Here is a 942,734-nt window from a genome sequence, read left to right on the forward strand (position 1 = left end):
TAGATACACATACAAAGCTAGCTGATGTCTCATCAATGTCGATATTGCATGTAAAAATTTTGCAGTGTTGCTAGTGCATGTAGAAAGCCTTGCAAACTAATCTCCTCTTTGGCAGAATATGGGGCAGCATCTTCAGCTGGAGCACACTATCCACTTTGCATCAGTGTAAGATCAAGCCCTACATATTTTATTTAGGAAAAAAATTATGAAGTGAATTATGTTAATAAATGTTGAAGAGACTAGAGAAAGATGTACCACGGGTTGAAAAAGCAGAGCTAATGAGGTTTGACAGGTTAACTTTCCTGGAATTTGCCTAGGGTATCCCCTCAAGAAGTAGATGATTTCAAAATCAACATCCTCGAGTGAGCTTTTGCATAAGCTTTACCTTTCTCCTCCTAAGCGTTACAGGGGGAAAAAAGCTAAGTGTCTGTAAAAGCAAATAAAGAGAAATTTTAAGGGCAGATTAAGAGATCCAACAGCATGTTCCCAGAGGAAATGTGAAAGGAGAGCACAAATGAGTCTTTCTGTAGGCAAATGGAAAAGAAATTTTGTCTGGTTTAACTAGCAGTGGGTATAGCTGGTACTCATAAGAGTAGCATGGTGCCAGCTTGTCCATAGCTATCAGTACATATATATTGCAGTTAGCATGAATGTGACAGCCAGGGAGTACCCTGTGGTAGAAAGAAACCTAAGCCAGCTTCAGGCTAGTTAGCTTAGAAACAGCAGCCACCTATCATGGCAGAACAGACATGGATGGAGTCTGCAAAGCCAACGTTGCAAGAAAGGAAAATTATCCCGAAATCAGAAATAACCACAGAAATTAAAGTTTAATAGAAGTTTAAATATAAATAGTGTCTGCTCTTTGGGAGAACTGAGCGATTCAAGATAGCTGTTGGTCTCAAGCTTCTGCGAACCCTAATAGCCTATAAATGTTTTGGTCCTGGCCACCAGCCATCAGCAGATCAATTTTGCTCAGAATCCCTACATGCAAAATATATGAAGGTATTTGCAGAGATACAGGTCTGGCAAAAGTTGTACAGTTTTCACATCTACTTGTTCTGCTTTGCAGCACTGCAGTATCAAGGTAACCAAGTTAACCAGGCGTTTCCCATCTCTCAGTCATTTGCATCCATTGTAAGAAGTGAGTTAATATGCAGAATACTGTTAAAATTATTCATCAACCTGAAACCAAAGGTTCAATCACAGCCTCAGAAATAATAAGATATACTTCAGTTTAATATAAATTTCACTTAGCTGCATTGAAAACTTCATAATCGTCTAATTTAAAACACAGCACCACAGGGGGAAAATCTTTCTAGACAGCTATTTAGACTGGTTTTCTCTGACATTAGCAGAGATGGAAACTGATGGAATGGATCTAAATGCCTCCTTCCAAGCCACTGACTCTAATGAACATCCCAAATCCACTTCCATCTAAGCACCTTCCAGTTATAATATCGAATTACATTTCAGTCATTTTTTATAAAAGATGAGAAATTTAATTGAGGCATTTTATCACTGCAATACAGTATCTTATCAAAAGAAGTTATTAAAGCCATAGTGCAGTCTGCTCCAGCAGAAGATTTTGAAAAATTAGAAATTTTGGAGCATCTGAAAGCTGAAGGCCTGCTGAGAGCAAGCCCTCTCTCCAGCACAGTGTCTGCTGCTCCTAAGACCAGCCTGCAAGTGCTGCCTGGGAATTCTGCTGCAGCATTAGGTTTGCAAACAGAGGTTTTCTTTGCAAAAGAGAAGTTTAGATGCTTTCCAAGGTGCTTTGATGTTTGAAATACAATTTCAAATCTTTGTCACAAGTTCAGTTATAGAGCGGCAACAGCATTGTGATATACACAGACTTTTAGAAAGGATTCAGCAGTCATTTTCAAGTTCTACATTTGCCATCCAGATTTCTGGTAGTGTCTGATAATTTTTTTAAATCCTGCCACACCACTTATAAAAAGGCTTTTTCCTCCTTTGCTTCAGGAGACAGTCGCAAAAGTAGCAATTAAAGAGCACTGACTGATAGAAACTGTTTTGTGGCAAGTCAATTAGAGACCCAAACCAGTAAATCTATTCCAGCCGGGTTCAGAGCAGCATTCAGGCTAAATCACTGTGGTAGTCACTTCCAGGGGTAAACACGGTGTGCAAAGTGTTATCTGACTGGCAAAGACTGCAGTGCTGTGAACCCTGCAGCCCCTTTAGAGATGAGCCCTTAAAAAAACCCCACAACTGTAGTTACGAGTGCAGTAAGACTAAAGCACAAATTAAATGCTCCTTCAAATATAATGGCTTTTCAGCAGCCTATATCAGTAGATCCTTTAGGGTCTGAGAAGACACAATGCTGATGCCCCATCCATCGCTCTTGATGAGAAATAACTGAGGCAGGCATTATTTGACAACACGCAGTCCCTCTGTCCTGAAGAAAAACAGAATGGCAAAGGAAGAAATGGAGAGGGAAAGCTTTCCTGGCTATCCAGCTTCCATATAGCTGCTCCAAACCAAATTACACTGAAATGCTTCATATTGTTTGAAGTTCCCTTGCAAGTAGGAAGGCTGGATTTGAGGATGTGTGGGCTTTCTATTTTGTTTTGAGTTTCTGCTCTGTGGAGCAATTTACAATCGAATTGTCAAGCACATTATGCAAGAGAAAGCCCAGGGTATACTAGTTAATCTGCCACATAATTAGTGCCTTACTATTACATGGTATTTGTATATCCCAAGCATAACTTACATGATGTAAAGGGCGTTCTGGCTCCAAATTTGTAAGACTGTCAGTAGCTGGGGGGGAACGAGCCAGTACCTGGGCTGTGACACTGGCAGTGTAACACTGGCTCATGCTTTTGTGTATGTATTGCAATGAAAGGGAAAAAAAGACTGATCTGGGATATTTTCCTACTCTAGGTAGATGTAACTGGATATATATAAACCTGAGTACACACAAGTATTTCCCAAAAATATATATTAGCAACATTGTGTTTAAGAATTGAAAAAAAATATCTTTAGCAGTCACATAAAACTTTATTGCCTATGTTTTGAAAAGCTGCCTGCATGGGATAAATTATTTTTTAACTCTTTTAGCCCCTTCATTGTGTCACATTTCAAACGAAAAAACCCACATGTATTTCTTAGGAACACATCCCTGAAAAGTGTCCAAATAAAGTTTTGTACAAAAGCAATTCTAGGAAATCTAAAAAATCTGGTTTGAATCATAGAAGAGTCTTGAAAGCTATTATTTTTACACTTCCTTTTCTGACATACTTTTTTAAAGTTCCAGTGAGTAATCTGAAGTGCTGTGTTGAAAATAGTTCAAAAACTGGATGCCTTAGAAAATCCACAGCCTACTTTTTGTTTACCTCCTTGGGATTAATATTAAAACATAAAACTATTTCTTTATCCTTACCAAATTATAACACTAATTGCTACACACAAACAGAATTTTTAAATTAAAAAAAAAAATCAGATGAGCTACATTTAACTCTTAATTTATGCCAATTTCAGAAAATGGAGATTGTTGAATCAGGAGCATCCTTTAGCCACCTTCTTTGATGTAACTCCCTGAAAAAAAAAAATAGTCTTTTCAGCTATTATGCATTTCTATTCTCCATTGGCATTCGTCTAACAGACAGAACTGGTCCTTCAGCAGTCCTACAGTTTCACACAGATATGTGCCTTGCCAGCTCCTCTTTCTGTATCGCTTCGGGAGCAGTGAAATGATCACTCCCATTTCTCAAAGCAAGAGCTCCACCATTTGTTGGCCAGAAGCAGTGCATCCTTCCGCATCCTTCCAAGGGAGAGACAGGGAAACGGAAGCCAAAGAGTTTTCTTAACAGGGTGACATTTGAGAGGCGATGTGTATACGGGATTACTAAAGTTGCCTTTGCAAGAAACAGGAATAGAAATAGAATTTCTGCTCCCAAAATGCTTTCACTGCAGGATAAAGTCTCATTTTACACAGTGTTTAGGGATGGGGGAAAAGGCTGAAGAAGGGGAGTAGGGTACTGGGATTTGTCCATTGCTAAGTGGCACATGCTTCAAGAAAGATTCAGCAGCATCCTTGCTGGCCACCAAGTGACTGGAGCTCTGTTGGCAGACAGGGAGAGGGATGCTGGCACTGTAGAGATCAGTGTTAATATGCTGTTGTATGAAACACTGCTTCAAGGGAAGAGTGAACTCAGGACAGAATCACTGAATGGCCTGGGTTGGAAGGGACATTAAAGATCATTTAGTCCCAACCCTTCTGTCACTGGCAGGAACACCTTCCACTAGACAAGGTTGCTTAGAGCCCCATTCAACTTGGCCTTGAACACTTCCAGGGATGCAGCATCCACAACTTCTCTAGGCAAACTGTTCCAGTACCTCACCACCCTCACAGTAAATAGCATTATATATTGTACAATGAATATGCCTGGGATAGAAAATGCAACTGAAAAATAACATGCAAACACTGGGCTAGGCTTTGAGTCATTTTCCATAGTCCTGACAACATTATAATTGCCAAATTAAGGACTGGAAATGCAACAGTCGGGTTTGGTAATTAAAGAAGAATTCTGTTTTCCTCAAGAATAAATGACCCAAAGTGCATCTTCAAATTTTCCACAATGTTTCCAGGCTATGTGCATCTGTATTTCAGGACCTTAATTTTATAACCTCACATTTTCATCAAAGAGCAGGAGTTGCTCCTCAGGCAGCTCCAACACCAGGCACCTTAACCTCAGTCGCTCAGGACTCAAGATATTTAAAGGACTAAAGAAACCATGATGTTTACCAAGCCTGACCCACACAACAAGAGTCAAAGGATCTCTTTCCCTCGGTATCTTTTCCTGCCTTACACAAAACATATTTCTTTCTATCTTATACACTGTGTGCTTGTATAGTGGTACAGACTGAACTTTACTTGTTATGGCATAAACTTTCGTGGACTGTGGGGCAAGGGGGAAAGAGACACAGATGGAGAGACATAAAGGCAGAGGGAGTATATCCCCACTCTGATCTCTTATGGGTTTTCTGGTTTTGCAGGGGTGACCCAGATTCCAACAGCTTCTGGTGTGAATGAGGCCATATTGCCAAAGGACTCCCCACTCTGGCCAAGATCATGTCCTGTTCTGGGTGAAAGTCTCCCATGAGACATGACTAACCATATAATGTATTCATTCTTCCTAAGGCATAATTAGAAGCATATCTGAAGCCCCATGCATCAGATTTAAAAAGGATATTTTCAAATTCAACGTGATAGAGAATAAAGATATAAAAGTTGCCCTTCTTTTGGAAATCTTTTACTCCTCCAGTGAGAAGCTGAAGAAACTCCAAAGAATTGCAAAAGCTTTTACAAGAAAATTAATGAGAAAATTCTACTGAACTACCTGCTCCGTAATTAAAGAAATGAGAAATGCTTTCTTTGGGCATTTAGTTATGAAACAAAATTAAAATATCCATAAAATCACAAAAGATTGTAATACAAATACATTAATAATGCAGAAACCTTAATAACACTCTACAAAGTAGACAAGAATGATCAGCTTAAGAGTGCTTACGGGTTTCTAAATGTTTAAAACTATAGTAATGCCTATAATAGGAATGAAAAAAAATCATTCTTTTTATGGACACACCATGATGTTCTGGTATCCTGGAAAGGCTTTTAAATGCCAACAACTTCTCGCAGATGGTGAATCTATGTGAGGACACACAAATCGCTTTGCTACTCTAGTGCAGGAAATTTATAGCAAAATCATCTTATACTTCTCATTTGCATCTTCAAGCACAGTACTCTGTGGTTTTGATCCATGTCAAGGATTCAGAATTGTTCTCACAAGGCTGGCAAGTCACTTAAACTTGCATAATATAGTATGAGAACAATGCATTTATTACCATAACTTACTAATAAATAAATCAGAATATTTCTAGAGTCAAATTCTGTTTTGCTTTTTTTTCCTCTTGGGAGAAGGAGAAGGGTGGAATGTCACACTGTGTGACAAATGGAGATGACCTGAGCCCCTGTGCTTTTATGATCTGTCAATATCTTCCTGGTAATAAGATGCCCATAACTGAAGACAGCGTTGCAAGAGCATGTTGTGCATCCTAAAACCACATAAAGAAAGATTATTAGCTTCCTCCTCCAATATAGGATGATAGGGTGCCTGGTGAATGCAATCCAAAACCACATTGACCTTTTTTTCATAGGCACAAAATATTGGAAACTCATGTCTCATTTGTTACTAAATTTCCCTTGGGTTTTTTTAAATTGGATTGGAAAAAATACAAGGAAAACTATGAGACTCACTTCAGCAAATGGATAGAATTTTTATATTAAGAGAAAATTTCCATTCTGGTTTCTCTTATCTTTTATTTTGTTTCAAAACAACAACTTTACAAATATAAATCCACACTGAATGACTGTATTTTTTATTTCCAGTGGATTACTTTATATGACCCAAATTCTGATTGCTTTGTTCAAATGAAGTGAGCCTTAAAATCAAAGTTATTAATTCAATGCATTAAGTAAGCAGTGAGCTGGCTGAAGGACTGAAATAAATACAGAGGTAAGATATAAGCAGTGAGCAAATAATTTTTCAGAAGTTACAACTTCTACTAAATATATAAATTGTTTTTTAAATCACAAAATAATTAAAGGGACAAGATAATTAAAGACACTGTATTTTTTCTAAATTTAGCTAGCTGAAACCTTTTTCCAAATGAGCGTTCATTTCTATTAATTGATATTGCTGAACTCTGAGTGTTCAACACAAAACAGTCCCCTTGTATAATGTTAGGAGATCCTGGTGCCCTAACTTTGTATCCCTAAAGACTGTGTGTAATGCAGCTGGAATGCTAATGGGTGACATGTTGCAGGAAAGAGGAAGCAGGTTATCATATTCAGGACATTGACAACTCAAAGTGTTGGGTGATATTAAACAACAATACTCACTTGACTAGCACGATAGCACTAGAAAAGCCAAGTCCTGACCTGTAACTAAGATATGTCATGCTCAGAAAGTGGATTAAGTTCAAAATGAAATGTCCTGAATACAAAAAGAAAACCTCCCAAATGACAAGTTTCAGGTTAGGTATTATAAACACAGAATGATAAACCTGTGGATACATCTTATCTCTGCAATGGCCAGTCCATCTACTTTCTTACTGGTGTCTTTGTTGATACCTTCCTCTCAGGAAACAGAAAATAAAAGACACAGTTCTATAAAGTACATAAAACGGTGAGATCTTCGTTTTAAGCACTCATGTATAGACATAGTGGGAGAGCAAAAGCGTCTCTAAGCCTCTGTGAGCAGCACCCAGCATGGTAGGAGTGTGATGGGACAGACAGGGCTGGGAGATCACAATGCCCTTCATCTCAGAGCTGGAGCTGTAACTACTCTCAGAGGAGCTATTCCCAATTGGAGGAGCTGCAGAAAGCTTCCTGCCTACTGGAAGAAAATAGCTGTTCTGACCAATTTGCACCTTGTTACACCTGATGATTTAGACCTTTGCGACCACCTTCTTATGTCCTCAATGTACAACTGTCTTCTAGACACCAGGTTATAACTGGTTTTTTATTGCTGTTCCTCCATTTAAAAAAAGTTTAAGAATTAGAACATAATAGAATATTTATTTTAACAGAAAAAAATACTGGTTTGGGGTTTTTTCTAGGATGATCTACATTTTTCATGAGATGATTCCTTCTCCTGCAGAGTCAGATTGGTGTCAGTGTGTGTGTGCCCCATTTTTCTTGGGAACAGGAAAGGAAAGGAACAGGATACAGATAATGTGAGCAAAGCTCTATCAGGAACCTATGATTTCAAGGTCTGTGTACAGTAGCTTTCAGCTAGTCTCATATTGCCTTAAGCTTTCATGCTTGAAAAGGTAGGAGTAAAATTATTTGATCACCCACTTCAGAAGGACATTTTGAGGCTTAATCCATTGCATTGCTTCATATTTTGTGAAATCTAAAAACACACATAATTGTTATAATTGTTCCAGGCTAATGTACTTCATATGTATAATAGGGATACAACAGTTCCTTTTTCATGAGATAGTAGTCCAGATTTTCAGTTGCTCTATAACAAAAGCATTTTACTTCATCATGGAACACACACACTCCTTTTATGCTACCCATGCTTGCATCAATCCAAACTTCAGTCACACTAGCACCTTATCATGGAGCTCATGTTCATCTAATGGAGCTAAAATGCACAGCAGCAGTGACTAATTTGGACGATGACTAATTATAATTGTCATACCCCAGTAGTCATTAATTTGAAAATATTAAAACTTTTTTTTTTCCCCAGTAAAGTAAAAGAAGAATCAGTGCTAAGTCTGATACTAATTAACATTTCATATGCTTAAAAATGAAAATCAGCAATAACAAAGGTGTGGTGACCTCAGGCAACTTGGAGGTCTCATAGAGGGTGCCAAGGACCAGCCAGTTGCACAGTAATCTAGACTGCTTGGCAAAATCATAAAACTCAGCACTGGAAAGTTTTTCAAATTGCCATCTAGTTTGTCCCCCACTCCCAAACCAAGGTTAGGCAACATGAGGTGATACAATACAATCACTGCTGTTTACCATTTTCTCACCAAGCTGCTTGGATGTCAATGAGAAAGACTCCTGGTACTGGCAGTACCATCACCAAGGCTTTTTACTCAGCTACTGCCAAGGAGGAGTCCTGGATGAGTTCCAGGACAACCTCTCCTCCTTCACTCCAGCTGCTACTCTAAAACCTGCCCTTGACCAGAACAGAGCCTGGGCTTATCACTGCTAACAGGAGCATCAAGGATGGAGGCAGGTTAGGCCATGACAAAACCAAGCACACCTGAAGCTGGGCTGTCCATCAGGGACCCTCCCACTCAGGGGAGACAGCATCAGAAAAACCTAGTTTGATACTCTCATAAAATTGACTTCTGTTAACTCTCCATGATTAAGGGAAAAAATGGGTTACCTTGTACTGGCCTTGCAAAGAGCAAATTAAGATTCAGCTTATAACTACTGTTTTTATTTATTCATGTCTTTTGCATTACTTTACAAGTGTCTTAAGATGACCCACTGTCCTATTCCCTATTTCTTCCAGTATTGTGTTAAAATAAATATGCCTTCAGAGTTTTATACATTTGCCTGGTTCACTTACAGTCTTCCTTGCTAATAAGCTTATTACACCTATTCCTTAAAGCTCTTCGCAGTAGATCTGCAATCTGATATGTACAACTGCCCACTTCTGTGTGTGTGTTTTTGTTTGGGGTGGATTTGCCCTTATCTTTGCTCCTCAGGTTTTGGAACAACATTCCAGAAGCTTGGAGCCAACACCAGATACAGAACCACAGGATGTGCCCTCATCAGCACTGTCTGAGCCTTGGTAACTGCTCAGGAACATCTCTGTTACCTCCTGCGATCTCACAGCAGTCTGCATCTGGTCCTTACACCCATTCCTCTGGGAACCCATCTATCACTAGTGAGTGATTTCTGCTGAAATGATGAATGAAGTATTTTGATAGGATAGCCAATAGCCACAGCTTCCTAAGAAACTTCTCCTTTTTTAAAGAAGTTCTGGGTTTTTTAGGTAGTAGCTGTAAGTAATCCAAGACAAGTCCCACATTGCTCCATGTAATTTTTAAGCTTCACCTTTCAAAAAGAAAAAAGAATTGTAAATGTAAAACTTAACTCATCCAGATTTTGGAAAGTAAAATAGCTATAAGAAGCAGAGTAGGCTTATATGTCTCATTTGTCTTTCTACAGAGAAAGGATAAAAGTCCATGAAATAAAAAAACAGACAAAACCCAAAAAACCAAATAAACCTACCTGAAATGGGAAAAAAGAAACAGTAAATTTTGGACTTTATTTTTTGTATTTTTATATGTACTGGAAAATACAATACAAATTTATTGGACTGTTAGTTTCTTAGACGTGTCTTATATTTTAAGCAATTTTGTAATTCAGCAAGTCACTCCAGAGCAACTAAGAATGGTAATGAATAATTGTTTCTTTGGTGACTGCAGTAAACAGCCATATGCCTAATAAATCTAAGATAATGGAGAAACTCATAGTGCTCAGTTAGAGCAAGAGATTAGCCCTGTGCTCCAGGGGTACCACATCCTGCCCAGCCACCCAGGTCCAACCCTGCTTCCCAGCTCACAGTCACACTGGCCTCTGTCATTCGGTCATGATTTATTTACCCAGAGTGTTAGGTTGTCCTGGCATTTCCACAAGAACTTGTAATGGATCTGTAGCTGGCAGAGGACATGTGTACACAGCACAGTGCAGTGCAGCGTCAGAGATACCCATCTGGCTGGGAGGGAGCCAGCACACCTACGTGGAACAGTGGAGCACAGTGCAAAAATAAAAACCTGAAATCCCCAGCCACATTCAAGCACAGAAGTGAATTAGCTCAGCTCAGCACTGCACATGTATGGCTTGTATCCTCCAGCCAAGCAGGATCAGGGCCAGCAGAGAGATCTTTGTTCAATCTCTGCTGTGTGAGGCTGGCATTCCCTGCAGAGATGGCTGTGTTGCCTTCTTCTCCTGGTGGAAAAAGCAGCTCTTCTCTCTTTCATGTAGCAAATGCAGAAATGCCATCTGCTCTTTCCTCCTCCTTCTTACTGAGCACTGGCTGCAACTGAGATGACCTTTGTCAGAATATACTTACAATACTATTTATGTCTTGAATTGTTGACATACCTTGTCAAACAATGGATTTAAATCCTACCTAGCTGATGTATGAAGTCCAAACCTGATTTATAAGTCACTCCACTTTGCTGTTGTATTCGAGAGTCATTGAACTGATTTACGGCTCAAGCTTTTGAATGATAAATTGCAATTGCATTCTACATTTCCTGTAATTTATTTGTAATCCAGCACTTTTTACTTTCATTATTATCTTTGCTTTACTAACTTGCCCATACAAATAGAAAAAAAAAAATTCCATGCTTAATGCGCTAAAGCTCTAGGATCTACTTCACAATGCTCAGGGCACCTTTAGCACCACTCACTTCATCAGCCCAGGCAAAACAATTCTAGTCCTTGTATAACCAGACCACACACAATTCCATGGAGCATTCTGCAGCCCTGCAAAGAGCACTGACTAACTCAAACCAACACTTTTGAGGCTGTTGTGGTCTGAACCACTGTTTCTGTAGATCTGTGTGTGTGCCTGACAACCCACCTGGGGCAAATAGCCAGCATCCATTCATAAGGCTCAGTACACCTGAATATGAGTCCTGGGTAGCTTTTTCCAGGATGAGCTCAATCTCTTTCTTCACTAGTTAGGTTTCATTGGCTCTTTTCAGGCTTATTTTTAATCTCATAATTTTTTACTTTGGACTCTGGGTCCAAAGTATCATTGATACTTTGACTGTATCAGAAATATCATGCTTGCTATGCTGAGCTAACCTTGAGTGCCACAATAATGTCCTGATCATCCTCGCATAAAATCTGAGTTTTCTCATCCCCAAGCACCATATATCTATTCATTTTTTTCCCACGAAACCATACAGTATGGCCTCTGACATTATTGATGCAGGCCATGCTCTGTAGCCTTAAACACATGGCAGTGGACAAGACAGCAGAAGAATATCCTCACAGAAGATTAGTCCCCCCTTTAGGACAAGCAGCACCTCAGCACCTTTTTCTTGGCCTTTCACTCTGTTGCCACTTGTACCCACTCACTGCTGGCTCTAAACTTTCATTCACCGTGGAAGCAGGCAGCTGAGGCAGGGCACCTTGGGATGAGTACTGAGAGACAGTCTAGCAAAGCAGGTCTCACAGAGAAAGGCTACCAAGCGCAGCTGGGCACAGAGAAAGAGTGCTAAGGGAATCCCAGAAAGATGGCAAGCTGCTAAAAGCAGAAGTTTTTCACAAGGGGGTGTCAGACAGCTCGTACTGCCTATACAGCATACTTCAAACATTAAAAGTGCGAGTTACCATCTGAGCACTTTGGTTGTTCCTTCTGCTTATTCATAGCCCATGCTCTTAAGACAGAGAAAATAGGTAATAATCCTAAAGAGAAAATAAAAAAGGAGTGCTCACAGCCAACTCAGGTACAGTTATCTTCTCTAAATACTCTGTTTAAAACACATGTAAAGTTCATCAGGTTACTGGTTTGTTACGGTTTTTATGTCTGATAGTATAGTATTTCTTGGGATCTAGGATGGGAAACCCAAGCATGCAATTGCATAATATGTATTAACTAGGTATATATAAACAGAGATTTCTTCTGCTGTTGTACCATGAGTCTCTGCAGAGTCAGGTATTTCCTTTCAAGAAAAATAGTTTGTGTTATTAATTTGTGGCTTTGTCAATTATAATTCGGAAAAACTTGGGAGATTTCAACACCTGCAGATTACAAAATCAGGTTCAACTACAACAACTTGTGTTCATAGAGAAGGAAACATCTCTAGTCAGTTTCAGTAACAACTGGGTATTTCTTCATACAAAGGAACAAAAATGCACATATGGAGGAGAACTGCCAAAGTGCCAAGGTAGGCACCTGCTCCCTGTTCTCATTGCTCCCTCTCTATTCAGTACAGCACACCACCCTCAGCTGTCCCCTTACAGCGGCTAAGTTTTGTGACCATGCACTGGGAACTGACCCAGTACAGCAGGCCAAGTCACAGAAAATCTTGAAAAGAATATATATTCATATCTTTGTTTGGATCCCATGACTAAGGCAGATGTGGGTGCATTCACCAGAAAGTAAGAAAAGCCAAAGCTTCTGTTCCAAAGAACAAAATGGTTGCTGAGAGATAATTATTGTCAATATTTTGTCTGAAATGAAAAGATGAGAGGAAAGGGCCTTAAGTTGCACCAGGGAAGGTTCAGATTAGATAAGAGAAAAAGAATTTTCACTGAAAGAGTGGTTAGGCATTGAAACAAGTTGCACAGAGAGGTGGTCTCTGGAAGCGTCCAAGAGGCATCTGTATGTGGCACTTGAGGGTATGATGATGATTTAGGGGTGATTATGATGGTGCTGGATTGGTAGTTGGTCTAGATGGTCTTGAAGATCTCTTTCAACCCTGATGACTCTGTGATTCTGTAATTGCCAAGGAGGAGATTTCCAAGATAGACGAAGCAGATAAAGCAGAAGCAGCACAGACCTGGGCAATTCCAGATTGCAGCAAACACAATATTTTATAGTTTATAGTTGCTTGTTGGAATCTTCTGGATAATAAATAAGGCTGAATATTTTGAATGAGAAAAGGATTTAAAAGAAATCTTCCTCTCATTCCTTTCTCAGCTACCATTACAGACTCCTTTATTTAGGTGCAGATGACAGTACTTTTAGATGAGGAATAGTACAGACATAAGAACAATGTTGTGAGAGGCTTGTGACTTCCTGAAGCACGTGTTTAAGGTCTTTCAAGAGAAATTATTCTGCCAGAAGAAATGTACACTTTAATAATTACATGAAATAATTTTTATTATCCACTCTCCATTTATACAAACGTTGTAGAAATCACAGTTTGAGGATTTCCAAGTAAAAATGTGAATTGTTACATACTCATGTCTAGCAATGTTTCTCTTTTGGGCAGGTGTCCCATTTTCCCTTGAATGCTAGTGAGTTTGGCCTGGTGTTTGCTAAGATTAAGGGAGTATGGCTTTGACTGTATGAAACCTTTAGGGAACTAGAAAGAACTACTTTGGTGTGTTAAGGAGGAGTTGTTCCCTGGGAGCCATACATGTGTATGGATCTAAGATTTCTGAAATAAACCATTATTCAACATGCTATTTACTTACCAACAGTGCTGAGGTAGTGTTTGTGGATGAATAAATCAAGCTGCAAAACAGATTTGAACAACCTTTTTTCTTTTTTGGGCAAATGCCTTCAAAGACTCTCTTTGGGTGTCACCCCAGCACAAAGGCAAAAACCAGAATTTTTACATAAATTTCCCTGTGTCTAAAAATTCATTAGAGGAAAAATAGGGAACAGATGTTTAAAAATCAATAAATTGCAGTCAGGAGTATTTTGAAAATCATCATTTTAAAATTACTCATTGGATCCACTCAGGGCTACTTGTAGCTGCCATGACCTACAGTCAGAAGGTCAGCTCTTCTCTCAGACCTGTGACAAGCAGCAGAGGGGAAACGCGTCATGTCTATGCTTTGACACAATATTTTTCTGCTATGTAGACATGCCCCTGAAAAAAACCTGCTGGAGGTATTTTGATGAAGGTATTTAACTCTCAGTATCCAGAGACGATGACTGTTTACATCACCAAACGTCACTGCATGGAGTAAGAGTTGGTCCCTAAAAAAGAGAAATGGGCACACACTCTAATAACACCCACAGCTCACTTCCTTAGCAAACCAGGTTAGTGTCCTTGTTTGGTGCAAGCTCTGGGCAGAATTCAGAAAGGAAAATCAGGCCCCATCTGCTGACTAATAACAATAAAAATATATTTTAAAAGCAGCTTTATTCAGCTAGAGCTATCACTTTTGTGCAGTAGATGAGGCATTGGTCCTGTGGAAAGAACAAAGTATAATTGTTAACTGTATCATAAATCATTGCATCTGGCACCCAATTACAGCCTACACTCCAACACAAGCAAATAAAACTTCAAACCTTAAACAGGGTACTTCTTAATATACGTAAGAGGGGTGCTTTTCTGATTTTTTTCACAAGAAATCATTTGTTTCAGCTGTGGCTGACTTTTAATATTCAAGTGAAAGCCTTTAGGCCAATGAAATGCCCTTCCATTACTTTAAAACATTTCCTTTACCTCTATTAAGATACAAACTGTTAAGCATCACAACATATTAACCACATGTCATAATTTTGAAATTATCAGGCAGTGGTTACTGAACACCAAACATTTCCAAGGGAGAATCTCTGTCACTGTATGCATCATGGAGTGATCTTTAATTAGTTACAGTTGAAACACACAAAAAGGATTGGGAAGTTTGGATTTTTCTCCACAAGTAACTGATTTTCAGAAACTATCAGTTTTCAGCATTGTTGAGATGATGCTTTTTTGAAATTCAAAAAATATTTAATACATCATATATCATAAAAAAAGATCTGCATTCTTATATGTACTCATCACCAAAATACAAGATAACAGCACAAAATTAAAGATTTGCCAAGCTATGTCTTGCTGGTCCAAGAAAAGCTGAAAATTATTCAGGGTTTGCAAGCACAGGTTTGCTTGGCTGTCACAATTATTTCCATCAGAAGCACTATTCCAATAAGCAAAAAATTGCTTATTGATATAAAAACTTGATTTAAGAATTGATATTTAATTCTCAAAGCTGCACATGAAACCCATGTGTGACACATTCGTGCTTCAATCTCTTGGGTGAATCCAGGAGGATGCAAACTGTTGGCAGTCATGTTCACACCAAATTCCAGGCTTGCTTTTGAGTTGCTTTGCCTGCCAAAGCTGGAATATCTCATTTGAAACATTCTTCATCATTGCTGGCTGACAAGATCACAACAGCTGTCCCTGTCTACTGGCTGTAGTGTGAGGTGATAAGTAAAGAAATTGAAGCACTAATATTTGCCATAGAAGTTGCATCGCCAGCCATAGTGATATTTGTACTTCCTGAGAAGGCATCTGAGCATCTGAAAGCCAGAAAACCACCCTGCAGACAGTGTTGTCAGTCTGGGATTTTTTTATTTTCAGTGTAAAAGACGGGCAAGCACTTAATGCTTTTTTTTCCATGTGCAAATCCTTAATTCTGCAGATCCCACATTGTTTTCATTGTTTTCATCCATTCTATGCAGTCTTGCTTTTCAGTTCCACCTGGTGTAGTCTGTGACTGTTTGCTGGGATCAGTGATGATGGTGGGACTGAATCAACCAGAACCTTGAGGTGGAATTGATGCACATAACTCTGAAGTCATCAAACCAGAAGACACCATCAGCCTCCAGCTTTTAAAGGAGGATTTATTAGAAACTGCCATACAGTATTGGTGCAGAGCAACTTGTCGGGTAGAGAAATCAACAAGTTAAGTGAATGGTGTAAACTCACAAATATTTAAACAAGTCTCTTGTTGACTGAAGCCTTGTAGGGAAGATCCCTCGCTCACGGCTGCTGCCTGCCTCACCCTGTCCCTCTCTCGACCTACTCCAGCTCTCTGCCCTAGGGACAGCAGCTATCTCCACTCCCTGTTTAACAAAATGTGTATGGGAAGCACAGGCTGCCCCAAACTGCCCCATACTGCAACCACATAAGCAAAACAACAAATGCTATGAGAAGCAAAGTGTTCCTTACCTCTCAGTGACAGCTTACTGTTAGCTGGCATTTTATAAATAAGACCTGTCTTCTCTGAAATGTAAATGTTCCCAAGGCTGAATTCATGGAGAACTGAAAGCAACATTTCTAACCTTGAACCTCCTCCTCCAGCAGTCCTTTGAGTTCACCAGGGTCTTGCTTCAGCAAAAAATAATCTGCCCCAGTGAAAGTCCAAGGTGCCAAGAGGAAGATGAGAAAACTTTGTGGCAGACCTGACCAGCCTGCACAGGCTGTGCCAAACTCCTGAGGAAGCACATCTCCATGGGACTACTCAGTGCCATATGAATTTTTTTCAAATCAGATCAAAATGCTGCTTGGTTTTGCACCAAGCATAGCATCAGGATGCTTTCCTGACTTCTCAGGAGACCATTAAAGGACATGTTCAGCACACTGAATTCTTTCATATATCAGATGCTTATCTGCAGGTATCTCCTGTTCAGCTTCCAATTTCTTGCTCAGTGCAAGACTTAGATAAGCCTTTCCACTCATCATTATTGCTGTTAAAAGGTTAAGTCTTTAGCTCGTATCAGCCCTGCTGACTGCTTGCCATCTGACTTAACGTGGCCACTGACATGGAGGCTTTAAATCTACAACGTGTCTGCAGCCTGTAACCCAGTGTTTAAGCTGACATATTGGTCTTCCAACAACCAAGAATTCATTGGGAGGAAATTCCACTGTTATTTAGCATGTGTGCACTCTTGTAATGACAGGTTTTTCTACTTTAACAAGTAACAAATAATCTAATGTCTCTTACGTACAAAGCAGAAGGGTTGTGGCAGTGACTCTCTGTACCAAAAAATAAGGCGATATCTCACCTAATTGGTGAAATATCTCAAAGAGAAATAAAACAGATTTACTGTATGTGAGCATGTGCCACTTCTCCGGGATGACTCCCGTGTCATATACCGTACAGGTCAGAAGTGCAAGAGAGCTGGGAAGAAATCTAAACAGTAACTGTAAATTGGGCATTTCCCAACCTGTGCATAGTAATCCAGAACTACACTTTTAATCCTTTTGGCACGTGAATGTATTGATTTACCCTGACAACCTGCATTTCCCTGGGGAATGCAAGGGAGGGAAAATTCTTTTTGAACCACTTCATACCTCTGCAGAGTCTGAGTTGAACTCAGTAAGACAATAAGAAATCACTAAATTTCATGACGAGCACTGCAGAAGTTCTCAGCATATATCTGTGCTCTGTCTACATGAGTTTGAGGTCTCACAGCTGTAAGAATTAAAGTAGTACTTGGGCATTTGATCTATGTTGGGAGACTGAGGTGAATGTGTGTGTGTGTGAGTGTGTGTGTGTGTGTACGTATGGTGGCACCTGGGAAGGAAGTGCCTTTTTAATAAGCTTTTTGAATAGCAAAAATCTGAGTGATGATGTAGCTAGTTGCTATGTGGAACTGTCCTTCCAACAATTTGGGATTTTTAAGGTACAGGAGGCTACATCAAAGCCTTCTTCATGCCTGGGTGGGGATGAGTGGGAATCAGTGGGGAGACCTGGTCTTCTGTAAGAGTGTACAAAGTGTTTACGAGGCATTGCCTCACTCCATGTGTCCCTCCAGTCCCTCCAGACAAGATGGAAAGAAAAGCAGGTTGATAAGGCATCCCCAGAAGATAATTTTCCTCTCCTTTCTTGGCCCCTTCTACAGGTGCCAAGAGGATCAAAATACAGGTCAGGCTCCTCCAAAGCTTAGTACAGAGCACTGGCCCCAAACCTGTAAGACTGTGAAGCATGAAGTACTCCTTCCTGTACTTGACCTGGCCATTTAAGCAGATGACTGTAAGAGTTTTAATTTCTTTAGCTGACCCCAGGTACTATTTCATGGGTTTAACATGAAAGCAGAAACTGAAAATGAACCAGGTACCTGAAATTGTAATAAGACCACGGATCACTCGCAAAAGTGTTATTTCTGGCTCTGGTGAAATAACCTTGCCCAAGTAAAAGAAATCTCATAAGACAGAATGAAAAGAAGGAGAGAAAAACATAACTTAAAGTGGTGGTGTAAAAGGAGAGGGGGAATATGTGTATCTGAAAGGGACTTTGAAGTGACTCAAAAGAAAAATTCTTTTCCTAGAAAATGTAGACACCATACAGAGTTTATCTGGGCAAATGATGTGTCTTTTTTAAAAAGACTTATTTCTAAAAATAATGCACCAGAGACGTTATCACATTTCTATCAATATGTTAGTTATTCATCTGTCTTTGCTTATTACTTTATATGCTGTTAAGTAGGGGAGAATGAACTGGCAGCTAATAATGTATTCAGTGTCTAAATCTCCATCGAGCAACAGAGAAATCCCAAGTTAAAATTTTATAATAACTTCTTTTTTCCCAAACACCTGAATAACAGTACCTGATCAGACTCTATACAAGTGTATGTGGGAGTATATTTTCAAACAATTGTTTCTGGAAAGTTGGTTGGAGATCTGGGAAGCTTGGTTGCCATGTTCTTAATGCAGAGAATATAGCAGATTCATAAGGAAACCCTGGAGCAAAACAGTTAATAATATCGTGTAAACATTTTCCATACAGAGGTCACATATAACTGACACACAGCACTGCCAATTTGATAAAACACTTTTGTAGACTAAAACAACATAAGCCAGGCTGTCACTCATTTGAGCCTTAGCCTCAAGGCTTATTTAAGATATAGAAATGAAAACGAAGTGTGCTTTTCTGATAGTCTCTCCTGTTTCTCTTCCACTGGTGCTGGAAGGACCAGTAGGAGTTCAGTACATGTTGGAGGAAATTGTGGTACCTATTGGTGAGTGACACTGCTATTTGTACTCTGTGCCCTACATGACCCAATCAATTCTCTGTTGCAATAAACACCACTGCCTGACTAAAAAACTTAACCTCAGAAATACTGAACCCAAAACAAATGCCATTTGACCTAAATTGGATTTTTTTGTTTGTTTGTTCATTAAAATAGTTCGTAAGATTCCATTTCCTGAGGCAAACCAAGGGCAATAGAAGTAGAGATACTGCTAAACATAGTCCTTGATAACTGTATGTTGAAACATCGGTGCTCAGCTACAGCCATACACCTTAATTGTGCTGCTCTACTCAGACATTCAAATTAACAATTCCAACCAGGAATTTGTAACTATCAAACTTTACTAAAAGAGCCTACTTCTTTGTTTATCTTTATTCTACCCCAGCTCAGAATTTAGAAATAGGGGTTTGCATCTCAACTTGGAGTTTTGACTGACTTGACAGCAGACTACTCACATCTCTTTGTGTGTCTTTTGTAAAAAAGACCTGTTCCCAGAGGGAAACACATGGTGCTCTTGCAGTTGGCTATCTGACTGAAGAGTTTCCTTGTGGTGTGTGTTACAATCAGCTTCTCAGGATGCTTTTTCTCATTCAGCATTATGACAAAGGTAAGAACAGTATTAAACATTACTAAACTTGAACTAGGCAGAGACCAAAACAAGAGTCTTTTTCTCAGTTTTTGCTGTTTTAGGCATTTAGAAAGGTTTGAGAACCCTCACCTTGATATCAGCTTGCCAACTAGTTATCTAAGCTATCTCAGTGAGGGAAGCCAAAGAGCTGGCTGACTGATTTGTGAGCAAAATAAATATTTTGTCAACCTATTCCAGCAGTCTGAGAGACCAGAAGCCCAAAAGTGAAAGTCATATATGTTTTAGAAGGCTAGAAATGTGCCAAAACCTTCCCAGAGAGAATAAGGCATATAATGCAAACTATCAGGAAATTATAGCTGTAGCTGGGTAGTGCACGGAATCCATACTTTCCTGGGACTAATTCTGGAATCGCAGCAGTACATTCAGGCATGCAAGAGGGATGCACAAAGGCTTTCTACACTGACACTGCTAAGAAGGGAGCAATGCTTTCACCAGAAAAAGACTAAATTTTATAAAGTTCCTGTAATTCAGTCAGCTCCTTCTCCAGATGAATACTTAGCAATATCTGTGTCAGTGGAGGAAATCCCATCATTGGACCGAAAGGAATATGTTGAACCTATAACAATTAGTGAAAACATTAGATTACATTGATGCAGATGAGTTAGCCCTTTCACAGAGAAGGCGTGTGCCATAACCAACGTGCACAAAGATTTTGTTGGTTTGCTGAAAACTTCTGGAGGAGGTGTCTTTGTATTATACACCAGGAGACTGTTTATTCAAAATACAGTGTTTTATTGTATGTTTCAGTCTGTGCTAATTGCCTCATCATCTGTTGCATTAAATCCTGAAAACTTTCATAATTTATTTAATGAAAATTAAGAGCAAAGAGCATGAGGGCTCCATTGTAGGGGCTCAGTGGTTCTCAGAGAGAAATATCATTAAAAGGCTTGAGAATTGAGAAAACTGGTACTAAAGTGGTTTGAAAAAAGTATATTTGTTGATGATGCCAGTTACTGAAAGGCGATGGCTAACAATGAAACTTTCTTTATAGACAATGTTTTTTGTGAACACACACATTATATTGATGTTATGGTAGCCCTGATGGTCTAAGGACATTAGAATGGTAAGTTCTGTAATCATCATTCTTTATTAGACCAACTCATATTTGAAAAAAATATGTTAGTTTTTGGGCATATAGGATCATATGTATATAAGACCTTGTCTTTATTTTCCATCACTTGATAATGTTGGGGATGTACATTAAGAACAATACAACAATTCAATTGCTTCAACTTTAGGCTCTTTGAAATCTGTATGTGAAGAGTCTCAGACAAAAAGAACAAGAAGAAGGATGCCTTTTTTGCCATCCTCATCACTGTTATAAACATTGTGATTGGCTCCGGGTTTTTAGTTCATTTTGATCTTGGGGGTAAATTCAAATGAGTGGCCTGAGTTCACTTTGGATCAGGACTTGACATCATTGTGAAGATTTGTCATAACAATGGATTACCCTTCACTTTAATCTTTGGCACACATGATGAAATCATATTTGTGTTGTGCACACAGCAGCGCAGTTTTGAGTGGGGACTTACTTACAAAAAGATAGAATCCTACAGGCACAAATTTTGTATCTTCGTGACCCCCTGTAGAGACAACAAATCTGATTTCAGGGACTGATGACTTAATGGCAAAAAGGACAGAGAAATTAGACCTAGACTGCCACTGGAATACATTGATTGTCTCCATTTTCAATCTGCATTGCATTTCACTGTCTTTTTATTAGTACTAGTGTTAAGCATAGCTGTAAAAACAAGCTTTGTCCCTGAAGATTTCTGTCTAGTAATGCACACCATTTAAAAAAAAAAATCACTACAAAAATCATTATTCACATAGACTGTTTGTAAAGTGGTTGAAATATCAAATTGCCCAAATATAATTACTAATGAGAATTCATTGATAATAAGTGTTTTCCTAATAAACTCTCTCAGGGATCAGTTGTCAGGATAATGTTCTTCAATACTTCCATGTCAGTTAGGCAGGAAAATACAAGCACACTATGACCAGGCAGGGAGTTCAAAGATTAATCAGCAGCAGAAAGGAGTGGTCATTTACACAGCAGGGACCATTACTCAATCAGATCGTGGAACATGGGCAAGGAGAAAAGGGTTATGCATAAACTGTGAATATGTTTTCTGTCTCTGGGTTCCTATGTATCTTTTAGCAGTGATCTTTTAGCAAGTCTGGGTGGTTTGAACTATTCCAAGCAGAAGGCCAGGAGAGGCTTCTTGTAGGCAACAGTGGAAAAGGTGGTAGTTTTGAGAGTGGCCCCAGGGATGCAAAGAAGGGGCAGGCTCAAGGGAAAAGGCTGCTGCTGAGGACATGAAACGCTGATGCCTTTTTTTTCTTTATTATCACTCCCATCTCAACCTCAAGGACCAATATTTCTGAAAGGTCTAAAATTAGTAACACTTTTCCTTATCAGAGGACTCAAATCTCAAAGAAGGATGGATGAAGAGGACAGAGACCGAGGGCAGCAAAGGGACAGACAGATCTATTCACTCTCATGACCAGTGACAGGACCCAAGGAAATGGCATGAAGCTGAGTCAGGGGAGACTTAGGTTGGATATCAGAAAGAGGTTTTTCACTCAGAGGGTGGTTGAGCACTGGAACAGGCTCCCAAGGGAAGTGGTCACAGCACCAAACCTGACAGAGTTCAAGAAGCATTTGGACAATGCTCTCAGGTAAATGGTGTGACTCTTGGGGTGCCCTACACAGGGACTCTATGATCCTGATGGGTCCCTGCCAACTCAGCATGTTCTATGATTCTATGATTGCAGTGAGAAATCACGGCAGAGCTATCAGTAATAAAATGATGGCAAAACAGCAACACCCAAGTGCACTATGGAAGAATAATAAGCCTTTCAAATCCTTAGCTGGTAATATTATGTGGTTATACTAATTTATACTAGTTTTACTAATTAATATATATTCTTTCTAAAAGTAAAAAAACCCAAACAAACAAACAAAAAAAACCACACAAGAAACCCCACACAAACAAAACCAAAAAAACAAAACCACAAACAAAAGTGAACACAACGAAATCTTGCCCTATTTTAAGGTTGATTTATAGGAGGTTTTTGTAATAGAATTTTGTATGATGTTTTGGAGAAAAAAATTAAGTAAATTGAAGTTGATTTTCACTCATGCAAAGAATGAAATTCTGCAATAGTTTTCCAGAAAACAAAATCAGCAAACAAATACAAGTTCAAATTTAAAACAAACAGCTAGTATTCTAAGGCAGTAATGAAACTAGATACAGTATAATTTTCTGTTTGCTATTTTAATGGGAAAAGATCTCCACAAAAAGTCATTTGGAATCAGGGAATGGGGCTCTGAGGAGCAATTGGAGTCAAGTATGCTTCACTAACAGCAATTAACAGCATGCAAGTTGTAGTAGCTGCTGCAGCGAAACAGGATTAAGTAGGATGAAGGAACTCATTACATTACTTTGAGAGAGATTCCACTTTCTTTCAACGCTGGTGTAAATCTGCAGTAACTTCAATTGCCTTCACATAGTAACTGATCACTAAAGGCCAATGTTCTTTATCAGAATTCACATCTCATGGCTATTAACCAAATGCTCATTTTTCAAAACTACTAATATCAAAATAAGCAGTAACTGCCTGCATACAAGAAGTTTTTAGGTATATGACTGTTCCATTTATTTTTTTCCTCCAATATATAAATGAAATCTAAAATCTACAGAAAGAAGACTTTTTCCAATCACTCCTTTCTATTAGTTATTAAACGTCTCCCAGTGCTAGACAACTATTATTTCTGAGAAACACCAGGTCTGCATCCAATGGAAATAAGTTTGCTAACAGATCACATGGAACATGATAAACATTCAATTATGTAATTTTGAAACTCCAAGAGAATCAGCTAAGCTGCAATTTGTCATGTTATCCTGGTTTTGAATACTTCATGCTACACTCTCTGATTATATAAATGCGTGTTGACTCTCATGTTAAAGGCATTTTTGCTTTTGAGCAAAAAAGAACAGATTTTCTCTCTAGAAATCAGAGGGTGGAAATTCTTCTATGGAACCAATACTGCTTTGCAAAACCCAGCATTTTACAAAACACTGCAGGAAATTCCACTGTAAACTAGTTTTGTTTGCCAAAAGACTAAAGTATTTTCATCTGCTTTCAGCCATTCAGAAGTTATCCTAGCAAATTTTTTATAGGAGATTGGAATCGAAATGATAGAACTGTTTGCTAAGGAACATATAACCTATAATCAATTTTACTCTCCTTAGTCTGAATAATACTTTCCTTTATATAAAATGCATGAGCACATTTACATCTGTGGTTCATTTTCGAACAAAACTACATTAAAACTTCTCTCTGAAAATGAGCTGAAGTCTGCCCACATTGTTTACTGTCTTATCATCCTTCTTCAAATATTAAATCAGTATCACAATCAATTTCAAATTATTAAGTTACAGACTTTAGTATTCTTGATGGATTGTTAGGGCATCCTGCTCATAAGTGACAAGCAAAACTAAAAAACAAATAGGCATGATAAGTAAATGTGTTGTGATGTATTTATACCAATATGCTGGTGGAAGATGTCTTCAGTTATCAACTTTGATTAGGCTTTTTGAAGTCTGTAATCATGACTGAAATATATGAAGTCAAAGAAAACTTTATTGAAGACTATAACCCAGATTATATATATTAGTTTTCTGTAATTTTTTTAACATTTTGGAATAATTACAGATCAAATATGTTTTACAGTTTCACATTCAGCACATAAAAGACCTGACTTCACTACAATGAAGAGCTGATATTTTTAAAAGAGTCCCAATACTTGTGTGTACTCCCCTTGAACCTCCAGCCTGCACCCTACCCAGAAAAGAATATGCATGAAGGTCATTTGTGGAAAGGTAAATTATGTTTCTGTGTTTCCTGTACTCTTACTCTGTCTTCCTGTCCTTGCAGATTCTGTTTCCTACATACTATATTCATACACACACAGAAGATAATTTGAGTTACACTTACAAAGCAATGAAAAATTACTACATGTCAATAGAATAAAAAAAAAAAAACACACAAAAAAATAAACCCACTAAAAACCAAGCACATGAGTTTGGTTCTAAAGTTCTTAATAAAACATCACATGTCTTGACTGTAGGGTCCTGTTCAGAACTCTGGATGCACGGACACTGTTGTAGAGTAGGAGGTCCAGTTTAGCTGAGAAATGCATGTGCAGCAAGCATAAAAGTCCTGGACCTGCAGAAAAGGCAAGTTGTTTGTGCTGATGCTGAGAAAGACCAGGGAGATCTATTATCTGGGAGCAACAGACCTCAAACTGAAGTGAGAGCAGAAAACATTTCAGAAGATATTCATACAATAAGTAGTAAAAAATCACAAAGACCACATTTCCTTCTAAATACAAAAATGTAATGAAAGTGTTGCACCATCCTTTTTAGTGCATGTGTAGATGGTTCAAAGGTTTAAAAATAATTACAAACTGTAAAAAATGCCTCTAAGAGTGAGAGACTTTAAGACCTCAATCTCTTTAACTTACCAAACAGCAGACTGAGAAGAGAAATTATTACAAAGTATATGTGGGAAAAGTATAATTATCCTTATGAGGGAAAAATACTAAAGCAAGTATTAAGGAGTTTTTCAAACCAGCACCCAGAAGTGCAACAAAAACAAAGGCTGAAAGCTAAAGCTTGACATTCCCATTATTAAACAGGCAGAATATTTTAAAGGGGAGGGTAGCTTACCTCTGAAACACCGTAATAGAGGAAGTAGCCAATTATCCATCTCTCACAGTCTTCAAATTAACTATTCAAATTAACCACAACCTGGGCTGTATTAAAAGTAGTGTGGCCAGCAGGTCAAGGGAGTGATTCTGCCCCTCCATTTCACTCTCCTGGGATCCCATCTGAAGTACTATGTCCAGCTCCAGGAAAGACAAGAACCTATTGCAGCAAGTCCAAAGGAGGGTCATGAAGATGATTAGAGAGCTGGAAAACCTCTCCTATGAAGACAGGCTAAGAGAGTTGGGGTTGTTCAGCCTGGAGAAGAGCAGACTCTGGGGAGACCTTATAGAACCTTCCAGTACCTAACAGAGGTCTTCAAAACTGCTGGAGAGGGACTTTTTACAAGGGCATGGAGTGATAGGACAAGGGGGATAGCTTTAAACTAAAAGATTAGATATTATTAAAAAATTATTTACTGTGAGGGTGGTGAGACACTGGAACAGGTCACCCACAGAAGCTGTGGATGCCCTAACCCTGGAAGTGTTCAGTGTCAGGCTGGATAGGGCTCTGAGGAACCTGGTCTAGTTGTCCCTGGGAAGGTGTCTATGGTAGGAACCAGATGATCTTCAAGGACCCTTCCAATCCAAACCAGTCTATGATTCTGTCCTGCTATGAAACACAAAGGAACTACAGCTTTGTAATGAAGCAATTATAAAGAAAATGTGAACAGGCAGAAAACACGCTTCTTCTTGTAATATCATTCTGAGAAATGACCAGACTATTTCAGGTGAAAATCAAACATGCATAGACACAGAACTCAGCTTGAGGCAGGCTTCTTAAAGGGGAAATTTTGCAGGGGTGTAGACAAATCAAATTTAGTCTTAATTATAAGTAGTAGTACCACCTCATTCTTTTCAAACAACTCTTGGGTCTGACTGGACTTCTGCATAGAAGGTCAGACAAAAACAGCCTTCACCTCCCAGTACTAAGCAAAATTATTGACAGCATCTAGTCATTGCTGAAGTGATTGCTTTCAAACAGACACAAAATTAGTGTACCTTCATAGCTGTATTCATACATATTTCTAATAGCCTAGATCAAATTTTCAAAAAAAGAAAAGATTTTAGATTCAGAAAAAAATATATTATTCTTCATGAGGACACTTTTCGAAATGCAACATTGCATTAAAACATATATCTAGTGTATTGCTTAGACAAAAAGCAATCTGAAATATATTGCAATTATAGGATTTGAGTAGATATTTTTAAGTAGTGAAAATACATCAGGTTTTGAGAAGTTCAAGTTTTTTGAAAACTTTTTTTTTTTTTTAATTATTCATCAGTGTAGCACAGGGGTAAAGTACACTGTAGCTTTCAACTACAAAGAACAGAGATAGTTCTGTACCAAAGCAAAATATACACACATACATATAGTAATGTGCACTTATACACAGGGATTGTATGCAAGTAACAGAGTTCGGTTTCATGTTTGCAAATTGCATTTTTTCTTTCCCTCCCTCCCCTAAAATTTAACCGTTGTAATGAAAGCCTTATTAGATTTTCTACTTATTATTAACCTGGAGGCCCTCCAGCCTCCTCCCTACTCTCTTTCTTATTCGTTTTTAAACTTCTGACCCGATGCAATCTGCCTGCAGGGGCAAATACAGTTATCTCCTTCTAAATTAAAATTGTAACTCATTTGGTACAGTTTACACAAGGCCTCAGCTTTGACACATGCAATTACTATGAACATAGGAGGAACATGATTGCTGAGAGCCACTAGAAATAGAGTTTAATCAGAAAACATGGAGTTGTTCCAACAGATTTATAATTTCACCACTTGCTATTCTTTTATGTTTCTGAGTGTTCAGATAATTAGATACACTGTTTTTTTCCTTCCCAAGAGACCAGCAAAAGCAAAATTCCTACTTTTACATTAACAAGATGAAATTATAATACACAAAATCTATAACTTTTCTGTTGAAATGACAAACTCATACAACATTAATTTTAGTACTTACAAAATGTTACAAATAATTTGTTCTGTAATATCAGTGTGTATCACATAATGTAGACTTAGGTGAATTAATTACCCATTCAGATGGATTGCCCAGTCTATCAGCTTTTACTCACATAAGAATCCCTAGGTAGCTCACTTTGCCTATCTTAAGAGGCAGATTTTTTTTAACAGGTCTTTAAAATGTAAGGTTCACATTTTATGCCACTGGTAGGGAATGATTCTCCGGCGTGATAGATCAGACTGCAGATCTGTAAAAAAAAAATGGAGATGTTACAAAGCAGATTCATAGCCCTACCTGATCTCTGTGTCTCCAGTCCATTTCTGATAAAGGAATTTTAAGTGTATTTGATCAAGTGAAACATAGAGTTGAATCAACAGAGAGATCACTCACTGTAATTAGAAAGGAAGATGCAGACCTCAACTACATGTTGCCTTGCACCATGGCATCACATTCTTCTGATGAAGGGGCATCACATTCTTCATGACTCAATTGCTTTTACAAATAAATATAAATGAATAGACAAGTGCAACACTGGAGCCTTTTTACTGGGGTCTGAATACATTCATTTTAATTATACTTTAATATCAAGTTCCCTGGGCTGATGGTTGGGCCTCTGGGAGGACTGTAGGTCAAGTAAGAGGTGAGGTTATAGAAAAGGGCTACAGAAAATACTTTGGGTAAAGAAAATGCATGGCTGATGATGTGCTCTGTAGTACATATGTGGTCCTGAAGATCTGGCTGTTTTTTCAAGGGGCCACCTGCTTTCTATTTCTCCTTTTGTGTTAGCCATTAATTTTGCTGCCACAGGCAGAATTCATACTTACAAGGTTGGAGGCTCAGACAAGAGCAGCTGCTGTTTCAAATAGCACTGCTCCATTCCCAAGAGAGCCAACTCAACTGCACCGACATCAGTGACCTGGTTACACCAAATTCACCAAAAGATGGGCTTTCCTATCCTTACCATACTCTATTCTGCTGCGTGTGTAGCAGCAAAGCAAATCTATAAGGCTGGAAGGGAACAAATTGCAGGTAAGACAAGGTAATGTAAAGAAAGAGTCTGGAAGAGCAACAAAGAGAAGAAAAGGAAAAGGGGAAAAAAAGAATAATAAGAAAAGGATTATATGAATATTGGTGATGAGACTGACAATCTGTCTCAAGCAAACTGCTTGGTCTAAAAGCTTCTCCTGGTTAGTAAAAACCTAATTTAGGCAACAGTAGTAGTTTATAAAGAGATGTCAAAATAGGGACATGTAGTATTATCATGTTTGTTTAAGTCTGGGATGTCTGAGTCCAGCTCCAAAGGTAGATTTATTTTATTTGGCCCCAGGAACATGCCCTGAGCCATTGGGACACACTGCCCTTCTGGCAGACTGCTCACACTCAGCTCTCTTCCCTTGGACCCCACACTTGGCAGGCTCTAGTAGGAAGGCAAAGCATCTGCAAAGTCATCTCAGGTCTTAAAGAGTTTATGGGCTGAGACACAGTCCTGTGCAACCTATGCTTTTTGGTTTCAAGCCCATCTGGTTTGATTTCAGCCCATTAGGAGAAAATTCAGCCTCGGGATCCCTTCACCACATTTCCAGAATTGGAACTGCAGGTAATGCAGCTCAAAGCATCCCAATAGTATCAACAGGCACAGTTCTTGAATTGCACTGATGCTCGTACAAGGTGGTAGGAGCCTTCAGCCAGCATCAGGATCATGGAAGAAGAGGAGAGAAAAGGACCACAGTAGCCCTGAGCAGTCTGCTTTATGCTGCAGTGAAAATACCCCCTGAATCAGCTGGAATTTCATCATGTCCCCATGCACCAAGGAGAGCTGGAGTTTGGGAGCAGTCGTCCAGTACCATGTGGGGTCAGCAAGGGCTCACACTGGGCAATTTTGCAATATCCTGAATGGAAAGGAGACTGACTGTTATTGGTCTTGTCCAGTACAAGCAGTAAAAACAATGAAATTAATTTAGTAGCAGCTACGTTCAAAACAAATACAAGGAAGTGGCTCACCACACAGCAGACAAGAGAGCTGGGAAACTCTTCACTCAAGAGGCTGCAGCTTCAAGAAGTCTGATGGGGCTCAAAAAAAGTCTGCAGGAGCACTTAAAAGGTCCTGAGTGTTGCAAAAGAGACCACAGTAGACTCAAGGAATACCCACAGTTGAGGAAGTTTTTAAAGGGATGTATTTTATTTGATCCCAAACCATATGTTTTTTGACACTGTTGGAGGCAGGATAATGGATTAGTTAGCCAGTGATCTGTACTAGTCTATCCACTCCTCTGCTCTTAAGACTGATAAATCCTACCAGCTTCCAGTTAGCAGTAGCCGGGAGATTTCCAGGGCTGCAGCTAAACTGCTGAGTTCAACATCATGTTCTATCCTCCTAAACTACACCTAATCTCATTTTTTAACCTCTATCTCAACTCCATATTATCTTGCAACAATGAATTCTGAACTGTCATTGTAAACCATCTATAAAGGCACTTCATCTTTGTTACTTTAAATAGGCCACTTGGTGCCTTCATTGAAGTGCTCTACTCACCACATTATGAGAAAATAGTAAAAAACCAGGGGATCTTTATCATATTATTTCCCATACATTCAAACAGCTCTTTTCTACCCTGAAGCAGTTAATTTACTTGTTTATATTTATTAGTCAATGCAAAATTATTCTCAAAAAATTTTTAAAAGTACATATTTTAAGAGGTAGCTTTGAGACTTTAATGTCAAAATGTACTACAGATAAAGCACAGGAATTCAAAGGATAAACATTTACTTCTAGAATTTGCAATTCCTACTATGGCAAAGTTGTGCTCACTTTTCATGGAGTACAGACTCTACGCTTGTACCAGACTCTTCGGAACCCCTTGGTCCTAGTTCAGACAGTTACAGGCACAAACTGACTCTAATGGCATTGGTGTGGACATTGAGGTCCGTAACATGAACATGAAAACACCAAAGGTTTAGTACAGCAGTGGGGAATCCACAGCACTTACAAATAAAGGACTGTGTAAAGGGATATTGTATTTTTATGATGGCCATAAAAATTGATAGTAACAGTGGCTAGATAGGGATGCTGATAGAATAAAAACACTTCTGTAATTCATTTGATTTGTGATGCTAGACTTAAATTTCTCTCCTGTGTTTGTAGGTAGAGATGAAAGCAAGTGTATATACTTCTAACATAAAGACAAAATCTGTTACCCTTTAAAAACAGGTTTCATTATTTGCTGGACCAGCATAGGTTTCCACTAGATGGTGCTCCTACCTTTAGGGAAGCCGTAAGTGGATTAACCTGCTGCAATGCAAGGGATCCTCGATCCCTAGGCTGCAGTAATTTTGCTCTTTTCTCACATCTTGTAAATACTCACTAGCGTAATGTTTTCAATTCCATTCCCATGCTCCAGTCTTCCCACCACAGAGACTGGTCTTCCTGCCTCAGTCTTTTCTTCAGCCACAAATTTTCCCAAGCCTGTAAAGACACCTCTAAAACATTTTCTGCAAAGTAGGTTCATGCAGAAACACCATCTCTCAGAAAGTTACTTTACGAAAAAATAAGTATATGCATATATTGTTCAATTTCTTTATCTGGTCTTCTGCATTCTTACTGCTATTCTTTTTACCTCCTCCACCATTTCCTTAAGTGTTACCATCTTCTTCATTTTGACAGGTAAACACAGAAAAAAATAATGGTTCCTAAATAATGGTTCGCATAGACACTCACTTTTGCTATTCCATTGGCAGATACCATAGTACAGATCAACAGCCCCCTCATCCACTGCCAAAAGGCATTAATTTCTTTAACTTCTTGGGTAACACCTTCCCCTGTACTCTCTTCCATCTAGTGGCAGAGCAGCTTTTTCATCAGCCCCTGTCATACCAGCAACATACATAGAAGGATGCTGAAATACTGGAGACATTTCAGAGATTAGCTGCAAAAATGATCAAAGATAGCAAAAAGTATCTCCCAGTGAGAGATTCAAAGAGTTCAAATCTGTCCTTTAAGCACTTTAAAAGTGCTTAAGCAACATCACATACCAAGATGGGGAAAGAAAGTTAAGAATTAGTACAGAACAAAAAATATAGACTTAGTTCAGTCCAACATCAGTGTCCAGCAGAATTGGTTTCATGTACATTGTGAGATGAAGAAGCTAAAACTGAGCAGACTGTGAAGTCTTCCCAAAGACACTTTTTTCTCTTAAGAACTGCCTTTCGCTCAAAACATGTACCACTGGTTGGTGGAACAGACCAGCAGCTGGCAGCACTATCGCAATTTTTGTCTCAGAAGTGTACTGCCACAATGCACAAAAGTGACATTTGTCTTCGGGATGTAAGATTTTCCTCTTACATGTGGAAGATCATAATTTACAATTGCTATAACTAGAGCACTGTTGATAAACCAGTTGTTGTGACATAGTACACACTGCCATCATGAAGGAGCAGTACCCGGTGCTGCAATGCCTTTGGAAACACCACATAGTCATGGGGGCTGCTGGTGAGATTCCTGCATCCGATACACTGAATTTATTCATGGAAAGAATATTTCTGTTGTTTGCTAGACTTAGTTACAGTAAGACTGGTTTATCACTCTTAATAGGGAAAGACATTTTGTTTTCTTCTCTAAGCTTCAAATTCCTTTAATAGCTACTTTGCTAGAAGAGAGGAATGGCTGAACTTGGCCCTAGGCTGACTGACAGTGAAATCTGCACTGACAGACAAATGAGAAATCTGAGGCTGAGGTTGACAGATCCATTTAGCCTGTTCTGGATGAGCAAGATGTAGAGAAGAAAGGGACAGACAGAGCTGCTGAAGTTTGAGCTGCAGATGTCCCTTCTATGAAAATCTGTTACTGATGGGGGTAGCCCACTTTGCCTTACCACATTGAGCCTTAACTCTGTGCTATGGATTGTGTGCCTGTGCACCAAGCAAAACAGTGTTCTTAAAGGGAAGCATCATGGACACTGAGTGTTAAGAATATTACCCAAAATAAAAATAGCTACGCCTCTTCTCCCAGATTTATGGCTCTCAGCACTGAGTATCTCCTCCTGCCCTAACTTAAAAGGTAATGGGTGAAAACCATTGTGATTTAGTTAACTATCTGGGCTACCTCTATGTAAGAATCCTGCCTGGAAATCACATAGAAACAAGGAGATATATCAAGAAATAATAATTATCTGGAAACTTATTGAACCACTTCATGCAACAAAAATCAAATTTTATCCATCTTATCAACAGATTTGTGTGGGTAAAAAAATTTCAGCCGCCAAAGCAAAAAGCTTGAAAACAAAAGATGACTTGAAAACTCCATGACTTAAGATTAAATGTGGCAGAATATAAAGACTGGCTAAAAATATCTACCAAAAAAAAAACAAAGCCTATTGTACAATTTGTCAATGCATCTTTCCTGAAAAATACAGTGAAGATGATCCCCTTTGGGTTCTTTTCTATGAGGAAAGAGCACTAAGCAGTAGTCTCAAGTGAAGATGAGCAATACGTCAGTGTATCAGAGGTTTGGAGGTTTCACAGAAGAACAAAACACATTGTGGGTTAATTGACCTGTACTTTTTGCAAGAAGATATGAAACTACAGTTTTTGTATGTGGTCTGTGGCAACAAATTCCCTGCATGCAACCAGTTCCTATGTGGTAAATGACACGAGACCAAGAACTGAAAGTACAGTGTATGCATCCGTGTGCGTCACTATACATGTTATTATTATAAAGTATATTTTTATAAGTAGGATCCAGCTGCAAAGCTTCTGCTTAACTGAGAGGCTACTGAGTTATATTTCTTGCAAGTCAGACAATAAGCCAATATCTAAGAATCTGACATTTATCACAAGGGAGAGGACCAAGCTAATAGAGTGTTCCTCAAACACTGTGGATTCTGGCATGGTTAATTTTTGAAAAGCATTACCAAATATTCTCTTCATCATATCAAACATCAGAAGGCAGTGAGTCGATGGCACAAAAGAGACATGAGTATGGACATAAACTTTCCTCAAGCTTTCTGAAAAATTCCAAAGAGTAGTTAAAAAGGAGGAGAAAAAATGCTTTACACCAGAGCAGCACTGTATCTAAAGAAAAAGCTGTCTTCCGAGAAACCTACTTTTAAGTCTTTGTCATTCTCCAACTTCACAAATACTTCATGTGACAACAACAGTCTCACCGATAATACAGATAGTGAACTAGAGATTTTTATGGCAGTTGAGCCTTGAAATATATTTCAACTTGGCTACCTGTCACACTCGGCTTTTTCTCTCTGATGCTGACTGTGACCATTGCCCAAGCCCCTGGCTGCTGGTAGATCTTCTGTGCAGTTCAGTAGTTTAACTTACTAGACAGAGGTAAAGTCCAACTCTTTCCTAGCAATGGCCCATCAAGCAGAACATCACGCGACTACCTAAGCTGATCTCTATAACTTCTGCCCCAAGTCCCAGACAGTAACTTTTGCATGAGTTTCTATTTCTATTAAGAAAAACAGAAAATATTTACTAAAAACATCTAATGGGAGAAAAGTAAGCATATGAAAGGCAGTCTTTGAATGTTTAAATTTTTTTCACTAGCCTTTCCCCAAGTCTGCTCTTCACCAATTTAATTTGAATCTGGATGCTTTTAGCTTCTACTTGCAGTCATTGAGTCTTGTTATGATATTGTTTTCTGCAGGAATAGAGTCATCTACCACTGGCACTCTCCTTAAGTGCACGTAATTATGAATCCTACAGAGTACATCAGTCTCCAAATTTCTCACCAGCTGTTTTTCTTCCAGACCACAGAATATTCTTTTGTGTTCTGGCTGAAACCTCACTTAAAGACTAGCGTCATATATGAGGATGTGATACTGTGGTAACAATCTCACTTATGCCACAAAGGACAATGGGACAGATCCATGCTCAATCCAAACATGAGAGACGTTATTGCATGCTTGTGACATGAGTGGGAGCCTGAACATTGTGGTGGGAGGATCAGCTGATTCTGGGCTGATGACCCCCTTGTCCTATTAATAAATGCATCATCTCTGAATACTGTTTCCCTTCTGACTGGCTCACTGTTATGTGAGTCAGAGAATTATGGCACGTGAATTAAAGGATACAGATAGGGCTGCTCCGCTGAGGGGCTACAACCACCGTGCAGGCATGCAACTACCTCTGCACACTTGGGACAGCATGTGAGTAGATCTGTACTGCTAGCAAGGCGCAGGGACAATAATCTTCCCTGCTCCCTTTGTAAATCCTCTGCTGGCTGACCTGTAATTACTGGTGGTTGTGGGTGGAGTTGTGTGAAGTCACACAGATGAGCTTAAGCCTCATGTAAGACATTTTGTTTAACAGGGGCTGCTCTGTGGACTATCAGTGTGGCTATTCTTTGCCACTGAGTAGATTTTCTAAGATCTATCCATCCTTATCAAAGCTTTGGGAAAACAATCTGATCCAGCCAGCAATAGCACACTACGAATGAAGCAAAAGCCACTAGCAGGGAGTTCCTGCAAATTAAAAATTGGATACCTACTACCATCTTTATCTGCCCTACACGACAGACACTGAAAAAAAATCAATTACCTTTTGGCAAGAGCCAATGAAAAAGTGTTAAAATCTGAGCGCAAGATTAGTATAGAACAGGACTGTGCAAATTATAACTGGATCATACCAAGTGATTATTACTACTTGACAGGGTTTAAAACTTTCACGTTAAATTAATGCATCCTGTTTAGCCATCCTTAGTTTGTCATTGCTCACTGTTGTAAAATATTTCCTTTGAAATGCTACTAACACAAAATGTTCTATTCAAAGAATTGTCTTTTTAGTGGCAAGATGATCTTGAATTCAAGAAAAGTTGTAGAAAATTAGGTACAATCACTCATATTAACTAATCACTCTATTCTCCAGCACCTAGAAATCATCCCTAGCATGAAGAACAGCTGAGTGATTCTGAGCTCATACAAGAAGTTATCTAAATTTAACTGCTGTATCATTTTAATGAGAGAGAAAATGCCCTGCGTCCACAAACAGATGGTGTTAGCCCACATTAATATACTCACTGGAGAACTTAATATGCTTAGATTTAGATGGGTTATTCCACTAGATGACGCAGTACATGACGCATCCTGAAGCAACGTATCTGTATTTGGCAGTTCTTTATCATCTTACTTGGTTCTACTGGCTACACACTGCTTTCTCTGTGCTGTGTCCTGTCCTGCCCCTGGTTTATCTTAACTGGCAGATATATAGGTGCGGGCCTTTGTAGTTCTTATTTGTGGAAGCCAGAAACACTCACCATGGCACAGCCATATTTTGTATTTTCACATGATTCCTGGATTTTACTGACCCCAGGAAAGATCCATGCATCCATATGTATTTGGAGAGAAGTTCTCCCCACCAACACACCCCCCCACAAACACACATACACTTACTTATCTCCTTCTTTCCCCAGCAGAATGGGGAGGGGTATACAAGTAAGAAAGAGATGGATGCCCGTTTCTGCCTTGCCCTGTCCCATTTGAGGGCTGCAGCTGCCAGGGAGCTGGTATAGTCAGGGGCATGAGCTGGGCATAAGGCCACTGGCACCACTGTGACTCCCATATGGTCTGCTTTTTGCTAGGCTGAGATTCTGCCTCCCTAAAATCTGCCTCCTGAGGTAACAGATTGAATCTGGACATTCTTGCCCAAGGATCTTTTGGCAGCTCATCCTATCCGCACTTCCAAAAGCATAAAATGTTTGTATATTATGTTTTGTATATCTAACCAGTGTTATTAGCACATATTAAATACATATTTAAAACACATTAAGTAGTATACTACTCCAGAAAAATTAAATTAAGTAATTAATGTGATTGGAAAATGGTATTAGATGCAATTGGATCCTCATATTCATTTCACAAAGGTTGCTTCTGGCGAAATCGTTTATATGAATTTGATCCACCTGACCAGCAATCTCTATGACTATTTTGTTATGTGAATAAGGAACAAAGCTTCCTAACATAGATCTTGGGATACCATTTTACTCATCTCCTGAATAAAGTTAATGTAGTGCTCTTTAAATGAAAGTTGCCTAATACAAAACCTCTGTAAATAAGTAGAGTAACTTAGAAATGAGAAATTATAGGAAGTGGGCAGAAGAGAATATGTGCAAACTTAAAGTTCAAATGTGTTGGAATTCAAAAGGTATTTTCATAAGATATTGCAATATTTGCACAAAGATACAAGTGGAGTATTCAGAAAGCTTTAGATGTTCTTATCTACTTTATATAATGTGATCTGGAAGATGAAAAATATTGACTCAGTGTTCTAACTTGCAGAAATTATCATGACAGTCATGGAGCTTTAGCTGCTGTATACCTGGGCATGGGATTTAAATGGAGGCAGAGAAAAACTGCTTCTCTGGGGTATAAGCACATCTGCAGAATTTTATGAACATTCATATTTTACTTACAAACCACAGATGTACCTGAAAAGGCAAAGAAAAGAATTCAAGGATTTCATTCCCTACCTTCCAAGATTATCTTATGTCAGGAAGAGACTGTTTCATTTCCTGAGGATTGTTCTTTCCTGACAGAACTAGAAACATGAGAACATTTGGAGAGAGAAGAGAGAGAAGGTGTATGAAGATGAGAAAGAAATGAGTACAGATACAGAGGGCTACAATCATAATAAATCACTGAAAACATTTGCCACTTTAATTTATACCTAGTTCCCTTTATCTGTGCTCTGTTTTCAACTTCATACACCATGTGTGTGTGTCTATTTACAAGGATGTGGGTTTTGCAGCAAAAACTAAGAGGAGTTCAGTCTAGATCTAAACCATTCCTAAGAAGCAATACTTTTAAATGTCTGTGAGATATTACCAGAACCAATATGGACTTTCCTTCTGCGTTTCAGTTTAAAAACAGCAAGGGAGAAACAAAATACACAGGATGAATTGGGATAGTATTGATCAAGCGATCAATTATGAGCCAGATCTCAAATACCAAAGCAATTTGTTCCACAGTTTTGAATCAGTCTTTGAATGAGTTGAGCAAAGCCCAAAATATCTTTTCCTCAACTACGAAAGGATGAAATCAGCCCACACTGCACCTTAAATTCACTCACTGCTAGTAGTGTGCAGGGGCAGGATTTGTGCACTAAGTGTGGACTGCTGAGCACCTGGCAAAGACTCTGTGACACCTAACACCTCTGCCTGCTCCTCCTCCGCTATGGAGAGGCCATCAGCAGGTGGGAATTGATGAGTTTCTTTGCAATTGCTGAAGCTGAGATCATTATAACACTCAATTATAACACTGCAAATCCTGAGGTGAAAAGTACATATTAAGTGAACGATTATTCCTTGGAAACCCTACATTATGTTTTATTATGTTTTCTAACAATTCCTGAATGAGTGAGGTCTTATGACTTTTTTTTTTTTTTTTTTTTGGCACAAGGGCTCCATTTCTTCAGGCTGACACATCCAAGACACTACAGAAATTATCAAAACAAGAAACTGCTGTTCTTCCCACAGACCTGCCACTAACTCCAGCCATTCCTTTCATGATTGAAGATAGTCAAATGGATTCTGCATTTCCTCACAAATGAAAAGAAAAATGTGAGTACATACTAGTAATTCACCACGAACTTATATACTTTTTCCCCTCACAAAATACTTTTTCTTCAACCTTTCCTGGTTTAAGCACTAAATAAATTTGCAATGGGAGTCATGAGGGAAAAATAAATAAAAAAAAGAGACAAAATGCCCTATGGAACATGTGAAATCAACCACAGAAAAATTATTTTAAGGGTTGAAGTGTACCTGAATCATGTTTCAATAGGTATCACCTGATTCTACCAAATGGCCATCAAGGTCAAGGACCATCAAAAAAATCAAAGCAAGGACTTCTCCTAGGCAAGAATTTTTTTCCTTATTTTGAAATAAAGTTCAGTGCTATGGTCAACATACTTGCTTTTTACGAACACTTATTTATTTTTGAGAAAACCACTTCAGTTTAGCTGTTAAATATTGAATACTCCTTTTCCTACTTCAAGGCTCACAAAAGCATATTTCACAATTAATATTTACATGCTTTTTATGCATGAGCCCTCTTATTTATACAGCTCCCTATAAATCATATAAATGAATGACACAAAGGACCAATTAGAGCTTTTTCTGCACCAGGGTAGAATGGCACTTAGATATTTGTGCAGTCTCATTTTAATGGTTTCAGGTTCCACAGTTCCCCTGAGGAGATTATTTGAGAGCTTACTGCAATTTATTCTCATGATAGCCAGCTTCAACATTTCCTTTTCCAATTGTATCATAATACACTTACATCCAACATAATGTATCACACATTTTCTCTTCTTGTGAAGCAAGGTAAATTCCATAAATCCTGCAATAAATTCGTCACCTCTTCTTATATCATTATAAGTCCTTATTAGCTGAATTATGAAGCATATGCCAGTCCTGATAACAATATCACAGTTATGTCTCTTTAGTGATTTGTACAAAAAATTAGCTATCAAACCCCAATACTATTGACATGCTTTATTCAAACTCCAAATTAATTCCCAAAAATTATACATATTATTAAATAATTCTATGTTTCCATATATTATAAGGATAAAATACTGCCCCTTTTTTAAGCATGCTTGCAGAGTCTTAACCCCACCCTCCTAGGGTCATATAATAAAATTCTAGGAGCAAGTTTTATCATGTATTTCTGGAAGGATCCAAATAAATTTTCCAGTTCTCTGCACAGTAAGTGGTATCTTCATGTAAGTGTGGCTTACCCTGCCCTGACATGTGAGCTGATCCCTTCACCCCTGTTTATCAAATGCTAAACTGGTTTACTTTCAGACTCTCTGCCTGCCCTTCCCAATCAAGTCCTGCCATAGCATTGCCCCTGATCTAGGGCTCATGCTCAGTTCCTTCACTGGGTGAATTTTTTTTTTCACAAGAAACAGGGCTGACATTCATCTTTTTACAATTTCAGATTAAAGGGACTACAGAGAAAGGGAAACACATTTGTGCAAATTTAAGACAGCTAGGCTGTACATTTTTAAAGTTATCTGTCTTCAGTTATACTGATCACAGCAGAATTTTGAAGAAAACAAATGAGAACCAAAAACCAGGGAAGCGCCTCTTAACCTCCTAATAGTTCATGTAAGTACATATAGACTCTAAAACAACCTAGAAGATGGTCATCACATTACAATTTATGGAATATTATTCCTACAGAACAAATGAGTTCTATAAAACTACAAAATCTCCTGGAAACTCTGTCAGGTGTTACAAGATGTGGTCAATTAGAAAATAATAGACTAAAGCAATGAAAGCAGTAATAAAAAGTTAGAATACTTTTTATGCACTCAGTAATACAGAATTAGTCCTCTTGCAGCAAACGTTTAAGAGATAAAGGATCAGTCAGGTGCCAAGTACTTCACCAGATTTTACAACTGAGGAAGGTGCTACAAATACTCAAAGCTCTGGTGCGACTAATAATAATATCAGTTCGTTGTTGGAAGTTGGCTTTAGAAAATGGATAAAACACAACGAGCAGAAACAAAGAAGTCTGCTTGCATCTCACAGCTGAACCCGTTCCAGTTCCCTCATTGCACCTGGTGTCCCACACCTACTGGATGGGGAAGCAGCGTGTGTGCTGGAGCGAGCATTACAATGGGCCGTGTGCTGGGTGGGCAGTGGCTGCCACCTCCTGCCTGCTGACCTGCCAGGACAGCTGTTACCGCCTGATGAGTCAGGAACATCCCTGAGGGAAGCTGCAATGAACTCCTCCCTGGCCACGTGGCATGTGGGCCCTGTTAGAGAGTCTCTGCTTCCTTCTTCAAGAAATCTGTCGTTTATTATTGAAATCAGCCCCGTATGGCTGAACTAGCAATGGGCTTGAAGTCACTGGAGAGGAAAAGAAGGAGAGGGAAGCCACATCATTTGGAATGCAGCTAAAATGCTTCAGAGAGTTTAAAGTTAAAAGGGATTACTGGATCACACACTGACCACAGGCCAGTAAGTCTTACTACTAGTCCCAAACTGAAGTAAGGATCTTGTTTGTGATTAAAACCATTACAACTGCATTAGGTTATCTCAGCTCCCAACCGCTGATTCCTATTCTATGTTCTTTTCTACCATCTTAAAAAGCTTTAGCATGCCAAATCTTGCAGATATTTTTGACAAATAGATAATGCTTTTAAATGTATTTTTGTAAGACATTTCCTCCAGTGCTGTAGTCCTTTGACAGGTCTTTTCTGCATTACTTGATCTTTAATGTCAAGAGCCACGCACCTTGTTCTACTATCAGTCTCATTAGTACACACGGTAATCCAGGCAGTACATCCAACAGTCATACTGGACACATTGCACTGGGACCTCACCTATAACAGTTTGCTTGACGTGGTTTTTAGATGACTTAGTTTCTCAGACCTAAGCTCTCATTCCAGAGGCACGGCTTGCATTCTTGGAAAATTTGGCTTATACCTTTGGCTGTAACAGCCTGTTTGAAAGTGTTTTACTAAGCAGTCCAGATGACATTGCAGTTGCTCTCACAGTGGTTTACCAAGTTACCATTTAGCACATCCATGAGCCTGCAAAACCTTCCAACCCCCAAACCCACAAAGACTAAGCTCTGAAAAATCCTCTTTCAAAACTCAAAAGCAATTTCTCTGTTTGGCACATTAGCCATTCAAAAGCATTAGCCATTAGAGGTATATTTGGTATTAACCACAGGACTCAGAGATTATTTTGCAGTTCTTAGCCTAACGATTAAAAACAGTAGCCATGATGTTTCTGCAGTTACTTTTATCAACTTACCTGCAAATGTCACTGAATAAGGCTATCAGAATTGTTTTATGAGTCAAGTGAGCTGATTTCTATTAAGGATATCTTATCAAATCGTTTACATATTTTCCCTGTGGCTGATGTTAAACAGTCGAGAAGAGCACAGGTCACCCTGCTTGGCCTTCTGAAAGCGGGCAGAACACGAGCGGGCTTGCTTGCTTTATTTCCCGAGAACATATTTTATATTTAAAGATTTATTAAACCCCAAACTTAGCTACCTCCTCAGCCAGCTCGGCCGAGATCCCAAGGTGCGAATTAGCCAGACTTCATTAAAAACTGTCTCGGTTCGCTCGGAGCAGCGGTTTCCCCGCGGACCTCCCCAGCGCCAGCCATGTGATGCCAGCACAGCACCTGTGTCCTCCTCTCCCAGGTACGGCGCCGATGCTCGTTCAGCACCACCGGCCCCGCGCCGCTACAGCCGCGGCACCTCAGGATCACCTCCATCCATCCCGGAGCGACTCACACCCCTCAACCACCCCTTTTTATTTCCCTCGGTTTTGGTTTTTTGTGTTTTTTTTTTCCAAATTCTCCTCCGCCCTCTACGCCCAGCAGCAACCTCCCCTCCACCCCACCCCGGGGTTTGAGCGAGGTGCCAGCCCCCACCCCAGGTCCCCGTGGCCGCCCCCGCGACAATCCCCGCTCCCACCGGCGATGCAGCGCTGCCACGGGCACCGGGAACAGGCGGGCTGCGCCCCTCGTCCCACCGGGCGGGGCCGCGCTCCCGGCATGCCCGAGGGGGCCGCTCCCAGGGTGGGTAGGTGGGTGGGCGGAGGAAGGAGGGCGGGAGGGTCCAGGTCCGCTCCCCTCCCGCCTTACCCCCGCCGCTTCCCATTCCCACCCGCTTCCCATTCCCACCCGACGCGGAAACCGGCGCCCAGCCGAGCCGCTGTAGCCGGCGCGCAGGGCGCATGCGCGGCAGGGCGGGGGCCGGCGTCTAGTGGGGAGCGCTCCGGCCGCCGGTGCCGCCCGCGCTGCCCGCCCGCTCTCCCGCACTCCCTCCCTCCCTCCCGCCTGCCGCTGCCCGGCCACCGGCCGTCACCGCGCAGCGCCCGCACCCTCTGCCGCGCCGGCTCCTGCCCCGCCATGAAGTTGAGCAGCCGGGGCCGGGGATGCTGCGTGGGCGGCAGCCGGGAGCGCGGGCCGCCGCCGCGGAGCCCCTTCGTGCACCAGCTGCGCTTCAGCCCCCTGGAGAAAGCCAAGGTAGGGGCGTGGGGGGCTCCCCCCTCCCCACCCTTCCTCCTTCCGCGCCGTGCCCCTGGGGCGCTCCGGCCGGCGGGCCGCGTCCTGCGGCGGGCGGGGGCTCCCCGCCGGCGCTTTGTGAGCCCGGGGCCGCGGGGAGCCGGAGGAGCCGGTGCCTCTGTGTGTGCGGGGCGGGCGGGGGCTGCGGGCGGGCAGGGCGGCGGCGCCGTGCCCGGGGCGGGCGGGCGGCGGGGCTGGGGCGGCCGTGATGCTGTAGTGCCTCAACTTGTGCTCCGATGCCTTCTTCAGAAAAAACCTGTGGGTTTTTCTTTTCTTTTTTTTATTTTTTTCTTTATTTTTTTAGTGGGCTTGTTTTGCGTTTGGGAGGTTCGGGGTTTTGGTTGTTTGTTGGTTTTTTTTGTGTATGTGGTTTTTTTGTTTGTTTTGGGTTTTTTGTTTTGGTTTTTTTGTGGGTTTTTTTCGTTTTTTTTAATGGGGGGCGGAGGAGCGGCCCTGCGGAGCTCCTGTTTTCGACTGTCAGCTTGAGGTATTAACCCTGTGGGCCGAGGCATCCCGTGCAGCCCAAGTCTGGCCCCTGGGTAAATAGTCCCTGCCCCGTAATTTAGGTATTGTGCAGGTAGCGGGTGAGATGACAGGAAGCAGTATTAAAATGCAAATTTGCAGTTGCACGGCTTCTTATTTGGTTGGTTGGTTGGTTGGGGTTTTTTCCACCCCCTCTGTGCCTCAGTCTCACTCGCCTCGCATAGTGAGCAGTAGGTAGTTGGGTATTCAAAGGGCATGGCCCTTGTCTTAGGCTTTCGGTAAGATCTGGGTCACTTGCTGGAGAAAGAAATACCACCAGAGGCTCACCTTATGAGGGGCTGGCCATTTCTGTGACTTCCATCACTGTAATACTCAAGTTCTTCAAAGCTGCTGTTTCAGGAGTGTAACAGCGTGTGGTACCTATCGACATTGGGAATTAAGATCCACTAATACTGAACCTTTTGGATCAAGGTGCTCTAGATCCAACTTTGTTTTAATTACATTTTGAGTGAAGTTTGTTGTTCAAATGCCCTGTTACTGTCCAGATACTTAACACAAGATATGTATGCCCTGACTTAAAAAACATTGGAATGTACCTCATGTTACATCTGTGGCAACCAAGGAATTCATAGTAGACTCCAGTAGAAAAGGTTTTTAGTTTTATGATCAAGTTTCCCAGAATGTATTCAGTGGTTGCTGAGAAATTGTTGCTTGAGCGGAAAAGGGAGAAAAGGTTTATGTCATTTGCTGCATTTAGTTTATACCTAGGGCTTCCTCAATAAATTGCATAGTTGTAATGATTTCCTTTCTATGTTCCTGTACTTTGTTCCTGAAGTCATGTTTTCTGTGTAATTAATGAAGTAGAAGTCTTTCGGGGAGGAGAGAGAAGCAAAGATAGCATGTATTCATATGGACTAGAATTGTGTCCAGTTAAAACAGTATTTCATTTTGCAGTGTTAGTGTGTTTTTTAACTGTTGCTTTCTACCTGGTTATTTACAAGAAATTTTGAAAATACTGCTCTGAGAGCAGAGTATCAGTTTTGCAGGTTTTGCAGTGTTGAGTCTTATAGGAGCTATCAGCATTGCTGATCTGTTCTTAGTCCTGACAGACCTTTAGGCGTTTCGTCAGTGAAATGACTGTTTGTAGAACATACCTACCTTCTGTGCAGGCTGTCCTGTATATCTGTATGGGATGTGAGCATTGCCAATGGACTTCAAGGATGTAAACCGCAGGATGCGTTTAAAGCTCTGTAATTTTTGACTGTGGACAGTCCAAAGGAATAGCTGCCCTGCCAAAGAACGTGTCTTGGTCTTGCTTTTTAAGTGAGTTATATTTTACTGATATACAGCAGCACTGAGTTCTTTAACCCAGCCTTTCTTGCAGTCTTATTTTTGCAGTTTTATGTGAGGAAAAAGCACGTAAGCTGACAAACAGAACTGTGATAGATTTTCTTCTTTGCCTTAATCGTGCTTTTCCAGCCTCTTCACCAATTAAAAGCTGTGCTTGAGATAGAAGCTGTTAAAGAAGAGCTGTGGAACTGTTCCACTTATGAGAAATGCTCCCAGAAGAAGTGCTCCCCAGGGTGAATTATGTTCTCTTCCATACAGTCCTGGCCAGCTACAGAGGGTTCGGTGTGAACTATTACAGCTGAACTCACTTCCTGTTCAGCTGTAGGCACATACTGTGTCACAGGTTTTTTTGTCTGTCCTGTGAATCTAACGGGGGACTTCTGGGATTGCAGAGCCTATCGAGGAAAGTTAGGAATGCAGGTACAAGAAATAGGAAGCACAGGGAACTGGGAGACAAGGCTGCTTTGTCTGAAGGTGTGTTGTCTGTTGCTGATGGTCTGCCAGATAGCCCCGTTATCTTGCCTACAACCTCGTCCTGCAAGAGGTTAGACTAGCTTTCTTATTTATTAATACAACTCAAAAGTAAATGCATTTTATCGTGTTTCAGTCTGAGGCTGTGGGAGTGAATGAAAGATAGAAAGTAAGAGGGCAGAACAGCCATGAAGAGGATGAACAGCAAAAAGAAATCCTTTTGACTGTGAAGGAACTGTTCACGTCATCTTTTATTGACTTTATAAAATTTATAATCTGGGAGATTACAGAAGCATAAAAGCAGTAAGGCTGTTTCAGAACTGAATCTCATTCATCCTGTAGAAATGATGGCTATTTTACTCTGATCTGAGGGTGACAGTAGAGGTCATTCTTGAAGCTACCTGTTTTATTTTGGTACTGTAATAAAAAGATCTTTTCTGAGAGGAAGACAGACATGATTTCATTAACCATGAATTTCTTCTGGACACCAACAGGTAAATCAAAGCTCTTAATTCTAGTTACTGCTACAGAACAGGCAGAAGCATTACCAGAGCTGAGCTGTCACTAAGTGTCCATAGCTTTGTTTCCCTGCTGCTTAAAAACACAGTATGATGCCATTTTCCTTGCTTCCAGTGTTTCTGGCCCTTTTGTTTCACCAGTGCTGGCATTCATTTGGTGCCTTGGTGAGCTGATTTGGCTCATTAAACCCAGCATATCATTGTGTTTTTCTGTGTTCTGATTGTTTTCTTTTGCTGGGATGGCTTTTCTTCCCCCACTAATGAGCTATATTCTCTGGTTGCAAGTTCGCATAAGTGCTAGAACTGACTCAAGGGGAGGATTGAGGAGGGAGTGAACAGAACCACTCTCTTTAGCAGCAGTGATCTCTTAGCTTGGTTTAGTTGCACATAAAAATTTCTACTCCTGTGTTTGTTTCCATGAATGTGTCAGTTGGGGAATTTGGAGAGTGGGAAGGAGAATTGCTGAGGGATGAAATCGCAGCTCCTTCAGTGCCATCTTTGGAGAGTTGTGCGATCAGGATGATAATAGTGAGGAAGTAAAAGTGTGGGGCAATATGTAATCTATATCTAATATGTGTAAAAGAAAAATCAAAACCTTTACTATGTCAAATACTATTTTCTTTTTTTCAGTATGTTACAATTACTTTATAACAAGTCACAGAAGTTTTGTTGTGAATAAACTGATTTTTAATGATATTTCTCACTGTATCACTAATTTCAAAGCTTCTCTGTGCATGAGAAGTATGATAGTGGATTTCAAGACAGGAAACAGACCCACAGAAATAGAAACAAGGGTACTCTCTGATTCCCTTGCTCTGTGTGTCCTGAAGAACTTAAGTCCTTTCTAAGTCCATATTTTACACCTTCATCATGAGTTCACACTCAAATCTGAATGCAGAGTCTCTAAACAAGGAGAACACATGATACCTTTTTAGTTTAAGTGACTTGCCTTACATCAGATTGAAGCCATTCTGATGGCAGAGTGGAGATCAGTTTCCCAGAGCAGCTTTCTGTTACAAGCTGTAAAACCATCCTCTCCCTTCCTGCTGTCAATGGGTCTTTCACAGTTTACGCTGCAACTTCTGAAAAAGCAAGTTGGATCCTGTAGACTAGCAAATGTTAAATAAGCTATAGTCAAACCCCTCTTGAGAATTTTGATCATGAGCTGAACCTCCCAAAGTACAACTCCAGATGGACCTTTAGGGTTTTTTAAATGTATCTCAAAACACAACTGTTTACATATGACTTAACAGACAGAATTTGTAATTTTAATAGGAGACGTGTCTGGGTGAATGTCCTAAATATGTAAAGATGTGATCTTCAACATAAGATGTCTGTACAAGGTCATACCAGAAGTGTGTATCTCTTGCATTCTGATCTCTGACAATGGCCAGTGGGGACAGGATCTTATCCCTTTTCTGTCTAACACATGCACTATTACTGTACTGTTTTACAGGATAGAAGCTTTCTTTCACAGGAAGATGTCTGAATAAAGATGTAGACTGAACTAGTTTTCAAATGCTAGTTTCTTTCATGATTCCTAACCTCCTTCAGAGGCTAAGTATGTATCTCTCTCCTACCAAATTTCTTGTGTGGACAGGTACTGAACTACCACCTCCTAAAAAGAGTCTGGTGTCATAGCCAGACCCTGCACACTTGGTGCACTTGCTTCTTGCTGGCCATTACCGCTAATGCTGTCTTTGGAAGACTAAGAGACCTTTTCTACACATTTATGCTACCTTTCATGACATTATGGATGCAAGTAACACTTCCCTTCTGCGATGTGGCACTAAAATTATCTTGATACAAAGGATTGCTACAGAGATGCAAAGGATGGAATATTTCATTCCTAGTCACCTGCCATTCTGCTTTACCCTGGTATAGGAGGAGACTTTGAGGAGTGGGAGGGAGGGAGTGTGAATCCCAGAGGACTGTGTCCTCACCTGCATTTTGTTTCCCTTATTTCTTGGTGGCTGGTCCTTCTCATTTTAGGAACTTAGAAGGCAGCTGCTCTCTCATCTCCAGAAAGCTCCCCTGTTTGCTAACAGACATGGTGGTCTTGTCTGTGGATGCAGGGTTGTGTGAGTTGGTGTAACTTCAGCGCTCGTCTGACCATTGCAGTGTGTGAAGTTTTACTAGTTCATCTGAGAAAATAGCCTATCTAAGGAAAAAAAAAAAATCCTTTTTCAATCAGTTCTGCAAACTAAAGCAGTCTACGCAGGGACTGGAATCCTGGTTTGGGGAGTGAGACCATTGTAATTACAAGATGATGTTTTGTAACAACACCAGTCTGAACCATCACTGTAAAATCTCGTATTGCAGTGGGCAGATAGCTTAGGCCTTGAAATTGATAGCTTGGGCTTTTCTTCTGTTGTCTACTCCCTGCCCCTACTCTAGATCTACAGATTTGTGCAGCTACAGGGTAAGGTGGTTATTGAGCTGTTTGGGGAAGTGTGAGAAATTGGGAACTGATCAGTGGGAAACTGAGCTGCATGATGACTGGATCTGCATCAGGGAAGAGAAGAATATGAATAAAGCTTTCCACAGCAGCCTGGAGATACATCAGATTAAGCACAACATGAGACAGCAGCTTATGCCTGTTACTCATCTTTGCCTGGCCTTGTGATGCTGAAAAGTGCCTTTTTTTTTTTCTTTTTTTTTACCTAATTAAGTACACCTGTGAATATGTAGTGTATTTACTTTTAAATTCTTTTTACATGACCTTTGTTTCCTAGTGTCTTCATCTTCTGTTAGCCTCCATTGTACAGCTGGAGGAACGTTGATGCTACCCCAGTCAGCTTCAAACAGTTCTCAGTTCCCTCTCTCTCCCTTAGCTAGTCCTGAAGCTGTACCCCTCCTCCACTTTAAGAGGTCTTTTTTTCCTTTCTTTGTCTTTTGAGTGACAAAGATGTGACTTGGTCCCTGTAACTGTTTCCTGAAGCAAGACTGAGGGAGAAGTTCCAACCTGAGATGTTTTTCAGCAGAGTTGAAGGAAGAGAACTGATTGGCAGGGAGTGGGCTCTCTGAGAACCAGAGTGCTGGGAGGAGGTACAGAAGCAACTGGCTTCACCGTGGCTTCCCAGAGGAGCATAACTTCTTGGAAACCTCTGCTTTCCAGGGAGTTATGTCTCATAGCACAAACCTGGAACTTAAAATCCCATGCATGTCTGGATGTTTGTCTAGAGGTCTGTTTACAATGTTCCCCGCAGCTTCTGGTTCCAAGAAAATACTACAGAGGAAGAAATCTTCTGTTTGCATCCTGTGTTGCTGTGTGAATGCACCCTACATAAGTGTACATCACTGTCTGGTAGCTGCTGTAATGAACTGATTTCTCTGTAGTGCAGCAACATTTACAACACACCCATGCTAAATATTTGCTTTATGTGAGGCTGCAGAACGGGAAAAGAGCATGAGATTGTATTCACTGACAAACATAGGTTCAGAAGAAGAGTAGAAAGCTAAGGCTTCGTTAGCTCTATAGAGCATGTTGTGTTTCAGCTATGATTAAGATTGGTAAATACAAAATTGTGTGCATACAGCACAGTTATTTGTTTGGAACTGAGTTGTGTCCTTAACATTAGGTATTTTTCAGTTAAGACTTGGTATCAGTTTCTAGGAATGGGGGACTTTTTCAATCTGAGATTGTGTTAGAATAATGCTTTTTTTTTTTTTAACTATTGTTTTGCAGATTGCCTTCATGACCTTGACTCTGTTTCCTATCCGACTCTTTTTTGCTGCTTTTATGATGTTGCTGGCCTGGCCTTTTGCATTCATTGCTTCAATGGGATCTGATGAGCAAGAGCTTGAAAAGCCCCTCTCCTGGTGGCGAAAGTGAGTCACTCATGTGGTGAACTACTAAGAGAATCATCATATAGTTCAGCAGTTTGAAATAGAGAAGATGGGAAATACCTCGTATCTGTCTCAGAGATGTGCTTTTCTCTTCAAAAGAAAAATATAAAAAATAACACTGTCCACAGATGGGGAAACTAAGAATACCTCAACTCTTTGATTTACCAGGTGACCCAAGAATTACAGGGAGAAAAACTGGTATCTCTGACTTCTTATCTTTATTGAGTATATAGTGTGAAGCTTTGTTGTGGCATCCTTCACTTTCCCCTATTCCTGTAATGTCAACTTCTGGTTATGAAGACTGACTCTATGGAATATGCCCAAATTTCATATTCTAAACCGTTGGTTTGCACTGCTTAAACCCACTGTTTTCTACACTGTGATGAATTGACAAAACTTGTGTTGTTTGCCTGAGGGCTTGCCCCATACTTTCTTTAGTGCTTATTAAAAGTCTGTGCTTGTTTTGATATTGGAATACCTTAGGTAAAATGTAAGATAGTGTTCACCCATCCATGAACACTGCCGTTTGGGGAGCAAGAAAGGAAGAGCGTATCACCTTTTCTGTAAAGAACTTTAAAATTAGGGTCTGACACTAACATGAGGGAAGCTGATTGTGTTTTGCATCACAGGAGGGAAGGAGGTTGAGAACCACAGAGGCGTGTCACTTTACATTTCATTTGTAGTGATATCAGTATAATAACTAAAGGAATAATGGACTGCCTTGAGTCTTGCATACAATTATTTTGAATCCTTTTAAATTTTCCCTCCTCCAATTAATCCAGTTTTCAGTGTCACCCTGCTCCCCAGCTTCCCAGTTGCTGTAAGTGTAACAATTTGTTGTGTTTGGGTTTTGTACTCTGTTGGTTCAAAGTTTCTCTTTTTGTGACTATCAGACAGTTTAAAAAAACAGGAAAACAAAACTCCACAAAAAATCAACCAACAAACAAAACAAAAACCCCAAACCAACAAAACCCCACAAAACAAAACACCAAAAACACATCACCCAAATCGCTTTAGGAGGAGTTAGGGAAAAGGGAAGAAAACAAAATATTTCCAGGGCTCTCATATGTATTCTCTAGGCATTCCTGTATTTGAGAATCTCTGCCCTACATTTCTCCACTGTTTTGTTTGGATAAACTTGAAACCGAGAATCAGGGTTATTGCATTCTAGCAGTATCCTAGGACTCAATTTATTAGAGATTTTTAGGTGTCGCTAGAAAACATTAGACATTGTATAGAAGAAACTCCAGCAGTCATAGCCTGAATAAAAATTAGTTTGATGATAAAATAAATGCCAATCTAACTGTGATTCAAATGGATTCATGTTCAGGTGTAAAATGAATTGAACAGCATCTTACCTTGAAAATGGTCTTAAATCTACTAGAAGGCTGTGCAGTGTTGAAGCTCTGTTTAAGCATCGTATCCTATCTGTACTTTTCTCATATATATATATAAAAAGTTTTTAAGCAATGTTTTGCTTTTCATCATAGTAAGGTATTCCTGTGGCAGCATAACTGTTTTCTCAACTCTTTGCAGGATAGTGGATGTTTTGCTGAAAGCAATCATGAGAATGATGTGGCTTGCTGGTGGATTCCACTGGATAAATGTTAAAGGCAGACGGGCATTGCCAGCGGAAGCAGCAATATTAACTGTGGCTCCCCATTCTTCCTACTTTGATGCCATTCCAGTAACTATGACCTTCGCCTCCATTGTGATGAAAGCAGAAAGCAAAGATATTCCTGTTTGGGGAAGTAAGTTGGTAGATACTTAATTTTTCAAGAACAATTGAAAATCATTGCTTAGGAAGTTCACTGGCTGTGTTTGAGAATGACTGAAACACAAAGAAAAATTTGCTATAATATATGATGAGGGTTTTATTTTAACTGATCTATTTAGAATGTCAATAGGAAAAAACTGGGGGAGATGTTGTTCTTTTTCCCCTTTCTCCAAAATTGAATCATGGTATGCAGTCAAAGCAATCCTCCAGAACTCAGGTTAAATTTGCAGTAAAATTGCAACATTTTAAGACCTGACAGATAGAAAAGCAAATTAGGATGGGCCTATGGAAGCAAAGACTAATGCTAGAGAGAAAGTTCCCCAAGACTTATTACTTGGTGCAAGTTGGGGTGCCATGCCGGAAATATTTCTTAGGAATGCTGTCTGCTCTGAATGGTACCCTGCCTTGAGGGAGTGCTGCTAATCCTTCACTCATCAGTAAGTTTGTTTCTGGCAGGGTGTGAGAGATGAGCGTGAGCAGACTCTTGTGCACTCAGATTGAGTCATGAGAAGAGCCTCAGATGCCTGAGTCAGTAGTGTTTGAATAGTATCTTGTATTATCATTTTTCAGTGTAAGTTCTCAAAAATGTTTGAGATACATGGGATTTTTAATGCAGTTGTGCAAAAAAAAAAAAAAAGGTGTAAGTCTTTTGGGCTTGTAGACTTCTAAACAAAATCTGTGTGGAAGCATTTTGGAGAAGTCCACCGTATTGTGTCTAGCAGCCAGCAAAGTTCAAAGAATTGCCCTTTGTCTCACTGTGTAGATTTTAAGGGTAATATAAAAATGACAAAAGATTTTACTTTGGCGTTGCGTAGGACTCTTAATTTAAAAATCTAATCAAAAGCTTTGACTTCCTTTGCAACTAAGTGGAATCAGGTTGTTGGTGTTGATGTCCTCCTAAAATTTCATTAGACAATGTGTTCTTAAGATTATATTCAAAATCAGAAGCTGAGACATGGCCAGATACTGTTGTGAGACAGTATGTTGGCACTCCCATACAACATAGGTGTATCCAGGCCAGCTGAGGCTCTAGAAGCAGGCCAGACATAGAAGCAGGGGCTGATTTATCTTCTTTCTCAGGTGACTCAATTTGCTGTTTAGTAATTGCTGGCTCAGCAAAATAAAGTAGTCTGTGTGGAACTCCCTTTGACTTGAAGGTGGACTGTATGGAGGACCCAAACTGGACGAGGTAACTCCAGGCCATGTTGTGTTACTGAAATGTGATGAAACGACAGAATGGCATTTGACAGAATGCTATAATGGGTACTTAACTACCCACTTAATAGATTCAGTGGGAGTTAGTGGGGAAGCCTGAGGAGAATTTGAAGGGATATGGAGATATGCACTTCCACTGAACGTAACACAAATAATGCACATCAAGTAGTTAAAACTATTTCTATGTACCTAATTTAATTTTAAGGTAACTTCTAAAGGATTCTTTTGAAAGTCTAGACAGTACATTTTGAAAAATTATTCACTTGATTTTGTTCATGTGTGAGTAAAACCAGTTACAGAAAAACAGAAAACATGTAGTGATTTGATGGAATATTTCTGGAATGTACAGTGCAGTCAAATAAATGGATGGTTTGTCCTCTGTCTCTGCATTTGCTTTATGTTACACAGCCACAAAAGTTGTGTAGTCCCTTTTAAAATGTTCACAAAAATGCCACAGAAATGAGGCATAGCAAGGGTCGCAATTGGGATTCAGAGTTTAAAAAGCTTTTTTGTTTTTAGAGGAGTATTTTTCTATGAGCAACACTAAGTACAGCAGCTTATGTTATTTAAGTAAGTGGACCTTAACAGAGAGGTGAGTAATCAGTATATTGATTAATTTAGCTTAAAAATCAGTGAAAACTTTCCAGTGGAGTGAAGCTGTCGTTTACTTATTTGTTTTTCTGCTTGAAAGAAGTTTTCGTGAAGCAAATAGTGCTATCTTCTTTGATCTAGGTTTTTAATCCTAATGTTATTTACACTTCTCCGCATGCACACACATGAAAGAAATAAATATTAAAAAAATGGTATTTCTCTCATGCTGTCTATCTGTGGAAAGATGCTCATGTTTTTATTGGATTGCCTGGTGAATTGTCAACACTCTAGACATTAATCTAGAATTTATCCCGGAGAGGTCAGAATTTTTACGTTCTTCAGTTTTGTAAGTCTTGCAGACTTGTTATACCATCTCCAGGGAAGTTTTGTAGCCAGTCACTGACCTTCCTGTCTGTAAATTGAGTCTTGTTAATGGTCACTCAGAATCTTCTGGGAAGCTTTGAATCTATTTGACTCTCTGAGCAGACTCAGGCATGTAAAAAATGACATGGCAGGGGAAGTTTGAAGATAGTTTTCAAGGATGAGGACCTTGGGTGAAGAGTAGGGAATCATCCAAAATATCCAAGTGTGATTTAAAAAGTTGGCTTTCTTTATGTACTGACAGTGTTTATTGGGACATTTTATGCTCTATATCAAAGGGATCAGGTGCTTTAGCAGGTGCAAAAAGATCTGATTGCTAACTGGTTATTGAGATTGGTTCTGCAAATATTTTAATATGTTTCTGGAGCTGTATTATTGTATCCCTAGTTTGCCAGTCATGGAATATTAAGCTTCTGATCCACATGCAAGTCCAGATTATTAAAAACCTGTTCTTCATGGGATTGCAAGTATTCCACAAGTATGCTTGTGCATGAGTGTTTTATTGCTTTCTAACTTGAAGGTACCTCTTCTGAACCACAAAGTCCAATTTCAGAAGCAGATGTAAGTCTTGTGACTCTTACAGACATCTTCCTCCTTTTTAGGAAAACAAAGAAAAAAACCCTCAAATTTAAAAATGCGCTTTTCTTCTGAAGGAAGAGTTTTGAACTCTTCCATTAGCGGTCAGTAGTGAAGGAAATTATCTGCTTGGCACACACACGAGGTTAACAAACTCTGGGGAGGAACTGCTTGCCCAAATATAAAAGAGATTACAACCAAAAAAAAAATAATCAGTATCTGGGAAGCAGAGAATGCCAAACAGACAGTACATCATGATGCTGAAGGAAGACATATGTTTCCATGCAGTGACTTTCCAGAGTTTTAGTAGATTGGAGATATAAAATTCACTGGACCACTTAAGTGTAAAATGTGCAGCTGGGAAGATGACATCTAGGAGTCTGTTATACCTTACATGGTCTGAAGAAGTCAGATCAATGAATTTATCAGCACAAATCCTTACACTTTTCCTGTTTTGTCTACTGAATCTCACTTTAAATCAGGACAAGGTTTTTGCATGAATTCTGGATAGTTACATTTCCTTGCCTTATTTTTGACTGTTGAAGCAACCTGGGAAAAAGTAATTTTTCATTGTTGAAGTGGTCTGTGCTGCTGCAGAAATGCTTCAATAAGAAGGAAAAGGAATTTATCAGTAAATAGGGGGTTATGGGTATTTTGTTGGATCACTTCTGTGATTTGAACATCTTCAGTGATGTGAACTTTTAGAAAATAAATTGAAGGTGATAAGCTAGTTAAAACTTTAAGCAGCTTCTCAACATCTCTAACATCACCCTCTGAAAAGAAGAGGGATTTGGTACCTGTGAAACAAAATGAGGGGATATGTTAGCTTAAGTTTATAAAGGGGAAGGGGGTAATTTCTATTTGGCACAATGCAGAAGAGCTGTAGAGGAAGGGAGAATCATACTGTGCTGTAAAACTGTCAATTCTGTCCTGGGTGGTTTTTTCCAAATCTAGTAAACTTGTGAATTTTTGTTCGAGCTCATCTTTTGACAGTACATTCTAGGCTTTTCTAAAGCACATCATGACTAAAAGATGAGAAATAAGTAATTCAGGGGGAAATATTTATGCTTTAGTAGCTGGGTATGTTTTCATCTCAAACCTTAAAAGATATCAAATTACTCATCAGCTCTGTTATGGAACCTAATCCTTCAGTCCTTCACCTCAAGTGCCCCTCCTTCTCCCCCACCCCTTCCAAAGCACAGAAGGAAGAGAACTGTGGTAGACCCAGAGTTTGTGAGAATCTTGCATTCAAATACTTGAATGCTTTTTGGAAAAATCTGCTGTAAGGTGAAAACATCACAGATTTCTTTATGCACTGTAAATCAGCAGCTTAAACACTAAGGTCACCAGGATGAAAGCTGACATCCTAAGCTACGCTGGTATTGTAGCCTGCCTTGAGTACATGAAGGAGCTCCCCAGTTCTGATGAGCATCTTGTAGTTGTTGCCAAGCTTAGCCATTTCATCATCTCCTTTCAAACCTTCCATTTCAAAATTAAAGGTTTCCTTCAGGCTGTGGGCACGCAGATGGCCTTGCAAGGTTTCTGTCCTCACAGGAGCTCTCTTGGAGAGACTTGAAATAGTTGGACTGTCATTTGTGTATTATAGGTATGCCTTTATTATTTGGGTTAGAGTCCTGGGAAATTCAGTAAAAATTATTTCTCATTTAAACTACTGCTGAAATGCCTAAACCACCATCACTTTTTTTAAGCATGCTTGATAATATGGTTCATACCACAGTATGTAGGAAACCTGCAAACCAACACTACTGCCTGCCTTAAATACTTTTGAGACTGGCAGTAGAAAGCTGAAACATACAGCCATGCCCTCATGCAGGTATTGCAGGTGTGAAAGCAAACAACAATCTTTGTGATATAAAAAAAATCTTTGTGCCTCAAGAAGTCCTTAAGGGAAATAGATCACATTTTGAAAGACCAACCCAAATACCACAGAATTTACTTCTGTTAAAGCTAAAAGAGGACACTGATTATTTACCTCCCACTGCTGACTTTTCCTTGTCCTGCAGACTGCATGTGTCCTGCCTTTCTCTTTGGAACTCGAGAGGGGAATTTTCTTGTTAACACTGTTTCTATACCAGGAATACTTGGTATCCCTTCTGTCAGGTGGTCCATCTGCTAGGCATTTAGTCAAATTAGCAGAAGTTCTTGACGTGCACTGAGCTTCAGTGGTTGGTTCAGATTTTAGTCTTGGACTTTAGTGTATGTTTCTGTGTATATTTGTTGGTCTAATAATGTTCTACCACTAACTTTACAAATCTCATGTAGAGTACCATGACTATAATAACTTTTTCTTAACTTTTTCTCTAAGAACAATATGATTCCAAGTGGAAAAGATCCTAATTTTGGTTGACTTGAGTTTTGTGCATTGATACAGCTTCATGTATTTGGTGTGGGGGGTCTTGAGTTTTTCCATTTTTAAGGTCCCTGTGTCCATATACATAGGAATTAATTTTAGTCTGGAACCTTAATGGTTTTTTCCCCCCATAACTTTCATAAGACTTCTGAGCCGTTTGCAGATTTCTTTTCTTCTTTTCTCTCCAGAAAAAAGCAGTCTTCATATTAGATGTTATGAATTTCATATTAGATATTACTTCATTTAAAAAGCCTTCACGTTTATATACCCCTAAATACAAAATGCACAAGAGGGCAACTAATAATATAATCTGTATTTTTTCCATAGTAGAAAAAAATCAGGGGTAAGTACAGTAAATGGATATGCCACAGCAAGGCTACTTGTACGGCTTCATGTTAAATGCAAACAGAGCCAGTTGTACTGCCTCAGTAGGCTGCCCTCTTAGTGTGTATCAGGAGAATGTATGTGTTGGGATTTTGTCTTGTTTGGGAGAGATGCCAAGGGAAAGCCTCACGTTCATCATTCTCTGTGTTTGCAGCAAATCTGTGACTTTGATGCTAATTCTACAGTGGTGAAAATGTAACTGCCTCCTCAAAAGCGTGTGCATGGATACCTTTTAGAAGAACTGTATTTAGTGCCGTGTTGCTGTTCCATTGCTTTTTGTGTTCTCTGATGCCTTGTAGAACCAGTGGTGAAGTTGCCAGTGTAGTTGTATCTACTGCGTGGTTGTAACTGCCAAACATAATTTAAATGGTTTGCTACAATACTGTTGTGTGTTACACAGCAGTTCCTGTCTTGATTTGAAACAAGGTTTCCTCACACTCGTTTGCCTCGAAATAGAGAGGTGAAATAAATTTTTTTTCTCTGCTGCTATCTTAAGGCATTCATTGACACCAATTGTACGTGTTCAGCTCATCAGGGAGAAACCTTTTTTTTTTTCTTATGCACTGAGGTGGTGCTTAAATTGATTGCATGGGTGTTAACATTTCTAAAGTCAGTTGGAGCTGCCACCCTGCAATTAATTAAAGCAATATTGAATTTTTGCAGGCTCTCTTAAAAAAGGCTGTTCTCTGCTAGAGCAACTTTCAATTGGTTAGCATATCTGTGGTGTTCTTGCTGCCTTGCAAGGCAGAGGTTTTAATGAATTACTGGCAGTGCTGTTTAAATTGCAGGCACCTGCCTAAGAAGGTGGAGTACAGCACGTCAGCTGTCCTCAGGACTGACACTGCTAGAGAAAAAGCTGGAGTAATGGCACTGGCAAGGTCAGTTTTGTGAATTGAGGGATTGGCTGTCATTGCCTGATAGAATTGATAATTCAAGGCTGGTTTTAGTGGAGTGTGTGAGAGGAGCTGGGCAAGCACATTTTTCAGAGTCTGAATACTTGAGCTGTGGTCTTCAGTACCTGGTTACAGTCAGTCTTGGACCGTTAAATTGCTGAGCAGGCAAAGATATGATTATGTTCTGTTTATTAAACATATTGCACACTTCTGCTTGTTTCCTTTAACTGCTCAGTATGCCAGCTGTCTGGAGCATTTTCATGCATGCTGCTTTTTTGCTCCTGGCCTGACTTTGTTCTAGTCCTCCCTATTCCTTACATCACATCCTACCTTATGGTATGCTCTCCCTGTGTTTTCACTTGATGTCTGACCTCAATCTCGTCTTGTCCACTTGCTTGATATGTTTCTCAGCTTTTCTTTACAGACCTCTGTCTCTGTCCCTGACTTTTTGGAAGAGACTATCCTAGTACAACCCTTGAATTTTCAGATTTCCATCTATTTAATGAACATGAAAATATGTGGTGATAGTAAAGGTCTGTGTAGCCTTGTGCTCTGTTTTCAAAAGCGGTTAAGAAAAGAGTAGATGAGGAAAGGCAAGTACAGAACTAGCCTTCCCTTGGTGGGTACTTTCAGCTTCCTACTGATGAGAGTTTCAGTTTCACTTGACTTGTTGGACTTAAACACTAAGGACCTGGTAGCTGGTATCTTACAGGATCTTCAGTTGCTGTTTAATAGTAAAACAAGAATTCTGTCAGCTTTTAGTTTGATCTCTAAGGAAATAAGAATTAATAAGACCACCCTGTCTAAGAATTGATGTGATGGATTGAAATAGTGATGTCTTCACACACATATTTGAAAAAAGGTAATTGTAAAAAAGATACTAAGTTCTGCAAGCTGCATGAAAATACTATTTTAACTATTTTGTGTCATATAATTCAACAAGCAGGACACATCCATAGGAAACCAAGCTTTCAGTTGTTTCTGTTCTTTTTCAGCATAGGTTTTCTTTGCATGTGGGTGTGTTGCTGTTTGTGGTGCTGGTTATTTGTGAGATAACTTAGCGTGTGTTACTTTGGAACTTAGTAGCTTGCTTTAGGAAGGTTGTAACAGTAAAGCTCCCAGGTTTACACACAACTTGCCTGTACAGTTTTCAGATACAGACAACATTAGTGTAATCTGATGTTTCCATCATGTTACCCTAAGTAAAATCTATCTGCTTGCTTAATGTCTTGTGTTACAGAGAAGACCTTGCTTGCAGCAATCCTCCAGAACCTCAGAGCTCTGGATTTATCTTATTCCTTGACCTGAAGCAACCCAAATTCCATCATTTGGGCCTAATGTAAAAGAAAATTTGGGGTGAATGCTGGGGATGTTTGGATCTTTTGCTTTCTTTTATTTTATAATGTTTTTGCTATGGAATAGTAATTTGCAACAGTAGGGCAAACTCAGGAGTAGCATCTCTAAGAAACAAACAATTATAATACCAGATATGGTTTCCCTTGTTATTTTTATTGCTTGTTCTGTGTTTGGGGTTTTTTCCCCCCTATTTTTTATACATTAATCTTTCTGGGTTTTGTTTGGGGGCTTTTTGTTGGTTGGTTGGTTGGTTTTTTTAGCTTCCCCCAACAGTAACCCCAACTGACCAATGATGATCTTTGCTCCCCTAGCAAGCATTGCTCTACAGATATTGTCTAAGATCAGATATGTAGGAATAAGTGCACGACTAAGGTAACTTTTCTGTGATATACTGTCTCCTAAGCTTTGGCAATCTGTGGGATAAAACCAATATTTCAGAGGCTGGCTGACTGTTTGGGACCTTGCTGTAAGTTTTGACAGATTAGTTTCTCCGGACCATAGAAAGATTTTGGTGAGTTGCTGGCTAAAATTCCAGTAGAATGACACCGGAACCAGCAGCTTTTGCTGAGTACAGGACTGTAATTCCTTACAGTGTTTGTTTTTTCTTCACACTTTAAGCACTGGCTGATCCATTAATGCAGCAAGTCTATCCTTGGCAAAAGAAGATTATACAATTAGTGGCAGTGAACTCATCCCACAGTGGTTGCAAATATGAAAACTGTATTTTGGGCAAATAGAATAACCAATATTTTAGTGACTCTGGAACCTTTGAATAAAAATACGAGATAACAAAGTTATTAAAAGGTATTTGAAGACAACCTGCTTAAATAAAAACATGAAGCAGTATATTTGAAGTTGCTTCACTTGTAGTACTTTTGGACACTGCAAAACAGCTGCATGTGCTCATTATTTTGAAAGTTGTCTTTGGTGTCCTGGTGACTGACATGCATGGACTGGATCCTGTGGATTGATTTCTGATTTTTGCTCATGTTCATTTTGTGTCTGGCTATGTACAAGAGGTTTCCCACTGAGCCAGGAAGAGGATGTCTGAGATCTAATTCAGCGGGTATGAGGAACGGGCAAACAGGTGACAGCTGAGAAAATAAGCACACTTTTTCTTTTGATGATACTGAGTCCTCACAAAAAAATGACATCAGAATATGGAATATCTTTTGTGATGTACCTTTAGGGCATCTGAGCTGTCATAGAAGATAAAAGCTCTAAAAACAGAGACAGTCTGACCCATGGGATATCTTTTGGAAGCACTTTGGAAGAGGGAGATTCCTGCTACTTTGCTGGGTTAGGAGGGACTACAGACTTTGTGAATTTTGTGGCAGGAAGAAATGACCTATAGACAGTCACAGCTGTATTGTTGCAGAAAACTGTGCATAATATGTACCATCCTATTTTAGATTGTCTGTGTTGTATATATTGGTCTGTATTGGTCTATTAAAAATTGAACTATTACAAAGTGGCAAAACTGTGGAAATGGTTTTCCTCGCAGGAATTTGTGAAAATATAGTGCCAAAATAGCAAAACTGGTTTTCCTTACAGGCATTTTTGGAACTATTTCAATAAAACTGCATTAATTCAGCTGAGTATTTAAGTTTGCAGTGTAATATAGTAAAGTATGTTCTTCTACCAAAATTTTTGTCCAGAGGATTACTAGGCAGAGGTGAGGTGGGGGGATCTTTTTCAAACAAAGAGGAAAATAAGGCTGATTTGTTTGCTTTTGTTTTCCTTCCTCTTCAGCTCTAATCAAATACATCCGACCAGTATTTGTGTCTCGGTCAGACCAGGATTCTCGCAGGAAAACTGTTGAAGAGATAAAGAGGCGTGCTCAGTCTGATGGGAAGTGGCCACAGGTACTGTATTCTGCTACGGTTTGACAAATGGTATTTGGCATTTCCAGGCTTTGGATATGCAGTTTACTTTTTTTCATTGTGAGTGGCTTCAGATGGTTTAGGATGGGGGGTGGGGGTGAAATTTCCTCCGCCCTCTTTTTCTAGAAGATACAATGTAAGATTCTTACCTGTTTCTCGTTGCATTTTGTTTCAATGGGAACTGGGTAAGTACATGAGATGGACTAAATGGACAGACCACAGCAGATTTAGAAAGTCCTCTCAGAAGAAAAAATTAGATGCTTAGCAGAATACCTGGGGAAGTATTGTGTGTTCTTGCCCTTTGCAAGATTTTGGCATACTGTTGTTTTTGGAGATGTGATACTGGGCAAGACAGCCCAAGCAGTTTGGATGTTCCAATAACCAAAGCACACCTCTATTGGACGACATGATGAAAGCATGGATAAAATAAGTGGCTCAGGGTATTTTTTCTGCACCTAAAATGTGACTGTGTATAACGTGCCTTGGAACAGAGTAATGGGAAGGAAGGGATAACTGCCTAAGATCTCACATTTCTTGAAACATGTGGTAATTTTGCAAATCTGAAGCATTCCTGTGATTTTTTTTTTTTTTTTTTGAGATTGGGATACCGTATACTTTTTTGGCATTCTTGATGCTTACAGTGGTTATGCCTGCATAATGATCTGCAGAAACATTATAAACAGCTATAAAAATGAAACAGGTGATATATACCTTTTGAACTATGAGTTTCATCATGGATTTCAAAGCAAGCTAGTACCAGACTGAGCAATAAAACTAGTAATGTTAATTCTCTTCCATTTTTTTGTTCCCTTGTGATACGGGTTTTTTGTTGTTTTGTTTGTGTTGGTTTTTGGTTTTTTTACAATCTACTCTCTTCTGCTGAATTTGGTTCAACTTCAGCATTTTTTGCTTTGTTAGAATTCTGTTTAGGCGTCTTCAGCCTCTGTCATTTGGACATCTGTGCACATGCCAAGTAATAGCAAAAAGAAAATAACTGTCTTTCTACCTGGGAATGGGAATTTTGTTTTGGTACAAAAGAGAATATGATACTTTTGCCAGCACCAAAACCTTTGATGAAAATACTCTTATGCTCTACAAGTGTTTCTGGTCACTGTTGGAATAAACTATTACTGAGGGCAAGAAAGAGGCAAATTCATGGATAAAAATATTGTTACTATTAAGGTAGAACTTTACTTGACTTCTTTTTTTTTTTTTTTTTTAAGTCTATCCGAATTGTTTTTCCCTTAAAACATTTTTGCTGTAATCAGTTAATATCAACTTTGAAAAGATGTTTATAAATAAATTCACACTGGAATAGTTTTTAAAAGTCAATTTTTTCTTACTTCAAGATAATGATATTTCCAGAGGGCACTTGCACAAACCGATCCTGTCTAATTACATTCAAACCTGGTAGGTATTATACTCATTTCTCTGTTCTCTACATAATGCTGTTGTATCTTTGTTTCTTAAAATACCACTTGCATTGTAATTTGCTTACTGTTGCAGAAATTGATTTTAAAATCTCGCAATAGGGTGAAATTGGAATAGAAATTTTCTAATGATACACGAGGTTTGTAATTCCACAATTGAACAAAACATTGTAGATAATTCAGGTTTTTTCTTTGCTTCTGAGATGCATATGAACTGGAAGACTAATGTTTCATGCTGGGTTTTTGTCTGTGGTTGTCTCTTTTCTTTTTCCTTCTTTTTCTTGCCTCCTCCATTTCCTATTTTGGGTCTACCATGCAGCATTTAGATACACTATAAAACTTAAGGTAGCACCGTGAATCTATTTCAGCTTGCCTCAGCATTTGTTGCTCTGTTGTATCTGGATGATTCCTCTCAAACTCTCCTGTGGAGTTGCATCCTGGTGAAGATGGCACGAAAATTTTACCCATATAGCAAATGCCAGCACTCTTAGAAGGCTGGCATTTGTTTACAATTTTTTTGTAACATCCACATTCTAAGCTCTTTACAGTCACCATCACCTTTTTATCTTATCAGATTAGAAGGGGCTATAACTGAATATTGCTGCAGCTGTAAACTGCAATTCCAATTGGGAGAAATGCCAATACTGCAGTGAACCACCAACCTTTTAATATAAATTTGCCTTTATGATGTAGACAGGGAAATGGTCAGTGAAGAAGCTTCAGTGAGCAAGGCAGATGTGAACATGTTTTTTGACTCTTCCTGGGTCTGTGCCTAGCTCATTGTGTTCTGATCTTACTAGGCATCTTGTATTTTGCATTGCTTGCAGCTTACATATGACAATTACAATATCGTGCAGTGACTCAGCATCGTGATTCCTTGCTCTGATTCATTTGGCTGAAGGAATCTCAGGCTTGTCTCTCAGCTCTTACCTTTTTAGATGAATGAGTGGTGGCTAGGGAAACATCCACTTCTTTGGTTCTTTGCTTTCCCTCTCTCTCCACCTGAATCCTGACTATGCTTTGGAAACTAGCCTGAATCTTCCATTTAAGCCCTGATTTACTGCCTTCCCTCTGTGACATAGACCTTCCAGGCACCATGTATTTTCCACCTCAAATTCTCACTCCAGCTTCCTCTCCTCTGGCCTAATACGTGCTGCTGTCTGCCTCTTGACTGCCTCACTTTTCCTACTGAAACCTGCTTCTGTATCCATCCAGCCTTTCAGAAATCCTTTACCTCAAAGTTCCTTACTTATATCTCATTACTTTAGGTCTCTATTCAAATAACTGCTTTCTGGATGCCTTTCCCCATTCTACTCATGTGGCCTATGCTCCTTGCTCTTAACTACATTTTTTTTGGTTTTAAGTTTGTGCAAGCTAATCATATAGGGCAAGGTAGTTTAGTTTTATTCAGGTAGTAGTGTTGTTATCTACCACTCAGAATTTGTCAACTTTGGATTATTTCAAAAGTTACTTAAAATGTTCTTTGAGACTGAACAGAAAGTGCCACTGGCCATGAATCTCTGCAGGATTCTCTTCAGGCAGTCTTCATTTAAAGATTTTTATACTCCTTTAACAATTACTACTTTTATGTCTTGACTTATGCCTCTGTAAAGCAAATGTAATCCTAAGAATACAGTACACTTCAATCATGCAGTTCTTAATTTTAGTCAGAATATTAGAGAGAACTTAGTAAATTGTTATAAATAATGTAGTTTGAGTAAGCTGTTTTAATTTCTTCATGAGGAAAAAATGTTTAGAGGAATCTAAACATCTGAGCAACATAGTTGTCATGCTTACCCAATCTTTGTACTAGAAACCAAGAAAATGCTTAGCAAATGACATAGATCTTGTGCTACTTATATATCAGAACTGCAGTTTGCATATGAAATGAAGCAGTGCTTCTGTATAATAGCTGCAGTTCAATACTTTATAACTATTAGATTTTTCCATAGCTAGAGAACAGAAGTTATGTTAATTCTGTTATTTCAGAGAAGACAAATTACCTATAAATTGTTGTTGCTCAAACAAAAATAGAAAGCTTCTTTTGCATAAGCAAGCTTGGATTCCTCACCCAAAAAATATTTTTGACCATGGGGAATATATTGCTTAACTATCTTGCACATACTCATATTTTTTTAATCATTTATCAAACTGAATTTGGTACTGAGCTTTGACTTGTCTGCGTGGCAATATATGTAAGGGGTAAAGGATAATTTAGAGAACGCAAGAAAGCATTTTTAATTATTTATCTGCTGAAAAGATGGATATACATTGTCTTTCTCCAGTGCTTGCTTTTTCAATTACTTTTGAGGCCACTTTCAGATCTTATTTTTTCACTATCAACTAATTCCTATCTGCCCATTAATTGTATAATTATTTCTTGATGCAGTAAACTTCTTCTGTAGCATAAATCACTAATAAAGTAATTATGTGTCATATGTGCCTTCTAGGAGCATTTATTCCTGGAGTTCCTGTACAGCCAGTGGTTTTACGTTATCCAAACAAACTGGTAAGTTCAGCTTGCAGTGTGGCTGGAAATACAGGGCATTTTCCTTGAAAAACGTTTGCACTTCTGTAATCTTTTAGGTTTAGAAATTTGAAAATAATTAATAATTTTTACTGGCTAAGTATATATTCCTTAATTCTCAAGCAATATAGATAATAGTTCGAATGTTTTTGCTTTTATTACATTACTCCTAAACATTGCTCTGAAAGTTATTTGTGTTGTTACCAGAAGTACAGTACACGAGTCAAATGTCAGTTTCTGTGCAGGATCTATGTTGTCTTGTTCTCCCTGTTACTGCTGGAGAGTTTCCTTAATGTCATTTACAGCTGGAAGATGCTTCTGCACCTCCTGCCTTTGGGGGTGTTAGTCCTGAATTAACGCAATTGTATAGCATAGTGTGTTGGGGATCTCTGCACCTTTATATTGTCTGTGTTTTACATTCACTTGGCTAAGGAATGCTAGAGAATGGCTAATTTGGAGTAGTCCTTCAATATAAATCAGATTCAGGTAAAATGGAAATCACAGTGTTTATTTACAATACCTGAAGTTTCTTTTTGAGCCCTCTGTAGAGGATGTAAGGAGTCTCAGAAGTAAAAATGGGACTACCTTGAGTCTTAGCTGATGCATGTCACATCAGATCTCTCTTACTAGCTCATTAATAATCCCTTGTTCTAAGGAAGGATTTTGTTTCCTCTTGGTACCTGAGTTTCTTACAAATACTTCTGTCCATTGTTCTTTCTGTCAACTTACAGCGTGATATAACACATAAACTTGATTAAAAAAGTACCCAAACAAAGTCGATATACATAGACTACCGTTTGCTCTTGACTGAGACAAGATGCGATGGTGGTCAACTAGTTTGCACTAACAAACACAGAAATTATCTTTGCAGATGCTGTGAAAAGAACAGCTATACTTACTTGCATAGTATTAAGTGTATTGTAGCAGGTTGCCTGGGGACTTTTCCTTACACAATTGTTTTGTTTTCAGGAAAAAAGATTCTTTTAATCCAGTTGCATACTGAGATGTCTTTATTGCCCATAGTACATAATATGCAAAGTTTGTAGACTGGTATTACATGTTCCTAACACTTCATTAACAGAAATTGTGAGCTTTTAACATTGAAGTAAATCAATATAAATGTCAATGAAAATTTTCATAATTTCTTTGTGTTACTGCAAAATATCATAAAAGAAACTGTAACTATTTATGTAGATATCCATTGTGAGCTGGCCTGAATTTGTGTATGGGTCTTTACTTTTCCCTACCACTTTTAATTGCTGTGAAACACTTAGTTTCAGTACCTTTCTGAGTCATTTAACTCCCTAAGGTCTACTTCCTAGAGGCCTTCCTGAGATCTAATCATTAATGACAGGGGTGCTAATTGCTATAACTAAATTGATTTTTACATTAGCTTGAGGGCTGCAGAAGAGTTGCAACAGAGTTAGAATGAGGAAGGAGGAATATGATGTGATACATGAAGGTGAGGTTTATTTTGGTTAGAATGCAGATTTAGGTTATTTAATTTCATTTATTAAGCTATTCTTATCTCAGTCTACAAGGTTACATTTTCTTCCTGATTTTCCTACCCACCCTGGGGGAGGAATGAGCGAGCAAGCAGCTGCATGGTACTTAGTTGCCAACTGGGATTTAACCACAACACATGTAAGAACAACATAGTAGGGAGAGAATATTGTTTTTCATACACTGAGACACCATTTTTAGCAAACTTTAATTATCCCTGGCTTCCTGCTTGTTGTCTTGTTTAACTGCTGCATATTATAATTTTAGGTTTAGAAAGGAACTTCTTAAGATCTCGGCTTAGCCAGTGAATTCCAGATATGTATTTTGTGCAATCACCCCACTGCTCTTTACTTGAAGTACCTGCTCAGATCTACATTCAGAGCTCTGAGTTCCACAGTACAGATGAGAACAGTCTTGAATTTGAGTGCACCTGCTGTACTGAGAGGCTTTTTGAGATCAGAGCCTGGGGTGAATATAGTAGGTGTGGGCGCTCTTACATGCTTATTTCATTGTACTCTGTTCAAGAACTGGGGAAAGCATTGCTGTTCCGCAGTGGGCTGAAATGGGGCAAAAGGAAAGAAGTAAATTCAGTTATTTTCTAGCAAATAAATGTAGTTCTGGTTGCTCTAAAGAACTCTCTATTTATTTTTTTTTTATAGTCAGGGTTGCCCCCTGGATACCCATCGTCTTGGGACTTGTGATTATTTGTGTTAGATGACATCTCTGGTCCTGTATTGGTGTTTCTTTAGAAGTTGTATATTAGTATGATACATGATCAGAAAGAATTTTAAGGCTTAAAATATTAAGCCTTTAAATAAATTTAAAAAAATATTAAGCTACTGGTTTTCTAGTCTAGTAATATTTTGGGTATTGGATGCTTGAGAGCTATTGCCTGTTATCAAAATAAAATGCTGTAGTGTCTTCATCCACAGGTTCTACAGCAATTTGTTTTTACACTTATTTTCTTTGTTTCTTCATTTGAATTTTGTGTCAGAGTGCTGGTGATTATGAAAGGCTGTATACCTATATAAATATCACAGAGCCATTTCAAATGTATTTTTATGTCCCAGTGTCTTCCACAAGTAACTACTATTTGATAAGGGTTTGGCAGCATCTCCTGTGCAGTTTTGTTATGTCAGGGTTGACTGAACATGTAAAAACAACAGCCAGTCTGCTTTTTGAAGGTTGGCATGATTGTCAGTATCTTCTTATGTCAAATTCAAACTATAGGGAAGATGGCTCTTCTCCCTGTTTCCTCCCATGCTGAGGGGAAATAACAGGGGGGATAACATTCAAGGTCAGGTTGGATGGAGCTCTGACCAACATGATCTAGTTGAAGACATCCCTGCTCATTGCAGGGGGGTTGGAATAGATGTCCTTTAAAGGTCCCTTCCAACCCAAACCATTCTATGGTTTTATATACTTCCACGCAATTCAAGTATTTTTATTACCTAGATACAGTAGTTTCAAAGTGTACTCTGAATGCTATTGAAGTGAATACTGTCCATAGGGATAAGCTGGTAGCAGTGATAAATATAAAAGGTAACTGGGTAAGGAAAATACCACTTCCCATTGTCTTCCTGCAGTTTTTATCATAAAAATATTGGATATGCTGGTAGCAGTCTGCTGTAGCATAGGTCTGCCTCTTGCAGACCAGAATCCTATTTTCCCCTAGAAAATAGCATTTATAGCCACCATCCCTGCTGCATCCTGGTGTTCTTGATGAGAAAAAGCATTCATGTCTGCTATGACATTCACACTGGGAATTTTCTTGCAGGATTGTTGATAGATACATGGGTTATTTTTGAGTTTGACTTGCCAGCTAGACAGCACAAGGCTGGATTCTGAAAATACTTACTCACTGTTCAGCAATCCAGATACTTTTGTGGAGATCTCATTTTTCTTTATTTCCTTCTGCACTGTTGCAATTTAGAGAGCTGAGTTGGATATGTGTAATTCTGTGGTGTTTTTCTACAAGGCAGATTTAGTCTCTAGATAAATTATTAGCTGTCTACACTGATTTCTCAGGGTTTGTAAATGAAAATTCCTTGTGGAAAGAAACCAAACCTCATAATGTGTTTACTTGCAGTGTTATCAGAGACATCAAATTAGCCAGAAACGGTGTAACAGTAAAGCTACAGACAATAAAGTTCTAAAAGATCCCTACATGAATAAGTTTTTTATGTACATATGTTAGTTGGTATAGATAGAACAATGGCTTGGAGAGTAAGGTCGGTGTATCATGAAGCTACACTAAAAATTTAAAACTTGACTTTTGACAACTGCTTTCAGTCAAACAAAATATGATAAATAAGTATTCTATCACATAAATCACATTTTTCACCATTTATGGATGGATTTGCTTTCTTTTATTTTTAGTTGTGACAACCTTTTGCTCTAAATGGTAATTAAAACTTGAGTTTGATTTGGTTTTTCATGGTCATGGCACATGTGATCACATGAACTCTCTAAAATGGATTTGGATGGTAGCATAGAACTGAACTGGAACATTTTCAGTAAGTTGAAATAAATATCATTCTGATCTGGTCTTTTAGAACCCTGAATTTAATGAGTCTTCTTGTCTTTAATGACTTGAACTTTTTTTTCCCAGTTAGAACAGAACTAATTTTCAGGTTTTTAGATTCTTACTTCTACACTTAAATGTTATCTCTAAGTCTTGCAGTTTTTTTCCTGTACTGTTTCTTAGTCTTACAGTTAAAAATGTGATGACTTTTACTGTCATATTGCTTCCTGTTACCTCTTATATCTGTTATATATTCCTTTCCAGGTCTCTGACTCCTTTTTGCTGTTTGCATCTAACAAATACTTTCACTGCTATTTGTCCTCTCTTAGTGTTTCACACCATGTTCACTTTGGCCATGCAAAAGTTCTGCTGGTCATCCCTGAAAGTAAATTTGTAGGTGTAGATGTCTTAGAATGTACCTTTTGATTCTTGGATCAGGCAGGTGGATGTATGGTGTCTGTGTGTAAAGACAACTGTGAAAGTACTTTGTTTGAGGTAAGACATAAAGTCTTACCCATCCTACTGCTTCACGTCTATTGAGCAGACTTCCTTACAGTCATCCCCACAGGTCCCAGACACTTCAGGAGTGTTAGAGTGTTTGTATCTATTGCTGGGACATCCAAGTACACTGTAGGGACACTTTGTCAAGCGGGGTGGGTTAAGAAAATAAATACATGTGGACTATGCATATTAGGGAACATCACCTTACAGTAAGTAACTTTCTCTTCAAAGGCTAACAGCCTTTGGGTATTTCCTAGCTATGTAAAAGATAGGCTGCTTCCTAACAGGGTTAAGAACTTTTGCAAACAGGGCATTGAAATTTCCATGAAAACATTATAGTCCTATGTCATCAATTATGCTGTCTGCAGTATAAAAAGTTGAAAGCACAGTAATTAATTGCAGCTGTCATACTTCTTTTCTTAGGACACAATCACATGGACATGGCAAGGGCCAGGAGCGTAAGTAGTTTGTTTTCTTGCTTGTATCCTGATTACTTTCCTCCATTAGTTTTTATTTACATGACTTACAGGCATATATAGTCAAAGAATTCCTGGTTATTGGATTGTTCTTTGGGATTAATTTATCTTTTATCTATTATTCCCTAATTATGATAATACTGATTCAGAGAAATCCAGGTATAAACAGTGTACTTCTGCTGCTTTGATTTTGTTGGTTTGCAGAATGGATTTTAGGTTTTTATTTCAATTTTTTTTTTTTTAAGCCAAGTGCCTGAAGTAAAACAACTTGTTTCTGCTCTATGTGTTTTATTGCCTGCAAATTGATTTGGTATATTACTGTATAAAATCTGTAGGTTTTTTTTTTAAATCAGTCTTATCTAATGGAAAAAGTCAACTCAGAGAACTTGGAGATACTGTTTCCATATAGCTTTGATTTTGCAAATTCATGTAATGTCAAATATTAAATGAAGCAGTTCCTGATTTAAAAAAAAATTAAGCATTATTTTCATGATGGAATTTGAGTAGAAATTCTAAAATGTTTAGGTGAAAGTGAAAACAAGAAATTTTTTAACCCTAAGTAAAGGGGAGTTGACTTCTTTTTTAATGCCTCGTATTGTTTTAAATGTCCCACCTGAGATCCTGTATTTTAGTAGTAACAAGGAAACTGTTTGGATTAGCCAAGACTCAAGTAACTTAGAATTTTGTCAGTTAGTTTTGCACTTGGGAACCAGGTCTAAATAAGGCCATGAGTAGATTTGTAGACTTGAGGAATTAATTGATAACTTTTAAACGTCCATCTTACAATTAATGTACCACATTAGAAGTAGGTGAATGCACAATAGTGTATAATGTAAATAGGCACTGTAGCATTTACTGCATTAAGGGATTTCTGTTCTCATGAGCTCCTACCTCTTCCCCTGCATTTGCACTGCAATTCACCTAAAAAAGTAACTCAGCCATAGAGGCGAAAGGCAAGTAGCTTACTTCCAGCTTAGTGTCTTACCTGAGGAGGCAATAACATATAAGAGGAAGAGGGAATAAACTTGTAGATGTGTTGCCTCAGATCACTGTAATGTCTACAAACCCTTTTTTCTGAAGTGCTGACCTCTGCTAAAAAAGTTAAATTAAATTAAAGCCAAATCTGAGTCTGAGGCACCATATGATGTTACACAAATTGCCTGGGTCAGTTTAAATTACAGCTTTACTTAATTAGGATTAATTCTGCTGAGTGACCTAAAATGTATTTCTGATGTCTTAGCAGAAAATAATGGTAAGACTGATACAGTTTTTTTCTCAGCAAGTGTCTCTCTTCTGTTTTAGTGTTAGCCAAAACTTAATCTGGAAATGTTGCTGTATCCAGGAGTATTGTTTGTTCAAAGGTGTTGTAACCTATAAAATGGATTGAAAACTTGTCACATACAAATTTACACTTTCTTCCACTTATTGAAAGTAATGTTTTTACTAATTTGCAGAGCAAATGAGCTGACTCTACCTTGAAAACAAAGAGTGACTATAGTATACAACTTAAATTCTATGTTAGACTTGAGTTAGATAGAGGTTCTATCAGTTTTAGATTTTTATTTAAATTTAAAGTTTAATCTTTCAGGATTCCAGAGAGCTGGCAGAGAGAAAAGTTTACTTGTAACTTTATTGGGGGGGTTTAATGCTCTTGGACAAGGACCTACAAACCAGACTTTGATGTTTCCTATCAGTGCCGTAAACTTCAAATCACAGATTCCACTGTTGTTCTTAATCCTTTTCTTTGCTTTAATATGTTGGAAGTAGAGTAGGAAGGAAGGAGGGGAAATGTTTTGCACCCCTCTATGAGTGTATAACAAAATGAGTAGGGTTTTGCTTCTAGGAACTGCACTGTATCTGTGTAAGAGGATTTTGAGCAGCCCTCCCTCACAATGATTGACTTCTGTAACTACCTAGATACTGTGTAAAAATGGGGTTACTAACACTGCTCCCTAATTTAGGTTTACTAAATCCTTTCCTGGATTTGAACCTTAATGCTTTCCAAGGTCAAGTTGATTCCAGTTATCTTGTATCTTAGGCTAATAAAGCTCACGTAGAATTTCATTAACAGACTTCTGCAGTATAATGAACTTTGATTCCAAAGCAAGGTAATGATAAAATCTCAGTGGTTATAATTAATCTTGCCAACTCTGTGCTGAATACAGCATTTTCCTGAAACAGACTTACTCTTTCTTTACACGTTATGCATACATTATCTTTTACTGTTTGTCTTCCTGCTTTTGAGTGTTTTTTAAGATGCCATTTCAGTGTAAACTGCTTTAGTTGCACCTTACAGAATATAATGTGTAGAAGTACTTTCAAACACCTTTTCTGTTAATTTTTTATCTGAATATGATCATACCTACAAGTAGGAACACTCCCTGAAGACTTTGGAGTAAAATGTACTACAGTTTCACTACATATAAATTTTTTTTCTCCATCCCTTCCCATCTTTTGCCCCTTTTAGGTTTGAAATTCTGTGGCTTACTTTATGTCAGTTTCACAATTCCGTGGAAATTGAGGTCAGTAAAAAAAAAAAAAAACCAAACCAATTTATTCTGAGCAGTTTCAGAATATGTAATATTGTACTTGATTCTGCAGTAAAAGTTTGTGTTCAAACTTTGTATGTTTGTCTGTAAAAACAGGTTAAAATACCACTTACATTTTAGACAAATGGCTTCTGTATCTGAAAATGTACTCTAAAAATGAATAGCAAAATACAGTTTTCCCCTTGGCATAAGACTTTACTTTCTTATTGATTTTAATGGAGTAGATAAATTTCTGACTCTGTTCAAAGAGTCTTTTGTGAACTAATTTCTTGTCTTTTAACGGCCTAATTACTATTCCAAGTAGTGTACCAACTTTGCATGTTAGACATCCAAGTGTGCGAATGCTGATGTACAAACTAAGGACTATCTTGTAGAGGAAAATTGTGGGTGGTTTCTTATAGGTCAGATATATTATTTAATGTCTGGCTAATTTGTAGTTAGGCTGCACTGGTCAGAATGTGAAAATAGGGAAACAGAAAGAAAATCTATCTATATTCTTAACTTTGTTTTGAGGAAAACACTGTGATCCTAAGGCTGAAGACTGTTGTAGAGACAATGCAAAAACAATTAAAGCCATTCCTTTTAAATTGTTGTCTCTATGCATTTTAGACAGAGTAATTGCATTTTTGTGGACAATGACAGTATTTGGAAAGTGTTATATAGGATATTTGACAGATGTTCTGCATTTCTTTTGCTTTCTGAATAATGAAGCAGCTATTTAGCTCTGACAGATGGAACTGATGACAGGGTAAATCAGTAGGAAGAACTATTGCATATTTACATACATTGTGTTACAGTAGTGACATATAATGCATGCTAATCACAGTACTTATTGTTGCTCTGTGTTTGCTTATTTATGCAGTCAGTTATTCTCAAAATTAATGAATGTACAAAATACCAGCCACTGAATGGTTGTATCTGTTGTAGAAATTTGTGGTTTGTGTTATCACTTCAGTTGGATATCATCAGCTATTTATGGCATATATTAAAAAAAAAAAAATTGGTTTCCAAACTAGTGACCTTTTTTTTTCAGAAAGGCCAGGGAGTGACTGCCTTATGCAGGGGTAGGACAAACCAGTTGGTTGGCAGGATTTTTACTCTACCTCAGGAACGTGTTTTTCTGCCCTAGGCAAGTAAAATGTGTTCTTTCACACAGAAGTGAACAGTGCTGAGCTTTCTTGATTTTTGAGACAGCAGCTGCTAGCAGATCCTGAGTTTCTGTAGCTCTTACAGATCTTGCATAATAAGTTATGATCTTTAATAGTCTTTAAAAAAAAAGCAAACTAACTAGTGACCTTCTAAAGTACTCCATACTAGAGCGGGAGCTGGCAGAGGGTAGAGGAGCAGAAGTGTTTGCAAGGCTGCTTTCAAGTATGAGGCAGAATACTTGAGTTCTACTTTGAATCTGTTTTTTTAAGGAAGTGCAGCAGATTTAGGAATGTAGAAGAAAAACTAGTTGTTCAAAGCCATATTTTTCCCCTGGTCTCCAAAGTTTGTTGGTTTTTGTTCCTGCTCTGCTCCATCAGCACAGAGATAACTAGCAAATACCAACCAGCCTTGGTAACACAGTTACTGCTGATGATCCGATAACTCAGGGAGACATACAACAGAACAACACAACATCAGTCTGGTTTTTATTAAATAATAGCTGGTAAGGTTTAACAGGCAACAATCAGGATCCAAAATTAGTTAGTCTGTGCTTGTCTGCATATAATATATGTTCTGGCATACGATATGTGTCATCCAGTATGTATACTGAGAATCAAGCACCTATGTAGCTTTTATAATAGGTTTCTGTAAATATTGGCCCATCTATCCATCCTCTACTTAGAACTGCATGCAAGCAATGTTGTGAAGAAGAGTGGAGGTATGATCATCTACACATGTAAATTGTTTTGGCTCTTGTCATTTTTTTTTGGTGGCCTGTCAGCTTCAGTGTTCATACATCCATCACAGTCTGCAGCAGCTTGAGAGTTCTTCTGGTTTTGTTAGTGCTGTTGAAATATCATGCTATTTATATAGTTAGGCATGGACATGTAGAGCACTTCTGAAATCTCCTCATATTCAAACTTGTTCTGTATTTGGATGAATGACTTGACAGCAGTTTGCAACTCAAAGAAATGGAATAGGACTTGGAAGTTGAAGGAACAGTTATTCCACCTCTGTTAACTTCACAGTCGTTGTCCTTTTGTATATTACATCACACTGATGCATCTGCTTGTAATGTAAACCTAGAAGACAGGAGTCATATGTTTTCAGTTGCAGTGGTGCATATAAAGAAAACTAGCAAAACCCAAAATAAATTCAAGATTTGTCCGTTATACGGAACAGAAAAACATTTAATGGCAGCATTTGGGTATGGCTGATCATACCATTATGTAATTCTGAAAACACATCTGACTTCAAAGTTATTGAGAAATATTTGCTGAAATTACTTCATATTTATTCCCCAGTTGTTATTTTATTTTTATAAGACTAGTGTGAAACTTTTTGGTTATCTGGAAAGAGCTGAACAAAAGAATGTAAAAGAAAGGTTTATCCAAGAAAATGCTAGTACTTGTAAGTTATTTAAAAATTCCTAGTCTTACTTATGAAAGGAAGATAAAACTCTGCTTGGGTTCCATGAGATAAAAAATGAACTAAGTCTATGTTATATGAATTTTCTAGAAGTATGACATATGCTTAAGCATTTAAGAGTTGAATTTTTATTTTTTTCTATAGTCCTTTTGTTAATATAATTTTGTAAGTAACGACAAACTGTACACAATATTCACCAAAATGCTATAGGAGAAATTGTTTAAAATGTTAAATATTTTTGGTATAATTCAGTTCTCTTTATGCAGTTTCTACCTGTGTATATTCCTTCAGAAGAAGAAAGAAAAAATCCAGTGTTATATGCCAATAATGTCAGACGTGTAATGGCAGAGTAAGTATCTTGTAATACAGAATAAAAATAAATGTGTGATTTTAAATTTAGGATGAAGAAAATATCACAAAATCAAGTCAGCATAGTTGCCTGCTCACAAAGAAGCTTGTAGTCTACAAAACTTTTTACAGAGCACTTGCCTTCCTCTGTGAGGAGGCCAAGGAGCCACAAATACAGCAAGAATTGTAGGAGCTGGTGGGTTTGGGATTTTTTTTTTGTTGGTTGGTTAGTTTTTTTCTTTAAACATGTCTTCATATAATGAACCAGTTCTGCTTGCTCTTGTGGGTATTTAGTCTTTTGGGGGAAAGGTATGGGTGAATTTTAGGAAAGCTAATATAACCAAATTTTTGTTGTTGGGGTTGCATTTTAAGCTGTTACTCTTTTAATGAGGTTAAGAATAGTTTCATATATTTGTTATTTTGAACAGGAAAGCCACATCTATTGGAAACAGAGCACTGATACAATGCAAATTAATTGAAATTAAATGTTCATATGTCAACACTTAGAACACTTGTCTATAGTGTATAATAAAGGTAACATTTAATACTTCTACTCTTTTTTTTTTTTTACCCCTCTTGTTCATTCCTTCTTTGTCCTTTCAGTAAATCCTTCATTAGTCAATAGATACTTTTTTTGGTATTTACAGCAAACCCTCTACTCTGTGATCACTGATAACTCTTGAGAGATGTGTGAATCTTTGTAGTCTTGATTTTGAAAGAATTTGTGAAATCTGAATTTCCTTTGTGCAACTTCTCTTCCGTTTCTAAGTTACCAGTTTAAACCAAAGACCAGTTTGTAAATAGTAGGTGATAATTCTTCTCTGGTTTATAAGCAGAATGCAGGTCTGGGAGTTTTTCTTAAGGATGTTAAGGACCATAATATAGCAATGGATCAATACTTGATCCATTGTACAAAAGGACCTGTACATCAGCCTCAAAGACTTTTGTTGCTAATTTCAGACAGTCAACTGGCACTACGTTAAGTGTTGTTCTCAGACTTTGAATAGAAGACCATGTTATTAAACCTTCATTCTGAACTTTACTCCAATCAGATGACAGATACTGTGTGTTTTAAGGAGAAATTGCGATAGCCTACAGAAGTTTACAACAACAAGCATATTGAAAGCCTTCCCTTCTATGTGTGCTTAGATATTATTTTATTTCTCCCTCCCATCTCTGAAGAATTAAGTATTTGGGGTGTCAGAAGTGGGATGCAGGTCTAAAGGGGATCAGAATGGGGGTTATCGAATACAACTTGCTTTGAGATGAAGAAGGGGCTGTAGGTGCTATGTTGATGTGAATGGGAAAATAAATGTGATGGGATACCAAAGTTTTGAAGTTAAAGTGCAGAATGAAACTCAATATTGATGCCTGGATACCATGGATAACTATAGGTCAATTAACATCAACATGGTCAAAAATTATTTACTTTTGACTGCTTCCAGATACCTACTTCTAGTGGGTCTTCTCCAGACTTTCCTATTCATTCATGTGGCTTTGGGTACAGGAGATACCAGCTCGGATGCTGTCAGACTATTCTGGAGCTGTAGCAGGTGCACCTCAAGTACCTCGAGTGCCATTTGGTGCCAGCACTGTATTCTGCATTGCTGAACAAAGGGCACTCTTGCTGCTTTGTCTAGATTTCTCTTGCTTTTCTTGAAAATTGAGTTGGTGGCAGTGTATCATTTTCTTGTCAAGGGGTCAGGATCTTTTAAATGTCTGCTTTCCCCTTATTCTCCATATTTTTCATATTTTTCTGGAGGAAGAGTCTAATCCTACTGGATATTTTGCAACCATCAGAGGTGGCAGTCCCAAATAATAATGTAGTCTAGACATGAGTCTAGAACCAGTGTTGTGGAAAGCTTACGTCTTGCTTCTGATTTCAAGGGAAATTGATAGAAGTTGCTGAGTGCAGCAATACGTACAGTTTCCACTTTTGAAGTTGTTTGCCTTCACAGTAATTTTTACTTGTGAACAGCTCCTATTAAGTGTTGAACAAAACATTTGACAAGAAGAATTTTAATGGATAATTTGATAAGAATTTGATAAGAATCGATTCTTATGCTGCTTACTCTTGTTGATGCTTTGAAAAGTTTTTGGTTTAACCTTATTTGATTAGCTTTTCCATGGGCAGCCACACACAGATGCCAGTGATGGGGTTCTCTAGATAGTTCTTGTTCGCTTATACATATAAATTGAATATTTGATGGAGGAGATGCTGTCATTCTTGGAGGTTTGCTTCCTTAGTATGTCAGGTTTTTGCAGCTTGGATGAATTTACTTACCTAAGAAGTGAAATCCAAAGCATGCCTGGCCTTTTGGCTCTGTTTCAGCCAGGAACAGGCAGTCATACAAGGAGTTGGGAGGGCACAGCTGACCCCAACTGACCCAAGGGAGATTCCATGCCATATGTCACCATGTTCAGCATATAGACCTGGGGAATGAAGAAGGAAAGGGGGGGGGGACATTCAGAGTGATGCGGTTTGTCTTCCCAATTCACTGTGATGCCTGAGGGAGCCCTGCTTTCCTGGGGATGGCTGATCACCTGTCTGCCCATGGGAAGTGGTGATTGAATTCCTTGTTTTGCTTTGCTTGTGTGTGCGGCTTTTTCTTTCCCTGTTACACTGTCTTTATCTGAACCAGAGTGTTCTCACTTTTACCACCCGAGGGGATAGTGAGCAAGGGGCAGTGTGAGACTTAGTTGCCATCTGGGGTTTAACCACAGCAACCATATTGATGCAACTGAAAGTCCTGCGGTCTGGATGACTATTTTGTAAGAACCCTTTCCTGCTGCTTTTCAGGACCTTGTTTCACAGGCTTCTTTTCTAAAATAAACCTGCTTCATATTTTAATTAATTCAAATATAATGTGAGCTGATCTCTTGATAGATAGTGTTTCAGTATTTATGCACTGATCTGTCACCAAATTCCACAAGAATCCAGGTGATACATTTCCATTTTTTAAAGGACACTGTCATGGTAGATAATGAATTTAAGGGTCACAACTTCTACAGACCTTTCACTTGCAACTGTGGCTGTTTGCTTCTGCAGTGCTACCCTGGAGTAATATCTTTCATTTCTGCCCTTCTCATCAGAAGGGTGAGTAAGATCCGAGCCTTAGAAGCTTTACAACATCCATAAAAATCCAAAGTTTCTTTCTAAAAGTGTTTCTTAATCTCACCTATGTGATGACCAGTATTTTGATGTCTGTGATCATCAACCTTTTTCTCATTGACAGATACTTACTTAATAGAATTGGAACAAAATCTCAAATCATACAGTCCTGTTACAGGCATGCAGCTCACTGTTTCTTCTGTTTTGGGGATTATCTGTCTAATCAGAACTGAAATTACTCATACAGAATAGCCACTACTGCTGAACATGCCTGTCTTCCTTTGGATCATTTGCTTATTCTGCACAACAGCTATGTGCAGATTAAATTAATTTGCTGTTTGAAGTATGGTCCCCTACTTGTTCCTTAACAATATTTTGTTTGAGGGAGTCCATCTTGTTTGATCTTTCTGACTGTGTTCTGACTGCTACTCTGTGTAGCTGATGCCCATCTCATCTACAACATGCCATCAAAAAATGTGTTTAGAGTCACTTTCAATCACAAAAAATGTTGAGTGCTTTTAAATATGGCAACCGTCCAGGCAAGTTCTCTCTTTAAAAAGAATAAATAAAATGTGGTCCTGTCTTGAGCTTTAATTTACTTCATGTGTTCTTTATTGCTCTAACAGAGTTCTGAAACCACCTTGCTATTAAGTCATACCATGTAGATAAATATTATATTGCCTCACTTTTGTATTACTTGGGCAAAATCATCATTTTAGTCTTCATGTACATAAGCTTATTGTCTTCTGATGGTAGTCAACATGGGTTGTTTTGGTCTGTTAATTTAATACAGTTTCTTCTAGATATTTTCTAGTTGAGTGACTAACTTTCTGGCCTATGTTGTTACTTTTTTTTTTGTCTTCAGAGTATTAAGTCATGATTTATTGCAACTATGGTAGTATTGTAAAACTTTCAGCCACTTGAGGCTTTAATCTCAGCTTTCCAGAACTATTAAGAACAAATCATTTGACCTTGCCATCCTGAGTATTTATTTCTAAAAATTTCTTAGTGATAAAGAAAACATCTCTACCACTTTTAGAGCATTAGAAAGTACTTAATTTTCTTCATAAAATATGTCATCTTAATTGTTTCCTAATGTAAAGGTAATTTTTTGATACCCAGTTAAAGTTAGTTATGTTTTGTGGTTGCTTTGGGCTATTTCCCCTGAAAAAAAAAATTAGTTACCTCTTTCCATTGTGGGATTGTAGCCTTTTGTTTGTTGGATAGATTCTTAAACACCTAATTTTCATTAAAACTTTCTTCTGTAAGACAACAGTTGTAATCAAAGTACTGTTTAGAGTATAGAAATTCTATTCTAAAGAAAAAGTAGGTAACTCTTTCACTCCCACTTTGCAAAAAAAAAAAAAAAAAAACTGGTTTGTTACCTTGCTATTCCTTAGGTCTCAAATATACTTGAAAGGAGTATGACAGTTGTTCAGCTTCTATTTAGTTGCAAAAATTCATTTTGTACATAGATAAGCCAGTGGTAGTGTAGGCAACTAATTGTGAAAATTTGCACTGCAGACTCTTTGTGCAAATCTAAAGTGACCTCACCCATAATTACAGTTATAAACTGATTAAATAATTATACACAGACTCATTGGTATCTTATTAACATATAAACACAATTTGTTTTCCTTTGTTTTCCTTTAGTTTCTCTTACAGAGACTATCTTCAAAATAGGGAAGAATACGGTTTAGATGGTACAATTTGGGGGAAAAACAAGCTAAAATATTGCAGATTTGTTAATTATTGCATGGGGTAGATGTTTAAACTGAAACTTGATGGAAACAGGACGCCTTTGCTCCTTTGATTTTCAAAATTGGAAGAAACTCAGAACCAAAGTTCTGTCAGTGCTCCTGATTTGAATATTTTGTTTTTCTAATATATGTAATGCTAAACTCAGCATTATAACTACATGTGTGACACTGGCCAGGAGTTCTGAAGTTTCTCTTTTGGTGAGCCCAGTACAGCAGACTTCCTGAAGAAATGCCAAAATGTCATAGTCAAGTTTGCGTTTTTCCAATTATTTTTTTTCTTCATCACTGACACAAACATTTAAAGATGTATTTTTATATTTACAGTAGATGCTGAAATCGATTAAAATGCAGCGTGTTGGACATGAAACTTGAAAACATCTGTCTTCCTTACATTTCCTCTGTCATATGCTTGCCAGGATCACTTTCCCCTTGTTGGAGCATGTCATACAGTTAGAGCAGCAACTTACCAGCCTGACATATGAGCATTACATTTTTGCTTTTGAAAAATGAATACTCTTTTCCAGCATGCTGATAAAGGCGAAGAATATTACAGATGGGTTTCTGTTGCCATCTTACCTTTTGTCGTCTTCTATGCAGTCAAAACCAGTTTTGTTTTTTTTTCTTGAAGGCTTTGACAACATCAGTATGTGATCTCTGCCACTATATGTGATGCTGGTTGCCGAAGAGTAGCCTTGAGGATGTGGGTTTACTGTAGCTTACTGGTCTGTCTCATATTTATCTGTTGTTTTCAGTGGCCAGTTAAATTTAACTTTGGAAAAGCTGCTGTGCTCTTTGCCTGTGCTGTCTGAAGTTTCATATGTGATTCTGCACAGGTACTACTTGGATGCTCAGCATTCAACTTGGAAATTCAATGCTTTTTTTTGGCATTTTTACACCATCTAAGACATCCCTGTACCATCCCTGTAGGTGTTCAAGAAATGACTGGACATGGCACTTAGTTCTGTGGCCTCGTTGACGAGGTGGGGATTGGTCAGGGGTGGACCCAAGGATCTCAGAGGTCTTTTCCAACCCAAAGGATTCTGTGCTTGGTTTGGGTTCCAGGTCACATACAAAAATGGAGGTGTGCATTCTGTTCATTTCCGTGAATGCTGTGGTTGTTTCAGCTGGGCAAACTGCCCAAGAAGAGGGTTAACTGTGCAACTTCTTGCTACATTTATTTTCTCACCAAAGAAATAAATTTTTTAAAGTTAAGTAATAATTTGCAGAAGTTTGGTTTGAGCTAGATTTTTCAATGCTGACAACACAAGGAAAATCTGCCTCATTTTTCACCCTTGAAGATCTGTGATGTGCAAGTCTACAAGACCAACAATTACAGGACCCATTTTCAGCCAGGGAGAAGTGCAGCTGTTGGCAGCTTCTTTTTCTGTCTAAAAATTAAACCATCATGAGATACTCTATTCCTGATGTGAACTTCAGACTCATGACTAGACCTTAATTTGCTTGGAGAATGTCACAAAGTAGTAGTCTGAGGAGAGAAAAGGGACTCTCTACTCTGGCCTTGCAAAACTAAATAGGTACAAGCTCTTCAGTTTGGGAAAACATTAAAAAAAAAAATAGTGGAGGATTGTTTTGAAGGTCAGCAAAATCAATGGGTGTTCTGGAAATGCACAGTAAGGGATTCCATAGCAGAAGAGAGAGAAAGCACTCAACAGTAGATTAACTGAAATTAAATGGAGCAAGTCTTTAAAACACACACAAAATTGTGACATTCACTATGAGATACATAAAGTGACTCCATCAGAGCTGAGATATACTGTAAAAAAAAATGTGGTTAATCAGTGATTCTAAAACATAGCGGTATGAGTGGTCTCTGGTTCAGAAAATTTCTGTACAAATGACTACTAGTAATTGGAGTTATTTGTCCACTTTGTTTTGTCTGTCTTTTTGCTGAACATATGATAATGAAGAAAAATAACAAATTTGATGTTATCTTAATATTTTTAGCACCTTATAAAGTTTATAGCTGATTTATAGAGGGTTTTTTTTGAGCAACCTGTGAAGTATTCTCTTCATTAGTTCACAGTTCTGCTTATTAACAACTTAAAACACTTCTAAAGTGTTTTTGTTGAAGTGTGGATTCAGAATGTCACAATATTGCCTGTACTTTTTTCTCTCACTTCTCATAATATTACAACAGTCACATTCTGTTTTATGTTCAACCTTTTGCATGCATAGTGGATTGGTATGCAGAAAATGAGAAAGTTGATCATTTACTTTGTATTATGACTGCACAAGTGTTAGATATGGAGAGCTGTTTGGTGTAGACATCAGGATATAACAAGTGCAAGTGTTCTGTGTCATAGATTGAGTTTGCAGGAAAGCTTCTGGGGTTTTGTTTCATTTGGGTTTATTATTTTTAAGTGACTTTCTGACTTTCATATCATATTACATGAAATTTCAAAGGTAAATAGCCAGCATTTCAGGGAAGTCAGGGAGGGAAAAAGTCTCAAGGTATGTCAAGCCAGACATGCATGCCAGGCCATACAAATTTGCTGAACATTAAGAAGTCCAGGCTCACGTTAACTGACTGTGCAAGCAGAGGTAGTAGGAAGAGAAGAGGAAAAGAAAATGCTTTTAAATAAAGATATGGGAAAAGTTGTTTTATTTCTAGTTTATTAAAAATATGGAGTTGCACTTGTGATTTTCATCTCAAATTGAAATTATCTGTTTTCTTTGTCTATCTTTTTTCCCAGTTGAAGTAGAGAAAGGTTGCCCTGGAGATAAGTTAAAATAGTTTAGTAACTGGTTCTGTAGAAAATCTTGTGAGTTGCAGTTGTACCCAGGCCTTACAGAGAGCTCTAGTATGCCAGGCTTTATTCTAGAAACTGAAAAATTCACAAATCTTGTCACAAATAATAAAGTTTATATGTCCTCCAGCTTCAGTTTCTTCGACATTCTGAGCTGAAATCAGGGTCCTATACAGCTTGTAATTTGCTAGCCCTGTACAGCTTGTCATTAGTCTTCTGAACTAAAGAGTCCCTTGGACTCTATCGGGCCTTGGTTGATTCTATGACTGAACTTTGCTGTGAGTTAAAGTTGTTTCTTACCTTCTCTATTTCTGATCTTTATTATTGTGAAAGTCTGGATGTGTATATATATATATATACACACTGTTTATGTCCATTTGTCTTTTTTTTTTTTTTTTTGAAGTCCAGTAACTGGAAAATTGCCAACAGGTGACCAAGAGAAGCTGCTTTTGTCCTTCTCAGTCCTGTTTTGTGTATGTGTTGACATTGAGCAGGTATTAGTAGTATTGGGCATTTTCCTATACTGGCCCAAATACCATGCCTTTTATTAGAGATGCACAAAGCTATAAAAAGACGATGGTTGTCATTCCTCCTAGTGGTTTGGCTAAGTCTGAGGTGATCCCTGCTTTTATTTGGAATTTGTTCTGTATCTTAAGTTTGGGTTTAGTTGTTTGTTGGTTATTTGTTTGGTTGGTTTTTTTAATTCCTCTTCAGCTAGGCCCATTCAATGTGTTCATGGACCATTATTTATAAAGTTATTTAAATCTGGCATTGGTTCTGGGATGGCAGTCAGTTTTCAACCTTCCTCCCAGGCTGAGTGCCCTCATCTTTCTTAGTCATCTTTCTTTTGAAGAATTTGAAAAACGTCATGCTTTTGTTTTTCAAAAGTTATTATTTCTTGCTTTGGCTTGCCACCTTATGGTTATGTTTTAAATTGTCTCTCTTCTCTTGTTTTCCTTGAGAAGAAGGTTGGGGTTTTGTTTTTTGTTTTTTGTTTTTTTTAAGTCTCTTCATTCTCATTGCCACTTTTAATCAGTTTGAGTTACTCTAATTTTTTTTTTTGTCCTTTCAGAATCTTATTTGTTAAATGTTTACTACTTCTCCTGATTCCCTGATATGTGCAACAGAGGAACGCTTTATCCTTTCAGTTTCTTTTAACTTATTTTTAAGCAGCTTCCTCTTTTCCGTGTAGTTGCCCTGTGCTTTAGCTGATTGCCTGTAAGTTTCTGTATTTCTCTTGCATGCTGTACCTACTGTGGCCTTAAGAACTGATGAATTTTGGTGTAATGTGCTTGGCTCGGCAAGATCTTTGTTTATTACCATATTCTTTTATGTATACTGCTCTGAACAGTACTGCTTATAGCATGTCCTTCCTGACCTAGGGGTTCAGCTATTTCACTGACAGTTGACATGGAAGGCTCTAGGGATGATTGAGCACACAGACAGTTCAAAAGAAGGGAATGGGAAGTAATCTCAACTGGCAGGATAGATTCTTTCATCTGCTTCTTTTTCTTCTTTTGAGGAAAATTGATTCTGTATTGTAAAATACCGGTGATTCAATATTTTATAATACCCTGTATTAAATACTGTAAAACAGAAGTTTTGACAAAGTCACAGTACCTGATCTCTAAGTCAGGTTGAACTTGGAAATGGATTTAAATCCTCACAGCATGGGGGAGTTCTTCACCTGTATTTTACGCTATATGCATTACTATGTTAACCCTAAGTCTTTGCGATGAAGTAAAGTGTCACAAGAATCTCTTTTCCATTCCATGAAGTGTTTACTGATTTACAAATAGTACTGGGACACTGTGTAGGAGGAGGAACAGGAGCACATAAAGAAGAGAAAAATTTGGAGGAACTGAATTTAATTGCTTAAGATCACCAATATGAGGCAATCTAATCTTCAACAGTCTGCATGATTTTAAGATGACTTTTCTATGTACCTGTATATTTTTGTTTTGGTTGGCCTTGTCCTTTTCATTGTTTCTTCTTGGCAAGAGGAAGGCTACTGATTCAAGATCACTACCTTTTATGTCCTTGTTTTGTTCATAAATAACTTATATATAATACCTATTTTTAATGTATTTGGTACTTTTGAGGTTGAATATCTATTAGCAAGGTGTTCTTCTTGAATATTTGACTTTGTCAGCCTTAAAGAGAAGAGAGAAACCAGTAGCTTTAAGGTTAAATGCATGTCTTACTAACATCTTGGAATTCCTGAAATTTGGTCATTAATTGATGAACAAAAGAGCTTATGTTGGCTTATGTTATTTACATTGGCATTCAGAGGCTTTAGAATGAGATTCTGAGGAACAGAGTGCTTAACAGAAATTGTTCATTGTATGAGAAGCAACTGCCATTACAAATCGAACTATTTATAATAAAGCATAGAACTGAATGCAGAGTTGTCATCAAAGCCAAAATGACTGTGGCATGCCTTGGGGTTTTGTATCGATCTTGCCATTAGTGTATATTAACTTCACATGTGAAAAAGGTGATTAGCAGTCAGTTAGAAAAACTGTACATGGAAAGAATGAAGGTAAGTCAATAAAAAAAATTCTCGAGGCTTCATTAAACTAGAAAAGGCTGCATAAAGGAGGTAATGTTCCTTATTAGTATAAGGAAAATCAAGTATGATGGAAATCGTGGCAGATGAGTAACTCATACAGAACAGTGTTTCCTTTCTAAATTTTATCTTACACTGAAATCTTAAATGCCTCTTCCAAACCAAAATGTCTTCCTCTCAACTTTGCATAGCAAATGAAGGGCAGCTACAATATCAGGATTTCCTTGGAGTGTATTGTGGTGCTGCTATTACTTACAGACCATGAAGTTAAAAGTAAAGCAAAAATGAATACTCAATTGTTGATATATAAAAGCTTGGGAGTATTTTTTCTTCTACCTTTCTCATGTCACACGCTTAAAAATGACTTGTGTTTGCATGGAGATTAGCTCTGCTTGCTTTTATATGTTATGTTCTAGCTATTCTTTATAGAGAAATGTCACCTGTCATATAATATTAGTATTAGCTGAAGGTAGTAGTTGTTCTACTCAAGTGATTACACTGACATTAATAAATTAATATAAAAATATTGAATATAATTGATAAATATGTATTTGTGTTCTAAATTAAAAATCTTGAAACCCTCGTTATTCACTTCTGTGAAAATATAGATGAATTTATATGTCTATGAAACTGTGCACTGCATAATTTTTCCCTTTTGTTCTTCATATTTGTATGGACTCATAAAGTCAAAATAGACGTTTTACAATGGATCAAGTCCATATTTCATTCTTTCTATGAGAACTTACTTTTATAGGCTCTTTCTTATAATTTTTCAGACTAGAGAGCATAATACAGGATTTTTTGCTGTTAAAAAAAGTGATCATTGTGTTCGTTTTTCATAGATTGTCTTATTTACAGTGTTTCTTTGGTTTATTTAAGGGCGTTGGGAGTTCCAGTGACAGACTATACATTTGAAGACTGTCAGCTAGCTTTGGCTGAAGGACAACTTCGTCTACCTTCAGATACATGTCTTTTAGAATTTGCAAAGCTTGTGAGAAGCCTTGGGTGAGCATATACAATGTTTATATGTAAGGTGCATATTTATTATATATCCATGTTTATACAGTTTTTCTTTCATATTAAAATATCGCATTTATGAATATATATGGAATGTTGCCATAATATGATCAGGGAAACACCCATGTAAAATCAAATCAGTACTATAATTCACCTGCAAGCAGCACCCCTGAATCCTAATGATTGTAAAGTAGGTTGTAAAGTTCTTATTTTTTGCCTGACAAGTCAGCAGAGTGAGTCTGAAGCGTTCATTCCTGAGCAAAACTAGAAGATGCTTTCTGAAGAGGGTCAGGAATACTGTGGGATTCCTAATATATGTTACAGTTAAGAGTCAATTGCCTTTTCCTGTGACATCTGTGAAGGGAAAACGAGGGCTGCCATGGCAGTCTTGTGAGTGGATTAACCTCATAATAGTGAGGACAGAGGGGTCACCCTTTCCCAAGAAGCAGAAAGTGGTAGTTGATCTTTTGAGTAGGTTACTGCCAGATGAACTTTCTAATGAAACTTTAGCTCAGTATATTCAGCATGGATCTTCTCTTCTTTCTTCCCATAGTGTCATGCAAACACCTTTTCTGATTTTTTGTCTCATCAACTGAAAGTATAGAGCACAGTTTCATGTTTTCATTCTGTACTTTTATTTCCTTCCACTATTTTTTCCTTCATCTTTAGCTTGTGTACATAAATGAAAATGAAGAAGAGCAAAGCTGTATTGGAGCATAAGGAATGTAGGACAGCTATACATTATGCATTCAGATGATAAACATATATTAATCCATTGTCAGGACTTCCATCTGAAAAGACTTCCGTTAGGACAGGAGAGGCTTCTAAGGGCAAAGAGAGATTCTCACTTTGTTTCAAAGGCTCTGAATTTACAGTACCAAGAAAAAAAAGCAAGCGAAACAAAACAACCACCCACGTCTCTTATTATGCAGTTGATAATCCCAGGATTCAGTCTAATCCTCTTGTTAAGTTGTGTGGCTTCTGTCTGCTCAGTTTAAAACTGTTCTTTCAAATTATGCTTTTCTGGGTTTTTGTTTTGGCCTCTAAAACAGTTACATGCATTTGTGAGTGAAGTTCCCTGCAGCCCAAAAGTTCCCTCTCTGCTTTGAGCAATTATTCACTGGTGAAATATCCTGTCTGGAGTTGGGTATGTGCCAATAAGAAGGCTATTATGATGGTATTTTTATGGCACATTTGGATGAAGATTTTAATATGACTTCATCTATAATGCACGTTTGATTAGATGTAGTCATTTTGGTGTTTATTCAAAGGTTTTGAGACCAGGGAGGCACTAAGATCATCCACTTGCTTAGCTAAATGACTGGAACAGTAAGTTTTAGCCAATGGATTTTTCATCAAGTGTTAATACTTGCTTTTGACCAATGACATACCTTTGAGGTAATATGAAATTTTGAAAGATTTCTGTAGTGAGACAAATTCAGACACTACATTTTGGTTTACATACTTTGAAATCAACTTACACCTCAGTTTGCTGCACTGCAGAGTTATTTCTGTGCACATTATGTATCTAGAGAATTCATTGTCATTGTCTGAAAAATTTGCTTAGTCTGTGGTCAGCTGGATGGGATTCAATCCAGAAGCCATGCAGCCACAGCAGTGAGTTCTTGTGCTTCATCTAACAAAGAGCTCAGGCTTCTCAAATTGTGCATTCGTTAGTCCTCAAGCAGTCATGCTTCTCTTGATGAGACTGATAATTTAGGTCTGACCAATGAGATGATTACTAAGCTATATGCAGTCTGTATTATAGCTTTTATAAATTGTAAATCCTCTACTTTGTTTGATTATTTGTTGCATAATTAATTAAGCCACTGTTTAAAGTGAGTCTCTGTTTTTACTTGGGCTGGGTCTGTTACCATGTTCTAGACATTGAATCTTGTTTGGATTTTGTGCCTTACTAAAGATGCCTTCGGATTATCTCTTCAGGAATTGTTAATGCAGTTAATTAAATCACATCTCCATCTTTTTATGAGATGCTTTATGGTAGTTGCCTGCAAGGAGGTTTTTGAGTTCTGATTTGATTTGTTTTTATTCTTTCAAACTTCTGTTTATTTCAATTCCTGTATCTACTTTGCTCATGAACTACAAGCACCTTCCAACTTTAATTGTTGTTCCTCTTTCTTACGGAATAGTGGCTTCTGGACCATCAGTGGCTTCTTACAGAATTCGGTTTTCTAATTTTTTTAGTTGTGATTGTTCTCAGTTTTAATTTCGGTTTTTGGAAATTAGAGATATCTCTCTTTCCTAAGGAAAAAAAAAAGCCAAATGGAGCATATATTGTAAGCCAGAGTAGAATTGTTTTAGTGACTGTGTTCTGCATACTGTTAGATGGGGCTTATAAAGTCAGGTCTTAAAGTAACCTGAAATTTTACTTAAGTAATTCTACTGGTCCTGGCGTTTTGAAATTTTTTTTTTTTTTGGGGGGGGGGGGAGTTGGCTGTAAGGAGGGAGGAGAAAAGAATCAATAGATCATCTGTTTGCATATCCCATGCTTGTTTTATATTTTTTTTTACTTCATGGTTGTTTTATCCCAAATCTTTGATTTTTAAAACCCTAGGTATGATTTGGAACACATAGCAAGAGTGGATGTGTTATGTCCATCTGTTTTAGTCACTTTGGTTTTTCTTATTAATTTAAAGTCTTTTTGGAAAAAATATTCTTTAAAAAGGAAGGTTATGCATCTGTATTCCCTAGGGGAGTTTTTCAGCTTGGCAGCACTCATACTTGTACAAGATGACACATTTTGTCTTCCTGCATGGTAGTTGGCCTCCACTTTGTGCCTCAAAAAGCGATGAGTATAGAAAATACAGCAAAATTATCATATGGTAACATGGTGAATGTGTGTTTTATTATTGGTGTTCATGTGGCACAGGACTCTTTGGTTTGGCAGGTTCTTGATGTGGTGTATGCCTTTAGTACACGGACTCTGAGGTTCTTCGTACTTTTCACTGAAGACAGCATGGCTTTGCTGACTATGTCTTTCAAAAAATACAGTTTGCACCACATTATCTTTTTTAGGTCATATTTCAGGAAAATCCATTGTTCTTGCCTTTTAGACTTCTTTGCTTTTGCAGTAGGATTATTTTTAGTAATTTTTACCTTTAGCAATGGGCAGCAATTTGGGTTTGAACTCTTTTTGAATTCTCTTTGCTTTCCTACCCTGAGTATTACTGGCATCTTGTACCCATGTGATGGCTACTATTGATGTCTGCCCTGGAGGAATATTCAACAACCTTAGAATGCCTGTAAGGTTTACCTCCTTACATACTCTCTGGCCCTGGTGAAATTCAATGAAATTCAAACCTACTGGTTTTAATCAATTTTGCTGTCCCTTAGAAGCCTTGGTATTTTGGTAAGAATGACATGAATTACTGACTACTGCTCTCCAGTATTATCAAGTCAGTTGTGAGGATCCTACTAGACAATGCTACTATAGGCTTCTAAAAAGATCTGTAAGGAGTATATAATTACCTCAGAGGCCTGATGCCTGTCTGTTCTTGCTCAACAGTCTTTACTATTCGGGCTACAATGCAAACTTCTGCTTTACATGTGTGCCTGAAATGGTGGTCCAGAACTTTTAATCCCCAGTGTAATAACCCTCACAGCTAACAAATAGTTCAGTAACTTCAGAGAGTTCAGAGATTATCTATAAAAAAAAAAAAAACAAAACAACCACTTCTGGAGGATGTTGTTCATCTGCATTTCTGATAAAAGCAGTACTCAGAGTATTCAAGAAGGTCAGTTTTGCAGCTGTTCAGTATCCTTTCTCCACTATGACATGAAGTAGCACAGAAGTACATCAGCAGACACAAAACTGAATGTATTGTGCTTTTCTGGCTTAGGGCATGTTTCTCTGTGCTTGCAGTTTACAGTAGCTATCTACAGGATCCAGCTGTTCTTCCAGCTCTGTGAGACACTAGAAGGTTTTTGGCAGGTTCCCAGCATGCAAGAAGGGAGTTTGTTTTCAAATAGTCAAATTCAGCTAAAACTAGCTTACTTGCTAAAAATAGTGGTAATTATGCTGAAAATACTCTACCTTCAGGGATCTGGTTTTCCTTGTGAAGTCTGCTGTGAAGAATTTAATGTTCAGAATTTAATAATAATCTTGAAAAATGTCCTTTCCATCTTCATGCACTCAGGAATGGCTTTTTGTTCTCTTTAGTGTGCACTGACCTAGAAAATAAAGCAAATCACCACAACAGCACATAATGTTTTTTATCATAAAGCCTAGATCCTGTGTGGACGCCATTAGACCAACAAACGTGACTTCATCAGTAAAGACACTTGCTGTTCGCTTTCTAGCTTTTATGGCCTTCACTGAGATAAAAGTAACAATTGTAGGGGAATTAAGCCATTAAAACTATTTCACATGGGTTCAGAACCTATTACAAGACTTGGACTTGGTTTCAGAAAACTTTAGTATAACAGCTTTCGTCATCAATACATCAATTACTTTCTGATTTTGAAGGGCTAGAGGGAAGCCCATCTTGGATTACGAGAAGTATAATGCAGATATACTCAAGTTGAAGTAGTGTTTGCCTCACTGATCCACATACTACTTTTGAGATCGGCACACGTCTTCTGTATTTAGAAAAGAAAAACCACAAGATGTCTGTAAGTTTTGTGGTAAGTCATGCTATTTTCCATGCAAGGTTTTGCCTTCAAACTGTATTTTAACTTTTCAAATTTAATTACTGATGAAGAAGACATCTTGCAAGTCTTGAATACTACTCACCAAAGGGGTACTCCCTCAGTTATAGAAAGTGAATTTTGAGTCAATTCATTGCAAACCAAATCTCTCTGATTTAGAGACAGATGTTGGACTCTATATTCTGTGTCAATGGTGGCTTATCTCAAGGAAGGATTTGGATGCCAGCTGTCCTTATCCTACAGTTAAAATCCATTTCAGCTACTACAGTGGGATGTATTATCTGTGGACAGTTCTTGCATGTAATCCTGCATGTGAGTAGCTGAGTTCTGTGTGCATCTCAAATCCTCTATGGATTTCTTTTTTATTGTTCCTTTTACTTTTCTACTTGGTCATGAAAAGTGAATGTTTGCAGAGGGGTGTCTCACTCCTCTTTTCATGCTGTCTAGAACTAAATCTTGAGGTAGGTGCTTTAATGCTAGGATGAAGAACATAACGAATGTTCTGTGGGAGCCATGGGTCTCTGGAAGAATTCTTGCACGACCTTCTTCAGATCTTATAATTCAGAAATACAGGACTTGGCATTGTTTAGGTAATACATATTTGGTCAGTATAGGTCCTGACAGACAGCATGGTAGTTGTATTTTTACTTAAAAACCATGATGTTTAGGAAGGGTCATTACAGCAAACAATCAAGTTCTGGAGCTGATGTAACAGATAATCTTCCTATCAAAAATGCTCTTATCTTCTTTCAGAAGCTCCTGAGAATGCTGATATTAAGCATTTTATTCATTCTTGTTACTTGAGAGGAAGCTGCTGAGGAGTCCCAGCTGCGGCCTGGGAACAGTTCTGGTGTGAGCTTCTGAGTTCTGTAAATAACTGCTTTTCCTTGCCTGCAGCAGTGAACAGCAAAACAGGCAACTGCAAAAGGATATTGTGAGAGACTTTATTGACTTCTTTTGTCTTCAGTCTGGAAAGTTTGGATGCCCATGTTACCCTAAATCACTTCAGAGGAAACCTGCTGATCAAGATGTGCTTGATGTTGTATTAGGGAGAGAATCTACTTTTCCTTGCATGCCTGTAGCACCATTTATTATATTCATTGTAAGACTTTTTTGCCAAATGGAAACAGGAAGCTTGACTTAGGGGGGGAAAAAAAACCAACTATGAAGTAGATAACTACATAAAGCTGTTCATTCATCAGTCAAAATCTGGTTTTGCAAGAAGGACTGAGGAAATTCTGTAGCTGTATGCGCTGTTATGATTTTGTGTAGGTCACCTTATAAGGGTGTCCAACTCTGGACTGAATGTGAAAAATGAGGACTGACAAACAGGATTAACAGTATAATCGCTATTATGTAATCCCTGATTTTTTTTTTAGGCAAGATGCATCAGGTCTTTCCTGTTCAGTGACATTAGTAAATTCGGAAACGTAATTGGTTTATGTTGCTGTCCTACAATACAGCCGTATTCAGGTGACCTGAATTCCACCTAGTTTCTCCGTGCTTGGTATTTATTAGCTAGTTCTAGACTGTGTTTCTTCATGTTGAACTGCTTACACATATGACTTATAATTAAGGTAAAGGACACAAATTTATGTCCAGGGTTCTTAAACCCTTGTAGTAACTTCTAATACAGTTCCAGAACTAATGAGAGCCTTAAAATTATAGGAATCCAGTATTTTATTAAAAATTTGTGTAATAATTCTGATTCCAGTTTTTTTAATGCTTTACACCATTATCATCCATTGCTTCATTTGGTGTATTAAAATGTGCATTGTTAAAATTGGGTTTATTTTTAAAATGTGCAAAAATAATGTTTTCTAGGCTGAAGCCAGAAACACTTGAAGATGATCTTGATAAATATGCTGCAAGTGCCATGAAAATGAAGAAAGAAAAGGTTGATCTTAAAGAATTTTCAGCATACTTGCAATTTCCGGTTTCTCACACATTAGAAAGTATGTTCGCACTTTTTGATGAGGTAAGAAACAACATATAATAAAAATGTTAATACTTTTTGTAAATTCCACTTCAACCTACTTCTTTTCCAATTGCATTCACCAAGATATGATTTTGAGCATTTCACCATAGTGTTTGCCTACTACATGTCCCTTTCAGCAACATAAGGGCACCTAAATAAAGCATTTGTTCAGGTAGAAGTTAAAAGGAGTATCAACTGGACAAAAATTTCTTTCTAGATGCAAAATATGAAGAGGAAGAAAGCTTAGGGTCAGGCTAAACCTCTGCTGCTGCTCATTGCAACTGAATGAAGCGTCTGTTAGCTGGTATTTCGCTTACCTTGTAAATAAATTACTCGTTTTTCTAGGATACCTGAAACTTGAAGGACTTCTCGTTCCTCTGGCAGTCAGAGGAATGGGGAAATTACTATTGTCTTTGTCTGGATGAGGTGCTGTTTAGACCGGGAGGTGGATATGTCCACAGTGTTCTCTCTCAGACCAAAGAGCACGTGTTCTTGTATTCATGGCTTAAATTAGGCTGTGTTGTCCTCTCGTTCTCTGGTTTTAATTTCAGCCAAGTAATTCAAATGGTTTGATGTAAAAATCTTAAATATGCGAGTGAAGGGTGACAGCAGCAGCACTATCTTCTAAGAATATTTAAACTATGACTTTTGACTGAGACTCCAAAAAGGGCCTGCATAGCTTTCACACAGGTTCTTGCCCTCATGTGATTTTGTTTCAGTGAGACTCCATGGCATATGTAACTATCTTTCTGAATAATCTGCATCTTTAGCAACTGTTTGTTATTATGAAAATTCTCATACAAACTGCACTATTTTGAGGGGAGGTTTTCCTTCACAGAATGAAGATGGTGTAATTGACATTCGGGAATTTGTCATTGCTCTGTCAGTTGTCTGTAAACCATCCAAAACTCTGGAAACAATTCAGTTGGCATTTCAGGTAAGCAGCATTTTCTTGCTTTATGTGGTTTACTTATTTTTAGAAATTTTTTTTACTGCCATTAGACTTAATAGTAACATTCCCTTTAATTATTTTATTATATTTTACAACAATGGAAAGTTAGATTAAGAGGTCATATTAAGAGGAAATCCATTGCAAGTTTAAGTTGTGTAAAATTATGGAAGTTTGCAATTTGAAATTGTTATTTGTAGAACTCTGCTAGAATCCTTCTCAGCAAATTGAGTCTCAAACCTCAAGTATTTTGTATTGATTCCTCTAAACTAAAGGCTCTTAAGTTGTACTTACTACTGTTAGAATGTTTAAATCAAATCATACTTTTCAAGTCAATACAGTATTTTTTAAAAAATTCCTACGTGTTAATAGAGATTATTTTTTTATTTTCTATTAAGATTTTCTTCCCTCTTAGTCTTCCCATGCTTCTGTGGTGGTCCTGCAGTCTTTTTCCAGACTTTATGCTTCCTAGAAGTGCTCCTGATCATGTTCTATTTTCAGTGGTTTTTTGTAGCATCAGCATAGATCATTAATACAGGCTTTTTTGGCAAAGTGACAGCAACAGTGCTTAATATTTGTCATTCTGTTGGGTTTCAGACACCTTGAAATATTTCTTTTCCATTAATTTCTTCAGTATTGCTATTTCAACGTGCAAACTCTGCTATATCCTGCATCATCTTTTCCCTTTGGCTTGGCCTCACATGGTCTTTCATGTTGCTGAAACTGAAAATGCTAACTCTTGATGCTGTCAACATTCAGTTGCATGGCACTACATGGTAGCTTATTTTCCAAGTAATTATTTTCAGGTCCCTCACCATACCTGTGTAACCTTAACTATGATACACTCAAGAAATGAGACTCCCTTGGATGCCTAGTGTTCACATGCATAGGCTTACCCTTCAACCAGAATCAAATCTGACAAAGGAGGAACAAACAAAAATATTTAGTTCCTATAAATTTGGGGGGAAATTTGTCATTAGTAACTGCTGCTACTTACTACTACTTCTGAGGCAAAAGCAGAAAGGTCTCTGTCTTTACTTGATCAATTTGATCTATACAGTGGCATATAGAAATAGTCAGGTCCTGTTTGGTCAGCTCTGTGTCATCATAGTAAAATGTACATGCTTAAAGTAAAATTGAAGGGGGCTTTTGGGAAATATTTTAGTGAAATTTAGCTGTTGTGATTCATAATGCACAATATAATTTTACCATTTGAGAGGAGGAAAAGCTCAGATTGGACAGTTATTTTCCTTTTGGAAGTACTTGAATTTAATAGAACTGTTTTTCTTTGTAAAATTTCTGATCTTCATGATCTACTTCATTCTTCAACTCCTAACACATAATTTTTAGTTGCCTGGTTAATTGCAAAATATAAATTTAGCTATAAAATTGCAAAGATGATTTATGCATGTAAGAAAGGGAAATGGGTATGGCTCATTTTATCCTGCTAGTGATGATTGGAAGGGTTAAGACAAGTCTCACACTGAGGAAATGTTGCTCATTATTCTAGAAAAAAAGGAAAGAGAACCTTTTTTTAATCCTTTCCTGCCTCATGTCCTGCCTTCATGTACCATAAGATATTCACAGAGCTTACCTGGAGTTATTGCAGGTTCTAACCAGTTCATGAAGGTATGACTTTGAACAGGTACTGTCCTCTGCCACGTGCTACTTTTTGCCAAGCATATTGTCATTTACTCTCAGGGAAAGCGCAACATTTCATATAGCTACAAGTTTTCAAAGTGAAGGTGTTTATTATATGGCTGAAGAACTTGAAAAATAGTATCATTATATACTGATGATACAAAACTGGGGTAAGTGGCTGATACACCTTAAGGCTTTTCTGCCTTTCCACAGGACCTTGATAGACTGGAGAACTGGGCAGAGAGAAACCTAATGAGGTTCAGCAAAGGCAAGTGTAGGGTCCACCTGGGGAAGAATAGCCCCAAGTACCAGTACAGGCTGGGAGCTGACCTATTAGAGACCAGCTCTGAGGAGAAGGACCTGGGAGTCTTCCATGAGCCAACAGTGTATTCTTGGGTCCAGGAGGGCCAATGGTGTCCTGGGGCCCATGGTGAAGAGTGTGACCAGCAGGCTGAGGGAAGTGATCCTCCCCCTCTACTCAGTCCCAGTGAAGCCATGTCTGGAATACTATGTCCAGTTCTGGACTCCTTAGTACAAAAAGACAAGGAGCTACTGGAGAGGATCCAGGGGAGGGCCACAAAGATGATTAGGTATCTGGAGCATCTCTCTTATGAGGAGAGACTGTGGCAGCTGGGCCTGTTTAGAGAAGAGAAGACTGATGGGGAATCTCATCAATGCAGATAAATATCTCAAAGGTGGATGCCAAGAGGATTCCTTTCAGTGCTGCACAGCAACAGGACAAGAAGCAATGGCACGGAACTATGGCCATTAGCTAACGAGGAGCAATGGCCATGAACTAAAACACAAGTTCCACCTCAACATGAGGAAGAACTCGTTTGCACTGAGGGTGGCAGAGCACTCAAACAGGCTGCCCAGGGAGGTTGTGGTGTCGCCTTCTCTGGAGACATTCCAAACCCACCAGGATGCATTCCTGTGTCACCTCCTGTAGGTGACCCTGCATTGGCAGGGGGGTTGGGCTAGATGATTTCCAGAATCCTTTCCAACTGTAATGATTCTGTGATTGTGAAAAATAGGAGTTACAGAGCCACCAGATTTCTACATTGGTGGGTAATTAAAAGACATTGGGGGTATTACGGCAATCAAGCCTAAGAGCAGCACTCCAGAATAAGAGCTACACATCCTTCCTTGCGAACAGCTAATGAAACTAAAGGGTGTTGTAAATCTTGTCAGTGTGATGTATGCGAACCTGACCGTCAAACATCACCTGACTGCTTGTTCTGTAAAAATGTAGCAGGTTTTATTAAACAAGTCTTGGCCTTGCAGCTTTTCCTGTGAAACAGTGTGCAGGTTAGGTGCTAGAGAGGAAAAGGCAAGATTCCTGATTTAATCATGAGTGTTGTCTTCCATGGCACTTCAATATTTTATTCCACTAAGGTGTGCTGTCTTGTGACAGCAGCTTCTGCTTGTGGAAAAATGCATCCTTATGCCTGTTTTGTTCAATCTCATCAGTTCCTACCTTCTTAATGATGTAGAGAAATTAAAAGAAAGTTTCCAAAATAGCATTCATAGCATGGTTCAGTATTTACAGTGTTGTCATGCTTGAAAAGGAGACAGGGATGTTTCAAAAACTCTTTTGTCTTATGTTCCATTGTGCAGGCAAATTGAGTTATTTTAAGGAGTTTAATGAAGCTGTGTAATTGGTACAGATGTTTTGAGCTACTCAGGTCCATTTTTTCAGGGAAAAACACTGCACATATGTGAAGATAGAATAAGACTATGAACAACTATTTTTAGTTAGTTTTACTGCTGATAGATTGATAACCCTTTCTGTGGGGAAACTCTTTTTTCAGGATGTAAGAATATGCAAATTATTGTTTTCTGGAATAAGTATTTGTGGAAAAGTATAGACCCATCACTATATGGGGGAGGATTCTGCTGATTAATACCATTTAGACATAGGCATTTTATGCAAACTGACTCTTGGATGCTGGTCAAAGGAATCTTGAGTTTTACATCTGGCCAACTGGAAAGACCATCTACTTTATGCTGACCTAAATATATCTTGTGATTTCACAGACTGTCTTGGAGTTTGGACACATAGCTCAATGGACTAAATATTATTCTCTGTTACATATCTGCAAAATATGTTAGTGTTAAACAGACTTTTCACTGAATTCCAGTGGTCCACGGTAATTCCAGTGGTTAGGCATGTAAGCATAGGATTTCTTTCTGAATATAATAAGCTTTACTTTTTAAGCATACATGGGTGAACTGATGATGGATCTATTTTACCCAGACTAACCTAAAATCCTGAATATATCATATCAGTCTGAGAGTGACTAGAATTTCCAATACCAAATTTTAATTTTGCATTACTTAAATGTGGTGCTGTTTATAGGAGCTGGTGTTTGGCTTTGCAATGATTTATCATGCTGTCTTGATTTGTAGTTGTACCAGTCAGAAAGTGGAACTATAACAGAAGAGGATTTAGAGCATATTCTGAAGACTGCCATGGGTGTATCACAGATTAATGTTACACATCTCTTCAGAGCTGTAGATGAAGAAGAAAAAGGAAAGATTACATATGGTGAGTAATTTAAGTGGATCAGAAACATCACAAAATGTTGAAGTTGCCTGAACACTTGTTGATACATAATTATATTTTTATTAAACTCTGCCTTTTTTTGTTGACTTGTTGTCTTTAATGATAAAAGCACTGCAAACAAAGTAAATTTACATTTTAACAAATATGAGTTCCACCTTTAATATCAAATACCGTATTTGCATGTCTTCAGAAGTTTTCTCTTCCACATTGGTACATAATATGCTGATTAGCTCTTTGAGAATATTCTATTCTGTGCCTTCCATGTATATGAATATGTATTTTTAAAGAAAGCTACTTTAGTTTTGTCTTGTTGTTTTGTCTCTTGTATCTGGGGGCAGGAAATGAGGGGGTTAACCAGGCTGCCTAATATATAGTGTGTGGTGTAGGTGGTACAGAGGCGAAAAAGTTACATTTGAAAAATTGAGACCTGTGCGAATAGATGGTGCTGGGGAGTCAAAGTACTTGTGTATTACTGCACAAAACATGAATCTGAAGTAAGGCTCTAAATTTAGTTGTATCGTTTAAGTATGAACTGAGTATCATGTATCTCCAGTAGAGGTGCTTATGACATACCTTGACATACCTAACTGTTTTCCTTCAGAATAATCAGTATGATGTATTTAATTTGTAAAAAATTTGCAAATTAAGACATCAGTGTTAGTAAATCATAGTTTCTACACTAGTAATTCCTAGGTTTCAGTCATACAATATGTGCATAAAGCTTCAACTGCAGAAATATTTTAGAGTTGCTGGAACGATTACCATTGCCACTGCCCTTCCCTGTTTTCCTGCCTACTTTGTCTTCTCTCCTGGGTTCCTGCTGCACTGCCCCTTTCCTTTTTTGTACCTCTCATCTGTCACATCCCCAGCATTTCCACATACATCCTGCCCATTGCCTTTTTCATGCCTATCACTCCAAACTGATTTGTGCAGTGACTCAACTCTTCTCCCCACCTCCCCATCGCCAGCTTCAAAAAGACCAGCACAGAATCTTAAGGTGGTAAGCCTAACAGAACTCTAATTTTGGCACACTTCATTGTTTGAGAATAGCTGAACTTGAACTCATGTACAAGTGAATTTCAGACCAGTTCATGTGATTTACCAAAGAATTAATGCTTTAATATTCATCTTTAATAGTTGCATTTAATCTGCACTTTTTCCCTGAGTGGTCAAAATCAAAGAAAATCTGGACTGCCTAGCCACAGCTTGGCTCTCATTTTCATTATTTTATTTCCTGTAGTCAAGAACAGTCTTTTTTGATGTAGGTAGTAGGATGGTTTTTACATAATTTCTTTAAAACTTTCCTTAGTTCTTTTTCCATTAAATGCTATAATTTTATAATAAAAATGTTGCCCTGTGATTTTAACAAATCTGAAAGCTTAATAGTAAGAATAAATGTCCAATTTATTGCAGTAGAGAATTAGAAGAGGCAAATAAACCTTTGGTATTGCATTTCTGTCTTGAAAGTTCCTGCCATAAATATTCAGTCTCTTGCCTTTTCTGAGAATATGTAGAACTTCGCACATGCTCAATTTGTTGCTCTTACTTACTAGGAAGGAGAGGTGGAAAAACTTGCAGACTACAGAGTTCTGAAGATATTGTGCAGACAAGTTCTGAGAAATCAAAACATTGTGTCTAGTGGAAAAGTACTGATGTTACTTTGGACACACACAGCAGAGATGTCTGCTCACAATTTCCCTCTTTCTAGGGTGTTGGAATGTGAAGCAGGAATTAGGTCTTGAGTCCTACTTGTAAGAACAAAAGATAATATATCCAAAGTGTCAAACATAAATTTCTACATGTACAGCAGAGTCCTTGAAGCCAGAGATCTTATCCTGAGGGAAAAACTCAGGTTGTGGGTAAACAGAATAACCAATAGCAAAATCAAATTTGTATAACTAGATTGATAATCATGACTCTAAATTGTTAGAAATCTGGATCATCCTTTTTGCATGTTTGAAAGCACGCTGTTGGCCAAGGACCTGTGTATCAGTTCTCTTAAGCAGTGTGGTGTTGGCTTAACTGTTCAGATGCCTTGATTTCAAAGCTCATCCCTTCGCTGTAATATAGAAAGAGGCAAGATTTCTCAGTCTTAAGACATGATTCTGGGGAGTTGGAGTAGGCTCTGTAAGTAGGCATCGCAAATCCTCAGAGACTCTCCACCAGCTCTTGGTAGACAACTGACAATATACAGTATGACAACAGACAAATAGTGAAAGCATTTGAAGACTGCCCGGCTTGGTGTAAACAGAAACCTCTTGAAGCTCTTGTAGGACATAAGCATACTTAATGCAAAAATGTAGCTGTGAGTCTTAACTCCACTTTAGGTTCTTTCTTTTTATCTCTTTGCTCTTGATAGGGTTAGGAGGCAAAATTACTTTTTCCCCCAGGTTAATGACTAAGGTGACCTTTTCTTCCAGTCTAATGCTTCACAGTTGCTTTCAGCTTGAGTTCCAAGGTGAGACCTACAATTAGAAGTAATACTGGAATAGTTTGTTCTTCTATATCATTTCACATTTCTGGTGAATGAGGCAAATGGGTTGCTAAGCACTTTTCTTTTGGGCTCTGCTGTGTACAAGTTTGAGAAATATTACTTAATATCTTCACGACTTATTTCAGCAAAACTCAAAATGTCAGCTTACTGAGATCTATCCAGAATGTCATCCTGTTGAATTCAGTCCTTCCTGGAATGTTGAGGTTTTTCATTCGGATCCAGTACTGCAAAAACCTTGAGGGATGGATCCTGACAAAGTTGCCAGGATGACAATTTGGATAGAAACTATTGTACCTGTGTGAACAACTGCTTCAAGGGATTTTCTGAATTTATTTTTAAAAAAGATACTGTAGCTTTTTGAGGAACTGCTTGGAACAGTATCTACATTAAGTAGTGCACTCTTTCCCATGCTTAATGTGACTGTAAGAGCATCTTCAGTACTGTTGAAGGAGGAACTGGGTTTCACTCCTTTGAAAGGCTTCTTCAGCTGTTATCTGCCCTGTGCGCTGGGGAATTCACAGCATGGTCTGATCACAAGCTCTTCTGGGATAACACAGTGAATTTGAGTAGGCAGAGCATGATACACTGTAGGTGACTGAATTAGTGATAAGGTTCACATCCAGCTTCTTCTAGTGTCAGTTTACATTATAAGAATAGCTACTTATTACTTGGATCCTCTACAGTGTTTTGTGTTCAAATCATATCTGAAGAAATAGTCATATGGGCAAATTGTGACAAGGCTTCAATGTCTGATTATTAGCACAAAATGTTACTTCTTGAGGTTAAGGATTCCCTGCTCCCCCAAGAACTTATATTGCTCTTTTTATTGTCATATTAGTATCCAACATTAAAATTGGGTTTGTTTTTTATAAGATGCTATAAATTATCTTCTCACAATATTGTTCTCTAAAATATTAGGACTGTCAAAATGCCAAAATCTTGAAAGTAGAAGGCAGTAATGACAGCTGCTGTTAGGTTTGAAGCAAAGTATTAAAGGGCATGTTTGCAAAAGACTTTAAGAACTTAAGAAATTATTACTCTTGCTGTTCAGTGACCTTCAGCTGGAGGGCTTCTGCCCTTTCCCCAGTGAGCAGTGAGATGGTATGTCAGGGCATGTGGTGCTCATCATGCATTTTAATGCAAATCTGAGCCTGTTTACCCCTTCATACAAGGTAAGGTCTGGCCTGAAGTGTTTTAAGAGGGCTTAGATAACTCTTTGCAGCATCTCAGCTCTGGGGATGTGGTAAAGTTATGCTGAGAAGCTGAAACAAGCAATGGGAATAGCCTTATGTTAACTGCTGCTATTTTTCTCCAAAGAGATCATGTGATTATATATGTGTAAGTATTCAAATTTAGCATCCTTCTGTTTCAAAGAGCTGATTCTGTGTAACAACGAATTTTTTTTTAGATGACTTCTACACATTTGCTGAGTTGCACCCACACTTTGCAGAAGACTATCTATATGCTGATCAGATGGGAGCTGAGAGCAGCTTGGAGACTTCATCTCTTTCTGCTCCTAATGGTATCTGTACTGACTTCAGCCCTGACAACACTGAAGATAAAATCAAGCCCCTGCAGAAGAAACTGAATTAACACTGCAACTCTTACCTTCCTCTCCTGGTGAGAGGGTTGTCTTTTCTTGGGATTTTCATAAGTCACTCCAATTATACAGCAAATACCAGTTTTGTGTGTGAAAGTTCTTCTACCTTAATACCATTCTTTGAATCATACGTGCTGTATTTAACAACATGTTCCAGGTTACTTTGGGAAAGGTGGTTTTTTTGGTGTTTTTTTTTTTAAAGGTCTTTGAAAGGCAAAAATGTGAATGTGCTTCATTATTAATGTTCATATTTAAAAGGAAGCGGCACACTTATTTATATTCCATTGGTTAGTTTTCTGTACAAAGTGTCGCACAAACTGTGCATGTAAAAAGAAACTGTAGCTACTATGGTGTTAAGTGCACTTTGGTGATTAGTGTTTTCCCTAGTTATGGGGATGTTTATTTGGGGCCAAACTTTGCTGTCCATATTTGCATAGCCAGTCCTGTTGACTTCAGTTGGATTATTCTCTTAAGCAGAGCAAGCATATTTTGGCCCTTTGTTTTGGTTTCAGTGAACAGTTTGGAAACAGTAATACAAAAACTTGCTAAGGATTACTTTTTATTTTTATTCGTGAATGACAAAATTGTTTCTCTTTCAGTCTATTCCATGGTAGAATGAAAAGGAAAGGCTCCTTATCCCGCACCCCAACACTTTTCTACTGTAATCTTCCGGATGCAATTAAACATGAATTTTTTCCAAACTGACATGCCACATAACTGTTTGAAAAGACATGACTAAACTGTGATTTTTCTCCTATAAGCAATTCAAATCATGCCCACATTTTAATGGGAGATGTTTATGCAATTGTATTTGATTTAGATTTATTGGGAATCACAGGTTTCTTTTGCAGCAAGCCTGTACAGATAACACAGCATGGAACACATCATGAAAACTTCATTGTACCAGCCCAAGTTTGAAAACGGTTTCAGTTACTTCAGAGGCCAAGCCAGCAACAAGTTGCAGAACATCCTGAAGAAGTGCTAGTTACATATCTATAGCAACATTACATATACTGCATATAATGTATATGAAGCTTAAGATAGAAAAACCATCACACTTGTGTTAGTAATACTTGTTTCCTTTTGTAAAGCCAGATGCCTTAACTACCGCTGGAGGTCTCAGAGAAAAATCTAGATTATTATAAAACCACAGCGCTTCACTGATTAGTAGATGTGACAAAAGCCTCAAGGAGTAGGAAGGAGGACTGTCACAAAATAACTGTGATGGCAACTCTGCTTCCAAACAAACAAAAAAATCCCTTAAGTAATTTCTGTGACTAATTTTGTAGGGCTATGCTAAAATGTGATGGTTTTGGGAATGGAAAACTGTTGAAATTTTAATCTTTCACATGTTAGAGTAATTTAAAACTAGATTTGGAAGGGATGAATTTTAGCAGAAGGAAATCTGTTTGTTCCAAATGCTTTTATAACTATTTTTTAAGTAGCAGGAGGTGTTTTAAAGGTCATTAGGGTATTGGCATCTGTCCTTAGAAATCCCTAACTGTATGTGACAAGTCTCCAAACTGGAACTAGCTTTAATAAAAAGGGTAGGAAGAAAAAAAAGTAAGAAAATATGGGATATATGGAGGTAATTATGAAATTTTTGATTTATCTAGGTAGCACATGCCAAGCTGACAGGGCTACAGCAGCAGACTGGCAGACAAGATTTGAATTAAAACTGATCATGAAAAATAGCATAAATGGTTTTGAAAAATAAGGCATCAGAGAAACTACAATTAAGCAGGAATAGTCAGCTGCACAGAGGAGGGAGTGGGTATTATTGTGTTATATCTTGAGGCGGGGATGGCACAGAGTATGACAAAGTGGGCATTGTTAACTGCAGAAAAGATACTCATGATACTGGGGTGCATCAGCAGTGTAGCCTGTGAGAGGCATGGTGGTATTTCTGCATTACCAAGGTGTGATAAGGCCTTACCTGAAGTACCTGTCCCATGTTGGGGCACCTGAGAGTGATGGGGAGTAGCTGGATAAAGTCTGGAGGACAGAAAGTACTCAAAACAAGAGGTGAAAATTATCCTTTAAGCCAAAGAAGAGAAGACTGGACAAAGATGTGAAAACCAATATGGATAACGTTGTTATAAAGAAGATAGGAATGTTCTTTTCTCCACATGGGTGCTAGGTACAGGCTCTTAATTTAAAAGGCAAGTTAAACATTAGAAAAATTTCCTTACAATACACCTAGTTAAGCTAAGGAGAATAGGTTATTCCAGGTGGGGTGAGGAGCCTGCCTTCCTTTACTGGATGTTTTGACAACAGAAGACAGACAGCTGAGATGGAGACATTTGATTTTGTTGATCATGCCCAGGGTCACAGGGAGATATCGCTGAGGTCTATTTTCTGTGATTATATAGTATGCATTTAATTCAGTATGTAAGGGAAGGCACATACAGCCTGGGCATGTTGCATCTCCTCTGTAAGCCTTTTTATGGCACGTGGCTCAAGCTGGCTGTCTAAGATAGTTATCTTTTGCTTTGAATGTGAGCTTGGGACTTGAGAATTTCAGACTGCAGAGGATGAGAGAGAGTTCCCTGAGACATGTCTGAAAAGAAGAAAAAGGTAAGCTTAGTATCCCATGGACAACCTTGAAGTGAGAGAAGCTCCAGAGGAAGAGATACTCTGTCCACATCTGTGAAAGAGCAAAGAAAGATGATTGAAGTTGGCTGAATATGTGAGTCTAATTTGCATATATGGTGTGTGTATCTTGGGGGTCTGTTTTCTGAAAGCCCATAGGTTCATTTGGCTTCATAATTTTTTTGTGAGGGAGATGTTTCTTAATTGTGGTGAGTGTAATAGCTGTACTTGTATGCAGCTAAGCTGTACAGAGTGAGTGAAGGGCACTGCATCCTGTAATAGATGGGCCCTTAAACAGATGCCACATTGTGTGGTGAAGAGGCACTGAAAGTCCTGTGTGTCTGAGTTCAGACCAGAGCTGCCTGCTGAAGAAGGCCAGTGACCTGCACATTGTTTGATTGGTGAGCAAGTACTGTTGGTGGATGCAATACTTTAAAAAAAACCAAAACAACAAATAAACAAAATAAACATACAAAAACACAAACAAACACTTAGATTCTGGAATTAATTGTGATTCTTCCTCTTTTGAGATATTATTGAACAAGGTAGAGATATAAATAGGATGAATGATAGGGTGAAGGATCAGCCTACATGGGAACATAGTTAGATCACACATCATGTCACAAAAAGCTGAGATCAATTAATATACTTCTGGTAATTTTAGCACCTGTAGAATATTAAGGTATAATATTAGACTGCCTTGTAGTGAGAGCAAAGCCACGTTACCACAGGGTTGTGAACTCAAGCTCTTGAGGGCTGAGACCTGTAGTAACACATTGCACGACTGCAACTATATTCATTACAACTCATCTATCAAACCCTGGATCCTGAAGTGTTTTAGGAGTTCCCTGTGAGAAGCCTTTTTAAAAGGCTCCTGACTTGGAGCAGCTGGGTTGTGACAGTCAAGTCTTACTGACTTGCTGCAAAGTCAGGGTCGAAGTAAAAACTTCCTTTACCCTTCACCACACATTTACATGTGAATACTTTCCATTAAAAATGGAAAATGCAGGGATGTGAAGGCGTTTGATGTTTCTGATGAGCATTTTTCTCCTGTTATGTAATGCCATCCCTTGCCAGAAGAGCTCTTGCATCAGCCTGAATTTTTACATATTGTATGAGATACACAGCCAAAGCTTTGCTATTCTTGTGTGGCTCAAAAAGTATACTCTGTATTTTGAATATCTTTCAAGTTACACAGAAAATCATGATATCCAAGATACTTGAAGTTTCTGGGGTTTGGTTGGCGTTTTTTTGCTACATTTATCTCTCTTCTAACGTAGTGAAACCCCACTAAAGCTGAACATGTTTAGGAGCTGCAAAGCATGTTTAAACCACTGTCTCTACCACAGTATGGCAAGTGTTATTACAGATTTTTCAAAGTCCACTGCTGTAAGCAGATACACATCAAAGGCTTTGTAGGTAATTTGTAAGCCTTATGGAGAAACTAGGCTGTACACTTAAGTTTTATATGACTTAATTACACTGTACATTTCAATGCATTTATCTTAGCTAGAATATTCTTAGCATGATAAATAGTGACGAGGCTTGCTAATCCCACTTAGAAGGTGTAAATCCTCAGGCCACTAAGGTTGAAAAGGAGACACGTGTGCAGAAGGGAAGTGATGCAACCTCCTTAGTGACAAAGCTGCCAGAAATAAAAAGAACTAAGATTTGTACAGAGCTCTTGATTAATGTTTTCATGCAAACTGAATAGCTTTGTTAGCTAGTTTAAGCATGGGGCTGGTTGGAATATTTTTATATTCATAAAATGTAAACATTTTTCCAGCAAAATCATTGTTGGACTTCAACATCTGATAAATTTTCTAAAGCAGATGTTGTTTTATTAATTCATGAGTTCCCTGATAAGACCATCTTTGATATTGCCATTAAATTGTTCTTCCTGCTTTTATATTACCATGTGGTAAGTACAACTTCTCGTGTTAACTACTGTAGTCTCTTTCTGCTCTCTGCTCCTTCCAAAATGGAATTCCATTTAAAGAAAAAAAAAAAGGACAAAAAAAACCTCCAACACACCCTGACTTAAAAAATACTAGTTGCAAAACTAGCAGCACATGCTGTAGAACCTATGATCTCACAGAAAAAACCACACCACCATAAGCACAGCTTTGCATATTGTTATGGGACTAAACAAGAATGGAAAAAAACCCCAAAATTCTGATTAAAAGCTCTGACCAAGTCAGTTTCATTCTTTTTTAGGTCAGAGTGTGGGTCATAAGACCTTCGGAAATGTTGTGTTTTGCTTAATGTGAAGCCTCTGGGTTTTCTTCTAGCAGCCCTTTCATGAGTGCTCCAGAAATAAGAAATGACATATGTGCTGCCCAAGAGTTCTGTATTAGCAAAACTGAAGTTCAGCTCCTAAAGCCATAATGAGACACAGAAGTTTCTTGTGAACCAAGCATTTCAGATACTTTGCTGCATTTTGAGTATCTGAACTTCCCCTCATTTCAAAAATTTAAATTACCAAATTATTCTGAATAGATCATTACAAAAAAAAAAAAAAAAGGAGGAAAAGTACAAAATGGAAAGTAGGAATTTATCATCAGTGCCATTAATTAAATCAGTTATTATTCAGTCCAGCAAAACTGCAAGATCTGTTTCACATAGGAGCAGGAAGGCTGAGATTGTCACTTAGGTAATTTTGCTGTCCTGACTAGGTAGAAATTAAGCCAGCTGGTCTTCAGTCAGAGGATGATTTCTTGAAGGTACTGTAGCATCATGTATCCAAGTAATATCTTGGTCACCAGCAGTGCAGACAATGAGATTTCATCTTCTTATCCTGCCTTTTTCCTTTGAATTTTGAAAAAAAATATTCAAACCATGACAGTATTCAAACCTTGTAAGATCTTTAAGGTAAAATCCTCCAGCACAACCTCAGAGGTGATCAACAAAGATGATCATTCTGTGCTTATAGCTACAGCAGTGAACTGGATATATGTGTTAGTCACCAACATCTTGTGATCAAAAGATGCATAAATTGTATAATAAACCATGCATAAATTATATAAATTATATAATACTGATATAAAACTACTGAGAGATCACAGCAGCAAACAGGTGCCGTTAGATGTGCTGGGGCTTGAGTCTGTGAGTATTTCCTGCATCTCCCACTGCTCAAGTTACAGCAGTTCCTTTCTTTAGGAAATATTTCAGGTTTATTTCAAGCTAATAATTACTTTGACTTCTACAAGTGGAGGAGTGATTTGTTTTGTAGAAAGCAGCTTCTTTTTCCCCAGATGGTATGATGTGATTTATCATGTATAATGGGATTAAACTGAAGTGGGTGATACCAAGAGAGGAGAGGATGTAAGAGGCTTATAAAATGGAGGGTTTGTGTTTCTGCGAGATATGCTAAGACATTTTTGCAGCAGTTGACACTGCCTAGATTGTCTTGCAAGATCGCCAGGCAAAATAATTTTACTAGTTGTGTGACAGCAGTGGCTGCTTATTTTATTTTCCTTGGAAGAGTGGCAGAGCAGAGCACTCCTGTGCAGGTTGTCTTTGGGAGGCCATCTGTAACTGATACTGATATATTTGCAGTTTTCAGATGATCAGTCTCTGGGAAGGGAAACGGTAGAATCACCTTAGCACAGATTGCACTTGAGTAATTAACTCCTAATTAACTTATCAGTTAGGAGTATTTCTTTTTATGAACGTAGTTGTCATACTGCTTGATTCTGAGCTAAATTGCACAGAGCCAGATGAACATTAGACCTCATTTGAGATTAGTTTGGGGATCTCAAAAAAAAAGGTGCTGTATGATAATCTGTCAGTAAAATGTTAAATTTCAGGTGTTTTTTACTTTGACCAAAAATGTTAGATACAAGAGGAAAGTCATAATGACTTTTGTAATACTCTATTGTTATACTATTAATAGGGTGTTACTTAAGAATGCCAGTTCTGAGCCAAAGTCAGCTGGAGAAAAATCAGGCTGAACTTCTGATCCCAAACCAGCAAGTAGAAAAGCCCAATCGAGGCTAGCATGGCAGCAGAGCTTTTACTCTGCAGTGACCTCTTCTGACAGTAAAGAAGGATCTTTTCTGCGTCTTGGGCTGGTGAATTCAGTTTACTGTATCTCTAGTTCTCGCTTGTGCTGTCTGTTCTTTGTAGAGGGAGCCTGAGGGAGACCTTGCTTCCTCTTAAGTGACTTCTCCCTGAGCCACGAGTGGCAGCTGAATATTGAAGTCCTGTTCTGCTAATACCACCCAAAACTGAGGGTCAGTGTACTGTTTTAGCTTGTGCCTGCTGTTAGGTAAAGGATTGCTTTTTCTTTTCACACACTTCAACCATTGCAGATGTGTCCAGGTGACAGCAGGCCTGAAAGAGCTTATGAGGTTCATTTTGTTCCTGTGAACAACAAGAAATCAAATTTACAAATACAGTACAATGAAACCTTAAATGGGATTGACTTCTGGCTCGTGGTAACACTTTCAGTGTGAGCCTGTTTACTTCCAAGTTCCAAACACAGAATCTATAGATGTGATCACAAAGTGTCCTCATGGATACTGAAGAAACATGGATACTTTTCATCCTACCATGGTATTGGAAATGAAATTCATCTGGCGATGGGTTGTTTCTAAGTCTATGAATGTATATGGGGGAAAACCCAAATACATATCTTTTATTCGCTATCCAGCATGAAGACAATTTTGTATTTTAAATGCTAAAGAAATAAACTTTTAAAGATCTTTTATGCCCTAAGTATATACATTTTTTTCTATGTTTTCTTTTATAATGAAGTTCAAGCGAAATATTTCTTATATTTCAGAAGGGACACTTAGATTAGCCAGTGCTGTACTTTCCAGGCTACAAGAACAGCTTTAAAGTAAACATCTAAAAACGAAATTGTATTTTTAAATATGTGATTTAGAATTCCTTTAAGTCAAACATGTCTCCTTAGCAATTGTATATACTTAGACAAAAAGTGAAACTGTTGCAGCTGCTTGTCTCTCTAGTTGTTTGTGTTTGGTGATTTGTTTATATTGCTTTCTCAATTGCTCTAAGGGTATTAAGAGCTCCATGTAAATCAGCAATGTTAGAAATAGAAGTAAATTTCTTTAGAAGTGATAGACTTTGTTTCCTGGATGAGGACCAAGACTAAGCATCAGCTAACCTTGTATTATGTACTATAGAACTTCAGTGTTGCAGCGTTGTGCTGAAAGTATTTGACATCTGTTCAACGGGACCACTTTCTAAACCTTTTTGTAATTCCCAGCATCACTCCAGGTGTGTGAGACATTTCTAATTTGATCATAAGTACTAGTTCATCTTTTTGGAAGAATAAAACTGAGTAATCAACAAGCTGAGAAATAATTCAGAAAAAAAAGTTATCGATCTCTTGAATTATTGTTGAACTTGCATTGAGGATATCATTTCTATATTTTGGAAAAAATATTGCTATGTTTTTGAATACACTTGAAACTTTAAATGCAAAAGCAAAAAAGCTAACCTTATAAATTATCAAATGTTGGAATTTTCTCCTATCGCTACTGAATCCAAGTTAGGCACTGCCATGAAGAGGATGCTTTTAGTTGGAAACCTGTGCTGACAGAGCAGGAAGCTGTTTTGTAGGAACTCACTTGAAAGGTGTCACATTTTTGTTCCATCAGAGGTACAACTTCTGTCGATGACTTCAAGGCTGCTCAAGCAGACCTGGTGTGTTTAAAGATGCATATTGACTGCAAGCTTTTTATTATAAGAGCCCTTGGATATGCAGTGTAAATCTGTAATGATATATAGTGCTACTGGATAATAATGATCTGAATGCATTTTTTCTGCTGTAAATTTCCCTCATGTGGCTCCTATGATATGTGTACATAGACTATTACCTTTGCACTGAACTGACTATACTTCATAAATGAAGAGCTAAAACAAGTAATATACTAAAGATGACTGTACCTTGTGGTTCCAATTGTGGAAATACTTTTGCAGAACAAAAAGTATAGCTTCAGTGCTACAAATTTGATTTTTATATTTTTTATTAACATGCATGGAATACTAAGGATAATATTTTTTAAAAATGAACTTGTTTTTTGTACATTTTTCAATGTTTAAAACTATATGATTTAACATTACCTCTGAATATCAGTGATCAGTAAATTTTTAAAGGAAATACCTCAATTTCAGTGTTCTTCTGTTGTTAGTTGTCTAATAGGTTGAAATGGATGTAGCGTGTGATGAAGTGAGCCATATGATGTAGATGCCTAAACTGTGCTATAGAAGGCATATGATGATTTATTAAAAGGGAACTAAATGATACACTACAAGTGTTGATGAGTTGATTACACAATCATGGCTCATTCTTCCCAACTGGACATTTTCCTCATGAATGGCTTGTAAATTGAATTTTCAGCGTGAAGCCAAATTAAAAATGAAAGAAAAAATGTTTGGTTTTCTCTGGATTTTGTTTTAGATTTTTTTATAAACAACAAGGTTTACAATAACAGAAAGGATACAAACCATAACTGTGAATAAGACTGAGTCTGTATATGTTGAGGTTTACTTTGTTTATACATATTCTCTGTCAGTGTGTATAGGAAAAGAGTGTTTCTTTACCTGACAACTGGGAGCATGAAATACAGGGGCTTAAGGGGGAGGTTGGTGTGGAGGAAAAAAAAAAAACCACAAACCAATCCCTGTATGGCAGCAATCTTGACTCCAGTTCTATTTTGTGTGCTTAAAGAAGAATATTGAAAGATCAAAGAAGAATATTGAAAGATCAAAAAATATTTGGAAAAGGTGCTCCACGATTCTGGAGAATAAGGCTGTCTAAATTAGACTGAAGTAGCTCTGGCTACTTTTATTTATCCAGGGAATAGCCAAGAATGTATCAAACACTTCAGATGCCTACATACCTGAGAACTTGATAATGGAAGGTGGAAAAAAGGCATCCTCTGAGGTCCCGTGGATATAAGCTGAACCATTAAGAATACAATACTGGGGAAGCTTACCAGATAAATTACCTACATTTATCATGATGTGAAGATTTCAAGGGAAGACTTGTTAGTGTTTTTCTTAGTGTTATTCTCTAATTTCAAGTGATGGAGTTGTGATTTAACCTCAGCTGGCGGCTAAGTACCATGCAGCTGCTTGTTCACCCCTGGTGGGAAGAGGAGAAGAATTGGGGGGAAAGAAAAGAAAACCTGTGTGTTGAGATAAGAACAGTCAGGATAAAGTTCCCAAATTGGAGTGGCAGAGACAATGCACTGATGAGCATATAGTCACTACAGAAGTGATTATACATTGTTATATAGCAATTAACATAGAATTTCATTCACTGGCTATTCTCATCCAAAATCAAATCCCCTTAAGGTACACATTGTAATTCCTAATCCTTGCACATTACCCAGCAAGTGCACCCAGGTCCTTGAGCAACAGCAGTCCCACAGATGGGTGTTCCTTTGCCCGAGGTAGGAGTAACCTGGATTGTTTTCCCCAGCATATCTTTTACACGCACTACAGGAACTTCATCCCCTTCTACAGTAGGTGGAAGTTTTGATTGACCAGGGCCAGCCCAGCTGGCAGATCCCCTAGTGCTGATTACCCAGGTGGCATTTGCTACATGCAAATCCTAATGTTGGAAGGCCCCACCTTGTTCTGCCTCTTCTTCCTATTCTTGTGGTGACCTCGCTTTGTTCTCCTTTACTAAACAAGACTTTCATGTCCGTTTCTTCTTGTGTCTAAGGGCAAAACAGGGAACACAGACTGCAAGTAAGGCATCACATAACTTTAAGAGCAAGCACACCAACTCTGAGAGCAAATAAATCAACAGTGCAACCAGCAACTATTAAACTAATAATGAATACTTATATTTGTTCTAATGTGTTCTTGTCTGATTTGTTATCTCGACCCATTGGGCCCCACATCAGATGCCAAAAAGAACTGTTACAGTTTAATCCCAACCAGCAACTAAGTACCATGCAGCCACTGACACCCCCACCTTGGGATGGGGAGGACAATGGGAAAAAGGTAAAGCCCATGGATTGGGATAAAAAGAGTTTAATAATTTAAATAAATTATAATAATAATATAATAGTAATTGTAATGAAAAGGGAAACAACAAAAAGAGAGAAATAGACCTAAGAAAGACAAGTGATGCACAGCTCACCACCCTGTGATCGATGTCAGACCCTGACCCTAAGCAGCAATTGGCCCAGTCCAGCCAATTCCCCCCATTTACATACTGGGCGTGATGCTCTGTGGTATGGAATATCTCTTTGGACAGGTCAGGTCAGCTGTCCCAGCTATGCTCCCTCACGGCTTCTTGTTCACCTCCTCACTGGCAGAGCATGGGACACTGAAAGCCCTTGACTTGGGGCAAGCACTGCTGAGCAACAACCAAAACATCAGTGTGTTGTCAGTGTTATACTAAACCTAAAACATGGCACCATACCAGCTACTAGGAAGAAAATCTAGCACAGCTGAAACCAGGATAGACATGGATGCAGATTTTGAGTATTTTCTTTTGCCTGAAAGAGTCTTTTTGGTCTTTTGTGTGGAAGAATAGACACCTGTAGCTGATAGCAAATGCATGTAATTTCATTCTAAGTAATAAAAAAGATTGAATATTATATTTGTCTAAACCACAGTTTAATCTAGTTATTTCAGTAAGTCCTGCTAGTCATGCAGCTATGTGGCATGCTTTCTCATGAAAAGCTTTAAAACCTCAACTTCTTTTGCTTAAATATATTGTTGCTTTTTCTTTTGCTCTAAAATGCAAATAACTTAAGTGTTCTGTATTATGAAAGTAAATTAAACTAGAAGATTATTCAATTAATGCTAGAGGATGCAATCAGAGTGTGGTACACTTTCACAAATGCTTATTCATTACAAAATGGAAGTGATTGACGTAATTTAAATATTACAGACGTGTAAATGCACAAAATGCATGGAAGATTTCTTTCTTCCAGAGGTAAAGATTCCCCTATGTGATACCATCTCAATGTAACCCCGCTTTTCCCTGCTGCATGCCTCAGAGTATCATGAGGCCTGCTAGAGGTGACAGGCTGTAGCCCTGGCTTTGCTCTGCCCTGGCAGAAGAGCTCTACTGCCAGTGTCTCCTGCCACTGAGCTGCTTGGATCAATAGGGAACCGATGGAGTTCTAAATCTGCAGCCATCCTCTCCTTGCTGCTCTCTTGTTTAGGCATCTTTTCAGGTGACATGGTCTCTCCTAAGATAGCAGCATGAGCTGTGAGACTTGCACATCATGCCTTCTTCTCCATCTTCATCTTTCCACCTTTCTCTAACACTCACTTCTCTTAAAAAAGATATCCGTCTTCATATTCTCCCATGGTATTTCAAAGCTCCACGTAACCTGGCACGCACTTACGGTAACGCCCTAGACTGCCTGAGCCCTTCACCTGCCTGAATGCCTGTTTTCTCCCTTGTCTGTGTTGCAGGGAAACTCCTGGTTGTGCCACCTCACTGAGCAGTCATCTCTAACGCATGCTTATGCCTCTTCTGCCCCAGTATGCCTTGTGCCTGAGCCCCTGAGCTGAGGTGTACTTGAGGTGCATATCCACACCACCACTTTCTCCTGACTGCCCCCATACGAGCATGTACAAGGACCACAAGAAACACTCCCTTTCCTCTCCCAGCAAAGGGCTGGAAGAACCTTCCCAGCTACCTTGAGGGACAATGTTTGGTAGCTCAGGCCTACAAGAGCAGAGTGTGACTGCTTGGCAGGCACGCTGCCCAGAGGCTGCTTCTTCAGCTGCTGACGGATGGACACCTTCTGGGTTCTGCCACCACCCTTCACTGTTTGCTCCTGTTCACAAAATCACAAAATCTTAGTTGGAAGGGACCCACAAGGATAATTGAGTCCAACTCCTGACCCTGCACAGGACCATTCCCAAGAATCACACCATATGCCTGAGAGCATTGTCCAAATGCTTCTTGAACTCCATGAGGCTTGGTCCTGTGACCACTTCCCTGGGGAGCCTGTTCCAGCATCCAAACACCCTCTGGGTAAAGAGTGTTTTTGTAATATCCAAGCTAAACCTCCCCTGACACAACTTCAGGGCCATTCCCTCAGGTTCTGTCACTGACCACCACAAAGGAGATACCAGTGCGTGCCCCTCCTCTTCCCCTCATGAAGAAGTTGTACACAGCTGTGAGGTCTCCCCTCAGTCTCCTCTTCTCCAGGCTGAACAGACCAAGTGACCTCAGCCAGTCCTCATACAGCTTCCCCTCAAGGCCCTTCACCATCTTTCTTGCCCTCCTTTGGATGCTCTCTAAGAGCTTAGTATCTTTCTTTTATTGCACTGTCCAAAACTGCACACAGGATTCAAGGTGAGGCCACACCAGGCAGAGTTGAACAGAAATGATTTGGATTGGAAGTGACATGAAAGAACACCTTGTTCCAACCCCCCACTGCTGTGGACAGGGACACCTTCCACTAGACCAGGTTGCTCAGGGCCCCATCCAACCTGGCCTTGAAGTGGTGCTCCTTTCCTTTCCCTGACTTTTTTTTTTTCAAGCTATCACACTACCTTGCAGTCTGTGACTGCGTATCAAAGGTAATTTTTTTGTTAGACTGCCAAAGGATATTTTTATTTTTACATTTATTGTTATTGCTGTTATTATTACAACAATTATTACTGCTATTATTACAACAATTGTTGTTACTGTTGTTATTATTACCTGGGGGTGCTGGTCAACAGCCAGCCGAACATGAGCCAGCATGATGATACAGCCCATGGCATCCTGGCCTGTGTCAGCAATCGTGTGCCCAGCAGCACCGGGGAAGTGATTCTCCCCTGTACTTGGCACTCGTGTACGAGGCCACACCTTGAGCCCTGTGTCCTGTTCTGGGCCCCTCAGGTCAGGAAGGACATTGAAGTGCTGGAGCAGGTCCAGAGAAGGACAACGAAGCTGATGAAAGATCTGGAGCACAAGTCCTATGAGGAGTGGCTGAGAGAGCTGGGGGTGTTTAGCCTGGGGAAGAGGAGGCTCAGGGGTGATTTAGCACTCTCTACAGCTACCTGACAGGAGGCTGTAGACAGGTAGGGGGGCAGTTGCCTATTCCGGGCAACTGGCAATAGGATGAGAGGACATGGTCTCAAGCTGCTACAGGGGAGGTTTAGGTTGGACCTTTGGAGGAATTCCTTTACAGAAAGAGTGGTTAAACATAGGAGGCGGTGGAGTCACCGCCCCTGGAGGTATTTCACGGGAGACCAGACGCGGCACTTTGTGCCACGGTCTAGTTGACGTGGTGGCGCTCAGTCCCAGGTCGGACTCGGCGATCTCAGAGGTGTTCCCCAGCCTAACCGCTCCTGCGATTCCCGGGATTATCGCCGTTTCCACCGCTGCCATCACCGTCACCGGCCCTAAGCCCTGGGCCGTCCCGGGGGCGGGGCCCCGCCCACAGCGCCCCCTAGCGGCCGCCGTGACTCCATCCCTGCGGGGCGCGCGCCGCTCCCGCCGCCGCTCACCGGGAAGGGAGGAAGGAAGGATTGGAAGGGGGGTGGGGGAGGGGCGGTGCTCCCCGCGCCCGCCGGACGTGACGAGCGGGGCGGGGCGGGGCGGGCGGCGCGCGGGGGATGCGCGAGCGGCGGCGGACCCGGCGGCGGATCCCGATCCCGATCCCGATCCCGATCGCGGGCTGCGGCGGGGGGCGGGGGCGGCGTCCGCCATCAGCGCCGCCATGCTGAGCCGCAGCTCGTTCACCAGCCTGGTGGTGGGGGTGTTCGCCGTGTACGTGGCACACACCTGCTGGGTCATGTACGGCATCGTCTACACGCGGCCCTGCGCGGCGGCGGCGGCGGCGGCGGCGGCCGGCGCTGCCGGGGGGTGCGTCTGGCCCTACCTGGCGCGGAGGCCCAAGCTGCAGGTGAGCGCCACCGGGACCGGGACCGACCTCGGCCCCTCGGTGTCGCGGGCTCCTCGGCTCCGCCTCTCCCCCGTGTCACTGCCCTCGGCCCCTGCCCTGGGCAGAGCGCCCGTGGCTGCTGGCACGGGGAGGGTGAAAGCGTTATTGGGGTTTGGGTTTTTTATGGGTTTCTTATGCTTGTTGGCACACACACCTGGGTAGAGCAGCGTTGCGGGAGAAGTGCTGGGCCTGTTTAGTCTAGAGAAGACTGAGAAGGGATCTCATTAATGCTCGTTAATATCTCAAAGGCAGGTGTCAAAGGGGACGGTGCCAGGCTCTTTTCAGTGGTGCCCCATCGACAGGGCAAGGAGCAATGGCCATAAGCTAAAACATGAGAAGTTTCAGCTCAGCGTGATGTAGAACTTCTTTACATTGAGGGTGGCAGAGCACTCAAACAGGCTGCCCGGGGAGGTTGTGAGGTGTCCCTCTCTGGAGACATTCCAAACCCACCTGGACACATTCCTCTGTCACCTGCTCTGGGTGACCCTGCCTTGGCAGCAGGAGTTGGACTGATGATCTCCAGAGGTCCCTTCCAACCCTAACAATTCTGTTATTTTGTGAAATAGCTCCACTTCCTTCAACTTCCAGGACAGGTCATCCTTTTAAAATGTACTTAGTGGCTGTGTTATCATGTATTTCTGTCCCCAAAAGGAGCTGAAAGCTGCGTTAAGACTTTTTTTGGGTACATTGTTGTCTATGTATATAACCTTCCTGTGACTGGGGAATTAGTGAAGCTGAAATACAGACCTGTACTTTAGGCATAGCAATGCATGGATTTAATATTTCCATACTCTGATTTCTTCATGCTGTGTTTTGATTTCAGTTAAGCGTGTATACTACCACAAGGTCAAGCATTGGTGCTGAGAGTAACATAGATCTCGTTTTGAATGTGGAGGACTTTGATATTGAGTCCAAATTTGAAAGGTAAGTGTCTGAACTAGTAGAATCTGAGGTGTCAGAGTTCCTTGTTTAATTCTGAAACATGTATCCTAACTAGTAGTTACATGGACAGAAATATGCATGAAGCAAGGTTAGGCTTCACAAACACAAAGAAATCACAATAATTAATAAATTTATAATACAACCAATTATGGAGCAATTAAAAGTTTCATCGGTTTCACACAGCTCTGTCTCATCTGTTGACAGTTTCCTATAAAAAGATAACTGAAAATTCGGCCCAATACAGATCAATTATTAAAAGGAAGGCCAGTATAATACTATTAAACCAGTAACTTGAGTTTGAAATGCTGAGATTCACAAAGGTGACAGATCCTAAGGGAAAAATGGTTATCACATCTTGGCCTGTAAATCCCCTGGCAGTTTCCCCAGTCTGAGCTGGTTCCTTTGATATTTGAGGGGGTGGGTGCTGCCATTCCTAGAAAAAGAAAACAACACAAACTTCCCTGACAAGTTATCCCTTAGTGAATGAAGTTTAACTGCGTGAACTTGGTATGTCTCAGGTGGAGTTTTATTTCTATTTCATTAAGTGTTTGCTACACTGTTATTCTTGCTTGCCCCATCTTTTCAGGGGGATCTCCTTTGATTAATTTCATGTTCGGAAGGAGTTAGACTACTTGTAAAAATTCAGCAAACCACTGCTGCTTTTACTGGGTTTCTTTTAGGGTTTTTAGCAGGGCTTCTTGCCCTGGAGCCATTAATTAGTCTTTTCTGTTATGCAGATAACACTTGCTCAGTTTACTCCAGTGATTGGCTGCCATCTGGGAAGTGAATCCGGCTTCTCAGCATCCTACTGCATTAATATTGACTGGATTTCAATCTCACCCTATTTATGGCCGGGCTTTGATATCTCGGTAGCTGTACGTGGCACTGTTTTAGTAGCCATTTGCTGACCCTGGCAATCATTTGAGGTTTCAACTTTAATTAAGGGTCGACATACTACTGTGTCGTCATCAGATGTCAGTGCAAACATTACGTATTGCTCCTTATCAGAACAACAGGCTTGCTTTTACCGTCTCTCAGCTCCTCCAATGAACGCAGTAAGTTTTAGTTACAAGATCGTGTTTCAGAGAACATTACAGGTTCTGCATCCTGCAGATCTTCCTGTGAGATTCTCTCATGCGCATTCCAAAGCTCCATGAAGCTTTTGGATATGATCATGCTGGGCAACAAGCAATGCCTCTGCTTGCAGCCTCTTTTCCAGCTCAGCAGCAAGCAATGCTTTTGCCTGCAGGCTTTTTTCTTTACATTGGCCACCCAGGCCAGCAATTTTAGCTGTCCCTCCAGGGGTCCCTCCCATTTCTCTCCAGTGTTTCAAAATACAACCCAAAGGTGATTTCTTTTCCTTCTTTGGAACCTGAAGAACCCACAATACAAAATAAACCAAATACTGGTTCCAAAAGCAAATAAACCAATGAGTCCAGACTCCCAAATTAATATCCAACATACCAAAATACAAAATACAAATTACCAGTTACCAAGTACTCCACACAACACATAAAAAAGATCCACACAACTTATTTTGGTAAACCTGAAAAATGCCTTATTTTAAAAATGCAGAGGCATCTTACCTGTGTCGCAGACTGGTTTGGGGATCTGAGGTTCTTCCCAAGAAAATCTCGGTGCTGTCTGGAGATCCAGATGTCCCTCAAATCCATGGGAGAGCAGGCAAAGTTGTCCCACCACAGTCACCAATTCTGTTGCCTAAAAGCAGCACTTAAAAAACCTCTAAGACTGAATTTGTGAATTTTAGAAATCGGGCATTCGTTTATTACAACGTACTGCGTGGGCACAGCATGTCGAGGTGCATTGGTCATCATTTTGCCAAAATGCACACTAAGGTATCTCCGCTACAGCTTGTATGTCAACATTACGTGATTATTCACTTTTCGTTCCCCACATTCCTGTTACACATTCATGAAGTTTCCCAACACTTATTAGCAAATATGCATATCCTTATAAGGTTTCTGAGGGTCTTCATCAATGGTCTTGGTGGTCTTCTCTGTCTGAAGCCCCCCCAAGTTCTAGGAGACCACTTTGTAAACTTCTTGAAGACAATGCACGTGGTTAAAAAGTAACTGGATGTTGCCTTGCTGGCTGCCTCAGTTTTCTTCATCATTGTTTCTTTAAATCACTTAGCTCAGGTATCTGTAATTTCTATTTTGTGTATACTATCAATTCTTGTTACATCTCTAAACCCCAATGTCAGCTACTGGTTAGTTTGGATCAGTGTGCTGTTTTCAGCCATACAGACAAACATTTCACAGAAGCGTGCCTTGCTTATAATAGTAACATTGACTTTACAGTGGAAAAATCTCAAGTCAAAGTGCCTAGAGATGGTTGAGACTTCCCTCCAACCAGTACACTGGCTACACATTATGTTTTGTTATTAATTACCATGGCCTCAGACCTGGAATAAAACTTAGAAGTCAAACTGAGTTCTTTCCCATGTTTTAGCAAAATGCTTTTCCGTAATTGTTTCCGTGCTAATAATCATAAAACAAAACCTTCTTCTGTAGTAGTGTAGGGTTTGGGGACATTCTTCATGCCAAGGTTGTGCCCTTAGAGAAATTTTTGAGTATAACACTGCACTCTACATATGCCTCTGTGCAATTAAAATTATTGGAACTACTTGTTCTTCTATTTGCTGCCTCACTTTTTTTATCGTTGTTTAAAATAGTTTGTCTTATTTATGACTTTCTTATTACAGTCTCCAGTTTTTTTCACTTTCTGCATTTTCTGTGTTTAAAGAATACATTGTTCTGCAGTTTAATTTTCTATGATTAAAGGGCAAGTTGGTCTTATTACACTTCATCTCAGACAGACTTCAACACTAAAAAAGTGTGTTACTGAAAGCCTGCTAAGCCACTGAAAGTATTGAGAGTAGAATAAGATGAGCAAGACTACAGGAACAGAGGAGGCATTCTGCAAGGTTGCAAGTAGAATGATGTCTTGGCTAAAATAAGGGGAATGACTTCATGGTTTGGGGCTCCAATTTAGAGTTCTGTGCTTGGCATACCATAGCTGAGAAGATATTTTATTAATGCAAAGTGCATGGCAAAACTTTGTGATTTTCTTTTTAAACTTTGTATTGTCTGTACAATCCATGATGCATATTCAGCACATGGAAGGCTGTTTTTTGCAAGTGTTGTCATAATTTTGGCTCTATGGTCTATCAGTAGAAGAAAGCAACAAAAGAATTGATGATGCAGTCTTGTGTCAGCTAGGGCAATAAAGTATGAATTGGACAAAGATTAAACTATCTTAGGATAATAGTAAAACTTTGGAAATGCATATATTGTAATATATACTGGAGTATAAAAAATTATCCTGTCCAGACATGGGTCATTAGGACATACTAGCCAGAAGTAATTGTTGTGTTCCAGGCAACCCAAATGTTTAATAATAGCTAAATATTTCAGCATGTACATCTCATAATGTATTTATTTTGTGTTTTAGGACAGTGAATGTCTCTGTACCAAAGAAAACGCGAAATAATGGCACGTTATATGCATATGTATTTCTTCATCATGCTGGCATTTTGCCTTGGCATGATGGTAAGCAGGTGCATATAGTAAGCCCTCTTACCACGTACATGGTCCCCAAACCAGAAGAGATTAATTTGCTCACTGGAGAATCAGCCACACAGGTAGGTAGTTTTTCCATCCGTAGAAGAAAAACTGCAAAAAAAGTAATTTCATTTATAGACACTTGTAGTGTTAATATGTGGCGTGCTTGCGTCTTTGAAGTAAAAATGATATCATGGAGGAAAAAAAAATCAAAATTCCTCTCCTTGATTATCATGTGTGCTAACAGTACACCACTCAGCAGAGCAGAGGCAGAGCTCTCTCTTTAACACTGGCTATTTAACACTGTTATTAGAACACTGCCTTAGTTAACATTAATTACTTCTTAAAGAATTCACTGCTTTTGGTAGAAATATTGCTCTGTAATAGAATGGTAGAATCCATGCTCTGTAACAGCATGGTGCTGCTTTCTATAGTGAATTGAATTCGTGTGAAATAATATGCGTTGCTGTTGTAAAATAGCAGACTAACGTATGAAAACAGATATGTTTTTTGGTTAATCATCCACATCCTTTTGACTGTTTTGAGGTATCATCTGATTACTGTACAGTCCTGTTTTCAGAGTGAGTTTTTCTTACTAGTGTACACATTCCTAAGGCATGAAGATTTATCAGGTGAATATTCATTCTTGATGAACAAGGGTACTGCAGTTTTTTAGTGTCAGATTATGGTGGGCCTTTACAATCTTCTCTGTTGCATTTGAGCAAAATACTTGATCTGGTCAAAATTAAAGTGAAGTGTTTCTTCATGGGTTTCTTTTTTATATATAGTTAACAACTCCATAGATTCAGTGAGTTACAGTATTATCCTATTCAAAATTTTGTGTTGTTCAGCAGCATGTATTTTTATTCTTCTTTTAAAGCAAATTGAAGCAGAAAAACAGACAAATGCTCTGGATGAACCTGTCTCTCACTGGAGGTCAAGATTAACCTTGAATGTCATGGTGGAAGATTTTGTGTTTGATGGATCATCCCTCCCTGCTGATGTTCATCGTTACATGAAAATGTAAGTTGATGACTTAATTTTTATAGATTTGTTATTATAAACTTATGGCACATTTCTTCAAAAATCCTCCCTGGCCACTGTTAGTAATTTTATGTTTAAATGGGCACTTAGGAGACAAGAATAGATGCTCTGAATGGTTTTACATAGAGAGAAATCACTAAGTTATTATGTACTAGAAAACCTGATTGGAGATACCTTGCTCCTGGGCAGGTCAGAGTTTAGAATACTTTTTTTTGTAAGGAGTTATCATAGTAAGACAAGCAGATACAAGTAAAATTCTACCACAGTTTCTCCCTTTGTTCTCCAATTGTCCTTCTAGCCTTTAGAGCAGTTACTGTCCCTTGACCCTTTCCACTTATCCTTCATCTGCGTTACGTGTACAAACCCCAAATGCTGAACAAGCACAGGTGGTCTCCTACGATATCTTTTTTTTGTGCCTTTATAATTGGCTTTATTTTACTTTGACAGCATGTATTACTACATTATGTCATTTTTCTCAAGAAAGTAGTAAAAAGCAGGGATAACCACTAGATGCAGGCAGCAGCTTTTATTCACAGCTTCCTTAAATCACTTCCAGTGTCAACCATATAAATAGTGCTGTATTGGCTTGTGCTGTTGTATGATGATGCCTTTCTCTACAAGTATCCTGTTAAATCCAGATTTAGTTGCCTAATCAGCAGACTGATTAAGCAATGGGGGTTCTGGGATAGCTTTCCAGCCAGAAGAGAAAAAGTTACTACTTTTTTTAGGATAGTTTTAGATAAATTTTTTTTAGATAAGTTGGGTTTTTTTTTAGGATAGGCACATAACAAGAAGGGGTTTTTGAACTGGGGTTGATGAACGAGGATGTTTTTTCTGGTCTTGTTTAGATTTGCTTCAGTGCTATTTTGTTATTATATTGCCCAGAAAATAGTTTGGATATGAAATAACCTGCTGCAATTCCATTAGCAATAGCTTTAATTGTAGTTATTACCTAGAACTCTAAACCACTTTGGTTAAATAACCAAGCAGTATTTCTGAACCTCAGTGTAGTATTTTTTTGTGTTACTGTTGTACTTTGTATATTTAGTATGCAGTCTTTCTTAGCATATACAGAGACTTCTTTCTTTTGTCAACAATTAAAATCCAACTTTCAGGCTTTAAAAAGCTCTTTTAGGCTGGTTCCACAGACTTTTACTGAGAACATCACAGTGTAGATAACTTGTTTTCTAGTGAAGACCTTAAGAATTTGTCTCTCTTAGAGCATTGGGCTAAATACTTTTCTAAGATACTGACAAAGCAATTGCATAAAGGTTATAATTTGCTAAATAGCTTTAATCAGCTTGGTAGAGGGCTTGAAGGTTGGGTGGTTTCTATTGGATTCATGCACGTTGGTGAGGTGGTAGAACAATCCAAATGAGACCTTCTGTGGAGGACATGGCAGAGAAGATTTCTGCTCCTTGGGTGCTCTCTGCAGTAGTATTTGGCCTCCTTGTATGCACACCAGCCCTCATGCTAGAGCATGTGAGGTTGGTGACCCAGTAGATGACCTGCCAGGTGCAGAGGAGTGGGGAAGATGGTGGAGAGTTGTTATTGTTGCAATATGAGCGGGATACTTGAGGCAAAGGATACAACTACATGGTAGTAAACTTCAGCATGTTTCTCTTCCACAGACTTGTAGATTTCCTCAACCCCGGTCATGCAAAAGCTTCAGCATCATCACAGCCAATTTCATTTATCTTTTTATTTGCTTATTCTGTTTTTCTAAAAAAGAGTAAAAATAAACAAAAATTTTTAATGCCAATATCTTTCAGAGAAAGATTCTAGGCCAGTGGCTAATTTCTTGCTGTGCATTAAAAGAAAATGTGCCAAAAAAGATGGTGGGAAATATCTACATGGGTAGATCTGAAAGTGATGAATGAGTGCTAATTTGAATAAAAGTAGTTTGCTTTTTAGATCACTGCAGTCATAAAATCCATGTTTAAACATCCTAGGGTTCAGTTGGGGAAGACAGTGCATTACCTTCCAATATTATTTATTGATCAGCTAAGCAACAGAGTGAAAGATTTGATGGTGAGTAATAGAATATCTTTAATTACGTTTAACAGTTTTAACAGTAATCTTCACTGTTGTTTTAATTAAGATTTTTTCATTGGTTATTTGCTGTAATGAAAAAGTATAAATGCACAAAAGAACTCAATGACAGTGTAACTTAATGAGATCAACTGTGGTACTGCAGAAGCTGGATCTGGGTTTGAGATTGCCTTCTGGCAGAAGTATCTGCCAAGCACTGTCTTCTATTCCACCACAAGATATTTGGATTCCGTTGTTTCTGCCTTTTGGGTGGATATGGAGGACATCACTATAGCACCAGCTGTGGCAGAAATCTCATGAGCAGTTTGACTCCCTAAGCTGAAGAAGTTGTGTTAGCATCCCAGAGTGGCTTCTGATATTTTCTAGGGAAATAAACATATGCACATATCCACAGCAGATAGTGGAGTTACAAGGACATAAGTCAGTAGCTATTCTCTTAACGTCACAAAATTCACTTGTGCTTAAATTTTCTGGTAATGCTCTCTATCATATTAGAGCAACTTGAGCACCTGAAAGCTTGGTTTTGCAGTACATCCAATGATTGTGTGCTCTTACAATAATCAGTGGAATTACAGAAGGATAAAATTGTATGGGATTTCTGGAGATTACCAGTCCAGTGCCCCTGCTCAGAGTAAGATCACATGGAGCGAGTTGCTCAGGACTTTCTCCAGCTGAGTTTTGGTTATATGCAAGGATGGAGGTGCTGTAGCCTCCCTGGGCACCTTGTTTTAGTGTTCAGTCACTCCAGAAGTAAAAAAAAAAAAAAAAAGTAGAAAGAGTTTTTTATAAATTTAATTTAATTTTCTGTATTCAGTTTTTGTCCAAGTCTTCTCTCGTAGGAAATTATGCAGTTCCTTTGCTAGGAGTTACACATGGCAGTCCCCTGTATCTAAAACATGTTCATCTTAGCAGCTCTTAGTTAAACCTTGCAGTTCTTTTCAGTTGTACCGACAGGAATTTGGTAATTAGGAGTCACTGGGACCAACTGTCTTGGGGAGTGTCTCAAAACTGTTAAATGATTATGTTTGGATTCTTCATCTTCTAGATGGAAGCCATGGTAGATGTAAACTTTCCATAGACCTTCTAAATTGTCTCTCCATTAACTTTAGCTCAAAGAATTTTACTACTTAGTGTTGGGGAGAATCTTTAAGAACTTGTATCCGTTCCACAACATTCCAAGGTTGTTCAACAAAATAAACTCCTGAGCATTTGTTACTCATCTTGATAGCAGATAGTTTTATCCGATATTTCCTTGGGTGTACTTTTGCAATGTCTTTATTAGTGGTTGTTATCTTTTGTTTTAAGTTTTTTATCACAGATCATTCAGTTCAATACATTCATATGAACTTCTAACTGGTCAAGTCATGTACCCTGTTTACAAATAAATTCACATTCTCATGTTACTAATGACATTCCTGCAGTTGTCATCAGGTCGCTATTAATGCTATTGTAACTCACTGCCTTAAAGTCATTGAAGATTCTGAAAAGTGCTACAAAGACACTCCATTAAAACGAGCAAACTTCCCCTCCAGCACTGACTTTTGTGACACCTCAGTAGTGACCGGCCACACTGCTCTCAAGCACTGCAGAAAGAGTGGTCTTGTAGCAAACATACTGTGAGATAATGAGGGGTAAGGGAAGAGCAGGAAAGAATAAGGGAAAAGGGTGGTACTGCTTTTGTGTAGCCAGGTTAACCTTTGGCTGTAAATAGGGGAACAGATACTGTCTGTTTGCTGTGCCAGACCTAAAGTCATGGAGCTGAAGATGCACTTTCCCCACTTGTGCTAGGCTGTGTAGATTGTGAGCTGACTATTATTTTGATCAAGATGTACGTCTTCTGTGGTAAGTACTGCAGTCCAGAGGTGGTGTGTTCCTCATGTTTTTAAATGTGCTTGGCAGTGCTGGCATTTTGGGGATTGTGCAGAATTTAGTAAAGAGAAAACTTTAAAATTCATACTACTGAACTTATTTGCCATACACACTGTTTTGTTGTATTGATTAAGTAGAGTGCTAGAAGTAATGTGTGGTGCTCTGATGCTGTACTACAAGAATAGGTTGTATTGCAGAGGTTTGGTAGCTTCGAGTTTTGAAAGGCTTAGCAACCATCACACTCACACTGAGGTTGTGAGGCAGCACTTGCGACTTTTATTTGTTCACTGAAAAAGAGTTAATGCTTCTGATCCTTCTATCTCCATTTAATTTGCTTTTGTTGTTGTAGAATTCCTGTCTCTGTCTTGTATTGCAATCTGATTTTCTCCCTATGCTACCCCTGACTCCTTAGTAGTTCTTTGTTTGAGGTACACTTGCTGCATGCTGCCCACCTAGACACTTGTAAAATTTTTGTTTCCTGTCTGTCCTCCACAGATAAAATTTATTTTCCTTTTCTCCCAGAAATGTTAATGCTACCATTGGTAGACTGAGCAGTTGGAATGAGAATATATAGATTACAGGAATCCTTTAAAAAGAAAAAAGCAGATGTTTATATCGTTTTTGGTAAACAGCTGTAGAATCTTGGTAACATTCCCTACAGTCAGGTCTATCAACACTGGTTTTACCCTGTTGTTTGTTTTTCCTTTGTTCCATTCAGTTCAGAGATTCCTGGCACTGTTCTAGTTTCTCAAGCTTTTCTCCTGCTGTATTCATAAAACTTTCTCAGCTTCCCTTTGTATCCCTAGTACACCTGCATGTTCTGCCGCGGTCTGAAAAGCTTCCAGGGTCTTGGGAGGGTGGTGGGATTGAGATTCATTTGTACTCACTAAAGAAAAGAGTGAATGGGAGAGTAAATGTAACCCCAGTTCACACCTGACTGATACATGGGGAGGCTAAAACCATTTTCTCTGTCACAAGAATCAGAAGAAGCCCATTCATCTTGGATAAGTGTCAGATAACTAATTACTGTAGAAACAGTGTAGAGTAGCAGGACTGAGATGGGAATCATGATTGGGAGTAATTAGGAGCCTGGAGCAATAGATCTTGAACTGTTGCAGAGTGCCTGCCAATCTGTAGTCCTGAGCTATCCTTGGAAATGTAAAACATACTGCCTGAATATGTACTGAAGTAGCTGCAGAGAATTCTGATATCTGAGAGGATGTTTGAGAGATGGACAACTATCATGCAGAAGGAGCTGAGGCAATTTAGGATATTTTTTTCCTCATCTTGAAGGGTCCCAAAGTAGTTCTCATCTAACTAAAGTGTAAATGATACAGCAGAACTAGCTGAAATTTATTTCTTTTGGGGCAAGAAGAAAGTTTCTATGACACCTCAGATTACAAAGTATCTCACTTAGCTTTTGCTGTGGTATTTTCACTAGTCTGAGCTAGTAGCATCATCTTGCTTCCCCACCTTTTCAGTTTCTCTCAAAACCAACCTCAATTTGCTAAAGTTCTGACTGTGGCAATTTACTTGGGTTTGTTTTTGTTTAATGTTCTAGTTTAGGTAATCTCAGCATTTACATTCAGAGAAGTACTGTCAAAATAATTACCTTAAGTATGCTTTTCCCATATCTCAGAGGCATTTGTATACAGGAACAGTGAGGTTGGTGTAAGAACTTGAACAGAAAAAACTGGTAGTTTAACATTTCTTGGAAAAAAACCCAAAGACTTCAAACATGGTATAGAAGTCTAAGATCTTATTCCCTTTCAAAAAACTGACTTCTTAAAATTGTATGATTAAATTAGAGCATGATACAATCACTTTCTGTATTTAAAAAAATGAATGGAAGTAATTGTTGCCATTTTTCTGCTATTAAAAATGAATCTATATATTTTTGAAATACAGGTTATAAATCGTTCAACAACAGAGCTACCTCTTACAGTGTCATATGACAAAATATCTCTTGGAAAACTCCGATTTTGGATCCACATGCAGGATGCTGTGTACTCCCTCCAGCAATTTGGTATGTTTATTTTCAGTGTCTCTAGGACAAAAACCAGAACTGTCCCCTCAATTGTTTCTTTTAAGTACATAGATGACACTTTTTTTTCTCATCATACAAATCTTGCATTGTTTCACTTTAAATTGAAGATGAAAATATATGTTGACATGTTGTAGGAAACAAGAATACAGAGGTAAATCAGCCATTTTTAAAGGAAATTTATTTGGATAGTACTCTGTAAAAGCATAAGAGGACATAATCAAGAGGAGAGTTTTCCCCATGGGTATCCCCTATCATCCATGGAACAGAAAAGCTGGGTCAGTGGAACATAAACTTTGATACAAGTTCTATACAGCTGGTCAGTGTAGCCATATATCTACAGTGAAATACAGTCAGGCAGAGTAAAGTCTCTGAGTTCAAGCTAAGCATGAAGAAGGAATCATCTGGGTTCTGATCATACCGTTCTGACACCAAAACTGTCTAACCTCTTCTTTGGCTCAGTTACATATTTATAAGGTAATTCAGATAAACTAGAGGCTTTACATGTATGAAACTTAAATTCTGTGTTTCGCTTAAATGTAATGGGGTAGGTGTACACTGTCATTCTGAATTTCACGTGCTCTGTGTTGGTGATGGTATAGCCAAGCTAAACATTTACTGTCTTTGTTTGTTCCACTGATGCACACCTTTGTGCATGTAATCATCACTCTTAAAAAAATCCACATCTTATTTTCAGGGTTATATTTGCTGACTTAGTTTTCTCTTACAAGACAGTAGTTGGCTTCTTTCTGCTCCTATAAGGAACTACGTTGTAACTGAACTGGTGTTGATGTATGAGAGTAGGATTCTTTCTGATCCTCTTTTTTTAATCTCTTCAGAGAGCAATTTGAACTTTGAAGCTTCTGTGTTGTGTTATTGTAATGTTTTTTTATATTCTTCCCAGTTTACCTTATTTTTTCCAATACAGATAACTGTAGTATTCTGCTAGTTTCCCAACAGACATAATGCTGCCTTCATACTATTCAGTGTTATTTTTTTGTTCACCAAAATTTAGTCAGGGCAAGAGGGTTTGGTTACTCACTGTCATCTCTAAGCTAATATTTTATGATGGGCAACTTAACACTTAATGCGTTGATTCCTCTGGGAAAAAATAATCTGCTCTGGTTCAGTGCTGGTTTCAGAATGTAGTGTTGTAAGACACAGAACCTGTGTGCAGTGTAACTTACACTGAGAACCTAGACTTTCTCCATTTCTTTTGCAGTCTAAGCTTTTCTCATGTTTTATTGGGAAAGAGAGGGCAAGTAAGGAATAAAGTCATCCCAAGTAGAATCCAACTGCTTCTCCTTAGCTCAGGCTAGTATATATTGAAGCTGCAAGTAAGTCATCTAAAAATAACGGTCTTGAAAGAATCAAGTAACTACTTGCTCAGAGTTTGTATAGGGCATTTGGCCACCATCACTTCTCCATGATTTTTTTGTGAACCCCCTCAGAATGGCCTTATTGAAATTTTCATGTTCCATATCTTGGTTGTCGTGTGATGGACGTGTATAGCAAGACCTATCCTAGGAGTGCTTCCTCTGCCTGGAAAAACAGCTTGCCTAACATGCTGCTTGTTCTATGTAGATAGTGAAACATAAGGTTTGAAATTTTCCTTTCAGAAAAATTTCTAGAAAACTCACCATAGTAGCAAGACTCCAAAATCACTTGAAAATGGGTGCATTCTTCTTGCTATGATGGTGAACTAAACTGGTGCTGAAGTCTCCAGTGTCAGAATTAGCACCGGTGTCGTAAACGCAGCCTTGTGTATTTTCTGAGAACTGTAGACTTGAATCACACCGTTCGATCTACAACTGTGTTTCTCACTGGCTTTTGTTGTCCTCTACAGTATATTCCTTTTCTGACTTTTCAGCTTTTGATGTGAAGCTAACTCTTCTTGTGTGTCAAACTAAAGTTCAGAGGCCAATTTGAATAACCTTTTTTCTTCCCACTTAGGCCAAAATGATTTCCTGTGTGTTGCCATTTGTCTGTCAGGTGGTCAGCTTAGTCTGTAATCACACAACATCTTAAAGTCATGTTACAAAACACATTGTAATAACACAAGTTAAGGACTTGTAACTAATGGGTTTTGTTTAAGGCAAACCAAAACCTTGCCAAAATATAGGTAGACTTGGGTTTTACCGATACAGTTTCCATCATGTTTTGGATTTATGATTGTTCTTAACAAAACTTGTGCAGGTAACATAAGATTCCTTTCATACTCTAGCATAACAGCAATGAACTGTCTGGTACTTCTTGCATAATTATTTGTTCTTTTTCTTAGGGTTTTCAGAAAAGGATGCAGATGAAGTAAAAGGAATTTTTGTTGATACTAACCTTTACTTTCTGGCTCTGACATTCTTCGTAGCAGCATTCCATGTAAGTGACTTTAGTTTTTAGGAACTATATAATATTCGGAAGGAAAAAAAAGGGGCAGGTGTCTGAATTTCAGTTGTTTCATTTATTAAGAATTGGTCTTGGAAACAGTAATTTCAGTAGAGCAATGGAAGTGTTTTCTGGTACAAGTCAGCTATAAAAATCCTAAATAAGACAGAAATTTGGAATAATTACATAAAAACTAACAATCTTGATGAAATATAAAACATAAACTTCATGATCACATTTTTTTTAAATTTAGAGTTGAACCAAAGCCCCTAGATTTAATATGCCTGTGAACATTTGTTCAAATTTTGTTGACATGTCACAAGGTTTACCGCTGCAGTGGCATAGCTGTGGCAGTGATAGTAAGGTTTGAGTCTCTGACTTCTAATCCCTGGAGAAATTTCGATCAACTGATATAAATTGCTCCAAAAATGTTGCTGTAAAGTGCAGAGCACAGGGTTCCAGTCATGCCTATTTGTTATTGTGTATGTCTTGGTTTAAATCTGAATCTTTTTGTAATCTACAATTACACTCAACACAATTTCCATACTTTGGGAAAGATAAGAACTTGCTGGGAATGTTTGCTATGTTCCTTATACTTACATTACATACAGTTAATTTGATTGAAAAGCATCAGATTTCCAAGGCTTATTAATTTAATTTTTCCATTCTGTTTATCAGGTTGTAAGGTATCTGTAGACTGGGACAGGCTTTTCTGATACTGTTTACTTTCATGCATCGTTTACCCAAATTCAAAACCAAACCAACAAAACCCCAACCCACCAACCAAAAACAAAACCAAAAAACCAAACTGAAACAAACAAATAAACAAAAAGCCACAATACCAAAAAAAAAAGGGCAACCTCCCCCCACAAAGTGCCCCCCCCAAACTTTCTCATCAAAATTCTCTGACCTGAGTTTTTTTTTGAATCTGTGTTGTACACTGAATGCTTAAAATAAATACTGAAAAATGTATTGAATGAAAATACTGAATTAAAAAAACCACAACTTGCTATGAATTCTAAAATGTCCTGGAAGTTTAGGTCAACTTAGTCACAAAATAGAGAGGAAACCTGACATGCTATATTGTAGGATTTTTTAAAAAACGTTTTAGTGTTATCCAAACCTAACGTGACTATCAGTCCAATACAGAGCACTTTGAACTTTATTTAGTGAGTCTTTCCCTGGTCTCTCGAGGTACACAGTTCATCAGGGTTCTCATTCTTCACCCTCTACAATGTGTTACCCTGAACTGGGTCATTGACCTTCTTTACAGTACTCTGATTTGTGCAGCATTGCAGAGAAGCAGTATTTGAAATTCCTCCTGTCATTTTGCACTGCTTTTAGAGCCTGGGCTTCTAAAACAGCTTTTCTTTTTAGTTTTTATTTGTGATACTTAATTTTAATTTCTGAAGCTTCTAAAACAGGTTTTTCTTGAATTCCATTTTAAATGCATTTCTAACAGTTCAGCTGGCAGTCTCTAATTAGTGCGTGTTTCAAGTAAATGGGTATGTTTCTTGCTATTTGCAGCTTCTCTTTGATTTCCTTGCATTCAAAAATGACATAAGTTTCTGGAAGAAAAAGAGGAGTATGACTGGGATGTCTACAAAAGCAGGTATGGACCAGAATGCAAAGTGATGTGCATATGCTGTGTAATTATATGCTGTGTGTTTTCAGTCTTAGCCTAAGTTGACACTTTGTAGATTCACCAAGATAGCAAAACGAGATGGTTTTGTGTATAAAAAAAGATGGCTAACAGTCTATACAGTTAAATGGTCCTAACTTTGTTAGCATTGTGCTCCAGTATTACTTGCTTTTAAGCACTCATGGCACTTCTGAGGTTTGACTGTCTTGCAACTGAGAATTCAATCTTAAGTCAGTTACCCTATTTTCCTTACTGAAGGAACAGAAAAGTACTCCGAGAAAAGCATGAGGACCGAAAAAAGTTCTGTGGATAGAGGGAGTGTGCTATCATGGATAATGCTGCAAGTCCCAGGTTCCAAAATATTTGGGAGAGGAAAGTGCTGTAGTGTAATGCTCTTGTTTGATTTGGGCTTTGATGTAAACAGGAGCAATAGAGACTCCTGGGACATGGGGAGTAGGAGAGCATAGGAGGATTGAATTGTCTTGTATATAGAAACATGAAGGAACATAGTGATCTGACTTTATGAGAGTGCACTTGGTTTTCTTTGAAGCAGTTATATTGCTGTTGGCATGTGTATGCCAGAAGGTTAGCAAAAATTCAAAATGGTTCATGGAATCTCAGAATTATGTGTCAATGGCCAGTTTCATAAGGCAGTATAGTCAAAGTGAAAAGACTGAGTAACAAAGGGGCTTTTACTGTTAAAGTATCAGTCTTCAGCTATTAATAGTTCCATCCTCTCATTAGCAAGCCTTAGTCACCTTTCTGCCTGTGTCTCCTTCTTACCCTAAGGGAGAAGTTTGACAGGCAGTTGGTGTGGAGTGGTACAGTACAATTGTTGATGTCTTGAGTGTGTTGTACCTATTTTCTCCTCTTGTCCCTGCTTAGGGGGATGGATATTTGATCTAAGGATTAGTTGGGAATCACTTACAAGCATCCAAGGTTTTGCAAAACCTGAAAAATCAACTTAAATATAAATAAGTAAACCAAATACATAAAATAGATGTATTTGACAGTATATAAAATGTATCACATAACATTTACAAACATTAATTTAGTCTGTGAGTTTCAAAGACTGACATTACATTACCTCATAGCATTTCAGCTTCCTGGAAACAAGAGCCATTAAGATAGTTCATAATAGTAGCGATACATTGCTGAATTGCTGCAGTACAGAAGTCTTCCATAAATGTTCCAATTTTCTGTCATCTTGTGTGATAAGGATTGCATAAAATGTTTTTGTTCCATATTTCCTTGGAGTTCACTGTCTGTTTCTCGGGCTGCTAGATATATCGAGATGTATACAGGAGTTCATGCTTACACGGTGTAAGACAGTACTACACTAAATAGGCCAGCAGTCTTCTGTCACCTCAGCTGTTCATTTAAATATTAATAAGCCTTTTGTTTTCATTTTCTCTGTCTAGTGCTTTGGAGGTGCTTTAGTACTGTGGTAATATTTCTTTTTCTTTTGGATGAACAAACAAGTATATTGGTACTGATCCCAGCAGGCATTGGTGCACTTATTGAGGTGAGTTCTTAAAACTTTAGAACCAAATACAAATGTTTGCAGCAACATCCACAGTTTATTGTAGAAAAAGAATGCTAAACTAGTGACTGGAAAATTCTGCTGTAGCATGCTGCGCTTGCAACATTTTTTAAGTGGCTTTCAGTGGCAGAGGAGATTGTGTCCCTTTGGTTGCATTATGTCAGGCTGTTACAGACGTACAGTAAGTAGCCAAACAATTCAGTGGATTCACTAACTTTTGCTTGTAGTCCACTACTGAAATGTAATGACCATATGAGTGCCAACTTAGTCACTGTTGGAGTTCTTGCAAACTCCATCTGACCTCGAAAGCGTGAAAAATTTGCTTGGCAGGTGCCTGCTGGAGAATTCTCTAAACGCCTCAGGTGCGTGTTCGTGCTGAGAGCATCCAACCCCCACCTAAGCGCTGCAATCCAGATATCCTAGGACTATATTATCTCATTTAAAGTACATCATCTGGTACAGAGACATAATAGTTCAGGCTCACAATGTTGTACTTGTCTGATGACATGGCATTTGGTTTGTGTAGACACAGACAGGAGGCTGCAGTCATGCTGTTGGCTGCTTTATGCAATGGTTGCTTGAAATAGGTGTTCTGGAATCTGATTCTAATTATCTGGATCCTACAAAAGACATTCCTCTGGATAATCTTTTATATGCATGTTTTGGTTTTGCTAATCACAGCTATGGAAAGTGAAGAAAGCCTTGAAGATGACAATCAAGTGGCAAGGCTTGATACCCAAATTTCAGGTATAGTAGACATTGCCCTATTAATGATTACATTCTCGAGTCATCCGTTTTCATGTTACTGTACAACTTGGCTTTTAGTGAAATGAAGATTCAAAAAAAAACCATAGAGGTTTCCTGTGTACGTCTGCTCTTTATGAAGGGCTTAATCCAAAAGCACGATGAGCATTTTCAAACTTACTACTTTCTCTGAGCTCTGTAGAAGAAGCAGCTATTTGTATAATGGTGTGAGAACCTCCAGAACTTCTCTGTCAGTCCTGCTAAATCTAGGTGGGACCATGTTCCTGACACTTGGTTGGAAAGGCACTCCTAACTGACATTGTGGTTTGAAATATGAAAGTATCTTCTTCATGAAGCTGTATGTGTAATTTCTCCACGTGGAACTAATAGAAGATGTGTCATGTTCTGGGGACAGCACACTCTGATGATTGTTCTGGGTAAAAATTAAGTCCTGCAACTGCAGAGCATGCAGCGGCAGCAGGGATTCAAATTAACTTTTTTTAATGCGAGTGTAATCTTTTGGAATTGCAATCTACATTGAAAGTTTATCTTGTTGGTAGGAGAAACAGTTGTCTAATCTTCAGTGTTTACTTCACAACAAGTACTGGAATTTTGACTGCTTCAAGTCTTTGCCTTGAGCAACTGAAAGCTCTAGTTGTTCCTTTGTCGATATTCAAGGAACTGTGTTTAAGCAGTCACGGTTTCTGGACATGTGGAACTGGCCTCTACATGGTTATGGTTTTTAATAGAGGCTTCCTGTATCTGCCAAAATCTTAGTTACTTCACCTTGCTTTTCCTTTCTGAATTCTGCTGTCTCAACAGCATTTTTCTAAGCAAAGAAGTCCTGGAAGTTTGGTATAAAATATGAAAGGAAAAATTAATCTTTTTGCCTACCCCATATTTAGCAGGCTGCACAGCACAGATGTATAACTCTCTTGCATAGAAGCTTTTAAGAATTTTGAACTGTTACCTTCTTAATGACTAAGCAGATTAGTTTGCAGTTTAAATCTTGAGTTTAGGGAGTTGGACAGCAAGTGCTTTTCTCCCCCATGTTCTGACTTGATAATGCTTTTTATATGTATTGCAGTTTGGTACCTACAATGACTCTGAAAAGAAAACTGAGGAGTATGATGCCCAGGTAAGGGGGAATCATATGACTTCTATGAAGTCTATATATGTGACCTGCTGATTGACTTATTTTGCTTTTTTATTGCTGCAAGTGCATTTTTCCTGTTCTCATAGTTGTCAAGTGGATTATCATTGTGTGGATGATCAGACAGTGAAGATTGATTCTGATAATTTACAAAAAGAAACAGCAAAAGTGTTCTTTTGTTAGCTGAATCTGGTTGAAACATTGTTCTGAGAAGCAGAATTGCAATTGACTACCAAAAGAGAGATCTGAAAGGGTTCCCATTTGCAAATTTGAAAGTTGATATTTGTACTTGTTATTTATACTGAAGGAAAGTTCTTGTGCTTCCTGATTTCTGAAAGGAATTGAGCATAGGTGGCAACATTGTTGCTAAGTGGGGAGCTATTCTTAGACCCTGATCTTCGCGCTGCCTGTTGGTGCTTATGCTCTAAGGGTTGTCTGAGTTGGACATTGGAATTTTCACTGCCACCGCTAGAACTGGAAGCATAGTGGAAATAATAGCAGACATTTGGGAATAGGAAAAAGATTTTCAGGAAAAAATTATGTTGCTGTCTTCTAGTTAATGCCATTAAAAATCTATATATAACGTGTGAACTAACAAACTATTTTCCTTGTCTATTAGGCTATGAAATACTTGTCATATTTGCTCTATCCACTGTGTATTGGAGGTGCGGGTTACTCCTTGCTGAATGTCAAATACAAAAGGTACTATAACTCTATAAATGATCTTATATGGAATCGAAACATTTCACATTTTTTCTGTATTAATGAATTGGAGACGATGCGTTATGGAAATCAGTTAGTTTAATTCATAAGTCAGGAACTGAAAGCTTCCTTGTTCTGTAGTATCTAAAGCTGAAGAGTCTGACTGGTTTTTTAACTCTCTGTAAGGCTACAGACATTTCACAAGTAACCTGATATTACTGTAGCACAGAATTCAATAGCTTGCATCCATGAGTTAGCTGTCAATCAGAAGAGGAGGAAGAAAGCTGCCATTGGTGTTCAGAGGACCAATACGGTAACAGAAGAGATGACATGAATTCAGTAGTTGAACCTGTCCAGTAACAGAGAGAAGCAAAAACTGTCCCAAAGTTATTTGCTCTACCCAAGAGGCTTGTCTGTTACTAAACAAGATAGCTAGGATGGCAAGCAAGAAAAAGCATTTTTGAGAAAGAACTCTTTATTCCTTTAAATGCATGTATTTACTGCAACATAGTAATACTTCAGCAAGAGCTGGAGACTCAATATTTCATGAATAGGTCCTTGTCCGTTTTCACTCAAAATAGAGTGCCCAAAGGAGGGCAATGAAGATGGTGAAGGGCCTTGAGGGGAAGCCGTAAGAAGGAGCAGCTGTGAGGTTACTTGGTCTGTTCAGCCTGGAAGAGACTGAGGGGAGACCTCATTGCAGTCTTCTACATCTTCATGAGGGGAAGAGGAGAGGCAGGCACTGATCTCTTCTCTGAGGTGACCAGTGACAGGGCATAAGGGAATAGGAAAAGGTTCTTCACCCAGAGAGCTATTGGGTGCTGGAACAGGCTCTTCAGGGAAGTGGTCACAGCACCAAGCCTGACAGAGTTCAAGAAGCGTTTGGATGATACTCTCAGGCACATGGTGTGACTCTTGGGAAGGGTTCTGTGCAGGGCCAGGAGTTGGTCTTGATGATCCTTGGGTCCCTTCCAACTCGGCATATTCTGTGATTCTGTGAAGATAGTTTGTTTGTATTGGAGGGATGCAAACAAGTGTGCGTCTGTGAGAATTTGTTGTAGAAAAAATTGCAAACACAAGCACAGTGGTAGCCTTGTAGATATATTTTTATAGTTTTTAGGCCCAGAAGGTATGGGAGCAGTAGCTAAAATAATATCAGGAAGAATTATTGTTGCTGCATACGTGAGCCGTAGCACTTGTACTAGAAACTGGGACAATTTCTGGGCTATTAGAAAAGCTGTTTTTTCAAAGGACTTCTGTCTTAGTAAGGAACAAGCAAATATGCAGCATTTAAAAATCCTACTCTTCTTGCAAAAACTCCATGTGCCAGGTGTTTTATGAGCTGCAGCTTAAGGAAATGAAAACAATTCATATCATAGAATTCTTATCATTGTTAAATCTCTAAGGAAATGTGACAGAACAAGTAATCTTAACAGTGGATTATCCTTTAATCTTAGAGGCATTTTCTGATGCATTTTTTAAATGCTTGTGGATTATTGAAGTGCTGCTACAACTGTAATGCTGCTATTAACATATCACAAACACAGCAGTGCAAGTTTAATTTTAATTGATGCAACCTGAGGATCACATTTATTAGCTGTTTCTACAAACACTACCAGAAGTATGGAACTCAAACACTGTCTGTATCGCTACTGTTACTTTACTAAGACTGGGAGAGTTATTAGATGTAAGGAGGGAAAAATGTAGATTCCTTGTGCTTACCTTTTTTTTCTAAAGTACCTACTATCATGGCTTGCACTGAATAGTATTTGTTGTTTGAAATTTGGTAAGTCCTTACAGTGCCATATTAAGTGTCTCTTTGGTATTTAGAATACAGTGTTATATTTGCAAGCTTTAATACAGTCAGGGTTCAGTGCACAGTATTATCTGATGTCAGTTTGGATGCAGAAGTCTTAGAATGGTCTGAAAAATTATAAAAGCAGTTGATAAAGCACTCCAGAAATCTATGGACTGATAAGCAACTTTTGCTTAAACTACTTTCTCTGGAGCCCCTCCTAATCAAAGGAAGATGTGAGGTATTTAGTTCTTGTGTAAAGCAATTTACAGTATAGCCATTTCTTGGTGTAGTCAGCATACAGTCACATAGGGAATGTGTTATAATTTTGGCTGAATGAAAAATAACTGTACTATCTTCTTTGTTTGTAGCTGGTACTCGTGGTTGATTAACAGTTTTGTCAATGGTGAGTCCCTTCTTCTGTTCTTTTTTCTATTCATATTTCTTCAAATGGGGGCCAAGACTCAAAAGTAGAAAATTAACTGCTGTCATTTGGATCAGTGTAATACAGAGCAATAACGTGGCTGTAGGTTCCAAAATTATCACTGTGATTGAAAAAGGAGGAAGAGTCAACTCAAGTGAATAAAAGAATTAGATGCATCTTCTCTCTTTAGAAAACAATTACTGTAAATCACTAATTATGAAAGTATAGTTGTGTGATGTACATCTGTGTGCATTTATTTGCTTTCCATATTTTATCTTCAGGAGTGTATGCTTTTGGATTCCTGTTTATGCTGCCCCAACTGTTTGTAAACTACAAGGTAAGACTGAAAAGTAATGTAAGTTTGCTCTTCTAGTCTCTTCTTCCAGAATTTATTACAAATTGATATTTTTTATTTCTAGATGAAATCTGTTGCACACTTACCATGGAAGGCTTTCACATACAAAGTAAGTAAAGCTCTAGTTTAAAGTTTGGTGCAGTCATTTTGAAAATTATTTTCTGTAAGAAACATCTTAGTAATTTTAGCTTGACGGTACTTTTTTTGTTTAAGAACTAAACTTGTTTGCAACTCTCCTTAAAAAAAAATTATTTTCATTTTTCATAATGACTTCCATATAATGAGAATACTTGCATCCTCGGTTTTATTATAATACTGCTTTTTGTACAGTCACCTGTCTTGCGTGAGTGCAGATGTTGGTCCTGCAGATAAATCAACCAGTCTCAATTTAATGCATCATTTTAGGAAGAGAGAGATTATACTGACAAGGGATAGTTCCCAAGAAACAGATAGGACTACTAAGAGACCTTAGTTTGGCAGGCTCCAGGAGCCACCAGAGACTGAAGTAGAGAGACTGTGCTGGTGTGGTAATTCTGAGCTCCTGGGCAATGGTGCAGTGGCAAGTGCGTGGTGGGTTGTTCCATGGGGGAATAGGGGCTGCACTGTGGTGTCCCCACTGCCTAGACTGCCCTGATAGGAAATAATGTAATGCTGCAACAAAGCTTAATACCAGACGTTGGAGAAGGAGAAGATGAGTTTATTTCAAACCAAAATCAAATTACTAACCCTTTGATACATGTATAACAGGTGTACTTGTGTGTCCTAGTAGTTTGTATTGTATTCAGACACCAAGATGGATATATCCAGGTATCCCAGTCAGTATTCCTTGTGCTGATATAGATAACAAGGGACACCCATTATTGAGTTCTTGTGTCTCCTACATTCTTAGTGAGTTGGCAACTATATGCTAGTTTTGTTCTTGTACCCCTGAAGAGCTGATAGTATTTTGACTCCACAATTTCCTACCAGTCACAGACATTAGGATTTTTGTACTGTCCTTTGTTTTCCTGATTATTGTGTCCTGAGAAACCCTGGCTGGATGTGCTGGGATCATCAAGACCTAGATGCCATCAACATCTGCCCTTTCTACTTCTGCTTCCATTCATAAATACTTTCATTCTTCCTTTGTGCTGATGTATTACAGTTCCACAGAACATCAGTACTTTAAAAGAAACAGTGGTAAAAAATGCTGAAGAAATGTTGTCCAATTCTGAACAGATTATTTGGGACAAGAGAACTAAAATCTAAAAATTTAAAAAGCCTTTCAAAGCTTTTGTATTTCTATGAGCCTACAGCAATAGCCCAACTTTCTGCTGTCCTAATGTTTTTAAGAAACTAGGGTGCATCTAGGGAAACAGATTGAAATATAGCTGGTAGCAGAATAGCAACTAAACAGTGTTTGATGTGGAAATAGAGTAAAAAACAACAATAAGCACAGTGTTTCAGGCATATACTAGGCATGTTTCTTAACAAAAGGGTATAAAAGGTATATTAGTGAAATAATTTCACAATTTTACTTCACCATCAAAAGATAAAACTGAGCAGAGCCATCAGCAGTTAAATAAATGGTGAAGGGAGGTTGTTCAAGCAAGAAGCCTTGAAAGCAATACAACCTTGCTGAATAGCCTTTTCTTACGCAGCATTTAAGGTTCCTGTTTAGATGCCATAGACTACCCAGAACAAAGGCTTGTGTGTATGAAGAAAGAAGTATATGATGTTTTCAATTATGTTTAACTTACTGGGCTTTGGAGAGAGTAATTTACTTTTTCTTAATGGATATTTAAAATTGCTTGTTCTCTTCTGCACTTCAGATGGAAAGAAGAGTCTGAGGGCTCATCTGTGATCATTGTTTTAGAGAGCTTCGTTGGGTTTTTTTCCTTAATTTGAACTCTGACTTCCCAGTTCTGTAGGTTTTATGTTTATGCCCTTTATACATTTTGAGGAATACCTTCAAGTGAGGTAATCTCAAAAGAAAATTGCCTAGTCTAAACACTATTGGATGGGCTGCCCTGATGCCTTCACTTGATGGATTTGTTTCCTGATGTTTTTAGTGAGTTGAAACAGTTCATTGCAACATAGGAGTACTAGAGCTGGTGCACTGTTAAGAGTTGATTTCTGTAACCTCCCCGTAGGTTAGAGCCAGATCCAGAGGAGTTGCCCTTCTGTGTATTTACCTTTCATTATTGCTGCAGAAACAGAACCTATAGTATGCCTAGTTGAGTGGAAATGGTGCAGAATATTATCCATCCCTTATTCAAGACATGATTAATTCCATAAGATCACTGAAAGTATTTTAAAATCTCTCCAAGGCTATTAAGTTAATGTTCTTAGGAATGATAAATTAACAAGTTGTTACACGAGTTTCTACAGAAAATGAAAGTGAAATGACATTTTGCAAATCTTAAGATATTTGAGTAATAAATGAACAAATGTGTGGGTTTTTTTTCCAGTTTCTTTTAAAGATTTCACTGAAATTGATCCCATGTTTTTCCCCTCCCATGACAATACTCTCAATTACCTGAAACAGTCCTACTTCTTTTTTACTTGTAACTATAACAGTGTGGTTTGTAGTAGACAGTATGGTCTTCATTCAAAGAAAGCCATTTAAAGTTTGCATTAATTAGTTTTTCAGCGTAACTCTTAAGTATTACTATAAAAATGGAAGTAGTCTGTGTTCCTACTGAAAAACATAGGAAGTCTGTAGCTTTGTGCAACTGATGACTTGCTTTCTTCACAGCCAGCTGAAGTATGCTTTTCTTTTATTTGCAGGCATTCAACACCTTTATTGATGATATATTTGCTTTTATCATCACTATGCCAACATCTCATAGGCTGGCATGCTTTAGAGATGATGTTGTGTTCCTGGTCTATCTTTACCAAAGATGGTATGACTTTCTTTAATATTCATTGGAGTTTTTAGAAATGCTGTAGATGCTTGCAGTCTTATCGCTATAAAGAACTACAGTTTGGGATAGACTTCAAGCAGAATTTTTATGCTATAGTAATATATAGCACGGTATGGTCTGGATAGTGGTAGTTTTGTATATATGCCTAGTGAATGGAATGGTGAGCAGGGGATCCTGTAAAGGAGATCTTGAGATAAGAGGAACAAAAGCATTTTCCCATAAATGACAGTAATTGTGGACATGCTACAGAGTAGTCAAAAAGTTCTCTTCACACAGGACTCAGAAGTTTTGTCAGTTACCCTTTTTCCCTCCCCAAAACTGTAGTCCCTCTTTTCAACAGATAGTTTCACATTTGCAAGTTACCAAAAAAAAAAAAATTTAAAATAAAAATCAAACAAAGAAACAAAAAATAAAACCCCCCACAACTAAACCCTGAGACATAAATACCTGAAACAGGGGGAAGGAGAGAAATTCTTACGCTGGTATTCAGAAACCCACTTAGGAGTTCTGGGCTTCTAACCCTTGCTGAGGGGTAGCATGTCTGTGTATGCTCAGTATCTGAGGCGTGCTTTCCAAGTTGCTCTGCAAGGCTGTAGCAAAAGGTGGCTTCTGGTAAGGGACTTCCCTGCTCTGCTTTTCTCTTTAACTAATTTGCAAACACAAGTTATCCGGTTCTCTTGTAAGCTGAGTATCTGATGAGTTTCATATTCTTTAGTAACTAAAATCAGGTGGACAAGAAGGCTATATGTAATGCTCATGAAATATTGTTCATAGTGAAGCTACAGAAAGTGTATTCTTGTTCCCAAGAATAAATACTTACATGTGGAGCAAACAATATTGAGACCAGTTCGCCTTATACCAGGGATATATGGATGTGTGCATCTAACTAATCATTAATACTAAATGCAGTTTGGGGTTTATATAATCATATGTAAGTGTAGTAAAATAGGTCTCCTTCTGAGATATTTTTCTAAAAGTTAGGAGCTCCAATAGGGGCTGGACACTGATTTCAAGTTTGAGAGGTATCCTGGATTGCTTGAGAAATACTCCAGCCAAGCTTTAGGGGAGCTAATACATCTCTTAAGAGATCTTGTTATGAGACAACTGGTTAAGTCATAATGTGAAGAAGCTGATATATCTGTAGCTAATCTTTAAAACTTTTGGGTTTTGCCACAAATGGGCAGAGAATATGGAACAGAGAATATGATGACAAATTAACTTTTAAAATTAACTGTCACAGAACTGTTTATTTCTTTCAAATAGCAGACTATAATGTAACTAATAATTTGTTTCTTTCTTTCAGGCTTTATCCTGTGGATAAGAACAGAGTAAATGAGTATGGAGAATGTTACGAAGAAGAAAAGACAAAAAAAAAAGCTCATAGAGAATAACTAAGAATTGAAGAAGATTCTGACCCCTGGACTCTTACTTGCTTTGTGTATTATCTGGTCTTAAGGAAAGAAAAACTTATTTAATAAGAGTATTTTTAAAGCCTATGACAGAACTACATGGACAATACATCTTCTATATTGCCAAAAATATAGTTTTGATATCCTCCTGTTTCAAGACCCTCTTTTGTCCTCACAAGACCCAAAGTCTGCCAGATGTCATTATGTAAACTTCCTGCATTTCAGCTTCTCTTCAGTGAAAGCCTAAGCATCCTGACCATGGTAATTAAGATCCAAATCTATGTTTTTAAGACTACTCATTAACTGAAAGTGTGGTGCCCACACCACTAGGCTGTGAAAAGTGAAAAAACAAGACAAAGCGTTACAAAAGAATCGAACATTATTGCCAAACTGGAGGCTGTCAAAAATAAAAGGTATAATATTGGATTAATTACAAATCATTCTCATTTGATGATGGAGATAATGAAAAGTCTAGAAATTGTGACTTCATAACTTAAAAAATACATTGTTGGAAATAATACAATGAGATGGATGAGAGGTTTTTAACTTCAAATTTTGCCACATTTTTGATCCACAACACAGCAGAGGGTTTCAGTTGTCTTAAACTGAATGAAGGTGTGACAAAAGCTGTAACATGATTTCTTTCAGTATGTATCCAAGTTTACATAAATCCTTCTGCTTTGTGGACAAACTTGATTTCTTGGCATAGCAGATATTCATATAATGCAAATCATTGTTATGTGCTAGGAAAGTCTCTTAACACATCTTAAATTCTTCATCATTTGGTACCCCAGTGACCTACTAGGTTAATTTTGTCATGTTTCAAAGAGAATAATTCCTTGGTCTTTTCTCCTCTCCCTCCCCATTCTCCTGCCCCATCCTATATATAAGAAGAAATATGCATCATTCAAGTGGAATAAATTTGCTTAAATACAATACAGGTTCAACAAACTAGCCAAATACAGAGAAAAAAAAAAACAACCTGGTGAAGAACAGGTATGCTTTTGCACAATATTCCATGGAAATAAAATTCATTAAGGCAGGTATTTGATCTGTTTCTTTCAAACTAGTAAAAATAATCAGGTTGAATTATTATACCACAATAGAAACTTCAGAGCTATCAGCTATATCTAGAAACCATGGTTCTAGATTTTAAAAAGCAAGTTTCCTGGTAACAGTAAGTGAAATACAGAGTGCATTCCTTTCAGCATCAAATAAAATGTCATCAAAATGATTCCAGAAGGCAAAATTCTAATTTCCAATTCTAGTTTTGCTTTCATCAGTATGTTTACAAACTAACCCTAGTGATTCTTAAGTTTCTTCAATTGCATGCTGTTTGTGCAAAGCTTTTAAACCCTAATTTGTCACTGATGGAAAATATTCATTGAATAACTTTGAAGAACACAGGTCCACTCCTACGGTCTGTAACTGCTTAATGAAGTGGATTTTATCCAGTTCTGATACTGTGAAAGTCTGAACGGATAAATATTTGGGTCCCAAAAAGATTAGGAAATGTGCCTAATTTCTTTTGTCGCAGGCAAAAGAAACGTCACTGTGTCTCTCCTATACTGAAGTCCTCCTTACATGCTCCTGGCAATGGAAAGGAGTCTTGAAGTAAATATTTAACTCTAGTTAATGTTAAAGTCTCTTTATGCTGTTAATTGTAACTAAGGAGGACTGTTGATTTTAGCATCAAACACACGTAAGTAAGTCTATGCAAAACTGGGGTTGCATTTGCTGTCTTGTACCTGTTTTGAATTTGTTTGGAATGAGCTCTTTTCTGTTAAGCAAACTAATTTGTGGCTCCTATTTCATAATAAGTTAAATGTGTGTGAAAATTTTTCCTGATATAAAGAATGCATATAGCACATTCCCTTTTTGTGCCATTTCAAAACATCCAAGTTACTGATTCTTCTAGAGTAGCTTCTGAAAATCCAGAATACATATTTTGGTATTTCCAGTGTTTCATCACTCATTTTTATATGTAGCTGTTGAAAAATTGCTCTTGCACCTTTACATACTGTGAGTTTATTGCTCCTCTGTCTTGCATTTCTGATGACAATGACTTCATAATATCCTATACAATAGTCATAAAGCATATAAAATTTGAATATTTTAAGTCTTTAAATGAGCAAGACTTTCCCGTTCAAGTCATTGTTTTATGCATTCCATTTCCAAATAAAAGACTTGTCATATGGGATAAAGAGTTACCTTTTGTTACTAGCAAGAAATGTGGTGGAAAAAGTACGTAAGTAGTATAACTCTGGAGATATTAAGTGTTTTAGCTTTCTTGCTGTGGAAATGACATCAGCTTAAAAATGTGGTTGATGTGGAAGAAAAACTTACATAAAATTTCATTGGAAGTATTGCAGCTTATGCTGGATTATCAGTATCTAGGAACTATTTAACTCTTTGAGAGTAACTTAAAAACTTCCTCACTTCTAATAGGATTTACTGTGATAAGCAACTAGGTGACCGTCTCACTTTCTCATCTTCATTAGGCTTGTAATGGCTTTGGAGTTTAAAAGATTACTGTGCTTTGGGGAGGGGCTATTTTAGAATGAATTGAGAAAATCGTCATACACTCCTGGAAGCTGCTCTTGCACAGGACTTAGTAGTGCATAATAACGCAGCAGTTGTGATTCCTTACACTTATGCAAGGACGTAAGTGACAAAAGGCAGCTGGCTTGACTCTCTGTGGGGTACATGGCCTGTGGCACAGCACGTCTTGGCTGTGACGGAGGCCGTGCTATGTTCCTGCACAGCCCTTGCACTTCCATACCCGGCTACTTCCTGCACATGACCCTGTTCTCCAGGAGCTGACCTTCTCTCCTTATGACTTTTTTTGTCTGGAGCCGCATGAGGAGCTGATACAGAAAATGGGCAGCAGCACAGACAAGTTTTTGTCTCACCAGCAGAGCTCAAGAAGTCTGCTCTGCTTCTGTCCCTGCTGGAGTAGGGGCTGTGTATTGCTGCTAAAACGTAGACTCAGCACCAGTACATGTTCCCTTTAAAAACAGCACTCCAGTAACTGTCAGCTGCAGCGTCTGCAGCTGGTGACAGAACCACTAACACAGACAATCCTGTAGTTTGTCTGCAAACACCACGCTTTCCAGTTTTTCCATCAGAAAATAAATCTCATCTTGAAGTGAAACATGGCAATTTATTAATAGTGCTTGACCCCTTTACATTACAGCTTACAGCTTTTCCATGTCATAAGGTCTAAAACAGGTGGGTGCTCAGTACCAGCACAGCATCTTCCCCCCTCTTACAAGACTAACTGGGCTTTCCTGATAGTCCTGTGTAAAACCCTCTGAGTGAATAAATCTAGCTATAGGTGTTGGGAAATAGAGCCAGAAAGAGCCCAGCTTCCCCAGATACCCAATGATGGTCTCTGACTGCTTCCCCTCTCACACTAGGAGAGCTTTGGTCCTGTATCTGTGAGGAGATCACTGCACTTTTCCAGTGGTTACAGGAGTATATAAAAAAGACATTAGGCTATTAGAGAGTGTCCAAGAGAGGGCCACAAGGGTGTTGGAAGAGTCTGGAGGGGAAGCCTTATGAGGAGCAGCTAAGGTCACTTGGTTTGTTAAGCCTAGAGAAGAGGAGACTGAGGAGAGACCTCACTGCAGTCTTCAACAGCTTCACAAGGGGAAAAGGAGGGGCAGGCACTGATCTCTTTTCCTCTGTGATGACCAGTGACAGGACTCTGTGAAACAGCATGGAGATGAGTCAGGGGAGGCTTAGGTTGGATATCAGGGAAAGGTTTTTCACCCAGAGGGTGCTTGAGCACTGGAACAGGCTCCCCAGGGAAGTGGTCACAGCACCAAGCCTGACAGAGTTCAAGTAATGTATGGATGATGCTCTCAGGCACGTGGTGTGACTCACGGGGATGGTCCTGTACAGGGTTGGGAGTTGAACTCTGTGATCCTGATGGGTCCCTTCCCACTCGGCATATTTTATGGCTCTATGATTCTATTTAAGACTTTCCCCTTAGTACAAAGGGAGAACTGTAATGTGTCCTTTTTAAGAATATCTGGAGCTAACTAGTTTGGTCCAGTTTTTCCTTTAGGTTATGCTATTTCTTACTGCTTCTTTTAATAGCAGGTCCCCAGAAATCCTGGTTTATTTTGAGGGTTTTTTTTAATTTATTTTTATTACACACCCCCCTCATCAAAAGGAACAAAACAGATTCAAAAGACAGATACTTTAACATTGGGGCATTTTGGCTCATGACTGCCTGTGTTTGGCTAAAAGAATAGTATAACTTCTCCCGTGTTGTCCCCTGCATTCTGTTTAGCAGTACTCTGTCCTTTTAGTCCTTGCCATACAATAGCCATAAAACTTCTTGCAGGCTGTTTTGAGGAAAGTGTGTATTTGGGTGTACTTGCCTCTCAGTTTCTGTCTCCTCATGTTCTCCTTAGTCATCCACAGCTCCACAATCCTTGTTAAGACAGAACTCTGCTGGTTGCCTTTATGATGGTTTTTCGTCCTATTCTTGTACACCTTCAAAGACTCATGGACTGTCTTACTCTTATTTTGGAGCTTGAAGGGTTGACTGAACTTTCTCACTAGGCATTATTTGCCTCTGTCAGTCTCTAGCTACAGGATAGTCTGTATCAAGCAGCCAGGTAAATGTGTCATTGGCGTGGTTCATCTGCGTGCTTTGGTCCAGCTACTCACATGGCCACTGAAGCAAGATGCTTCTTCGAGCATATACCTGAGAATCACAGCTACACTCCACTCAGAACAGCAGGCCTGGCACACCTCCAGCTCAGTGCAGCATAAAGCTCAATGCCTGGCTTGTGGTCAGCCAGCAGTGGCTATCCAGCACACTTTGCCCCCTTGCTGCCCTGCAGCCTCCCATCTGCACTTCAAGCTTCAGCTTGAACAGATACCTGCTTTGGACTCACACAATCTACTGGGGTATAGCCTCTACTTTTCCAACTGGACTTGGTAGTTTACATTTCCCATGCTGAAATTCTCAGCTCTTGCTGCATCTGCTCTTTGGTCTCCATCATAAGCAGGTGTTTCATTTGCCTAGTACTGACCACAAGAACAGAAAGGAATAAGCAGTGTTTTATTTGGTAAAACCAACAAACCCTTCATCAACTTGCTTGAGAAAGAACTGGCTAGTCTCACCCTCTCTGCCATCCCAGAAGTTGTTACAGGTACTAGGGAAAAAAAAAAAAAAAAAAAACCAAAACCAAAACTGAACTTGGACCAGGAATTTGTGTAGTTTCAAGTTTTTATAAACTTGGGAATCTCAGATTAGTGTCAGAGGATCATACAATCTGAAAAAATCCTAATCACAAACCTTGTCTCCATTATCCTTGGAACACACTAAGTATTCTCTGCAGCCTCATACATCCTAGTCTGATCCTCTTTAGCTATGCCAAATGTGCAGAGATCAGCAGTACATTATGGATGTTTGCTTATTATCAAAAACCTCCACTGAACAAAAGTTCAAAAATCAGAATTGAAGATACAAGGCTCTGAGAGCATTCATGTCCTTCACTACTGCTTTCTTTGATCTGTCACTTCAAACTTGAAATGCATTCAGCCTAAAGGGGAGAGGGGAAAAGATGACAGTTCTTTGGTTATGCTGTGTTTTTACATGATTAATTATAAATACCTGTAGCTGGAGTGCCAAACAAGTCACTTAAACTTTCTGATATTCTGTCCCAGGAACTCAGAAAGAATTGTGTTCTTCTCTTGCTAATTAGCTACAGCTTTCTTTTTTGTCTGCTGCTGAGCACAGTGTCTATTTGGGTCATGTAACCTTGGGGTCTCACTTCTGAGTAGTACTCATCAGCTCAAAACTCATCATGTTATACATGAAGCTAGGAACATATTTCACCTCTGTGCCATACTTGTTTTATCAGCATTAAATTTCATCTGCCATGTAATTGCTCAATCACAGAGTCTTGTAAAGTTCTGCAATTTTCTACTCTGCTCGTGTCCTTGCTGCTTTGAATGACTTCATCCCATCAGCAAATCTTGCTGCTTACTGCTTATTTATGGCACTTCTGGATCATTTATGGAAGTTACACAGTGCAGACTAATGGGGAACTCTGGTACAGATCTTCCTCAGTTGAAAGAATTGACGATAAAGGTCAGGTTGTGTGGGACCTTGTGCAATCTGATCTAGTGGGTGGCATCCCTGCCCATGGCAATGGGGTTGTAACCATGTGGTCTTTAAGTGCCCTTTCAACCCACACCATTCTATGATTCTATGATTTATCCCTACCTCTGTCTTTTATGTTTTAAAAATAATATATCTGTACCAGCACCTTCTATTTTAGGTTTTTTATTATTATTATTGATAAAATTTCCTTGCAGAGGTTTTTGGAGATTTAAGTAGCATATATCCACCAGATGACCATAATTTTCATGTTTTTCCAACACTTGACAGAATTCAAAGGCAGGACTCCCTTTTACAGGAGTAATGTTGACTAAGCAACTTGTATTTCTCCCAGCACCTACTAATCCTATATTCTTCTATTTCACAGATATTTCACAGATATTGTCCCTGTCCATGGCAGAGGAGTTGGAACTTTAAGGTCCCTTCCAACCCAAACCATTCTTTGACTCTGCGATTTCTACTAATTCACCTGGGATAAATATCAGGATGTAGACCTGCAGTTCCCCAGAATTCCATTGCAGTCCCTCTCACAGTCTGGCATCAAGTTTTCCACCACGAAGTCTTCAGATGCTAAGAAAAATTCCGAGTAGTAGGTCACACACTACCACAAGTGATTTGGCTTCTTAATTCATGAGTCTGGCGAGAAACCCAGGACCAGCCCACTCGGGTATTTTCAGGGTTTACTCTGCTCATCTCCACCATAACCTCTCCTACAGCGGCTCCCGTTTTCAGACAGATCCTCAGCGGAGTGATGATCCTGAAAAAAAAAAAAAAATTAAAAAAAAAAACCAAACAAAACACACACACAAACAAACAAACAAAACAAAACTTGGCGGGGAATCCAAGCGCATCGTTCCCGATCGGCGGAGCTGGACAGCGGCCTCTCGGCCCGCCCCGCCCCGCCCCGCCCGGCGCGGCCACCGCCCCTCCTCGGCCACGTTGGGGGCGCGCGGGCGGTGCGGGTGTGCGAGGGCGTTTTCTCCGATTTATTGAATCGTTTTTCCCTCCCTCTCCGTTAATACTTTAATTTGTTCATCTGTTTATTCGTTGAGCGGCAGCTCCCCGTTGCCCGGCGGCGGGGTGGCGGAGCGGAGCGGAGGGGTCGGGGCGGGAGCAGCTCCGTGCGCCCCCGGAGACCCCGCGTGCTCCTTGGCCGCAACATGGCGGGCACGGAGCCCTTCGCGGCCGTGGTGTCCGCGCTGCGCGGCTGGTACGCCGAGGCCACCCCGCTGGAGACCTTCATCCAGCGGCTGGGGGAGAGCGGCGCCGGGGACGCCCAGGTGCTGCGGGGCGACGACACCCCCTGCTACCGCACCTTCGTGGAGCAGTGCCTGGTGTGCGTCCCCCGAGGCGCCCGCGCCATCCCCCGGCCCTTCACCTTCCAGCAGGTAGGAAGGAGCCCGGGGGGCGAGGGGCGGCCGCGGCAGCGCAGCCGTCGCCGGGCGGCGAGAGCCCTGCCGGGGGCCCGGGCGGCGGCGGGGGCTTTCCCGGGGGGCCGCTTCCTGCCCTCCATGTGAGCGCGGCGGCGGCGGCGGCGGCCCCTGGTCCCTCGTGGCCGCTGCCCGCCGGGCCTCGCCTGCTCCCGCACAGCCTCGGCCGCTGCCCGCCCGAGCCGGCGGCGAGCGGTGGGGGATCACCGCCCTTCCCCCTTCTGGGGGAGTGGGCGAGCAAAGTTCATGCGCTAGCGGGTGGAGAGCACGACAGGTCTGCGCGCATGGGGCTCCCCTGCCTCCCCGCTTCCGCCGCGGGGTCGGGGTGAACAAACCGAGGGTGGCCGGGGAGCGGCTGGAAAGGGAAAGTGCCACTTTTCTTTACCTGCTCTTGGGAGGTGAGAGGGGAGCGGGGCAGAAAGGGTTGCGGGTCGGCGTTTAAGCAGAGGGAGCTTTTCAGAGAGGAAAGGCTGCAGTTTTCTCTCGGCGCTGCCGCCTGCGCGAGCAGAGCCGTGCTACGGTAGGAAGCGGCCTTCGCGGGCTTGTGGAGTGGGTTTGAGAACTGCGTACGGAGTTGTTTAGTAGAACTTTTCTCTACATAAAAGGAAATGGAGGCCTCAAGAAAATGAGCGTTAGTTCCCTGGAGGTTAGAGCCTGCGCGAGCACGTATCCACGAACGCGTGCCTACAAACTTGGATCTAGGAGCGCGTATTTACGGGCACAGTGACCTGAAGGCCTTGGAGTCTGGGTTGCTGAGGGAACCAGGGGGAGCAGTGTAGGGTTTTTCCTGGGCATGAAAACCAGGATCAAAAGGGCAGACGTTAAAAAGACTTCCTTAAAGTCGTAGGCTTACGTTACTGCATGTAAACACCTTGTGGTACACTTGAAGAGTCTTTCTTTTTTTGTATGGCACTTGGGAATCACTAATACTGCTTTGGCAGCTTATGTCGAGGGCTGTGTGTCTTGCGTGCCTTTTTATTTAAAGGGTATGTTGTGGTTTATGGAAGACTCGGTGAAAAAAGCTAATTTTCTTTTTTCTTCGTTTCTTCAGTTATCTAGTCGGGATGAAGTCATCGCAAGAGTTCTGCAGAGACTGTGTGAAAAAGGAAAGAAGAACGTGCTTGCATATGGATACTCCTTACTGGATGAAAACAGTTCTCAGTTCTACATCATACCATTATCAAATATATACAGCTACCTGCCCAATACTTCCACAGAAACTCTTCGTATGAGCATATTGTGGGTAACACTTTTGAGCAGGATAGGGGATGATGTGATGATGTATTTATTAGAACACTGTGCAATCTTTATGCTGGTTCCCCCTAGTAATTGTTACCAAGTTTGTGGGCAACCGGTTTATGAACTTATCTCACAAAATGTAGACTCATTCCCAGTATTTGTTAAACAAAGATTCTCAAAGCATAAGTGTAATAGGTTGCTTGACTATGTGCAGAAAAGACTTGATTTTCATAGAAAGTATCTTTCAAAGTCACATAGGTGGCAATGCAGACAAAGACTTGAAGATAATGTCTCCAGCATGAGGAATAAAAAAAATAGCAAGATACAAAGCTTAGGATCCAGTTACCAGTATTCTGCAAAAGGTGTTTCTAAAGCAAGCAAACAGATCAGAATGGTTACTGAACATCTGGAAAAACCGAATAGCTACAGTTTATGTTTGTCATTTACAGCACCATCTCTAAAAAGGAAGCTTCACATGGAACAGCTTGAAATTCCAGCGAAGAGAGCAAAAGTGGAGGAGAAAGTAAGAGAGGAAAAGGCTTGTAATCTTACTCGTCGTGTAAACCGAAGTAGTTCCAAGAGATATGAAACTGGGTATGTAGCATCACATCCTGAAAGCCTCATTAAAAATAACCACATTTCTCAAAGAAGTAATAGTGCTGTGTCTGGTCCTTCTTTAGTTCACACATCTTGTGACAGGAAGAAGTTTGTGGCAGGTGAAAGCTCTCTTCTGCAAGGAGTTCAGAGTAACAAACCTTTAAAGTCCAGCATTGAAATGCAAGCAGAATCCCGTAGGAAAGGAGTAGAGATGCATATGTGTGAATCTCAGTTGAATTCTGTACAAATCAAGCCTGTGGAGGGTAATTCTTCAAAATGCAGAAGGCGGGAAAGTCCCCCACATAATTTGGCAAAGAAGTTACCAAATAGACTCCTGCGTTCTGCGGTGTACATTGACAGGAAGTCTCTTCTGTATTCTCGCAGGAGTTTCCAAGAATGTTTTCCTAAGTCATTTTCACTGAATCGCTTGCAGGGCTGTCAGACAGGTGGAAGAAGGCTTATAGAAACTATATTCTTAAGCCAAAATCCGTTGGAACAAAGGCGTAACCAAAGTCTGCCACATCACAGCTGGAAAAAGAAGAGATTGCCCAAACGCTACTGGCAAATGAGACCTATATTTCAGAAACTGGTAGAGAACCATGGAAAGTGTCCTTACTTAGCTCTCTTGAAAAAAAATTGCCCCGTTTCCATATCTGACAGTGTGAGAAAAACCAATATGCCTCATCAGGCAGAGGTTCATGAGCAAGCAGGACAGTCTGGGACAGAGCCTACTAAATGTGTGACAAGCAGCAGATGTGAATCTGGTCACACTGTTGTGTCAGACAACTTACGTGCCCCTCTTGCAAAATCTGTGTGTGGAGAGTTGCAGAGTGAGGAGCAAAACCCAGGAGAGGTGTGTGATTCAGCGCTCAGGGAGCTCCTCAAGCAGCACAGCAGCCACTGGCAGGTGTACATGTTTGTGAGGGAATGCCTGGAGAAGGTTATCCCTGCTGAGCTTTGGGGTTCAAACCATAACAAGTGCCGGTTCCTAAAAAATGTGAAAGCATTCATTTCCAGGGGGAAGTTTATTAAACTTTCGTTGCAGGAGTTGATGTGGAAGATGAGAGTGAATGACTGCATGTGGCTTCGTCTAGGCAAAGGTACTTCTTATAGTAAAGAACTTAAGTGATGGGGCGGTCAGATGACTGGTGGTTGTGTTTAAGGTGGGAAGGGGAGGATATTGAATCTGGAGTCAGAATTGCTGAGTTCACTGAAAATAACCATTGCTGAGGGCAAACCTAGTAATGTTTGTAATTGGTGGTGGAACAACGCTTAAGCCTGCTTTCCTTCCAAAACTTGTTTCTGTTCATGCTTATTGTGTTTAATAGAATGATGTCTTCATGAATTCAGAACCTGGGTCAAATGAAAAGCAAACCAAAACTCCTTCCCATCTGCTCCTACCATCCAAATTGCAGTAACTAAAATCTACTGAAGTATGACCTAAGCACATAAGGAATAAATGCAGTCTGCCTGTTTGTCACCGTAAGCCTTCAGAAAGAACTAAAAAGCAGATCAAGACAGTTGCAATGGCATGTGTTTCTCTGCTATGGGTGGGAAAACCCAGGATTTTTCTATCCCCTCACATCAACCCTGTGAGAAAGATGTGAATGTGGGACCCATTCAATACAGGGGTTGCCCAGCATAGAATCGTAGAATAGTTTGGGTTGGCAGGAACCTTAAATATCATCTTGTTCCAACCCCATCTGTGGGCAGGGACACCTTCTACTAGACCAGGTTGCTTAGAACCCCATCAACCTGGCTTCGAACACTTCCAGCAATGGGATGTCCACAACTTCTCTGGACAACCTGTTCTAGTGCTTCATCACTCTCAGAATGAAGAATTTCTTCCTAACGTCTAATCTAAACCTACTTTCTTTCAGTTTAAAACCATTACCCCCTGTTCTATCACTGCATGCCCTTGTAAAAAGGCTTGTCACCATCTGTCACCTTCTAGAGCCCTTCTCTAGGATCAAGAGACCCTTACTGAGCACTGCTTCAGGCTGGGTGCTTGGTGGTGCAGGAGTCACCTCACTGAGTGGTCCCTGGCTAAAAGCTTTCATGAGGGCGTGAGATGAGTGCTCCAAATTCTGTGTGAATCCATTTCTGTTTAGTCCTCTTTTCAGATGACAGATAAATCTTCCTTCCCTCAGGTTTGTTCTTCAGACACTATCCTAGGATTTAAATCTAGGTTGAAGCCATTGTTCTGTGATTGACTGCTGTAGGATCCAATGTGTATATTCATTTTGCTGTGCTTTTGTTCTCCATCTATAAAATGTGGATTGCACTTCCTTAACTGGTATCTTTGCAGTATTTATTCTTAGCTGGTATTGTACTTGTATCCTACAGTAATGTGAGCTGAAAATGGTATTCCTTTGTTAAAAGGTGTAGCAAGTGCTGAAATTACTACAGGTTCTTTGTAGTGTTAGAGGCAGATTTAAAGCACTGATGTTTGAGAACTGATGTCAAAAGTAGGGGAAGTTACACTTTCATAAGAAACTCTTAAATCTTGGAAATATGTTGTTTCTTGATTTAGAAACTATGGTTCAAAAACATGCCTTTCAAAATACTGAGGAGTTAAATATTTTAACTAGGTTTTATCCTAAAGTATACACTTGGTTCACAGTCATTTGGGACATCTTATCTTTAAAAAAAGGTAACACTCTCATGTTCTCTGGCTGTATTCCAGGTAAAGCAACACATAAGCTTGATTTGAATTGTCATGAAAGTAAACCATTGTGATTGAAGTTTAAACACACATTTAATTGCTTTGCTGCACTGTAGATGTTTTTTTTTTTCCTCCAAACGCAGTAGTAGTGGTTTCTTGTCAGGTCCCTGAATTGTAGTCATCATTTACATCTGTTGTCAGGAACTTAAACAAATAATCTAGTTCCAGAACGGGTACTAGTTCCAGAACAGCATCCTGATTTAATTTGCATATTACAACTGCACATTGCAACTCTTCAGTTAAAGAGTTTTCTGACATTTTTTGTTGGTGTTACTTGGCTTCTGCTGAAGTGAATACTCTTTATGGTAGTTGTTTCTTAGGTGCTGTAAATACATGAAAATATCTGCCCTGAAGCGCACAAAAACTAAACAAGGTAGAGAACTGGATATTTATTTCCATTTTATAAGTTTCACTGTTAAGCTTCAGCTCTGTTATGTCAAAATTAAGCTGTTCTTAACTCATTCGTGCCATAATCATGATTTGTGCTATGCAGCTAAACTAGTATTTCTGTACAGTTTCTTTAAATGTCCTGTTGTCTCTCGCTAAATTCTATTGGTTAAATTTAATTAGAAAAATTATGATTGGAAGTTGGCAAAAAAATCATTATTGTAGCCCTGGGTTTTATTCCCTGCTCATCCATATTTAGACATCATTACAGATCTATGTGGCCTTAAATTTGACAGTAGTTAGGAATGTTCTGTGTTCATAATTATTCTCCCATGTACATATAGGAAGTGCAGATGGACTTGGGGTGATTTGAATTTTTTTTCTTTGACTGCAGCAAAAGGTTTTATATAGGATGTCTGAAATAAAGCCTAACCCTGAAATTAATTTTCAGGGAGTTGGGAAATCTGAATATCATTCTCATCCCCAAGTCATCCCTGTTTAATTTTGTTCTTTTTTTATAGCATACCTAAGTATTTTCAGCCTTTTGCTTCCTTTATAAAAAAAGGTTTATGTTGTAGTAGATTTGCTTCTTGTTATTTTACCTTTCCTTTCACAATAATCTTGCCATTGTGCATTAAAGGTCTTGCCCAATCAATGTTGGGGGAAGAAAGGAAGTCTTTGGACTACTAATGGCATGTGTTTGTATCCTCTGTGTAAGTTTGTCACTGCAGATTAGTTTCTGTGTTTGTACTTTAAGCTTGGGTCGGTCATGTTAATGCCGGTGCAGATTTGGAGTGGCAGCTGTGTAATTGTTTGTACTTGCTTCTTTTCTTTCAGCTGACCTCAAGCTAAGGAAATAATGCTGTGTGTGGGTTTTTTGTATGTTCTGTTTCTTTGCTCATACAAATAGTTGATAATTACTATAACTACCTTTGAATTGTTTATTGAAGGTGATCACTTTGTTCCTGCCGATGAACATTGTTTCCGTGAAGAACTTCTGGCCAAATTCCTATACTGGCTGATGGATATCTATATTGTTGAGTTGCTCAGATCATTTTTCTATATCACCGAGACCATGTTCCAGAAAAACATGCTTTTCTACTACCGAAAGTTCATTTGGGGCAAGTTACAGAACATTGGAATTAGGTAACACAAGAAAACTAATTAAACATTAATGGAATATGTAGAAATACTGTGTTTTGTAGTGTAAAGTTACATTTCTGCTTTAATTTGTTGCCCGTTTATCCTCCTTTTATTTGCTTAATTTCCCAGAAAAAAATTCAACCTGTCATTGTAGTATGCACAATTTGCAATTTCAGAAATATATTATGTGGGAAAATTGATGCAAATATGGAATTCTTTGGTAGGATAAACCTTTGCAGTAATAAAATCCATTATGAAGAGGTTTTTGGTTTTTGATAAGTAAATTTTTTACACCTTTTAGCAATGAGTGAAGCATAGTGATAGAATCCCACAGTATCCATGTGAAAGTTCATTTTAAAAATACTCAATTTGCTTCAACTGCCTTAATTTAGAAACAACAAAACCAAACATCTGCTGAAATCCTGTAATACTCTACTGATAAAATTCAGACGGTAGCCTTGTGATTTTAGGGGTGGTTTTGGGGGTTTTTTTTTAAGGGATTTAGAAGACAGAGCTGCTTTTTTAGTGCAGCTGTGGAATTCTATGCTGCTTTTTGGTCTTAAAAATGCATGCGTGAATTTAAGTTAGGGCATTATTTAAGGTAAAGTTTTAAGCAATTAAGTGAGAAAACAGGAAACACCTGAAGGCAATTTTAATGGAGAGTGTTGTGCACCAATCTACATAGTTCGCATCTTTCAGGTTTTCATTATAAAATGTTGGTGTCTGAGAGAGCTTTGGAACTGAAAAATGAGTGTACTTGATGTCTTGTGTTTTACTGGCTGTCCTTTATGGTGAATGTTTTGCTTTTGCAGTGGTCTCTTGGTCTACAATGTTACATGTGTGATTTTTTCCCCTCTTGCCCCTCCACTCCCTGATTTCAACACTGATATCTCCGGTGCAGCTCTTTGCATATATGTTTGCACATAATGGGGCCTCGATCTTGTTTGCAGTTGTAGCACAGATTATGCACTTTAAATAGCAGTAGCAGAATGTAATTTTCAGTCCCACACATTCTGTTTGTCTTATCTTCAAACTAACAGCCTTAGTGTTGCAATTAGTGTTTTATGCAGGTGTAATGTACTTAAAGGCTACTTTTTGGTATGAAGTACGATCAAGTAATTTTTACATAATAGAAATACTGCTGGTTTTAGTGGGGTATGTGATTTAAAGAAAACAACTAACTTGAGGTTTAGCTCTTTTGTCCCTCTTCCCTGTTTCCCATAAAAACCCAAGGTGCTTTGCACTTCAAAGACCTTAATATAGGCTCATCTTGTTTCTTCTGATTTCCTCCCTGCACATTTCCCCACCATAAAGGAAGCTCCTTCTCACCTTTGGCTCAGGAGGTTCCTGAACTGCAGCTGGAGAAACATTCCAAGGATGTGCTGCTGTGCGCTTGCCAAAGGCGTGTTCTAAGAACAGGATGTTTGCTGTTGGATACAGGATACATAGTTTATAAGGACTTTTAGTCTGATCCCAACAGCTGCACTTAAGCTTCACTGACAGGGCTTTCAGCACTGCTTTTTTGAATGTGTAGTGCAGTGTGATATCTGCCAGTGGTTCAGTTTACTGCATTCATACAGGTGGTCAGCTGCCTACTTCACATGGGAGGAGAGAAATTGGGGGTTACAGATATTGGGAAACAGGTGTTTATGGCTGCCTTGGCCATATTGATGCTGTTCAAACACTGTCCTCTTGTAACCAGCCAGTGTTTTCAGGCACTGTTGGTGAATCAGTGCCAAAGGCTGTAGAGCTGCTTCCATCTTCCCTGGAGGAGTATCTTGTGGCCTCAGTTGTTCACTAATGGCTGTTCTGTGATTATTCTGGTTCTCAGCTGGAGCTGCTCAAAGCAATTGTTCTGAGATGGTTTGCAGGAAGACATTTGTAGCTATTGATTCCTTTCCATTTCTTCTGCATCCTCCTTTGGAAGAAGAGAATGAATGGAACAAACATGGACTGAATCGACCTGGACCTTACTTGTGAGCTAATCCTTGCACTAGGACAAACCTTGTCATTAGGGAGTAAATCCTCCTCCTGAAGGACTGTCCATATGAGTAGATCATCCTGTGCAGAATCCCTCTCAAGGATACAGACAGTGGTTCTGACAGGGGACCTGGATCTCTGTTTGCCTTGCTGCATTGTTGGTGTGAATGTGCAGGTCATTACACACAGATAACTTTGTGTTGATTTTTGAAGCTATACCAAACTTCATACCCCAAATTAGGAACAGTATTTACTAAGGAAAAAATATTTCATGATAAGGTTGCTTCAAGTTCCATGGCCTGAAGAATGTAAAACTATGTTTTAAAAATAGTAAGCGCAGTGCTGTGGTGACAGCATGTGTTTTAAGGCTCATGCTCTGCCTGCCTTTGCCATATACAGTGGCTGCTGAGGATTAAAAATGCTGCTGAAATTCTGAATCTCACCCATCGGGTTGCAGTGGGATGTCAAAAGACAGCAGGACCATCCACTCAGCTTCCTCCAAGTTCCTGTGCCTAACAGCATTGTGAGTGTGCCAGTGAGAGCAGCACGGTTCAGTGGCTGCTACATTAGCACACAGTCAAAATCATTAGCAATGCTATAGATGCCATGAAATAAGCAATGAACATTGCTGAAGGCAAAATTACATGCAATTCTGCGGCTGGCCAGAGGTAGTAGTGAAGATCTGCCAATAACTGGTCTTTGTTTTCAGTTTCAAAGGATGTCTTTACTTTTTTTATGTAGTGGTTGAGGTTGGTTGTGAATTTTTTCCTCTCCCTTTTTGAATGTGAGCTACAAAGGGATGGGCTGGAGATTTGATAATTCATTTTTTTCTACTGAACTGGAGTCACTTGATTTGTCTTGGTGATCTACCTAATACTGCAGTAGAGGATGAAGTTTTATGTGTTCAGGAAAGAATGTAATTCTATAAAAAAATATTGATCTCTATCTGTGGAAAAGCAGTCACCAGTTCTTTCTGCTTTACTTCACGCAGCATCTGTAGCAGAAATTTAATTCCAAAGTTGGAATATATAAATCCTCAAAACTCCTTCTCAGTAATAACTCAACTTGCCGGCCCTGGGATGTATACCTCAGATCCCAACAATCCCAAGCAAGTGGATCGTTAGCTTGTATGTGGGTTGTGCTGGGATACAAAGGCATACAGACATACGCAAACTATTTCCATGCCTCTCTTACCTGCGTCCTTGCCTTCTTGGGTGTTTCCCAGTGCATGCTTAACAGGTTTCCACCATCCACTGACTGCCTTTTGTAATGTGGCCTCCTTTTGCTAGCCATCCCAGTGAGGAATGTGAAAAATCTTCATGCAAATTTAGATTCATGTTTCCTCTTTTGCAGGGACTTGAATTGCCTAGGCTTGCTTCCCAGCAGAGTACCATAACCACTAGACTGTAGGGCTTTTTAGCATGGCACGTTTTGCCCTTCTGAACAATACAAACAGTGCAGGAGATTGAGCCAGGTCTTTTATGTTGCAAGTGGGGTACTTTAATGCTGCATCATAATTAAAAGCAAGGGCTTTTGCTCCACCTCCTTTTCCTGACTCATTGTATGGGAAAGTATTGATTTGGGCTAAGCCACACTGAACCATAAATCCTGAGGGGGTGTTTGAGGGGGAAACACGTTTCCCAGTAAGATGAACTTACACAGTTCAGAACTGTGACTTGGGAGCCTTTGGTTTTTTATTGTTTTCTGCTGTTCACTTCAGCTGACACCTGCTCATCAGGTCAGTCCTGGATACCTAAATGCCCTTATGTTGTGTATGTACCCTAGCGTCTCAGTTAACTATAACTTTTAATAAGTAGTAGGTCCCCTAAGTGTTGGGAGTGGAACAGCCCATCACGGTGCATAAGTCTTTCGTTGGAGCTTTCTTAACATAATTTTCAGAAGGTTCTGTTCGACTTTGTTAATGTCTTTCAAACTTCTGAAACCATCAGAAATATACAGGATCCTGCTTCTTGCATAGAGCATTTTTCCTAATGTTTAAATATGTTCAGCTAGTCTGTGCTTAAATTTTAATTTGTGTTAACTAAGAGAGGGTTTTATTTGCGTCAAGCAGAAACGCGTACTCCCTTCTTATTGTATTACACTGTCATTAAGATACTGTAAAATTGCTCTGAAACCTGGATTTCCATGTCACTTTCTGCAGAGGTTAGTATTTGTATTATCTTAGAAAAATATTTGGCTTCAGTTATCATAAAGACATTGCATGCTTTAACTTACCGCCTTTTCCACTGCTTACACTAAGGGTGTATTTGTATTTCAGAAACCATTTTGCCAGAGTACATCTACGACCTTTGTCTTCAAAGGAGATTGAAACTGTCCGGCAAAAAAAATTTGTTCTTATGGCATCAAAGCTCCGGTTTATTCCCAAACTAAATGGGTTAAGACCCATAGTAAAAGTGAGCAGTATTGTTGAAGCACAAGCATTCAGCAGGGAAAGCAGAGAAAAGAAGGTTTTTATTTTCTTTATTGTTTTATGTGCTTTTGATGTAGGCAACTAATAAACTGAGTAAGGGGTTTTGTTACATAAAACTAGTGTTGATGTGGTCAACCAGAACATTCTAATCAGAAAGACTGAATTGGTCTGTTACAACTTAACTTCTCCCTTACCAATGCTTAGTTACCATTAGCCTTCTGTTCCAGAATCACACACGTTTGCAAGCCTGTCTTACGGAAATGAGTGTAACAGAATGGCATGGCTTGTCAAGTAATCCCATTTTGTTTGGGATGGATGTGTCTGGCTTGTTGGGATTTACCTCAATACTAATTGTGCGTGTTGATTGGCTAGTTGTCTGTGGAGCCAGATCAATCCAGGGAGCTGATCAGTGATGAACTGGGTGTGTTACAGAAGAAGGTCTAAGAAGGTCAAGGAAGCTGGATTGAGCACAGTAAGGGAGATAGGAAGGAAACTGAGAATAACTCCAGTGTGGGAACAGAGGCAGAACGTGCAGTGCACGTAATAATCTATTTAATCTTTGCTATCGTACCTGTATAAAGTACCTCCAGAGACTCAGCTGATGGTGTAGCTGGAGTTAGCATAAAGTCTCAGGGCACGTGTTCTTTTTGCTATTCTTGTTGCAGTCGTTACCTCCAGCAGAGAGAATGAATGATATTTAAGAAATTACCTTCAAATCAGTGGCAGTTTTATTTGGTGATGTTCATCTCTTTATTTCTGTAACTGTTGATTTCCAAGAGTCAAGTACAGAAACAAAAACATTTTCCATAGGATTTAACTACCAAAAAACCAGAAAATTCTCTAAGGCTGTTTTATGACTCCCAAGTAGTTGCTGCAGCAATATTCAGGCTTTCTGAAAGCTTCTGTTGACCAAAATAATATAGTAAATAAATAAATTTAATCTCAAACTTCATCTAAACATGAAATCTCTGTCTTTCACAGAATTTAATATGTGTCAGCATAATTTAAGGTGATTCTCTTTGGTCTCTTTAGATGCATCATTACAACACTCAACTAAAAAATCTATTTAGTGTGTTAAATTATGAACGGACTATAAACCCCAGTTTTATAGGCTCTTCTGTGTTTGGGAAAGATGATATCTACAAGACATGGAAGCAGTTTGTTATGAAGGTTCTTGAATCTGGTGGTGAAATTCCTCATTTCTACTGTGTAAAGGTATGTATTTTTAATTACATATTTACACTAGCTTTTCAAAACCAGCTTGTGCAGATACTTTTACAACTGTAATAGCTGTGATCTGACTGCATAATTATTTCCTTTTCAAAATAAACTTTCATGCATACGTAACAAAGACTCGGGTTGGTTTTTCAGTGTGGGTGGTTGGTTGCTTTTTGTGGATGGGTGTCCCTGCAGTACCACTTCCTGTACTTGGGTATTTTTATGTCCTTCTTTCTGTCATGTAGAAGCTCTTGCTTCTGTACATGTACTGGATTTTTGAAATTACATTTATACATTGGATATAAAAAATAGGACAAAGATAAAAGCTTGGATATGCTTTTTGAACCATCATCCCAAATGAAAACCAGAAAAAACTTGCTATATGCATTTGGATAAATTCAGTGTCTTTTAAAAAATTGGTCTATTCTATCTCAGTATCATTAGTTTCTGTTTAAAATGAACACTTCTTGTGTTTTTTTCCAACGCTTCCTTCTCCCACTTTGGAAAAATAAGTGCTTGTCGTATCCTACAATTTGAAGGAGTTTCTTCTTCACACGTTTGTTTTCTGTTATGTGTAGCAGGCAACATTTTGTGTTTGAGCTCAATTCATAGCTTTGAATTGGGGCAATGTATACACATGTATGTAAATGTCACATTTATCTGTATTATAGTGGAATGATGCTGTTGTCTCTCAGATGTTAGTTGTCATCCTATCCTTTCAGTGATTGTCTCATTATCTTTCAAGCCAAAGAATCATGTCATTGACATAATTATACTAAGATTGTTGCTTCTTTAGAAGAGTTTCAGTTTTGACTATGACAAATGCAAGCAGAGGTAGGATTGCAATATGAAGTTTAGGAAAGGTAAAATATGTAGGTTTGCAGCTTTCCAAAAGCCTAAGATATCACCTCCATGATCATATGGCAAGTTTCTTCAAATAATTAAACATATAAAAATATCAGCAATTAACTTAAATGATTGAGGGGTTCAGTGTTGGATTTAAGTTGCATATGCTATCTTCTGAACTGTGCTAAAGCTGATGGTTTGGATATCCCTTATAAGGGAATACTCATTGATGAGTGGGGAAGAATTTTGCAGATAAGCAATGAGTTTTTGTTTTGTCACGAATTTGGACTGAATAATGCAATAATTTCCCTCCTATGAAAACCTTACTTATATGCTTTTTTTTATTTGCTACCACGATATTTGCAGCTATACCGATAAATACGTAATGGAAGATATTTCTTGTATTTCAGGCTGATGTGTCCAGGGCTTATGATACCATTCCTCACAAAAAACTCGTGGAAGTGATTTCGCAAATCTTAAAGCCTGAGAAAAGAACTGTCTACTGCATACGGCGCTACGCTGTGATTATGATTACCGCAAGTGGAAGAGCCAGGAGGTTCTATAGGAGACACGTATGACTTGCTGATTTCTTCTGTTTGCTGTAGATATATTTTGGTCCAAGGAAACTTTTTATTTATAGCTGTTTTTAGGGTTTTTTTAGTTGCAATTTGAATACTTCATAAACCCTTTTTTAATAGTGTTCGACATTTTCCAGAGGTAGAAAAACTTCTTTTTTCTCTGTACTATTTAAAGTTTTTACTCTCTCGTAGTAAGAATAAAGATAAATGTGTTGTGGAAATAGAGATTTGTGAGGGAGACATTTCATTTTAACAATAGCAGAATCATTGTTTTAAATTAACTGGCCCTTTGACCTTCGCTGAATAAAAAAGTCTGTTACTGAATTTTCTATTGCTTTTGTTGTTTATTTCTTCACAATTTATGCAAATATGCAGGTTTCTACTTTCAAGGATTTTATGCCGGACATGAAGCGTTTCGTGTCCCAGCTTCAGAAGAGTACCTCATTGCACAATGCAATAGTAGTTGAGCAGGTAAGTATTGTGAGGCTTCTTTTCAACTGAAAAAGAAAGCTACAGAAGAACTAGAGGAAGATTGGGATTTTTGATTGAATGTACATATTATGTAGTGACACCACTTCTCTTCTAGTTACCCGGCACCTTTTGTAGAAAGCTTTCTGTCATCTCTTCTTTGATGTTTATAACAACCTCTCAGTGTTCAGTGGGAGGAGTGCACCAGGCAATAAATCTGACAAAACGTCCTTCTAGACTTTTCCCGGATTTTCTCACTGTTGTCTCAAACTTTCATTTTAACCAGTGTCTTCTTTCTCCTAACTTCATTGTTTCTTTTAAGAGCTTTCAAGTGAGAAATTAACTATCTAATAAAGAAGGACTTCAACACTTGCTGTCTCCAAAACATGAGAATGAGAAAAATGTATTCTAAGCCAAGTAGCAAAGAATGTGGCATTTTGAATAGCAAACTTCACAGAATAGAAAGATGATTTTTTTTAAGAGTTTATTTTAAAGATTACCTACCAAGATATCATAACAATGAACACTTCTTTAGAGCATTTAAGGCAACACAAAATAAGAAACTCTTAGAGTTTGTTTAAAGAGATTTCTCACTTTTAATGAAATAAAGTATGGTTAAGAATTACCTGTATTTTGTATTTACTCCAACTGAGGCTTTGTTGTAAGAAGCAAGCATTCTTCTGTTTTAATTTTTGTGATGCCAGTGTTTGTTCCCAAGAGTTTCTTCCGTGCAAGGAGCATGGTAGAGAAAGGCATAGATGTAGGTGATATGCTCAGTTTCTTAATGTGTTTTAATCCTTGAAATCATAGTGGTTTATAATAATATCATCATACAAGATTACCTGAGCTTCAGGTGACCAGACAGGTATTTTCTAACAGGCTAATAATTCCCTTTAAATTTTTCTTTTCCAAACCTGCCAGTGGAAAATGACAAGGTTGACATAAGGTAATTTCTGACATACAGGTAAAATGATCTTGTGCATCTGTAGACGTAGGAGTAGAATATACAATGTGGCTGGTGTACAATTCCAGGATCCTACGAAAAGGAGAAAACCTAATGAGTACATAGATGAAAATGAAAACTAAATGGATCTCTGATGATGTATAAGTACATTTTGTTTGGGTTTTTTTTTGCAGTGTACGTTTGATTTAGATAACTGTGCTAGATATTGCATGAACAATTTAGTTATTTAAAAGTATTTTACATTTGAAAACAATTTGTGTGTCATTTTAAAAGAACAAAGTATTCTGAGAAAAGTATCATGTCAGACCAGGTGTCTGAACCACAGGTACATCACGTTATCTTGTCGATGCAAATAGTTGTCATCTCACACAGCTCTGTCAAAAGTTGGGTGCATTTGTCTACTGTCTAATCTATTCAAGTAGGAATTAATTCTACTTTAGTTTGCATAAAGTCATTGTTAAAGGTGTTCAAACCCTTCTAAATTGTTTTTTTTATTAGAGGTTTTTAACACAAAAAGCTTCATAAGTATTAGGCGGACAGTCATGCATAGAATCATTGGTGATATCTGGCGAAGTAGGTGTTTTGCAGCAGAACTGACGAGTGTATCTAGACTTGGGAAATCTCAACAGAATCCTAACTTAATCACAACAGTTACAGAAGTTGTCCCACAGGACAGAAACTGACCAAAGGAGCGAGATCTCATAGATTGTAATAATCCAGTATAATACACCAGCACTTTAAAAAGTAGGTTTAGATGTTACATTCTCCTAATGTAACATCTAAATAAGATGTTAATTTCTCCTAATGCAAAACAAAAGAGAGAACACCCAACAAAAAATTAACTTGTTGGATGTGAGCAGCTTTTTAGTATGTATATCCAGATCTTGGGTTTAGGGTTTATTTTTTCATATTTAGGGGTTTGAACTGCTATAGTCTACTCTTTTTAAGATTTCTGTGCTTCTTCAAAGTTTATACTGTATTTTTTGTTTCAAATCTTGTTTTGTTTTGTCCCATTTCTAGAGCTTAACTTTTAATGAGACGAGTACAAGCCTGTTTAATTTTTTTCTTCAAATGATACATAACAACGTCCTGGAGATTGGAAACAGGTAAAAAAGAGTTAGTTTTTCTTTGTATAGCATACTTGGTTTGTTTGTGTTTTCTGTTAAGGATACTTTTAATTGACTCAGGAGACTTTTGATAGATATTTTTTAAAGATTTTTATTTCATATTAATTTGAAGTAAGCTCAAAAAAAATGTGACGCGTTTGGAATCAAATTGATACTGAATAAAATTTCTCTTTCCTACCTGAATGATGTTACCTATACACAGAATGCATTATTTCATAGATATGTAACCTTCTTAATCTAAAACTTTTAAGTGTAATTCACAAGGAAAATACTTAAAAATGTTGAGGTCCGTAGTGGTGAAAAAAAGCAAGTGATGACAAAGCAATGGTGACATCCAGCCAATCATGCAAAAACCTTGTTTAGTCATGTCTTTGTTGTGTAAAATTAAACCTTTTCTGCATGGTTTTGCGTATTTGGCAAATTACAATAGAAATAAAAGGCAATAGCAATAGGAATTAAAATTTAGCAACTCCAGAATTAAGGATCAGATGTTATAGAGGATAACAATGCAGATTTCTTCTTGTGTTGGTGCTTACGTTTTACGTGTAGGTAAAATGCCACCTGTAGGTGGCAAATGTCTACCATGTCTAGAAAGCAAGTGCTCACGTGATCTTTGTTTGTAAATTCAGAGCGAGGTGTATTAGAACAAGTACCTTCTTGCACTTGAAAAAATACCTTTATTTTAGAATACTGAAAGGACTGAGAGAGAGGGAGAAGAGCTTTCAAGGAGGCAAACAGAAGGGCATTTGTAGGTTTCTCTGGCATTGATGCTTACACTCACTGTGCGAGGGTCATGAGAATGCTGATGTGGCATGACTTTAAGAGTGACTGACCAACATCAGTATGTTTCAGGAAAGTTGAATGGTTATACAGAAAGCGCAGTCTGACAAAGCCAGCTTTGCACTTGAATTCAGTCAAACTGTAACAAAAAATACTGTTTGTACTGGAATGAGTTTACACCTTTTAAGTAGCTTATTCTCATTTGTTCAGAAAAAAACCCAAAACTGCACATAAGTTTAGTGAATGAATAGACTCTTTAACTGATGGTTCCCAAAAAGCTATCACAGTCAACATTCACTTGATGTTCTGAAGAAAAATGCTGATTGTTGAGTTGGGAACCTAGAAGGAGTCTTTGAATACTATTTAATACATTTATCAAAGGTCTGTAAAAAAGTAAAGTTTCTGCTAGGAAAATTTGCAGATGACTCAAAACATAGGTAAGATCAGTGCTCAAAAGTAGTTTGTGGCTCTGATATCCAGTTTCATCATTTCATTCTGTCCAGCTTCAGCAAACCATTCATGTAGTAATGTTGAAATGGACATTATAACATCTCCCTGTTTCAAAGAAGTGTTGTGAAAATAATTCCCTTGGGTTTTGTGAGGCATGACCCTTCTGTTGCTGCCAGCGCAAAAAAAGGCACAAGTTCTTGGAGGACTTTGTCTTCAGTATCATATCTAGTTTTGATACATCACTATTACTCTGTGTGTTATTATGGACTGTACACAAGCAACAAAGTAGAAGTATTAATGAACCTCCCTCTGCTATGTCTGTGTGAACTCTTTGAAACTCTGAGAAACAAATCAAGATTTGCTTCTTTGCAAAATGACAACTGACAACCTCAGAGAACTTTTCAAGCAGGGCGCGGGGAGGTTTACTATAATTACAAATAACAAAGGTTAGCACTTCACAAGATGTAGTGATTTTTCCTAACTAGAAGTAATACAACTTCATGCCTGAGGAGCTAAATGAGGAAATAAATGTGATTTAGACTGTAGCTGGGATGTATAAAACCAGATTGTGCTCTATTGGGCTAAGCCATCAGAAATTTCTCTAAAATTAAGATGCTATTTATTTTGCGGGGGGAGGAAATACCACAAGAAAAAAACCAAAACCAAAACCCCCATGAAAATATTTTCCTTGACCTGGTCATGCTGTGCAAGTATAAACAAAGGATAAACACCTCAGCAGTAACTGAAAATAAGTACATTATAGTTTGAAAGGTCTGCCCAGTGCACTTTGCTTCTTGTACAAGAACACTTCTTTTGAAGCTGTGTGAGATGTAACGTAAAGAATTAAAAAGCTTAAATGAAGGCTGTCCCTGCAGCTGAAGGAGACATTGTGGTTTGAGATCAGTTTTAAGATTTCTTTTGTTTAATGATAGTTGTTCCTAGAGTTTGTTAATATGAAAGGAATATGTGTATTAGTTGGGGTTTTTTTGCTCTTTAACTTAAAACTTCTGGATTCATGTGTAGATTCCTAGATGAAAGGACAAACAAATATAAGTGAGGCTAACTGGCAAACATATAGTGTATTTTTTAATGAAATAAAATATATTATACTCAAAATAAAAAATATTTAATGACTGTTGTGATCTTGTTGCATGTTTTGATTTTTTGTTTTCTTTTATTCTTTATTAGGTACTACTTACAGTCCTGTGGAATTCCGCAGGGCTCCATTTTGTCAACCTTACTTTGCAACTTATGCTACGGAGACATGGAAAACAAATTGCTCTGTGGAATGCAGCAGGATGGGTAGGGATGCTTTGTTCTGTGCCCTGTTATAGTAATATACAATAAAATATATATATACAATAAATATATATAATATATACAATATATATGTGTGTGTATATATACACAATAAATATATATAATATATACAATAAAATATATACATGATATATGCATTAGTCATTTTCTTCGAAGTTTAATTTTGAATTTGAAGGATTTCCAACCCTTCATTAGGAGTGTGGTGCCCACAAACATCTCTGCAGCTTCAGTGAAACTGTGGTTATTTTGTGTCATAAGATTCGAAGGAAAAGTGCAGAATTATTTTTACAAAGAGAACTGTATTTAGAGATGCTGTGAAGAGTCTGACAATCTGCTTTTGTACATCTAAGAAGTTTATGGTTCTACCATGCTCATTCCCACATCATCTGTGGTCTTTTGACCTCAGACAAGATGGGATGGTTGTTACAGGCTTTCTGATATTCCAGGGTTCTGCCTGCAGGCTTTCCAATCCACTGTGTGTAAATCTTAACATTTTATCAAGGACACTAGCTCTATTGCAGATTTTTTATGAGCGATGTCGGTTCTTGTTTGAAGCCCTGTATGATTCTTGGTAAATCTTCTCAGCCTTTGTACCTTGCATGTGCTTGCTTCTTAGGAGCTTGCTGGAAAGCTAACCTGATAAAAGCTTTACCTCTTCATTATCTCTAAAAATTTTGGGGTCCCTTTTCCCTCCATATGAACTGAAGGTAAAACTAAATCCCAGATCAGGGTATTTAGGCATGAACTGGACCCTGAAACCTGTCTGTGTCCAGGTATCTCCCTTCATTGCTGTAAATGCTATCCTAAGAAAGAAAAAAGAAACTGAGAGTTGTGTAGGAATACTCCAGATAGGTGCATCTGTCTGATATCTCTTCCTGGGAGGCTCACTGTGCAATGGAAAATCTCAGAATTTTAAACATACCCCTACAAAACTAGTAGAGTTCTTATAGGCTCTGGGACGCTGTGATGAGTCTGAACAGTTGTCTATTGTTTTCAAAGGGTATTGTTTATGAAATTGAAATTATGAAACTGATTTAGAAGAGTGCTCTCCTAGTGCAGCAGCTGGTTTTATGAAAAACAGATTTTAGAATGTTGCTTAGGTGCATGTTGAATGATTTTGATAATTTCCTTTAAGTCAAAAGAATAATAGTGGCTACTGACTTGGCTAGGCAAAGGCACAGCTGATCTGATCATAGTGATGACAATACTCTTGCTTTGAAGAGGAGACTTTACAAGATCATCTCCAGAGCTTCTGTGATCTGCTAGGCAGGATTTATCAGAAAAATATGAGTGTGCTTGAGGTCTTAATTCTGTTGGAAAAGAAAATTCCAGCTTTTACAGTGATAGATGGCAGTCTGTTTTACATTCAACTTATAGCTTCATAAACAAGTTATTATATGGTAAATGAAGATTAAGAATTAGAGCCCATCGAGAATTTGGTTTCTGCTTATGTACCTGATCTTCCACCTCTTTTCCTTGTCTCGTAGGTTAAGATATTGCAAATTTTGCCTTGGAAAAGTGTGCAACTCTGCATCCAGGGGTGCTACTGGGGAATGACTTGTGTGCTGTAAATTCCTTCACGTTTCATGTAGCTGGTCCCTTTACTTTTTTTTTTTTTAATTTATATTTAGGAAAGAAGCAGAATTGAGAATTTCATCATGAGTCTGGATTTAGAGATCATATTGGCCTCTACTATCTTGTGAATTAAAATGGGCACATTGTTGCTCTGAAGAGTATGACAAAAATTTGTGAGGATTACGTATTAAAAAAATCTAATATTGGTTTCTTCTTGTTTACAGAGTCCTAATACGTCTCATTGATGACTTTTTGCTGGTTACACCGCATTTATTGCAGGCAAGAACTTTTCTAAGGTATGCTGTTGAAGACAGCCTTCAAAGTAATAAGCATTAACACCTTTTACGTAATTCTTTTTAGTCTTTATACATGTTGTACATACAGGTGTATTTGTTTTATGAGTTAATAGCCAAGGGCTGTTTTAGAGTCCTTACTTGTTGTAAGTGTGCGCTTGGGAAGAATCCTAATAGCTACATTCTTGATAGCCAACTAACAATCTGTTGCAGCTCAGATGCTAGGGGACTCCTGCTGAAGTTTAACTTAGGGACCTATATACTGACTTTGATGGAGCTTCCAGCAAAAATTAGTAGTGCACTAGTAACTAAAGCAGTTGACAGGTGTCTTTTAAGACCAATTTCCCTCAAATTTTGAAGATAGCTTATTTATATTCTTTAGATGTTTTTATTGAGCAGTTGTGCTGCTACTTTCTGTTCCCTGGGAAAGGGCGCAACTTTTATCTGATCCAACATTGCTAAGAATTTTCTGATCATTAACATTCCATGGTGAGTATCTGAAGATACCAACAGCATGGCAGCATGCAGTTAACACAGAAGTTTTAAACCAGTAATTCTATAGAGTGCTTCAGAACTACCTTTTCTTTTAAAATTGAACCCCAAAAGAGGTTCCTACTTACTGTGGGGTATGAGTGTACAGTCAGTCCAAGGAGAGTTTGGCTGATGCCAAAGCCAATTTAATGGATTCAATGGACAGGTCTTGAAGCTTAGGGTCTGCAATGCAGTCAGTTGCAGCATGCTTTTCAGTAGTCAGAAAGATGCAGCTCTCTTGTGAACCTGAAAGGTGATGGAGGAATCAATTAAGTACAGATTGAAGTATAAATTGTATGAAATAGTGGATAATGTGCTTTTAAGACTTTATTTATCCTCATTTCCTTATCAGAACAGAAAGAAATTTCTAGGGATCTGTTGGTTTACATTTCTGGAAGTGATAAACTGAACTAAGAGGCTGGGGGTGCCTGAAGCTAATAATCCTTATAACATATTTTCAGCACAATGTCATTTGCAGTAGCATTGCAGATATTGTCCTACTTGCGTTTTGAAGTTACCTGCATCTTTGTTCTATATCAACTTCTGCACCATCTACATTGATTTTCTGTAGAGAAGCAGCCTCTTCTGTGAGAGTTTTCCAGAACTGCTTACAGATCCTATGAACTCTGTGCCACAAATGGAGTAGTAACAGTTTTGTCTAGTGTAGTATTGCATTAAGGGGACTCAATAAATTAATTTTGAGGAGACAGCATTACAACTATGGCACCCCAAGAAGAAAAGCCTATCTCTTCCTCTCACTCTTTAAAAGGATGAAGCCTGCCCATAAATACATTGCCAAGTAAGACAAATTGCTGCTTGTCTGTGACACCACTAATCCAATAGTAGTAGATAATCAGCCAGCATTCTGCCAATGAAAACATCCTTAGGGGAAACTTTCTCCACAAAGTTCCAAACCTTTCATCAAATACATGAGGTTACTATTATATGGATTCTCCTTTTGTTTAGTTAACTTTCAAAAGCAATAACTCTTAATCTTTTTCCAGTGATTATGATCTCAGTGGTTTCTGAGTGTGGTTTATGCAGCTTGTCTCAAATGTTTCATGGCAGAAATGCTTAATTTGCATTAATCTGTGAAATTTGCATTAATCTGTGACATTTCTTCTTCATTATTCTAAAGTTTATTTTATGTATGATTTACCTCTAATATCTTCACTTTTGTTTATTTCTAGCTGTGTTCTTTAACCAAGAGTTGGCTGCAGTTCCCTTTATTCTTTGGTTTCTGACCTTTTATGCAAGATCTTGTTTGTTTTTGTGGTGAGAGTTAGGCTAACTGTTTATGTCTGTTCTAGGACTCTAGCTTCAGGTATTCCCGAGTATGGCTTTTTAATAAACCCAAATAAGACAGTCGTGAATTTTCCTGTTGATGATATCCCAGGATGTTCCAAATTTAAACAGCTGCCAAATTGTCGTTTGATCCCGTGGTGTGGTTTATTATTAGATATACAGACACTTGAGGTTTACTGCGATTACTCCAGGTAAATATAGTTGTAAACTCCAGTGTCAGCTTTATAGTGTCTTGTACACAGTGTGGGAGGCACAAGGGTGTCTTGTGAATGGTGTAAATGAATTAACTGCAAAATATATTTTACAATTCTGATTCTTATACAGTAATCTAAACACTTTATTCTGTTGTGCAGCTTGCTGTTTTTTCCATTCCACATGGTGGAATGTGCATGCCATTAACACCATCAAATGTGGCTAGCTCACTGGTGACCAGAAGGCATATGCCACATGATGGCTACATGGTTCTGAAAAAGTTTATTCAATCACCTCAGTTCAGTTTCTGTCACCACTACGCACTGTATTGCACCTGATGTCATGGAACTACATGTATTGTTTTGAAACTGTTATTTTTGTACCTTCCTAAAAGAAGCAGGAGTTATTATGCTTCACGTAGGGATTGGGATTGCTACAGATTGGGAATAATTTCGTATTGTCTGGAGTGACTAGTAATCCTTTCAACATCAGAGGTGTTCCCTCCAGTACAACTTCAGGTGGTAGTGTAGGGGAGAGGTAACTTCTTGACTGTCTACACAAAACAGCTCGAAGTGGCATAGAACTCAGGACAGAACAATGTATCCTACTAAAAGGCTCTGTAGACCCTTCACGTGGACTACTAGAGATGGCATTAGACATTTGCTAAAGATCGTAAAGAAAGAACTGTTTAAACTCAAGCATAATATTGCTGCCTTATTGACCATTTTTAGTATAAACAGCGCTTCATGCATTTCATTTAAGTGGGAAATTAGGAGGATGTTTTCCATCAACTGAATGGTAAAATTCTTCAGTAGTCTTCCTAAACAGAAAAGCTTGGTCAGTTTAGGAAAGAAATTTATATAACATATGATTTTCCATAGCAAAGGACTAAAACCAACAGCCAACAGATTTATCCACTAGCTGTGTTTCTGAAAGAAACAGTTTATGTTGATAAAGGGCATCAGTGCTACTGGTTTTGGAGACACTAATCAGAATCATAAAATTGTAGAATTGTTTATGTTGGAAAAGACCTTTAAGATCATCAAGTCCAGCTGTTAACCCAGAACTGCCAAGTCCACCACGCTGTTTGTTACAAGGACTGCCTTGCTTTTGATAAGCTTGACTTAAGTAACTGGAATACTGGGGTTGTTCCAGCAACTAAGATAGCTTCAGGCCTAAGATCCTGCTTTGCATGGATCATAAATTATAACCTGATTGTCACTGGAGTAATTAGTAATGCTGTGGCTAGGCTATGTGTTTTAGAAATACATTTAGTTTGTGTTTAAGGTTATTGGTTTGGCTTTTCTTAGCGAGGTGAGTCATTCAGCCCTGAGGTATTGAAGTTGTTCCTTAGATAATACCCTTAAAGTCATAGTGTCTAGTTTTTTTCAACACTGAATTTAGTTATGGTCTTCTTTTAGCTACTGGCTCGTTGATTAGCAGGAATCTCTGTAACATGAGTAGTTAAATGGGGCTTACTTTACAGAATTTAATATAGTCAATTAGCCCATGGAGTTTAAGTACTTTTTTTTTTCTTTTTTTTTCTAGTTATACCTCTACTTCTATCAGATCAAGTCTTTCCTTCAATTCATGTAGAACAGCTGGGAAAAACATGAAAAACAAACTGATTGCAGTCCTCAAACTGAAATGTCATTGTTTATTTCTTGATTTAGAGGTAAGAATATGAAAATGGGTGTTTGGAAATATTGTGATGAGTGATGAAGAGCATTAGAACTGCTTTGAGTTCTAACATAAAGAGTTTATTTTGAGAGGTAATCTACATCATTTGGGATTGTTGACATTAATTGTATTGTAGGGTCTTCCAGAACTGAGCCTGCTAACTTAGTTGCATAAAAGAAATTTTTGAAGTTTAGCATAAAATGTTTTTTATCTAGATCTTCAACAAATCCTATTATGACACTAAAGTATTCTTAAGGCTCTGTTTCTTTTCTGTTCTAGATCAACAGCCTTAGAACAGTTCTCATTAACATCTACAAGATATTTTTGCTTCAGGCTTACAGGTAAGCCACTGTCTTCTGTAGTAACTGTCAATATTTCATTACTCTTTCTTGACACATGGAGGAGCTATGGGTTAGAAAAAAGTGTGCCATATAAATGTGCAGTGTATATGTATGTGTAATGTGTGCAGTAGTAAATATCAGTAGCAAGTCAAGTTATTCTTTTTTCAACACCTCTTAAGTAAGAGTGTTAGATTTAGAATACAGGATTACACTGATGTGTGTGTTTAAGTGGTATTTCACTAAGTAGATTTTCAGTGTCTCTTGGTATTGACAGGTGACTTCAAGAAAACCAGTTTATTTTGCTTCATGAATATGCCTTATTAACCATTTTATATTTAGACCAGTTAAATATTAATCCATTTATATTTAGAACTTTGTATCTATTAAATTCATATAGAACTTTGACCAGTATAACTAGGTAAAGTGAGGTTTCATTCTACCAAGTTAACTGCAGTTTCTTACCTGCTGATAATGTCTTGATTGCTCCTTAGCTGGTAGTATCTTGGTGTCTTGCTCAGCAGAGGAAATGAATGTTTTAAACAAAGATAAGGGAAAGAAATTAAAACTGATAACCAGGTTGAGAGAAAATACTGAACTGTGTGCATTGAAAACGTTGAATGATTGGCAACAGAAAGTAATTTTTAAAATTTTTTTAACAGATCTTTTGCTAGGGTCATAGTTGTTAGGAAGTGACATTTTAGTTTTGTTCTTAAAATCATCTTGGTCTATATTCAAACTGTATTCTTTGTCCAAGGTATATTCTTTGTCCAAGAAGTGTAATTGGGTTTGTCTAGCACAGCACTGATGTGTCAAACTCTTAAACTTTTGTGTGAGTGACTTATAGTTTTTCTCTGATGTTGGATATGATTGCCTAGTTACTTCTATACGCTTTTAGGGTAACATTCTAACAACGCTCTTTATATGTTATTTTAAAAACTGTCTACAGCTGCATGTCAGGTTAATTCAGCCAGAGACATTGAGTGAAGCTTTAAATATTTCAAAATGTCAAAATTTTTTAAAGTGATTGCAATACACTAATTTAATGAACAAGTATATACGTTGTTGAATAATTAAAAGTCAACATTGTAATTAGCTGTATTCACATAAGCGGGATTATAATACCAGAGTCTGAAGAAAAAAAAAAAGGGGGGAAAAAAGTCACAGTTTTAACGTATTTCCAAACAGGTGTAAAGGAGCATATGATAGAAATAATTTCTATAGAATTGGCTTCCAAATACACAAAATAGGGGGTATCCTGGTCTCTGAAACACCACATCATTTGAAACTGTTTTTCTGCGTACCTGAACGGAATTTGTTGTGGAATTTTGCTTTAATTTCCTTTCAAACTCTTTCATGTGGGTGTTCTTTGGTCACATGGTCTGTGATACGGAGTTGATGACGATGTGTAGTTTATTTTTCCCTGCACATAACAGAGTTGTTGTCCTCAGAAGAGAATTCTGTTGCTAAGGCAGATGGCTTCAAGATCTTCTTTCAGCATAAAACCTATAAACAAATGTCCTGTGTGTCTGACGCCTCCAGGAATGTGTATATATAAGAGAGGTGTCATATGGTAACAGTGTTGATACAGCTAAAGATTGTTGGGTGCTTTTAAATGTTGTATAGTGGCTAAGGTATGTAATCATTGTTGCACTTGAAATTCCAAATGACTTTTGATTAAATAGGCTGGTTTTTTTGAACAGGTTCCATGCCTGTGTTCTCCAACTTCCATTCAACCAGCAAGTTAGGAAAAATCCTTATTTCTTCCTAAGGATCATCTCTGAGACTGCACCATGCTGCTATGCTATCCTGAAAGCAAAAAATGCAGGTATAGGTTGTTAATGACGATGAAGTAGTTGGTTTTGGGGGGTCTTTTTAGACAAATGAAGCATCTTGAATGTGCAGTCTGATAATGTAATTTTTAGATAAAGATCAGGAATGAAAAATATGGAGTGTATGATAAGAATCACAGTCCATTTTTCTTCTTAAATTCAGTTTTCTGAAGACTGAGATTCAGGCTTTAGTTTTTAGTTTTCTGCTGGCCTAAGAGACATCACTGACTAAATGGGTCTTTAGTAAAAAGTCTTGAAGTGGTTTTGTAGAAGGAGAGGAGAGATCAGACATACTTCGTGATGCTCATAATTTTCAGTGACATTATTTTCCTGTTCTGTCTCTAGGGATTGCTTTAGGTAACAAAGGTGCATCTGGCGTGTTCCCTTATGAGGCAGCAGAATGGCTCTGCTACCATGCCTTCATTGTCAAACTGTCAAATCACAAAGTTATTTACAAATGCCTGCTTAAGCCCTTAAAAATCTGTAAGTATTCAACTGTTTTTACAGTTTTATCTAAAGTTAAGTGGTGGTGTTGGCATACCTCTGACCCTTCTACTTGGTGAAAGAAGCTGCCTGTGTCCCTGGCTTCTGGGAGGCTCTCACCTTAACTAATTGTGTGGTCTGTTCTATTATTTCTGTTGCTTGGGCAATTCTTCAGTCTCGTTCCAGAATAGCATCTATTTGATTTGAAATGTATCATAAGCTTACTTTGATACCTTCACAGTGCCCCCAGAAGAGAGCAACTCTCTTTTTAAAAGGATGCATTTTCTTCCCAGATCAAAGGCTTGCAGCAGTGCCTGAGTGCACAGTCTGATTTTTGGTGGTGCAGTGTGAATGTATCGAGATGTCACTTAAGCTTTGACAGGAACCAGACTGATGATTGGGATTGTACCAGCCATGTTCTTGACAGCTATGGACTTTCTGTATGGAGCACAACTCCAGCAACCTCTCCCAGAGAAGCTCCTTCTCTGAGTTACTCACTGACACCAAAACCAGAGACCCCATGTCTGCTCACCGCTGCTGAGAAGTGCCTGGGCGTGGCTGCTGGCTTCACTTGAAGGGGACAGGAACTGGAAAACTAAGCAGAAAATGCAGTAGTCATACCCTGTAGGATAATGGCTTCTCTGGGAGCTGCCTCACTTCTCTAAGATCCATATAAGGCACATTTGAGTTTTCGTCCTTAATGCTGAATGTTTTGCCCTTGGGATCTTTGACTGGCAGACCACAATGCAAGCCAAAGCTCTGTCATCCTTCTCTGTGCATGCTTTGCTCTTGAACCTGACAGTGCCTTCATGGTGGAGACAGCCCCAGGCAGTGTTACTGCTCAGCAGAGGCTTGTCTTCCGTGGCTGCATGCATCTGCCATAGAAGTGGTTTCTGCCCTCCATAGAGTCACTCCACCACAAATGGCAGGGAAAATGGGCTGGGGAAGTAAGGTGGAGTTTCCCTAGTGAGAACAGTGGTTGTCACTAGGCTCCTTCTGCTGTACCCATACAGTTGCCTAAATGCAGCACTGGCCTGAAACTTGCATGTGGTCCAAGCCTGTGTGCACAGTTTCTAAACCAATAAGGGAAAGAGGGAAGGCTGACCATCTATCAGTTGGCTTCTCTGGCAGTGAGAATTGCCCTTGAGAAATGGAATAATCTTTCTTCCTAAATTCCTGGAAAAGCCTATGTTGTATAACACTCTACTTGCTGAGTATTGTGGAGGTGGAGCAGGAAAAATACAAAGGTCACTAGAAGGTTAGTGGTGATGTTTTCTTGAAAAGAGTAATTTCCAGCTATTCTTTCATAACTCTTACCTTCTCTAAGGCAGAGTCTGTTCTTCACAGCCACAGTGTCAAGACAACCCACTCTTTTTATGTGCAGGGCCCAGTTTCTTTTGCAAATGTTTGAGACTTCAGGTAAACTGCTGAAAAGTCAAGGGTTTAGAGATCTTTGCTTCATAGCTACCTAAACAATTAGCAGGCTTTGACTTATTTTTACTGTGAAAGTGAGACAAAAATTTTTGTCTTACTTCTGGAAATCAGGTAGCATGCGTAGATGTTGGAGTAATCATGGCAGGGAAGTCACTGACTCAGGTGTGATCCTGTAAAGTTAGCTCAGTATCTCTGTGTGGTAACTGTAGCACAGAGAAAACCAAGGTTGGTAATAGCCCCTGTGTTGACTTAACAGCTACATTTTTTTGTTGTCATTTTGGAGTTTGTATTGACTGTATAAAACCTATTGCCCCTGTACGTTCATGTTGTTGATAGGAATTGTTATAAACATGGGTTTTCTTGTTTCCCTGCACATGCCTTCCCATTACTCTCCACAGGAAGTCAATACCAAGCTCATTGGTTTTGGGGAGGAGGTTCTTCCCCCCAATTCTCAAACCTGTTAAATATCAACGTCAGGGGCTTGTCAGTACGAGTTGTCATCATTCTTCAGAGTAAAGTATTTAAAACATAGTTACTGTTTAACATCTCTTCTATTATTACCAGCAGGGAAAGGAGCAAGAGTCTTTCCTTATCACGATAAGATATAAATACATCATCTGTCTCCTTTCCAAGTACAGGATAAATGTTTACTGAGCACTTCTGCCTTTCTGCACCACTGACAATTTTGCTGACTCTGTTTAGGTGATGGACTTAAACTGTTGCTAGGATTTTACATGTTCTTCTTAGTCTTTAAAAAGTCCTTTTTACTGTCTGTAATTCTGTTCATGGGACGTTCACTGACCTGCTGTGTTTCAAACTATGTTGTCCTATAAAAAATTAATTTCTGAGAATCTCATTTAGTCTCCAATATTTTCCACCATAAGGGTGGCTTTCTAGTTAGCCTCTCTTCTCTGACAAGGAAACACAGTGGGGAGAATTGCTGTTGCCAGTCTTATAGCAAAAGGTGCATTTTCCATGTGATTTTATTTTTTTTTTTTAATCTTTTTTTGCATATGTCAGTTCCACACATAGGCTACTTAGATGTCATATATGAAAGTAGAGGGGGGAAAAAAACAGTTTGGGAATACCTTCCTGCAACAGATAAGGACCTATCCCTTGTCCTTAGCATTGTTTAAAACAGGGTCTTTCAAAGTAACTGGCTTGACAGAAGACCTTTTTGGATGGATAAAGTTATTGAATAAATGGTCTTATACTTTTCAAAAACATTTAATGATGTTCTCAAATCCAAACAAATAAGTGTTACAAGAGTTGAAAGTAGGAGGAATTTGCTCCTTGGTTTTCTTTAATATTTTCATGTACAATTTCGAACCTTTTTATTTATTAGTCTCATTTAAAGGTAGAAGAATGGTAGCATATTTTATTATAACTTTTTTTTATCCCCGTATTCCAGATGTTTCAGCTTTTTAATTGGATTTAGCTAGTATTGATTTCATGACTTCATTAGTATTTTCCCTAAATGACAAATGATAGTTACTTGCAGTTATAATGAATTGTTTCTGATATTTTGGTAGGTAAGATGCAGCTGTTCAGGAAGATCTCAAAGGATACTATGGCACTACTGAAGGCAGTGACAGAACCATCTCTTTGTCAAGATTTCAAAGCTATCCTGGACTAGCTGATTGATGTTTATTTTATCATTTTTCCAGGTTTGAAAATAAATGCTATACCTTTAGGTGCCTTTTCTCTCTACTTTGTTTTGATAGAGTGGACCAAAATCAACTTCGTTCAGAAGTTTTCTGTGTTTGTTTCTCAGATACCATACAAGGACTTAAAAAGAGTAGACAATTTTTTAATATCTTCTTGTTTGGTTTTTTTGTTGTTGTTGGAGGTTTTTTGTAAATTCACAGGCTATTTGAAGTAATTTACTTCGTTTCATTCAGTGATTCCCATCCTCTTGATGAAGGAATCATTAAACTATGTTCTGTACAAAATTATCTACTTTCATGTTTTAGTGGGTTGTTTTGAAGGACTCTGTGTTGCAGACTATTTTATAATAAAGTACCTGGTTAATTGCAATAACATGTACTTGTTTCCAGTGCCTTTATTTTATAGTAACCTTTAATATTCTGCCCAGCTGGGTTATGCCTTGAAATTTAGTTACCTTCACAGGACAAGGGCACTTCATGGCATTACCTAGCAAGATGCACAGGCTGGAAATTTTATACTTTGGAGATCACAGCTAGTATATGACAAAATTTCACTGTCCACAATGGATTTTTTAAGAGCATGTTTTATATATTTTGAATACTTGGTGGTATTTTTAGTACAGTGTTATATAGAATGATGATGCTGGTGCATTTATACCTACAAAACAGAAGTTCTTGACTAGAAAATATACCACATATATTGCTCTTCTATTTGCATTTACTGTTTTTTATTTATGTTTATCTTTGCCTCTATACAAAAAAACTTTTTACAAAGGCATATATATATATGTCCTATATATATATATGACAAGGGAGATGGGTTTAAACTGAGAGTCTGTTTACATTAGATTTAAGGAAGAAATTCTTTGCTGTGAGGGAGACAAGCCACTGAAACAGGTTGCCCAAAGAAGTCATGGAAGCCCCATCCCTGGCAGACCACCACCACACAGCTCCTAGAAACTGATTTGCCCTATTGCAGTCTGTCCATTAATATCATAACTCACTTCAAAACGTACAATCAGTCATGCAGGTTTGTTTTTTTTCTTTCTAAAAATTGACAGTGTTAAAATAAAAATGTAATAAACTTTAAAAAAGCCACAGAAGAATTGTTCCTACTAGAGATGAAGAACAAGCCAGTTGCTTCTCAGCCAGCAGCTCAAACATTTAAACCCTCCTGTGCCCCACGATGGTCTGCAGTGATATTGGTGTGAGGGAGCACTATCATGGACAACATCGCTTAAGAGAGGCCTTGGCCAGGCAGGAAGCTTTATTTGATTGGATCGTGGGGAAGAAGAGACTGCAAGACCCTCCAACGTGAAGAGCAGAGGGAATATAAACTTCACTTGATGGCTTGGATTAGACCATATTTTCTCTGTATCACAGTGGATACTGTGAGAGTGCAAACTGCTGATGTGGTCCCAGTTGAAGGTGCAATTTTATAAAAATGAATAAAGTGTAATGCCTGCAATTCCCTGATCTGATGTTTGTCTTTACCTGTAATTACTGGCTGAGTTGGCAGTTTTGAACAGTAACCACTGTTTCCAAAGACTGTTTGTAAACAGATACAAATACAATGCAGAAATCCCAAGAGAAGACTAATTCATTTAAAATATCCTCTGCTCAAGGAAGCAAGTAGATGTAAAGCTGAAACTAGTATGTGTTTTAACAAATGGAGAATTTGGATATTTGAAGAAAAGCTGCAGTCTCTACTGGAAACCTGAACTTACTGTAGTGGCTTATGATAATTGGGAAAACAGTACTATGGGCATACATTTAAGGAATAGATTAACCATAGCAAGGGGATGCATTTGTTGCTCTAAAATTAGATGTTTATACTGTTGGGAAGGTAGAAATATTCCATAAAGCTGCTTCTGCACAGAACTGTTCTAAAATAGTGCCATATGTTGTGGTGGTAAGATGTATTCTACTTAATTGGTAGCAAGGCAGTACGTTAAACAGCAACTGCTGACTGCAAGTGTTTGGGTGGATTGAATAACTTGAATGTGGAAATATTAAATGAATTAGCTTAGGAGCATTCTGAATCTGTAATGTGGGTTTTCAGCAATCATTGGACAGCTGGGAAAATTGCAAAAGATTTGAGGGTTGGGGTGAAGGTTAAGATTGTCTCAGTATTTAAGAGAAGGTAAGTAGAACTAAGCCACTCGATGTAAGTCGCTGCTGCGCAACCTACGTTGTAGTTGTTGCAAACCACACTGCAAGTGAGCTTGCTGGAGGGTTTATGTGGGGAGGAAGAGGGATAGGGCTGAACATTGTTTCCTAATGTGTGTGCAGGGCTGGAATGGAGGAATTTGACACAAGTTCCTCTGGAAGATACTGTAGTATCTGGATTCATTCATCTAACACATCCTTCTCCCCACTACTTCCTTTTAGGAGGGAATTATGGACTGCAAATCTCAATTTGAGGTAGGTATCGAGTTTTCCAAGTTAGGAAACTGCCTGTGTTCCAGAAGAATATGCTTTTCTCTCTGCATCTTTTCTCTATTTATTGTATTGTGATAATTTGGATGTGTCTTTATTTATAGTGTTGTTGTGATGCTCCTTTTGATGCTTTTTCCTTTACGAGGCAGTTGAGCTCCTTGTCTTAGGGATGTGGATTCTGCTTAAGGCTGAACATGACAATGCCTGTGTCCTTTATTAACTCACCCCCAAAGGATCCAGGCTGTCCTTACAGCCTAGACAATTGTAGAAAAGTCAGAACAGTAGGAGTTCACTGTGGAGTATTATAGCAAAAAAGATTTTTTGGAATATGGAGATAAAAAATTCAAAGAGGAATGAGCAGAAGTAGGGAAAGCATTTAATATGTAAGACTTCAGCACGTTCAGTTACATGTTTGCATGCATATCCTTCCCCAAGTAACATTCAGTCATGCAATTCAAGTGAAAATAGTACTTATAAGATGCTGTGCTTCACATGAATAGGAAGGGGAAGGTTGCAGCACTGATTTTACTGGAACAAGGCTACAGTTTTGGTTTAGGAATTTGGGTTAGAGGTCACATCAGAAGGACAGTGACAACAGAAACACAATGTTCGTGTGAGAGTTACTCAACACGTTTTCTGCATGCCTCCTGCAGCTAAACAGTAACTTCAGATAGTGTGTTTCCCTGCTATCATTTGTAGTTGCTGGAGCTGAAAATTGTCTTCCCCCTTGAGTCCTGTCCTAGGCTGAACTGATGTCCAGTGACCCACAAAGTCTCCCTTCTGCTGAATGGAAAGGGGCAGCTCAAAAGTCAACAAGTCTGTGAGTGCTATGCCGGTGATGCAAGATGGATTTGTAGACTTGAAAGTCTTGTGTATGTAGTTTAATTATTTTCTCATCTTGTGTCTGTATTAATTGGATGTGTTTTTGTGTAACAACAGAACTCTGACCAGATACTTAAACCTGCTGCATATACTTGCATGTGTGATTTTAATGAACATCTAGCTATCTGTAGTCAGAGACATGAATATAAAGTATATGCTTTAGTTAGTAAAAAAATCTTATTTATGTATTCACAGCTTTTATATAAATACATGCAAAAATTAAAATTATTTATTTTTTGTTATTCTTTTCTTTGGAAGCATTTTTTACTCACAACATTTCAAATTTTATTTGCAACAGGCAGGGTAACGATTTAAATCTTCAATGTCATTACCAAAAGCTTTATGGTGCATAGGTGCAGAACATCAAGAACTCTGCTTAGACCTTTGTGACTTGGGAGGTTTCTGTTGACAGAAACTGTGTTTCTGTGCTAGGGTACCTGCCCCTCTACTGACTTGAAGGGCTGGGCCTGTTGGCAGGCTACCATGGGGAGTTGCTGGACATCCTCATGCAGACCATTGGCCAAGTCCATGGCTCTCGGAAGTAAAAACATGCGTAGCCCAGGCACTTAACCACTTTGCAGGTGATTTGACTCATTCCACATAGGGGGAAGAGCTGGGAGGCTCTGGCCTGGCAACTGCTATGCACACAGACTGCTTACCCTGTGCATTTCTTTTCAGCAGGCAGAGTCATGGTGTGCTTTTCGTCATTTGGTGTAGACAGGTTGGATGCCACTGTTGTGTCATTGTTCCCATCACTACTAAAGGAGAATCTTACTGTCCAGGCTAGTTCACAGAATCATAGAATCATTAAGGTTGGAAAAGACCTCCAAAATCATCAGGTCCAAACTCAAGTTGCAGGACAGGAGGTTGCTGCTGCAGCAGCTGTGTGAAGGGGGTACTAAATCTAAGAAAAAGAAAAAGACTAAAAAAAAATTAAGCTGCAAGAAAGAAATCACCTCCTCTCCCTCCCAAGCTTGCAGTTCCCCTTTGTGCCTCTTTCAAGGAATCAGGTAACTGCCTTTGCTCTGCAGAGTTTCAGTTGGTCTCATTCATCTTCACTGTGCAGCCAAATTCCTGACACCCATTATATGAAGCCCTACTAGTGCATAGCCTAAGGCTAAATACTGAAATTGCCTCCATTTTCCTTAATCTTCCTTTCTTTTTCTTGACTCCTCAACCTAAAGGCTTTGTGGTACCTTATCCTCGCATACTTTCCCTATATTTTTTTCAGAGGCTGCTGATTTCTCAGATATCTTGACAAAAGGAATTCTCATCTCCCTCTCATCATTCTCTGAAGAGTGACCAGAATCTGCAGGCAAGTACAGAAAAACTTGGTTTTAAGTAAAGATTAGCTTCACTGTCATGTCATACAAGGTTGCAGCTCACTGAGAGGCTGCCATGTATTTGCACTTTTATTACACTATTCAGTTACTGTGTTCAGTATGAGAAGTGAAGGGGAAAAAAAATGGGTCATTTGTTTTTGCAGTATTTTCCACCGCAGTAAATTCTGGAATCTGCTAAGAGAAGAGATTTGTAGAGAATTAATTGTTCAGATTTACTTAACGAACATTCTTTTAACTGTTGATGCTTTATTTTTGCTCTTTGCAATGCTGCAGAATATGAAATAATCACAAAATAACTGCTGTTTAAGCATGTGTAGGGATTTACAAAAACTACAGTGTAGTGCACAAAAGGAGTCCTTACTCTTTAAGAGCTTCCATTCTGCATCTCTTGGAGTGGGGTGTATCTGTCAGTGGATGAAACTTTTAAGTGCTTGTATTCCAATTTTTTTGTTGCTGATCCTTACAAACTGGTTTTTTAGAAGTGAGGAAAGGCAGAAGGCATCAGCAATAACTCAACAGGTTTTCTAAGTTTAAAGTCTGGCTGGAAAGATACATGAAGCTGGTACTGCATAAAAAGGGTTAAAGCAATGGGGCTGGTACTTGGTCAGTGTGTAGGATTTAGGACAGGATGCAGGAGGGACAATTTTATTAATATAACTGCAGTGAAATTGGTTGAAATTGAAGGAAACATAGCAGTACTGTTTATACAGTAATAGTGATTGGCTGTAAGTATATGAACTGCATGTACCAGGTTGGTTGGATAATACTACATGACATCTCCTCATACCTAACAAAGGTTTATATTTGCTTCCAGAGAGATACAATGAGTATTTACTCTTTTGGATGAGAAAAGTTACTATTGGCCCCCTGACACGAAAATACTTCTGGTGATACAAGGCTTGTGTCCTTGCTTCTGCACTTTTGTTTGATGAGATGGTAGAGTGCTACCAGAGGTACACACACGCAGGGAAGGGCAGCTAAGAGCACACAGATTGCCTGTACCCAAGGTGGATAAACTTTCTCCTCTTTCATGGGGAAGCCTTCCTATGGAGACAAAAAAAAGCAAGCAAAAGAAATAATTGGTAGGTACGCTTACATTTGCATTTTCTTACACTGTTTTAGTAAGGATAGCAACATTTAGCTCTTGGTCAACAATAGCACTCAGTGGCCGTGCCCTCTGTAAACCCTTCTTTTGAGTCTAAAGATGGCTGTAAATGTTTTACAGTTTCAAAGATTTGTAGCTGTAATTGTGACACATTACTAGGGACACAAAGATGGCCCAAAGAGTTATCAAACCTTCACCCTCTCTTGATTAAAGTCTGTTTATTCATGTTAGTATTCAAAGCTTACCTGGTGTCAGCAATGACTGAGCACGTTCTTTGTCAAACAGGGAAGATTTCTGTCAGAGATTTTGAGGGAATGATGGTAAAGCAACTTCTGCAAGTCTGTGGCTGTGAGTTTTATTTGGGGTGATATATACTTAATGCCATTTGGAGGAGATACTGCTGCTGTGTAATCCTCATACAGTTTAGGACCAGAATCAATCTCCAAACCCCTACCCAGGCTGTATTGGAGAGGGATCCAAGAAACTGCAGGTGACATGAGACAGTGACACCCAGATCAATTGTTCTGAGCATTGACATGACTTTGTTGCTGAATTAACCAACACTGTTCTCAGACCACTTCTCCCTCCCTGTCTGCCTGCCAAAAGTGCACATTCATGTGTTCATCAGGATCCCAGTGATGCTGGTAGTTCTCACTGAGAAATGTTTTCATCCCTGACATCTGTGTTGCAGTTCTGCTCATGCATTTCTTCTGCCTCTGAACCCTGTATTGGTATGGAATGTCTGTGAGACATTTCACTTCACCATTTCTCAGCATTACACACACCTATAACAAATATGGAGCATAAAGTACGTGGGACACCTCAAGAGGAGACACATTTTAGTATGTGTAACCTCTTTGCATACTGGAGCCTTCTCATTCTGAGCACTACATCACTTCAGGCTGCATTCCATAGGTAAGCAGTAGATAGCAATGATTTTAAAGGATCTGCTAAGGGAGAAAATAAGGTAATTCTTGCTTTTATTAGAGGTTCTGAAAATATTTGGGAACATACATATTTAGGGTTCCAGGCTGCATAGCTTGGCGGCTTCAGCATCTGAAGAGTAACAAAGGCCATGAAGACAGTTAGCAGGAGCAGAGGGCTAATAAACCTCCAGGTGATTTGCCAGTAGAGGTTGAGTTTTCGACCAGTCATCCATTTCACATCTTTACTGAACCTTGTAAAAGAGGGCATATTTGTGATGATGTCAGATCTAGAGTGGTAACAGTTTCACTTTTTTATAATTTTCTCTAAGTTTTAAACACGCAGTACAGCACTCTAAATCTCTTCTATTCCTTACCATTCTTTAATAACTTAGTATTGACTTGAGTAAATAATAATATCAATGAAGTAGGTCTTTATTGATCCCTACCAGAGGTGAATGACCAGTTTGCACTGTCAGTTTACATTACCAGAGCACCTAGTCTAAGGTTTCTAAGCACAAATAAATGATAATATTTCAGCAGTTCTATAGACTATTCAAATATTTAAAATAAAAAGGCAAAATGATCAAGGGAAAAAACAGAATGATAGGAAGAAGTCTGAATTAACCAGCACCAAATCAAATCAGGTCAGGGACAAAATTACTGCAACCTGGGTTGTATTTATGTCTTACGAAAAAAAAATTCTGTCTGTTTCCAACATACCTTTTAATTTTGTAGACATACACAACTCCAATTACTTCAAAGAAAGCAATGACTAGAAGAGGCACTGAGCCTGCATATCTGTCAAAAATGTCAATCCAGTAACTCCCTGAACGCAGTGTAAAACACAGAGCAATGAGGAAGCTAATTAGACATATTATACCTGAAGGAGAAAAGATATCTTTGTTACTGGAGTATTGAACTTGGTAAGTATATTTTTGTTCTAAATTATTTTTGCTCTTGTTCTAGACATTTTTATTCTCTCTCCTTCTATGGAGCTACAAGAAGCTGTTTTTACCTTAGGGGAGCCAATATCACTTCCCAAACTCAGTCTTCCCTTGTGTGTTGGCCAAGAGGCACCACTGTTGTAGGCAGAATGCACTCATGTGACTCGGAGCACCCTCCTGTTGTTAATCCTTTAGGAAGCCTGGGCTGTGCTATGCTGTTGCCCCATGTTAATTTTTTGGCTGATGCCGTGAGTTTCAAGTGCCCTCATTTCCATGCAGCCCCTTATGTTCCAGTGTGTTTGGTTTGGGTTTCAGCACCCTCTTCTGCACAGTCAGTTCCGCTTTAGCAGGATTTAGATTTGCGGTAATTGTTCAAAAAGTGGGAAGGAGGGAAAATGATGCTGCGTGCAGACAGAGGCTGCACAGTAATCTGTATGTCCTCCTAATCTGTTACTAATTTCTCCTGGCTCTGAGATGGCCTTTGGTTCAATTCTGTAAAAAGTTGGCTCTAGACTTCCAGACCTTTCTTAATTTATTTTACTTAAGGAAGTTCACAACTGGAAAATCCATTTCAAACTAATATGGTTACCTCATCAGGTTGGGAATAAATTTGTTTTTCTGCATAAAAAGTTGTAAAATTAAGGGTATAATTGAGATGCCACAGGAAGAATCTAAAAAAGACACGACAGCACTATTTCCCATGAGAATTTAAAAGGGCACATTATGGACGTACTAATCCGTTACTTTAAATGGCTCCAGACGTTTTTCTGGAGCAATTTTTATGGACCAGTTTCCCAGCAGAATCTCTCAGACTCTCATCGAGCCTGGTTCTTAAGGAGCAGGTTGGGTTCAGTACCTGCCTCTGGTTTAAAAGATCCCAGTTTTGGTGCAAGAACAGGATCACACACACTACTTCCTCGTTTTCCAAGTGATAATTTGCTGCTCTGGCTTGTTTATGGTAAATGTGAAATAATCTGGCTACTCTGGCTTGTTTATGGTAAATGTGAAACAATCTGCAGCATCATAAACCTGAATGAAATAGGGGTGAATGACCTCTCCTACAATTGTGACAATGTTAATGTGCAGGTGGTTATGGCAGACCAACTGATGTCACTGGATGCCTTAAAGTGATTTGTATTGGTGCCAAAGGCTTAAGGAAGACAAGGCTCTTCCTGACATCCACAACAGTTCAGCATGAACTTGACTCCAGGAATAGCAATTTAGCAAGCTGTCTCACACTGAAACAGCTACCTTGCAAACTTAAGAAAAAAAAGGGCAAAGGCAATATAATACTGCCACCTGACAGCTTCTACCATAACTGCTATCTCATCTCTGTGCTTATCTTCTGCAAATGCAGTCCAATGCCATTACTTATACTGTGAGATTAAGCTAAATTAATGTTACAAATTATTAATCCCATTGTCATATTTACTAAGCAGTTGGTATTTTGTGCTCTATAAAGAAGTCATCTTCTTCGAACAAAACAAATGCCTTACCAGATAATAACTCTTTAGGTGTTGATTTAGATACAATTTGAAGCTCTAGAAGAGGAGTGAAGACACCCTCGATGTTTCCAAACATCGAAGAAAGGCCCAAGCTGAACAACATTATGAAAAACAGGATGGCCCAGGCCTGGGAGCCTGGCATGAGGATGATAGCTTGGGTGAAAACGATGAAAGCCAAGCCAGTTCCTGATACACTCTGCAGAATTCACAAACAGATAAAAATACACATTATAATGTCATTTCTCATGCGTAAGTTATTATGGCAGACTTCTGTCCTTCTCTGGAGTCAAGGGTGCTAGTCAGCCTGTGGGGCTCTGTGGCAGCCAGCAGCTGAGAAGGTGAGGGGTGTTTGTGGGGAGTCTAAATTTTCTATCAGAGTTGTCTAGACAGTCATGGAGCAGAACTTCAGCTTGCACAAAGAGATGGGTCCACAGTAAAGCAGATCTGAGAGCTGTAATTGAAATAACAATTGTTTTGCTAACGCCATTTTAAGTGTGTTTTTTAAAAAATCTAAGATGGTACTGGAAAGAAAGAGATGTAAATAAGGATATGATTGTCACTCTAGCAGTAAGACAAATGGTGAATTGTTGATTACAAAGCACCCCATAATTGCAAAGGCAGAAAAGACTAATAGGGAAAAAGCCAATTTCAAACAAATTTCTTTTAATTTAGTCTCCCAGGGACAAGGATATTTAAATATAAGCATTGAAAAACGCTAATGTTGCCATAATTTGGAAGTAAAGTATTTCAAACTGTAAATCAGAAATGGGTGCCATCAGAAAAAGTGAGATGAAACAAACTGACTTGTGCCAGGGCTGGAATGTCCTCCTTGGACTTCTCCATCATGTGAATAAAATATGAAATGAGGTAGGACAAGTAGACAGAGAGGAAACATCCATGTGTAGTGATAGAGGATATGTTTTAGGAGAATTAGAAAATAAGGAAAGGGAGAGGATCATAATCTGTTTTTGTGGCAAACAGTGTACATTGTTATAGGTTTTTTGATGCTTTCCTAAATATAGATTTAGGAAATTCCCATCCAGCATCTTTTTTCTATAATCTTTCATCTAGATGTGTTTCCTCTGTTGTGCTTATTCCTATGAACCAAAGTACAGCTGAATGTAGTGTCCATGGTAGGCTGCAGGTGGGAGCACCCTTGAAGATTAGTTTTGTAATTATTGTGTGTAATTTTGCATGCTGTAACAGACACCTTTAAATTCAAAGTACCCTACAAGAGTACTGTTATCTCAGATGTTGAAAAATTGATTTGTTCAATGATTATGTATCATGTATTCATTGCAAGTGGAGCAAAATACAAGCACTTATAAGAAAAAGGAAGATACCAATCCTTCTACATTATTTTGTTTAAGGATTACCTGTTGGAAGCAGTTATGGTACCTGATCAAGAAATTCTTGGAGGTCACAGCTCTTCAGTCTGAGTCCAGCAATTTTTTCTGGATGTGATGAATTCAGGAAAGTAATCCAGGATGTATAGTTTTGCCGCATGATGCTTTCTTCCGGAAGATCAAATTCATTAATAATACTGATAATGTTCCTGCCAGAGAAGCCAACATAGCATGAGTTTAAGTGTTTGCAGATGATGTGGCTGGAAATGCTATGCTGTGTGTCCAGATGTTACTTGAAAGTTGTGCTTACTTCCTGTGCTGCTATTTACAATATAGAGGAAAATATTAATTGACAGCTTTTTTATAAAACAGAAAAAACTAGACTATTTAATGTCTTCTCTTTCAGATACAAACTCTGAGTACTTTATGCAGATGCAGTCTCTAAAATTTATCAGGTCTCCAGATCATTTCTACCACTTGTGATTAATAACTTAGTGAATCTGGTGGAATAGAAAAATGTGTTGATTTCTTTCTAATTCTAATGCTAGCCTGAGACTGAGATGTGAACTTTGATGCACTTCTTGAAATGGGTATATTTATGAGGTTATAGTTATATGCTTCTGTGGTTATAATTCGTCTTGCTTCTTATGAATGCTAACCTTGATCATCCTTGCCTCAGTGCCATAACACTTTCTGGTTTTATGTTAGACTTCTCCATACATGCTTGTCATCCATAGATGCTTTTCCTTTTTATTGAAAAGAAATCCTCCAAATGTGTGTTTTTCAAATAACACATTACCTATTTAGGCATTGAAACCACAGAGTAACACTGGGAACACAACTTTCTCACCTGTCCAAGCAGTCCCAGTAGGCTGTGGTTGCTTTAAACCCCAAAACAGAAAAGACTGGGATGGAAGCGTAGAGGGATGTCACGCTGTTCACAATTGCTACTGTCACAGCATCCTTTTCACAGTCATTTCTAGAGATAGCATTTAAACAAGTGAAGAATCTTGAAAAAGGCAGTATTTTATCTGTGATTCTCTCACTTATTTCTGCAAGCATTTTAACTTCTTTAATTCCTCCACCCTCCCTCACCCTGCTTTCTGGTAGATCTATTTGGCCTTTTAGAAAGACAGCATCTGATAAGATCCTTTAGAAAAAATCAAGATAATTTATAAAAATTCTAAAGTAAGAGTTTTGAAAGTTTAAAAAAAAAAAAAAGAAAAAGAAAAAAATAAGTACAGAATGCAGCAAGAATTTAGCCAGTTAATAAAGGCTGTAGTTCTACTTACTTTTGCGGATTGTAGCTTGAGAATGCAATAAGCCCTCCAAAAGCCAAAGAGAGAGAGAAGAAAATCTGGGTAGCTGCATCAAGCCATACACGGGGATTTTTCAAAGTGTTCAGCTGAAATAATTGGAAGAAATGGAAGTTTTATACTTAAATTACAATTTATTTCTCTCTTCCAGCTCTCATAGCTCATGTCTTATTTCACTTCTGATATTCTGAGGAAATATAAGGAAAAAGAAGAAACTGACAAAGTGAAATTTGAATTTTTATGTAAGGGCAACCAACGTCATACAGGAAGCTAAATTAAAAAGCAGTTGTTGGGTTACAGAGAATGTCAAGCAGTTTTAAACAGTGGCACTAAGGAATCTTGCCACTGAAATCTGTCTGAAAGAAAGATAAAGGATAAGTAGTGGGCAAAATGTAAATGTGGTCAATAAATATTAGTTTCCTGCAGAAAGTGGCATGTTATATTCATACCCTAGCAGGTGAATTACTTTCCAATCTGTTATCAAGGAGGGGGAATAGAGTACAGTATTAGTTAAGAATGTTTTAGAAACCAAATGGTTCAAAAGTGATACTGAGACTGCAGAGTATTTCGCTTTGTTTTACATCAGTCTGAGTTAAATCTGCATCCCAGTCTTGCAGGACAACTTATGTGTCTTCTGTGTCTGTCTCTGTGCCTGTCCTAGTGATCCTGGTACATGACTGGGAACATTTGCAGGAGTGAGAGGTAAGTATGTCAAAAGACTCTTAACAGCATTTTGGGTTGCTCTGCAGCTGGCCTGAGCTTGAAGGGCAAGAATAATGGGTTCACCTCAGTGTGGATGGAAGCAGGTAATGCCATTACTGCAGATGCCCTCCCCACAGGGATGGCAGTGCTTTGATCACAGCAAAACCGGTGTAACCCTTTGTGCAACATAGCATAACGAGCAGATATGTATCACCACTGCTGGCTGAAATGCTTCAGTTTAGGCAAACCTTCCTAGAGGATTAATTTGAAAGATCGTAACCAAACCTTCAAAGGCCAGAGCGCTCACTGGCAGGGCCCTGTGCAGGTACAGATCTAGATTGCTATTGCAGTGCAGAAACTTGGCACTCACAGCGCTGCATGACCTTCACAGTTGGATTAAGTGCTGCCAAGTCAGTGCTGACAGATGTGACTCCTACAAGTCTGGATTTTTGACTGGGGACTTTGGCAAATGAGTCTGGAGATAGTTATGACCAGTGCTGGGTGCAGTGCATTTATTGACTCTAAAAGATACTAATCAACCCTCCAAACTTGAAAAAATAACAGGTAGGCAAACATGCCATGGCAATGTCATTATGTGCTCTTTAGAAAATTATTTTTAAAAGTATTTTATATTTTCAGTAATATGGCATATAGATTTTATAAGTATCTTCAGAAGAAAAAATGTGCTGATGCCAGAAACATGCAGATGAAGATACACAACTAGAATGTCAATGAATGAACGCGGGAGTAATGAGAACAGGAAGTATAATTGCTACCCTATGGATGGAAATATGTTTGGATACGCAAACACATGAAACACAGACAGAAATTTTCTTAAAACAGAATTTAAAATTACTGGGGTCCCTGTGATGTATGAAAAATAATGCTTCTTCTCATAAGGCCAACAAGCAATGCTGTACTAAAAGGCAGCGTTTCATTAGGCAGTGCTTTTGCTCTCCTTAATACCAGAAACATTTTGGACAGTCCAGGTACCTTGAAAGAAGCTTTAAGTGTCCATGCACAGTAATATATCATAACTGTAAAATAGAGGAAAAAGTTACAAATTGCCTCTGTGGGTAGTGGATTTGGTGCCTGTGCTGCCTTTTTCTTTTTCTTGGCTATTCTTGCTGCTCGTTAAATAGCTGCAGAGCTCCGGGCACAGGCATCAGTTGCCCAAACAAGTTCTTGGAATAGTTCATTGCCAAACCTCCAAATATTTAAAGTCTCTGAAGCTCTTTCAAATGTGAAAGAGACTGGAGAAGGAGACATTTGTGTTCCTGAGCTGACACAGATGTCCACTGAAGGTGTGCTATGCAGACTGTTGCTGATGCTTGATGAGATCTCTTTTCTGCTTCCTCTCATTATTTATTTTTTAAAAAACCTTTCCAAAAGTCTGTTCCAGCTCCTGTGTTGCTTCATCTTTGACAACTTCTGCTTTCCCTTCAAATGCCTGTGAACATCATTTCAGTCTTTTTTATTTTCTTGGCAGCTTCAGTTTCCAGGTAGCCAAGAGTTCAGAAAGAGTAAGTGAATTGTCAGACTTTTCCACGTCTGAAAGTCAATGAAAAGAAGTATTCATTATTTGTTCTAAAATTTAGGGTGTGAAAGTAAGTCAAATGGCAAAAAGCCTATGTATTTCTGCATAGCCTACCCCATTTTAAATCCATATGCATGCAGCTGTTATTTTTGATGTTTTTTAATGAGAACTGAAATACAAACTTGGAAAGTGAATAAACTTAAACAGTGGTGGTTTGGGAAAAAGAATGAATTCAGTTGGGTGATTATGATCTTGAAACTGGGTAAGATTATGATCTTGAAACTGGGAAAGTGGATGTGGCAGCTATCAGAAACTACAATTTGTGCTGCACTGCAAAGTTGGAAAAAAGTTTGAAAGTATTGCCTCCAATGTGTGGAAAATGTCAAGAAGAATGATTTGATAGTATTTATATATTTATTTTAAAAGCAAACTGAAAAAAAGCAGTAGGTGAGCTAATTCTTACTTTATTTTGCTAAAACTGTGCAAACTTCCTGCAAAAAGACAGGAAAAGAAGAAGGAAACAGCACACAGTAAAGAAACATGCTTTACAACTTTGTAAGCTGGTGTGGTCTGGGTGGAGCAGATAAATCTCTACCAAAAAAAAAAAAAAACCCCACAAAAAAAACCAACCAAACAAAAACAAACAAACAAACAAAAATCCGAAAACCACCACCACCACAACAAAAAACAAACCAAACAAACAACAAAAAAAAAACAAAAAATCAAAACCAACCCACAGACTAATAGTCCCTCCCCTGCAACTCACTTTGGGACATTCCTTGTGGGGAAGCATAACAAGAAACATGACTGTATTTACTGATGGCAGGGGTGGGAATTGTTCTTCATGAAATAGGCTAGCAGTAAACAAAATATTGGTGCTGCAGTTATGGGCTAAGGGGAAGAAGAGAGAAGAGCAATGTTGCAGCTGTATGCTTACTGTCTTTTGAAGTCCTTGAAGTGCCACAATCCTGCATAGCAGTTGGTGGGTTGGTTTAAAAAAGCCCTCTCTCTCTCTCCTACACTGTAACTTCCTATGCAGTGACAACACCCATAGCAGGTATCAACTTACAAGGCTGTTGCATCAGCTTTCCCATGTTTGTAGATAAGAGCACAGTTTCATCACTAGAACCATCTTCAGATGACTTTTCAAGGATGTCCCCAGGATCTGCTTCCTCAAACCAGCTAACCATTAACTGCAGGTTGACTGCAGATGGATTTCCACTCCGACTTCTGGCACCAGTCTGCAAATCCATCCGGCTGTTTTTATGATGCAATACGTCCAAGCTTTGGGAATATACACAAATCTGTTTTCTGTGTTAAGTTCAGTGTGCAGTGATCCTGTGTCCCGGAGATGCCTGAAATCTTCCAGAGAAACCCGAGCTCTTCCAGAGAAACCCAACAGCCAGGCTGAGACCAAATGACAACAGGCTATGCCCTGTTCCTGATTGTGGTGTCTAACCTGCTTTCTTCCCTGAGACATTGCACCAAGCTTTTATCGTCCTGTCTGGGCCCTAAAAAAATACAAGTGTACGTCCTGATCTTCTGTAATAACCAAGGTTGTCCTTCTTGAGCTCTGGCAGCATTTAGATGGATAGCTGTGCCACAGGGCTTGCAGAGGGAGGGATAAAGAGATGTCTCATCTGAGCTTTCTCCTGTTGTCCCTTTCCAGCCTGGCATATAATATATCTCTGGGCTACCTGACTTATGTTTTCCTTAATGTCTGTTTTCTTGTTGTAGAAAAGGAAAGGGAAAAACATGTGGTTGGAAGTGCTGCTGTGGCTGCAGAACCAGTGAATGCTCTGAGACCACCTATCAGTGGGTGCTGCATTTCCTCCTCTGCACTCACCACTTCATGGAGCTTTTTAGCACAAGGGCAGAGCTGTGAGGAGCTTACAGCTGATAGCAACCACTCAGTGGGACAGTCTGACTTTTCATTTGGGAATGCCACTAAGGACAGTGTAAAAAGGTCCTTCTGAAAGGAGGGATCTGAAAATCCCATCCCTTTGAGAAGACGAGAAAAAATGGGATAGGCGCCCCTCTCTAGCAGTTGTGTCTTTTAGGAACAGCTACAATGGAGGAGAGGAAATTGCAGTTAAGGAGAAACATGGGTAGGAAAAAATTACTTTCAACCTTAAAAAAACCCAAAACACTTCGCAGTGTAATTCCTCATTAGTTTTCCTTGTGAATTCTTAAAAGATTAAAGTTGTATAAATTCTGTAATATTGGCACAGAAATCTCATCTTCGTCATGTGCTTGTGAAGTTTACTTACACATTCAAGACTGAAGCACCCATAATATACTTAATTTTCCAGTATTTTCTGATATGCTTACTACTGAACTGATAAATACTTTGATGCTTTTTTTCCCTGCCAAAATATATTAAAATACTAAATCACTTCATCTCTGAAAAAAGGGCTTAACTGAGCTCTTGGATAGAGAGTTAGATCAGGTGTTGCTAGAAAATGAGTATACACTGTGAAATCTGAGGGGAAGAAAAAGGAAAAATACTTCTGACTAAAGCAGCAATACTTACTTTAGGGGTGAAGAGGTAAGCCAGACCATCTGTGGCTCCTGGTAGAGTGAGTCCTTGAATAAGGAATATAGTCAGGACTAGGTAAGGAAATATTGCTGTTACATAAATTGCCTGAAGTAAGAAAGTCAGAAGACAAACAGTTACTGGCAATAATTTCACTAAAACCTATTTAAGTTATTGCAACATCCAATCCTAATAATATTTGATAAGACAGCTACAGATGAACACTGCCATCTTTAAAAGAATCAGGGTGTACTTTTGCATGATATATTTCTAAGAAAATTACTCTTAAAGCTGTGGGAGAGGAGGCTGGTAGGGCAGAAGCATTTGCAATGGAAAAAAAGAAAGCATCATTTTAAACCACCTGTACTGCTGTTCTGGCTTCGTTGGACAAAGAGCACAGTGAAATGGTACTGGTGGGGTAAATAGGGAAGGCATTCCTTGGTAGTAAAATCTCAGTATCTGGAGAGCAAGATGCAAAGTGTGGGGTAATGCACTTCTCTGTCCTTTTTGTACCTTTCCTGTGGTTTCAATTCCTCGGATGGTGCAGAGATAGACAATTGCCCAGCAAGTTGCTAAGCACAAAATGAGCCACCACTGTAATGTGCCACTCTCAGCGATATCAGGTGTTATGTTCAAAGTCTTCCTATACCAAAAATAATTTACTGCCGTGCTTTCATAACATTCTTTATTGTACCCTGGAAAAAAAATGTCATAAGTGTTAGAATAAATTGTGGGCTGCCAAATCAAATTCAGAGATGGACTTTCTGCACTGTGGGTAAAGTGCAGCAAGACAAACTCTGTCACATCAGTCTGAGACTCTTGAGATTTACCTGAGACCATCACCAGCATTTCTGCAGGGGATGACTTTCTAAATAGAAACAGTGGCGTATGCAGTGCAAGGTAAAACCTAAGCTAATGGCACTGGAGACTATGAAATTTTTTGTAGTTACCTGTTCTGTTTTCATTTAGAGGACAAACACTCCAAGGAAGAGGTTCTTGGAAGGAGTTTATGAAATACCACATCACCCAGGTTAAAACAGTGTTGTAGTATAAGCTCACCAGAATGGACACCACCCATGAACCAACACCTGCAGAGAGTACAAGATCTCAGGTTAGAAAAGCTTTGGAAAAAGTTATCAGTCAGTCACAGCACTAGCTCTTGGAAGCTCACATTTCCTATTGTTTCAAGGTTTTCTTGTCCCTCTCCCTTTCCCCTCCCCAAAGATTTTCTCCTGAAAGATGGGTATTTGTGCTCTCAGTAACCAAACATTAGTGCACAGTCCCCCAGCTCATCAACCCTGCTCCAAGAATGCTGACACTCTCTACTTTCATGAAAGATTAGGATTGAAATCTTTACTCTAGTACATAATACATTGTTTTCTATAATACAGGACAACTTTAATAGTAGAGGCCAAAAGAGACTGAAGTTTTACAACATGATGTAGCTGCATGAGGCCACTCTTTTGTCCCAAATCATGCACATATGCCCTAAACTGATCACTGTTTTTTGCTCCTATGATAAGAAGGGAAGAATATCAACACCACACTTTCCACTTGCTTGTATTTTTACAGAAGGAGTGCAGAACATGCTTAGTTGAAGGAGATGGGCTTAGCTGGCAGCACCACCCCGCTGCTTGGTATTTTTTCCTTGTTGTCCTTGGCCCTTAGATAACTCCTCTCACCCATCCCTTCTTCTCCCACACGTGCCCACAGGCATGGCTGTCAGTGCCAAGCCCATTTCAAGCATAATCCAGCCCAGTGCCCAGGCATGATCCAGCAGGGCTGGCTGGAGCATCCAGAGGCTTCTCCTTGCCCTGCAGGCACAAGGGTGCTACCTCAAACACCAAACAGAGTTGATGCTTCAGCCCTCATGGTGGCTGTTCCCAATCACTTCTACAGCCTAACAATGCATGCAGGACACAAGATGTGTTTTTTCAGTGTATATTCAATAAATAGAAACGAATTGCCAGTACAGTCCTACACACCAGTCTGATGTGTGCTGCCATGTGGATTGTACCTGGTGCTCAGCTGTGTTAATAATGTCCCTTCAGTCACCCCACTCTGCCCCCCTCTTGTGGAGGGCAGCTTTCCCAGGTGCTTTAGACTCATTAGGAGGTGCCAGGATCCTCATATCTTTCTGTCCTCCCTTCTGTCTGACTATTCATGGACAGAGAAGACTGGATCCTGGAAGGGCTTTCAGGGAGGAGCAAGAAGCACTGTGGGCAGGCAGCCCTTGTGTGAGCACCAAGATATGGTAGGAACAGGACAGTGTTGGCTAGTAGAGCTCATGTCCATTATGCTTCCAACAGCAAAGGTTATGAGGTTTACATTTTAGGCTCCTGTGTGCCTAGAGTAATACCTGCTGATAGCAATATAGAATTATAGAATCATAGAATTGTTTGGGTTGGAATGGGCATTTAAAGGTCATCTCGTCCCACTGCCCTACCACAAACAGGGACATTTTTTACTAAACCAGGTTGTTCAGAGCCCTATCCAACCTGACCATGAATATTTCCAGGTAAACCACTCCTCTCCGGGCTTCCTGTTCCAGTACCTCACCACCCTCATTGTAAAATTCTTTCTGATCCTATCGCTCATTAATTTTTGTATCCCAAAAAGCATCAGGCATAGGTGTGTAGGAAGTGAGTGCTGGATGGGAGCTCATCTGCCATTATTTGAGCTAGGACCCAAAGAGACATACCAACGCCTCCCAGGTAAGGCGAGATAGTGTTCCAGGCACCGATGCTGCCTTTCCTCAGGCACTGTCCTAGGGCCAATTCAAGATGCAACAGTGGGATGCCTTCGAAGAGAAGAGCTATGAAATATGGGATCAGGAAAGCCCCTGAAAAGACAATTAAGTGCAATTAAGTCACATGATTATCTGCATCTCACTAAATTACTGTTTGATAATTAATCTCCTTATGATTAGGATGAGCGAAGGATCATTTCTAGGGACACCTGCCAAGCAGTGTTTGTTACTGGTTATGTTTTGCTGGTGAAGATGGAGGAGGAAGGACTGGGATGCTTAATGCTGCAGGACGCTTCCCCTCAGGCATTGCTGCAGCCCACTGTAAGTATTTCACTCACTATTTCATCCCTTTCCCTTCCTTTTAAGCATCTTTTGTCCCCATTCTCATAAAGAACAAGGGTTTACCTGTCCCCTATACTGTCTGTTTTCCCTTCAGTGCCTTGGCTTATTCCCCTTCTTAAAGCTCTCAGGCATGTGCTCCTCTGTCTTCTGCTGCTAAAGCATGATTTTGTACTCTATACCCCCAAGAGACCAGGTTGCTTTATTGCATGAAGTTCTGCTCAGAGCACAGAACCTCCAGCTAACGAAAAACTGAAAACAAGGCTGAAGTTTTTCTGTGAGACGTGGGAGCAATGAAACCAAATTTCTTCCCAGTTTGAATCCTTTACATCTTACCCGTTTTTCTCACTGCATCTCCCTTGGGCCAGAAGCAGCACGTGCTGTTGGTTACCTGGGGGAAGGGACCAGTCCTGCCAGCAGCCTGGCTATTTCCTTCTAAACTGTGGACAGTGCCTGATTTCCCACACCTTTCCTCACAAAGGAGGAGGTTTGGGTCTCCCTTCTTTCGCACAGATACTGATTTCTACGAGACCAGGAGAAGTCCCATCAGTATGTTTATACCACCTGACCAAATGTCCAATTAAACTGGAATAGTGTAATAGATTGAAGTTTATTGCCATGACCAACAACCACTGTGACCACGAAGTCTCTTTTCTCCAGGGAAGCAAAGACAGAAGTCCTGCCCCAGCCACCTCCTAGTTCTCCTACTGAGAGGATGTGTACTGATGTGTACTGATTTTGTGCTCCTCATTGCTTTGTCAATAAACCTGTGCCTTGTTCTACCGTTTCTACTTTGCCTCCAAATCTCATATCTGGGTCTGCTCAGCTCTGCTCTTCCAGCTCTGGAAACTTGCTCTGCTCCCTCCAGGTTGGCAGGGAGATCAGCCTCACCATCCCCATCTGAGGGAGCAGTACAGAATAGCTCTGCTCAGTCTTCAGCCCTGAGAGGGAGATGGGGGAATGCAGAAGGATTTGTGGTCTCCACCTGGAGTGGCGCCGGGATTCTGCAATCACTGGTCATTTAGAAAGGCTGGGCAGATAAATCTAATCACTTGGGCTGGTGTTGTATTGCAATAACTTTGCTACCTATTTCTAGAAACTGCAATAAATACATACAACACCCAGAGAAGGTGTGGTGTTGAATGGTTTAGCCTTCTACCAATAAATACATAGGAAAAAAATTGCCAAAGGTGGAAATAAATGCCTTGCCTTATGACCTGAACTCTTAAGATGTTTTTAACTACTAAGAAGCAGATTTGAAAAAGGAGTCTCACAGTTAATTCACAGTGTGTGAAATCCTCGATTTGGATCCTTGGTACCCCTGCTCAGTAGTCCTTGTCCTTGGAGGAAGCTCTAAAGGGGCTGTTACAAACTCCCCCCTCCAAGAGAGATTTAGAGAGGGACTTAAGGACTGCAGTAACTGGTTTATGTTTAAGTGTTTTGCCACCTGATGAAATCTCACCTGGAGCTACTTACCAAAGCTCCCATGTAAATATGAAGGAATTTGGAGGTCCCTTCCACAAGAACTCAGTAACCTCTTATCATGCTCAGCTCTGTGCTCTGCTTCAAACCTGCTGCAGTATTCCTCTCCACAGCACTCTTAAGAATGCCCACCCAGCGCTCCTGACAGCCCAATGATTTGGACTGCCCCTTGGGAAGAGCAAAATATTCAGGCAAGTGGCCAGAGCACCACAGTACAGAGCACTTTACTTCTTTGTCTGGCTGCCTGGCCATACACCAGCCCTGGGCAGTAGCTGTCTCGCTGCAATCCACACAGTGCTGAGGCCTTGCTAGCAGAGCACTCCATAAGAGGCCAACCTATCTCCCATATCATATCTCCTGGGAAATAACTGTGTAATAATTAGTGCAAACTGCCCTCTGTTATCTCTCTCCCCTTTGCTAGTTGAGCCATTGACAGCAGAGCGTGTTTAGACATTCTGCTGATAAAAGCCTGTTTACTTTGTGCAGGCTTGTGTGTACCTCCAGGCATATTTACAGCATGGCAAAACATAATGTCACACTTGGAAAGAAGATATTGGCTTTCCATGAGAACAATATAAAAAATCTGCTATCTGCAAATATGAAAATGTGGCAGAAGACTTGGTTAAGAAAAAAATAGTTTATGAAGCCAACTTTCTCGAACCTAATTAAAGTAAATGGTCTGTAGTGTAAAATTAGGTTTTCAGTTATTCATTCCTTTGCATTACCCTATTTTTAGGCAAAAAGAAAACAGTCAGGAGGACAGTCAGTCTGCTGAAGCACTTGAATTTTACTCTTTTCCACAATAAAATCCCTCACCAATAAAAACAGAAATACATTAACATAAAGGTATCTTACATGGAATAGTGAGTAGGAACCCTCCAGCACTGTCTAGTCAAGGGCTCAACAGCTCTGTTTAATAGATGGAAGAGGATGTGCTAGAGGGCAAAATTTAAGTACCTTTTTAAAAAAATGCAATGAGAAATCTAACCATGGAAAAGTCAAGCAGAAAATCCAAGAAGCAGAATGAAGCAGCAAGCTGGTACCTAACACCCAGCAGATATCACAAACCAGAGCATTCAAACACAGGCACAGCAAAACCCCATCAGCACTTATAGGATGCGTAATACAGGCACAGCAGAAACTCCGTAGATTTGGCTTCCACGAGGCATGGGAGAAGGAAATCTTGGCAGAAATGATCATAAAATACTAGTAACAAATTATCCTGATCTGGACATTCTAGATATATTTATATCTAGATATTCTAGGTCTATACGACATAAGAAGCAAGCCAGGGATGCGGGAGAAACCTCTAAAAAAAAAGGTTTGTTTTCAGTAACTTTTTTCCTCTCAAAAAAATGAATAAGGAAAATTATAGTGATGAAGTATTTTTAGGTACTTTTAAAGTCTGGAGAAATGCCCATAAAAATCGAAAGTGTTGCCAGAGCATAATTTAATTGCATCCCTGAGGCATGACTTAGGAAAATTTTCATCTACATCATTCCTTCTGTCAGAAAGACACTGAAGATTCATAAAGCAAGTAAATACATGAAGTACTAAAAGAAGGTCAAGGGGAGGAAGGAGAACCCAGTTCAAAACCTATGAGAGTTAAAAGTTGTTTTGGAACGAGATCCTGCACAAGGATACTACAGAGCTGTGGAACAACCAATGTGCATATGAGAAGGCACAGAAAGTCTTCAAGAACTTTTTCAAATCAGGCTATCAACAACTTCAAATTCTGCACACACTGGTGAGCTGGTTCCTTTAAGAATAGAGTCCCAAGTGAAAGGAAGCACCAATGTGTGACACGACTGGTGAAGAATCACTGGAGTGGAGGTAGCTCCACAGTCACAGTTGTAGAAAAGAAAGGACTTGCTGCACTTGAGGTACACTGAGGGTTTTTAAACCTGACCCCTTGATTGCAATGCACAGGCAAATCAACTCAGAAAAGCAACTGTTCAACCATATTCAGCAAAATGACACCTGCACATGACAATCTGGATGAGAAGTGCTACGATGCAGCCTGGAGAGAGCTGCTGAGGCACTACAGGGTAGAATGACCAGGAGGCTCAGGAAGGAGCACAGTGCAAAGTTGGCTCACATCAACCAGCAAAACAGGGTGAAACAACCAAACTGGGTTTGTAACTTAGAAAGATGGACCAATGGACCTGACTAGTGGAAATGTAAGGCAGTTTGAAGAAACAGCCAGGTGACCTCATGATCTATAGATACCAAGACCAGCAGAAATCGATGAGCCTCAGTGATAAACAGAGAAGAAAACCCAGTAGCTTTGCTTGATGATGGGATACTAAGGAAGACTTCCTAAATGTTGAAGAAAAACTTGCAGGAACTGATCTATGTGTTCAATTTTGCATCTTAGCAGTGCTTGTGGATCAGCTTGCAGAAGAAAGGCAAGTCACTTGAATGATGATCTAAAGACACAATTGCATTTGAGAGGGCAGAACATGAATAATAATTTTCCTTCAGACAGAGATTTAGGAATAGAAAAAAATAATTTTGATAAAGACTGAAATGACCTGGAAAGGGTCAAAATAGTAACTTCAAAGGAAATGCACCTGCAGAGTCTAAAAAATTCAGAAAGCCCATCTCAGTGTGTTTCAGTGCAACAAGAATTCAGAGATCCACTTTACTGTTTCTGTTGGCACATAGGAGGAAGGGTGTTGGGTGAACTTTTCCAAAAGATCGAGGACTTAATGGCAAGATACCTATGATAATTTATGTTTTACCTGCAAGAAATTGCAATAGGTGGTAATTACTTGTTCAGATACAGAGAAAAAGCTATTAGCTATTGAAAGCGGATTATCAGACCCATCCCACTTTCCCTATGGGAGTTCAGCTAAGCAGTGTAGTAGTCAACACAGCAAGGAATCACATCAAGGCATCTGGTAGGAAAAAAGGAGCAACTTCATCACACTCACCCCTGTCTCTAGAAAATAGTACTCCACGACCTTTATAATGTCTTCTACACAGGCCTCAATGAGGATGAAAAGTATGAGCTACTCTAAATGTTGTATTTGTGCAGCATATTTGTGATGGCACTGATTTTGACTTGCAGGTCACACTGTGCATCTTACAAAGTCTGAGACTTGGTAGGGTTGAATTTCCCATGTAAATGACAATATCTCCTTGAGCAACACTGAAGGAGCTAATGCTGAGTCCAGAAATCCAAGGGGGCAATAGCCATTTCAAACAAAGATGTGTGACACCCATAGACCAACTTATAAAATAATCTTGGTGAACATCCTTTGAAATACTCGTGACTGAAGGATGCAAACAACCAGCACTCACATGCAAACATCCACCAACCTGAGCTGTGAAGGGCAAACAAATACAACAAATTGTGAAAGGATCAACTCCAAATGTCACAGCTTTTCACCAAGGACTTGAGCAGAACATGACAACAATCCAGAAAATGAAGTTGTTACTTGCTGTAACACAATTTTTCTGTCAGAGAGTAAACTGTTCTGCACTTCCCAACACATTATGTTTGGGTCTGTGTGTCTTTACAGTATCTTCCTGGTATACATGTTGTTCCTCTTGGGTTTTGTTTTCTTTCTGAGGACACAGTGAGCCCGGCATTTCACAGCAAGTTATAGTTCAAGTTTGAGGAAAAGGTCAGGTGGGGTTATGAAAGTCTGTAAATGGTTGCCCCAGAAGTAAACAGTTCTCCCTTTTTACCATGACCGTAGTGTTTATGCATATTTCTTTTCATAGAAAGAAACTGTATTTTATATTAAAGATATTTTTCAGTCATCTTGTAGGCTCAAGCACTGTGCACATTTTAATGCCCATGAGCTAGGCAAGCATATACTAGCAAAAATTAAAATTAAACCACTGCAGTCAGTCCAGCTAGAACAGGGTTGGTTTTTCTAAAGTATACTCAGATGACTCTATGTATACACGTATAGCTATATGACTTGTTATTGTCTCAATATATACTGAGTCAATATACATTTGTTAGTGTCTCAACAATATACTGGGATATTTACAGACTTCTTTTCAATCCCAGTTGCCTGGGAACATTTGTGTTTGTCTCCACTGACTGTGGCAAACAACCTTCATACCCATTAGTCATGAAAAGTAAATAACTAACTTAACTCAGGCAATAAATCCAAATAATCAGTAACGGCAGCAGGTGATAAATGTCAGCAAAACTGATATTATATTAGATACGAGTTACTGAGTAACACTAATGTGCAATGAATCAGGTCCAGAGGTCTGATGGGAACAGCTGATATGAGACAAATGCACAAGCACTTGTTTTCATCTCTTGTTTTTTGAAACATATAGAAATGAGGAAAAGTACATTACCTAACACTGAAATACTGGGATATCACCTGAAACAGCAGTGAAACTGTACCACAGAAGCCATTCAGCCTTCGAGCATGTCTGTGCCATATCCCTACCAGGTTTCACTGCACATATGACTGTGGCTGCAGGCACCATCCACTGCATCTCTCAGGGCTCCCACTTAACCACGATGCTGCTGTTCTCTCCCACGTTCACATCTTCAGATGCACACAAACAGGATTTATGCTCCAGTACTCCTGAAAATCTATTGGGCTTTTGTGTCTGAGTTGTTTGCTTTCAAAAATGCAACCCCTAATCACATCACTGCCTTAAACTAACAGAAGAAAAATGCAACTACCTTATACACTGGTGTAAACACAACGAGTCTGTCTTCTCAGTGGTCTTCATAACTCACTCAACTTTTCCAGTGCCACTCGCTCTAGGATAAATTATTCACAAACCCCACTGCACTTTGTTACAGAGTTAATCCTGCTGTTGAGCTCTTCAAGCCCTTTATTGAGGCTGAGTGACCAAACACTGGCTGCACATCCACACATTGACCTTAAATCACCACTGTCTTGTGCCATTGTTTGTGATGATGCAAAGTAGCTGTTTGCTGTTACTGAGTCTGATAGCTGTTTTAAACTGGTTTTTCACTGGCGACATTACTATTCACAGAGCAAAAGAGCAACTCAGCCTTTGTTTTTGCAGCATTTTCCTATTTTTATTATCTTTAAACCTGCTCTAACCCCTGCCTTTTTTGTACCAGCAGTTCCTGTGGGAAATACCTGGAGCCAGGTACACAAGCAAACAGACTTTCTGAGCACTGTTCAGTTCATTAGACAGGTCACCATGGGTCTCCTTGCAGTCAGTCTCACACTTCTCCGAGGGTGGGGAGATCTATAGGGCAGGGATGCAGGAGATCCCAGAAGGGAGGATGGATGAGAGAGATCAAACCTCAGTAACAGGTAAGCATTGCTATCTTCTGAAGTGAGGCAAGGATCTGAAGATACTGAAAAACTCTCGGCCAAAGCTGCTCCCCCACCTCCAGCATGGAGAAACAAAGATTGGTGCTTTATGGGAAGGTTTGAGAGCCTTTTTATGGTCAGTAGCACAATATTTCATCTTATCCAGATTTGCACAAAACTCTGAAGCACAAATTTCGTGCAGCCTCATGCAGTTGGTGGTCCCAGAAACAGCTCTGTGTAATGAGATATGAGGAGGAGCTGCATCTTGCTATGTCCCTGCCTGTGAGTTTCAAACCTTCCACTGAATGCTTTGTGTTAATCATTCATTACATTACAAAAATATCATATTATGTTAGCCTTATTATGTTATTTGTTAGTATTGTATGCATCTTCCCTGGCTTTCCAAGATCAAAGGGCCACCTGAGATGCTGTAGAGTATTTGACCTACAGCTCCTGCTCTGGAACATTTTCCTTGCAGGTCTCATGCCGTATCTGCTGTGGGGATGTCTCTCCGAAGGTCTTTATCATGTCTCATTAAAGCAAGTATCATTAACTGAAGGGATCAGGCTTTTTCCAGTCATTCCCAGGGACAAATGCAGAGAAACAGAGTGAACCCATGGCTTTCTAGCCACCCAGTTATGGAACTTCTCCGAGGGAATTTCACTGAGTTTCTCATCTTGTAAATAAAATAATGGAAACCACCAAGTCTCCCGGGAGGAATCTAACCTACTGCATCTTGTCTTTTATTATTTGTATTTGTGTAATTGCAACTTTCAGCTGTCAACATATTCAACGTTAAAAAGCTCCCTGCCACCAAAATAATTTGCATTTGCTTTTTTAAAGACTATGATAGACATTTTCATTTTCAATTCCATTACCTAAATAGATTGAATTCTTACATTGTTTCTTGTCTCACAAGTTTTCCAGCCCTTGAATAATTGTTGGGGCTTGTCTGCATTTTGCCTAATTTTTCAAGTTGACTTTGAAGAGTGGACTTCCAGAAAAAGTCAGAGGTTCAGAAGTTGATTTAGTATTGGTAGCAATATCTCTACCTACTTCCTACTGCTCTGCTTATATATGCCAAGATTCTTTCTGTTGATACAACCTGCTGTATCTCATTCATTGAGATGCTTACCAGAGTCCCTAAGTGGCTACTCCTTTCTGAAACACCTTCCATTAAAGGCAACACCCATTCTTGGTTCCTTGATGGATTGAAATATATGCAGTTCATCACGAAATACAGATACCTTAGTAAAATAAGCTTGGATTTAATAACATTTTCTGTCATTTGACAGTTTCTCCAGATTTGAATTTTCTGTTTCTACAATTAATTGAAATATAACAAATAATATTGGGCTGAAACATTTTGCTGTCTCACTCTGCTTTAGGCAGTGGCAGATTTCATGAGCTATTGTGGATGGTGAGTTATCAAGTACTCTTTTCTGATCCATTTATATTTACTAAATTGTCTGATTCTAAAGCAATTCTTTGTGGAACTGGTGCCCAGGGACAGGCTTGGGCACTTGTCCACACCACCTGACAGGCTGTTGCTGTTCTATCGGCTAAGCATTTTAAACAGCCTCTATGACACCCAAAAGCACAACTCAGTTTTCTGCAGAGGCAGTTCCAGATGATGAGGTAGCTTCTAAGAGCATCAGAGAAGGAATGACTTGCTCACCTTCCCAAAGGAAAACTCAGTGGCCATTTGGCTGGGGGCCGGTTCACTCAGTCCTCCCTAGGACTTCTTGCTTCTCCTTAAGGTAGCCAGTTGCAGGTTCAGTTTCCTGGTCCCATTGGGACTGTAGCAGCAATGTAAAAACCTTAAAATAGCTTTTTCTGAGAGTGAACATCAGTCAGGTCTTCCTAAACAAATGCATCATTTTAAAATGAAATATAATTCTATAGAAAAAGCTAATCTAACTAGAGCAAAACATTTATGAGAATTAGATAGTTGTTTTTTTTTTTTTAAAAAAGTGATGTAACCGATATAAATTATATAACTTCCATACCTCTCAGAAGTTGGTACAATTATATTAGAATTGCAGTGTAATATTTTGGCAAAGTCCCATTTCAATCTTACCGCCTCCGTGTATCTGACACAAGTATGGAAATCGCCACACGTTTCCCAGACCAACAGCAAATCCGATACAGCTTAAAATATACTGGAACTTATTGTCCCACTTGGGTCTGCCATCTTCTTTAGGGATTTCAGGTGTTGCTGATAAATCTTTTGACATTTTAATGAAATGTCCTCGGCTCCTTAGCCCCTTTCCCTATAAAAGGGATGATGCTTCAAAATCTGTCTCTCCTACGGGTTTTATGTAGGGTGACAGGAGGATCCTGGAAAAGAGGTGGAGCTCTCTTTTTATCTGATACAAAGGAATGTGTCATTGCCAAGACTGCAGTTTAAAGAAAAAACCAGGAATTGTTATTATATAGAGAGTTTCCACTCTTGCCTTTTTTGCAGCTCCTTCTATAGTTAGAGAGGTTGGGAATATGTTGTTAATGGGTAACTTGGGATCACACAGGTTTTTATTTTCTGTTCTCTTGTTCTCCGAATCTGTCAGAGAAGTGTGACACTGAATATAATTAAAAAGAAACCTTTACAGCAGACTAATTAAAATTGTAAAATACTGGTAAAAATCTGTGAACAAAATGTTGCCATTTCCTTTACTAGTTCGTTAATAGAAGTAAATGAATGAAGGTGTCTTTTGCAAATGCAAAAAGTCAATCAGAAAAAAAGGCAAAAAAATTAGACCTTGTATGTTCAGACACAAGAATTTGGTCCATTTTTACAATAGCTGCTAGAAGTTAATCACTTCCCACTTGTCAATGAATCCTGAGTGACTATTTTTATAGTTCATTAAATAGTTACTGATGAACGCAAGAGCTGAATGCTTTCCTTCAGTTGGAACCACGCAAGAGTATTTTTCTGTTTTCTTTCAGTTATACCGAGATTTTCCTAGTTTGCGAGGTGAATCAGTTCATTCCACACTAAACAGAGCAGGCAGCCAGCTTGCTTTGTTCAGTAAATCAACACTTTGTGCCTGGATTACCCTCTCGAAAGGGGAAGAGTATCTAAGTGAAGGTGAATTGTTTTCCCCTAAATAAAAGCCCTGCTCTGCAGCTAAGCACACAGATACGGTCAGGTTGCAGATCATGCAACCAGAAGCCAGTTTCAGAGCTAGGCTACCCGAGTCTTCCCAGGCTGGCACAGCTCATCTGCTTGGAGCTCTGCAAATATCCAGATCCACAGATGGAGCAACTTAACTTCCCAGTCTCTTGTCAAGATTGTCTCACGGGGCACACGAGTCCGTGCACGCAGTGAGGCTTGGCAGCACTAACACAGCATCAGTGCTGCCATGGCACCCACCACCATAGCCCCCGCTGCTGCTGTGCTTCCAGTCAGGAATGTGCCTCATGCTGTGCTTGGGCCCTTCTAGCAAAATACTGAATTCCACACCTGCCAGCTGCAGACAGACGCTTCAAACTCAGTTTTATTCATTCGTGGTGGATGATCTTTTTCTCAGCAGAAAAATCTGACAAAAAATGTTTTTCCCATTAAAGAATAACATCTTTAAATAGTTTAAATAATTACATTCGAGTAATTAAAAAAATGGAAATTGGAATGCAAACTAGTTTGATCATTCAAATTCTCTTGAACAGGTTGCCGAGAGAAGTTGGTGGATGCCTCATTCCTGGAACTGTTCAAGGCCAGGCTGGAGGGGGTTTGGAGCAACCTGGTCTAGTGGAAGGTGTACCTGCCTGTGGCAGAGGAGTGGAAGCAGATGATCTTTAAGGTCTCTTTCAAACCAAACCATTGATTCTATGATTTCATGAGGTACACATGCAATGCCTCTTACTTTACTCCTATTTAGAACAGATATACTATTCTAAAGATAGTAAATACATTCTATAGTAAATATACCTGAATTATAGCTACTTCTTGTAAAAGGGTGTTTCAATTAGTGTCAGGGTGTAAATTGGATCCATTTTTGTTTTGAAAGGTATGGGGATTGCTAGAAGGTAATACAAATGTGTTGCCCATGAGGAATGGGACTCCTCACTGAGCTCCTCTGAGTCACATGGAAGTTAGAAGCTTGAAATAGTTGTAAGGGGTGTGTGTGTGTGTGGGGGGGGTGTGTACGTGAACCAGAGCCACCCACCGTGATTGTAACAGATGAAGAAGGCAAGAACCTTTGCACCATTTGAGTGCCTTGGCTCTCCCATCAGCCTGGACCTCCCAGGCAAGTGGTGCACCCCTTGCTCAGGGATGCCAGAGAGGGCAGATTTTGCTGTTTCCTGAACTGCTGCTGCCCCATTGCAAGATTACCTCTACTGTCATCAGCAGAAGCATCACTACCTGCTGGGAACTTGAAAGTAATTTATAAAATAGATAGAATTCTAAACAAATCAAGTTGTCATTCTCATACTTAGAAACGTTTTTATTAAATATTTTACACTTCTGTATGAGACAAATAATATTGGTGGCTTTGTGCAACACAGTGGTATGTAAAATAAAAACAATTTAATGTGCAAGAGAAGACAGTATTAAGTTACCCCTCATATTAGCCACCCAACCAGAATGACTGCACATGGAAGAGTCACTTCTGGCATTTCAAGCACAGTGCTTCCCCAAGCATAGGGGATGAAAGCCAGTTTCAAACAATCTGGCTTCAAAAACAGAAGGAGGACAAATGATTTGGTCTGGTGACCCAATCACTTGCAAATGTCACCATTTGCTTCCAGGACATCAACTCTTTACAGTGCATTGCATTGCTAAGTAAATGTTTACCTGGAAACAACACAGTTACCCTTACATGAAAACTCCTGATTCTTAAAATTTTTTTTTTTACTTTCCTCACTGTCAAAGCTTCTTTCCACATTTTAAAAAGTGGCTTTATGATGAATACTTCAAGTTTCCATTAATGGAAGTCTCAGATGTAGCAATAAGGCCTGCACGGTCATTTTTTTTCTCACAGCAATTTCTGATGGCTTTGTAGATGGCAAAAGCAGGGATGGCCAAACTAGGCACTCCAGCAAGGACTACAATAACAGCATACACCCAAGGGGGATATTCAAGGTTCTTCATTTTGGGGAACTCCTCCTGAAAGAGCAAACAATGGAGTTGAGGAGAGTTGTGAGTAGCAAATACCTAGCACACATCCAATAATTCACATTCGATATTTCAATGTATCAAAAATGTAATTGGAACAGTAGCTGGCCACAATGGCACAACAATTTGCCAATTCCACAGCAGCTTTCAGGTCAAGGGTTTCCACTCTCAGCTGTTTTGAAATTATTTTTCCCTAAAATTCATGGAAACAAGATGGCACGAAGGAAGCAAGTTTGATGGCCAAACAGTCTCTGGGTGGGAAGGCTGAAATCAAAGGGTGAGGGAGAGCTGAAACATTATTAAGAAGGAAGTGAGGTTGTCAAGGAGGAGAGAAGAAAGCAGTCCCATTTCCCCATCTTCCTTTCTCTCTCTTTCTGTCTCTGCCCTAAGAAAATTAAAATTAAACTTTACAAATTAAGTGTGCTGCATGACTGTTTCTGCTTTGAAGATGGTGACTGGTATAAGGTCATAGAACAGAAAGCAGAGCTAGATAGGCAGAAAAGAGATGGGATGACAGAGAAAATTATGGGACCCACATTTTTTCTAATACTCCCTTCTCTGTACCACAGGCAGCTTTTTGTTTTGCAAGGGGAGGAAAAGAAAAGTAGGTAACTTTTTGCTGCAATCACAATTTAAATAAAACCAATACATTTGGAAGAGGAAATATGATATTAATATTGATATTAATATTAATATTAATTTCTTCTTTCAGTGATGAGTAACCAGCACTACTGCTGTTCTGTGATTTTAAATGCAAGGAGAAACAAGTGCAATATCAAAACAGCTTCAAAGATTTGGTCCTTTGTCAATGTGGAAAGGTTGAGACATTTCCACATCTCCTATAATTCCTACTGGGGAATTGGCATCTGTTTCAGACTTGCATGAAAACTGGACTAGTGTTTTGGTTTTGTCCACTATGGAAGAGCTATTTAGGTATCACTATATATCAGCTGCAGGCATTACAGCTGAATTTAGGACTTTTTTTTCCAAGTGTTGCTTTTTAATATTATTTTGTCACATAGTATGTTTCTATTAGAAAACTGTTTCAGGTAGGAGATGAATATATCTGACCATGAATTTTGCATTAAAGAATAATACATAAAATAATTATTAAAAACTATTTTGGTTTGTATACTTACATAGGTAGGGTCCCAAACGCTGTAAAACAGTTCTTTGCTGACATTCACCACAAGATAAAAGAAGAAAATAACTAACATAATGAGAGGACTAATTACTCTCCAGGTAACCTGCCAGAAAATATTGGGCTTGTGTCCAATCATGAACTCAATATCCTTGTTAAACCTAGAAACAAAAACAGGAAGTTCAGGACTGTAAAAAACTGTTGAGGATCAAAGAGTAACTGCTCATAAACAGAGAAGTCCAAACTACCCCTGGCTGTGCTTCCCAGGACTTTGCTAATGTCAGTGTGAAACTGGAATTGTCAACAACATCAGGAGTTAAATCTGAGCAGTACAATGTAAGGCACATATCATTACACGTCAGGAAAATTATTTTTGGAAATGTACTATCTTCTAGAAGTCTGTGAGGCATATGCAAAATAGTTTCAACAGGAAGGAGTCAATGCAGATGGACTTTCCCAAAAACATGCTGCTATATTGCTTCACAATTTCTTGGTAAGCATCTCAGTGCTGTATAAACTAAAAGGAATGATACTATATTAAAAAGAAACAAAAGCAAATCTCATTAATTTTACTGATTCTATTCTGTGCATAATATTAGCTTGAATTGGATTTCTACCAGTTTTCTCAGGTTGAGTGCTGAAACAATTTAACTTTAAACATTATTAAGAACACCTAAAAATGTATTATTTGGACTATTCATAGAATGTGCAGTGGACAATGGGGAAAAAATATTTCCGCAAGAAGAAACAATCCCTGCACTGAGAGTGATACCGTCTGCATCAGTCCTGCACCAATTTATGACTCCTCCCTATGGTGCAACATCTTGTGCACACATTTTTTAAAAAATAGTTAGTTTGGAAGCCTGGGCTTCTATTCTTAGTCCTCTTGTCTGGCTTTCCAGTGTATCTTGTGGGATAAGCCTGTGGGGACTATTCAGTTGGTCCTTCAGCTATGAATAACACACTGAATTCAGCGAAGTCTCAAATACTGCATAAATTTGTTTTATCTTTTCACCCCTAACTTCTTAGATCTAGGTGTCCTAAAATGACATGGAGCCCCACATCCTAACTTCAGAGCATGTCCAGGTGTAGTTCATGTGAGCCTCATGGATAACACACATGTTATCCTTCAGTCAAGAGATCTATCTTTTTACCAATTACCCTTTCTCAGAAAAAGGTCACAGAAACTCATTTGGAGTACTTTTGGGCAGTTCCAATAAGCTCTGTTCTCAAAGAGGGCTGCAGTGATGTGTACTGGCCAGGAACATTAAAGTTTGGTGTGAAACTCTGTTTTGAATGAACCCCCATCCCTATTTAGAGTCAGCCCACGTTTGTGTCCTGGGAAGAGTTTTAATTTTACTTTGTAAAGTGTTCTGAGATCTAAAAGGTAGGGGAAAGTGGTCAAAAGAGACTTTTCTGTACTTAACAAATCAAAATAAGCCTTCTTTCTCAAGGATACTCTGTTTAATTTACCTAGGCTGATTCATGCCTACTCAGGTAATATAAATCTAAGTATGGGAAGGTTGGCCACGGGCATTCACCCCACTGTCAGGAGCAGCAATGGGAGGATCTAGCACAGGTTCAAGTAAATCCTATGTGTGGTTGAATTCCCCGTGCTCTTTTTTGTATTTCTTACATATTAATTATAAACATAAAGATACTGAAATTTGATTTACTACATCTCTAGAAAGCTGAGAGGATAATTACTCACTGCTACAACTGATAAAATCCTGAATCTATCAGCTAAGAATGTATCTCAGTAGCCTTGTATTTGCATCCTCCTGTAAAACAGTATCTGCTTCCTGCCTGGAGATACCTGCGTTGGACAATATCATTTAGCATTCACTGTAAACACTCCTGGGATATACCTCTGTTTTAAACTTTCAGCTCAGTGCACTTGTATTTTGTTTCTTCTAACTAAATATTTAATATAATTATCCCGAAGAAGTGTTATTGTAAATATCACCATATTTAAAATGCAAGTGAGCTACAGCAGCTCTTGCAAATACCTACGTTCTGATGCCTACTTTAAAAATAAATTATTTGCACTCATATAATTACACTCTAGGACTCTTATTAATGCTTAATATTTTCTTGCAATATCTTGGCAATGTGTTTATTTTAGCTGGTTGTTAAAGAGCAGTATTTTATATTATATTATATTATAATGCACTAATGAAGTGGAAATTCTTAATAAATATTTTTTTCTTTTTGTTGAGAACTATTTAACAAACCTAAAACATATAAGCAAGCCGAAACTACAGTTGCTTAATCTCAGTGATTTCTGTAACAGAAATGCTATGCACAGAGATGCAGCATGATTGTAGCTATGCAACTAATTACTTTATGCACTGCTATCTAGTAATGTTTAAACTGTATTTCATACCTGTCTATTCCATAAATGTAGGCGACTGAAAACATCTCACAAAATGCAATTATCAGCAAGGGAATAGAGCCAGCATAACCATCAAACAGACTCAGCCAGTAATTACCCGAATTCAACACAAAAATAAAAGCTATCAAATAACACACCAAACAAACGACACCTGTGGGGAAAGAAAACAAAACAACAGGGCACTTAGGCAAAGGAAGAAAAAATATAATAACAATAATAATAATAATAATAATAATAATAATAATAATAAAGGTATTTTCCCAGTAACTACAAAGCGTAATAAGTAATTCTTGCAATCTAAAGGTCACCACTTTATTTTTTAATGGCACTCTGAGAAGGTCTGCTTCTATGCAGGCAGAATGGCAAAACTGTCCTAACATTGCACAGGTGGGAGATGCTACAAACAGAAGGGGAGAAAGCTCAGGAGACACAACAGGTCTTCTTCCTCCTACTTGGTGGGACAGTGTTGCTCTGAGAGAAAACCTGCCTGGATGAGGGACTTGGGTCCTCCAGCTTCCCAATGGAGGAGGATCGACAGTCATCACAAGCAAGCTGATGGGCAAGCCAAAGGTCTGCAGGCTCAAAAGGAACCTCTCAGGAGCTGCCCCACTGGAGGACATGAGAAAGCTTCAGTAGGTTGCCTGGGTGTCTTAGGACCATTCCAGATCAGAAAGTAGATGAGTGGTCAGTTGCTTTTTCAGCATAAAAGCTGTTCCCTGAGAAAGTCACTTGTCTCTAAAAGGGCACTTACCAGTAACAAGTTCCTTAGGGACTCTGGAGGGTATAAGCTTAAGATCTTGTAAAGGTACAAGCACACCTTCCATATTTCCAAACATAGACGACAAACCCAAGCAGAAGAGCATGATGAAGAAGAGAATGGACCACAAAGGTGAGACGGGCATTTTGGTGATAGCTTCAGTGAAGACAATGAAGGCTAGACCAGTTCCTTGAGCTCCCTGTGGAAGATTGAGGCTTGATAACATCATGCAGGACTTAAATTTGTATTGGTATTCACCACACTTGGTATATGTTACACATACCATAGTACTTACACTTTTTGTTTCCACAAAGACCTCCTAATGCAGGGATATATTTACTGCAATACAACACAAATTCTATTTCATATTCCCTTTCATGGAACTTCATGGGCACCTATTTTCATCTGTAACTCACAACCTTTTTAACCTCTCTCTGGGTGCCTCTTCCCCAGTCATCTTGCCCCACCACAGCTGCAACCAGCTAGTTCCAGAGAAAGACCTGCTGCTATTTTGCCAGCTACCTGAGGCCAGCCTAGAACACTGTGACAGACCTCCAATGCTTTTCAGGGGAATTAAATAGTTTATCTCTTCACAAGCAAAATGGGGCAAACAAAAGTAAGTTTTCAGTCCAAGAGCATTCCAAGCCAACTGCAATCCATCAGTGGAAATATAAGAAACCCCAACAACCTCAAAAGAAAAAAACATTTTGCAATTAAATAATTACTATGGATTCCTACCATATTTAAGGTATCAATGTGAGTTGGGTGTTAAAACTTACATCATTCAGGAAAGTTTCCAGATCACAGGTTTCAAACTTCAGGCTTGCAAAAGTTACCGGATCAGTCATGTTACACAGCTGCTGAATTTGTTCAAAGTTATCTTGGGTTACGTTACCTTCTGGCAAATCAAATGCATTCATCAGAGTAAGAATATTTCTGAAAAAGTGAAATGCAAGTAATTTGAAATTATTTATTTTTAAGCATCCTCAGGATTCATTTTCATCATCAAGCAAGTTACTAAGAGCACATTATCAAGGTCAGATTTTGAAATTCCAGTAGATGTGCATGTGCAAGCCTTTCTTTCTTCTTCCAAGGTAAGTCTGACACTGTCTGTCATGGTAAAGATGATCACTAACTGGGTGGGCACTCTAGGAAACTGTGTGGGAATTAGGTGTCTATCTTTACATTGCAGACTGGGCACCAGTTCCCAGACTGGGCAGTTTCTGGGAAGGTCTAAGTTGTCTGCAGTTATGAATCATGCACTTTTGCAATTGAATGTGCAGGAACTAGACTGGAACCCACATAGTCTGGCATTCCGGGTTAGAAAAGAGTCTGGTTGCCCTGGTAAAATGAGGTAACTCCAGTGAGACCTAAGCATTTAAGGTCTCCGGGAGGAAACCTAAATACAGAGCTGACATGGGCCCCAGGGAATATTTCATTCATGACATATGTCAGCATGGGGAATAATGTAAATTTTTATAATAATGTAAACATTTATGTAGGAGAACAGGTGGCTCAAACAATTACCACTTTCCATGGGATTTATTCCATGATTTGAATTTTTAAAGTAATTAATAGTTCTGATACCATGTGAGTCAAGCCCTGCAGTTATTCAGAGGTGATAAATCCATTATCATCAGGCTAACAGAGCTGCCTCAGCCAAACAAACACCTGCATATTCTGTGGGGCCTTTTCCTAATAACTTACCTGTCAAAACAGTCATCATATCTTTCTGTGGCTCTGAATCCAATGATGGAGTATATGACAGTTGCTGCATAGATGGAAGTGAAACCATTGATCACTGAGACAATCACAGCGTCTTTCTCACAGTTATTGCTGCAATTCAGAGAAAAAAAGCCCAATGGATTTCAAATACATTCCCAAAACAAATACTAAAACTGGCTACTAAACTAAGAAAAAAGTAGCCTACAGATGCATAGGTATATCAGTGTACCCTCTAAGAGCAGACAAGTACTGCTGTTAGAGACAGATTTGGTAAACTAAAACTTAGTGTCTTAAACAATTTAATAGCTATGGCTTTGGTTTGTTTTGGTGATTTTTTTCCCCTTCAAATAATCTTATTCATAAGGAATAACTGCCTGAGTTGTTTTCAAGTCTGAGTCACAGTAAGTAAAGTATGAGGGGCAAAAGAATATGTCTCTCTTTTCGAGCTTAGCATGCATGTGTGCAGACACACATTGCCAGGGGCTGTATCTACATTGCTAGTGTATTCTGCTGCAAGGTGAAGGATTTGGATTTAAATTCAGACAGCCAAAAAGGAAAAGTGAACTAAAGTTTTCACAGCAATTAGGTATGGTGAAATTGCAGTAGCCAAGAGCACTTGGAACAGTATTGTTTGACTGTTGAACAAAAGATGGTTCAAAATATCCTGAAGCTTTGGAAACACAATGGAACAACATGCTGATAAGGCTGGACAGAGAAACTGTTTGTAGACACTTCTCTGCTGCAGGCACTTCTTTCCAGTATGTCTGTGCTAACACAAAAAAATTGCAGAGCCAGAAACAGACTTTCATCTGAGGGACAAGATAAAACATCAACTTTAAGTTAGTTAATTGTTTTATGAGAAGACTGTAAAACTGTAGATATTTTATTACTTCTGCATGAGAGAGGACTATTGAAATTAACTTGATGTTGTCATATTTAATTTTCTGAACACCTTCAAGGAGAGAGGACAAGCCTGTCCAACCAAGACCTGTCACACTGTGTCCTTTACCCTTTTATAGCACTGCAAATAGGTTTTTACTCGGTGTAGGGCATTGAAAGAAAGTTCCTTGCTGTATCGTCATGTCATTTTTTGAATTGTAACACGAGATTCTCAATGACAGGCTTGATAAAAGCACTTCTTCCTTTAGAGAAAACAAGATGCTCGAGCTCCTTCTCATTATGAGTTAGTGAATTCTTCATGGCATTGAAACCTTATAGTATTTTCTGAGATTTTTATATTCCCAAACCATCCATGGGCAAAGTCACTGACACCTGGTCCAGGTGGTGCTGGACTGCAAGTGGCCCAACAACGCAGTGTAACACTGAAATTTGCACGTGTTGAGTTTTTTTTTTTCCTTACATTTCCTTGGGAGTTTAATGACTTTCTGCAGTTTGCTCCCTAAGTCATAAATGATTGAGCATTGAAGGAGGATGGCCATGTGCCACCGCCCTGTGTGTTGGAAAAGCAGGAGGACACTGTTCCTTTCCTTTGTGCCTTTTTGGAAAGATGAAGAACACTCTCAGTCCTGCTCCCCATGGCTGTGGGACATTGACTTGGACCTGAAGCAGGGCTTCACGCCTCGCACCTAGACTTGCAGGCACCAAAAATTCCAGATGATCTTTTCAAAAACATCTGAAATCAAGAGTGGTGGGAGGGAACTACTTCGGTAGCTGAAATTCTGGTGTGGTGTGATTGAATCCAAGCTAAATCTGAAACACAGATTTCTAAAAGCATGACCAAAACCATATGTCCAAAACATAATTCAGAGACATTTATCAATAATAATAGAGAATGCCACACAGCTTGCTTTTCAAGAGGACAGACAGTGATGAAGGAATGCCAGGCACCAAGAAGCATTGTTGGTTGCTCCAGTATTTTGTGAGGGAGAGTGTAGAATATAGCACTGCATCATACTTTGCAGGGTGGGTCAGTCCCTGGATGATGGGAGTTCACACTACGTGGCCTCATAGAATTTGAATTTCAAAACTAGATATATCTCCTCATGTCAAAACTAAGGATTTAAACTGTGGTCTCTGAAATGCTTTGAAATGTGGGTACTATCACCCTTCTCTGACAGCACTGAGACCGAGGTAATCACCATGCACTGAGCACTCCCACAGAGGAAACTCCTGCTCATCATCTGGTGCTGGGTAGTCAGTCCCCTTTTTTCTATCCTGCACCACTACACCTTTCTATAGCAAGTCAGCCAGCACTGGGACCTGAAATCTAGTCTCAGGAGAGTTAGGAGTAGTCAGAAGAGATACATCTTACACATCAGAGAGGGTGTTCTCCCAGTTCCAAGTAGCATAACAATAGGGCAAAAGTAGACATGTTTCATTTGAAAGAATGAAATATTCATATAAAATTTGGCTTTTGCCTAGCTACTTACTGAACAGAGTTGTAACTGGAGAATGAAATGAGGCCTCCAAAGGCCAGGGAGAAAGAATAAAACACCTGAGCACCCGCGTCCAGCCATGTCAGGGGGTTCGCCAGCTCAGTAACCTGAAACATCAGACATACAGCTTTAAGCGTATCCAACATGGCTGTTTAAACTGAGTATGAGAGATTCAAAACAATCATTAAAGCAAGAACATTAACCATGCAAAACTCACTGTTTTTGAAGAATTTCAACAGATAGGTCAATACTTTTGTCAAATTTATCTTTTTCTTCCAAAAGAAAAGCCTATCTGTAGTTTTTATACAAGTATTTTGGAAATTGATTAAAAAATTACTTTGCATAGCTGACAGGTGCCATGCCTTTCTTCAGAAAAGGTGTTTTATATTTAGCATTAATAATGATCATTCAGAGGTCTGCCCATGGAAAATGAAATCCCTTTTAATTTTGTTCAAAAACTCTTCAGTCTTTTGTCCATATAGCCATTAGATGGGTTCTACTCTCAAATACATGATTTATGCTTTCATTTTAGACTTGTTCTTAATTAGAATACAGGAAAAGAAACCAAGCTACATAATGGTAACCCAGTTTCTCTGTGATGATCCTTCAATTTTTTTATAACAGATTTTGATGGGGGATGGAGAGAGACAGAGAGAGAGAAAGAGAGAGAGAAAATGTCTGTGAATATGTACACTTGTTCCATCCAATGCAAAGGATTCACCTCCCAGAATCAAGATTTTTAAGATGTCTGAGGGATAGTTAGAGAGAACTAATTTTCAATTGGTTGTTAATTACAGAGAGAACTACACCATGTTTCACTAATGTGTGAACCATGCAGTGACTTACGTTAGGGGTGAAGAGATACACAATTCCATTGGTTGATCCTTTCAGTGTCAAGCCACGGATTAGGAAAATGGTAAGCACGACGTATGGAAGAGTGGAAGTTATATACACAGCCTGCACAAAAAGAATTTAAATTAAACACTTATATGAAACAGAACTCTTGAATAAAAATTGCATTGCAGGGAAGAGAAAGGGGAGTAAACAAGGTATGGTGATTAGATATTAGAGTAAGTTTCAAGTGAGTCACAATTAGCATACTACAGGAAGTGTTCAAGTGAAACAGTATGTATGGTATGTTTTGATAAAGAGAATTTTTTCAGCAATAATGGTCTATTTAAGACAAATTGTCTTTGTTGAAATTCAGCTCAGATAATTCAAAAACAGCATCAAAAATAATCTACGCCCTGAGACCAGGATGATGCAAGGATGCAAGGATGGACTCTGAGGGCTTTGCTAGGCAGCAGAACATTGGTCACTCTTTCAGGGAGATAATGTTTAAGAGTAACACAAACCCAAATAAATTTGTATATGTACATTTTGGAGAGAATGGCATAACAAAAAGAGAGTCCCTTGGTTCTGCACTAAAGATTGATACTAATGCTAAGGTGATAATACTTAAAGAATGTTTTACTAGGACCTGTAAGGACAAGGAAGACAAATTGCTCACATAAATCAAATCAATCAGATTTCATGTCATTCAGCTTCCTTCTTCAAAAAGCAGTCCCAATGATGACATACAAAGTTTTAGATATGCTTTTACTCAAGAAACAGTTTCTACAGTACTATTAGGTCTGTATAAATAAGGAATCACAACAGCATGATCAATATAAATCTCATTAAAAAAACCCAAAATAATTTACCTTTCCTGTTGTTTCAATGCCTCTGATTGTGCACACATACAGTACACACCATGCACATGTTAAACATAGCAAAAGCCACCACTGTATACTGCCAGAATCCTCAATGGAAGTGGAGATATTTAATGTTTCTCTGTACCAGAAGTAATCTACAGGAGAGCTCTTGGCACACTCTTCTACATAATCTGTAACAACAAAATGGTTGTCATGTCTTGTATTTACTTGGAGAAAAGGAAGCTAAACAATAAACACCAGTGATCTAAATTGTACCACCTAATGCCAACAAATTTGTTGTTGACAAATTTCAGATTTTTAGAGGCTAGTTTCATGGCAAAATGAGAGATTTAAAAAATAATTGTTTAATAGGGATTTTAATACAGCAGTTTTTCCTCTTCCACACCTCCTTCCCCTCCCATACCTCCTTCAGATCATCAGTATTTTGTCTTTGTGTTTTGTGGGACATCCTTTAAGGTCTTGTTAGCTCAAGTTGGATCCTCAGTTCCCTGCAATGTGCTGACCTGTGCAATATTCTGCCCTTGTCTCCCCTTAAATGAGGCTTTTCATACTTATTCTGGGAGGAGAGGAGCAAAGCATTCTCAACAGCTGTTCACTGGCCCACTGGAAAAACCTGCTTCATACAGTTTCATGCAGGGCTGACTATGGAAAATCAAGCAGTCTCCATGGAGCATATTGAGAGGTACAGGTGTTTCATATGGATTATGCAATTCTTTTTTTTTCTTTTTTTCCTTTTCAGTATGCTAACAGAGGGCTTTTGGTGAAGAGATGAATGAAACACATTGCCTAAATCTGGAAAATCTGAATGTTTGACTTCCACTCTGTGAATATTCTGTGTACAAATACATCTGTCACAATCAACCATGTAGTTTCATATAAAAAGTCAAAGTTTGCCTGAAAGATTAAGAGTTGATCTCATTTTATGTAATGTGAATTTTTACAAAACACCAGTATCAAAATAGCACAGTGTGCCTGACAGGACTGCCATGCCATACTGCTATTTTACAGAAAGAGGCTAAATTAGGGTAATTGTTAGAGACAGAAGTATGTGCTGTGCAACAAAATGCAATATTTCATAAAATATACCTGTTCTGTTTTCATTGAGAGGACAGTTGTTCCAAGGTAGGGGCTCTTGGAAGGAGTTGAAGAAATACCACATCACATAGGCAATAATAGCATTATAATATAAACCCACCAGGAAGGATACAAACATTGATGCTATGCCTGAAAAAAATAAAATCAGAACACAATGTAAATTTCAACAGTCCCGTCTTCAACACATATCAAAGTATACTGTATAAGCCTCAACATTTCCCTCCTGACCCTAATTCTGTGGTTTATAGCCTTTCCCCTCACCTCTCTTTGTTCTGGATGTAGGTTTAATCACTGTGAATTTGTTACCTGAAGTTTGGACAGGTGAGTCCTGTGCAGATGCACAACCTAAAGCTGCTCTGAGACTGAAGCTGACTCCGGCTTAGGAGCCAGCACTGTGACCAGGCTAACTCTCTACAGACACCACACAGTCCTGTTCACAGTCCTGCCAGCTGATATTGAAGGAGTTTGGAAAGATCAGCTGACTTGGGATTTTGCCTAAATGAGACCCATATAGTCTTCTTCCTCAATGTCACTGCAGAGTTCAGGAGAGGGGGTATTGTGTAGGATGGACGGCTGCCAGGAGGAACAGTCTGTGACAAGGTACAGGTATCTCTCCCTCTCCACTTCCTCCCAAGTAATCAACTTCTAGTGTCTTTCCTGGCAGACAGTAAATGCTAATTATTATCTCCTGAGAACTCCTAGGTTCTAAATAAACTTGAAAAATTCCAGATGCAATGAATAATTTTCTTTTGTAACTGATTTACAAATGCACTGGGTGACGAAGCAAGTCCTCACTGGCTGTGTTTCTTCCCTTCCAAGTGTGTGCCTAAGGTTGGAAGGGATCTCTGGAGCTCATGTGGTCCAATCCTCCACTGAAGCAGGGCCACATAGAGCTGATTGCCCAGGACCATGTCCAGGCAGACTTCTAATATCTCCGAGGCTGAAGACTCCACAACATCCCTGGGCAACCTGTGCCAGAGTTTTAGCATTCTCACAGTATTTCCTGATGGCACCTTCTGTGTTTTTTGTGTAATGAGGTATTTGTAGAGTTTCTTATGTTGTGTGCATAGTGCTGCTTCTACTACAGTACCATACTCAGAAGTCTGGTACAGATGTGAAGAAGTGTATTTTCTGCAAAATACTTCTTCTGTGGCTTCTGGTACTTTTCAGATGCAAGAAAGTAACATTAGATGGAGCTGAGGTCTACCAGATAAAGATTCAACCATTATTTATCCACAGAACAGTTACAGAATAATTTTTGGCACACTTAAAGATTCATCCTAATGGCAAACCCAGCCAATATCAATAACACAGAAAATATCTCTGAGGCCTGAAATTAGTCTGAAATTAAGAGATATTTTAACTGGGCCCGTGGTACTTAGGAATGTGAACACAAAATTGTCATAGTGCTTTATCATTAGTCTGATCTATCAATGAAGAGTTAGCAAGAAGGGAAAAGTTATAGATCTTGGGATCTCTCATGGCATGCCAGAATAAAATCTTGAAGATTTGCTCACTAGATTATAATTTCAGAGATTTATGCTTTCTCAGGTGGCTTTTTGTATCATCATCAGACTTACCAACTCCTTTCAGGGTAGGGTGGATAGAGCTCCATACACCCACACTGCCTTTCCTCAGCCTTTGACCAATGGCAAACTCAAGATGAAGCAAGGGGATACCCTCCAGGACTAGCAAAATCAGGAAAGGGATCATGAAGGCTCCTGTAATGGATAAGAAAAATAATGACTCTGATCAGTGAAGTGCTACAACAAAACACAAACATCAGATTTCTGAGATGTTGACACAATAAGTGAGTTGTAAGAATCATTGTGGAAACCCTTCTCTGTTTTCTGAACAATGCTTCTGCCTGATTGCCCAAGCAGGGGAATTCATTACATATGCAGTTTCAGGTAGGAAGTTTTATTCTTCCCAAAGCACAAACATAAACAGAAATTATATAGTCTCAAAATTAAACTTTGAAAAAGCCACCTTTGTATTGCAAGTGGAGGAAAGGTAGTTCTTTTCTAGAATGACTTCCTTTTTTTGTTGTTGTTTTTTTTGGCAAAAGATGATGTGTTTATAGTTGTGAATCATGCAAAGTATATAAAATAGTTGAATGAACTAAGCAATGTGTCTTGAAATATTATGCCAGAGCCCAGGGCTGTTTGCATAAAACAATAATAAATTCTTGGCATCTGTGTGCAATAGCCTTTATGTTTGATTAGAAGGAACCTAAGTACAGAGTTCAGATATTATTGATTATGAGAAAGTTGGTCAGTATAGGACAAGTATTCTAAACTAATTTTTTCCTGAGTAAGGTGTACCTTGGATACAGAGATAACACAGAACACCATACTGGACTACCAAAGTGCAGGGTCAAATGTTTGAATATAGCTATTAATAGAATTATGTACTGTATATGTATCATAAATAGCTAATAATAGAATTATGGTTACCTGTCATTGCAAAATGTCTTTAACTTCCCAATATAAATAGGAGTAAGAAATCTGAATGCATTAAAAAAATGCAGACCAGTGTGTGAATGGTTCAGGTCTGGGAATTTGCTGACTTCTTCCTCATGTATGCAATGAAAATCAGATAGCAATATACAGAGGAAATGTGAAGTAAGAAAACCATGCCAGAAGCTGAAATTTACTTCCTGATGATTCCAAGGTAGCAAGAAAGCTGGGAGCACACAGCACACCTTTTTAATTTTTTTCCTTTCCTATTTTTATGTCTGCGCAAGGACCGTCATGGAGTCCCTTCATCTGACTGCTCTGTCATAGGTATGTTATGCTTGAAGACTTCTCCCATAAAGGTACCTCTGTAAGTATCTTGAGGCCTCAGGAAATGCCCTGAGGCTGACAGAGCACTCTTGGCATGTCCACCGCAGAAGGTGGTTCAATTCTGAGAGCCTTGCAGCGAATTTTACCCACGGTGCTGTTGACAGGGAGAGTTACGATGCAGGGACTGTGCTGTTGCTGAACCTTGCTGTCTTGGAGAATAAGCCATGATGTCTACCCAGACTGCTAGAACTGTGTGAGTGGAGGTGTATTTTGCATTTGAGGTTTGCGAGAAAGTCTTGAGCATGGAAAAAAATGAAGACCAAATCAGAATATCAATCCTCCTGCTATCTACTGAAAGCAAAAAGTTCAGACTACCTTTGAATGCTTTCTAATACTGCATTGGAAATGGCCTGATTTTCCTCTCCTTCTGCTAACAGACAGCAGCTATCAAAACATATTTTCTTTGAAAGGTATGATAAGAAACAAGTGGTTATAGCTTGAATGATTGCAAAGGCTGTGTATTTCCTTATTCAACATGATCTTTAACCAGGGAGATAATTTCTAATCAAGTCCTTAAGTGATCTTACTGTGACCTGATTAAAAAAAAAAAAGTGACGTATCTCCACAAGGATCATCTTAGCAGAACTAACTGAAAATCCACTCTTAAGTTTCAAGAGATTATCTGAAATTACTGCAAGTTGAGTTTCAAAGGGTGATAAGGACTTATCCTCAGTGAAAATGAGGAGTTTTGGATAAGGTAGCTGTACAGATCCATCTTCTGGACTTAACTATTACTATTGCCAAAGAAGGGCTTTACCAGAGAGAAAGTGAAATTGTGGTATGGCAGAGACCTATATGGTATCCAAAAGGGGAGGTAAAAGAAAAAGATCCAGATGAAGTAGTCATACAAACTCTTTAGGGTCAGGTTTCAGACTCTTATGAGGTGTCTTGGGCTTGAAAGAGAAAGGATGCTCTGGAACCTAAAAATACTGGTAATAAACACAATGATCACGTCCTTCTCTCATCTTACCCTCAGGAGAGCTCCTGGTCAGAGTGTGACAGGAAGGAAACTGTGTGGCAGCCTGACATGGGGTTGGAGCACATGATGTATTTATGGATGCTTGCAGTTCCTCACATTGACAATTAACTTTGTCTTTGGAAAAGGCCTGACACCCTGTGTGTGGAGGTTATCTTATCGACCCTCCCATGTAGGAAGGAAACCATCAGGATTTAAGGGGATGAAACACAACAGTGAGGGGGCACTCACTGCATACCCTTAAAAAATCCTGATTTCTATGAAAGCAAGAATAAAACAGTTAGGAGAAGTATTATTCACAGAAAGAGGGTACAACATTAGTAGATAACAAACTATTTGAAGACAAATCTTCATGCACTGCTTATCTAACCAGATAAAGAGGGGCCCTTAGGTGCAGACCACGTTCCAACACAGTTAAGCAAGTCCATAGAGACAAAATGGGACAAACCTTTAGAAACTGAAAGGACAGAGAGAGTCAGTTCCTTGCAGTGACTGAGTCTGACACAGTTTCAATGAGTCCCAGAACCTCTGCCAACACTGGGTAAGACCTTTGCATTGTCAACAATGATGCCAGGGCACAGGCAGGTAAGAGGCACCATTTCTGGCGTGGCTGCCTTTCAAAGCCACCAGTCAACAAAGCAAGAAGAGAGGGCTGCCCTGTTACATCTGACATTAGGAGCTCCTGATGTCTATAACTTTGTAGAAGTCCTTGGAGTGGTGGGAAGAGAGAAGGAAGAACCTTTTTTTAGAAGTGATCTTAGTCCCTCAAAAACTGGAATATGCCCTATATATTTCACAGGTTTGTGACACGAAAATACATAGTCAAAAACACACAAGTCAGAAACGGATTGCTTTAGCACTGAAACCATTTGTAACAATATCTGAGCTAAGACCACTGTGATAAATTTGAATTTGAAACTAGAGGAGTTCAGTTTCCTCAAAACTAGGATGGATCACTATAATTCATTCTTTCTGGTGTTACAAAACAGCCACTTTTCTCCAAGGTGAGATAGTACAAGCCTGAGGCTCCTAGATTTATCATGTAGTTGCTCCACACTAATGCAAGGCTTTTGTTCTTGCAAGAGGTATGAAAAGGGAATGTAGCTGAGATGTGAAAAGTGGGCAAGAAAACAAATGGAGTACTGTTCTCCTTGGAGGTGAGGTCTACATAATCCTTTTCCAGAAGTGACAGACTGACACAGAAGAAAGAGAGGAATAGTCAGCAAAGTTTAGCAAACATCTCTTCAAATAACAATTCATAATGAGTTACTCAGTCTGACTAACATTAAAATGTCAATGAAAGACAAGTAAGTAACTATCATTACATGAATTCCATAGGAGTAGAAAGCAAAAAGTGCAGTTGGCTGATTTCATTATAACAGTGGTCACTTGATACCACATTATTGCTTTTAGTAGACTTTATTGAAGTACACCAAAAATTTAGACTTTGCAATAATGGTAGTTTCAAAAAGTCCGGTGTAGACAACATCAAAGAGATACCCCATGCAGTAAGTGGGTCTTTGTCCACCCCTTTTGTTATCACAGACATGAAGTACATGGTGCGTGTATAGACCTGCAGTGCAGAAACTATATCCACACACAAACAGATACAACAAAAGCATATCTGGCTTTAACCATGTATATTATGGTAGCTCTGACAAGGTAAAAATCCATAGTGCTCCATGTCAGAACTGGATGAATTATTAAAACTACTGGTATTTAGCTGTAGGAATGTTGTTATATTTTCAAGAGAAATAAAATTACAGTTCTCAATCATATTTGACATTTTTTCCCTTTCTTGGCTTCTTCTCTTTCTAGGGTTCAATTCTAACAGCCAGCTCAGAAATCCATCTCTGCTGTATTTTCCCTTTCTCTCAATTTCTCCCCAGTCTTTCCAAAAAAAGCTGTAATGGAAAAATAATAATAACAATTTGACTCTGCAAAGCTGCTATATAGAATCATAGAATCACTAAGGTTGGAAAAGACTTCTAAGATCATTGAATCTGACATTAACCACAGTGTTCACCACTAAACCATGTCCCCAGGTGCCACATCCACACAACTTTAGAACACTTCCAAGTTCATATGGGAAATAAAAAATAAACCCATACTTTTTAAGCTGTCACAGTGTTATGAACCTAACAAATAAACCAATTATCTGAAAATAGATACTGTATAGATGTATATAAATTATGATTAATATTTCAGTCTAAAAACCTTACAGTTGAGATATTAGGTTCTCATCCTGTTTCAGTACTGTATTTCAGAACACATAATATTTGGTTTGAACATCTGTATAGCTATTACTCTCTCTTTAATATAAGAGCTTCTAATGTGAAATTGAAAAACGTGTTAGTGCTTGCAGACAATTCCTCATGAAGGAAGTCTTCAGACAGAGATGTTTTATTATATTAACATTTTCTTAGACCTCAACTGCAGTGAGGGTACCAGTGAGGGACTGCTAATGTCATGACTGTCACTTCATTCAGTGTGGCACACACAGAGATAAGAAAGTTCTCCGTCATGCAGAAGCAAGGTTTCCATATGCAAGCTGTGGACTTAGAGACATTTATTTTTTTTTAATCAATGATTTAAACATTAAATATGCATTCTCTTTTTTATTATGGTCATAAGGGATGAAAAAAACTGCTCATCAGCTGATTAAATGACATGTTGCTCAATAAAGATTAAACAAAAGCTATGTGCGATGTCAGAGACAGCCCTTAAATGAAAGGAAATTTCAATCGCATTAAGCTGGTAAAAGCACTGAGACAAACACCATACATTTTAAACTGTGTGCATATCGAACTCTAGTTTGCCTTAGGTAATGATGTATTTGACAACTTTCAAGCCATTAAAGGATAAATGTGCTTTGCTTCTACTAAATTTCACTGGGGAAAATATTCCATTTAGAAAAATACAAACTCAAAATCTATGACAACAAAAGCAAGTAAATTATGTAAACACAGTTTCTTTTTGTATATTTGGGTATCACAGTGTTAAAACCCTACCACAGTATTGTGTTTGGGAAGAGGCAGCTCTTAAATAATTCCAGATTTAAGTTCCAACATCTGAAAATAAGAGTTACTTATAAACTCAGTGCTCCTAACTACCTTCACTACAGACAATTTTTAGAGAAAAAAATCCAACTTCTTTGAAGCCCAAATACCACAAGGGTAAATTTTATACTTCACTGTGATCGAATTATGTTTCATAAGGTATATAAAACGTGCAAACAACTGGTTCACAAAGTGGACATCCAACCCCATTTGGGAGTGTCCTTGGCTGAAATACTATCTACATCATTGCTATCAGACCTCACCCCTGCTGAAGTTAAGATAGCAAAGCAAATCCTTAGAAATTAGAAACAATTTTCAGAAGATAGTCTTGCAACCTTGATTCAGCATGTGCCTAATATCTGATCATGTGATCACATAGGATTTATCATCCTCTGCAGATATTTACTGCATGGGAAACAGCTTTTTTTTTTTTTTTAATCTTTAATCTCTTGAGTTACATCCATAATCCATGATCATGCCAGCAGCATAATTCTCATTTCCAGTGAGAGAGCAGCAGCAGCGATTCCTGCTGCTCTGCATTCAGGATTTAGTAAAGACATATCTTGAAGACACAAAGTGTGAAGTCATACACCATCCAGAGTAAAGGTATGGGACCTGCTGGGGGAAAATGAAGCTTCCACATTGAACTCAGGAGTGTGGTGTATGCTTTCTAATGGATAACTTGGAAGAAGGTGCATAACATTGCAGTTTCCCCTACTCTGTTATAGAGGCACATCTGTGCCCCTGAGTGGGTCCCACAAACAAAGGTGAGTGACTTGACCACCATCTTGAGGGGCAAAGCCTAAGGCAAAACTTGTATAAAATGTTTAGGAAATATGCGTTTCCAACTGGAGTTAGGTGAAGCCAGATAGAGGGAGCACAGCAGAGGTAGGATGTCATTCATAATGACTTCCACAAGCATCCCATTCTGGAGTGGTTTTATGGTGTCACATATTCAAATTCAAAGCCATCCATCCAAAGATCAGCAAGAGTCTTTTTAATTTTTTTTCTGATCGAAGGGAGAAGCTTGAGAACAGACACTCTAATGAGAGGATGACAGTGGTGGCAGGAGTTGGATTTAGACCTACCAGAAGAGTCTGAGGTGCACTGTACAGCAGAGAAGCAGAAGGGATTGCACAACAGCTCTCCAGCCTCATGTATGATGAAATTAAGGAGTCCTTTGTAAGAAATCACAGGAAGTCATTCCTGATAACTCTTTTGTATTGATATGAGTCACATCATTTGGCACCATGCAGAAGAATTGATAAATAAGGTAGCAATTTGGGCTAGAAGGACACACATCTGTATATTAGCTCTAAGTGCAGACCTAGCTACATAATTTCTTTGTCATTGCTCCCTTTCAACTTCTGCCTAAAATTTGAGTGAGAGAGTCCCAGGGAAACAAAAAAAACAGGGATAACCATTTGTTCCTGAGAAAGGACAAGGAACAGGATGATGAGAGAGAAAAATATTTGTCGTCAAAAGGACAAATTAAAACAGACACCACACAAGCAATTAATAAATTTTCACTGACATCAGTCAGAAACCCACGGTCCATACCAAGTTCTTTGCATTCATTAGATGTTTGCTTTTTAGCTGCATTTCACATGAATAAACCACAAAGGAAAGAAATTCCAAAAAGCAGCAAAGTGCCTATAAGTCTACTCTGGAAAACAGAACATCTCCGCTTTCTGAGACTAAGTAGAAGAACCTGAAAAGCCAGTGAGCACCTTAAGTTTTGGAGATATACATCCACTTTTTTAAAACTAAAATTTTCAAATATGGAAAAGAGTTTCTGATTTGTATGTGAATGTGTCTTGTAAATTTTTTATTACAAGAGCTGGCTCTGATGCAAATGACCTTCAGTTTACACTGCAAACTCTATACATCAGTCCATGTTAGAAAAATCTTAATATCAAAAGTATCTCTTCTTGCAATGGAGTCACATATTGTTACATGTTCCTGAGTTCATATGAGCAACTCTCCACAGAACTCTCATTTGTCCCTACTCTAACTAGGAAGAGCAATTTTTAAACATCTCACCTTGGACATTTAATAAAAATTACTTTGAAATACTATTCCTTAAGCCATTTTTTTTCTTTCAAGATCAAACATTACAAGGGAACAAAAGCGCTTTTTTTCACACATCCCAGACTGAAATGCAGACAACTAGATAGCAGACAGAAAAGACTGTAGGAAAATGAGACATTTATGTTGTCATATAATATTTAAGCAATGGTTCAGCTCAAAATCATCTTTTAAAACAAACATAAAAACAGTGAATCAAAACTTTTAGTATGGTCATTCAGACCTAACCTGAGCCCTAAGGAGTCCCAGTAAATAACATATATTTGGATTTTAAATGGCTTAATAACAGCAACTTCTAAAAACATATTCTTAATCTTAACTACTTTCATGCTTTTACTCCTAGCACAAATTACACCCACACTGACCCTACAGGTGATACACAGATCAGTCCAAACCCAATGAAAACCCTATCAGTGAAAAGATGAGTGGGGATCATGATCAGAATCATAGTGCCAAATAGTTAATTATTATTTTAAAATACACACTGTATATATATGTACGTAAAGTAACATTGGTTTTAGACTGAGAAAATATCCTATGTACATGACAGTACAAGAGTGATTTGTTCAGTCCTGTGTCCTGAAGTAAAAAGCAGACCCTTCCTTTTCTTCCATCACTAACATGATTTCTGTGGGTGTTTGTTACCTGTGAAATGACCTTCTCCGCTGTACAGTCTTCTAGAGAGAACATCACTGTTCTTACAGGGACTGACCAGTTCAAAACATATTCCATTATTTGTTTCCCAAAAGAGAGATTAAACCTGGTTTATACCCAAAGTTAGTTAAGATATATTAAAGACGTACCTCCTCCGTGGCTCTGACAGAGATACGGGAACCTCCACACATTTCCTAAGCCCACACAAAACCCTACGCACGTCAGCATATACTGAGCCTTGTTATCCCATTTTGGTCTGGAGTCTGCCTCTTCTTTCTCAAGGACCTCAAGTTCAGCATGAGAAGGTATCCTGTCCTCCAGGCCAGGATTGGGCAACTTTAGCTTTACCATATTTTAAATTTCCTGACAGAAAACACTGCCACAGTGAGGAACAACGAAAGAGGCAGCTAGTCAGAAACCTGCTCAAAAAGAGACCATCTATTTGCTGTCTTCAGCTATATATAGTGAACCTTTGGCACTAGACTTGTAAGTGCATGCTTGTGGTAAAAAGAAGCGTCAGCAAATCATTCGATTGACCAAGTCAGCTCTGACACTTATTAATGCTTTATCTGTCAAGGTTTTATGGAACAGTCCGTTCATCTAGCAGAAGACATGGATTTCAGCTAATGTAATTCAGGAGATAATTTGGCTATAAACTGTAATCTCCTATGAGGATACATAACACCCCTTGCCACTCCCCTGCCTAAACTCACTTAAATACATATATAGCCCTAGTAAATATGAAGTAATAAGATTCCACTGGTCTAAGACCAAATATAGAAACATTATATCATTTTTTATCAGGAAGATAAACATCTTGTGACTCACCATCACATTCAATTTCTCATAGCGTTCACTTACAAAACTGTATGTTTCGTGTTCCTTTGCAACAGACCTGAATGTTCTGACCAAAAGGATGGGAAATGAAAGGGATTATAAAATCTGACCTTTAAAGTCATAAGCATAATTTGCTTACACTAACGCCTTTAACTGTTACAGAACAAGGTCTGAAGAACAGAGAGTCTTTTTTATAAATGGTCTTGAAATCAAAGGTCCCTTCACCTTTTAAATGACCCTAGATACACTGGTCCAAAATAAAAAAGAGGTACTGGTTAACAAATACCACAGATACTAGTCACATACTCATTATTTCAGCACAATTATAAAAAAAACTTCCATTTGTACCTCAGTGTTATCAAAAGATAAGTACTTGCCACTGAAAACTATATAAAATCTAACACTACATTTATCATAAGAATTTTTTTCAGCTAAGCCCTATAGGCTCATTGCATACAATTATACAAGATCATCAAAATAAAGAACTAGAAAAGATCTTGTAATTCCAGCCCATGGCAAAGGAGGTGAACACATCGCAGCATCCCTTTACAATCTTATCGTCTCGATTCTAAGTTGATTCTAAAGGCTGTTCATTATCTTTTGAGTAGAAAAGTTACAAAAAAAGTCTTCATCCTTCATGTGGATGACTGTATACAGTAGCCCAGATGAATTTTCCCTGCAATAAGTATTAATATTTGCCTAATTTGACCTGAAATATCTCTCGGTTTGCCTAGTGATAGTACTTGCCTTTTTCATGACCCTGTCAGGTCTGTGGATGAGCTGTTTCCTGATTAACCACTGGATCATCAACTTTCTTCTCCTTTGGCAATTTCAACTACAGATTTCCTATCTTGCAGCAGAACAACTTCATCTAAGCTGCCAAATGCATATGTTCAGTTTCACTCACTTTCTGCTACTCCAGTGCATTGAGCTGCTCAGATCTTCCTGAATTGATACTTTTTCAGCATTCACAATATTTCTGAGATTGTGTCATGAGTATTTCATTAACATGCTACTACTTTTTGTCCTTAGTCATTAGTGGAAGAATGACAAAACACTGCTCCTAAACTGATCTTTAAGGAACTGCCATAGTAACCTCCCCTTAGACCACCATTTCTGCTTTCAGCTGAGCTTACCATCATAATTAGATCTTTACCAAGTTCTTTGTTCATAGAGTCATCATAGAATCATAGAATGGTTTGGGAGGGACATCAAAGGTCATCTAGTTCCCACCCCCCAGCCATAGGCAGGGACATCTTCCACTAGACCAAGTTGCTCAAAGCCTCATCCAACCTGTGGATAGGGCATCCGCAACTTCTCTGAGAAACTTGTTCCAGTGACTTACCGAGTTCATAGTGAAGAATTTCTTCCTAATATCTAATCTAAACCTATTCCTTTCATTTTGAAGCCATTACCCCTTGTCCTAACACTGCACGCCCTGTCAAACGTACCTCTCTCGCTTCCTTGTGGCTCCCTTTAGGTACCTGAAGGTGGTCTAGGGTCTCCTGGGAGCCTTCTTCATATGAGAGGTGTGATCATCTTTGTGGACTCCTCTGGATCAGTTCCAACAATCTTTCTTGTGCAGAGGGTCCCAGAGTTGGATGCATAACTCTGGGTGGTGTCTCACATGGGCAGAGTAGAGGGGAGAATCACCTCCCTTGACCTGCTAGTCACACTTTTTTGGATAAGTCTTCTGGGCTGCAAGCACACCGTTGGCTCATGTCCAGCTTTATGGCCATCAACATCCGGAATTCCTTCTCCCCTGGACTACTCTCAGTCCATTCTCCACCCAGCCTGTATTTGCACTTGGGATTGCCCTGACCCAGGTGGAGCAGCTTGCTTGGGCTGGTTGAACCCCATTATGTTCTCATGTGCCCACTTCTCAAGCTTGTCCAGGTCCTCCTCAAACCTTCCTTCTGTTGTATCAACTGCACCACTTTGTTCATGCTGCATCTCCTGTTTAGTTCAGTTCATACATCTAGTTGTGGTCTCGTGGCAACTGGTCTACTGAAAATTTCTCTCTGCTAAGTTTCACGTGCAAGCAGTCTCTATCAGGATTCAAAAATACATTCCAAATTGCCTTCTGCTGAACAAATCCTGTTTTTGAAGAATTTTATCTACGGTAATGCAAGGTTCCAGTGGTTGTTAGTTATCTATCAGTTGTTAAATATTTGCAGAAGCAAATGTGCTGGTATAGCATCTAGCTCAAATTTCTTTATCGCTGTAATAGCTAATGACTTTGGAAAAAAGCACAGTGCTTTTTTCTGAAGGACTTGTGGCAGCAATGACACCATCTCCTACATGACCCGCAGGTGTTCGGAGGGGTTGTCTATATTGCCACCCTGTGGATTTGAACAAGCAAGTTGGAGCTGCTCTTTCATAGTCACAGTCACTCGTTTATTCAGCAGAGCCCTTTCCTGTGCTCTGAGGTAAACTTCTTGTTCAAGTAATGCCAAGCTTGCATTTGGCAGGTCCCACAAGGTTTGTTGTGGCTAATAAACCTCCACGAAATCCACCCTTTCACAATATAGGCTGCTAAACAAGACATGTATTGCAAACTGCTAATTGTAAATGCAGATGTTACACTTAGATTGGATTACTTAAAACATTTCTAATGACACATTTGTCTTTTTGTCTACTACCCCCATACTTTTAATGTACTATTTTTTCAAAAGTTAAAAAAGGCTATACAAAAGAAGTGAGCTAACTTGTCTGTAAATAACACACAATTTTACAAAGACTTGAATAAGAAGGAAGAGCCCCATATTTTACTGGAACATATACACATAGGCATAGTGGAAGAATATGGGCATACTGCTTTTCTTAGATGAACATGTCTTTCATCTCGCAGGATGATGACAGTGTTACAAAAGAGTATGAGAGGGGTGGCAGTAAAGAAGACGAATGGCTGAAGAAGGTTATAGGGGATATAAATTGAGGCAACAAGAAGAACAGAGCCACTCACTTCCTTTTCTGGAGCCAGCTGTGGGAATGGTGTGGTACCACCTGGGCTGAGGAACTCCTGGCTATGGGCAACCCTCAGAATGTCTGTGGTGGTCTGGCTCCACAGGGACTGTTCCCAGCTGGAAGACAATCTGTCTTCCCTGCAGTGCCTGACACATTTTACCAAACTGGCCACCTGGCAGCTGATCCTGCTCCGACCTTGTGGGAGTCTCTCTCTGTGCCAGCACAGGCACTCCTGACCCAGCACAGTTTACTTCCAGACCTTCAGGAAGCCATCCCCATATAAAGAAGGACTGAAAGGACGTGGGAGGTGGGAGTCAGCCTCTTCTCCCAGGTAACAAGTGACCAGAGGAAATGGACTCAAGTTGTGCCAAGGGAGGTTTAGAATTGGATGCTAGGGAAAAATTCTTCCTGGAAAGGGTGGCCAGGCTTTGAAACAGGCTTCCCAGGGAAGTAGTTGAATCGCCAGCCTTGAAGGTGTTCAAAAGGTGCGTGGATGTGGCACCTGGGGACATAGTTTAGAGGTGAACATGGTGGTGGTGGGTTAACAATTGGACTCGACAATCTTAGAGGTCTTTTTCAATCTTAATTGTTCTACGATTCTGTGATTCTAAGGGCAGCTTCTCCTTTCCTGAGCGGAGTTGGCTGACTGAAGGACCTGGCTGAAGCTTGTCTGGAGTGCTTCACACTCCCCTCCTCCACCATGGAAGGAGCCCCAGCTGCCTCTGAGGACATGCGTTGTGTTGAGTGTGCCAGGGCCCCTATGGGCACTGACAGGGCCCAGCCAAGCTACACTGAGGACTGGCCAGAACTATGACAGCAGCTGGTGTTGGCATGGCAACCCTTACATGTGCAGGTTGTTACGCTTTCCACATTTGGAAACTGCTGAAGCAGACGATTACAGAGATGGCAAAGAGGATTTCAACTTTTAGTCTTCCATTGCACTGTAAAGGAGGATTTGAACAGAAAAGAAGTAGGCAAGACAGCTTGCCTTCTTTTAGGTGTAAGTCCATCTGCTGACAAGGCCAAAATCGGACAGCACACAGAAATATCAGGATTTTGAATCACCCTGATGAGGTGGATCACCATACTCAGTAACAAAAATAAATTAGGCAAAAGACTGGAAACCCAGCACTACAAGTGCTGAAATCAGAAACCTTGAGTCACAGAAGACTTATCAGATTCATTGTGCAACAGCTTTCAGATCAACTTGCTCTGCACAGGTTCATTACGCTGTATTGATTGTTCCTATTTATTGTGATAATAAAATGTTCGAGATTATTTAAAAGCAATCTGAAATCTTTTACAGCTATCTAAAGTTATGTGCAGTTATGTTCCTGTGAGGACCAGGGAGTTGAAATTGATGATCCTTCTGGGTCCCTTCCAACTTGAGATATTCTATGATTCTATGATTCTTCTGCCCTCCATCATGGGCTGGAAGAAACTGTAGTGGGGGAACTTCTTTTGGCTGGATCCTGTGAAGGAGAGGACAAAGAGAAACCAGCAAGACAGAGCAGGGACCTCTTCTTTAGAAAAAAAAAAAAATCCTTTCCTATAAAGCCACTGAGAAAAGCAGAGAGCACCAGCAATATATGTAGTTGGCATGCAGCCATAGTTTCAGGCATGAAATACAATACAGTCCTTTCCTTGTGATTTCATCCTCCATGATATGACATAGGACAAATCTGTAACTCTCCAGATATTTTTATCTGGACTTACTATATAGCATGCTATTAGGATTAACCACATTACTCTATGACCCCTTTTAGTACTGTAGCAGATAATGATGTGAAACCTCTTAGTCTAGTGATTCTATAGCACTGTCTTACCAGCATTAATCATATTTTCTTTCCAGTCAGTCTCTGCTTAGTAGTCAAAGCATCATATACAGTAATGCAATTACTCCTGATTGTGTGATAAGCCTAAACCAGGAAAAGATGGAAATGTAAAGATGGTGGTAACTATACAGCCAAATGCCTAAGGCACAGGATTCTCATTTGGAAGAGTAAATTGCTAAAGATGTAATAAAAGTGAAAAAGAAGAAGAAAATTCAAAGGTTAAATTAAATAGCCTCTCTAACAACCCATCCCTGGTTGGACCATCCTTTAAAATACGTGGAGAAAACACAAAATCCTTATACAAGTTGCCCATGGGTCACATCCTTGAACAGCTGTGCAGAGAGGGAGCACTGAAACCCAGGCTTGGGAGGAGACTCAAATCACCAGCCTAAGGGACATATTAGAAGGGGAAAGATGCAGGCAAAATATTTCAGAGTTGCTTAGTTTTAAGGGTAATAATCAATGGCAGGTGGTCATGCAGTTTACTTTGCCAATAAATGATCTGTAGATCTTTAACTTGATCTAAGTTTTATGCTCTGTTGTTCTTAAACTTTACGTGATAAGTAACCAAAAGGCACTCTTCATCTGGCATGATTTGATTTCCTATGTTTGTGCTTCAAGGCTGCTGCCATCAACCCACAGCAGTTCAAGCAGGGATACCTTGAAGGCTTTAGAGACATCTAATAAACTGTGGAAGCTAAATCTCTTCCTATGAAATTGTAAAATTCTCCAGTTTCGAGAGAGGTCTTTTGGTGCTATCAAGTATCACTGCAGAGGGGAAATAAGACAGCACTGAGCTGTCATTGGAAATTTGTCTCAGGCTATTGGGAACGCAACAGAGGTGGGACTTCCACAAGCATCCCATTCTGGAGTGGTTGTATGGTGTCAAGGAGTTTCCTTCAGCAATCTGACATTCCTAGAAATTCATGTTTATTGTGGAAGTAGCAGAGTCCTTAGCCACAGAAGTATTTAAGGAAACAAGCTATGAACAGTAGTTCATAGTGTAGTTCATCCAGAACCGAGCTGACACTGATATCCATGTGGCCTTTCTCTCCTTTTTATCACCGAGAAAGAGGCACAATTGTTATATTTGTCTATACTAGTAGTTTCCATAATACTTACTTCAGTGTTATATATAAATATTTCAGTAAAGTAATATCAGCTCCAGCAGCATCATGGTTTGCTTTGTTTGGTTCTTCTTGTTGACAGCAGGGAGGAAGATGTGCTGTCCTTAATATTTCACTGCATTCAGTCAGAAGATCACCAAAATATTGCTTTCATCTTTGAAGAATACATTTCATCTTAGGAATAGCTTTGGGGGAAAATTCAGTTAAGGGGCATAGGTGTGAAAATACTTCTGTGGATAGCACGAAATTATCTGATCTCATGATTAGAGGGCTGGAGCACCTCTCCTACAAAGATGGGATGAGAGATATGGGGTTGTTCAGTCTAGAGAAGAAAATACTCAGGGGAGACCTTATTGCAGTACTTCAAGGAGGCTTATAGGAACATAGGGACAAATTTTTAGCACGGCCTGTTGTGATAGGACAAGAGGTAATGGTTTTAAACTAAAAGAGGGTTGATTTAGACTAGATATAAGGAAGAATTTTTTTACCCCACTAGGGTGGTGAAACACTGGAACAGGTTGCCCAGAGAGGTGGCAGATGCCCCATCCCTGGAAATATTCAAGATCAGGTTGGACAGGGCTCAGAGCAACCTCATCTAGTTAAAGATGTCTCTGCTCATTGTGGAAGGGTTGGAATAGATGAGCTTTAAAGGTCCCTTTCAACCCAAACCATTCTATGATTTTATGATGCCCAGAAACCCCCTAAATTTCTTAGCCAGTTTAAGTGCTATTGCTTGGATCTGTCTCACCAAACATCTCCTCTCTAGCAGGCAGCAGAACATGTTGACAGCTATAGGTTGTTGCTTGCTACTTTAATTAAGCAATGAACAGTGTTCTTTAATCAAGTTCGGTACTATTTTCCTTTCCAGTGCTGGAATATACAATGAGATGCTAATCAGGTGCCAAACTGTATCCAACTCCTGCATGCCGCCTTTGCACAGAGATCTACTCTAGTACCCTCTTTGGTGGAGAAAAGTTCATTCTGTCTCGGTCATGGAGCACCGTGTTTTTGCTCATCTTTCTTGTTATTACGCTTCAGCGGTGTTTGGGCCAGGGGGGTCTGACTGTGTAGCACTGGAGATGTGCTCCAGAATTGCTCATGGGAGCAGAAGATGCTGCTGAGGCTGCCGGCTGGAAGAGCCACTAGCCACAAGGGGGAGGCAGCAACCAGTGATACGAAGCACCAACCACTGTACCTGAGGATTTCATTCTGATTGTGTAAGTCAAGTCTAGAGAAATATAAACCACCCTTATAAAGAACAGAGTGAAGGGGCATTTTTTTCTGCAGCTGGACAGCTCGGGCTAGTATCAGCACACAGGGCTGTTGGGGTGCATGACTGAATGGCCACCACCACAGGTCTCACAATCCCTCAGCTCTCTTCAAACTCTTCTATTCACAGACTCGTTTCCAGAGGCACAATTTACTTTCAGTTGTTTGGTGGTTGCCTTGAGTATTATACACAGCTACTAGCATTTTCAGGGCTATTTTACCAGTAATGTTTCATCTTTTGACTTTCTCCAGTGGCTAACCATAATCTTTCTGTAATTAGTTTCTTTGCACAACTCCTTCCACAGTAATGTCTCACACAATGGTACCTTGTGGGTAACGATACATGCTATTACTGTGCTTGTCCACTTGGAATAAAGCTTGCCACACAGGTAACTTGTCAGCCATCACCTTTAGTGCTGTTACCCAGTATTCTGTCACATGTACAAGCTGGGAGGTGAGATCATTTTTTAACAGCCCTTCTGATGTTAAGGTCCAGGTTGTCCCCTTAACATCTGCATGGTTCACCAAATTTGTGATTCTTGGTACCTGGTAGGTCTTCACAGTTGTCAGCACTCTGTAAAGGTTTTGACAGAGCTTTTCTCATGTTAGAAAACCAAGAATCAAGTTTCAATATTCAAGTTTAGATGTCCCTATCCAGAGGTATATTTTCAACCAAGGGTATTTTTCAGTCTCCTGGAGCAATTGTGTTAGGTTTATATTGAACACTTGCCAATGGTTGCAGTCATTAATCATGTAAGAGTCATGGATGGGGTTGATGAAAAAGCCATGACGTTTCTTCCTCCTGGGTTTTTAGGTTGGTGCAAATACAAGAAGGTTGCTGTGAGGGAGACAATGTTTTGCATCCTCTCCCATATGTTGCTTGGCAAAACCAAGTCATCAACAAAGGCCAAGGCGGTAATCTGGTTTTGCTCTGGAGGAATGCATAGCCATATTTTTCTAGGCTGCAGAATAATGGACTGATTCGATGACATTGGATCCCCTTGTTTGACAGTGACCTTGATGGTAATTGGCTTAGCATGATCCTTTGGCATGGTGGTGACACTTACAGATCAAGTTTCATCTGACCACATGTTCAGAGAGTTCTCTTTACTTCAGGACCAAAAGGTATGCTCATGGGTCACTGAGTAGGAGGCCTTAGCCATTTCTGTGAATACTCCCCACAAGGTTTATGTTTTTCTGGTAGCACATTGAATGATAACTTGGAGTGATTGTACACTCTCAGAGAACCCAGGTTCAGATATAAGGCCTCTTTGTTACCCACTGACCCTTAATAGGCCGAGCTTTTGTTACCCTGGTTGTCAGAATCTACGTAAAGAGTATTAAGATGCTTGATCAAATTGTGATGGGACTCTCAGTTTTGCCACCAAAGTTGATGTCAGTATCAATATTGTTCTGTGTTCCTTCATACTACCCAGTACACATGCAAAGTCAAAGTTCTGCTAATACCAGTCCTTAGGGGGTCTGTCTGTACTAGGCCTTTTAAACTTACTTGGTCTAGGTGAGGTGCTGAAGTTTTACTTTTCTTTTATCTTCTTCAAAATGTTTTTAGGTGTTATCAGCTTAAAAGGCCAATTTGTCCACTTTCCAAGATTTTGAAACTTCTGCCCTGTTGAGAAATGGTTTCTCGCTCTTACACTTGACCTACTGAACATACTGCTGTGCACATTAACAGAGAGAACATCTACTGTTTTTATCGAAATACCTTGCATAGGGTAATGCTCACAGGGGGAATTGGATCTTTTGACCAAGACAACTGGATGCTGATGTTGCAAACACCCCCCAATGGTGTCTTCAGCTAGATGGGCTGAGACTTCCCAGACTGCTCTGGTGAATTCTGTGTGATCATTACAGCATATGCATGATCAGTTCTTGTTGATTACCTTAAGGTATGTAAGAAACACATCTTAATTATGAATAAAAGATAGCCCCACATGCCTATCTTTTCATAGGCAGGAACAATTTCCACTGGCTATATAAAATTATGCATGCTTTGGCCAATTCCAGAATTGACAGCAGGAGCTGCGTGGGGAAATCCCTGGCTGTGTGCTGGACCTTTCACCCCAAGTCATTAAGCAATATATCTTAACAGACAGATACCATCCATCAGCTTACAGAGCAGAGTTCCTGCCTATCAGCAGGAGCTCCCTGGGGAAAACCCTGCATGTCCCCAGCTGCTGGGAAAGATCCGGCAGCAATCAGTCGGTTGTTTTGTTGTGAAGTGGCCACTGATCTCCTCATTCCCAAACGATGCTGAATTCCAGTGAGTTACTTCTTAGCAGATCCATCTGTTGTCTCAGCTATGCAGTGATTAGCTGGAAAGCTCCTGGACCAGGCAGTCAGTTAATGACCAAGTGCCCTTTGCATGCAGACCAGCAAAGCCTTCATATCCAGCTGTACCAAAACTGCAAACATAAACCTGACTTTCATCCCTGTATCACAGCAATAACTCAAATTCCTTTGATTTTACCACAATACCTGAACTGCTGACCACTTTCTGCCTTGTATCACTATTTTCTCATCCCCACACACGAGTGCTCAAAAGTATGCTCTACAGAGCCAGGAGGTGGCAAAGGATTGTGTCAAATACAAACAGATTGAGGATCTTGTATGATGGGAACAAGGATTTCCAGAGTGTCTGAACACTGCCCTAGAGCAGCTGGGTTGTAGTTTTTCACAGGGAGAATGAAGAGGAGGAAAATAAAAACAGCTGACATGCAGAATGAGACCATCTGAGGGATTCTGGAGGAAGGCAGAATATTCTACACAACATTCTATCTATAAGGATGACCCCAGTCTTTCTTAGGGATTGTCATCTTTAAACCCATATCTTTAGTTAATGCTGGTGCACTTACCTGTTTGATGATACTGTTCTTTCCTAAGAAACACATTTTCTTCTCAGCTCCAAGACCAATACTTTTTACATGCCAATTTAAAAAATGTATAATTTGTCAGACCTAAAATGGTGCAATTAGCTTGGAAAGTTGCAATAGCATAGTAAATTCCATTCCTCCCACCCACCTTGTCCAAGCTGCAAAACAGTGCAGAAATATGTAAGGGTTTTTATTAATTGTTACTGTTTAGCGAGTGACACTTTTCATAACAAAAAAACATTCATTACATATTTTGAAATTATTCTTGCACACTACATATATATGGGCAGTTTCAAACAATTAACCAATCCAGAATAACAGTGCTGAGCAAGATAAAACTTAAATTAGCATTTTCAACATAAGAAGCTACAAAGGGCGAATGTCTCAAAAATACATCCCACGCACACAAACATGGGTTTGGGCAGAAACTAACAGGACCATTGCTTCTAAACCAGTTACACACTTTTAAAAAGCCTCCTGAAGTAACTCTTCAGTCTTTATACAGTGATCTTCAAAGTCCATGAACAACAGTTCAGTGATTAGTTGAACAAATAACTGACACTTCTAAAAAAGAGAAAGTGAATAACACTTATTCTATTGCACTCAGCCCTGTACAATCGAGTGTGTGACGCTACCACATACTTATTTATACTGAAAAAACAGTATTTTACCCTCTTGATTATAATTTCTTTAAACATTTTCAGTGATGTCAGCGACAAACTACAAAAAAATGGAAAAGCGTAAAATCTTTGCTCTTTCAATACTAAGAGGTACAAATTCAAGGCATGAATCTCAAATACATTGGCATCGATTCCCCATCAGTCTGACGTTTGTCAGCTGAGTGGCTGAACTGCCTGCGCCGATGTGTGAAACGCGCCATAGCTGCATGGTCACTTTCCACTTTCAGAAGAAATTATACATGGGGTAAGTTATTCAAACTGATTTGTTCTACTCGGCAGTCAGGGTGTGTGCATATGGCCAGGGGCACCGGCTTGGCTCAGGCAGTCACGCAGGCAGTCACACGTGAGTAGTAACTCCGTTGCGTTCTCATCTCCCAACCCACACACGCTTGGCATCCAGCCAAACCGTGGTCCTTCTGGTGTTTGTGATGATCTCTTTTTTTTTCCTCCAAGTTTATTTAGTCTAGTACAACTTTATTAAAAAAAATTAGTACACAAAATACTAATAGATCAACACAACAGTATAATTAGTACCAACAGGGTGAGCAAAATCACAACTGCAAAACCGAGTAGTTGGGAAGTATCTATTTTGTTTAGGAATCTCATTTCACGTTAGGTAGTTTTACTGAGTAACTGGATTAGGCTGCACACACTATTTCAAAAGATTTATCTGCTGTCTTCTGTGCCCAGACTGAAATGAAACCAGGAGAAAACAGTAAGAGAAAAAACCCCACATCTATAAGAGTTCTCTGTTAAATTTGGATGGGCATTCACACAGCTGGATTGCTTCCAAGACATGGTTCTAGATGATTGCCTAGAGCAAACCTGTTTACCAAGTCTAGCCCTCAGGAAATAATGAACTGCTAATTAAAGAGCTGACAACCTACCAACACTAATCAAAGTCAAGTAACAGAGAAGACCGGATATTATAAACAGAAGGGTAAACATTGCCCCTTTGAGGCCTAAGGCTGGATTAAAAAGGAGGAAGAAAAAAGTTATCCAAAAGACATGGCACTGTTGAAAAAAAAAAAGTTCTTACTGCTAAAAGGAACCAAAGTATACTCAAAGTTTTAAGAGATTTCAGGCAATGGGGATTTTACTTGTTGATGTTAGTTTTTTTAATCTAGAGGTGATTATTTTCCTGTATTATTTTACTTTGCTTTATCTAAAATTTTATTTTTACCGTATCTATTTTTTTTTTACTAACCAAATTAAAAAGTCCCCTCTCTTAAAAGTTGGCAAAGCTTGTGTATCTGTAGGCTTTCATGATCAGCTGTACATGAAGTGGTGAACTGTAAGGTCAGAATTTAAGGGCTGTGGGGAAGTGTACTTCAGTTCTGGGATAACGGAGACAGTCGGAAAGGGAGACTGTGGCTACCAGTGCAGGCTGCTTTTAAGTTTCTATCTGGAAATAACAAACAGGGCCTGTCCAAGGAACAAAGCCAAGTGCAACAGTTGTAACCCAAGGAGGTTCCTGCAAGCTAACCAGGTAGCAGCCAGTGCCCTGGGAGGCAGAGGCAGCAGCATGGTAACATCATCCCTCATGGAGGCACATTGTTGGGTTACAACTAAAACTCTGACTGAGAAAAAAAAATACAACTATTCTTAACATATCTCGAATATGATGAGAATGTAACTTCCAAGTTTATACACTCTCGTACTCAGGAATGGATCCCAAGCCCCAACGAGACTTACATCAGTCTGTTCCTTTACGTGTTATTTTAATTAGCATCTTCTATGTGTTTCATTCGTAAAGTACTATTCATGTATCAAGCTGGAAGACACTGCAAGACTGATGAATTTGATACAGGATCATGCTATTCTCCCCCTCAGAATACTAATATGTACATTCATACACACATTCACACATGCACATACTTATATGAATGTATGTACAGACACGTAGGATTTGTATCAAGTAGCTTGCTCAAACATCGTCCCTTCCAAACATCTGCCTCAAAATCAGTCTTGCTTAAACAAACTTTGAAAAATGGTAATGATGATAATAAGAAGATAGTCTTAAGATACCACATAAAATGTCAGGGATAAGGAGCACAATGTGCTACCGCACTTGGGGGAGACAAACCACACTTCTCTGTCGACGGAGTGTGACCACCAACTAGGTAAATCCCTCTAAACCGAGTTCTATTTTGCTGCTTCTGATACCTGTCGAAGCTGGCCTATCTCTACACTACGCTGCAGTCTGCAATACAAACACACTCACAGAGTTTAAGAGCATGCACAGCTCGCCGGAGCGTCTGCTGTTAGTGAAAGGAAAGGCACCAGCACCACACATGCCATGCAAATACAAGTGCAGTGAGGAGGGGAGATGGCAACACAGTAGGAGAGTTGTTTAACAGCTTCGGACTACAACTGCGATTGTCCCTACTATGCATGGTGGATCACGCAGGATCCCATTACTTCCCCTACTTAGCGTTTTCCTAACATGGCCTTTTCTACCCTCTTGAACTTCTGTAGCTCAACAGCTAGTTCCCAGTTTCTCAGATATAGCCACATAAGCTTTCCATTTTGACTCTTGTTCCTGTTCAGCATAGTGCCACAGTAGTTATCATATTTGAAAATATCTTTTAAGCCACTTTCCACATGTAAAGCCATAGCAACAGGATCAGTTGCTGCTTTAACAAGCAGATTTTTCTCTATTTCTAGTCTCTGACTTCTGGGTACAACAAGACTGCAGTAGATGTCCTGCCTTTCTTTAAGTCCCTCTTCAAATTCTTTCAGTAAAATACTGGCTCTCTTTTGCCACTCTTCTTCCTTTGCCAGGCAACTCTGGTACAAGGTACCTTCTGCTCCTGAGTGCAAGAGGACTTGTTTTTCTCGCTCCAACTTCTCCTGCTCCTGCTCTAGGAACCTCCTTTCTTCTACTAGTTTGCGGCTCTGGGACACGAGGGCTTCGCGGTAACTCAGGGTTCTGTTGCGTTCCTTTTCCAGCTCCACCTCCAAGTGCGCAACAGCGCGACGGTTCTCCGTGATTATATCCCGGTATTTGCCTTCCAGGTCTTTTTGTAAAGATGAGTGCTTTTTATGGTACTCTTGTTTTTCTCTTTCTATTTCTTTTTGACATTCTCTGGTCCAGATCCAACCTACCATATATAAATGAGACTTCAGACACGAGTATAACATAAAATAACGCTGGGTGTGATTAACTAGCTATGCCTCAAGGGAAGCTACTAAGTGGTAAATAACTCTCCTACCCTCCTCAGTGATACTTACTTCTACTTACAAGTCCCCACAAAATGTATTTCTGTGGTCCCTCTTTCACAGTAAGTCACTTTAAACGATCACGTTTTCCCCAAAGTAAAATATTCCCTATTCTTTTACTGCCAATACTTGCACTACTTGGATTAAAGAAGGAAGAAAAGTCATACAGAAACAAACTGGAGGCTTCTAATTCAGGTACTACACTGAGAACTTTTCAGGTCCAGTATATAAATATACATCAGCAACTTCTTGGGTTGCTACCCTGGGGCTCTCTAGCACATCCTATGTCCACTCCTCCGAGGGAACTTTATAAATTATCTATAAATCTTATTAAACATAGATTCCATTCCACGTAGGAGAAATGGCCACTGCCTTAGGGTTACGAGCCGTGCTGGTTGTTTACAAACAAGAAGACCTGAGGAAATCCACAGACAGGGCACGGCTTTATCCCTGGGCTGCTGCAGAGCTCCGCCCCGGGCTGGGGGCGAGGCCCCGGCTCCGGCGCTACTTACGGAAGGCGGCCAAGCCCAGCATGGGGACCAGCAGGGCGTAGTTCCATCTGCTCCCGTCATCACCGGGATCGCGCCGATTGGGCTGGATGTTCCAGTGGGGAGGGTCGTTTAAGTTATTCATGAAGGCACCTGAGGCGTACAAAGGGGAGACGCGGCCTCAGCAGCGGAGGGGCCGCTCCCACCGCCACCATTCCCTCCCGCTGCGGGGCTGGGAATGCTGCCCGAGCCCCTCGGACGGCGGCCACGACACTTGGGAGCTTGGCCGAGCTCCGAGCGGCCAACCCGGACCGCCCCGGGGAGGCATCCCAGGCCCGTCCCCATATCCATGTCCTATCCCTATCCCCATTCGAACCCCCCCCCTCCAGCGCGACCCTCACGCACGAGACCGAGAGCGCGCGGGACCCCGCCGTTGCCACTCACCTGCCGGCCCCGCCCCCTCCCGGGCCGGCCCATCAGCCGAGACAAAGCGGGGGGAGCCGAGGAGGGTGACATAACAGACGGACGCTGCCGGCTGTCCGTCCCCGCCCCAAAGGGGCCCTTTTTATTCCATTAACACCGGCAGGGGAACACAGATGGTAGCGGCATCTAAACCCTACAAATTAACTGAATCTACCTTTTTCTTTTTTCTTTTTTTTTCTTTTTTTTTCTTTTTTGTTTAATAGAGAAAATGCTTCACAGTCTTTTCCTCACCCTTTTGCCCAAACCTTGTGTTTACAAAGCGATCTTTCTCACAGCTTTAAAAAAAAAAAAATCATTGTGACCTGTTCGTTAAGCAACAATATGTCAGGAACTGTCAGAGAGAGGAGAGGCTGAATCCTACAGTGCTGGAGAACTACATTTTTTCAGTATTTCACCAAGGAAAAATAATGGCAGTAACACAATTCTAAGGTTCGTGTTTTCTGTTTAAATGGTGTTTTTTTTTATTTTATTCCACTGAAAGCAGGAGCTGTTTAGGAACCTTTCCTCCCGGAAGATACACACCCACAAGCAGGTTTTAGCAAAGCAAACACGCAGCTCTCGGCTCGGGTCGGATCCCTCAGGCAGCACCGAGCCCGCGACTTCCTCCCCCCGCCCCGCCGGCACGGTTGGTGTGTCCCGCCGAGCCCCGCGCGTGCGCCTTGCCCTCCCGCTCCCGCCGTGGCCACGGTGCGAGATGGCGGCGGCGGCGGCGGCGCGGGGACTGGCGAAGCGCTGGCTGCGCCCGGCGGCGGCTCCGCGGGCGGTGAGTGCCTCTGCTTGTCTGTGCCCCCTGCCCGTGCCGCTGCCCAGCCCTGGCCCTGTCCTCCCACCGCCGCCGCCGCCGTCGGCGGCCCGACCCCGCTGTCTCCCCCGTGACCTTCACCCGTCCGGTGCCCCCGGCTCCCCCCTCCACCCACCCCCCACCCTCTGCAGGCTCGGTCTTTTTGGTGGCTTTTTTGAAGCGGCGCCGACCTTGCTGCTCGTGTCCTGGAGGCAGGTTTCTCCTGGAGGGAAGACCAGGGTGTTAGGTGGCTGTGGGCATGGCCGGGCCGCGCCTCCCGAGCGCCGTAGCCTGAGGCCGTGAGCGGAGTCCTGAGGGAATGAGGGAGGCAGCGGGAAAGGGATGTGCCGGGAAAAGGCCCTGGAGGGGCCTGTCAAGTGCAGCCCCAGCACCGGGGTAAAAAGGGCGCCACAGGCTCCTTCTGTATCAGGAAACAGTGTGGCCGGCAGGAGCAGGGAAGTGATTCCTCCCCTGTACTCAGCACTGGTGAGGCCACACCTGGAGTGCTGTGTCCAGTTCTGGGCCTCTCAGTTCAGGAAGGACATTGGGGTGCTGGAGCAGGTTCAGAGAAGGGCAACGAAGTTGGTGAAGGGCCTGGAGCTCAAGTCTGGTGAGGATTGGCTGCGGGAGTTGGGACTGTTTAGCCTGGAGAAAAGGAAACTCAGGAGTGACGTTATCAGTCTGTACAACCACTTGAAAGGAGATTGTGGCCAGGTGGGGCTTGGCCTCTTCTCCCAGGTAACCAGCGATAGGATGAGAGGGCATATTGCACCAGAGGAGTTTTAGGTTGGGCATTAGGAAGAATTTCTTCACAGAAAGGGTGGTGAAACATTGGAATGGGCTGCACAGGGAGGTGGTGGAGTCACCCCCCCCCCACCGGAGGTGTTTAAGAAAAGACTGGATGTGGCACTTAAGTGTTATGATCTTGTTCACTGTAATGGTGTTCAGTCGTAGGTTAGACTTGATGGTCTTAGAAGTCTTTTCCAGTCTAACAGATTCTGTGATTCTGGACCTGCATAGGAAGCCAGCGTATCAAGCATGTGGCTTGAAACTGGTTGGTGATTATGCCAGAAAGGGCTGCTGAGGCATCTGGTAGGTTTGTGTTAGCTGGGCTGTAAGCTGCAAGTCCTGAAGGAAGGCTTTTTCTCCATGGTGAAGTGGGAGTTTTCTTTCCTCTGTTCTCACCCTGTGTGTCCATAACGAACTTGGCGTTACAAAAGATAAACATGTGGGAAAAGGACCCTGTAAACACAACTGATTGGACCTTTAATTTCATAAAGGCCACAATCTTCCCAGTAGCATAACAGTTCAGGATTACTGTGATCAGTGTTTCCTTCAGGTTTATTCCAGCATCTTTTTCTGCTTTGTGGACTTTTGTTCAGACTCATTCTAACAAAACTCAGTGGCAAGAGAAATGGCAAAATGTATTTGATAACAGTTAATAGTGACTTCAGAAAATAATAAAGGTTTTTAGAAAGTAAATCAGTTGCAGGGTATTGTGCCAGAATTCTGACCGGAGATTGCAGTAGGCTGTTTACTCTGAGGGGAGGAAAAAAAAAAGGTTCCATTTCTTTTGAGGCTTTAGAGCATAACCTGTTATGTTTTTTTTCCCTTCAGTCATTTGCACTTTCTGTAAACAATACCAAGTATGTGCAGACCTCTTTTTGTGTGCTGTCTTCACCTACATTTAAGATTTTCTTTGAATCACTTAGTCCAATAACTGAATGTATTGTTGCACACGTGCAAGAAATAACTTATTGCAGTAAAAAGAGCTGTACTGTTGCTGAACAGTGTTTTGGGAACAGGCAGTAGTGTCTGCTACAGAATGCGTGGCTGCTGCATTTCAGATGTGTGGTGTGGAGTTCTGTGGGTCTCACTCCAGGTGCACCTTTGAAGGCAGTTTTGCTGCAAAGAGGAGACCCCGTTTCTGCTTGAGTGGTGACTCGGGAAAGTTGGTTTGCGGGTAAATTGTGTCTGATGCTTAGGTTTCATCTGGCTGTCACTGGACTAGCAGATCTGTTTCCGCATGTGAATGAAGAATGTTAATGAAGAAGATTGATACAGAGGTTAAGGTGGTCATGGAGTTGCCCCAAGGCATGGTAATACGGCAGTGTTAAGATTGCTCTTACTCTAAGGTGACTGTAAAAACCAGAAGTGTGTTAGCAAGTCTGAGTACACAGACTTGTGTAACTTGCTGTTATGCAAGAAGATAATTTGAGGAAACTAGGATCAGAAATGACAAAGCTAAGTTGAGGAGAGTGTTCTGTAGTTCACTTCACAGCTGAGGAAAGAGGTGGGAAGTGCTGGTGTCACTGGGCAGGTAACTAGTATGGCTTTGTGATGCTCTTCTCAGCAATCATACATGCTGAGTTAGGTGTATTTTTTGGGCTGCGTAAAGAAGGAACACCAGGTTCCATCCAATACGTTGGAGAGGAGGAGACTAAAATTCTGATTGTTTTAATCTATCGAAGCAAAGACTGAGTACTGAGTAGGTGTCGATGCTTTTGGTTTGGTTTGGTTTTGAACATGTCAGGGGAGAGGGAATGACTCGTGCTCCTGTGCTTCATTTAAGTATTAATAAATGTTTCTAAATGGGTCACTAATTTAATAAGAGCATGAGAAAAGAGAAATATCTCTGAGTTTTGAAGAAATGCTCAGCTGGAACAGCATTCCCTACAACCTGTTTTTTCAGTCTTCATTACTCCAACTACCTGAAATCAAATTATGATGATTGCTCGACTGGTCACTGTTAGTGAAGTACATAGTGGATAGTCTGTGACATCCTGTTAATTACAAGGTGTTCTGTCATCCAGTCAAAACTTAATACTTTCCTGCTTTTTATTCTCAGTGTGATCATGGAAAGCCACAACTTCATTGCATGTAGCTCTAAAATGTATTGATACAATAGTCTTGTGTGCATGGTATCAGTGGTTAAGTGAAGATTTGTTGTAAACATAGGGCAGCTGAGAATGCCCAGAGTCTTCCTTGTGGAAACACTTGTTCTATAACGATTGTCTTGGCTTCTTTCCGCAGTGGCCAGCGGCATGCCAGACTCCTGCACGCAACTTGCACTTCACAGTTTATGGGAAGAAAAACGCTTCTACGAAGGTTTCTGATTCGGTATGTTTGTACTTTTTATATCGTGAGTAACAGATTAAATAATACGCTTAATGCTTGAGAGCGTGTAATGGCCAGGTACTTGGCCTCCAGTGGAGTGTTGTGTTCAAGTACTTAGTGAGACTGAGTTGCTGAAATGCATGGCTTTTTTAATGATAGTTTTTACCCAAGAGCATGTAACAGATATAGCAATTGCTGCTAGAGCCTATGAAGATCAGTAAACTTACACGGCTTGTGTTTCTATGAAACTTGTTTTATCTAGCTTGAACTATTTGTGATTATAACAAACTGATTTATTTTTCCAGATTTCTACACAATACCCAGTAGTGGACCATGAGTTCGATGCAGTTGTTGTGGGTGCGGGAGGAGCAGGTCTGCGGGCTGCCTTTGGTTTGTCAGAAGCTGGATTTAATACAGCCTGTGTGACCAAGCTGTTTCCCACCCGATCTCATACAGTTGCTGCACAGGTGAGAAATGAGGTAGAACAAATGTTTAAAAAATGCCTGCTGTCAGAAAGCTGATTTGGATATAGAATCATGGAACAGTTTGGGTAGGAAGGGACTTTAAAGATTATCCAGTTCCAACACCCATGTCATGGACAGCAGTGCCACGCACTAGATGAGGTTGCTCAGAGCCCCACCCAATCTGGCCTTGAACACTTCCAAGGATGGGGCACTTGAACATCAAGGCCCTACTTCTTCTTATAAATCTTGCATATTTAGTTGAAACTTTTGTGGAGGGCAGTTTATCGTAGAATCACAGAATCATTAAGGTTGGAAGAGACCTCTAAGATCATAGAGCCCAACCATTATCCGAACACTGCCACACTTTGCATTAAGTAGCAGGTACTTTTCATTGTCTTTCCAAGCTAATGACATTGCAAGACACATTTTTTTATCTCCCTTCCAGTTGTTTTTATGGTTTTTATTTCCTCACTTATGTATTCATATTCACCATACTACCTCTTTTTTCTTTCCTTTTTCTAAACATTTTCAAAATGCAGTGCTGCTTCTGTGTAAGTTTGTGATTCATTGTGTTACACAAAACAGCAGGATGAGCCACTGTGAAATTTAGAAATTTCAGGTTTTTCAAAGCCACATGAAATCTGACTTTACTGTATTTCTTGTTCACAGATGCATAAGTGGTGTGTGATTTTTTTTTTAATTTTATTTTTTTAATAGAAATGAGATAAACCTATTTCAGTAGTGTAATTCCAGGCAAATGGATTTTCATTTCCAGGGAGGGATCAATGCTGCTCTGGGAAACATGGAGGATGACAACTGGAGGTGGCATTTCTATGACACAGTGAAAGGGTCCGACTGGCTGGGTGACCAGGATGCCATTCACTACATGACTGAGCAAGCCCCAGCTGCGGTGATAGAGGTGAGACACACTGGAATTGGTGTCATCTGTAGTTATTTATAACATAGGCTAGCTCCCAAGGAGATCTCCTTAAAATAACTGGTTGGATTGTTATGCACAAGAGCTTCTGATGCTTCTGTTTGGGTTCAACAGCTGGAAAATTATGGCATGCCGTTCAGCAGAACTGAAGAAGGAAAAATCTATCAGCGTGCATTTGGTGGACAGAGTCTTCAGTTTGGAAAAGGAGGACAGGCTCACAGATGCTGCTGTGTTGCAGACAGGACAGGACACTCACTCTTACATACTCTGTATGGCAGGGTAAGCAGTGGTGAAGTAAACTTGGTTTGGGTTTTTGCATTTACAGTTAATGATTTTTTTTTTACTTATTTTCCCTAGAGATTGAAAAAAAACCCCACCCCAAACCAAACAAAACCTGTAGCTGTTCACATACGAATGAGGAATCCAGGGGAATGGCTTATAACAATTCTGGGTTTCCTTCCTTTCTGAGGCAATGTGGAAAGATATAGCCTAGGTGATGCTTGTTTTTTGTCAGCAGTAAGCAGAAGCAGAATAAATAAAAAGATTGTAAATATAATGGCTTTCACAAAGACAATGGGTGTTAATTAGTGTACACTGTTAGCTTTGTGGTCTGGAGTAGTTCTGCACTCTTAGGACTTTTGTGTCTGTTGATAGGCCCAAAGAGAATTTATGTAAATTTTCCTCCCAAAACCTGTTTTTTTCAAAGCATTTGAGACAGCAGCATTGAGGAACTCTGAAAAGAAGTACAAGACAACATTGTTTTTCACTGTTATTCAAACGGGGAGCAGGGGGAGATGAGGTGTAGCTGGATTAAGGCCCACTGTGCGTTTCTGAGCTTGCTCTGTAGCAAGTAAGTGACTAGTGTTTCAGCATTTCTGCCTATTAATTCTACAGACCATAACTGAAGAAAGTTCTGGTGGTTTGAAAATCGTAGTGAGCTGCTTAAAACCCGAAATTAAGTACCTAGTAGCTACTGTTTTTTATTTACATGGCAACTAATTGCACTCCAGGTTTGGACTGTGTGTGCTGCTGCAATACAAATGCTGAGTGCTGCCAGGCACTGCTCTGATCCTTGAGGGCATAAACAAATGTTTGACTTGGTGCCCGCTGCTTCTGCTGGTGTAATAGGCTCCTGGAGATTTATTCCATTCCTCCTGGAGAGCTTAAGTACAACGTGCTTGTACGTGTATCCAGCCCTGCAGCTGGGTAGCCTGGTGCCAAATGTAGAGGTGGAATAACATTAGTCCTGCTGACTAGCTATGGCTTCTCAGAATTAAGTGGTTTGGTAGTTACTTCTGTCTTTCTAAGCTAGAATAGATTAATTAGCAGTTTTTTATTGATATTTGAGTGCAAACAGTCTTCCTCGAGGGTTGGTGGGGAGGGTGTTTGCTATATTGGGACAGCCCACACGCATTGACAGTTTTGAAGACAGGTTACTTGCATGTCTCCACTTTTCTGAAAGTTCCCTTTTTAATTTCCCCCCAGTCCCTACGATACGATACAAGCTACTTTGTTGAATATTTTGCCTTGGACCTGCTTATGGAGAATGGAGAATGTCGTGGTGTTATTGCCCTCTGCATAGAAGATGGCACCATACATCGTTTTAGGGCAAAGAACACAGTCATTGCCACTGGGTAATGTAATGTTTGTGGGGAGGGACAGAAGCTTGGGAGTGTTACTGTTGGAAGTCTGTGTGTTTGTACGTGTATTGGAATCCACAGTGTGGAGGTGATAAGTTACAGCTTCATTCCCTACACCCCAAAAGCAATATAACTGAGTTCAGTCATTCCCTCTGAAAGAAGGCATGTACTAATTTTGTGACCAAGTATAAATTTGGTAAGAGGTCTAACTTTGCATTCTAGAACACTGACATAAAATAGAAATGTGTAAGAGTGGTATGTGTGATTCAGCTGGTCTTTGATTTTTAAAACATACTGTTCAAAGCAGATATTGTTGCAATGCTACAAACATGTGTGTATATCTGTAGACTCCCAAACTTCCTTTAGAAAACAGCTTTTGTCAAAATTCTGAAGAATCTATGACATTATTGTTACCATTGTAATTCTAGCTGTTCTAGGATGAAATTGTCAGAATATGAATATAACTTAACATTACTTGGTTGCAAAGTTTGTATATGTTTATTAGAGTGCTGTATGCATTAGTCTTTTGCTGCTTATGGCTGTCTCCTATCTATTTCAGTATATAAAATATTTATAAACATACATGTCAAAGAAAAATATGTAGCTTGGTTGCCTATGTGATGTTGCTTTCTTAAAGCCAAGGCAGTTTTCATACTTGTGCACTTTGAGGTACATACAATATGTACATTGATATTTCTTTTGAGAGTTTGTCCTGAAATTTGGCTTATTGGCAGTTCTCAACAACATTGGAGGATAACCTAGTTTTCAGCATAAGAATTCATGTTTAATACCTAGAAAACTAAGTTTTTAAATATAAGAATATAAGGTTAGGAGCCATATTGAGGATATAAACCACTGTTATATGCAATTCTTTATAAAACTGCGAGTAATATTTTGAATGAAGTTGAATGGTATCAGCCGTTTTCAAATATGGTTGAGCATAACAGGGCAATACTGGTTTTGTTTTCTTTTGGTTGAACTTAGTGCAGGAGAGGGCAAACCTTATGCATTTTTCTTATTAACCCTTTGCTCTGTTTCCACTGTTGAGCAAACATCATAGTTGAGTAATATGTTCTGGTGATGTTTTAATTTTTCTTCCTGCTGATTCTGTTACCTTTTGTGTTCCATAGTGGGTACGGCCGCACTTACTTCAGCTGTACATCTGCTCATACTAGTACGGGTGATGGCACTGCAATGGTCACACGAGCTGGGCTTCCTTGCCAGGACTTGGAATTTGTGCAGTTTCACCCTACAGGTACAGAATATGAAACAATACTCGAACAACAATTGCAAACTAGATTTCTTTTGTAGCTGATTATATGCTTCGTTTTAATGTGGTGGTTTTTTTTTTATTGTTTGCTTAATTTTACAATCGTAGGGATCCAATGTTAATTTGACTTACTTAAGGTTTTTCCAGTTAAAGAAGCTTCATTGTTTGTGTGATAATTCTGTGACTTTTAAGATAATTATCAAGTGCATGAGTTGGTTTGTGTTTTTGTTTTCTGTTATGACCAGTGCTGAAGGCTAACAGGTAGGTCTTCCTTCTCTAAAGGAAAACTGAGTAAGCTGTGATATTCCACACAATTTGAAGTCATCCCATACTGCTTTAGCACAGGAGAAGAGGAAACAAAAATAAGCAAATAATTGTAAAATTCTCCTTGCATATTGATGGATGCAGATCGCTTCCAGTTTTAATATTTTAAATACTGTGGGTGTTCCAGATCAACTTACTTACCGTAACTTCAGGAAGAGTGTTTGAAAGGAATAACAACACAGGGTTCTATGTAGTCCTGGGGGACAGCTCCTAGTGCTATGTTTAGGGTGCAGTAAAATCTGCCCCTCTGACTTACTGCATTATTATTAAGATGATCTTGTTTATTCAGTGTTTTTCATCCTGATTGTGAATAAAATATCTCATGTGATGGTATTTTCTTTGTTGAACAGGTATCTATGGGGCTGGCTGCCTCATAACAGAAGGGTGTCGTGGAGAGGGAGGTATTCTGATTAACAGTCAAGGTGAAAGATTCATGGAGAGATACGCACCTGTTGCTAAGGATCTGGCTTCCAGGGATGTAGTGTCTCGTTCTATGACCATAGAAATCCGTGAAGGAAGGTTAGTTGCAGACTCTTAACAAAGCTGCAGAATAAATACTTAATCACGTATGTAGTGCAATAGTTCATTTGATAAGCACATGATAATTTGTGAGAGTGAGCTTTAATAAAACGTTAGCTGATCTCCTCGTGTAAGGCTGAAATTTTTCTTGTTAATTCCTAAGAGAAGAGATGTTAGGAGTCTCCTGTTTGAATTTGGTGTGTTTAGGGACAATTGCTCTTAATGTATTTGCTCTTACTGCAAACAATGAACATAATTTGGTGCTCTCTTCTCTTGACTAATTATCTTCAATTTGTGCATATTTCTGCAGAGATACAGTGGTTTAAAGTCTGTGGTTTAAAGTCTTTTCACAAATTATTGTGAAAAAAAAGCTGAGAGTTGGAAAATGGTCTTAATTCTGCCAAGTGCAAGAGTCTTATTGATATGCTAGATATTAATATTTGTCAGATAACATTTGAAAAAAAATATTTATTTTCACAAGTGAAACAAACTGAATTAGAAATGTCACTAGTGTTTGTGAATTGCTGTTATGTATTCCAGTGTTGCCTTTTTTTTGGTAGGGGTTGTGGTCCTGAAAAAGACCACGTGTACTTGCAGTTGCACCACTTGCCACCACAGCAGCTAGCAACCCGTCTCCCAGGGATTTCGGAAACAGCTATGATATTCGCTGGAGTTGATGTCACTAAAGAGCCTATCCCTGTTCTGCCTACTGTGCATTATAATATGGGAGGCATTCCTACGAACTACAAAGGACAGGTAAGTAATATACATCACTTTTGGGGTTGTTTTTTTTTTCCTCCTCATCATCATAATAGGAAATTATTTTCCAAATATAAAAGCATTAAGAATGTTTTTCATAAATGTAAGGATGATTAATACCTTTATTAATAGGAATATAATGATGATGTCAGAATACTTAAAAAACACACAATATGGTTTGTCCATCTGGAGAGGTGGGAGTTCCAAGAAACATTTAAAATGAAGTTACTGTCACATCTGACAATAATTCTCTGTTTATCAAGTTGAGGATAGTATATATATATAGTTGAACAATGATCAAACTGGGGCTCTGTTGCAGTCTATAAGTTGAGCTAATGTGTATTCATTCTTTGTAGTCCATATGATCTGAACACTAACGTAGATTCCTCCAATTGACACGAGTTATAGTTAGTGACATGTGATCATGTCAGCTAAATTCTTCTGTTCCTGTATTGTACTTTTTAATTGTAAAATGTAGCCTTAGAAATGTGTGCAGGTCAGACTTCATTCCTGTGCATTTCGGACTTGCTGCAGAATTGTGGGGAAAAAGTGCCATGTACTTTTTATAAGCGTGCATAAAGAAATCTTTGGTTTTATTCCCATCTGTTGTATAGTATTACTACTTACCCTTTAGAACTAAGATGATTATGTGTTTAGAGTTGGGGAAAACTTAAAGGTTTCTGTGTTTCATCCTTACATGCACATGGCCTTTGCAAATAAGGACGTTTGCAATGTCATAAATTGTTTGAAAAATGAGTATTAATTGTGTGTCTGAAATGACAGGTGATTACACATGTGAATGGCGAGGACAAAGTGGTACCTGGTTTATATGCTTGTGGGGAAGCAGCCTCTGCATCTGTCCATGGGGCAAACAGACTTGGAGCAAACTCACTTCTGGATCTGGTGGTCTTTGGTCGTGCTTGTGCCCTTACTATTGCAAATACATGCAAGCCTGGTAAGTCTCATTTTTTTTTTTAGAAACATTTGCCTTTATGATTCATTTCTGCCCAACAAAGAGTTGTTGCTACCTGAGTCAAATTTAGAATGATAGACATAGGCTCTTGTTTGTTAGAAAAGAAAGAAATTGGTGTTTATGCTTTTTATAGGCACGTTCTTTGCCGTGAAAATATTTTGACATTAACATTTGCTTTGTAAGTTGATCCTTTTAAAACTAGAATTGGGTCAGTGCTATTGGCAAAAACAGTTGGTTTTTTTCAAAAATTAAAACAGTATACTGAATGTGAAGACTGACTTCTTTACATCCTATACCATCTTCTACATCAAAATGTAGAAGCCTGTCTTACACTTGGCACTTTTGTATAGTGAAATTTGCTGCCACCTTTCTGATTTATAAGAAGGACTCACATGCAAGTGATAAGAGATAGATACTAAACATCTCATTCCCTGGTGAGATTTAATATTCACTGCTGAATATTAAATATTTTTAAGTAATCTGGTTCAGCAACAGTTACTGAGCTGAAAAAACAAACAACACCCTCAACCCCCAACAAAATACTGTTAGTATACTGGCAGTTATATTGCCAGAGCAGCTGAATTCCAGCAGTAATCATCTGTTTTCTCGTTGCTTAATGTCCAAAATAAGACTTGATTGTTTTTTCAGTTTGACTGCACGAGGTGCAGAGTGATGGTTCCTGATGGAATTGGCTTAGATCTTGTGGTATCTCTTGGTTGGCTTTGTGCCCACGTTTATTTGAATCCCTCTGTGGCTCCCTAGAGTTTGAAATTGTAGAAAGGGTTTTATTAGTCTGAATGCAAAGCTACACATGAAGTGAACTGTGCTGGTAAGATGCTGTGTTTGGTTTGTTACCCAGTAACACGTGGGTTCCAGAATTAGAGCTAAGAAGCAGAGCTCAAGTACCTGCCAAACTTATGAACCTGTACTGGTCCCTTAACAGATCCAAGGGAAGGTGGGAGGTTTGGGAGTGAGGAGACGAGGAAAGTATAGGAAAAGGTGTTAAGGACCACAAGGTTATTCCATAGTGTAGAAGAATTTTCATCAAATGCTGCTTCTAAGGAATGAACAGCAGAATTTAGCCAAACCTATAAAATGTCTATGAATTGTCATAGTAAAGAATGGGATTCATATGTTCCTCTGAGAACGTTATGTGTATGGGTACTATTGGTGGGAGTTCAGGAAAGTTACAGTTAATGTGTACCTCAGAGGAAGCAAACAGATGGTGTTTTAGTCAAATCTTCCAGTAGTTGTTAGTCTGTGAAACTGCCAGAAACAGAAACCAAGCCAAACTACTAAACTTACTGAAACTTTCTTATTAGGAGAGCCAGTTCCCCCCATTAAACCAAACGCTGGTGAAGAGTCAGTTGCTAATCTTGACAAATTAAGGTTTGCTAACGGGAGCATAAGAACTTCAGAAGTGCGACTTAGCATGCAGAAGGTAAGTCTGGTGGAGCTCTCAGCTACAGGGTGGGAGAAGCTGCAAGCAGCAGTGGGGTTCGGCCACTTTGCAAAGTGCCCTTCAGGATTTGCTTTGCAGAAGTAAAAAGTGTGTGTTAAGATTGTCTGTGTGCAGCAAAGCTTGTATGTCTTCTGTTCATTTCTTCTTCCCTTCATGGTCATTCCTCTTGTGTGGTTTACTTGCTGTATAATAGAGCGGGGTTTCATTTGTTTGTGGTGAACAGAAGAATGTGGCGTTTTTGAGGCTAAAGACAAGTTTGAAGTCAAACTAGCTCTGTAGTAGGGTCTGTTGGAGCTAAGGAAGTTACATGGGTTCATATGCAGCATATCAAACTGATTTTGTTTTACTGTGTTGCAGGCAATGCAAAACCATGCTGCCGTATTTCGTACTGGTTCTGTACTCCAGGAAGGCTGTGAAAAACTTAGCCAAATTTATGGTGATCTGGCTCATCTAAAGACTTTTGACAGAGGTAATTTGATAGCAAAGAATATACCTTGGGCAGAGTACTCTCTGGGAAAAGTGTTGGTGTTTGGGGTTTTTTCCTATAAACTTTATGTATTTCTTGAAACTTTGGCTGAAGACTTTGACTATTTTGAATCTTTCAAAATATTTTGTAGAGCTCTACTTACTAAACGTGGTAATCAGTAAAATACTTGATCTTATTGGTCACTTTGTGGTTGCATAATCTTTGAAAGAAGCAGAGACTGAAATTGGATTTAACTGTGTGAGGTACAAATTGCTCTTCTCTCAGAATATGAGGTGAAGTTGTTCTAATATTAAGATGAATGATGAACTTCATTAGTATCTTCTGAAAAGGCCAGGGAGTTGCAAGACTATTCATAGGGTTAACAGTTTTCATTCTTCATCTGAGCAGATCACAGTGCATGCAGATACTGCCATGTCTTGCAGTGTATCTTAAGAGAACTTGGTTATTTAAGTACAACTGATGATGTACCTTTTGTTCACTTACACGTTTCTCTTCATCTACTGCTGTTGGACGTGTTTTCTAACACTAAAAATAGAGCTGGGTTTCTTGGACAGCTCTTGCTAAGCAGCAAGTAAAGTGTTAACTTAGAATGTAGGGATCAAAATGGACATACGTATGTGTAAGTGAATTTGTGTCCATCTTGAAGAACCTTGTATAACTAGCAGGATTTATTTTCCTCTCTCAGATGGTAGGAGGGAAGGGAAAGCCCTGTTGCGTGGATCTACTCGGGATATACTTCAAAGAGTTATCATCTAGTCAGATCTTGGGGGCTGAAATGAGGCATGGGGACTGAGTTGCAGGCAAGAATCTACGGTGTAATTTTGATTCAGTAGTACATATGCAACAGGGACTGGTAGAACAGTAATTTTTCTAAGATTCATGATAACTGTTAGAGTGTTGGAGTCATTCCTGAGCTTTGCAGGCAATGTGAGTGATTCAGTGTTGTGGAGGACTGTGGCTGCAGTATATAGAGCTTTGGGTAGCTCAGTTCTTAAGTATCAGCAACAGGACAGAAGTAAATCGAGGAATGACTTGTTTGTAGACTCTTTTCCATAGTATTTTAATATTTTACTAGGTATTGTGTGGAACACTGACTTGGTGGAGACCCTCGAACTGCAAAACCTGATGCTTTGTGCTCTACAAACCATTTATGGTGCTGAGGCCCGCAAAGAGTCCCGGGGTGCCCATGCCAGAGAGGATTATAAGGTATAAATATTTTCTATGACCTGTGTGTAGGATTGAATTTCCTTGTTATGTATTACTTTAAATTTGTAGTTTTTTTCTAAGTACAGCCTTCAGTGTTATGATTAGTGTAGTATTTGTTTGGGGTTCCATCTGTTCTGCTTTATCTGTTCTTATCTGTTGTATATAAAATGACCAATATATGCAACACTGGGCAGCAGTCTTGGGAAGAGTTGTTCAATGTGTGCATCTGAATGATTAGAGATCTCTGTAGCTCTCTATAGTAATATAGAGGACTCTATAGTAATATAGTAGAACTGTAGTAATGCATCATGAATGCATAAACAGGACATAAACTTGCATACACAGAATAATTGTCCTATGCAAGGGAAGTTACCTTAAAGCCCTTGTTAAGACTGAGGATTTAAAATTGGACACGGGCAGTGTTAAGATAAAGCTTGCTGTCTCTTCAGAGACACATTGTGTTACAGTTGTAATTGAAGTGCAGCTAATTGTGTGGTTTTAAAGTAATCTGCAGATGTAACTTCTGGCCTAAACTAACCTAATTTTCTTCTTAGTTACGGGTAGATGAGTTTGATTATTCTAAGCCACTCCAAGGCCAACAGCGAAAGCCGTTTGAAGAGCACTGGAGAAAGCACACCCTTTCATACGTGGATATCCCATCTGGGAAGGTACATGATGCTTGAGGCTCTTTTTTGCTGTCAACAGACAGCTGCTCTCATAGACAGCTTTTGAAATCATGATAATACTGTCACAAAACTCATTTTGTTGCTGAACAGTAGGCATACCTGGGAGAAGTTACTGTTGATCTTTTGGAAGTGCTTTACTATTTGAGCTGGGATTGTGTTTCCCCTTGTGTCAGGCTAGTTCAAAAGCTTTTCTCTTCTAATGGTGACAAAACCTGTTGTTGCTGTTTAGCATAATGGCTTTATGGTATTTAAAACATAGAACTGCTTTGTGACCCTACAGAAGTCTTGGCCTTTGGGTTTTTTTTTGTATCTCATGCTCTGAATCCTCTTATTTCTTCTCCAGCCCATTTTACCTTCCTTGAATCTAGTTTGGGGGCAAGTGAGAACACTTTCACTTCCTGAATAGCTGCTGAGAATAGAAAGAAACACAGTTCTGTCTCTTAACTAATCCCACTGCATTCTCATCTCCAGGGCTTTCCTAGATGAAAGAACTAGGAGCTAGCAGTCTTAGCCAGAAGTTTACTTTTGTTCAAAGGCCTTTTTAAAGTCAGTCTTCTGATACTGTTTCTGGTCAGGCTTTGCTTTTAAGGAATTTAGTCAGTGGTAACATAATGGAACTTTTAAAGTTCCTTGTGGGTTACCAACTGTTCATTTTCTATGGAAGGAAAATAACAGAGAAATTAGCTTAACATCCATGAAGTCGTTCTGTTATCTGTGTTATTTGGCCATTCCTGTTAGCTAGGCTGTCTTGTTTAGATGCAGGATGTTTGTTTGTCCTAAATTTGTTTGTTCCCTTTTACTTCAGGTTACCTTGAAATACAGGCCTGTGATCGACAGAACTTTGAACGAGGAAGACTGCCAGACCGTCCCGCCTGCCATCCGCTCCTACTAGTATTGTGCATCTCCCTTGGAGCCCTCTCCCAGAGGGGGCCAGTGTACATAAGCATAGCACAAGCAAAGCAAAACAATGTTATCACTAGCAATGAATGGAAAATGCTGACAAAACATTTCTCCAGCTTGTATTCTGCTGTGGCTTACTGTACAATTATTAAACATGGAATGCAGGACAGCTTATGTTCTTTCACCCATCTGTCAGAACTGACATGGACAACACAAAATGTGTCTAAATAAAGTCATTACAAGTCTTGTATTTGTATTTGTTTGAATATGCTGATATATATATATATAAATACAGTGCTTTTATCATGAATGTATCGTTACTTTCCATGCTTTAAGAACAAGAAAGGTGAGGCCTGGTGACAGCGCAAGGGCCAGTTGGCACAAATGGAAGCAGAGGAAGTTCTGTCTGAATATGAAGACAAACTTCTTTATATGGTGGGTGGCAGAGCGTTGCAACAGGCTGCTCAGAGAGGTTGTGGAGTCTCCTTCTCTTGAGAAGTTAAAAGCCTGCCTGGATGTGATGCTTCAGGTGAACCTGCTTTAGCCTGGAGGTTGGGCTAGATGGCCTCCAGAGGGCCCTTCCACCCTGTGATTCTGTGAAATGCATTGCAGTTGTTTTAGACACAATGGAGATACTGAGTTTTGTGATGTGAGGACTGAAGCATCATAATTTCTGATTATCAGTAACACTGAAGAAAAGAAGAATGATGGACTAGAGACTTCTGCTTACTTCCTCCATAATAGAATAATACAATATTCTATGTAATCTAGACTATAATACTAATAGTTAATCTTCACTGACTCTGGAACTTCTGAAGCCATTTTTGTGGCATGCTCTGGGTGTGTATTTCCTCTTAACACAGAGAAACCAAGGGGCAGAAGACTTGCCTGAATGTTAAAGCTTACCAAACTCAAATTTAATGTGCATTTAATGTGCCAAGATGTAACTTGTAAGGCATTAATAGAGCAGTTTCTAGCAGTGTTTCTGTAATAACTTCCAGTTCTTAGATGACAGAAGTGTAACTATGCAGATTGCATAGACTGAAGCATTTTGAAATGTTTGACCAAAAAAAAAGTTTTTTTTTTACTGCTGAATGTTGGCTGCTGTTGGAGAAAAAAAAAAGAATGTTTGGAAAACCTGAGTGTTGAAATGATGGTGCTGGGGGGAAGAGTTCAATACACCTTATTGCGCTCGTGTAGTGTTTCTGTACTTCGCACCACGGGGAGATGTAGCGTGCCGAAGAACTCCCCTTGCACGGGCAGGAAGGGGAAAGCCTTTTTATAATAGAAGGAGCCTTGTCTGTCGCCGGGGGAGGGGAAAGAAGGTTCCATCGTCTTTGGCAAGGTTACAGTAAGGCAGGACAACCTCATACTTTTTCTTCCAGCGTGGGAAAATCGCTTGTTCGGCGCCTCCCCTGCTGCCCTTGGCCGGGGCCGCGCTGGGCCCCCGCCGCCTCTCGGGCATCCCGGTGCTAGCCCAGCCCGGCCCGGCCCGTCCCCCCCGCGGCCGCGATGGGCGCGGCGGAGCCTCGGCGGGGGTGGGCGCCCCGGCACCGTGACGCTCGTCCGGGGCGGTGCCGCCTCGCCTCCCACCCCCGCGGTTCTCCCGGCCCCCCGCCACCATGCACCGCTCACTCCGCGCCTGCCGCCGCCTCGGCAGCTCCGCTGGACTCCTGCTCTCCCGGCCGCCGCCCTCGCTGGATCCCGCCGCGCCTCGCTGGATCCCGCCGCCCCGCGCCGCCATGGTGAGCCCGGGTGGGGAGCGGGCAGCGGTGACCTCTAAGTGCCACCGCCGGCCGCCGCCGCCCTCGCTCCGCCCCCGCCCCGGGGGGAGCGGGCAGCGGGCGCTGCCCGAGGGAGCGGCGGCTGCCGGCAGGGCCGGGCACGGGCGCTTTAATCCGGGTTTTGCTCCGTCGGGGGCGCGCCGGCAGCCGGAGGACGTGGCCGCCGTTCCCTGCCCGGCTCGCGCGGCCGTTTCCCGCATCCTTCCTGCGGCCGCGCCGGGCCTGGCTCGGCCCCGCTGACGGCCCCGGATCTGCGGCCCCGAGCGGCGGCTGCTCCCGGGGCGGGCCGGGATGTGCAGCCATCCGGGCGATGAGACTGACGCCGTGAGCGCGGCCCTGAGCCGCCTTGATGTGGCCGGGGAGGGGAGGCAGGTAGGAAAGGCGCAGGACCTTAAGGTCTGCTGTGCGGCAGCTGCTCCCTCAGGAATTTAAGACCCTTTCTTAGAGCTGTTGAGCTACAAATAAGGAAAAGCTGCGTCCTCACAGGAGTGGGGATATCCAGAATATCTTCGAGGCTGTCTGAAAACTACGGAGCTTTTAGCTGAGAGAGCAGGCTGTGGCCTCCAGCAGGCATCCGCAGTACTTGTTCAAGTAGACACTTTTGGGCTCAGACGTGAGTGGGACTTGATTATTGCACACAGTTCAACATAGAAACAAAACTGCTATTCGAATAAGGAACTTCAAACCTCGGTAATAACACCTAGGATGTTGCATGGAAGCCTTAGCCACAGGCGCATCTCTGAGCTCACTCCTTAAAACGGGGTAATTTAAACTGTCAGAAGAATTCCGGCAGAAAGTGGGGTGTTCAGGAGTTTATCAATTCCTTAGTTTACCACGTTAGTTAGTAAATTGAACGAGAACATTGGTTTCCAGTCTGTGATATTGATTAGTGTGTAGAAAATAGCATTTAAAAGAACAAGTTTTCCAACAAGTGAATAAACTTCATGGTGGATGAAACTTACCTGCATAATAAAACTGGTGTCAAAGCAGACTGTGTAGCTCAAACCTTTGGCCTGTGAGATGGTTCTCTTTTTTATGTTTCCATTTGGTGTCATCTGAGAAAAACATTCTAGATCATGGCCTTCATTTACTTGCTGAAGACTCAGTCTAGGTGAAAGGCTGCAATCTTACAAGAAAGGTAAGACCTGCTCTTTGCAGGTCAGAAGTATGACCTGTCCTGTATGCACTGTTAGTTGCTTGGGTTTAAATAACAGCAGTAGTCATAACAAAATATCCCTCAGTGGATTTGTAACTCGGACAGCTGTTGAATTCTCATAGGAAAAGTTCTGTGTGTTTTTATTTAAAAGAGGTCCACCAAAAGATGTACCAACTAGTATTTTAATTAAAATAAACAAAACAAACCATCACTTTTTTATGTCTGTAGATATTTTTTCACTAACAAGAGTTGTTCTAAAACACATTGTGTAGCTACAATCAAATAAATGTTCATGCTGTCCTATGGTGTGACTTCACTTAGAACTAAATTGCACAGGATGTTTTAAATGGGGGGATGCTAAAGGGGAGCAATTGAGCACATATTACATTTTCTGATGGCCTCAGAAAGTGCTTTGACAGGCTAAAAATGATGATTTTTTGAATTGAAATACTTATATCTGAAAGTTGCTGCATTTGTAAATCATAATATAATTTTCCATGGAAAGCGATATTGCAGCAGTTCTGATATTTGAGTATCTCCAGCGCGTTATGGTGCAATCAGTTCTAGCTGATTAGCTCCTTACAACAAGGCAAAAGTACAGTTCTGTTTGCCTAATTTGGTAAGCTTTGGACTGTGGGTTCTCGGGATTTTGGAGAGAAGAGCTTGCCTTGTTAGGCCTTTCTAAGGAATTAAAAAAAAATCTGTAAAGGTGAGAAGGTGAGGAATAGTAGCTCTGAGCAGAGGCTTGTAGCTGTGATAGAAACTAGGTGAGCACAGGAGTTTGCCTTGGCTTGTGGTGGATTTGGTAGGTCTCCTTTTAGCTACTCCTATAGCCCAGGGGATCGGGGAATAGAGGGTTGACAAGAGTGTGGTAGTGATGCATCATTTTATAGCCGATCCTGTAGGTCAGGGAGTGGCTGCAGAAACTGCTTTACATACAGGAACTGGGACCTTCCGCTCATAAAACCACTCAAGAAGGTGAATTCTGGCTGAGGAGTGGGGGAAGCATGTTTGTTACATTCAAGTTCAGACAAGGCTTCTTCAGGGCGCTCCATCAGTGTGAAGGTAATGCTACAGTTTAGTTACTTCAGTATGTGTGAAAAATACCACTTTGCTTTTTTAGCTAATGTCACTTCTTACTCTGTGAGTCAGCAAATTACATTCATCTTAAAACACCTTACCCTGTTAACTTCATTGGAGTTTGTGAATGTGCAATGTGGAACTGGCTAGGGAAGTAATTTTTTTTTGATAATGATTTTGTTGTTAGAAAGTACTTGTACGAGTGTGCACTAATCCTATTTATCTTTGTTCCACCATTGTTGACATTGGGATTATGTAAGTTTGAGGCATCAGTTGTGCAACTGCTAGCTTTTTTGTCTAAAAGGTCACAGGTAGTTTAACTTTTTTATATCGTTTGAGCATGGAAACTTTTGGGGATTGAACCACTGATCATATCAAGAGCTGGGCTTGGAACTGAATTGGTTCTGCCTATCTGGCTCTGTGAAAACTTGACATTGTCTGCTTATACGAGGCACCCAAATACCTAAAGCAGGGATTTCCCAACTTTGTTGGAATATTAATATGTGCACATGTTCAGTAAGACCCACAAGCATCCCTATTAAACATTTTTGGTAGTAAGATACCAAAGAAGCGTTTACTATGTTGTGTTTCTTGTTAGCATATGAATGCTAAGTGACTCAAATAGGATAAAGAAGATTAAAGGACATAGGAATGATGTACTGTTCCACACTAGTCTTTCTGTTCTTGTGAAGTCAGTGTCTGGGAGAGTATCAGCCAAAGCAGAAGATACAGGGAGCGGACAGCAATGTGAGAGCTAACCCTTTCTGGGGGGCTGCAGTTTTGTCTGGGTCACGTGCACCATCTACTCCGCAAGTACTCAAAGTGAGCAGGGCTGGTGTCTCTGCTGTGGGACTGATGGAATACGTGATGGCAGAGTGTCTCCATCTGGCTGGGAATTATGCTTAGGACAGCAAAAAGGCTGGGATACTCCCCTCTCCCCGCCTGCCATCCGTGGTGATGCAAACCTGGGCAAGCTGCTGCAGAAGGTCAGGGCTGCTGGAAAGTGTTCTGGCCAGTACCCAGCTGCACTCCTGTCCGAGAAGACTGAGACTCACCTGACAAGGAGTGAGTAAAATGAACCAAGAAGAGAAGGAACAGTCTGACTTCAGAAGTGGATTCCTGGGGAAGAATAAGAACTGTGCAAACAGTCTGACTTCAGAAGTGGATTCCTGGGGAAGAATAAGAACTGTGCAAACATATACGATGCTTTCCCCATATTCTGACCCAAACTCTTCATGTACTTGGCACTGGTGAGGCCATACCTCAAGTACTGTGTCTAGTTCAGGAGCCCTCACTACAAGAAGGGCACTGAGGTGCTGGAGTGAGCCCAGAGAAGGATGATGGAGCTGGAGAAGGATCTGGAGCACAAGTCTTATGAGGAGCAGCTGAGGGAGCTGGGGTTGTTTAGCCTGCAGAAGAGGAGGCTCAGGGGAGACCTTACTGCTCTCTGCAACTGCCTGAAAGGGACACTGTAGCAAGGTAAGGATCAGACACTTCTCCCAGGCAGCCAGCGACAGGATGAGAGGACATGGCCTCAAGCTGCACTAGGGGAGGTTCAAGTCGGACATCTGGAAGAATTTCTTCCCTGAAAGGATTGTCAAACATTGGAATGGGCTGTCCAGGAAAGTGGTGACTTTCTTGTTCTGCAGCATCAGCTGGCAAGGAATTTCATCAGTCTGTGACTTGTGTGAGGAGCTGCTCCCTTTCCCTTGCTTTGAACCTCACTCCTATTAGCGTAATGTTATGGTTCCTGTTTCTTGTACTGGAAGAGACTGTGAACACCTACTGATGGTTTTATTGGCCTCAGCTTTCCTTCAATGCCCAAGCTATCTCTTTTCTGAACAAAAAAGCCACTTGTCTTAAGAAAGGTGTTCCCTACCTTTTATCCCTGCCTTTGAACTGTTTTTGGTAATATGCTTTTTGGGGATGAACGAACCAAATCTGCACAAAGACCTTGGACCACGCATGAATCATGATGGCCCAGCAACGTTTCTTTTTGTATCTTTTGCTTTTCCCAATAGTTCCTTGTGTTTGGTTTTCTCGTTTGACTGCACTGCAACACTGACTTGACTGTATTGATAGAGCTTTTCCAAGGGCTCACCCCTAAGGGTTGTGGTTAGGTCAGGACCTGGCATTGTGTACGTATTTATGCTACCTATGGGACTAGGATTGTTTTACTCTATCCATGATAAAGAACTGGAAATTACTTCTCCCCTTTCCTTAAGACTCTGCAAGAAGATAACCTCCTCCTCTGGGGAAGGATGAGTACCTTTCCCACAGAAAACTGGGATTTAGCTGACCAAGGTTTGGGGAGAGGAAGAATAAACTGCTCTTGCTTCCTGTTCCAGTTCCATAATCTTTATAGAGCTGCACGTGAATGCGATTACATCATCACAAATGAATGTTGTTGTTCTACAAAAAGTGAAGAATAACTTTTTTTGGTGTATGTCAGCTAAAATTAATTTGCCTGTGGCTGTGTTAGTATAATAGTATATAGAAAGTAACACATGCAAGATGTATACGTGATGCAGAAATACTCCCATATGTAAATAGTACACAACATATACCTAGATGCAGCTCCTTTGTGTTGCACAGCTAGGGCAACTGTGTTTCTGGTTTATTAGGCCAAAGGGAATAATTAATGGTCAGTAACTTGGTCCTGGATTAGTCAGTTGCTCCCTTCCAGTATTAAGTGTCATGTGGGGTCTGGGTTTCAAATAGGAGTTGTGTTACATTTATGTTGGTTGGGCAGATGTTACCTGAATTCTTACTGTGCTAGTTGTCAGTTTGGTTTTTACTAAACACCAGTACTGTGAATTGTAAGCTAAGGTACTAATTCTTAGAAAAGAAGAAGCAGTCTCTCATCAGGATGACAGTGGGCAGCCAAGGTCTTAGGTCTTGCAGTGCTGCCTGACACCAGTGGGACAGCTGGGCTTCACAGTGGTAGTAATCATGACTTTCAGTGAGGCAGGTGCTCAAACTAGAAAAATATCCTAATTTCAAAGGTATAAAACTACCTACGACTAGCTGCATGTCTTTGCTTTGTGTTTTTTCCCCCTTGAGTCTTTTTTTTCTTGACTGCTTGCTGTGAAAATGGATGTGCCATTTACCAGTGTTTGAATTTTTTTTGTTTTGTTTTTCTACAGTCCACTCAAGAGGCTTTTAGGATAGAATATGATACCTTTGGTGAACTCAAGGTCCCAAGTGACAAATACTATGGTGCCCAAACTGTAAGATCGACAATGAACTTCAAGATCGGAGGTGTTTCAGAAAGGATGCCAGTAAGTATTATTTATTAATTGATATTAATTATCTGTGTTAATTTCTTTCTTAAGTGCGTTTTGGATGTGAAAATTAATAACTTTTTCTTAGACTTCTGCTGGAAGTGTGAGCAACTTCTGCTGGAAGTGTGAGCAACTTTGAGTTTTAATTAAAGGTAGAAATTCCATAGCAATATATTATTCTGTGGTAGAAATCCTTTTTTTTGTTGCACTGAAATAAATTGAATATTGCTTTTGAATAATTTTTATTGTGTTGCTTAATTTTTTAATAACCAGGATAAATAGAAATCTGTCATTTTTTCAGAGATGAAAGAGTGAATGGAATAATTTTTTTGCTGTGGCTTTTATATAGGTTTTTATTGAGGTTGTTTAGCATAGCATGAATTGATATAAAGTTGCTTTCTCACATGTAGCTGTGCATAGAGCATTAGTGTGCACGTCGTTTGTTATATACTGATTTTCCACGTGCTGAAACATATGTCAGTTTTCCCTCAAAAGGCTATTTTAGAAATGGATCCAGTTCAGTTTTAAGGCATGTGATTTTTGATGCACAGAGCATACATGGACTGGCAGAGAAAGCTGTGTACTGCTCTCTGGACTGCATGGATGAATGTTACTGTTAATGGGAGCACTGGCCACAGGACCCCATTGCTCTATGGTTTGTTCAGTGAACTGCTGCTGGATTTATGATCAGAAGGAGTTTGGTTTAGAACTAGACATGCGCTATAAATTCCTAACATGTCCTTTGGGGGAAGAAAATTGTGTATTTAAACTTACCCTTGTGTCTCAGGTTCAAGTCATAAGGGCTTTTGGCATCTTGAAGAGAGCAGCTGCTGAAGTAAATCAAGATTATGGTCTTGACCCAAAGATTGCTAAAGCTATTGTACAGGCGGCAAATGAGGTAGGAACAAACTGTTCAAATACTAGAAGTGCCATTGTATGTTTGTTACGCTTTTCACAGGAGCCTGAGGGATTGCTAGAGGAAAGCATTTCTTACTAGTGAATTTTGTTTTTGAGAAATCATTTACTTTGTATAATAATTTTACTATTTTACGTCTTGTATTTAAAGAAATTATGTAATATTCAAATGCATGTTGATACTTAAGTTATAAAAGCAATGTGATTTTTTCCCCCTCTATTAAGAATAATTATTACTTGCATAGTGTTGAGTCTTACCAGATGAACTATATAAAAGAACCTAGGAGGGGAATAGAGTCTCAGTTCATTCAACTAACCTGAAGTCTGATATGCCAAGCAAAGCTTTTTAGTTTTGGAAGTCGCTAATCTGTAAAGCAATTGGATTTTGGTAATCTGAAGACCATCTGCAGTTTGAGTAGTTTCTCTGTTACTCGTCTATTTCCTCTCCAGATTTAGGCTTACTGGTAAATCTGTGCTTTGTAAGTATCAGTTTTATTGCTCAAGAGGACATGATGAGATAAACAGGCAATTTCCTCTTTCTTAGGATAAATGTCACCCAAGTGCAGAGTTGTAAATGACCATTATATGAGGTGTGGTAATGGAAGGTGTGTTGATTTGTATAATAACCCAGTATAAATAAATAATCCCAGATTTGTATAAGTCAACATATATGTTTATCTAGAAGCATTTGTTAACAGAGTTTTCTTGTTCTAACTTGCTTAAAAATATTTCAATATTTGCAGAAGCCTCATCCTCTTTCTACCAGCTGTAGCAGCCTAAGTCCCAAGAGCCAATAGCTTTGGGGAATTTCAGAATATATCCAGGCTCTTTCTGTTGTTTCTAGGGTTCCCCTAGGTAAAGGTGGATTAGAAGTTCTGGTGGCTAAAGGCTACTTAGTTTAGATTCATAAGTCCTGAAAGTTGTTTGGGTTTTTTTTTTTGTTGTTGTATTTTAAAAACAAACAAACATCCTTGTAATGATATCCTTTCCCTTACCTACAAAGTAATTTTCTAATACAACTTAAAAGAAAAAGATACATCAAAGAATCAAGTTACTCCTGGAGGTGGGAACCTTGCCCCTGTATAAGATGGGGAATACATAAGATCCTTTCCTGAAAAACATGTTTCCAGGAGGACTGATGTATTCTGATAACCATCCCAATGGTTATCTAGGCTCAGAGTTGTGACAACAGATCCTTTGTTTATCTGAGGCTAATATGTATGGGTTTGATACTTCTGAGCACAGATTTTGATGCTATCACAAACACATGTTTAGAAAACTCTCTAAATGTGTATAAGATTCAATAGACTCCAAAAAATGTTGATCAAAGAGGAGCGCACCTTAGAGGAAGAAGGTGTTTGGTACTATCAGCCATATGCTGTCTTTGTGGATGCAAAATATTATGTCTACAGGTGTAGGAGGTCTGGAACTTCCTTTATGAAATTTCTTTTTTGTGAAATATCACAGTCCAGTTACACAGATTTCATGTACTGCATGTGGATGGCTGATGGTCTTTGGCAAAAATACCTTTTCTGGGGGACTATTTCCCAAAGGAACGGACTTCTCAGTGCCTCTGATTCAAGGTGTTGTATAGTTGTGATCAGTGTACATGATGAAATTGTACAGCTGTTGATCTTGATCTCCTAGAAGAAAGCAGCACATCTATGGTAAGAAGTTTGGGAACAGATAAGCCTTGTCAAAGTGGTCAAAACCGAAGGAGACTCACAACACTGAATCTGTACCCTGAAGCACCTTATGTGCTCTGATTGAGAAACTTTTTAAGATATTTCTCTTCCCTTAGAAATCTTCCTAACCTGAGCAAATAACTGTGGAAGGAAGAACCAGCATGTACTACCTCTAGTCCTACCCTGGAGGATTAGAATTCAAATGGCTTTAAAATGGGGTAAAGTGGGTGATGTGTTTGACTTGTAAAATCAGCTGCATTGTTTGGGAAAGAGAAGATATAATTCAAAATACCTTTTAAAAATCTTTTCTATCTATGACTGCAGAACATGAAATCAAATTCTATGTATCTTTGTGTTTCACAATTCATCATCTTCAAAAAGATACCAATTTTTTTTCATTTTTAATGTCTGGTACTACATCAGAAACTCTTAATTATTCTTGTGTGAATTCACAATTGTTATATTTAGATTTAAAAATACAATAGAGAAAATAATTTTAATTATAGCTATAAAATATTAAGGTTTATGCTTTTACTCTTTTTTTCTCATAGAATAACTTTTCTCTCTTTTTCTATTATAGGTAGCTGAAGGAAAATTAAATGATCACTTCCCATTAGTGGTGTGGCAGACTGGGTCTGGAACTCAAACCAACATGAATGTCAACGAAGTCATCAGCAATAGAGCCATTGAGATAATGGGGGGCACCCTGGGGAGCAAAAAGCCAGTACATCCAAATGACCATGTTAACAAAAGCCAGGTTGTTATGCTTGTATTATACTTCTTTGAATTTCAGAAGTTTCGGGGTTTTGAATTGTGAATTTTGAGATCTCTTATATCCACTGTTTAAATTAAAAAAAAACAAAAACAACAAGTAGTTTTGGGCACAGCTTTGGCAATAATTTTCCATTTTTTTCAGTTTAAATGAACTTTAAGATGTTTGTTAGTGACAGAATGAGCTGTTCAAATTAAAAACTTTGAATTCATTCATGACAGATAAATTCACACATAAAGTATGGGCAGAGGTGGCCTTATGACAATGACTATTACTGCAGTCTTAAAAGAAGTTAAATATAGATCCAGTTTCTAAATGTTGGATCATGGCAGACATTTTTATTATACTTCACCTTTAAACTTCAGCTGATCTGAACGATATACTAAGCTACTGACTTGGTTGTTTCCCTTCCTGATCTTTTGTGCTTACTCAGTATCCAGTGAACTATGCAGTTAACATTATCAAAGCAACACATAGGTGTTTTAAAGTCATCTACAATTCCTTTAAAATCATCCATTTTACCTATCTCTCATATCTGCTATAGTAATTTTTGTCCAAGTGTTGTTGTGAACAATCTATTCAGTTAAACTTTCTTAAGGTATAGTTATAAAAAGCTGATTTATCAGTAAGACTCTGGCCTTGTGGAACAGTCCTAAGTTGCTTACTCTTAGTTTAGCTTCTAATTATTTGTAAAATAAAGAGAATAAAGCCATATATGCACATCTTGCAGCAACAGTGGTGAGAAAAGCTTGTAAATAAACTTCTTGAACTTTCTTCACAGAGTTCCAATGACACTTTCCCAACAGCAATGCATATTGCTGCTGCCCAGGAGGTTAATGAGGTGTTGTTACCTGGACTGAAGAAGCTACAGAATGCACTTGAAGGAAAATCCAAAGAGTTTTCCCAAATCATAAAAATAGGGCGCACTCACACGCAAGATGCTGTTCCACTTACACTTGGACAGGTAAAAAAAAATAAAATTAAACATTTCTTTGGACAATTCATGTAAATGTACTGGAGGACATTGAGGCAAACTTGAGAACGCCTGAATTAAGTTGATAGTTTAAGAGTTTGCTGGATATGCTGTACTCTTAATAACTGGGTCATACATTTTCTTAACTTTTTGCATCTGTGTTTTACTTCTAGCAGTATTAAGATATAAATGATTGTTAAATGATGTTTCATTAGCAAATAACACAAGGCGATTTTTCAGTTACGCTGGCATTGCAAGGAAGAGGCAATTGCAGTCTGTGATCTGTAAACTTATGTAAATGAGGCTTTGCCAACACACAAAACTACTAGGTATTTCGAATGAAAATCTTTTATATATGATCGTGTGTGTGTGTGTATATTAATATAAAAGATGGCAGATCTTATAATATTGTCAAGAATGGCTTATATTACAGTAATTTGGTAATGAATTTGAAGTGAATTGATAAACATCCAGGTAAAGGTTGTGGATTTTTTCTAAGAATGCACAGGTGGGTTTTATTAAACTAAAGTCAAGTGAACAAAGCCCAAGATCCATTTCTTTATTTGTACTTGGAGAACATTAGTTCAATTTTGGAGCTGTTTTAATGTGGATTCAGATCTTACTAAGTACTCACCTGAGATAAAAGGCATTATGTACAATTTTATATATTCAGATTGGTTTTATGTATAGTTTGTTTTGTGGGAACAGTCTTCTAATATTTCCATACTTTTACTGACAACATGCTAAGATGTAGCATTTGTGTAAAATTCTGTGCTTGCATGTTTTTTAAAAATTAGTCAAATCATGTTAAAAACCTAAATGATTCTAGGTGTTTATTCTTGGTTACTGTCATTGTTCCTTTATCTTGTCCTCCTTTCTTTCAAAGGAATTTAGTGGTTATGTGCAACAAATTAAATATGGTGTGGCTAGGATTGAATCAACCATGCCCAGAGTATATCAGCTGGCAGCTGGCGGCACTGCAGTTGGCACAGGATTAAACACAAGAATTGGCTTTGCTGAGAAAGTTGCTGCTAAAGTGGCTGAACTGACAGGTGAGGAATGATATTTTGGAGTTACCAGTAAAGTGGTATGCCTAACACACAGTCAAATTCAAACTAAATCTTTCTGTTTCCATACCTCTAATAAGCTCAAATTGTATTTATATTTTAACGTGACACTTTTTGTTAATGCCATGTGTTATATGCCTTCTACCTCAGACTTTTCTTGCAGTATATTTTTGTAATTATACTCAGTGCATTGAAAGTGACTGAAATTATGGTGTTTTTCTGAGCAAGGCTCATTGAATATGGATACAGTTTCAGACTTCTATTATTAGCCCAACTATAATACTTCTGTCTTGATCTTTGCTCCTCTGGCTCTCTTAATTTACAGTGACTCGGCACAAAAGAAGGGAAAAAACGCTCCCAAAGCCTCTCTGTTTTTTTCGTGTGAAAGAGTAAAGGTTGGCTGTCTAATTCTTTCAATGCTGTCTTGATAGATCTTAAAACTTAATTTACAATGATACTGAGTTTTTTGATCTGTAAACCAGATCTTGTGTCACAATATCAGTTTTTAAAATGCCCCCAAAACGAACATGCACATCTATCTGCACATCTACACATTTGCTGTAAAATCTGTCATTGCTTATCAACAGTATTTTTGGTTTTAATTATTCACTGTCTTGCAGAGGGTCAATACTTTCTTGTGCCCTAAGAGGGAAGAAGTAACCTCTTGTAAACAACAGCTGCTAGGAGCAGTGCAGGGCATGTTTTGGTGGTGTTACGAAGCTCTCCCATTTCTGCGCTCTTTAGGTGCCCTAATTGCAGGTTGTACGAGTTGAAAACAAGTAGGGCTGACTCCTGAAGTTCCACACGTTCTTATAGAGGATGTTTATTGGCCAGGACAAGAGGAAAAGTTTGGGTGGATCTCTGCAACTGAGAATGCAGCTGTGCAATTCAGAAGCTCATGCAGATTGGGTGGGATTTGGTGTTTGTCAGGAGCTGCCAAACACAAGAAATTAGGGAGGTTATGCTGCTCTTCTTTGAATGGGTGATGAAAGCTCAGATCAGTAGTTCTGTGGGGCAGAAGTCCAGCCCACAGTCAGTCCTTAGTGATATCTGTTTCCAGTAATAGTGTTCTGCTCGACTTTCCTTCCAGGGCAAAGTCCTGAAGAAACGTTTTTCATTACGGAACCTAGGCTTAAATCTTCAGGCATTTAATTAACATAAACAGAGCTGTTACTTTCATCGCTGCTTTGCTTTTGCTGTTGGCAGGCATCCTCCTAAGTCTGAATCGGCTTTCAGATATTCTGAGTGGTGTATTGTTCCCTTCCAGTGCTGGTACTCAGGTGCATCTTTTTCCTTTAAGTAGCTAATTCCATTGTGATTACTTGTTATTCACCTTAATGCCTGCACTGTGCTGCAAAAACATCTATTTTTATAAATGAGAGAATGCATCAAAGCAATTCTCTCAGCAAATCTAAATTATCTAACTTGATTTAATGGAAGAAATATGTAAGTTTGGGCTAAAGTTTGAAAGATTTTTGACATTCATAAAATACTGTGGTGCCAAAGCAATAGAACACAGAATGAAAGATTGACATTTGTGCCTTTGTTGTTGGTAGGTGCTAAAATTTCATATTCTTCTGTATGTTAAGGACTTTTATTGTGTCTTTCATATTGACTTTAATTTGTTTAAGAACTATGTTTGTGAAGTAAGCTGTAGAGAAGTGATGTTACAGTGTTACTAATTTTTATTTTTTATTAAGCTAATCATGTGTTTGATTATGTGGTTTATAATGTCTGCACGGAAGTGCCTCATGCGGTTAATACTTCCCCCTCCTCCGTGCAGGTTTGCCTTTTGTCACTGCTCCAAATAAGTTTGAAGCTCTTGCAGCCCACGATGCTCTAGTTGAACTCAGTGGAGCCATGAACACGGTGGCGTGTAGTCTGATGAAAATAGCTAATGATATTCGTTTCCTGGGCTCTGGACCGCGCTCTGGACTAGGAGAACTCATCCTGCCTGAAAACGAACCAGGAAGCAGCATCATGCCAGGTATGGAGAAAACAGAGAGAACAATTGCCTGTTTCTTTTGTTTTGGACCACTGTCTCTTAAACGTTTACCAAACACCATCTTGATGATCCTGATGGGTCACTTCCTACTCAGCATATCCTATGATTCTGTGATCACAAATGTCAGTAAGGCCATGATTCAGTCCTTCTGCCAGTTCTTATCTATTATACCAGAATTTGCATTTATAAAAATACCTGCTAGCACAGCTGTATGTTGGTAAGTAAAGTTATATAATCTCTTGACTGTAAAGAACTCTGGTAATGAACGGCTGCTTAGCTCAAGCACATTTGTCAAGCTCTTGAAGTGCTGGTAGATTGCTAAAGCAGCCAAAGCTGTTTTAAAAATCCTAGCTGAAATACTAGAATAGCACAGTCAGTATAATTTATGGAAATACTTTTTCTTCTGTGGTGCACATGATACAGGCGATTAAGACTTGTTACCTCTTAAAAATCATTTTCTACTTAATGTGATTTGGTAGATGAGGAAATCATTTGTTTCTGCCTGGTGATGGTTGGTTGGTTGGTTTGTTTTTCTCCTTCCTTCTTTGGTAACATTTTTCTCTCCCTTTCATAACCAGGAAAAGTGAACCCTACCCAGTGTGAAGCTGTAACCATGGTGGCAGCCCAAGTTATGGGAAACCATGTTGCCGTTACTGTAGGAGGAAGCAATGGACACTTTGAACTGAATGTCTTTAAGCCCATGATGGTAAGTTCATAAAGTTTTAAACATCTAGGACTTTTTCAGTAATTGTTTATATAGTCAGATAATTCATGGGCAGAAAACCCCTCAGTGAATAATTGGTCAATACAAGCACCAGAGAAGCTAATAAATTGTGAAAACAAATTTTATTCTTTTGTGTGGTAAGCCCTTGTTATTTTGACAGGGGAGCTGAGAATCTTTTCAACGTGAAACTATCTTATGCAGATAAGCTTCTACCTTAACAATGTATGTGTATCATCAGCCTAAGGAAGTAGGCAGAGACTCAAAACAAGGCAAGATTTTTGTACAAAGCCAAAGCGAATTTGGTATTTTAGCTAAAAACAAGGATTTTTTTTTTTGTTCAGCAGCTATCTGTTACTTATTTCTGCTACTGCTGAATATCAAAGGTTTACATGCTTTTGGCAAGTGAGGCATGTAAAATTGTAAATGATTAGTCTTAGACTTCAGTGTTTAAATTAATGTCTGCCTTCTACAGTGTGAGCAGGATATACCAAGATACATGCTGCTGCATAGAGGCATATGCTGCTGCATAGAATGGCATAGAGGTTAAGGTAGGGGTGATAGTTTTAGAAGGATTAAGGTGACTTTCAGAAAAGATACTAAATAGAAATAAAAAGAAAGCTTTTGAAGTTTTGTTGTCTTGTCAAAAATAAGAGGCACTCTGTTCCAGTGTCTCATCACCTTCACATAAAGAATTTCTTCCTAATATCTAGCATAAATTTCCCCTCTTTCAGTTTGTAACCATTATTTCTTCTCCTGTCACTACAATTCCTGATGAAGAGTCCCTCTCTGGCTTTCCTGTAGACCACCTTCAGATACTGGAAGGAAAATAGCCTGTTAAATGATTTGATATTGAAAGGGGTTATAAACAAATGTGCCAGAATGTGCAACTAGTAATATCTGAATAAAGTAATTGGTATTTCTTTCTTTGTCTTGTTAGATTAAAAATGTTTTAAACTCTGCAAGACTTCTTGGAGATGTGTGTGTTTCTTTCACTGACAACTGTGTAGTAGGAATTCAAGCCAATACCGAGAGGATCAACAAACTGATGAATGAATCTTTGATGTTGGTTACAGCACTGAACCCACATATAGGTAGGTTTAAAGCTCAGAAAGGTCTCAAAAAATTATACTGAAATATTTTCTGGCAACGTTTTTTTTCACATGCTACTTGTATTGTCACAATGTTTAGGAGACCAAGTCATGGCTCAGGTCAAAAGTTAATTTACTTCAACATCACCAATTGCTGTTACTGTTGCAGACATGTCCTGCTTGCAGTGGCCATACCAGTACATTAGAAAAATAATTCTGATTAGAATCAGAAAGGGGATAGGGAGAATTTGTGAACCTTTTCCTGAACTGACCACTAATAATGATAAGTGAAAGATTACAATATGAGATTATTTTTTTTTTTAAAGGAGAAGGTTCCATAAATCTTTGATCTAAGTGAATTAAGACCACGATAACAGAATTTACCTGCACTTTAAATAAGGAGTTTGTGTAAACATTTGGTGTGCATTTACTGCAAATTGAGTTAAATAGTAATACCATTGCCTGGCAAATAATTCTCCAAAGACCAAGTGTCCCACTTTTCTCTCACCCTTAGCGAATCATTGAAATTGCACATGTCTAACTTGTTGCCTTTGTTTTGTTACAGGATATGATAAAGCAGCTAAGATTGCCAAAACTGCGCACAAAGAGGGGACAACATTAAAAGAAGCTGCTATAAAGCTGGGGTTCCTTACGTCAGACCAGTTTGACCAGTGGGTGAAGCCTAAAGATATGTTAGGTCCTCAGTAACTCCTGTACAAAATAAAAAAAGTGTTCTTAATATTAAAAAAATAAATATGATATCACAGAATCACAGAATTAATTAGGTTGGAAAATACCTCTGAGATCATCAAGTCCAACCTATGACCCAAACACCACCCTGTGAACTAGACCATGGCACCAAGTGCCACATCCAGTTGTTTCTTAAACAGTGACTTGACCATCTCCCTGGGCTGTCCGTTCCCATGTCTAATCATGCTTTCAGTGAAGAAATTCTTCCTGATGTCCACCCTAAACCACCCCTGGTGCAGCTTAAGACTATGTCCGGTTGTCCTGTCACTCGTTGCCTGGGAGAGTAACCTCCACCTGGCTACAACCTCCTTTAAGGTGGTTGTAGAGAGTGACAAGGTCTCCCCTGAGCCTTCTCTTCTCCAGCTTAAACACCCCCAACTCCCTCAGCTGCTCCTCATAGGACACGCACTCCAGATCCTTCATCAGCTCTGTTGCCCTTCTCTGGACCTGCTCCAGCACCTCAGTGTCCTTCCTAAACTGAGGGGGCCCAGAACTGGACACAGAACTTGACGCGTGGCCTCACCAGCGCTGAGTACAGGGGGACAGTCGCTTTTGTGATAACGCTTTTGTTTCACGTTTTCACGGCGTTCGTAGCAGATCAGATCAACCGAGCCTAGCGGGATGATTCTGCGCCTCGAACAGGCGGTGCAAGCCCAGCAGGGAGAAAAGCGTTTCCGTGTGCGGAACAGCCCCGATGGCCGTGGCCACCCGCTGCCAGCCGGCGGAGCGGGGCGGGGCGGGCACTCAGGGAGGCGCCGCCGGGAGAGCGCTTCTTGCTTCCCACGGCCCTTCCTGCTTCCCGCGGCCCTTCCTGCTTCCCGCGGCCCTTCCTGCTTCCCACGGCCCTTCCTGCTTCCCGCAGCCCTTCCTGCTTCCCGCGGCCCTCCCTCCGCGGGGCGGGGCCGGCTGGGGGGTTCCGGGTCGGCGGGGAGCGAGGCCGGCACCGGGAGCGACTCCGAGGCACCGCTGCCATGAACCGCTTCTTCGGCAAGGCGAAGCCGAAGGCGCCCCCGCCCAGCCTCACCGACTGCATCGGGACGGTGAGTGCCCGCCCCGGGCCGCCCGCCGGGGGCCGGGGCCGGCCTGGGCGCTGCGCGGCCCGGCCGCCGCCTCGGGAGGGGCAGGAGCGGCGGGGGGCCGTGTGACGGCTCCTGTGCACAGCCGTGGGTCTGTGTGTGTGGGGACACGGCTGGCGTGGGCACTGTGTGTGTGTCCCTGGGTAATGTATGTGTGTCACAGAACCGCAGAATGGCGCGGGTTGGAAGGGACCTTGAAGATCATCCAGTTCCAGCCCCCCCGCCGTAGGTAGGGACACCTTCAGCTAAAGGCTCGGAGCGTCGTCCAGCCTGGCCTTGAACACTCTTTCAGTGGGCACAAATACGTGGCTGCGTTTTGGTGCAACGCGTTTGTACATATATATGTGTGTGTATATATATATATACACGCACACATGTATTTTAGTGTGAACCTGTGCAAGAGCCTGCCTGTACACTGGCGTGTACCTTTGTATGCATCTACACCTGTGCCTGTGTTCGTGTCCTGTCCGTAGAAGCACGTCCCATAAGCGGTGGCACACAATGTGCACGTAAGGCATGGCTCTCCTTACATCCTCGTGGATATTTTCAGTATTGCCATCTGAGGGCTTCACTGCTCTGATTCCACCAGATAACTCCTGCCATGCCAAGTTCTGGCAAGGCAGGGGCAGGAGTAAGAAAACCAGTCTCTCTGTCCAGTACAGAAGGTGGGAGGATAATCCCCTCTTGTGATGAATTCTTTGGATGAAGAGTGTTCTGACTCTTTTGGGCAAGTAGGGTTGTCACCAAAGGTGTGTGCAGATGGACAGATAAACAAGGTCAAGATAACCAAGTAAGAAATGGTGAGGAAACACACGGCAGAACACTTTACAACTGTTGTAATCTTGGCCTGCTGAAAAGAGGATTAAGGAAGAGTTTTAAGATTTGTCTTGTAATTTCATAGTCTTTTTTTGACTTTATAAAGTTTTTGAAGAAAACCGTAGGATGTTTTTGCAGCTCCTTCTGTTGTAAACTAATTTTAAAAGGTGAAAAAGAACACAGAGGTCTTGAGTATTTGTCTCAGTAGTTAACTAAGTCCAGTGAAAGGTCACTGGAACCAGACAACAAAAATTTCTGTGGAAAATCATAATTTTCCTCCCAGAAGATTTATTTTGCTACCCAGTGAAGAGATTCTCCAAGTAAAATACCTAATTAATATTTGTCAGTGCTGCCTACACAAGCCTACACATCGGTCCCTTGTGTATGCCAGTGGGTGATGCAGGGAGAGAAGTGGTCATAGTGTTTTTCCCAGTAACTGTATTTTACTGGCAGAGAATCTGTATTGCTTTTTAGCAGTATTAAGCCCAAACATAACTCCAAATATGTTTAGTTAGAACAATGAATAAACTATCTGATTGAAAATCAGGATTAGCTTTCCCACTGTTACCAGTAAACACTTTGATGGCTTGAACTCCAAAATACATCTGAGATACTGTTGTTAATACTTAAATTTGTCATTTTGGCACTATCAGCTGAAGACCAGGAAACTTTGTTTTCCTCAAAACAATCAACTCCCATATTAGTCTGTTAGATTTTTCATGCTGGTTTTGCCAGTGCCAAGTTAATGTCTGTTTTCTAATGTTGCAGCAAATCGAAAGACAATTTAGGTATGCCAGCAGGTTGTCTTCTACTAAGAGCTTGTTCATTTCTGTTGGATTTTTGGGATTCATCAGAATGTAATTTAAACATCTGTTTTGATTGGCAACACCAGGAAATGCTAGGATTTTTTCCCAAAAACACTGTCTGAATGCAGTTTTGATCCTCTTCTCGTTGTTTGTAACTTCATTGTCTGAAAATTTGACTCTGCAAGACAGCAGGTTAACTGAAAAGCAGAATTTTGCGTTTATTTTAGGTATGTGATGACTTTGGCAACCTGTGATGAGTTACAGGGTGATTTCTAAAACAGGAAATCAAGAGCCTGTGTTGGTCAGCTGTTGAGGGAGGAGGGGCTGGCTGCAGGCATACCTGTTAGGGGTGTGTCGTCACAGGAAGTCTATAAACCACCCCTTTCCAATGCCTCTCAATTTCTGGGGACGGAATTAAAATTTAAGACTGCTCTGTATACTAGTAAGCATGGGAAACATGCTTCCTTTTTCAAGTTTGAATCTTATGAATTAACTTTTTGTGCCAAGTTATATGCAGTAATCTATCTGATTTGTGAAAGACTTGCTGTATTTTCAGTTCATTTTCAGTATGGTGAAGTCTCTAGTATAGCTTCTGCTACAGAACTACAGATATGATTAGATTTTTTTCCTTAAATTACATGTGAATTATTATTGAAGAGAGTTGTGTGAGATATTAAAAAACTTGTACTGTTCCTTTGCCATGTTAAATTTGGCAGTTTGGAGGCTCAGATAATGTCAGTTCTGTGGTATCTTCTGTCTTAGACATGTTTTGCTCTGCCTTTTGAAAGAGTCACATTGCTTTGTGAAATCTCTTACCATGTTACTTCAGTGGTAATTAGCCTTTAAATGGCAGTTATGAAATTTTGTATTTGGTAACTAACAATTTATATTCATAGTTAACATTTGGTAAAAATGTAGACAACTCTTAGGCAGTAATCATGCCTATGTTTTGGATGTGTTTTCCTGTGTAGGCAAATTTAGATATCTGAAATTCATTGCAGTTAATGGTAGTTTTTTTTATGCTTGCTGGCAGGGTACAGTCAGATGACTCAAAGCTGTCATGAGACCAGTAGGAGGAAGGATGCATCAGGAAGTGAGGCATTAGTAGTGTTTTTACTTTTTCTTCTTTGAAAAAACCACTCCAAACCTAGGGTTTCTCAGAGTAGTGAATACAAAACGTAGGAACAAAAGTTGTGACAAGTGTTAAAATTCAGGGTCACTTTCTTTTGTGTAGGTTGGGGCCCTTCTAATATACCTTGATGTGCCTTATTTGTGAATAGTATACAGCAGCTGTTCTAATACACAGTCTAATTTTCTTCAGGATAAATTAGATCCATTCTCCCCTCTTCTGTCCAGTCTCATTTTTAAAAGCTGGAGTCCCATGTAATGCCTGTGTGAAATTTTTACGTAGTTAATCGATGTAGGAGGCTCTCTCTCAGTTTCCTGCTAGTACTTGTTAAATGAATCATTATATAAATAAACCAAATAACTTCTTTTCCCCTGTGGAGGCTGACCTCAAAGATGCATTTAGCTGGTGAAGATCTTGAGGAGGTGCTATGCTTTGAACATAGAACAGCTTCAAAATCGCAAATATCTCTCTTTCTCGCTATTAGTGAAATATTTGGCATAATAGAAAGCTTAATACAAATTTTTCAATGCCAGCTGTGCCCAGACATTTAATATCCTGTGTGAAGTGATCATACCAAACATTCCGCTCAGGATGCCTCTGGCAAATGCATGTTGCTGTCATAGAGCACAGTTTTTGAAGGGTCACTGAAGTACCAGAATGAAAATCCACATGATTGTATGTGCTTAGCCACAGCATTAGCAAGTCAGAATTGTAAATTTGCACTGATCAGTCTCAAGCTATAATTGGAATGTCATTGTATTCTAATCCCTAGAGGGGCTCCTTGGAATGAGAAGTGAATAAGCTTTATCCTGTTGTTTCCAGAGAAATGCTGTGATAGTCAGTTCATGTTAAGAAGGCTTTTTATGAATTTGTGTGTGCTGTTAGAATTACCTATACCCATTCTTGGTTATGTAGTTGTCATCTTTAACCCTCTTATGCTGAAGGGTTAAAATATTTCCCTAATGACAGCTCTGTGGTATGCATTGCACCAGGGCTGTTAGAGTTGGCTGCTGGGGGTCTCTTACTGAGCTGTGAAACTACTGTTGGGATTTAGAGCAAAAGCACAATTAGAGTTCAGAGTAACTACCAGGTGGAACTGCTGTGTCCTGGGACCCTCTGTGGGAAGTGATGGGAACAGCAGCTCTCTCTGATGAAGCAGTTAGGCACCTTTGAAAAACTGGTTAAGTCTCGGCTTCTTAGCTGTAACCCGTAATCCAGATATCATTCTGAAGGATTAATGTTCTCTGCCCACCAAAAATAAACCTCAAGCCTTGCTGAACATGCCCCTTTCACTTCTGCATTGCCCCCTTATCTGCTATCACGGTACACTTATATGTTTTTCCTTTCCAGTTTAGTCCCTGGCACTGTAATGTTATCAGAAATTGTTAAATAGAGACCTGATTTGAGTGGGTTTGCAAGGGAGCATCTCAAAATGATGAGAACATGTTACAACAGCAGAGCTTCCTGCAACCTCAGTGTGTCGTTTCTTGTGCTCCTTGTACAAGTTGTTCCACTTGATTCTGGTTTTGGAATCTCTGCAAAATCTAGACTTCACTTGTTTATAAAACCACTGAGTGAAGAAACAATTCAGTTAGAAACATAATGAAACTGAGACTGTTCATTTTGTTGTCCAATACCTGAATAAAACCTTGATGAATGTTGTTTTGTTTGTTTTCCCTGTCATGTATTAAAGGTGGATAGCAGAGCTGAGTCAATTGACAAGAAAATCGCTAGGCTTGATGCAGAACTAGTGAAGTATAAGGATCAAATGAAGAAGATGAGAGAGGGACCTGCCAAGGTAAGAATCTTCTGTGGGCTTTAAGCATGAGAGGATGTGACTCACACTTCATGTCATGTAGTGGAGTGATTTAACCAGTTTGTCAGGTTCTTAGAAATGCATCTTGCCCTGCAGATGAGATATAAGATCCTGCAAGATTATTTTCATTAGACATGCATCTTTGAATAGTGTTTTCATTGGTTTTTATTTCTTCTAAAGTGTAATGTAATTCCTCAGTCAGAAGTAACTTGCTTGCCTCGTTCCTTGTGTTAATTAAGTCTGACAGAGAGGCTGTTTTGTTCATCAGCCAAAACAAAAAGGTCTGCCTAAAGGGAGAAGGACAACGCATTTTTAAAGGGGATGAACTTACAATACAAAATACATCTGATAATAAACATATCTGATATGAACAGTATTGTTAAAGCACCTGTTGCAGTATTATTTGATGCTGGCCATTAAAATGTGTTAATGAAAGATGGTTCTGATGGACTAAACTTGTTTTTTTATTCTTTTTATTGAAAAAATAATTCAAAAGCCAGAAATTGCAAGTATTTTCTCTTAGAAGCTTCATGTACTCGCCTGTTTGGTTAAACATTAATGCAGGACAAATGCTGAATGTGACTGTTGTTAAACTCTTGGCACTAGTAACTGAGGAATCTTTTGGAAACCATAAATCTGATGCATTAGGTTTAATCAGGTGTAAAATCAGGTATTTTTCCTAATGTAACAATATTGTGTCTTTCAGAATACAGTAAAGCAGAAAGCACTGAGAGTGTTAAAGCAGAAGCGAATGTAAGTTGAAGCCTTTCTCAGCTTGTAATTGATAAAAGCCTTTTTCCTTTAAGGAGGGGTGGTACACTTGCATTTCTCTTTCCAGTACTCTTCTGAGCATTCTTTTAAGAGAAATGCTGAACAAGCCTTTCAGAAGCATCTCCTTACAGATTTTGTGTCAGCATTTATACATAAGTCTATAAATTTGTATTGGTAGATGACTGAAATCTGCTCATTATTATAGCTGTGTTTGGCTCCTAAACATTCTGAGAGATTGCCTCATTTTATATAATTAATTGATTACTGTAAATTGTGTACTTGAAGACCTTGCTCTGGCTTACTGGAAATTTACCCATTCTCTGTGGACACCCTTGAGGACTTGAGCAGATGTAGCACAGGTAATTGTGTTTATGCAAATAAACCAAAATGTACAGGCTGGGTGATCCTGTGCTCTGGTCTTGTCTAGTATACTGTTTTGAAAAGTGTCTTGAACTGATCCAAAGGAAAGGATGTCAGAACAAAGCAAGTATTCAGGAATGTTTCATTGCAATATCTTACAGTCCGTGAACTGCAGATCTTAGATGCTATCTGAACCAAAGCCAAAGCTCATATCATCTTGCATTTCATATCCTTCAGATAAATTGTACCTTTATAGATTTCCTCAATTACTTCTTAAGTATTTGTGAGCTCTTACCATCCAAAATATCATATGGCATGAAATGCAATAGTTTAGTTAGATGTTGTGAGGGGGACTTGATTCTGTGGTTTAGGTTTTGGGGTTTTTGTTTCTGTATTTTGACTATGCTGCCTGTTAATCTTCCTTGCTAGTTGTTCCTCTATTTACAGTCACCAGGCCCTTCATAATAGGCTATTGTCATATCCCTCAGTCATCTCTTTTCCATCTTGTTGAACAGTAATGCATTTAGCCAATAGTTGTCCAGAAGGTTTTGTATTTGGATCATCCTTGTCTTGCAGACCTCCCGCTTTGGATGTTTGAAGGGCTCATTGTTCATTTTTATGCTTTTGTTCTTTTGCTTAACTTACGTAGTTTACATTCCTGATTTAATACAAGTTTACCTTGGAGAAGGATGGTTTATTGCTTTTTGAAATCTCCCTTTTGTTTTTGGTTAGCCTTAATGGTTTCCTGTTGGTTCCCTATCCTCCCCCTCCTCCCTGCCCTGCAAAGCTCCAGTGCAGAGCCATTGTGGTTTGGATAACCTGGCAACTCTTCCATTCTGCTTAGAGCATTAGTAAGCATGGCACGCATGCCAAGCTTATGGTGATTAAACTCCTGCTGTACTCTCACCTACTCCTAGGCAAATTTGGTGTTGCTGTCAGTTAAAACAGAAGCTTAGTTCAGGAATAGCTTTGTCAGCTTCAAAAACACAAAATGGCCAGATTTTTATGAAGCTGTTTATTCTACAGTTGTTTATAATAAATGAAACCCACCCCAAATCTGTTCCCATGTTTAGACTACTGATGATGATTTTTCAGTTGGGTTTTTTTTTTAATTAAGAATGTTTGTGGTAATAATTAGTCTGGTGTTTTAAAGCCATTTATTTGCATTGTTTTTAACAGGTATGAACAACAGAGGGATAATCTGTCACAGCAGTCTTTTAATATGGAACAAGCTAATTACACCATTCAGGCACTGAAGGATACAAAGACAACGGTACCAGTATATTAATCTCACACTTGTTTAATTTGTGTGTGCTACATCAGATACAAGCCTGTGGTCTGACTCTCCTTTAGGTGGATGCAATGAAACTGGGGGTGAAAGAAATGAAGAAAGCTTACAAGCAAGTCAAGATTGATCAAATTGAGGTGAGCTTCTACAGTTAAATGATTAAAGAACAGAAATAATGTACTAAAATAGTGGTGAGTGGACTATTAACTTGAAGGTAAGCTGACTATTTTAGTTGGCTTTTTTTATGGGACCACCATCGTAATTCCTTCCTAATTTTTCTAGTACTACGTAATCACTTGTTGGCCTTATTGTACTGATTATTGTTTCCTCGCTGAGCTAATCTTTAAACTCTCCCTTCCTCTCCTCTGCACTTCAGCATAAATTTTTAGTGGATACTTCCTGCTATGGTTTTCTTGTCCTTTTTTTTTTTCCTCCCGTGCAGATTAGTGCTTTATTCCCCCAGTTTAAGAAAGTGCCTGATTAAAAAGACCAAAACCTAAAACCAAAAAACCACTAATCAAACAAAAAATGTCATTTCAAGAGGTCAGCAAGGCCTGGCCTTGACGTCAGAAAATGCATATCCCGCCGATAAGGCCTTTAAATATAATTTCAAATATGCTGCTCTTATCCAATACCAGTGCAGAATTCCTTCAAGTTCTCTTTCATGTGCTGTTATGTTGCTTGCATTGTAAATCTTTAGGCAACTATTTTTTCCTTACTTGTACCCAAGTACAGTGCCAATAAATGTGCTAAAGTATCTTCTAAATTTTGCTGTGGCACAGTTTATTGTGCTTATTTTCCAGATGGTAGATTTAATTGATCTAGATTTGATACCTTTTCTGCTTTTCAAGATAATGGTGGACCGGGTCATTTATTACAGGTTTTCAGTTTTCCCTGAAGAATACTTCAAACAAATAGATTTTGCAGAGATGTTTCAAGGTTCCTCTTTTTCTACCTATAATTAAAATTATAATTTTAATTGTAGTTAAAGCCACGTTAGCACTGAATGCATGTGCCTTGACTTTTCTTAATGCTGCTTCAAAAAATGGTTTATGCAGTACAAGAATTGAGTGCTTTGTATGTTGGAATTACTGAACAGAATTTGGTTAAATATGGACCAACTAAAACTGATTCTTGCTTCAGGACATACAAGATCAGTTGGAGGATATGATGGAAGAAGCCAATGAAGTTCAGGAGGCACTGAGTCGTAGCTATGGAACACCAGATATTGATGAAGATGATTTGGAAGCAGGTGAGGAAAGGAGAGGATGATTTTTTACATTACTGAATGTAAAAATCATCATACTGTCATACAGTGAGTTTTAATTTGGTAAATCAAATGCTTTAAATGTGTTTTTTTAAAAATTGCCTTTTTTAAACATTAAAGCTGCATTTCCTTTAAGAGCAGTAACAAGAGCATGAGGCAAACGTGAGATACCAATGGAATGCTGCAAGGCAGGGAAGGAGGTTCTCTCTAGTGTGTGTGTGTATGTATGTGTGTATTTCCTATCGATGACTAATGCTAAATGAGTCTGAATGTAAGCATTCACTATGAACCTTGTTTCTTTGTGTGAGCAGCTTTTCTTTTGCAAAAGGAATTCCTTGCATAATTTTTCAACCAACATAATTCACTTTCAGAACTGGATGCCTTAGGTGATGAGCTTTTAGCTGATGAAGACAATTCCTACTTAGATGAAGCTGCATCTGCTCCAGCAATCCCAGAGGTCACTCCTACAGACACAAAAAACAAAGTGAGTCCTTTGCTTTTTAAAAGCAAGTTACATTTTTGTTTGTTTGTTTTGAATTAATCACATTTGTGTTCGTTGCTTTATATTTGGGACCCTTAATATTTTGGGAAAAAAAAAAAGTGCTTGATGTTTTATGTATTTTGGATACTACATATGACAGAATACAGGGTACTGAATGCTCCTAATTATATTTAAAGAAAAGAACTAAAATGGCATTTTGTAACTCCTATCAAACATTTTCAGACTGCAAATATAATTTAAGTGTACCGTTACAACTCTAGTAATTGTTATTCTTAAAACCATAAGAGAGTCTTCTCTATGTTTGCTTTTGGGGCTTTAATGGAGCTTCGTACGGAGGAAGTACACTTTGATTCCAACTGTCCCACAGTAGCAATTGCAGATATAGAAACTTTATAGAAATGGTAATGAAATGTTTGTGAAACGTTCTGGTTGGTAGAGAGTTGTTAACCCATTCTTCTTCTTTCTTACAGGATGGCGTATTGGTGGATGAATTTGGATTGCCAAAGATCCCCGCAACATAAATGTTTCAGAAGCACAATGGATATAATGAACTATACTTTACAAATTGTTTTAAGAACCTTTTTTTTTTTTTTTAAATCCTGGAGAGCTTGTCCTTCCAGTGTAACCTTAATATCACTACATCCTAGAATGCAATATGAATGGCTGGTGGTGTTCTTTCTTTGAGGAGAGTTGTTCTATTACTGACTTCTCTGTTAATGGAAAGCTCGTCACAATTCCCTTTGGTGGAAGCAGTCGGTCTTACAGGTTTTGATTTCCGTGTCTTATGGACAAAGTAAAACGTGAAGAGTAGTGGTGGCTGTTGATAGCTGAGGTTTACTTTCACTTTGTATTATGTTTCTCTTTCTTGAGACTAAGACTGTACGTTGCTGCTTACTCTCTGTAAAATAGCTCCCTTGTTACTATGCTTATTTGATAAATCAAAGCAATTTTTAAACTACTGCGGTCTCGAGACTTTTATGCGATTGTACTTGTAACCTTCTAGAAAACTGTACCAAATCGGGTTGTCGTTTAACTCTGTGTATTCTGTGGAGACATAAAACCACGTAGATTAGCAGATCGCTCCGTGTGGTGTTTTTGGTAACCGATTGGGTCTCGCAGACGGGGCAGGGGCAGGTTATCAGCGCACTGTGTGGCACCAGCACAAGGATTTGCCAGAGGCGGGGACTGGATCTGATCCCAAAAGCATCCGGGGTGGCAAAAAAAAAAGCCGTCCCGTTTACGCCCGGCTTGCCCCGGCCGTGCCCTGGCCGCTGTCGGGGTCGGGGCGGGAGTGAGGGGGAAGCAATAACAGCGCCCCGGGAAGGCGGCATTCCCGTTTTCCCGGGAGGAGGGGGAAGCAATAACAGCGCCCCGGGAAGGCGGCATTCCCGATTTCCCGGTGCGGAAGTGACGTGCCCCGGGTGCGCCCCGGGAGGCGCCGCAGACGCTTCCCTGTGCCGGGGCGAGATGGCGGCGCCCGGAGCGCCGGTGACCGTCACCGTCACTTACAGTAAGAGCCCCAGTAAGGGGCAGGGCAGCGGCCGGGGCGCTCGGCTCCGGCGGAGGGGGCTCCGGCAGGCCGTTCCCGGGGGCGAGGCGGGGCGGGCAGGCCGCGGCTGCCCCGGCGGAGCGGGGAGCGGCCGGGGCCGGCTCGGCCCCGCTCGGCCCGCTCTCCATCCCGGCTGCTGCCCTGAAGTTTCGCTCCTCCCTGGCCACAGCTTGCCAGTGTCTCTTTCCGGCTGGGTCGCTGGCGTAGATCTGCTGTGAGGGGGATAGTGGGAGCGGGGGACAGGGCGGCCTTTGCCAGGGAGCGCAGAGCTGCGGTCGGTGGGGGGCAGCGGGGACGGTCGGGGAGCTGGAGCGTCTCTCAGCGGGAAGGGCTGAGGGAGCCGGGCCTGTTCGGCCCTCGAGAAGAGACAGCTGAGAGGGGACCTTGTCAGTGTGCACAAATGTGTAAAGGGGGGATGCCAAGAGGATGGATCCAGGGTCTTCTCCGTGGTGCCAAGCAATAGGACAAGAGGCAATGGGCAGGAACTGATGCACAGGGAGTTCCACCTGCATATGAGGAAGAATTTCCTTACTGTGAGTGTGACCAAACACTGGACCAGGTTGCCCAGAGAGGATGTGCGGTGTTTTTTTTTGAAAATATTCAGAGGTCATCTGGACACAATCCCGTCCCATGTGCTTTAGGACGGCCCTGCTGGAGCAGGGAGGTTGGACCAGCTGACCCACTGTGGTCCCTTCCAGCCTGACCCATTCTGTGATTCTGTTGTTTGGTAGTAATCTTCATTTAGATGCAATATATTGCTGAAGTCAACACTGCAAGTTAAAGGCAGGTGCTACCCAATAGGCTTTCTTCTTGTTTGTTGAAAAATACTTGGATGTTTGCAGCTAATGGGCTGCAAGACTGCAACAGAGGGGACGGTTCCTTCAGTATGACAGATGGGTGCCGACCTGCTGGAATGGGTCACTCAGAGGCCGGCTGACACAACTGAGTTATTTTTCCTCAAAAAGAGAATTAGGAAGAGGGAGAGGAAGGTGGAAGGGAAGATGGGCTTATATCTGCAAATAAATATAAAATGTTAGTGTGAAGAGGTGAGAATAGCCCTGACTCCAATAGCTCCCTGACTTCTTAAAAATAAGATGGAAATACCAGGGTTAAATTTTGGTGAAGTGAGACAGTAGGAGGAATGAGGTGGATAGTAAGGTATTAAGTCAGCAAGGCATTCTGCTGATTTTTGTTAACAAAACTTGTTAATTTTTTAATTGGATTTTTAAAAACTATTGAATAATAAATTCTGCTTGTGTTCCTTTTGCACTATGCTGGTGCTGTTCTTTCCATATTTAGAGTTTATTTCTGCTTGCCCATTCACATTTTCAAATTGTTACATTATTTTGTTAAAATGTTTTCTTTATCACCTGGTAGTTTTATTTAAGAGTGTTTGGTGAGGAACTTTGTGGAATAATGTGTTTGAATTGTCATGATTCATGTGCTTGTTTATGCCTTTAGAGAGCTTCATTTGGTCTGAGGGGTTTTCATTTGCAAAGATGTAAATAACTTAATGATACTGACATATTTATAATTCTAGCATCTTGCTTTTTGCCAACAGTCACCTTATGTGAGAATGTTTTTATCTTTGCTGTTGTGTTCTTACCTGATAATTACTTTGTCATTAATAAACAGCAAATAGAAGCCATTGTTCACCTTGGGCTTCAGCTGTCTGATTTACACCTAGTGCTGTCAGATGCTGGTTTAACACTTTGCACAAACATTTTTAGTAAAGTTTTGTGTGCATGAGTGAAAGTGGGGAGAGATGCAAATTAGGGTTGAGAAACAGAACGGCAGCAGACCCACATGCATCACTTCCCAACCTGCAAGTATGGAGGGTTGACCCTGGCTGGACTCCAGTTGCCCACCAAAGCCACTCTGTTTCTCCTGTCCTCAGCTGGGCAGGGGAGAGAAAATATAAGGACAGGCTGATGAGCTGAGATAAAGGCAGGGGGAGATCACTTACCAGGTACTGTTCATGGGCAGAACAGACTCGGCTTGGGGAAATGTGGTTTAGTAACATTCAAATCAGAGTACAATAATGAGAACTAAAAAAGAAAACCCCACCTTCCTCCACTCCTTCCTTCTTCTGGGGCTTAACTTTCTTCCCAAATTCTTTAACTCCTACCCTCTGAGCAGTGCAGGGGGATGGAGGCTGCGATCAGTTCATCACACTGTCTCTGCTGCTCCTTCTTCCTCAGGGGGAGGACTCTTCACACTCTTCCCTTGCTCCAGCATATGGGTCCCTCCCAGTGATTGCAGTCCTTCAGGAACAGGGTGCTCCAATGTGGATTCCCCACAGGATCACAAGCCCTACCAGCAAATCAGCTCCAGCGTGGGCTCCTCTCTTCAGGGGGCCACAGGTCCTGCCAGCAGCCAGTGCAGGCTTCCCAAAGGGGCCATAGCCTCCCTAGGGCATTCACCTGCTCTGGTGTGCATCTCCTCCACAGGCTGCAGGTGGATCTCCGCTCCACTGAGGACCTCTGTTGTGAATTTACACTGAATTTTTGTTCACAGTCTGGCCAAAGTGGTACTTATAATTTCTAATTAAACTGGTTCTCTTGTTAGACAAGCTTCATCTGTTAGACAAGCTTCATCTCATTTTTCTCAGTTAATGCTTGGTTTTTGTTTGGTGGTTTGTTTGTTTGTTTTTTTTGTTTGTTTGTTTTCTCAACTGCTCATAAGCACAGCCCTTACACAAAGCAGTTGTATATATCAAAACAACTTTTTGAAATATATTGAAATTTTGCTTAGCGGTATTTTTGTTTTTCCCCACAGCTAATTGGGAAGAAGTTCTGTTTATGGAAAATGCTTTGGTGAGAGGGGCATAATGTAATTTTAAGCTTTAAAGTGTCTTAGATTTAACAAGTATTGTTGGAGCTTTAAAGTTTTGAGGTCACAGTGTCACTTTTCATGTGACTGTGGGAGGCTGGAGTATTTTAAAATCAATGTTTCTAGCACTCTTCTTTGTCAAAGATACATGCACTTAAAATTAGTGGCATGAGAATAGTTTTATTTCTGGTATTTGCTCAGGACTTTTCTCTTCCAGCAGAGTTAAAAATGCCTGTCTTGATTTTCCACGCAGGCAGTGGTGGTTGATTCCTGTGGGTGCTTTCAGATTGACAGCTCTTAAGTGCATGGGAGCAGAGGGTTATAGAAAGGGTCCATTCCAAAGCAGAGATTAATAGGCATACTCCCATTTTCCTAAGAACTTCCTTCTTACTTCATGCAAGTAATCTTAGGGAGTCTGAATAGGATGCTCCATAAGTGGATTGTGGCAGATAAGCTGGCACTGCTCAAAGTGGTTAAGGCTGCTTATCAGTAGTATTATGGGGAGAAGTAATTTTTGGACTGTGAGAACTCTCTCTGGTTGGTGAGGCAACACAGGGCAGACACTGATTGCTTGTTTCTCATGTATGAGGAGTGGGGAGCAAAGGAACTGATAAATTGTCTTAGATACCAAGACTCATGCCATTAAATGTTCCTACAAGTAGGAAATGGGGTACATCAGGAAGGTGTGGGCTTTCATGCTTCAGCTTGTGGGATGTCTGGACACCATCTGTATCTTAAAAAAAAGACAGGGAGTAATATTTAGCAGGAGCACTTTGCCAGTAAAATACACCTGATCAAACTCTTCAGATTATTACAGTGTAAACCAGAAGTTTCAGCTGAGGTCAGTTACTCCAAGAGGAAGGATTGAAAATTATGATTGTACATGAGGATCAGTGGTTTGAGAACTTTCTGCATTAATGGAAATAAATATTAGAAATGGATTTTCTGTAATGTTTTCTAGGTAACCATAAGTATTACTGTTACTCTGTTTTTCTGTAAGGTAACGAAAAACACAGTATTCAGGTTGCTTCTCAACAAGAAGACCGTGAACCTACACTACAAGACATGGCTGTACTTATTGAACAAGTCACTGGAGTTCCAGTTCCCTTTCAGAAACTGATATACAAAGGTAACTTATGAATCTGCAACATTTCTTATAGATGATGAGCTTTCATCTTAGTCACTTTCAGGTGTCCATGTTTTGAATGTCTTCAAAAAGACATTCTTATGCCACTAACTGTACTTTAGCTGGTTTTTTTCTCCTCTCTCGATTTTCATTTAGGAAAGTCTCTGAAAGAACTGGAACAACCATTATCAGCACTTGGTGTTAAAAATGGTTGCAAAGTCATGTTGATTGGGAAAAGGGTAAGTGTTGCCTTGGGACCTTTTTTTTCTTCCTTAAATTATTGTAATTTTTGTCAGTAAGTCAGATGCTGAACACAGAAACAGGTTACAGCATTAACCTAATTTCGTACATCTACCCACAAAATTGAATTCAGTCTCATGTTACCCTGCAAATAACTGCAGTTTGTACATTTCTGAAATTCCATTATTGACTGGCTTCTGCTTTATGTTATTGACAAGACTGTGCGTAATCTATTGTCAGTGCTCATGAACGTTCGGTACACCGATGATCTTATCTGCTCATCTTTTTTTTTCTGGTTTAAAAAAACCTCCCCCAACTGTAGCTACTGAGTCTGCTGGGTTATTTCTGGTGGAAGAACTTGTGGCTGGCTTTGCCAAGTAGAGGACAAGGTAATAATCTTGTGATGTAAATGCCACCTCTACTTTAAAAATGCTAAGTTAACAATAAGAAAAAAAAAAGTTTGCACTTTGCCTTTTTCCCTTCAATTTAATCTCATTTAGTGTGTTTATATACCTTGCTCTTCTAATATTTGTAATTAAGCTTTGGAAGAAGCTTATTCGTGAGAATTTTCATATTCTCAAATATGAAAAGAATAGCCACAGTGTAGTATGTAAACCAACAGAAGCCTTTATGTCTGTATTGCCACTGCTGCTGCTTTTTGGCTGCATCGTGTATCCATTTGTTCCATAGTTGTGAATGTTGTACTTTTGAATACACAGAATAGTCCAGAAGAAGAGGCTGAATTAAAGAAGTTAAAAGATTTGGAGAAGTCAGTGGAACAAATAGCTAATAAGTTAGAGGAAGTTAATAAAGAGTTCACAAGTATCCAGAAGGTATGCCAGTTTTGTATCACTTTATATGTTTGCAAAACAGTTTTCTAGGTATATGTATTAAAACAAAACAAAACAGTTTAAAGGTTTTGACTAGTCAGTAATAGGTTGCCCCTTCTAACTGTCCAAGGGTCCTGTATAATTCTTAGTGAATTTCAAATGCCATTTGTGAGTTTGGAAAACAGAGAAATGGCACTGTTTGGAAAAAGGTAAATTTTGTTTCATATGAGATAATTTCTATTCTTTATATCTGGAAAAACATTAAAGAATTCTCTTAAAGTCCAAAGGAGAATATCTGTTACTTGTTTATCTTTTAAGTAAACCTAGCAGATTTTACTTTTACCATGTCAAGAATTGATAGAATACAGATTGAGACTGGAGTCCCTACCATGCTTGAAACTACAGAAATAGTAAATGCTGTTTTCTGCTGTTGTGGATTGGCAGGTCTTCTGAGATGAGTATTCTGTAGGGTATGGGATAATTTTGTTGTTCCTTCCTCAGGGATTTTTAGCAAAGGACCTCCAAGCAGAAGCACTAAAACAGCTGGACAAGAGGATAAAAGGAACTGCAGAGCAGTTCATGAAGACCCTGGAACAGATTGATGCCATTGTGAGTAACTAACCATAGAAGAGGGTCAAATCCCAACAGAAACTTGCTGTTAAGAATATCTTATCATTCATTTGATATTTTAACATACTAGAAATTTTAGTTTGGCTTTGAAAATTATTAATTCCTTTGCTCATTTTTTCCTTTAATATCCAGTTCTTGGCCCGATATGCCTCCAAAAGACTATTTGGCAGCCTCTGTTTCTAACTGGTGACATTAATGCCTGTATATGCATTTCCATTCTGCAGAGGAGCTTCATTTGGGGTAGCAGCCTGTAAAGGCTATAAGAGATGGTTATCCTTTACTCAAGCATTGCCCTTTTAGTTTGTCTTTGCAAACTTTTGTGGTAGCAGTAAAGGTCTGGGCTAAAAACCTAATGAGATACCCTTCATATTCTGTATCACATAGGAAAAAGGACGTCCTACAGACTGAAGAATTTTCTAGTCAGTCACATGTGGACTGACTGTACTTTTTATCTGAGATGCTTGCATACTGAGGACTGGATTATTTCTTTGGAATGTATTGGGGTTATATCCAAGTGCTTCACAGACATTAATGGATCATAACCTTAACATTTCCAGAGTATAATATGTATCTTCCTGTATCATGTAGTAGTTGAGAGCAGGATGAGAATAAGGGACTTGTGCAGAGGTAAATAGAAGATTGTCACAACCAGGGTGTTTCTTGTGAAAGTGGAGCAGCCACTAATTAAAATTAGTGTCCTTCAAAATTTGTAATAGATAGTTGTTACTTTGTTGTTTAAGAGCCTGTGACATTGATAATCCTCACTTTTTAAAAAAAAAATAAGTGAGAGTTTTCATTGTCACTGATTGAACTTGCATACTTATTTGTTTTAATATACAAAGCTGGCTGTGGGGTTTGTCATGAAAACTGGACTTCCATGAAATCTCGCAAATGAAATACATGTAGGTGGGTGGAATCTTAAAATGTAGACGTTCAGCGCTCTGATCCAGTGTTACACCAGATCTGTTAAATGCTGTTGAACATGTAGAGGTGCTGTTGATTCAATCAACAGCATGTTAAAAAATTAAAAGGAGAAAAATGTGACTGACTGAGAAGAATGGATGAAGCATTGTAAAAGTGGAACACACCAGCAAGCTCACACTGTAAATGTTCTAGATTTTTTTCTCTGGCAGAATCAGTCTGAAAGCTTATTCAAGTGTCTTGGCTGTTGTGTGTTATTTAGATAACTCAAAACTATGTAGCTTGATACAAAATGAGATTGGGATGGTTACAGAGAGCTAGGGGTGAGGAATCCTGCATATTGTTTCACTCTCTTACTGTTAGCAGGCAAGCTCATTAGTTAGAGGCACTGAGTTTGGAACTAATACTCATTTTGGTAGGCTCTGTGTGTTCAACAACTACGAATTTAAAAGAAGGGATTTGGGAAATGGAGAACTAAGTTTGTAGTCCTACAGTATTGGGGTGTGAGAGGAAAAAATACAATGTCGTCACTGCCAGAGGTGTGAAAGAAAAGTCTTGAAGGGATGCTTTTGGATAGAGTAGCTGTAACTTAAACATTTTAACATTAAACATGTTGAAATAGCTACTGCTTCTACTGCAGGAAAGGTGGAGGGATGTTAGGAACATCTTACAGATTTCTAATGTTGTGACACAGTCAGGCATTGCCATAAGCCACAGGTCTTTTGAAGTTTTCTTCAGGAAGAATACAGCTGAGTCTTGTTCAACAGTTGAAGATCAGTGTGTGTGCTGTTTATTTTATCAGTTAAAACATTTGGTCCAGGAGTAAAAGTCAAAATACACTACTTATTACAAATCTTGGTGAGTAGAACACAGAAAATGCTTGAATTTATCATCTGGCACAGGTTTTTTAAATAGCAGAAAGGTTTTTCCAAGAAAATAAAGTTTTTCTGAGATCAGTAGGAAAATTGAAATTCACAGTCATAGCAGTATGTACTTGTTGAGTCTGCTGCAATTTACATGAACTCTGTCATCAGCATTGGTATCTGAGCATTTACTTTGTTCCCATGATATTTTTTTTATTAAATGACAGATCTGTAATCTAGAAGGACAATATTGCAGAGAACAGGTCGTTCTAACAATTGAAAAATAAAAGCTGTCTCTTCTGAAATACCACTCACTGATTTTGTTTACATGGCAAATCTGTCAAATTACATGTACCAGTAGAGAGGACATTGATAGCATTACTGACTCAAAATTATGCTCTGGTGGCCCATCCTCCTTTCCTGAGGATTTTTTTGGGTTATAGTTCCTCTTTAGAACTTACTTAAATTACTGTGTTGTTCTCATTAAACTTAACTGTCTCCTTGTCCCTGCTATAATTGTCATCCGGTAAATCTATACCAAATTAACATTTAAAGGATTAAAAGAAAGAAGTATTCTGAAAAACCATCATTGTGCCTGTAGCAAATATTTCCCAGACTTCTGAAAGTTTTGCCACTTAAAATAAGATGAGAACGTACTACTGAACTTTTGAATTTATCTGGATCAATAAACATTTGATAAGCTTTCTTTAGTATAATCCTTCAATCCCTTAGCATGGATCATAAACATAAAATTAAATCTTCAGAAGAAAATTTTTTTAAAGCTCAAGGAACATCACCATGTGAAAGGGAAGATTTTCTCAAACCCTTTGATTAATCTGTCATTGCTCCAGATTAGCTGAGACTTGTGCCCAACCAATGTGTCTGCGGTGTCCCGTTATGGGGACCCTTCACTGAGCAGTCCTCTGGATTGCAGGGTGGTTCAGCTAACCTGTTCAGGGTTACATGCAGACAGAAAGACCCCCTCCTGGGTCTCCACACCTTTAACTAGTCTGTTGGCACTCCAGGAAGGATTTATGGACACACACCAGCAGCATAAGAGAGACCCCCTCACGGTTCTCTGCAGTTGAATATGTTACCTGTTGCTGTCCAACCTCCCTGCAATGCCATCTCATGACTCCAGTCATGGATTCGTCCCACCAAGTTTGAGTAACAAAAACTATGTTGTAGCTTTCTACTCCAGCCACCGTGCTGTTAGAAACCAAGAGGGAATCACCAGTGAAATACCTCAAAGGGTTTAAAGAGTGTTCCTCTAGAAAGGTGACACAGCTGACAGCCCAGCTAGAGTGCCTCACAGCAATGCGTGAGGCATGGGCAACAGACAGGAGGATTAGAAACCATTTGTCTAAACAGTAAAAGAGCACTTCTTTTTTGGTTTTTGATTGTTTTAAAAGTTTATGGCCCTAAACCGTGCAGAGGGGCTCACATTTTTGCTGAAATGAAACATTACTATAAAGAAACATCTATTCTTGATCCGAAGTTAGATCAGAAAATAAAAGGTGTACTAATGAGAAACTCCAAGAATTGTATGCATTTTCAACAGTGAGAGTGCAATGTTTCTAAAAATTTTCACATGAACATTATATAATGATAATTATCTGTGCGGGCATTTTACCTGTTAAAAACAAACAATACACCTGAGAATCATTCCCCAGCAACACTCCGATTTTGCATAGCTCAAAAAGGACAAAGCATGTAACTTTTGCCAGGATGACATACGTGAATATATTGGGTGGTAGGGGTACAGAAAATTATGCAATTTTAATTAAGTTAAAAGCTGACAGTGTGTAACACCTCACATCTGTTGGCTTCCACGAGTACATTGCAGAGATGATGAGATGTACAGCTGTAACAGACTGCCAATGTCTGCATTACTGATGATACACTGTAATGATGGCAAGTGAGTTAATGTATTATGTAGTTCATTGCTGTATATTACTAAAGACAAGCGGTAAATGTGCTAGCTCCGTTCTTTGCAGTCAGCATGCCTCATCCCTGACATTTTTTTATTACTTTTTTTATAAATTCTTTCTTGTGTAATCATCCTCACAGAGCAGGCATGGCATTCAGGATGCCTGTTCAGAGGATTCTTTGATAATTTCAGTTTTTGCTAATATGTTAATTTCACCATTAAGCTTCATCAACTTGTTTGTTTATTTTACTGCAGAATCTGCCAGAGAATTTCAGTGATTGCAAACTGAAAAAGAAGGGGTTGGTAAAGAGGGTTCAGGTGAGTTTTCTTGGTTTGTTTTTGGTGGTGGTTTTTTTCCTTTTTTTTCTCCATTAATGCTGGGCACTTGCACACAAGCGTTTGTGAAAATGAGCTGTTTAGATTTTCACAGTGTTTGTTCTTACATTGATATTTCTTATGACCTCCCTTTGAGAGGTATTTAATACTTTATAAAACAGCATACAACAATGCTGGTTTCAGATAATGCTTGCCATTTACTTTAGTGGTTGGCCTTATTGCTGTGTGATAATATTAAGTAATTTTGATAACTAGTAAGGAAAACAGGATTGATCATTCCTCCTTTTTTGCATCTTGGTGGACTGGAGTAATGACTGAGGTCTGGGCACAAGGATGCAGTCAGCTGTAACTCCTGCTGACCTACTCCTGACCTTGCCAGAGGTGTTCTTTGGAAAATTTAGCTACTATTGCAATGTAGCAACTTTCTGTGGAGAGTAGGTCTTTAAAATAAAATCTGTACAGAAGAACAGCTTGGGGCAGGGGGTTAAGTTGCTTTACTGTTGTGTGATGCTTATAAAATCCTAGGCATTGTTTGCTTAGAGAGCTTGAACTGAAGGTTTCTTAATAAATACTGGAATTCAGCCACGTCCAGTCAAACTTACAGAAATGAATGGTAATGCTACTTGTATTACTGGTTTTATTTGTATTGTGCTAGCTTCATTCCCAGGTTAGACTCCTAGAAATTATTTGCGGAAGTACCTTGCATTCATCTATGGAGTTGAAAGATTCTGTCTTTTACTGTAATCTCATTAAGTACTTCCCACTGATGTTTCACAAGTTTTTTAAAACAGCCATCTGTTTTAGAGGAAGGCCTATGAAGAAGCATTTTGTAGTAGAAATGGTTTTTAGTTAAAGCTTTAGGGACAAAGCATTTGTACTCAGTTACTGAGATAAGTTTAGACAATGCAAATTGGATTGAAGGTGGTTGCTGGAGTAGCTGTGTTATGTGGGGCTCTGAACATGCTCTTGATGCCATATGCCTAACCAAAGCAGCATGGACTGATGGCTGTAAACTTTGTGGCAAGCTACTAGACCTCCACTCCTGGGTGAATTTACAGCAGAAATATGTGGGGCCTTGTATAAGAACTGCTGTTAAAGCATAAAAACAGACTCTGTTGAGCAGAGATAAGAATTATTGATGTACTTCTATAGGCACAGTGTTCTACAGCTGTAGGTCATGAACCCTTTGAGGACTGCAGAGGAATCTTTAGGGTTTTCAGACCAGAGCAGTCAACATCAGTTTGTTTTTCCAGAGCAAGAACAAGAAAACAGTGGCAAGTTATGCTTATTACTCTTAAGTATTCATGAAAGCAAGGGGGAGCTATTAAGTGCTGTTGCTGGCAGTCATGTATCTTCCAGGATGGGGAGATAAGTATAAAACGCAGCCAGCAGCAGCAGCAGTTGTTATCACCTTGACTTCTTCATCCCTCAGGTCCTTAATGACATGAGTTGATGATGGCTCAAGGGATTGGATTAGTTGGAAACAGTGTGATAGTTGAGACTGGCACAACAGTTTGCTGCTCTAGGGGAAAGAGGTTTCTTAGTGTAATTTTAATGTAAATCACGTGAAATATCTGGTTTGACTGTTAGAGCCTGGTGCAGACATAGTACAACCCAGTGGAAGGCATGAATAGCTAATGGGAGAATCTTCTCAGAAACTGCAGTGTACTTGCATACCTTAGGATTGGCCTAAAATCGTTTATTGGCTTAAATGCTACTTACTGATAAAAATGAAGGTTCAGTTGTGCTCTGTAGTCTGGAGAAATAGAAGAGGTCTTGGTTTAATGAAAGCTCATTTTAGATTTGACTGGGTAGGTTTGTCATTCCCACCCTTTGGCCTCTGAAGTGTGTGTTTTGGAAAGGTGCTTAAAAGTCATATTCCAAACTGAATGAAGCACTAACTTCTCTGCACCTTTATGTTTCTCATTGTACTTCAGTGGCAGGACTGGTGATGATGAGTAGCCAGGCTATTGCCTTATCAAATGTCATGTTTCTTTTGGGTTCTGGTTAAATGCAGTTGTGAATAAGCTGTTATCAAAACAGCTGGAAGGTGGTTATTGAGTTGGCATCTTCAGATTCAGGATAGGAACTTTCTGTTCTTAAGAGGCACCTTCCATTGCTAAATTGCATATCCAGTGACATTTGTTTGTTTCTTATTCTTAGGTTTTTCTTGCCCAGTGTGATACCATTGAAGGAAATATTGGTCAAGAAATGGACAAGCTACAGTCAAAGAATTTGGCATTGGCAGAATGAGGCATCGCCTTACATAATTAGGAAACATAATTGCTCTGTGAGCAAGAAGAAAAGTTTGCTCTTTGTTTTGGAGCACATATCCAGCTTCCTTTTTTTTTTTCTTTTTTAAATCCAGTCTGTTAGACTGGTACCAGTCAGTCATTTCTTGCTGGTTGTCTTGTTTGCCGCTTGGTTAGAAATATTATTTTGAAAAGAAAATCCTTCCTGAAGAATGGCAGAACTAATCTTTGTGATGAATTATGTATCTTATGGATGAATGTTTAGTTAACTAAGTTATGAAGTTTTTGATGGTGGGCAATTTTGTCTGATGTATCTTCGAATTTATTTACAGCTCAAATCAAAGAAGGTGTGTAACTGTACAAGTGCCGTAAGTTGCAGTTGTAGGACTTCAGCTTGATTGAAAAAGGCAAACTGAGACAACATCTGGGAAAGCTGAACATTCTAGTAGACAGTTCAGAGCAATAAAAAACCCTACACATTTGTATCTACTTAATGTTTGTATGCATTTATAAATATAAGAAAGCTTGACTATAAGGGAGTTGTACCTATTTTAGCCTTAAATTGTCATAATAAATGGAATGTACTGTAACATGTATGGTACTTAATTTTGAGTGGTGCTTTAAGTTGTTACTGAGCTCCTTGAAACAGATGTATGTTTTTTACATAGATTTCTGAGGTACTGTGGTTTTTATAGATTATTTGTATTTTTATTATTTGTGTTCTGTCTTGAGTTATGTTGGGAAATGAAATGAGATTACTCGTGCTGCTCAAATACCAAGGGTTCAGTTCAAGCAAGGTATAATTAAGGAGCTATTTTGAAAGGGTTTTTTATACTTTTTTCTGATTTTACTGAATTCATGATGCTATATTTAATGGAAAAATGCAGTGATTATTTCTAGTATGTTAAGGCAATCAGTGAATTTTTACAACACGTTGCAAAGTGACACAGCTTTATTTTAGCAATGCCATCTGTCTGAGCGTTATGACTGATTCTCGCAGTCAGATATGTGCCGTGCTTAACCTTCTCTGTTAGGTGAAAAATAAGCTTTTTGCCAGAGATAAGAACTTTGAGTGGGTGCAGCCAACTTTGCAGTTGTTGGTCAGAGGCCGTAGCCTGCGGTCAGAGCCTCTGACCATACTGTAGGTGTTCACCTGTAGCTAACACGACTGTGGTAGGAGTTGCTTTTTCACTGGTGCTTCTGGTTGGTAGGTCAGTCATACACAGAGCTGCTGGTGAAGTAGTGACTGGTAAGGAGCCTCTTTCTGTGGGAAAAATAAAGCTCTTTCATCCCAAATGAGCCAGACTGAGAATGTTTAGAAATGGCCCTTAGGTAGTGAGCCTTTATCTGTATGTTTTAATGTTAGCTGTCCTTTCAAGATAAAAATAGGAAATGTATGTAAAAATATCTTAACTTCTAATAAGTTATAAAACTTAAACAATGCCTAAAGTGTTATTATTAAAGTATTGTCTTTGATGTTTGTAATTGGAGGAGCAAATTTTTTTAAGAGAAAAATGCCATTGGACAAATGAGGTGATAGTCCTGAATTAGAAAGGGTCACTTGTATTCTAAAAATGCTAGTTGACCACACCAAGATTTGAGTTCCCGTGCTCTTTACTATTAACCAGTTCTTTCAAGCTTGTATTTTTTCCTTATGAAATTTTCTTATCAGCATCTGTGGAGGATTTTGTGATCTAAACTCTTAGGAACCTTATCTGTCATGTTAGGAAATGGTATTGTAGGACTGTGGAGGTTTTTTTCCTAGGCTACTAGTCTGGTCATGCTGCATTTTTCTCAGCACTTTAAGGTTAAGAGGAAGAAGCATTGGTTGCAGCCATTTTTGTGAAGCCCTGCCTAGCCTGTTGCTGCTTCTGGACCAGGTTGAGCTGACTCTTAAACCACCAGCAACACTTGCCTAATTCAGGGAATGCAGATTCATCTACTTTGCTGTGATGGAAAGGATCCTCACACTCCCAACTGTAGGTCCTCTAATGCACTGACCTTTCACAGGTGCATGTATAATAAGCAAAATAATCCTCTTGTGCCCACAAAGAGAACTGGGAGCTCTGGTCATGGCTAGGCCTGTGTCCTTTTCTGCTGTTCTTTGTATTTCTCTCTCAGGCGAGAGCACTTAGGGCTGCAGGCAGACATCATCTTCCCAGCACTTCTTCCCAGAAGCTGCTACTTCTCAAGATGTGCTTATGTGAGTACATCCACAGCCTGTCTCAAAGCAAGGTGAATTAATTTTAGGATGTTCTGTAGCAGATCTTTTGATGATCTGCTACTTTGAGGCAAAGAGAGTGACAGTGAACCTCTCCCACCAGCACATCTGTGTTCAGCAGAGAGTGGGTGTCCTGGGCTGAACTTACCTTACAGTGGTAACTCCTGGTGACCATTTGATTTCTAGGACAAAAGAATGTGTATGAAGACCAACTTCTGCACTATAATTTTTTTTTGTCTTCCAAATATAAAAATGAGTTGGATTTGTTTTGGAAAACAGATGGTTGTATTTAGAGTTATCTAAGACATCCTAGAGTGGATTGACTTTTATACTTAGTTTTGGAAGAGGAGTCCTACACTTTTTTTGTCATAATAGCCTTAAATTTCAGTAAAAGCAAGCATCTGTGCTTTTGAAAAGTGCAGCAGACTACAATTGTGGGAGGAAGGGGAAGGAATAGGAGATTTTAAATATTCTTTAGAATTTGTAAATATAGATCTCAATCAAGCTTAAGCTATATTCTCACTGATTCTGTAGTCCAGGTGTACTGCGATACCTGTTTTGCTACTGAATCATTTCCTCACCCCAGCCACCTGCCCTGATCATGTCAAAACAGAAGTTACTCCCTTTTGCCTTAGTTGCACTTATCCCATTGTCTTCCTCCAGTTGCTGTGTTGCTCTGGCTGTGTTTACACACCTTGGACTTGCCATCTGGGCAAAATGTACCACAAGGTTTGTCTTTTATGAAAATGGGAATTGAATTACACACTCCCTTGGCCCGTTTCCTTCCCCAGATCCCTTGGGCTGGTGTGAGATGAACCAAACCCGACATTCAGGGAGCTGTGGAGTCTCGAGCCATGGGGCGGGTTGCTCTCTGGAAACAGCATAAAATTAGGGGCATCCTCTATGACCAAGTCCTCTAATGTCGCTGTAAACCTGGAGCAGCGCTTTTTGACTTTTAATGGACACTCGTGGTTTGGAGTGGAGTACTTGACACCGTGGAACTTGGCACTAGATTTTTTTTGTTAACTTACTTTATTGTACTATCTACTATTATAAATGAAAAGGTGAAAATAAAATAAGGAAAGTTCTCTGCTGTCCTTGGTCATGTTGTGGTCACTAAATTCTGTAGGTGGGCTGTATTTTAGTGGGGAAGGTGCCCATGCTCTCAGTGTTGGCATTGGGAGCAGCCACGGGGTGTGGGGGGCCTTCTGACTCAGAGCGCAGCGATCTAGGGGCTGGAATGTTCCCGGGATTGGCAGTGAGCCAAAGCTTAAAGAAAAGCTGTGGGGTTTTGTGGTGGTGTTTTTGTTTGTTTTGTTTTTAATTTTAAAGCACTTCTCACAGCTGTGTCGTGCACCGAGGGTCTGGCACGGGTTGCCCAGAGAGGCTGTGGAGCCTCCCTCACTGGAGAGAGCCAGAACTGCCTGCACAGAATCCTGTGCAATGTGCTCTAGGATGACCCTGTCTTGAGCAGGGAGGTTGGACCAGATGGACTCGCCCTTCCCACCGGACCCACTCTGTGGTTTCTGGATCTGGATGTACGGGACGTATCGTTTATTATTTTTTACTTATCGGGGGGGAGGTACGTTTTAGGGAATGTATTCAGAGACACGTCCCACAGCTCCATTGCCGTGTCTTGTCGAGTGCTGACGGCGCTCCACAAGCCGAAGCGAGGAACACCCTGACGAGGGCGGAGAATCCAATCCAATCCAACCCAACCCAATCCATTCCTCCTCCTCCTCCGCCGGCGCCTCCCGGGCGCGTCACGGCGGGCGCCGCGGGTCGGGCGAGGGAAGATGGCGGCGGCGGGGGCTGGCGCGGGGCGGAAGCAGGTGCGGCAGGAGGAGCTGCGGCGCCTCATGCGGGAGAAGCAGCGCCAGAACGCGGGGAAGAAGCGGATCGACTCGCCCTTCGCCAAATATCCTCGGCGCCGCGCTCCCCAGCGCTCGGCTCGGGGGCTGTGGGAGGGAGGGGAGGGAGGAGGGAGGAAGGGAGGGATACGGGGAGCGGGGGTCCGCGCCCCGCACGCTGCTCCTTCCCTTAACACGGCCGCCACGTACAACAGCCTGGGGCACCTGAGCTGCTCCCTGTGCAACGCGCCGGTGAAGGGCGAGCTGCTGTGGCAGACCCACGTCCTGGGCAAGCAGCACCGGGAGGTGAGCGGGGTTTGCGGGGCGGGGGGCGGCGGTGCCGGTGCCCCGCTGGTGCCGGGGGATGCGGGTCGGCGTTGTGCGGGGCTTTGCCATTCGGGAGTGCCGGGGCAGCACGTCGGAACGGGGAGGGATCCGGGAAAGGTCGCCCCGCCGGAGCGGGGGCTGGGGGCTCGGTGATCCCGAGGGTTCGCGGTAATGGGAGCAGCGCAGCACCCTCAGGGATGCGGGAGGAGTGTGAAAACAGGCCTGGTTGGTTCGTACGCTTTTTGTCTTCTTAAAAGCCGTGCACTGATTGAAAAGCCGGCACTTTAAAGGGAGGGTCTTGTGTCTTTCAAGGGGTCGGCCCGTAAGGTGAAGCGGTTCCCACGTAAGCCACAGCTTTTGGCTGTCACTTGTCTGAGGCTCAGGCTGTGAAACCCGTCTGGGAGTTGTTCTGGTACCTGTGTGCTGTCAAGTGACAGCTTAGGAAAATATGTTAAGAAAATATGCCTCTTTTTTTAATTGTAATTATAGCAGTAAAGATGAATTTATAAAATGATTCAAGGAGCTTGTAATTTGGATGCGGCCTTAAATCTGAGGCAGGGGTTTTAATCCTTTAAGTCCTGCCACTGCTTCTTAGCAGAAACTGAGAGGTTGTGCTTAATTTTACAAGCACCGAGGAAGAGACCAGCAGAACTGAGGGGTTCCTAGTTGATTGCCTCCATTCAGACTAGATGACCCTGGCAAGGCACAGTGACATGTCTTTAATGCTTGTGCTCTGTTTTAATTTTGAAACACTTAATATCCCAGGACCTTAGAATGAGTCCAGCCTTCCTGCTTTCTCCTCCAGTGCCCTGCTGCTGTCAGTGCCACTGATCTTAGCCTTTCCTTTCTTTCTCATACAGCCTGCCTTGTGCAGGTGCCTGTCCCTATGTCACATCATTCCAGAGGTTGACAGTCTTTGTTTGGGTATTCATGATGTCTGTTTCAGTGATCCTGTTCTAGAAAGATATTAGCTCACTTCAATTAGCTGTTCTAAAAGCACTGTATTTTAAGATGCAGTCCAGAAGTTACTGCTAGGAAAGTGTCCTGAATTTTTACTTCTTTACAGAGAGTTGCAGAATTAAAAGGTACAAAGCAGACGGCGACTGGTTCAGCTGCTGGCACATCGTCTCATCCTGTCAAGAGAAAAACTGTTGACACGGAAAATACAGAGCTAAAGAGAGTCAAAGGTGAGGAGAGAGAAATACTTATCAAGTACCTGCCAGAATCCAGCCATTTTAAATCTTGAATGTTTTTGGTTTGGTTTTTTTTTTTTTTTTCCTTTGTAAGTGAATGTGAATACACAAGACTGTTGAGTTAATGTCAGCCCATTGCGGCTAGAAAGGGAAGAAGTCTGTCTTTCTCTGTGAGTTCACTGTCAGGAGAAAACAATGCCTTTAGTAGTTTTCTTCTGTTTTTGGGATTAAATTAGGTCATGGAACCGTGTGCTTGGCCCAAACAGAACCAGTAGGAGTATAAGCTAAGCAGTAAAAACGCTTGCCCAGAAGTGGTGTCACTTCTTTTCAGTGGGATCAAGCCACTAGCTTACCTCAAACCATGCCTCAAAGTTCTTGCTAAAGGAAGTTAATTTTTTTCCCTTGGTGTTACTAGACATGTAAACCCTTGAAATACACCAAAGTGGGCATTTGTGAACTTGCCGCTCTAGTAGGAGTCTGAGGGTTGTTTCTTTTAAAAGCATGAATTTTAAGGAGTGACTCTTGGCTGTTGTACAGGTACAGATGAAAAGCCACACACGTCTACAGCTGGGTAAGTAGATCTTATTACATATGATTTCTTCATAACTACCAACAGCTGCATTCTCGCCCAGTTCTCCCTTGTCACTCCTTCCTAGCCAAGGGTAAAGGTTCTGAGTGTCAGCAGATCCCTGCTTCTGCTCATTTTCTAACAGGGTTTTATATTCCTGAACATGGCAGCATCTTCCTCAGTGCAGATGAGAAAATCCTATCTACTGTTAAGAGTCTCTGAGAAAACAGGAATTCTTTTACTGTCACTATCAGACTTCTATGTATTAACATGTGGTGGTATTACACAGTTTGCTAGAATGAATGTAATTAGATTGTGGCATGCATTCTGATCTTTAATACTAGCATACTCCAGAAGAGGTGGTAGTCTGAAATTAAGACAAATTTTGAACGTCTAATTAAATATCTACAAAAACAACTAACAAATGTCATCAGTAGGTCTTCGTTAAGGTGGTTTTTGTCACTTAAAATTCATGTAAGAGCATATCCTGCGGTTGAACTCCAACAAATAAAGGACTGTATTTGACTTCAAGGGAGTGGGTTTAAGCACCTTTACTGCCACTAAAAGTTTCTGGTGGTATTTGGACATCTTTGCAGGGTTGGTAGATTTCACATGAGATGAGACCCGAGGGTCTGTTGTACACTTCACAGGCTGAACTATTATTATCTTGCATAGATATTATGTACAGTTACCTTGTAGAAGTTTGAGTTTGTGTGCAAAATTAACACTTGAGAGGTTTGTTGATTTCTGATCTCATCTGTGGGATCAGTTTAAAATGGAAGATTGTTTGGCTTGGAGGTCTGCAGCTATTCTAAGCAAATATGGGTTTTCTTACTGCTGAGCCTGTGTGGCCTTTCTAAGCTGCAGTTCTGGGCAGCAGCAGGTACTCAAGATAAGTAGTTGTGTTAACACATAGTTATCAAGGTTTATGTGACATTAGTATGACCGCTGTTAATTTTGTATTTAATGTGTTCACAGCAGGTATAGTGATGTACATTACTTTGTATGTGGAGACAGAATTATTTAAGCCATCATTCCTCAAAATACAATTTGTTGTGGGTTATTTTTGTTAATGTTTTTGATATTGGATATTCAGCTAGAGAAATGGAACTGAAATTTACAGTTTCTGAAACCTGAAATTCGGGTTTTTAGAATTAACTTGAGCATTTCTGGGGAACTTAAAATGAGAGCCACAAGTGTGTGTTGCCTTCAGACAGTGTCTACGTTGGCAGCTGTGCAGCTCAGGGTATTGTACAATATCTAACAGCTTGCAGAGTGACCAGGCTTTGAGTGCTGGACTGGAACTGACTCTTGTGAAGTTTGAAACAATTCTGTTGTGGGGTCTTTACTAGGCTGCCATCAGATTTTTTCGATGAAGCGGAGCAAGGCAGTGCAAATGTACAGCATTCCAAGGGTCCAGGTCCCAGTTTATTGTCAGGAAATTACGACGATGATGATGATGATGAAGAGGAGGAACAAGAACAATCAAGCAAATCTTCCATTATGCATAAAACTGAAATTCCACCTCCAACTCAAGAAGCAATAGCTAATTCTCTGCCTGCAGGTAACGCTGACTGAAATAGTAAGTGATTCAGTAAGGAGAAAAGCTGTGTTTTAACTGATGAGGAAGGGTTTTTCATTTATTATTCTAATTATTGCCATTAGCTGGGTAGGGTGGGTAATACTGGAATTACAGGAAGGAGATTCTTTGCTAGTTTGGTATTGTGTGGTGGTTTGTCAGCGTGCTTATTGATTTTATGTTCTAATCGTTTGGGACTGTCAAGTAACATAATGTCTGGCTGTTCTTCCTTGATTCAGTAAGGTATTAATTGACATTCCTGTCTAGTCAGAATTTTAGAAACTGCTTGAATAGCTCTTCTTTTTGTCATAGACTTCTGTCCTTCCCTATAGATTTCTTTGACAGCAAGACTCCTGCTGCTCCTGTAGTTTCCCATTCAGGATCCATACAGAAAGCAGAGGTACAAGAGAAGGTAGTGGAAAGGTAAGCAGTCAAATCAAATATTGATAGTTTTAGGAGTTGTAAATAAACATTATTCTTCCAGGAAATACAGACCGTGACCACTTAGAAGTGTATCATATTGTTATGCTGCCTTTTCAGAATAGTTTGTACATATGTCAGCCTCTGGCATTATTTCAGACAGGTATTTTGCACCCTAGGGACAGAATGAGAGATGGAGGAATGCCATACAGTATCTGTTAGACATCTCTATTTGCAAATTTTAACACAGGGTGCTGTGGAAGCTTAAATGTCAACCACGGCTTGTAACTGCTTGTTCTGTAGAAACTGCTTGTTCTGAAGTAATGGTTCAGCTCACTTGAGCACTTTCAGACAGCGGTTTAGTGTTTCAGAAGTAGTGACTGTGCTGTTAAAATGTTTGGGTGCTCAGCACAGTGGAAAGAATAGTTAAGAAGCATAAGCTGTAGCGCTCGTTTTCACAGTGAGATTTAAACCATTTTGTGCAGTTCCCTGTAAGTGAGGCAAGACCAAGCGGAAGAAGGAAGTTTTGATGATTGTAGGTAAAATTCAGGTCTTAAAAAACGTGGTCTATTTCTAGGTACTTTTATAAAGGATTATGGATTTTATTCTTGACTTTTTCAATCTACAATAAATCAGGTTGTAAAGTGTTAACCTGGGCTTATAGTAATCAAATATTTCAGGAAAGAAAACACTGCTGAAGCTTTGCCAGAAGGTTTCTTTGATGATCCTGAAGTGGATGCAAAAGTAAGTGATCTACTCTTTTTACGCTGCAGGATTTATTTCTGCCAGTTGTAATCATTTTCTGAGTAGATGCTTCTCCAGATAATCAGTCATACCAGAATAAAAGAAAATGACTGAACTATTTAGAATAGAATAGACTATTTCAGTTGGAAGGGACCTACAGCAACCATCTGGTCCAACTGCCTGACCACCTCAGGGCTGACCAAAAGTTACAGCATGTTATTGTGGGCATTGTCCAAATGCCTCTTGAGCACTGACAGGCTCGGGGCATTGACGCCCTCTCCAGGAAGCCTCTTCCACCCTCACACTTCCTTCAGCGTGCACAGTGCCAAACAACCAAAACAAACACTGATATCTCAAACACCAACCTTTTCGTTTTGTTTTGTTTTGTTTTGTAAAATCTGTCACAGATTTGATGACTTTCTTGCTGTCTTTATTGAAATAATAGCACTGTAGGCTCAAGTCTCTTTTATTTTCCATAGTATATTCCCTGTGCACACTGTGGAAGGCTACTGTTGTATTTAAATTGCATTGTGAGGTCCAGCCATGACTTCTTTTTGGAGACCTTCCAAATAATGCTGCTTTATGTTCAGTTAGTCCCACTGTCTCAGCTAACAAGCTTAGGTGTCTTATTTACTCTGACAAGATTCTTTTGGCACCACTCATGCCCACATGTTGCCATATGTGAATTGATTTTTAATGATGTTCTGAATATTGAAATATGTAGCTGAAAAAGCCTTTTTTTTTTTTTTTTTTTCACTTGCTTTGGTTGTTTGGTTTTCTTGGTTTTGTTTGGTTGGTTTGGGGTTTTTTGTTGGTTTTTTTTGGGGAGAGGTGTTTTTGGTTTTTTGGTTTTTTTATTTCATGTATGACTAATTTAAATGTTACATTTTTCAAATATTTAGTTTCACCATGAATTGGGAAGCTTATACAAAGCTGGGAATACCTAGCAGGCAGAGGAGAATCTGCTTATATCTGTGAGGACACTGGTTAGTGATCTTTGTTCTGGTTATTGCCTGAACTGATAAAATTTACAAGTGGTTACTTGTTCCAGCAAGCTCTTCCTGGAACTAGTTGCAGATGCTCCTCCTTTTAATCATCCCTTTTTGAGTAGAGCTAATACTCAGAGGAAGGAAAACGTTTGTGACACCACTTAAATTGAGATGGCTGCAGTGGTCCTGTTTTGGAATCATAAGATAAAATAATTATTTTAAAAATTAACTGAGCATTTGGAAGGGAAATCGTGGGCATCAAAAATATTTGTTATTTACATCAGGTAAAGCGTATAAATTCTGTATTGGATAAATATTTCAAGAAAAAATAACTTTAGTGTTTAAATTTATTGTAAGAAATACAAATAATTATGAATTACAAAAGACAACCACAATGCATAATAACACAGTACATACACATATGATAGAAATAATCACAGAACAGAAAAATGAAATTATGACTATTACTTCCCAGTATGAGTTTGCTTGGAAGCTTCTAATTTATTCTATAAACTTAATTCATACTACTAAATTTTTTATAATTACTCAGGAACAAAACGTACCAAACTGTTTTCTTTACCATGGTGATGACTGATGTGTCACCAAAAGAGCAAAATGAATAAAGGAAAAACAAAACTAATGCAAAAAGATGGTGTCATGAAATTACTATGCTCAAACTGCTTAGTTCTCCAAGCCATATAATTTCTACCCAGTCCTGAGTCAGGCATAATCTGTCATCTAATGTGTTGTATGCCACATCTTCCAGTCTTGAGCTGTGAAAGTTTTGATTACACAGGTAGATTATCTTGTTTATTTATTTGCGTTAAAAGCACAATCTGGTTTTGATTACCTTAGTCGCAGATCTCAAACACATTCTTACAGCTACTGCTTTTTCAGACTTCACGTCTTAGTAACTAATGCCATCTACCACAGAATAAAAAGCTTTACGTGCCATTAAAATTGGTTTGTAGCTGTACAGTTTCTTCTGTTAGCCAACAAAATTAGACTACATTTGAAATACAGTCAGACTATCTAACAACAGAATAGCGACTGAAAAAGCTGATGTTCTATGTTACGCCAAAGGCAAATAATTTACTGCTTTTTGGCTTGTGAAATGGTTGCTGTATGCAATTGAACAGGCAGTTTACAGAAGAATTTAGAAGTTATCACCTGACACAGTGAAATTCCAGACCATCAGATTAACAGACTTAGTCACTTTTGTTACTCCAGATGTTCCACACCAGCCATTCTTAATGATTCTTTAATGCTATGGTCACTGATGTTGTTTTAATCCAGGATTAGAGTCAGATTTTTCCTCCAAAACCATCGTGCAGGTGCACTCTCTAACTCATATGCATTACTTAAACTGAAGTACATTGACCAGACTTTTCTGATAACACAGCATAATTTTTCCTATTTCTCCTGATTTTTTTTTAGAGTGCCCCAAGGGGTCACTAGACATAAATTGTTAACTTATAAATTTTCATGTTCCTTAGGTGAGAAAAGTTGATGCTCCAAAGGATCAGATGGACAAAGAATGGGATGAATTTCAAAAGGCAATGCGACAGGTCAACACAGTAAGTAATGGAATCTATTTTTATTGATTCTAAATACTATACACAATAAAGAAAACAACAGTTTCATGCAGCTCTGCAGAATGACTGACATCTGCATTTGTCAGCTGTCTGTTTCAATGCAATGTGTGGTTAAATGCACTGTATAAATGAGCAAAGGGTTCCTTCTACTTTCCACTTAAAGGAAATTAAGTTGAAAAACTTTTGATCAGGATCCAGTCATCAGTGTGTATCTAGTTAACATTTGTTAAATTGTATTTTATTTAAATACTATTTAGATAACATACACCTTAGATCAGTGTCCTGTATCCAAACAGGACACAATTGTGGACTCTTCTTTAGATCTAGAGATACATGTATATTTTAACCTTTAAAAACACAGAACAAAAGACACCCGTTGGTTTCCCTTCTTCAAAAAGTATCTACAATGGATAGGTAACCTGGGTTTCATGGTTAATTTAAACGTACTGGAAAGGAACCCCAAAATTTGGGAAAGTGTCGAAAGAGTTTGTGTGTGGGACACATGAACTGGCCACAGTTTTTCTGTACTTCCATTTTTTACTGTTTAGCATTGCATGGAAAGTCTTCCCGCAGCAGGTTTTTTATCTGCCCTTTTGTACAATATAAAACTGCACTAAAGAATACCTGGTGTTCTCAGTCTTCCCCTAGCATATTAGCTATTTTTTTTTTTATTATTTTAATTGTAAATAATTACTCATCTGTCAACTGCTAAGAAAAGTGGTGCAGAAAAATTTATCATTGCTCATTTTAAAGCCGTCAGCACTATAAACAGAGCGAATGTTCATACAAAAGCGGTGGTGGATACATTTTGCTAGCATAAGCCATTCAGATATTCTTCAGCTTAGGAGGAATCTTCTCAGTTATGCGTGGACCATTGATTGCATAGCATCTCCCAGACATTCAGATTTGAGAAAGTATATGCTGAAAAAAATAACAGGTTAGAAACACTTCGGGATCTAGTGGGAATATTTAAGCAATATGTTCATTAATAAGTGTGTGTAATTAAGGCCCAAGCACTGGGATATAGCTCCTGTTTCAGCCTCAGACTTTGGAAGTGTGTAGTTCGTTTATGCTCAGTTTCAAATCACAGTGTATTGAAAAATTCGAAAGATTAACCCCAAAGCAGCCAATCTACTTTTGCTTTTAGGAAAAAACATTTCCATTTCAAATTAAACCAGACTTTTTTTTTTTTTCCTGTATTTGCCCTTGTGAAAGTGGGAATATACATAGAGGAGACTGACACTAATTTGAGGTAGGGGGGAAGGAGGGAAAGACAGACATCATAAAGGAACAAAAGTGGAATTCAGGATGGAGGTGAATTTTCTTGGTGCTTTTCTGGCTTAGATCTCAGAAGCAATAGTGGCAGAAGATGATGAGGAGGGACGACTAGATCGCCAGATTGGAGAAATTGATGAGCAGATGTAAGTAGATCAATTTTTCCTCAAACTCTCTGTTCTCCAGCAGTAATGGATTTATACTTGACTAGAGTGATAAAAACATTTTTAATCTGTGATACCACCTTTCATTAATCACCTGAATATTTGAAGGACAGAGCCCTCAAACTGCAGAATGATACCTAATAAAGACATGAGTTCTGGTGCAAAGTTATGTAACTTTCTCCAAAGAAGAAACACATCTGAATCACTGAAAGTACAGAAGGCAAATTCTTGGAACAGTCCCCCTTTCCCTTGTCAAATGTCTTAATTTGCATTTCTCTGGTATTTATGTGCAAATTTTTAAAAAGTTATTTGCTGTACTGAAAATGTCCTATTCTGTGACCAGCTCTGCTTGTTTCTAGTAAAAGTTTACTTAAAGGTTATGTTGAATGATGTACTACATTAAATGAAGTGGCTTGTTTTGTGTTGCTGAAATGGTAGATGTGGCAGTTGGATAAGCATTACTTTCAACTCAAGAACCTGAAATACAGCTTCGTGTCACCATTATCATGTAGCTTAACACACCGATTAATAGTGATAATGGCAGTAGTAGTGACTGAAAAGGAAAAGATGAATTCTGATTTTAATGAACCTTTCAACAAAAAGAAGACACAAAAAATTGAAGCAACACTTAAGACATCTGGGCAGATTAACACGCTACACATAATCAGCGTATAATAACAATAGCACTGAGTTCAAACTGAGCTTTGGTATTACAGAAATGTCTCTTAACAGTGTTCATCTAATTCTACAGAGGGCTGGGGAAAGCTAAACCTGCCTCTCTCTGAGGATTCATTTTTCTCGGTAGCTAAGGATGCTATAGTACATGGAACCAAATTCAGAAATTTGTACAGAATTTCAAGCTTGTTACTGAAATTATTTTTTCCCAAAATTAAAGTTACAAATAGATTTTTAGGCTTTTCGTAGTTTTGTCTTCTGACTGTATTTAAATGCAGGCTATTTAAAATTAATCTGAAAAGCAAACTAATTCCAGAGACATTAATGTTTTCCTTAGCCTTCAAATTTTTGGCTATGACTGCCTGTAAGTAATTGTATTTGAGATATACAAGAGATAAACAGGATCTAGACTGTAATCTTTCCTCGGTGTTTCTTCTTAGCAAAGATGTATTTAAATCAGGCTGATACTAGTTGGCACGTTCAACAAAATAGCCCGTTTAAAATGGCTAGAATAATTGTTACAGAACATATTTCAAGGACAGAACTTTTTAAGTAAATGAAAAACTGAAACTTTTGGATTATGTTTACTTAAAATGTTCTGCTATAGCACACAGGAAGCAGATAATCTGAACACTTGTGCTGCTTTTTTATTTTCAGAGATGCCACTGCTAAGTTATCAAAATTGATAACCAGTTGATGTCTCACCTTTTTACCACATGTGAAAACCATAAGTTGAGCACAGAATGGTGTATCTTTCTGTGTGGAAGTAGATATTGGTTCTGTGCTCTTTAAAAAATGATTTGTGGTGGTATTGCAGTTGCTAAATATTTGGATTAGATTTCATTGCTAGAGACTGACCACACCACTGCTCTCCTCTGGTCTCTTTCCACCTGATTAACAGACAGAAGGCACAGTAGCATCTCGAAAGCTTATTTTTTTAATTGAAGGGAAGCTGCAAAGCTTCTTTATCCAAAGTTGGAGAGGCACAATCCAGCACTGCAGATGATCAAATTAATGTGAAAAGGCCACAAGTGTTAATAGGTGGTTTATTTTTCAACAGTGAATGTTATCGCCGTGTCGAGCTTTTGCGTAACCGCCAGGACGAGATGAAGGAGAAGCTAAAGGAAGCCATGAGATTAAGAGCAACACAAGAGAAAGAGGATGAGGATATTGGTAGTGAAGATGAAGAAGAACTGCAGGATTTGCTGTCTCAAGACTGGCGGGTGAAAGGGGCTTTGTTGTAGCATTTCTGCAACATGGTTGATACTCTTTTTATCTGTAATGTTACTTCCATTGTTAGAAGTGAGACACGTTTGTTAAATATTTATTTAAAGAGGACTGTGAGATGCTACAGAGCCAAGTGTTTAAAAAAAAAAAAATCTTTGTAGATCTAAGTGGTGTATTACTTGTTGTAAAAACTTTACATTGCAAATGTTTTACAATATTGAATGCACCTTTCCTATTACAATTACTGGTTTCTTACCAGAAGTATTTTAGTGGGATTAGTAAGTCTATAAGGAATCTCTAAGGTTTTGGAAGCATTAGCTAAATTTGGTAATTTTGAGACTTGGCTTATTGTGTATAGAAGTAAAGGATTTGAGTAGTCTACAGAGTTTATCCAGACTGGGGGGTTAGGGAAAGGAAAATATTATACATTTAAGTTTTCTGAAAATTTTTAAGTGCTCTTCTGTCCATTGCCCCAGCTCCCAATAAAATATGTACCTTTTTTTTCAGGATATGTTACATTTTCTCTGTATATATAAAAGACTAGCTCAGAAATGCTGAGCTACAGCTTCTCCACGGTATATACTCTGTGATGTGCCACAGGCAGTGTTGAATATTTTTCTTTATAGTATCCTGTTTTCTTAGTGCAGCCGTCCTGTAACATACCTCACATTTCTTGAACCAGAGGGATGAGAATACAGTGGTTACGTATCTGCATAACTAAATGAAAGGGCGACAAAAAAGGGCGACAAAATGCACTGGACACTGGGGAGGTAAAATAATTTCTCTAGCTGTAAATACTGACAGTTTTGTTCAAATATTGTCTTAGGCACAGAGAACACCTAAAATTGATTTCTGTTCTGATAAACACAGATTAAGTAAAATGAAGAACCGGCAAACTTGACAAGACTGGGACATGAAAACCAGACCTACCTTAAGCATTGGTAAGTGTTGCTTTTTTATTTTCATTTTTTTAATGAAGCAAATCTTAAAACATTTCAAATTTGCTGAGCACTTGGAAAAAATAGGAAAGACATGTGGCTTGATTTATATCAAAAAATAAAGTTGTGAAGGAGCAGTTCAACATTTTCCTTTAAGATTCTAGTTTCAAAACTGGATTTTAAAGGGAGAAAACAAGCTTTACTCTTATGAGTAAATTCTCATTACTTGTCTCAGAGATGTTTCTGAACCAAGCAATAAAGATTAAAACTGAAGTTAGATATTTGATTTGCCTGTTTTGGAGGAAAGATGTGACATGGTGGGAGCCCTTTCCATATAGTGATAGAGATGCTTTTTTATCACTCCCGATTTCCATGATGCTTGGGTTCAGCTCTTTATATTTATAAAGCTGTCAAAATTCAAGCAATGGTCCTTAGCAGTTTATTGCATCCATTTATTCCTGCTCACATGTGCTGGATTACTGCCATTGGCTTTTGGTTGATTTAATAACCCTAAGTGTAAGTAGCTGTTGTTGCTAAAATGTTTGATGAAACACTACAGTCTTACATGAATTAGTACTGTCATTAAAATACCAGTATTCAGAGAGTACTGAAATACAGAATAAGCATTCAGAGAATATTGGAATAAATAATGAATGTTTGGACAAGTTGGAGAAAACTCAGTTGGACCAAAACTGAAATACAATTATTTTTTATAACATGAAACACTTGAATATTGATGTCTAAGGTGCTGCTGTGCTGCAGTGAAAGATCTCTAGATCCATTTATCACTGTAAAGAGAATTTAGAGCTGAGAGGGTGCTACAGTCTTTAAGAGATGGACAGTCTTTTTCAAAACAAAACGAAAGACAGACCCCCACTTTCCCTCTGAGACGAGCTAAGCTCAGTTTCAAACTGTTCTATTTATATTTGCTTTTCATTGACCCCATTCACCAAAGCATCCTAGCTTGTTAACACTGAACTTTAGAACCACTCTGCCTTTGGCTTAACATCAGAGAAACAGGATGTGATTAATGTCAGATTACACTGAGCATCACGGACATATATGTTTTGACAGTATAAAAATGTTAATCTCTTGAGTTTATAACTGACATCTCTTTTTTGTACATTTTCCTATAATTTTACTTTCATCTTGTACATGAACCTGCAAATTGTGGTTTTACTTGCAGATGAACAGAAAATGAACTGAGCATCAAAACAGTTCAGCTGCCCTCATCTTTAGGGATATCTTGTGGTAACAAGCTAAAGGCAGGGAGTTTAGTTACAGAGCATGGAGCTTGTACTTTGAAATCCAAACCAGTGCAGCCCATTGTTATTATTAGAAAGAGATGGCAGGAATAAACACCAGATCACTCATCATTCTATTCATTATCCGTGCACAACTTGTTGAAAGAGTAAAGATGATGGACCGGCCAGTGGGTGCATGCATTGCTGAGGAAGTGACAGCATTGGTCCCTCTTGGTTGCTTCTTGTTTAGGGGTTAACGCTCTTTTCCTTGGGGAAATCTCAGATCTACAAATAGTGTTGTATCCAAGTTTTGCCCAGCTTACTGCTGTGTACGGCACGTGGAACAAAGCTCTTAGAGAGCTTTGTGAAGATGATGGGAGTGCCCTTTGTGACCACTGATGTACGCGTGCTGTTATGTTAAGAAGGCAAGAAATCATCCACCTTTTTAGCAATGCAAGTACCATGGCCATAAAGGAGAAGAGGGATGTATCCTAACCCTACGCAGTAGTCAAGATAATTTATCAAGGTAAATAATCTCCCGTGTCTTAGAGAAACGTAGGCATAATTAGTTTATAATCTAAATATACCTTCAGCTTTAGAAAACAATTTTATGTACTTCTGATGAGCTATTCAGCTAGACTGATTATTAATCAGAGAAAGTAATTGTTTTAAAAATGTGTACTTCCTTAATTTCTTTCTCATTTCTTAACTTTGTTGAATTCTATTTTTAAACAATAAAGATTAAAGTAGTCCTAATAACTAGCTTTGTCCATAAAATAGCTTTGTCTATTAAAAATGAAATTTTAATTGGAATTGACAAAACTATTTTAATTCTCTGATCTCCAGGACTTCCAGAACACTGAAGAATCAGAATTAAGTGGGAAGGCGCTTAACATTTGTAGTCCTTATTTATTGATGATAATAATGGAGAGCGTTGCCCAAACTTAAGAACTGTGGAATTTCATGCCACCAAAGAGGAGCTGAGGTTCCCCAGCTCAGTGGTTGTGAAACTGGTAAGTGCCTTGCACAGGGCCGGGATGTGTGTGCCTGTAGGTGCGTGAATGTGTGAAATGGAGTTCCAAAGTAGCAGCTCTGCAGGCGCAGCTGCCCCAGCCACAGCTGCCACCTGCTCGTGGCCAGCTCTTCTCTGGCAGGTGAGTGCAGTCGGTCACAAATGGTAATTGGTGTGCTGCCTTCTCTCCTGCCCTGGAAGAAATAAGCTGCTGCTGCTCTCATGACTTAAAAGGAGATGTGGGAAAAGGTCTGTATTTGGAAAACAGATTGTGGAAAAAGGCCAAAAGCGACCGTGCAGAAACAACCAAACCCAAGTAACAACAAACCAAACAGTGTTCTCATTTGCTAACATGATTGTTATTCCTCTGCCATGGAATTTAATTTTAAAATTTGCTTCAGAATTGCAAATACTGATTAAAAAGAACACCAACATTAGCTTTTGCCAGGCCACCTGCCAATAATTTCAATTCAGTGAGAGACAGACTTTGCTTATTTCATGCCACTATAATTAGATTCTCTGCATTTTATCATCTTTAGAATACTGAGCTGGAAATAGCTCTGAGAAGTCATATTCAAATATTTTAAAATATGTCACTATTTTCTGATTTTTTTTCTTATAATTCAGAAATTTTGCACTAGAAAATCAGACATTCAGCCTGTAGAAATCATGTTGTTGCCATTAGAAACCTTAATGTGAGTATATAATGCTAAAGAAATCCCCTTTTGTGAGGTACCATCAAATGAATTTGACACTTCACTTTCATTTCAGTTACTGTCTTAATACGCATGCCAGTCTGTAGAGTGGCAGGACACAGGCACTGATGCAGAGACTGCTTTAATCAACATTCCTGCATTCCTTCCTAGAACCAAGGAACTGATCAAGTATACTTCAGTGCCAGGAAGGGCAGTGTGTACTTATATCCCTAGAAAGAAGTCTTGCTCAGGCCAAGAGTTGGAAATTTCAGGTGTGAAGCAGTTTTTCAGTATCTGCCTTCATCTGATCTTCTGTTCATCGCTTCAGTTACAACTATCCTGGCCTGATAGCTGGGAAAAGAAATGCGAGCATTTCCTCTGTGCAGACATCTAAAACAAGGTCTTTTTTCCAAAAATACAGTGGAGGGACTAATGCCTTGCACAACTGGTGGTTACAGCAGTTTCAGAGGATACAAGAGATCTCTGTTCAAATCCCTCCTTTCAGCGTTGTCCTTTGAACACCTACGTTGTGTGACCTAGTTGAGCAGTCTAACAATTCCAGTCTTTCCTGTAGAAGCTGTGCTGCTGTAAAAATGACTGAATTAGTGAGCGTATGTGACTTTCTTGTTAGATAATCATGGCACTCACCCAAGATGGGGAAGGTCCTGTTCCAAGTGCATAAACAGAGCTGAAATACAGTCAGCTGGTACTGAGGCTGTGGAAGAAACTGGGTTTGGATCTTCCCCATCTCTGAGAAGCACTCTTTTTTTCATGCTGTTGGGTATTTAAAAATGAAAGCAACGGCAGTGTTTCCATTTTTGCCTGGTTTGGGTGGGAAAGGGTCAGCGCATGCTTTAACACTGTCTTGTGAAACCTGACAAAACACCACCTTGTCCATGCAGCCTTCTGAAGCTGAGGCACTTACCAGGTGCCTGCATTGGTGGCACCAGTAAGATTTATGCTGTTAGCTTCCTAGGAGCTTTGACTGGCACAAATATGAACCTTGGGGCCCACAGACACCCTCTGGCTATGCCTGAGAACAGAAAGCACTCTGTGTATTAGCAATTGACTAACTTTGTTTGTTTTCCCTCTGGTTGACTGTTCCAGCCAGCATTCATAATTTCAATTTTTTGTCACTCGAGAAACACAACAGAGCTGCTTGAATTCATTTGAGATGTTTCCAGAAACCTAATAGCTATTTGATGATGCAAAAGCTGCAGAACTTGTGCTGTCTTTCATCTGGAAACTCTCAGTTGTGTGGGCAGTGACCTTTTCACATTGGGTACATGATTCCTCTTTTCTACCTCTGGCATGAGTGGTTTAGATTTCTGTCTTGGGTAGTACTATTTTTTACATTTTTTTACCCTTCCAGACGTACCTTGTGTTTTGTTTGCCCGGTTTATATATTAAAGCTATTCAGGAGCTTTTTCGTGCCATAAAATAATGAAATTATTAATTCTTGCCACTAATTCTTGCCACTAAAATAATGAAATTAAAATGAGCCTGGAGTTTATCGCACTTGTGCCTGTATTTTTTTTGCAAAAACCCTCCTAAAAGACTTCTTCCTTTGTCCTTTTGCCTCTCTTCGTTCCATACACAAACGTGCCCCTGCATTAGTTTGTTTAAATCTCAGCCTTTTCTAGCCAGTTCTGCAAGGCACACGTGAATTATTAATGGGAAAGATACTACACACCACAGAGCTGCTGCTGCCCTTTGCCTGGCAGCTTTACTGAGAGAGCAAAGGCTTGACCCACTTAGTGTTGAGCTGCAATAATGTGGTGGTTTTTTTTTTTTTTCCCCATTTACACTAGCCAGGCTAGCCATAGAAATAGCTTTTGCTCTTGAGGAAATGAAGACTGTGGAGGTCTCTGCTGTAAAAGCAGCTTCAGCTCTCCTTTCAAGAGTAGGAAGTTAAATATATCCTAAGTAGTATAAATATATTTTAAGTAATAATAACAGAGTTTTATCAAGGTTAGTACTACAGCCTATAGTTCTTCTAACCTAAGGGTTGAAATAGCTAATTGTCAACATTGGGTGAGGCTTCCTGGATGCTAGGGTGCAATGACCCCCTCTGTAATCTTCCTTGGCAGCCTTCGTTGTCAAGAATTGCTCTGTGGCTGCATCTGCATTCGAAAAGCTGTTGACTTCTACAGATCTCCCAAGTCTGTATGCACATCTTGGTCATACAGTTCCAGGCTCAGACTCAAGACCCAGACCCTTTAGAGCTGTCTCTATCCTGGAGACCATGTAAAATAATAGTGGTATGCCCCACAAGTTCAGCTGGGGCGTGGAAGGGAAGTGGGACCCCAAACTAAATTCCCAGAAGCAAGTAGAGACCTTAATAGATGGAGGTTGTAGAATCAGGCTCACGTCATTAAGGATGCTACTCACTTGCACTGTCAGAAAACTCTGCTTTTCTCATGAGGAATAGAGCAAGCAGTAAACGTGGAAGTACTGCCAGTGCCCTAAGAGGAGACGTGGCCACGGAGTGCAGCCAGAGGTGCTGGATTGCAGCAGCAGCTCGGGACCAGCCCCTTTCTTTCGCTTGTGTGTGAAGAGAGAACTTGAGGCTGTGACTGCAGTGCTTCAACAGATCTAAAGGAGAACTGAGCTGCTCAAGCAGGGCAGAATGAGACAGTCCCCTGGCCTGCTCAGCTCTCCATTCTCTCTCTTCTAATGCAAATTGCCATACTCCTCCCAGCTGCTGGGCTAGTTTCCTGGCAGGATGGAAGGTGCTCTCTAGAAGCCTCACTCTACAATGCTGCTGGGAATGGGAAAGAAGGAAGGGTCTTAGCAATGCTGTAGTCAGTACCCAAGGTCATTCTTTTGTTCTTGTTTTTCTTTACCCAGTATTTGATCTCTAAATCAGTTTGGGAAAACACCGGAGATACAAACCAGAGGCTGCTTGTAACAAGAAGCCAAATTTGTATTTTCTGTTCACTGTGATAGGTTCTCAAAAGAGCAACTTTGTTAAAAACCAAATAAAGCTTTCCATAAATACTGCTTACTGTACTAATTACACAATCTGGCTCCATCTACTCCTGAAAAGCCTCATCATCCCTGACAAGGGGCTAACATCCTTTCTAAGGTTGCCAGTTTTGCACAGGTGTTACACTCTTTCCCAATGAGCAGTGGGACCTTAAGCGTGATGATATGAAACGTTTAATCATTAATGAAAACAAGCAATTTGTCTGTGATCTTAGTTTGACAATCCATAAAATAGTGCTTCTTAAATGACAAATTAGCAACTCGGTTACAAAGAACAAAATTTAAACAACACAACAGTTGTATGCACAAAGCTACCACGTCTTTTTTTTTTTTTTCTTTTTTTAATCAGGAAAAAAATTTATTTATAAAAACGTCTCATTTAATTTACTGTCAAGTCTCTAGCTGAATACAGTGGCTTAGAACACTAACGGCCCATGCTTTTATACAGATTAGCCAAAGCATGAACATCAATAAAAATTAACCCCCAAAAATAACTTGTCTTTGCTTTATGTTATGAGCCACAACGGAGTTAAAACTGGAACAGTAATGAAAGCAACACAAGAGTTAGGAAGCACAGTTGCTTAAAGAGTAAGGAAGTATTTTCTTTTGATGTCTCAGAATAATAAGAAAGTTAGAAATGGCAGAAACTCCTCTGTAGATTAGTCCATAGAAAGCATTGTCTCATGGGGCTTTGGAAAAGTCCTGTCTGGTGGCTAATGCACTAGGGCATGAAGAGATACATTACAGAGCCCCCAGGCCAGTAACTTCTGAAGACAGCCTAAAATGTAGGAACAAAAATGAAGAAAAAAAAAAAAAAAAAAAAAGGCAAAAAAAAAAAAAAAGAAAAAAAAAGAAAAAAATCTTCTCACTATTAAAAAAATACCACTTGAGTACAACCAGCATAGAACAGCATTTCAGTGCAGGCAAGTTTTCTGACACAGGTTGGTGGTTTGTTTTTTCTTAAATGTCAATTACTGAAACAGTTACAATAGCCCAGAACAATTTTACAGCAGTTTTCTAGAGCTTTTGAATAGCTGTGGTACCTTGACATCATTATTTCCAGGTTTTCCTTCATTATATACAACCAAAAAAAAAAAAAAAGGCCCCAAACAAACAAAAAACAAAACAAAAAACCCCAACAAAACCAACCAAAAACCCCATTTGGTTAAGTGCAAACTGTAACAATGGCAGTTCTACAAATGGTTACAGTGACAAAACTTAGTGCAAAGGTGCTAAGGTGAAGAAAAGCCCACAAAATACAGAAATGACACAAAATACTGAGATAGTACTTAGCCCTATACAATAACACACTTTGAAATACCATGTTTTAAAAAGTATTGCATTTGCATTGTGTTTTTAGTTTATATTAAAATGCACTGAATACAGTTCAATTGTTAAAGCTTTGTGTCCAAGGAGTGCAAAGTGGATGAACATGGCAGGCTAATAGGATTCTGGATTTGGAAGTGGTGAGGAAAACAATATTGCATTACTGAGTTATGCAACAGAAATTAAAAGGAAGGTGGATGGACAAACAGAAAATGAGGTTAAGAACTAATTCCAACAGCTAGCAACCAGCCACTCCATCTCCCAGCTCTCTTGGCTTTGGTTGCAATTAGGTGTCTGGAATCTGAACATCCTTAAGTTCCTGTTAAAGGGATGTTATCTGTCCAAGCAGCAACTTCTGAATGAGGTTTGATAAGCACTACATCATTTTCATGATTACAGTACAACCTGACTGTGTGACTGGTGGTGAGTTAAGACAGGGATGTCTTTTGTACAGAAACCTAACAACAAAAAAAAAAAGGTAATTTTGGCTGAATAAAATATACATGGGAGGAGGTACCAGAATAGTGACTGCATATCTGATTTGCATCTGCTCTTACGTACTTACAAAAATAAGTACTTTGTTGGAACATATAAAACCTCCGACCGCAAAACAAGGAGGCTGCTCTCCTTCCCACTCTCCGTCCCTAAAGCTGAGTTCTTAAAAATTATGTTTTTCCAAAGCAGAGAAAAATTGTTGCACCCTTTAAAAGAACGAAGTGGAAAGGCACAGGTGCCTGCTATTTTTTTCCTTGTTGTTTTCCAATCATTTTAATTTAACAGTTTTTGTCAGACCAGAAAGCTTAATCTGTACTCTTTTTTTTCCTTTTTTTGGTACGCAGAAGTACCTGAGGTTTGGTACTTTGTAGCCTCCCTCTCCTGCTCGCAGGCAGGTCTCAGGGCAGGGGGGCAGGGGTTTTCAAGCCTACTGGAAGCAGCAGGACGATTGAGGGGGCCAGCAGCACTTCATGTGGGATTTCAGGGTGCCAGTGATCATTAGAAGTGCCAGATTTTCAGGTCCTAGCGATAGAAAAATTCATCAGAGGTGCCACTTTGCTATAAGGAACTGTTCTGGAGTTGGAGGGATCCCTGCAAATAAGTGTATTTACATGCCGAGCAGTATTGCTGGAGCAGAACCCGGCTGTCAAAATTTTGCCTCATTCATGTTTTTTTTCCTGTCTCTTCCACGTTTCTCCTTGCTGGGGTGGGGGCAACCCTGCCTGGCTGTGGGGCTGCCGCTCTGCCAGAGGGACAGCGCAGGGGGAGGAGGAGCCCGGGCTGGTGTCTGCTCGCTGTTGGAACTAGTTGGTAGGTGGTGCCTGGGTGTTAGTTATAGTTATGGAGAGCGGAAGACGACTTGAGTCGGCAACAGTTAACACTAGCAAATCTAACAGAAAATAAAAGATGCCGTATTGTTTCCTTGATAACTAGGATCTACCACAGACTCTTGGTAGAGCTGGCAAAGCTTGCACTGTGTGTCTCATCCCTTCAATATGGAGCAAACTTCTGGCGGTCAGATTTCTTAACCCCGCTCGTCGAAGGAATTTTGGCAGTGTAAGCGGACAAACTCCCCGTGGCCCCCGCGGCGGCCGCGGCATTTAGTGCCAGGAGTGGGACAGTTTTCATGCCAAGCAGACTGGAGACAGGAACGGCATAGTGGGTGGTTGGCAGAGTTGGTAGGGGAGGGGGGGTACTGACGGTAACGGCGGAGGCGGCCGCCAGCACGGCCATGGAGGTGGGGGTGGAGGTAGGGGTGGCAGACTGAGAGAGGTTCATGTTGAGGTCAACAGGGGTCGTGACGGAAGCGGTCTGGGTGCTGACTTTAGCCATCTCTAAGCTGCAAACGAAGAGAGGAAGAGGAACAAACAGGTTGGGAGGGTTCAGCCAGGGCGGAGGGGCCGGGAGGAGGAAAAGAGGAGGAGGAGGAGGGAAGGAGAGAAGGAGGGAGGGAAGGACAGCAACCACGAAAGGGTAGGATTAGATCGGTGGACGAGGGGGACAGACGAGTGGGAGGGAGAAGGGGGAGAGAGAGAAAAAAAGGGAAAATGAGGGTCAAAGGAGGAACATGTTATGTGTTAAAGAAGAGAAATAACAAAAGGGTTTTCCATGATTCGATGGTGAAAACATTACTGAGACTCTAAAGTTCTTTTGGAACAGGAAAAAAAAAAAAAAAAGGAGGGTGTGGGGGGTTGCTAGTTCATTTTACGCATGAAAAAAGAAATCTAAGGAATGCAGGTAATGGCAAAAAGATGGAAAAAACGAAACTTAAAAGAAAACTTAAAATAACTATGAAGTTTACTCCCCAGCACTGATATGGTGAATTTTGCTTTTCATAATTAGGGTATTTTTGAAAGGGGGACGCGGGGGGTTTTGGTAATTTTTTCAATTTGTCAGTTTTGTGACATAAATAGTACCCTTTGTCATTTTGACTAGGATGAGAGGAGGCTGAGCAACAATTTGCTGCTTCCATTTAAGGCATAAAGTTTTTGTTGGGGTTTTTTTTTGGTTTTTTTTTTAAGCAAGTTAGTTTTTCATTTCATTCACTGTGAGGTCAGTGTGCATTTTTCATATAAAACAAACCAGATTAGCCAGTGTGTTCACTTTGGTTTGTACTTCCCCCAGACTTTTTTTTATATCACAACAAAATATTTATGCAATTTAATTATAAGTTAATTAGTAAAAAAGGAACACTGAAAAACACCCCGGCTTCCACAGCAGTGGTATCCTTTCTGAGCTTGTGGCAGTGGTTACAGTGAACATGAAGAAGCTTACCAGCTGACAGACAAGGTACTACATGGATACAACATACACATCCTCAGACAGACCCCGACAGCACAAGGCAGTTCAAGACTGACCCAACCTCCGAGCCCAAGGCAGCGATGGGCTCTTTTTGGAGGGTGTAGGTATTAAACCACCTTCACTTCAGCCTAACTCCACCCATCAGCAGGTGAGATGAGTTTGACCCACGTACTCCTGCTTTCATATACATTTTTAGACATTATTTCCAAGGACGCATCATTTTTTCTTCAGATGACAAAATGTTTGCCTAAATAAATCCTCCCTTTGCTGTTTGTTTGTTGCAGCTTGTGCACTGGCTTTTGGGTCAGCAAATAACGTTAAGTGCTAATTTCAGGATGCATTTTGCAGGTGACCAGCTGTGAGCTGTGGCAGCCTAGCATATAAATAGGACTATGGGTTACGAAATCTTTGCTAGCTACAGTTACATGCGTATTCCTATTAAGTTTGGGGTTTTCTTTTTGGTAATTACTAACTTGTCAGACTCCTGGGGTTTCTCCTTAGGTGTTCTGAGGAGCTGCAGAAGCTCCTCCCCTCCAGAGCGGAGTGCTGGCTGTCTGTGCAGAGGACCTGCTGCTTTCTTACCAAACCACATCAGGCCCCATTGAGGCTTCCCAGCATTGGGTTTGTGCTGGTCCCTGTTGGGGACTGGGTGTGCAGGCCTGCACAGCAGCTGTGGCCAGGCTACAGCCTGGGAGGGGAGCATGATCACCCTACACAGGGCTCGGAAGAGCCTCGCTTTTCCTCACCTTAGACTTAACACGCAGTTTTGAGAGTAACAGCCCCTGGGCTACTGACAGCCAGAGAGGTTCATGCAAGGAGGCAAGCGATCAACCAGTGCTACACAGGGAATGGGGACATGGGACTAGAGCTTCCCAAAGCACTGCTGCTGAGGGCAAGTCTAAAGGATTCTTGGAGCGGGTCTGAGCTGGAGAGAGGAAAACGGAGAAGAGAGGGAGAGTTTAAGCACTGAGCTCCTTCTTTCTGGTGAAAGAGGGCTCTTGGAGTATTAACTCCTCGGTGGCTTTTGCTGGCAAGTTTGAGGGCGCGCATTAGCTGAGAGGAGCTGGGAGGGGAGGAGGGTGAGTGCATGAAATGCAGACTGCTTTGTGGGAGGTAAAGTTTTTATTTTACTCCCCGGTGGTCTTTATCTGTCCCCATGGATGAGCAACTCAGAATTTTTCCAACCCTTGCAGCAGAGTTGTTCTTTGCAGAGAGAAGAGCATCTTTGTGCTGTCAGCACATGCTACTTGCAGTCTACTCAGACTGAGGGATTTACATCAAGACCACTGAATCATTGAATCCAACTCCAGTGTACATCCCTGACTTGGGGGTGTAGGAGTTATATGTGATACCCTGTATGTTTTGAAAAACTCAGTTTATATGGTTGGATTTTTTAATATGACTCAGCATTATTCTGGGAGGGAGGCATACAGAAAGATAATGCAGGACTCAGTGTTTCAGTGACTCCAAATTTACCTACTGTGCATATAACAGAAACAAAAAAAATCCTTACTGATATGGGTAGGTGTTTGAACCTGAGATTTTTTTACCTGCACCAGCAGGAAGAATAGATCCCACAGGCCAAATGCTGGTGTTGGCAGCAGCCATTCAAAATCCCTGTCTCTGGTGTACTCACACAGGTACGACTGTAGCAGTAATTTGCCCTGCTTCCCATTTGTTACTGGAAACATAAGGGCAACACATAAGGGGAAAGTTCATCAGGTTAACTATCAGTTGTTCCCATGGCAGAGGCAGTTTCCCAAACCAGTTCTGGATGCAACAAAATTAAATGCGAAAGTGGATGAGGCAGCCTTCATACAAAATTTCATGGTGCCAATTTTACACTGTCCCTTTGAAGAGCTACACTTTCTGAATATATACACTGAAGGCCACATCCTGCATCACCCCAAACTGTTGAAAAGAACAGAGCTCAGGTGTGGCTTTGGCAGTCCTATTAGCTCTATGAATTAACCCCTTGACAAAAGGGCAGCAAAAAAATACCTTTCAGGAAACTGCCCTTCAACAAGGAGCAAGTGCTGCTGGCTACAGTTCATTTATAATCCAAAGTCAAGTCTTACACAGCAAAACTAAACTGCAGTTTGTTCTTAATAAAAGCTAGAAGATGGAATTGGGTAGTGAAAATCCAGTTACTACAGTGGAGACCAGTTAAGAGACAGAAGGTTTTACAGGAAATAAGACAGTTCTACTGCAAACAAACTAGGACACATTCTACTCATACAGAGGTCAGAGCTCAGATAATCAACACAGAATCAAAACAATACTTTAGAAATATTTATATCTCTGTCTTGATATTGTATCAATATATTTATATATCTATAATTTAGAGTATACTATGTACATATCCAACACCAGATTGCAATAAAAGTCTTAAAGCAAGTTGATAAATTATTCTATAGATAGCAACTTTGGTTGGAGGATAGTTTAAAGATACAGGCAGAATGTTTCAGGAATACTGTGGATAGATTAGTTTTAGATTTTTTACATCTTATGCTGCTGAAAGACACTGGTTTATGCAGAAATACTGGCCCTGGAAACCAAATTTCCGTAAACGACAGATCTTGTCCAGGAGAAAAAGAAAAAGTCTACCTTACACTGAATGCTTATATGGCTTTTATTTCTTATAATTATTATTTTCCCATACCAGACTATACTTTGGGCAGTACTACACTGTACTCATCTTTTCCCCAGTGCTGTTTTATGCCACCATCTTTAAAAAGAAGGCATCACTTGTGGCAGGTTTAGGACTGACATACACTGAGACACTCTCAGCACACAGAGGCAGCAAAAGCAGCAGCAGCAGCCTGGCTCTGCCCCTCACACATCTGCCTGAGCACCTAAATCCCAGCTAGAGCAAACCTCCCACTTGCCTGACAGTTTCTCAATCCTTCCTCCAGTGCAACTGCCAACTATCACTGCTGCTGTGGTGGCACCTGGCTGGGCAGGAGTGTCTCTTGCGAAAGGACAGATCTGGAACAGTGTCACTTTTTAGAATGAAAAAGCCACCTTAATTTCCTATGTTACCTTACAGCTTAATTTATTATACATTACTTTAAGAGTCTTCATTTACAAATGAAGTCACTTCATCTAAATACAGTTTCAACACATGGTACATAATAATATATGATGGTTTATTGTAGACGATGGTAACAAATGACTTCTATCTAGAAATTTAACAAGAAGAAAATACTTTGTTTCTGGTTTCACAGGGTATTGAGTATCCGTGGTATATGACTGCTGAGAAGCTTTCTTCTTTGCGAAAGTATGTTAAAAGACCTCATTCCACCAAAAGAATCATTAGACAGTAATCAACAGAAGTGTGAGAGTTCACAGGCTTTTCTAAAGTGAGTCAAACAGGTTTGTTCACTAGAGTTTGTCTCTGGTGAGCAGCTCACTGCAACTCCATTAATAAGTGCATTACTTTATTTGCATGCTTTAGCTGTCTTGAAGATCTTAAATTGTTATCTTCCGAGATCCAGATGCATGCCATATGGTGTTTGTGCAACTAAAAATGAAGGGGTCTATTCTCGTCTCGATGTGTGGGGAATCCCTGAACACCAAGAGAAGAACATATCCTTAAGGGTTAAAGGAGGGAACACATTTTTATTTTGATTACAGGGCTTACGGAAGTGACTTATATTTGCTACAAAGAATATAAATCAAAAGAGCTGTAGGTTGTTTTAAGATTCTGGAAACGGCTTATCTTAGTTTCACAGCGCCACCCCTCAATATATATTTCCCTAGGAAGCTGCTTTCAGACTGAATTATAAAAAGTAGTATTTTTGTTTGCTGTAACACAGAGCTGCACAAACATCCTTGTCCTCCACTCCATTTACAGTAGTTTGCACTGGTGCTCTACAGAACTGGGATGGAGAGGAGGTTGGACCACAGGAAGCTGTAGACCTGCTATGACTACAGCCCCCACATAAATCACATGCTTTGTACTACCTTAACAGCAAACATAGTTAAACACAAAGCTTGATTCGTATCAACAGTATTTTTGTGGGGGGAAAAAAAAAAAAAGAAAAAAAGCCATAAAATGCATAGATACTCCCCCTCCCCCACAATATATTGCCTCAGTCCACTGTTTGCAAGTAGATCTATGAGACAGCACTATATCCATTGCACGTTCTCCTCTGGATAATTGCAAATAAAGATGGTATCAATTTTAATATTTTCCTATATAATCATATAAAAACTATTAGAGACTTAAGCCATCATCATGGCTTAGCTGAACAGCCAGTGCTTTCAAAAATTCTGGGATTGAGAAGCGAAGAAGCAGGTAGTCTCACCCTGTCTCATTAGGGAATGCTTCTTACAAATTTGTGGTGCTGTCTCTGAAAAAATAAACCCCATGCCTTTTCAGCAACCAAATGTCACTTTGGTATCAACTCTGAGTGGCAATTTCCACTTGGTAAATTAAATCTGTTTTGCAATATGTTTCACTATATTTGCCATTTAGGACAGTAATATGGGTCTGTGAAAAGTATTTTCTTCTAAAGCATTTATGATTGTCATTTAATGTAATTTATCCGCCTATATTTTAGGTGGATGCTAATATGAGTATTCAGATTTTGCAGCTTTTGTCATTCAGCATGTACCTGGAATTGCACCAGATTAAGCTCCTTTCCATATAAACCAACAGCAAACACAGCATCTAATGATACAGGCTTTACAAACCATTAGGAATTGAGTAATACTATGCAAAATGGACACTGCAAAGCAACTTTCTGGATCTACCCAGGACAGACATTTGCTGGAGAGCAGACAGAGCAACCTCGCAGAAGCATGATCACTTACAAAGCAAACTTACCTTGCATTAATGAGGTACTGTGCTAAGCTGATGTTTGCAGGGGATCCTGTGATTGTAACTTGTCGTTCTGCGGAGCCTTCTGTGGCATTAGCAATCTTGATCTGCGCTCCTGACATCTGCCTGATTTCATTTATCTTACTGCCTTGTCTGCCAATAATGCAGCCTATTAACTGGAGCGGGACAAAGACCGAGATTAGTGCCACAGACACAAGCAAAAACCACTTAACTGCAATCTGTAGTACTGCTAAAAACATGGTTATGAAAAGCTCAGTAGCAAAACAGATTTTTGCTGTGCTGTTTGGAAGGGGTAACTGGTGCAGCCTATTGGCTCTATGGCTTTAGATCCAGCTCTGCTGCTACGTGGTTATTATTAACTCAGTACCAGACTACTTCACTGTCTCCCATGGCAGGAAATGGCAGTGTGCCGTGGTGCTGAGGGAAACAAAACACAGCCCAGCCTGACTTGCCAGTGGCAGCAGCAAGCTGAGAACACCAGCTGGAAGTCAGGCTGACCATCCAAAGCTGCCACATGCACCTCTGTACCCTTCCAGTGCGCTGCTAGTCCTAGACCTCCCTGGGGACATGTGATTCTTGCTTGGCCAGGTACTGTGCCATTAAAGTCAGTGGGATTTACAGCTCTGTAACTGCAGGCAGAAGCAGGCGTAGGAAGAGACCGAAATTTATCTGCTTTCCTTTACAGACACTTACCAAAACTCATATATTGTGAATAAAACTGAGCCTGAGTTGTGCATTGTGTGTGCATGTGTGTACCGGGGAGTTGCTCCTCCAGCAAGTAGGCACTGAGCCAGCAGCTGAGGCTGAGATGTTTTGGTTTCTGTAAGGGTGAGGAGGGGGCTTTTGTTCTGTGTTAAGGAAGGATGGGTGCTGAGAAGCTCAGCAATGGCCAGAATGGGTAGAAAATGGAAACTCTCCTCTACATGCCTGTTGACACTGCACTGTTGCTGCCAGTTTTGCAGACGGATGTACCAAGACGCAGAGATTGCCTTCCCCTCTAACCCTTCCTGCTGCTTCAGGCCCTGACATGTTCCCCCTTCTGGTACTGTAGTACTTGAAGTAACTTGCCAGAAACAGATTCACATTGTCCAGACATTTTATCAAAAGAAGAAAAACCTCCCAACGCAATCCTTGCTTCACACTCAGGGACAAACAGAAAGCCAAAGTGGGTACCTGGGTAGCCGAAACAAAGACCAAGCACAAGAGGAGCAACCACGAGGAGGGGGGGACATGGGGTGGCAGGAAATGCACAGAGGATTTCCCATCCTGTTACAACAGGAGGGCTTAGCTGAGCTTCCTGTCCTTATCCCGAGGACCTGTCTTAGAGTGTGACTGCATGTGCCAGTGCAGAGGACTGATCTGAGCTTCATCAGGAAGCCTCCAGCCTGTCTGTGCACACAAACTGCGCCTGCTGTTGGCAGCACAGGGATCCCTAAGCCTCCGCTTCCTGCCCCTCAGTCTCACTGGCCTCCACGGTCTGCAGGCAGTGAAGGTGATGCAGGATGAGAGAGCAACCGGAGCACAGAGAAGGCACTTGATGGGTCATTCAGGAAGTTGCCACTTGTATGTGCTGGAGGTCCTCCAGTGCCCCCCAGCTTGTAACCCAGGTGGGTCAGTGCAAAGAATTTGCAAACTCCGAGCTGACTTTGAGTTCAGGAGTGAGGATTCAGCCCAGACCAGTAATGGATACTTGTGATGCAAGCACCTGGAAGAAAGGTTTGGTAACCTTCTGTCTGAAGCTCTCCAAAGTCATGCTTTGTTGCTGTGACACCAGGCTGCTTAAACAAACTCTGCAAGCCATGACACAACCTGCAGTTCATGCAGAATACGCTACTCCATTGGCCATGCAGGAAGGACAGTTGTTCTGGGGGTCTCTCTGGGGTGCCTTTCCCATTACATGTTACTTACACTGCAATTTGTGTAGTACCTGAATATTCAAGAGCTGATGTGTCCTTGAAGAAGTTCAAGGGACTGGTTTTCATCTAAAAACCTCTGATCAATCAGTCCATGAACATTTGGTTTTACATAAAAACACCTGCCTAGCCTTGCTTTGAGATAAAACCATGTCAAATTGCATCCAAACACCTATCTCTGGCACATGTGGGAGAGGAGCCAAACCTGCTGTAGAATTTACCAATTACACTATAGTATAATACTACATTTACTAATACAGTAATCAGTGGCACAGGGTCTGGTTGGAGGCCTGTCACTAGTGGTGTTCCCCAGGGTTCAATACTGGGCCCAGTGTTAACTTACTCATCAATGACAGATGAAGAGGCAGATCCCTCCTCAGCAAGTTCACTGTTGACACAAAGCTGGGAGGAGTGGCTGATACCTCAGAGGTATCAGGGTATCTCCAACCTTGATAGGTTGGAGAGGTGAGCAGAGAGGAACCTTCTGAAATTCAACAAAGACAAGTGCAGGGTCCTGCACCTGGGTAAGAATAACTCCAGGCAGTACAGGCTGGGGGCTGACCTGCTGAGAAGGACCTGGGGGTCCTGGTGGACAACAAGCTGTCCGTGAGCCAGCTGTGTGCCCTGGGGGCCAAGAAGGCCAATGGTATCCTGGGGTGCATTAGCAAGAGCATTGCCAGCAGGTTGAGGGAGGTGATCCTGCCCCTCTGCTCTGCCCCTACTGAGGCCACATCTGGAGTGCTGTGTTGAGTCCTGGGCTCCTCAGCACAACAGACATGGAGCTCCTGGAGAAGGTCCAGAGGAGGGCCACAAAGACGATTATGGGGAAAGCTGAGGGAGCTGAGCCTGTTTGTCCTTGAGAAGAGACAACTGAGAGGGGATCTCATCAGTGTCTAGAGGTATCTGAAAAAGGGGGGCCAAGAGGATGGAACCAGGCTCTTCTTGGTGGTGCCAAGCAATAGGATGAGGCAATGGGCAGAAACTGATGCACAGAAAATTCCACCTCAACATGAGGAAGAACTTCTTTACTGCGTGGGTGACAGAGCGGCTGTGGAATCTCCCTGAGTGGAAATATTCAAGAACTGCCTGGACACAGTCTTGTGCCATGTGCTCTGGGATGACCCTGCTTGAGCAGGGAGGTTGGACCAGATGACCCACTGTGGTCCTTTCCAACCTGACCCATTCTGTGATTCTGTGAATGCATATACTATAAATATAATAATATACACACACACCATATACACACACGTATACCCATATGTATTTTAACTTTCTCAAGAAGTGAGTGGAAGAGCTCAGATCAGATGTGCACCCAGCCCAGCAGCCTGTGGCAGTAGCACACCCTTACAAAAAAAGAAGATGGAACAAGTGTGAGGTATAAAACAAAGTTACCACTGGTATTCCAAATTCCTACCTAAGGCTTACATACCTGAGCTAGCACCTGGTATCTCTCTCTGCCTTTATGCTCCATAGTCCATGTGTCTGACAATTTCTTTGTGAACTTATTTCTCCTTTTGCTGCCCAAGGGCCACGACAGTGACCTGCAGAGCTTGCTTGTGTCTTGCAAGTATCACCTTTGTTGGCACAACTCAGAATTTCAGCTGATGTACTCTCCTTCTTGGACTGTCAACACCAGATATAAATGGTTTCCTTTTCACTTCACTTACCACTTCCATCTGTCTTCCCCTACCCTCAGTTTCTCCTCATGCCAAAAAAACTCCAAACCAACCAACAGTAAAACAGAGGTTCCACTTTTTACCCTTTTCTAGTTTTACTCTGTCCTTCAGTAGTGTTCTGCTGGTACCAGTGCAAACTGGACTGAATCAGGAGTCTGGCTTCTTAACGGGTGGGACTCAAAAGTCTGCTGTGATTCATCTCAAACTCTTGATCCTGACATTTTCTCCCAATATGCTATGTCATCTCCGGTTCATGTCCCTCTCTTCCTTTTTTTTTTCTTCTCCACAATGGTAAATACAAATGCTAAATATATATATATATGTATCTTTTCTGTAATGTTCAAGAACTGACAGAGCCTAATAATAACAGTCTAATGCTGCAGAACACTGACTGCCACAGGAAGTGGCATGGAGATCCCTTTCTTTTTAAATACTGGTAAAAAAAGCCTTTTGCCTTTCTTATAATGTAGTGCTTGTAAAAAGGGCCAAGAATTAGCCTCTGCAACTTGGTATCTGCTGTCTGGAGCAGCTGACCATACCTGTCCACAGGTACACATGGTTTCCCTTGGTTCTCCTCTTCCAACACAGAACAAGTCCATTTGCTTTGGCAAAGCCTCTTCACTAGCTGAGCATCATCAGTGAGACTCTTCAATCACTTTTCAGAAAGCTATCTATACAAACTTTCTTAGCTTCAGGTTTTAGTTGTTTTGTTTTGTGGTTTTTTTAATTAGAAAGTCTGGGGCATAGTACTCTATAGGGAGAAATAATCTCCTGAGATTTAATTACAGTTCTTTATAGACTTAGAGCAGGGCCTGGAAAAACATGCTTAAATACTCTGTACCTCTTAAAAACAAAACAATAATAATGATAAGAAATGTCACTTTCCTTGCTAGGATAATGCAAAATCTGGATTATAATAATTTCACAGACTTTGCAAGAAGACATACAGAAAACTGAGAACCCGTGTTCAGAAATGAGCCTTCTTATTACTGGGTTTTATAACCCAATATTTGGTGCTGCAGATTTGTGTACATTTCAATTTATTGAGGGCCCAACACCAGTTTCCATCCCATTCCCTAAAGTGAGCAGTAGGTGGTTCTGGGGAAATTACTTTCAATGCTAAATAGTGCCTTATCCCATAAATGGTTGCACTTTGCCCCTGATACATATTAAGTCTGCAAAATCATTCTACTGATTCTTGAGCTCATTCGGACAGGTCTACTTGAGGAATCCAATGCCATTTTCTTAGATTAAGGGGAGATGCAAATCAGGCCATGTGCAAACATACAAAAAATTACAAAACCTATCCTCATAAACATTACTAACTGACAGAATCTGGTTAATTCTGTATTTATTCTCTGAGCATTATTTCTCTACTACATGGGAAGCCGTCAGCAGTAACGATAAATTTATTGAGGTTGAATCCAGAAATCCCTTGCCTTCAGTAGAAGTGCTCTGACTTGCACTACTGCAGAATCTTTCCTGGCACATCTTGTGTGGATTATTAAGTCTTCGCCTAGCCACTGATTTTAAATCCTCTCATAAAACTCTCATAAATCCTCTCAAAAAAGTTTCGGAGCCAGCATCTTAGTTTTGTAAGAACGTGGCACTTGTTCTCAGGACTTTTCTGGAAGAGGGCTGTAGGGAGGGCTGCATTTTTCCCATAACATGCTGGCACAGTGGGTGGCCCCGCTGGAAGTCACAGCTAGGGTTGGATGCTGCCCTAATGTTGTCCTTTGTGCCCATTCTCCCCATTACAGGCAGGGAACTGGGGATCTGCAAAGATGAGAGCTCAGTCCTTCAGGGACTGCTGGTGGAAGAGGCAGTGCCACATACTGCCTGTGGAGCTGATACTGGGTATCACTGTGCACGGTTCCAAGAAAATTTTGCTCTTGTGGGTCCTCCCTTTGTTATTTGCAGGGAAGTATTTAAGGCACTATGGTGAAATAGAGGCAGTTCTTCAAATGTGCCATATCCAGCTTGGATAAACTGGCATTTCTGTCTATGGAATACTGATCTTAAAATTTCTTGTTGCTTTCTGAGGGGTAAGTTGCTTTCCCGTTACTTGTCCCTGCCTCTCCCACATATAATATGCAAAATATGCCCAATTTTTAATGAGACACATTGATTAATTTTTATTGGATTGTTCATGTACTGTCAATGGGCATTTTGGAAAACTGAATCATGAAACCTTAAGACATCTGTTATCTGTGTCCAATCCCCTACAACCATGGATGCAATTTCTTCCATTCTTTTAAGGACCTGCCACTGTTAGCGCCACTTTTTTCTGGGATTTAGGTGAACCACACTTATATTGAGTAACTTGGGTAGAAGTGACAGGACAATCAAGATCCCAGCAAGGAAAGAAAGGCAACCAAATGGCCCTGTAAGAGGTTTCGATGAGCAAAAGGATATACTAGGTAAGGATCAAAGTGACTTCTGAGAGGGTCCAAGAGAAATGTCCTTTCTGTTCTCTTTTTGGAGTTACGCAGAAGTTATGAAAAAACCTAGAAAGTCAAATCTTCTGAATTCATTATTTGGAGAGGAAGCCTCAGCTTTCAGCATGTGGAAAATAACCTTCTGTAGAACACTTTTTTAAAAAATTCTCCAGAATCTCTTTGCTATCAAGCAACAGGTTGGCTGCAACTGTCAGCATACTGTTGTTACAGAAATTATTAATAACATAAAAAAAACTTTCTGTCACATCCTTAATGCCAGAGGGAATGAGGAAAATTTATTTTAATATGAAGCTAGGTAATTTGTAAATGGCTATTAATATCTATTTGCTGTAGACTAGGCTAAACTCTCAGCTCCTTATTCTCAGTGAGGCTTTGGCTTTATGTGCTTATCATTATAGTGGTTTTAAAGAGTGTGTTGTAGCCCACGTAGATATACACTGACTTCTCTGGTATCTGCATGCATTTGCAAGTCTCGTGTTGTTTTTATGTGTGCTGGACTTTTGCACACATCAGCACATACAGTAAGAAAGCTGTGGGACTCGTGCAGCACAGGGAATCCCTGGAGGTGGGGCAGGCAGGGGATTGGCCACGGGCAACTTTGGGGCTGCACTGCAGCTCTGTGCCAGGGCCTGCAGCTTCCTTCACCTGCAACCAGATAAATAACCACTGTACCACACTGATGGTCTATCAAAACTGAGACTAGGAGATGCTTACTGGGAAAGCAAGGTCAACTTACCCATGCAGGCTTTGCTGCACAACTGCTGTTGCCCTGATCTCCCTCTTTTGTCCTTTTGAACACTTCCAGGGGTGATGATTCCACCACTTCCCTGGACAGCCTGTTACCATGTTTGACCACCCTTTCAGTGAAGAAATTTTTCCTAATATTCAGCCTAAAACCTCTCCTGGCACAACCTGAGGCCATTTTACCTTTTCCTATAATTTCTTACTTGGGAAGTTAGTACTTCCACACCTTTCTTTCAAGTAGTTGTAGAGAGCAATGAGGTCCCTCCTGAGGCTCCTCTCTCCAGGCTAAACAATCCCAGCTCACTCAACAGCTCCTCATGGGACTTGTGCTCAGACCCTTCACCTTCCTTGCCCTTCTCTGGACATGCTCCAGCACCTTCAATGTCTTCCCTGAACTGAAGGACCCCAAAACTCAACACAGGATTCAAGGTGTGGCCTCACCAGTGCCGAGTACAGGGGGACAATCACTGCCCTGGTCCTGCTGGCCACACCATTTCTGATACAAATAAATACATTTTTGGCACTGGGCTGCCTGGAGAGCAGCCTTACTGCAGCAGTGATGGGGACATGGGACACTAGTATAGATGGGAGACCCCAGGGAAGGTACTCTCTTGCTGCTGCAGCCCAAGCACGGATCGGCGAGACACCTCTGACAGGCTGGGGCACAGGCAGAGTAAATGCCTTGGGAAAATGCACAGGGAAACTGTTTTTCCCCCTGCAAAATTCCCAAGCAGCTCCAAATGCCTGATGGGACATGGGAGCCTGTTCTCCCCTCTGTGCTGGCACTGCAACACTGAGTGTGCACACACAGACACAGAGCGCTGGTGGGCAGCACTAATGCCCTTCAATCCTTTAATGCACACCTTGGCACCGCAGGAACATCAGAACTCCCTCTCACCACCTGCGGAGCCCGTGCAGGCTGCTTCCAAGCCTAACCCCATTTTGGCCTTGACTTTGCTCCTTTAGCAACAACAGCAAGACACGCACTGCATAGCCATAAAAATCTTCTGTCAGAAGCAACGCGTGGATGTGTGTTTGCTTTTCACTGACAGTGCTGAGCTGGGGAATTTCACACCTCCTGCATGAGAAACTGATGGGTTTTTAAAATTTTCTACTCCACTACAGGACCCAAGGACAACTTCCTCCTTATCTTTCTCCGCTATGAACCCCGAAAGAGTGACCTTGGGTTTATATCTCTGATGGCAAGAACAAGATCTGCCTGAAAGCGAGATTAAAAAAACTTGCACTGTAAGGACAAACAAGGTGCTCCTATAAAATTCTCAACATACAATAAATTGGGTTGTAAAGCAGGTACTGATAAATGGCATCTTTTAAGTAACAGAAAGCTTATGAAGTCACAGCACTCGCACCTTCGCTTCTTTGTTATTCTGTATCTTTTTCTTACTGTAAATCATTGCCACTGAGTTTAATAGGGCTTGCACAATATTGTAAGTATCTCCTTAAGTAGTATAATTGCTATTTGTATTCCCACTTATGCTTGAAAGCTTTCTTTACTGGAGGGGAAAACTTCCATTTTCCAAGTGACTCATTTGCAATGAAAACTGAAAAAAAACCCCAACCCTGTCTGCAATCAAACTGAGTAATAGGGGAAGGTATTTTTATGTGGCACGCAGTGTATCAGCTGGGCATTCTGAGTAGCTGTTTTAAGATTCAGCACCATGCTGCTCATGGACACTGGGCCTGCTGATCACAGACAGCCCAGTAGCTGAAGCAGGAGTGTTTCTAACCCTTGTTTTTTTCAAATAACCCTCTATATTGGACCTTCACACAACGGAATTAGCTTTTTTACAGAGTGAAAATGCTGCCTTGGATAAGTGCAGGTGCAGTGGTGACTGGTACAGAAGAAGCCATTGCGGTGCAAGCTCTCCACCCCCTGGCACAGAGGACTCCAGCCCAACACACAGCATATGGTTCTTCCATGTTCTGCAAGTTCTTCCACCCACTTTAGCCCTTCTGCTGAGACCACCCGTGCCGCTGCCACCCCAGAGATAAGTTTTGGGAACTCATCTAGGAAAGCACCAGGCACCCAGGCTTTAATGAAGCTGGTGAAGCACCCCGGCACCAGCACCATCAGGCAACCAACCCAGCATTGCTGGAGACCTGACACGAGAGGGGACAGTCACTTCTGCTGCTTCCATCCCGCACTTCATGAACCCCTGAGCACCCCCTCCCCAGCCGACTAAATGCTGTACAGTTTACTCTGGGGGCTACTGTTTACAGATCAGCCAAAGATGAGAGGTTTCCCCTCTGGTGGCAGAGGAGCGAGAGAAGAGAAAGAGATACGGACTATTGGTCCACTTACATCATTGGGAATAGTAAGTTCATGGGAACTGGTTGGAGTAGTGGCATCCAGTCCTATTCAGGGGACAGAGGGAAAATGTTACGCCAGCTGTTTGCAAGAAGGGCAAGTCACAACAAATGAAATCTTAAAGAAGAAAACATACAGAAGGAAGGAGAGGAAAAAAAAAAGAGAGAAGAGAGGAGCAAAGAAAAAGAGAACTGCAAGTGAAACAGAAAAGAAAGCAAAGGATGCAAAACTCTGAGGGCTGGACTAATTTTAAATGAGTCTTATTTTAATTAACCTTTAACCCACCAAAGCAACAAATGTCACATGAGATTCCACAGGGTCATAAAAAGCTTCTAGGAAATGAAGGGTTTCCCCTAAAAATAGTCTCCAGATTTTGTTCTAAACACATCAATTGAGAAATTAATGGATGGCTGAAATTTGACCTGTCTACCAGGAGTTCTAGAATATGGAAAATTAAAGTGGATGTCAAATGAACAATTAGCAGAACAAAATACATAGATATGAAAAATAAAAAAATAACAAATTAAAGTAAGGACAAGGAAATTAACCTAGGAGAATTTGGAAATTATATATGTGGGATTAGTTGCTGAAGAAATGTTGGGAAGGGTAATTTTGGAAGGGAAATGGACAAAATACTCTAAGCTGCATACATTTGTTTGTAAATTGGGTGGACAAAGGGAAAGTGCTCAGGAAAAATGGAATTACTGCTCTAACACACAGTAACATTACAGAAACATACATCTCACAAATATAACCAGGAAAAGATTGGGGAGCAGCATGTTAATGACAAGAATAAGGAAAATACAAAGCTAGGAAAGGCAATTTAGTATTATTTGTAGGTATTTTATCAGATACATCATAAAGAAACAAAAGTATATTTTGGATGTCATGTATCTTTCTCTTATTTTCTCTTTTTTTGTGTTTATTGTATTATCTGTAAAGACATGCCAAAACTACTCATTTCCAACTAGAAAAGATGGAAAAGAAATACTCTACAGAAAAGTGACTTGCCTACATTTTACTGATGTTTACATTCAATTACATGAGTTGCATATGCTTATGTCACATTTTACAAAAATATCAGACAAGTTGCTCACAGAATTTGATGTATGTGATAAAATGTTATTTGCCATACAAAGCATGTACCAGTACATGTGCACTTCTGTTCTCTAAGGTTTTTAGGTACCAAGCATGTATGTTGTGAAGCACAGTAAAAACGTTTATTTGCAGGGTTAAGTGACTTCTCACTCTTGAATCAAGAATTCAGCCTCAGCTTTATTAAGCATAGAACAAACTTGTAGTCCTTAGCTAAACTGCCACTGCACTTTGTAGCTCTATCTGTGGTATCTAGTAGGAAGTGGGGCACTTGTCCCAGCAGTGATGATTACAGATGCTCTCAAGACATTTGGCTCTACAGGAGTTCAAGTTTCAGCATGCCATAATTTCTTTAACTGGTATTTCTGTACCATGAATACGTACTGCTTTCCCATGTTCATTTCTTTCTGAGCCATGTTACTAAACTGGACAAGGAGCATGCCCAAGGACTTCTCCTGTAAGCAACTGGTACATACTGTATGGTCCATAATAACTTTATGAGGACTGAACAAAAGAAACTCAGGGCTTTTAGCCAATGGCACAAATGAAGCAGTGGTGATTAATAAAAGTAACAAACAAAGCATGTTTTAGTAGTGATGACAGGAACTGTAACAGAGGTATGGGGGGGGAAGAAGAGAGGTTAATGTATAAAAACAGAAGGATTGCTGGTCATTGACCACATTTATTATTAAAATGATGTAATGACCACGGGAAACAAAGCTGTTAAGAAGAAGGACATCCCCAGGGGGTCATGGGTACGTACCAGGGAAACCAGGGGTGGTCTGCCCAAGGGGAGTAAAGGGGGGATGCTGCATAGCCAACTGGTGAAGCTTGGTCAACTGCAGGGCAGGATGGGAAATTAGAACTAACCAATCAAATGGAATTATTTCAGAGCAGAGAAACCATCTTACGTGTTCTAAAACTGGATTAATTAAAATTATATTGAAAAAAAAAAGGTTTAATAATTCATTCTAGTCTACCGTAGAGAAAAAAAAAAAAAACCAAACTGGTTATAAATGACATCTCTACTGTTATTACATGTAATGGCTATTGTTAATATTAACTAATTACTGTAGAATTACATATTAAAAGAACTCAAATATATCACATGCAAAAAAAGACCAAGATAACTGTCATTTGTTCCTGGGCCATTGTACTTTCTAGCAATTATTACACAAGGTAAGAGATGCAGCTGAGCTAACACTTGGCTATACAGTGTGTTGTTCAGGAAAGGTGTCCTTAGGCCGTGTCTTTATTGCTAACTGTAGAAAGCAAATGCTGCCCAGAACAAATAAGAGAGAGAGGAACAAAAAGGGAGTAATTTACATGTGCTGGACTCACGTCTGGATGAGGGATGGCATACTGCCCCTGAATCGTGAATGCCTGAAAACAAGCACAGTTAAGACACAGGTTAGTCAGGTGGGACAAGCAGCGCTCCTGTTCTCATCAGAAAAGCTTCTCCTGGCCCCTTAGGTAAATGCCACCTGCATCGCTTTCAACACTGAGTGAAGTTTAATTGTCTTGTGCTGCCTGATAACTCTTGGCACAGAACAGAAAGGTCTCTGTCAGGCTGCCCGTGTACCCCTTCCCAGCAGAGGATGCCTAGTGCCACTGCCTGAGCTCTGATCACCTTGACCCTCAGGACCTCAATGCTGAGGACACTCACAGGGTCAAGGAGCACAGGGTGGCCACTTCACCTCCCTGCTACTCCATCTGCCCTGTGACACCAGTGCATTCAGGGAGATGCTGATGCTGAAGCAGCAAGGGGCACAGCAAAGAGGGGGCAGACATGCCCAGGGGATGCCCTGCCCTGCCCTGCAGCTCCTGACTGCCATGTGTGAGCAGGGACACATGCCAGCCAGCTCTGAGCCACCTCCTCTGGCTACTGCAGCCACAGATGCCTGCAAACACGTGCCCTGGGGCACCTCATGGGGCTTGAACCCCAGGCTGCCACGTCAGGGGGTATGAAAGTTCATATGCTGGATGGCAGCACTGTCCTGCACTGCCTGGGCACAGGGCCAGTTTGGAGATAGGAGCATGATGGAGACCCTCAGCATGGTGGTCTTATCTTCCACAAAAAGCCAAATATCCTCCCTCCAAATCCAGCCACTCTGCCCCACAAGAACAGTGCACAGGACATAGTTTCTGGAATCAGTTCTGGCAGCACTGGGGTGAGGTGGGGGAGGCAAAAAAAGCACATGAGAGAGGAGGGATATGACGGCATGCCTGCCACCAGTTAACACAGTCCTTTGTCTCTTCTACTGGTTCTGTTCAGCTCTCTGTAGTTGCCTACAAAGTACGGAGAGTTTATGATTTTCTATTGTATCTGAAAGGTATGGCGTGCCAGAAAAATTTTAATGTGCTTGTGCTTAGACAGGCAGGAAAGCAAAAGGACAAATTATAACATAAATATTTGTAGTGGGAGAATTATAAACAGGAACAGAGCTGATTAGCTTAGTTTGCAAAACGCTTATTTGACAAAAGGCCTCTTAGAAAGTAATGAATCCTCTGCAAATGATCAAACAATTCATTTAATGGAGTTCGGATATTAAAACCTTTTTATGTCTCAACCGCATGATGCACATTTCTGCTGCAGAATTTCCCTTCTGGAGAAGAAACATTTCATTTTGTTTTTAAATTAGTTATAAAGCCAGGCTGTAATCTGGCAAATAGTATGCACATGAGCAGTTTTCAGGCAGAAGTGTGGGCCTCAGTGGGGTGTTCATGGGCAAACATATTCACATGCATCTATGGGGGATGGCCATCAGTGAGGGTTTATGTATCAAAAGACAAGGCTTCCAGTCCACCAAAACAGGTGATCACTGCCATCAGTGGGTCTAAAGGAAGCACGTGTTCAAGCAAACAAAACGTGTTTAACTGTTTTACCAAATGAGGACAACCTGAGAGGGGGCTCTGTGCTTAGCCAAGCACAGGAGCAGCCTCAGGGACGTTACAGCTGGAAATGGCACTGGGTCCATGAGCAGCAGTGTGCTTGGAAACGCTGCTTTGGTGTCTGACCCTCTGTGCTAGATCACAAGTGTCCTTTCTGGTCTCAGCTTTACTTCTAACCCAGCTGAGAGAACATCTTTCACATGGCTGTTTCCCAAGCAGTGGTCCGCAAACCAGCAAGAATCCCTCACAAAGAAATCACCAGTGAACCTACTGAAAGTCATCCCTGATCTCATCATTCTGCTCCCTCATACTTCCATGCACACATACAAGAAAGCAAACAGACTGGAGAAATAACAAAAACATTCAGTGCTTGGACTAGGTTTACTTGGTTGCTTTGGTTCTAAAAGAAAAGCATCACAGCAGCATGGACAAGATGGGTCTTGAATTTTCTTTCCCAGTAAAAAAAAAAAAAAAAAGGGAAAAAAAAGAAAGTTCTTAATTTCTTAGGCTCCCAAAAGGTCATTTGATTGATTTAGGTTGAGAAAAAAGTCTTGGAGAGCTTTACCCCTTGGCAGGGGAACCACATGTTTCTGGGGCTGAGGCAAACTGAGCACAAGCCTAGGAGAGGCTGCTGAGACATCTGTCCTTTAACAATTCACTGAGACACGAGCTATGGATCTGCTTCCATCAAAGTCAAGGGCAACTTTCCTACTGATGTAAGTAACAGCAGGGATGACCTGGTCTTCAAATCTTCCTCAATTTAAACCATAAAACTGCTATGGGACATAAAGCAAAGCTGCACCCTGCGAGTACCCATCTGAACACCAATGTAGCATAAAGGGTAGAAATTTCCAGTTTAACCACTGCATATGTTAAGTATTGGTAAAGGGGCAGAGCAGGGCAGTGCTCAGTTTCCTTTTAATTTTTTTTTATGCAATACAGTATCAAAGAAGCACAAGAGAATTAAAAACAATGCTTAAAGTGGAAGAACCCCAATTTGTTAAAGAAAACAAAATGTTTTATTTTGCTAATGTTGCTTGATATACAAGTATTAAAGAAACCAAAACCTTTTGAGATAGCCATGATGTAATTTAGAACAGAAAAATAACTTCCGGTAATGTAGTTGAAAGGCTGAATGTAATTAGCAGTGCTGATAAAATTTTATTTTCAGTGTTCATTTCCACTTATGAAACATGGTTAAAATGTCTTTCCATACTGATGTCCAAACACACCTTAAGCATTTTCTTAAAAAGTCTCCTTAGCCAGAGCACACAGAAATTCAAAGCACACAGAAAGTGTCTCTTAACACTCTTTCTCACATCGACAAGGCTGCATTCGAAAAGTGAGAACACTCTTTTAACTGATAAAACTGAAGATGACAAGAGCTATTAAGAATGGAAAATAGGACACTTTCAATTATTTATACAAACTGCTTGGAGCACTCTAGCAAACAGTTTCAATACTTCTGAGTAGTCATATACACAGACAGTCTTTGATGGCAGTGGCAATTACAATACTGGTACAATGGGCTGCTGCATACATATACACATATTTTTAAAGGAAAGCACTGCAGTGTAAACATATATATGATGTAAATTATTCTGAACTTTCAGTCATAGACCAATTTCTAGCAAGTTATTTTAAACGTCAACTTTGATCACTAAGGAAGCAGGTTTCTTATTTTGAAGACAACTAGGAGTGGCAGGTTTGAACACAAGGAAAGATACTACATCCAGGTTACAAAATCTGCATATACATCACAACGTACCCTTACAGACTAGAAAGTAAAACTCTGATATAAAAAAATTCAGAGAAAGCTCATAATAAAGGCTTGTCAGAAGTAATGGCATTTTGGAGTTTGCTTGAGAGGTGCAGGAGCTTCCTTATACAAGCAGACTGTGGTGGCACGAGTCATCATATCAACAAGACCAGCAGCACCTTGTGCCGCCAGCCCCACCAGGAACCCAGTGTCCAGCTTCTCATATGACTTCCAAATTGCCTGGGGTGGGACATGGTCTCTAGGGCTGCTGTCCCAGCAGCTCACAACCCTACAAGAGGACGATGACCTGAGATGGCCTGATGGGATGGGAGGTGGAACCTGCTTGCAGATGTTCCACCATGTAGGTGAGTAACGGGGTAACTGCTTAAAAAGAGGCCTTGACGTCACCATGGGGAAAAGATTTGGCTGGGTGGGGGTGCCTTACTGCCAGAGAGGCTTTACATATGTGAATTCTGTGTAGAGATATGCAGGTCTTCCTTTAGGCTGGGTTTAGGGGAGCAATTTCCCCTTGAGCTGGACAAGGCTTGCAGCATTTCACTGCTCCACCATTGCTCATAGCCTGGTGGCTGTACAGGTCCCCTTGTGAGCCTCCCATGCTGTTCTCAGAGTACTTATCAACTGTGCTCATCACTGGCTTATCAGTGACTACTGCTACATTCCCCCTGCAATGGATGATGGCACAGAAATTTCTCCTACGTCTCAGCCACATGTTGAAGACCTGTTTCAGAGCATTATCAAAAGACAGAAGAATCACATTGCACATGGCTTTCTAAAGGCAGATGAGAACCCTGACTGATATAGCTTAACATGAAGGGGGAATCATCAAAACTTCCTTGTGTAAAAAAAGAAACAAGAACACTGTTCTTATGTTATCAATCAGGCTGTTGCATGCCGTGGTTGGTAAGGTCTACACTTGCATGTAGGTAGTTCCTGCAACCTCAGAACTCCATTTCTACTTGGTCCCAAGCGACTACAAACTGCAGAAACTACATGTGTATCTTTTTACTGCGAAACGCACTATTTGGTCCCAAAAAGTATGAAAACTATGAGACAAAAATTACGCCTTTCATGAGCAGAGTTGTCCTGCTGTTTGATTATCTCTGAAAACTGACAAAACTACTTATACTGCTAGTGGAGCTACAAATTAAGAGTCAAAACCCTGATCTCTACAAGAAGGAGATTTGTCTCACTCAACGAGCATCTGATTTGGACACCTCTCAGTTCAGAGAAGGGTAAACTTTTTCCTAATTATGGAATTCAATTTTAGATCTTGGTAAACAACAGTCATCGCATTTTGCACCAAGTTTGCAATGCAGTGTTCTCCTGTCCTGCAAACTCTAAGCACACAGAGTAGACAAAGCACATCAATACTATACCAGGCAAGAGAGAGTAAAAGTTGAAAACTAACAGGCGCTGGCTGAGGTTGGGCCAAGACGGTGTGGTTTCCAGCTGAAGCCAAAATGGTGTCTGCTCTTACCTGGCCACCTGCAAAAATGATAGGTGCAGAGGCAGGTTTGGGACGGTAGGGGATGGTGGCACCTTTGGGTGGGGACTGTAGACAAAAACACAAAGCAATCAAAATGTAGAATGAAGCAGATTTGTATTAATAAAATCTCTCTTTATCTTGGTCACCTCAGACAACAAGGCATGCAGCTAATCAAGCCCACCCCAGCCCACCCTGCCCTCCACCCCATCAGAACAAAAGAATGCCAGAGGCTTCCTGTCTGGGCTTCGAGGGGGAGAGTCGAGAACCGACTGCACAGCCAGAACAGGCAGTGCCTGACACTTGTGTTTCATTACTGCCACTGTCAGATGAAGCCATGAAGCTTAATTAAGTATGTCAAGGCATTTCAGGAAACATAGGCACAATTTTGAAATTTGTCAGTGTTTTGGAAGAGTCCAGCCTGGTCTCTTGCTTTGCTAACACAGAGCCCATCTCCTGCTTATCAGTCTTTCCCACACTGCTTACACATCAAGGTTTCTTGTTTTACCAACTCAATTAAGTCAGCTATTACATTCCAAATGACCAGCCTGATCCTGCCTTTTGTCTGATCGAGCTGGAAGGCTGGAGAAAATCCTCTCACCTTCAGCAGGAGTATAACCACGGCCTTTGTAATGCATCAAAAGGGGACTTGTTCCCTTTTAGGCAAGAACCCAAAGGGAAAACCCTGGCTGAGGCTAACTTTCTCCTTGTAAGAAAAGCAGGAGCATGTGTCTGTAAAAAAGGCTTCAGGCTGTCTGTGGAACACCTAGCAGAATGGTATCCTGATTTCAGTGTGCTGACTACAACTACAGAAGGTTACAACAATTTGTGAGTCCATTAACTGGTATCATATAATTAGCTACTGCATGTCAAATGAAAGAGCTTGTTGCCAAATTAAATTTATGCTGCAAATTAGAGCACATAGGTGTTCTTAAATGTTTGAAGCAAGTTAAGCCAGTGTCCTCTTTGTGCTGCTTGCTATTCGCCTAACCCTAAAATTAAGCACTCTTCAGTGAAAACTGGCTATTTAAAAAGTGGCTGTACCTGTGGGTAAATAGGATTGTGTCTCTCTGATTTTGAGAAGTGGCTTTTCTCTTCTTTACTAAATAACTCTTTATTCCACCAATGTCACTTAGACAAAAGACTACACTCAGCACTTACAAAGCTGATAACTGTTACCTTCATGTAAAAAGATTTCTAAGAAACTAAAATTATTTCTTAATATTAGTTTCTATTCTCTTGCATTTTTATACAGAAATCCCTTCCTCACAGTAATCCAGCAAAAACTGAAAGAAGAGTCAGTTTTCCCCAGGAAAAAACTGTGGATTTATTAGGTTTTATGCTTTTATTTGCATTTAGGCTATATGACATTTTGATGCAAAGGCTCTATGTCATTTTGATGCACTGCATACTTCTGAACAGGCAGTATCTGTAGTGCTGTCTCAGACACTCCACTGTTTCTCCTTTCTTTAAGGAACAATAAACCAGTAGGGTGTCAGAGGTCACCATGAGGCAGCCCTTGACTAGACTTATGTAAAAAGCAAACCAAACCTAAAAAACACACAAAATTATCCAGTGGAAAATGTGACAAAAAGCAGAGATGTTTCATGTCCCTTGTCAAAAATTACTAGGTCAAAATACTTAATTTTGATTTGGTAATTTTTTTTTTTTTACAAGTTTCCATTTGGTTGAGAAATGTACTTGCATGAAATTATGGGCACTTTCAGCAAGAGGATTTTTACATAAATTAAATTTTGTACCATTTAATCTAAGAGCTAAAAAAACTGCCACCAAAATGAAACATTCTGGCCTTATGCAATGACGAGATGCTAAGGAAAGTCCCGACTAGCTGGAATTATTTCTATTTAAAACAAGACCTAGGTTTTTTCTTCCCTATTCTGCATCAGAATAAAATGCATTTCCCTCAGAAATTTGCAGCTCCGTGCTGGACCTGGTTGTTGTCTGACAATGACATGGCAGCCTCGATCTTTGATTGCTAATCCCCACTGCGAGAGGATCTCAAACACCGGGAAGGGCACAAGTCTAACAGAGCCCTCTGGAAATTCCCAGCACAGGAAGGGCAGGCAGCACCCCAGGGGAGCCCATGGCAACTGAAAATTGTTATGAACACTGTTTTTGAGCACCTCCTGAGCGAGAGGTGAGACGGCAAGCGCTCGCTCACCTCCAGCATCACCACGCATATCTGCTTCACACACTGGATGATGGCATCCGGGGTGCCCGAGATAGTCACGGCGCGCTCCGTCGAGTTCGGTAGCATGTCCCCTGCCACCTGCACCTGGGCTCCTGTGGACTTGAGCAGAGACAGAGCAAAGGCAGTGTCACCACAAGGAAACGGCACCTCTACAAACCCAGTCATTCACCTCTAAACTTTTTGTCTTTTCTTTGCCAGACACGTGGTTAGAGCGTGTATGTAAACTCATCCCCACACGGGGCAGCTGGGGTCTGGCAGGACATGGATTTGCCTGTTCAAGCCAATTTGCCAGCACTCCCATCCTAGGAGGATTAGTCCTCAGCAGCTGCTAATGAATCCAACTGTGACCTGAATTTCAGGACAAGTCTTTTAACCCTTTTGAAGACAGACAGTTGTAATGCTGACTAAAAAATGAAAAAGGTGAAATGAAGTACTTTTCAATAATATAAAAATACCAATAACTGAAGGAGGTTGGGTAATGAAATGAGTCCCAGATAAATGGCTCTTCAATCTATTGATGGCTGACTTGTGTCTCTAGTTGAAATCTGAGGCTGCCTTATGCTGTGTTTCAGGATGGTACAGAACCACTTCTAAATTATAATTAGTGTTGATTAAATATATGCATATCATCAACTTTTAGCTCATTAATGAACCCAAGGAGGTAATGAGCCACTTTTGGTTTTTTTTTTTTTTTTTTTAAATTTTATCTTGGCACTAATGTGTGTTAGTTAACCAAAAAAAAAAAAACCAAAACCAAAAACAAAAACAACAAAAACCAAACCCAGAGAAAGAAAAGAATACTGGAGGTCAAAACAAACCCTGACATTATTTCACAAACATGGAAGACCTTTTCAACTCATACAGAAAAACCCAGGCATTTGATACTGAGTTAGGTCTTTCACATATTCAAAAAAAAGGTCTATTCCTGACTGTCACTCTAATGCAGTATCTGGGGCTTTTAAAAAAAAGTATTTTCCGTAACCACTGACTTCATGTCAGTCAGTAAGGAGTTAATTTGTTTTCCTGCTGGTTACACACAACACATGTTATTCTTCTTTCCAAAGACTGGATTAAATTACTGATTGCATCTTCTGTTCACTACTGCTTTTAAAGGCCAAAATATCAATTCCTTGCTCTGTAATAGGCTTTGGAATTTTGCCATAATTTGATCAATCTTCATGCCTTTCTTTTCTTTTCTTTTTCTTTTTGTAATCTTATCTTGAAAATAGTACTGCAACCCTACATGTTGTTTCTGGATGCACGACTGAACACAAAAGACCATCCCTCGTGGAACTGCCATTCTGTGTGCTGTGTGATGATGAAATTAGACCACATCTTGGGCTGGAAGCTCCTTTTTTTCATTGTTTGATTGTATTTGCATTTCAAGAGACATTTCTGGGTATCTGTACATCTAGCACAAAAGACTGTCAAATACCAGAGATATTTATGCATTTGCTTCCAGTGCCAGTCTCGTTAATTCTATGACTTTGGTCATAAGTGAGTAACGAAAAAAATGAGTAATATTTTGTCCATTATGCTTCAGAAAATGTGCAGTGCGACTTCTTGCTACATTAGCTTTATCAAAACACCTGTGTGGCCAAACACTATCCTTTTACTTCCTTGTACTAGACTAAAGGTAATTGCTTATGACACTATGCTCACCAGGATAAGCACTTCAGTCATTTAATTTACAACAGATCAATCTTACCTTTAAAATCCTGTGTTCTGAATGCATTCTTTCAGTACTCTCAATGGAGTTACCCATACTTAAAATAAAATCCAAGTTGCAAAACCTAGAGCTAAGTATTCACTAGCACATAGTTCACACTCACGCCTGCTCCAATTTTAATACAACTAAAAAAGCTCCATATTTTAATACAACTTAAAGCTCCATAAAACCTACTGTCTTGAATCTACATTTTAGATAAAAAAGGAAGTTTCATCTTGGTAAAGCCTGTCAAAAGTTTTTTTTTTTTTTGACACAGGCAAATAAAAAAAATGGATCAACATGTTACCTTAATATTCAGCACCATCCCTTGTTGGAATGAATACAAACTTAGATGGAATACTGTCACTTTCTTCAGAATAATAATCCACTTTTCTAAAATTCCCTAGTCAGATTTTCTCTCTATAACTAAGCATGTTCCTAATTTTCTTGTACATCTGATTACAAACACCAAATCCTTGGTTTGGCATGTACCATATTGTTACAGTCATGCATGGAAGAATTAAAACTGGCATAGCGTGATACTTTTTGCATTTTTTGATTAGAGGAAAAATTGGTTGTTAGCACATTAAGTGAATACCTTAGCTGAAGTTTGGATTAAAAAAAACACCCAGTATATGTTTGGAATACATGAAACTAGTTTACCTGTGGCACACTAACATGAGGCAAAAACAGAACAGGAGCATGAAAATCCTATTTTTCTAAAAAGTAGGTCTACTAACGTGGATTTCCCAGTGCTACCTGGGCCTTTCTCTGTCTGCAATTGTGGTAACTAATTTGGAAATGGTTGCAACTCTCTGACCTGGATAACCTGAGTATTGCTGGGGAAGGACCTGTGCCTGAAGAGAAACTTGAAGATCCATTTCTGTCACTGTTGCTCTGCTTAACTGTGCATCAAGGACTTTACATATTGTAAAGCTGTTTTTGTATTTCGCACATGGTCTTTAGTGTCAAGGAAAGTTTACAAGGGTCCAGCTGCTGGACCCGCTGCTTCTCCCACAGCAAGGTTTTTAGAGGTTTTTCACTCAGCACATGTTCATGCTGGTGTGATGAGCAAAGCGCAGTGGGTGATGCTGGCAGGGCACACTGCAGTAGGATGATGAGCTAGCCAGTGTCCCCAGCAGACATCCCAAGACCTACTTACCTCCCTGATTTCTTTGATTTTGGAACCTCCTTTTCCTATAAGGGATCCACACTGACTTGCCGGGACGACGAGCCGCAGTGTTACGGGCGGTTTGCTTGTCACCGTGCTGTTCGTCATTGAAGCGTTTATGTCCTGTAATCACAATGTCGGTGAGCATTAGCAGGGGATTTGTCACTCTGGTAAGCACTGAAGGGCTCAGAGAAAATGCCCACAGAGACCTGGGGAGCGTGCAACCAGTCCTAGTTTGTTTTGTGTTGGGTAAAACCACTGGCTCTGCCGGTGATACACCGTAAGCACGAACCACACAAGTGGCTTGTGCCAGAGGAACCCTTCGGCTGTTTGGCATTGCAGGTCCATGCTGTGGGATCAGAGGGCAGGACTACAAGGAGGAGGTGGTGTCTGTCATTAGACCAGCCAAAACCATCAAAAAAAAGGCAAAGAGGCTTTTGTGTTCACAGGCTTCCAAGTCCTGTTTTGGTTTCTTTTTCAACACCTCATTTAGAATGTTTATACTGTATCGTATGCCTTTATATTTCACAGAGTTTCTTCACAGATTTGATACAAAAGAAACAGATTAAAAAAGGGAATGACAATGAACCTGTGAACAATGTGAAGTGGAGAAAATCAGGTTAGTTTGATAAATATTTTGCTGCCCCCTAGATATAATTTCTAATTTGTAGCAGATCTGTAAGCATTTGTAGTGCTACCCAGTTTCAAAATCTTTTCCATCATGGCTATGTAACCAGAGTACAAAATGCTCAGCAGAACAGCAATTGCCTGTATCCAGGTAATCTAACATACATCCATGTATTTCATTATCCAGTGAGACTACACTATACGTTCTCATGAGCATCTCAATATACCACTTGTTGCAAGGTTTAAAGTGTTTTAAATATATTTTGTTTCCTGAAAACCTTCTAGGCAATACAAAACAATGCCTCTAAAGGCTTCATCACAGAGGAAAAGATAAAGCTTATCTTCCCACTGATCAATGGGATGCTGTTAAGGGAACTTAGGTTCACAGAAATAAAAAGCCACAAGCTGCATGGCACCTGTCCAACAACTCCTAAGAATGTCAAAGTGTTTTGGTAACAGTAGCTATGAACTGGAAAGACTGTCTTATCCATCTGTGAGGTGGCATGGCACAGCTATTATACCCTTCACAGAAATGCTACCCAAAAGATTTGGACAGGAATGAGAAAACATGCATTTTGTACTAATTTAATTCATCTGTGATCCAACAAGAGTTCCAGCAGACAGAACTGATATGATTCCCTACATTCTCACTTATCACTTGTTAGAAAAACAAAAAAAAAAGTGCCTGTACTGTGCAATTAGGATGCCAAATTAAAAAAAAAATCCAACAAACTACTTAGTACTTCAAGCAACTCTGCACGTCTCACTGAACCGGTATGGGAGCCCAGTAACACCAGCACTGATCCCTACAGTACCTCCCTAACTCTGATGGCAGCATTCTTCTGTCCAAGAAATGGCTTGGGATGACCTTGCTTAGCTTTAAAGAGAAGAAAAAAAATCTTGCATGGAGTGAAGCACTGCTGCATCTGACAAGACAGGTATCAAATCATTCCTCTGCCAGCCAGCAGTAACTCACATTTTGTTTAGTGCCTGTGTCAGTGAGAGATTGCATTCCAAAATAAAGTGAGAGGGATAACAGAATTTTGCAGCACCCATGTATCTGAAATAAAGGCCAAGTCATGCCGATTTTTCAGCTGGAAGATGCCATCTCACTATATCGTGTTTGTGGCAGGTGCAGGCACATGATCATCCAGATGTAAGTAAATAGTCCTCTTCAGCCACACAGTCACATAACCCTGATAATGTCTCCTACTTCCATATCATCTGTGACCTGGCCTCAAAGCTTTTGCTGCACTTGTTGCTTACAAAAGCACTTTGTAAAAACTGAAAGCCAGTGTTCTCTTTATTTTCTCCTCATCATTTAAAAAGAGCAAAATCTAAACACGCAGGCTCAGCAGTGTGGAACACATAAAGGAGTTATTCCAGCCTAAAAACATGACAAAAGAGAAATGAGCAGAAAAAAATCTCCTTCAGAACCGAAGGCTCGCAAATAGGGCTCTGTGGCACCGCATCCATTTCCTCAGGGCTCTGTCAGACACTAGAGCTGGAACTTGCATGGCTTTCTGCCTGCTTGTTGGGCTGCTCCTCAGCCTGGACAGGCTAACTGGGAGCCTGGAAGTGCTGGGAGTGCCAGCAGAGCTGTACCTGCTGGTCATTCCAGTGCGTAAGTACCATGTGCTTCCAGTGGATTATACACTTAAAAGCAAAGTCAGAGCTGCCCCACTCACCAGTGAAGTTCCAGCTGCATTTTTGGGTCTCAGCCTCCAGTTCAGAAATGACTGTTCTAAAATGTCCTCTCTTGCAATTCCAGTGGTCTGCCTCGGCTAGTGTCATTTTTTAACAACTTTTTCCTTTGCAGTGGATACTTAAGTTAGTTATGTAATTACCTGCTGAGTAATTACCTACTAGTAAATTCATCTAAGACTGCTAGAAAATCACCTTTTATTAGGAAGGTTGTCAAAGCAGAGTGATATAAGGCTGCAGAGCAACCTCAACGAGGACACAACCTTTCTTTTTTTTCTATCTATCTGACACATTTTGAGATTTTTACTAACAGTAGAAAGGCATTCCAAGGCTTCCATGTCGTCCTAGACCTTTCCTTATCCCCAGGTATACAGCTGTAGGGGTTGAAATTAAGGGTCCAAGGGCTTCATGTCAAAATGCGTCACGGGGCATACACAACAAATACAAAAAAAAAATTCCTCAAAGCAGCAGTCTCACACATGCACCTTTTATTTTCTGTTTGAATGTAGATGCAACAGCCCAAACTGGACTGAATTTTTTAAATGGTTGAAGAAATCTCCAACAAAAAGAGATGCATGAAAAATAGCATTTAGTAGCTAGCTTATTTGTAATTTCTGAAACTACTTTGTTTTGCCTCCAGAGTGTTACAGTTATCTCATTTTATTGACAGGAAGATTTACAGGAAACCTAACTGATTATATGAGGCATATTTCTTTATTGCTGTTCTTTTAAATGTACCACAAACCAATTATGTTAAAACTAAATACAGATATTTCAAAACCTATAATGGCAGTACTTGATTTGCAAGGAGTGCCAATATTTCTTTGCTCATATGAAGAGTCCAGACTACCCTCTAAAATCTGCTAGTGCAAATATGCATAAAATTCATCCAGATGCCTGAATTTCAGATTTCTTCTCCTACTGTTAGCTACAGCACTTTCAAAGACTACATCGCGTCGGGTGGTAGGCTGGGGATCTTATGCTGTGCAGTGTTTGATGTTTTTATAAAAAATGCAGCATTATTTCCACTGGGTACTCATTTTGATGGGAACTGGCGAGGATTATCAGTGTTAATGATTCCCTCAGCACCTTTCAGGATGAGGCCGTATGCAGAACACATTTTTTGTGTAGAGAGCAGAGAGATGGCTCTCTCCAGGACTCTGTGGACTGGAGGGTATGGTACACAGAGCTACCTCTTTAGCTAGAAGAAACAGGGATTGGTTCAAGATGGGTAAGAGATGAGAAAGAGATGACAACAGGTGGTATCAAAACTGGGTTAGACAGAATTACTTGTGTGGTTCTGCAGGATTCAACCTCAAAATCATTATTATTTCATTAATAACAGGCAAGAAAAACAAATTAGCGTTCTTGTAAAATGTGCCATGTCACAAAACCAAGATATTTTATCAACATGTTGAAAGATTGGGATATCACACAGGAAGATCTGAAAAACCACGAAGGATTGAAGAAATATAAATAGGATTAACATTTGTAGTATTAAAAAAAAAAAGGTCCTTTGTCTGGGGACTGACAGGAGCATTTGCCAAGACTGAAGAGGTGAAAACACCCAAGCAGGAGCTGGGGATACCCACTAGGCACATGGCTGTGTGCAAGGCATTACACTAGTAAGAGGCGAGGCATTTCCAGCAGTGGTATGGATGTGTTATCACGATAACTAGGATGGGGCACTGTTAGTCCAATCAAATAAGCCTTTGCGGAACTTGATTTGCAACCTGTCCACAATTAATGCACATATTTAACACAAACTGTACCTCGAAATAGGTAGAGAGGGACTAGTACAGTCACGGGAGGCGTGGGGAATGTGAGGGGATAAAATCAGTTTCTAAAAACACTTCCAAGAGGGGAATCCTCAGGGATGGAAAAGCAAGAATTATTTATACCAGTGGCCAATGCTGGCACAGAAACAAAGCTGCATAAGCTGTTCATGAAAAAATTCAGGTGAGGAGTGAAAAGAAGGTGTCAGATTATGAAAGACCTGAAGTCGTGGACCTAGGATCAGGAGGTAGTAAAAATTCCAACTAGTTTTCCATCATGTTGTGAAGCTGCAAGTTGCAAGACATATGGCTTACGCTAGACAACAACTGCATCTGGTGACCTATAAACTCTCCTCCGTTGCTCTAAACATGAGCAATCACCATGGGTAAATAAAGGTACATGTTGACATTTCTCATCAATGTCAGCATCTTCCAGTGCTGTGGGGAGATGTGGAGACTAGCCTCACTGATTTGGACAAATAAATACTCTCAAGAAAGGGATTAACATCCCTTTAGTTTAAACCTTTCTGGAGAGACACAGCCCCCTTCTTCTGCTGTAGGTGATTCAGTCCACCTGTCTGCAGGCTTGTCCTTCAGGAAAAGGTGAACTGCTTTCTGCAAGAGCATCTGTCTCTCCAGAAATGACAGGAGAGATGCCTGGACTAGACATATGATTTTCAAAAGTAGAGGGAATTAAATCCTCTCCAGAGTGACCAGGGTTCATGTTCTGGTACGCTACCGTCTTTTCTGTTAGGTTCCTGATTAAAGATCTCAGCACTTTAGGTATGTATCTACACAGAACAATTATTCTACAGTGAACTGAGCTCTTGCCTTACTTTCTCTTATTGCCTTTATTTTAATTGATTTTAAAGGCCAAGCTTTAAATACGGTAATTGGTTATCATATAGTTTGTTTTTAAAGTAAAAAATTTTTTTGTTAAATGAGTTATATATTCATTTTGACCTATCTAAAATTTACATCAATACCAAGTGGGTTTACATAAAAACAGAGTTAAAAATTAGGCAATTATTCTTTTCAAATCAAACCCACAATGGGACTAAAATTTTTACAAGACATTTTTCCTACCATTAGTGCACATTACTAAAAGCAATTGCTGTTCCCTGAAGCCTCCAAAAAGCAAAAGAAATGATCAAACAGCTTGTAAATTGACCCATTATTTTTCTTCAGCATTGATGCTAAAAGCATTTATAAAAATACAACCACTTCCATTGCTATTAAATAGAACAATAAACAAATCCTATTTAACATTAAAACAAACATGAGAAAATTCAAACAGTGTTTGTATTTCAACTTGAAGAGAGATACCCCTCCCCCCCCCATATTTTATTTGCTTACCTCTTCAAATTTTAGTGCAATCATAGAAAAAGCTTTAAAAATTGCATCTGTTGGGCCTGTTATTGTCACAATTCTCTCTGGACAAGTGCCTTCTGAAATATTGATTCGAGCACCACTCTGTCAAAAGGAACAAATATTTTTCAAAGTTATACTTCCCAGGGAGCAAACTAAGCAGGATTAGAGATATAGTTTGGGAAGGAATATCTTGAGGCATCTAATTCCCTCCCCTACAACTGCAGCCCCAACATCATATAATTTCAGCATAAACTGATCCCATTTCAAAAATTCATCTAACTGCGGGAAGCAGGATCCTGTCAGAGTAAATACTTACACAGCCTTCTTTGCAATATGCAAATCGCACCTCTGTAACTCAGAAGCTGCAAATAATTGCATAATCAAGTCTCTTCCTTCCCTCTTGCAGGATTAACCTTAAGCAGGACTGCAGCTGCAGAATTTAAGACAAGGTGGTTATCTCCAGGGGGCATCAGTATCTCCCAGGAATGATGCACCTCTCTGGTTTCAAGTCTCAGAGGCAGGGCTTGACCTCTCCAGCTGGGGCATTACTTCACACTATGGAGAAGGCTCCATAATTATAGAGGGATGTGTCTCATGTGAAGGCAATCAATCAATACGCACTGATAAGCCTTGGAGACAAGCCACTATGGCTCTCAGGTATACTCAGTCCTCTTTATGCTACTGTGGTAGCACAGAGAAAACCCCTAAATCAGGGGAGGGTATGTATTTGTATTTTGATTTTTATTTATTTTAGAGGATCTTGGTGCAGATAATGATCAAATGCAGTTCAGGTAAGACCCACTCTAAACCCTGAGGTTTCAGGCATGGAAATGTGTTAATGCAGCCTAACAAGTCTCTGGAGCCTCAACTCATCCACAGGCACTGACCCTGGGGATAAGGGCCTGAAGCAAATGTGAGACAACCTAGGTTAATATGGCCCTTTGCCTTCAGGGCCACCATGCAGCACCTGATGTGCTGTGTGTTCCAGACATTGTTCCCACCCTCGCTGCTTCTCTACAGCAAAAGAACATGTTTCCCCATATGACAGCACCCACACACAACAAGAAAAAACAAAGCCCAACACTACTGATAGAAAAATCTTGCTGTCACAGACCTGGGCACAGAACTGAGGTTTTTGTACTTTTCCGTAGGCCTAAAGTTGTCTCTGACATTTCCCCAGTGACAGAGCAAAGACAGAGTTACATTTCATACCATAAAGATGGCATGCAATATGCCACATCTGTCAGGAAAGCCAAAAGAAATGTTGCCTTCTTTCTCTTAAAGAAGTATTGAAGAAAGTAGTCATTTAAAAGGGAACCAAGTTATGATGTGGAGGCATAGCCTCTTAGTCCTGTGCTGATATAAAGATGCTTATAATTCCTTTATTTAAAAAAAAACCAAAAAAATACAGCATCTTTTGACCACAGGTACATGCCAGTAGGTTTCCAGAAGTGGAAAAAGAACATTTCATATTTATCTTGAAAGACAAACCAAGGTTCATAACTCTTCTCTAAGATGTTTAACTCAGAAGCCAGGAACACTCTCCAATTATGGTTTCCCTTCTGTGCATGCAATTTATATCCACAGATATCTGCTCATGATCATAATTAATAATTAAACGAAAATGTGTTTTATCAACTGGCAGGATTACTTAGTATACTGGAAACATTTTTTCTTACTTTTTTTTTTTTTTTTAAGTCTTAGCAAATGTACTTATGTGTGAAAACATGGGTGAAAGCTCTTATTGTCAAAAAAGGAGCTCTGAACTCAGTCAGCCTGACAGTGAAATCCCTATTGTGTATATTTAAGATGGATGTCCGCAATTTCCTTTACTAAAATACTCTGACATTTTCCTGCCACAGACCTTCTATCAGTGGATAAAACAAAAAAGCAGCTGACACAGTAATGTACTGCAGCTTTACCAGAACCAAACTGACTTTTCTTGAGGCATCCTCTATACACTGTACTCCTAAAGTTTTAAGCAGTAGAATTTAGTCTTTTGACTTATACTTTTAACAGTAGCTTCAAAGAAGAAAAATGACACAGATCTCCAGGTAAGATGCGATGCCTTGCAGACCAGTGTGGGTCTGTAACCTCCACCTGAGCATACCCCTCTGAAGACAGCACAGGTTGCTCTGTGGCAGGGAAAGAAGCCTGTGGACACTGGGGAGACTGAGGCTTATGCAGTGCCCTGTTTTAATTAATCTTTTTGTGTCTGCAACCTTTTCAGAGGATGTGAATGGCAGGTGTGCAGGTCTACCCTGACCACATCCTACTCAGAGATACAAACCGAGGAAGAGTTAAGGCTTTGCCAAGACACGGCAGAGGGATGCTCTGGCTTACACAAATCTGTCTCCAGCTCTGCTAAGCTTGTGTCTACCCTCAGAATCGACGTGTATCAGTTTAATGCTTGGTTTCAGATTTTTGGAAACTGTCTAAGAGGAGGCCAAGACACGTGCAGGACCGATGCTGGTATGTTAATGAAAGATACAGTGGGTTTGATGCACAGAATCATGCTGGTAAGCTGCTCCTGAGATAAGGCAGCAGCAGGCATATCGCTGTGGGACTGAAAGACTCCAGACTGCTGCCGCGATAAGGAGGTTACATCAACAACAATGTTTAATTTAGGCCAGCATATTTATACACCACGGCTTGCAAAGAACGGTGATGTTAAATTAACTGCCCACTTGATGGCAGCATCAGTCTGCACATGCTGACTTCCCTTTTCTCTGAGCCGGAAAGAAAGGCAAGTGAAGACATCAAGGCTTGTCTTACCTCCTCTCTCATCTTCTTCACTGTCTCACCTTTCTGTTAAAGAAACAGAAAAAAATGTTAGCCTAGGCTAAAAAAGAGAACTGATATGCAATATTTTGACATGAATATAAATAAAGTAATTTTCTGACCTTTCCGATAATGCTTCCAACCTCCTGAAACGGAAAAAAAAAGACACTGTGAATGATACAATTTGCTGCAGAAGAGCAGCAAGCTCTAGTTTCTAAGATATTTTGCCATCACTTATTTCAAACCTTCAGTGTGAAGCATAGCCCCCTTCCATTGTTCCCGTGTACAAATATGCCATGTTAGATACAAAGGGGTGGACTAAAAATGCAGCTTTGCAGTCAACTGATTGTGCAAGAAAAACACCTTTAACAGAAACTGATCTTGTGGTTACAGATCAATCCTGCTACAATGAAACACAGACAAATCCCTATCAGGTAATGAAAAGTTAAGAAATAACCGAACCGCACAATCTACTAGAGAAAATGAGGTGTAATACAAGCATCAAAATAATTGGTGGTTTCTCCAAGGGCAGGCATTTACCCCCTTTACACCATGTAATAGCTAGAGCTGAATTTCCACGCTACCAAGTGTTATTGTGTAAACACCTGGTGGCCTGTCTTAATCTCCCTATTAGGCACTTACGGAACAATAACTGCTAATCACTTTTTAGGGATTTGGGAATTGCTGCTAGGCTTCTACGATTTTCCCCGAAGGGAAAGAAAATACTGAGAAACGTGGCTGTGAACATACAACAGGGGAACAATGTGGCAGTTCTGGCAACATCCCAAGGGTTAAAAGCTTGGGGAATAAAACCAACAGGTAGCAAAAATGAAACTATTAATTCTAACAGGAGTAGGCTAGACATGTTACACAAATCACGCAGCCGTGACACCAGACCGGAAATCATCTGATGGAGAGACCAGCTAAAGGAAAATAAACTCCTCTCCCATACACAGACTGTGAAATCTACTTCAACCGTTAAAGACTGTCTCAGATGGCTGAGCTGATGCACCATTTCCCCCTGCTCAGTCTATATCCTTAAGTGTGGTTCATCCTAAAACACAGTCCAAAGTGTAAGAGTTTAGAAACTGTCCTCCATTGCTCTATCCAACGATGGACTAGCGATAAAGTGGTACTAACTCCACTCTGCAGTAGAGAACTACCTGCGGTGATGTTAATACTTATTTTTCACCAGTTGCTTGTAAGCTCATGCCATGAAGCTGTTTGTGCTTGCAACTCCTCACATCCTGCTCACAAGATGTAAACACTTCACTGAGAAGAAGTTACCTATCCCAGTGAAGAACCTTGGCATATGGTTTCTTTGCACGATCTGCAAATCTGCACATAACACCAGACTTGGGGAACAGTCAACACATTGCTGGACAAGGCTGCTATCTGGAGTCACCTAGACAGACTGGACAAATGGGCTAAAAGAATCCTCAGGGAATGGAAAAAAGTCAAATGAAAAGTCCCGTGTCTGGGATGGAAAAAGCCCGTGCAGGACAAAAACTTGCTGCCTTAAAACTGGCTTTGCACAAGAAGTCCTGAGAGTCCCAGTGCACAACTCCAACCTGAGTGCATGACTGCATCAGCAGCGCTGCCCTGATCTACCAAAGACTGGGCTGTATTAGCAGGAATGTATCCAGCAGGCTGAGGCAAATGATTCTTGTCTTCTTGTTTCTGTGAGACCATGCCTAGAGGATTGTGTCCTGTTTTGGGCTCCTAATATAAGACAGACAAGGACACACAGAGATAAATCCAATGCAGGGCCACCAAGCTGGTCAGAGGACTGGAGCCCAGGACACACGAGGAGAGGCTAAGAGAACTGCATTTGTTCTTAAGAAGAGAAGACTTGAGGGGAGAGTCTCATTGCAATGTGCAAGAAGGAAAGCACACTACATCAAATTCCTACTCAATATGAGGAAAATATTTTTTACCATGGGAATGGCTGGACATCGAAACAGGTACCCAAAGAAGCTGTGGAATCCTCATCCTTGAAGGTGTCTGAACCCAGCTTGGGCAAGACCTTGAGTAATCTGCTCCAATGGAATCTGCTTGATTCAGGTTGTCAAACTGGAGACCTCTGGGGTCCCTTCCAACCTTCACGGCTCTTCAATCACAGCCTTATACCCATTGAAGTCAGTGCCTTATTTGCCAAAAAATGGCTTAATCCAGTGAGGCCGCTTTTCACGTTTATTTTCAAACTTTACTGTTTCCCATTTCCCTTTTTTATTTCCCTTCCAACTGCTCTTCCAGAATGGCATTCTGCTCTCTTGTACATACTGATCAGAGAACAGATATTGTCCAGACAGGCACTGCAAATCTTCCAGAGGTATCTGGTTTGCCTGTAGTTCTGCAGGCTGATGTACAGTAGACCTTTACACATCACACAGCTGTGTGTGTGTTCTTGCTAAAGTTTCCTGTTTCCATCCGACACTGTGAGACATCTGTACATCTGCACACACAATGCAAAGCAGAAGCTCTGTGAAAATGGGAATGAATGAGGCAGACTCACTGCGGTCTTGTTATCAAATTATCTTAATATTTTATCTTAACATATGGGTTTATATTACATGGCTGAGACAGCCGTACCAGCATAATGTGTAGGCTCTAAAATGAGATGTAGCTTTTTTTGTTAGCAGTGACACAAATCTGTGACACCCATTCCCCCAAATTTTTAAGATCTTACCATTTTTTTACATTATCACTGTAACTCTGCCAATCTGCCTATAATTGTTGATTGGGCTTAAACAATACAGGGAGTGAGGCCTGGGAACTCCCCATGTGTGGCAGTTCCTATCTGCCCACTTAGCATATTCATCAGTTTTACCTTGAAAACTTTTTCCATTCTCTCAGTCCCAGCTTTCAGAAATAATTACTTTCATAAAACAGATTCTTAGGAGGTAGAAGGACCTTTTGCTAGGGGTGAGCATATTGGGTTTCAGTTGCTATGGGCAAGCAACTGTATTTCAGTCCATGGTATAACTTCAGGTTTTGTATACCCAAAGTTTCATTAGAATCTTTAGGCCTGGTCTCGAAGCTGCAAGTTTCTGTCAGTATAAATCTGTCCTAATCCATTTGATCATCTTGGGTCTTAATGAGAGATGCTGTTCTTTCAGAAATGTATGGATGGGTCATGGCTAATAAATACAAAGATATCTTCCTTGGAAATAGGAAAAAATACTTTGCCTTAGAAACAGAAAAGCAATAAACTGTTTGTAGCACTGGTAAAAAAAGACGGTCCATTTCCAACATGGAAATTAGGAGTATTAAAACATGAAAAGTAGAGCACAAAATATTAGGATTTTCAAGCTGCTTGTTCCACTGAATTCTGTGGGAGTTTTGCTATGGATTTCAATGGGGACAGGAATTCTACCTGACTGATTATCACCTCGGTATTTATTAGTGAGTACAAGCTACTGAAGGACTGAGTGAATGAACAGTGTGAACCCCACTGAGAAAAAATATTTCCATAAGACTGGTGACCAGTTCCTTGGAACATGCTAACAAATGTCACTACAATCCTAGGGAGTACTTCAAACCTTCCTCTCCTCAAAGGGCGACTTCAGAGTTTATTCTATAAGCAGGCAATTTCAAAACTTCCAAGCAACAGCCACCTCTCCCTCTACACTGGAAACTGGGATTCTGCTTGGCAACGTGGGGTAAGGTCACAGGGGCACAGAGAAGCACTAACGTTACATGGACATTTCTGATTTTTTTCAGAATTTTGATCCATACAAATAAAAATGCAGAATGGTTTGAAATGGGTCGCTTCAGAATCTTCTGGGGCCTTAGCTGTTTCTAGGAAAGCTCCTAGAAAGTAGTGGTGACAACTACTGGTGATAGTAGTTCATGTCTTCAATTATGACAGGAAACCCATTTCAGCCACAGATTGAATCAAAAGACTCTTTATACCTCACTCTTCAAACTACCAAAGCTACTTCATCAAACCTTTAATGTTTCTTTATATAGTCCAATATTTGTTTCATACAACTTCTTATATCACCTTGAAATAAGTTTACTGCTAAATGAGATACCATTTTTACGACACTCAAGTTTTATCAATATTTCTAGCCAAGGTTATTTTGATGGTTTTATCTTCTTTAGAAAATGTTTCTAAATCTGCCAGGCACCAATGTGCTGTAGTTAACTGCGTAAGATGTATGTCACCTACTCTAGTTCATTACAAGTACACCAGGCAATCATCCTTTTCTGAAGTTCAGGGAGAGAGAGAATGGAGGACATTTTGTTCCTAAAGAATGAAGGGAGAAGCGTACTCCCAAAGGTTTTGGCTTTCTTCACCTGCAGCAGAAGCAGCCTCAACTGACACTAACGTATGCAAAGTTTGGTGAGCGCAATCCTACAGCTGATGTCAAATTCAGTGTCAGTGCAGGTCAGACAGGAGTTTGATTTAGCTGCACTAGCAAATAATTGCCTATTAGAATATACTAATAACTCCCAAACTATTTGCTGCTCTCCAATGCTCAGGAATATAAGCTAATGGTAAGTATTTATGATCAATTTCAGATTTATTTATTGACTAACCATCTACATGTAAGTATAGTAGAAAAATAAGTTATATGACAACAATCGCTGAGATTCATATAATCACATTTCAACAGCAGATCAAAAAGTAGTTCACAAAAAGAAGTTATAAAGGGGGGGAACTAAAACTCATCTGGGAGAAAGACAGGTCCAAGCCAGCCCGGCAGACTCATGTCAGAGCTAAAAGTATTACCCAGGCTCCTTGGCCTCAGCATATAAACACCCACCCTTCAGAAGCAGATGCACCACAGCAACCACGCTGTGGTGATGCACGGGACGACTACAAAAAAGCTGCAAGTGTGTGTGTGCCTACATCCACTGACACATATGTATACTCACACACATGTATATTTCTGTGTCAAGTCAGTATATACATGCAGGCACAAAACAGATGGATATCAACTTTCCTTCAAGAAATGATAGCAATTTGAGATGCCTACCCTGAGATTCATGCAAGGGGCCTGAGTTTCAGATTGTGCTGAGTACCCAGCCCAGGTAGTGCCTTACAAAGGGAATTATGTCCTGGTGAGAGCACCTCAAGCAGGGCAGTCTCATATTTGTGCTCCAAGAGTCCCTTTGGAAAATCCCAGGAAAATCTACATGCTGATTTCAGATAGCCTGAAAATAATTCTCAAGCCTGGGGGTGTGAGTTGTCACTACAATTTTCTTTAGTACAGTATTTCTAATAAAACAGATAAAATGACAAGAGGTGAACTTCAACAACAAACACTGGGAGACTGCTCAGCATCAATAAAGTATATTGCAAGCCAACCAGCCAACACATTTCAGATACCTCGAGGAAGAGCAATGCTAAAAACAAGGGTTGATTTCTTTCACGCTGAAATGCAGCATATAATATTATCTGCACACATTATTCACATGAATGGGATGAATTTTGCTCTTAATGAACACCTGAGGAGTGGCGGGCCCATTAAAGAGCAGAAAGATGTTTGTGCAGTTTTTGCATCATCTGTGGTGAAGGTAAGGCAGCACTAGCTGGCAGTCAGGACTCTTGATGGTGAGAACAACTAAACAAAGATACAAAACAGGCTGTAGAAGAAAGCTATTTCCTAATCAATTATTTGGTGTGTCCTCTGAATAATAAGAGAAAGAAATCAGTCACATTAAGAAAACAAGAAGCTTAACAAATGGTTACAAACTTCGGTTTAAAGATTAACCTTTGATCTGTAAACATGAACTGTGAAATTCCATGATTTTTTCTAAGTGTGAGGTTAGTTTAATAATTACTGTGCCCCAGAAAATCAAAACAAAAACAGGTAGCATTGCAGGAACATAGAAAAGCACAGGTCTTGCTGTATTGTCATGGGCATGCAGATTTTATTATCAGTGCTACGGGACAAATGGAACAAAAGCTTCATAGAATCCCTGAGATAAAGCCACATTTAGAAGGGAAATGCGTTTAAGAAATAATATAGAAATATATACTTTCATCTGACAAAGCACAGGCCTCATCCTAAAGCCTGAAATTCCGTCAGGCAATGCTTTGATTGCATATGCTTCCCTGCTTTCTGTGAGCAAGGATAAGGTAGAACTAGTACGGCTGGAGTCTACAAACAAAAAAGCCTGTTAGAAGAGCATTGAAAGGAAAGAAATACAGCCTTCCATGGTGGGGAAACACATCTGTCATGGGACAAGGAGGGGTCCTGGCAACAGCAAACGACAGCTGGGCTTATGAAGTTTTCTAGAGCCAGACCAGTTGTCTTTCTCCCATCCATAAAGAGGCATAACATAACTCAACTCTCTCTCTTCACCTTGTTTTGAGGATAGAGTTGCAAATACTTGAATAAAGTCATGAATACGCTTGCATGGAAGATCCCAGGAACATGTTCCATGAAGACATTCTGAACACTGTGTTTGCATGGAGCATGAGGGGCATAAGCATTTTTTGGAGACTGGAAGAAAAGTCACTTTGGGGAAACATGACGTAATGTGTCTATGTCTACCTCAGGGAACAAACGGCTGCCTCAGATAAACTGAGAATCTGGTTTGTGTTCTGGGATTACGTGGGATTAGCCTCACTGACATGTGAGATCTCATGTTCCTAGGTGATGCTTCAGTAGTCACTGTCTGATGCTAACAGCCCTAATTTAGTAAGGCACTGCAGTCCAAGCCCTTATTGAGACAGATCTTATGCTAACAAATGTGGTAGTGTATGTGAAAACCTACAAATCATGGTCTTCCTGATGGAAATGCCAGTGTTACGCATCTCTCACGAGTCTATCCAGCATGTTTTGGGCAGCCGTGCAAATGGACGTTTCTTATTTGCTTTTTGATTGTAGATGGGTATCCAGTTTATGTTCAATTTCACACCAAAGCTCACAGCCTTACCCCGCAAAACCAACCCAAAAAAGCAGTTCTGTCCCTTTGCTTGTCCCTCAATCTGTGATGCTGAAGCAGCAGCACTGAGTAGGGTGTGTGCCTTCTGCAGTCTCAGTTCTTTACAACTGTGGACCAATGAAGAGATTTTGTTTCGTACAAGTTGGAACATTCGGCTATGGAGATTACTTTCAGGGACACACAGTGCTCAGGGGCTGGGGGAACTCTCTCTCTCCTTTCTTTTGGTCTTTTAGGCTAGCAAGAGACTCTTGGCTGCTACTACAAACACACTGACACGAGATCCTTCTTATGTTGTGTATTTGCACGCAGAATTTTGTTCCATGACTAGACCTCTTAGGTATCACAGTAATGCAAGCAAACAAAACAAGAACTATAATAACAATAGGCAGGACAGTCAATCCTCATAATACCCTGACAGCGCTCATGGAAACTGGAAAGAACAGAACAAACACTGGCCTGATTGACATTTTACCGCTTGGATTATATTACTGACAAGGTGATTCTTGAAGTTACACTGCTGTATTCTGTATTTTAAAAAGTGAAAAATAAAAGAAAAAATGGGAAAGGAGAAGGGCATTACCTTTAAGATGGAGAAAATTTATTTCTTCACTTGTTTTATACTCTTTCAGGGAGGCAATTAAGGAGACACAGAAAGTGCCCACTAAAAGAAATCCCTGATAATAAAACGGTATTATCTGTACTGATGAAAATGGCAATTTTCTTCAAGATTTTATTCCGTATTTGAGCTGTTAAATGTGAGCAATTACTTAATGAATCTAAATTTTCTTTCTTTTTCTTGTAAAAAATAGCACATACAGCACCATAAAGTAATCATCATCATGTCTGAAAGTCACCACTAAAAGCTGGATCTAAGTCCACAGTAAGCAGAACTTCCAATGCTACAAGTCCACTGATGCTGCTAAAATCAATGGGAACTCAGACACCCTGAGTTCCTCAGGGAATCTAAAACTAAGCTGTAAGTTTAGTGTCTAAAAATCAAGGTACTCATAGGGTTTTGTTCAAACCCAAACATTTGACTGCAGGTACATATTTCTAATTCACTACTGCTAAATCTATGAGAAACATATCACTGACCAAAGGTGTGTCAGGGAAAGAAAAACTCCACTCAGCCATCGTATCTTTCCTCCATCAGTGCAGATTATACACTCTAATAATACATGTGCTACTCTTGCCCAGACATGTTTAAAATTTGCATGGGAGACTTACAGAACCCCATGAAAATCTCAATACCAGGAATTTCTATTGGTATTCTATTATTAGGATTTATTTTCAACATTTTATTTTATCCCATTATTTCCAGCTACAAGCACTTGCAGCATTCAAAATAACTACACTCCATTACATTTGTATTTATTCTGTCCAGGTATTTATGAGAATGTCTGAAGAAAGCTAGACACAGTCTCCTCAGCCTCCTAAAACTTCTGTTATTTTTTCTGTGAATTCCCCCTCTGCTCAGTCTTCAACATCACTCACAAACGTGGCATCTGCTGCTGAGCACAGAACCGCAGGTGTGATTTTGCCAGAAGAACAGTAAGGTAATTACTGTCTCTTTGCCCCATGATGCACCAAAGCCATACATCCCAAATTGCATACATTTTTGCTGCAATAGCTTTCCTCTCCAACTTGGCATATCCCAAATGTGCCACTCTCTAGACACTGCCACATCTGATGCTTTTCAACCTTTCATGCTTTCCAGATTTCCTCCTGTCACTGAACATGTATCTTCTAAATTACCTTCTCCAGTTAATTGCCTCAACTCACCAATTTACACCTCTCAGTATTTGGCAAGAGTCCTGCTTCCCTGCCAGCTTTCCCTTCCCTCCTTCATCCTACCTGTAAATTATTTCCTTGTTCTTCCTAGCCATCCAACTTCATTATTTCATTTTAGTTTTTATTTCTGAACTCCATTCCTTTCCTCTAAAAGGTCCCTCAGACGCCATATATTACTACATTCTACTTTGATTTCTTACAGACTTCAGTGCAACCAATGTGGTTTCATCAGTGCACATGTTCACACAGTGCCTTTGGAAACAATGCATTATTTCTTCTGCAGGGTTGTACTGGAGGGAAGAAGCAGAAACTCCTGTGCCACCACTATGAGATGGAGACCCAGATGGAGTGGATTTGTGACCCTACTGGCCTTTCTATGCTGGCCCATTTGAACATTTTCTCGGGTTCCACCTCATGGACCCGGCTTTTAAATCTCCATTAAGCTGCTTTTCTGAGATTTAAGATCTTTCTACCAGCACAGTCTCTTACCATCCACATCTAAAATTAACCTTTAATGGTGAGTCTCTAGGGTCTTAACCAGCCTGTTAACGATGACTGTGTACAAAACCCAACCAGCCCAAATTCACGTAATCATTATCCAGTATAGTCAAAGTAAGTGCTATTTCTTTCTGGTCATGAACTGACCAAAATCAGAACAAGAGCACTGCAGATGTCAAGTACTAAGGTATGTCAACAGATAACTGTGGGCAAGGCTACAATTTTCCACAGTCTTCCAACCTCATTGACCTGTGGCAGTAAGCAAGGAAAAAACCCAGCCACAAGTCATGGTAATAGAAAGGTCAGCAAAAGGTGAGCAAGGAATGGTAAAAGAGAAACATGGAGCGTTCTCCTTCTATATACATATATGCTGAGAGCCAAAAGAATTTCTATTTTCACAAAAATTTAAAAAGGAAGAAAAAGACACAGTTCTTCTGGGGTCTGAGCTCTGCCTCTCCATACAGAGGGCTCTGACAGCATACACTCAGTTTGTCTTCCTTAAGTCCTTCAAAAATGTTGATCTGATCTGGGTAAATACTGCCACTTCTGCCTTTGCTGGAAGCAGAAATCTTGCAATCCCTGCAATATTCCAATCCTGACTACTTTTGAAGTAGACAAAGATAATAAAATACCCACATCCATTCACATCTCTGTCCCACACAGAGATTTTACTTACTTTACTTCAAGAAACAGCAGGAATTGGATGGAAAATACAGAAGTAGGCATTGTAAATAGCTCCAATCCATGTTCTCTGTTTTTCTCTACTGAAATCCATAAAACAGCTTTATTTCTTAACGGGGTGCATCTTTCTCATTAATAAAAGATGAAAACGCATGTCTGCATTATTTAGTATACTCTATATATCCAACTTCTGCATATCCTTCAAAAGGCTCTCCTCTTCCTGACCTCTACGAAGCACCATTCAGGCAACTCAGTCAAAAAGATCCTGAGCAGCAAAGGCTGCAGTGCCATGGTAGCTTTACAGGATGAATTCAGTTTTGCCTAACTTGTCCTTAGAAACCTCCAGTGATGGATGTTGCAGCGTGCCCAGACAGCCTCCTCCCCTCCTCGCACATCCACCTAACGAGTTCCTCCTAATCTTGCTTTTTAAGATTTCCTGCAAACACTGACAGTTGCTTCTCTGTGGATGCAAAGAACGCCTGAGCGCTGCCCTTGTAGCATCCTCCCTAACACCTGCCCTCTAATTCACTGCAAGAAAGTATTACAAATGTTTTGTGCAGCTCCTGGTTTCTCTTCAGGGCTGTCAAACCATCATAATTTTTTTACTGATCTAACATGGCACAAGATGAAAACTAGGCCTTTCATCTTATAGCATCACAAAATCTCTGAAGTCCTGGCTCAGGAGGACACCTTTCATATCAGACCCTGGAAACACTGAGGTTACCCGGAGGTTGCCCTTTTATACCTTGCAGTGGTTAGCTTGCTGCAGGGCCCACACAAGCCCTTTCTCCACTTCCATAGATAAAACAATTGCTGCCCTTCCTTAACACCACGTTTTCTGAGAATATCACGACTGTGCCTTGCCTTGTTGCCAGCTGGCAACTCCCGAGCGGGTGAGCAGCTGAGCTCGTCCTCCCAGCCTTTTCAGTCAGAGGCTGCACAAAACCCTGCAGCAACTCAGCTGGCCCTACAGCTGCTTCTTCCCTCAAAGCAAGACAAAGCAGAGGTGCTGATGAGTTGGGTCCTACCTGCACTGGGGAGGCACTGGCCCTGGGTTCTCCTAGACCTCAGTACTGCTCCCATTTGTTTTCCTTTCACCAGATACTAACGTCTTTTATTTTTGCTACCTATTTTGTTTGCTGTTGTTGCTTTTTTATTCCCTGCCATCTTGCAGAGGTCTGTCCATTCATACAAATTTCAATTTTTCTGGTCTGCAGGTATAGAATTTACCTTAATTGCCTAATTAAGATGTCCATCCTTGACATTAAGCCTCTACACAAGTCACATTGAAAGTACACACTGAAAATTTCTTAAGTCTGCAGGATTTGCAGCTGAGATAACCAAACACAGTTGCACAAGTTATGGATTTTCAATCAACATGAATGCAAATATCAAAAAACACATATAAATTCTCTACGCAAAGGTACACTGGAAAATTAAGGTTTACAGGCAGAGAGTTAAGGATAGTGGGGAGAAACCTCACATTTACATGAAAGACATCAATAAATAAGTAATTTTAAAATTAGCTTAATTCAAAAATAACTGAATCCAGTTTGCTACTGTTATTTTAAAAACCCTTTTATTTCCCCTCTTCTCTCTCAAGCTTTGACCAGTTATTTACAGACCAAGCTCTGCTTCAGTTAATTGTTTTGTCTGGAAATACTAATTAGAGATCAGCGATTTTCACTGATATCATTACCACAGCAAGTCTTGAGGAAGAGCCTAGAAACTTGCTTCTTCTTTTTCAGAGGCATATACAGCTTTCAGAGTGTCTTCTCACACTGAGTTCATATTGACTCAGACATCCTTCATCCTTCTGTATTATTACCCCTAAATCATAGAAATTACATCAAAGAAACCATAAGGGTCTGACTTTTATCACCAAAGTAAATTCTGATTTAATGTACTTTCTGCAATACTTAGGCACAATAGGATACATGATTAGCGCATAGTGGAGCTAGTGATATACCCACCACGCCTTGTTAACTGAGGATGCATGGTATAATTCCAGTTAAAATTTGAACTTTGTTGCTTTTATGGGTTGGGGCTACATATGCATTGAAGACTGGACACACAACATCCATTATTGTTATAAGCGGTTGCACACACAATCAATGATGTTTAACAGAGAAAACAAGCTTTATCTGATTTAATTTCTGATTTTAGAAAACCTAATAATCCTAGCCCACCATTTAAGTAAAACACCCTGAAAACTACTCACAATTTGAAAGAAGCAGAGCTGTCAGACAGTGGTAAAAAAACAAAACAAAGCGAAAAACATCTAAGCACATGGGAATTTGACTGCAACCAGTAGGGCGGCTTACACCCAGTGGGATAAGCACGTGTTCAAATGCTTTCATAGACTGGGACCAGAACCCAGTAGAATCAACTCCTAAGACCTGATTTTGAGCACAGACACGTGTACATATTTTAGGTGGGTTTTGTAAGAGAGAGAATGTTATTAAATTTGTTTGACAGATCCCTATTTAAGATGCAGATTTACATACCAGATGCCTGCCTGAAGCTGAATATTTCAGGGGAAAAAAACTAAACAAAATGGTTGGATCATTTCTGAGAAAAAAAATAATTTGATCTGACATAACCTAATTTCTGAGGTTTTTAATTTGCAAACTTAAGCTGTACCCCCTCATACTTCTCCATAAAATACAGAGGGAGATACCTTAGTCTCTAATTTGTGCTATGGGTAATCATATGTGTGTTCATGCTATAGGTTAAAAACCTCCACTGTTTTAAAATGTAAAAGTATTTTAGTTATAAAATTAAATTCTAGGAGTAAAAACACTTTTTTATTTCTATATATTAAAATTTAATCTCCAGAATAATACATATATAGGTTCACTGTTCCTGTTAAGAAAGCACCCACACCACCTCCTTTATATAACATTCATTCACTAAGCCTGGCGTTGCCTGATGAGAATATTACAAACAAACCTATGAAATGTGTTTTTTAAATTAAAAGCCCATTTTGTGATCTGGCAATGGGAAATAAGCAGCGATCAGACTGTTAAGTCCAACAATACTGAACTGGCACTTTGTCTGTGGCACAGATTTCACACTTATCTGCATGCTTAAGTGCTGTGCTGGACAGAAACTAAATGACAGTCTTCCAAAACAAACCCAGAGGGGACCTGGACAAACTCTTGTTATATCAGGGGGTTCACTCTAATAACATGTTAGATCAGAATAATGAAGAACTATCCTATTTGCGTTCAACAGAAATAGACAGTAACTCTGTGGCAATTATTTCACACAAGTCAATGTTCTGGTATCTCAAAAATACCCCTGCAAAACCCAGCAAATGACAAGAAAGGCAAGCTGTATGAAGGTCAGCCTTGTGCAATGGTCTGCCTAACTTGGCTAACTATCAGTGAAACAACTCCCTTTTTGCTGCTGGATCTGCTCAAAACAGGTTCGTTACAGGCAGGATTTGTTTCAATGAACTTAGCTGCAGGGTGAACTTCAGTAGGATCCTTTGAAAGGCAAGAGGTGATTTCTTGGTCATGGCAATTGTGCTTTTGACTACAGTCGGAGGAGGAGTAGACCCTCTGTCAATGTTACTCTCAGGCTCTGATGGTAACTGCACACACTCACTCAACACACAGTAAATGCTTCACCTTGCCATGCATGAGAAGGCGTATGGTAAGCGTGACATTGAGACCTCCTTCAGACACTTTTCCGTCCTTCGTGTTCATCCTGGCCTTGTATCTTCAATACTTGAAAGTAGCTTCGTTTTTCCTTTTTTTTTTTTTTTTTCTATTCACTTAACCTACAGAGAGAGAAGAAAAAGAAAAAAGTACCAATGAGTGGCTGAAGCTACTCTGAACCGAGAATATCATGTTGTACAAACCAATTAACATTCCTTCCTTTGATTTTCTGGACTACAGTTTAGTGTTGAAAAGGCTCCTTTGATTGTTATCCCTCCCCATCCAACTCTAGCCCTTCAACAATTAAAAGATAAACTCCCTTTTGAAACCTTCAAAATTTTCTTAACTTCCTGTACTTCTAAGTCAAAAGTACAGCACAGCAGAGTGAAAAATGATGTTTTCTTGTGAACAGCGCTTTAACCTTTGCAGTGTGTATATAAGATACACAGATATATACGCATGTACTTTTTACATGTGCCTTGTGCTGTTTTCATTTCTCTCCTTGTTACTATCTCTCCCTCTTTTTGCTCTTGCAAAAGAGATATTTTTGTTTTCTCTCCAGCTAGAGAGAAATTAATTCTGAGCCTAAACACTGATCCCTGCCAGCAACAGCGGATGACACATTATCAAAGACATCTGAATAACTAAAAACCACTTGCTGTTGTAAATCTGGGCACTGTCTGACTTTGTTTTTGTCTATGAGGCCCAGAGGTGGATCAGTCCCTCAAAGGCCAAAGCTGAGCTTCAGCCCTCAGCAGAAGGAAGATTTTTCTTAATACCTAATGACAAATTGCAGATTTTCAGTCATTTGCAAAGCCATAAATATCCTAAAATGCTAATGAAAGCTGCAAGGACTGGCTTTGAAGGGATAAACAAGATGCATTATGAGTTTATTTATTCAAGGAAATTTATCAGTACAAACAAAAATGGGGGCAGGAAGGAATATTACAAAGGGCAGGCAAATTCCACAGTAGAAAAGGCTTAGCAACTCCTTATTCAGTTTTGTCCTTTTCAGGCTTATCTCATAGAGCATAAAACCCTTAAGAAGACATCGAGCTTCTAAGTAACCATCCCTTTTTGTTACCCATCCTCTCTAACAACCCTATTAGCTTTGCGTCTTCAAGCTTCCCAAAAAATTGCCATGCTTATGCACTGGCTAATGAGCACTCCTAGGGACAACCGTTTCGTGTTTTAGAGTGTACAGCAGTGTTTCATTAAGGTGGTAGGCTACTGTACCCTTGTGGAGATTGCTCAGGCATGGGACAAAACTAGCAGAGGGACCTATGGGATCATTCCTCTAAAAATGCTGGAGGAACTATCATGCAGACTGTTTCACCCTGATTACACTGATTACACTCCAACTTAAGAGCCACTAAGCTCTTTACTGGACTAAAGTGAAGCCCACCTTAGCTGAACATGTGTGAGAGCAGTCAACAGCAATGTTTAAAGAAAGAGCACAAGAAACATATATGGAGTGATTCCTGATGGACTGATGAGCTGCCAAGCAATCATGGTCTTCTGGGAGACTGCATCCAGACCCACATTTTCAGTAGCCATTGGCAGACCACTCTTCCAAGAATTTGTCTATTGCCTTCTTGAATCCATACATCTGGTCTCCAACAGTTCTGGTCTCACAGGTTTATTATTAGTGTGGAAAAAAGTGCTCCGCTCTATCTGCCTTAAATCTGCTAACTGAAATTTCCCCTTGTTACACATTTTGCCCTGTGAGTACTATCTTAAGGACCATCTCAGAAAGTCACTCATCTTACTGCTGAAACTTCTCACTTCAGCCTGAGCCTGCGAGTGGCCAAACCACTCCTGACATCTTTGCCAGTGGGAAACACACTGTAAGATGCAGAGTTTTCTCTCAAGCCTCTGTAGGGAGTACTAAGGGCCACAGGCAGTTTCTGTTGCCTTCAGTGACTATAAGTAGCTGACATGCCTGGGGAGAGGTGAGAAGAAAGAGGAAGAAAGACCAACTTAAACTCCTCTTTCCTCCTTCATGATTTTCCCTTACCCAGTGTGGACTCAGTGTCTTTAATACCACATGATCCATCACCCAGCCTGTGGACACTGATATAAATCCATTTATTCCACATTTCTAGGCTTATCACTTATATTACGCATTTCCTATCCTGATGGAGAAAAGGGAGATGAGAAGCCAGGTGGCTGGATGAGAAGGCAGAAAACAGAAGCAGCCTGGCCATGTTTCTGATGCATTATGAGTGCAAGAGGGTGAGAGGAAAATGTCCCAGGGCAGATGGTAGGGAAAGGCAGAGAAAGGTATTAGGCTGCATTCTGCTTCTTTAAGGTTAGACCACAACTCACAGGAAAACCTGCAACTGGATGACTACAACAGTCCCTCCCAACAAGTTCAGAGTGAGGAGCAGAGTAGATGACTGTGGTTGTTCCCAGACTAAGAAAGGCAAGAGTCTCACACTACTCACTTACTCTTTGCTGACAAAAATGTTCTGGCTCTGACAGCCCATGCATTTTTTGCTCAGCTCTGTCTAAGATAACCCAAACAAACCCCAAATGCCAAATCTGAAGCATTGCGGTACATGAACAGTAGAACACATCTTGGCATTCTGGACTTTATGGGAGCGATGCTGGCCATCTGAGGCCTCTAGAAACCCATGGTAGCTTTAGGGCATACTTGGAAGATTTCAAGAACATTTGTGTTTCAAGTAGAAGCAAGGTATTTAAGACCTTCCGTGGATCAAAATTTAGTGATCAAGGTATAGCTATGTTTCTAATGAGACATATTCCCATGTGGAAAAATACTTCCAGACAAGTTTATAGCTGCCATGGCTTTTTACTACTGTGATGCTACAGCAGTGTGTTCACTTTGGAAAAAAAATTAGAACAACTCTTTACTCCAACAACAAATCACACCCTACCCAAGCCTGATCTTTTCCAGATCTGCTGACCTTTCTCCTGAAAAAAATCAGCAATAAAGGCTAATGCCTTTTGTGTTCTTTTTTTAAAAAACAGAGGCTAAAAATGAAATCCCATCACAAATATAATTAAAAATATCACTGCTACCTAATTTTTTAAAGGATTTTCTTACTGTCCCTCCTCCCAACAAGCTTAAAACTCTGGCACCTGGTACTAAGAAGCAGAACAGATGTCTGGGGGAGGGCTGAGAGTGTGTGTGCCTGCAAGGAGTTAGGCAGCTGTGTGAGATACAAAAGGAATTAATTCAAAAAGGCAGTCTCACATGGTAAGGAAATATATGAAACCTGTACAGACACCATGAAGAGAGAAGATTTACTACACCAGGTCATTTACATCTGCCTCAGTTATCCTGAGAGTGCAAGTATTCTAGATAAAACATTTACACTTTTATAAAGGAAACCTCCAGCACTGTTAACTACCTGGGTATTTCAGTTTTAAAGAGACAGATTAAAACAAAACGCATTGTTGTACTTCATTATTTTTAACTAATTAAAGCAAAATTTCCTGCCCACAGCATTGCAAACGTGCTGATCTAGAGCTCTGTGAGCATGCAGATTTCAAATCACAGCACAAGGAAGGGAATGGTTTTCTTTCACAAAGCCTCCTACCAGACAGCAATACATCTGTGTATTTATAAACCTACTGCTGTAATATACGTGTTCATTGTGAATATCTAATCAGTAAAATAATTTCCCTCTCCTTTGCAAAATCAGTATTTTGAACAATTTGCTACATTCCTGGCTTACATGTGCCTCTCTGCAAGCAAACAGAAGGCTGGGAAAGCTGAGTCTGACACTGAAAAAAATCAGTGTGTCACACTTTTCATGAATGCCAGAGGAAAGTCAGTGGACTCTACAGGTGAGCAGAGAGCACCATGCAGGCAGATACAGTCACTGGCATGGTTAAATCTTAAGAGTGAGGGTATATTCATTTTAGCCTGCTTTCAGTAGAGAACTGGCAGTGACAGGAGGACAGCTGAACAACATCATCTTTCTGACCTTGGGACTCCGGACCAGAATGCATGTCATAGTTCGTATTTTTAGCAAAGAATTTTTCTTTCCTTTCCTCCTGCCCGTGTGTGTGCTCTGTGATGGGCCATTTTAGTTGAACAAAAGAATCACCCGGAGCCCTTAACGATGGAGATTTGTCTCCTTGACAACGAAGGGGGGAGTTGGCTGGTGTGTGACTGGAAGGGGGTGGAGGCTGGGGGGGGAGGAGACTCTCTCTCTCGCACTGCCGGGGTGAGAGGCTGCTGCGGGCTGCAGACACTGCCGGGGCTCCTTTGTTTCTTTTCCTGTCGGAGGGGAGTTTCTGGCGGCTGCTCTTGGCTCACCTCTGGCTGACTACAAGCTCTGCTTACAACGGACCCTAATCAGCTGAAGTTTGTGAGTTTTCTTCCATTGGGAGAACTTTCTGTTTTATTGCTGTTGTTCCCCCCCCCCTCCCCCCTCCCCCCGGTGGCAGCCAAGGATCCAACAGCGCCACCTGGTGACGGGCACTGGACATTACAAGTTCAACTCCTTCAGTGATCCAACAGCGCCACCTGGTGACTATAATAGGACACTACAAGTTTTTTACACCTTCAGTGACCCAACAGCGCCACCTGGTGAATGGTACAGGACATTACAAATTTTGCATCTCCAGTGACCCGACGGCGCCCCCTGCTGACTGTGGTTGGAACAGCACCAAAGGGTGCAAGAAATTGAACTATTTCTTTTTTTGCCGGTTTATCAGTTTTGTTCTTGAAGGGGATTATTGGTGGGTATAGGAGTATTACTTAGTTATTTTACTTGAGTTTTTTTTTCGTGTTCCTGTTAATACACACATACCTTTTAATAAAGGGCTGTTATTTTCCCTTTTCCATAATTTGTTTTCCTTCAATTGGAGCCTCTTAATTTTGGATTTATAATTGTTTGGAAAGAGAAGTTTGGGTCTTTTCCTCCTAATTCATCCTCAGCAAAAGACCCTTGTCTCATTTAAACTGGGACATCTTTTGGCGCCCAACGTGGGGCCCGAGAGAGGAAAAGTGGAAAAGGAATAACTGCCCTTGTGTGACTTGATATGTGTTTGTGAACCTATAGGCACCATGAAGTCTAAGATCGCTGCTTTTCTGTGGTATATAATTATGCCGAAATCTATGTCCCACCTGTCGATGTTTTTCAGCTCAGACACTATGACCCTCATTGCAATAAGTATGTTTGAGATCTCGCACTGGTTTTATGACATAGTAAACTCAGTACCTGTTATTTTCCTTCGGGATATGTTCTCAAGGATATATTACTGCCCTAACCTACACTGTCTCCTTTGGGGTTTTAAGGATAATGGCACCTATTCCTATGGAGAAACACAGGGGAGTATATTTGCCCAACCCTTCATACATTTTCCCTTTGGTTCCACTACAATAGCCTCTGAGAGATTTAAACTCTCTTTAGATGTAAGAGACATTTTACTTTTGGGGCTTCTCGTGCAAGGTGTCATATCTATTGCCACGGTGTCATATCTAATATTCGTAGTTAGGCCCAGGATTTACCAGGACCAAAAGGTGCTCGGTATGGTGCAGCCCTCACAGGGTAAAGGAAAAGATGAAAGTGAGAGGTCTGATACAAGGGTGACTCCAGATAAGGCCAGTTCCAAGGAACCAAACAAGTCAATGGAGGTTGCCCCTATCCAAAAGAGGAAATATAAGACCAAATCAGTTCGCCCAGTAGATGATGATGGGGAGGCAGGACCCTCACAGGTAGCCAACCCGGAGCCAGAAATCATCACTGAGTCCTTATCATATGACAACCTCCGGAAATTACGGTCAGATGTCCTTCGTCACTCGAATGAGCCCATACTGACCTGGATGATTCGAGTCTGGGACTCCACGGGTGATACCATAAACCTTGATGGCGGTGAAGCAAGGTTCTTGAGGTCTATTGCCCAGGATGTGGGCATTGAAGGGGCATTTGTGAGAGAATCAAAACCCCTGTCTCTCTGGGCACGGCTGCTGGACGCTGTGAGAGAGAGGTTCGTTTACAAAGAGGCTTTGCAGGCAGACCATTTGGTGAAGAGCTGGAATACCATGGAGGAGGGGATCCGACGCCTGAGGGAAATGGCACTGTTGGAGATTCTGTTTGGAAGGGATATGCAAGCTAATCACGATCCTGACAAGGTTAGATTTACACCATACATGTGGTGGACCTTCATACGTATGGGGCCATCTGCACACGTCAGTTACTTGACATCATTGGAGGCTGGGGAAAAGAGTGAGCCAGTGGCGGTTATAGCAAATAAACTTCGGATGTACGACAGTATGGTCCAAGGATCACTACAAGCCCGCGTTTCCTCTGTAGAGACCTCGATCAATAACCTGACTAACATAGCTACAAAATTACAAGATCAACAGGAGAAAATCCTAGAAAAGATTGAGAGAAACAGCTCCCAGGTGGCACCAGTGAGAACCGGGCGCCCCCCAGCTAGAGAGGGTAGACAGACCTCACGAACTGAGCTGTGGTATTTCCTATCTGGCCATGGAGAAGACATGAGACAGTGGGACAGGAAACCTACCCATGTTTTGGCAGCCCGAGTACAAGAGCTGAAGGACCAGAGAAAAACAAAGTCCGTGAAAGTGAGTGCAGTGCCAGTATCCCGTGGGCAGGGATCTGACCCACTAGAAGGTACCTCCCGCCGGTATTTGCAGACGGAAAACTGTGACGAGCAGGATAGAGACCAGTATTAGAGGGGCCCTGCCTCTAGCCAGGTAGAGGCACGGGACAACCGTGTCTATTGGACGGTGTGGATCCGATGGCCTGGCACATCAGACCCACAAGAATATAAGGCTTTGGTTGACACTGGCGCTCAATGTACGTTAATGCCCTCAGGACATGTGGGACCAGAGGCTATTTCCATTTCTGGGGTAACAGGAGGGTCGCAGCAGTTGACCGTGCTGGAAGCTGAAGTGAGCTTGACCGGGAAGGAGTGGCAGAAACACCCCATTGTGACTGGTCCAGATGCCCCATGTATCCTGGGCATTGACTACCTTAGGAATGGGTATTTCAAAGACCCCAAGGGACATAGATGGGCTTTTGGAATAGCTGCTGTGGAGACAGAAGCTGCTAAGCAGTTGAATTCACTACCTGGCCTCTCAGAGAACCCTTCTGCTGTGGGACTGTTGAAGGTTGAGGAACAGCGAGTGCCAATTGCCACTACAATAGTGCACCGTCGGCAGTACCGAACAAACCGAGACTCTGTGATTCCCATCCATAAGATGATCCGTGAGCTGGAGAGCCAAGGAGTGATCAGCAGGATCCACTCCCCCTTCAACAGCCCCATCTGGCCTGTGCGTAAGTCCGACGGAGAATGGAGACTGACTGTGGACTATCGTGGCCTGAATGAAGCCACCCCGCCATTGAGTGCTGCAGTTCCAGACATGTTGGAGCTCCAGTACGAGCTGGAGTCTAAGGCAGCGAGGTGGTACGCCACTATCGACATTGCGAATGCATTCTTCTCCATTCCCTTGGCAGCAGAGTGCAGGCCGCAGTTTGCTTTCACGTGGAGGGGTGTGCAGTACACATGGAACCGACTGCCCCAGGGGTGGAAACACAGTCCCACCATCTGCCACGGATTGATCCAGGCTACACTAGAGAAAGGTGAAGCCCCAGAACACCTGCAGTACATTGATGACATCATTGTATGGGGGGACACAGCAGAAGAGGTCTCTGAGAAAGGAAAAAAGATCATACAGATTCTCCTGGAAGCTGGGTTTGCCATTAAAAAGAGTAAAGTCAAGGGACCTGCCCGAGAGATCCAGTTCCTGGGGGTAAAGTGGCAAGATGGACGCCCTCTACTCATCATGCCACTGATGCCACCTGGAGCAAATGGACTGCCCTGATCACGCAGCGCGCCCGCATTGGAAACCCAAATCGCCCTGGGATCCTAGAAATCATCACGAACTGGCCGGAAGGTGAGGATTTTAGTCTAGCAGAAGAAGAAAAAGGAGAGCAGGTAGTACGGGCAGAGGAAGCCCCAGCATACAACCAACTACCAGAAGAAGACATACGCTACGCACTCTTTACTGATGGTTCCTGCCGTATTGTAGGGATGAAACGTAAATGGAAAGCAGCTGTATGGAGTCCCACACGACAAGTTGCAGAAGCTATGGAAGGAGAGGGTGAATCAAGCCAATTCGCAGAGCTCAAAGCTGTCCAGTTGGCATTGGACATTGCTGAACGAGAGAAGTGGCCAAAACTTTACCTCTACACGGACTCATGGATGGTGGCCAATGCCCTGTGGGGGTGGTTGGACAGATGGAAGAAGACCAATTGGAAACGTAGGGGAAAACCCATCTGGGCCGCTGATATATGGCAAGACATCGCTACCCGGGTAGAGAAGCTGATTGTGAGGGTCCGCCACGTAGATGCCCACGTGCCCAAAAATCGAGCCAATGAAGAACATCGCAACAATGAACGGGCAGACCGAGCTGCACAAGTTGAGGTGTCACAGGTGGACCTAGACTGGCAGCACAAAGGTGAACTGTTCTTAGCACGATGGGCTCATGATGCCGCCGGCCATCAAGGCAGAGATGCCACCTACAAATGGGCACGAGACCGAGGGGTGGATCTAACCATGGATGCTATCTCTCAGGTTATCCATGACTGTGAGACATGCGCTGCCATTAAACAGGCTAAGAGACTGAAACCCCTATGGTATGGTGGACGGTGGAATAAATACAGGTATGGGGAGGCTTGGCAGGTTGATTATATCACACTGCCACAGACCCGTCAAGGTAAGCACTATGTGCTCACCATGGTGGAAGCCACCACTGGATGGCTGGAGACGCATCCGGTGCCCCACGCCACTGCCAGAAATACCATCCTGGGCCTCGAAAAACAGGTCCTGTGGCGGCACGGCACTCCAGAGCGGATTGAGTCAGATAATGGGACACACTTCAAAAATAGTTTAGTTACCACCTGGGCGAAAGAGCATGGCATTGAGTGGGTCTATCACATACCATACCATGCAGCAGCTGCCGGGAAAGTTGAACGGTGCAATGGACTGTTGAAGACTACCCTGAAAGCATTAGGTGGAGGGACTTTCAAACACTGGGATCAACACCTAGCAAAGGCTACATGGTTAGTCAACACTAGAGGCTCCGTCAATCGAGCCGGCCCTGCCCAATCAGAGTCCCTTCACACTGTAGACGGGGACAAGGTCCCAGTGGTTCACATGAGAGGTATGTTAGGCAAAACAGTTTGGGTGAACCATGCCTCGAGCAAAGGCAAATCCATTCGTGGAGTTGTCTTTGCCCAAGGACCTGGTTGCACATGGTGGGTGATGCAAGAAGATGGAGAAACCCGGTGCATACCCCAAGGAGATATAATCTTAGGGTAAACAGGTCATAACTCTACCCATATTTGTATCTATATGTATTTGTGAATATGTACATAGTCTAGAATGATGTATGTATATGTGGAGTTAAAAAAGGTTCCATTTGATAGATGTATGGTGGCATGAGAAAAGGAAAAAAAAATTAGGGGTGGATAATGTCATAGTTCGTATTTTTAGCAAAGAATTTTTCTTTCCTTTCCTCCTGCCCGTGTGTGTGCTCTGTGATGGGCCATTTTAGTTGAACAAAAGAATCACCCGGAGCCCTTAACGATGGAGATTTGTCTCCTTGACAACGAAGGGGGGAGTTGGCTGGTGTGTGACTGGAAGGGGGTGGAGGCTGGGGGTGGAGGAGACTCTCTCTCTCGCACTGCCGGGGTGAGAGGCTGCTGCGGGCTGCAGACACTGCCGGGGCTCCTTTGTTTTTTTTCCTGTCGGAGGGGAGTTTCTGGCGGCTGCTCTTGGCTCACCTCTGGCTGACTACAAGCTCTGCTTACAACGGACCCTAATCAGCTGAAGTTTGTGAGTTTTCTTCCATTGGGAGAACTTTCTGTTTTATTGCTGTTGTTCCCCCCCCCTCCCCCCTTCCCCCCGGTGGCAGCCAAGGATCCAACAGCGCCACCTGGTGACGGGCACTGGACATTACAAGTTCAACTCCTTCAGTGATCCAACAGCGCCACCTGGTGACTATAATAGGACACTACAAGTTTTTTACACCTTCAGTGACCCAACAGCGCCACCTGGTGAATGGTACAGGACATTACAAATTTTGCATCTCCAGTGACCCGACGGCGCCCCCTGCTGACTGTGGTTGGAACAGCACCAAAGGGTGCAAGAAATTGAACTATTTCTTTTTTTGCCGGTTTATCAGTTTTGTTCTTGAAGGGGATTATTGGTGGGTATAGGAGTATTACTTAGTTATTTTACTTGAGTTTTTTTTTCGTGTTCCTGTTAATACACACATACCTTTTAATAAAGGGCTGTTATTTTCCCTTTTCCATAATTTGTTTTCCTTCAATTGGAGCCTCTTAATTTTGGATTTATAATTGTTTGGAAAGAGAAGTTTGGGTCTTTTCCTCCTAATTCATCCTCAGCAAAAGACCCTTGTCTCATTTAAACTGGGACAATGCACAAAATCCAAGATCTGGGGTTCTGAAGTTCCAGGTAACAAGCAAAACATATCATGCCCATATCAGATAGTTCCCGCAAACTGCAAATCTTTGCTTCCTGGGGGGCCTTTTGCACTGTCCTGTGGACATTTTCACTGCTGTTGATCATGTAAAAAGTGAACATTTTTCTTCAGGTAGAATAAGACATGCAAATGTAATAAAAAAAACCCAAACCCACCTTTTAAAAACTCCAATAAAATGGGCATGTAGTCTTACGCAAATGCCTTTTATCTGTATGTATGTGCCTCTACACATTTACAGTATCAGCTATCCCAAACTGACATAAAACCACATGACCTATTTGCTCACTATTCATCATGTGCAATTTTCTAACACGGTTTTTCTATAATTGTTGGTAGATCAGGCAAATAAAACAACAAGCAGTTAAGCCACACGTTCATCATACTACTACAAAAACCAACACAGTTCCTTAGGGATTTCAGTGAATTAATTAAATCTACAAGATGAACTATGCAACTGAAGGGCAGTGTCACATCTCCCACGCAATGCTCACACATGGAGCTTAGGAATCCGCGTGGCCAAGGGGGTAGTGTGAGATGGCTGCCTGAAGCCTGAGACATGAAAAATCAACCTCATGACCTCCTTCCTTCCTACCCCTCAAGCCTATCAATCCCTTCCAAGAAAACAAACGGACCATTGCAGCAAGTATGGCTGCACAGTGCTTAAAAAAACTTATGTATGTTTTAAATCTCTAAGGTGACCACTTCAGGCACACAAGATAAGAAGGCAGAAGGTAAGGATGCCAAAGATGAACAAAATCAACATAGTACCAAGGTAGATGTCAGGCAATCAATCTCTGAGTTTAAAGTCCAAATAAATTGACATCCATGAATCTGCCAAGAAAGCTAATCATATGGAAGATCCAGAGGGATGGGAGGGAGGAGGGAGAGAGAATGTGTACAGGGTGATATGGGATGAAGCTGCACAGTCACAGAGGTGTGCTGGAAAGCAAAGAGATGCAAAGAGGAGAAAAGGAGAAAGGCAGGGAGAAAGAGAGAATGAAGCTTCCGATAGCTGATACAGGGAATAATGTGAGAAAAATCAATGTGGAAGAAAGAACCACCCGGAAACATAAAGGAGGAAGCCTGCTCTGTTATGTGAAACCCTCATTATACAGTTGTTCAATCTGAGCCTGTTGGGAAAAATGAAACTGGTCGGAGCACCCAGCACAGCATTTCCTGTGTTTGGGCCTCAAAAATTCTTGAACCTAATTACGATGCTTCATCGCCACCAACTGAAAGATGTAATTATGAAGAAAGCAAGAAACAATCTACAGATGAAATTTGAAAGAAAAAAATTCCAATTGTTCCACTGGAAGAAAAAAAAGTAACAAAGACAAAAGAATGGGGAAAGTATAATGACTGACATTCAGGAGCAGTCACGTCTAATTGAAATGAGGACATTAAAACTCAGTCATATAGTTTCCACGTATCTGTAGGTTTAGAAAAAGATAATTTCCATAAAGGCAACATAAGAACATCCAGTCTCTCACAGCAATTTTTTTGTCATTTTCACAGTACATGGAAACATAGCAAAGGAGGAGTAGCTAGGCAGATATTAAGCCATAGCACGGGGGCAGGAAAAGATGGGATGAATAAGGAGACTAAGACAAGATCAGAGTAACCTGAAGATGAACAAAGAGAGTTATCATGAGTTACAAAGAACTGGAAAACTGGAAGTTGGACACTAGCACACTGGTATTATGAAGAAATAGTTCAGAGTTTTAGCAAGAACTCTTAAAAAAAAGTTATTACCCAAAAAAAAAAAAAAAAGAAAAGAAAAAGAAAAAGACAGCAAGAGTGAATAGAACAGAGAAAACTGAAACACAAGAAGTCATGAAAAGGCTGTAGCTAAGCCTTCTTCATCGGAAACCTCTAGGCAGAGGAAGACCTCCTAGGAATTGGAAGAAACACTGCCAGTGATCAAGATGAGAAGAAAAGACCTGTGCTTTCAGCAAAGCACAGTTCTTCGGAGGCAGATTTATGCTACTTACATGATTTTAGTCTTTCATTTAAACTGGAGGGAATACAGGAACACAGGAAAATTACTACAGGACAAGAAATGATGACACTATCAACAGAAATCAACATATTCAGCCATATATGTAAAGCTTAAAATTAAAAATAAGTTGCCATGGAAAGGTTCATGCTATCAAAGAAAGAAATATCTGCTTGGTTTCAAGTTCTTTGATGGGCTAAGCAGTTGTTATTTATGATTTTTTACTTGAAAGCAACATCTCTGGATGTCAAAGGACTAAACAGGGTTATCATAGAGAAGAACACTGGCAGAAGTTAAAACCCCCAACAACCACAACTCTAAGTGAAATGCAAAGCAAGACCAGCTCAGATCCAGCTGTATTATTTTGTTTAAAAAAACCTTTTTTTCAGAAAGGATGAGAAGGGATAATGATCAGCTGTATTTACTGTCTCAGCTGAATCAATAGAAGACTACTGGATATTTGCTAAACATACACTTCTTCAGTTTCTGTGTCAACTGGAGGATGAAAAAATCCAGTGTTACTAAACCACACTGTTGTGAGGTCACCAAGAACAAAAAGCTCACAGGTAGCCCACAATAATCAAACAGTAATATAACAATGACAACTCTTCAAAGGATTTATCTCCCAATAATAGCTATTTGCAAAAGGAGAAATCAGGCTTTGGAACACTGCAGTTTTATACAGAAGCCTCACCAGGAGAACCTGATTAATGAGAAACAGCTAAAGAAGCAGGTGAAGCATGAATCCTCCTACTTTACCAGTTCCATCTCCCAAATTACTAGAGAACCATACAGAAAGGAATGAGATTATACATTTTATTCACATCCTTATCATTTATATCCCCAAGATAGATCTAATCTCTAACTCTTTCATGAAGTGAACAGGAGCAGGAGAACCTGGTTCCCTCAAAATGTCATATCATGTCCCATCCCATTCTAAGTAGTTTGATCATTTGGTAGGGATCCAAAAATCCAGAAATGAAAAATTTAATTTTTTGTATTACCAGAACAAAGTTTGTGTGTGTGTGTGTGTCAGTTGGAAAAAGGGGTTTTGTTAAAAAAGATATAATAAGATACAGGAATAGATCAAGAACTAAATTTAAAGAAAAACTAGAGAGAAGAAGGTTTCAGGAATTTCATAAATCCTATGCTCAAATAGATTTAAAAACAACTAATAGGATAGTAAGCTGAACACGGGCCACAGAGAGCAGCAACTGAGTACATCAACAGATATACAAAATGTTTAGGTTTTTGGTGTTTTTTTTTGTGTTTTGTTTTTGTTTTTTTTTTTTTTTTTTTAAGTTGTAAAATATTAGCTCAAAATTCAAAGGGGATCAAAAAGTAACGTATTACTCCACTAGCTAACAGCTCCCAACAAAAGGCAGTTCTCCAGCTTAGCAAGTCATGTGCTTATTTTACTAATTATTGTAAAGGTGTCTTTATCTCTGATACACTAAGCTCTGCAGTTACTACAGATAGCTCGAAGTAGTAGGTTTGCCAAAGATGTGAAATTGATAAGGAAAGAACATAATGAAAAAATAACAGAAAAACTTTTAAAGGCAAAAGCAAGTATAAAAACTAGCAAGACTCCAGTCTTTTGAATGTAATTTTATCAAGTATGTGAAGTGGCACTAGTTTTTCCTTGACAGATTTGTTTAATGGTATTTTGCCAGAGGAAGAACCTATCCTATCTACAGAAGAAGTTGTCTTATGTTCTCCCCGAAGCTGCCTTTGTGTTCTTCCTGAAACAAGAAATGCCCTCACTCCATACAACAGACGTCTCATTTGCTGAAGATCACTAGATGTCAAATAATCTTTGAAGAGAACAGCAAAAGATTAGAGACTTGTTTTTCCTATTCTCAACTGATGAATGTTTAGATGCTGAACTTGATGTGTATGAGTCCCATTCTTTAAACGGACCACCTCCCCTCATGCTAGTCAAAAAGTATATGCTTCAGCCAATGGTATTGGTTATTCCCTTTTTGATTTATTGAAGGAAGCAAACAGTAACCTACTTATTAATTCTCCTACTTATAAAGCTTTTTGTAAAGTCTTTTGAGTAAACAATATGGTATTGTGAATTTATTACAGGAAGAAAAATCACAGAAGCACAATAAAGATCATTGTTCCATTGTTCACAAAACAATTTCCTACTATCAACAGTCAATGATGAATTACTTATTTAACATAAATTAATGTCAAAATATTATTCTGTGTGTGAATAGACAGCTACACACTGCAAAAATAAAGTCATCCTTTCAGAAAACATCACATGTCAAACAGGTAATAAATGCTATTAGGTGCCTGGAAATCAAGTATCATGAAATTTAGAAAAACTGTATCATGGCATTTAGCAAATGCCAAACAGATCCGGGATCTGAGCAAAGTAATTTCCAGGCTATGGAAAACACAATCATTATTTTGCCAAAGGTATCTTCCATGGTTTCCCCCCTCCCCCCCCCTTTTTTTTTTCTTCTCCTTCTTTCTGTAATTATTTCAGAAAGAATTACCTTGGCAGGAATGGAGAGAGAATCTTTACAATTCTCCAAGATCTGAAAAACAAGCACTAATGAAACAGAAATGCTTCCACTAGTAAGAAATTGTGGCAGCCCACTATAAATTACTCTGCAGACATAATCTCCAGGAGGATTCGACAACGAGTTCAGGACAGACAGAGCAGAAAGTGTCTATCTTTCCTTTCCTAATGGCAGCAATGAAATTAACAGTAAGCTTCATCATGAACCTGTCATTTTGCAATATAAGGGAAGAGAAAGTATGCATATGGTAGACTAGTTATTTACTGAAGAATCTAAAGTTCTAGTCAAAGCTTTGAGCACAAAATCAGCTTTACCTGCCACTTTATCCTCTGGATCCAAAACCTTCAAGTAAAGCACCATGCTTCTCAAACCCTTAGGATTTTTTATGTTGTTTGTTTCAAACAGAAATTTGGCCTTACTTGCTTATGTTCAACTAAGAAACAGATACTCCAACTAACTTGAATTAATCGTTCCTTATGGTATGAGATAACAAATCTAATAAACAAACGTATGTATAAGTCACAGGAAAGGCGGGGGAAAAACTGAGCAGACCACCACCACCAGCAGGAGCATAGTGGTCTGTCCAGCACTGAGTTGTTTACAAGAATGTATAAAAACAGATTTTTGGTCCACAACTTATTCATGGAAAAACCCTACATTCTAACCTCAACATTGTAAAGGTGTTATACTTGTTAAATTATCTCTGCCCACTAAAAGTCAAATGTATGACTTTCACATTTCCTCAATTAAATATTTTTTTTTTAAATAGCCTTTAACTTGCACATTTACCTTAATACAGTTTAAAACAAGTAAAGCAATAACTTTGCTTATTGATTTAAAAATAAATGCACTCGACAGCAAAGGAGAGTCAAGCCTAAACAAATATTATTTTTTCCATTTTTTAAAATCTCTGAGAGAACAGAGAAGTTGTTCACATGGTCTGTTTCAAAGACATTGTAAGTGAACTAGATTTACATACATATATAAAAAGATACACTTCAATACAGAAAGTATATGTGCATAGAATATGACTAAATGCTGGGAAGCAAGTAAGGTACATTTTTTTACATAACATATGTGGCCAATGATAAAAGATTGCTGGGGCATAATTTAATGAGCAAATATTAAGACTAGAATGATTTTTAAAATGAGATTTTCATCTTTAGTAAAAACAGTCTCACAGAAATAAAGATTCGTAATTTTCTTTGTCAGTACATACAGGAGTACAAATAAGTTTCTTATTGACCAAAGGAAAAAATTCCCCACAGCAGTAGCAAAGTACAAGAAATATGAAAGTTTCTTTAACAGGAAACATTAACCCATCAAGTGTGTTCTGAATGGGCACAGAACAAATAGATATTTAAATATCTTTAGATTGTTATAATTCCATCAGTGTTGAAATATCTGCCCTAGAATACATCTTTGTCCAACCTATTTGTAAATTAAAGGCTTTCTAGACATATCTGGTTTGATAAACATGGGTCAGTTGTTTCACTCAAACCACAAACATGGTTGTAGTTTAGGGAAAAGAGGTTAATAATAATAATAATAATAATAAATAATACATTTCACCTTAATTAACAGCAAAATATTATATATTGATATAACTGAATCTCTGACACAAACAAGCAAAAACATCACTTTTGTCATCACCTTAATTATGTTATTTACAAGGCTGTGATTTGAAAATCCTTTCAAGCTTCCTAGATTAATAAAAGAAATAGTTATTTAAAGAAAGGGAAATGACAGCATCTAATGAAGGGAGGAGGATGAGCTCCCATCTGTCTGTTACAAAAGGATTGGTACAAGACTCTGGAATGTAAGTCATGGGCTCCCTCCTGGGACACCATACTTGTGCTCCCTTGAGGCAGGGATGGATTGGGAATTTTCAGAGAAACTGGTCCAACAGCAGCACATCTGTAACAGCTGCAAATACAGCATGGGCATAAAAGGGCATAAAAGGAAAAAAAGCAACGCGGGCACGTCCTGCCAGAATGTTGGATTTTTTGCCTTCAAAAGTCACGAGCACTGGTGGTTAGCCAAAACATACAGCATTATACAGATTTTACTGTGAAACTCGGGACTACGCAGTGAGTAAAAAGACCCAGTAAGATCCAGGGCCTCGCTTGAAACAAGATTTAACAAAAAAACCCCAAACAAAAAAACCAACAACTGGCCCACAATAAATGACTCTTTTATGGGCCATCAATACTCAGAGTAAAGAGCCAAACACATGCCAAGATTTAAGCCACTTACATCAATATTTTTGTCACTGATTTAAACCAGGAGACTCTTTAAAACTCAAAAGCCAGTTTAACTGATGAAGTATTCAAAAACAAAGAAAAAAAATCAAATAGTTTATTTATTAGTGACTTCAAAGTGCTAGTTGTAAAGTGAGCCACTATATCTTGCTCTAGCACTGGGAAAAAGCAGCACTAAAGTCATCCGTTTGTTACTTCCCTGCAACCTTTAGAAAGGAAAGAGCCTATTTTTGAATAAACAACTCATTTGCTTCACCCAGTCACTCAGCTGAAACAGCGTTTCACGAAGTGTCTGTCCTTCTGTCTAAATTTCAGTCCCCTTCCATACAAATACATGCATCCATACACACCTGTGTATATGTTCATGTATGTATACAAGCTTCCCAACCACTTTCAACATTTTTAAGAGATACAGGGATGTCAAATGTGTCACGTCCACACAAGCTTCACTGAGACACAAACTAGAGGCACAAGGTCACGGTTCCACCGCAGGAAAAGTTCTGGTATGAACCAAATAGGACAAGATGAAATGGCCTTAAGTTGCACCAGGGGAGGTTTAAATTGGATATCAGAAAAAATTTCTCCATCAAAAGGGTTGTCAAGCAATGGAACAGGCTATTCATGGAAGCGGTTGAGTCACCATCCCTGGAGGTGTTTTAAAGGAGGTGTGGATGTGGCCCTGATGGCACTGAGCTCAGCAGCTCACAGCCAGCCACGCCATGGGGTAGCCTCTTCTCTCAGGAATAATCTGGAGAGACCAAAGAGGGAGGATGGGACTCTGAAAGTCAACTAATACAATCTCTGACAAAGCTCCCATATTTGGAGAAACTGCCAACAAAAGGTGCTTTAAGCAGACACAGGACACACATTTCCCCTCACCACTGCTCCACTAGCTTTGTGACTCACATGCAATCTCACTACCTTTAACAGAGTTTCACGGATGTAACTGGATGTGTACTTTGGTCCTCTACGTTCTTTATGAAAACAAGACAGGACCTATGCTAATGCAAATGATTTGACTCTGCCTTTACCCTCCCACCTTTGTCTTGGGACCACAAAGTAGTTCATTTGTTCATTTAAAAGAAAAAAGTAAAGATCAAGAGAAGGTAATTACTGACTTACTGCAGAGACTCCCAAGATGTGCTGAGGAATAGGTTACTACTAAATAAATAATAATATTAAAAAAATTAAGAATAGCATTATTAAAGTTTTGGTAGTATCTACATCAATAACTAGAAGAGGGTATTAACAACACATTAATGACAGTCATTTGGAAGGACTGCAGATGTTAAAAAAAGAGAAGAGCTCAAATAGGAGCAGAAAGATAATAACCCAAAAAGTAACACAGTGAAAAAAAAATGACAATACATCTACAATACAAGCAATACATTTAGAATACAAATACAGCAACTAGGGAAACCCAGTTCTTAAAAATTAGTCAAATCTGGAAGGCTCTGATGACACAAAAGGCCTGGGGATGACATAAAGCTACAAATTAAAGGTTGAAAACTTACACCTTGAAGTAGGAGAAGAGGAAACAACTATGTTCGCATAACCATCTCCTGTTTAATATTTGTATCTGGGCACTCCATAACCCTAGGAGAATGAAACAAAAAGAGCCCCAACCCCCCTCTCTTCCTCCCCCAGCCGCCACCCAGAAAATGCAGAAAAAGAAAAAGCAAGAGTTTTTGAGAGTAGAAAAAACCTATTAGTTAAAAATGATAGAAAGATGGAGGTGAATTTTAGCCACTGTCCAATCTATCTTCTATAGACTCACTTTGTAATGGAAAGCAAACAGAGCCAAATGAACTAATGAGGTCTCTTTAATTTCCAGTTTCCAAGACTTTGTACATTTTCTATCTCTTCCATTTTTATCAGAGCCTTGGCATTATTTTTATTGAAGTTAGGGAGGGGAGGGATGTTTTAGAAATTTTTTTACTATTATTTAGTCAATAAGTAAGTTAACTTGGTAAGAGGAAAAGGAGGTCATATAGTATTCAAAAAGATACAATACTTGTTTTCTTTTTTTCCCCTCCAGTGCTCTGTATTGAAATCTGAAAAGCCTGTTTCAGATTCTGCACGTTGCTATTGCACATGTAATAATAGGACACACTGGCCTTTGATACAATTCTCTTCAGGGAACAAAAGCTTCCTTTGGCACAACTACAGCCACTGCTTGTTGTAGGTTACACATGTCTTTCCAGTCAAGCATGATTAATAACTGTTAAAAAAAAAAATGCTCATGACCCATGGCAAGTATTCTTTCAACTATAATACCAGCATTATGGGCTCTGAATCTCAGTAATTTTAAAATGTGCTTCTACAATGGAACTATAATTTAATTACTTTTTCTGCAGCCTGTTCCATTTTGTTTCATCACTTTGATTGCACCATGCACTTGGCAGCTTATGGAAGACTGCATCTGCCTCCAGGATTATTTCACTGGGCTCTTTCGACATCTGTTTCTGAAAATGACTTTATTTGCAGTGGCATAAAGAATAATCAGAGACTTGTTTAATCCATATAAATTGGAAAAGCGAGAGACACGGAGACAGAGATGGAGACAGGGAAGAGACTGGGGGAAAAGAGAAAGTAAATCTATGCTGCATGATGCAGAAGACATCAAAATAATCTCTCCTTTTCCTGTACTTCCGAAAATTCTGTTAACTGATGGATGATATGATACATGAAAAGATGAGTCACTAAGTCCTTTTAACGTTTAGGAAGGAGTTCATAGCCGCAATACATAAGACATTTTAGCCAAAGCCTCATGTTGCGCTTGATCAGTTTAATATAATTTTCAGGAATTACATTTGCAACCTCATCCACTGAGAATTACAAAACAGTCTGAAATGATCTGTAGCAGTTGACAAAAGTCCTTATAATAAATGAGCTAAACCCAGGCTCCAGCCTGACCTGACATGCTTCCACAGGCAGCTACAGCCTGGTGCAGAGTGCCATAGCACAGTTTAGCAGTCACCCTGATGGATAACTTCCCACATACTATCAGTCATGGACTGGGTCACCTGTGTATCATATGGCCAAGTGTAAGGCCTCTGTAACATGCCCCTGCCTGCATGAGCTTTTATTCAGCACAGTGGAAACCACCACTGTCACTCACGTTTACTTTTGTGTTATGGATGTGTTTGTTAACACACAAACCATTTATAAGCATTTAAAGAAGTATTCTCTAACAGATCACAGCTGTTGGCCAGGTTTTGTTTCATTCTTTAGTTCTTTTTTCTTATTTTTTTTCAGATGGTGAACAGATATTTGTTAAGAAACATCCATTGCCTCCCTAAGAAAATGCTGCAGAGAGGTAGCTCCAGCAACAGAAGCCGACAACATGGCTTTAGGGACCAGGGCCACTAAAGTTCAAAGCACTGGAGTGAGTAGACCATAAGCATAAAAAGCAAAGCAATCCCTACCATGGTCTTAATTTTGAGAGCTTAAAATCTTGCGCATCTTGTTGCTCCTTTCTTTTTGGAGATTTATTCTGTGTTATTTGCTGGTTTTCTGGGCTATACTGCTTTAGCAAGCACGTCAGAAACGAGCTGGTTTGGACAGATATATTTTACTACGAATTACTTAAAAAGAACCCCAAAGGAGGCCTTACAGTTCTCAGAAGAAGAATGAAGAAAAATCATTGTCCCCAGAAGTAATAGGTATCATGGAAATGCACAATAGCTGGACCCAAACAATTCTGTAATAGTCTGACTCCCATATGGTCATGTAGCCTTAAATAACTGTCACAAACATTTGGGCTTTCCTTTCCCATATGACCAGAATGACTCTTGCCGCAGTCAAGATCCCAGCTTCCTTCTGGGACTCCATCCATTTAGGGCATGTAACATGCTCTTAAGAGGTGCCCATGCACTTTGCCGTTGTCCCCACCAGAAAGTCACAAAAGCGAAAATCAGAAAATTCCTCCTCTTCTGTATTGCACTGCCTCACCTTTCCTCAGCAAAATACAGCAGGTGAGCTGAGGACACGAAAAAAAATCAAAGCTCCCACACTGCTGATCTACTTACAGGCAATACGAGAAGCAAAACTCCACTGGCAACCTGTGTATCCAGTAACTTGGCAAGCTTGACAGACTGCATTTGGAAGCCTGGTTATTTTCATAAAAGACATAATCCCCAAAGTAAACAACTCAAACTTTTGGAAGGAAACAGACCAAAATAAAAATTCACAGCTAGCAAAAAGGAAAAGAGTCACTGGTGTATTTTGCTGACGAATTATTTGAAACCCCAGAGAACAAGGTTCTCTCCCTTCGTTTCTAACCAACCCCCACCAATATCTCTCTGATGTCTGAGGGCGAGGTGAAGATTAGATAGAAGATACCAGCTATTCACAGAAGGTTTCTATTTGGCTAAATCAGATAGGGAAGCTGCCTTGAAGAGCGATCCACTCCAGTGGTAGAGCATGCTGTGAAAATCCTATTAACAGAGATTATTAACAATTATTTTGTTTCTTTTTTTATTTTTTCTTTTTAATTTAGGCAAATTTACTTCCTCCCCTCATTTTCCACCTCACAAGCTTGGGCTGCAACACAGCAGTTGTGCAAGGCCAGTGGCAAAGAAATTATTTACTGCTTTTCTAGAGCTTTGAAGTAAACTGTACACACCATAAGACACACAGAGGTTATTACAATCTGACAAGGCTTTGTCGGCTTGCCAGTATTAGCAAAGAACAAAAGCCATCACGCTTAACTAGAACTTCTCCTTAAAGAATTTGTAGGAATTTACTGTTTAACAGCCAAAGTGAAAATAGGTTTGCCTCTGCAGTACCAGCTAGTGAACATTACTGGACAACAAGTAGATGCCTGTGCTGTACTGCTGGCCAGATGTGGCTAGGCATCTCTGTTTCATAAAAAGTGTCCTTAAAGACAGGATAACTGTTTGGACATACAGATGTTTACCTTAGCTTAGTCAAATGAACTTGGGATGAAGCTTTCAAACCACTGGTAGCTCCTGAAGAGACAGAAGGCTATGCAATCCTTTAAGCAGTGGTAATAAAAGCAGTTTATAAGGTCAGGGTCAAGCCAGGACAGGGTAGCATGGGGCAAATGCCTCTTTACTCAGGTTACTTAACAACAATACAGTCGTAAGCTGTTGCCTGTGCTGATGCCAATTTGGATGCTGGTGCCAGCACCTGCTCAGATGTTCAGAGATTGGGTACGTGCTTCAAGGCAGTGTTGGACAGACTCTCCTGCCAGCAGGATGCCAAGGAGGAAGGCTGAACGAGAAAAGGGTGGGAGCTGCACCCTGACGCCAAGGGAGCAGGGGGCCATGTGAAGAAGACAAAGGAGAAAGGGTGAAAATGTGGCACTGAGTCAGAGAAGAGTACTTCTGCCATCACTTGTGGAGGGAAGATGGTGCCCCATGCTGCAAAAGGCAGAGGACACAGCAGCCAGCTAACTTGGCTATTTGTTTTTTTCTAAGGGAGCATTGAGAGCAAAGAGTCAGTGGAGATGGAATGATTGACAAGAGGGGAGAGACCAATCAAACTGGTGCTAAGAGTCTGGGATTGCACCAGCCATGATCAATATTAACAATGAAGTAGGCATAAAAGTTGAAAAAAGCACCAGGGTAGGTGCTCCTGGCACAGAGTTCAGAGTATAGGTATGGTCACACTTGACTCATAAATACTTGAGACAGGCAGTGTGAGGATATTGTGTCTGTCCTCTTAAAAGCAATTTTTTAAGAGGTCAAACTTGTGTTTTAAGCAAAGTTGAAAAACCAGTTTGAAAGAGTGAAAATTCAGTGGAAATTGATTTGGGTCTTCTCACACAGTAAGCAGTCCTCACTGGGGAAGAGCTCTCCTCCTCCTGTCACCACTGGCTCACCCAAAGCACTTAAGACACATCTCAGGAAGCAGCAGGAAGAACAGTTCAGGCATTTCCACTAAACCCCATCAGCAAGAGAAATTCAGAAGCACAACCTGCCTTTTATCCACCAACCCTGTCTTAAGCAAGGCACAGAAATGTTTTTTGAAGACACTGTAAAGGCTGCACTGGAGTAGCTCCCTCCAGAAGTGAAACCGGTGTGTCAGTAGAAACAGCAGAGATGCCTCCTGAGTGCTGACAGGTTATTTAGGTCCAGCTGACTACAAAACTGGGTGATTTAGGCTTGAATTAACAAGCATGTGGAGGATCCTGGAGCCTGCCCGTTGTGGGCACAGCTGCAGCCAAAACACCATGCCACCAAATCTTGCTACCAGGAAACAAAATGTTGTCTGCAGTCATTCTATCTTAAAAATTAAGATCGTAATTATAGGACAGCTATCTCCCAGCAACTACCCACAGAGGCTGTCCAAGACTGTCTGGAGTCAACTAGTTACACCCAATGGCACGTCAGAAGAGCCAACCTGCTCCAATGTAATTGCTCTTAAGTCAGCACCAAAAAAGGACCACACTACAGCATATTAACTGTTCCTTACCCCTTTCCCCTTGACATACAAATTAACCATTTTCTTGCAGCACTTAAGGAAACTTATTTAAAAATTGCTTTCTGATGCTCTATTTCTCAGCTATGTAACTGATTTTCATCTACAACTTACATACACATCCTTGAAGTGAAATCAATTAAAAGTGACTGAAATGAAAATGGACCCTGTTTGCAATGGGCAGACCTAGTTTCTGTGTCTGTCCTTCACCTCAATAGGAGAAGTGGTAAGATACAAAAGGAAAATGATCTTTGTGGGAGGCTTCACTGGTCTCTACTTAATAAGCTGCTGTTCAGTATGTGAAACACACAACAGTGTGCACCTTCATGTCCACACATCTACTTATAAAACCAGTGTGCAGTGGTAACAGGTTTGATGTACTTTCTATAAACTGGGATATGACACCAAAATGCTGCCAAAGGAACTAGCCTGCATTACTCCAAAACCAAATCACAATTTTCCCAGACTGCAACAGTCTTAAGCATGTTTAATATTGAGCTCATGAGCAGGATCTTCTTTGTCTTCAACTGCTTCCATAAAGCTGAAGCTCTGTCTTTGTAACAGCATTCAGTCACACTACCTAGTTTTCCCAGCCTACACTGTAATATAAAATCAAGATCATTGAGAGATCAGCCATGCAATACACATATACATATATATCTACTCATTCTGCATAAAACTGCCTGTATCAGCCCCAATGCCCACCCAGTGCTCAGAGATAATATTTTTATCGTTTTATCACACAGTCATTCTATACACAAATGTCAGATTATGTATTATTCTTGGCAATGCAAATGTCAGTTTGGATTGTTCACAGGCTACAGACATGCCCAAGGTTACTCTGGGTCCCCTTTGGAGCTGAGGCATGAATTCTCAGAACCTCACAGAATGAAAAGCCTTTCCCACACGGGTACACTGGTCTTGCCTTTCTGGTATGAAAGACGCACAAATAAAATATTAAGTCTGTGCTTTCTGACCCCTAAATTGCAGCATCAAAAAAAAAAAAAAAAAAAAAGAAAGCAGGGCAGGACAACTTCTATGGATATGTAAAATTAATGATCCAGCTTCTCTGATCAATGAGCACAGGTGAATGTAGAGCGAAAAGTCACAGGTAGGGCTCTTCTGGGCACAAACTAGACCTTTAAGGAGAACGTCAGGCATCTATAAACCATGTAAAGGAGAACATCTATAAACCATGTAAAGGAGTCATACACCTGGTACATAACTTTTACAAAGAATCACTCCTTTACTGCTTCTTCAGCAACCTGTTGATTATGAAATGTTAATGGCGGATGTCTGTGAGGTAAGAGTGTGAAAGAGAAGGCATTTTAGGGAAAAGAAAGTATCAGACATACCTGGTGTGTTAATTGTTGCCCTTTGTTTCCCTTGATTTCCCTGTCTTCTAAACAGAAAAGGTGGTGAACCACTCTGAAAGATTTCCTGGGCTTTTCCCATAGCCTCCAAACGGCTCTGCGTCACAGCTTCTCACTGTGACAGATTTGATTAATGGCAAAATTAAGGAAAAAAGATGTAGACTGTCTGAAAATGTTAAACCTAATAATTTTGTGGTTTGGTTTGGGTTTTTTTTTGTTCTAAAGTCTGAGAAGCATAAATTCTGCTGAAATATTAGGACCTTAGAAAAGAATTACACAGGTAGTTTGTTATTAAGGCTAGCTGAACAAACCCCCCCCAGAACCTCCAAAACCACAACACTGCCTCCCAGAGTTCTTCTTCAAAGATGAAGTTTCCAATGCTACGCAAAACCTAAGGTACCATGTTTTTTATATGAGGTGTGTATGTGTTAATAGAGGGACATCTTGGTCACATCCCCAAGCCATAGGCAAGCTGATAGTGCCTCTCCTCACTCTGAGCCTTCCTCCCTGCATCAGGTCTCTGCTGGTTAGTTCTAGAGACTCAGACTGAAATATTCTGAATTTCAGCAACGTATTTCAGCAAAGTCCCATCTGTGTTACCTAACAATATGTCAAATATCATCCATTCTCAAACATTCTTGCAATTGAAAAACAGTGAAAGCCAGCTCTTCCAGGAATACAGATAACCAAGACAACTGCAGTACTGAAATGTTACTGTACTCTTACTAGTAATAGCAAAAATAATAGCAGAACAACAAAAGAAAAATGCAAAGATGACTAAATACTTCAGTAATACCTTTCAGGTCATGCAAATACATAATGCAAGTCTTTCTATTACCTGCATCACAGAAGCACAGAAGCTGATGCAGAGGAATAGTTCCTGCTTACGTGTTCTCTTCCCCCACCCGCCCCCTCACACCACTCCCCAGCTGCTGATATCCCAGCACTTCTGAAAATGACTCTTTTACCATCCACCTTTTGGAAATACATAATGCAAACTCAGTGGGTCTTACCACCTCCTTACTGATGGACTATTAACATGATCTGGCTTGACCTTAAGTGTAGACTGAACATGGTAACAGTTGCACTCTTTCAGAAAATGAAGTACGGAGTTATTAATTTTGCTACCAGAATCATCAAACCAGAGTTTCTTATCTGTGGAAATGAAATTTCTTTCAGATGACATACTTACAAAAAAAAAAATAAAATTCTAGCAAAACATAGGGCTGTAACTCTGAGACGTAGGTTTGGCCGGACGTAAATTTGTACACAGCCTACTACAAAAGGCATCTTTGTGGTCTCTCCCATAAATCCATAATAAAGTGACAGGCTACTTGAAAGACTATCACGAAAACATCTTTTTCATGGAAAACTGAGTTGTTCTATTGTTCTTTTCTTTTTAATTTAAAACAAAGAGTCTTATTTTTTTTGAATGAAGGACATTCATTCCAAATCCCACTTTCCAATTTTAATCACAAAATATGTTTGCAGCATGTATTAGAATAACTATGGCTCTTCCCAGGAAGAGGTCTTTGCTGGATGAAGTGGCAGCTAGAAGATATCATGTAGCTGGTAGAATAAAAAAATGGGAATCCACTGACCAGGCTCTCTCCTGAGCTTTGACGGAAAACTCCCTTTCCTCAGCCCATTCTCTCCCTTGCTTGACCGCAAATGCACTTCTCTGGACTGTGACAGGAAGGAGGACTTTGGCCTCCACGTGGAAGAGGGACACCCTACTGTCCTCTGTCCATTCACTCCACAGAGGAGCAGCTCAGCAATGAGCTCAGTAATGAGACACAGGTATGGAAGGGTGGTTGGAGAGCAAACACTAGCAATGACAACAGAGAGGCATGAAGCCCTACCCTGACAGCACTCACACTACAGACCATGGCAGGTACCCTGAAGTCCAGGTTCGGATGAGTGAAAGTCCCCGTGTCCAGCATTTCCTCTGGTGGGTGCTGCCAGAATATACAGAAACTGAGTCCAAGGTCTCAGGTGCAGCTGAAGTCCTCTGAATCCAACCACCCATGCCATTTCCTACATTGCAGCTGTCTTCCAGATCCTGCAGGAATTCTGGCCAAGCCCAGACTTGCTATTTAGACCAATACCTCGTATGACTGCAAGCTCAAGACTCACAAACTTACATGTTCTCACTGCCAAAAATGGTGCAGCAAATTCTGCAGCTACTAAAGACAGTAACATCCCATGGACTATTTGGGGACTCACCTAGCTCAGAGCAAGGGGCCACAGCTACACAGGACCACAGCAAATGGAAACAACATCTAGTTCTATACGTAGGCTTAGTTGTGACAGCATGTCTGCTTCCTAGTAAGGACTAACTAGATCAAAACTACAGGTTTCTGCCAGCATGGGCTATTGAGGGACACGAATATGCAGCTTTTGGGTGCTAAAGATCTGCTGATGCAACCTTCCAGGCCAATATATGGCCAAAACCATGTATTTACCAGAAGCAGTTTACAATGCCTGAAGATTATGTACAAGCTATAACATTCTCACTTGGTAGCCCGAGCTGTAAACACAGTAGGTTTCCTTATTTCCATTGGGACTGCTTAAGTGACTGAAGGTATACAGGACTGGGCCTTATCCTTGTGCTGGTAACACTACCTTGAACTCTACAAGGTGAGAGCCATTTACATCTTTACTAGATTAAAACTGCAGGCTTCATTTGAGTTTGCCTTTCAAACAGATTTAATTTAGAGGATTCTGTGTCCCTTTTGTTCCTGGTATGTAAAAACCTAATCCATTTATTTTGGTACATGTCCCTGCTTTAAGGTGCTTTGTGAGTGCACACTTTTTGTGACAGAGTTACAATTTATCGTATACTGGCATTGCAGGAGATTAAATCCAAAATCTTGCAATTAAGTGATCACTATGAACACTGGACCTAGTTCAACCACTCCTTGAAAGCAGTTTGACAAATACCATGTTTTTATCCTGCTGGTAAATCATCTGTAAAGAAAATAAAGGTTTTATAAGTGCCTTTGCCATTCTCAGGGATACTGGGTTTGATTTATCTACCTAGAGGTTTATCCTGAACTGTTTACGGTGAATAACAAATTGAGTGGACAACGTACATTTGGTATTCAAGGACGGCTGTGTGTGAGTGAACTTGGTTTATTACATAGGGCAATCTGACCCAAATTAACATTACAAAATAGTATTACTCAATTTAATACAACCTGGTTTATAAATACCTTCAGAAGGCACTGTTAGATCCAAATAAAAAGTTTCTAATTTAACAGTTTGTTTAGAGATTGCTAGTTTCTGACTCTGGTTTCATGCATAATATAACTAGCTAGCCCTCCTAAACTCTGATAGGTCTTTAAATGTGGCCATGAAGCTGAACTAAAATTTCCATGCATATGGAATAAAAAATAATGTCAAATTAATCAAAAATTCTCCCTCTGTTCATGTACATATATATATTTAAAAACTGTGAGTGACCCTGAGCCACTTACAGCTCAGACTCCAAAGCTCCTGCTACCACAGCAGGCAAACGCACGGGCACACTGCACATCCCTATCTCCAGTACACATGCTATTACTTTCAAGTCCTCAGCAGCCCCCTTTGGTAACCTGACAGATAACGAGGAATAGTTCATTAGAAGGTGTTGAAACTGCTTTCTTTCCATAAACTATTTGGGTAGTGGCAGAAAATGCTATTACTGACAATTCAGCTTTCTCTTTCACTACAAAACTCCTAAGAAGGTGCTGTCACAACAGAACAGTGGCACTGGACACCCTTACCCTGTAAAAATGAAAAGTGCAGAGACAGAAAACAGTTTATGTGATGACAAACGCAGTTAAAAAGTCTTCATCCTTTTTTCTATATTTTTGCTTCTTTCCTCCAGTCCTCTATCCCCTTGGTCATGCTGATACAACCATACACTGAAGAAAATTGTATTGAAGTGATTTGACTTGAAAGCCAAATCAAACCAAAAACCCACAAAAATCTGGATCTAGTTTATAGCACAACCCCACAAATAATCATTTGGCACAACACAGAAGTGGGTGAAAACAGTGCAGGAACAGTGCCTTATTAAACCAGCTTTGCTGGCTGAGAAAATGTTTGTGTAACCACACTTGGCTATACAGAATAGATGGTACTGAAGAATCAGATGTTTTAATTTTTCCCTAGTCATTCTGCCCATTTCTAGTTGGCCAGGTTAAAATTTTCTACTCTTTCTAGTGGACCAAATGACAACTTGGTATCTGTCTGTTAATTCCTTGCTGTTTCTCAATCACACTCTCCCCATCCAAGGAAGCACAACATGTTTGTGGAGTTGAATGTCTCAGCAATGTGCAGTGCAACTGCCTTCATGTTAGCAAAACAAGAGGAGTGGTCACTGCTGCCTTTATCAGTCTTAGAAGCTGCAGTGTTCTTAGTTAACCAAACTGGAAAGATGTGTCAAATGAGGAAGCTAAATTTACACATCAAATCACAAGTGTGATCTTTTTCTTTTGCAAAGAGCAGCATACATTGTTTTCCAGTAAGCCATGACAGGTAAATGCTCAACACAGACTGAAAAGCCAAGAAAAGAAAAAAGTATTTATTGTGCCTTCGTATATATTAATTATAACTAAGAAAATGAAAGCTTTATTGCAAACACATTTTGATCACTGAATGACAATGTTCTTTCACATTTCAAAAACGTTTTGAGATCCCCAGAGAGAAGATAAAGTGTAAGCCTTACTGTTAAAATTACCACCTCATCATCCTTAGAGAAACAGTACACAAAATGCTTATGGTGAATTTTAATGCAGTAGAAACGCAGACACTATGTCTCTGTGACAATTTTTTTCCCCATTTTAGAGAAGCACTTGGGCCCAGATGTCACCAGGTGAAATTCAGCAGCAGATGTCCTGTCAAAGGCATGCCAAGCCAGTTAAATTTATTTTAGTGATCTGCTGGCACTGCAGTGTAAATGGCTCAGTGTTATTAACTGAATTCTCCTGGCTCACCTGAAATGGATTTAACCTCATTTTTGTCTTACAGGAAGAACCACACAAGAGTAATCAGATTAGTTTAGAAGTTCCTAGAATTAATAAAGAAGATGTTTATATTGAACTACGTGGCAAGGAACAACAACTACTACCAGCAGGTTTCATGCTTTTCCTATCAAAGACCCAGAAGGAAACTCTACCATCTCATTTCTATGCCAGTATCACGGCATGTCTTTGTGCAACCATCTTATTCTGACAATTTTGCTAATGTGATTTTTGGAGATGGGTTGAAATAAGGACCTTAGCTGGGAATGCCAAACTCTGAAGTGGTACTTCTTCCTAACCCTACTGACAAGTACAAGTATTTCCACCAAGCCCCAACAGAAAGATTTAACCTTCAAAACTGAGTCTTTTTGTTCTTTTCTGGTTTTATTCTCCATCCAAAAATATAATTCCCTATATTATATCTTAATAATCTGCAGTGCCTTTCCCAATACAAATAAGGCTCTGAAAAACACCTGCAGCTTCTCATTAAGTATCCCTGGATCACCAAAGGATTTGTTGCTTCTGGTTAGTTGGAGAGCACAGGTCAGTGACCACAAAACCACGAAGATCTAAACAGCTAAGGATTGCATGCTCCTAACATCTCCCCAGAGGTTCTGCTGTCCTCAGTAAGCCACTGATCCGAGCTAATGACCCACATCCTGCCCACTAAAACAAACCCTGCATTGACACTTGTTCCTGGCTTTTGGCTCCAAACTTTCCTGTGCTGTCTTCTGCAGGTGTGGTAGCCCTGGTGGCCTCCTGCCAGCAATACCTTTGGACCAACCTGAATCTTTCTACAACTTCCAACCTGGACAGACAGCTCCTCTCCCTGCAGAAGAAACCAGCAAACGATCATTTCTCATCACTGGCTTGCACCCGCTAGACTTGGGAACGTGGGATGACAACACACCCAAAACTCAGCCTGTCCCATAGCTGCTCCCTGCCTCCACTTGCTGCCATCACAGCTGCACACACTGTGTTGAGAACTTTGGGGAGGAGATCCGCCTGGCTTGCCCATGGCCAGCAGCCAAGAGGGAAGGATAAAGCCTGGCTGGACTTCTCCCTTCCCACACTGCCCAGAGCCAGTTCCTAATCCCAACGCTGTCCTTCTCCCTGCCACCCTGGGGCAGTGCCAGCAGTGAAGTCTCCTGACCCAAGTTCATCTGATTTAAACACAAGGCCATAATTTCCTTTCCTGAAGTCATCCTGGCTCTTCATCACACAACTGTCAATTCCTAGATTAACTTCTTTGACAACATCCTCATTCATTACACCAAACTGATTCATGTCCTGAACACTGCGCATGTCATGCTCAAAGGGAATGCTGCTCCGCTAGAAAAACGGCTGCAATGATGTCATTCATGAGTGCAACACAATATGTATGAATAATAAGGCAAAATCAGAGGCACAGAAGAAACCACACATTTGGCTTTTCCTAACTTCAAGAGGTTTCTGCCACTTTAAAGTTCTTTTCATGTTGTTTTCCAGTGCAATGCTACATACTCTTTGTTAAGCACTGACAGTGGGGTTAGTGCCACAGTGGAAGCAGAAATAAGGAGAGTCTCTGTCTTGAGGAATATCCTTTCAAGCAAAAAAGATGCATAAAGAGCCTGAACCCCTGTGGCCTCATAGAACTTCATGATCACCTCCCACCACCAGCAAAGTGAAACCTACAGGCATCACAACCCTGTAACACTTACTAGGAGACACGTGAGAATTCCTCAGGTGGAGATAAAGCTAAGCCAACAGTAAGTCTATACTGTTACCAGTCTAGAGTATGGCAGCATTTACAGCATAGATTAAATATATTAAATCTGCCATGTTCAACCGATCTTCATTCATAAACCCAGTCTGGGTAGGTTTGTTTTCTGAGAAAACAACTTCCACTTTAAGCCTCCTCAGTATGGAGGCTACGCCCTAGAATTTACTTCATTAACTTTCATTGTTCTAATCAGTATCACATCCACTTTTGCTCTGCCTTACAATTAGCATCACACAACATCACACACTGACATTTTTTTAAATAGAGTCAGAGCTGCATGCAAGAGACAAGCACCAAGAAAAAGCAGCACTACCTTCAAATCTGCCCTCTTCTTCCTTGCAAGCCAGAGTCCTCTCCTTGCTATGTTCACTGTTTTCATTTCTAAAAAGTGCTATTTTAATATGCCAAGAATTTCAGGCACTCAAAAAATTTGTAGACATGTTCGAGCTTCTGAATAAAAAGGGTCACTCTATGCTAAATTAAAAAGGACTGAATAATCACTTACTTTGAACAAAGACTCTTTGTTTTCTGAAGTTGTTGCTATGCACATTGATGTGAGAATATAGCTTGATCACAGGAAACAAGAAAGCTCTGTAGTTTGCAGGTTTTGGGCTTACAACTGCAGCCCTGTTCAGAGTGGTCACAAAGACACCACTTGATTTTTCACCCGTATTAGTAATGAAACAATCTCTCTTCTTGCTAATGTTTAGTGCTGCACAATTAATACACAACTGCAATACAACTGACATGTCTTTATGGGTTTCGGGGCTGTAAAGACTGTTTTTCTGTATAGTGTTTCTTAGCATTTCAGACACTGAGTGGTACCAGCAACGGGCAATGGGTGATGGTTTACAGTTCGTCCAGCTGTGCCTCTTCATAGCCAGTTCACGTGGAGCAAGCCACATCCCAGACCTGCTCAGGGTGTCCCAAGGCCTTTTACTACGCATTTTGGACATGGTCTGATGTTCTCCATAGCACAAGGCAAGGCTGCCTCAGAGAAACCATGCTTTCAGGGCAGAGTTGTGCCATGAGCGATAAAGTTGGAGGTGGAGAAGACCTACTCAAACCCTGGAAGTCTGCTGTGCAGTTTTGAGTGTAGACCAGTAGCCAAAGGAGCTCTCTGGCCTCAGACCAGACCTGGGTATTTCAACAGCACAGGGTGTTACATTTGCAGTCACATAGTTTTAAGTCCTCACTTGTAAACGGGCCTTTAGCCAAGGAAAATTAGTTTACAAAGCATATTTCATTTAAGAATAAATGAAACAGAGCCATGAATATGTGAAGTTACTTTGGGAGCAGAGGCAAAAAAACTGCAAACGTTTCTTGCTGTTGAGTGGGTCTTCAGTAAGACATTCAAAACCTGGGAACAATTATCTTCTCTTTGACCATAATGAACTACCATCTTCACTAACCCTAGCATCAAAGAAATTTAGCTATTGCTGCCCTTATCCAGTTACTGCTGAGCAAAGACGGTAACTTCAGGCTGGAGAGGCAGAAAAAATTTCTCAAAACCCTTCCCAAAAAAAGAGTCTGGTTTAAGACTGCCAGGATGTGAAGGTATTGTCTTGTTCTCTACTGAAACATGAGCATATATAGTGTGAGGCACCAAAGTGGCTTAGTAACCCAGGAATAGCAAGCAGTGCAAATAATTTCATAAAGCAGCACATACAGAGATGGTCTTTTTGCCACAGCATGATATCAGTGACAATTTGGACAGAGCACTTGTCAGCTGTCAGTGAACTGTAATTCACTTGATTTTGTCAACCCTGCATTACAACACAATTTAACACTGAAAGAAACTTCATTAATCAGTTACTCTCATCTGACAAGGGGACATGGTAATATTACTGCTTTTTACATGTGAGAAAATAGGGTATCAATTAAAAAATTGGAATGGACTGCCTACCTAAAGGACTTTTCTAATAAAATTGGATGTGTTCTTCTGCCATTGCTAATACTAATCTTCACTGACTGTATGTATTTAGTGATGTTCTTATCAGGAGATTTCAAAATGCACCTAATTTATTCACAGTAGCTCTATAAAACCTTTAAAACAGGCAGATCACAATGACTTTCATTGGGTCAGTGGCAAAGACATCCAAAGACATACAGTGCACTCACTTTAACCTGTAGCCCACTTCCAAGCATGTCCCAGACACAACATCAGGTTTTGCTTAGGCAGAGGGATTAGTGGGCGACATTGGAGAAGACTCTGCTCCTTATTTCCTCTGCAAAACTCAAGACTAAACTGTTGATAAGATTTCAACAACATAAAAGTGCCTTACTAATTTCTTAGCTATGTAACAACTAGAAATAATCTCAGAAAAATAGAAGTACCTACTTATAACGTATGGAAGTTTGAATTAAAATCAGCACCACTATTTTCTGTCCCCTACTCTAATGTAGAGGGAACTAGAATAACGTATAAAGTCAAATTCTCAGGATGTAAAAAAACCAACACCACCAAGGCTCTTGCTTGCCTGATTTTTTGGCTCTTCAGTTTGGTTCTGCTCTGTTAAGCTAGGATGAAATCACAGCAAACACTACACTAACTCTTCTGTTAATTAACAGCCTGCTTCGCAACTGCACTTTTCATTCCCACAAAAAGTGCTGCATTTCCACAAAGTATCACTTGTAGTAAGGCATTCAAACATGCTAATCGCAGCTTTGCCTCCCAGGGAGATGTATGAGCTTACTCTGCATTAGTTAAAGGCTTCCAAGTTGATTTCTTTTTATTACTGTTATTACAACTTCGAAAAAAAAGAATTTGTTTTATTTTTGCAAACTTGCACAAATCCAGCTCGAGAATAGTGATGATACTAAGATATGCTTTATGAAATTACATGTAACCCAGTTCAGTTTACAACAGCATTACAGAAAAACAGATAGGAGGGGGTTGGGAAGAAAAATTCTTCAGATGTCTCTGGGTTTTTTTTCCACATAGTTGGCTATGATGGGAATGGGATAGAGAAGTGACTGCAGATTGTGCAAAGCAGATGTGACTGTGAATTGCAACATACGCAAATTGTTCAGTGTAGCTTCCTATAAACTTGGCATATTAATTTTTAAAATTATCTTCACTTATATTTTTATTGAGCATTTGAAGCTTTATTCCTCTGTTTAATTTTTATCCTGCTGCTGGACAGTTAGTCGAAGATTGAAAAACTTAGTCACAAGACAACAGGATTCAGCACTTGGCTATGGTAAATTCCTGTTTACTGCAAACACTGACGTATTTGAATAAAGAATCTGGGTCAAAAAAGCACAACAGAGGATGATACCTGTCTTTGTACTGAATAGCAGGCAGCTGGGAAATTGGTGAGATTTAGCATAAAACCAGTGTGAAACTGCTTCAGTTAGATGATTTATTTTTTTTAAAAAGACATTTTAAATGTTCAGCCAAAGTAAGAAAAGTTGGTGTTGTTTCCTGTTGAATTAAGGCTTCACTTTGCAGCAGAACTAGGCATCTGGGGCTCCTATTTTTGTATCCACGCAGCAGTGAAATTTGTCTTGCTAGGAACAGCAGCGCTGATTGTGTTGCTAAACAAATTAGCGGGAGACTGGACCTGTAGTTCTTGGAAGAAGCACTCTTCAGAACAGTTGTCCACTGCCAGAGAGAGAAACAGAGAGAAAAGATGCCTCCAAGAACACATTATTAGGAAACTGCCTGTGAAGAGAAGCCCCAGGGACCTTGCTCTATTTTGAAAGCAGCTGCTTACTGATAACATATGATAATCTGCCTGGAAGATTCTAGGGTAATGTTATAACAAGAATAAAATTGATGATGCAATTTTTGACCATGTGTAAGTGGTGGGACATTGTACAATATTAAGAAAAAGACAAAAACCAGGCCACTGTGTGAACAGAATCTCTGGAGTGCACGAGGAGTACGTTAACAAGGCATGGAGAAACACAAAGGAGCCAGAGAGCTCCAAAACAATTTATAATGAGTCACCATTCTCCAAAATAACAAATTATCACAGAAAATATATCCAGTTGTTATTCAAAGAATATGGCACTTTCTGAACCAGATCTTGAAAAGAGTAATTTGTCTCTTGAAACTGAGCATTCAAATGAGCCTTTTTTCAATGAAATGTGCAATCAGTACCTTTTCTAAAAACAAAAATTCAATAGACAAACACATACATACATAAAACATATAGATAGATGTTACCTCTTGAAGATGTTGCCCTATTGAAAAAGTCACACACCGAGAGTTGAAGGCTATTCCAAAGTCCCCACACACAGAGCACATTATGCATTGTTAAGTCTGCTAGTTGCATTTGTACACAAATTTGTTCAAACAAAGCTAGCAGAATTGGTTTTACTTTTTTTCCCCTGAAAATATATACGCAAATTACATATACAAAGCCTTTACTAGCTCGATCTCACTAAATGTTTTCAGTGGGACTAACAAAAGTCTAGAGTAAATTAATTTAGCTAATTGGTATCACTGCATAGGGAAGAGCAAGGCAGATTAGGCTCCAATCTACAATGCTAAAAATAGTCAAATACACTTGCTGTAGGCATTTAAAAAATACTTTAAAAGAAAATAAATAATTTTTTTACGCTCCTCTAAATCCACACCTTCTTGCAAAAGTTAAGTCCTGAAAACACAAATTAAAAGCCCAGGACTTCTCTTGTGGAAACCACTGAAAGATCTGCCATGAGAACAAATGGCAGCCACATCAATGGCAGTGGAAATTGTAGATAAATTAATTGTCTACAAACACACCTTTACTGAAAAAAAAGTCAGCATAAGATTCATTTGTTACAATATAGATGCTAGGTGTTACAGGCTCAATTAGTGAAATAAAAAGTTAGAGTAAATCCATCATTGTCAATTAAGATGTATTAAATGTAAGATTGTCTCTGGCGTTCTTACAAATGTAAAGACATTTACCCTTAGGCTATTGTTAGGTCACCCTCTATATGTGAACATTAGCCTGTCACCATAATGCTAGAATAATATATACATTTTAACAGGCTATTTTCCTCATTTAAAGATGAACTGTTAGGCAAAAAGCCTCTCTCCATACTAGTGCTTTAGCATGTGTTAAAGAACTCAACAGCAGGACCGAGCATTTTTGCTTAAACATTGGGTTAATGTCTTTTGTCTTACTTTCTCTCCCAGTCCTTTCTTCAGGGAGGGGCTCTGAGCAACGAATCATCTTGATCTATTAAATTTCTATCATGTGTCTCTTTCGAAAGGCTCAGGCTGCTTTACCTTTAGCTTTGAGAAGATTTTGAACTTGCGTATTTTTTTTATATGGGTGTTTTCTTCACCTCTAAAAAAGGGGCAATAGGTTTTGGGAACTCACAGAAATCCTGGAAGCCTGTCAGCTCCCACTCCCACACACCTCGAAGACGGGATGCAGCAGCTCAGGCTGCTCGGTGAACAACCATGTTGTTGCACTTGAAGGAGATGCTTTCGCAACTCAGATGAAGTGTGCTGACAGCCCCGAGTAAAGTGGGACCCTGACCTGCTGTTGGGCTTGATATACTCCTGAAATTCTCCAAAACTTCTTTGGATGACCTTGTGCATTTATTGTCCTCAAGAATCCTACTCCTACTGCTTAACCAAAAGTGACAGGCAGACTGTTCCCATTGCATGATTACACAGATACAGGAGCAGAAAGAAGAACCCATGTTTTCCCATAGAAAATCAGGCCAATTATCAGTACTAGCACTCCCATTAGGGCAAGACAACCAACGCTGTGGAGAAAAAGACATTTTTCTCTAAATGCCACCCTGCTGTCCTCTCCTATCCCTGCCCACCAGCTTTGAAGAGGGCAAGATACAGCTCTCCGTGGATTCACCAGGCACAGTTTCAGCCATCTCACTGAATGAATCTGAAGGTAGAAACAAAAGAATCGTAACATTTTATTCTACACACTGAACCTCAAAGGTCTTGATCTTGAAATGTCACTGGTCAGAAATGTCCAAATAAATATGCTTCAGAAGAATTGTAACCTTTAATAAAAAGGTACAAGTACCCTCTAAGGATATATGTCTTCAGCACAAATACAATGTATACAAATAAAAACAAATCCAGCACCACAGCTGCTCTTTAATGACACTTAATTTACATTACAAAACCAGAACTGAGCGTTCATGGACCTGGCAAAGGATTGAAAAGACTTTATCTTCAAATTGCTACTAAAAAGAGCCTCCATTTCCATAGATGTGTCCCAATGCATTACCTTTACAATAATGAGTGCTAGCAGATCTAATCAGAGACAGGTGCTTAGTGAAATACAAATCCATAGTCAGTGTCTCCTTCAGACAGGAAAATTCACCTCAGTAATCTCCTTTTTTTGCAGAGAGCGAGCCAGCTTTAAGTCCCTCTTGAAATTTCAAACTAGGGTTTAAATAAGACTAGTGAGAGGTATTGTTATTATGTTGACCACCTGCCTGAATGCTTGACATAGGTATGAAGTAGATCATACAGCATATGAGTCAACAAGCCTTGTGATCAGTGGTGTCAAAGGCTGACAATACATCTAATAATAACCAGCACAGGCACCTCCATATTCAGCATTCATTGCTAGGAGTCAATTATCCACCATCTATTCAAGGGCCTTTTGAAGTCCTTCTTGTGTTACTTGAAAATAAAATTACATCAGGTCAGGTCAGTTTAAATGGCTGGATTTCTTGTTGGCTGAAATCCACATCTCTCTTTTTTTGGCTGTACTCCAATGCTAGCTAAAAAACTTCTCATAAAGCTGCAGTCTTCTTTTTTCTTTTTTTTAAATTTTATTTTAGAATTAAGCTTTCTGTTAACACTGAAAAATAATCCAAGCTACCATTCACAGAGCTAGAACTCCTTGAGACCAGTAAGCTTTATTTAGGTTTGGCGCCAGTGACCATCCAGACTTTCTCTTCTCCAGCAAAAAGAAAGCATCCATCAACCCAAGCCCAAGATTTTAAGATCAACTGCTCCTCAAGTGCTCTGCTACAGCCCCTGTTCTCAGACTGCTGAGGTTTGCCATAGATCTCAGTGAGACAGGCAGTCCAGAACCCCTGAGTTCCAGAAGAGGGAGCATGGAGTAAGCTGCCTTAGAAGGGCTTTCAGCAGACTGTCATCCAGCTTTCTTCTCACCTCTTCAGTTTCAGAATCCTTATTCTGATACACACTCCACATTATTTCTCTGCTTTTTTCTTGTTATCCATTTAGATCATAAAACTGGCTTCTCCTTTCAGCTACTTATAAGCTGATCTGCTACATCACTGTCAGAAATTCATACCCCACATAGAAAATTGTCACAGTGACACAATTACAGTGATACATATTAAGTTTAAATATTTCTTTGATGAAGAAAACAATCCTGAGAGATGAACTACTTTGTTATGACAAAATTGAGACTACTATTTACAGCCGTGTCTGTACAAAGGGCAATTTAATGACGCCCCATTTTATACAGTGATCTGAAAACAATCTCCCTGTCCAAGATATGTTTAAGAAAATACATATAATAATTTAATTACCTATTGGAATTTTATGTAGTCATGTAACACTTTTTGTAGAAATGCTGTAGGATTTCACTGGAGGGACTTTAGTTCTTTCCATGCTGCACAAGTATGTTTCCACTCCACCATTATTAGATGCAAAAGTGTCCCCTCCTGACAACACACTGTTGCAGCATTGTTTGTGCTTAGCATGGGAGGCACTGATGGCACAAATATTTAGCATAAATAACAGCGTAGAGACAACTATATGGATTTAATCTGCCATCCTGGATTCCAGCTGAACACCTCTATACCAGAACCTCTTATGAGAACTTCATATCAGCCCTTACACGTCTGCTACCAGGTACGTCTACATAATTTCTATTTAGCAAAATAACAAACAAAAATAAAATTATCACTGATGACAGAAGTCAAAAACATCTACCTGTTTAGACAACCCTGGAAATGTGATTATGGAAGTAACCATTTTTCCAGGAGTAAAGAATCAATCAAATAAAGAAACTATGCAGCTGAGTAGTGATATTCTACCAGCAAACATGGAGGTACGTATCCAATCCATGCAACGTGTCAGAGAAAATGTGGTTTCAGAAAAGGAAAGGATAGCCAGCTGAAGAAAATCTGGTGCAATTTTTCTCTTCCACTATCTGCTGAATGATCTAAGGTGACCACGGCTCAGTGTCCCCTCCTGTAAGCATGGCTAACAGTCCTGATGCTTTTCCTTTCAATGTACTGAGAAGTCTCGTGGAGAGATTAAGAGGTAATTTAGGGTACAGCCAGAGATGTCATGATAAAGCTCCAGAAAGAACTGAAATGCTCAGAAACCTCTAAGTGTCTCTCCATGACAAGTGATGTCTTGCTCTGCCATATGGATGAGCCCATTTTGCTGTGAGTAGCTGAGAACCAGTTATAACAACACCTTTGAAATTCAATAGTAAATTCTGGTTTCTTCATCTTTTTTCCATTCCTCCCAGGTTCGAGGGATCAAGTGTATCAGTGGTAAAACTTTTGAGGTATTTTACATCCTTTCCCTTGTCCCCCAAGAAAGTTAAAGACTGAGTCTTAAACCACCAGTGGTGGTTCAGCCATTGGTACATTTGTATTGAAAAAACCCCTCAAAACCTACATTTATAGTTGGGAAAGTTATTCCAGGAAGCTGTGAGAGAGTAAAACAACAAGACCTCATTGAGGAGCTCATTTTAGAGAAAGCACAGCAGGATGTGCAGCCACAGAAAAATAATATTCAAAAAAACCTGACCTAGATAACAGTATTTCTCAGTGACTAGAATTCATTAAAAACAACAGATTAAAAATGTACTGCACAGGATTCTTTGAAGCCTGAGTGTCATACTCAGTTTAAACAACCCAACTTAGCTGAAAATGAAAGCAACTTTTATTTTTTCCCTTACCAAAAAATAACAACAAAGAAAGCTGCGAGTTCTGCTATTAAGAAGAAGTTAATAATGAGTCAGTATATGAAACAATGCTCTGACTTTGTAGGGTTTTATGAGTGAATGCTGTCTTTGGCTATGAGCAAAGCTGATGAGCTCACAAACCTGAGTGCTCTTTCCAAAGGGATACCAAATCCAAAACTCAGTAGAAAGTCTTGAGGTTTACACAGTACAAAACTAAAGTATTTACACATTATTTTAGTGAGAAAATCATGATTAAATTATGCTGTCTCATGGCAGAAGGGCATTAGGACATGTTTGGAAATCTCCTCCAAACTTTTCCTACTTCCCTGCTTCTCCCTGAGTGCTACAGTGAAAACCCTTCTCACAAAAGGAGGCTCAGTTGTGTACCCTCACAGAGAAGAAGAAAGGTGAATCAAACCCTTTCCTCCCTGAGAAAGCTTCAGAGTTGTACCTCTCCACTCCAAGAAGGTACTTGAATGCTTCTAGACTCAAAGCTAAGCATGTGCTTAAGCACTACACTAATGCCAAAGTGCCTTTTTACATCAAGCCTTAACCCTACAAGTAGAGATGGTTTACTTTAAAAGCTTTACTGTTGTATAAGCATGAATAAAGGGATGGGATTAATGAACCTATACATCTTTTTCTGTAAAAATAATATGGTGCATCACAAAATACTTTCTAGTAAATTCAAAACTTTAGATCCCTACAGAAGGCCCTCTGGACATTTCAAAGACACTCTCCTCACCCAACAAAAACAATAACCTAATTCCTAGTTTAAAATTTCCTAAAAGAGAAGAATCATAGTACATAAACTATGTACATAATACATCATCATGCTCACCATATTCAATGAGTTTGAGAGTTTCTTAAAAATTACTCCAGAAGCACCTCTGAATTGGACAACTGCTTCATACCTACTGACTGCATGGTTAGCCATTTGTCACTTAAGAGTATTTACTTTTGCCCTAAATCAGCTACTGGACTGAAACTTAAGATCTTAGTCTTTAGAAAACACTACAACAATGTAAGTAGGTAAGTGTACTCCATTCTTATAGTTACTTATTTACTACTTGTATTTAATATTCACTTCCTATCCACCAAGTCTTTTCTGAGAAAACTCATTAAAGGATCTCAATTAGAAGATGACTACAGTGACTAGCTAATATAGGGCTCCTTTATCCCCTGAAGATAGTAAACTACTGGTCAATCAGGCTGCAGGAAAGAAACGGTTCATTGCAACTTCTGCAATCTGGACTGTAAGCACACTGAAAAACATTTCCTACTGGATTTAACGGTGGTGACTGAAGAGGTTGCTGGTCCTCCCATCCTATTCCCATACCACGCCATTGCCGCAGTTAAATCTGATGAGTTAGTGACTCAGAGCTCCCTGACGCCTCAGCTCACACGCTGCCTCAACACCAAATAAAACTTAAAGGTGGATTACACTGCCCTCAAGCTGGGAGCTGCAGTGGCTGGGGAGCAAGCAAACTACTTTTTGCTATTTTTACCTCAAGGATAAGGAATTCCAGCAGAGGCAGGGCAAAGTAAATGGCAATAACTTCTTAAACTGCCTCAGCCTGAATCAGTGGAGCTCTTCAATCACAGTCTACAGAGCAAAATCCAGCCCTGCTCCTCATCTGCTCAAAATAAATTACCTACAATAGGATTTGCTAAACTATACTGCCATTTGCTTTCTTTTGTTGGTCAAATCCCTGAAAATATCTTTGGAACTAAACTTTTATAACTCATTTCACCAAGTAGGTGACATTTCCTCTTAGACAGACAGTTCTGCCTAGTAAAGCAGCTACCTGGGTGGCTTTGGATCTTGGCTAAACTTGCACACTTATCAGAATGAAATCTGACCAAAAGAATTTCATGTGTACTTTTGTAACCCTTGTATTTTAGAGTTAGTATTTTTAGCCCTTGCAGATTGTCATCTTCTTAGAGGGTCAGAAATTGAAAGGAAAACTTGGTATCTTAAAATCAATGCTCTTCCAAATGGGATTTACGCAGATTGTCTCAGAAGTCCTAACACAACTAACACCTGTCCAAGTGCCTCTAATGACAGTGACTCCTTGGCAATCATCTTCAAGATCTCCCTAATATTTTCTTTCTTACTCTTATGAACAATACATAACTCACTGTATTCAGACTTTAAGCCTATATGTAACATAGAACTGCTACAAGGTCCTCCTGCTGATTCAAAGATCTCTGGCAGCAGCCTTTTGCTGGATGCTGATTTACTCTGTTATCTGGTGTTTCTGCATTGTTTCCATCATCTCAAAGTTCATCGCATGGTTGACAGGCTGGATGGCTAACATAGGTTATGCTACCCTAATGTCAGAGTGCACACTACCTTCATCCCTCTGCCCAGAAGCTGAACGGTAGCATTGCTCCCAATTTTTACGTGATCCAATCCCACTCCAAAAACTTTGAAAAAAACAGTTCCAAACTATTTTCATATTTTACTGTTCAATCAGAATCATGACGCTTTTCTTCTGTAACTGGATACATGTTTCTCCTTTGGAGGACACCATTTCCACTGTATGGTACATGGTCAAAAAATCCTTACTCCACACCTGATGTGTCAAATAACTCTGTGTTAGCCTTTGCGCCTAAAATTGTCTGAACTGTTTAATGCTTAATAAAGGAGTTTCTTCTTGCATGCATGAATCTGAGGTTTCTACTTTTAGATCCTCAAACTCCAGAAAAGGGTACAGCTTGCTGTTCCTTTAAATTTAGTTACTTCATTTTATTTGAGCCACTTCTTATGAGGAACAGTTCAGTATGAGTTTGGGTCTTCAAAGCTAATTTACAGGCAAAGCTGGCAAGAACAACAGGAGATGGACAAATGCAATGTGCCACAACACTCAAAGTAAATGGGCTTAAATTAGGTAGGGATAGTGCCACTTCAGCTCTGAAACAGGAGCTTGTTCTGTGGGAATGTATATCTGATCTCTAATACACAAAGGGCAAACTGGGAGCAACTTCAGGACATTCACTGGATTTATAGCAACAACTGAGGAGAAGAAGATAACTGGTTTCATAGAATGTAGTTCAAAAAGCTAAAGCAGGCTGTAGGCCTGTTGTCCTCCCCCTCCCCGAGTCCATACAGACTTGCAGGATGTAATTCATTGCTTACCTTTATGTACAGTCTCACTAAAATCAAAAGGATTTAAACCATTTACTTACTTTTACACAATGGTGAGAGACATGAACATAATGTTCAACTGCTCTGTGGAGATGGGACTTAAGTAAGACAAGGCAAGTAACAGATTAAATCAATTAGTACTGCTCTGTGCTCCTGTGATTGCACAATAATTAAGACATGGCTGAAGAAGTGGCAAATCATACTCTGTATCCCACAAAAAACAGACTCATAAATTAACGTCACTGAGGTACTTCAAACATATGGATGGTTGTACCACAGTCTTGAACCTGTCTTTTGGGATTATTTTTCTGTCTGGTTTACTTCACCAGGAATAGGAGAGTCCTAATGGAGACTTGTTCCCATCATTGGGAGATAAATTTTAAAGTTCTGATAAGGTAAAATTAATGTGCTAAAATGCAGGTAACTCACCTAAGGATGAGCCCCCTCAGACCCATGTCATAAGTCATTATTACTTCAGTCCCTGCTCCAGAGACATCAGAAAAGGCTGTGGCTTAAGCCATTCTCTGAAACACAATTTTGGTGACTGTAAAATCCAGTCTGATCCACAAATATAAATCCAAATTATCCACAGTGATTGACAGTTATACTGTTCTGCAAAGTCTTAATAGGTCTCAGAAAAGTTGATGTGTGCAGAACTTACCATCAGAAATAATTTCTTTTTTAAAAAATGAAAATCTCATTGCAGATAGGTACAAACAAATTACTTTTAAATTATTTTAGGAAAGCTCTTTTGCATTTACCAAAGCAATCAGTTTTAAATCCCATACCTCAGGCTTGAAAGCCTAGAAGTACCTCTTTAGGAAGGTAGCATAGCAAGTAGAGGTCAAGTAATAGGCACATTTATAACCTAATTCTGTGATGACTGTCACATGATGATCTCCACATACATGTGTACACATTCATAAATTTTTAACTGTATAGTGTACATACTTTATGAGGGCATTAAAATACATATATGTATTATTCATAACAATATTAACATTGTGCCAGGCTGTGTATTAATTTAATTTAATGGAATTTCCAATTATACAAATATTAGTACTTCTTCCAAAAAAAGTAGCAAAAAGGAATTATCTTTTCCTTTTTTATCTTATAATTTAAATTAAAAAGATACTGAAATTTACCTTAATTAAAAAAAAAAGGTACCAGTTTCATTGGGGATTTTATAAAAATATTATTCTCCGCTTTGCTTGTGGTTGTGCTCCTCAGACTTATTACTGCAATTCTTTTGCAGTTTGGTTAAATGTCAATGCTCCAATTACTTTAATAGTCAAACTGTGCGCTATTTTCACCACACAGTCATTCAGGCTTGTCATGTTTGACAAATCCAGTAATTGAGATGAACTCTTGGAGAATACTGACATGTAACCAGTCATTTCCTACTGCAGAACATTGACCTCTGCAGCGCACACCACAGAGGATTTATTCAGCAGCTTGAAAAAACAAACAGGCTTGTTAAGTTTAAGATCATCATTTCATACATCTCCACTCATTTCCTTGTTTATTCACTTTTTGTTCCACTGGGGTGGGAATTAAAACATTAGGAGCACTCTGAATAAGCACGAAAAAAGGACCACAGTAAATATTCTGAAAAATCATTGTGAATTAAAAATGGCCTAACAGATTACTAGAGGCTGAGTGCGCTGTCAGAGAGCCTCAAATCCCCTCTCAATGCTCCCTGTCCCCAAGCAGCTGCACCCCACCCCAGCTTCATTTTATTAACAGAAGAAGAAGGTATTATACAAATTACATAAAGTATCTATTGAACAGTGCTCGTTTCAGTCAGTCTTTACAGTACATTAACCCTTGCTGGGCCTTTTTATTTTCACTGTTCCTCCACCATGATGTCCTGCAGCCAAGGTGTAGGCAATGCATTGAAACCTCCCAGTTTACCTCAGATTCCCTGAAACAAGCACAAGCACTGCAAAATCTACTAAGTGTGTACTTGCTGGGCTGGCAGGTCCTTTGGTGATGCCTTTGGGACAACCATCAGTGTCTGACAGGTTTGGACAACTACAAGCCCATCACATTTGTATTGAAAAACAAATATTTTGCAATGCCAGCTGCTTATTGCAACAAGAAAATGCAACAAAGGTCTTGGATAAGGATGCAACCTAATTCAGATGCAATTCTGAAGCCCCACTGTGATTTACATCAACTGGGAACCTGATGCTACTTTTGCTATGGAAGTTTCTACAGACCTTTCTACCAGAATTTAGCCTTTCTTTGAATTAACCACTAACATTTCATATAATGAAATAAAACCAAAATCCAAACAATAAAACTGTAAAGAGTTGTGATCAAAAGCAAACAGTGGACAGTAATATAAGAATAAATAAACCAGATGGACAATACCAGCTTCCAAGAAATGACCTTTGCAGTTTCCAAAATTAAACATCTCTCTGAATGCTTCTGACTGCCTTAATCAGAGACAGTGGCTGGTTTAGAACACACATTACCAAACTGGGCTTAGAGGAGACCTTGCTTCATGTCCCTTACCTTAAAGACTTTTTGCTTGATCTTCAGCAAGTGAATTAATTTATCTGTTTTACAAGCTGATGGATTGCTCTTCCCCGTAGTCTTTGAAAGAAATGGGTTAACTACCACAGGCCACTTAAGATTCTGCAGGGGATAAAGACCTTTTACATACCAAAGACAGTACATCCATACAATCTTTTTCATACATACTAATTCACAACCAATTATATGGTAACCACCAAAGCCTGAAAGAGCATCAGGAAACGTCTGAGAAGCCAGAATAAAGAGAAAAAATAATTTTGTAGGAAAAGAAAAGCTAGAAATTACTTGTGCAAAATCCTATTTCCAGGAAAACAAAACGGTTCAAATACCCAATAGAAGTGGGAAGTGACTAACTAATCTGCTGCACTCTGATTAAATTACTATAGGTTTGTTTTCATACTCTTTCTTCCAGTATTACTTTTTCCATTAGGTGTGCACTGCTCACCTGAGAGATACAGACCAGAAACCTACAAGGCTACTTGGAGCACCTGATAGTGTACAAAGCTGAGGAGATGGTCAGCAAGAACAATGCTCCCTCTCAACGCCAAGGTCACGTAACCCATATCAAGGAGGAAGGAAGTTAACTGCCCTTTCAGCTGGAGGCTGCAGATTCTGGCCCTTTCCGTGGGAATGCACAAGATCTTCACGAAAGATGGTGGTTAGTCACTCATACATCACGCATTCAAACAGAAATTAGCCTGTGGCACAGGGCACAGCTGACTGAAGCAATTCACTGCATTTGCCTTGAAGAGTCTGACTCAAAGAGGAATAGAGGACTGGCTCTAAATAAGAGTCCTTTCCACAATCCCACAATCCCTACTATCTCCATTGGTCACGCACACTGTGTCCTTCCTTATCCATTTGCAGAGACCACTTATTAACTTCCTGTCTATTCACATGACACAAATCCAGTTGAGTCCTGTAACAAGGAACAACCAGTAGCAAGAAGGTCACAGCCGCTCTCCCGAGGTACTGCAAGCTGAAGAGCAGTGTTCCCTAAGGGCACCACCGTCTCTTGTACCATTCCCATGCGACCGCAGCTGCTGAAGGAGTTTCCGTAAGTGTCAAAGCATTACACAGTCCTAATCCACAGTGCACCTGTAGGCGCCACCACAATGCAGAGAGGACAGCTCCTGGGGTTTAGCTGTGAGCCCCTATGGATAATGCGCATGAGGAGGCAGGAGGGTTGCTACCTCTCCAAGGCAGAGCCACAAGTCCTGAAGAACAGCACATGTGCAACACAGTAGTCAGTGCTCTGCTCTCCTCCCCACCCTACATCAGTTCCCTGCTATAAGAGTCCCCATCAACCTTATCAACTGAGGGAAAACAAATTATGTCCCATTTGCCAGTGCATGCTGAACAGATTTTACTTCCTCCTTCCCCATCCCCTGCTGGTACATGATCATTTTACATTACTAGTCCAGACAGTCTCACATTACATGCACCTGAGCAGATAAACCTTTTCCACCCAGAGACACCAGCCTTGCTACTCACACTCCAGGGCTTCACCATCTCCAGTAACAGTGGGGCTCTGGCATTCAAGTGACTGTCCCTCTCCATGCACATTTTTTGCCACAGCTGCAGAGTGGATTCCCACTATTGTACCAAAAAAAACCACCAAAACCAGGATTGCAACTCCAATACTCCACAAGGGCAACAAACTGTAGACCATAGTAGGGAGCAAATTTTTCAAACTAGAACATGATGACCTTCAGGGTATGATTAAGGAAAGTTGATCCTTCTGACAGTGGGCCTGCACTAGATGACCTTTTGAGGTGCCTTGCAGCACTCTTTCCTATGACTCTGCTTGCAAAGCCCCATTTATTAGACAGTATTTGTAGCAAAGACAGAGCTTGCATCCCTAGGTAGTACATACAATATATTGGCCTGTTAACTTAACCTGTTACTTATGTAACCTTATCTATGTTATCTGGTCACTAACACAAAATTCAGATTAGTTTCCAACAGTATTTAAAATTTTATTCACAGGTTAACTATGCAAAAAGTGAGACTTACTAGCCAGTGACTAGTAAGTCATTGGAGTCTTACTGAGAGACTGCTTTCCAACATTTCACTTTTGCTGCCATACAAAGCAACCTAACTGTACAAGAGGGGATTGCTAGTGATTATATAAGAAATAAACATGCTACGGAAATCTCCAAATTCAAATGTTGCGTGGTTGTTGTGGGTTTTTTTTTGGTTTTTTTGGTTTTGTGTTTTTTTTTTTTTTTTGCTGCATAAACATCCAGGGAAAAATGTATCTGCTCCTGATATGTGGGAGGGGAGCTGCCTCATAAAATTCATCTTTTAATAATCAGTTGTCAGTATCTCTCAGGGAACATTTTCAGACCCCAGAGACTGTCAAAGCCAGTTTTGCTGACTGTTTCAAAATCAGTCATATCTCTTCTGACAGTCTGAAAACAGCTTATCACATCCTGTTTGAGTTTTTTTTGAGGTCACATCCTTCTCTGCAATCAAAGTCGCAGCTTTGTCTGAAGAAAAGACTTTACTCTCACAGAAAGAGGCAACAGCGAGGAAGGAATAAGAGGGCAGGAAGAAAGCATTACTTATGGCTCTAAACTGGGAAAAAGTGAGTGACTGAGAGGAGCAAAAATGCAGGAGGACCAACTAGGAGGACTGTGGCTTATGCCTTCCAAAGATGCTACTTTGCAGCGTTGCCTGCAACCCAAGCAGGTGGGTGCCTTGACTTCCAAGAGAGTCTAGGATCGAAGGAGAAAAGTCTTTGGGAAACTTGTAATATATGGTCAAGGATGTATTTTTAAAGCTGTAACTCTTCAGGGGCTAAATCAGTACAGATATGATGGTGCTTGGTGGAAGAACAAGAACTGTATTAGAGTATTTGCCCAAAGCTTTAAGGAAGTATCAACAGCCTTTAATCAGTAATTAGATCAACAAGGGGCAGGGAAAGGCAAGTTGACCTACAGACCAGAAAACAAATGTGTGTTTGTGCACTATCAATCATACTCAAATGTTTAACTATACTGTATTTGAAGTGTAATTTGTTCTCAGTTACAAAATTAACAAACATTCCTTTCTTTAAAAATAAATTTGTGGTTTTCTCAGAATTTTAGTTCAGGTTCATTAATGGATTTTTTGATTCACAGATAGACAACTATGCTGGTTTATTTAAAAAAAAAAAAAAAACCAACAAAAAGGAGCCCAAATTATCTTCTAGATGTTAAAATGGCACTGCCTTGTAGGAGAATTCATGACTGCCATGACAATCTCCACTCATGTCTCCAAAGTCATGAATTACTCAATCTTCCTGTAAAGTACCCTAAAATATTCGAAGTGGAATGCTTACATCTATGAAGAATGCAATGAATTGATATTAATAATACCCAATAAAGGACTTATTAACACCTCTGTAATGGAGGAGCCAAAGGGCCTAATAAACAACCATATATTCTTTTGAAATCACCATAACCATTTTAATCTCGGAAAGAATTAGCTTTGGTTGTGTACTGAATACATCTGCTCATGCTAATGTGAGTGATCTTTAATATTCCTTACACTTACATTGCCAACAACAGTACTAGGTTCTTTACAGAACAGATGTAATCCTTGCCTTGGCAGGCTTATGGTCTTCAGAGACAAGAGTGAGAGTGGAAAGACAGCAGGAAACATTGTGCATACATTACTAAACACATTTGTGTGCAATGCAATTACCAGAGCGCATTTTCCTGAAGTGCCACTCACAGCCTCACATGTAGGAAAGTCTGTTCACATCAGGCTGCAGCCCACAAGTTAGAGGTAAAAAGGGAAGATCCTTTAGAGCTGATCCTAATAGGATTCAAAGGGCTCCACAAATAATTATCTCCTCCCATAACCAAGGAAAACTGACATAAAACACTCTCATTTAGCCATAATGCGGCTTTCAGAAACTTAGTGATGTAGAGAACAATAAAAGAACATAAACTAGTCAGGGTTTTTTGTGATACTAAATGAGATCTTCTTTTAATCATATTTACTTTATGGCTCTAGTGGCCATGATGCTTTTGGCAAAATCTTGAGTTGCTAAAGCATAATTTCAAAGCCCAGACTGAGCTTTTCTATTTGTTCTTAGAATTTACACCATTTAGGCCATTCTAAGACAATACATTTCATGGTACTTGTATTTTCTGCCATAAAATTTGTGTGTATTATACAGAATTTTTAACATATAAACATACACAGATAGTTGCAATATGCAGTCTACTTTTTTAATACATATACTTGCATGTAATTCATACAGTATGTAATACATTTTATGTACATATATGATTAGATGCAGTATAGTGTATTATTGCCCTTTTTCCTTTCACAGTACATTGCGAAACTCCTTGTACTGGCTAAACAACAAATAACAATAGAGGACGTTTGTTATGCATCTTGCTACATAACTAGATTTTTCCCCTTTTACATCTATTTAATTACACTGAAGTGAGAGTGCCACACAATTCTTAAACTAGAAAAACCTGAAAAATGAACAGCATCAAAAGCTTTACAGTATCATGACTCTCTAACACCTAACCTTAATATCTTAAAAGCATTTTACAGACTTGATCTGCATATTTATCTGTTTCCCTTTCAATCTGGGCAAGTGGAGTAGCTGTTGAAAATATCCTGTTAATTGCCCTCAAACAGCTGAGAAAAGATGAAATCCACAGGGTACCTTTAATGGATACTTTTTCTTTATATTTCTCTTATATTCATAAGTGTATACTAATACATCAATCCCTAAAAACCAATTGAAAACTTAAAATCACTTTGAGTGGAAACTAAATTTTATTCCTACAGGCACAAACCTGCAGATACCCAACTCTATTGCCTACACCGAAAACGAAGCTAACATAAAAGTTTCCAAATGAGAAGGAAAAAAGAAAAAATTCTTCCCAGAATAAAATTAAATATTAAGATGCAAAAACTTACACACATAACACATAGGCAGAGGAAGCCCGTCTTGGTGCTACAGTTAAGAAATCATGTGAACTTCTCTTTCTTGTTGGTTTTCATCCCACTAGAACCCTACCAACAAAATTATAACCATGTATTACAAACTGCCTACTTACTGTTAACACACACTTAATCCTGCCAACGCTGGTTCTACAGAAAACATCAGTGTGCAACCATAAATGAACAAAATTACCATCTGCACACTGAAGAACAGAATTGCAAACATAATTATATCTCTTACATGTAGTAAGTACACAGTTGTTTTAAATTTGGACTTACAACCTGTTTTTCAAATAACAGCTTCAGTCTGCTTCCAAGTCACCAAGGTAATGGCTGTAATAAGCAGCTATACCTCTTAATCAGCAAATGTCACAATAAGCATAGTGCATCTATCTATCTAATCTTTTTTGGCTGTGTTATTATGGTTTATGAGCAGTTTTACCACCCATATGTTATGCTGTCATGTTCTTCTAAAAGCTGGTTATTATGATTAACTGGAGAAAGTGAAATATGAATGCCTGTATAAATTGCAGAGATGAATGCTGCTAAAAGCAAGGTGTCCTAGGTCATCGGAAGACATGTCATACATTGCAGGCCATGCCACTTATTTCAGCAGGAAACCCACAGAATTTGCTTTGGCCTCTGCAAGGTTTTCTGACTCACTGCCACAGTTTGGCTTTGCATGGAAAACAACAGCTGATCCTCATTTGTTTCTACTCTACTAATATGTACCATGGTACAAAACACTAGAATCAATCCTTCTTCTCACCAACTGTAAAGCCAGATGCTCTAATGACTGTGTTATTCATCACATGAAGACCACTGTACCTCATGAAAAATTATCGATATCCTTTCTGACCTTAACGATACACTGAAATGTAGAGGACTGCTTTCATTAGGACAAAAATTTCACAATGAAATCAGACATCCTTAGATGCAGACACCTTCAGTTATGGTACAAAGTACAAGAGACACACAACAGGGTATAACTAGAAAAGAAAAGAAAATCCAAAAAACCAAAACCCACAAAAACACTTGAGATCCACAATGAATTAAGACTTGCACAGGGACCGACAGTGTAAGGCTGTCTGGGGCAGGAGAGGAACATTTTAGAAGAAGAGGCAAAAGACAGGAGGTAATTACTGGGCTCTGCTCAGCACTGAGGAGGCCCCACTTGGTGTTTGGGCTTTGCACTTGCATGGAGTGTGGAGTAACTGGAGAAAACTTAGAAGAAAGCAACATATGTAAGACCTTCCTGAAGGTCTGATCAGTAAGGAGAGACTGAAAGTTGCCGGTTTCCTGCTCTTAGAAAAAGATGAGAGTTTTCCAAGAGGAAAAATTTTTTATGAATGAGGACAGTGCTGTTTTCCTCCATGTCTGGACAAAAAATTACCCGTTTAACTTGAAATTAAAAAAAAAAAAAAAAAAAGGAGGGAGAAATGGAAAAAAGGCAATAATTCTGTGATTTTAATTAACAAGAGGTCAGACCTTCTAATTAAAAGGACCACAAAGCAGAGAAATAGACCACTGAATGCAATCCGCTTCACTGCAGATTTCTAAGAAAAAAAACTCTGTAGGAGATAATGTAACTATAAATAATTCTCTACCCTAGCAGAACTATGTGACCTTTAGAGATCCCTTCTAGCAGAAGCAGTGTAAGAACTGTGGTGGTCCACATAGCTGAGAGGAAGAGATGAGCCCCTTTCCCCTGCGGCTCAGCTTCCCATGCCAGCTGAGGAAGGGCTGGCAGGGTTCAGTGCTCCCATCCAAGGGCCTGCAGGAGTCACCCTCACAGCTTTCTGCCCTCCAGTACTGTATTTCTGAGACTGAGAATACAGGGCTGCGTATAAGGGCTGAGTGACAAAATTTCCATTTTCCTGTATGCAGGAGGAGTCAAATAATATACTTTCTTTGCAAGTCCCTCCTCTGTCAGCACATCATCCAAAAGCCTTCTGCTGTTTCCTAGAGTTGTCTTCCTGGTGTTTCTGTAGCCATCGCTGGTGCTCCCTGCTGCCTTTCCCCCTGACCCTCTGCCATGGCCTCCCAATCCTTCTCAAATCTTTGCACAGGTAACAGCTCCCTTTGGACTGTGGGGATCAGTCTGCTGCTCTTGGAGGAACCAGGACACACAGAAGAGCTAAACGACCTTTTGATGCTGACTTCACAGTAAGACTGAGATCTGCCCATGGTACACTATGGTGTGTTTATCAGTAAAACACCAGCTAAAGCATTTCTGTGGCATCTTTTGCTATATCATTAGAAGGGTAGTTTCATAACTGGAAGTTCACACGCTTCTCCAGAGTGGACTCTACTCTTTTCCCAAGATTCAGTATCCTTTCTTTCAGACAGATACATCTTTAAATGTCTCTTCTGCTACTGCAGAAGGATTCCTTCAGAAGAACATAAAGGTTATAAACTGAGAAGAGACCTTCTTTTTGTAGTTGCCTCTGAGATTCTGGAAAAGGTCTTCGGCCAAAACTGACCATGTCCAGTTCCAAGGAGTTTTAATTCTGTGAGTGAGTGGCAGCACAGTACCAGAGGCATGAAGCTATCATGGCAACAGCATCCACACCAGTCCTTTGGTGACTGTGTGCTGAATGAGCCCACAGCTGGCTGCTAAAGCAAATGGGATGCCAGCTGATGATGCACAGCATAGGCTTTGTGTGCTCGCAGTGCTATACCTACTTAATGAGGTAGGCTGCTGTGCTCTGCAATTGCTAAAGTTTATATGGAGCTCTTCAGCTTCAGCAAGCTACAGTAATCCAACTTGGTTTTGCACAACATGTTCATCACTACTGCTAGATCTGTGCCAAAGCAAAGGAAGCATAGTTTCTTGAACAGCCAGAAGTAGAATAATTAAATTTCTGACTATTTCTGGCATTTTGGCTTTGAAGTATCAGCTAGAGTAGAATGCTGCATAGAACTCACAATGGTTCGAGAAAGGAAGGTCAAGTGCCTTCCCAGAGAAAAGGGGTCACTGCCTCTTCTAGTTCCATCAAATCACTCACACTTAGATACATTGCTATGCTGTGGCTTGGATACAACGTGAGCCAGTCGCTCTTGCTGAGTAATTTAACAGTATATTGTGATCTACATGTCAAAACCAGTAGGAAGATCAAGTATGGATGTTAATATGATTTCAAAGGTACTTTGCAGTAGCAACAGCTAGAGACACAATTAGGTCTCTGTCTCTGCTAGTCATGGGAATAAAATAGAAGATTAGTATAAGTAATTACATTACAGTGGTCGAAATAAAAGAGCTAAGCACTGCATTTTCTTTGGTGTCTGTACTCATTTGCCTGTTTGAAGTGGCAGTTCCTAATGCCTTAGCCCCGATAATATACTGTGGAGGCTGTATTCCAGATGTACCTTTACCATTCTTATCGCTTCCTGTGTAACAAAACTAAATAAAGGCAGCACAAAATGGTACTTTGCAATATATATTGGAATAAACACTTCTCTGATACACAACAGTGAAAAAACATTACAATGTAGATGTATGAGAAGATGGGCAGTCTCCGGTACCCTGCTGCTCGCAGAGTAGCACCCAATAGGTGGTGTGACAGCTTAAAATGTTCAATATAAACCACCTCGGCTGTGGGGAAAGGAATACCATTCCAGCACATTAATCCTTAAAGTGCTAAAACCCCTGCATCTTTCCAATTTCCAGTGTTCCTCTGAAACAGCCTGCCTTGTTAGTGCGTACTAAAGCTTTTGTACAAAGAGAGGTTTGGCATCAGCCAGAGGTAGTTGCTGGCTTTTTATCCCAATTGCAAGAAAAGGAGGGAAGGACTGTTTTTTCCCAGTGACAGAACCTAGAGTATGGGCTAGAGAGTCTAGAGAGCATATGCTCAGTGTGAACAACAAAACAGGATTGCCAAAATGTTTTCCCCTCTGAGTTAAGACAATGAAAAAGAGTCAGTCGTACATTAGGCAAAGACCTTGAGTCAGTGGATATGACTGATGGGTACATCTAGGACATGGTACTCGTACAGCCAGACATTGTCAGAGCATGAGAACTTTCATCCTGAGCAACATGCCAAGGGGTGCCCCTCTGCCTTATTAATTCAGGCCTTTCTAGGATAAACAGGACTTGCCTCACAATGCAATTTTGCCCTGCAGAAGATAACTGGACAAAGGTGAGCAGATACAGCATCTATTGCATTCCCACCCCAGTGAAGCAGCAACCATGACTTGTAGCCATCTGCAGGCACAGCCATCGACACAGAAGAGAATCGACACACAAAGAGAAATTCTCAGCTTTTGGGATCCCAGGCATGTCAGGAGAGCACACCTTTTTCTACACCCCTTGGGGCTACAGCACACAGTGTTGGGATGCACATCTCGTCCCTAGGAACACCCTTCTGCCCATTAAGGGCTTACAAATGAGCTGAGCATAATCCAGTCCCCCTGGTGAAGGTCCACTGGGCATCGCTTTTTTACATGCTGCCAAAGTTTAAGAGTTCAGGTCACTTCCTCAGTCCATGAATTTCATGCAGTATCACCAACCAGGACTCAGTAAATCCTCAGCTGCTGCTACAAAATGAAATAAAATGACCAATAAGCAATATTTTTAATCACAAAAGCGCCTTACTCATTATGCAAGATATGTTTCTGTCATTCTCTGAGGGAAAAATGCCTAACTGCTTACATTTTTATATCACTGGAAATACAACAAAGAAAACAAGACAGGCTACTGAAGAATGAAAATAATAGCAACATGTGGAACAGGGGTTGACCCCTAAGAGAAAGGAGTTTATCCTCAAGATATGTAAATTATAGTATGAATTTTGAGAAAATTAAGAAAATTGTCCATTTTACATCAAGGAAGACACATTTACCTAAATACTATTTGCTTAAGCTTAACCCATTTGGTTCAGTTTGTGTGTGCATGGATGGAGAACAGTAGCATACAAGATGGGTGAAATATCAACTTCTTCTCCCATAATATCCTTTCTGCTGCCCTTTGGGACTACAACTCAGTGTAACACAGAAAGATAGTTTTTTGAAAACTTTTAGTGGCCATCACTTGTGTTTGAACACATGGTCATTTTGACAAACTCTCTAGCAGCCTTACTGCTCAATACCTGCATACATATACACCCTGGTCTTGCCTCAACAGGCAATTGTATAAACCCATACCTTTTTTCCTTCCTGCTGACTGCCCATCACTTGCACACATTTACACAACAGGGAAAAACAACAGTAATAATAAGTAGTGACATTACATTTCTGCAAATGTAATAGGCAGCCATTTCTCAGGAATCTTGTATGTCCTCTGCACATAAAACCCGTGAACTTCCAGAACAGCTGCTACATATTAGTAGTCTATAAATCTGTACACCCATAAATGTGTGGATGTGCTTGGTTATCTATCAGATATGCATAAAGGTAATGGTGTGGCACACATTAGAATTCACAAAGGCACTTTTTGTAGTGCCTTTTTTTTTTTTTCCCCCCAAAGGTATTTTCAGGCCAAATCAATGGCCTCCAGAAAGTGCAAATGATGCAGCGCACAGCTTGGAAATCCATTCATGAGGGAGGGTGACACAAAAGATTAATTAGCTAGTTGTACTTTCTGGAGCCACAGTTGTCATTTTTGCAGAGATGCACCTGTTACATGAAAGTATTTACCAGGTTTAACAAAATAGGGCATAAATGGACACGAAGCCTTAAAAATTTATACTTAAAATTGAAAGAGGAAATTTTAAAGGGCACCATTCCTACAGATGCAATACGTGATGTGGAAGAACGGTGATGCACTAAGATTACTGTTGAAAGGTTCCTGTTAAATACAATATAACTAGAGAATATTTCCCTTTGAATTAAATGCAAATACTTTGATATGTGACTGAGTGAGCACATTAGTTTCTATTAGCATTTTAAAGACAATTTAAGCCCCATTCTCAAGCGTCTGAATTTTTACCTAAAATGGCAGTCAGGCAGAATACAGTATTTCCACACTAGGGGCAAGAGGGGGACCGAAAAGCTTGGCGAGGCATGAAAAATTGAATTTCAGCAGCAAGGCAATGGAAAGGACATTGTTCGGCAATTACAGTGCTCCAGTGTTTGCTGTCCGCAAAGGCTGCAATCATCTGCAGCGACAGCGTGGTGTACGGCTCCCCCAAGGCACTGCACTCTAGTTAAATCAATTTGTCAGAAGCGGGGCTGCTGCCTCCCTTCTGCAGAGGAGGCCCACCGGAGCGGAGGACAGCTGGGGCGCACAGCTGTCTCTCTGCAGCAGATCAATTAGAACATCAAAATTCATCTGCTAATTAGCAAGCATGTACAGAGGGGAAAGAAACCTCCCTTAAATGAATCATTTCCATGTATTAATGAATTCAGTGACATCCCACATTTAGAGCCTAGCCCAACAAGAAGAGACACAGCCACGAGAGGCAACAGCTAACACAACGAGACAATTTCATTATCGCAAAAGTTGAATCCGCTGCTGAGGTGAAAATAAAACTCACTACAATTAAAAATTTGTACTTCCAATACCAGTGAAAGAAGACCCACATCTAGTAGAGCTACTAAGGTCTGATCACAGTGTAAACAGTGATCACTGTAAGGTGGCATTGAGAGAAAATACAAGTGGGACCAGGAAAAATAATTCCGGTCAGCCTGACATACTGCTTGCTTTGAAACACACTGAAAAGTCCCCTGACTTCTGTGATTGAAAACTGGGCCTCAGGTCAGCAATTTTTATCTTTGTTTTTATTTATTTTTAAATTCAACCTCTGCGTTGTTATTAGAATGACACTTGCTGTTTATTCACATGTTGCAATGTTACTGGGGGTGTTTTTGCAAGAGAACTTGGCCAAAGTCAGCTGGCTGATCCAATGCCATTTCAAGGTTTAGTGGGACAAGGTCACTATTTTTTTTTTCCCCTGACACTTTTAGCTTGTTTGGCACAGAGAAAAAAACCAACCCAAAACAACAATAACATATGATTTTTTTCATCCAAGCTCAGCGCAGAGCTGTTAATTTTTGCATGTGCAGCCCCTAAGACAAAGACAAGCCGGGTACATTGACTGGTAATACATAGAAAATTAATTTCTTCAGTTGGGAAGAATCCCACTAACCTCCCTACTTAGTTCCAGTGCCTTGGCCATCACAGACTAATTGCAATGGACTTGAGCGGCTCTTCTTTGGATACAAAGCACAAACTCTTTGTTCTTGGAAGGTTGTCCAAGAATGCTTGCACAATGGGTATGTTGACAGAAATGTTTAAGGAAAAGAGAACAACGGTGTGGAGAGGACTAGGACAAAATGACCTCCCAGAAACAACTGCACAGTAAACTAAACTCTAAATCTGGCACCTGCAATGACCCTACTGATCATTTGAAGTTGTTGATTCACTAAACTCAATACGTTTTCCAAAGGAGTTATGTTTAAGGTTCTGTTTTCCTACAACTGTATGTTGCACATGTAGGAACGTACAACTACAGATGTGATTTTTCAGGCCATTTGGCATCACATAAGCAATTGTGAACCATTATTTTGCAAGAGATTACTGTATCCTGCGTATTGGAGAAGCCACAACACACAATACCTACTTGGAAACTATATTCTTTAACCTGACACACAGGTGCTAACTGCTTACCTACATCTCGCTTCTTTAGTTCCTCACCAAGATTTTTCCCTTTTTGTTTTTTTTTAAGGACACTCATTAAAACCAAAACTGTATTAGATGGCTGAAAACACAAAGCCACACAACAATGCCAGTACATGAGGAGCTGAATTCTCTAAGGGAAGGCTATGAAATGTTACTGCTATCTCTGCTGCAGTAAAACAAACTGCCACAGAGAGCCACGTCCATTCTCATCTATCGAAGGAGATGAGCTGAAAATAAGTCACAGAGGAGGTCAACCAAGATAGTACAGTGCCCCCACTTGCCTCGCAATAATGAAGAGTGTATATGAAAAATATTTAACAATATGAGGATATTTTATCACCACCCTCACTTCTTTTCAAATCCTGCACTGGACTTTTCATCTTGTGCAGATTTCCATTACACCTAATGATGCTTACTGCATGAGCAGGAAGAGTCTGACCCACCAAGTTTTACTGCTCTAAGCTGCCATTTAGTATTAAATTTCTTTCTTAAGTGAGGATTGCTGAATAGAGCAAGCACCAAGCTATAATATATACTCCATTAAAAGCAGTTCAGAGAATGTGACATTCTTCTTATCATATTACCTCAGTTACTGGCAGAATAATATAATTACGATTCACATTGAAGTGGCCTACAGAATGGATTTAATCAAATTTTAATATAAAATATGGCCACTTAGGGCATATTCCATTCAGTAGCTTGTTCAGTTGAGATGCTGTATATGGAGGGGAAGTGCACAGTTGTCATTCCCAGTAACAGGACAACAATAGCCTTTAAGTCAAATATGGCATCAGGATGTTTAAGCATACATTAGAGGATGCATTGGTGTCATGCTATTGTGCTGTACTCTGTATATAATTGGGCATGGATGACTGCTGTGTCACTTTCAGTCCCTTAAGCTTACAATACAAAAACCTGGAGGAAATTGGTATATGAGTGTGTCTAGCAAGAAGTAATTAATTCCCTGAGAAAAGCTCTTATCCTGCCTATATTTGTGCAGCCCAAGTGGCTGGATTCTGTTCTGAAGGACACCAGTGCAAATTCAGGGCATAGTCATCAAAAGCACACCAGTTCTGACTGAGCTGATATCTCCTGATTTGATTATAACCATATGAGTTGAAAGTTGAGCGTGTCCCATTGATTAGATCTCTGGTAACTCCAAATGCAAGTAGATACTGTGTTAAGTGTGCACAATTCTTGCCTCATAGATAGTTTTTCAGAGAATCAACTTGGGAGCTATGGTTGCAAGTGTTCAGATATGAAACAAAATGCAGAAAAGATAAAAAGGGTACAAGACATGAGAGGTACTAGATACAAAAGGCATTTGAGCATGAGTTTAAACTCATTAATGTGCACATGTTCTGCAGTACGCAAACTCGAGTTTGCTGCTTTTCAGTTTTAAGGCTCCAGCAAGGCACTCACACTTTGGTACACAGGAAGAGCTGTGCCAAATAAAAAATTCAGTGCCAGCTACCTTTCAGTTTACAGCATCTGAGGGTCCATACCTGCAGTTTACAACTATTTACAACATTTTAGCCATTTGACTACAATATCCTAGCTATTTATGAGGGTTTTTTCTTGAAGGTAGATTAAGCCCATGAGTTCCCTGAATGTCATTAATGGGTTTTCTTGTTGTCTTATTTTGTTGGACTTTGTTTTTTTTTTTTTAATTGGTTTTTTTTTTGTTGTTTGTTTGTTTTTTAAAAAAAAACCATGGTCCATCTGTTAGTCTCCTAGGGCTCTCACCACAGCCCTTACTGCCTCATAGCATCTGCTTCCTTCCCTTATACTTCCTCCAGTTTCTCTTTTCTCTTTGCTTTTTTCAGTTAACTTCTTTCTGGTTCCTATCTGTTATGTCTGATTACCTTTTGTTTATTCGTTAAATTAGTAAATGGTTTGGTTGGAAGGGACCTTAAAGATCATCTAATTTCAATCCCCCTGCCGTGGGCAGGAACACCTTCTGCTAGACCAGGCTGCTCAAAGCCCCATCCAACCTGGCCTTGAACACTTCCAGGGTGGGGCATCTAAAAAGCTTCTCTGGAGGACCTGTTCCACTGCCTCACTATCCTCCCAGTAAAGAATTTCTTCCTTGTATCTAATCTAAACCTCCCCTCTTTCAGTTTAAAGCTGTTAACCCTTCATCTGTCACTCCTTCATCTGTCACTCCATGTTCCTGTCAAAAATCTCTCTCCAACCTTCTTGCAGCCTTGTTTTAGGTACTGGAAGGTGCTCTATGTTTCCCCAGAGCCTTTTCTTCTCCAGGTTGAATGACCCCAACTCTCTCCATTTCTTGACCCCTTGCCGTCTGGCTTCTATTTGTACAAATTCCTGTCTTCACTGGAGGCTTCAGTATCTTCTTTTTGGTGAGGTGTTTCATCAGTACCCTGGCCATCCAACTGCTTTCTATAGAGTCAGTCAGAAGCTTTTTATCCAAGAAGTTCAATGCATTTTTTTCCTACCCCTCTAATTATTAGAGAAGAGAATAATCCTCATCTTCCCTCCATCCTTTCTAGAAAAGATCTGACGGGCCTATCTTATGTTTTTTTACCTTCTGCGTCTTTTACGTCTTACTCTCCAGGTAACCTCATCAAGAAATTGAACTACTATGCTGATATTATTGGTTTACCTCTCTCACATACAGCTATTTCCTTTTCTCTGGTCTGTATTTTGATCTTTCATTCTGACATCTCCTGTAACAATTAAAAAGTCCAAGAAGAACAGGGATAAAACACAGCAGACCTTCCCGCTCTGGTCTTCGCTCTACCATCTCACCAATCACACAATCCTCTACCCTTGTTCTCTAGCTATATCCTAATTCTGCAAAAGGGCCTGAGATAGATTTTTTCCTATTTGTCCTCACTGCTAAAACCCTCATTGCATACTGTCATCTTTTTGCTAGTTTTTAAAGCTCTTAGTGTTTCTCAGTTCATGCAGCAAGTCAAGATTTGCGGTCTTCTTGTGGTTATGGCAGACAACATTTGATGCATTTCTTGCCAGAAAACGCTTGTTCAGATCTTTCAGGCTTTACTCCCTATCCCTATCTAAGGGGTAAAAGAGGCAGGTAGATGAACAGGAAGGGACATACACACCCAGAGCAAGGGACATGAGGTCCTGTATCCAATCCAGGGGAGGGAATCATGGAGGGGAAAAAACAGAAAAGCAAAAATAAGAAAGATACGGAAATAAAGAAAAGGACAAAGAACCTAAGAAATGCAAGTACGGTTAGAAGACAAGAATGAATGAAAAAAAAAGTGTGTGCAATAAAGAGAGAAACAGAATAAGAAAAAGTACCGAGAAGTCTTCAATTCTTAAAAGGATATTTAAAAAATCCTAAAGTTAAGTAGGTAAGCTCCGTTATAATTTTAGGAAAAGAAACACTATCCCCTCATATAATCAAATGTCAATGAAAATCACCTTCTCTTAGTAGGGGACATATAAAATTCAAAATACTTCCAAAGTTTTCATGAATCTTATCTTATTCTTGAAAACAGGGAAGGAATGGGTTTGGTTTGAGAAGATATTCCAAGTTAATGGCGCAGTTCTACAACCATGGCAACAAAGAGCTGACTTCCTGCTGCGAGGGTCTGACAAGGGAGCTGCAAAGACAGTACAGTGCTGGGATCATGATCAATACCAAGACAACCTCTGTGGTTTCAGTGCTCTGCAATAGCACAGCTACTTCATATGTCCACTACCATGCATGTAAGTCACAGTACGTCCTCACTTGTTTTAGGATTATTTTTTAATGAATTTAAACTTACAGCAGCTTTTTAAGTATATCACTGTCTTAAATTAAAAAGAAATATTTTCATCTCAGAGCAAGGCAAATAGCTTAGGAGAACCTGTTTTGTTTAAAAACATGTATCTTATGTCTAAACAGAAGATATCCCCCCACCACCACCCGTTATTAAAAATAAACAAGAAATTCACTATATTTTAACTGCAGAGTGCCTTCAAAACCAAACTCAAAATTACTATAGATAACTACCAACAAAATATTACCTATTGAACAGATTTCTACATAAATCCTATTTGATTAAAACTATGCTCAATTTTTAATATCCAACCATATTACCTACAATGAAGACAGATTGTTAAATACTGTGATTGTTGTCAGAAATACTTCAACAAACAACAGAAGTTGTATTGTACAAAATTAAAATATTAGATAGGTCATCTTCAAACCTAATGTAGGATATTCCAATCTCAACATCATTCTTTTCTCAGGCAGAAGATGAACTTTTGTTTTGCCTCCGAATCTACATGCTTTAGAATAATCTCTGGTGTAACTGTGGTACTTCCATCTGTTCCAGAAGTATGCCCTCTCTGTACTACCTTTTCATCTATTAAGACCATGATAAATACAAAAATCAAAACTATCATAAATTATCACAATAAAGCCACTGAATATATCAGAAGCTGAGTAAAGAAAGTTGCTGAAATAATTTGTCTTGCCAAGTGAAGCAACAGAAAAGGTAGCAGTGCAGGGGGCAATGTTATGCATGGAAGAAAAATAAATGGAAGGGTCTCTGTTTCACTGCCTGCTTGGTAGATTTTTCTGTCCAGTTCTCTCTAGCAGGTTAATCAGTGGGCTGTCGCAACCATGATGGCCTTGATGATTGTATTGATAAGAAATCATGATCTACCGCAGATCCGCTTCTACCAAACGGCTGGATAAGCCCTTCCATTAACAATACTAATCAGATAAAGTATTGCTAATGGATGACCCTGCATCTGGTTACCATGAACTGCTCTGCTTAGTATGTATACGCTGTATTTCTTATGCAAGAGGCAAGATGTCACTGCTATGAATTTATAAATTATGTTTGGAACATTGTTTATATTTTATTTTCTGCTGCAACTTTGGAAAACAGAGAGCTGGTTCTTTGTTTGTGTCCTTAAATGAGATTACTCTCTTGCATTACTAAAGGTTTCGGTGACCCAAACAAACAAAGGACCGACATGAAAAGACCTATAAGGGGTGACTCTACATATCCACTTTCTGCTCCTGGTGTAAAGGAGTTATCTACATAAATGTGTTCTGATAATCACATTTCTAGGTAAAACATATTCTGAAAATGAAGGTATAACAGCCATTTGACAGATAAGCTGCATAAAACCATAGTGTCCTGAGCCCTAATCCCTTCATGTAGCTGTAAAATATTTAAAGTACACAGTGTTTAGAGGCACTTAATAGACAGCAGTGATAAATCCCTCTCAGAAAAAAAAAACTTGTCCTTTGAGCTTTATCAAAATGAGAGAAATCTTAAGAGGTACAACATCCACAAAATTCACTTGCCAAGAGATGCCCCGTGCTCTTCTCCATGAAAAGAATGGCAACTCTGCCAAAGCGCAGATAAAGCAGTTTGCCTTCAGTCCTGTGATGGGTTTACCACCAGCTAAAGCTTTTACAGCACTTGTCTTCAGTCAGTGAAAATCTCCCTACCAGCAACACAGATAACAGAACTTGGTTGGCTTTGTTCTCTTACAACGTAACATTGCAAAAGGAGAGCAAAACATCACCAATTCGTAACAGCAATATTTTATACCTATCTTGCAGAGTCAGACCCAAATCTGTTATAGTTTGGACATGAACAAGCAATTGGAACTGAAGTCACTCACATTATTTTGATCCTCTCCACTTTAACATTTGTTTTATAGAATGGATTGTGGTCCCCACAGAATGTAGGTGGCTTTAATTTTAAAGCCACTCTTCCAATGTGGCCCAGAAAGCAGATTTTTTGCTTCAAGACTGGAAGGTTTACAGTAAAGACACAGAGACACGTCTCTCCACAGGCTAACACAGAAATTGGAAGTTGCTGTTAAAAGGACCTATCCAATTTCAACTTACAGGTTTGCCCCCTATAGTTTCTTTATTTTTCCTCTAGGTGAAAAATCACTTCCTACTTTTATTAGGTCAAACTAGTAAGATACTCTTAAACAGCTAAGCTACAGAAAAGCTCAGACTTTCTAAGCCCCTATGCCTAAGCAAATCCTCAGTTAAATGTTTTTTTTCCTTAATGAGGACATTGAATATAGAGGGACAGTTTGTTATCAGCAAGGGGCTTGGGAGGTCAAAAGCTCCCTTCCACCCCAGGGGTCTCTTTTTTTGGGGGTGGAACTGTGATGTCCATCACACTTACAAAAGAATATAAACTATGCCTTAAACTTCCATTACTTTGAGCTGCAGGAGCTGGGAAGCAAATGGGCTTTTAGAATATTAGTGATTTTCAAACACAATTTACTTTGGCCCCCAGAAAGTTCTGGAACTTAAATGACTTATACCCATCAGTAGCAGTAATGCTGAATATTGCATGGCTAACTCATAGTGCACACTTGTTGACTCACATATCATACAAAGAAGCTAAATGACATTTTCGTATCAGATTACTAATAATCTCTCTATAAAAAAAGAACAGACAATGCAATTTCATCCTTTAGAAGTGACTTTGCCAACATACAAGTCTAAATTTTCACTTTCAACCAATGCAAACATCAGGTTTTTTTCAACAGCTATCTTCCCCTCCTACCAAAGGAATGCTGTGCCAAAGCTTTTACAAGGATTACTTGGTTATTTTTTTTTTAGGTGCAGTTAGATTTGGATGCCCTTTCAGCTCTAAAGCTTTGATCTAAATATTGTCATGCCCTAAGTAATTTTGATGTGGTCTAGTGCCACACAGAAACAATGCCTGGGGTTATTTCTGTGTATCTTTGTGCCAAATTATGCAGCCTTCCACCTGTGGTTGGAAACAGGTGTCAGATACTACTAACTGTAAGTGAACTCTTACATCTCTTCTCTACAATTCATCTAATTTTCTTTAAACTTTAACAGCTTCAAGTCCTACAGAATGAAGCTCTACAGCACTACGTCAAAAAGCACAATAAAACAGATCTTAACCCAACACAGTTTGATTGGCTCCTTTAAGGCCTGAGAGATCCAGACAGTATAAATGTTCGCCCCTGTCTTGCTCTGTTACTTTCCAGCCCCATTTCGCAACAGGAGGGTGGATAATGCAAGAAAGAGGCAAATTTTGGTGAAAGGAGGAACTGAGCTGTGAATTCCTACAGTTTTCGAAGTTTTCAAAGGTTTTTTTTTATCCCTCCCTAAAATAAATATAACAAAGTAACAAACCCTTTACAAATAAGCCAAGTTTCTCTTCCCTATCCTTATGGAAGGCATTGAAAAGCACAGACTGCAAGAAAGCCAGAGGGCAGCCGCAGCTTCACGTCAGCTCAACAATTCTTGCCTGGGCTTCTCCCTGAGCACCAAGCCCAGGAGGACCATACTGCAGAGGACCAAGTGGTCCAGACTTTGTACAGGGCGATGGGCGGAATTAGCTCCCACATACCGACTGCTGCAACCATGCAGTTCCATGTTCTTCAAAAACTGAGGTCATATATATAGAAGATTTTTTTTTTTTTTTACCTATGTTTTGAAGGCCACATTGATGCTGCATATGCTTATGTAGGGATAGGAAACCGTGCAGTTGAAGTGCCTCTCTCACAACCTATAAGCATCTTTTGGCCATTGCTTAAAGGCAAGTGCTTTCATTAAAGAGATGAAAGCAGCATTTGTTTCAATAAATTCATGGGTGTAAGTTGTCAGGAATCCCTGCAACTATTCTTACCAGTAAGACAGCACTGCAGTGTTACTGAGCTGCTGCTTAAGCTTTAATAGGTCTGTGACTTGACCATGAGAAATTCTGCTCTCCTACCATCATAAGCATGTACCCCAGACCTCAATTACTCAGCTAAAAAGCAGCTGTCAGCTTATACACACAATGTAAGAAAAAGGTGCAGTTTCACACAGGAACTCGTCTATCCATTTCTGTTCACGGTGGACTTTATGTTGTAGCTCAGTTGTCCTTTTAGCTGAATTAGGCCCATTTCCTGTGTTAGTAATTGCAAGATGATTCGAGGATGGGGTTGTATTTCCCCCCGTCCCCCCAGAAAAAAAAAGTAGCTTCTTGGTGATAGCAGCGAAGGGTGAAAGGGTCTCTAGGACAGGGAGATAGTTTGACGTTCTGCTTTGAGCCTGGTAAATTATTTGGATAACCTGATGGCTTCAGGCAATACTACAAAATGAAATTATACGGTTTCAGTTGAACGGAAGGAGGAAGGTCACAAACATCACAGCAGTGCTCCAGTAAAATGCAGTACAATTAACTCCATGAGCTGCAGCTTCCCTACCTGCATTAAAAGTGGTCTGCAACAAATACAAACCTCAATCAAGTGAACTGAAAGAATGTTTTCCTGTTTAAGACTACTGCCACGGCTATGATCAGACATGAGCATATTTCATCAAGATGACGGTTATTTTAGATGACAGCTACTTCGAGGGGAAGAAAGCCTGGGCTGATGTCCACTCCAGGCAATCCTAGTGATTTCAGTGCATAATTTAGGAAACAGCAATCTCCTACATTCAGCACATTCCGTGCTGAAAAAAATAAAAGGCAACGGGGAATCCCAAACACCAAAAAAAACAATGCCACACCACCAAAACCACCACGTTCTGTCAGAAGGAAGCCCAATTCCACCCTAAACCCCTTTTAGGGGTAACTTCCTCTAAAACTCAAAGCAAAAATACCACATGTATACATAAAATAAGGAACTGTGTACATATGAATGAGCTCTAACCTTCCTTCTGGCTTGTCCATATGACTAAAATAATGGCATCTGCTTAAGGTCAGAGGTCTGTAATACATGAATGCTGTTCCTGTAGTACATGCGTTCCAAAGGCAGGCTGCACTGTCATGGATAATTATGATATCTAGTGTAGAAACATCTGTTTCATTTATGGTGGGGTTTTTTTTTTGAGCCTAATAGAAATAAACCTGGATCCCAGGACTATAACACATCTTAATTACAATAGGAGATCCCTTTGGCAAGACTGACCATTTAAAATTAAGTGGAAAACATGATTTTTTTCAAACTAATCTAACTTTTCATTTCCATTTCAATTTGCAGTACATTGGATAATCACACAGGCAGTCTAGGAAAGCTATGTGATGATGTTTCAACACAGAAAGATCTCATTAGAGAAGGACGATAAGAAATGAAAGGCTATATTCTAGCTACAGATCATGTGATCCATTAGTAGGACGGGAGTTGGAAGGAAAAGGCATCAAAATCACCATACAGAAATGTTCTGCTAACTCAGTCTTGCTGGTTTTCTGAAAACAAGGGAATGTATTTTCAGGTCAGTGATTTTCAACTGTTTTCAATTCACAGATCCCTAAACATTTTCCAGTGGAGATGCAGACCTCTGAATAGCAGAATGAAGCCCAAGGCAAAAGTGCTCGCTTTTCATCTTTACCTGCCATGGGTTTTTGAGATATGGTTCTCAGACCATACGCTGGAAAACATTTTTTAGAAGACATCTTTTTATCACGATTTAGCCGTTTTTCTTAGAATACTATCACAGCTTTCCTCTAAAGGAAGAAGGAAGAAGAGATGCACTATTCATGCTTACGTTTTCAGGTCTCTTCCCCGTAGATGGCTTTAGGTACAAATTGCATTACAAACCTTCTTTTTGTAGTTTATCAGCCCTCTATCAAAAGGAAGGAACTCATGTCTATCTACCCGTGACTGACCTTCAGCATGTAAGATCTGCCCCTGGTCTTGGTTAGAGTCAGAATATCTGGACTTAATTTACACCACAAAGTGAAATGTCAATAAAGGACCTGGGGCAGAGGAAGATATGTAAGTGCTACCCTGGAGGAGTCCTGTGTGTCATCTACATTTGCCCAAGAATTACCAGACATAAGAACAACCTATAAAACGATTTTGGTTTTTGTTCAGTTTAAAAATATCTTCAGTTGCCTGCAGAGTTCTTTCCTTCCCTCAGTTTCACTAGAGCAAGGGGAAGGTCTGCTGCTCTGACAAGTGATTTACACTATGTATAGTCCCCTCCATGTTTCCTATGGGAGAATCTCATATGTGTATTTAGCAACAGATAAGATTCACCCAAAGGACCTAGCCCAGGACTGTGTGGCCTATGAGAAGACTCTTCTACATGACAGATCAGGCACATCCCCTCAGGCACAAATTTGGAAACAAAAGCATCTTTGTGCCCACTGATCATTAAAGCCCCTGGTGCATTTAGTTCAATCCATGTTTTATACACATGCTGGCTTTGAAGATAAACATCCCTACTGCCCTTTAGAGAGTGTTCTTGGTGCAGGCATTTAAAAGAAATCATTAATTTGAAGAGGGTTGTTCCTGCTTAGGTACTTTCTCCTACCCACTCACTTTCCAAATTTCAGCTAAAGGTCTGAGCTTCAGTCCTAACTCTGGTGTTTGGCAACAGGACCTCACAGCTTCTGTATTATAGAGAGGAAAGAACAATACAGCCACCATGCGCTGGCGAAGGTCCAATCTAGATGAATATGCAGGCTCTTTACAATAAGGGCATCCCCCTCCTCAGTAAGTTATAGACAGGAAACAATAACTGAAAAAAATCCTCAGAATAATTTTCTTGTAGAGATAGTGCAATTTGATAGAAAACATGACAAAACCTTGACAGGGTGACAGAATCACCAGAAAAAAAATCTTATGTATTTAAATGATGCAGAAAAGAACAACCTAATTTTTTTCCATGGTGGTTTTCATGTTACCTATTCCACCACCTACAGAGTGTTAACAACCCTTATTTTGTTAACACATAGTGGAAATCCCTTTCCTGGCAAATATCATCATCAAAGGGACAATTTCCCAGAGAAATTTGGCTCAAATTCAAGATTCTTTGGGAGGATCAAAGATGGATCAAAAAAGGGGAGAGAGGAATTCATGAGCATATCAAACAGAAAAATTGTATGCATCTACTCTTGCACTTGATCAAGAAAAACAAAATTGTTTTCTTTTAGTCTCTGTCTGACTGACTAACCACTGTGGCTGAGTCAACACCTCTCATTTGTAACTGGGAGCAATCACGCTCCCAGAGAGATCCAGATCAAGTACATGAAATACAAATAAAGATCAGTCAACACCAGAAATCTTGACTGTGGAACAAAAGATGCAGAATAGAGACTGGTACACTTTTTTTCTCCCCCAGGTTGCAGTGTAACATCCTGGCAGATCTAATGTTCATATTTGTATTACTAGAAATTTGTAAAGCACTCAAATAAGAACTTGACTTTGATGAGCTAAGAATCAGTGGTCCAGAATGGCTTCAAAGAATAATTGGCTACTTCAGAGAAAATTCCCTCATATTTTCGGATGAAATAAAACATAAGATTTTCCTTTATGTGGCCATAAAACCTTATTGAGCATCTTTCTTACTTCACACAATGACGATCAGTCTGTTTAGCTAGAGAAAATTTAGTAATGTTAATAAAACTACTAAAAAAATAAATAAAAGAACCATGCTGTTGAAAATTGCAATAAAATTTATTACCCCTGGTACATAATATATGAAAATTGAAAGTGAATTGGAAACATACAGGCTTGTCTTTGCAAAGAACACTGCCATACATGGAGTAAAATAACTCAGGTCACACCAGAAAGGGTTTCCTTATCATTTGATAACTGCCTGATCAGTGGATACAGAGGAGAAATTGAGAGTTAACCCAAGTGACTTAGCCCTCAGTGCATTATCAACTAACACGCTTTCCACTGGTCTTAAAACATGATTGTTTCACAGCACTTTGCAACTTAACTCTCCTGCGTTGATCTCTTTTTTGATGTCAAAAGTGCACCAAGTGATTGTTATTCCGATTTGTGTGTTACATTTTCTTCTGCAGACAAGGGGAAAAAAAAAAAGTGAAAAAATTAAGGGAAAAAAAGGGGGTAGAGGGAGAGAGAGAACATGCCTCTGTAAGCATTCCCTTTGCCATTCCAATTTAAAGACAGCCCTTATGATAAGCACCATGGTAGTCATGTTCATTGAAAGCCGAAGAACAATGCAATTAAGGGGCAAGGATTACCCAGCCACTAAAAGCAGTTTAGAGACAATAACAGTAAGCCCATAGTGGTGTGTGGCATCAACTTCTGATGTCCTAACTTCTCTGACTCCCTGTCAAAATGGATTAATGCTCTGTCAGTGGGTCACAGCTGCCTTACTCCCAGCACAGCGCCAGCAACGTTTAGGGACTTCATGTCCCAAATGCAGCTGGGTCTCAGCTCTGCCTGGGATGCATCCCACAGCCTGTGAATGCAAGAGGCATGGCCTCAGATGTAGGAACAGGAAAGGGAGCATTACACGCAGCTGTCGCTCATGTCCAATGACCAACTCATCTCTGGCTCTTCTAACGGCTACAGACTTCCCCCCACTCTGAGACACCAGGAAGTTCTATGAATAGGAGCCCATTTTCCTATTTAACCTTGCAAGGGTAGCTGATCACAATGCAAATAAACTTAGTACAAGTTACTGCTCAGACCTCAAAAATCTGATTTGTTTGCAAACACACACAGACATGACTGCTGGCTCAGGAGCAGCTGTAGTTGCATTTACAGTGTCTGTGAGTCGAAACTGTTGGAACAGCTACTTCTGCTCATCCCAGAAGGCACACAGACACTTAGACAACAACTAGTCCATGCAGCCCTGCTGCCTGAGCTCAGCAGACTAATCAACCTGGGTGGCTTTGCTTAAAAAAAGCAAAAAAAAAAAAAAAAAAGGGGGAAAAAAAAGAAAAAGGAAAAACAAAAACCAACCTAATCATCCACAAAAAAAACCCCAAACCAAACACACACCTATTCTCTCTTGCTGACAATGCAACCACAAGCAGCGTGGTCGCACACTCACTGCCTCTGCGCCTTGCCCACCAACAGTGCTGTAAGAGCCTATAAATACCATGGGGACGCACACTTGTGGTGTGGAGCCCACTCACGCTGTCTGTCTGTTCTCTGGCCTCATAGCCAGATGCCAGACAGAGCTGCAAGGGCACCCTCAGGCTTTTGTAGCCAACCGCAGTAACATGGCAGCATCATTTGTTTCGGAAACCAAACAATAGAGAAAGCTTCAGCTGCGTAAGTACGAACTAAAGGGTTTCTTTTGATCTGGACAGCCTGTTATTTCTACATATCTTGTCTTTCACTGCACATTTTTCTTTTGCTATTTATGTACTGCAACACAAACTTCCTGGGCATGCTACTAATCCTAAATGACACCAAGTAAAATAATTAAATAAATAACTAGTCTCTCCAACATCCCAAACTCGGGCATTTAAGAGACCTGCTCTACAGATCAGGGAGGCAAACCAGGAATAACCATCCTGAATCCCTCTACTCCACGCACAGTATGGGAAGATTAACTCCCTGCCTAATAGCCTGAGACGGACCTTAGGAAGGAACCAGTCATTTATCGAGCAGATGGTAATCAATGCCACATCTCTGCAGATTCAGTGGCAATGAGGTATGAGATAAGATTCCAGCTCCAGGGTTTGAAGGATGCCTTCAAATGGGTTAAATTTTCTCCCTAAATCCTGTTATTTTCTAATTCCAGTTCAATTTTTGCAGCAAGTCCCCTTTCCTGGGGCTTGCCTTGGAACAGCAGGACTGCATTTCAGCTTTTCAGGACTAACAGTCCTCTCCCAGATCTCAGTGACTGCTAACTTCAAAAGGGAACACACTTGGTTCATTAGACTACTTAATGACACTCATTTTGGCACTAATCTTAAAGCACTTAATACATTTAAAACTTTTTAATTATTACTTTAAATAACCAATATAATCAAGCAGTCAAACCGGACTTTCCAACAATTGGAAAGGACCTCCATCACGGAAGAAAACAGACATATTTTAAAGACAGCTTGCCTTACTGAGTTTTCACCTGAATTATGACAAAGTGTCATTCAGAACCATGCATCAAAATATTTCGTACGATATTACGGCAACACTTAATTTTTTTCCAACTGAAGATGATGAAACAAATTAATCTCTGGCATAGACTAGCAAGGAAGCAAATAAGAAATGTGGCCACTTATGACAATGATAAATATGGATGTGAAGAATAAGAAACCACCAATGGTGATACAATCAGCACAAAATGTTTTAAGTGTTTACATCTGAATGAGCAGATGAATTTGATAATCAAGCAACAAACTAGTTCTGAAATTCTACCATTCACTCAGGCAAGAATAATACAAGATATCAGTACAGTGTGAGCTTTTTCACAGATAAGCAACTCTGGAAAGAAGTAAAGGGTGCTAAATGTTATTCAGGGGAGGAGAAACAGCAGTAGAGAAAGAATTAGGCAAGTGGGATAAATTTAGCAGAAAAAGACTACTGACTTAAAAAAGCACATTACAAGAAAAGTACAGGAAAGTAAAATAAAGATTTTTCTATTATAAAAGTTACTACAGATGTCATTAATAGATCCACATATTTCTACCAAATTTTATTTATGAATGTAATTAATTGTAGGATCACACAAATTGAAAACATCTTGAATTCAAGAACGATAAATCAGATAGTTCAGAGGTTTGATGAACTTGAGAGTGAAGTGAAAACAAAACCAATCAAGCTTCTAAAAATTCAGAGACCTCCTAAATACAAAACCTGAAGTTGGTTTTCTGAGACTCCTGGCATGGTCAGCAGCTAGTCTTACATGCACAGTTTGTTTCTTTCTATTTTAGAACTATTACTTTGTTGCTGTCTTGAAATCAAAAATGACAAATACACATGAAAATTAACCAAAACTCAAATACATATCAAGTAAATATGGATGAGTTATTATTTTTTTAAGTCCTTAAGCATTAACTTTATATAGTTTCAGGGAAATATTTTGCATCTTCCCATTTGACTTGCCTTTGTCTACAAAAGAGGATAGTAATACACAAATACTTGAAATGTGCTGATGTAGAAAACAGGACAATATTTACTCATAATAAGTAAACTTATTCTTCCTTTAGCTTGGAATATAAGCAGCATCAACTGTTGTCTAAAAGGGCAGAGCGTGATGCCATCAGAAAGTAGCGTCAAAAATTGGTTGGAGACCGAAGATTATTTTGCAAGTTTGATCTGTTTGCAGAAGGAGTAACTGCTGATCTCTGATGTGCATGTATCTTGTATAAATCCAAGGAGGTAATAATTCCACAGTACAAAGCCATGACATGACCACAAATAGAATATCGCATGCAGTTCTTAACATATTGAAAAAAAAATATATATAAAATGAGTAGGCATATATACAAAGAAGGCTAACTTAAATGATACAGGAATTGGAGGATAAGATGCTGAATATGAAGACAGACTAAGGAAGTTAGAGTTACATAATCCAGAAAAGAGGATTGAGCAGGATATGATCATAGTCTATAAATAACTTACAGGTAACAATATAGATGAAAGAAGAGAATTACTGAGAGTCCTGGTAGAGGGTAAGATGAGAAGCAACTTCCTTTAGCTAAAGAAAGAAAAACTGAACAGAAGAATGTAGGTCAGACATTTGCAAAACTTAACACCCCACAGCAGCACACATCTGACTGCATTTTAATCAAGATGGAGTAATTTCACACATGTGGCAGCTCCAAGTAAAACAGGCAAGTCTTGGGCCTTACAGGACACAGCCCAACCCTATGGTCATCTGCCCACCGAATACACTCAGGTTTGTTCTGCTGTCTGGATGCCGAACAGTAGAGATGAATTCAAAAGAGACATCAAAATTGAGAATAATTTTAAACTTAGAAAACAGGGCTGTCCAAAAGAAGTATTTTTATTTTCTCCTGCAACTTATGGAAGGCAAGTCATTAATACCAATCACAGCAAAGAAAAATGGCATTAACATGGTAAATGACTCATCATAACAGGTAAAGATGGACATACAGCAAGTGCCCAGGATGTGTCTCAAACAGCAATAGAAGACTTGCTCCCAATTAATTCAACTTGCAAATTTTCAAATAATGTCAATGTAAAGCCACACCTTCTCACATGAATTGGAATAAGTAGAGATATACCTCAAAAACTGAAAAAACATGAAGCTTGACTTGGCAAATACATTCAACAGAGCAGCAGAGATTTACAAACAGACAATAAGAGGCTGGCCTTATGATTAATACGAGATCCAGAAGGCTAATTTGAATAGGGGGAAAAAAAAGCTTGCCTACAATATCTTTTAGTTATTTCACTGCTGAATGTTCCAAGTGGCTGAAATGAAAATGCACAAATTTTGGAAAATCCATTCCTACTGAAACTAAGTGGTGGTGGACACAATCAGTAGGTACTTTGGTGTAGTCTTCCCATAGTAACCACGAGACCCTTCCTATGTCAATAAAAATATTATCTCCTCTTAGGGATGTGGAAAAAAAATCCACATACCAAGGTAAGCTATTTCTGTCCAAACATAGTGCAAAGGCTTTCACTCTGTATTTCTAGTGTCACAGAAATACCACGCTCACTTTGCACTGGTCCCATGATTGAGACAAGGTATATTTGCAAACCCTATGCTTTCTTCTTCTACCCCAACAGAAGGAGAAAGACAGGTTTAAAACTTCTGAGGACGAGAGGAAAAGTTAGGAGAAATGGATGGAGAAAGAAGACAGAGCCTGTGAAAACACAATTTCCAGGGACAACAGAAATATAGAATCATTTAGGTTGGATAAGACCCTTAAATCATCGACTTCAACGGTTAACCCAGCACTGACAAGTCCCCCACTAAACCATGTCCCTCAGTACCACATCTACATGTCTTTTAAAGACCTCCAAGGGTGGTGACTCAACCACTTTTCTGGGTAGCCTGTTCCCGTGCCCAATGGCTCTTTTAGTGAATAATTTTTTTCTAATATCCAATCCAAACCTCCCCCGGCACCACTGAAGCTGTTCCCTCTTGTGCTATCACTTGTTACTTGGGGAAAAGCTCATATCTTATTCAGATATGAGCTGGAGCAGTATCACACATCACTTTCACAGTGAGGTGCTATCTTGCAGCTGAAGTCAACCGAAGTGTGTGGTAACACTATTGTGTTGCCACAAAGATGAGATGTAGGAGGACAGAGGATCCTAGAAATCCTCAGGGATTAAAGAGAAACCTGTTGTCATCCTACTGTTCCAACAGAATAATTGAGGAGAAATTCTGTCTGGGGTTTTATGGACATCTCCTCCTCCTCAACACCTTCCTTGGATGTTACAAGTGGATAAGGCTATCTCCAGCTCAGACTTTATCACATTTGGTCTTTTGTACATATGTTAAAATTCAGGACAACCTTCACCGTCTGTCCCAAAGAATTAAGGCAGCACATGAGTGGAATACATAGAAATAGCTATTTCAATTTGCAAAAATTAAGGAGGTAAACTATTAAAATACAACTACGGTTACAAATATAAGATCATCATCAGCTAAGAATGAGGATCAACAAGACTTCAGATTGACAATAAACATAAGACATTTATGTCTAATAATATTTCTGTCACAAAGTCACTATGCATATATACAAATCACAGATAGGTCTGTAGATTAGATGCTCAATGCTTGCACAAAACAGTATACTGACTTTGACCGAATAATTAACTGAATAATATTAGGTTAAAATTAATATAGATGTTCTCCATACTTTGCTGATGACATATCATTTAAAAAACCCACAACATTTACTTGAACAAATACATTTCAATAAGTCCTTTTCTTGTATGAAAAGTATAGAAGCAAGAGACTGTTACAGGCTGCAGTTATCCAAAGCTGCAGACATGCAAGCTTGCCTCACAACAAGCTAAAACCCCAATTTTGTTTATTACTATAGCCTACCCATTTGCCATCTACCCTAATAAATGTTCTCAATGAAAAGCATGCAAGTACACACCCTTTCCTTTAGCTTTCCCCAGGGTGCTGAGGATCATCAGACAGATTATCAGCTTTCTGCAAGAGATGTCTGCACAGTTTTCAAATTTTGACTAATAATCTCTTGAAATAAGGTTTGCAGCAGAAGATATGCTGAGCCAAACACATCACTAGACTGAATCTGTGCTGATGGGATTTTTAAAGAAGACTTTGCCCTTAGCTTTAAACATATATGCAGGGCCAAAGTGGCTTTATTCTGCGGATATACCCATCCCCTTAAAATTGCAATTGCTATCATGAAAATAAAAGTACCAACGCAAAACTACTTCATCTGAGACGTTTCTGTGACTATTACAAGAAACAAACTGGTTTCTCAGACTTTTCTCAAAAAGCAGTGATAACAATACATATTAATTTATCATATTCCTATTAAATTTGCAAAAGCGTGCACACAAATTTTGCCTGATTTGCTGGCATTCTAGAAGCAGAGGCATGCAAGAAATTTAAGGTACTATAAACTTGACAATTTTCTTTCTAAACTTGCCAGTCATCATTTAAAGTTGTGGTTAAGTTCCCAGTGAAGTGTTTCAAGTAAGAACTAGTACCTTTGAAATCAACATAGCCAATAAAGGATTGTGCAGAATCTAATAAACTACACATAAGATAATCCCCCCATGTAAAATATATGTACCTGAAAACTCTGAATTGCATTGGCAGCATAGGAAATAGAAATGAAACCAATTTTAGGTGTATTTGCAATCCTTTAAGCTTGTCCTGTATATTTTAAAGCTATTATTTAGAAACACAATTCTTTATCTGTCAACTCAGCCATATTCTCACTGAGAGGATCACATCTTGATGCATTTTTAAGTATGATCTCGGAGGCATACAGAGCTAAAAGGAAGGTGCCATTTTATTAGTAGCCATAGGTAACCCTATTTCTGGCTACTTTGTTATTATTTATTTACCATTATATATATGACCTGCTGCTTTTAACTTTATTGATTAATAATAATAATGATAATATTCATTGGAGACTGGGTCATTCCTGTCTAGTGATGGGAAATCAGAAAGGTCACAAGATAAAAGAAAACTCCATTTTCATAGGAACTTTAATGCATTTCTCCTGAGGGAATTCAAGTTGCTTTAGAAAGGTTTAGATATATATTGGTGGGCCCTTTACACCTGAGCCCACTAAAAGCACATCCATATGTGCAAAATCCAGTGTAATAAAAGCACAGTAAAAAGGATAGTTTCTGTACTCTTTTTTTTTGTAAAGCCTGGCTTGCATTTTATTGCCAACACCACAGTAACTGCATACACCCACTCAAAGAAAGATCAGGGCTGTTTCTTAACAGGAGGTACAACAGGCAAGAAAAGGTCACAGTGCTGGAAGATTTCTTTTCAGACAATGAACAGGATTAGAAGTGAATAGGTCCCAGCGAGCAGAATACCCTAAAACGAAACCCAGCGATGACAAGGCAAAGCCCAAAGTCCAAACTGTGTGTCAGCAAACTCCTCCTAGCAAGTCTAGGGTCAAGAAGTAACTACCAACAAAACTGGCTATAAATATAGATGTAATCCAGCACAAGTGTTCATACAACTGCCCAGTCAAACAACAAAGTACACAAATAAGAGTTAAGGCTATCTTTGTCAGAAAAAGGCTAGTAACAGAAAATATGGAAATATCAAAATAAGTCACTCAAACAGCCATAATTATGCCTTTTATCTTTCATTAAAACTGGAAACCAAGAGAGTAGGAAGGACGTTTCTGAGAAACCAAAAAGCATCATCCAAGCACAATAAAGTACATTCACACAACTGCACAGAGATTGTTTCACCCACTACCTAGGAAGTACCGCTGAGGAATATCACTCATCAGCTGGCACTAAATACCTGGTCATGGATGTGATCCTACCCAACCGCAACATGGAGAGTAACAGGTGAGCCACCCTTACACACAGTCGTGACAGTCTTAACAGCTACAAAAAGTAGGAATTTGCATTTCTAATGTTTAAGCTAATGCATTCTGCTCCACTGCCAAGAACAGAAACAGGTATCCCTGAAGTTACAATATCATAGCTGAAGATCAGTGTCTTCTAAAAGCACGCTTTTTTTAAGATGGGGTGAAATTACTCACAAACACCTGCCAATAAGAGGCTGAATACCATGATGTCACATACTAAGTTATGATAGGATATGACAACAGACGAATTGGTACTGAAGCTTCTAGAGGTATTCTGGCAATTACACTTCCCATAAGCAAACAGGAGGCCAACAGCAATGCTGGTTGGAAGTGTGGGAAGGAGTCACACCCAACACCTGACGGTCACAGCAGACACCCCCAAGTGCATATGCATTTCTGTCAGGATTAGAGGCTGTTTGGGGAGCTGCTCTAGTTAGTCAACAGGAAAATACAGCTTCAGGAGGCTCCACCACAATGGCTCATGTTGCAATCTTTCATCATAAATGCATCATCCCTGCACAGACAAGAGAGGTTTCCAAAATTTAAGCATTTCAAATTAAAAGTATTTTAAAACACAGGGTCAGATTCTGAGAATCTAAGTTATCTGACATTACAAACCCTGAAGTACATTAAACTTTGTTGCAAACAAGTTTTGATAGCTCTTATAATTTTTATTCAGCTTCCTCTACCCTCCACAGTAAGCATCATGCAATGCTCTTCGTTACCTGCCAGGCATCTGTACTTGAACAGTGTGAATGCTGACAGGGGAAGGAGAAAGAAAGCAGGAAACAAAGTCTCTCTCTCTCTCTCTCTCTCTGTGTCTGCCCAGAGCCCTTGCTCTTCATGGAGAAATCTAACGGTTTAACTTTTGGTGTTCCCTACTACTTGAACAAAATCCACTGATTTAAACATCCCTGAATTAAAAGGAGCTGCAACTCCAAACCTGATTCTCATCGCTGCGAATGGAAACTATAAAGTTATCCATCGGAACAACAGTAGATTTCATATCTTCCTATTTGCAGAAGCAAAATATTTTATTTTTATTTACTTTCACAGGTATAACATACATTTACAATAAAGTCTTTTTAATCACTTTGATCATATGCAAGTGAATCTCCACCAGATCCACGTAGCTCAGGGACTGTCAGTATTTTAATCTAGTACTATATAGTAATTATTGAGGTAATACGGTAATTATTGAATGAATTTACAGCATTTACAAAGGTTGCATCAGCCTCTAATGTTTCACAGTCTTTTCATTTAAAATCTCTGCTGTTGTTCTATAGCATGTTTAATGTTACAATACAGCCAGCAAATTTTCCATTAGCTCTTCTGGCCAGATGCTGGCACACAGCCAGAATCATGCTAATGAGGTATGCACACAGTTTTGTTAATTGAATGAAATCACAGAAAAGTAATTTTATGGTCTTGAAATTTCAGATTCTGTCTTTCTAGTCATTTAGTCTCAAACACTGAATAGCTGCTTTACTGCCCACTGATGAGAAAATACGAGCCCATCAGAGGTAAAGGTAATAGAGCATCATAAATACAGGACTAGATGGTGGGGACACTGCACCAAGTATTTCATTACCATGTAGATACATCCAAAAGTATTCTTTATTTTTGAGAGACGTATCCCTCTTCAGTTTTCCATAGCATGCTCTGCATCTGGGATGGTATTCTGCTTCCCTACTTGCCACCGAGACAACCAGACTGTTCAGATTTCATTTCATGAAATCCTAAGGTCAGCAATAATATCTGTATTTGCTCACCAACAAAGACATATCTATTTGTATATAAAAGATGACCGAAGTCTTCTCATAGAGCTCTACATGCTCTATGTGCAGCTGCCCAGACTCTTGCTCCTGTGCCTGGGACTGCTGTTCTGACACAATCATCCCATTTCCTAAAACTTGGCTGAACATTCATAAAGCCCTGCTGTAAGTATCACAGTGCTTTTGCTGGTTTGTTGTTTGTGGGGTTTTTGTGTGTGTGTGTGTTTTAATTTTATTTTTAATTCTAGTTAAATTATTCTTTGTTTCTTATTACAGACATGTCCTTAAACTACTCTGTAAGCAGGGCCAAAAGTTTTTCAGGAAATGTCCCTTGAATGTAACAGAAATAAAACAGTACAAAAGAAGGCAGAAAAGTGCAGTGTTTTACCAAGCATTTTCATTGCTTTTTTTTTTAAAGTATTTGAAAATATTTATCTTAAAATATTTGTAAGGTCAAAATGAAACCAACCTGAAAAATCACACATTCAAGATCTTCTGTGGACCGTTTTGCAGAACTTTTCAGGTGTCACTGCAATAAATACTAATAAATACTACACCGTCCTCCTCGCACACTTATATCAAGCTAGAGGCTGTCTGAGCAATTAGATTATGCCAAGAACAACAGGCACATTTACTCTTTTACTCACTTTATAAGCCTACTGCTTATTTATTCCATACTCTTACAGTCAAATCCTGCCATCAATGCCCACATCCTTCATAGGAGGAAAGTCTGCTGAGGTCACTGGGCTGAGTCTTGACAGTAGTAATTGCTGCTCAACGACTCCCAGCAGTGTTTAGATACTGCGCCAAGCCCAGACCTCTGAGGGGGTGGGTGGAACCAGAAAGTTCACCAGACTCTAAATGACCATAACAGTTTTGGAAAAAACAGGGTCTGATCCGAGTAGGAGTTTGGTCCATAGAGGACCAGAATTAAAAAAAGCCGAACCAAGACAAAAAAATAAACCCACTAACTCTCTTGGAAGAAAAGATCAATTCACACTGGTTTGTAAATTATTTTTTTTTTCAAAGTATAGATCATAGCCCTTTTTATTTTAAATGACAATGACTTTCTATACTAATTGTTTTTCGTGTCTCTGTGCTGAAGAAAGCAGGGCTCAGAAAGCAAGTCAAGATGCTGAACAGCATGTGTGTACACAAGATGACAGCCTTTGGCAGGGGACACAAAGGCTTCAGAATACGAGTGAGCACAGCAAAGGGCCACCCGTGTGCGTAGGGGACGATGGGGCTGTCTGCTGGAAATCTGCCATAGTGCTCAAATGGGAGTTTGTTAGCCTGAACTTGATTTCTGTGCCTGCCTGATGAATTTTAACATACAACTGTGCTTGCTGAGTATCTTTGTGGCTCTATAACCACTTTATAGATGCTTGGACATATTAACATCTTCCTCTTCCCTTCCCCTAGCCGATGGACACTAAACCCTTAACGGCAAAAACATACACCCTTAAAAACAGGTGGATATCTGTTACAAAGACTTTCTGCTTGATTTTAATCCAAAAGAGCTGGCGTTTTTTAATTAAAACCTCCTTCACTCAGGTCTTTTTTTGTCTTGTGAAGCATCTATCAATCAGGAGGAGTCACTGCAGGATGCACCCGGTGGCAGCAGGCTATTTCATCCCCTCCCCCAAGCCCAGACACCGACTTTTTCCTCTTCCTCCCCCCAACTTCATTAACTAAATGCACTGAATAAACCTTAACATCCTAGCTAAATCCTATTGGCCCTGGATTTGCTGCTTAATGCTAAAACCCAAGCGACCCATTTTTCTCCTGTTGATACTTCTATTGCTGATGGCAGCCAGCAGAGAAAAATACCCAACCTTAAACTATTTTAATGTAAGGAACACAAGTCAGAGCATTCATCACTCACTCTTTCTGCTGCTGCACACAAACTTTACGTAAGCTTTACTTGGTGTGTCAAAGCCTCCCTTGCTTTTGTGCTTCACAGGCAGCACAGGGAGTCTGTTGCTTAGCAAGTGAACACAACAAAGTGCATCTGTTATTAAAAGTGCAACTAGGTCTGTTTTAAAGCAAAATGATCTGGCAAAGTCCATGAAACTAAATTTCTGTGCAGTGTACAATCTCCAATCATGACGCTTTTATAAATGTCAGAAGATGCAGACCCCACTAACTGAAAATCTTTGGGAAAGACTAACGAGGAGAGTAAACAGATTCAGTGAACAGATTCATTCTGGGTTACTAACCTTACGCTGTGTTTCAAACATTAAGCATGTCCTCCCAATTTCACGTATGCCGCAGAAAAGGCTAAAGACGATTCACTCTTCCCCTGCTCCCTTACTGCCAGCCCTCCGGCTGCACCTACTCTCTCCTCAGCTCAGTTGCCCAATGCTTCCTCCTTGGTCCATGAGGACAAGCAGGAACCTCCACGGTCACTTCCCAGCTCTTGACTCTCTTCTCAAAGCACCCAAACTGCGTTATCTGTCCAGCTGCAAAATCTCGCTGTGGTAGCATTAAAAGCTTTGGCTCCTGGCTGCTCCTGGGGCCACCAGCCTGCCTTTTCTCCTTGCCCCACCAGATCTCTGACCTCTCTTCTTCCCTCAAAACATCATGCCATGACCACCATGTGTTTTGCCACAGCATCTGACACTCCAAAACCCTTCCCTCCCACAAATACCTCTTTTACACTTCTGCCACACACACCTGTGACTACAGTCACATCCCCCATTAGCTTTCCAAGCTGCTCCACAACTTTCCACCACAGGGAAACACCCCTGCCCTACTGCAAGGCTCCCTTAGCAGTTGTCCCTGCCAGTATGCTTCAACCAAGGCTCCCAGCCGTCCTAAGCAGGAGGGCCAAGTCCGCTGTGCTCCACTGTGTCCTGTCCTTCTTCCCCCAGCACAGAGCACCTTGAGGGGTGCAAACCCTCACCCTTTGTCCAGGACAGCCTCTTGCCCTGCGATGGCTCCGCAGCAAGCGGCTTCACATGCAGAAAACTGAGCGCTTCCCCTCACAGCTTGCAAAAGTCACTCACCGTATTTTCAGTAATCTGTCAGAGATGGCTATTCCAGCTTGCTCTTGGGTACCCAACCAACACAGCAGTCTCTGGATTTGACTTATATTTTTAATACCACATTTCACTTCACATTATTATCAGACCTCAATGCCTTACAATACCAAGGCTGGCTCCTAAGAAGAAGGGCTGCATCCTAAAATGCCTACCACACGTACACCCAGTCCTTTGCCCAGCAAATTCCTGCAGCATTCAGAGGCTGCAAAGGCTGAAAAGGAACAGGAGCCTGGGCATCTGTTAGAAATACAGCAATGCCGAGTAAAAACTGTATTTACAAAGAACCTAAAAGCAAATGTAATCTAGCACTGAAGATACGCAGCACAGGTTATGATTATTAGTACACTCTCTGTTATGAGAACGCTTTCAAATAAAAGCGCTTTCTTACTGACTGTGCACTTGCAGTAATGTATTTCTTACCAATACCACTAATGGAGTGTTCATCATGTTTCTAGCTTCTCTGAAGTAACATATATTGAGCCATGTAAGAATAAAATTAATATATCCATGGCGCTACACGTTATCGTCCTGCACACACTCTACAAATGTGTTGAAATAGGGTCTTTGAAGGAAGTAATGGCAACTGACTTCAATATTATGGAAATATTCAAACCAGCATAAATTGGAAAATAAGAATGATATGGAACATAACCAGTAAAACAAATATTTATATTCTTGAGGACTTGTTTTTGCAGCAAGGACACAAATGAGACAGAAAGAAAGTGGGCAAGGTCTTTCGTAAGAAACCAGCTATTTCAGATTGTAAGGAAAGTAAAAATATTTTTGTTCACCTGATTATAGATCAAGACAGTATGGAGCAATAATCACTGGAGCAATAATCACCTGATTGATCAAGTTTTTCCTATGAGTCGCATACTAGATAGATGACAATTTCTTAAGAGGTTTATGAGGAAGCAAGCCTCAGCTTTTCAGTTTATTTTATTTTCCAAAAGTCTTGACGGATTTTAGTATGGCCAGTTCCTGGACTTTGCTTTCAACCATTCTCAGTGATAGTTCATGAACTTTGTACCAGGAATCTTTGTAGGGATATGCAATGGACAAATGGATTATCAGCTGCTTGACTCCATTTTTCACTACTGTTCTACATCTAGAACCATACAGAATAAACAAGACCTACAGGGGGACTGGTTGGTATGCACAATTCCAAGAGGTTTGTGGGGTTTTCTCAACATTTGACAATAGACACGCAACAGAATTTCCAGTTATGACTGCATTTTGCTGCCTAAAATATATGCATGAGCTGCTAAAATGTGTTTAGGTAATAACTATGCGTTTAGGTGTGATAACTTGAAAACTATTTTCCCAATAGCACTAATAGGGTTATCAGGAACACAAGTTCAAGTTGTACACTAAAATATAACCATATCCACTAAAAGGACAGTCTAGCAGATGCATAATAGGCATTAAAACGTAGTTTTAGGTGCATAGTAACAAAATCTGTTGCATCTTTAAAAATAGTAATATTAATAGCCATAGTAATGAGGTATGATGTCTACACTCCTCTTATCATTACTGTTAACTCAAAGCTACCATAAATTTTCTAACTTTTCTTTAAGAAACACTTTTGAAGTTCACTTTTCCCCCAATGCACAACTAACAAAGCGACGACACAGTTGTTTACTCAGTCTGTTTACACAGCAACTTAAAAACAACAACAAAAAAGCCTCCAGAAACTTTACAGCTAAATGAAAGGTGATAACTTCCAATGCCAACGCCAAAATACGGGACAATATTCCATCTTGGTTGGTTTTGACAGTGATGCGGGTTTACAGCACGTCTGAAACTTATTAGCCTCTGCCTTCCTAATCCCCTCCGCAACCCCTGCGGTTTCCTTGGCCTCTCCCCATTTCACGTTAAACTTGCAGCAAACCATTAGCCCGGGACACGAGGACACACACCGGGCAGGCTCCGGATGATATTATCGCCTCTAAGCGCCGGAGCTGCGGCTCAGGCGGGGTTACTCACCCGAGGGAAGCCCACACTTCCCGACTGACAGTCCCTGATGGATCTCTCTCCGCGCGGCTCACCCGCGCGGCCGATGAGCCAGCCCCATCCCCGCACGGAGCACTTCCACAGCAACTTGTTGGTTCCCGACCTTTCGCAGCGAGTTTCCCCGACTTTGCCCGCCGCCGCTGCCGCCCGTCCCGGGCCGGCACAGCGGCCACGCGCGGCCCCTCCTCAGGCACCCCCGCGGCGGGGCGGCAGCGCGGCCCCCGCAGCCTCGCCGCAAAGCAGCCCAGCGCCCACCCCCGCGGGCAGCGCCCGCCGCCCTGCCGCGCCCGGGGCCCGCACACCCACCTGCGGAGCGGGACCCGCACAAGAGCCGCCGCAGCAGCCCCGGAGCCCGCACACGCCGCTCCCGCCTGCCGAGGGTGCGCCGCTCCCGCCCTGCCGCCCTGCGCGGGGCTGCACCAGCCGGCTCCCTCCGTGCCGCCCTGCGCGGACAGATGGCCGGCAGCCCTCCGCTCTGACACAACTGAAGCAAAGCCCGGCTTTTTTTTTTTTTCCTTCCTTTTCCTTTTTCCCTCCCCCCCCCCTTTCCCCTCCTTTTTTTTTTTTTCCCCCCTTTCCTTCCTTCTTCCCGTTTTTCCTCTCTTCCTCCCCTGGCTTAGCCCCTGGCAGAGCAGCCCGAGCGTGCTCACAACACCCCCTCCGCCAGTCACTTCAATTAGTGCCACATGAGAGGAGCTTCTGCCCAAAATCTGCTTAAGAAAGGGCCAGAGGGCAGGGCAATCGCCTTTGCTCAACAATGACCAGAAGCTGCTATAAATACACAAACAAAAGCACTGTCAAGGCCAGGAATGTCATATCCTAATGTGATAAAAATTGTAAAGATCCGATGTATACCAAAAGTACAAAGGAAGAAAAAATTATTATTTTTTTTTTTTAAAGAGACAAAGATTAAAAGCAGTCACCACTTCCCTACCCTCACTCCCCAATACATAACCTTGTAATATGTTATCAAAGTTCTGTATTTCTGGGTGCCAAGCTATTGTGTTTTCGAGGTCCTGAGCAGCTCGCTCACAATCCCTTTGTGACAGCTGCTTGCTAATATTTATAGGTACTCAAGCCCTGTGCACCTTATATAACCAAGCAGACTGACCAGGGCTGGGTAGAGGTAGTTACCAACCACACAGATATGGTGCATCACACAAATGGAAGCAGCTATGACTTCTCTAAATTAAAAAAAAACACCAATTTTCCAATACACCAATAAGTAAATCAACACATTGAATACAGTACAGACTGGGGAGCATTTGTTTCAAAACTGAGGGATTTAATCTAATTTGTTTTAGACACATTTTACACTAACATAGGCCACGTTGTGAGTAAGGAGAAACTCCAGCCGGAGGATTCTAACTGCAATGAGTTAAGAGCTGAAAACTAACAAAACAAAACCAAAACCACCAAACAAATAAACCTCCACAACAAACAACAAACAAACAAAGCGAAGCAAAACACACTTGATCAAGCAGAGTGCCTCCACCAGCAGTGCCCAGACCCTGACCTTCTGCACCACTCCACACCCCTTAAGTTTGCACCGTTCCAGTAGCTGGATGCCACTTGGCTCCAGCGTAGGGAGGGCAGAGTGGGAGAGGGAGTGGTTTTGGGCCCATACGGCTACTTGCAAACTCTGAAGTGCCTTTGAGATAGTGATTTCCAGGGTGTTGATGGCAGGATGACAACAACTAGGTTCGTCTGAGGGGAAGCCAGTAGTCACCGTCACCTAATTCCCTCCCCAGACATTCAAGAATGTAATCATTGCAAAGGGCGGGCACTCAGCTGATGTCCCTCCAAGTCTCGTGCCTCAATGTTTATGTACAAATCTGTGCAAAAGTAGTTAATCCTATTGCCTAACCTCATGCTCTTTTAGAACAGATAAAAGCTGTCTGAAATTAACCCTGTATCCCCACTGTTGCATTTCCACCAACTCAGGGATAAATTTCTACTACAAATAAATGTTATTTTTTCATTTCATTCCTATGCCCTCCTTTGATTATACTTGTTTGTCCTGGTGCAGCAAACACTACTTTCTCAGATGAAACTCATTCACATACAGACTTATCCTCAAAGCACCCTTATCCTCAAAGGATGTCCACAGAGGGGTTTTGTGGCTTTACTAATTCCCTGAATTTAAGCATGTGCTCAACATAACAAAAAGTGTACTTTTAGAAGATAATTTGAAGAAACACATTTAAAAGAGAGAATATTTAAGTGAAGCTCATGCAAAACTAAATCAAAACTTGCATGCACAGGCTTGCAAGAAGAAAACTGCCTGCAAGATATCTAGACTTCCTAGATTTAGCAGGGACAGAAATATTCTTTATTTCAACAAAGAGCTTTGAGTAGCCCCGACTGCACAGATGCAAAACAGTAACATGAACACCAACATGAACAACACAGAGTGAGCATTGTCAGGCCAAAGCTGCCAGCCCATGGGTTGACAAAGGCCTTCCTGATGACAGTGTGAGGTGGTAGGGGGAGAGGTGCATGTCCATGTAGCCCAGCACAGTATTCAGAGGTATGGCAGCCCATCCAGCTGAATTTCCAAGGTATTGCATGCAATAGGGCTAATAAACCCTGCCAGTTCCATCAACTGATCTTTACACAGGGTCCTACTTTTACTTCAAGCAGGGCCAGGCTGAGTGTCCACAGCAGTAGTACAGACATGTTTTGCATTGCAAAGGAGTGGACAGAACCCTCACTGGAGGAATAAAAACCCTGACATAATCCTTAACAACAAAAACCCCTCCAGGTAAGCAGTAAAAAGATTTTTAGAATAATGAGCTTACCTGGGAAAAACATGAGCTATGACTTAAATAGCTGCATAGTTGTAACTGAATAACAAGACAGCAAAAATAAGTCACTAATGGAGTGAAGTGCAAGACTGTGTGTATAGTACAAAAATCTAGCCAGCAAGGCAGATGAATAAATTGGTGGAACTGAGCCACTGATGCCAGAAGTGTCAGAAAAATATCCTTGTCTCTGAATTTTGGGTGAGTTTTGTATCTTTCATTTCCTGGATCAGCTATCATTGCAGAGTTCAGAGAGGGCAAAAAAAAAGGGTTATAAAAATAAAAAATATTTTCTCATTTGCCAAAAGGCCCTGTCTGAGTTGATCTGTCTTGATCTGCTTGTCATTGTGTTGCGTGCTGCTTTCCTACACCAGCTTTTCCAACCTATGGAGAGAAATGGTGGAGGAATCTTGCAACCTCGCTTAAGGATGTAACATGAAGAAAACTGCATGTATGGAAATATGCCTCATAGAGAGGCATTCAGAAGGGCTGTCTTTGCAAGCTTGAAAGTATTCCAAATACCGTTTGCTTTACAGATCAAAATGCTGTATTTGATGATAAATCTGAGAGACAGGTGATAGAAATCTCCACGAGCAATGTCCCAAAAATAAAATGTATAAAGAAAATATACTGTTTAGTTAGTAAACAATTTAGTGTATATTTGCAATTTTAAACTGTTTGTAAAGTATTCCAGCAGTAGATCAGGCTAAGACTGCTCGTTTTATAGAAAAATATGTGTTACCTGGAAGTGCTTTAAGGTAACTTATTATGGAAATGGAAACCTGGATCACATACATAGGGTCCTTGAATTTGACATAATTTTCTGGAGAAGCAAGCCTGTATATGAAAAGCTATCCTCAAGCACTAGTTGAAGTTTTCCCTTAAATACTGTTTTGTTTGATAAGTCAAAACTGACAACACCACCAAATCATCTAGTATTAGTGTTCTTTTCTTTCACATGTCCCTGCCGTTGGACAAAAAATAATAATGGCTTATGCTATTCCTTTGCCTGAATAAAATGTTGCAGTTCCAGAGATAAAGACGTATTGAGCTGAGCAATTAAATAGCTAAATAAATGAATCAGCAGAGCAGAAGTGACAGATTTAATTACTGCTTAGAGCTAGGAAGGGGAACTAATTATGGGGTTCATGAACCACATGCCATTCTTCTCCTTAAGCATGTGGTTCGATTCTTCTGGATCAAGCTCTGCAAATACAGTAGCACCACGCACCAGTTTAAAAAAAAAAACCACAAAAAACAAATGGAGAGAAAAAAATATCAAAAAGTTCTCCAATATTTGGAATAAGGTCTAACCTTTGAAGAAAGAGTAGCCCGTGTTCAAGTGACTCCAAACCAAGAGTTACAGGAACTAGCTTTTAAATAGATAAATGCTAAAAATCTAATTCTCAAAAAAAATGAAAGCACAATGAAATTCGTTAGATGTGAATAAACCAACGATTGCAACAGCTGTACTAAGTGAGGCATAAAGCATTAAGCTCTATTAAGTGATTAGGAGCTCCATTCATCAGCAAGTATCTGTAGCTGGAAAACCTGAGAGCGCTGTTTATCCTTGCTCTCTCCTGCTTTGGTCAGTCCACCACACCAAGCAATACATCTAAAAAAGATGCTTTTATGGCCACCAAGTACAAAACCACTAGTGGTGGAAAAACACTGCTCCTCATTTTTTGCCTTCTGTCCCATTTTTCTATGTTGCATTTACTGTACCATCCCAATTTTATTCTTGTTTGATAAGACTGTCAATGCCAATTATTTGAGCTTCACGTAAAACTCATGAGCCTCATGGTGTAATCCCATAAACATAGAATTCTTTCCCTCATTAGTGGGAGGGAGAACAGGGATAAAACCCCACGTGTATGGCATTTGAATCACATAATTCAATTAATTGCATAATTTTGGTGAGTTTATGGCTATACTGTAGGGATGAAGACAGACAAGTATCATTTCAAGGAACACAAAAAAAAAAAAAAAGAAGAAGAAAAACACTGGGCTATTTTAAAAAATGAATTAACGAAGTTAAGAGAAGTCTTTTATTCATAGCCAGTTGTTTTCCAAAATTAAAATCTCAATATGATGTCTCTTTTAGCATAATTTTAAAAATCAACAAATTTGCCTCTTTTCCTAAAAATACTGTGAAGTGATAAATACCTCTGCACAGCTGACCCCATACACCATTCTGAAAAAAAATCAGACCTTTTACTCCACTGACTTTGAAAATGTTAAAAAAGCAGAACATGAGGCAAACAATAAAACATCTTATGGCTGGGAAATATCTAAATCCATCCCAGCTATAGCTGTGTTCTCCTTCCACACCACCAGTAATTTTGTCAGAATGATAATAATTGTGTCCAAACCCAGAGATGTAGGCTGATCCCTTGGAAGGCTCACTGGACAATCACAAATGTCATCATCATCCAAGATTACAACATCAGCTCTGCTTGACTGAAATTCTGTTCTCTGAAGGCAGCCAAAACCAAAGTCTATTGCCTCAATAAAGACCAAAATGAACTCTATCTTGAAAATCAGTGTCTGGGTTTCTGTATCAAGGGAGACTGTATCTACAAGAAACCAGGAGCACTGTACATCCAAGATAAGATAAAAACAGGATTTTTTTTTTTTTTTTAAATGGAATTATGGTATAGCTCTATAAAAGTGACATCCTTTGCCTGGAATTCCAGTGTAGTTAGATCAGAAGAAAATGCACTTTGTACCTAGACACACAGCAAAACAGAGAGGAGCTGATCTTCAAAAAAGACACAGTATCTGAAACATTAGGTACAGGTTGCATTAACACTTACCATATGAATTTTACGGCATCTGATATCTGTGTCATTAAAGTGTGATGTCTGGAGAATGTCACTGAGGTACCAGTGATCACGAACCTTGCTGAACACATGCACAACTGATATTTCATAATAGAGATATTATGACTGTATAAATTACCTCAGTGGAGCATGATGAGATGAAAAGGATCCTATGAGCAGGGGAGGCTAGTCAGCAGACTGCCAGAGGACAAAGGGAGAATACACTCTTGGTGCACCACACTTCTGGCCTCAGGAGGCAAAATTGGCAGGATTTCGCTAACAATCACTGCCAGGCTCACATGGAAATAACCATTTAAGTATCTGTGGTGTCCCTCTCAAGACAGGACGTGATCAGTATTTGCATGTGCATCCAAAAGCACAGCCCCAAAGGCATGCAGGCATTTAGCAATGGAAGCCATGCAGAAGTGAACTCACCACCTAGGAAGAAGTCTGACTACAAATCCACAATCTTCTGCTCTCATTGCAGAGCAGTGTAAAAGAAATCCCTCACAGGATACTTGAAAGAGGAGCCATGGTTAAGTATAGGCTGGCAGTGACTTTGTCATTGTTTTATTTATACCCTTTTGCTCTCAATATTGCACTTGGATGTCCGCCCTTAAATCTTGCTTAACATAACTTTGCAGTGTTTCACCACCCAGCCAGTCTGGTGCAGTGGAGAGACAAGATGAAACACAGTGAAACCAGCAGGTTATGAGCAGAAATCAAAGAAGGGTGCACAGATTGTTTTGCAAAATGAATGTCTCCTCCAACAGCGTCATAGAAGCCTAGAGATGGCAAGTATTTCCCTCCTATTTTCAAAGGGTCACTGGCTTGGGATGACTTTACTAGCAGGGAAAGGATGATCTGTAACAGGCATGAACTAATTCTTCTCCTGCATAAAGCAGCTGGCAAAGCAACATTCCACAGTTCTGGGTGAGCATTGGGTTTTCAGGCTCCAACTCTGTGTTTGGTTGTTACAGGGAAGGCAGCAGGTAATTTTTCACTGGCATGGGGAGTGTGCCAGTTTATCAGAACTGCCCTTGGGAAGTTTGCTTGTGAAGGTTTACAAAAGAGTGACTAAGTTTACCAGTGGGTGTAAGACGAGTTGCTGACACTGTGGGTTTTGTGTAAAGTCTAAATAACATTTATACACTACTAATCACATAGCTAAAAATAATTTAAAGTTTCCCACCTTTTCTTCTTCTCAAAGAAGCAATTTTTTTTTTCTGAGTGCCCTCTTGCATTTTCCTAATATTTTATCAAAGACTGGAAACAACCGTCCAATCTTCACTGAGGACTGATATAAAGACTAGTCAAGCTCCTTGACAATAATGACAACTGAAATTAACAGGAGCCACTGTCCAACCCAAAAGCTAAAGTAAGCATCCAGCCACAATGCCCAAAGGGTTTTCACTGAGAAGGGCAAGGATATTTGCATACAAACGTCAGAGCTTGCTTACTCTTGGAAAAATAAGTTGCATCTGAGAAAAAACCCCAGAATTATGTCAGAAATAGGAAGAGAAAGGAAGCCTGTGAACTTGCTAGAGTGCAGTCCTAGACCAAGCCTGAGCAAAACTCACAGAAATCTCCTAGTACAGTGGTATACCAAAGAGGAAGCAGCCATAGGGAATATGAAATTAGGATTGGAAAATCTGGTCCTCATGAGCACTCACAATACAGCTCTTGACCTAATACAGATGACAAAAAGAAGAGGTATAATATGTGATATGTCCATTGTGACACTTATGAACAATTGTAGAAAACAATTAATTAATTAAATAAAATGCTATCTTGATTTGTAAAACCAGGGAAGCAGTTACGTTCAAAAATTCTGCCACTTTGAAAAACATGAGGGAATAGCACAAGCACAGGATGGATCAAGAGAACAATTTGCAAATCTAAAGGAATAGTTGAGTTCCGTTTCTTAAAGTCTGAGGTTTGCCAACCTGAAGGAACAAAGCTCCAGGGCACAAAAATCAGTCAGACAGTTGTGGAAGAGACTTCAGAAGTTCCACTTCCAGTCTCTGATTTGGCTACTGAATTGATAATGTCTGGAAATTACAGTGGTAGAAGGTGTAGAAATTACCAAACCAAAAATCTCCAAAACACAAGGAAGTTGAAAAGTCAAAACTGAACCACCTATGTGGTTCAAATCTCAAATGCTCACAGTGGATGGACTATCCATCCATCCATTCTGAATAAAACTGTTTTTATCATTAAACAATTCATTTCACAAAGAAGCTGGGGTTGAAAAAGGAGAAATTGACAAAGCCAGGAGTGGAGAATAAAACACTGATAATGTCATCTGCATTTTGAAATGGGTAACATGGTACATATAACATTGAGACCAAGGACACTCCCGAATTTCTAAATATAAGTAATACCATGATTATTCCTCATTTAAGACTGTAAACACTTTGCATACCTTTTATTCTAGAACCAGCACAAGACTATTTGACAGCTCATACACAACTGACAGGCAGTCCTCCTAAAATAACAGATGGGACAGGGCCACCCCTGCCTTCCACAGAAAAGTGGGGAATTGCAATGGAGAGATCTAGAGGATCCATGCTGCTAATCTGGCTGCCTCCAGGGACTGATGCTAGTCAGCTATCACAGCTGCTGGCACTGGGCATTCTACCAATAGTTTCCACCCCTGCTTTAGGGACAGCATCAGTTTCAGACAACCTGTTTTTCCCTGTCCTAATAAGGACAAAATTAGGGGGTGCAGATGTTAGGGGATGTGCACTTTGTGTTTCCAGGCGCCTGCTACCTTAGACAATTTCTGCTTTGCCTGTGCTCACAGCCAGCCTAGTTTGATGTTGGAAGCTGAGGAATCAATTTAACTTGGCTTCTTCTGCACTGTCAGAAGATTCAGCAAAAGCCACATTCACTGGTGTCATAATGCTTCTGACAGTCAGGGACCTTGACCCTGTGCATACAAAATCCACCTTGTGTCAGTCTTAATTCCATCTCAAGGGTCATCAGTAAAAAATAATTGTCAAAAAACCAAATAGTTCATCTCTAATGATCATGCTGTTCAGTATTGTGCTCTTCAAGTTCCTTATGGAAGGGCTTGATTGCAGGGAAATTGTTAACGTAAAAGGCTACCGTGTGATATTTCAATATGCTGGTGCAACATAAGAGTTATCAGTGTGTTAGGGAGGAGCTTGACAAGTTTGATCAGGAAACTACTGAAGAGCTTTAGAGTAAATTATAGATTTAAAATCAGGAACAGCTTTGAAATGTATATTGGCAGTTGTTCTTATTACAGGACTATCAGAACATGTGTTGCATCAATATTGGTAGATAACACTCAAATGTCAGTAAATATTAGTGTTTCAAACTGGAATTATTAAAGCCTATTTGCTACAGCATTTCTGACAGATTACACTATTGTTGACCACTAGTGTAGCAACAACAGGAAGAAAAATCTAAAACAATAAGTTTGTTCAACATAAAATCATACCTCACTGTACCATGATGACTTTTTATATCCAACTCCATATCACACTTCATTCCATAGTTTTTTTAACATTAAACTTTACGGAGGGAGAAATACTACAGTGATGCTCACCAAATTCAGACCCCCTCCTCCACCTGCAGACTTTCACTGTGACCTCTTGAGATTCACTTTGTCTTTCAGCACCTTAGCTCCAAGAACATAAAATAATAACCTTATCCTACCTCACAGAGCTGCTACTAGTACAGCCCATTTAGATTCTGGGGCATTACAGCACTATGGGAGAAAAATGGTTTATCTATGTGCCATTTTACGTGTACATTTTCCGCTAAGCTTTTTTTTCCAAAAAAATTAAATTTGTCTCTTGAGCATTTGTCTTTTCACTTTCTTTTTTAACTTCTGTCACCTTGTTTTGCTTTGTACTGCGTTGTGTCTCCTGGTATAGTATTCTTCCTGCTTCAGTCACTTTTCTGTGTCAAATAACTGTGATGAGGTTTCTCTCAGTACTTCTTTTCTCCACTGTTGCATTATTCTTATTTCTCTTATATTGACAGGTTCTCTAGACTGAACACAGGTAAGTATTCCCAAACTTATTCACATCTTTGTATCTCCTTTCTTATTACTCTGAGCCTTTGCTTTGCTGTCTGTGAACCATCTTGCTTCACCTCCTGAAGGAATTTTCTCCCTTCACAGAGGTGAAGAAGAGCCTCACACCAGCAAGCATTCTTTGACATTAAGAAGAGTGACTGATCAGAGAACTTTTATTCAGAATACATGTAGACCTTTAGTAAAACACATCAGAGGTAATGAGAGCTTCAGGGTAGGGATGGTATCTGCCTGAAATAAGCATTTCTGCAGTGCTCAGTGTAAAAAGTTGCTAATCTTGCAGAAGCCTTAGAGTTGCTACAGCTCAAACCCCGGCAGGCTTTACAGGTGAAATTTTACATCTTGGACCCAACTGCAAAAAGAAAATAAATCAAAGCTGTTGCATGCACAAAACGTGGTTTATGGGCTGATCATAGCCCAGGTGTTGGTGGCTTCCATCTGCTTATTCCCTTGTCCTCTGCAGTGGATTCTCAAGAAGTGCAAATCAGAACCAACCAGTGCTGTAATTTACCTTGATTTTAATAATTTGCCCTCAGAAAAATAAATTACTAGGCATTGTTAAGCCTAGTTAAAAAATGATGCTTACAACTGCAACTGCAGCTTGGCCTTTCAAGAAAGAATTCAGAATTGAGTAGAACTCCTAGAGTGAGAATAGATATGTTATTTATATGTATAGTGACAATAATGTTTGTATTTACTTCCCTTTCAATGGCGTTAAGTGCATTTTAAAAAGTCTGATAATTGCTCGGTTTGAAGAGGTAAGATATCTTCTCCTTGCAAATCTGGAGAAATGTTGAGGTTGGCAATACATTGCTGGAAAGCCTTACCTTGTTACCACTCTAAACAGAACCCAACATTTTTGTGCAGAGCAGCAAGCTCAGGGAGAAATCAGCAACTCTTCTGGAGTGGCTCATAATGCAAAAGCTTGCAGGACTGAATCCTCCAAAGGCACTGATGTGATCTGGTACCATACTTTGCTCCTTCAGTGTGCAGTGCTTGGCCACTGCCAGGATATACCCAGGAATCACATCTGTATACACCTGAGTCTTTACAGGAGGTGGAGCCTGCTATCTGGAATCTGCTGATGAAATCTGGGCAGCTGCTCAAGGATGAAATCTGCCTCTAGTCTGGGGGATCTGCTTGCTATTCAAATCCCATCAAAGCATGTGGAAGCTTTGCTATCTCAGTCTTCCTCACTTTTGAGGCAGGACATGCACACAGACATGCATATATATATATATGCATATACACCTCTGTCTATATCTGGGTATAATTTTTAGAAAATACACTATTTCATAATTTCAGAATATTTCTAGGAGTCAACTCAACTCTAAAGCAAGATGCACTGAAATCTTCAGTATTTCAGAGGTGATTATTTTGGTATGATCACTTTTTCATTTGTCTGTGTAAGTTTTCCCCACCCGTTCTTTCTTTGTTCTACTCCTTCTCTCTTATCCATATAGGGATATTCACACCAACCCTCCCTTTCTCTATTCATTTTTGCAAATATTTTCTCTGTGTTTTTATTTCCCCATGATTTGATTTTTATGAGCATTCCCTTCATGTTTTGAGTATCTTTCCTGAAGAGGCACTAAAGAGAGAGAAAGCAATTCAGAAACAAACAAACAAACAAACAAACGACTTTAACTTCATGGAATCATAGAATGGCCTGGCTTGGAAGGGACCTTAATAATTGCCTAGTTCCAACTCCCCTGCTTTGGGCAGGGTCATCTTTCAGTAGACCAGGTTGCTCAGAGCTGTCCTTAAACACTTCCAGCAATGGGACATCCACAGCTGCTCTGGGCAACCTGTTCCACTGCCTCACCTCCCTCACAGTAGAGAATTTTTTCCTAATATTTAATCTAAATGTACCCTCTTTCGTTTAATTCAAGTCATTTTTGGGGAAAAGGCAGGGAATGTGGAAAGAGAAACTCTCAAGAGTTCTCTTTTTTTCTACACCATTTCCATACACAGCACAGTAATGGTGATTATTAGAAGTTCTTCTGAAAGGGAAAGTTGTTCCCCAACCAGAAAAATAAAAAAGAGTGTCAACTCTGGCAAGTTAAATTTAATAAGTCCAGTCCAAAAAAGATTTTGAAGTGCAATTTTCCAAAGGCATAAAACCAATATAAAATGCTTTTTAAGCACATTAGAAACAGGAATTCTGCTAGAAAGTCTTTAGGGCTGATAAGTAACTGGAGTATGAAAGGGGAACCCAAACAGGATCAGACTTTACCTCAGCAAAGTTAAAAGAATTCTTTACAGAGGTGTTCACTATGGAACAGACTTTGGAGGTTTCCTGGTCAAAACCTTTCTTTACAAGGCTCAAGCCTCTTAAAATTGGTTAGACAATAGGAAATACATAGCAGAAAATTAAATGGTCACTCTCCACAATGCAGAGAGATTTCTAGATCAGGGTAGGGAAATACACTGTTCAACATAGCCATTGGAAATTTGGATAAGGCTGGAGTAGTGAGGTGACAGAGAATCCCACTAGATTATTTAGGGTAGTAAAAGCCAAAGGTGACTGAAAATTTGCAGAATAATCTCAATGTGTGCTGGTGATAAAACCGGAGAGGAAAAGTAATGCTGATAAATATTGAAACTGGAATAAAAAAAACAGAGTCCGAACTATACATACTCAGTGATGGGCTTTAAGTGAGCTGCTACAACTGGGTAGAGCATGAAATATGGATACAGCAACTGGAGAAACTGTATACCATTCTGTGAAACCATCATCCTAAAGCAAAAGAATTATTATGAATTATTAGGAAAATGAAATGGAAGAGAGATTTTATGGTCACAAAGAAAATGAACCTTATTTTCTAAGCCCCAAGGGACTCACCTGAAGTAGAAAACGTATAGACAAGGATGTATAGATAAGTAAGGTAATTAATGGTGAGGACAGTATCTGTGTGAGAATCAATAAGCAGGTTGGGATAACTCAGTTTGGAAAACAGATAGCTCAGAAAAACTTGCCCAAACTGCTAACATCATGTGTCACACTGAGAAGGGTAAAACAGGACTGACTGTTCACCCTTACTAATAATACAAGAAGGGAAGAGCAGCAAATGAAATGTTGGCATATTGGATTAAAGCCTATAAAAGGGAATACACTTTTTAACTGACTGAATAATTAAGTTATAGAGTTAAACATTAGAAGATATTGCAGATGTTAAAAGCCTGAATAGGCTCAAAAAGCAATGAAACAAATTCATGAGGCATCCCTCTCCCCCTGCCCAACATTTATTAGAAACAAAGGTATAATTTCTAGCCAAGATCCTAAACTTCAGACCAGGAAAGGCTGAGACAATTACTGGGAAATGCATCCCCCTAAAGCTGCCATCTTACACTCTTGAAATATATATAATCATATATGTTTAGAAAAATACACCACGTCTAGTGGTTACACCCAACAGAACCATTTTCCTGCTTTTACCCTCAGGAGAGCTGTACTCTGAGCAGAAGACCCAGACAGTTCATTAAGAAGGCACAGGGTTGCCCAAACAACCACTAAGAACATGTGTCAGGACAGCAAAAGTGGGGCAGAAGGCTTCTCATCTCATGCTGAGTGCTCTACAGCATCCATACCCAAGCCTAAGTCCACTCTGAGCCTGGATATTAGCCTGGTACAGTCAGAAGTGATGATCACCACTCTGTCTGTCACCAAAGCCAGGCATTTATTTCATTTAGTTATGTAGGTTTTCCTTGAAGGAGTTTTGGGACCATAAGAGGAAGGATAAAGTATTGCAAAGATTGGGAAAACTGCTGAAGAAAATGGTTTCCATTTCAAGTAGAAGAAAGAAGCAAGACATAAAAAAATATTAAAATATATTTAAGTTTGATTTTTCCAAGCTAGTAAATCACCCAAATTGACCTATTTTTACACTGTACTTCTTTACAAGGTCTACAGAATTCTTCACCTGTGTGGATTAAATATGCTTCACTGATTTTTTTTGTTTATTTAATAAAAACCCACAATCTATTCTGGCATCCTGGTATACATGACCTCTCCAACAGTATTTCCTAGCAGCAATGAGATACATTTTGGTAATAAAAATGATCTGCATTTTCACTGTTCTTTTTCTTCAAATACAGAGTGTCCCAGGAATATTATTAAAATCATTAAAGCAGCCATTTAAGTAAGCAAAATGAAATTCTGTTGGAATTATCAGGATGGAAGATGTCTTTAGGGATGATCTGGGCCCACTCAAACAAGATCAGCTTTGAGGTTAAATCTGAGTTCAGGGGTTGCTCAGGGGCTTGCACAGACAACTTTGTCCTGTCTCCAAGAATGCAGATGCCACAGACTCTCTGGGTACCTGTGCCAGTGTTTGACACACACACACACACATCCCCCAAGGCAGGAAAGATTTTTCTGATACTTAGACAAAATTTCCTATGTTGCTACTTGTGACTGACTGCTGCCTCTTGTCCTGTTTTGGTGCCCTGCCTAGGAGAGTCTGACTTTATCTTATCTTATCTGTACATTGCCAATAGGTAGTTTAAAACAATTAGATTCTCCCCCTTATTCTCACCTTCAGTCAGAAAAAAATGTATTTCTGTCAGCTTCTCCATGTGTGTTATGCCCTGTGCTCCAGGTACCTGGTGCTCCAGTATGTCATGTCCATTCTCCATTGTACAGAGGAATCCAAAACAAGACACAGTCCTCCAGGTAGGGTTTCACTAGTGCCAAATAGAGGGTAAGGAAGATTCACTTGCAGGATGCACTGCTGACTCACGTTGGAGTTTTTATTGTCTGCTGGGACCCCCTGGATGCTTTATGCAATGCTGCTCTGGAACCAGTTGGTGCCCAGCATGTCCTGCTGCATGGTCAGGAATTTGCATTTGCTGTGCCCAACTTTGAAAAGTTTCTTCCAGATTAATTCTCCAGTTTGTTGAGAGTGCTTGGAATGGTGTATTAATTGCTCCCCTAACCAGGTACCATCTATGAACTTGCACAGGGTGTATTTTGTTTCCAGTGAAGGCACGAATGAATGTCAGCACTGGTGTTGACTGCTGCTAGATGTTACTAGAAACCACTCATCAACTAGACTTCATACAGTTGATCACAACTCTTGGAGCCTCATGATGTGGCCAGGGGTGCATTCACCTTGTAGTCCACTTCTCAAGTCCGTGTCTCACCAATTTGGCTTGCAGGCATACCTTGTAACAGGCCTTGCCAAGCCAAGGTAATTAACCAGTCTCCTCCTTCACCCACCAAAGCAGCCATCTCCTCAGCGAGCACTCAGACTGTTCAGCCACAATTTGCTGTTTGTGAATCCATGCTATTCCCAGTTGCCTTCTTGTCCTCCAAGTGACTGGACATGGTTTTCAGAAGGGTTTTCTCCATAATCGTGTAAACTGGAGGCAGCTTTGTCAGCAAATAGTTTCCCAGGTCTGCCTTCCTGCTCACATGCATGTAACACTTCCCTGTTCCCAGCCTTCACGAATCTCCCCTGATTCCTAGGGGCCTTTTGAAGAAGATACAAAGCAGTCCTTGCAGTGATGGTAGCCAGTTCTCTGCACATTCTTGGATACATCCTCTCTTGTCCTATGGACCTCTGTATGCACAGTTTGCTTATTTGGTCACTAACTCTGTTTTCCCAGATTCTGCCTGGGAGATATGAGGGCGGAACTTGCCAGGAAAGACCAAAGAGAAGATGCTGAATTGCTCAGCCTCTTCTGTGTGCTTCATTACCAAATTTGCTACCTTTTTTCACAGCCCAACATCTTCCTTAGACCTCCTTTTAATTCTACTTCTAGAAGTTCTTATCACCATTCCCATTCCTCACCAATTTCAAATCTAGCTGAGCTCTGACTTTCCTAATTCCTTGCCTACACGATCACAGAATTCCCTGCACTGCTCCTGAGTAGCCCTCCTTCGCCTCCTCTGCCTTTTTGCACAGGAGACCAGGATGGAGCTCCCTTCCTGTCTGTTGTGCCTGTGTGACTGCCTGGGCTGTGGGCTGGGCTAAGCCCGGGTCTTGGGAGGTTGTCCTCAGAGACCAGCATCCTTTCCAGGTCCGTTTCCCCTTCCCCTATCCCTTCAGGGCAGTCTCCCATGGAAACATGCCAGACAGTTCCCAGAATGAGCTATTGAACTCTCTATTTTCATTTGCTGTTATCATTCTGAAAACTTTACAATTTTGATAAAAGTACTTGTTCGTTTCAGACAAAAGATTGCCAAAAAATCAACTTTATTTAAAATCTAAAAAAAAAATGAAATTAAATGAAACTTTTTTCTCTAACAAAGTGAAGTTAGATACAGCTGAATGTTTATAATGAATCATAGTCACTAAATCATGTTAATTCACTAAGCTGAAACGAAAAGTAATGGAGTAGTGATGCTTAATGCTTATTGACTATAAATAATTTAGATTATTTGTAATTTTAAATACTAATTTGTAAATAATGATCCGTGACTAAGTCTGACAATATGGCTGGAAAATAAAATTAAGAAAGATTACAAAGAACCCCTCCCAGCTCAGCATTTCACAAATTTTCTTGCTACCTGTGAACATCTGTTCCACTTTTCAGCAACCTTGCCTTGCCTCTTTTGCACCTCACAGCAGTGCCTAATTTAAACATTCTGTAATCATGCTTTTTAGTCCTAAATCATGAGGTTGTGAGATGTGCAATTACTGCTTCTTTCAATTTATTCACTAAAGACAAGCAAGAGAGAGAATACTGGTTTTTTTCCTCCCACCTGTTATGCTAAGAGAAGCTGAATGAGTGTTTGACAGGTAAAAATATAAATGATGAACCTGAAAGTAAAAACACTATCAGAATTAAATCCATATACATTTGTAAGGGTTTGGGCAAGTTCCAGAAACTGACAGCATTTTACTTTTTCTCCGACATGTATAGTATGCTCAGAAAGCTTCTATTAAAATGCCATGTAATTAACCTAGGATACAAGGGATAAAATGCTGAAGAGAACAACTAAGATAATTTGTCATCAGGATTTTCATTAAAACCCTCAGTATTATAGGAATTAATTTCGGCAGTGCTTTCCCCTGATTACTGCCTGTCGGATTGGATACAGGCATCCAACAGGATATTTGAATGGGGAGCGTTTGCTCCCATTCCACATCAGCACTGCGAAGGTAAGTGGTTTATCTACATTGACTGTGATTCATCATCTGTATTTTAATATTGCAAAACCTGAAGACTTTGCTTGGATTTTAATGTCTCCTAGCATTGCTTTTTTGCAGTAAATGCTACATTGAAAATAGCTTTTCCTGACACACACATTGCTGTCCCCATCTTGGACAGGGAGAAAGATCCATGTGCTTCAGAATCACAATAGTCATTAATTTGTTACTTTAGTTTCCCAGACATTATAGTTCACTACATATTGTTATATCACACAGGCACACAAACCTTACTGGTCACAGAAAGGAGGAAGCCAGCTCTGATTTCAGATTCTGAATTGTGCAGGATATAGGCAGTGTTTCTTATCTAGCCTTCACATTTTTAATTTTTCATAATTCTCCTCTTGTAAAGCAGACCACTTTAGAGTCTGCAACACATTTAAAGTAATGATTAAACACTAGTCCACTAATATACTGAAGTGGCACTTGAGAATTTGGCAGTATCACTTTAAATAATCTCAGCCTACTGATGGCTCTCTCAGTATTCTGTGTTTCCACACACAGCTGATGAATAAAATTATTTGAATTAATCTGTGCCTATACTTCACAAAGTATTTCTTGCATGAAAAGCAAACAGTACAGCCTGTATGCCTTAGACTAAGGAAACCAGTATGAAACATATAGTTTTTATAAATTTTAAAATTTCAGTTTTTATAACATTTTTTCCTCCAAGGTATCAAAAAGTATTTTTAGAAGCAATCTCACTGTAAATCTGAGAGTGCCATTTTGGACTCTATTACAGAAATTACTTTGGTCAATTTTGGCCAAAGCAATGCAGTTCAATGTCACACAGGGGGGCAGGGAGAGGGCAGCAAATGGAGAAATGCAATTCATCCCTACATAAATGAGATATGCAACACTACTGAGGAACAACAAGCTGCAATATTGTACAGTGTCTTATAAAATCGTGTTAAATACAAACAGAAGTGATTGAATGTTGCCTTGAGTTGTTTTTGCTCATTGGCATGAATTTATGATATATTCTCCGCAAAAAATTTGACTGAATAATGTCAGTGCTGCACTCAGCTGCCTATAAAGTGAGTAGGCAAAGTATCTTTTATGGCTTAAAAATTATTATGGGATCAAGATCTGCCTAGCTCCTTGAGCTGAAATGTGGCTAAAACCAAAGGACTAAGCTGTCAATTCTCCCTCTTTGAGAGGGGAAAACTAAGGGGGCTAGGGGGTGTCCTGATCCTTAAGCAGTGTTTTAAACAAAAAAAGCAGCTTTTGCTAGCACTGTACTTTAAAATTTGGGTGGGTTCACTGATTTTCAATCCATTCCCAACTTTCCTGAGAGCTGTCCCTATATACTACAGGTATTGGGTTCAAACCTGCTTTGCTTGCCTCTTCTGTTATAATCACATTATGAGATGACACATACATTCATCTGGTCATAAGGGAACGCTTAGAGAATTCAGGTTAAGAAGATGATTCAGTTGCCTTATTTAGATTAAAAATTCTTCTGAGTACCTGGCACATTAAGCCTTTCATTAAATAACAAAATGTGCCATCTCTCTTTCTTCTCCCTGTTCTCATTTTTCCATTAACAGTTTTCTGGCCCTTCTGTCATTGCATGCTTCCGTTCTCCCAGTCTGTTGATCTCGTTTCTCCCCTTTGCTACTCATATAGTTGCCCTTCCTCCTGTTTATCTTCACTCTTCCTATAGTCTCTGCTATGCTACTTCTACATAACACTACCAGTCATTCACAGCCTCTCCTTTAATTCACACCAAGCCTCTTTTTGTTTATGCTGTTCCTTTTCATGGAGCATATACACAAGGCTGAAAAACAGCAGCTTTCAAATTCTCCAGTACTTCCTGTAGGGAAAATCTATGCCATCACATAGGATCTAAACCCAGTTTACAGCAATGTTGATTCACCAGGTGCCCTAGAAGCAAAGGGCCACCATTTCTTTTGATTGTCCTGTAACCTACAAAGCTATTCTAGCCAAGGACAGGTCCTGCAAGTGATATGCACTGCTGCAGCTCCATGGTAAACAGTAGGTCTTGCTCTTCCCTGAAACTCTTCCAGATTGCTGGATGCATATGTTGGGTCAAACTTCACAAAAATGTTTTTCCCCTCCTCTCCCAGTGCTACATTTGCCTTTTAAATTATTGAAGCTACTCATCAGAGCTAGTTCTGCTGGGCAAGGCCTGGGGCTTCAGAATACAATTATATCACAGGCATAAAAACATCTCTTTTCTGCCACAATGGAGCCATAAAATGGAACCTGAAATAAAAAGTAGAAAATCTAGAGACAGAACATTAGATTTTTCCCTTTGATTTTTCTTCCTTAGATGTAAAACCCATTAAATAGGCCAGTATGTAGGCAACCTCTTATTTAACTAGAATTATGGCAATTGCACCTACTCCACATGGAAACGTATTAAGTAGTAATGGCTAGTTATTTCAGTGGACTCTTTTGTCAATCAATAGTTATAACTCCCAGATATCGATTATAACCCATATCTTTAAAAATATCAACAATTAATGCTAAAAGACTGAATAGTTACTTAAATTACTTACAGTGGAAAACGTACACATTACAATAGCAGAATTATTCAAAGTTATATATATTCTGCAACCTAGAAAATCTATTAGCACACACAAATTAACAAACTGCTTTGTGTTTCCAGTCAGGGGACTATGATAAACTGTGACTGGTAATCTGGAGCACAAATAAAGCTGTGAATTTGCTGTGCTAACATGCCACCATCAATGTTCCTACATTTAGCATGTTTTCCGTAAATGAACTAGTCCAAGAGGAAAGTGGCTGGGTGATTCTTACTTATATTTAGATATTATCCTTTATATACCAACTCTAAGCCATTGTCACAGGGCCTATATAAGGACACTAATTTCTGTTCCTAATTCTTTCCGCTTAATTGACTTTAAAACTTTAGGTAATATCTGAACCAGGAATTTACAGGGAGATTAGGCCATCTGAATATGACCTTCTTCCCTCAACCCGTTCTCTCAGCCTCTCCTCAAGGCCAAGGAATGGGATAGGTTTTAAGGATAATCCAGCTACCAGGCATGTCCAAAAGTATGTCTAATGCATAAAGAGTGGTGAGAAGGACTTCCCCCAAATTCTGTCTTCAGTTCTGTCTGCAGGGAAACACAATGGCTACAGGGACATAACTTTCTGAAATTACCTTCATTATGCTTTCTCTTACCTTTCTTTGTGGATGATGCTGATAGCAGTCATGGATGACTCTTTGAAATCCCATCCTTGGAAAAGGCACAGAGAAGGACTTCCTCACTACACTTTTGGAACAAATCTGTCTTGCTAGACTCTAGGTTATAATAAATCTGAAACAGTTTCTGTTCAGTATGTAAAACTAGAGCAACAGAAACATGATTGTCAACAGTGTGACAAAATACACTTAAACCTCTGGCAATTCGTGAAAGCCCCTAGCTTCTTAGTGCAATTAGTGCTACCTTCATGTAAGTTCACAAGTATCACAGTCACACTTTCCATTAGCTTCAGTGAGAACTGCTCATGTAAACAAAATGTGGTCTTGGTACTCCTGAATGTAATTCTGCCCTTGCTGCTTCCTTGCTGGCAGACATCTCAGCACCTGAAGTCATCTAAGCAACACAGAGGCTTTGTTAACTCCAGGAAAACCTTGGAGTAACTTGAGGATTAGTTTGGTGGTTTGTTTATTTTTTTTCCACTTTTTTTTTCTTTCTTTCTCTTTTTCTTCCAGAAATCAGCGGAATTTCCAGGAAGGGGCTAGAGGAACACTGATATGCTTTCCCATAAATCTTACAGTAATCAGGGTAGGAATGTCACAGAGTTGTGGTCTCCTCTTTCACAGCAGGAATGCGAGGAAACTACAAAATATTGTAATATACACCAGTGTCACTGTGAGTAGAATTTGACCCATGGGACCTTTTTCTTAACAGAAAAATCAATAAATGTCAAACAATTATACTACAAGTAATTTTTTCCAGCACAGCCTGTAATGAAATTGTGCTTTAGATGTAAGGCTAATGCAAGCGATATTTTAGCCATGTTTTGGAATTAGCAAAAGAATTAGCAAAAGAGTTATCCACTATCACCATGGCATAACCTGAAATTTTATTTTTCAGTCTTCCAGATGAATATTCAATTAGTGATACCATAGTCCAGAGATAACAGCCATCTTGAGAGAAACAAAGAGAAAAGAGATGGAAAGTAAAATAAAACCAGCCAACCCAATGCAATAAAAGGTGAGCCAGACTTTTAAAGGAGTTCTGCGTCCATGCTAAGGGTTCTGTTCTGCTAACAGGAGTCCTTAGCTCCTAGAAATGGTTGGGGATAGAAGAGGAACAAGAGAAGGCTTTTGAAAGTTTAGTAAGAGTTCTGGTGGACACACTGCGTGCTAACACAGCGTGTGAGGCTTTGCACTGGGCCCCTGAGAAGACCAACACATCTCATTTGGTGTCTCATTTTTGGTATTTAAGTAATTCACCAGACTCTGAATAATTCAGAAGGAACTTTCCTACCTAATGCCCATGTGTATTTTGTGATCACACATGGAGAAGCAGAGATGATCTGTTTCTCTGTGTTCATAGTTTCACAGCACAAGAGGTTTGGGCCAGACGTCCTTCTTATTGTACAATGCCACATGAAACGCTTCATAGGGTTGCATGGGTTACTGTAGAATTAGGGGTTGTAATTTATGGCATCCAGCCCTGAGCACTGTGAGTCCTGAACTGGGTTACTGTGACCTGAGCACTCGCACACAAGCAGGGGCGAGCACTATGGACACATCCTCTGGCTTAGTTAATTGGGTTCCTCCAAGTAGAGCATGAGGCCATAAATCTCTACAGAGAAGACATGCTCAGTGAGGAATTCAGGAGCTGACCAACAGCTGAATGGAAATACCCCATGGAGTGGCTAGTACATCTCTGTGGAACCATATGTGGGCACAGCAGGGTAAAGCCAGTGTCATCCTCTTCCATGGGTTATATTAACAACTATGTTGGAATGCTTTGCTCCAGAAAACCTATTAAATATCCTCATTTAAAATACATATGAGCAAACATTACATAGAGGCATATTTTTATGACCTTAATGCAAGGTGGTTTTTCAGTATGCCTTGGCATTTCATAATGCTATCTGACCATTTCTGACCATTTTCCCAAAAGAATAAGAACAATATAGAAATAAGTTGTTTTGCTAAAGGTACAGTGATCATGAAGGAAAGAAAACATAAAATCCAGACACATAATGCTTGGGGTGTTTCCTGGCCTAAACTGCGGTTCACCTCATGCCCAATTAACCTTCATTCACAGAAAGGGTGATTAAACATTGGATTGGGCTGCTCAGGGAGATGGCAGAGTCACTGTCTCTGGAGGCATTTAAGGGAAGACTGGACGTGGCACTTAGTGCCACAGTCTGGTTGACATGGTGGCGTCCAGACATAGGATGGATTCGATGATCTCAGAAGTCTTTTCCAACCTAAATGGTTCTGTGATTCTGTGATTCTGTGGATGTAGAAGACAGATAAGGAATATCTAATAACTTGGAAGACAGTTAATGATAATCATAAAATAAAATACTGAAATTACTATTTAATTCCTATTCTCTGGCAGAAATTATGATGTTGGTTATTTCTGGCCTTTTGTGCTTCAATAAAAGTCTTTAAAATATCACCTCTGACTTGACTGATGTGCTTTTGAAGTAGTTTCTTGAATCAGAGTACCTCTACTACCAGTTAACTACAGAGTTCCTTTAAGATTTCCTGGATTTTGTAATAACAAGGTTTCTTTCCTAATGTTTTCTTCTTTCCTGTGGTCAGGATTTTGAAATGCTACACTGCATTTGTTCAAGGGCACAGGGTTCCTCTCAGTGATTTTACTTAAACTCCCTTATTTAAGAAAAAACCCACTGGGATTAATTAATTCTCATATGTAACTTCCAAGTTGAGAAACCGCATTTCTTCTCCTGCTTCTTCTGTTAATTCTACTAATAAAGGTTATTGTAATCTACTGATAGAGAATTTAAACAGCAATTTTGTTGGTGATACACATTGCAGCAGAGAATAGATCTTCCTATTGTGACACTGGTGCTGCTGTCCTTCCACAATAAGTACACAACAAGGCAGACAATACACTAGGTATTGCAGCAACAGGCTTCTGACTGAGGACAGAGACTAATGAATCCTGTTCAGCATCCTCAGGTGTCCAGGCCGTGTTATCTTCTCCATATACTTAATTTTTTCTTCTTAAGGAATGATCAAGGATTTCCTAGTAAATTAGCAAGCTGAACTCTTCAAACTCCTTAGGCCTTTCCATAGCTGGGATTATGGAGCATTAGCTGTCTGCTGCCAGGTTAAGCTCTGTGAGCTGCTGAGAGCACCTCCTAATCAACTGTTGTGTTTCTAACTAGTTGACTTAGACACAGCCTTGTAGTCTAAATCAAAGGTTTGTCTCCTGTGTAGCAAAGGTTTAACACATCCTCATTGCCCTCTATTTACTTAAATAAATGAACAGTCAATTAATGTGAAGTAGAGCAAAACCAACCTCAAAAGGCAGACATAAGCCAGTTTTAGACTTTGGGGCGGGGGGGGTGGGAACCAGGAATGAATATATAAATATCAGTGTGAACAAAAATATTTGCATATCAGTTTACTTATCAGTGCGTGCTTAGCATCACACCTGAATGCAAGTCTGCTGGACCCAACCATGCCACTTCTGCTGCCTTCCTTGGTGTTTAAAGTGGTTCAGACTTGGGGAATAGCAAACACTCACTTTGCACACAACATTACTCTGGTTTGACATTACTCCTCCCTCTTTTCGCACTCTGCCTCACAGTTGTGCCAGTGGAGGGGTTTGTATGATCACTCTCTAAAATGTATGAGGTAAAACGAGCTGGTTTAAGTGGTGTGAACTGTGTATCTGAACTGGCTTGGCTGAGTTGGCAAGTTTCAGGCTGAGGAGCAATCATACAAGCCACTCCACTAGCAAAACCAAAGGGGCAGCACTGCCAGCTGCTGGTTGCCAATGACAGTGGAAAGCAGGAATGTCTTTAAGCAGAACAGCTGGAGCCTAGAGGATGCCATCCCTCTGCAGCTGTAATACTTCTGCCTCAGTGTCCCTTAGGTATGGGAAACACCAACCCCAGGAAAAGCTTCTGTTAGTATCTGGGAAAAAAAAAAAGTTACAGTATGTTACTTCTATCAACTTAATATAGGCTAAACTTGAAAAAAAAAAAAAACCCAACAAAACAACAACAACAACAAAAACAAACAAAGAAACAAAAAACAGCTAGTAAATCAGAAAACTCTTTTAAGTATAGAAAGCAGAAATTTCTTGTACCTAAAACCAACACTCATCTGCGGTATAAGTGCACTGACTTAGGCTCTTTCCTAGCTTTTGTCATTGAAGATCTCCAAACTCATAAAACCTTCGAATTTCAAGAGCTAAATCTAACCCCAGATGTTGTTTCTGTGCTGGCAAAAGTTTTCAGCAAAGATTTACTTCAGAGAAAACACCATTACTAGTACTTAATCTGTGTGTCTATGTAGAATTTACAGGCTAAAGCATCCAGCAAATGGCATGTCTTAAAATCCAGTTGTGGTTTGATGGGCACTTTTCTCTGGCCTAACTGAACTGAGGCTCTCTTCCCTATGATGCACGTTCAGTTACCCTGGAGCAATGATTTGGAGGCTACACTGCAAACCAGATGAGTACATTGCTCTGCTTTATAAGGGACCTTGAGAAAAAGAGAAAGGAGATGGGTAATCTTCCAAGGTTGCTAGCCCAGTTCAGTGTTCAGTCCTACAAAATGGTATGCCAGCACAATGGGAAGGAAAGGGGCAGAAATAGGTGGAAGGTTGTGGACAGGTGTGGGAGATACTTCAATTTTTCCACCAAAAATTATGCACATAGAAGTCTAAAATGATGTCAAACATAAGTTCTGCGCCCCACTCAGAATTGCCAATTAGCATATATTAATTAATACTAAGATATACATAAATTAAATAATGTTCAGGTAAATATTAAAAATGCTAAAGAAATAATATTAGAAACCTTGATTTAATAGTCCTTTAAAACTTTAATCAAGTGAAACTAAAATGCAGGTATTTATAATGTATTTGTATTTTAACACTTTTAAAGAACTTCACTTAAAAATACAGTATTCATTCTTATTCAGGAAAACAGTCACTTGCCATTCAGCGTGATTCCTCTGTTGCATTTGGAAGGAACTGTAGGATGGCAATAGACACACAATAAAGCTTTCAGAATAAATAAAAAACCCCAACAACTCCAAAGGAAATCAAAGAAAATCACCTACTTGCTATGGCCTGCCTCTGACCCCAGACACAATGATTAGCGCAGAAACTGCATTTATCTTACAGATATGGGATATGGACTTAAAGCAGTGGCCACCAAAGCACACATATTAAATGTAGATAGAGTATTCAAGCAACGGAGACTCTCAGCTACTAAACTGCTCAGGGTTACTTATGCAAGACCTCATCATGTTTTGCAAACACTCAAACATGCACATGACAGTCAAAAGCTGTGTTAATCTAACATTGAATTAAAGGCAGTTTTACCTTCTGGACTTTACATCAAAGGGTAAGGGTGACCCCTGCCCTCCACCCCCCAGGGTGATTCATTGTCATGAGAAACTGCATACTAAAGGTCTCATCATCAGTGTAAACCTGCCATAAGAGCAGCAATCATGACTGCAACCCTTTATATGCGGTGGTTTAAAAACAACAAGTCTGACCTAAAGGAATTACACACTTGAAACTTGCCTGCTTCTCCCAAGTATTCTGGTCCACACCAGAAAAAACCAACGCCCCTACCCTACAAACCCACCTCTCTCATCCAACGGGTGTTTAAAATTAGAAAAAGCAGTTTGAAATCAGGAAAAATCTATTTGTAGAGAAAAGAAGAAGATCACACATAAACTTTTTTTAAACACTGAATTGCAAGTGAATATGAGAAAACCATGAATTGTAATTAAAGTTGCACTTCTTTTTGTTTTCCAGAGCAAAACCAAAATTAGCTAAGTGGCTGTATTTAATTCTTTAGCAAAGCTTTAGGACTGGATCTTCATGTCTCAGCCTTAATCAAAGAAAAATTAAGTTCTTCAGGTGTTAAAGCTGAATGAAATTGATGTTTTATCACAGAACTACATATATGGCTTACTTTTAAAAGGAGCGATTGGAACTACAAGTGCAACAGATTGACATACTGTCTTTTATCATTTGGTGGGCAGTGTTGCAGAACAGTGCAGAAAATTGTGTGTGTTCCACTCAGCTGCAGAGGAGTGGTTGTACATATTTTATATACTAATAAGACATTTGGACAAATATCTTAACAAGAGAAGCAGTAACTGAAATAGTACCAGGCACTAGTATATATGTGAGTATACACTGTAGCTTTTGTTTTATCCAATAACAATTAAACAAGTAAGTTTTTGATTTTTCTTTTTGTTCCCAAGTATTTAACGACAAGCACAGCTTTAGAAAATCTCCCTTGTCCTTGTGGACTCTAATGTCTCATGCAGAATGAGTGTATCGAGATTTTAATATTAAATAGTTTACTCACAGCGCTTTCATTCAGACTCACACGCTAGTTTTCCTCCTTCATAAAAAGGTATTTTTGGATACATAACTGAAGAGCCAATCCACAAAGTTGACTTCCAAATGCAGCAGCTGAGCACAGCACACAGTACTGAGTTATCCCTCTCGATACACTCAGAGGAACGCATGGGTAACACTCGGCACCTCGTTCTGAGCATAACGGGAAATGCCATCCACACCAACAAGGCTGGAAAAACCTTTTTCCTGATTGGCTGCTCATCCCAAACTGCCTGGCAGAGGTTTGAAATATGCAATGCAGGGAAGTGATATTCTGTGGCATTCATTCAATTTACCTGCACTACACTCCAGGGAGCCATGCTATTAAACAACAGCTCCAGTGGGTCAATAAAGTTAACTTAATTAAATTGCTTTTCCTCCCACTCTTCCAACTAGCAAGATTTAGGGCACAGGGACACAGCACTGCTTGTAAATAAAAGGATGATTTAGCTAATCATTTGCTGAAGAAAGACATATTTTTGTCAATAATTCTATGCACAAAGCAGAGAGCTAGTTTAAATTAAAACAACCATGTAGGATAAGGGGAGAGACAATGCCTACTATTGAAGGGCTATGAATATTTTTCAAGGAGTGTCAATTAAATCCACTATTTAAAAGTTAAATCTCAGTGATTGTGCTCTTTACTCCATAAGACTGAAATTACAATTGCTGAAGTGTAATGTTATAAAACATACTATCATTATTGCAAGCATAATGAATACACATTCCTAATTTGCTGGAGACTGATCTAGTCCCTTTCTGGTCATTTTGGTATGTACACTTTCACTGTCTTATGAGAGTCGTGTTTTAGGAGTCTCTAGTCTGTTCTTTTCTACGGCAGTACCTGGAAAATATAATGAAGTATAAAAAACATTACAGTTAAGCCAAAGTTCAGAGATTGTTTGCAACCTTATCATACTTTCAAATCCTCAGTCTGAAACCTTCTCTATGTGAGGTTAGGTGTTTTGAAAGGCTGCAATTAAACTGATGTAGCTGTTTTGCAAAACAGTATTTAGCTATTCTTATTCCTTTTTCCTGAGAAACTCTGCTACTTGCTCACTCAGAACACAGACCTGCATTTTGGCTGAAGTGTCCCTGTGTTACATGTGCACCCTCTGCTTGTCTCTGGAGTGTTTCCAGCTTTGCCCTAAATCTCCCTTTGCAGGCACTGAGTAAAAGCGTGCCAAGCACTGGAAGCTAGACTGTCTAAAGATTTCTTCTGTGCTGTTTATATCCTATTCCCTCTGAGCCTTTACCTGCAAGTAATGAGTATTTTTTGTTTCTTTTCTTAAAGTATCTTTTCTGTTTCCTATGAATAGCAAGACCTTGGAGCTGGTCTGAGCTCTTATAAGCAAGTGAAGAGAGAGGGATGCTTGTAAAGGCACATAAACACAGCTTAATTTAGGAAGTATGAAAATACAAGCAGAAAAAGGTCCCTTTATACCCTCACAGCCATTTCTTCCAGTGCAGACCATCTCCCCTTAAACCTGTCTGCCACGTAGTCTGAAGCTGTCCTTTCATTTAAAGCTCTAATCCTCCTCCAGTGTTAGGTTTGTTGCTCTTTGTTCTACTCTGACTCAAACCATCCAGTGCAGCTGAAGGTCCCTGATCACAAACCAGTGAAATCACCATGTTGAGTAGCCTTATGATAGAGTCCTTATTTCTGATATTTCTTCACAGCACAAGCTGAAATGGCAACAGTTTCTTGCACATCCTTTCCTAGTATCACAGAAAGAAGCCCAGGCAGAGAATTATTCACATAGATTTGAATGTCACTCCATAAGAACTACTGCTGAATGCCATAAGACAAAACTAAAATGAAACATATTATTTACTATGATTAGAAGTGCCAGAATTTAGTTGGAATGAACAGCCCTTCAACTGCTTCCTATTGCAGGATGTGTTACTTCATCAATGCCTTGTCAAAGTCAGGAGTCTACAAAGAAAAGTGTGTATACAAATACGAATGTTAAATGCCTAGATTGAGAAATTTTATATAAAACTAAAAATTTCCTATCTAGGGAACATTCTCTCAAAGAGGCTGAATTAATTTAAATTAATGGCACAACACAGTAGAAAGGTGGTCAGGAGATACTGGGTGCTGTAGGGTGAGATCCAGTATGACCAATGGGATTGCCCATCCCTCTTTTCCTACAATTTCTGCAGCACCCAGGGGTTACACACTTGACCTCCAGGAGGGGAGGGTGATACTCAGCTGCTCCCAGTGCACTTTGCCACTGATGAATCTCAACCTCAGAGGAAGAAAGCTCTATTCACAGTGTCTAGAAGTGACAGGAAGGGGAGGCAGATCTCTCTTGTAGGACAACAGTGACTTTTGGCTAGGACTGAATACGCTGAATAAGACCCTTCTGGAAGTAGAAGGATGAAGGAAAGGGAAAGTTATAAAACAAATAGCATTGAAATGGAAAATTTTTTTTAAACCAGTTTTACTCCATATGGCAGCATAAAATAATAATTCAATGTTATTGTCATTATATTCACATATTTTCTTTTCCTTTTTTTCCCCTCTATTCCCCAAGGCTGATGAAACTGATAGACCAGAATGCAGACACTCTGCACTTCTATTGCAATATATGTATCTCAGTGAGCACTGCAACCATTAGCAAGAAAAAAAAATAAAAAGGAAGGCAGTTTTCTTAGGATAATTAAATGGCTTAGTTCCTTCCTAATGACCTGTATTGACTGTATTTCTGGCTTTTTGCTCATTTCCACCCTGACAAGACAGGGAATGTGTGCCTAATAAGCGTTGTTATCTTTTAACTGGTTATTACTCTTACAATACAAAAATACTATTCATGTTGAGCTACATAATAATGCGTTTAAGCCAAACTGTTCTTAAGCTGGACTGAGTCTGCCCTGTCATATCAGAATGGGAGAATCATAGTTTGGAAGTGACACTCCTCCTTAAAAAGACACTAAACACTCGTTCTCTGCCCCAAATTCTTTGGGCTGTCAGGAATTTGTAGCCCTTTGCCAGAGCCCCAGGAGGAGCTGCTGTAGGCAGGGTGTCACAGACATACACCATAGCCCCAGGGATCCCAGCTGCAGCAACATCGATTTCTTCTATTTTTAATGTTGTAGGTGATGCAGCACTGTTCTTCAGCCAAAGGGCTGAGACAGGCACACTGACCCTGCAGACCTTGTCATCACAGACTCCCGTGCTCACTGGGAGGGCTGCCATGGGACATCCATGATTTGTGCCTACTGGAGGAGGCTGTAAGGCTCAGCTCCCTCTGCCTGCTAGGGAGCAGCAGCAGAGCAGCAGGGGTAGCAGCCTGCCTGTGCACTGTAAGGAGCAGAGACCACTTTCTCCACTTACAGAAATGACTGAAGTTCACGGTGATCCTGCCTACCTTTTGGTGCTTAACCAAAGCTCCTGATTCAGGAGAAGAGTTGACTTTGGCCAACAACAGAGAGAAATAGACATGTTGCAAGGTTCACTCAGATCTTAAATGGACCACGATCGCTCAAAGTCTTGCCCTGCCATCACTTCTTCTCTAAGTTAACTAGAAGAGCCTTGGATAAAGGTACCACCAAACTTGGGACAGTCTGTCAGATGCCAGAAGTTAGACAGATGTGTTCATGGGATCTTTGAGGAATGAGAATCTGTGAGGATGAGAGCAGTGACTACAGCATCCAACACCCAACAGGACCTGCCCACTTATCTCCTCCTGTTGCCCTGAGCATCCCTGCAGAGGGTGTCCTCAAAGGGGACCCTTGTGTATTTAACTTCAGCTCAGGCTGCTTCACTTGCCCTGACTAGCTTGATCCCTTTCACCCAGATACTACTTGGCCACAGCAAAAATGCTCTCCTGGGTCAGGCCTGGGGCCACAGACACTGGGAATGAAGGGAGAGCTGTGAAGAGCTTCCCACTGCTGCAGGGGGTGAAGCTGTTGCCTGTGGGTTCAGCATCAGGGGGCAAAGAGAGACAATACCTGCTCTGGCACGAAGTCTTGAGGGGAAAGGTAGTCCTTGAATACAGTTTGAACACATCAACTGCAGTGAATTTTTGTGTCCAGTGCCACTGATATTTCTTGCCTGATTAGAGGATTCCTAAAATTGAGTTCTCCATTCAGATGTCCCCTCTGCTGCCCTCCAAACCAGGCTAGTGTGACCCTTCATATTCACTCTTGCATTCACCTGCAAATCTCTGAATTAGCGAAGACAAGTGTCACAGGTGCTCAACATCTCCTGTGGCCAAGATTTTTATTTGTTATACCTGTCAGTCAGTGACTGCTCTATTTCACTGTGGACAGGCATATTCCATCCTGCTGATGTCAAAAGCATATCCATCCATTCAGCAATGCCCTATGCTGAGAAATTGCCACTGTGCAGGGAAAGAAGATTGGGATCAGCAACATTTGTCTACATAATTGCACTTGTTTCTGGACAACTGCTGGGTAAGAGGCTAACATTTTTTACTCACAGTCATTTCCACATTCGTCTGAATTTTCCTGTGCCTTTTCCTACAACAAACATTTTGATGCCACTTGGCTTCATACTACAGAAAGTGTACTAGAAACCTGAGAAAAATGTCTGAAAGGAAATCCATTACACTCAATTGAACAGAATTTTACATTAAGGAGCTGGAGTAGTACCTCAGATTCAAGGTACCTTTCTAGGAAAAAAGAAAGACCCTTTTTTCCTCATATTGTGTAACTACCATCCAGAATTCAAATATACCTGCCTGGATGTTATCTTGTCTTTAAAAACTGAAACAAAAATATATGTTCCCTTTATATCTTATGTCCATGTAGTCCGGTTCTGAAATTCCTTAAATGAGAAATAATGTTTGTTTTCTTTATGATAAGAACTCTTTTTATTTCCATAAGATAATGCATTTAGTATTTTGCTTTTTTGTTATGCTTATTAAATAAACAAATCAACATCTAAGTTTAATAGAGTTGTTGCCTTAGGCAAGCCAATATTTTACTTCCTTAACACCTGAAGGCTTTCCAAATAGCCATGTGAAGTAGAGCTGCTTGCTTCATTTCTCATTGTCTTGCAGGCAGCCTGCATAGAAAGTCATGCATTATTTTTTGATACAAGAATGGGTTTTGCTCAAACTATTTTTCTTTTTTTTAAACCACATGCATTTTTTTCAAATTAAATATGTATTTTTATTTTAAATTATCTGTTTATTTAAAATACGATCATTTAAAAATAAACATGAAATTTTAACAATGTATTGTCAAACTTCTTAAATTCAATAACTTGATTTGCATTAAATATTATACAGTATTCATGTATTATGTATCTGTTGATAAAAATTTGCTGACCATCAAACCACTGAGCTGGGAGAGTTTAAGTGACTGGAGAAAACAGCCTCTGACAGAAGTGCTTAGTCCAGTTTTGATATCTGTAGCTTCCTCTTCAGGTTCAGAGAAGGCATTTTCTTCACTTTATTCAGGTTGGCTTTATGCAGTATCTAGTTCATGCAAAGCTATCTCTTGAGAGCTGATAAAGGCAGAAAATCTTACTTTCTACTGTAGATAAAAGCTCCATGGCATAGATTGAAATCTGCTAATTCTAAAATCTTGCAGGGCACAGTAAAGAAAGAAGCACATTGTTCCGTTTACTCAGTAGAAAGAATAGCTAATTTGACTAATAAATCACTTTAATATAAGTAACAAATAAATAAATATGAAGTAAATATGAAATGTCATTCATTGGTTTCTAAGATAAAAAGTAAATACCAATAATCTGAATAAATATATTAGGAACTTTTATGTAATGGTCTAAATGTGACTAAATACAGCTCCACCTTTACCAACAGATGTACCTAATGTAAACAAAGTAGCAGCCAAAATAATCTGTTATATGACTTTCTCACGACAGTGGAACAGGATTGATTATAGTGATCAAAGACTTTTCACCCATCACCATTTAGACCACGGGAATTATGCTGCCAGTCAACAATACAGTAAGCAGGAAGAACATGATGTAAAGAAGTATACGATACTCTTTTTGTGTAATTATGTACTTCCTAGTCTAGATTATCAAACAAGTGAGGTCAGCCACCATATTATTTACTGCTACACTGTAAAATCAAAATACTTGAATGATACCAACGAGAGGAACAAATCCTGTTCCAAAAAAATAATTAAAAAGTAAATGCACAAAAGAAATACAGACTGATGCTTTCTTCTGACCCTTTCTGTTTATTTTCAACATGCTTTCCTAAGGCAGGGACACCAAAACACAGCCTACTAGCATCAGTCTCACTGTCAGACTCACAACCAAAGCAACAACTCCTGTTCTGTTACCAGTTTTCTTGCTCAAGTTGCTTATCTGCTGTGATTCCTGAAACATTTCCCTCAAAGATTAGGACCCCCTAGAATACAATTCCTCTTGCTCTCAATGAAGCAAGTATTCTTTAGCTTTAACTCAGTATGTTGCTATACCTATATGGACTGAGGTTACCAAGCAACCCAGATTGCTTGATAGAGCAAGTTGTCCAGACTCTTAGTATCCTTTGCAAATTTCATTGACAATGATATTCTGTCAGCTTCCAGGTTGTCTGAAAAATACTGAAAACACCTAATTGTGAATGTCATTAGAACCTTCTACAAAAGCTCTCCCTCAATTATGACTTCTCTTGCCCGGTATTTTCTGTGATGTGCTCCTTTAACTTGTGCTCCATTGATATTGTGTAGGGTTCATGTTTTAACATTGAATAGATGGAAGTAAACTCTCATAAATACTTTGCTGGGAATACTGTAGAGCTAAGGTAGCTGAAAGGTACTGTGGCTGGAGGAGAGGGATTTGTGTTCCAGTATTACTTAGTAGAACAGGAGATTGACCCTGTGACTATTACAATGCTATACTACAAAATAAAAGAAGATTTGACCACTATTACTCCTACCTATGCTGTGAATCTGCCTATCCTTCTCTTTTGTGTTTGTAGTATCTTCCTCAAAACACAATGTTGCTAATGAAAATCAGTTAATCTGTCTAAATAGAAAAGGAACCTCTTCCTTGAAATCTGTCCCCCCTCCCACTCCATCCATCTCAAAATGAAACCCTCCCTTTTCTCCATTCAGATTGACTCATTATTTATTATTTATTTCCTGGGTTGATGAACTGATAAATCAGTTTCATACAGAGTCCTGACATGCTTAACGCCACAGAGATTCAGTAATTCAATTATTAGGCTTGAATTCATCATGTCAAACAGCCTCAACTTCCTTATGGTCTACTTTTCATGGCAAACAAGACACAGCTTCAAAACTGCATCTTAGAGACAAATCCAAGAAGAATTGAAGCTGTTGGCTCTAACGTGTCCATCCTCCTAGTAAAATCCAAGTGAACGGTCAATTAGGTACTTATAGAAGCTTGTATTGTTATACATATCTCTGACATGTTATGGTCCAGATAGGAAAGTGAACCACACAGAAGGGCAGACAGGTAGATCACTTAGTAACAAGTGATATATTCAGTACATCTGCTTTCTGAGGAGAGAGAAATCAAAGTCATGACCCTGTGATCCTTTCAGAACCTAAATAAGACTCAAAACTTTGACTGTGTGCTTATAGCAAAACCACCAGAAAAGCAACCAAGCAAGCAGTAGGAAAGAAGAAAGCTGGTTTTGCACTTGTGAAAAGAACAGAAAGAGAGAAAAATCTTACAATTCCTTCCATAGAATGTGAAATTTCAAATGTTCAATATTTTTGTTCCTGTGAGCAGCTATTAAATCGTTCATACTTTTCACATCACTTTTTCTTCTTTTATAACAAATAATACATCGGAAGTCTTTTGTTTTGGAGACTACTGGTAGCTAGACATGCTTAATTATGATACACAGGGTTATTAAATATTAGATACTGTATGAATTAAATTCAATGTATTATCTTCTTCTTTATCTCAGAAATATGCAGTGGCAAAAAAAGACTATACCCTAAAATTTCAATACCTATCATCCAGGGGGTAATCAAATACGATTGTCAAAGCTGAATCAACCTGTAACCAGGCAGTGCATTTCATAAAATCTGTTAGCTTTGCAGAAGTGGAATATATTCCAACAAGAAGCAAATAACATAATATTTACAGTAGCTGCATGAAACTACAAGAAAAAGATGCAGTTCAGTGGTGATATGAGAATCTTCATTGCTATTTTGGAGGAGCAGTCTCTGGATATACAAGACCCCTTGCTTAAGAAGTTAGGATGAGTGGACTCCATTGTTTAGAAATAGTTTTAAAATGTGTTTTAAAATATCGTTTCTTATAGAAGTTAAACTTTATGAACAGGAAAACTTAAGTTTTAGTAAGTTCTGAAGCTCTCCTTCAACAGGTCCTGAACAGAAAGGAGTTTTCTTTTCTGTTCTTCTTAGCAAGGATCCACTTCCCTCAGTTTCCAATGCAAGGTTTTTTTCCTCTCCACTTTTCCCTATCCTACCAGTCCTTCTAATACTCTTTCTTCTAACTGTAGACGCTATCCTCAGACACTGTTATTTGCAGTAGCTTCCAAATTCTTCCAGCTTCCTTTCCCTAAGTCCAGTAAGGACTTCCAAATTGTTAAATAATTTTATTTTTTCCCTTGGAAAAGAGGTTTTTACCAGACAAATCCCCAAAACATCCAGAAATATGACTACAGTCCCATTGACATTACAAGTTGGAATAATTAGACGAGCCAGGTGCTTTATCTCAATTATATCTTTAATATTGATAGATGTCATTCTAGCTGGGAAAGTTTAAGAGCGGTTCCAAACTGTACAATTTGCAGTCATAGTTACCTGACCCAGAAAATGAATATAGTAGTCTGTATAATAAATACAAGGTAAAATACAAGTCAGGAATACCAGGGAGAAAACAAAACTGAGAATGAAGAACTTACTTGTCAGAAGACCAGTGATATTTTAAAAAATGCCGTTGTTGATCAGTTTTTGTAGCCACTCTGTGGTCTCAAGGTGTCTAAGTGTTGAGTATGTTCTGAAAAGAAAAATAATCAAGGATTTAGTAATTTTATCATGTATCAAATGCTAAAATAAAACCTGTCAAAAATAGATTGCTTTTCCATAATATGAGGTTATTAATTCATAAAATATGTTTTGATTTCACTGCTGAATCTGTTTTGAGTTTATGAGCTTCCAGAAGTTGAACTGCTGACATCAAACTTACTGGAGCGCATTCTGTAGTGCAGTCACAAATTTGAAAACAAGATCTTACTTTAACAAAGATCAAGTCAAATGGCTCATGCTCAATGAAAGAAGAGTGCTAAAAACCTAATTTGAGAAAGATCTCTGCTTGGGATATGGTACTGAGGTCTCTTTGGCCTACTAAGGAATTTTTGACAGTGATCATTGAAATATAACATAGCAAGTATTTAAATATGAGACTGATCAACTTACAGTAATATATTTATTCTGCCAACACTTATTTTAGAAACAATTACTAAAGTTCTTTCACAGTTAACTTTTAACAGTCTTTAAGTGATTTATTTAATTCCAGATTTCATTAAGCTCCAGAACTCCATTTTAGCAATCATGATACTAATCTTACATTTCAGCTGTGAAAAAGATTGAAGTGCTATGCATCTCTACCTGATATTGAAAACTATGAGATGAAATCTCCATCAAATTAGTACTGCAAAGGATTATGCATTTGTTTGGATTCCATTGGCTTTGATCAGAATATGTCTTACAGTGGCAAAATTAGCAACATCCCCTCTAAACCTCATTGAATGAACTCCTTCCTGAATCAGTTTCTTGTTAGAATTCATATTCTGTTAAAATAATCAACAATGCACTAAAAGATGAGATCCATGGCAAACATTCACACTGCCTCACATACTTGTGAGAAACCTCTGGTATAACAAAACCTATAAAAATAAAAATTGCCAGTAGAACTGAGCAACTATTAAATTCTCTCAACAATCTCCTGTTTACAGCCTTACAACTCTTGTAATTTAACTGTATTTTCGAGGCCAAATAACTAAGGTCCCGTGCTTGTACCCTGGGAAATTTATAAACACACAGTGAAATTAACTGTTAGTTGGGAAAGAGAGCTTGGAAATAGCCTTATGAAAATGTCACCTAAATCCTCATCAGATGTCAAAAAATGAAATGGTATATTAGGAAATATTAGGAATAGAATAGAAAACAGCAGAAGGAACATGATAATGCTGCCATAAAAATCCATTGCCCACCTAACATTTTAAATATTGAGTAGCTTCCAGTCATCTCATCTCAAAAGTGACAGGATAGCAGTAGAAGAATAAAGAAAAGGGTGACAGGATGATCAAAGGTATGTAATGGCTTCTGCACTAGGAAAGGAAAAAGAAAGGCTTTAGGATTTTCATATGGAAGAGGGACAAATGAGGAAAAAGACTGTGGCAGAGCCCCAGGAAAATCATGAACAGAGCTGAGAAAGGGAATAAAGAATGTTTTTCGCTGTATTTCATTCCAGAGGAAGCAGTCACAATGAAATGAGCAGTTAGCAAATTTAAAATATGAAGCCCTAGAAAGGATGTTTTCCACAAACATCATAATTAAAGGATGGAACTCCTTGCCACAGGATGTGGTGGATACCACATACATGTGTGGGCTTCAAAAAACAGTTTACTGTGGTGGTAAAAGAAATACTGACCAGGACTAATCTGTATTTTACACAAAGATGCACAATATAAACCTTCAGGTTAAGAAGCATTATGGACTGCTCTAGGATGATACCAAGGAAGGTTGTCCTTTGGTCTGATTTAAATACAACTGTTGCAGTGTCCTTATTATTGAGTTCTTAGTAATTTCTTTCTACATGTCAATGTTAGAGGGTGTTAGTGCAAATATGTGATTAAGATTTGTATAAACATATGACCCTCTACAGAGGGCCTCGTACCATTTTAAGTTCAAATAGTGCAGCCTACTCAGGCATGCGGGGTTTAGGCTAGTGTTTTCTGAGGATCCTCAGGTCTGACATCCAACTGCTACTGAAGAATAAAGGGATTGATGCACAACACTGTCATTTTATGGAAATAAGTAACCGTACTGGCTTTTCTCCCCTCAAAAAAGAAGAATATAGTCTTTCTTTTGTAATTAATGATCTTCATCTTAACTGTTTCATCTGTCTCATGATGGGAGGAATAGGGAGAGATTTTTCCAGACAAATAGATAGACATGGGACATGTAGAATTGTCACTTTCCACTTATTTTGGTGATAAAATACCATTATGTTACTGAATAATCAAGGTTGCTTAACTCTGTATCCATCTTCTGTTCATCTGATGCAGATTCATTAAAGACTTTGCCCTACTAACTGTCATGCTACAAGTAAAGGGCTTGCCAGTTCCACTATGGGATGGCTGATGTTTCCTATCAGATAAAAGGCCATGTTCAGGAATTGCTTTTAAAATACTGCGATGGAAATGTTCTAATTGACCTTGGCTGACTAGATCTCTGCTTGTGTAGGTGGCAACTCAGTTGTGAGACACGTGTATCCAGAGTGTTGATTGCCCAGACCACTCACCTTGGTTGCTATCACTATTCCCTGATGCTACCTACCCATGTCATTCTTCATTGAGAACCAGCATGTGAGAGAAGGGATGGGGGCATAGCTTGGTGTGATCCCAAACTGCTGGAAAGTGAACCAGGATTTGGGCCTGAGGAGGATTCTCTTCCAGTACTTTTCATAATGGTTACTCAATGTCTGTTCAGGATGAAAAATGTTTGTCCTAAAATGTTTAATTTCTGGAAAGCTGAATGTGTCATGCTAGCCTAAACTAATTTAGTACTTTGGCCATTGTTGTATGTGGCATACTGGCTTAGGTAGACAGAACTGTTTGACCTAGTATAGATATTTTTAGTTACTCATTTATGCAAGATACCAAAACACTGAAAGATTATAGCAGGTCTGTATGGAGTATTGTTATAATTATTATAATTTTTTTTTAATTTCCAAAATTATGGATGGTCTTGTAAGGTCTCCAGAAATAAAACCCTTCATTTATTCTAATTACCCTAGAATGTGAAGTTACAGAGGAGTACCAGAAAATACCAAAACCTCAGAATTTTCTACCCTCAAAAATTTTCTTACACACTAGCTGGAGCGATTCCTGAGATCCTTGACCAAAAAAGGGAAACTAGACTGAAGAGATATTGCAGAAAAAAGCTACTTCTGACTACTCACATTGGCATAGTGACTACTCTTGAAATTCATACTCTATACAGAGAAATGATAGCCATTCAAAACTGATGGGAAACAAATGAGTTTTACATACAAATAAGTGTGTCTTCAAAAGTTTCTTCAACAGGTTGCATCAATTAACATGAAATCATTGTTTTGTCCAAGCCAAAAGACACTCTTATGCAGGCATGTACTTACTCCACTGCCTCTCTGCTCTATAAGGGTTACTGCTCAGGTTAACTGCACACTCAGAGGAACATCTTCCAGTGGCACACAAGCAAACTGCCATGAGCCCCAGGACATCATTGCATTTGCACTGGTATTTCTGCTAGCAGAGCTGTGTTGGTCTAAGGCAAGGTATTCAAGTCCCTGACTAGCTGACAGATTCCCCAGTAAAAATCTGGTTTGTTTGGTTTTGGTCTTTTTTTGTTTGTTTAGTTGGTTTTTGTTTTTGTTTTTATTTTTGTTTGGGATTTTTTGTTTGTTTTTTTTGGTTTTGGTGGGTTTTTTTGTTTGTTTGTTGGTTTGGTTTTTGTTGGGGTTTTTTGTTTGTTTGTTTGTTTGTTTGGTTTTTTAATTGTGGGATGTTAAAAAAGCAGAAGAGAAGAGTGAGAGGGAACCAGCAGCAAAGCAAAACTGCTTTGTAATGACCATAACTCTCATCAACCCTTACTACTGCTGCAGAGGGGAGAGGACTTAGGTGTGAAAGACTGAGATCGAGCCTGGGAAAGTATGGGGGTAGGTTTTGTTTTAATTTTGCCTTCTTATGACAGTAACTGGCAAATGATCTACTTTCCTTTATTTTGACTCATGAACTTTCTTCATAATTCTGAGGAAAGGGATTGAGGGAGCAGCTGGGTGGGTGCCTAGCCACTGGCCAAGGTCAACTCACCAGATCCTTGGAGCAGGCAACATATTTATGCTACTTTGCTTTCAGTGGAAGTGTCCATACTGGGTTTGTTGCAGCTCAGTTATATACAACAGTTCTATACCTTCAGTTAACTTAAACTGAACTGCTCTGAGCAATCCTTATATAGACAAAGAATGATTCTGTTCTCTGGGAGCATCAGGATGCTACCCTACTTTCCTCCTACATCCATTATAGATAGTTGCAAATGCATTATCCAGCCCTATTTTCCACTTAGAAATTGTTAACGGGCAGATATCTGCAGACGCGTTTGTTAATTATGCATTGAATTATTTGGACAAAGCACTTTTAGTGTGTGGGTGGTTTGTCAGCTGTTTGCTACTGGCTATGCATTGTTAATAATTGTTTCTACTTCTGCCTTATGTGCCTTACGGTGCAGGAAGAATTATATTGTTCATGAATGGCCACCTCGTAGCAACAGTAATGCTTTTACTTACTGAACAGATGAGAACAACTTTCAATAAGACACAGGTGGTTAAGAAATGAAGGAATAACAGAAAGCAAATAGCTACCATGCTAGTTTGGACCTGGATTTGTTGTATGTATGTGAGTACAAAACATTCAGCAAGGCAAAGTGCCTCCTCACACATGTAAGTATTTCTCCATTCTTCATCAAATGAACTGAAATGTCATCAAGCCAAATAACTGTTTGGATTTAACAAACATTTTTGTCAAATGTTACAGCAGTAGTGAATCAGTTTATAAGAAAACAAGTTTATTGTGACCATCATTTTATCTGCAATGCAAAAAGGAGTTTTGAGTAAAAGAGCTATGGGGGCAATCAGTTAGAATAATTATATTTGCTGTAAGTTTGGACAACCACCTGAAATGATTTAATTTGCTTTAAGCTTGGTCAACACAAGTGCATTCCTCTTTTCTGATTTTTCTTAAAACCTACATGCCACCTGAAAAGATCACATCTGGTAGGGTCAATGCTTTTTCTTTGCCCTTCCAATACCACACACAACATTTTTTAATTCCCAAAGGCCTTTGACATTGCATTACAATGGATCAGCCACCTCTAATATGCTGAGAGGAAAAAAGGCAGACTCCCCAAGAGAGGGGAAGCAGACAATTTGCCCTGAGGCTTCCCTATTGTTATTTCATTTAGAGAGACAGGCAATATCACAGTATCTATGACAAGAGAGGAAAAGATTTCAAGTCTCCCCAGCTGTCTCCTTAATTCGATACTGACTATTCAGTTGGTCCCAACTGTCCATAATGCACTGAGATTTTTCATGGCTGCTGTGCTAGAGAAATCTCCTGCCTGCCTGTGATGTGCTGGCCTTGTATTTTGAGCAATACTCCAGTCAGTAAGCACGTGGGTAATCCTAGGCAACAGATACTGTGCTACTTCATCCAGGAGCAAGTATTTTATTGAAGATTATCCCAGTGTGTCAGGAAGCAATACTCATGCTGAAACTTCTCTAATTGCCTCAGCTTAGTTTCATAAGGACATGCACAATGCAAAGATACATGTGAGGAACGTTACACAGTTGAGTAAGCATTGCTTTTGGGAGGATGGACTAAAAGGAGTGTGATGGTCAGCACAGTATCCCTGTTTGACAAGCTTGGACTGGCAGCTAGGGAAAAATGTGCAGATAGCAAAGAACAAGGGTTGTTTCAGTGACACACTCTGTGGGATATAAACTCTTCTCTATGCAATAGGCACTGATCAGCAATGGTCAAGAACAGGGAATCTCTGAGACACTGTCTGGTTCATACACCATCTCAACCTAGAAAATACTAGTACACTTACTGTGGCACATTGCGTCAGTAGGAATATTAAACACTTGCAGAGTTATCATTCTTCTCCACAGTAGGCATCAAAATCCTTTACTGTTTGAGGTGCAGTATTAGACAAGTACAAGGAGTCACCTACCTCAAGTCTTGCAATAAAAGGGATAGAACTAGAAACAAAATTTTTGTCAGCTTTCCTAGGTGCTATGCAAGTACCCTCACTACAGATAGACTTACATAGATCAGACATGTCTAAGAGGTAAGGGCAGATGTCCCATGTCACATAGGTGAGGCTTACTCAACCTTCATGGTGCTGCATTATATGATAAACTGCTCTATCTCTGGAATTAGCTAAGGCTAATGAAATGGTGATGCTATCAGAAGGCAACTGAGAAAAAAAGTCTCATTGTGAATTGCTGAAAGTTGTTTCTGGCATCACAGAAATGAAACCAAAATTAAAGTATCACTCTCCAGCAAAGAGAAACAGGTTAATCATAACACAAACATAACAACTTGCACAGAGAACACATTGGAGAGAAAATATAAGTATAGTATATATATAGGAAGAAAAAAATTGTTAACATAGTATCAATTTAATCAACTATTTTTATTCCAGGACTAGAATAAATGGATGCATATCTTATTAAAAGAATCTGTGAGCACAATCCTATTTCATTTATACATTAAATCAATGGTCTTACATTAGAAAAGAATCTTATTCAGGGACATGCTTGAAATCATTCACATGATTGAGATGAGCAAGATTTCACTTAATATGGTCAGCTGACATCCCAGATGCATATTCCACATCACCAGTTCTACCGTTATGCTATCCTTACTCAGCACTGCATTACCTTAAATGATATTTCATCCATTCAAGCATCAATATCAATCTCTGGCTACATTATGTACTTCCAGTTAAACAGTGTGAAAAATCCCACCCTTTCAGCTATGGTTTTAGTTAAATAACTCAGCTGAAAACTACAAAAAAAATTCTTATTCAATTTCCTCATTCTACATATGAGAAGGATTGGCAGTAATCTACCTCACTCAAACAGTGATCTCCCATCACTTTCCAGCAAGACATAAATGGAAACAAATAATTTTGATCAAGCTACAGACAATATACACACAATAAATATCATGTTGCAATCAGTAAGCAAGTCTGTAAGGGTACAGTTTATAGCAGCAGGTCATTTCCTTGTGCTGCAACTTAGATTCCAGTTTTCTCGTAACTGCTTAGCAATTGTACCTGCTATGTTTCCCAGAACACTGTGGTGATCCTATTGTCAAAGGCAATTTGACCATGCAGAAGCACAGTGATGTTTCTGTAATTTAACTTCCTTTTATTTTATTTTTAAATTCCTTTTGCTAAAAGAAAACCACGATTTTTTTCATTGGTTACAGATTAAGACTTTCTTATGCAATGTTCAGTGGATCCTGTTTGATCACTGAGTATGACCTCCCACAGAATATGTGATGCAGAATTCCACTTGGTTTGTAAGTCCCTGACTATGAGCCTAAACCACTTCTTTCCCACCTCTATCACCCTTTTCAAAAGCAAAGCTGTTTGTTTGGTTTTAGTCAATGAAAATAGGAGATTCCTCTTAGAAATTATGTTTTCCTTTCTCCTCCAAAGAGAAAACAAAACAAAAACCCAAACAAATGAAAAAACAAAAAGAAAAAAAAAGGAAAAGGTGATAGAGCGAAAAATGGCTCTACAGAAGGAAAGAAAGTCAGAAACAGGGTACTGTGTAATTACTGCTGACCAGCTCCTCCCATCCAGCTCTAGGGTAAGTTTGTCTGTAAAATAAGGAATCACAGTCTATTCTATCAGTTACATCATTACCAAAACCACTGAGTAGTTGGGGGAATTGAAAGATTGCATACTGAAAAGGCCTCAGTTGATGATTTCAAGTCCAGGCACCCCTGGGAAAATCTGCAAGATAAGCAGAGGTTCAGCAGATTTGGGAAGGATTAAAAAACTGTCTTGGGATTTGAGTCGAGTGGTTTGCAGTACAGGCAATTGGTGGTTCAGGAGTTGAAGAATAACCCAACCCTCTGTGTAGAGACTGGACCGTGGCTTGCATAAAGCACAAGAGCCAGGAAACACTGTGCTGGGGTATGGCATAAACCCACTGCTACTTACTGCTGCTGTCCTTCAGGAGAGCAGTGTGCAGCTCTGGCATAACATATGCTGATGCAGGGAGAAGGTTAAGCCCTTAGATCCAATAATTCTTTGCTCCCTTAGCTGTGCAGTTTGCATGAACTGAAGTTAGTGGGACCTTGCTTATGTCTAGCAGGAACAGCAATAATTTACCTGCACTTTGTTCCACTTTGCAATGAGGGACAATGAGGCCTAAGGGAAATCTGACCCTTTCTGCTCCAATGTACCACCATTAAACCTCACATCTTTGCACCTAAAGCTAAAATAACATCTCAGTCTATGGATTGAGATGCTGAATTTTTTTTATGAGTACCCATTGCAGTAAAAGTGAAAATTCTTCAGAAACATAGAAGTTCTTTGAATCAATACAGTATTTATAATGAAAAGAGAAGTAAGTAAGTCACTATAAATATTTAAGTGTCTTAAATAGAGATTAATTAAGAGCTAGGCAGGAAGCTGCCTTTTCTTTTTAGGCAATAAATTTTTAATTGCAAAGTATGCTTTAGTAACAAAGTGGTGTTTAATGGCAATGTAAAAAGAGAAATCTGAAGGTCAGGGATAATGATCATGTACCTGTATATGCATCTGTATGTAAAACACTGTATTATATATGACCAAATATTGCAAAAATTATTAAAATATATTCATTTGAATAAAATTATGTTTTGTTAAAGTATTTACCATCATTTTTTATTTGCATGATTTCATGCTCACATGGAAGATCATCCCTTAAAAGAATACAAATTGCAAATACCTACCAAAAATTTTTATGTGACTGACATATCATTGAGTAGGAAACTAGGGAACAAACAGAAAGATGCCATTTGAAAGAGATGAAAACATCTAATTTTAACTACAAGAAGTCATATCTATGGTGCATGAATATAAACAAAGAGCTTCAGTTTTTCAGTAATCAGATATGAAATAACATTGTTAGTCATTTGAAAATAGATTCAGACTTTCATGTGCAATGTCATGGCCTATTTGTAAGGTGTTCTTGACCTTTTGAAAATAAAGGTAATTACTCTCTGGTCTTTTAAGATAAACAGAAACCAGAAAGGCACTGTGAGTTCAGTTATTCTCAGCTATCCAGAGAACCCGGAAAAACTGGTTTTGGAATTCCAATGGGCAAGGCATATTTAGGTTTTGTTTTAGCACAGTGCCTTGTTTTTTTTCTTTTTGTTGACTCACACATCCCCTGTTGAGCGATCTTATTTCGTTTATTTATGTAACTACACACATAGAGCTTTATGCATAGATGACTTTTGGGTACTGACCAACTATCCCCCAATACTTAATTCTAAATTTACAGTGGAGCAGAGAGTATGAAGTGATGCACTAAAGTGAGAGACTCAAAAATGGAAAAAGTAGGCAGTTAAATTAGAGATTTTGAACTGCATGGTCAAAACCTATCTGAACACACTAGGTCACATCCTCAGTTGGGGGAAATAACTTTAGGACCAATCTCAGACCTACACCGCTTTTTTCCCTGCTAGTGATTTAGCACAAGTCAAAAAGCATCAAGTACTTGGCTCCTTCGTTGCTAAGCTTTGGTGGTGGTTGGTGGTTTGCATATTTTATAAAACAAATTGAGAAAATAACTGTGAGGGGTTAGTAGCATTTTACAAGCTGTCCACTTAGAGAACCTAAGCAAGTCAACATAATATAAAGAGAAATTAATATTAATGGCACTGGTAATTGGATCAAGATATACTTTCATTACAGTAAGAGCTTAATCTGTATAGTTTTGCTAGATTTACAATATCAAGATAGAATGATCAGAAGTGCATCTATATCAAGCTAGATTTGGAAATAAGCACCGCTGCTGGCAAATAAAAGCACAGTGCCTTTCAGTATTATTCACAACGATTGCTTTAGTTGCCTAATATAGAGATCTGATATCAACAAAACTCCATTTATTTCAAAGTAGATGTAAATGCTGGGCTTACCACTCCACTGAGGAGCACATTTTTCTACTGAGGACTCCCCACTGAAGCCCATAATGATGTGGTGCCACACCAGGCCAACTCAGTGCAGAATCAGGACCCGCATGTGTTTTGACCACCAGAGCCATAGTCTACCCCTTGCCCACAAAACACCTAGTCACTAACTGACATTTCCAAAGATGTTGAAATTGATGTTGATTGATCAAATCCAGTTAACAGAAATCAAGATAGTCTTTTATAGAAACCTGAAGTTTGTCTGCAGCACAAATGAAGCAAGCACATCCCTTAGCGCTGATTTTTTTCTATCACTTGAGCAATGAATATGTTGAAGCACTGCTGTAAACAGGGTGGGAAGACTACTTCTGTGCATCAGGAGTAAAACAAATAAGACAAGACAGTAAAAAAAGATGTTTTCTTGCTGAAACAGACCAAATCACAGCATGGAACTTTATTACAGAATCTGACAGCAAAGCACTAATTTGCTTCTTTGAATGATGCAGATTCAGTCAATAAATCTCCAGCTATCACAGCAAAACCTTCAGGAAAATAAACCAGACCAGAAAATCAGAATTCACTCTTCTTTCCACAGAACATTTGAAACATTTAACCTTTTCTCTGCTGTACCTTATTTCTAAGGTATTGAATCCATACCTAAGCCATGTTTTATTTTCATCATATAATCATATCCATGTTTCCATGCTTCCATAGCCTAAAAAAATAAATTAATTAAATAAAAAAATGTCAAGCTTCAGTGAACCAGTGAACTCTTTCTGCACAGCTTAGATTCTACCAGGTACTTCAAGGTATGTGGCTTGCTCGATAAGGTCAAGTCAAAACTGAATACATATGTTAAAAACTATGGCAGATCAGGGATTAAAACCTATATCCTGTATCCTCAGCACTACATACTCAGTAGCTTGTGTCATATACATTTTCTGAGGTCCATGTTTTCTTGGAAGAGAAACACAGCAATGCTCTGCTCCCTGGAAGTTTGTCATCTGCTCATCAGCTGAAGGTGGTTTTAAAGTCAAAGGCTGTTATATTAAAAATTAAATTTTAAAAAAATGAACACCAGTATCAAGCTGGTGAAGACAGCTTGAAACTAGAGTTTCTAGGGGAGGAGAAGTGCAATCCATCCCACTCCTACCAGTTTGATGCCAGTGCCAGTGAGAGATGTCCAGAGTCTGAAGAGGGATTACAAGTCAGGTAATACTGTGTTGATTCTGTGATATTATTAAGTCTACCTCAGTTCCTGATGCATCAGGACTCCAAGATAAATATAAGAAGAAAACGTTTTATAACTGGGAACCCTTCTGGATGCAAAATTCTCACTGTGGTTACAATGTTTGTCTGCTGAAGAAAAGATTCAAATTCCTGAGCAGCAAAGCTTGCATCCAGATGACCCTTTTTGGTTCAGCTGTTAAGAGAAAATGCTACTGCACCACAGAACCTCCTACTCTCTGACCAGAGAAAGAGTAAGGGGTTGGGTGGGGGAGCGAGGGAGGGAAAATGAACTGTACTCATACCTCTGCTCAGACAGGAAGAAATTAATTTACGTAATACACCCACAGAGTTAGAAATGATGTAGTAATAGGTATCAGTTTAAAAAGAAGTAATTTTTAAATTTCTGATGGCATCGCCTCAACCCCAAAACACACAAACTACTAAATTTTCATTTTTCAAAGAAAAATATTTTAAAGGCTTCACGTTTTATTAGTCAAAATTATATCTTACAACAATTTATTTGGAGACGGAGGACCTGCATTCATCTAAAGTTTGAATGGAGCAGACACTGAAATGCTTAAAGGAATGGAAATCCTCTTATCTAACTACTTGTTGAATATGCAGCCATACTTGCTTCTTCCAGCCCTCTGCTGCACATACTTAAGGTGAGCTTCACACAAAGACTTGAAGCTACCCAATTATCCTACAAATTCCATCTCAGAATTCTTATTTTCTGTAATGCCTATAAATACAGAATACAGAAAAGGATATGGAAAGGACCACAGTAGGTCATTTATCCATCTTCCTAAGCCAGTGGCAGATTATTCCTGAGGACTGCTGCTGTCTCCACAGTGACAGAATGTCTACCTGGATCAAAGTGATCTATATGAGTGCTTTCTGAATATTCCCTTCTCAACTTCCACACTTTTCCTTTATGAAATGAGTCAAAGATGATGTCTTTTGCTGCAGTCCACTGTGGAAATGAAGAACAACATATCCACCTTCTGTTGGTGAAGCCAGTGCAATACTAGACCATTAGCAGTTCTGACCATTAACTTCACACAGGTTTCATTGTCACCTTGTATCTCCCTTGCCTGTTTTTCCGTCTTTTACTTAGGCAGTAAACACCTAATGCTGCTGACTGGCATTTTGCTCTCTGTATGCCTAAAATTCAGGTCAGGACTTATTTGGTAGTATCTTAAGACACGTTTATGGTAATGAAATGAGAAAAAAAAATTAAAGGATTGTTAAAAGATGAGAAAAATGTGAACTTCTACTAATTAGTTCAGAAAACTGTAAAGACAATGGATGTGAGTTAAGCAATGATTAGCAGACGGCTTGGGTTTGCCAATAATATTGTCAAACCAAACTAATTTTCTTCTACAATATGATGACAAGATTTTTAGAAGAGAAGTGTTAGCTGCTTAGATTTTTTCACTGTCTCATATAATATTCTTACAAGTAATATGAGGAAAAACTAGGTCTGAATGAAATGTTCATGCAATAGATGGGTGAGTTACATAAATTAATTTCTTCCTGTCTGAGCAGAGGTATGAGTACAGTTCATTTTCCCTCCCTCGCTCCCCCACCCAACCCCTTACTCTTTCTTTGGTCAGAAGGGGAGAGTAGGAGGTTCTGTGGTGCAGTAGCATTCATGACTGAATTTATAAGATTAGTCAATGAAGAACTTATCTACTCTAAAATCAAAGGATGGAATAAGCAGGGTTATCCAGGCGTCATGCATCCAGTATTGCTCAACATGTTCACTAGTAGACAACGAAAGAAAGTGTGCTTACCAAGTTTACAGATTACAAACTATGAAGGACTTCAAAGATGGTGAAAAATAAGATAGAAATCTAAAACAATGTCAATAAATTGGATAAATTATTTGGAAAAAAAGTGTTAGTGTGGGAAAAGTGTGAGATACATTATTCTTAGACAGAAAAGTTCAACTGCAAAAGTATTGTGTGGCGAGAGTTTAAATGAGTTATGGGTAGGAAAATCAAGTTTGTTTCATACATGTAGTCGGGGTGTAGGTGGGTATCAAGGATGAAGCTTATGCACACCCATTGCACTTCACTCAATCCTTACTTAGTCCAGGAATTCCCCAGCTAGCCACCTAAATAGGTGAGACAAAGCAACTGGTTTGAGACCAGGGATCACCTGAAACAAGATGATGGCATGATCATTTGCAGTCCAGTGTTTGACTGATATTACAGGAGGCCTCCTGATGGGAATTTACACTTCTGGAAATTACTCCCTCTTCCCAGGTCACACTGTGTCTAGTCCAATTTGGTTACATGGTTGTGTTAACACCCTGGTTGGAGTGTCCCGAAGACTGCTATTGGTGGTTCCTGCTGCAGAGATTTGCATAGATAAAACATTTTTAAGTAATTAATACAAATTGTTCCTGCAGAAGTGGTCATGTAGGACAGTCTTTTATGTACAGTTAAGATATTTAAGAGGAATTTTGTATGTAGTTAAAATATATATAGATATATAAATAGCGATCAGTTACACAAGTGCTGGGTGGTGACTGGATTATAAGTGGGCAGAGCAGTGGTTCAAGAGCCTCATCCCATACAGATGAAAATGCTGCTGCAAGTTCCCTTGCAATTGGAGACATCTGTCACCACCAGGCAGAAACCGGCAATTCTGCTGAGGAGATTTGATTCCCTCTGCATTTATTACCCCATGATAAGAGCCTCACAATTTTTTTTATGTATCAATCACTCTCTCTGTATCAATCACTCTCTCTATGCAATAGCAGGATGGAAAACTACTGATGTTATAGGAGTACTGCACAACAGTCATCATGGCCAGGCTTTGCGAAAGAAGATGTGGGAAGGGCTCTACCCATGCTTGCTACAAGCACGCTGATGGCTAAACTGCACAACAGTATGGTGGAAGAAAGGGTATAAGACTCATAGAGGGTCACTATATGAGTTTCATTCTGCTGCAAGAAAGGCAAATTCAGAAGAACAGCCTCCAAGAGAAACAAAAGGATCCTTCTGCTTCTCCTAATACATGAAGACTCTGCTGAGGTCATAAAACTGAAAAAAAGAAAAATGTTCTTCATGTTCAAACAGGTTGGACAGGAAATAATGAACATAGGCCAGAACAAGGAATATTCAGGTTAGGAACAAGGAAAAGCTGTCTCTGAAAAAAAGATCCTGGAACTCTTGAACGGAGTGTCCAGAACTGTGGTGACAGAATTTCTATCACTGCCTGAAATGCTCCCTAAAGTTTTCAAACTTCTATTAAAGATGAGCCTGCTACAGAACAAGAGAACTGACTTCTGGTGTTCCTTTTAGATCTATGACTCTAACACAATGTAGCAAGTCAAGGAAAAAGCTATGTTTATTTGATTCAATTATTCCTGAAGTGTCTGAAGTGGATAAATGCAGAACGGTGGAGTAGTACATTAGAAACGTTACTGCAACAAACATGGGCTTCTTGATCATTTGAGTGCCTTTACCTTTATAAGCACTGAAAATCTCTGTTCAGTTCTATCCCCAATGAATCCCATGATATGCAAAAGGAAAGAAGGAGTTAAAACAGATATTTCTGTTACTAGTGGAGCTTATGAGACCATAAAGTCCACTGTGACTGAAATATACTGTTATAGGAGCTTTAATACCTCAAGACATCATCTAAGTAAATAGGCATTTTTACTCTTAGACACATTAGCAGATGAATAACCAATCTCATAAATGTGTAATGAAGGAATAACTTGTTTCAGTCCCTGGAGGTAACACACAGACTAGATACCATAATTTTCTCCTGAAGAAGTGTCCATTTCAAGGACAAGCCTAAGAATTTCCTGTGATATGAATCCGTACCATCATGATATGCTTACCTTTACTTGGGTCTATTTGCAGCAGGAACCCCCCCTTCTGTTTAAACTGAGAGAGCTGCCAAATATCATGCCTCTTGTGCAACACTCAGACATTTGGCAGCAATAACAGCGACTCCTGCAGCCTGACTACACAGAGGGAGCTCTAAGAAATGTCTTACAGTGCAGCCCTGAGTCTGACATCAGGAACCTGTCTGTCCTCTTGACTCCAGCTCATGTGAGCAGTCAAAAAGTGGGGTACACTGTACCAGCAAAGAGATGTGGGCCAAAGCTGACTCCCTTAGCTCCCTTAGTGTCCCGACGGGGACAGGGCAGGGGAAACAAAGCTGCTAAGGAGAGAATAATTTGTCAGTAGAGGAGGTGACAGACAGGTATGTTGTTCCCTGCTCCCAGGAAGGCTATAGCAAAACTGAAGGTGAAATCATACCTCTAAACATACCCTTTAATCAACTCAACCTGCTTGCCAATGACACAGTAGTTTCTTTCATTAATGAAGACAGAGGAACATGACCCTCAGTATGGGACACCCCATGAAGGTGAAGATCCAGAGAAGGTCTGTGAAGTATATGCCAGTGCCTGTGGAGCCGTAGACTTACTGTGCTTTATGCCTGAGAAAGCCTGTGGCCCTGAAATCACTGACTGCACAACCTAAGTCTTACGAATAGTATCACACCACATAAGCTCTCTCCCCTTCTGTCAGTCCCTCCTGAGCTCTTCCATAGCATCAGTTTACTGCAAGAAGATTCAGCACCATCTCTGGCAACACATCCCCTGCCACCTGCACCACATATATTTCATTATATCCAGTATCTCACTCCTTCAGACTTCTCTAGACTCATGTGAACACAGGTGAACACCATTTAAATTCCTTCCCAGAGTCAAGCATCAGCCTTTCCCACACTGTTTGGAGGAATATAGCAAGCAGCTTACCTTTTTAAAAACAGATTCAGCCGCTGAATTCTTCTTGAATAATTATGGCCAAAAGATATATTTGACTTATAGAAAGCTACATGAAAAAAATCAAGAGAATCTTATGACACTCCAAAAACTCTGAGAGGCTCTTAAGAAGTGACTTTTATTAGCAAGTGCACATACAACCTCCCACTCACTAAAGAAAAAACTCAACTCCCTAAAGAGTCATAAACTGTATATTAAGGTTTAACATGTGTAACTGTCAGGTTTCAGGAAAACTGACAACATTCAATAAAGAAAAAGAACTACATATTCAGCAACTGCAGTAACAAATTAATTAGTTCTGATATAACTTCAGAAACATTTTAATAACAGCCATTCTAACTTACGACTTAAATGCTTTTGCTAATGGGAAACATTACACCTAAGATAGCATGATATGAAATAGCACCTATCAGCTGCTGCATTATCTATGGTGGTGTCCACCCACTTTATTGAGGAAAATTACCAATGAACCTCTGAGAGAAGGAAGATGCTGTGTGAGTGTATTGGTGCAGAGCTTCATGATGTCAGAGCCCAATGGTCTACTGGCACGTGAGAGGCTGAACATTCAGAAGCAGAGATCATGTTGGGGGAAGGGTTGTTTCCTTGGTTTTGCTGGATTTTGTGAGTTTAGTTTTTTACTTCTGATCCTTCTGTATTTTACTCTAAGTCAAAGGAAATAAGTTTTCTGGTGCAGGATACTTTGGGGGAAAAAAGGTAAATCTGTTCCGTTCTGTCTGTTCCTTCACTGACCTGTGTCACTCACCATTCCTTGTTTTTCAGAGCTCAGCATCAACATCAGACTCCAATTCAACATGGCAACATTCCTAGCAATCATTCATTTCTCCTTAGGAGAAAAATATGTTTCTCTAGTATAACTGTTACCTATACTGGTTCTTCTTATTACAGGCAGATGACAAAGCACAGCAGTTGAGTTTGTATGGTGTAATCTGGCTGACCTACATTTCACTAAGAATCAACCTCTGCAGGCTTTGAACACATTATTCTCTGCTTTCAACTCATTTCAGCATTCAAACTAAATTTTTCCAAAAGTCTCCTCACAAATAAGGAAGATTTCATTTAACAGTCTCTACAGACAGATACATGACTTTCTGTGTTTATTTACAGTATGCTATATATTTGAATCAAATTTCACCTAAAAACTGCAGCAAATCCCATTTTTTATTCTTACACTTAATCCTAAAAAGACCAATACAAATGGCATATTTTCTTCTTATGAGTGGATCCTGTTGAAGGGGTGGAAGTTACTCATGTTTAGTATTTTAAATGTCTGAGGGAATTAAATGGAACATATTGAATAGAAATACATTTTTTCTGATTAGTATTATAATAAAACACTATTGTACCATCTCTGAATTGTTGAAGTGTATTCAGAAATATTCAGTGAAATCTTACCATTAGTTTTACATTATAGCAACTTAGAACCAAATAATTATTATACAACACTTAGTTTAGAGGATAGATAGATAAATAGATATACACGTATATGTACAAGACAACATCTTAATAGCTGTAATCTATTAAACTAGATTCTTTTTGATACAATGATTTTTATTAAGAACATGCTACAAAGGCAACAGTGTACTAGCTGAAGGGGCAATGGCTAATCAAGGTTTCTATCAATTGATCTACTTTTAAGATATTCTGCTATTAAAATATTAAAACATCTCCTTCCTCTACTAACAGGACAGTCCAGATGGAGGGAGACAAAATCACCTTGGAGACTGGCTTTTTTTTATCTTCCTAAGGTGTTGATATTAAAACAATTATTCTAAGGAACAGAGGGGTTTAGACATTTCCAGTGTGTTCACCAATGTCCCAAGGGCACTGGAAAACATGAAAACAGAGGTGACAGAGAGTACCTGCCTTGGCTGCAAACCAAGACAAAGCTGGCTTCTCTGATTTGAAGCCTAAGAGACTCGATGGCATTTTGTCCACAGGACCACAGAGTGGGCTGTGATGAAGGTGGCACTGTAGATCTGCTGGGTGTGCACCCTAGATTACTCAGGGTGATTACTACTAACCTTAAGTAGAGACTGGTGCTTGCCATTCTCTCTGCCAGGCAGAACTGTACATTTACATTTTAATTATCTCAGAGCCTCTGCAAATGCTAAAACTTAGAGAAACCAAGGCCAGTATCATACATCTCTTACAGTCTTCTGCAGTGACTCTCATAATTGCTTCACTAGTGTTCTCCACTGCTGTTCATTTTTTCTTTAAATTAGTCTACCTTTATAGCTTCTAAAGATAGATTATTTTTTTGAACTCCTCTATAGCACACATTGATCTTCTTTCTTCTATGTGCAAGTAATAATTTTGTAGCTTTCCAATAACCTTAATTAAAAAAGAAAATCCCCAAATCATACTCCACAATGCTGATACCTTTATTCTAACCTGTATCTGCTCTTATTTTCAGTGACATTTACTACTGTTGTGAAGAGTTGCAGTTCTGTATTGGAAGCATTTTGATCTGGAAAATAGTTGTGCATATCCCTGGTAATAAAATTAAAAATCTCTATATTCCCAAAAATATTTCCCAGACTCTGAGTGCCCAAAATGTTATTCCAGAGGACCTGCTGTAGGCAGGTATCAAGATGAGAAATCGGAAGACACCACTACTACCCTGCCAATCACATTTGCCAGGCAAGGCTACAGGGAAGTGCATTCCCTGGGAAGCCAGAATTACATGCTACAATCACACAAAGGGATCACCTATCGCTTGATCCAAATAGGTGCTGAGAACTCATTTTATCAGCATTAACTGATCACGGCAAAAGACTTTTGGTTAAAATCATCCTTCTGGTTACAACTCCATACACTAATGTCATTCAGAAAGTCTGTCATTAGCCCATTAACTCACAAGGTGGGAGAAAAGCTCATGGTCTTGGTTCAACTCTCTTTTTAGTCACTGCTTGTCACTGTTTAATTAATCAGATACAGATATTAATTAAATACCTCTCCTTTTGAATATCCATAATCCAACTTCTGGAATGTCTTTCGTTAATGAAAGCCCCATGCCCACATGACATGGGAAAATTAGTGTGCTATGGCACATCTTTTCATAGGTACTGTCGGCCGGGGTCCCTCACGCTGCTTCTGCATCCTTGCGCTACATACACCAAGCTCCGCTATTCATCAAGCCTTGTTTTTCACCCTACCTTTGACAAGCTGCATGGCAATATTCATTCTCTGTGCCTTACCATCACAGTCTGATTTGTAACCTAACTGTTCAGCTGTCAGCTCCACTGCAGGTCGTGTTTTATTTCAATAAAACTGTGGGAGTGAGACAACTTCTTTGTACAAGCATGGTGAGGGCTTGGAGCTTGCCTAACTGAATCCATTAAGGCTTTATATATTAACTGATCTTCAATAGCTATTTAAATATGAAGTGTTAGTGATCTGACACATTGCTAAGAATAAATTTAATTAACTTCTGTTATGTTTTCCTTTTTGAGGTCAGAAGCACTGAGTGGTGTTAACGCTCCGCTACTAGAAAGGCTCATCTACCTGTTACTGACTGTAGAAGTAGGTACAAACCTACTATACCAACACACAGGACTAAGACCTTTGCCTGTTGAGGACATTTACACTTCTTATTAAAACCTAAATATTGCAAAGTATTTAATTCAAACAGGGGAAGTTTCATGAGGAACAGGAGATTGGGCATGGTTAGCACACAGCTAATCTTAATAGACTAATTATTTTCATCTTAAATTTACAAATGGTATACAAACCCCTTTAAATATCTTGCACATTCTCAAAAAATGAGGCAATTGGCTTTGTCACTCCTAAAACTACACTAAACTCACATCACTTGCATTTCTCAAATGGAAAATGCAAGCTCTTGGGTTAAAAAATTTAAGGCTCAATCAAACTGGAGGAATGCAGAATCTTTGCAAAATTTAAGTCATACAGTAAATAAAGTGAAACAAATATAACTAAATATATAGGAGACAACTAGAATTAGATTAGTAAGTCAGTATTATCACTGGTTCTGACAAGGGGAATTTATCCAAGCTTTCATAAACTGGATGTCCAATTTACCTCAGAACATGCTTGTGTTTTTTTGCTCCATCTTTTCAATCTGATTCCATAGACTGCTGCACCATTAGCAAATAGGTTGCTACTTTCAAAAAATGGATCTTTCAAACTTAGTATTTAACAGAGAAACACAGTTCAGATTCACAGCTCAGATTCTGACACCTGTGTTTCAATTGCTCTTAGAAAATCAGGAGACAAATGCACGCCAAGGTGCAAAATACCCTAGAACAACTTTTGCACTTTCTTATGTCCTCTTTTGCCCGACTGATACAATCAACTGAGGAATAAAAAAAAGGTTGATATTCTTTCTGTGTAGAAAATGGCTTTGTTCAATGAAAATTTCTTTGCAGGCCTTGTTTAGTTCCATAAATGTTTCTGAATGACATTTTGGTGTGATTGATGTTTTCTACTGATTTGCATAAAGCTGCAAATCATTGTCTGTCTTCTGCTTATGACAGGCTATATATACAGGATATTTTATGAATTTCATCTATCTGGAAGAGTACAAAAAACTTTTCATATAAGCTAAAAACTTTTAATAAAAGCTAAAAAGTAAGGTACAGGTCTCATTCTGCAGCCCTTATCTTTTCTTCCGTTGTCTTAGATAGACTTAATAGAGATTACAAATGCCAAGGAATGACACAATCATTAATTGCCTTAAAAAAGGAGTTCTGCCTTTTAGACATCATTTCAAAAATAATATATAGACCAATAACAAGAGTGTTTGCTCAACTTAAAATTATTTCAATTTGCTTAAATTTCTATGATAAACACAAAGAATAACTGAAATAAACATGCTTAAACCCTCTAGGGAGGAGCTGATTTACTGTGAAGACTGCTTTGTGTGTCCTGCACTGCCCCTTGCTGGAGTATCTTACAAATGTGACAGTGTAAATTCTAACAGCAGCACTAATTAATCAGTTTCTGAATCATGAAATAATCTTAAAATACAATGATTGCACAATTTATAATCAGTCACTTAATCAACAGTTCATTGTCACACGTGTGGACTTCTTTCCTGTAAAACTATTGACCATTCCCGCTTGCAAAGACTAATTTGAGTTGATGAACACTGTTAGCTTTTTCCTTGATTGCTTTCTCATAAGAAATTACTATTGAAAGAAGAAAACTATAAAATGAAACACCCAGAAATATTGCTGCTTTATTGCTAATGAAAAGTGGCAAGGAAACCAGGGCAAGAAGATGCTTTCCTAAAAAAAATATATCATGCCTAAGAGGTACAGTAAATGTGAACATGATCCGTATATAGAAATGAGAATAAGGAAAAAAATAGCCCACTTAGCAGTATGTCTTACCTGTGAAACTTCCACAGCATTTCCTGTTATCCTTCAAAAAAAATCTGAAAATCTGGTGTCTGTTCTCTTTTTGTGTTATTGGTCATAGATTCACTCATTCATTCTCCAAGTCATTGCAAGATTGAAAAAATATATACACTTATACACCTGTATCTGCAACTGTTTTGAACTTTATGGTTCTGGTGATTTGTTTGTTTGGTTTTTGTTTGTTCGTTTGGGTTTTTTTGTGGTGTTTTTGCTTTTGCTTTTTTTTTTTTTTTTTTTTTTTTAAGTTTTCCATCATGAATACTGTTCAACCTCAAAATAAGAATATGTTCTCAAAAAACTTTGAAAGGTCATTTGTACAACAGTGTATGTAGAAAAACTGAATTACAGAGTCACAGAATCTCAAAATATTCTGAGTTTGAAGGGACCCACAAAGATCATCGAATCCAGCTCCTTGCCCTGCACAGGACTATCCCCAAGAGTCACACCATGTGCCTGGGAGTGTTGTCCAAATGCTTCTTGAAATCTGTTAGCCTCGGTCCTGTGACCACTTCCCTGGGGAGCCTGTTCCAGCACCCAAACACCCTCTGGGTAAAGAATCTTTTTCTAATATGCAACCTAAACCTCCCCTGACACAAATTCAGGGCCATTCCCTCAGGTTCTGTCACTGGCCACCACAGAGAAGAGATCAGTGCCTGCCCCTCCTCTTCCCCTCACAAGGAAGTTGTAATTGCAGTGAGGTCTCCCCTCAGTCTCCTCTTCTCCAGGCTGAGCAGACCAAGTGACCTCAGTTGCTCCTCATACGGCTTCCCCTCAAGGTCCTTCACTATCTTTGTTGCCCTCCTTTGGACACTCTCCAATAGCTTAATATCTTTCTTACATTGTGGTGCTCAAAACTGCACACAATATTCGAGGTGAGGCCGCACCAGTACAGAGCGGAGTGGAACATGTTAGAAGCTCAGTGAACACTTTCCTTCATCAAAGTAAATCTTACCACAATACATCTTCTAACAAAATGACTTGTAATATCCCTCAGCTACTCATAATTTATGCAATTCATGCTGCTATTTTTAATTGCATCCTAACTGCATATATTAGCTTTTAAGAGAGCTATTTTATTATCCCAGATTTTTGTAAACCTGATGCAAGTTGCTCTATTGTTCTCTTCCAATAGGAACAATCCTTTGTAGCTAACTGAAACCAATGACTGACCTTCTTTGAGCTCTCCCTATGAAACCTTATTTGTCGACAAATAGTAAAGCACTCTTTTGTACACTTGGCCTTTGCACTGAACTGAGTGACATCACTCCCCTGAAAGATGGGGGCAGTATTAGGGTCAAAACAACTAATCTACACTTGAAATATTGCCTTCAATTTTTAAATGCACAGGAGAAAAAAAAATAAAGAGCCATAGGCATCTAGTTTATAAATGCCTTTATTTTAAGAACTTGCAGAAAAAGCCTGAGGGAAGAGCCTAGCCCTGGCCATACTGACAGTGGAGTACCTTCTGACTTCATCAAAACTTTGGTTTCACCCTCAGACTTATAAAATAATTTGGGAATTTGGCCCAAGATATAAAAGGGTCAAGTGGTGAGAACAGGGACTGTACCTCCTAAATAATTCTCTGTGCTAATAGATATATGGGTGGTAAGAGCACTATGGGAATGGAAATTACTAAAAAATATAAGATAATATTGGAAAAGAGAACCACAAAGCACCTTCATCTCTTTAAGGACTTAGAAAGAAAATCAAGTATAAAATATTAACTTCAGTCTGTTTCTCTGTGCTGATTTAGCCATTCCTCTGTCTTGAGTTATGAGGCTGACAGAGGTACATCACGCAGCGGTTCTGTTTTCTTACTGTCCCCATCCAGGAACACATCAGGATGCATGAACAAAGCTACAAACAGCTTAGTGTGCTTTTTCTTAGCTCACCCACTTCCTGCTACTGGAGGGAAGCTCAGTGTGGCTATTTAAAATGTCAGCTTGCTGCCACAGCTGATTACACATCTTCTCCAGAATGGAACGTCATCAAAGAAAAACAATTCTGTGTGTTGTACAGAGTGGAGAGCTCTGTGTGAAAGCTAAATTGAAGCCTGCCAAACCCACCAAGCCCCTTTCCAGCAAGCCTGCAGAACAGCAGTACTGAGAAAAAGAATATGGATGCTACCACAGACACAGCATGGCAAAAAGGATGACAATAAGTCTCAAGGGTAAGAGTGTCGCTGTGTTTCATCCATATAAAATGAGGGAGGCCAACTCCCAATTTACTCGTAAGACTTGATTGAGGGGGACAGAAGTACAATATATTACTTCTGTGTTTGGCACCAGTGTAACTGTAGCTGGAACACTGTGCCTATTTCAAGCATCCAGATTTCAAGGATGCTAAGGAATTGGACAAGGTTCATAGTAGAGCTTAGGGAATGATTAAAGAATTAGAAGACTAGTGAAATACTCCAGGAGGTTAATCTACTCAGCTCATCAAAGAGAAGGTTAAGGGGTGGGGACTTAATCATAGTCTCACATCTAATACAAGAAGCAGAAGTTTGACATTAAAGGAGTTTATCTTCTGCCTAATTATCAGAGGTCCAGTGGCTGAAAACTGAATATAAATACATTCAGAAAAGACAGAAGACAGATTTGTTTACTAATGTATTTAATTGTAACCAGGGAGGGTAATTACTAAAAAGAGAGAAAAAAGAAAAGCGCTACATTTTACCAGTAATGTCAAATCAGGACTGATGTTTTTCTGAAGGGCTGTACTGCAGTTCAAGCACAGCTACTGGATACAGGTTGTGCTTTTTACTGAAAGATATAAGTAATAAGCACAGAATGAACTTACAGAAACAAAGTCATCAACATGTTGTACTGAGAAAAATTGCTAGGATTTCTCAATATAACAAACCCTTTAGTTCAAAACTGATTCTGCCTAAACCTGAATTTAAAAAGATACCTACAGAAATCTGAATCACTAAAAAGACATAACTAGTAGCAACTTGTTGCTAGAACCAAATTTATGAATTTCATTTAGTCAACTTGAAAAAACATACACAATATCTACTTCATTAAGGGTTATTTCCAAGAGAGTGTTTTGCCACAATGTTCCCCAAATCATTCCCAGTTATTGATTTGCAATGTCCAAGTGAATGAATGTGACTCTGATAAGAATGAATGCTTCAAAGTTAAATGATTGTCCATAGCTGTTTGACAGATAAGCTTCTGAACACGTCTGACATTACTTGGAAAATACAATATAAAAATTGAACAGATATTGCTGCCCTTTACTAAAAATCCTTTATATATGCCTTCACCTTCACCAATAGCCTGCAGGCCTATATTTCATATATAAAAAAGTGCATTTTTTGCATCATATTAGTTAGTTCTAGGTAGACTACTTTTTGGCAGACCAAAGAGAGCACTACAGTGACCTGACAGACCTTAATGTTAACTTGGAGGTATGCCAAAATCTGACCATTTCTTATTCAGATTAGCTTTTATTATCTGCTTATCAGATCCTGAAAGTATTGACTGCAGAACTGTCCATTCCTTTTGAGTGTCAAGCTTGGAAAAATGGTTATCAGCCAGGAGTCAGGCTGTTGCCTTAACACAAAGCAGTGGATTTTATTAGTTACAGCCTAGCACTTTCGTCACTCACCATGTGATTAAGTTTCACAATTTGTTGCCCTGGAAAAATAATCTAAAAATTACAAAAAAAAATAGAAAAAATCTAGAAATACATTACTTCTCATTTCAAAATGCATGTTATTGAATGCCTACAGTGTGTTTCAATATTCTCTTACAGCTAAAGGTGAGAGCAAGATTCTTTTGTACTGTTTTCTGTGTTGTTGGGATTATGAAGCAGAAAGGTGCCATGAGTAGCTGGACAGTAGTATTGGAACCCAGAACTGCCGAAGGCTGGTGTCCCATTTGGGCCTCTGGAGTCTTTCCAAAAGGAAAGGGAAGGGACATGTTGCTACAGGGCTCAGAAGAGGTTGGTGATGCAGGTCTGTGCCCCAGGTAAGACAACGGGGATGGGTGCAACTGCACGCGATGTAAACAAGCTCAGCACTAGCTCATACAATGTGTGCTGCCCAAAGCATTTAGACAGATCTGTAAACCAGCTGCAGATCTAAAACGTGTCCAGGTTCTGAAGCACAGTCCTTTTTTCTTTTCAACGTGTAGTGTTTCCTATTTTTCTGCTATAGCTCTTTATTGTTTTGAACATTTTAAAAAAAGTTTAGCACTAAGTCACTTTGTTTTCCCACCTACTACTAGGATAATTTTATTATAAGAGAGATTTTAAAGCAGCCAGTACTTTATGAGAAATCTGCATCACTTCAGGTTAGTAAAAAAATATACAGATTACTACAGACCTTGGGAAATGAAACTTATTCTAGGCAGTAGCCCTAAGAGCTTTAGCGGTTTAATGTTTTACAGCTGTGGAGGCGCATGCTTGTATATTTCTAAACTGCTTAAATCAGTGGGATGCAATCCTGTAAGCCTTGAGGATCAAGCTTATTTGTAAAAGTTCAGGGGACAATACCAAATGCTGAGACAGATTCTCTGTGTTATTACAAGCTCTATTTTTGAAAGTGTGAGGTGAATTCAGAATATTTTTACATTAGATAGTTAGACTGTCACAGATTTTTTCTTCCAGATAAGCTTGGGACAAACACTTATATTTTCCTGTTTTCCCATATTTTTCTATTTTTTTTCATCAATTATTATGTCCACAACACACCTTCCCAGCATCACTGGCAAAGGCGAAAAAGGCAACTTACCAAAAGTCAGAAGTCCTTTTCTTACATGTTATTCATAGAGAGATGCATGCAAGGAATTGTGAAAAGGGTGAAGTTGCAAAGTCTGTCCAAGCAGAATTTACCAAGTTTTGTGCTGTTTCAGTGGTCTCGACTGGCTTGCTGTTTGGATCAAGTCATACCCTGAAACTCTAGAGGAGTTTTTTAAGTGGACCGAGTCACATAGGAGCCCTCCTGAAGAGTTCAAGGAACACCATAGCCAAGGCAAGGGAATACACTTAGCTCAGAGTTACTATGTAGCAGACCCATAACATAAGAATATAGATGGGTAGACAGATAAAGAGAAATAAACATTTCACTACAAGATTTTTTTTTTTTTTTTAAAGTTTCTGTTCAGCCCTACCTAGCAATGGAAATCAAAGAAGCCTGTTAAGAAACAGCATCAGTAATGTACACAGAGACATCTTTCTGTAGAAGGAAAAATGTGAGATCACTATGAATTTGGGCATAGGGATGAAAATATGGGATTGGATCACACTGCATACAGTGGTTAAGCTACACAGAAAACACACATACACATCCAAGTAGCATAAGAAGCTACATGAACATAGTTCTTACATTCTTTCCACACCAAGTTACACAGATATGCAAATTTAACATCAGCTTGTTGATTTTTAATAATTCATAGTGGAGATATTACAACTAGTACACTCAAACTAATGATCTGAAAACTGTAATTACTAGATAATAGTAAATAAAATGCCCATATAAAATTCTTGTGCCAAGAGGGGCAAGCTCCGTATATGTATGCCAGCATACCGTATTACAAACTTGTTTAAACCAATGCCTCATGAGTAGTATGCTCACAGGAAACCTCATTATAGAGAGTAAATTAGCTACTGCAAAGCAAAAAATGTATCTGAAAACACACTGTGAAGAAGACTGAATATTGATATACTGTGTGTAAATCTAATAATGGGGAAAACAGTCAAAGGTTCCAAATTTCAATAATAACTGTGTTAGCCAAGTTAATTGGAAGTCTTACCCATAACCTTTTCTGAATATTTCCTCTTGTTGCAATGATATGTTATTTCCTTGCTTGTTAATAGAATAACAGGTAGAAATTTCCCAAGTGACAGCCTGCTCTGCAGGCTGGCTTATAAACACAGAGGAGTACATTATAGCCATCCTCTGTTAAAGCTATTGTTCTGTGAATACAATTTGCAGTCTTCCTAACCAACTTGAAATAATCTCAAATACATTTTTTTGCTATTAGAAAGGCAGAAAAAAGTTCATCAATCTGTTGATTTTTTTTCTTTGAACGAATTCTTGGATACTACAAAGATCTATTTCAATTTTTCTAAAACTTTAATAATCTGAAAAACAAACAGTTGGAGATACTGCACTGTAGAGCTATAAGTGAAGGAAATAGAATGATATAGTGGTAGACCAAAAATACACTGGTAGAGAGTAAAAACTGTTTCATTAGGAGTTTTTCTCTGTAAGATTTCCATTCAGCCTTACACAGAAAATAAGAAAGTAAAGGGAGAGCATACAATAATTCATATAAAGGCTAGACAGCTTCAGTTTTGGTTTTTCTTTTGTTAATTAAACTGAGTAGAGTATATATATGCACATATATAAGCTTTTAATATGTTAGTGTTTGTTTTCCCTACTTTTTGGGCCTAAAAGTTTATTTTAAAAGTAAGAAACATGACAGGATGTTTTTATTTAATATGAAAGGAGATCTTATGTCATTCTCAGAAATCCTACTATATTTGGGTCTTTATCTCAAAGTAGATGCTTCATTAGTTCCTCATGACATGATTCAACAGAGGCATAAGGGGATCTTTGCTTCAAAAGAGGAGAGAGAACACAACACAGGAATATTCTGCAAACTCAGAGTTTGCAGAATTACAACACTAGTAAAGCAGGGACATCATGTTTCTTTGGTGGAAGTCAGTTTTGGTCCTGATTGTCTAATGTTTAAGGTCAAAATTGTAAAACAAATTAAAACTGAAGCATTCCCCTACAAACCATAAATTTTATGATTTATCATTAAACCCAACTTTTAATGGATAGATCTCTAATGCCCAGGAATGATGGAAAACCTGCATAACGTTACCTGTCGTGCATACTCGTTTGGTATTTAATCCTTTCCTATGTTTCCCTGCTTTCACTTCCTTAGGTTACAATATTAATATCCTTTTAATGAAGCTTGTCTATGTGAATTAAATTGTACTTGAGTCCTAAAGTATTCAGATGCTGTATTATTTTATCGTATTTTTGTTCTTCATATCACTTACTTTTCCTGAGGAAAAAAATGCTTCAGCAAGAAGGTGTTGCTACTATTTCTCAGCTGTATGAAGAAAAGATTTCAGAGCAGAACTTGGAGCATCCAATTTAGATAAGTTCTATTTGGAAAATTTTGGAGAATGCTAGGATAAGGAGGTTATCTGCTGGCCAGCTGAATGACAGTCAAGAAAATGTAAGCATCCTTCATAAAGGATGGTTGTATCAGAGAGAGTGCATTAACAAAATGAATAACAACCTCCTATTCAGAATCACTTACAAAGTTATTGTACCAGATAAGAAAGAGCTAGAGTTCAGGAGCATATCTCTTATAAAACATGATTAGATTCCTTAATCTTTGGGGTGATGAATATTTACTCTTGAGCTTTTGAATGTATCTGAAGATTTACATACATTTATTTCAGTAATTTAAGATTTGACAAGCACTGATACAGCTTGTAAGCCTTCCCTTGCGGAGGCACGGCTGAACTGGAAAAGCAGCTCTCTCCCAATACAGCTGATAGTCAATACAGCGAGTCACAGAAAAGAAATCATCGAATCATTTCTTTTTCTCCTAGAATCACTGCTCTATACCAAGGCTCCTGCTGCAATGGGATATCAACCAGAGGACTCCTCGTGTTCTTGCTGGGTGGCCCTACTAAAAGCCTGACGAGGCTCATAGACATAGACGAGGTCTCAGCACAAGGAAAAAAATGTTTTAAGCAGCTTCATGAGCAAAGACACTAGGACAACACAGTTTGTGGAGGGCCTGAGGCACCAGGCTGACTCTCTAAGGAGATACCGTGGGAACATCTCCCAGAGTGCTAGGATGCCAGCACTGCTGGGGCTGCCCTCTTGGAGGGGAGCCTCCACTGCTCAGTATGTTATCAGGAATACATCAGTCTCCCATTTACAAAACAAGGATAAATTAAAAAGGTCACTGTGTAAATGACCAAAAGAGTGGAAAAGTAACTGGCTATAGCAAAACCAGAGAAAATCAAAGAAACTGAACTCACTGACACTCCAACTGTCCTTCCCCATCCGAGATGTAGTAGTACTTGCAAATTCCCACTGATAAGACTATTTTCTTTGATTAGGATGATTATTTGAATACATTTATATAATTATAAAAAACAAATGCCAGCATATGATATCTAATTTACAGAGAGAAAAAAGCCAAAGAAATTCTTTAACTGACTTATATTCTTAGCTTGTCTTCCAAATTGGTCCACTTTATCAGATCTTATTATTTATACTTAGATTTTTTTAACTCCTCTTTGAGAAGGAAATATGGGATTTCAACCACAAGTGTCCAACTATGCTCCAGAGATGGTGCATTTCTTCTAGACCTCTATGAACAGAAAGGATCTGTAGCTTAGTAGTTTTATGGTCTATGCAATAAGGAAACTACAAACTTGCTTTGCAAACCAGAGGCATTCTTGGAGTACTCTCTGTGCTACTACTTCCAAAGAGCTCAGTTACATGCAATCAGAGGAGCTTATTCTTTCTTCTCTAAATACTATTTCCTTTTCTTCTCTATTTTATAGCATTGGGATTTTCTACCTCCTTATTACTGATCTTACTGTAACACTTCACAAAATGTGAATACACATCTGTGGGCATAAAGAAGTACTAACACTTCAGTATCTACATTTTAGCAAATGTTACCTTCAATAAGCATGCTTCATTGGATACAGCAAGAGTGTGTTTGTGTGAAACTAATCTTCTGGAAAAAAGCAATTGAACCATTTAAATAAGATACTTCCCACCTAATATTTTATAGCTGCAATGCAGATGTCTACAGTAAGGATAATGCCTTGCACTTTCTTTAGAGTCAATGAAGAGAAATAAAAAGTTGGAAGGTATGATTTATGTGACCATTTTTAAACACATAATTTGGAATGGAATTATGTACATCCTACAAATACTTATTACTCTCTATGAACTAAAAAGGTGCTGACTGAGAAGCTGTCTACATCCACATTTACACTGCAAACATTTGTTTGGGTATTGTGAATTCCACCTTCTCTACAGCAGAATAAGTAGGGGGAAAAAAGAAGAGAAAAAAACTAACTCATGAAGCAAATCTGATTGTTACAGCTGTGCTTTGAAAAACTGGAGAGTTGTTAAATTCTTTGCACTTCTCTGACTCTGCTGAACGGCTTCATAATTTAAATCTTCCTTCCATCTGCAACTGGAGGCTGTTGATTTAATTTCACACAGATACTAATTCATTATCAGATCAATTCAATCAACTTAGCACAATCAATGCAACTCAAACTACAAATTTGATTTGTTGATTGTACTACTCTCTTGTAATTAGTTTTGTAAGACAAAAAAGTTTACATGTTAATTGATTTTTATTTTTACTGGCTTCCTAAATTTCCATAAAATGCTAAAAAGAGCATTGAGAGCTTCTGTCCCTGAAAAGAAACACAAGTTGTAGCCCTGCAAGAACAGATACAAAGTTACTGAGCCATTTGCCACTTCGCCATAATTCCAAGTTACAATAGTGACCTGCAAAAGATCAATAAGTTAAAGCACTCTGAAATGACAATGAGATTCTCTCACCAACCAGTGGGAATTCTTACAGAACAGGTGAAATGTGATACAGAACTATTTGTCTCATAAAGAGAAGAAAAAACCTGTCTAAAAGACCTAGCACAGAAATCTGCTCTTATGTTTCAACTGGTAAATACGCTTGAAAAATCAGAACTTACAGCAGAGCACTGGAGCTTTTCCTTCTTCCAGACCACAAAATGATGCAGGAAAATTATTTGTTTCATGGTCTCAATTTCTGTAGTTATAAACAGAAAGACGGAACTGGAGGGAAACTGTAATTTTTCCAATTTGCATTCTTGTGAGTAAGAACATCAAAGGTAATGCAGAGCAGAAAGGTAACTTCACACACTAGAAGTGATGTATAAATATGACATCACCCAGAGGTCAAGCAACACTTCGTAGGCTCAAATTCTACTCAGCATGTAAGGTATTTATACACGTAACTGATGGTTGTCCCTATTATAGTAGTTCCATCAATGGTACAGAGTATACCAGTATGAAGTTGCCCAGATGAACAGTATTGTACTTTAATGGGATGGGGAACACATTGGCATTAGGGAGTTTTACATCAGTATAATGTTAGAGCTTTCCAAGTAAAATTATTTGATATAAAAAGATAAAAAAACTCCCCCTCCTGAAAAAAGTCTTTGTGCTCAACTGAAGTGGTGACAATAGGAAAAACTGCCAGACCTCAGAGATTAGCTTTGTCTGTATTTTTCTTCTTCTAGATTTTCTACCCTTACACAGAACTGTGCCAGTTTTTTAAAAGGATATAAAATACAATGTAGTTACTTAATTTCTGAAGGCAATACAAAAGAAAAGAGAGAACAAGGAAATGAAAGGCTAAATCACTAGCTGGATTAAAGCAGCTGTGGTCCCCGTGTTGTCCCCAGCACAGACACAGCTCCTCAGTACTTCAGAAAAAAGGAAATTACCTTCTGACCTTGCACATGAAATAGTCTGGGTATCTGGTCATTGCAAAAGAAGCTTAGTATCCTCTCTTTGATCTGATGTGGAAAGTTTGCCTGACTTGAATTAAGTTGAACGTGGAAATTTAACAAGGGATGTTCCTGTCTGTCCTTTTTACATTCATTTAAAATCTAATTTATAAAGCAGTGCCCTTAATCTGCTTGTAAACTTGTTTTTAACTGTCAGACTTGAGTAGCTATTGAGGAAAATTATACACATTTCAAACAACTGCCTAACTGGGTATTTACTCTAGAGACATGACTACATCCAAATATGTTATTTCTTCTTCATAGGCAAATATTTTTCAATTTATATCATTTCACAAATAATTTGTAAAGAGAATTTAAATCCTCAACTACTACTCCTCAGTAGCCACTGAGAAAAGAAAATGCAAAGTAACACTCTGTCCTTCAGTGCCTCAACAGTGCCCTTGTTTTGTATTTTTACAGCAGTAGCTAATATCTCACTTGCTAGTTACTCTTTCTGTGTCATACACCTGTCTGTCTGTTGTCATTTCTGTGACAGACATTCTGTTATTTAATCATATCTTTCCCTTGCATCTCATATAAGCACAAGCCTCTCTTCAAAGCTGAAGCTGTGCCTTCTCACTTTTAGTTGAGCAAAACTCCCATGAACTTCAGTGGGAGGATGGAGTCTCATTTGCTAAATTTCTAAGTGTAAAAGCAAAAATAAAAATATGCAAATTTCAGCAGGAACATCCTTGCCAAGATCTGCCTTTGTCCACAGGCAGAGACAACTCCTCTTCCAGCTGTGAAGGGAGTTCAGGACTTTAGAGGACCCTTCAGGAGAGCTGTATGGGAGCCTGAGGCTTCTTAATATTTCTCATCCAGAAAACACAATGTCATCAAGTCTTCAAGTCAAACTCTTCAAAAAAGCTGTGCTCCAGAGAGCAAAATAAGTGGTCTGATTTCCAATGAAGTCAAGAGCCAGTGTCTTACAGGGAGGAAGGATGTTCAATGCTTTTCAAAATCAGAGAGCTTAACTTGTTGTTTCAACTCCATACCTGTTGCCTTTGGTTGGATTCTCCAGTCTATGTATCAGCAGCTCTGACCTATTGCTCTCTGACTTATCTGAAAGCACCAGATCACTAAGACACACATGACTCTTTTTTCACTGCAGAGTTAGCTTCAGTTAACTTTTGTGCTGTTGATTACTCGGGTCCCTTTCATGAAAAAAATACCCATCAAAAAACCCAGTAACTCTCATTCAACAATAGTTATGCTTTCATCTATGGAGTTGTCTGGCCCATCAGAGGAAATCAGCTCAGGGGACTGATTTTCTAAGCTAATCAGCTCAGCTACTAACACATCATTTATGAACACAGCTACTTTTTATTGCTACGATGTTAATTTACAGGTTGGCTTTCCTCATTCAAGCCATATTAACTTGAGGGGCATTAGCTTGAGTGTATGCAATTTAAAATAATTCTTTGGTAAGGACAAGTTCTGTCAAGTAGCTTTTAGCATAACCTTATAACCTTTCTGCTAGTAGTTCCTTATCAGGAATTCATTTTAAAAGAGCTTTTTCCCCTCTCCTAATGGAGTGTTGCACAGGGAAAAGCAACTAACCATTTGCCAGGTATTTTAGCATGCTGATGTATCTGCTCCCACCTAGAGTCACAACAGAGTAATTTTTATTTCACTCATTGTTTTATGAGCTTTGACCTCCAGATTCTTTCACTTTTACCAGAAGGACCTATTATCATGAGTGCTTTAACTATCCAGAGTAAATCCTTGGCAGCCAGTCCCTTCAACCTGACTGCAGCAATCAATCTGCCAGAAAATCACAACAGTATCATGTGCTATGAATATTTTATGGTTTACTTACTCTAATTGCCCATTTCATGCCCAAGCACTAAGGTCATGCTAGTCACACCTACTAGGATATTTTGTCCTCTATGAGACTGAAAAGTAGGTCAAACCCCAGAATATTCTCATAATTTGGTTAAAGAAAGATGACTAGGACTAAGAAACAGATGAACTGACTATCATCTTCAGACCAAGGAGCTATCAAAACACTTCCAAGACACTCTTTGTAAATGTACTGTGGCTCTGGAGCCACGCAGTGACCATCACATTGGTTTGTGCAGTGGTTTCTGTGATACATGCTGAAGTGGCAGGCTGACACTTAACCTCTGGTTCAACACAGGATGCCTTTAGGTTCAAAGGCAAGCTTCTCTCAAGAGAAATGCAAACCATAATAAGAATTTACTTTATCAGCTTTAGGATTTTTGCATCACAGGACCTAATTTGCATACCAGCTTCTGGAACACCAGACAATACAGTTATTGAAAATTTAAATGTGATGGTATTCCTGTACTAGATTTCCCTGCATTCAAGTTATCTGAAGAATTACCTGTGCTATATCACACTCCCAAATTTAATGTGTTCCATGCAGCTGGCAAAGTTATGATCTTCCTCTTTCTGGTGAGGTTTAGATAGACACTGTGTAAGAGACCTAGAGTGCAAACATGTGAGGAGCATGGATGTATCATAAAGATTCTCAAGAAACCTTTAAAGAATTCTATGATGGTTGATTTGGAGGGGGTACCTTCAGATCTTGGGTGTTAAGCCATTCTCTGGAGGTGTAATGCTCTCCCAACTGCCTTCCTAGCTGTGGCTCTATGAGCCCATAAGAAGCTCACACAAACCACGCTGAGGGACGGACGGATGAGAGAGTTTATTGGGGATGGGGGCTTATATGGCTTTCAGGGGGATTGAAAAAGAACCAATTACAGAGTCAAGGTAATACAGAAAAAACCAATCAGGTAAAGAGTTAATAGCCAAATAGAAAGGGGTTAACAAAGACCAATGAGAAGACCTAAGGATATCTTCCCAGGACATTCCTGCATAAGGGTTCTTTGCAGGGGGATGTCGGGAAGGAGAAGCAGTGACTTTGCAAAAGTACAAAAAAGCCATTTTAAGGTCTGTTTAAACAACATTAAAAACTTCTGTTTCTATAACATTTGAGCTGTTTTCTTCTTTTCCTTCACCAGTCCATCTCTGACAGGGCTTCTTCCATCCTACATAGGGTAAATCCATTGCCACAGAATTCTACAACAGTTAGGCATCCCTCTGGGTGCAAGCACAAGTACAGTGTATTAGGCACATTAGGGACAAGAGTGATGCTTAAAGAAGAAACAAAAAACCCCATCCTGTCTACCATACAGGGAAATTAACTTGATTCTAGTCCTCTTTTCCTACGACAGGATATATAGAACTGGAAAAACATAAGTGGCTTCGATTCAACACTGCTTCTGTGTTTTACTGCTTAAAGACAAGAAGACCTTCACAGGTACACTCGAGTTATTCCACAATTCCAGCAAGAGACACATGACGTCTGTAGCATGTAGTGCTATGGCAATGCAGGAGGTGATTAGAGTTTCATACAAACCCACCTTTCAGTGCAGGCTGTTCTGGTATTCCACAGGCTGCGATAAGAGCTGCTGGGTGGATGCCAGCTTTGAATGTACAGCATTAAAAGCAGTTGGGAGTCCTGTTATGAACCTTTGGAATGTGGCATTCTGGTAAAATAAGATTATTGCCCGAAGGTTCAGAACAGACCTGTTAATCTTCTGCCAGAAACAGAAAACAAAGACTGTGGTAGCATTTGTGTTCAAGAACAGGTAGTTCTCAGTTGTCCTGCATATTGACAACTGGCAGGAATCCCTAAAAATGAACGTTTACTAATTGTATCTGTCCAGGTCTAACCATACGTAACACAAAAAGCAGTTTATCAGATTTGTCAGTATACTACTTCATAAGTTATCTGTGTCTCTATACCTCAATCTCTTTTGGGATTCACCATTAAAAATTAGAAAAAGCAGAATAAAATAAAGAAACCTTCACAATTGGATAAATCCCATGAAACTATCAATAGAGAAGTAGTCTAAAGTAGGAATACCATATATTAGACTGGTCTATTACCCATTCAAGGAAATGGTGCTTTAAGCTTTTCCTTATTTCCTGTGAGGATTTTGATTTGAAATTATATAAAAATTACAAGTTCCTTAGCAATACAATACCCGGGAAATACACCCTTTTAAAACATATAAAGAAACACACACAAATTTACACATGCAGACTGGTGATTTCAGTTTTGGATTACATTTCTGCTTCAAAAACTTTCCTGCTATCATATTAAAAAATTGTAGAAAACATATATTATAAGTAGTATATGTAGAAAACATCTGAATAATCTAGCAAATGATTCTCAATAACCAATTTCAGTGCTCTATCTTTTCTTATTGATAGAATATAATTTCTCCTATTTTTCATATGTTTGGGGGGGAATGGATATCTCAAATAGTATTGCTGAATAAACTCTAAGAAGTGTTTTTAAGTTTCTTTCCATTTTTCCAGTTTTATGCATGTCTTGAATAAGCAGGATGCAAAATAATTGCACCAAGTACAGAAAGCTCACACATACAATTCCAGTATTCAGAGACCGGGTAAGAACTTTTTTCCTTCATCTTGTCATCAATACTTCTGTTGATTCTTTAATTTTTCCCATTCTTTCAGACATCCTCAATTTCATTCACTGGAAGATTCCAAAGTATTTGTGTATCTGTATATCCATTTCCTTCACTGGCATTTTTAATGAAGCATTTATTCAATTTATTTTAATAATTTACACTAGAAACAATAACTTCAGCATACCTTCCTCTGAAAACTTGGTAGTTTGAATTTGTCTGGAAACCTGGTCTCCTCAAAAGCTATTCTGATGGTGTACGGGAAGATGAAGCACTAAATATGCTTGCCACATTCAAATTCTTGATGAAAATAAAGCTGCGTATAATGTTTTGCATTTTTTTGCTGATTCTCCTGCTGGTGAATGACTTCTGATATGTAATGCAGTAATACACCAAGCCTATTTCTTGGATATAATACTTACAGTCAGCTTTTTTAGAATAAAGATGTAATCAGAAAGTCCTCTAACTGATTCCCCTGTGACAAGGATTCTTGTAAGTACACATAAAGTGAAAATGTGGTCATTTTCCTAAATAAATTCATTACCATGCTTTAGCAGCTGCTGACATGATTTGAAGAGCTCAGCGCAAACCTGAACTGGCAGTTACTTATACCCAGAACAAATTGTAGAGACAGTACGGTTATTTGTCTATCCCGTGTTCCCAGCTGTAGTGAAATAAATTTAAGACTAAGCACACTTGCCTTAAAGTGATGTGAAAACCCTTGGCCACATCTAGAATGTAGGTCATACTTTTTTCCTAGGAAAATCTTTTATATATTTTTCTTTTGAGGTGGAAAAAAGCCTTTGTACCAGAGGACAAAGCTTTGTAAGCTTGTTCCTCCTTTCAACAACGCGAAACATTTCACCTCAGTGGAGGGAGCTGTGTGCCCCCATAAGCCTCACATGACCACATGCATAATACTCTGCTGAGATAAAACCAAACAGTAGGAGGAGCCTTTATCAGTCAAAATCCTTGAGAAAAGCTGCTGCTGATAGGAACTCTTCACGTAACTTTGTTGCTTTGGAATTTCCAGGTCAAACTCTTGACCTCTATAAATATTGGACTGTCATTTTGCCAGATACACGTGAGAAATGAACGTCATTTCAGGGCCTTTACTATCTAGACAAACTAGTAGGCTGTCTCTGCAGAGAAAGTAAGTCACTCCATCCAGCACAAGCCTGCACGAAGTCATCCTTTTGCTATTTTTCAGGTTTTCCTTAAAAGAAATACCTGAAAAATGCCAAGCAATTGTCATTTCTGGTTAAATTTTTTTAACAGCAGTAATACACACATTTTGTAGCACAGCACATCTTACTGAGAGTCTCTGTCCTAAAAAACATTATGCTATGTGCACTGTCAACTGAAAAGTCAGCAGTAGTGTCACAATCATGGATACTGCCTATGTTCTTGTAAATAAAGTCATAACCTCTTCAGTTTAGGAAGCTTGCATTAGAGCTAGAAAATTAAACAAAAATGTTGAAGATGCTTCTTTAGTAACAGTGTTTGTATTAACTAGATGAGCTACAAATATGAGAGAGCACTGGTATAAGATTTTCAGGTGTGGTCAGTGGGGATATCTGACTACAAGGAATGCAAATCCCCACATTCTTTTACTGATTTTATTGCAATACTATGCTTCTGCACTACAATACTCAGCTTCTACACACGAGAAATATCTGATAACAGAGATTTTGCTTTTGAAATATGCTTAATGTTGACTAAAATACTTCTTCATCATGCTGTTGTTCTTTCACAAACAAAATCATGTCTTACTATTTCAAACCAACTTTCTGTTTTTTAATTCAGTCTGAAAGTAAGCAACCATACTTACTTCCTCTGATTTTGCCCTGAATGGGAAAATAAGCCTGAGTGTCAAAAGACCACAGCTGTGCTTATGGCAAATGGGTAGATGTACAGACAATGACTGAGCTATCTCCTGTCTCTAATTCAAAAGCAAACAATGTACTGACAGCAGCAGGGGGTAGCTGGAGAATAAAGGGCAGGTGTGCAGGGTACTGGCATTTCACTGAAGGCAGCAAATACAGTATAAAGCAGTCTCAGTTTTCAAGACTTAAATAGTTACTCTATTCTTAATATGGACACTTTGAAGGAGTCAGTGGAAAATTATAATAATAAAAAATCTATAAATGAAGCAGATTAAGGGGGGAATGGACTAAAACATTTGCATATTTGGTACACAGGACTTGATTTGCTATAAATGGCAGTAAACTACATGTAGTTTCTGAGAGTTAGTAGTGTACATCAAAGAAAACATGACACGATAGCTATCATTTGGATTAGGCAGTGTCTGCTGTGGACACTGGTAATCTGAAAGGGAACTTGAAGCAGGAGATGTGGGATAATATGCTGATGGACACGAAGAATCCAAAGGCAGAACCAGCCTTGGGTTTCCAGGGCTTTTGTTTCTTCCACCGGCTCTGAACACTGGGCAGTGTTCAATGGTATGGAAAGTCAGATGCTCAAGCACAGCTACTCTCTCACCTATGATTAAAAAACCAAACATAGTACTTTCTGCTTCTGACAGCTGATTTCAGAATGAAGACTATAAATTGTTCCCTTGATGCAGTATGCCCTTGAGTAAGATTTGAAACTTAATTTTGTGTTTGTCTAAGTGGAAGCAATGGACCACAAACACATCTGTCCTTTCCTTCAGCAAAGGAACAGCAAAACCTTCATTAATCAAATACAATAAATGTTAAACCCTGACTCTATTAACTTGGAGTAAATAAGCTACATAATTACATTCATCTTGGAGGTCAAGCCTAAGGGGATTTGTCAGAGTCCACTTCATAACAGGCTACCCTTCTGCCCTGCTGCACCTTTTCCCCTCTCCAAAGAAAGCACAGAAAGAAATGGGCACAGACCATGTGGTGTCCATTCTGTACTTGCATTGCTGCACAGAATGGGACCAGTAACTCTGGACATTTCCAAGTAACTGGACTGGATTGTTTAACAACAACAAAGTTGCACACGAGGATGAATAAAATCTCTTTAACCATAAGTTGCAAGGAGTAACTTTTTTTAACTCTCCTGACCTGGTCTATGCCAAAAGTGAAAGGGTAGAGAAGATGCCCAAGAGTTCCATTTGCTGAGTCACCTGTACAGTGGGCCATGCAGGAGACCACAAGATACCTTGGAACACCTCTCTGGCTTCCACCTGCAGAATGGATGGGAGGAAGGACTGAGCAAGTCAACAGACTGAAGGAGAGCCAGGGCATCAAGTCCACGAGTAATTAGTCTTGCTTTTGGTGAACTACCTTTGCAATACACTCCTAGTTGGAGGTTTGAGGGAGTAGCAGAATTTACTGTCATATGAATAAATAATTTATTCCTCTAATGGATAACACACCCACACATTTACAGAAAAAGAAACACAAGAATACAGGAAAAACAACTGTAAGTTTTCCAAAACATGATTACGTACTTACATATAGAAATTCCTTTAATATATTTGCAAGAAACCTCATATGAAATGATATGCATATTCACAAATGCAATGAGTAAATTTCTCATACTTAATTAGCATGGCAGAATTTCTGCACTGATAAATTATCTGTGAAAATTACGTTACAGATTTTGCAGCTGATATGGAGACATTACAGTAAAAAACACCCAGTAAAAAATATGAACTAATTACATGATGAGCCTTGAAAAATCAAGTTCTCACTTGGTACGTCACTGGAGGTATATCAGATATCTACATCAGTCGTACCCAAAAGCAGTAATCTGCTCTATAAACATTGGTGATTAAACTTAATAACTAGGTCTTAATTTTGCTGAACTGACTCGCTAGTATTAGGTGTCTGCAGATGCCTCCAGCGCTTGGATTCATCTATGTCAAACCAGGACAAGCAGCTCCCTACAGCACATATTTGTTTTTTAAAAATGTACCTCAGACAATCCATACTGTAAATCTTCCTTGTGCTTCCTTAGCCTATAGACATCTTTCAATGTCTATATATGCCCATATATGTCTATACGCCCTTTGTCCCAACATTTATTTGAGTAAATAATTTTCTATTACTCAGAAAGTTGGGGGAATATCTGCCCACATGACCATATTGTGCACCTGAATTGCAAGGGCTGTCCCTACCTTAGCCAGTTGTGTGCTCCAGCAAAAGTGGCTCTGTGGAGCAAAACACTTGTAACTGGAGATCCCACATCTGCTATCTTCTCATTTTGCAGCTTTTCACTTCAGAGACACCCTGGTGTAATTCCACTGACCAAATATTCCTTACAACTGGAATATATAATGAACACTTCTGGAGAAAATCTTCCTCCCAAAGGAAAGCAACTCACACGTTCTAAGACAGCTCCGCACTGTAACCAAAGCACAGCACGTGAGGGAAGAGTTTGGAGACTTGCATCAAAAGTGCCCTCCTAATCTGAACTGAAAAGCCATAGATGGGGTAGACATACCCCATCTGACCAAATCATGCTTATGCTACAGGGTGAAACACTTTTTCCTCCATCTCACCTTTCAGAAAAGATAAGCAGTTACAGTGCCTGCGAAATTCAAATGCAACCACAAAACTTCAACAAACTGGTTACATACCACTTTAATGTGAAGCTTCCTCTCCGGCAAAACATTGTGCAGAAAGTTATGTACTTTTGCTGAGTGGCCTTCCACAGACACAAAAACCTACACTAATGCAAGATGACATGAGACAAGGTTTCTAAAAATGTGTATTCTGCTAAAGAGTTCAATTGAAATACATGCTCAATGGTAAAGGGGATTTTTTTTCTATTAGCCATGACTAGTTTGCAGGTCAAGGTCAAACAAATTTAGAACAGATCTCTGCGTATACTTTTGCCTCCTTACACTAATTACAATCCAGCTTACACCAGGGCAAAACCTGGAGGGCCTGCTAGAAGCATCAGCAGATGTCTGGGTCTGTGTCGTGGTTTTACCCAACCGGCCAGCCCCTGGGGCTGAGGATGGTTTTGTCCAGGTGGATTTCTGGACAAAAAGGCCAATCAAAACTCTTAGTGATGCCTTTGCTAATTGCATATTTAAGAAAAACGGAAGAGAAGGTTAGTGGTGCAGTTGAAATTAGGAGCAGCAGCCATGTAGGGGCGGTGGCAAGGCCCTAAGGAGGGCCAAGGCTCCCTCCTCCCCCAGCCTGGGCTGGGGGCAGGTGTAGCACTGAAGTCCCCCTTCTCTCTTGTAAGAAAGTGAATAAAAAAAAACTTTAGAGGACTGACTATTTGGACAGAAACCGCTGCAGAAGAATTCTGGCAGAGAAATAAGGGACTTCCAAGGTCAAAGCTGGCAGCCGGAGGAGAGAGAAGAAAAGTGTGAAGGGGGGCCTGTTTCTCCCCTTTCACTCTCTCCCTTCAGCAGGGAAAAGACTGAAAAATAATCCCTGCCACCTGTAGAAGATTGTTGGGTTGAGGAGACCCCCCCATGCGGCTCACAGAGGAGCTTGTGGATGTACCAGGAAGTCGAGACTTCATGAGAGGGACTGAAATGAGGCAGAGTCCTGTTGAAGATTTATGACCCTGAGGCTTACGCTGGAGCGAAAAACGGCTGGAGTAAGCTTGGGATCTCAGTGAGAGATCCATGCTGTTAGTGCTAAAGATTTGTAACCCTAACCTATGCTGGAGCAGAAAATGGCTCGGGTAGGGATGCTGGGATACATGTGTGAAATCCATGCTAGACCCATGTCGGAGAGGTCTATCAAGGACTGTTCTCCCGTGGAGAGGGACCTCCACAGGGAAACAGGGGTGGACTCACAACCTATTATCCCCTGTAACCCTGTGGTAGAAGATCCATGGTAGGCAAGTGTCCCCTTGCAAGACCGTGCAAGAAAAAATCTTCAGGGCCTGGGTAACCCTCCGGTCTTAGCCCAGGAGGGGGGTAGGCCCAGCCCTGGAGGCCGACACAGAACAAGAGAGAAAGAGAAAGAGTTCTAACTGCGACGAGAGTGCTGCAGAGTTATTGAAGAGACCTGGAGCTCCGAGAATGGAGAAAGAGACTGATTCTCCTCCTTGGACTGATATAAAGGGGGGAGAAGTATTTCTAAGTATTTCTGTAAATACATAGTACTTTTACTTAAGTAGAATTGTTGTAGATATAATTCTTTAGTTTGGCTTGTTAGCTATAAATGTTAATATTATTTTCCCAAATTCAGTCTCTTTTGTCTGCATAAACCTTCTCTCAACTAATAGTAATTGTGTGTGGGGGAGTGTGAAAGCAAATTAACCCAAGGCAAAACCACGATAGTCTGTCAAGTAGACATACTTCATAATTGCAGTTACCTTGCAGTCAGTGTGAAAAATACTCCATGCTCTTTGTGTTTGTGTGTTTCATTTGATTTGCTAGTCTTTCAAATTTAGGAATTATTTTTAAAATGGTATATTCACACGACTGTCCACAGCCACAAAATTAAGACCTTCTCTATGGGTGAACAAGGACAACTATGAAAAAAATGATGAAAAATGTGAAGCCCCTTCATGTAATTAGCATATGGAGACTGCCTTGCAAGAGGTAAAGCAGTTTGTGACCAACAAACAGCTTCTGAATGAGATTTTAGATGATTTTAAGGTGTTTTAAGTTACATAAACCAAGCACTCTAAATACTTTGTAGAGTATGGAGATGAAAAGGACTCAGTGCTCTCCTTTATCTTTTATCAGTATTCCCAAATATATGTGCTTATTATTCACTAAGTTGCCTTCAAAGAAAATGTGTGTGCAAAAATAAACACATTGGAATGAAAGGAAATGAGAGGACAGCTACATCACAGCACAGAACCACCACAGAGTTCCAGTTCTGGATCAGTTCTGATCCTGTAGGAAGATGTAGGAAATAGCTCCAAGAGAACAGTCTGCAAAATAACTGGGAATGAGTATATCCTTGTAAGGAGCACTTATTATGCTTTACAGTAGAGTATATATTTCCCCCTATCCAGATCCTGTTCTGTAAGCAAAAAACATTTGTCTTTCTCTCCCTTCTAGAAAAAAACCAAAACACTGTCATGTCATCCTTGTGCTTCACAGGTGCCAGCTATTTTTGTCTTTCAAATTATCTTATCAAACAGTACAATTAAGTAAAATCAACATAAATTGTTCCTAATCTGCAGTTGCTATTGTGTCTGTTTCCAACCTGGAAAAAAGAGCTTTTCTTTAAGGTTGTTTGTATTTTGTTGTTCAGACGAGAGCTACTTACTTTCTGCTTTCTCTTGACTCCCTCATATTTGTAAAGGACATTTCCCAGTCTCTATAGCTGCTCCAGCTATTAGCTGCTTCCTGAGCATTCATATGACTATGTATTTCTTTCTATAGCTGCTTACCAGTATTGCACACACAAATGTACCAATAAAAGAGAACTATGAGACACTGCACAGAAAACTTGCAGCAGAAGCATATTAGGAAAAATTCAGAGGTTGATCCAAGGAATTTCAGCATATACATATACATTTTTACATGTTGCTTCTTTACTGTCTGCAGTATTCCCTTATAATATTCTTCCTTCAGACCCTAGAAAAATCATGTGCATGGTTCTCAAAAAGATTTACTAAGTACATACCTGAAGTTTGGGAAGGCAGAATTAGAACAGTATGGTGCGATCAGTGTCTAAAGTCTAAAGTTTAAAGTAAGTTTCATAAGACTGCATGTTCCACCATATTTTCACAGTAATTCTGGAAGAAAATATTGCCTATGCAACTCTTCCACAAACTGAGAAGACTAACGATATATTTGATCTTAAGTTTATTTCTCTCTTTGGATGTTTTCTTTCTTTAAATATGTTTTCTTTCCCATTGATTATTGCTGTGTTAATCAAGCTCTCTTTGATTATAGCTGCCTTTGATTTTTCTACTGAGATGAAGCTAAACTTTTAAAATGTGCTTTACTATTTTCAAGTGGTTTTATTTCTTCTTTTTTTTTTCTTTCTATTCTCATTAAAATTAGGAGGTCTTTGGAAATGCTAAAACTTCTTTTAGACATGTCTGTTATGCTCTTTAAAAACATCTTTAATTCCTATTCTAGAAAAGTACAAGGAAGAAACCAAAAATGGAGTGCTGTCAGTGTAACCTCACCACTGTTCAAAGTGTTTAACCAATCAGTATGATCCGTTGTGTAGCTCATTCTTGAGGCATTTTTGACATTGCTAATTCTATTTAATAAAAGAGATGGGTATGTATGGCAGCTAATGTTATGTTATGTTGCCAGCATTTATAGAAAAATTGGAGGCTCTGCCACGCCTTGATTCACCTTCCAGTGTCATGGATTGACGTAATCCAGGTCTCTAAACAGATTCTACAGCAACACATAAGCATCTATTTCAGAAATAGAGCAACAACTTTCTAAAGTAAACCTTCTTTCTAAGGTTTACCTTCTTCTTTTATTTCATCCCAATTAAGTCCAAAAGAAAATGTAAAACAAGAAAAAGAAAAAGAAGATGACCATGTATTATCTAGCTAGGGTTCTTCATTTAAAGCAATTTCTCCATGGACTCAGTCTTCAACTTGAGTGCTTGTGTTATTTTCAGAAATTATTATCTTTTAATGAGAAAGAGCCAAAGCACTACAGTCATGAAATGAGAAATTCCTCTGTGGCAGGTGTTTATAGACAAAAAGACCATTCTCGCACTAAAGGCTTTATGATTGTTCTCATTGTTCTAATTGAGTGAACAGTTAAAATACTATGCACCTGGCTTTATAGAGCTGCTGAATCATCACTGTTCTTCATACTTCTTGGCAATCAAAGAGTAAAGTTTGACTCTTAATCACATGTGGGAAAACAAGGACCTGCACCAGAGTGTCTGAGAATACCGTGTTACCAGAAGTTCAGAGACACAGTAAATGAGGGCTCAGCACAGAGAAGTAGCAGGCGATATTAGAACTGCCTACAAAGAGAAGTCCAGAGCCACAATCAAGGGCTGATGGGGTGCTGCAGGAATAGAAAGCAACAGTTATGGCCAAGAGAAGAAGCCAAAGATGGGAAGGGAAACCAAGAAAAGATGAGGAGAAGAAAAGGACTGAAGGCAATGCAGAGCAGAAGCAGCCATGAAGCTACAAAAATAATCTGAGGAAGGGGAAAAGAAAAGCAGGTGCAACATTGTCAGTGCTGAGAGGAATCAGAATCTGACGGAGATAAGCACAGTCCATCTCAAAATATGCAAGGACCTTGGTGATAACTAGACTATACTGAAAAGATGTATCAGGTTCCTGAATCTAAAGTAATTCTGGAAAAGAATGAGGTAAGGAGTGCAAAAGGACATGTGATATATTAAATCTATACTATCTATAGCTCTACAAGACATGAGAAGTATTAAGCCATTCCACCATGGCCTCCAAAGCAACTTTCATGACAAGAAAGAATGGAATAGAGGCCTTTGAACTACTCAATTTTTCAGAAAAAAAATTGTCTATCTGATCAAATGTACCAAGAACTACCTCCTTGTAGTCAAGGCAAATCTGAATCCTGAGCTCAAAAGAACTAAAATGAGCCATTCTGCCCCATTATAAACATTTTCTTTCCAAAGTATAGGATTTTAAAAGGATGAACAGTTCTACCTCCTAGAACCTTATAAGAAAGTAGTCCGAGCCCTTTGTTTTCTGAAATAGTATTTCCTGCTTATCATTTCCACTGTGATAGTGCCTCAGAGTGTTACCTTACTGTAATAAAGATTGGAAAATCATATGCTACTGATTCTTACAGGAGAGAAGAACACACCTGAAGTTAGTACTGGGACTGAAAATGTTTTATGTTCACTTCCTTCCCTCCAAACCCCCAGAGTAATAGGTGTCATGGCAACTGCTGATAGTAGGATGACACGTAAGAAGTTTTCCTCTCCAGTATCCTTGTCAGAAGACTGTTCTCAGTTCAGTCTTTAATAAGACTTGATATTAGTTTTAACAGTATAAAATGCATGCTAGTAAACAAAAGAACTGTTTATAGTAGTGCCCTTACATGAGGAAATTCTTTTAGTGACAAGGACACCACAATGGAATGTGCTATGAACTGGAGAATTAACAGCTGTATATTTAGAATTTTGTAAGACAGCAAAGCTCTTCCCTCTCTAAATTAGTGTTGAATTCAAATCCATTTTACACTTTCAGTTTCAGAAGCCCTAGCAAAGTTTTATCTGCTACTTATTATTTGATGTACATAGCAAACATGTGCTAAATATAACTGAAAAGGTTTCTTGCATTGATAACCTCAGTAAAAAACTATATTCAGGGAGCAAAACAGAATTTTACAATGCAGAATCCCATGGATGATAGAATTTCTTTTAATGTACTTAACCAAAGTAAAACTTGGCAGCACTCCCCTGCCAGAATAAAACTTTATCGCATGAAAGCTACCCACATAGCTGAATAGATGGAAATCTTTCATACTAGTTAAATAATATATGCAGCGTCATGCAGAGCAATAAAGTGACTATCATCAGAATTTCATACTGACAATGGGGAAAAAAAGAAGTAATGGGCCTCATTTATTCCTGGTAAGGTTTTATTATCTACAGTAAGGTTACACCTTGAAGTATACTTTGGAGGCTTGGGTATGTCAGATTTATTTTCACTTCTCCTTTTCAGACTCTCTGGGCTTTGATTTGATAACCCATTGTAATTTCATGTACTCAAAAGGACTGCCTTATAGGTCCTGAGGCCCAGTGATTTGGAAAGTTTAAGTAACATTAGGGACTATGAAGTCAGAGAGATCTCTGCATTTGTCTTTGTGTTCACATAACAGTGTTAGCACTGTGCTCTCTATTAGATCAGACAGTTCAACTTAAGTTTATTCACATACAACTTTCACAAAAGTTGAGTGGGGAGACTCACAAGTGAAGAAGGCTTTGCCTCTGAATAAAATACTCCTTAAAAAAATTCACCCTCCTACATTATTAAGCTAAGTGCCATACCCAGAACTGTAATAAGATAAAACCTTAGTGAACTAACTGGTGGGAACCTACAAAAAAAGAAGTTAGATATTTCAGCTGGTACCTGACAGACTACCAGCCATTTATGCCTTCCAAAGAAATGCTGAAAAAAAATCTCTAAAAGGGAGCATTTTCCCACATGAAAAGTCTGTCTTCCCTTCTTATTGAGTAGTTTTGGTTTGATTTTTTTAAAAAAATTTATTTTATTTTTTGACACTCCAGCTTCATTGAGTGTCTGTTATCCTAGGCAAGAATTCAGACAAAAAGAGTACACCAAGGCTGCATCTGTAAGGATCGTGAATACTGGCAGAATTTTCTAATGGGGAAAACAGAAGATAATCTTGAGTTTCTGCATTTGGTGAAGATAAAATTAGAGATCTCTGCTTCCAAGAAAATAGTGAAGGAAAAACAATCATAGCATCTTGTATGCACACGGCTGGTGTCTAGCTGGCTCTAAAAGAATAGGATGTACTGCAGCCAGGTTTTGCAAGCACATTGGCATAAATCCCCTTTCTGATTTTTCCACGAAACAGACACAATACAAAGTGGCATCACAAGCTCTTCTACAGTGTGTGTTATGCTCATGCTTGAGCACCTCTCAGTCTTTCTCTCTAAACACTTGCCATCTGTACTAAGCCCATCTCAGTGGCAGATACATGGCATATTCCAGGATAACACACAGCGTTGAAATAAGGTTTCTTTGGACAACAGCTGTACTACAAAGCTCCTTCTTGGAGTCTGATCACAGCTGTAAATGCATTCAAGTGGAGAAGGATGTCTTAGTTCAAGGTTTAGTTCCTCTGATGTAATCTTTGGTATAGATGACCCTATGGACATGGTTTATTTTTCTTGCATTGGTTTATTTTATCTTGCATTAGTAAGTAAGCCAGTAACCATAAAAAGACACATAACAGTGGAACCAGTAACATGAAACTCATCGTTATTTGGCTCCATAAAAGTAAATTAAGCGTGATCAGACAGTTATGAAAGAATCACAGTAAGAGAAAGCAAAGTCCTGTGTCATCAACTGAAACACATTGGAATAATTTTAGAATCATGTTATATCCTAGCAGGTGAGGAGCTATTACACAGATTTATTGGTTTCCATTTACCCCTGATATAAATCAGTTAAAATAAATGGTGGAACAAAAGGAATAGCTTTGGTATATTATGTAGTAAACTTTTTTATAGCTTTGCTGAGTGAATAAATAATGATAGATAGTTTTTTTTATCTAGTATGGCACTTGTTTTCTGCATTGTACATTTGTATGCAGCAAATACACTGAATGTGTTTTAAGAGAAAGCAATAGAGTTGCACACTAAGTTATATATCCAGTGTGAAAATTAAAGTAACAACAAACACACCCCAAAGGGATATAAACGTTTAGTCATGATCTTATAAGCAAAAGAAAGAAGTCTACTGATGTTTCTAAACTGAGGATCTGATCTCCTGCAGTGTTCCCACAGACTTATTCTGTGGGATTAAAGTGCTGAAGCTAAAGATATTGCATTCTTGGACATCCACCCTCTTAGCAATTACTGTCTTCACAGCAAGGACAGCAGAAACAGCATGCAAAACAAGCAATGGCTCTCTGGGCACTGGAGTTCACAAGTTCAGTGAATTAGTTTAAGCTACGTTCAGTCTCTTGGATTTAGCGTTTAAGCAGTCCTCAGCAGGATGCTGAGGAGAACAATATTCCCTTCTGCCTCTCCACCACATACCTGCCAGTCTCTCGCGGCTCAGTCTGTGGACACCTGGAAGCAGTAATGTCCTTATTGCTGTAGCTTAATCCAGCACAACTCACTCCTCTGAAGCCTAAGCTATCTGAAAACTTTGCCAGAGAAAGAACAGAGGGCTTTGCAACACATTCATATTGTTTTCTCACACGGTGCATACGGCTGAATTTTAATGGTCTCCAACATATTAAAAGTTTGAGAATCCAAATTTTGAGGGTTCATGGAGCTTAGACAAGGTGTGAGACACTCTGAAGCATCCTTTTGACAAAAAAATTTTGCAGAGATTAGAGAAAGAATCTTAGTACAGCTCTGCTTTCTTTACCAAGCAATAAATCTTGCTCCCAGGGAAGCAGTGGCAACATTTTCTTTTTCCACAGGCCACTGGGATCTCACTTCACTTCAACTCTTAGCATGTTAATAAAATCCATATATATTTAGATTTAAAGCCAAATCTTATACCCAAAGAAAGTAGTCTGTCCCACTGCTTTGCTGCACCATACAGAAGCTGACTCCTTGTGGCTCCACAAACAGTGATGGAGACAGTAAAAAAGTCCCTTTCACTTCTACAGGAGGAAATGTATGGACTTAGCTATGGTATGTCCATTGACATAGTTTACCACAGGGTGCCCTACTGTATTGAGTAATCATGTGACTTTTATTGCACAGGGACAAGTACTAGCAAGTACTAGACAAGTACTAGCAAGTTAAAATATGATTTAAAATGTATTAAAAATTTAAAATTAAGCATGTAATGAAAATTTACTCAGAGCAACTTTCTTTTGCCATGTCTAAGAAATCAACCTCTTCGTGATTTCAGTCCAATAGAAGGAGGGATGAATAGATTTTTTTTTAAATGAATTTAATAATTCATTGCATAGGATTAAAACAAACTCAGATAATGTTATTAATAGCACTGTATTTTCATATGTAAAACTTTTGTGCTCAGATAACCACATGTACCTGTAAAGGTACTTCTTCTTAAAAATACATATTGCACCCTGAGATAAATGAAATGAGGCAAGGAAGGTGAAGATGGGGTTACTGAGGTAGAGGGAACAGACAATGGAGGGACTCCAGGGAAAAATTTTTCATCTTTTCATTACTCACAGACATATACAACCCATTGACATTCTATTTTTCAAGCAGGTAACCTGCAGGTGAGACATATACAAATACAGGCTATTATTTTTTTGAGTTGCAGTATACTCTGGAACAGACTTGCACCCTAGTGTGCTGAATGGATTACAAACAGATTTTTTTTAAAAAAGTTTTCTGCCCTAGAAGACCTTCACAGTCCTGTAAAATCACAGAAAGGTCAAATCTTGATGGTAAATTGAACCCAACTCTTTTCTGGTTTTAAGACTCTCAGAGTATTTTATATTACACCCTTGGGTTCTCCATAGTTTCTTTCAGTCACAAAAGCATTTGGCAATCACATTATAAACAGTTCAGAAAAATTCAAAATGCAGGAGCATTAATTACTTCAGACACTCTCAACCTTTAGAGAGAGAAGCAAAAAGAGGGGAGAGAGAGGTAACATGAATGTGAAATGGGGGACAAATAAAAGGAGTAACAACATTTTACTGCCAAACTTTTGTCAGGCAACTGAGTAAGAAGGGAAGCATAAAAGGGAATTTCCCAGGAAGTTCAGCCTCCAAGAAATCAAACAGCTGCCATGATATGGATGGAAATCATCATCTTAGGCAGAAGTTGCCACATTACCTATAGGTGCAAGAAATAGGTCCAAGATGGGTTGGGATGTTGCATATAAGCCCATTTCTTCCTTATTCCTGGTGAATGGGACACCCTCAGCTTGTCAGCTATGTATGCTCTCAATGCAATATGTTCCTGAGAGTTGCACAGGGGAAAGCAGAGAAAGTCTCAAAAGTGAGACTGGGATGCAGATGCAGAGATACTGAAAAGGATTTTCTTCCAAGAAAACAAAAAAAATGTACAAAAGGCAGAAATAACAATTTCTGTCAGTCCCATGCCCCAGGATTACATTGATAGGGAAGTAATTTCTTCATTTTTTCAGATATGTGCCTGAACATTCAGATTCTCTATGTTTTCAGATACAGCTGAGATCAAGCTATTGAAATTCCACTAGCCTTCATATTCATCCTCCATGACACTGATTTTTTCAGTCCTATTTTGTATTTAAAAAGCAGTCTTACTAAGTAGTCCCTCTTGAATCTGGAATCCCACTTGAATCAGGAGTTCCATTTTGGGAGAAATTGCAAAAATGCTCACTGAGAGAAGAATTTTCGCCCCAAATAGGCAAACAAATGAAGAATAATTGCTCTCACAGGCAGAGAGGAATGAAGAATTGACTTCTACTGGAAATAAAAGTTTTGGAAAAAAACATGGGTCTTAGTGAGATATGCTTTTCCCCTTCCAGCTCCATAACCAAACCAACAAAGCATCTCTTCTTTTTTTTTTTTTTTTCTTTTTTAAATTAAGTAGGCAAGTAAGTAAGCCAGCCCCTTTTAACCACACTTCCTTCTAGGTAAATGCTCACCTAGAAGTTGCCACATCATTCCATCCCCCAAACCATCTTCCTACATCACATACCTGAGCAAGGAGAAGTATGAAAAATCATAGAATCATAGAGTGGTTTGGATCGGAAGGGATCTTAAAGATAATCTCGTTTCAACCCCCTGCTATGGACACATTCTCTTCTTATGCCCCTTTTCTTCATTTATCTTATTTCTTCTAGGTATATTTCTCTAAGGAATGTCTAACACTATGTTTTATATCTCTTAAAAAAGTGAAATAGCCTTACTATAAGTATCAACAGTTACAAGTGACATAGTCCACCAGTAATACAGAAGAAGGAAGGATGTGTGAATGTCGCCCTGTCTTGGTTACTTTTGGTATCTGAATACTCAAGATGCTGCCAGAGGTGATCTAATTCACATACATTAGTGAAACAGAGATAGTAATAATATTCCAAAACAAGTCCCAAGCCCAGAGAAGTAAGGCAAACTGACATCTCTAACAGTGAACTGAAGTTCCTCTTCTGTGGTGCTGGACATGGCAGAAGCAGCAGTTAATTCCAGTACTTTTTAGCATCACAGGAAGAAGGCCTTCAGAATAGGATTAAAAAAGAAGGATAAATTTTTTAACAACTGTAAACTAGAACATAAAGACGTGGCATCTCAATATGTTGCTAAACCATTCAAAATGCTTGATTTGCACACAAACAGCAAATCTGAGATTAGCAGAATCCCACTGGATTTGTTATGGAGATCAAAGACTCAGCAGTTCAAACGCAGAGCTTTGAAAAACAGGTTGGCGGATGTGGTTGCATGGCTCACTGAATTCAGGCCAGAAGTTTTGATCTTGGCCCACCCGACCTGCAGGTACAGACACCTTCTCTTAGACTCTGGTGGTGGTATCAGGTCCCCTGGTTTCAAACAGCAGAGACAGAGTACATACACACACAAACATGGAGTGGATGTTTGGACAATAATTTACAAGTGACAGATGAGTGTCACTTGTGCAGTTAGAAAGACACTGTGATTACTGCACTTGCTGCTTTAGGTGTTTCACATGACAGAGCACTGGCTGAGTTAGGAGAAGCAGCAATTACTCAGCCAGCTGTGGGAAAAGTGGCAAGGAAAGGAAAGAGCAGTGTAACCACTTTACTAAGAGCTTGGGCAGGGCTCTCTGCGATTACACTATGCTGGCTTTTTCAAGGACTAGTGACAACTCCTAGTATCACCAATTTTCCTAACAGCAATAGGACAACATGTCACAGATATTTGCACAGCTATAGAGTAGGTTAGGCCTGACCATGAACTTAACAGTCAGTACCAGTTGATACAAATATCATGCACCTCATTGCTTCAGCAGTCAGCTGATAATTTATCAAATGGAACACCAGCAGTGAGGTCAGATTGGCAATAAGGATGCTCAAACCAAACTGCTGCCAAGTTTGAGTTCTTGCTTTCCATCTCTTCTCCCCTGCTCCTTTCATCCACTATCCCACAGCCAGTCGTATGACTCATCTTGTTGCCTCTTACTGGGTCTATCTACCTTCTCTTTGCTGGGTGAGTATCCTAACAGGTCAGGGAAACAAAGCATTTCAAGAAGTGCCTGGGCAGGCAGTAGGGCTGGCCCAGGATACTGAACAGAACCGTGTGACCAGGACAACAAGGGAAGATGATGGAAAAAAGTGCAGTAACATCCCCTCTCAGTAGCTGTGGGAAGCTGTTAGATCAGTTCAAGGCTTATTTCTTTCACAGCTTCAAATACACTCCCATTACAATGTGACTTTTCACACTGTGCTGACCCTGTTTGAGGGCTCCAGAGCAGGTGATGCCCATACACAGGTAACAGGGTTTTAAGCAGGTGGAAAAAGGTCGGGGAGGGCTAGTAATCCATGTGTCTGGGCATGAATTTAACATGCAGTATAAAGAAAGGTACCCTAACTCTAGCAGGGACTAGAGATACATGCAGAACTAATGGGATAATATCACGCTCAGATGCACAGCTGAATGATCAAGAAGTGCAGGAAAGAGGTGAAAGTATAAGGGGAAATAGCAAAGGAAAATTATTCCAAGGCATATATAAATGCATACAGGGGAGGAAAGTGAAAAGAACATCTGATAATTACCTTCATGTACCATGAAGCTTTTAACACCAAAATAAACTTTCAGGTGCTAATGGCCTGCCCTCCTTCTCCTTGTCCTCATGCCAGCATCAGCTAACACATAGATGTTAAGCTATCAGAGCGTGTCTAAAGGAGGGCAATGAAAATAATGAAAGGCCTTGACGGGAACCTGTATGAGGAGCAGCTGAGGTCTCTTGGTCTGTTCAGCCTGGAGAAGAGGAAGCTGAGGGGAGACCTCACTTCAGTTAAAACTTCCTTTTTTTAGGAAGGAGAGGGATAGACTCTGATCTCTTCTTCATGATGGCCAGTGACAGAACCTGAGGGAATGGCCCTGAAGTTGTGTTGAAGGAAGTTTTGGGCTGGATATTAGAAAAAGGCTCTTCACCAGAGAGTGGTTGGGCACTGGAACAGACTCCCCAGGGAAGCGGTCACAACACCAAGCCTGACAGAGTTCAAGACATGTTTGGATGATACTCTCAGGCACATGGTGTGACTCTTGGGGATGGTCCTATGCAGGGCTAAGGGCTGGACTCAATGATCCTTGTGGGTCCCTTCCAACTCAGCATATTCTATGATTCTGTGAAATAAGCAGAAAACGGATGACCTCCAGAACCTCATCATCCTCTACTTACCTACGCATCAATAACTGAATCCCTTTAAGGCCACTGAGACTTGGAATAAGTAATGCTAGAGAAACAAAAAACAAAAAAATGTGCAAATATAAAAGGCTAACATTTCACTGGTTTTGTGAAATGTCTTAAATAAGTATGTTTTAAAAGACTTACTGTGTTCTTTAAGGACCAGAATTAAAGGAATTACTGTTCTTACAATGGGTATTTTGAGAGACAAGCAGCGTCTGGACCACTGGCCTAGAACCATGGACTGAAGGACACCATCTCCCATTCATGTAAAACAGAACTTCAGCATCTGGATTCTGATGGAAGTTCATTTACAGACCGGCAGCTCTGATGTTGTAATTACAACATTAACAGGTAGCAAGCTGTTAGAAAGGGAATTAAAATGAATGTGGCTGATACCCAAGGATTATTTCTCAGATGAAATACAAGGGAGAAATATTCATATTTCAGTAATTACAGTAACATTCTATGAATAGCTTCCCTCAATATATTACCTACATTCTGAATCAAAAAAAGCCTAATGTGGCTGATGACAGCAAAGCTGAACATGGTTTTTGCCTAAGCAATAATGGTTCTTTCACATATTTGGCACTTCTGAAAGGAAGATGAATTCTGGCAACCAGATCTGTTTTCTTTAACAGATGTTTCAAAATATGGTAATGAGGTGTGGGTTTCCTAGGCTGTCAGATGGAATTCACTAAGCAGGAAACAGAATAAAATGGATCTGACTCAATTAGTCTTTTCACTTTAAACCTTTAAAGACTACATTAGATTTTATATTAATTTTACAAAACACTGTATACAATAAATTATGTAATAGTACATGCACCTCTGCTAATACAATTTACTCTCAACCTTTCCTTCACTAATTCATAACTGTGTGTGACAGTGTGACAGACATCATGTCTATCTGAAGAGTTTCAGAGTGACTCTGGCATCCAGAACACTACCACATTCCCCCTCCCAAAAAAAAATTAGAAATTCAGAAGAAACACATTTTTGTGACATGTTTAGTCAAACTCCAGTTTGAAAAATGGAACATATTTTTAGATAGTAAACAAAATTTATATTGAACTCTAATCTTAAGTAATTTCTTAAACACAGCTTTATCTTCACACTGATGAAAGCTGTACTAATGAAGGACCAGCTAGAATTACATGTCTAGCAGAGAGATGAAAGAGAATGACTCTTAATTGAAAGCTGAATCACGTTTAAATTTTCCACTTACAGTAGCTGCCAAACTCTGTTTTCCTGCATTTTCTAGAATAACTCTCATGTACATCTCAGTACAAAGGAGCAAACTGTATCATGACAGTGGATATATTAAATGTTTGCATACCTACCATGTAAACAGTTGAGAAACACTTACGAACCTTCAACTTCCAGCATTATTACCCATGCAAATGATAAATTTTTGTGCCAGATGTTATATGTCAGACATCACTAGTACTGGTCTTTGGTTAGCAGTTAAAAATACCTACACTAAATCCTGACAACACAGAAAGAAGAGCACTAGTCATTTTTAGCCAATCTGCCTTGTTAGAAACCCAATAACACTGGGAGCTGTATCAATAACATTATAACTGGTAGAACTCACAGCTTTTCTAATTATTAGGGCTACCTGCCAATTCTTCTTACAAAGCCCTGAAGAGAAGGGAAAATAAACAACTTGGTTGTCATTTTCTGACAGTCTGCAGCTGGATTTACCACATACAATCACACCACCAATTTCAGACACAACTGTTCAGACATTTCCATGAATGAAGTTAAAGAAAACACTATGGGTCTGCAATTTCAGGCAATTCAGGTGATTGTTCCCTGAGAAATTGTTGCATATCATACACTGGAAGAGTAAGGTGCAATTTGGAAGATTGATGGGTAAGGTTTTGTGTCAGAAATATGCTCCTTATTCTTATGCAAATCTTCCAAAAGTTGGCAAACTATGAAAATGTGAACTACTGCTACAAGAGTACTTACGCACTTAAGGGAGGTTTCTCAGAGCTGGGTAAAATGCCTGGACCTCTTGCTCTTGCTAAGAAAGCTCTCTTCTTTCCCTGTCTACAACTGAAGACTGAACTTACCATCTGATGTATCTACCTGAGCCCCACAGGACTCACTGGTCCAGCAGGGGGAGAGGGGGACAAACCTCCTTCACCCCCCTTGAGCTGAAGCAGTACAGGACAGTGTAATGGAGGACATTGAGCCTACCTTTTATTCACCATCACTTAGCACATAGAAGCTTCTGGACTTAAATTTGAGGAAAGAACCAAATTTAAAATTGTTAGAGGTTTATTTGGGTCTCACTGTAAAAGTAACTTGTGCTGTTCATCACAATCTCTTGGCTACTTTTTTTTTAATGTTGTTCTGAGTCTCTGGAGGATGTTACTGCTCCTGTATTGCAAATAAAATACTGAGCATTAGAGATTCAAAGCAGCAACCCCAGAATGCCAGTTGTGCTGGAAAGCAGAAAGTGAATTCAAGTTTCTGATTTTTTCTACTTCTTTGCTAGCCTCAAGAAAGGTTCAGGTACCTTTCTACCTCTGCCTGAGGTAGAGGAAGAAAATGACCTGAGGCTTAGAAAAAGACTAGGACTAATATCTCTGATAATCTTTGCTTAGTTCATTTCCACCTATAAAGTGAAAATGTGTCCTCTTCATTACCTTTAGGGCCTATTATGAAGATAAATCCATTGAGGACTTTGAAGTCACCAGATGGAAACTACCTAAAAAAATTAAAAGAGCAACTTCTAATAGACATATTAGTTCTATAGTAAATGACTCCAGAGAGGAATAGGGTTTATTAATAAAATTAAAAGAAATATTTTGCTTTTATTTTGCTTTTTAAACTGACTATATAAAAGCAAGTGTATGTGCACATGTATACCTACAGACAGATGGGGATAACCTATATCAAAAATTTAATTATAATAAAAAAATCAAAACTTTGATGTCAATCTAGTAGTTTTCCTCAGCTTCCCATTAAATAATTCCTTTTACCCCCCCCCCATAGAGTTGCCCTTATAAAGGAAAATTTGAAAGACAATGGCAAAACAGGTTTGTTTTTTGTCTCTACAGCTTGTAGAAAGGACAGTAAAATGCAGTTTCATTATCACCGTAGCCATTTTCTGCTGAGACATACTTATATTGACCTGGAAGAAGCAAGTAGTCAAGCTTATGTGCTAAGTTTGAAGTGTACAATAAATAACAGGTTTACTGTAAAATACACTGATATATGCCTTATAAGCAGGTCTTTATATTTATTTTCTTGAGTGGTTTAAAACTTATCCTATTGTTAATGGTAAAGCTAATATGTAGTAAATTGTTTTTACATTAGTCTTTGTCAAATGTTCGACCCTAGCAGCCATTCTCTTTTTCAGACTACATTAAATTGTTAATCCCTCCCAGTTTTGGATAGATAATTTTCTACACACAAGCTGGAAAGCAGGCACAAGACATGATCCACAATGACAGAGCTTCATGAGGCTGAAACACACATTTCAATACTATCACCTATTGCATTGGTCCTTCTGTGGCAAGAAAGTTCTTAGTGAAAGAGTCTTATATTTCTGTAGATATAAAAATACTCTTTTTGGACTTCATAGTCCACCATTTTCTACAATCACTGCAAAATTTATGTTGAGTAGAACTGCAAAGCCTGCCTAAAGACAGCAGAAGCAATCTGGGTTTTCATCACTTCCTTAAACAATAGCCCATTCACTAACAAAACTCGTCCACACTTCACTGTTACCTAGCGTTAAAGGAAACAGAAAAATAAAAGTAAAGCTTCTGGATTTGATCACTTTCCATAGTTGCCATCACAAGACAATCCACATCAGGACTTGCTTAAGCTCTGAAATCAAGAAATGCTTTACACGTTAATGGCTTAAACTATTTTTTGCTATCCCCATCCGTACTTTACACATTCATCAACAATTTTGCTTCAGCAGCAGCTGCAAGTTAACGAAAACGCTGGAATGAGCTGACACTGGTTCAAAGGCATTCCTTTTTATGGGTGTTTTACTACCTTTTGGTTGTTTCACTTATACCAGTGTGCTTGCCTCCTCAGTGGTATGAGGTAAAAGTCTAAACATTTATTTTCACATCCACTCACCTCTGTCTTTCCCAGCCACACTCTTTCCTTGACCATTTTACCAATAAGTCATTTGAAAACTCAAGTTGCTTGCATTTGATAGTCTGTAATGTTTGAAAGGCTACTGCCGGCTTGCTCCATGCTTCTGTAGCTATCACAGGGCAGCCTCATAATGCCTGGCTCAGTGCAGAGTGGTAATTAAATCCACTTTATTTAGAAAAAGCATTTGATTACCATCACTAGCACCAGATAAGAAATTCAGTTTTGTTGATTAATGCACAAGGAATCATAAAAGTCTCACTACCTTGGACCTGATTTTAAACAAAAGATCTGTCTTCCTCTACCTGTCTTTAGCCTTTCTTCAAGTTGTCACTGGTTCCTGCTGTGCAAAGCAGCTCTCTTCATTTCTCTGTATCCCAAGGGTTTTCAAAGAGATGTAGTTCTTGTCATTCTTTCTGAAAGTGAGATATGATCCCTGTATTAGAACACTACCATTGCACAGCTAAAAGTACTGCCTTGCGCTCTGACAACACCTGCCAGAGGCAGTCCCATGTCATTGCAAATTTTCAGATAACTGCCAGGGACCATTCCGGTACCAGAATTTCCATTCTATCACACAAATTTGGGGATGACCATAGCAGTCAGCATGTGGTCCACAGGGCTGTCTACTTGGTGCCTTTATTTCATAATACAGCACTATCTTTCCCATTTTCCTAAGGAAGGATGAACCTCCTGACTCCACATTCTACCATGTTGCTAAAAATTCACACCCTTCTCCCAGGTGAATTTTGATTTTCTCACAGTTTGCAGAGACATGTCTCACACCTGTTCTCACTTCCTTTTGTTCAGTAGTAAGTATGATGTATTGTTTGTCTTGAATACAATGCCATGCAAGTGCGCACCCCCAGACTCTACTACCACAAGGCAAACAAGTGTAATTCTCAGATTCACATACTTTTTATTTCCTTTAACAAACAGACACAATCCCTATGCCATAGGTGAATTTTGCAAAAGATTTAACCATGTCAGCATGGTTGGTGTGGAGATGTCTCCTGACATCATCCAAAAATTTAATGTTTAAAACACCATTTTAAATTACTTATTTTGTTGTTCACATTCACAACTGTGTTAAAGACTATCTTGTATGATCATAAATATTAAACTGAGTTCAGTCAGGACATCAATTTCTGATTTCATCTATGGATTGTAACAACCAACCTTTCATACAGAAAGAATAGAGTTCACAGGTACATATTTTATTTAAGTTGCTACTTTATTCCTCACACCTGTGTGCAGAACGGAAAGAGAAAATGGAATATCAGTTTCATGCAGTAGACCCTTCAGGCCAAGAGGAAACGCAGGTACCAAGAGAAATGAGAGCAAACTTGCACTCTTTCTTTAAGGTTATGATTCTTGACTGTTCACAATAAGAACTGACTGAGGAATGATCCACTAGTGATTTTCAATTATAAGCTGCTTTGTGTTTTTTTTTTTTAAATTCAGTAAATATTTAGAGTTTCAAATGATTTGATTCAAAAATACACTAAAATATCACAAAATATGCTGCCAACACTTTTTAACAGTGCATTAAATAACATAACTAACATCTTACATATGCTTTTCATTAACTTATCATCTTCCCAGTGCAACAGGGTGCCCAGTTAAGAAACAGATTTTCCTTTCCTTAGATTATAATATGATAAGCATAAAAGACAATGTTTATTCATTAGAAAAAGTGGTCTCAAAGACATGTTCCCATATCTGGAGGTGAGTATAAGATTGTGATCATTCCCACTTCCTAAGAAAGATCAGCCGAGAACTGTTTTCTCCCAAACTCTGTTTCATCCAGCTGCACTTTACCCATATCTTAGAACAGTGTTACTCAACCAGTAACATTGGAAACTGGTCCAATAAGTAATCAAAAAAGCCTTCTGGTTTTAATCAAAGATTTAAAACCATGGCATGCATATTCCCACTCATTACTAGTAAACAAACAGAAAGAGGGAAAAATTAATGTAAAGGAATTTAAACAACCTTTTTTTCTATTTAGTTGTAAATTAAATGTGGCAACTAATATGCTGTCCATCTGTTGTTTTCAAAAACATTTGTGTGGCTCTTGGATTTGTTTGTGATAGAGAAAGTTATTTACTTTGATTTAAAAGGAGTGAGAAATTGCATCACAAAGGAACAGTACTTTTGAGACAGGTTCTTACCCAAGGATTGAGCTTACCAATTGATTCCAGGGGATCAATGCAAGGGAAAATTACTGTATTTTTGAATTTGTTTTCAAATTCTTAGGAAAGTTATAGAAAGCAGAGACAGTTTTAATTTGCACTTGGCATAGCTTGCATCATTGAGGAATTGTGTTAAAGCACTGTGTTCTATTTACTGATTTCCAAGAGTTCAGATTTTTGTGCTAGCCTAATTTGCAATACTGAATTACATATCAAATTGCTACAAACTAGCCAAAAGAAGATATCACCTAACCAGATCACTTGGAATTTTTATTTTTTTGGTGATACTACACAAAAGAGAGACTAACTTCTAAAGAGAGTTTTCTTAATTAGATTTATTCTGCAAATTCATTTTCTTAAGCTGAAGTGACACATAAACAGGTAGCAAAAATTAGAACTGAAGTCTTCAGATATGAATAAATTTGTATTAAACTACTTAAGCACCGTCAATTCACAATTTGCCTATATTCTTAAACCTTTTATTAATTAAAAGGGCCCAGAAAACTTCTCATTGTCTATTCTTTTCTACAGTCTGCTAGTGTGTTTCTTGGTAGAGATGCTTCTCTGAACCCTGTGGAATGAAAAGTAACCATGAGAAAAGCAAATTTTATTGCTTCCTGCCATGAATGCCATGGTAGTAGAATTGTTCAGAAATTGAGAATTTATTATCAGGACTTGAACTAAAAGGGAAGAAAAGGAGAGCTGGATTTGGTCAGTGCAGCAGAGGAGCTGCAAGTCTTCACTAGGTTCTTCTAGTGGTAGAATTGCCTGTCAACTGATGGACATGTTACATGTTTGTTCAGTCATGCCTGCCAGGCTGCTGGTGCTGCACTACAGAAGAACTTTCATCATCCTTTCCAAGCCCAAGTCCATGAACACCATGCCAATCAGAGCATACAAATCACTGTCCCAAATAAAACTGACCCAATTCTACAATTCTTTTTCTCTGAAGTACTCCCATTGACCTTGATATTGCATTTATGCCTTAACTTATTTTTTGGAACATCTATATGTGTAGACTCAAATATGAGCAAATAATAAATTTTGAATATATACATTCACCAAGAAAGTCAGGAGTGACAATGCTCTCAGCAAGAAGGAATCACAGTCATTACACTGTGAACGTATCTATCATGTTGACATCTAGCTTTGCTTAATTACTTACATAATATCTTTATGGTACAGTTTAGAAATATCCCATTTCATCCAAACTGACATTTTCTCAGAGTGAGCCTGTGTTGTTATTTTTATCTGAGAAATATAATAAATGGACAGCATAAGAAACATTGCTTTGCATACATGTTTTACTTGTGGTGTAGTTTCATTACATCTCATGGTCTGCTAATTCAAGTGACTGGTACTCTGGTTCAACCCTCTTAAGATATTTAAGAGTAAGGAGAGGCATACTCTGAAGCTTTACCCAAACTGCTGCATTTTGATTTGACCTGACCAGTAATCAGAAACAACACACAGTTTTGAGATAAAAGCCAATCCTCCACCATTTTAATTGAAAGAAGAGCTGGAATATCTTGCTGCAGAAACACCAAGGCATTGCCCGAGCCTGGAGGCAAAGGTGCAAATAGCACTGTGAGCAAGGAAAATAACATCATGAAAATACCTCCAAGTTTCAAAACTCTCTGATCCAGAATATATATGAAGTTTCATGTATATAGGTATGATAAGGTAGTCTAAACCACTTTACTTATCTGTAATAGAAAACTGAGACCTGGGGATTAGTATTTTCTGAATATGCAGTTAAAATGCTCTACAAACTTAACTGGAAACTAAGTTTCAGAACTAAGGAATGTTTCACAATATGTCTTCCCCAACAGCGTATTTACAAGCTCTTTCAGTTTGCAAGCCTGAGTGCATAGCTTATGAGAACAAAAAAAGATTACAGTTTTAGAGTGAAGGCAAGTTACTCTATGTTTATTTCTTTTAGTTACATGAGACTAAATCAGACTTAAGTCCTGGAATTTGATAGAAGTATTTAAACAAATCCTCTTAAAAGCAGAATTTGATACTCCATTTCTTTTAAGACTATTCCCAGAAGCAGATGTATGAGATTGTTTAATAAGACAGAATCCATTATCAGAGATATTATACACACAATTTTTTTAAGAATAGAAAACAGTCATATCTCAGGTAGTTGGCACTTCAAATTAGATACATTAAAATTTATTAAAATACTTCAAAAATGCAAACATTATTTGACCCATATAGACCAAACCATTTGAGTCAGGTGAGCAGTGCTGTTTCCTGAATAACACTGCTCATACGAGTTGCTGCCTTAGAATCATGATACCCAAAGGGATAACAGTATTGATGATGACAAAATCCTCTGCAAGCAGCTGTGGTTCAATGTTTTCAGAATGTTACAATCTTTTCTATGGATCCGTGTTTGGGATTCTCACACTGCTACTGTTCTTGCGTTTCTCTCATTTACCATACAGTGTTGGAAGTTACCGGGGTTCTAGTTTATCTGACCTCCTTAAACATACCCCCTGTATTTTTCTACTTCCATTTAGCACACTGGTTGCAACCAGTTTTTAGTCCCCAGTCCTTAGACTCTTCTGCAACTCTGCCAGGAGAGGGGACTCTCCATCAGCCCACTTATTTACACCTTCCACTCACCTAGGAAACACAAAATGTTTACTCTTTTGTGTAAAAAAACCTGAAAGTTTTGAGGTTTCCACTGTACTTCAGAGGCTCTGTACAGTGAATCCCAAGGGAAAAGTTGGGGCAGTTTGCAAAATCCTCAGTGGCAAAGGTGCCACTACTGAAGCTTGCCATGCTCCTGGCGTGGGGAATCCCTCAAAGGTCTACACATACCTCCTCTGCAATGAGAATCTCACCGTAGCTGCTGCCGTGTAACTGAAAGGAACTGCAGGAGGACACTTCTGTCAGAACATTCCTCTGAATGAGAATAGCTCTAGTAAAAATGGACGGGAAACCAAGTGTTGGACTGTACAAGTATCCATCAACATTGAGCTTTGCAGTCAATGGCCCAGAGCATTGAAGAGCAATTCTGGTGAGGAGTAAGGGAGAGAAAGCAGGTGACATTCGCTTTATGTTTTCTCTAAAAATAACAATAAACCCCACAGCTATTAAACTCCACAGAGAAACGAATAGCTTTATGAAGCATCAGTAACAGTTGAGACTTTAAGGCAGGAAGGATGTTAACTGACCTCCTGGGTAATATTTCTGGCATTACTTTTGCTCATTCTAGAGGTCCAGTGAATATTAGGGAAACATTTAAAGCTCCCTGATTTTCTTCTGGTTTTACACTGTCCCTTTTACTTTCATAAAGTTATCAGCTACCACCGTGCAGAGCTTGATGGAGGACTCTCAGGAGACTACCGATACCATCTTCTAACTATTCTGAAAATCAGTGATGTGGGATGTCAGAGCACGCTAAAGAAACTGGAACTGGGCTAGGAGTAAAGTATGCTAAAGACATTATTTTCCAGTGATGATGCAATCATTTACCTCAACAGTTAACAAAAGGTCATTACCTCAGAATACAAGAGCAGATGTTAAATTACCTGTGACACATACAAAGATACTACTGTTTTCTCTTTAAAGCTATGTTCTTCACTTTTAAGCCTGTCACTGTGGAATTTGCTTTGACCAATTCAGCAAAGGACTTTAGTGAAAACAGTAACAGTTAATAGTGAGGAACTGGTATATGACTGGAAGCAAAGCCTGAAAGCCCATGCCTATTAACTGTTAATCAAAGTCTGCTAGAGTACACTCTGAAACAGAGCTACCATCTGCCACGCTTAAGGACAAAAGTAAGAAAGCAGAGGCTATTTTTTTTTTTTTTTTTTAATATTTCCCACCACAGACACAGGCAGGAGAGATGAGGGAAGGAAATGAAACATGATGAAGTGCTGACACAACACAACCAAAGACCTGGCACAGTGATGAATGCCTTCAAGCCTGCAGAACAACAGAATGTGACCTTCGGGCTTTGTTTCCCATCCGGCTCTTTGAGGCAGCTACAGGGCAAAACACGTGTGTTGAGGCAGTGCAGTGTCTGCACAGCACCTCAGAGAATTCCTGATTCCCCGGTCCATAGATCTTCAGGAGTCTAGCACTATAATATTGATTCCTCGTTGCTGTTTTAAGGCTGTTACTTGTCTTCTTTAGTGTTCTACTGAACACTAAAAAATTGTAAGCATGTTTAAACTGCAACAGCTCCGAAGACCTTTGTGAGAGACTGAAGGTAAATGATAAAGTCATTGAAAAGATCAGACATGAAAAATATCTTCTGCAAAACTAACTGACAGTTTGAGACAATGAACATTATTTAAGATAAAAAGGATGCAGGATCAGATATAGTATAATTTAAAAGTCTTTCTGTGACAACTGTTCTAATATTACAAAAATATGAAGAATAATGAAGATGATCCTGCTCAATGACACCCTTGAGAGAAAGGAATGCCTAGACACATGAAGACACTTGTTATTTCCTTTCTGCATTTACCTCTTACTTCTTTCTTGTCTTGGTCTGGGTCATAGGGTTGACACCGACCACTAAAGAATATCAGAGTACAGGAACGGTTGAACTGCCAGGGCCTTTCTGACTATGCTACGTATTTCATCCAAATCCGCACTTGAGCCTAAGTATATTTTTTTCAATTATATGTGTTTAAGAAAGTTATAGGCTTCCTTTTTTTTTCACTTTATTTAGGTTTCTGGTTCTGCACATCTAAAATACAGATAAAATTATACCTTTCTGCCCTGACAAAAGGCTGTAAAATGTAGGCATGTTTTCATAACTATCAGAATTCTGTAAAATTGCACTGGGATGCTATTACATGCAAAAACAGGTAGGGGCTATATAAGACCAAGAGGTTGTTGAAAAAATGAAGCTACTAGATGACATGGTTCTGTCGGAAAGAAACAGGACTATATTCTGCCTTTAATAGCAGACTTCTAAAATGATAGAATAAAAAGATAAGACTAAAGCTACACACACTTCTTATTGCATACTTACATGTGTATGTGACAGAGATAAAGGACCATATTGCTAAAAGCCTCCCCATCTTTCTAACTTTATTAGTGATCTAATGGAAGATACTAACCCTGTTTAAACACCTTGCATTACTTACCTGTGCCACAAGTACACTGCTGACTTGCTTGAAGAAACTGCAAGATGCTAAAAACCTAGTTTAGCAGCCACTCCAAATTTAAATATTTATGTATGTTGAACAGTTTTAAATATTTGGTTGTATAGTTTCTGAGCTTACTTCAGAGTTGGGGATTAAAAAAAAATAGATAAAGATCATGAATATATTCATTCATAGAGAAAGGCCACACATGTCCTACGGTCAGAGACAGAAAACATCTCTGATGTGTTGTCACTACCCAGCCACTTCAAGGAGAGCAGCACCTGGTGACAAGGAGTATTATGAAGTCCTGTAACTGTTGAGCAGTTCAGAGGAGAGATCAGAAGGACCTGTGGATCCAATGCAGATAACTTTTACACCTAGCACTCTGTTTTGCTATGTTGCTTTAACCTAACTGTTCTTTGCTGCAAAAATACCTGAGACAGTGAGCCTTAGGCTGCTACACAAACATGAATCCTCTGGGAGGGACAGTCCCAGATGATGAAGTGCTACATCACACACAGCACATGCTCCCTTTTGCCTCATAGAGGTATCAGAAAGGACATGGGAAGAAAAATTTAGTTAATATGAGGGTGGAGAAGGGGTACAGAACAAATATTAACAGTTAAATGCTTGTTTAACATCTCCAAATGAATCAACTTCTAAGGTTTAGGAACATGGTGTTAGGACCATGGCAAGATAGATACTTGAATCAGCAACCTTTCAGCTGCAATTTCTGTGGGAGCAACAAGCATCAGCTCCTTTATTCTGCTTGCACAATCTCTAAGCAACTTTCAATCAAATGGTAAAACGGCATCAATTACAAATATTAACATAACAAAATTTATTTAAGAATCTCCGATGATAGGGCGTGGTGAGGGATGAAGAAAAAGATGTGTGACACATCAGCATTCTCATCCCTTCTATGTGCTTGCATTTCAGTACCTTTAAAATTAATTTTACATTAAAAATTCCCAGTCATATGGGAAGGGAGTCATATAACAAGGGAGTTTCAGGCTGGGAAACTAAAATGCGTAAAGACAGTAAGACCCACTCAAGAATATGTCTCTTAAAACAGAAAGGATATTTGAAACTGCTTTTATCACTTTTTTGTTTCATTATTTGTGAGGCCACATGCAGTCAGTCAGTTCACTTAAGCCTGGTCAGGCTGAAAGCCCTTTTCTTTTTTTTTTTTTTTTTCCTGTAGTTTCTGCTCCTTCTGAGATGGAACCTGCCTCTTAAAAAGCCATGTTTTGAAATGCACTACTCACTCACAGGTGCACCTTCTTTTCCCCAATAGCTGTAGGATTGTTTGATGTTAATGCTATCAAGGTCTGTAGGAGGTAGCTTGTTACCACCCTTATAAAAATCATCTCATGTACAGGCAATTCATACTGATGGCTTGACAACAAAACTAGCATACTTACGCTTATTTCTTGCAGTTGTTGCAATTTTTCCAGGCCTTTTTTCATTTAAATATCTTTCGATAGCAGGAAGTCCTGCTGAATAAAATATCTGAGAAATGTATATTAGAGGCATATTAAAGTACAACCAGAGTACATTCTTCTAAATCAAGAATCTAAGATCTTCCACCATTTAGTCCCACATCTTCCAGATATGTCCAGCCATGAATAGTCTCAATGCTTCACACCTCATTAAGTTATGATTGAGTGTTCAGTTTGTGGGAAGAAAAGCTGTCGTTCCCCAAAGAGTGGAAGGATTCCTGAGTATCTGTTTCCATCTTCCTCATGAGAAGTCACTCCTTGAAAAATATGGGAAGAAGGGTGAATACTGGACTATAACAGCCACCACAGGTAATCCACTTGTAGTGTTCTGAGAGCAACACATTGCAAGTTATTGTAGCTATCATTGCTTATCTCAAAGTGGCGTTTACTACCATCAACCTGCAGTTGAGGATCTCACTTGCAACATCAGCTCCAAACAGGACAGTAATTATTAGCCAAACACAAACTGGCTAAACACAAAATTGGAAGTTTTAAATGTGACTTTGAACCTCAAAAGTGCAGTAAGACCATATTTTCACACTTTCCCCTGTTATCATGAAGACTGTTAAGTTTCTTCTGTTGGCTTCTCCCAAGAACTATAGATTTAAGGAAAAACTACAACTACATGTCTTGCAGTCAAGTTTCCAGAATTAACGGTGTGGTATTGTACCGTATAATTACAAAAAGTTTTGAAGGACGAACAAGGCATGCTGTGTGACTGTGGCCATAAAAATAGACAACACTGGACAGAAAACTTGTTAAATGGTCTAAGTAGTCTATGGTTAAGCAGATATGGTGAGTTAAAGCAAAAATAGCTGTAACACTTCATCTATGTAAGTGCACAGCACTTTCAAGCCTACGTACTACGGCTATTTTCTGAAGAGCCACAGCATTTCCACAGCCTCTAGAGAGGATCTCATATCTGACTGGACATGTAAATTTTTCAGGCTCAATAAAACTCTTAGGTAATGCTTTCCATACAGGTTTCCATTTCTATTATTGTTGTGTTTTTTTTTTCTGATAGGTGTTTCGAATACTTCAGCAAGTATCGCTCTGTGATCTTTCCCTAACATCTGAAAGTTGATGTTTCAGGCAGGACATAGAAAAGTTAACTGTGCTAATGTCTCAGACATTATTTTGGCCTAAGGAAAATTACACTGGGCAAGAGATCAGAACACATGATGACATTTCTCTCCCAAAATCTTCTAAATGCACTCACAAAATATAAGACTGAAGAACTAACACAAAATGTCAGATCTAATTTAGAAAGTTCAGTATCTAAAAAGTTATTTTTACCGTTTTTCAGGTGTTCTGTAACTCATCTGCATTCAGACAGAATGGTCTTTGCTAATGCTGTCTCCTACAAATGATCACCATTTTACATTTAAACTATTAATCACAAACAACAAAGCAGGACCTTCTGCTTGATTTACTAGATCAGCTACTTCAGATATGTCCTTGCAATAAAGTATGAGCAGAAGCAGCTTGTCTTTCTAAAATGCATTCAGACACCTCGCTGTGTGTCAGTGGTGGTAAATTAAGGCATGAGTAGAGAATTTACACAACCTCCTATTTATTTTCTCCAGATGAAGTATACATACACACATCCTTTTCATGTCTACTTTGGAATAAATGAAGTTCTACCAATCCATGGAGAATTATTCTACAAGGTATTAGTTTTTGAATTCCCTTACTTTCTTCCTAAGTTCCTTCCACCCACAACCACCAAAAACCAAAGCCAAAACCAACTGTTTTTTAAGTTTGAAGCCATGTTCTGAAAAATTTGCACCAAGAGACAGCTGGGGACAAAATTCATGAATGTATTTTATCTCCCTGTATTCATTTGTTGATGTAGCTCTTGCTTCAGAAATTGCCTTCAGTTAAACGAGCAAGCACCTTGGGTGGAACTAAGATCGTTCATCTCATAAATAAAACAAACTGTAAGTATCCCGTTCCATAGCTGCATCCTTGTATCTTTCCTCCTATACACTCCAAATATTGATATAAGCCTATAATGGGCAGACAATAAGCACTTGGAAATGCCAAAATACTCTAATTTTCTTGCCAAGCAAGGCCCTGTACACTCCAGAGGAAAGGGGTTTTAGATGTTGTTGACCAGTCATCATATTTTGAGCCTGATAGAAATCAAAGATCTAGGTTAGTTAATGAATAATCCTGAATAGTATAGTCAGCATATGTAGTGTTTGCTCCATGTTATCTCCATACTACCTTTTACAGATGTGAAAGATCCTTATCATCTTTCACAGCTTGTGAATGGGTCTCATACTTTGCAAGTGCCTCTACTAGAAAAACTAGGAGGCAAAAAAGTTAACAACTACTCTCCAGTAGCTGAAGACTCAACATACTAAAGGGATGAACTGAGTCAGTTTCTAATTTCCACGCAGTGGTTCAGTCTGTTATATACCAAAGCATATGTGAAGTTTATACTTCACCCTACTTTTTTTACCAGTGGTCTTGCCACCTTCTCATTAAAATCTATTTTACAGTCAAACAGGGTGAAAGAGTTCCATACTGAATGAATTACACTAACCCTCTCTTAATGTAGCTAATGTTTTAAAATACAGCTCTCCTCTTTAAAAACACCTCTCCTCTACTATTTCTACCTGCAACTGAAAGTGATTACTTTTCTTCATTACCAGACAAACAAATTTAGGCATTAATCCCAAAGGAAGGTCCATAAAATTAGTTTCAGCCTGCCTTTACATTTCCTTGCTATTTACCTCAGCTTAATCCATGAAGCAATCTCCAGCTTTGCGGCTTTGCTTCCTGAACTCATGTATTAATGATATGTCAAAATCTAAAGCTCCCTGAAGAAAAGAGGTTGCCATGGGATACTGAGCGCTTAGGAGCAAAGTGTAGAAAGACGTATCCTGCTAAGAAAGGCTCCAAAGACCTTGCTGTGTCAGCCAGTATTGCTTTTTATCTCTTTAGATGAAACAAAATCACTGCTCTGGGAGGCACTGGGCATCTATCAGCCCTGATTGCTCCATCATACTGACCATTTCAACTGGACTGTAGGAATTCATTTGCAGAACGGAAGTCTTGCGGTTCCTCAAAAGCTCTGACTGTATGTCGGAGCTGCTCTGGCAACACATATAGACAAATAATTTTTCTTCAGCGGTACCTGGCTGTAATTACTCTCTTCCCTCCTAGCTTTTTAAATGTCTCCAAGCCCATATGCAAAGAAGTCATGTGCTACAGATTAATGATGCGTATGAGGGAGAAAGGAGAATAAAGCATGAATGCTTTGGGTGGGGCTACCTAGACAAGTGAACATTATTTCTTCAGAGATAAAGATGACTTTTGAAAAAGACAAGAGAATAAGAAGAGGTAAAGACTAGAAGATGTGACTGCTGAAGCATAGTTTCCAAGCAAGACCATAGCTTCTGCCAGAAGTGTGTGCTTGGTGAGAAAAATAGAATTCTGAATAGCCTGAAGGGCTAACAAGAGGGAAGACATTTGTGACAAGTTCCCTGTGTGCATCAAAGAGCTTGGTCACTGATGCACTTAGAAGTGTTTATACTGTCCCACAGCAATGCAGTCACACTAAAATCTTTAAAATTTATGTTTTCATGAATACAAGTTGATGCCACAGAGCTATAGTACATACACAGAAATATCTTTTTACACAACCTTTAGCAACATACAAGTTTATGGAAATTCATTTCTGCTTGCAAATGATTCACAAAGGAGAAGAAAGGCTGAATTTGAGTAAAAATTTGCACCTTTTTTTTCCATCTCTAGTAGCAAACTTACCCTTCGTAAGGGTAGCTATAAAGGTTTGATTGCAAGCGTTGTGCATAGTGATTTTATTGTTTCAAAAAGCTAGCGAAGAACGCAATATTCAACTGGTAAAACCAATAATCCATTTACATGTCTCATATGATTCTAATTAATTTCTTGGTAGGAAAACATAAAATTTTGCCTCTGGTTCATCAATGATATTCAGCTGAAACAGAGATGATACTAGAGATTTCCATGCACAGCTATCTAAAGATATGGTGTCTACAACTATCTAAGCATGCAGCAAACATACAGACTCTTCCTCTTTTGCAGTCATTTGTACGGACAGAAGTGAGGAAAAATGACCCTCAGGGGACAGCATGTTCTCCAAGAACAAGTGTAGGGTGTCTACTTTACCAGTCAGTGACTGGTGGAGGTATGAGGAGTTCCCCTATTGTAATGGTTTCCACTTGAAGACCATGCAGGATTCTTTCAGCAGGCTCTGTTTTATATCATGAACATCAGTACTCTAAGAGAGATCTCTGTGCCAGCTTTCTCCTGTGAACTTGCAAGACTAACTTCAAAACCAAGGAAAAAAAAAAGTATATTGAGTTCACAACAACAAATGAGGGCAGATTCTCTAAAAATATGAGCTAAAAATTTTAGTTCTTGGTTTTATTTCCACTTTTTCTCCTACTGGAAAGCTTCGAGTCTCATAAAAAAACCACAACAGAATACACAATAATACAAAATTGCCTTTGGTGAAACATTTCTCCTTGAAAAATCTTTTTATCACAAAAGTATTTTATGGGTAAGAAATCTCTTACAAATTGCAGAACCCTTCAAACTGATTTTTTTTTGTTTTGAAAGCAACCACAGTGATTTTCTGTCAACTGTATTTTATAATAAACATAAGATGCTCACTAATTTTTATTGCATTATCATAAATCTACTGACTCATTTATTTTTAAATTCAAATAAATAAATAAATAGGTAGATAAATAAAAACAGCAAAACCAACAGGAGACAAAAATTATTGAAACAAGCAAAAAAATTCATCAAGCTGTGACTAACACCCAGCTCCCATTGCGTGCTTTTGAAAACTTCATCCTCCCTGGTGCAGGTGGAAGCCAAATAATTTATTTGGGCCAGGCTGATGTTCCAGATAACCTGCACAGTCAATGGTAGCATCAATTCCCACCTGTAGAAAAACCCACAGAAGGAATAGTGCATTTAGGCAGACAGCAGCCTTGGATCATTGATGAAGAATAAATTGCATCCCCATATCTTTGAATCTCACTTTGTGAGTCATCACTTTAAGATGTAAGTCGAATCTACTGGGAGTTTTGAAAAGCTCCCATTGTAAGTCAGTGGCGAAACTTCCAATGACTCCTGTGAGCTGTTACGAGCCTTTGTGAAAAAAAAAAATACATCAGCAGTCTGAGGGACTGAACACTTAAAGTGTTAGGAGGCACAACACTGTGGTCAGTTAGAGTGGTAAAATGACATCTATAAATCTACAGTTCTCTTGGAGAGTAGCATATGTTTGGGCTGCGTGATGTTTGCCACCTAACATAGACAATTAGTTTTCTTAACTCATTCTATAGTCAGGTAATAGTGATATATAACACCTAGTTGGTTCCTCTTGCTCTCAAATTTAGCAAATTAAGTCTACAATTCAACAATTTCAGGCACAGTTCTGGTACTCCGATCCTTCCACCTAACAGAGCTGCTGGGGTTGGCATTTCATTCTCCTAACACAGACAGGTGCAGTGTTGAAGCATACTTTGTAACATGCTTCATCTCTCTTGCAGAGCATAGAGAGCAAAAGCAATGCAGTAGAGAACTACCTAGATTATCATTTATTTGCCCAAATACAGACATTTTCAACTACTCATCCCTTTCCATTGGAGACTGACCATTGGAAACACAAACCCCACACTACTTTGGACTGAATGGAAAGAGACACCATTTCTTATTTTGATATAACCTCTGTTAAACACAGAAAGTCAGAGCAGCTGAAATTTTAATTCCTGCTGAAGTCATCTTGATGGTGTACAACATATTCTGACTTGATCTCACATGGATATGGTGAATCAGTGCCATTTTTCATTTAAATAAATAACCCAGAATGGCCATTAAAACTCACTAAACCACCAACTTTAAACAATTACTTAGCCTCATCAAGGTTGTCTTTGTACCTGAGCTCAAGTATGACCTCAAATTGCCTATGCAAAACCTAAAACTACCTTACTCTTGCCTCCACTGTCATAATAAAGCAACACATCTGCCATCTCAATTTAATGCAGTGTAAAGACATCCCTTTTTTTTTCACTGATGACATGGCCCGAGGCTGCTGCTTCGCCTTTCTCTGTGTGTTGAAGCATAGATGTCTTTTGAACTTCCTGAAGTCAGCAAGATCCCCTGGGTATTATCATGTTTATTTTAGAAAAGGTCCATTGTTCTGCAGACTAAGACCATTTCTGAGGCTGTTTTGAAACTGCTTTTTCCAACTGTTAATTGTTCTAACCTTCAATTTTAGGGACATCAGAGGAGAAGTAATTAAAGACCCATTTTCCCCAGCAGAGACACTACTTCTATTCATTTTTGATACACTATTTGGCTATTTATTGCCCTTATTGTTCCTTTTGATGGTTGCTAGGGAGAAGGAGATTAAAACTCAATGTGCAGCACAGCTCATTCTAGGGTATAATTTTTCTGGTATTTAAAATAATATATGTTAGATAATAGATAAAAATTACTGTGTTAAGCTTAAAAGAGGATATTATTGTGCCATATTTAGTTTTATTTTTTCCTAGTCTTGAAAAAAATTTTCCTAAGGGATGCACAGGAAGAAGACAGATATGATAAATACAAACAGATTTCCTCAGTGAATGCTAGAGGAGAAGCATAAGCCCCAAAACAACTGACTGTTTTCCTCTACAGAACAAAGGAAAAGTTCCTCTCTAGGCACTTTAATTACATTTTTTACTGAAGAATGTAGCAGCTGTTATGCATTACTTGGAGCATGACCTAATTCTACAATTAAAATAATTTCCTAATACAGCTGTATTAGTGATTGACCTGCAAAATACGGGAAAATATCCCCAGCTTGGTGGTCAACTTCATTGGGCAGGGCAAAACTCAGGGTCTCTCTGAGAAAAACCAGAAAGTTAGTTATCAATCATGTTTTGCTCTGGGTCTCTAGTTTTTCCTCGAGACTCTGTCATGTTCTGTGCATATCTGTACAGCTAGAGCCAGGGCTATAGGAATGGCTGTGCCACCCATGATGCACCACTTGGCTTGTGGTATTTTTCAGTTTAAGTAAAATAAGAGGCAACAAGTTTTATCAAGTAGGAAGAAAAAATTCTTTCAAGCCGACGGACAGATTTTTAAAGGTCCTGAAACCTGGGTATGAATCAAAACTTGTGAGTGAGTTTGGACAAAGCACTTACATTCTTTTAGTAACAATATCTGAAACAGGGTAGCTAATTCCTTCTGCTGACACTTGTCAGGAAGAATTCAGAGAGGAATTTCTCTGCTATATTAAAAGAGAAAACATGCCTGTGGTCACAGCCTCCTCCTACCTCCTCAGGCTCAGTTTCTACAGCTGACTGCCTTTGTGCACATGCCTGTGTGCTGCTTACATAGTTTTAACAGGGTCCCATGCGGAGAGGAACTTGGAAAGAGCAGGGTTTGATTCCCAGACCTACCAAAGGGTTTCTTGTGAGCCCTGGAGCATCTCACTTCATCTACTCTGTTCGCTTTTTCATTCAAAAATAAATATAGTAGCGCTTACCTATTCTGCCATAAGCTATAAAAATAATAATGTACCTGTATCATTCAAATGTTATTACACTGACAAGCATCACACAGAAGCATCTCTAAATATTCACAGTGAACAACAGATTGTCATATCAAAGTGTTTGGCTATCTCACATGAACTTCAGATCTTTCTCTCACAGAGATTACAGTATGCCTCAGTTGTACGACCGGAACTGGTAAAAATTGAACATTAGTTACCAGTATCTCTGATTTGGGGTAAAAACAACAGAAACAAACTTGAAAGAGCTCTAAAAGACTCCAGTTTGAATTTTACAACTCAGCCTCCAGTAGTTTCAGCCTGTGACTATTGCGTTGGATATCTTCTGATTACCCAGAACTCTCAAGCTATCTTCACAGACGTTCTAATTGGCAAACATTGCAAATACCAGGAAAACTGTTTTTCTAATAGAAACTTGATTTACCAATTTCTGTCTAGATCAATGACATCAGAAATGACAACTATATTTTAAAATAAATTAGAAGAAACAGTGGTAATGGATGCAAGATGTAAGTTACTAACTCAGTTGCTTTCCTCATAGGTCCTTTAAAATCTGTGATCCCTGAAATTAAGTGTTTCTAGAGATTATAAAGTGTATCATTTACTACAGCAGTTCAAATCTTTGTCAAACTCAAAATAAAAGATTCCCAGAGTTCATAAACTTGCCAAATGCAAGACCTGGCAGAGATATATATGGTTTTCTTCTGACTTTCATGTTCTAGGGAATTTTTATTTATGAGAATTTTCCCCTCAAACTTTCTATCTGTTCTTGTGTATACATGCTACTCTGACTACTTTTGTTTACGTAAAGCCTAAGAAACATAATAAAGCAAGAAGAATTTCAACCTCAGTACATACTACAGGGTGGAAAATGCTTCCTTTGAAGTAACTTCAGTTTTATAAGCCTAAACATTAGGAATCTGAAAAATAGGGAGAACACAGTGAAATAATGATCATGTAGAGATTACCTGATAGAAAAGCTGAAAATATGACTGCACAGCTCCAAATGAGGAGCACCTCAGAACACAAAAAAGGGTAAAAGCTAGAGAGACAGAAGCTACTTGTGAGTCAAGCTTTAAATTAAAACAAAAGGTGTTCTAGGAGGCAGGTGAACTGAGCTGACATTTTCTGGAATTAAAATCTAAAAATGGAAATAGGGAATCAAAAGGGTGATGTAAAAGCATGATTTTAAAACAGTTTTGAAAGAAAAAAAGAAAGTAGCACATAAAATGAATTCTTAGTAGATTTGAAGATCAGCTATCAAGGGAAAAATAAAAATATTTATATTTAAGGATATTATAAAGGCTACAAAAATTACCCCCAAACAGTATGGGCAATGTTAAAAGTCAATAGAACATGAAGAGGACCTTCCTGAAGATGTGAAATGAAAATATCACTATACTACTGTAGCACCTTAAGTAAAAAGATGATTAACAACTGCATCAGCTACACCATTTTCAGATGGATCATTCTGGAGGTCAGATATTACCCCAAGGTAGGACAAAACCAAAGCAGCACTCTGGCTAGTGTGCACGTGTGTTACTGCCACTGTCCCAGAAGGAAGATTTAAGGAAATATTTGCAACTAAAGCTTCCACAAATAGAAGGAACTATAAATTAATTAATTAATTAATTAAGTGTACACCTCTTGGCCAACCACAGTAGTTCCATTCACAGAAACAACATGGAGATATCTTTTTGTAGTCTAAGGTATTGGACAACCTCTTTGGTGTCAGGTTTCTATGAAATATAAAAAATACCAGTGTGATACCATACTGCATGCACTTCTTCTGTCCTGCTTTACATTTTGGCCAATGTATTCCAACTTCAAGGAGATTAACATCAATTACACTGAAGTACTAAGTTTTAATTTTGAAAAAGTCCAAAAATTATAACCTTAAATAGGTTTAAACACCGACTTCCTCTGCAGAAGAAAGTAAGTTAGAAAACTTATGCACTGGATATTTACCACAAATTTCATTCTTGATTTAAATGTTTCAATCAATATGGCTTCCAAACATGTCCCTAATGAGAACTCAGCACTTCAGCTCATCTAAAATCTGAAACCAAATCATGCAATATTTAAATGGAACCAATCCCATTATTTTTATCATCTAGGCACATTTTTTTGTTTTTTTATTACACTTTGTTTCAGTTGTCTCTTCTTTCTTCATAATCTAAATTCAGATACCAAGCTCAAAAAGTACTCACAATTCAGAGTTTCAGGTTCATCTCAATATTACAACCAAAACTGAGCTCAAGACTGTTTTAGAGAAGCTGATTACTCTAATCAATTAATGATATTACCATTTACAACATAGACACAGGGACACTGCTTTAATTACGCTTTGAAGTCCCATTGAGGATGTGATAAAGCACTAACCATCAGAGATTTCCACACCCTTAAGTGATAATCTGCAAAGCTCTAAAAATTCTGTATGTAGCTACTCCAGTATAAAAGCCAGAAAGGTAAGCTCAAGAATTTACATAGCATCATTTTTTATTTAAACAAATGCATAAAACCTCCCAAGTTTATAATTACAGTCACAAATTATTTTGCTTAAATAGGTAAAAATTCCCCAAAGTATGTAAATTTAGAAAATAATAGGTGAAGGAGGTTAATTGTCTTTAATTAAATTTTTTTTTCATTTTTCAATTACATTCTGCATGAGAAATTATTGCTGGGAATGTCAAATAAGCCAAAAAGGTATTAATCAGCCAAATAAGACTACATAACAAGATAAACAAAAATGAAAATTAAATACTCCCAAACTTAATTTAGGCATAGGGCATAGTAATTTTGAAACTTAATAAAAGTTAAACAGAGTTAAGAGTCGCTTTTCAATTCAATTGACATGTAATATGCTCCATTGACATGCAAAACATATCTTGGCTATATAAGCTATCCACAGCTGGAAGAGGTTCAATTTTCCAATTATAGCAATAGACTTTTTACCGTAAGATGAGAGAAAAATCAAATGCAGTATAAAAGCATGTAACAATGAGGTAAGTTGAGAAGGAGTATGAAATCAACAGCAAGTAAGATCTGGAACATGAAGAGCAACTGTTGTTTAAAGTGGGGGAAAATCATTTCAGAAGCAACTGGAGGGATAGATTCCGGTGGCTGCTGGTGCACATCAGATGCGCACACATGCAGGGTGTGTTTGCAAGAAGAAGGATGAAATAAGATGAGAACCATTTACCACTTGACTACAGCTCAGGAAGGTGATGTTTTGCTGTTGCCCTTCCCTGCTTGTAGTTGACTCTTTGTAGAGGCACTGAAGAGACACCACATCAGGGTGAATGAATGGACACTGAAACACATGCTGATTTTCCAGATTTAAGATGTGTGTACTTGGAAAGGGCAGCAGCTAAGAGCACCTAAGCAGCATAAGATTAAATAAGCCTTTTTCGAGGACTGCTTTTCAAACTGCATGAAGACAGAAAATCACGAAAATATTAAAATATATTGTTATGCATGCTATACCCATCAGCTTTCACTAACAATATGGGTGTTGCAGAGGTGGTTCTGGCTCTGATTCTAGCCTCAGGCACACATTTTTTTCCAGACCCTGGAAACACTCCTTTGCGCTATTCATCCTTATCTCCGTGTCTCAAGCTGAAGCCCTAGAGATATGTTCTGCCCACAAAATGCAGGATCAAAAGGAGAAATGGAGCAGTCCATAGGGCATTTCATGCTACAGTCAGGGTGGCTGCTCCCAGATGAGCAATACGCAGAGACCTCCAGAAAACAAAACAAAACAAAACAAAAAAAGCTCTCTGCATACAGATTTACAGTGTGTTGCAGGAAGGCCAGGCAGCATTTGCATTGTTCCATGATTTCACAACAGGAGAGAAGTGCAGTGACTGATCTTGCATGATATCTTTTCAGTTTTTCTAGAATGTCATAAAGTATTAGCAGTTATTAATTGTGTTCTGCACTACCAAACAGGGAAAACCTCTCCAAGCAATATCTTAAAGACAGTTAATGGTAGAAAAGAACATTTTTTCATGCTGCTGCTACTGTTTGCAGGTGCAAGCGCAGAATCTGTGTAGAATGAAGGGGAGGGAAGAATGGGGTTTGCAAACAGAATAAAGCATTCATAACTGGTTTTATTTTGTGCTATTACATGTGCAGCAAATAAGTGTGGTGTTTTGTTTCTAAGTTTTTTTGGAGGTTTTTTGAGGGCTGAAGAATAAAAGTCAGATATGAAAAAGATTGTGAAAAAAGTTATTTTATTAGCCTGTACAATTCATACATTCAGCCATTGTCATGATAAAAAAATGATAGAAGCAGCAGCAATAGAGATAAGAAAGAACTGAAAATACAAGGAGGAAAGAAACAGTAAGAAGAAAGAAATTAGGGCTAGATATAGCACCGTATCTCATTATGGTACTATCTTTTGATATAAAGGTTTCCACTGTCTCCTTCAACAAAAGACTGTCTTACACAGTCTAAGGAAAGGTTAAGCCAGAAGGCAAGGGTGAAAGTGGAATGTTTATACAGGCAGAAATATATTCTTCATTGTTTTATTTTAACACAATTTTGTAAAAAGCACATTTGCATGTGAATTCATGATTTCCTCCTGCAGAGTGTCAAGTGTTTTTCCCTGCATTTGACATCAAAGTGAGTGTGTAGATAGATTACAAGGTCACCCAGCCTATTAGTTCACAGGATTTATAACTGCTGGTGTCTAAATAACTTTCTTTTGTGTAATACACCTTGTATTGGAAATCTGAGGTTTGCAGTATTCAGTCTTCACCTCTGAGCTGAAGTGTAAGGAAACCTTCAGGATGACACAGAGGACAGAACAGAGAAATGATGTGGTCAAGATTAAAGGAGGTAAGATTTCAGTGTGTAATCTGAAGAGCTCCTAAGGAATTTCTTCCTGAAGATGTCAACAGAAAAGGCTTACTGACAGGAGGTGCTTGACTTTCTTGTGTTATTTTTCACTCTGCACACCTGGACAGGGTCCAATGCTTGGGATTCTCCCAGGCTCTTGTAAGGGCCAACATCACACACATGTGTGTATAGTAATGTCATTGCTGACTTAGCTCCGGCTGCAGAAGTTGATTGATTGCCTGATGATGTCTTTCTTTACCTTTCCTGGACAGTGCATTATGGGATGCTGCAGTTTTTTATCAGGGCTCTCAGAGGAGCTGAAGAAAGATCAGTTCATTGGAAAAGATACTCTAGGGAATGGCTTCTTCTTAGTGGCCAAAGAATACAAAAAAGAAAAATACAAATACCAAGAAAATAGTTCTGAAAATCTTGCCAAAACGTGACACAGGAACACAAGATAAAAAATTATTTTGAAAAGCCAGTTGCAGGTTGTTATAACTAAATTTGAGCTTAGCTTAATTATGCAAATTGAAATGAAAACTAGAGAGAAAAAGAGGAAAGCTATACCAGTGGTTTGTGCAACACAAAGGCAGTGCCGCTACATGTCAGGCAAGGAGAGGAAATTGGCACATGAGACACAAGGAGTACACTGAAGACAGCCAAGGGTGGGTGAGTGATCCTGAGTCCCACTGAGAGCTGGCCTAAACTGTATTTTAAGGTTCTGGATAATATAAATCAGTGTATTCATCTCACTTAAATATAGCTATATTACCTTACTCATGTTACAAATCCAGTCCAATGTATTTCAGTTGACAGCAACGATGAGTGTCAAGTAGTGGATTTAAAATCACCACTTGCACTAGATGAATCAGTTATCATGAAAATACAACCACTGGGGAAAATATACCTTCAAATGAGAGTGTTATGATGGTAACTTTATGTTGCACACATTATTAAAGAACAGTCTAACAGGTTGATTAGCTCTTTCTAATGTTGCCCATTCATTATTAATAAAGCAATCATACTTTTAAGGCTTGATTCTCAATTATTTCATTAACAGAATGAAGATTGAACAAAGATGAAAAGAGAAAAACATTTTAGCTTCCTTAGCAGCACTGGAGAGGAAAACTTTTTCTCTCACAGCATATCTACTGAATTCTTTGACAAACGGAATAACCAACCATTATCACTGAGGATTTTTGCTGGTGAACATATGCCAATGAACTTACCAGATTTGTTCATTAAGTCTGACTCATGGAAAGACTAAAAGAGTACATTATCTCGGCAACAGGAATGTGCTGTGCTTATACAGGCTTACTAGTCAACACATTTCCATTTTCTGACAGATTAGTACCCACTACCCTATGTGAGAGGCAGAGATTCAGCTAATGTTCTACCATATGGCAAGAGATGCATACTGATTTTTGTAGACCAAATTAATTCAGCCTATTGAATTCATTTTGCATACACAGGCAGGAAAGGATGCTAGCCTCTAGGTTGATACTTAAGCCTTGCAATAAAATATGTGCCTGAACTATAGCCAAAGGGGGATGAAACCTTGTTTATCTGAACCTCTTAAATGTTTTGTACTTATTCCTTCATCCTTTCTGAAAGCCTCTATATACACTGCAGACCTCCTAACAGCTACTCTGAAACCAAAACTGACTGCAGAACATTGCCTATCAAAGACTTCTTTCAAAAGACCCAGGGACAGGACTGAAGGGGAGACAATTTACAATTATATCATGCAAGAGCTGAAGCAGGGAGAAATTGATGAGAACATTTCCCCAGTGACTCCCCAAGCTGCTCTTGCTGCTAATGCACTGTATCTGTAATGATGTTTGCTGGTATTTTAGAGAACAGGCTTATGGCTCATTTCCTTCCCACATTCCTTAGGGTGTCTCCCAAGCCAAGAAACATAGGTGATCGTCAAGGCATGTGTTGGTGTCAGAAATGAAGTCACCTCACAAACCACTTCATTGTCACCCAAAGGAGAACACTTGAAAAAACAGAAAAGTGAGTATTTTTTCTCTTATGCAGAGAGGGCAGAGCACAGCATTGAAGAAATATTGTTTTAGGAGTGTTCTGATAAATACTCATTTGTCTTGGTGTTCCAAATATCTTCTTATTTTCTTTTTTAGTATCTCTTTTTTTTCTTTGATTCGAATGCAACTTTACAGTATTAAAATTCTTTTTATATTCAAGACTAATGAAAAGAGGGAATAGTTGGAAAGTGAAATGAAAGCAAAGATGTAGTGAATAGAATCTAAAAGTCTGCCCTAAGAAGACAAAGAAACAGAAAGCAAGAAGTGATGTTTCTGGGAAAAGATTATGAAGGACGTGGTAAGATTCACCTCTACAGGAAAACAGACAACAGGAATATTATTATTATTATTATTATTTAAATAATAAACCATAGAAATCTTCCAAAAGAACTTTATCTCATTAGACTAAGCCTAATATGTTTTTCCTCTGCTGTTGTTTGTGAATAGCCCATGTAAGAGCTTATACTATTGGCTTCATACTGTGCATCTATACTACATACTCAAGCCTTTACTGTAGCCCAGACACACCCAATCTCTCTTCACATGTTGATCCATATACCCAGATGCAGCTCAGACCCAGAACAGAAAAGTACTCAAAAAACCTTTCCTTCATCCAGACTCCAAGCTCCCCTCCATCCAGTCCAACCACACTGGTAATAGGAAGTGCTGAATACCCTAAAGCTTGTCCATCAGTATGACTCTCCTTGAGAACTGTGTGGATGCCAGATCCGTGTTTCCATACATTGTTGAGAATAGAAATTGCACAGTTCACATTACATTGCATACACGTGTGCTCTCCTGCAGCTTTGCATGAGCTGGTAGATCAGTTAGAATCATAGCCTAAATAGCAGCCACCTGAGCTGGCAGACACAGCAACCAGTCCTCAGGTTCTTGAACAATGGTAGGATTTTTTCCATTAATAATGCATGATGCGTACCTCAATGGAATCCTTTGATTACTGTTCCTGGACTGCATGAGCCATCATGACCATATCTTCCCTCCAAGCTTTTTAAGTCCAAAGTTTATATACCTCTCATTTCCAGTATTGTTATAAAGCAGCACTTTTTGGGTCTCCATTGTATAACACTGCAATGACAGAGGCTGACTAAATGACTGAGGAGTGACCAAGATGTTAAAGTCATAGGCAGGGAGGAAAGGTTTGCTGCTGTTAGCATTCTGTTAATGTGCTTCTTGTTGCTAATGCTTGATCTCAATCTGCTAAGACAATATTTTCAGATTTGGAGAGCTAGGATCATTTCTAAGGTCGTCCATTCTGGTGCCAGAAATTTAATTTGGGTTTACAGTAAGCAACAGAATTAAAAACTGACAAGGTGATAGTACAGCATATTATAGTATGAGAAAATCTGACTTCTGATTTATTTTTTGCAATGCTATAGAAACACACTACTACACAGAGATCAGAGGTCTGAAAGGACTGGAAGACAATATCTATATCCAGTAAATCTGACACTTAGTGCAGCAAACACCAACTAATTCCCTGTTATTAAAAAAATGAACTAAAGTACATTCATACTAACATGAAATGCTGCGAGAAATGAAGTGCTGTATAACAAACATTGATAACACCCTGGAAGACAAAGAGATGCTGTGTATTTATGAGGCATACCAGCTGGGATTCTTTGTAGTCATCCTTTGAAATAAGTGATATATTTCTCATTTCAGTATCTCAGAAAAGGCTGAATTAACTCACTCTCCCTTCATATGAAACAGTTGTAATTACAACTCCTGCATCATTAAAATACCAGAGAACTTAGAATATGAATCCTAATCTTTTCACTACAGGTGACAAGAACCATTTTGTCATGAGATTTTGCAAAAGAGAATCAGCCTGAACAGTACGAATCAGTATTTCAGCTCAATAAAATGGACTTTGTGTAAATGTTGACAAGCAGAAAGTATTACTGCTCCTGCATGTTCAAAGAGAAAGCAAGGGAATAATCATTAGTGAACCTATTTACTCATGAAAATTCAAAAGTTATGCACAATTTTGCTTTTTTCTTTGAAATTGCTTCTGATATGTAATCAATGTATTTCAGGATATCTCCTATCTAAGCAGTACTTACTAATAACATAAAATTAAGAAATGCACAGATAAAAACGTAGAACCCTTCAACAAACATTGGACTTACAGCTGTAGTCCCCATTTCAGCAAGTCTGTGGAAATTTTATGACCCTCTTTTCTCATCTCTATCACTACCTTGCTGGAGAAGCTAGGGAAACTACATATTTTCCCCATCTATTCAATGGATTTCTTGGGACCTTTGATTAGCCAATGTTTTTAAGTCTTTCAGGTAACATTTACAAAAAAAATGTTAATATCAGTGTGGAAAAAAAAAAGGGATATTAAAGAGTACTTTTTATAATTTGTTTGGGTTGAAGTCTTTTTTCCATTCATTTCCCTACAGCTGAGAAGAACTTATGTTTAAAATTTCTTAGCCACATTGAGTTTTTTGTGAACCAGACAGTGACTGACATTTTGAAGTAGAAAACACTCTGAAACAATGGAATGAATTCTGCATCAATAAAAACCTTTGCAAACTCCCTTGCAAAGATTAGACTTAAAAACAATTATTCAAACTCCTTTCACTAGTTCAATGTTTACATGCACAAACCTAATAGGTAAAGTAACTTTTTTCAAATGGGAGGGTTGTTTCATTGGTTTCTTGTTTTCAGCTGGTGTTTAGTGTGAGGGACGGATTCTAGACTAGTTTCACTAGTTTCACAGTGTTGGCACCACTGGGAAGTCAAAACCTGAGTCTTGCTCTAAATAGGTATTTTCATGTCTAATAACTAATTAATAATTTAAGATTCTCCTGCCTTTTAAATAATACATGGAGAGTTCCTTGTAGCTGCATCTAGGGTTTGAGTTTCTGTAATTGCTTTAAAAATTGCTCTGTGTTACCACCAGGGCTACAGAACAAGTTCATACAAGTTACAACCTACCAATAGGAATCTGGGAAATGGAACTTTGGATGCTCATAAAAATCACCAGCGAAGAATGTCTTACCCAGAATATGCCTATGGGAAGCTGAATTTTATTTTCTTCCCTGGTAGAAGGATCCTGAAAATTTTTTCATACTTCTTTGTCCTTCCTTCCTCTCTACCCTCCTCTCCCCTCCCTGCTGCCTATTTTTTTTTCAATTGGTTACAGAAATTTTGGGTAAAGAGTAGAACAAGTTTATCTGTATATATGACAGGCTAAGCCACTGTTAAGAAGCAACCAACTGTAAATGGCATATGACACAGTAGGTTGTAGACAGACACCTTCTTTAGAACACCAGGGAAAGAAGGATGCATATGAATAGGGACCAACTTAAAAAAAATCCTACCCCTTCATTCTTTTAACAACAACAAAGAAATTTTTCCCTTTCAGAATACAGCACTGTTTTTCTCTTTTGTCCTCCTACACTGCAGTGTTCTGTTCCCCTAATTTCCATTATTAAACTTTGCTTAGACATAAAAATGTCAATGTAACAGCACAGAGAGAAACATTATAAAAAGAACTCCTTCTGGGAACTACAGGCCTCCTAAGATATGGATATGAGTAAATGGAAATTTGGATCCGTGAAAAAGAAAAGGACCTTGCGAAAAAACACATTAATAACTGAGGAGAATCAAGACAAAACTCCAAGAAAACAAGCACTACTGTAACCCCAAGAAAAACTTCGTGTGATGAACTTGCAGAAATAAAAGTTATATTCTTCCTAAGTGGACTTGCTTGTATACTACAGCTTCTAGGTGTTCTGAAGACACAGCTTGATTTCACAAAAAACTCCACACACCAAATCAAACCCGACATGGGGACTCATAAGTGACTCTATTTCTTTATAACATAGCAGTCACAGTTTCTCACCATGGTTGGTTTCGTGTAAGGACTTTTTCAGTGAGTTACTGGTATTAGAATTTTCTCAACCACTGATAAAAAAAGTGGCATAATTTCCCAAATCAGTTCCATTTTTTCTAAGACATTTGACAACCCCTCACTCCCAAATCCAAATACTTGTATTTTATATTTTCTTTTTATTTCTGAACAATTTTTCTCAGAACCTGTTACTGCTTTTCCTGATTTACTCACTTTTGAATGAATCCATTTGCTCCTCCTCTCTTGGCAAAAGGAATGTGTCCTGAATCATAATAATATTTAAAACTTTGTAAATTTGTTTTCCTAGTTGAACCACATATAACTCTATTCTGCTTAAAAATGCCCTTTAAAACCTCAAAATGTCATGTTTTTCACACATCAGAAATTATATAAACACTTTTTAGCATATTACAATTTTATAAAAGATGAAACTTTGAAAATTAGATTTTGATATAGTTCTACTACAATGCAATTAAGATAAAATCCTTTGAAAGAGCACAAACAATCAGAACCATACCTACCATATTATAAAAAAACAACGCTTTACTTCATTACACAAAAATTCATGAACAGATGTAAACCCCAGAGCTTTCATTCTGTTTCCCATAGGAAAGTCTTGCTACCAGCAGTCTCTGTTTAAATCATTCATCAGCCTGATTATCACTAGTTCAATATCATGTTAGCTGGAGTTCTTCTTCCAGTTTTATAAAGTAGGAGGGAAATGAACAAACTCATGATGAAGTGTATAAATAATAAAAAGATGTGCTTTGCGAAATGCTGATAATCCTGAGACGCAACAGAGCTTGTGTAATGACCAACATGTCAACAAAAGAAATCTCTGACACATCTCTTGTCTAAGTAGTTTTCCAATGTCCTGTTGAACCTACAGTTTGCATTTGTAACATCCTCCACGGAGAAGTTATATGTTCTACCATTCTTGTAAAGTAGTCAGTAATGTGGCCCTAGTGTTAGATTCTTCCTGTACACACCCAGAATTTCAATACACATTAATTCTGATGTTAAAAATTGCAGTAGTGAGTTGACTAAGGTAATTTGAATCTTATCTCCTTTCACTTATATTATTATTAGGATTCCACCTTATCTTTCTTGTATATTTGGTATTAGTATCTTTTTTATTGCCTTCTTTCCAGTAAGATGTTGACATATACTATTTTATTCATGTCTTCATTTAGTTATGGATTCCAGTTCCATCTTAATTCTTAGATTGACACAATTTCTTTAGAAGTACACATACCACTACCCTCTTGGCAGTCTTTTAAAATGACACTCCACTTGTTTTTAATTTCCTATACAATTGGCAAAGAAGATAACCAATTACTCACTTAAGGATGCGAATGTTTTCTATCTTGCCTTAGAAGCCATATCAGAAACTGCTAGTAGAAATGTCAGCAGCTCTGTTTCTGATTGCCCTCTGGACATTTCAAGGAACACTTGGGGAAAATTTTCTCTGCCTGCTCCTGTTTTGCTTTACTAAAAATGAGCAAGATATTTCAATGAAGGTATAATTTCTTCATCCAGGCATACTGTTTTCTCCAAATGCTACAGCTGGAGTTATCCACTGCTGTTTATGTCTGAATAGAATATATTTATGATCTGAAAAAGGTTAATTTCTTCTATGTTTGGTATTATTATTAACAATTTTTTGTAAGAGCTTGCTACCGCTGTTGGCAGTAGCTGCCTAGAAAAGTGAAAGAAAAGGCCAAATATACTTCTCACAGACTTTAGCAACTCAAGGATTCTCTGAACCAAAGATGTTATCTTCCATTTAGAAAACCTTGATGCTCTTCTTCTATTGATTTCTGCAATCTGAATGCATGTAAAGAAAGCACTAACAAAATTGTAGATGCAAAAGTTTTCATCCTTGGCCCTATCTTACTGCTCCATCAATTTTTATCAGGAGCAGTAACTCCATCTTGTGCTGGAACATCTATAGATGTCAGCTATAAAAGACAAGTCGAGTTGTGTTTTATCCTTCTGAATTGACTAAATATAGAGTGAGACTGAACTTCATCCCTGCTGAAGTGAAATATGGCTCTAATGCTTATGACTACTCTTTACAGTAGAAATTTGGGAAGAGCAAAACAAAATTCTTTCTAAAGTGCTGTGTCACATCCTCCTCATAGGAAAATCAACACAATTCCACAGAAGATCACTGAAGTGACACAATTCACAGTTCTCTTCCCAGTTTCTGCCTCCGCCCTCTGTGTGCTGTTAGGTACAGCATGCACCTGTAAATTAGAGACAAAACAATTTTGTTAAGCTGCGAGCCTGTCTAATGCAGCTTATGCTGTAAAACCCATACATTTTGGGGACACTTTAAAAAAAAAAAATCCACCATCTGTTTTTATATGAAAGAGGAAGAACACCAGACTGTACATTCTACTCTTTTTCAACACAGCTACTTCAAAAGCAGATGGGATGTGAGAGATGCACATGGCCCTTGCCCATGCACATGGCCTTTGCTTAGTTCTCCTGATCCTTTGACAGACTTCTGAGCTAGCAAGGTTCAAAGTACTATAACACTCTGTGTTGGGCATGCTCTGCAGCTATTTTAATAACCAGGAGGTGTACCCTGAAATAGAAACATAATGCATTCATGAGCAGCTGTGAAGTATTCTGCTTTCAAAAACTGTAAGAAGCACCAGATGAATTTGCCCAACTGCTTCCTCCTAACATGAGACCATTTGCTCTAGTTCAAAACTGTTGCTCTAAAACATGGCGTCTGAAAATCTAGATGTTATATGCAGTTAAAGCCAAGCTAATGCTTCAGAGCCTCATGAGAGCCTAAATTATATCAAGTCCAGCTCTTTATATCAAGTTCAGATGTAAAAAAGAAAGAGTAGTAGTCTCTCCTTGGAGGAAGTAGAGAGAGCTCTATCACCCTAAGGAGTTCTTCAACAACATAAATCAAATTTTTATTTTTATATTGGATTTTTAAATAGGTATAAATACACACATCTATATACAGAAACTGCTACTTATCCTGAAATTATACAATTTATTTTATTGTCTGAGACAAAGGATGATTGCTAAATTAGTTGGCTAGCATATGATTAGCATTGCGACAAAACAAATCTAACCTTGACAAGCTAGAGGCAGTTAATCTCTAGAACTAGGGACTTCTCTAGTTCTCTAGGAATTTGAGCTTCCATCAAACTAAACAGATTATGTTGGAACAATATCCGTTGATATGAGAAGCAGAAAAATGTCCAGGCTTCTATATAACATGGAGGGAAGCAAAATTGCCCACTTATTCATCATTTTAAATATACAAGCTGCAATAATGAACCTCTGTGAAATGACACCAACTAGGAGACAAGTCATGAGAATTCTATGGATTTCTTCCTGCTTGATAGGGTTAGTTTTCCTCCAAATGTTTTACAGGGAGCGTCACCAAAACCAGATATCCTCAAGAGAAGAACTAGCTATTCTTATTTTTCCATGATGCACAGTCCACACCGGTTTTACAACAGCCAACCAGGAGACACGGACCTTACTCTACATGTAAGTAAAACATGCCTGTGACAGAAGATTCTTGAGGCAGCTGTGGCTGGAGAATAGACCCAACAACGTCAGCATCACATGCAGCTCCTCTCCCTCGAAGATCCCTTCAGCCCTGCTGCTACCACACAGGGCAAGGCTGAGCTGGAGAGCATGGATACTGCCAGGAAGAAAAGATCCCCCTAAGCAACTGCAGCTGACATCTTGCCCCTGACAGTATCAGAAGTAGCAAGCTCTATCTACACTGTCTACAAAGCCTTGAGCTGGCTCAGAGGTATGATGTATTCCTCATAGTTTTAAGATGATTGTCTCTTCTTTCCATCCCTGTACTCATTTTGTAACCAACCTTTCAGCAGATGAAATGAAACATCATTCTGATTACAAGTGCACCTCCAAACATCACTCCTGAGCATAATTTCCCAGTGACTAGACAAAGAAAACTGATATGCCATTTGCTTTTAATTCCTTCCTGAGTGAAGATTATGAGTAAACAGGCCACCTTCATATCTCCTCAGTTAGTCTACTTAGGTTGTCTGATTCCACATGCACGACTGAAGGCACTACACAGAGAAACCATGATATCTGAGGTTGGTGAGTGACTTCTCTTCCAAGTATACTGCAAAGACAGATACTCTAATATCTCCAGAAAATAACTATGCAGTATGGCATTTTTATATCCTGCTAGGACTTAATCAACCAAGGATTCTGAAAACCATTATTCAGTTGAAGATTATTTTCTCTATTAAGATGCATTAAAAAGGAAACACAGTATCTCTTATTCAAACTTTCCACATCACTTTCTGCAAGAGCAAGGTTATTAAACAGCTGCTTATTTTGACCCTTTGAAATGACCGCAATTTAGTAATGGAATTACAGTTCTTCACCTGTCATTGTATACCAATTTGCTAGAAGCTTTGAAATGAATTTTTGTGCAAATGAGAATGATTGTCACCATTTTACCAGCCATAAAGAACAAGTTCATTGTTTCTTAATAGGATACAAATCCTATGAGTTTTTTCTGATAAATTAATTCAGTCCTAAAAAATAAAGAGTTTAAAAGAGTGAATATGAAGATGCAGTCAGCAAGACAGCAAATGTTAGAGGAGGACAGAGCTGTGAGTGTGGGCAGAGTAGGATGCTAAGACTACAGAGAATTATGTAAAAGTGCAAGAGTAGGGAGTCTTTTTAAATGAGTATCAAGCTTCTCTGAAACAGCCTTCCAAGGTAGCTTTAAACTTTAGCTTTACACTTTTACACTTAGCTCCCACTGCAGAGGTGGGAGGAGAGTCAGCTAATAGATTCTTTGCAAACTTTTAACTTCATTTTGTAACTCCCAGTTTCTTATTTATAACACTTTTATAGCCAGTTAGAAAACTATGGTCCCAAAATTGATACCTGGTCTGTTCAATCACACTTCTTGTATTTCAAAATCGATCACACTTAAAAATCCTCAGTCCAGTGACATCTCAAGTAATCAAATCCCTGTAAGTACTGGTGAATTAATGTGCTATCCTGATGCATCATGATATACATTACTGTGCCTGGTCCCTTTTTGGCTCAAAAGGAGTGGACAGCAAGCCAGGAAGATGAATCAGACCCAAACTTTGTCTATTTCTGCCTCAATTGCCTTCAGGAAGCAGTCAGAAAGTACAGGGCCTAGATTCTTCAGCACATCTAGTTCCAGGATCGAACAGGCCCTCTTATTTTTGTTCAGGTGTAAGTTTTAAAGACCAGTTTAGCTGTCTACAGTTTTATTTTCTCTTAAACATTGCAATAATAGAATACTGAAAGGGGAACTCGGCCAAGAAATGTCTCCCAGGTGATCTTAAGACTGTCTGCAGAAGTTTTTCTATTTTACATGGGTTCATAGGACCAGTCAAGTTATGAGGGACCTCAGGAGGTCTCTGGTCCAATCTCCTGCTCAACACAGGGTCAGCCATAAGGTCAGACTGAGGTGCTCAGGACTTTTTCAAGGCAGGTCTTGAAATCATCCATGCTTAGGTGTTTCCAAGGTGAAAAAGTTTATATCTAGCAGCCTGAATCTTTCCTTTTCAATTCACAGCCTTTCATTCTCCTACCATACATCTCAGTGAAGAGCCTGACTCTGTTCCCTTGCTAACGTCCTGAGAGGTGTTGACAGGCCACCGTTAGCTTTCCACTCTCCCTCAAGATGAATGAGCCCCTATTTGCCCCTCCTCACAGAGAAAATACATCAGTTTCCCAGTTATCTTGCTGACTCTTCACTCAGTGTGCTCCGGTTTATAATTTTCCTTCTATCAGCAGATGAAAACTGGATACAACATTAAAGAAGTGGCCTAGAGAGGCCACATAAAGAGGAATAATCACCTCCTTTGATCTAACTGCAGTTTAACATATACCCACTTATTACCAGCCTTCATTGCTGCCAGGGCACACGGATGACTCACAAGCAGCTTCCTCTCCACCAAGTTTGCTCAATCACATACTTCTTAGTCTTCTTCCCTCCCTTTCAATGCTAATAGTAGTGCCAAGAATAGCATCACCGTACCAAAACAAGAGATTTCCTAAACAGGATCAGAAATAGCTCAAATACACAATGCTACATATCTCTACTATAGTCATTCAAATCCTATGCTTGAACAATGACAGCATAGTCAGTCCCATGCAGGTAAAAGAAGGACATAAATGATAGATTAATGTGATCCATGCTTGCGATGGAAAAGATGTGCAAGAAGTGCATGCTAATAGAAGTAAAATAATATCTACATCCAACTGTAAGAAAAATTAACTGCAATAACTAGCAAGGAGGAAAACAAGATAAATAGTTACTTACTTCTTGAGCAATTTTTAATCTTTAGTATTGATGTTCTGTTTCCATTGACAATTACTCTTAAGACCTTACAGCAAACAGTAGTTGGCTATTTCAACTATTTTAACAGAACAAGGGAAAAAACCTCATTCACTCAACATGCCACAGGCTTATTATGCTGCTGAAAGTAAGAGTTATTGCCTTTTTTTTTTTCTTTTGTGAGTGCTAAATACACATAAGACACACTGAGGAGGGAAGGATAATCAAACTGCTTAACATCACTGAATCAGAGGCCCAGGTATCTCTAATTCCCTGTACCAAGTCACCTTTAATAGGAATGTAATTTTAAGAATCTTCAGGTTGATCACAAGCCATCCTACATAAGATTTTTTCTTACACAGGAAAAATTTATTGCTTGGACAATCACTCTATCTGCTAGTAATAAAAAATACTTTGTAGGACTGAAGGGTTTAACCTTGATTTTATCATATCATAAGGCACAAATTCTTACTTAGATCTTTTAGAACTTCTAAAACCTTGTGATCTTCACAAAGAGAGTACTGAATATTCAGTTTCTCTTAGGTTAAAGATAAGGTAAACCCAAAGTGGGTTGATGGTATCAAAGTGGGCTTTCATTTGAAAGGTCCTTGTTTAAGGTAAGGTCATAGCAATCAGGCAATTTCTTGTGTATTTTTCCTTACTCATACTGAACTCAAAATACCTAGTTGATCACATGTGTTTCTTCAGAGACTTCCACATTCTCCCCAGGTCTCTGCATGCTCCCTTAAAAGCATGACCATATTGGTTACCTCCAGTCTCAGAATAACATTAACGTCTGCAAGAAGATCACCATTATTCAGAAGACCACCATTATTCATTATATCATATTCATTATTCTTCTAGAGAAGAGAAACAAATTCCAAATATTTTCACCTTCAGTGTACATGGCATATATTGAGTGCATCTGCACTTTACTGTACTGTGTCAGACTTCTCTCTCTTCAGAGATCTTCATGAATTTTCTGTTCTGTTCCTGTTTATTTGTTTCCACGGGCTCCTGGAGAATCGGTTGCTAATGGTTTCTGTACACAGGGACAGGAATTTGCCTTTTTTTCTATTTAAGGTTTTTAATAAAGTGTATTGTGAATCATCATCATCTCAGGCCAAATTGCACTTGAGTGAAGAAGGAAATGAGCAGGATAAAACCTCCTGTCTCCTTGCGTGATTAGATGAATGCAAGCTGCAGCACTATTTCGAGTGAAGGAATACAACTCAGCTTTGGCAACCATAATGAAGGTTCTTTATTTAGGACATTGGAGATTGTCAAATCCCCTGCTTTTTCCTCAGTCAAACTGTTCTCTTTGCTGTTACCTGCCTAAGAACTCCTTATGCCTATGCATGCTCTGCAAAGCTCTGGAAAAGAACTTTCTCAACAGTAAGTATGGTATCTTTTTAAAATAATTGTCCTGTTACTAGTAAATACATCTAAATCTTCATCATCAGTGGAAACTCAGTCTATTTTCATTAAAAATCACTTATCTCTCAATTATTTTCAAAAGCGCACATAACAGTCTCTATTGTTGCTTTAGATGCTGCAAGGCTCTTCTGCCATTCATTTTGTTGTTAATACAGTTTTTGTCAACACTTCCAATTTTGAATGTCACTATTCTTTTCTAATTAACATTTTAAAGCTGTTATCTTTATATGTGCTCAATTCAAAACTAATAAAAATTATTTGTTTTGCATTCATAATGTAAGCTCTGCTTTGAAGATGTGGATGTATCATTTATTGTTCACAGAGTTCTAGTAAAATCTATAAATTATCCATAAAGTAAACACTACCTCTAATCACTACTTTTCTTCAGTCTTTGTACCATAAAGATACAATTATTAGTGTTTATTCAGCTAAAGTGCCAGGGTAAATGCAGTCAGATTTCAGTCATTTGATAGATATGTGGAGAGCAACTTTAATGCAATCTAGAATTAAATATGTGTCAGTCAAATCACAGTCTGCTTGCACTTTATCTAGAAATACTGATTGCTGTGGTTTGCCAAAAGTCCTGACTATAAGATAACCAAGCTTACTTACAGTGGCTGGCTGGAAGCTGTACTAACAGAAATTAACAACAGTAACTTTCCAAATGCTATCAAGAACCATTACTTACTCCACAACAGTATTCAATGCAGCTTGGCTAAAAATGTCATTAAATAGATTTCCTAAGTACTTCAGCCTTCATGGTGGACTGACATAATCATGCATTATTCATGGACAGTCAATGGCATTGTAAAAAATCAGATTCCATGTCTGAGAGACTGACTATTCTTTGAGAATATCAGTTGAACAGCTACTGTGTTTTAAGACAAAAGCCTTTCAGTGAATACCAAATATAAAAAACCCCTGTAATGATATCCATATATATGGAATGTAAGTCTACACGTACAGGCACAAACCATCATTTTTTTATAATGAAAAGGGTATAAAGTTCATAGCCTTGAGAAAGAAGAGAAATATATGGATGCCTTAAAGTATCAGGGTGTAATGAGTCCTAGAGCTCTCACAGTCAAACGTGCAGGATCCACACAGCCAGAGACACTGATATTTATATGATCAGGAAAAAAAAAAATAAAAACCCCAACCCAAACACCTTATGCTATGTAATTAGATATCAGTATAAAAATAGGCTATTAACTAGAACAAAGTGAACCTAGAAGCTACTTAAGGTTAATTTAAAGAGGAATATGCACTCAGCAGACTATAAAAGCTAATATGCAGTAGTGCAGACAGCTACTATGTCTGAGCAATATTATGTCCACAAGATCTACAACTTTATCACAGTTAAGAATCCTACCAATTCAGCTGTGCAGCATGCTGCAACAGCACTCACAATCAAAGCAAGAAAAGGAGACTACTCAGTGTTCTTTATGTTCAGTCAAAACTTTAATAAATACATGCCATGGAACTTCATGATGTAAAGAAAAAAATTAACAAAATGTTCAAGATGTATTACTACGCCAAAACCAAGTCTGTCACTGTGTAAAATGGCACAAAACTACTCCTCCATAACTTTCTCCCTATATTTACTCAAAACAAGAAGGGATAGTAGTAGGTAATTATCTAGGGTGTTAATGTTCACCAGTGTTTGTCTGAGCAAAGGCCAGATTGACTTGTTCAATATGGTAAAGTGCTTCATGGTACACTTGGACATGTCTGAACCCACAGATCTAAGGCAGAGTGTGTAGTAACCTCAGCCCCTGTAACTTGTTCTGCAGAGAGCAAATTTCTGTACAGTAGTTTCTAGGTAATACACTTAGGAGAAGAAGCAGAGTCTGGTACTCTGAGACAAAAATTTACCTTATATTACTTTCCATTAATCAATCTCCTTACCAGGTAAAGAAAAAAAGAAAGGTTTTCCCCTATTGCTTTCTAACAAGCAATGAAAGATCTATTTCATTTCTCACACAATTTTAGTTTCCATGCATTGTGAAGCAGACCCTCTTTTAATATCTCATAGATTGCTCGCAACTTCCACAACCTTCCTATCTGACACTGAAAAGACGTTGCCATTAAATGTTTCTAGGTCAAACTCAAATTGAAGTTTTCTGTTTGACAGCTGAGAACAACTGATCCTTCGCTGTCACTAGGTAAACACAATATTGCTTTTCAAAGAAAATCATAGCGGGAGAGGAAGCAAAGTAGGTAGTTAAAGAAAAAAATAATCTATCAAAACAATCACAGTATTTTCCAAAATACAATCAAAATCCTCCAACTTCTCTACATCACTCACTCATGTAATTTTTTAGAGACAGATAGTGGCAAAGGAAGTTCACTATCTTAAAGAGGTTTAATTCATTGAAATTGGAAACAAAGCAGTAATTGGGGCACAGGGCTTACTAAGAAGCACTGCTACAGCAATCATCTGAAAGTGAGGAAAACGTGCTACAATAAAAAACAAATATGGGTTGTACGATCTTTAGCACTTGCTTAGTACACATTTAATTTCTTTTCATCCTGCTTGTGAAAGTGTCCCTGTTTTTCAGGTCAGACTGGGAGGTGCCTGGGACAAGAGACAGAGACAGCAGAAAGCTCAAAGGCACGGAAACTTATCCTTCATCTCAGCAGAGTCATTCTTTGTTTACGTATTTAAGCTGTGACCACAAACAAGGCTTACAATAAATCTGTTGTGACCTTGTAAAGAACCTACTGCAGATGTTTCAAAACTTGAACGGGAATCTCTAGAATGGCTGTAAGAATTAACTGCTACTGAAATAAAAACCATCTGCCTGTAGGTAATTTTGTATATAACAGGATAAAAACTAGAGAAGAGACAATGACTCATCCATTAAGGAAAAGCAGTGGGGAAAATATTGCATTTGCTTTTCCCAAAGAATCACCTGAACATTTGCTGTGTCGCAAGAAGTGAAATACTGAGTCAGACAGAGAAACATGTTTAGCTCAGAATGGTGTCTCTAGGTGGTTATAAGCTTTAGCAGAAGTGTAGTGTCACGTAAGAGAGAGCTAGGAAAAGGAGAGGGAACTCTTAGCAGAATAAAAATATTAACAAATACATTCCTTCAATGAGAGATTCAGTGTGAGAAGCCTCACAAAAAGAAAGAGAAATAATATGCAGCTAACCCAGAAAATGGTTTTGCTAAGAAATTTTCTAGAACTGTGAGTAACTACAGCAAGCCAGTTACACGAGAGATAGGTTTAAGAATGGAGAGACGTTTTATGTCTGCAAGCTCATACTTCTAAAATGTCCATTGGAAATGACTTCATCCTAAAGAAGCTTGTGGGAAAAGGAGGTCTATATCAAAAAGCCCACTGCAGCATTCTAGTACCATGATCATTACTCCATAACTTTGGAATAGAGAAGACATGACTTGCAGTCCTGCTTCATCAGCCCTTCCACTCTACCTTTCACCCTATAGTCCAAAGTTTTATCCCTGCATCCTGTTGGGGAAGCCAGGCCCATCAGCTACTCCAGATTCCCAGGTCCACTCCCCAGAGTCTGAGGAATTTCTGCTTCCCAAAAATCTTTCAACATACTCCATTCAGCCACATGAGCATCATCACTCATCATTGGCTTCTTCTAGAGGCATGAGATTTCCCCAGCTGCCTTCAAATCAACAGGGCAACTCCCAGGCTACCCTGAGGTGTGACACCCCCAACAGCTCTCTAAATAGGAAGAAACTAGAAGTGATGGGAAAAGACAATAAGATAAATACAGAAATAGGAGAAAACCTTATAAAATTTAAACCAAAAAATAAAGTTACCAATCCTTCTTGGTAGATCCTAATTTCAATCTTTAAACAGAAAGTGATTTTCAGGTGACTATGATACAACTCAGTATCTCAGAAAGGAATATTTTAAAAGAGACTGTTAAAATCATCTAGGATAATTAGGTTTCAACTTATTTAAACATGTATTGGTTAATACATACTTTTATATATATATTCTATTTATTATGTATTATATATAATATATATTATATAGAATAATATATAAAATAATAAATACATATTGGATATATTATATACTATATATATTATATATATTTTATATATATTATATATTTTTATATTTATATGTATTCTTTATATAATACCTTCATTCATAGATCAAAACCTTGTTGTCTTTTGATTTTCCCTGCTGCTAAATTATTTAAAGTACAGTTAACAGGGAGTGCCACATTTACAGAACCTGTAGGGTGGCCTATTTAGGAAGAGATTTATTTCCTCTCCTGTAAGAACACCTGTGGCAAGCCTCATGTGTGCAGTCTATCAGACAGCTGGCCCAAAGGCACAGAGGCTGCAAACTACCTGACAAGTTGGAAACTTGAATTGAGGAGCAAATATCAACCCATTGCCCTGTGTCAGTGAAGGCAGCAGATCTATTGAGAGGATAAACCCATTGCCTTCATGTTGCTCAGCATTCCCCTGACAACCTGTAATTCCACTGTAATTTGCATCACCTTTGCAGGGCTCTGTTCACATGGTCTTCCGATTTTAAGTGCAAGTGCAAAGTGTGACAGTGCTTACTCCTGCATGCAGGAAGGAGGGAACGGTCCTGAGAGAGAGGATTAGGATGAAATTGTTTCAGGCACAACAGATAGAGAGAACTGTTCTATAGGTGATAAAGACTAACTCATCTTATTAAAAGTTTGAAATCAGTGTCACTGAGATCTTGTTACAGTTTGTGAATCCATATTGTGTTTGATGATATGGACTGTTTGCTTTACCAGACTAGGGCTTGAGTTTCTTTAAAAGCTACCAGTTGTTTTTTGCAGACCTTGAAATTTCTGGTTCTGCAAGAGAGATTCAGCAAAAGCTATGCAAAACAGTACCCTCACCCCTCCACATGCACTGGTTGCCCTGAGTGAGGACACAATACCAAAGAACCAGCGCCTGGGAATTTAGGAGATGTTGACACACACACAGCCAAACCCTTTAATTTCTACCTTGGAGCAGTGCTAATGGAAGCCACATTCAGATATCTTGTAAAGTAACTCCACCATTCATTACTGCAAAATCACTAATTTCATTATAAATGTCATCTTGTTCAGACAGAAATTTGAGAACCAGTTAAAAAGATTCTCAACATAATCTTCAATTTTGAAATAATTACAAGTTAGAGAGATACATGCTAGAACAACTTTTCTTACTGCAGCAGAGGTTGCCATGCCCTTGATGTCTTTCACATGTGCCTTTCAAAGAAACAAACTATGTAACATAATACCAACCACTCCATATTTTGACAGAAATCAGACCTTTCTCAGTAAACTTGGTGGCTTTTTTCTCTCTTGTAAAATTTCATCTCACTTTAAATCTTTTCTTTCTGGATATTTTTAGATAGTGATTTAATCTCCACACAAAGCAACTGACCAATTGCAGTGATTATTTAGATGGGAGAATCATGAGGCAAGTTGGGACAACTACTTTCAGTGTCTAAACCACACAAAATTCTACCCATGTTTATACATCTCATGCAATCTCCTGTACTACATTTACTTTAATTAAAGCTGTTAAAAGGTGTCAAAGTCATGAGTCATTTCAGGATCACACAAATCACTTGAGTTTTATATTTGCTTGTAAAACCCAACCAATATCAATGCATGCATGATCCCACCTTGCTTTCCTTTCTTGGAAAACATCTGCCTTGAATCAGTTATAAACCAGGGATGCAACAAGGTTGACAAGAGAAAGGTTATTGAAGCCATTTGCAGTGTTACAACCTTCTAATTTTATATTTTTTATTCTGCAGACAAGAACATTAATATTTTACTTTCTTTACTGTGAAAACAAAAATATAGTCTTTGTGCATGCTCACACAAAAGGTTAGTTAAACATACAGGAAAAAAAAAGTAACTCAAACTGTTTCACCCACCAATCACCCAAATAGTCTGAAGGTCTGTCATATCTCATTTTTCTTTCCACAGAAATGTGACTTCCTGACTCAAAACACACTACAGATTAACAAGGAAAAAAAAAAAAAGGCCCATATTTGAACTCTCATCCTTCTTCCAGAACTCTTTTCTTCCTGCACTTGGCATACTAGTCTGGCAGTTTGCACAAACAAGTTCTTACTGTTTTTAGAAATCTTGGTCCTGAGAATACTACCTCTGGGCTGTATCACCATTTTTAATACACTAGGTCTGACGTAAATATTATGTCATCTTCTAATCAGCTGGAAATCAAAACTATGGTTGTTCTTTAAGAAAAAACATTGGTGAACATTACCCAATATAGCACTACTGCCATAGGTCTGTTGTCAAAAGGAAGCCACTCAGGTCTGTCAGCATTCTGTGCCTTAGGCTGTGCTTATAGACTGTACAGTGAGCAGGTACCACACCAGTGGGGCATCAGCCTTGATCTGATGTAGGATCTTTTAGATCCAGGGAATGTGCATATGATTCTTCTCCTGTCCATTATTTTTAAACAGTACATTACACATTTGTGCATTTTGCCCAGGGTTTTCCAGTTGGCCTGACTGCCAGCCTCTATCCCATTTCAAGCACCCCTCCTTTATACTGCAAATGCAGTCTGGCACCCATTCCCTTCCACTAGCCAGGAATGTTAAGAATGGAACACAACCATATCTAATTCTCTTCATACTGATATACACCACAATAGTCATTGAATCTCTTGCATAGTTCTTACCTTTTCAGTCCTGACTGGACACGCAGCTGCAGTTCTCAAGAGTGCCATTAACATGCCAGCTTCAGAGATTATCCACTCATGCATGAGCAGCATGACCATCTTGGATAGGTACATGGCAGGGAGAGAATGGACTGTGCTCAGCAATAAGCCAGGAGAAAACAGAAATAGACTGTTTCCAAATATTCACCAGCTCTGAGATGCAATCCAGAGCTGGAAATCTAATAGGCAGGAACTTAGCTTGGTGTTCTACCATATGCAAACCTCCCAGTTGACTGGAGAGGTTAAGGGACACTCCTGCACCAAAGATCTTGGGGACATATTTATAGTTCTAGAGGGTCCTTTTCCAGAGCAATGAACCTAGTGTATTGTTACAAATACACATAATAAATAGCCACAGTCTATTCCAAACCATGTGTTATTCTGGACAGGCTGTGACAGGAATTTTCATCTGACTGTTCTAATAGAGTTCAGACACATTTTTAGAGATTATTAATTACCTTCAGCCTTCAGCACACACAGAGTACAGCATTAATTGTACCAGACATGCAATATAGGTTGAAACACAAAAGTGATTCCAACCAAAAAACCTGCAAACCTTACAAGAGTGCTCTGCAGTTCAGTAGAGTCTTTACTAAGTGAGAACAACTTTCCAGTGCTTTAAATGAAAAAAGGTGTAGTAAATATTGCCATCCAAGCAACCGTTTAGGCAGTACTTTACTTCAACATCTGAATTAAGAGGTTACAGCAATCTCTCCAAATTTTAGTTTTGGTGGTGTTTTTTTTCTATTTGTCCCACCACCAATGCTTTTTGGTGTAAATATTTCTACATTATTAGCCTCATTTTTTTTCATGGCAAGAACACATTAGTTCAGTCACTGAAACAACATCTGGCATACCCAAACCACTGCTCTTGGCATGGAACCATACCTAAATATGTGTCATGAAAATACACATTTTCTGTACAAAGCAGCTGGGACTTGGGTAGGGTTACACAGTGAGCTCATGGAAAGCTCATTAGCTCCCTTTTAGTCTGAAAAGTAGAAAATTCATTTAAGTCACAGGGGAAATAGAATGGGTTCTTCTGTTTTCTGAACATACTTTTTTTCAGGAGATATATACACATGTATGTATCCATAAGTATGTATGTATCCATATCATCTGTGTATAAAACACACTCAACACTGATGTATAATTGATAGCTTGTCTGCAACAAAAGAAAATGCCTCATACAACTAATATTAAAGTGAATAAATAATCATGGGAATCAGTATCAGTAAGCACAGATTTCTCAAGGAGACTGTGCATTGCCTAGTCCTCAATAAAGACTGATCTTTTTTGCTTGTTTTTTGCTCAGTGAGGACACAGACAGTTGACAGTCACTGTAACTCAATAGCTTTAGAAACCCACCCCTCTGTCAGCTTTGCCTGAAGCTGGTTTAAAAAGAAGATGACTCTCAGTTGCAACCAGAGAATGATCATGAGAATCTTGTTTCCTTAGGAAATTAGGTTTAAGGAGGGGAAAAAAAAAAAAAAAAAAAAAAAAAGAAAGGAGAGCAAAAAGAAAAGGGGAAAAAAAAAGATGAGAAATACAGTTAAAATGAAACAGTATTGATGATTTCTGAGTCTCTGACTCTGAATCCTGACTGTATATTCTTTCTATATTTCCATGAAACAACCCCACTTTATGTGTGCCCTGATTCTCCTTAATATAAAAATTGCACTTCCAAACTCAGAGGGATAGAAACTCCCATGGAGAATCATAAACTGTTCAGACACTACAGGTATAAAACCATACACAATTACCAGACTGTCAGAAAGTGATTTCACTGCTGTAAATTAGCAGAAAGTGGAGTACATATCCACACTAATTGTGTTTCAGAAGCCACAAGTCTTTAATTTCTGAAGTGACTCAAATTTGCCCAAAGTTTAAGGATGGTCTTTCCCTTGAACTTACTAATTCTGCACAGCATTGCTCACTGTCTCCATTTTCAACTGTCATTTCATCATCTAATTGGCAGCATTACAATTTCTCCTCAGGGAATTATATTATAATATTGTACTACATAAAACTTATGTAATGGGAAAAAAAAGATAATTTTCTTATGTTCCATTTCTTTCAGTGTGTATCATTTAACAGAGATGAAACATATTTTAATCTCATATTTATTTTTTTTGTTTCTTGCTGGTCCTGAAGTGAGAAAACAAATCCTTGATTTTTAAGTGGTCAGTAAGAAAAAATATATATTCTAGGTGTTTTTAAAATATCCATACAATGTTTTCAGTACTGTGAAAACAAGCATCGTCTTTTATTATACCACATGTGACTGATGCTAAATTCAGTGCAGGGGTAAATAGTTCATGGAATTCTTTGAAAGAGCCATTGCATAGGATTATTATGAGGGTTCACAGGTCAGTGCCCACCCAAAAAAACAGCAGATATATTAGTGTATTTTTGAAGAAGTAACTTATTGCATTGATTTCAAGAAAGTTACTTGTCAAAGCATTACCACTGAAAGATGTTGTCGTATTGGCTGCACCATAGTTATAGTGTAATAAGAGCCCTCAGAAAACCTTTTATTTCCAATATAAGTAATAGGTGATTCTAAAATATATTTTTATATAATTACACAACCTGATAAAGCCAGCTAACATGTGGAAGGAAGAAAATCTGTCCAAACCAATTAATACATGTATTCAATATTTTGACAATTCAGACTAAAACTGATATCTTCAGAAACGAATCAGCTCAGGAAAAAAAAACAAAAAAAAAATTTTAAATTTTAATTTTATTCACTTCGTAAACTATTCAACATTCAAGTTGCTTATTATGCCTATCTCCTGTTTTTTTTTGTCTGTTTCAGAGCAGAGATAATTTTATGCTTTGAAAATAAGGTATTCACTTGAATTTTCACACCTGAGGAAAGCAGCATGTTGTCTGTTCAGGCAAAGAATGAGTTTTCTGAGAGTACTACTAATACTCATAATAGTTTCCTGTCTTAGAAGTCATTAAAAAGCCATTTTGCAAACACCACAGAAGAAAAAACTGGAAAGAAAAACCCATCCCTGTGTCATTAAAAATAACTTTAACAAACCTTATTATGAGAAATTAGAACTCTACGTTTAATAAGCAGCATTACCAAAGAACAGAAGCAGATTTATGTGAGCGTCCTGCAGTCATACTGCCATGGTCCCAAGGGCTGGAGCTGTGCACTGTTGGTTTGCTCAGCAGTAGCAGCATGTTCCAAATCAGGCACAGACAGACCGCGGCACTGCGCTGAAATCCACCAAGGCACACTATACACTGTAGATGTGTTTATGCTGGCTGCGGAAGAACAGATGATATGTAATGGGGCATGAAGCCTGCTGGAACAAAGCTCCTGTCAATGTTTTGTGAGCTTATCTAAGTGAGTTTAGAAAACATGTCATGTGGGTGCAGTGGGCTCGTTCTGGCAGAAGTCTGAAAGCTAGGTTTTCTGTACCAGTTTCATTGAGGATTTCTGGCACAGCTTCCTTTCAGTTTAATTCTAACTAAAAGTTTGACACAACTGCCACAGAGAATTATTTGTTTCACCTGCTTTTTTTTGCACAAAATTTCAGGTTTCCAGTAGTTCTGATCTGTCATAACACCAAACCTAAACAGCCTACTTCTGACATCAATTAATATAATGTAGATCTAGGGGATGAATCCTTTAATACATCACGTTAGTTTACCTCGTGAGGAATCCTAAGACAGCCTCACAGGCAAGTATTTAGGACCTTTCAAGAGAATCTGTTAGATGACTAAGAATGCATCTAAAACAGTGTCTTAGTCTGAAACAGTAGAGCACTTTCATGCAGATCTCCCAGATGTCCTCACTCTGCACTTTGGTTCACATCACGAAGGAATCTCGGAGCTAATGAGCTAGATTGCTCTGGGCTGAGGCTATACTTTTGACTTGACATACAAAGAAGAGCAATGAAGCTAGTGAAGGTCTAGATAATAGGATCTAGCCTGGAGAAAAGAAAGCTCAGGGGAACTTCATAGTTCTCTACAACTCCTGAAAGGAGATTACACTGAGGTAAGGGTCGGTCTCTCCCAGGTAACAAGTGATAAGATGAGAGTAAATGACCTAAAGTTCCACCAGGGGAGTTTTAGATTGGATATTAGGAAAGATTTCTTAACCACAGTGGCACAGGCTGCCCAGGGAAGTGGCTGAGTCATCATCCTTGGAGGTGTTTAAAAGATGTGTAGATGTGGCACTTATGGTCATAGTTTAGTGATGGACTTGGCAGTGTTGAGTTAATGGCTGAATTTGGTGATATTAAGGGTCTTTTCCAACCTAAACAATTCTATGATTCTGTAAACAAAAAAATGTGCTCCAGGAATGCCTAGTGCGACCTTGTGCTCAGGAGGGCTCAGTTCAAGTGATGACACTGGAATAAGACCTCAGTAAACCTACAAAAAGCTGCTGCGACAGCTATTCAGTATATTCTGATTCTCCTGACCTGTCATCTTTCTTTTGGGATGAGTCTCCTAAAAAAGGACAACTTTATGCTTTTTCTACACCTAAAAATTGAACTATTGTCCAAAATAAACCACAACACATTAGAGAGACTGTGAAAGAAGCTTCAAGTTCAAATTTAGTAGAGTGATAAATTGTGAGGTAAGAAATGGATGCCAAATGCAGTAATTTTCACCAAATCTATATTTTGAGTGCATACAAAACAAGTTTAAAATACATAATGCAGAAGGAGAAGCAAGATTAACCAGGATAAGGGAAAATGTATAACCTGCAGAGTTCTATGTAAGTGACAAACCTGTATGTCCAGTGCATACACTGTAGGGTGGAACAGCTCAGGAAGTAAAAAAAAAAGTACTTAAAAAGGGTTTGAAATAGTCCTGGAATCTGCTAGTTCTCTGTGGTTTGTTTCACTCCCCCCCTACCCCAAATGCTCATATATCTTTTTCTGAGGGGTAGAACCTTAATATTAATTTTCTGAGCATTAACATTATTTCAACATGGGATACTAAACTTTGCCTTTAAATGCACTATAGCAACACAACATTTCAGGTTGTTATTTGAAGCCCAGTCTAATGGGCTAGGCACTTTTCAAGGCAAATATTTCCTTACTATGTTGTTACCTACCTAAAATTTACCTCCAAACCCACATGCATATTTGAGAAAGCTTGTCCAGAAAAATGTAAACAAGACAATCAAGGACTGACTCAGCTGGATTACACCATTTTTGGGTTTAGTAGGAGAGGCCTAAGTTCTAGGAATACCCAGATGATGCCAGATAAGAAATCCCATCAAATAAGTTAGGAGGAACATGGAAATGGTAGGCATTTTTTGTAGATGGCCCCAAGTAAGATGATCTAAGTCTGAAATTAGCTCCACCTTTGAAGATAGCCTTGTTTTGTGCAGGTGCTGAGGTGAACAGTGGCTTGGACCAGATGGCCTTCAGAAGTCCATTCTATCTTTAATTATTCTACGGTTCTACAATTTTTAATATTTGTTACTATAAATGTACAACTGCTTGATAAGGAACACTCAGCGCAACTGAGGTCTTCTCTTGTTTCAAGGCTCAGTGTTTTCTTCAAACAGCCTTTCATATCCTAGAGGAGAGAATTCTGGTAGCCAAAAGATTACAGTGCTTTGCTGGAATGAAAGCAAAGGAGTTTTTACAAAAATACATAAGGTTTATCTCAGAGCTTGAGCCTTTAATTTAAATAAGCTTACACCACAGGTGAGTCCAAGTTATTTAGCACTCACAAAGCCTTGCAATTACATGGTGTAAATGAGGACTCCAAAATAATCAAATTCTGCTCCTAGACTCCTTCTATACTGTATTGCCTTAAGGAAACAACTTTAAAAAAAAATTAAAAATCAAAACAGTGGTACTTCAGCACACATGAAAAATTTTCACTCCAAATAAAACAGTGAGCAATTAAGAGCACATAAAATTTTGAATTACAAGCATATCTAAAGGCCTGAAACATCAGCATTGAGTCTCCTCGAGTTTTAATTCTCCTGTCACTGATAGAAGCAATTTAAGTAGGTAACAGATAAGGTTACCTACCTTTAAGTAGATAATAGATAATGGATGGATTGACAACTAAAGATATAAATAGCATAATCAGGTCTCCAGTTTCCTTATTAATTATCTGAACACACACACATACACACATAAACATTTGATTAAAAAAATTTGACATTTTTGAAACAGTGACATTTTGATTATAAACATGTGCATTAGCTAATTCTCCCAACACTGGCAAAGTAGGGAGATGAGTATTAATATTCCTTCCTTAGCTGAAGGAAAATCAAGAAACTGCAATGAACAGTAAGTGATTTTTTCCAAGATGATATATCAAATTAACATAAGAACTTAGGTGCTGGTTCTGTGCTCATTCCCTCACTTCATATTGCCTCTAACTTGATTAGTCTCTTATGACTAACCATTAATAATTCTGCATCATGTAATCATCCCTAGGTAAAAGAGAAGGTTTTTTTTTTTTCTTAATAAATGTCAGGGAATCTAAACAATTTTAGAGTACTACAAAATGTACAATAATCAGATTAATAAAGTGAACTCTGTTTAATCATGGCCATAACCTGATATACCAAGGCAGTCAGTCTCTCATAAGCTTTAATTGCCAGACAAAATTACATTTTGAATATATCAGGAAAAGAGAATCTTCCTGCATTTAGAGTAATTATTTTTCTTCTCTTCCAACTGTGCAAAATCCAAAATAACCTTTTCTACTCCTTTGTAAGCTAAGCAAATAATAATAATAAAATATAAAAATCTATGTAATCAACAGAAGTCTTGGTAAAAAAGGTAATAATTTTCAGTGATCAACAAAAAACCTGTCAATTCACAGTGAAGTAGAAGTGATTAAACTGTCAGTAGATCTGATCATCCCAGACAGCTTTTAATCAAAAAACCTCATTTAGCAAAGTATCTAAGCACATGTTTAGTATTAGTCTGATACCATCTTCATGGTCATTAGGTCATGAGGACATACCTGAGCAATCTACTGAAACTGTATCTCTGCTATTACATTGTGGTTCAAACCAACGAGTGAAATAAGTATAACATGTGAGAAGGTACATGGACTCTATCTGCCTTCCTATAAACAGGTTATTTCTTACTGGTTAACGTCATGGAACAATATATATGGTAAGACTTTAAGAGACGATGCCGAATACAAGACCATCCACATTTTCATAAAAGACAATGTGAACATAAAGAGCAGCTACAAACATAAGTTTCAAATATGACAGAATTCCAGTCTCAGTTATTTCAGGCACCACCCTCACTTCTGTCTCTTTGCTGGTAGGACAAATAGGTTTTCTTGCTCACTCTCAGATTGCACTTATATTACTCTTTTGAAATCCTTATGGAATTATGGAGGGGAAAGCATGGAAACTGAAAAGTTAAGAAATCTTTACAAACACCACATTATGCTGGATAGCTTAAGAGATTTTACATCTTAATCTTAAAAGATTTTGAAAATTACACAATGAATCAACAGTTAGCACCACGAGCTCCTCCATCTCTTTAATCTTTCTGGCTTGCTCCGTAGCCAAAGCCCCTTGCCCTTGGCTAATGGGATGGGAAAACCTACAGCAGCAACTACAGCACCAGACCATGGCCCTGCCTCCTGACCCCTCCTGATACCACATGCTTCTTTGCCCAGCTTTCTCTGAAGTGGAAGAGGAAGCAAGAACAACCAGGTATGGATGTGAACAGACCTGAAATTCCAGGGCACTTGGAAAACCTCTATAGCTTCTGCAGATTGCCCTCCTAGGAAAAAAAGAGGACCAGTCTCACATTTGCACTCCTCCTCCTGGCCCCAGGACAAGTAATTTTGCCTTGAATGATCTGGGCTGTCACTTATGCAGATGGCAGGACTGATGAACTGCTAGCACTACCTGTAAATTAAATTCCAATTAACTGCACTATCCCCTTGATAGGTAGTGCTAGCCCCCTCCTTTCTTACTCCTCTTCCTTGTGACTATGCCGACAGAGACTTGATGCACAAACTGCAGTCAGAACATCAAATTAGCCCTTCAGCTTTTTCTTCATTTGCTTTCTCCTGAGGTTGGTCTCAGCCTCGGAAGCTGCTCCAGCCTCAGCACTTCACTTTTGACCAGTAGGGTCAAAGCTTTAGCAGTCCCTTGGAGATGCCTTCACTCCACACTCGTGAGACCCCATCTGAAGCACTTCTTCCAACTCTGGGGTCCTCAGCACAGGAGGGAAATGGACCTTTTGGAGTGAGTCCAGAGCAGAGACACAAAGAAGGCTGATGGGATAGAATACGGTTTCTATGAAGACAGGCTAAGAGAGTTAGGGTTCTTCAGCCTGGAGAACAGCAGGCTCTGAGAGACCTTACAGCACCCTCCAGCACCTACAAGAAAGCTGGAGAGGGCCTCTTCACAAGGGCATGTAGTGATAGGATAAGGGGAACGACCTTAAGCTGAAGGAGGGTAGGTTTAGATTAGATATTATGAAGAAATTCTGTATTAAAAGGGTAGTGAGACACTGGAATAGATTGCCCAGAGAATTTGTGGATGCCCCATCTCTGGAAAAAGTCAAGGTCAGGTTGGATGAGGCTCTGAGCAATCTAATCTAGTTAAATGTTCCTGCTTATAGTAGGGCTGTTGGACTACATGACCTTTAAATGTCTCTTCCAACCCAAACTCTTCCAAGATTCTATGTTTGCATTGTGGATCAGTAAGCTGAGTTTTTCAGTCTAACGGCGCTGCAAGCACTGTACCTCCACAGAGGTCCAAGGCAAGATTTTCTTCTGAAAGCACCCAAAACCGACATACACCTTTCGCATTAGGCATATCGACAGTAGCATATATCTAATGCTTCAGCAGTACCCACAGGAATAGACACAGGTTGCTCTAGGCTGAGATAATGGAAACAATCTAAGTCACAATTTAAGTTAAATCTAAATTATGTCTGTGTGAGAGAGCTATAAATTCAGACAGGAAGAGAAAGGAGTAGTTACATGACTATGGGTTTTCAATGAAGTAGAGCTTTTCGGGTAATTGTTGAACCTGAGTTTTTAATCTATAATTGAGGTGATTATTTAATTTGAATTTTATTAGGAATCATGCACTGTAGCAACATCCTCTTTCAGTTTGCAGATATCAGCTGGGTAAGATAGGCGTGAAGACCTAGGATGAAACATTACACCTCACTGAAAATTCAGCATGTCTAATTAGTCACCTAAAGGACTGATTAATTAAGTTGGGGGGGGTGGAGGGTTGCTTCCATCATATTAAATCCTTCCTGAAAATGTACAGCTATTCCAACAAGTGCAATCATAGGGAAACCAAATTATAGAAGGCTGTTTCTAAGCTTTTCTAGCAGATTTCTAAGATTTTCTAGCAGAAATCTTTTGCTAGATGCTACATACCACAGTGAAATACTAGAATTAGAACTATAAGGCATTCTATCCCCACTTTAAATTATCAGAGGAATTTTATTAAATCATATTGTACTTCCTGTTAGATAAGACTTTACAGAGAAAAAAATAGTAATAGCTTTCAGAATTTGTATTTTTGTGAACACCTCAAACTTCTAAAAAAAGGTCTTTGATTTTAATTACAATTGAATATTTGCAATAAATACAGATCATACTATCCAGTGACTATTAAAAACTTTTAATATTTTTAGGAGTCTCTGACAACATTTAGGTTACTAACAGCTTAAAAAATTTAGACACAGAACCTGATTGGTTGAGAACTAGAACTATGAAATAAATTGAATTTCCATACACTTATTCATTCTCTCCTTAAGACAACAGGTTTGTAGCCTTTATTAGAATCATAACGACTGTTTGTTTTTTGCTTTTGTTGTTGCTTCCCTTTCTAAGTGTGGTACACTCAACAAACTCTTGGACAACCCTGCTTTTAAAAAGTAAAATTGTCAGGCTGCATCCATGTAGTTTTGAACGCACTTTGATTTTCCGAGCATCAGCCACGAAGTCTTCCCTTGATGGCATATTATGTTTTCCCTGTTAGTAATCTGAAGAATGGGAACGGAGTTCTGATGATCTTCTTTCTCCCTTACTTGGGGAACACTATTTGACTGACTTTCCAAGGAACCTGCCTCAGCAGGGAGAGCTGATCTCATCCATTTAACACAAGAAAGGGCAGAACTGGGAAAATATTAGCTGCACATTCACCTCTTATTTAATATCAACAATGTGCATTGCAGTATTACCCAGCAGCCAGACTGCTGTACTTTCATCTCTTCATACCACAAAACAGACAGAAATGGATAGTTTATGACCTTAAAATAGGAGTCCTTATAAGCACAACTAAGGGGAACCATCTTGGACTGAAAAATATACGGTCAGGATCAGATGTCTGTGTATATCTTATGTGGCATCAATTTATGGAATACTATATGAGTAATTCACATCATCACATAAGCTGTAGCGTTACCAGGCATACAAATATGACTGTATCTGAAATATGACAGCTAAAAAAATATGTAAGCATTGAAATAATTACCCAGGAAGTACTTCTTTCCTGTAAAAGTTAGAAGTCGGTATTCTTCAAGATTTTGTAAGCATTTACATTTTTGGTATTAAAGTTTTATGAATATAATACATACAGTATCCTCCAGAACTTTAGCTATCAGACTTAAATGAACCAAATATAGATGCATTTAATTAGCTATAAGGAAGAAGTTTTTTTACAATGAGGGTGGCGAGACACTGGAACAGGTGGAGGAGAGAGGGATGGTTTCCCTGGAAACAGACAAGATCAAACTGCAAAGGGCTCTGAGAAACCTGAATTAGTTGAAGATGACCCTACTCATTGAAGGGGGGTTGGACTAGACGACCTTTAAAGGTCCCTTTCAACCCAAACTATTCTGTGACTCTAAATTTAAAGCCTCACAAGTCTGGACAGAAAGAGGTACAAATTTTAGCTACTGTCCTCACACATCAGTTATCAAACTTCACTAGAGGTTTTTGCTTCAAAATATGTCTCATCTTCTCATCATAAATGTCTTCCAGAGGAAAAAAACCCCATTAACAAACAACCTTTCTCTCTTATTTTGACACCTTCCAGGGGGAAATATTTGAACATTTTTTCAGTTAAGAAATATTTATGAAACAGTATATTCCAGGATGCTTTGACTTGATCAATATTCTACTTGCTTTTCTGTCTTCCACTGCAGCTATTCCACTTGGCATAGGCCACTAAATAATCTTCCAAGCCATAAGATGAAATCTCAGAGAGGAATAATCACTACCATAAATCCTGTGTTTCCTTCCTTTTCCTCTCAAAACCAAGAAAGGGTTTCTACCAGTGCAAAGGAACAAAACTGCTGGAGCCACCTCCAACTTCCAGCTCAAATACCATCCAACAACTTTCCAAGTAACTAAACATCCACAGGATAAGTCATTTACAGATAGGGATATATTTACATAGGGAAAAATTTTTCCTTCTGCTGCACTATGCAGGCAGAAGAACATAACTCCAGGTAGACCAAATATGATCAGATGAAATAAGAGATATAACCAACCCACCATCCTGCACCCTGAACATAGTCAGTAAAAGGAAGAAAGTTAATTTCTGAATACATAAGTACCTGACAGCAATGAAAGCAAGTAAATAAATCTCAGTCACCTAGGGCAGCTCTACACTAAATTCACTGGATCTCAGCAACCACACCAGAGCTCCTTGATCTGTTGACTCTCAGAGGAAGCATCATCTTTCACTGAGCGCTGCCAATCCGGACCTACACTCCGGTGTAGGTGACCCACAGCACACAAACTTTTAACGTATTTACTGCTCCCGTTTCCAGGCAGGTTGTGCACTGGAAACATCCACGATTAGTAGTGAAGTATTTTAAAACAAAGAATCAGGGATGCCACGTGTGGCTTGCAGGCACTGTACCTCACTGAGTCCAAGGTAGGTGTAGATGCACACAAGAACAGAGAGCTCCATTGCTACTTCTTGCCTAACATAACATACTTTGCCAGTTATTGGCAAAGAACAGATGAAGACAGAAGGTGCCCAGATTCAATTTTTTTTTCCCCCTCAACCATTTTGAGATTAACCTTTAAAAATTTCACAGTGGAATCATTACAAGTTCAAACTCATTGACAATAAACTTGCTTTTTATGTTTAGGCTTTAATAGTAGCTCATGGATCTTCATGCAAGGATAATAGTGAAACACAATCACAGTGAATTAGGAATCCTTTTGCTTTCAAGACTCGTCACATGCATTATATTTTTTATCAATACTAAGCATACTAATGAAATAAAATATAATGCTATTATACATACAAAGTCTTTATCCAAGAGCTCCTAAACAGTATAAAACTTCAGCTAATTAACTCCAAGACTAGGAAATCATAATTATGATTACTTGTTTTATAAAACTAGAATTAAAAAAAAAAAATCCTGCTCTCTAAAACTGAAAGCTCTCTCCAAAACCCACTATTTTTTTTACAAGGTTGTCTCAGACATAGTATTTCTTCAGTTAAAAATAAACAAGGAAGATAAGCCAGCAAGCAAGTTCCAAACATACACTGCTTCTACCTTGAACATGATCTTTTTGTACTGTTTTTTTCTTCATTTTAAGAAGGGAAAAGGCATCCTTCAGAGATTGCTTTGCACCCAAGTAAAAGATGCAATTAAAAATCAGTCTTGTAAAACGTTATTGTTTTTCTCAGACAGGATAGCAATCACAGCCTTGCACAACCTGAATGTGAATGAGCTCCTACTGTATCCCATGCAATTTGTTCATCGCAAGCTGGTCTCTGTGTGCCCAAGAGGTAAAACAAGTATAGTGAGGCTGATAATAAAGAAAATCAGAACCTAGACTGGCAGGTTAATAACAAATATTCCCTAGTCAATAACAAATAACTTCTGTCTGGACACACACTTTCAGTGTATTTGTGATTTTAAGAATTTTTCATGAAACACATACAGATGTTATATTTTAAACAAAACCAGTTTCCTTCATCTACTAAATCAAGCAAATAAACACTGTAAACAAACTTCAAAATATATTTTTATTTATAAGAATTATATGTGCATAGTGTATAGCATTGGTAGCAAAAAAAAATCAGTCAGATACAACGTCCATTTTTCACTACTCTGCCTCTGACTACCACTATAAGCAACTGACACCTAAGGAAAGAGTAAATGAGTGAGGGAATGGCAGCAATATTTTCCTCAACAGCCAAGGGAATTCCCAAGCTAAAGTTTGTGTCTATACCTTTGCTCTGATAGCACTTAGGGGGCTTTTACCAAGAATTCATTAAATGATTTCAAGCCCGCTTGTGTAAAAGAATTTCCAACAGTTTTAAAATTTTTTGAAAGCTTTCAGGTTGAAAAATTGTTTGATGCCCTGATTCATTGCACCACAAGAAACAGAATAAATAACCTATAGCCTCTTTTCCTTTCCACACTGTTAAGGTATATAAAGGCTAGAGAAAACCCCGGGCTATTGTTCAGATATGTTTCTCATGAAGTTGGAATGTGTCAGTGAACTTCATCTCCTCCAATTTATAAGTTGTCTTGTACTCTTAATTGCTGACCATTTCATTCTTTTGTAATTTCCCTATTTCTCTTCTGAGAAGGAAACCCTCATCAGCACCAAAACTTCAATACATGCACACGTCATGGATTTATGCAAGTATATACATAACACCATAATGACATTTTCTGTCCAGTCTTCTTTCCTAATAGTGCCCAGTTTTGACTGTTGGTGAGTTTGAAGAGATGTTTTCAAGGACTAATATACAGCATGGTACCAAGACCTACAGTCTAAATGCTAATGGCTAATTTCAGAACCATCAATGCAATATGTATGCTGCAGGCTGTTTCCAAACATGAATGAATTTTACTGAAAAATCATTCTATAACATAAAGTTTTCCTAGAACTTTTTGCCACAAGAATTAGCTCTCATTTGCCTTAATCATTTTGCCTCATCAGCCAAGTTGGCCACTTCTGTGCTATCCACATTTACAGTGTTCATTTTAATAATTTGAAAAACCTAGCAAAAAAAGAAATAAGCCTTGAAGAGAATAAAGAACTAGTGAGCTTAACATTTTGATTACGCATACATATAAGAATGCTTTGTCTTCAATAAGACAGCATCCATTCTTCTGATCAAACAGTACAGTAAGAAAATCACACTTTTTTTTAGGATTACAGTGCTTTTATAACTAATCAAAACAGACAACCCCCCTGAGATTTGTTTGGATTTAAAGTAAATAAGTATTTAATCCTACTTACGTAAATATGCAGAAGGTAAGTAAAAATAGTATTTGAAATGTTCACAGAGCTTTATTAAATCAGCAAATTACTGTACCATTCTTTTACTGTAGGACTGTGTATACATACATATGACTCCCCACCCCAAATGTACAAACTATGTGCTTTACGAGTTAAAAAGGATAATAAAGAATTGGCTCTTTGATGCTATTTTCCTACAAGATACAAGATACGTGGCATTTATCTTGTTTCTGTCGTGATGGGATTGCATATTTGAGAGAATGTGGTCATTGATTTTAGTACTAAAGACACATCTCTTTCTATACAGAAGTGCTACATAACTCAATGTGACTATTTTAAGGAGGTGAAACAACCAACAAACAAACAAAGCAAAAGCAAAAAAAAAGGAGAAAAAAAGTAACAGTTTAATTGTAATTCAGAAGTTAAATTTAGAAGCTACATCCCTCCCTACACATTTTTCCAGCTCATGTTTCCAGATAAAGTTCTAGATGGCATAAAGCAAAGTTAAACAAGCAGCCCATTTATGCATGAGTCACAACACACAGTATGATCAGCTGTAGGCATGAGGTGACAGGGTGGTCTCAATCTGAAGGCAGGTCTAGGAGGACTATGTAACAGAGCAGAAAAAATAATTTATGCACACAATAAATGATCATCAGCTTGCAGAAGGGCCCCCATTAATTTTGCCATTTGATCTTACATGAATAATTTTAGAGAAAGCCCCAAATTAATCCATCAAGCAAACACCAGGGAAGGATCAAGTTAAAGAACTAGCTGGTATTCTCAGTAAACACGGGAATGGCACTGCTGCTCAGATCACAGTGTGTAATTGCATTGGGAAATATGAAAACTCTCAATAATAATGTTTTACTACAATTAAGTTTAAAAGCCAGAAACCAGCACATTTTTGCCAGATAAAGATGTGGTTACAGTCCAGACCTGCAAACAGAGCTAAGCCCTTCACTGCTATTTTCACTCGCAACATGAGATTGGCTCATGAATGCTTTTGTTGGAAACACGGTCTCAGTGCTTCCAGCTTCCAACACCTTCTGCTGGCCCACATCTCCTACACAGCTGGGCAATTTCATTCTACTTAGCAAAAAGACTACAGCTAATTAAAAGCAATGTAGTCTTTTGGAAGGCAAAGAAGGGAGAGTATTCAACCTTTCCATCACTTCAAATCCAAATGCTCAGATTCAGTTCTGCTAACAATTTTGGAGTAAACAAAAAAACACTATTTGCAAATTGTAGACCTTAAAAATATTTTCAGTATATTGATATAACTGACATATTTAAATGTCACTTTCTTCTTTCTTAGAACAGTTCTACATGATATTTCAGAACCTTCAAAGCAAAATAAACATGCCACAACCTGCAATATCTCCAGTCTTTGAAGTATGTGTGGGAGACATGGATGTTCATACTGATAGTTCTGGATTAATTTAATTGCTTTCATTAAGAGGAGGGAGGGAGGAAGGAAGGAAGGAAGGAAGGAAGGAAGGAAGGAAGGAAGGAAGTTCAAGAGAATGATAAACTGTAAACTCCTCATAACAAGGAAACACTTATACTGTTCTTGTACTTTTTTTTTTTCCCCAAAAGATAATCCCAATAATAAAAAAAAAAGTTTGTGTATTCTTGTTTTATAAGTATGGGAAACATTTTTGAAAAGAAGAAGGTCATTAATGTGTTAATGTATTAATCCTTAAATATTTCAAGATTCAAAAGAAATGTTAGTCAATTAAACAATTTTCTTCCTTGGAATTTCCACCTCTTATTTTCATACAAAAAGAAAACATCTTCAAAATCCAAAGGCTTCTAGAGTTCTTGAGACTCCACTCCTAATATGGGGAATGCCATAACTAGCTTCAGAAAAAAATAAATCTGAAAGAATTTATTTTGTAAATCACAAAATGCTAAGGGATGTTTCTTTTTTTTGTTGATCTTAACACCTTATATAATATGGAACTAAAATGATGTCTTCAACAATGTGAAAAGTGGAAGGATAAATATATGCACCTTGGATGAGACCTGACTTGGACTTTTCAGGCATTCTCTATAGAAAGCAATTAATATATACTTTTCTTTCCTTTTTTTTTTTTTTTCTTTTTTAATGAATTTAATGAATTGCATTTTTTGGGATGATGACAAAGAACAGAAGAGTAGCAAAACAACACAGAAGAATTGCCAATGTTTAACAAGAAAATCTCTCAAAAGCTTTTTCAGTTTCTCACTGATCCAGTACCCCTTCTATCTGAATATCTTGTGTGTGCATTTTACAGATTTCCTGGCTGTTGTAATGCTCCCAGACTGATAGCGCCCAGCAGAGCCAGGTAGCAGTAGGGCCTCATTGTGCCAACCAGAGTACAAAGCATGATGGCAGATGTTTTATCTGCCCCAAATTGCTTATAATCCAGTGACCGTGACACGTGTCTGACTGACGATAGCACAATCACAGCCATCAAACAGGCCCTTCTCCAGTGACATTGCCGCAATTTCACACAAAGATTTAAAGTAATATTTATCAGCTCCATGCATAAAGGTTTTATTCTGAAGACAATCAAGCATTTGAAATCTCTCCACTGGCTTTTCAGGAAACCACACGTTACCCAGGCTCCAGGCTCTCCTCTCGCCAGCGCAGCATGCACAGAGCCAGCATGCTCCACAGCCCTCTGGAACCTGTCTAGGCAGAGTCCTTTTAGACACAGTTATTTCATTTTGAAAAAGCAGCTGAGGCTTTTCATTCCCTGTGTGATATTTCTACTCCCAAATTGCTAGTGATCGTAATTTCATGAAAAGCAGTTTAGAAAGGGTGGTGGTGGGGAAACCCAAAAAACCAATGAAATAAAAATCCCAGGTTGGCTATTTTCTCTATGTAGAAAATAGTAAACTTGCTGCAGAAGTTGCTTGCTAAATATCTAAATTTACCGTGACACTAAATAAAGGCATTTTTTTGCCTCCACCTTCTAATTTAGAAATAGTATCAGATTTTTTGCACACTTCATCATCTGCAAGTTGGGACCACCCAATAGTCCTTAGTTTGAATGATTCATGAACAACAGTCTCTGATACACCACTGCCTAACCACAGGCTTGCCATTTTTATCTTGTAGGCATAACTAAAAATAGATTTTAAATGACACTAGTACAGAAGCAATACTGTTTCCATCTACACCTTGTACTCAAAGAAGGTTTCTGCCCCTCCACAGTTAATTTGGCATTCAGACAAAAAATGTGAAAGAACTGCTTAGCAAGGTGGAAGCAACTTCAAAAAATTGATTTTCTTGGGAGGGAACTTCTGCTCTGCTGATGGTTGGTCCCTTTCAGAAGATTTTCTCCAATCACTCAACTCTGTCCTTTGGCAGCTGGACATGGTGATCAGTCAAGTCTCTCTTCAAGCAGTAATAACTTTTTACATTTTTTTATCATACAAAACCAGATATATGAATAATGGGCTGCTGCTTAGCACCTGCTTAATTATTACATTCAGGCTATATCTCTTCTACAAGCATTTTTAATTTATCTCTAAGAGGATTTATGGGATGGATATGCTATTTAAGAAACAGATGATGAGGTCAGTGCAGCCCCAGGTATTTAATTTCAGCATTTACAACTAACACACACACTGGAAGAGATGGAAAGATCTCAGAAGACCAGTGGATTTGTCAAGTGCTTTCCCTGTCTCCCACATGCATTTTCCAGGGGGTAATGGAAGACCAACAGTAAGTATGCCAATATCGTGCAAATTAGAAAGCCACAGATGGACAGCTCTAGCAGAGAATGCTACAAAAAAAAACCCCAACACATGCCACAGAGAAGCACCAGATACAGAATTTATTTATTTCTTGCAGTAACTTTCACCAGTGAGAAAGATCAGCTTTGCTAAATGGACCTTGCTTAGAACGAAGCCAGCTTCACTCTCTCTTCATAGTTAACTTTCAACTGCCACCCTTTGTTGGCAGAACTCACTGAACTTGTGTCTGTTTTTAAAAGAAATGCCCCTTCAAGCATTACCCTTTGACCAGTATTATTATTTCTGTCTGCCTCAGCAAACACAAAAAGAGCAGTTCTGATGCTGTCATAGTAGAGACCGGGCTGCGTAGGATGAACAAGGAAAATACTAGGACATCCTATTAAACCTAAACTCCGTGCACTGACCTGGAACCAGTGCAGTGCTGTGAGAACTGGCGCTCCCCGGGAAAACCACTGCTCATTTGAACTCAAGCTTGGAAACCAGCCTCTACAGTGAACTGAAAAGCTAAGGGTTTGCACAGATCTACTAATACATGTACAAGCCATGCTACATAGCATGCATCCCGGTGGAGAGACAGCATTATATAACTATTGTTAAAGGAAAAGCAGAACTGAAGGGAGAAGGGGGGAAAGAAGGAGGGGAAGGAAGAAAAAGAAAGCTGAAAATTAGAGAGCCAGGGGATGAATTAGTAGAGAAGAGATTCAGTGGTTTCATTTTCAGTGGTTTCATTTTCACTTGACTCCCCAGGCCTTGGTAAAGCCTATAGTACAGCTTTCTATATTTGGAAATGGATGTATTCCTGCAGGTTTATTCAGTGACTTGAACTGGAAAAAATTCTCTTATTGGGGGAAGAGAAAGGTAGAGGCCAAAACATCCTCTTGTGCTGCTAAGACTGAAATTATGTTTCATATTCAACTAAGTCATCAGTAGAATAAGACACCGAATTTTGAATCAGAACTTGGAGTTAAATACAATTACAGAATTTCAGCATTAGTGGTTGGAAACAAAAAAGTAGTCATTTATTTCTTCATTTGTTAGCAGCTCCAGTCTCTGAAAGATAACTTGGTTCCCCAGATACAGTTGGCAGGAAAGTCAGATTTTCAGCACATGAGATACCATTACTCTCCTTCCCACCAAACAGACTAACAAACCAGAAAATCAAACAAATCTTTAAATTAATAACAGAGTTAAATATAATAGAGTTTCTGAAAAAAAATCCCCTCTATTAATTGGCTGGGCCATCTTTATGCCAGCTGAAGAATAGAAAATTGGGATCAAATTAAGAGATGCTCTCAGGTACATGATACTAATTCAAAGGTAAAGCATGAATGGAATAGACAGCTGCCTATTAAGCCTGTGAAAAGAGGCTTATTCTGTATTCTGAGGGGGAGAGAAGGGGTAACTAACACTGGATCTGAGTGGTCTGCTGGAAACTTTCACAGGGAGAACACAGAGCAGCAAATGTTCAAAATGGATACAAATACGTTGTCAAGTTGCTGTGACAGATCCATTATGGGTGAGCAGCTTAGCAAAATGAACTCGATCTCAACTGTCTCACAATACAAATGCCACAAGCTCAGAAGGACTTGAGCTTCCAGTTCCCCCACCCCTTTCTCTGAGGTTAAGAAAAGTGAGTTGGCATCCAAGAGAAGCATCAGGTCAAGGAAAGCCTTATCCACAAGAATAACCACTCTGGGAAAGACCCTCCTGTCACAAACCAAATCTGCCACACTGTGAAACTACGCATTTTCAAACACATATGCTCCCACAGTTGCTTCCTTCTTCTCTGACTGCAGAAAGGGAATTTCAATGCAGTTACAGACAACAAGTCATATATCTGTTTGCATATTCTGATTTCTCAAATTACACCAAATCATCATAGCACATGACATTTTTTTCCTACCGTGAACTAATGAAAGAGCACAAGAAGGATAATGATCTAGAGGTGGTAGCAACTTCAGACTCGTAAATTGACAAACTCAGTTTAAGAGGTATACATGTGACATATATGGGTAATTGAAAGCTAGAGCTCTTAAAATGTATTCAATTTTCAAACATGGGATGTTCAACACAGAGTTAAGCTTTATGATAACAGTTAAGTTCACATCGCAATTTTCAATCACACTCATATGATTGTTCAGGAAAGGGCATTTCAACATATGTTTAAGTCCCCTTAAGGTCTCAAGAATGTGAGCCTTATGGTTTGCTGAGCCATGGCATGAGCCACCAGCCAAATTAAAGGATCTTCAGAACAACCACAGTAGCAAGGTATGGACTGAGAACAAGTGAAGCACATTATATCCACTATTCAGGAAGATTCCTCTCACACTGTGATGAATTTATTACGAAATACATTCATTTACAAGACATCCTATTATTTCTTTCCTTTAAAATTACTGTCAGAGCAGACATCAAAGTTTTATGAAGGATCTCTTGCTAATTCAGTATAGTACAAGCATTGCCACATATGTGGATCTGATTGCAGGTACACATGGAAAAGCATATCAGAAAAAAGGCTCAGCCAAATATGCCCTCCTAGACAACTTGAAGATAGACTAAAAAGCAGTAAGTGCCCTCCCTGTAGAAAATACAGTTTATTAAAATCTAACCCTGTTTTTTAAAATCTAACCATGGCCTTGCTCCAAATTCCATGTTTGATGCCACAAAAAAGAAAGAATTACAAGGACTAACTCCTGGCTGACTATCAGCTAGCTTAGCATGCTGCTCTGAAGGACCAGATACTGCTGAGGAAGCACACAAAGGAAGAGTTTCATGCACAAACCCAATCACACGAGAATCACTTTTATATCTTTCCTCTTTCTTTTTGCTCTCCACCCTTCATCTTTTCCAATGCTACAGCACAAGAACAATCCACCTACTGGTGAAGTCTTACTGTTCCTCAGTTCCACTCAGTGAACAGACTGAAACTCACACTGTGGCTCCCAACCTCAGCCAAGTCCAATGGTGAGTTTCCTGCTTGTGCAATCCAGCCAGCGCTGAGTGGTTCATTCATGTGGTGAGGATTCCTCAGTTATATCCAAGAGTTGGTCAACATTCATCATAAAAATCAAATACTTTCTCACATGGTTGCTTAAAGTCACCTGAGCTATTCAGTGACCATTTCTGCTCCCTGTTCACCCACACATTTTTTAAAGCACTCAGTCCAGTGTTTACTACAATACAGCTTTTGTACCTAAATACCTTGATACTTGTAGAAGTTAGTATGCTGGTGCCAATTCTAGCTTTGTAGGTTTTTTGAGATGGAGAGGAAGGGATTTTGCTTTTCTTGGGAATGATTTTTTGGGGGAATTTTTGTATGGTTTTGTTTGTTTTGTTTTGTTTTGTTTTTTGTTTTGTTTTTTTTAAAACACAAATAATTATATTATTGTCATGAACTCTGACTAGACATCCAGTCCAACAGACTATGAATTTTGTACTTTAGTCTCAAAGGATTTAATTTTATTATTAGTACAATCTGCTGAAAGTAAGTGGCCCCAAATTTTTCAGTCTGCCCATACTAAATGAAAAGAGATATCGACTTATGGAAACATTTATCTGAACTAAGTTATAATTGTCAAATGGTGACCTTATGAGACTGGATAAAGAAATAGGCACTAACATAGACTGTTACACTGCCATTAAACTGAAGGAGAAAAATAATGAGATATAAAGCAGATTTGCATTAACTAAAAACCAAACAAACAACCCACACATAAAATAAAAATAATAAACCAGTCTCCAGTTTTCAGTATTTACTGCACATAAAATGTCAGGTTGTTATTTTTACTGACATCTTTCTGAGCCTCTGTACATTGCAGTGTCCTCTAATAGAAATAACACTGACAGAACAGAAATCGTCTCATTTTCAGCTCTGTCTCCACTAAAAGTTTATTTCAGTTTTTTTCAATTACCAGTTTATCTCTGTGTGGAACATTATCCAACGTACGGCTGCTGAACCATAAATAATGATATCACTGTAATAAATAATTCTAAAAATCAATTTAAAAGCAAAGTAATATGATGACTAATTCTTAAAGATGACTTTGCTCTGAGTTCTTACACATATGGTGCATGTTCACTGCACAGTTTACCTCTCCTGTACATTTGAACTACATGTGGATGGTGCTCCTTCATTTTCTCAACACACCAGTTGTCAGCATTATTGCTTAACAGAGAAGCAACTTCTCACAAATACCTTCAGCAGATTCTATTCTCTTCTGCCATCCCTAGAGGACCTGTCTGAACCTGGCCATTATGGATCTGACTTCATTCCCTTTGTCCTTGTGCTGTGTTCAAGCCATGCAACTGGTAATTAAAGCAGAATGAATCAAGATGGGGAGCTACCATCACAACAGGTAATTAAGCACTAGCAACGATAGAACCCAATGCACCGAGCCAGGGATAATGAAGGTTGTTTTTCATTGTATTTGTTCACTTTCCCACCCCCATCAGCTTTGCACTGTAGCTTCTCCATTACAATATCTGCTACTGAGCTCTCACTTTTGTGCTCTTCATTTCTCTCTCAGCCCCATTTTTCCAGCTTGCTGGGATTTCCTTTCCTGAAACAGTTGCCTGTGTGCGTGCCTCCCCTTTTCAGCAAATTGCTGTTCCTCTTGCAACAATTAAAGTCTCTATCCCTCTCTCCACATAATGAGCTACATACATATCAAATCCACTGGCTGACATCTATTTTCCTGGTGCTTTTTTAGGACATTAATTATGTTACTTTGACAAATTTTAAGTGTGTTCAAGGCTTGAGAGCATTGTGTGTGTATTACAGACTGTATTCTCTCACTCTTGTGTTTCCAGTTTCAGCCTGTGGCACAACCTATATTCCGTTTCTTTGAGATCAGACCTTCCAAAAGACTGGACACTTGCTCCATGACACATTTAGGGAAAAAATGATCCTCTTTGTGCAGCCTCTTTTAAGGAAAGATCTACTTATATAATACCTTGATTTTTTATGCTACAGAAGAGATACTCACAAACATAAGCACACACATACGGAAAAAAACCTCTGCTGAAAAGGTGAGCTCATGGAGTGTTCTCTGAGATGAATCCTTCCTTTTCTGCAAGGAAGAAAAGATCCACGTATTTCTGCAGCACCATTTTTCCTTTTTCTGCTTCCCACAAGAAAGAATGGATTTATCGACTCCATAATAAAAGGCTACACAGCAATGGAAAAAGATATCCATTTGATCCAGTGTTACCAACCACATTTACATAACATGCACATGCAACACAAATTTCTCTCAAGCACTTGTGCAATATGAATGCACCTCCCATTTGGGGCATTCACGCTCAGACCCCATTAAGTGTCTGCCTGTATAATTAATTGCAAGGTATTACACACACACAAACTGATGTTTCATTTTATCTAGGAAAGGATGAGTTTCTGAACTATAAACCACAACGTACTGACATCTTAGAAACTGCTTAACCTATGTGTGATACATAGGTCTGAATGGCAAACTCTTCTGGTGCTAAAAATGTTATCATATTTATCATATATCACCTTCCATGTCATTAAATTTACTGCCAGTTCATCATCCCAGTGTTAGTCTGGTGCTACCAGTCTGCTTTTGTATCCAAATGAATGAAAAATGTAAGTTAAAAAACCCAAACATGTTTGCTACCTTGAAAGAAGTGAAGGAATTGAAACAGACTGAAAGGAGTTAAACTCTCTCCTACACAGCGTCATAAAAAGAAAACTCTGACGTATCAACATGGAAGTTCTAGAAATTTATCATTATGTTCAGACTAGTAGAGAAAGCAATGAATTTTTTTCCTACCTTCATTTTTAAATCCTAACCATAAAAAAGTGAATGTAGACAACAACATATATTGTAAAAACTCAAAATCCTGCTAGGAATATATATCTTGGCTTGATTACTTCAGAAAGTTATCCTGCAACTTGAAAAATTACATCGTTCAGGAGTCTTCTAAACTGGATTCCAGAAATGACAAACTAATATTTTTACATTGTTTCCTTTTTTTTTTTCCCTACATACTTAGAAATTTCTACCGCACAAGAAATTTTTGTATTTATTTGTCAGATCAACTCTATACCATTCAATACACTTCTTCACAATGTATATGTTTAATTGACACAAGCAGTGCAGGACACTCCGGTTTGTCTACCTGCTTCTGACTGTCAAAACCCTTCTAGGAGTCATTTCCACGGTGGATGTCCCTGTGACAAGGGCTTTCTAGAGCCTCACACAAACTTAACTCAAATCCTTTCACATGTTCTTCACTGTTTCTCTGGAACTGGAGCAGCCTTACATACTTCAGGTTAAGCAAAACTCCAGCTTGGTCACATCACTGTTTCAGGATTATAAGACTAAACAAGTCTACAGATGTATGTCCTAGGTATTGAGCAATTGCCATAAATAATAAAATTCAACAAAAAACCCACAATATAAAACTCTACCTTTACTTTAGTCTCTCTTTTATGCACTAATGACATGCTAGGATACCTTATTTACAAACATATGGGCTATGCTATGCCTCAGTTACACCGGAATTTCTGAACTCGTAAGCCCAAATATCCTTTTTCACAGCAGAATATTTTACCATCTTATTTCAAGAAATAAGGTTAATTGAAGTTACTTTTTTTTTTGGTATCTCCTGATGCATATTGTTTCTAAATAGAAAGGTCATTAATAATTTTTTAAACCTTGTTTTTGAAAGGTCATTTGGGAAAGATGGAAAGGAGGTAAATTTTCATTTCTCTACCACCAGTGGAAATGCAAAATAAGAAAGATGGTTCATCTACAGTTTGCACTTACATTATCATAATCAAGATCAATATTTGTCATGTGGTTATAATGTAAAAAGATGTGTCAGATTCAACTTACCTATCACATCAGACGTCCATGAGCCACAGTTCTGCCTCAATCCAAAGAAAACTTGACCTGTTGAATATGAAGAAACATATTTTCACTCATGAGGAAGTCTTGTACTCTTTAGAACAGGCTAACAGGCCACCAGTTCTTGTGAGGAAGAACCAAAAGCACTTTAGCACTAGAGACAACTTAGAGTGCCAAAACTTTGTTTTCATTTTCTGTTACAATTCAAATACTTAAAGATAACTTAGATTTACCAGTCAGTCCCCTACATTATTTTAATATTTATAAAATGTTCACTGGGGTACAGCATTTAGTTTTAGGAAGTATCTCAGAGAGATGTATAAAACCCCCTGAAAGTTACTGATTGTGAAAAATTGGTACACACAAATTCTTATGGTGCCCTTGGAACAAATATGCAAAGACCAGAAAACAAAACATGCTATTCTTCCTTTACTTCTGCTTTTCATCTTATCTCCTTTCTATAAATTTTATTCTCTCAGAGTAAAGTCAAAAGAAGGGAATGAGAAAAGAAAGGAAATGGAAAGAAATAGTAAGGACTGTTGGGGAAATGAAGGGACTCTTATCTGCCAAAGGTACTATTATATCAATTGCATTTTTATAAAAGTATCTCTCTGAAAATTGTAGCTGTTAAATTTTTAGGTTTTTTATACTCACACAACCTAACTGAGATCTTGAACAGTTTTGCTGGAATTTCTTGATCTATGAAGCAAGGCAAACAAGACTCTAGCAGCCTGCATTCACTAGAAAGTAGACGGAAGTCAGAGGTGCACAACACTCATTAATGTATGTAAAATATATTCCTAATGCTAATATTCTTGAAAAGAAAACAGGTCAAGCTTTAACTCTCTACTTGCATGACAGTAATATAATATTAATTTTTATTAACTAACTGTGAGTTTGAGATGACACAATACACGAATCTACATCTTTTGGTGCACAGAACTGTAAGCATGCTATATTAGTTGCTTCCCAAGCGAAGCACAAAACAGGAATTCACCATTACTGACTTAAATTGTTTCACTGACTCCACTTAAGCAGCACAAGAGATCTTGTTTCAGACTGAGCTAAGAAAAAACATGCAAGTCAGGACTGTTCAACCTATGACACCTCACACTGATTTTTTTACGCAATATCTATTAACATGGGCCTTCCTATTTTTCCCTTGCTCACACGGATGCAGAAAACTCCACTGCATCGGAATGAGATCAGTAAGCAAAGGCTGAATCCCATTTCTAGTCAGTTGAGTGGCAGAACTTCCACTAACTTGATTGGGGCTGTAGCAGTACCTGAATGGCAAAAGATATCCTGTGTGTCCCTTTTACTTCCCTTGGGCTAGAATTATATCCATCAATATTTTAGGATATAAGAGGGAGAAAAAAAGAAAAAAATTCAGTTATTTGAGAGAGTTCAGAGAGGGGATTATTTCCATGGTTTGTTTTGTGGTGAGCCACATTTACACATAGCCAAGTACAAACAAGAAAGTAAGAACTAACACTGTTACATGCTGCAAGGAAAAAAGCAGCAATCTGCTTTGTATCAGGAAACTTCCTCAGGAATAATACTGTCACACATGCTTGCATGGTATGAAGAGGAAAGAGATGCAGATCATCAAGTTTCTAATACTTCCTGACAGCAAATTTCCTTGTCACATACTTACACCTTCATATGAAAGAATAGTTACACAACCGTTTGAGCTGATTTGCATCACTTTGCTGCTTCAACATTTTCCTAGGGAACATTTCAATAATTAAAAGAGACGAGCCTCAAGCCAGCTGGACAATGCTCTGTAGCTCAGATTATATGTATCCACCACTTTCAAACAAGCAACTCAAAGCTGATCCTCTGCCCCTAACCCTGCAGACTGTACTTCCCTTCACTTTACATTTCCTGTGGCTTGAATACTACCCTTGAAGTAGTATTTGCATTAGGTCCTTGGAAGCAACCAAACCTCTGTTTTTGAAACTGCTAGGAGAAGGAAATGAAACCAGCTCCTTTAGTCCCCTACTGTTCTCAGAAGGGTCTCTCTCACAAGTGCTATGGACTTCAGTGGGTGGTGCAGGCATTTGAGCAGGCTCTGCTCGAAGAGCCATGACTGAGAAGGGCTTTCACAGCTCTTCCTATGAGGATCTCAAAACATTTAAAAGGCGAGTGGCAGGATCTACACTCATGTATCTATCTAATCTTTGTAATCCATTTGCTAAGGTTTGAAGGGAAAAAATATTCTTTTAAAAACTTTTAGATCCCTAATATTTTTAAGAATATTACTCATTATGTTTCTTCTTTTAATTTCAAATATTGTATTTTCTTATGCACAGAAATGAAGTACCATTTCCTTTTTAGATCAACATGGAGTTCATGACTCAACCTTCTCTTTGCTTCTTTCTTTCAAAAGATCATCACCTTACAGTGAACAACACACAGTTGTGCAATACTAATGAGGGAAAAGGTCTTTGAGTGAATCCTATTAGATGTGCTCTTTGGTGTTTTTCTGTAATATGGCTGTTTACAATAGAGAACATTTTATCTTTGGACTAAACTGTCAGAGAAGGTAAACATGCAACTCACACAAAGCAACATATAATTTCTTAAAAGAGTTAATGCTTCAAAAAAGAGTTGATTACTGGGTGAGTGATACAAACTATTTGGCATGCAGTGTTGTTCCATCTTCCTCTTAAGGTTGTTTTACGTGTACACCATATGTGTTATTTTATTCTCCCTCAAATAACAATTTAAAGACCCTCAACTTTAAGTTATTATTCCCTAATGTGTGAGACAAGACACTTACAGTAACAGTTCAGATATCACAGTGCCTCTAAAGACATAGGCTTGGTCAGCCACTGCTCTGGCCCTGTGTAGAGCTTCCCAATAAGCAAGTCATGATAGGATAAGAAGAGCAAAACTAGATGTCCTAGAGAATAAACTGCTACCCTTCATGGAAAGGACATGCAAAGCAAAGACAATGGGGGATCCTTGTGGTGGAGATCACCTTGCCTGTGGCTCTCATGGGACCAGGTACCTCGAGGAGATGTTGCTAACATGAATTTTAAGAGAAATCCCATGACACTGCCTCTCTTTTATACCACGCTATAGCGTGATAAACCCCTGTGATTTAGCAATTCCTGTGTCATAGCTATGGTGCATAAGGAGATAGTAACTCAAAGTTGAAACAAAAAACCCAAAACACATGTGGAAAGATGAGCTCTTGATTTAGGTTCTAACTTCAATTTTTTGCACATCATACAAGACTGCATACCCTACTGTAGTGATCAACCAAGACAAATTTTCACACTGATCTGTGTTCTAGCCATGAAATGCTGTAAGGCACTAGATAAGGATTAGTTCTTTCATCCAGCGCACCAGGAGACCACTGGGAATTTATCTGAATGGAGAGAATTTTAGATAGAAACAAAAAAGGCAGTGCTGGTTAACATAACTCAGTATTTTCTTTTAAAAAGGAGTTCAATGGAATTGAAGAGTTGAAAGTTTGGGGATCTGAGTTATGCACTCCTTGTACACTCAGAAGATACAGAACAAACATGAGCAGTGCAAGCTTTTCCAAGGCTGTTTCCAGCCGAGGTTCATTATCTATGGACTTCTGCAAAAGAAAACCCAATCTCACAAACCAAATCAACTACCCAAACGTAAGAGATAAGAGATTGCCTAGTTAGATTGTGTAGATTTGCATAAAGGATACAAAAAACCCCCAAAACCTCTCTATCAAACCACTGTCATAATGTTGTAAGACCATTTTACAATGGAGACAGTGAAGACTGCTATATGCTCCCTCTGTTCCTAAGAAAATGCCTTTTTTTTTTTTTTTAAATGAAAAACAAACAAAATCAGCCTTACGAAGAAACATTGAAATTCATGGCTGTCATTTTGGAATGCTTTATCTCTAAACATAAAAAAGACTGATTAGTTTTAAAGTCGTGTTACAAGAAGCTAGACCTTGTTAATTCACTAATGTGACTCTGAGAAACATTGTGAGTTAACACATTTAGATAAATGAGCAAACAGGGCAGAAGTGGGGGAAGGAAAACAGCTGTGAAACACAGCTCTACATCGCAGTTACCAAAAGCTAAAACTAAGATACAGTTGCTAAAGACATGATTTACATACATTTAAAACATTTAGCTACAATTAATCATACTATATTAACATTTTCCAGTATCATAAGTGAATTTATGCAATTACTGTGCAGACAAATTTCTGATGTAGCAAACAGAAAGCTAGTGATGCAAAATGCAGAAACTTATTAAGAGGCCAACAACCACGAGCTGCCAAAGTCAGATACCACGTGCTGGAAACAGTGATGCAGCACCTGTACCATGCCAGAACAATTGTGCAGAGGAATGATGAAACCCATAGGAGCCTTGCATCTATCAGGCTCCTGTGAATCACTTAAAGAAGGAATGAAAACTAAACACACCACACAGAATTACAAAATGAGATTGGTGCTAATGACATGCCAGGAGCAGCATTAAAATGCCAGGAGCATTTAAAAATTCATGTGTGAAATGGCAACAAACACAAAATTCTTTGGAGCACATGTGGGCCAGATGCTTTGTCGTGCCAAGCTGTACTCCCACAGAGCCAAACTCAGAGAGGAGGTCTACGGGCTCTTCTTCAAGAATGTTCCTTATTTATACTGCTCTTTAACAACCCACTTTAAAAGTCAGGTGGAGTTCTAGATACTCAAAAAACTAACAAAAATATTTAAGCGTCTAAATTTCTGTTTATATATATATATTTATAGATTTCTGCTCCAAACTTCTACCAACTGTTAAAAGTCTGAGTCAGATTGGATCACTACACATGTTGTAGATCTCCACATCATGGAAGGTTCTTAGTTCTGTGGCTTTTCTTCTTTGCTCATAAGATTCTTATAATTTTGTTTCTTTAAATAAAAACTTATTTTATATCAGGTAATGAAACTAAATGCCTTGGGATAGCAGCAACAAAATATTTTAGCTTCTTAGATTTCTTCCCCATAAACTCATTCATAATTTCAGAATTATAAAACCATAAAGGGCTAAAATAAGACAAAAATATGGATTATTTTAAAGACATCTTTGTTACCTTTTAGAACACTTTACCATCTGTAGTGTCTCTGCTTGTCAGGTTTCACAATCTAAGATCATAACTGTATGTGCAGGCTCTTTAGCCTTCCAAAACAGACATACAAAGAAAGTCTCAGAAATAACACCGTACATAAAGGCAAATGGCTTGGGATTCTCATACCTGCTGAAACACTTCATTCACAATCACTGACTAAATCCATTATAGACACTGACAGCTTTAGATCTATGTATTACATTCTGGGGAATAAATGCCACTACATAGTTAGCCTTTATAGAGAAAACCCTTTATTTTGTGTATAAATCTGCGTTTAATGAGCCTTGAAAGAGATGATTGCTAAATAACAGCCTGCTGCATTCAAGCTCAACTGCCTCCAATTATATTGTTTATAATTATATAATTGTACAATATAATGTGTGTCCAACAATCCCTATGTTTTATTACTGCACAGCACTATGACACCAGTGTAAATCACCTTTTCACTTTCACAGTCAGCCTCTTTCATTTTGCTTAGTCAGCCAACACAAATGCACACAGAACTGCACTTTTGACTGCTGAATGCATCAAAGCAGCTTACCAGCCTCAGCAGAAATAAGAAAGTAATGGAAGTGGTCAACGCACAAAGATGAAAGGGGAAAGAAAGGTACTGTCTATACAAGGAAGTGAGGGAGAAACAAAAGGGGAAAAAATAATTAGTTTAAAATTATATATGTTGTTTATGAATTTTGTTTCTTAGGGTGTTTCTTACTGGCAAATGCTTCCGAATATCCTGCCTATCCAAAATACCCATAAGATTCAGAGCAAAGCAGCTGACATTGGGAGGTAATATTCTTTGCTTTATTCTTACTCCTATGTGGATACTGCAGCACTTGCTGTAATGGCACTAAAATTAGCAAGAACCTTATTAGCAAACACACCATTATGCCGTTAAACACCTACACAAACCTCTCTTCTTTCTCCACCTTCAAAGAATAACATTTCTGCTCTCTGTTCCATCATTTGAAAACTAACCCAGCTTTTAAACAGCAATTTAATACATTGGTATTCAGCATATAATTATAATAATTCCTGCCATAGAAATTTAAGCCCCAAAGTCATCCATAAAACTCCTTTTTGACTTAATAGGGACAGCATTTCTTTTTGTTTTGAGAAGTCTTTTTGGATACACCTTCCAAAATAATAGAACTCTCATTTTTAAATGTGGCATAAAGCCCTATGCCTCCCTCCTCTCTTCAAGCACACTCCCCACACAGGAATTTCTTCTTTTCTGTTTAGTCCACAAGTCTTCACAGCCACACTTCCTGGCCTTTTAATCAGGGAAGCTCCAGTACCGCAACTCCCTGTCAGAAAGGCTCCCATCAGTCTCCTCATCAGCGCAGGGCAGCACACAACTGGCTACTACACTCACTCCTCTTTTCTTTTTGCTCTTGGCTGCCTGTAAAGCTCTGACTTTGAGTTGGTCTCAGATGACTTTTCAAGCTTAGCTTTACTCCAAATTAATACACTGAATTTTAATAATCTGAAACTATGATCTTTCTAATGTTTTCAGAGTCATTACATGGTTAGTAGTTGAGCCCTTAAAAGGGACTTCGGGTGTAGGGCTTTACATCTTCGGAACTATCCCAGTCTGTAGTCCTCCCTCATCAGCATTTACGCACCTTTAAAACTAGTGCACTTGGAGGAATATGTACAGCAGGATACCTCTGCCTGTGCTTGATGACTCAAATAAATGTCTTCTGAAATTCACCACTATTGTTATTTTAACAACTTGGAACAATTTACCAAACTGGGTGAAGTTGGTTTAAAACCATGATTAATTTTTTCAGTGTTACCAATAAAATTACTGCAAACACCTTCTCAGGTCAATTAACTTCAGTATTGCATATCAGTTCCTAAACAATCCCTTAACTAGAGATGATTACTATAGAAAAGCAAGGGACCTGAACTTCTCTTCAGTTTGGATACTGTTTTGAAACTGTAGAATAAATTAAAAATCAACATGTAATTATAATTATGCAGTTATTTTAAAAGAATAACTGCATGACTTTCTTTGATCTTGAGTAAATATTTCACCATTATTTATCAAACAATCCACTTTTATATGCCATTTCTTATAAAAATTCTTCCAACTGACCTTAATATAAATGTTTCTATTACGTTGAATAGAAAAATATCAGGTAATGAAAATCTATCTCATAGTTTTGTAAAACTGCTTGATACAGCAAAGAAATCCCACATAAATGACAATATTAACTTGCATTTAGATTCAGCAAATAATTTCCTATAGACAGGCCAACTTGTTAAACAGAATCCAAGCAGAAGCCACCTAAAGGAAACATCCAAGGGCAGGAGGGAAAAGGTGCATTGAATAGGCAGCCCACACATTTACCCCAACCACTGGTTCTCTTGGTTACTGCAAAGAAGCCTGGGTCTGACTGTGAGGCCACAGGAAAAAGCAACATGCTGTCAGCACAGGACATAGCACCAATTTTCTTCCCAGCACAGCTTCCAGGTCCCCCAAACTACTCAAATACACCCACCTAATCTCCAACTGCTGTGCTGCCCTAACTAAAATAACTGGCAGAGTTGCTCACTGTGCCCTCCCCAGGTGCTTAGCCAAGGTGAGCGTCTGGGCACCTTGCCTTGAACACTGGTGCTCATTACAGCAACAGGAATGATACTGCTGATGAAAGAGATGCTTTCTGCTAAACTGTGAGAACATATATACACCTTTAAAGTTGTTAAATAAAAGACCATATTTCTAAAACTCAGTACTTTGATTTGCCTTCCTGTTTTCAAGTCTCTGGGATTTACTCTTCCACATTTTGCAAGCTTTTATGTACAAAAATAATGGCTATATGTTTTTGTTTTGGGGTTTTGTGTGTGTGTGTGTGGGGTGGTTGTTTTTTTTTTTTTGTTTTTGTTTTTCTTTTGTTTTTTTTTGTTTTTGTTTGTTTGTTTTTGTTTTTGTTTTTTGGTTTTTGGTTTTTTTTTTTAACAAGTACCAAGTGTTATCCTCATCCTTTTCCCACTTTGCTGCAGGGGAAGGAAGGGTGAGCATTGCATTAAGGAGAAATCACCATGCTGAGTGCAGTATCTTGAGTATGTTACCTGGGAGTAGCTCCACAAGACTCTGCACTTGCTGTTCATGAGCAGTGCCTGATGCATGAAGTGATGACACACTGTGTGTTTCAGCATTTTAAATAAACAGGCATCTGAACTCTGTCTCACCCGGTTTGTTTTCAAGCAGAAAATTAGGTCCAAGCAAAAGAGAGAGGAAGCACTTGGTTGGAAAGGGAAAGGCAGGGCAGGGGCAAATTCAAAACTGGCTGGGGAGGCAGAACAAACCCCGTAAAAATTTGTTACCAGCTGAGGAAAAAATATATATCAGGAAAAAAGAAAAGTCAAAGCAGGTTATGTCTTAAATTTTGGGTCAGTTTTCTTTTACACATATACTGCATTACCTTTGAAAGACTTTTTCAGTAGATCTATCTGCACTCACTTCTGCTTCACACTTCTGTAAAGTCAGAACTGTCATAGTGATTTGGATTTTGTCCACGTTACTTTAAGGTTGTTTTTCTGACTGCTATATATGGTCTCCTTGGACTCCAGAAATTACTGAATCTGTGTTGTTTTGAACTTTCAGAATATCCATGTAACACATGAAATTGTCAGCTGTGTCAGAACTGCTTCAGAAGATTTTTTTTTAAAATTTTTTATTTTTTGCTATCCCTCTCTGCAGAAGTTGTACCATTAACTGAAGTAGTCATGGTTTTAAAAGAAATAAAAAAATATTTGTAAGCAAGTATGTTTAAACAGTAGTGTACATTTCGATTCAAATGGAAAAAAATAGTGAAGGTAGAAAGAAAAGCAGACAGATAAGTATATCAAATTTAAGAGGAAAGAAAGAGTCTTCCTGTCCTACCCACTGATAAAGGTCAATTTCCATTACTTGGAGCTATAAATTGACAGTGGGCGAGAAAGCAAGTGGAAAAGAATATGCGTTAGATATCAGAATTTTTACTGAGAAATAGAAACCTGCTACTCTGTAGATACTAGACATACCAAACACTTCAAATGGATATCAGCTTACTACACATACATGTGTGAACTGTTGCTTCCACAGACACTGCTGCCACATACAGCAATTTACATTTTGGCTTTTCCATTTACTCCAGAAAAAAAAAAAAATCTTTTTAATTTGCAAAAGTCCAGGAAAATGCATGTTTAGCATGCCAGACTATAGACACTTTAAGCCCTGAATTTGCAAAAGCTTAAATGAAATCTGAGCAATAAGAGCCTTCTATAATGTATTATTTCTCCTAGAATATGGGGGGAAGATGCATAACTGAAAGACTTAGCGCAGCTGTGTGCAGGTGCACACCCAGCAACTGTATTGCTGACATATAACAGTAGCTGTTAGTTATTTTGACTTCTGTCTCAAACAATCTGAAAAAGTGCTCAACTGTTACCAAATTTTATATACATGAACTTCCTTCACAAAGGTGAAGTATTACAAGAGGGTAAAATATTCTTGCTTCAACAACTTTATCACAAAATCTATCTTCATTTAAGATGCATGTGAATGTAAATTTTTCACGTCTCCTTTCCTTGAACAGTCTTGTACCAAAAATTTTCACAATAGGTTTTTTCAATTTATTTAGTTTTACACAAAAAGACTTCAAACATATTTTTCCATCTCTGTCTTTCAGGCAACCCAGCAAAACTGAAGGAAAACTATGTTCTGTTTTCTTCCCCTATTTAATAGATATTCCCTGATTAAAACAGCAGTGAAAGTAGAAGTCTTTATTTACAGGTTCATCAAGCATGGTATGCCTCAATCTGGGTTTGAAAAGAACCTGTAGATGCCACTATGTATTAGAATCCATAATAATATATTAAAAAAAAAGAAAAAAGAAAATCAATAAGATTCAATTTAACAGAACATGCTAAAATACTTCTTAAAAGAAATGGAAATGAATAAAGATAAAGGTAGAAGAGGAGTCTATCCCTCATATTTAATTTTGATGTGTGCTGAGCTTCATGTCCTTGCTGACAGCTGGCAGGTAAACACATTACTGCAAGTCCCCAATATACATTCCTTGATCAAACACTGTAAGTCCACAACAGGAATTTAAATGTTCATGTCATCTTTATAAAGTACACAGACATGTGCAAAAACTATTCTGCTTTTGCTGAAAATGCCCTTCCCTCCATGCTTTCTCCTTTCTCCCTATAAGCCTTTCTTTCCTTGAAATAATAGTTACAGTACCCAATAAAAATGTTATCATAATTTTTAAGGCTGTAGGGTATGAGGCAATCATCATTCATGACTGCATAAGACACAGTAATACATTGTTTAGCCATTGGTCATACACATTTTGGCTGTGCATGTCAGGCAGGGATGGGTTCAAATATTATAAAACTTGAAAGTGAACAGCTTTTCCATTTCACATGTAAAATACAGGGCTGCTTCCAAAGCCTAAATTCCTGGATGTGGTACTGATATCATGATCAGCTCTCTTTCCACATGGCATTCATCTGCAAGAAGTCTCAAAGATGTCAATGCTGTCATTCTAGGACCTTCATTTTCCACAGTGACATATTTTACTTCCATTACCTATTAGAAAGAAAGGACTCTCACTTGCCTCTGAAGCACTCGTAAGGGCTGGTTTTTGTCATGCTTTCAGAGCCCTCTGCTTGTGCCATGAGTCAGGAGAATTACTTCAAAGGCCAATGATTGTTCATAGGAGGTTATAAGATTATTTTCAAGCTTCACCTATGCAATCAGATCTTGGGTCATCTGGCAGTTATACAAGAGTCCGAAATGCCAACAGCTGTGTGTTTGGAGCCTGTGCCTAAAAGGGTCTTAAGCTTTTTGGAGGTAGTGCTTGCTTCTTGCAGGAACTGAAATCCAGCACTGAATGCTGCTCTCTCCCCTGAAATTAGTTATTTGCCTCTTAAAGCAGTTTATTTGCTCACTGGGAGAAAGGTAACTCTCTGTCTAACAGAAAGGACAAAGGGCAACCTAGTTCCCTTCTGTGAATTCACATGGCCTCTTTAAACTCCTCACAAAGCCCCACTGGGAAGCTGCTCTGAAGCATTTTTAGAACTCTTGAGTGTTGTTCTCCTTTCTGAAAATGCTGACATTATTCCCGTGTCTCCTTTCAAAGATTTTGTCACAGTTAAGACAGGGAGAGTTTCCCTTCTGGGCCCATCAGTATTTCTCTGGGCTGTCAACCAGGGAAGTTTCCAGCTCTAAAAGCATAAGATAATCTAAAAAAAGAGAGGTATTTGCCAAAACTGCCTGTTACTTTCCAGAAGTTCTTAAATCCTTATACTTATTCTTCATCAGTCTACTAAAACCATTCATCTGAAGCTTTATTTTTTGCCTTTTTTTTTTTTCTTTTTAGTAATACTGATTCAGTTTTTAGCTCTGTTCCCTCATACAAATGTTTCCTTGCCTGAAGTCTTACAGATTCTGCTTGGACTTTTTAGCAGGACACCCTTGTATGAAATAGAACATCTGTTTTTTCTTTTTCTTCTTTTTTTTTTTCTTTTTTTTAAACTGTTCTACATCTACTGAGCTAACAGCTACTAAGGGCTCCAGCCTGGTTTTGCACAGGAACTGATATGTCCCGGGTACCCACAGCATAACTCATTCCATGAATGAAAAAATTGTCAAGGAACAGCAGAACTATGAAGCATGATGCCTGTGTTTTTAAGCAGCTCTTGAGGAACAAGACTGGGTTCAATCAGGCAGCTGAGATGAGCATGGGCTGCTCAGGACCACCACTATTTCCATACAAAGCCACTTCAGCCTATATTGACTTTTGAAAATAAGTATAGCACAGACACACCTGCTATGGGTTGTGTGGAACCAGCCTGGGTCCCAGGGAAATTTATTTCCCCAGACTTCAGAGTGCAAGACCCACCCCAGAGTTCTTGCACCCCAGAGCTGGCCCTGGAAGCAATCTGTCCACATCCACACATACTTGAACATGATCTGTCAGATGGGAGGTAGCTCCCTGTGGGTAATGTTACCAGTGGCAGCACTGCCTCCTGCCCTGCACCAAAGCATTGTTACCCTAAGGGAACCTGATCCCATGCCACTAAGGCTAGAAGGAATGAGGACGTGCACTTATCTCAGCCTTAATGGTGGGAGAACGTCACCAAAATCACTGGAACTGAAACTGCACCCACACGGCCACTTCAGATACAAGTCTCATATTTTCATGAGGAAAGCAGGAATAGGGGAAGTTTTTTCCTTTGTATCTCATGTATACTCAGAGATACTTTCTCTATGAACAGTCAGTGAAAGAAAATTTGAAATGCAATGGTCTGATGAGGTCACAGATCCCATTAATTTATTACAAAATACGACCAGATGTCTGTGTTCTGAGGCAAACTACTACATGGAAAATGGTGATCCAGGATAATGTAGTACAGCTACGGTACACTTAGAAATTATAAATACAAGTATATTTAGGTGGGGTTTTTTTAACATCTTGGTTTAAAGAGATTCTGAATCCCCTAAAACCATGCTATTTTTCTGTAATTCATGTAACAGCCTTATTAATTCTATTTTAAAACACATAAATGGATCAGATTTATTTTAAGATACAAATTCTAAGAAAAACAAGGGTTTATGTGTCTCATAAATGTTTATTTAATCAGGGTATTTCTTGATGAAACATTCTTGCTGGTCTCACACCTCCTACTTCAAGAAGATAATTATTAAAATAATCTTCAACAAGATACAAAATTTGGAAACAAGACCTATGCAAAGTCAGGAATTTATTACTATCTCTTCCAAAAGAAATCCATCCTAGAAAGTACAAAACAAAGATGAAGAAAACCTGGCACTGTTAATTTAAAACCTTGTACATTGGACTAAAGATGAAGGTGCTGTAACATGTATCCTGGCCTGTCACATAAGTGTTATTCAAAAAGCAAAGTCAGGTCCTTAATGGCTACATAAAGTTTTTTTTTATTTTTATATTTTAAACACAAGTGACAGTGTAACATAAACCAACTTATGAGATCAATATTGAAACTGTTAGAATAAGAGGTATCTCTTATTCCTATCCACAAAGTAATTTAGTCCCTCTACATCCCACCATCGAACACGATAGGTTTGATCTCTTTTTAGTCTGAGATTGGCCCAAAACAGAACAAAACGTAAGAAATCATGGGCAGCAAATTCGACCATAAGCGAAGACATCTTGTGTTTACTGTGAGGAACCGAACACATCTCTGAAAATACAGCTCTGTTAATGAATACCTTTTCCAAATAGTTGGTACAGAAGTTCTTTATAAGGTTGATACGAAACCACTAGACAATAATTAAGCAGGCTCAAGTGATGTAAAGATAGCCCCAAAGCCTTAGATTAAAGTAGAAAATTTTCCCTTTCCCAGGTACTTTGGAAGATGACTTACAAGCTGTCTTCCACAGATGCTGCTACAAGCAGTGGTGTGAAAAAAATGGCCACAGCATTCAGCACCATGAAGTCTTTAATGGCTTTGATCAAGCTGCAGCCAGTTTCCAGAGAGACTATCACAATTTACAGAGGTGGCCAGAGCTGGCCAGTTTACCCTGGGCATCCTTTCTGCCTCCAAAGCATCTCTGCATCAGGAAAACACAAAAATGGCTTCTTATTTCTCATCCTGTTTGGCCCCCAAACCCTCCCTATGCTTCTGAAAAGGCAAGAGGGAAAGAAAATATCTGTCAGGATACTTCAGTACAATTTTTTCTTGAAAGAAAGGCTACAACATCTCACAGAGAAGATCAATTCCCTATAAAAGGATAATACTAGAAAGATATTTCTACTCTACACTTCAAGGGCAAAACCAAAGCAAAGATCTAAAAATATTTTCCAATATGTTACATGTAGCATGCTTTTTAAGTGAAAGAGGTCTTTGGATAAAATGCAAGGGTGTTTCTCTCCTCAGTATGCAAAAATAAATTCTTCAATTCCACAGGACTCTTTTTCACTTTTCCCCTAATCTGATTTATGAGGTCTCTAGTAATGATGATTACTGTTAGTATTTATGGTGCCATAAAAATATCATTGACTTTATTTGAAAATTAGTTCAGTCTCTTCTTCTGCCCTATCTATCCTCTGGCCTGCATTTGCATTGATTAGTATCAGAAAAGAAAAATCAGGGAGATTTACCCACCTAAGGTCTAAAACTCTATAAATTCTTTCTCAGAAGAACCACAAAGATGCACCAGTAAGTTATAAAACCAATAAAATATCTCCTAGAACATAAAGTTTCACAAATAATTTTCAGGCAACACAGACATGTTTGTGAAAATTCAGTGAATTTTGATATTATGCATTTTGAAAGTTGTAGGTCAAAACCTTAGTGATAACAGCCTCAAAAATACTATTCTTTTTGGTGCAATTTTAGACAGCTACAAGACGGGCATTAGGAAGACTTTCCACCGTCAAGAGTGTTTGATTTAAATTAGTTTTTTCCCAAACCCTTTTCTTCCAAAAACACATTTGCATGCTTTTGCTTGTGAATGCATCCCTCATTAGTTACTAGTAAGGTCATAACCCAGCATTGCTGCAGAGCAATCAGAGCACCATGATAACACCTGAGTTTGGAACACCAAGCCATTTTACTGGATTCTGGCAATATCCTGAGGGGATTTCAACATCATATTTAACCTCACAACAGTAAGCTTTGGGATACTGAGTTGTAGATTTTTGTTGTCAAATCACATCCCATAAACTTTAAGATAGACTCCCTCAGCCCAAACATGAAGATCTAACTATAAATAAAGCATGGAGATGAGAGATGCTGAAAAAATGCAGTTCTTTACCTTGTCAACAGTTTCTGGCAGATTTCCATTAAAACTTCAAAGACATGCATAGCTGAAGGTAAATCAAATAAATGTCTGATACTACCGGGAAAGGTCTGAGTCTGCAAGGATCACTCAACAAACCACATCTTATGTTCTATGTCTTGCTAGAGAGAACTCTAGAGTAATAGATTATTCATTAAAACAAAACAAAAAAAAAGAAGATGTTAATTGGAACAGGAGCCATCAGTATGAACACCATGTGAACATACATAGTAAAATATGAAACATGTAAACCTGTTTTGGGCATTCTGGTTTAGGTGCTTAAAAATAACCAGTGTGCATCTATATAATTCTACCTTAAACCAGTAAACACTGTCCTCTGAATATGTAGCTTTAATGGTCTTGTAGAAAAAGTGTTATTGTTTTCCCATGTTTTCCAGACTGTCTGAAATCTGCTAATTTTTTCCAAGTTCTCAATTTAAATATTTTATACTTTAGAAAAAGAAATAGACACACAAACTTTCCCTGACCACATGTAAATTCAAATTACTATTCAGAGAAGCTTAAGTTCTGACTAGTTGATCTTTCCTTGTAATTCCTATTAAATGACAAAAAGATCCACTATGCCTACTTAACAAAATTCTTCAAGACATGACAAGCAAAGTACTGGATACTATTCTGAATGACTTCAGTCCCAGCCCTTTAATACCATTTGAACACTACATTACTGAGACAAGTTGTCCCACTTATTATTCCATGTGATGGAACCAAAACTTAGCAACAAAGTGAAAATTTAGGAATTCTGGTGGACAAACTTGCCACTGCTCTGCAGTCACAGTCATCGCCAACACTACATTTGACTGGGCAATATTTCCCCCCTCTCCAAGCAAGGTAGAACATTTCCAAAGAAATCCCCCTGCCACAACCTGTTTTGCACTTGCACTTGTGTGTCAGCCTTGCTCTGCGGCCCTGACTACCTAAAAGCAGGAAGGGAACTATTATGGTTTAACACTAGCCAGTAGCTAAGCCCCTTGCAGCCACTTGTTCACTTCTCCTGGTGGGATGGCAGAGAGAATTGGAAGCATAAAAATGAGATGAGTGGTAGATTGAAATTAAGACAGTTTAACAGGGAAAGCAAAACAAGGAATGCATTCACCACTCCCCATGGGTATGCAGGTGTTATCTCCAGGCAAGCCATGCTCCATCATGCCCAATCATGACTTGGGAAAACAAACGGTATCAGTCTGAACATCCCCTTCTTCCTTATTCTCCCCCCAGCTTTATATCCTGAGCATGATTCCATATGTATGGAACATTCCTTAGGTTCAGCTGGGTTTGGCTGTCCTGGCTGTGTCCCCTCCCAACTCCTTGAGTATCCCCAGGCTCCTCTCTGGTGGGGTGAGGTGAGGAGCAAAAGGGTCTCAATGCTGTGAAAGCGCTCCTCAGCAGAAACAAAAACAACTCTGTATTATCAACATTGTTCGCAGCACAAATCCAAAACAAAGCCCCCCACCAGCTATGAAGAGAATTGACTCCATCCCAGCCAAAACCAGCATAAGAGCAAAACACAGGGGTACCTTGCTACAGTATACAATATTGTCTGGTGAGGGCTATCCCACTTACAGAGCAGAGTCTGTCGTGGAGTATAGAAGCAACAGAAAGACACAAGCTGCAATTCATAGGCTACATGGCAGTACCACTGTGAAAAAAGCATTTTAATTTGTGTCTTGAGGGATATCTTGAAGTACTGTGCTTTTTGGGGACTGGGAGGGAAGGGACAATTCAGCTGAAGACCCAACCATCTGAGAAAAAATAACATAAAAATTTAGACTGAAATAGCCCTGTTTAATTACCTCAAGCAGATAATACATTCTCTAATGAACTTCCAAAATATCCAAGAATGTGCAAAATTACATACAGACCAACTATTCTGAAAGAAAAAGATAACTTTATATAGTTTATATGGGCTACTCTTCAGCTACATCTATTTTTGCTCTCAGAGTAGAAATAAAAATACTCCAGGTAAACAAAATTAGGGAGACAATTATTTTGTTATTTCAAGTTTCTTGACTACATCTGTACTGTGGAAGCCCAAACATTCCAAGTCTCTGTATTCATTAATAAATCCCTGAACAAAAATGGTGAACATACCTATGAGAAAAATTCAGAAAAGTTTGACTGCATCCTGAGATGTTGGCAACTCTCATCATCAGTCCACCTGTGATTTGCTGCAGAAAATTGCTCTTGCATATATGCAAAGACACACACTTTCACAAATGTCTAAGCAGTTTGACTATCCCCCAAAAGTGCAACCAGTGTCCTCCGTGGGCACACTTACGCTAACTCAGGGATCGGTAACCACACCACCACCACAGCAGAGCTCAGCATGAGCTGCAGAGCCCTGCCAGCAAACCCCAGCTACCTTACAGGGAACAACACTGCCATCGCCAGAAAACAGCCCCAGCCTGCCCTAGCTCATATCTCTCCATGGAGCTGGATTGTGCAGAGACAGCTGGAATATCTTTGCACCTGCATCTTTTCACCAAGACCTTTTTCCCCTGCAGCTGAGCAGTAAGGCAGATATGCACTGAGCAGAGAAATGCCCACAGCACGTATATGTAGTTCCTCAGTTTTCATGCAGACCAAGCATCCCGATCCTATTTCATAGAACAATTGACTCCAAGCATTCAGGGACATAGAAAAGTTGTTCACTCTGGTCCAATTCTGCAAGTTGACCGTGTCTCAGTGACACTGAAGGTTTGGTTTTGGATCTTCTTAAAAATGAAAAGACCATTTTCTGCCTTGTGGTGATGATGAAGGTGATAAGTATGGGGATGGGGATGGGGAGAAGCTTGTGTTTCTACAGTCAGAAAGTAATCAGGGCTAAAAAGGCATAAAGTGCTACCCCTTACTGAAGTGACCTCAGTGAACCACTTCAGGGGTCCCAATTCAGCACGCATCAGGACCATTTTAGTTACACAACCTATCACCCTGACTTACCAGTTCTAACACCCAAACAACCAGCAAACACAACTACCTTCCCCAAGAAACCATCGTTTCTTCAGGCCTCATGGAACTCAACGCAGCACTTTCCAGCTTCCGTCTTAGGCTTTAACTTACAAACAGCGCATTACTTCCTGATTCTTCTGGTTCTTCTGAACCTTGCCCCAGCATACATATTTATGTAAGGCCACTGTGGGTAACAACTCAGTAGAGAAGTAAACAGGTATACACAGTGTAATGAAATGGTAAATCAGATTCCTAAAAAGTGGCATTTTGAATTGTAAATCCAGAGAATAGACAGGAGCCTTTGACTGTTAAGAGTTAGTGTTAATACTGCTACCCTGCATGAAAGGTGGAAAGTGTGAGTGCACGTGCTAGCGTTGGAAAGAGAGGCTATGTAAATAAGGGAATGGATGTAAGTACCAAGGTCTAGATGTGTATGGTAGTGAAATTTAACTATGCAATACATAGTTGATAAGATAGCTTATGTAACAGCTTACCCCTTTGGTTTGGGCATTCTTCTTCAAAGCACACAGAAAAGTCATAAACTGATTTTGAACAATGTAAGTATCTTCAAAGTTATTTGGTGCCTGCACACACCAGCTGACTAAGAGATAGGAATTCATTCTCTTTCCCAAGCCCTTTAAAAATAATTGCCTTTCATATGGACATTTCCCTAGTTGCAAATGACAGGCAGATTATCAGAAGTGAGGGTTTAAGGTTCTTGGCAAACTGCAAGGATTTATTCCTTTTATGATTCCTAGACACACTCCAAACAGGAGTACAGGTTTCAGTGATGAAAATGACAGCATGATCCCTCACCTCAAATGAGTAAAACAGCAACAAAAGCAAAGGTCTTCAGAAATGGGTAAATAATTCAGTGGTGACCCATCTGACAGCTGGACACCTGTAACTCCAATAAATGATTATTTGACATGATGTCATTGACTTTCATTAATCAACTACTCCCCCCAAGACATCATGCTAATTTAGTTTTAAAGATTCAATCCCATATTTCTTTCTTCATTTTTACCTGATAAGCTTCAAAACCATCCAAAAAATATTTTAGGACTGAACCTTGATGAGGAAACCTCAATCTTACATTCAAGTTATGTACTTATAATCCTTCCATAGTTGGAAACATCATAAATAGTTATATAAAATAAAAGAAAAGAAGTAATTACTCCCAACTGTTAATCATAAAGGAAGAAAAAAAGAGATCTAAACAAAGTGTTTTTATGTTTTCTAATATGGATGCTTTGATTCTGCAGAGCTCCCTTACCTGTGAATTTCTAAAAGCATTAAAAAAAATTAGGATTGTTTTATAACATGGATGAGATACTTTGCAGTATAGATAGATAACCATTCATCAGCTTCATAGTTCTCTAGGGTGTATTGCACATCTACATTGTACACCTGACTGCTAGGCCTGATTTTTTTTCTTTTTTAAGCCAGCGAATGACTAAAAAAGCCCACATAAATCCGACAACTCTCAGTTGGATAAATTTCTCAGAGGTTTTTACAAAGGATGTTTTATTCCCACTGAGAGCTGAAAGAAACACATACCTCATTAAATTTTTGCCAGATAAAAAGCTGTCCCCTCCTCTGTCCCTCAGATTTATCATACAGACAACTGCTGAGTCAGGTAGAAAATGATATTACAAAAAAAATGATCCTACAAAAAAGTGATCCTGATTCATAAGAAGAAAAAAGAAAAGGAGTACAGAGGCCTACAGGATGTAAGAAAAAAATGCATTGCTTAGAATTTGACTCCCTCGCTCAGTAGACCTAGGGAAAGCTCCTAGATATGAAGAAATAAAACATGTTATTTATACTGTCGTTTTGGGAGTATATGCATGCAGGTCTGGTCAGAGGCTGGTATTTCTACCTCCTCATTATGGACAGGGTTTTTTTGAAAGTCCATAAGGAAGTTCTCACAGAAATCCATATCATCATGGAAGGACAAAGTAACCACTGGCTCCTAAAAGCACTCCAGCATGAAGCTGTATGAAGCCACTGTACCCTCTGAGGGGCATGGGATGTGGCAATTTCCCTTAGATGGTTTTACTTAAAGAGTTTCAAAGTGTTGGCTCAATAATCACTTCTCAGTGGTGATACTTCAACCATCACTCTTCTTCAAAGTATCTTTTTAATACAGGCTGTTACCATATGGAGATTAGCAACAGGCTTTTGTCCTTCTAGTTTCAAGACTGGGACATGGCACAAAGACAACTGTTTTCAGTTGATTGATCTTCACCTGCGGAAGGGTAAATGTGCAATGAATAAACATGACTTTCAGGCTACCAACCAATTCTGTGGGACTGTCTCTTTTGGCTGAAATAGCCTCAAACCCAGAACAAGCTCAAGAACTCAAACCTCTCCCCGGTGGTTTGCTCACTGTGCCCACAAGGGCTTCCTTTTGGAGGGAGAACACAGCTACCATGACCAAACCATTATCACAAACGGCAGAGCAGGCTGGCAGTTTCCTAATGAAACCACATCCATGTCAGGAAGAATTCCCTACTCTGCCAAGCCGCAAGCCAGCAAACGCAGTTCCTGCCAGCCTTCAGCCCCCTACAGCCACCCTCGTTTCAGGGCCAGTGGTGCCTCCAACTCCTCCGTGACGAGACATTTCAACTGGCAGCCTACACATTCCATGCAACTCCTCGCACCCCAGGCACTCATGAGGTGCTGACTTGGGACCTTGTGCCACCTTGTCCCCACTGTCCCCATCCCCATTCCAGCCTCTGCCGCTGTGATGGCTGGATGCCAGGGACACTCTGGCACACAGAGTGTCTGTCACAGGCAGCCACCCTCATGCCTCTCTGCCATTCCAAGCAGGCCTGGGCTGTGCAGCCTCATGCGGCATCTGAAAAAGCTGGTCCTGGAAGGATCCTGCCAACTTTTTACCTATTTATTTATTTCAGTGATACACTCTGAGGCTCTGGCTATTATGCTGATGTGTGGTGGAAGCATTTTGGCACTGCCGGATGGGAAAGGTGGGTGTCCAGTTCAGGTGTGTTGCACACACCCTGCCAGATCCACACCCCACCCCCATTTCCCTTCAGCCCTGTTGTCAGTTCATAGTTAACACCAACTGTTCTCCTTATGCCTGGACAGAACGTAAATATCAGAAATAATTATAATACTTACTGACTATGTGGTTAGCACCAAGTGAATAACCTGCTGCAGTGGCATTTCTCCTACTTTAGGCAGGACATGCCAGCCATTGTTTCTTAATGTCACAAAGCGTTTAATGTTTCCATGTTGTTTGGTTTGTTGTCAGTCTTGTCAATGTGAGGAAAATGGAATTTATTATTTTTATACACAGAAACTGATTTCTGCCCACTGTTTGCAGAGCAACACAAAAATACATCAGAAGGCAAGGAAGACAGAGTCAGTCAGTGACAAAACAAACCCAGTGATATATAAATGAAACTAGATGTGAATTTTTGCACCTGTAAGCATCCTTTAGGATAAGTTAAATATGCTAGAAGGTGATTGACAATTTTCATCAGTCCTAAAGACTGAATAATTTAAATGCAGGGCTTCTTCTCATCTAATACAGAAGTGCTGAGCACAGAATCCTAAACAAACACTGTTGAATTTAAATCTGGTCTACAAAAAGTCTGAAATGGAGGAAACCATTTAACCCCACATGAGCCTACATGCTCTGTGATTGCAGTACCATCTGGTTACTGGAAAAGCAGCAGGAAAATCTATCCCTACTGCAAAGGAAGAAAGGATAAGGCATGTTAAACACATCTGAAAAACAGTGCCAAGAACAAAATCTCAAGCTCTGTAACTGTGCTAGTGTTAGATGATGACCTGTGTTTGCCTTGTCTCATTATAGCTAATGTTAGTGGGAGACAAGTTCAGATCCTAATGCATCCTAATAGTTACCATCTTCCTGAAAAATCTAGTAAGAACCTGATAAAACATACTATCATTTATAGAAAGCCTAGGAAGAGCTTCAGAACTACAGAGAAGTAGGAGAGCAAATCCTTTAATTTGGGGAGGTATCTACATGCACATGGATAGGCTCGCTATGTTCAGGCATTAGTTGGAGCCAAGGAAATCAAGGGAGATCTGCTTCCTCTGGTGTCTCAGAACATTCTAGGTTATACGAGCTGTTATTCCACCTCCATCAGACAGTCCTCAAAAGCCCTTACATAAGACAATATTTTCATCTGCTTTTCCCAACCAATATTCACAGAACTGAATTTCCATAATTTTATCTGCAAATTAATCCTAGGGGGGCCTTATATGGGCATTCTTTAACATCATAATCAGTGTCCTCAGCTGGTAACATATTAACTTAACTCTGGTGGTGGTATGCTGTGGGAGCTGGTCATCTCATTCGCTATTGTTTTATTATAAAACTGAGGCAAAATGAAATTTCATACTACTGCGAGTTTACATTTTTCTTTCTCTGTCTCTTCTCATATCTGCAAGACCCTTGCAATGTTGGACCCCAAAATATGATATCAGCAGAAAGGGATTTGAGTGGACTTTGCAGAAAGCCTTGGGCAACAAGAGTTGGGGAAAAAAACCTCAGTTTGAGAAACAAACAAGAGGTATCATCAGATGTTGATTGCCCTGCCTCAGCCCAGAGAATCCACACCTTGATTTCATCCAACCTCAGCAGGTACCTTATCTCTCAGTTTGTGTTCCCTGAATTCCTGCATCATGTAAACCTCGAATACCTATTGCACCCTGTAAAATCCCCTAAGATAAAGTGAGTTTATCCCCATGAGGTAACTGCTAAGACCCCAAATTTGTTAACCTGGGTTTTCCCTTATGTCATCCCCCAAACCCCCTATTTGAAATAAATTATAATAGTTCCAACTCCCTGTTGAATATGTAAACTCTAAACCCTTTGGAAATGAACCTGTAAATCCAATAAACCATTCCAGTTTCTTACCTCCCTTGGGATCGTCTTAGTTTTATTGACCTCCACACATTGCAACTCTGACACTTTTCTCAGACTAAAAACATCTTAATCTTCAGTCTTCCAGTGCATATAGTGCTGGCAGTGATAAAGCCATGTTATTTAACACAAAATGCAGATTGATCTGCCACCTTTTTTTTTTTTTAAATAAAATTTAGTATTTTAATGACTACATTAGACTAGGATTATGCTCGCTTGGCCCCAGCAGATGAACCTTAGGATTAAAGGGTGGGCTCAGTTCCGCGCACACTGTGTCTCACCTAAAAAATCCAATGCGCAGGCTGGAAGGTGTAAAGACCTTCCCCGGATCTTCGCTCGCGAAGACTGGCCATTATTATAGACTAGCATTACCCATTCAGTTTTAAACTTTACAACAGCTTGCTTAAACATGACCTCTATTTTTTGCAGCACAATCCTGATAGTTTTACACAAAACCAGATCTACTACAGGCTACTACTCCTTCCCTTAATGACAGAGGCTAGAAATATCCTGTTTGGGACAAGTTGTCTGAATAACCCTAATTGCTTTTGTGCCGGATGTTATTTGCAAAAGTAACTCTGACAGTCCCCTACCTGTCCATTTCTTTCCTCATCCCCATCAAATGGACATCCTTTATATCTAGCTACGATTATCTAGAAATGGCTAATTTCCACAGCTATGTTTTTGACAAATTTTCAGGAGGTGGTGTTTGCAATCATACACTTTCTCCTAGGTTATTATTCAGTTTGCAGCCACTGAAGTGCTCTCTATCCTTGTTGAGAAGGAGGTACAGGACTGCTGGTTAGACTCCTTCCAGGAAAAGGAATCAATTTCAAGCAACTTTAACTTCTGTAAATAAATATATGAACTTTTATTTACTCATTTTCTGTCCAGACTACTAATGTACACTTAAAGAGCACTTAGTTTTTCTTCAAAATGAGATGAATAAGCCACTGCTCAGTTAAAATCATACTGGTTTAGCACATGGCATCAATGTCTTCTTAAGACATGATCACAAATAAAACTATTTTGTGTTTGTGGCTTCTAGACAAAATAGTCTATTCTTCCATCCTGATTTTCATATAAACACATCAAAAAGTGTGAAATTCTTATGAGGATCAGAAGATGTCTTAATATAAAAAGTGACTTATACGCACATCTCTAATACTTGAAATATCTCCAACAATATTAACTTTAAAGCACACATTTAATGAATATAATTACTTCTTAAATAACTATTCTATCCAAAGTATGAAACATTTATCTGATTATGAGATTTCACTGAAGCCAGTAAAGCTTGTCTTTTTCTTTTCACAATGTGTCACTACATTTTTCTTCAGTTTTTAATCCAGATGCAATCTGGCATGACAAAAACTGCTGGCTTCCCAGACACAGTCTGATAAGCCAAATTCCATGCTAATTCAAACCCTGCTTCAGTGGGAGCATGTGGGTTTCAAAGACAGCCTCAAAGACAGCATACAACAGTTGTTGCTGTTGAGAAACTTATGAAGAGAAGTGAATCACCACAGCCAAAATAAAATTGAAGATTACTGGGATTTCTTTTATGGAGCAAGGATCTTGCATATTTCCATCTTTGCATTAATCTACTACATGTGTTTTTCTGCTTGCTTTCTTTCTGATATTACATGAATTTATGGTGATCAGTTCCCACTTTTGTTGCTGCTACAGCAAACAAATTAATTTTCAGGTGTAGAGCATGTTCTACTGGAAAACAAACAAACAAACAAACCAAACCCCCTCTGAAATCACACAGACATTTTTCTTCTGTATAATCCTAAGTGGAACCAATGCTTTCTTATCCTGGCTTACTTCACTAATAGTGAACAAAGAGGGGGGAGGATTTTTAAGGGGGGAAGGTTGTGATTTTTTTTTTTATTAAGTAAACATTTCCATTTTTATTGCCATAGTCTGAAGTTCTTTGCTCAGTTACAAATACAAGGCAACAGTGGAAACAGATTAAGGGTCATAGCCTTCCTCTCTCTATTTCAAATGTGCATCTCAGATGCACTGACAGTGATTCCAACAGAATTACACAGATTCAAACATACAAGAATAAAAGACAGAATAATCTAAATATAAATTTGGACCAAAAATCAGGCATACCTTTGCATAAAAGCTTCTGATAGTATGGCAGTTGGCAAAGAACATCTAGTTAAATATGCATGAGTACAGATAAATATGTATATAGGCTATGCTTGTAGCTGCAAAAATGTGAATAGAGATGAAACCTGTTTAACTCTATAAGAAGAGAAAGCAAGGGGAAAAATCAAATTGGAATCAGGAACACTTTGACAAAAATTTTTGCATCATAAATATAAAATACCCTTTTATAGACAGATACTCATGCAGGCAGACTTACTGAAAACTAGATACTATTGCTTCTGTCAGCACCTGATGAAACAGCAACATGTGCCTGTTATTTTCACCAGTAAGTTAATGTCCTCATTATAGTTTATCATAAAACACTTGTTAATATTCACTCTGAGCAGAAGAATAGCTCTGATTATGTCTTCATTCATTTGATTTTTCTCTAAACACATGGTCCACACTGGCTTGTTTTTTTTTGCTGCTGATTAACAGAGAACAAGTCTTGGATATAGCAGTTGATGTTAAGCATATGTTTTAGAGCAACTAAACAAATTCAAAAAAACCCCCACCAAAGTCGAAACTGTCATTTCCAGCATCTATAATAGAAGATCTCAGCAATGCAAGTTGAGTCTTCCTTCAAGATCTCTATTCTGGAATCACATTTCTCAGCTTAATTCTGAAAGCACCAGAGCAGGCAAAAGACAAGGGTGAGGTGTAAAGCACCATATTGTGAGCCTGTGAGAGGGAGGGGAGAAAAAGTAGGTGATAATCCCCAGAAGTCCCAGAATAGTAATTCAACGTCTGCTCAGATGAAGTGGATGATAGGACAGCAGCTGATGCAGTGAGTGAGCACACAACCCCTGGGATAACCCTTCTTTTCTCCCACCCATTCTCCCTCACTTTGAGGAGCAACATCTTCTAGTGACTTTGAGAGGAAGGAATCACCAACCTGTTCTTCCTCCAGGGGTCTAGGGGTGCCCAGAGCAGGGGGATCACTCTTACTAACCTCAGTAGTAGGGGAATAAAATATGTTCAGAGGATTCTTTATACCAGCTGAGAAGGAGACAGTGGTAAAAACTTAAACTTTTACTTCCTTTCTATCTTATATGACTACTGCTTGGTATAGTGCATATACTGGAAATGGAGAGGAGAAAGGAAACTTGATCAAAAGGATGTAAAGGGGAGACAATTTTCAGAAAGTTGGAGAGTTACAGCCTGATTGCATTTTGAGCCTTTAAGACTATGTCTAAGAACCACCATACAATTTAGAAAGAAAAGCATTGCCCCTCCTACAAGCAGTGCCTCTAAATTCAGTGTCTCATAATCCAAGCTGGACACAGTCCAGCTGCACATTAGACCTCTATCTGCAACCCCTTCACCATGTAAACTAGTTCATTTAAATGCAGCACCCTTTGTGCCTAAATTTTTAAAGCAATTTCAAAAGTATTATTTTCAACTTACACACAAGAAAAACAAAGGGGAAAAAAAAGTGATCTGTCCAAGGCAGCTTCTCAAACTGCACCTGTTCTCAGTACAAACCAGCCCAGGCCGGGCACATTTATGTGCAGCAGGAAATCAGATGCAGATACTCAAGGTAGACACGAACATGCCAGCAGCAACACTGCCAGCAATATAAAGTTATCAGCACAGTGCTCAAGACTATGCTGAGAAACAGGGAATATCAGCTCCCCGAACACCATTCTAACATAACTACGCCGTGAAAAAATACAAGCAACTCTAGCGGTGGGCATGGTGCCGGGACGAACCTACACGTGCTTCGGCACAGCTTTGATTTGACTGTAGGTGGAGCTCAAGAATGCCTATTTAGTACTTCGTTTTGTGGGATGAATACCGTCTGCAGTCACCCCAGCTCCCTCTCTAGAACCTTCAGTAGCCTTACAGCAAGGGCTAGCACAGCGTTTTTTAACAGGAATGACTTCATAGGGTCAAAGCCACAGAAGTGTATATTCAGAATAATGCATACTTGACTGAAAAGATGGACTGTTCTCACTCTAAATTACAGATCACTCAATAATTTTAACTACCCATCTTGTTAATCTTTTCACAGAAGCAACTCTATCTCCCAAGAAATCCTTTCTTCCCTTGTCCCCACCTAGACTCAGTCAATTCCCTGCAAATCATGCGGAAACAGATCACAAGGATTCCCCCCTCCCCCAAGCCCTGACACCCCAAGCACTACCAAACAAGTCTCCACTTACATTTATCCTGATTTTACAGCAGCAAAATTGTGTTCTTCAGGGGTCCTTATACTATGAGCAGAACCAGATCAGCAGCTCTTTAATTTGTGTGATTCTCTGATACCAGATCAGAGAAAAGCCATTAGAAACATTAGCTTCTTCAAATGATGTATTTTCTCATTGAGAATGAGATTTATACTAATGCACTCTGTTGTTAAATGCTGATATCTAATCTTTCAAATCTGAGTATGTTTTTAATCATTATTATTTTATTGTTTACAAATGCAAAATGAAACAAACATGATATGTTAAGAGGCACCGTATAGAAGCTTACATATAGTATTTTAAATATTTCAAACGGCATTTATTAAAATAAGTTTCTCTGTCTTAATAATGAGACAGTACATCTCAAGTTCTGCTCCAAGTTATACCTGTTGTTATCTCTCAAGACTGGATCCAAAAACTGTTCCACACTACTCCTCTAAAATGCTATCTGAGCATTACTGGGATCAAAATTTTATGTATGTGCTAAAAATGCAGCCTCACAAGGTACATAAGACAGGATCATAGTTCCAAAGCCAGGAATTCCAGCTGCAACCTAAAGGAATTCTGTACATTGTCATTCTGAACTTCCTAAGGCAAATATGGCCAGAGTGCTCCCACCTCAAAAACCTTAGCATTTGTGAAATCCCTCTTAGTCTAGTAGCACCATTTAAGATGCAAAGCCAATGTGCAACTGGCCCAATCCTGATTCCATTTAAAAACAGGGTTAACCTATATTAAAGCCACTAGTGGATATAAAGGGATTCTGTATTTGGAGGGAAGTCACAGCAGCAAATGCAACAGAAGCCAGAAGAGAACAGCATCAAGATTGATGATTTCCTGTTTCTTATACACTTATGACAAGTTTCTAATAATTTCACAGAAGTTGCAGCATCATTTGTGACAAAAATTATGAACAGAGCCCAAGATGTGCATAGCCACAGAACCAGTAGCAGAAGGGAGTGGCTTGATATCAATCCACTGCACACTGGTAAGTGCAAAGAAGGAAATCTACATTGAAGGAATGAACATTGCAGAGTGCTCACTGAGCAGAGTGCTTGATTAGCTTTGTAGCACTGAATAGGCTAGCCAATGCCACAAAAAAGGCAAATGAACAGAGGAAGACAATCATGGTAGCTAGCAAGGGAAACAATAAAGGTCTTGGAGGTTCTACGTAGAGTCCCAGAATTAAAAATAAAACTGTGACATTCAAAACTGAAACTGCAAAACAATGCTCAGAGAGTAGCATCCTTCAAACTGTTCTCCCACAGTTTAGCATGTGGACTTGTTGTTGCTCCTATTTTTTGCAGAAATTTTCTACATGCAAATCAAATTGATTTAAACATTACTGGCTCAAAAAAACACATACAGTGCTTTTCTAAAACACGTAAGGCCCATACTGCAAATATGCATATTTCTTATACACATACAACATTTACAACAGAGATACATTTCATAACAGAGCTCTGTTTTGCATATTAATTTTCTGATTTTGAAACTCTCAATTTTATAGAAGTTGGCCCAATAGCTAAAAATGTAGAACAAAGCTTAGAAAAAGCCCTCATTTGTACACCAGCCCATAATATGGTTTGAGTAGATAACCCCACCAGTTCAGCAACAAATGCAGGACTCATATATAAAAATATTAAGCTCTGGGAGTTCTGCAATATCCCTCTTATCCCCATGCCTTAGTGGCCAGGATATGAAGGACTCAGATAATCTTTATGAGCTAATAGAATAAGTACATTTTCTAGTTCATGCAGGCCAGTACCAGCACAAGGTAACCAAGTGCAAGGAAGGCCAAGGTGTGGGCTTAGACCATAGTCACGAGCAATAAAAGTCTCTGAAGCCTTCCCTCTTACACCAAGAGGGAAAAGAGTACAAAAACCAAGAACAGGAGTGGGAATTGGCAGGAAATTAGCCTGGCACATTAGTCAAAATGCTATCCCCTACGTAATGCTAAGTGGAGCACTTATCTCTGCAACCCTTCAAGTCTTGCTTTTCCACTACACAAGAGTAGCAGCAGGACTTCCATTAGCAGAGGACTGGATCCTCCTTAACAATATTCTCAGAACTGGAAACACATACTCATCATTCTGCATTTTTGTCATGCAAAATTAAGTTTTCATGAGTCAAAATGGAGAGACTCAAATCCCAGACCAGTTGACAGTAACTGAATTAACAAAGCATGAGTTGGCTAAAAATAAACAGCACCTCCCTCACTGTCTACAAAAATCCCTGTTCAGCATTAACTCCATTATAGTCTGCTTGCAACTTTGTTTATGCATTTTCTCTACCCTGCCAGCTTTAGACACTAAGATTGATCTGTGCAGTCTGTTAAATATATGCTAACTCATCAAACTCAACGTGTTCCATGCAGACACTTCCATTTCAACAATGCTTTCAGCAAAATTATTTTTTAGGAACAAGAAAAGCAAACAAAGACAAATACCATCAGATAGGAAGCTCAAAGCCCAGGTTCAAGTGTCTGAGCTGTCTCAGTGAGTGATACAGGATGTAAAACTATTTTGAATTGAACAGAGCGAAAACCTGAGGTGAGGTACCCCATATCATACCAAATGACCCCTCACCACAGACCAAACTGCTTACTTCATAAACCAAGACTCACATGTTCTGTATTTGAAAAGGGAAATGCATTGACAGTCAGACAGCAGACCAATACAAAAATCTTAGAAATGTTTAATTTTCCCTATGTTACCTGAGAAAAATGGAATTTAGAAGCCTTGGGGAATGAGACAAAATAGCAGCAGCATCCCCCAGCCAACCAGAGCCTGCCCTTGCAGTGACAGCAATGCAGATGCTTGGAGACTGATTCTTTCATCATTTCATCCATGCTGCTTTGCCTGTCCCATGTTACAGCGAAACACATAGAAATGAGAAGGAAAATGACCAAAAAAAAAAAAAAGCTGAATCCTTGGGTTTTGTCCTGCTTGTAAAGATCCACTAGCTTTTCATCAGGCTCAAGAGAAAAGAGCATTAAAATGAATTTTCAGAGTATTGCCCAATAGTTAACTGCAATTGATCTAGAAACTATAGTTGGGTATGAATTCACTGAAGTCAATTAGTATATTTTTACATTGTTTAAAATGCTAAGGAGAGATGTAATTGTCTCTCAAAGCATCCTGACAATGAACCACAATAAATCAAGTTAAATATACCAAGTGAGCAGCAGTATCTGTGGGGATTAACATCTACTGTATTCATAATTTGAATGACAGGAACAACTGACCAGAAAAACAATGTGGAGTTGAATGGCCTTTAAAATAGCATTTCACTTATCAACCACTGACACATCACAGCCATCAATTCTATTTTATCCGCTGTCCAACAGCAACCAGATGGACAGACAGAAAGCAAAGGAGAAAAATAACTAAGGAAAAATTCAAATTGTTTGTGTTTGTGTACCCAATTCTGTGGAAGTCAGTTGCACTAGGCAACATATCACATTTTATTTTCTTCAGGGAGCCTAGTTTTTTTATCTAAACTGAATCAAAACAGTAACATTATTATAACTTATTAGGTAGATAGATACTCCATGTGTCAAAATCATAATTTTTCTGTTGTAAGAAGTCTGAATCAAACATGGTAGTACAAAAGACCAGTTAACTAAGTTTAAAAAGAGGAAATCATGATCCACAAAACATCTACCCCTACCCTGAGTTTTTTTAACAAAATCCATTTTGCATTTTTTAAAGACACTGAGATCTATCATTGACATCTGGGAGGAGGACTGAAGGAGCAATACACAAGGGTAAGAAAATGGATTTTAATGCAGAGCTTGGATTTAAAAAAAAAAAAAAAAGGAAAAAGAATGCAAACCAAGCATTTGCAAAAAGATATTGTTATTGAAAATTCTAAACATAAAGATCACTAGCTTTGTTAGTTTCTTCAGTTTCCAGCATTTAATTGATGAAGAAGTAGAGTAGGGACACTTTCCCCACAGTTACTCCGATATAAGTCCTTTATAGCATCTACTTGGACCATCTTTAACTTCCTTGAAATGAGCAGGAAAAGAGCATTCACTAACCACATAAAAAGATAACATATGCAATACTCTTAAAAAACAAAGTCACAAAAGATTTGAAACCAAAATATTTTTCTTTGACAAGTATGCCTACTCACAAAGGAAGAAAACATACAAGAATTAAATCAGAATTTGGTACCCAATTTAGAAGCATTGCTGGGAGACCTACTTAATGCTGTAAGTATTCTCACTGACTTCAATGGGAATTGCAGTTCTAAGCACCACTGAACATTAAGCTATTTTTAATTAGTAATAATTTATGAAAGTGGAGTTTGCAAGAGGTACTGAGTCCCTCAAATATACTCCAGCTGAATTCAAAGTGCATCAGATATGGGATCAGCAGGTACCACTATCATGCATAATTTATTGTAACAGGACTTCTCCAGCATCCAGCAGCACTGCCCTGTGGGCTGCTCCTGCAGGCAGCTGAAAGAGCTGCTGAACAATTGGCCTCTTAGAAGGTTTTTGGGTATCACAGTTCCCCTGAGCTGAAAGTTCACTGCACAGCTGGTGAGGACAGCAGAGGGGCTTTTCATTCCTGTTTGATGTCACTTTGGCCTCTGAATTAAAGACAGAATTTGTGGTGCGGGTGCCATATGAATCCACTTTGAACTCAGAGCTGAAGTAAGAAAGGAAGTAATTTAAGTAATTCCCCTGGAATATGAGCCACTTTCTGCATGAGTTATTAAGACTTTTCAAGTTACTCGTAGAACCCAGTTGGAAGTAAAATCTGTCCTTCTGGGAGATCTTTTTATTGCTAGTGATACTGGAAAATACACTGAAACCTTCTGGGAAAACCAAAAATAAAAGTCTACTGGGAAAGCCATCACGTGACAGGAAAAAAAAAAAGCAACAGTCATTGCAGCTACAGATACCACTTGTGAACAGAAAACATACAGGCAAATGTTGAAGCACGAAGTACAATTTTTTTCATCTTTCCCACACCAGTTTGAATACAAATTTTGTCTTGGGAAAGTGTAAAAAGCGTAGTAAGAAACAGAGCAAAGAATCACTAGTGTTAATTTATAAAGATACTAATTAAACCAATTTTGCCTTGAGATGGCTTCTTACAGTCCTACCTTCTCCAGCAGTAATTGCATACTTTGAGCCAAAGCAAAGTACTCTGGGGCAATTAGGGGCAATTAGACCTGTAAACTAGAGACCTTATTCAGCACCACTTGCACAGTCAAAACTCCTGAACTCTCAGGGAATTCTGCATAATTAAGACACAAAGAAGGTGGCTCTTGAATTGCATCTGAAGAAATCTGATGCTAGAGATGGGATCTTACAGTGGCTGGCTCAGAAATATTACCATTATCCATCTCAGTGATATGTTGCAAATCAGGATGTAAAGTTTGGTAGATCAAACTAAAAGGAAGGCAAGCAGAAGGTAAAAAAGAACTTAACAAATCTTAAAGGCCTTTTTTGGGGGGAAAGATCAGCCCTTTCCAGGTAGGACAGAATCTTCTGACTTCAAGTCCTAGGACATGCTGCAGTCCTGAGAGGAATAGACCAACTCACCTGCCAGCTGCTGCCCTGCCTCCTCACCACTGACATAAGTATTTGTCTGAGTCAGTGCCTGGACATTTTACCTCAGTAAATAGGCTGGGGGGAAAAAAAAAAAAGTTGGAAACAAACAATTTTTGGTTGCTCCAGATTTATGCTGCCTCAGAGATCTACAATGCCAGTGAAAGGATGGTACCACAGTGCCTAGCAGACAGGTCACCACATACAACCATAGGTTTGGAGCACAAGGGCAGATGGGCACACGACAGAACCTGACAGAGACATGATGTGTGTCTGCTCCCCTTCCTCATCTCATGTCTTCGCCAGTATTCCTCCTTTCCAGCTTGAAAATGCTTTAAGCGACTGACAGCAGAATAAACCATCTCCTCGTGCTAAGACAAAAATTAAACCAGAAGCTAGGGGTGGGGAAGGGGAAAGGTAAAAGATAAAAAACATCATTGTTTGTTTTGCTGGCAAGGCATGCTGGCTGACCAGCAAGTGCAGGGTCAAAGCAAGGGAGAAGACAAGACCACCTAGCCAGTTTTGATGGAGGAGCAAACAGAATTACCAGTTTAGATGACAGCCACCTGTTGGATTAGGTCAGTAAATTTTTGGAACCTGAGAAGCTATTTCAAAGAGTGGGGTCTGCTTCTTGAGTGTCACTGTTGAAATATCACTCAGAAAAGGTTAGGGAGCTGGTTTAACCTCTGCAGGACAAGCAAAGACATGGTCTCTTGACCCCTCCATACATTTTTATAGAATGTGCCGCCTGCTTTGTCTTTCCTTCAAAAGACGTGTAGAAAAAAAAATTCTTTTAAATAATGTCCTTTTAATTTGAAGAATTTTCTTCTCTTTAAATCTGGACATAGAATAAGTATGAGATATAAAATTAATTTTGGATTAAGCACACTTCAATACAACACAGACAGAAATGGGAAAGATAATGAAGGACGCTGTTTGACTAGTCTGTACAAGACAGGCTTATTCTTGTAACTGTATGAAGTACACCTTTACTTAAATTGAAAAGGGATGTCAAACCTACTCAAACAGTCTCACAAGACATCTAAATTTATAAAAAACCCAAATCCATCCCTGAAGCTGGGCTTTTTTATCCAATTAATTTTCAAAAGTATGAGGCACATTAGCAATATCAGATTTTTAAGAATTTTAACTCATTGAAACAGGTGATTTAATGTATTTAAACAGTAATTTTAAATCTGAGATTTTTATTTACAGTAGAAAGGCCTTCAAAGTTTGACCATGCATAATGCAAATGTAGAAAGACAAGTGGAAAGAGAAGAAAGGTTCAAAGTTGTCGGCATAGTCCTTCAGTTTCCCAGACACATCCTACTGGAATGAAGCTGTGTCAGGGAAAGTTCACATGGGACATTAGGAAAAGGTTCTTCTGAGAGGACAGACGATCACTAGAACAGGCTCCCCAGAAAAGTGGTCATGGCCTCAACCCTGACAGAGTTCAAAGAGTGTCTGGATGTAACTCAGTTAGATAGTTTACTTTTAGGCAGTCCTGTGAAGACCAGGGACTTGGATTTGATGATCCTTACTGGTCTTTTTCAGCTTGAGATATTTTATGATTCTATACATGTTGAAGTCAGTGGAAGTTCTTACAAAAGCTCTTATGTATACCTTTCATTATTGCCTCTAATACAGATATACTGGAAACACAAACAAATTAATGAAGTAATTTTGATATTCAGAAAGTTGAACACAACAGTGACATATGTTAAAATTTGTGAAACTCTCTATATAGTTACCAAAGAGATTAAACTCAGCATGAAGAAGAAAAAAACCCACCACAGTACTTCTCATGTAAGAGACACATCCAAGAGGAAATTTGTGTCACATGAAAAGTATGAGAGAAATTCAGAAGTTTCAACTGCAACCTTCAACTAACCACAAGTTTTGCACTGAGTATAAAGAAAAAAAATAACTACAGATATCACTAGACAGAAGAGATAGCCAGTCTGATTAAAGTAACAATAAGAAAAACAAGTTTGTTTTTCATAGTCTTTTTCATAGATTTTTTGCAAGTACAACTTGCAATATATCAATTTAAAATATGGGGAACCATATTTTATTTTAATACTAAAACAGTGTGTACATATGTATGCACACACACTTCTAGAGAACCTACAGGACACAGTAGTTACATCAGCATGTGATGAACTGTCATAAATAGCTCTGAGTACTTGTGATAGAAACATCTCATAATGGAAGAAGGGGGTACTGGTAATTACCAGTTTTATCATGCCTGATTACACTTACACATTAAATCAGCAATCAACTGGAAAAAGGCAAGTGGCAAAAAATTCCTAGTTCTGAGGCTAGAAAATACAAAGGACAAGGGGAAAGCAAAGAATATATAGCAGTTTTATGAAAAATAAAGCTTCCTATGATGTGTTAATGGCAACTAAGAGGAAGTAGCATATAAATATAAGCAAGGATTATGGAACATAGAGAAGTGGAAGGGGTTCTAACCACACTAGAAACGTGACTAGAAAGCCCACCTTTGGCTTTACTTTATTCTAAGAGGCAAAGTCCTTGTCCTGCTGCCAACTGATGCATAGAATTCAATCCCCTTGAAGTTAATTACAGTTGTGCACCTTACAATAGCTAGTGTTCTGCTGATGATTCTCATGTCGGTTTCCTAGAGCCATTCTTCTTCTATAGATTACTTTGTTAAAAAAGGGTCGGTTTAAAAAAAGAACAAGGTCTGAAATGTTGACACAAATAGTTGACTCCTGTTGTTCATAAATGCAGTCCAGGCTTATTATTTCCTTTCCTCTTGAGCAGATCATCCACTCAGTCTAATGCTAATGAGTCTCTTGGTTGCATTTCAGATATATCAGTTTTGGTCTAGTGCCATGTTCTGGTAAGAAACTTTCATATTTGGAGTGTGCTATATAACCTGTTGCTCATCAAACTAAGCACATCCAAAAAGTGTCTATCAAGAAGAGAGCCATGCTCCTAAAACCTGAAGATTGATTTATGCCTCTTCTCTTCATATCAAAATACCATGCATTTCAAACTGGGTAGAAGCTGCATACCTAGAGCATTTATGGAAATGATATGTTTATTTTGCAAGAGTAGATAGCAGGCATTTGCCAGGACCCCTGCATAAGCAAATGCTTCTGCTGTTTATTTTTGGGTAAGGGAGTATATGCAAACTGACTCCACATCCAAAATTCCTACATCCCTTGATGACAAAGGGATCAACCTGACAAATAGCTGGAACTGTAGGAACAGGAACACAAATAACCCTGATGATCTGTGTTACTGGAGTATATATTTATTAATAAAGATTCTAAAAAATACAGGATTTCTTAATAGCCACTAACCAAGCAGGTTAACTTACTCAGGCTGATGGACGCAATATGCTAATCAAAAATAACAACTTAGTGAGAGATTGACCATGAGTTAGACTCATCATTAGGAGAAACAAACTCTGGAGTAAAAAAACCTCAAAATGAAAGTTTTAGATGATATCCGCATTTCCACTAGGACAGAAGGTACAGACACCAGTTGGGAATAACTGCTTTATTGAGCAAGTTGCTGTACTGCACGCATGTAAGAAGAAAAAAACTCTCTTCCCCAAAGACCTTTCTACTACTCTCTGAAAGATGAAAACAAATTAATCAGAGCTCCCGAGAATAAAAATGGCAATGTTACAGGACAGATTTCCTCTTTGTCCAGAGAACAATACAACAGAAGTTTGATTGGGGAATGTTTTGGAACATGTAGCTTTACACTATAATATATGACTTTATGCATAGCTTTATGCATGAATATCAGTTCCTCCTGGGACTGGTGAAGCTCTGCATGTTGTTGGGACTGTTCTCCACTCCCATTCACTGCAGGAATAAACTGAAGCAGGTTTTTTTTTTTCTCACGACCCTGCAGGAGAGGAGCACAGCCACAGTAGACCTCTAAAATTTTCCTGAAGTTTACTTTGAGCTCTTCTGCAGTCAAGCTCTTATACACCTTCGAATGCAGGGAATAAAGAGAAAGCAGCAATGCAGACTAGCCATGATGGGACAACAACACGGCACACTTCTTAGTGGTGGCAATTGCTTCAGCTTAACAAGTATAAACCACAAAATAAGTTAACTGTCTCAGCAGGAACAGCTACCAGCCATCACATTGTTTCTGTGCACAATGAAAACTATTGCAACTTGTCCAGCTCCATCAGTTTTTAAATACAAGTCACTTGTTCATACCACAGGAATTACCTGAGCCTCAAATGCTCTTCAGAAGCAAAGTCCATCTAAGAATCTCTTGTTAAGAAATGATCCCTGATGAACAGTAATGTGGGAATAAGTGTCTAGTTCCTCCAACTTTATTAAAAATGGCCATAGAGAGTATGCAAAAGCAGAAAAAAATTTGCTGTACCAGCAACAGAAGAAACTGAACAAAAAAAGGCTGTCATGGAAGACTTCCAAATATGATGTTTGAGATAGGTACAGCTCTTTGGGGGTGAAAAATCAATTTGTACATTATGTTTTATTGTTGTACAGCAGATGCAATCCAATATTGAATTTATTGGCATTGTTGAAGGAAACAGAACAATATAATAGGAATCAAGTGCTAGGGCTTAAAAATCTTTTTGGTGAAAAATCTTTTCGATGTTTGTGGCAAACTTACTTTAGAAAGCATGGCAACTTACGTGTTTTCAGTTCTTATCACCCCTAGCATCAAACTTGGTGCTGAGGAAATATCAAATAGGGTATCTTATTTTCTTTTGGTAAGCTGAAATTGTTGTGTCCCATGTATTTACTTGAAGTTTGAACATACTGAAAAACCAATGAAAATAAAAAACGATAGGTGGTGGTAAAAATCTTTTATCCTACTTTGTAGTTTAAAAAGAAAGAAGCAATGAAGTCATGTAACAAATGCACTCTCTCTCAGATGTTGCCTATGAAGTCCCATTGAAAGAGAAAGCAGGAAAGGATTCAGTCTGTTTTATTCCTGTCTTCTCCAATACTAATGATCCCTTAGTCATTGCACCCAGTGAACAAAACTCAAACCAGCTTTCAGGCTGCTCTAACCTGAGCTGTGACAATGAATCACAGACACATAACCATCTGCTGGATCTCGAGTTCCTCTGCTTACACCATTCCTGAAGTGCTAGAGAAGACTGTCTCCCGATCAGCTATTTCTAGGCTCATCCTTTGGCTCATACACATCTCTCTAATATAAAATAAAATAAATAAAAATCAGAAACATGTTCACTCTTCACTCCCTGTTCACTATACAGTAGTCTTACCTTCACATTTCATGGTTCAGTAGCAAATAAAATAAAGCCAACACAAGGCAATGGAAATAAAAAGCCTGCTTCTTTATTGTATATTAAACTTGTTAATGAAAGCAGTTCCTATGAAAGCAAAGGGATGACAATTCTAACCAACCCAGAAAGTGCATGTGCAGTGGGTAGAGTACAAAGCTGAGATTTCAGAAGGATGATGGCATGATTTCATTTTTACTCAGAGTTACTGATGTAATGCTCTGAGGTTCAGTAGAGGGCTCTTGGTTTAATACTCCCAGTCAATCAAAACAGAGTTTCAGTTGCTAATAACATCAGCTCTCAGAATTGCTTTTAAGCTGTTTATGAGCCTGCAGGGCATCTGCAAAAAGGTTTATTTTGGGTTGTAAAAATAAGCATATTTTCATGCAGGCTTACAGAATTTTAAAAACAAAATACTAGAGCAAATTCTCAGTTGGAACAAGCTGTTCATTCATTTCAGCAGAGCTGCCTCCTCATATTAACATATTTTCAATTGACTCTTTTAGGTATGTTGGCACTTACTGCTTTTAAAAGACAAGGATCTCAAACTCACCTTATATTAAAAAGACCCCTACCCTTCCCCTCTCAACCCCTCCCCTCACCAACAATAAAAAACTAAACAATCAAAGCACAGACACAAAAAAAATCCACTACAAAGCCCCAAAAACCCATAATATAAAGAGACTACTGGTGTAAAGCAGAATAGTTAAGTTTAGTTGAAATATTTTGTGAATACTTTTTAAGGTCAAAGATCTTGCCAAATTAGGTTTCCATGACAATTGGGAGAAGTAGAGGGGTGGGGAAGGGTGATAGACAAAAATAAATTTAAATTAATTTGATGAATAAACAAGCTAAGGCAAGATTCCTTTGTAAACCTCTCGCTTTGTAAATCTCTTGCTAAAATTGAGGGCATCACAGTCTGCAGATATTTTTTTAAGAGTCTGTTGTCCCATTTTTCAGTCATGCCCATTCTAGCATAAACTTAGAATTGACCAGACACAAACAAAATCCTGTTTTTCTCTGTCACATCCAAAGCCAGTAAGAAGTGTAGAAGTCTCATTCTGAGAAGGATAAGCTTCTAATTTTGCTGGCTTGGTAAAACTTCATCACACAAATGTCTTGCTGTACCACCTGAAGAGGCTTAGTCTGATCTTTTCACTACTGTAAGCCAGTACTTACTTAAGTTGCACAAAAGCTTAAGAGATCAAGTCTCAAATACTTAAAATTGACCATAGCAAGCCACAGGTGACTTTCAATATCCTTAGGAAAGCAAAGATTCTAAATGGAACTTCTGCTAAATATTATTTGATTTATTTTCCTATTTGAGCTTCCGAATCTCTTCTGGCCCCAGACTCACATGAGGAGGTACTACTTGAAGAAGCTCTGACAGCTGAGAGTCACTGGCCCATTCCAAAATTGCAAGGCCAGTGAGTACGTCTAGAGAACCTGCCTGTTCTCTAGAAAGATATTTTATAGGCCAAAGACAAGGATGTTTTCATATTGGGAGAGGAATTTGAGATTCCATAGCCATTGTTCCTCCTGTTGATTAGTGGAGGCATTTACATCTCTTTAAAATATGGTGATTTAAAAAATAAAATTACTATGATACATTTAAAATAAATGGATGAATAAATAATTCATTAGTATACGGATGTTGTAAATGCATACTTGCACTTAAAGTAGATTAAGTAATATCTGAAATAAATCATTACAAAAATGCAAATGAGTTTTTCACTGCAATAATATTTTATTCACGTTGCTTGATATTTATAGCTGTGTTCCGTATAGAGGAATAAATACCTTTATGAAAACAAAGGAATCTAGATTAATTCCATGCTGTTTAAGTAGGTTTTAGGTTTTCCTCTAGATACATATGCAATTTTTAAAAAGCATTTCTCTCTGAAAACAGAAAAAAAAATCATACTTGACAGGTGAAGATTAACATGTTAATTTTCAGTTTTCCACATGGACCTTGTTGTCTTTGTGATGCACATATGTAACCTGCAGATGTAAAACTAAAATTCCTGAAATTTGCCATAGGGCATAAGTTTTATAATATCAGATATGTGCTATTTAGAAGAGATAAAAAGCACCCCAAAAAACCCAAAATAAAAACCCCATGAAGACAAAAGCCTCCTACTCCAAAGATGACTCTTTCTGCCCACCTCCAAATTCCCCTAGTTTAAATGAAAATGCAATATTTTAACAGGCTTCAAATTTTCATAACACATGATCAATTCTCAGGTAATAAAAACAACAGCAAAAAAATTTTCTTCTAATAGATATTAAAATAAAAATATGGGTTGCGTTTATTGATCTCAGATATTTTGAATCACCCACAAAACCAGACAGTTGTTTTACACTTCCTTCTCTCTTTTCTAGGACTTCACTTCTCCTTCTCCTTCCCAGTTCAGAGAAAGGGAAAAGTGGCCTTTCAGCTAAATGATCTTGTGCGAGGATATGTGCAATCACGTCAGTGTGAATGTTCAGTAAAAGCTGTAACACAAATCTCTCATCACTATAGCAAGGATTCTTTGGTTATCAGGATTTCTGATACTGCTACAAACCGATTTCTGTTTAGATCTGCAACTGTTTTCCCCAGTTTCCCTGTGAGCATCACCAACTTCCTTCCACAAAATTTAGTCTGACCTTATTATAGCCAGCCCAGACATGAGGAATTTTGCTCAGGTACACCTAGAAATTCAAACTCTTGTCTTTCGTCATTACCAACAATTAATTCCATGCAGGATAATTTCTCTAGTGTAATAAAATCCCCAAAACCTGTTGAAACCTCATTATATAATGATAGTAAGATTTTCAGTAGTAGTCAAGATGCATACCTTCTGGCAATGCAGACTTAATGCATATGAAATTTTTATTTCTCTTCCATTTTTTTCCCATGGTGCCCCCAGCACTTTCGGCTAATTCCTGGTAATGTAAATGAAGTTTTTCACCTACTATATTTCCAGAGTTGTTTAGTCATGTTTGACTGAAAACCTACATTACAGATCAAATTTCTGGCAATAGTAAATCTGAAATTAAGTTTACTTAATACTGAAAAAATGCCTTATAGTGTAAGGGTTGACATAAATTATAACAGTATTTCATGCATATAAAAGCTTGCATTGTTTTTTGTTGGTGGTTTGGTTTTTTTATATATACACAAGTAGCTGGGAATATACACAAATGAATCTGTTAGGCTGCATGAGTGTCCACAAAGCATCACAGTAATTCTTGTCCCTTTCAGATTATAGTCAAATAGATACTTTAATTTATCAATAGATACAAGACTTTAGAAGGAGTAATCAGGTTTACAAAAATTATCTTACCCTGAATCAGTTTTTGTCATCTGAGTTCCAAAGTCAGGAGTCCATGGAAATTGCATAGAGAAAGAAAACCAATGACTCTCAGAAACAACAGACCCTACCATTACCCAAGAGAGCAGATTTAGCTCAAGTCCTTTCTCAAAAGGACAGAAAACTAATAGGATTTCTGTAATTATGAGGAGACAAAGATACTGGATACACATTTTAGACTTTCTGCCTACTGCACTACCTACAGTTTTTGCTCTTTGCTCAAGAACTAGACCTTGAATGGACTTCTTGAAAATAAAACATCTACCATCTGTAGTCATATTCAAAACGTATAGGAGGCTTAAGTGTCTGGAGTGAATACCTTCACCTTAGAAAAAATACAGAAAAGCTTTTCTTATGAATGAGGTTCCATTTTGAGAAGTGGCAGAAGTACAAAAACTCACTGACACTCTGCTCTGTATTGAAAACATTTGGGTTGTGCTGTTGGTGCAAGAAAAATGACATCTTTAGGGCTGAGGAAAAACCCAGAATCTCTGTCAAAGCCTTAGTAAGACAGCAACTATCATCCAAAAGGTGAATATGTTAATAGGACCAATGGCATTGTGTGAAAAAGATATGCCTCTAACTCACAAGTATGAAATAATAACATATACATTATAATCTAGTATGGACAACTACTATTAAACTGCAAAACAAAACAAAAAGCCCCTTTCCAATAACTGTTGATAGAAATAAAAATTTATCGTATCACTGAAATTATCTAGTCGCCCTTTCTTAATATCCTATCAGAGAATTTTATTTCCTAATTCTTGTATTCAACCTTAATACACCTAAGAAGAGAACCTTTTGCGTAAAAAGATACACTTGGACAAAAAGTATCTTTCCCAAAACCATCTGATATTGATCTAAAGGTCTAGAAGTGCTAAGTTACCCACATACTTTAGCATTCAAATAGTGGTCTGCCCTCACTATTGAGAAATTGTGCCACAACCCCAGTCTGAAGTTCCCTCAACTTCCAGATGCCATATCTTTTTCTCATGATGATATAAAGCTTGTTCCCAAGTACCATCTCTTTGTGCAGCTACTCAGAGGCTTAAGTTAAAAGACAATTTCCAAAATTATTCCAGTATCAAAGCACTGTTTCACAAAAAGCTATCTGCGAAAGGTCTTTTAATCAGTATTAACTATAAAGAACCATGACATCCCACAGGCCACACAAGCATCACTGTTCCTTGCATTCTCAATATCCATTTATCTTTCAGCTGCAAACAAGCTCGTGAAGAACAACATCCAAGGAGTCAATGTGGGCATACTTCCTTCACATAATGGCTTGACCTCAAGGACAGTTCTGCACTGCAAAAAGAAACACGGTGGCACTACACACATTTCACAGCTAGGAATCTGCAAAATATCTTTGTCTATTTATTTGTTTTTAGCAAGGATGCACAATCAAAACTATTTCAGCATTTCTCAGAAATCAGAACATCTGTTATGTATCAAGAGACATGTCCTAAAAACCTACATAATGCTAGATTTTATTTTTCTGTTAAGCAGCAAAGCATTCTATATTTATGTGCATCAACATCAGGATCCCAAGGACTTTACATATAGATAAGTTGAACAGTTATCTGTTAAATATTGACAGTAATCAACTCCCATACTTCCAATCCTAGTATACAAGATTTGTGAAAGTTTCTCCCCACCCTTTTAGGACGCTAATTTTAGCACAATTCAGTTGTCACCATTCTTGGTTACAGACATACAGTCTGTGCTTCAGGACCATTGTTTCCCACTAAGAAACTGGAAGATGAAAGAACCCCTTGAAAGATTTGTCATTGAGATCTCAGAATTCTCAAGACTCCCTGATAGATCTTTTCTTTCTGATCAAATCTTTCTTGTCTCTTGGAGTAGTTGTATCAGCTTATGTATGACTGTTCTGTATAAGTAATTAGAGAGAAATTATGTAAGAGAAAATGCAAACCTACTGTATCTCTACTGCAAAAATAACAAAGCTTGCAGTGAAAACAAATCTAATCAATGAGGATAAGGCAGTAGTAGGTGCTGGTCATCCCTGCCCATCTCAAATCTATAGGGTGTTTGAATCATTGAGAAAGAGTTTTATTCTGCAGATATCTGAAGGCTGACTCTATCCGTCACATCCACACAGACATCTTGGAAGAGATATACCCTCTAAGCTTTGATAACCTCTTTTAATTAAAGTTTCCCTTCAAGCCTCTAAACATAAAAACATCACTGAATGAAGTTGTGTTGAAGTCCTCAAGGGATTCTGCCAGAAGACAGACACATTACAATCAAAATATTAACCCAGTCATATGGAGCAGAAATAAGGCTTCCTAGTTTATGTATATCCTACTCCATATTTCCTGTTTATGTTAAAAAAACTTGTTTGTTGCTTTTTTTTCTTTTCAGCAAAAAAAGAAAAGAGAATAGTTATCTAGATATTTTTCAAACTACATGCATGATGAAAGGCACATGGAAAAAGATCAGTTATTAAACAACATGATATGAGCATAGAAAAAAATGTCCCAAATATATTAACTGTACAGTTGTGACCTACAGAAGATATTTCTCTGGTTGGAGTTTGTTGTTTTGAATTATTACTATTTATGACAATCTTTTCTCTGAATTTTTCTCCCTCAAATCTTATTTCTTGCCTTAGATTTTTGTTTTCTCCCAGAAGTTTAATTAAAAAACAAAACCAAAAAAGCGCAAAAATAATTCTTTGAAACATTTTTTTTCTCACTTCAAGGAAAGATGAATATGTGGCTTATTCATACTTGCATTTAGTGGACATTTGTAGTAGTTTCCTCAATTAACTTGTTTACTACCTTTAATGTTCAAATTATGAGTGAGCAGATCTGCCTTGGATGAAAACTGAAAATTAATCTATATAATATTTATTTTCCTTTCTCAGTTGGGGGCTTGGTTTCAGTAGAGAGCTTGTAGCATTTCCTGCACTTTAAGACGGAGTATGTCTTTCAACACTACCAACACTTTGCCTCGTTCTTACATCCATTGGTCTCTGCAGTTAAAACTGTTCCTGACTTATCCTGCTAAACCTTGGATAACATTTGTGATAGGAATATATGTTACAGGAAGTGAAATGCAGCTGAGCCCTTTAAGCCCATTAATCAAAGTGACAACACACGCATAACAACAACACAGCATCACTATTACTAGCTGAGAATATAACGAATATAACGATGCATCGGATGTCCCATAACCCAGAAAAATCAAAATATTTCATAGATATGTAAAAACTCAACTTTACAGAGAAGCTCTTGTAGTTCACATCAAAGAACAACAGCCTTGCACAGACCATGGTTGCTTGCAACAAAATGTTGCTTGCCCTAATACTGACATGGAAAGAGACCTGGGGGTCCTGGTCGATGGCAAGTTGAATATGAGTCAGCAGTGCCCTGGCAGCCAGGAGGGCCAAACATGTCCTGGGGGGCATTAGCCAAGCATCACCAGCTGGCCAAGGGAGGGGATTGTCCTGCTCTGTTTTTCACTGGTGCAGCCTGTGAATATTAAGCTCTTAGAGAGTGTCCAAAGGGGGGCAATGAAGATGGTGAAGGACCTTGAGGGGAAGTCGTATGATGAGTGGCTGAGGTCACTTGGTCTGTTCAGCATGGAGAAGAGGAGACTGAGGAGAGACCTCATTGCTGGTACAACTTCCTTGTGAGGGGAAGAACAGGGGAGGCACTGAATCTCTTCTCTGTGGTGACCAGTGACAGGACCTGGGGGAATGGCCTGAAATTGTGTCAGGGAAGTTTTAGACTGGGTATTAGAAGAAGGTTGTTGTCCCAGAGGGTTGTTGGGTATTGGAACAGGCTCCTCAAGGGAGTAGCCACAGCACCAAGCCTGACAGACTTCAAGAAGTGTTTGGATGATACTCTCAGGCATATGGTGTGACTCTTGGGGATAATCCTGTGTGGGGCCAGGAGCTGGACTCAATGATCCTTGTGGGTCCATTCCAACTAATCATAGTCTGTGAGTTTGTGATCTCCAAGCAGGCAGCAGGACCTGACTCAGACTAGCTCTCTCTGACCATCCCACATTTGGGCTGCAGTTGCAACCATTCCCTATACAACAGAAGTTATTCTCTGCTTGTTTCTCACCAACACAAAAATGCAGAAGGAAAGAATACTACACAAAAAAAGGGGGAAGGGGGAGGTGAATGGGATTAAAGCTATAGCTGTTCCCTCTAAAACTCTGAAGCATCTGCCCCCTGTCCATCTCTATAACAGAAAAGGAACTGTTAAAACAGAACTGACTCAGAACTTTCACAGGGGAGAGGGTAATGACTTACAAACAAACAACAGCTTAAGTACCATCCCTTGTATAAGTTCTTCAAAGAAAGATCCAATCTTCTCTAAAATAAAATGCTCTGTGCTTAGAAAACACTACAAAAAGAGAGAAGAGGCAACAAAGACAACTGCCTCTATTTACCTTCTTTAGAATTTCTCCTCTTCCCCTGCTCAACCTCCATCTTGAAGAGTCATACAGATATAAACATCACATAGGGCATTTATATTGTCCAGTTATACACATGGTAGTATCTTCAGATAACACACATACACATTTTTTAAATGGCAAAATATCTCATCTGACCATTGATAATTGTGCTGCAGATATTTCATCTCCGTAAATATTTTGCAAAACCTGTAAACAGTCTAAACAAATTATTAGGACAGGAGAAATATCTCTCAGAATTTAATGTTTATTGGTAGGGTGGGGGGTGTCAAAATACTGCACTACTTCTTTTATTCCAGCATTCTAGTGCTCTGCCTAAATCTAACTTGGAACAAAAAAATATCAGAAAGGAAGTTTATGATCAAAAATAGCCAAGGAATAATGTCTTAGGCAGTACTATCCTGCCTGATAAGAATTGTTTCTGGGGCAATATTATCTTTACAGAATCATTCTCAGGTGTTCCCTTTCATTTCTTAGTTTTTGTGACTACTAATACACAGACTAGAGCTGTCTACCAGCAGAACCTCACGAATGCATACAGATATTTCTGGATGTTGCAGATACATCTAAGAAACAAGTTCAGCCAAATCCATAAACTAGCAAATTAATCTTAGAGGGAACTTTATCAGGATAAACCTTGCTCTCATTTTTTCTGATGTTGGAGTAACTTCCTTCCCATAATGGTGTTGCTCTGAAAAGAGCTGGTGCAAGAGAGCAGGAATTTGGTTGATTTAGCTATGCATGAGCAACAAATGGGATCTCATTCCTGCCACTGAAGGCATTTTCAATAGCGTGCAAAGGTTTCTATTGAGTTTGTGAGATTCCCCTCCAAGAGTTTTCACAATTAGTTGGCTAAGCCATGCCACGCTGGGTGGCACAGCTGCTGCTGTCCGGTGCTGTCTGACAATCCCTTGCAGCACCCAGAGGATGCCACTCTGAGCTCTGCCACTAGGTAATTTCATCCACTTACTTTAACAGGGGGAAAGTAGCATTACCAATGAATTTTATAGCCTGATTTGCAATGCTGCCCTGGGAGAAAAAGCTGAAAATTTGCACAAACTGTTAGAAGAGCCTTAATTGCAATACATTACAATAAGCTTATTAAATAGAAGACTGTGATTGAAGGTGATTGCACAGCTTCTGTTGTCTAGGTAATTAACAACAGCGCATGGAGGAACTTGCTTGCAATACATTTTAAGATTTTAAATACTCACAAAGTATTCCCCCTCTTCTTACCTGCCCAGACCTAATCAGTTGTTATTGCAGTTCTTTATTACTTGTTAAGCACCTTCTCTGTCCTTGGTGGCTGCAGGATCCTTTCCAGCAGAGCGAAAACAGTATTTGAGTTTTAAGGAGTGTAAAGGGGATTCTTTATTCAAGCTATGGGAGACCTGTCCTAGCGGGTGCAGCCAAGCCTGGACAGCTGAATGTGGAGTTTAGCAGACAGCTACCCCAAAAGTGATGGTCACCTCTCACGCATTACATTCATACGTATTCAGATTTTCTCTTTTTCACTTCATTACTAATGTGGGCGAAGTAAGACTTCTAAATGGTAAACTCAATTAAAAAAAAAATCTCCTATTTTAATTCACAGAATCAACTATGCTGGAAAAGACCTCTGAGATCACTGGAGTCCAACTTATGATCCAACTACACCATGTCAACTAGACCATGGCACTAACTGCCATGTCCAGTCTTCCCTTAAACACCTTCATGGATGGTGACTCTACCACCTCCCTGGGTGTCCCATTTCAATGTTAATCACTTTTCAGTGTTACTCAGTGTAATGGAAAGGGAAAAAACTCTTTATTACATCTTCATAAGAGATTGATCAACCTGCTTTGTCACAACCCAGAAACAATATATCCATGCTATTCCTTTTTTTAGTCATATGTTGAAGACATGCAAAAGGGGGGGGAAAAAAAGGCAGAAGGGATAGACTGTACTTTTATTTTTTCTAGAGAATTATCTTCAGGACAATTCAAAGACTATTAGTTTGTCCCCATCATCTTCTGGTCCCCTTGACAATCCCCTCTTCCCTCCTCATCTTACATGTGCTTCACCTTGGCCTCAAGAAAAGCCTTCAGTTTAAACTCTAACCTGTGCTCTGCGGTTGTGCAGCAGAGCTTGCAATCTTCCCCTTCCTTACCTCTTCCCCCACAACCACTTCCTGTGAAAAAAGCTGTTGTCAGACTGATGCTATTTATAAGGGCTACCAGTTGAGCCATTTATCTTTGCTTTTCAGCCAGAGGAGGCAGCAGGCAGCATTTCTGAGTGGTCATTGGAGAAGATGCTGAGACTCTCACCTGTCTCCTGTCTGCCAAATTGCATCTCTGAGACTGTTCCCAGTCCTGGGCATAAAACAAAAGACACATTTCTTATGGGTCTTGGAGTGACACTAGACTGTTAATAAGAATATTACTCAGCCCATTTACCACATGCCATATAAAAGTAGCTGCAATCAAACACCTGATTTGTGTGACTACTACCCTTAGATGTACTTCTTGCAAATGGCTTTTAAAACAGTATTTTATCAATGCTTTCTTTTCTAAAAAAAGTTTTAAGTCTCTCATATGATAAGTTTCTGAGTGTAGGCACTACCTACACCTCACTATTTGTGTGTTATCTCAAGATCCTCCTAACTGGCCTTGAGCAAATAATCCCACCCAAAAGCATGACATTTTGGCTTGAAATTCCAGAGATACTGCAAGGTTGTCCACAAAAGCTTCAGTATATTAGACATACCAGAATAAAGTTTAACTGTGTCAAACTGGACTGTTTTCAAGTTGTGCCTTATTTCTACACATTGCATGTTTATTATCTTTTTTTCCTGTAGTTTGACATATTATGCAGCTTCTTTTTCTGGAAAGAATTGACATCAACAAATAAGTATGGCAACTGTCCCACTGTTCTTGCTGTCATATGCATTCTGCTACTGCTACCATACGTTCCTCCCCGTTTGCCATGAAGCCTCGTGCACCTTTCAGTGCAGTTCAATAAAAAATAAAAATCTCTGAACAGGCCATGAGAAACAAGCTCTGAAATGTTCTGCTTCTCTAAATTGCCATAAGATGCTCACAGGTCTCAGTTATAACAAGCCTGTCTTCTAATTCATTTATGTCCAAAGACTAGTGCAGTCATATGGCTTTCTTTACCTATACACTCAAAGGAAGAGTATATACACAGATACTTGCCCTGCCTCCACGTGCCCAGTCACATTAAAGGATTTCAGTGACCCATGCACTTTAGCAGTCGTGGCTTCATGTGTAATACAGATTCTAGTGAGTCTTCCTCTCCTTTTTCAAAACTGGAACAGACTGTAATGCTAGGGCATATTTGCTTCTCTGTTCATAAAAACCACAGCAGTACACAGCAATCTCCTTTAAAAAAGGGAGGTCTGTTTCTAGGGTGTTGTGTAAATTAGATTGTAAGCATCTTCATAATTGAAGACAATATACAAAGAGCAGAGCAACAGCAGGTGAAACAAATATCATACTTGTCCCAATCACTAACCTGAAGAGCATTAATGCCAGCACTACATCAGAAAACATTCAAAAGCAGTTTGCTGTTGCTCGAGTGTCACTGTGCTATTGTGGCAAGGATCAATATGTCTTCAAACAGCTTGACAGCCACACAGAAAAGATTAGCATGGAAGTTAGTTTCACTTGAAAGAAGACTAGAGAAGATTAATTTGCACCAGGGATTCCTATGGACCTTCACGTTCCAGAACAAGAGCTTAAACATTGAATAAAGAACAGAAAAGTATTCTCCTTTACCAGAGAATAGGAATTTCATCAAGTTAAACAAACTTACTTGATTTACAGCTAATGCTGCTTGTCTGAGAGATAACAGATACATCAATTAACCATGTTGCAGCACTATTTTAGTATGGCAACAATGATGCTAGTACCCAAACTACCTTGGTAATTTCCATAGTCCTTCATTATGATCTCTCTCTCTGATTAACAGGAAGGGTACACTGTGTCTAGCTGGAGTCACAGAGACAGTTACAGAGATAGAATACAATTGGCCAGCTTCGAAAATATTACTGACATTTTATAAGGAACATCTTCATGTAAGGGCTTTTGTTGGTTTTTGTTGTGGGTTTTTCCAGCAAAAATAAATTGTGAAAAATTTTACAAGTTTAGAGTGCTCACTCCCAAGCAAAAAAACCCCACAAATAAACAAACAAACAAACAAACAAAAAAAACCCCCACAAAACCTCCCCGCAAAAGCCCCCCAAAACCCAACAACAAAAACAATCAAAAAACCAAACCAAGCTAACAAACAAATGACAACAACAACAACAAAAACCAAAACAAAAAACCCAAAACCCAAATAAACCACAAACCCAAAACCTTTGAAGAACAAGTATGCATTTAGCTAAAAAAAAAAAAAAAAAAAAAAAAGGGGGGGGGCAAACATCAAGCTATACTGGTTTATTTAACTAGGTCCAATCTAGGAGAAAATTTCAAAATGTTATTTCAACTTTTTATCCCTGCTTCAGGTGAGGAATTTAGTTAAGTGATGGGTAGATGCATAAAAATTTGCAGAGCTGACCTATGTCAATATTTTCTCCCTGTAATCATCAGCATTTCATAGCAGAAACCATCCTTCTTTCTCTGTATGTCACTAAACTTATGACAGCCTTGGTTATTGTGTTTCATGGTTCTAAAATCTGCTCTCACTAAGACTACAAGAACACTTGAAATTCTCACATAGTAGAAAGTCAGTAGAGAAAGGATCCAGTTCTCCATAGCCAGCCATTTAATTTCCCACCAACTTTCAAATCCCACTGCATCAGTCCTCTCAGCTACTGGGCCACTCAGAGAAATTCAACAACCATCCCTACTTGACCATGGAAGGGAGTTACAGGTTATTTTCAAATTCCAGAGAAAGAAAGTCCTAGCTGCCTTTCCAGCACAGAATACTGGATAATAACAAAGTCCTCTAAGATCTAACCCTTAATTTTAGCATGTTGTAAACTTCCTCAGGACCCTTTCCCTGTTTCCTGCTGGACTTGACAGCTCTAAACAGTCTCCACATAACACAGTGTATGAACACAAAGTGTGCAGAGGGTCCAAAGCAATGAGTTTTACTATAACCAAGTTCTGCGCTGTAGCAAGACCGAGTGTGTGTAATGACCTCGATTCCTCACAGCGACTCTGTTGTGGGGAAGGAAACAGTAGAAGTTGCTGGGTTTTGTCTTAACTTTAAATTAAGTTTGTCACAAAATAAATTTTTATGGCTCCTCGTAAGTTGCCCACAGGCAATAGATACTGCGGGCTTCACTGCAGTGAAGAATTGCCTGCAATGTCATAGGACTGGGTGGGGATTGGTACGAATGTGATGATGAAAGGGACTGCACATGACTATCAGTGTAAAACAAGTAAAAGAAATAAAGAAATCCATTGGTTTTACATGTTTTATTTTGCACCACATGTGTGGAACTAGCTTATTTGAGAACACAGACAGTAGCTGATTTGTCCATGAAAGAAAAGTGAGACCAACAGAGGAGGTTGGTCAAGCTTTGAGGAGAAAAAGTACTGGTCCCACTATTCCCTGCACTATTTTTGACACTGACAGGTGCCCATCATACAGTATATCTTACAGTATAGCAAGAAAGATACCTTGGCATGCCCTGCTAAAAGAACAAGGAGAAAACCAGGCATTTCCTTTTCCACCATGGTACAAGCAGTGACCAAGATATTCTGGTAGTAAGAAACTGAACAAATCTAAAGTGTGTAAAATTAAACATTTAAAACATTTGAAATTGAAGGGTCCACTTCCATTACTATTGCTCAGTGAATAAATTATTACTGCTTTGGTAAGTAAAAAATTTCTCTTAGTAATTCTGCAAAACATCTTACAAAAATTCCAAATACACAATGAAACTGGTACCCACAGTGCACCATTTATAGGCATACAACTATATTACTGTTGTTTGGCCATGCTTTTTACTTACTATAAACTCTCTTCCTAGGGGGCAATAGTTTGAAAGAACCCAAAAATATACATGAGATGAATATTAAAATAAATTGTCTGATAGTCACCAGGTCAGAGCACACACAAAATTTAAATACAAAGAAACAGCATGTAACACTTGTAGGTGAAGTAGACATTTTCTCCTTGATTTTCATCCATGCTTTAATTTGGAGAATAAATTTCTTTAAAAAGTTAAGAAGGAAAAAAAAGAATTCCCCTCACCCTCCGAGAGACTATTTTGAAGTAGTGGCTACATATTCCTGTACATTAGAAAATTAAGGTGTTAATTTTGGAATACATACTTTAGTATTCCTTGGGTTAATTATTTACATTACAATAGTTTGACAAGTTTTTTTCTTTAATGGAAGGATCGACACTACCAAAAATTCCCACTAGAACGTATCAGAAATTATTAGTCTGTATTCAGAAAGGCTAGAAATCACAAATGAAAGACAAGTAAAGAGAAATCCAGTCCTCTGAGTGAGCAAACAGGTCCCAGTTCCATCCCCTTTCCCAACTGTGCTGTTTCCCTCTCACTGGCAGAGACCACTACATGCACCTGTTGTTAAAAGTAAAAAAACATTACCTTCCAGGGAAACCCATGTTCCTTTAGTTTAACATATGACCACCATACTTCAGTTTCAGAAAATGTACAGCAAGACTGTATATATAGTACTGTTTGGTAGTGTTTTAGTGTTGCTCTAGCATGTTAAATATTTAAGTAATGCAGAGATCATCCTCTTTTGTGTATGTTTTCACATCAGAAAAACTCAGATTTTCCCAGAACAGAGATAAGTATAGACAGAGAAAACAATAAGCACAAGAAAAATCCCCCAGACTTCCATATGTACTCAGCTGTTTTTGTCCTCATGTATGCATGTATTGCAGATCAATACAACCATTTACCTGCTGTACAACTGGTACTGCCAATTAATATTGGCTAATTGACTCCTTCCCTTTGTGTCTGTCTAACCTGACCCCCTTGGACAGCTCATAGTGACATTTTAAGCTGGGAGATCTGATTTTCATGTGAAGTGGTCCACGTGGAGATGAGTGATGAGTGGTGTTCCTCAGTGATTGGCACTGGGACCAGTTCAACATTTTTGTTGTCGACATGGAGAGTGGGATTGAGCACAACCTCAGCAAATTTGCTGATGTCACCATGCTGTGGGTGCAGATGCACTGGAGGGAAGGGACATGGTTATCTATATTCTCTTGCTTTGAAAAACCTTAACATTAATGTAATCATTCCATCAAAACAAAATCTCTTATTGGTGAAATATTAGTCAACTCTCTATAAAATGCAATCTACTCTCTGTAAAATGCAATCATTTTGTTTTGTTCTAATTCTTAAGAAATGTGTTTCCCCCCAGCAGATGGAAGTTAAAAGTGGTCACATTTAGATACAGGGTATATATCAGTGCCTCTTACAAGGACTTAATGATCAATTAATATTTTATGGCTTGAGACCATTTTACAGCATGATTCACTTTTTTAATAGCTTGTATTTGCAAACAGTACTTTAAACATTAAACTGTCTCATGCACATATTCTATTTCTTTGCCTGTTTCTATAGACCAAATATATTCTTTATCAGCTGCAGACTGCAATTAAAGCCATACCTATGGCTAATTAGGTAGTTGCCATGTTCTCTAAATGAACCCTTATCTGGAAGCTACTCTTCAGTAATTTTAGCTGTGCATACAAATGAACTGATTATACTCGCTTTGGCCAAACTATGTTCTGCCTACAACAGAGCTGTGAAGCACGTGCTTACACTTTGGCTACAACGCAGTACATACTGTGCTTGTTTTTCCAGTCTTGACCTATGTGGGTGACATACCACATGCTGCAGCTACATAATAAGTGACATGAGTTATGTGTCACAAAACTGGACACATGATGAGTACCGACCTACTTGAAAATGAGTAAAAACTCTGCCATTTATGTGACGTCTCTGAAGGATCAGACCTCAAATGACTTTAGGGGTGCAGCACTGGCTTCTGCTTGATCTTTTGTAACTAGAGACAAGAAAAAAAATCCCAAGAGTATGACAGCCATATATTCCCCATGTTATGGCCAAGAAATAGACTCTTTTCTAAAAGTATGCATTCTTATTATTTTCCTGTAGTCCAGGACACCAGGAGTTCTATTCTCTACTTCACACTAGAACCAGGGTAACTCCAGGGCTACAGCAAATGTGGTCAGAGACAAGGACAGATTTGTGTCCCTTGTATGAAAAACTCATCAAGAATATACAAACTGCTTTAATAAGAATCAAGAACAGAGTAATTGCTGGTACTCAGCATCCTGCCTGAGCTACTGAAAGGCTGTCACACTCTTTATGTTTTTTCCAATGGCACATGACTGCTGAGGTGGCATGTGACAGCTGAAAAGCTTATGGTATTCCTTTTGTTTCACTTAAGAGACATGCTATGCAATGCAGCAAGCCTAACTGCAAAATACCATCACAGATCCCATGCAATGATCAAGCATATACTGTTACTGGGCTACTTACAATTGCAGCAGCCATGAAAAGACTGAAACTGGGGGAGGGAAGAATATCCATATGTCTGTACTTTTTAGGTCACACATATGGTGGATTAGCTGTGTTTGGCATGTGAACTTTCAGCAGAAGGTTGCTTATTTCACACTTGCAGTTATGTTAAGCACACTTGTTTCTTATGCCTACTAAAGAATTGCTTAAAAATCCTCTTCCTGATTAGGCAGTCAAGCTGAGACATAGGAAAACAGAGAGCTTATATAGAAATGTTGATGTCAAGAGCATCAAGGTTAAATACAGGTCATACACAAGCTAAGTACAAAGATGGAGAACAACTGCACAGTCAGATCTCTCTTTAGGGCCACATAGAAAATCCTGCACTTGGCACAAGTCAGTGATGAAACTCCTATTATCATCACTGATGCTTTAGATGTGTTTGTACAAGATCTAAGCTGATGTACCCACAGCACCCAACAGGGAATGCCCTACTGCTATTAGTAAATCCTGGCACAACTCCCTGCAAAAGGGGGCACTTAGCCAACTCAATTACCTGGGGTAGCAGAATAGGATAACTCCAAAACCAAAAAACTCCAAGCATACCACCTGCACTGACAGCACAAAACACAGCTAGCATTAGGCATAAGACATGCTTAATACATTCACCTTTGGAATGTATTCAGCCATCTGTAAAGAGCAGAGAAAGCCTCAGCTGCAACCAGGCAAAGGAAGACTTGATGCATGCTGTGTTTCAAAGTGAGCAACACACCACTGCAGCTGGTGCTTCTGGGGCAAGGCTTAATGAATTCATAACATGAGAGGAAAGCTGGCTAGTTGTGTTAGACTCTATCCCCACTGTACAACCCTCTTAATCCACAGGTTGTCTGCTTTTAATGAAGAAAAACCTGTTGAGTTTCTGCCAGCATCCCATGTGGGTAGCTGTTGCTGTATCCAGGTCCTCCCAGGGCAGATGCAGGGCAGAGAAGGAGGCAAGGTGAGAAGAATGCCAAATCTCAGTACAGGGATTGCTGCAGGGAGTTTTGTGAGCAAGAAATTAGACTCAACCCAGACCTTAACCTGTTTTTATGGCATGCCCTGTACTGCAATCTAAACAAAAGGGGCCAAAATCTTTTCATGTTCCTGATCCTGAAGGGACCATTTATGAGGTCAAGGCAAATAAGAACAGCTTTGCTTCTTTGCTCCCATGACATTAAAATTAGAATGGGAACACCTAACAGCTTCACCCATCTCACCTATTGTTGACCCATCCTCAAAAGCAGATAGGCAGCTGGTAGGAAAACAGTGGGAGAAATTATTTACTTTAAAGAAAGATAAAAAAATATCATGGGGAAAATAATAATAAAAAAAAAACTAGAAGGGAAACTGAAAAGTAAAAAAAAAAAAAAAAAGTAGAAAAGGCAGAGAGCAAAGATGTGGACAACATCCTTTTGTTTAATAAGACTATGCAGATGCTCCAAGCACAACATAGATAGTTTCTAGATGAAGTAAGGGTTAAAATTTAAAGGCCGTCAGGTATATACACTTTGACATATAAAACCAAACTTTAGCAAAAAGTTCAGTTTAATATTGATGAGTCCCAGCTGTTACTACAGTGTATGAAAGCTTTAGAAGACTTGCATCCTCCCTAGAGAGAAAATTTTCAGATAAAACACTGACTGGCAGCAACCCAGTGTTCTCAAACAAACTCCACAGCCACCACATCTTACCACCAAAACCACTTCACTGTCACTGAACATGTTTGTATGAAGCAGAGTGCAATGAAGAATTCCTTGCTCACAGAAGGACTTCCACCCTTTGAATGAAAAACGAAGTACAAGACAGTACCATTGAATCCCAAGAATAGTGTGCAAGCTTGACTTTGTCATGCTCTTCAGAAGTGGGATAGGAGATATGCTGAGATTTTTAAATAGTACTTATTCAGATCCCAAGAGCTTCTCTATAAAATATTATTAAAACCCTCAAACTCAAACTATTAGAGAGGAAACACCCTATCACCCAGCAGCTCTGAGAAGCAGCATGCACCACCGCTGCCTAGAAAGAAAAGGCACATAGCTCCTTTAGCTACAAGAAAAAAAATAAATCAATTTTTAATCTAAGTCGGCTTTTTTCTCCTAAGCCCCTCTTAAGCATATTATATCAAAGATATCCATTAAATCTCAACTGTCTCCAAATATTTTCAGAGAAAAAGGATATCCACAGACAACCATGGTATATTTTTACAGTAATGAACAAATACATATGACTAGGTTTTTTTCTGTAAACGTACAAACTATGTATAAAGGAATCTTGTGGAGTCCACTCATACTCACTTTCAAGCTTAGGAAACATTTGTGAAGAGAAGGTCAAAAACTTATGCTTTAGTTATACTCTGCACAGCCATTCAGCTACTGTTGCTTACCTGCAAATCCTATGTCACAGCTTCAAAAGTTGAGAGATTATGAGATTAAATTTAAGGATTCAAACGCATAGATACAATCACTTAGAAAATTAATCAACAGAGACATAAGCTAATCCAGAAGAAATATAGGGGTTTTTTTATGGGTTAACAAAGGGACCAATGCATCTCCTTTCTGGCATGCCTGCCTGCCTCCCAGAGCTGAAGGATGGAGAGAACCCTGCCACCAAGGTAGGCAGGGAAAGGCGAGATCCCAGGAGTCTCGTCACTCACTTTCACAAGCTGTTAAGTGCCACTCAGAAGTGAAGCGACAGAACCACAGAACTTTTTGTTCAGTGCTGCATCCTTGTTTCTTCTTGCAATAGTACAGCAAGGTTACAGATCTGATAAACAGCATCATGGGACTAGACCTACAGATAATCATTATCTATGATACAACAGGGAGATAAACGTAAGCCCTCACTAAAGGAACAGAAATGTGTGAATGCAATGATGCTTCTCAGTTTAAATTTACATCCAAGCATCACTGACTGTGACAAGAAAGAATGAGTTTTACAAGGTTCTGTATCATATACTAAAACCAGAGCCATAGTCTCCCATAAGTCTTAAGTATGAATTTAATCACAGTGTTCCAAGCCTGATTTATTTACATACACTCTAGATCAGATTATGCATGTTTTAAATTCCTTGAACTGAACAGAATTCTAAACATCATTAGGTATACTACTACTGTCTTGACTTTTTTTTTTGGTCAAGAAAATCCCCAAATCTCTTGAAGAGGAAAAGCATGCACTATAAAGCGAATTAATCAATTGAATAAAAAATTTAGATATTTTCTTGTATGATGGAAAAGGTATATAAAGCAAGTGTTGTGAGCACACCAGTTTGAAATTAGGTGATGTACCCATCTGAAAAGGTTGTTATCAGAAATCTTAGAAAGCAACAATATAATGTAATGTATTAATTTTGTCAATAAATGAGACTACTGGTAAAAGATAGCTAAAAAAAAACCCTGTAAGGCTAGGTTTACTAGGACTGCAATGAGTTACAGAATAATTTGGGTTGGAGGGAGCCTTTAACTATCTTCTAGTCCAACCCCCCTACAATGATCAGGGACATCTTTAACCAGATTAGGTTGCTCAGAGTCACTTCGAACCTGACCTTGAACATTTCCAGGTTTGTGGAATCTACGACTTCTGTAGGCCATGTGTTCCAGCATCTCGCCACCCTCATAGTAAAACCTTTCTTTATTATACCTAATCTTTCAGTCTGAAGCCATTCCCCCTAATCCTACCACTACATGCCCATGTAAAAAGTCCCTCTCCAGTTTCCTGTAAGCCCCCTTTAGGTACTGGAAGGCTGCTATAAGGTTTCCCTGAAGCCTTCTCTTCTCCAGGTTGAATAACCCCAGATTGCTCAGCCCTAAAATATTAGGGTTTTTTCATGTAGGTGTCTCACAGTTGGTGCTCCAATTGTTTATATATTTGTAATATTTTGTATCTTAACTTTTCAAGGGTACAGTTTTAATAAGCAGAAACTGCGCTATTTACTTATTTACTTATGATTTCAGCAGCATAGAATACAGCTGAAATTCATCAACAATATATGGAGATAAAGGAGAACCAATGAGATTACTCTGATGAATTAATATTAACTACAGTCTTAAAAATATCTCAATTCTATAGACATAAAAAAATCTAGGAGCAGCTAGAAGCAGTGATAGGATACTGAATTTAAGAGGACACAAAGCTGGTCTAAATGATCATTTATAAATCCCTGTTACAGTGACTAGTTTTATTTAAGACATAAATCTTACCTCCATCACTGCTCCTATACACCTGTCTTTAGCAGAAAATAAGTAGTTTTGGCAACAATATTCTATATATTTTAGCATTTGCCACTCACAAATCTCTCATATGTCAATGAGAAACCATGCTTAGCTTTAAATAATTAATAGAATACTCAAAATAGCACTTCATATAAAATATTGAGTAGTTGAGTAGGGCAACCACAACAAGTGTCATGTTCATTCTACACACAACTCTACAGACAGAAGTCATGATTTTCCTTTCCTTTTCTTTTCACATTTGCAAATCAGAAACTCCAGTGAGTTCTACAGCTTTACAGTGATGCAAAAATCAGGCGAGATTCTGATAACACATCTGGTATAAACAATCCCATGTAAATTAGTAACAGTTATTGTTTCTACATTTACAATGATTCCTCATTCAAGACATATGTTTCCTTCTGGGTTAAACTGTATGTTGATAAACATCTGAAACTCCCATCTATCATCTGGTAGACCAAATGTAAGAACAAGCTCTTCAGATATATGGGTTTTGCATCTCATCAGTGACGGACACCGAGGCACTGAAATATAGCACTTGGAAGTTCACTTATGTCTCACGTTAAATAATGAGCTACAGTTTCACACAATATGGAACCATCTATTTTATAGTATTATCTATTACATTTTCTATATGAGCTCTCCCTGACAAGGTATCCTTAAAATAACAGCTGGAGATTCTAGATCTAACCCATATTACTTATTATGATATGAGTTTCTGGATTGAGAAAAAACAAAGGCAAAAAGGAGACTTTCTTCAACCACTATTTTCTACTTGGTCAGCAGAAAGCAGGGTAGCCTTTATCTTGGGCAATTTAGACCCTTTATTCCTCTTTGTCCAGCACCAGAGCTGCAGCAGCTGATAGGGCCAGTTTCCCCAAAGCTCTAGGGCTTCTTTGATGTATCCTGCCATGGATAAATCTAGCATGTACCAGAACAGTGTAGTTTCTTCCCATCTGCAAAAATTTCTATGAAACCAGCCTCTCCTTGTATATCCCAGCACCAAAGAGACATGCTGCTGTGTCTCATAGGTGCTGGCTGCTGCAAGGCCCTTCAGAGCTCTCCGAATCCACCCTCCAGCCATCTCTAATCTGTGTGACAGAAACAGTCTGGCACTAAGAAAGATGAGGAGCCACTAAGCACAAAATCACTTTGCACAAAACACCTCTCCCTAATCTGTTCAGAGCACTTGATCTGGTCCACATCCGTTTCTGCTCATCCTTCCATATTTTTCCAGTGCCCTATCAGCCTGTGGCATTTGAAGTGTATGTATGCTTCTTACATAGATGCAAAGTCAGTAACTTGATATGCACTTATTCTGAATAATCAATATAAATTCAGTCACCTAAGAAATGTTCCTGAATATATCCTTCTAATTGTGCATCAGACTGCAATTCCATGCTACTCTGACACAACACTGACAGTATAATCCTCTCCATGACAGCACATGGTATAATCACAGATCCTGAAAATATTAAGTGCAGGCAATAGCTAAGCAGATGCTTAAAAGCATACTACACATCACAAGCATGTAAGGGATCCAGAAATAAAAGACTATACATTCCACAAGTGTGGAACTGCATATTACCAAAAGATTAAATATTTCATACAACAGTGTCTGGAATCATTCATCTGCCTTTCCTAACAAGGGTAAATATTTCTTCACTGTTGAGGAAAAGTAGCACTGTATGAATAATTGATTTTTAAATAATTGGTATGATGTCCGAGTTCATGTAATTAGATTTCCCTTTGTCAAGGCATACCACCAGTAAATGATTGCTAGAAGGGAATGAGACAAGACAACATCATCAAAACTTAACTGGCATTATAACCTCATAAAAATCAGTGAACTACAAAATTCTCCATCACTAGACCAGAGAGACATACTGCTTATAAATCCCCCTTTTCCCTCATCCAGTCCGGGATGTAGATATTGTTGTAGATGTTACTGTCTGTTAAAATCCATGTAAAAATTATGTGAAACAAAGGTAAATAGAAATTTTGTCATCTAAATTCTATCCCAGCTGGACTCAGTGGTAAGACTCCCACGGACTTCAAAGGCAGCAGGATTTAGCAGAGGTTAAGCATTCCAAATGGCATTCAAACAACACGGTTGTTTTCTGTAGTTCAAAGACATGAGACATAGCTTGTGCCGTACTTCTGCTAAAATCTTACCCTGGCTTATATAACAGTGGAAAGACCACTATTTCTAAAAGCGAGAGAGAGGCCACTAAGAGACTCATGCAAGCTACCATCCATCTGCTCCAAAACTGTGGTGAAAGTCAGCTTACTAATATAAAGAAATAAAAGAGTGAAAGGTGGCTGTAGTGGTCAGAGGATGTTTATGCTTGGCAGCAATACATGTATCTGCAGCAGATGCTGGGAAGCAGGGATGAGTTCCCTCCATCCCACGTTTCAGTTCACTCCAGTCAGGAATTTTTACTGAGTATTTCACCCACACTATAGAAAGAGATGTGCTCATGCTCACACCAAATTGATGCTTGGCCTTAGTTTATCATTAAAAGACTTGTTTTTCTTTTGTGAATTTAGAACACTTGCCCCATTCTACTAAAATCAACTATGAAGATCTACATATTATTAATGATAATTTGATGAACAAGTATATACTTTTATAGAGCTATATCTATTCAAAACTGAAATCTCGGGATATCACCCATCCTGTAGAAAGCAATCTCATGGCATTCCTAGAAAAGCCACAAATTTCAATCTGAAAACAGGAACACCTCTACCAAAGAGGAAGGGTTTTATAGGCTTAAGAGTGGGTTAAAAACACTGAAGGAAAAAATATGGTGCTAAAGGATCCTGTGAAAATTGGGCAAATAAGTTTACATCAGACCTAGCCAACTTCTACATACCATGGACAGAGTACTCAGGTGCTGGATTACACAGAGTGCAGGCACAGTCATCTGTGCTGGCTCCAGGTAGAGCCAGCTTGGACTCAATACCCAAATAACCAGGCTCATGGCAATTGTCCAGCTGGCTCAGGTGAGTTTTGGCTCAGGTGAGTTTTATCTCACTGACATCTCATCTCCATTTTACTGTGTATTTTTATATTGTGATCTGCATATGCTTTATATTATCTGTATTTGCTTTCCACAGCCACACAGTGTAATTGTCCTTCTCTTCTCTGTCTGCTTCCACCACAGATAAACAGGAGTCACTTGCATCAGCTGAGTGCCATTTGCAAAGCAGTAGGGAACGGGGTTAAAAAAGCTCTGTAACATCTCTATGAAACAAGAATATTTAATTGAAATTGAGAACACCTTTCAGTGAGTGTAAATATGAACTTCAAACAGTTCTTTGCCCCAATACTCACATCAGCTTTGCTGTATCCTCTTTTATAAGTCTATTCTCATGTTCCCAATGCATGGAAGCCAGTGTAAAGATACTTCAGGCTTATAAGGAGTAGCCCAAACTGCTTCAGTTACTGTTCAGCATCTTGCCAAAAAGAAAAAAACAAAACAAAACCAAAAGAGTCCTTTTGTTCTGGATGCCTCTGACTGAGAAATTACTTGGATTTACAAGTCCCTGTGTTGCATTCTCTCTGTGCATGAACAGTTTGGAAGCAAAATGCTCTAAAACCAGGAAAATTATTAAAGGCTCTTTGGCAAACTGACAAATTCTGTGCAACCAGCCCTGACAGCAAAATATTTCACCAGCAATTTCACAATTAAACTTTGAAATTGAGGACTAATGCAAGTTTTCATTTACAAAGATACTTTTAGGAATTTTCCTTTTAACAGTACATTCCAAAATGTAAATTGAAGGTGAATGTTTACAGATTTATCATACAATAATTTTTCTGTCCTTGTAGGTAAATAATGTCTTACACAAGCTATGCAACCAGGTCTTTTTTTTAGAATGAAATGAAATTATTATTACTCTAAAGTTCATTCCCTTGTGCTTAATGTAACATGGATCTAAGCCACCTTTTGCAGCAGAAGCTGTCCCACACCTTATCTGGATCCTGTCTGGAAAAAACCCCAAGGAATGTGTTACAGCAGCTTGAGACCTGTAAACCCTGGCTGAAGACTGCACACAGGGGAAAGATTGCAATGAGAGAGCTCTCCCATTTCCAACATATTTCACCACTGTCCCTGCAAAGGAAGTCAAATGTAAGGCTGTGTAGATAGCGTCTCTTCGCTTGACCTGAACAAAAGCAAACACGAACATACAAACCTCACAACAGTTTTGTTTGTATTTAGATCAAATGAAAATTTCCACTAAATCCAAAATCAAATATACAAGTTTGAGCACTTAAAAAGAAATAAAGGGTGCACATAAATACAGAAGTAGAGCACTAATCATTCCCTTTTAACCAATATCCTACTGCACAGTGAATTTCCTTAGTCCTAGTAAATTAAACCAATTATATGCCAGGAGAAATCTCAGTGCTTGTATATCAGTTTTTCTAGGGTGGTGTAAAATTTAAGTCAGAGTTGGTAATTTTGCCATTACACATGCACTGGAACAAATGTGTGAATAAAAATCTTCAGTCTCTCAGACAACATAAACGCTTGCTTGCTTGATAAGTACCTCTGTTTTGTGTGACAGAGCTGCAGAACTGGAAAGATAACCCCAGCTCAGAATATCCCATCCTTGCAGTAACAGTCTGTTCATAGAAGCAAATGAAACTGGAAAATTTGCAAGAGCAGAGGCATTAGCAAGTGGCCATGAAAATGGATGTTTTATATTTATCTATTATTAATATAAATATTATATTTATATTATATTTTACATTTACAGTATTTATATAATAAATATATTTATATATATATATAACATATTCTTTGATTCTATATGGGCACTGGGATTTCTGTAGAGGAACTAAAGAAGCAAGTGTCCTGGTTTTGGCCAGCACAGGGGTAATTTTTGCAGTAGCCAGGAGGGGGCATCGCTAGGACATGGAGGTTATTCTATACCATCTCACATCATTGCTTTGGGAGGGAGGGAAGGATTTTCTTCCAGGGAGAAGGGATCCTTTCTGGGTCAGGGTAGTGTGGTGGGGGGATTGGTGGGGGTGGTGTATGTGTTCCATGTGAGTTGTTCACTTCTTTCTCGTGAAAAGAATTTTAGTACTGTTGCTGTTACTGTTTTCTTATCTCATTGCTGCTTCCAGCAAGTTGTTCGTATCTCAATTCATGATCCTCACCTTCCTTTTCTGCTTCAATTCTCCTCCATCCTGCTGCAGTGGGAGGGGAAGGGGGATGTGGGGAGCAAGTGAGTGGCAGCACGGTTAGGAGAGTCTTAGTGGGAACACTAAGTGTCTTCTTTATGGTGACCCAAGTGGCAGGACCCAATGGAATGGCCTGAAGTTGTGTCAGGGGAGGTTTAGGTTGGATATCAGGAAACGGTTCTTCACTCAGAGGAAGAGGGTCATTGGGCACTGGAACAGGATCGCCAAGGGAGTGATCACAACACTGAGCCTGACAGAGTTCAAGAAGAATTTGGATGATACTCTAAGGCATGTGGTGTGACTCTTGGGGATGTCCTGTGCAGGGCTAAGAGTTGGACTTGATCCTGTGGGTCCCTTCCAACTCAGTATATTCTGTGATTCTGTAAATTCTCCTAAACCCCAACATGACTTAGAGGCAAAACTGAGCAAACTGATTTCCGTCTATCAGTGGTTAGGCCACAGAAGGGAATAGAAGTTAGTCTTTACGGCTTTACGGCGATACAGCATTAATTCTATGTTCGCTTCCTCTTCTGTCCTCAGCAAATGACTATTAGATATGTGGAACTTTCACCACTCAACTCATCCTCCTTAACTCTCCACTTGGAAAAAACCTCAGTCCCAGACCACCACTTATACTTGCAATACAACAAAGGAAGCCATATTCTCCTATCCAATCCCTAGTCTACAACTATTCAAATGTCAGATCACCATTCAATAAGAACCAGATTTTTTGCATAGTTAAAACTAAACCCACCTATGCCCTTTGGTTCTTTCAAACTGCCCTGAGGAACTTGAGGTTGATTAGTATGACCAATACCAAGAGGAAAGCAAGCTATAAAATTCATCTTTATACAAAGGCTGTAAATCTTCTATATATCACAGGTACATACAATCATAAAGGAGCAATGACATTACAAGGTACATAAGTGTAAAACCAGTCTACATTAACAGGTTAGTAACATTTAGCCTTGCTAAATGCATTGTACTCTATATGGGGGAAAAGTAGGAAATTGTGTCTTCATTGAATGATTTATCACCCATATTTGACCTCCTGTACTCTATTTGTTCCCTGAAGCGCTGTGGTAGTAGTCCTCCTGCAGCAGGAATGAAATGGACACGGTCTAATAGCAAACTCTCTGAATAGTGAAAAGTTTTCATGTATTTGAGGTGAGGCTGTGGCCCTGAGGCCATCCTATCCATCATAGAATATCACAAAAGTAAAAAAATTGGATTTGGATTGATGAAGGAAACCATTCTAGACTTCACTTAATTTCTCATCCTCCTTCTTAGCATATGTGAGGAATTCTGGGACAAAGACTGTGCTAACAAGGGCCAACACAGATGTACAAATAACTTATGAAATGTAAAAAAACTGAGTGGTGAAAAAAAAGAAATGAAAGAACTTAATGAGCTGCAAAAGGCCTTATACTGTCAGCAGTCAGATTCAGCATGGCATTGATCAGGAAAAATACATTCAGCTCTTTGCTCAGCAGCAGTCAGACATGGGGGAAAAAAATCCCAGAGGATCAGAGAAAAAGCAAAGTTAATCAAAGCTAATGATAACACTGCCTGACAGTGAATGGAAGCAATTCTATGACTACATTCACCCCTTTGGACTAAAATGAACAACCTGTGTCACTTGGCAATAATCACCTGCTTGTGATGTGCTGTGTACACCTGGCTTGAGCTGGGAGAAGTCACAAAGCTTGATGGAGAAGAAAAGAACACCAATGGAAAATCTCAGCATTTCTTCCATTTCAGTAATAATTTCAAGCTGAAAACTGATTCTTTTTACACTGAAACTATTTTTTTCTCAATTTCAGATTAGAAAAGAATCAATCTAAATGGCTACCACATTATTATGGATCTTATTTTGAAGCATTAGATTATTATTTTGTGTGATGCTTGTTAAACTTCCTTCCACAAAATGAGAACTTAACAACACCAGAGAGACATACCCACCTCCCATCAGAACCAGTATTTCATAGAATCATGGAAAGTGTGTAAATAGGCTCACTTTCAGATTATCTTCAGCATATCAGTATAAAAAAGAGATATTCCTTATTCTGAACCACTTGCTTAACTTGGATCCACTTCCACAGAGTTGTTTGGCTGAAAGACATCTCCATAACAAGAGGCAGCCATCCTCAGTGAAGGCACACCCTGCGCCTGGAAACGTGACATTAAGCATCATGCCTGCCACTCAGGATGTGTGAAAGCCATGTGGCACTTCAGGAACCCTTACAATACTTCTGACCTTACCCATTCCAACAAAAGGCACAGCATCACATGCAGCATGAAAAGAGTTCATGCAGCTGCACAGTTTGAACAGGTTGTCCCCTTATTTATCCCTGTGCAGGCTCACAACAGCAAAACACATGCCCCTGCAGCCACAAAGACAAGCTATTGTAATTCTCTCTGTATTAAGTTTCCTCACAGGCTTTTCCTGCCTCACAGAGTTAGTGTGGCATGCACCAGCATACTGGCCACAGGGACAGAGCTGCAGTGATCACATTACAGCCACCCATCACAGTGCCCTGCACTCAAGCCAAGGAAAGCCTTCTGAAGCAAAGCATTGTACAGATTTGTTCACCACTGGTTGCAAAGTTATGCTTTCTTAAAATCCTCTCATCTTTGCATTTGAACTAGCACAAAGGAATGCTAAGTAAGTTTTCCTCCAGGGAAGCAAGTACCTTCCATGTAAGAAGCTCTGTGTGCCTTGGCAGGTCACAGCTGCCCAACACACAGGTGTTGCATGCTCAGTCAGCCTTCCAGTTTTCTGCCTTTCAAAGGGTTTAACTTGAACTGCTGTGTCTCTGAAGGTCTCCTGTACCATTTCCCTTCAGCCTCATTCCTGGAAAATCCTTTCTTTCAATGCTTACACATCCTCCACTATGCAAATAAGTATCAGTTCATCCAAAGCATAATCACTTTTGCATTTGTTGTGATTAGTTAGTTCAAGTGGGTCCAACAGTAATGCAATTAGCATCCAAGGCACACAGCAGAAAGTGCATTATCATCACAGAGAAATTAACAGGTAAGAACTGTCAATACAGCACCCCTTCACTTCTCTGAGGGACTCAGGTTGGAGTGCTTCACAGGTAAGAGTTGAATCCTGCTAAATGAAGTAAGTCACTTTTCCTGGCCTCAGGGAAAAACCCCAGCTTGAAGACCATGCCAACAGCTAAGCCTCCTGGCAATCTCTGCAGTACTTTCTAGCTCTGTTCAAACTAACAAGGAAATGAATGCTACCAGGAGAGAGTAGTACTTTGAAGGAATTGTCACCAAAGACACTACATCTATTTGTAGCTGGCATATTTTACTTGAAACTACATTTTTCGTGGTTACCTGAACAGGTTTTCCCAGTGGAGAAGCATTTCCAAGCTGCTGAAAGGGACCACCAATGCCTTCAGTCCTCATTAGAGGCTTAAATCACATTTGGAAAGAAGCTTTCTGTACAACCCTCCTTCAAAGGTTCTTCACCTAGAAAGTAGTTGGGGACTTGAACAGGCTTCCCAGAGAAGCAGTCACAGCATCAAGTCTGACAAAGTTCAAGAAGCATTTGGATGATTAATCTCAGGCACATGGTGTGACTCCTGGGGATGGTTCTGTGCAGGGTGAAGGGTTGGACTCAATGATCCTTTTGGGTCCTTTCCAACTTAGCATATTCTGTGATTCTGCGATACTCTCAGAAACAGATGCCTGAAAAAGGCATTATCATACCTTCTCTCTTCAGCTTTAACTCAACAACTCATTGCTTTCAGTGCTGTTCAAGTGTAAAACTTTAGGTTACTAAAGGAGATGTCCATCCTAGGCAGGTGCCCAAACAAAGTGCTTACATACTGTGGGAACAGATAAAGATCTCATAGTGAAAGTAGGAAAGTGGCTGGGAAAAGCAACGTGGGCTTCTCATTCCTTGGGAAAAGTCAAGCCCATTCCTGTGGTTGCCTTCTGTCAAGAACCCAGGTATATTTGGTGGAAAACACAAAGGATGAAGAAATCCAGTGTGTACCTCAAGGAGACTTAACCTTGAGGGAAAACAACCCATGATTTGAGCTGAATGTTATAGAAAATACTACAATAGGAATTATTTGAAACACAAGAGAATGAACATCACTACAAACAGGGCTATGATCCAACACAAAATGGTCTTGGAAGTCAACAACCCAACATGCCCAGTCTCTTGTCTTGAGAGACCACCTTGACAGATGGAGCCCAAGTCATTGAATGTTCTTAAGAACATTTGACAGAACCTTATGGAACATGAAGATCATATCTGTATAGGTAAAGGAACAGACAGTTGTGGTTAATAAGGATATAAAAACTTGACTGTTAAGTGTAAATATATTTTTAGCATGGGGTGTAAGTTGCAAGTGTTGGTGAGAGGAAACTTGAGGCATAAGAATTGAAAGAAGGAAATAAGGAATGGGATGGGAGGATCAAATGTTCCTCTTCTTGTTTGGCTTGTATACACAGCTCTTGCTTTCCCTCTTAAACTGTCATTATCCCTATCCATCTACTTGCCTTCCTTCTTTTTTACAGGAGTGGAGAGTGAGCAAGTAACTGGCTTAGTGATTGTTGACCAGTGTCAACCTGCCACACCTGTATCAATTTATGCTGCTCTTTTCCAATCGTATAACAAAAATTTTTAGAGACAATGGCAGGTATGAAACTTAAAAAGGTATATATATGTGCGCATGCACCTGCCTGTACGGACTAAAGCAACAGCACTAACTACTTTCTTGAGCAATACTTTGCACCAAACTTTCTCCCTCAAAATCTAGAGCTGAAGAAGCAATTTGCAAGCAATGACTCTGGACCTGCCCCATATCACTTACTGGTCCTTCTGCACAGGGCCCCACAGTGCTCTCAGGGTGGAGAAAATGAAGGCTTGGCATGCTTGTGGGGTATTAGGAGGGCTGTGCATTGCCACTGGTTAGGTTTGGTGGTGCTGCATTGCCTGCCCTGACTGACAGCCCCTCATCACTTGTATCCTGGTGCCATCTCCATATTTGGCCCTGCTCCAGCAGATGCTGCCCCACATCCACATCTGCGCACATCTACACATGTGCACCAGTGTGAATGATGCTAACCTTGTGCTTGCAGGTCTATAAAACAGCAGGTAAGGTTAGGATCAAAAACCTTAGAGTCAAACATTAATGAATTTTCAATTTCGTTGAGAACAGTTTATATGGTTGTTTCCAAAACCGGTGATATTTACTTCAGTCCATGATTCTTGCTAGTCTTTCTGTTCAAATAACAAAAGCAAATTTGGTGTATTATGCCAAAATTCACATCTGTTACTGCTATGAATTCACTTATTATACAAAGAAATATCCAGCTGATTGAATTATAATCAGAATTTGAAAACTAGCTTTAAATTTTCCTTGAACATAGTTAAAGAGTAAGTAGAAATTCATCACCATAGGAGGAGATGCAAACAGATAAAGAATTCAGATCCACATATTTTGCTAGCCTACCATCCATTTGTTAGATTATTCAATAGCCTATAAAAATTCTTGATGGGGTAGTACAAACAAAACAGTCATATGTGTAATAGTTAACATGCAGGATGTTTTCTGCATAAAATAAGCCACATCACTGTACTAGTGCAGCTTCCCTAGTGAAAGTAGGTTTTATCATAGACTGAATATTTTAAAATATTTTTAGGTCAGGAAAAGAGCACATAAATGCCTTAAAGAAAAAAATAACACAAATCAGTACCTTCATTAGGTGCATGCAGACCATATATCTTTCTAATTGTTAAAAAGTGTGACGTAACTAACTCAGTTGTGTGCAGGCACACAATTTTTACATTCATTGGAGGATACAGGACAAATTAGCAGCAATGTGTCAGCAATCAGTTTCAAAAAACAAATGCAACGATGATCTGGGAAAAAAAAAGTATTATTTTAATGCAATAGTTACAACGCTTATTAAACACAATTCTTCAAAAATGGGGCAACCCTAATAACACATTACACAATGGAACCCTTGTTCTCCTTCTCTCTGCCCAGTCACCAAATACTGAGGAGAAGCTTTGTTTAATTGCTTAGTTACTGCCAAGTTGTTTACTGACCTCTTAAATTTTATATTACATCATCCTGCTGTGGTAAAACTGAGCACAGATGAAAGAGCTGCCCTAAAAAGCTCCTCCCCACCCACACCTCATTGTATAAGGAGCACAATTCATCAAAAGACTACTAAATTCCATATTTTTAGATGAGGAACAGCTGCAATGGGCTAGAAATAAATTATAATGAGGCACGGTACTCCACCTGAAGAGAAGTTATCTTCAAGTACATCAGCTTGCCAATTACGGTCACAGAAAACATTCAAGACAGACATGTAAGAGCTTGAAACAAGGAGGAAGCAAGGAAACCTCACTGACTCATTGCCAACTCTGCAGCTGATCTAACCTGCACGCTTAGGGGTAACATCAGATAGAACTGGAGGGTCAGAAAAACCTGTTACCATTTTTAATTCTTGGAAGAAGAATGTGCCATAATGAAGATAGGAATGTCACCTTTTATCACTGATGAAGTCTGCCTACTTCTCATATATGCTGTCAAATGCTAGGAACATCCAAAATTCCCTTAGATTGAGCTCCTCCCTACTGCCAAACTAGATTGATCCACAGTGCTGCATCACAGAGTAAAATCATCTAACCTGAAAACCAGGAGTCACTACACTTAAATACTTGATGGTTATTACTATTTTATGTCAAAACACTTGGTGTGATCTGTGCTTTATGTACTGGAGGAAACATTTAACACACTTGGGAGTGGACTTGGGCTCAGGCTAATCAGCTTCACCTTAGTCCCTGGGAAGTGATAGATTAATTTACTTTGGAAACTATTTCCAAATGGACATATAACTCCTCAGACAAACTGACAAAGTACGGATTAGATAACTAGGCAGTGAGATAGATGGCAAACTGGCTGAACTGCCAGTGCCAGAGGGTTATGATGAGTAGCACAAAGTCCAGCAGGAGCAAAGTTACTTGTAGAATATCCCATAGGTTTACACTGAAGCATATACTGTTAACACCCTCATTAATAACCTGGACAATAAAACTGAGCATACTCTCAGCAAGTCTGTAGAGGATACAAAACTGAGAGGACTGAGTGATACACACTGAGTGATGATGGTATCAGTCTGTGCTATCCAGCAGGAATATGCTGCCATTCACCTGGACAGAGAGAGAGGAATCTCATTAACTTCAACAAATGGGGGTATAAAGTCCTGTATCTGTGCAGGAGTCATCTCAAACACCAGTACTCATGCTGGGGAAAAAGTGTCTGGAAAACAGCTTTGCAGAGGAGAATCTTGGGGTCGTGGTGAACCACAAGCTGACTGTGACCCAGCAGTCCATACGCATGGCAAAGAAGTCCAACAGCATTCCGTCCTACTTTAAGACCATTGCAATCAGGTCTGGGAAACTGTTCTTGCAAACTTTGCTTGAGCAGAGGGGTCGGATCTGAAGAAGTTTCTTCCAAACTCAACCATTCAGTGAGGTTCTGTGTGAGTGGAGATCTAATTAGTATCAGTGTAAGTTTGCTAAATTATTTTGAAGAATATCATAAGACAGACCTAGCAGTTTTATTCAAGGTTTAGTGCCAGACTGGGCAAATAAGATGACTCTAAGAACACCTTGCTAGCCACACTAAATGCATCAAAGCTGGAAGCAAGTCACAGTGGTTACCTACAATGAATGAACCAATTCAGGCCACACTGAGGCTAATTCATTGCTCAGTTCTGCAATAAGCAAGAGGGAATATTCAGTGTTTAGTCAGTGGAACAACAACACTGCAGGTGCAAAATAAAGACTGATATATCCCTTTCCAGAAATGTTTACAAATAATTTATTTCTAACAACAGTAAAACACTGTGGCATCAGCACTATTTTGTTCTTCATAATCTAGTGTTGATTTGTCTTATATTCTGTAAGCACCAAAGTTACAATTTGTCAAGAAGTTTGTATTTATACATTGCTATACTCCCTAAAATGATTCAACATTACTTTTCTGGAAATTGTGATGTTGTAGTGTTAATAAACTGATATTTTTCTCCCTTTTTGAGATGGAAAGAAATACTATGTTCATCAGTGTGAATACTGTTGTGGGGCTGTAAACCTGGCATCACATACCTGGCACCACATACCAGCTAGAGTGGAGGTAAGAAGAGGAAGATAGATCACTACTATGACTTGTAATCCTACTGAACAGTAACACAGGCCTGAAGGCAGATATCAGGCTGTTTACTCTAGGGCTAAGCCCTTTAAGAAGAATGAGGAAGGAAAGGGAGTGGGTAGAAGCCAGATTTTCACACTCTTGTTCTTTCCCTGGATGGTTTACATCAAGTTTACTAGAGAAGTAGTTGACTGCTATGGTTATAAAAGAGTCAAAAATGTATGCAGAACTCAGTCTGAAACCTATTCACCCTGCAGCCTATGTCAAACACTGTATCTTAGAATTATTGTTAAGACCACCTAATTATTTAAGAAATGATGGTATGTCCAACTGACACAGAGCATATGGCTCAGATCTCTGTAGGCACAGCAGTGTTGCACATCTGGTTAGAGCAGATACAGCTACTGCGAGGGAGAAGAGGGATGAGTCTGTGTAATGGTATGACTCTACAAATTCATCCAATAAAGTAAACTATGAATAAAATTACTTGCTTAGTGAACAACAGCATCCCACTCCACACAACATCTGGCCTTAAACAATGCATTAGGAAAAGGCAAAAAGGTACTGTGGAATTATTCAATTTACTAATAGAACACTGACTTGAGAAATTCAATTCAGGATAACGTTTTATTTGGCTTCAGAGGTACTCACATTATTCCTTAAAAAATTAGTAAGGGACACGAATTTAAAGCTTTCTGAAATGGGGGTTATTAGTAAAATAAAATATCCCCTTCAGGAACCTTAGCAAGTATCTTGTTTCTCAATTATAAACACAGACATGAACAGAAAAGCAAGAAAATCTGGTAGATAACATTGAAGACAATGTCTAGCTTTCCCAAAGGAATCAAAGAATTGTAATAAAACCATGTGTGGATCTGAAGGTGAGGAATGAATGAAAACAAAGTTGTACAAAGTTCAATTTTAAAAATATTAGCAGACACTTTCACATCTTCTAGGGACATTTTTAGTGGACTGTGTATTTTAGGAGGATGTTTAAATTAAATGAAAGAAGGATATGCATGTGTTTGAAGATAATAGCAGGACTAAGTTCCTCATCTACATTCTCATCTTACTGCTTTGAAAATCACATAATCTTTGTAGTAGAATTAATGGAAGGAAAAAAACCTCACCACTAAAAAAGCCTCAAACTAGCATTAGAACATTTTCTTTCTCCAAAATGTCATAGCCACATGCATTGCATTATTAAGAGTAATGGGCTAGAAATAACAAGTTCCATGCTTGTGACAGAGACAAGATGTGCTGTGTGCAAATGCAGAACAGATCTTACAGGGGAAATAGGTTTTAAACAGTGAAAGGTGGAACAAATTCTAAGCTTAAAACAAAGTCAATAATAATTTATACTACCACGTACAAAACATGATTGAAACTGCATCTGTATTCTAGATCTCATCCTGGGCAAGTATCAAAATTAGTATTGAACAGTGAAGATTGTATCAATTGAGTCCCATGATGAAACCAGAAAAAGAAAAAATTCTATTACGCTCTTAGTTGTGCATATATGAATCTAGAGTAACAGCTGACACTGACGTTACTTTGTACATTCAAGGCTTAACAGGGAGTACAATGGGAAAATAGAATGTGAGAACGTTCCTATACCTTTGATAGATTTTGTAGTTAAAAGGTTCTTTATTACTAGGCTGCAAATGGACAGACAAGAACAGCTATTTTGCAGTCTTAGAAGATTTAATAGCTATGTGCTAACACTTGTTACATTTATCTCAGAAGTTGCCCAGGAAATATATTATAATAATGCCAGAAGGGAAGTGAGAAAAAGATGGCAATTGTTTTCTTGGTACTTCAAAATGAGAATGAAAATAGAAATGTGTGAAAACTCTATTGAGTCCCTGAGGTATACTGTGTAGCACCTGTTAAAAAACAAAACCAAAGAAACCCAAAATACTCACCCCCTCATCCCCAAATGCAAACTGTCTATGTACTTCATGAGAATGTCTCTGTTAACTAAGATAGAAATGGATGTCTATGTTTCTCCTTGCGTTTTCTTTCAAGATCTTTTGAGGAAACTGTACTACATTTTAACATGTTTTCTCTGATGTCCCAAACTGCTCATTGAAAGGCAAAGACTATGGCAGGGTGGATGCAACTTGCACTTCCAAAAAGTAATTTCTTCCTTCATTGAGGATTCTTACTATCCTCAGGAGAGGGAAACTGGCAGTGGCTAGTTTGATAGAGGCCCTAGATTGTCTCTTTGGACTAAACGAACTGAAAGCCTACTCTTATACAAGAGTCTGCCTTGCTTTAGGTTTTCTCGCTAGCATTGAGCCAATCATTCACAATTATGACCTAAGCCATATTTGAATCACATGTTGATATTTCAGAAACACAGGATGAACATATTCAATAAGCCTTGCTACTAGTAATGAGGCTAAGTTACAACCAGTTTGGAAATTTCCACTTGTAACCATTTTTGTTGATATACCACAGCATTTAGAGATCCTAATCATAGGTCTGGACCCCATCATATTTCATGCTGTACAAACATGACATAGTCATCTTCTGTAACTGAGAGAAATTTACATTTCCAATTTTAAGAGCAAAAGGTGGCTCTAGGTGCTACAACAGAGCAAAGAGCTATCAGTGTTTTTCTTCTTCCTAGTAAAGCAACCTGAATCTGTTTCTGTTTGACAAAGGCTGTCATTTAAGAAGAATTTCTAAAAAATCAAATTTTTAAATTAAGAATTGATATGGGGCCAGACCATACAATATAGAGGGACTTTTAATACAACAACATTTATGAACTAAAAATCTCATGCTCACTAGGGTCACCTGATATTGATAGGAAAAGAATTTTACATTAACAATGGCATGCTGGATTTAATGCAATGGAAGCTTTGTACTAGCTTTCCACTGCCTGGTACACAGACTTTCTCAAGACACCACCCTTTTCTGTGCACTGACAAAAAATGAGAACTATGGCTCCTGCAGTGATGGTCACAGAACTTCTAAAAGAACAGGAAAGAATTACAGCTTTTGCTTGTCAAGGTATGCCTTTGGCTGATGTAGCAAAGACACATGCAGGTTGTGAACCTCCAGAAAGCACATTTTACCTGTACTAACAGCAACATATGCACCATTTAAGGATGTACATGGCTCAAAAATCCACATGTATACACTATGCTGCATTGGAAGTGTGTAATTAGTTTTTTATTGTCTCATAAGTTGCAGGATATTTTGGAACTAAACGCACTCCAGTAACAGTCAGACTACTATATTCTGTGTCACATAGAACTGGACAAATTCTCACAGAAAGTTACAGAACAGCTGCAAAGTGTTGTCTTGCATGGTAGTGAGGAACAGAAGGAGAAGGCTGAAAAATATTTTGTTCATGCATCTAATATACGTTTTGTTCAACTTTTTTAACAATTTCTTATATAACTAGGTTTTATCTTCACTCAGATATTAATTTTTTCTTTTAATCAGGAAAAAACTGATTCCAACTGGTTGCCCAAGTCTATCCAAAATATAGCATATGGTTCAAATAGAACACAGGAAATATTTTAAGTCTGAAAAAAGAATAGAAAAATTGCTGTTCTTGGATATACAATAGTATATGTATGATTGAGAAAAAGGACTCCAGAGTAGTAGAAAATACACATCTAGAGAGATTGTAGTCTGAGGAATCAGTTAAAACAAAGCAAATGAGACATGTACTAGTTTAACAGAGGAAAAGTTCACAAATTCTTTTGTAGCTGCTCTGGCTAGATATAACTCCATTTTCACCACCTGGATCTCTGCTTCCTCTGTATTCCCTTCCGACCACACAGAGCATCCCAGTCCACTTCTCAAGTAAAAAAAATAAGAACTTAGAACTTTCTGCCTCAGATTCTTGTCTGCTAAATCCTTCCCTTTCTCCTACCATATTGGTCTCATATTAGCCATGTCAGAGGCTTTGCCTATGGCGTTCACTGAGAGCACTCCTGTAACCCCGCACAGTTGAAAGAAACAGAGAGGGTACACACTCTAAAACGACCCCCTGTACCGAAATCCGACACCAAAACTCCTCCCATACTGGCTCTTTTATCAGCTACTGCAGATGCCTTGCAGAGGAAGGAGAGGAAGGCACTGCAGCAGACCCAAGGTACTGGATCATATGGGTCAATTTTTCAGTATGAGTATGGTCTTTTGATTTACTGCTAAAAAGCTCAGTTTTAGGGGCTGTCTATGTAACTCCCACGCTCTTACAGAAGCACCTATCCAATATATTGTATTTAAATCTTTTCTCTCAAAGTAAACACATTTCTACTGGTTTTTGGCTGGGGTGGAGTTAATTTTCTTCACAGTAGCTAGTATGGGGCTGAGTTTAGGATTGGTGCTGAAAGTATAGGGATTTTTTTGTCACTTGTGAACAATGCCTACACAGAGTCAAGACCTTTTCTGCTACTTACCCCATGGGCCCCACCAGTGAGGAGGCTGGATTGGGGGTGCACAGGGAGTTTAGAGGGTACACAGCTGGAACAGCTGACCTCAACTGACAGTAAAGGGACATACCTTACCCTATGGCATCATGATCAGCATATAGAGTTGGAAGCAGAAGGAAGGCAGGGGTGTTCAAAATCATGGAGTTTGCCTTCCCAAGTTACACGATGGAACCCTGCTTTCTGGTGGGTGACTGAGTACCTGCCGCAGGAAGTGATGACTAAATCCATACTTTGCTTTACCCATTAAACTGCCTTTCTTTGAACCCACAAGTCTTCTCACTTTTACTCTTCCAGTTCTCTCCCCCATCCCAGTGGGGGCTAGTGAGCAAGTGGCTGCATGGGGCTTTGTTGCCTGCTGGGGTTAAATCACAATGAGAGTCTAGCAAAAATCTTGTAGTCCAATTCCAACAAAATCTGCATTTAACATTTTCAAACGTGTGATAGCTTGATTACAACAGGTAAATATATATTATCATGAGGAAGCACTATTCTTGTTTGGAAGATTTCATAGGTAGGTCCCATACTCCTGCCCATCTTGAAGAGATTAAATAAAACTTGAAAATAAATAGGAAGAATTTTCCACCCAAGATTCTGGGTAGAAATTTTAGAATATTCTGTCAAACATACTGTTTTGTAAAAGTTGAAATACTTCAGTAATATGATAATATTTTGACCAACAGTCTTTTATACTTAATCGACTGGATTCAAAACTGAAAAAAGACCTTTTCACAGGAATTAATTCTGTACTGTCCAAAGGTATGTTTTGCTTTCAGCACAAAATTATATGTTTCAAAACCTCTAATGGTTCAATAAAGCTGAACTAGAATCATCCACATTGCTCCTCTGTAAAATATCTGAAGAGACCTGACTGCAAGTAGGTTTCCTATTATTGCTCCTTAAACTCATCACTTAAATACTTCAGTAGTCAAAACATTTTACACCTGAAATAGGCATGTTTGTTACTTATCCTTAGTATCTTTCAGTAAGAAATTACTACTTGCATTTTGTAAAGGATTGTGTGGATTGGCCTCCTTCCTCTTTCCTAGTTGCATTAGTTTTTACATTGTTCTGTTGTCCCAAGTGTTGCATGAGGAATGTTAGTATCTTTGCAGCAATTGAAGAAGTGAGTCCATAAGAAAGAAGCAGAGCATGTTGCTTGTCAGAAGCTGCTAGAGGACCAAAGAAAGAAGCTCACATGATCAGACTTGGGATATCTTAAGCAACAGATGTAAATAACAGATGTATAAGTCTGCGTGCCCAACCTGTATTTTTACATATGTGTATATAGACACATGATTTTGAATTAACACATACATAACCTGCAGGAATATCTAAAATTTTCAGAATGCTAAAAGTTTGAAATTAAGCAGTGCTGTAGCACCTACATGAGTATATCCTAAGGCATGCATTTCTGCTTTGAGATTATCCAGTTCCCTTTTTCAGATATCCACTGTCTGGATTTTTCTTTTTTTTTTTTTTTTCCCCCTTCAGGTGATTTTACATAGATTAGTAGAATTTGTGCTAATTCCAATACAGCAAGAAGCTCAAAATGCTAATTGCATTTTTTCACAGGGGTGGGGAGAAAGCCCCTTTTGTCATGCCACAGAAGAATGGGTATGACAAAGTACCCTGATAAGGCTTGGCCTATATAAAGCAAGGAAAGTATTTCATCTTTGCTGTTTAATAGAGCATCACACAAACAGCAATTATAAGTTGGCCTCACAACGAGTAGGATGTCTCTCAGACTAGAGCTAGTTTTAAAACACACCAAACAACTTCACTTAATAAACCTTTATTCCCTTCAAGAACTAAGTGATTTTAAATCCAGCAAAACAAAACCAGTATGTTTCAAACACAGTGTTCAAGGTCTAGAAAAGGCTGCAAGGTCAACCTTGCAGATAAGTCCCAAAGGTGGTCTTCTAAAGTTATATAGTGGTCCTTAGACTGCAACACAGATGACACTGGAGAAAAGATGTATAACTCCAACATTATGATCCTGTGAAACTCCAACTCTTACGATACTCATAATTACAACAGATATTATTCCCAAGGTAAAAGATAGAACAGCGCTGTGGAATTCCACAAGGCTAGGTTATAAGTGAAACAGTTCTCTCTGGCAGTTGCTAAACAGCTGCTCTCCAGCAACCCATAAAGCTTTCATGTAGGTACAGCCAAATGAGACAAAGTGAGCTCTCATCACTTGTATCTGGCTTATAAGTCTTCAAATAAATTGGCAATAGAATGATCATGAAAAGTGTAGCATGAAGTGATACTGAAGCGTGATATGAAGGCTAGTGAAAAGACTGATATGAATTGGAAACAGCATCATCAGACTACATGGATGCTGCTGTTAATTAGGAAGACGATCAAGCAAGGTCTCCAGATTGAGTAGAAATATAGTATTATATTATATGAACAACACACCCCAAAAATTATTCCTCAGTTCTACAATCATAGGAGCAACTGCAAGGATAAAGAAGTAGAGAAATTCTGGAGTGACATGAAAAGGCTTTGGCAGCTGCTTCTCAATGGGAACACAGACTCTGGATGGCATCAGCTCTGAACCCACTAAAGCACAAATGTACAGTGAAGCTCATGCATGCCAAGTCAAACAGCAGAATAACTTGTGAGTAAGGATGATTCAGTAATAAAATTGGGTTTGTCCATTCCTAAGCCACCAAGGTGATGCTGAGACATCTTATAGGCAGATGTAAATTAGACGAATGTTATTATTATTTCAGAAAGTGCAATTCTGCCATGAAAATAAACATATCAATATTTCAAAACCTATAAAGTGGCAAGACACAAAAGCTGTACACTTCATTTTCTACCTTGACAGACAAATCTATCAGTGGGACTCCCAGTTACATTGGATGGTGTGAGCAAGACAAAATACCTAGTCCTAAACTCATTCAACATCCTCCGTGGAATTTCATTTTTTTCACATTTCATAGCAATAACAGCATTGCCATTCATTTTGAGTGCACCTACCACAGAACACAATTCTCTGTCCCACCCTAGTCCAAACAGACCATCAGCTCGTCCAAAGGCTGAGGACTCAGCTGCATTTACTCCTGTTATCCACCTCTCCTCTTTGTGTCAGAGCAGCTCTGAACAAATGCTGTCTGCAAAAGGAGGAACGTTTTCCCTTTACCCAGGCAAGTGGAAAGTGTTTCCCAGCTGAACTGCCCTCCAGCCCCGAAGGACTAATATTTCTTGAATTAAGTCATTCCTTTGGGTGAGGATTATTACTTTGGGCAGGGGAAGAGTGGCAGGCTAGACAAATTTTTAAGTACAAGTAGACCCAGTAGCTCTTATCATCCCACTGACCACCTGTAAGTGTGTTGGAGAAGCCACATTTTGATAGCCTTGTACTAGCTCTGAGTGTGTTTCCTGATATACTGCTTACAAGGCTTGCAGACAGCTGCAAAGCATTTCCAAACAGGCTGTTACAAATCTGAATAACTGTCATTCAGCAAGACTTTACGGACATTGTTACCTCCTTTGGAAAAAGATTGACTGAGAACATTAAATCGATACAAGTCCAAGCTTATCCTTGGCTTCAGTGTGAGATTCAGACTTGGCTTCAAGCATTTTGAACACCTTTATATTTCCTTCAAGCACTGACCAACCTTGAAAATTCTTGATCTACTCTAGGTCCTCAATAATATTACCTGAATATTATCTAGTGGGATAGATAGCAAAAAGCATTTTTTTACTAAAAAACATTAAAAAGAAGGTTTTACACTGGGATCTTCCATCTGCCTTCCTATTCTTTGGCAACAGCCAAGTCCCTCTGTCCTGTCTAAAGTCTAACAACTTTCAGTTGTTAGATGTCAGAAAAATTACCCCCAAACTTTGTCTGAGAGACTCCTGCTTTGCCAGCATTCAGGTCTTGGAGGGAGTTGCAAGATTCAGAGCAGAATCAGTCCTCCATATTTACTACTTCAGAAACATATAGAAAATATGTCAATTTTGTACAAGCAGGTCTGTAGCAGGTCTTAGTTTTTCTCTTTGGCATTTGACATCATACATTAAGAACTGAGAAGCAGGAACATTGTATTCTAGCATGTTCCCATTATGTACAGAAGCACATGCACTCATGGAAAGTAACAGGAATTACCACTGTAAACCAGGAGCTAACCTGTCAGTCAAAACAAGCAGGATTATTCTGATTAAATACAAAAATTATCATCAATGCAAGTCACCTTAGGTTTCAATAGTTCTCAGAAATTTAGCATGTAATTCCTTTCATCCAAAATTGGATGCCTAAAATAGGTCAGATTAATAGCCTAGCTCTATCTGTTTCTCTCTAGTGACTATACAGACAGCCCAAGATGGCTAGTTCTGACACAGGTATACAGAGAAAAGGGAGATTCATCTTATTCAAGAAGTCTACAAGCTACCAATAAGCTCTCTCTCCGTAGGGGAGCCAAGATTTATCAATAAATGTTTTTACATTAGGAAGCATTGATTCTGTAGAAACTGGTGGAAAAGTAATTTGAAATGCAGAGTGATTATAGCTTTACACATCCTAAAACAAGAACAATTTAAACAATGGATAAAGTAGACAGAACACCTAATTGAAATGGCCAAACAACAAAACCTACCTTCCCCATCTCACTTATCTGAAAAGGCCTTAGTTTGTCAACTCTCACAAAAGTAAAACCTGAGGAATTCTCACATACAACAAAGAAGTGAAACAATTTAAGCTAAAGGACAAAACCATCAGTTAAAGAACAAGAACAAAACAAACAAACAAAACCCCAAAACCCCAAAACAAACCCCCCTAGCTTTGAACTTGTCTTAGTGAAAAAATTAGTTTTCAATTTTCACAGGAGCTCAACTGGGGAACAGCCAGCCTTTAACAGGGCAAACAGCCAAACTGAAGATAGACTTTAACAACCTTCTCAGAGATTTATATACTACAGCAGTTGTGATGGAAAGAGGAAAACCAGGATTACTCAGCAGGTCCCTTCCAATCCTATGCTCCTAATTTGAGTTTCTACTACATAGCAGAGGCCAAGATGATCAAAGAGCAAAACAGCACCAGTGTTCAGGTAATTGAAGATACAACTTCAAAACTCCCCTCTTCTTTCCCCATCTCACCAGCATCTAAACTCCCTCTGCCTTCATCTGATCCTAAGCCTCCAGTACCACACAGAATAAGCTGGTCTACTGTTTTCTTCAGTTAAATCACCTCTGTCTTGATAGTGAAAAATTAAAAAGACAGCTTCCAATCCCTCTTCCTTCATTACCACAGAGAGAATAGAATACTCTACAGCTACACAACAGAAAATAACTTCAATTCACCCCAGCAGCACCTTTATTCATGCAGTATATGATATCACATTTCAAAGCTGAAGGATAACCCAGACAAACAACACCAGTAAAACACTTCCTTTAGGAAACTATATATTATTATATATACTTTTGGTAACTAACCACTAGATATAATGTAGAAGACACACACTATTTTCATTTACAGTGCAGGTTTATCTCACCAGAAGAGTTTCCTTGTCTTACTCCAGCAGAGCTCCACAGCATAAATGAACCCTTGTGCTGGCTGGTAGGCACCAGATAAGAACTGACTGTAATGAGAAGAGACATTTAACCTGGGACATATAGGAAGGTTCTTGTTCTCTTTGGGTGGATAATTGAATATCAGAATAAAGAAAGCAAAACAGCAGCACCTGTGAAGGTGGCACTGACATTCAGAAAAATGAATCCGCAAAGAATGTTTCTAGGCAAGACTGGATACTTTATGAGAGTGTTTGTTACCTAAGTAAAATATAAATATAAACCAGCTGCAATCTCTGCACTGAGGTATGGACCACTATAATAGTGGAAATACTTACAAAAACATTTTAGAAAGAAAAAAAATGACTGAACATTCACATAGTAACATTTTTTTGGAAAAAAACCCACAAAACTCAAACCAGCTACCCTATCTGAAGAGTGAATAGCACCCAGAAGCATGCCTAATTTTCAGAACCAATGTGGTTAATTCAGGAGAGGGATGCCATGCCACTCTCCCTCCTGTTGGTGCTCCCAGTTGCACTGCTTTACACTACATTCAAGAGAGAAGAGGCAGGGACTTGAGGTACCTGAGGCTGCAGAAACCCACACATTAGGGAGATGCATGTGCAAGGGTTGCTGGTAACAGTTGGTAGAAGGTGTCCTGTGTGGCAAAGTGCAGTAAGTAGCTCAGTACTGTCTGGCAGGGAAGAAGAGAGTATGATGGGACCAGGGAAATGTGGGTGGCTGCTGATGGGGACAGGGGAGTTTTGTGTAGTGTGTGGCGTTAAGGTGATGGATACTCTAAGGGGATGTGTTTATGCAGTGCAGCTAAAGATGATTAGAAGTCCTATTTAGGCTTGATTAAAGGAAAAGTTTCTTCAGGCAATTACTGATGGAAAAAAGTCATTATCATGGGAGTAGGAAGTGACTCAGGACAGCAATCATATCCTCTAACTATTTTTGGTGAACCCAGATTGATTTTGATGACCAAAGTCACATTATTTTTAGTTAAACTTTACGCCAGAAAAACCACAACTATCTTTGACTTAGTGTCCCTGTGAGAAGATGGTGGAGGACAATTTGTGTGCGTTGTAATTGCAGGGGGATTGTATTTGGAAAACTAACCTTTCACCTGACTAAACACTAAGAGACTCGAGGTGGCAAATCACTGAACCTAAGTAACTTACTGAAAAAGAAAAATAGGAGACAAAGCTGAGTGGCTTTATATGATCCACCCACAGCTTGAAACTAGCCCAGACCTCAAAGAAGACTGTACTGACATCAAGGGAACCTCATTATGAAGAAAGAACATGGTGTTATAAATAGGAAAGGATAAGTAAAACATGCCCTCCAAAATGCTGCTGACCCTGGTGAGAAGGTATATAGTGAGTACATAGGTTATTTCTGAACAAATGATTTTTTTTCTGAAATGCTAAAAAGAATCATTGCTGCTCTTAGCGAAGCTCTTCCCTGCTAATTGCAATACAGCTGTTATTAGCCATTTCCCCTGGCCTCTCCAGCTTCCACAGTAATTTGAAACCCTGATAATATTTTCTTTTTTTTTTTTTTTTTGTCTGTAGACAAAATCAGAAGCATTTTCTCTCTGACAGCACGACACAGGCTACAGACAGCCTGACGCCAAAGCTTTTTGCAGATCAATATAGTTAATGCATTTGAAGTCAGTAAAATCTCCCAGGTTATTCCAGGCTTGCTTGAGGAAAAAGCAAAGGGCTAGCGAACTGTGTAGATATGGATTTAATATTCAATTTTTTACTTAACTAACAGAAATCCATTTAAGTTACTTTGGCTTCCAATTTAGAGTATTTTTCTCAAAAACTATTTGGTAAACATGGAGAAAAATGTAACGTGGTAAGTGGAGTCAGCTACACTGAAACACAGGTTGGTGGGAGATTCGTTTATTTGTATAAAGACAAAACAGTGAATAAATCCCAAAGTTGCAAGAACAAAGATATTATCCATCCCACTACAACAATTTTCTTTCTCCCCATCTCCCAAATGTATTTTTTTCACTTGAATATTGCTTTAGTCACTCTGCCCTTTTCCACAGCCTTTCCTCATTTACTTAAGATACTTCTCATTTTCCTTAACCTTCAATCCTTATTGCTCCAAAGCATCTTTTCTGCCCGTAGATAAAGTTTTACTGACTTAAATACGACAACCAGAGGCAATCACAAAAGTGAGGAAATCAGTCATTCTCCTATCAAGCCCACCAGAATTGTTTTTCTTCCATTCAACCTCAGAAATTCCCCAGGGATTCCCATTTACCCTACCTACTTCCCACCTCCCACTCCACAAAAATGTGTAACAAGAAAAAAGGAGTAAGCCTCACTAAAAAAACTGCCATACTTTTTAGTCTCAGTTAATCTCTCAGACCCATCAAAAAACATTTTCATATATGTAAAACATGATTACAGCCTATACTGTAAGACTTTATAATACCACAGAGCAGTTTGCTGTCAATCTTTAAAGGATGCTACATATGGTACACCAAGTTCACTATATGTCATGCAAAGTAGAAACATTTTTGTTGCTTATAACTGGAAGTGCAGCTTAATAAACTTCAGTTCTATGTACAACATTGGGCTGCCAAAATCAGTGAATAATATAACATTTTCCACCTTAACATAATATTAACTATTATGCTCAAACACACACTGCTTTAAATGCAAATATTAATCATGTCATTCTAATATTTCAAAAAGAATTAATGCAATTATTTTATCAAAGTAGATGCAGTGGCAGGTAGGCAAGAAGAGGTAACTGTTACTAGTTTGTGGGAAATAAATTTAGTCTTTCAAGTCAGTATGGAATAGGTGGAATAGAAAAAATAACGTTGCCTTTCTTTTACATAAAAAGGTGTGTGATGAAGTTCCAGAACACTTGTACTTCTTTCCTGAATACTAACAGTTCAGATTAACCCAATAATATTTGCAATAATTTTTATAGGGTTTTTATTGAAAACCTATAAAGTGAGATTCAAGGTACATCATACAATTGTTAAAGTTAACATCACTTATTTCATTTTCTGAGTGTATCCATTCTGCTAAAAAGCTTCATCCTGGTGCATTGTAGTGCTAAAAGAAAGTAGGGTCCCTGCCATGAATTCCAGAACAGTCTGACTACAGCAGCTCTTCAGAATAGCACTTTATTCCTTTGTAGCAAATACATGAGAGAAGCATATAAATTATATCATCTGTGTTCAGCACAGTAGAACAGCAGAGAATTAGAGGAACAGCTTCAGTTTTTATGCATTGTTCTCTTACACTTGAAATGGCAGAAACCAACTGTGAGTATTTCACCCTGGGACCAGGTCTGACTGATACCGTGTCAGAGGCATTAGGCAGCAGTCCACCCCTCTGCATGCCTCTGCCTATCAAGTCAAATGGCAGATGCTCTACTTCATCCATAAACTTTATGTGATGCCTATCAAAGTTCTGAAGAACTCAGTGATCAAAAAAGTCATAATCCCCTTTGAGAAAAACGCAACAGGACTCCAATCTGAGCAGCAAAGTTTGTTGTGAATTAGCATTCTTGGGGATCTCAACTGTAATTTTTGCATCCTACACCACAGACCTCAAACTTTGCACATAGCTTCTCAGTCCATGAAAATATCTGTTCTATCTCTTAAGTTTAAATATGGCATATGTAACACTGTAGCACCTAGGGAATCCCAACAATATGGCTATAAACTCCTCAGAAGGAACAGGCAAGGAAGGAGAGGTGGTGGAGTAGCCCTGAATGATAGGGAGTATCTAGAGCTTAATGACGGTGACTATAGGGCTGAATGTTTATGGATAAGAATCAGGGGGAAGGCCAACAGGGCCGATATCCTCTTGGGATTCTGCTATAGGCCACCCAACCAAGCTGTAGAGGCAGATGAAATATTCTCCCAGCTGCTTATAGATTATAGCAGAGAAGGTTTACATTGGATATTAGGAAACATTTTTTTTACTGAAAACATTGGCAGAGATTGCCCAGAGAAGTGGTTGCGCCACCATCCCTGGAGGTTTGTAAAAGACATATAGTTGTGGCACTGAGGGACACAGTTTAGCAGTGGCCTTGGCTATATTGGGTTAATGGTTGAACTCAATGATCTTAAAGGTCTTTTCCAACCTTAATAATGTTGTGATTCTAATAATGAGTCAGGCAGACAATAGAAAAAATACTCTGCCTACAGATTTTGTACTCTTGTACGCTAGTAGTATCTGTAAAAACTCCAGTATAGTCCATTGGCATATAAAACAGAGGCTGAATTCCTTTCTGCTGTGCATTGGAATAGCTTAACCAGTTGACTCTGAATAACCCCTGCTCTTTCATTCCAGCAAAAAATTTGCCCCAGGGTCTTGCTAACACTTTTCATCATAAACACTAAAAGGGTAGCAATCCTCAAGCTCAAATGAATTAACACACTAGGTTTCTATGCCTCAGAAGAAGCAAAAGCTATTCAGTGTACTGTGAAAAGAAGGCATTTGTCTGATAAATGAAAAAAACCCACAAACAACCAGAGTATTTTCAAAATAAGCATGTATATGGCAGTTACAAAATATAAATTATTCACTTCTAAGCACATACAAGGCTAAATGTCATGGATGGCAGGACATAGCAATGCTCTTCTGAAAGCTTCTCATGAGGAAGGCAAATGCTGCAATCTTTAAACTGTGATTCACGTGAGGAAGACCACTGAAATCACTGGGATCCATCACCTTGCTGTGAGGTGTCCAACACTTGTGCTTCCCAGTGCAAGGCTAAAAGTATCAAGCATCCTGAGGGGTAGCTGATACTACCTTCTTTTTTTTTCTATCCATAAAATGATTACACCAAAAGACTTTAAACCACAACAAGGTGTGAATCTCAGAATCACAGAATCATTAGCGTTGGAAGGGACCTTTGTAGTTTATCTAGTCCAACTCCCCTGACAAGGCAGGGTCACCTAAAGCAGGTTACACAGAAACATGTCTGGGTGGTTTTGGAATGTCTCCAGGGAGGGAGACTCCACAATGTCCATGGGCTTGGCAGAGGGTGCTCTGCCCCCATCAATGTAAGGAAGTTCTTCCTCATGTTGAGGTGGAACTTCTTGTGATTTAGAAGAGTCTGGCACCTGCTTTTGAGATATTTATTGATAAGATCTTTTCTCAGTCTTCTCTAGACTAAACAGGCCCAGCTACTGCAGTCTCTCCTCATAATAGAGATGCTCTGGACCCCTAACAATCTTTGCAGCCCTCCACTGGACCCTCTCCAGTAGCTCCTTGTCTTTCCTGTCCTGAGTAGCTCAGAAATGGACACAATACTCTGGATGCAGCCTCACTAGGGCCAAGCAGAAGGGAAGGATCACCTCCCTCAACCTGCTGGCCACACTCTTCCTGATGCACTCCAGGATACAATTGGTTTTCCTGACCACAAGGGCACACTGCCAGCTTATAGTCAACTTGTTATCCAAAACTTCCAGGTCCTGCTCCGCAGAGCTGCTTCTTACTAGGTCAGCCCTCAGGCCATACTGGTACTTGGGGTTATTCCTCCCCAGGGGCTGGACCCTGCACTTTCCTTGGTTGAACCTCATTATGTTTCTCTTTCACAATTGTCCAGCCTATTAAGGTCCCACTGAATGGCAGCGCAGCCTTCAGGTAGATTCAGCCACTCCCCTCAGTTTTGTATCATCAGCATAAGATGGTAAAACACAGTACTTCTGTAGGACTAGGTTTGTTGCATATATTTAATTATTATTCTGAAGAAGAGATAATAACTAATGGCTAATTAAATCAGCGAGATCTGGAGAAAGCTGTTACGAAATTTTGAGTGACCTCTGATTCAAATGGGGACTGTGATGGCAGGGAAAATGCCAGGCTTCCAATTAAAGGTCTGGTGATTGATTAGATTAGTAGGAACTTCTAATGCAGATTGCTAGATCTTAAACTAGCTATTATAACTCGAGGAAAAATGATGAGTTTCATGTGAACAAGTCTTTACCTAAAACACACACTTGCTCAAAAAGCAGCAATATCAGCCTCAAAAAATATTAAGAAAGGCCCTACTGGAGTTATGACTTCTTATAACTTCCTGGAACAGCATGTTCTTACTGGCTACCAACCTTAAAACAAACAAAAAAGAAAAGGAACAACAACAAAAGAGAAACAATAGCTGAAAAATATTAGGGCAATGAAAAACTTGTTCAAAAGACAAAGAGATATACTAAAGAAAGACAAAACAGAAGTCTTTTTCTACATAACCATTTCTCAAGAAAATTCATTTTTTATGCTTTTTATTCAGCTACAATTCTGTAAAGATCTCTCCAAAGTTTCTACTGTGATTGCTGTGGAGGATTAAAAGAAATGGCCCCTGTATTTTCAGTGAGACAAAGAATATGAAGAATCACAATAATATTATAGAATAGTGCAGTGAATGTAAATTGCAATACCTTCAACAGAGCATAATTAAATTGTGTTAAACATAGCTGTGAAGTGTATCTACTAGTCATGTTTAGGTTAAAACGGTGAAGATGACAACATAGTTTTTCTGCTCAGGTTAACAGCTCTAGGTGAAGTTAATATGAGTGTGAATTCAAACTCCCAACCAGAAATAAAACCCAAGCTATTTCATCCTACAATATTCTGGAAAGGAACAACACTTCTTGTGTGAAAATACTCAATTAGGAGAATCTTAGTACCATATGTTGGTAAGAGAATAAATCTTATTTCTTTAAGTGGGTTCTTGATCAAGGGGAATTTTGGAGCACATAAAAATTTACATGTCTGAATATGAAAACTGTCATCAGAAAACTCAGTTCTCACTCTGCCTTTGAAGTCCCACAAACAACTCCACCTCAGCAACAAGGTATTCATCTCAAGTTCAGGAGCCCATGTGACAGTGAAACAGCACCTAAGTTCCAAAATCTCAGATCTACCCAGGCTTGTTTTCTGGGGTGTAGATGGAAGAAGTAATATCCTATACTACACAAGCATAACCTGGAACACTCACTTGAGTGTGAGGGATTTCCAGGCTCTCCCCACCCCGAGGAAGCATAGTCACCCCATTTCCAGCAGAACTATAAGCCAGCCTGGAAAACAGGAGTTGGGACTGTTCCACCAGTCATATTACAGCCCTGCTGGAGCAAAGTTGCAAATTTCACGTAGCTGCAAGAAGCCTTGCAAGAGGATAGCACAGCCCAGTGGCTGGGCAACTTAGAAAGGAAGGGAAGAGCCATCAATTCATGCCAAAAATAGTGAGGTCCCACATATCTGTCAGGCAGCTATGGTGACCACAAAGCCTGATGAGTCCTTTTAAAAAATCCTGCTATGGGGACCTACCTCTGGAGAAGAGCCTGCACTCCACAGCCTGTAGGCACTGGACTCTGCTCAGCCTTGGCTATGGGCTATTTCAAGGCTGTTTCTGCTGTGTTTGCAGGTTTCCACCCAATTCTGGCATGCACTACAGAGGGAGATTGTGTGTCCCAGCCCCATGTCTTTATTGAGCCTTCCTGGGACTGGCTACTAAGGACACCTGTTTCAGCCCTAAATATGACAGCAGAGAAGCACAGAGGCTACATCCTGCCCTTTGTTCTTACAAGTAAAGCATTTCTGGCCCAACACTGTAAACACGTCACAATTCCCCCACCAACTGCAGTGGGAAGTGTATTGCATCTTCTATGCATTGATTTAACTCTCTGTACTTGCTGCCAAGAACAAAAGTGTTGTCCTTGAGATAAATTTCCTTACTGTAATAATACAGACACTAATAACAATGAAGGAAAGAAAAAACACCAAAAAAAAAAAAGTGCATTACTTAGACAAAATAATAAACCATAAATCACTACAGTGACAGGATTAAATGTGAAACCTTTAATTATACATTTAATCATTTGCCACCTTCTTATTTTCCTTGCAGTAACATTTAAGAAGCATCAGTAGGATTTTAATTTGAGGGTGATTTTATTTTATATGTGAATTGAAAATGCAATACATATAGAAATGATTTTAAGAATAAAAATAATACTAACTTCAATCTTCAACTATGTCAACATCTTATTGAACACCTTTATTTCTCTCAGTCACAATGGCCCTCATTTAATGACATCACTGTGTCAGAACACATCAAGCCCATATCCATTGCACAGATATTATATAAAATAAAGTAGAACTGGGGGGGCAAATAAGTGGTGGCTTAGAAAGTACAATACTGTATTAAAATAAGAGAATGTCATTCCATTGCTGAAGAAGACACTGAATTATTTGTGAAGTATGGACAAACCTATACCCCCAGGTTGTATCTGCACCCCTGCGTTTTCTACAAGAAGGGAAGAAGCAGCTGCTAGAACAGAAAAGTGACTCCCCAGCATATGAACACCTTTTCCTATCGATTCCAGAGTCCAGCGACTGAGATCAGGGCTGGTTGATGCTGTTGCTTTTGGGTTCAGAGTGGGCAAGGGAATTACCCAATTTCTATAAAAATTCTGTACACTAAAGCCATCTTCCAGCACACTCAGAGGAGTACTTACTGAAAATAAAAAACCCACCAAAACCAAAATCCCAAAACCAAAGCAAAACAAAAAGCAAAAATAGCAAAATTCGCCCTTCTTCTAACTGGAGCATAAGGCAAAGTCCAGATAGCTTTCGCATTCAGACAGATCCTCTCAAAGAATGTGGAGTAGGAAAGAGCCAAAATATTGCTTATATGCTAAGAAAAAAACATATGATACTAAACACATCAAATAGTAGCAATTGTAAAGGTACTATTGTCCCTTTAGGCATTTCTTTCCCTGTCAGAGAACAGTTGACAGAAAAGTGTTTGTCCTCTGGAGTACTTTTTGTTTTATTTGCTTTATTGTGTTGAAGGCTCTGGCCAGTTGTCTTACAATTCCTAGTCAGGGTGGACTTTCACACAGCTAAAACTGTAACTCAGCTGCTCTACATCTTCCTTTAAAAAGGAAGTGTCCACTGGGCCTGGGGTGCAGGGAAGATGGATTTTCTGTGCTCATGCTTTTCACCCCAGCAGAGAGGTCAGAAGCATACAGGGCCTTGCCAATGTTTAGGGTGCAGAAATGAGCAGGACCAAATACAGTGGGGAAGCATCAGCCCTCCCAATGGAGGAGGGCAACATTTTTGTTATGTCTTTTGTAGAGAAACAAACCACCAGACAGAGGAATCTCAGGTAATCTTCAAGTTTTGTTTGGATTTTCTGCCATGTTAGTCATCTGTTTCAATTTGCCTCAACTTTTGAAATATTAAGTCATCCTTTTTACATGCAACTCTTGATTCTCTTGAATTGGCTTGTTGCTACTTGACAGAACCCCTGCCTCACTGCTTTGAACTGGAGGAAATGCTCCAGAACCTGCTGCTGTCTCTTCTTCTATCACCTTTGGAATAGGTAAACCCAGAGAGAAAAGAGGATAATTTAATTAGGTTCTAACTATCACTTAAGGCTACTGTATGCTTGCTTCTCAGCTAGGTAATTTTTTCCATTGTGTTTTGTAAGGAAGAAAAAGTTGCCTAGGGAAAGTAGAGAGCACAAACCCACATCTGTATGAATTTAAGTACAGTCAGCACTGGGAAAATGAGTTTTCTTCCTTTCTTTTCTCTTTTGGATCTCTTTTTGAAACATGAGGAGTTTGGACTCATTCAGTAATAGTTAGATTTTTCTGTTTCACCCACCCAAATTGAAAAAAGCCTTAACAGCACAGCGTGCATTGAAAAACCCTACTACATAGAACTGCCTATTTATTAAATCCCTGTTCAAGGCTTAACCTGAAATATAGGAGGTGTCTGGCTTAGTGCTTTTGAATGCCTGTGGGGCACCAGAGCCCTGGAAACATGAGACATTTTGATCGTCTTGTTCTCAACAATTACTGGATAAGAAATTTCTGAGGCAACACTTAAAGCAGACTTAAAGCAGTTGTTTTGTACCTGACAACAAATGACTGAGATGACAGGACATTTACTCACCCTGCCAGCAAGATGATATGTAGGTCTTTGGAATTTTTCTGTCTTCCCCTTCTCTAGTCCACTCATGCATCAGGTTCCTTAGAGATACAGGACATCCAAGTAATTTTATGTTTCTTGCTCTGTGTGTAAGGGGGTTACCTGTGACAGAGAGGACATAGAGACCAAATGTGGCATATGAAAGCACTGGAACAAACATTTCCAATCATTCTGTAATTCAAGTAGCTCCTACTTCCTGCCTTCAATAGTAGCCAATATGTAGGAATAAAAATCCCAAGAACTGGTTTATAAAGAAGCAGCCTGGGGAGATTATTGTTTAGTAAGGGCCAGAACATTTTATGCTGCCCTATTTAGTTGTAAAGAAATATTATGTGTGAGGAGAGCTTTCAGTGGTTTACTCAATTAATTCCATTAGTTAACAGAGCTAACAGAGTTAACTGGTGAATAATAAGTTGGGGTTATTTTTGGTCAATGTTAAATGCATTTACTTTTAGTTTCTCTCCCCCTGTTCAGATATTACAGCAATGGCCAAGATCCTTTCTGAAATATTAATTTAATCCCACCATTCTACACATAGTCTCTTCCCTGTACCATCTCTAAACTTTTCTACTCGTTTTTCACTCCAGAATGTTTTCTTTAAAGATTATTTGCTGATTTTTTCGGAATACCTGTAGACTTTTCCTCTTTAAGGAAAAACCGGTCAGACCTAATATATTTCAAAATTGTGATCAATCATTTCTGTTTCCTTCTTTTCCTTCCAGTACCACCAAGTGAGCTGAGGGAGACCAGTTCAAAGTCAAGCTTCATAATTGTCTATGGCACTTTTCTGCTCCATTTCTTTCAGAAATACTGTGCATCTGGTAAAGAAGCGGAAGAGGAGAATTTGGAACACATGCACAGATGATACTCTCTACAACCACTGGGCTGCGATAGGTCAAGGGGAGAAAAGCAAACATGCTACGCTTAAAAATATTATAAAAAACCTGAAAAGGGCAAATTGTCTAACTTCGTAGATCTCCCCTGGATAATTTTTCTGTTTTGCCAACTGAATAGCCAAATAGCCAAAATAGAAATAATTCAGGGAAGAAAAAAAAAAGCAAAACCAAGAATAGGTCATTATTTTAATTGTCTCACAAAGTCTCAAATATAAAGGACTTTCACTAGGGGTTACTTTGGAAGTAAAATTGGAAACTTGTCTTCAGAGAGTTTTCTATTAAAGGTCATGAGTATCAAAATCTATCGTCTCACTTTAGATCAGTTATAAAGCTACTATAAATAAAGTCTCCTATATGGCACATTGTCATTGATTCCCACTTCAGTGTAATCAGCACTACAGACACAGGAAATTCCTAAAATAAACAGCAGTATTCTCTACTTACTGCATTTAAAAAGGATCAGGGGTTCTGTATTTATACTTTAAGATATTCACTGCAATAAGTAATTAATTGTAATTTCTGATATGCATTGTACTTGCTAGTGAACAAATTATTTTGTTATGGTTTAGATGAACAAATCTACTGTATCAAAATACACTGTAACTATGACAACAGTAATTCACAGTTTACCACTGTCTTTACCACTAAGCAAATAAAGTAATTTTGCTGAACTGTTTCTTGATAATAAAAATGTCATCATTTGCAAGGAGTATTGTTAGCATTTACTGTCTTAGAACTCAGCCAATATCTTCTATGACAATTGTAAATACATCAATATCTTTATTGGATAAAACCAGACCATACAGATGGAAAATATAGTACCTATTCTACTGAAGCTGCTAGAGAACTCACAGTGACTGTTTCAGAGTTCTGTCTAAAAAAAAAATAAAATTCAAGATAAAAAAAAAACACTAGTAAATTTACTCACATGCAAATGAAAAATCATCCTAAAAAAAACAACCTTGTGGAAATAGATTGTTTTGATATCCTTCACATTATCCTGATAAAGATTTGGGGATGTGAAGATGAAAGTAAGAAGAATGACACAAAAAATATAACCCAAGCATTTTCATCAACTTTTTTGACAGCTCAAACTGAAATGTGTCTCCTGAAAGCCAAGACAGCAAAGGGGCCCAGAAGAAGAAGCTGCTGGCAGAAAACACCCGCCCCAGCACACTGGGACTTCCCAGCTCGCCACGTGGGAACTCATGCAGGCACAGCAGATGGGCAGCAGAGGATGAAGGGGCTGTGAGGGCTACTGGGGAGCAATGCAGAACTTCCTTGTCCTGGCCTGCTTGGATGAAACTGGGAAAGCCAGAGCTCAGTTGGATTTGAAATGGGTGCGGAACACTGAGGAACATAAGAAGCAACCAGATGAGCATCTAGGGTAAGAAAAGAAAGACTGAGGAGTAGGTTGTTGGGAGAGGCTGGTGAATGGCCATCCTCCAAATTCAGCTGAGCATGGCTGTGAGTGCTATTACATAATTTTTTCTTGCCTGGGCTAGAACACTGTTCATGCACTCCAGAGGTTTGTTTTAACCAACACAATGCTGCGTTTCTCTGACATACTCAATTTGCCTGCAGTTTTCTTCCCTCTGTATAAAAGAAGGGTAAAAGTGTATGTGGGAATTATCTATTTTTTAATAATTTTCTCAAAGAAAGAATATTGAATTAAAAAAAAAAAAAAAAAGCAAATGGGTGAAACTACTAGACCACTACTAATTGCAGTTTGATTTTTTGTCTTTCACTCTCTATTACCTACATGATTTTGTAAGCCATTCACCTTGTTCCAGTTTTTTTTCTTGTACTGAATTACTGTAGACGGACAAAAAAAAATTTCACTGACAACCTAGTTCTCATCAGATTTTTGAGTGATCAGGTCTAAGTAAGTGTTATGATTGATGAGCTTGGTTTGGTAGGCAGCAGTTCATGAGACATTCTAATAAGTGGCAATACACAGGTCATGAGTCCAGCCTTTGCAAGAGGACTTATAGGGACCCTTCATTTCATGTGATGTTTCCCTGGGCAAAAAACTTCCACTGTACCATGGGATGGCGCCAGACTGAAAGCATTATCATTTCTCCAGCTGCATGGTCCATCTGTTTCTCCCTCTTTGCCTCTTCATGTTTACCAAAAAAGTGCAAGAGTTTGCCCCCATACACTTTTCAAGCCTGAGTAAGCAGCTTAATTATTCAGACAAAATACCATTGATTTGAAAGTGTCTGAACAAATGAAATTCAGGCTTGACAACCTCATTGAGAAGGACAGCCAACCTGCTCAGGGACCTTCCATTTGTGTTACTTACAGTTCTTGTTTCTTTATTTCAGGGTCATTTGATGCAATACAGAGTAACCTCTGGTATTGCAGTCACACAGCTTCTTTTGAAATCAGAGAAGACTTTGCTTAAGATGCAGACCTTCAACTTCCTCTGAATCCAAGAGCAATCTATGTGCACCCAAAGAGAATATATGAATCAGGGAAGTGCACAGCAGTGCTGAAGAAATAAAATGGTAAGCTCAATTTAGCACCCACTAAAATGAATGGGACTGTGTACATCTGTGAATGTGCTACCCTTAAATGTGACGTAATTCTCAGACTCTATCATTGACTTCTTCTTGAACCATAAATTCTAGTTTTTTAATGTCATTATGTCATACCAAAGGCTCGTTTTCTAATAAACCATGCCTTGTTTTCTTCAGTATTTCCAAGTGTAAGAATTTAGACAATGGACAATCATCTTCCATAGTACTCACTTTTATCAAAGCAGTCATACTACAAAATAGAGACTCCATTATACTACATTTGCTAAATGTAGATAGGAAGCAACTTCCCAGGCTATAAATGGACCATATTACTCATTACATTATCTGTTATAATAGTTGAACACCAATGAGTTGCAGATCCAACAAATATCCAAAAATGGCATTGCAAAAGCCCTAAAATTAAGTTCTTGACAGATAATAACTAATGCTGTACACCCCTACTCTTTATGTTTTGAACAATATGTTCATAACATAATATATATTTATGCAGAAGAAACCAGTATTTAAAACTCTTACATTTATCATAAAAATAGATTTTATTACACAAAACAGTGCCTTCCGATAAGAGATTTACAATTGATTAAAAAGGATGGCTTGTCCTAAAACACTTACATGATTGCATGCAAAGAAAACAGATGGTCTGTGTAACAGTAATTTGATTTCTTCCAGCAAACATTACTCATGATATAGAAAATGCTTATGCTGATCTACTCCAGAATGATGTGTGCGCTTTGCATCTCTCTTCAAATGAAGCCTGTAATTCTGCTCAAGGAACAGCACGGCAGCTCTGGTTTCCTAACAAATCTAATAAAGTCATGTTGTCTAATGCATCATTCCTTACTTAAGAGCCTGACAGCACAAAGATTGATTTTAACTTTTCACTCTTCCAAAAGTGCTTAACATAATGCCATGTTCCTTACCCATTTACTTCATTTGTAACACTTCACAACAAAAAAGAATACTATTTCATCTCTGACTAAAGGAAGCATCATAAGCCAAAATGCGATGTTTATTCTCCTCTGGCTGCATCTAACACTATTCTCCTTTATATAACTGCAGGCATACCAGAAGGGGGGTACTGATAAGTCTTCACCTGTCCACCTCAAATTTTGTTGTAATCTCTCAAGTCACAAGAATGCTGCTCAGGAAACTTCAGCATGTTCTACTCAAGCTTTATGCTTCCCCAACACTGGATGAAATGCTGTCTGCCTTTGTAAGGCAGACAGCCCTCATGAGGTCGCCTAAATCACTGAAGTTCTTGGGACCAAACTGCCAATGGAAACTCTGTCACTTGTTCACACAGGATGACAATCTGGGGTCATAAAGGGTTCATGATGCCTTTTACAGATCTTTTTGCATGGGTTGAATACAGACATATCCTTTTCAAATGCACAAATTTAACCCCTAAGAGTGCATTCTTAAATCTGTCCCTTTTTTTTACAGACTTCACACCCAGGTATGTTTCATCATCTGCAAGTAATAACATGCCTGCTGGGATGTAACCCTATTTGTCATTATATTGTCGTGTTTGATTACTGTCTCTTCACTTGACTGGCCTGGACTTACCCAGGCCAAATGAAGTAAGGGCACAATCCTATTAAATTCCTGCTGGGAACACCCTAAACTGCTGCTCTTGTCAGTGGGAATTAAGGGTTCTCAGAACATTGTAATAGGTACTCAGACCCTTGAGAAATTGGACTCTTAATTAGATATTCCCTCATGACATTGTGTGATTATTTAATGTTCTGACAAGACGCCTCAGCAATCTCACAGGCCCTGAATTAACTATCTAGCTGCAGTTCTGTGAAACCTTTGTCATGCTTGGCCATGGAAGCAAATTGCATTTCATGGAGCATATGAAATAATTTATCCAATGAATTGGCTGAATTATATATAACACAAACTATTGGCCAGGCTTGGGATGTCCAGTTTTAAATAGCTGTTCTTTTTTTACCCCTTTCCTCTTCCATTGCTTGTGCCCTGCCCTCCACTCTCCCATGCACACTTTTTATTGTCCCACTTGCTGGCACAGCTCAGGAGCAGCAGCAGCAGGAGCAGCAGCAGCAGTCCTTGTGGTGACATGGGATGATCCATCACACAACGTACATGAGCTAGACCAGTCCTTTATCATAAAATTCCTTTTCTTCTGTCTGGCTTATCTGCATTATAATATTTGTTACTCACATGTAAATTTTCAACTTAAGTCTATCCATCCAGGGGCTGCTGAAGTTTTTTAATCTACACTGAAAAGTTTAACAAAACCTCAACAGAGTAAACATTTCTGCCTTTCAGCTGATGCCATGTTATCAACAGCAATAAAAACTACAATAAGAATGAAAAACAAGGCATAAATAAATAGAAGAAGTGCTGAATGATATAGTATAGGACATACAAATGCACACAGCAGTGGCCATCTTTTTATCATTCCTTATGCAAAACAGTTTCAGGTACAATCACCCCAGGGAAAAGGACATAGCAGAAAATGTCTTCCATAGGACTTTAGCATTCTGATTACTATACTCTGGCTCAAATGTGCAAAATTATGGTGCTTAGGAATCAACAATCATCTCTCATTCACTTCGTAGAAATGGAAGCTAGAGAAGTATTTGGACCACCTACCCCAACTCCTGTGACACCCAAATACCCACCTCAGGCCAAAGGACTGTAGTCAGAGCATATCAGCTATAGGTAACTACAGCTGATATTGAAACGTGTGTTGCCAATCAAGAATAAGAGACAATGACTGTCAAGAGAGGCATTAAATTACACTCCAAATGTATTTTTAGGAAAAGCTTTATTAAACTTCAAAGTTCTCCACCCCTGCTGGCTTGCAATGTACTTCATGAAACAATATGAAGATATCACAGCACTTGCATGCTTTCTGCTGAAGCTCATAGTTCCTATGCTTGGAGTTGCTTTCCAAGAGGTATATTCAACTCCACTATCTGTGGTCACAGTTTTTACTAACCCAAAGAATTTTCAAATATATAGTCTCTCCCAACCCTCCCATGCAGACAAGACTCTTGCTTTACCCTCTTACCTTTTAGAGAGGCTTTTTCCATCCTCCTATTGTTAACCACATTTCCACGGACAATGTATTTTTTTATGAGACTTCAACACAACCTTAAATTATGTCTCACAAGCATTATCCAATCTGTTTCTGCAATAAGAAATCTAACTTCAGATAAATCATTCTACCAACCAGTTTCAGTGACAACAAAACCAGGTCCTTGAGTGTTTTATGCATTCTGGCAAGCATCTGCTTTGCTAGGAGTGGATTAAATAACACTACCTCTATAATTCTAATAGTGTGGGAGATCATATAAAATATTTATATTGTGATCTGCAGGCAAAATGCCTACTCTAAATTATGCTCCAGAAGCTCAGCAAGATATTATATTGATAGAAAAATACCTCGGTTTAAATAATTGGGCAATTTTAGTTATTCGCTATTCTACAAATATCACGTAATTTTGCTGTTTCCCCCTTGGGAATGTCATCTATTATAGTAAGTACTACTTCCCATGGTCAAGGGTTTCCTGTGTGCTAGTACCAACATCTCACCCGCATCATACTGAATCACAAGGCCAGCATAGAGGTAAGTAGTAAAAACACAAAGGTTTTCATTGCAGGTCAATGTTCTGCCTGAGCTTCTTCATTGCATATCTACAGTCTAGGAGAAATTTTTTAGTATACAGCTACGAAGATATTTGCTTAAGGCTGAATTTTCAGCAGACTTCCAAATTTGCAAAGAAAAAAAGTTTTTTGCAGTTATTTGCAAAAACTGTATTTGCAAAATACCTTCTATGTTGTAAGTTGAACCAATCTACATGTCCAAGAATAACGTTTATAAAAAACAAACTCTCTTCAGAGTTGTCTTTTTTGCTTTATTTGGGTTACTTCAATTCACTGTGTGGGTATGCACATCTGCTTTAGGATCACAGGCTCATTCTCACAGACTTCTCCTGTTTCAGCTAGCTAAAGTTCTGATTTAAAAGGATTTTTTTCTCAAAACACAGCAAACACTATGTTTTCCCCACATTTTATGATTATACAGTACAGGACAGTTGGTATTAGATTATGCACTGAGCTAAATGCAGTGTATGCTTGCTTGTGATGTTTAGTACAGCCCCAGGACAACGTGGCATGAGGAAGGAAAGCATGAACCATTCCTGTGCAGAATTTTCCCTGGGTAGATGCATTTTCACTCAGTCTAGAGGCAGTAATGATAGTTCACTGAATCCATACCATCTAACCCTTATGGTGCTTTGCTGAGCATCAGTATCCTGGAGAGGAAGGCAGAGGGAAAGAAAAAGTGGCACACAATAGGCTGTGCACTGTACCCTCCCCTCCACAGGCAGAAGACATCAAAAGCAATCTTACTGCAGGTCCCATGCAGCCTTTCACATGGTATGGGCAGGCAAGGTCCTTAAAGGTTGGTATCTCCATTAACGAGTCAAGTCATTTATAAAGGAGATGTCCAAGTTAATGGTATTTTTAGTAGCCTTGGACAACCTTCTCCACAGACTGTCACATGTGATCTTGTCTACACTTTGATTCAAAGACTACTCTTGGTTACTCTTGCCCAGCTCAGTTTCCATTGCACACAATTTCTCTGACAAAACAAGCCCCACAGTCCTGCTCTTAATATGTGAAGTTCACCTCTTCAAGTAAAGGGATGTGCTTTGCCCTTCAACTTTACTCACATTATTAAAGGCAGGCATGGACAAGGCCAGCAGGAGGAAGGGAAGATGGCAGGGGATGAAAAACAGGTTTTCCTTGACCTTCTTGCTCTGGTCAGTTCTACTTCAGCTCCAGTCACAGAGCAGAGGGCAAGGACAGAGATGTGGTCGCAAGGCCCACCTTTACGAATGAGAAACAGGGCATTAAACAGTGCCTGTTTTTACTGATTCCTCCCTGCTACATGGATCTGTTCCTTTGTTTTGAAAGCACCTCCTACTGCAGCATCCTCCAGCACACTGTCTCCTATCTCTGCCAACATATTTATAAGTAAATCTTTGCATTTTCCCTCATTGCTCTGATTCCTTTCCACTTTCTTAACCTGCTCCTCATACTGGTCCTCATGCTCCTGCACTCCCACCAGTCTTCTCCTTTATTGTCCCCAGTAGAGTAAAAAAATTCAGCTAGAAAAGTGATCAATGAGCATCCACAACCCAGTAAGCACTTATCCTATGTATTAGGTTTTCAAATGATTTTTCAATAGAAGTTTATCAGCTGCCTTATTAGCGGATAGTAAAGCACTCAGCGAAACAACACCTTCTCTAGATTACTGCTTTAATAATACTTAAAATTCTTAAATAAAATAGAATCAGTTCTCAGCCATTGAAAGTATAGAAAACAGTTTTGAACTGTTGTCTTTTTTTTTCCATTTACCATCAACTATAAATCATCAAATAAGTGTTGCTTATGACTCAATAAATACACTCAATAATATACTGCTCAGTAAATAGTTTTTATTAAAGAAAACAACATGAGAACAGAATTTTCCAAGTACCTAAAATAATTAATTTTAGACTTGTTACATAACTGGAATCCTAAAAGCACCTTCAAAAATCTATTTCTTCACTATCTCTGTGGACACAACCTGAGGAAGAAGAGAAAATTCTCATCCCTGCTTAAGCATCATGCCCTACAGTGGAACAGAAGAGCTTCTCACATTAGTGAGAACCCTTCCCAATATTCCTGCAAAAGTAGCAAGGTATCTGATTTTCACTTCCATTTTAATCTAGATATGACTTCCCTTACTTGTGTAGACATAATTTTAGTCACCCTTCATATATTTCATGGTGTCTATCTTGGACAGTAAGCAACTCTGGGCTCTCCACAAGGCTGCAGCCTGTGTAAGAACCTCATTTAGCCTAAAATTTCAGGTAAGGACAATACATCAGCTAGCCTGAGGGGGTCTGCTTGCACAACAGGATTGCACTCAAACATGAAACTGAGCTGTTTGTTTTACATTCAATCATCCCTTCTGACATTCGCATGCTTTGCAGACCAAGGAGGCAGATAAGACTTCAGGTAAAGCCAGATGCTTAAAAACATGTCCCAGGATGGCAAGGCAGGTTGAAATTTTGGATCCTCTCATTTGAAGACCTGGTCAACGAACACAAAGGAGGAAATACAAACCAACCATTTGAATAAGGACAGCTGTCAGACACAAAGAGAAAACCTATTGTGCTTCGAATTACTTTGTCCAAAGATCTTTAGTGATAACATGTTGCCAGCAAGTGGAATTCTACTGATGCAATCCTCCACCCCCGCCAAAATAAGAACGAGGTTCCTCAATAATGATTTAATATTAAAACTTTTCAGAGAGAGTCTTTTTCAGATTCTCACTGGAAGTCTTGCTTGGCTTTATGGCTTGTCACAGCTGACATAATTCTTAATCAGAGCTCCTTTAAAAACACAGTGAATGGATAATAATATCTGGAAAACTAGGACATTAAAACTTTGATTCACACTGCACATCTCTCTAGTCTTATCATGCATTATGCATAGCTGTACTATATTTTGAAGGAAACTGCTGTGACGTGTTTTCAGTGTGAGATATACACATGACTACAGTCTACAGCATATCAAAAAAACAGGATTCTGATCTGTGGAAGATGTTCACATAATTAGGCAAAACTGCAACATAGGAACATTTTGCCCCAAACCAGAAATATTTTGGGTTGGTAATGAAACAGTTGGATTCCATATTAACATGAACGTGTTTTTTGGAATTATAGTTCAGGTGCTTCAGCAGCCCAGTGTCAATGAAAATTAGCCTAAAACTTTAGTTTGCCATGTGAAACCTGTCATTGGAACTAATCAAACTCTAGCTAGTATGCAATAAAGATCCATAGTTGCCTAAAGATACACAGCTGCCTACTTTTATCATGTTGATTTTGCTTTTAAAGCAATGGTAATTATTGACAAATTGGTATTGACTCTGATCTCTTTAACTGTTATGTAGATAAATTTTAATCCCTCTAATTTACTTGACAGTGTTAATATCATATCCCCACTTTAATGATGTGACTGAATTTAAAGATTCATAAATTCATTACTACAGTACGTATCAAGGTTAAAAGAGGGAGAATTCCCTTATCAGTATGAAGGACTCGTACAGTTTACAACAACCCTAGATGAAATTACCCTTCTGTCTTTCAATAAGAGGAAATCTCCTGCAATGGCAAATGTTCATAATGGACTGTTTAATCTTGGCAATCATCTGAAAAGCATCTAATTTAATTAAAGCTTTAGGCCAAAGTGATCTCTCTTTTAAAAATTAAATATTTATGTTAACACACATATCACTTAATTGGCATAACATATCAAAGGATATTAAATGATTGTATAGTGTGTAAGGACTGAAAAAAAAGGCTCACACAAGTTTAAAAGCCTTTTCTGTATTAAACACTAAACAAAAAATTACGAGGGTGAGAAAGGCCATCAAAGATACAATAATAAGCAAGAAATTAAGAAAACCGAGATTTTAACAATCATTAGCTCTCTGCTACCACTAAGCTAACTGCTGGCAGTACAGGCTGTATAGCAAGTCACCAGAAATGGTGTGTTCACAGAAGCCACATTAACTAATGCTGGAATTGAGGGAAAGAACAGGAGCAGAGATTAGAGAGCTCCTAAACTCAACAGTAGGTCTGTATATTCTTGGTCATTAATCACTGCTGAACACTTCATTCCAGAGCTGTGCCAAAGAAGCTATAAGTGGCACAATAGAATATATGTCAACATGAACTGTATAACGAAACAATATTTACAGCCTACATCATTTCAACAAAGATCAAAAGAATGTATCACATTTTATTCAACTATCTGGCAGAAACACACAAAATTTAAATATGAGAAAGCTACACTAATTGGAAACATCATTTTTAGGCTTTTTTATGCCTTTTTCCTAGGGAATTAGAACATATCTGTGAAGGGGAGGAGGTGAGAATTTGTCTGAATAGTTGCTAAAATTAACTTAAATGTGCAGTTACAGGCCATCTCTTCAGCTAACAAGCACTTACTGATACCATTTTATTTTAGTAAGAAGCTGACTTCTACACTACCAAGTAGCTCAGTGGGGAACACTGAAGAAATTTCTTGGGGAAAAATCAAGAATTAACCTCTTATGTACTAATTTTAAAGGTCTTGTAAGGTCTACTGTTAAAGCCACCTTTTTTTTTGTTTCTCTATCAAAGGGTGAGAAAAAAAAAATTAACTGGTTAAGCCATTCAGTACCAATTTAAGGGACTGGCTGTGATGTAGATATGTGTGATTACCCATATACAGCCATTTGGAAGTGTAAAAGCTGCTCATTGAAGTTGCAAATATTAGCAAATAAAGCCTGTTTAAGCTAAAGTGTTAACACTTTAGGCTGGCATGAACAGATGCTGTTTCCAAATGTAGTCCTGGATCTCTCAGTTATTGCTGCCTTTGTGGTTTTAACCCAGGCAGGTTCCTTTCAGAAACACTTGTGGTAACATCACCAGAGAAAACACAGACAAAGAAATAAAGCAGTGGGGTGGGAGGAGGACAAGATCACTTCCTTCAGTGTCAGTAGAAGTTTAAAGTACTTGATCTCACCTCCACTCTCTTTCCTAGAAGCAGAAAAGAAAGCAAACCTAACCAAGAGGAACTCTTTGTTCTACATTCCAGAACTATTTGCCACAGCCAACCAAGAATGTATTTCCATTACTTGCTAGTGAAAAAGAAAGTATGACAACTTGTAAGAAATTATAGCAACAGACACTTTAGAATTAAAGACCTTCTAATAGGAAAGCATACCAAAGGATGAGTGACAAATATCTAGCAATTAAAGAGAATTATATCTGTGAGGAGACACAGGAATTTTAAAAATGAAATGATGCTCTGTGTAAACAAAAAATGAAGACACAGTGTGTAAATTTGTTGAGTGAAAAATCCCAGAAATAAAACATAAAGGCGTGTAAGCATTACTAGTTATTCTAGCCATATGCTGCTTGCCAGTACTGTCTGTGGACTCTCCCAAGGGTTTATTTCTAAAACTATGTCAATATCTAGTATTTGTCTCAAACTTCAATGAGTTTGGAAAAGCTTGCTTCTTATATATAGCCTGATCACTACTACATTTACAAGCTCTTGTACAGGAGCAGCTGTTTATGAGCCTTTCAAAGACATTTCTGTGCACATTCCTTTGGCTATTTGCAATGAACTTTCTCACCATCATTTCCTTCAAAATAGATGTTATTCATCAGTGCTCAACTGAGCAGTTGATGAAGGTTATCTTCAGAAATGTAGCATGAAATGGCTGTACTAGATCACAACATATAATTCAGTACCCTAACTTTGATAATAGCTAACAGATACTCGTGAAAAAACATAGAAGAATCTGTCAAGTAAAGAAGTTTTTGTGATCATTGTGATTGGGAGTTTCTGAACCTGGCCTGTTTTAACATTAATCAGTCTTGAGAGATCACTCTAAAATAAATTTTTAAAATTTGTATTGAAATCATACATATTTTTAACATTGAAAATAGTGTAGAAACAAAAGTATTTCTGCATGTTTTAAAAATTCTGCAACTCCTTTTTGAAGATGTCTATTTTTTACATTGTCAGAAACACTGAATGCTTGGTTTTGTTTGATGCTACCATTTTATATTTGACAATATCCCATCTCAGTTTTCTTTTTTCAAAGGTGAAAAACTAGACAATAAAATAATAGATGATATTCAGTGTTTATAAATTAAAATGCATATGTTCAGAGAAGAAAATGCCCTTTTACTAATCAAATACACTGCTATACAACTAGCTATTGCTGTTGACGAAACAGATCTCAGCATCACCATGGACATTTTTGCGAAAATATCCAGTCATTTTTGCTGTTGGTCAAAAAGGTAAATATATGATTACTGATAATGTGTAAAGGAACAGAGAACAAAACAGAAAACAATATCAACTAATAAAACACAAATAGAAACAATTATTAATAAAAATAAATTATTATTATTACTATTGTTGTTGTTATTATTTGTTATTACTATGATAATGTGGAAAACTAGCAAGGGTTCATAACTTCACTGATGCACAGAATTCTGCTCCACACTCTGTGAGAAAAAAATACAGCAAGACACAACAAGGTATACATTATACACTAAATCATAGAGAGATCTCAATAGGTTGGAAGACTGGGCCAACAAGAACTGCATACAGTTTAACAAATATATTTATAAGATTCTGCATATGGGGCAGAATAATACCAATCAGTAGTACAGGCCAAGGACTGACTGGGTTGGGTGTGCATCTTTGTAGCAATGAAACCAACCTGGGGCCTTGACTTCATCAGCCAAAGTAAAACCAGCAGATGAAAGATTATGACTGTTTGGTTTGGCATTTGTTAGGTCACACTTCAAAAGAGACACTGGAATATTGGAGATGGTTCACTGAAGGGCCACCAAGTTGATAGGAGACCTTGATGCCTGCTGAAAGGTGGAATGAATTAGGTTTGCTCAACTAAAACGGAGCGGGGAGTCTAATGGCATTCTCTCAATATCTAGAGAGTGGTTATAGAGAAAATGATACTCTTTTCACAAGGCACAGTGAGAAGAAAAACATATATATGAAAAAGTTCTTCACAGTGAGAACAACTAAACATTGGAACAGGTTGTTCAGAGAAGTGGTGGAATCTCCCTTATTGTAAATAATTCAAGACTTGTCTTTTTGGGCCAACGGATAACTTAGTTCAAACCCCTGCTGTCAGCTGTAGGTGGGCTCAGATGACTTCCAGAGACCCCTTGCAATCAAGGTTTTTCCCTGATTCTAGAAAGGATGGCAGCAGGGCACAATGAAATTTCTGATGCGTCTTCCACAGCAGGCAAGGAGCAGCAGATTAGCACTCTTTATCAATGAAAAGGAAATGGCAGAGGACAGAAGGAGTGAAGACAAGTGTACAGCATCATGAAAGACCTAGAGAAGGAATGCAGGGAACAGATATTCAGCCTTTTTCACAGTACAGGAAGAAGAGAATATAAAGTGAAATTTTCAAAGGGAAGGCTGGCTTGAAAGACACCAAAGTACTTTTAGTCACAAAACATAAATGACCTGTGAAACACACTGACTTATATTTTCCGGGTATCAAAAGAATAGATAGAATCAAAAGGACATGCTGAAACGAGTCCATCAGGGGCTGTTAATAGAAAAATTGCAGAATCAAACACTGGACAGGAAGTCACCAAGCACAGAGCTTAAAGAACACGGAGAGTATACCACAGTAAAGATCATGGGATGAACTCGGTCTTTTCTGAAAGAATTTTCCATATTTGGAAAACTGGACTTCAGGGAAAATGACAATATTTTAACTAAAAAAACCTCAGTGATAGGAAATCCTCATGCATTTACTGCCATGTATGAATCAGGAAAACGCTCACCATCTCAGCGGCTTATCACTTCTTTTGTTTCGGTATGATTTTGTTGTTGGGTTTTTTTGTTTTGGTTGGTTGGTTTGGTTTGGTTGGTTGGTTGGTAGGTGCTTTGTTGGTTTATTTTTAAAGATTTCCACTAAAAGGCTTAATTCTTTTCCTGAGGACAAAATTAAATCCTGCAAAACACACAAAGTTCCTAAGCTTGTGGATAGACTACATGACAACCAACATTTGCCCTATTTTTCTTTTTTTAACTGATGCTGGAAGCACTGAGAGGGAAGAAGGATCATGCATATGATTATAGCAACAGTGGGAATTCTCCTGGCTTTACAAATGAGAATCATGGCTTACCACAGGGAAGCCACAGAATGCCTTAAGGCCCCAACTGTAGCAGACTGTCTAAACCTGCTGTGCAGCAGGATTTGTTTCTTAAAATCCACAATTTACATCTTTTTGCTAGAAGGGAGGTTGCACATTTTCTTATTTAAAATAAAATAATAATAATAAAAAAGCAGTAAAACTGTAGATTTTATCAGTAACCTTTGCTAAGTATTTATTTCTTTCTTCTAACTGAAAGGCTCCAAGGGAAACCTGACTCATTTAAAAGTGAAAGATGAACTCGCATGCATTTTGTTAGTAGCAGTCTCAGAACATGATGATGCAATGCTGTTCCACAGCAGCAGAGCTCTGGTTAGTTCATTTTCCCTGTCACACAAACTCAGGGCAGCTAAGTTGCCCAGCCTCAGCAAGCAGAGTACAGGACACGGACAGCCTCGACATACATCTCCATTGTAAGAATGTCATAATTTCCTGTTCCAAGTGTTTCTATGAACTAATGTAGGGTTGACATACTGATGTCAAAATTTCTTTGGTTTTTTGCACGTTACTAACGTTAAATGACTGAACACTAAAATTGTTAATTCAAACAAAATCTGTTTCTAATAGGTCCACATTTCACTGTTGCTTTTTTTGCTGCAGTGAATTATCAAAACCAAATGACAGTACCCTAGGATGATACACATCTTTGAGCTATATTCACAGGCATCCTGGCCTACCATTTTAACAGGTTTTAAGGCTGTGCATTACATCCATTCTGTCAAAATATTGATAAGAAATTCAAACATGCAGGACTGAGTCACTTACAGCACATGGCTCAACCACTTGCTCCCCAAAATAAACACCAGAGAACTACAGTTCTTTCTACTTCACGTTTTGAAAGTTCTTCAAAAATCAGAGGTCAGTCAATGGGCCTGTTCATATATAAAGGTTATTGTGAAGTATCATTTCATTCTCTTGTGATCAAATACAGATTCTTGAAAGGATTCAATTCTGTTTATATAAAAATTTCTGAACATTCAATGAAAAAGAAACAAAGTTTTCTTTTGCAGATAGTGGAAAGCAATTGTCTAAAACTGTTGAAATTTGCTTTATTCTAAACCACTACATTCATTTTCTATTGTAGCAATTTGCAAACTGTAATTTATAAATTTGTGTTAATTTGTGATAGTCAATTGTGTTCTTTGACAGAGATATTCTCTGGGTTGCCTTAGTTTCATCACAAAAAGGATACACTTCTGTTTACTGTAATGTTTGGATAGATTAGAAGGCTGAGGAACTGGAACAAGAATACACAGCAGATTATCTGGATTTTAAATACAAAGTTAAAAAGAAATCCATCCAAGCCAACCACTTGAATAACAGTGTTAATCTGGTAAGATTTAACAAGGAAGTAGCAAATGCCAAGTTATGAAAGATTGGTGCATGGGGCAATGGATATTATATGATTTTTTAAAAAATATGAGAGAAAACCTTAGACCCAGTACATTAAATAATTGTTAATTGAACGCATGCACTGTTTTAAGATGTTTCTCATTTATGATTAAAAGCAAATAAAATTATGAGACAATGTTAGAACCCACAGATAAATATAACTCTTTTGGACCAGTGAAGAGAACAATTCATTTAAATGGTTCCATTTAAACGGATCAGAAATTATTCTTTAAATAATGATTTTTTGAATAAATAAATTGTTTAGATTATAATTATTCTAATTCAATTTAAAAAGTCTTTGACCCCATTTTGTTGCTATTTGGAATACATTCAGCAAAGTGGAAAATGTTTGTTGATCTGTTCCATTGAGACGATCAGCTATTATAAGCAGTTAATCAATGAGATTCAGACATGGTTGTCAGCTTCCTAAACACAAATAGAAAATCAACCTTGTGAGAAGAACAGAACTGATGTCATTATGCTGTGATCCTAACTGAAGTTGCTTTTTCACTCACTGTGAATAAAAAAAAAGCAAAATAAAACTACTGAGTGTTCTACAACTCCTGCATTTAAATTATCCAAAGGTGCATCTTTTTGTCAAAAAGCTTTTAAAATTGATCTACATTGCAGTAATGGAAGCAATTAATCACAAGTTAATTTTTTAAATGGAAGGCCTGGAGGATAAAATACTGATTTTTACTGACATAAACCCCATGTACATATTAGCAAGTGGCACCCACAAAATTCAAAAGCAGTAAAACATATTTAGATAAAAAATTCTGCAGTCTCTCATCATTTTTTCTCAAGCTGGCAATTTGTGCAAAACACAAATTCTTACGAGTCAGCAGTTCATTTGCATGTTACCCCAGAAGATGAGAAAATTGTTATTTTTGTTTGGGTTTAGGGTTGTTTTTTAAGAAGACTAAAAAGTGAAAATTATAATCAGGTTTGATTACTCTAAAACAACGTGTGAATTTAGATCATACACAATGAGCTTTTCAGACCTGAAATTAAAACATATAAAAATGTATGCATCATTAATGTGCAAAATTTCTAGGTATTTTACTTTCACAAATCACCTAGGACACTATATTGTGAATTTTGAAAGATTTCTATGTTCAAAATTGCTGTATCAAATTGATAGAATTCTGATCAGTGTAAGTTAAAAGCCTTAATACATACATTAGTGTGGTTCCTTTATCCAGTGTAACTGAAGGATCTGATCTCTTTTCAGGATAGATCCTACCTGCACATTCACAGAAATCTACAGCATCTAAAATTCTACTTCATCCTGGCCTGTTTGCAACTCAGTATCCTGACATTTCTTATGGGATTTAATGTTTTCAAACACGATAAGGTCAATCCCCCACTACATCCGTAAATCAGAGGAACAGATGAAGTAAGCAGCCTGAGTGGGAGCACTCTTGCTTCCCCGAATCCTGAGCTGGTTCTTTGCAGTTTCTAGCACAATTTAATCCAGCCTTGCCACACAACAAGAAATGACCATATGAAATAAAGTGATGGCACACTGGCTGGGAGTGCACCATTTGTCCAAACCTGTCAGAGAAAATAGCGCAGTTCCCAAGATTTCCCAGCCATTAGTTGTTTGACTGCTTTTTCTTCAGCACTTCCCTTCTCTGGCAACCTGAGGCTGAAATTAGACAACAGGCTAACCTGCTCCCAGCTATCAAAAATAATGACTAGACTCAGACTACTGTCTGAGACATTAGTAAATCGTTCTGCTCAGATTTTCCCGCCTGCCAGCCCTTACCGTGTTTTCAGATCACACAGTTTTGCTACATTCCAGCTACAAATATGTTTTTGGTTACCAATCCTTATAGCAGATAACACAATGCTCTTGAGTGCAAATCCCTGCTTTTTCTCACCCCAAATCACCTCATCTCAAGGTCTCTAAGCCTTGTGTTGGCACTTTTGCCTCAAATTCAGCTCTACCATCCTTCCATGGACTGAGTTTATCTCCTCCTCCTACAACAGCAGGAAACACCAGAGAACTGTGCCTTTTCTTCTTTCTGCATTAAGGGACAGAAAGAAGAGCAGGATACAGGCTAGACTTTGGTCCCACGATGTGGGATATCACAGCAGATCACTGTTAGGTTAAACATGGCTTTACTTCCCTCCCCTTCCCTTCCCTCTAAATATGTTTTACTACTCAAAGGAAGAAGAATACCTATAATATAACTCAGGTAGATTACTCTAAATCCTGCACTGTAACCCAATTTTGTAGTCACTCTGAGCTTTTCTTCCCAGACAAGAGGTGATCCTCATCAGTTTGTGACTATACCATGCTGATTTGCATGCTTAAGTCATGCAAATCAACATGATATAGTCATGAACTCCTGCTTGTCAGAGTCAACAAGTGCCACCTTTTCACTTTCACCTTTTCTTTTCTCAAGCAGGCAAACAAGCTCTCTTTTTTGCCTGTGGATAATTTGTCAATAATACTTAAAATTATTTTAATTCTAGATTAAGGAGTCATTGCACTTACCATTTAGGAAGAAAAATATGTTTTAATGCAATCCAATCTATAGAAAACTGTTTGCTTGACTAACTTAAAAAACCCTCATCATTTATCTTGTTCCAAGCACTTCACACTCCACAAAGAGGTTCTCTTTTACATTAATGAGGAAGAGAAAAGAGAGTTTTTTCTTCCCTTGAAGACATTTGTAAATAGATTTACTTTTTCACAGACAGAGAAACAAGCAACACATTAAACAAGCAGACCTGTTTCCATAAAGGTTAGTGCCTGCATCACCTTCCTCTGTCCTAAAACTACCTAAAGCAGGAGCAAGAGTCAACACTGAAAGAGATGAATTAGTCTTTAAAAGAAACAAAAAATGGACTATATGCAGCTACAAGCAATGGTGAACCACAAAATTTGAGCCTAAACAACTGACTGCCCTGCACTGATGCAAAAATGTGAAATATGATAAAGATGGAATTGCCTGTTTTTCAATATGATAAAGATGGAATTGCCTGGGTTTTTTGCCCACTGGCCAAACCCTGTCTGTTGCTCTCTTCATTAGAGTTGATGATATGGATCAAATAAGAACTTGAATTTGGCCATAAATATTCCATTCCAAAATGGAAAAAAGGGAACAAAACTTATTACTTCTATTTCAATCATAATTTGACTCAAGAGAATATTCAGGATTGTACTTCTAAGATTTGAATACTAAAAGTATGTGTCCTGAAACTGCCCTAAATTGCGCATCCGTTGTTATAGAGCTAAAACTTCACTGAGGTTTCAAGATAGAAGGATGGCAAGACGTCAGGACTGAACCCTCTACAGACATATTTTACAGGGTATGGTGGAGTCAGTGTTTCTATCAATAATTGTAACTAAATTATAAGAAAGAAAATATAGAGAATAATACTTATTCATTTTCCAGTGGCGGTAACACAGAAAGACGTTTTTCTTGAGTAAATAATATTCTTTGTTTTGTGTTCCAAGATACTACTGCAACTTTAAGGCTCCATATTTAATGGGATATGAGGGTATTTTAGTGGTGACATGAAAAGTGTTGGAATTTTGTGTCATTTAAAAATCTAATTTCAATTTGGATTTTATTTCCTGCTAGTAAATCCAGAATAACACTTTTACGTGGTTTGACAAAACTATAAAATTGCCTGCACATATATCAACTGCTCCTCATTAAGAGGTGGTCTCACATCAGCATTCTTCTGCCCCCATAGAACAGATATCATTTCATTTTACATTATGTAGTTCTTATTTAGCAACATCAGCAATGCTGAATCACAAAAAAAAGTAGTTGTTAGCAGACAATATGAACAATTTGTTTAAAGTATTTTCCCACTGTTATACCTCTAATTCCCATCTCAAAAAAAGCCCCACTTAATCTGTGATTGATTCTCCAAACCATGGCTACAAAATCAATGTATTAGTCTCTTTTAGGAACAGGAAAAAGTAAAGTATTGTTTTTGGAGTTTCACTTAAATTTATTTTTTATGGAATTTAGGTCTCAGTGCTGCTGCCACTGAAGTCAACAGGAGTTTCAATAAAGACTCTGGTAGAACAAAAAAAATAAAATTGAGATGAGACAGGTTCAGATTTCCGGAATTATATCCTTTACTCTTAATGTAAACAGGTAGAAAGAAGTCAGCTCCTCTGAGCATTTCCACTGCACAGCAATGAAGAGTGATGTATACAAACTAAAGCCAGAGTTGGTCATAAACAGAAAAAGATTAAATATTTATTTATATTAATGTCTCTCTGCACTCTTTCTTCCATCAGCTTTGTTTCAGAGACAAAATGGAAAAGTGTTACTTAGTGTTGTATTCTATTTTGGAAGTTGAAATATTGGAATCACAATGTTCGATGAAATGGAAATTACAATTTCCAAAGACTTCTGAAGAGGAATAACTGCCGTGAAGGCTTTTCCTTTGACTGTTACTGCCAGTCAGTTACGCTGGAGAAAGAAACTTATCTTTCTTAAAGAGGCAGAGTTTCATATAGGAACTCCACCAAAATCTTCATCTGAGAACAAACTGCCATTTTTACCCACAAGTTTAGCTGCCCATTCTTCATCAAGCTTGAAATCAAGTGTCCTCTTTTGTTTTTGCCAGGTTCTGGGTATATATTCATATATATATATATATATATATATTCTGGTTTCATATGCAGCGTAAAAGAGGCCAACATTCACCACACAATCTAATACTGTTTGGTATATATCCCCCCCAGGCCATTTCCTTAAGTCAAGGTCAGTTAAAAAAGCATGACCTAGGAATTTATCTTTCTAAGCTCTAGTGCTACCATTTTATTTTCTCATTTGGGCAACAAAACTCTCTGTCTCAAATTTTGGAGCAACTGTGTTCTTGCTGAATAACTCCAAAAGGGCTCATCAGCATTTCTGAACCACAATAGCGAGAGGAGAAGTGCTTTGTTAGCTGTTGCTTCTCAGAGGCTCTTCACAGATGCAGGAGAAAGAATCAGATTTTGGCACATAGTATCCTAAGGGTGCAAACAGGTAGAAACATCAATTTGGAATGCTACAAGACGTGTGGCTCAGCTAAGCCCATTGCTCTGATACACGGGGCAGTGAATCAAGGACATCCGATGGCAGTCTTTTGATCTAAACGACAGAAATCATTTATAAGTAATTATACAGTATATGTTTTTCTTCTACTGTTCCATAAAAGTTATTTGTAAAGAAATTAACATGTGATACTATTTAGGAGTGTGACATCTTATGCTATAAATATATTGGGAGAAATGTAGTTGGACTACTTTTGACGTGAAATGTGTTACTGATAAGATGCAAAGGCTTTTATATTAATTTAAAAATGCATAGACACTTGTACATGCATTAAAAGTGATTTTTGTATCGTACATAAATTACTGATATGCAAATAAGTAGCATTATTGTAATGTTTTTGTTTTGGCTTTTGATTGCAATCAACTGTTTATCTTTTTTATTGTCAGTTGGAGCAGCACACACTAGACCTAATAAATGTTTCCATCCAGAAACAGGCAACATCCACTATAGGCAGACCTCATTTGTGCTGTCAGAAGCAATACTGCACCAAATGAAAGGACTCTCCATGCATTATTGAAGCATGATAATAACTGTTATGTAGCTGAAATTAAGAACAAACTATCTACATACAATTTCTTCAACCAGTTCTTTTAATTGTGTAAGAAATACTTCAGGTTTTAAGGACCTCCAATATAATTTGCCATAAATATACTAATGGGAATGCTTCCATTGACACATAGAAGACTACCTGGGAAAGTAAACAATATATTGAGGAATAAGTCTTATGGAATATCCTTTGACCCATGATTTATCTATTTCCCCTTGGTAAGTCTTCCATTTCCAGAGGACATATTTTCCAAGGCTTGCATGCTCATATGTAACATTTGCTTTCATTCTTTCTACTCTATTTTTCATTCTTCCGGGCAGATCTAATTGTACAACATAGCATTAATTAAAATAATAGTTGAGCAAACATCTTTCCTATTTTTGACGAAGGACTGTGATTTTTTTGTTCTTGTAGCTAGGTAATTTTTAAGTTCCAAATTTAGCAGGGGGTACAAGTTGCAACCTGTCATTTGCATAAATAAACTTTGAAACAGTTGTAGATCTCAGCTCCAGTGAACAGCAGAAAAAAAATCTAGCTTTCTTCCTCAGTAAAAGTGGAAGGCTATTTCAGTAAGTAGGTTGCAACCACCTGCAGCACTTACTGGAACCACAAGCGTCTCCATATAGGTAGCACGCAGACATATTTTCGTATCCTTGAGCCAGTTTTTTTATGTGGTATCCCATGAGCCAAACTTCATCCATGAGAAAGTGCCACTGATTAAGATCACCACTGATACAAACTGGAACTCAGAAAAGCCTATGGAGATACTCATCACAGAATCACAGAAGTGTGTGGGTTACAAGAAACCTTAAAGACCATCTAGTTCCTACTCCCCTGCCATGGGCAGGGACACCTTTCACTAGATGAGGTTACTCAAAGTCCCATTCAGCCTAGCATTGAACACCCAACATTTCAAGGCTCAGACTCTGGCCTATATAGTGCATATATTCTTTCCCATCTGTCTGTCTTCCAAAAACAGTGAGAGTTCTGCGTTATGCTCTGTATTTCTCTTCTTACAAGTCAGCTTGCCTGTTTCAGCTCTGTTCTCCAATTGCTTTGCTACTCAAGTGATGCCACCTGAAACTCTAGCACGAACACCAGGGAGTGTTGCTTGCTCCCTCTGTCTGCTCCTATTTATGTCAAATCTGAATTGGACCAGTTGTATCTGTTAAGCTCTATATGCTACTTTGGGAACATCCCCTACTTTGCTGAATTCAAGAAGCCTACAGTAAAGTATCCACTGCAGAGAATGCTTCACTCACCTTTCAAGCAGACCTTTCAACCAACCCTTCACTTTTTTTTTTTTTTTTTTTGCAGTTCCCTACAAAATGTGCCTTCTGACAGAGTCAGTTCTCTCCTTTAAAGGAAACTAAGTGAAGAAAGATCTAAGAGGCACAGAAAAACACCAATTGTACTGTGTCATCCATGAATATAACAGTGGGTGGATTTCTGCAAGTACGTGACCATAGAGGAAGAAGTAGTCCATGGGAAAAGTATGGACAAATCCAGTTAATCCAGGTTCACACAGTCCTCTTCTGTATGACTCTGAGTCTACAGTTTTGCAAGTACCATAGGAGGAATTAAAGAATTATCTCCTGTAAGACTTAATCTGTTATCCCTTTCTCCTCTGAGGTTATTCCCCTCTATGCTGAGAAGCAAGGGAAATATTTCCTTCCTGGAGCACTATTTTTAATGAGTGGCATGTTTCTGGTTTAACAGTATGTTTTAGCTAGTTGATTCAAGAGGAAAAGAAAATTATCCTTCATTACTTTTCAACCACAATGAGTCAGGTTTGTGATTTCCACCGCCCCCCAAGTCTCTGTATCTATCTACTCCTCAATTTTATACTTGACTGCTTCATTTTGTTTTCATTCTGACAACTGTTGTGTTTATATGAATGTCTGTCTGTCTGTATGTGTATGTGGATATGGATATGCATTCATACATAACAATAAATACTGTTTTTAATACTTGTGTTCTTAGCCTAGATTAACAGATTATCATCATATGCTTTTTTCATTTGGAAATATTTTAGATGTTTAAAATTATGAAAATTATGAAAATTTCTATTGCTAAAATAGAAATCTTAGTCACAATGGAGGTGTTTTTCTAGCTCTATCAGTCTTGTCACTTGCATAAAGGGATAGTGTCATGTTTAGTATGTCACTTGGAGGAGGGATTCACTATTCATTATTAAGTGTTTGATGAAAACATTCAGAACTTTTCCTAAGTCATAATTTTACATATTTGAAATCTCCAGAAGCCAAATATAGATTCATTAGAATACACTTTTATGAAAGTATCATATGGGTACAATTACATGTAGTGAGCATTTTATATGACCAAACCCAAAGAGAAATGGTTTATGCTGCTGTCAACAAAGACTTTTGGGGCTACTGTTTATCCTGTGGAGGAACTTCCTTCCACCAGAAACCACTTGATAATTTTTACTGATTCATGATTGCCAAGACCAATGCAATTATGGGACTTAGTCATCAGCTTTACTTATCTGGAAGGGACAGATTGGCAGTTGGGTTCATTGCATGTGAGTTTAAGTGCTTTGATGTTCAGAGATAAAGTTAAGGTTCTTTGTTAACTGATTCTTGGGAAAAATTACATCAAGCATTTAATGATCAGAACTGGTATAAAATGAAGCTATTTTTTTCACAAAATGGTGAGATAGTACATATCAGGTTCTCTGATCCTGGGGCTCACTGAGGTCACCTATGCAATCATTAAACCCCTTTTTAAGATACCTTACTTTCTCCTTGAAGATCTCTTGTGCAAGCTGTAGTGAAATCTGATCTTGTAGTAGCTGAAACACAGCCCAAGGTCACATTTTATGTTTGAAGGTTAAAATATAGATGGGTAATAAGACATAACATTTGATGAGATGGATCCAGTAGGGCAATTAGAAGTTGACTATAGAGCACATGTTTCCTCCAGGTTCACATGAGTGTTTCTATAGAGGCTTGAAAAGCAGCAGACATACGGAAATGGTTGCACAAAAAATGAAAATAATCATGTGGAAGGTTTTCAAAGACCTAGAGGAAACTTCTGTCTTTGAAAACCTCTCATGGCAATGCAAAAATAACAGAAAGTCCAGAAGACTCACTACTTACTTGAATGAAAAAATTCTACTTGGGAGAAAGAAAATAATTCTCTGGACTTTGTAAGTAAATTTCCTATGGGTAGTATCTTAGATTCAGAATAATAAGACTAAGGTCTGACCTTATAATCTTGCAGAAAATAAAAATGCCTATGACCAACACCTGAAAACTGTAAGTGCGAATGACTGCAGTCACACTTCCTAGAGAACAGACTGTAGGTGTTCAAAAGGCAGGTTTTAAGTGGCATGTGACGAGTTATGGTAAAGCACTGCTTTATTCTGGTTTAGCAAATAACCCGCCTTTCAACGATTTTTAGTGTTTCTCTTCTGGTGCATAACTAAACTACTACCTTCAAGAAGTGATACTGACTTTAGATAGAAATACAATCATAGAAAATAGAGATTTATGAGAAATGTCATGTATCAAGTTATCATATTGACAACATCAATAGCCAAGTCACATAGGTAAAGAAGTCTGGTGTCAAGGATTTCAACACAACATAGCTACTGCCACATATATTTCTTAGTCTTGCAGTAGCTAAACCAGAGAAGACTTTGGTTTGAAAGGCAACATGAAGAGCAATGACAAAATGACTGTTCTGCATGAGTAAATCTAGCCCTCAAAATACTGGGAATAATTGAGAAATTTCAAAGGCAGTTTTCATTGTATGATCCCCCACTCCCATTCCAAGAGAGTCATCTATTTGAGAAGACAGGTACTAAACAAGTAAGATACTCTGAAAAAAGTGTCCCATTTCAGCAAAGTTTGCTTTGAAAGAAGATGAACTGGATCAAGATTTTTGCTTAGGCTTTAATTGTCTGGAACTGCTAGCAGGAGATCAGACCCAAAAGTTCATGAACTAATCTCAATTGAACCAAGGAAAAGGAAAAAAAAAAAAAAGAAAAAGAAGAAGAAGTACTCCTGTGTTCTCCGGAGTTAATCTTAAAATACAGATGGTGCATTAGATGCTGGAAGAATGTATAATAAGTAGAAGAAATTCTGCAGATATATTTATCTGCATCATCTCTTCAGTCAAGTAAATATTGATACAAACATCATAAACATATATATATAAAAATATATATTCCAGATGGAAATATAGAGAGAAACCTTTTAAGAGTCTCTTGTTTTTCAGGGAGATCCAACAGTTTGTGGGAGCTCAAAGTAACTTTGTCTTTGACATGTGAGGGAAAAAATAATGGCCATTGCTAAAGGGAACAGAGTATTTTGATACTCCAGGATTTCATAGCTCCAAAAAACCTTCCTGAAAACTGTGCTAAGGCACATGAAAAATAAGAAGTGATTGGTGATAGCCAGTATGGCTTCAGTAAGGGCAAAGCATTTCTGACAAATTTGGTGGCCTCCTATGATGGGATTAAAGTGTTGGTGGATGAAGGAAGAGAAACTCACATCATCTATCTGGAATTGTGCAAATCATATGACACCATCCCATACGACATCCTGTTTCTAAACTGGAGAGACATGGATTTCACATATGGATCACTCAGTGGAAAAGGAACTGGCTGGGTGGTTGCAGTCAAAGAGTTGCTGTCAATGGCTCAATGTCCAAGCGGAGATTAGTGACGAGAAGTGTTCCTCACGGATCAGCAGTGGAACTGTCACTGTTCAACATCTTTGTCAATGACATGGACAGTGGGATTGAGTGCACCCTCAGAAAGTTTGCTGATGACACCAAGCTTTGTGGTGCAGTCAACCCCCTGGAGGGAAGGGATGCCATCCAGAGGGACCTTGATATTTTTGAGAGGTGGCTCTGTGCAAATCTCAAGGCCAAGTACAAGGTCCTCCATGGGGGTCATGGCAATCACAAATACAAATTCAGGCAGAGAATGGATTGAGAGTAGCCCTGAGGAGAAGGACTTGAGGGCTTGACTAGACAAGATGCTCAACATGAGCTGTCAATGTGTACTTGCAACCCAGAAAGCCAATCATGTCCTGGGCTGCATCAAAAGAAGCATGACTGGAAGATCAAAAGGGTGGTTCTCCCCCTCTACTCTGCTCTTGTGAGATCCCACTTGAAGTCCAGCTCTGGGGCTCCCAGCCACATGAAGGACATGGACCTGTTGGACCGAGTCCAGAGGAGGGCCACTGAGATGATTAGAGGCTTGGAGCACCGCTCCTAGGAGGAAAGGCCAAGAATTGGAATTGTTCAGCCTGGAGAAGAGAAGGCTTCAGGGAGACCTTCTAGCAGCCTCCCAGTACTTAAAGGGGGTGTACAAGGAAGTTGGAGAGAGACTTTTTACAAGGGCATGTAGTGACATTAAAAGGAGAAATGGCTTTAAGCTGAAAAAGGATTCATTTTAAGAGATATAAGGAAGAAATTCCTTACTGTGATGGTGGTAAGGCACTGGAACAGGTTGCCCAGAGAAGCTGTGGCTGCCCCATCCCTGGAAGTGTTCAAGACCAATTTGGATGGGCCTTTGAGCAACCTGGTCTAGGGGAAGGGTTAAACCTAGATTATTTTTTGTGTCTCTTCTAACCCAAACCATTGTATCATTTTATGATTATTCTATTTTCAGTGAATTCAGTGCAAATGAGTACATGAATGAATTACTGGCTGTTACCTAACCAAGAAATCTCAGAGGGAGAAAAGACTGGTCACCCTTCCACTAAACCTGCGAAGAAAGGTATATCCAAGCAATAAATGTAGCCTCATGACAGGTTTGCTGTATTGGTAGCCACCTCAAGAATATTATTGTCCCTTTATGAGGCTGAAGTCCCATTAACATATAACATACTTCTGGGAGAAAGGTGTTCTCACTGTGTGCAATGCATTAAAGATAAGACATTAGGAGAAGTTCCTAGCTCTGTGTCAGTTGTGCAGGATACACACTTGAGTTAAAATAACTTTTCCTTTCTAAACCCTGTGGGCTTTGCAAAGCTTAAATTGCTCTGTACTTTTGAATGAAGCAAACGAATTGTCTTTGTTTTGTGCCACTTGGCACTTGGGTAGGTAGACACCAGTTTTCACAACTCTGTGATTTTTAACAATTATTTAGATGTTCCTATTGCTTTCCATCCAAAGTGATTACAGACAGTGGCATATCATTGTTGAGGGCTAAAGGCTGTCTAAGAATGGACAAGAATGTGAGTAATGGGTTTGCTTGTAGTGTTACTCATAAGAGAGGGAAGGATCCTTTAAATATCATTTGCATTCCAGGGGGAAAAGAATTCAACTATGATTAACTTGTTAATGGTAAATTTGCCATCTCTTCTGTGTGTAATTCTATATGATTGTTTTATAAAATGAGTCTTTAACTCTTGCTCTGAAGAAAAATACATCCTTTTATTAACAGTCCCATGTGGATCAAATAAAGTGTTCTTCTAAGTCACGGACTTCTCAGGTGATAAACACTGCACAATGAGGTCTGTGCAAAATACATGCTATACAGCAGAACAAAGGTACAAATCACTTAGCTGTTCAAAGAGGCAAAAGGGGAAGTGAATACCAATAAAAAATTCCCAGAACTGTTGCTAAACAAAGTAGAATTGATTTGGGTCCCACTTACAATGGTCTGACAGGAATGAAACTACTGAATTTGAGTTGTCAGCTACCCCAGAGGAACACAACAAAAGTCCTTCTGGTTTATAAGCACTGTCCTTGAACCATTCATTTTCTGTATTTGCCTTTCAAGGCACCAGTTCTGCTCAACAGAAGTGCACACTGTCTTTTCAGACTGTCCTCAGCCCAGTCCCATTGGATGAGCATATATATTGATGGACATTTTTCTGTTTTGGCTTCCGTTTCTGAACAAAAAAGTAATCTGCTTGTGTTTCCCCAAGTAGATTCAATGCCCAAATAGGCTAGTTACCATTGGTTACCTGGCAGGATTCAAGAGAGGTCTTTTGCCCTCTTACCTTATCGTATCATTTCATGGCAAGGTCCACAGGGTGGAAAAAGCATGCCTTCCTGACCAGTCTGCTGGGCTATGAGCTGCTAGTTAAAAAGCATAATGCTCTGGATATTTTTTCTGATGCATTCTGTTAATATCTGTGTATTCCTTTCAAAGTGGAGCACAATCCACTGCACAGACCTATACTCTAATTATTCAGTAAGATTAAAGTATATATTTAAGGCCCTTAGAGTTATAAACAAATAAATATTGGGTCATCAAAGTTTTCCACCTTGACCCAGAGGCTAGTGGACTTACATTTCTCATCTGAATTCAGTGACATTATTTATAATGTTTTTCAAATAAAGTAAAGATTTCTGAATACAGCTCTTGGGTTTTAGTTATTGTACAACCCTTCCTCACTTCAGAGATTTACTCCTAGAAGAAAGAACTGGTTTCATTTTCTCAATAAAATTCTAACGTCATTCAACTAAGGCTATTCAGATCTGACCATAAAAGAGATTTTCACAGATGTGCAGTGGTGACAAAAATATTGTTATTTTTTCCTTGGCTTGAATGTTACCCAAAACTGGGGCCTTTATAATGCTTTTTCTCCTAAAGTAAGCATTTTGGTGGTATAATGCTCCTTACATACACACAAAGGGAAAAAAATTAAAAGAGCAAGTCCTGTTTCCCTGAATGCAGCAGAAAGAAAAGAAAAAAAAACAAACAGGTTTTATTCTGATCAGGTTTTCTGTTACAACAAGCCCTGTGCCCAAGTAGTCAAGTAGTCCTTCTAAATATTTGCAGAATGGGTTGGATTCTATAACTCAAGCTGTAGTTGTTCAACAAGATCCATTACACACAAGAATGCCTGTATAAATTGGGGTGGTTTGTTGGGAATGCAGAATCCTGCCTTCTACACGGAACTGTCCAAAGGTGAAAAAATTTGTACTGTAGAGCTCAAAGGAAAATACCTCCTGGCTCATATGGATTACCACAGGAGTTTCATAATTTACCCATCTAGCAGCACAAAAATGGGAGGACACAGTAATAAAAATTATCTTTGGATTATTGTTTGTACTGTAATTACTGAGGCTCTTGTTTGCTTCTTATTTTACTAGTAGAAAACTGCATTGTTGTTACAGGGTTTAAAAAAAAATCTTCCCTAAATGGAAAAGCTTCCAAGCAGTAAGCCTAGTATCTTCATCAGTGCCAGTGGTATAAATACCAGAAAGAGTGACAGCTAATCCACGTGCACTCAGAAGCAAAAATGGAAAAACCAGTTACATGCACTTGCCAGTGCTAGTCTCATCCACACCTACTAGCTTGCAAGATCTTCAGACAATTAGTCAGTAATGAAATGAGTAGTAGGAGAAGAAAAGAGGAAGGGGATAGCAAAGAGATGGAACACCAGCCAAACATAATGCTACATTAACGTAAATAGGAACAGTACATTTTAAATTGAGGTTTACAAGGTGGCTTAAATAAGTTCAGGACTAAATATCTCACTGCATTATATCAACATCTCAGGATCACTGTTGATTGGGGTTTTTTTGTAATTCTCTATCTCCTTTTCCACCTCCCCTTTCCTACTCTCCCATCATTGCCAGCATTTCTGTCTTGGCAACATCAGAGCAAACAGAGAGGGGACTGAAACAAGAGAATCACATAGAAGAGATTGTTTTGGCAGGGCTATGCAGTGCTGCCTTACTAATCCAACACACACAAGGTATTAGTGACTTGTATTCTATTAAAAAAATATTAGCAGAGTGAAAAGCATTCCATGCCAAATCCCAGGGCTGCTGAGCTCCAAGTAACGTTCTCTCTTACAGCCTTCACCTTTCACTCTCATTCTGCAAATGCAGTAAAAAGGAGAGGCCATAGTATTTGTTTGCCTAATCATCATGGCTAGGCTTCGCGAACGAAGATTTGAGAAGGGCTCTACCCACGCTTGCTACAAGTGTGCTGATGGCTAAATTTGTTTGCCTAATAGCAAACTTAAAAAGGTAAAATTCATATGGAGCCATTGTGCTCAGTGACTTGATCGGCCATGTCTGACTGACATATGTGTTCTCCCAGACTGTGATTTAAGTTACAGGGCACTTATGCATCAAAGGGGAGCTTTGTTCTCTAACCTCTGTGTGATGAAAGTACTGAATGAGAATAAAATTCTACGCAGATATATAAACAAGGCACTTCATTCCTTTAGACTCCTTGAAAAATCCCATTGGAACATATACGGGAATCTTTCCATAATTACATGTGAGGGATCCACTGATTTTTCCATTGGTGTTTCTGAGTTCACTCAAGGCAGAAAGTACAGCCCTGAAGTTTTGCAATCACAGAGCTTGGCAGTATTTTAGAAGTACCATTTTCATGAACTTTGTCACGATGTCAATATTCATGAGTTAAGATCAGCATTCTAGTATTTGCAAAATAAAATAAAAAAAAAAATCTGTCTTTGGTGAATTCTTCAGTGAAAACATTATTGCATTATCATTTTGCTGAAGCAGGCTAATAATTCAGTGAATCTGAAGCCTAATGAGAGACTTCCAGAACTGGTCTTCAAATCTTTGTACATTTATTGAGTAACACCATACAGTTAAGAATGGAGATTTAAGGAAATATTTGAGTAAAGCCATATTGTATCATTAACATATTATGTTTTGTAAAAAATATAAGCTGTTCAGTAGTACATATATGCTGGATACAATGCTTGAACTGGAAGATACTGGGAGAAAAGTCCATTTTCAATGCATTCAGCGTATTGACTGCATTCTTTAAATTCCCCTGTCTTAAAGCATGATGGACACACAAACTTTCTACTGGAAATGTTCTGTTAAAGTTGCTTTGTTAAACACTTCTCATATTTGTGGGAATTATTCTTCTGGGTAGATATAACAATCTTTTCAGTTATTCCTGATAAGTGTATTTTGAAGCCTTAAAGAAGATGGTATTCCTCTATGTACTTATGAAGAATATATAAAAGATTCTTGTCAGATTAAATCTGCTCACCAAAATAGCAGAAGTGAGGATAACCAAAAAATTGTTAGTCAGCCTTTACTGTGCAGAAGCAACAAAAAGCTACAGATAGGGAATGGAAAAAAAAGAGGGAAACAGGACAGCAATCTAAATTTCAGCATCTAGTTATACTAGTCTTGATCAACTGGTTGAACCCTCTCTTTCCGCACTTCTGGATGTTCATCTTCCTGTAGCAAAGCTGGTTGTTCCTTAAAGGCTCCAGCTGACAGCCTACTAATGCAATAGCAGTGGAAGTACATATGTTGGACTCTAATTTGTAAGGGTCAAGAAGCTGATACATGGTCTCTTTTGTTATTTCTGCTCCAGGGCCCTTGGCCACTGGAGGATGGATGGCACAGCCCCCAAGACACTATAACCTTTCACACTGCTGTGCTGGAGCAAGATTCAGCAAAGCTTGATCCACTTGTGACCTTACTAGATTCGTCATTTTAAGCATTAAAACCTAGAGCGGGACCAATCATAGCCTAACAGTTTGTGATGGTACCCTCCAAAAGAGGAAAAGCCCCCTGCCTTGAGGAAGACCTGATCTGTTGGCAAAGGCTTGAGCAAGTATTGACAAGCGGCTTGAGCTTTGCTCTCTTCTAACTTATTGAGGAAATGTATTCGTTTGAACATGTTATAGTTTGCTGCTGGCACAGATCAGCATGAAATTATGACTCCTCAGAAAGCAAAAAAATAAGTACAAGATGAATTAACCAAGCTGACAGGACTTATCAAATTTACACTGACTGAAATTTCTCCCAATCTCTGCTAAACACGCTGACCCATTGACAATGTCTATAACTAGTCTTAAGCTCTTAGCATCCTCTTTTCTCCTTATTTTTAACAGGGTATTTGGGCCTGATTTTTTTCTTATCTATGTGACACTAAAGACTATTTACTTACATTCAGTGAAAAAAGAATTCAGTAGAAAATACTATAAACACAAGATAGTCTGCATGCATATAAATGTGCTATTTTATTGTTAGACAGAATGAAAGACTGGCCCACTGAGGAAAAAACCAAGATATTCCTACAAAACCTCACCGTGATTCTTCCAAAATAAAATTTTTAATGCATTGTATGAGCATCATAGATGGCCAGCTGCTGTACAGAGAAAGGCGAAGGGGAAAAAAATAGGGGTTTTTATAATATGATTTGATTATTCTCAATGGCCCACGTGAGGACATCACATTAGAATGATATTTTCCTTTTTTTTTTTTTCAACATGAAACAAATGCTGTGTTGCAAAATTAGTCAGCATCTTTAAGATATGCTGCAGAGAAACCTACAGCATGACCATCTGTTATCCAAAGGTACTGCTGGATACCGCACTACTGAGAATTCCTGGATGATAACAAAAATCTTGTATGTTTTCTTAAAATGTTTATCCTCTGTAGGACACTACTTCCTATTGGTTAGATAGCACTGCAACATTTCTACATTACAATCTAAGAATTATTTTCTTTTTAGCTAATTTCAGCAGGAATAAAGGCGTTTGTCATTCCGTACTTTTTTTTTTTCTGTCAATTTCCAAAATGGTTCAGTGCCCATATAGCTAATGCCAGTCATAAAAACACAAGAAACAAAACATAAATCTGCTTGTCTAATTTAGTGGCTCAATGAACGTTTTGATTTTTGATTCAAAAAGGAAAATAAAACCATCATAGTTCATTTCCTACTTCCTTTTAAATAATTCAATACTTCAAGCATTATATTCCACTTACTCACTTTAATCCATTAATTTACTTTTCTTATTCTTATTGCTTATGAATGTAGTGATCAAGAACTAAGCTGGTATGAAAGCTCCAGTGAATAAAACTCTCTTTGGGTTTTGTATCAGTGTTTGGTGCAACATTCCCTTTTTTCCCATGCTGGACAAATCCAGAGCAATGACAGCAACAGATTGCTCTACTTCTATGACCAGTCCAGACCCAGCAAGACCTGGATCTGTTTCATTTATGCCTTTTGCTGTCAGTTACCAAACTACACAAAATAATGATAAATTCTTTCTAATTATATTTTTATAGTCATTTGCTAGCAAAGATGTTTGAGCCAGATACCAGAGAATCAGCTAACACCAAAGCCAAGGGAATCAGTCTCCCATCTCTGAGCACAATGGAGAATTCAGGCCCCATAGCACATCAGACGCTCATAGGTCCTAGCAAGAAGCTAGGGAACTAATTAGATCTACTCATAATCCCCTTTCTGTGGTCTGGGTATCTGTATGTTAAGGACAGGAAGAATGGTGTCAGAACCCACAGGTTCACTTTACAGAAGAGTTTATCTCCTTGCACTTCATGCTCTTGGAGGCCAAAGGAAGTTCATCCTTCTGAGTGTGTGACTGTGTAAAGGGCACTTTCATTCAAGTTGTCAAACAAAGAGCTTCACTCTGCTTCCATTACAGCCATTGTACACTCACTGAAACCTACTCCCCTAGTCAGAGGGAACAACAATGCTCACATTACACATTTAATCTTAAAAGTATTAATTTTCCTTAGTTATAGAATGCATTTTCAAAGGCTGAAGGCAGCTGTGACATTGATCAGAGGCTATACTGAAGAAATGAAAACTTAAATCTCATCTAGTGATGAGGAAGTGTATACTAGAGCAGGTAATGGTAACAGGAAGCATGGATGGTGCACATCCAACCAAGAAAGAGCAGTGCAAAGGTTAACATTTTCACTTATCAAACCATTAACCTTCACTGTAACGTTTTTACAAGCCCATAATCTATGTTCAATAAGAAAGGCATGCTCTCCCCAGCATTTTGCCAACATGACCAGCAGTTTGATATGCGGGAGGCTATCTACAAATTTTTGCCTTTCATATTTGTTTACAGAAAAAAATATAGCTTCCTCTTCTAATTTGATTTTAAACCAAATTGGATTTTGTGCAGCATTACTTTACTCAAACGATGTCTTAAACGCAAGTCTTTCGATGCAGTATAATCTTTCTAAGACAGAGTACTTTAAAATGTAAATGATGAAAAATCTCTATCTGGTGTAGGTTTTCTTTTAACACTTGATAGATAAATGAATTTTCAAAGTCTTCATTATTCTGATCAGAGCACACGTCATATTTACATTCTGATAATCCTGAATGGGAAGCTTACTTGCACAGAAAACCAATCCGGGTCATCACAGTTAGCTGTATGCTTGCAATTTATATCCCCCATGAACATAAATAATGCTCACAATATATTCAGGAGAGGTACCCTAGAAAGCAACACAATGGAGGGCAGAAGAAAAAGCAGTCCAATTGTTAAAGATGTGTAGTAGTTGTATCCTCATAGGAGTGACAACACTTAATCTCTTTCCCTCCATTTAAGTCTAAGAATGAAAAAGGGTCTGGTTTCCAAACAGAGATCTGAGAGTCTTTTTGCCCATAATTTGCATCTCCCCTTATCTTCTGAAAACTTAAGGTAAACTCATCTTAGTAGATGACTTATCTTGTAAAATTAATCCCTCACTGACCAAAGACACTGGCTAGCTAATAAGGTCACCACACTTACTCATGGAGCTGGATTGAATAAATATCCATGCAAGAATACACATTGTGGGGCAGTAGGAAAATCCTGTCCTGGTGGTCTAATACAGAGCATGAAAGGATTAAATTAGGAGTGAGAAATGGTTGGCAGGAAACCCACACACACAGTCTCAGAGTACCAAGGTGATTTAGGAAATTTTTGCACAAGGGACATACTCAACTAGTAGCAAGCTAATGCAAACTGTTACATCTTCTGCAGTTCACATTAAATGTCCTGTCCAAATAGAAACAGTTTTTATGGATGTGCAGACCAGGACTTCACTGAAATGAGTACTCCATGAGAGAACTGCACCTCAGTGATGATGATTTCCACATGTACAGAAGAACTGGATTTCGAAGGTGACCTAGGACTCTGAAGTCCTATGAACGCATAGATTTCTGCCCCTCAGACACTTTTTTCTACCCTGAGCATGCAGCATGGAAGCTAAGTTCATTAGCTTCAACAAAATTTCATTAATGGAAGTTCTTTAATTAACTTAAGATTGTGGAGCTTTCACATCTCAACTGAGCAAGACACAAGAGTGAAGTGCAAATCGAGGGATCTCCCTTCAAACCCAGTGACTCAGCGAGCTGCAACACAGTAAGAAGACAGATTTACTTCCTCTTGCATTTTTCATCATTGTTTTTTTTTTGTTCTCATCCCTGCTTCTTCTTCTTTTTTTCTCATTGTTACTGGCACTACCTTTAATGGCATGTTGAAAACTGGCAAATTAAATGATAAGCATTGGGTTACTTGTTGCACCCTAATGAAATAAAACACTGCTATTATGCAGACATGAGTAACCTTTCTTTCTAAGGAAAGAATCTGAACCCTTATGTCCCTCGGTGCTGCCTAGCAAATAAATGGTATCCTAAAAACAAGTGCCTGTAGGATATATGGAAATCGAATTATATCCTACACAAGATCTATTCTCTATGAGGTCTATTATCTCTAAACTTTCAAGACGTTGTGTGCTCAGGTATTAGAAGCCTTATAAAACTCACTCCCACACTTCCTATACATCTGGCAATACAGCAGGTCCAAACCAGTGGTTTTTGTTTGTTCATGATGAAGCCATGGTCTAAATTGTTAGTATTGCACTTCTTTTGTATGTTATTATTACTGAGAATTCCTCTGGAATGAAGAGGTTATTCTTAAGAATAACAGAACCACAGAATGGGTAAGGCTAGAAGAGAACACAGTAGGTCACCAACCTCTCTGCTCAAGCTGGGCCATCCCAGAGCACATTGCACAGAATTGTGTCCACATGGTTCTTGAATATCTCCAGTGAGGGAGACTCCAGACACAGATGTTCTGTGCAATCTGTTCCAGTGCTTGGTCACCTGCAATAGTAAAGACACTTTTCCTCATGTTCACCTGGAACTTTCTGTGCATCATTTTCTGCTTGTTACCTCTTATCCTATTGCTCGGCACCACCAAGAAGAGCCTGACTGCAATCCTCTTGACACCCTCCCTTCAGATACTTAGAGACGTTGATGAGGTCCCCTCTCAGTTGTTTAAAGAATGAATATTTACAAATAGAGGAGATCTCAACATGATAGAAGCCTGTTATATTAAGCATCTAAAATTATCAATAGGGGGTAAGTAAATAACATGCATTACTCTTTGTGTTTGGCAACCTGGCAACACCTCTCTTGTGTCCGCAAAACCTTCTCGTAATGGTATAAGGGAACTTCCTTCTCATCCATCTCTGTCCCCTGTCATCAGAACTCACCATATTTCCATGGCAGTTACAATCTGAAATTATGCCTCAGAAATAGCAAGGAGGCTAGTAGCTCTCCAAAATCCACCCACATGCAGACTGTAGCATAACTGAAGAAATGCTGTAGATGTTGCACTGACCAAGATAGTGCATATTCTGGGTCCTGCACTCCATAGAGGGAAGATTCCTCAGGAAATATCTAGGACCTTGTTTGGATCAACAAATAATTTGGCAATACTGTGTGCTGACTCAGGTCAACTTCCAAGAGGCAGCACAGGCATTCATATTCTTCTTCGCAATACACGAGGAATACCCACAGTAATTTAGTGACAAGTGCAGTTCTAACACTTCTCATACAGAAGCAATCTTAGCTGTAGGCTAAGATATAAATATAAAGTACCTATTAACAGTTGAATGCAATTTTAGACTCCAGCTTATCTGTTTCTGGACTACCTGCTGCAAGATGAGACACAACTCATATAGCAGATTAATGCCAAATGTAGCCAAGTCTAATGAAAGAACTGGTCAACAAATAGATCCGTGCTCTCAACTTTATGTGGGCTAAGGTTCCCTATGCAAACAAGGGCTATTGAAATGCAGGATTTAACACAACTGTAACCATGTGGTATTTCTGCTGAGGAAATGGTGGTTAGTGGGGGAAAAAAAAATCAAAACAATCTATCTACTCATCAATATATAGAAACTGAATTCTAACTCTGTGAGTACAGTGCCATGATTTCAACAACATCATGACACCCTTGCACATTTATGTCCACAAGGGGGTCACACACATCTCCATGGAGCAGCCCCAGACTCCAGCTCTGTCTTGACAGTACTCTTGATGAAATGTGAGAGTTGACTCCACAGCTGAGGCAGTTGGCAGAGAAGAAGCTTAAATAAGCTATAGAGAGGTACTCTGCAAAGCAGCATATGTCTAGAAGGAATACATACAGGATAAACTTCTGGTTTTTATTACTGAGGAAGAATTTCAATGTCCATTAGTAACAGACATAGAAAAACACCCAAGTACATTGTTGGTCTGAAAATAAAATTAGAGGAAAACTAGACCATGACCAAAGTTGAGGGGACTCTTTCAAAGTCTGATGTAAAATAAATAATTTTTCAATGATCCAGGATCAATCTGAGCGTTCTTCAATAGATATTATGCTAATAAAAATTCTGATTGATCTTTTAAATGCAAACATTGGGCTAATTGTGAAAGAACATATTGTTATTTCAAGTCTGGAGCACTTTCCGTTAGCTATCTGATCATGGGTAGAGCATTTATTGAGTAATAAATTGCCTACTTGCAATAGGCTTGCAGAAGTTCAATACATCCTTATTAGTGTCTCACAATTCTGCAATACAATAATTAGGCTTTGAATGAAACAGAGACATTTTTCTGCATTCTGCAAAGTGTTGACTAGACATTTGGTGAAGTTCTGGTTGTTTTCAGCTGCAGTATATTCTTCTTTGTTAAAATCTGTGGAAATCACATTTTCAAGTCTTCATTAATCAAACATGTCCCCTATGGGACATAGTATAAACATAATAAATTTTTTTTCTTTAAATAGTGAATACCTCAAACACCGTCTTAAAATTATAGTATTCTTCTAAGCCAATTTGACAGGGAATAAAAAAGTGCATTACATGGAGCTTGCATAACCTGAATAGGTCTGAAAAAAATATATTAGCCAAGAGAGTGAATGTGGACCATAAATTCCATCTCTAGCTACCTCATAATTTTTAGTGAGTGGTCTTCTCAAAATACCCAAAGGGGCAAAACTGTGTTTTAGATTGGAGTTGTAAATAAATCTAGCGCACTAAAGGAATCATTCCAGTATTACAAGCATGAAAACATAAAATTCAACTTAGTTCCAAAGTTCTTCTGCACAGTCCAGCTATAGATTACTTCTGCTTCTACAAAAATTTTTTTTGGAGTTGCTGGTAGGTGCTGGACTGATGTATGACAAGTCATAGCTAATTTAAGTAAGACCAAGTTACTTCTTCCTCTAAAGACATACAGAGCATCCATAAATGTATTCAGACTCAGATAGTCTTTCTTCTGCTATAACACAAACCTAAATAATTAAGTATATTTGGACTCAGCCAGTAATTAATTGCTTTTTAGGGGGTGGAAAAATCCCTCCCCTTCCAATATCAGCCAGAAGAAAATAGTGACTGGTGATCTGAAAGCAATTCCTGCAGGACTCTTGCTTGTACCTTAAATCACCATGCAGTGTGATACCACAGAGGCTGTGGTCAATTCTACCTGAGGTGCACTATGTCTCTGTTGTGACAAAAAAACCCCACTCCACAAAAAAACCCCACTTCCTGGCTGTGCCACAAGTAGCCACAAATAGCATCATCAGTCCGTAAGTTTAATAAAAAAATTCTACACATGCTGACACCACTTCCATCCCAAACTAAGCTAATCACGTCCTTCTACCCTGACTCTGTATCTCCACTGAATCAATTGCAAACTCTTCCTGATTATTCAACTCTATGGCATACCCCATCCACACACACAAACAGAGACATGTAGTTCTGGGTTAGATGATTTTCTTTCCGGAATCTTCCTCTTTCCCCTAGATTTTCACTGTCATTGCAAGGTTACCACATAATATCTAAGTAGTATGAGTGTGTAGGCAGTGTATGCAAATTAAGACCTGAAATCTCTTGCTGCCTTTGACCTCTGCATCATGCAACTTCTCTAAGCCTTATTTTCTCTAAAGATAAAATGTCATTCTTAGTAAACTGGTGCGACAAGTACAGATGAGTCACACTATTTAAAAGGCAAAACATAAGGAATGAGCTGTTGAAACATGAACAATACAGGAAAATGATGAGCATAACACACACAATCTGAATAAACTGCTGCAATATTAGAGTAAGTGGGCAAAACTGATTGGTATCCAATACAACTGGAGCTGCAGGATAATAAGTGAAAGGATAGGAGAACACATTATTACAGCTGGTTTTATTTACAGAGATGAAACTGCAGTGAATAGGTAAAAAGATAATTCTGATACTAAGAAGAATAAGTTAATCTTATGAAATACATGCCATGTTGCATAAATCTAAATCAGTCCTCAGGCAATGAACACTATGAAGCTATTCTTTCCATCCAGATCATTTCCTCATTTTATCAAAAACAGGTCAAATAGACTATGCACTACTTGCCTCATATCTGGAGTAAAAGATCTGAATTATCATTTATTACAAATACTCTGTCTTGCTTTTAACACAAAAATGTTTTCTAACTGTTCCCTCATCAACTTTAGAGTCTTAAAATAGATAGGGTAATAGTAGTCTGTGAAACATCTACAGCATTAACTTTTACTCATTCATCCATTAAATACCATATTTATACAGACTTACTCTAAAGTTCAGTTTCTGGGAGAGTACAGGAGTAACCACCAGAAAGGGCCCAGTCCTGTAGATATTCCACAGAAATAAAAGTTCTGTTTGGTTCACTTCAATAGCAGAAACACCTATGAAAAAGTGTAAACTTCACCCTGCAGGAATTATTATTAGTAGTGACTAATTTTGAACAAATAATGACTTTTTCTTGTGTTGTATTTGATACCAGTGCAGTACTTTTCATAACCAATATGCAGTGCCTATTACCTGGGAGACAAAAAGCAACTGATAGATCGAAATCCCTAACATTTTAGGGAACCAAGTGATGACAAGGCTGGATGTGCAAGGGAGGCAGGAAAGTTTTATGCAAAACATTTTAAATTGGACTCAAAGTCATTCTGGATACCCTCCAATAAATAAAGACCTACCTGCAAAGGGAACTAGCAAAGAGCACAGAACAAGGCTGGAATTTTGTCCTGCTTCTTTGCCTTGCCTTGGATAGGCAAATCAAGGATGTGATTTTTTTTTTTAAGAAGAAGAATGAATTCTACTTTCCTACTTTTTTTCCACTTAAAATTCAAAATCTGTGCCTCAGTAAATTACATTAACAAGGTACTCATTGAAAAAAGGATATTATGAAAAAAAGAAAATAAAATTTGGGTAAATAAAAGAATTTGTTGCTGTTGTTAGACACAAAAATTCTTGGTTTCCTTAAAAAATTCTGCAACTCCAATGACCAGCAGTTTGAAGAAGAGATTTTTTGTTAACACTTTTGTCTCAGTTTAAGAGTGAGAACTTGCAATATATATCTTTATGATTTCCAGTAAGTATTCAAAAAATAAGAATCAGAACAGTTGTTTCTGACACTTCTGATTTTTAAATAGTGGGGAAAAATACAACATTTCTAAGAACTTTTCTAATCTGTCTTATTCACTTCCCGAGAATAAGAGAAGGAAATGTTAGAATGGTTAAAATTCACCTGATGGTCACCTTGTATTAAATGAGCATTTACAGAGACAGAAAATGCATTTTTTATGTTAACGTGGAAATGGATTTCCAGTAAAATGCACAGAAAACCTTGAATTTCATCTGACTTCTGGTCCATAGAGTAACATAACTACAGCAGAATTAGACTGTAAATTGTCATTCTCAATATCTGAATATTCTGTGAAATAAAATAATTATAGCAGGCTCTTTTAAAAGAGATGATGTGTAAAGTGGAAACATAAGTAACTGACCCAATTTAGCCTGTTCATAACTCATGTCTTATGATACATGAACAAACACTTGAAAACAGGGAAAAGTACTATTTGAAGTGACGAAGATGTCCATCAATAAGCAACAAGAAGTATTTCTTAGACATCTCCAAAAAGTACAGATGTTCTAGCCCAGAGTGACCAAATTAAGTTCTTGCACCTACCTCTTTCTAATGTGAATGCAATGTTTCCCTTATGATGCTTTATGTCAGGCCAAGAAAAACAAGAGCCTATGGCTTTACTTGTTCTGATAATGTTGGAAAAGTGTGTCAATTTTTGCATACCTGGTCCTCGAATTTTTCAATGGACTCTTTTAAGTATCTATGCCATATTTAAAGGGGCACTTGATCTTTAAAAATGCCTTCTGGAAGAGTTAGTGGCAGTTCCTTAAAAATATGTGTATAATGCAATGACAGTTCTCAGTCCCTAGGAAGTTGGTGAAGGTTTTTGCACAGACCTGAATAAGGTCAGAACTATATTCACTTTCTCAGTTTCATGGAGTATCCATATAAACTGTGATTATTTAACTCTGAAAACACATACATATGCCAAAGTGCACACTGAAGTAGCTTCCAGTAATCATTGCTATGCTGAGGTCACTGAGTCATTGTTGATTCAACTGAGTATCAAGCAAACCAGACAAAACAAATTAGATATTCAGACTTTGTTGCTCAAAATTATACCACCACCCACTACCACCACCACAAGCCACTACAAATAGCCAGCCAGTTTGGTCCATGGTCATTTGCTGTATGAGAAGTGGCTGAGGTCATTTGGTCTGTTCAGCCTGGAGGAGACTGAGGAGAGATCTCATTACAGTCTACAGCTTCCTTGTGAGGGGAAGAGGAGGGAAAGGCACTGATCTCTTCTCTGTGGTGACCAGTGACAGAACCTGAGGGAACTGCCTGAAGTTGTGTCAGGGGAGGTTTGGGTTGGATATTAGAAAAAGACTCTTCACCAGAGCGTGGTTGGGCACTGGAACAGGCTCCATAGGGAAGTGGTCACAGCACCAAGCCTGAGAGAGTTCAAGAAACGTTTGGATGATACTCTCAGGCACATGGTGTGACTCTTGGGAAGGGTTCTGTGCAGGGCTAAGGGTCGCATTCAATGATTCTCACGGGTCCCTTTGAACTTAGCATATTCTGTGATTCTGTGACTTCCATGGCAAAACGTCATTATTAAGGTAGCCTGTTATTTCCACAATGCATGTACTATCATCAGACCCAATTTAGATGGAGGAAAACATGATCAGCAATTGCCATCTCAGTGTTTCAGTCTTTGATGATCTACTATGGGAAAAGAATTACAGGCATTTTTTGAGTCATTGTGGTGCTGAAGCCAGCCTCACAGTGAGTCATGGAAGGACAGTGGACAGTACTTGGGAAAAAATAATTTTATATTCCTTATTCAATAAAAGGGACTTATTTTGAAGGGCCTGGACAATATCCTTGGATTATTAGATTTCAGCTGAATGACTGAACACATGAAATGTCAGTGGATGTTTCTTCATTTATACTTTCTTTTATTACCCTGTTTTTTTCCATTAAGAGACACAGTAAAAGCAAAAAAAGAAGTGAACAAAAACTGTTATCATTTTCAATTTAAAAAGTGAAGAAATTTAAGGATCTGCAAGTTTAAAACAAATACATAGGAAAGCACTGCAAATACAGCTTACCCGATTTTTAACTGATCAAAACCATGACTGAAAAATTCATCATCTAGTCCCATACCAATAATATATGGTAACTGCAATTAAATTTGACACTGGGCTATAGCCCCACATGTTGAAAAAATGACCGGCAATGTGGTATGTTGGAAATACCAGGCTGTGAGCACTGTTTTTGTCTGCAGGTTATTCTTCCATATCCAGCTATAACAGTTTCATCTATAAATTTAAGCCTTCCAGGCTAGATATTCACAACCTTTAAAAATCTCTGCCCTAAAAGTAGTTTTCTCTAAAGCCTCCACTTCACCACAAGGAAGATGTAAGGGCTGTATGCATCAGGCATGAGGTGCCTAGAATCAGTAAAATCATAGCTTTTCATCCTACCAGCTTACTACAGATGAAATAAATTACATAGAGCCTGCTCATGTGTGAATGCACCCATATGTATTAAAAATTGTGTTACTTGCTTGCTCTGCAGCATTTTTCTTGAGAGGTTTATGTCAATATCTTTGGCAAAATTCCTCCTCCTTCCCACTGTTTTGCATTATGCTATGAAACTGTTACCTACTGCCTGTCTGTAAGGTGGCTGAATTTGAGCAAACTTGTAAGCACAGACTGAGTAATGTAAAGCAATGAGTGTGACAGAAATTTGAAAAATGGCATATAAATTCATAATATTATTCTGTGTTTGTATTTATTAAGCCACATAATCCTGTTTCAGCCAGAAGAAGATCTTAAACATTGCTTTATGACAACTATGTGTAATTTGCTATTCATTACTTCTTTAAACTGCTGCTCCTCCACATTTACTTCGCTCTTCAGATCTGATTGAGAATATCTCCAAGTCAAATCTTCTTTTGCCTTCTGGTATATGTAAAATTACATTTTTTTCCTGCATGTCATCTTTCTTCAGTTCCACAATGTTGGAATTCTGTTATGCAGCTGGAAAGTCTTACATGCAAGAGATAGTGCAAGAACTGTAGTTCATGAGCTGAGTGAACCAAGTTTAAATATTTCTTTTTTTTTTTTTTAATTTTATTTTTTTTAGGTGCAGTGGGCAGTGACTACAAGAAATGTTGAATATATTGCAGATGGCACTGCAAAGGAAGGAACTGACCTTGTGACAGCAGGAGTCATTTTTCATAGAAGAAAATAAACAATCAACCTAGTGTAACCTTAACAAACAGGCTGCTGTATGAGGTTTTGCCTGGTAGAGACAATTCTTTCATAGCCTCCTACAAGTATGACCCAAATCCTGTCTCATCAATACCTGCCTGAAAATACCAGCTTTCTACCATTCATGCAAAAGTGCTCAAGGCCACGTTCTTGGTTACTAAGTACATCTGCTGCTGTTTGAAACTTTTCATTGCATTAGCATAGGTTTTCATAGCATTATCTAGACATTATAGGTAATAACTTGATCCAGAGTCTGTATTAGAGTACAAAGTGGTGCTAGAGATCAAACTACTCCCTGGGAATAATTTTGCCCTGTTCAAAGCATTTAGTGGTTGATTTCAGTCATCGGTAAGAGTGTAATGATTGCAATGGTTAGAACACAGTGGAATTTTATTTTAATAATTATTACTATTAGCCTCCAGTCATCCACTCTGCATATTTAAAATAAGAAAATGTTCCTACCTCTGCATATGAGATCATGGCTTCAGACTATAAGTAATTTATTTTACTTTTATCTCTTTAATGTCACACTTTTTTTGCCTGGCCTTTGTTTGCAAGTAGAACGTACTACATTTAGAAGTATCCATGCCCCCCTCCTCCCTCTTTCTACCCCACTCCACTCTCCCCCCTAAAAAAAAAAAAAAAAAAAAAAAAAAAAGAAAAGAAAAAAAGGAAATTAGGTTTTCTGAGATGAAATGATCCTTTTTTTTTGCATTTCAGCATTTATTTTAGGACAATGAACAAGTGAAAACCATGTCCCTGATGCAGTAACAGACACACTACATAAAACTGAGGGAAGGTTAAACAAATGCACATATGAAAAACCAGTATTATCTCCTACCATCCCCTAAGTATGTGGTGAATTTTACAATATGAAAATATAATAGGTTACCAATTCCACTAAATATTTCAATAACACAAGAATCCTGTTCAGCAATAAAATAAAACAAAACAGAATGCAGTTCATAAGTTAAGCAACTTTAATATAGGAGTTGCTAAAATATCTATTAGATTTGTTTAGTTTAGTAGTAAATGTCTTTATACAAAACACCTACTAGAATTGCTTTCATTTTAGCTTTCCCATGAGTTACACTATAAAGAAAACTCTGTTAGAAGGATAAACTGTATAAAACACAATTTCCTCATTAGATTTGGATGATCGTGTCCTGAATTAAAACTTTCTGTTGAATGCAACTTGCAGAATGCCATTTATTTTCTTTACAGACATGTACCCTACATATGCATGTGAGTCTTATCCCATCTGCATTAACTCCTGTTAAAGGGTAACAGTTAACTTGAAAATTTGAGAACTCCTGGAGGATGGAACCAGCTACTCTTCTGTCTCTGGGCCTGCAGGGAACCCTTTACTGGGAGTCCCAAACTGCTCCCCAGCAGGTTTCTGCTGTAGTAGTCAGCAGTGCCAACCCATCAGGCAGCTGAGTGACTGGGACCCTGCAAAGAGGCCGCCTGAGACCAGCCAGACACCAGGTCAGGTTCGGTCACTGTCCCCTATAGTCACTCCCTGACCTTGTGGTCTTCAGCAGAGGGAGCTGGTACAGTGTCCTCTGAAGGGAATAAATAAACTGGTTACACACAACCATCTCAGTCTGTGGTGATCCTAAGAACGTCTTCTTAAATTTTTCTTCTTGCTTGGTAAATATAATTGTTTTGAAAGGAATAGCTCCTTCCTGAGTGAAATTTATCAGCTCTGTATTTTACAAATTCACACATACACAATATCTAAAATACACAAGCTCTTTCTGACAGCTAAGAGTGTATTGTGTGGAACAGGGGAAAAAATTATTTCACATGTTTCCTTGGCTATCCATCATGCCATTACATTTATTCTCCATAGAGCCATCCTTTTTTATCATTCTAGGCTGCTCATAGATGTCACAATTTATTTAACATTCTGTAATTTTTCTGACAGTGCACATGCACATCTGACAACTTCAATATGAGTACTGAGGAAATATTATATTACATTCTGTAGACCAATATAAAATGAAAAACAAATACTTTGTTTTCACAATTTTTTTAAAAAAGTATTTAAGCTAAAGTACTACTGTTATATTCACAAAGGAAAACTGCCAAATGAAAAGAGCAGGTTGCAAAGTTACTAAAGCAATTTAGTAGTATGAAGGAATTGTTGTACTTGAGGGAGGAAAAAAGTATCCCTAAGATCATTTAAACACATAGTTATTAGCACCATTTCTTCTTTTTCATATTCAGATAATTTAAAATATTAAATATTCTTAAGAACATTACAGTTCTTAAGAAGAACACACCACCCTCAGCAAGGTTTTTCCATTTGTTTCCAGTTTCTGGTCTTTTCAGAGTCAATTTTCAATACTTCATATCTCCAAATCCACTCATTATTCAGGGGCAGCATTAACATAGCCAGTGATAAAACTGATTCAAAAAAGTTGGCAGGGTGGGTAAATACATTAGAAGTGAATGAGAGAAGCCATGGGAAATCAAGTTGCTTTAGTTATACATGCCATGGGATCTAGGACCATACATCAGGAAGGATCTTATATAGACAGTCAACATTAATGCAGCATTAGTGGCTAATGGACTTGGAAAAGGATTAAAGCCATATGGAAATGGCACTGAGAAGGAAAAAGAGGGAGTAATAGGAAAGACATAATCATAAAAAGGAACAGTCATGTCCTCTCATAGGGTTTTAAACCTTAATTCATCTTCTACTGAACTAGACCAATATGCCACCGGGCATATTTACAATACATTACACAACCCCCAATAATGCTCTCCCAGAAAAAGTGACTACCCCCAAAAAAACCCTAAAAACATCCACTAAGGGAATGGCTTCTATTGGTGCCTAGCATGTAAAATCCAGCTCTGTTCTAATAGGCAGTGATGAGTGACCTTGGTCCAACAGCTGATCTCTTCTTTCCATTCCTCCTTTCAACAACAAATGCTCGGGATACCCTCACAGATAAAAGGCTGCTTCCAAGTGAAAAGAAGCATTAACAGAACTCTCCCCATGGTAATTCTGTGGTCTCTTAAGTGCTCATTCAGGCTTGATGATCCAATACTTTCCAATATACCTAATGTTAAGAAAATTCGTGTGGGGGGATAACCATGAGTACTACTAAGCTTAGAAGTTTAGTAAATGGGGAATTATTGCTAAAACTGAGACAGTTAAGGCTCTTCCTCTTCTCCTCCTTGATCAAGAAATTAATTTTTCCATTTTTTCACAAATTGTGACCTGCCAGAATGGACTTGCAGTGCATGGAATTTGTAGGATAATTTCTAAAGTGGTTTCAAAATGTAAGGAAGGAGAAGTGCATTTGCAGTGTATTCCCAGTGAGCAAAAGATCTATGGTTTACAACAGCACTCAAGGCTAAAAGTGCCTGATATTTTACTTTCATATCCCTGTAAAATACTTGAGTGCCACCCACCAACAATTAGGACCTTGAATCAACTGAAATACTATTACTTTACCATAGGAAATTTGGAGGTGCATCATTTATGACTACAGTTTCATAACACCTTGAAATCTCACAGATAATCTTGTACTATTTCTAAAGGTAGTGACTTAAGGGCATGTCTTCCCCTACAGCACTGCATTAAATGTAATACTGAAACAAAAGGGATAGAAACAGGAGACGCTGGGGTGGAGCACTGCTGACTGAAGTTACGAAGAGCTCTCTTTTTAGCCAAGGAGTTTGCTGAGCTCTCTGTAGCTTCCATATAACTAATCCCTTCTCTTAACAGATATGCAGTAAGGTCCTATTTTAATGCAGCTGCCAAAGAAATGGTAGGTCATTTCCCTTAATGGCCTGAGATGAGAACTTACAAAGAGGAGTCGTAGTAAGGGGAGAGCACCTTAGGAAAGAAAAATGCTGGCACATAGCCCCATGGTTCTTCAGTTCCCCTAGGACTAGGATCCTGCTTGCACTGCTAAACGTCACAGATGCCTGAAAAATCCTTAGTTGCTCACATCAAGAACCACAAAGAGAAAGTGAAAAAACAAGCTCCAAGTGAAATACCTGGATGACAAATATTCCACAACTTATAAATATTTGGAGTCAGGACTTAGATTCACATCTGCTATTCACATCTGCTACTGACTGATGGCTGACAGATACAAGGCTGTTATCTCCAAACATTTTGGAGATTTGGAAAGGCTCTTATTTTAGGAAGGTTTCTGCAGAAAGAACAGCAGATTAAGCACAGTGTTGTCTTTCTGACTTGAAGCTGTACTGTGAGTCTGGGTACAGAAATGTATGGCTACCTCCACTGACACAGCTGGACTCTGAGATGAACCAGGAATGATAATCTATGGCTTCTATAAATACTCTCACCTCTCTATTCTCCTGTCCTGTCCTGCCTAGTATATTTTACTGCTGAATCTTTCTCTTTTTGTCCTCTAATGAGGGCCCAGTCTGGCACGCTGAGAAATGTGTCCTTGCTCTGCTTTTGTGATGTAAAGCCAAGTGAAAACCAACACTCCCATCTGATTCTCAGCCACAGTGTTAAATTTTCCTCAGTAGAAAGTCACACTTACTATATTGCCATCATATCCACCATATTCTAGGACACCTCCTGCCAAAATCCAACTCTGATTCAGAAGACCAGAACATAAATATTTCTGCTCCTTGATTTTCATAACATAAAATGCCTTTTTTTTTTCCTAGATACAGTTCCATGGCCTGTTAAAGAAGCAAAAGTGTGATCTATCACACTAAAAGCATCACCACTAGGGCTAGATTTATGAGTAGGCTACTCAGTCATTCTACAGGAACAGAGAACTGCAGGAAAGGAACTCTCTCCCTAAATCCATGTATTTGGGGAGGTTCCTTGGATGGCTGTCAGCTGCTCTCCCTTTGGGGAACCATGTCAGCAGTTGTGACACTGACTTCTATAACAAGATCTGGTGCAGCTACACTTTTGCTTTAAATGTGCTTTTTGAGCATCAGAAGAATTTGTACAAAGCAGAGGAAACCACACAAGCTAAAAATGGAGTTATGACCCTGAACTCTGTGCTTTTGTGACAACACTGCATTGACTAATCAAGATATATATATATTTAAATTTCACTCTAGTATCTATTCACAATACTAAAATCTATAGTACAGACAAGTACTCAGGACTTCACAGAGATAAATCTCTTCCTTATAGGTAAAACTGCTCAACAGAAACAATTTTTTTTCACCTGTGAGTAAATAACTAGAATATAGGTATAATATACTTGTTTTATAGACAGACCTCAGTTTTTATACAGAAAACCTAAATGAGGTAAACAAAGGACACTAGTCTTCCTTGCTGTTCAAGGTGGCCCAGAAAGTCTGGGGGAAAAAAAAATCATGGTAAGGACTTGTATGATTTACTGAGCAATAAACAGCTTTTTTTTTTTTTTAAATTATGACATATGGAAAAATATGCAAATCAGGCAAGATATTCCATTACCCTTCAGCTTATAGGCTACTGCAATGCTATAAAATAGTAAGTTACTCCTGAGCTATGTTGCTGTGTTTGAGACCAGCATCAGATACTTTTAAAGTGAAAATATCTATGCTCTCTATTTAAAATAACATCATAGTTTTAATATTTAAGAAATCCCAAACAAGCCATCCTTATATTTCTACAGTATGTAATAAATACTTTAGAAGGTCAGAGCATGTTAGTGCCAAGTGGTGACAGGCTCACCAATGAATAAAGGGAATTAGAACACACCTTTACAGAATCACAGACTCACAGAATGGTTGAGGTGAAAAGGGACCTCTGAATCATCTTGTCTAACCCCCTACTCAAGCAGGTTGCCCAAAACTAACCTAGGTGACTTTTGAAGATCATTCATTATTAGACATTACACTGTTTATTATGCAATGTATGTATAGCATTTTTCTAGTTGACAGAAATGAGGAGAATTATTTCTAAAATTCCTAAGGAAGTACTTGCTTATTATAATTATCACTGTATTTGGGTTGTTATCTCAAATTATACCTGTAAGTCAATATTAGAATCTGAAAAACTGTGTAAAACAGAATGACAAAGTTTATCCAACAGACAATTTGGATACTGCTGCTCATTTTTAAGTCACATCTCAACTAAACAAACTGGTTATTTTGAAGTGTTTTCTAACCCAGTCAAGAAACATATTTTTTGGGAAAAAAAAAGGAGGTAGGAAGCTGGTTGAACAGAAAATTTCAATACCCACTCATTTTAATAAGCAGTATTTAAACAGACCTTCATGTCCACTGCCAAGGGAAGACTAAAAAAAAAAGTAAAATAAAATAATAAAGCAAAAAACCGAAACAAAATATAGGTGGACAAGACCTGCCAGTAAAATTACAAATCCAAACCATAAATAATCAGTGTCTAACATTTCTGTCTTGTCTAAAATCTACTTCAATATGTGGTGCTCAATACATGAAATGATGTGTTTTAAAACATCACTGATTTTTCCATAATCTAAACATAAAATCACAGTCTGACAATGGAAAAGGATACCTCGGGTTGTCACCATCCTTCTTCAGATGCAACTCTGATATTTATATTTTCTATACAGTATTTTTTAAAATGGTCTACTCCAGCACAGGAAGCAATTACAGCTACTAATTATACCTTTCTCTGCAGGATCGGCATGTCTATAAAAGATTGCCTGATAAGGAGCTGGGGCTGAGATAACGCTGCAAACAGATTGCTTGCTTCTCCATCAATATGCTGCTGTATGTCATACCCTTCTCTCAGGAACTGTACTGGACCTTACACATCCTGCTGGAAGTCCTTCATGCCATTATCTACATAAAACTAGGCGATCCCTTTATGATTTTTGCTTTTGAAAGTGTGTACGTCTAGTAAAACACTTAATTTGTCTTGTTTGGCCAGGGAACAAACGCCCAGAGTAAAATTTTTTTTCTGTGCCTCCAGGGTACCTGACGTATGTGCAGAGTGCCAGGGTGGTGAAAGAGAACAAACAATGAAGACCATCTCCTGAATGCGCTATTTTGTTAACACATGTATTTATAGCGGGTTATAAAGACTGAGTGAAATCACAAATTATCTGATGCATGCAGGACTTCATGACACAGAGCTGCAGTACTATCTCCTGAGATTAGGGGTGGGGCATAAAGCTGTTTCTCAGCACAAATGCCGCAGTTGCTCTGAGAAAGAAAACATCGTCTCCTTTTCCCAAGCTTTTGCATTTCAATGCTATCTTGTCCCAATTACACTTAAATGTGTTAGGCAGGCAATAAGGAATATGGAGTTGTTTAAACTTTTATTTTGAGATGGGCAGGATGGCAATTCAAAGTCAGGTTTAAAATAGAAAGCACGTTTATTCCTTCACTGTGGAAGTATTCCTGTGACTGCAACAGAGACTGCTCTTATTTGAACAAACCTTATTGCTAAAGAGCCAAATTATGCCCTTGGTTTACAGCAGACACCCTGGTGAGATCAGTGGAGAGGCCTGCTTGAAAACCAGTGGTACAATATGGCAAAGATGATTTAATACAGTGAGTTTCCCAACTAAGTGTTGCAAATCCCCTAACGGGCTGTTCCTGGAAAGGAACTGGCACTTTGAAATCAATGAGGTAGAGTGCCAAAGGAGAACAGGAAGATGCTGACTGGCTCATGAAGCAAGTTGTTTGTGAGCAGTGAAGCAGTGGACTTGCAGCTGTGGAGCGTGTGTTGCCAGCCAATTCTGCCTCACTTTGGGACAGAAGATCGCTTGCAAGTAGTGGTTTCTTGTATTTGTTGAATATAGACACAGCGGCCATAGTCTAAATTAAAAGAAACAGCATCAGGCTAGATTGGTTGCTATTTTGAAAAAAAATCAGTGATCTGAAGCAATTCCAAAGACCTGAACACTCATATTAGTGCTCAAGAGGATGAACTGGTAATACATGAACAGATGAGGTGATATAGTAAAAAAAAAATGTAATCTTTTACATAGGTCTGTAATTCATCACCTAGATCAGCATGAACTTCTGAGGTGTGTAAGACATGATGCAAGGAATGAGGGAGAATGAAAGAGAGGGAGGAAGAGAGGGAGAGAGGGAGGAAGAAAAGAAAGAAGGGAGGGAGGAAGGGAGGAAAGAAGGGAGGGAGGAAGGGAGGAAGGAAGGAGAGAGGGAGAGAGGGAGGGAGGGAGGTAAGGAGGATGTGGTATACAACACACCACAGCTTAAGGCAGCTGTTGTCTCTCAGCTGTCACCCACAGTTAATGCAGACAGACATACTTCTTCAAAGGACTGCTGACCACCTGGATAAGTTATTGCTCTACACAATAATCCAGAAGCACAGAGTAGTGTAATTTAAGCAGTGTGAAGTACCCTGTCCTAATTTCTCTTTCTGCCAGAGAGGGGAAGGGAGTGACACATAGCCTTCCACACTTTCATCAGAAGTTCTGTTCTATTTTAACAGAGTTGCTATGGAAAACAGTAACTAAAGAAAAAAAAAAAAAAAAACAACCCAAACAATTTGCTACTATGAATCTGGCTTCTTTTCAGACCTCTGATTATTTTCGTGGACTGTATGTCACCCCACACTACTGATAGAACTACATAGCACAAGTAAACCACAAAATAAGACAGGAATGCCATGAACCTTTGTCTCTCTAGATATAGTTGTGTTATTACTGTGATTCACACATTATTCACCTTGACACTACATGTCGAAGCAGCAAAAAGCCAAAGGAAAGGATTTTGAGCTGTAAAGACATTTTTGACTTCCTAAAATAACATTAAAAAAAATCTAATAGATATCTAATATAATAGATATAATATATAACAGATATTATTATGTAATAATTTAAAGATGTAGTAATTTTAAGATGTAATAATTTTAAGATGTAGTAATTTTAAAAAAATATATGTGGAATCAGGTTTCCAAGCTTTTTTTTTTTTTTCTGTAACAGGGTTGGCTAGAAATGGGCTTTTTTATAAAGAAAACTGAAGTTAAAATGGATGGCAGAGGAAAAATCTGGCAATGGCAATACTATGTCAGTTTAGAGTACTTGAACACCAGTGTTATCAATAGGAAGGTGGGAGAACATACAGAATGCAGTACCTTACAGAACCTGCAGACAGGAAAATAGTAACTCTGTAAGAATTAGGAAGAAAAAAATCAGAATATAACTGATAAAATAAGCTGTTAGGCATGGGCCAAATGTATTTGAAAATACAGTTAGATCTACTTTAATAAACAAAATTTTTTGCATTGAGATTATTTTTTCTTCACATTATGCCATCTTGAAGAAAATAACAGAAACAAAGCAACTTCTGGCTGAGCTGAGGTGAAATTTTGTCTTTGAAATTTGCCAGTTGGAAACAGAACTCAAAGTCTCTTTTATCATGGCTTTCTAGTCAATGGCCATGAATGACACCTCCAAAAGTAGCTTCTCTTTACCCCGTTGTATTTCCTCATCTCCCCTTACTTAGGCTCTTTAGTGCACACAACAAAGAGAGTGTTTAGTATTCAACCCTTATACTGTTATAAAAGATGCTATTTTCACTGGTTAAAATTTTTCACAGATTATGATTATCCATGCTGTATTTAGGAAAATGCTGCTACTGATAAAATAATGAGTACTAACAACAACAATAACAACAACAACAACCACCACCACCACCATCACAACCACAACCACAACCACCACCAGGAACAGAAAATCTATCATTTTTTATTTAAATTAAGATGGGTAGTGTTTAAGAAGACTTTTACTAAGAACTGGTTTTATGAGCACACTTTAAAGCCTATGCTATACTACATAAAGCATCAAAATGGGCTCAAGAATTACAAACTCTAAAGACTTCTTACTTCTCCCCTCCTAGAATATCAGTTCTTCCCAGTAACATCAGATCAAACCTTTTACAAACACCATAGCCTTCATGTTAAAACTAGCTAGAAATTTCTTCTGCTAAGACTGAAAGGCAGGAACTCATTCCTCTGATCGCTAAAAATCTTTACATTTGTTTCCTGTTCATGTCCACTTTTTCTTTGTGCCAATGCAGTCCCTTAGTTCATTCATCATAAATGTTTACCTTCTTGATGTTATAACAGAGAACAACAGCCTTTGTTTTGCTAGAATAAAAAGCCAGGCTCTTTAAATCGCTCCACAGAAAATAGCTTTTTCCTACCACTTAGCCTAATACCTCTTCAGGACAAATTCAGAGCTTTTTATGAGGCCCTAAATGCATAACCTTGCAATTCTCATTGTTAAATTCCATTCTACTGATTTTACTTCACCCCTTTAGGTGATTCCATTTTCTTCATGTATTGTGATATTTGTTGATAATCTCTGCAAATTTACAAGTATCAAATCACTTTCCTTCTTTCTTTTTTGTTTTTGTTTGTTTGTTTGTTTTGTTTAAGTTCACTGATAAAAATACAGTAGGATGGATGTTTAGGATATTCTTTTGTAATTTGGGGCATGATTTTAAGAGATATGTCTTTCTGCCAAAAGAAGCGTGTAGGTGCTTGCTAAAATTTTTAACAGAACTGAGATACCTAACTTGGACTAAATTCTGTGACTGTTTTACTTCTGGATTCTCACTATGGTCCTACCAGCTTCTTCAGGTACTTAAAATATCCTTACAGTCTGACTGGTTGCAACTTGCAATTTCTCCACAAACAAATTTTTAGATGTTGATCTTCCACACACCTATTCTGTGAAAATTCAGTGATCACCCACCTATCCAAAAAGTTGATCCTGAACATCTGAAAAACCTTCTTTGCCTGAATACTTTCTGAAATGCCTGGGGTTTTTTTGGGTTTTGATTTGGTTTGTTTTGGTTTGGTTTGTTTTGGTTTTGGTTTTTTGTTGTTTTTGTTTTTTGGGGTTTTGTTTGTTTGTTTGTTTGTTTTGGTTTTTTTAATTATACATTCAAGTTCAGTATATAGCAATTTTCCCTGTCTGGTGTGACCAAGTTAAGAAACACACTAGTTACAAAACTAGTGCGTTTCATACCTTGGTCATCCAATACTCAACATATACCATTTCCAAATGATTAGCCTTTTGCATGCAGCTACCAGAAATACAAAAATTAATTCCCTCTCCAACAGTGTTTGTGTTCTGAAAGGAAAGCCTTTTCCTCAGGATTCCATCTGAAAATGGGAGGGTCAACCAGAGCTTCTGCTCAGAAGAAAAAGGAGCCCTGATGCCATGGGGACAAAGCAGGAAAGACAGCATCTCTTCCACCACTCAACGAACGACACTCTTCTTCCCCCTACATTCTCGAGATTTTTCTGTGAGACTAGAAATTGAGTCTCCCTGCTTTTAGGCATGACAGTAGTACATCAGTCTTTGTCTTCCTAGATGGATTTGGATTTAATATGAAATATCGTGTTTGTTTTTTTTTTTACCTAGCAAAAATGTACTTTTGTTTAATTCAGAAAGAAGTTGCCTGAATGGCCCCGAAATAGAAATAGACATAGTTAACCTATCCAAAACCCAAAGGAAAAACAGTCAAAGACTGAAATAGAAGACATTGCATTACTATAAATATTTTTCTTTTTAGTACTATTGTTACTCTGATGGTCATCTTTCCATAAATGCTTAATTCTTCATGATGTCTGCTGTGGTCTAAACTGCCACCAAAACCTGCAACTGTGATAAAATATTGGCTTTTCACCTGCCACATGACAATTGATTTATACATTTTTGTTCATCATCTGTTCTTCACTTAAGAACCTGTGTGGCAGAATTCTGAAATTTAATGAATTTCATATACTATTATTTACCTTTTTTTTCTGTTTGTGCCAAAGTGCATTTATCAGTGATGCTGACAAATTGCAGTCTTGTATTTATGCCAACTTTGAGTTTACCAGAGAGATTTTTATAAAGGCTCATTAAGAGATAGATAATGTAATGGGGTTAGACTGCCACTCTTCTTTTTGGCAAAGTGAATATCTTTGGCTTTTCATCTGGCTGATAAACCAGAATGGTTTGAACATCTCTTGACCAGGAAGAGATGTTACTACCAGGGGGCTTGTGCCTGTGTTAGAGTGGTGGCATTTGTCTTTCATAACAAGGCAGAAAATGAAGAATGTTTCTTCTGTTAAACCCTATATCTGAGTTATTTTGTTGGCTGTGGCTTTGACTGATTGGAATTTGAGGGAATGGCAGTGGTGGGAGAGAGAGTAGTATGCAAAGGAAAGGCATATTTCTTGTCTATATTAGCTGTACTTGGTCTGCCACCAATTTTGACATTTGTCATTTTGAATGTAAAACACTGAGCAATCCACAAAATGCCTTAGATATGAAGCAGCATGAGGAGGAAAAGTTTATTGCTAAAATTCTCATTTTCATATACAATCTAAGGAAAATTTACTGATACACAGAGTTTATGTTTTCATTTTTTCCCCCTGATAATCTAGTGCCAGTGTTCTATTAATGTAATGTCATGGACTTGACCTGGATTTTATTCATCTTTCCATTGTGTCATCCTCAAAGGCTTCAAGTAATAGTTAAAAAAAAAAAAGAAAGAACCCAACAACAAGAAACCAACCCAAACCCAGTACCAACCAAGCATAACAAACCAACTATGCTTTAATCTTTTCAGCTCACACAAGCAAGGGTATGTTGTGTCTGACCAGGGCCTTTACAGAGGCCCTCAAATGATTAAAGTAAGGGAGATGTATGTACCACATTATGCATCCCAAAGGAAATCTTCTTTGCTCTGCAGATTCTTCCTTCAGTTTTGGCAAAACTGTTTTTTCTTTGTCTCTATGTTTCCTCATTAAAACGAAAAATAAACCTGGTTTGCAACTGCCTCCTTCAATTCTAGTGAGAAATGAATAGATCACATAGGTAGAATACAGAAAACAGTAAGTTAACACTATCTACAGTAACTCGCTCAGCCACACTGGAGAATTGCTGCATGAATTTCAGATATCTCGTTTAGACTGATAAACGAGGTGCCCCCTGTGACCAGTGGAAAGGCACAGGATCCTCCAGATGATTCAGAACATTTTGCGTGGAGCTTCTCTCTCTCTTTTTCCCTGTGACCAAATAGATAACCTAAATGTTGACAGTAGCAAGGCTCTCTGTTTGTGCATGTCTCACATAGCCCTTTCCTTATCAGCCAATTCCCACTGATCATCACCAGTCTTATGGGGTAGCTTTCACAAAGGACATCAACCCTGGTGATCAAGGAGCGTCCCCCTGGTATGTCAATGAGGCAAGTCTGGAAAGGCAACTGCTCTTTGGTATTGCTGAAAGGAAAAGGATACTGATCTGCCACTAGCCTACCCCTACTATGTGATTTTAAAACAGAAGCAAACTAAAAAGTTCCAGGCTTAATCAATCTGTTTATGCCTCGAGCTGGAAGGGGCCTAGAGCTCTGGGGAAGCTGGAAAGTTAAGAAAAACATCTGATTAGAGCTGCAGAGACCATGAGCTAAGGCCTAATTTGAAGATCAGTATATCTCAAGCAAATAAAGGAACTCCTGGGAGCCCACCATTTTTTTTTTTAAATAGAGCCATTAATTTAGATGCTTAATTATGAATTTGGAGTCTACCATGGGCACGTTTCAAAATATGCCAGACTGCAAACTGCTTCGGCATCTCTAATTCATTTTCTAGAGCTTTATAAGTGTGTGCAGGAGTGGATGACACAACAATTATGTTATTCAAACAAAATACTGCACACATGTAAATGAGTTCTGCCAGGACAGTAGGTAGATGTTTGGAAATCCAGAGCTTAAAATGCAACAGCACGACTCTGTCATTTATAAAAGGAATTTTCATTTGCTATCATTATCCATGGTTACTTGCCAACAGTCACTTGATAAAAATCTGAGGTACTAATGTATACATAGCTTGATTTAGAAAATTCAGCAAGTCATTAACCCTAAGCAATACATGCTTATCTTTGCTGGTGATGCTGTCAGTGTTTAATTTCCTGTAGATCATAAATTCAATAGAGAGTTGACAGTGCTGCCTGGAGTAAGAAGGAAAAAAATCCCTTTTAATATCTCATGCTATTGATTATTTTCTTTCCTAGTGAAACTGTCTTTAAGCCATTTGGACAGTTAGATCATTCCTGCAAGTGTCAAGAGACATATGATTCATAGTGTCCCTCTGAAAAAAATAAATTGGGGAAGGGAGGAAAAAGGGCGTTATTCCTTTCATCCCCCTTTCTTAGATTCCTTGAGCTTTTCAGTATTTTTTTCTCATAAGTAAGTCCTGTATTCTTCCTAAGGATTTATCTGTTGAGGAAATGTTTTTCTCAGAGAAAGCAGCTTATTCCTTCATTATTAATTATTAATGTTGCATTATTAATGCAACATTTTGGGTGCTTTATTTTATTGAGGCTGTTATCCTGACAATCAGTTCTACTCTGCCTGTTTCAATGGCCCGTTAAATACACGACAATATTGTGTAAGACCTGATCCTGTTCTCAAATAAGCAGATGTCTACTACCAAGATGGGGAAAAATCCAGACAGATGGTGCCTGAGCAAAATTCTATGGTAGTGACCAGAAGTCATTCCATTGACTCAAGCCCCAGGAGGCATGGGCTGCAGTCTCCTATCAAACACGTGCTCCATGGAAATATTAGGGAATGGCTCATATGTCTAATGCTCTTGTGGTGGAGATCTTGATACTGGCATGTGGTTTAACTTTGAGAGTGGATTCAAGTTTTGCTCAAAGTTATTTATGTATATCCTGTAAAGTCTGGCAACTTCAGAGCAAATAGCTTTAGAGTATCTTATTTTAGTCTTTTAGACTAAGCAATGTGCATCAGCCCTCTGAAATTCATATTCAGCTGGGAACCGTATGGCTACTTTTAAGTTGATGTATCTGTCAACTGAAAAGAAACACCAAATAAAAAAATGCTGTGTTTAGAGACATCAGAAGTATTGTCACATTTCTACAGAGTTATGTTTATAAACCTATGAGTAGTTTTTATTTAGCAACATATGTAGCTTTAACTTTTATATAAAACAGTACTACTACTGCAGCAGTCTACTTCAGTATTCAGTACACAAAAGATCTCACAAATTTTGGAGAGGTTATGTTATGATAAGACTCAGCATCACTAATGTTCAAAGGCTTGTTGTTAAAGTAAAATTTCCTGGACAGCAACACTCAGCTGCTCTCCATGGGCAAGGTCATACCATGTACCCTTATTAGTTGATGTTCTATATTCTTCTTGTTGTGTGAAACGAAAATCTTAGCAGAAATTCATTGAGAGGAAATTTGGACAACTTTGTAGTTTGCTACAAAAGCCTACAATCCAACTATACTCCTGGGGAGAAAAACGTGTATTGTAAGCTTCAATGGCAGGACAGCAGTGTTTAACCAAGAGCAGTTCTTACTGCCTCATCCCAGTCTGATTAATAGTTACAAAACTTCTAGACAGGATCAAGATTTTCACTGTAGGAGCAGAACTGCCATAATGGTCCGACCTGAGGATAATATCCTGCAGGGAGGCTCAGATCTGCAGATCTGCCTCTGGAGCTATTTTTACTATACTCTACTTTTGACTAGAATCAGAGTCATCGAAACATCTTTTTCAGGTGAGTAAGAACCACACCATTACCATGTTTTGAATATAAAATAACTAGTTCTTGCAATGTCAGAACAATCACAGGATGTCTCTTGTAAATGTAATAAGCATCATCCTGGGTAGCTTTGCGTGGATCTTGTGTGGGTGTACCCACTCCAGTTCTATAACTAGTATACACTAACCACACTGATTAGAAAATATTGACAAATAATAATCACATGTAAAGCTACTGATCCACAGAATCTGGAGGCCAGACAATCTGAAAAAACCTTCACTGATAAGAGGACATACTGAGAGGGTTTTTTCCTCAAAAAAATTGCTTCAACAAGAATTACATCTCTTTTAGAAAAGGGAAGGATTCAGGAGTCAGTCTAAAAAGGAAAAGCAAAATTTCAGATTTCCAAAAAGCTCTTAAAGTAAAAAGAGCAAATGCTATTTACTCCTAGCAACTGGAGTCATGAAAAGTAAATCACAAATCTTATTGATACTACAGCTGGGCAGTGGGGGAATCCTCCCATTCAGAAATGCTTCTTGTTATCAAGTATATGTTTAGGCAGCGCAGATCTAAGGTCACTGCTTTCAAAGAAACAACAGAGTAACGGGACTATGCTCCATGGGAACTCTCCAATTTGGAAATGATTGTGAAGCTGCCTGGAAATGAAGGACAGGACATGTCAGCCAGGGATCCCTGAGGATTCTTCAAAATCCCCGAGGATTCTTCAATAACAAAGAACCTTCCATATAGGACTAGAAAAAAAATTGACTGTTCAATCCCTATTCACTATTACTCCTATTCACCTGCCCACGATGACGGTGGATTGTGTGTACCGCCTTCCCCAGTAACTCATCACAGATGGCCAGTTATGAAAGAGCTCTGTTCACTGATGAAGGCCCCACTGTCCTCTGAATCATGGATGAAGACAACAATAAGCTTCAAAATCCCAGAAGCTAGAGAAGATTACCCATAGCATGACAGATCACATAGGCAAAGATTTATTGCCACAACAATAGAAACGTGCAGAAAGAGTGATAAAAATTAAGGTAGGAGTCATGTTGCCTCTTGGTTTTGTAAGACAAGTCATATTCTTCATTTTTTAAACTGATAGGTTAGGGTATATCTTGCTGCATGACAATTTGTTTTGTTTGAGGATGACTTTTTTTTCTCCTGCTGTTTTTAAGACAGTAAGGTATAAAAAATGGAACTTATGTCAGGCAAAACATCTTATCATGGCTCCTACAGCATTTCTGACGAACAGATTCTAAAGCCTAAAACAATTCTGAAAATCTATAAGGGATGATCTACATTAATACAGAACCACTGAACTGTTCTTGTCAAAAAACCCCACAAATTCTCCATGATCTGTAACAGATATTTTTAGGACAACAAACCTAGCTGACACTAACTAAAGAATACAACACTTGGCCATGCCCACAATAAATGGTGTATCAGGATTACTGTGTTCTCATATTATCTAGAATACTATCTATTTTCTGCAAAAAACACTCCTTACATACAATTATTTTGTAGATTGTGTGAATGATGCAAGTTGAAATAAGTAAACATAATAATAAAATAAGGAATAGCTGTAGTCAAGAGTAAACCACTGTATTTTAACAGACTCTGTGTGCAATACATTCTCTACTTGGTGGCCTACTCATCCACTTTTTTTTTACTTTTGTACAGTTTCCAAAACTGACACTTATGTATGTAAAAAGAAAAGAATTCTCCTTATCCTGTGAAGAATAATTGCCTCTTCACAAATCTAAAGCAAAATCATGGATCTTATATATTTTTCATTAATTTTTAATGAGTGGGTTTTGTACATCAGGGAGTGCTTTCCACAGAAAGAATGAATTAATTAACTTAATTTTAATGTTATGATTTTTTGTTAATACAATTGTAACTTGTTTCTGCTTTATTCCTTTTGAAAGATTCTATTGCTAAAAGCAGTTTTTTTGAACTCCCTACTTGTTCTATGTGTCCAGTTGTTTCAGGAACCATAAGTTATATCAGTAACATACTCATCTACAAATAAATTAATCCTTTAAGAAGAAAAGTGTTCTGAATTAATAGTTTAATAGCTAAAGGGTCTGTAAATTAGAACACACATGTGTCTCATCCAACTATCAACAAAAATAATCTGACCCACTACTGCTTTAAGCACTTCTGTAAAACCTAGAACTTGTGTCTAGGGTTTTCTTTGCTCCATAATCAGCAAGAAACAAGTGAAAGAGGAACTGTATTCCATCATATCCAAGGGATGGCAAGTTCCTCCTGTAATTAAATCAGTATTGTCTTTATTAATTGAATTTGAAAAAAGGTTACTCTTTCCATAAAGAATGCTGACTCTTCAGCCTACTAAAAATGAATTGTTTTTAATTCTGAAAACTGTTGCCCTTTCAACCCGTCAATAGATTATCACTGATTCATGAACGATGCTGAACAAAAGAAAAAATACTATATTTGAACCTATTAAAAAATCACCCAGCTATATTACTGTTATTGTGATGTTCAAATTTTTAAAAGTAACACAAGCTATTTAACCCTTCATCCCATGGGTCTGTCTTTACAATGCATGAGATCTGAAGTATGTCTGATGCTCATGTACAAATAGCAATAAAGATGACAGTATGAGATAGATTACCTGGGAGTAGATGCTTGTGCCACTCACGTAGATTCCAGTAAATCTATTTTCATATTTTTCTACTTTCCATGATGGACCACTGAACTGGAAATGTGCCTGACAGAAATATGAGTTTCTGTCTGTATGATTAACTAAATAAACATATTGAAATGTAATAAAATCTCTCCACACGTTTTGCAGGGAAGGGGAAAAAAAGAGAATTAGTGAATTCTGAGCACTCCTTTTATGGCTTCTCTAGTACAGAAAAAGCAGTGCAAGACTAGCAAGGCTTTGAAAAGGAATGCTGCTTACTGAGCGCAATGGCTTTGGCTTTTCTAGGGGTACTGAAAAGAGGCAAGATAGTGCAGAAATCTTTGACAGGCTCAGGGGCAAGCCAAGGTTTTTAGCAGAGTAGTTGGTATCTCTATTATTATAACCTCTCAGCATGCTCCCTCTGCTTATCCACGGGCTTCAGGACTGCTGCACAGCTTCGACTTACTCCACAAAGGTTCCTGTGAGGCAGCAATTAAGTGACTCGTGGTAAAGATCAGCACAAGATACAGAAGATACAGGTTCAAAAAAGGAAATCTTAAATCACTAGGAGAACAAATCTTTTCTTATGTCTTCTAGAAGGTCAAAATGCCATACACTAATTGCTTTCTTAAATGTTTAAGAAGATCTAAACTAAGTATCTATTTCTACCTTCACATTGTACCTTTCAGTGTAGGTGTTTCTGTGACTGGTTGTTCATGAGGCTACACCTGAATTAAGCGTGGCACTGAGCTCTGAAGGCCAGCCATCAGGAGAAGTCAGCAGTGACACATTTACATAATATTTGCAAAAAAGATTTGGCCTCTGCTTACCTAATGAAATACCAAAATATATCTTGAGAGAAGCCTATGATTATTCAAGAACGATGTTACTCTGAGTCACAAGGGTCTGCTCTGTGAAGGCATTTTAAATCAAGCCCAACTAGCACTAGAAGACCAAGGGCTAGGATTTTGTATATTACGCAGCATCCTGGACCTTGCCCCTCTGAGAGACCAGCACAGCCAGCTCTCAGATCTGTGGTCACCTGAGACAAAGTCAGATAGCAGTGGGCCTTCCCAGTTTGACAAGCAGCAGTCCTTCCCACCCCAGGTGACCACCTCAGGACAGCTAAATGTCTGTTAAACACCATACTGGTTAGAAGGGGGCTGAGGCAGTGGCTTGTGTCCCCATCACTTTGAAGAGCCTCCTCCATAACCATGCTTGATGAACCACCACTGTTCTGCTTATCCGTTTTCAAAGGACTCATCTGCACCTCATACAGACATTCTACAAGCTAAGCCTTGAGCTGGAGCTCCTAGGATCTTACTAGAGCTTTTCTACATATATTTTACAAATTCAGTATTTACATATTAAAAAAGAATATTTTCTCTCAGGAATAGAAAAGCATCACAACAGGAACACATATTGCTTCCTCCTGCTGTATGAAATATCTCCTTAAGCACTTTAATAATACATTTGGTCTAGCCATTTAATGGCTTTATGAAATCATCATAAAGGACTACTTTTCACAGGAATGATCTGAAAGCAAACTAGCTCCAGACTGTACATATTTCATAAATAATACATGTATTATTTTAAACTAAGTATGGTTGATATTGTTAGACAAATTTAATAAACCTTAATGGCCCTCATCTTGGTATTACATTGATCTCCGTCCTAGATGAAGCTGAGTTCATAACCTGCTTTGTCATTAGATCGGCATAGATTTCTGGCTACTTCTTTGCATCTACTATTAGAAAATCTCTTTGTCACACACAGAGAGCTGAAGTTTGACAAAATTTAGCTTGTATGATGCATTTAATTCACTCAGAAGATATTATGTAAAAGCTATTACATGTTTTTTGTACATAATGCTATTTATTTCATATCCAGCTTGGCCTTTTTCATTAACAAAGCAATCCAAACCAAACCAAAAGAACAAAGCTAAAAATCTGAACTTCTTAACATCTTCTTTTGAAGAGAGCTCCAGTTTTTGCTCTATTTACATTTGTAGCTCTAATCTGGACTTTGCAATGTGGCCTGTAACTTTTGCAAATTTCCATGTTACATATGCTAACTATTTGTTAAAGACACAATAGCTATTAAGTACCTTCCCTGCATAGGTATAGAAATGATAAATCTTTCTTTTGCTTCCCCACCTTCAAGTAATTTATTTTAATTTTAAAAACACTTTACAATTTCAAAATATATAACCCCACTAATATGATAGAATATTTTCTTTATGTATCATAGTAAAAACCTTTTACTTGAAACACAGTGAATCCCAGTTAAAGTGGTACAAAGCACAAAGATACAAGTTCTTCCTAAACAGTATCTTATAAAGGTATTTTTGTTGAAACACTCATCAGTGTCCATTTCACACAGTACAGGAAATCTAAAGACTTTCTGAGCATCCTACCCCAGCTGTCATGCAAACTGGAGTGGCATTACCCATTGAGCAGAGCAAAGTTAGTTTTACAGAGAACGAAACAGAAGAACTAAAGTTTTACAGGGACAAATTTACTTTCTTTTCTAGTAGGGAATCTGCTGAAAAGATAGATAGGTGGAGCACCGAGCTCCTCCATTCCCCAAAGTAAATTGGCCACTGATCTTGAACCCACACAAAGCTCTTGAGTAGTACTTCAAAATGCCATATAATGTCTTTAAACTCTTGTATTTTCTTGTTTAAAGGTCAGTATGTCTAAAAAGAACAAACAAATAAATTAGTTTTTAAAACCATTTGCTAAAGTAGCTATTTACTGCAGTTCTGTGAAGCAGTGTCTTTGCAAGCACTTAAGAAAAGTCTTCTTCCTATGCTTCCCATACATAACCAATTATCCACAGTGAGAGTGATGTGCATGCCTGAGAGGAAAAAAGCCCTCGAACATGGATTTCACAGTAACAACAGCACTGCATCAAAGTGGACAGAAAAATGCTGAATGGATCATGCTAAATTTCTCAAACCCCATGAATCCAGAACCAGGATGAAAATTACAAGACTTTTTTTCTTCAGTTTTCATGCTCAATTGAGAACCTCAATCAATTGTTTGACTTCTAAATGAGGTCCTATCTACATGTCTCTTTAAATATCCTACCTACAAGACAAAATGAAAAACAATGAAATTTGTCTCTTAAAAAGGAGCAAACCAACTTGCTGTAATGCAAGAGATTTATCATGGACTATGTTAAGTAGGCAGTGATAGCAAACATTTTTCCAAAACACATTTTCTGTGAATTCCTACAAGAACAATAACATTTTCAGCACTAAATGACACCTTAAACACTCAAGCACAAGATTGTATCATAGAACCTTTCATGTACAAACACAACAATAATCTCTCAATGGTACAAAACAATTAGTCAGTCGTCAACTGAGCTGTTTTTTGCAAGACAGCAAAGTCAGCACTTGTCTCAGTCTCCTCATACTAGATTTTACAGGAGAAAGATGTCAGAGAAAGAAAAGCTCTGCTAAATCCCTTATATAGTCGCCAGAAAATGTCAATAGGAAAATCTTCCCTTACAAATGTTTTGATCCTGAAAGAGATTAGGTGCAGCACGTGGGGAACACAAAGAACAAGGCTTCCACTTTTCAGTGCAGTGTGACAGGGGAAGCACTATCACTACAGCTGGACATCAGGTGCAGTGTAATGTTGAAACCACTACAGTCAAGCTCTTACAGTCTAGAGCGCAAAGCAAATGAGCTGCAGTACAGCTATAGGCAATTACTGCTGCTTCTGCATCTCAAGAGATACTACCTGAAGTGTGATACAGAGCAGAGTCCTTCTCAGGCACCCCTGGGAACTGAACGGATGATAGCAATTTCCAAGGATTTTATACTCTGGCTTTGCTCCAATTACAGCAAAACTGAAACACTTCAAATAATCTTGGAAGAAAAATTCAGTGGCTCCTTTGATTATTTGTTTAGTGTTCACACTTATTTCTAAATAAATCAAAGATAAAAAAATGAAAGAATCACTTCAAAACTGAGAAATAAAAAATATGTATTCCAAAATATTAAAATCTGTTATGTCTGACAGACTTATTTTTTGAAGAAAAAGTCTACTGCAGTTGACCTGCTTTGTGAAGTATTTTGATTTCAACAGAGCTGCATTTTCCAGGAGAGCTTTCACACCCCCAAAATTTGTAGATTTCTTCCATCTGTTTCTCATTTAGCCAAGATACACATTTAAATTTTATTCATTTTTTTATGTTCAGTTCATTAAACAACCTTCTTCATTCCCCAACTGATTGTCATTTTTCCATGACCCCTCACCAATCTATTTCTCTCTCGCCATGTTAAAGTCCATGGAACAGGGTCTGCAGGAGGTTTCAGAGTGATACCACACCTTGGCCCAACAAATACAGCAATACATGTAGCACATTTACAGTTCTGCAAATGTCTAGTCAAGCAAATTTCAAGGGTCTAGGTCTCAAACAACCCCACTGCTTTGTCAACTTTGCAGCTGGCGTAGCACAGGAGAAACACCAGTGAATTAAGTTCCAGGTGTACTGTCCACTGCTACATCCCGCTCTCCAACTAGGTAACTTCTTTTCTTCCTCTCTGCTGTTAACCATCTGCTCAAACTCAGCCCTCAGAGATCTGTGCACAAAATGAGAAGCTTTTCAGACAACCACTGACATAAGTCTGAATGCACAATTTCTGAGGACTCCCCCATCACTGCAAGTGTGCAACGATTGTTCCCTGAGGGAAAGATCAGGCAACAACTAGAGAATAAATCAGATTTTTACTAACAGCACATGCCATCTGAATGTGGCATTCTCTGTCACTAACAGGAGTTTGCGTCTCTTGGGATTTCATCCAGCTGCAGAACAGAAAATTATTTCCCCCACCATCACAAAATTGTTAAGAAGTCATAAGAAGCATATGAAGTTAAGGACACTTTTGATACACAGAAAGTGAATGACTAATACATGATGAATCATTGAAAGAATGCTTGGAAAAAACCTCTGGAGGTCATCTAGTTTAACCTCCCAGTCAAAGTAAGGACTACCACTAACACAAGATGATGTTAGCTGTGACTATGCTTAGCTAACTCTAGAAAACCTCCAGAGATTGGCAAAAAAATAAAAAGAAAAAAGAAAAAAGGACAAAATATAGAGCATAATAAAAAACATTCAAAACAAATATCATAAAATCACACTTGAAACAGCACTGCCAACATTTAAAATTAGGCTACTTGCTCATCAGCACAACTGAAACCCAACCATTCAAAAAACTGCATGCCTCTAAAACATCTAAACACAGGAAATGTCATAGAGGAAGGTGAAACCTGTCCAAAAAAATAACAAAAGCTATGAGAAGACTGGGTGGCTTAGATATGGTAAGATGAGACATACCTCTAAATATATGGGTCACCAGTTTAAACCATATGTGTATAAATGTGTTCCTCACTGTGGAATAAAGATGTGATAAAACAATCCTGAAATAGGGTGAGCAGACCTTCCTTCCTTTTTTCCTGCCTTCAGAAATAATCCACCTCCTGGAATTCACTCTGCTATAGCTCCACCAGTGCTTTGTGCATACAACCAGGATACCAGAAAGTTCAATCTGGAGTTACATTTTCCTTAAATCTGCCTGGAAAATACTTCTCCTGGGAATAAAAGGAACTCACTATCTTTGCATCTCAATCCACAGAAACTGATCCAGATAGAATAGGGGAAAACACCAAGAGCAGGATTTCTAGCTTGTTGTGTGTCTTCTGTTTGCCGTGAGATCCTGCATATGCAATTGTTCTTAAGCACAATTCCCCCTTCAGACGTTTCAAGGATGTTTTATTTGTCCACAGGTTTATCTCTAGGAAGGTAGAAAGCTAATGAAATGCAGAAACAAGCTGTCCGGTGGCTACAGATACTCTTAAAAAAATTCCATTAGCAGTTGTTGGATGTACATTTGACAGTGAATTGTAGATGCAGTGCAGAAAAACCTTTCAAGAATAGGTGCTGGTGCATTAAGAAATTTTGAAGACAGAAAAAAAATGGATCCTATTAAAAACTTTAAAAGGTACTGATAATTTTTTATATTTACAGAAGGATCTCAGTGTTGCATCGTGCAAAAGATGTGAACCAGCGGTCTATGCAAGCGTTACGAGACTGGAGGCTCTTCAATAAATATTGCAATAGGCACTGTAGTTTGCAGGATCTGGTCAGTTCTGAAGCCTTCAAAACTTATTTAATTCTGTACCTCCTGTTTGTTTCACATTGCTGATGAGAAATACTCATATCTTCACATCAGCCTTTCTCCTGGAATCCCAGCTCATTATTCATATTGAAAAGAATTTGTGGCCACCCCATTTCCGAGCAGGCAGCAGTGTCTCCTGGTTTGGCATTAAACACGGCCTTTAGGCTCACAGCTTATCTAGAGGACAAGCCTTGCGAGTACACAGGGACATACCCATGGGCTGCAAGGACAATTTCTTTCACTTAGGGCCATGAGGCATCAGCAAGAGGTGCCGGGATGAAAGATTGTATGGCAGCTGGTGATCCTGTTCTATCAATTGATCAAAAATCTCTGCTTTCACAGTGAAAAAACCCCACAGAATGTTTGTAATTAAAACCAAGCTTTTTAAAGTGAGTAAATAGAACAAACTTTCAAATAACAAAACAGAATCTAATAACACCATGAGCAATTGTCCTGAATGTGTTAACACAGAGGGTGTTTTGTTATTTTTCGCAGCCTTTTTAAATGTATTCCATTTTCTTCTGGTTAGAATGGAAATCTTAATGACAGGATTGGAAAGTGTTGATTGTACGATATCCAAAAGAACGTAGCCATGCTATTCTGAATAATCTCCCAGTAAAAAAAAAAAAAAGCTTTCAAATGTATACATTAAATCATCCTTAAGAAATGCTAATGTTAATGAACATAGATGAAGAACTCTTCTGAAGACACTGAATTGTAATGACATTTCATTTACATCTACAAACGAAATGCTTTTCACCTCTCTAAACTTAAGGCCTTATTACATTTTCAGATTTGTCCCCCTCTTTTGTTCCCTTATTGGACTGTCTGTTTTACAAACAGGTTTAAGCAAAAACAGTTAACATTTCCATCACGTGGACACTCATCTTCACTTAATTATGTCGAGCTCAAGTATTTCTGGGATGACTGAAATATATATGGCTTTGCTTAGCAATGCAAACTTACTTGATCTGCTTGAGCACAACCCAAGACACAATACTGTTTTTGTTCTGTGCTTTTAAGGAAGACAAAAAATTAGACGGATTTAGGTCAAAGAAAAAAGAGCATGCTAAAATGCTGTAGAGTTAAAATTTAGCTGCAAGAGTAGCAACGCATTCTAATTAATTATAAACTTCATGAATACTAACTCAAAGATAGTGCCAGTTATCACAGCATTTGCAGCATTTTTCTTCAAAATAGTACCTCACTATTCCTGGTGTCTAATGTGCAGTGAAATTTCCTGTTTACCTCCCTAAATTTTTTCTTTTTCTCTTTGCTATAGTAAGAAGGGAATTTTCATTTTGGTGCTGTGAATATGTCCCATTTCCTACTAGTCACAATGAAGTTGACTTCAAACATCAGGGTCTATAGATTGAAAATATTTATCCACTTCCTGTTCCACTATTTTACTTTCAACATCTAGTTATTTATCAAAGTATTTTAACAACAGAGAATTACTGCACATGCCAACTTTTGTACTGGTTCCCCCACAGAACTTTTTCCTATTCAAAATTAGCCAATGACAAGTCCCCACATTCCATCGTGTAAACTACTGTTATACATAACCACATCTATGATGGTGACAAAAACTAAACTGAAAATATTTTCCTAAGTTCTGGATTTGGGATTTGTTTGCTGGGAGAAGGAAGATATAACATATACTAAAAAAAAAAAAAAAAAAGAAAAAGGTGGAAAGCAAAGAAGAATAAAGGGACATTGATCTTTGCTGATGTTCATACTTTGCTGAAAATTTTATCAAATCAAAACCAAAGTAGGAGGAAAAGTGTTTATTCAGAAGTTTTTTCGTGGAAAATACTAGCAGTATTGTTTTCAAAAAGAAAAGCAAAAAGTCACTATGTAAATGGAAGAGATCTTCATCCTGTGTGTGATACCTGTGAACCATACATCCTCCAGATATGTCTCTGGGCAGCCAGGTTGCCAGCAAGTGGCACATGAAACACAACAGGAGGTAATAAGTTTCATGGCTTATAAGCTTAGAAGCCAGTGTGGAATTAGTGTCCTGCCGTGGCCACAGGTAGGCAGCTGGAGAGGCAGGAGGGAGAGCACACCAAAGCAAGAGGAGCCATGGGCAAGGCTTCAGCTCTAGGGAAAACCACAGGAAAGAGGAGCTGTTGGTGAAACAGGTGGTGGGATATGCTGCCTTCATCAGGCAGCAGGGTCTTCATCAGAAAGAAGACCCTTTCTCTCTGCTCCTTGTGAAATGGTGAGAGCTGCAAAATCAAAACTCACTTCTTGCCCTCATTACCCAAATGTGCTGACAGGCCAGATGGAGTCCAACCAGCCAGTGAAAACATGACTCCTGCAATGTTCTGGTCATAGCATAGATTGTATCCGATCCATAATTCCAAGTTCTACAAATAGGAAAAACGTAGACAATCAAAACATATTCTAGTTAAATACACTGAAGATTTAGAGGAAGAGGGGGAAAAAAAAAAGAACTCATTGTTGTTCCCTCCTCTCTCCCAAGGTACTTTTCAGATCTCCGAAGGCAGATTCACACGTGGCATCAAGGACTGTGGCATGCTCCTAGTCAATCCAGCTGACACTGTTAATTTCTAGACAAATCAAAAGACAGATAGATTTCATGTTATGCTATATGCCTAGCAAATTAAGTTGCTAGTGGCTAAAGTAAAAGTACTAACACCATAGGAAGGTGTTGTTATTAACTGCACTGCACTGTGATGCTCCTGAGTTTCAAAGGTGTCATCAATGAGTTAAGAGTTTCTCAGAAGGGCAGAAGAAGTGCTCCAAATTAGTGTAAAAAGCATCAGCAAGCAGAGATAGGCGATGAAGGATTAAAGGGGGGGATATGGTTAACCTTCAGTCATTCATTTCAGCAGATTGCTAAGGCTTCAGAGAAAGGATGGTATTGAAACTTCTAAATCAGTCAACAGCTCTATCCAGTAATTCGTCTCACAGAGGCTTCCTCCAAGAAAATGCCATACTTCCTATGTCATTTAAAGCACAGGACATCAGTAATAACTTGAGCACAGCAGGCAGGAAAAATAAGTTTGAAAAAGCTCATGTCAGAGCTTCAAACAACTATTTAATAGTTAACTTTTGTATTCTTGACAAACAGGATAGCAACTTCCTCTTACAAGTTCTTAGCTCCAGCATATAATTTTCAGTATTTCTCACAAGAAGGTGAAAAAAAGGAAGAAGAAAATCAAACCCAAACTACATGAAAGCAGTAGCCCTCTCTGGCTGCATTTGTGAGGGATGTCAATGCAGACCATCACAGAGGTATTATTAGCTAGCCGCATGAACAAGGTTCATGAATCAGCTCATTTATCATCACACCATTGTACCCTCTGGTTCACCTAAAATACTGTTTTCCATGATGAATCCTTCAACCTAAAGTATCGCTTCATAGTACTTGGGTCATAACTCTGCACTGCAACAAAAGCTGATTCTTAACCAACAAACCCACCCTAGGTAACTGGTACTGTCACTACATCCAGTGAAACAATAAAAGCATCATTACGCATAAAAATAATGAATAAAAATATTTTAAGATAAAGACACTCTAGGTCTCTACACTTTATGTCAAATATCATACTTAGTTGGGCTATATTAACTGCTATATTAACCTGCTGTACACTGCAAAACTTATTTGGAGTCACTGAGATGGCATCTGGCAGTGCAAGACTAATATGGTAGGGAGACAGGTTGTGAAACCTCGGGTGAGGTACCTGACCAGAAATTAAATAAAACCAAATGTGTTTAAGTACCCTAAAAGCCATATCCAAGAGCTCTTTTTGAAGCGTCAGTAAAATCTAGAGTCTTAGCATCCCTATCATTGAATTGTTCTACTGAGTCAAATGTACACTGAAAGAAAGCACGTTGGCATGAATTATTCATAGTCTAAGTGGTGTCCTAATATACTCTGCAACTATTAGACTGCCTAAAGATCTGAAATTGTGTAAGAATATGAAGAACAAATATTTCTCCTTTGAACAGAGAATGGACATAAATTCAGGACAGAATAATACCAAGTCAGACATACAAGGAGAAAGCCACTATTATTAAGGAAGTACTAACAGTAATAGTACAGAAGATGGAAGAGAAAGCCCATGATGCAGAGTTGCAGAAGTGATTAGTTTGGGAAGAGAAAATACAACCTATATTGACATTCAGTCATATTATACTCTTCTTGGATGCTAAAAATTAGAAGTGTATGAACAGAAAAAATGTTATTCAGGGCAATGCATAATTTTTATTTGTTGTTTAGTGAAAAACAGCTAACAGGACACAAACTTATCAACTTGACTGACAGTTCAGGACTGCACATGCAGTTTCAGTGCCTCACAATCATGAACTATCTTGATTACACAGGACTGAACATGTGAAAGTTTAATGTTTAAAGCAAAAAAACCAAAAACCCTACCCAAAAAAAGTATCAAAAACCATTTGTATCTTCTAGAGGTCACTTCAAAACATATTTAACCCAGTGCTTGTTCAGCTGTGTTCTCCTTTATGATCCATACTAACTTTCAAAGACTTCAAGACAAAAGTTTATGCCCTTCCCTCCAAAAATGTTTCAAAATTTTAATGTATGTACACTATCTCAAGGTGCTCCCTATCCTCGAATTTACAATAAATTTTCTTTTTTCAAAATTCTATGAAGGAACAAATGGAAACATTTATAGCTAATAATCAAAAAATCATGAAATATGCTGGGTTGGAAGGGACTCAAAAGGATCATCAAGTCCAACTCCTAGCCCTGCACAGGATCATCCCCAGAAGTCACACCATGTATCCTAATAAGTTAAGTAAGTATGTGAGTGTAGGTGTTATTTTTTTCCTATATGTTTATTTTACTTGGTAGAAAAATTTCATGGGTCTTATGACCTAAAATGAAAATTATGTGTGAAAGCATCAAATAAGAACCAGTATGAGTTTGATTAAATGATGTTGAATTATAATGATCGAGAAATAATTTTCTGAAATAGTTTACTATTTTAAAAGATTATGCAGAATGTGTTGGGAGATAAAACTATACAATGTAAATTTAGAACTGAGGATTTAAATACTGCTTTTCTTCATGAATTTCCCCATTCAGTTTTGTTCCAGTTGTTTATTAAATTCACTGTAAGTATTTATATACGTTTTGATAACTACTTATGATCACATAATTCAAGAAACTCCCCTTAAAAATACATCATAGATTCACAGAATGATTTAGGTTGGAAAAGATCCTTAAAATGATTGAGTCCAACCATTAACCTAACGCTGCCAAGTCCATCTCTAAACAATGCCCCTCAGTGCCACATCAACATGTCTTTTAAATAACTCCAGGGATCGTGACAACCACTTCCTTCGGCAGCCTGTTCCCAAGTGCTTGATAACCCTTTCAGTCAAGAAAATGCCAGTTAGTATTTGATTGCTAGAAAACTAAAACATGATGCTCATAGAAAAAACAGCCTGTGAAAATGGCAATCCTCAGACCAGTAATCCCATCTGCCAAAATTCAGAGTGGGAAACTATGTCTGGTCATTTATGAGATATCCCTGATGCAATATCCCTCCATGCAATAAAGAAGCAGCAACACTGCCACTATCATAACTCACTCCTAAAGATTTCTAATGATGAGACATGATTCATGAAGAACCTCTCCACAGGTGGAAAGATTTAGTGCTCAGAATGTTTAACGCTAATTAGCATTGTCAATGACCTTCATTCTGTGCATCTTGGAACTGCTGACTGAAGTGCCTTACTTGACTGAAATACACAGAGTAGTTGTTTGATCTACAGTGAGCCTTCCCTTTAAGTGAAACCAATTTGGAAGAAAAAGTTGTCCATTGACTTTGTTCATACCTTCATACAAACATATACAGGTTTCACAGGACACACACACAAGATCCCAAAACAGATTAGGATTTGCTCAAGAACAGGTAGTCCTGAATGATGAATTTAAGGTGGGTTTATCATTCAAAATGTTAGCATGCTCCTAATGTTACCTGAAAGCATGCAATTGCTGCCATAAATGCTGAAGACCACCAGCCCTGATTTAGTCTTGAATGTGAATGTGGAACTCCTTGCTTTGTAGGGATCAACATGTAGCAGAGGTTGACTAAATTTTTTTCCTGTCAGCACTTCAGTGAGGCAGCAGAGCCATCCAAATGTTTTTGTAGGACAGAGAACTGGACAATCATCTCACAAGTAGGAAGATTTCAGAAAATTTCTGGGGGAATAAAATATGACTGCAAAGAGATGACATCCTATAAATTGTAGACATAGGGACAGAAATGTGAGCCACATGAACTCTGATTTTACTGTTCTCTTTTTATTCTAGTAGTACATATTGATGCTCAAAGAGAAGTTGCTGAGAACTGAGAAGGGAGATTGGACAAGAACAGCTTGCTGATTTAATAGCTTACAGAAACCACTTCCATGAAAATCTAATGAGTTGTTAAAGGGCTACCCAAGAGGGAAGCATCTGCCTACTGAAGATTTTCTTGGGTCTATTTCTGCAGAATCAATCTATGGAGCATGATTTCATACCAGTTAAGACCTCAGTTTGACTGCTTACCTTTATGTCCAGCTTTTTATAAAAGCTCACCAGAATGAGCCCTGATCTTAGCTTGAAACACATAGAAAGGTTTTAGGTCTTAAGGTCCTTTGAAAAACTGTCCACATACATTGAAACTAACACACACACACATATGCACACACCTCAACTGATTAACAACTTGCTTAAGGTTAACAGCTTGCTCAAAATTCAAGCAAAATTCATATGGCAAAAGGAAAGGTGGAAAAACTTACCATCAAAATGATTAATCTCTCTGTCACTCCCTATTTGAAGAAAACTCAAGGGTTTGGATCACTCTTCTTACTTCTATTAAGTCACACTGCTCACAGATAACGTAAGTTTACTCCCAGAAGTCATTCCACTGAGGAACTCACAGTAGCTGATCAACATTTAAGGGAAGAGATTAATAACCTGAAGAGATGCTGTTCCAAATGAGCAATCTCATCTCTTTCCACATACTTTTGCTCACATAACTAGTAAGATTTTATAAAAAATAACAAGACTATTCCATGGGATTTGCTTATTATCAGATTACCATACCTCAAGAGTATTTTATGGGCAAGGCAGTATGCTTGCCTTTTTTTTTTTTTGATATTTTGAATATAATTTCCATGTGCTAATAAGACAAAATATGAATTTGAAGTCTCCATTTATTTCTGCACAATTAAATAGCCATTAACAAAGCATACAATGCCTGACTCAGACTAACATAACAGACATTTCTCATTTTCCAGTTACCAGGCATTTGACCTCTTAAGACAATGTCAGTCACATCAGAAATGTTTTCATCTCCCTGAAGATAAAAAAGGGGAAAAGAAAAGTCACAGACATTTTCAAACTTAGCATTTGCTATTCTCAAACACCTCAGATACTAGGTCTGGACATACCACTCTCCTGAGGACCTAGAAAAAAAGTCCATGGGCCTGCCCTGGCAAAATTCACCATGAACAAATGAATTCAGTATAAAGGCTTGGGTTTTTTTGGTCTGTGTATGAACAAAAAAAATCTAGGCAGTTTTATATCATTCTAATGTTTGCTTCTGAGTAAAACTAGCTGTATTTCTATTGAAAAGTTTAAACACCCAAATGCTGCATTAGCACAATTTTCACTTCAAGTTAACTATTTATTGGGGTGGTGGTTTATTTTCGTTTGTAGATTTTAATTTTCTGAAAAAAATCCGTGTGATCTCTTCTTATGCAACTGCCCGCATCTCTCTACCTACACCGGTCTCTGTAAATTTGCTAATGTAAATTGTCCCTCTTGGTTAGTCATGAGAACTCCGGGCAGGTAATTATGCACAAATCTGAATTAATACAAGGAGGAGAAAGATAAATGCTGCTGGGTAGTAAATAAAAGCGAATCAGTGATCCCCTCTCTGACAGTGTACCCTAAAACCAAAACCTCCTGCATCACCTGTGTAAATGTTCCTATTGCTTTCACTGGTTGTGATCTTCGGAGTTCAACTGCTTCTCTCTCTTTATATGGATTCCTATTAGTATTCTTTGCCATCAGTGTGAACAGAATGATCTCAAAGAATTGGACTCTTGAAAGGTCTCACCCTTTGCCTGCTGGGCAACCAGATGCCACAGACAGGCATATGGACAACCACAACACCTCACTTCAGACGTCCCATTTCTCACTCATAAATATAAGGCTGGAAGAACTGACTCAGAAACATAGACCTATTTCTGGATGATTGGTTTTAGGAGAAACACAGTTTCAGTGAGCCCTGTGAAAATTTAGACATATAGGAAATACAGCTCCCAGGCAGAAATGGTGTAAGATCACTATTGTCTCTAGATGTTGATAAAACCCCTTTATAATTCTGAGATATTTAAGGAATGTTTTTATATCATTATTTAGCATGTTCATCCAACTGCTAATATCATGTGGCTCTGACGAAGCAACTCTCTCTGTTTTTCAACATTTTTTCTGTTTATATTCCCCAATAATTTTATGATGAATGCATAGATGCCTAGATAATAAAACAAAATTTTCTACCAGTGGGTTATTATTGTTAATCACCTTTCACTGATCCTTCAGTAGTCCACAGATACCTGCAGGGTCTGCAAGATCACAGCTGAAAACTATTGTGATCCTCATAACAATCATTATTTATGTTCCCCCAGAAACGTTTCTTAAGTCTTTGCAGGACAAATTAAAACACTTCATTTACGAGGGAACTATCATCCTCTTAAAACTGGGGGTAAGTTGATCCATTTGATAACTGAAATTTTTCTGCTCTCTACATTGACTAACAGAAGTGCTTAAGGCAGTTGCTCGAGAGCTTAAAGAAGGGAAATGCATAATATTTATAATAAATGGTTGGCTGGAGAGGCTTCTCATCCTAAGATGCATATCTCATTGATGCTAAGACATATTGTGACAGATGTTGATTCACCAAATAGTATTTCAGTGCAGAAGTTGCTTAAAGGCTTAGCTACATCAGTTCAGCTTGGGTTATCAAAAGGCCAAGACTGAGATCCTCAAAAGTACATACATGAAGATTCACAGAAAACATTATGGGAGTTTGGTGCATTTGAGAGACTGGGTCTTGTATGCATCTTTTTTAGGTCACTGCAAATGGGCAAAGATATCAATTTCTCATGCAGGTTATGTTCAACACAGATTCACACATAGATTTCTCTAAGCATTATGTTAATCAAAACAAGCAGTGTATTTGGATCAGAAAATTAGTCAAGAATATAGCCGCTTGGACACCAGTCTCTTAGAGAACTGGTGAGAACATCAGTTTGAGAACATCACAGAGAACATCATAGAGGACATCAGCTTGACTGCTGATGGCACATCACTTGTGAAAACATTGCTAGGAGCTTTGCCTTTACCTGGGAGGAGCACAGAGCTATAGCCTTGTCAGTGCCCCATGTTCCATACTACTCATTTTTGGCTTGTTTGAGTTTTTTACATTTGCTTTAGAATATCAGTTTTGGTTTTAAAAGAAGGAGAAAAGTGATCTCTTACTTTAAGTTATTTCTCCCCTACTTCTCAGAGATACTGAGCACTGATGCATAGCAGGAAATGGATGCTGAGCAGCACAGTACAGAGACTCTGGAAAGGAGATTGGGGTGTACACATGGTGAGAAAGTTTGAACCAATAATTATTAGTAAATCTTTCTTTATATACATTTTGATTACACATTTAATTGCAAATATTGTTTTAAAATGGGAATGAGAAGCTGCACTCACTTAAAGTCCGGAAAAAAATATCTTGCCCAGTGTTTGTCAGCTCAGTATTTTCTTGTGGAACTAACAGTATGTGCTTTGGAATGTTAATGTGCTCTCTCAATTGTTTTTCTTCCTACTAGCTCTATTGACAGCAAGATTTGTGTAGTACTGCCATACCCCAACAGACATTATTCAAATCATTTTTACACAGCCCCTACCTTAAAAATAGGAAGTTATCTCATGTTACGCAGCCCTTGCCTTAAAAATAGAAATTTGTCTCAAAAAATAAATGCAGATGCAGCTCTTTGCTAGCTATAGTACAACAAATAAAAGACAACTAAAAATTTTTAAAAATTTGTATATAGCGAATGGAATTTTAGCCACATTTTTTTTCTGTCTATGTCCAGGCAAGCATTCACAAAGAAAACAAGCATCAAAACAAGGTTATGTAAGCTAGCAGCACTTCTTACTTATGAACCCCTTGGCTTCTTGAAGGATTAGTGGCTAGAAATAATGCAAACAGAAATGTAGACTCCTAACTTCAATATTTATACAACTACTGCATTATTCAAACAGAGACCAGATTGGTAATTGTTGTAAGTTGTTGTCCTAGATTCTTGTATTCCTATGAATTTGACAGGAATTTGGGCTGGAAAAGGCTTAAAGGATTAGAAAGACAGTTATGGAGAGGCAGTATCTTCATCTTCCCTAAGATGGCTTACAAGGTGTTGTTTCTCTATAGTAAAGTTGACACTTTCAGTGACCAAAGATATTGCAGTACATTAAACTATAAAAGAGCTGTGAAAAATCAAGCCTTCTTTATGTCCAGGTACAATTCAAAGGGAAAGATGTAATACTCAGATTCTAACTAAATAAATAGCAGAGCAAGAACATTCACTCCTAACTTGGACTAAAAAGACACATAAAATTGCCACCACTGCACCTCTGAAGACATGCTTGCCCAACTAGGGGCAGATTGCTGCCCCAAATGAAGTCTGCAGTTGAGTCATACAGGAGCTGCAAGTGCATGTGAAATGTCTTTCTCATGACGAGGATGAAACAGGAAGGTATGAAAGCCTAGCAGAGGAAGGAGACAGACAGGAGTGGATGCCCTGCTGATAGCTTCAAAATTAAATATGAAAGGAAAAACACTAAGAAAGTAGTGGTTCTGAGCAGGGAGTGCCTTTTTGCAAGTCTGAAATACTGGGATTCACTAATGCACAAAAAGCCTTATGACAGCGAGCCTTGAGCTGTCATTCTCCACGTGGGCAAGACTGTGGGAGTTACTGGGGAACCCTAGGGATGAGCTTCCAGGGTTCACAGGGTGAAAAATCTTGCTTGGCGTTGAATATTTTGTGAGACTCTCTGGAAGACTGTAGGAGGAGGACAAGTGCAGACACAAGAATACTTATTTCCCTTTCATTTCCCATTCCTTCCTTCCTCTTTCCTATGTTTGTCAAATGTGAAATTTTTGAAAAAAGCAGGAGATGTTATTGTGTTATGTGAATTGCTGTGTTCACTCTTCCTCAGTTTCTTTCACTCTTCTCAGTTTTTCCCCAGTCTCTTAGGAAAACTCAATGCAATCAAGATCTGTTTCTTGTATTTGCTGTGGAACACCATCAAGTCTTCAATTCATCAAGTCTGAGGCAGAGAATACCTGCCCAGAGTAACTGAAATGGTGCTACTTGCACAACTGCTGATAGTCATCAACCATCATCTGAATGTACTCAAAAGAAGAGAAAAATTGCTGGTAAGTCAGAGCTGGCTTTTTCGCATCTTACTAACCAATGGAGGAGAAGTGAGACACACAATGCTTACAAGGAAAAGGAAAAAACCTACTCTCTCAAAAGAAAAAAATAAAGGAACTTTCTCATCTATGCTCCAAAAACCTGTTTGATAAGAATTTTTTCCTACTACCAAATAGCACTGTGTAGAACTTAAAATAGGCAGAAGTGAGAATTCAGACCATCTCCAGGTCTGATATGGCTTTTCTTCTGTAGTAATCAAGCATATACTTGGGACAGTAGCAGTTTCCCTGATTTATGAAGCTGAGGGTTTGGTCCACTGGTTTCAGGAGGAATTGATGGCAGCTGAGTTATGCTCAATAACCTGCAAACTGAGCTTCCAGAGAAGTGTTGAAATACACACCAGTGAGGATGATTTTTCACATTGCCAAGTATCCTCTATCTGTAATCTTTTGCAAGCCTGAGGCTGTTCTCTTTCTGGTTACAGAAGTGCTTTCCAACTGGCTGGAGTTCTGAAGTCAGGTTCACAGGAAGAGGAGTGAAAGCTGGTCACTGAGCTGCAAATATGACTTCTAGGAATCAAGTCCCATAGCTTGAGCCTGCTGTTCAAAGTGCAGTTTTTCCATGGATAACTAGCTTTAAGGACTTTTTATGAAAATCACTTGCACTGGATCAAAGCATGGGACCCTTCCCAGTTCTAACTTATCCTCTGTTCCTAATTTCTGGAAATACTGAAAGAAGAAATGCAAAGCCTGCAAAATCCAGTGTGTTCTAATGAAGAATAATAATTACATTTAATCTAAAGTTATGTTGAAAGAATTGAGTCAACTGATATAGGAAATGCATCAAGAATAGCTATGTATATCTAACAACAGAATCAAGTGCTTTGATGACTTTAACCTGAATCTATGTGTAAATTTTGTATCACTTGAACATAAACAGCCATCCGTGTCCTTTTTGAGGGTGGCTTCCTTAAGCAACAAAACACATCAGATCCAAGACAGAATACTCCAAACAAACGGTAGTTAGCTGCAGGGATTAAGTGGTCACTTTCTGAAACAAGCACTTAGTCTTCAAGAAGATACAGTATTTTATTTCCTTAAAGACATTCATTCAACAAAAAAATGCTATAACCTTTGAGTTAACTAACAAAACCGGTGAGGTAAAAAATCAATATTTATACACTGAAACTGAAAATTCAAGGGTTTCTGCTGTGCTGAACAGCAGAATATAGGTCCTTTTTATAAACAATCCCTACTGAAAAAATGACAGCTCTGGCACAACTCACAGTAGGAAGGGGGAGAGGTAAGACACATTTTTTTGTTATGGAGAAATGAAGTCTTGCTTTGAAGAATAGATGTCAGAGAGATCATGCTTTGAACTTGCTCTAACAGAGCTATTTAAAATATTTCTGTGCAGCGAGAGACCTTGTGGTGGAATATGTTAAAGTGTTCAAAATGGTGAAACAAATAAGAGGCATTTCAACACTGAGCTTACCCACAGAGTCAGAAACTTCAGTGCTTGTATATGTTAGCTGTTGGGGTGGATTTTGAAGGAAGTATGCCAGCTAAACTGAATGATGCTGACTGGCAATATCTTAGTAATGTTTTATATTTTATCCCATCAGTTAAAATTTCAATAAAAAGGAAACCCAATACTACTTTCAAAGTTTTAGATAAGATTAGGCAGAAACAGATGAGACTAGGAGACTACCATGACTCATAGTAAAAACCTAGTAAAGCTGTCTGTGAGAAGTTCTACAATGAAAATCAAAACCACAGATGACTGTAACTACACTGGGGCTTGAATAAAAAAATTGCAACCTGTTTCTCTATACAGAACATACAAGTGCATTTCCATGCAATATCATTGCAGAGATTTAAAGCACAGAGTGACTACACACATATGTGCATTTCTCAAGCTTGAGTTTTGTGAAAACTGTGAATATCTAGGCAGATAGCAGATTGAAAAAAATCTCAGTTGTAACTATGCAATTAGCAAATACTGGCCTGGAATATTGTTCCCCATAATATATCTATAAGAGTGAGCTCAGGAGGAGAAATTTTTTTTAAGTATCTGTATGAGACACTCTTATTCATTAAGTCCCCAGTTTACATGAGCATGACTACCCAACCTACTCTCCAACCAGCAGAAAATATGCTTCAAGTATTGGAAAGAATCTGTAGGACTCAGGCAGGGTAGCAGCTCTCCTTGAAAGAAATGCTAATGAAAATATATTGAGGTGACTCCTACACTCTACCATACACTACCAAATTCTATTAACAAAAAAATGAGACATGTAGATAATGTTGCTTATTACACAACAAATATTTGAGACCAGGGTAGGTGTCAAATTACACCTACTCAGTCTAGTTATAATTTGAAGCAGCATGTGTTAATAACAATATGCAACTAGACTTTTTGAGTGATTCCTCTGTTGTTCCTTCTACTATTTCTGTTTGAGAGCTACTTCATTAAGAATGAGATCTTAACCTTTTTCTTAGAGCTTATTTCAGTCTGTAGTCCAGCTCTTTATCCTACAATAAGTCCTGCACTTTATCTTTATCCTGCACTGCAACAAAGTGACAGAGCTTTAATAGAGGACTGTTCACTTGGAACATTCAAAAGAGTGCCAACAATCACTAACTTCAAAATTGGTAGTGGATTAGAAAGTTTGACTAAAAGACTAGAACTGTAGGATCCTTTCAGAGTCACCTGATAGCCCTTTTTAGTTTTTCTTTATTCAACCTTTAGGTCATGTGACATGAAAAATAATTATCTGGGTTTTTTTAACAAGAACTGTCTTCTTTTCCGTTAAGAACACCACATCAATTCTAAGTTCTTGTAATTTTTTTTCGTATATCTGTCTGTAGGAATACATATATAACAGCTTAATGAGGAATTTAATTCTGTGAATCCCTACAGCCTGCTGGCACATAGTTCTACTACACTCAAAATATTTAGTAATTTTTTTTCCTTTTTGTTTTCAAGTATTGTATTTCATTCAGCTCTCTGTTACAGCTACAGATAAGATCCAAGGAACCTTCAGGGTCTATTAACAGGTGTCCAAAAAGATGTGTGTTTGGGGTTTTGGTTGCTCATCCTTCTTACATTGATCATGTGGTTCTATGACACATCCTGCCACATCCAGCTCATGTGGTACTATGGCACAGGAGCTAGATTGAACATTTTGTTTCAGAAATTAATTTCAACAGAAAAATACTTTGGTAATAAATACTCCATTCCAATCTCCACCTGCCTTTTTCACCCTGTTGCATCAGAAAAACTTTTTCTCCACAAAAGGGTTTTCCAGTGTTAGTCAAAGCTGGAAAACTTGCACTTGGAAGTAATAGTCTTTCAAAAATGTGATTTGAAATGTATTTACTCTCATTCATTTCTCTGCTTGACTAGATCTCCCATGATGCTGTCTGCAATCAGATTCCCATAATCCACTAGAAAAGGGAAAAGGTTTCTCCTTACACTGAGTAAGACTGGTAGGTCAGGAATTCAAGATCACAGAAAGATGTAAGTCCCCTGAACTTCAGGTCATGGACACAAGATGCCATGGAAACATCTTCAAGCTGTCACATTTTAGGTTTTAGCTACCTTTGTACTTTTTGGCCATTATCTTGTGATTTTCATTTCTTTTCTTTTCTTTTTTTTTCCCTCCTTGTTTGTTTGGGTTTTTTATTTTTTTGTTTTTGAAGACTGATTTTTTCTGAAATGAGGAAGTAATGTGAGCATAAGAACCATCTCCTTTTGGACTTGTACCATTGTCTGGGGACTTGGAAGGGCAGAAAAAACCCAACCCTATATATAAGGTCTTTTTTACCGATGAGGCAAACAAGACAAATGAGAATAGAATGCATCTTTGCTGAGGTGAAATAATAGTTCTATATTTAATTCAATATCACTTGTGTATTCACAGTGATTGAGAAAGGATATTCAAAAAGTCTTGATTTATGCCCAATACAAACAAACATGTAGAGTACCAGTGCATTAAAAATTATGTTCCTCATTCTTTCTAATGTTCTTTTGGACAGTGAAATCATTGATAAAACTTGAATACCAGTCACAACATGAATAATACTTATTTCAAAAGTTAGTCCACAAATGAACGGAGCACTCTGCATAAAAGGTAATGACCCACTGAAAAGAAGAATAATTTAGAAGGATAAGAAAGGAATTTTATACAGTCCTTCCTTATGAGATCCTCCCTACAACTATATATTTTAGTTTAGTGAAAATTAAACACCTCAAATATCCATAAATAGAACACTATAAGCGTACCTGACAGGGAAAATAAACTTAACTTCAATGCCAGATGATCTAAAGTATCTCATTACTCCAGTCAGATTTCTTTGATTTTTAGATGTTTGCTGCTGGGGGAACAAATAAATGACAACAGTTTGTGGCTTTTTCTTCTCCTTTCCTTTCTAATTTCCCCCTCCATATCCTGGCACAAAAACACAACCTTTTCATTATTTAGAAAATTTCTGATATTTCATGGAAATAATATAAAGACTTTATGCTCTTTACCCACAGATTTATTAATGTATAAATAGTCTATATACCAGTCTACCATCATCATTTGCAGTCTGGGAAAAAGGAGAAATACTTTCGTAGTTACACTGACCATTGAGTTAACAACATACTTCAGTACTTGGATAGAGCTAGAGTACTTTTAGCTAGAGCCTAAAACTGTAAAAAAAATGAATTCAGATCCATCTGTATGTCAGGCTCTACGTCTGTAAATGTATGTCAGCATCATACTGCTTCATCCTTTCTGACTCTTTGTAAAGACATTGACAAGAAAAATTCAAAAGAACAACATATTTTTAGAAATACACCTTCATCTCAGGTTGCTAGATTTCTCCAGTTTCTGGTATCATATTTTGCTTTCAAAGACATTTCATTAGCATCTGAAGGCCTGCTCTGACTCTTTCCTGTTGCACAAGAGTACAGTATGAACAGATAATTTGACATGTAAAATTGAGTTTCATTTCCCACAACACCTGTACTTGCCCTTAAGACATTTATCTATTGTCTGAAACATTTGGATTGCTTTATTTTCTGTGCCCTTACAGGGTCTTGTTCTGGAATCATTCATTAACTTAAATAGAGTCTAAGGAGAACAAGACTTGGTTCTCTATACTCTCCACCAAGCGTACCATATTTCTGCAGAAAGCTGTAATAAATTATCATTCCATGATACCAAACTCCCGCTGTGTGTTGTCACGGAACTCACATGGTATTTGCTAAAAATGATCCTTTCCCAGGAAATATTTGGTGAATTGTTAAATTTAAGTCGGCAACAAGAAATGCCACTCTTGTACAATTCCAATTAATTCTTCCCATAACCACAGCTACTTATTTTGAGCTGAATGCTCTTCAGCTGGATGAGATACAGCTGCTCCAGTAAAAAGAAGCTTGGTTTTGAGTGCTAGATGCTCCCTGGTTAGACAAGATGCACTTGATCGTTGTGTCACAGCAACTGCTTTTCATGCCAGCTTAAAAAGTTTCCCCCCTAAAATGTATGCCTCTTCACTGGGCTACCAAAACTCCCTTTAAGCTGCTAGTCCTGATATTTGCTACCTGTGTTAAAGAAATATAAATTGAAAGCCTATCTGGAATAAAGGGACACAGCAGTGGTGTTGCTTGCTATTCTCTGTGGCTGGAGCAGCTCAAGGCCCGTTAGCATACTTCTGTAGGACAGAGCAGCAACAGTCTCAATGGTCTGTTCTACAGAAGACAATAAAATGGTCTTCTGCACCATGGAACAATGCACTTGCAGTCCCTAAATCTAGCATACAACAGTGGTATTTCCAAGCAGGCAGCCCACTCACGTAAGGCCAGTACAGTCCTGCCTGTATAAAATTTGCTGAAGTGCTATCAGAGTGTTCCAGCAAGAAGTGAAAGTGTTAACCAGAAATCTTGTATAAATCACATTCTTCAGGAATCACTCTGTTACAACAGATTGTGCAGCACTATTTTTTCTCACTCTTTCTGATACAAGCACCCTAGGCAAACTTTCTAATTAGAGCAGCAGATGTATGCAGTGCCATGTCTCTGTGAAGTTATTATGCCCAAACCAAATTTTGTCACTAGCAGCCAATAATTTGTTTGTCTACTAAGGGCTTGAAGTGGCCGTATCAATTATTTAAAAACATACTAAGAAGAGGAATCCATTTAAAATCTTCTGGGAAACCCAGTCATAAAGCAGTGCATGTTCAGGTTTCATTCACAATATTGTCTTTTTAAAAATACAATATTACTAATTAAGGTTTAGTGCATTAGGCCATTAGTACTTGAGTGATTCATGACAGCATAATGATCTTGCTTATAATTTGTGCCTTAATTTACAGGGTACTAAGAAAAAACAAAGTAAAAAAAACCTAAGCAATTTGCAAAACTGAAACTCATCCAAAAAGTGCTTGGAGTAATTTCTCCTGAAAAGTGATTTCACTGTGCGTAAGTACTATTCTGGTAAGAAAATGCTTCCTATCAATAATTAAAGTATAATGAAAGTTTCATGTGTCAGAAAACATCCTCAAAACAGGGCTACAAAGAAGAATGTTCCTTTTTATTGAGACCTTCCACATTTAGAATCTCCAAATGCTGCCCTTCTCAAAGAATCACATTAAATAGACTATTTAGTGAAATATATGACTATTCAAAACGCACCAGAAGCTGTAGTAACAATGTAAATTAACACAATTGCAACAAAAGTTGCAGCAGAGAACAAAGGTCTTCACAGTGTCAAGCATCCCTAAATGCCACGGTTAGCCATGAAACCTATGGATGGTTATCAAGTCAGGGCATGAACAAAAGCATTACAGAGAGGACCTACAAACTTTTTTTCATTGCAAGTGCCTTAGTTGTCTCAGAAGGTCCAGCCATTGACTAACTCCTATCACTGGAGTATGTCAAAGGGTCTGTTTGGAGCCCAACAGACAATCGCAGTGTCCTCCTCATCTGTCCAGGCACACATTTGGAATAAACTTCTAGGGACTGGGTTGTATTTTGAGCTTTACAGTCTCATGGCAGATGTGGCTGATATCAGCAAAAGAACACAAGAGTTACTGGAGACAAGAGGAGGAAGGCAAAAAGCACATGGCCAAGAGCCTTTCAGAAAAAGAGTCTAAAAATAACAGTAATTCTGCACTTTGACTTGAAATATGCACATTTAATACTGACAAAGACAGGAGGTTAGCAGGATTTTCAGAGGTCTTTGGCATAAAATCTGCTTTAATATTGATGGAAACTAGTGACTGAAACATGTTACAGTGGGATTTTTCAAGAGGACCAAGTTTTCATACAGCTTATCCCCCTGCTTCTTCAACTCATTATTGAACTCCACTGTCTTCACATTATGTGAGAGCTTCTATGCTTACAGGCCATCCAATCTCAGGATGGCCAAGATTGCTAGCCTTAAGCAGCATTCCTTAGGAGTAAAACAGTCCCTTCATCACAACTTTTCTACTCTGTGAGTTTGCAAACCATTCTGCAAGTGAGCTCTGGTACGTTGGATCAAAATATTAAGTAGGCTAAACAGCAGAAAGCTAAACTCTTGAGAAACATAGCTGGGTCTGAACGAGGTTACTGTAAGCAAACTGCAGCCAGGACATTTGAAGGCAAGCCTGTCACATTGCTAAAACTCTGCTGAAATGCAAACTCTGTGTGATTCTGAATGGATGATGGGCTCAGCATGAGGCCCCTGTCTGCAACTGAGGAGGTGTCTGCTTCAAAAATAACAAAAAAGCCATTTTAGTCTGAAGAATTAACTAAATCTCTAAATGAACATATTTTTATACTTTCCACTTTAAATGGTTTAATTTTACAGAGCTACTCTTCTACATGGCATTTGGGTCACATGTTTAGAGCAACATCTGGATTGATGGAACCATATATATTAAAAAAACTCTTAGGTTTGTGGTGACAAACATTAAATTTGGACTAAACTTTCTTGGTTAATCTCCCTAGTTCTGGCTATCCAATGAGCAGGTCAGACTGGAGTGTCCTGTATTCAAAACCCGTAACTCTGGGGAGCACCAGCAGTCTTATCATAGATTTTCCTTCATCTTCTTGTTGCAAGACCTGGAGTTAGACTTGTTGTGTAGCAAACCCGCTCTCTCCTAATGCTGAATAAGGACTCTTTTTGATCTCCTGACCTCCCTGTATCTTTGGCTATCCAGACAACTTGGAGTCTCCAATGCCCTCTCCACCTCTTCTCATGCATCTGATTAATCTCTAACTATAGTTACTGTTTTAAAAGTCTACCATGTAGAGCTTCATCTCATGATAAGTTTGTTTCATCACATTCCGAAATGTAGGTAACTTCTGTTCAGTAAATTCAAAACTTGTCTTCAACAGGCTCTCTATTTAGCAGACTGTGGTACACAAGTACTCTTGGTAATGGAGTTGCAGCAATTAGGTCTGAAACCATCTGAAGATGCCACCTGTTTTTCAATACTCAACTGCTTTGATCAATCTTTACTTTGTAGGAGCTTGGCATGCCATTATAGGCCACAGCTGGTATTTCGAAGTTCTTCTACTCATCCAATTTTATCATGACTTGATTACTAAAAGGTAAATTGAATAAACCTTAGGCTACATCATCCCTCCCTGCTCCCTCTCCCCTCCCACATCCTGCAAAACCTGAAAATCTCTGATTTTGCTTTTCTTAGCTTTGTCTCCATTACGCTCTCTTATTTACTTCTGGCTGCTTTGGTTTTTTTTTTTTTTCCCCCCTTGATTTATGGAAGACCTATTGTTTTCTAAAGGAGGTAAGAATTAATCTGTAGTTAATATAACCTTATTGATAAAAAGGTTGACTTTCTTGTTTTGGTCATGCAAAATTAGTCTCTGAATAATGAGATGCTACTCACAGTGGCATCTTGAAAACTTTTGGCAGGGCTTCAGTAGAAACTCCAAACTAACCCTATGCTGTCCCAGGACATACAAAGCTCTTACGGGTTATTTGTTATGATATTATCTGCTATGATACCTCTCTTTGATGTGCTGATTCTTACCATAGCAACAGCATGTGGAAAAAAAAATTAAGAATCAAAAAGCATTCAAACCATCCCAGGAAAACAGGTCACATACTGTGACAGGATATATTATTATAATTTTTTTCCCAGACAAGAGTTCATTTTTTAATTTAAAAAAATCTGCTTATTTTATTTTATTTTTAATAACAGCACCATAAACAACACTTCTGTGTGCATTGCTGCATTCTTTTCAGCCAGCATAAACATTATGGCTTGATGGATAGAGTTAGTGCTAAGGACTCCAGGCTTCTTCCCAGCCCCAACCTTTTTGCATGCACACACTGGCAATCTATTCCCTTACACAGATTTTGAATCCCTTCCATGCCCAGGTCTGCAGGACAAATATGACTCAGAGCTGACACCTACAAACACTGAAATGTGAAACTGCAGCCCTGCTAGGTTAAATGGGACAAATCCAGTGAGTGAAGTTATTTGCACACACAGGTATACAGAAGTTTTTAATGCTGTGACACACACCCTTTTCCATGAAGAGGATGTCTACACTGGGATTAAAGGTGGCTCATTACTAATGGGTTAATACCTTGCAGATAACATGCACAGTCATTCTGCAGGCAAGGCAAATGTCAACGGCCCCAGGAGAAAGCAGAAGGGAGTGTTTGGTGTCATGCAGCTGATATGAGTTGCAGTTCCAGCTGTTTCATTCACTGTGGAATATTACTGTATTCAGATAATGCTTATTGTAGCAGCATTATAGCATTTTTGTAGTAGATACTGCTTACTGTGATATTTAAAATGTCTAATAAATATAGCAGAACTGTATCTTATCCATCCATACTACATTTCCAACAGAAGGTTAATGACAAGTAGTATAGGAAAAAGTGGGTTTTTTTAAAAATGACAAATGCAGTAATTCCACTTTAGCTACTAACCTACCTGTATAACATAGTAATATATGAAATAGTTTACATTTGGCTGAACTTGATAAAAACAGTGAGAGTCATATCAATCTAACTATGAAGCATTCACACTTTTTTTTTGTAAAATCATATTGGTGAAAATATTTCACATGTAGGGGCAATGACTTTAAAGTTGCAAATTATTTAAGAGCTTCAATATCACAACTTTTCTCTTTGGTTTCTGAAAAAGAGCAGAACAGCAAACTGAAAATAACATGAATGGATAGAATACTTCAATTGGAAGAAACCTACAATGATCATCTAGTCCAACTGCCTGACCAATTCAGGTGTGACCAAAGTTCAAATACATTACTAAGGGCATTGTTCAAATGTTTCTTAACACTGACAGGCTTAGGCAATCAACCAGCTCTCCAGGAAGCCTGTTCCAGTGTTTGACCATCCTTGCACTAAAGAAATGCCTCCTCATATCTAATCTGAACCTCTCCTGGTGCAGTTCTGAACTTCTCCCATGAGTCCTGTCACGAGGTTCCAGGGAGAAGAGCCGAGCACCTCCCTCTCCATGTCCTCTCCTCAGGAAGCTGCAGAAAGCAATGAGGTCACCCTTCAACTTCCTCTTCTCCAAACTAGACAAGCTCAAAGTCCTCAGCAGCTCCTCACAGGATATGTATTACAGCCCTTTCACCAGCTTTGTTGCCCTCCCCTGGACACGCTCAAGGATCTTCACATTCTTCTTAAACTGTGGGTCCCAGAACTGCACACAGTACTCAAGGTGAGGCTAAACCAACATTGATGCCCTTCACTTTTTGAAATACACTTTTCTTTTCTGTCCTCTGTTTACATTATACTTCAAGGATCACAAATAAAAAATGTAAGTTCTCTTTTCCAGTAATTTTAAATTTAAAAAATGTGTGCAGAAAGTTAGTAATTTCCAGTTTCCCAAACGAAGTACTCGTGCCAAAGCTACATGAAATCCAATGCATTCTTGATTAAGACTATTAGATAGTCTGACTGGAAAATTATTTTGTTTAGAGCATAATGGCTACCTCCTATTTGAAAGATTAATGCTTAGAATATTGCATCTGTGCAAGTCTTAAAATATCAACTCTCACCAACTGAAATTTAATCCAAAGGGGAAACAGGACTTTTTTTCAAACTAAAAACAAAGGTTCTTTCTATCTTACTTGAACTATTTATAGTAAGAAACCAGAACTAAGCCAAATGAAAATGAATCTGCAAAAACCCTGTGGAACACTGCGCACTGGAAGACCAAACCTCCCAAAAGAGAAGTGTGAGTAAGGCACTTAACATATCATTCACTCTCTGAGGGTCAGTAGTGAAGTCTGGTTTAAGATTAGTCATCCGTGAATGAGAAGCATGACCAGAAACCTCTTGTGTCTAACCTTAGACCACTGTCCATCCTCTGCAAGAATTTAGGAGTCTTCACCAGAGCTGACTCCTGATTGGCAAAAACTTATCTTTTTAAGCCTAGCAGTGAGCAGGACTGCTCCATACTTTGGGTCAGTAAACATCATACAGAAAAGGCCACTGAAGCTCAAGCACAAGATTAATTCAAGAATAAAGTAAAAAAAGCAGGCCGGGAACAAATTTAAGGGGAAAAGAAACCAGAAAACTGAAGCATCCTCCAAATAGAGTATGGGAACTAAAAAAAAATCCCTAAATAGTTGTAAGAAGGAGTTTGATCAGTACATGAAAGGAATTGTATGACATCTTGGCTGCAAAAGCAAGTGACTGAACTAGATAACCCAGAAGAATCAGTCATATCTTCGTAGGAGCATGCAATTCTCTATAGGTATGCTTAAAGGAAGAAAATGAAGCTTTTAAAAAATATGTTATGAAAAGACACCAGAACCCACAGAACATGATCAAAGTAAAATCTAAGATCATCAGCTAGCACTTGTGATTTCTTAGACTTTCAAAATATTTTATTTAAATAACTTAGCTAAGATTTTTTAAAACACATCTTTTATTCCAGTCTAGACAGAATGACATCATCTGCCAGCTCTGACTTCTTACAGGGTTGGGTAAACTGCTCTTTTTCAACCCTCTCCTTTAAAGAGTGGAATCCATAATGTGGTTTAGCATGTGTGTATTTCTGCATAATCTGATTGCCCCATTTATTATTTTAAAACGAATCATTAAAAAGATAACCAATAAGACCTGGGAGCTTTATATTTTATTTATTACAAAACATATTTTGGTCTTTGTCTCCTTTTCTCTGAAAGCATTCTATTCTGAATTTACTTTTATTTTTCTATATTGTTTTTTCTTATTCCAAGAGAAACTTTAAGCATACATTACCATTTAAAAGTAAACTTAACACAGTCTGTACATATATAGCACACTACAGGTGTAGCTATGAGACAAAAAGGGGTAGAAAGATGTTTTACTTGGGAGCCATAAACACTGGGTTAATAAACAGTGGTACAAGTCAGTATGGAATATGCTGGGGCCCATGAAGGAGATGCACAAGAAGGTTGTGAGATGGAAGTGTGAAGCTGCTGGTGGGAATGCTGAGCACTGGACTTTGTCAATCATGATCCAAGGAGGTAAAATAAACCCCAGCTTGCAGGCACCGCTCTGCTCAGCAGGGGTAATGAGGGACAGGGTAGCCATTCGTGAGGAGTACGGTACTCCAGGACCCTCTGCCACCCTGCCACTCTTCAAGCTGTCCCCAAGGAAATAAAGCCTTACTTGATCATGTAATTAAAGACCACATTAGAAAGGTGTGCCTATGGATGATGAGGTAAATACAAAGAAAACATAAATACTTCCTTTTTGTAACTTTTAAGTGCTTGATTTTGCCTCCTAAGTGGTTTTAGCATCTTTTTTTCCTTTGCATGCAGCCATTTTAACTGTTCACTGTAAGTACTGTCCCAGGTGGCTTCTTCTTTCCATTGTGTTATCACTCCTTGTCTTCCCAGCCAGCCTCTCTTCTAAATAATTTATAACTCAGAATCTCACCAGGACTTTCAGACTAAGAGCACAGATCCATCATCAGCCTAAGTCAATTTTATGCTGCCCTTTCCTATGCCCCCCCTTCTCTTTGCCTTGAGGCGGCTGTAATGTTAATATGAGCAGTTAGTCAGATGGATCAAAGATCTGATTGGGATGAATTTTTCTTTTTTCATATTACTAGCTGCAGCACACCATTTAGAGGAAGGAAGGAGGAGTATGCAGGACTTCCTCTGCAGAAGCATCTGGAATTAGATCAACTTAAGCTGATCTTGAAACTATACTTTAAAATGACAGTGTGTAGCTCCCTTTCAGCCTGAGGTTTTACTTTCTAACATTAGTCGCACTTTCTTCCAATCCAGCTTCCGTCTCTGATATTTGTCTTGGGCCTTTTATCTCTTGTGTTCTGCTAAATCTTATTAATCCCATTCCTGTGCAGTGCCTTTCTTTCTTCCATCCTCACTCCTGAGGACATCCCCAAACTTACCTTTTACTTGGCATTTTTGCTTATACAGGTACTTTGTTACCCTTTTCTTTAATCCTTTTCGTGATTCCAGGTATTTTGCTATACCTGATTTTGCCTTCCATTGCTTATATCTCTAGACTGCACATATAGGTGTCATACATAAGCAAAATCCAAGTGAGAGTGCAAATTTAGAAGTTGCTTTTAAGATCTTAGCCTTGAAGATCGAGCCTGAGTTTGGCTTTGCAATATGTACCGAAAAGATCTCACAGGAGTGCATGATCTGATATTATCCATATGGCACTGCAGATTTCACCTTCAGACTTGAAAGAATCAAAATCCTCCTCTTCCCAATACTTGCGTATTGCTAGGCAGGGGAATCCTGCCAAGCCCAAATGCTAATACGAGCACCTATCCCCACTCAAAAAGCAGTCTTAAACTAAGCTGGTGGCTAGGAACAGTCAAATCTACAATTCTTTTCTAGTCTCTACCCCACATTACCACTGAAATTTAGCTATAAAAAGAGAAGAAAAATAAATTATCCTCTCCTGGTCTTTCATTTTACTATTACTGCTTCTTAAAATTTTGTCTATGTACTACAAAATCCAAGAGAGGGGTTGCTGAGATGACTAATTAGTTGATGCCTGTAACATAGAATCACAGAACAGTTTGTGTTGGAAGAGACCTTAAGATCATCTAGTTATAATCCCCCTGCCATGGGCAGAAATATCTTTCATTAGACCAGGCCCCATCCAACCTGGTCTTGAACACTTCCACGGATGGGGCATCCACAACTTCTCTGCACAACCTGTTCCAGTGTCTCACCAGTGTCTCATCTAAGACATGTAAAGAATTACCGATGAAGTATCCATCTGCTTCCAGAATTCATAACATATTTTTATACCAGGTAAAAATCTAAATATAGACAAAATAATTTCTTGCACACAGATGGACATACAGAAACATACAGCTAAAACATTATATTTTTGTACCATATAGAATTAATATATTTAAAATGTTCCTATTCTTGAGATATGCTTTTTTTTTAGACCTTAGATTTTAGAAAGGACTTGCAATTTATTTTATCCTGCCACAGAATCAAGCAGTGACATGTTGCAGAAATCAAGTGAAAGTGCCAAGGAATTTTGATCTAGTGATGCAGACTGCCTGGAACATGAGCCATCTCATACAAGATAAGCTCCTCTGAGGTAATAATAATAGATACCTCACACCTTCCCTGTTGTCACTGTTTTAGGAGCCTGTTTGGAGTCTCTTACTTAGGTAAGAAATCCTACTGAAGTTAAGGAAATATTTAACACAAAAAGAAATTGCTGAATTTAGCCTTAGCTATGCTATCTTATTTTACAGGTAGGAACAGCACCACACAAACCCCACACTCAGTGCCACTTTAGGAGATGTTTCTCAGACCTGCAACAAGAACTCCCAAGACATGGACTTTACCTCTGTAATAGTTAAGTGAGAGATAAGCCTTAACTTTGAATTCTCATATTTTTATAGTCTAAGTCATTCCCTATTCAATACTATATGTCAAAATGTATAAGCATTTTCAAAAGGTACACAAATGAAACAGAACACACTTCTCCATTGGTATCATAACAAGTAAAGGAACCATTCACATTCTGATTTAAATATAAGTATTTACACTTGCAAAGTTGTCCCTTTCTGTTGCTGTTACAGCTTCTGTTGGGTTATACAAATTTGCAGCCTGGTCTAGTAGAAGGTGTCCCTGGAGGGTGGCCATGGCAGGGGATTTGAAACTAAACGATCTTTAAGGTCCCTTTCAACCCAAAGTCATTCTATGAAATTTCATTAAGTTTCTGGACTACTGAAAAACTCTGGGATTTTTTTCACCCAAGGAAGTCCAAGGAAGTTTACAAGTACCTCATGGCCAAGTGATGTATTCTCCTCCAGAAAGACAGATGTTTTTGTTTACCCTGAGGGGTTTTCTAAGCCCAGCTCAGGATCCCCTTTCCTTCCCAGCTGATGTTCCTTGTCTTTCACCACACTGAAGCAGCAGTCATTAGGGATACTGAAGCAGCCATCATGACCTGAAGATATTGCTCCAGATTTCTAAGGCTGGCTTGTAGCTGTTTTATAGTGAGCTCACCAGGTGATAGAATGCCAATAATTTGACTGATAAGAGAATCATACAGTCATGGATGTTTTATTCAACCAGAGCTCAAAGAACTCTACTACTTTGATTTGCTTAAAATTTTCATACTTTCACTGCAGATTGAAAAAAAAAAATCTTTATGGGAACTTCAAATGATTCATTAAAAAATATACTGTTTCATGCAAAATGCCAATACATTTGAAATAGACCATGTCACCATATGTGTGCACTGGTTTTGACTGGGATAAAACTAATTTTCTTCACAGCAGCCAGTATGAAGCTGTGTTTTGGATTTTAGCTGGAAAGAGTGTTGACAACACAGGGATATTTTCATTACTGCTGAGCAGTGTTTGTACAGCATTGAGGCCTTTTCTGCTTCTCACCCAACACCACCAGTGAGGAGGCTGGAAGTGCACAGGAAGGTGGGAGGGGACACAGCTGGGACAGCTGATCCCAGTTGACCCAAGTGATATTCCTTAACATATGGCATCATGCTCAGCATATAGAGCTGGGGGAAGAAGGAAGTGGGGGATGTTCAGAGTGATGGTGCTTGTCTCCCATAGTCTGCTACAGGTGATGGAGCCAGACTTTCCTCTGGATGGCTGAATATCTGCCCATTCATAGGACGTGATGAATGAATTCCTTGTTTTGCTTTGCTTGTGTGCATGTCTTTTGCTTTACCTGTTAGACTCTTTGTCTCAAACCATGAATTTTATCAGTTTTACTATTTTGATTCTTTACCCTATCCTGCTGGTGGCAGGAGATCGAGTGAGTGGCTGTGTGGGGCTTAGTTGCCGTCTGGGGTTAAACCACAACAATATGTCATTTATATTAATGAAATTATGATAACAACTAGTCATCAAGAGGACATAGTTCTCATCAGACCTCAGTGGTCTGGCCTAAAACCTTGCTATAAAACTAGCCACTTTTTAAAATGCATACAGAAGAGAGTCTCTAAACTTAATAGTAAATCCTTCTGTGACTATTTATAAGTAAACCAACAGTCAAATTGTAATCAAATAAGGTGTAGTCCTGAACCATCCACACCTCTGAAAAACAAATGAACTAACAAATTAAGTATTTTATCTGTCATTTATGGAAGATAAGCATTTTGCTTCCCTATAATCTATTAACTGTCCACAGTATCTAAATAAATTTAATGCACAGATGAGAAAGTCACAGATGTTGCAAGGTACATAGATCCATAATCAAAATTACTGGATTCATACACCCTGTTAAAAGCATTGCCCGTTAGCAGAAATCAATACTGTGTTATAAATTTTACCCTATAAACGAAACTTAAATTGTTACTGATATGACAGGAGCATTGGAACAGGTACCCAGCTTCAAGCATGGAGTTCAAGTAGGGGATTGAACGGGAGAAACTGGCCCCACCCCACTTAAACCAGGAATTAACTGGGCTTCTCCAAGCAGATCCCACAGGACAGGAGTTGGGAGACTGACTCGTACTGAGTTTTCATTCTGAAAAAAAGCGTTCCCTTCGAATTATGTTTAAAAATGTGTCTCCCCTCATAAGACATGAAATCTCATATTCTTGTCAAGCAAATTCTGAATGTTTTACCTACAATGCCACAGCTGTTCTTGCATTTGGCTGGAGTTGGTAGAGCTGTTACATTGTGTTGTCCAAAATTAACAATAATACTCTTTTCCCTTTCCTACAAACACTTTCTCCATACAAAACAGCCTTCAGCCTACGCAGGCAAGTAGGGTATAATAGCTGGATGCAAATCCAGGGAAAACTGGAGTAAATAAAAACATACTACACAGAAGAAACACTGTATCTGGAGACCCCTCTCAACAATTATTTTCCACTTGACCTCCTACAAACAGTTGTCATCAGAGAGCTGTGTTAGCACTACCAGACTGTAATTAAGTCTTCCGTATCTCATAAAAAGGGAAAACCAAGCAGACTGCTGAATGTAAACCACGAGGTAGAGGATTTTAGTATTGTTAAGGGTGAAGGAGCACCTTGCTATCTTAGCCCTGAAAAACTCAGCCACTCCAGCACCAGATCATCAGACACTCTGCTTTCTGAAGAGACACACTCCTCCTTTCCCTGCTATACCCAAGCTCTTGTTACTGCTGACACTCATCTACATTCACCAAGACTGGGTGGGAAGGTAACTGCTTGTAGACCTGTTCAGAGTCTGGCTCTTCCGAGTAACGTGTTTCCCAGAGGAAAATACTAATTTTCTTCTATGTGTGAGCAAGTACAACAGAACAAAAATATCTATTTTATTAAAAAAAACTGTATTACCAGTGGACCAAACACAAATAGTCATCTTTACACAAGGAACTTTATCCATCTAAATATTTTAGAATTACAAACATACACTCAGATGGAAACACACTCACATGGTACCATTTAAAGCTAGTAAAGAAGGAGGCACTTAAAGAGAAGAATGGATTAATTTGTTTCCAGGTAGATTATGCTACTGATTTTTAATGTATATTGGGATTGCACTCTGCATGGATCTAGATAAAATCACTGCATCCCAATCCCAAAAATACCAGGCAACATTGCGATAGTTTTCATTTGCTTTGCTAAAAATCTAAGAAAATCTGTGATTGATACAGTTTCCTCAATAAGTATATCCAGATGAAACAGCAATTTTACCCTGCAGCAAACTGTCGCTGAATCTGACGGGTAGTCGTACTTTAGGACAAGACAAAATATACATGTTCTTCTTTTGTAAAACCACCACATTGGCAGAATAAAAACTCCTTGGACTAAGTATTTTAGACTGATATTGCATAATAGTAAGGTGTAATAATACAAGAAAATAATTTCAGTTGATTAACAGTATAGAGAAATCCCACCTTAATTTTATAGCAACGAGGTCCACAAAGTCAGAGTGACTTCTGAACACTCCATTACTTTGTTTATAGCAATTCACATCTTTATAAGGTTTGTTTCAAAAAGAAACAAAATAACCTTTAGAGGTGAATAAATACAAGGTTTGAGGTTTTATCCAAGACTCAAAACATAAATTAAAGGGACTTGTAAATAAGCAAAGTGTTGGTGTGCTTCCACTCATGTCAATGGGAACAACCACCAGAACAAACTCAACATTAACCTTGCTTCAATATTTTCATATCCAGCTGAAAGCACTCTTGCCTTTCAGTTGCTATGACAAAAAAAGACAAACACATGACTTGCTCTTTTGTGTTGTCAAACATTCTATCTCTTTTTTTTCTTCACCAATGTCAACAGCTAAGCAACCAGCGCAGGGAACTTAGTGTGTAGATTTGTGAAGTGAGCACTGCTTTTCCAGAAGCAGTTAAAGGATATCAAGACAATTCTCTTTAAAAGCTCATGTGAAAAACAATGGTATAATTTTTCCATTTCCTGACATGTTTTAGTGTTGCTGTTGTAAAAGAAAACATTAATCTCCAAACATACAATATGCACCCAATGTAAAATCTAAATAAAACGAGGCATTACTGATCTGTTGGCAATCACATCCTTTGGAAATATCCTAAATCCTGACATGTTGAGGAAAAAGTCCTGATGACTGCTGAACACAACTAACTCCTAGTGACTTCAGTAGGAGTTGTGGATATTTCAGCCATCTGTGGATTAAAATGAGGAGGCATGATTTTTATCAACAGAGCAAGAGCTTCTCAGTGCTACATGTGATTTTAACAGCAAATTCGATCAAATCAGAAAAATTGTATCACATCACAGTGCTTACCAAGAAAATGCATTTAGCTAGTAGTCAGGGTTCAGCAGAACAGCAGCTGACAAGGTAACATGCATCACCCATATTTATTTATCTAAACTGCTGGTGCACTGTGCTCGTTTTCCATCCCCTTTTATTACCCTGCATACCTTCAGGGATGATGTACGCAGCACATCAGGTGTCTCTCCCCTCGCTGCTATTAAGTGTTAGGAATGCCACAACTCACTCAAAGTATGCTTCCCACTTTCACAATATCAGCCAACCATAGCAGAAAAAAAAAAACAAAACTCCCAAGGCAAGCTGCTGTGTAAAATATTTTAATTTAGGCTAACAAGAAATGATGAAATGACTCTTGATACCACAAGACTACTTCCATGACTGCTCATTTTTGCTGATGTACGCAGCACGTGGAAAGACGGGTTATTTTGGAATTGCGTTAACTGGATAGGAAACATTAATGTTTCTGTATCCATGAAGGCCTCCAAACACAGATGAAAACATCTGTTTTAGCTCATTTGTAAACTTTTAGATGCAAAACATGATTCAATCTGTTAGAAAACCACTTAATACAAAGTGCTCTTTTGTGTACTTTGGATTCACTAGATTTCATAAGTAAATTCAAGTTTCACAGTCAGACAAGTGTTCTGCTTTTGAGCTCTGAATACTTGAAACTGTGCATCATTGTGAAGCCAGTTTTCCTTCCAAGTTCCTAAACAAAATCACTGCGTGTTTTGAAACAAACAAGGGAGATGTGAAAAATCCATGAAAAGGAGCTAGAAGTTGTTATTTTGCTTTATATTAAGTGACACTTTGCAAATGGCATCCTGCAAGTTATGCCTTAACTCCTTGTTAAAATGCAACTAAAATCTATATTACTTCACACACACAGGTAAAGTACGTAATTGAAAGTGCACTAAAAGACTTGGGGCAAATCCATGAAACATATAAATTACTTGATTGCCTCTGAATAATAAATTGTTCCCCAGCAGATTTATAATAGACTGTTTTACTGTAGAAACACATTTCTGACATCAATAGGCACAGTTTACTGAAGAGCTGAAGAATGAAAAATGGTTTAAAACAACTTTGAAACTGGGAAGTAAGTCAGACTGTAATGCTTCTGCTGGCTGGCCAAACTGATGTTTCATCTCTCCTTTTCTCACTGAACACCAATATGTGACAGCAAATGATCCATTTGCTTTGGATCACAATGCTATTTTCCCCACTCATCCCTGGAATAATACTGTCTCAGGCTGCTGGAGGAACAGAAATGCTATCAATTCACATTAGCTGTAAAGTTTTCCTTCTCAGCACTCCTCTACTGAGAAGCCAGGAGAGGAATGGGAGCCATCACCTTGAAGGTGCCAGTAATGATCTATGAAAAGATGTCCTGGAGCACAGGGGACTGAACTCTTTGGAGAGCTCTGTAGCTCTTCTGCATCCCTGACCGATTTCTCCATCAGCAGTCTCTGCTGTGCTCCTTGCTCTATGTACAGTGACTGTTTGGAAGCCTTAACACTCATCATCCCATGAACACGAAAAACAAATGCACTTCACAAACACATATGCACACACACGCTCACTCTAGAGACACACGTGCACACACACACACTCGCTCCTCCGGCATCACATGCAATTCATTCCAAGTCCCCTGTGTATTGCTTAAAAACAGAAGCCAAGCATACAAACACCAAAAAAACCCCAAAACCAACCCCCCCAAAAAACAAAACAAAACCCCAACCAACAAAGAAACCAAAAAACCCCACAACAACAAAACAAACAAAAAACCAAACCCCAACCAAGCAAAAACACCCCCCCCAAAAAAAACCCAAAAACCAAAAAACAGTCCCCCTGCCGAAAAAAAAAAAAGCCACAACCAAAAAACAACAAAACACTTAAAGGAGGAGTGTAAGGGGGAGGAAGGCGGAGGCGGGAGGGGAAGAGGCGCTGGAGGGGGAGAGGGCGAAGTAAAAAAGAGAAGCTTTTTTTTTTTTTCCTGCTGTTGCTGTGGCTCCCAAGCATGCAGAGCTAAGGAAGAGTAGTTCCCCACTTTCATCAGCTAGCTACATCCTTGGGATAAAAGGGAGCAGTCCGGAATGATGCTGAGGCTGCAGAAGGCAAAATAAGGCTTTGCAAACATGCCTGACTCCCCATGAAATTCTCTCCTCCACATCCCCTCCTCCCTAAAACCTGTCCTAAATGGAGGGTGGGGTGGGGGTGGGAGGGGAACCAAAACCAAAATACGAAAAAAGCTACTAAACAAAGCAAAGAAACCAACACACAAGGAAAAAAGTGATGAAAAGACACAACTCACCTTAACAAGGGGTGTTGGATGGGGTCAGAGAGGAGGAAGGGTATATAAAAAGATCTATTTTTAGCAGAGGTTGTGATAGTATTGAAACACACAGACACAGGGTTTGAAAGCAGGGAGAAGAGTATAAAAAAACGAGGGGGAGAGAAATTATCGAGAAGGTGTAAGTCAGTCTGGCAAGAGAGAGTAGAATCCCCAAGAAAAAAAAAGAAAAAAGAAAAAAATAAAAATTTAAAAAAACAAAAAACAAAACAAAACAAACAAACAAACAAAAAAAAACAACCACCAAATGCCGAGAGGAGAAAGAGGAGAGCGTGGCTGTGCCGGGCTTGTGTTTTGTTTCTCTTCGCTGGGGGCGGGCAGAGGCGGCGCGGCGGAGTGCGGGAGGGGTGGTGGTGGTGGGGCTGTTGTTCGCGCTTTCGGCGAGGGTCCCCTCGCTGCCTCCCCGCGGGGCTGCCGCGGCCCGAGCCTCTCCCCGGCGGCTCCGGGCGGCCGGGCTCGCTCCTCGCCCGGCTCCGGCGGCTGCGGCGGGCGCGGCGCTCCCGCTCCCGCGGCTCGCTGGGGCTCTGCAGCCGCGTTCACGCCGCCGCTCCTCGGCCACCCCCGCGCCCGCGCTCCCGCCGCCGCCCGCGGGCGCCCCCCGCCGCCCGCCGCTGCGGGCCGGGGCGCGGGGAGGCTGCGGGGCCGGGACGGCGGCGGCGGGAGCCGCGCCCGCGGGCGGGAGCGCGGCGGGGCAGGCGTTCTCCGCGGGGCTGGCGGCGGCTGCTGCTGCTGCTGCTGCTGCCGCGGAGAGCGACCCGAGCGGGCGGCTGCGGGGGCAGAAGCGCCGGTGCGGGTTCTAGGGGAGCCGCGTCCCTGCCCGCGGTGTCCGTGCGGGACCCGGGCGCCGCTCCCGCGCCCAGCCCTGCCGCGGCGCCCGCGGGGTGAAGGGAGCTCGGGGCCGGGGAGCGAAACTTGGGCATGGTGAAAGGCGGCCGGCGTTTGGACAGCTGAAACGCTGCTTGCCGGCGGCACATCTGCGGCGCTCGGTGTCGTTGGGAAAAGCATCAGCAACAAGCCAAGGAGGCTGAGAACTGCACTTATTTGTATTAAAAGTAGTAAAACTGCACCCAGCCTTGCCTTTAAAACAGAAGTGTGGCTCACAGAGAGCGGCGCCAGCAGATGATGTTCCTCCCTGGTCCAAATGGAAGCCAGTCACAGCGTTTTGTTGATGGAAGACCATCAGCGGGTCACATTTATCTCAAACAGCTGATAAAATCTAGCAAACATTAAGGTGTTACCGAAGGAAGCTTTTATCCGACTTATCACCCCCAAGAATACTCTGTGACTAAAAATAAATCCCATGGAAGTTGTTTTTAAGGAGATAAATATAAAAACTTCGGACACCTTTTTATATTTTCATTGTCTAGATCAAAAGAAATTAAAAAAAAAAAAGAGAAGAGATGGAAAAATTAAGTGCAGAGAAGTAATTGAGCTTTAAATGGTACTTTATTTCTATCTACAGTGCTATTAACAACAGTAAGTAAATATGTCTGTTTATGACTTGCGATTTTGAATTGGCATTGCCCCACAAATGATGAGAGCAAATGCAGGCCAAGCTGTTGGATTCACAACTTGCAACTGATACACAAGCTGTGCTTCAGTACCACTGTTACACTGAGATAAGCATATATAGTAAACAGTAGAAGGATATGCTCCAGTATGTAAACTCTGTAATTGTACATACTTACTCTGTAAGTATATATAGTAAATAGATATAGTAAATAGTAAAAGGATATGTTCCAGGATGTAAAGTGATGCTAAGAAAGACGCTTACGCTAGTATCGTTTGTTGATACCTGGCAGTAGATAAAGTTATCTGAAATGAGGGTTGTGGAGGGATGTAATGGTTGCTCCTAAATATTGGCCTCAGTACGCATAGAAAGGATGTTACATGAACTAGCTGCCTATATGGGTTCTGCAGGCAATCTGGTTGAACAGGTTATGGTGGCCAAACTGTTGGATACCATACCATCAGTGTAATATGGCAAGGGATGTGGAGTGCCTAGTTTTATTCTCCATTCAGAGAGTGACTCTGGCCTTGCAGGCGCCTTTGGAGCACTCCCACAGGGGCTTTCAGGGATGTACTAGTTACCTCTGTGCTCTGGCTTACCAGTCATTTTCAGCTGAAATAGAGGAGGCGGTAAAATATTTTTGAAATAAAGTGTTTGCTGGAACCAGAACATCCTTGCTAAATTAAATAGAAAAATACACTCTCAGAAACAATCAACAATTTCTCTATCCTGTATTTTAACTCTTTTTCTTTCTCCAGATAAAGAGGCTCTTCCTATGGGTTTACAGCAGAGGAACTGAAGGAATAATAAAATTTCCAAATATCTCATATGAAGTATAAATAAAATAAGAGGATATAGTTCCTTTAGTGAGCTTCTCACAGGAATCGGAGGAAGAAGATCCTCTTCTATCTTGGTGCAGGCTCAGTTTCTACCTATTTCTTCTCCAGTTTCATCTATGAACTAAATTGTTCAGCAGTCTAAAGATGAATCCAAGAGTTTACAGGGTTTGGATCATGTGTCTCAATTTTTAAAAAATATATGCAAAATTATTCACAAGCACATGAAGGGGATTAAAGATATTGAAAATAAACTCTGTGCTACTTTGAGTCTTCATTTCTACAATAACTAAGTTGGGGAAACATTTTATACATTAAAATGGGGGTAATGTTTTATCCGTTATGCTAGTACATATTTTCTTTAATTTCAGTTCATTTTCAAGAAAATATATCTCAGTTGGCATGTATTTACATGAACTTTCTTTTTAGTATTTATGAGTCATCTTGCATTGTCACAAAAGCATAAATTTATTGTAAACCACAGGTCCATTGCACCATGCAGTGCGAGGCTGTGACCATTACCAGTTCCCTCAGTCTCTCTGTGCCCAGGAAAATTGGGGTAGTACTTACTGTAAATTGTAACTCTCTGTCCCTATTGACTTTCCCAAATTTGCACAGATTTATTAATTCAAATTCTCCAGAAAAAAACCAACCAAACAAAAACAAGCAAACAAAAAAACAAACCCCAAACCCCAAACCCCTTTGATGAATGGCTTTATAGTTTAATGATGAATATAGCTGAATGAAAAGTACACATACTGATGGTATTAAGGAACACCTAAACACAAAATATTTAGATGCCAGCATATCTTTTTAAAATGTTCCTTTCAGTTGCCATGTCACAGGATCTGCATATTTAATGTCTGATTTACAAGCGTAACTTGGCATTCAAGTCATTTGCATGCTGGGAAACAGACAGTTTTACAGCTTAAGCATACATTTAAATGTATGGAAATCGTGGCAAGGGTTAAAATTAGAGATTTTTGTTGTCTACAGCGCTCCTGTAGAAATTCTTTTTCCAGAAGGCACGATATCTACATTATAGATAATTGTCTAAATTGCTCAAATGACTCAAAGGTGGTCAGAAAGGTTATTGAGAGAACAAGACAGAACATCTAAACTGACTCAAACAAAATCATTTGTCACAGGTCGTTATATTGCTTCAGGGTGTCACTGTTGCTGCAAACATGTAATTGCCAGGCAGCTTTCCTCTGAGTTTCATTCAGGCTGTCCAGAGGAAGACATACTTTGTGTTTTGTTCATTATGAAACACACAAATAATGTATGCCTACAGAGCAACAAAGAAATCTTTGAGGTAGAGAGATAAAAACTATGTCCTTATACTGCTGAGAGGTATAAACCAGGCCAACATGAACCCTTGTCAGTTGATAGTACCTCTTAACAGAAATTTTATCTGCTGCAGGGTAGACCTAGCCAAAAAGCACCTTGCTGGCATTCAACCTGTTGTAGATGTCTGCAGATCTCCACTGCTGATTAGTACCATTCCCTCAAAGCCACGCTGTAGCCAACATGAGGTGAACCTTTGGTGCAGTCTCACCTTGAGTAGCATGTCATTCTGGGCCCCTCCAAAGGAGGGCAACAAAGCTGGTGAAGAGGCTGTCCTGCGAGGAGCAGCTGAGGACTTACGTTTGTCTAGTTTGGCGAAAAGGAGGCTGAGGAGTGATGTCATTGCTTACCACAGATTCCTGAAGATGGAACACAGGGAGAGAGGTGTCAGCTCTTCTCTTGGGTACCCAAAAACAGGCCATGTGGGCCTATGTTAGGAGAGGCTTAGGCTGAAATTTCTTTACTGAGACAGTAGTTGAACACTGGAACAGGCTTCCTGGAGAGGTGGTCAATGCCCCAAGCCTGTCAGTGTTTAAGAGATGTTTCCACAATGCCCTTAACAACATGCTTGAACTTTTGGTCAGCCCTGAACTGGTCAGGCAGCTGGACTAGATGATCATTGTAGGTCCCTTCCAGCTGAAATCCCTTCCCTCACCTCTCGTCTTCTCCCCTCCCCTAACGTTCCCTCCCCTCCCCTTCCCTTCACCTACCCTTTCCCCTTGTCTCCCCATCCCTTGCCCTTCCCTTTTCCCTTGTCTGCTCTCATCTTATCTCCTCTCATCTCTTCTCATGGTTACAGACATAATAAAAAATTCTTTCTAACTCACCAAGCATCAATGAAGGGTGCATGTTAGTGATATGTCTGAAAAAGGTGTGGTACCAGCCTTTCTGTCCTTGCTAGTGGTATGTGCAAATGCTGTTTTTATCAGTGTAAGTTAGAAAGTGGATTTCAGGCTACTAAGCTGATTGTCTTTAATAATATTATCTCACACAAATGGAAATATATATATTTATTTTTTCAGTCTCTTTGAGATCCTCTGACTGTCCTGATGTCTAGACTTTTGTCTGTTTCACCCGAGTATTCTAGTGTATGAGTCATGACCAGATGTGAGGGAAGTCCACTCATCACTTCTCAGGTTATGAACATCCTGGGAACTTTTCATGGAGCATGTCAAAACATTCTTTTAATGTACACTGTCAAATTTAGTGTGAATGTGCAAGCAATAGTACTTGATGATGATTGGGAAGTCCCTAGAGATCACAAAAGCCAATTAGTTCACACTGTGCTCTGTAAGAAATGATTTCTCAGTTACCTGTTGCTCTGTAAGGAGCATAGCCTTGCAATTTTATTTTCTCTTGTACAATGTGATAGAAGCATATATTCCATGGGTTTTGATAGTATGATTTACCACATTTGTGAAAGAAGGTATTTCACAGGTGTGTGATATTCGAATTCTGAAAATGTGACCAGGAAATAAAACAGGCTTCTAAACTGAAAAAACAAACAAACAAACAAACAAACAAACAAAACTACACTGAAGTGAAACACTTCAGAGTAGATGACCAACATGAAGAAGTCTTATGATCTTATAGTTTATCAAATGCTTTGTTAATATTTTTATGCACTTTGCCAATTGTTATCAAAGGCTTCTTTTAAAATATTAAAATTATTCTATCCTACATGTCTTTAAAATGCTAAATATCCCTAATACTGTGTGGTGTTGAATGAGTTGAATTTGCTATTTGATTGCAGTTTGATGCAACTGACAGCAATTTTAAATGTCTAGCTACATATTAATAGAAATATGACATGCATTATCATATCTTTCTTCTAAAATTATTAGCATTGTGATAGATCTGGATACAATTTTACATACCAATTTGAATGAACATGAACCAGGCTAATAATGTACACTTGTGAGCAAATCTTTTGTTCCAGACTGAGGCAGAGCAGTTGAGCTGGAAACCAGGCAGACAAATGATGGAGTTATGGAGGGAAATCCCTTCTTATTCAGCAGAGATGTAGCTGTTATCTTAAGTTCTCTATTAATATGAAGTTTCTACCCTCTATCCAAGAAAATGCCTATTGTGATCACTACTCTGGAGACACAGCTGTATTTAAGTGTCTGCTTCCTGTCAAAACTGCTCAAAGTATTAAGGATTACTTGTGATACCTTGGCTTGTAAGGGGTTTTGTGGAAGGTTGTCATACCTAACTTTTCTGCATTCATCTATACTGTGGTGAGTTGGGAGTCGTGAACAGTTCTTTCTAGGATAAATTGGTAAACATGTCTCTAAATGACAGTGATGAGCATTCTACCCCCACCTCTCCTCATCCCCCCATCAATTAATTGCTTTTTACTATTGAACAACAGCATCAGTCTATTTCCTGCATCCTTCCAAGGATGTCACACAGACTAGGACTACTGAACTTCTGTGAAAGATGTATTACTCCCATTCACTTTTCATGTTTCAACAGCTATGTCACAAACTTACCAGAAGCTACTTTAAGTTACTGGTCTCCCTCCACAAAATGTACCTTTTCGAGCAAATAATCAAGTTCTTAAAATGATGTTTCGAGTCAGTGATTTCTGAAATTACGATTGCATTTTAAACAGTGAATCATAGAGTGGCTTGGGTTGGGAGGGATCTTAAAGGTCATCTAGTTCCAACACCCCCAGCAGGCCTGGTAGTGAGGAGGCTGTTCCACTGCCAAAAATCCCTAAATTTTGGGGGTCACACCAGCTGCGGTGCCATGTATTAATAGACTCAGTCCGTCTATTTCTTCCAAGGTTGCTGCCTTCAACTGGAAGTATAGAGAAGAAAAAACTTTGTGCCCCAGATTCCCTTACCAATCATCCTAAGGCCCTGAAGTCCTTTTTGATCATCCTCAGACTACGTGTTACCACTTCATTGTCCCCTATATGGAAGATCAGTAATGGGTAGTAGTCTAAGGGCTGCACCAGGCTAGGAAATTTGCTGGTGATGTCCTTAACCCAGGCCCCAGGGAGGCAGTGGACCTCCCTATGGGTTGAGCCTAGTTGGCATACTGGGCCCTCTGTTCCCCTTAAAAGGGAATTGCCTACAACTATTACCCATCTTTTCTTTCTCTTGGAAGTGGTTAATAGGGTGAGGGTTGACCTTTCTGATTATGGAGACAGCTCTGGTGTAATTGGACCTTCTTCCTCTTCATCTTTTGCTGGCCTTCCACATACAAAGTCTCAGACCTGTTGTGCTGAGGCCCCTGTGGGGTGAGGTGGATGAAGAAGGATTGAAGAAGGATTTCTCTTGCCACTCAGAGCAAACATGGACATACCCTCCATGCAATCCTTCTTTTACAATTGCTACCTTCTCCTTACTGGGGTATAAATAGAGGATCCCTTGATCTTGAATTATTTCTTGTGTCTGCTTCTGTCTCAGGGAGGCCAGAGCTTGGTTCCACCAGTCTGTCTCCGTTTCTGATTCTGTAATATACCTTATCCCATGGCTCTGCTACCATGCTGAGCAGGTGTATGACCCAAGGCTCACCCTGAGAGCTCATTGAAGAGGTTTTATGTTGAAAATATAAAAGGATCGAAAAATCTGCCCACTGAATTTATTAAAGGAGCCTTCAGTTCTTCAAACATCTTGATAGAGCATACAGAAGATGCTACTCATGCTTCTCAGGAGGTCAAATAACACGCTTTTACTGGCAAACTTTAGAAAATAAGGGAACTTGGCAAAAGTTTAAAGGGCAGCATTCAATGAAAATAAAGCATTTCACAAAGCAGTGACTTAGCATATGCTGTGCCATACAATTTAGCAAAATCCAACCCATCCGTCTTTAAGTTACCCAAATATCAAGAGAGGAGATTAGGAGGAGAAGGACAGAGAGAGAGAGAGAGAGAGAGAGAGAGAAAGAGAGAGAGAGAGAAAGAGAGAGAAAAGGAGAATTATAGCTACCACCCTAGGTGGGGCAGTGTTCCTGGTGTACCAGCCATTCTGAGGCTGGGTTAGGGGCTCCAGGGTGTGACATGGAGCAGTGCTTCTGCTGTGCCAGTGACTGATAGCTGCTCTGGGGCTGCCCAAGAAGTCTCGAAGGGACTGGGGTATGAAGCAGGGCATTATTCCACCTTCATGAAATTTGACCATGCCCTTCCACCCTCCCCCCATACACACTTGAGTTGATCCAAGCCAATAATTAATTTAATAATCCAATGTCTCACAACAGGTTGTCCACCTGGTCCCATTTGACACAACAGCTATCTCTGCTACAATCCAGTGAAAGGCTTAGGCACTCCCTACAGACTAAAACCTGGACAGCTGCATGTTTTTTTGGGAGCTCTACCTGAGTCGATGCATCCTTTTTGGCGAGTGTAGATGACTTGGCTCCCCTCCAAGTGGACACCATACCTGAGCTCTCTCAGCAAGGGTAATGACCACCAACTGAACTAACTGCCTGAGTGGCACTGCCTCAGTGCCCCTCCTGCTCATCCTGCCTGTGTGAGCTGCTGTGCCATGCCCTGGCTAAAGCGCCACACTCCATTTGCCTGTGAGTATGCTTCTTATTTTGACACCTAGCACCACACATACAAGGCTGACCTCCACAAGCTCTTTCCAATGGAACAGGATGACACTTAGCTCTTCTCCCATATTATCAGTTTATTTATTAAACTTTGGTAGGCTATCTGTTCAGACTTATTGGTAATTCTTATCTGACCAAGAAGATTACTGACAGGTTCATCCATTTTAAAGGGAGACTAGAATGGATTTCTCATTTAGCTGTCAGTCTCTGTTCTTCATTTGTCAGAAAAAAAAGTCAAAGCTTGCTCTTCATTTGTCAAATCTGTCTTTCCCATCGTATACAGTGAGTCAGAAATTACAACTCATCTCAAGCACTTATAGCAAATATGTTGAGAACAATAAGTGGGATTGCTTGACTTTGCAAGACATGTACAGTAGCTCAGTGGTGCTACAGGACATCACTGGCAGGATCAACTCAATAAAATAGAAGAGTAACATATAGAAGAGTCCTGCTCCACTCACAGATACACAAGCTTTACCTTTTTGGCCTTGTTTTCTTTGTCTCTCATGCTTGTGATAGAAAGACATGAAGTTTCCCCTCTTCTGACATTATGCATGTAAAAAACTATCAGCAGGATTTTCTTAAGGAAGCAGTAGAATTCTTTTAAATTCCAGTGAGTTTTTTAAATTTTTGCATACCAAGGATAATAATCAGTCAGAATAACAGAATCAATCACAGCATGGTTGGGGTTGGAATTGGCCTCTGGAGATCATTTAGTCCAACCCCCTTGCTAAAGCAGGTTCACCCAGAGCAGGTTACACAGGATCATGTCCAGACAGGTTTTGAATATCTGCAGAGAATGAGACTACAACTTCTCTGTGCAGCCTGTTCTAGTGCTCTGTCACTGTCACTGTAGCTTTTCCTCATATTCGGGTGGAACTTCCTGTATTTCAGTTTGTGCTTATTGTCCCTTGTCCTCCCACTGGGCATCATGGAAAAAAGTATGGACCCATCCTCTTGACACCTGCACTTAAGATATTTGTGATTATATTTGAGATATTAAGATATTGTGATTCCCTCTCAGTCATCTCTTCTCCAGGCTAAACAGACCAAGCTGTCTCAGCCTTTCCTCCTCATAAAAAGAGATTCTCCAGTCCTGTAATCTTCTCCATAGCCCTACTCTGGACTCTGTCCAGTAGCTCCTTGTCCTTCTTGAGCTGAGAAGCCTAGAACTGGGCACAGTACTCCAGAGGTAGCCTCACCTGAGTAGCAGAAGAAGATTGATAACCTCTCTCAGTCTGCTGGAGATTGTTCTTCCTAATGAACCCCAGGATACCATTGGCTTTCTTCTTGGCCACAAGGGCACAGTGTTGACTCACGGACAACTTATTGTCCAGCAGGACTGCAAGGTCCTGCTCTGTGGAGCTGCTTTCCAGCAGGTCAGCCACCAGCCTGTACTGGGGCATGGTGTTATTCCTCCCTAGGTGCAGGACCTTACACTTGTCTTTGTTGAGCTTCATTAGGTTCCTCTCCACCTAACTCTCCAGCCTGCCTAGGTCCTGCTGGGTGTCAGGACAGCCTTCTGGTGTACCAGCTACTCCTCCCAGTTTTGTATCCAGTGGTTTATCCCTTTTACCACATTCTGTAAACTTCCTTTTCTCTTTCAGATTTGTCAGAAGCTCCTTACTCATCCCTGCACCCTTCGTTTTATTTCTTACTCAGAGGAAGGCACTGATCTTGAGCTCAGAGAAAGTGATGCTTGAGTAATAGCCACATCTCTTGGATCTCCTAACTTCTAGAGTCCTAACCCAAGATATTTTTTTTTTTACTTCATAGATTTTTTTTTTTTATGGAAGCAATTTCTTAACTTCTAGGATAAAGGATAAAGATAGATTATGTAGGGGGTAAGAATATCTTAGAACTCAACAGACTAGATGTCAAGGAGCCAGCAAGGTCCAGCAGCTCCCTCAAAGGCAAGGAACAAGGAACCAAGGGGATAACCTCTTCCACCATTGCAGCGCTCATTCCACAAGAGCCAAGGGAGTTGAACAAAACAAGCATAGAATGCATGATCAGGTTCAGGCAAGAATCCAGACTGTCAGGTAAGTTTATGTGAAATCAATCCACAAGTCAGGGACAACAAGATCAAGTCCAGTGACTTCTTGGCATGTCCATCATAAGAGAGAAGGTCTGAGATTAAGCTGGATATTCAGATTGCGGATCAGAACCATACATGGCCAGGCATAGCTGCGGCTGAGCTCAAGACCAGCACTCCTAGAGCATAACCAAAAAAAGAGATGAAGATCTTAAAAAACCATGGTCAGTGGTGTGAGTTGAGGCCCCTGGTAAGGCTGGTTAGTGCCAGAAAGGCTTATTAATGCATTCAGAGCCAAGAGGAGGTGGAGAAGTGATGGCGAAAGGAAGTCTATGTGCTTCTTTGTGAGTTTTTGTGCTAACAGGAGGGGCCACAGAAAAAGACATGAGATGCAAACTAGGTGTATAGCAATAAGTCACTCTAGAAATAAGAAAAAGAGGGAGGAAGAGGATGGGTGATTATAAACTAGAGAAAAAGGAAAAAAACCCAACACAAGTTGTGTGAGAACTGAAAGGAGAAAAAAAAAGGATGGAACAAAAGAGTAAGAAGAAAAATGTGGTTCCCGTGAAAACAATATAGTTATAGAATACAATTTTGTGGAAATAAGGGAAAAAGCTGGAGTATATGTGTTTAGTTTATCTCTTTTTGGGGGCAGCTGGAGCTTTGCCCCAGTGGCTGTGCCAGAAAGGGAAAAGAAGATTTTGCTGAGTCATTATATTCAATTTCTTTGTTCTCTCCTTCAAATTGACTTCATTTTTTCTGCTACATCTTCTTGTACTCTGATATGTGTCTCTACTCGGCATAGGTGTCTGTAGGATTTCCCATGAAGATAGCTATTTTTCCCTTTGTTTCTACCTTCTGTTTTCCAACTTCTGTGCCCTTAGTTGTGCCAAGAATTTCCTAATGCCAAAGTAGCATGAAATCTTTAGCTGACTGCCTTTTCCTCTCTTTCCTTAGGTATGTATTTGGCTCACTGTTTACTCTGTTAGGAAGGGGCTACTGACTTTAAGCAAATCAGACTTTGAATTTGCAGTGATGTGAGCGTAGTTTTATATCAAGAGAGCTTAGATCAGATCATTGTTAGTTGTGCCTAGTGATTTCTCAACCCATGTACTCAATTTAAAATGCTTCTTTCAGCTTAATGATACCACTTCCCATTTCATGCATCTTCAGCCCTTCCATCATCAATTCTTATGATATTTTTCTGTCAACTCAGATTTTCTCAATACCATTTTCCTCCTGCTTCCTAATCACAGATTTAGGCACAATTCTCATTGTCCTTGTCAACCTTGGACCAATATGCAATTTCACAAAATGAGAATCAATTGCAATATCATTTTATACTCCCACATTCAGAAGTGTATTTTAAGATAAATGTAAATTCTTATTATTCTGTTCTGTTGAAATATCTGACAACACTTTAATATTTCATATCATTTTACCTTTTTCATGTTTCATAATCTAAATTCAATAAAAAAAAGAATACAGGGAAAAAGTAGAAAAATTGTCAAGACTTTTACAACAGAAAAATTATTCCTAGCTCTGATTCTTTTTGTGCCCATCCTGCTTTCAAAATAATTCAACCACAGTATGAATGAAAATGTTACTTACCAGGACAAGTTGAGTGAAAACACGAAACAAACCAAAAAATATTTCAGTGGAACATAGATATTACCTAATGATTGCACACATATTGTGGACAACCTCTTCTGGCTATATTTGTAAAGAGACAGCTATCTGTGAATTATTCAGAGTCAAATCAACCATATTAAGTGTAGTTTACCCTTGTGCTTATTAATCTGACCCTTAATCTATTTTACTCTTAATTCTATACTTAAATTCATGCATGATCTGACAGATTTGATAATCTAGGTTGCCACAATTAATTTCTCCTTTCAGAAAATAATGCATGAAGCATCAGATTTATGGAAACTAAATACCTTAAATCAAGTCTTATCTAGAGGTTGTCAGGAAAAAACATGCCTTTTTATTTTTAAACTGACACGTAGAAGGTGTGTTACTATTTCTAGTATGTGATAACAAGAACAGACAGGACATAGTCCTTCAGTATGGAAATGTGAGGCACATACTCAAGTTACTTTCATTTAAATAATAATAAATTATATTTATTATTTGAAGTTGTTAAATATGGAGTGTTGAGCATGGAATTTGCCAAATGAATTGAATTAGTGCATGTATTCATTTGTATTATTTGATTATGTCATCAAGGAAGAAGTAGATTCTTTCTGTGAATAATTTGAGTCTTCTCTATTTTTGTTTCAAACAACAATGAAAGTCGTTTGTATTTTCCACTTGACATATCAAATTCCATCAATATTTCAAGAATCTTTCCTCACTGATCCCCAGTCTACAAGAACCTTTATTCACCAATCTGACCTTCTTCAGAAGTATTTTTACTGGCACTCAATATCACCGGTGTTTTCACCAGTGACTCCTCAGCACAAATGTGTCTCAGGCAGGTGAATCAAAAGTCCAGAGTCCCTCGAGACAGGGACTGTCCTGGATCATTTAGAAGTGCTTTCAAGCGTCTCATTTGCACATTTACAGCCCTCCAACCATGTCCCAGGGTTATTTCACTGTGGCCCTGAGCCTGGAGCCTCTCCAGTCCCAGGGTGCTAGGGGACAGCATGGGAGTTGCAGCCACCAGCAGCAGTTAAGGCTCTCTAGTTTGCTTCAGGAAAAATCACCTGGGTTAGTGTAAACAATTTAAATGCATTTTCCCTCTGGAGAGGTAGAGCCTATGAACTTTTTTATCTGTAGGTTACTGGCTGTAACAACCTCTGACAGGGAGGCATTGCCTCATAGCGGGGGTTAGCGAGAGTCAGATCCCTCCTTCCCTGCCAAAGAGAGGTCTAAAGAAGAAGGTTAGTAGTGGGCATGTGAATGCAGGTTGGTTCAGTGCACCTATGCAAATTTCTGGATAGGATGGAATGGCTTCTACTCTTCTTACCTAATATTCTGCTAGGGCTCCTGAGTATGCCCTTTGAGATTTTGACATCCAAATTCAGAGATGATAAGCAGCAAGGAGATCACCACAGCTTCAAAATAACTGCAGATAAACCATAATTAGCATTTAATCTACCAAATTTCACAAAACTTTGAAAATTAAATTGTCATTCGGGATTGCTTTTAGTCCTTGCTCAACAAATAGTAGGGTTATTCTTTTCCCTTGCTCCGTGTGTGGTAATAAAAAAGAGATGTTAGCTATCTCCTTTCTTTGGGAAAGTCAGTGGTGGGAAAACATTTAAAGCTTCTGGAACGTGCAATACCTCAGACTTGAATTGCACTGTGACAATTTCTTATCTGGAAGAACCCTTTGTGAATTTTCAGAATATATAGTGAAAGCTATTACGAGGAGGGGGAGGAGGGGAAAAGAGCCATGAGGAAGCAATAGTGAAAAACATATTTGAAGGTTTTCTTAAGATGCAATTTTTCTATGAAGATTCCATTCCTGTCCTTTCGCATAGGAAATGTATTAAGCTGTTTTACTACTTTAAACAGCACCACCACCAAACAGCATAGAGACCAATTCAGAATAGTTTCAGGAAAAAAAAAAAACTGAATTAAAATGCAGAAGCTCTATTACTATAGAGCTTGTAGGAAGCCTTAAAATTTTCAATGGGTTGTTGTTTTATGCAAAACCCCGTAATATAATGTGCTGGTTTGTTGGAATTTGGATGTGCTAAGAAACATTTCTTTGATAAAATCCATGGCTCAGAGTTATTAATGGACAGCACATACTGCTAGAGATAAAGGAGATTTTAAAAAGTGCCCACTAGTAGTAGAAGGCAGGTGGAAGTAGGTCTGTTTCTAATAATAGATTCTTAAACAGCATTTTTTTCATAGTTTTCAGCTATCCCAGACAGGGGAGGCTGACTATGAAACTGTATTGCAGAAATCTGAGGAGTATTGTGTTCCATTTGAATATGAATACGTATATAGAGAGATGCATTTTAGCAGAGATTACCTGAAGGAGAGAAAAACATAGAGGAGTTTCTGACTGATATAAGACTTGCAGTTTTGAGTACTTGTACCTTGGGTAAGAGAACAGATCTTGAAAAGAGGAGACACAGAATTAAACCATCACTAAAGCAAATAGAATTTACCAAGCAAAAGAAGTAATGTAATACAAGCCTTTAATTTGTGTATGGTTTGCAGTCTGGACATGACAGAAAATTCAAAACATTAAAGGAATGGAAGGTTTAGCTAGAAAGGCATGAAAACCTCAAAGAGAGAGTTCACAAATAAATACCACAAGAGCAGCACAGGCTGAAAACAAATGGGACGTTTCTTATTCCTAACTGCAATACAGGAGACCAATTAATGAGCTGTCAGAAACAGTTACTTTCCAACTGAAAGAAAAGTCGTAGGTAGTAGAAGGTAAGGAAGTGAAATTCAAACCTTAGGGAAGGAGAATTACCCCACTAAGTGACTTTGTTTTCTGGGTGTGTGGGTAAATGAATTTTCTAAGATACAGATTTTAATAGTATAAGGGAAACTTAATATACCTCCCTGTAACAAAAGATGATCCCTTAGCCTATACCTGAGTTGGTTCTGAGCAAGATATCACACATGATCTGTAATATTTTTGTACAGTAACAATGCTTTTATTTCTTCTTCTTTTTTTCTTATTCTTTTTTTTGTTTGTATGTTTTGGTTTTGTTTTGTTTTTGTTTGTTTGTTCATTTGTTTTGGGTGAGGTTTTGTTTTGTTTTGTTTTTTTTTGTTTGTTTGTTTTTGTCTTTTGTTTTTGGCAATAAAGCAGCTCAAGGCCTTTGACCCCAAGCTGGTTTGATACAGACTGGTGGTCTTTGGCATAGGCTTGGGAGTCACTGGATAATTACTGAAGTAGAGGTTGTGTTGTTCCCGCTTTGACAATTAAAAGGCCCAAGGAGTTGGCATGGGACTGAGCAGTAGGAAATACAAATCAAGGCCAGTAGGTGAGCGAGGTCTTTACAGGGGAAACTCTCACAGCTTCTGTCACCTTCGCAGCAGTATCTTTCCCTGGACATATTTCTCGGTGCCATGGACACAACCAGAACTGCTTCTCCCCTCCTGCACATTCATGCTGTATTCCTTCCAAAGGATAGTGCACCTGGAAAGAGGGGATATTTATAGCTACATCAATGTCTAGGAAATAGCATAAGGTCTTTGTACAGGTAGATCGCCTTAGTCAGAGAGTAATTTTCTTCTGCAGAAGTTGTGGTATTTAAACATTTTTACTGCCACTTGCCAGGTGTATTGCAAACAAACGTCTTAGTCAGAAACAGGATGGAGTTTATACCTAAGCAGGGGTGGGAATACCACAGTGGTTTGGAGAACATGAGGTAGTCTCAAGTCAGGGGAGAAGAGATATTCCTTAGGCAGTGGCCTGTACACAGGAAGAATGCAGACCACATGCTTTCCTGTTACAAATGTGTTGGTGGAAACTCAGCAGGCTTCTACTGCAAGCTGTTTGTGCTCAGATGTGAGTGAATCCAGTGGTCAGTCTTTTAGAAGTTAGTGGAAGACAGTCATGGAGCTGAGGAGCCTAGAGGTGGCACATGCTTATCTGGGAGACATCATGGCAAACAAAAGCAATCAGACACAATGTTGTGGGGAGCACAGCTTGCCCAAACTGGGACCATATTTCAAGTTATTGACATCAAGAATGGCTTTCGTTAATAATTCAGTGCTGATTTCATTTAAAAAATACCAGAAGTGCACAGCAAACTTGCACTGTTGCCTTGAAAAAAGCCTGAAATCTTGTTAGGTTGATGGAGGAAGATGAACAGATCCAGACCAGAAGCAGGTGTCTCATTGCACAGAGCAGTACGTAACTAGGATATTGACCTGAAATAACAAACTGACTATCTGTATCATAAAGACAACCCAAACTCCAGTTCTGACTCATTGATCTCACTTCTTGTTTAGCATAATTGCAGCTTCATGCATTTTTAAGGGCTTTTTTTCTCATTTGGATTTTCACCGTTGAATGGAAGGTGATGTTCCACTGTCCTCAAGGCCCCCTTACCATGTTCCAGGATATAAGGCAATGGGCATAAATTGAAATACATTAAAATCCTCCTGAACATCAGAAAACACTTTTTTTTTTCGTGTGAAGATGGTTGAACACTCAAACAGTGTTCAACAGAGAAGCTGTGGAGTCTCCAACCTTTGAGATGTTCAAAAGCCATCTGGACAGAGTCCTGGGCAACCAGCTCTATGAAGAGCTCGTTATTGAGTCTTGACATGAGTAAGAAAGCTTGAGGTCAAGTTAGAAATGGAGCACATACCTCCATCCATCATTTGATCTAAGCTGGGAAAAGGGCTTCTTACACCACTGCTGTGCCATTGCTATGAATCATGGGGTTTTTTTCTAAGTAAACTGTACTCAGACTCCATATAATTATCTTATTACAGCAACTGTTTTTTTTAGTTTTTTTTTCAAAATCATAATTCAAGCATTTTGTAACTCACATATATATTTTCTCAAAGTTACCTCAGCTCCTTCAGTTTATGCACCTCAGTCAAGTGTAAAATTAAACAAAACCAAGAAGAAAATTATGCTCGAAGAAAGAAAAACACATCTGGAAAAATAAATCGCTGTATTGTCTGAATGCACTGTAGTCAAAGGCTGAGAAGTGGAAAATAGAAATCACATTCCATTTTGTAAAAACTCCACTGATGGCAGAGGTGAAACTAATAAGAATGGTAAATCTTTATGATAAATATTTGATAAAACTTCATAGGTGTATGATTTACTGCATTATCATTCCTCAAAGAAAGGAAATAACTAAAATCCTATCTTGCAAAGACTGTGCATTTCCTTTAATATTGCAAACCATTGCCTCCTCATTGGCCACAATTGTGTGGGTGTAAAATGGAATTTTCCTCTATTTTTTTGTTGTCTGTAACCCATACCTGACCAGTACTCCCTAACATAAAATGCTGGAAAATTATGAAAATTTCCCCAAATTGGAAAGGAAAAAAAACCCTGAAGAGAGTAGATGCTTTTTGGAATGAGAGACAGCTTCTTGGTGGAGAGGACAGCTCACTTGTAAGTCATAAATCTCAGTGCTTCTCTCAGAGCAGTCAGAGTTCACGGAGTACTCATTCCCATTTTAATAGATCTTCCCCATGTGCTAGAACACCATTTGTCTAGATAATATCACTTTATTCATTTGATGTATATATAAAGCTATACACTTTATTGCATGTAATTAAAGAAATCAGTGAGCACATTTATTAAAAAAAATCTACAAGCTTCTATATCTCTAAGTAAAGATGTTAGAAGTTGCTGTTTTAAGCTTCATTAAGATTTTTATGAAAAAGAAAAGTGCTTCTGGCATTCTACAGTTCCGTAGAGAAACTTTGATATGCATGTTAGCATCAATTTATGGGTAGGTTTTAGGTGCCTGTATATTTATAGGGATATTTCATATGCTCTTTTAGAGAGCAGAGTCTATTTAAAAGACTAACAGGGAATTTTCCATGGAGGGAAAGGTTTGGTAGCTTTGCAAGACAGTCTACCTAAAAGAGACAGCTCTCACTAGTCATTGAACACATGAAATTACCCAAAGCGCAGTGATCATGGAAATGGCTTGTATTGCTTTTTTTACCATACCATGGATTGATTTATTGATGGTATTGAGCCCATTAATTATGATATTTGAAAACTGCTGCCTTCTCTGTGTCCACATTGCATGTCTTAAGCAGGGCTGAACTCCCACAAAAAAAAGCACCATCTAGTTACTTCCCAGAAAGATAAGATTTGTCATGTTCCTGAACAATCAAAATGTTGTGGGGAAAGTAAAAAATACTATAAAAAACCTCAGCCAAACCCCAACAACTACTTACCACATTTTTCTACCACAATGTAGGTGGAGAGCAGGACTCTATTCTGTTACAGCCTCGGGATTCAGAGAGAGAAAAATGTGGGAACTATAAAAATAATGCCAAGTGATTTTTCTCCCTACTTCCACAATAAATATACTGGTTGTGCAGTAAATATGCTGGTCATGAAATAGCTGGTTGGGACAAGAGCATGTACAATAGTCATCTGCTGTTAAAGAAAACTCTATTTTTGTCCTAAAGAACGGAGAAACTGTTCATGAATAGTCCGTCCATGTGAAAATGTAACCCAGGAAGGCCTACCATGCAAGGTCCATATGCCCTAAAATGTTTCTTTAAATAAATTCAGCCCTAGGGAGGCTACAGCATAGAATGGCACAGAGCAGTAAGCAGTAAGTCGTTTCCCTGTGTTTAACTGGTGGTGATGCCACCCCTATCCTATTCCAGGACTTCTGCACATCATATTGGCACAAACAAGGAAACAGAAAAGACATAAAAGAAAACTTTCAGAAACTTTTCCTGGTTTAAGATGTTGAAAATCCAGGCCTAGGTGTTTTTGAGAATAGCAGATTAGCTGGACCTTTGACTGCTCTTTTCCCCTTCTCCTGAAGTTTCTGTTAGGAAACATGTTCCCTTTGCTTATGTATAGATTCTGCTTCAGCTGTTAAAAATCATATCCTAAGGTGAAAAATAGATTTCAGTCTATGCTGGCATTTGTGACAAGGCAGCAGGTTTGGAGCAATAATACATAAAATTCTTTTTAGCATCCTTTTCCTATTTTAACACAAACCTTCCCCAAGAATTATGATGTAGTGGAGGCTGCATTCAGCAGCAGGGAGTCACTAATGACCATTTCTCTCCTCACTAGTAAATAGCATGGCAGTTAATGGAAATTACGTTTGATTGTTTCTCAAGACAGCTGAATGAAGAAACCAGCCAAAGATACATTTAAATCTTCTCTCCCTTAATTAATATGCATCTGGCAAACACATAACACTGTAAATACCATATTATCTCTGTTACTGTTAAAGGAGAACAGTGAGTGGATTGATACTGACACAGATAGGGAGATTAATTAGCTAGATAGATGGTCTCCTGGTGTTTGTCACTCCCAACCACCATAATTACAACTACATTTGAATACTCGGTAGTATGCAAATCACCATTTAAAGTAAATAGTTTAAAATACATGTGTCTAAAATATTGGCTCAAATCATATTCCAACAGCGATATAGAAAGAAAAGAGAGATTTAATGCATTCTCAAAAAATCAATTTGTTTTAAAAATTGGGGGAAAAAAATTACTGTAGGGAAAGCAAAGAGATAGTGCCCCAAAGTTTTTGCTCCCCATTTCTCCTGTCATTTGCCTCTTTTATTATTATTTTTTAAAATATTTTCTTCTTTTTATGAGAGTTGATTCCTAAGGCAAATCCTCAGTAGTTTCAGAGAAAATTAATTCCTTAAAGCCTTTTTGATTAAGTACCTGTAAAATTGAAACTTCCAAAATAATATTGCTTTTGGAAACACAGGTCTATGACTGCTTAACATAAAGAAACTTCAGACGTGACCTTCAATGCAATATAAAACTGCATTGATTTTCCAGTCCAACATTGCTGAAATGCCCTGGGCTTTAAGAGAATTAAGTATGACACATTAAAGCTGGGATGGTGCCTTTTTTGGAAGACTGTACTGCGTGTTTTAGTGCAGGCATGTTGTGAGGAACTGAGCTGAAAACTTACTCCTGGCATGGGACTCACAGTGGTGTGACAATCAGCTTCGTGTGTTGGAAGAATGCCTGAGAAAAAGAAAGACTTGACTTGGAAAGGTGTTGAGCATTTCCAAATCACAAGAAATGTTGCCTTCAAGTGGGTGTAGGTGCAATACCTCAATAGGACTAAAACTATGAGATGGGACTAAGCAAAACTGTGGGTAACCCTGAACAGCATTGCATTGTTTAGGAGAAGGAAAGGGTAGCTTACATAAAAGTCATTTAAAAATGCTCTTTAAAAAGTGCTCCCAAAAGGACCCCCCCCCCAAAAAAAAAAAAACACAACAAACAAATAAACAAAAAACTGGCTTGTATAAAATGATTTTCTTTGTATCTACCAAACTAGTCTGGACACACTAGTCCTTCTACCATTTATGTATGTATACTATCCATCAAAATGGAAACAAGATCTTTAGACTTTGTTATTGTGAGATTGAGGATATGACTGAAGAGGATGTTGGTAGGTACAGTGTGATGACAGAGACTATGATGGCTTTTGAGACTAGCTCCCAGACCTCTATCCAGAAATTCCAGACAGTGCCTTCCTCTGGCTACAGATCCTACAGAAACATCTTTGAGCTCCCCTTTCTCCTGCTATGCTATAAACAGGTTGCTGTACCTTCACAAGCAATGCTGCCATACCGACTAATGATTCAACAGATGACTCCCAAACCCCAGCCTGACTAAATAATTGTCTGGGGCACAGTGACATTGCATGAGTGACTTTAATATAGATAGGTGCCCGTGTCTGTGAGACTAGCAATACCATTTCCATTTTATTTTCCCATCTCCAATAACACACTTCTGACGATATGCTGTTTTCTTCTACCTTACACTGCCTAAGACTTCTTTGTGCCCTGTGCTGGGACTTTTTTTCTCCTCCTCCTCAATGAAGAAACTACAGCCTAAGTCATCTCCATTAATATAACATTCTCCTAGGTTACCTCTTCCTGTAGCTGATGTCAGGACCTGTGCAGACAATTTTTTTGCACAGGATTTGCAACACATTCACTTTTAGAGTGTGCAGTCAAGCCCTGGCAGATCAAGAAATCCTTTTGGAAAAGGAAAGATCAAGAATCACGACCCTGGGGTAATTCATGTGACTCTCTGACCCATAACTGAAGACCTGTGATGCTTGCTTCTGCTGGCTCCTTAGTAGCCTTCCAGATTCCCATGAGAGTTTGAATTGCAAACTAGCCAGGTGCTAAAGAGTTTTGCAGGTTGGTAATCTTTGAGCTTCTAGGTTTCTGGCTCTCCACCATTTTTCTGGAAGGTTATCAAGGCTCTTCTACAGCTGTCTGACTGGTCAGGTGGGAATGCAAGATCTTACGGAGGTCCTCTTCATACAGCCTTCCAGGGAGTCTTCAGAGAAAACAAACAAACAAAAGGTAAAGACTTCCAGTTGGAAGATTAAAACAACAAAAATGCAGGTTACAGGGATGTGCTCATTTAAAACACCTCACTTCAGGAAGCAGTGAAGCAGCAGCGACCAAAGCATTGGTAGTGTGGGAACTATTGCAGTGCCCTCATCACCACAGGGCTTTGCTGCAGTATCCCACTGCCAGAAAAGCACATCTCTGATAGGTCACTTATCCTTCCCTGAATTAAGTGGGATATGTCTACCATCTTTCCCTGCAGTGAGATTGTATCATTGTCACAGTGTAATTCTGAGTTGAGTCAAGACAGAGACCAGAATTTTTTATTTAATAAGCAGTGGACTGACACTGTTTTCAGGATTTCTTTTGTTCCCAGTTTACTTAAAAGTCTCATTTGCATCGTTTTTAACTCTGCTGACTAGAGGTTTTTCATCGTGTTCCTGTTTCCTCTTTTTATATATTTTCTACAGCTCTTAGTTTCTAATTTTTATTATTTATATTCATTTCATTCTGGTCACAGAACCACACTGCTTCAGTTAAAGGCTTACTTTCACTAAGTAAATGCTTATTTCATAAATATTAAACAGAGGAATGAACAGTATTCTCATCAAAAGCTTATTATGAGCAGTATGTTGAGAGTTTACCCCGTGTTTATACACATTTTAAGATAATGAACCACAGTCAGAACACTTTGAACAGTTATGGATATATTACTTCTGTACCATTTTTAAAATACATATACATATATAAATTGAATATAATGTTGTACCTGCTTTTCTCCCTTATTAAATTGCTTTTTAGGCAGTGTGGATATTTTTCCACTTTTTTGGATTGCGGATTTTGCATTAAACATGAAATAGTTCCAGTCATCTCTCAGATGCTTCTATTTATTTTTTTTTTGTCTTGACTGATGTGATTAATAACTATTTTCAGAATTTCTAAGTTGGTCCTATTAAAGAACAAACTCTAGAACATATTGGTTACACAGTTATATCTTTGATTCTGTTTCTACATAAGAAATGTAAATCAGAGTCCATCAATTTCACTGAATTAGGCATCACTAACCTGATAGTTGAGCACTTCCTGGGATACACAATGTCCTCAGGTCAAACACACTTACAGGTCAGGGAATATTCATCTATAGTTTTACAAGTTCAGGAGCAGAAGTGTAGTTTTTGCTGAAACATCTGTCAGCTGCAGAGAAAGGACCCACAGTAATTAATTTCCCTCCCTGGATGCTATTAAAGATTACTTTAGGCACTCACTCTGCACTCAGATCTGATGGAAGAACATGTTCACTTTATTCATACTCTGATTTTTTTGTTGGAATAGGGGTGCATGACAACTGAAGACTTCTTAGTCTCAAGTACTCAACGTCTTGGGAGTGGTGAATGAGCAAGAACACCCTGTCCTCCTTTGCTTTTGCTATCTCATTCCTTAGAAGGAATATATTAGAATATATCTAGTTGTTAAATATACCCCCTTCCCGCTCCAGTGAATAAGTGAAATGTGTGATCATAAGGAAGCAGTCTGAATATCTCTCACCTGTTGCCCTTAGATCAGCATATAGGAATCTTCATTTCTTCTGGTATTTTGATTCATTATATTCTCAACATTTAGATTTCTAACTAAACATGAGTTGATTTTATTTCTGTCTCCTTTTGTTGCCCAGGTGCCACCACTGGCTGTAGCTAGGCTATTCTTCTGAAGGTAGTTTCATGTGTGCCAAGTAGATCATGCTGACTCTTGGTTGCCTGTGCACACAGAGTGGAGAACAATGTTCTACAAAACCCAAATCCTCTCTTTTCCCATATATTAAAATATAATACCGTGCTGATTTTCCCCCACCCAAAAGCCAAAACATATAAGGAATATTTTTATATATGTATATTATTTCTACAAATCTGCATAAATATGAGACTTTAGATCTGTATTTCTTGTGCTTCCCAAACTTGTATTGGATAATCATGGAATTATAGAATGGCCTGGGTTGGAAGGGATCTTAAAGATTATCAAGTTCCAGCCCCTCCCTCCCTCCATGGTCAGGGACACCTTTCACTAGACCAGGTTTCTCAGAGCTCCATCTAACCTGGCCTTGAACACTTCCAGGAACGGAACATCCACAACTTCTCTGGGCAACCTTTTCCAGTACTTCACCATTCTCAAAGAAAAGAATTTTTTCCTGATATCCAACCTAAAGCTATTCTCTTTCAGTCTGAAGCCATTGCCCCTTGTCCTGTCACTATACGCCCTTGTAAAAAGTCCCTCTCCATCTTTCTTGTAGGCTGCATTCAGGTACTGGAATGTCTCCTTATAATTTATGTATCCAAGAAGCAGGGTGATATTTGTATGCAAAAAGCGCCAAAGGAGCTTCTAGAACTCAGTGAACTGAACAAAAAGGGCATACATTCAAGACACAAAACAATACACAGAGTACATATTTAAAACATGTTTCTTAGAGACTGCAATATTTTATATTTGGGATTTTTTAATTAAAATCTCCTTCAAACAGTTTACAAGATGTGTTCCTAAATGCAATGAAGTCAGAGAGAGTGAATAATGAAGATCGGAGACACACAACTTTCCTCTGTGTTGACAAAATGTTAAGCTAAAACTAATTTAATTCACAATAACATAATGTCTCTGTTCATGCAAACACCTCAATTATTTGGCATTTTTGTATTTCCTCATAAAATAAAGACCCTTGCAAAATCCCAATTACTTACGCTTGAAAGATTTCATAGCCCAGCTCAAATAGATTAACATTGGCGATTTATAAAATATTAAGCACATAGTAATGAAATGATGTAGTAACATCTTGCAGTCTGGGGCTTTTCTTCTGGGGCATTATTTTAAAATGTGTATAGACGTAGTAAACTCTTAACAGTATTTAGAAGGAGATTTTTGTGACAATTTTACAATATGTTTCAATTTTAATATTTATGAAATATGCACTTACTCCATTAAAATAAGTCTCCAGGAAAAGCAGTGTGGTGCAGTGGCCAGGATGCAGACCTATGAGTCAGAAGTTTGAGTTCTATTTCTGGACGTGCCAGAAGGCTTTTCCTATAATTATCAGCATCTATATTTGTCTCTTTTTTTCTCACTCTCTTTTGTCATATATTTGGAAACTCACAAGAAAGATGAGAAATTATTTTAGAAAGAGGGTGTCACCATCCATTTTGGGTTGTATGCTGACATATGGAGAAAGTAGTACAAGTTGCCTCAGTACTTTAAAATCTTGAAATATTATTCTTTTATGAATCCTGTTCATTCAACTATATCCACATAGGATAACAGTATCAGTGAATAGACACCCAACACACTGGCTAGAGAGACAACATTTATGAATACATTTAAACAAAACATAGAAAATTCCCAATTTTACTCCTGCAGCTATCTCTTCTACCACATCACCATTTTGGACAAAATCAACCAGTTAATAAAGGAATCAGGCTTCAGATGAGATTTTTCTTAAGCCTGAGAGGTAAATACTGGGATTTGGGTTTTCCTGAAGGCTCATGTACCTTTAGCAACTACTTCATGCCTCAAAATTTTTTAAGCCAGTAACTGATGGTGCAGTATTTCAAGTGGGAATCTAAGAAAATCTTCTATTCATAAATCTTATATTATAATAACTATGCTTTCACCATTAGTTTAGAGAGAGAGAGAATTTTTTATCTATTATTTTACCAGGATAGAACTCCAATGAATCCAATTAAATTCTATTAGGGATTTTTACAAAGTACTATTCATTCACCATTAGGGAAGTCATATGATTATGATTTTTAAGTGGGATATCTGGTGGCAGGGGAATAAAAATCAAAGCATAAGCTAAAAGCAATAAACTGCATGGGGCTAAACTAAATAAAAAATAAAAATCTCTATGACATTATAAAAATCAAATATCTTTCCAGTGATGCCAATGCAATGAGAACAACAATGTTATACCCACTGTTGCATGAAATAACACAATTCATTGAAGCAATTTGTGTTCAATCTGTATTGTATGAATAATATATCAATAAAAAGATAGGCATAGGCAGAATAGCTTCAGTTATATTTCTGAAATTTCAAACATCTATATGAAGACAGAAGAATCAGAGAGAAATAATTTAAAGTGAGACATTCAAATAACTTGGTTTACCTTTGGTACCTTAATTTTCCTAAGCAGCACAATTTTCAAGATATTAGTACTAAAATCAAATTCAGTTACATAGAGTGGAGCATGGAAAGGAAAACCAGAATCAATTTACATTATCTTTCAGGATTTTACTTCTCTTAATAACCAGTTCACAAATATTCACACTAGAAGTAGGCTTTCCAATGTAGAATGTTAGATTTACCACCTGTGTTACACATGACTAGGTTTTCTTTTGAGTTTTTAATTGTAATTTTGATGTGCAACTGGACCTGATTTCTGCCATCCAATTTAAAATTCACACATGCTCCATTTATATTCAAGGTGCTATTCGAGTTGTTGAACCTAATTCTTCCACTAGAAATCCTTAGCGATGGTATCATAATGATCTTGATTGTTCCTGAATACTTTTCTTTCTTGAAAATGTATACACTTTTGTCTGTTCTTATCAACCCCTTTTATTCCTGTTTACAGTCTTTTGAAAAACAATTTTGTTTCTTACTATTATAGAAACTCTGTCCAAAAGCAGATATCTGTTTAAGTCTGTATTTTCTTCTACGCTGGATTCCTTTGTAGCCCTGCTGTTCTTCCACTATATTTTCTTCTGGTTTTCTGTTTCCAGGTACCAAGTACAGTTCTCCAGTTGTAGATACTGAAAATTTTCTGTGGAAGCCCACAGATAAGATGTCTCCATAATCTTAGAGCTAAAGGTAAAAAGCAAAGACTAAGAGTAAGACTTCTAGTAGGATTTTCCATAGATACCAAGCCCTGGGTCTAAATGCCTGCTTTGTAAAATATCTCCATCTTCCTGACTGAAGATATACAGTACTTAAAACACAACAGTCTGACTCAGTCTATCAGTCTTGTATTTATTCACAATATGTCCTGGGTTTTAGTTTCTGGACAGTTTTACACAGTACATGCCATGGTGGTGTCTGATCCACTGGACCCTTTTTGGCACGTTCTGATTAACTATTTGTAGGTTTGGAGTGCAGCTTCTATTCTTCCCTCCTTTGGAGACATGTCTGAGAAGATCTCTTATTTCTCCTGCTCATCTACTTGACAATTGCTGCAATAAGTGAGTAGAAAACATCTTTCAGAGAGACATTTGTCTTCTGGTCCCCTGTTTTCCTGTTCTTTTTATATTTACTCTCTTACAGATGAAAAAGCTTTAACTTAGTTTACATTTCATCACATAGTCTGCTTCATTTTCTCATAGTTAATAAAAAATGTCTATACTCTCATTAGAAATAGTGAGGACATAAGACACTGTCAACTTCCCACTGAACTGTATGGAAGCATTTTATGCAGTTATTATAACCATTCAATGAAACTCTGTAGCACCAAACAGGGATCTGAATTTCTTTCTATGGTTTTTGAAGTTGGTTTTTTTATTTTTTTTTAAGTTTTATCACAGCTTTTATAATATTTTCCAGTGTAAACAAATAAATTAATACCAACCTTTTATATAGATCTGAAGTTTCCTTTAATATGCCTGAATTACAAGAGGTTCAAGCTTCAACTTCCTCCTCTCTTGAGTCATTTATTGTTAAATGTTGTTGAGTTTTTAACTCTTCCACAGCCCTTCAACTTGTGTTCTTTATGACAGTATTTTGTTTCCTGGTTAATTTAGTTTTTCATGTGGGTGTCTCGTATTTCCCCCCATCTCTCTTTTTTTTTCTCTCTAACTTTTGGATGCCACTTTTCTCAGTCTCCTACAGTGGAAATTCTTTCAGGAAAACACAGTATATGTGAATGCAAATTGTTATCATTCAATGGGTTTCAGTGTACACATTCTGATTCCCCGAAAATAACCCATGCTAAAATATGTATTTGGCAGCACAAGAGTTAAAAAGCCAATTTCTAAGTTTATAGCCTCATTTAAAATATGTATTTAAAAGAAAAAATATTTGCAGCAAGGGATGAACTAACATTTAAAAGTAATTACTTAGTTGTATTTTAAAGTAACCTTGCTAATGAATAGATGCCACAATAAATTACATTTATTTTCAAAAAGAGTCAAACTACTCTTCATAGGGGGATAATGGATGCCTTTAATGACAGATCATATAACATGTGCATTCACAGATGAATATTCATGCTGCAAGTGTTCACAGACACTGTTAATATTTTACTTATTCTATGAGGGAGTAAAATAATCATGTACCACATCTAGTGAATAATCAAAGAGCAAGTAGATCAGAGGCAACTCAGGGGATGAAACTGTTTCAGATAAATCATCTGTTAAACAATTACAGCTAATGAGCATATTCATAAAAATCAGTCTATTCATTGATAATATATCAAGTGACTAAAAGTCTCTGTTTGATGGCTACATTATTTGCTATGAATAGTTCATCCATCTTCAACTGTAAAGCTTTATTTTTTTTTTTAAATTGTGAACAAATATGGCTGAAATTATCTCTGAAATTTGGAAAAACTGAGTTGTCTTCCTTTTTGTGCCAACAGGCTTCCTACTTGACTTTGAACAAACCATTTATAGTCAGAGCCTGCTGTACTGCTTCACAGTGGCAAAGATTTCTCCACTGTTTTGACACTATTTGTGATTTTAAAGGAGTCCAGAGGTATGTGATATTCCTCAGTTGGCTATGCAGGAAGATGGGTTGAGTTTCTTTCAGAAGGAACCTCATTTTGAGCGTTGCCGGTACCAACTGCTTGTCAGTGCAGCAGAGTTCTAGCATACCCTAGCCCTGTGCCCCTGCTTGGAGATCCAGCCGGCATGTACTAGATTACAAATCATCAGGTAAGCAGGGTGGGTGCTCAGCAGGTTGAGGTTCTGGTTTGTGTTCTTGCCCCAAATTAAAACGGTGGCATTGGTGTGTCCTTAAATCCTTGCTTCAGTTGGAAAATGCATCATGTTGCCTTAAACTCGCTTTTCAAAACCATGATCTCATGCCCAGTTTCATCTGATTTCTGTAAAGTGTCAGCTAGAGAGCCAACCTAAGAGCTGAAAGCCACATCATTCCCAGGTATGTTACTGCTAGCCTGACTGCCACTTGCATTGCAATATCCCTCAAGCCATTCCTTTGCACGGAAAACTAGAGGTGGAATGAGTGTTGCTAACTTGCCAGGTTGCATAAGGAAATAATAACAGGCAGGACTAGCAAGAGAACAGGGACATCTGGGCAGACACATAGCCTCGGACTGAGAATCGCGACTTGAGGAGAAAATAAATAGTTGAATTCTCTGCCCTTAGAAGCAGGATTCACTCTCCTCCTGGGTGAAAATGATTACCAGCTGTGGGTCATACCCTATTTCAGATCCTACTCTAGTCTGGTTTGCAAATGTGCTGAATATTTACTATTGCAGGTGAATCAGTGGTTGTTGATTTTGAACCTCTGCAGAGCTAGCTAATAGATACTATCCTTGATAAGGAGAATGGGATGTTTGGTGCAGGGTCAAAGGCAGCAAGTGTAAAGGATGTGAGAGTTCAGAAATAGAAATAAGCTCATCTGAACTGGAAACAGCATACAGAGAACACAGGGTACTTGAGCCACTATGGTTGGATACGCCACATGTTACAGAATACAGAAAGAACTGACACATGAGTCTGAAAGGTTCATAACAAGGATTTGAACAGAGCTATTATGTCATGGGTTTGGACTGTATGACAAAATGACAACAAGCACAATAAAAATCTGTTAGATAAGTGTATAAGTGTGTGGTGGGGGGATGGTCATTATAACAGGTTCCATGTGTTTGGCCTCCTAGGCATGGTATGTCTTTGAGGACATGTTTGTGGGTAGAATAACTAAAAGCATAAAGTAAGTGAAAATGCACTAAAATATGACTTGATTCTGCTGAAGATGTCTCACACTATACCAGCTTCACACCTTTCTTTGTTAGGGAATTGATTTTACATATTAGAGATACTGCATTTTCTTCTTCTGTCTTTTTTTCAGCCTGATGCCATGTAGGAAACTATTAGTTAAACTGTAGAAGATGCAGTTTTCATAGAAGAATTATAAGATTAGTAAGGAAAAAAATGAGAGGGAGCTCTAGAATGTGCTGAAAGAGCATTTATCTTACTGTAGAGTGATTACTCCTCAAAGATTGTTCTTGAGACAGAACTCATTAAATATTTTTATTAATGACCTTGACACCAAAAATGGCAGTGTGCTAAATATGATAACAAGCAGTTGTGAGGCCCTGACAATATTCAAGAAGAGTTAGGATGTTGTTCAGGGCATACTTCAGAAGATCACTGACAACTGGAGTGGCACAAATAGGGTTCAGTACAGTAGCTGGAAGTGGGTCTAGGGATGAATAACGCAAATTTCATCAATAAATTTTGAACTTGTCAACTGTTAAAAATTGATGAGGATAAAGCAACACATAATCTAAGTCTATTATGGGAATATATGAGACATCAGTCTCATAAACCCTTAAAATATATGTGAAAGCTTAAGATGTAGCATCTCCAGTACAGTAAGGAAAGTATTACTGTTAATGTCTAAGACCAAGTCTGCAACATTTTGTTCTATTCTGAGTGGTAATGTTTAATGAAGATGAATCCAGACTTGAACAGGTGCAGAGCAGAAAAATTAAAAAGAGCAAAAATAATTTTAGAGCATATCTTATTTAGTTCAGTAAAAATAAAAAAGAGGACGTGTTTGCTCTTTTTAAGTAAATCAGCCAACCTGGAATGTGAACAATATTGGTACAAAGGAAAAGGGTATAAACACAAACTGTATCTGATTAAGTTTGGTGAGGAAGTTAAGGGAGATCTGGAACAGAAAATATTTGATTTTTATCTAAGTCTGTTCTGTTTTAGGAAGTAGTTTCCTACAGTAAAAGAGAAAGTCATCTGGGCTGAAAGATCCCATCCCTTTGTTTCTGTGGGAAGACATTAGTTACAAAATCCTGCAGGACACCTAGTCTGGAACTAGGCATCAAGATAAAACCTGGGAAGGCAAGAATTTCTCACAGACTTAGGAGGGATATTGCTGTGAGTTGCTGGCAAAGCTAAATAATGAAATTTGGCACCTGTATAGACAACACATGTGGGAGTCTGGGGAAAAGACTGAGATGAGGCGAGGAGATTGTACGCAATGAGGATGTCGATAAGCAACCTGAAGAAAGAAAAGGACTGTGAACAAGGGACAAGAGGTGGGAAAGAAAGAGGGAGCAAGACAGACAGAATAGACTGTGGCCAACATACAACAATTCTCCTCTGAACCCAGAAAGGAAGGAGGGAGTGATTCCTGAATCCTGCCATACCTATGTTCACAACCTCCAGTTGCTTCATACTGAACTGCAGGTGTACATCGAAAACTCCCTTAAACCCAGAGATCTGGCCAGCAATCCTCATTATCCTGTCCCAGCTGTGAACACAACTGTCACTACAATACTTATGGTTAAAAAGGTTTATCTGAGTGATACTAAAAACCAAAAAAAAGGCTCAAAGGAGACTCACATTAGAAACTGACGCTAGAAAATCTGTAGTGACATATTGAATAGTTATTTTAGTTGCTCTGAAGTCAGGATCCTCTGAAAAAATCCTAGAGGCTGGGGGAAATATGATGTAAGAAAAATAACTCGCAGTTAATTCTGGTTTAATTTACAAATTGTGGAAAATATTTATTTGTTCTTAGTCATAATTATATTAGCTTAAGATAAAATGTTTCCTTCAAGACTAAGAGAGTTGAGCATTCTGGTGTCCTATTTTGTTTTCAAAGCAAAAACATTACTAAAATGATCTAGCTTTTAGTTGCGCTATTTAATGTTTCGATTTCTTGAACACTACACTGTATCCTTAGTCTCAGGCTCCAAAACCAATTTTAGTTAAAACTGTGCAGTTTTCATGAGGCATTTATGTTCTATAGACTACCCAAAATGAGTGAAATCTGGCAAAGAGTAAGGTTAGCTGCAATTTAGTTCAGGATTGTGTTCAGATAAAGCAAACCTGCTGTAACATAAAATGGCTGAGATTAAAATATAAAACACAAACAATTGGACAGATAAAGAGATGCTGTAAAAATTCTGAACATTCAGTTCTTTCTGCATTTTTATTCACTGCTTTAAAAACATTTGAGACATCTAAGGAGGTTTTATTTTTTTTCCACAGGGCAGGCAATATCAGCAGGTTGGTAAATCTTCCTAAATTCTAGCATGACTATAAACAGCCACAAGAGAATCACTGAATATATCCAGTAAAATGATGACAATTTATCATATGTCAGTATCTACCTTCCTTATATTTTTCCATCTTACAAAGACACACAGAGGTTTTAGCTAGATAAAATCTGACAAATTACTTGATGGGCATTTGTCCTTTACCCAGCAAGGCAAATCGTGCTGTTAACAGGCAGAAAGAAATTAACGTTTTTGATATCTAAAGAAATTCTAACATTTGTGCTCAGGCAGACCAGGTTCTGATATTAAGAATCAACTTTATGTATTAATTTTCCTTTGAAGTTATTTAATCCCTTTTATAATCTGACTAGAACTTGACATCTTGCATAGAGGGTGTATTTTAAAATAATTTTCTTTAATTTCTATTTCTATCTTTGCACTGCTGCCTTCTATTTCAGTAATCTTCACATACTTATGTGAGGCAGTTTTAATTTTTCTAAATGATTACCTGGGGCAGAATGAGAATATCTAGTTGTTATAGGTACCTACAGTACTTTTCTGTGATTAGAAAAACATTATGAATGGTCCCATTTTACATAAAAAGTGGTCTCTTATCCTTTTTGTCTTCAAATTTATCTTCATTTTTGAGAGAGACACTATCTTGATACCGCTTAACACAGAGGCCACCCTACACTTGTGTTTCTCCTGGATACTCACTCTCCTGCTGTCTTGCTAAAATGTTTTTTTTCAGGCTTTGATTAAAGCAAAGTAAAACTCAAAGGATCAAAGGGCAAATCTAAATGATTGCTGCTTTTATGCACACTAAAGGGAGAGATACAACAGACATCTGTCATCAGGGTTAGCACAGAAAGGAATAAAGTATTCTTGCAAGTGTGGTACTAAAGGATAACAGAACACCAGGGTAGTGCTTACTCCTAAAGATTTTTACCAAAGGTGGGATATCAGTGAGTGTGATATCCTATGAGTGGCACAAACATAGCTTGAGGCATAATCCTGCAGTTATTTCAATGAATTTATTGAATAAGGTCTTAAATATAAAGAGGAGGGAGGAGAAAGGGTTAAGAAACACAAAGATATCTGATCTGTTTTTCTTTTGGGCTTTATCTTTTATGTGTCAAGAATAAGTGTAGGAAATAGAGATGCAATTGCATGGCAAGTAGACATGTTCATGTGAGCTCTGCTTCAGGGACTGCATATAATAGTAGTAAGAATATACTGTAAAGGGTTACTCAGTGGGTTGGCAAACTAAATATAAACTCCTTGCAAAACTTAGGCTCAGACTTTGCTTGCTAGCCCATATCTTCATTAATGTAGCCTGTGCTAACCAGACAGTATAAGTTTAGTTGCTCTCAGCCTGAAAGCTGAATGAGAAATTGAGGAAGCTTTTTTCAAGTAGCTTTCCCTGCTCTGCCCTGCCCTGCTCAAAGTATTTATGCCTGCATATTAAATCCATATAGCTTGGCAAGGCTGTGTAATACAGTGTTGCTTGGGTTTCTCCCTCTCCTTATTTTGTATTCTGATGGATATGATATTCACTGGCTTAAGATCAGGACATTAGTTTTGTCACTGACATCACCAAGAGGCAATATTAGTTCCTAAAATTTCTTATTTCTGGCACTGGGTGCTGTTTTAAACCACATCCTCCTTCTACAGCTAGATGATTAAAAAGAAAAGGTACCCCTTGTGCATTTAGGTCATGAGATTCAGCATAAGTAGTTACAGACAGTGCCAAAGGCACAGAAAATTGGATGGGAAGGGCATATGGGGAATTGTCTTCTGCTTGCTGTCTCTGTCTCTGGTGCTTATTGATTTGCTACAGCCATGATTCCTATTTTCTGTGTTTTTTGTTGCTCATTAAAATTCAGGGAAAAAACCCACCATGCCAGTACCATTCCCAGGTGTGGCCCAGGACATCTGATTACTGCTTTCTGAAACATATGAAGTGCCTTCTTCCTCAGTACATCCCATGGCTCAGTTCCACAAAATTGTAGTTATAAAGTGTTACAAAAACAACAACAAAAAGCATTAAAAAAATGAGGACTTACGTATATGTATATGATGACTTATCAGTATAAAGATTTGTATTCTAACAAGGTCATTACTGGCAAAAACTTCAATTCTAGCAATATTTCTCAATTAAAAAAAAATCTGATGTTTAGTTCAACAGGTACCAATTTCTACGTAGTAATTAGACACATCAGTTGGTGAAATCCAATACTTTAGAAGAGAAAGCATCATAAAGACAAGAGCAACAACCATGTTTTGCATTATCATCCTACTGCCTAATTTTTCAACAGTGAAGGCTTTAACAAAGCCTTTTGAAAAATTAATCACTACTTCTATTCTGCACATAGATAGAATGAGTTTGGGAAAATTAAACCCTGTGAGTGTCTCACTATTTAAAGAATCATTATTGAAAAGCATGGGTTGGAATAGGTAGTCATGTGTCAAGGGAATACCCTTATCAGTATTACTTTCTTTGTAATCACATGTGGTATGGAAACGCAATTAACCATTGTGAAGTTTTCCTTATTTTTGTCAAAATTATTCTGTTTTTACAAGAAAACGGTAAACATGAACCACATACTTTGATTCAAAATATAAATTTCAGTGCAATGGAGAGTGTTTGAGGTGGTGATATTGAACACAAATTTTTACTTCAATTTGTTTTTAATGGTCCCATTTTCTTTCTTTTAATATTGATCTACACTTTTAGGTTAACTAACTTAACCCTAACTTCTTAACATTGTATCAGAGAAAAATGTGCAACTTTAATAACCTTAGAAATGTTTGGGCTGTATTATGTTGGTGATTAGACTACAAATTTAGAAGAGATGATTTGGCTTTTCTATGGGAATAAACAGAGATGTGTTAGAAAAAACAGAGCATCACACGCATCTGGCTGTTCGTTGCAGTATGCTTTTGATATAGAAAAGTATGCTGAAGTTCTAATGTTGTTTAAAGTGAACATGCTTCCAAAATGGTGGTGTAACTCTGTGTAAACCTTTCTCCTTCCCAAGATCCCTTACCTGTACCTTTGGAATGTCTAAGAGATAACTAGGAACTCATCTATTGGTTGTTAACCCCTTATTGTCATTGGTTGTTTGTAAGACCTCCTGACCTCCTAATGGTCACTTTGTGATCCCCCCCAAAAAGTATTTAAGCAGTTACCAGAACAATAAAGCTCTCTCTGCCTGCTCTCCCTGCTTGCTGTTGGCATCCTAGTCTCTCTGGGGGCCATGAGGCATCGCGAGGTGGGGGGGCCAGGGGGAGGGCACGCAAGGGGTAAAAGGAAAAGCCCTTTACCTGGGGTTCCCTCTCCCCATCCACCTTCAACATTCGTCAGCTGTTTAGCACAGTAATGTTGTAAAAAGACAAAATATTTCAATAACTCAGTTGCTCTCAATGATTCTTATTCATATGAGCAAACTATCTAGTGCATGCCATGAACCACAAAAAGCTGGAGACAACAGGATTATTATACCAATAGAAAGTAAGCTCTACCAATGTGTTTTATATATAAATTGGAGATTCACATGCATTCACTCTGCAACACACATCACCAGACACACACTGGAGTGGGACAGACTCTTACTGTGGCTATCAGTAAAAATTCCATCTGTGGCTGATTTTCAGCAATCAAGGATCTACTTCATTGTCCATCCAAAACACGTAGGCAGGTCTGACTGGAGGAAGCAAGAGTAATTCAGAAAGTTAGTGACAGAGATGGAGGGACTATCTGCTTCCTCCTTCAGTATTTAACAAATCTCCTCTTGGAAAGTTCTGAAAAGAAATAGAGCAAGGAGAGACAGGTGGGCTTACAGACATGCATTCTTTATAGAACCCAATTTCATCTTCAAGGGCTGGATCCTACGCATCTGCCTCAAGACATGCCTTTAGGATGTGAAAGTCTTTACAGCATGTAGCTTGCCCCTTGGCCAAGTAAAAGACATACTTAAAGAAAAAAAAAATCTCCTTTCCATCTATGTCCTCTAGGAAAGGAATGCACAAAAATAATTTCTGCTGTTTCAGCCTTGAAAATAGCTTTTCAGTCCTAAACTCAAAACAGACAGCAGATATTCTAAAACACGAGGCTTCCTACAAGATTGCACCTTTTTTTCTATGTAGTTGGTAAGCTTTGTCTGATGCTATGTTTGTAAACTAAATTACTGAGGCTCATGCAAGTAACTTAGTACCTTGAAGAGCTGATTGAATGGCTGTATGAATGAATTAATATAAATGCAGTGGTGGCATAGCTTGGTAAATCCACCTCAACACTTCAATTTTATTTATTTCTTGTTAGGCTGAATGCTTTTGAGAAAACTACATGGCAAGCCAGTGCTGGCTTAGGCATCTCCAGCTGAAGACCCCTGCACCTTGAGAAGGCCATGATTCTCTGAGATGAAAGGGCGTGCTATAAGGAAAAAGAAATACAGATCCAGAGCGAGTCAAGCGGTACCAGTCTAGTTGCAGCACCATGAAGTATTTCCCAGTTCCAGCTGTCCACTGCAAATAGTACTCTCCTGTGTTCATACAGTAAAGTTACTGTGTTCAACTCATTCTCTGATAAACTGTGTTGTCGTATCTCCATGGAAAAATATGGGGAGATTTTCATGGTCGGAGAAGAGTCTGAAGGCTTTCTCCCAGTTGTCACTTCTAAGAAGGTAAAATTCATGCCCAGTTAATTCAAGAGGAGTGTCTGCTCCTTTCTTTTTTAATAATAAAGTTTTGCACAATTTTAAGTTGTGCTCCAGGCCAGAGCCAACAAATTTTTACCTTGGTTTGATACAAGTTTACCAAAGAGCTTTTTAAGACTGCTGGAGCAATGCTTATTTTTGGATCAGAGTCTAATTTAGTGCTGAGTCACAGGTGTCTAAGGATGTCCAATTTTGTCTCTACCTATTTAGGTTTTACTCACTTGCTTTAATTTATGCAAAAATTGAAAAAAACCAGTAGACAGACATAGCACAAGCATGCTGGCATACCTTGGTGGTGTCTCAGCACAAAATGTCAAATCTGCTTTCATCAACATGAAGCCATCTTTCTGACTGTATCTTTCTATAAAAGGACTTAGCATACAATTCAGGAGGACAATGGGCTGCAGTTTATTGCTGAAGTGGAAATAACACTGGAAGTTCAACAGCTAATTTAGCTTGCTACCATTTCTTGGCACCGTTTTTTTTGGTAGTTGATGTAGTATCAATAAAGTGTTTGGGCAAAATGATGGCCATCCCTACAGGAAGAAAACATGTAAATGATAGATGTTACCTAGATACATCATCTCTTATCTAGACAAGATGAGCTGCTAGGTGATAGGCGTAATGCTGAGGCTTTGCACTGTGCTGGGCACGAAGGTCAGGTATGAGCTCTAAGTAGCAATGCAATATGAACAGCAGCAGTAATAATCATCCTTTTGGCATTAGGATTTTGGGCCTAGAATGTGGAAAAGTCCACTTTGTTTTCCAGTATAATCCTAAAGCAGAGCATCAGCAAGACTTTCAAAAGTCCCAGTAAATTTGAGCCAATGGGAAGCATAGCTAAAAAAAAAATCTCATTCCTTATTTATAGCTTTGCACGTGTTACTGAATGAAGTAAAAGTCATTTAAAATATAAGCAATCACATTTAGTATTACTGAAAGACAGAAGCAATACACTGGTAACATACCTTCGAAGTAAACTATTAAGTGTAGAAGTTTCAGGATAAACATCAGAGCAGGGCTGAGCTTTGCTTCACTCTGAAAAGTCATCCATCTCATGGCCGTGTCTCTGAATCAGATATTTTAATCCTCTTAGAAGACTTAAAATGATCCACTCTGAGAGAGTTACTCTGCCATTTCTATATTTAACTAATAGCAAAACATTGACAGAAAATTCACACTGTTCACAAAATTCTGATAATGAATCTCCTAATGAGAGAAATTTGCTTATTTTACTGGCAACCAAGGAAAGAAGACTTGTAAAGTTTAGGTTAAGACTGTTGAAGACAGGCGATAGATTTCCTTACTATTGAAAAATCTGAATGATTTGATATATATACGTAAAAGAACAAAATAAAAACCTGGCTGGACTTCTGATTCAGATATGCTTGACAGAACAGGGTCCTACTTTTACAAGCTTTTTAATTTCACTGGTATTAACATGGAAGTCACAAACACAGGGACAAATATAGAATAATTACTATGGCAGCCAATTCCACAATCATCACACTTTGGCCCCAGAGTCAAGTGATAATTACTAGACTCAGGCATGCTGTCTTGCTCAGACTAATGGATTTCACTCAAGTACCTGTGCACCCTTTGTCATGTCTACATTGCTTGTGAACATTTACATGTGCACTTTTTTTTTTTTTTTTTACCAGAATAAATACATGACAAGTAGGACAGATTCAACCTGCAATGCACAGGCAGCCTTGCAACTAAAATTTTTCTTTGGTCACTGGTACAATAGACCAAGGTATATTTTAGTAACGTTTTCCTGGTTATACTGTCACCATGCAGACTTTACTACCACTTAAAATAGCAGTGTATGCCAGACTCCTGACCTACGAACCAGGACAGCGGTCCTTTGATTTTGCACCATTGATACAGTAATGTCATACTGTTATTTTTAAACACTTGGATCATACCATGCCACTCAATCTGGTATTAGCAAAGCTTGCCTAGGAGATTTCTTTTCTTCTGCTGCTCCACTAAAGCAGTTCATGCTGCTTTTTCTGTCTTTATCTCAGCACTAGCATTTGAGATGCAACCAGGGAAAATGTGTTTTTGTTTAACAATAGACTTGATTTCTAGATATTTTTGAGACTGATCATTAAAAATTATTAGAAATAGCAAGTATCTTTACCAATATAAAAGAAATAAGATCAAGATTAAAGGAAATCAATTTTCACCTCTTTAAGAGAGTACCATCTTAGCAGTGGAAATAGTATTACATTCAAAGAAAAAGGTGTAGCTTTTCTATGTCAGTCACTGAAGCCTGAAGATGCTGCAGAGATTTTACATATCAGACTTTGAAAATAAAGTGCATAATCATTCAAATACAGTCCAACAATGCATTCACATAATTTGAATTATATACTCATAAAATTTCTGACCACTGATCCACAGCCAGATCTGGTTAAGCTGTTTTGTAATGACTAGCCACAGAACTGTAATACACAGCCTCCCTTTCCCTTCAATTAAAGAAGTCAAATAACCCCAACACTTAAAATTAGTGTATAACTGCCAGGGCTGTTTAGCAAGCCTGACATCAGCCCCACTCTGGCACGAGTGGCAGAGCTTGGTTTCCTAAAGTGGCATCCTCAGATGCACTGAGTCATCTCTGAACCTGTGGGTGAAGACGATAGTGATGACAGTGCTCCTGAAAACATTTCTAATTCCCACCCAGTGAACAAAGATCCCTGCTTTGTTTGGCATGCACTAAGTGAAGTTATGCTGAATCTCAGGGGAAGGAGGCTCTGGAAGGCTGACATCTTCAGCAAAAATGTGTATTTTTCTTGCCATCTCAGAGAGGTTTTCGAATCAACTCTGCCTTCTGGCCTTAAGTGACAGAATGACTCTCTTGTTTATGCAGTAAGAGGCTAGTGCTCATGCTGAAAGGACTGCCTTTGTTTTCCATTGATCTGTGCTCCTGTTGGGGTCTGTGAAGGGGATTTTCCAGGCAAAGAGTCCAACAACCCATATTTTTTTTCTTGGTCTGTCCTCACCACCATACCGCCACCCTCATTTGCAACGCTGGGAGGGGCATGTCATGATACATACCAGCGTTTCAAGCACCACATGCGGCACTTTGCAGGAGGTGAAGATTGGATATCTGATGTGAAGGGGCATATGGGCATCTCAGAAAAGGGAGAGATGAACTGCAGAGAGACCTTGTTATCCTTCTGCAGTCCTCTTAAACTCATCCCTTCTTATGAAATGGGTCATGAAATATAGTCATTAGAAGTAGCCTTATACCACAGTAGTAGTTGATATTTTCCACTCTCTTGGTGAGGACAGCAAGTCCTATTCAGTGGCTGTTTCTACAGCAGCAGTATTTCCCATTCTCCTATCTTCTTGAATTTCTGGTGGTGCATGCTTCTGCCTGCTGGGATTGAGATAGCTTTGTCTGATGCAGCAGTCCCAGCAGTGGCAGTTCCAGTTCCATGCTTTAAGGCATCCTTGCCACCAATATTATGGAGCTACTTGGGTCCCTACAGACAAAAAAGACTACAGTTTGAAAATCACCATTGTAGGTTTTAATACTGCATTCATGCCACTTGCAAACATGGAACTTACAAATGAATTATTGAAGCACAGTAAAACCTCCAGGGATTGAAGAAACCTAGCAGAAATTCCTGCTGCAATAAAAAAAATCACATACTCTGTCATTTTACAGTCTCTACAGTTTTGTGGCATGGCACAATACTTACTTTAAAAATGTTTCCCTATTTTTGTATAGACAAACAAGCCACAGTCCTCACAGGTTTTTCTTGGAACAGAGCTTACCAATGAGAAGTTTGGAATATGAACCTCTCACATCAGTTTTGCCTCACCTATGTGTGACTCAGTTGTGGACCTTAAAGGGTCAGGTCTCTTTTTAGACATCTTTCCAATAAAACAATTGAACTGTTGCAGAATTGAGATTTAGGTCATGTGTGGCTCTACCATGTCAGTAGCTTCAGTATCCATCACTGCATTGATAATGGATACACAGATAAACTTGATATACAGACGTGCTCTGTTTGCTGAGACACTGAACAAAATGTTCAGGGTTATAGCTCCTGTCTCTAAATTAGGGAGCTTCTCACACTTGGCCATATATTTAGTGCTGATGGAGGAATTACACAGGACACTTAGGTAAACAGACTTATATGGCAGCAGTAATTAGGGTTCCTGAAGTAAGCATTGATGATAATGTTCCATGGGAACTGCAGAAATGTAGGTTACTCCAGACAGAGTACTTTCTGATGTTCTCCACTATTTCAGAAAATTACTGGATGACAGAATTCCCACTTAGCAAAGAAAAAGGGGTAAAGGACATTGTACTTACCTTTCCTTTTGAAAATATGACATGAGTAAAAAATCTCTCACTTCTTGTGCTTTACCCACAGGGCTTAATTAGGTTTGATGAAAGTTAATAACAAGGAATAGATAAATCTCAAAGTTTACAACATCTAGATTCTATCTGAATGAGCACCTTTTACTTCAGAGACTGTTTATTCTGCTCTTCTAAATAGGTATTAATTGTGTGACCTGCTCCCAGGACAAGTAGCTTGGGTGACCCTTCTGGTCAGCTTTGAAAGGGCTGTATTCAAGAAGGTATCAGGAAATACTTAACTGCAATCTGCTGCTTTTTAGCTCTCAGGGAAAGGATTTCACTGCATTGCTGTGTCTGGTGGATGAGTTTTCTCACACACCTAGAAGATTTTAAGCATGTTTTTTAGATGACAAGGACTTCTGTATCCTTCTGTGCCAGGATGACAAAATGGACTGTGCTCTTTCCCTGCAAGAAGCTTTGCCTTTGAGTATTTTCAGGGATGTTTTCTTTTCTAATCAAATGACTTTTAGTAACCCTGTTTTAATTAATTGCTTTCCTTACATATATACTGCAGAATGCCAGAAAGCAGATGGTGTCAGTAGCCTCCATCCTGGACACTTAGCACTTTCATCCATAAAACACTTCACAAACAGCAGCTAATCCTCATAATGTTCTTGTAGATAAAGCATTAGAGCTAGGTAAATAAGTCGCTGCCAACAGTTTAACAAAGTACTGGCTTCGATGGTTTTTTTTCCCCTCTAGTACACAGTTATTTGCAGAACATGTGGAACTGAGATCTCTGGAATGTGTTCCTGAGGAGATATGGCACTATTTTATCCCTTGACCACGTATGGAAATTTTATCCATCAGAAGTGAATACTGCCAGTGGTTCTTGTTCAAGTTCTTTGGGAAACCTGCAGCATCTTAAGCATAGTGGTTTGTGGATCAGTTGAAGAACTGCATGATGTTCAGTGACAGACTTTCCACTTTCCCCTCCCTCATACCACCCTGCTCATGGCCATGCATTCCCACCCTCTGTCTTGGGCTGGCTCTGATTGTTGCCAAGCCTGTCTGTGAACTGCCCTGGACCTCCCTGACAGCAGAAAGCAAAAGCAGTGACAACTCTGGCTAGCTAACCACTGTGTTAGCATGTTAAACTGACTCTTGAGAAAGAGTGAAGAGTACTAGAGCTGGCATGAGGAAGAATGAGAGGTCTGAGCAGTCAGGGGAGAGGCCATGGAGTGAGGAAGGCAGGGACAGCACCAGGCAAGAAGAAAATGGCCCATCTAAACATCTCCCAGTCAGGTCTTCTCTGCAGCGACAAGAACAAATGACACTTTTCTGTCATTTCCTTTTCACCAGCTAGGGTGAGAAATCCCAGTGTTGAAAAGAATCATGGAGAAAGAAGGAAATAAAGTAAGGATTTAAAAAAAAAAAAAAAAGAGAAGAGATTATTATAATATTTGATGAACAGGTCTCTTATCTCCTTTGTTAGAAGCAGGAAATTTTGTGTTACACTTTTTTATTTATTTAAGGAAACATTGGCATCTGCTATTTCCCATGATCAATCAATGCCCTCAAGCCTTTGCATTGCACCATCTCTGTAGTCCTCAGACAGAAAATTCATGAATGCAAGACAGATGGGACAGTCCAGGGCTGAAAAAAGAAGCTGAAGAAGAAAGTAGTGAAGTAGATAATTTCCCAACAACTCCTCATCATGTTGCGAATATAATTGAAAATCCAAAATGTAGTTATGCATAAAGTGAGGCCAAATAGCTATCATTCTATTGCTCTCTTTAGGGTTTTGCATGAAATTTTATTTACTTTTCTGGCTTATCAGCATAAATGCATGCAGAAAATAATTTTGTAAATCCTGGAGCAATTGCATGACAGAAAAAGTACTCAGTTAATTATATATTACTGGAAATATGTTGCTCTGGATTGATTGCCTTGTTTTGGAAAGCACTTGTACATGAAATATTTGATGAACAATAACAATAGGAAGCAGGCAATCCAAAACCCAAGAGAAGAAATAAATCTGAAAGAAATAGAGTGAGGCAAATAAAGTACAGAAAAAATAAAAGAGCTTTTGTCTCCAGGAAAAAATGGTGAATATTGTTAGTTAGTTGACTCAAAGTATATCAGGTTGTTGAGGGTTTATTTATTTGATTCAGGAAGTTGCTTAAACGTGTCCCTCTGCATCTGAGTAATTCCACCAGGATGTCTTACATATTAAAATTAAGCATGTACTTTAAATGTTTTTCTTCTGAAAGATATAGCACATAAGTACTGAGTAACACTTCTTGGTGTAAAGCTAAAACAGCCACATGTTTTTTGCCAGATGCAGTTCTTAGAATTGTTGCCTCTGGTCACATATATATGTTCTGGTTTTTGTCTGCATTAGCAACATCTGCAAGTTTTGCTCCTTTTAGCTGGGAGTGAATCCAGTACTCTATTTTGGGAATTACTTTGCTGCCAAAACACCCCTAGCAAACTACCTCCATTCATGACAGGAGAGTTCGTAATCTGTTCTTCTAAACTTTTCTTAATTATAAAGAGCTTAAAACTGTGGATGGTACTATTAAGTCATTGAATCTCACTATTTTTTAGCTAATTACTAACATTATTTCTATTTTGGGGGGTGTATTTTCATCTTTGGAATTCAATCAGATTTTCTCCTTTAAAGCCAAGATTCATCATTATTCTGTGCTAAAGGCTGAGTTTTAAACCATGCCAATACAGCTGGCATGACACTGGCCTTCCTAATCCAAGGACACAAAGGATTACCCTAAACGATAAACAGAAAAGATCACATTTGTTCTATTAATCAAGGTTTTGGTTGGGTTTTTTTTGTGGTGTTTGGTTTTTGGGGTTTTTTTGTCAAATATGATTCATACTTGCCTCACAGCAAGGACTCTGAGCAACTCGATGTTTCCTGGAAGCCCTTTGGTTAGCAAGTGCTGAGCACTGAACCATGCAGTTTGTCACCTGCCACACTATTTACAGAGCCAATGGATAGGAACAAAATAGTGCAGAGCAGCAACTGTCAATAATTCATACAGTAGTGACTGCTGACATATAAGATATTGGCAGGACAAATTCAACAAATCCCATCATTTCAGTTCATAAGCAGTAACAGGTTCTCTTTCTCTCAGCTCTTGCTTCTCCAACTACACATTTTAAAAAAAAGAAAAGTCAAAATAAATTTTGGAAACAAGAATGCACTGTGTTCCCTAAAAAACTTTGAACTGTAATGATTTGTGTGGCAGGAATTATGGAGATCCTACCTTCAAGAATAGAAAAAACATTGGAGCAAACAGTTCCTTGGGAAGAGGAAATAAAAAACTTGGCTTTCAACATCTCTCTCTTACACTCTTTCATTCTCTCAACTCCTTGAGTCTCTGATTGCTTAAGAAAAATAAGATTGTCATTTTATTTGTCTTTTTCACAGTGGGAATCAACAGCTTTTGAGCTTGTTGTCTTGTTTTTACCAACTAACAGAATCTTTGTCAAATTTCATTGAAATTCAGCAATGGATTAGAAATCAGGCAACCAGCTTGTACCTACATGTGCAGAATGAGTGAGGAAACAACCCTCACTTCAATGGGAGATCAAGCTAACATCCTCCCACTCAGTGAGATGTTTCTGAAATTTTACTCTAGGAACTGAGGCAGTTCTGCTTGTCACAGAGAACACTTCCAAAATCAAAAGCAAACTAAGGCAACTAAGGCAACTCTTTAGTTCATTAACTGAATATAATGGGTATGAAAATCAGGTGGTGAGAACTCACAGACCATATCACAGTACTTTCAGGAGAGTTTGTGCCATGTAGTGAGTGAGCATGACTCGACACAGGTGAAAGCTGCAGGCTCCATCCTTCAGGGTTGCCCACAGGGAGTGTCTGGGTGGAGTACAGGTGCTGGAATTGTTTGAGGCTCTGTGCAAGAGAGCCTCATACGTTCACACAAGACTTGCCCAACCTCACCTTCATTTTTTTACAGTCTTAGTTTAATAATGAATTTTAGACAGCGCTTGAATGAAAGATGCTTTATAATATCCCGCAAAGTCCTGAGTGGCTCCACTGAAGGTTTCCTGATGTCTTTGATGAAAGATCCCTGGCTCTGTAAAATTCTTTCTGATTAGTGAAGTCAGCTGCTGTTGGGATGATTTGGGTGGATTTATTTCCTCTTTTAAATTCAAATTACCCCCAAATAAGTTTCCAAGGCACTGCCTATAGATTAAAGGATAGGAGGAATGTGACACAGAATATTTCAGTAGAAGATTTTCCTCAGAAAACTAATCACTTGGGATTCTACTTCTGTTAAATGAGTTATCTGAACAGGCTCAGAAGTTTTAGCTATCTGACCCAAAAAGTTATTGAACAGAGTCAACATTCCATAGAAGGCAGAACTCAACAAGGTCACTCTGTGCCTTGTAAGGAGCTTTTGGGATCTTGGAAATCAGATCGTTTGCTCTCTGATGCCTTGGTGATGGTCCAGCCTTCCTCCTGCTGCATCCAGGAGGCATTTTCTCATTTACACTCAGGGAACAGGGGAGGCTCAGCAGGACCTGGGAGGTCTCATAGCTGGTTAGTGTGGCTGACTGCCCATTAGCAGTCCCCCACTGACAGGCACCTGCTGGGGTGGGCAACTGCAGGTGTAAGTGGGAGGGCTTTGCTGTGCTTGAGGGGATGCCTAAAAACAAGAAAGATCCTTGGAAGATGTAAGAAAAGTGTAGCAGCAGAGGAGTGGGGGAGATAAAGGTCCCGCAGTGGCAAAGAAATGAAAGGAGGGAGGCTGGCAGCTAGAGATCTCAGAGAGAGAAGATCAGGCAGAGGAAGAGCAGAGGAGCTCTGCAAGCACCTGAAAAGGAGAAAGCGGGTTTAAAGATTCACTTCTTCAGGGACTTGCATATGCACGTCTCAGGCTCATCTTGATTTTACATCTTTTCAGAAGTGAGAGCTGTGAATGAATGATGCTCTTCTAGCCTCTTGATTTATTTTGTTTAAAGGAGAGGTTTAAAAAGAGGCATCTCTTTCAGCACTTTGATATGAAATTGAGTAATTTGACAATAAGGGAGGGCTGCATTTAAAAATATATTTTAACTGGAAGGAGGCAGTAAATAATAAACATATCCATAGGTATGTAGTAGAACTATTGAGTACATTTTTGTACAGGTTCAAAACAGGTGAACTTTCTTCTTTCATAAAATGTCATCCACCAGTTTAAACACTTTTTATGAGTTAACTTTAGGGCTCTATGTAAATCTGCTCAGTATTCTGAAAAAGGAGAGGGTTATTAGTCTGGAAAAAGTGTCTTTACTTAGAGCTAGCTTTAGAATCAGTTTAAAATAGGAATTTTTAACAAGTGAATAGTATTCCCTTAGTTGCCCGTAAATTAGCTTTCTTTCATAGATACTGGGCAGAGCCAGTACAATTTCACTCCTGGAAAAAATTTTTTACATCCCTGAACAGATATTAAACCTGATCAGCATAACATCAGTGAATCTGATGAGATTCAGCCCACACAGTTTGTTCCTCCAGAGCTGACAGAGCTTTTGCTAGCCCTTATATCCCAAACTAATAAAAAAGAAAGACAGAATGAGCTCCCATGACTGAAGCAAATAAAGTCAAATACTAGATAATTTTAACAAAAATAATAAGGTTTCAGTCATTAGTGAACACAGTATTCTGCTGAAATGAAATGTTCTTAGTGGGCCAAGTGCAAGGCATGTTTAATTCAATATTATTGCCAAATTTTTACTGGCTAAGGGGAACCCTATCATCAGATCTTCAAATCCCTACTCATGTAGGGATTCTACCACTTACATTATACTGCAAATGTACCCACTTCTAAATAGTGTTGCTGGTGTCAGGTTTCAATGAAAGAGTTGCTGTGAATCTGAATACAGGTTATATTGATTAGGTGATTTAAATTTGAGCCTATGAATATGCTAATTTCTTTTATATTGCAGCATGATTTTAAATGTTTAATTGTTCAATTTACTTAGTGAAATTGAAATAAATTACATTGATTCTATGCAAGTTGGAACATCATTTTAATGATTTAATTCATGCAAGGCAGGCAGATTTAAAGCCTTTAGCTGTTCCTTTGTATCTTTGGCATTTGAGCCTGCTTGTTTCCCAGTCTTGACAGTCATGCTGGTAGGTCATATAATGTCGGCTGTTGCATAATGTTGCATTTTTCTTTTCTTTCCCCCCCTGCTAAAGCTATAACATATGCAAGAGATAGAAAGGTACCATGTCATAGCTCGTCTCTCTGCTTTCTTCATGCTAGGGCCACCTTGATCACAGAAATCATCATGGAGTGGGAAGGCACACAAGCTTCCTATCAGTATCAGGTCTGTAAAGTCCTGTGCAGAGTCTGACAGACCGGTTTCTGTACTTTCTGCAATAGCCTTAAACTTAAGCCAAATAGCTCCTCTGCATAAGGCATGTGCAAGATGCTTGGATCTGATTCCATAGGAGATCCAGGTCCTTTTGTCCTTATTCTTTATCTCCCATGCCCATGTGTGCTGGTTTTGGCTGGGCTTTTGGTTATTTTTTTTCACAGTGACTAGTATGGGGCTATATTTTGGATTTGTGCTGGACAGGGGGTTGATAATACAGAGATGCATTTGTTACTGCTGAGCAGGGCTTACACAGAGCCAAGGCCTTTTCTGCTTTTCATACTGTCACACTGGTGAGGAAGTTGTGGGTACACGGAAAGCGGGGAGGAGACACAGCTGGGACAGGTGACTCAAAACTGACCAAAGGGATATCTCACACCATATGACATCAGTATATCAGGCTGGGGGAAAGAAGGGGAGACAAGTTTGGAGTGATGGTGTTTGTCTTCCCAAGTAACTGTTAAATGTGATGGAGCCCTGCCCTCCTGGGGATGGCTGAATTCCTGCCTGCCAATGGGAAGCAGTGAATGAATGAATTCCTTGTTTTGCTTTGTTTGCATGCCTAGCCTTTACTTTCCCTGATAAACTGTCTTTATCTCAACTCATGAGTTTTCTAGTTCTCACCCTTCTGATTGTCTCCCTGATACTACTGATGGGGGAGTGAGCCAGTGCCTGCATGGATGGGTCTTGGTGTCAGGCTGCAGTTAAACCACGACACCATGCTTTTCTATGCCTTTAGTAGAGCTCTCATACTTCATACTTTGTGCTGAACCAGTAGAACTGCCATAGTTAGCCTATGTTCTGCTGTCAACATCACCCTCCTAATCACCTTATACCCCTATTCAAAACTTTGCAATGTTTTCCTCTCCAGTGTATCAGTGCCTTGTGATAATCTTAGACATTTCATTCAGGTATCCATTTCTATTCCACTCCACAATGGTGACAACTGAGACATTTACATGTTTACTGTGTTATAACATTTAAAGAACACATCTTTTTTTGTGTTCCATCAACTTCACAAAGAAGTCTAAAATCCAATCACTTCTGCTCTATGCCTGGACCCAAGGGAATGGCAGAAGTTGTGTCAGAGGAGGTTTAGGCTGGATATTAGAAAAAGGTGGAACAAGCTCCCCATGGCATGAAGCCTGACAGTGTTCAAGAAGCATTTGAATGGTACTCTCAGACACACAGTGTGACTCTTGGGGATGGTCCTGTGCAAGACCAGGAGCTGGACTTGATGATCCTTGTGAGTCCCTTCCAATCTGCATATTCTCTAATATGCAGATATGATTCTGTAGTTCCTTTATCAGATATTTTAAAAGGCTATGGCTAACATAGTCAGCTTTACTGTCAAATATATGTGGACAAGGCAGGTAACTTATTTTGTTGAAGTTTTATTTTCCAGAAACAGTAATTCTAGGGTGGTGCTGCATCTGTGAGTGGTAACACTCCCCTTTATATTAAAAGCTATAAACAGGTTATCATTAAATTGTTGAAGATTTGTGTACTGGACAAGGTTTTTCTTCTCCTTTGTTAACAGTTGTAATATGTCCCTTTATGAAGGCTAGATCAGGTGCAGCCCCTTGGAGGGTAAAGCAGATGGTTCCTGTCTGTCCAGCAGCTGGGCATATGTGGGTGGGAAAACTCTGCAAGACAGCTGACTGTGGCATGTAGAAGAGTTACAGCACAGAGCTGGGATCCTGCAGCTCAAGAGGAGAAGACAGGCAGACTTCAGAGTCTGGAGGAAAAGACTTCCTAAAATCAGAGGGGATTAGTCAAGTTTGTGACAAACTTAGAAAGTCACTGAGTTGACCAAAAGCAAACCTGTAACTGAGGAAGATAAGCTTATTTATTTCTAATCTTCTTGAATTGGTAATTTTGTGGGTTTGGTTTTCAATTTTGTGGTTTTGGTTCAAGGTTTAATAAAAAATTGCTTTCTGAGTCTTTCAGTGTCTTTTAGTCTTCTTTAGGGATCTCATTAGAAAAAAAAGGTCTAGGTAGTTTCATTGCATACCCTTGGCTGACTCTGGCTTCTGTCACAGGTAGTTAAGAGACACTAAATATTTCCCTTGCTTATATCTTTCAAACTGCTGATCATAATGAGTTACTTCAGTGCAACAAAAGACAGATTTTGGTGAAATTCTGTGTTTGTACCATTTGCACAACTTATTGACACTACTTTACAAGGCCTGTGTGAACTGAGCTGTATTCAAAAACCTGTGAGTAATGTGCTCTAGGGAACTGTGCTTGAGCAGGGAGGTTGGAGTCAATGACCTCCAGTGGTCCCTCTCAACTACACCTATTCTGTGATTCTGTGAACAAGCAGTAATTACAGCAGTACTGTTTTTGGACTATCTGGTCTGTTTGGGATTTGGAAGATTCTGACCTGAAGAGGAGTCTTAGTCAATAGTTTCTGTTCCTACTTAGATCACTGACCCTTTGCGGCTGGTGGTAGCAAGCCTTCACTGTCTTCTCCCTAAAAACTAAGTGTAAGTAAACCTGATTCAGATAGGCATTGCCTAGATGTTGCTTCAGACCAAAAATTTGCCCCTGATTTGGTGTTTGTTCCTTGTCCTGGATCCTGCAGTGTTGACTTAATCTCCTGGTATTTGAGTGCTGGTAGCTTCTGTGTCTTGCTTTTTGGTTTCATGTATTTCCTGGTATCAGTGCTGATGGCCCAGCCACCACCAGCTTCTTCTTATTTTCATGCAGACTGGAGTGTCTGCAAGGGTGTCTGGATCTTGGGCATGCCACTCTGAGCTACGCGTTTCAGAGGGTAGTGAGTGACAAGCAGCTTTAAATAAAAACAGGTAAATAATAAGAATAAACAATACATAGTAGAAGTCTATGTTTTGTTGTATGTTATAGTGAAACTTCCCCATCTGGTCCATCGTTATGATATTTATGAAACATATAAAGAATATTTTCAAAAATAACACTCATTTCATTATGCACCAGGTTTCTTTCCCTCTTTGGGGCCCAATCCTAATGGGGAGTTGCTGATTCATTGAGAGAAAGATCTCATATTGAGAAATATTTAAATTGAGAAGCCATCCTTATGGGTTGACCATCTTCTAATGTGCAAGTGAAAAAAGAAGTGACATGACCTGAAATAATTAAACCTGGGTTTGGTGCTCAATCTTTCAGCAAATGCTAAGATGATCCACAGAGACTCTGTAAACATTTGGTAAAGAAAGAAATGCAATGATACAAAACCGGGAAATGATAACAGCAATGAAAATATCCAGGTGGCTCATCTAAAAATGATATGTTTACAGTCTGCTTTTATGTGAAGCAAACCTTAACTGAAGGAAAAATAATCCAATATCTAGGTATTCTGAGGAATAAAGGAAGCAAATGGGCCATGACTGGAAAGAAAACAAAACTAAACAAGTAAGCGCAAGTAAGCGCACCTGAAGAGTAAAGAGCTGTAATGGGTGTTTAATGCATTTTGTACTCTGAGATTGATGCTGGTTGTGATCAACAGAGGAAAGAATACATTTCTCAGAACACAAAAGGATGGACTAAAAAAGTTAGGTAGGTGGAGAGAGAGAGAGAGAGAGGTGGAAGGAGCGATAGACACATACTTATATACAGACATATATGCAAATACATATGTACATACAGATACATCTCTTTAGATTTCTTAATGAGAATCTGCTGTAGTGATGTGTCAGTGGTCTGTACTGTATGAATAAAGTCCTACTGAGACATGAGAAGCACAAGACACTCTGTGTGCTGAACTTGTAAGCATCCATATCTTTGGTTTGGAATATCAATAATTTGTAAGCTTTTCTTTGTTGTTCAAAAGTTTATGAAGCGCTGTGCTGATTCAGACCAGAACACTAGTCCAGTACTCTGTCCCAGAAGTGGCCATAAGTTGATTCCTAGGGCAAAGAATAGGGTGAGCATGTGATATTTATCCTCATACATTCCCCACATCCAACTACTTGTAGCTCTGAAGATTTCTTGAGCTTGATAGCCTTCAGTGGAGTTTTATTCCAAATACTTGTTTAGATTCTGCTTGTACCCATGTAAAAATTTTGGCATCCAAAATGGTTTGATCTTTCTAGAAGGCTTTTGAGTGCTCTGCTGCATTCTGTGTGAAGAGCTACCTCCTTTGGTTTGTATGCATCAAGCTTCTGTCAGCTTTGTTTCATGACACCAGGCACATCAGTGATGCACAATAATATTATCATTTTCCCATATATATATATTTGCAATAGTGTTATGTTTCTATAAAAAGCCTGAATTGAGTGAAATTCCCAGAAGGGAGGGGAGTGTGGTGGAGAACTGAGCTTGTCTCTGGGGCCATAATGTTTGGACCCACTGTGTGTGGTAGAAAAGAGGATATAAGTGCAGAGCAGGGAGGCTGCAGGTTGCTCAGGCAGCAGGCAAGTTTTGCTGAAAAATATCCCAGGGACCAGGAGCTGCTAGGTGGATTTTGCTGCAATTCAGAGAGTCTCTGAATTGTCATTGAAAGTAGGTTTGAGGAAATGACTCACCTGCAAGGACACAGTAGGAAGGAGGAGTTATTTATGAACCTTTTAATTTCATTGTTGATATTTAGACTCCATCTGGCACAGTCACTTCAGATTTTCTCTCTTCAAACAAGTTAAGGATCTCTAGTTAATACTGCAATAAAACCTGATTTGTCTGACTTTAAAGGCTTTTGTCTTGGAGGGAGAGTTCATTGGAGATGAAAGCCTGGACAGATCCACCTCAAAGCTGTGGTCAATGTCTATTTCCTCAATAATACTTTTTAGTTGTACTGTATCCTGCTTTATCAAAATTGCCCCATGTTCCCTACAAGGAGATCCCTAACATCTGTTACTTATAGCTTTTTCTTATGCCATCTCTGTGAAAATCTCCTCATATTAAATATGTTGTAAATATTTAAAACATGCCAGTGACCCATTCTCTGCGACTTCTAGGATTTTTTTCAAAGGCTTTTTTTTGGTGCTGATTATGCTCCCTCTTGATATTAAGTATAATTTCCCCATATTTGCATTTCTCCATCAATGAATCTGAGTGCCTGATAAAAGATTAGAAGTGTTATTTTTTTTTTCCTGGTTTGTCTCTCCCTTTTCTTTCATAAAATAATGTAACATTTTCATGATTTGTAGGGGTCAGTAGGTATTTTGTGTCTAGAGGTAAAACAATCCATCTCATCTGCAACCTACCAATTAGTATAAATGTCGGTGATGACATTTTAAGGTGGCACAAATATTTGAAGTGAAAAGTAACGACTGCGTGGCACCAGCCCAACAGAAAAGTTTACTGTTCAGTACACCAGGCTGTTTTGAAAATACCTTGTCTCACAAATGCAGTTCCCACATTTAATCTATAAGAAGGTAAAAGGCCAGCCAAAATGTATGAGAATGTCTAAGTGAAAACTTCACAAAAGATGGTCAGTAAAAGAGTCCTGAAAAATTCTGCAACTAAAATACCCTAATGTGATGCTTGTTGTATAGATGGGGATATACATGAAGATGGGGATATACATGAAGAAGTGGTTCACAAATGTTCGAGCACTAACAGTTCCAAACCAATCTGATACTAACCTATATTTTTATATCTTTTCTTTTTCATACATTTCTATGTGCTTTTCTTTGTTACCAAGATTTCTAGAAGATGAGAAATATTTCTCCTTTATATGGCTATTTGCTGAAACCATGGCTACTCTTTCCTTTTTTATTTTTATTTGAATATCCTTGTTTGCCACCTTCTTGGCTGCCTGCTCTTCTATAAATAAACTGTAATTGGTATTCAGTATATCACATGTATTCAGTCCAAGAATTTTTGAAACAATTTCAAACTTTTTGTTTTCAAGAATGTACCTTACCTATATGCCCCATTCACATCCACCCACTCTCAGAATAATTTCTACAATGTATCATTGTTATAGCTTTCCTTATGCCTATGTTTCCTCTCCAAACCGTGCACTCTGACTTCAGATATCACACTCACTTGTGAGATTTCCTGAATGTCAAACCTTCTTGGTAGTATTCCAGACAGTGGATGTGACTTTGTTTAGAGCAATTTCTACAACTAACTAATGTATTTCTTAGATATGTATGCCTTTTTTTTTTTTCTCAGGTGCTGTCAGTGAGGTTGTGGCGTAATGGCTTTATTTCTTTGCAGAGGGAGCAACTCTGCCAAATGCAGGTTAGTGCTCAGTTCTGTGCTTATCACTGTCTTCTTGACATACTTTGTTTCAATCTGTAAAACAGTTTCCTCTTGTAGGTTCACTTTTATTTTGCTTCTAAATATTCCCAGGTTTGGTTTTATTTTGCTTTTAAACCTAGTTAGTCCACTGTGGCGTCAAGGAGCCAAAAAAAGAGAAATCAAAACTTGTAATCTGATCTGCGTACATTTTGCAGGCTGCCAAATTTCAATTTCTTATTCTGATATCTTTAAGTGTGTTTTCAGAAGTATTTTTTTTATCTCTGTTCCATGTCTCTGAGGCCCATTACAATCTGATCGTACATTAGAGATTGTAAAACCCCTGCAAAGAGCATGTCAGATTTGCCATACTGAAGTCTGCTATAAATGCTTCAATAATTTCTCCCTTTTTGATTTTGCATATGAAGCCAATTTTCTTGTAAACAAGGCATTCTTTTGGGGGGTCGGGGGAAGTATTTTCTTTATCTGTGTCATGGTTTGTTATCTTTCACCAGGTTTTAGGCTGGTGAGTGAAACATGAGCCCTGGATGCTGCAAATATGATTTGTTTTACCACAATATATTAAAATATATATAGACCCTCATTTCACTATGCCTTTCCATAGTTTTATCTCCTTTCAGAAGAAAACAAAGTCTTACCTGAATGACTTCTAAGAGTTTATTGTACCAGATGAAAATTCTAGATGCATTAAGTATGTTATTAGTTAATGTGATATTGCATTTTGTCATTTGACACCTATTGTTGAGTTTCATGATGCCTTTCCTCCTCTGTTGAGCATGCTAACTAACAAATATTGGTGCCAATTTATAAAGAGTCAATGTCAGACTATGTAACTAATATTAGCTGAAGCTGGGGCTGGAGCCTGGGCTGCAGCTGCTTTGTGTGTGGATTTGTGTGCAGCTCGCAAATGAGCTTCAGAAAGGATGGACCACTTTGTCAAAATTTCCTGACATCCCAAAACACACACCACAGTGATCTCAAAGGCACAGGCACTAATGACTGCACTTGTCCATAGTCAAATACTGCTTTAATAGCTGTCCAAGCTCTGTAATTAGCTCACTGTGAGGAGTGGACACTGAGAGCCTCATCCTGTCCAGAGAACCCCATTATATACCTCTTTAAGCCAAACTTAAGAAAGGACTTTTTTTTCAACAAGTGAGTAGAGTATTAGGCAAGTCAGAAGACATTCACTCCTCTTTAAAAATGAAATCCCCCAAAAAGAATAAAAAGTTCTTTTTTCTAGCAGCTATTAAACATTGTCTGAATAACCATGATCAGCACAATGGTTTTGATGAGACTCATCCCACACAATTTGTTCCTTCAGAGCAGACCAAGTTAACTGCCAGCCATTTTGTATTCATTACATCTCAAACTAATAAAAAACACTGAATTAAGTCAATCTCATGATTGATGCAAATAAAACCAAATGCTGCTACAAGAGAAATAAGATTTTAGTCATCATCAGTCACTGTGATTCTGCTGAAAGGAAATACTCCCAACAAACCTCATGCAAACTGGACCTAAGCCCGAACCTTTCCCTCTTTTTTATTTTAATTTTTTTTTTTTTTTTTAAATAATTGCTCGTGCAGTGTTGGCATATTTTAAAGCATCCTTCATGTAACACAAATTATTCTGTAGTGTGTCCTGCTCACTGCCGGTGTCAGTATGTCCAGTTCCTTCATCTCCATGGGTGATGTTTTATCTGGGTTTTCTTTAGAAATTGTAACATCAATACCTAAGCATTTTATCTGGCTCTCTGCAGGTCAGCTCAGGTTCAATCAGGGTTCATATTAGCAGTGGAAACTCAAGCATATACTTGTGTGATTTGAGCTAAAAAAGGGCAAGGTAACTTTAGAAGACTCTAATTCAATCCCAAAGCATGTTGTCAACTTTTTTCTAATACCCTGTAGGTTTAATGTTGGGCCAGAAGGATTTGACTAGAGGGAGAGTAATATCTGCTAACAATGTTGCTAACATATTGCTTTACTCATGGGTAATTTCACTTTTTATATTATTATCACTGGAGCAGATAGCACAGCCTACTATTAAAATTGGTGGATGTTGCCCTTGAAACTCCCCTCAGTTTCTTTTAACTTTGTCAAAGTTTTAACTACTGGTGTTTAAAATTTCCTGCTGATAAGGTTTCTGCCTCTGTGTGCTTTTTGTAGGGCTTGTTTAGGTATTTATTTTCAATACATTCCAGCAGTATTAAAGAATAATGCCTGGCAAGCTTTGGTTATTTCACACAAGTTAAAAAATGAAATGGTACCTAGCAGTCTTTTTCTTTAAGCACCAGTAATTTTTATTTCCCATTCCTCATTACCTGAAATAAGGTCAAGAAGTTTGGTAAGGAGAGACTGTTTTGACATGGAGGTACATCTTGTATTTGTACAAGGAGTGAGCTTTTTAAAAAGGATCTTAACGTATGGTCATTGCTAATGTGCAAAATTCCGTAAAGTTCCTATCTCTGGTGAGCGCCATCCACTGTGATGCTGTACAGCATCTGGCAAGTACAGCTTTAACCAACAGCTTTCTTGGCTTCATTTGGCCAACTGGACTGTGAGTAACAAGGTTGCTTCAGAGCTCTCCATGTTGTTGTACTGGAGCTCAGAAAAAGAATCTGGTTCATCTCAGAGAAGAGGAAACCAAGACTGGGGGGAAAAGGGGAGTTTGTCAAGGAGCTCCTTAGGAAAGAGAAATAAGGGAGGAGGTTGGTAAGCAATAGGAGAAAAAGATGTGATGAGTGGGTTGCAAAGACCGGGAATAAGGACCAATAGGAGTGGATGAAGAAGATGAAGGAGTCTGGAAAATAAATATGGTGAGGAAAACGGAAACTGATGAGCAAAGAAGCAGAAAAGAAGAGCCCAGACTGGCCAGCTTGAAAAACAGACCATACGTGTGTTAAAGTGCCTTGTGACATTTGCAAGATCTAGTTTAACCAGCTTGTATGAAATTCTGAAATTCTGTGATTGGGACTGAGAGGTATGTTCTGAAAAGGAAAAAGAAACCCAATAATAAAAAAACCTCAAGCATTTTTCAGACTAAATTGGAGAAAAAAAGTCAAGTGACACATTTCTTACTCATAATGTTCAAAAATTTTGACATTTATCCCTTTAAGCATTGTTATACCAAAAAATAAAATACACCCAAAATAAGTAATTTTTAATTACAGGTATAACTATATTATTCTGAAACTATGATAATCTAACATTTTGTAATTAAGAAAAAAAAATTCAAAGCACTTAAGCCACCACATTCCTCAAAGTTATTTCCTTTCAATACATCACCAATTTACAAGAAAAAAAAATTGTCATACAGGAAAGCATCAACTAGGGTTTTTTCAGTCTACTAATGGTGTGCAATTTTTCTAGGAATGTGGCTTCCTTTTCTATAGCATACCAGTCATAGAATTTGGGAAACATTTGGGATTTGGAAGAGGTGTAGTTAATAAAAAAGGCATCACAGAAAGAAAATGCAGCAAAAAGACATTGAAAATCATATAAAGCAGATATTTTACTGGTACTTTTTTTACTGTGTTTTCTTCATTTTCTGGATATCTGAGTTGATACCTCAGGGTCCCATTTGCAGAAATAGTGATAAGTTTCAAATACTGTTGAAATCCATGGAAACTGTCTTTTGATATAGTTGCTGTATACAGTAAATCCTTTGAAAAAGTAGGTCCAGGGTGTTTCAAACACAGCAACCAGAATTAGTGAGTATTTTTTACCTTAATCTCTCTGTGTTAGGATTTCCCATCTGTAAAACGGTGATACTGATACAGCGATGCTAATGCGTGGCAAATGTGGTATCTATCTCTTAATGCTGGAGTGCTGAACTGTAAAACTTCAGCAGTTTTCTTTCAATTCAAGTTTTCTTTTCTGGACTGAGTATGAAAGAGTAATTGCTTTCTTTCTGTGATCATAATTCAGTGGGAGAAAGTCATGTGAACAATTTCGAACCTCTCCCAGAGGAGAATTGGAAAATATTTTTAAACTACTGAACTCAAGTCATTTAATCTTTTTTGCTTACTGCAGCGTATTGAATTTTTGAGACCAAACGGTGTAGACTTCAGCTAGCTTTATAGTCTTGGTTGTTTATAGAGCATTTATCTAAAAAAAAAAAGTAATGCAGTGTAGATGCCTCTTAAATTTACCATACAATGAATAAACTTACAGGAATATTAAGAATAGATATGTGAACCCATTGGATAATGGTTAATCATTCTCCATAAATGACTAACACTTATGACCTTTATTCTCCAATTAGGTGTATACACACATAAAGAAAAAATTACAAGAGAACTGCAAATAAAATATTTAACTTAAATATGAAATAAGAACCTTTCAGATGTCTAACAATAGAAAACTAGCAAGTACTTTTTGAGAAAATGTAAACCTGAAATATGAGAAAACATTCCAGCATTGTATTTCTCCCAAAATAAAAGCTGCTGTGAGTTGATAAAAATAAATTATATCAAATGCTGATGCCATAATTTTTCTTCTTATTCTACCTGTGTAATGCATTAAAACTATCAATAATGATTCAGAAATTGTAAGAAGCAAGGCTAATTTGTGTTTATTTGGCTTATCATTTGCACAAATTGTTGATATAGGTTAAAGCATTTCCAAATACAGTCCATAGCAATGAAGCTGGTGGCCTGACTGCTTCTGATTTAGGTACCAGTCCTTATCTTTTTATTCCGGTGTATCTCTTTGGTTGCCTTTAAAAAAATCTCTTTAGGATTTGTGTCAGCTCTTCTGGTACCATGTGAAGGTTAGTAAGGACTCGGAGCAGCCATGTTACCTGGAATAACAGCAAAGGCCAGCTCTTCGGCTTTCATCAGCTAGGACAGGACCATGTGGTAGCAGTACTCTACCTTAAAAATGTTTACCTCTCTCAGCAAATTGAAGCTCAGTGCTATTGTTTCCCTACCATCTCCAGGGCTGGCCAGCGTTGCAGTGCAGTCACAGAGTTGCAGAGGTTGCTAGTCCTGTCTCAGGTGATGCAGACATCTTGACTCACCAAGGGGAGCTCAGCATCTGTCTTAACTCATATTTACTGCTCCCCTGGAAAAAAGTGCACAGGAGAGCCTTGATTTATCTGATCTGCTCCTGTGCTGCTAAAACAGTTTCCAAGAAATGCCATTTGTTATTGGTGTTTGTTTATTTATCACGTAATTTTAACAAGAATCCAAATGAACAGACTCATTTGGAAGAGGAACATCCAAGCAGTCATCCAAGCAGTCAAAGCAAAGTTTGTGGACAGAAAGTGCACAAAGTGATAAAACAACTTGCACACAGTCCCAAAATAAGTTCAGGTCAGGGACAGAATCAAAGATGTCCAACAGCTGTCACTTTTATTCACCATCACACCACTCTACCACTGGCTAGTTTCAGAGGATTTGAACCTCTACGTTTTTTTTTACGTAAAACAACAGCAGAGCAAAACAAAGACAGCTGAATAAGTGTAACAAAGACATAAGGTTTGCTGAATAAGTGTATCTGGGAACAGAATGAAGTTAGTTAGGGCTGGTTGCTACATTGTTACAATACCTACTGCAATTGCTGCCTGGAGAGAGTATGTTTGCAGACTGTGGCAGCAACAGCTTCTGCAAGACAAAGTACTGCACATTTGACCACTATGGTTGGCAGTTTTTCTGTCAGGTAAGCACTGTCAGAGAATAGAGTCTTAGAGCCAGACTTGAGACATTTTATTCCACTTCCAGCAAGGGTCTGTGTTCCTCCATGAGCTGGTCAGTGCAGTTGTATTAAAATTTTCTTCCATTAGGACACTACCTGTACACGGTAAAAGAAAAACACAGTGCAAATCCCAGATGACACACAGACAACCTGTTTCAACTCGTGCGATGACCCGCTGTAGCATCCTAGAAGTGCTAGGGAGGTACGAACAGACACCTTTTTTCCAGGTACATCCTGAGGTCCATCACATGTGCAGTAGAACATAAATCGACCTCAGGGCAAAAGAGAATGAGAGCCATTCCCTCTGCCTCTGACAGTTCCTTCGTGACTCTCACTTCTTTGTGGAGAGCCTTCCTGTACTTCAGATTCCAGAAAAAAAAAAGTGTGGATGCCCCTGCTGGGAAAAGAAGGCTCTGTAATCATCTCATTGTGAACAAGGAGAACTGGCTAAGGCCAAGCCATTCTTATTTTGCCCACATATTTTGGTATGGCTGAAGTGGTTTCTTTGCAAAGGTGATTGGCAGCTGAAGGGGTTCTCTGTCGCTGGAACTGAGCTAGAAGTGATCACTAAGGTGAACCTTTATTATAATTATAGGGAAAACTAAAAAGTGAGTGACAAGCAAGGGAGAAACAGAAGATCCAAAAGTTGTCCCTTCCTTCTGTAGTTTACACCAACACAAAAAATAGCTGCTTCATACCTCAATGTCTCTCCCATGGGAGCTGCAGAGGCAAAAAGCAGAGATTCCACAGCAGCAGTGAAATCTAGGTCAGTCAGTTCTGAGCAGGAGGCAAGTGCTGTCCTGTGAGCTGAGCTTGCCCTGGGCTCAGATACATGCTCCCAGGACACCAGGCTCTCATTTACCCACCCTGGCACCCATTCCTCCTGTGACCAGGCTAAGCTCTAAGTATGTTTGGGGTTCCTTTCTGAGGAGCTGCTTGTTTAAAATTCTTGACAGAGCTTACTTCTTGTAAGAAGAAAAGTACTGTTCATTTTTGAGCAGCTCCCCACTGTTGTTTAGGTTCTCTGGTCTGTAGAACATGAGCTAAAATTTCAGTCCCCGTAAGGACTCAAAAAAATTGAGCTTATCTCCTTTTTTATGACCTAGTTGTTGCTCTGGGCTGTTCTTAATAGAATTTCAGAGGCTGATTAGACTTCAATGGATATATTCCAATTGGACAATGTTTTCTAAACTGCCTATATATATGCAAAGATCACTGAAGGTTTTTTAAGGCTCTTCCAATTTTTCTATTCTGTTACTTTACCCCATAATACTTCTATTTCTGCCACTGTTCTTCTGCCTCTTTCCATCATTTTGACATGTCTAGCTACAGAAAGGAATTGAGTAGGATGCTTATCTCTGAACTAACAGCAGAACTCTTCTAATCAATTCTACTCTTTTACAAATGTACTTAATGGAAAACAATACAGGAAAAAGAAATCTGCAGGTGCATGTTTTCTGATTCCATATGAGGAAAAAAGAAGTATATTTGCATGGTATATGACTGCTGATGAATGCTTTGAGAGAAGAATATACCTTAACATGAATATTAATGATGTAGGAAAGCATCAGTATAATTCCTTTCAGATTCCTGTGGACTCCCTTTAGGTCATACCATCTTTCTCTGTCCGCTTCTCTACATTAATACAGTTAATAATCCTGATCTCACATTCATCTTTTGTAGAAGAGAGTAGAGATCTCAAGGCCATACCTGCACAGAGGCACAGCTTTTTCATTAGCAGGGCTTCGACAGAGTACCTCCCCCTAAAAATATTTCCTGAAGTGGTACAAAAGGAATGGCTCTGTCCTCTGACAGTGCATGATTTCCTTAGATTTATTCTGATTTGAGATCCAATGCCCGGTACAGAAAAATTAAATATTCAGCTTACAAAGAAAGGGATACAAGCCTGGTCCTGTTGTTTAGTAATGCGAATCAGGGAAAACTGAGTGCCATTACCCACACCAGTAAAGGCTTTATGTAGTTTAATACTGAGTGAAAAAGTATAGATTTCAGAGTTAAAACAGCATTCATTGTGGTCTAGGTATTTTAGATATGTCACATGACTGGAAGCAATCCTGCCAGGGAAGAAGTCTAAAACTCCGTGGTTGGCTACTACATGGTGTAATGCCTTGCATGTTTCTAGAGGTGGACTCAGATGCCTTCAGAGAGAGGACTGAATTTAACCGAGGTCTCCTACATGCAAATTTTCGACCTGCAGATCTGCTTTCCAAAAACAGAGAGTTGCCTCACATTACCTCTTATTTTGTTACGGAGCCCAGCCAGTTGGGCAGCATCAACAAGGTAGCTCCTGGTTTGCAGAATACAGCTGCTCAGGGCATCATCATGGGTTTGTGGGACCTTAGCCAAGGAGAAGCTGAGCACCTCCGGGCTTCAGGTGTCTTCAGGGTGAGTTGGCAACTTAAGATATGTGGAGCTTCAGTTACGGCTGTAGGTGCTTGGCAGACCATTTTGTAGAATAAACAGTGTCTAAACTCTGAGAGGCTTGCACTTTGGGCTTTGCCTTACTGAGATTGTGGGCAGTTATCACATCAAGACAGTTTGTCCTTGTGTGCATCACGGCTCATACCCTCTGCCCAGCTGCCCTTGGGGCTGCAACATGGTGCCCCTCTCTTCAAGTAGGCTTGAAATTAGGAAGGAGATTCCAAAGCCATGCAGTGCTATCACTAAAGTTTCAATCCTTCAAAGATATGATCATTGGAATTCAGTTATATTGAATTAAGTACCTGTATCCACACTCCCATATATAAATCAGCCAATATCAGCCAATGTGTTAGATGCTGCTGGCGAATAACATAACTCCAGACACAGTGGGGATTTTAACCTCCTCTTGATCCTGCAGATCAAGGCCTCTAGCTTGACTGTACCATGCATAACATGGAACAACCACAACAACAATAGATTTCTTCTACAGGTAATTAATATGCAATATTTTGAACTATTTAAAGCAATAACTGTATTTTCAGCTTTGCCTGATGCATCCTTTGCTTCAAAGACACATCCTCACATTTTGTGTTTTCCATTTCTCTCTCTTAGAGAAAGAGAGACCCATTGAGCTAACCAGGTCTGCAAAGAAGAAATGGAAGGCAAACCCCTGACTCAAAAGACTGCTTATAGGTGGGGAGAGAGGGTAGTTGGGCAAGAACCTCATATTTGCACACCACAATGCTGCAGCTGCTTTGTGGCATGTGGGGAGGAAGAGCTGAGCTGGGCAGTCCAGCTTTATCTATGTCCAGATAGACTTCAAGCAAATCCCACACTTGTAAAAGTTGGCTCGACTTCCACTGATCTTAATAAGAGCTAAACAAGAACATCAAAAGAGAAGAATTTGGCCTCACGAAAGGCAAGAAATAACCCATTTATGGGTTTTATTGTAAAGTATTAGCAGTTTAAAATTACAGTCATTGTGTGGCACAAAGAACATTCTGAACAATCCATTCCCTTATGGATATGATTTAAAATTAATTCATTCTTCCGCCTCACTCCATTATTGCCAGCAAACCAGTGATGTGGAATTACTTACTTCTAAGCCATATGGTCTTCTGAGGACAGATACCTCCTTAGCCTATTTTAATTAAAACATTTAATGTATCAGAAGTTAACTCTGACTTTTAATTTTTCATTAAATAACTGAACAAAAGAAAAAATGAATTTTACAATTAGAGGTTAGGGATGCTTTCTGTTATTTTTCTCATTTCCTATTTACTTTAAAATCAAAGGGAATGGCATCCCAGCATGTCAGTGCTTTCTAGAAAAGCATTAGAGTGTTTTGGAGAAGAGATAAAATGGCTTTTAAACCCTATATTTGATTTCTATGCTTCCACCTAAAAACGTAATGATTTAAAAGGATTTCTTGTCACAGTCACTTTTGCACATGACTGTGTGAAGAGTGAGGATCTAGATCTTGCTGACTCATTTAGCAGAGAGTTCTTGATTTTCTTAAGAGCTCAGGTTTTGGTTCTATTTTTATTTTGTTGTTCTGTTTTTGTTTGTTTGTTTTTTTCTCCCTGCTGTTTAGTTCCCTGCTGTCAAGAATAGAAAAAATTTAGCCCACTGTGCTTCATCTAACCTATACCCAGCTGAAGAAAATAGACTTAAGTGTAGTAGGAGAGTCAAAATACTACCGTAGTAAGGTTTTGTTGTAACATTTTCAAAGAAGAAATTCAGTTTCTTGAATTGAGGAACATTTTAAACTGTTTCCTGCAATGTATTTTTATGCAAAAAAAAAAAATATCTACATGAGACTTGGGTGGAATTTGGTATTATAATAATTGATCAGAAGTACAGAATTTTAAAATATCAGTGGGTATGTAAACTACATCAAATAGACCCCATATGAACTCACATATTTCCTTTCAAATGTATTTTTTGCTACCATTCCACTATTTGATATCTCATTAACTGAGTACTGTTTCCATTCTCCTTTTCTTTATCTATGTCATTTCCCTCTGTGGGAGTATATTGTTCCACAGAAGACCTGTCCCTGCCACTGGATAGTAGTGACATCCCATTTTGGAGGTTATGCCTACAATTAGAGGATGAAAATGAGAGTTCCTATTGGAATTGCAAATGGACTGCAGTCAGGATTCCCTTCACTCTTTTCTCACCTTTAAAACAAAATCTGTTTGATGTTTGTCTGTATCCACAACACATTGGAAACCGGAAAAAAAACCCTTCTGTACAAAATCTGTTGACTCTCACAATCAGTGAAAAATAAAGTCCTCAGAGGGCACAAGAAGTATGCAGAGGTTTGAATGCAGGCAGACATTTTGGACCTCTCCACAGTCCCACATCAATATATATTTATTTACTTACTTATTTACTTATTTTAAGGCAATCACTAGTTCTGCACATATACAGAAAACATTGAATTTGTGACCCACATGAAGGCATGAGATATTGCTTAGTGGTCACTTCCTTTAACCTTGGCAATTGCACTGAAGAGGATTAAGAGCATCCACTCAGTCTGTTAATGCAAGTCACCCTTGCAACTCATAGCACCCTTCTCAGAAACAGTGGTTGCTGATATCACTCCTCCAGCAGCTTTTCTGGTTAATCCCAAGCCAAAAATTTCTCTCTGAGTTCTGAATATGACTGCCTGCAGAGAGAGTTAAAGGAACAGAAATAATGCATGCTACATTTCCATTCTACCTGATAAGGTCATGACCTCCTGACATAGACATGGCCCTATAACACATCCTCTTCTTTTCTTGACAGCCCTTTGCAAAGATTTTACAGCCCATGCCTTTTGGCTATCATCCCTTCCTCTAATAATCCATTCTCCCATGAGGTGTAAGAGAATACGATGAACTCAGTACTAAGAAAAAAACCCCATGATATCAGCACCTGTAGGGAAAGAAATTATACAGCTTAATATCTGTTTGGATGTCCAAATGATAGTATCTTGGTTACTCTGCTACGCTGCATACATGTGCATGTTTATATTTGTTAATATAATTCCCTTAGCTGTTTAAAGGTTATGGTTAGTGCTCCACCTTTCTTTATAGAATAATTTATTCCTAGCCATGAGGCAGGCTCATGAAATAGCAGACAGCTTTCTGTATATCTGCAGCACACTTAGATCATAATCCCATTTTTAGGAAGCATCTGTACCAGTTTCAGTGTGTTCATGATGATGAAATAATTATGTTAGTATTAAAATTCACCCTTTGCCAGTAACAAGCTGCAGAACTCTTCGGTGCTCCCTAGACTAAGGTTCACAATCTGTTTAAGTTGGCCTTTCATTGCACAAGTAAACAGCTTTAATTATCAGGGCAAATCAAAGTATTCTTAGATCTGGAGGTGAGGTTGTATTAATCATATCTTACCTCTAGAGAAGGTCCAATCCTATCAAGCACTTCATGAAAAGACAGAAGTACTCACTCCATAATAACACTTATTAGCCTTCACAGTTTATGAAAATATTATGGGTGTCATAATGTCAGTTCTGTGAAGCTGGAGCTTCCTAATAGCAAATTACTGAGGGTCAGTTTATACCATCCAGCAAAAAGAACGGAATATATATATATGTGTACCACTTGCATTTATCACAAATAAGAGCTGCCACTGGACAATGTGCTTATGATATAAATGTCTGTGGTGCACATCACATGCAAGAGGCAGGCAGAGCCTCAGCATAACTGGTAAAGTAGCTTTGGACTTACCCCAAGTCATTCGAAAAAGAGAGAGGGAATTGCACCACTGAGGTTAATGGCTGAGACTAAAAATCCTTTCTCAGTTCTCTCCCTCTCCCAGTAAATCTGCCCCAGAACTCATTTGCACAATACTTAAGCAGAGGAAATGACATTGGTCAACAGGTGCTACACCAAATCTGAAATTTATTGAGGGCTACATTTATGGGTTTGCCTTGTCAAAGGCTTCCCAATATCTAATGCAGTGCTATATTTACTACATTACAAGTCCTCTATAGCTTTCCAGTTACTTCTACTATGTGAACTCAGAGGAGAAATAAGGTAGGAATAAATATACTATCACTTTTCCAGGTTAATTGCTCAAAATGTTAAACTTGCCACTCAAAATTTATGGCACTGGGAACTGAATTGCATGATAATATAAATTTCGCAACATGGGGTTTTTAGCTTCATGTATAGTGATATACTGCCTTGACAACATCCCTGTGGAGTTAAAACAATGACCATGTTGTTATATTACCTGTAACAACTTTGAAAGGAAATTAAGTGAAATGTAAATGCAGTGTGTTTGAATTAACTTGATTTATTAGAAGATGCCTTTGTGATTGAAAATAAATGGCTGGGTGAAAATTGTTTCCTATTCCCTTTCTTCTTGACATTTTGGGACAGAGAGCCTTATTTCCTTTACATCAGATTTTTTGCGGGGTTTGTGCTCTTTGTTAGAGACAGATTTTCAAAGTATTTCAGAGCTTACCTGAACATCTAAGAAAGAGTTGTTCATTTGTAGGTGCTTTCAGCTGTGGTGAAAGACAGACAACATGTGGAGATGGGAACAAGCACTGAGTTAGGAGGGTGTTGAACAGCCCCGAGGATGCACATCTCTTCTGTGTTGAGCTCTGTAGTCCGCTGCTTTTCCCTAGATTTTCAGATCCTCTGTTCCCTGTGTGTAATGGGAGCATGTACAGGCTATGATTCAAGTCATACCGAATGGTTCAGGTGTGTTACTGGCTGTTCTTGAGCTACTTTCAGTTTGATGGACAGTCAAATCTAAGGAAGAAGAGCACACAGGCATCTTTGGGCACCTGCTTTAGCCACAGGGCAGAGAGGCTGGAAGCAAAAAGCCTGAAATGAGTCTGTGAGACTCATTCCTTCAAAGTGTGACCCTCATGTGCCAGGAACCTGGTGGGATAACATCCACCTTCGGGAAGGCTGGGCTGCATGGGTAGTCCACTAGAAAGAATTGTGTGTGGATGAGCCCACTGTTTCTGTTTCCTCTTCCACCCCAGCTTAGGTCCACAGAAACTTATGGATGTTATCACAACTACAGAATGATATTGGTCCCCTTCATACCACTGGGGCAGTGGTTGGGAAAGACCTTACTCAGGCTGTCATGAATGTCTTGCCTCCTCAAGTCACGAAAACAGAGGGTAAATATATTTAAAAACCCCACAACCTGATATGATTTAGATTTTTATAATTTCAAAACCAGTCTCATGACTACTTTGAACCCCTTGGCATTTAAATATATAGGGTTGGCACTTACTTGGGCCTGAACACGGTTCCACACAGAGCAATAGAAAAGACACCTGAGACTAAGAAAAAATTTGATTCAGAGTGATGAGAACATAGATATTACATTAGTAAAAAGTGTCACACATGTCAGACATGGAAAACAACAACATAATATAGATTGGTTATTATTCAATTTCTGTCTTGTTCTAATGACTTTCCTTTGCTCAGTACCAATCCAATATGTACCATGCTGTTACTTCTTATTCTTAAATAGTGAACTGTCCTGAAGCGGAGGGAATAAGGAAATTGAGCCCATCTATAACACATTTCAATAAAGCATGAAGGTGGTATTGGTTCTGTCACCTGCAGATTAAAGTAGCTGGTTTCGTTATAATTTGATAGCATTTTGTTCTTGTTCTATTATTTCACTGTATTTTATTTAAAACAGAATGAATTGAAGATATTTAAAAATACATTGCCATTGTAGAAAAATGCAATTACATTAGCCTTCTGCTCATGTACTTCTCTCTCAATGTCAAAATTTCTCAGTTTTAATGTAGGTTTTACTTTCCACTTAAGAAAAGTGGGTATAGAGTTTCTTTAAATGGCCTGTAGATTCTCCTTTTGTTTCTGTCCTTGCAAGTTGCCATCATAGGAAATTAGTCTCAGAACCAATGATGAAATGTCCATTTATTTCAGTGGGACAATGTCTGGGTTTAATGTTTGCTGCCTGACATCCTAGAGGTGTCTGAATTTTGTAGATGGATGAAATTAAGCTTTTTTTTTTTTTTTTTGAAGAATAAGCTGGTGATTTGGTTTAGTACTTTAAGCCTCTTTAGAAATGCCATGAAGGGCCTCATCGAAAAGCCTCTTGAAACAAATGGCAAAACACTCTCGTACATCAACAAACTTAAGCCCACGCCTCACATCTCTTAGTAGCTTCAGAAACAGTACTAGACTCAGATTTACAGAATCTGGCATTTCTGAATTCACTGCTTTGTATCTCCAGTTACCTGAGTTGGTTTTTTTCTCCTGTGGGACATATGAGAAGTTGAATCAAACCACTGTCATTATCTATTCCTGTAAATTATTGATATATGAAATGCTGATGCTTCAGGCTGTGGTTACAGTAAGCATTAAAACTTCCTGGAGTATTATTTTACTTACTGACTTCTGTCCAGTATTTTGGACTTGTTCACTTCTAGAACAAGTACTGATGGAGATCAGTCTTACTCGTGCATTTATGATTATTTGCATTAATTTCAGGAACGTCAGAGAAAATGCCATGTTAATTATTGATTTCACGCAGGAAAAAGCAGTACTTTCTTTCAACAACAAACATCTCTGCAGCTACAGTTAAATTTTAAAGTAAAATTTTAAAGCATGTGTTTACCTATCTGCACAAATCCAGAAATGTTTTTGTTAGAATTCATCAGCAGCCCAACCATTCTTCTCTCTACTGTTCTGTTGCCCACAGAAAAGCAGCAACTGCAGCATTCTCTGTTACTAGTGGGGAGCAGAGAGCAGTAGGTTTTACCTGGCTATCTATGTCTGGAAGGAAGAAGCTGGATTTTGTTCTGTCAGGAACAGAACAGCTGCTGCAGATCAGGGAGGATTCTCCTCACCAAAATAAACAAAGCAGAGAAACGATTTCAGAGCCTCTCTGAGATGTGTTGTTGACCTCATATGGCAACACCTGAGTTCTGACAGAGTGCATCAGTACTCTTCCATGGGGTGGAATACTGTGCGTGTCTGAGAAACCTGAAAACACAGTAGTAAAGTATTGCATATAAAGTTTCTGGGACAGATTACTCAAGCCTATTTTCCTGATGAATTTTATTATCTCTCGTGAAGGAAAACATATTACAGAAACCCAGGGCTCTGTGTGTTTGCAAACCCCTCCATTAGATGTAAATATTGAAACTTTGGGGATAGTAGGATACCAAGCAACCCATTTCACCCTGTTCTCATCAACAGTAATTAAGAGTGCTTGGATCTCAAAAGCTTTGGGTGATTTATTTGAAGTGATATTGAAGCCTGTAGGTGAATTGATCCATGATGTTTTTTATGAGGCTAAAGTTGATGTTATGTTAGCTTGTTCTTTCCCTGGTAACCCACTCTCAGATGGCAGGGAGCTCTGGCTCTCTCCCAGCACGGCATTTAAACGCAGTGTGGAATATGAACACAAAATACATAAAGGTAGTGCTTGCCTTGATAATTCCATGGGGGTTCAGGTTACATGTTAGCTTTGCTGGAATTGACATGTGATGGGATCTCTCTGTTTCGTGATTACAAATGCAAGGAGAGATATTTACCCTCCTAGGAGAAAGCATGAAATTGGCTCCAGAATGCCGATAATCTCCCTGGACGTTTCAAATATTCTGAAGGTAGTGAATTGATCATGTACATGCCTGAAGCACCAGCAATGTCCTTGCAAATATGGCATTACTGACTGAGGCTCTCCATATTTTCTTGTTTGAAGCATGCTGTTGCCAGGACAGTTTGGATCCTTCCCTTGGCTTCACCCCGCCTCCTGCTCTCCTGTATCTTTGTGCCATCTATCCTGATCCAGAAACCCAGTGAGCTCTGTCTGTGGGCTGCAGGGCAAGGGGAACATTGCTGTGGAAGTAACAGCTCCTGACATTCAACTCAAGGAGTGGGAAATCTGTCACCACACCTTTTGCTAACACAGAGCAAGCTTTGAGGCTTGAATTACACCCTCAGTTCTGAAAGTCAGGCTTGAGCGTCCTACAGGAAGCTGACCTGGACTATTCTATGGTCAGAGTACAGCAGGATGTCTCACAATGCAGCCATATGCTGAAGTTGACGTATTGGCTTGTCAGACAGGTTTCTCCCTAAGCAGAGTGGCAGATATTTTGAATGATGCCTAACAGTAGCCAGTTTTTAGCTTAATATTCTTGCAGAACACTCACTAAGTCATGTGTTGCTTTATTTGATGTAGTGGAGTCAGCTTTTAGCTCACACTGATGATGCCAACTCTCTGTATACGCTGGTCTTCTTTTTGTCCACTATTTAAAATATTCCACGCTGTTCTTTTCCTCTCCTAACTTGCTCACTATTGCTCCTGTATAGGATTATAAAAAGAATTTCCTTCATCTTCTAGTCATCTTTTAACTTACAAGAGCCAAATATACTTAAAAGGATCAGGGTCTCTCAGCACTAAAAAGAGGGGGAAAATGATTATTATTTACTACTTTTCTGATATCAGAATTAAACTGTGCCTTGCCAGGCTTGCTTAGCTGGCACTAGGAAGATTAATACACCCACATTTGGCTTACTCGAGTTACAGACTGTTTACGCTAACAATTTGGAGAAAATGACACCAGTGGTCTCCAAGAAGTGAAGTGCCAACACAACAGATTTTCAAATCTGCAAGAAATAAAAAAATGGGCCTCAGTAAGAAACGAAAGCCTTGCACGCTGGATTAATACAGAGGAAATTGTTCACGGTATATAAAATACAATGTGTGTACAGGACCTGCTTGCTAATCCAAAGCTATACCGGAGCTAAAAAGTTTTCCTTTTTCCATTGCTAAATATCTAGGAAACACAGATACACCAGTGTATTAAAATGTTCCTTCAAAATGTCATTTCCTTGCATATATAAAGATCCTTTTCTAATCAAATCCGCATTTAAATCCACATACTGCAAATGCTTCTGCACATACCTAATTCATCTTGTGTACAGAAATGCTTGCAAGATTATGGCCTGAAAGTATATGTTTTTTACCCTTTTAGTCCTGGCCTTATATGAGGGAAGAGTGGAATTTTTGAGTGGGCTTAAGAAAGTGAGGTATGCAGTTCTCCTCATTTCTCATATTGAGGGCCTGATCCTAAAAGGTATCTTGAAAATCCTGACCAGAATATTTGAGAGAGCAAAAAGTCTACAGCTGCAAGCATGAAGACACGCAGTTTTTAGAAAAAGACAAATGTACTGAAAGAACCATCAAGACAACAATGATTTAACAATTGCAACTGCAAGACAGAATGACCTGGAGTTAATATCACAATTGTATGTGCCAAGTACTCCAATGCAGAATGTTTATTTCTATATCCATGCCAGGAGGGGAACATATAGGAAATTATTCACCCTCACTACCAACTGCTTACCATCTTCACACTGTGTTTTCATCTAAATTACTGTGATTGTTCCAATAGTCTCTAAAGAACATGCTCTTTGTGGGTGATGACACAACTAAAATAAGAGAATGCAAAGGATAGTTATAAAGATTTGTAGTAAATTTTCATCAAAGCTCCAATTACCTGTTTATCCATAGTGTCCATATTGAAACTCATGTTTCAACACTATTTTTTATTTATGGCTATTACAACCCACCCTTCCAGATAGGAGTAGCTTTTGCTTTATTAATTTATCCCTTGGAGTGAATTAAAGTAAGTCAACACTAGATGGTCAGTGTTTGCAGATATATATATTTGGTTTATTTTAGAACAATTTGGTTTCAAAGGAAAACATGTATGTAGCCATTTTGGTTATTATCTGTAGTAACATGGCAATATAAAAACACAAAGATATTGTAATGAAAAGCAGGTATTTAGCCGTTTTGTTTGTAATATAGCGATGTAATATCACCCAAGAAAATGTTAAGGAAAAAGAGAGAAAGAGAGAGAGAATAACAATTAACAGAGAGAAGAAGAGTAAAAAGTTCATAGTCTTCACTGAAAAGTTGCCAGTGAAATTGGTTGTTGTCTGTCACTGGTGTCTTGGTCTATCAGGGAGTGGTGGGGAAGAGAAGTCCCTGAAACATAGTTTGATGGGTTTACTTATCCTCAGAAACCCTTCTGGGAGGTATGGCAGTGGGGCAGTTTTTGCAGAGGCTAGAGACTGCTAAATGACTTTTACAAAGTTGTTTAGGCTTGGAGGAGGGTGGGCCTTGGAGACATCCCTGGTAAAAGCCAGGGGTGTGTGCAGAAAGGGCCCATTTTGGCACAGCTTGGCTCTTGGAAGATAAGCGTCACAAACCCAGAGAGTCACTGATGGCTTCCTTTAGACAAGCATCACACACCTACAGAAGCATCACACACCAAAGAGTCACCCCTGGGGCCTACAAAGTTAAGAGTCTGAGCTATGGCCTCCTCCCCTTAGCCTTTATCCTTACTCTCCTGGCAGGAAGCTTGCATAGTTCTCTATAGTTACAATATTTTAAGGTAATTAAAAATGTCCAGTTCCTCACAATGACACAATCTTTAGCCCACTGGAGGCAGTGAAAACATTTTCACTGAGGACAACAACTCCTAACCTTGCAAATCAGAGGTCGAGTTGTTTCCCAAAAAAATTCCAAGGTGGGAGGGTGAGGTGGGGGCGGGCGGTGGAATAACTTTTGTCTTTTATAACTCCTAAATCCTCCTCTCAAAACCATGAAAACCACAGGAACATGCAATAACATACCATGAGCCTGTTTCCAAGATTTCTAAAAAAGTCACAGAAATTCATGTCTCTTCCAAAAACCACTGAAAATTTACGACCTGATGCAACCTGCATTGATAGCAATTACAGGACTAAATGTTCTATAGCGGGGAAAATTTTCTCACAAGATTCCAGGTCTATCGTGGTCTCAGTCATTTCTGAAAACTGCTTTCAGTGCCTCACCACTGTGCTGACCTCAGAGCAAGAGTGCAGCCCAAACCACACATTATTGCCCTAGCAAAGTACTACTCAGACAGAGCTACCTGGAGAAAGGGAGACCTTAAAACAAAATGCAAACAAACACAAACGGTTGTCTCAACTATAATGGCCCAAGCTGTGATGTTTGAATGATTACCAATAAGATAAAATGGGATGATGAGTGTGGTCCTTAAAACCTGTCACTTCCCTGAGCAAGTCTAGTAAATATCAGTAATACATTGACATTATGTCCAAAAGCTGGCAGAGAAGCTCCACAGGGATATGTTAGTTTGAGTAAAGTCTTTAGCCACAGTAAAGGACCATATGATGCAACAGTTCCCTTTAGTGAATTAGCTGGTCATTATGAATGATTCATAACAAGAAACAGATATAAAAGCGCAGGTCTCAACCTTTCCCTCATATGTTGAGGCCTGCAGGAATTTTATGGAGAGAATATTTTCAATAAATTTTAATTCAAAGGAGAGCTGCTTTTACTAATTCTCTTCTTACTGACCCACATAAATTCATGCTGTACGAAGTGGTGGATCTTCACATACCAACAGTCTGTTCCTGTGACTTTATTTGCAGGAAATAACTATAATCGAAACATACACAGTTGGTAGCCAAAAGATCTGAGGTGTGATCCTCCACACTGAGCAGCAAGTGGAGTGCCCAGATGCTCTGACATCCACTTTATAGCCTAGAGCGTGCAAAGATGACAGAAAATAAGCTCTCTTTTTGTTTAACATCATTGAAAATAAGCTCCAAATGTCTTGAAACAGCATTAAGCATATATACCTATCTGTTTAAATACCATCAAACTGGAAGAGAAAACAGTTAGCAAAAAACCCACAGCCTCTCAATTTCAGCAGCATCTTGCTGAAATACAAAGTTGGAGAACAGAATGAGGACTGAAAGCAGTGAGAATACACATCAAGGTGGAGTTTAACATGCTTTGGGAGATGGACTGAAATACAAACTGTAAGATAGAATAAAATGAAAGTGAAATGAAATCTTTAAGTGCACTTTAGTTTGGAAAAATGGGAACCTAAAATACTCCCTCTTTCCTTGATCTGAGTGCAGATCTGTGCATTGCAGTCTCTACCAGCTAAGTTCACTGGCAAAAATAGAGTTGGGGTACATTGCATGTCAACAAGACTTATTCACTTAGCTGTACAGCAAATTTTCCTCATTGTCACTGAGAACATAACTTGAAGACAATGGAAGCTCTGTGGATATAACAGACATCCCAAATTATTTAACACAAGTTTAATTTCCTTGGTTAGAACCCAAAGAAGCTGGTTGAGTTTATAAGACTGGGGTTTAATACTAATAATATGAGAACCTAAAATTTAGAAATTGAGATAAAATAAACACACATGTCTCCCAAGCCATGTTAGGTTCCTCTAAACTCCAGAGGAACAATCTTACTTATCTACATATTTATAAATACAATATGAGTGAGAAGGTACATTGGCATATTTGGATGAAGTTCTAGGGAAAAGGTAATTAATCAACATAATAAGCCCACATAATTTGTTTGGGCTTTATTTTCCAAAATTAAATTTGCATTTTTTTCCTGGTTTATGTATATTTAAACTTTGTCTTTTCCATTTGGTTTTCCCCTTCTGTCTTCATCTTTATTTCCTACTTCCTTTCTAAACAACTTTGTAGGTAGCAGGTCTCCCACATCTTTGTGGTTCTTGATGAACTGCTGTATTTTTTGCTATCATCCTTTCAGTTCACTTATAAGACAGAGATAGTGTTCTCTCTCTGGAATCAAATCCTGACAACCAGTTGCACTGACAGCTCTACCTGCAATGCACAGTTGATACCTTTTGAGTTTCAGTCAGCCATAAGATACACAGTGACAAGATGTTTGAGCAGTGAGGATGATAATGGATCAAAACAATACGCAAATTCTTTATCAGCATAATATGAAAAACAGGAGTGATATTATGCCACACTGTCAATTTTACAAGTAAGAACTCATTGCTCTCACAGAGTTCCTCACTTGATTATGGGTGCCACATTTTTTGAAAGACAGACAAATTGAAGAAAATTTAGAGATAGCAAAGCATCAGTAAATGGTGTGTAAAATAAGAATATACAAGGGAAAAACAGAGTTGTGCATGTCTGGTCAAGAAATAAGTTGATCCTGGGGAGATATAATCTCTATATTAAACATGTTACAGTCATGGTTTATTAATCTAGAGAGGAAGATAAGAAGCCAAAGGCTTCAAGAAGAGAGGGAAAATGTAACTTTAATATTCTGGAAAACTTTCCCGTATAAAACAAAACTGAAAAAGAATAAAGTGTCAGGAAAGACTGCATAATTGTTATCATTGCAGAAGCTCAAGGTCAGAGGAGAGATCCTCATCTGTTTCATGTCAGTTAATGACAACTGAATCATACTTGCCCTTGAGGGCAAGTATACAACCCAAACCCCAATCTTCTTCCAAAAGTTTCTCATCCATAATCCTTACAGGTAACCATTCTTGAGCTTTTGTCTTAATGTAAGTCTGTTTAGCATAGGATTAAATATTAGGATCTTTAAGGCTTAAAGAAATTAGAATATTCTCTCTACCAGTATGCAAGGACTAGTGAAATTCAGATAAATAGGAAACTCTTAAACACTCAGAAAGAACACTCAGCAGTTGATGGACATGCCCTATAGAAATTCCTCAAGTTGCTTAATGGGATTTAACTACAGATAGCCTTGCTGATAGATCACACCTGACCATCCTCTGAGCTCTAATAAAATGCAGATGCCTGAGAGAAAATTATAAATGCTGGTGGTGTCCTCCTTTACCTTTTCAGCTTTCTAGGTCTGGCATTAGGTTTTGATAGTTGTATTATTTGGATGAAGTTGCTGCTCTGGTATTCCTTAGTATACTGGTTGCCCATTTGGATAATGTTTGGTTTACTGCTGGGATTCTGTCTTCCTTCAGAAGGTAATAATTCTCCTCCCAAACAATTTTGTCCCTTGTTCATTATCACCTGACTTCAATGGACTTATAGGAAAAGGTTAACAGTGTCTTTATACATGAATTCAAGCTTTATGATTCTGTTTAAGCTATGTATACTACTGTCACAATTTTGAGGCTCAGATATAACTTCTGAAAGAGGAACAGAGAGAAATGTCCTCTCATTGAAGAAAAATATATAGGCACAAATGTGATGCTTGCATTTAAATATATGTAACAACTTAGGAAGCACACCAACAGAGGAATACTTTAATAGCTTTTGCATAAATTATTCACAGAACTCCAGACGTCCCTTATTATGTTATCTCTGTGCACTGAAAGCTTGTTTCCAAAAAAAAAAAAAAAAAAAAAAGGCCAATCCAAACCAGGTGGAATATGCTTTCATTTAAACTGACTATGAACTGTTAGCTAGTTAACGCAAAGCCTTCCTAGCCCTGAGGTTTATCTCTGCATATGTCTTTCTTAAAATAAAAAAACAGAAGTCTGCCCTGTGTCAAGTTAAAGCAAAAGGCTTTAACAAATATGTATACTAAACGATATATAGCTCTGTCATGGCATCCTTTCTTGTCCTTATAGAAAACAAGGTTTCTGTCTAGCTTTTTTTTCCTTTATTTAGGCTTCAAACTGAGTCACACAACACGTGGTGTTTCAGGTCTATGTAGTAACAACCAGCTACAGCTGGATGGAGCATAAATTCTGCAAGGGTAGAAGAAAGTCACAAAATGTTAATGCCCCAAAGGTGTTATAGGCCCCTTTCCAACTGAATCCTGTTGACCTTTTGAATGAAAATAGGAAGAGCAGAAGTGAGACAGGTGGCACTGAAGTTTGTGGTGAATAGGAATGAATGTAGATTTGCCTAATCAGATGGCTATGTATTTCTGATGCAGAGATTTTTAAGAACAAGCTGTTAAGGGTTATGCAAAGAATTAACCATTTTGTAAATTTAATTAAGGGGTAAATATTTTGTGCTGAAGGAAATATTTTTATATTGGTTCGAATCTTAGTGGTGGTGGTGGCGTACATCATGTGTTCGGCCTTGTTGCTCCACTCTGCCCACCCATTTAAGGTTAAACCATCCAGTACCTACTGCTGTGGCAGAATTCTGCACTGCAGGCATGGTCAGTGTATTAAGGACATAATGTTGTTTGCTGGTAAAACAAACTGTACACCTGTAGATGTACATCTATAAGTGATAATTAGTGCGATAGCAATTGTATGCAAACAAAAGAGTCCCACAAACTGTTCGATTTCTTCTCTAGAGAGAAAAAGGCAATTTCTCTTCAAAACTCAGAATTTTTCTGTTGGGTTTATAGGCTGATATCTCTCCTTTTCCAATGTACTTTTATGAACTCCAAGGTCAAATCATGCAGGCTGAATTAGATAAGTGTCTAGAGAGAGGATGACTCAGTTTATTTGGTCGGCACAGTATGAGCTGCTCATAGTCCCAAGAGTTTCTCTCAGCATGCCAGGGATTTGCAGGCAATATTTATGCTTGTCTGTTTCCTCTTGTAGATTTTCATACTGGGAAAAAAAAAAATCTAAATCTTCACCAGGTCTGTTTGAGGAGAGGGTGTAGGATTTAAGCAGCTGTCAATAATGATGGAGTGAGGTTTCTGGGTTTTGGAGATAAGTATTTCTTTTATTTATTGTTGATTATTTAACACACTAACTCAATATTTCAACAGTCTCGTAGCATCTGTCTTTTGAGTAGTGACAGTGCGACGGACACCATGGGTATTGGGGGTGATGCCAGGCATGCAGGAGTGGATTGTACCTTGTAGAGAGGTTCCCTTGGGTTCAGCCTTTCCAGGTAGGTGACGCAGCCCTGCTGAGTACACAGAAGCAGAGTGCCTGTCTCACACCCTCAACTGCATGCACCAGACTTACCGGACTGATGTGACCTGCTCTGCTGGTGGAGGCTGGCTTAGCTTCCAGAGAGCTTGAAATGAAGGGCTGTGTTAGTACACAAGCAGGGTGGTGCACCTTCCTTGGGAGAGGTGGCAATGCCCTGCAGCAGGGACACAGTGGGAGCCACCTTAGGTAATAAGCACGTCAACTGCATTTGCTGAAAGTAATGACTCCTTAAAGAGGGAGGTAATCTGCATTAATACTGGCTAAAGTATCTTATTCCACTTCTTGAGACAGGCATAAGATTTTTTTTTTTTTGTGACTCATGGTTGCCAAATGCAGAGCAGATGTCAGCTGCCTTCTCACTCAGGCCAATGTGGAACTTCTGTTTAGCTGAACTTAACACAATTAGAAGCTTGCTGATGTTTTTGTTAGGAGACAAGCATCTCAATAAATAATCTGGAGAGTTGCTCTATGATAGACTGAGTCACTGTTTTCTGAAACAGGCCAAAGATCATCTAATTTATATGCCTGATCTTCCATCTGGCTGTCTTTAAACCACTTTAAAACCACTGCAAGAGAAAATATGCTTGATCTTGTCTCAGTTCTTAGCAAAGAGTTTTGATTCCTGGACTCAGCTGTGCCATTAAAAAGAGCCTGCAATATTTTTTCATGATGGGATCAGGAGACATGAAAGGGTGGCATAAGCTTATTGTCACTTTTTTTTTTTTTTAAGTCAAGAAATGCACATCTGTTGGATTGTATTCAGAAGTTATCCAGCCATAGGAGTAGGTGAAAAGAGAAAACACATTAATTGAATAGTTTATTTGCAACAGCTTGTCAACAAGTCTTCAAATGCCCATTTCCACTACTGACAGTCATTTTTCTTGGGTCTGCAGTATAGTTTCCTCTTGTAAAAAATTTTAAGCCAGGCTGAGACTAACTGCCCTTACATGGTATTATCTATCTGATATGGGTTTTTGTGGCCCTGTGATTGCTTTTATCTAAAAAGGTATGTTTAGAACTGTATTTTTGTAAAAGGAATCAATCATAAAAATTTCTCTGGAACCTTTGCTCAGAAACTTCTTTACCCTGTCTCACATTTTCTGCAGTAACTTCTGTGATCTTGCTAAGTATATTATGAGGGGCTGCTTATTGAAAAAAACTGAATCAAACAAAAAAACCACCAACACCTCCCCCCCCAAAAAAAAAAAAAAAAAAAAAAAACACAAACCAAAATAAAACCAAGAATAAAAAAACACCAAAACAAAACCGCAACCACCCATAAATATCATGAGCTTTGGAAACTTTGTCTTTGTGAAAGAAATAAGTAGTCTGTTGTGGTTGTAATATTTAAGGCTCTTTCCACAACAGTCTGTCAGAATCCTTCATATTCAGCTCCAGTGTGGGTTTTCTGAATTCAGATATCCTCTGCTTCTTTCAGATGGAACCCTACCAAATAAAGAAGTCATTTTTCTCATATTAGTCAACTCTATCATGCTTTGTTTTCATCTGGTGGCTTGAAGAATTTACTCATCCCTCTTATTTCCCTCCTGTTTGTCTGTTTATTTAGGAATAATAATTGAAAATTTTGTACACTTACAAAAAACAATGTTTTAGTTGTAGAATTTTGAAAATGAAACTGAAAGAACCATTACCATGAAATCAGGAGACTGTGCTGCATTAATAACTGGTGTCCTACATTAAGAGGAGTTAATGCAGTGTTATTGCCTTCTGGATCTGCCATGGAAAACTGCAGTTCTTTTCAGACAAACAATTTTTACGTATTTAGGTCATTGTAAGGATGGTGTTCAAGCTATAAACAAATCTACACCTATTTTAAACACCTTAGAAAGTAGTAAGAAAACTGAGTTGTAGTTCTAGAAGAAAGTAAATAAAACCCCTGATAGACAGAGCTTTGAATGATGATGGCTGTTCTGTTTGACTTTTTGGCTTTCTGATCTGTGCAGTATGGTCAGTTTCTTTCTACAGAAAACACATATGGATGCAACTTTATAATTTTGTTCACTTTAGCTCTGATCAAACGAACACAAAAATATTACACAGCAGTTAAGAAAGCCAACTGCAGAGCAGATATCACAATATGTGAGCAAAACATAATAAAACCCAGAAATCTACTACATAAGAAAACTTTTAGAGAATTAAGAACTTTAACTAGTAGATCTAGCTCTTCTTTTGTCCATTTTCTTATGTAGAGATTATTATTATTAGAGATCTTATGTAGAGATTAGTCAAAATGGATTTACTGGAACGAATGTCTGATGTACTTGCAATCAAAACCTAATAACCCATCCCTTAAAAAAAAAGGTGGGGGAATCTTTGCTAAATCACTGTTTTAGAGGATTAACTGTGAGCTCTGTGCATCTCTATGCTGGCAACACAAACTTTTTCATATAACCTGGACGAGTAGACTTTCTGACTGTGTTTTAATGGGGGTAAGGTTTGCCTCCAGGCTTGTAGGCCAAATTGACACTTTTTTCCCTTTCAAAATGGATTGTAAGTTCAAAATTGGATTTGTTTTACTTATGTGGTTAAAAATGTTTTTCCCAAAACTTGAATAGATAAATTGCAAATATAGAAGACATAACCTAAATTAAATGCACTGCCCACTTTATCCATGAATACAATACTCATCTGGAAAAGAGCTATTTTAAAGTCTAGGTTCAAATTTTGTTAGATCTTCTTCACTACAACTGTCCAAGGAACTCTTCTGAATAGAAGTGTTATCCAATTATGAAGCAGCCTATGGCAATTTGCATCATGGAACTCAAAACATGTATAATCTGGAGGAAGGAAATGAGAAAAATAGAAAGGAGTTGCTTTTTAAATAGTGAAGTTTGAAGTATGTATCATTAGCACTTTCCAAAACTGCAAAGTAGAATAAAACCAGGTTTTAAACAAACTCATTTATTATGCCAACAATGCATCTGACCCAGTTTTAGAACTTTTCCTTTTCTTAATAGTTCTGCAGTGTCAGAACACCAGCAGAAGTCAGGAAAATGATTAAAGCATTCTCTCTAGATTTCAGGGGATGACTGAGGTATACTGCAGCTGTGATGGACAGGAATGATTTGTACCAGCTGTGATAAGCTTGATGCAAAATTGGCAGGACACACTTTGATTGGTTGAAATAAACCTCAAAAAAGATCTTGGACAATACTAGCGTGGTCCTGAATGAGAGAAAAGGATGTATTTTTCCCATTTTTGTGATGAAGGAGAATAGTCTCTATGAAAACTAGCAAAGAAATGTGGTATCTAAAAAAAAAAACAAACAAACCTTTGGCACTGTATCTTGTAAAATTAAGATTCCTTTCCCTCATGCCATGCAGACTTTTTATACACTGAGCAAATCCTCTCTTTCCTGTTACTGGCAGAGATGCTGCAGAGTGTAACTCCATCTTTTAATTCCTCTTGGCATGCTCAGAACCATTTTTATGAAGGATCCACAATGCAGTGCAAACAAATGTGTACCCCATAATATTTTGAGAAAATGAAACTGGGAATGAAACTAAAACAGGTTATTGTTATTTACATTGCTTTGTGTGTTTAGTGCAGCCTTAAGCAATTAATACTAGAAGACTCCTCCTGAATTTCATTGAGAGTTTGCATCTGTGTTACATTGTTTTAAAAACTGATTTAGTCAGTTGCATAAGCAGTCAAGACATGGACTAGCAAAATAAATATCCAGTGATATGTTCCATAGATTTCTTTTTTTTTCCCCTTGAACAGAGTTAATTGAAAACAGTGTATAGGTATTGACTGGCACACCTGGACACTATATGTTTTAACAGAGCCCATAAAACCAATAATGATTAAGTTTAATGGATCAATATGAAATTTACTGAAGTTCTGTTAGCCTTTAAGCAGGTAAAATCAATAGATAACCTACTGTAAACATATACAGAGAGACCTCTAGTTCCCAACAGAGTTAAACATCTGCTTTTGAAGCGTCAGTGGATAGAAAGCTCTTTTATGTCAGTATACTTGTCAATATCGTGCTGTTCCTGGAGATCTTATTAAGAAGAAATGCATTTGTGAACTCCTATGCTGATCTGGGTTTACAGCTAAAGTGTACACAAAGATGTGGGCACCTGCAGCATTTTCAGGTTCAACCACAGGTGTTTCACCTTGCTCGCTACTTGGTGTTCCCTGTATGATGCCTCTCACACTGTGGTTGCAGGTCTCTGCTCAGCTCCCCATGCTCTCACTTCTGGATCTTTCAGCTGAACCCATATCTCAAACTGACACATCACCAGAATCTGAGGTTTGAACTTGGATTTGAACATAGTAACTTAAGGACATATCTATCATTTGTGCTGAGTTTTAAAATTTATTTCCAGACCCTTTTTATTCCTAAAACCCTAAATGCTTGGAAATGCTCACAGCATAAATAAAGCACTGATAGAGTTGCACTTTTTCATATATTGGTAGCTGCTGCACCTGGGCAGTTGTGAAAGATGCTGTTTTAAACTAGGGTGGATGCCCGTAACACTGCATGTTGCAACCCCGGCTACCCTGTGGTCAGCAAAGAACACTCTGAACTCTGTGTTACCACTATTATACCAGTGTTGGTGCCTGATCTCCTTAGTTTAAGGTTGATTTGGTATAAAAGGCTTGCAGGAGTTCCCTCCATAGGTTGCAAAGTGAATATGTCCATATTGGCATATTAAATACAATACTTAGTTGTAAGAATAAAGGTGATTTATTATAGAGACTTTACTTAGGAACAGCAATGTTTTTTGATTGTTTTGTTGTTTTTTGGTTTTTTTGGTTTTTTTTTTAATGTTAGATGAGTGATGCTAAGGATATATGTTGTCCTGTGCCCTGCTGGAAAAGATATGTTTGCATAATTCGGTTAGTCATCTTTCTAGAACTTCTTTCCCAGTATGTTCTGGAGATGTACACTTTGGTAACACAAATACTGCTCTGATGTGCTGTTGTATCAGCACAAACTTATCAACAATGAAGAAATCATGGGTTGTAACAAAGCAATAGGACTCTCCTTTCTCTCTTGGTGTTGGGTGTCTTGGAAGAGAAATTCTTGTTCCCAGATGCATATTAAATCTTTATTATAAAAACATTTTTTCTGGTTAGTTACAGTTTAGCTCTAAAACAAAGCCCTGACACTAATCACTTTTACAAATCCCTTTTCTAGGGCTTGAATCAATTCCCTTTGAAGTCAGTGGAAGTCTTTGAATTTACTGAGAGTTAGTAGAGGCCCCTACGTTGATTGGATTTTTTTAAAAAAGCCCACTTATATTAACTGCACTTACACACAGCACTAAAAAATTTCAAATAACAGCCTTCTAATAAAATCTTAATTTCTGAAACATGTGAGCCTAATTATTATTCATCTGTGCTTGCATGCTGTGCTACCTCTTCCAAGGCTTTCTGCCACATATATCATGTTGTAATTAGTAAAGTGGGAAAACACATTCATCTCTTCTTCAAAGAAAAAAAATCACACTTTAATCTTAAGTACATCTTAATTGGCAAGAGAGAGAAGGAGTGGGGAGGTATCTGAAATGTACCTCAAGGATCTTGCATGTCCAAACTTCTTAGCAGGGAATTGTTGCTGTATAGTTTCTTTTTTGCCCCGTATTATTATTGGCTAGAGAAAATAAGGGAGAGAGGGACAAGGAAAGGAACACAAGGACCAACATGAGGATGAAGCATCAAAACAAAGAAAACCACCCTGTGTTGGGAAAACCGTCTCTCCCCTCTTTTTGGAACAAAAACCTGAAAGCTGTCAAAAGTAGTTATGCTATTGATCTCACTCATAAGACTGTCTCCCTAACAAATCCATCATGCAGTGGTGGCATAACTGATGAAACTGTACAGAACAGAAAAATAATCATTTTTCAAAATTATAATTTAGATAATGATGCTGTGCTGTGGATATCTTGAGAGTATGCAGAAGTTCATTGGTCTAATGTTTGGGAATCCCTGGTAAAAGAGTTGTCTCTTTGTTAAAACAGCCAGTAAGAAAAATGAAATGCATATTTTTACAGCAATGAAACAGGAGGATGAACAAGTCTGTCCCTGTAATAAGCTTGAATATGGTCAGGAATTCAAATATATAAATCACTTTTGGCTACAATTCAATGTTGTTAAATTTTCTTAAGAGTACTGTAAAATGATCAATTATCCATCTGAGGAATATTCAGCTGGGCTAAATATTTAACAATAAGAGCATCAGGGCTATATATTTTTAAATAGTGTAAAATGAATACAAAGTTAAAAATTACCAAAATTGGAGTAAAGAGTGATGTGGTACGCTTCTCTGGTGTCAATTTACTGAGGATCCCAGAACACTTTAAGCAAACTTCATCTGAGGCTTCAGTTCATAAACTCTGAAAGCTTTATAATGTGTTACTTAGAAAAGTTAGGATTAACTAACCTTGAAAGCAAAGGAAACTACCTAAGAGCCCAGTTTAGCTACTAAGGGCCAACGTTCTTGTTTTGAGTGTCTTGCCCAAACTTAAACACAAAGCTGTCTCAGACAGAAGCAAGATTTAAGATTTGTTAGTCTTCCCCTTCCATCATGCCAAATCCTGGAAACCAAATGTTATGGGGAAATGCAAAATAGTACCTGTCTGTGGTTAGTGAGGTTTGTTCTGGGATATTTGAAAAGAAGCAGAGACAGTTGAATGTATCCTTAGCACAGACGATGAACTGCCTTTTTCATGTTGTAGTGAATTGAAAAAGCCTCCAATTTAGACATCAATTTGTCTACATTTTAGCTCTCCAAGTCAGCAATTATAACAAACTTCCATCCACTATGGATCTGGCACAGTGTTCTAAAGCTCTTAATCTTCCATCTACTTAAAAAAAAAAAAAATTACATTTGCCATCAGGTTCTTCTGGAAATACGCCATTTTTCACTTAAATAGTCTATAGAGCAGAAAGAATTGGGTAGAAACTTACCCAGAGGGAAAGCCTCAGCAGAAGAGTCCCGAGGAATTGGCTTGCTCATCCTCTCTGCCTGTCTAGTGTTTCTGTATAATAATCAGGACATTGCTCATTTAGGGTTGAATTCTCCACATTGGGATTAAGCATGCCTTCTTGTATTTACTTTCTTTGGATATCTATGATCTTGGGTAAACTACTCAGCTGTTTTGCAGCCTGTATGGAAGTGGTGGGTCACATAATATTTTGATGTAACAGAAGGCACAATTCTGTGAAGGAGCTAGCATATGATAGGTATTAGCTGTGTGCTGAGGCTGATGGGAAGCCTGGCTGCCTGACCTCTGAATATCAGAGTATTATATTTGGTCTAGTTTTCTTTTGCTGGACCAAGGTGAATAACTTGTGTTTGAAAGGTATGTTGCTTTGTTGAGCAGCATGCTGGAGCTTGTTCTACCTGTGCTTTGAAATTGTTGTAGGTGAGTCTGCATCACAGGAGCAGAATTCTGAGGTGGGTTTCTAGGGCAGCAGTATGTAGTGTGGAGGGGGCCTGTGTGCTCTCTGGAGGGTGGTAGGCACTGAAGAGTGCCTCCAGGCATTTCCTCTAAGCAATGATATTCTGCTTGAAAGTGATAACAAGAAAGGGTGAAGTCATGTCTCCTTGAAACTGGTTCCAATAATTGATCAATTTTCAAAGAACATCTTAGTTCAAATACAAATCTGCTGAGTGTCATTTTCCGGGTATTGGCAAAACCACCACCTAAACCCTTTTTCTTTACCTGCAAAGAAGAGAAGATTACATTGTGAAGCTATGTCTTATGTTTCTTTCTGATAGTATAAACAGATGGAGTTCTCCACTGAAGGGCATTTTCCCTGATCTTTTGGTATTTTTTTTGCTTCTTTGTCCTAATTTTTTTCATTATTCTTTTTAGCAAGTGGACACTAGAACTGGAGAGATTTTTAAAACAGGAAATTAAGCTTTTTGGTTATAATTCAATATACACTAGGTTCTACAGTCAGGAGTGTACCTGCTAAGAAAGAAACGCAAAAAGGTATAATTTAAAATATGCAACACTGTTTTTTCGACCTCACTAGTCTGCTGCCTTCATGATAAGTAACTTGCTTTGATCATATATCCACTGACTGAATGCTAAATTATGCTGCTATGCACATAGACTTTAGTTCTTGGCTCACTGAATCTTGGTTACCAGGCTTACCCTTTTAACGAAATGAGTCTCATTGCATATGAATATCTCCATTCAGTAAAATAAAATGAATCAGTAAGTTTTAGCTCATTAGGCAAAATGTTGCATAAATGAAGAGAAAATAACCTATTTGCCGCTATAAATATGTTCTGGGGAGTAAATGTTAAATTGCATCTAACATTTAATAAGAGTAACATCAATTTTTTTAGACTGTGTGGTATAAACATATTGAGAGACAAGATGAGCAACTTGGAATTCAGACTACTGTGAGATGCAGAAATGTAAAGCTATGTCAGCGATGTCCAAAGGGTAAAGATATGCATACCATAACCTGTGCTTTAGAAGTGCAAGGTACTTTACAGCAATATAGGGGGCATAACTTTTCTTGGATACTTAAAGTATTTTGAAAGAATTTTCAGGGAATAATATGCTAAATGAACCCCAAGCTCAATTCTTCACTCAACTGGCTTTAATCTGTCTTTTCAGAATGCTTCAAGGGTTTACAACCATTATAAATCTATCAATATAGTTTGGGTTAAATAGTGATGGTTTCAGCTTCCTCAGTCTTGGGGCTTCTCTAAGTGGTTTTCAAATAACGTCAGAATTCAATGATCTTGGCATAAAACCTGGAAAGCCTTGCAAATGGCATTTGAGATCAGTTGAGGCAATGGGTGTGGATAGCCTTGACCTAACTGTGATAAACTAACTGTGCAGGAAATGAGCTCAGAAGATGCACTAAGACAGATCTAAATATTTCATAACGTTTTCCTGGAGAGCTGGCTTACCGAATGGAGTCTTTTCCTAGTAGGGAATGTGGATGTTGTTTCTGTTATGAGGGACACATTCAAGTTTCATCAGACATCAATTCTCTGCACAATGCTGTGAGCTCAACGAGTGTTGAAACTGGGACTGAGTGCAGCCCCTCAGCTTCGCAACTCTGTAGTAGGTATTTCAGAGGATTTCTAGATTGCAAGAGTTATCATGGAAGTTAACTGCAAGCTACAAAACAATACAGCACCCATGCTATCGATTTAATTTATCCCACATTTTCAAAGAAAAAAAAACAGCAAATGTTTAGCAAACAAAACAAATATTAACACAAATTGTAATGGCATGCTAATTTGCTCCTGGGGACATAGACACTATAGATTTGTCATAGTGCAAATCTTTTCCCAGAGTTGATAAGAAATGCTATAGTTTTGGGAGAATAGCACATATATTGTTTAATGATTCTTTTTTGGGGTTGTTTTTTTTTTTTTTTTAGAGGGTGAGAATTTTTCTTGGAAAGTGGCACCACAGAAACATAACTGAACACTTCTTAGTAAAGCTCAGTGATCTTCACCTAAATCTTGACTGAGCTGTCCCATCCTCCCTTCTGTAATGGAGTTTTCACTTTGTTCTTACACCTCTACTAATTAGTTTACCTTCTAAAATAGAAAATTTTCTCCCATCCTACTGTGCCTGAGCAAGGTTTTAGAATCAGATAGGCTAGTAGCTAGCACTAGTTTCAGCTCCAAAGCCTGGAGTCAGCCTGATCCCTGTAGTACCTACATATTTCCACATTTGCTGCTGGACATAATCAAACACCAAACTGGTGGCGAACACCTCAGCAATTAAATTCATATAGAAATCCCCAAACCAGACAATGCTATGCTGGTGTCACCTGTGAGATCTGAGTAGGAGCCCATGAGCCTTGCACAAAGCCATGCAAGGACTCCCAGGTGATGTGTTCATCCATAAGACAGCAAACTCCTATGCTGCCTTCCATTTGGGATGAGAATCTAAGACAATCATCTATTTAACACCAGTGATCTGGCTACAGTGCTTCAACAAGACCACAGTGACTCAGTCTCTCCTGTAGAAGCTCTCCCATTTCACTTACTGGGAGCCTGGATCTACCCAACTGGACAAAACAAAACCAGTCTGCTTTTTTCCACTCAAGCTCATTAAGATGCTGTATGAACATGGAATTCTTCCACACTGGGGACTGAGAGTGCAAACTCTCTGCTTTCCCTGTTTCTTCGTAATTAAACAACTCCTCTTGAAATTTCAGTGCTTAGAGTGAAGACTCTGCTCCAAAATGAAGTCTCCCACAGCCTGGCCATATGCTCTCACAGCCAGGTCTTGGTGTGGGTGTTTAAGAACAGGCTGGAGTGAGCTCTGTCCCAAAACTGTGCAGAGCAAGCCCAGAAAAGATTAATTTGGCTTGGACCAGAAACATCAAAGGTGTATCTGTAACTTTAGATGTTCCCATAGGCCTGCCTAAGATAATGTTCCCAAAGGGCAGCAGCATCTAGTAAATCTCTCCCTTTCAATCCAAAAAGTCACATTACATACAGAGAGCAAGCTGAGATGCTATTTTTCGGATGACTGACAGATCATTACAGTTTTTGAAACACAGAGTTATAGTAAGCTGTCCTTTGTTAGCTGATAATAGTGATGCCCCCCCAGCTGGTTGCTGGAGTTCAATTTTGTCCTAGTAAGATATAAATCAGTTGTGAGATTTTTTTTTTCTCTCAATGAGTTGCTGTCACTGAAAAGGATGATAAATGATTATTTCTGTTGACAATAGAAGATAACTAAAGTGTTAATCAGATCCCACATTCTGGGATCAATATTGAATTTCTTAGTAGACTGTCTTTTACACCTCTGTGCATAGTCAGGTTCCTGCTATCCCAGACATCACTTGATATGATAACCAGTATCCCAGTAAATTAGTGAAATATGGTTTCTGGTATGTTGCTTCTTTGCCCAGTGAATGCTTCTGAAATGAACACCCCTCTCCCTAATAAAAACCTTTATGGATTTGGACATTGCCCTTTTGAAGGCTTAATATAACTAGAGATATATGATCCCCTTAGTGATTTTGGAATAAACGGGAGAGTGCAACTTTCAGTGCAGCTGAACAATTGACAGCAGTTGAGTTTTCACTCACTCAGGGACCTTGATAGCATCCTGCTTCCCATGCGTCTGTCTTAGTTTGTCTAACTTTTTTTGCTCATCTCTCTTTTTCCCTTTTCCTCAGTGATTATTTCCATTGCTAAGTTATGAGTTTTAAAGTCCCCAAATTGCTCTCAGTAAAAATTCTCTCACCACTTCTTCTCTTCTTGCCTTCTGGATTCTGTCTGCCCACCCATACTATGGCCCTCAGCCAGCTCTGCCCTCATTCTCATGATTGTAGCAATCTAGAAAAGCATGTCAGAGGGTGTGTATCCATCCTTAGGCCTGTGTTTAGGGAGGTAATGCTCAAGTTGTCTGTCCATGGAAGCTGGTACCCTGACAACCTACTTCTGGTGAGCTTCCCCTTCCTGGATCTGCTGCAGCTTGCAGTGCTTTTGCACTTGCTCATCAATTTACTCATATTCCTGACCATACCAGAATGATAAAAATTAGAGGCTGAAGAACGGTAATAAGAATAGTGCCCTGAAGACCATGCTGAGCACAGGAAATGGCAAAAGCTTTTCTGGTGAGAAATAGTTTGTTCATGTAATTGAAACTGCTGTTTTGTTGTTCCTTAATGGCTGTTTTATTAGCTGCATCCTAAAGGCAGGTGGCTGCTGTCTGCTTTGCCTCCAATTGAAGCTGTCTGCTTTAAACAATTTTAAGTGGCACACTGGTTGCAGTTTTCAAAAATCGAAGTGACCAGCTAAGGAAATCCCTCTGTATGTGGGAGTGCACATATACTGCCTTCTCTGGAGTCTGGAATGTAAATCCAAGTGGTACATGCTGGAGGGAAGCTGGCTGCAAGACTAGAAGGAAGAAAATGCCGAGTAGCTGATTTTACATATAGATGCTTTTCTTAATCTACCAAAATTTCTTTGGTATAGAGGAAATATACCTAATCTTTGATAATATAGTTCTGCCACATGATGGACTGCTGCTCACCAGAATGAGACATGCTTATTTTCCTTTCTTTTTAAAAGAAAAAAAGATGTAGCTTGCCACTTGAATGTTTTTTGAATTATTATGTTTTTTGCATGTAAAGCAGTAACACAGCAGCCAGACTACAAGATAACATGTTCAGTGTGCCATAATCAGATGGGACCAAATGTATTCTTGGTACAACTCTATTAACTTTGATGGGCTTACAGGAGAGAAAAGCACAGACCATTGACATTAAGGGGGAAATTTTTCCTGGATAGAGAGCTGCAATATCTCTATAGGTAATACTGATGTGATTGTTCCGTGTCTTGGAGGCACAGTCATTACAATTAATGGAGTGAGTCAACATGATATACAGCATTTTGTTGTATGTCTTCTTTTCATTTAGTAGGCTCATACTACATTTTTACGTGTACTATTTCTGTTCAAGAATAATAGCTGTGATTTCATGCTCTCACTGCTCAGCGTGCAGTCTCTGGACTGAATAGTAGAAATGTTTCTAAGGAAATAACACTACTTGGGACAGTAGCTGCTAAGCAAATGGTACAGGTGGATGTGATTTGCTGCTGACCAAGTCTCATTTGAACTGTTTGGCATACCTCTAAATTAACTGAACAGACGGTTTTTTAATTAGTTCTGTCATTTCATTTTCTGCATTCTTAATACATGTCAGGCTGTATGTCAGGGAGTATTAGCATCAATTTCAAGTGATACAAAAACATTCATAGCAAGAATAAGCTGATAATAACAATAACAAAACATTATTAGAGTACAAATTGGGAGTTCTGTAGCTTTATAAACACAGCACACCTAGATTTACGAGACTTCAGAGATTTGTTCAAAATGAAAAATACATGAAACTTGCATCAAACCAATCAGTTATGTGCAGACCTAGAGCAGGGTTTTTTGGCTTCCAGTTAGTGGAATGGGCTTAGCTCATGTGAGTTGCCTGAGAAGAACTTCTGAATTTATGCAATTGATTTATCTGATTCCACCTTCCCCAAAGAGCAAAATCACTTGCCTGGGCACTAAAGTGCCTTTTAGTTTCAGAGATGGTAGCAAAAAATTTAGTTTTTCCTTCCTTCTGACCAAAGCAATATTTGTCCAAGTGCAAAATCCTTTCTTTGCCATTTCCAGCCAGGCTAGTGGCACTGTTTCCAAGAGCAAGGCAGCAACAGAATTATGTTCAAGTATACTAATATGGCATCAACAGTTGGACTCCCATACCAAATTAAATGATTGTGATTTCTGAGCACAGATAAAGCAGCACAATATGATATACTTTTTTTACCAAGAAACTCTTTCAGAATACTAATGATGTTGTTTATATCATGGTAATTAACAAGATGAAGTGTAATCTACATAAAAACAAATTCCACGTGACTGCATAGAATTAGGATGGCACGTTGTTCACATAGTTTAAGCTACAAAGATTGCTTTTTATGCATTTGTAACTTTCCATGGCAAACTCTGGATAAAATGCTCATTTCCTCCAGATTTATCTCTGCAGGAAACACCGTAGAACTATGGCAGGCCATACATCACTAGTAGAATGAACATCTAAGTTAAAGCAAATAGTTTTATATCATAACTCTCAAAACATTTTCCTCTTTGGATCTGCAGAAAATGACTAACATGTAAACAGGCCTAGTCAGAGCAATAACGTTTCCAGCAGCAGGATCCTAGAGGAATTAAATAGGAGATTACTCATCAGGGGGAGATAATGATGCTTGGTAGGATCTCCATCCCTTGACACTTTTTCAGCAATGTTATACAATGTACACATAGTGGGAACTGCTTTAACATACAACATTAAATCCGGAATGACTCATGTTTATTTAGGAGTATCTTCTTTTGATGACTTGCAACTAGCTAGTTAAAACCTAGACAGAAAAGTAGTAGGACTTCTTTTCCCCAAGAAGAAGGAAACTATTTAAGCCTGAGTGACTTTATGCATGCGCAAGTTATCATCTGGTTTTCTTATTCAGTCTTGGCCCACTTGCTGTCTTTTGAGTGAAATCTCAGCATCTCATGAAAAGCAATTGTCTGTAACAGAGCTTCTGTTCACAGAGCAGGCAATATGCTGGCTGCTAAAGAAACACTGGTTAAAATATCCTCCCCAATTCAGAATTGTGGCAAATACCTAGGCATTTCCTGCAGCCTGATCATAATCACTGGCTCTTCTGTGGTGTGGTTTTTGACTCCACCTCTTTTGCTTTGGCCATTGGTAGCATCCTGAATGTGCTGCAGCCAGCTCTGTTTCTGTGAGTTATTCCATTTCAAAAAATACCTCCTTGCAGATTCTGAGAAATTTATCCTTGAAAATTTTTCAGTCAAGTCTGAAGCTGAATAACCTTAGTTAATACTTTATATTGTCAAAGGACATGTCTGGGAGTCTTCAAACATGGGAGAGGGGTACACTGACCCAGACCTGAAGATTTCACATGTATTCAGGTCTTGGTAGATGAGAGCTCTCTGCATAGCTTACACTTACTCAGTTGAATAGTCCTAGGAAAGTCTTTTCAGGACATGGACTACTTCACAGTTGATGCTTTAACCTATAATAATAGTGCAGGATCTGGTCTTCATCAGCTTTGCTGCCCAGAGGGTTTGACAGATGGATCTGTGCCCGTTTATGACTTGGTTCAGGTGGCTCTGCTTTGCCTCCTTTGCAAGGAACACACCGTGCTTCTGCAGAACTCTTCAGTCTGCCAGGTATCCAGAGTCATCCTGAGAGGATCTGAGATAGCCTTACTTCCTCCTGGGCAGATAAATGAATGGGGTTATTTTGGAATTTTGCATGCTTTGCAAGGAGTGGTGATGTTATGAAGGCTGTCTTTGGCCTTTAGCATGACTAATGTTGAAAAGCAATGGTAACAGTCTTCATATTAGACCACAAGGCAGAATCTCTGCTATTACCTTTTCCCAGTCTATTCTTGTACTGTCTATTTGCCTTTGGATAATAGAGAGATGACAACTTACTCATTGACAATTTGCATTTTGATCTAATATTTATATATATATACAGTTATATAACATCTGTATATTTTTTTACAGGAATAAAAGGTTTGTGTATACAAGGACTACAGGACAGCAATTAAAACTAGCACGGGCCAGGTTAATAGCAAACAAAGATTTGCCCCATGGCAAAACCTGTGGTTGAGCTGTGGAATGACCAGTCATAGAGTGCAACAGACAGTAAAGTTTTCAAAGTTTGAAAAGGAACTGGGCATGAAATGCTAATTAAGATTATTAAATATTTAAGACACCATCTCCGCTTCAGGAAGCCCTTAAAACAGCTAGCACCTGAGGTTAGGAGAGGATGCTGGGCCACTGTTGCTATGTTCCTCCCTTAATTCTTCCTTTGGCATGAGTTATTATCATATGAATGAAGGCTGGTGCTAGGCTACCAAGACCTTTTATCTATCTCAGTATGGGTTTTCTTATGCTTTTATGTATTCTTATGAGCACTGATTTCCAAAGCAAAATTTCAGGGCAGAAAAATCTGTTATGTTGTCAAGTAGAGGAGAAAACAAAAAAAGTCCCTGTAAGAACATGCAGCCTCTTCTTACAATCTATTAAACTGTTATGAGCAAAAGGACAAGCAGATGTTATGAAATGGAAGTAAAGGTGAATTAAGGAGGAGTTAGTAGGTGCTGGAGATGCATGCTTTCTTTTTTTAAGTTCCCAATATGGTCAGAAGCGTTTTCATCAGCCTGTTAGCCAGGACATTGATGTAAATAGCAGACATCATAACCAGCAGGTGGTTGAGGTAACAGCTTCCTTAGTGTAGGTGATTTTTCATCAAAAGGTATCCAGCTTCATCAAAGGGTATTCAGCTTTAATTAAATATTTGTGTGGAATGAGTCTCTCGTTAGCTGCCCTGGAAGATGTTCATGAAAACAAACATGCAACATAGGAGATAAAAAAGACTTGTTAGGAATATGCACATTCCTCCAGGGCTATGATTGGAATGGATGGATTCTTTAGGAAGGACAGTTGATGGAGATGAAGCGGGGGGTTCACCTTCTGTGTCAATGACCAGCTGGAGTGCATGGAGCTCCAGGTGGGAATGGATGAGAAGCTGACTGAAAGCTTAAGGTTCAGGATTGAAGGAGGACAGGGACAGGGTGACATTATAGTGGGGGTCTGCTACAGGCTGCCTGACCAGGAGGACAGAGCAGATGAAGCCCTCATAAACAAAGAGGAGTGGCTTCATGTTCACAAGCCCAAGTCCTTGTGGGGGACTTCAAACACCCTGATATGTATTGAAGGGACAACATACCAGGGCATAAGAAATACAGAATGCTGGATTATATATGTAGTATATTTTACCATTCTATGATTTTTCCCTCCCTCCCCTCCTGGTTACTCAAACCAGCACGTAACAAGACCTCCTCACTTTGCTAAAATAGGCCAATGAGAAGTATCATAACAGGGTACTTCTGAGGCTATCACTAGACACACACAAGTGAAGTCACAGAGAGAAAGTGATGCAGTACTACACTTTGAACAAACTGCCAAATGACTTACAAGAATAAAAGCAACCCAAGTTCTACTTCTGGCAATGAGAGGCAAGTGACCTCAGGGTTCATTGTTTCTGATGCCGACTTTCCTCTCTGCTGTACTGTACCAAGCTGATGATGAAGTACCAAGGATATCTGAAACAGCTTATGATAACCTGATCTTTCAGCCTTGTGATTAATCATCTCCTAAGTTCCATGCACACAGAAGTAGCAGTACTGTGGGAGGTGCTGGTAAGCATCTTTTGTCTTTTTTTGGGGGTTTTTTTTTTGTTTGTTTGTTTGTTTGTTTGTTTTTTCCCTTTGGTGATGAATGCTAAAAAATTCTTTGACTTTGAGTGTATTTTTGCTGTATAAGAAAAATGATAATGAGAAATTAATTCTTTCTTCCAGTGAAGAACCAGTATTTCTGGGCATATTTTGACACTTTGTTTTCTCTATTACAACTTTCATTTAGAGGTTACCTCTGCGCCCTAGTAGAAAATAAGGTGCTGTCACATTGGGAACCTGCTCTTCAGAAAGGAAATTATCTTTCAGACACATTCTTTAGCTTAGTTTTGCTGTGATGAAGTTGCAAAGCAAAGGTGTTGGTCAACAGGCACTGAAACCACAAATCTAGCTGTAACATATTTGTTTGCAAATTTAGAGACTTGTGAGAAGTGGAAGAAGATGCAGCAACTCTCACTGCCTCTCACTTATGCTGGCAGTGCTTTTAACTTATGGTATCCCAGCGGTGGTGAAAATGCAACTGCTGTCAGAAACAAGAGTTTTATGGAAATAGTAGTAGATAAGTATAGTTCTTAGTGTGATAAGATAGCAGAGTGAGATAATACTTCTGAAGAGTTACTTATTCAAGTGGGATCTCCTAAGGGTTCACAGTCTCATTCAGCAAGGATGCAGGAGGATGAAGGGAGATGTGAAGATATCAAATTTCCCCAAGACTTGCCAGAGTCAAGCAGTGAATAGTCAACAGGGTTTTATTAAATACTACAAGCAAGCTCCTTTCTCCTTCAGCAACAGAAATGTGGCAGCAGTGCCAAAACCAGAAAAATGTTAATCCAAGATCGACCAATCACAAGAGTATCTGCCATCCTCTTTGTATAGGGAACATGAACACACTTGGAGATTAGAGCTAAATACAGTGATAAGTTTAACTCTTTAGAGGAAGTGATCTTCAGTATATACTGCAGAGAAACGTTTTAAAGGGTTCAATTTGAAACACCATACAGGAAAATCCAACTTGAAAAATACTGCACTGTCTATCTAAGAAAATTTGCAAAATAGTTTTAATATTACCTTTATTTCTCAGAGTTCTTGTAGTTAAGGTCAGTAATTGTATAAAGCAAAAAAAAATCTAGAGACGTGGTTTATCTCTGGGATGATAGAATATCATACGTATGCTGTACAGAGACACACTCAGACTGAATTCAAATGGTATACAGGAAATGAAAAGGCATATTAATCTTGTATATTTTAATTATTGTTTTACTGACTCACATTGGCAATAATGTCTTAATAATTCAATAAGTCTCAATTCAGTAGTACAGTCTTAAATCTTGGAGAACTGGTAGAGATTTTAATAGAATTCAGCAATTTAGTCAATATATGAGAACTGAGATAAGCAAATTAAGATCTACCAGAGATCAGATATAAAATTAGAGGCAGTATAATTTTTGATGGTCCATGACCTCAGCAGCTAGGAATTGCCATTTCTCAGTGAAATTAAATCAACAGCTAATGAGGCCATTAACTTGTGAACTTTGAAATAATAAACAAATAGTAATGCTGCAGGACAGGCAAAGTAAGTTATTTCCAACATCTGGAGAACCTGATGTAGTTTATCTATAAATTCCATATAAACTCTTAGAATCTGCATATATTAGTATAAATAAGAGTAACTAAACTCAAGGATTATTTGTCTCCCAAAAGCATGCACATTTCTTAGTGACACAAATATGTATAAATAAATATACTTGTAATACGTTATTAATCACAAGCCAACCAAGCTGTCTTACGATTTATGTCTTGAATTCAGGTGGCAGAGTAAATAACTTAATCATATTTATCCCAGTGATATCTGAGATGAAATACACTGCATTTTCCTTAGCCTTCAATGAAATGACTGCTTTTCTTCAGCAGGAAATTAAGAGTGTCAGAAAGATCTGAACACCCTTGGACAGTGACTGTGAATATGAATTCTGTTTGCCTTTCTTTACCTTGGGCATAAATGTGTGGTCAGGAGATTCCCTTTGGGCTTTTCTTGCCAAAATCTAAGGTGCCAGAATGATGCCCTGGTAAAGCTCTGACTGATGAGACAAGTTCCATCATGAAGGGTGAGAGAAATATATTTAACAAAGGACAGAATAGGCAATTAACTGCATTTTATCCTGTGGGGATTTGGGTAATACAGATTTCGTGCATTTTTTGCTTTATGCAGCAGGTGATTTTTGATTGTGCCTAAACCTGGCAGCAATATGTCAATTTTTTTGCAAACAGATGATGGTTTTGGCTGTCTCTGTAGGCATTTCCTCTGACTATTTGGAAGTCCCTTACTAAATGTGCATGTTTATATAATCTTCTTTAGTGCATTATATGCTCACTTAATGAAGCGTGATTTTTTCAGTAGGTGCTTATGATAACTATTTCTCCGGACAGGCAGTAACATATTTGGATGCTAAATTATATTTGCTGTCCATATCACTCAGCTCTGGAGTTATTGAAAAGGTGGAAATAATTGTATTATCAAAGATGCAAAAAGTACTGTTATATAAATCCAGACTATAAACCATAACCCAATTGTAAAATGAAAAATCAGTGATAGCAGGTTATTTCTTTGACTAGGAAAGGTGTGTAGGGTGGGGAGGATATGGAAAACATGGAAGTAGTGCAAGAATCTTTATTTGCCTATTCAAAAACTTACTTTCTCATATTATGAGCAAAACAAAACTGAAACTCAACATAGATGCAGACCAAACCAGAGTCTTCTCTTCTGGATGTTTTCAGACTTTAAGAAGCTGGACAGTCTCAAAGTTCATCAGTCTTTTTTCTCTAAGAAAGCCACAGATGAGGGGAGGGGAAGCAAAGTCAGCATCCAAGAACTTAATGAATATGTTTCCTCATTGTGCCTACCTTAGTCTCTTGGTGTAGGTAAATACAGATGTCAAAATAGTGTAATACAGGGATGAACTGGGTCCACAGTTTCTATACATGGTTTGGAATGTGTTTTAAGATTATGCACATGTGTAAATCAGGAGTGATGCCTCAGAAACACAGCTTTATGAATACATAGATTCTATGTATTTCTATTCTGTGGATTCACTGTTTTCTGTGTGCTTCCACTTCATCAGAGAAGTCTTTGCATTTCCATGCTGCTTCTGCTTGCCTTCCCCAGTCCAGAAAGCATTTAAGGTCAAAAATTTACCTTTATCTCTACATTTGGAAAGGCTTTGAACAGAAGCCCTGGCCAGTGGAGTCACATTAGGAGAAGACAAAGATCTGTGTAATTTCATAGTAGAATACAGAAACTTCGGTTTGATTAAGGCCATGTAGGGAACGTCAGGGATATTAGTTTTCAGGTTTCCATCTGAGAACTTGCTAAAAGCTCCAATGAAGAAACACCAAGTGGGATGTGGTGGGGGAAGAATTTGGTGCCTTTGAGAAACAAAGACTAGACTTTTGTCAAGAATCAACTCTTAGGCAGACCTGTTGTCTTCCAGCTTTCAGTTAAGAGCTACACTTCCCATCAGCTCCCAAACAAGAATCTTTCCTACTCTGTCATTTTAAAAGGCTTTTATGCTGTGTTACAGGCAGTACCCGGAGTGGCTAAGTATAAAATGGAGAAGTTCTTACCGGCATTACTGAAACTTAGTCAAATCAACATCAGCAAATTTTAATACTATCTTACACCATTGTTATTGATTGCCTTTTCTACTTGCTAACTATTTATTAATGGCTAGATGCCTCACACAGGGAAGAGAATAGAAAAAAAAATATCCACTTATTTTTCTTTACTTAGCTTTTTAGTTATTTTACTTATAATTTTCATTCTGTCATGATGTTTTACTTGCTGGATTGCAAACATTCTAAATCATCATTTGGATACAAATGAAGCAATCTCTACTCATTTTCTGATATGGAACACACCTTTGGTAATGTTGGATCTTGAAAACTCTTGAAAAAGAACTTAACTTTGAGAGTAAAGCAACAGCACCATGTTACTGGAAACCGTATGATGAATATACTGCAGAGGAGCTAAAAATACAGAGTAGTTTAGAATATTTATCTCAGCAATACTACCCTTTTTCTAGGGAGATTTTCAGTTTTCTTCCATCTGCCTATATCCATTTTTACCATACTTACCTCTGTTTTTAAAATAAATTTGGCTCTCTTATTCAGGTTTCTTTTTATTCTGATCCCTAAATATTTTATCCATTTGGTTGCCTACACATAAATCCCATTTATGTGAAGAGACGTGTATTACCCTTTAGTTAGGGGCAGTATTGCAGATTTTCCCTATTACTTCAAAAGTTCAAGCTGCAGTAGGCTGTGCCTATTTATTTCAGAGTTTCAAAAGTAGCTACATTCTGTTCAATGAGATAATCTAATCCATGGGAACTTTACTACATAATCTTGATATCCAGTTGTTTGCATCAGTATTAAAATCCTTCCTTTATGTGGTACCATTCTGGGTTTATGAGCATGCAGATGATAATGAGGATAAAGAACTTAGAATCTAGTCTTTGGTACACAGCTTCTGTTCCTTGTCCTGTGCTGCTTACTTCTTGAATCACCTCTCTTTCATGTTTTTCCTAACTATGATGTGCTGACTAATAATCAGCAACAGAATAATAGATATTATACTAGAATTTCAAGTAACATCTCACAGTGGATAGTATGAATTTACTGTGTAGACAAAAAGAATCCACCACCTAGCTGGGCAGAAGGGAAGGAGGCTCAGTCCATCTTCATTGCCCACTGAATTACTTTATTTCCTATTCAAATGAAGGTATAAGTTTTTACCTTCCCTTCCTGGTCACAGTGATGGCCCTTCTGATTAGGAAGAGCCTGCTGTGATGTTCAGCTGGATATATATATAGCAAATACAACTTCTAGTTAAAGAAACTGGGGGAAGCAATCTCAGAAACTGGACAACACCTTGGCTGCCTGGTATAAGACCCTTACGATAGAAGCAGTGTGAGCTGAGGGGCTGATGGGTGACAGGAGAGGAGGACCTTACTTTCTGAGGTGTAATGGGACTGTGCTTTGCTCACAGGGAGATATAAATCTCCTTCACAATAAGATATTTCTTAGAGTAATGAGATTAATACAGCGAAGAGCAGGTGTACATTTTACCCTTTGCTACCTGAAGTCTGCACTCCTCAAGACATCTGGCCCCACAGTATCATGGGGACTGAAAGCTGTTTTGTGCTGTTCCCAGCTGGTTTTCATATATACTGCTTTTTTGTTGACTCAGTTCATTGGTTTGGGTTGTTTTTGGTGGGAGGTGGGGTGGTTTGTTTTTTTTTTTTCCAAATAAGGTAGGCACTTTTCCACCTTGAAAGAAACAGGAATAATCCTGTGATGAGCTGACATGCTCCTGAAAGGAGGAAGAAAAGCCTCACAGAAGCCAAGTGTGTGTTTGTATATAAAACTGAACATTACTCTGATTACAAGATAGGGAACAGAAGAAAAGCTACTTCTTTTTTGAATCTATAATATTGATTGAACAATCATAATTGTAGGCTGGTGCTGTAGCAACTGAGACTTCACAAAGTATTGTAATCACAGATGAAGGAATACAGCAGGCATTTGAAATACTATCTTCACAAGTAAAGTAGTATTATAGTAGATGGCCTTTATTACTTCAAATTTTTTTTTTAATATAGCTAAATATAAAACAAGAAATAAAGAAATAAACAACAGATTAAAATACCTTTATCATACACATACCAGGCTTAGCAGAAGGTAGATGTAGAAGTGAAATAATGCTGGATCAAATGTTCCCCTCTGCTTCTGCATGGCAACAAGCCCTGCCAGGCTCTGAATTCCGCTGCCCAGAGCAGACACTGAACATCAGCAGACACTGTGGGTCCACTTGATATGTGCTGTAGCAGGATGAGATATGTTATGGAGGGCAAAGGAATGCTTCGTGGTTGTAATCATCTGACTTTGTTTTATCCTCTGAAAATAGAGCAAGCCATTTAGACTTTTTTTTTTTTTAAATAGGAAAATCTAATTCTATTTGCACGTGAGCAAGTGTTATTGGAAAGAAAAAAAGGCAAATTACTGTATTTCCACAATTTGAGGTCCTGTTTTCTATTTTCAGGATACATTTAGTGAAAAAGCATAGGGCTTTCCAATCATATAATTTTTTCAAGAGTAGTAGGAAAAAATAGAACACAATAAGTGTTCAAACTTTAAATAATTGAGGACCTGTACCAGCTGAGCTGATGTCTGGTTCGTAAAAATGATTTTTATTTTTGTGGAATAATCCCTTAAATTTATCATGAAACGAAGATTAACTGATTCAAATTTTAAATTTTAAATTATCTAATTTAAATTTAATTTAAATAATAATTTAAATTTTAAGTTATCTAATGGTGTGGATTTGTGCTGAACACAGGGTTGATAATACAGAGATCTTTTAGTTATTGCTGAGCAGGGCTTACACAGATCCAAGGCCTTTTCTGCTTCTTGTACTGTCATGGTGGTGAGAAAGGTTGGGGTGCATGGGAGGCTGTGAGCAGACACAGCCAGGACAGCTGACTCAAAATGGTCAGAGGGATATTCCAGACCATATGACATGCTCAGTGGGGGGAAGAAGAAAGGGGGGATGTTTGGAGTGATGGCATTTGTCTTCCCAAGTCACCCGCTTGCCCATGGGAAATAATGAATTAATTCCTTATTTTTCTTTGCTTGTGTGTGTGGCTTTTGCTTTCCCTATTAAACCATCTTTATCTCATTCCATGAGTGTTGCCTCACATGCTTCCAAAGTAGGTTGGTGTTAGTGTTGGAAAAATTAGATCAGTCTTGAGAGACGAAAGAAGAGTTGTCTGCAGTGAGAGTTCTTTCAACTGGAAAAGGGGGAGGAGACCTGGGTTAAGCCAGCTCTCTGTCCTTGCTAAGAGCTGCAGACAGATCATCAGCAGCTGATGACATAGCCATAGAAGTGTTGATTATTAGGCACCTCTGAAGGTTGTCTACTTCAGCCACTGCCAAAGTGTGATCTATTTCAACCTCTTAAAAGCACGTATCTCTTCATATTTTAGCAATTATTTTCTGTAGCCAAGTAAGTAAATCCTCCAAAAGTCATCATCATTTTCAAAAGTAATTTATTCCAGTGCTGTGCTATTCTCCTGTTGAAGGAATTATTCCTGTTGTGCCATTCAGACCTCTCAAGCTGAAGGTTTTGGCCATTTCCCTTTATGTTATACTGTCTGTCATTGCTGAGAAGAGGTTGATTACATTGTCTTTAAACTGTTTAATGTGGTTGTAGGCTAGTAGCAAATTATCCCTTACTCTTCTCTTCATCAGAGTAAGCCCACCTGTCTTAGCAGGCAGCTTCTGAGGAGCAGCTCTTGGCCTCAGCTGTCCTGACAGCAACCTACTGGACCCTCTCCCGTTTGTCAGCATCCTTTTTTAATGGGGAGGCTGAAAACAGGACATAGTGTTCCAACTGCAGTCTCAAAAGCAATGAGAGGAAAGTTCCCCCTCATGTAACTCAGCACCAGTTTCCTTCATTGATAGTGACAGCAGAGAGTTGGTTTGTTTGATCTAGTTCTGACTGAAATAGGCCCATTTTAGCAGAGCTACTCCTAAACCAGTTCTCTTCCATCTGTGCTGACAGGTGGGGTCACCTCATCCCCAGGGTAATACTTTGGGCTTTTTGCTGAGGCACATGTTGGCTCAGTCTCAAAGTTTCTAAAGGTCTTTCTCGATGGAACCTCCTTAGAGACGTGCTGAGGGTGTGCTCTCTTACTATCAAATCTACTGATGAGGATATTGAACAAAAGAGGCCCTACTACTTACCTGTGGTATACTTTGCTTCTTAACCATCATCTCAGCAACAAATTATTGATTTTGTTTGGGTTTTTTTCCTCCATTGAACCTATTGTGGTGCAGACAATTTACAATCTAGGTTTGATATCAGCCAGTTAAAATACTGCCTATGCATTGTCTTTCTTTGTAGCACAACAGTGATATTTCAATGGTATCAGACATGGTAAATCACACAATACTAAAATCTGAAGACTAACCAGAGTGGTTCACAGTGCAGTTAGTGCAATTAATTTTCACTGTTTTCCTAGTTTTTTAATGCTCTATGAAGATAGATTATATCTAAAATAATATTGATTAAAATTGCTCTAGTTAAGCTTCTTCAGTGTGATTACTACCAGACACCTGTCAAGATGTCCCAGGACTGCCTTGATGAGGCTGGATATGAAATGAAGCATTCCTTACTTATTTAAATAACATGATGAGGTGAGTTGCTTGCTCAATTACTCAATTGCCCTCTGCTTCATTTCTTCCACAATGACGAACCAGTTTTTTTCTTCCTCTTGAATGTTGTTGGGACAGAATTCAACCTTTCACACCAAATAGGATGCTGATAACATATTTAACATTATTTTTTGCCAGTAATACACAGAGGTCTCAAAGCTAACAGCCCTAAATTTTGCCTCATATTGACTATGCTTTTCAAATAGGCAACTATGAACTTCAGAAATAGTTGTATTTGCAGTATTTAGTATCAACACAAACACTGTTCAGATACATTGTTTTTCTATGTTCCTACTTTCTTCTGTACTTCTACCTGTTCTTAAAAAATTGCAATCTCTTAGTGTAAGAGTAACTTTCATGAGCCAGAAGATAGTCACTTAGATCTCAAAAACCACTTGTAGTGGAATAGAGTTATTTTTCCTAAAGTATAGTGCCTTTCTGAAATGAACCTACATTAAAGGGGTGGCTTTTCTCACCATATTTCTTGTAGAGCAGATTCTCATCTGCTAATTTGAGTGACACCAATACTCTTCCACTGTGTTTTATTCCTGTTTGCCCTGCAGAGGTACCACTGCTGAGAGATGCTTTGATTTCTTTTTCTTGTACTTTATCAACAGAATTGTTAAAGAACCATTCAGGGAACATATCAGAGGCAAGTGAGAGGGTAACTGTCAAAGAGAGCACAATCAGAAACCTTTAGGCCAGAGAGAATACCTCAGGATGAGATTTAGCAAAAGTCATTTGAAAAATGCGTATTCTTGAAAAAGAATCTATTAGGATTATGAAGAATTTAATAAGGAAAGGAGAAAGGAGACATTACTTTCAAACCAAAAAACCAAAATGTTTTTTAGGATTTTTTTTTGTGAGTAAATGGGCATCTAAGTTTTGTGTGCATTTAAAAACAAACTGTTTCAACTCTATCAAGATGCTCTGATAACTTTTTGTCAGCATTTTCTAATAATACTACATGACATACATTTAAATTTCATTGACTTGGCAACTTTCAGTAGAAAACTACTTCCCTGGAAATTGTTTAATCAACTCACAGATCAAATACTGCACTATAAATGTTTTTGGTTTCTTTACATTCTTCTCTGCATAGTGAGTGCTCCTCTCATCAAAATCAAGGAACTTGAATTCTCATCAGTACTAGTGCTCTTTACTTTTCCCAATGCAGACCACCTTAGCAGCCTGCCTTACCCTCCCAAATGAGTCAAAAAGACAAAAAAATATTAGGTTCATGGAGTAAATCTTTCTAAGAGAAGGCATTTAGTGAAAATGTATCAAGAGCTCCTTTAAGGACACTCGTAGACCTGAACTATTCCCAGAGGAAGTAAGCTTCCTCAATTTAGCCTTTAAGTGACACTTTATTTTAACATGAAACTGATCCTTGAAAATGAGGATACAAAAAAGAACCTGGGTGCAGTAGGTTTATTTTGCTCAGGAGCTTGTCACTGTGGATGTTTTTGCAGGTGCTGCAGTCCATCAGTGCTGGGCACTTTTTAAACATCACCTCCTAAGGGCACCAGGAGCATGGCAATTCCTGAATGTTGCAAGTCAAGTAGGCGAGGCAGAAGGCCAGCTTGGCTTAGCAGCAATCTTCTCTTGGAAATAAGGTGAAAAAAGAAGGTGTTTGCCCAGTGTAAGCAAGGTCAAGTGACATGGGGAGAATACAGAGATTCTACTTGCTGCTCTAGAGACAAAATTCACACAGTCAAAGCTCAGCTGGAGTTGAAGCTGGACAGCAATGTGGGGGACAGTAAAAAGTTTTCTTCAAATGTATTTATGGTAATAGGCAGTATAGAAATATTATCATCCCTTTACAGGATGAGGATGGTCACCTCACAAACGGGGACAGAGACAAGGCAGAGGTGCTTAATGCTTTCTTTGTCTTCAACATGGATGACAGACCAAGGGAGTCTCAGTGCCCTGAGCTGCAGGACCATGGCTATGAGAATAATCAACTCCCAGTCGACCCTGAAGATATGTGGGATCTGCTGCTCCAGCTGGATCTCTACAAATCTATGGGGCCAGATGGGGTTCATCCAAGAATCCTCAAAGAGCTGCTGATGTCATCACAAAACATCTCTTGATTTTCTAGTGGTCTTGGGAATCTGGAGAGGTGCCAGCTGACTGGAAGCTGGCCAACATTGTCCCAGTTTTCAAGAAGGTCAAGAAGGAGTACTCTGGAAACTACAAGCCTGTCAGTCTCACTTCAGTGTCTGGTAAAGTTACGGAGAAGATTATTCTGCAAGGTATTGAAAAACACCTGAAAGACAATGGTGTCATTAGTCACAGCCAGTATGACTTCATGAGAGGAAAGTCCTGCTTATCAAATCTGATTTCCTTTCCACGACAAGGTAACCCCACTAGTTGATCAAGGGAAGCCAGTTGATATAATCTTCTTGGATTTCAGTAAAGCTTTCAATATTGACTCTCCCAGGATCCTTCTGGACAAAGTGTTCAGCACACAGCTGGATAAACACATCTTGCAATTGGCTCACGGTTTGAGCACAGAGGGTAATATTGAATGGGGTGACATCAGACTGGTGACCTGTTAGCAGTGGGCTTCCACAGGGCTTCATCTTGGGCCCAGTGCTCTGTAACACCTTCATAAATGACTTGGATGCAGGACTGGAAGGGATATTAAGCAAAATTGCAGATGACACAAGACTTGATGATCCTTGTGGTCCCTTCCAACTCAGCATATTCATTCTGTGTTTCTCTTATCCTGCCGGGCACTGTTTGGAGTTCCTGGGGTTCCTGCAGGCTCAGAAAAACACTGAAATAGGAGGCTGCAGGGATGTTCTTCCCCAGATTGAAAACCAGAAATAACTATCAAAAGGAAACACTTCAACCTTGTAGCAACTTGAAAGGACATTTTGGTTTTAACTTGCCACAAGGCTTTTTGTTCCTACGTATGTTAAAAGGGCTCATTCTCTTCAAACCAGGCTTGGAGGTTCAAGACTGTGCCACTGGCATGGGTTCTTATTAACATTTCTGCTGATGTTTCTGATGCCTGGTTCAAGGAGACATTTAGCTTAATTTAGAAACCTCTTCAGCCACGAATTTCCTGGAATCATAACTATTAATAGACTCACTGTTGTATATTATTTTCTATGCACAAAATTTCTGTAAAATATTTCTTATGAAGCAGCCTTTAAAGTGAGTTGGAAGATGATTGCAGTGTTAGATGGAATGATAGAGGTGGCATCAAGATGACATTTCCTAAGGATTCTTATTGCTCATGTCTGTTTTTTCACAAGCAATAACATGAAAGGTCTTTCCTACAGAATAAGTGACACTAAGCTATGCAGGGAGTTTACCTGAATAGTATCTCACAGTATTTAACAGAGCTTTGTATTTATGATGTTTTCATTAGAAAACAATGATTTAGAGACACAGATGCTCCTTCAAATATAGGAATTTTGCCTATTAAATTAGGGTCTTAACATTACTTTGAGTATTTTCAAAAATAGCTGTAATACTTGATTATATTTTACTATGATAGAGCTCATCTGTTCTTTAATTTTTAGCCATGAGGTCACTGCGAATTGGAGCAACTTGCCAAAGAGGTTTGTAGATTGCCCACAGCTGGAAGCTGGCGTATCAAGATTGTGTGGTGTTTCCCTCCCAAAAAATCTTATTTAGACAGAAAATAAATTCATTCAGGGGATTCCTCTGATCTGCATTGCACCGCATGGTTACAGGATTGTAGACAGTTACTTTTGGTGTTATAACCTATTACTTTACAATATATTTCATGAACCTATATAATTGATAGTACACATAGGCCTCCCAAAAAGCCCCCTGGTAACTTTGAAATGTGTTGTATGGTAATAAAGTCCAATTCCTCTTATTGGGCAATTGGGATGATGCTCACAGTGCCAGCACTCACAAAACAATTAAAAATCCTTGGATTGGATTCTGTTCCTATAAGTAGGGCATGGGTATAACATAGCTGTGAGTAACGCAACTTGTGCAGTTATCGGAAGCCTGAAAGCTGTTTGTAAAAACACGCACAGAAAATGGGTGAGAGGACATCTTGATAACAGTCACTTCATTTCCCAGTCTCAAGGCTAAACTGGACTTAAAATTACCCTTACTTCATGTTGGCTCTGTTACCCAAGCGGTAGTGAATTGGCTATCCAGCTTTCATGCTCCAGGCTCAAGCAGGAGATACTGAAATTGTAAAATGTCATCTCCGGTTTGTCTTTCTATTAGTGTTTGAAACACAAATTATTCCTATGAAAACAAAACTGAAGGTAGACCATTTTAAAGGACTTATAGTAGCATTTCAGGGTAAGAGGGTGGAATGACTAAATCCTGTGTTGTCAAGTTTGCTTGTCTGAAACAAGGTGCCTAAATGTGTGCCTGTATGTACACATAGACAAGTAAACAAATAGCTTAGTGTTCAGAAGTGCTGAGCACATTCAGAAGTAATTGAACTCAGTGGGATTACAAGTGCTTGCTACCTGCATTATTATTTTAATATCTGTTTTAGAGAGTTTAGGAAAATTTAGGATCAGGCTTTTATGCCATCTGACTGTAAGCTTTCCTTGTCACACTGTGATTATACCCCCACTCATCTTCCATCAGCGTAGCCAAGAAGTCTCAAAAGTTACTCTTATGATGTAGTCCTGGGAATGATCCTCTTCCCTGCCACCTGAGAAGACAGTCCTGTGTCTTCTCAAATATTTGTGTCTCAATCTCAAATATTTGTCAAGCTTTCTGGAACAAGTTGATTTTTATAAATGTGGATTTCATTAACTTCATTATGAGACGAGATGATTTTTAGGATTTTTAGCTTTTTGTAGATTTTAAAGTAGCTGTGTAGCAAATATAGGTTTTTAGTATAATTGTATAGTCTCTCACACTTTAGAGTAGTAGATAAAACTTACCAAAACTTATTCCCCCATTTCATATTAAATTTTCTAAATTCTTTAGGGTTGTTTAGGCTCCTTTCAAGGCAGGACTAGAGTAAACACATTTTGTTTAAGAACATATGTACCCCAGGCCTGAACAACAAGATACCATCATAGTCAGAGCAACCTTCAAGCCCAGAAACTTGGAGAAGCTCCAAAGACAGTGCGTGCCATGAAGAGGAAGATGAGGAAGAAAGGGGTCTTGGGACACCCGACTCAATCCCAGGGAGGCATGCCAGGGCAACAGATCTGGGGAGCATCTGGGGGGCAGATAGTTCTCTGATTGCATGGATAGTACTATAAAATTGTAGAACCACTGAACAAGTGCATGCACCTTTGTACTCCTTACATCAGAAGGCCTTCATTAAAGACCTGCTCTCTGTCTTATCTATACTAAATTCACCTGGAGTTTTTTTGCTCCCAGTCTTTAGGCAACAACACCATTACTCTGTGCTGCCTCTACAATTAAAGCTGCTTTTAAGCCCTATAGCGGATTGCCCCTGGATGGATGCCATGTACTCACTATAGCTGTTCTCTCATTCCCCTCTGCAACTGGACAGAGGAGAGAAAAAAACCCAGTAAAGGATTCATGAGTTGAGATAAGAGCTGGGAGAGGTCACTTACTTATCACCATCATGGGCAAAACAGACTCAAAGTGGGGATATTAATTGAATTTATTACTAACAGGGTCAGAACAAAAGAGTGAGAAGTAAAATAATCCTATAAACACCTTCCCCCCACCCCTCCTTCCTTCCATGTTCTTCCCTTCTCTCCCCCAGTGGTGCAGGGGAACAGTAATGGGGGTTATGGTCAGTTGTTGTTTCTGCCACTGCTCGGGGAGAGGAGTCCTACCCTTGCTCCCATGGAGTGCCTCCCATGAGAGACAGTCCTTCATGGACCTCTCCAGCGTGAGTCTACCCCTAGGCAACAGTTCTTCATGAAACTGCTGTCCTGTGGGTCGCTCCTCCATGGGGTGCAGTCCTTCACGAATGAGCTGCACCAACGTGGGTCCCCCACAGGAGCCACAAATCCTACTGGGAAAAGCCTGCTCCAGTGTAAGCTGCTCTCTCCACGAGCTGCAGGGCCCTGGCAGGACTCTGCTGCACTGGTCATGGGGGCTCACAGCCTCCTTCAGATATCCACCTGCTGCAGCATGGGCTTCTCCATGGGCTGCAGAGGGCTCAGCTCTGGCCCCTGGAGAACCTCTTACCCCTCCTTCTGCACTGACCTTGGTGTCTGCATTGTTCTTCCCATGTTCTCACTCTGCTCTTCCCTGGCTGGAATTTTCATCTGCACAACAATCTTCTGTTCTTAAATACGATATCACAGAGGTGTTACTGTCACTCCTGACTGGCTTGGCCTTGGCCAGTGGCAGGAAGTCCATCCTGGAGCCGGCTGGCATTGGCTCCACTAGAGAGGGGAAGCTTCTAACAACTTCTAACAGAAGCTACCCCTGTAGCCCCCCTGCTACAAAAACCCAGCCATAGAAGCCCACTACAAGGCCCAAACAGGATATGTGGATTTCTCCACATATTTCACAGACTAATAGTTTTACCCATCTTTTACTTGCAGTAAAAACTGAGCTAACACTGATTTTTGGTGATCCCCCCCAAAAAAAAATTGCAATAAAACTTTTGAATTATAGGTACTTTGAAACAGTTGAATAAGTTGGGTCCCAGTACACAATGTGTAGGCCATCTCAGCTGATCAGCAGGAACATGGATGATGGCTGGTTGGTACCACTGTCGTGGGTCATCTGAATGTACTGTTAGGATGACAAACCACAAACAACCTGATGCCAACCCAAGGGGTGCCTGGCTTACAATAAGAAAACCTTTGATAGGAGAGGCAACGGGAGGGGTGTGTGGGAAGACCAAGTGAGACAGTCTTTTAATCTTTGCATATGGTCATCTCAGTTTTCAGTGTGGTGGCTCCTCCCTGAGATTTCAAGCCATTGCACTAATTGAAGAACTGTAACTTTTGGTTTTGACTTTGCTTTCTATCCAATTGTCATATGGGATGCTTCCCCAAACTTGGGGGGCAGAATCCTCCAAAAATGTTTAAGATTTAGCTGACTTTTAGTAAACTTAGCACTGACTTTTAAATAATATTTCAAGGAATTGTTTCTTCCTGGAAAAAGCGGTGTAACTTCCCAACCTGATACTGCAGTGTTTGTTGGCAAACCTCAGCTTGCTGCATTTCAGCCAATGTCAATAACAAAAATGCAATGAATTGCACACTGGACAAGACTTCACCTTTTCTAAGGTAGCTTGATGCATGTAAACATATGCAAGTTCATACAAATGCATATGTAATCTTCACCCTCTCCACATTTGCGGATAACTGGATATTGCCATGTTATTTCTCATGCCACATTTTGACTGCTGTTCTATTTCAGTCATAAGAAGCTTGGGTTATGGGACTTAGTGCCTGTTAAAACTAATTACCCTTACCATTATCATCAATTAACCCCAATTAACGTCAGACAGAAATGCAAAAATGTCACACCATTTTCTACAACTCAGTATAGATGAGTTCAGAGGAACTGATAATGACATCTTCAGGCTGTGCATGAGAAACTCAGTCTGCCTTTCTTTCAGGTTTTATACACACATCACTTAAAGATGCCAAGCAATCGGTGATTTCAGACACCAGGTCACCCAGCTCTTGGGATGGGCGGGGATGTGGGTTAGAGCATGCACTAACAACATTCTCCGGGATGACACCTTTGGCAGTTTTGCCAGCAGCCTGACATGGAGGATGTACTACAGGTACAGCCTTTGCCACTTGGCTAATTTTTCTCTCTTCTGCTATTATTGATTGATTTTCTCAGTTCATGGCAGTATGCTGCACGATGCTGATTTTGTCAATCTTACAGATGTTTAGTCTCTAATTAAACATATGTTATTGAGGCTTTTCAGTTTTGAATCTTGCACTTCTAGGCCTGATTTTCCCTTTCTGCTTCAGGCCATGAGTAAGGAGTAAGCCTTCTGCTTTACACTACATTGCATTGGAAGTGATGGTAGTGTCCTGGTCCTCAGTCCATTCTTCATTCCGTTACAGGAAAGGAACTCCATTTGCAAGATTCTGTGTGTGTAGTGAGTACCTGCTGAAGGGAGGGCAACAGCTTACAGGTAAGGGGAGCTGTGCATCAGGAATAAGGTTAGTTAAGAGTTGTTGGAGTTGTGATTTAAAATAAAAATGAAGGAATAGCATTAAAAAGAAATAAAACCAGATTATACCAGAGCTGCTCCCCCAACTCGTACAAAAACTTAAATTAAGTGGCTTGCTCAACAATAGATACCATGACGTTAGCGTGCACAGTTTAGTCACATATATTTTTCAGACATAGGTTTGCAGTTAAACTAAGAATGAGGGATGGAGTCACTTATCCCAAATTAAAATTATGATTTTTTTACAGCAGTCATAGCTAATAGTACAAGTGTATTAATGTTGTTGGGTCATGAATGCCAAGATTCTTACAAGATTTGAAGTCCTGGTTGTGGTTCTAGGGCTGGTGGATCTATGAAAGGAGTTTGTTCACAATGTTCAAATTTTCTGCATCATTTCCTAAATCAGTGGCTTTATCCTGGTTGCCATATGTAGTTTGGAAACCTAGGACAGAACTGTGCATTAGGGGGATAAAGCTCTGTTCAAAATCCTCTGACTGTGTCTGCCAGTATACCTTCTCCATATCCTCTCGCATCGCTCATTACTTTCTGATCCTTTCTATTGACATCACCTGTACTGGGATTTGGAAAGCTTTCAGGGATGACTATTGCATGTGTGCAAGCTGTTGATTGTTTTTCATTATTCTGTTAGGATGTAGTCTGATAGTTATGACAAATACTGTGACAACTAAGTCTCTTGTTATTTTAACAGATTTCATTCTTAATAGAAGGTGAAAAATATCCTTAATCTTTCACAATGCACAGTGAATATCAATAATTTAAAAAATGAGTATTTTTCTAATTTCAGAGTGTGATTTAAAATATAACCCAACTTTTTTTTTTTAAATTGGTTTTCTACTTCAAGAATGGAACTTCTTTCAGTACACAATACAAACAAGCAACATGTTATGTTATGAGAGATTATCATAAGAGAATAATATACACATATTTGAGGTTTATGTGAAGCAATGTTTCAGTTCTTTCTATGCTACAAATAGCTCTGGTTATAATGTTTGGCACCACAGCTGTGAAACTGCTGAATGACATTGGGCTTCAGGGAGAACAAGTGTGATCTACTGGTCAAAATATAGGACTGAGAAGGGGAACATTTATACTGCCTGTCTGTGTTTGTGGCGGTGTCTAAATCATTCTATCTGATCAACTCAAAGGCAGCTTGGTTATATACAATGGTATCTCAGCCATACCTCATGGCTTTCCTGTCTAAAAAACGGAGCAGGAACAAAAATCATTATCTTATTGACCACAACACTGTTTGGCCCTTGAGAAAGATCAGTAATATATGTGCTCCAGAGAAAGGCTCATGAACACTAAATCAAAGAGATTTTGAAATAATTTAGAATTTCCCCCTGCTGTTCTTTTTGCCTCATAGTAAGGTTGGCTTATACTGTGGAGTACTGAGGCTTTAACTCCCTTGTGAATGTTAAGCTTTGTGAAGTGTTTTGATAACTTCAGTTGAGATGCACTATGTAAGCCAAAGTATTATTATTATTAATTGTTTTATTATACAGTGCTCATACATGTCAAGAAATGTAAATACTGGAGGAGGAGGGTGGGGGGGTGGCAGGGGCAGTATTTGTCAGCCATAGGTCTAGAAGGGTTTATGTAACCCTGAATGACAGGCTTGGAGGTTTTTATAATTTTTTCAAGTATTGTTTGCAGAAGCTCACATCTCAAGATTTTCAGTTTTTAAGTTCTTACAGCAAGAAAGAGATTTCCTTCTGTATTCCTGAGACAAGAGCAACTATCTCTCTCTCCTAGCTAGAAAGGGAGAAAGTTTGTGAAGTGAGAAGAGAGACTGGCTTCATCTATTAGCACCATGAAGTTGTCTGTGACCCCTGAAACACTTTTTTTAACATTTTCCTGGTGTCTTGTGTAACAATAAGAATCCTAATCTTGTACTTTGTTGTGTTTCCCTTTAATTCCTGCATACAAGGCCAGTGATGTTGTTAGTTTTGTCTTTATGATCTATACATAAATAAATGGTGTACCCCAATGTAGTTCATGGCAGTTTTTAAGTCATTGCTTTTCTTAGCAAGAAATAGTTAAAAATATGTCAGTAGTTGCTTTTGAAATATTTTTTTTGTTGTTGTGCTTTATGCTTGAATGTTTATTTGTTACTATCAAAGGCAAGGTCTTGATTCAAAGAGACTTATGGTAATTGTATGACCTAATTAGAATCAAGCTTCTAATCATACATATTTAATAAATAAATTAAATTACTCTGCACATTCCTTTCTTCAGCTTTTGGTTACGTATCTGGAGAAAAAATGTTAAGCATGTGTTATTGCAAATAAATTATTTGCTTTGCCAGAAACAGTTTTGCAAATGTTGGCATGGTGCTGTCTCTTTTGCTGTAAGCTAATATTTCTTTTTATTAACCATATTAAAATTGGAATGTGGGTAAGTGGCATTTTCTTTATTTACACAAAATGTAACTTGTTATAATTTATAGGATTTGCATGGTGTTAGTTCTAACTAGGTGCAGAGGGGTGTATCAATGCTTTTATTAACACTAACTACTGCACAGTTGCTGTTATCAAGAAATTCTTAGAGTACAAATTAACACAAAAAGCCTTGGTTGCATCTCATTAAGCAAAGTAGATTATCTTTTCAGTCAGTACCTAGCCACAGACTTCTGACTCAAGAACTCACATGATGTGCATAGGCTGATTTTGGATGACTTGGCTGCTGAAAAATTTGAAGCTGTATGGCAGCATTTTTCTGAAGTGACAGTAACTTCTCATTATAAATTCAAGAATCTCTGATTCTTAGAAACGGTGAGCTTTTAGTGTTGCCAGCACAAGGCTGTGAGAGCTGCTGCCAGACCCACGCAGCAATCATACGAAGATTGCCAGCACAGAGAGATTTATCTATCCACAGTTTTGGCTAGATATGGAAAAGCTGAGACAGTCTTTGGTATGTCGTTCAAAGAGAAATCCCAGAAGAAGCTTCTTGTTGCTGTGGATAATAGGTTTAGATTTATATTCATTATATTGATGTCATAACCTTTATGAGATTGACTTGATTTCACTCTTTGTCTTATTTACAAAGCTTCCCTTTCCTCCTATTTCTTCATTTGCTACTGTCTCAGAGGCCTTGTAAAGACAAAAAATCCCAAAAAACCTGAGCACTCTCAGTGTAAAAAATTTCTCAGACTTGCCTGTCAAGGTCTGACATTAACTTCTTTTCCTTATATGACAGTGGGCAGGTAGGTATCTGTTCTTTGAAAGGGTACTTGCTTGGTGCTTCTCCCTGCCCTTACACTTTTATACAACATTCTCTCATTTCTTTATGCTATTAATATGAATTTCTATGAATTTGAAGGAAGCCAGAAATTACTCTTTTTTCACTTCCTTTTCACAAATTCACCGATTCTTTGTTGTGCAGTATAAATTCTGACTGTTTCTAGTGTTCTGCCCAGATATTTCAGCAAGCTGAAGAGCTGATTGAGGGTTGCTGCCTGCCAGTCAGATTATGTAGAGCGATGTCTCCACATGCCAGATGAGGGACGCTGTGGCAGGGTCAAGTGTGCATGTTCACTTTGCCAAGTGTCAACTCTGATTACAAAATGGTACCTCCCAACATCTTAAAAAAATCTCCCCTCTAAAAGTACATGAAGTACTCTTAATTGTAGGGAAACTCTCTTTTAATTTTTTATAAAGCGAAGCATAAAAAATTTAAGTGAAAAATTTTAAAGGGTGTACCTTGAAATTTAAGGTTTGCAGTATTGCTACAGCACATCTTACTCCAAATTCTAACCTGGAAATTGGCACAAGTTTCACTGTGTAGTCATTTAATTCAATTCCATTATCTCTTTCTTAGACTCAACATAAGGTGATTATTCCTCTCTGGCTAGCCAATGCAGCTCTTTACTATTGTAAACCCCGGACTTGAATCAAACTCTGAAGTCATTAGAGTCTGAGAAAGTGCTTCTAGTGTCCTTCACTGATACCTATGGTGTTGAGACTCAACTCTTTTGTTATAAATGAAGGTGGTAAAACACTGGAACAGGTTTTCTAGAGAGGTGGGCATTTTTCCATCCCTGGAAAAATTCAAGGCCAGGTTGGACAGAACTCTGAGCCACATGATCTAGTTGATAGATGTCTGGTTGAAGATGAAGACTAGATGGATTTTTAAGGTTTCTTCAAAGCCAAACAATTCTATGATCCAATGAAATCATGCAGTCCTTTTCTATCCAGAAATAGACAATCTGCAAAGTTAAAATGTGTTTGACAGTGAATTCAGAGTGGGAAGAAGGTTCAGAACATACAATAGTCTGGATTCAGAATGATCAGGTTTAATGCAGTCCATTGAGATTAAATATTTTTCTGTGGCATCTAGCCTGGCAACACAGTATAAATACTAAGGGAACCTCTACGGCACAAGACCCAGTGAACTCAGTTTTAATGAACTCAGTGTTAATAGCAGCCCAGTGTGATTTCAAGTCCCTCTTTGAATTAGGGATTTGGACACAGTTACATAACCCTATAAGCACTAACTTTCAGGATTTATCACTTGTCAGTGCACTTGCTTGCAACACCAGCTGGAGGAAGCAGTTTATTTCCAGCCAGACGTGAAGCAAACAGATGATCTGGACAGAATTTAGTTCCTTATAAGCTTATTTGTCTGTGGTTTGTTTCTATTAGTTTATATTGCTTCCTGACAAGCTGATTTCTGGGGCTTCTTCATTAATTCTGCCCACAGGTTACAGAAAAAAGCCTGTGGGGATATTTGGAGATAACTACATCTAAGTGGCAGAAGCCTGAGATGCTGCAATGTTTTGTGTTGAAATGCCTGTGGGAGCCAAACCTTTGTGCCAGCAGTAAATGAGTTGTCTGAACCTTCACTAGTGAGTCAGACCACCACTTCTCTTTAGCAATTTTATAAACTGTTGTGCTGATCTACTCAACTGAGGTTAAATGTCATGATCAATGGAAAATCTGAGTGGAGATCGGTATTTACACAACTGCTCTTCACCAGCTTTCAAACACCTCCTCTGCACAATACAGCAGGGTAACTACAAGGATTTTCTAAAAAATCCTACTCTGATATACTTCTTTAATTAAGTGAAAATATGCTAAAGACTTACCGTGTATTTAGAAATTTGAAACTCCCATGTGCTTTCCTAAACACATTTACAAAGCATGAATCATGGAGGTCTGTGTTTTCAGACATGCTCAAGGGTTAAATACAAAATTCATGGGAAATATGGGTGTTCAAGTATTTGGAATTGTCTTGGTTTCAGTTGTGATAGAAATAATTTTCTTCCTAGTAGCTGGTATAGTGTGTTGGATTTTGGATTTAGGATGAGAATAATTTTGATGATACATTGATGTTTTAGTTTTATCTGAGCAGTGCTTACAGAGAATCAAGGACCTCAATGTGCTACCAGAAGTGTCAAAATTGGTTTGGGCTGGAATAAAATTAATTTTCTTCATAGTAGCTAGTATGGAGCTATGTTTTGGATTTGTCCTGGAAAAAGTGCTGATGAAAGATGTTTTTGTTATTGCTGAGCAGTGCTGACATAGTCTCATGGAATCATTTAGTTTGGAAAAGACCTTTAAGATGGTTAACTGAACTGTAAACCCAGTACTGCCAAGTCCATCACTGAACCATATCCCTCAGTGCCACATCTACACATCTTTTTAATACTTCCAGGGATGGTGACTCAACTACTTCTCTGGGTAGCCTGTTCCAATGCTGGATAACCTCTTTGGCAAAAAAAGTTTTCTTAATATCTAATGTGAACCTACCTGGTCATTTCTCCTTGTCCTGTCACTTGTTATCTTTGAGAGGAGACAACCCCCGACCTGTTTACACCTCATTTCACGTAGTTGTATGGGGCAATAAGGTTCTTCCTGAGCCCCCTTTTTTCCACACTAAACAACCTCAGCTCCCTCACCTGTTTCTCATAAGACTTGTGCTCCAGACCCTTCATCACCTTTCTCTGGTGTTCCAGCACCTCACATCCTTCTTGAAGTGAGGGTCCAAAAGCTGAACAAAGGATTTAAGGTGCACCATCACCAGTGCTGAGTACAGCAGGATAGTCACTGCCCTAGTCCTGCTGGCCACACTACTTCTGGAACAGGCCAGAATCCACTGGCCTTCTTGGACGCCTGGGTACACTGATGGCTCTTGTTCATCTGGCTGTTGACCAGCACCCCCAGGTCCTTTTCCCCTGGGCAGCTCTCAAGCCACTCTGTCCCAGCCTGTAGAACTGTGTGGGGCTGTTGTGACCCAAGTGCAGGACTCAGCGCCTGGCTTTTTTGAACCTCGTACTCTTGGTCTTGGTCCATTGATACAGCTTGTTCTTGGGAGAGCCTTCCAGCAGACCAACACTCCTGTCCAACCTAGTGTCGCTTGCAAACTGATGATCCCCTTGCACAGATCATGGGTAAAGACATCAGAGAGAACTGGCCCCAGCACTGAGTGCTGGGGAACACCACTGCTGACCAGTTCCAGGTGGATTAACTCCAATTACCACCACTCTCTGAGCTCGGCCGTCCAGACAGTTTTTACCAAGTGAAGAGTACCTGTCTAATCCAAAATCAGTCAGTTTCTCCAGAAGAATACTGTGACAAATATGTCAAAGACTTTACTAAGGTCTAGGTAGAAAACATCCATTGCCTTTCCCTCATTCACTAGGCAGGTCACGCTGTTGTAGGAGATCTGGTTGGTCAAACCAACCTGCCTTTTCAAACCCATGCTGGCTGGGCCTGATCCCCTCATTGTCGTCTACATGGTGTGTGATGGTATTCAAGATGCTCCAGGACTCAATCAGCCTGACAGGCCTGTCATTCCCTGGATCCTCCTTCCAACCCTTCTTGTAGATGAGTGTTGCATTTGTTAACTTCTTATAACCTGGTACCTCCCTGGTTGGCCAAGACTGCTGGTAAATGACGGAAAGTAGCTTGGTGAGCTCTTCTGCCAGCTCCCTCAGTATCCTTGGGTGCATTCCATCTAGCCCCATGGACTTGGGCTGGTGTTGCTCAACATATAAGACAGGGGGAAGAAAGAGGAAGCGAGGAACGGTCAGAGTGATGGAGTTAGTTTTCCCAAGTTATCATGATGCATGATGGAGCTCTGCTTTCCTGGAGATGGCTGAACGCTTCTCTGCCCCTGTGAAGTAGTGAATGCATTCCTTGTTTTGATATGCTTGCATGTGTGGCTTTTGCTTTAAACTGCCTTCATCTCAACCCACCGCTTTTCTTGATTTTACTCTTCTGATTCTCACCCTCATCCCACCGAGAGGAATGGGCAAGTGGCTGTTTGGAGTTTAGTTGACAGCTGGGGTTAAACTCTGACAGTTGGTCAATGGTATCAAATATACTGTAAGTTTGTATCTGAAGAGAGACCTCAAATATATTACCTACAAACACAGTGAGTACCCTAAAAGTAAAACAATATATTGAAAGCAAGGAAGTTCAACTGGTAAGAGTAGCTCATCATATATTTGTCTCATATTGGTTTTTAGTCTGCACAAAAGATGCTGAATGTTTCAAGCTAAACAATCAAATGATAATGGAAAACCTTTAAGAATGGGAATTTGGATGAGAAACATTATTGCACATTTAGGTACATTTTTAAGTCTGCAAAATTATTTCAAAGAAAGAGGATTAAATTTTTGACAAAGTTGCCAGTGTGTTAAAGCTAAACTGCTGGGAATGTTTTTGGGTAGCTTGTGATAACAGGTGTAAATTGTAACCTTCATGGTTATAAACGAAACATACATGGCTGCATTGCATCTACTGTGCGGTACAGAAATCTCTGCACTTCTGCATGTGGATAAATGAAATATTTTGGATTTTGTAACTGTGAAAAAGCTGTTTTACCATTTAAAGTCAGTATCACTAAGCCTCAACCAGCAAGATTATGACTCTCCAATCCACATTAATAATTCAGTGTAAAATATCTTCCTGACGCTTGTAGCCGTGCCAGAGATAGGTGTTTATGTTTTCTAGATACATTACATTAAAAGCAAAAAGTATTAGTATGCCACATGCATTTGCAATTCTAGCCATGGTGGATGTGCTATGAAAGAAAGACTATAATTTTGAACCTAGCCCTGCATTACCACTCATGTTAATTTCTGTGTCCAATACTGATTTGGCGGCTCATAATAGAATTGTCCTGCATGGGCAGGTGATATGGATAAGGTCAAATAGTAAAACCTGAATTCCAAGCCGTATTATGGTCTCCATATGGGGTACAAGGTTCTTCAAAAACATTGGGTTTTGCCCCTCTTATTAAAATAACTTTTAGGTTGGCATTTTGTTCAGTCCTTCAGTTTTTCTCACATTTCCATCCAGTGCCCCCTACCTGACTCAGGGTGACAAAGGGTACATGCAAATATCTTTCCACTGAAATCTGTTTTAGACAGAATGACTTAATGGAAGATTTTCTACCTACTGTTTGTCAAGCTCATGCATGTCATATTTGCAACACAATCAGCCTTTTGAAAGCAGAGGCTTATATGATCAAGTCTTCCTTTGAACTTCTGGATTCTCGTTAGAAGCACAAAGCTTTGTCATGCTGTTGCAATAAATCATATTTTAATAACTGTTAAAACCTTTGAACATAAAGTTTAATGATAACCCTTGCAGCACTTAAATACTTTCATTGAGCATCAGTGCTTATGGTCTAAACCCATTAGATGTTCACCACTTGTCACCTAAGGTGGGGACTGGTATTTGCCTCAAAACAGGTGATGATTGCAATGAACACTGAACAAATATAGTCACTAACAGCAGGAAAAAAAAAGGAGTTCTGTTCTAGAGTTTACAGTTTCAAAACACAGGCCTGAAGAGTAGTGTGGAAATGGGGCAGAATGGGCCAGCTGTGCCACCAAGGGTTTCTTTCCCATCCCTTGATAAGTTGCTATTTTTGTACGGAATGGGGATCTGTTTCAGGAATCACCACTGGTGAGCAAGAATTAGCCAAATTTAAAGACAACTAGAAGAGAAGGTGTGCTGCAAATAGACTGGAGGAAGAAGTGGATAGCACACACAGACTGAAACTAGAAAGAAATGCTGAGCATTAGTGGAATGAGAGGGCAAAAGGGTGTGGAATTGAGGCAACTGGTCCTGCCAGATACATGGTTAGTTCCACCAAATCACCACGGCACCTGTGTTTCTGCTCAAGCTTCTTGTGTGACCTGTCCTGCTGGGACAGGAGTCTTTTCAACCTGCTGATCTGGATTTGTTTAGAAATGTTGGCCCTTATAGGGAAAGTGTCAAGCTGTATGGTTATACTGTCTTGGAAGTGTTGATCACAGAGGGCTGGAGAATGCAGAGGCTTACAGGATTGGCAGGGCTGTGTCTTTCCCACTCCACTCAGCCATCGTTGAGTGGTTGCTTCCCTGTCTGCTTTCACATTCCCTTCCTAAAATGCTTTTCCTCAGCTATCAAGGTGGTACTAAGCACCTAGGGGTGCTATTAGTCACAACCCTGACCATGTCAAGGGACGCACAGCAAGCCATCAAGCAGGGACAACTTTCTTTCTCAGTGATTCTTCTAATAAGATATTTAGGAATAATTCCCAAGTGCCAGGGCAACACTTTTATGAACCTGCTTCAGAACTGGAGTTAGTCCTTTGAGTGCTGAAGCATATTCTTGTGATTTGGATCAATAGCCTCCTTCCACCTAAGCCACCAAAACTATATTTTCATGCTTGCTTTTGCTACAATTGGAGTATAATTGCTGGGGATTTGTGCATGTAAAACACTAATTTTTACTTTTGGTTTTTTGGGTTTTTTTCCTGAGTGGAAAATTGCCACAGACCAAGAGTCTAAACAGTTCACAAGGATCATCCCTAATTCTGAGAAATATGGCCATTTTTATTACTAAAGACAATCACCCATGTGCAAAACAGAATACCAGCTGTCAGTGAAAAACTAACCATTTTTTTTTTAATCATGTAGTTTAGGGTTTTGTGTTTGTTTTCATTTTCACAGGGATAAACTAGAAGTTGTAATCTTGACTTTCACCATGCCTGACCTAGTAGCTTTTTATAGCTAGTGGTCTCAAAGAGCCATATAAGTGGAATATTTATAACTAATTGTAAGCATGTGGTGAAGTAGACGTAGTTTTCCGTATAGTTAATGAACAACTGTTTACAATTAGTAAGCAACTGCATTAGTTTATGATCCTGCACATCTTTTCAGATCAACCAGTCAGTCAGAGACTAGAGCACTGTGTGCATACACATGTGCTCTACAATGAGCAAAACAGTCTTTATTTTATTGTTCCATGACAAAACACGCAAAAGAATATAGCAAGGTGAATTATATTTTGTGTATAATGAACAAACAAGAAGGGCTGTGTCACTCATAAACATGTAGCAAGTGTAATCTGGGCTGCGATGAGTCAGTAATGCCTTTCCTAATGTATAACCACAAAGGGAAGGCTGTGTCTGTACTAACCTATAGGCTGTAACATTCATTTTCACTAGTGTTTTCAGTGACAGTGGAGGATCAAAGCAGATGATGGCTTTCTGCTGGCAAAAATTCTGCCTGAGAGCAATACCTCTCCATTCCAAGACCTTTTTTTGCAGTTTTCACATATATTGCATTATGTTTGTTCTTAATATTTTGCATGGTTCCTGTTATATTATTTCAAAGTACTTAACCCTTTAAAGCAATATCCAATCATGTTCATAAGCTGTGTTTCATAGTTTTCATTAATTTATACTTAAGGCTACTTCAAGGAAGGGACAACGTCTCCCGCTTGTACAGTAGACCAATGGCCAAGACAAAAGCCAAGTTCAGGGTTTTCTATGTCATTAGTCTGTGTATTTTATATGGCACTGTCAGAAAAGCTTTGTCAAAGCAGGAGACTGTAAGATGTGCCTTGGGATAGTCACGCAATGTAAAGCAAGCTGGGTGTGAGAGGGTTCAGAGATGAAAGTTGATGACTAGACTTAATGTGATGTGAAATGTTTTTGTATAGTAGCTGTCAAATGCTGTCATAATTACAAAAGACATGATTGTTACTGTAGATCAGTGGCTTAATGGTGAGTAACCACAAATAAACAGACTGAAGGGGTTGGAACTGGTGATCTCCAGGAGTTTCTTTCAACCTTAAGAAACTCTGTTTCTTAAATAATTTTGTTGATATGAATAATCCACTGCTTTGTCAAATAAGCCAAACAGGCAAGGTATTATTTTTTCTCTTTGAGCAAAATTGCCTTTACTGCTATTTGCAACTGGTAGAGATGTGGCCCACATTCAGTGCTGTTAAGCTGGTTTGTATACAGGTAGGATGTACGAGAAATGCAGTCACAAAACGACCTTGAAAGGTGACAAAAAAGGTTATACAATCCATGCTCCTGCCCTGGAACAAGGTTTTCTTGTTTGCCAAGCAATCTGAGAGCTGGTGCTAGCAGTCAAATATTGATTACTTGATGATTTTGGTGACCATCAGAATCAATTATTATAGGGAGGAGGTTTAGAGATTAGGAAGAAATTCTTTATTGTGAGGGTGGTGAGAGACTGGAACAGGTTGCCTAGAGAAGCTGTGGATGCCCCAGCCCAGAAACTGTTGAAGGCCAGGCTGGATGGGGCCCTGAGCAGCTTGATCTAGTGGAAGGTGCCCTTGCCCATGGCAGCAGGGTTGGAACTAGATGATCTTTAATGTTCATTCCAACCCAGAACATTCTGTGATTCTCTGATAGAACCACAGATGTTGGAAGGGACACTGGAGGTCTGTCCAATGTCCTTCTCAAAGCATATTCAGCTAGAGGAGGTTGCTCAGGGCCGTGTCATGGTGAATTCTGAATCTCAGTAAGGATGGAGATTCCACAGCCTCTCTGAGGAATGTGCTCTGGTGTTTGGCCACTCTCATGGGAATTATTTTTATTTAAACCAATATATAGTCAGAATTTCCCTTGTTCCAGCTTGTGACCATTGCCTTCTGTCTTTCCACCAAGCACGATCTTCTCTGTACCCTACAATCATGTAATTGTATTATGATCATTGTTTCTTATATGCACTGAAATATACCCTAAAGAAGCAATACTGCAGTCCCAGCTCTTCCATAGAGCTGCAAGAGGACAGTGAAACCTCTTTATAGAGAAGCATATGGTTTTTCAGTTGTTTGGAAAGCATTTGTGCAGAGGCTGTGTCTTCTTGTTTCAAACTTGCTTTTGAATAGTTGCTAGACCAAAAAAAAAAAAAAAAAAAAAAAAAATAAAAAACCACATTGTCACAGGGCAGTGAAGGGCTTAAAAAAACCCCAACAAACAAACTTTTTCCTATTTTCTACCATCTTCCAAGGAACAGCAGTGTTACACATTAACATTTATGAATCAAGAAATCTACTGACTGGATTACCTGGAGGCATTATTTCACTTTGCTAAAAGTTGGAAAGAGTAAGTTAAATCATTCTGCTTCTGCTACTGAGCCTCCATTAAGGACAGAACATGCAAAACTGTATGGTTGTATGCATGCATGTTAATGCATGCAACTTGTGGGCCCAGTACATGTGCACACCGATGCCTTCCATAACAGCATTTTATCACTTCACAGTTTTGTGAACATAACTCTCCAGGCATAGCTGTCTACCAGTGCACAAAATTTAATTAATGTGCTTGCATGGACTGATTCCATGGCTTCATTTAGTAACCAGAGAAGAGGAAAAGTTACTCTGTAACTATAAATCTATGAGGTACAGAGGGGAAAACTATGATTTCACGTGGAAATTCCATGAAATCTCCAGCTTTTACCTCAGAAATAGAATTAGCAGTAAAGTCCAGTTAGTTTTTACAAGTCATACTAATTTTCAAACACAAAAACTTCCATACTGACACAGAGTGACCTTCATGACTCTTGTTATTTAAAGATTCTGTTCAGCCTTTATGATGGATTAACTAAGCTCTTTATTGGAAACTAATAGATGCCCAATGACCATTGATCATCTCCAGGCTACTTAGAATGTGCAGAGCACATTCCCAATTAGTACTTTCTCCATGCATGTGCTGCTTCCAAAGGGCTAATATTCAAAAATCATGAGAAAAAAAAGAGATGGAAATCAATTATAAGGAAACCTTTTTATACAAAAAATTTGAATGGAAATTTGGTTCTCAGGATGCATTTATTCTAAGAGCAAAAAGATGCATTCTGTCATCAAGACAGTTTTTGTTGGGAAAACTAGTTTTGGTTCAATAAGGAAGTGAAAACAACTATTTGACATAAACAAGATATGAAAACAGTGAGAGAACTATGCATAGTGAGCAATATAAAATAATTGCTCTGTAAATTGATAACAGGAAGCTAGAAACATGAAGGAAAATCCATAGCAGATATTTTCCACATATACCTGCAATAAAAAAAAAGTAGTCATAGTGAGGGCATAGGTCCTTCTAAATTGCAATGCACAAACTGTTAAAATAAAAAGGGTATTTGGTGCAGGGTTCTTGGTTTGTTTGCTTGTTTAAAAAAAAAAAGTGACTTCAGGAGATCAGCTGAAAACATTCTTCCACTGGATGGCAACTGTTTATTTTTATCAGAGATGTTTTGCTCATCTGGAAGGAAACGTATAAGGTATAACTCGTTTGGTAATTAGTTTTGGTGAAATCAGCTGGCCTAAAAAAAATGTACTACTGCGTCTGGGAATGACATGTTTTACTATATACCTGCCCCAATCATGAATGGAGTCAGGGATAGACATACTTTTATAGTGCTATAGAAATATATGCCTTGAAGCCAGGGCTATGTGTTTAAATTAGGTAAAAATTCCTAATATATAAAGCAGGGAGCACATTAGCATGCTATTTCATGCCAGGCTTATTTTACAATTTTATATATGGTTTCATTTCAGTACTACTTTATAAGTGAA

General features: G+C 39.0%; 12 protein-coding genes, 1 long non-coding RNA gene and 1 pseudogene across 37 annotated transcripts; 10 read left to right on the forward strand and 4 right to left on the reverse strand.

Moving 5' to 3' along the window:
* The first annotated feature begins 42,123 nt into the window (after positions 1-42,123).
* Positions 42,124-110,560, forward strand: LPCAT1 (lysophosphatidylcholine acyltransferase 1). Of its 2 annotated transcripts, none has more exons than XM_050326448.1 (14): positions 42,124-42,382; positions 48,932-49,074; positions 50,629-50,843; positions 60,389-60,501; positions 61,869-61,929; positions 64,400-64,458; positions 69,428-69,462; positions 71,948-72,002; positions 74,873-74,955; positions 86,043-86,168; positions 92,673-92,826; positions 93,665-93,763; positions 97,826-97,964; positions 101,885-110,560. In XM_050326448.1, exons 1-14 carry the CDS (start codon positions 42,266-42,268, stop codon positions 102,067-102,069), a joined length of 1,584 nt encoding a protein of 527 aa, XP_050182405.1. In that variant the 5' UTR covers positions 42,124-42,265; the 3' UTR covers positions 102,070-110,560. The 2 variants fall into 2 exon arrangements, with proteins under 2 accessions (XP_050182405.1, XP_050182413.1); XM_050326456.1 differs by lacking the exon at positions 42,124-42,382 and adding an exon at positions 48,204-48,291.
* Positions 110,561-116,267: 5,707 nt separating this feature from the next.
* CLPTM1L (CLPTM1 like) lies at positions 116,268-144,942 on the forward strand. The gene is made up of 17 exons (XM_050326436.1): positions 116,268-116,517; positions 117,380-117,480; positions 120,973-121,162; positions 121,963-122,105; positions 124,079-124,157; positions 127,956-128,073; positions 130,373-130,467; positions 132,001-132,085; positions 133,537-133,640; positions 134,340-134,405; positions 135,490-135,540; positions 136,175-136,257; positions 138,424-138,458; positions 138,758-138,813; positions 138,896-138,940; positions 141,601-141,716; positions 143,041-144,942. Exons 1-17 carry the CDS (start codon positions 116,332-116,334, stop codon positions 143,126-143,128), a joined length of 1,641 nt encoding a protein of 546 aa, XP_050182393.1. The 5' UTR covers positions 116,268-116,331; the 3' UTR covers positions 143,129-144,942.
* Positions 144,943-150,451: 5,509 nt separating this feature from the next.
* TERT (telomerase reverse transcriptase) lies at positions 150,452-180,650 on the forward strand. The gene is made up of 16 exons (XM_050326357.1): positions 150,452-150,679; positions 151,773-153,657; positions 156,620-156,815; positions 161,071-161,260; positions 162,256-162,438; positions 163,698-163,859; positions 164,241-164,336; positions 166,318-166,403; positions 168,843-168,956; positions 170,774-170,845; positions 172,684-172,869; positions 174,419-174,545; positions 174,830-174,891; positions 176,592-176,716; positions 177,066-177,203; positions 180,170-180,650. The coding sequence occupies exons 1-16, from the start codon at positions 150,452-150,454 to the stop codon at positions 180,271-180,273; spliced, it is 3,954 nt and encodes a 1,317-aa protein (XP_050182314.1). The 3' UTR covers positions 180,274-180,650.
* A 5,149-nt stretch (positions 180,651-185,799) lies between these two features.
* On the reverse strand, positions 185,800-208,968 carry LOC126645706 (sodium-dependent neutral amino acid transporter B(0)AT3-like). Its single transcript, XM_050326424.1, has 12 exons — positions 208,812-208,968; positions 199,587-199,727; positions 197,836-197,973; positions 197,399-197,580; positions 196,883-196,993; positions 192,087-192,199; positions 191,645-191,773; positions 190,847-191,003; positions 189,440-189,644; positions 187,720-187,879; positions 187,088-187,250; positions 185,800-186,012 (listed from the first exon to the last, which is right to left on the reverse strand). Exons 1-12 carry the CDS (start codon positions 208,966-208,968, stop codon positions 185,800-185,802), a joined length of 1,869 nt encoding a protein of 622 aa, XP_050182381.1.
* A 2,643-nt stretch (positions 208,969-211,611) lies between these two features.
* On the reverse strand, positions 211,612-235,014 carry LOC126645697 (sodium-dependent neutral amino acid transporter B(0)AT1-like). Its single transcript, XM_050326412.1, has 12 exons — positions 234,983-235,014; positions 224,652-224,792; positions 223,063-223,200; positions 221,965-222,146; positions 221,108-221,218; positions 220,256-220,368; positions 217,848-217,976; positions 216,920-217,076; positions 216,135-216,339; positions 215,375-215,534; positions 212,987-213,149; positions 211,612-211,838 (listed from the first exon to the last, which is right to left on the reverse strand). Exons 2-12 carry the CDS (start codon positions 224,782-224,784, stop codon positions 211,632-211,634), a joined length of 1,698 nt encoding a protein of 565 aa, XP_050182369.1. The 5' UTR covers positions 224,785-224,792; positions 234,983-235,014; the 3' UTR covers positions 211,612-211,631.
* A 2,184-nt stretch (positions 235,015-237,198) lies between these two features.
* Positions 237,199-237,781, forward strand: LOC126647399 (dnaJ homolog subfamily C member 15-like; annotated as a pseudogene).
* A 6,014-nt stretch (positions 237,782-243,795) lies between these two features.
* CCDC127 (coiled-coil domain containing 127) lies at positions 243,796-248,482 on the reverse strand. Its single transcript, XM_050326718.1, has 3 exons — positions 248,455-248,482; positions 248,035-248,163; positions 243,796-247,404 (listed from the first exon to the last, which is right to left on the reverse strand). Exons 2-3 carry the CDS (start codon positions 248,153-248,155, stop codon positions 246,731-246,733), a joined length of 795 nt encoding a protein of 264 aa, XP_050182675.1. The 5' UTR covers positions 248,156-248,163; positions 248,455-248,482; the 3' UTR covers positions 243,796-246,730.
* Positions 248,483-249,145: 663 nt separating this feature from the next.
* SDHA (succinate dehydrogenase complex flavoprotein subunit A) lies at positions 249,146-264,268 on the forward strand. The gene is made up of 15 exons (XM_050326401.1): positions 249,146-249,256; positions 252,308-252,394; positions 252,697-252,858; positions 253,631-253,774; positions 253,907-254,071; positions 255,278-255,426; positions 256,563-256,687; positions 257,377-257,545; positions 258,106-258,301; positions 259,088-259,259; positions 260,600-260,718; positions 261,097-261,208; positions 262,302-262,432; positions 262,987-263,100; positions 263,924-264,268. Exons 1-15 carry the CDS (start codon positions 249,188-249,190, stop codon positions 264,008-264,010), a joined length of 2,001 nt encoding a protein of 666 aa, XP_050182358.1. The 5' UTR covers positions 249,146-249,187; the 3' UTR covers positions 264,011-264,268.
* Positions 264,269-265,602: 1,334 nt separating this feature from the next.
* FH (fumarate hydratase) lies at positions 265,603-281,320 on the forward strand. Of its 2 annotated transcripts, none has more exons than XM_050326469.1 (10): positions 265,603-265,763; positions 271,185-271,319; positions 272,110-272,220; positions 274,503-274,679; positions 275,476-275,658; positions 276,554-276,719; positions 278,518-278,721; positions 279,318-279,445; positions 280,401-280,554; positions 281,117-281,320. In XM_050326469.1, exons 1-10 carry the CDS (start codon positions 265,641-265,643, stop codon positions 281,257-281,259), a joined length of 1,524 nt encoding a protein of 507 aa, XP_050182426.1. In that variant the 5' UTR covers positions 265,603-265,640; the 3' UTR covers positions 281,260-281,320. The 2 variants fall into 2 exon arrangements, with proteins under 2 accessions (XP_050182426.1, XP_050182436.1); XM_050326479.1 differs by lacking the exon at positions 265,603-265,763 and adding an exon at positions 266,157-266,174.
* An 862-nt stretch (positions 281,321-282,182) lies between these two features.
* CHMP5 (charged multivesicular body protein 5) lies at positions 282,183-292,207 on the forward strand. The gene is made up of 8 exons (XM_050326730.1): positions 282,183-282,341; positions 286,822-286,926; positions 287,651-287,697; positions 289,255-289,348; positions 289,429-289,500; positions 290,507-290,615; positions 291,002-291,114; positions 291,603-292,207. The coding sequence occupies exons 1-8, from the start codon at positions 282,273-282,275 to the stop codon at positions 291,651-291,653; spliced, it is 660 nt and encodes a 219-aa protein (XP_050182687.1). The 5' UTR covers positions 282,183-282,272; the 3' UTR covers positions 291,654-292,207.
* Positions 292,208-292,545: 338 nt separating this feature from the next.
* BAG1 (BAG cochaperone 1) lies at positions 292,546-307,956 on the forward strand. 2 transcript variants are annotated; one of them, XM_050326743.1, is made up of 7 exons: positions 292,546-292,642; positions 296,514-296,642; positions 296,796-296,878; positions 297,599-297,712; positions 298,211-298,318; positions 302,309-302,371; positions 304,553-307,956. In XM_050326743.1, exons 1-7 carry the CDS (start codon positions 292,600-292,602, stop codon positions 304,640-304,642), a joined length of 630 nt encoding a protein of 209 aa, XP_050182700.1. In that variant the 5' UTR covers positions 292,546-292,599; the 3' UTR covers positions 304,643-307,956. The 2 variants fall into 2 exon arrangements, with proteins under 2 accessions (XP_050182700.1, XP_050182708.1); XM_050326751.1 differs by lacking the exon at positions 297,599-297,712.
* Positions 307,957-308,632: 676 nt separating this feature from the next.
* Positions 308,633-319,974, forward strand: ZNF830 (zinc finger protein 830). The gene is made up of 10 exons (XM_050326704.1): positions 308,633-308,780; positions 308,919-309,018; positions 310,106-310,226; positions 310,770-310,803; positions 312,153-312,364; positions 312,712-312,802; positions 313,480-313,543; positions 316,029-316,109; positions 317,472-317,548; positions 319,302-319,974. Exons 1-10 carry the CDS (start codon positions 308,659-308,661, stop codon positions 319,483-319,485), a joined length of 1,086 nt encoding a protein of 361 aa, XP_050182661.1. The 5' UTR covers positions 308,633-308,658; the 3' UTR covers positions 319,486-319,974.
* Positions 314,862-818,952, reverse strand: LOC126645767 (poly(rC)-binding protein 3-like). Of its 22 annotated transcripts, none has more exons than XM_050326542.1 (17): positions 818,695-818,952; positions 716,380-716,517; positions 624,466-624,522; positions 499,419-499,513; positions 403,684-403,816; positions 378,542-378,693; positions 365,156-365,179; positions 365,028-365,060; positions 362,238-362,354; positions 356,767-356,898; positions 353,867-353,995; positions 351,610-351,753; positions 346,856-346,912; positions 346,293-346,368; positions 344,429-344,481; positions 335,299-335,468; positions 327,142-329,505 (listed from the first exon to the last, which is right to left on the reverse strand). In XM_050326542.1, the coding sequence occupies exons 6-17, from the start codon at positions 378,617-378,619 to the stop codon at positions 329,157-329,159; spliced, it is 1,362 nt and encodes a 453-aa protein (XP_050182499.1). In that variant the 5' UTR covers positions 378,620-378,693; positions 403,684-403,816; positions 499,419-499,513; positions 624,466-624,522; positions 716,380-716,517; positions 818,695-818,952; the 3' UTR covers positions 327,142-329,156. The 22 variants fall into 22 exon arrangements, with proteins under 22 accessions (XP_050182606.1, XP_050182625.1, XP_050182640.1 ...); XM_050326533.1 differs by lacking the exon at positions 403,684-403,816 and adding an exon at positions 558,279-558,389; XM_050326562.1 differs by lacking the exon at positions 403,684-403,816 and adding an exon at positions 622,591-622,674.
* LOC126645929 (uncharacterized) lies at positions 329,439-343,415 on the forward strand. Its single transcript, XR_007630183.1, has 2 exons — positions 329,439-329,537; positions 343,231-343,415. It is a non-coding gene; the product is annotated as an uncharacterized LOC126645929 (long non-coding RNA).
* Positions 818,953-942,734: the final 123,782 nt, after the last annotated feature.

This window comes from Myiozetetes cayanensis, unplaced genomic scaffold (genome assembly GCF_022539395.1).
Source record: "Myiozetetes cayanensis isolate MyiCay16 unplaced genomic scaffold, myiCay2020 scf1, whole genome shotgun sequence".
Lineage (NCBI taxonomy): Eukaryota > Metazoa > Chordata > Aves > Passeriformes > Tyrannidae > Myiozetetes > Myiozetetes cayanensis.

What these genes read in the sequence shown, in the direction of transcription:
- FH (XM_050326469.1), top strand. Translation starts at nt 265,641, where the DNA reads ATGCACCGCTCACTCCGCGCCTGCCGCCGCCTCGGCAGCTCCGCTGGA. An exon ending in TTCCACTTACACTTGGACAG is followed by an intron (nt 275,659 to 276,553) that starts GTAAAAAAAAAT and finishes TTTCTTTCAAAG; the next exon opens with GAATTTAGTGGTTATGTGCA. An exon ending in TAAAGTGGCTGAACTGACAG is followed by an intron (nt 276,720 to 278,517) that starts GTGAGGAATGAT and finishes TCCTCCGTGCAG; the next exon opens with GTTTGCCTTTTGTCACTGCT.
- LOC126645767 (XM_050326595.1), bottom strand. Translation starts at nt 378,619, where the DNA reads ATGAACACGAAGGACGGAAAAGTGTCTGAAGGAGGTCTCAATGTCACG. An exon ending in TGAAGAAGATGAGAGAGGAG is followed by an intron (nt 362,355 to 365,027) that starts GTAAGACAAGCC and finishes TCCTTTTGACAG; the next exon opens with AGTGGTGCTCGAATCAATAT. An exon ending in CAGTACCTCATTAATGCAAG is followed by an intron (nt 329,506 to 335,298) that starts GTAAGTTTGCTT and finishes CTTCGTTTGCAG; the next exon opens with CTTAGAGATGGCTAAAGTCA.
- CCDC127 (XM_050326718.1), bottom strand. Translation starts at nt 248,155, where the DNA reads ATGAATAACTTAAACGACCCTCCCCACTGGAACATCCAGCCCAATCGG. An exon ending in GCTGGGCTTGGCCGCCTTCC is followed by an intron (nt 247,405 to 248,034) that starts GTAAGTAGCGCC and finishes TATATATGGTAG; the next exon opens with GTTGGATCTGGACCAGAGAA.
- LOC126645697 (XM_050326412.1), bottom strand. Translation starts at nt 224,784, where the DNA reads ATGATCCCTTTCCTGATTTTGCTAGTCCTGGAGGGTATCCCCTTGCTT. An exon ending in TATGATGACTGTTTTGACAG is followed by an intron (nt 217,077 to 217,847) that starts GTAAGTTATTAG and finishes TCACTTTTTCAG; the next exon opens with AAATATTCTTACTCTGATGA. An exon ending in GCGTTTGGGACCCTACCTAT is followed by an intron (nt 211,839 to 212,986) that starts GTAAGTATACAA and finishes TTGCTCTTTCAG; the next exon opens with GAGGAGTTCCCCAAAATGAA.
- CHMP5 (XM_050326730.1), top strand. Translation starts at nt 282,273, where the DNA reads ATGAACCGCTTCTTCGGCAAGGCGAAGCCGAAGGCGCCCCCGCCCAGC. An exon ending in TCACCGACTGCATCGGGACG is followed by an intron (nt 282,342 to 286,821) that starts GTGAGTGCCCGC and finishes CATGTATTAAAG; the next exon opens with GTGGATAGCAGAGCTGAGTC. An exon ending in TGAGAGAGGGACCTGCCAAG is followed by an intron (nt 286,927 to 287,650) that starts GTAAGAATCTTC and finishes TGTGTCTTTCAG; the next exon opens with AATACAGTAAAGCAGAAAGC.
- LPCAT1 (XM_050326448.1), top strand. Translation starts at nt 42,266, where the DNA reads ATGAAGTTGAGCAGCCGGGGCCGGGGATGCTGCGTGGGCGGCAGCCGG. An exon ending in GCCCCCTGGAGAAAGCCAAG is followed by an intron (nt 42,383 to 48,931) that starts GTAGGGGCGTGG and finishes ATTGTTTTGCAG; the next exon opens with ATTGCCTTCATGACCTTGAC. An exon ending in TCTAATTACATTCAAACCTG is followed by an intron (nt 61,930 to 64,399) that starts GTAGGTATTATA and finishes TGTGCCTTCTAG; the next exon opens with GAGCATTTATTCCTGGAGTT.
- LOC126645706 (XM_050326424.1), bottom strand. Translation starts at nt 208,968, where the DNA reads ATGTCAAAAGATTTATCAGCAACACCTGAAATCCCTAAAGAAGATGGC. An exon ending in TATGTCTACAAAATTAAAAG is followed by an intron (nt 187,251 to 187,719) that starts GTATGTTGGAAA and finishes CTCTTTTACAAG; the next exon opens with GTTCAGTAAAGATGTGAAAT. An exon ending in CAGCCTGGAACCCTAAATAT is followed by an intron (nt 186,013 to 187,087) that starts GTATGTTCCCAA and finishes TTGTCTCCATAG; the next exon opens with GAAGGCTTCCCCATGAAAGA.
- CLPTM1L (XM_050326436.1), top strand. Translation starts at nt 116,332, where the DNA reads ATGCTGAGCCGCAGCTCGTTCACCAGCCTGGTGGTGGGGGTGTTCGCC. An exon ending in AACTGTTTGTAAACTACAAG is followed by an intron (nt 138,814 to 138,895) that starts GTAAGACTGAAA and finishes TTTTATTTCTAG; the next exon opens with ATGAAATCTGTTGCACACTT. An exon ending in GGAAGGCTTTCACATACAAA is followed by an intron (nt 138,941 to 141,600) that starts GTAAGTAAAGCT and finishes TTTTATTTGCAG; the next exon opens with GCATTCAACACCTTTATTGA.
- TERT (XM_050326357.1), top strand. Translation starts at nt 150,452, where the DNA reads ATGGCGGGCACGGAGCCCTTCGCGGCCGTGGTGTCCGCGCTGCGCGGC. An exon ending in GTTTATTTCTTGATTTAGAG is followed by an intron (nt 174,546 to 174,829) that starts GTAAGAATATGA and finishes TTTCTGTTCTAG; the next exon opens with ATCAACAGCCTTAGAACAGT. An exon ending in CCTGAAAGCAAAAAATGCAG is followed by an intron (nt 176,717 to 177,065) that starts GTATAGGTTGTT and finishes TTCTGTCTCTAG; the next exon opens with GGATTGCTTTAGGTAACAAA.
- SDHA (XM_050326401.1), top strand. Translation starts at nt 249,188, where the DNA reads ATGGCGGCGGCGGCGGCGGCGCGGGGACTGGCGAAGCGCTGGCTGCGC. An exon ending in CTACGAAGGTTTCTGATTCG is followed by an intron (nt 252,395 to 252,696) that starts GTATGTTTGTAC and finishes TTATTTTTCCAG; the next exon opens with ATTTCTACACAATACCCAGT. An exon ending in CTCATACAGTTGCTGCACAG is followed by an intron (nt 252,859 to 253,630) that starts GTGAGAAATGAG and finishes TTTCATTTCCAG; the next exon opens with GGAGGGATCAATGCTGCTCT.
- ZNF830 (XM_050326704.1), top strand. Translation starts at nt 308,659, where the DNA reads ATGGCGGCGGCGGGGGCTGGCGCGGGGCGGAAGCAGGTGCGGCAGGAG. An exon ending in AGAGCTAAAGAGAGTCAAAG is followed by an intron (nt 310,227 to 310,769) that starts GTGAGGAGAGAG and finishes GCTGTTGTACAG; the next exon opens with GTACAGATGAAAAGCCACAC. An exon ending in GGAGAAATTGATGAGCAGAT is followed by an intron (nt 317,549 to 319,301) that starts GTAAGTAGATCA and finishes ATTTTTCAACAG; the next exon opens with TGAATGTTATCGCCGTGTCG.
- BAG1 (XM_050326743.1), top strand. Translation starts at nt 292,600, where the DNA reads ATGGCGGCGCCCGGAGCGCCGGTGACCGTCACCGTCACTTACA. An exon ending in TCATGTTGATTGGGAAAAGG is followed by an intron (nt 296,879 to 297,598) that starts GTAAGTGTTGCC and finishes TTGAATACACAG; the next exon opens with AATAGTCCAGAAGAAGAGGC. An exon ending in TGGAACAGATTGATGCCATT is followed by an intron (nt 298,319 to 302,308) that starts GTGAGTAACTAA and finishes ATTTTACTGCAG; the next exon opens with AATCTGCCAGAGAATTTCAG.